Source organism: Schistocerca gregaria, chromosome 3 (assembly GCF_023897955.1).
Source record: "Schistocerca gregaria isolate iqSchGreg1 chromosome 3, iqSchGreg1.2, whole genome shotgun sequence".
In the NCBI taxonomy this organism is placed as follows: Eukaryota; Metazoa; Arthropoda; class Insecta; order Orthoptera; family Acrididae; genus Schistocerca; species Schistocerca gregaria.
The window spans coordinates 25,692,502-26,807,397 of NC_064922.1; the positions used below are offsets into that span (position 1 = coordinate 25,692,502).

Sequence of the window (1,114,896 nt, forward strand, 5' to 3'; positions counted from 1 at the left end):
AACGATCAAAGCGTAGACAGTGTTAGATATTGCTCCCATAGAGAAAAGTCCTCAAGGTGCCTGTTGTATTAAAAGCCGATGCAATTTCTGTTTTTCATCATCACTCTGAAAGACCACAGATTACAGAATGCCTCCAGATGTGCTTTGGAAACTACTACTGGTCTTCCAGGGAACGATCAAAGCGAAGACAGTTTGAGCCATTACTCCCATGGATAAAAGTCTGCATGGAGCCTGTTGTATTCAATCTCGATTCAATTTGTGTGTTTCATCAACACTCTAAATGTCCACAAATTACACAATGCCTCTAAATGTGCTTCGGGTACTACTACTGGTCTTCCAATTATCGATCAAAGCGTAGACAGTTTGAGACATTACTCCCATGGAGAAAAGGAAGCATGGTGCATGTTGTATTTAATCCCGACGCAATTTCTGTGTTTTATCAAAACTCTGATAGTCCACAGATTACAGAATGCCTCCAGATGTGCTTCGAAAAATACTACTGGTCTTCCAAGGAACGATCAAAGCGTAGATAGATTGAGACATTACTCCCATGGAAAAAAGTCCGCATGGTGCCTATTGTAGTCAATTCCGATGCAATTTTTGTGTTTCATCAACACTCTGAAGGTCCACAGATTACAGAATGTATCCAAATGTGCTTCGGAAACTACTACTGGTCTTCCAGGGAACGATCAAAGCGTAGACAGTTTGAGACATTACTCCCAAGGAGAAAACTCCGCATGGTGCCTGGTGTATCCAAACTCGATTCAATATCTGTGTTTCATGAGCACTCTGAATGTCCACAAATTACACAATGCCTCTAGATGTGCTTCGGAAACTACTAGTGGTCTTCCAAGAATCGATCAAAGCGTAGACAGTTTGAGACATTACTCCCATGGAGAAAAGTCGGCATGGTGCCTATTGTAGTCAATGCCAATGCAATTTTTGTGTTTCATCAACACTCTGAAAGTCCACAGATTACAGAATGCCTCCAGATGTACTTTGGAAACTACTACTGGTCTACAAGGAACGATCAAAGCGTAGACAGTGTGAGATATTGCTCCCATGGAGATAAGTCCTCATGGTGCCTGTTGTATTGAAAGCCGATGCAATTTTTGGATTTCATCAACACTCTGAAGGTCCACAGATTACAGAATGCCTCCAGATGTGCTTCGGAAACTACTACTGGTCTTCCAGGGAACGATCAAATCGTAGACAGTGTTAGATATTGCTCCCATAGAGAAAAGTTCAAGGTGCCTGTTGTATTAAAAGCCGATGCAATTTCTGTTTTTTCATCATCACTCTGAAAGACCACAGATTACAGAATGCCTCCAGATGTGCTTTGGAAACTACTACTGGTCTTCCAGGGAACGATCAAAGCGAAGACAGTTTGAGCCATTACTCCCATGGATAAAAGTCTGCATGGAGCCTGTTGTATTCAATCTCGATTCAATTTGTGTGTTTCATCAACACTCTAAATGTCCACAAATTACACAATGCCTCTAAATGTGCTTCGGGTACTACTACTGGTCTTCCAATTATCGATCAAAGCGTAGACAGTTTGAGACATTACTCCCATGGAGAAAAGGAAGCATGGTGCATGTTGTATATAATCCCGACGCAATTTCTGTGTTTTATCAAATCTCTGATAGTCCACAGATTACAGAATGCCTCCAGATGTGCTTCGAAAAATACTACTGGTCTTCCAAGGAACGATCAAAGCGTAGATAGTTTGAGACATTACTCCCATGGAATAAAGTCCGCATGGTGCCTATTGTAGTCAATGCCGATGCAATTTTTGTGTTTCATCAACACTCTGAAGGTCCACAGATTACAGAATGCCTCCAAATGTGCTTCAGAAACTACTACTGGTCTTCCAGGGAACGATCAAAGCGTAGACAGTTTGAGACATTACTCCCAAGGAGAAAACTCCGCATGGTGCCTGGTGTATCCAAACTCGATTCAATATCTGTGTTTCATGAACACTCTGAATGTCCACAAATTACACAATGCCTCTAGATGTCCTTCGGAAACTACTAGTGTTCTTCCAAGAATCGATCAAAGCGTACACAGTTTGAGACATTACTCCCATGGAGAAAAGTCGGCATGGTGCCTATTGTTCTCAATGCCGATGGAATTTTTGTGCTTCATCAACACTCTGAAGGTCCACCGATTACAGAATGCCTCCAGATGAGCTTCGGAAACTACTACTGGTCTTCCCGGGAATGATCGAAGCGTAGACGATGTGAGATATTGATCCCATGGTGAAAAGTCCGCATAGTGCCTATTGTAGTCAATGCCGATGCAATTTTTGTGTTTCATCAACACTCTGAAAGTCCACAGTTTACAGAATGCCTTCAGATGTGCTTCGGAAACTACTACTGGTCTTCCAGGGAACGATCGACGCGTAGACAATGTGAGATATTGCTCCCATGAAGAAAAGTTCTCATGATGCCTGTTGTATTTCTAAGCCGATGCTATTTTTGTGTTTCATCAACACTCTGATGATCCACAAATTACAGAATGCCTCCGGATGTGGTTCAGAAACTACTACTGGTCTTCTAAGGCTCGATCAAAGCGTAGACAGTTTGAGACATTACTCCCATGGAGAAAAGGAAGCATGGTGCATGTTGTATTCAATCCCGACGCCATTTCTGTATTTCATTAACACTCTGAAGGTCCACAAATTACAGAATGCCTCCAGATGTGCTTCGGAAACTACTACTGGACATCCAAGAATCGATCAAAGCGTAGACAGTTTGAGATATTACACCCATGGAGAAAAGTCCGCATGGTGACTATTGTAGTCAATGCCGATGCAATTTTTGTGTTTCATCAGCACTCTGAAGGTCCACAGATTACCAAATGCCTCCAGATGTGCTTCGGAAACTACTACTGGTCTTCCAGGGACGATCTAAGCGTAGACAGTTTGAGATATTGATCCCATGGTGAAAATTCCGCATAGTGCCTATTGTAGTCAATGCTGATGCACTTTTTGTGCTTCATCAACACTCTGAAGGTCCACAGGATACAGAATGCCTCCAGATGTGCTTCAGAAACTACTACTGGTCTTCTAAGAATCGATCAAAGCGTAGACAGTTTGAGACATTACTCCCATGGGGAAGAGTCTGCATGGTGCCTATTGTATTAAATGCAGATGCAATTTTTCTGTTTCATCAACACTCTGAAGGTCCACAGATTACAGAATGCCTCAAGATGAGCTTCGGAAACTACTACTGGTCGTCCAGCGGACGATCAAAGAGTAGACAGTGAGAGACATTATTGACATGGAGAAAAGTCCGCATGGTGACTGTTGTGTTCAATCTCGGTGCAATTTCTGTGTTTCATCATCACTCTGAAGATCCACAAATTACACAATGCCTCCAGATGTGCTTTGGAAAGTACTATAGGTCTCTGAAGTATCGATCACAGCGTAGACAGTTTTAGACATTACCCCCATGGAGAAAAGTCCGTATGGTGATTGTTGTATTCAATGCCGATGCAATTTTTGAGTTTCATCAACACTCTGAAGGTCCACAGATAACAGAATACCTGCAGATGTGCTTCTGAAACTACTACTCGTCTTCCAGGGGACGATCAAAGCGTAGACAGTGTGAGACATTATTCATATTTAGAAAAGTCCGCATGGTGACTGTTGTGTTCAATCTCGCTGCAATTTCTGTGTTTCATCATCACTCTGAAGGTCCACAGATCACAGAATGCCTCCAGATGTGCTTCGGAAACTACTACTGGGCTTCCAGGGGACGATCAAAGCGTCGACAGTGTGAGACATTATTCCCATGGAGAAAAGTCCGCGTGGTGACTGTTGTGTTCAATCTCGCTGCAATTTCTGTGTTTCATCATCACTCTGAAGGTCCACAAATTACACAATGCCTCCAGATGTGCTTCAGAAACTACTACTGGTCTTCTAAGAATCGATCAAAGCGTAGACAGTTTGAGACATTACTCCCATGGAGAAAAGTCCGCATGGTGCCTGTTGAATTAAATCCCGATGCAATTTCTGTGTTTCATCATCACTCTGAAGGTCCACAAATTACACAATGCCTCCAGATGTGCTTCAGGAGCTACTACTGGTCTTCTAAGAATCGATCAAAGCGTAGACAGTTTGAGACATTACACCCATGGAGAAAAGTAAGCATAGTACCTGTTTAATTAAATCATGATGCAATTACTGTTTTTCATCATCACTCAGAAGGTCCACAGATAACAGAATGCCTCAAGATATGCTTCGGAAACTACTACTGGACATCCAGCGAACGATTGATGCCTAGACACTTTGAGACATTACCCCCATGGAGAAAAGTCCGTATGGTGATTGTTGTATTCAATGCCGATGCAATTTCTGTGTTTCATCAAAACTAAAATAGTCCACAGATTACAGAATGCCTCCAGATATGCTTTGGAAATTACTACTGGTCTTCCAGGGAACGATCAAAGCGTAGATAGTTTGAGACATTACTCCCATGAAGGAAAGTCCGCATGGTGCCTATTGTATTCAATGCCGATGATATTTTTGTGTTTCATCAACACTCTGAGGGTCCACAGATTACAGAATGCCTGTAGATGTGCTTCGGAAACTACTACTGGTCTTCCAGGGAACGATCAAAGCGTAGACAGTGTGAGACATTGCTCCCATGGAGAAAAGTCCTCATGGTGCTTGTTGTATTGAAAGTTGATGCAATTTCTGTTTTTCATCAACACTCTGAAGGTCCACAAATTACACAATGCCTCCAGATGTGCTTCAGAGACTACTACTGGTCTTCTAAGAATCGATCAAAGCGTAGACAGTGTGAGACATTGCTCCCATGGAGAAAAGTCCTCATGGTGCTTGTTGTATTGAAAGTTGATGCAATTTCTGTTTTTCATCAACACTCTGAAGGTCCACAAATTACACAATGCCTCCAGATGTGCTTCAGAGACTACTACTGGTCTTCTAAGAATAGATCAAAGCGTAGACAGTTTGAGACATTACACCGATGGAGGAAAGTCCGCATAGTACCTGTTTAATTAAATCATGATGCAATTACTGTGTTTCATCAACACTCAGAAGGTCCACAAATAACAGAATGCCTCAAGATATGCTTCGGAAACTACTACTGGACTTCCAGCAACCGATTGATGCGTAGACACTTTGAGACATTACCCCCATGGAGAAAAGTCCGTATGGTGATTGTTGTATTCAATGCCGATGCAATTTCTGTGTTTCATCAAAACTAAAATAGTCCACAGACTACAGAATGCCTCCAGATGAGCTTTGGAAACTACTACTGGTCTTCCAGGGAACAATCAAAGCGTAGACAGTGTGAGATATTGCTGTAATGGAGAAAAGTCCTCATGGTACCTGTTGTATTGAAATCCGATGCAATTTCTGTTTTTCATCAACACTCTGAAGGAGCACAGATTACAAAATGCCTCCAAATGTGCTTGGGAAACTAATACTGGTCTTCCAGGGCACGATTAAATCGTAGATAGCTTGAGACATTATTCCCGTGGAGAAAAGTCCGCATGGTGACTGTTCTGTCAAATATCGCTGCAATTTCTGTGTTTCATCATCACTCTGAAGGTCCACAAATTACACAATGCCTGCAGATCTGCTTCAGAAACTACTACTGGTCCTCTAAGAATCAACTAAAGCATAGATAGTTTGAGACATTACTTTCATGGAGAAAAGGAAGCATGGTGTCTACTGTATTAAATGCCGATGCAATTTTTGTATTTCATCAACACTCTGAAGGTCGACAGATTACAGAATGCCTCAATATGTGCTTCGGAAACTACTACTGGTCTTCTAGGGGATGATCAAAGCGTAGACAGTTTGAGACATTGCTCCCATGGAGAAAAGTCCTCATGGTGAGTGTTGTATTGAAAGCCGATGCAATTTCTGTTTTTCCTCTACACTCTGAACGTCCAGAGATTACAGAATGCCTCCAGATGAGCTTCGGAAACTACTACTGGTCTTCCAAGAATCGATCATAGCGTAGACAGTTTGAGACATTGCTCCCATGGAGAAAAGTCCTAATGGTGCCTATTGTATTGAAAGCCGACGCAATTTCTGTTTTTCATCAATACTCTGAAGGTCCACAGATTACAGAATGCCTCCTGATGTGCTTTGGAAGCTACTACTGGTCTTAAACGAAACGATCAAAGCGAAGACAGTTTGAGACATTACTCCCATGGGGAAGAGTCCGCATGGTGACTGTTGTGTTCAATCTCGCTGCAATTTCTGTGTTTCATCAACAATCTGATGGTCCACAAGTTAGAAAATGCCTCCAGAAGGCTTCAGAAACTACTACTGGTCTACTAAAAATCGATCAAAGCGTAGACAGTTCGAGACATTACTCCCATGGAAAAAAGGAGCATGGTGCCAATTGTATTCAATGCCGATGCAATGTCTGTGTTTCATCAACACTTTGAAGCTCCACACATTACGGAATGACTCCAGCTGTTCTTTGGGTTCTACTACTGGTCTTCCAGGAATCGACAAAGCGTAGACAGTTTGAGACATTACACCAATGGAGAAAAGTGACCATGGTGCCTATTGTATTCAATGCCGATGCAATTTTTGTGTTTCACCAACACTCTGAAGGTCCAGGGATTACAGAATGCCTCCAGATGTGCTTTGTAAACTACTACTGGTCTTCCAGGGGACGATCAATGCGTAGACAGTGTGAGACATTATTCCCATATAGAAAAGTGCCCATGGTGACTGTTGTGTTCAATCTCGCTGCAATTTCTGTGTTTCATCATCACTCTGAAGATCCACAAATTACACAAAGCCTACAGATGTGGTTCAGAAACTACTACTGGTCTTATAAGAATCGATCAAAGCGTAGACAGTTCGAGACATTACTCCCATGGAGAAAAGGAAGCATGGTGCATGTTGTATTCAATCCAGACGCAACTTCTTTGTTTCATCAAAACTCTGATAGTTCACAGATTACAGAATGCCTCCAGATGTGCTTCGGAAACTACTACTGGTCTTCCAGGGAACGATCAAATCGTAGACAGTGTGAGATATTGATCCCATGGTGAAAAGTCCACATAGTGCCTATTGTCGTCAAAGCCGATGCACTTGTTGTGTTTCATCAACACTCTGAAGGTCCACAGATTACAGAATGCCTCCAGATGTGCTTCAGAAACTACTACTGGTCTTCTAAGAATCGAAAAAGGGTAGACAGTTTGAGACATTACTCCCATGGAGAAAAGGAAGCATGGTGCATGTTGTATTCAATCCAGACGCAACTTCTTTGTTTCATCAAAACTCTGATAGTCCACAGATTACAGAATGCCTCCAGATGTGCTTCGGAAACTACTACTGGTCTACAAGGAACGATTAAAGCGTAGATAGTTTGAGACATTACTCCCATGGAGAAAAGTCCGCATGGTGCCTATTGTAGTCAATGCCGATGCAATTTTTGTGTTTCAACAACACTCTGAAGGTCCACAGATTACAGAATGCCTCCAGATGTGCTTCGGAAACTACTACTGGTCTACAAGGAACGATCAAAGCGTAGACGGTGTGAGACATTGCTCCCATGGAGAAAAGTCCGCATGGTGCCTATTGTAGTCAATGCCGATGCAATTTTTGTGTTTCATCAACACTCTGAAGGTCCACAGATTACAGTATGCCTCCTGATGTGCTTTGGAAGCTACTACTGGTCTTAAACGAAACGATCAAAGCGAAGACAGTTTGAGACATTACTCCCATGGGGAAGAGTCCGCATGGTGACTGTTGTGTTCAATCTCGCTGCAATTTCTGTGTTTCATCAACAATCTGATGGTCCACAAGTTAGAAAATGCCTCCAGAAGGCTTCAGAAACTACTACTGGTCTACTAAAAATCGATCAAAGCGTAGACAGTTCGAGACATTACTCCCATGGAAAAAAGGAGCATGGTGCCAATTGTATTCAATGCCGATGCAATGTCTGTGTTTCATCAACACTTTGAAGCTCCACACATTACGGAATGACTCCAGCTGTTCTTTGGGTTCTACTACTGGTCTTCCAGGAATCGACAAAGCGTAGACAGTTTGAGACATTACACCAATGGAGAAAAGTGACCATGGTGCCTATTGTATTCAATGCCGATGCAATTTTTGTGTTTCACCAACACTCTGAAGGTCCAGGGATTACAGAATGCCTCCAGATGTGCTTTGTAAACTACTACTGGTCTTCCAGGGGACGATCAATGCGTAGACAGTGTGAGACATTATTCCCATATAGAAAAGTGCCCATGGTGACTGTTGTGTTCAATCTCGCTGCAATTTCTGTGTTTCATCATCACTCTGAAGATCCACAAATTACACAAAGCCTATAGATGTGGTTCAGAAACTACTACTGGTCTTATAAGAATCGATCAAAGCGTAGACAGTTCGAGACATTACTCCCATGGAGAAAAGGAAGCATGGTGCATGTTGTATTCAATCCAGACGCAACTTCTTTGTTTCATCAAAACTCTGATAGTTCACAGATTACAGAATGCCTCCAGATGTGCTTCGGAAACTACTACTGGTCTTCCAGGGAACGATCAAATCGTAGACAGTGTGAGATATTGATCCCATGGTGAAAAGTCCACATAGTGCCTATTGTCGTCAAAGCCGATGCACTTGTTGTGTTTCATCAACACTCTGAAGGTCCACAGATTACAGAATGCCTCCAGATGTGCTTCAGAAACTACTACTGGTCTTCTAAGAATCGAAAAAGGGTAGACAGTTTGAGACATTACTCCCATGGAGAAAAGGAAGCATGGTGCATGTTGTATTCAATCCAGACGCAACTTCTTTGTTTCATCAAAACTCTGATAGTCCACAGATTACAGAATGCCTCCAGATGTGCTTCGGAAACTACTACTGGTCTACAAGGAACGATTAAAGCGTAGATAGTTTGAGACATTACTCCCATGGAGAAAAGTCCGCATGGTGCCTATTGTAGTCAATGCCGATGCAATTTTTGTGTTTCATCAACACTCTGAAGGTCCACAGATTACAGAATGCCTCCAGATGTGCTTCGGAAACTACTACTGGTCTACAAGGAACGATCAAAGCGTAGACGGTGTGAGACATTGCTCCCATGGAGAAAAGTCCGCATGGTGCCTATTGTAGTCAATGCCGATGCAATTTTTGTGTTTCATCAACACTCTGAAGGTCCACAGATTACAGTATGCCTCCTGATGTGCTTTGGAAGCTACTACTGGTCTTAAACGAAACGATCAAAGCGAAGACAGTTTGAGACATTACTCCCATGGGGGAGAGTCCGCATGGTGACTGTTGTGTTCAATCTCGCTGCAATTTCTGTGTTTCATCAACAATCTGATGGTCCACAAGTTAGAAATGCCTCCAGAAGGCTTCAGAAACTACTACTGGTCTACTAAAAATCGATCAAAGCGTAGACAGTTCGAGACATTACTCCCATGGAAAAAAGGAGCATGGTGCCAATTGTATTCAATGCCGATGCAATGTCTGTGTTTCATCAACACTTTGAAGCTCCACACATTACGGAATGACTCCAGCTGTTCTTTGGGTTCTACTACTGGTCTTCCAGGAATCGACAAAGCGTAGACAGTTTGAGACATTACACCAATGGAGAAAAGTGACCATGGTGCCTATTGTATTCAATGCCGATGCAATTTTTGTGTTTCACCAACACTCTGAAGGTCCAGGGATTACAGAATGCCTCCAGATGTGCTTTGTAAACTACTACTGGTCTTCCAGGGGACGATCAATGCGTAGACAGTGTGAGACATTATTCCCATATAGAAAAGTGCCCATGGTGACTGTTGTGTTCAATCTCGCTGCAATTTCTGTGTTTCATCATCACTCTGAAGATCCACAAATTACACAAAGCCTATAGATGTGGTTCAGAAACTACTACTGGTCTTATAAGAATCGATCAAAGCGTAGACAGTTCGAGACATTACTCCCATGGAGAAAAGGAAGCATGGTGCATGTTGTATTCAATCCAGACGCAACTTCTTTGTTTCATCAAAACTCTGATAGTTCACAGATTACAGAATGCCTCCAGATGTGCTTCGGAAACTACTACTGGTCTTCCTGGGAACGATCAAATCGTAGACAGTGTGAGATATTGATCCCATGGTGAAAAGTCCACATAGTGCCTATTGTCGTCAAAGCCGATGCACTTGTTGTGTTTCATCAACACTCTGAAGGTCCACAGATTACAGAATGCCTCCAGATGTGCTTCAGAAACTACTACTGGTCTTCTAAGAATCGAAAAAGGGTAGACAGTTTGAGACATTACTCCCATGGAGAAAAGGAAGCATGGTGCATGTTGTATTCAATCCAGACGCAACTTCTTTGTTTCATCAAAACTCTGATAGTCCACAGATTACAGAATGCCTCCAGATGTGCTTCGGAAACTACTACTGGTCTACAAGGAACGATTAAAGCGTAGATAGTTTGAGACATTACTCCCATGGAGAAAAGTCCGCATGGTGCCTATTGTAGTCAATGCCGATGCAATTTTTGTGTTTCATCAACACTCTGAAGGTCCACAGATTACAGAATGCCTCCAGATGTGCTTCGGAAACTACTACTGGTCTACAAGGAACGATCAAAGCGTAGACGGTGTGAGACATTGCTCCCATGGAGAAAAGTCCGCATGGTGCCTATTGTAGTCAATGCCGATGCAATTTTTGTGTTTCATCAACACTCTGAAGGTCCACAGATTACAGTATGCCTCCAGACGTGCCTCGGAAACTACTGCTGGTCTTCCAGGGGACGATTAAATCGTAGACAGTGTGAGACATTATTCCCATGGGGAAAAGTCCGCATGGTGACTGTTTTGTTCAATCTCGCTGTAATTTCTGTGTTTCATCATCACTCACAAGGTCCACAAATTACACAATGCCTCCAGATGTGCTTCAGAAACTACTACTGGTCTTCTAAGAATTGATCAAGGCGTAGACAGTTTGAGACATTACTCCCATGGAGAAAAGGAAGAATGGTGCCTATTGTATTCAATGCCGATGCAATTTTTGTGTTTCATCAACACTCTGAAGTTCCACAGAATACAGAATGCCTCCAGATGTGCTTCCGATACTACTAGTGGTCTTCCAGGGGACAATCAAAGCGTAGACAGTGTGAGACATTACTCCAATGCAGAAAAGTCCGCATGGTGACTGTTGTATTGAAAGCCGATGCAATTGTTGTGTTTCATCAACACTCTGAAGGTCCACAGATTAGAGAATGCCTCCAGAAGTGCTTCGGAAACTACTACTGGTATTCCAGGGGACGATCAAAGCGTAGACAGTGTGAGACATTATTCCCATGGAGATAAGTCCGCATAGTGAATGTTGTGTTCAATCTCGCTGAAATTTCTGTGTTTCATCATCAATCTGATGGTCCACAAATTACACAATACCTACAGACGTGCTTCAGAAACAACTACTGGTCATCTAAGGATCGATCAAAGCGTAGACAGTTTGAGACATTACTCCCATGGAGAAATGGAAGCATGGTGCATGTTGTATTCAATCCCGATGGATTTTCTGTATTTCATCAACACTCTGAAGTTCCACAGATTACAGAATGCCTCCAGATGTACTTCGGAAACTACTACTGGACATCCAAGAATCGATCAAAGCGTAGACAGTTTGAGACATTACACCCATGGAGAAAACTCGGCATGGTGACTATTGTAGTCAATGCCGAAGCAATTTTTGTGTTTCATCAGCACTCTGAAGGTCCACAGATTACAGAATGCCTCCAGATGTGCTTCGGAAACTACTACTGGTCTTCCAGGGAACGATCAAAGCGTAGACAGTGTGAGATACTGATCCCATGGTGAAAAGTCCGCATATTGCTTTTTGTAGTCAATGCGATGCAATTTTTGTGTTTCATCAACACTCTGAAGGTCCACAGATTACAGAATGCCTCCAGATGTACTTCGGAAACTACTACTGGTCTACAAAGAACGATCAAAGCGTAGACAGTGTGAGATATTGCTCCCGTGGAGATAAGTCCTCATGGTGCCTGTTGTATTGAAAGCCGATGCAATTTTTGGATTTCATCAACACTCTGAAGGTCCACAGATTGCAGAATACCTCCAGATGTGCTTCGGAAACTACTACTGGTCTTCCAGGGAACGATCAAAGCGTAGACAGTGTGAGATGTTGCTCCCATAGAGAAAAGTCCTCAAGGTGCCTGTTGTATTAAAAGCCGATGCAATTTCTGTTTTTCATCATCACTCTGAAAGACCACAGATTACAGAATGCCTCCAGATGTGCTTTGGAAACTACTACTGGTCTCCCTGGGAACGATCAAAGCAAAGACAGTTTGAGCCATTACTCCCATGGATAAAAGTCTGCATGGAGCCTGTTGTATACAATCTCGATTCAATTTGTGTATTTCATCAACACTCTAAATGTCCACAAATTACACAATGCCTCTAGATGTGCTTCGGGTACTACTACTGGTCTTCCAATTATCGATCAAAGCGTAGACAGTTTGAGACATTACTCCCATGGAGAAAAGGAAGCATGGTGCATGTTGTATTTAATCCCGACGCGATTTCTGTGTTTTATCAAAACTCAGATAGTCCACAGATTACAGAATGCCTCCAGATGTGCTTCGAAAAATGCTACTGGTCTTCCAAGGAACGATCAAAGCGTAGATAGTTTGAGACATTACTCCCATGGAAAAGAAGTCCGCATGGTGCCTATTGTAGTCAATGCCGATGCAATTTTTGTGTTTCATCAACACTCTGAAGGTCCACAGATTACAGAATGCCTCCAAATGTGCTTCGGAAACTACTACTGGTCTTCCAGGGAACGATCAAAGCGTAGACACTTTGAGACATTACTCCAAAGGAGAAAACTCCGCATGGTGCCTGGTGTATTCAAACTCGATTCAATATCTGTGTTTCATGAACACTCTGAATGTCCACAAATTACACAATGCCTCTAGATGTGCTTCGGAAACTACTACTGGTCTTCCAGGGACGATCAAAGCGTAGACAAGGAGAGACGTTATTGCCATGGAGAAAAGTCCGCATGGTGACTGTTGTGTTCAATCTCGCTGCAATTTTTGTGTTTCATCAGCACTCTGAAGGTCCACAGATTACAGAATGCCTCCAGATGTGCTTCGGAAACTACTACTGGTCTTCCAGGGAACGATAAAAGCGTAGACAGTGTGAGATATTGATCCCATGGTGAAAAGTCCTTATAGTGCCTATTGTAGTCAATGCCGATACACCTTTTGTGTTTCATCAACACTCTGAAGGTCCACAGATTACAGAATGCCTCCAGATGAGCTTCAGAAACTACTACTGGTCTTCTAAGAATCGATCAAAGCGTAGACAGTTTGAGCCCTTACTCCAATGGAGAAATGTCCGCATGGTGCCTGTTGTATTCAATCTCTATTCAATTTGTGTGTTTCATCAACACTCTGATGATCCACAAATTACACAATGCCTCCAGATGTGCTTCAGAAACTACTACTGGTTTTCTAAGAATCGATCAAAGCGTAGACAGTTTGAGCCCTTACTCCCATGGAGAAATGTCCGCATGGTGCCTGTTGTATTCAATGTCTATTCAATTTGTGTGTTTCATCAACAATCTGAATGACCACAAATTACACAATGCCTCTAGATGTGCTTCGGATACTTCTACTGGTCTTCCAAGTATCGATCAAAGCGTAGACAGTTTGAGACATTACTCCCATGGAGGAAAGGATGCATGGTTCCTGTTGTATTTAATACCGATGCAATTTTTGTGTTTCATCAACACTCTGAAGTTCCACACACTACAGAATGCTCCAGATGTGCTTCGAAAACTACTACTGGTCTTTCAGGGGACGATCAAAGCGTCGACATTGTGAGACATTATTCCCATGGAGAAAAGTCCGCGTGGTGACTGTTGTGTTCAATCTCGCTGCAATTTCTGTGTTTCATCATCACTCTGAAGGTCCACAAATTACACAATGCCTCCAGATGTGCTTCAGAAACTACTACTGGTCTTCTAAGAATCGATCAAAGCGTAGACAGTTTGAGACATTACTCCCATGGAAAAAAGGAAGCATGGTGCCTAATGTATTCAATGCCGATGCAATTTTTGTGTTTCATCAACACTCTGAAGGTCCACAGATTACAGAATGTCTCCAGATGTGCTTCGGAAACTACTACTGGTCTTCCAGGGGACGATCAAAGCGTAGACAATGTGACACATTATTCCCATGGAGAAAAGTCCGCGTGGTGACTGTTGTGTTCAATCTCGCTGCAATTTCTGTGTTTCATCATCACTCTGAAGGTCCACAAATTACACAATGCCTCCAGATGTGCTTTAGAAATTACTACTGGTCTTCTAAGAATCGATCAAATCGTAGATAATATGAGACATTTCTCCTATGGAGAAAAGTCCGCATGGTGCAATTTGTTGTCAATGATGATGCAATTTTTGTATTTCATCAACACTCTGAAGGTCCACAGATTACAGAATGCCTCCAGATGTGCTTCGGAAACTACTACTGGTCTTCCAGGGAACGATCAAAGCGTAGACAGTGTGAGATATTGCTCCAATGGAGAAAAGTCCTCATGGTGCCTGTTGTATTGAAAGCCGATGCGATTTCAGTTTTTCGTCAACACTCTGAATGACCACAGTTTACAGAATACCTCCAGATGTGCGTTGGAAACTACTACTGGTCTTCCAGGGAACGATCAAAGCTAAAATTATTTGAGACATTACTTCAATGGAGAGAAGTCCGCATGGTGACTGTTGTGTTCAATCTCGCTGCAATATCTGTGTTTCATCAACACTCTGAAGGTCCACAATTTACACAATGCCTCCAGATGTGCTCAAAAACTACTACTGGTCTTCTAAGAATCGATCAAAGCGTAGACAGTTTGAGCCGTTACTCCCATGGAGAAAAGTCCGTATGGTGCCTGTTGTATTCAATCTCGATTCAATTTGTGTGTTTCATCAACACTCTGAAAGTCCACAAATTACACAATGCCTCTAGATGCGCTTCGGATACTACTACTGGTCTTCCAAGTATCGATCAAAGCGTAGACAGTTTGAGACATTACTCCCATGGAGAAATGGATGCATGGTGCCAATTGTATTCTATGCCGATGCAGTTTTTGTGTTTCATCAACACTCTGAAGGTCCACAGATTACAGAATGCCTCCAGATGTGCTTCGGAAACTACTACTGGTCATCCAGGGGACGTTCAAATCGTAGACAGTGTGATACATTATTCCCATGGAGAAATATCCGCATGGTGAATGTTGTGTTCAATCTCGCTGCAATTTCTGTGTTTCATCATCACTCTGAAGGTCCACAAATTACACAATGCCTTCAGATGTGCTTCAGAAATTACTACTGGTCTTCTATGAATTGATCAAGGCGTAGACAGTTTGAGACATTACTCCCATGGAGAAAAGGAAGAATGGTGCCTATTGTATTCAATGCCGATGCAATTTTTGTGTTTCATCAACACTCTGAAGTTCCGCAGAATACAGAATGCCTCCAGATGTGCTTCGGATACTACTAGTGGTCTTCCAGGGGACAATCAAAGCGTAGACAGTGTGAGACATTATTCCAATGCAGAAAAGTCCGCATGGTGACTGTTGTATTGAAAGCCGATGCAATTGTTGTGTTTCATCAACACTCTGAAGGTCCACAGATTAGAGAATGCCTCCAGATGTGCTTCGGAAACTACTACTGGTATTCCAGGGATACGATCAAAGCGTAGACAGTGTGAGACATTATTCCCATGGAGATAAGTCCGCATAGTGAATGTTGTGTTCAATCTCGCTGAAATTTCTGTGTTTCATCATCAATCTGATGGTCCACAAATTACACAATACCTACAGACGTGCTTCAGAAACAACTACTGGTCATCTAAGGATCGATCAAAGCGTAGACAGTTTGAGACATTACTCCCATGGAGAAATGGAAGCATGGTGCATGTTGTATTCAATCCCGATGGATTTTCTGTATTTCATCAACACTCTGAAGTTCCACAGATTACAGAATGCCTCCAGATGTACTTCGGAAACTACTACTGGACATCCAAGAATCGATCAAAGCGTAGACAGTTTGAGACATTACACCCATGGAGAAAACTCGGCATGGTGACTATTGTAGTCAATGCCGAAGCAATTTTTGTGTTTCATCAGCACTCTGAAGGTCCACAGATTACAGAATGCCTCCAGATGTGCTTCGGAAACTACTACTGGTCTTCCAGGGAACGATCAAAGCGTAGACAGTGTGAGATATTGATCCCATGGTGAAAAGTCCGCATATTGCTTTTTGTAGTCAATGCGATGCAATTTTTGTGTTTCATCAACACTCTGAAGGTCCACAGATTACAGAATGCCTCCAGATGTACTTCGGAAACTACTACTGGTCTACAAAGAACGATCAAAGCGTAGACAGTGTGAGATATTGCTCCCGTGGAGATAAGTCCTCATGGTGCCTGTTGTATTGAAAGCCGATGCAATTTTTGGATTTCATCAACACTCTGAAGGTCCACAGATTGCAGAATACCTCCAGATGTGCTTCGGAAACTACTACTGGTCTTCCAGGGAACGATCAAAGCGTAGACAGTGTGAGATATTGCTCCCATAGAGAAAAGTCCTCAAGGTGCCTGTTGTATTAAAAGCCGATGCAATTTCTGTTTTTCATCATCACTCTGAAAGACCACAGATTACAGAATGCCTCCAGATGTGCTTTGGAAACTACTACTGGTCTCCCTGGGAACGATCAAAGCAAAGACAGTTTGAGCCATTACTCCCATGGATAAAAGTCTGCATGGAGCCTGTTGTATACAATCTCGATTCAATTTGTGTATTTCATCAACACTCTAAATGTCCACAAATTACACAATGCCTCTAGATGTGCTTCGGGTACTACTACTGGTCTTCCAATTATCGATCAAAGCGTAGACAGTTTGAGACATTACTCCCATGGTGAAAAGGAAGCATGGTGCATGTTGTATTTAATCCCGACGCGATTTCTGTGTTTTATCAAAACTCAGATAGTCCACAGATTACAGAATGCCTCCAGATGTGCTTCGAAAAATGCTACTGGTCTTCCAAGGAACGATCAAAGCGTAGATAGTTTGAGACATTACTCCCATGGAAAAGAAGTCCGCATGGTGCCTATTGTAGTCAATGCCGATGCAATTTTTGTGTTTCATCAACACTCTGAAGGTCCACAGATTACAGAATGCCTCCAAATGTGCTTCGGAAACTACTACTGGTCTTCCAGGGAACGATCAAAGCGTAGACACTTTGAGACATTACTCCAAAGGAGAAAACTCCGCATGGTGCCTGGTGTATTCAAACTCGATTCAATATCTGTGTTTCATGAACACTCTGAATGTCCACAAATTACACAATGCCTCTAGCTGTGCTTCGGAAACTACTACTGGTCTTCCAGGGACGATCAAAGCGTAGACAGTGAGAGACGTTATTGCCATGGAGAAAAGTCCGCATGGTGACTGTTGTGTTCAATCTCGCTGCAATTTTTGTGTTTCATCAGCACTCTGAAGGTCCACAGATTACAGAATGCCTCCAGATGTGCTTCGGAAACTACTACTGGTCTTCCAGGGAACGATAAAAGCGTAGACAGTGTGAGATATTGATCCCATGGTGAAAAGTCCTTATAGTGCCTATTGTAGTCAATGCCGATACACCTTTTGTGTTTCATCAACACTCTGAAGGTCCACAGATTACAGAATGCCTCCAGATGAGCTTCAGAAACTACTACTGGTCTTCTAAGAATCGATCAAAGCGTAGACAGTTTGAGCCCTTACTCCAATGGAGAAATGTCCGCATGGTGCCAGTTGTATTCAATCTCTATTCAATTTGTGTGTTTCATCAACAATCTGAATGTCCACAAATTACACAATGCCTCCAGATGTGCTTCAGAAACTACTACTGGTTTTCTAAGAATCGATCAAAGCGTAGACAGTTTGAGCCCTTACTCCCATGGAGAAATGTCCGCATGGTGCCTGTTGTATTCAATGTCTATTCAATTTGTGTGTTTCATCAACAATCTGAATGACCACAAATTACACAATGCCTCTAGATGTGCTTCGGATACTTCTACTGGTCTTCCAAGTATCGATCAAAGCGTAGACAGTTTGAGACATTACTCCCATGGAGGAAAGGATGCATGGTTCCTATTGTATTTAATACCGATGCAATTTTTGTGTTTCATCAACACTCTGAAGGTCCACACACTACAGAATGCTCCAGATGTGCTTCGAAAACTACTACTGGTCTTTCAGGGGACGATCAAAGCGTCGACATTGTGAGACATTATTCCCATGGAGAAAAGTCCGCGTGGTGACTGTTGTGTTCAATCTCGCTGCAATTTCTGTGTTTCATCATCACTCTGAAGGTCCACAAATTACACAATGCCTCCAGATGTGCTTCAGAAACTACTACTGGTCTTCTAAGAATCGATCAAAGCGTAGACAGTTTGAGACATTACTCCCATGGAAAAAAGGAAGCATGGTGCCTAATGTATTCAATGCCGATGCACTTTTTGTGTTTCATCAACACTCTGAAGGTCCACAGATTACAGAATGTCTCCAGATGTGCTTCGGAAACTACTACTGGTCTTCCAGGGGACGATCAAAGCGTAGACAATGTGACACATTATTCCCATGGAGAAAAGTCCGCGTGGTGACTGTTGTGTTCAATCTCGCTGCAATTTCTGTGTTTCATCATCACTCTGAAGGTCCACAAATAACACAATGCCTCCAGATGTGCTTTAGAAATTACTACTGGTCTTCTAAGAATCGATCAAATCGTAGATAATATGAGACATTTCTCCTATGGAGAAAAGTCCGCATGGTGCAATTTGTTGTCAATGATGATGCAATTTTTGTATTTCATCAACACTCTGAAGGTCCACAGATTACAGAATGCCTCCAGATGTGCTTCGGAAACTACTACTGGTCTTCCAGGGAACGATCAAAGCGTAGACAGTTTGAGACATTACTCCCATGGAGAACAGTCCGCTTGGTGCCTATTGTTTTCAATCTCGATTCAATTTGTGTGTTTCATCAACACTCTGAAGGTCCACAAATTACACAATACCTCTAGATGTGCTTTGGAAGCTACTACTGGTCTTCCAAGAATCGATCAAAGCGTAGACATTACTCCCATGGAGAACAGTCAGCATGGTGCATATTGTATTCAATGTCGATGCAATTTTTGTGTTTCATGAACACTCTGAAGGTCAACAGATAACAGATTACCTCCACATGTGCTTCGGAAACTACTACTGGTCTTCCAGGGAACGATTTAAGCGTCGACACTTTGAGATAATACTCCCATGGAGAAAAGTCCGCATGGTCACTGTTGTATTCAATGCCGATGCTATTTCTGTGTTTCATCATCACTCTGAAGGTCCACAAATTACACAATGCCTCCAGATGTGCTTCAGAAACTACTACTGGTCTTCTAAGAATCGATCAAAGCGTAGACAGTTTGAGACATTACTCCCATGGAGAAAAGTCCGCATGGTGCCTGTTGAATTAAATCCCGATGCAATTTCTGTGTTTCATCAACACTCTGATAGTCCACAGATTACAGATTGCCTCCAGATGTGCTTCGGAAACTACTACTAGTCTTCCAGGGAACGATCAAATCGTAGATAGCTTGAGACATAACTCCCGTGGAGGAAAGTCGTAATGTTGCCTGTTGTATTCAATGCCGATGCAATTTCTGTGTTTCATCAACACTCTGAAGGTCCACAGATTACTGAATGCCTCAAGATGTGCTTCAGAAACTACTACTGGTCTTCCAGGGGACGCTCAAAGCGTAGACAGTGTAAGACATTATTCCCATGGAGAAAAGTCCGCATGGTGACTGTTGTGTTCAATCTCGCTGCAATTTCTGAGTTTCATCATCACTCTGAATTTCCACAAATTACGCAATGCCTCCAGATGTGCTAAAGAAACTACTACTGGTCTTCTAAGAAACGATCAAAGCGTAGACAGTTTGAGACATTACTCCCATGGAGTAAAGGAAGCATGTTGCATGTTGTATTCAATCCGACGCAATTTCTGTATTTCATCAACACTCTGAAAGTCCACAGATTACAGAATGCCTCCAGATGTGCTTCGGGAACTACTCCTGGTCTTCCAAGAATCGATCAAAGCGTAGACAGTTTGAGACATTACACCCATGGAGAAAAGTCCGCTTAGTACCTGTTTAATTAAATCATGATGCAATTACTGTTTTTCATCAACACTCAGAAGGTCCACAGATAACAGAATGCCTCAAGATATGCTTCGGAAAGTACTACTGGACTTCCAGCGAACGATTGATGCCTAGACACTTTGAGACATTACCCCCATGGAGAAAAGTCCGTATGGTGATTGCTGTATTCAATGCAGATGCAATTTCTGTGTTTCATCAAAACTAAAATAGTCCACAGACTACAGAATGCCTCCTGATGTGCTTTGGAAACTACTACTGGTCTTCCAGGGAACGATCAAAGCGTAGAAAGTTTGAGACATTACTCTTATGGATAAAAGTCTGCATGGTGCCTATTGTATTCAATGCCGATGCAATTTTTGTGTTTCATCAACACTCTGAAGGTCCACAGATTACAGAATGCCTCCAGATATGCTATGAAACTACTACTGGCCTTCCAGGGGACGATCAAAGCGTAGACAGTGTGAGACAATACTCCCATGGAGAAAAGGAAGCATGGTGCCAATAGTATTCAATGCCTATGCAACTTTTGTGTTTCATCAACACTCTGAAGGTCCACAGATTACAGGATGCCTCCAGATGTGCTTCGGAAACTACTACTGGTCTTCCAGGAATCGATCAAAGCGTAGACAGTTTGAGACATTATTCCCTCGGAGAAAAGTCCGCATGGTGCCGGTTGTATTCAATCCCGTTGCAATTACTATGTTTCTACAATACTCTGTAGATTCACAGACTACAGAATGCCCCAGATGTGCTTCGGATACTACTACTCGTCTTCCAGGAAACGATCAAAGCGTAGACAAATAGAGACATTACTCACATGGAGATAAGTCAGCATGGTGCCCGTTATATTCAATCCCGATGCAATCTCTGTGTTTCATCAACTGTCTGAAGGTCCACAGATCATGGAATGCCTCCAGATGTGCTTCGAAAACTTTTACTGGTCTGCCAGGGAACGATCAAAACGTAGACAATTTGAGACATTACTCCGATTTAGAAAATTTCGCATGGTGTCTGTTGTATTCAATCCCGATGCAATTTCTGTCATTCATCAACACTGTGATAGTCCACAGATTACAGAATGCCTCCAGATGTGCTTCGGAAACTACTACTGGTCTTCCAGGGAACGATCAAAGCGTAGACAGTTTGAGACATTACTCCCATGGAGAACAGTCCGCTTGGTGCCTATTGTTTTCAATCTCGATTCAATTTGTGTGTTTCATCAACACTCTGAAGGTCCACAAATTACACAATACCTCTAGATGTGCTTTGGAAGCTACTACTGGTCTTCCAAGAATCGATCAAAGCGTAGACATTACTCCCATGGAGAACAGTCAGCATGGTGCATATTGTATTCAATGTCGATGCAATTTTTGTGTTTCATGAACACTCTGAAGGTCAACAGATAACAGATTACCTCCACATGTGCTTCGGAAACTACTACTGGTCTTCCAGGGAACGATTTAAGCGTCGACACTTTGAGATAATACTCCCATGGAGAAAAGTCCGCATGGTCACTGTTGTATTCAATGCCGATGCTATTTCTGTTTCATCATCACTCTGAAGGTCCACAAATTACACAATGCCTCCAGATGTGCTTCAGAAACTACTACTGGTCTTCTAAGAATCGATCAAAGCGTAGACAGTTTGAGACATTACTCCCATGGAGAAAAGTCCGCATGGTGCCTGTTGAATTAAATCCCGATGCAATTTCTGTGTTTCATCAACACTCTGATAGTCCACAGATTACAGATTGCCTCCAGATGTGCTTCGGAAACTACTACTAGTCTTCCAGGGAACGATCAAATCGTAGATAGCTTGAGACATAACTCCCGTGGAGGAAAGTCGTAATGTTGCCTGTTGTATTCAATGCCGATGCAATTTCTGTGTTTCATCAACACTCTGAAGGTCCACAGATTACTGAATGCCTCAAGATGTGCTTCAGAAACTACTACTGGTCTTCCAGGGGACGCTCAAAGCGTAGACAGTGTAAGACATTATTCCCATGGAGAAAAGTCCGCATGGTGACTGTTGTGTTCAATCTCGCTGCAATTTCTGAGTTTCATCATCACTCTGAATTTCCACAAATTACGCAATGCCTCCAGATGTGCTAAAGAAACTACTACTGGTCTTCTAAGAAACGATCAAAGCGTAGACAGTTTGAGACATTACTCCCATGGAGTAAAGGAAGCATGTTGCATGTTGTATTCAATCCGACGCAATTTCTGTATTTCATCAACACTCTGAAAGTCCACAGATTACAGAATGCCTCCAGATGTGCTTCGGGAACTACTCCTGGTCTTCCAAGAATCGATCAAAGCGTAGACAGTTTGAGACATTACACCCATGGAGAAAAGTCCGCTTAGTACCTGTTTAATTAAATCATGATGCAATTACTGTTTTTCATCAACACTCAGAAGGTCCACAGATAACAGAATGCCTCAAGATACGCTTCGGAAAGTACTACTGGACTTCCAGCGAACGATTGATGCCTAGACACTTTGAGACATTACCCCCATGGAGAAAAGTCCGTATGGTGATTGCTGTATTCAATGCAGATGCAATTTCTGTGTTTCATCAAAACTAAAATAGTCCACAGACTACAGAATGCCTCCAGATGTGCTTTGGAAACTACTACTGGTCTTCCAGGGAACGATCAAAGCGTAGAAAGTTTGAGACATTACTCTTATGGATAAAAGTCTGCATGGTGCCTATTGTATTCAATGCCGATGCAATTTTTGTGTTTCATCAACACTCTGAAGGTCCACAGATTACAGAATGCCTCCAGATATGCTATGAAACTACTACTGGCCTTCCAGGGGACGATCAAAGCGTAGACAGTGTGAGACAATACTCCCATGGAGAAAAGGAAGCATGGTGCCAATAGTATTCAATGCCTATGCAACTTTTGTGTTTCATCAACACTCTGAAGGTCCACAGATTACAGGATGCCTCCAGATGTGCTTCGGAAACTACTACTGGTCTTCCAGGAATCGATCAAAGCGTAGACAGTTTGAGACATTATTCCCTCGGAGAAAAGTCCGCATGGTGCCGGTTGTATTCAATCCCGTTGCAATTACTATGTTTCTACAATACTCTGTAGATTCACAGACTACAGAATGCCCCAGATGTGCTTCGGATACTACTACTCGTCTTCCAGGAAACGATCAAAGCGTAGACAAATAGAGACATTACTCACATGGAGATAAGTCAGCATGGTGCCCGTTATATTCAATCCCGATGCAATTTCTGTGTTTCATCAACTGTCTGAAGGTCCACAGATCATGGAATGCCTCCAGATGTGCTTCGAAAACTTTTACTGGTCTGCCAGGGAACGATCAAAACGTAGACAATTTGAGACATTACTCCGATTTAGAAAATTTCGCATGGTGTCTGTTGTATTCAATCCCGATGCAATTTCTGTCATTCATCAACACTGTGATAGTCCACAGATTACAGAATGCCTCCAGATGTGCTTCGGAAACTACTACTGGTCTTCCAGGGAACGATCAAAGCGTAGATCGTTTGAGACATTACTCCCATGGAGAAAAGCCCGCATGGTGCCTGTTGTATTGAATCCTGATGCAATTTCTCTGTTTGATCAACACTCTGAAGGACCACTGATTACACAACGCCTCCAGATGTGCTTCGGAAACTGCTACTGGTCTTCCACAGAACGATCAAATCGTAGACAGTTTGAGACATTACTCCCATGGACACAAGCCGGCATGGTGCTTGTTGTATTCAATACCGATGCAATTTCTGTGTTTCATCAACACTATCAAGGTCCACAGATTACAGAATGCCTCCAGATGTGTTTCGGAATCTACTACTGGTCCTCCAGGGAACGATCAAAGCGTAGACATTTTAAGACATTACTCGCATGGAGAAAAGTGCTCATGGTGCATGTTGTATTCAATCCCCATGCAATTTCTGTCTTCCAACAGCACTCTGAAGGTCCACAGATTACAGGAGGCCTCCAGATGTGCTTCGGAAACTACTACTGGTCTTCCAGGAATCGATCAAAGCGTAGACAGTTTGAGACATTATTCCCTCGGAGAAAAGTAGGCATGGTGCCGGTTGTATTCAATTCCGTTGCAATTTCTATGTTTCTACAATACTTTGTAGGTTCACAGATTACAGAATGCCCCAGATGTGCTTCGGATACTACTACTGGTCTTCCAGGAAACGATCAAAGCGTAGACAAATAGAGATATTACTCACATGGAGATAAGTCAGCATGGTGCCTGTTGTATTCAATCCCGATGCAATTTCTGTGTTTCCTCAACTGTCTGAAGGTACACAGATTACTGAAATCCTCCACATGTGCTTCGGAAACTGCTAATGGTCTTCCAGGGCACGATAAAAGCGTAAATAATTTGAGCCATTACTCCCATATAGAAAAGTCCTCATGGTGCTTGTTGCATTAAATCCCTGTGACAATTTCTGTGTTTCATCAACACTCTGATAGTCCACAGATTACAGAATGCCTCTAGATGTGCTTCGGAAACTACTGCTGGTCTTCCACAGATCGATCAAAGCGTAGACAGTTTGAGATATTACTCCGATGGACACAAGTCAGCATGGTAACTGTTGTATTCAATCCCGATGCACTTTCTGTGTTCCAACAGCACTCTGAAGGTCCACAGATTACAGAAGGCCTCCAGATGTGCTTCGGAAACTACTACTGGTCTTTCAAGTATCGATCAAAGCGTAGACAGTTTGAGACAATACTCCCATGGAGAAAAGTCTGCATGGTGCCTATTGCATTCAATGCCGATGCAATTTTTGTTTTTCATCAACACTCTGAAGGTCCACATATTACGGAATGCTTCCAGATGTGCTTTGGGAGCTACCACTGGTCTTCCAGGAATCGATCAAAGCGTACACAGTTTTAAAAACTGCTCCCATGGAGAAAAGTCCACATGGTGCATGTTGTATTCAATCCCGAAGTAATTTCTGTGTTCCATCAACACTCTGATAGTCCACAGAGTACACAATGCCTCCAGATGTGCTTCGGAAACTACTACTGGTCTTCCAGGAATCGATCAAATCGTAGACAGTTTGAGACATTACTCCCATATAGTTAAGTCCGTATGGAGCCTGTTGAATTAAGTCCCTATGCAATTTATGTGTTTCATCAACACTCTGATAGTCCACAGATTACAGAATGCCTCCACATGTGCTTCCGAAACTACTACTGGTCTTCATGGGAACGATACAAGCGTTGACAGTTTGAGTCATTATTCCCATGGAGAAAAGACCGCATGGTGCCTGTTGTATTGAATCCCGATGCAATTTCTCTGTTTGATCAACACTCTGAAGGACCACTGATTACACAACGCCTCCAGATGTGCTTCGGAAACTGCTACTGGTCTTCCACAGAACGATCAAATCGTAGACAGTTTGAGACATTACTCCCATGGACACAAGCCGGCATGGTGCTTGTTGTATTCAATACCGATGCAATTTCTGTGTTTCATCAACACTATCAAGGTCCACAGATTACAGAATGCCTCCAGATGTGTTTCGGAATCTACTACTGGTCCTCCAGGGAACGATCAAAGCGTAGACATTTTAAGACATTACTCGCATGGAGAAAAGTGCTCATGGTGCATGTTGCATTCAATCCCCATGCAATTTCTGTCTTCCAACAGCACTCTGAAGGTCCACAGATTACAGGAGGCCTCCAGATGTGCTTCGGAAACTACTACTGGTCTTCCAGGAATCGATCAAATCGTAGACAGTTTGAGACATTATTCCCTCGGAGAAAAGTAGGCATGGTGCCGGTTGTATTCAATTCCGTTGCAATTTCTATGTTTCTACAATACTTTGTAGGTTCACAGATTACAGAATGCCCCAGATGTGCTTCGGATACTACTACTGGTCTTCCAGGAAACGATCAAAGCGTAGACAAATAGAGATATTACTCACATGGAGATAAGTCAGCATGGTGCCTGTTGTATTCAATCCCGATGCAATTTCTGTGTTTCCTCAACTGTCTGAAGTTACACAGATTACTGAAATCCTCCACATGTGCTTCGGAAACTGCTAATGGTCTTCCAGGGCACGATAAAAGCGTAAATAATTTGAGACATTACTCCCATATAGAAAAGTCCTCATGGTGCTTGTTGCATTAAATCCCTATGACAATTTCTGTGTTTCATCAACACTCTGATAGTCCACAGATTACAGAATGCCTCTAGATGTGCTTCGGAAACTACTGCTGGTCTTCCACAGATCGATCAAAGCGTAGACAGTTTGAGATATTACTCCGATGGACACAAGTCAGCATGGTAACTGTTGTATTCAATCCCGATGCACTTTCTGTGTTCCAACAGCACTCTGAAGGTCCACAGATTACAGAAGGCCTCCAGATGTGCTTCGGAAACTACTACTGGTCTTTCAAGTATCGATCAAAGCGTAGACAGTTTGAGACAATACTCCCATGGACAAAAGTCTGCATGGTGCCTATTGCATTCAATGCCGATGCAATTTTTGTTTTTCATCAACACTCTGAAGGTCCACATATTACGGAATGCTTCCAGATGTGCTTTGGGAGCTACCACTGGTCTTCCAGGAATCGATCAAAGCGTACACAGTTTTAAAAACTGCTCCCATGGAGAAAAGTCCACATGGTGCATGTTGTATTCAATCCCGAAGTAATTTCTGTGTTCCATCAACACTCTGATAGTCCACAGAGTACACAATGCCTCCAGATGTGCTTCGGAAACTACTACTGGTCTTCCAGGAATCGATCAAATCGTAGACAGTTTGAGACATTACTCCCATATAGTTAAGTCCGTATGGAGCCTGTTGAATTAAGTCCCTATGCAATTTATGTGTTTCATCAACACTCTGATAGTCCACAGATTACAGAATGCCTCCACATGTGCTTCCGAAACTACTACTGGTCTTCATGAGAACGATACAAGCGTAGACAGTTTGAGTCATTATTCCCATGGAGAAAAGACCGCATGGTGCCTGTTGTATAGAATCCCGATGCAATTTCTCAGTTTGATCAACACTATGAAGGTCCACAGATTACAGAATGCCTCCAGATGTGCTTTGGAATCTACTACTGGTCCTCCAGGGAACGATCAAAGCGTTGACAGTTTGAGACGTTACTCCCATGGAGAAAACTTCTCATGGTGCATGTTGCATTGAATCCTGATCCAATGACTGTGATTTATCTACACTCTGAAGGTCCCCAGATTTCAGAATGCCTCTAGTTGTGCTTCGGAAACTACTACTTGTCTTCCAAGGATCAATCAAAGCGTAGACCGTTTGAGACATTACTCCCATGGAGAAATACCTGCATAGTGCCTATTGTATTCAATGCCGATGCAATTTTTGTGTTTCATCAACCCTCTGGAGGTCCACGGAATACAGAATGCCTCCAGATGTGCTTCGGTTACTACTACTAGTCTTCCACGGCACGATCAAAGCGTGGACAGTTTGAGACATTACTCCAAGGAGAAAGTCCGCATGGTGATTGCTGTATTCAATGCCGATGCAATTTCTGTATTTCATCAACACTATGAAGGGCCACAGACTACAGAATGCCTCCAGATGTGCTCCGGAAACTACTACTGGCCTTCCAGGGAACGATCAAAGCGTAGACAGTTTGAGACATTACTCCCATGGAGAAAAGTCCTCATTTTGCCTGTTGCATTGATTCCCGATGCAATTACTATGATTCTTCGACACTCTAACAGTCCACAGATTACAGAATGCCTCTAGATGTGCTTCGCAAACTACTACTGGTCTTCCAAGAATCGATCAAAGCGTAGACAGTTTGAGACATTACTCCCTAGGAGAAAAGTCTGCATGGTGCCTATTGTATTCAATGCTGATTGTAGTTTTTGTGTTTCATCAACACTCTGAAGGGCCACAGATTATGGAATGCCTCCAGATGTGCTTTGGGAGCTACTACTGGTCTTCCTGGAATCGATCAAGGCGTAGACAGTTAGAGACATTACTCACATGAAGTTACCATGGTGCCTGTTGTATTCAATCCCGATGCAGTTTCTGTGTTTCATCAACACTCTGATAGCCTCCAGATGGGCTTCGGGAACTATTACTGGTATCCCAGGGAACGATCGAAGCGTAGACAGTTTGAGACATTACTCCCTTGGAGATAAGTCCGCATGGTGCCTGTTGTATTCAATCCCGATGAAATTTCTTTGTTTCATCAGCACTCTGAAGGTCCACACATTACAGAATGCCTCCAGATGTGCTTCGGAAAGTACTACTGGTCTTCCAGGGAACGATCAAAGCGTAAACAGTTTGAGACATTACTCCCATTTAGAAAAGTCCGCATTGTGCCTGTTGTAATCAATCCCGACGCAATTTCTGTGTTTCATCAACACTCTGATGGTTCACAGATTACAGAATGCCTGCAGATGTGCTTCTGAAACTACTACTGGTCTTCCGGGAATCGATCAAATCGTAGACAGTTTGAGGCATTACTCCCATGGTGAAAAGTCCACATGGGGCCTGTTGAATTAAATCCCAATGCAATTTCTGTGTTTCGTCAACACTGTAAATGAACAGAGATTACAGTACGACTCCACATGTGCTTCGGAAACTACTACTGGCCTTCCAGGGAACGATCGAAGCGTAGACAGTTTGAGACATTACTCCTATGGGGAAAAGTCCGCTTGGTGATTGTTGTATTCAATCCCGATGCAATTTCTGTGTTTCATCCACACTCAGATAGGCCACAGATTACAGAATGCCTCCAGATGTGCTTCGGAAACTACTACTGGTCTTATAGGAATCGATCAAAGGGTAGACAGTTTGAGAAATTACTCCCATGGAGTAAACTCCGCACACTGCCTGTTGTATTCAATCCCGATGCAATTTCTGTGTTTCATCAACACTCTGAATTTCCATACATTACTGAACGCTTCCACATGTTCTTCGGAAACTACTACTGGTCTTCCAGGGAACGATCAAAGCGTAAACAGATTGAGACATTACTCCCATGGAGAAAAGTCCGCATGGGGCCTGTTGAATTAAAACCGGATGCAATTTCTGTGTTTCAACAACACTGTGAAATTCCGCAGATTACAGAACGACTCCACATGTGCTTCGGAAACTACTACTGGTCTTCCAGGGTACGATCGAAGCGTAGACAGTTTGAGACATTACTCCTATATAGAAAAGTCTGCTTGGTGATTGTTGTATTAGATCCGGATGCTTTTTCTGTGTTTCATCAACTCTCTGATAGTCCACAGGTTACAGAATGCCTCCAGATGTGCTTCGGAAACTACTATGGGTCCTCCAAGGAACGATCAAAGCGTAGACAGTTTGAGACATTACTCCCTTGGAGAAAAGTCCTAATGGTGCCTGTTATATTCAATCCCAATACAATTTCTCTGTTAGATCAACACTGTGAATGACCAAACATTACACAACGCATCCAGATGCTCTTCGGAAACTACTACTAGTCTTCCAGGGAACGATCAAAGCGTAGACAGTTTGAGACATTACTCCCATGGACACAAGTCCGCATGGTGCCTGTTGTATTCAATCCCGATGCAATTTCTGTGTTTCATCAACACTCTGAAGGTCCACAGATTACAGAATGCCTCCAGATGTGCTTTGGAATCTACTACTGGTCTCCCACGGAACGATCAAAGCGTAGACAGTTTGAGACATTACCGCCAAGGAGAAAAGGCCGCAAGGTGCCTGTTGTATTCAAAGCCGATGCAATTTCGGTGTTTCATCAACACTCTGAAGGTCAACAGATTACAGAATGCCTCCAGATGTGCCTAGGAAACTACTACTGGTCTTTATAAACGGATCGATCAAATCGTAGACAGTTCTAGACATTACTCCTATGGAGAAAAGTATGCATGGTGCCTATTGTATTCAATGCCGATGCAATTCTTGTGTTTCATCTAAACTCTGAATGTCCACAGATTATGGAATTCCTCCAGATGTGCTTTGGGGGTTATTACTGATCTTCCAGGATTCGATCAAAGCGTAGACAATTTGAGACATTACTCCCATGGAAAAAAGTCCGCATGGTGCCGGTTGCATTCAATCCCGATGCAATTTCTGGCTTTCATCAACACTCTGATGGTCCACAGATTACAGGATGACTCCAGATATGCTTCGGGTACTATTACTGGTCTTCCAGATAACGTTCAAAGCCTAGACAGTTTGAGACATTACCCCCAAAGGAGGAAAGTCCGCATGGTGCCTGTTGTATTCAATCCCGGTGCAATTTCTGTGTTTCATCAACACTCTAAAGGTCTACAAATTACTGAATGCCTCACGATGAGCTTCGGAAACTTTTACTGGTCTTCCAGGGAACGATCTAAGCGTAGACTGTTTGAGACATTACTCCCACGGAGAAAAGTCCGCATGGTGCCTGTTGTATTCAATCCCGATGCAATTTCTGTGTTTCATCAACACACTGAAGGTCCACAGATTACTGAATGCCTCAAGATGTGATTCGGAAACTTCTACTGGTCTTCCAGGGAACGATCGAAGCGTAGACAGTTTGAGACATTACTCAAATGGAGAAAAGTCCGCATGGTGCCTGTGGTATACAATCACGATGCAATATCTTTGTTTCATCAACACTCTGAATGTCTACAGATTAAGAATGCCTCCAGATGTGCTTCGGAAACTACTACTGGTCTTCCAATGAACGATCAAAGCGTAGACAGTTTCAGACATTACTACCATTTAGAAAAGTCCGCATTGTGCCTGTTGTAATCAATCCCGACGCAATTTCTGTGTTTCATCAACACTCTGATGGTTCACAGATTACAGAATGCCTGCAGATGTGCTTCTGAAACTACTACTTGTCTTTCAGGAATCGATCAAATCGTAGACAGTTTGAGGCATTACTCCCATGGCGAAAAGTCCGCATGGGGCCTGTTGAATTAAATCCCGTTGCAATTTCTGTGTTTCGTCAACACTGTGAATGAACAGAGATTACAGAACGACTCCACATGTGCTTCGGAAACTACTACTGGCCTTCCAGGGAACGATCGAAGCGTAGACAGTTTGAGACATTCCTCCTACGGAGAAAAGTCCGCTTGGTGATTGTTGTATTCAATCTCGATGCAATTTCTGTGTTTCATCCACATTCGGATAGGCCACAGATTACAGAATGCCTCCAGATGTGCTTCGGAAACTACTACTTGTCCTCCAGGGAACGATCAAAGAGTAGATAGTTTGAGACTTTACTCTCATGGAGAAAAGTTTGCATGGTGCCTGTTGTATTCAATCCCGATGCAATTTCTATGTTTCATCAACACTCTGATAGTCCACAGATTACAGAATGCCTCCAGATGTGCTTCGGAAACTACTACTGGTCTAATAGGAATCGATCAAAGCGTAGACAGTTTGAGACATTACTCCCATGGAGTAAAGTCCGCATGGTGCTTGTTGTATTCAATCCCGATGCAATTTTTGTGTTTCATCAACACTCTGAATGTCCATAGATTACTGAACGCTTCCACATGTTCTTCGGAAACTACTACTGGTCTTCCAGGGAACGATCAAAGCGTAAACAGATTGAGACATTACTCCCATGTAGAAAAGTCCGCATGGGGCCTGTTGAATTAAAACCGGATGCAATTTCTGTGTTTCAACAACACTGTGAAGTTCCGCAGATTACAGAACGACTCGACATGTGCTTCGGAAACTACTACTGGTCTTCCAGGGTACGATCGAAGCGTAGACAGTTTGAGACATTACTGCCTTGGGGAAAAGTCCTAATGGTGCCTGTTATACTCAATCCCAATACAATTTCACTGTTTGATCAACACTCTAAATGACTAAAGACTACACAACGCATCCAGATGCTCTACGGAAACTACTACTGGTCTTCCAGGGAACGATCAAAGCGTAGACAGTTTGAGACATTACTCCCATGGACTCAAGTCCGCATGGTGCCTGTTGTATTCAATCCCGATGCAATTTCTGTGTTTCATCAACAATCTGAAGGTCCACAGATTACAGAATGCCTCCAGATGTGTTTCGGAAACTACTACTGGTCTCCCACGGAACGATCAAAGCGTAGACCGTTTGAGACATTACCGCCAAGGAGAAAAGGCCGCGAGGTGCCTGTTGTATTCAAATCCGATGCCATTTCGATGTTTCATCAACACTCTGAAGGTCAACTGATTACAGAATGCCTCCATATGTGCCTCGGAAGCTACTACTGGTCTTAAACGGAACGATCAAATCGTAGACAGTTCTAGACATTACTCCCATGGAGTAAAGTATGCATGGTGCCTATTGTATTCAATGCCGATGCAATTCTTGTGTTTCACCTAAACTCTGGAGGTCCACAGATTATGGAATGCCTCCAGATGTGCTTTGGGAGCTATTACTGGTCTTCCAGGAATCGATCAAAGCGTAGACAGTTTGAGACATTACTCCCATGGAGAAAAGTCCGCATGGTGCCTGTTGCATTCAATCGTGATGCAATTTCTGGGTTTCATCAACACTCTGATGGTCCACAGATTATAGGATGACTCCAGATATGCTTCGGGTACTATAACTGGTCTTCCAGATAACGTTCAAATCCTAGACAGTTTGAGACATTACCCCCAAGGAGGAAAGTCCGCATGGTGCCTGTTGTATTCAATCCCGGTGCAATTTCTGTGTTTCATCAACACTCTAAAGGTCCACAAATTACTGAATGCCTCACGATGAGCTTCGGAAACTTTTACTGGTCTTCCAGGGAACGATCTAAGCGTAGGCTGTTTGGACATTACTCCCATGGAGAAAAGTCCGCATGGTGCCTGTCGTATTCAATCCCAATGTGGTTTCTGTGTTTCATCAACACTCTGAAGGTCCACAGATTACAGAATGCCTCCATATGTGCTTCGGAATCTACTACTGGTCTTCCACGGAACGATCAAAGCGTAGACAGTTTGAGACATTACTCCCATGGAGAAAAGTACGCATGGTGCCTATTCTATTCAATGCCCATACAATTCTTGTGTTTCATCTAAAGTCTGAAAGTAAACAGATTACGGGATGCCTCCAGATGTGCTTTGCGAGCTATCACTGGTCTTCCAGGAATCGATCAAAGCGTAGACAGTCTGAGACATTACTTCCATGGAGAAAAGTCCGCATGGTGCCTGTTGTACTCAATCCCGATGCAATTTCTGTGTTTCATCAACACTCTGATAGTCCACAGATTCCAGAATGCCTCTAGATGTGTTTCGGAAACTACTACTGGTCTTCCAGGGAACGATCAAAGTGTAGACAGTTTGAGACATTACTCCAATGGAGAAAATTCCACATGGTGCCTGTTGAAATTCAATCCCGATGAAATTTCTATGTTTCATCAACACTCTGAAGTTCCACTAATTACAGAATGCCTCAAGATATTTTTCGGAAACTTCTACTTTTCTTCCAGCTAACGATCAAAGCGTAGACAGTTTGAGACATTACTCCCATGGAGAAAAGTCCGCATGGTGCCTGTTGCATTGAATCCCGATGCAATTTATGGGTTTCATCAACACTCTGAAGGTCCACAGATTACAGAATGACTCCAGATATGCTTCGGGTACTACTACTGGTCTTCCAGATAACGTTCAAAGCGTAGAGAGTTTGAGTCATTACTCCAATGGAGAAAATTTCACATTGTGCCTGTTGTCTTCAATCCCGATGCAATTTCTGTGTTTCATCAACACTCTAAAGGTCCACAGATTACAGAATGCATCCAGATGTGCTTCTGAAACTACTACTGGTCTTCCAGGTAACGATCAAATAGTAGACAGTTTGAGACATTGCTCCCATGGAGAAGAGTCCGCATGGTGCCTGTTGTATTCAATGCCGATACAATTTTTGTGTTTCATCTACACTCTGAAGGTCCACAGATTGCGGAATCCCTCCAGATGTGCTTTGGGAGCTATAACAGGTGTTCCAGGAATCGATCAAAGCGTGGACATTTAGAGACATTACTCCAATGGAGAAAAGTAAGCATGGAGCCTGTTGTATTCAATCCCGACGCAAATTCTATATTTCATCAATACTCGTAAGGTTCACAGATTACAGAATGCCTCCAGATGTGCTTCGGAAACTACTACTGCTCTTCCAGGGAACGATCGAAGCGTAGACAGTTTGAGACATTACTCCCATGGAGAAAAGTCCGCATGGTGATTCTTGTATTCAATCCCGAAGCAATTTCTGTGTTTCATAAACACTCTGATAGTCCATAGATTCCGGAATGCCTCTAGATGTGCTTCGGAAACTACTACTGGTCTTCCAGGAATCGATCAAAACGTAGACAGTTTGAGACTTTTTCCCATGGAGAAAAATCCGCATGGTTCCTGTTGTATTCAATCTCGACGCTATTTATGTGTTTCATCAACACTCTGAAGGTCCACAGATTACAGAATGCATCCAGATGTGCTTCTGAAACTTGTACTGGTCTTCCAGGTAACGATCAAATAGTAGACAGTTTGAGACATTACTCCCATGGAGATAAGTCCGCATTGTTCCTGTTGTATTCAATCTCGAGGCTATTTCTGTGTTTCATCAACACTCTCAAGGTCCACAAATTACACAATGCCTCCAGATGAGCTTCGGAAACTACTACTGGTGTCCAGGGAACGATCAAAGCGTAGATAGTTTGAGACATTACTTCCATGGAGAAAAGTCCGCATGGTGCCTGTTGTATTCAATCCCGATACAATTTCTGTGTTTCATCAACACTCTGATAGTCCACAGATTACAGAATGCATCCAGATGTGCTTCGGAATGTACTACTGGTCTTCCACGGAACGATCAAAGCGTAGACAGTTTGAGACATTACTGCCAAATAGAAAAGGCCGCATTGTGCCTGTTGTATTCAAAGCCTATGCAATTTCGGTATTTCATCAACACTCTGAAGGTCCACAGATTACAGAACGCCTCCACATGTGCTACGGAAACAACTACTTGTCTCCCAGGGTACGATCGAAGCGTAGACACTTTGAGACTTTACGCCCATGGAGATAAGTCCGCATGGTGCCTGTTGTATTCAATCCCCATTCAATTTATCTTTTTCATCAACACTCTGAAGGTAAACAGATTACTCTATTCCTGACGATGTGCTTCGGAAACTTCTACTGAACTTCCATTGACCGATCAAAGCGTAGACAGTTTGAGACATTACTGCCAAGGAGGAAAGACCGCATGGTGCCACTTGTATTCAAAGAAGATGGAATTTCGGTATTTCATCAACACTATGAAGGTCCACAGATTATAGAATGTCTCCAGATGTGCTTAGGGAGCTATTACTGGTCTTATTGGAATCGATCAAATCGTAGACAGTTTGAGACATTACTCCCATGGAGAAAAGTCCGCATGGTGCCTATTGAATTCAATCTCGAGGCTATTTCTGTCTTTCATCAACAACCTGAAGGTCCACAAATTACACAATGCCTGCAGATGTGCTTCGGAAACTACTACTGGCCTTCCAGGGAACTATCGAAGCGTAGACAGTTAGAGACATTACTCCCAAGGAGAAAAGTCCGCGTGGTGCCAGTTGTATTCAATCGCGATGCAATTTCTGTGTTTCATCAACACTCTAAATGTCCACAGATTACTGAATGGCTCAGGACGTGCTTCGGAAATGTCTGCCGGTCTTCCAGGGAACGATCAAAGCGTAGACAGTTTGAGACATTACTCTCATGGAGAAAAGTCCGCAAGGCGACTGTTGTATTCAATCTCGAATCAATTTCTGTGTTTCGTCAACACTCTGAAGGTACACAAATTACAAATTGCCTCCAGATGTGTTTCGGAAGCTACTACTGTTCTTCCATTAATCGATCAAAGCGTAGACAATTTGAGACATTACTACGATGGAGAAACTTCCGCATGGTGTCTTTTGTATTCAATCCCGAGCAATATCAGTGTTTCATCAACACTCTCAAGGTCTACATATTACAGTACGCCTCCACATGTGCTTCGGAAACTACTTCAGGTAATCCAGGGAACGATCAAAGCATAGACAATTTGAGACACTCCCTTGGAGATAAGTCCGCATGGTGCCTGTTGTATTCAAACCCGATGAAATTTCTTTGTTTCATTAGCACTCTGAAGGTCCACACATTACAGAATGCCTCCAGATGAGCTTCGGAAAGTACTACTGGTCTTCCAGGGAACGATTAAAGCGTAAAAAGTTTGAGACATTACTCCCATTTAGAAAAGTCCGCATTGTGCCTGTTGTAATCAATCCCGACGCAATTTCTGTGTTTCATCAACACTCTGATGGTTCACAGGTTACAGAATGCCTGCAGATGTGCTTCTGAAACTATTACTGGTCTTTCAGGAATCGATCAAATCGTAGACAGTTTGAGGCATTAGTCCCATGGTGAAAAGTCCGCATGGGGCCTGCTGAATTAAATCCCGATGCAATTTTTGTGTTTCGTCAACACTGTGAATGAACAGAGATTACAGAACGACTCCACATGTGCTTCGGAAACTACTACTGGCCTTCCAGGGAACGATCGAAGCGTAGACAGTTTGAGACATTCCTCCTATGGAGAAAAGTCCGCTTGGTGATTGTTGTATTCAATCCCGATGCAATTTCTGTGTTTCATCCACACTCGGATAGGCTACAGATTACAGAATGCCTCCAGATGTGCTTCGGAAACTACTACTTGTCCTCCAGGGAACGATCAAAGAGTAGTTAGTTTGAGACATTACTCCCATGGAGAAAAGTTTGCATGGTGCCTGTTGTATTCAATCCCGATGCAATTTCTATGTTTCATCAACACTCTGATAGTCCACAGATTACAGAATGCCTCCAGATGTGCTTCGGAAACTACTACTGGTCTTATAGGAATCGATCAAAGCGTAGACAGTTTGAGACATTACTCCCATGGAGTAAAGTCCGCATGGTGCCTGTTGTATTCAATCCCGATGCAATTTTTGTGTTTCATCAACACTCTGAATGTCCATAGATTACTGAACGCTTCCACATGTTCTTCGGAAACTACTACTGGTCTTCCAGGGAACGATCAAAGCGTAAACAGACTGAGACATTACTCCCATGTAGAAAAGTCCGCATGGGGCCTGTTGAATTAAAACCGGATGCAATTTCTGTGTTTGAACAACACTGTGAAGTTCCGCAGATTACAGAACGACTCGACATGTGCTTCGGAAACTCCTACTGGTCTTCCAGGGTACGATCGAAGCGTAGACAGTTTGAGACATTACTGCCTTGGGGAAAAGTCCTAATGGTGCCTGTTATATTCAATCAAAATACAATTTCTCTGTTTGATCAACACTCTAAATGACCAAAGATTACACAACGCATCCAGATGCTCTTCGGAAACTACTACTGGTCTTCCAGGGAACGATCAAAGCGTAGACAGTTTGAGACATTACTCCCATGGACACAAGTCCGCATGGTGCCTGTTGTATTCAATCCCGATGCAATTTCTGTGTTTCATCAACAATCTGAAGGTCCACAGATTACAGAATGCCTCCAGATATGTTTCGGAAACTACTACTGGTCTCCCACGGAACGATCAAAACGTAGACAGTTTGAGACATTACCGCCAAGGAGAAAAGGCCGCGAGGTGCCTGTTGTATTCAAATCCGATGCAATTTCGGTGTTTCATCAACACTCTGAAGGTCAACAGATTACAGAATGCCTCCAGATGTGCCTCGGAAACTACTACTGGTCTTAAACGGAACGATCAAATCGTAGACAGTTCTAGACATTACTCCCATGGAGAAAAGTACGCATGGTGCCTATTCTATTCAATGCCCATACAATTCTTGTGTTTCATCTAAAGTCTGAAAGTAAACAGATTACGGAATGCCTCCAGATGTGCTTTGCGAGCTATCACTGGTCTTCCAGGAATCGATCAAGGCGTAGACAGTCTGAGACATTACTTCCATTGAGAAAAGTCCGCATGGTGCCTGTTGTATTCAATCCCGATGCAATTTCTGTGTTTCATCAACACTCTGATAGTCCACAGATTCCAGAATGCCTCTAGATGTGTTTCGGAAACTACTACTGGTCTTCCAGGGAACGATCAAAGCGTAGACAGTTTGAGACATTACTCCAATGGAGACAATTCCACATGGTGCCTGTTGAAATTCAATCCCGATGCAATTTCTATGTTTCATCAACACTCTGAAGGTCCACTGATTACAGAATGCCTCAAGATATTTTTCGGAATCTTCTACTTTTCTTCCAGATAACGATCAAAGCGTAGACAGTTTGAGACATTACTCCCATGGAGAAAAGTCCGCATGGTGCCTGTTGCATTGAATCCCGATGCAATTTATGGGTTTCATCAAAACTCTGAAGGTCCACAGATTACAGAATGACTCCAGATATGCTTCGGGTACTACTACTGGTCTTCCAGATAACGTTCAAAGCGTAGAGAGTTTGAGTCATTACTCCAATGGAGAAAATTTCACATGGTGCCTGTTGTCTTCAATCCCGATGCAATTTCTGTGTTTCATCAACACTCTAAAGGTCCACAGATTGCGGAATCCCTCCAGATGTGCTTTGGGTGCTATTACAGGTGTTCCAGGAATCGATCAAAGCGTGGACATTTAGAGACATTACTCCAATGGAGAAAAGTAAGCATGGAGCCTGTTGTATTCAATCCCGACACAAATTCTATATTTCATCAATACTCGTAAGGTTCACAGATTACAGAATGCCTCCAGATGTGCTTCGGAAACTACTACTGGTCTTCCAGGGAACGATCGAAGCGTAGACAGTTTGAGACATTACTCCCATGGAGAAAAGTCCGCATGGTGATTCTTGAATTCAATCCCGAAGCAATTTCTGTGTTTCATAAACACTCTTATAGTCCATAGATTCCGGAATGCCTCTAGATGTGCTTCGGAAACTACTACTGGTCTTCCAGGAAACGATCAAAACGTAGACAGTTTGAGACTTTTTCCCATGGAGAAAAATCCGCATGGTTCCCCTTGTATTCAATCTCGACGCTATTTATGTGTTTCATCAACACTCTGAAGGTCCACAGATTACAGAATGCATCCAGATGTGCTTCTGAAACTACTACTGGTCTTCCAGGTAACGATCAAATAGTAGACAGTTTGAGACATTACTCCCATGGAGATAAGTCCGCATTGTTCCTGTTGTATTCAATCTCGAGGCTATTTCTGTGTTTCATCAACACTCTCAAGGTCCACATATTACACAATGCCTCCAGATGAGCTTCGGAAACTACTACTGGTGTCCAGGGAACGATCAAAGCGTAGATAGTTTGAGACATTACTTCCATGGAGAAAAGTCCGCATGGTGCCTGTTGTATTCAATCCCGATGCAATTTCTGTGTTTCATCAACACTCTGATAGTCCACAGATTACAGAATGCATCCAGATGTGCTTCGGAATGTACTACTGGTCTTCCACGGAACGATCAAAGCGTAGACAGTTTGAGACATTACTGCCAAATAGAAAAGGCCGCATTGTGCCTGTTGTATTCAAAGCCTATGCAATTTCGGTATTTCATCAACACTCTGAAGGTCCACAGATTACAGAATGCCTCCAAATGTGCTTCGAAAACCACTACCGGTCTTCCAGGGAACGTGAGATCGAAGATAGTTTGAGACATTACTCTCTTGGAGAAAATTCCGCTTGGTTCCTGTTGTATTCAATCCCGATGCTATTTCTGTGTTTCATCAACACTCTGAAGGTCCACAGATTACAGAATGCCTACTGATGTGCTTCGAAAAATTCTTCTGGTTTCCATTGAACGATCAAAGTGTAGACAGTTTGAGACATTACTCCCATGGACAATAGTCCGCATGGTGCCTGTTGTATTAAATTTCGAGGCAATTTCTGTGTTTCATCAACACTCGGATGGTCCTCAAATTACAAAATGCCTCCAGATGTGCTTCGGAATCTACTACTGGTCATCCAGGAATCGATCAAAGCGTAGACAATTTGAGACATTACTCCAATGGAGAAAATTCGGCATTGTGTCTGTTGTATTCACTCCCGATGCAATTTCTTTGTTTTATCAACACTCTGAAGGTCCGCAGATTACAGAACGCCTCCACATGTGCTTCGTAAACTACTACTGGTCTTCCAGTGAACGATCAAAGCGTAGACAGTTTGAGACATTACTCCCTTGGAGAAAAGTCCTAATGGTGCCTGTTATATTCAATCCCGATACAATTTCTCTGTTTGATCAACACTCTGAATGTCCAATGATTACACAACGCCTCCAGATGCACTTCGGAAACTACTACTGGTCTTCCAGGGAACGATTAAAGCGTAGACAGTTTGAGACATTACTAGCATGGACAAAAGTCCGCATGGTGCCTGTTGTAATCAATCCCAATGTAGTTTCTGTGCTTCATCAACACTCTGAAGTTCCACAGATTACAGAATGATTCCATATGTGCTTCGGAATCTACTACTGGTCTTCCACGGAACGATCAAAGCGTAGACAGTTTGAGACATTACTCCCAACTAGAAAAGGCCGCATGGTGCCTGTTGTATTCAATGCCGATGCAATTTCGTATTTCATCAACACTCTGATGGTCCACAGATTACAGAATGCCTCCAGATGTGCTTCGGAAACTACTACTAGTCTTCCACGGAACGATCAAATCGTAGGCAGTTCGAAGCATTACTCCCTTGGAGAAAAGTACGCATGGTGCCTATTGTATTCAATGCCGATGCAATTCTTGTGTTTCATCTATACTCTGAAGGTCCACAGATTATGGAATGCCTCCAGAGGTGCTTCGGAAGCTATTACTGGTCTTCCATAAATCGATCAGATCGTAGACAGTTTGAGACATTACTCCCATGGAGAAAAGTTCGCATGGTGCCTGTTGTATTCAATCTCGAGGCTATTTCTGTGTTTCATCAACACTCTGAATTTCCACAAATTACACAATGACTCCAGATGTGCTTTGGAAACTACTACTGGTCTTCCAGGGAACGATCGAAGCGTAGTCACTTTGAGACATTATTCCCATGGAGAAAAGTGCTCATGGTGCCTGTTGCATTCAATGCCGATACAATCTTTGTGTTTCATCTACACTCTGAAGGTCCACAGATTGCAAAATCCCTCCAGATGTGCTTTGGGAGCTATTAGTGGTCTTCCAGGAATCGATCAAAGCGAAGACAGTTTGAGACATTACTGCAATGGAGAATATTCTGCATGGTGCCTGTTGTATACAATCCAGACGCAATTTCTGTATTTCATCAACACTCTGAAGGTTCACAGATTACAGAATACCTCCAGATGTGCTTCGGAAACTACTACTGGCCTTCCAGTGAACGATCGAAACGTAGATAGTTTGAGACATTACTCCCATTTAGAAAAGTCCGCATGGTGCCTGTTGTATTCAATCCCTATGCAATTTCTGTGTTTCATATACACTCTGATAGTCCACAGATTCCAGAATGCCTCCAGATGTGCTTTTGAAACTACTACTGGTCTTCCAGGAATCGATCAACACGTAGACAGTTTGAGACATTTTCCCATGGAGAAAAGTCCGCTTGGCTCCTGTTGTATTCAATCTCGACGCTATTTATGTGTTTCATCAACACTCTGGAGGTCCACAGATTACAGAATGCCTCCATATGATCTTCGGAATCTACTACTGGTCTTCAACGGAACGATCAAAGCGTAGACAGTTTGAGACATTACTGAAAAATAGAAAAGGCAGCATGGTGCCTGTTGTATTCAAAGCCGATGCAATTTCGGAATTTCATCAACACTATGAAGGTCCACAGATTACAGAATGCCTCCAGATGTGCTTCGGAAACTACTACTGGTTTTCCACGAAACGATCAAATCGTAGACAGTTCGAGACTTTACTCCCATTGAGAAAAGTAGGCATGTTGTCTGTTGCTTTGAATCCCGATTAAATTTCTGGGTTTCATCAACACTCTGATAGTCCACAGATTACAGAATGCCACCAGATGTGCATCGGAAACTACTACTGGTCTTCTAGGGAACGATCAAAGCGTAGACAGTTTAAGACATTACTGCCACGTAGAAAAGGCAGCATGGTGCCTGTTGTATTCAATCCCGATTCTATTTCTCTGTTTCATAAAAACTCTGATAGTCCACAGATTCCAGAATGCCTCCAGATGTGCTTCGGAAACTACTACTGGTCTTCCAGGAATCGATCAAAACGTAGACAGTTTGAGACTTTTTCCCATGGAGAAAAATCCGCATGGTTCCTGTTTTATTCAATCTCGACGCTATTTATGTGTTTCATCAACACTCTGAAGGTCCACAGATTACAGAATGCCTCCATATGATCTTCGGAATCTACTACTGGTCTTCAACGGAACGATCAAAGCGTAGACAGTTTGAGACATTACTGAAAAATAGAAAAGGCAGCATGGTGCCTGTTGTATTCAAAGCCGATGCAATTTCGGAATTTCATCAACACTATGAAGGTCCACAGATTACAGTATGCCTCCAGATGTGCTTCGGAAACTACTACTGGTTTTCCACGAAACGATCAAATCGTAGACAGTTCGAGACATTACTCCCATTGAGAAAAGTAGGCATGTTGTCTGTTGCTTTGAATCCCGATTCAATTTCTGGGTTTCATCAACACTCTGATAGTCCACAGATTACAGAATGCCACCAGATGTGCTTCGGAAACTACTACTGGTCTTCCAGGAATCGATCAAAGCGTAGACAGATTGAGACATTACTCCCGTAAAGGAAAGTCCGCATGGTGCCTGTTGCATTCAATCCCTACGCAATTTCTGTGTTTCATCAACACTCTGAAGGTCCACAGATTACAGAATGCCTCCAAATGTGCTTCGAAAACCACTACTGGTCTTCCAGGGAACGATCAAATCATAGATAATTTGAGACATTACTCTCATGGAGAAAATTCCGCTTGGTGCCTGTTGTATTCAATCCCGATGCAATTACTGTGTTTCATCAACACTCTGAAGGTCCACAGATTACAGAATGCCTACTGATGTGCTTCGAAAACTACTACTGGTTTCCATTGAGCGATCAAAGTGTAGACAGTTTGAGACATTACTCCCATGGAGAATAGTCCGCATGGTGATTGTCGTATTAAATTTCGAGGCAATTTCTGTGTTTCATCAACACTCGGATGGTCCACAAATTACAAAATGCCTCCAGATGTGCTTCGAAATCTACTACTGGTCTTCCAGGAATCGATCATAGCGTAGACAATTTGAGACATTACACCCATAGAGATAATTCCGCATGGTTAGTGTTCCATTCAATCCCGATGCAATTTCTTTGTTTCATCAACACTCTGAAGGTCCACAGATTACAGAACGCCTCCACATGTGCTTCGGAAACAACTACTGGTCTCCCAGGGTACGCTCGAAGCGTAGACACTTTGAGACATTACGCCCATGGAGAAAAATCCGCATGGTGCCTGTTGTATTGAATCCCCATTCAATTTCTGTTTTTCATCAACACTCTGAATGTCCACAGATTACTGAATTCCTGACGATGTGCTTCGGAAACTTCTACTGGTCTTCCATTGACCGATCAAAGCGTAGACTGATTGAGACATGACTCCATTGGAGAAAAGTCCGAATGGTGCCAGTTGTATTCAATCCCGCTGCAATTTCTATGTTTCATCAACACTCTGAGGGTCCACACATTACAGAATGCCTCCAGATGTGCTTCGAAATCTACTACTGGTCTTCCAGGGGACGATCAAAACGTAGATATTCGAGACAATACTCCCATGGAGAAAAGTCCGAATGGTACCTGTTGAAATAAACCCATATGCAATTTCTGTGTTTCATCAACACACTGAAGGTCCACAGGTTACAGATCGCCTCCAGATGTGCTTCGGAAACTACTACTGGTCTTCCAGGGAACGATCAAAACGTTGACAGTTTGAGACATTACTGCCAAGGAGGAAAGACCGCATGGTGCCAGTTGTATTCAAAGAAGATGCAATTTCGGTATTTCATCAACACTCTGAAGGTCCACAGATTACAGAATGCCTCCAAATGTGCTTCGGAAACTACTACAGGTCTTCCAGGAAACAATCAAATCGTAGACACATTGAGACTTTACTCCCATGAAGAAAAGTACGCATGGTGCCTATTGCATTCAATGGCGATGCAATTTCTGTGTTTCATCAACACTCTGATAGTCCACAGATTACAGTATGCCTCCAGATGTGCTTCGGAAACTACTACTGGTACTCCAGGGAACGATCAAAGCGTAGATAGTTTGAGACATAGTCCCATGGAGAAAAGTCCGCATGGTGAATGTTTTATTCAATCCCGATGAAATTTCCGTGTTTCAGCAACACTCTGATATTCCACAGAATCCAGAATGTCTACAGATGTGCTTCTGAAACAACTACTGGTCTTCCAGGAATCGATCAAAGCGTAGACAATTGGAGATATTACTCCCATGGAGAAAATTCCTCATTGTGTCTGTTGTATTCAATCCCGATGCAATTTCTTTGCATCAACACTCTGAAGGTCCGCAGATTACGGAATGCCTTCAGATATGCTTTGGGAGCTATTACTGGTATTCCAGGAGTCAATCAAAGCGGTGACAGTTTGAGACATAACCCCCATGGAGAATAGTCCGCATGGTTACTGTTGTATTCAATCCCAAGGCAATTTCTGTGCTTCATCGACACTCTGAAGGTCCACAAATTACAAAGTGCCTCCAGATGTGCTTCGGAATCTACAACTGGTCATCCAGGAATCAAACAAAGCGTAGACAGTCTGAGACATAGTCCCATGGAGAAAAGTCCGCGTGGTCCCTGTTGTATTCAATATCGAGGCAATTTCTGTGTTTCATCAACACTCTGAAGGTCCACAAATTACAAAATGCCTCAAGATGTGCTTCGGAAGCTACTACTGTTCTTTCAGGAATCGATCAAAGCGTAGACAATTTGACACATTACTCCGATGGAGAAAATTCCGCATGGTGTCTGTTGTATTCAATCCCGATGCAATTTCTTTGTTTCTTCAACACTCTGATAGTCCACAGATTACAGAATGCCTCTAGATGTGCTTGGGAAACTACTACTGGTCTTCCGGTGAACGATCAAAGCGTAGACAATTTGAGACAATACTCCAATGATGAAAATTCCGCATGGTCTCTGTTGTATTCAATCCCGATGCAATTTCTTTGTTTCATCAACACTCTGATGGTCCACAGATTACAGAATGCCTCCAGGTGTGCTTTGGGTGCTGTTACCGGTCTTCCAGGTATCCATCAAAGCGTAGACAGTTTGAGACATTACTCCGATGGAGAAAATTCCGCACGGTGTCTGTTGAATTCAATCCCGATGCAATTTCTTTGTTTCATCAACACTCTGAATGTCTACAGATTACAGAGTGTCTCCAGATGTGCTTCGGAAACTACTACTGGTCTTCCAGTGAACGATCAAAGCGTAGACAGTTTGAGACATTACTGCCAAGGAGGAAAGCCCGCATGGTGCCAGTTGTATTCAAAGAAGATGCAATTTCGGTATTTCAACAACACTCTGAAGGTCCACAGATTACGGAATTCCTCCAGATGTGCTTCGGAAACTACTACTGGTACTCCAGGGAACGATCAAAGCGTAGATAGTTTGAGAATTAATCCCATGGAGAAAAGTCCGCATGGTGAATGTTGTATTCAATACCGATGGAATTTCCGTGTTTCAGCAACACTCTAATAGTCCACGGAATCCAGAATGCCTCCAGATGTGCTTCGGAAACAACTACTGGTCTTCCAGGAATCGATCAAAGCGTAGACAATTGGTGACATTACTCCGATGGAGAAAATTCAGCATGGTGTCTGTTGTATTCAATCCCGATGCAATTTCTTTGCATCAACACTCTGAAGGTATACAGAATACGGAATGCCTCAAGATGTGCTTTGGGAGCTATTACTGGTCTTCCAGGAGTCAATCAAAGCGTAGACAGTTTGAGACATTACTCCCAGGGGGAAAAGTCAACATGGTGACTGTTGAATTGAATCCCGATGCAATTTCTGGGTTTCATCAACACTCCGAAGGTCCACAGATTACAGAATGCCTCCACATATGCTTTGGAAACATCTACTGGTCTTCCAGATAACGATCAAAGCGTAGACAATATGAGTCATTACTCCCAGGGAGAAAGGTCCGCATGGTGCCTGTTGTATTCAATCCCGATGCAATTACTGTGTTTCATCAATACTCTAAAGATCCACAGATTACTGTATGCCTCAAGATGTGCTACGGAATCTTCTACTGGTCAACCAGGGAACGATGACATGGTAGACAGTTTGAGACATTACTCCCATGGAGAAAAGTACTCATGGTGCCTGTTGTATTCAAAGCAGATGGAATTTCTGTAATTTATGAACACTCTGAATGACAATTTGAGACAATACTCCGATGGAGAAAATTCCGCATGGTGTCTGTTGTATTCAATCCCGATGCAATTTCTTTGTTTCATCAACACTCTGAAGGTCCACAGATTACAGAATGCCTCCAGATGTGCTTCGGAATCTACTACTGTTCTTTCAGGAATCGATCAAAGCGTAGACAATTTGAGACATTACTCCGAATGAGAAAATTCCGCAGCGTAGACAATTTGAGACAATACTCCTAATAAAAAATTCCGCATGGTGTCTGTTGTATTCAATCCCGATGCAATTTCTTTGTTTCATCAACACTCTGAAGGTCCACAGATTACAGAATGCCTCCAGATGTGCTTTGGGTGCTATTACTGGTCTTCCAGGTATCCATCAAATCCTAGACAGTTTGAGGCATTACTCCGATGGAGAAAATTCCGCACGGTGTCTTTTGAATTCAATCCCGATGCAATTTCTTTGTTTCATCAACACTCTGATTGTCTACAGATTACACAATGCCTCAGATGTGCTTCGGAAACTACTACTGGTCTTCCAGGGAACGATCAAAGCGTAGACAGTTTGAGACATTACTCCCATAGAGAAAAGTCCGCAATGTGCCTGTTGTATTCAAAGCCGATGGAATTTTTGTATTTTATCAACACTCTGAATGTCCACAGTTACAGAATGCCTACAGATGTGCTTTGGAAACTGCTACTGGTCTTCGAGGGAACGATCAAAGCGTAGATAGTTTGAGACATTACTCCCGTGGAGAAAAGTTCGCATGGTGCCTGTTGTATTCAATCATGACGCAATTTCTGTGTTTCATCAACACTCTGATAGTCCACTGATTCCAAAATGCCTCCAGATGTGCTTCGGAAACTACTACTGGTCTTCCAATGAACGATCAATCTCGAGGCTATTTCTGTGATTCATCAACACTCTCAAGCTCCACAAATTACACAATGCCTCCAGATGGGTTCGGAAACTACTACTGGTGTCCAGGGAACGACCAAAGCGTAGATAGTTTGAGACATTACTTCCATGGAGAACAGTCCGCATGGTGCCTGTTGTGTTCAATCCCGATGCAATTTCTGTGTTTCATCAACACTCTGATAGTCCACAGATTACTGAATGGCTCACGACGTGCTTCGGAAACTTCTGCCGGTCTTCCCGGGAACGATCAAAGCGTATACAGTTTGAGACATTACTCCCCTGGAGAAAAGTCTGCATGGTGCCTGTTGCATTGAATCCCGAAGCAAATTCTGGGTTTCATCAACACTCTGAAGGTCTACAGATTACAGAAGGCCTCCAGATATGCTTAGAAAATACTACTGGTCTTCCTGATAACGATCAAAGCGTGGACAGTTTGAGACATTACTGACAAGGAGGAAAGGGCGCATTGTGCCTGTTGTATTCAAAGCCTATGCAGTTTCGGTATTTCATCAACTATGAAGGTCCACAGATTACATAATGCCTTCTGATGTGCTTAGGCAGCTATTACTGGTCTTCCAGGAATCGATCAAAGCGTAGACAGTTAGAGACATTACTCCCATGGAGAAAAAACCGCATGGTGCCTGTTGAATTAAATCTCGAAGCTATTTCTGTGTTTTATCAACAATCTGAAGGTTCACAAATTACACAATGCCTGCAGATGTTCTTCGGAAACTACTACTGGCCTTGCAGGGAACGATCGAAGCGTAGACAGTTTGAGACATTACTCCTAAGGAGAAAAGTCCGCGTGGTGAATGTTGTATTCAATCCCGATGCAATTTCTGTGTTTCATCAACACTGTAATGGTCCACAGATTACTGAATGGCTCACGACGTACTTCGGAAACTTCTGCCGGTCTTCCCGGGAACGATCAAAGCGTATACAGTTTGAGACATTACTCCCCTGGAGAAAAGTCCGCCTGGTGCCTGTTGCATTGAATCCCGAAGCAAATTCTGGGTTTCATCAACACTCTGAAGGTCTACAGATTACAGAAGGCCTCCAGATATGCTTAGAAAATACTACTGGTCTTAATGATAACGATCAAAGCGTGGACAGTTTGAGACATTACTGACAAGGAGGAAAGACCGCATGGTGCCTGTTACAACAAAGCCAATGGAATTTCTGTATTTCATCAGCAGTCACAATGTCCACAGATTACAGAATGCCTCCAGATGTGTTTTGGAAACTGCTACTGATCTTCCAGGAATCGATCAAAGCGTAGACAGATTGAGACATTACTCCCGTAAAGGAAAGTCCGCATGGTGCCTGTTGCATTCAATCCCGATGCAATTTCTTTGTTTCATCAACACTCTGAAGGTCTACAGATTACAGAACGCCTCCACATGTGCTACGGAAACAACTACTGGTCTCCCAGGGTACGATCGAAGCGTAGACACTTTGAGACATTACGCCCATGGAGAAAAATCCGCATGGTGCCTGTTGTATTCGATCCCCATTCAATTTCTGTTTTTCATCAACACTCTGAATGTCCACAGATTACTAAATTCCTGACGATGTGCTTCGGAAACTTCTACTGGTCTTCCATTGACCGATCAAAGCGTAGACAGTTTGAGACATGACTCCAATGGAGAAAAGTCCGAATGGTGCCAGTTGTATTCAATCCCGCTGCAATTTCTATGTTTCATCAACACTCTCAGGGTCCACACATTACAGAATGCCTCCAGATGTGCTTCGAAATCTACTACTGGTCTTCCAGGGGACGTTCAAAACGTAGATAGTCGAGACATTACTCCCATGGAGAAAAGACCGCATGGTACCTGTTGAAATAAATCCCGATGCAATTTCTGTGTTTCATCAACACACTGAAGGTCCACAGGTTACAGATCGCCTCCAGATGTGCTTCGGAAACTACTACTGGTCTTCCAGGGAACGATCAAAGCGTTGACAGTTTGAGACATTACTGCCAAGGAGGAAAGACCGCATGGTGCCAGTTGTATTCAAAGAAGATGCAATTTCGGTATTTCATCAACACTCTGAAGGTCCACAGATTACAGAATGCCTGCAAATGTGCTTCGGAACCTACCACAGGTCTTCCGGGAAACAATCAAATCGTAGACACATTGAGACATTACTCCCAAGAAGAAAAGTACGCATGGTGCCTATTGTACTCAATGGCGATGCAATTTCTGTGTTTCATCAACACTCTGATAGTCCACAGATTACAGAATTCCTCCACATGTGCTTCGGAAACTACTACTGGTACTCCAGGGAACGATCAAAGCGTAGATAGTTTGAGAATTAATCCCATGGGGAAAAGTCCGCATTGGTGAATGTTGTATTCAATCCCGATGAAATTTCCGTGTTTCAACAACACTCTGATATTCCACAGAATCCAGAATGTCTCCAGATGTGCTTCTGAAACAACTACTGGTCTTCCAGGAATCGATCAAAGCGTAGACAATTGGAGATATTACTCCCATGGAGAAAATTAATCATTGTGTCTGTTGTATTCAATCCCGATGCAATTTCTTTGCATCAACACTCTGAAGGTCCACAGATTACGGAATGCCTCCAGATGTGCTTTGGGAGCTATTACTGGTCTTCCAGGAGTCAATCAAAGCGGTGACAGTTTGAGACATATCCCCCATGGAGAATAGTCCGCATGGTTACTGTTGTATTCAATCTCAAGGCAATTTCTGTGCTTCATCGACACTCTGAAGGTCCACAAATTACAAAATGCCTATAGATGTGCTTAGGAATCTACTACTGGTCTTCCAGGAATCGATCAAAGCGTAGACAGTCTGAGACATAGTCCCATGGAGAAAAGTCCGTGTGGTGCTGGTTGTATTCAATCTCGAGGCAATTTCTGTGTTTCATCAACACTCTGAAGGTCCACAAATTACACAATGCCTCCAGATGTGCTTCGGAAGCTACTACTGTTCTTTCAGGAATCGATCAAAGCGTAGACAATTTGACACATTACTCCGATGGAGAAAATTCCGTATGGTGTCTGTTGTATTCAATCCCGATGCAATTTCTTTGTTTCTTCAACACTCTGATAGTCCACAGATTACAGAATGCCTCCAGATGTGCTTGGGAAACTACTACTGGTCTTCCGGTGAACGATCAAAGCGTAGACAATTTGAGTAAATACTCCAATGATGAAAATTCCGCATGGTGTCTGTTGTATTCAATCGCGATGCAATTTCTTTGTTTCATCAACACTCTGAAGGTCCACAGATTACACAATGCCTCCAGATATGCTTCGGAAACATCTACTGGTCTCCAGATAACGATCAAAGCTTGGACAGTTTGAGAGATTACTCGCAAGGAGACAAGTCCGCGTGGTGCTGTTGTATTCAATCCCGATGCAATTTCTGTGTTTCATCAACACTCTAAAGGTCCACAGATTACTGAATGGCTCAGGACGTGGTTCGGAAATATCTGCCGGTCGTCCAGGGAACGATCAAAGCGTAGACAGTTTGAGACATTACTCTCATGGAGACATGTCCGCATGGTGATTGTTGTATTCAATCCCCATGCAATTTCTGTGTTTCATCAACACTCTGAAGGTCCACTGATTACAGAATGCCTCAAGATGTTTTTCGAAAACTTCTACTCGTCTTTCAGGGAACGATCAAAGAATTGACAGTTTGAGAGATTACTGCTAAGGAGGAAAGCCTGCATGGTGCCAGTTGTATTCAAAGAAGATGCTATTTCGGTATTTCAACAACACTCTGAAGGTCCACAGATTACGGAATTCCTCCAGATGTGCTTCGGAAACTACTACTGGTACTCCAGGGAACGATCAAAGCGTAGATAGTTTGAGAATTAATCCCATGGAGAAAAGTCCGCATGGTGAATGGTGTATTCAATACCGATGAAATTTCCGTGTTTCAGCAACACTCTAATAGTCCACAGAATCCCGAATGCCGCCAGATGTGCTTCGGAAACAACTACTGGTCTTCCAGGAATCGATCAAAGCGTAGACAATTGGTGACATTACTCCGATGGAGAAAATTCAGCATGGTGTCTGTTGTATTCAATCCCGATGCAATTTCTTTGCATCAACACTCTGAAGGTCCACAGATTACGGAATGCCTCAAGATGTGCTTTGGGAGCTATTACTGGTCTTCCAGGAGTCAATCAAAGCGTAGACAGTTTGAGACATTACTCCCAGGGGGAAAAGTCAACATGGTGACTGTTGAATTGAATCCCGATGCAATTTCTGGGTTTCATCAACACTCCGAAGGTCCACAGATTACAGAATGCCTCCACATATGCTTCGGAAACATCTACTGGTCTTCCAGATAACGATCAAAGCGTAGACAATATGAGACATTACTCCCAGGGAGAAAGGTCCGCATGGTGCCTGTTGTATTCAATCCCGATGCAATTACTGTGTTTCATCAATACTCTAAAGGTCCACAGAATACTGAATGCTGAAGATGTGCTACGGAATCTTTTACTGGTCTTCCAGGGAACGATGAAATGGTAGACAGTTTGAGATATTACTCCCATGGAGAAAAGTCCTCATGGTGCCTGTTGTATTCAAAGCAGATGGAATTTCTGTAATTTATGAACACTCTGAATGTCCACAGATTACAGAATGCCTCCAGGTATGCTTCGGAAACTTCTACTGGTCTCCAGATAACGATCAAAGCGTAGACAGTTTGAGACATTACTCCCAATGAGACAAGTCCGCATGGTGCCTGTTGTATTCAATCCCCATGCAATTTCAGTGTTTCATTAACACTCTAAAGGTCCACAAATTACCCAATGCCTCAAGATGTGCTTTGGAAACTGCTGCTGGTCTTCCAGTGACCGATCAAAACGCAGACAATTGGAGATATTACTCCCATGGAGAAAATTAATCATTGTGTCTGTTGTATTCAATCCCGATGCAATTTCTTTGCATCAACACTCTGAAGGTCCACAGATTACGGAATGCCTCCAGATGTGCTTTGGGAGCTATTACTGGTCTTCCAGGAGTCAATCAAAGCGGTGACAATTTGAGACATATCCCCCATGGAGAATAGTCCGCATGGTTACTGTTGTATTCAATCTCAAGGCAATTTCTGTGCTTCATCGACACTCTGAAGGTCCACAAATTACAAAATGCCTTCAGATGTGCTTCGGAATCTACTACTGGTCTTCCAGGAATCGATCAAAGCGTAGACAGTCTGAGACATAGTCCCATGGAGAAAAGTCCGCGTGGTGACTGTTGTATTCAATCTCGAGGCAATTTCTGTGTTTCATCAACACTCTGAAGGTCCACAAATTACACAATGCCTCCAGATGTGCTTCGAAAGCTACTACTGTTCTTTCAGGAATCGATCAAAGCGTAGACAATTTGACACGTTACTTCGATGGAGAAAATTCCGCATGGTGTCTGTTGTATTCAATCCCGATGCAGTTTCTTTGTTTCTTCAACACTCTGATTGTCCACAGATTACAGAATGCCTCCAGATATGCTTCGGGCACATCTACTGGTCTCCAGATAACGATCAAAGCGTAGACAGTTTGAGACATTACTCCCAATGAGACAAGTCCGCATGGTGCCTGTTGTATTCAATCCCCATGCAATTTCAGTGTTTCATTAACACTCTAAAGGTCCACAAATTACTCAATGCTTCAAGATGTGCTTTGGAAACTGCTACTGGTCTTCCAGGGACCGATCAAAGCGGTGACATATTGAGACATTACCCCCATGGAGAATAGTCCGCATGGTTACTGTTGTATTAAATTCCGATGCAATTTCTGTGTTTCATTAACACTCTGCAGGTCCACAGATTACAGAACGCCTCGACATGTGCTTCGGAAACTACTACTGGTATTCCAGGAAACGACCAAATCGTAGACAGTTGGAAACATTACTCCCATGGAGAATAGTCCGCATGGTGCCTGTTGTATTCAATCTCAAGGCAATTTCTGTGTTTCATCAACACTCTGAAGGTCCACAAATTACAAAATGTCTCCAGATGTGCTTCGGAATCTACTGCTGGTCTTCCTGGAATCGATCAAAGCGTAGACAATTTGAGACATTACTCCGATGGAGGAAATTCCGCATGGTGTCTGTTGTACTCAATCCCGATGCAATTTCTTTGTTTCTTTAACACTCTGATAGTCCACAGATTACAGAATGCCTCCAGATGTGCTTGGGAAACTACTACTGGTCTTCTGGTGAACGATCAAAGCGTAGACAATTTGTGACAATACTCCGATTGAGAAAATTCCGCATGGTGTCTGTTGTATTCAATCCCGATGCAATTTCTTTGTTTCATCAACACTCTGAAGGTCCCCAGATTACAGAATGCCTCCAGATGTGCTTGGGAAACTACTACTGGTCTTCCGGTGAACGATCAAAGCGTAGACAATTTGAGACAATACTCCGATGGAGAAAATTCCGCATGGTGTGTGTTGTATTCAATCCCGATGCAATTTCTTTGTTTCATCAACACTCTGAAGGTCCACAGATTACGGAATGCCTCCAGATGTGCTTCGGAATATACTACTGTTCTTTCAGGAATCGATCAAAGCGTAGACACTTTGAGACATTACTCCGATGGAGAAAATTCCGCATGGTGTCTGTTGTATTCAATCCCGATGCAATTTCTTTGTTTCATCAACACTCTGAAGGTCCACTGATTACAGATTGCCTCCAGATGTGCTTTGGGTGCTATTACTGGTCTTACAGGTATCCATCAAATCCTAGACAGTTTGAGACATTACTCCGATGGAGAAAATTCCGCACGGTGTCTGTTGTATTCAATCCCGATGCAATTTCTTTGCATCAACACTCTGAAGGTCCACAGATTACGGAATGCCTCAAGATGTGCTTTGGGAGCTATTACTGGTCTTCCAGGAGTCAATCAAAGCGTAGACAGTTTGAGACATTACTCCCAGGGGGAAAAGTCAACATGGCGACTGTTGAATTGAATCCCGATGCAATTTCTGGGTTTCATCAACACTCCGAAGGTCCACAGATTACAGAATGCCTCCACATATGCTTCGGAAACATCTACTAGTCTTCCAGATAACGATCAAAGCGTAGACAATATGAGACATTACTCCCAGGGAGAAAGGTCCGCATGGTGCCTGTTGTATTCAATCCCGATGCAATTACTGTGTTTCATCAATACTCTAAAGGTCCACAGAATACTGAATGCCTCAAGATGTGCTACGGAATCTTCTACTGGTCTTCCAGGGAACGATGAAATGGTAGACAGTTTGAGACATTACTCCCATGGAGAAAAGTCCTCATGGTGCCTGTTGTATTCAAAGCAGATGGAATTTCTGTAATTTATGAACACTCTGAATGTCCACAGATTACAGAGTGCCTCCAGGTATGCTTCGGAAACTTCTACTGGTCTCCAGATAACGATCAAAGCGTAGACAGTTTGAGACATTACTCCCAATGAGACAAGTCCGCATGGTGCCTGTTGTATTCAATCCCCATGCAATTTCACTGTTTCATCAACACTTTAAAGGTCCACAAAATACTCAATGCCTCAAGATGTGCTTTGGAAACTGCTACTGGTCTTCCAGGGACCGATCAAAGCGGTGACAGTTTGAGACATTACCCCCATGGAGAATAGTCCGCATGGTTACTGTTGTATTAAATTCCGATGCAATTTCTGTGTTTCATCAACACTCTGAAGGTCCACAGATTACAGAACGCCTCCACATGTGCTTCGGAAACTACTACTGGTATTCCAGGAAACGACCAAAGCGTAGACAGTTGGAAACATTACTCCCATGGAGAATAGTCCGCATGGTGCCTGTTGTATTCAATCTCAAGGCAATTTCTGTGTTTCATCAACACTCTGAAGGTCCACAAATTACAAAATGCCTCCAGATGTGCTTCGGAATCTACAGCTGGTCCTCCTGGAATCGATCAAAGCGTAGACAATTTGAGACATTACTCCGATGGAGAAAATTCCGCATGGTGTCTGTTGTACTCAATCCCGATGCAATGTCTTTGTTTCTTCAACACTCTGATAGTCCACAGATTACAGAATGCCTCCAGATGTGCTTGGGAAACTACTACTGGTCTTCCGGTGAACGATCAAATCGTAGACAATTTGAGACAATACTCCGATTGAGAAAATTCCGCATGGTGTCTGTTGTATTCAATCCCGATGCAATTTCTTTGTTTCATCAACACTCTGAAGGTCCACAAATTACACAATGCCTCCAGATGTGCTTTGGAAAGTACTACAGGTCTTCCAAGTATCGATCACAGCGTAGACAGTTTGAGACATTACTCCCATGGAGAAAAGTCCGCATGTTGAATGTTGTATTCAATGCCGTTGCAATTACTGTGTTTCATCAACAATCTGAAGGTCCAAAAATCACAGAACGCCTCCACATGTGCTTCGGATTCTACTACTTTTCTCCCAGGGAACCATCAAAGCGTAGACAGTTTGATACATTACTCCCATGGACACAAGTCCAGTAGTTGCCTGTTGTATTCAATCCTGATGCCATTTCTGTGTTTCATCAACAATGTGACGTTCCACAGATTACAGAACGCCTCCACAAGTGCTTCGGTAAGTACTTCTGGTCTTCCAAGGATCGATCGAACCGTAGACACTTTGAGACATTACTCCCTTGGAGAAAAGTCCGCATGGTGCCCGTTGTATTCAATAGCGATGCAATATCTGTGTTATATCAACACTTGGATAGTCAACAGATTACAGAATGCATCCAGATGGGCTTCGGAAACTACTACTGTTCTTCCAGGAATCGATAAAAGCATAGACAGTTTGTGAAATTACACCCAAGGAGAAAAAACCACATGGTGCCTGTTGAATTAATTCCCGATGGAATTTCTGTGTTTCATCAACACTCTGAAGAACCACAGATTACAGAATGCCTCCAGATGTGCTTCGGAAACCAATACTATTCTTCCACGGAACGATTAAAGACTAGACAGTTGAGACATTACTGCCAAGGAGAAACGGCCAAATGGTGCTTGTTGTATTCAAGGCCGATGCAATTTCGGTATTTAAGCAACACTCTGAAGGTCGACAGATTACAGAATGCCTCCAGATGGGCTTCGGAAACTACTACTGGTCTTCCAGGAATCGATCAAAGCGTAGACAGTTTGAGACATTACTCCCATGGAGAAAAGTCCGCATGGTGCCTGTTGTATTCAATGCCGTTGCAATTACTGTGTTTCATCAACAATCTGAAGGTCCAAAAATCACAGAACGCCTCCACATGTGCTTCGGATTCTACTACTTTTCTCCCAGGGAACCATCAAAGCGTAGACAGTTTGATACATTACTCCCATGGACACAAGTCCAGTAGTTGCCTGTTGTATTCAATCCTGATGCAATTTCTGTGTTTCATCAACACTCTGAAGGTTCACAGGTGAAAGAACGCCTAAAGATATGCTTTGGAAACTACTACTGGTCTTCCAGGGAATGATCAAAGCGTAGACAGTTTGAGACATTACTCCGATGGACACAAGTCCAGAAATTGCATGTTATATTCAATCGCGATGCACATTCTGTGTTTCATCAACACTCTGATTGTCCACAGATTACAGAATACCTCCAGATGTTCTTCGGAAACTACTACTGGACTTCCACGCAACGATCAATGCGTAGACAGTTTGAGACATTACTGTGAAGGAGAAAATGCCGCATGGTGCCTACTGTATTCAAAGAAGATGCAATTTCGGTATTTCATCAACACTCCGAAGGACCACAGATTACAGAATGCCTCCAGATGTGCTTCGGAAACTACTACTTGTCTTCCAGGAATCGATCAAATCGTAGACAGTTTGAGACATCACTGCCATGGTAAAGAGTCTGCATGGTGCCTGTTTTATTCAATCCCGATGCAATTTCTGTCTTTCATCAACACTCTGAAGGTCCACAGAATACAGAAAGCCTCCAGATGTGCTTCGGAAACTACTATTGGTCTTCCTGGAACGATCAAATCGTAGACAATTTTAGCCATTACTCCCATGGAGAAACGTCCACATGGTGACTGCTGTATTGAATCCCGATGCAATTTCTGGGTTTCGTCAATACTCTGAAGGTCCACAGGTTACTGAATGCCTCCAGATGTGCTTCAGAAACTACTACTGTTCTTCCAGGGAACGATCAAAGCGTAGACAATTTGAGACATTCCTCCCATGGTGAAAAGTCCGCATGGTGCCTGTTGTATTCCATCACTATGCAATTTCTCTGTTTGATCAACACTCTGAAGGACGACAGATTACACGAGGTCTCCAGATGTGCTTCGGAATTTACTACTGGTCTTCCAGGGAACGATCAAAGCGTGGACAGTTTGAGACATTACTCCCATGCAGAAAAGTCCGCATTGTGCCTGTTGTATTCAATTCCGTTACAATTTCTGTGTTTCATCAACACTCTGAAGCTCCAAAAAGTACATAACGCCTCCACATGTGCTTCGGATTCCTTTACTGTTCTCCCAGTGAACGATCAAAGCGTAGACAGTTTTAGACATTACTCCCATGGACACAAGTCCACAAGTTGCCTGTTGTATTCAATCCTGATGCAGTTTCTGTGTTTCATCAACACTCTGAAGGTTCACAGGGAAAGAACGCCTCCAGATATGCTTCGGAAACTACTACTGGTCATCTAGGGAATGATCAAATATTAGACAGTTTGAGACATTACTCCCTTGGAGAAAAGTCCGCATGGTGCCTGTTATATTCAATCCCGATGAAATTTTTGTGTTTCATCAACACTCTGAAGGTCCACAGATTACAGAATGCCTCCAGATTTGCTTCGGAAACTACTACTGGACTTCCAGGGAACGATCAAATCGTAGACAGTTTGAGACATTACTCCCATGGAGAAAAGTCAGCATGGTGTCAGTTGTATTCAATCTCGGGGCTATTTCTGTGTTTCATCAACACTCTGAAGAACCACAGATTACAGAATGCCTCCAGATGTGCTTCGGAAACTACTACTATTCTTATACGGAACGATTAAAGCGTAGACAGTTGAGACATTACTGCCAAGGAGAAACGGCCACATGGTGCTTGTTGTATTCAAAGCCGATGCAATTTCGGTATTTCAGCAACACTCTGAAGGTCCACAGATTAATGAATGTCTCCAAATGTGCTTCGGAAACTACTACTGGTCTAAAAGGAACGATACAATCATAGACAGTTTGAGACATTACTCCCATGGAGAAAAGTCCTCATGGGGCCTGTTGTATTCAATACCGATGCAATATTTGTGTTTCATCAACACTCTGATGGTCCACACATTGCAGAATGGCTCCAGATAGGCTTTGGAAACTATTACTGGTCTTCCAGGAATCGATCAAAGCGTAGACAGTTTGAGACATTACTCCTTTGGAGAAAAGTCCGCCTGGTGCCTGTTGTATTCTCGAGGCTATTTCTGCGTTTCATCAACACTCTGAAGGTTCACAAATTACACAATGCTTCCAGATGTGCATCGGAAACCACTACCGGGTTTCCAAGAATCGATCAAAGCGTAGACAGTTTGAGACAATAGTCCTATGGAGAAAAGTCCGCGTAGTGCCTGTTGAATTCAATCCCGATGCCATTTCTGTGTTTGATCAAGACTCTGAAGGACCAAAGACTACACAAAGCCTCCAGATGTTCCTCGGAAACTACTACTGGTATTCCAGGGAACGATGAAAGCGTAGACAGTTTGAGACATAACTCCCATGGACACAAGTCCGCATGGTGCCTGTTGCATTCAATCCCGATGCGATTTCTGTGTTTCATCAACACTCTGAAGGTCCACAGGAGACAGAACGCCTCCAGATGTGCTTCGGAAAATACTACTGGTCTTCCAGGGAACGATCAAATCGTAGACAGATTGAGACATTACTCCCTTTGGAGAAAAGTCCGCCTGGTGCCTGTTGTATTCAATCCCGATGCAATTTCTCTGTTTGATCAAGACTCTGAAGGACCAAAGACTACACAATGCCTCCAGATGTTCCTCGGAAACTACTACTGGTATTCCAGGGAACGATGAAAGCGTAGACAGTTTGAGACATTACTCCGATGGACACAAATCCGCATGGTGACTGTTGTATTCAATCCCGATTACATTTCTGTGTTTCATCAACACTCTGAAGGTCCACAAATTACACAATGCCTCCAATTGTGCTTTGGAAAGTACTACAGGTCTTCCAAGTATCGATCACAACGTAGACAGTTTCAGACATTACTCCCATGGATAAAAGTCCGCATGTTGAATGTTGTATTCAATCCTGATGCCATTTCTGTGTTTCATCAACAATGTGAAGTTCCACAGATTACAGAACGCCTCCACAAGTGCTTCGGTAAGTACTTCTGGTCTTCCAAGGATCGATCAAACCGTAGACACTTTGAGACATTACTCCCTTGGAGAAAAGTCCGCATGGTGCCCGTTGTATTCAATACCGATGCAATATCTGTGTTATATCAACACTTGGATAGTCAACAGATTACAGAATGCATCCAGATGGGCTTCGGAAACTACTACTGGTCTTCCAGGAATCGATAAAAGCATAGACAGTTTGAGAAATTACACCCAAGGAGAAAAAACCACATGGTGCCTGTTGAATTAAATCCCGATGGAATTTCTGTGTTTCATCAACACTCTGAAGAACCACAGGTTACAGAATGCCTCCAGATGTGCTTCGGAAACCAATACTATTCTTCCACGGAACGATTAAAGACTAGACAGTTGAGACATTACTGCCAAGGAGAAACGGCCATATGGTGCTTGTTGTATTCAAAGCCGATGCAATTTCGGTATTTCAGCAACAATCTGAAGGTCCACAGATTACAGAATGCCTCCAGATGGGCTTCGGAAACTACTACTGGTCTTCCAGGAATCGATCAAAGCGTAGACAGTTTGAGACATTACTCCCATGGAGAAAAGTCCGCATAGGGCCTGTTGAATTCAATCCCGATGCCATTTCTGTGTTTGATCAAGACTCTGAAGGACCAAAGAATACACAACGCCTCCAGATGGTCTTCGGAAACTACTACTGGTCTTTCAGGGTAGACAGTTTGAGACATTTCTCCCATGGACACAGGTCCGCATGGTGCCTGTTGAATTCAATACCGATGCAATATCTGTGTTATATCAACACTCGGGTAGTCCACAGATTACAGAATACACCTAGATGGGCTTCGGAAACTACAACTGGTTTTCCAGGAATCTATCAAAGCGGAGACAGTTTGAGAAATTACACCCAAGGAGAAAAGTCCGCATGGTGCCTGTTGTATTCAATGCCGTTGCAATTACTGTGTTTCATCAACAATCTGAAGGTCCAAAAATCACAGAACGCCTCCACAGGTGCTTCGGATTCTACTACTTTTCTCCCAGGGAACCATCAAAGCGTAGACAGTTTGGTACATTACTCCCATGGACACAAGTCCAGTAGTTGCCTGTTGTATTCAATCGTGATGCAATTTCTGTGTTTCATCAACACTCTGAAGGTTCACAGGTGAAAGAACGCCTCCAGATATGCTTTGGAAACTACTACTGGTCTTCCAGGGAATGATCAAAGCGTAGACAGTTTGAGACATTACTCCGATGGACACAAGTCCAGAAATTGCATGTTTTATTCAATCCCGATGCCCATTCTGTGTTTCATCAACACTCCGAAGGACCACAGATTACAGAATGCCTCCAGATGTGCTTCGGAAACTACTACTGGTCTTCCAGGAATCGATCAAATCGTAGACAGTTTGAGACATCACTGCCATGGTAAAGAGTCAGCATGGTGCTGTTTTATTCAATCCCGATGCAATTTCTGTGTTTCATCAACACTCTGAAGGTCTACAGAATACAGAATGCCTCCAGATGTGCTTCGGAAACTACTATTGGTCTTCCTGGAACGATCAAATCGTAGACAATTTTAGCCATTACTCCCATGGAGAAACGTCCACATGGTGCCTGCTGTATTGAATCCCGATGCAATTTGTGGGTTTCGTCAACACTCTGAAGGGCCACAGGTTACTGAATGCCTCCAGATGTGCTTCAGAAACTACTACTGTTCTTCCAGGGAACGATCAAAGCGTAGACAATTTGAGACATTCCTCCCATGGTGAAAAGTCCGCATGGTGCCTGTTGTATTCCATCACTATGCAATTTCTCTGTTTGATCAACACTCTGAAGGACGACAGATTACACAAGGTCTCCAGATGTGCTTCGGAATTTACTACTGGTCTTCCAGGGAACGATCAAAGCGTGGACAGTTTGAGACATTACACCCTTGGAGAAAAGTCCGCATGGTGCCTGTTATATTCAATCCCGATGCAATTTTTGTCTTTCATCAGCACTCTGAAGGTCCAAAGATTACAGAATGTCTCCAGATATGCTTCGGAAACTACTACTGGACTTCCAGGGAACGATCAAATCGTAGACAGTTTGAGACGTTACTCCCATGGAGAAAAGTCAGCATGGTGTCAGTTGTATTCAATCTCGGGGCTATTTCTGTGTTTCATCAACTCTCTGAAGATCCACAAATTACACAATGCCTCCAGATGTGCTTAGGAAGCTACTACTGGTGTTCCAAGAATCGATCAAAGCGTTGACAGTAGAGATATTACTCCCACGGATAAAAGTCCGCAAGGTGCCTGTTGTACTCTATCCCGATGCAATTTCTGTGTTTCATCAACACTCTGAAGGTCCACAGATTACAGAATGCCTCCTATGTGCTTCGGAAACTAGTACTGATCTTCCATTAACGATCAAATCGTGGACAGTTTGAGACGTTACTCCCATGGACAAAAGTCCGCATGGTGCCTGTTGTATTCAATACCGATGCGATTTCTGTGTTTCATCAACACTCTGATTACAGAATGCCTCCAGATGTGCTTCGGAAACTACTAGTGGTCTTCCACGGAACGATAAAGCCGTTGACAGTTTGAGACATTATTCCCTCGGTGAAAAGTCCGCATAGTGCCTGTTGTATACAATGCCGATGCAATTTCTGTGTTCCATCAACACTCTGAAGGTCCACAGATTACAGAATGCCTCCAGATGTGCTTCGGAAACTACTACTGGTCTTCCAGGAATCGATCAAATCGTAGACAGTTTGAGACATCACTGCCATGGTAAAGAGTCAGCATGGTGCCTGTTTTATTCAATCCCGATGCAATTTCTGTGTTTCATCAACCCTCTGAAGGTCCACAGAATACGGAATGCCTCCAGATGTGCTTCGGAAACTACTATTGGTCTTCCTGGAACGATCAAATCGTAGACAATTTTAGCCATTACTCCCATGGAGAAACGTCCACATGGTGCCTGCTGTATTGAATCCCGACACAATTTCTGGGTTTAGTCAACACTCTGAAGGTCCACAGGTTACTTAATGCCTCTAGATGTGCTACAGATACTACTACTGTTCTTCCAGGGAACGATCAAAGCGTAGACAATTTGAGACATTCCTCCCATGGTGAAAAGTCCGCATGGTGATTGTTGTATTCCATCACTATGCAATTTCTCTGTTTGATCAACACTCTGATGGACGACAGATTACACAAGGCCTCCAGATGTGCTTCGGAATGTACTACTGGTCTTCCAGGGAACGATCAAAGTGTGGACAGTTTGAGACATTACTCCCATGGAGAAAAGTCCGCATTGTGACTGTTGTATTCAATGCCGTTGCAATTTCTGTGTTTCATCAACACTCTGAAGCTCCAAAAATTACATAACGCCTCCACATGTGCTTCGCATACCTTAACTGTTCTCCCAGTGAACGATCAAAGCGTAGACAGTTTTAGACATTACTCCCATGGACAAAAGTCCACAAGTTGCCTGTTTTATTCAATCTTGTTGCAGTTTCTGTGTTTCATCAACACTCTGAAGGTCCACAGATTACAGAAAGCCTCCTGATGTGCTTCGGAAACTAGTACTGGGCTTCTAGGTAACGATCAAAGCGTAGACAGATTAAAACATTACTCCCAAGGAGGAAACTCCGCATAGTGCCTGTTGCATTGAATCCCGCTGCAATTTCAGTGTTTCAAAAGTTCTCAGAAGGTCCACAGATTACATAATGCCTCCAGATGTGCTTCAGTAACAACTACTGTTCTTCCAGGGAACGATCAAATTGTAGACAGTTTGAGACATTACTCCCATGGAGAAAAGTCCACGTAGTGCCTGTTGTTATCAATGTCGAGGCTATTTCTGTGTTTCATCAATACTCTGAAAGTCCACAGATTACAGAATGACCCCAGATGTGCTTATGGAACTACTACTGGTAATCCAGGAATCGATCAAAGCGTAGATAGTTTAAGACACTACTCCCATGGACAAAAGTCCGCATGGTGCCTGTTGTATACAATACCGATGCGATTTCTGTGTTTCATCAACACACTGATTACAGAATGCCTCCAGATGTGCTTCGGAAACTACTAGTGGTCTTCCACGGAACGATCAAGCCGTAGACAGTTTGAGACATTACTCCCTCGGTGAAAAGTCCGCATAGTGCCTGTTGTATACAATGCCGATGCAATTTCTGTGTTTCATCAACACTCTGAAGGTCCACAGATTACAGAATGCCTCCAGATGTGCTTCGGAAACTATTACTGGTCTTCCAGGGAACGATCAAAGCGTGGACAGTTAGAGACACTACTCGAATGGAGAAAAGTCCGCATGGTGCCTGTTGTATAGAGTCCCGATGCAGTTTCTGTGTTTTATCACCACTCTGAAGGTCCACAGATTACAGAATGATTCCAGATGTGCTTCGGAAACTACTACTGGTAGTGCCGCATGGTGCCTGTTGTATTCAATCCCGATGCAATTTCTGTGTTCACCAACACTCTGAAGGTCCACAAATTACAGAATGAGTCCAGATATGCTTCCAAACTACTTCTGGTCCTGCAGGGAACGATCAAAGAGTACTTAGTTTGAGACTCTACTCCCATGGAGAAAAGACAGCATGGTGCCTGTTGTATTGAATCCCGATGCAATTCCTGTGTTACATCAAAACTCTGAAGGTCCACAGATTACAGAGTGCCTTCAGATGTGCTTCGGAATCTACTACAGGTATTGCCGCATGGTGCCTGTTGTATGCAATCCCGATGCAATGTCTGTGTTTCATCAACACTCTGAAGGTCCACAGATTACAGAATGACTCCAGATGTGCTTCGTAAACTACTACTGGTATTCCAGTAAACGATCACAGCTTAGACACCTTGAAACATTACTCCCAGTGAGAAAAGTCCGCATGGTGAAAGTTGTATTCAATCCCGATGCAGTTTCTGTGTTTCATCAACACTCTGAAGGTTCACAGACCACAGAATGCCTCCAGATGTGCTTCGAAACTTCTTCACATCTTCCAGGGAACGATCAAAGCGTAGACAGCTTGAGACATTACTCTCATGGAGAAAAGACCGCATGGTGCCTGTTGTATTCAATCCCGATGCAATTTCTGTGTTTCATCAGCACTCTGAAGGTCCACAGACCACAGAATCCCTCCAGATGTGCTTCGAAACTTCTTCACATCTTCCAGGGAACGATCAAAGCGTAGACAGTTTAAGACATTACTCTCATGGAGAAAAGACCGCATGGTGCCTGTTGTATTCAATCCCGATGAACTCTCTGTGTTTCATCAACACTCTGAGGGTCCAGAGTGTACAGAATGCCTCCAGATGTGCGTCGGAAACTACTACTGGTCTTCTAGGGAAAGATCACAGCGTAGACAGTTTGAGACATTACTCCCATGGAGAAAAGACCACATGGTGCATGTTGTATTCAATCCCGATTTAATTACTGTGTTTCATCAACACTCTGAAGGTCCGCAGATTACAGAATGCCTCCAGTTGTGCTTCGAAAACTAGTACTGGTCTTCCAGGGAACGATCAAAGGGTATACAGTTTGAGACATTACTCCCATGGAGAAAAGTCCGGATGGTACCTGTTGTATTCAATCCCCATGCAATTTCTGTGTTTCATTAACACTCTGAAGGTCCACAGATTACAGAATGTCTCCAGATGTGCTTCGCAAACTACTACTGGTCTTCCAGGGAACAATCAAAGCGTAGACAATTTGAGACATCACTCCCAGTGAGAAGAGTCGCATGGAGCCTGATGTATTCATTCCCGACGCAATTTCTGTGTTTCATCAACATTCTGAAGGTCCACAGATTACTGAATGCCTCCATAGATGCTTCGGAAACTACTACTGGTCTTCCGGAAAACGATCACAGCGTAGGCAGTTTCAGATATTACTTCCATGGAGAAAAGTCCGCATGGTGCCTGTTGTATTCAATCCCGATACAATACCTTTGTTTCATCAACACTCTGACCGTCCACAGATTGCAGAATGACTCCAGATGTGCTTCGTAATTTACTACCGGTCTTCCAGTAAACGATCACAGCGTTGACACTTTGAGACATTACTCCAAGTGAAAAAAGTGCGCATGGTGCAAGTTGTATTCATTCCCGATGCAACTTCTGTGTTTCATCAACACTCTGAAGGTTCACAGATTACACAATGCCCTCAGATGTGCTTTAGGAACTACAACTGGTCTTCCAGTAAACGATCACAGCGTAGACACCTTGAGACATTACTCCAAGTGATAAAAGTGCGCATGGTGCAAGTTGTATTCAATCCCGATGCAATTTCTGTGTTACATCAACGTTATGAACGTCCACAGATTACAGAATGACTTCAGATGTGCTTCGGAAACTACTACTGGTCTTCCAGGAAACGATCACAGTGTAGGCAGTTTCAGATATTTTTTCCATGGAGAAAAGACCGCATGGTGCATGTTGTTTTCAATACCGATGTAATGTCTGTTTTTCATCAACACTCTGAAGGCCCACAGATTACAGAATGACTCCAGATGTGCTTCGGAATCTACTACTGGTCTTCCAGTAAACGATCACTGCGTAGACACCTTGAGACATTACTCCCAGAGAGAAGAGTCCGGATTTTGCCTGTTGTATTCAATCGCAATGCAATTTCTGTGTTTCATTAACACTCAAAAGGTCCACAGATTAATGAATGCCTCCAGATGTGCTTCGAAACTACTTCTGGTCTTCCAGGGAACGATCAAAGCGTAGACAGTTTCAGACATAACACGCATGGAGAAAAGACCGCATGGTGACTATTTTATTCAATCCCGATGCAATTCCTCTGTTTCATCAACACTCTGAAGGTCCACAGACCACAGAATGCCTCCAGATGTGCTTCGAAACTTTTTCACATCCTCCAGGGAACGATAAAAGCGTAGACAGTTTGAGACATTACTCAAATGGAGAAAAGACCACATGGTGCCTGTTGTATTCAATCCCGATGCAATTACTGTGTTTCATCGACACTCTGAAGGTCCACAGATTACAGAATGCCTCCATATATGCTTCCGAAACTACTACTGGTCTTCTGGGAAACGATCACAGCGTAGGCAGTTTCAGATATAACTTCCATGGAGGAAAGTCCGCATGGTGCCTGTTGTATTCAAACCCAATGCAATATCTATGTTTGATCAGTACTCTGAAGGTCCACAGTTTACAGAACGAATTTACATGTGCTTCGGAAACTGCTACAGGTCTTCCATGCAACGGTCAAAGCGAAGACAGTTTGAGACATTCCTCCCATGGAGAAAATTCAGCATTGAGCCTCTTGCATTCAATCTCGAAGCAATTTCTGTGTTTCATCAACAATCACAAAATCCACAGATTACAGAATGCCTCCAGATGTGCTTCGTAACTACTTCTGGTCTTCCAGGGAACGATCAAAGAGTAGACAGTTTGAGACATTATTCCCAGTGAGAAAAGTTGGGATTTTCCCTGTAGTATTCAATCCCAATGCAATTTCTGTGTTTCATTAACACTCAAAAGGTCCTTAAATTAAAGAATGCCTCCAGATGTGCTTCGAAACTACTTCTGATCTTCCAGGGAACGATCAAAGCGTAGACAGTTTAGGACATTACTCCCGTGGAGAAAAGACCACATGGTTACTGTTGTAATCAATCCCGATGCAATTTCTGTATTTCGTTAACACTCTGAAGGTCCAACGATTACAAAATGCCTCCAGATGTGCTCCGGAAACTACTAGTGGTCTTCCAGGGAACGATCAAAGATTAGACAGTTTGAGACATTATTCCCAATGAGATATGTCCGCATGGTGCCTGTCGTATTCAATCCCGATGGAATTGCTGTGTTTCATCAATACTCTGAAGGTCCACAAATTACAGAATGAGTCCAGATGTGCTTCCAAACTACTTCTCGTCTTCCAGCGAACGATCAAAGACTACACAGTTTGAGACATTACTCCAGTGGAGAAAAGACCACATGGTGCCTGTTGTATTCAATCCCGATGCAATTACTGTGTTTCATTAACACTCTGAAAATCCGCAGATTACAGAATGCCTCCAGATGAGCTTTGGAAACTAGTACTGGTCTTCCAGGGAACGATCAAAACGTAGACAGTTTGAGACATTGCTCCCATGGAGAAAAGTCCTGATGGTAACTGTTGTATTTAATCCCGATGCAATTTCTGTGTTTCATCAACATTCTGAAAGTCCACAGATTACAGAATGCCTCCAGATATGCTTCGGAAACTACTACTGGTCTGCTGGGAAACGATCACAGCGTAGACACCTTGAGACATTACTCCAAGTGAGAAAAGTCCGCATGGTGCAAGTTGTATTCAATCGCGATGCAATTTCTGTGTTTCATCAACACTCTGAAGGTCCACAGATTACAGAATGCCTCCAGATGTGCATCGGAAACTACTACTGGTCTTCCAGAGAACGGTCAAAGCGTAGATTCTTTGAGATATTACTCCCATGGGGAAAAGTGCGCATGGTGACTATTGTATTCAATCACGATGCAATTTCTGTGATTCATCAACATCAAATAGTCCACAGATTACAGACTGCCTCGAGATGTGCATCGGAAACTGCTACTGGTCTTCAAGGGAACGATCAAAGCGTAGACTGTTTGAGACATTACTGTCATGGAGAAAAGTCCGCATGGTGCCTGTTGTATTCAATCCCGATGAACTCTCTGTGTTTCATCAACACTCTGAGGGTCCTGAGTTTACAGAATGCCTCCAGATGTGCGTCGTAAACTACTACAGGTCTTCTAGGGAAAGATTACAGCGTAGACAGTTTGAGACATTACTCCCATGGAGAAAAGACCACATGGTGCCTGTTGTATTCAATCCCGATGCAATTACTGTGTTTCATCAACACTCTGAAGGTCCGCAGATTACAGAATGCCTCCAGATGTGCTTCGAAACTTCTTCACATCTTCCAGGGAACGATCAAAGAGTAGACAGTTTGAGACATTACTCTCATGGAGAAAAGACCTCATGGTGCCTGTTGTATTCAATCCCGATGAACTCTCTGTGTTTCATCAACACTCTGAGGGTCCAGAGTTTACAGAATGCCTCCAGATGTGCGTCGGAAAATACTACTGGTCTTCTAGGGAAAGATCACAGCGTAGACAGTTTGAGACATTACTCCCATGGAGAAAAGACCAGATGGTGCGTGTGGTATTCAATCCCGATGCAATGTCTGTGTTTCATCAACACTCTGAACGTCCACAGATTACAGAATTACTCCAGATGTGCTTCGTAAACTACTACTGGTATTCCAGTAAACGATCACAGCGTAGACACCTTGAAACGTTACTCCCAGTGAGAAAAGTCCGCATGGTGAAAGTTGTTTTCAATCCCGATGCAATTTCTGTGTTTCACCAACACTCTGCATGTCCACAGACCACAGAATGCCTCCAGATGTGCTTCGAAACTTCTTCACATCTTCCAGGGAACGATCAAAGCGTAGACAGCTTGAGACATTACTCTCATGGAGAAAAGACCGATGTTGCCTGTTGTATTCAAACCCGATGCAATTTCTGTGTTTCATCAACACTCTGAAGGTCCACAGTCCACAGAATCTCTCCCGATGTGCTTCGAAACTTCTTCACATCTTCCAGGGAACGATCAAAGCGTAGACAGTTTGAGACATTACTCCCATGGAGAGAAGACTACATGGTGCGTGTTGTATTCAATCCCGATTTAATTACTGTGTTTCATCAACACTCTGAAGGTCCGCAGATTACAGAATGCCTCCAGATGTGCTTCGAAAACTAGTACTGGTCTTCCTGGGAACGATCAAAGCGTAGACAGTTTGAGACATTACTCCCATGGAGAAAAGTCCGGATGGTACCTGTTGTATTCAATCCCGATGCAATTTCTGTGTTTCATTAACACTCTGAAGGTCCACAGATTACAGAATGCCTCCATAGATACTTCGGAAACCACTACTGGTCTTCCGGAAAACGATCACAGCGTAGGCAGTTTCAGATATTACTTCCATGGAGAAAAGTCCGCATGGTGCCTGTTGTATTCAATCCCGATGCAATTTCTGTGTTTCATCAACACTCTGAAGGTCCACAGATTACAGAATGTATCTAGATGTGCTTACAAACTCCTTTGCTCTTAAAGGGAACGATCAAAGCGTACACATTTTAAGACACTACTCCCATGGGAAAAAGACCGCATGGCGCCTGTTGTATTTAATCCCGCTACAATACCTGTGTTTCATCAACACTCTGAACGTCCACAGATTACAGAATGACTCCAGATGTGCTTCGTAATTTACTACTGGTCTTCCAGTAAACGATCACAGGGTTGACACCTTGAGACATTACTCCAAGTGAAAAAAGTGCGCATGGTGCAAGTTGTATTCATTCCCGATGAAACTTCTGTGTTTCATCAACACTCTGTAGGATCACAGATTACACAATGCCCTCAGATGTGCTTTAGGAACTACTACTGGTCTTCCAGTAAACGATCATAGCGTAGACACCTTGAGACATTACTCCAAGTGATAAAAGTGCGCATGGTGCAAGTTGTATTCAATCCAGATGCAATTTCTGTGTTACATCAACGTTATGAACGTCCACAGATTACAGAATGCCTTCAGATGTGCTTCGGAAACTACTACTGGTCTTCCAGGAAACGATCACAGTGTAGGCAGTTTCAGATATTTTTTCCATGGAGTAAAGTCCGCTTGGTGCCTGTTGTATTCAATCACGATGAAATATCTGTGTTTCATCAACAATCTGAAAGTCCACATATTACAGAATGCCTCCAGATGTGCTTCGAAACTTTTTCACATCCTCCAGGGAACGATAAAAGCGTAGACAGTTTGAGACATTACTCAAATGGAGAAAAGACCACATGGTGACTGTTGTATTCAATCTCGATGCAATTACTGTGTTTCATCGACACTCTGAAGGTCCACAATTACAGAAAGCCTCCATATATGCTTCCGAAACTACTACAGGTCTTCCGGGAAACGATCACAGCGTAGGCAGTTTCAGATATTACTTCCATGGAGGAAAGTCCGCATGGTGCCTGTTGTATTCAAACCCAATGCAATTTCTATGTTTGATCAGTACTCTGAAGGTCCACAGATTACAGAACGCCTTTACATGTGCTTCGGAAACTGCTACAGGTCTTCCAGGGAACGGTCAAAGCGAAGACAGTTTGAGACATTCCTCCCATGGAGAAAATTCAGCATTGAGCCTCTTGCATTCAATCTCGAAGCAATTTCTGTGTTTCATTAACAATCAGAAGTTCCACAGACTACAGAATGCCTCCAGATGTGCTTCGTAACTACTTCTGGTCTTCCAGGGAACGATGAAAGAGTAGACAGTTTGAGACATTATTCCCAGTGAGAAAAGTTGGGATTTTCCCTGTAGTATTCAATCCCAATGCAATTTCTGTGTTTCATTAACACTCAGGTCCTTAAATTAAAGAATGCCTCCAGATGTGCTTCGAAACTACTTCTGGTCTTCCAGGGAACGATCAAAGCGTAGACAGTTTAGGACATTACTCCCGTGGAGAAAAGACCACATGGTTAATGTTGTAATCAATCCCAATGCAATTTCTGTATTTCGTTAACACTCTGAAGGTCCAACGATTACAAAATGCCTCCAGATGTGCTCCGGAAACTACTACTGGTCTTCCAGGGCACGATCACAGCGTAGACAGTTTCAGACATTATTCCCAATGAGAGATGTCCGCATGGAGCCTGTTGTATTCAATCCCGATGGAATTGCTGTGTTTCATCAACACTCTGAAGGTCCACAAATTACAGAATGAGTCCAGATGTGCTTCCAAACTACTTCTGGTCTTCCAGGGAACGATCAAAGAGTACACAGTTTGAGACATTACTCCCATGGAGAAAAGACCACAGGGTGCCTGTTGTATTCAATCCCGATGCAATTACTGTGTTTCATTAACACTCTGAAAGTCCGCAGATTACATAATGCCTCCTGATGTGCTTTGGAAACTTGTACTGGTCTTCCAGGGAACGATCAAAGCGTAGACAGTTTGAGACATTGCTCCCATGGAGAAAAGTCCTGATGGTAACTGTTGTATTCAATCCCGATGCAATTTCTGTGTTTCATCAACATTCTGAAGGTCCACAGATTACAGAATGCCTCCAGATATGCTTCGGAAACTACTACTGGTCTTCTGGGAAATGATCACAACGTAGACACCTTGAGACATTACTCCAAGTGAGAAAAGTCCGCATGGTGCAAGTTGTATTCTATCCCCATGCATTTTCTGTGTTTCATCAACACTCTGAAGGTCCACAGATTACAGAATTCCTCCAGATGTGCATCGGAAACTACTACTGGTCTTCCAGAGAACGGTCAAAGCGTAGACTCTTTGAGACATTACTCCCATGGAGGAAAGTGCGCATGGTGACTGTTGTATTCTATCATGATGCAATTTCTGTGATTCATCAACATCAAATAGTCCACAGATTACAGAATGCCTCGAGATGTGCATCGGAAACTACTACTGGTCTTCAAGGGAACGATCAAAGCGTAGACTGTTTGAGACATTACTGTCATGGAGGAAAGTTGCATGGTGAGTGTTGTATTTAATCCCGTTGCAATTTCTGTGTTTCAATAACACTCTGATAGTCCACAGATTACAAAATGCCTCCAGATGTGCATCGGAAGCTACTACTGGTCTTCCAGGGAACGATCAAAGCGTAGACAGTTTGAGACATTATACTCATGGAGAAAAGACCGCATGGTGCCTGTTGTATTCAATCCCGATGAACACTCTGTGTTTCATCAACACTCTGAGGGTCCAGAGTTTACAGAATGCCTCCAGATGTGCGTCACAAACTACTAATGGTCTTCTAGGGAAAGATCACAGCGTAGACAGTTTGAGACATTACTCCCATGGAGAAAAGACCACAAGGTGCCTGTGGTATTCAATCCCGATATAATTACTGTCTTTCATCAACACTCTGAAGGTCAGCAGATTACAGAATGCCTCCAGATGTGCTTCGAAACTTCTTCACATCTTCCAGGGAACGATCAAAGCGTAGACAGTTTGAGACATTACACTCATGGAGAAAAGACCGCATGGTGCCTGTTGTATTCAATCCCGATGAACTCTCTGTGTTTCATCAACACTCTGAAGGTCCACAGATTACAGAATGCCTTCAGATGTGCTTCGGAATCTACTACAGGTATTGCCGCATGGTGCTTGTTGTATGCAATCCCGATGCAATGTCTGTGTTTCATCGACACTCTGAAGGTCCACAGATTACAGAATGACTCCAGATGTGCTTCGTAAACTACTACTGGTATTCCAGTAAACGATCACAGCGTAGACAACTTGAAACATTACTCTCATGGAGAAAAGACCGCATGGTGCCTGTTGTATTCAATCCCGATGCAATTTCTGTGTTTCATCAACACTCTGAAGGTCCACAGACCACAGAATAACTCCAGATGTGCTTCGAAACTTCTTCACATCTTCCAGGGAACGATCAAAGCGTAGACAGTTTGAGACATTACTCTCATGGAGAAAAGACCGCATGGTGCCTGTTGTATTCAATCCCGATGAACTCTCTGTGTTTCATCAACACTCTGAGGGTCCAGAGTTTACAGAATGCCTCCAGATGTGCGTCGGAAACTACTACTGGTCTTCTAGGGAAAGATCACAACGTAGACAGTTTGAGACATTACTACCATGGAGAAAAGACCACATGGTGCCTGTTGTATTCAATCCCGATGCAATTACTGTGTTTCATCAACACTCTGAAGGTCCGCAGATTACAGAATGCCTCCAGATGTGCTTCGAAAACTAGTACTGGTCTTCCAGGGAACGATCAAAGCGTAGACAGTTTGAGACATTACTCCCATGGAGAAAAGTCCGGATGGTACCTGTTGTATTCAATCCCGATGTAATTTCTGTGTTTCATTAACACTCTGAAGGTCCACAGATTACATAATGTCTCCAGATGTGCTTCGCAAACTACTACTGGTCTTCCAGGGAACAATCAAAGCGTAGACAAATTGAGACACCACTCCCAGTGAGAAGAGTCGCATGGAGCCTGATGTATTCATTCCCGACGCAATATCTGTGTTTCATCAACATTCTGAAGGTCCACAGATTACAGAATGCCTCCATAGATGCTTCGGAAACTACTACTGGTCTTCCGGAAAACGATCACAGCGTAGGCAGTTTCAGATATTACTTCCCTGGAGAAAAGTCCGCATGGTGCCTGTTGTATTCAATCCCGATGCAATTTCTGTGTTTCATCAACACTCTGAAGGTCCACAGATTACAGAATGCATCTAGATGTGCTTACAAACTACTTCTGCTCTTAAAAGGAACGATCAAAGCGTACACAGTTTGAGACACTACTCCCATGGAGAAAAGACCGCATGGCGCCTGTTGTATTTAATCCCGATACCATACCTGTGTTTCATCAACACTTTGAATGTCCACAGATTACAGAATGACTCCAGATGTGCTTCGTAATTTACTACTGGTCTTCCAGTAAACGATCACAGCGTTGACACCTTGAGACATTAATCCAAGTGATAAAAGTGCGCATGGTGCAAGTTATATTCAATCCCGATGCAATTTCTGTGTTACATCAACGTTATGATCGTCCACAGAATACAGAATGCCTCCAGATGTGCTTCGGAAACTACTACTGGTCTTCCAGGAAACGATAACAGTGTAGGCAGTTTCAGATATTTTTTCCATGGAGTAAAGTCCGCTTGGTGCTTGTTGTATTCAATCACGATGAAATATCTGTGTTTCATCAACAATCTGAAGGTCCACAGATTACAGAATGCCTCCAGATGTTTTTCAAAACTACTTCTGGTACTCCAGGGAAGGATCAAAGCATACACAGTTTGAGACACTACTTTCATGGAAAAAGACCGCATGGTGCATGATGTTTTCAATACCGATGTAATGTCTGTTTTTCATCAACACTCTGAAGGTCCACAGATTACAGAATGACTCCAGATGTGCTTCGGAAACTACTACTGGTCTTCCAGTAAACGATCACTACGTGGACACCTTGAGACATTACTCCCAGAGAGAAAAGTCAGGATTTTGCCTGTTGTATTCAATCGCAATGCAATTTCTGTGTTTCATTAACACTTAAAAGGTCCACAGATTAATGAATGCCTCCAGATGTGCTTCGAAGCTACTTCTGGTCTTCCAGGGAACGATCAAAGCGTAGACTGTTTGAGACATAACACGCATGGAGAAAAGACCGCATGGTGGCTATTTCATTCAATCCCGATGCAATTCCTGTGTTTCATCAACACTCTGATGGTCCACAGATTACAGAATGCCTCCATATATGCTTTCGAAACTACTACTGGTCTTCCGGGAAACGATCACATCGTAGGCAGTTTCAGATATTACTTCCATGGAGGAAAGTCCGCATGGTGCCTGTTGTATTCAAACCCAATGCAATTTCTATGTTTGATCAGTACTCTGAAGGTCCACAGATTACAGAACGCCTTTACATGTGCTTTGGAAACTGCTACAGGTCTACTAGGAACGGTCAAAGCGAAGACAGTTTGAGACATTCCTCCCATGGAGAAAATTCAGCATTGAGCCTCTTGCATTCAATCTCGAAGCAATTTCTGTGTTTCATCAACAATCAGAAGATCCACAGATTACAGAATGCCTCCAGATGTGCTTCGTAACTACTTCTGGTCTTCCAGGGAACGATCAAAGCGTAGACTGTTTAGCACATTACTCCAGTGGAGAAAGGACCACATGGTTACTGTTGTAATCAATCCCGATGCAATTTCTGTATTTCGTTAACACTCTGAAGGTCCAACGATTACAAAATGCCTCCAGATGTGCTCCGGAAACTACTACTGGTCTTCCAGGGAACGATCAAAGCTTAGACAGTTTGAGACATTATTCCCAATGAGAAATGTCCGCATGGTGCCTGTTGTATTCAATCCCGATGGAATTGCTGTGTTTCATCAACACTCTGAAGGTCCACAAATTACAGAATGAGTCCAGATGTGCTTCCAAACTACTTCTGGTCTTCCAGGGAACGATCAAAGAGTACACAGTTTGAGACATTACTCGAATGGAGGAATGTGCGCATGGTTACTGTTGTATTCAATCCGGATGCAATATCTGTGTTTCATCAACACTTTGAAGGTCCACAGATTACAGAATGCCTCCAGATGTGCATCGGAAACTACTGCTGGTCTTCCAGAGAACGGTCAAAGCGTAGACTCTCTGAGACATTACTCCCATGGAGGAAAGTGGGCATGGTGAGTGTTGTATTGAATCCCGATGCAATTTCTGTGTTTCAATAACACTCTGATAGTCCACAGATCACAAAATGCCTCCAGATGTGCATCGGAAGCTGCTACTGGTCTTCCAGGGAACGATCAAAGCGTAGACTGTTTGAGACATTACTCCCTTGGAGGAAAGTGCGCATGGTGACTGTTGTATTCAGTCCCGATGCAATTTCTGTGTTTCATCAACACCTTGACGGTTCACAGATAACAGAATGCCTCCAGATGTGCATCGGAAACTACTACTGGTCTTCCAGGGAACGATCAAAGCGTAGACTGTTTGAGACATTACTCTCATGGAAAAAAGTCCGCATGGTGCCTGTTGAATTGAATCCCGATGCAATATCTGTGTTTTATTAACACTCTGAAGGTCAACAGATTACAGAATACCTCCAGATATGCATCGGACAGTACTACTGGTCTTCCTGGGAACGATCAAAGCGTAGCCTGTTTGAGACATTACTCCCATGGAGGTAAGTGCGCATGGTGACTGTTGTATTCAATCCCGATGCAATTTCTGTGTTTCATCAACAGTCTGATAGTCCACAGATTACTGAATGCTTCCTGATGTGCATCGGAAACTTCTACTGGTCTTCCTGGGAACGATCAAAGCGTAGAATGTTTGAGACATTACTCCCATGGAGATAAGTGCCCATGGTGACTGTTGTATTCAATACCGATGCAATTTCTGTGTTTCATCAACACTCTCATTGTCCACAGATACAGAATGCCTCCAGATGTACAACGGAAACTACTACTGGTCTTCCAGGGAACGATCAAAGCTTGGACTGATTGAGACATTACTCCCATGGAGGAAAGTGTGCATGGTGACTGTTGTATTCAATCCCGATGCAATTTCTGTGTTCCAGCAACACACTGATAGTCCACAGATTACAGAATGCCTCCAGATGTGCATCTGAAACTACTACTCGTCTTCCAGGGAACGATCAAAGCGTAGCCTGTTTGAGACATTACTCCCATGGAGGTAAGTGCGCATGGTGACTGTTGTATTCAATCTCGAGGCAATTCCTGTGTTACATGAACTCTCTGTTAGTCCACAGATTACAGAATGCTTCCAGATGTGCATCGGAAACTACTACTGGTCTTCCATCGAACTATCAAAGCGTAGCCTGTTTAAGACATTACTCCCATGGAGGAAAGTGCGCATGGTGACTGTTGTATTCAATTTAGAGGCAATTTCTGTGTTTCATCAATACTTTGAAGCTCCACAGATTACAGAATGCCTTCATTTGTGCATCGGAAACTACTACTGGTCTTACAGGGAACGATGAAGTCGTACACTGTTTGAAACATTACCCCCATGGAGGAAAGTGCGCATGGTGACTGTTGTATTCAATCAGGATGCAATTTCTGTGTTTCATCAACAGTTTGAAGGTCCAAAGATTACAGAATGCCTCCAGATGTGCATCGGAAACTACTACCGGTCTTCCAGGGAACGATAGAAGCGTAGACTGTTTGAGACGTTACTCCCATGGAAGAACTAGCGCATGGTGACTGTTTATTCAACGCCGATGCGATATCTGTGTTTCATTTTCAGTATGATAGTCCACAGTTTATAGAATGCCTCCAGATGTGCATCGGAAACTACTTCTCGTCTTCCAGGGAACGATCAAAGCGTAGACTGTTTGAGACCATACTCCCATGGAGGAAAGTGCGCATGGTGACTGTTGTATTCAATTCCGAGGCAATTTCTGTGTTTCATCAACACTTTGAAGGTCCACAGATTACAGAATGCCTCCAGATGTGCATCGGAAACTACTACTGGTCTTCCAGGGAAGGATCAAAGCGTAGACTGTTTGAGACATTACTCCCATGGAGGAAAGTGCGCATGGTGACTGTTGTATTATATCCCGATGTATTTTCTGTGTTTCATCAACACTTTAAAGGTCTACAGATTACAGAATGCCTCCAGATGTGCATCGGAAACTACTACTGGTCTTCCAGGGAACGATCAAAGCGTAGACTGTTAAAGACATTACTCCCATGGAGGAAAGTGCGCATGGTGACTTTTGTGTTCAATAACGATGCAATTTCTGTGTTTCAACAAAACTCTGATTGTCCACAGATTACAGAATGCCTCCAGATGTGCATCGGAAACTACTACTCGTCTTCCAGGGAACGATCAAAGCGTAGACTGTTTGAGACATTACTCCCATGGAGAAAAGTCCACGTAGTGCCTGTTGTTATCAATGTCGAGGCTATTTCTGTGTTTCATCAATACTCTGAAAGTCCACAGATTACAGAATGACCCCAGATGTGCTTTTGGAACTACTACTGGTAATCCAGGAATCGATCAAAGCGTAGATAGTTTGAGACACTACTCCCATGGACAAAAGTCCGCATGGTGCCTGTTGTATACAATACCGATGCAATTTCTGTGTTTCATCAACACTCTGAAGGTCCACAGATTACAGAATGCCTCCAGATGTGCATCGGAAACTACTACTCGTCTTCCAGGGAACGATCAAAGCGTAGACTGTTTGAGACATTACTCCCATGGAGAAAAGTCCACGTAGTGCCTGTTGTTATCAATGTCGAGGCTATTTCTGTGTTTCATCAATACTCTGAAAGTCCACAGATTACAGAATGACCCCAGATGTGCTTTTGGAACTACTACTGGTAATCCAGGAATCGATCAAAGCGTAGATAGTTTGAGACACTACTCCCATGGACAAAAGTCCGCATGGTGCCTGTTGTATACAATACCGATGCGATTTCTGTGTTGCATAAACACTCTGAAGGTCCACAGATTACAGAATTATTCCAGGTGTGCTTCGGAAACTACTACTGGTAGTGCCGCATGGTGCCTGATGTATTCAATCCCGATGCAATTTCTGTGTTCACCAACACTCTGAAGGTCCACAAATTACAGAAGGAGTCCAGATATGCTTCCAAACTACTTCTGGTCCTGCAGGGAACGATCAAAGAGTACTTTGTTTGAGACTCTACTCCCATGGAGAAAAGACAGCATGGTGCCTGTTGTATTGAATCCCGATGTCATTTCTGTGTTTCATCAAAACACTGAAGGTCCACAGATTACAGAATGCCTTCAGATGTGCTTCGGAATCCACTACAGGTATTGTAGCATGGTGCCTGTTGTATGCAATCCCGATGCAATGTCTGTGTTTCATCAACACTCTGAAGGTCCACTGATTACAGAATGACTCCAGATGTGCTTCTTAAACTACTACTGGTATTCCAGTAAACGATCACAGCGTAGACATTTTGAAACATTACTCCCAGTGAGAAAAGTCCTCATGGTGATAGTTGTATTCAATCCCGATGCAATATCTGTGTTTCAACAACACTCTGATTGTCCACAGATTACAGAATGCCTCCAGATGTGCATCGGAAACTACTACTGGTCTTCCAGGGAATGATCAAAGCATAGACTGTTAGAGACATTACTCCCATGGAGGAAAGTGCGCATGGTGACTGTTGAATTCAATACCGATGCAATTTATGTGTTTCAACAACACTCTGATAGTCCACAGATTACAGAATGCCTCCAGATATGCATCGAAAACTCCTACTGGTCTTCCAGGGAACGAAAAATGCGAAGACTGTTTGAGACATTCCTCCCATGGAGGAAAGTGCGCATGGTGAATGTTGTATTCAATCCGGATGCAATATCTGTGTTTCATCAACACTTTGAAGGTCCACAGATTACAGAATGCCTCCAGATGTGCATCAGGAACTACTACTGGTCTTCCATGGAACGATCAAAGCGTAGACTGTTTGAGACATTACTCCCATGGAGGAAAGTGCGCATGGTGACTGTTGTATTCAATCCGGATGCAATATCTGTGTTTCATCAACACTTTCAAAGTCCACAGATTACAGAATGCCTCCAGATGTGTATCGGAAACTACTACTGGTCTTCCAGAGAACGGTCAATGCGTAGACTCTTTGAGACATTACTCAAATGGAGGAAAGTGCGCATGGTGACTATTGTATTCAATCACGATGCAATTTCTGTGATTCATCAACATCAAATAGTCCACAGATTACAGAATGCCTCGAGATGTGCATCGAAAACTACTACTGGTCTTCCGGGGAACGATGAAAGCGTGGACAGTTTGAGACATTACTCCCATGGAGAAAAGTCAGCATTGTGCCTGTTGAATTCAATACCGATGCAATTTATGTGTTTCAACAACACTCTGATAGTCCACAGATTACAGAATGCCTCCAGATATGCATCGGAAACTTCTACCGGTCTTCCAGGGAACGAAATATGCGAAGACTGTTTGAGACATTCCTCCCATGGAGGAAAGTGCGCATGGTGAATGTTGTATTCAATCCGGATGCAATACCTGTGTTTCATCAACACTTTGAAGGTCCACGGATTACAGAATGCCTCCATTTGTGCATCGGAAACTACTACTGGTCTTCCAGGGAACGATGAAGTCGTACACTGATTGAAACATTACCCCCATGGAGGAAAGTGCGCATGGTGACTGTTGTATTCAATCAGGATGCAATTTCTGTGTTTCATCCACAGTTTGAAGGTCCAAAGATTACAGAATGCCTCCAGATGTGCATCGGAAACTACTACTGGTCTTCCTGGGACCAATCAAAGCGTAGACTGTTTGAGACATTACTCCCATGGAGATAAGTGCGCATGGTGACTGTTGTATTCAATACCGATGCAATTTCTGTGTTTCATCAACACTTTGAAGGTCTACAGATTACAGAATGCCTCCAGATGTCCATCGGAAACTACTACTGGTCTTCCAGGGATCGATCGAAGCGTAGACTGTTTGAGACGTTACTCCCATGGAGGAACTAGCGCATGGTGACTGTTTATTCAACCCCTATGTGATATCTGTGTTTCATTAACAGTATGATAGTATACAGTTTATAGAATGCCTCCAGATGTGCATCGGAAACTACTACTGGTCTTCCAGGAATCGATAAAAGCGTAGACAGTTTGAGACATTACTCCAATGGAGAATAGACCGCATGGTGACTGTTGTATTCAATTCCGAGGCAATTTCTGTGTTTCATCAACACTTTGAAGGTCCACAGATTACAGAATGCCTCCAGACGTGCATCGGAAACTACTACTGGTCTTCCAGGGAAGGATCAAAGCGTACACTGTTTGAGACATTACTCCCATGGAGAAAAGTGCGCATGGATACTGTTGTATTATATCCCGATGTATTTTCTGTGTTTCATCAACACTTTAAAGGTCTACAGATTACAGAATGCCTCCAGATATGCATCGGAAACTACTACTGGTCTTCCAGGGAACGATCAAAGCGTAGACTGTTTGAGACATTACTCCCATGGAGGAAAGTGCACATGGTGACTGTTGTATGCAATCCCGATGCAATTTCTGTGTTACATCAACACTCTGATAGTCCACAGATTACAGAATGCTTCCAGATGTGCATCGGAAACTACTACTGGTCCTTCAGGTAACGATCAAAGCGTAGACAGTTTAAGACATTACTCCCAAGGAGAAAACTCCGCATAGTGCCTGTTGCATTGAATCCCGCTGCAATTTCAGTGTTTCAAAAGTTCTCTGAAGGTTTACAGATTACATAATGCCTCCAGATGTGCTTCAGTAACAACTACTGTTCGTCCAGGGAACGATCAAATCGTAGACAGTTTGAGACATTACTCCCATGGAGAAAAGTCCACGTAGTGCCTGTTGTTATCAATGTCGAGGCTATTTCTGTGTTTCATCAATACTCTGAAAGTCCACATATTACAGAATGCCCCCAGATGTGCTTTTGGAACTACTACTGGTAATCCAGGAATCGATCAAAGCGTAGATAGTTTGAGACATTACTCCCATGGAGGAAAGTGCACATGGTGACTGTTGTATTCAATCCCGATGCAATTTCTATGTTACATCAACACTCTGATAGTCCACAGATTGCAGAATGCCTCCAGATGTGCATCCGAAACTACTACTGGTCTTCCAGAGAACGGTCAAAGCGTAGACTCTTTGAGATATTACTCCCATGGAGGAAAGTGCGCATGGTGACTATTGTATTCAATCACGATGCAATTTCTGTGATTCATCAACATCAAATAGTCCACAGATTACAGAATGCCTCGAGATGTGCATCGAAAACTACTACTGGTCTTCCAGGGAACGATCAAAGCGTGGACAGTTTGAGACATTACTCCCATGGAGAAAAGTCCGCATTGTGCCTGTTGTATTCAATGCCGTTGCAATTTCTGTGTTTCATCAACACTCTGAAGCTCCAAAAATTACATAACGCCTCCACATGTGCTTCGGATTCCTTTACTGTTCTCCCAGTGAACGAACAAAGCGTAGACAGTTTTAGACATTACTCCCATGGACACAAGTCCACAAGTTGCCTGTTGTATTCAATCCTGATGCGCATTCTGTGTTTCATCAACACTCTGAAGGTTCACAGGGAAAGAACGCCTAAAGATATGCTTCGGAAACTACTACTGGTCATCTAGGGAATGATCAAATATTAGACAGTTTGAGACATTACTCCCTTGGAGAAAAGTCCGCATGGTTCCTGTTATATTCAATCCCGATGCAATTTTTGTGTTTCATCATCACTCTGAAGGTCCAAAGATTACAGAATGTCTCCAGATATGCTTCGGCAACTACTACTGGACTTCCAGGGAACGATCAAATCGTAGACAATTTGAGACATTACTCCCATGGTCAAAAGTCCGCATGTTGCCTGTTGTATTCAATCCCGATGAAATTTTTGTGTTTCATCAACACTCTGAATGTCCACAGATTACAGAATGCCTCCAGATTTGCTTCCGAAACTACTACTGGACTTCCAGGTACGATGAAATCGTAGACAGTTTGAGACATTACTCCCATGGAGATAAGTCAGCATGGTGTCAGTTGTATTCAATCTCGGGGCTATTTCTGTGTTTCATCAACTCTCTGAAGATCCACAAATTACACAATGCCTCCAGATGTGCTTCGGAAGCTACTACTGGTGTTCCAAGAATCGATCAAAGCGTTGACAGTAGAGACATTACTCCCATGGATAAAAGTCCGCAAGGTGCCTGTTGTATTCTATCCCGATGCAATTTCTGTGTTTCATCAACACTCTGAAGGTCCACAGATTACAGAAAGTCTCCTGATGTGCCTCGGAAACTAGTACTGGTCTTTCAGGTAACGATCAAAGCGTAGACAGTTTAAGACATTACTCCCAAGGTGAAAACTTCGCATAGTGCCTGTTGCATTGAATCCCGCTGCAATTTCAGTGTTTCAAAAGTTCTCTGAAGGTCCACAGATTACAGAATGCCTCCAGATGTGCATCGGAAACTACTACTGGTCTTCCAGGGAACGATCAAAGCGTGGACAGTTAGAGACACTACTCCCATGGAGAAAAGTCCGCATGGTGCCTGTTGTATAGAATCCCGATGCAGTTTCTGTGTTTCATCACCACTCTGAACGTGAACAGATTACAGAATGATTCCAGATGTGCTTCGGAAACTACTACTGGTAGTGCCGCATGGTGCCTGTTGTATTCAATCCCGATGCAATTTCTGTTTTCACCAACACTCTGAAGGTCCACAAATTACAGAATGAGTCCAGATATGCTTCCAAACTACTTCTGGTCCTGCAGGGAACGATCAAAGAGTACTTAGTTTGAGACTCTACTCCCATGGAGAAAAGACAGCATGGTGCCTGTTGTATTGAATCCCGATGCAATTCCTGTGTTTCATCAAAACTCTGAAGGTCCACAGATTACAGAATGACTCCAGATGTGCTTCGTAAACTACTACTGGTATTCCAGTAAACGATCACACCGTAGACACCTTGAAACATTACTCCTAGTGAGAAAAGTCCGCATGGTGAAAGTTGTATTCAATCCCGATGCAATTTCTGTGTTTCATCAACACTCTGAAGGTCCACAGACCACAGAATGCCTCCAGATGTGCTTCGAAACTTCTTCACATCTTCCAGGGAACGATCAAAGCGTAGACAGTTTGAGACATTACTCTCATGGAGAAAAGACCGCATGGTGCCTGTTGTATTCAATCCCGATGAAGTCTCTGTGTTCCATCAACACTCTGAGTGTCCAGAGTTTACAGAATGCCTCCAGATGTGCGTCGGAAACTGCTACTGGTCTTCTAGGGAAAGATCACAGCGTAGACAGTTTGAGACATTACTCCCATGGAGAAAAGACCACATGGTGCCTGTTGTATTCAATCCCGATGCAATTACTGTGTTTCATCAACACTCTGAAGGTCCGCAGATTACAGAATGCCTCCAGATGTGCTTCGAAAACTAGTACTGGTCTTCTAGGGAACGATCAAAGCGTAGACAGTTTGAGACATTACTCTCATGGAGAAAAGACCGCATGGTGCCTGTTGTATTCTATCCCGATGCTAGTTCTGTGTTTCATTAACACTCTGAAGGTCCACAGATTACAGAATGTCTCCAGATGTGCTTCGCAAACTACTACTGGTCTTCCAGGGAACAATCAAAGCGTAGACAATTTGAGACATCACTCCCAGTGAGGAGAGTCGCATGGAGCCTGATGTATTCATTCCCGACGCAATTTCTGTGTTTCATCAACATTCTGAAGGTCCACAGATTACAGAATGCCTCCATAGATGCTTCGGAAACTACTACTGGTCTTCCGGAAAACGATCACAGCGTAGGCAGTTTCAGATATTACTTCCATGGAGAAAAGTCCGCATGGTGCCTGTTGTATTCAATCCCGATGCAATTTCTGTGTTTCATCAACACTCCGAAGGTCCACAGATTAAATAATGCCTCCAGATGTGCTTACAATCTACTTCTGGTCTTAAAGCGGACGATCAAAGTGTACACAGTTTGAGACACTACTCAAATGGACAAAAGACCGCATGGTGCCTGTTATATTTAATCCCGACGCAATCCCTGTGTTTCATCAACATTCTGAAGGTCCACAGATTACAGAATGCCTCCAGATTTGCTTCGGAAACTACTACTGGTCTTCTGGGAAACGATCACAGCGTAGACACCTTGAGACATTACTCCAAGTGAGAAAAGTCCGCATGGTGCAAGTTGTATTCAATCGCGATGCAATTTCTGTGTTTCATCATCACTCTGAAGGTCCACAGATTACAGAATGACTCCAGATGTGCTTCGGAAACTACTACTGGTCTTCCAGTAAACGATCACAGCGTAGACACCTTGAACTTTACTGCCAGTGAGAAAAGTCCGGATGGTGCCTGTTGTATTCAATCACAATGCAATTTCTGTGTTTCATTAACACTGAAAAGGTCCAAAGATTAATAAATGACTCCAGATGTGCTTCGAAACTACTTCGGGTCTTCCAGGGAACGATCAAAGCGTTAACAGTTTGAGACATTACTCCCAGTGAGAAAAGTCCGGTTGGTGCCTGATGTATTCAATCACAATGCAATTTCTGTATTTCATTACCACTCAAAAGGTCCACAGATTAAAGAATGCTTCCAGATGTGCTTCGAAACTACTTCTGGTCTTCCAGGGAACGATCAAAGCGTAGATAGATTAAGACATTACTCCTGTGGAGAAAAGACAACATGGCGACTGATGTAATCAAACCCGATGCCATTTCTGTATTTCGTTAACACTCTGAAGGTCCACAGATTACAAAATGCCTCCAGATTTGCTCCGGAAACTACTACTGGTCTTCCAGGGAACGATCAAAGCGTAGACAGTTTGAGACATTACTCCCAGTGAGAAATGTGTGCATGGTGCCTGTTGTATTTAATCCCGATGCAGTTCCTGTGTTTCATAAAAACTCTGAAGGTCCACAGATTACAGAATGCCTCCAGATATGCTACGGAAACTATTACTGGTATTCCAGGAATCGATCAAAGCGTAGAAAGCCTGAGACATTAATCCCACGGAGAAAACACCGCATGGTGCCTGTTCTATTCAATCCCAATGCAATTTCTGTGTTTCATTAACACTCTGAAGGTCCACTGATTTCAAAATGCCTCCAGCTGTGCTTCGGAGACTATCACTGGTCATTCAGGAAAAGATCAAAGCGTAGACAATTTGAGACATTACACCATGTGAGAAATGTCCGCATGGAGCCTGTTGTATTCATTCGCGATGAAATTTCTGTGTTTCATCAACACTTTGAAGGGCCACAGATTACAAAATGCCTCAAGATGTGCTTCGAAATCTACTACTGGTGTTCCAGTACGCGATAAAAAAGTAAACTCGTTGTGTCATAACTCCCACGAAGAAAAGTCCGCATGGTGCCTGTCGTATTCAAACCCGAAGCAATTTCTATGTTTCATCAATACTCTGAAGGTCCACTGATAAATGAACGCCTCCACATGTGCTTCGGAAACTGCTACTGGTTTTCCAGGTAACGGTCAAAGCGAAGACAGTTTGAGTCATTACTCCCATGGAGAAAATCAGCATTGAGACTGTTGCATTCCATCTCGACGCAATATTTTTGTTTCATCAACACTCTTAAGGTCCACAGAATACAGAATGACTCCAGATGTGCTTCGCAACTACTTCTGGTCTTCCAGTGTACGATCAAAGCGTTGACAGTTTGAGACATTACTCTCATGGAAAAAAGACCGCATGGTGACTGTTGTATTCAATCCGGATGCAATTTCTGTGTTTCATCAAAACTCTCAAGGTCCACAGGTTACAGAATGCCTTCAGATGTGCTTCGGAATCTACTACTGGTTGTGCCGCATGGTGCCTGTTGTATTCAATCCCGATGCAATTTCTGTGTTTCATCAACACTCTGAAGGTCCACAAATTAGAGAATGAGTCCAGTCGTGCTTCCAAACTACTTCTGGTCTTCCAGAGAACGATGAAAGAGTACACAGTTTGAGACACTACTATCATGGAGAAAAGACCGCATGGTGCCTGTTGTATTCAATCCCGAAGCAATGTCTGTGTTTCATCAACACTCTGAAGGTCCACAGATTACAGAATGCCTCGAGATGTGCTTCGGAAACTACTACTGGTCTTCCAGGAATCGATAAAAGCGTAGACAGTTTCAGATATTACTCCAATGGAGAAAAGTCAGCATGGTGCCTCTTGTATTCAATCCCGATGCAATTTCTATGTTGGATCAACACTCGGAAGGACTACAGATTACAGATCGCCTCCACATGTGCTTCGGAAACTACTACTGGTCTTCCAGGGAAAGATCAAAGCGAAGACAGTTTGATACATAACTCCCATGGAGAAAAGTCCGCATGGTGCCTGATGTATTAAATCCCGGTGCAATTTCTGTGTTTCATCAACACTCTTAAGGCCCACAGTTTACAGAATGCCACCAGATGTGCTTCGGAAACTACTACTGGTCTTCCAGAACGCGATCAAAAAGTAGACAGTTTCAGACATTGCTCCAATGGAGAAAAGTCCGCATGGTGCCTGTTGTATAAAATCCCGATGCAATTTTTGTGTTTCGTCAACACTCTGAGGGTCCACAGATTTCAGAATGCCTCCGGATGTGCTTCGAGATTACTTCTGGTCTTCCAGGGAACGATCAAAGCGTATACAGTTTGCGACATTACACCCATGGAGAAAAGACCGCATGGTGCCTGTTGGATTCAATCCCGATGCAATTTCTATGTTTCATCAACACTCTGAAGGTCCACCGATTACAGAATGCCTCCAGATGTCCTTCCGAAACTACTAATGGTCTTCTAGGGAACGATCACGGCGTAGTCAGTTTGAGACATTACTCCTATGGAGAATAGTTCGCATGGAGCCTGTTGTATTCAACCCCCATGCAATTTCTGGGTTTCATCAACACACTGAAGAACCACAGATTACAGAATGAATCCATATGTGCTTCGGAAACTGCTACTGGTCTTCCAGGGAACCATCAAAAGGTTGTCAGTTTGAGACATCACTCCAATGGAGAATAGACCGCATGGTGCCTGTTGTATTCAATCCCGTTGCTATTTCTATGTTTCATCAAAACTCTGAAGGTCTTCAGATAACAGAATGAATCCAGATGCGCTTCGGAAACTGCTGCTGGTCTTCCAGGGATGGATCAAAGCCTAGAGAGATTGAGACATTACTCCCATAAAGAAAAGTTCGCATGGTGCCTGTTGTATTCAATGCCGATGCAATTTCTGTGTTTCATCAACACTCTGAAGGTGCACATACTACAGAATGCCTCTAGATGTGCTTCGGAAACTACTACTGGTCTTCCAGGAATCGATAAAAGCGTAGACAGTTTGAGACATTACTCCAATGGAGAATAGACCGCATGGTGCCTGTTGTATTCAATCCCGATGCATTTTCTGTGTTTCATCAACGCTCTGAAGGTCCAGAGATTACAGAACGCCTCCACATGTGCTTCGGAAAATGCTACTGGTCTTCCAGGGAACGATCAAAGCGAAAACTGTTTGTGAAATTACTCCCATGGAGAAAAGTCCGCATGCTGTATGTTGTATTCAATCCCGATGCAATGTGTGTGTTTCATCAACACTCTGAAGGTCCACAGATTACAGAATGCCACCAGATGTGATTCGAAACTACTTCTGGTCTTCCAGGGAACGATCAAAGCTTATACAGTTTGAGACATTACGCCCATGGAGAAAAGACCGCATGGTGCCTTTTGTATTCAATCCCGATGCATTTTCTGTGTTTCATCAACACTCTGAAGGTCCACAGGTTACAGATCGCCTCCACATGTGCTTCGGAAACTACTACTGGTCTTCCAGGAATCGATCATAGCGTAGACAGTTTGAGACATTACTCCTATGGAGAAAAGTCCGCATGGTGACTGTTGTATTCAATCCCGATGCAATTTCTGTATTTCATCAACACTGTGAAGGTCCACAGATTACAGAATGCCTCCAGTTGTGCTACGAAATGTACTACTTTTCTTCCAGGAAACGATCACAGCTTAGACAATTTGAGATATTACTACCATGGAGAATAGACCACATGGTGTCTGTTGTATTCAACCCCGATCCAATTTCTGCGTTTCATCAACACTCTGAAGGTCCACAGACTACAGAATGAATCCAGATGTGCTTCGGAAACTGCTGCTGGTCTTCCAGGAATCGATCAAAGCGTAGACAGTTTGAGACATTACTCCTATCGAAATAAAACCTCATGGTGCCTGTTGTAAACATACCCGAAGCTATTTCTGTGTTTCATCAACACTCTGAAGGTCCACAATTTACGGAATCCCCTCAGATGTGCTTCGTAAACTACTACTGGTCATCCAGAGAACGATAAAATCGTAGACAGTTTGAGTCATTACTCCCAGTGAGAAAAGTCCGCATGGTGCCTGATGTATTCAATCCCGATGCAATTTCTGTATTTCATCAACACTGTGAAGGTCCACCGATTACAGAATGTCTCCAGTTGTGCTTCGAAATGTACTACATTTCTTCCAGGAAACAATCACAGCTTAGAAAATTTGAGATATTACTACCATGGAGAATAGACTACATGGTGTCTGTTGTATTCAACCCCGAAGCAAATTTCTGCGTTTCATCAACACTCTGAAGGTCCAAAGACTACAGAATGAATCCAGATGTACTTCGGAAACTGCTGCTGGTCTTCCAGGAATCGATCAGAACGTAGACAGTTTGAGACATTACTCCCATAAAGAAAAGTCCGCATGGTGCCTGATGTATTAAATCCCGGTGCAATTTCTGTGTTTCATCAACACTCTTAAGGCCCACAGTTTACAGAATGCCACCAGATGTGCTTCGGAAACTACTACTGGTCTTCCAGAACGCGATCAAAAAGTAGACAGTTTCAGACATTGCTCCAATGGAGAAAAGTCCGCATGGTGCCTGTTGTATAAAATCCCGATGCAATTTTTGTGTTTCGTCAACACTCTGAGGGTCCACAGATTTCAGAATGCCTCCGGATGTGCTTCGAGATTACTTCTGGTCTTCCAGGGAACGATCAAAGCGTATACAGTTTGCGACATTACCCCCATGGAGAAAAGACCGCATGGTGCCTGTTGGATTCAATCCCGATGCAATTTCTATGTTTCATCAACACTCTGAAGGTCCACCGATTACAGAATGCCTCCAGATGTCCTTCCGAAACTACTAATGGTCTTCTAGGGAACGATCACGGCGTAGTCAGTTTGAGACATTACTCCTATGGAGAATAGTTCGCATGGAGCCTGTTGTATTCAACCCCCATGCAATTTCTGGGTTTCATCAACACACTGAAGAACCACAGATTACAGAATGAATCCATATGTGCTTCGGAAACTGCTACTGGTCTTCCAGGGAACCATCAAAAGGTTGTCAGTTTGAGACATCACTCCAATGGAGAATAGACCGCATGGTGCCTGTTGTATTCAATCCCGTTGCTATTTCTATGTTTCATCAAAACTCTGAAGGTCTTCAGATAACAGAATGAATCCAGATGCGCTTCGGAAACTGCTGCTGGTCTTCCAGGGATGGATCAAAGCCTAGAGAGATTGAGACATTACTCCCATAAAGAAAAGTTCGCATGGTGCCTGTTGTATTCAATGCCGATGCAATTTCTGTGTTTCATCAACACTCTGAAGGTGCACATACTACAGAATGCCTCTAGATGTGCTTCGGAAACTACTACTGGTCTTCCAGGAATCGATAAAAGCGTAGACAGTTTGAGACATTACTCCAATGGAGAATAGACCGCATGGTGCCTGTTGTATTCAATCCCGATGCATTTTCTGTGTTTCATCAACACTCTGAAGGTCCACAGATTACAGATCGCCTCCACATGTGCTTCGGAAACTACTACTGGCCTTCCAGGAATCGATCATAGCGTAGACAGTTTGAGACATTACTCCTATGGAGAAAAGTCCGCATGGTGACTGTTGTATTCAATCCCGATGCAATTTCTGTGTTTCATCAACACTCTGAAGGTGCACATACTACAGAATGCCTCTAGATGTGCTTCGGAAATTACTACTGGTCTTCCAGGAATCGATAAAAGCGTAGACAGTTTGAGACATTACTCCAATGGAGAATAGACCGCATGGTGCCTGTTGTATTCAATCCCGATGCCGTTTCTATGTTTCATCAACGCTCTGAAGGTCCAGAGATTACAGAACGCCTCCACATGTGCTTCGGAAAATGCTACTGGTCTTCCAGGGAACGATCAAAGCGAAAACTGTTTGTGAAATTACTCCCATGGAGAAAAGTCCGCATGCTGTATGTTGTATTCAATCCCGATGCAATGTGTGTGTTTCATCAACACTCTGAAGGTCCACAGATTACAGAATGCCACCAGATGTGATTCGAAACTACTTCTGGTCTTCCAGGGAACGATCAAAGCTTATACAGTTTGAGACATTACGCCCATGGAGAAAAGACCGCATGGTGCCTTTTGTATTCAATCCCGATGCATTTTCTGTGTTTCATCAACACTCTGAAGGTCCACAGGTTACAGATCGCCTCCACATGTGCTTCGGAAACTACTACTGGTCTTCCAGGAATCGATCATAGCGTAGACAGTTTGAGACATTACTCCTATGGAGAAAAGTCCGCATGGTGACTGTTGTATTCAATCCCGATGCAATTTCTGTATTTCATCAACACTGTGAAGGTCCACAGATTACAGAATGCCTCCAGTTGTGCTACGAAATGTACTACTTTTCTTCCAGGAAACGATCACAGCTTAGACAATTTGAGATATTACTACCATGGAGAATAGACCACATGGTGTCTGTTGTATTCAACCCCGATCCAATTTCTGCGTTTCATCAACACTCTGAAGGTCCACAGACTACAGAATGAATCCAGATGTGCTTCGGAAACTGCTGCTGGTCTTCCAGGAATCGATCAAAGCGTAGACAGTTTGAGACATTACTCCTATCGAAATAAAACCTCATGGTGCCTGTTGTAAACATACCCGAAGCTATTTCTGTGTTTCATCAACACTCTGAAGGTCCACAATTTACGGAATCCCCTCAGATGTGCTTCGTAAACTACTACTGGTCATCCAGAGAACGATAAAATCGTAGACAGTTTGAGTCATTACTCCCAGTGAGAAAAGTCCGCATGGTGCCTGATGTATTCAATCCCGATGCAATTTCTGTATTTCATCAACACTGTGAAGGTCCACCGATTACAGAATGTCTCCAGTTGTGCTTCGAAATGTACTACATTTCTTCCAGGAAACAATCACAGCTTAGAAAATTTGAGATATTACTACCATGGAGAATAGACTACATGGTGTCTGTTGTATTCAACCCCGAAGCAAATTTCTGCGTTTCATCAACACTCTGAAGGTCCAAAGACTACAGAATGAATCCAGATGTACTTCGGAAACTGCTGCTGGTCTTCCAGGAATCGATCAGAACGTAGACAGTTTGAGACATTACTCCCATAAAGAAAAGTCCGCATGGTGCCTGTTGTATTCAATACCGATGCAATTTCTGTGTTTCATCAATACTCTGAAGGTCCACAGATTATAGAATGCCTAATGATGTGCTTCTGAAACTACTACAAGTGTTCCAGGAATCGATCAAAGAGTAGACAGTTTGAGACATTACTTCTATGGGGAAAAGTCCGCACGGTGCCAGTTGTATTCAATCCCGATGTCATTTATATGTTTGATCAAAACTCTAAAGGTCCAGAGATTACAGAACGCCTCCACATGTGCTTCGGAAAATGCTACTGATCTTCCAGGGAACGATCAAAGCGTAAACAGTTTGAGAAGTTACTCTCATGGAGAAAAGTCTTCATGCTGTATGTTGTATTCAATCCCGATGCAATGTGTGTGTTTCATCAACACTCTGAAGGTACACAGATTACAGACTGCGTCCAAATGTGCTTTGGAAGCTACTACTGGTCATCTAGGGAATGATCACAGCTTGGGCAGTTTGAGACATTACTTCCATGGAGAGTAGACTGCATGGTGCCTGTTCTATTCAATCCCGATGCAGTTTCTCTGTTTCATCAACACTCTGAAAGTGCACCGATTACAGAATGCCTTCATATGTGCTTCGCAAACTACTATTGGTCTTCTAGGGAAAGATCACAACGTAGTCAGTTTGAGACATTACCCCCATGGAGAATAGTTCGCATGGTGCCTGTTGTATTAAACCCCTATTAAATTTCTGTGTTTCATCAACACTCGGAAGGTTCACAGATTACAGAATGAATCCATATATGCTTCGGAAACTGCTACTGGTCATCCAGGTAACGATCAAAGCGTTGACAGTTTGAGACATTACTCCCATGGAGAATAGACCCCATGGTGCCTGTTGTATTCAATCCAAATGCAATTTCTGTGTTTCATCAACACTCTGAAGGTCCACAGAGTACAGAATGCCTAATGAAGTGCTTCTGAAAATACTACAAGTCTTCCAGGAATCGATCAAAGCGTAGACAGCTTGAGACATTACTCCTATCGAGGAAAGTCCGCATGGTGACTGTTGTATTCAATCCCGATGCAATTTCTGTGTTTCATTAACACTCTGAAGGTCCACAGATTACGGAATGCCTCCAGATCTGCTTCGAAAACTACTACTTGTCTTCCAGAAATCGATAAAATCGTAGACAGTTTGAAACATTACTCCAATGGAGAAAAGTCCGTATGGTGCCTGATGTATTCAATCCCGATGCAATTACTGTATTTCATCAACACTCTGAAGGTCCACAGATTACAGAATGTTTCCATTTGTGCTTCGAAATCTACTACTTTTCTTAAAGGAAACGAGCACATCGTAGACTGTTTTAAATATTACTCCCATGGAGAATAGACCGCATGGGGTCTGTTGTATTCAACCCCGATGCAATTTCTATGTAGGATCAACACTCTGAAGTTTACAGATTACAGAACGCCTCTACATGTGCTTCGGAAACTACTACTGGTCTTCCAGGGAACGATCAAATCGAAGACAGTTTGAGACATTACTCCTATGGTGAAAAGTCCGCATGGTGTATGTTGTATTAAATCCCGGTGCCATTTCTGTGTTTCATCAACACTCTGAAGGTCCAACGATTACAGAATGCCTCCACATGTGCTTCGGATACTACAATTGGTCTTCTAGGGAACGATCACAGCGTAGTCAGTTTGAGACATTACTCCCATTGAGAATAGTTCGCATGGTGCCTGTTGTATTAAACCCCTATGCAATTTCTGTGTTTCATTAACACTCTGAAGGTCCACAGATTACAGAATGAATCCATGTGTGCTTCGGAAACTGCTACTGGTCGTCCAGGGAACGATCAAAGCGTTGACAGTTTGAGACATTACTCCCATGGAGAGTAGACCCCATGGTTCCAGTTGTATTCAATCCCGATGCAATTTCTGTGTTTCATCAACACTCTGAAGGTCCACAGATTACAGAATGCCTAATGATGTGCTTCTGAAACTACTATTGGTCTTCCAGGAATCGATCAAAGTTTAATCAGTTTGACACATTACTCCTTTGGAGAAATGTCCGCATGGGGACTTTTGTATTCAATCCCGACGCAATTTCTGTGTTTCATTAACACTCTGAAGGTATACAGATCACGGAATGCCTCCAGATGTGCTTCGAAAACTACTACTGGTCTTCCAGGAATCGATAAAAGCGCAGACAGTTTGAAACATTACTCCAATGGGGAAAAGTCCGCATGGTGCCTGTTGTAATCAAATCCCGATGCCATTTCTATGTTTGATCAACACTCTGAAGATCCAGAGATTACAGAACGCCTCCACATGTGCTTCGGACAATGCTACTGGTCTTCCGGGGAAAGATCAAAGCGAAAACAGTTTGAAAAATTACTCCTATGGAAAAACGTCCGCATGCTGCATGTTGTATTCAATCCCGATGCAATTTCTGTGTTACATCAACACTCTCAAGGTCCGCAGATTACAGAACGAATCCAGATGTGCTTCGGTAACTGCTACTGGTCTTCCACGAATCGATCAAAGCGTAGACAGTTTGAGACATTACTCCCATGGAAAAAATCCTCATGGTGCCTGTTGTAAACATACCCAAAGCAAATTCTGTGTGCGACGGGTCAGGCTCTTATCGCGCAGTTTCCTTTCCCTGAAAGAAAATCCACCTACCTCGTTTCTTAGGTAGTTGCTGCACTCGCCTCTCCTGATAGCAGCTACTGGAAAAATTGCAGAAAAGCAGTGTTGAAGAAACTGCAATTTAATAGCCGCTCACCGGAGGCCGCGATACATGTTTGCTGAAATACAATCTATGAGCAATCTTCCTAAATAAATTGAGTTATTGGAATGGTAGTAATTGTTTACTCAAACGAGAACGCGAAGTTGGTAATTCTATTTAAGCTCTTTATTGTCTTTAAGCCTGATCATCAGCCCGCTAATCTACGTTTGAAGAAAGTTCAGTTCACAATTCTATCCACACTCAAACCCCGCCAGAATTAGCTTTCAAAGTTACGGAATTTACTTAACTGCAACACAGACGATTTTCTAACATACACGTTTGCAGTCGATGTTCAATAATAGTTCGTTTTTTAACGTTAATGCTCGCCATAAGCACTTAGTAAAAGTTTACGAAGTACCGCCACGCTTTTAATTATTAAAGTTACTCGCGTCTTTCGCGGAACGAAAAGTCACAACTCGCTCAAACTCACACTACGCGTTACTGGACTCTTCCAGTCTCAAATCGCACAGTACCGAACCGATGAAGCCGTTTTATGACTTCATTTTACACATTATTCGCGAGGACACATCAAGCATGTCTCTTCTCGATCACAGTTCCTTCGCGACTCCTCATCCACTCGCGACTCACACTCCTAGTCTGCTAACCGTCCTCGCATCTCATTGGCTCACACATCACACAGCCAATCAGAATTAACTCTTTGGGTGCGCCTCGCGCCAAAATCTAGCACGCACCAGTCATGACTTCTGAATCATTTACGTCATGATTTCTTGTTACACAAAATTTACTGTATAATTTTAACAAACCGAAAGGAAAACTAGACTTTACTTTATTTCCAGAAATTATTTAAATACTCGCGAACGTTCTGGCTGCTTGTACAATACCATACACTCTTGGACATCCGACATTCACTAAGATGGGGAACCACTGGCGACTCTGTTCCCACGGTTACATCGTCTGAACACTTGCGAGTTCCAACCTAGATTTTATACACTTGCAAAGAATGGCGAATGTCCCTCTTTCATTCACTCAGGCACACTCATTCACTCTCACCTACTCATATAAAATAACTGTTCACAAAAATTCAAAACATTTATGGTTTTAACAAAGTTATAGGTGAATTTCTAAAAGTAAAATTCTCAAAATAAATACAAAAGCACGGAAGGTGATTTTGTTTCATAGTTGGATGGTCACTGAAGGTGATCTATACATAATGGTATTTATTTAGACTCGAAAATTGTAGAAATTTGCGTTTTCTGTAAGATTTTTCTAATTTCCAAAATATGCAGGTTTCAAAGCTCAAATTTGGATGACTTATTTTTATTCATAACAGAAACTAGTATATTAACTTTTAATTTCCTCAGGTTCCTCAGTTAGAAGTTATTAAAGATGAAAGTTCCACGTTATACACGCGGCTAGTTAGCGCACAGGTCTTACATTCTCACGGTACAGACATGCCATATGGTCGTGACGTCAGACGAACGGACACCGGTAATCTGCCCGCTACAGCACATATGCTAATCTGATGGCTACTTTACAGTCTGTCTACATTTCACAGTAAATATTTGATAGAAAACTGTGCGCTCGCACTAGTTGCGACGCCACACACCTCCTGAGGAAACTAAATTTTTTCATTCATGACAAACTTTTAGTTTTCTAAAAAAATTTCTATTAAAGATTTACTCAAACAGCTATTTAACATTTATAGTTCCTGTACATCAATCATCCACTTATACCTAGGGCTGACGACCTACAAAACATCTTATATCTAAACATGCACTTTTATCATCATTCAAAAAAAATTTTTCAGATTACAAAATTCTATTTACAAATTCCTGAAAGAGAAAACCAACCTAAATACTATCTTGATGTACGTCACACGCACACTAACACTACTATCGCTATGGTGAGCGTCACTTTTTTTTTTTTTTTACCACTTACACTTAAGATTTTGATAGCACTCGTAGTTCGACCGGGTCCTGCTTGGGAGGTCCATTTCAAGTCTCGTGCTACCACCTCTGTTTACTTCGGCGCACCTGAAACATCAGCTGGCCTCAGTTCCCTTTCTAACTGCTACGTCTTAACCTACAGCAGCGATAAATGGCGCTATCTGCTTGACTCTAAAGTCTCATATTTTTGATAAAATTTACTTTACAGTATGTACAATTTTCAAATTTTTTTTTTTTTTTTTTTTTTTAAGTGAAAAGTGAATTGACTTTCCTAATGCAGTACCGAAGTGGCACATTTACTCTTTAATTACTTCTTCATCTCATAATCAAACAAGTTATGGTTACATAAGAAATACTAAGAAAAACAATTCCTACAAATAGTTCACAAATACATAATAAATCTCCGCCAGCACTGGTGACTCTCCAGTTCCTGCACAATACACAACAATATAAAATATACACAAAATTATCAATATTACAATTCTGTCTCCAGGCAATCTCCTGTAGTCCTGTATCATAAATTAAACACTGAAAAATACATATTTACTTATTCATTTATCAACACTACAATCCTTATACTAATCTCTACGACAAACTTGGGGAGCTTTGTGTGTCTCTGGTCAAAAATGGAATCGATGTCATGGGTACTTTCCTCATCTCACATATCTGGAGTTACTTCAATTTCTTGTCAACATCAGGTTTTCTCTAGTCACATTCGGGTTTAATTTACAACTCTCATACTCATACTTCACACACTCAGGTTAGTATTTGTTAAAGCGTTTCCTACTAATCTGCGAAACCTCGTTACCCATACTTTCTAACATACATCCACCTCCTGAGTTACCAACGTCGCCTCAGCTCTGTTTACATTCGTAGCCTCACTTCCTTTTGTTTACAAACATCTCCTCTGTTTACCAACAAACGCCACCTCTGGTTACCCACATTAAGCTTTTTATTTACTCACCTTCGTAGCCTCACTTTTTCCTAATATCGAGCTAGCCAAACACTATGCTCATTCTTTCTCCTTTTCTCACATATTTCTCTTCATTTGACAGTCAGTCCTGCTGCACTGTCCCTTTAACTTAACTTCCTTTACCCCTTTGACAGTCAACCTTGTTGCACTGTACCTTTACTCATTTTACCACTAAATCACCTCCTGAGGCTCTGACTTCATTGAACAGACAGTTTTGCTGTACTGCTCCATTTCCTTTCCTAAACATTAGCTTAATGCTACGTCTTAACATATCGTTCTGTTACTTAACAAACAGCTTCAATGTTCGTCACCATATTTTCTGAGGCTCTTACATTTCTTAGTTATTTTACCTTTCTAAGGGCATTACTCACACCTTAGGCCAAACATTTACTTTACTGAGACTTATTACTTATCTGAGGTATCTTAATCCTTTTTGATTTTCTCTTACACTCATTCCTTACGCTTAACCTATACTGCACTGAGGTTCTTTCCTACTCATTACTTAAACACTTTATCACTTAAAAACTACGATAGAGAAGAAGGAAAGACGATAGAATTTTAGTTCTGAATGAAAGAAGAGGTAGGTTGACAATACGGAAAAGAAAGTGGAAGAAATATTGTCAAACGACTCGAGACCTAGTGCTCGTCACGCACTTAGCTCTGCAAAGAGTGCAAAGCTCTCTGAGGTATCTACTCACTCCTGGCCACGTCTCTCTTTTGAACATATCTTTTCAAATCCACAATGTTCCTAAGCCCTAACACCTTATGTGATTTCACAAACTCCAGTCTATAAGCATTTGGGTGAGGCTTCTCTACGATTCTAAATGGGCCCACGTACTCATCGGTAAACTTCTTTGTTTCTGACGTAAGTTTCTTAGATCTTTCCCTAGTTTTCACTAGCACTAGATCCCCTACCTGAAAACTAGTGGGATCAGCTCTTGCGTCATGCCTTCTCTTCCTTTCGAAGCCTGTCTTTTGGGTGGCAATCACATTCACACTTACAGGGTTTATTTCATGCTTATTATCACCCTCAATTCTAGTGGCAGCTCCTATTAGCCTATCCACTATTGCTAAGTCAAAACATTTTTCCAATGTTTCCCCCTCTTTCTCATTAACCTCCTTTTCTACGACCCTATCCAAGGCGTCGTCATTAACCTCTACCTCCTCCTCTAATCTATCCTCTTCTTCGTAACTATCTACAACATCAATTATCTTATCAAGCACAGTCACAACCCTGCCATTATTACTGTTCTCACCCCTATCCGACAGCTCTTCATTAGTTTTACTGTGCATAATGTCTTTCTGATTATTACCCTTATAACTAGTACTTAGTTCTTCAATAAGTGGCTTCTTATGATTATTCTTACAGTTAATTGGTTCATTAACCTCCACTTGACTTAAAGCTACTATCTCTGTCTGTTTTACGTTATCCTCCCTAAATTTTGTAGCAACAACATTTATGTTAGGTGGTCGTTCAGGCTGCTTTCTTATGAATGGTTTTGCCAGCGGATTTAACTTTAAACGCTGTTGCCTACGATCGCCAGCACACTCGTAGACAATTAATGGTTTTCCGAGCGCGGTGCGTCATCACTATGCCTCCAGCTGACCGCCTCACCTCCTGACATCTGTCGGCCGCTGTCATACTGCTCGCGTTCATTGAACCTGTTAACATATGTTCTTCCTCTACCACGTGAACTGCCACGGTATCCGCCGCCTCTCTGAACACCCATCCTATTAATGTTTACATCCGCGCGATTGTCATTCTGCCTAGCAGGCGGGCGATGCTCCCTCCTCATGTTTTCTTCTTCTTTTTGGACGGATTCAACCCTTTCTAAATACTGTACGAACTTGTCAATGTTATCTCGGGGCGCAGATATGATCTTAGTTTTCCAGTTCCACGGTAGCTTATTTTCTACCCCTAATATGATCTGTTCTGTTTCTAACTTATTACTAAGGTAGGACAGAGTTGTTACCCACCTTTGAACAAATCGTTTGATGCCCTCTCTCTTGGGGTCATACTTCTCTCCCGACCAGAACCGATTAAGAACATCCATCTGCTTTCTCTTTCCCCAGTATTCCTCAAAGAACGCTAATTTAAATTCTGACAATTTCGCGTATTTTTCAGAGGCTAAATTCCCCCATACTCTGGCCTCTCCCATCAAATTTGAAGTGATAAAGCCTATCTTTTGTTTATCGCTCCATACTTTCGGCAAAACGTCTTCAAAATCGTTCCAAAATTCTCTGGGGTGCATGTTCTTACTTGGGTCAAATTTTAAAAACTGTCTGTGGGTAACATACGCAACCTCGGTAGATTCAATTATTCCACTGGAAATTATACTACCACTATGGTTAGAAACACACTGTTCTACTTTGGTTAGTCTGCATTCATGCCCACAAAGTTGCTCATTCACACTTTCACTGAAATGGCTTATGTGAGTCTCTAAATTATTGACCTTATTTACAACTTGCTCTCCACGTTTCTCACACCGAATTTTGGTATCATTTACTTTACATTCTAAGGCGGCATGATTAATTTCATTGGAATTCTCTACCACTTTTATGTGCTCACATACTTTATCTAATTCTGCATCAACATGGGATTTAAATTGCTGTTGATCCTCAATAACCTGTTCGATTCGTGTCGTCAATTCACTTTGCACTTGAACAATATTTTCTGTACATTCTAGTTTAACCTGCTGTATTTCACCATTTACTTTACTACTGAGCACTGCTAAATCTTGCTTCCAACAGTCTCTGAGATCGGATATTTTGGAATCTAAATCAGCGCCCATTTTAGTCATCTCATTACTTAAATCAGATCCTAATTTAGACATTTTTGAATCCATTTGTGACATATTAGTTTCCAATTTTGATATACTGGAATCCATTTTTGACATACTGGAATCCATCTTACTTGACATATTGGAATCCAACACGTTCATCTTAGTTAATAGATTCATCAGCATACTGGCGACATTATCCTTCGCCCCCTCATTTGCTGATACAATGTCCCTATTAACATTAACTACCGGCATGGGTAACTGTAACTCACTGGGCACTGACATATTTGGATCTGACTCCAAACTATAATTAACATAGGATGAATCAGTCAAACTACTACTGAAATTGGGTTGAGACACGTCTAAACTAAAATTCATGGGGTCATTTTCCCCTGTCTCCATCCCACTATCACAACTTAGTTCCGCCTTTTTGTCACTTGGTTGAAACTCAGCCATTTTTCTCAGTTTGACTCCACAAACACACAAAGTTTTCAAAAGCACTGTACTTAACTTTGTGCTTCGGCGTGCTGCGTTGCTGCTAGATGAAACTGCGGGTCCGTTCACCATACACTGCAATGCTGTACCAGTTTCCGGGCCCCCGCTCGAATCAGCGCTGCCAACTGCCACTGCTGTCGTCGCCTCTGCGTAGTCTCCGTAGCTCGTCGTCTGCCAGACGCCGTCGTAGACTGCTATTCCAATCGGCGCGTAGTCACCGAAAAATTCTTCCGTTCCGTACAACACATTACAGTTCACGGACACTTTCACTGTCCTTCCTATTCACGTGGCGATATCAGTTTGTACGCTACACAGTTCCTACACATAGCGAGCACTTCTGTATTGTCCGGTAATTGTCACTACTGCTTTTTTTGAAATTCACTGGAATTTACTATTTTTGATTCCCGGCCGATGCACCACTTGCGACGGGTCAGGCTCTTATCGCGCAGTTTCCTTTCCCTGAAAGAAAATCCACCTACCTCGTTTCTTAGGTAGTTGCTGCACTCGCCTCTCCTGATAGCAGCTACTGGAAAAATTGCAGAAAAGCAGTGTTGAAGAAACTGCAATTTAATAGCCGCTCACCGGAGGCCGCGATACATGTTTGCTGAAATACAATCTATGAGCAATCTTCCTAAATAAATTGAGTTATTGGAATGGTAGTAATTGTTTACTCAAACGAGAACGCGAAGTTGGTAATTCTATTTAAGCTCTTTATTGTCTTTAAGCCTGATCATCAGCCCGCTAATCTACGTTTGAAGAAAGTTCAGTTCACAATTCTATCCACACTCAAACCCCGCCAGAATTAGCTTTCAAAGTTACGGAATTTACTTAACTGCAACACAGACGATTTTCTAACATACACGTTTGCAGTCGATGTTCAATAATAGTTCGTTTTTTAACGTTAATGCTCGCCATAAGCACTTAGTAAAAGTTTACGAAGTACCGCCACGCTTTTAATTATTAAAGTTACTCGCGTCTTTCGCGGAACGAAAAGTCACAACTCGCTCAAACTCACACTACGCGTTACTGGACTCTTCCAGTCTCAAATCGCACAGTACAGAACCGATGAAGCCGTTTTATGACTTCATTTTACACATTATTCGCGAGGACACATCAAGCATGTCTCTTCTCGATCACAGTTCCTTCGCGACTCCTCATCCACTCGCGACTCACACTCCTAGTCTGCTAACCGTCCTCGCATCTCATTGGCTCACACATCACACAGCCAATCAGAATTAACTCTTTGGGTGCGCCTCGCGCCAAAATCTAGCACGCACCAGTCATGACTTCTGAATCATTTACGTCATGATTTCTTGTTACACAAAATTTACTGTATAATTTTAACAAACCGAAAGGAAAACTAGACTTTACTTTATTTCCAGAAATTATTTAAATACTCGCGAACGTTCTGGCTGCTTGTACAATACCATACACTCTTGGACATCCGACATTCACTAAGATGGGGAACCACTGGCGACTCTGTTCCCACGGTTACATCGTCTGAACACTTGCGAGTTCCAACCTAGATTTTATACACTTGCAAAGAATGGCGAATGTCCCTCTTTCATTCACTCAGGCACACTCATTCACTCTCACCTACTCATATAAAATAACTGTTCACAAAAATTCAAAACATTTATGGTTTTAACAAAGTTATAGGTGAATTTCTAAAAGTAAAATTCTCAAAATAAATACAAAAGCACGGAAGGTGATTTTGTTTCATAGTTGGATGGTCACTGAAGGTGATCTATACATAATGGTATTTATTTAGACTCGAAAATTGTAGAAATTTGCGTTTTCTGTAAGATTTTTCTAATTTCCAAAATATGCAGGTTTCAAAGCTCAAATTTGGATGACTTATTTTTATTCATAACAGAAACTAGTATATTAACTTTTAATTTCCTCAGGTTCCTCAGTTAGAAGTTATTAAAGATGAAAGTTCCACGTTATACACGCGGCTAGTTAGCGCACAGGTCTTACATTCTCACGGTACAGACATGCCATATGGTCGTGACGTCAGACGAACGGACACCGGTAATCTGCCCGCTACAGCACATATGCTAATCTGATGGCTACTTTACAGTCTGTCTACATTTCACAGTAAATATTTGATAGAAAACTGTGCGCTCGCACTAGTTGCGACGCCACATGTGTTTCATCAACACTCTGAAGGTCCACAGATAACAGAATACCCTCAGATATGCTTCGTAAAATACTACTGGTCATCCAGAGAACGATAAAAGCGTAGAAAGTTTGAAACATTACTCCCAGTGAGAAAAGTCCGCATGGTGCCTGATGTATTCAATCCCGATGCAATTTCTGTATTTCATCAACACTCTGAAGATCCGCAGATTACTGAATGCCTTCAGTTGCTTTTCGAAATCTACTACTTTTCTTCCAGGAAACGATCACAGCGTAGACACTTTGAGACATTACTACCATGGAGAATAGACCGCATGGTGTCTGTTGTATTCAACCCCGATGCAATTTCTGCGTTTCATCAACACTCTGAAGGTCCACAGATTACAGAATGAATCAAGATGTGCTTCGGAAACTGCTGCTGGTCTTCCGGAAATCGATTAAAGCGTAGACAGTTTGACACATTACTCCAATAAAGAAAATTCCGCATTATTGCTTGTTGTATTCAATCCCGATGCAATATCTGTGTTTCATCAACACTCTGAAGGTCCACAGATTAGAGAATGCCTCCAGATGTGCTTCGGCAACTACTACTGGTCTAGCAGGAAACGATCACAGCATAGACAGTTTGAGATACTACTACCATGGAGAAAAGACCTAATGGTGCCTGTTGTATTCAATCTCGATGCAATTTCTCCGTTTCATCATCACTCTCAATGTCCACAGATTACAGAATGCTTCCAGATGTGCTTCGGAAACTACTACAGGTCTTCCAGGGAACGATCAAAGCGTAGACAGTTTGAGACATTGATCCCAGTGAGAAAAGTCCGCATGGGGTCTGTTGTATTCATTCCCGATGCAATTTCTGTGTTTCATCAACACTCTGAAGGTCCACATATTACAGAATGCCTCCAGATGTGCTTGGGAAACTATTACTCTTCTTTCAGAACGCGATCAAATAGTAGATACTTTGAGACATTACTCGCATGGAGAAAAGACCGCATGGTTCCTGTTGTATTCAATCCCGATTCAATTTCTATGTTTGATCAACACTCTGAAGTTCCACAGATTACAGAATGCCTCCAGATGTGCTTCGAAAATACTTCTGGTATTCCAGGGAACGATCAAAGCGTACACAGTTTGAGACATTACTCTCAGTGAGAAAAGGCCGCATGGTGCCTGTGGTATTCAACCCCTATCAAATTTCTGTGTTTCAACAACACTCTGAGGGTCCACAGATTACAGAATGAATCCAGATGTGGTTCGGAAACTGCTTCTGGTCTTCCAGGGAACGAGCAAAGCGTTGACAGATTGAGACATTACTCCCATAAAGTAAAGTCCGCATGGTGCCTTTTCGATTCAATCCCGATGCAAATTTTTATGTTTGATCAACACTCTGAAGGTCCACAGATTACAGAACGCCTCCACATGTGCTTCGGAAACTACTACTGGTCTTCCAGGAAACGGTCACACCATACACAGTTTGAGACATTACACCCATGGACCAAAGTCCGCATGGTGATTGTTGTATTCAATCCCGATGCAATTTCTGTGTTTGTTCAACAATCTGAAGGACCGCAAGTTACAGAATGCCTAAAGATATGCTTCGGAAACTGCTACTGGTCTTCCAGGAAACGATCACATCGTAGACAGTTTGAGACATTACTCCCATAAAGAAAAGTCCGCATGGTGCCTTTTCGATTCAATCCCGATGCAAATTTCTATGTTTCATCAACACGCTGAAGGTCCACAGATTACAGAACGCCTCCACATGTGCTTCGGAACCTACTACTGGTCTTCCAGGAAACGATCACACCATACACAGTTTGAAACATTATTCCCATGGATAAAAGTGCGCATGGTGCCTGTTGTATTCATTCCCGATGCAATTTCTGTGTTTCATCAACACTCTGAAAGTCCACAGATTACAGAATGCCTCCAGATGTGCATCAGAAACTACTACTGGTCTTCCAGAACGCTATCAAAAAGTAGACAGTTTGAGACATTACTCCCATGATGATAAGTCCGTACGGTGCCTGTTGTATTCAATGCCGATGCAATATCTGGGTTTCATCAACAATCTGAAGGTCCGCATATTACAGAATGCCTAAAGATATGCTTCGGAAACTACTACTGGTCTTCCAGGAATCGATCAAAGGTTACACAGTTTGAGACATTACTCCCATGGAGAAAAGTCCGCAAGGTGCCTGTTGTATTCAAGCGAGATGCAATTTCTGTGTTCCATCTACACTCTGAAGGTCCAAAGATTACAGAATGCCTCCAGATGTGCTTCTGAAACTACTACTGGTCTTCCAGGAATCGATCAAAGCGTAGACAGTTTGAGACATTACTCCCATAATGTAAAGTGCGCATGGTGCCTGTTGCATTCAATCCCGATGCAATTTCTGTGTTTCATCAACACTCTGAAGGTCCTCAGATTACAGAATGCCTCCAGATGTGCTTCGGAAACTACTACTGGTCTTTCAGGGAAGAATCAAAGCGTAGACAGTTTCAGACATTACTCCCAGTGAGAAAAGTCCGCATGGTGCCTGATGTATTCAATCACGATGCAATTTCTGTATTTCATCAACACTCGGAAGGTCCACAGGTAACTGAATGCCTTCAGACGTGCTTCGGAATCTACTACTGGTCTTCCAGGAAACGATCACAGCGTAGACAGTTTGAGATATCACTACCACGGAGAAAATACATAAAGGTGCCTGTTGTATACAATCTCGATGCAATATCTCTGTTTCATCATCACTCTGAAGGTCCACAGATTACAGAATGCCGCCACGTGTGATTCGGAAACTGCTACTGGTCTTCCAGGAAACGATCACAGCGTAGACAGTTTGAGACATTACTCCCATGGACCAAACTCCGCATGGTGATTGTTGTATTCAATCCCGATGCAATTTCTGTTTTTCATCATCACTCTGAAAGACCACAGATTACAAAATGCCTCCAGATGTGCTTCTGAAACTACTACAGGTCTTCCAGGGAACGATCAAAGCGAAGACAGTTTGAGACATTCCTCCCATGGAGGAAAGTAAACATGATGCCTTTTGTATTCAATCCCGATGCAATTTCTGTGTTTCATCAACACTCTGAAGGTCCACAGATTACTGAATGCCTCCAGATGTGCTTCGAAAACTACCACTGGTCCTCCAGGAAACGATCACATCATTCACAGTTGGAGACATTACTTCCGTGGAGAAAAGTCCGCATGGTGCATGTTGTATTCAATCCCGGTGCAATTTCTGGGTTTCATCAACGCTCTGAAGGTCGACAGATTACAGAATGCATTGATATGTGCTTCGCATACTACTACTGGTCTTCTAGGGAGCGATCACAGCGTAGGCAGTTTGAGACAATACTCCCATGGAGAATAGACCGCATGATGCCTATTGTATTCAATCCCGATGCAATTTCTATATTTGATCAACACTCTGAAGGTCCACAGTTTACAGAAAACGCCCACATGTGCTTCGGAAACTGCTACTGGTCTTCCAGGGAACGATCAAAGCGAGGACAGTTTGAGACATTACTCCCATGGAAAAAAGTCCACATGGTGCCTGTTGTATTCAATCCCGACACACTTTCTGTGTTCCATCAACAGTCTGAAGGTCCACAGATTACAGAACGCCTTCAGATGTGCTTCGGAAACTATTACTGGTCTTTCAGAACGCGTTCAAAAAGTAGATAGTTTGAGACATTACTCCCATGGCGATAAGTCCAAATGGTGCCTGTTGTATTCAATCCCGAAGCAATTTCTGTGTTTCATCAACGCTCTGAAAGTCCACAGATTACAGAATGTCCTCAGATGTGCTTCCCAAACTACTACTGGTCTTCCAGGGAATGATCATAGCGTAGACAGTTTTATTCATTACTCGCATAGAGAAAAGTCCACATCGTGACTGTTGTATTCAATCCCGATTCAATATCTGTGTTTCATCAACACTCTGAAGTTCCACAGATTACAGAATGCCTCTAGATGTGCTTCGGAAACTTCTACTCGTCTTTCAGGAAACGATCTAAAGCGTAGACAGTTTGAGACATTAGTCCGAGTGAAAGAGGTTCGCATGGTGCCTGTTGTATTCATTGCCGATGCAATTTCTGCGTTTCATCAACACTCTGAAGGTCCACAGATTACAGAATGAATCCAGATATGCTTCGGAAACTGCTACTGGTCTTCTACGGAACTATCAAATAGTTGACAGTTTCAGACATTACCCCGATGGAGAAAAGTGCGCGCGGTGCCTGTTGTTTTCAATTCCGATGCAATTTCTGTGTTTCATCAACACTCTGAAGGTCCACATATTCCAGAATGCCTCCAGATATGCTTCAAAACTACTTCTGGTCTTCCAGGGAACGATAAATGCGGAGAAAGTTAGAGACATTACTCCCATGGAGAAAAGACCACATGTTGCCTGTTGTATTCAATCCCGATTCAATTTCTATGTTAGATCAAGACTCTGAAGTTCCACAGATTACAGAATGCCTCCAGATGTGCTTCGAAACTATTTCTGGACATCCAGGGAACGATCAAAGCGTAGACAGTTTGAGATATTACTCCCATGGGGAAAATTCCACATGGTGCCTGTTGTATTCAATCCCGACGCAATTTCTATGTTTGATCAACACTCTGAAGGTAAACAGATTACAGAAAAGCCCCACATGTGCTTCGCAATCTGCTACTGGTCTTCCAGGGAACGATCAAAACGAAGACAGTGTGAGACATTACTCCCATGAAGAAAAGTCCCCAAGGTGCCTGTTGTATTCAATACCGATGCAATTGCTATGTTTCATCAACACTCTGAAGCTCTGCAGATTAGAGAATGCGTAAAGATGTGCTTCGGAAAATACTACTGGTCTTCCAGGAAATGATCACATCGTAGACAGTTTGAGACATTACTCCCATAAAGAAAAGTCCGCATGGTGCCTTTTCGATTCAATCCCGATGCTAATTTCTATGTTTCATCAACACGCTGAAGGTCCACAGATTACAGAACGCCTCCACATGTGCTTCGGAACCTACTACTGGTCTTCCAGGAAACGATCACACCATACACAGTTTGAAACATTATTCCCATGGATAAAAGTGCGCATGGTGCCTGTTGTATTCATTCCCGATGCAATTTCTGTGTTTCATCAACACTCTCAAAGTCTACAGATTACAGAATGCCTCCAGATGTGCATCAGAAACTACTACTGGTCTTCCAGAACGCTATCAAAAAGTAGACAGTTTGAGACATTACTCCCATGATGATAAGTCCGTACGGTGCCTGTTGTATTCAATGCCGATGCAATATCTGGGTTTCATCAACAATCTGAAGGTCCGCATATTACAGAATGCCTAAAGATATGCTTCGGAAACTACTACTGGTCTTCCAGGAATCGATCAAAGGTTACACAGTTTGAGACATTACTCCCATGGAGAAAAGTCCGCAAGGTGCCTGTTGTATTCAAGCGAGATGCAATTTCTGTGTTCCATCTACACTCTGAAGGTCCAAAGATTACAGAATGCCTCCAGATGTGCTTCTGAAACTACTACTGGTCTTCCAGGAATCGATCAAAGCGTAGACAGTTTGAGACATTACTCCCATAATGTAAAGTGCGCATGGTGCCTGTTGCATTCAATCCCGATGCAATTTCTGTGTTTCATCAACACTCTGAAGGTCCTCAGATTACAGAATGCCTCCAGATGTGCTTCGGAAACTACTACTGGTCTTTCAGGGAAGAATCAAAGCGTAGACAGTTTCAGACATTACTCCCAGTGAGAAAAGTCCGCATGGTGCCTGATGTATTCAATCACGATGCAATTTCTGTATTTCATCAACACTCGGAAGGTCCACAGGTAACTGAATGCCTTCAGACGTGCTTCGGAATCTACTACTGGTCTTCCAGGAAACGATCACAGCGTAGACAGTTTGAGATATCACTACCACGGAGAAAATACATAAAGGTGCCTGTTGTATACAATCTCGATGCAATATCTCTGTTTCATCATCACTCTGAAGGTCCACAGATTACAGAATGCCGCCACGTGTGATTCGGAAACTGCTACTGGTCTTCCAGGAAACGATCACAGCGTAGACAGTTTGAGACATTACTCCCATGGACCAAAGTCCGCATGGTGATTGTTGTATTCAATCCCGATGCAATTTCTGTTTTTCATCATCACTCTGAAAGACCACAGATTACAAAATGCCTCCAGATGTGCTTCTGAAACTACTACAGGTCTTCCAGGGAACGATCAAAGCGAAGACAGTTTGAGACATTCCTCCCATGGAGGAAAGTAAACATGATGCCTTTTGTATTCAATCCCGATGCAATTTCTGTGTTTCATCAACACTCTGAAGGTCCACAGATTACTGAATGCCTCCAGATGTGCTTCGAAAACTACCACTGGTCCTCCAGGAAACGATCACATCATTCACAGTTGGAGACATTACTTCCGTGGAGAAAAGTCCGCATGGTGCATGTTGTATTCAATCCCGGTGCAATTTCTGGGTTTCATCAACGCTCTGAAGGTCGACAGATTACAGAATGCATTGATATGTGCTTCGCATACTACTACTGGTCTTCTAGGGAGCGATCACAGCGTAGGCAGTTTGAGACAATACTCCCATGGAGAATAGACCGCATGATGCCTATTGTATTCAATCCCGATGCAATTTCTATATTTGATCAACACTCTGAAGGTCCACAGTTTACAGAAAACGCCCACATGTGCTTCGGAAACTGCTACTGGTCTTCCAGGGAACGATCAAAGCGAGGACAGTTTGAGACATTACTCCCATGGAAAAAAGTCCACATGGTGCCTGTTGTATTCAATCCCGACACACTTTCTGTGTTCCATCAACAGTCTGAAGGTCCACAGATTACAGAACGCCTTCAGATGTGCTTCGGAAACTATTACTGGTCTTTCAGAACGCGTTCAAAAAGTAGATAGTTTGAGACACTACTCCCATGGCGATAAGTCCAAATGGTGCCTGTTGTATTCAATCCCGAAGCAATTTCTGTGTTTCATCAACGCTCTGAAAGTCCACAGATTACAGAATGTCCTCAGATGTGCTTCCCAAACTACTACTGGTCTTCCAGGGAATGATCATAGCGTAGACAGTTTTATTCATTACTCGCATAGAGAAAAGTCCACATCGTGACTGTTGTATTCAATCCCGATTCAATATCTGTGTTTCATCAACACTCTGAAGTTCCACAGATTACAGAATGCCTCTAGATGTGCTTCGGAAACTTCTACTCGTCTTTCAGGAAACGATCTAAAGCGTAGACAGTTTGAGACATTAGTCCGAGTGAAAGAGGTTCGCATGGTGCCTGTTGTATTCATTGCCGATGCAATTTCTGCGTTTCATCAACACTCTGAAGGTCCACAGATTACAGAATGAATCCAGATATGCTTCGGAAACTGCTACTGGTCTTCTACGGAACTATCAAATAGTTGACAGTTTCAGACATTACCCCGATGGAGAAAAGTGCGCGCGGTGCCTGTTGTTTTCAATTCCGATGCAATTTCTGTGTTTCATCAACACTCTGAAGGTCCACATATTCCAGAATGCCTCCAGATATGCTTCAAAACTACTTCTGGTCTTCCAGGGAACGATAAATGCGGAGAAAGTTAGAGACATTACTCCCATGGAGAAAAGACCACATGTTGCCTGTTGTATTCAATCCCGATTCAATTTCTATGTTAGATCAAGACTCTGAAGTTCCACAGATTACAGAATGCCTCCAGATGTGCTTCGAAACTATTTCTGGACATCCAGGGAACGATCAAAGCGTAGACAGTTTGAGATATTACTCCCATGGGGAAAATTCCACATGGTGCCTGTTGTATTCAATCCCGATTCAATTTCTATGTTTGATCAACACTCTGAAGGTAAACAGATTACAGAAAACCCCCACATGTGCTTCGCAATCTGCTACTGGTCTTCCAGGGAACGATCAAAACGAAGACAGTGTGAGACATTACTCCCATGAAGAAAAGTCCCCAAGGTGCCTGTTGTATTCAATACCGATGCAATTGCTATGTTTCATCAACACTCTGAAGCTCTGCAGATTAGAGAATGCGTAAAGATGTGCTTCGGAAAATACTACTGGTCTTCCAGGAAATGATCACAGCGTAGACAGTTAGAGGCATTACTCCCATGGAGAAAAGACCGCATGGTGCCTGTTCTATTCAATCCCGATGCAATTTCTATGTTTGATCAAGACTCTGAAGGTCCACAAATTACAGAACGCCTCAACATGTGCATCGGAAACTGCTACTGGTCCTTCAGGGAACGATCAAAGCGAAGACAGTTTGAGACATTACTCCCATGGAGAAAAGTCCGCGTGGTTCCTGTTGCATTCAATCCCGATGCAATTTCTGTGTTTCATCAATACTTTGCAGGGCCATAGATTACATAATGCCTCCAGATGTGCTTCGGAAAATACTATTGGACTTCTAGTTAACGATCACAGCGTAGACAGTTTGAGACATTACTCCCAATGACGAAATTCCGCATGGTGCATGTTGTATTCAATCCCGATGCAATTTCTGTATTTCATCAACACTCCGAAGGTCAACAGATAATAGTATGCCTTCCTATGTGCTTCGGAATCTACTACTGGTCTTCCAGGAAACGATCACAGCATAGACAGTTTGATATACTACTACCATGTAGAAAAGACCTAATGGTGCCTGTTGTATTCAATCTCGATGCAATTTCTCTGTTTCATCATCACTCTCAATGTCCACAGATTACAGAATGCTTCCAGATGTGCTTCGGAAACTACTACTGGTCTTCCAGGGAACGATCTAAGCGTAGACAGTTTGAGACATTGATCCCAGTGAGAAAAGTCCGCATGGTGTCTGTTGTATTCATTCCCGATGCAATTTCTGTGTTTCATCAACACTCTGAAGGTCCACATATTACAGAATGCCTCCAGATGTGCTTCGGAAACTATTACTCTTCTTTCAGAACGCGATCAAATAGTAGATACTTTGAGACATTACTCGCATGGAGAAGAGTCCGCATGGTTCCTGTTGTATTCAATCCCGATTCAATTTCTATGTTTGATCAACACTCTGAAGTTCCACAGATTTCAGAATGCCTCCAGATGTGCTTCGAAAATACTTCTGGTATTCCAAGGAACGATCAAAGCGTACACAGTTTAAGACATTACTCTCAGTGAGAAAAGCCCGCATGGTGCCTGTTGTATTCAACCCCTATCAAATTTCTGTGTTTCATCAGCACTCTTAAGGTCCACAGATTACAGAATGAATCAAGATGAGGTTCGGAAACTGCTTCTGGTCCTCCAGGGAACGAGCAAAGCGTTGACAGATTGAGACATTACTCCCATAAAGTGAAGTCCGCATGGTGCCTGTTTCATTCAATCCCGATGCAATTTCTGTGTTTCGTCAACACTCTGAAAGTCCACAGATTACAGAATGCCTCCAGATGTGCATCAGAAACTACTACTGGTCTTCCAGAACGCTATCAAATAGTAGACAGTTTGAGACATTACTCCCATGGAGAAAAGTCCGCAAGGTGCCTGTTGTATTCAACCCAGATGCAATTTCTGTGTTTCATCTACACTCTGAAGGTCCAAAGATTACAGAATGCCTCCAGATGTGCTTCTGAAATTACTACTGGTCTTCCAGGAATCGATCAAAGCGTAGACAGTTTGAGACATTACTCCCATAAAGTAAAGTCTGCATGGTGCCTGTTGCATTCAATCCCGATGCAATTTCTGTGTTTCATCAACACTCTGAAGGTCTACAGATTACTGAATGCCTCCAGATGTGCTTCGGAACCTACTACTGGTCTTCCAGGAAACGATCACACCATACGCAGTTTGAGACATTATTCCCATGGATAAAAGTGCGCATGGTGCCTGTTGTATTCATTCCCGATGCAATTTCTGTGTTTCATCAACACTCTGAAAGTCCACAGATTACAGAATGCCTCCAGATGTGCTTCGGAAACTACTACAGGTCTTCCAGGGAACGATCAAAGCGTAGACAGTTTGAGACATTGATCCCAGTGAGAAAAGTCCGCATGGGGTCTGTTGTATTCATTCCCGATGCAATTTCTGTGTTTCATCAACACTCTGAAGGTCCACATATTACAGAATGCCTCCAGATGTGCTTGGGAAACTATTACTCTTCTTTCAGAACGCGATCAAATAGTAGATACTTTGAGACATTACTCGCATGGAGAAAAGACCGCATGGTTCCTGTTGTATTCAATCCCGATTCAATTTCTATGTTTGATCAACACTCTGAAGTTCCACAGATTACAGAATGCCTCCAGATGTGCCTCGAAAATACTTCTGGTATTCCAGGGAACGATCAAAGCGTACACAGTTTGAGACATTACTCTCAGTGAGAAAAGGCCGCATGGTGCCTGTTGTATTCAACCCCTATCAAATTTCTGTGTTTCAACAACACTCTGAGGGTCCACAGATTACAGAATGAATCCAGATGTGGTTCGGAAACTGCTTCTGGTCTTCCAGGGAACGAGCAAAGCGTTGACAGATTGAGACATTACTCCCATAAAGTAAAGTCCGCATGGTGCCTTTTCGATTCAATCCCGATGCAAATTTTTATGTTTGATCAACACTCTGAAGGTCCACAGATTACAGAACGCCTCCACATGTGCTTCGGAAACTACTACTGGTCTTCCAGGAAACGGTCACACCATACACAGTTTGAGACATTACACCCATGGACCAAAGTCCGCATGGTGATTGTTGTATTCAATCCCGATGCAATTTCTGTGTTTGTTCAACAATCTGAAGGACCGCAGGTTACAGAATGCCTAAAGATATGCTTCGGAAACTGCTACTGGTCTTCCAGGAAACGATCACATCGTAGACAGTTTGAGACATTACTCCCATAAAGAAAAGTCCGCATGGTGCCTTTTCGATTCAATCCCGATGCAAATTTCTATGTTTCATCAACACGCTGAAGGTCCACAGATTACAGAACGCCTCCACATGTGCTTCGGAACCTACTACTGGTCTTCCAGGAAACGATCACACCATACACAGTTTGAGACATTATTCCCATGGATAAAAGTGCGCATGGTGCCTGTTGTATTCATTCCCGATGCAATTTCTGTGTTTCATCAACACTCTGAAAGTCCACAGATTACAGAATGCCTCCAGATGTGCATCAGAAACTACTACTGGTCTTCCAGAACGCTATCAAAAAGTAGACAGTTTGAGACATTACTCCCATGATGATAAGTCCGTATGGTGCCTGTTGTATTCAATGCCGATGCAATATCTGGGTTTCATCAACAATCTGAAGGTCCGCATATTACAGAATGCCTAAAGATATGCTTCGGAAACTACTACTGGTCTTCCAGGAATCGATCAAAGGTTACACAGTTTGAGACATTACTCCCATGGAGAAAAGTCCGCAAGGTGCCTGTTGTATTCAAGCGAGATGCAATTTCTGTGTTCCATCTACACTCTGAAGGTCCAAAGATTACAGAATGCCTCCAGATGTGCTTCTGAAACTACTACTGGTCTTCCAGGAATCGATCAAAGCGTAGACAGTTTGAGACATTACTCCCATAATGTAAAGTGCGCATGGTGCCTGTTGCATTCAATCCCGATGCAATTTCTGTGTTTCATCAACACTCTGAAGGTCCTCAGATTACAGAATGCCTCCAGATGTGCTTCGGAAACTACTACTGGTCTTTCAGGGAAGAATCAAAGCGTAGACAGTTTCAGACATTACTCCCAGTGAGAAAAGTCCGCATGGTGCCTGATGTATTCAATCACGATGCAATTTCTGTATTTCATCAACACTCGGAAGGTCCACAGGTAACTGAATGCCTTCAGATGTGCTTCGGAATCTACTACTGGTCTTCCAGGAAACGATCACAGCGTAGACAGTTTGAGATATCACTACCATGGAGAAAATACATAAAGGTGCCTGTTGTATACAATCTCGATGCAATATCTCTGTTTCATCATCACTCTGAAGGTCCACAGATTACAGAATGCCGCCACGTGTGATTCGGAATCTGCTACCGGTCTTCCAGGAAACGATCACAGCGTAGACAGTTTGAGACATTACTCCCATGGACCAAAGTCCGCATGGTGATTGTTGTATTCAATCCCGATGCAATTTCTGTTTTTCATCATCACTCTGAAAGACCACAGATTACAAAATGCCTCCAGATTTGCTTCTGAAACTACTACTGGTCTTCCAGGGAACGATCAAAGCGAAGACAGTTTGAGACATTCCTCCCATGGAGGAAAGTAAACATGATGCCTTTTGTATTCAATCCCGATGCAATTTCTGTGTTTCATCAACACTCTGAAGGTCCACAGATTACTGAATGCCTCCAGATGTGCTTCGAAAACTACCACTGGTCCTCCAGGAAACGATCACATCATTCACAGTTGGAGACATTACTTCCGTGGAGAAAAGTCCGCATGATGCCTATTGTATTCAATCCCGATGCAATTTCTATATTTGATCAACACTCTGAAGGTCCACAGTTTACAGAAAACGCCCACATGTGCTTCGGAAACTGCTACTGGTCTTCCAGGGAACGATCAAAGCGAGGACAGTTTGAGACATTACTCCCATGGAAAAAAGTCCACATGGTGCCTGTTGTATTCAATCCCGACACAATTTCTGTGTTCCATCAACAGTCTGAAGGTCCACAGATTACAGAACGCCTTCAGATGTGCTTCGGAAACTATTACTGGTCTTTCAGAACGCGTTCAAAAAGTAGATAGTTTGAGACATTACTCCCATGGCGATAAGTCCAAATGGTGCCTGTTGTATTCAATCCCGAAGCAATTTCTGTGTTTCATCAACGCTCTGAAAGTCCACAGATTACAGAATGTCCTCAGATGTGCTTCCCAAACTACTACTGGTCTTCCAGGGAATGATCATAGCGTAGACAGTTTTATTCATTACTCGCATAGAGAAAAGTCCACATCGTGACTGTTGTATTCAATCCCGATTCAATATCTGTGTTTCATCAACACTCTGAAGTTCCACAGATTACAGAATGCCTCTAGATGTGCTTCGGAAACTTCTACTCGTCTTTCAGGAAACGATCTAAAGCGTAGACAGTTTGAGACATTAGTCCGAGTGAAAGAGGTTCGCATGGTGCCTGTTGTATTCATTGCCGATGCAATTTCTGCGTTTCATCAACACTCTGAAGGTCCACAGATTACAGAATGAATCCAGATATGCTTCGGAAACTGCTACTGGTCTTCTACGGAACTATCAAATAGTTGACAGTTTCAGACATTACCCCGATGGAGAAAAGTGCGCGCGGTGCCTGTTGTTTTCAATTCCGATGCAATTTCTGTGTTTCATCAACACTCTGAAGGTCCACATATTCCAGAATGCCTCCAGATATGCTTCAAAACTACTTCTGGTCTTCCAGGGAACGATAAATGCGGAGAAAGTTAGAGACATTACTCCCATGGAGAAAAGACCACATGTTGCCTGTTGTATTCAAACCCGATTCAATTTCTATGTTAGATCAAGACTCTGAAGTTCCACAGATTACAGAATGCCTCCAGATGTGCTTCGAAACTATTTCTGGACTTCCAGGGAACGATCAAAGCGTAGACAGTTTGAGATATTACTCCCATGGGGAAAATTCCACATGGTGCCTGTTGTATTCAATCCCGACGCAATTTCTATGTTTGATCAACACTCTGAAGGTAAACAGATTACAGAAAACCCCCACATGTGCTTCGCAATCTGCTACTGGTCTTCCAGGGAACGATCAAAACGAAGACAGTGTGAGACATTACTCCCATGAAGAAAAGTCCCCAAGGTGCCTGTTGTATTCAATACCGATGCAATTGCTATGTTTCATCAACACTCTGAAGCTTTGCAGATTAGAGAATGCGTAAAGATGTGCTTCGGAAAATACTACTGGTCTTCCAGGAAATGATCACATCGTAGACAGTTAGAGGCATTACTCCCATGGAGAAAAGACCGCATGGTGCCTGTTCTATTCAATCCCGATGCAATTTCTATGTTTGATCAAGACTCTGAAGGTCCACAAATTACAGAACGCCTCAACATGTGCATCGGAAACTGCTACTGGTCCTTCAGGGAACGATCAAAGCGAAGACAGTTTGAGACATTACTCTCATGGAGAAAAGTCCGCGTGGTTCCTGTTGCATTCAATCCCGATGCAATTTCTGTGTTTCATCAATACTTTGCAGGGCCATAGATTACATAATGCCTCCAGATGTGCTTCAGAAAATACTATTGGACTTCTAGTTAACGATCACAGCGTAGACAGTTTGAGACATTACTCCCAATGACAAAATTCCGCATGGTGCATGTTGTATTCAATCCCGATGCAATTTCTGTATTTCATCAACACTCCGAAGGTCAACAGATAACAGTATGCCTTCCTATGTGCTTCGGAATCTACTACTGGTCTTCCAGGAAACGATCACAGCATAGACAGTTTGATATACTACTACCATGTAGAAAAGACCTAATGGTGCCTGTTGTATTCAATCTCGATGCAATTTCTCTGTTTCATCATCACTCTCAATGTCCACAGATTACAGAATGCTTCCAGATGTGCTTCGGAAACTACTACTGGTCTTCCAGGGAACGATCTAAGCGTAGACAGTTTGAGACATTGATCCCAGTGAGAAAAGTCCGCATGGTGTCTGTTGTATTCATTCCCGATGCAATTTCTGTGTTTCATCAACACTCTGAAGGTCCACATATTACAGAATGCCTCCAGATGTGCTTCGGAAACTATTACTCTTCTTTCAGAACGCGATCTAATAGTAGATACTTTGAGACATTACTCGCATGGAGAAGAGTCCGCATGGTTCCTGTTGTATTCAATCCCGATTCAATTTCTATGTTTGATCAACACTCTGAAGTTCCACAGATTTCAGAATGCCTCCAGATGTGCTTCGAAAATACTTCTGGTATTCCAAGGAACGATCAAAGCGTACACAGTTTAAGACATTACTCTCAGTGAGAAAAGCCCGCATGGTGCCTGTTGTATTCAACCCCTATCAAATTTCTGTGTTTCATCAGCACTCTTAGGGTCCACAGATTACAGAATGAATCAAGATGAGGTTCGGAAACTGCTTCTGGTCCTCCAGGGAACGAGCAAAGCGTTGACAGATTGAGACATTACTCCCATAAAGTGAAGTCCGCATGGTGCCTGTTTCATTCAATCCCGATGCAATTTCTGTGTTTCGTCAACACTCTGAAAGTCCACAGATTACAGAATGCCTCCAGATGTGCATCAGAAACTACTACTGGTCTTCCAGAACGCTATCAAATAGTAGACAGTTTGAGACATTACTCCCATGGAGAAAAGTCCGCAAGGTGCCTGTTGTATTCAACCCAGATGCAATTTCTGTGTTTCATCTACACTCTGAAGGTCCAAAGATTACAGAATGCCTTTAGATGTGCTTCTGAAACTACTACTGGGCTTCCAGGAATCGATCAAAGCGTAGACAGTTAGAGACAATACTCCCATAAAGTAAAGTCCGCATGGTGCCTGTTGCATTCAATCACGATGCAATTTCTGTATTTCATCAACACTCGGAAGGTCCACAGATAACAGAATGCCTTCAGATGTGCTTCCGTATCTACTTCTGGTCGTCCAGGGAACGATCAAAGCGTAGACAGTTTGAGACATTACTCCCATGGAGAAAAGTCCACATGGTACCTGTTGTATTCGATCCCGACGCAATTTCTATGTTTGATCAACACTCTGAAAGTAAACAGAATACAGAAAATCCCCACATGTGCTTCGGAAACTGCTACTGGTCTTCCAGGGAAAGATCACAGCGTAGACAGTTTGAGACATTACTCCCAATGACAAAATTCTGCATGGTGCATGTTGTATACAATCTCGATGCAATATCTCTGTTTCATCATCACTCTGAAGGTCCACAGATTACAGAATGCCTCCACATGTGCTTCGGAAATTGCTACTGGTCTTCCAGGAAAAGATCACAGCGTAGACAGTTTGAGACATTACTCCCATAAAGAAAAGTCCGCATGGTGCCTTTTCGATTCAATCCCGATGCAAACTTCTATGTTTGATCAACACGCTGACGGTCCACAGATTACAGAACGCCTCCACATTGCTTCGGAAACTACTACTGGCCTTCCAGGAAACGATCACAACATACACAGTTTGAGACATTACACCCATTGACCAAAGTCCGCATGGTGATTGTTGTATTCAATCCCGATGCAATTTCTGTGTTTCATCAACACTCTGAAACTCCACAGATTACAGAATGCCTCCAGATGTGCTTCAGAAACTACTACTGGTCTTCCAGAACGCGATCAAAAAGTAGACAGTTTGAGACAGTACTCCCATGAACAAAAGTCCGCATGATGCCTGTTGTATTCAATGCCGATGCAATATCTGTGTTTCATCAACAATCTGAAGGTCCGCAGGTTACAGAATGCCTAAAAATATGCTTCGGAAACTACTACTGGTCTACCAGGAATCGATCAAAGGGTAGACAGTTTGACACATTACTCCCATGGAGAAAAGTCCGCATGGTGCCTGTTGTATTCATCCCAGATGCAATTTCTGTGTTTCATCTACACTCTGAAGGTCTACAGATTAGAGTATGCCTCCAGATAAGCTTCTGAAACTACTACTGGCCTTCCATGAATCGATAAAAGCGTAGACAGTTTGAGACATTACTCCCATGGAGGAAAGTAAACATGGTGACTTTTATATTCAATCCCGATGCAATTTCTGTGTTTCATCAACACTCTGAAGGTCCACAGATTACTGAATGCCTCCAGATGTGCTTCTAAAACTACTACTGGTCCTCCAGGAAACGATCACATCATTCACAGTTCGATACATTACTTCCGTGGAGAAAAGTCCGCATGGTGCATGTTGTATTCAATCCCGGTGCAATTTCTGGGTTTCATCAACGCTCTGAAGGTCGACAGATTACAGAATGCATTGATATGTGCTTCGCCAACTACTACTGGTCTTCTAGGGAGCGATCACAGCGTAGGCAGTTTGAGACAATACTCCCGTGGAGAATAGACCGCATGATGCCTATTGTATTCAATCCCGATGCAATTTCTATATTTGATCAACACTCTGAAGGTCCACAGTTTACAGAAAACGCCCACATGTGCTTCGTAAACTGCTACTGGCCTTTCAGGAAACGATCAAAGCGAGGACAGTTTGAGACATCACTCCCATGGGGAAAAGTCCACTTGGTGCCTGTTGGAATCAATCCCGATACAATTTCTGTGTTTCATCAACAGTCTGAAGGTCCACAGATTACAGAATGCCTCCAGATGTGCTTCGGAATCTCTTCCTGGTCTTTCAGAACGCGTTCAAAAAGTAGATAGTTTGAGACATTACTCCCATGGAGATAAGTCCCAATGGTGCCTGTTGTATTCAATCCCAATGCAATTTCTGTGTTTCATCAACGCTCTGAAAGTCCACAGATTACAGAATGTCCTCAGGTGTGCTTCCCAAACTACTACTGGTCTTCCAGGGAATGATCATAGCGTAGACAGTTTTATTCATTACTCGCATGGAGAAAAGTCCACATGGTGACTGTTGTATTCAATCCCGATGCAATATCAGTGTTTCATCAACACTCTGAAGTTCCACAGATTACAGAATGACTCCAGATGTGCTTCGTAAAGTATTACTGGTTTTCCAGTAAACGATCACAGCGTAGACACTTTGAGACATAAGTCCGCATGGTGCCTGTTGTAAACAATCCCGATGCAATTTCTGTGTTTCACCAACACTCTGAAGGTCCACAGATTAAAGAATGCTCTCAGATGTGCTTCGCAAACTACTACTGGTCTTCCAGATAACGATCATAGGGGAGACAGTTTGAGACATTACTCCCATGCCTTTTGTATTTTATCCTGATGCAATGTCTGTGTTTCATCAACACTCTGAAGGTCATCAGATTAGAGAATGCCTCCAGATGTGCTTCGGAAACTACTACTGGTCTTTCAGATCGCGATCAAAAAGTAGACAGTTTGAGATATTACTCCCATCGAGAAAAGTTCGCATGGTGCCTGTTGTAATCAATCCCGATGCAATTTCTGTGTTTCATCAACACGCTGATGGTCCACACAATACAGAATGACTCCAGATGTGCTTCGGAAACTACTACTGGTCTTTCAGAACGCGATGAATGCGTAGACAATTTGGGACATTACTCCCATGAAGAAAAGGCCCACATGGTGCCATTTGTATTCAATCCCGGTGCAAATTCTGTGTTTGATGAACACTCTGAAGGTCCGCAAATTACAGAACGCCTAAAGATATGGTTCGGAAACTACTACTGGTCTTCCTGGAAATGATCGCAGCGCAGACAGTTTGAGACATTACTCCCATGGAGAAAAGTCCCCATGGTGCCTGTTGTATTCAATCCCGATGCAATTTCTGTATTTCATCAACACTCTGAAGGTACACAGATTACAGAATGACTCCAGATGTGCTTCGGAAACCATTACTGATTTTCCAGTAAACGATCACAGCGTAGACAGCTTGAGACATTACTACCGTGGACAAAAGTCCGCATGGTGAGTGTTGTATTCAATCCCGATGCAATTTCTATGATTGATGAAGACTCTGAAGATCCACAGATTACGGAACGCCTCCACATCTGCTTCGCAAACTGCTACTGGCCTTCCAGGGATCGATTAAAACGTAGACAGTTTGAGACATTCCTCCCTGGGAAAGAAATCCTCATGGTGCCTGTTGTAAACAATCCCGAAGAAATTTCTGTCTTTCATCAACACTCTGATGGGCCACAGATACAGAAAGCCCCCAGATGTGCTTCGCAAACTACTACTGGTCTTCCAGAGAATGATCAAAGCGTAGACACTTTGAGACATATCTCCCTTGTAGAAAAGTCAACATGCTGCATGTTGTATTCAATCCCGATACAATTTCTATGTTTGATCAAGACTCTGACGGTCCACAAATTACAGAACGCCTCCACATGTGCTTCGGAAACTGCTACTGGTCTTCCAGGGAAAGATCAAAGCGAAGACAGTTTGAGACATTACTCCCATGGAGAAAAGTCTTCATGGTGCCTGTCGTATTCAGTCCCGAAGCAATTTCTTTGTATTATCTACACTCAGAAGGTCCACAGATTACAGAATGCTTCCAGACGTGCTTCGAAACTACTTGTGGTCGTCCAGGGAACAATCAAAGCGTAGACAGTTTGAGACATTACTCCCAGGGAAAAAAATCCTCATGGTGCCTGTTGTAAACAATCCCGAAGCAATTTCTGTCTTTCATCAACACTCTGATGGGCCACAGATTACAGAAAGCCCCCAGATGTGCTTCGCAAACTACTACTGGTCTTCCAGAGAATGATCAAAGCGTAGACACTTTGAGACATATCTCCCTTGTAGAAAAGTCCACATGGTGCATGTTGTATTCAATCCCGATACAATTTCTATGTCTGATCAAGACTCTGACGGTCCACAAATTACAGAACGCCTACACATGTGTTTCGGTAACTGCTACTGGTCTTCCAGGGAAAGATCAAAGCGATGACAGTTTGAGACATTACTCCCATGGAGAAAAATCCTCATGGTGCCTATCGTATATAATCCCGAAGCAATTTCTGTGTATTATGTACACTCTGAAGGTCCACAGATTACAGAATGCATCCAGATGTGCTGCGGAAAGTACTACTGGTCTTTCAGCGAACGATCAAAGCGTAACAGTTTGAGACATTACTCCAAGTGAGAAAAGTCCGCATGGTGCCTGTTGTATTCAATCCCGCCGCAATTTCTATGTTTGATCAACACTCTGAAGGTAAACAGATTACAGAAATCTCCCACATGTGCTTCGGAATCTGCTACTGGTCTTCCAGGGAACGATCAAAACGAAGACAGTTTGAGACATTACTCCCATGAAGAAAAGTCCCCAAGGTGCCTGAGTATTCAATCCCGATGCAATTGCTATGTTTCATCAACACTCTGAAGCTCTGCAGATTAGAGAATGCGTAAAGATGTACTTCGGAAACTACTACTGGTCTTCCAGGAAATGATCACAGCGTAGACAGTTAGAGGCATTACTCCCATGGAGAAAAGACCGCATGGTGCCTGTTGTATTCAATCCCGATGCAATTCCTATGTTTGATCAAGACTCTGAAGATCCACAAATTACAGAACGCCTCAACATGTGCTTCGGAAACTGCTACTGGTCTTCCAGGGAACGATCAAAACGAAGACAGTTTGAGTCATTACTCCCATGAAGGAAAGCCCGCAAGGTGCCTGTTGTATTCAATCCCGGTGCAATTGCTATGCTTCATCAACACTCCGAAGGACTGCAGATTAGAGAATGCGTGAAGATGTGCTTCGGAAACTACTACTGGTCTTCCAGGAAATGATCACAGCGTAGACAGTTAGAGACATTACTCCCATGGAGAAAAGACCGCATGGTGTCTGTTGTATTCAATCCCGATGCAATTTCTGTGTTTCATCAACAGTCTGAATGTCCACAGATTACAGAATGCCTGCTGATGTGCTCGGAAACTACTGTTGGTCTTCCAGGAAACGATCACAGCGTAGGCAGTTCGAGATATTACTCCAATGGATAAAAGTCCCTATTGTGCCTGTTGTATTCATTCCCGATACAATTTCTGTGTTTCATCAACACTCTGAAAGTCCACAAATTGCAGAATGCCTCCACATGTGCTTCGGAAACTACTACAGGGAACGATCAAAGTGTAGACAGTTTGAGACATTAGTCCCATCTAGAAAAGTCCGCATGGTGCCTGTTGTATTCAATTCCGAAGCAATTTCTATGTTTCATCAACACTCTGAAAGTCCACAGATTAGAGAATGATTCCAGAAGTGTTTCGAAAAAAACTTCTGGTCTTCCAGTAAACGATCACAGCGTAGACAGCTGGAGACATTACTCCCGTGGAGAAAAGTCCCTATGGTGCCTGTTGTATTCAATCCCGATGCAATTTCTATGTTTGATCCAGACTCTGAGGGTCCACAAATTAAAGAACGCCTCCACATGTGCTTCGGAAACTGCTACTGGTCTTCCAGGGAAAGATCAAAGCGAAGACAGTTTGAGACATTACTCCCATGGAGAAAAATCCTCATGGTGCGTGTCGTATTCAATCCCGAAGCAATTTCTGTGTATTACCTACACTCTGAAGGTCCACAGATTACATAATGCCTCCAGATGTGCTTCGAAACTACTTCTGGTCGTCCAGGGAACGATCAAAGCGTAGACAGTTTGAGAATTTACTCCCAAGGAGAAAAGTATGCATGGTGCCTGTTGTATTCAATCCCGATGCAATTTCTGTGTTTCATCAACACTCAGAAGGTCCACGGATTACAGAATGCGTCCAGATGTGCTTCGAAACTACTTCTGGTCGTACAGGGAACGATCAAAGCGTAGACAGTTTGAGACATTACTCCCATGGAGAAAAGTCCACATGGTGCCTGTTGTATTCAATCCCGACGCAATTTCAATGTTTGATCAAGACTCTGAGGGTCCACAAATTAAAGAACGCCTCCACATGTGCTTCGGAATCTGCTACTGGTCTTCCAGGGAAAGATCAAAGCGAATACAGTTTGAGACATTACTCCCATGGAGAAAAATCCTCATGGTGCGTGTCGTATTCAATCCTGAAGCAATTTTGTGTATTATCTACACTCTGAAGGTCCACAGATTACAGAATGCCTCCATATGTGCTTCGAAACTACTTCTGGTCGTCCAGGGAACGTTCAAAGCGTAGACAGTTTGAGACATTACTCCCAAGGAGAAACGTATGCATGGTGCCTGTTGTATTCAATCCCGATGCAATTTCTGTGTTTCATCAACACTCTGACGGTCCACAGATTCCGGAATGACTCCAGATGTGTTTCGGATACTACTACTGGTCTTCCAGTAAACGATCATAGCGTAGACAGCTTTAGACATTACTCCTGTTGAGAAAAGTCCGCATGGTGCCTGTTGTATTCAATCCCGATGCAATTTCTATGTTTGATCAAGACTCTGAAGGTTCACAAATTACAGAACGCCTCCACATGTGCTTCGGTAACTGCTACTGGTCTTCCAGGGAAAGATCAAAGCGAAGACAGTTTGAGACATTACTCCCTGTAATAAAAGTATGCATGGTGCCTGTTTTATTCAATCCCGATGCAATTTCTGTGTTTCATCAACACTCTGACGGTCCACATATTCCGGAGTGACTCCAGATGTGCTTAGAAACTACTTCTGGTCGTCCAGGGAACGATCAAAGCGTAGACAGTTTGAGACATTACTCCCATGGAGAAAAGTCCACATGGTGCCTGTTGTATTCGATCCCGACGCAATTTCTATGTTTGATCAACACTCTGAAAGTAAACAGAATACAGAAAACCCCCACATGTGCTTCGGAAACTGCTACTGGTCTTCCAGGGAAAGATCACAGCGTAGACAGTTTGAGACATTACTCCCAATGACAAAATTCTGCATGGTGCATGTTGTATTCAATCCCAATGCAATTACTGTGTTTCATCAACACTCTGAAGGTCCACAGATTACAGAATGTCTACTGATGTGCTCTGAAACTACTATAGGACTTCCAGGAAACGATCACAGCGTAGACAGTTTGAGATATTACTCCAATGGAGAAAAGTCCGCATGGTGCCTGTTGTAAACAATCCCGGAGCAATTTCTGTGTTTCATCAACACTCTGAAGGTCCACAGATTACAGAAGGCTCTCAGATGTGCTTCGCAAACTTTTACTGGTCTTCCAGATAACGATCATAGGGATAACAGGTTGAGACATTACTCCCATGGAGAAAAGTCGACATGTTGTGATTTGTATTTAATCATGATGCAATGTCTGTGTTTCATCAACACTCTGAAGGTCATCAGATTAGAGAATGCCTCCAGATGTGCTTCGGAAGCTACTACTGGTCTTTCAGAACGCGATCAAAAAGTAGACAGTTTGAGACAATACTCCCATCGAGAAAAGTTCGCATGGTGCCTGTTGTATTCAATCCCGATGCAATTCCTATGTTTGATCAAGACTCTGAAGGTCCACAGATTACAGAACGCCTCCACATTTGCTTCGAAAACTGCTATAGGTCTTCCAGGGAACGATCAAAGCGAAGACAGTTTGAGACATTACTCCCATGGAGAAAAGTCCGCATGGTGCCAGTTGTATTCAATCCCGATGCAATTTCTGTGTTTCATCAACAGTCTGAATGTCCACAGATTACGGAATGCCTGCTGATGTGCTCGGAAACTACTGTTGGTCTTCCAGGAAACGATCACAGCGTAGGCAGTTCGAGATATTACTCCAATGGATAAAAGTCCGAATTGTGCCTGTTGTATTCATTCCCGATACAATTTCTGTGTTTCGTCAACACTCTGAAGGTCCACAAATTGCAGAATGCCTCCACGTGTGCTTCGGAAACTACTACAGGGAACGATCAAAGCGTAGGCAGTTTGAGACATTAGTCCCATCTAGAAAAGTCTGCATGGTGCCTGTTGTATTCAATTCCGATGCAATTTCTATGTTTCATCAACACTCTGAAAGTCCACAGATTAGAGAATGATTCCAGAAGTGTTTCGGAAACAACTACTGGTCTTCCAGTAAACGATCACAGCGTGGACAGCTTGAGACATTACTCCCGTGGAGAAAAGTCCCCATGGTGCCTGTTGTATTCAATCCCGAAGCAATTACTGTGTTTCATCAACACTCTGAAGGACCGCAAATTACAGACTGCCTCAAGATGTGCTACGGAAACTACTACTGGTCTCCCAGGAAACGATCACAGCGTAGACAGTTTGAGAATCTACTCCATGGAGAAAAGTCCGCATGGTACCTGTCGTATTCAATCCCGATGCAATTTCTGTGTTTCATCAACACTCCGAAGGTCCACGGATTACAGAATGCCTCCAGATGTGCTTCGAAACTACTTCTGGTCGTCCAGGGAACGATCAAAGCGTAGACAGTTAGAGACATTACTCCCATTGAGAAAAGTATGCATGGTGATTGTTGTATTCAACCCCGATGCACTTTCTGTGTTTCATCAACACTCTGACGGTCCACAGATTCCGGAGTGACTCCAGATGTGCTTCGGATTCTACTTCTGGTCTTCCAGTAAACGATCATAGCGTAGACAGCTTTAGACATTACTCCCGTGGAGAAAAGTCCGCATGGTGCCTGTTGTATTCAATCCCGATGCAATTTCTATGTTTGATCAAGACTCTGTGGGTCCACAAATTAAAGAACGCCTCCACATGTGCTTCGGAATCTGCTACTGGTCTTCCAGGGAAAGATCAAAGCGAATACAGTTTGAGACATTACTCCCATGGAGAAAAATCCTCATGGTGCGTGTCGTATTCAATCCCGAAGCAATTTTGTGTATTATCTACACTCTGAAGGTCCACAGATTACAGAATGCCTCCATATGTGCTTCGAAACTACTTCTGGTCGTCCAGGGAACGTTCAAAGCGTAGACAGTTTGAGACATTACTCCCAAGGAGAAAAGTATGCATGGTGCCTGTTGTATTCAATCCCGATGCAATTTCTGTGTTTCATCAACACTCCGAAGGTCCACGGATTACAGAATGCGTCCAGATGTGCTTCGAAACTACTTCTGGTCGTACAGGGAACGATCAAAGCGTAGACAGTTTGAGACATTACTCCCATGGAGAAAAGTCCACATGGTGCCTGTTGTATTCAATCCCGACGCAATTTCTATGTTTGATCAAGACTCTGAGGGTCCAAAAAATAAAGAACGCCTCCACATGTGCTTCGGAATCTGCTACTGGTCTTCCAGGGAAAGATCAAAGCGAATACAGTTTGAGACATTACTCCCATGGAGAAAAATCCTCATGGTGCGTGTCGTATTCAATCCCGAAGCAATTTTGTGTATTATCTACACTCTGAAGGTCCACAGATTACAGAATGCCTCCATATGTGCTTCGAAACTACTTCTGGTCGTCCAGGGAACGTTCAAAGCGTAGACAGTTTGAGACATTACTCCCAAGGAGAAAAGTATGCATGGTGCCTGTTGTATTCAATCCCGATGCAATTTCTGTGTTTCATCAACACTCTGACGGTCCACAGATTCCGGAATGACTCCAGATGTGTTTCGGATACTACTACTGGTCTTCCAGTAAACGATCATAGCGTAGACAGCTTTAGACATTACTCCTGTTGAGAAAAGTCCGCATGGTGCCTGTTGTATTCAATCCCGATGCAATTTCTATGTTTGATCAAGACTCTGAAGGTTCACAAATTACAGAACGCCTCCACATGTGCTTCGGTAACTGCTACTGGTCTTCCAGGGAAAGATCAAAGCGAAGACAGTTTGAGACATTACTCACTCCCATGGAGAAAAATCCTCATGGTGCCTATCGTATTCAATCCCGAAGCAATTTCTGTGTATTATCTACACTCTGAAGGTCCACAGATTACAGAATGCCTCCAGATGTGCTTCGGAAACTATTACTGGTCTTCCAGGAAATGATCACAGCGTTGACAGTTCGAGATATTACTCCAATGGAGAAAAGTCAGAATGGTGCCTGTTGTAAACAATCCCGAAGCAATTTCTGTGTTTCATTAACACTCTGAAGGTCCACATATTACAGAATGCCTCCTGATGTGCTCGGAAACTACTGTTGGTCTTCCAGGAAACGATCACAGCGTAGGCAGTTTGAGATATTACTCCAATGGAGAAATGTCCGCATGGTGCCTGTTGTATTCATTCCCGATACAATTTCTGTGTTTCATCAACACTCTGAAGGTACACAGATTACAGAATGACTCCGGATGTGCTTCGGAAACTATTACTGGTTTTCCAGTAAACGATCACAGCGTAGACAGCTTGAGACATTACTACCGTGGACAAAAGTCCGCATGGTGCCTGTTGTATTCAATCCCGATGCAATTTCTATGTCTGATCAAGACTCTGATGATCCACCGATTACAGAACGCCTCCACATCTGCTTCGGAAACTGCTACTGGTCTTCCAGGGAAAGATCAAAGCGAAGACAGTTTGAGACATTACTCCCTGTAATAAAAGTATGCATGGTGCCTGTTTTATTCAATCCCGATGCAATTTCTGTGTTTCATCAACACTCTGACGGTCCACATATTCCGGAGTGACTCCAGATGTGCTTAGAAACTACTTCTGGTCGTCCAGGGAACGATCAAAGCGTAGACAGTTTGAGACATTACTCCCATGGAGAAAAGTCCACATGGTGCCTGTTGTAATCAATCCCGACGCAATTTCTATGTTTGATCAACACTCTGAAAGTAAACAGATTACAGAAAACCCCCACATGTGCTTCGGAAACTGCTACTGGTCTTCCAGGGAAAGATCACAGCGTAGACACTTTGAGACATTACTCCCAATGACAAAATTCAGCATGGTGCATGTTGTATTCAATCCATATGCAATTTCTGTGTTTCATCAACACTCTGAAGGTCCACAGATTACAGAATGTCTACTGATGTGCTCTGAAACTACTATAGGACTTCCAGGAAACGATCACAGCGTAGACAGTTTGAGATATTACTCCAATGGAGAAAAGTCCGCATGGTGCCTGTTGTAAACAATCCCGGAGCAATTTCTGTGTTTCATCAACACTCTGAAGGTCCACAGATTACAGAAGGCTCTCAGATGTGCTTCGCAAACTTTTACTGGTCTTCCAGATAACGATCATAGGGATAACAGGTTGAGACATTACTCCCATGGAGAAAAGTCGACATGTTGTGATTTGTATTTAATCATGATGCAATGTCTGTGTTTCACCAATACTCTGAAGGTCATCAGATTATAGAATGCGTCCAGATGTGCTTCGGAAGCTACTAGTGGTCTTTCAGAACGCGATCAAAAAGTAGACAGTTTGAGACATTACTCCCATCGAGAAAAGTTCGCATGGTGCCTGTTGTATTCAGTCCCGATGCAATTCCTATGTTTGATCAAGACTCTGAAGGTCCACAGATTACAGAACGCCTCCACATTTGCTTCGGAAACTGCTATTGGTCTTCCAGGGAACGATCAAAGCGAAGACAATTTAAGACATTACTCCCATGGAGAAAAGTCCGCATGGTGCCAGTTGTATTCAATCCCGATGCAATTTCTGTGTTTCATCAACAGTCTGAATCTCCACAGATTACAGAATGCCTGCTGATGTGCTCGGAAACTACTGTTGGTCTTCCAGGAAACGATCACAGCGTAGGCAGTTCGAGATATTACTCCAATGGATAAAAGTCCGAATTGTGCCTGTTGTATTCATTCCCGATACAATTTCTGTGTTTCGTCAACACTCTGAAGGTCCACAAATTGCAGAATGTCTCCACGTGTGCTTCGGAAACTACTACAGGGAACGATCAAGGCGTAGACAGTTTGAGACATTAGTCCCATCTAGAAAAGTCCGCATGGTGCCTGTTGTATTCAATTCCGATGCAATTTCTATGTTTCATCAACACTCTGAAAGTCCACAGACTAGAGAATGATTCCAGAAGTGTTTCGGAAACAACTACTGGTCTTCCAGTAAACGATCACAGCGTAGACAGCTTGAGACATTACTCCCGTGGAGAAAAGTCCCCATGGTGCCTGTTGTATTCTATCAGGATGCAATTTCTGTGTTTCATCAACACTCTGAAGGTCCACAGATTTCAGTATGCCTCCATATGTGCTTCAGAAACTACTACTGGTCTTCCAGGAATCGATCAAAGCGTAGAGAAATTGAGACATTACTCCCATGGAGAAAAGTCCGCATGGAGCCTGTTGTATTCAATCCCGAAGCAATTTCTGTGTTTCATCAACACTCTGAAGGACCGCAAATTACAGACTGCCTCAAGATGTGCTACGGAAACTACTACTGGTCTCCCAGGTAACGATCACAGCGTAGACAGTTTGAGAAACTACTCCATGGAGAAAAGTCCGCATGGTACCTGTCGTATTCAATACCGATGCAATTTCTGTGTTTCATCAACACTCCGAAGGTCCACGGATTACAGAATGCCTCCAGATGTGCTTCGAAACTACTTCTGGTCGTCCAGGGAACGATCAAAGCGTTGACAATTTGAGACATTACTCCCAATGAGAAAAGTATGCATGGTGATTGTTGTCTTCAACCCCGATGCAATTTCTGTGTTTCATCAACACTCTGACGGTCCACAGATATCGGAGTGACTCCAGATGTGCTTCGTATTCTACTTCTGGTCTTCCAGTAAACGATCATAGCGTAGACAGCTTTAGACATTACTCCCATGGAGAAAAGTCCACATGGTGCCTGTTGTATTCAATCCCGATGCAATTTCTATGTTTGATCAACACTCTGAAGGTAAACAGATTACAGAACGCCTCAACATGTGCTTCGGAAACTGCAACTGGTCCTTCAGGGAACGATCAAAGCGAAGACAGTTTGAGACATTAGTCCCATGGAGAAAAGTCCGCGTGGTTCCTTTTGCATTCAATCCCGATGCAATTTCTGTGTTTCGTCAACACTCTGAAGGTCCACAGATTACAGAATGTCAAATGATGTGCTCTGAAACTACTATAGGTCTTCCAGGAAACGATCACAGCGTTGACAGTTCGAGATATTACTCCAATGGAGAAAAGTCAGAATGGTGCCTGTTGTAAACAATCCCGAAGCAATTTCTGTGTTTCATCAACACTCTGAAGGTCCACATATTACAGAATGCCTCCTGATGTGCTCGGAAACTACTGTTGGTCTTCCAGGAAACGATCACAGCGTAGGCAGTTAGAGATATTACTCCAATGGATGAAAGTCCGCATGGTGCCTGTTGTATTCATTCCCGATACAATTTCTGTGTTTCATCAACACTCTGAAGGTACACAGATTACAGAATGACTCCAGATGTGCTTCGGAAACTATTACTGGTTTTCCAGTAAACGATCACAGCGTAGACAGCTTGAGACATTACTACCGCGTACAAAAGTCCGCATGGTGATTGTTGTATTCAATCCCGATGCAATTTCTATGTTTGATCAAGACTCTGATGATCCACCGATTACAGAACGCCTCCACATCTGCTTCGGAAACTGCTACTGGTCTTCCAGGGAAAGATCAAAGCGAAGACAGTTTGAGACATTACTCCCATTGAGAAAAGTCCACATGGTGCCTGTTGTATTCAATCCCGACGCAATTTCTATGTTTGATCAACACTCTGAAAGTAAACAGATTACAGAAAACCCCCACATGTGCTTCGGAAACTGCTACTGGTCTTCCAGGGAAAGATCACAGCGTAGACAGTTTGAGACATTACTCCCAATGACAAAATTCAGCATGGTGCATGTTGTATTCAAACCCAATGCAATTTCTGTGTTTCATCAACACTCTGAAGGTCCACAGATTACAGAATGTCTACTGATGTGCTCTGAAACTACTATAGGTCTTCCAGGAAACGATCACAGCGTAGACAGTTTGAGATATTACTCCAATGGAGAAAAGTCCGCATGGTGCCTGTTGTAAACAATCCCGAAGCAATTTCTGTGTTTCATCAACACTCTGAAGGTCCACAGATTACAGAACGCCTCCACATTTGCTTCGGAAACTGCTATTGGTCTTCCAGGGAACGATCAAAGCGAAGACAGTTTGAGACATTACTCCCATGGAGAAAAGTCCGCATGGTGCCAGTTGTATTCAATCCCGATGCAATTTCTGTGTTTCATCAACAGTCTGAATGTCCACAGATTACAGAATGCCTGCTGATGTGCTCGGAAACTACTGTTGGTCTTCCAGGAAACGATCACAGCGTAGGCAGTTCGAGATATTACTCCAATGGATAAAAGTCCCAATTGTGCCTGTTGTATTCATTCCCGATACAATTTCTGTGTTTCGTCAACACTCTTAAGGTCCACAAATTGCAGAATGCCTCCACGTGTGCTTCGGAATCTACTACAGGGAACGATCAAAGCGTAGACAGTTTGAGACATTAGTCCCATCTAGAAAAGTCCGCATGGTGCCTGTTGTATTCAATCCCGATGCAATTTCTATGTTTGATCAAGACTCTGAAGGTCCTCAAATTACAGAACGCCTCAACATGTGCTTCGCAGACTGCTACTGGTCCTTCAGGGAACGATCAAAGCGAAGGCAGTTTGAGACTTTACTCCCATGGAGAAAAGTCCGCGTGGTTCCTGTTGCATTCAATCCCGATGCAATTTCTGTGTTTCGTCAACACTCTGCAGGGCCATAGATTACATAATGCCTCCAGATGTGCTTCGGGAAATACTATTGGACTTCTAGTTAACGATCACAGCGTAGACAGTTTGAGACATTACTCCCAATGACAAAATTCCGCATGGTGCATGTTGTATTCAATCCCAATGCAATTTCTGTGTTTCATCATCACTCTGAAGGTCCACAGATTACAGAATGTCTACTGATGTGCTCTGAAACTACTATAGGTCTTCCAGGAAACGATCACAGCGTAGATAGTTTGAGATATTACTCCAATGGAGAAAAGTCCGCATGGTGCCTGTTGTAAACAATCCCGAAGCAATTTCTGTGTTTCATCAACACTCTGAAGGTCCACAGATTACAGAATGCTCTCAGATGTGCTTCGCAAACTACTACTGGTCTTCCAGATAACGGCCATAGGGAAGACAGTTTGAGACATTACTCAGATGGAGAAAAGTCGACATGTTGCCTTTTGTATTTTATCCTGAATCAATGTCTGTGTTTCATCAACACTCTGAAGGTCATCAGATTAGAGAATGCCTCCAGATGTGCTTCGGAAGCTACTACTGGTCTTTCAGAACGCAATCAAAATGTAGACAGTTTGAGACATTACTCCCATCGAGAAAAGTCCGCATAGATCCTGTTGTATTCAATCCCGATGCAATTTCTGTGTTTCATCAACACTCTGAAGGTCCGCATATTACAGAACGCCTAAAGATATGGTTCGGAAACTACTACTGGTCTTCCTGGAAACGATCGCAGCGCAGACAGTTTGAGACATTACTCCCATGGAGAAAAGTCCCCATGGTGCCTGTTGTATTCAATCCCGATGCAATTTCTGTATTTCATCAACACTCTGATGGTACACAGATTACAGAATGACTCCAGATGTGCTTCGGAAACTATTACTGGTTTTCCAGTAAACGATCACAGCGTAGACAGCTTGAGACATTACTACCGTGACAAAAGTCCGCATGGTGCCTGTTGTATTCAATCCTGATGCAATTTCTATGTTTGATCAAGACTCTGAAGATCCACAGATTACAGAACGCCTCCACATCTGCTTCGGAAACTGCTACTGGCCTTCAAGGGAACGATCAAAATGTAGACAGTTTGAGACATTACTCCCAGGGAAAAAAATCCTCATGGTGCCTGCTGTAAACAATCCCGAAGCAATTTCTGTCTTGCATCAACACTTTGATGGGTCACAGATGACAGAAAGCCCCCAGATGTGCTTCGCAAACTACTACTGGTCTTCCATAGAATGATGAAAGCGTAGAAAGTTTGAGACATTACTCCCTTTTCAGAAAAGTCCGCATGGTGCCTGTTGTATTCAATCCTGATGCAATTTCTATGTTTGATCAAGACTCTGAGGGTCCACAAATTACAGAACGCCTCCACCTGTCGTATTCAATCCCGATGCAATTTCTGTGTTTCATCAACACTCCGAAGGTCCACGGATTACAGAATCCCTCCAGATGTGCTTCGAAACTACTTCTGGTCGTCAAGGGAACCATCAAAGCGTAGACAGTTTGAGACATTACTCCCAGTGGGAAAAGTATGCATGGTGCCTGTTGTATTCAACCCCGATGCAATTTCTGTGTTTCATCAACACTCTGACGGTCCACTGATTCCGGAGTGACTCCAGATGTGCTTCGGATTCTACTTCTGGTCTTTCAGTAAACGATCATAGCGTAGACAGCTTTAGACATTACTCCTGTGGAGAAAAGTCCGCATGGTGCCTGTTGTATTCAATCCCGATGCAATTTCTATGTTTGATCAATACTCTGAAGGTCCACAAATTACAGAACGCCTCAACATGTGCTTCGGAAACTGCTACTGGTCCTTCAGGGAACGATCAAAGCGAAGACAGTTTGAGACGTTACTCCCATAGAGAAAAGTCCGCGTGGTTCCTGTTGCATTCAAGCCCGATGCAATTTCTGTGTTTCGTCAACACTCTGCAGAGCCATAGATCACATAATGCCTCCAGATGTGCTTCGGAAAATACTATTGGACATCTAGTTAACAATTACAGCGTAGAGAGTTTGAGACATTACTCCCATGGAGAAAAGTCCGCATGGAGCCTGTTGTATTCAATCATGATGCAATTACTGTGTTTCATCAAAACTCTGATAGTCCACAGATTAGAGAATGACTCCAGATGTGCTTCGGAAACAACTACTGGTCTTCCAGTGAACGATCACAGCGTAGAGAGCTTGGGACATTACTCCGGTGGAGAAAAGTCCCCATGGTGCCTGTTGTAAACAATCCCGATGCAAATTCTTTGTTTCATCAACACCCTGAAGGTCCACAGATTACAGAATGCTCTCAGATGTGCTTCGGAAACTACTACTGGTCTTTCACATCGCGATCAAAAAGTAGACAGTTTGAGACATTACTCCCATCGAGAAAAGTTCGCATGGTGCCTGTTGTATTCAATCCCGATGCAATTTCTATGTTTGATCAAGACTCTGAAGGTCCACAGATTACAGAACGCCTCCACATTTGCTTCGGAAACTGCTATTGGTCTTCCAAGGAACGATCAAAGCGAAGACAGTTTGAGACATTACTCCCATGGAGAAAAGTCCGCATGGTGCCAGTTGTATTCAATCCCGATGCAATTTCTGTGTTTCATCAACAGAATGAATGTCCACAGATTACAGAATGCCTCCTGATTTGCTCGGAAACTACTGTTGGTCTTCCAGGAAACGATCACAGCGTAGGCAGTTCGAGATATTACTCCAATGGATAAAAGTCCGCATGGTGCCTGTTGTATTCATTCCCGATACAATTTCTGTGTTTCAACAACACTCTGAAGGTCCACAAATTACAGAATGCCTCCACATGAGCTTCGGAAACTACTACAGGGAACGATCAAAGCGTAGAGAGTTTGAGACATTAGTCCCATTTAGAAAAGTCCGCATGGTGCCTGTTGTATTCAGTTCCGATGCAATTTCTATGTTTCATCAACACGCTGAAAGTCCACAGATTAGAGAATGATTCCAGAAGTGCTTCGGAAACAACTACTGGTCTTCCAGTAAACGATCACAACGTAGACAGCTTGAGACATTACTCCCGTGGAGAAAAGTCCCCATGGTGCCTGTTGTATTCAATCAGGATGCAATTTCTTTGTTTCATCAATACTCTGAAGGTCCACAGATTTCAGTATGCCTCCATATGTGCTTCAGAAACTACTACTGGTCTTCCAGGAATCGATCAAACCGTAGAGAAATTGAGACACTACTCCCATGGAGAAAAATCCGCATGGTGCCTGTTGTATTGAATCCCGATGCAATTTCTGTGTTTCATCAACACTCTGAAGGTCCACAGATTACAGAATGCCTCCAGATGTGCTTCAGAAACTACTACTGGTCTTCCAGGAATCGATCAAATCGCAGAGAGTTTGAGACATTTCTCCTACGGAGAAAAGTCCCCATGGTGCCTGTTGTATTCAATCCCGATGCAATTTCTGTGTTTCATAAACACTCTGAAGGTCCACAGATTACAGAATGCCTCCAGATGTGCTTCAGAAATTACTACTGGTCTTCCAGGAATCGATCACAGGGTAGACAGCTTGAGACATTACTCCAGTGGAGAAAAGTCCCCATGGTGCCTGTTGTATGCAATCCCGATGCAATTTCTGTGTTTCATCAACACTCTGAAGGTCCACATATTACAGAATGCATCCAGATGTGCTTCAGAAACTACTACTGGTCTTCCAGGAATCGATCAAAGCGTAGAGAGTTTGAGACATTACTCCCATGGAGAAAAGTCCGCATGGAGCCTGTTGTATTCAATCCCGATGCAATTTCTGTGTTTCAGCAACACTCTGAAGGTCCACAGATAACAGAATGCCTCCAGATGTGCTTCAGAAACTACTACTGGTCTTCCAGGAATCGATCAAAGGGTAGACAGTTTGAGACATTTCTCCCATGGAGAAAAGTCCGCATGGTGCCTGTTGTATTCAATTGCGATGCAATTTCTATGTTTCATCAACACTCTGAAAGTCCACAGATTAGAGAATGATTCCAGAAGTGCTTCGGGAACAACTACTGATCTTCCAGTAAACGATCACAGCGTAGACAGCTTGAGACATTACTCCCGGGGAGAAAAGTCCGCATGATGCCTGTTGTGTTCAATCCCAATGCAATTTCTGTGTTTCATCAACACTCTGAAGGTCGTCAGATTACAGAATGCCTCCAGATGTGCTTCGGAAACTACTACTGGTCTTTCAGAATGCAATCAATAAGTAGACATTTTGAGACATTACTCCCATGGATAAAAGCTTCATGGTGCCTCGTGTAAACAATCCCGAAGCAATTTCTGTGTTTCATCAACACTCTGAAAGTCCTCAGATCACAGAATGCTCTAAGATGTGCCTTGCAAACCACTACTGGTCTTCCAGGGAACGATCAAAGCGTAGACAGTTTGAGACATTACTCCCATTGAGAAAAGACCGAATGGTGGCTGTTGAATTCAATCCCGATGCAATTTATGTGTTTCATCAACACTCTGAAGGTCCACAGTTCACAGAATGCCTCCAAATGTGCTTCTGAAACTACTATTGGTCTTCTAGTTAACGATCACAGCGTAGACAGTTTGAGACATTACTCCGATGGAGAATAGACCGCATGGTGCCTGTTGTATTCAACCCCGATGCATTTTCTGTGTTTCATCAACACTCCGAATGTCTGCAGATTACAGAATGAATCCAGATGTGCTTCGGAAACTGCTACAGGTCTTCCAGGGAACAATCAAAGCGTAGACAGTTTGAGACATTACTTCCATGGAGAAAATTGCTCATGGTTCCTGTTGTATTCCATTTCGATGCAATTTCTGTGTTTCTTCAACACTCTGAAGGTCCGCAAATTTCACGATGCCTCCAGATGTACTTCGAAACTACTTCTGGTCTTCCAGGAATCGATCAAAGCGTAGAGACTTTGAAACATTACTCCCATGGAGAAAAGTCCGCATGGTGCCTGTTGTATTCAATCCCGTTGCAATTTCTGTGTTTCATCAACACTCTGAAGGTCCACAGATTATAGAATGCCTCCAGATGTGCTTCAGAATCTATTACTGGTCTTCCAGGAATCGATGAAAGCGTAGACAGTTTGAGACATAACTACCATGGGGAAAAGTCCGCATAGTGCCTGTTGTATTCAATCCCGATGCAATTTCTGAGTTTCATCAACACCCTGAAGGTCCACAGATTACAAAATGGCTCCAAATGTGCTTCAAAACTATTACTGGTCTTCCATTAGTCGATGAAAGCGTAGACACTTTGAGACATTACTACCATGGAGAAAGGTCCGCATGGCGCCTGTTGTATTCAATCCCGATGCAATTTCTGTGTTTCATCAACACTCTGAAGGTCCACAGGTTACAGATTGACTCCAGATGTGCTTCAGAAACTACTACATGTCGTCCAGGAATCGATCAAATCGTAGACAGTTTGAGACATTACTCCCGTGGAAAAAAGCCGCATGGTGCCTTTTGGTTTCATCCCGATGCAATTTCTGTGTTTAAGCAACACTGTGAAAAACCACAGATACTGAATGCCTCCAGATGTGCTTTGGAAACTAATACTGGTCTTCCAGGAATCGATCAAAGCGTAGACATTTTCAGATATTACTGCCTTGGAGAAAAGTCCGCTTGGTGCCTGTTGTTTTCAATTGCGATGCAATATCTGTTTTTCATCAACACTCTGCAGATCCACAGATTACAGAATGCCTCCAGATGTGCTTCGGAAACTACTACTGGTCTTCCAGGGAACGATCAAAGCGAAGAAAGTTTGAGGCATTACCCCATGGAGAAAAGTCCGCATGGTGCCTGTTGTATTCAATCCCGATGCAATTTCTGTGTTTCGTCAACACTCTGAAGGACCACAGATTACAGAATGCCTCCAGATGTGCTTCGAAACTACTTCTGGTCTCCCAGGGAACGATCAAAGCGTAGACAGTTTGAGACATTACTCCCATGGAGTAAAAACCGCATGGTGTCTGTTGTATTCAATCCCGATGCAATTACTGTGTTTCATTAACACTCTGAAGGTCCACAGATAACAGAATGCCTCCAGATGTGCTTCGGAAACTACTATTGGTCTTCTAGTTATCAATCACAGCGTAAATAATTTGAGACATTAATCCGATGGAGAATAGACCGCATGGTGCCTGTTAGATTAAACCCCGATGAAATATCTGTGTTTCATCAACACTCTGAAGGTCCGCAGATTACAGAATGATTCCAGATGTGCTTCGGATCAGCTACTGGTCTTCCAGTAAACGATCACAGCGTAGACATCCTCAGACATTACTCCCAGTGAGTAAAGTCCGCATGGTGCCTGTCGTATTCAATCCCGATGCAAATTCTGTGTTTCATCAACACTCTTAAAGTCCACAGATTACGGAATGACTCCAGATATGCTTCGAAAACTACTACTGGTCTTCCAGTAAGCGATGACAGCGTAGGCAGCTTGAGACACTACTCCCATGGAGAAAAGTCCGCATGGTGCCTGTTGTATTGAATCCCGATGCAATTTCTGTGTTTCATCAACACTCTGAAGGTCATCAGAATACAGAATGCCCCCAGATGTGCTTCATAAACTACTACTGGTCTTTCAGAGCGTTATCAAAAAGTAGACAGTTTGAGAAATTACTCCCATGGAGAAAAGTTCGCATGGTGCCTGTTGTATTCAATCCCGATGCAATTTCTGTGTTTCATCAACACTCTGATGGTCAACAGATTACAGAATGCCTGTAGATGTGCTTCACAATCTATTACTGGTTTTCCAGGAAAGGATGAAAGCGTAGACAGTTTGAGACATTCCTACCATGGAGACATTACCGCATGGTGCACGTTGTATTCAATCCCGATGCAATTTCTGTGTTTCATCAATACTCTGAGAATCCACAGATTACAGAATGAATCCAGATGTGCTTTGGAAAGTGATACTGGTCTTCGAGGGAACGATCAAAGCGTAGACAGTTTGAGACATTATTTGCATGGAGAAAAGTCCGCTTGGTGCCTGTTGTATTAAATCCCGATGCAATGTCTGTGTTTCATCAACACTCTGAAGGTCCGCATATTACAAAATGCCTCCTGATGAGCTTCGGAAACTACTACTGGTTTTCCAGGAATCGATCACGGCGTAGACAGTTTGAGACATTACTCGCATGGAGAAAGTTCCGCATGATGCCTGTTTTATTTAATCCCGATGCAATTTCTGTGTTTCATCAACATTCTGAAAGTCCACAGATTACAGAATGACTCCAGATGTGCTTCGGAAACAACTACTGGTCTTCCAGTAACCGATCACAACGTAGACAGCCTCAGACATTACTCCCGTGGAGGAAAGTTCCCATGGTGCCTGTTGTATTAAATCCCAATGCAATTTCTGCATTTCATCAACACTCTGAAGGTCCACAGATTACAGCATGCCTCCAGATGTGCTTCGAAACTACTTCTGGTCTTCCAGGGAACGATCAAAGCGTAGACAGTTTGAGACATTACTCCTAGTGAGAAAAGTCCGCATAGTGCTTGTTGTATTCAATCCCGATGTAATTTGTGTGCTTCATCATCACTCTGAAGGTCCACAGATTACAGAATGCCTCCAGATGTGCTTCAGAAACTATTACTGGACTTCCAGGAATCGATCATAGCGTAGTGAGCTTGAGACATTACTCCCATGGAGAAAAGTCCGCATGATGCCTGTTGTAATCAATCCCGATGCAATTTCTGTGTTTCATCAACACTCTGAAGGTCCACAGATTAGAGAACAGATATGCTTCGGAAACAACTACTGGTCTTCCAGTAAACGATCACAGCGTAGACAGCTTGAGACTTTACTATCGTGGAAAATAGCCACATGGTGACTGTTGTATTCAATCCCGATGCAATTTCTGTGTTTAATCAACACTCTGAAGGTCATCAGAGTACAGAATGTCTCCAGATGTGCTTCAGAAACTACTACTGGTCTTCCAGGAATCGATCAAAGCGTAGAGAGTTTGAGACATTACTCCCATGGAGGAAAGTCCGCATGGTGCTTGTTGTATTCAATCCAAATGCAATATCTGTGTTTCATCAACATTCTGAAGGTCCACAGATTATAGCATGCGTCCAGATGTGCTTCAGAAACTACTACGGGTCTTCCAGGAATCGATCAAAGCGTAGAGAGTTTGAGACATTACTCCCATGGAGAAAAGTCCGCATGGTGCCTGTTGTATTCAATCCCGATGCAATTTCTGTGTTTCCTCAACACTCTGAAGGTCCACAGATTAGAGAATGACTCCAGATATGCTTCAGAAACAACTACTGGTCTTCCAGTAAACGATCACAACGTCGACAGCTTGAGACATTACTACCGTGGAAATAGCCGCATGGTGCCTGATGTATTCAATCCCGATGCAATTTCTTTGTTTAATCAACACTCTGAAGGTCCACAGATTACAGAATGCCTATTGATGTGCTCTGAAACTACTATTGGTCTTCAAGGAAACGATCAAAACGTAGACAGTTTGAGATATTACTCAAATGGAGAAAAGACCTCATGGTGCCTGTTGTATTCATTCCCGATGCAATTTCTGTATTTCATATACACTCTGAAGGTCCACAGATTACAGAATGCTCTCAGATGTGCTTCGCAAACTACTACTGGTCTTCCAAGGAACGATCAAAGCGAAGACAGTTTGAGACATTACTTTCATGGAGAAAAGTCGTCATGGTGCCTTTTGTATTCAATTCCGATGCAATTTCTGTGTTTCATCAACACTCTGAAGGTCCGCAGATTACAGAATGAATCCGGATGTGCTTCGAAAAACTGCTACTGGTCTTCCAGGGAACCATCAAAGCATAGACAGTTTGAGACATTACTCCCAGTGAGAAAAGTCCGCATGGTGCCAGTTGTATTCAATCCCGATGCAATTTCTGTGTTTCATCAACAGTCTGAATGTCCACAGATTACAGAATGCCTTCTGATGTGCTCGGAAACTACTATTGGTCTTCCACGAAACGATTACAGCGTAGACAGTTTGAGATATTACTCCAATGGAGAAAAGTCCGTATGATGCCTGTTGTATTCATTCCCGATGCAATTTGCGTGTTTCATTAACACTCTGAAGGACCACAGGTTACATAATGCCTTCAGATGTTCTTTGGTAACTACTACTGGTCTTTCAGAACGCGATCAAAACGTAGACAGTTTGAGACATTACTCACATGGAGCAAAGTTCGCATGGTGCATATTGTAGTCAATCCCAATGCAATATCTGTGTTTCATCAACACTCTGGTCCACAGATTACAGAATGCCTCCAGATGTGCTTCGCAACTACTTCTGGTCTTCCAGGGAACGATCAAAGTGTTGACAGTTTGACACATTACTCCCAGTGAGAAAAGTCCGCATGGTGCCTGTTGTATTCAATCCCGATGCAATTTCTGTGTTTCATCAACACTCTGAAGGTCCACTGATTACAGAATGCCTCCAGATGTGCTTCAGAAACTACTACTGGTCTTCCAGGAATCGATCAAAGCATAGAGATTTTGAGACATTACACCAATGGAGAAAAGTCCGCATGGTGCCTGTTGTATTCAATCCTGACGCAATTTCTATGTTTGATCAAGACTCTGAAGGTCCATAGATTGCGGAACGCATCCAAGTGTGCTTCGGAAACTTCTATTGGTCTTCCAGGGTACGATCAAAGCGAAGACAGTTTGAGACATTAATAAAGTGGAGAATAGACCGCATGGTAACTGTTGTATTCAACCCCAATGCAATATCTGTGCTTCAGCAACACTGAGAAGGTCCTCAGATTACAGAAAGAGTACAGATGTGCTTCGGAAACTGCTACTGGTATTCCAGAAATCGAAGAAAGCGTAGACAGTTTGAGACATTACTCCCATGGATAAATGACCTCATGGTGCCTGTTGTAAACAAATCGAAGCAATTTCAGTGTTTCATCAACAATCTGAAGGTCCACAGATTACAGATGCTCTCAGATGTGCATCGCAAACTACTACTGGTTTTCCAGGGAATAATCAAAGCGAAAACAGTTTCAGACATTACTCCCATGGAGAAAAGTCGACATGGTGCCTTTTATATTCAATCCCGATGCAATATCTGTGTTTCATTAACACTCTGAAGGTCATCAGATTACAGAATGCGTCCAGATGTGCTTCCGAAACTACTACTGGTCTTTCAGAACGCGATCAAGAAATAGACAGTTAGAGACATTACTCCCATGGAGACATGTCCCCATGCTGCCTGTTGTATTCAATCCCGATGCAATTTCTGTGTTTCATCAACAGTCTGAAGGTCCACAGATTACAGAATGCCTCCTGATGTGCTCGGAACCTACTGTTGGTCTTCGAGGAAACGATCACAGCGTAGACAGTTTGAGATATTACTCCAATGGAGAAAAGTCCGCAAGGGGCCTGTTGTATTCATTTCCGATGCAATTTCTGTGTTTTTTCAACTCTCTGAAAGTCCACAGATTACTGAATGCCTCCTGAAGTGCTTGGAACCTACTGTTGGTCTTCAAGGAAACGATCACAGCGTAGACAGTTTGAGATATTACTCCAATGGAGAAAAGTCCGCAAGGTGCCTGTTGTATTCATTCCCGATGCAATTTCTGTGTTTTTTCAACTCTCTGAAAGTCCACAGATTACTGAATGCCTCCTGAAGTGCTTGGAACCTACTGTTAGTCTTCCAGGAAACGATCACAGCGTAGACAGTTTGAGATATTACTCCAATGGAGAAAAGTCCAAAGGGGCCTGTTGTATTCATTCCCGATGCAATTTCTGTGTTTCATCAACACTCTGAAGGTCCGCAGATTACAGAATGAATCCAGATGTGCTTCAAAAACTGCTACTGGTCTTCCAGGGAACGATCAAAGCGTAGAGAGTTTGAGACATTACTTCCATGGAGAAAATTGCTCATGGTGCATGTTGTATTCAATCCCGATGCAATTTTGGTGTTTCATCAACACTCTGAATGTCCACAGATTACAGAATGACTCCTTATGTGCTCGGAAACTACTGTTGGTCTCCCAGGAAACGATCACAGCGTAGTCAGTTTGAGATATTACTCCAATGGAGAAAAGTCCGCAAGGGGCCTGTTGTATTCATTTCCGATGCAATTTCTGTGTTTTTTCAACTCTCTGAAAGTCCACAGATTACTGAATGCCTCCTGAAGTGCTTGGAACCTACTGTTGGTCTTCAAGGAAACGATCACAGCGTAGACAGTTTGAGATATTACTCCAATGGAGAAAAGTCCGCAAGGTGCCTGTTGTATTCATTCCCGATGCAATTTCTGTGTTTTTTCAACTCTCTGAAAGTCCACAGATTACTGAATGCCTCCTGAAGTGCTTGGAACCTACTGTTAGTCTTCCAGGAAACGATCACAGCGTAGACAGTTTGAGATATTACTCCAATGGAGAAAAGTCCAAAGGGGCCTGTTGTATTCATTCCCGATGCAATTTCTGTGTTTCATCAACACTCTGCAGGTCCACATATTACAGATTGCCCCAGATGTGCTTCAGAAACTACTACTGGTCTTCCAGAAATCGATCAAAGCGTAGACAGTTTGAGACGTTACTCCCATGGAGTAAAGTCCGCATGGTGCCTGTTGTGTTCAATGCTTATGCAATTTCTATGTTTCATCAACACTCAAAAAATCCACAGATTAGAGAATGACTCCAGATGTGCTTCCGAAACAACTACTGGTCTTCCAGTAAACGATCACAGCGTAGACATCTTGAGACATTACTCCCGTGGAGAAAAGTCCCCATGGTGCCTGTTGTATTCAATCCCGATGCGATTTTTGTGTTTCATCAAATTTCTGAAAGTCGACAGATTACAGAATGCCACCAGATGTGCTCGGAAACTACTGTTGGTCTTCCTGGAAACGATCACAGCGTAGACAGATTGAGGTATTACTCCAATGGAGAAAAGTCCGCAAGGTGCCTGTTGTATTCATTCCCGATGCAATTTCTGTGTTTCATCAACACTCTGAAGGTCCACAGATTGCAGAATGCCTCCAGATGTGCTTCGGAATCTACTACAAGGAACGATGTAAGCGTAGACAGTTTGAGCCACTACTCCCATGGCGAAAAGTCCGCATGATGCCTGTTGTATCCAATCCCGATTCAATTTCTGTGTTTCATCAACACTCTGAAGGTCCGCAGATTACAGAATGAATCCAGATGTGCTTCGGAAACTGCTACTGGTCTTCCAGGTAACGATCAAAGCGTTTACAATTTGAGACATTACTCCCAGTGAGAATAGTCCGCATGGTGCCTGTTGTATTCAATTCCGATGCAATTTCTGTGTTTCATCAACAGTCTGAATGTCTACAGATTACAGAATGCCTCCTGATGTGCTCGGAAACTACTGTTGGTCTTCCAGAAAACGATCAAAGCGAAGACAGTTTGAGACATTACTCCCAGCGAGAAAAGACCGCATGGTTCCAGTTGTATTCAATCCCGATGCAATTTCTGTGTTTCATCAACATTCTGAAGGTCCACAGATTACAGAATGACTCCAGATGTGCTTCGGAAACTAGTACTGGTATTTCAGAACGCGATCAAAAGAGTAGGCAGTTAGAGGCCTTACTCCCATGAAGAAAAGTCCGCTTGGTGCCTGTTGTATTCAATTGCGATGCAATGTCTGTGTTTCATCCACACTCTGATGGTCCACCGATTACAGAAAGCCGCCAGATGAGCTTCAGAAAGTACTACTGGTTTTCCAGGAATCGATCAGAGCGTAGACAGTTTGAGACATTAATCATATGGAGAAAAGTCCGCATGATGCCTGTTGTATTCAATCCCGATGCAATTTTTGTGTTTCATCAACATTCTGAAAGTCCACAAATTACAGATGACTCCAGATGTGCTTCGGAAACTACTACAAGGAACGATCAAAGCGTAGAGAGTTTGAGACATTGCTCCCAGTGAGAAAAGTCCGCATGGCGCCTGTTCTTCCATTCCCCATGAAATTTGCATGTTTCATCAGCAGTCTGAAGGACCACAGATTACAGAATGCCTTCAGATGTGCATCGGAAACTACTACTGGTCTTTCAGAACGCGATCAATAAGCAGACAGTTAGAGACATTACTCCCATTAAGAAAAGTCCGCTTGGTGCCTGTTGTATTCAATCCCGATGCAATGTCTGTGTTTCATCAACACTCTGAAGGACAGCAGATTACAGACTGCCTCAATATGAGCTTCGGAAACTATTACTGGTTTTCCAGGAATCGATCACAGTATAGACAGTTTGAGACATTACTCCCGTGCAAAATAGCAGCATGGTGCCTGTTGTATTCAATCCCGATGCAATTTCTGTGTTTAATCAACACTCTGAAAGACCACAGATTACTGAATGCCTCCTGAAGTGCTTGGAACCTACTGTTAGTCTTCCAGGAAACGATCACAGCGTAGACAGTTTGAGATATTACTCCAATGGAGAAAAGTCCAAAGCGGCCTGTTGTATTCTTTCCCGATGCAATTTCTGTGTTTCATCAACACTCTGCAGGTCCACATATTACAGATTGCCCCAGATGTGCTTCAGAAACTACTACTGGTCTTCCAGAAATCGATCAAAGCGTAGACAGTTTGAGACGTTACTCCCATGGAGTAAAGTCCGCATGGTGCCTGTTGTGTTCAATGCTTATGCAATTTCTATGTTTTATCAACACTCAAAAAATCCACAGATTAGAGAATGACTCCAGATGTGCTTCCGAAACAACTACTGGTCTTCCAGTAAACGATCACAGCGTAGACATCTTGAGACATTACTCCCGTGGAGAAAAGTCCCCATGGTGCCTGTTGTATTCAATCCCGATGCGATTTTTGTGTTTCATCAAATTTCTGAAAGTCGACAGATTACAGAATGCCACCAGATGTGCTCGGAAACTACTGTTGGTCTTCCTGGAAACGATCACAGCGTAGACAGATTGAGGTATTACTCCAATGGAGAAAAGTCCGCAAGGTGCCTGTTGTATTCATTCCCGATGCAATTTCTGTGTTTCATCAACACTCTGAAAGTCCACAGATTGCAGAATGCCTCCAGATGTGCTTCGGAATCTACTACAAGGAACGATGTAAGCGTAGACAGTTTGAGCCATTACTCCCATGGCGAAAAGTCCGCATGATGCCTGTTGTATCCAATCCCGATTCAATTTCTCTGTTTCATCAACACTCTGAAGGTCCGCAGATTACAGAATGAATCCAGATGTGCTTCGGAAACTGCTACTGGTCTTCCAGGTAACGATCAAAGCGTTTACAATTTGAGACATTACTCCCAGTGAGAATAGTCCGCATGGTGCCTGTTGTATTCAATTCCGATGCAATTTCTGTGTTTCATCAACAGTCTGAATGTCTACAGATTACAGAATGCCTCCTGATGTGCTCGGAAACTACTGTTGGTCTTCCAGAAAACGATCAAAGCGAAGACAGTTTGAGACATTACTCCCAGCGAGAAAAGACCGCATGGTTCCAGTTGTATTCAATCCCGATGCAATTTCTGTGTTTCATCAACATTCTGAAAGTCCACAGATTACAGAATGACTCCAGATGTGCTTCGGAAACTAGTACTGGTATTTCAGAACGCGATCAAAAGAGTAGGCAGTTAGAGGCCTTACTCCCATGAAGAAAAGTCCGCTTGGTGCCTGTTGTATTCAATTGCGATGCAATGTCTGTGTTTCATCCACACTCTGATGGTCCACCGATTACAGAAAGCCGCCAGATGAGCTTCAGAAAGTACTACTGGTTTTCCAGGAATCGATCAGAGCGTAGACAGTTTGAGACATTAATCATATGGAGAAAAGTCCGCATGATGCCTGTTGTATTCAATCCCGATGCAATTTTTGTGTTTCATCAACATTCTGAAAGTCCACAAATTACAGATGACTCCAGATGTGCTTCGGAAACTACTACAAGGAACGATCAAAGCGTAGAGAGTTTGAGACATTGCTCCCAGTGAGAAAAGTCCGCATGGCGCCTGTTCTTCCATTCCCCATGAAATTTGCATGTTTCATCAGCAGTCTGAAGGACCACAGATTACAGAATGCCTTCAGATGTGCATCGGAAACTACTACTGGTCTTTCAGAACGCGATCAATAAGCAGACAGTTAGAGACATTACTCCCATTAAGAAAAGTCCGCTTGGTGCCTGTTGTATTCAATCCCGATGCAATGTCTGTGTTTCATCAACACTCTGAAGGACAGCAGATTACAGACTGCCTCAATATGAGCTTCGGAAACTATTACTGGTTTTCCAGGAATCGATCACAGTATAGACAGTTTGAGACATTACTCCCGTGCAAAATAGCAGCATGGTGCCTGTTGTATTCAATCCCGATGCAATTTCTGTTTTTAATCAACACTCTGAAAGACCACAGATTACAAAATGATTCCAGATGTTCTTCGGAAACTACTATTTGCCTTCCAGGAATCGATCAAAGCGTAGAGAGTTTGAGACATTACTCCCATGGAAAAAGTCCGCATGGTGCTTGTTGTATTCAATCACGATGCAATTTCTGTGTTTCATCAACACTCTGATGGTCCACAGATAACAGAATGCATCCAGATGTGGTTCAGAAACTACTACTGATCTTCAAGGAATCGATCAAAGCGTAGACAGTTTGAGACATTACTCCAAGTGAGAAATGTCCGCATGGTGCCTGTTGTATTCAATCCCGATGCAATATCTGTGTTTATCCACACTCTGATCGTCCGCCGATTACAGAATCCCGCCAGATGTGCTTCGGAAGCTACTACTGGTTTTCCTGGACTCGATCAGAGCGTAGACAGTTTGAGACATTAATCATATGGAGAAAAGTCCGCATGATGCCTGTTGTATTCTATCCCGATGCCATTTCTGTGTTTCATCAACATTCTGATAGTCCACAGATTTGACTCCAGATGTGCTTCGGAAAAAATTACTGGTCTTCCAGTAAGCGATCACAGCGTAGACAGCTTGAGACATTACTCTAGTGGAGAATAGTCCCCATGGTGCCTGTTGTATTCAATCCCGATGCAATTTCTGTGTTTCATCAACACTCTGAAGGTCCACAGATTGCAGAATGCGTCCAGATGTTTTTCGGAAACTACTACAGGGAACGATCAAAGCATAGACAGTTTGAAACATTGCTAACAGTGAGAAAAGTCCGCATGGTGCCTGTTCTTTCATTCCCCATTCAAATTGCTTGTTTCATCAACAGTCTGAAGGACCACAGATGACAGAATGCCTTCAGATGTGCTTCGGAAACTACTACTGGTCTTTCAGAACGCGATCAAAAAGTAGAAAAATTAGAGACATTACTCCTATGAAGAAAAGTCCGCTTGGTGGCTGTTGTATTCAATCCCGATGCAATGTATTATTTTTATCAACACTATGAAGGTCAGCAGATTAAAGACTGTCTCAAGATGAGCTTCGGAAACTATTACTGGTTTTTCAGGAATCGATCGCAGTATAGACAGTTTGAGACATTACTCACGTGCAAAATAGCAGCATGGTGCCTGTTGTATTCAATCCCGATGCAATTTCTGTGTTTCATCAACACTTTGAAGGTCCACAGGTTACAGAATGCCTCCTGATGTGCTCGGAAACTACTGTTGGTCTTCCAAGAAACGATCACAGCGTAGTCAGTTTCAGATATTACTCCAATGGAGAAAAGTCCGCAAGATGCCTGTTGTATTCATTCCCGATGCAAATTCTGTGTTTCATCAACACTCTGAAGGTACACAGATTGCAGAATGCCTCCAGATAAGCTTCGGTAACTACTACAGGGAACGATCAAAGCGTAGACAGTTTCAGACTTACTCCCAGTGAGAAAAGTGCGCATGGTGCCTGTTGTATTCAATCCCGATGCGATTTCTGTGTTTAATCAACTTTCTGAAGGTCGACACATTACAGAATGAATCCAGATGTGCTCGGAAACTACTGTTGGTCTTCCAGGAAACGATCACAGCGTAGACAGTTTGAGATATTACTCCAATGTAGAAAAGTCCGCATGGTGCTTGTTGTACTCGATCCCGATGCAATTTCTGTGTTTCATCAACACTCTGAAGGTCCACATATTACAGAATGCCCCAGATGTGCCTCAGAAACTACTACTGGTCTACCAGTAAACGATCACAGCGTAGACATCTTGAGACATTACTCCCGTGGAGAAAAGTCCCCATGGTGCCTGTTGTATTCAATCCCGATCCAATTTCTGTGTTTCATCAACATTCTGAAAGTCCACAAATTACAGAATGACTCCAGATGTGCTTCGGAAACAACTACTGGTCTTCCAAAAAGAGATCACAGCGTAGACAGCTTAAGACATTACTCCCGTGGAGAAAAGTCCCCATGGTGCCTGTTGTATTCATTTCAGATGCAATTTCTGTGTTTCATCAACAGTCTGAATGTCCACAGATTACAGAATGCCTCCTGATGTGCTCGGAAACTACTGTTGGTCTTCCAGAAAACGATCAAAGTGAAGGCAGTTTGAGACATTACTCCCAGTGAGAAAAGACCGCATGGTTCCTGTTGTATTCAATCCCGATGCAATTTCTGGGTTTCATCAACACTCTGAAGGTCCACAGATTACAGAATGCCCCCTGATGTGCTCCGAAACTACTGTTGGTCTTCCAGGAAACGATCACGGCGTAGACAGTTTGAGATGTTACTCCAATGGAGAAAAGTCCGCATGATGCCTGTTGTATTCAATCCCGATGCAATTTCTGTGTTTCATCAACACTCTGAAGGTCCACATATTACAGAATGCCCCAGATGTGCTTCAGAAACTACTACTGGTCTTCCAGGAATCGATCAAAGCGTAGACAGTTTGAGACGTTACTCCCATGGAGTAAAGTCCGCATGGTGCCTGTTGTGTTCAATTCCTATGCAATTTCTATGTTTCATCAACACTCAAAAAATCTACAGATTAGAGAATGACTCCAGATGTGCTTCGGAAACTACTACAAGGAACGATCAAAGCGTAGACAGTTTGAGACTTTACTCCCATGGCGAAAAGTCCGCATGATGCCTGTTGTATTCATTCCCGATACAATTTCTGTGTTTCATCAACACTCTGAAAGTCCACAGATTACAGAGTGACTCCAGATGTGCTTCGGAAACAACTACTGGTCTTCCAGGAAGCGATCACAGCGCAGACAGCTTGAGACATTACTCTAGTGGAGAAAAGTCCCCATGGTGCCTGTTGTATTCAATCCCGATGCAATTTCTGTGTTTCATCAACACTCTGAAGGTCCACAGATTGCAGAATGCGTCCAGATGAACTTCGGAAACTACTACACGGAACGATCAAAGCATAGACACTTTGAGACATTGCTCCCAGTGAGAAAAGTCCGCATGGTGCCTGTTCTTTCAATCCCCATGCTATTTGCATGTTTCATCAACAGTCTGAAGGCCCACAGATGACAGAATGCCGTCAGATGTGCTTCGGAAACTACTACTGGTCTTTCAGAACGCGATCAAAAAGTAGACAATTAGAGACATTACTCCCATGAAGAAAAGTCCGCTTGGTGCCTGTTGTATTCAATCCCGATGCAATGTATGTGCTTTATCAACACTCTGAAGGTCAGCAGATTACAGACTGCCTCAAGATGAGCGTCGGAAACTATTACTGGTTTTCCAGGAATCGATCGCAGTATAGACAGTTTGAGACATTACTCCCGTGCAAAATAGCAGCAAGGTGCCTGTTGTATTCAATCCCGATGCAATTTCTGTGTTTCATCAACACTTTGAAGGTCCACAGGGTACAGAATGCCTCCAGATGTGCTCGGAAACTACTGTTGGTCTTGCAAGAAACAATCACAGCGTAGACAGTTTCAGATATAACTCCAATGGAGAAAAGGTCGCAAGGTGCCTGTTGTATTCATTCCCGATGCAATTTCTGCGTTTCATCAACACTCTGAAGGTCCACAGATTGCAGAATGCCTCCAGATGTGCTTCGGTAACTACTACAGGGAACGATCAAAGCGTAGACAGTTTCAGACATTACTCCCAGTGAGAAAAGTCCGCATGGTGCCTGTTGTATTCAATCCCGATGCAATGTCTGTGTTTTATCAAAACTCTGTAGGTCCGCAGATCACAGACTGCCTCAAGATGAGCTTCGGAAACTACAACTGGTTTTCCAGGAATCGATCACAGCGTAGACAGTTTGAGACATTACTCGCATGGAGATAAGTCCACATGATGCCTGTTGTTTTCAATCCCGATGCAATTTCTGTGTTCCATCAACACTCTGAAAGTCCACAGATTACAGAATGACTCCGGATGTGCTTCGGAAACAACTACTGGTCTTCCAGTAAGCGATCACAGCGTAGTTTGATGACACATTACTGTAGTTGAGAAAAGTCCCCATTGTGCCTGTTGTATTCAATCCCGATGCAATATCTGTGTTTCATCAACACTCTGAAGGTCCACAGATTACAGAATGCCTCCAGATGTGCTTCCCAAACTACTACTGGTCTTCCAGGAATCGATCAAAGCGTAGAAAGTTTGAGACATTACTCCCAGTGAGAAAAATCCGCATGGTTCCTGTTGTATTCAATCCCGATGCAATTTGCGTGTTTCATCAACACTCCGAAGGACCACAGATTACCGAATGCCGTAAGATGTGCTTCGGAAACTACTATTGGTCTTTCAGAACGCGATCAAAAATTAGACATTTAGAGACATTACTCCCATAAAGAACAGTCCGCTTGGTGATTGTTGTATTAAATTTCGTTGCAATGTCTGTGTTTCAACAACACTCTGAAGGTCCGCAGAATACAGAATGCCTGCAGATGAGCCTCGGAAACTACTACTGGTTTTCCAGGATCGATCACAGCGTAGACAGTTTGAGACATTACTCGCATGGAGAAAAGTCTCCATGGTGATTGTTGTATTCAATCCCGATGCAATTTCTGTGTTTCATCAACACTCTGAAAGTCCACACATTACAGAATGAATCCAGATGTGCTTCGGAGACCGCTACTGGTTTTCCAGGGAACGATCAAAGCGTATACAATTATAGACATTACTCGCGTGGAGAGAAGTCCGCACGCTGCCTGTTGTATTCAATCCCTATGCAATATCTGTGTTTCATCAAAACTCTGAAGGTCCACAGATTGCAGAGTGCCTCCAGATGTGCTTCACAAACTACTACTGGTCTTCCAGGAATCGATCAAAGCGTAGAAAGTTTGAGACATTACTCCCAGTGACAAAAGTCCGCATGGTGCATGTTGTATTCAATCCCGATGCAATTACTATGTTTCATCAACACTCTGAAGGTCCACAGATTACAGAATGCCTCCTGATGTGGTCTGAAACTGCTATTGGTCTTCCAGGAAACGATCACAGCGTGGTCAGTTTGAGATATTACTCCAACGGAGAAAAGTCCGCATGGTGCCTGTTGTATTCATTGCCGATGCAATTTCTGTGTTTCATCAACACTCTGAAGGACCACAGATTACCGAATGCCGTAAGATGTGCTTCGGAAACTACTACTGGTGTTTCAGAACGCGATCAAAAAGTAGACATTTAGAGACATTATTCCCATGAAGAAAAGTCCGCTTGGTGCCTGTTGTATTCAATCCCGATGCAATTTCTGTGTTTCATCAACACTCTGAAGGTCCACAGATTACAGAATGACTCCAGATATGCTTCGGAAACTACTACTGGTCTTCCAGTAAACGATCACAGCGTAGACAGTTTGAGATATTACGTCCATGGATAAAAGTCCGTATGGTGCCTGTTGTATTCAATCCCGATGCAATTTCTGTGTTTCATCAACACTCTGAAAGTCCACAGATTACAGAATGAGTCCAGATATGGTACGGAAACAACTACTGGTCTTCCAGTAAACGATCACAGCGTAGACAGCTTGAGACATAACTCCGGTGGAGAAATAGCCGCATGGTGCCTGTTGTATTCAATCCCGATGCAATTTCTGTCTTTAATCAACACTCTGAAAGACCACAGATTACAGAATGCCTCCAGATGTGCTTCAGAACCTACTACTGGTCTTCCAGGAATCGATCAAAACGTAGACACTTTGAGACCTTACTCCCATGGAGAAGAGACCGCATGGTTTCTGTTGTATCGAATCCCGATGCAATTCCTGTGTTTCATTAACACTCTGAATGTCCGCAGATTACAGAATGAATCCAGATGTGCTTCGGAAACCGCTACTGGTTTTCCAAGGAAAGATCAAAGCGTAGACAGTTTGAGACATTACTCCCAGTGGCAAAGGTCCGCATGGCGCATGTTGTTTTCAATCCCGATGCAATTTCCGTGTTTCATCAACACTCTGAAGGTCTGCAGATTACAGAATGCGTCAAGATGAGCTTCGGAAACTACTACTGGTTTTCCAGGAATCGATCAAAGCGTATACAGTTATAGACATTACTCGCATGGAGAGAAGTCCGCATGCTGCCTGTTTTGTTCAATGCCGATGCAATTTCTGTGTTTCATCAACACTCTGAAGGTCTGCAGATTACAGAATGAATACAGATGTGCTACGGAAACTACTAGTGGTCTTCCAGGTATCGAAGAAAGCGTAGACAGTTCGAGACATTACTCCTATGGATAAAAGTCCCCGTGGTGCCTTCTGTAAACAATCAAGAAGCAATTTCTGTGTTTCATCAACACTCTGAAGGTCCACAGATTACAGAATGCCTCCAGATGTGCAACGGGAACTACTATTGGTCTTCTAGTTAACGATCACAGCGTAGACAGTTTGAGACATTACTCTGGTGGAGAGTAGACCGCATGGTGCCTGTTGTATTCAACCCCTATGCAATTTATGTGTTTCAACAACACTCCGAATGTCCGCGGATTACAGAATGACTCCAGATGTGCTTCGGAAACAACTACTGGTCTTCCAGGAAGCGATCACAGTGCAGACAGCTTGAGACATTACTCTAGTGGAGAAAAGTCCCCACGGTGCCTGTTGTATTCAATCCCGATGCAATTTCTGTGTTTCATCAACACTCTGAAGGTCCACAGATTGCAGAATGCGTCCAGATGAACTTCAGAAACTACTACACGGAACGATCAAAGCATAGACACTTTGAGACATTGCTCCCAGTGAGAAAAGTCCGCATGGTGCCTGTTGTATTAAATCCCGATGCAACTTCTGTGTTCCATCAACACTGAAATCCCACAGATTACAGAATGACTCCAGATTTGCTTCTGGAACAACTACTGGTCTTCCAGGGAACGATCAAAGCTAATACAGTTTGAGACATTACTCTCATGGAGAAAAGACCGAATGGTGCCTGTTGTATTCATTCCCAATGGAGGTTTGCGTTTCATCAACACTCTGAAGGTCCTCAAATTACAGGATGCCTCCAGATGTGCTACGAAACTACTTCTGGTCGGCCAGGGAACGATCAAAGCGTAGACAGTTTCTGACATTAATCCCAGTGACAAACGTCTAGGTGGTTCATGTTGTATTCAATCCCGATGCAACTTCTGTGTTTCATCAACACCCTGAAGGTTCACAGATTACAGAATGCCTCCAGATTTGCTTCGGAAACTACTGCAGGTCTTCCAGGGAACGAGCAGAGCGTAGACAGTTCGTGACATTACTCCCAGTGACAATAGACCGCATGGTGCATGTTGTTTTCAATCCCGATGCAATTTCTGTGTCTCATCAACACTCCGATGGTCCACAGATTACAGAATGCCTCCAATGTCCTTCGGAAACTACTATTGGACTTCTAGTTAAAGATCACAGCGTAGACAGTTTGAGACATTACTCCGATGGAGAATAGACCGCATTTTGCCTGTTGTATTAAAGCCCGATGCAATATCTGTGTTTCATCAACACTCTCAAGGACCGCAGATTACAGAATGCCTCCAAATGAGCTTCGGAAACTACTACTGGTTTTCCAGGAATCAATCACAGCGTAGACAGTTTGAGACATTACTCGCATGGAGAAAAGTCCGCATTATGCCTGTTGTATTCAATCCCGATGCAACCTCTGTGTTTCATCAACACTCTGAAAGTCCACAGATTACAGAATGACTCCAGATTTGCTTCGGAAACAATTACTATTCTTCCAGGGATCGATCAAAACAAAGACAGTTTGAGACATTACTCTCATGGAGAAAAGACCGAATGGTGCCTGTTGTATTCATTCCCAATGCAGTTTCTGTGTTTCATCAACACTCTGAATGTCCACAGATTGCGGAATGCCTCCAGATGTGCTTCGGAAACTACTACAGTGAACGATCAAAGCATAGACAGATTGAGACATTAGTCCCTGTGAGAAAAGTCCGCATGGTGCATGTTCTACTCATTCCCGATGCAATTTGCGTGTTACATCAACACTCTGACAGTCCACAGATTACAGAATGTCTCCAGATGTGCTTCGGAAACAACTACTACTCTTCCAGTAAGCGATCACAGAGTAGACAGCTTGAGACATTACTCCCGTGGAGAAAAGTCTGCTTGGTGCCTGTTGTATTCAATCCCAATGCAATTTCTGTGTTTCATCAACACTCTGTAAGTCCACAGATTACAGAATGCCTCCAGATGTGCTTCAGAAACTACTACTGGTCTTCCAGGAATCGATCACAGCGTAGACAGCTTGAGACATTACTCCCATGAAGAAAAGTCCGCTTGGTGCCTGTTGTATTCAATCCCGATGCAATTACTGTAATTCATCAATACTCTGAATGTCCAAAGATTACAGAATGCCTCCAGATGTGCTTCAGAAACTACTACTGGTCTTCCAGGATTCGATCAAAGCATAGACAGTTTGAGACATTAAGCCGAAGGAAAAAGTCAGCATGGCGCCTGTTGTATTCAATCCCGATGCAATTTCTGTAATTTATCAACACTCTGAATGTCCTAAGATTACAGAATGCCTCCAGATGTGCTTCGGAAACTACTACTGGTCTTCCAGGAATCGATCAAAGCGGATAGAGTTTGAGACATTACTCCGATGGAGAATTGACAGCATGGTGCCTGTTGTATTCAACCCAGATGCAATATCTGTGTTTCATCAACACTCCGAAGATCCGCAGATTACAGAATAAATCCAGATGTGCTTCGGAAACTGCTACATGTCTTTCAGGGAACGGTCAAAGCGTAGACAGTTTGAGACATTACTTCCATGGAGAAAATTGCGCATGGTGACTTATGTAATAATTCCGATGGAATTTCTGTGTTTCATCAACACTCTGAAGGTCCTCAAATTACAGGATGCCTCCAGATGTGCTACGAAACTACTTCTGGTCTGCCAGGGAACGATAAAAGCGTAGATAGTTTCTGACATTAATCCCAGTGACAAACGTCCACATGGTGCATGTTGTATTCCATCCCGATGCAACTTCTGTGTTTCATCAACACTCTGAAGGTTCACAGATTACAGAATGCCTCCAGATTTGCTTCGGAAACTACTACAGGTCTTCCAGGGAACGAGCAGAGCGTAGACAGTTCGTGACATTACTCCCAGTGACAATAGACCGCATGGTGCATGTTGTTTTCTATCCCGATGCAATTTCTGTGTTTCATCAACACTCCGATGGTCCACAGATTACAGAATGCCTCCAGATGTCCTTCGGAAACTACTATTGGACTTCTAGTTAAAGATCACAGCGTAGACAGTTTGAGTCATTACTCCGATGGAGAATAGACCGCATTTTGCCTGTTGTATTAAAGCCCGATGCAATATCTGTGTTTCATCAACACTCTGAAAGTCCGCAGATTACAGAATGCCTCCAGATGAGCTTCGGAAACTACTACTGGTTTTCCAGGAATCGACAACAGCGTAGACAGTTTGAGACATTACTCGCATGGAGAAAAGTCCGCATTATGCCTGTTGTATTCAATCCGGAAGCAATTTATGTGTTTCATCAACACTCTGAAGGTCAACAGATTACAGAATGATTACAGATGTGCTTCGGAATCTGCTGTTGGTCTTCCAGGGAACGATCAAAGGGAAGACAGTTTGACACTTTACACCCATGGAGAAAAGGCCGCATGCTGCCTGTTGTATTCAATCCCGATGCAACTTCTGTGTTTCATCAACACTCTGAAAGTCCACAGATTACAGAATGACTCCAGATTTGCTTCGGAAACAACTATTGGTCTTCCAGGGAACGATCAAAGCAAAGACAGTTTGAGACAATACTCTCATGGAGAAAAGACCGAATGGTACCTGTTGTGTTCATTCCCAATGCAGTTTCTGTTTTTCATCAACACTCTGAACGACCACAGATTACAGAATGCCTTCAGATATGCTTCGGTAACTACTACTGGTCTTTCAGATCGGGATCAAAGTGTAGACAGTTAGAGACATTACTCCCATGAAGAAAAGTCCGCTTGGTGCCTGTTGTATTCAATCCCGATACATTTTCTGTGTTACATCAACACTCTGAAAGTCCACAGATTACAGGATGTCTCCAGATGTGCTTCGGAAACAACTACTACTCTTCCAGTAAGCGATCACAGAGTAGACAGCTTGAGATATTACTCCCGTGGAGAAAAGTCCGCTTGGTGCCTGTTGTATTCAATCCCAATGCAATTTCTGTGTTTCATCAACACTCTGAAGGTCCACAGATTACAGTATACCTCCAGATGTGCTTCAGAAACTACTACTGGTCTTCCAGGATTCGATCAAAGCATAGACAGTTTGAGACATTAAGCCGAAGGAAAAAGTCAGCATGGCGCCTGTTGTATTCAATCCCGATGCAATTTCTGTAATTTATCAACACTCTGAATGTCCTAAGATTACAGAATGCCTCCAGATGTGCTTCAGAAACTAATACAGGTCTTCCAGGGAACGAGCAGATCGTAGACAGTTCGTGACATTACTCCCAGTGACAATAGACCGCATGGTGCATGTTGTTTTCAATCACGATGCAATTTCTGTGTTTCATCAACACTCTGAGGGTCCACAGATTACAGAATGAGTGCAGATTTGCTTCGGAAACTAATACAGGTCTTCCAGGGAATGAGCAGAGCGTAGACAGTTCGTGACATTACTCCCAGTGACAATAGATCGCATGGTGCATGTTGTTTTCAATCCCGATGCAATTTCTGTGTGTCATCAACACTCCGAAGGTCCACAGATTACAGAATGCCTCCAGATGTCCTTCGGAAACTACTATTCTACTTCTAGTTAACGATCACTGCGTAGACAGTTTGAGACATTACACCCGAGGAGAAATGTCGGCATGGTGCCTGTTGTAATCAACCCCGATGCTGTTTCTGTGTTTCATGAACACTCTGAAAGTCCACACATTACAGAATGAATCCAGATGTGCTTCGGAAACTGCTACTGGTCTTCCAGGGAACGATCAAAGCGCATTCAGTTATAGACATTACTCGCATGGAGAGAAGTCCGCATGCCGCCTGTTGTAATCAATCCCGAGGCAATTTCTGTGTTTCATCAACACTCTGAAAGTCCACAGATTACAGAATCACTCCAGATGTGCTTCGGAAACAACTACTGGTCTTCCAGTAAGCGATCACAGCGTAGACAGCTTGAGACATTACTCTAGTGGAGAAAAGTCCCCATGGTGCCTGTTGTATTAAATCCCGGTGCAATTTCTGTGTATCATTAACACTCAGAAGGTCCGCAGATTACAAAATGAGTCCATATATTCTTCGGAAACTGCTACTGGTCTTCCAGGGAACGATCAAAGCGCATTCAATTATATACATTACTCGCATTGGAGAGAAGTCCGCATGCTGCCTGTTGTAATCAATCCCGAGGCAATTTCTGTGTTTCATCAACACTCTGAAAGTCCACAGATTACAGAATCACTCCAGATGTGCTTCGGAAACAACTACTGGTCTTCCAGTAAGCGATCAAAGCGTAGAAAGTTTGAGACATTTCTTCCATATAGAAAAATGCGCATGGTGCCTGTTGTATTCAATCCCGATCAATATCTGAGTTTCATCATCACTCTGAAGGTCCACAGATTGCAGAATGCCTCCAGATGTGCTTCGGTAACTACTACTGTTCTTTCAGATCGGGATCAAAGTGTAGACAGTTAGAGACTTTACTCCCATGAAGAAAAGTCCGCTTGGTGCCTGTTCTATTCAATCCCGATGCAATTTCTTTGTTTCATCAACACTCTGAACATCCACAGACCACAGAATGGCTCCAGATGTATTTCAGAAACTACTACTGGTCTTCCAGGAATCTATCAAAGCGTAGACAGTTTGAGACATTACTCGCATCGAGAATAGTCTCCATGGTGCCTGTTGTATTCAATCCCGATGCAATTTCTGTGTTTCATCAACACTCTGAATGTCCACAGATTACAGAATGCGTCCAGATGTGCTTCAGAAACTACTACTGGTTTTACTGGAAACGATCAAAGTGTAGAGAGTTTGAGACATTACTCCCAGTGAGAATAGTCCGCATGGTGCCTGTTGTATTCAATCCCGATGCAATTTCTGTGTTTCATCAACACTCTGAAGGTCAACAGATTACAGAATGAATACAGATGTGCTTCGGAATCTGCTATTGGTCTTCCAGGGAACGATCAAAGGGAAGACAGTTTGACACTTTACTCCCATGGAGAAAAGGCCGCATGCTGCCTGTTGTATTCAATCCCGATGCAACTTCTGTGTTTCATCAACACTCTGAAAGTCCACAGATTACAGAATGACTCCAGATTTGCTTCGGAAACAACTATTGGTCTTCCAGGGAACGATCAAAGCAAAGACAGTTTGAGACAATACTCTCATGGAGAAAAGACCGAATGGTACCTGTTGTGTTCATTCCCAATGCAGTTTCTGTTTTTCATCAACACTCTGAACGACCACAGATTACAGAATGCCTTCAGATATGCTTCGGTAACTACTACTGGTCTTTCAGATCGGGATCAAAGTGTAGACAGTTAGAGACATTACTCCCATGAAGAAAAGTCCGCTTGGTGCCTGTTGTATTCAATCCTGGTGCATTTTCTGTGTTACATCAACACTCTGAAAGTCCACAGATTACAGGATGTCTCCAGATGTGCTTCGGAAACAACTACTACTCTTCCAGTAAGCGATCACAGAGTAGACAGCTTGAGACATTACTCCCGTGGAGAAAAATCCCCATGGTGCCTGTTATATTCAATCCCGATGCAATTTCTGTGTTTCATCAACACTCTGTAAGTCCACAGATTACAGAATGCCTCCAGATGTGCTTCAGAAACTACTACTAGTCTGCCAGGAATCGATCACAGCGTAGACAGCTTGAGACATTACTCCTATGAAGAAAAGTCCGCTTGGTGCCTGTTGTATTCAATCCCAATGCAATTTCTGTGTTTCATCAACACTCTGAAGGTCCACAGATTACAGTATACCTCCAGATGTGCTTCAGAAACTACTACTGGTGTTCCAGGATTCGATCAAAGCATAGACAGTTTGAGACATTATGCCGAAGGAAAAAGTCAGCATGGCGCCTGTAGTATTCAATCCCGATGCTATTTCTGTAATTCATCCATTCTCTGAATGTCCTAAGATTACAGGATGCCTCCAGATGTGCTTCAGAAACTAATACAGGTCTTCCAGGGAACGAGCAGAGCGTAGACAGGTCGTGGCATTACTCCCAGTGACAATAGACCACATGGTGCATGTTGTTTTCAATCCCGATGCAATTTCTGTGTTTCATCAACACTCCGAAGGTCCACAGATTACAGAATGCCTCCAGATGTCCTTCGGAAACTACTATTGGACTTTTAGTTAACGATCACTGCGTAGACTGTTTGAGACATTACAATCGAGGAGAAATGTCGGCATGGTGCCTGTTGTATTCAACCCCGATGCTGTTTCTGTGTTTCATAAACACTCTGAAGGTCCACAGATTACAGAACGCTTCCACACGTGCTTCATCAACTAGTACTGTTCTTCCAGGTAACGATCAAAGCGAAGTCACTTTGAGATATTTCTCCCATGGAGAAAAGCGGACATGGTGCCTTTTGTATTCAATCCCGATGCAATTTCTGTGTTTCATCAACACTCTGAATGTCCAAAGATTACAGAATGCCTCACGTTGTGCTTCAGAAGCTACTACTGGTCCTCCAGGGAACGAGCAAAGCGTAGACAGTTTGGGACATTACTCACTGTGAGAAAAGTCCGCATGGTGCAAGTTGTATTCATTCCCGGTGCTATTTCTGTGTTTCATCAACACTCAGAAGGACCACAGATTATAGAATGCCTTCCGATGTGCTTCGGAAACTACTACTGGTCTCTCAGAACGCGATCAAAAGGTAGACAGTTTGAGACATTAGTCCCATGAAGAAAAGTCCTCATGGTGCCTGTTGTATTCAATCCCGATGCAATTTCTGTGTTTCATCAACACTCTCAAGGTCCACAGATTACAGAATGCCTCCTGATGTTCTCTGAAACTACTGTTGGTCTTCTAAGAAACGATTACAGCGTAGACAGTTTGAGATATTACCCGAATGGAGAAAAGTCCGCATGGTGCCTATTATATTCATTCCCGATGCAATTTTTGTGTTTCATCAACACTCTGAATGTCCACAGATTACAGAACGCTTCCACATGTGCTTCATAAAATACTACTGGTCAACCGGTGAACGATCAAAGAGAAGACAGATTGAGAAATTACTCCGAAGGAGAAAAGTCGACATGGTGCCTTTTGTATTAAATCACGATGCAATTTCTGGGTTTCATCAACACTATGAATGTCCACAGATTACAGAATACCTCCAGATATGCTTCAGAAACTACTACTGGTCTTCCGGGAATCGTTCAAAGCGTAGACAGTTTGAGACATTACTCCCATTTAGAAAAGTCCGCATAGTGCCTGTTGTATGCAAAACCGATGCAATTTCTGTGGTTGATCAACACTCTGAGGGTCCACAGATTACAGAACGCTTCCACATGTGCTTCATAAACTACTTCTGGTCCTCAGGGGTCGATCAAACTGTAGAAAGTTTGAGACATTACTAACATGGATAAAAGTCCGCATGGTGTCTGTTGTATTAAATCCCGATGAACTTTCTGTGTTTCATCAACACTATGAATGTCCACAGATTACAGAATACCTCCAGATATGCTTCAGAAACTACTACTGGTCTTCCAGGAATCGATCAAGTCGTAGACAGTTTGAGAAATTACTGCCATGGAGAAAAGTCCACTTGGTGCCTGTTGTATTCAATACCGATGCAATTTTTCTGTTTCATCAACACTCTGAAGGTCCACAGATTACAGAACGCCTCCAGATGTGCTTCGGAAACTACTACTGGTCTTTCAGAACGGGATCAAAAAGTAGGCAGATTAAGACATTACTCCAGTGAAGAGAAGTCCGCATGGTGCCTGTTGAATTCAATCCCGATGCAATTTCTGTGTTTCATCAACACTCTGCAAGTCCACAGATTACAGAATGACTCCAGATGTGCTTCGGAAACTACTACTGGTCTTCCAGGAAACGCTCACAGTGTAAACAGATTGAGACATTACGCCTGTGGCGAAAAGTCCCCATGGTGCCTGTTGTGTTCAATCCCGATGCAAATTCTGTGTTGCATTAACACTCTGAAAGTCCACGGATTACAGATATACTCCAGATGTATTTCGGAAACAATTACTGGTCTTCCAGTAAACGATCACAGAGTAGACATCTTGAGACATTACTCCCTTGGAAAAAAGTCCACATGTTGCCTATTGTATTCAATCCCGATGAAATTTCCGTATTTCATCAACACTCGGAAGGTCCACAGAATACTAAATGCCTCCAGACGTGCTTCGGAAACTACTACTGGTCTTGCAGTAAACGATCATATCATAGACAGTTTGAGACGTAACTCCGTGGAGAAAAGTCCGCATGGTGCTTGTTGTATTCAATCCCGAAGCAATTTCTGTGTTTCATCAACACTCTGAAGGCCCAGAGATTACAGAATGCCTCCAGATGTGCTTCGGAAACTAATACTGGTCTTCCAGGAATCTATCAAAGCGTAGACAGTTTGAGACATTACTCGCATCGAGAATAGTCTCCATGGTGCCTGTTGTATTCAATCCCGATGCAATTTCTGTGTTTCATCAACACTCTGAATGTCCACAGATTACAGAATGCGTCCAGATGTGCTTCAGAAACTACTACTGGTTTTACTGGAAACGATCAAAGTGTAGAGAGTTTGAGACATTACTCCCAGTGAGAATAGTCCGCATGGTGCCTGTTGTATTCAATCCCGATGCAATTTCTGTGTTTCATCAACACTCTGAAGGTCAACAGATTACAGAATGAATACAGATGTGCTTCGGAATCTGCTATTGGTCTTCCAGGGAACGATCAAAGGGAAGACAGTTTGACACTTTACTCCCATGGAGAAAAGGCCGCATGCTGCCTGTTGTATTCAATCCCGATGCAACTTCTGTGTTTCATCAACACTCTGAAAGTCCACAGATTACAGAATGACTCCAGATTTGCTTCGGAAACAACTATTGGTCTTCCAGGGAACGATCAAAGCAAAGACAGTTTGAGACAATACTCTCATGGAGAAAAGACCGAATGGTACCTGTTGTGTTCATTCCCAATGCAGTTTCTGTTTTTCATCAACACTCTGAACGACCACAGATTACAGAATGCCTTCAGATATGCTTCGGTAACTACTACTGGTCTTTCAGATCGGGATCAAAGTGTAGACAGTTAGAGACATTACTCCCATGAAGAAAAGTCCGCTTGGTGCCTGTTGTATTCAATCCCGATACATTTTCTGTGTTACATCAACACTCTGAAAGTCCACAGATTACAGGATGTCTCCAGATGTGCTTCGGAAACAACTACTACTCTTCCAGTAAGCGATCACAGAGTAGACAGCTTGAGATATTACTCCCGTGGAGAAAAGTCCGCTTGGTGCCTGTTGTATTCAATCCCAATGCAATTTCTGTGTTTCATCAACACTCTGAAGGTCCACAGATTACAGTATACCTCCAGATGTGCTTCAGAAACTACTACTGGTCTTCCAGGATTCGATCAAAGCATAGACAGTTTGAGACATTAAGCCGAAGGAAAAAGTCAGCATGGCACCTGTTGTATTCAATCCCGATGCAATTTCTGTAATTTATCAACACTCTGAATGTCCTAAGATTACAGAATGCCTCCAGATGTGCTTGAGAAACTAATACAGGTCTTTCAGGGAACGAGCAGATCGTAGACAGTTCGTGACATTACTCCCAGTGACAATAGACCGCATGGTGCAAGTTGTTTTCAATCACGATGCAATTTCTGTGTTTCATCAACACTCTGAGGGTCCACAGATTACAGAATGCCTGCAGATTTGCTTCGGAAACTAATACAGGTCTTCCAGGGAATGAGCAGAGCGTAGACAGTTCGTGACATTACTCCCAGTGACAATAGATCGCATGGGGCATGTTGTTTTCAATCCCGATGCAATTTCTGTGTGTCATCAACACTCCGAAGGTCCACAGATTACAGAATGCCTCCGGATGTCCTTCGGAATCTACTATTGGACTTCTAGTTAACGATCACTGCGTAGACAGTTTGAGACATTACACCCGAGGAGAAATGTCGGCATGGTGCCTGCTGTAATCAACCCCGATGCTGTTTCTGTGTTTCATCAACACTCTGACAGTCCACAGATTACAGAACGACTCCAGATGTGCTTCGGAAACAACTACTGGTCTTCCAGTAAGCGATCACAGCGTAGTTTGCTTGACACATTACTCTAGTGGATAAAAGTCCCCATAGAGCCTGTTGTATTCAATCCCGATGCAATTTGCGTGTTTCATCAACACTCTGAAGGACCACAGATTACCGAATGCCGTAAGATGTGCTTCGGAAACTACTACTGGTCTTTCAGAACGCGATCAAAAAGTAGACATTTAGAGACATAACTCATTCCTGATGCAATTTGCGTGTTTCATCGACACTCTGAACGACTACAGATTACAGAATGCCTTCAGATATGCTTCGGTAACTACTACTGGTCTTTCAGATTGGGATCAAAGTGTAGACAGTTAGAGACATTACTCCCATGAAGAAAAGTCCGCTTGGTGCCTGTTGTATTCAATCCTGGTGCATTTTCTGTGTTACATCAACACTCTGAAAGTTCACAGATTACAGGATGTCTCCAGATGTGCTTCGGAAACAACTACTACTCTTCCAGTAAGCGATCACAGAGTAGACAGCTTGAGACATTACTCACGTGGAGAAAAATCCCCATGGTGCCTGTTATATTCAATCCCGATGAAATTTCTGTGTTTCATCAACACTCTGTAAGTCCACAGATTACAGAATGCCTCCAGATGTGCTTCAGAAACTACTACTAGTCTGCCAGGAATCGATCACAGCGTAGACAGCTTGAGACATTACTCCTATGAAGAAAAGTCCGCTTGGTGCCTGTTGTATTCAATCCCAATGCAATTTCTGTGTTTCATCAACACTCTGAAGGTCCACAGATTACAGTATACCTCCAGATGTGCTTCAGAAACTACTACTGGTCTTCCAGGATTCGATCAAAGCATAGACAGTTTGAGACATTATGCCGAAGGAAAAAGTCAGCATGGCGCCTGTAGTATTCAATCCCGATGCTATTTCTGTAATTCATCCATTCTCTGAATGTCCTAAGATTACAGGATGCCTCCAGATGTGCTTCAGAAACTAATACAGGTCTTCCAGGGAACGAGCAGAGCGTAGACAGGTCGTGGCATTACTCCCAGTGACAATAGACCACATGGTGCATGTTGTTTTCAATCCCGATGCAATTTCTGTGTTTCATCAACACTCCGAAGGTCCACAGATTACAGAATGCCTCCAGATGTCCTTCGGAAACTACTATTGGACTTTTAGTTAACGATCACTGCGTAGACTGTTTGAGACATTACAATCGAGGAGAAATGTCGGCATGGTGCCTGTTGTATTCAACCCCGATGCTGTTTCTGTGTTTCATAAACACTCTGAAGGTCCACAGATTACAGAACGCTTCCACACGTGCTTCATCAACTAGTACTGTTCTTCCAGGTAACGATCAAAGCGAAGTCACTTTGAGATATTTCTCCCATGGAGAAAAGTGGACATGGCGCCTTTTGTATTCAATCCCGATGCAATTTCTGTGTTTCATCAACACTCTGAATGTCCAAAGATTACAGAATGCCTCACGTTGTGCTTCAGAAGCTACTACTGGTCCTCCAGGGAACGAGCAAAGCGTAGACAGTTTGAGACATTACTCACTGTGAGAAATGTCCGCATGGTGCAAGTTGTATTCATTCCCGGTGCTATTTCTGTGTTTCATCAACACTCAGAAGGACCACAGATTATAGAATGCCTTCCGATGTGCTTCGGAAACTACTACTGGTCTCTCAGAACGCGATCAAAAGGTAGACAGTTTGAGACATTAGTCCCATGAAGAAAAGTCCTCATGGTGCCTGTTGTATTCAATCCCGATGCAATTTCTGTGTTTCATCAACACTCTCAAGGTCCACAGATTACAGAATGCCTCCTGATGTTCTCTGAAACTACTGTTGGTCTTCTAAGAAACGATTACAGCGTAGACAGTTTGAGATATTACCCGAATGGAGAAAAGTCCGCATGGTGCCTATTATATTCATTCCCGATGCAATTTTTGTGTTTCATCAACACTCTGAATGTCCACAGATTACAGAACGCTTCCACATGTGCTTCATAAAATACTACTGGTCAACCGGTGAACGATCAAAGAGAAGACAGATTGAGAAATTACTCCGAAGGAGAAAAGTCGACATGGTGCCTTTTGTATTAAATCACGATGCAATTTCTGGGTTTCATCAACACTATGAATGTCCACAGATTACAGAATACCTCCAGATATGCTTCAGAAACTACTACTGGTCTTCCGGGAATCGTTCAAAGCGTAGACAGTTTGAGACATTACTCCCATTTAGAAAAGTCCGCATAGTGCCTGTTGTATGCAAAACCGATGCAATTTCTGTGGTTGATCAACACTCTGAGGGTCCACAGATTACAGAACGCTTCCACATGTGCTTCATAAACTACTTCTGGTCCTCAGGGGTCGATCAAACTGTAGAAAGTTTGAGACATTACTAACATGGATAAAAGTCCGCATGGTGTCTGTTGTATTAAATCCCGATGAACTTTCTGTGTTTCATCAACACTATGAATGTCCACAGATTACAGAATACCTCCAGATATGCTTCAGAAACTACTTCTGGTCTTCCAGGAATCGATCAAGTCGTAGACAGTTTGAGAAATTACTGCCATGGAGAAAAGTCCACTTGGTGCCTGTTGTATTCAATACCGATGCAATTTTTGTGTTTCATCAACACTCTGAAGGTCCACAGATTACAGAACGCCTCCAGATGTGCTTCGGAAACTACTACTGGTCTTTCAGAACGGGATCAAAAAGTAGGCAGATTAAGACATTACTCCAGTGAAGAGAAGTCCGCATGGTGCCTGTTGAATTCAATCCCGATGCAATTTCTGTGTTTCATCAACACTCTGCAAGTCCACAGATTACAGAATGACTCCAGATGTGCTTCGGAAACTACTACTGGTCTTCCAGGAAACGCTCACAGTGTAAACAGATTGAGACATTACGCCTGTGGCGAAAAGTCCCCATGGTGCCTGTTGTGTTCAATCCCGATGCAAATTCTGTGTTGCATTAACACTCTGAAAGTCCACGGATTACAGGTATACTCCAGATGTATTTCGGAAACAATTACTGGTCTTCCAGTAAACGATCACAGAGTAGACATCTTGAGACATTACTCCCTTGGAAAAAAGTCCACATGTTGCCTATTGTATTCAATCCCGATGAAATTTCCGTATTTCATCAACACTCGGAATGTCCGCAGATTACAGAATGAATCCAGATGTGCTTCGGAAACTACTACTTGTCTTCCGGGAATCGATCCCAGCGTAGACCGTTTGAGACATTACTCCCATGGAGAAAAGTGCGCATGGTGCCTGTTGTAGTCAATCCCGATGCAATTTCTGTGTTTCATCAACACTCGGAAGGTCCACAGAATACTAAATGCCTCCAGACGTGCTTCGGAAACTACTACTGGTCTTGCAGTAAACGATCATATCGTAGACAGTTTGAGACGTAACTCCGTGGAGAAAAGTCCGCATGGTGCTTGTTGTATTCAATCCCGAAGCAATTTCTGTGTTTCATCAACACTCTGAAGGCCCAGAGATTACAGAATGCCTCCAGATGTGCTTCGGAAACTAATACTGGTCTTCCAGGAATCGATCATAGCGTAGACAGTTTGGGACATTACTCCCATGGAGAAAAGTCCACAAGGTGCCTGTTGTATTCAAAACCGATGCAATTTCTATGTTTTATCAACACTCTGATGTTCCACAGATTACAGAATGCCTCCAGATAAGCTTCTGAAACTACTTCTGGTCTTTCAGGGATCGATGAAGTCGTAGACAGTTTGAGATATTACTAACATGGAGGAAAGTCCGCATGGTGCCTTTTGTATTCAATCCCGATGGATTTACTGTGATTCATCAACACTCTGATGGTCCACAGATTACAGAATGCCACCAGATGTGCTACGGAAACTACTATTGGTCTTCCAGGAATCGAACAAAGCGTGAAAAGTTTGAGACTTTACTCCCATGGAGAAAATTGCGCATTGTGCCTATTCAATTCCGATGCAATTTCTGTGTTTCATCAACACTCTGAAGGTCCGCAAATTACACGATACCTACAGATGTACTTCGAAACTACTTCTGGTCTTCCATTGAACGATCAAGGCGTAGACAGTTTGAGACATGACTCCTAGTGAAAAAAGTCCGCATGGTGCCTTTTGTATTCAATCCCGATGCAATTTCTGTGTTTCATCAACACTCTGAAGGCCCATAGATTACAGAACGCCTCCACATTTGCTTCGGAAACTGCTATTGGTCTTCCAGGGAACGATCAAAGCGAAGACTGTTTGAGACAATACTCCTATGGAGAAAGGTCCGCATGGTGCTTGTTGTATTCAATCCCGATGCAATTTCTGTGTTTCATCAACACTCTGAAGCACCACGGATTACAGAATGCCTCCAGATGTGCTTCAGAAACTACTACTGGTCTTCCAGGAATCGATCAAAGCGTAGAAAGTCTGAGACAGTACTCCCATGGAGAAAAGTCCGCATGGTGCCTGTTGTATTCAATCCCGATGCAATTTCTGTGTTTCATCAACACTCTGAAGGACCACAGATTACAGGATGCCTCCAGATGTGCTTCGCAACTTCTTCTGGTATTCCAGGGAACGATCAAAGCGTAGACAGTTTGAGACATTACTCCCATGGGAAAAAGTCCGAATTCTGCCTGTTGTATTCAATCCCGATGCAATTTCTGTGTTTCATCAACACTCTGAAGCACCACAGAATCCAGAAAGCCTCCAGATGTGCTTCAGAAACTACTTCTGGTCTTCCAGGGAACGATGAAAGCGTAGACAGTTTGAGACATTGCTCCCAGTGAGAAAAGTCCTCATGGTGCCTCTTGTATTCAATCCCGAAGACATTTCTGTGTTTCATCAACACTCTGAAGGTCCACAGATTACAGAATGACTCCAGATATGCTTCGGAAACAACTACTTGTCTTCCAGTAAACGATCACAGGGTAGACAGCTTGAGACATTACTCCAGTGGAGAAAAGTCCCCATGGTGCCTGTTATATTCAATCCCGATGCAATTTCTGCGTTTAATCCACACTCTGAAAGTCCACAAATTACAGAATGCCTCCAGATGTGCTTCGGAAACCACTACTGGTCTTCCAGGAATCGATCAAAGCGTAGAGAGTTTCAGACATTACTCCCATGGAGAAAAGTCCGCATGTTGCCTGTTGTATTCAACCCCGATGTAATTTCTATCTTTCATCAACACTCTGAAAGTCCACAGATTAGAGAAGGACTCCAGATATGCTTCGGACACAACTACTGGTCTTCCAGTAAACGATCACAGCGTAGACAGCTTGAGACATTACTCCCGTGGAAAATAGCCGCAAGGTGCCTGTTGTATTCAATCCCTATGCAATTTCTATGTTTGATCAAGACTCTGAAGGTCCATAGATTACAGAACGCCTCCACATGTGCTTCGGAAACTTGTATTTGTCTTCCTGGGAACGATCAAAGCGAAGACAGGTTGAGACATTACTCCCATGTAGAAAAGTCCCCATGGTGCCTGTTGTATTCAATCCCGATGCAATTTCTGTGTTTCATCAACACTCTGAAGGTCCACAGATTACAGAATGACTCCAGAAGTGCTTCGGAAAATACTATTGGTCCTCTAGTTAACGATCACACCGTAGACAATTTGAGACATTAATCCGATGGAGAATAGAACGCATGGTGCCGTTTGTGTTCAACCCCGATGCAATATCTGTGTTTCATCAACACTCTGAAGGTCCGCAAATTACACGATGCCTGCAGATGTACTTCGAAACTACTTCTGCTCTTCCAGGGAACGATCAAGTCGTAGACAGGTTGAGACATGACTCCCAGTGAAAGAAGTACGCATGGTGCCTTTTGTATTCAATCCCGATACAATTTCTGTGTTTCATCAACACTCTGAAGGTCCACAGAATAAAGAATGCCTCCTGATGTGCTCTGAAACTACTATTGGTCTTCCAGGGAACGATCAAAGCGAAGACAGTTTGAGTCATTACTCCCAGTAAGAAAAGTCTGCATGGTGCCTGTTGTATTCAATCAACCTGCAATATCTGTGTTTCATCAACAGTCTGAATGTCCACGGATTACAGAATGCCTCCTTATGTGCTCGGAAACTACTGTTGGTCTTCAAGGAAATGATCACAGCGTAGACAGTTTGAGATATTACTCCAATGGAGAAAAGTCCGCAAGGTGCCTGTTGTATTCATTCCCGATGCCATTTCTGTGTTTCATCAACACTCGGAAGGTCCACAGATTGCAGATTGCCTCCAAATGTACTTCGGAAACTACTACAGGGAACAATCAAGCGTAGACAGTTTGAGACATTACTATCAGTGAGAAAAGTCCGCATGGTACATGTTCTTTCATTACCATGCAATTTGCGTGTTTCATCACCAGTCTGAAGGACCACAAATTACAGAATGCCTTTAGATGTGCTTCGAAAACTACTACTGGTCTTTCAGAATGCGATCAAAAGAGTAGACAGTTAGAGACATTACTCCCATGAAGAAAAGTCCGCTTGGTGCCTGATGTATTCAATCGCGATGCAATGTCTGTGTTTCATACACACTCTGATGGTCCGCCGATTACAGGATGAGGCCAGATGAGCTTCGGAAACTACTACTGGTTTTCCAGGAATCGATCACAGCGTAGACCGTTTGAGACATTAATCATATGTAGAAACGTCCACATGATGCCTGTTGTATTCAATCCCGATGCAATTTCTGTGTTTAATCAACACTCTGAAAGACCACAGATTACAGAATGCCTCCAGATGTGCTTCGGAAACTACTACTGGTCTTACAGGAATCGATCAAAGCGGTTAGAGTTTGAGACACTAGTCCGATGGAGAATTGACAGCATGGTGCCAGTTGTATTCAACGCAGATGCAATATCTGTGTTTCATCAACACTGCGAATGTCCGCAGATTACAGAATGAATCCAGATGTGCTTCGGAAACTGCTACATGTCTTTCAGGGCACGGTCAAAGCGTAGACAGTTTGAGACACTACTTACATGGAGAAAATTGCACATGGTGCCTTATGTAAATACTTCCGATGCAATATCTGTGTTTCATCAACACTTTGAAGGTCCTCAAATTACACGATGCCTCCAGATGTGCTACGAAACTACTTTTGGTCTTCCAGGGAACGATCAAAGCGTAGACAGTTTCTGACATTACTCCCAGTGACAAACGTCCGCATGGTGCATGTTGTATTCAATCCCGAAGCAATTTCTGTTTTTCATCAACACTCTGAAGGTCCACAGATTACAGAATGACTCCTGATGTGCTCTGAAACTACTATTGGTCTTCCAGGAAACGATCACAGCGTGGACAGTTTGGGATATTACCCCAATTTAGAAATGTCCGTATGGTGCCTTTTGTATTCATTCCCGATGCAATTTGTATGTTTAATCAACACTCTGAAGGTCCACAGATTACAAAATGCCTCCAGATTTGCTTCGGAAACTACTACAGGTCTTCCAGGGAACGAGCAGAGCGTAGACAGTTCGTGACATTACTCCCAGTGACAATAGACCGCATGGTGCATGTGTTTTCAATCCCGATGCAATTTCTGTGTTTCATCAACACTCCGAAGGTCCACAGATTACAGAATGCCTCCAGATGAGCTTCGGAAACCACTACTGGTTTTCCAGGAATCGATCACAGCGTAGACAGTTTGAGACATTACTCGCATGGAGAAAAGTCCGCATTATGCATGTTGTATTCAATCCCGATGCAATTTCTGTGTTTCATCAACACTCTGAAGGTCAACAGATTACAGAATGAATACAGATGTGCTTCGGAAACTGCTATTGGTCTTCCAGGGAACGATCAAAGGGAAGACAGTTTGACACTTTACTCCCATGGAGAAAAGTCCGCATGCTGCCTGTTGTATTCAATTCCGATGCAACTTCTGTGTTTCATCAACACTCTGAAAGTCCACAGATTACAGAATGACTCCAGATTTGCTTCGGAAACAACTACTGGTCTTCCAGGGAACGATCAAAGCAAAGACCGTTTGAGACATTACTCTCATGGAGAAAAGACCGAATGGTGCTGTTGTATTCATTCCCAATGCAGTTTCTGTGTTTCATCAACACTCTGAATGTCCACAGATTGCTGAATGCCTCCAGATGTGCTTTGGAAACTACTACAGTGAACGATCAAAGCATAGACAGATTGAGACATTACTCCCTGTGAGAAAAGTCCGCATGGTGCCTGTTCTACTCATTCCCGATGCAATTTGCGTGTTTCATCAACACTCTGAACGACCACAGATTACAGAATGCCTTCAGATATGCTTCGAAAACTACTACTGGTCTTTCAGAACGCGATCAAAATGTAGACAGTTAGAGACATTACTCCCATGAAGAAAAGTCCGCTTGGTGCCTGTTGTATTCAATCCCGATGCATTTTCTGTGTTACATCAACACTGTGAAAGTCCAACTACTAGTATTCAGGAATCGATCAAAGCGGTTGGAGTTTGAGACATTACTCCGATGGAGAATTGACAGCATGGTGCCTGTTGTATTCAACCCAGATGCAATATCTTTGTTTCATCAACACTCCGAAGGTCCGCAGATTACAGAATAAATCCAGATGTGCTTCTGAAACTGCTACATGTGTTTCAGGGAACGGTCAAAGCGTAGACAGTTTGAGACATTACTTCCATGGAGAAAATTGCGCATGGTGCCTTATGTATATAATTCCGAGGCAATTTCTGTGTTTCATCAATACTCTGAAGGTCCTCAAATTACAGGATGCCTCCAGATGTGCTACGAAACTACTTCTGGTCTGCCAGGGAACGATCAAAGCGTAGACAGTTTCTGACATTAATCCCAGTGACAAACGTCCGCATGGTGCATGTTGTCTTCAATCCCGATGCAATTTCTGAGTTTCATCAACACTCTGAAGGTCCACAGATTACAGAATGCCTCCAGATTTGATTCGGAAACTACTACAGGTCTTCCAGGGAACGAGCAGAGCGTAGACAGTTCGTGACATTACTCCCAGTGACAATAGACCGTATGGTACATGTTGTTTTCAATCCCGATGTAATTTCTGTGTTTCATCAACACTCCGAAGGTCCACAGATTACAGAATACCTCCAGATGTGCTTCGGAAACTACTACTGGTCTTCCAGGTAACGAATACTGCGTAGACAGTTTGAGACATTACTCCCGTGGAGAAATAGTCCGCATGGTGCCTTTTGTATTCAATCCCGATGCAATTTCTGTGTTTCATCAACACTCTGAAGGCCCATAGATTACAGAACGCCTCCACATTTGCTTCGGAAACTGCTATTGGTCTTCCAGGGAACGATCAAAGCGAAGACTGTTTGAGACAATACCCCCATGGAGAAAGGTCCGCATGGTGCTTGTTGTATTCAATCCCGATGCAATTTCTGTGTTTCATCAACACTCTGAAGGTCCACAGATTACAGGATGCCCTCAGATGTGTTTCGCAAACTACTACTGGTCTTCCAGGGAACGATCAACGCGAAGACAATTTGAGACATTACTCCCATGAAGAAAAGTCCGCATTGTGCCTGTTGTATTCAATCTCCATGCAATTTCTGTGTTTCATCAACACTCTTAAGATCCACTAATTACACAATACCTCCAGATGTGCTTCGGAAACTATACTGGTCTTCCATGAATCTATCAAAGGGTAGATAGTTTGAGACATTACTCCCATGGAGAAAAGTCAGCATGGTGAATGTTGTATTCAATGCCGATGCAATTTTTGTGTTTCATCAAAACTCTGAAGGTCCACTGATTACGGAATGCCTTCAGATGTGCTTCGAAAACTAGTACTGGTCTTCCAGGAATCGATCAAAGCGTAGACAGTTTGAGACATTTCGCAAATGGTAAAAAGTTTGCATGGTGCCTGTTGTATTCAATCCCGATGCAATTTCTGTGTTTCATCAACACTCTGATAGTCGACAGACTACAGAATGCCTCCAGATGTGCTTCGGAAACTACTACTGGTCTTCCAGGGAACGATCACACCGTAGACAGTTTGAGACATTACTCCCATGGACATAAGCCTGCATGGTGCCTGTTGTATTCAATCCCAATGCAATTTCTGTGTTTCATCAACACTCTGAAGGTCCACAGATTACAGAATGTCTCCAGGTGTGCTTCGGAAACCATTTTTGGTCCTCCAGGGAACGATCAAAGCGTAGACAATTTGAGACATTACACCCATGGTGAAAAATTCCGTATGGTGCCTGTTGTATTCAGTCCCGATGCAATTTCTGTGTTTCACCAACACTCTGAAGATCCACAAATTACACAATGCCACCATATGAGCTTCGGATGCTACTAATGCTCTTCCATTAATCGATCAGACCCTAGACAGTATGAGATATTACTCCCAATGAGAAAACTCCGCATGGTGCCTATTGTATTTAATGAAGATGCAATTCTGTGTTTCATCAAAACTCTGAGGGTCCACAGATTACGAAATGCCTCCAGATGTGCTTCGGAAACTACTACTGGTCTTCCAGGTGACGAGCAAAGCGTAGACGTTTTGAGACATTACTCCCATGGAGAAAAGTTCGCATGGTGCCTGTTGTATTCAATCCCGATGGAATTTCTGTGTTTCATCAACACTGTGAAGGTCCACAGAATATGGAATGCCTCCAGATGTGCTACTGAATCTACCACTGGTATTGAACGGAACGATCAAAGCGTAGGCAGTTTGAGACATTACTCCCATGGAGTAAGGTCCTCATGGTGCCTGTTGTATTCAATCCCGATCCAATTTCTGTGTTTCATCAACACTCTGAAGGTCCACAGATTACAGAATGCCTCCAGATGTGCTTCGGAAACTACTACTGGGCTTCCATAAATCGATCAAAAGCGTAGACGGTTTGAGACCTTACACCCTATCAGAAATGTAAGCATGGTGACTGTTGTATTCAATGCCGATGCAATTTCTGTGTTTCACCAGCACTCTGAAGATCCACAAATTACACAATGCCTCCATATGTGCTTTGGATGCTACTAAAGCTCTTCCATTAATCGATCAAACCCTAGACAGTTTGAGACATTATTTGCATGGGGAAAAGCCCGCATGGTGCCTATTGTATTTAATGAAGATGCAATTTTTGAGGTTCATCAAAACTCTGAAGGTCCACAGATTACGAAATGCCTCCAGATGTGTTTCGGAAACTACTACTTTTCTTCCAGGGAACGATCAAAGCTTAGAGAATTTGAGAGCTTACTCCCTTTGAGAAAAGTGCGCATGGTGCCTGTTGTATTCAATCGCGATGCTATTTCTCTCTTTCGTCAACACTCTGAAGGTCGAGAGACTACAGAATGCCTATACATGTGCTTCGGAAACAATACTGGTCTTCCTGGGAACGATCAACTCTTAGACAGTTTGAGACACTACTCCCTTGGAGAAAAGTCCGCATGGTGCCTGTTGTATTCGATCCCGGTGCAATATTTGTGTTTCATCAACACTCTGAAGGTCCACAGATTACAGAATGCCTCCAGATGTGCTTCGGAAACTACTACTGGTCTTCCAGAAAACTATCAAAGCGTAGACAGTTGGAGACATTACTCCCATGGAGGAAAGTCCGCATGGTGCCTGTTGTATTCAATCCCGATGCAATTTTTGTGTTTCACCAACACTCTGAAGGTCCACAGATTACGAAATGCCTCCAGATGTGCTTCGGAAACTACTACTGGTCCTCCATGTGACGAGCAAAGCGTAGACGTTTTGAGACATTACTCCCATGTAGAAAAGCAGGCATGGTGCCTGTAATATTCAATCTTGCTGCACTTTCTGTGTTTCATCAACACTCAGAAGGTCCAGAGATTACAGAATGCCTCCAGATGTGCTTCGGAAACTGCTACTGGTCTTCCATTAAACGAGAAAATTGTAGACAGATTGAGACACTTCTCTCATGGAGAATAGTCAGCATGGTGACTGTTGTATTCAATCCCGATGCAATTTCTGTGTTCCATCAACACTCTGAAGGTCCACAGATTACAGAATGCCTACAGATGTGCTTCGAAAACTACTACTGGTCTTTCAGAAAACGATTAAATCTCAGACAGTTTGAGACATTACTCCCTTGGAGAACAGCCCGCATGGTGCATGTTGTATTCAATCCCGATGCAATTTCCGTGTTTCATCAACACTCTGAAAGTCCACAGATTACAGATCGGCTCCACATGAGCTCCGAAACTACTACTAGTCTTCCAGGGAACGATCTAATCGTAGACAGTTTGAGACATTACTCCCTTGGAGAAAAGTCCGCATGGTGGCTGTTGTATTCCATCCTGACGCATTTTCTGTGTTTCGTCATCACTCTGAAGGTCCACAGATTACAGAATGCCTCCAGATGGGCTTCGAAAACTACTACTGGTCTTCCAGCGAACGATCAAAGCGTAGTCAGTTTGAGACATTACTCCCATGGAGGAAATCCCGCATAGTGCCTGTTGTATTCAATTCCAATGCAATATCTGTGTTTCATCAACACTCTGAAGGTCCACAGATTACAGAATGCCACCAGATGTGCTTCGGAAACTACTACTGGTCTTCCAGGAGTCGATCAAAGCGTTGACAGTTTGAGGCATTACTCCCATGTAGAAAAGCAGGCATGGTGAATGTAATATTCAATCTTGCTGCACTTTCTGTGTTTCATCAACACTCAGAAGGTCCAGAGATTACAGAACGCCTCCATTTGTGCTTCGGAAACTACACTGGTCTACCAAGGAACGATCAAAGGGTAGCCAGCTTGAGACATTACTCCCATATAGAAAATTCCGCATGGTGCCTTTAGTATTCAATCACGATGCAATTTCTGTGCTTTATCAACACTCTGAAGGTATACATGTTACAGAAATCCTAAAGATTTGCATCGGAAACTGCTATTAGTCTTCCTGGGAACGATCAAAGCGTAGACAGTTTGAGACATTACTCCCATGGCGAAAAGTCCGCATGGTGTCTGTTGTATTGAATCCCGATGCAATTTCTGTGTTTCGTCAACACTCTGAAGTTCCACAGATTACAGAATGCCTAACAATGTGCTTCGGAAACTGGTACTTGTCCTCCATGAATCGATCATAGCGTAGACAGTTTGAGACATTTCTCCCATGGACAAAGTCCACATGGTGACTGATGTATTCAATTCCGATTCAATTTCTGTGTTTCATCAACACTCTGCAGGTCCACAGATTACATAATGCCTCCAGATGTGCTTAAGAAACTACTTCTGGTCTTTCAGCAATCGATCACGTCGTAGACAGTTTGAGATATTACTCCCATGGAGAAAAGTTGGCAGGGTGCCTGTTGTATTCAATCCCATTGCAATTTCTGTGTTTCATCAACACTCTGAAGGTGAACACATTACAGGATGCCTAAAGGTGTCCTTCGGAAACTAGTACTGGTTTTCCAGGAATCGATCAAATCGTAGACAATTAGAGACATCACTCCCATGGAGAAAAGTCAGCATGGTGCATGTTGTATTCAATCCCGATTAATTTTCTCTGTTTTATCAGCACTCTGAAGGACACAGATTACATAACGCATCCAGATGTGCTTCGGAAACTACTTGTGGTCTTCCAGAGAACGTTCAAAACGTAGACAATTTGACACATTACTGCCATTTAGAAAAGTCCGCATGGTGCCTGTTGTATTCAATCCCTATGCAATTTCTGTCTTTCATCAACACTCTGAAGGTCAATAGATTCCAGATATCATCCAGATGTGCTTCGGAAACAACTAATGACCTGCCACGTAAGGATCAAAGCGTAGACAGTTTGAGACATTATTCCCATGGAGAATAGACCGCATTGTGCCTGTTGTATTCAACCCCGATTTAATTTCTGTTTCATCAACACTCTGAAGTTCCACAGATTACAGAAAGCCTCCAGATGTGCTTAAGTAACTACTTCTGGTCTTTCAGGAATCGATCACGTCGTAGACAGTTTGAGACATTACTCCCATGGAGAAAAGTCCGCTGGGTGCCTGTTGTATTCAATCCCATTGCAATTTCTGTGTTTCATCAACACACTAAAGGTGAAGACATTACAGGATGCCTCCAGGTGTCCTTCGGAAACTAGTACTGGTTTTCCAGGAATCGATCAAAGCGTAGACCGTTTGAGACATTACTCCAAAGGAGAAATGTCTGCATGGTGCATGTTGTATTCAATCCCGATGCAATTTCTATGTTTGATCCACACTCTGAAGGTCCAAATATTGCAGAACGCCTACACATGTGCTATGGAAACTGCTACTGGTCTCCCAGGGAACGATCTAAGAGAAGACAGTTTAAAACAAATCTCCCATGGAGAAAAGTGAGCTTTGTGCCTCTTCTGTTCAAACCCCGATGCAATTTTGTTTCATCAACACTTTGAAGATCAACAGAATACAGAACGCCTCCAGATGTGCTACAGAAACTACAACTGTTGTTCCAGGTAAAGATTACAACGTAGACAGTTTGAGCCATTACTCCCATGTAGAAAAGTCCGCATGGAGCCTGTTGTATTCAATCCCGATGCAATTTCTGTGTTTGATCAACACTGTGAAGGTCCACAGAATACAGAACGCTTCCACACGTGCTTCTTAAAATACTACTGGTCATCCAGTAAACGGTCAAAGGGAAGACAGTTTGAGACATTACTCCCATGGAGAAAAGTCGATATGGTGCATTTTGTATTCAATCCCAATGCAATTTCTGTGTTTCCTCAACACTCTGAAGATCCACAGACTACAGACTGCCTACAGATGTGCTTCGTAAACTACTACTGGTCTTCCAGGTAACGATTACAGCGTTGACAGATTGAATTATTACTCCTGTGGAGATAAGACCGCATGGTGCCTGTTGTATTCAATCCCGTTGCAATTTCTGTGTTTCATCAACACTCGATTACAGAATGCCTACAGATGTGCTTCGGAAATTACTACTGGTCTTCCAATTAACAAACACAGCGTAGACAGTTTGAGACATTACTCCCGTTTAGAAAAGTCCGCATGGTGCCTTTTGTATTTAATCCCGATGCAATTTTTGTGTTTCATCAACACTCTGAAGGTCCACAGATTACAGAATGCCTCTAGATATGCTTCGGAAAATACTACTACTCTTCCTGGGCACTATCAAAGCGTAGACAGTTTGAGACATTACTCCCATGGTGTAAAGTCCGCATATTGCCTGTTGTATTCAATCCCGATGAAATGTCTGTGCTTCAACAACACTCTGAAAGTCCACAGATTACAGAATATCTCTAGCTGTGCTTGGGAAAGTACTACTGGTCTTCCAGGAATCGATCAATGCGTAGTCAGTTTGAGATTTTTACTCCCATGGGGAGAAGTCCGCATGGTGCCTGTTGTAATCAATGCTGAACCAATTTCTGTGTTTCATCAACACTCTGAAGGTCCACAGATTACAGAATGCCTCCAGATGTGCTTCGAAAACTACTACTGGTCTTCCAGGGAAAGAACAAAGCGCAGACAGTTTGAGAAATTACTCCTATGGAGAAAAGACTGCATGGTGCATGTTATATTCAATACCAATGCAGAATCTATGTTTGAACAACACTCTGGAGGTCCACAGATTACAGAATGCCTCCAGATGTCCTCCGGAAACTACTACTGGTCTTCCAGGAAACGGTCACAGCGTAAACAGATTAGACATTACTCCAGTGGAGAGAAGTCAGCATGAAGCCTGTTGTATTCAATCCCGATGCATTTTCTGTGTGTCATCAACACTCTGAATGTCCACAGGTTACAGAACGCTTCCACAGGTGCTTCTGAAACTGCTACTGGTCTTCCAGGGAACGATCAAAGCGAAGACAATTTGAGATATTACGCCCATGTGGAAAACTCCGCATGGTGCCTGTTGTATTCAATCCCGATGCAATTTCAGTGTTTAATCAACATTCAGTTACAGAATGCCTCCAGATGTGCTTCGGAAACTACTACTGGTCTTCCAGAAATGTATCAAAGCGTAAACATACTGAGACATTACTCCCATGGAAGAAACTCCGCATGGTGCCTGTTGTATTCAATCCCGATGCAATCTCTGTGTTTCATCAACACTCTGAAGGTACACAGATTACAAATGCCTCCAGATGTGCTTCGAAAACTAATACTTGTCTTCCAGCAACCGATCAAAGCGTAGACAGTTTGAAACATTATTCCCAGTGAGAAAAGAACGCATGGTGCCTGTTGTATTCAATTCCGATATAATTTCTACGTTTCATCAACACTCTGAAAGACCACAGATTACAGAACGGCTCCACCTGTGCTTCGGAAACTTCTACTGGACTTCCAGGGAACGTTCAAAGCGAAGTCAATTTAAAACATTACTATCATGGAGAATAGTCCGCATGGTGAATGTTGTATTCAATCCCGATGCAATTTCTGTGTTTCATCAACACTCTGAAGGTACACAGATTACCGAATGCCTCCAGATGTGCTACGGAAAGTACTCCTGGTCTTCAAGGAATCGATCAAAGCGTAGACAGTTTGAGACATTCCTCCCATGGAGAAAAGTCCGCATGGTGCCTGTTGTATTCAATCCCGATGCAATTTGTGTGATTCATGAACACTCTGATGGTCCACAGATTACAGAATGCCTACAGATGTGCTACGGAAGCTACTACGGGACTTCTTGAAATCGATCAAAGCGTATACATTTCGGAACATTTCTCCCATGGAAAAAAGTCAGCATGGTGCCTGTTGTATGCAGTCCAGATGCAATTTCTGTTTTTGATCAACACTCTGAAGGCCCACAGATATTACTGAACGCCTCCACATGTGCTTCAAAAACTACTACTGGTCTTCCTGGGAACGATCGAAGCGAAGACAGTTTGAGACATTACTCCCTTGGAGAAAAGTCGACATTGTGATTTTGTATTCAGTGCTGATGCAATTTCTGTGTTTCATCAACACTCTGAAGATCAACAAATTACAGAATGCCTTCAGATGTGCTTCGGAAACTTCTACTGGTCATCCAGGTTACGATTACAGCGTAGACAGTTTGAGACATTACTCACGTTGAGAAAAGTCCGCAAGGTGCCTGTTGCATTCAATCCCGATGCAATTTCTATGCTTCATCAACACTCTGAAGGTCCACAGATTACAGAATGCTTCCAGATGTGCTTCGGAAACTGCTACTGGTTTTCCAGCGAACGGTCAAAGCGTAGGCAGATTGACACATTACTCCTATGGAGAAAAGACCACATGATGCCTGTTGTATTTAATCCCGTTGCAATTTCTGTGTTTCATCAACACTCTGATGGTCCACAGATTACAGTATGCCTCCAGATGTGCTTCGGAAACTACTACTGGTCTTCCACAAAACGTTCACAGCGTAGACCGATAGAAACCATAATCCCATGGAGAAAATTCCTCATGTTGCCTGTTGTATTCTATCCCGATACAATTTCTGTGTTTCATCAACACTCTGTTACAGAATGCCCCCAGATGTGCTTCGAAAACTAATACTGGTCTTCCAGTAAACAATCACAGCGTGGACAGTTTGAGACATTACTCCCGTGGAGAAAAGTCCGCATAGTGCCTGTTGTATTCAATCCCGATGCAATTTCTGTGTTTCATCAACACTCTGGATATCCACAGATTACAGAATGCCACCAGATGTCCTACGGAAACTACTACTGGTCTTCCAGGATCCGATCAAACCGTAGACAGTTTGAGACATTCCTCCCATGGATAAAAGTCGGAATGCTGCCCCTTGTATTCAATCCCTATGCAATTTCTGTGTTTCATAAAAACTCTGAGGGTACACAGATTACAGAATGCCTCCAGATTTGCTTCGAAACTACTACTGGTCTTCCAGGGAACGATCAAACCGTTCACAGTTTGAGACATTACTCCCATGGAGAAAAGACCGCATGGTGCCTGTTGTATTCAATCCCGATGCAGTTGCTCTTTTTCTTCACCACACTGAAGGTCCACAGATTACAGAAAGCGTCGAGATGTGCTTCGGAAACTAATACTGGTATTCCAGGAAACGTTCACAGCGTAGACAATTAGAGACATTACTCCCGTGGAGAAAAGTTCACATGGTGCCTGTTGTGTATCAAACCCGATGCAATTTCTGTGTTTCATCAACACTCTGAAGGGCCACATATGACAGGATGCGACTGGATGTGCTGTGGAAACTACTATTGGTCTTTCTGGAATCGATCAAAGCGTAGTCAGTTTGAGACATTACTCGCACGGGGAGAAGTCCACATGGTACCTGTTGTATTCAATCGGTTGCAATTTCTGTGTTTCATCAACACTCTGAAGATCGACAGATTACAGGACGCCTTCACATGTGCTTTGGAAACTGCTATTGGTCTTCCAGGGAACGATCAAAGCAAAGACAATTTTGGACATCACTCCCATGGAGAAAAATCCGCATGGTGCCTGTTGTATTCAATCCCGATGCAGTTTCTGTGTTTCATTAACACTCGGAAGTTCCACAGATTACAGATCGCCTCCAGATTTGCTTCGGAAACTACTACTGGTCTTCCAGGGAACTATCAAAGCGTAGACAGTTTGAGACATTAAACCTATGGGGAAAAGACCGCATGGTGCATGTTGTATTCAAACCCGATGCAATTTCTGTGTTTCATCAACACTCTGAAGGTCCACAGATTACAGAATAACTCCAGATATGCTACGGAAACTACTACTGGTCTTCCAGGAATCGATCAAACCATAGACAGTTTGAGATATTCCTCCCATGGATAAAAGTCCGCATGCTGTCCCTTGTATTCAATCCCTACGCAATTTCTGTGTTTCATCAACACTGTGAGGGTCCACAGATTACAGGATGCCCTCAGATGTGCTTCGCAAACTACTACAGGTCTCCCAGGGAACGATCGAAGCGTAGGCAGTTTGAGACATATCTGCCATGGAGAAAAGTGTGTATGTTGTAATCAATTCCGATGGAGTTTCTATGTTTGATCAACACTCCGTACGTCCACAGATTACAGGACTTCTCCACATGTGCTTTGGAAACTGCTACTGGTCTTCCTGGTAACGTTCAATGCGAAGACAATTTGAGACATTACTCCCATTAAGAAAGGTACACATGGTGCCATTTTGAACTCAATCCCGATGCAATTTCTGTGTTTCATCAACACTCTGAAGGTCCACAGATTACAGAATGCCTCAGATGTGCTTCGGAAACTAGTACTGGTCTTCCACAAAACGTTCACAGCGTAGACAGATAAAGACCATTCTTCCATGGAGAGAAGTCCTCATGGTGCCTGTTGTATTCTATCCCGATGCAACCGCTGTGTTTCATCACTCCTCTGAAGGTCCACAGATTACAGAATGCGTCGAGATGTGCTTCGAAAACTACTACTGGCTTCGATTGAACGATCAAAGCGGAGACCGTTTGAGACATTACTCCCATGGGGAAAAGGCCGCATTGGCCTGTTGTATTCAATTCCGAGCAATTTCTGTGTTTCATCAACACTCTGAAGGTCCACAGATTACAGTATGACTCCAGATGTGCTTCGGAAACTACTACTGGTCTTATAGGGAACGATCAAAGCGAAGACCATTTGAGACATTACTCCCATGGAGAAAAGTCGTCATATTGCCTGTTGTATTCAATCCCGATCCAGTTTCTGTGTTTCATGAATACTCTGAAGGTCCACAGATTACACAATGCCTCCATACGTGCTTCGAAACTACTACTGTTCTTCCATCGAACGATCAAAGCGTAGAAAGTATGAGGCATTACTCCCATGCAAAAAGTCCGCATGGTGCCTGTTGTATTCAATCCCGATGCAGTTTCTGTATTTCATCAACACTCTGAAGCACCACAGATTACATTATGCCTACAGATGTGGTTCGGAAACTACTACTGGTCTTCCAGGAATCGATCAATGCCTAGTCAGTTTGAGACATTACTCCCATGGGAGAAGTCCACATGGTGCCTGTTGTAATCAATCCCTTGAAATTTCTGTGTTTCATCAACACTCTGAAGATCCACAGATTACAGGACGCCTCAAGATGTGATTCGGAAACTGCTACTGGTCTTCCAGGGAACGATCAAAGCGTAGACAATTTGAGACATTACTCCCATGGAGAAAAGTCCGCATTGTGCCTGTTGTATTCAATCCCGATGCTTTTTCTGTGTTTCAGCAACAATCTGAAGTTCCACAGATTACACAACGCCTACAGATGTGCTTTGGAAACTACTACTGGTCTTCCCGAGATCGTCAAAGCATAGACAGTTTGAGACATTACTCCCATGTAGAAAAGTCCGCATGGTGCCTGTTGTATTCAATCCCGATGCAATTTCTGTGTTTCATCAACACTCTGAAAATCCACAGATTACATAATACCTCTAGATGTGCTTCGGAAACTACTACTGGTTTTCCAGGGAACGATCAAAGCGTAGACAGATTGAGACATTACTCCAGTGGAGAAAAGTCCCCAAGGTGCCTTTTGTATTCAATCCCGATAAAATTACTGTGTTTCATCAACACTCTGAAGGTCCACAGGTTACAGACTGCCTAGTCCTGTGCTCGGAAAATACTACTGGTCTACCAGGGAGCGATCAAAGCGTAGACAGATACAGACATTACTCCCATGGAGAAAAGTCCCCATGGTGCCTGTTGCATTCAATCCCTATGCAATTTCTTTGTTTCTTTAACACTCTGAAGGTCTACGGATTACAGAACGCCACCAGATGTGCTTCGGAAACTACTATTGGTCTTTCAGGGAACGATCGAATCGTAGACTGTTTGAGACGTTTCTCCCATGGAGAAAAGTCCGCATGATGCCTGTTGTATTCAATCCCGATGCAATTTCTGAGTTTCATTAACACTCTGAAGGTCCACGGATTACAGAACGCCACAAGATGTCCTTCGGAAACTACTATTGGTCTTCCAGGGAACGAACGAATCGTAGACAGTTTGAGACGTTTCTCAAACGGAGAAAAGTCCGCATGGTGCCTGTTTTATTCAAGCCCGATGCAAGTTCAGTGTTTCATCAACACTCTGAAGGTACACAGATTACAGAATAACTCCAGATGTGCTCCGGAAACTACTACTGGTCTTCCGGGAAACGGTCACAGCGTAAACAGTTTTAGACATTACTCCAGTGGAGAGAAGTCAGCATGAAGCCTGTTGTATTCAATCCCGATGCATTTTCTGTGTTTCATCAACACTCTGAAGGTACACAGATTACAAATGCCTCCAGATGTGCTTCGAAAACTACTACTGGTCGTCCAGCAATCAATCAAAGCGTAGACAGTTTGAAACATTATTCCCAGTGAGAAATGTCCGCATGGTGCCTGTTGTATTCAATTCCGATATAATTTCTACGTTTCATCAACACTCTGAAGGTTCACAGATTACAGAACGCCTCCACCAGTGCTTCGGAAACTTCTTCTGGACTTCCAGGGAACGTTCAAAGCGAAGTCAATTTAAAACATTACTATCATGGAGAATAGTCCGCATGGTGAATGTTGTATTCAATCCCGATGCAATTTCTGTGTTTCATCAACACTCTGAGGGTACACAGATTACCGAATGCCTCCAAATGTGCTACGGAAAGTACTCCTGGTCTTCAAGGAATCGATCAAAACGTAGACAGTTTGAGACATTCCTCCCATGGAGAAAAGTCCGCATGGTGCCTGTTGTATTCAATCCCGATGCAATTTCTGTGATTCATGAACACTCTGATGGTCCACAGATTACAGAATGCCTACAGATGTGCTACGGAAACTACTACGGGACTTCTTGAAATCGATCAAAGCGTATACATTTCGGAACATTTCTCCCATGGAAAAAAGTCAGCATGGTGAATGTTGTATGCAGTCCAGATGCAATTTCTGTGTTTGATCAACACTCTGAAGGCCCACAGATATTACAGAACGCTTCCACATGTGCTTCAAAAACTACTACTGGTCTTCCTGGGAACGATCGAAGCGAAGACAGTTTGAGACATTACTCCCTTGGAGAAAAGTCGACATTGTGATTTTGTATTCAGTGCTGATGCAATTTCTGTGTTTCATCAACACTCTGAAGATCAACAAATTACAGAATGCCTCCAGATGTGCTTCGGAAACTACTACTGGTCATCCAGGTAACGATTACAGCGTAGACAGTTTGAGACATTACTCCCGTTGAGAAAAGTCCGCAAGGTGCCTGTTGCATTCAATCCCGATGCAATTTCTATGCTTCATCAACACTCTGAAGGTCCACAGATTACAGAATGCTTCCAGATGTGCTTCGGAAACTGCTACTGCTCTTCCAGCGAACGGTCAAAGCGTAGAGAGTTTGAGACATTAGTCCCATGGTGAAAAGTCCACATGGTGTCTATTGTATTCAATCCCGATGCAATTCCTGTGTGTCATCAACACTCTGAAGGCCCATAGATTGCAGAACGCCTCTACATGTGCTTCGGAAACTGCTACAGGTCTTCCAGGGAACGATCAAAGCGGAGACAGTTTAAAACTTTACTCCCATGGAGAAAGGTTAGCATGGTGTCTGTTGTATTCAATCCCGTTGCAATTTCTGTGTTTCACCAACACTCTGAAGGTCCACAGATTACAAAATGCCTCCAGATGTAGTTCGGATACTACTACTGGTCTTCCAGGGAACGAACAAAGCGTAGACAGTTTGAGACATTTCTCCCATGGAGAGAAGTCCGCATGCTGCCCGTTGAATTCAATCCTGATGCAATTTCTGTGTTTCATCAACACTCTGAAGGTCCACAGGTTACAGGTTGCCTCCAGATGTGCTTCGGAAACTAATACTCGTCTTCCAGGAATCGATCAAAGCGTAGACAGTTTGAGACATTACTCCCAGTGAGAAAATACAGCATGGTGCCTGTTGAATTCAATTAAGATATAATTTCTATGTTTCATCAACACTCTGAAGGTTCACAGATTACGAACGCCTCCACCTGTGCTTCGGAAACTTCTACTGGACATCCAGGGAACGATCAAAGCGAAGACAGTTTGAGACATTACTCCCATGGCGAAAAGTCCACATGGTGACTGTTGTATTCAATCCCGATGCAATTTCTGTGTTTCATCAACGCTCTGAAAGTCCACAGATTACAGAATGCTTCCAGATGTGCTTTGGATACTACTACTGTTCCTCCAGGGAACGATCAAAGCTTAGGCAGATTGACACATTACTCCTATGGAGAAAAGTCCACATGGTGCCTGTTGCATTTAATCCCGTTGCAAATTCTGTGTTTCATCAACACTCTGAAGGTCCACAGATTACAGTATGCCTCCAGATGTGCTTCGGAAACTACTACTGATCTTCCACAAAACGTTCACAGCGTAGACAGATAGAAACCATAATCCCATGGAGAAAATTCCTCATGGTGCCTGTTGTATTCTATCCCGATACAATTTCTGTGTTTCATCAACACTCTGTTACAGAATGCCCCCAGATGTGCTTCGAAAACTAATACTGGTCTTCCAGTAAACAATCACAGCGTAGACAGTTTGAGACATTACACCCGTGGAGAAAAGTCCGCATGGTGCCTGTTGTATTCAATCCCGATGCAATTGCTGTGTTTCTTCACTACTCTGAAGGTCCACATATTACAGAATGCGTCGAGGTGTGCTTCGGAAACTACTACTGGTCTTCGATTGAACGATCAAAGCGTAGACCGTTTGAGATATTACTGCAGTGGAGAATACACCGCATGGTGCCTGTTGTATTCAATCCCGATGCTGTTTCTGTGTTTCATCAACACAGAAGAAAATTTCTGTGTTTCATCATCAATTTCCAGTTCCACAGATTACAGAATGCCTCCAGATGTGCTTCGGAAAGTACTACTGGTATTCCAGGGGGCGATCAAAGCGTAGACAGTTTGAGACATTACTCGCATGGAGAAAAGACCGCATGGTGCCTGTTGTATTTAATCCCAATGCAGTTGCTGTTTTTCTTCACCACTCTGAAGGTCCACAGATTACACATTTGGAGGCATTCGGTAATCTGTGTACCCTCAGAGTGTTGATGAAACACAGAAATTGCATCGGGATTGAATACAACATTCACCATGCGGACTATTCTCCATGATAGTAATGTTTTAAATTGACTTCGCTTTGAACGTTCCCTGGAAGTCCAGAAGAAGTTTCCGAAGCACTGGTGGAGGCGTTCTGTAATCTGTGAACCTTCAGAGTGTTGATGAAACGTAGAAATTATATCGGAATTGAATACAACAGGCACCATGCGGACATTTCTCACTGGGAATAATGTTTCAAACTGTCTACGCTTTGATCGATTGCTGGACGACCAGTAGTAGTTTTCGAAGCATATCTGGAGGCATTTGTAATCTGTGGACCTTCAGAGTGTTGATGAAACACAGATATTGCATCGGGATTGAATACAACAGGCACCAAGCGGACTTTATTCCATGGGAGTAATGTCTCAAAATGTCTACGCTTTGATCGTTCATTGGAAGACCAGTGGTAGTTTCCGAAGCACATCTGGAGGATTTCTGTTATCTGTGGACCTTCAGAGTGTTGATGAAACGCAGAAACACCATCGGGATTGAATACAACAGGCACCATGCGGTGTATTCTCAATGGGAGTAATGTCTCAAACGGTCTACGCTTTGATCGTTCAATCGAAGGCCAGTAGTAGTTTCCGAAGCACATCTCGACGCATTCTGTAATCTGTGGACCTTCAGAGGGGTGATGAAACACAGCAGTTACATCGGGATAGAATACAACAGGCACCATGAGGACTTTTCTCCATGGCAGTATGGTCTCTATCTGTCTACGCTGTGAACGTTTTGTGGAAGACCAGTAGTAGTTTCCGAAGCACATCTGAGGCATCCTGTAATATGCGGCCCTTCAGAGTGTTGATGAAACACAGAAATTGCATCGGGATTGATACACAACAGGCACCATGTGAACTTTTCTCCACGGGAGTAATGTCTCTAATTGTCTACGCTGTGAACGTTTCCTGGAGGACCAGTACTAGTTTGCGAAGCACATCTCGACGCTTTCTGTAATCTGTGGACCTTCAGTGTGGTGAAGAAAAACAGCAACTGCATCGGGATTGAATACAACAGGCACCATGCGGACTATTCTCCATGATAGTAATGTTTTAAATCTTACGGCATTCGGTAATCTGTGGTCCTTCGGAGTGTTGATGAAACACGCAAATTGCATCGGGATTGAATACAACAGGAACCATGCGGATTTTTCTCACTGGGAATAATGTTTCAAACTGTCTACGCTTTGATCGATTGCTGGACGACCAGTAGTAGTTTTCGAAGCACATCTGGAGGCATTTGTAATCTGTGGACCTTCAGAGTGATGATGAAACACAGATATTGCATCGGGATTGAATACAACCGGCACCATGCGGAGTTTCTTCCATGGGAGTAATGTCTGAAACTGTCTTCGCTTTGAACGTTCCCTGGAAGTCCAGTAGAAGTTTCCGAAGCACAGGTGGAGCCGTTCTGTAATCTGTGGTCTTTCAGAGTGTTGATGAAACGTAGAAATTATATCGGAATTGAATACAACAGGCACCATGCGTTCTTTTCTCACTGGGAATAATGTTTCAAACTGTCTACGCTTTGATCGATTGCTGGAAGACAAGTATTAGTTTTCGAAGCACATCTGGAGGCATTTGTAATCTGTGTACCTTCAGAGTGTTGATGAAACACAGAGATTGCATCGGGATTGAATACAACAGGCACCATGCGGAGTTTCTTCCATGGGAGTAATGTCTCAGTATGTTTACGCTTTGATACATTTCTGGAAGACCAGTAGTAGTTTCCGAAGCACATCTGGAGGCATTCTGTAACTGAATGTTGATTAAACACTGAAATTGCATCGGGATTGAATACAACAGGCACCATGCGGAGTTTTCCACATGGGCGTAATATCTCAAATTGTCTTCGCTTTGATCGTTCCCTGGAAGACCAGTAGCAGTTTCAGAAGCACCTGTGGAAGCGTTCTGTAACCTGTGGACATTCAGAGTGTTGATGACACACAGAAAATGCATCGGGATTGAATACAACAGGCTTCATGCTGACTTCTCTCCACTGGAGTAATGTCTAAAACTGTTTACGCTGTGACCGTTTCCTGGAAGACCAGTAGTAGTTTCCGGAGCACATCTGGAGGCATTCTGTAATCTGTGTACCTTCAGAGTGTTGATGAAACACTGAAATTGCACATTTGCCTCCAAATGTGCTTCGGAAAGTACTACTGGTCTTCCAGGGGGCTATCAAAGCGTAGACAGTTTGAGACATTACTCGCATGGAGAAAAGACCGCATGGTGCCTGTTGTATTTAATCCCAATGCAGTTGCTGTTTTTCTTCACCACTCTGAAGGTCCACAGATTACAGAAAGCGTCGAGATGTGCTTCGGAAACTACTACTGGGGTTCCAGTAAGCAATCACAGCGTAGACAGTTTGAGACATTACTCCCATGGAGAAAATCCCGCATGGTGCCTGTTGTATTCAATCCCGATGCAATTTATGTGTTTCATCAACACCCTGAAGGTCCACAGATTACAGAATGCCTCTAGATGTGCGTTGTAAAGTACTAATGATCTTCCGGGATACGATCAAACTGTAGTCAGTTTGAGACATTACTCCCATGGAGTAAAGTCCGCATGGTGGCTGTTGTATTCAATCCCGATGAAATATTTGTTTTTCACATACACTCTGAAGGTCCACAGATTACAGAACGCCTCCAGATGTCCTTCGGAAACTACTACTGGTCTTCCCGGAATCGTCAAAGAATAGACAGTTTGAGCCATTACTCCCATGGAGAAAACTCCGCATGGTGCCTGTTGTATTCAATCCCGATGCAATTTTTGTGTTTCATCAACTCTCTGAAAATCCACAGATTACATAAGGCCTCTAGATGTGCTACGGAAACTACTACTGGTGTTCCAGGGAACGATCAAAGCGTAGACAGTTTGAGACATTACACCCATGGAGAAAAGTCCGCATGGTGCCTGTTGTATTCAATGCCGATGCAATTTCAGTGTTTCAACAACACTCTGAAAGTCTATAGATTACAAAATGCCTCCAGATGTGCTTCGGAAACTACTACTGCTCTTACAGGGAACGATCAAATTGTAGGCAAATGGAGACATTACTACCACGGAGAAAATTCCGCATGGTGCCTGTTGTATTCAATCCCGATGCAATTTCTTTGTTCCATCAACACTCTGAATGTCCATACATTAAAAAATGAATGCAGATGATCTTCGGAAGCTACTGCTGTTCGACCAGGGAAGGATCAAAGCGTAGGCAGATTGAGACATTACTCCCACGGAGAATATTCAGCATGGTGCTTGTTGTATTCAATCCCGATGCAATTTCTTTCTTTCATCACCACACTGAAGGTCCACAGATTACAGAACGCCTCCAGATGTGCTCTGGAAACTACAACTGGTCTTCCAGGGAACGATCAAAGCGTAACAGTCTGAGACATAGTTCCCATGGAGAAAAGTCTTCATGGAGCCTATTGTATTCAATGCCGATGCAATTTCTGTGTTTCAGCAATAATTTGAAGGTCCACAGATTACACAACGCCTTCAGATGTGCTTTGGAAACTACTACTGGTCTTCCCGGAATCGTCAAAGCGTAGACTGTTTGAGACATTACTCCCATGGGAAAAAGTCCGCAACGTGCCTGTTGTATTCAATCCTGAGGCATTTTCTGTATTTCATCAACACTCTGAAGATCCAAAGATTACAGAATGCCTCCAGATGTTCTCGGAAAATACAACTGGTCTTCCAGGGAACGACCCAAGCGTAGTCAGTTTGAGACATTACTCCCATGGAGAAAAGACCACATGGTGCCTGTTGTATTCAATCCCGATGCAATTTCTGAGTTTCATTAACACTCTGAAGGTCCACAGATTACGGAACGCCAGCAGATGTGCTTCGGAAACTACTATTGGTCTTCCAGGGAACGAACGAATCGTAGACAGTTTGAGACGTTTCTCAAACGGAGAAAAGACCGCATGGTGCCTGTTTTATTCAAGCCCGATGCAATTTCAGTGTTTCATCAACACTGTGAAGGTCCATACATTACAAAATGAATCCAGATGAGCTTCGGAAGCTACTACTGTTCCTCCAGGGAAAGATCAAAGCGTAGGTTGATTGAGACACTACTCCCACGGAGAAAATTCCGCATGGTGCCTGTTGTATTCAATCCCAATGCAATTTTTTTGTTTCATCACCACACTGAAGGTCCACAGATTACAGAACACCTCCAGATGTGCTTCGGAAACTACAACTGCTCTCCCAGGGAACGATCAAAGCGTAACAGTCTGTGACATTGTTCCCATGGAGAAAAGTCTTCATGGAGCCTATTGTATTCAATCCCGATGCGATTTCTGTGTTTCTGCAATAATCTGAAGGTCCACAGATTACACAACGCCTTCAGATGTGCTTTGGTAACTAGTACTGGTCTTCCAGAATCGTCAAAGCGTAGACAGTTTGAGACATTACTCCCATGGAGAAAAGTCCGCATGGTGCCTGTTGTTTTCAATCCCGATGCAATTTCTGTGTTTCACCAATTCACTGAAGGACCACAGATTACAGAACGCCACCGGATGTGCTTCGGAAACTACTATTGGTCCTCCAGGGAACGATCGAATCGTAGACAGTTTGAGGCGTTTCTCAAGTGGAGAAAAGTCCGCATAGTGCCTGTTGTATTCAATCCCGATGTAATTTCTGAGTTTCATTAACACTCTGAAGGTCCACAGGTTACAGAATGAATCCAGCTGTGCTCTCAAAATACTACTCGCTTTCCAGGGAGCAATCAAAGCGTAGACAGATAGAGACAATACTCCCATCTGGAAAAGTCCGCATGGTGCCTGTTGTATTCTATCCCGATGCAATTTCTGTGTTTCATCAACTCACTGAAGGTCCACAGATTACAGAACGCCACCAGATGTGCTTCGGAAACTACAATTGGTCTTCCAGACAACGATCAAATCGTAGACAGTTTGAGTTGTTACTCCCATGTAGAAAAGTCCCCATGCTGCCTGTTTTATTCAATCCCGAAACAATTTCTGTGTTTCATCAACACTCTGAAGGTCCACAGGTTACAGAATGAATCCAGCTGTGCTCTGAAAATACTACTCGCTTTCCAGGGAGCAATCAAAGCGTAGACAGATAGAGACAATACTCCCATGTGGAAAAGTCCGCATGGTGCCTGATGTATTCAATCCCGACGCAATTTCTGTGTTTCATCAACACTCTGAAGGTCCACAGGTTACAGAACGCCTCCAGATGTGCTTCGGAAACTTCTACTGGTCTTCCAGGGAACGATCATAACGTAGACAGTTGGAGTCATTACTCCCATGGTGAAAAGTACGCTTTTTGCCTGTTGTATTCAATCCGGAAGCATTTTCTGTGTTTCATCAACACTCTGAAGGTCCATAGATTACAAAATGTCTCCAGATGAGCTTCAGAAGCTACTACTGTCCCTCCAGGGAACGATCAAAGAGTAGGCAGATTTAGACATTACTCCCATGGAGAAAACTCCGCATGGTGCCTGTTGTATTCAATCCCGATGCAATTTCTTTGTTTCATCACCACTCTGAAGGTCCACAGATAACACCACACCTCCAGATGTGCTTCGGAAACTACAACTGGTCTTCCAGGGAACGGTCAAAGTATAACAGTTTGAGAAATTACTCCCATGGAGAAAAGTCTTCATGGATCCTATTGTATTCAATCCCGATGCAATTTCTGTATTTCATCAACACTCTGAGGGTCCACAGGTTACAGAACGCCTCCAGATGTGCTTTGGAAACTACTACTGGTCTTCCAGGAATCGATCAGAACGTAGACTGTTTGAGACACTTCTCCCATGGAGAAAAGTCCGCATGGTGTCTGTTGTATTCAATCCCGATGCAATTTATGTGTTTCATCAACACCCTAAAGATCCACAGATTACAGAATGCCTCCAGATGTGCTTCGGAAACAACTACTAGTCTTCCGGGAGTCGATCAAAGCGTAGGCAGATTGAGACCTTACTCCCATGGAGAAAAGACCGCACGGTGACTGTTGTATTCAATCCCGATGCAATTTCTGTGTTTCATCAACACTCTGAAGCTGAACAGATTACAGAATGCCTCCAGAAGTGCTTCGGAAACTACTACTGGTCTTTCAGGGAACGATCAAAGCGTAGAGAGTTTGAGACATTACTCTTATGGAGAAAAGTCCGCATGGTGCATGTTGTATTCAATCCCGATGCAATTTCTGTGTTTCAACAACACTCTGAAAGTCCACAGATCACAGAATGCCTCCAGATGTGCTTCTAAAACTACTAATGGTCTTCCAGGAATCGATAAAATTTTAGTCAGTTTAGACATTACTCCCATGTGCAAAAGTCCGCATGGTGCCTGTTGTATTCAATTCCAGAGCAATTTCTGTGTTTCATCAATACTCTGAAAGTCCACAGATTACAGAATGCCTCCAGATGAGCTTCGGAAAATACTACTGTTCTTCCAGGGAACGATCAAAGCGTAGACAATTTGAGACATTACTCCCATGGAGAAAAGTCCGCAAAGTGCCTGTTGTATTCAATTCCGATATAATTTCTATTTTCAACGACACTCTGAATGTCCACAGATTACAGAACGCCTCCACCTGTGATTCCTAAACTTCTACTAGACTTCCAGTTAACGATCAAAGCAAAGACAGTTTGAGACATTACACCCATGGAGAAAAGTCCGCAATGTGATTCTTGTAATCCATCCTGGTGCAATTTCTGTATTACATCAACACTCTGAAGGTCCACAGATTACAGAATGCTTGCAGATGTGCTTTGGAAACTACTACTGGTCTTCCAGGATTCGATCAGAACGTAGACTGTTTGAGACACTTCTCCCATGGAGAAAAGTCCGCATGGTGTCTGTTGTATTCAATCCCGATGCAATTTATGTGTTTCATCAACACCCTAAAGGTCCACAGATTACAGAATGCCTCCAGATGTGCTTCGGAAACTACTACTAGTCTTCCGGGAGTCGATCAAAGCGTAGGCAGATTGAGACATTACTCCCATGGAGAAAAGACCGCACGGTGACTGTTGTATTCAATCCCGATGCAATTTCTGTGTTTCATCAACACTCTGAAGCTGAACAGATTACAGAATGCCTCCAGAAGTGTTTCGGAAACTACTACTGGTCTTCCAGGGAATGATCAAAAGCGTACACAGTTAGAGACATTACTTCTAAGGAGAAAAGTCCGCATGGTGCATGTTGTATTCAATACCGATGCAATCTCTGTGTTTCATCAACACTCTGAAAGTCCACAGATTACAGAATGCCTCCAGATGTGCTTCGAAAACTACTTTCGGTCTTCCAGCAATCGTTCAAAAGGTAGTCAGTTTGAGACATTACTCCCATGGACAAAAGTCAGCATGGTGCCTGTTGTATTTAATGACGATGCTTTTCTGTGTTTCATCAACACACTGAAGCTCCACAGATTACAAAACGCATCCAGATGTGCTTCGGAAACTACTACTTTTCTTTCCAGTAAACGATGAAAGCGTACACAGTTTGAGACATTACTCCCATGGATAAAAGTCTTCATGGAGCCTATTGTATTCAACCCCGATGCAATTTCTGTGTTTCATCAACACTCTGGGGGCTCACAGATTACAGAATGCCTCCAGCTGTGCTCAGAAAATACTACTGCTCTTCCAGGGAGCGATCAAAGCGTAGCCAGATAGAGACATTACTCCCATGGGGAAAAGTCCGCATGGTGCCTGATCTATTCAATCCCGATGCAATTTCTGTGTTTCATCTACTCACTGAAGGTCCACAGATTACAGAACGCCACCAGGTGTGCTTCGGAAACTACACTTGGTCTTCCAGGCAACGATCAAAGCGTAGACAGTTTGAGTTGTTACTCCCATGTAGAAAAGTCCAAATGGTGCCTGTTGTATTCAATCCCGATGCTTTTTCTGTGTTTCAGCAACAATCTGAAGGTCCACAATTTACACAATGCCTCCAGATGTGCTTTGGAAACTGCTACTGGTCTTCCGGAATCGTCAAAGCGTAGACACTTTGAGACATTACTCCCATGGAGAAAATTCCGCATGGTGCGTGTTGTATTCAATCCCGATGGAATTTCAGTGTTTCATCAACACTCTGAAAGTCTATAGATTACAAAATGCCTCCAGATGTGCTTCGGAAACTACTACTGGTCTTACAGGGAACGATCAAATCGTAATCAAATTGAGACATTATTACCATGGAGAAAAGTCCGCATGGTGCCTGTTGTATTGAATCCCGATGCAATTTCTGAGTTTCGTTAACACTCTGAAGGTCCACGGATTACAGAACGAAACCAGATGTGCTTCGGAAACTACTATTGGTCTTCCAGGGAACGATCGAATCGTAGACAGTTTGAGACGTTTCTCGCATGGAGAAATTCCGCATGGTGCCTGTTGTATTCAATCCAGACGCAATTTCCGAGTTTTATTAAAACTCTGAAGGTCCACGGATTACAGAAAGCCACCACATGTGCTTCGGAAACTACAATTTGTCTTCCAGGCACGATCGAATCGTAGACAATTTGAGACGTTTCTCCCATGGAGAAAAGTCCGTATGGTGCCTGTTGTATTCAAGCCCGATGCAATTTCAGTGTTTCATTAACACTCCGAAGGTCCATAGATTACAAAATGCCTCCAGATGAAATTCGGAAGCTACTACTGTTCCTCCAGGGAAAGATCAAAGCGTAGGCAGATTGAGACATTACTCCCACGGAGAAAATTCAGCATGGTGCCTGTTGTATGCAATCCCGATGCTATTTCTTTGTTTCATCACCACTCTGAAGGTCCACAGATTACAGAACGCCTCCAGATGTGCTACGAAAACTTCAACTGGTCTTCCATTGAACGATCCAAGCGTAATAGTTAGAGACATTACTCCCATGGAGAAAAGTCTTCATGGAGCCTATTGTATTCAATCCCGATGCAATTTCTGTATTTCATCAACACTCTTAGGGTCCATAGATTACAGAATGTCTCCAGCTGTGCTCGGAATATACTACTGTTCTTCCAGGGAGCGATCAAAGCGTAGACAGATAGAGACATTACTCCCATGGGGAAAAGTCCGCATGATGCCTGATGTATTCAATCCCGATGCAATTTCTATGTTTCATCAACTCACTGAAGGTCCACAGATTACAGAACGCCACCAGATGTGCTTCGGGAACTACAATTGGTCTTCCAGACAACGATCAAAGCGTAGACAGTTTGAGTTGTAACTCCCATGTAGAAACGTCCAAATGGTGCCTGTTGTATTCAATCCCGATACAATTTCGGTGTGTCATCAACACTCTGAAGGTCCATACATTACAAAATGCCTCCAGATGTGCTTTGGAAACTACTACTGGTCTTACAGCGAACGATGAAATCGTAGGCAAATAAAAGTCCGCATGGTGCCTGTTGTATTCAATCCCGACGCAATTTCCGAGTTTCATTAAAACTCTGAAGGTCCACGGATTAGAGAAAGCCACCAGATGTGCTTCGGAAACTACAATTTGTCTTCCAGGCACGATCGAATCGTAGACACTTTGAGACGTTTCTCCCATGGAGAAAAGTCCGTATGGTGCCTGTTGTATTCAAGCCCGATGCAAATTCAGTGTTTCATTAACACTCCGAAGGTCCATAGATTACAAAATGCCTCCAGATGAAATTCGGAAGCTACTACTGTTCCTCCAGGGAAAGATCAAAGCGTAGGCAGATTGAGACATTACTCCCACGGAGAAAATTCAGCATGGTGCCCGATGTATGCAATCCCGATGCTATTTCTTTGTTTCATCACCACTCTGAAGGTCCACAGATTACAGAACGCCTCCAGATGTGCTTCGAAAACTTCAACTGGTCTTCCAGGGAACGATCCAAGCGTAATAGTTAGAGACATTACTCCCATGGAGAAAAGTCTTCATGGAGCCTATTCTATTCAATCCCGATGCAATTTCTGTATTTCATCAACACTCTGAGGGTCCACAGATTACAGAATGTCTCCAGCTGTGCTCGGAAAATACTACTGGTCTTCCAGGGAGCGATCAAAGCGTAGACAGATAGAGACATTACTCCCATGGGGAAAAGTCCTCATGATGCCTGATGTATTCAATCCCGATGCAATTTCTGTGTTTCATCAACTCACTGAAGGTCCACAGATTACAGAACGCCACCAGATGTGCTTCGGAAACTACTATTGGTCTTCCAGGGAACGATCGAATCGTAGACAGTTTGCGACGTTTCTCCCATGGAGAAAAGTCCGCATGGTGCCTGTTGTATTCAATCCCTATGCAATTTCTGAGATTCATTAACACTCTGAAGGTCCACGGATTACAGAACGCCACCAGGTGTGCTTTGGAAACTACTATTGGTCTTCCATGTAACTATCGAATCGTAGACAGTTTGAGACGTTTCTCAAACGGAGAAAAGTCTGCATGGTGCCTGTTTTATTCAACCCCGATGCAATTTCAGTGTTTCATCAACACTCTGAAGGTCCATACATTACAAAGTGAATCCAGATGAGCTTCGGAAGCTACTACTGTTCCTCCAGGGAAAGATCAAAGCGTAATCAGATTGAGACACTACTCCCACGGAGAAAATTCCGCATGGTGCCTGTTGTATTCAATACCTATGCAATTTCTTTGTTTCATCACCACACTGAAGGTCCACAGATTACAGAACGCCTCCAGATGTGCTTCGGAAACTACAACTGGCCTTCCAGGTAACGATCAAAGCGTAACAATCTGAGACATTACTCCCATGGAGAAAAGTCTTCATGGAGCCTACTGTATTCAATCCCGATGCAATTTCTGTGTTTCAGCAACAATCTGAAGGTCCACAGATTACACAACGCCTTCAGATGTGCTTTAGAGACTACTACTGGTCTTCCCGAATAGTCAAAGCGTAGACAGTTTGAGACATTACTCCCATGGAGAAAAGTCCGCATGGTGCCTGTTGTGTTCAATCTCGATACAATTTCTGTGTTTCATCAACACTCTGAAGGTCCACAGGTTAAAGAATGAATCCAGCTGTGCTCTGAAAATACTACTCGTTTTCCAGATAGCAAACAAAGCGTAGACAGATAGAGACATTACTCCCATGTGGAAAAGTCCGCATGGTGCCTGATGTATTCAGTCCCGACGCAATTTCTGTGTTTTATCACCTCACTGAAGGCCCACAGATTACAGAAAGCCTCCAGATGTGCTTCGGAAACTACTACTGGTCTTCAAGGGAACGATCAAAGCGTAACAGTCTGAGACATTACTCCCATGGATAAAAGTCTTCATGGAGCCTATTGTATTCAACCCCGATGCAATTTCTGTGTTTCATCAACACTCTGGGGGTTCACAGATTACAGAATGCCTCCAGCTGTGCTCAGAAAATACTACTGTTCTTCCAGGGAGCGATCAAAGCGTAGCCAGATAGAGACATTACTCCCATGGGGAAAAGTCCGCATGGTGCCTGTTGTATTCAATCCCGATGCAATTTAAGTGTTTCATCAACACTCTGAAGGTCTATAGATTACAAAATGCCTCCAGATGTGCTTCGGAAATTACTACTGGTCTTACAGGGAACGATAAAATCGTAGGCAAATTGAGACATTATTCCCATGGGGAAAAGTCCGCATGGTGCCTGATGTATTCAATCCCGATGCAATTTCTGTGTTTCATCTACTCACTGAAGTTCCACAGATTACAGAACGCCACCAGGTGTGCTTCGGAAACTACAATTGGTCCTCCAGGCAACGATCAAACCGTAGACAGTTTGAGTTGTTACTCCCATGTAGAAAAGTCCAAATGGTGCCTGTTGTATTCAATCCCGATGCTTTTTCTGTGTTTCAGCAACAATCTGAAGGTCCACATTTTACACAATGCCTCCAGATGTGCTTTGGAAACTGCTACTGGTCTTCCGGAATCGTCAAAGCGTAGACACTTTGAGACATTACTCCCATGGAGAAAATTCCGCATGGTGCGTGTTGTATTCAATCCCGATGCAATTTCTGTGTTTCATCAACACTCTGAAAGTCTATAGATTACAAAATGCCTCCAGATGTGCTTCGGAAACTACTACTGGTCTTACAGGGAACGATCAAATCGTAATCAAATTGAGACATTATTCCCATGGAGAAAGCCCGCATGGTGCCTGTTGTATTCAATCTCGATGCAATTTCTGAGTTTCGTTAACACTCTGAAGGTCCACGGATTACAGAACGAAACCAGATGTGCTTCGGAAACACCTATTGGTCTTCCAGGGAACGATCGAATCGTAGACAGTTTGAGACGTTTCTCGCATGGAGAAATTCCGCATGGTGCCTGTTGTATTCAATCCAGACGCAATTTCCGAGTTTCATTAAAACTCTGAAGGTCCACGGATTACAGAAAGCCACCAGATGTCCTTCGGAAACTACAATTTGTCTTCCAGGCACGATCGAATCGTAGACAGTTTGAGACGTTTCTCCCATGGAGAAAAGTCCGTATGGTGCCTGTTGTATTCAAGCCCGATGCAATTTCAGTGTTTCATTAACACTCCGAAGATCCATAGATTACAAAATGCCTCCAGATGAAATTCGGAAGCTACTACTGTTCCTCCAGGGAAAGATCAAAGCGTAGGCAGATTGAGACATTACTCCCATGGGGAAAAGTCCGCATGGTGCCTGATGTATTCAATCCCGATGCAATTTCGGTGTGTCTTCAACACTCTGAAGGTCAATAGATTACAAAATGCCTCCAGATGTGCTTCGGAAACTACTACTGGTCTTACTGGGAACGATCAAATCGTAGTCAAATTGAGACATTATTCCCATTGAGAAAAGTCTGCATGGTGCCTGTTGTATTCAATCCCGATGCAATTTCTGCGTTTCATTAACACTCTGAAGGTCCACGGATTACAGAACGCCACCAGATGTGCTTCGGGAACTACTATTGGTCTTCCTGGGAACGATCGAAACGTAGATAGTTTGAGCCGTTTCTCGCATGGAGAAAAGGCCGCATGGTGCCTGTTGTATTCAATCCCGATGCAATTTCTGAAGGTCCACGGATAACAGAACGATACCAGATGTGCTTCGGAAACTACTATTGGTCTTCCAGAGAACGATCCAAGCGTAATAGTTTGAGACATTACTCCCATGGAGAGAAGTCTTCATGGAGCCTATTGTATTCAATCCCGATGCAATTTCTGTATTTCATCAACACTCTGAGGGTCCATAGATTACAGAATGTCTCCAGCTGTGCTCGGAAAATACTACTGGTCTTCCAGGGAGCGATCAAAGCGTAGACAGATAGAGACATTACTCCCATGGGGAAAAGTCCGCATGATGCCTGATGTATTCAATCCCGATGCAATTTCTGTGTTTCATCAACTCACTGAAGGTCCACAGATTACAGAACGCCACCAGATGTGCTTCGGGAACTACAATTGGTCTTCCAGACAACGATCAAAGCGTAGACAGTTTGAGTTGTAACTCCCATGTAGAAACGTCCAAATGGTGCCTGTTGTATTCAATCCCGATACAATTTCGGTGTGTCATCAACACTCTGAAGGTCCATACATTACAAAATGCCTCCAGATGTGCTTCGGAAACTACTACTGGTCTTACAGGGAACGATGAAATCGTAGGCAAATAAAAGTCCGCATGGTGCCTGTTGTATTCAATGCGGTGCAATTTCTGAGTTCCGTTAACACTCTGAAGGTCCACGGATTACAGAACGAAACCAGATGTGCTTCGGAAACTACAATTGGTCTTCCAGGGAACGATCGAATCGTAGACACTTTGAGACGTTTCTCCCATGGAGAAAAGTCCGTATGGTGCCTGTTGTATTCAAGCCCGATGCAATTTCAGTGTTTCATTAACACTCCGAAGGTCCATAGATTAGAAAATGCCTCCAGATGAAATTCGGAAGCTACTACTGTTCCTCCAGGGAAAGATCAAAGCGTAGGCAGATTGAGACATTACTCCCACGGAGAAAATACAGCATGGTGCCTGATGTATGCCTTCCCGATGCTATTTCTATGTTTCATCACCACTCTGAAGGTCCACAGATTACAGAACGCCTCCAGATGTGCTTCGAAAACTTCAACTGGTCTTCCAGAGAACGATCCAAGCGTAATAGTTAGAGACATTACTCCCATGGAGAAAAGTCTTCATGGAGCCTATTGTATTCAATCCCGATGCAATTTCTGTATTTCATCAACACTCTGAGGGTCCACAGATTACAGAATGTCTCCAGCTGTGCTCGGAAAATACTACTGGTCTTCCAGAGAGCGATCAAAGAGAAGACAGATAGAGACATTACTCCCATGGGGAAAAGTCCTTATGATGCCTGATGTATTCAATCCCGATGCAATTTCTGTGTTTCATCAACTCACTGAAGGTCCACAGATTACAGAACGCCACCAGATGTGCTTCGGGAACTACAATTGGTCTTCCAGACAACGATCAAAGCGTAGACAGTTAGAGTTGTAACTCCCATGTAGAAACGTCCAAATGGTGCCTGTTGTATTCAATCCCGATACAATTTCGGTGTGTCATCAACACTCTGAAGGTCCATACATTACAAAATGCCTCCAGATGTGCTTCGGAAACTACTACTGGTCTTACAGGGAACGATGAAATCCTAGGCAAATAAATGTCCGCATGGTGCCTTTTGTATTCAATCCCGATGCAATTTCTGAGTTTCGTTAACACTCTGAAGGTCCACGGATTACAGAACGCCACCAGATCTGCTTCGGAAACTACTATTGGTCTTCCAGGGAACGATCGAATCGTAGACAGTTTGCGACGTTTCTCCCACGGAGAAAAGTCCGCATGGTGCCTGTTGTATTCAAGATTCATGCAATTTCAGTGTTTCATCAACACTCTGAAGGTCCATAGATTACAAAATGTCTCCAGATGAGCTTCAGAAGCTACTACTGTTCCTCCAGGGAACGATCAAAGCGTAGACAGATTAAGACATTACTCCCATGGAGAAAACTCCGCATGGTGCCTGTTGTATTCAATCCCGATTAAACTTCGTTGTTTCATCACCACTCTGAAGGTCCACAGATTACACCACGCCTCCAGATGTGCTTCGGAAACTACAACTGGTCATCCAGGGAACGGTCAAAACATAACAGTTTGAGACATTACACCCATGGAGTAAAGTGCGCATGATGCCTGATGGATTCAATCCCGATGCAATTTCTGTGTTTCATCAACACTCTGAATGTCCACAGATTACAGGATGCCCTTAGATGTGCTTCGCAAACTACTACTGGTCTTCCGGTAGTCGATCAAAGCGTAGGCAGATTGAGACATTACTCCCATGGAGAATAGACCGCACGGTGCCTGTTGTATTCAATCCCGATGCAGTATCTGTGTTTCATGAACACTCTGAATGTCCACAGATTACAGAACGCCTCCACCTGTGCTTCGAAAACTTGTACTGGACTTACAGGGAACGGTCAAAGCGTAGACAGTTTGAGACATTACTCCTATAGAGAAAAGTCCGCATTGTGCTTCTTGTAATCAATCATGATGCAATATCTGTATTACATCAACACCCTAAAGGTCCACAGATTACAGAATGCCTCCAGATGTGCTTCGGAAACTACTACTGGTCTTCCGGGAGTCGATCAAAGCGTAGGCAGAATGAGATATTACTCCCATGGAGAAAAGACCGCACGGTGACTGTTGTATTCAATGCCGATGCAGTTTCTGTGTTTCATCAACACTCTGGAGGTCCACAAATTACAGAATGCATCCAGATGTGCTTCGGAAACTACTACTGGTCTTCCAGGGAACGATCAAAGCGAAGACAGTTTGAGACATTACTCCCATAGAGAAAACTCCGTATGGTGTCTGTTGTATTCAATCCGGATGCAATTTCTGTATTTCATCAACACTCTGAAGCTCCACAGATTACAGAATGCCTCCAGATGTGCTTCGGAAACTACTACTGGTCTTCCAGGGAACGATCAAAGCGTAAAGGGTTTGAGACATTACTCCTATGGAGAAAAGTCCGCATGGTGCATGTTGTATTCAATCCCGTTGCAATTTCTGTGTTTCATCAACACTCTGAAGCTCCACAGATTACAGAATGCCTCCAGATGTGCTTCGGAAACTACTACTGGTCTTCCAGGTAACGATCAAACCAAAGACAGTTTGAGACATTACACCCATGGAGAAAAGTCCGCATGATGCCAGATGTATTCAATCCCGATACAATTTCTGTGTTTCATCAACTCACTGAAGGTCCACAGATTACAGAACGCCACCAAACGTGCTTCGGGAACTACAATTGGTCTTATAGACAAAGACCAAAGCGTAGACAGTTTGAGTTGTAACTCCCATGTAGAAACGTCCAAATGGTGCCTGTTGTATACAAACCCGATGCAATTTCTGAGTTTCGTTAACACTCTGAAGGTCCACGGATTACAGAACGCCACCAGATGTGCTTCGGAAACTACTATTGGTCTTCCAGGGAACGATCGAATCGTAGACAGTTTGAGACGTTTCTCAAATGGAGAAAAGTCCGCTTAGTGCCTGTTGTATTCAATCCCGATGCAATTTCTGAGTTTCATTATCACTCTGAAGGTTCACGGATTACAGAACGCCACCACATGTGCTTCGGATACTACTATTAGTCTTCCAGGGAACGATCGAATCGTAGAGAGTTTGAGATGATTCTCCCATTTAGAAAAATCCGCATGGTGCCTGTTCTATTCAATCCCCATGCAATTTCAGTGTTTCATCAACACTCTGAAGGTCCATAGATTATAAAATGCCTCCAGATGTGCTTCGGAAACTACTACTGGTCTTACAGGGAACGATCAAATCGTAGTCAAATTGAGACATTATTCCCATTGAGAAAAGTCTGCATGGTTCCTGTTGTATTCAATCCCGATGCATATTCTGAGTTTCATTAACACTCTGAAGGTCCACGGATTACAGAAAGCCACCAGATGTGCTTCGGAAACTACTCTTGGTCTTCCAGGGAACGATCGAATCGTAGACAGTTTGAGACGATTCTCCCACGGAGAAAAGTCCGCATGGTGCCTGTTGTATTCAAGATTCATTCAATTTCAGTGTTTCATCAACACTCTGAAGGTCCATAGATTACAAAATGTCTCCAGATGAGCTTCAGATGCTACTACTTTCCTCCAGGGAACGATCAAAGCGTAGGCAGATTAAGACATTACTCCCATGGAGAAAACTCCGCATGGTACCTGTTGTATTCAATCCCGATGAAAATTCTTTGTTTCATCACCACTCTGAAGGTCCACAGATTACACCACGCCTCCTGATGTGCTTCGGAAACTACAACTGGTCTTCCAGGTAACGATCAAACCAAAGACAGTTTGAGACATTACACCCATGGAGAAAACTCCGTATGGTGTCTGTTGTATTCAATCCGGATGCAATTTCTGTGTTTCATCAACACTCTGAAGCTCCACAAATTGCAGAATGCCTCCAGATGTGCTTCAGAAACTACTACTGGTCTTCCAGGAAACGATCAAACGAAGACATTTTGAGACAATACTCCAATGGAGAAAACTCCGTTTGATGTCTGTTATATTCAATCCCGATGCAATTTCTGTGTTTCATCAACACTCTGAAGCTCCACAGATTACAGAATGCCTCCAGATGTGCTTCGGAAACTACTACTGGTCTTCCAAGGAACGATCAAACCGTAGACCGTTTGAGACATTACTCCCATGCACGAAACTCCGCATGGTGTCTGTTGTATTCAATCCCGATGCAATTTCTGTGTTTCATCAACACTCTGAAGCTCCACAGATTACGGAATGAATCCAGATGTGCTTCGGAAACTACTACTAGTCTTCCAGGGAACGATCAAACAAAGACAGTTTGAGACATTACACCCATGGAGAAAAAACCGCATGGTGCCTGTTGTATTCAATCCCGATGCAATTTCTGTGTTTCATCAACACTCTTAAGCTCCACAGATTACAGAATGCCTCCAGATGTGCTTCGGAAACTACTACTGGTCTTCCAGGGAACGATCAAGGCGTAGAGAGTTTGAGACATTACCCCTATGGAGAAAAGTCCGCATGGTGCATGTTGTATTCACTCCCGATGCAATTTCTGTGTTTCAACAACACTCTGAAAGTCCACAGATTACAGAATGCCTCCAGATGTGCTTCTAAAACTACTAATGGTCTTCCAGGTATCGATCAAAATTTAGTCAGTTTGTGACATTTCTCTCATGTGGAAAAGTCCGCATGGTGCCTGTTGTATTCAATCTAGATGCAATTTCTGTGTTTCATCAACACTCTGAAGCTCCACAGATTACAGAATGCCTCCAGATGTGCTTCGGAAACTACTACTGGTCTTCCAGGGAACGATCAAAGCAAAGACAGTTTGAGACACTACTCCCATGGACTAAACTCCGCATGGTGTCTGTTGTATTCAATCCCGATGCAATTTCTTGTTTCATCAACACTCTGAAGCTCCACAGATTACAATATGCCTCCAGATGTGCTTCGGAAACTTCTACTGGTCTTCCAGGGAACGATGAAAGCAAAGACATTTTGAGACATTACCCCCATGGACCAAACTCCGCATGGTGTCTGTTGTATTCAATCCCGATGCAATTTCTGTGTTTCATCAACACTCTGAAGCTCCACAGATTACAGAATGCCTCCAGATGTGCTTCGGAAACTACTACTGGTCTTCCAGGGAACGATCAAATCGTTGACAGATTGAGACAATACTCCTATGGAGAAAAGTCTGGATGGACCATGTTGTATTTAATGACGATGCTTTTTCTGTGTTTCATCAACACACTGAAGCTCCACAGATTACAAAACGCATCCAGATGTTCTTCGGAAACTACTACTGGTCTTCCAGGGAACGATCAAATCGTAGACAGTTTGAGACGTTACTCCCATGTAGAAAAGTCCAAATCGTGCCTGTTGTATTTAATCCCGATGCAATTTCAGTGTTTCATCAACACTCTGAAGCTCCACAGATTACAGAATGCCTCCAGATATGCTTCGGAAACTACAACTGGTCTTCCAGGGAACGATCAAAGCGAAGACAGTTTGAGACATTACTCCCATGGAGAAAACTCCGCATGGTGTCTGTTGTATTCAATCCCGATGCCATTTCTGTGTTTCATCAACACTCTGAAGCTCCACAGATTACAGAATACCTCCAGATGTGCTTCGGAAACTACTACTGGTCTTCCAGGGAACGATCAAAGCAAAGACAGTTTGAGACATTACTCCCATGGAGAAAAGTCCGTATGGTGAATGTTGTATTCAATCCCGATGCAATTTCTGTGTTTCATCAACACTCTGAAGCTCCACAGATTACAGAATGCCTCCAGATGTGCTTAGGAAACTACTACTGGTCTTCCAGGGAAAGATCAAAGCAAAGACAGTTTGAGACATTACTCCCATGGACTAATCTCCGCATGGTGCCTGTTGTATTCAATCCCGATGCAATTTCTGTGTTTCATCAACACTCTGAAGGTCCACAGATTATAGAATGCCTCCAGATGAGCTTCGGAAATTACTGCTCGTCTTCAGGGAACGATCAAACGAAGACAGTTTGAGACAAAAAACCAATGGAGAAAAATCCGCTAGGTGTCTGTTGTATTCAGTCCCGATGCAATCTCTGTGTTTCATCAACACTCTGAAGCTCTACAGATTACAGAATGCCCCCAGATGTTCTTCGAAAACTACTACTGGTCTTCCAGGGAACGATCAAATCGTTGACAGATTGAGACATTACTCCAATGGAGAAAAGTCCGCATGGTGCATGTTGTATTCAATACCGAAGCAATTTCTGTGTTTCATCAACACTCTGAAGGTCCACAGTTTACAGAATGCCTCCAGATGAGCTTCGGAAAATACTACTGGTCTTCGAGGGAACGATCAAACAGAGACAGTTTGAGACAATACTCCAATCGAGTAAACTCCGCATGGTGTCTGTTGTATTCAATCCCGATGCAATTTCTGTGTTTCAACAACACTCTGAAAGTCCACAGATTACAGAATGAGTCCAGATGTGCTTCAAAAACTACTAATAATCTTCCAGGAATCGATCAAAATTTAGTCAGTTTGAGACATTACTCCCATGGGGAAAAGTCCGCATGGTGCCTGTCGTATTCAATCCCAGAGCAATTTCTGTGTTTCATCAACACCCTGAAGCTCCACAGATTACAGAATGCCTCCAGATGTGCTTCGGAAACTACTACTGGTCTTCCAGGGAACGATCAAAGCGTACACAATTTGAGACATTACTTCTAAGGAGAAAAGTCCGCATGGTGCATGTTATATTCAATACCGATGCAATCTCTGTGTTTCATCAACACTCTGAAAGTCCACAGCTTACAGAATGCCTCCAGATGTGCTTCGAAAACTACTTTTGGTCTTCCAGGAATCGATCAAAGGGTAGTCAGTTTGAGACATTACTCCCATGGACAAATGTCCGCATGGTGCCTGTTGTATTTAATGACGATGCTTTTTCTGTGTTTCATCAACACACTGAAGCTCCACAGATGACAAAACGCATCCAGATGTGCTTCGGAAACTACTACTGGTCTTCCAGGGAACTATCAAAGCGACGACTGTTTGAGACATTACTCCCATATAGAAAACTCCGCACGGTGTCTCTTGTATTCAAACAGGATGCAATTTCTGTGTTTCATCAACACTCTGAAGCTCCACAGATTACAGAATGCCTCCAGATGTGCTTCGGAAACTACTACTGGTCTTCCAGGGAACGATCAAAGCAAAGACAGTTTGAGACATTACTCCTATGGAGAAAAGTCCGCATGGTGCCTGTTGTATTCAATCCCGATGCAATTTCTGTGTTTCAACAACACTCTGAAAGTCCACAGATTACAGAATACCTCCAGATGTGCTTCGAAAACTACTAATGGTCTTCAAGGAATCGATCAAAATTTAGTCAGTTTGAGACATTACTCCCATGGGGAAAAGTCCGCATGGTGCCTGTTGTATTCAATCTTAGAGCAATTTCTGTGTTTCATCAACACTCTGAAGGTCCACAGATTACAGAATGCCTCCAGATGTGTTTCGAAAACTACTTTTGGTCTTCCAGGAATCGACCAAAAGGTAGTCAGTTTGAGACATTACTCCCATGGACTAAAGTCCGCATGGTGCCTGTTGTATTTAATGACGATGCTTTTTCTGTGTTTCATCAACACACTGAAGCTCCACAGATTACAAAACGCATCCAGATGTGCTTCGGAAACTACTACTGGTCTTCCAGGGAAAGATCAAATCGTAGACATTTTGAGACGTTACTCCCATGTAGAAAAGTCCAAATTGTTACTGTTTTATTTAATCCCGATGCAATTTCAGCGTTTCATCAACACTCTGATGCTCCACAGATTACAGAATGCCTCCAGATGTGCTTCGGAAACTACTACTGGTCTTCCAGGTAACGATCAAAGCAAAGACAGTTTGAGACATTACTCCCATGGACTAATCTCCGCATGGTGCCTGTTGTATTCAATCTTAGAGCAATTTCTGTGTTTCATCAACACTCTGAAGGTCCACAGATTACAGAATGCCTCCAGATGTGTTTCGAAAACTACTTTTGGTCTTCCAGGAATCGACCAAAAGGTAGTCAGTTTGAGACATTACTCCCATGGACTAAAGTCCGCATGGTGCCTGCTGTATTCAATCCCGATGCAATTTCTGTGTTTCATCAACACCCTGAAAGTCCACAGACTTCAGAACGCCTTCAGATGTGCTTCGGAAACCACTACTGGTCTTCCTGGGAACGATTAAACCGTACGCAGATTGAGACATTACTCCCATGGAGAAAAATCCGCATGGAGCCTGTTGTATTCAATCCCGACGCAAATTCTGTGTTCCATCAAACCCTCTGAAGGTCCTCAGATTACAGAACGCCTCCAGATGTGCTTCGAAGACTACTACTGGTCTTCCAGGGAACTATCAAAGCGTAGAGAATTTGAGACATTACTCCCATTGGAGAAAAGTCTGCATCGTGCCTGTTGTAATCCTTCCTGACGCAATTTCTGTGTTTCATCAACACTCCGAAGGGCCACAGATCACAGAACGAATCCTGATGTGCTTCAGAAGCTACTACTGGTCTTCCAGGAATTTATCAATTCGTAGACAGTTTGAGACAACACTTCCATGGAGAAAAGTTCGCATGGTGCTTGTTTTATTCAATCCCGATGCAATTTCTGTGTTTCATGAACACTCTGAAGGTCCACAAATTACAGAATGCCTCCAGATGTGCATAGGAAATTACTACTGGTCTTATACGGAAGGATCAAATCATTGACATTTTGATACAATACTCCAATGGAGAAACGTCCCCATGGTGACTGTAGTATTCAATCCCGATGCAATTTCTGTGTTTCATCAACACTCTGAAGGTCCACAGATTAAAGATTGCCTCCAGATATGCTTCAGAAACTACAACTGGTCTTCCAGGGAACGGTCAAATCGAAGACAGTTTGAGACATTACTCCCATGGAGAAAATTCCGCATGGTGTCTGTTGTATTCAGTCCCGATGCAATTTCTGTGTTTCATCAACACTCTGAAGCTCCACAGATTACAGAATACCTCCAGATGTGCTTCGGAAACTACTACTGGTCTTCCAGGTAACGATCAAAGCAAAGACAGTTTGAGACATTACTCCCATGGACTAATCTCCGCATGGTGCCTGTTGTATTCAATCCCGATGCAATTTCTGTGTTTCATCAACACTCTGAAGGTCCACAGATTACAGAATGCCTCCAGATGAGCTTCGGAAATTACTGCTCGTCTTCAGGGAACGATCAAACGAAGACAGTTTGAGACAAAAAACCAATGGAGAAAGATCCGCATGGTGTCTGTTGTATTCAGTCCCGATGCAATCTCTGTGTTTCATCAACACTCTGAAGCTCTACAGATTACAGAATGCCTCCAGATGTTCTTCGAAAACTACTACTGGTCTTCCAGGGAACGATCAAATCGTTGACTGATTGAGACAATACTCCTATGGAGAAAAGTCCGCATGGTGCATGTTGTATTCAATCCCGAAGCAATTTCTGTGTTTCATCAACACTCTGAAGGTCCACAGTTTACAGAATGCCTCCAGATGAGCTTCGGAAAATACTACTGGTATTCGAGGGAACGATCAAACAGAGACAGTTTGAGACAATACTCCAATCGAGAAAACTCCGCATGGTGTCTGTTGTATTCAATCCCGATGCAATTTCTGTGTTTCATCAACACTCTGAAGGTCCACAGATTACAGAATGCCTACAAGATGTGCTTTGGAAACTACTACTGGTCTTCCAGGGAACGATCAAAGCGAAGACAGTTTGAAACATTACTCCTATGGAGAAAAGTCCGCATGGTGCATGTTGTATTCAATCCCGATGCAATTTCTGTGTTTCAACAACACTCTGAAAGTCCACAGATTACAGAATGAGTCCAGATGTGCTTCGAAAACTACTAATAATCTTCCAGGAATCGATCAAAATTTAGTCAGTTTGAGACATTACTCCCATGGGGAAAAGTCCGCATGGTGCCTGTCGTATTCAATCCCAGAGCAATTTCTGTGTTTCATCAACACTCTGAAGCTCCACAGATTACAGAATGCCTCCAGATGTGCTTCGGAAACTACTACTGGTCTTCCAGGGAACGATCAAAGCGTACACAATTTGAGACATTACTTCTAAGGAGAAAAGTCCGCATGGTGCATGTTATATTCAATATCGATGCAATCTCTGTGTTTCATCAACACTCTGAAAGTACACAGCTTACAGAATGCCTCCAGATGTGCTTCGGAAACTACTACTGGTCTTCGAATGAACGATCACAACGTAGACAGTTTTTAGATATTACTCCCATGGAGAAAGGTCCGCATAGTGCCTGTTGTATTCAATATCGATGAAATTTCTGTGTTTCAACAACACTCTGAAAATCCACAGATTACAGAATACCTCCAGATGTGCTTCGAAAACTACTAATGGTCTTCCAGGAATCGATCAAACTTTAGTCAGTTTGACACTTTACTCCCATGGGGAAAAGTCCGCATGGTGCCTGTTGTATTCAATCTTAGAGCAATTTCTGTGTTTCATCAACACTCTGAAGGTCACAGATTACAGAATGCCTCCAGATGTGCTTCGAAAACTACTTTTGGTCTTCCAGGAAGCGATCAAAAGGTAGTCAGTTTGAGACATTACTCACATGGACTTAAGTCCGCATGGTGAGTGTTGTATTTAATGACGATGCTTTTTCTGTGTTTCATCAACACACTGAAGCTCCACAGATTACAAAACGCATCCAGATGTGCTTCGGAAACTACTACTGGTCTTCCAGGGAAAGATCAAATCGTAGACAGTTTGAGATGTTACTCCCATGTAGAAAAGTCCAAATCGTGATTGTTTTATTTAATCCCGATGCAATTTCAGTGTTTCATCAACACTCTGATGCTCCACAGATTACATAATGCCTCCAGATGAGCTTCGGAAACTACTACTGGTCTTCCAGGGAACGATCTAAGCGAAGACAGTTTGAGACATTACTCCCATGGAGAAAACTCCCCATGGTGCCTGCTGTATTTAATCCCGATGCAATTTCTGTGTTTCATCAACACTCTGAAAGTCCACAGACGACAGAACGCCTTCAGATGTGCTTCGGAAACCACTACTGGTCTTCCTGGGAACGATTAAACCGTACGCAGATTGAGACATTACTGCCATGGAGAAAAATCCGCATGGAGCCTGTTGTATTCAATCCCGATGCAAATTCTGTGTTCCATCAAACTCTCTGAAGGTCCTGAGATTACAGAACGCCTCTAGATGTGCTTCGAAGACTACTACTGGTCTTCCAGGGAACGATCAAAGCGTAGACAGTTTGAGACATTTCTCCCATTGGAAAAAAGTCAGCATGGTGACTATTGTAATCAGTCCCGATGCAAGTTCTGTGATTCACGAACTCACTGAAGGTCCAAAGATTTCAGAACGCCTCCAGATGTGCTTCGGAAACTACTACTAGTCTTCCAGGGAACGATCAAAACGTAGACAGTTTGAGACATTACTCCCATGGAGAAAAAACCGCATTTTACATTTTGTAATCAATCCCGATGCAATTCCTGTATTCATCAACACTCTGAAGGTCCACAGATTACAGAATGAGTAGAGATGTGCTCGAAAATACTATAGCTCCTAAAGGGAACGATCAAATCGTAGACAGTTTGAGACATTACTCCCATGGAGAAAATTCCGCATGGTGCCTGTTGTATTCAATCCCGTTGCAATTTGTCTGTTTCATCAACACCCTGAAGGACCACAGATTACAGAATGCCTCGAGATGTGCTTCGGAAACTACTACTGGTCTTCCAGGAATCGGTCAAAACGTAGACAGTTTGAGACTTTATTCCCATTGAGAAAAGTCCGCATGGTGCCTGTTGTATTCAATCCCGAAGCAAATTCTCTGTTTCATCAACACTCTGAAGGTCCTCAGATTACAGAACGCCTCCAGATGTGCTTCGGAAACTACTACTGGTCTTCCAGGAATCGATCAAAGCGTAGACAGTTTGAGACATTACTCCCATGGAAAAAGTCCGCATGGTGCTTGTTGAATTCAATCACGATGCAATTTCCGTGTTTCATCAACACTCTGAAGGTCCACAGATTAAAGAATGCCTATAGATGTGCTTCGGGAACTACTACTGGTCTTCCAAGGAACGATCAAAGCGTAGATACTTTGAGACATTACTAACATGGAGAAAATTTCGCATGGTGCCTGTTGTATACAATCCCGATGCAATTTCTGTGTTTCGTCAACTCTCTGAAGGTTGACAGATTACATAACGATTATAGACGTGCTTCGGAAACTACTACTGGTCTTCCAGGGTTCGATCAAAGCGCAGACAATTTGTGACATTATTCCCATGGAGAAAAAACAGCATTTTGCATGTTGCAATCAATCCCGATGCAATTCCTGTATTTCATCAACACTCTGAAGTTCCACAGATTACAGAGTGAGTCCAGATGTGCTCGGAAAATACTATAGCTCCTCCAGGGAACGATCAAAGGGTAGACAGTTTGAGACATTACTCCCATGGAGAAAATTCCGCATGGTGACTGTTGTATTCAATCCCGTTGCAATTTGTCTGTTTAATCAACACCCTGAAGGACCACAGATTACAGAACGCCTCCAGATGTGCTTCGGAAATTACTACTGGTCTTCCATTGAACGATCAGAGCGTAGACAGCTTGAGACAATACTCCAATGGAGAAAGGTCCACATGGTGCCTGTTGTATTCAATCCCGATGCAATTTCTGTGTTTCATCAACACTCTGAGGGTTCACAGATTACAGAATGCCTCTAGATGAGCTTCGGTAACAATTACTGGTCTTCCAGGAATCGATCAAATCGTAGACAGTTTGAAACATAATTCCCATGGAGAAAAGTCCGCATGGTGCCTGTTGTATTCAATTCCGATATAATTTCTATTTCCAAAATCACTCTTAAGATCCACAGATTACAGAACGCCTCCACCTGTGTTTCGGAACCTTCTACTAGACTTCCAGGGAACGATCAAAGCGTAGACAGTTTGAGACATTACTCCCACTGACAAAATTCCGCATGGTGCCTGTTGTATTCAATCCCGTTGCAATTTGCTGTTTCATCAACACCCTGAAGGACCACAGCTTACAGAACGCCTCCAGATGTGTTTCGGAAATACTACTGGTCTTCCTGTAAGCGATCAAATGTCAAAAGGTAGACAGTTTGAGACTTTACCCCCATGGAGAAAAGTTCGCATGGTGCCTGTTGTATTCAATCCGATGCAATTTCTGTGTTCCATCAAATCCTCTGAAGGACCACAGATTACAGAACGCCTCCAGATGTGCCCCGGAAACTACTACTGTTCTTCCAGGAATCGGTCAAAGCGTAGACAGTTTGAGACATTACTCCCATTGAGACAATTCCGCATAATGCCTGTTGTATTCAATCCCGTTGCAATTAGCTGTTTCATCAACACCCTGAAGGACCACAGATTACAGAACGCCTCCAGATGTGTTTCGGAAATACTACTGGTCTTCCAGTGAGCGATCAAATGTCAAAAGGTAGACAGTTTGAGACTTTACTCACAAGGAGAAAAGTTCGCATGGTCCCTGTTGTATTCAATCCGATGCAATTTCTGTGTTTCATCAACACTCTGAAAGCCCACAGAATACAGAACGCCTGCAGGTGTGCTTCGGAAACTACTATTGGTCTTCCAGGGAGCGATCAAAAGTCAAAAGGTAGACAGTATTATACTTTACTCCCATGGAGAAAAGTCGCATGGTGTCTGTTGTATTCAATCCCCATGCAATTTCTCTGTTTCATCAACACTCTGAAGGACCACAGATTACAGAAGGCCTCTAGATGAGCTTCGGAAACTACTACTGGTCTTCCAGTAATCGATCAACGCGTAGACAGTTTGAGACATTACTCCCATGTACAAAAGTCCGCATGGTGCCTGTTGTAGTCAATCCCGATGCAAATTCTCTGTTTCATCAACACTCTGAAGGTCCACAGATTAACAAACGCCTACAGATGTGCTTCGGAAACTACTGCTGGTCTTCCAGGAATCGATAAAAACGTAGACAGTTTGAGACATTACTCCCATGGAAAAAAGTCCGCATGGTGCCTGTTGTATTCAATCCCGATGCAATTTCTGTGTTCCATCAAATCCTCTGAAGGTCCACAGATTACAAAACGCCTACAGATGTGCTTCGGAAACTACTACTGGTCTTCCAGGAAGCGATCAAAGCGTAGCCAGAGTGAGGCATTATTCCCAATAAGAAAAGTCCTAATGGTGCCTGTTGTATTCAATCCCCATGCAATTATTATGTTTTAGCAACACTCTGAAGGTCCACAGATTACAGAACGCTTACACATGTGCTTCTGAAACTACTACTGGTCTTCCCGGGAACGATCAAAGCTTAGGCATATTGAGACATTACTACCAATGGGGAAAAGTACGCATAGAACTTGTTGTATTCAATCCCGATGGAATTTCTGTGTTTCATATACACTCTGTAGTTCCACAAATTACAGAACGCCTCCAGATGTGCTTCGGAAACTTCTACTGGTCTTTCGGGAGTCGTCAAAGCGTAGACAGTTTGAGACATTACTCCTTTGGAGAAAGATCCGATAGTTGCCTGTTGTAATCAACCTCGATGAAATTTCTGTGTCTCATCAACACTCTGAAGGTCGACATAATACAGAATGCTTCCAGATGTGCTTCGGAAACTGCTACTAGTCTTCCAAGGAACGATCAAAGCATAAACAGATTGAGACATTACTTCCATGTAGAAAAGTCCGCATGGTGCTTGTCGTATTCAATTCGATGCAATTTCTTTGCATCATCACCCCTCTGAATTTCCACAGATTACAAAATGCCTCTAGACGTGCTTCGGAAACTAATGCTGGTCTTCCCGGAATCGATTAAAGGGTGGACAGTATGAGACAATTCTCCCATGGAGTAAATTCTGCATTGTACCTCTTGTTTTCAGTCCCGATCCAATTTCTGTGTTACATCAACACTCTGAAGGTCCACAGATTACAGAATGCCTCCAGATGTGCTTCGGAAACTACTACTGGTCTTCCAGGGAACGATCACTGCGTAGACTGAGACATTTCTCCCATGGAGAAAAGTACGCATGTGCCTGTTGTATTCAATCCCGGTTGCAATTTCAGTGTTTCATCAACACTCTGTAGGTCCACAGTTTACAGATCGATTCCTGATGAGCTTCGGAAACTACTACTGGTCTTCCAGGAAACGAGCACAGCGTAGGCGGTTTGAGACATTACTCCCAAGGAGAAACGTCCGCATGGTGCCTGTTGTATTCAATACCGATGCAAATTCTGTGTTTCAACCACACTCTGAAGGTCCGCAATCTACAGAATGCCTCCAGATGTGCTTCGGAAACTACTACTGGTCTTCCAGGAATCGATCTAAGCATAGACAGTTCGAGACATTGCTCCCATTTCGAAAATTCCGCATGGTGCCTGTTGCATTTAATCCCGATGCTTTTTCTGTGTTTCATCAACAATCTGAAGGTCCACAGATTACAGAGTGCCTCCAGATGTGCTTCGGAATCTACTACTGGTGTTCCAGGAATCAAACAAAGCGTAGACAGTTTGAGACATTACTCCCACGGAGAAAAATCCGCATGCGGCCTATTGTATTCAATTTCCAATGCAATTTCAGTGTTTCATCAACACACTGAAGGACCACAAATTACAGATCGACTACAAATGTGCTTCGCAAACTACTACTGGTTTTCCAGGGAACGATCCAACCGTAGAAAGTTACATACATTACTCCCAAGGAGAAATGTCCACATGGTGCCTGTTGTATACAATCCCGACGCATTTTCTCTGTTTCATCAACACTCCGAATGTCCACAGATTGCAGAACGCCTCCAGATGTGCTTCGGGAAATACGACTGGTCTCCCAGGAATTTATCAATACGTAGACAGTTTGAGACATTACTTCCATGGAGAAAAGTCCGCATGGTGCCTCTTTTATTCCATCCCGATGGAATTTCCGGCAGAACGCCACCATATGTGCTTCGGAAGCTACTACTGGTCTGGCAGGAAACGATGAAATCGTAGGCAGATTGAGACATTACTCCCAACGGGGAAAAGTACGCATAGAACCTGTTGTATTCTATCCCGATGGAATATCTGTGTTTCATAAACACTCTGAAGGTCCACAAATTACAGAACGGCTCGACATGTGCTACGGAAACTACTAATGGTCTTCCAGGGAACGATCAAAGTATAGACAATTTTAGACAATATTCCAATGGAGAAAAGTACCCATGGAGCCTGTTGTATTCACTTCCGATGAAATTTCTATGTTTCATCAACACTCTAAAGGTCCAACGTTTACAGAATGCCTCCAGATGTGTTCGGAAATTACTACTGGACTACCAGGGAACGATCAAAGCATAGACATTTTGAGACAATACTCCTCTGGAGAAATGTCCGCATGGTGCTTGTTGTAATCAATCACGATGAAATATCTGTGTTTCATCAACTCTCTGAAGGTCCACAGATTACAGAACGGCTCGACATGTGCTACGGAAAGTACAACGAGTCTTCCAGGGAACGATCATATCGTAGACAATTTGAGACAATACTCCCATATAGAAAAGTCCGCATGGTGCCTGTTTTATTCAATCCCGATGCAATTTCTGTGTTTCATCAACACTCTAAAGGTCCACAGATTACAGAATGCAACCAGATGTGTTTCGGAATCTACTACTGGTCTTTCCGGAATCGTCAAAGCGTAGACAGTTTGAGACATTACTCCTTTGGAGAAAGGTCCGCTAGTTGCCTGTTGTAATCAATCTCGATGAAATTTCTGTGTTTCATCAACAGTCTGAAGGTCCACAGATTACAGAATGCCCCCAGATGTGCTTCGGAAACTAATGCTGGTCTTCCAGGAATCGATTAAAGGGTGGACAGTTTGAGACATTACTCCCATGGAGAAAAGTCCGCATGCTGCCTATTGTATTCAATCCCGATGCAATTTCTGTGTTTCATCCACACTTGGAAGGTCCCCAGATTACAGAGTGCCTTTAAATGAGCTTCAGAAACTACTACTGGTCTTCCTGGGAACGATCAAAGCGTTGGCAGTTTGAGACATTTCTCACATGGAGAAAAGTTCGCATGGTGCCTGTTGTAATCTCTCCCTATGCCATATCAGTGTTTCATCAACACTCTGATGGTCCACAGATTACAGAATACCTCCAAATGAGCTTCGGTAACTACTACTAGTCTTCCATTGAACAATCAAAGAGTAACCAGTTTGAGACAGTACTCTCATGTAGAAAAGTCCGCATGGTGCTTGTAGTATTCAATCCCGATGAATTTCTGTGTTTCATCAACAATCTGAAGGTCCACAGATTGCAGAACGCCTCCAGATGTGCTTCGGGAACTACTACTGGTCTCCCAGGAATTTATCAATGCGTAGACAGTTTGAGACATTACTTCCCTGGAGAAAAGTCCGCATGGTGCCTGTTGTATTCAATCCCGATGGAATTTCCGGCAGAAAGCCACCAGATGTGCTTCGGAAGCTACTACTGGTCTTCAAGGAAACGATCAAACCGTAGGCAGATTGAGACATTAATCCCAATGGGGAAAAGTATGCATAGAACCTGTTGTATTCAATCCCGATGGAATTTCTGTGTTTCACAAACACTCTGAAGGTCCACAGATTACAGAACGCCTCGACATGTGCTACGGAAACTACAACGAGTCTTCCAGGCTACGATCATATCGTAGACAATTTGAGACAATACTCCCATGGAGAAAAATACGCTTGCTGCATATTGTATTCAATTTCGGATGCAATTTCAGTGTTTCATCAAAACACTGATGTACCACAAATAACAGATCGACTCCAAATGTGCTTCGCATACTACTACTGGTTTTCCACGGAAAGATCAAAGCATAGACAGTTTCAGACATTACTCCCAAGGAGAAATGTCCACATGGTGCCTGTTGTATACAATCCCGACGCATTTTCTCTGTTTCATCAACACTCCGAATGTCCACAGATTGCAGAACGCCTCCAGATGTGCTTCGGGAAATACTACTGGTCTCCCAGGAATTTATCAATGCGTAGACAGTTTGAGACATTACTTCCCTTTAGAAAAGTCCGCATGGTGCCTGTTGTATTCAATCCCGATGGAATTTCCGGCAGAAAGCCACCAGATGTGCTTCGGAAGCTACTACTGGTCTTCAAGGAAACGATCAAACCGTAGGCAGATTGAGACATTAATCCCAATGGGGAAAAGTATGCATAGAACCTGTTGTATTCAATCCCGATGGAATTTCTGTGTTTCACAAACACTCTGAAGGTCCACAGATTACAGAACGCCTCGACATGTGCTACGGAAACTACAACGAGTCTTCCAGGCTACGATCATATCGTAGACAATTTGAGACAATACTCCCATGGAGAAAAATACGCTTGCTGCATATTGTATTCAATTTCGGATGCAATTTCAGTGTTTCATCAAAACACTGATGTACCACAAATAACAGATCGACTCCAAATGTGCTTCGCATACTACTACTGGTTTTCCACGGAAAGATCAAAGCATAGACAGTTTCAGACATTACTCCCAAGGAGAAATGTCCACATGGTGCCTGTTGTATTCAATCCAGATGCAATTTCTGTGTTTCATCCACACTCTGAAGTTCCCCAGATTACAGAGTGCCTTTAAATATGCTTCAGAAACTAATACTGGTCTTCCAGGAATCAATCAAAGCGTAGACAGTTTCAGACATTACTCCCATGGAGAAAAGTTCACATGGTGCCTGTTGTAATCTCTCCCGATGCCATTTCAGTGTTTCATCAACACTCTGATGGACCACAAATTACAGAATACCTCCAGATGAGCTTCGGTAACTACTTCTAGTCTTCCACTGAACAATCAAAGCGTAAACAGTTTGAGACATTACTCTCATGTAGAAAAGTCCACATGGTGCCTGTCGTATTTAATCCCGATGCAACTTCTGTGTTTCATCAACACTCTGAAGGTCCACAGATTACAGAATGCCTCCAGATGTGCTTCGGGAACTACTACTGGTCTTCCACGGTACGATCAAAGCGTTGACAGTTTGAGACAATACTCCCACGGAGAAAAGTCAGCATGGTGCCTGTTGTATTCAATCCCGCTGCAATCTCTGTGTTTCATCAACAATCTGAAAGTCCACAGATTACAGAATGCCTCCAGATGTGCTTCGGAATTTTCTACTGGTCTTCCAGGAGTCGATCAAAGCGTAGACAGTTTGAGACATTACTCAAATGGAGAAAAGTCCACATGCTGCCTATTGTATTCAACTTCCGATGCAATTTCAGTGTTTCATCAACACACTGAAGGACCACAAATTACAGATCACCGCCAAATGTGCTTCGCAAACTACTACAGGTCTTCCGGAGAACGATCAAAATGTAAACAGTTTCGGACATTACTCCCATGGAGAAAAGTACGCATGGTGCCTGTTGCCATCATTCCCGATGCAATATCTGTGTTTCACCAACATTCTGAAAGTCCACCGATTTCAGAATGCCTCCATATATGCTTCGGAAACTACTACTGGCCTTCCAGGGAACGATCAAAGCGTTGACAGTTTAAGATATTACTCCCATGGAGAAAAGTCCGCATGGTGCCTGTTGTATTCAATGGCGCTGCAATCTCTGTGTTTCATCAACAATCTGAAGGTCCACAGAATACAGAGTGCCTCCAGATGTGCTTCGGTATCTACTACTGGTCTTCCAGGGAACGATCAAAGCGTTGACAGTTTCAGACATTACTCCCATGGAGAAAAGTCCGCATGGTGCTTGTTGTAATCACCCCCGATGCAATTTCATTGTTTCATCAGCACTCTGATGGTCCACAGATTACAGATTGCCTTCAGATGAGCTTCGGTAACTACTACTAGTCTTCCAGGGAACGATCAAAGCGTTAACTGTTTGAGACATTACTCCCATGTAGAAAAGTCCGCATCGTGCCTGTTGTAATCACTCCCGATGCAATTTCAGTGTTTCATCAACACACTGAAGGACCACAAATTACAGATCGCCTCCAAATGTGCTTCGCAAACTACTACTGGTCTTCCAGCGAACGATCAAAACGTAGACAGTTTCAGACATTAGTCCCATGGAGAAAAGTCCGCATGGTGCCTGTTGTAATCACTCCCGATGAAATTTCAGATTTTCATCAACACTCTGATGGTCCACAGATTACAGAATGCCTCCAGATGTGCTTTGTAAACTACTACTGGTCTTTCAGGGTACGATCACAGCGTACTCAGTTTGAGACATATCTCCCATGGAGAAAAGTACGCATGGTGAATGTTGTATGCAATTCCGATGCAATTTCTGTGTTTCAGCAACACTCTGAAGGTCCACAGATTACAGATCGATTCCAGATGAGCTTCGGAAACTACTACTGGTGTTCCACGGAATGATCAGAGCGTTGACAGTTTGAGACATTACTCACATGGAGAGAAGTACGCATGGTGCCTGTTGTCATCACTCCCGATGTAATTTCTGTGTTTCATCAACACTCTGAAAGTCCACAGATTACAGAATACCTCCAAATGTGCTTCGCAAACTACTACTGGTCTTCCAGGGAACGATCAATGCGTAGACAGTTTCAGACATTAGTCCCATAGAAAAAAGTCCGCATGGTGCCTGTTGTAATGACACCCGATAAAATTTTAGATTTTCATCAACACTTTGGTGGTCCACAGATTAGAGAATGCCTCCAGATGTGCATCGTAAACTACTACTGGTCTTCCAGGATACGATCACAGCGTAGACAGTTTGAGACATTTCTCCCATGGAGAAAAGTACGCATGGTGCCTGTTGTATTCAAACCCGATGCAATTTCTGTGTTTCAGCAACACTCTGAAAGTCCACAGATTACAGAGTGCCTCCAGATGTGTATCGGAATCTACTACTGGTCTTCCATTAATCGAACAAAGCGTACACAGTTTGAGACATTACTCCCATGGAGAAAAGTCCGCATGCTGCCTATTGTATTCAATTTCCGATGCAATTTCAGTGTTTCATCAACACACTGAAGGACCACAAATTACAGATCGCCTCCAAATGAGCTCCGCAAACTACTACTGGTTTTCCAGGGAACGATCAAAGTGTCGACAGTTTCAGACATTACTCCATTGGAGAAAGGTACTCAAGTTGCCTGTTGTAATCAATCTCGATGAAATTTCTGTGTTTCATCAACACTCTGAAGGTCCACAGATTACAGAATGCTTTCAGATGTGCTTCGGAAACTGCTACTAGTCTTCCAGGGAACGATCAAATCGTAAACAGATTGAGACATTACTCCCATGTAGAAAAGACAGAAGGGTGCCTGTCGTATTCAATGCTGATGCAATTTCTATGTTTCATAAACCCTCTGAATTTCCACAGATAACAAAATGCCTCTAGACGTTCTTCGGAAACTAAAGTTGGTCTTCCAGGAATCGATTAAAGTGTGGACAGTATGAGACATTACTCACATGGAGAAAAGTCTGAATTGTGCCTGTTGTTTTCAATCCCGATGCAATTTCTGTGTTACATCAACACTCTGAAGGTCCACAGATTACAGATCGCCTCCCAATGTGCTTCGCAAACTACTACTGGTTTTCCAGGGAACGATCAAAGTGTAGACAGTTTCAGACATTACTCCCATGGAGAAAAGTCCGCATGGTGCCTGTTGTATTCAATCCCAATGCAATTTCTGTGTTTTATCAACACTCTGAAAATACACAGATTACAGAATGCCTCCAGATTTGCTTCGGAATCTACAACTGGTCTTCCAGGAATCAATCAAAGCGTAGACAGTTTGAGGCATTACTCCCATGGAAAAAAGTCCGTATGGTTCGTGTTGTATTCAATCCCGCTGCAATCTCTGTGTTTCATCAACAATCTGATTGTCCACGGATTACAGATTGCCTAAAGATGAGCTTCGGTAACTACTACTGGTCTTCCAGGGAACGATCAAAGCGTAGACAGTTTGAGACATTATTCCCATGGATAAAAGTCCGCATGGTGCCTGTTGCATTCAATCCCGATTCAATTTCTGTGTTTCATCAACATTTTGACGTTCCACAGATTAGAGAATGCCTCCAGATGTGCATCGGGAACTACTGCTGTTGTTCCATTGACCGATCAAATCGTATACAGTTTTAGACATTACTCCCATGGAGAAAAATCCGATGGTGCCTATTGTATTCAATTTCCGATGCAATTACAGTGTTTCAGTAAAACACTGAAGGACCACAAATTACAGATCGCCTACAAATGTGCTTCGCAAACTACTACTGGTATTCCAGGGAACGATCAAAGCGTAGACAGTTTCAGACATTAGTGCCATGGAGAAAAGTCCGCATGGTGCCTCTTGTAATCACTCCCGACGCAATTTCAGATTTTCATCAACACTCTGATGGTCCACAGGTTACGGAATTCCTCCAGATGTGCTTCGTAAACTACTGCTGGTCTTCCAGGGAACGACCACAGCGTAGACAGTTTGAGACATTTCTCCCATAGAGAAAAGTATGCATGGGGCCTATTGCATTCAATCTTGATGCCATTTCTCTGTTTCAGCAACACTCTGAAGGTCCACAGATTACAGATCGATTCCAGATGAGCTTCGGAAACTATTACTGGTCTTCCTGGAAACGAGCACAGCGTAGACAGTTTGAGACATTACTCCCAAAGAGAAATGTCCAAATGGTGACTGTTGCATTAAATCCAGATGCAGTGTCTGTGTTTCATCAACAATCTGACGTTCCACAGATTAGAGAATGCCACCAGATGTGCTTCGGAAACTACTGCTGTTCTTCCATTGACCGATCAAATCGTAGACAGTTTTAGACATTACGCCCATGGAGAAAAGTCCGCATGGTCCCTATTGTATTCAATTTCCGACGCAATTTCAGTGTTTCATTAACACACTGAAGGTCCATAAATTACAGATCGCCTCCAAATGTGCTTCGGAAACTACTACTGGTCTTTCCGGAATCGTCAAAGTGTAGACAGTTTGAGACATTACTCCCTTGGAGAAAGGTACTCAAGTGGCCTGTTGTAATCAATCTCGATGAAATTTCTGTGTTTCATCAACACTCTGAAGGTCCACAGATTACAGACTGCTTTCAGATGTGCTTCGGAAACTGCTACAAGTCTTCCAGGGAACGATCAAATCGTAAACCGATTGAGACATTACTCCCATGTAGAAATGACCGCATGGTGCCTGTCGTATTCAATGCCGATGCAATTTCTATGTTTCATCCACCCTCTGAATTTCCACAGATTACAAAATGCCTCTAGATGTGCTTCGGAAACTAAAGTTGGTCTTCCAGGAATCGATTAAAGGGTGGACAGTTTGAGACATTACTCACATGGAGAAAAGTCTGCAATGTGCCTGTTGTTTTCAATCCCGATGCAATTTCTGTGTTACACCAACACTCTGAAGGTCCACAGATTACAGAATGCCTCCAGATGTGCTTCGGAAACTACTACTGGTCTTCCAGGGCACGATCACAGCGTAGACTGTTTGAGACATTACTCCCGTGGAGAAAAGTCCGCATGGTGCCTGTTGTATTCAATCCCGATGCAATTTCTGTGTTTCATCAACACACTGAAGGACCACAAATTACAGATAGCCTCCAAATGTGCTTCGCAAACTACTACTGGTCTTCCAGGGAACGATCAAAGCGTAGACAGTTTCAGACATTACTCACATGGAGAAAAGTCTGCAATGTGCCTGTTGTTTTCAATCCCGATGCAATTTCTGTGTTACATCAACACTCTGAAGGTCCACAGATTACAGAATGCCTCCAGATGTGCTTCGGAAACTACTACTGGTCTTCCAGGGCACGATCACAGCGTAGACTGTTTGAGACATTACTCCCGTGGAGAAAAGTCCGCATGGTGCCTGTTGTATTCAATCCCGATGCAATTTCTGTGTTTCATCAACACACTGAAGGACCACAAATTACAGATAGCCTCCAAATGTGCTTCGCAAACTACTACTGGTCTTCCAGGGAACGATCAAAGCATAGACAGTTTCAGACATTACTCCCATGGAGAAAAGTCCGCATAGTGCCTAATGTCATCACTCCCGATGCAATTTCTGTGTTTCAACAACACTCTGAAAGTCCACAGATTACAGAATGCCTCCAGATGTGCTCCGGAATCTAAGACTGGTCTTCCAGGAATCGATCAAAGCGTAGACAGTTTTGGACATTACTCCCATGTAGAAAAGTCCGCAAGATGATTATTGTATTCAATTTCCGATGCAATTTCAGTGTTTCATCAACACACTGAAGGACCACAAATTATAGATCATCACCAAATGTGCTTCGCAAACTACAACAGGTCTTCCAGGGAACGATCAAAGTGTAGACAGTTTCAGACATTAGTCCCAATGAGAACAGTCCGCGTGGTGCCTGTTGTAATCAATCCTGATGCAATTTCTGTGTTTCATCAACACTCTGACGTTCCACAGACTAGAGAATGCCTCCAGATGTGCTTCGGAAACTCCTGCTGTTCTTCCATTGACCGATCAAATCGTAGACAGACTACAGAGTGCCTCCAGATGTGCTTCGGAATCTACTACTGGTCTTCCAGGAATCGAGCAAAGGATAGACAGTTTGAGACATTACTCGCAAGGAGAAACGTCCGCATGGTGCCAGTTGTATTCAATCCCGATGCAATTCCTGTGTTTCAACCACACTCTGAAGGTCGCAGATTACAGAATGCCTCTAGATGTGCTTCGGAATCTAATGCCTGTCTTCCAGGAATCGCTTAAAGCGTAAACAATTTGAGACATTACTCCCATGTAGAGAAGTCCGCATGGTGCCTGTTGTATTCAATCCTGATGCAATACCTGCGTTTCATCAACACTCTGAAGGTCCACAGATTACAGAATGCCTAATGATGTGCTTCTGAAACTACTACTGGTCTTCCAGGGAAGGATCACAGCGTAGACTGTTTGAGACATTTCTCCCATGGAGAAAAGTACGCATGGTGCCTGTTGTATTCAATCCCGATGCAATTTCTGTGTTTCATTAACACTCTGAAGGTCCACAGATTACAGATCGCCTCCAGATCAGCTTCGGAAACTACTACTGGTCTTCCAGGAACTGAGCACAGCTTAGACAGTTTGAGACATTACTCCCAAAGAGAAAATTCCGCATGGTGCCTGTTGTATTCTTTCCCGATGTAATTTCTATGTTTCATCAACACTTTGAAAGTCCACAGATTGAAGAATGAGTACAGATGTGATTCGGAAACTACTACTATTCCTCCATTGAACGATTAAAGCGTAGACAGTTTGAGACATTATTCCCATATACAAAAGTCTGCATGGTGCCTGTTGTATTCAATCCCGATGCAATTTCTGTGTTTCATTAACACTCAGAAGGACCACAGATTACTCCACGCCTCCAGATCTGCTTCGGAAACTACTACTGGTCTTCCAGGAAACGATCACAACGTAGACAGTTTTTTAGACGTTGCTCCCATGGAGATAAATCCGCATGGTGCCTGTTGTATTCGTTCCCGATGTAATTTCTATGTTTCATCAACACCCTGAAGGTCCACAGAATACAGAACGAGTCCATATCTGCTTCGGAAACTACTACTGGTCCTCCAGGAAAAGATGAAAGCGAAGACAGTTTGAGACATTACTCCCATGGAGAATGTTCCGCATTGTGCCTGTTGTATTTAATCCCGATTCAATTTCTGTGTTTTATCAACACTCTGAAGGTCCACAGATTACAGAATGCCTCCAGATGTGGTTCGGAAACTACTACTGGTCTTCCAGGGAACGATCACAGCGTAGACAGTTTGAGACATTACTCCCATGGAGAAAAGTCCGCATGGTGCCTGTTGTAATCACTCCCGATGCAATTTTAGTGTTTCATCAACAATCTGATGGTCCACAGATTACAGATTGCCTTCAGATGAGCTTCGGTAACGACAACTGGTCTTCTGGGGAACGATCAAAGCGTTGACAGATTGAGACATTACTCCCATGTAGAGAAGTCCGCATGGTGCCTGTTGTATTCAATCCTGATGCAATACCTGCGTTTCATCAACACTCTGAAGGTCCACAGATTACAGAATGCCTAATGATGTGCTTCTGAAACTACTACTGGTCTTCCAGGGAAGGATCACAGAGTAGACTGTTTGAGACATTTCTCCCATGGAGAACGCATGGTGCCTGTTGTATTCAATCCCGATGCAATTTCTGTGTTTCATTATCACTCTGAAGGTCCACAGATTACAGATTGCCTCCAGATCAGCTTCGGAAACTACTACTGGTCTTCCAGGAACTGAGCACAGCTTAGACAGTTTGAGACATTACTCCCAAAGAGAAAATTCCGCATGGTGCCTGTTGTATTCTTTCCCGACGTAATTTCTATGTTTCATCAACACTTTGAAAGTCCACAGATTGAAGAATGAGTACTGATGTGATTCGGAAACTACTACTGTTCCTCCATTGAACGATTAAAGCGTAGACAGTTTGAGACAGTATTCCCATATACAAAAGTCTGCATGGTGCCCTTTGTATTCAATCCCGATGCAATTTCTGTGTTTCATTAACACTCAGAAGGACCACAGGTTACTCAACGCCTCCAGATCTGCTTCGGAAACTACTACTGGTCTTCCAGGAAACGATCACAACGTAGACAGTTTTTTAGACGTTGCTCCCATGGAGATAAATCCGCATGGTGCCTGTTGTATTCGTTCCCGATGTAATTTCTATGTTTCATCAACACCCTGAAGGTCCACAGAATACAGAACGAGTCCATATCTGCTTCGGAAACTACTACTGGTCTTCCAGGAAAAGATGAAAGCGAAGACAGTTTGAGACATTACTCCCATGGAGAATGTTCGGCATTGTGCCAGTTGTATTTAATCCCGATTCAATTTCTGTGTTTTATCAACACTCTGAAGGACCACAGAATACTGAAAGCCTCCAGATGTGCTTCGGAAACTACTACTGGTCTACCAGGGAACGATCAAACCGTAGACAGTTTGAGACTTTACTCCCATGGGGAAAAGTCTGCATGGTGTATGTTGTATTCAATCCCGATGCAATTTCTGTAATTCATCCACACTCTGAAGGTCCACAGATTACAGAATGCCTCCAGATGTGCTTCGGAAACTACTACTGGTATTCCAGGGAACGATCAAAGCGTAAACAATTTGAGACCTTACTCCCTTATAGAAAGGTCGGCATGGTGCCTGTTGTATTCAATCCCGATGCAATTTCTGTGTCTCATCGACACTCTGAGAGTCCACAAATTACAGAATGCCTCCAGATGTGCTCGAAGAATACTACTGGTCTTCAAGGGAACGATTAAATCGTAGACAGTTTGAGACGTTGCTCCCATGTAGAAAAGTTCGCATTGTGCCTGTCGTATTCAATCCCGATGCAATTTCTATGTTTCATAAACACTCTCAAGTTCCACAGATTACAGAACTCCTCCACATGTGCTTCGGAAACAATTACTGGTCTTTCCGGAATCGTCAAAGCGTAGAGAGATTGAAACATTACTCCTTTGGAGAAAAGTCCTTATGGTGCTTGTAGTATTCAATCTCGATGCAATTTCTGTGTTTCATCAACACTCTGAAGGTCCACAGATTAGAGAATGCTTCCAGATGTGCTTCGGAAACTACTAGTGGGCTTCCACGGAACGATCAAATCGAAGACAGTTAGACAAAATACTCCCTAGGAGAAAAGTTCGCATGGTGCCTGTTGTATTCAATCCTGATGCAATAACTGCGTTTCATCAACACTCTGAAAGTCCACAGATTACAGAATGCCTCCAGATGTGCTTCGGAAACTACTACTGTTCTTCCATTGAACGATAAAATCGTAGACAACTTGACACATTACCCCCATGGAGAAAAGTCCACATGGTGCCTATTGTAATAAATTTCCGATGCAATATCAGTGTTTCATCAACACAATGAAGGACCACAAATTACAGATCGCCTCCAAATGTGCTTCGCAAACTACTACTGGTCAACCTGGGAACGATCAAAGCGTTGACAGTTTCAGATATTACCCCCATGGAGAAAAGTCCGCATGGTGCCTGTTTAATCACTCCCGATGCAATTTCAGTGTATCATCAACACTCTGATGGTCCACAGATTACAGAATGCCTAATGATGTGCTTCTGAAACTACTACTGGTCTTCCAGGGAAGGATCACAGCGTAGACTGTTTGAGACATTTCTCCCATGGAGAAAAGTACGCATGGTGCCTGTTGTATTCAATCCCGATGCAATTTCTGTGTTTCATTAACACTATGAAGGTCCACAGATTACAGATCGCCTCCAGATCAGCTTCGAAAACTACTACTGGTCTTCCAGGAAACGAGCACAGCTTAGACAGTTTGAGACATTACTCCCAAAGAGAAAATTCCGCATGTGCCTGTTGTATTCTTTCCCGATGTAATTTCTATGTGTCATCAACACTCTGAATGTCCACAGATTACAGAACGAGTCCATATCTGCTTCGGAAACTACTACTGGTCTTACAGGAAAAGATGAAAGCGAAGACAGTTTGGGACATTACTCCCATGGAGAAAGGTCCGCATGTTGCCAGTTGTATTTAATCCCGATTCAATTTCTGTGTTTTATCAACACTCTGAAGGACCACAGAATACTGAATGCCTCCAGATGTGCTTCGGAAACTACTACTGCTCTACCAGGGAACGATCAAACCGTAGACAGTTTGAGACTTTACTCCCATGGAGAAATGTCTGCATGGTGTATGTTGTATTCAATCCCGATGCAATTTCTGTAATTCATCAACACTCTGAAGGTCCACAGATTACAGAATGCCTCCAGATGTGCTTCGGAAACTACTACTGGTCTTCCAGGAATCGATCAAAGCGTAAACAATTTGAGACCTTACTCCCTTATAGAAAGGTCCACATGGTGCCTGTTGTATTCAATCCCGATGCAATTTCTGTGTCTTATCCACACTCTGAGAGTCCACAAATTACAGAATGCCTCCAGATGTGCTCGAAGAATACTACTGGTCTTCAAGGGAACGATTAAATCGTAGACAGTTTGAGACGTTACTCCCATGGAGAAAAGTCCGCATGGTGCCTATTGTATTCAATTTCCCATGCAATTTCAGTGTTTCATCAACACACTGAAGGACCACAAATTACAGATAGCCTCCAAATGTGCTTCGCAAACTACTACTGGTCTTCCAGGGAACGATCAAAGCGAAGACAGTTTGAGACATTACCAACATGGAGAAATGGTCGCATGGTGCCCGTTGTAATCACTCCCGATGCAATTTTAGTGTTTCATCAACACTCTTATGGTCCACAGACTACAGATTGCTTCCAGATGAACATCGGTAACTACTACTGGTCTTCAAGGGAACGATCAAAGCGTAGACAGTTTGAGATCTTAGTTCCATGGATAAAAGTCCGCATGGTGCCTGTTGTTTTCAATCACGATGCAATTTCTTTGTGTCATCAACTATCTGAATGTACACAGATTACAGAATGCCTCTAGATGTGCTTTGGAAACTACTACTTGTTTTCCAGGCAACGATCAAAGCGTAGACAGATTAAGACATTACTCCCATGGAGAAAAGTCCGCATAGTGCCTGTTGTCATCACTCCCGATGCAATTCCTGTGTTTCAACAACACTCTGAAAGTCCACAGAGTACAGAATGCCTGCAGATGTGATTCGGAATCTAAGACTGGTCTTCCAGGAATCGATCAAAGCGTAGACATTTTAAGACATTACTCCCATGGAGAAAAGTCCGCAAGATGATTATTGTATTCAATTTCCGATGCAATTGCAGTGTTTCATCAACACACTGAAGGACCACAAATTATAGATCACCACCAAATGTGCTTCGCAAACTACAACAGGTCTTCCAGGGAACGATCAAAGTGTAGGTAATTCAGACATTACCCCCATGGAGAAAAGTCCGCATAGTGCCTGTTGTAATCACTCCCGATGCAATTTCAGTGTTTCATCAACACACTGAAGGATTAAAAATTACAGATCGCCTCCAAATGTGCTTCGCAAACTACTACTGGTCTTCCACGGAACGATCAAAGCATAGACAGTTTCAGACAATACTCCCATGGAGAAAAATCCGCATGGTGCCTATTGTATTCAATTTCCGATGCAATTTCAGTGTTTCATTAACACACTGAAGGACCACAAATTACAGATAGCCTCCAAATGTGCTTCGCAAACTACTACTGGTCTTCCAGGGAACGATCAAAGCGTAGACAGTTTCAGACATTACTCCCATGGAGAAAAGTCTGCATGGTGCATGTTGTAATCACTCCCGACGCAATTTCTGTGTCTCATCAATACTCTGAAAGTCCACATATTACAGAATGCCTCCTGATTTCCTTCGGAATCTACTACTGGTCTTCCAGGAATCAATCAAAGCGTAGACAGTTTCAGACATTACTCCCATGGAGAAAAGTCCGCAAGATGATTATTGTATTCAATTTCCGATGCAATTTCAGTGTTTCATCAACACACTAAAGGACCACAAATTATAGATCACCACCAAATGTGCTTCGCAAACTACAACAGGTCTTCCAGGGAACGATCAAAGTGTAGATAGTTTCAGACATTACCCCCATGGAGAAAAGTCCGCATGGTGCCTGTTGTAATCACTCCCGATGCAATTTCAGTGTTTCATCAACACTCTGAAGGTCCACAGATTACAGATTGCCTACAGATGAGCTTCGGTATCTACTACTGGTCTTAAAGGGAATGATCAAAGCGTTGACAGATTGAGACATTACTCCCATGGAGAAAAGTCCGCATGGTGCCTATTGTATTTAATTTCCGATGCAATTTCAGTGTTTCATCAACACACTGAAGGACTAAAAATTACAGATAGCCTCCAAATGTGCTTCGCAATCTACTACTGGTCTTCCAGGGGACGATCAAAGCATAGACAGTTTCAGACAATACTCCCATGGAGAAAAATCCGCATGGTGCCTATTGTATTCAATTTCCGATGCAATTTCAGTGTTTCATCAACACACTGAAGGATTAAAAATTACAGATCGCCTCCAAATGTGCTTCGCAATCTACTACTGGTCTTCCAGGGAACGATCAAAGCCTAGACAGTTTCAGACATTACTCCCATGGAGAAAAATCCGCATGGTGCCTGTTGCATTCAATCCCGATGCAATTTCTGTATTTCATCAACACTCTGACGTTCCACAGATTAGAGAATGCCTCCAGATGTGCTTCGGAAACTACTGCTGTTCTTCCATTGACCGATCAAATCGTAGACAGTTTGAGACATTACTCCCATGGAGAAAAGTCCGCATGGTGCCTATTGTATTCAATTTCCGATGCAATTTCAGTGTTTCATTAACACACTGAAGGACCACAAATTACAGATAGCCTCCAAATGTGCTTCGCAAACTACTACTGGTCTTCCAGGGAACGATCAAAGCGTAGACAGTTTCAGACATTACTCCCATGGAGAGAAGTCCGCATGGTTACTGTTGTATTCAATCCGGCCGTAATCTCTGTGTTTCATCAACAATCTGAATTTCCACAGATTACAGAGTGCCTCCAGATGTGCTTTGGTATCTACTTCTGGTCTTCCAGGAATCGATCAAAGCGTAGACAGTTTGAGACATTACTCCCATGTAGATAAGTCCGCATGCTGCCCATTGTAATCAATTTCCGACGCAATTTCAGTGTTTCATCAACACTCTGATGGTCCACAGATTACAGATTGCCTACAGATGAGCTTCGGTATCTACTACTGGTCTTAAAGGGAATGATCAAAGCGTTGACAGATTGAGACATTACTCCCATGGAGAAAAGTCCGCATGGTGCCTATTGTATTTAATTTCCGATGCAATTTCAGTGTTTCATCAACACACTGAAGGACTAAAAATTACAGATAGCCTCCAAATGTGCTTCGCAAACTACTACTGGTCTTCCAGGGAACGATCAAAGCGTAGGCAGTTCAGACACTTCTCCCATGGAGAGAAGTCCGCATGGTTCCTGTTGTATTCAATCCGAAGGCAATCTCTTTGTTTCATCAACAATCTGAAGGTCCACAGAATACAGATTGAATCCAGATGTGCTTCGGTATCTACTACTGGTCTTCCAGGGAACGATCAAAGCGTTGACAGTTTGAGACATTACTCCCATGGAGAAAAGTCCGCATGGTGACTGTTGTAATCACTCCCGATGCAATTTCAGTGTTTTATCAACACTCTGATTTTCCACAGATTACAGAATGCTTCCAGATGTGAATCGGAAACTACTACTGGTCTTCCAGGGAACGATAAAGCGTAAACAGTTTGAGCCATTACTCCCATGAAGAAAAGTCCGCATGGTGCCTATTGTAATCACTGACGATGCAATTTCAGTGTTTCATCAACACTCTGATGTTCCACAGATTACAGAATGCCTCCAGATGTGCTTCGTAAACTACTACTGGTCTTCCAGGGATCGATCAAAGCGTAGACAGTTTGAGACATTACTCCCATGGAGAAAAGTCCGCATGCTGCATATTGTATTCAATATCCGATGCAATTTCAGTGTTTCATCAACACACTAAAGGACTAAAAATTACAGATCGCCTCCAAATGTGCTTCATAAACTACTACTGGTCTTCCAGGGAACTGTCAAAGCGTAGACAGTTTCAGACATTACTCCCATGGAGAAAAGTCCGCATGGTGCCTCTTGCATTCAATCTCGATGCAATTTCTGTGTTTCATCAACACTCTGACGTTCCTCAGATTAGGGAATGCCTGCAGATGTGCTTCGCAAACTACTGCTGTTCTTCCATTGACCGATCAAATCGTAGACAGTTTGAGACATTACTCCCATGGAGAAATGTCGCATGGCGCCTATTGTATTCAATTTCCGATGTAATTTCAGTGATTCATCAACACATTGAAGGACCACAAATTACAGATCACCGCCAAATGTGCTTCGCAAACTACTACAGGTCTTCCAGGGAACGATTAAATCGTTGACAGTTTCGGACACTACTCCCATGGAGAAAAGTCTGCATGGTGCATGTTGTAATCACTCCCGATGCAATTTCAGATTTTCATCAACACTCTGATGGTCCACAGATTACAGATTGCCTTCAGATGTGCTTCGTAAACTACTACTGGACTTCCAGGAAACGATCACAGCGTAGACAGTTTGAGACATTTCTCCCATGGAGAAAAGTACGCATGGTGCCTGTTGTATTCAATCCCGATGCAATTTCTGTGTTTCAGCAACACTCTAAAGGTCCACAGATTACAGATCGATTCCAGAAGAGCTTCGGAAACTACTACTGGTCTTCCAGGAAACGAGCACAGCGTAGACAATTTGAGACATTACTCCCAAGGAGAAATATCCACATGGTGCCTGTTGTATTCAATACAGATGCAATTTCTATGTTTCATCAACCCTCTGAATTTCCACAGATTACAAAATGCCTCTAGATGTGCTTCAGGAACTAATGCTGGTTTTCCAGGAATCGATCAAAGCGTAGACAGTTTCAGACGTTACTCCCATGGAGAAAAGTCCGCATGGTTCCAGTTGTCATCACTCCCGATGCAATTTCTGTGTTTCATCAACACTCCGAAAGTCCACAGATTACAGAATGCCTCCAGATGTGCTTCGGAATCTGCTACTGGTCTTGCAGGAATCGATCAAAGCGTAGACAGTTTGAGACATTAGTCCCATTTAGAAAAGTACGCATGCTGCCTACTGTATTCAATTTCCGATGGAATTTCAGTGTTTCATCAACACACTGAAGGACCACAAATTACAGATAGCCTCCAAATGTGCTTCGCAAACTACTACTGGTCTTCCAGGGAACGATCAAAGCGTAGACAGTTTCAGACACTACTCCCATGGAAGTAAGTCTGCATGGTGCATGTTGTAATCACTCCCGACGCAATTTCTGTGTCTCATCAATACTCTGAAAGTCCACATATTACAGAATGCCTCCTGATTTCCTTCGGAATCTACTACTGGTCTTCCAGGAATCAATCAAAGCGTAGACAGTTTCAGACATTACTCCCATGGAGAAAAGTCCGCAAGATGATTATTGTATTCAATTTCCGATGCAATTTCAGTGTTTCATCAACACACTAAAGGACCACAAATTATAGATCACCACCAAATGTGCTTCGCAAACTACAACAGGTCTTCCAGGGAACGATCAAAGTTTAGATAGTTTCAGACATTACCCCCATGGAGAAAAGTCCGCATGGTGCCTGTTGTAATCACTCCCGATGCAATTTCAGTGTTTCATCAACACACTGAAGGATTAAAAATTACAGATCGCCTCCAAATGTGCTTCGCAAACTACTACTGGTCTTCCACGGAACGATCAAGGCATAGACAGTTTCAGACAATACTCCCATGGAGAAAAATCCGCATGGTGCCTATTGTATTCAATTTCCGATGCAATTTCAGTGTTTCATTAACACACTGAAGGACCACAAATTACAGATAGCCTCCAAATGTGCTTCGCAAACTACTACTGGTCTTCCAGGGAACGATCAAAGCGTAGACAGTTTCAGACACTACTCCCATGGAGAAAAGTCTGCATGGTGCATGTTGTAATCACTCCCGACGCAATTTCTGTGTCTCATCAATACTCTGAAAGTCCACATATTACAGAATGCCTCCTGATTTCCTTCGGAATCTACTACTGGTCTTCCAGGAATCAATCAAAGCGTAGACAGTTTCAGACATTATTCCCATGGAGAAAAGTCCGCAAGATGATTATTGTATTCAATTTCCGATGCAATTTCAGTGTTTCATCAACACACTAAAGGACCACAAATTATAGATCACCACCAAATGTGCTTCGCAAACTACAACAGGTCTTCCAGGGAACGATCAAAGTGTAGATAGTTTCAGACATTACCCCCATTGAGAAAAGTCCGCATGGTGCCTGTTGTAATCACTCCCGATGCAATTTCAGTGTTTCATCAACACACTGAAGGATTAAAAATTACAGATCGCCTCCAAATGTGCTTCGCAATCTACTACTGGTCTTCCACGGAACGATCAAAGCCTAGACAGTTTCAGACATTACTCCCATGGAGAAAAATCCGCATGGTGCCTGTTGCATTCAATCCCGATGCAATTTCTGTGTTTCATCAACACTCTGACGTTCCACAGATTAGAGAATGCCTCCAGATGTGCTTCGGAAACTACTGCTTTTCTTCCATTGACCGATCAAATCGTAGACAGTTTGAGACATTACTCCCATGGAGAAAAGTCCGCATGGTGCCTATTGTATTCAATTTCCGATGCAATTTCAGTGTTTCATTAACACACTGAAGGACCACAAATTACAGATAGCCTCCAAATGTGCTTCGCAAACTACTACTGGTCTTCCAGGGAACGATCAAAGCGTAGACAGTTTCAGACATTACTCCCATGGAGAGAAGTCCGCATGGTTACTGTTGTATTCAATCCGGCCGTAATCTCTGTGTTTCATCAACAATCTGAATTTCCACAGATTACAGAGTGCCTCCAGATGTGCTTTGGTATCTACTTCTGGTCTTCCAGGAATCGATCAAAGCGTAGAGAGTTTGAGACATTACTCCCATGTAGAAAAGTCCGCATGCTGCCCATTGTAATCAATTTCCGACGCAATTTCAGTGTTTCATCAACACTCTGATGGTCCACAGATTACAGATTGCCTACAGATGAGCTTCGGTATCTACTACTGGTCTTAAAGGGAATGATCAAAGCGTTGACAGATTGAGACATTACTCCCATGGAGAAAAGTCCGCATGGTGCCTATTGTATTTAATTTCCGATGCAATTTCAGTGTTTCATCAACACACTGAAGGACTAAAAATTACAGATAGCCTCCAAATGTGCTTCGCAAACTACTACTGGTCTTCCAGGGAGCGATCAAAGCGTAGGCAGTTCAGACACTTCTCCCATGGAGAGAAGTCCGCATGGTTCCTGTTGTATTCAATCCGGCGGCAATCTCTTTGTTTCATCAACAATCTGAAGGTCCACAGAATACAGATTGAATCCAGATGTGCTTCGGTATCTACTACTGGTCTTCCAGGGAACGATCAAAGCGTAGACAGTTTGAGACATTACTCCCATGGAGAAATGTCGCATGGCGCCTATTGTATTCAATTTCCGATGTAATTTCAGTGATTCATCAACACATTGAAGGACCACAAATTACAGATCATCGCCAAATGTGCTTCGCAAACTACTACAGGTCTTCCAGGGAACGATTAAATCGTTGACAGTTTCGGACACTACTCCCATGGAGAAAAGTCTGCATGGTGCATGTTGTAATCACTCCCGATGCAATTTCAGATTTTCATCAACACTCTGATGGTCCACAGATTACAGATTGCCTTCAGATGTGCTTCGTAAACTACTACTGGACTTCCAGGAAACGATCACAGCGTAGACAGTTTGAGACATTTCTCCCATGGAGAAAAGTACGCATGGTGCCTGTTGTATTCAATCCCGATGCAATTTCTTTGTGTAATCAATCCTCTGAAGGTCCACAGATTACAGAATGCCACTAGATGTGCTTCGGAAACTACTACTTGTTTTCCAGGGAAAGATAAAATCATAGACAGATTGAGACTTTACTCCCATGGAGATAAGTCCGCATGGTGACTATTGTATTCAGTTTCCGATGCACTATCAGTGTTTCATCAACACACTGAAAGACTAAAAATTACAGATCGCCTCCAAGTGTGCTTCGCAAACTACTACTGGTCTTCCAGGGAACGATCAATGCGTAGACAGTTTCAGACATTACTCCCATGGAGAAAAGTCCGCATGTTGCCTGTTGTAATCACTCCCGATGCAATTTCAGATTTTCATCAACACTCTCATGGTCCACAGATTACACAATGCCTCCAGATGTGCTTCGTAAACTACTACTGGTCTTCCAGGGAACGATCACAGCGTAGACAGTTTGAGACATTTCTCCCATGGAGAAAAGTACTTATAGTGCCTGTTGTCTTCAATCCCGATGCAATTTCTGTGTTTCATCAACACTCTGGAGGTCCACAGATTACAGAGTGCCTCCAAATGTCCTTCGGTAACTACTACTACTCTTCAAGAAATCGATCAAAGCGTAGACAGTTTGAGACATTACTAACATGGAGAAAAGTCCGCATGGTTCCTGTTGTCATCACTCCCGATGCAATTTCCGTGTTTCATCAACACTCTGAAGGTCCACAGACTACAGAGTGCCTCCAGATGTGCTTCGGAATCTACTACTGGTCTTCCAGGAATCGAACAAAGGATAGACAGTTTCAGACATTACTCCCAAGGAGAAACGTCCGCATAGTGCCTGTTGTATTCAATCCCGATGCAATTCCTGTGTTTCAACCACACTCTGGAGGTCCACAGATTACAGAACACCTCCACATGTGCTTCGTAAACAATTACTGGCCTTCCAGGGAACGATCGAAGCGAAGATATTTTGAGACATCACTCCCATGGAGAAGAGTCTTTATCATGTCTCCTGCATTTAATCCCGATGCAATATCTGTGTTTCATTAACACACTAAAGGTCCACAGATTACAGAATCCTTCCAGATGTGCTTCGGAAACTACTACTAGGCTTCCAGGGAACGATCAAAGCGTAGACAGTTTGAGACATTAATCCCATGCATAAAAGTCCGCATGGTGCCTGTTGTATTCAATCCCAATGCAATTTCTTTGTTTCATCAAACCTCTGAAGGTCCACAGATTACACGACGCCTCCACATGTGCTTCGTAAACAATTACTGGTCTTCCAGGGAACGATCGAAGCGAAGATATTTTGAGACATCACTCCCATGGAGAAGAGTCTTTATCATGTCTCCTGCATTTAATCCCGATGCAATTTCTGTGTTTCATCAACACTCTGAAGGTCCACAGATTAAAGAATGTTTCCAGATGTGCTTCGGAAACTACTACTGGGCTTCCAGGGAACGATCAAAGCGAAGGCAATTTGAGAAAATACTCCCATGGAGAAAAGTCCGCATGGTGCCTGCTGTATTCAATCCTGATGCAATACCTAAGTTTCATCAACACTCTGAACATCTACAGATTACAGAATGCCTCCAGATGTGGTTCGGAACCTACTACTGGTCTTCCAGGAAACAATAAAAACGTAGACAGTTTGAGATATTACTCCCATGGAGAAAAGTCTGCATTGTGCCTGTTGTATTCGATCCCGATGCAATTTCTGTGTTTCATCAACACTCTGAAGGTTCACAGATTACAGAAAGCCTCCAGATGTGCTTCGGAAACTACTACTGGTCTTCCAGGGAACGATCAAAGCGTAGACAGTTTGAGACATAACTAACATGGAGAAAAGTCCCCATGGTGCCTGTTGTAATCACTCCCGATGAAATTTCAGTGTTTCATCAATAGTCTGATGGTCCACAGATTACAGAATGCCTCCAGATGTGATTCGGACACTACTACTGTTCTTCCATTGAACGATAAAATCGTAGACAGCTTGAGACGTTACCCCCATGGAGTAAAGTCCGCATGGTGCCTATTGTATTCAATTTCCGATGCAATTTCAGTGTTTCATCAACACACTGAAGGACCACAAATTACAGAATGCCTCTAGATGTGCTTCGGAAACTAATGCTGGTCTTCTAGGAGTCGATTAAAGCGTAGACAGTTTGAGACATTACTCCCATGGAGAAAAGTCTTCATGGTGCCTGTTGTAATCAATCCCGATGCAATTTCAGTGTTTCATCAACACTCTGAAGGACCACAGATTACACAACTCCTCCAGATCTGCTTCGGAAAGTAGTACCGGTCTTCCAGCGAACGATCAAAGGATAGACAGATTGAAACATTACTCAGATGGAAAAAAGTCCGCATGGTGCCTGTTGTATTCAATACCGATGTATTTTCTGTCTTTCATCAACACTCTGAATGTCCATAGATTGCAGAATGCCCCCAGATGTGCTTCGGAAACTACTACCGGTCTTCCAGGAAACGATTACAGTGTATACAGTTTGAGACGTTACTCCCATGGAGAAAAGTCTGCATGGTAACTGTTGAATTTAATCCCGATGCAATTTCTGTGTTTCATCAACACTCTGAAGGTCCACAGGTTAAAGAATGCCTCCAGATGTGCTTCGGAAATTAATACTGGTCTTCCAGGAATCGACCAAAGCCTAGACAGTTTGAGACATTTATACCACGGAGAAAGGTCCGCATGGTGCCTGTTGTAATCAATCCCGATTCAATTTCTGTGTTTCATCAACACTCTGAAAGTCCACAGATTCCAGAATGCCTCCAGATGAGCTTCGGTAACTACTACTAGCCTTCCAGGGAACGATCAGAACGTAAACAGTTTGAGACATTACTCCCATGTAGAAAAGTCCGCATTGTGCCTGTCGTATTCAATCCCGATGCAAATTCTATGTTTCATAAACACTCTGAAGTTCCACAGATTACACGACGCCTCCACATGTGCTTCGGAAACAATTACTGGTCTTTCCAGAATCGTCAAAGCGAAGACAGACTGAAACATTACTCCTTTGGAGAAAAGTCCTTAGGGTGCATGTAGTATTCAAACCCGATGCAATTTCTGTGTTTCATCAACACTCTTAAGGTCCACAGATTAGAGAATGCTTCCAGATGTGCTTCGGAAACTACTAATGGGCTTCCAGGGAACGATCAAAGCGTAGACAGTTTGAGAAAATACTCCCTAGGAGAAAAGTTCGCATGGTGCCTGTTGTATACAATCCTGATGCAATACCTGCGTTTCATCAACAATCTGAAAGTCCACAGATTACAGATCGCCTCCAGATAAGCTTCGGAAACTACAACTGGTCTTCTAGGAAACGAGCACAGCGTAGACAGTTTGAGACATTACTCCCAAGGAGAAAATTCCGCATGGTGCCTGTTGTATTCAATCCCGATGAAATTTCTGTGTTTCATCAACAGTCTGAGGGCCCACAGATTGGAGAATGAGTCCAGATGTGCTTCGGAAACTACTACTGTTCCTCCATTGGACGATTAAAGCGCAGACAGTTTGAGACATTACTCCCATTTATTAAAGTCTACATGGTGCCTGTTGTAAACACTCCCGATGCAATTTCAGTGTTTCAACAACACTCTGATGGTCCACAGATTCCAGAATGCCTCCAGATGAGTTTCGGTAACTACTACTAGTCTTCCAGGGAACAATCAAAGCGTAAACAGTTTGAGACATTACTCCCATGTAGAAAAGTCCGCATGGTGCCTGTCGTATTCAATCCCGATGCAATTTCTATGTTTCATGAACACTCTGTAGGTCCACAGATTACAGAACGCCTCCACATGTGCTTCGGAAACAATTACTGGTCTTCCAGGGAACAACCAAAGCGAAGACAATTTGAGACATCACTCCCATGGAGAAGAGTCCTTATGATGTCTCTTGCATTTAATCCCGATGCAATATCTGTGTTTCATTAACACACTGAAGGTCCACAGATTACAGAATCCTTCCAGATGTGCTTCGGAAACTACTACTAGTCTTCCAGGGAACGATCAAAACGTATTACAGTTTGAGACATTATTCCCATACATAAAAGTCCACATGATGCCTGTTGTATTCAATCCCGATGCAATTTCTTTGTTTCATCAACCCTCTGAAGGTCCACAGATTACACGACGCCTCCACATGTGCTTCGGAAACAATTACTGGTCTTTCCGGAATCGTCAAAGCTTAGACAGATTGAAACATTACTCCTTTGGAGAAAAGTCCTTATGGTGCATGTAGTATTCAATCCCGATGCAATATCTATCTTTCATCAACACTCTGAAGGTCCACAGATTAAAGAATGTTTCCAGATGTGCTTCGGAAACTACTACTGGGCTCCCAGGGAACGATCAAAGCGAAGGCAGTTTGAGAAAATACTCCCATGGAGAAAAGTCCGCATGGTGCCTGTTGTAATCACTCCCGATGCAATTTCAGATTTTCATCAACACTCTCATGGTCCACAGATTACACAATGCCTCCAGATGTGCTTCGTAAACTACTACTGGTCTTCCAGGGAACGATCACAGCGTAGACAGTTTGAGACATTTCTCCCATGGAGAAAAGTACTTATAGTGCCTGTTGTCTTCAATCCCGATGCAATTTCTGTGTTTCATCAACACTCTGGAGGTCCACAGATTACAGAGTGCCTCCAAATGTCCTTCGGTAACTACTACTACTCTTCAAGAAATCGATCAAAGCGTAGACAGTTTGAGACATTACTAACATGGAGAAAAGTCCGCATGGTTCCTGTTGTCATCACTCCCGATGCAATTTCCGTGTTTCATCAACACTCTGAAGGTCCACAGACTACAGAGTGCCTCCAGATGTGCTTCGGAATCTACTACTGGTCTTCCAGGAATCGAACAAAGGATAGACAGTTTCAGACATTACTCCCAAGGAGAAACGTCCGCATAGTGCCTGTTGTATTCAATCCCGATGCAATTCCTGTGTTTCAACCACACTCTGGAGGTCCACAGATTACAGAACACCTCCACATGTGCTTCGTAAACAATTACTGGCCTTCCAGGGAACGATCGAAGCGAAGATATTTTGAGACATCACTCCCATGGAGAAGAGTCTTTATCATGTCTCCTGCATTTAATCCCGATGCAATATCTGTGTTTCATTAACACACTAAAGGTCCACAGATTACAGAATCCTTCCAGATGTGCTTCGGAAACTACTACTAGGCTTCCAGGGAACGATCAAAGCGTAGACAGTTTGAGACATTAATCCCATGCATAAAAGTCCGCATGGTGCCTGTTGTATTCAATCCCAATGCAATTTCTTTGTTTCATCAAACCTCTGAAGGTCCACAGATTACACGACGCCTCCACATGTGCTTCGTAAACAATTACTGGTCTTCCAGGGAACGATCGAAGCGAAGATATTTTGAGACATCACTCCCATGGAGAAGAGTCTTTATCATGTCTCCTGCATTTAATCCCGATGCAATTTCTGTGTTTCATCAACACTCTGAAGGTCCACAGATTAAAGAATGTTTCCAGATGTGCTTCGGAAACTACTACTGGGCTTCCAGGGAACGATCAAAGCGAAGGCAATTTGAGAAAATACTCCCATGGAGAAAAGTCCGCATGGTGCCTGCTGTATTCAATCCTGATGCAATACCTAAGTTTCATCAACACTCTGAACATCTACAGATTACAGAATGCCTCCAGATGTGGTTCGGAACCTACTACTGGTCTTCCAGGAAACAATAAAAACGTAGACAGTTTGAGATATTACTCCCATGGAGAAAAGTCTGCATTGTGCCTGTTGTATTCGATCCCGATGCAATTTCTGTGTTTCATCAACACTCTGAAGGTTCACAGATTACAGAAAGCCTCCAGATGTGCTTCGGAAACTACTACTGGTCTTCCAGGGAACGATCAAAGCGTAGACAGTTTGAGACATAACTAACATGGAGAAAAGTCCCCATGGTGCCTGTTGTAATCACTCCCGATGAAATTTCAGTGTTTCATCAATAGTCTGATGGTCCACAGATTACAGAATGCCTCCAGATGTGATTCGGACACTACTACTGTTCTTCCATTGAACGATAAAATCGTAGACAGCTTGAGACGTTACCCCCATGGAGTAAAGTCCGCATGGTGCCTATTGTATTCAATTTCCGATGCAATTTCAGTGTTTCATCAACACACTGAAGGACCACAAATTACAGAATGCCTCTAGATGTGCTTCGGAAACTAATGCTGGTCTTCTAGGAGTCGATTAAGGCGTAGACAGTTTGAGACATTACTCCCATGGAGAAAAGTCTTCATGGTGCCTGTTGTAATCAATCCCGATGCAATTTCAGTGTTTCATCAACACTCTGAAGGACCACAGATTACACAACTCCTCCAGATCTGCTTCGGAAAGTAGTACCGGTCTTCCAGCGAACGATCAAAGGATAGACAGATTGAAACATTACTCAGATGGAAAAAAGTCCGCATGGTGCCTGTTGTATTCAATACCGATGTATTTTCTGTCTTTCATCAACACTCTGAATGTCCATAGATTGCAGAATGCCCCCAGATGTGCTTCGGAAACTACTACCGGTCTTCCAGGAAACGATTACAGTGTATACAGTTTGAGACGTTACTCCCATGGAGAAAAGTCTGCATGGTAACTGTTGAATTTAATCCCGATGCAATTTCTGTGTTTCATCAACACTCTGAAGGTCCACAGGTTAAAGAATGCCTCCAGATGTGCTTCGGAAATTAATACTGGTCTTCCAGGAATCGACCAAAGCCTAGACAGTTTGAGACATTTATACCACGGAGAAAGGTCCGCATGGTGCCTGTTGTAATCAATCCCGATTCAATTTCTGTGTTTCATCAACACTCTGAAAGTCCACAGATTCCAGAATGCCTCCAGATGAGCTTCGGTAACTACTACTAGCCTTCCAGGGAACGATCAGAACGTAAACAGTTTGAGACATTACTCCCAAGTAGAAAAGTCCGCATTGTGCCTGTCGTATTCAATCCCGATGCAAATTCTATGTTTCATAAACACTCTGAAGTTCCACAGATTACACGACGCCTCCACATGTGCTTCGGAAACAATTACTGGTCTTTCCAGAATCGTCAAAGCGAAGACAGACTGAAACATTACTCCTTTGGAGAAAAGTCCTTAGGGTGCATGTAGTATTCAAACCCGATGCAATTTCTGTGTTTCATCAACACTCTTAAGGTCCACAGATTAGAGAATGCTTCCAGATGTGCTTCGGAAACTACTAATGGGCTTCCAGGGAACGATCAAAGCGTAGACAGTTTGAGAAATACTCCCTAGGAGAAAAGTTCGCATGGTGCCTGTTGTATACAATCCTGATGCAATACCTGCGTTTCATCAACAATCTGAAAGTCCACAGATTACAGATCGCCTCCAGATAAGCTTCGGAAACTACAACTGGTCTTCTAGGAAACGAGCACAGCGTAGACAGTTTGAGACATTACTCCCAAGGAGAAAATTCCGCATGGTGCCTGTTGTATTCAATCCCGATGAAATTTCTGTGTTTCATCAACAGTCTGAGGGCCCACAGATTGGAGGATGAGTCCAGATGTGCTTCGGAAACTACTACTGTTCCTCCATTGGACGATTAAAGCGCAGACAGTTTGAGACATTACTCCCATTTATTAAAGTCTACATGGTGCCTGTTGTAAACACTCCCGATGCAATTTCAGTGTTTCAACAACACTCTGATGGTCCACAGATTCCAGAATGCCTCCAGATGAGTTTCGGTAACTACTACTAGTCTTCCAGGGAACAATCAAAGCGTAAACAGTTTGAGACATTACTCCCATGTAGAAAAGTCCGCATGGTGCCTGTCGTATTCAATCCCGATGCAATTTCTATGTTTCATGAACACTCTGTAGGTCCACAGATTACAGAACGCCTCCACATGTGCTTCGGAAACAATTACTGGTCTTCCAGGGAACGACCAAAGCGAAGACAATTTGAGACATCACTCCCATGGAGAAGAGTCCTTATGATGTCTCTTGCATTTAATCCCGATGCAATATCTGTGTTTCATTAACACACTGAAGGTCCACAGATTACAGAATCCTTCCAGATGTGCTTCGGAAACTACTACTAGTCTTCCAGGGAACGATCAAAACGTATTACAGTTTGAGACATTATTCCCATACATAAAAGTCCACATGATGCCTGTTGTATTCAATCCCGATGCAATTTCTTTGTTTCATCAACCCTCTGAAGGTCCACAGATTACACGACGCCTCCACATGTGCTTCGGAAACAATTACTGGTCTTTCCGGAATCGTCAAAGCTTAGACAGATTGAAACATTACTCCTTTGGAGAAAAGTCCTTATGGTGCATGTAGTATTCAATCCCGATGCAATATCTATCTTTCATCAACACTCTGAAGGTCCACAGATTAAAGAATGTTTCCAGATGTGCTTCGGAAACTACTACTGGGCTCCCAGGGAACGATCAAAGCGAAGGCAGTTTGAGAAAATACTCCCATGGAGAAAAGCCCGCATGGTGCCAGTTGTATTCAATCCTGATGCTATACCTGCGTTTCATCAACACTCTGAAGATCCACAGATTACAGAATGCCTCCAGATGTGGTTCGGAAACTACTACTGGTCTTCCAGGGAACGATAAAAGCATAGACAGTTTGAGATATTTCTCCCATGGAGAAAAATCCGCGTGGTGCCTGTTGTATTCCTTCCCGATGTAATTTCTATGTTTCATCAACACTCTGAAGGTCCACAGATTACAGAACGAGTCCATATCTGCTTCGGAAACTACTACTGGTCTTCCAGGAAAAGATCAACGCGAAGTCAGTTTGAGACATTACTCCCATGGAGAAAGGTCCGCATGGTGCCAGTTGTATTTAATCCCGATTCAATATCTGTGTTTTATCAACACTCTGAAGGACCACAGAATACTGAATGCCTCCAGATGTGCTTCGGAAACTACTACTGGCCTTCCTGGAATCGATCAAAGCATAGACAGTTGGAGACATTACTCTCATGGAGAAAAATCCGCAAGATGCCTGTTGTATTCAATCCCGTTGCATTTTCTGTCTTTCATCAACACTCTGAATGTCCACAGATAACAGAATGCCCCCAGATGTGCTTCGGAAACTACTACTGTTCTTCCAGGAAACGATTACAGTGTAGACAGTTTGAGTCGTTACTCGAATTTACAAAAGTCAGCATGGGGCCTGTTGCACTCAATCCCGTTGCAATTTCTGTGTTTTATCAACACTCTGAAAGTCCACTGATTACAGAATGCCTCCAGATGTGCTTCGGAAACTACTACTGGTCTTCCAAGGAACGATCAAAGCGTAAACAATCTGAGACCGTACTCCCTTATTGAAAGGTCCGCATGGTGCCTGTTGTATTCAATCCCGATGCAATTTCTGTGTTTTATCAACACTCTGAAGCACCTCAGATTACTGAATGCCTCCAGATGTGCTTCGGAAACTAGTACTGGTCTTCCAGGAATCGATCAAATCATAGTCAGTTTGAGACGTTAATCCCATGGAGAAAAGTCCGCATGGTGCCTGTTGTATTCCTTCCCGATGTAATTTCTATGTTTCATCAACACTCTGAAGGTCCACAGATTACAGAACGCCTCCATATCTGCTCCGGAAACTACTACTGGTCTTCCAGGAAAAGATCAAAGCGAAGACATTTTGAGACATTTCTCCCATGGAGAAATGTCCGCATGGTGAGAGTTATACTTAATCCCGATTCAATTTCTGTGTTTTATCAACACTCTGAAGGTCCACAGATTACTGAATGCCTCCAGATGTAATTCGGAAACTAATACTGGTCTTCCAGGTCTCGATCAAAACGTAGACAGTTTGAGACACTACTGCCATGGAGAAAGGTCCGCATGGTGCCTGTTGTAATCAATCCCAAAGCAATTTATGTGTCTCATAACACTCCGAAGGTCCAAAGATTACAGACTGCCTCCAGATGTGCTTCGGAAACTACTACTGGTCTTCCAGGGAACGATCAAAGCGTAAACAATTTGAGACCTTACTCCCTTATAGAAAGGTCCGCATGGTGCCTGTAGTATTCAATCCCGATGCAATATCTATCTTTCATCAACACTCTGAGGGTCCACAAATTACAGAATGCCTCAAGATGTGCTCAAAGAATACTACTGGTCTTCCAGGGAACGAACAAATCGTAGGCAGTGTGAGACGTTACTCCCATGGAGAAAGGTCCGCATGGTGCCTGTTGGAATCAGTCCCGATTAAATTTTTGTGTTTTATCAACATTCTGAAGCACCTCAGATTACTGAATGCCTCCTGATGTGCTTCGGAAACTTCTACTGGTCCTGAAGGAATCGATCAAAGCATAGTCAATTTGAGACATTACTCCCATGGAGAAAACACCGCAGGGTGCCTGTTGTAATCAATCCCGAAGCAATTTATGTGTTTCATCAACACTTGGAGGGTCCACAGATTACTGAATGCCTCCAGATGTGCTCGAAGAATACTACTGGTCTTCCACGGAACGATCAAAGCGTAGAAAGTTTGAGACATTACTCCCATAGAGAATTGTCCGCATGGTGTTGGTTGTATTCAATCCCGATTCAATTTCTGTGTTTTATCAACACTCTGAAGGTCAACAGATTACTGAATGCCTCCGGATGTGCTTCGGAAACTAATACTGGTCTTCCAGGAATCGATCAAAGCGTAGACAGTCTGAGAGATTACTCCCATGGAGAAAACACCCCATGGTGCCTGTTGTAATCAATCCCGAAGCAATTTCAGTGTCTCATCAACTCTCTGAATGTCCACAGATTACTGAATGCCTCCGGATGTGCTTCGGATACTAATACTGGTCTTTCAGGAATCGATCAAAGCGTAGACTGTTTGAGACATTACTCCCATGGAGTCAAGTCTTCATGGTGCCTGTTGTAATCAATCCCGATGCAATTTCTGAGTTTCATCAACACTCTGAAAGACCACAGATTACACAACGCCTCCAGTTCAGCTTCGGAAAGTAGTACTGGTCTTCCAGCGAAAGATCAAAGGATAGACATATTGAGACATTACTCAGATGGAAAAAAGTCCGCATGGTGAATGTTGTATTCAATCCCGATGTAATTTCTGTCTTTCATCAACACTCTGAATGTCCACAGATTACAGAATGCCTTCAGATGTGCTTCGGAAACTACTACTGGCCTTCCAGGGAACGATCAAAACGTAGACAATTTAAGACATTACTCCCATGGAAAAAAGTCCGCATGGTGATTGTTGTATTCAATACCGATGTATTTTCTGTCTTTCATCAACACTCTGAATGTCCATAGATTACAGAATACCCCCAGATGTGCTTCGGAAACTACTACCGGTCTTCCAGGAAACGATTACAGTGTATACAGTTTGAGACGTAACTCCCATTAAGAAAAGTCAGCATGGGGCCGGTTGCACTCAATCCCGTTGCGATTTCTGTCTTTCATCAACACTCTGAATGTCCACAGATTACAGAATGCACCCAGATTTGCTTCGGAAACCACTACTGGTCTTCCAGGAAACGATTACAGTGTAGACAGGTTGAGACATTACTCCCATGGAGAAAAGTCTGCATGGTAACTGTTGAATTTAATCCCGATGCAATTTCTGTGTTTCATCAACACTCTGAAGGTCCACAGGTTAAAGAATGTCTCCAGATGTGCTTCGGAAACTAATACTGGTCTTCCAGGAATCGACCAAAGCCTAGACAGTTTGAGACATTTATACCGCGGAGAAAGGTCCGCATGGTGCCTGTTGTAATCAATCCCGATTCAATTTCTGTGTTTTATCAACACTCTGAAGGTCCACAGGTTACTGAATGCCTCCAGATGTCCTTCGGAAACTACTACTGGTCTTCCAGGGAACGATTAAATCGTTGACAGTTTGAGACATTACTCCCATGGTGAAAAGTCCGCATGGTGCCTGTAGTATTCTATCCCGATGCAATTTCTATGTTTCATCAACAATCTGAAGGACTACAGATTACACAGCGCCTCCAGATCTGCTTCGGAAACTACTACTGGTCTTCCAGGGAACGATCAAAGCGAAGACAGTGTGAGACATTACTCCCATGGAGAAAGGTCCGCATGGTGCCTGTTGGAATCAGTCCCGATTAAATTTTTGTGTTTTATCAACACTCTGAAGCACCTCAGATTACTGAATGCCTCCTGATGTGCTTCGGAAACTTCTACTGGTCCTGAAGGAATCGATCAAAGCATAGTCAATTTGAGACATTACTCCCATGGAGAAAACACCGCAGGGTGCCTGTTGTAATCAATCCCGAAGCAATTTATGTGTTTCATCAACACTTGGAGGGTCCACAGATTACTGAATGCCTCCAGATGTGCTCGAAGAATACTACTGGTCTTCCACGGAACGATCAAAGCGTAGAAAGTTTGAGACATTACTCCCATAGAGAATTGTCCGCATGGTGTTGGTTGTATTCAATCCCGATTCAATTTCTGTGTTTTATCAACACTCTGAAGGTCAACAGATTACTGAATGCCTCCGGATGTGCTTCGGAAACTAATACTGGTCTTCCAGGAATCGATCAAAGCGTAGACAGTCTGAGAGATTACTCCCATGGAGAAAACACCCCATGGTGCCTGTTGTAATCAATCCCGAAGCAATTTCAGTGTCTCATCAACTCTCTGAATGTCCACAGATTACTGAATGCCTCCGGATGTGCTTCGGATACTAATACTGGTCTTTCAGGAATCGATCAAAGCGTAGACTGTTTGAGACATTACTCCCATGGAGTCAAGTCTTCATGGTGCCTGTTGTAATCAATCCCGATGCAATTTCTGAGTTTCATCAACACTCTGAAAGACCACAGATTACACAACGCCTCCAGTTCAGCTTCGGAAAGTAGTACTGGTCTTCCAGCGAAAGATCAAAGGATAGACATATTGAGACATTACTCAGATGGAAAAAAGTCCGCATGGTGAATGTTGTATTCAATCCCGATGTAATTTCTGTCTTTCATCAACACTCTGAATGTCCACAGATTACAGAATGCCTTCAGATGTGCTTCGGAAACTACTACTGGCCTTCCAGGGAACGATCAAAACGTAGACAATTTAAGACATTACTCCCATGGAAAAAAGTCCGCATGGTGATTGTTGTATTCAATACCGATGTATTTTCTGTCTTTCATCAACACTCTGAATGTCCATAGATTACAGAATACCCCCAGATGTGCTTCGGAAACTACTACCGGTCTTCCAGGAAACGATTACAGTGTATACAGTTTGAGACGTAACTCCCATTAAGAAAAGTCAGCATGGGGCCGGTTGCACTCAATCCCGTTGCGATTTCTGTCTTTCATCAACACTCTGAATGTCCACAGATTACAGAATGCACCCAGATTTGCTTCGGAAACCACTACTGGTCTTCCAGGAAACGATTACAGTGTAGACAGGTTGAGACATTACTCCCATGGAGAAAAGTCTGCATGGTAACTGTTGAATTTAATCCCGATGCAATTTCTGTGTTTCATCAACACTCTGAAGGTCCACAGGTTAAAGAATGTCTCCAGATGTGCTTCGGAAACTAATACTGGTCTTCCAGGAATCGACCAAAGCCTAGACAGTTTGAGACATTTATACCGCGGAGAAAGGTCCGCATGGTGCCTGTTGTAATCAATCCCGATTCAATTTCTGTGTTTTATCAACACTCTGAAGGTCCACAGGTTACTGAATGCCTCCAGATGTCCTTCGGAAACTACTACTGGTCTTCCAGGGAACGATTAAATCGTTGACAGTTTGAGACATTACTCCCATGGTGAAAAGTCCGCATGGTGCCTGTAGTATTCTATCCCGATGCAATTTCTATGTTTCATCAACAATCTGAAGGACTACAGATTACACAGCGCCTCCAGATCTGCTTCGGAAACTACTACTGGTCTTCCAGGGAACGATCAAAGCGAAGACAGTGTGAGACATTACTCCCATGGAGAAAGGTCCGCATGGTGCCAGTTGTATTTAATCCCGATTCAATTTCTCTGTTCTATCAACACTCTGATGGTTCACAGATTACTGAAAGCCTCCAGATGTGCTTTGGAAACTACTACTGGTCTTCCAGGAAAAGATCAAAGCGTAGTCAGTTTGAGACTTTACTCCCATGGAGAAAAGTCGGCATGGTGTATGTTGTATTCTATCCCGATGCAATTTATGTGTTTCATCAACACTCTGAAGGTCCACAGTTTACAGAATGCCTCGAGATGTGCTTCGGAAACTACTACTGGTCTACCAGGGAACGACCAAAGCGTAGAGAAATTGAGACTTTACTCCCATAGAGAAAATTCCCAATGGTGTATGTTGTAATCAATCCCGATGCAATTTCTGTGTTTCATCAACACTCTGAAGGTCCACAGTTTACCGAATGCCTCCAGATGAGCTTCGAAAACTACTACTGGTTTTCTAGGGAACGATCAAAGCGTAGACATTTTGAGTCATTACTCCCATAAAGAATAGACCGCATGGTGCCCGTTGTATACAATCCCGATGCAATTTCTGTGTTTCATCAACACTCTGAAGGACCTCAGATTACTGAAAGCCTCCAGATGTGCTTCGGAAACTACTACTGGTCTTCCAGGAATCGATCAAATCATAGTCAGTTTGAGACGTTAATCCCATTTAGAAAAGTCCACATGGTGCCTGTTGTATGCCTTCCCGACGTAATTTCTATGTTTCATCAACACTCTGAAGGTCCACAGATTACAGAACGCCTCCATATCTGCTCCGGAAACTACTACTGGTCTTCCAGGAATAGATCAAAGCGAAGACATTTTGAGACATTTCTCCCATGGAGAAAGGTCCGCATGGTGAGAGTTATATTTAATCCCGATTCAATTTCTGTGTTTTATCAACACTCTGAAGGTCCGCAGAATACTGAATGCCTCCAGATGTGCTTCGGAAACTACTACTGGTCTTCCAGGAAAGGATCAAAGCATAAACAGTTGGAGACATTACTCCCATGAAGAAAAGTCCGCATGGTGCCTGTTGTATTCCATCCCGATGCAATATCTGTGTTTCGCCAACACTTGGTGGGTCCACAGATTACTGAATGCCTCCAGATGTCCTCGAAGCATACTACTGGTCTTCCAGGGAACGATCAAGCGTAGAAAGTTTGAGACATTACTCTCATAGAGAATAGTCCGCCTGGTGTTTGTTGTATTCAATCCCGATTCAATTTCTGTGTTCTATCAACACTCTGAAGGTCCACAGATTACTGAATGCCTCCAGATGTGCTTCGGAAACTACTACTGGTCTTCCAGGAAAGGATCAAAGCATAAACAGTTGGAGACATTACTCCCATGAAGAAAAGTCCGCATGGTGCCTGTTGTAATCAGTCCCGATTCAATTTCTGTGTTTCATCAACTCTTTGAAGGACCACAGATTACACAACGTCTCCAGATATGCTATGGAAATTACTACTGGTCTTCCAGGGAACGATCAAAGCGTATACCGTTTCAGACATTACTCCTATGGAGAAAACACCGCATGGTGTCTGTTGTATTCAATTCCGATGCAATATCTGTGTTTCATCAACACTCTGAAGGTCCACAGGTTACTGAATGCCTCCAGATGTCCTTCGGAAACTACTACTGGTCTTCCAGGGAACGATTAAATCGTTGACAGTTTGAGACATTACTCCTATGGTGAAAAATCCGCATGGTGCCTGTAGTATTCTATCCCGATGCAATTTCTATGTTTCATCAACAATCTGAAGGACTACAGATTACACAACGCCTCCAAATCTGCTTCGGAAACTACTACTGGCCTTCCAGGGAACGATCAAAGCGTAATCAGTTTGAGACATTACTCCCAAGGAGACAACTCGGCATGGTGCCTGTTGTTTTCAATCCCGATGCAATTTCTATGTTTCATCAACATTATGAATTTCCACAGATAAGAGAACGAATTAACATCTGCTTCGGAAAGTACTAGTGGTCTTCCAGGAAAAGATCTAAGCGAAGACATTTTAAGACATTACGCCTATGGAGAAAGGTCCGCTTGGAGGCTGTTGCATTCAATCCCGATTCTGTGTTTCATCAACACTCTGAAGGTCCACAGATTACTGAATGCCTCCAGATGTGCTTCGGAAACTACTACTGGACTTCCAGGAATCGGTCAAAGCGTAGACAGTTGGAGACATTACTCCCAAGGAGATAAGTCCGCATGGTGCCTGTTGTATTCAATCCCGATGCATTTTCTGTCTTTCATCAACACTCTGAATGTCCACAGATTACAGAATGCAACCAGCTGTGCTTCGGAAACTGCTACTGGTCTTCCAGGAAACGATTACAATGTAGACAGTTTGAGACATTACCCACATGGAGAAAAGTCCGCATGGGGCCTGTTGTGTTCAATCCCGATGCAATTTCTATGTTTAATCAACACTCTGAAGGTCCACAGATGTCAAACGCCTCGACATGTGCTTCGGAAACTACTACAGTTCTTCCAGGGAACGATCAGAGTGAAGACAGTTTGAGACCTTACTCCCATGGAGAAAAGACCCCATGCGCTTGTTGAATTCAATCCCGATGGATGTTTTGTCTTTCATCAACACTCTGTTGGTCCACAGATTACAGAAAGAATCCAGATGTGCTTCGGAAGCTACTAATGGTCTTCCAGGAACGGTCAATGCATAGACATTTTGAGACATTACTCCCTTGGCGATAAGTCCGCATGGTGCCTGTTTTATTCAATCCTGATGGAACTTCTGTGCTTCATCAACACTCGGAAGGTCCTCAGATTACAGAATGCCTCCAATTGTGCTTCGAAAACTACTACTGATCTTCCAAGGAACGATCAAACTGTAGAAATTTTGAGACATTACTCCCATGGAGAAAAGTCCGCATGGGGGACTGTTGTATTCAGTTCCGATGCAATTTCCGTGTTTCATCAACATTCTAAAGGTCCACAGATAACAGAACGCCACCACATGTGCTTCGGAAACTACTGCCGTCCTCTAGGGAACAATCAAAGCGAAGACAGTTTGAGACATTTCTCCCATGGAGAAAAGTCTCCAGGGTGCATGTTGTAATCAATCCCGATGCAATTTCTATGTTTCATCAACACTCTGAAGGTCCAGAGATTACAGAATGCCTCCAGATGTGCTTCGGAAACTACTACTGGTCTTCCATGGAACGATCAAAGCGTAGACAATTTTAAACCTTACTCCCTTATAGAGAAGTCCGCATGGTGCCTGTTGTATTCAGTCCCGATGCAATTTATGTATTTCATCTACAATCTGAGGGTCTACAGATTACAGAATGGTTCCAGATGTGCTTCGGAAACTACTACTGGTCTTCGATCGAACGATCAAAGCGTAGACAGTTTGAGACATTACTCCCATGGAGAAAAGTCCGCATTGTGCCTGTTGTATTCAATCAAGATGCAATTTCTGTGTTTCATCAACACTCTGCAGGTCCACAGATTACAGAATGCCTCCAGATGAGCGTCGTGTAAAGTCGGAAAAGTCGGCTGCATGGTTGAGTGCCATGTTTGGGGAGGGTTTCGTAGTACGATCAGTGCAATGGAGACGCGGAAACTTGTTGTGGCCCAGTGTTTTGCAGTTGGACGACAAGAGTGGTACACAGTAGCAAAAAGCGAGGCACTGAGTTGGCGTTAACATAGGAGTGTACAATGGGGCTCGAGATGTGCTTGTTACCTCAGGTGCTGTGTGATTGTCGACAAGGAGTGAAATGGACCACCCTTTCAATTTAAGACGTTAAAAACAGACGGAATTTGCATTCGTAATAGCAGAGCATCGAAACTACTTGGAACTCTTGTGTATATGAACGTGTCCGCGCCTTTGTACTCTGGTACCTTCGCCGCTACAAACCAATCAACCATCGTGTCCGTGCACATCAGAGTCGCAAAGAATGGAGAATAGGCAAGCTTGGTCGTGTGTGCAGCCGTAGCTCAGTTGGCAGATCGTTCGCTTAGTGTGTGAAAGGTCTCGTGTTCAAGCCCCGGCGCCTCCATGTTTTGTGGTCAGTGCATGGTAAGTGTTGGTCGCGGCGAACCTAAAGGCACGCAAGAAGTTGCAAAACCAGCGTCACAGACTGATATGATGTGTACTGACATAAGGAGAGCAAGATGTAAGTGTGGGGACGGGCTGTTATCGAGGTGTCATCGAGTGCAGATCTGTCTAAGGTATCAAGGCTTAACGTCATTGAAGTCTAGAGAGTGGACAACACGTTCGTCATACTCAGAGCGATGTCCGAACTCTATTTTCGACGTTATGCGTGCCACTTTCATTGTGGCCAACTACGATTCGATACAGAATGCACGAAACCTGAGAGACACCCTCACTGATACATAGAGAGTAGGATTTGTCTGCGGAATAATGGGAGTGCAAGGGTCTGTGACGTTGATGTGGCTGAATGTAGAACTATTAGTCAATGGGGGTTGGGCGTAGCTCAGATGGTAGAGCGCTCGCTTAGTATGCGAGAGGTACTGGGATCAATACCCAGCGCCTCCAGAATTTTTAACACACCTACATGCGCACCTTCCCATGCAAGTGTAATAATTCACAACAAGAAGAGGTGTCGAGGCAGATACAAGCGAACGATTAGCATCCACAATTGGCAAGCGTTCTTTTATTCGTGCGCAGGAAGCACCCTCCTCCCACACCTACACTTAATTTAGAAACAGTACAAGTGTTCCCATAAGATTCTCAAACCTACGTCGGAAAGATCGGCCTTGCGCCGAATTCACGTAAATCCCACTGCACGTTCTCATTCTTTGCGTGCAGTCGGCTGCTACTGGTGTTGCTAGTTGTGATGCTGATAACAGATGCCGTAGCAATCAATTCATAGAGTGAGTTCTATGTTTTGCGATAGTCTGTCTCTGACAAGCAGGCATAGGTGATATAGGTGCGAACACAGGAAGCTTGCAGCCCATCGCTGCCTGCAGACACCGAGCAGCCACACTAGGAGGGCGGCCTAAGCCGTAGGCGAAATGTGCTCATTCGCTTTGGCGCGACGTCGAACTATCAATAAGGCTGTCACTAGCGTGAGCGTTGCGTGAAGTCGGAAAAGTCGGCTGCATGGGTGACTGCCAAGCTTGGGGACCGTTTCGTAGTATGATCAATGCAATGGAGACGCGGAAACTTGTTGTGGCCCAGTGTTTTGCAGTTGGACGACAAGAGTGGTACACAGTAGCAAAGAGCGAGGCACTGAGTTGGCATGAACAATGGAGTGCACCATGGGGCTCGAGATGTGCCTGTTACCTCAGGTGCTGTGTGATTGTCGACAAGGAGTGAAATGGAGCAGTTTGAGACCGCCCTTTCAATTTAAGACGTTAAAAACAGTCGGAATTTGCATTCGTAATACCAGAGCATCGAAACTACTTGCAACTCTTGTGTATATGAACGTGTCCGCGCCTTTGTACTCTGGTACCTTCGCCGCTACAAACCAACCAACCATCGTGTCCGTGCACATCAGAGTCGCAAAGAATGGAGAATAGTCAGGCTTGGTCATGTGTGCAGCCGTAGCTTAGTTGGCAGTTCCGCTGAGACGCGACAGCGTTCGGACGTGCATTCACTTCCGTGGCGTCGTAGCGCCGCAAGCCGTGTTTACATCGTTTCTTGTGACTGTGATTGTGTTTTTTTTTTCTCGTGTTATTTTGCGTTTTTGTGTACTCTTATTGTTTTTTTTCTCTTACTAGCGGTTTCGGCCGCTTATCGTTACAGTTATGGCTAAATCGGTTCCCCGTAAGAATACATTATGTTTTGAGTTTGACAAGGCATCGCGTCGTGTGCAACCAAGCTCTCTGGAAATTCATGATTGGATTGTAGATGTAATTGGGATAACTTCTGACCAGGTTCACACAGCGTACTATGGTATGGGGGATTACTGTTTCTTTGTCAAGTTTCTCACTCCGTTACAACTGGAGAAGATATTGCAGAGAACTGGAGGAAAGGCGGAATTCCATCATCGCGACCACTCGGTGAGTATAGTGTTAATCACCAATGCCGATGTAGAATATAAACAGGTTCGAGTATTCAATTTGCCACCAGAAGTTGAGCATTACTTATTGAAAGATGTTCTTGCTAAATACGGTGATATTCGGCAAATCAGAATGGAAAAATTGACTAGCCAACACAAATTGCAATGCTACAGTGGGGTTCGTTCTGTTGATATGAGCATTAAAGTTAATATTCCCTCGAATATCGTGGTCTGTGGCTATAAAGCACATGTCGTTTATAGCGGGCAAGTAGAAATTTGTTATATTTGTAACGAGAGCGGGCATCTACGCAGTGACTGTCCTCGGCGTATTTTCGTCCTTAAAAACACCTTACAAAAACGCCAGAGGTTGACACTAGCTGATATTATGACCCAATATCAGAATTTGGAGGAGGCATCTTTGCCACCCGGTACATCAGAGGCCGTTGAACCTGATCTTAGCAACGAGTCCTTCCCGCCATTAGCGCAGAAGAGCGAGAAGCTTCCACTTGCTGTCAGCACAACGTTATCAGTCGGTAACAAACGACGCCGTACCTGTGACGATAGTGGAACTGATGAAGAGTTGTCGGTCAACGACCCGATCTCGGTCACGGACGCAAACCCTCCCTCGCAGGATCCCTTGCAGTACACAGCATAGATGAGGGCTCCGACGCCGCTGCTTCCACGGCGGCGTCGGTAAACAACAGTGCCGGCCAGTGTTTACAGCTGACTGTTGTGACGCCGTCGGCCGGCCCGCCACAACACGACTTGGACGCACAACAAGAGGACGACCGTCCGATGTCGGCTCTACAGACACACGATGAAGAGGTTGGTCTGGAGCCCGTTGTCAACACCGACCTGCCCCTTCATGAACTCAACCAACCTGGGAAGCCGGACGACTGTTTACCAACAGACCGTGTGGATACAAACAAACACACCTTGCCTTCCGCCGCCGCGTCTTCACACGAGTTAGCTCCAGTGGAGGAAGCCGGCACTCCGGCTACCGATTTCAGTCATGATCCGCCCACCCCGCCTTCTGCCATGGAACTCCCGGCTGGTGGACGACGGAAAACTAAACCCAAACCAAATGTCTCCGCGGCCCGAAGGAAGACTCCGATTAGAGGTGCCGCGGAATCAGGACGCGAACCTGGCACTGTCACTTCACAGTCTGACTGCGATGGACTGGGCTGCTAATGCAATGCAGCTTTCTCCCTCCTCCGATGGGCACGACCCAGGCATATAAATTTCTGTCTCTTAATATAAACAAGTTTACGACAGCTTTGAAGACAGGGTTGTTGCGACAGTTTATCTACGGGTCTGCAGCCGTTGTTGTACTTCTACAGGTAGTGTCTATATTAAGCCTCACCGTCCCTGCTTTTCTTGCGATAGCAAATGTAACGAAAGACACGGGCACAGGTGCAGCCATTTAGTGAAAAAGCGGCGGACTTCAGGCTGACTTTTCTTCCCCTCAAATACATTGTGCACATTGGGCGAAGTGTACATCTAGAATTTTGTGTACTCCCTCAACTTTGACACCCCTACATAAAAATTAACCTTCTCTGATGATTCAACCTTATAAAATATTAACTATTAACGTTAACAGGATGACGTCAGATTTGAAAAAGTAGTGTTAAAACAATTTATCTATGAAACAGAGGCCGATGTTGTGTTGTTGCGAGACGTGTTATTCACTGATTTCACCGTACCCGGTTTTCAAATATTTCATAATGTCCTCCCGGACGCTAATACAGGAACCGCAATTTTAACTCGTGAAGGTTTACCGGTAATGTTGTTGGATAAACTGGTTACAGGAAGAGGCCTTAGTTGTAAAATATTTGATGTCACCGTTATAAATGTTTATGCACCGTCCGGTAACACCAACAAAGCGGCGAGAGCTAATTTTTTCAAGGATGACATTATCTACTTGCTGAGGAAAAATTATGCGTCTGTAATAATTGGTGGCGACTTCAATTGTGTAGTTAACAGGAAAGATCAGGTGCCGCATTTTAATTACAGCAAGTAGCTGCATGACTTAATTAAAAACATGAAGTACAAAGATGCATGGGAAGTCAAATTCCCTGCGCTAGTCAAGTTCACGCATTTCACTTCTACATCATGCAGTCGGATCGATAGGCAGTATGTGTCGGAGAATCTAATTCATAACGTGTTGGATGTGGAAGTAATCCCGACATACTGCTCGGATCACTGTGGGTTTTCTATGACTATCAATTTAGCAAGACAACCTACTAAATTTTACCGCAGTTAGTGGATGCTCAACATTGCCCATCTCAAAGATGACGAACTGGAAGACTGGATCAAAGCCACATGGACGGCATGTTTGAAATCAGTGCATAAATATGGATCTAAAATCGAATGGTGGGTCAAGTTTGCCAAACCTAAACTTCGGCAATCCTTAAAATCATACAGTTTTCAAAAAACTAGAGATGGCAAAAAGACAATCGAATTTTATTATACGGTATTGCGGGAACTACATGACAAACATTATGTAGCTGCTACTCACCTAGAGCAAATTCGAAAAATAAAAGCGAAGCTTCTAAGCATCTCACGCCGGCAGTTGGAGGGATTAAAACTTAAATCAAAGGCGAAGTCTCTACTACAAGAAGAAACTACTTCCATGTTTCACCTGATCAAACACCAACTTCATAGGCGACGCAGTTTTATTGAACACCTCAAACTCGAAGACGGGACTGTAATTACCGACCATAATGACATGGTGCGCGCCATACATCAGCATTTCGCTCACCTCTACGCTAAAGACCAGACTGCCGAGACTGCACGTCCTGAAACTTTACACTTATTAACGGAACGGATCACTACTGATGAAAATAACTGTCTGCTTGCTGCCTTTGCAGAGGACGAAATATTACATCTCGTAAAGGCGTCACCTTCCAACAAATCGGCGGGTTCAGATGGATTACCAAAAGAATTTTATCACAAGTTTTGGCATATTATTGGGTCAACATTCACGGATATAATAAACGAAACCATACAAGGAGGAGAATTACCAACTGAACTTAAGGAAGGAAAACTAGTCTTGATTCCGAAAAGTAAAGGACAAAAGAACATCAATCAGTTTCGCCCCTTAATGTTGATGAACTATGATTACAAGACCATTGCACGAGCACTTAAGGAGAGACTCACACCACTTCTCAGAATAGTAATAAAAGGCCATCAAGCCTGCCGGACGATCATGTCAGTCATCTCCGAATACAGAGACCTCATTTCTATCGTGGCAGTCACTGACATCATGTGTGCAATATACTTCGTCGATTTCTGCAAGGCATTTGACCATGTCAGCCACCGATACGTGGACCTCATATTTAAACATCTGGCTTTTGACGATCGAGCAGTTAGAGTAATCCATCAGATGATGACCGGAATAACTGCCAAGGCTTACGTCAACGGACAGCCGACGAAAACTATTCATATAGAGAGGGGAGTTCCACAAGGAAGCCCGTTATCAATGCTTTTGTATGTTCCTGCACTTGAACCTTTGCTACGGCAACTCAGCGACAAATTAAGTGGTGTCACAATCTCCGGAGTCACGTTTACAGCAAAAGCATATGTCGATGACGTGGGCGTCGTCCTTCGAAACGGAGGAGAAATTACAATTCTGGAAGAGACGATACGTCAATATAGTCGCGCCTCTGGTGCAAAAGTGAACACCCATAAGAGTAAAATCTTAAAACTGAGAGGGTTTGACAGGGTACGCAGCCAATGGGCGTCACTCGTTGATTCCCACAAAACACTAGGCATTACTATGAACAGTTGTCCAATGAAGATGGCTGCACTAAATTGGCGGGGCACGGCGACCAAAATAAAGGGTGCGTTAAGAGAACTTCGTTGGCGATCCACGAATTTATTGCAAAATGTTCAATTAATTAACATCTAGGTGTTCTCTAAAGCCTGTTTTGTAGCACAAATATTCCCAGCACCGACGTTACAAGTGAAAAAGGCAATGCGTCTTGCAAATAGGTACTTGTGGAAAGGCAACATATTTAAAGTTAGACTGGACAGTGTGACCAAAGCAAGACTGATGGGCGGGTTAGGGCTAACTAATTTGGTTACAAAGGCAACTGCACTTTACATCAAAATAACCCTGTTTATGATTAATAAGGACAGAAATAACATCACCTCCCGACTATTCACAATTGTCCAGCCAGGTTCCCTGGAACCCCCGGTGAATGTGGGCAAACTAAACAACACACTAACGCATATCAAGAAATTTTATATTGAGGTCGGCTACTTAGAGGCACGCACAATGTACAAGTCAAATATAACTACAAAGGAGAAACTACTTGGAACTCTTGTGTATATGAACGTGTCCGCGCCTTTGTACTCTGGTACCTTCGCCGCTACAAACCAACCAACCATCGTGTCCGTGCACATCAGAGTCGCAAAGAATGGAGAACAGCCAGGCCTGGTCGTGTGAGCAGCCGTAGCTCAGTTGGCAGATCGTTCGCTTAGTGTGTGAAAGGTCTCGGGTTCAAGCCCCGGCGCCTCCATGTTAGACGTCTGCGCGGAAAGCACCAGGCAGCAGGTCGCGCGGAGCTCCGCAGCCGTCGTCGGTTTGTTTACTTCGCCGGACTTAGGCGCTTCGTTCTTCGTGATTTCATCTTTCACGGTTTGTAAGTAACACCATGTCGACATTTTCGAGAGCGAACACCGCTCAGTGTGTATTTGATAGAAGTGCTGTCCGCCCTACCGCGTTTGAAATACACGAATGGTTATTCGAAGACTTAAAAATACCGGAAGAAATTGTAGACACCTTTCAATTGGACTTAGTACAATATTGCTTGTTCTTAAAATTTACCTCTGGGGACATGTGTGAAAAATTTGTTGCTAAATTTGGTGGCACTCGTCGTTTTAAGCATTCCGACGGCAGTATTAGTAATGTGCAAATTGTGGCGTCAGGGTTTGGAATTCGATCTGTCCGTGTTTTTAATGTACCGCCGGAATGCCCTGATCAAATTTTGTCTCGTGCCTTGTCGCGATTTGGTGAACATTACCATGGAGAAATGGTCCAGTGCCTATCGTTACAAAGTTGCTAGTGGTGACCGTAGTGTACGGATGGACCTGAAACATCACATTCCTTCGTAGTTTGTAATCGGTGGGGTTCGTGCACAGGTCTCGTATATCGGGCAACCGCCGACATGTGCCGTCTGTCATTCTACGGAACATTTGAGGGGTGACTGCCCTCGACGACGGCCTGTTCAGTTACCGCGGGAAGATGTTGTGGGTGGAGGCGTAACATTGGTGCCCTTCTGAGCGAGGTTGTAGCCGGAAGACCCTTTCCCGGGCCGACCGACCGACCGGCCGAGCGACCGACGGCCGTTGCTTCCGTCGAAGACACGTCTGTCGCGGGACATCGTAACGCGACTGTCGGGCAGGAGGAAATGGAGGTTGTCCAGGACCCGCCTGCCCCGACCGACCGTGATGATGCCGTTCACTCGGCACCGGTGGAGGTGACAGACGCTTCTTTACCCCCGCCGCCAATTCCGGTGCCCACTTCTGCCGATAGTGTCACGCCTTCAGCGGAAAGTAAGAAGCCACGTCGCCCGCGGGGCAAGGGTAAACAGGTCAAGGATCCGAACCCGGCCGCCCTCGCGCATCCGCCAGCCACGGAGAGTGGCAGTGAAAGTGAGGCAATGTCACAGGGTTCCTCGCGTAGTAGCAGCCCCGCCAGGACAGAGAAAATTCGCGCACACACTGAATGGTTGAAACAATTTCTCAGTGCCGGGAAGGAACAGGACTTTGCCGCTGCGAAACGTAAGTTAGAACAGGGCAGCGAGCAATTACCACAGCGTCCGCGCAAACATTCTGTGCCGTCACAGCCGGCCGTGGCATCGCGCGGCGGCCAGGCGGAGGCCACCCAGACGTCTGGCGACGCACGACCACCCCCGCCACCTGACAGTCGCAGCCCGTGGTGGCAGCAGCAGGAGGACGAGGGGGGACAGTAGGAATGGCCGCAGACCCACACCGTTGTCATGAGATCACCTACATGCAATTGACCTAGAAACGGATGTGTCTTGAACTGTGTCCAGTGTATTGTTGTGCCATATCTTTGTAGATTTGCTACCAACCACTACAGTGTTTTAAGAATATTGAGATTTCCATTTTATGCCAACTGCCATTCATTTAAGTATAAGTCCGGCGTTTTATCACTTCGTTGGTGCTTTTTATATTGTTTTGTCTTGTCCATCTGTTTAAAATGTCAACGCATTCACTCCCACCGAGTGTGTTTTCCGTTTTGACTTTAAACGTTGCCGGAATCTCAGCGGTGCACAAGGTAGCTGCCTTTAAAGATGTTTTATATCATGGAAACTTTAGTATTGCTCTTCTTCAAGAAGTGTCTAGTGATGTTTTTAGCAATATTCCAGGTTACGATGTTATTTACAACCTTAATAGTGACAATAACGGTGGCACAGCAATTTTATATAAGTCGTTTTTCGAACCTACGGACATCAGACTTCTCCCAGATGGTCGTGTACTGGCGTGTGTTATTGAGGGTGTCCAATTTGTCAACGTGTATGTGCCCTCGGGGACTGATCAAAAACGCACAAGAGCTCGTTTCTTTACCACGGACGTCTGTCCCTTTTTAGCTACGGCTCGTCCTCTTATATTCGGCGGTGATTTTAATTGTGTTGTTGCTAATGCGGACCAGTATCCCACCCCCACTAAATGTGCAGAACTGAACACCCTTTTAACTGCAGTGGACTTGCGTGATACGTGGCGTCTCTACCACCCAACCCTGACGCAGTATACGCACTTTTCTACTGGCGGGGCCAGTAGAATAGATAGGATCTATGTTTCACGGGAGCTAACAGATGCTTTATGCGCCGTCGAAGTTCTGCCTGTCGCCATGAGTGATCATTGTGGCTACGTGTGTGCTTTGCGGTTGCAGTGCTGTCGCGCGAAATCACTCGCAGCATACTGGAAATTAAATACCGGGTATCTGGGTGCCGAAGGGCTCCGTGCAGAGCTGTGTGTCGCATGGCAGCGGTGTTTAGCAAAGGTCCATCATTACGGGTCCTGCATCGAGTGGTGGGTGGCGCATGCCAAACCGCTTCTGCGGAAGGCGGCGCAATTATATAGTAGAGAAGCGAGTTACTGGCACAGGCGTACGTTGGCATTCTATCAGCAGTGCCTCCAGGATGCTATTAATTCACCTGTTGCCCCCGACGCGAACATTAGACTCCGTCTGGGCAAAATTAAAGCTAGGATTCTGCGGCTGCACCGGGAAAGGTCGAAGGGTTTAACGATTCGGAGCCGTCCCTTGTGCCACGTTGATGACGAGGAGCCGTCGCTCTATCATCTTGCCCGGGAGAAGAAACAGGCTCGCAAAAAGTATATTGATGCGTTGGAAACTGATGCGGGGATTGTCTTATCGCAGCGGCACGAAATTGTACGCCATATCGCCGACTATTATACTTCGCTTTTTCACGATACTGCCGCGGACGGCGAGGCCATGCGAATTTTATTAGAAGACTTAGCCGACTGCATGTCCGACCCTGACCGTGAAGAGCTGGTTGCAGAGATGTCGAACCAGGAAGTCTTACAGATCTTGAAGGCCAGTACAACGGGCAAGTCGCCTGGCCCCGACGGTCTTCCTACAGAGTTTTATGTTACTTTCTGGGACATTGTAGGGGACAGGTTTACGGTAGTGGTGAACGAAGTGCTTCGCGGCGTTGTCATCCCGAGGGCACATTGTTCTGATCCCCAAAAAACGGGGTACGTGCCGGGTCACCGATCTGCGGCCGATTACGCTGTTGAATGCTGATTACAAGTTGGCCGCCAGATGTGTTGCAGCGAAGTTACAGGCAGTAATGGACAAAGTCATCTGTCCCTTTCAATCATGCGGCGTTAAGAGGCGTACCATTTTCAATGCGGCATCTACCTATCGTGACGTCATCGCATACTCCACCGTCCACCGACTTTCAGCAGCAGTCCTTTCTGTGGACTTTGCCAATGCGTTTGACAGGATGAGCCACGATTATTTGATGCACGTTATGGAAAGGATGGGCTTTGGCTTCCGCTTCATTCGCGTGATACGCCATTTCCTGACAGGGGCCAGTTCGGTGGTGACAATCAATGGATGGCGAACGCCACCTATAGTTCTTAGTAGATCGGTGCGACAGGGCTGTCCCTTATCTATGTACCTTTTTGTAATTGCTTTGGACCCACTGCTGCGTGCGCTGGACCGCACGATAGGCGGCGTGGGCATTCATCGTGCCTCAGTGACGTGTCTCGCTTATGCTGATGACGTAGGTGTTTTTATCGGCGACGACAATGATTTTCATCAAATACGGCCCTTACTGCGGTGGTATGAATGTGCGTCGGGTGCCCTGATTAATCCAAGGAAGACTGTGCTGATTCCCTTAGGAAATTGCAAAGTGGATCCCGGTCAGACATGGTTTCGAGTAGCCCGTACTCATACGATCTTGGGACTTGATGTAACCGCTAATCCTCAGCAGATGCGGGCGCGCACCTGGCGCCGGCTGCTGAATCATGTCAAAGGCCTATGTAAGACTTACGCCAGCCGACGTCTCACACTCCTCCAGAAAGTCGACCTCATTAACAGCGCCGTGTATTCTAAGGCCTGGTACGTGGCACAACTCCTGGACGTTCCGCGACCCCTCGCCCGATCGTTTTCGCAGGCCGCGTACTGGCTCCTGTGGCGCCACGAAATTTTCAAGGTTCGGGCGGCAACGTGTGTCCTCGACACCACCTTCGGGGGACTCGGCCTCGTAGATTTCTCCCGGAAGTGTTCGGCGCTGCTGGTGCACCCTGCAGGTTGACAGCCCGGATGGAAGGGCGGCGGCCATGCTAGTCGCTTACCGGCCGCCCTCCGAGAGCGCACCAGTGTCCGTTGTGGGCATCCCGTATCAACTCGGCTACGTCCGAGCCTACTACCTGCAGCGGAGCTATGTCCTGGAAGCGGCGCTGGACAGGAACCGGAATGTTCGCCGACTGTATGCGGCAATGGTGGGGAGGCCACCCCCTCACAAGCTCGCTCTTCGCTTCCCCGCGACCAACTGGCGGCAGGTCTGGCTTAATGTTCATCATCCTGTGTTGCCCTCCGGCGTTCGGTCCCAGTGGTATAAACTGGTCAACAATACGGTGGCCACAAACCAACGTCTTTCGGAAATCCGTCTGCTGCCATCTGCCAACTGTGGTGCTTGTGGCGTTCCGGACACAAGGGAGCATCGCTTTCAGTGTCGTTTTGTGGCACCAGTCTGGGCCCTGTGGAGGGTCATGGTGGCTCTGATCAACCGGACGACACCCTCACACGTGACTGTCAGTGATGTTCTTGCGCCAGGGTTCCAACCCTTCCCTCGCACCAAGCACAATGCAACGGTGTGGCTCCTAGGCCACACGGTCTACGCAATTCTGGAGTGCCACGTTCAGGATGCGTCTAGGTATTTAGCGTACTTGTGGGATGCACATTCCCATGTACAGCGGCTGAAGCATTACAACGAACTTTTTGCTAATTTTCTGCGTGCTGCGTTACAACATGGTTACAAAAACGTTCAATCATTGATATATGGAAAACTGTGTTGAAGACTGAAGAGGCTATCTATACTTGTTCATTTTTCAATCATTTTTGTTTGCCTTTGACCCGATGGTTTTCATGCGTGTGTGAGGCTATTATGCGTTACAGAAGAAAAATGCTTTTTATACTACTTTCATTTGGATCACAGCAGTTGTGCGTTTCGTTTCTCATATGGAAGGGGCAATATTATTTTACTCTTATTTTATTACATACTTCTTATGGACTTCGTAGTGAGTTTTTAGTTTGTCCTCTCCACGCGCATCTTGTTCACCAAGAATGGTCATTGAATTTCTTGTGTATCTTTTAACGAAGAACTCTATTCAGACATATTGCTCGTAGTCGCCCGTGGCTTCTTTTAGGATGGATATTTTATTTTGACATTTTCATCGTCTGCAGGGGTGCAGTGTCTTTTATTGTGCATTTCAAGGACAACAGAAAATTTGATTTTGTGGAAGACTTAACATTTCTTATTAGATTTTCACGACATGATTCACGAGAGAAGCCGTCCGCGACGGACGTATACCACCACGACAGATATGAGGCGTTGAAGCTCGCCGATGAAAGCATATTTTGGTGAGGGCAAGGAAGGCTATAAGGGGAGATGGGAGCCCCTTAAAAAAAAAAAAATCCTGTCACGGTCGTGTTTCTCCAGTTCTGAATAAGAAACATACCCTTTTTAATGTAGCAATTCTGCAGTACGAAACCGTCTGAAAGTTGCTGTTGACCATTTTGTGCTTGGAGATGGTCTTGAGCTTGAAACACACACAACAAGACCGGTGTTAACTAGCGAAATGGTCTTGAGAGTGCCCTCACCGCGAGATTTGACTGGCACTTGCACATCTAAAACAACGTCGGAAAGTAACTCGCTCGGCTTTTGAGTCACGTCAAGTATGTGTGTTAATTTTGAAGCCGCTAGCTCTGCAGATTGTCATGCAATTCCTTTACCTCTCAGAAATGATTATGAAATAAAAGTGAAGTACGTGACGAGTGTGACGTTAGGAAAACATTAGGCAGCATGGAGAGATTCTGTATTTGACCAACCAACCCAAACGAGTACTGTGTGATCTGCTACCCAGCAGGTATCCAACGAGGCAGCACGGCTAGCTCAGTCAGTAAAGCACGAGACTTAATCACAGGGTCGTGGGTTCGAGCCCTACGCTGGGCGGATCGGAATTTTTTTCCGCTGCAGATGTATATTACCGACTTTCTGATTGACGTGATGTAATGGAAATAGCAACTTTAAAATTTGCCTACGTCTCCATCAGTCGCTAGAAAACTGTACTTGAAGGTGAAGGTGATTTTGTAGACATGTGTGAAAGTCCTGTTCTAAAGTGCAAGTGGTTTTGTTTGGAGAGAACATCGGCTACGTGTCAGATGTGTAGCCAAGCAGTAATGGGTCGCCATAGCTGCCAATATTAGTCGAAAATATGAAGTGTTGTCAGCTGAAGTCTGATGATTCAGACGACCGTACGGACGAAGTACGCAAAAGTTCCGCTAGGCCGCGCCTCTTTAGCTCAGTGGTAGAGCACTGGTGTAGTAAACCAGGGGTCGTGAGTTCCATCCTCACAGGAGGAAGACGAATTTTGGAAATCAGTTGCGCGTCATGGCCGTATAGCAAACAGTATCTGTGATGACGCCAAATTAGCGACAGGCATTTTATTACGAATTACTCTCAGATGTGATTAAGGCGAATGGCGCTGATAAAGCATTTGCCAAAGCGGCACGGCATGAGGTGGGACGAGGCAGTCTGAATTACATTTTATAGATGTATTTCTCACAAATCTCTGAGCCTCTCGCGGTCGTCGCCGCAGCCGCTTCTGCCGAAGTAGCAAATTGCCCTCGTAGCAAATGCGGCGAGGGACACCCTGCCATCGATTCCGAATGCGCAAAGTGTGTGGTCTTGTTTTCCTGTCTATGTTTGATCGGTCTCGTAGGAGATAGAATGTAACGAATGGGTGGGAAAGAGTAAGCGGCAGCGGCTGTGTGGAACGAAAACACAATGCCTCAGGGGGTGTGAGCGTTTCGAGATGAGTCGTATATAAGTTATACTTGGTCGTCAGTTACCGTGTGGCCTAAGGGATAATGCGTCGGACTTCGGATCCGAAGATTGCAGGTTCGAATCCTGTCACGGTCGTGTTTCTCCAGTTCTGAAAAAGAAACATACCGTTTTAATGTAGCATTTCTGCAGTACGAAACCGTCTGAATGTTGCTGTTGACCATTTTGTGCTTGGAGATGGTCTTGAGCTTGAAACACACACAACAAGACCGGTGTTAACTAGCGAAATGGTCGGCAGAGTGCCCTCACCGCGAGGTTTGACTGGCACTTGCACATCTAAAACAACGTCGGAAAGTAACTCGCTCGGCTTTTGAGTCACGTCAAAGTATGTGTGTTAATTTTGACGCCGCTAGCTCTGCAGATTGTCATGCAATTCCTTTACCTCTCAGAAATGATTATGAAATAAAAGTGAAGTACGTGACGAGTGTGACGTTAGGAAAACATTAGGCAGCATGGAGAGACTCTGTATTTGACCAACCAACCCAAACGAGTACTGTGTGATCTGCTACCCAGCAGGTATCCAACGAGGCAGCACGGCTAGCTCAGTCAGTAAAGCACGAGACTTAATCACAGGGTCGTGGGTTCGAGCCCTACGCTGCGCGGATCGGAATTTTTTTCCGCTGCAGATGTAAATTACCGATTTTCTGATTAACGTGATGTAATGGAAATAGCAACTTTAAAATTTGCCTACGTCTCCATCAGTCGCAAGAAAACTGTATTTGAAGGTGAAGGTGATTTTGTAGACATGTGTGAAAGTCCTGTTCTAAAGTGCAAGTGGTTTTGAGTGGAGAAAACATCGGCTACGTGTCAGATGTGTAGCCAAGCAGTAATGGGTCGCCATAGCTGCCAATATTAGTCGAAAATATGAAGTGTTGTCAGCTGAAGTCTGATGATTCAGACGACCGTACGGACGAAGTACGCAAAAGTTCCGCTAGGCCGCGCCTCTTTAGCTCAGTGGTAGAGCACTGGTCTAGTAAACCAGGGGTCGTGAGTTCCATCCTCACAGGAGGAAGACGAATTTTGGAAATAAGTTGCGCGTCATGGCCGTAAAGCAAACAGTATCTGTGATGACGCAAAATAAGTGACAGTCGTTTTATTATGAATTACTCTCAGATGTGATTAAGGCGAATGGCGCTGATAAAGCATTTGCCAAAGCTGCACGGCATAAGGTGGGACGAGGCAGTCTGAATTACATTTTATAGATGTATTTCTCACAAATCTCTGAGCCTCTCGCGGTCGTCGTCGTCGTCGCTGCAGCCGCTTCTGCCGAAGTAGCAAATTGCCCTCGCAGCAAATGCGGCGAGGGACACCCTGCCATCGATTCCGAATGCGCAAAGTGTGTGGTCTTGTTTTCCTGTCTATGTTTGATCGGTCTCGTAGGAGGTTGAATGTAACTAATGGGTGGGAAAGAGTAAGCGGCAGCGGCTGTGTGGAACGAAAACACAATTCCTCAGGGGGAGTGAGCGTTTCGAGATGAGTCGTATATAAGTTATACTTAGTTGGCAGTTACTGTGTGGCCTAAGGGATAATGCGTCGGACTTCGGATCCGAAGATTGCAGGTTCGAATCCTGTCACGGTCGTGTTTCTCCAGTTCTGAAAAAGAAACATACCGTTTTAATGTAGCAGTTCTGCAGTACGAAACCGTCTGAATGTTGCTGCTGACCATTTTGTGCTTGTAGATGGTCTTGAGCTTGAAACACACACAACAAGACCGGTGTTAACTAGCGAAATGGTCTTGAGAGTGCCCTCACCGCGAGATCTGACTGGCACTTGCACATCTAAATCAACGTCGGAAAGTAACTCGCTCGGCTTTTGAGTCACGTCAAGTATGTGTGTTAATTTTGACGCCGCTAGCTCTGCAGATTGTCATGCAATTCCTTTACCTTTCAGAAATGATTATGAAATAAAAGTGAAGTACGTGACGAGTGTGACGTTAGGAAAACATTAGGCAGCATGGAGAGTTTCTGTATTTGACCAACCAACCCAAACGAGTACTGTGTGATCTGCTACCCAGCAGGTATCCAACGAGGCAGCACGGCTAGCTCAGTCAGTAGAGCACGAGACTTAATCACAGGGTCGTGGGTTCGAGCCCTACGCTGGGCGGATCGGAATTTTTTTCCGCTGCAGATGTAAATTACCGATTTTCTGATTAACGTGATGTAATGGAAATAGCAACTTTAAAATTTGCCTACGTCTCCATCAGTCGCAAGAAAACTGTATTTGAAGGTGAAGGTGATTTTGTAGACATGTGTGAAAGTCCTGTTCTAAAGTGCAAGTGGTTTTGAGTGGAGAAAACATCGGCTACGTGTCAGATGTGTAGCCAAGCAGTAATGGGTCGCCATAGCTGCCAATATTAGTCGAAAATATGAAGTGTTGTCAGCTGAAGTCTGATGATTCAGACGACCGTACGGACGAAGTACGCAAAAGTTCCGCTAGGCCGCGCCTCTTTAGCTCAGTGGTAGAGCACTGGTCTAGTAAACCAGGGGTCGTGAGTTCCATCCTCACAGGAGGAAGACGAATTTTGGAAATAAGTTGCGCGTCATGGCCGTAAAGCAAACAGTATCTGTGATGACGCAAAATAAGTGACAGTCGTTTTATTATGAATTACTCTCAGATGTGATTAAGGCGAATGGCGCTGATAAAGCATTTGCCAAAGCTGCACGGCATAAGGTGGGACGAGGCAGTCTGAATTACATTTTATAGATGTATTTCTCACAAATCTCTGAGCCTCTCGCGGTCGTCGTCGTCGTCGCTGCAGCCGCTTCTGCCGAAGTAGCAAATTGCCCTCGCAGCAAATGCGGCGAGGGACACCCTGCCATCGATTCCGAATGCGCAAAGTGTGTGGTCTTGTTTTCCTGTCTATGTTTGATCGGTCTCGTAGGAGGTTGAATGTAACTAATGGGTGGGAAAGAGTAAGCGGCAGCGGCTGTGTGGAACGAAAACACAATTCCTCAGGGGGAGTGAGCGTTTCGAGATGAGTCGTATATAAGTTATACTTAGTTGGCAGTTACTGTGTGGCCTAAGGGATAATGCGTCGGACTTCGGATCCGAAGATTGCAGGTTCGAATCCTGTCACGGTCGTGTTTCTCCAGTTCTGAAAAAGAAACATACCGTTTTAATGTAGCAGTTCTGCAGTACGAAACCGTCTGAATGTTGCTGCTGACCATTTTGTGCTTGTAGATGGTCTTGAGCTTGAAACACACACAACAAGACCGGTGTTAACTAGCGAAATGGTCTTGAGAGTGCCCTCACCGCGAGATCTGACTGGCACTTGCACATCTAAATCAACGTCGGAAAGTAACTCGCTCGGCTTTTGAGTCACGTCAAGTATGTGTGTTAATTTTGACGCCGCTAGCTCTGCAGATTGTCATGCAATTCCTTTACCTCTCAGAAATGATTATGAAATAAAAGTGAAGTACGTGACGAGTGTGACGTTAGGAAAACATTAGGCAGCATGGAGAGTTTCTGTATTTGACCAACCAACCCAAACGAGTACTGTGTGATCTGCTACCCAGCAGGTATCCAACGAGGCAGCACGGCTAGCTCAGTCAGTAGAGCACGAGACTTAATCACAGGGTCGTGGGTTCGAGCCCTACGCTGGGCGGATCGGAATTTTTTTCCGCTGCAGATGTAAATTACCGATTTTCTGATTAACGTGATGTAATGGAAATAGCAACTTTAAAATTTGCCTACGTCTCCATCAGTCGCAAGAAAACTGTATTTGAAGGTGAAGGTGATTTTGTAGACATGTGTGAAAGTCCTGTTCTAAAGTGCAAGTGGTTTTGTTTGGAGAGAACATCGGCTACGTGTCAGATGTGTAGTCAAGCAGTAATGGGTCGCCATAGCTGCCAATATTAGTCGAAAATATGAAGTGTTGTCAGCTGAAGTCTGATGATTCAGACGACCGTACGGACGAAGTACGCAAAAGTTTCGCTAGGCCGCGCCTCTTTAGCTCAGTGGTAGAGCACTGGTGTAGTAAACCAGGGGTCGTGAGTTCCATCCTCACAGGAGGAAGACGAATTTTGGAAATAAGTTGCGCGTCATGGCCGTATGGCAAGCAGTATCTGAGATGACGAACAATTAGCGACAGGCGTTTTATTATGAATTACTCTCAGATGTGATAAAGGCGAATGGCGCAGATAAAGCATTTGCCAAAGCGGTACGGCATAAGGTGGGACTAGGCAGTCTGAATTACATTTTATAGATGTATTTCTCACAAATCTCTGAGCCTCTCGCGGTCGTCGTCGTCGTCGTCGTCGTCGTCGTTGCCGCCGCTTCTGCGGAATTAGCAAATGGCCCTCGTAGCAAATGCGGCGAGGGACACCCTGCCATCGATTCCGAATGCGCAAAGTGTGTGGTCTTGTTTTCCTGTCTATGTTTGGTCGGTCTCGTAAGAGGTTGAATGTAACGAATGGGTGGGAAAGGGTAAGCGGCAGTGGCTGTGTGGAACAAAAACACAATTCCTCAGGGGTGCGAGCGTTACGAGATGAGTCGTATATAAGTTATACTTGGTCGTCAGTTACCGTGTGGCCTAAGGGATAAGGCGTCGGACTTCGGATCCGAAGATTGCAGGTTCGAATCCTGTCACGGTCGTGTTTCTCCAGTTCTGAAAAAGAAACATACCGTTTTAATGTAGCAATTCTGCAGTACGAAACCGTCTGAATGTTGCTGTTGACCATTTTGTGCTTGTAGATGGTCTTGAGCTTGAAACACACACAACAAGACCGGTGTTAACTAGCGAAATGGTCGGCAGAGTGCCCTCACCGCGAGGTTTGACTGGCACTTGCACATTTAAAACAACGTCGGAAAGTAACTCGTTCGGCTTTTGAGTCACGTCAAGTATGTGTGTTAATTTTGACGCCACTAGCTCTGCAGATTGTCATGCAATTCCTTTACCTCTCAGAAATGATTATGAAATAAAAGTGAAGTACGTGACGAGTGTGACGTTAGGAAAACATTAGGAAGCATGGAGAGATTCTGTATGGGACCAACCAACCTAAACGAGTACTATGTGATCTGCTACCCAGCAGGTATCCAACGAGGCAGCACGGCTAGCTCAGTCTGAAGAGAATGAGACTCTTAATCACAGTGTCGTGGGTTCAAGCCCTGCGCTTGGCGGAACAGAATTTTTTTCCGCTGCAGATGTAAATTACCGATTTTCTGATTAACGTGATGTAATGGAAATAGCAAGTTTAAAATTTGCCTACGTCTCCATCAGTCGCAAGAAAACTGTATTTGAAGGTGAAGGTGATTTTGTAGACATGTGTGAAAGTCATGTTCTGAAGTGCAGGTGGTTTTGTTTGGAGAGAACATCGGCTACGTGTCAGATGTGTAGCCAAGCAGTAATGGGTCGCTATAGCGGCAAATATTAGTCGAAAGTATTAAGTGTTGTCAGCTGAAGTCTGATGATTCAGACGACCGTACGGACGAAGTACTCAGAAGTTCCGCTACGCCGCGCCTCTTTAGCTCAGTGGGCGCAGTCAGCCGGCAGCGGCCTTGGCGGTCGGACGAGGGTTGTTTTCGCTCTCGCCTGTGGCGGTCGCGTGCTGTTTGGTGAGTATGCGCATTCCTACGTAGTTTTATTGTGGCGTGATGAATTGCATTCGACTATAATGGATCAACTTATACGGAAAGACACGTTGAATTTGAGTTTTGACCCTCATTATGCACGACCCAAATCCTTTGAGGTTGAGTTATTTATTAGAGACGTCATGAAAATAACTATTGATGATATGATTGGCATTCACCTGTCTATCGTCAGCAGTGCGGTGTACCTCAAATTGTTGAATCCCGAGAAATGCGAGCAGGTCGTTCAATCTTGTGGAGGAATGTTGAAGTTCAACCATTCTGTCGGCAATGTTGGTGATGTCAGAATTTCGCTTGCTGGTCTCGGAGTGAAAACTGTTCGCATATTTGAATTACCCTTTGAAATTTCCGCTGACCAGATTAATGCCAAATTGAGGGAATATGGAACAGTCATCAGCAATACCGCAGAAAAGTGGTAGACCATGCATATTTTCCCAGTGCTAAACGGTGTCCGTCAGGTGAAGATAGATATGTTAAAGCACATTCCGTCCTACATCACTGTGTGTGGCTACAGGGCCATAGTGATTTATGACGGGCAGCCTAGAACTTGTGCGGGATGTGGGTCCACAGAACATATCCGTGCTCAGTGTGTCCAATGACGCGTGGCGCAAATACCGGCCGGTGAGCGTGAGTTGCGCGGCCCGACGTCGACGTTGCCATTATAATACGTCGCCGCCGCTCGGGCTAATGTCACCTCGGAACCTAGTTTAGATGTTTCGCTAGAGGGTTTGCGCGCAGTGCACGAAGGCGCTACACCGATGGAAGCGAACGATGTACCGAATGTTCCTTCTTCACACACCCAGAAGGAGGGCAATACTCACTCGCAGATGGGGCACCCACCGGACACCGAAAGTATTCCGGCGGGCGTACCGTTTCGAGACGACAAGTCCGACGTGGACCGGATGGAGTCGAACTCGAACGAGATGGCTGGCCACCAGCCCCCGCGGTCTCCCAAATCTCAGAAGAAACGCCGGCTAGCACATCAAGGGGCAGAAGCAAAGGCGCCAATATTGCGTGAAAAGGCGAACCACGTCAGACAGAAACTGACTGAAGTAACTGACCCATCGTCGTCGGCAACCAGCAAAACGGCAAAAAAATCTCGGACGGACGAATCGGTCACTGATCTCGGACGATCGCCCTCAGGGGACCCTGCGGTGGCCGATTCATTGGATCCGAACCCTATGCCTGAATGTTCCAAGCTCTCGGATTGCGATATGAACGCAGACAAGTTCGTGTGCGATTGGTCAGATGACGTTGAAGAGGGTGGTCGGGAAGAAGAATTAGTACGGGATCGGCGCGGTATAGAGAATCCGTCATCAGAAGCTCAAGCAGGTGTGTCCCACCAGCAACACACGGCTACCGCCGGCGTCGGTGCAGTGGCTGATGACGCGGACTTCTTTTAGATGATGTTCGCCATGAACATCAATAGTAGGCATATTGTCACCTAGACCTCTGTTCTCATGACGTCCTTGCAAGCTTACCGCATTGCGACATTGAACATCAATAAGATCAGTAGCCCTCTCAACTTAAAAAACCTTCAAGATTTTCTCTATGCCGCTGATATTGATCTCATTATGCTGCAGGAAGTGACCAATATTAACCTTGACCGTATCACAGGTTACAATGCCGTCGTTAATCCTGGAAATGGTACTGAACTAGGGACCGCGATCATGGCTAAGGAAGGGATAGTGATGTCACATATCGAACGCCTGGCGAATAGCAGAGGTATAGCGACTACTATCGATACTACCAGATTTATTAATCTCTACGCCCCTTCCGGTTCTGGGAGACGACGACAAAGAGCAGAGTTTTTTAAAGATGGCATTGTCCCACTTTTCACACCACCTTCAGACCAACTTATATTCGCTTGTGATTTTAACTGTGTACTCAGTCCCAGACACTAAATTTCAATCCGTCCGCCGAGCTTCGCGCCATCATTGAAGAGTTAAATTTAATAGACACATGGGAGCATAGACACGGTGACAGGCCCGGATTCACATTCGTTGCTGGTCACTCAGCTAGCCGCGTCGATAGAATCTACGCATCAGCAAATATGAGTGAACATGTTTTGCAGGCAGAGCTATGGCCGACTGTCTTTACAGATCATGTGGCATATTTATGTACCGTCAATTTAGCCAAACAAGGGACGTACAGGGCAAGGAGACCTGGAAACTAAATGTAGCGCATTTAACAGAACCCGAGTGTCACACAGTCTTCCGCAACACGTGGGCAGAATGCGAACGAAAGTTTCCCGCATACGACTCTGCCATTACGTGGTGGGTAAAATGTGCAAAACCCGCCTTAACAAAAGCGATGAAGAATTATTACAGAGATCGATGTGCCTGGCAGAAGCAAACCCTGGAATTCCACTTTCAGTGTTTAAGGGATTTATATCGAGAAGATGCAACGGTAATAGCAAATCGTATGAATATTAAACGAATAAGGGCTACGATTTTAACCCTCAAACGGAAGCAATTGGAAGGCTGTAAAGTCAGGACACGTCTGCAAAACGCCATACAGGACGAAACGACATCAATGTATCATGTTATTCGCGAACAGAAAAGGGGGCACAGAAAGATATTGACAGAACTGCACACTGCAGATGGTCGACACTTACACCACCAGCGCAACATACGAGACGAGATTTATAAACATTTCACAGCACAGTTAACGGAACACCCGGTGGATATAGCGGCGCAGCAAGCCCTCATGGCACGCCGTTTTGCGACATTGAGCACGGAAGAAGCAGACGGCCTCGCTGCAGTAATAACTGACGATGAAGTAGCGGACGCCATTCGAGGGAGCCCACAGAATAAATCGCCTGGCCCCGACGGATTACCGGCCGAGTTTTATAGAACTTTTCGACACCGTTTAGTTCCAAACATGACCATGGTCTGTAATGATATCCTAAACGCTGGAGATGATATCTTAAGGGAATACTGTGAGGGCATAGTGGTATTGGTCCCTAAAACCCCAGCGGGCAAGACAGTCGACAATCTCCGACCGATTACATTACTTAATATGGATTATAAGATATTCGCGCGGGTCATGATGCAGCGATTCAGTACGGTACTCAGTACTGTCACGGGGGCCTATCAAACGAGCGTTGGGAAAACTAGAAACATCCAGCAGACGTTAAGCGAATATAGAGATATCATAGCTACAGCCGCCGCTTGTGACATCCGATGCGCTCTAGTCTCGCTAGATTTTGAAAAAGCATTCGATAAAGTCAGTCACTCATATCTTCTGTGCGCGATGGCAGCAATGAATTTTCCACGGAAAGTTATTGACACTGTTACACTCCTGCTGAGAAACGGAACATCCAAGATCTGTCTCAACGGACAACTAAGTAAACCTATTTCCATCACTAGGTCGGTCGGACAAGGTTGCCCGATGTCAATGGCTTTGTTTGCAGTTGCTCTTGAACCCTTGCTATTCTCCCTGACGCAAGACCTTCCGGGATTACGTATACATGGCCAGAAGATTGTCTTCCAGGCATTTGCGGATGACGTCAGTTTCGTGGTGACGAAAGTTGAAGACTTAGAACGCGCGTTTCAGCTGATAAACACTTATGAAGCCGCCTCAGGAGCGAAAGTCAACTGTAAAAAGTCTGGCGTTATGGCACTTGGTAGGGGACTAGAACTTGTCAATAGCCGTTCACTAAAAAGGATGGCAACTTTTAAATGTCTCGGCATTGAATACACGCGCAGCATCCGCTGCACGGCTGCTCTTAACTATAGGAGATTGTTGGCACAAATTCGGGCCGGCATACGGCATCATCATTTGCGAAATCTCAACGCCATACAAAGAGTGCTTTTAGTCAATACTTACATCGTTTCAAAAGTCAATTATGTTGCGCAAATCCTCCCAATACCAAAAGTCATAGCACAACGCATGCTTGCGGCGCTCGGCCACTTTGTCAGTAGGGGACAAATTTTCAAAGCCGCATTTGAAACCTTGACGCTCCCCATGGGAAAGGGCGGCCTCAATCTGACTGATGTTTACCACAAAGCAAAAGCATTATATATCAGCAACGTGTATAAACAATGACAACGAACAACACATTTCTTAACGGCCCTTCTTCTCCATGAAATCGCACTAGCCAGCATGACGCCTCCTGTCAACGTAAGTCACATCCCGACTGCATTATGCCACTTTAGTAATTTTTTCCTAGACTACAGCTATGTTCAATGCACCATACCTGAGAATGATCTTGACAGGGTCAGATCTCTTTACAGCTGCCTGACGGACAGTAAATCGCGGAACAGAATAGAAGTAAAGCATAAAGACTGCAGTTGGGCAAAGATCTGGGAAAACATTCACGACGCACACTCACCATCGCAGGTGCGGTCTACGTGGTACATGGCGGTCAATAGGATCATACCGACAAATTCAAAGCTACACATGATTGACTTGTCCGACACTCCGAATTGCGTTCACTGTACTTTACTAGATACCACTGAACATCGCTTTCTATGCGACGATGTGAAGGACATCTGGATTCTCTTTGCGCGGAAGCTCTCAAGTATGCTGCGTACTGCACCTAGGATGATTACTCCAGCTGGACTCCTCACTCCCAATGCCGTTCCATAACCCCCCCCCCCCCCTCAAAACGACGAGCAGTCAATTGGCTTCAAGGTCAGACGGTGTATTATATATTATCGGCGCCAGAAAAAAATAAAGAAGACTATTGGTTATACCTACTAACTCAACACCAGAAACTTCAACGAATAGACAAATATAGAGAAAAGTATGCGTCTTTCCTACTCCGAACATTAACGTAGAGAGATATTCATCCAGGGCGACGTCTGCAGTACGAAACTACTACAGGATGGCCCCTTCAGAATTATAATGGCCGCAATTAGGATCCGGATTGCGGGAATCGAACGGTCACGAATATGCGACGGACCGCCCCGACAGTGGTGACACTTTGGGGGGCGATGCCTGTCCTGTCGACAGCATTACGCGACTGTTCTACAGGAACCCCGTGGAATTTCGGAGATCTAATACTCACATTACAATTATTCTTTTCTTACTTATTTAGGAAGATTCGTTATTATGCACGGAAGACGTGTTTCTTTTATGTTTGAATCTCCCATAAAAGAGGAGGAGAAGATTTGTTCCTTCATGCTGCGGAAGACTCCAGCACCCTCCAGTTTATTTTCACATATGCAGTCTTCCTTGGACGTTGTGATGAGTTACTCACATTCTCGCAAAAGAGTTAATTTGTTTAATCCCCACATGCAATATAGTGTTTTAACCAACTATCCAAATGCATACTGAAGAGCATTAAACTGTCACACGAATATTATTTAATATAAACGGTGACTTTTTTTTATGGCGGAGAAGCCGAGCCGATGAAGGCAATTTTGGCGAGCATGAGGACGGGCTAGAAGGGGTGGATGGAGGCCCGAAAAAAAAAGGTATGATTCCTGCTTTGGGTGCAGGAGGTCCCGGGTTCAAATCCCGGACAGGCCCTAATTTTCACTAAAAAGTGGTAGTGCACTGCCTAAGCAAACCAGGGGTCGTGAGTTCCATCCTCACAGGAGGAAGACGAATTTTGGAAATCAGTTGCGCGTCATGGCCGTATAGCAAACAGTATCTGTGATGACGAACAATTAGCGACAGGCGTTTTATTAAGAATTACTCTCAGATGTGATTAAGGCGAATGGCGCTGATAAAGCATTTGCCAAAGCGGTACGGCATAAGGTGGGACGAGGCAGTCTGAATTACATTTTATAGATGTATTTCTCACAAATCTCTGAGCCTCTCGCGGTCGTCGTCGTCGTCATCGTCGTCGCGGCCGCCGCTTCTGCAGTAGTAGCAAATTGCCATCGTAGCAAATGCGGCGAGGGACACCCTGCCATCGATTCCGAATGCTCAAAGTGTGTGGTCTTGTTTTCCTGTCTATGTTTGGTCGGTCTCGTAAGATGTTGAATGTAACGAATGGGTGGGAAGGAGTAAGGGGCAGCGGCTGTGTGGAACGAAAACACAATTCCTCAGGGGGTGTGAGCGTTCGAGATGAATCGTATATAAGTTATAGTTGGTCGTCAGTGACCGTGTGGCCTAATGGATAAGGCGTCGGGCTTCGGATCTGAAGATTGCAGGTTCGAATCCAGTCACAGTCGTGTTTTTCCAGTTCTGAAAAAGAAACATACCGTTTTAATGTAGCAATTGAGCAGTACGAAACCGTCTGAATGTTGCTGTTGACCATTTTGTGCTTGCAGATGGTGTTGAGCTTGAAACACACACAACAAGACCGGTGTTAACTAGCGAAATGGTCGGCAGAGTGCCCTCACCGCGAGTTTTGACTGGCACTGGCACATCTAAAACAACGTCGGAAAGTAACTCGTTCGGCTTTTGACTCACATCAAGTATGTGTGTTAATTTTGACGCCGCTAGCTCTGCAGATTGTCATGCAATTCCTTTACCTCTCAGAAATGATTATGAAATAAAAGTGAAGTGCGTGACGAGTGTGACGTTAGGAAAACATTAGGCAGCATGGAGAGATTCTGTATGGGACCACCCAACCCAAACGAGTACTGTGTGATCTGCTACCCAGCAGGTATCCAACGATGCAGCACGGCTTGCTCAGTCGATAGAGCATGAGACTCTTAATCACAGGGTCGTGGGTTCGAGCCCTATGCTGGGCGGAACGGAATTTTTTTCCGCTGCAGATGTAAATTACCGATTTTCTGATTAACGTGATGTAATGGAAATAGCAACTTTAAAATTTGCCTACGTCTCCATCAGTCGCAAGAAAACTGTATTTGAAGGTGAAGGTGATTTTGTAGACATGTGTGAAAGTCATGTTCTGAAGTGCAGGTGGTTTTGTTTGTAGAGAACATCGGCTACGTGTCAGATGTGTAGCCAAGCAGTAATGGGTCGCCATAGCTGCAAATATTAGTCGAAAATATGAAGTGTTGTCAGCTGAAGTCTGATGATTCAGACGACCGTACGCACGAAGTACGCAAAAGTGCCGCTAGGCGGCGCTTCTTTAGCTCAGTGGCACAGTTCCGCTTCAGACGCCGTGCAGTGTGGACGTGCCTAGTCTTCCGCTCCGCCGTAGCGTTACGTTTAGTGGGATATCGTTTGTTTACGTGTAGTGTTGTACCTTTAGTGAGTTTTTCTCCGTCGTTGTTTCGTTCCTTGTGTTACTTTCTGTGTGTATTTCAGTGTTTTTTGTGTAGCGGTTTAGACCGCGTAGTTTTTGAAAATGTAGTCTCAGGTTATTCCTCGTCAGGCTACAGTTAGTTTTGCTTTTGACAAGTCCACCCGCCACGTGCAACCTAGTTCCCTTGAGATTCATGTTTGGTTAGTAGATATCTTTGGCATCCATTCCGATCAGGTGCACACTGCTTATTTTGATACAGAACTCTATGTTTTCTTTGTTAAATTTATGGACCCCCTTCAGGTTGATAAAATTATTTCCAAATTTGGTCATCAGGTTCTCTTTCGGCATCGGGATGATTCTGTCAGTACCGTACTGCTTTCAAATGCTTCCATTACGTACACCAGTGTCCGTGTTTACAACCTTCCGCCGGAGGTGGATAATGTGTATCTTAAGGAGGGTTTACTCAAGTATGGTGATGTTAAGAGTATTCGCCTTGAACGCTGGTCCAGCCAATATCGCCTGCAGTGTTACAGTGGTATTCATTCCATCGAAATGCACGTGAAGCAGAATATTCCCTCGCACCTGCAGATCGGTGGATATCGTGTCCATGTAACATATAGTGGTCAGGTTGGCACCTGTTTTTTGTGCAATGAGAGCGGCCACGTGCGTACCAACTGTCCGCGGAGGGTTTTTGTGTTAAAATATTCTCTCGAACAGCGTCGCAAGTTAACGGTCGCTGACCTCGTTGCCGGTGGTTCTGCTCTTGGTGTCGAACAGTCCAGTGGTAGTAGCGCCCCGCCGCAGGCTTTGCACGCCCCTGACACAGAATTTCCTCCTTTGCGTGCCAATTCTGATGTTGTTCCGTCTGTTCCTCAGGTGGATGTGCCGCTTTTGAATAATAAACGGCGTCGCGCACAAGATGGAAATAGTTCGGATGAGGATCTCCCCGAGATGCCCCAATCCGAGAGACCGACATCCTCCGAGCCACAGAGTAGTGTAGATGCTCCCTGTTCCCCTGAAGTAGCTGTTCCGGTAGCGGCTGCTGACGCCCCTCCGGCTTCCGACGCGGCTTCTCTCGAGTCGGCTCGTCGGTCGGGCCTGTTGGCGCCGCCTTCCGAACCGACTTCGTTGTCACAACAAGTTGAGTCGCAACAACTTCCTGCTTCGCTGCCCCACACCTCTGCCAGCGGAGCTGCTCCGCTTCCATCCAACTTTGCAGCTTCAGACCTTCCTGCTCACGTTTCGCCTCCGTGTAGTCCATGTTTGCCAGAAGCTAGTATTGGTGTAGACCAGTCCGTTTCGTCGGATGTTTCCCCCGCGACCCGGGACCCTGACTGTGGACCGGCGCGGGTGTTGTCAGATACAGAACTTGAACCTCCTACGTCACCGGCGGCTGCCGCTTCCTTGCCCGTCAGCCGACGCAAGTTGCGCGTTCAGCCGAACGTCAATGCTGTTCGTAAAAAACCGAAACGTAAGGGATCCGCGGAAGGGGGTAGCAGTCCTCTTCCCTCGGATGCCTCCGTCTCCCCTGCTATGGACTGTGATGTTGATGCGTCGGTGTAGGTGATTTCTTCTCTCGCTTTTCTCTCCATGGTTCAAGCATACACCTTCCTTACCTTAAATGTTAACCGTATTGAGTCCGACGTTTGCATTGCGTCTTTGCGGCAGTTTCTCTACGGCTCCTGTGCGGACGTAGTATTTTTGCAGGAAGTATTGTTTTCTGATCTCTCTCTCCCTGGATTTCAAACTGTTTTTAATGTCGCACCGGAAAATTCGACAGGAACTGCTCTTTTCTTTCGAGAAGGTATTCCTGTTACTGACATTGAATTCCTTGACTCTGGCCGTGGAATTGGTTGTCGTCTTTTTGATCTCTGCCTAGTTGCTTTGTATGCCCCCTCTGGTTCGGGTCCTACTGTGGCTCGATCGCGCTTTTATAAGGAAGCGCTTATTTATCTTTTGCGCAAGAGTCCTCGGAGTCTCCTGCTCGGAGGCGATTTTAATTGTGTTTTACGCCCCGAAGACCAGTCCCCCAATTTTAATTATTGCCGAGATTTACATGACTTGGTTCGTACGATGCACCGGCGTGATGTTTGGGAACACAAATATCCCACCCTGGTGAAATTTACGTTTTTTACCGCGTCCTCATGCAGTAGACTCGACAGATTCTACTTCTCTGATTTTTTATGTGATAACATTCTTTCTGTCGATGTTATTCCTACTAGTTTTTCTGACCATTGTGCTTTTACTGCAACTGTAAATCTTAGTCACCAACCTGCAAGACTTTATCGTTCCCAGTGGATGTTAAATGTTTCCCACCTTGCCGACAGTGCCATTGATGAAGTTGTAAGTGCCGTGTGGGAGCGATGTCTTCACTCTGTCCCGCGTTACCCCTCCTTGCTCGTTTGGTGGACTGCGTTTGCCAAGCCCAAGATTCGTCAGATTTTGATTTTTTACTGTGCCGCAAGGGCGCGTGATTTTAAGAACACGTATGAATTTTACTACTCTGTCCTGCGTGAACTGTATGACGCGGCGGGTCCTTCTCCTCTGCGGATCCATGATGTTCGTCGTATTAAAGCAAAGCTCTTGACCCTCAAACGACGACAGTTGGATGGTCTGCGAGTAAAGTCGAAACCTCACTCTCTTGTTGAAGGTGAACTGACTTCTTTGTACCACCTGCTGCGGCATCAGACTCGACGTCGTCGCACCTTCATCTCTTCTCTTATGGTGGATGATGGACGACAGCTTATTGCACAGGAGGATATGACGCGTGCTCTTCATCAGTATTACGCTAGTCTCCATTCTGCCGATGATTCAGGTGCGTCACTTTCTGATGATGGCCTTGAGGATCTTCCTGCGACGATCACGCCTGACGCGAACGGCGACTTTCTCCGGGAGTTCCAGGTAGATGATGTTTTCGGTTTTATTGCTCGCTCTCCGTCCGGTAAATCGCCGGGTCCAGACGGCCTGCCTAAAGAATTTTATCTCCGTTTTTGGCCTCTTTTGGGTGGAACTTTTACGCAGATTTTAAATGAGATTGTCAGGGGGATGGATGTGCCAGCCGATTTTAAAGTAGGGAAAATTGTTTTAATAACGAAGTCCACTGGTCGTTTATCTGCTGCCAATCTTCGTCCGCTCACATTGCTGAACTTTGATTACAAGACAGCTGCTAGAATGTTCAATAGTCGATTGTCTTCTCTGCTTCGGTCTGTGATTGGGGCACATCAATGTTGTTTTCCTGGTAGATCTATTCTGACCCCTGTAGCCGAATATCAGGATGTTGTCTCGGTTGCGGCGGTTACAAACGTTCATTGTGCCTTTGCTTTCCTCGATTTTTACAAGGCTTTTGATCACGTCAGTCATGTGTTTTTAAATCGTGTTTTAGATACAATAGGTTTTAACGCTTCATCACGTGGTGTTCTTGGTAATTTGTATAGGGGAATAACTGCTCGGGTGTCAGTCAATGGGCAGCTGACGCCGCCCATTGCTATCCGCCGAGGGGTACCTCAGGGTAGTCCGCTCTCTATGTCTCTATTCATATTGTCCCTGGAACGGCTGCTTCGGACTCTTGCTTTCAAGCTTCAGGGTATGACCCTCTCTGGTGGGAAGCTCACGGTTAAGGCGTACGCGGACGATGTCGTTGTTCTCCTCCGTCAACGTGATGATATCACATTGTTGAAAGGGGCAGTTGATGCATACTATTGTGTCTCTGGAGCGCATCTCAATCAGGGTAAATGTAAGTCCCTTGATATTCAAGGTTTAGCGATGCTGGTGTCCCTTGGGCCACTTTTGTCGATCGCCATACGTCATTGGGGATTAGCATTGATCGGTGTCCTATAAAAATGGCGGCTCTTAATTGGAAATCTGTCACCGAGAAGATACAGGGGGCTCTGATGGTCCATGAGCAGCGCTCTGCTACCATTTTGCAAAAAGTCAGAATTTTAGACACGTACGTGTTATGTAAAGCCTATTATGTTGCTCAGCTGTTCCCACTTCCCATTATGGTGGCGAAAAGGTTGCGCCAATTGTCTAGCAGGTTTATATGGAAGGGTCATCTATTCAAGTTGCGTTACGAGATTATGACGAAACCGCGTATCTCCGGAGGCTTGGGCCTCACTGACATTACTCGCAAGGCATCTGCCTTGTACGTCTGCCGTACGAGTCTCATTGTTACGCAAGAAGTGACTTCAATTACATCCAGACTTTTTACTGTTCTGCGTCCGAAGAGCCTTGCTCCACCTGTCGACGTTGGTCGCCTCAATTTTAAGTTGGAACACGTCCGGGAATTTTAAATTGCGGTTAGTTACCTCGGTGACGTCTTCTTGCGACGACCGGTGCCAACGACCAAGAGCTTGATTGCCCGTTGTGAGGGGCTGGCTGGTCCCAATCCAATCGAACTGGCGTCTCCATCAGTGTCCTGGAGGAACGTCTGGAAGAATGTTAGTCTGCCGATCCACTCAATGGCTGTGGCGTCCACATGGTGTAGGGTAGTTAATGGTTTGGTCCCCACCAACGTACGACTGCACCGTATTGGTCTTTCTGACACGGACAACTGCACTCGGTGTGGTCTCCTGGACACACTTGAGCATCGATTCACCTGCAGTGGGCACCTTGCTAATTGGCTTTGGCTCAGGAAACAACTGGCTTTTGTCACTAGGACTGCCGAAACATCTTATACCATTGACATCATCGTACGGCCCGATTCTTCCTTTTATCCGTGAACGAAGCTCAATACCGTTATGTGGTTGCTTGGACACTTCGTACATTTTGTCAATAGTTGTCATGAAGAGGATGAACACCTAACGTTTCGGCAGTACATCCTTACTGCTTACTGGAACCGATTGCGCTTGCCAGGACTCCGTAAAGATTTTGCAAATATGCTTAGCCTGACATTTGAAAGGGAGGGTGTTGGCTAAGGTCGCCTGTGTGAGCCGATTTCTTTTATACTGTAGCTGGTTTTGCCGCCTTTATGTAAAATTATTCTCTACACCTGGACTGAAGTTTACGTGGACCTTTAGGGCGAACAAGAAAAACAAAAGTAAGACCAAGAACCGAGACAGTAGGGGAAAGTAAGACGCCGTTTTACAGGTGCCATTCGGAAACAGGACGGTGGAATCATCGTGGCCAGGCCTTGGGTTTCGACACCTGCCCGCTTTGTTTCCGCAGGCCTGAATCTGATTGCCACCCCTAACATTTAAACAATGGCACACGAAAACGAAACAAAAAAATGGTAAAAAAAGAAACAAAGGGGAGGAGCATCTGTCTTGTACACCACGGGTCTAAAAAAAATATAAAGAATAAGAAATAAATCAACAAAAAAACAAAAAAGACAAGAGAAAAAAAAGGGAAAAAAAGTGGTAGAGCACTGGTCTAATAAACCAGGGGTCGTAAGAAAAAAAAATGGATAAGGCATCGGTCTCCTAAACCGGAGATTGTGGGTTCTAGTCCCATAATAATAAAAAAAAAAGTGGTAGAGCACTGGTGTAGTAAACCAGGGGTCGTAAGTTCCATCCTCAGAGGAGGAAGACGAATTTTGGAAATCAGTTTCGCGTCGTGGCAGTGTAGCAAACAGTATCTGCGATGACGGACAATTAGCGACAGGCGTTTTATTAAGAATTACTCTCAGATGTGATTAAGGCGAATGGCAGATAAAGCATTTGCCAAAGCGGTACGGCATAAGGTGGGACGAGGCAGACTGTATTACATTTTATAGATGTATTTCTCACAAATCTCTGAGCCTCTCGCGATCGTCGTCGTCGTCGTCGTCGTCGTCGTCGTCGTGGCCGCCGCTTCTGCAGTAGTAGCAAATGGCCATCGTAGCAAATGCGGCGAGGGACACCCTGCCATCGATTCCGAATGTGCAAAGTACGTGGTCTTGTTTTCCTGTCTATGTTTGGTCTGTCTCGTAAGAAGTTGAATGTAACGAATGGGTGGGAAACAGTAAGGGACAGCGGCTGTGTGGAACGGAAACACAATCCCTCAGGGGGTGTGAGCGTTTCGAGATAAGTCGTATATAAGTTATACTTGGTCGTCAGTGACCGTGTGGCCTAATGGATAAGGCGTCGGACTTCGGATCCGAAGATTGCGGGTTCGAATCCTGTCTTGGTCGTGTTTTTCCAGTTCTGAAAGAGAAACATACCGTTTTAATGTAGCAATTGTGCAGTACGAAACTGTCTGAATGTTGCTGTTGACCATTTTATGCTTGGAAATGATCTTGAGCTTGAAGCACACACAACAAGACCGGTGTTAACTAGCGAAATGGTCGGCAGAGTGCCCTCACCGCGAGGTTTGACTGGCACTTACACATCTAAAACAACGTCGGAAAGTAACTCGTTCGGCTTTTGAGTCACGTCAAGTATGTGTGCTAATATTGACGCCGCTAGCTCTGCAGATTGTCATGCAATTCCTTTACCTCTCAGAAATGGTTATGAAATAAAAGTGAAGTACGTGACGAGTGTGATGTTAGGAAAACATTAGGCAGCATGGAGAGATTCTGTATGGGACCAACCAACCCAAACGAGTACTGTGTGATCTGCTACCCAGCAGATATCCAACGAGGCAGCACGGCTAGCTCAGTCGGTAGAGCATGAGACTCTTAATCACAGGGTTGTGGGTTCGAGCCCTAAGCTGGGCGGAACGGAATTTTTTTCCGCTGCAGATGTAAGTTACCGATTTTCTGATTAACGTGATGTAATGGAAATAGCAACTTTAAAATTTGCCTACGTCTCCATCAGTCGCAAGAAAACTGTATTTGAAGGTGAAGGTGATTTTGTAGACATGTGTGAAAGTCATGTTATGAAGTACAGGTGGTTTTGTTTGGAGAGAACATCGGCTAAGTGTCAGATGTGTAGCCAAGCAGGAATGGGTCGCCATAGCTGCAAATATTAGTCGAAAATATTGAGTGTTGTCAGCTGAAGTCTGATGATTCAGACGACCGTACGGACGAAGTACGCAAAAGTTCCGCTAGGCGGCGCCTCATTAGCTCAGTGGTAGAGCACTGGTCTAGTAAACCAGGGGTCGTGAGTTCCATCCTCACAGGAGAAATACGAATTTTGGAAATCAGTTGCGCTTCATGGCCGTATAGCAAACACTATCTGTGATGACGAACAATTAGTGACAGGCGTTTTATTATGATTTACTCGTGATTAAGGCGAATGGCGCAGATAAAGCATTTGCCAAAGCGGTACAGCATAATGTGGGACGAGGCAGTCTGAATTACATTTTATAGATGTGTTTCTCACAAATCTCTGAGCCTCTCGCGGTCGTCGTCGTCGTCGCCGCTGCCGCTTCTGCAGAAGTAGCAAATGGCTATCGTAGCAAATGCGGCGAGGGTCATCCTGCCATCGATTCCGAATGTGCAAAGTGTGTGGTCTTGTTTTCCTGTCTATGTTTGGTCGGCCTCGTACGAGGTTGAATGTAACGAATGGGTGGGAAAGAGTAAGGGGCAGCGGCTGTGTGGAACGAAAACACAATTTCTCAGGGGGTGTGAGCGTTTTGAGATGAGTCGTATATAAGTTATACTTCGTCGTCAGTGACCGTGTGGCCTAATGAAAGGGGGGGGGGGGGGGGCGTAGCTCAGATGGTAGAGCGCTCGCTTAGCGTGCGAGAGGTACTGGGATCGATACGCAGCGCCTCCAGAAATAAACACATTCTCGCTTCACGCGTCGGGCGACTAGGTCGTGCTCTTAGTTCCGCCTCTACCATAGCGCAGCGTGTTTTCCTCCTGTCAGTTTAGTGCCGTGTTGGTCTCCGTGCGCGTCGCATTGCTGGTTGTCGGCTGGTGTTTGGTGTTCGTGCGGCCCTTCCTGTCGCGGCGTCGTCTCTCGCCGTGATGTCCACCATGGTTCCCACGAAAGTTCCGCGTACAGGTACAGTCAGTTTTACCTTTGACAAATCCACGCGTCACGTCCAGCCCGGTTCTTTGGAGATACATGACTGGTTACAGTTAAGGTCACTACTGATCAGGTGCATACCGCATATTTCGACAGCGAATTATATGTGTTTTTTGTTAAGTTTCTTGACCCGCTCCAGGTTGATAGGCTACTTTCTCGTCATGGTTCTCAGGTACCCTTTAAGCACCGTGATGGTTCCACTAGTATGGTTTTCTTGGCAAATGCAGAAGTGATATATACGAATGTTCGGATATTTAACCTTCCGCCCGAGGTTGACGACTGTTTTCTGAAGTCCGTTTTGCTTCCTTATGGGGACGTACGCTATATTCGAAAGGAACGCTGGTCTGCTCAGCACCGCTTACAGGTATATAGTGGTATTCGGTCGGTGGAAATGGTGGTCAAAAAACCTATTCCTTCTCACCTACAGGTATGTGGTTATAGGGTCCATATCACGTACAGTGGCCAGGAAGGAACATGTTATTATTGTAATGAAACTGGTCATTTCCGTACTAATTGTCCGCGGCGTGTGGTGGTATTAAGACCTACATACGAACAGCGTAAAAAATTTACTTTAGCTGATCTTCTCCCGCAAGGATCTCGGACTGAATCGCTCACTGTTACTGAGGGACGCAGTGATCCGTTACCCGACAACGGCCGTGATTTTCCCCCGTTGTCCTTGAGTAGGGATGTTGCTGCCCTTAATTCCGATGCGCCCGCGCAGATTTCTCACAACAAGCGTCGGCGAACACAGGATGATGCGGCTGATGAATCTTCCTTATTGGCTCGCCCTTCCGATGGGCCTCCGGTAAAGGACTCTCTTTCTCAGTCGGAATTCGTGGATGAGGACGCCACAGGTGCTATCACGCCTTTGCAGAAGCTCCCTGACACCTTATCTGACGTTGTTCCTGCTGCCGCGGCAGCCTCTTTGGAGGCAGCCTCTTTGGAGGCGCCCGTGACGGAACCTGCTTCTGGTTGCCACGTGTCTTCTCCGGTTCTCTCTGACACTTCTCCTATTGACTCTGTTTCGCATCCCCCTTCTGGAATTTCTGTCGCCCCCTCTGGGTCACAGCCTCCTCCCATCAAACAACTGATTGATTCTCCAGAGCCAGTGGATCCCGTTGTTATTCACCAACTGTCCCACCGTGAACCCATGTCTGCGGACGAGTGGGATGTAGAGGCCTCTCTCCCGCAATCTGACACGGAATGTCTACATGATGCTCCCACGCAGCCGAACGCTGCAGCGTCGGCACCGCGGAGCCGCAGTCGAATCCGTAAACAGCCACAGAGAGCCGCGTCACGGCCGAAGAAAAAGCAGTGGGAAGATGAGGGTTCTGTTTCGTAGTTTTTCTCTCTGTGGTTCAGCGCTTGTTTCTGGTATGATTACTTGTATGTTGCTCCGTCAGCTGACGGCTCTCTACCGATCTTTGTTCTTCTTTCTGGGTTGAAGTTCCATGCAAGCATATACATTTCTTACTCTGAATATTAACAGAATATGTTCTGAGCTTCGGCTCGCCGCTTTGCGACAGTTTATCTGTCAGTCTGGGGCAGATGTTGTTTTTTTACAGGAAGTCCTATTCGACCAGTTTTCCATTCCTGGGTTATCGACGTTTTTTAATGTCGCTTCCGAACTTTCTACGGGCACTGCCTTGTTTTATAGAGAAGGCATTCCGTTGATGAATTTCGAAGTACTCGACAGTGGAAGGGGATCGGGTGCACGTTTTATGATCTCAGTTTACTCCTTCTTTATGCCCCTTCTGGTTCGGGTTGTACTACGGCACGTTCGAGTTTCTATAAAGAAGAAGTCATTTACCTGCTTCGAAAATCCCCGACAAAGATAATTTTAGGTGGGGACTTCAATTGTGTTCTACGGCCGGTAGATCAGTCTCCTAATTTTAATTTCAGTAAAGAACTCGATGACCTTGTGCGCTCCTTGCACCTGCGTGACGTGTGGGTTTCTCGCTATCCTACACTTGTGCGACATACCTACTTTACTCCCACGTCTAGCAGTCGCCTCGATCGCTTTTAAATTTCCGATTCCTTGTGTGGGCAACTTCTGGCTGTTGATGTGATACCAGCCTGTTTTACTGATCATTGCGCTGTAGCCGTTACGTTTAATTACGAGCGACAACCGGTAAAATTGTTTCGTCCTCCTTGGATGCTCAATATCGCGTATTTGCAAGATACCTCCCTTGGTATCGTCCTGGAGGACATTTGGACTCGTTCTCGTACTATGGACCGGTACCCGTCTATCGTGGCATGGTGGACACTGTATGCAAAACCACACATCTGTAGTGCTCTCATGCGTTTTGGGGCTGCGAAGGTGGCAGAAGATCGACGAACGCAAGAATTTTACTATTCTGTCTTACGTCAACTGTACGATAGTGCTACGCATGCTCCCCTCCGGGTTACTGATATACAGCGCATCAAAGCCAAATTGCTGCAGCTCAAACGCATTCAAATGGAGGGCCTGCGGACGAGTTCTCAACCACGTTCCCTTCTACAAGAGGAACTGACGTCACTCTACCATCTAGTCCGTTTACGGTCGCGCCGGAAACGTGGGTGCCTTGCCTCCCTCACAACCGCTGACGGCCGCGTGTTCACCTCTCACCGTGACATTTCTGACTTCATTTACACCTATTTTACTGATCTGTACGATACTCATGTCCCGGCGAAAACCTCTCTTGACGACTTTACCTCCTTGCTGCCTCGCGTCGTTACTCCTCAATTAAACGACGCTTTTCTGCGTCCCTTTCAGAAGGATGACATATATGATGTTGTTGCAGGAGCGCAGTCCCGCAAGTCGCCTGGATTAGATGGTGTTCCTAAGGAGTTGTATGTTCAATTTTGGCCGCTCATTGGTGACACCTTAACGTCAATGGTAAATGAAGTGATGCGGGGAGTCTCACTTCCTGCTCCTTTTCAGGAAGGCAGAATGGTCCTCCTCCCGAAATCCACAGGTCGACCTGCAATTGATTCCCTCCGTCCTATTACTCTCCTTAACTTTGATTATAAACTTGTCGCTCGAGCAATTAATATCCGTCTCTCTAAGCTGCTCGATACCATTATTGCCGCCCACCAAAGCTGTGTGCCTGGACGCACGATACTGACTTCCGTTCTCGAATGTCGCGATGTAATCTCGGTGGCGGCTGCCGCTAATATCCCAGGGGCTTTGCTTTTTCTTGATTTCCAAAAAGCGTTCGATCGCGTCAGCCATGATTTTTTATCGAGAGTGCTCACCGCTGTCGGCTTTAATAATGATGCTCGACAAGTCTTAACTAATCTTTTTACCGGTATCAGTGTCTCGGTGATTGTGAACGGTCACCCTACCCCCCCGGATATCGATCAGACGGGGGTTACCCCAGGGAAGCCCCTTATCCATGTCACTTTTTGTTCTATCCTTAGAGCCCTTACTTCGCCATCTCACCATGCAATTACGTGGCTGGAATATATTGGGGGAAATTTTTGCAGTCCGTGCATACGCCGATGACGTCATGGTTTTAGTACGACATGCCGAGGACATACCGCGGCTTAAGGATACCTTGGATTCATTTTGTGGTCTTGCTGGTGCTCGCATTAATGATCGCAAATGCACGTTCCTGCCGTTGAGAGGCTTTGATCATGTCGTCATTCCTTGGGCGACGGTTGTCGATCGCCATAAGACCTTGGGGATCATAGTGGATCGTAATCCGATCAAAATGGCGGCACTAAATTGGCGTGAGGTTACGAGTCGTGTTCACGGGGCGATCCTTGAACATGACCGCCGTTCCCTTATCCTCCTTCACAAGGCACGGGTTTTAGAGACCTATGTCTTCAGTAAAATGTACTACGTTGCGCAGGTCTTCCCGCTTCCCGCGATGATGGCCCGCAGGCTGAAACAGCTGTCTAGTCGATTTCTGTGGCGCCGCCATGTCTTCCGTGTCCGGAAGCTTGGAGGATTGGGTCTTTCAGATATCGAAGTGAAGACGTTCATCTTATTTGCCCGCCGCAATGTTTTAACCTGTACGCGGGCTCCGCATTCAGTCACCTCTCGTTTACTTTCCCGCCTCCGGCCGGCCAGTCTGACCCCTCCTGTTGATGTTGGACGGATTAATCCTAAATTGCGGCACATTCGTGAAAACTTTGTACTTGTTGGTATTCTGGGTGCTGATATACTTTCTATGACGCATATTACTACCAACGTGCTACAAATCCGTTGGGATACAGCATGTTTCCCTTCTTCTGTTGAACTTGCTTCCCCATAAACTTCATGGAAAACGGTCTGGTCTCATCTTAGTCTTCCCATTTTGCCGATGGAGATTGTTTCAACGTGGTATAAGGTCATTTACCGTCTGATACCTACTGGTGATCGTCTTTTTCGTATTGGCCTTCGTCCAACTGATCAGTGTAAGGAATGTCATGAAACTGACACCTTACTTCACAGGCTAGTTGCTTGCGGACGGGATCATTGGCTCTGGGTCCGCCGCCAATTAGCTTTTCTTGTTAGAGGGCCTGAAACCGCATTCCCAGACGACATCTTCTTACATCCGGACATCTCTTATTTTCCTCAGACGAAAACGAACACGATTGTCTGGCTCTTGGGTTACTATGTCCACTACGTCATTGAAGGCGGTAATGACCCAGATCCCCGCGTTTTTTATCATTATTTGTCAACTGCGCATTGGAAATGGCAGTGGTTACCACAATACCGAACGCTTTTTGCGAATATGCTTTTTCTTGTGTTTAACCGTCAAGGTGTTGGTTAAGTTCCCCTGTGATTCCTGTTTCTTCCCTGAGCTTGAGTCCCCTCCCTTGTTGTATTTTTTCTTATTTTTTTTTTTTTTGGCATGTATATATATATATATACACTCCTGGAAATGGAAAAAAGAACACATTGACACCGGTGTGTCAGACCCACCATACTTGCTCCGGACACTGCGAGAGGGCTGTACAAGCAATGATCACACGCACGGCACAGCGGACACTCCAGGAACCGCGGTGTTGGCCGTCGAATGGCGCTAGCTGCGCAGCACTTGTGCACCGCCGCCGTCAGTGTCAGCCAGTTTGCCGTAACATACGGAGCTCCATCGCAGTCTTTAACACTGGTAGCATGCCGCGACAGCGTGGACGTGAACCGTATGTGCACTTGACGGACTTTGAGCGAGGGAGTATAGTGGCCATGCGGGAGGCCGGGTGGACGTACCGCCGAATTGCTCAACACGTGGGGCGTGAGGTCTCCACAGTACATCGATGTTGTCGCCAGTGGTCGGCGGAAGGTGCACGAGCCCGTCGACCTGGGACCGGACCGCAGCGACGCACGGATGCACGCCAAGACCGTAGGATCCTACGCAGTGCCGTAGGGGACCGCACCGCCACTTCCCAGCAAATTAGGGACAATGTTGTTCCTGGGGTATCGGCGAGGACCATTCGCAACCGTCTCCATGAAGCTGGGCTACGGTCCCGCACACCGTTAGGCCGTCTTCCGCTCACGCCCCAACATCGTACAGCCCGCCTCCAGGGGTGTCGCGACAGGCGTGAATGGAGGAACGAATGGAGACGTGTCGTCTTCAGTGATGAGAGTCGCTTCTGCCTTGGTGCCAATGATGGTGTTTGGCGCCGTGCAGGGGAGCGCCACAATCAGGACTGCATACGACCGAGGCACACAGGGCCAACATCCGGCATCATGGTGTGGGGAGCGATCTCCTACACTGGCCGTACTCCTCTGGTGATCATCGAGGGGACACTGAATAGTGCACGGTACATCCAAACCGTCATCGAACCCATCGTTCTACCATTCCTAGACCGGCAAGGGAACTTGCTGTTCCAACAGGACAATGCACGTCCGCATGTATCCCGAGCCACCCATCGTGCTCTAGGAGGTGTACGTCAACTACCCTGGCCAGCAAGATCTCCGGATCTGTCCCCCATTGAGCATGTTTGGGACTGGATGAAGCGTAGTCTGACGCGGTCTGCACGTCCAGCACGAACGCTGGTCCAACTGAGGCGCCAGGTGGAAATGGCATGGCAAGCCGTTCCACAGGACTACATCCAGCATCTCTACGATCTTCTCGATGGGAGAATAGCAGCTGCATTGCTGCGAAAGGTGGATATACACTGTACTAGTGCCAACATTGTGCATGCTCTGTTGCCTGTGTCTATGTGCCTGTGGTTCTGTCAGTGTGATCATGTGATGTATCTGACCCCAGGAATGTGTCAATAAAGTTTCCCCTTCCTGGGAAAATGAATTCACGGTGTTCTTATTTCAATTTCCAGGAGTGTATATACCCAAAATTCATACGGGTGGGATAACGGGTTGGTCTTCCCCTTCAGAAGTAATGTTTTATTTGTGTTTCAACTAATTTGTTGATTTTCTTTTTGCAGCTAATATTAAATGATGATTTGAATATGGTTGTCTGAATTCTCGTGAAATATACAAAGTCAATCTGATAATAAAAAAAAAATGGATAAGGCGTCGGACTTCGGATCTGAAGATTGCAGGTTCGAATCCTGTCACGGTCGTGTTTTTCCAGATCTGAAAGAGAAACATACCGTTTTAATGTAGCAATTGTGCGGTACGAAATCGTCTGAATGTTGCTTTATGCTTGGAGATGATCTTGAGCTTGAAACACACACACAAAAAGACCGGTGTTAACAAGCGAAATGGTCGGCAGAGTGCCCTCACTGCGAGGTTTGACTGGCACTTGCACATCTAAAACAACGTCGGAAAGTAACTCGTTCGGCTTTTGAGTCACGTCAAGTATGTGTGTTAATTTTGACGCCGCTAGCTCTGCAGATTGTCATGCAATTCCTTTACCTCTCAGAAATGATTATGAAATAAAAGTGAAGTACGTGACGAGTGTGACGTTAGGAAAACATTAGGCAGCATGGAGAGATTCTGTATGGGACCAACCAACCCAAACGAGTACTGTGTGATCTGCTACCCAGCAGGTATCCAACGAGGCAGCACGGCTAGCTCAGTCGGTAGAGCATGAGATTCTTAATCACAGGGTCGAGGGTTCGAGCCCTACGCTGGGCGGAACGGAATTTTTTTCCGCTGCAGATGTAAATTACTGATTTCCTGATTAACGTGGTGTAGTGGAAATAGCAACTTTAAAATTTGCCTACGTCTCCATCAGTCGCAAGAAAACTGTACTTGAAGGTGAAGGTGATTTTGCAGACATGTGTGAAAGTCATGTTCTGAAGTGCAAGTGGTTTTGTTTGGAGAGAACATCGGCTACGTGTCAGATGTGTAGCCAAGCAGTAATGGGTCGCCATAGCTGCAAATATTAGTCGAAAATATCAAGTGTTGTCAGCTGAAGTCTGATGATTCAGACGACCGTACGGACGAAGTACGCAAAAGTGCCGCTAGGCGGCGCCTGTTTAGCTCAGTGGTAGAGCTTTGGTCTAGTAAACCAGGGGTCGTGAGTTCCATCCTCACAGGAGGAAGACGAATCTTGGAAATCAGTTGCGAGTCGTGGCCATATAGAAAGCAGTATCTGTGATGAGGAACAATTAGCGACAGGCGTTTTATTAAGAATTACTCTCAGATATGATTAAGTCGAATGGCGCAGATAAAGCATTTGCCAAAGCAGTACGGCATACCTCTTCGGCGTAACTCGAGAGGGTTGCGCCATTCGATATTCTTGTCGTTAATATCGAAGTGCTAGGAGTTTCAGTGATCGCTGCAGCTGCCGTTGTCCCGAGCCTTTGCCGCCGTTGGTCCCAGCCGCCGCCGCCGGTTCCCACCGCCGCCGCCGCCGCCACCGCCGGTCTCCCGCCGACGCCGGTTGCCGCCATCGTATCCGGTTCCTGCCGCTGCTGCTGTTGCCGACCGCCGCCGACGCCGCCGCCGCCGCCGCCGCCGGCGCCGCATCTGGTTCCTGCCGCCACTGCCGCTGCTCGCCGCCGACGCCGCCGCCGGTTCCCGCCGCCGCCGCCGCCGCCGCCGCCGCCGCCGCCGGTCTCCCGCCGCCGCCGCCGCCGGTTGCCGCCTCCGTATCCGGTTCCTGCCGCTGCTGCTTTTGCCGACCGCCGCCGCCGCCGCCGCCGCCGCCGCCGCCGCCGCCGCCGCCGCCGCCGCCGCTCCCTGCCCGTCTTTCGTTCTGTCGTCTCTGCTTACGTCTTACCCTTCCTCTTCGTCAGTCTCTTGTCCTTGTCCTTCGACTGTCCCCTGTTATTTTCCCTCTTTTCCCCTCTCCCACTTATCCTCTCACCATGACAACCCCCACAACTACCGCCACTACCACTGCAATCGTGTACACGTCCCCCTCACTTGCTGCCACCACCATCACGTGGTGTGCTCAATTACCGCCTCCCCCATATATTCCCCCCCTCCTCACTCTTCCCACCCCCGCTCCTTTTGTTGCTCCCTCCCCTGTTCCTACCCCCCATGCCTCACGTGACCCATTCCCTCCCCTCCCACATGTAACTCATGCCACCCCCGCCAGGGTTGTTGCCCGTCGGGCCACCACCCACGCCACACCATCGTCATCGTCATCACCATCACCATCACCATCGCCCTCGCCATCGCCAGTGCCAACCACTGCCACTGCATCTTCTGTGGCGCTAGCTCCAGCTCCAGCGCCAGCACCAGCACCACCACCAGTGCCTGCACCGCCAGTGGGACCTGCCATCTCCCGCCATCTCCCGGTCGTCCCCATCCCCCACACCTCTTCCCATCCCTCTCCCGCTGTGAAACGTCCCAGCGGCACCCCAGCCTCTTCTGCTCCCAATAAGTCGCAGACTCTCCCCCCTCCAACCCCCCAGGATGCCATGGATACCACCCCACCTGCCCTATCTACTCCCTCCTCTACCTCCCCCTCCTACAGGTACCTCCTTTCTCACCCTGATCCCTCTCTCCTGGAGGCCCGCAATATTACCCTTCTCCTCCGCCAGCACTTCCCCGGAGCCCCGATCTCCCTTCTCACCCCCCGTCGGGACTCCGTCCTGATCACATCCCCCAGCCCCACCCTCCACTCCGACATCCTCTCCCGCATTCCCCTCACCCGGTTTGGTCCCCATGCCTCCCTTGCCCCTGCTCCCTCCCCCTCCTCATCCCGACAACCCCAGCCGCCCCGTCGCCCACCGACCCTCACTGCCGTGATCACTCGGCTTAGCCCGATGATCACGGAGGAGGAGGTGTTGGCGGAGCTGAAGGCCCATCCCTCTCTAGAGGTTCGAGCTGTCCGCCGGATTCACAATCCAGCCGGCTCCACCCGCCTCATGCGGGTGTTCTCTAAGCATGCTCCCTCCATAGACCTCCTCCTCAAGGAGGGTGCCCTCCTTTTCAACCGCCGTTATAAGGTCGACCCCTCCCGCTCCCCTCCACAGTCCATCCGCTGCCAGAGGTGCTTGCGCTATAATGCACATCCTACATCTGAGTGCCGCGAGGCCCCCGTCTGCCCGCACTGCAAAGAAGCACACTTCCTCCGGCAGTGCCCCAACCTTCAGTCCCCCCCCTCCTGTAACACCTGTAACCTCCAACACCCAACCTACTCCCAAAAGTGCAAGGCCCGACCCCCTCCCTCCGCTCCTGAACTCACTGTCCCTGTCCGCCCCTTGGATGCCCCCACCCCTCCCGGCAATTCCCTCCGTCCCCCCCCCACAGCTGAGGACATCATCCGCTTTGTAACCGTTGTCCTTCAGAACATCCACCCCTTTCAGCGCCCCCACACCCTCCAGCAGATATCCCTTGCCGCCCGTTCCGTCTTCCAGCTCAACACTTACGCCACCTACTCCCATAACCAGGCCCATTTTACCTTCTCCCGTCTCGACACCCTCGTCTAAATTCCCACTATGGCGCGACAGCAACGTATCCTGTTTAACAACATCCGTTCCCTTCCTGTCAACAAGAATCTCCTTATGCATACCCTCACCACCCACCGCGTGGATGCCTTCCTCCTAAACGAAACATTTCTCCAGCCCCACCATACTGTCCATACCTCGCCCTACCTCCTTCACCGCTCTGACAACCCCCTCCCGATAGCGCGTGGCGGAGTTGCCATTGGCCACCATCGCCAGATCCCTGTTCGGCTCCAACCCCTCCTTCCCAACCCCACGGAACACCTGATCCTTAGTCTATTCTTCCCCGGCCTCACTGTTACCTGCGCCACCATCTATGTCCGCCCCTCTGCACCTATTCCTTTTGACTTCCTTTCCCACATCGACCGTACCTTCTCCTCCTACGTGATTGCCGCAGATCTCAATATCCATAGTCGCTCCGCCACCCAGTTATGGCGGTGGCATCGGTTCCTCGCCACCATCCAAGGAGATGTCCTTCCTCTTCCCCAACACACCCGCCCTGAATCCAATACCACACCCGATGTCGTCCTAGCCTCCCCCAACCTCCTTGGCCGCATAGCGGTGGACGTCCTCGACCCTATTGGCAGTGACCATCTCCCTGTCCTTCTAACCATTTCAGACGGTCGTCGCCCCCGTCCCGATCCTCGCATTGACCCTCCCCCCAAGTATGTCCATGATTACTCCCGTGCCGACTGGAATGCATACCGGGATACCCTTACTACTCGAGTCGATAGCCACCCCCTCACCTACCACCGCCCACATGACATAACCCATGCCGCATCCTTTCTCCAGCAGACCTTGTCTGAGGCCGTGGAGGCCCACATCCCTACCGTCGCCATCCACCCGCACCGTCCCACTTTACCCCCACAGGCCGTCCTCCTCCTTCGAGAATCCCGTCGTCTCTACCGTGCCTTCCTCCACACGCGTGACCGGGACATACTACAACGCCACCGGCAACTCCAGAGACACATCCGGAACTTGCTCGCGGCTAAGAAACGCCGGGACTGGCGACAGACATGCACCCGTCTTAATGCTACCCTACCTATTAACTCGTCCAAATACTGGTCAGCCTTCCGCCGCCTTACTGGATCAAAACCCCCCCCTTACTATCCTCTCCTTCATAATGACAATCCCATTCCTGACAACCTTAGTAAGGCCAACCATTTTGCCTCCTACCTCACCGATGTCTTTACCATCCCTGACGATCCCCAGTTCGATTATTCCCTCTTCCCCGATGTCCGCGATCGAACTGACACCTCTATCCCTCCACTAGCTCCTGGCTTCCAGTACTTGGACAACATTACACACACTGAACTCAATACCCCTATAACTACTCAAGACATCATCGATATACTCCGCACCAAACGCAACACTGCTCCTGGTCACGACCGTGTTACTTACCGTCACCTCCGTGAAGCTCCCGCCCCCTTCCTCTCCACCCTGGCCAGGCTGTACAATGTGGTCTTGTCCACCGGCTTCTACCCCGACCTGTGGAAAACCTCCCGGATCCTGATGTTCCTCAAACCCGATAAACCACCTTCCGCTGTCTCCTCCTACCGTCCTATAAGCCTTACCTCGGTCTTCAGCAAGGTCCTGGAATCCATTCTAACCCGCCGCATCCACCAGCATCTCCACCGGCACCGCTTCCTTCCCTCCACCCAATGTGGCTTTCGACCATCCTTCTCTGCCGATGACCTTCTCCTTCACCTCACTCACCTCCTCTCCGAACAACTCAACTCCCGTCGCTCCGCCATATTCCTCTCCCTTGACCTTGAACGCGCCTATGACCGAGTGTGGCATTCTGGTCTCCTCTTCAAGCTCCAAACCTTTGCTCTTCCTATTAACTACGTTCGTCTGATCGCCTCCTTCATTTCCCACCGCCCTTCCTATGTCACTATCCACAACACTGATTCCTACACCTTCTACCCCTCTGCCGGTGTGCCCCAAGGTTCCGTCCTTTCCCCTCTTCTTTACCTTCTTTATACGGCGGACATGCCTCCACCTGCACCCCCCCTTCACCTTCTCCAGTACGCCGATGACACCGCCTTCCTTGCCCTTGCCCCCACCCTGCAACGCTCCCAACACCTTCTCCAATCCCATCTTGACCGGTTCACCTCTTGGTGTAACCAGTGGTTGCTCAAGGTCAATCCTTCCAAGACCCAGGCAATCATCGTAGGCAAAACCACCCCTTCCTTCCGTCTCCTTGATTTCTATCTTACCATTTATGGCCGTCCTATTAACCTCACACCCACCCTCAAGTACCTTGGCGTCACCCTTGACCGTCGCCTCTCCTGGACCCCTCATCTCCGGACAATCCAAGCCAAGGCACGCTCCCGACTCCACCTCCTGAAGCTCCTTTCTGGCCGCACATGGGGTCTGGACCCCTCCACCGTCCTCCACACCTATAAATCTCTCATCCGCCCTATCCTCTGTTATGCCCATCCCGCCTGGATCTCTGCCCCGCCTACCTTTTACAAATCCCTTCAAATCCTTGAACGGCATGCACTCCGCCTCGCCTATCGCATCCGCCTCCCTTCCCCCACGCGGCTCCTCTATGACCTCATCCCCTTCCCACACCTCCTTCTCTTCCTCCAACGGATACGGATCCTCTACACCTCCCGCAAGCTTGATCCTCCCCACCCGCTTGTCTCTTCCATCCTCTCCCACCCCAACCCACTGCCGCGCCTGTACTCCTGTATCCCACCTGCTCTCCATCTTCACACTCTCCACACCCTCTCCCAAGGTGGCTTCCGCCGACTCCCCCTCCCGGATGATGCCCTCCTCCCCTCCATCTACCCCTCCTACCAACTTTGAGCCTTGCCTTCCCCTCTCCTCTCATTTTCCTGTGGGCACCCTCTCTCCCTTCTCTCCCTCCCTCTCTCCCTCCTTTCATCCTTACCTCCCCTCCCCCTCTCCCTGGGCTTCCACCCCCCTTTTTTCGTTTTCTCCCCTCCTCCTCCCTGGCATCCTATCTCCCCCTCCCTCCTTCCCTCCCCCTGTTTTTTCCCTTGGCAGGCCCCCAGCTTTTCGGTGTGGACAGTGCCCCTGCAAGCGCCGAAGCCCATCTCCGCAGTGTCCGTGTCTTTCGTCCCGTCTGTGCCTCGAGTGTTTCTTCATTTTCTGCTCCACCGTTCACCTGTGCTAGTGTTCTCTGTTCCGTGCTGTGCTGCCCGTCTTTTTAAAACTGAAACAGTGCTGCGTCGGTGAACGACTTCATTTCTTTTTATTCTCTGTTGTCTTCTGATTTTTGTCCTCCATGTCTGTGTTTTGAGATTATGTCTTCCTGTTTTTCTCTCTTGTATGTTTCTTGTGGCCGAAGAGCGGCATATTAGGCCGCTGCCGGCCTACCTTTGTAGGTATAAAATGACAATAAAGGAAAAAAAAAAAAAAAAAAAGTACGGCATACCTCTTCGGCGTAACTCGAGAGGGTTGCGCCATTCGATATTCTTGTCGTTAATATCGAAGTGCTAGGAGTTTCAGTGATCGCTGCAGCTGCCGTTGTCCCGAGCCTTTGCCGCCGTTGGTCCCAGCCGCCGCCGCCGGTTCCCACCGCCGCCGCCGCCGCCGCCGCCGGTCTCCCGCCGACGCCGGTTGCCGCCATCGTATCCGGTTCCTGCCGCTGCTGCTGTTGCCGACCGCCGCCGACGCCGCCGCCGCCGCCGCCGCCGGCGCCGCATCTGGTTCCTGCCGCCACTGCCGCTGCTCGCCGCCGACGCCGCCGCCGGTTCCCGCCGCCGCCGCCGCCGCCGCCGCCGCCGCCGGTCTCCCGCCGCCGCCGCCGCCGGTTGCCGCCTCCGTATCCGGTTCCTGCCGCTGCTGCTTTTGCCGACCGCCGCCGCCGCCGCCGCCGCCGCCGCCGCCGCCGCCGCCGCCGCCGCTCCCTGCCCGTCTTTCGTTCTGTCGTCTCTGCTTACGTCTTACCCTTCCTCTTCGTCAGTCTCTTGTCCTTGTCCTTCGACTGTCCCCTGTTATTTTCCCTCTTTTCCCCTCTCCCACTTATCCTCTCACCATGACAACCCCCACAACTACCGCCACTACCACTGCAATCGTGTACACGTCCCCCTCACTTGCTGCCACCACCATCACGTGGTGTGCTCAATTACCGCCTCCCCCATATATTCCCCCCCTCCTCACTCTTCCCACCCCCGCTCCTTTTGTTGCTCCCTCCCCTGTTCCTACCCCCCATGCCTCACGTGACCCATTCCCTCCCCTCCCACATGTAACTCATGCCACCCCCGCCAGGGTTGTTGCCCGTCGGGCCACCACCCACGCCACACCATCGTCATCGTCATCACCATCACCATCACCATCGCCCTCGCCATCGCCAGTGCCAACCACTGCCACTGCATCTTCTGTGGCGCTAGCTCCAGCTCCAGCGCCAGCACCAGCACCACCACCAGTGCCTGCACCGCCAGTGGGACCTGCCATCTCCCGCCATCTCCCGGTCGTCCCCATCCCCCACACCTCTTCCCATCCCTCTCCCGCTGTGAAACGTCCCAGCGGCACCCCAGCCTCTTCTGCTCCCAATAAGTCGCAGACTCTCCCCCCTCCAACCCCCCAGGATGCCATGGATACCACCCCACCTGCCCTATCTACTCCCTCCTCTACCTCCCCCTCCTACAGGTACCTCCTTTCTCACCCTGATCCCTCTCTCCTGGAGGCCCGCAATCTTACCCTTCTCCTCCGCCAGCACTTCCCCGGAGCCCCGATCTCCCTTCTCACCCCCCGTCGGGACTCCGTCCTGATCACATCCCCCAGCCCCACCCTCCACTCCGACATCCTCTCCCGCATTCCCCTCACCCGGTTTGGTCCCCATGCCTCCCTTGCCCCTGCTCCCTCCCCCTCCTCATCCCGACAACCCCAGCCGCCCCGTCGCCCACCGACCCTCACTGCCGTGATCACTCGGCTTAGCCCGATGATCACGGAGGAGGAGGTGTTGGCGGAGCTGAAGGCCCATCCCTCTCTAGAGGTTCGAGCTGTCCGCCGGATTCACAATCCAGCCGGCTCCACCCGCCTCATGCGGGTGTTCTCTAAGCATGCTCCCTCCATAGACCTCCTCCTCAAGGAGGGTGCCCTCCTTTTCAACCGCCGTTATAAGGTCGACCCCTCCCGCTCCCCTCCACAGTCCATCCGCTGCCAGAGGTGCTTGCGCTATAATGCACATCCTACATCTGAGTGCCGCGAGGCCCCCGTCTGCCCGCACTGCAAAGAAGCACACTTCCTCCGGCAGTGCCCCAACCTTCAGTCCCCCCCCCTCCTGTAACACCTGTAACCTCCAACACCCAACCTACTCCCAAAAGTGCAAGGCCCGACCCCCTCCCTCCGCTCCTGAACTCACTGTCCCTGTCCGCCCCTTGGATGCCCCCACCCCTCCCGGCAATTCCCTCCGTCCCCCCCCCACAGCTGAGGACATCATCCGCTTTGTAACCGTTGTCCTTCAGAACATCCACCCCTTTCAGCGCCCCCACACCCTCCAGCAGATATCCCTTGCCGCCCGTTCCGTCTTCCAGCTCAACACTTACGCCACCTACTCCCATAACCAGGCCCATTTTACCTTCTCCCGTCTCGACACCCTCGTCTAAATTCTCACTATGGCGCGACAGCAACGTATCCTGTTTAACAACATCCGTTCCCTTCCTGTCAACAAGAATCTCCTTATGCATACCCTCACCACCCACCGCGTGGATGCCTTCCTCCTAAACGAAACATTTCTCCAGCCCCACCATACTGTCCATACCTCGCCCTACCTCCTTCACCGCTCTGACAACCCCCTCCCGATAGCGCGTGGCGGAGTTGCCATTGGCCACCATCGCCAGATCCCTGTTCGGCTCCAACCCCTCCTTCCCAACCCCACGGAACACCTGATCCTTAGTCTATTCTTCCCCGGCCTCACTGTTACCTGCGCCACCATCTATGTCCGCCCCTCTGCACCTATTCCTTTTGACTTCCTTTCCCACATCGACCGTACCTTCTCCTCCTACGTGATTGCCGCAGATCTCAATATCCATAGTCGCTCCGCCACCCAGTTATGGCGGTGGCATCGGTTCCTCGCCACCATCCAAGGAGATGTCCTTCCTCTTCCCCAACACACCCGCCCTGAATCCAATACCACACCCGATGTCGTCCTAGCCTCCCCCAACCTCCTTGGCCGCATAGCGGTGGACGTCCTCGACCCTATTGGCAGTGACCATCTCCCTGTCCTTCTAACCATTTCAGACGGTCGTCGCCCCCGTCCCGATCCTCGCATTGACCCTCCCCCCAAGTATGTCCATGATTACTCCCGTGCCGACTGGAATGCATACCGGGATACCCTTACTACTCGAGTCGATAGCCACCCCCTCACCTACCACCGCCCACATGACATAACCCATGCCGCATCCTTTCTCCAGCAGACCTTGTCTGAGGCCGTGGAGGCCCACATCCCTACCGTCGCCATCCACCCGCACCGTCCCACTTTACCCCCACAGGCCGTCCTCCTCCTTCGAGAATCCCATCGTCTCTACCGTGCCTTCCTCCACACACGTGACCGGGACACACTACAACGCCACCGGCAACTCCAGAGACACATCCGGAACTTGCTCGCGGCTAAGAAACGCCGGGACTGGCGACAGACATGCACCCGTCTTAATGCTACCCTACCTATTAACTCGTCCAAATACTGGTCAGCCTTCCGCCGCCTTACTGGATCAAAACCCCCCCCTTACTATCCTCTCCTTCATAATGACAATCCCTTTCCTGACAACCTTAGTAAAACCAACCATTTTGCCTCCTACCTCACCGATGTCTTTACCATCCCTGACGATCCCCAGTTCGATTATTCCCTCTTCCCCGATGTCCGCGATCGAACTGACACCTCTATCCCTCGACTAGCTCCTGGCTTCCAGTACTTGGACAACATTACACACACTGAACTCAATAACCCTATAACTACTCAAGACATCATCGATATACTCCGCACCAAACGCAACACTGCTCCTGGTCACGACCGTGTTACTTACCGTCACCTCCGTGAAGCTCCCGCCCCCTTCCTCTCCACCCTGGCCAGGCTGTACAATGTGGTCTTGTCCACCGGCTTCTACCCCGACCTGTGGAAAACCTCCCGGATCCTGATGTTCCTCAAACCCGATAAACCACCTTCCGCTGTCTCCTCCTACCGTCCTATAAGCCTTACCTCGGTCTTCAGCAAGGTCCTGGAATCCATTCTAACCCGCCGCATCCACCAGCATCTCCACCGGCACCGCTTCCTTCCCTCCACCCAATGTGGCTTTCGACCATCCTTCTCTGCCGATGACCTTCTCCTTCACCTCACTCACCTCCTCTCCGAACAACTCAACTCCCGTCGCTCCGCCATATTCCTCTCCCTTGACCTTGAACGCGCCTATGACCGTGTGTGGCATTCTGGTCTCCTCTTCAAGCTCCAAACCTTTGCTCTTCCTATTAACTACGTTCGTCTGATCGCCTCCTTCATTTCCCACCGCCCTTCCTATGTCACTATCCACAACACTGATTCCTACACCTTCTAGCCCTCTGCCGGTGTGCCCCAAGGTTCCGTCCTTTCCCCTCTTCTTTACCTTCTTTATACGGCGGACATGCCTCCACCTGCACCCCCCCTTCACCTTCTCCAGTACGCCGATGACACCGCCTTCCTTGCCCTTGCCCCCACCCTGCAAAGCTCCCAACACCTTCTCCAATCCCATCTGGACTGGTTCACCTCTTGGTGTAACCAGTGGTTGCTCAAGGTCAATCCTTCCAAGACCCAGGCAATCATCGTAGGCAAAACCACCCCTTCCTTCCGTCTCCTTGATTTCTATCTTACCATTTATGGCCGTCCTATTAACCTCACACCCACCCTAAAGTACCTTGGCGTCACCCTTGACCGTCGCCTCTCCTGGACCCCTCATCTCCGGACAATCCAAGCCAAGGCACGCTCCCGACTCCACCTCCTAAAGCTCCTTTCTGGCCGCACATGGGGTCTGGACCCCTCCACCGTCCTCCACACCTATAAATCTCTCATCCGCCCTATCCTCTGTTATGCCCATCCCTCCTGGATCTCTGGCCCGCCTACCTTTTACAAATCCCTTCAAATCCTTGAACGGCATGCACTCCGCCTCGCCTATCGCATCCGCCTCCCTTCCCCCACGTGGCTCCTCTATGACCTCATCCCCTTCCCACACCTCCTCCTCTTATTCCAACGGATACGGATCCTCTACACCTCCCGCAAGCTTGATCCTCCCCACCCGCTTGTCTCTTCCATCCTCTCGCACCCCAACCCACTGCCGCGCCTGTACTCCTGTATCCCACCTGCTCTCCATCTTCACACTCTCCACACCCTCTCCCAAGGTGGCTTCCGCCGACTCCCCCTCCCGGATGATGCCCTCCTCCCCCCCATCTACCCCTCCTACCAACTTTGAGCCTTGCCTTCCCCTCTCCTCTCATTTTCCTGTGGGCACCCTCTCTCCCTTCTCTCCCTCCCTCTCTCCCTCCTTCCATCCTTACCTCCCCTCCCCCTCTCCCTGGGCTTCCACCCCCTCTTTTCGTTTTTCCCCTCCTCCTCCCTGGCATCCTATCTCCCCCTCCCTCCTTCCCTCCCCCTGTTTTTTCCCTTGGCGGGCCCCCAGCTTTTCGGTGTGGACAGTTCCCCTGCAAGCGCCGAAGCCCATCTCCGCAGTGTCCGTGTCCTTCGTCCCGTCTGTGCCTCGAGTGTTTCTTCGTTTTCTGCTCCACCGTTCACCTGTGCTAGTGTTCTCTGTTCCGTGCTGTGCTGCCCGATTTTTTTTTTTTTTTTTTTAAACTGAAACAGTGCTGCGTCGGTGAACGACTTCAATTCTTTTTATTCTCTGTTGTCTTCTGATTTTTGTCCTTCATGTCTGTGTTTTGAGATTATGTCTTCCTGTTTTTATCTCTTGTATGTTTCTTGTTGCCGAAGAGCGGCATATTAGGCCGCTGCCGGTCTACCTTTGTAGGTATAAAATTACAATAAAGGAAAAAAAAAAAAAGTACGGCATAAGGTGGGACGAGGCAGTCTGCATTGCATTTTTTTGATGTATTTCTCACAAATCTCAGAGCCTCTCGCGGTCGTCGTCGTCGTCGTCGTCGTCGTCGTCGTCGCTGCCGCCGCCGCCGCTTCTGCAGAAGTAGCAAATGGCCATCGTAGCAAATGCGGCGAGGGACACCCTGCCATCGATTCCGAATGCGCAAAGTGTGTGGTCTTGTTTTCCTGTCTATGTTTGGTCGGTCTCGTAAGAGGTTGAATGTAACGAATGGGTGGGAAAGAGTAAGGGGCAGCGGCTGTGTGGAACGAAAACACAATTCCTCAGGGGGTGTGAGCGTTTCGAGATGAGTCGTATATATGTTATACTTGGTCGTCAGTGACCGTGTGGCCTAATGGATAAGGCGTCGGACTTCGGATCCGAAGATTGCAGGTTCGAATCCTGTCACGGTCGTGTTTTTGTAGTTCTGAAAAAGAAACATACCGTTTTAATGTAGCAATTGAGCAGTACGAAACCGTCTGAATGTTGCTGTTGACCATTTTGTGTTTGGAGATGATCTTGAGCCTGAAACACACATAACAACACCGGTGTTAACTAGCGATATGGTCGGCAGAGTGCCCTCACCGCGAGGTTTGCCTGTCACTTGCACATCTAAAACAACGTCGGAAAGTAACTCGTTCGGCTTTTGAGTCACGTCAAGTATGTGTGTTAATTTTGACGCCGCTAGCTCTGCAGATTGTCATGCAATTCCTTTACCTCTCAGAAATGATTATGAAATAAAAGTGAAGTACGTGACGAGTGTGACGTTAGGAAAACATTAGGCAGCATGGAGTGATTCTGTATGGGACCAACCAACACAAATGAGTACTGTGTGATCTGCTAACCAGCAGGTATCCAACGAGGCAGCACGGCTAGCTCAGTCGGTAAAGCATAAGAGTCTCATTCACATGGTCGTGGGTTCGAGCCCTACGCTGGGCGGAAAGGAATTTTTTTCCGCTGCAGATGTAAATTACCGATTTTCTGATTCACGTGATGTAATGGAAATAGCAACATTAAAATTTGCCTACGTCTCCAACAGTCGCAAGGAAACTGTATTTCAAGGTGAAGGTGATTTTGTGTGTGAAAGTCATGTTCTGAAGTGCAAGTGGTTTTGTTTGGAGAGAGAATCGGCTACGTGTCACATGTGTATCCAAGCAGTAATGGGTCGCCATAGCTGCAAATATTAGTCGAAAATATGAAGTGTTGTCAGCTGATGACTGATGATTCAGACGACCATACGGACGAAGTACGCAAAAGTGCCGCTAGGCGGCGCCTGTTTAGCTCAGTGGTAGAGCATTGGTCTAGTAAACCAGGGTTCGTGAGTTCAATCCTCACAGGAGGAAGACGAATCTTGGAAATCAGTTGCGTATCGTGGCCGTATAGCAAAGAGTATCTGTGATGAGGAACAATTAGCGACAGGCGTATTATTAAGAATTACTCTCAGATGTGACTAAGGCGAATGGCGCAGATAAAGCATTTGCCAAAGCAGTGTGGCATAAGGTGGGACGAGGCAGTCTTAATTATATTTTATAGATGTATTTCTCACAAATCTCAGAGCCTCTCGCGGTCGTCGTCGTCGTCGTCGCCGCCGCCGCTTCTGCAGAAGTAGCAAATGGCCATCGTAGCAAATGCGGCAAGGGACACCCTTGCCATCGATTCCGAATGCGCAAATTGTGTGGTCTTGTTTTCCTGTCTATGTTTGGTCGGTCTCGTAAGAGGTTGAATGTAACGAATGGGTGGGAAAGAGTAAGGGGCAGCGGCTGTGTGGAACGAAAACACAATTCCTCAGGGGCGTGAGCGTTTCGATATGAGTCGTATATAAGTTGTGCTTGGTCGTCAGTGACCGTGTGGCCTAATGGATAAGGCGTCGGACTTCGGATCCGAAGATTGCAGGTTCGAATCCCGTCACGGTCGTGTTTTTCCAGTTCTGAAAAACAAACATACCGTTTTAATGTAGCAATTGAGCAGTACGAAACCGTCTGAATGTTGCTGTTGACCATTCTGTGCTTGGAGATGGTCTTGAGCCTGAAACACACACAACAAGACCGGTGTTAACTAGCGAAATGTTCGGCAGAGTGCCCTCACCGCGAGTTTTGACTGGCACTTGCACATCTAAAACAACGTCGGGAAGTAACTCGTTCGGCGTTTGAGTCACATCAAGTATGTGTGTTAATTTTGACGCCGCTAGCTCTGCAGAATGTCATGCAAATCCTTTACCTTTCAGAAATGATTATGAAATAAAAGTGAAGTACGTGACGAGTGTGACGTTAGGAAAACATTAGGAACCATGGAGAGATTCTGTATGGGACCACCCAACCCAAACGAGTACTGTGTGATCTGCTACGCAGCAGGTATCCAACGAGGCAGCACGGCTAGCTCAGTCGGTAGAGCATGAGACTCTTATTCACAGGGTCGTGGGTTCGAGCCCTATGCTGGAAGGAACGGAATTTTTTTCCGCTGCAGATTTAAATTACCGATTTTCTGATTAACGTGATGTAATGGAAATAGCAACTTTAAAACTTGCCTACGTCTCCATCAGTCGCAAGAAAACTGTATTTGAAGATGAAGGTGATTTTGTGTGTGAAAGTCATGTTCTGAAGTGCAAGTGGTTTTGTTTGGAGAGAGAATCGGCTACGTGTCACATGTGTATCCAAGCAGTAATGGGTCGCCATAGCTGCAAATATTAGTCGAAAATATGAAGTGTTGTAAGCTGATGACTGATGATTCAGACGACCATACGGACGAAGTACGCAAAAGTGCCGCTAGGCGGCGCCTGCTTAGCTCAGTGGTAGAGCATTGGTCTAGTAAACCAGGGTTCGTGAGTTCAATCCTCACAGGAGGAAGACGAATCTTGGAAATCAGTTGGGTATCGTGGCCGTATAGCAAAGAGTATCTGTGATGAGGAACAATTAGCGACAGGCGCATTATTAAGAATTACTCTCAGATGTGACTAAGGCGAATGGCGCAGATAAAGCATTTGCCAAAGCAGTACGGCAATCTTCGGCGTAACTCGAGAGGGTTGCGCCCTTCGATATTATTGTCGTTAATATCGAAGTGCTAGGAGTTTCAGTGATCGCTGCAGCTGCCGTTGTCCCGAGCCTTTGCCGCCGTTGGTCCCAGCCGCCGCTGCCGCCGCTACCGTTACCCACCGCCGCCGCCGGTCTCCCGCCGACGCCGGTTGCCGCCATCGTATCCGGTTCCCGCCGCTGCTGCTGTTGCCGACCGCCGCCGACGCCGCCGCCGCCGGCGCCGCATCTGGTTCCTGCCGCCGCTCTCGCTGCTCGCCGCCGACGCCGCCGCCGGTTCCCGCCGCCGCCGCCGGTTTCCACCGCCGCCGCCGGTTGTCGCCACCGTATCCGGTTCCTGCCGCTGCTGCTGATGCCGACCGCCGCCGCCGCCGCCGCTCCCTGCCCGTCTTTCGTTCTGTCGTCTCTGCTTCCGTCTTACCCTTCCTCTTTGTCAGTCTCTTGTCCTTGTCCTTTGACTGTCCCCTGTTATTTTCCCTCTTTTCCCCTCTCCCACTTATCCTCTCACCATGACAACCCCCACAACTACCGCCACTACCACTGCAATCGTGTACACGTCCCCCTCACTTGCTGCCACCACCATCACGTGGTGTGCTCAATCACCGCCTCCCCCATATATTCCCCCCCTCCTCACTCTTCCCACCCCCGCTCCTTTTGTTGCTCCCTCCCCTGTTCCTACCCACCATGCCTCACGTGACCCATTCCCTCCCCTCCCACATGTAACTCATGCCACCCCCGCCAGGGTTGTTTCCCGTCGGGCCACCACCCACGCCACACCATCATCATCGTCATCACCATCACCATCACCATCGCCCTCGCCATCGCCAGTGCCAACCACTGCCACTGCATCTTCAGTGGCGCCAGCTCCAGCTCCAGCGCCAGCACCAGCACCACCACCAGTGCCTGCACCGCCGGTGGGACCTGCCATCTCCCGCCATCTCCCGGTCGTCCCCATCCCCCACACCTCTTCCCATCCCTCTCCCGCTGTGAAACGTCCCAGCGGCACCCCAGCCTCTTCTGCTCCCAAGAAGTCGCAGACTCTCCCCTCTCCAACCCCCCAGGATGCCATGGATACCACCCCACCTGCCCTATCTACTCCCTCCTCTACCTCCCCCTACTACAGGTACCTCCTTTCTCACCCTGATCCCTCTCTCCTGGAGGCCTGCAATCTTACCCTTCTCCTCCGCCAGCACTTCCCCGGAGCCCCGATCTCCCTTCTCACCCCCCGTCGGGACCTCCTCTCCAAACAACTCAACTCCCGTCGCTCCGCCATATTCCTCTCCCTTGACCTTGAACGCGCCTATGACTGTGTGTGGCATTCTGGTCTCCTCTTCAAGCTCCAAACCTTTGCTCTTCCTATTAACTACGTCCGTCTGATCGCCTCCTTCATTTCCCACCGCCCTTCCTGTGTCACTATCCACAACACTGATTCCTACACCTTCTACCCCTCTGCCGGTGTGCCCCAAGGTTCCGTCCTTTCCACTCTTCTTTACCTTCTTTATACGGCGGACATGCCTCCACCTGCACCCCACCTTCACCTTCTCCAGTACGCCGATGACACCGCCTTCCTTGCCCTTGCCCCCACCCTGCAACGCTCCCAACACCTTCTCCAATCCCATCTTGACCGGTTCACCTCTTGGTGTAACCAGTGGTTGCTCAAGGTCAATCCTTCCAAGACCCAGGCAATCATCGTAGGCAAAACCACCCCTTCCTTCCGTCTCCTTGATTTCTACCTTACCATTTATGGCCGTCCTATTAACCTCACACCCACCCTCAAGTACCTTGGCGTCACCCTTGACCGTCGCCTCTCCTGGACCCCTCATCTCCGGACAATCCAAGCCAAGGCACGCTCCCGACTCCACCTCCTGAAGCTCCTTTCTGGCCGCACATGGGTCTGGACCCCTCCACCGTCCTCCACACCTATAAATCTCTCATCCGCCCTATCCTCTGTTATGCCCATCCCGCCTGGATCTCTGCCCCGCCTACCTTGTACAAATCCCTTCAAATCCTTGAACGGCATGCACTCCGCCTCGCCTATCGCATCCGCCTCCCTTCCCCCACGCGGCTCCTCTATGACCTCAACCCCTTCCCACACCTCACCCTCTTCCTCCAACGGATACGGATCCTCTACACCTCCCGCAAGCTTGATCCTCCCCACCCGCTTGTCTCTTCCATCCTCTCCCACCCCAACCCACTGCCGCGCCTGTACTCCTGTATCCCACCTGCTCTCCATCTTCACACTCTCCACACCCTCTCCCAAGGTGGCTTCCGCCGACTCCCCCTCCCGGATGATGCCCTCCTCCCCCCCATCTACCCCTCCTACCAACTTTGAGCCTTGCCTTCCCCTCTCCTCTCATTTTCCTGTGGGCACCCTCTCTCCCTTCTCTCCCACTCTCTCTCCCTCCTTCCATCCTTACCTCCCCTCCCCCTCTCCCTGGGCTTCCACCCACCTCTTTTCGTTTTCTCCCCTCCTCCTATATGGCATCCTATCTCCCCCTCCCTCCTTCCCTCCCCCTGTTTTTTCCCTTGGCAGGTCCCCAGCTTTTCGGTGTGGACAGTGCCCCTGCAAGCGCCGAAGCCCATCTCCGCAGTGTCCGTGTCTTTCATCCCGTCTGTGCCTCGAGTGTTTCTTCGTTTTCTGCTCCACCGTTCACCTGTGCTAGTGTTCTCTGTTCCATGCTGTGCTGCCCGTTTTTTTAAAACTGAAACAGTGCTGCGTCGGTGAACGACTTCAATTCTTTTTATTCTCTGTTGTCTTCTGCTTTTTGTCCTCCATGTCTGTGTTTTGAGATTATGTCTTCCTGTTTTTATCTCTTGTATGTTTCTTGTGGCCGAAGAGCGGCATATTAGGCCGCTGCCGGCCTACCTTTGTAGGTATAAAATGACAATAAAGGAAAAAAAAAAACAGTATGGCATAAGGTGGGACGAGGCAGTTTGAATCACATTTTATGGATGTATTTCTCACAAATCTCAGAGCCTCTCGCGGTCGTCGTCGTCGTCGTCGTCGCCGCCGCCGCTTCTGCAGAAGTAGCAAATGGCCATCGTAGCAAATGCGGCGAGGGACACCCTGCCATCGATTCCGAATGCGCAAAGTGTGTGGTCTTGTTTTCCTGTCTATGTTTGGTCGGTCTCGTAAGAGGTTGAATGTAACGAATGGGTGGGAAAGAGTAAGAGGCAGCGGCTGTGTGGAACGAAAACACAATTCCTCAGGGGCGTGAGCGTTTCGATATGAGTCGTATATAAGTTGTACCTGGTCGTCAGTGACCGTGTGGCCTAATGGATAAGGCGTCGGACTTCGGATCCGAAGATTGCAGGTTCGAGTCCCGTCACGATCGTGTTTTTCCAGTTCTGAAAAAGAAACATACCGTTTTAATGTAGCAATTGAGCAGTACGAAACCGTCTGAATGTTGCTGATGACCATTCTGTGCTTGGAGATGGTCTTGAGCCTAAAACACACACAACAAAACCGGTGTTAACTAGCTAAATGGTCGGCAGAGTGCCCTCACAGCGAGTTTTGACTGGCACTTGCACATCTGACACAACGTCGGAACGTAACTCGTTCGGCTTTTGAGTCACATCAAGTATGTGTGTTAATTTTGACGCCGCTAGCTCTGCAGATTGTCATGCAATTCCTTTACCTCTCAGGAATGATTATGAAATAAAAGTGAAGTACGTGACGAGTGTGACGTTAGGAAAACATTAGACAGCATGGAGAGATTCTGTATGGGACCACCCAACCCAAACGAGTACAGTATGATCTGCTACCCAGAAGGTATCCAACGAGGCAGCACTGCTAGCTCAGTCGGTAGAGAATGAGACTCTTATTCACAGGGTCGTGGGTTCGAGCCCTCCGCTGGGCGGAACGGAATTTTTTTCCGCTGCAGATGTAAATCACCGATTTTCTGATTAACGTGATGTAATGGAAATAGCAACTTTAAAATTTGCCTACGTTTCCATCAGTCGCAAGAAAACTGTATTTGAAGGTGAAGGTGATTTTGTAGACATGTGTGAAAGTCATGTTCTGAAGTGCAGGTGGTTTTGTTTGGAGAGAACATCGGCTACGTGTCAGATGTGTAGCCAAGCAGTAATGGTTCACCATAGCTGCAAATATTAGTCGAAAATATGAAGTGTTGTCAGCTGAAGTCTGATGATTCAGACGACCGTACGGACGAAGTACGCAAAAGTTCCGGTAGGCCGCGCCTCTTTAGCTCAGTGGTAGAGAAGTGGTCTAGTAAACCAGGTGTCGAGAGTTCCATCCTCACAGGAGGAAGACGAGTTTGGGAAATCAGTTGCGCGTCATGGCCGTATAGTAAACAGTATCTGTGATGACGAACAATTAGCGACAGGCGTTTTATTAAGAATTACTCTCAGATGTGATTAAGGCGAATGGCGCAGATAAAGCGTTTGCCAAAGCGGTACAGCATACCACACAGCATCTTCTGCGTAACTCGAGAGGGTTGCGCCCTTCGATATTATTGTCGTTAATATCGAATTGCTAGGAGTTTCAGTGATCGCAGCAGCTGCCGTTTGTCCCAGCCGCCGCTGCCACCGCCGCCGGTTCCCACCGCCGTCGCCGCCGGTCTCCCGCCGACGCCGGTTGCCGCCATCGTATCCGGTTCCTGCCGCTGCTGCTGTTGCCGACCGCCGCCGCCGCCGCCGCTCCCTGCCCATCTTTCGTTCTGTCGTCTCTGCTTCCGTCTTACCCTTCCTCTTCGTCAGTCTCTTGTCCTTGTCCTTTGACTGTCCCCGGTTATTTTTCCTCTTTTCCCCTCTCCCACTTATCCTCTCACCATGACAACCCCCACAACTACCGCCACTACCACTGCAATCGTGTACACGTCCCCCTCACTTGCTGCCACCACCATCACGTGGTGTGCTCAATCACCGCCTCCCCCATATATTCCCCCCCTCCTCACTCTTCCCACCCCCGCTCCTTTTGTTGCTCCCTCCCCTGTTCCTACCCCCCATGCCTCACGTGACCCATTCCCTCCCCTCCCACATGTAACTCATGCCACCCCCGCCAGGGTTGTTGCCCGTCGGGCCACCACCCACGCCACACCATCATCATCGTCATCACCATCACCATCACCATTGCCCTCGACATCGCCAGTGCCAACCACTGCCACTGCATCTTCTGTGGCGCTAGCTCCAGCTCCAGCGCCAGCACCAGCACCACCATCAGTGCCTGCACAGCCGGTGGGACCTGCCATCTCCCGCCATCTCCCGGTCGTCCCCATCCCCCACACCTCTTCCCATCCCTCTCCCGCTGGGAAACGTCCCAGCGGCACCCCAGCCTCTTCTGCTCCCAAGAAGTCGCAGACTCTCCCCCCTCCAACCACCCAGGATGCCATGGATACCACCCCACCTGCCCTATCTACTCCCTCCTCTACCTCCCCCTCCTACAGGTACCTCCTTTCTCACCCTGATCCCTCTCTCCTGGAGGCCCGCAATCTTACCCTTCTCCTCCGCCAGCACTTCCCCGGAGCCCCGATCTCCCTTCTCACCCCCCGTCGGGACTCCGTCCTGATCACATCCCCCAGCCCCACCCTCCACTCCGACATCCTCTCCCGCATTCCCCTCACCCAGTTTGGTCCCCATGCCTCCCTTGCCCCTGCTCCCCCCCCCCCTCCTCATCCCGACAACCCCAGCCGCCCCGTCGCCCACCGACCCTCACTGCCGTGATCACTCGGCTTAGCCCGATGATCACGGAGGAGGAGGTGTTGGCGGAGCTGAAGGCCCATCCCTATCTAGAGGTTCGAGCTGTCCGCCGGATTCACAATCCAGCCAGCCCCACCCGCCTCATGCGGGTGTTCTCCGAGCATGCTCCCTCCATAGACCTCCTCCTCAAGGAGGGTGCCCTCCTTTTCAACCGCCGTTATAAGGTCGACCCCTCCCGCTCCCCTCCACAGTCCATCCGCTGCCAGAGGTGCTTGCGCTATAATGCACATCCTACATCTGAGTGCCGCGAGGCCCCCGTCTGCCCGCACTGCAAAGAAGCACACTTCCTCCGGCAGTGCCCCAACCTTCAGTCCCCCCCCTCCTGTAACACCTGTAACCTCCAACACCCAACCTACTCCCAAAAGTGCAAGGCCCGACCCCCTCCCTCCGCTCCTGAACTCACTGTCCCTGTCCGCCCCTTGGATGCCCCCACCCCTCCCGGCAATTCCCTCCGCCCCCCCCCCCCCCACAGCTGAGGACATCATCCGCTTTGTAACCGTTGTCCTTCAGAACATCCACACCTTTCAGCGCCCCCACACCCTCCAGCAGATATCCCTTGCCGCCCGTTCCGTCTTCCAGCTCAACACTTACGCCACCTACTCCCATAACCAGGCCCATTTTACCTTCTCCCGTCTCGACACCCTCGTCTAAATTCCCACTATGGCGCGACAGCAACGTATCCTGTTTAACAACATCCGTTCCCTTCCTGTCAACAAGAATCTCCTTATGCATACCCTCACCACCCACCGCGTGGATGCCTTCCTCCTAAACGAAACATTTTCCAGCCCCACCGTACTGTCCATACCTCGCCCTACCTCCTTCACCGCTCTGACAACCCCCTCCCGATAGCGCGTGGCGGAGTTGAAAATTGGCCACCATCGCCAGATCCCTGTTCGGCTCCAACCCCTCCTTCCCAACCCCACGGAACACCTGATCCTTAGTCTATTCTTCCCCGGCCTCACCGTTACCTGCGCCACCATCTATGTCCGCCCCTCTGCCCCTATTCCTTTTGACTTCCTTTCCCACATCGACCGTACCTTCTCCTCCTACGTGATTGCCGCAGATCTCAATATCCATAGTCGCTCCGCCACCCAGTTACGGCGGTGGCATCGGTTCCTCGCCACCATCCAAGGAGATGTCCTTCCTCTTCACCAACACACCCGCCCTGAATCCAATACCACACCCGATGTCGTCCTAGCCTCCCCCAACCTCCTTGGCCGCATAGCGGTGGACGTCCTTGACCCTATTGGCAGTGACCATCTCCCTGTCCTTCTTACCATATCAGACGGTCGTCGCCCCCATCCCGATCCTCGCATTGACCCTCCCCCCAAGTATGTCCATGATTACTCCCGTGCCGACTGGAATGCATACCGGGATACCCTTACTACCCGAGTCGATAGCCACCCCCTCACCTACCACCGCCCACATGACATAACCCATGCCGCATCCTTTCTCCAGCAGACCTTGTCTGAGGCCGTGGAGGCCCACATCTCTACCGTCGCCATCCACCCGCACCGTCCCACTTTACCCCCACAGGCCGTCCTCCTCCTTCGAGAATCCCGTCGTCTCTACCGTGCCTTCCTCCACACGCGTGACCGGGACACACTACAACGCCACCGGCAACTTCAGAGTCACATCCGGAACTTGCTCGCGGCTAAGAAACGCCGGGACTGGCGACAGACATGCACCCGTCTTAATGCTACCCTACCTATTAACTCGTCCAAATACTGGTCAGCCTTCCGCCGCCTTACTGGATCAAACCCCCCCCCCCCTTACTATCCTCTCCTTCATAATGACAATCTCTTTCCTGACAACCTTAGTAAGGCCAACCATTTTGCCTCCTGCCTCACCGATGTCTTTACCATCCCTGACGATCCCCAGTTCGATTATTCCCTCTTCCCCGATGTCCGCGATCGAACTGACACCTCTATCCCTCCACTAGCTCCTGGCTTCCAGTACCTGGACAACATTACACACACTGAACTCAATAACCCTATAACTACTCAAGACACCATCGATATACTCCGCACCAAACGCAACACTGCTCCTGGTCACGACCGTGTTACTTACCGTCACCTCCGTGAAGCTCCCGCCCCCTTCCTCTCCACCCTGGCCAGGCTGTACAATGTGGTCTTGTCCACCGGCTTCTACCCCGACCTGTGGAAAACCTCCCGGATCCTGATGTTCCTCAAACCCGATAAACCACCTTCCGCTGTCTCCTCCTACCGTCCTATAAGCCTTACCTCGGTCTTCAGCAAGGTCCTGGAATCCATTCTAACCCGCCGCATCCACCAGCATCTCCACCGGCACCGCTTCCTTCCCTCCACCCAATGTGGCTTTCGACCATCCTTCTCTGCCGATGACCTTCTCCTTCACCTCACTCACCTCCTCTCCGAACAACTCAACTCCCGTCGCTCCGCCATATTCCTCTCCCTTGACCTTGAACGCGCCTATGACCGTGTGTGGCATTCTGGTCTCCTCTTCAAGCTCCAAACCTTTGCTCTTCCTATTAACTACGTCCGTCTGATCGCCTCCTTCATTTCCCACCGCCCTTCCTATGTCACTATCCACAACACTGATTCCTACACCTTCTAGCCCTCTGCCGGTGTGCCCCAAGGTTCCGTCCTTTCCCCTCTTCTTTACCTTTTTTATACGGCGGACATGCCTCCACCTGCACCCCCCCTTCACCTTCTCCAGTACGCCGATGACACCGCCTTCCTTGCCCTTGCCCCCACCCTGCAACGCTCCCAACACCTTCTCCAATCCCATCTTGACCGGTTTACCTCTTGGTGTAACCAGTGGTTGCTCAAGGTCAATCCTTCCAAGACTCAGGCAATCATCGTAGGCAAAACCACCCCTTCCTTCCGTCTCCTTGATTTCTATCTTACCATTTATGGCCGTCCTATTAACCTCACACCCACCCTCAAGTACCTTGGCATCACCCTTGACCGTCGCCTCTCCTGGACCCCTAATCTCCGGACAATCCAAGCCAAGGCACGCTCCCGACTCCACCTCCTGAAGCTCCTTTCTGGCCGCACATGGGGTCTGGACCCCTCCACCGTCCTCCACACCTATAAATCTCTCATCCGCCCTATCCTCTGTTATGCCCATCCCGCCTGGATCTCTGCCCTGCCTACCTTTTACAAATCCCTTCAAATCCTTGAACGGCATGCACTCCGCCTCGCCTATCGCATCCGCCTCCCTTCCCCCACACGGCTCCTCTATGACCTCATCCCCTTCCCACACCTCCTCCTATTCCTCCAACGGATACGGATCCTCTACACCTCCCGCAAGCTTGATCCTCCCCACCCGCTTGTCTCTTCCATCCTCTCCCACCCCAACCCACTGCCGCGCCTGTACTCCTGTATCCCACCTGCTCTCCATCTTCACACTCTCCACACCCTCTCCCAAGGTGGCTTCCGCTGACTCCCCCTCCCGGATGATGCCCTCCTCCCCTCCATCTACCCCTCCTACCAACTTTGAGCCTTGCCTTCCCCTCTCCTCTCATTTTCCTGTGGGCACCCTCTCTCCCTCCTTCCATCCTTACCTCCCCTCCCCCTCTCCCTGGGCTTCCACCCCCCTCTTTTCGTTTTCTCCCCTCCTCCTCCCTGGCATCCTATCTCACCCTCCCTCCTTCCCTCCCCCTGTTTTTTCCCTTGGCAGGCCCCCAGCTTTTCGGTGTGGACAGTGCCCCTGCAAGCGCCGAAGCCCATCTCCGCAGTGTCCGTGTCTTCCGTCCCGTCTGTGCCTCGAGTGTTTCTTCGTTTCTGCTCCACCGTTCACCTGTGCTAGTGTTCTCTGTTCCGTGCTGTGCTGCCCGTTTTTTTAAAACTGAAACAGTGCTGCGTCGGTGAACGACTTCAATTCTTTTTATTCTCTGTTGTCTTCTGATTTTTGTCCTCCATGTCTGTGTTTTGAGATTATGTCTTCCTGTTTTTATCTCTTGTATGTTTCTTGTGGCCGAAGAGCGGCATATTAGGCAGCTGCCGGCCTACCTTTGTAGGTATAAAATGACAATAAAGGAATAAAAAAAAAGGTACAGCATAAGGTGGAACGAGGCAGTTTGAATCACATTTTATGGATGTATTTCTCACAAATCTCTGAGCCTCTCGCGGTCGTCGTTGTCACCGCTGCCGCTTCTGCAGAAGTAGCAAATGGCCATCTTAGCAAATGCGGCGAGGGACACCCTGCCATCGATTCCGAATGCGCAAAGTGTGTGGTCTTGTTCTCCTGTCTATGTTTGGTGACTGGTGACGAGTATGAGGGGGCACTTGGACAAGGCCTAGCACTAACTGAGCCTGACTCCTTGCCGTCATCAGCCTGGCCCACTTGATATATGTGTAATGAGAATGTAGGTTTTTTTTATATGCTCATTTACATATGGTTAAGGAAATAAATAAAAAAAATTCTATGTTTCTTTAGAATCAATGTGAGTGGTGATGGGTATACGGGGGCACGGGGACAAGGCCTAGCACTGACACCTAGCCGTCATCGGCCTGGCCCATTTGTTATATGTATAAAGAGAAAGGTTTTTTTTTATATGTTCAATTACATATGGTTAAGGAAATAAATATAGAAAAATCAATGTTTCTTTAGAATCAATGTGAGTGGTGACGAGTATGTGGGGGCACTGGGACTAGGCCTAGCACTAAATGAACCTGACTCCTTGCCGCCATCTGCCTGGCCCACTTGATATATGTATAAAGAGAAAGTTGGTTTCTTTATATGTTCATTTACATATGGGTTGGGAAATAAATAAAAAAATTCAATGTTTCTTTAGATTCAATGTGAGTGGTGACGGGTATGTGGGGGCACTAGGACAAGGCCTAGCACTAACTGCCCCTGACTCCTTGCTGCCATCTGCATATCCCACTTGATATATGTATAAAGAGAAAGATTTTTTATATGTTTATTTACATATGGTTTTGGAAATCAATAAAAAAAATTCAATGTTTCTTTAGAATCAATGTGAGCTCTGATGAGTATGAGGGGGCAATGGGACAAGGCCTAGCACTAACTGCCCCTGACACCTTGCCGACATCTGATTGGCCACTTGATATATGTATAAAGAGAAAGTTGGTTTTTCTTATATGTTCGTTTAGATATGGTTACAGAAGTAAGTAAAAAAAAATTCAATTTTTCTTTAGAATCAATGTGAGTGGTGACGGGTATGAGGGGGCACTGGGACAATTCCTAGCACTAACTGCCCCTGACTTCTTTATATGCTCAATTACATATGGTTTAGGAAATAAATAAAAAAATTAAATGTTTCTTTTGAATCAATGTGAGTGGTGACGGGTATGAGGGGGCACTGGGACAAGGCCTAGCACAATCTAACCCTGGCTCCTATCCGACATCTGACTGGCCCACTTGATATATGTATAAAGAGAAAGTTTTTTTTTATATGTCCATTTACATATGGTTTGGGATATAAATAAAAAAAATTCAGTGTTTTTGTAGAATCAATTTGAGTGGTGACGGGTCTGCGGGGGCACTGTGGCAAGGTCTACCAAAATGTGCCCCTGACTCATTGCCGCCATCTTCCTGGCCCACTTGATATATGTATAAAGAGAAAGTTGGTTATTTCATATGTACATTTACATATTGTTTGCTAAATAAATAAAAAAGTTCAGTGTTTCTATAGAATCAATGTGAGTGGTGACGGGTATGAGGGGCAGTCGGACAAGGTCTAGCACTAACTGCCCATGAATCCTTGCCGCCATCTGCCTAGCCCACTTGATATATGTATAAAGAGAAAGTTGTTTTTTTATATGTTCATTTACATATGGTTTGGGAAATCAATTAAAAAAATTCGATGTGTCTTTAGCATCAATGTGAGTGGTGACGGGTATGAGGTGGAACTGGGACAAGGCCTAGCACTAACTGCACCTGACTCCTTGCCACCATCAGACTGGCCCACTTGTTTTTTGTACAGAGAGAAAGTTGGTTTTTTGATATTTTCATTTACATATGGTTTGGGAAATCAATACAAAAAATGCAATGTTTCTTTACAATTAATGTGAGTGGTGACGTTTATGGAGGGGCATTGGGACAAGGCCTAGCACTAACTGAACGTGACTCATTGCTGCCAACCGCCTGGCCCACTTGATATATGTATAAAGAGAAAGTTTTTTTTTTTGATATGTTCATTTACATATGGTTTGGGATATAAATAAAAAAAATTCACTGTTTCTTTAGAACCAATGTGAGTGGTGATGGGCATGGGGGGCCACTGGAACAATTCCTAGCACTGACTCCTTGTCGTAATCTGCCTGGCCCACTGATATATGTATAAAGAGGAAGTTGGTTTTTGATATGTTCAGTTACATATGGTTAGGGAAATAAATACAAAAAATTCAATGTTTCTTTAGAATCAATGTGAGTGGTGAGAGTACGAGTGGGCACTTGAACAAGGCTTAGCCATAACTGACCATGACTCCTTGCAGCCATCTGCCTGGCACATTTGATATATGTAAAAAGAGAAAGTTGTTTTTTTATATGCTCATTTACATATGGTTTGAAAATAAATAGAAAATAATTGAATGTTTCTTTAGAATCAATGTGAGTGGTGACGGGTATGAGGGGGCACTGGGACAAGGCCTAGCTCTAACTGCCCCTGACTCCTTGCCGCACTCTGCCTGTCTCACTTGATATATGTATAAAGAGAGACGTGGTTTTAGGATGTTTTCATATGTATATGGTTTTGGAAATCAATAAAAAAAATTAAAAGTTTCTTTTGAATCTGTGTCAGTGGTGACAGGTGTGAGGGGGCACTGGGACAAGGCCTAGCAGTAACTGCCTCTGACTCTTTACCGAGATCAGCCTGGCCCTCTCGATATATGTATAAAGAGAAAGATTTTTTTATATGTTCATTTACATACTGTTGTGGAAATCAATAAAAAAATTCAATGTTTCTTTAGAATCAATGTGAGCTGTGATGAGTATGAGGGGGCACTGGGACAAGGCCTAGCACTAACTGCCCCTGACTCCTTGCTGACATCTGCCTGGCCACTTGATATATGTATAAAGAGAAAGTTGGTTTTTCTTATATGTTCGTTTAGATATGGTTAAGGAAGTAAGTAAAAAAAAATTCAATGTTTCTTTAGAATCAATGTGAATGGTGACAGGATCGAGGGCCCACTGGGACAAGGCCTAGCACTCACTGCCCCTGACTCCTTGCCGCCATCAGCCTGACCCACTTGATATATGTACAAAGAGAAAGTTGGTTTTTTGATATTTTCATATACATATGGTTTGGAAAATCAATAAAAAAAATGCAATGTTATGTAGAATCAATGTGTGGGGCCAAGCACAAACTGAACCTGACTCCTTGCTGCCATCTGCCTGCCCCGCTTGATATACATATAAAGAGAAAATTGGGTATTTTTATATGTTCATTTACATATGGTTTGGGAAATCAATTAAAAAAATTCTATGTGTCTTTAGAATCAACTAGTGTGATGACGGGTATGAGGTAGAACTGGGACAAGGCCTAGCACTAACCTCCCCTGACTCCTTGCCGCCATCAGCCTGGCCCACTTGATATATGTACAAAGAGAAAGTTGGTTCTTTGATATCTTCATTTACATACGGTTTGGGAAATCAATAAAAAATATGCAATGTTTCTTTAGAATTAATGTGGGTGGTGTCGTGTATGGAGGAGCATTGGGACAAGGCCTAGCACTAACTGCCCCTGACTCCTTGCCGCCATCTGCCTGGTCCATTTGATATGTGTATAAAGAGAATGTAAGTTTTTTTGATATGTTCATTTATACACGGTTTGGAAATAAATAAAAAAAATTCAATGTTTCTTTAGAATCAACGAGTGTGATGACGGGTATGAGGTAGAACTGGGGCAAAGCCTAGCACTAACTTCCCCTGACTCCTTGCCGCCATCAGCCTGGCCCACTTGATATATGTACAAAGAGAATGTTGGTTTTTTGATATTTTCATTTACATACGGTTTGGGAAATCAATAAAAAAAATGCATTGTTATGTAGAATCAATGTGTGGGGCCAAGCACAAACTGCCACTGACTCCTTGCTGCCATCTGCCTGCCCCGCTTGATATACGTATAAAGAGAAAATTGGGTATTTTTATATGTTCATTTACATATGGTTTGGGAAATCAATTAAAAAAATTCAATGTGTCTTTAGAATCAACTAGAGTGATGACGGGTATGAGGTAGAACTGGGACAAGGCCTAGCACTAACTTCCCCTGACTCCTTGCCGCCATCAGCCTGGCCCACTTGATATATGTACAAAGAGAAAGTTGGTTTTTTGATATTTTCATTTACATACGGTTTGGGAAATTAATAAAAAAAATGCAATGTTTCTTTAGAATTAATGTGGGTGGTGTCGGGTATGGAGGATCATTGGGACAAGGCCTAGCTCTAACTGCCCCTGACTACTTGCCACCATCTGCCAGGCCCACTTGATATATGTATAAAGAGAAAGTTGGTTTTTTTGATATTTTCATTTACATATGGTTTAGGAAATAAATAAAAAAAATCAATTTTTTTTTAGAATCAATGTGAGTGGTGACGGGTATGAGGGGGCACTGGGAGACGGCCTAGCACTAACTGCCCCTGACTTCTTGCTACCATCTGCCTGGCCCATTTGATATATGTATAAAGAGAAAGTTGTTTTTTTTAAAATTTTCATTTACATATGGTTTGGGAAATAAATAAAAAATTTCAATGTTTCTTTAGAATCAATGTGAGTTGTGATGGGTATAAGGGGGCACTGGGACAAGGCCTAGCACTGACACCTTGCCGTCATCTGCCTGGCCAACCTGATATATGTATAAAGAGAAATTTGTTTTTTTTTATATGTTCATTTACATATTGTTTGGGAAATCAGTAAAAAAAATTCAATATTTGCTTAGAATCAATGTGAGATGTGATGCGAATGAGGGGGCACTGGGACAAAGCCAGGCACCAACTACCCCTGACCCCATGCCGACATCTGCCTGGCCCACTTGATATATGTATAAAGAGAAAGTGTTTTTTTTTATATGTTCATTTACATATGGTTAGGGAAATAAATAAAAAAAATTCAATGTTTCTTTAGAATCAATGTGAGTGGTGAGGGTATGAGGGGGCATTTGAAGAAGGCTTAGCAATAACTGACCGTGACTCCTTGCAGCCATCTGCCTGGCACATTTGATATATGTACAAAGAGAAAGTTGTTTTTTTATATGCTCTTTTACATATGGTTTGAAAATAAATAAAAAAAATTGAATGTTTCTTTAGAATCAATGTGAGTGGTGACGGGTATGAGGGGGCACTGGGACAAGGCCTAGCACTAACTGATCCTGACTCTTTACCGAGATCAGCCTGGCCCTCTTGATATATGTATAAAGAGAAAGATTTTTTTATATGTTCATTTACATATTGTTGTGGAAATCAATAAAATAATTCAATGTTTCTTTAGAATCAATGTGAGCTGTGATGAGTATGAGGGGCACTGGGACAAGGCCTCGCACTAACTGCCCCAGACTCCTTGCTGCACTCTGCCTGTCCCACTTGATATATGTATAAAGAGAGAGGTGGTTTTAGGATGTTTTCATATGTATATGGTTTTGGAAATCAATAAAAAAAATTAAAAGTTTCTTTTGAATCTGTGTGAGTGGTGACAGGTGTGAGGGGGCACTGGGACAAGGCCTAGCAGTAACTGCCTCTGACTCTTTACCGAGATCAGCCTGGCCCTCTCGATATATGTATAAAGAGAATGATTTTTTTATATGTTCATTTACATACTGTTGTGGAAATCAATAAAAAAATTCAATGTTTCTTCAGAATCAATGAGAGCTGTGATGAGTATGAGGGGGCACTGGGACAAGGCCTAGCACTAACTGCCCCTGACTCCATGCTGACATCTGCCTGGCCACTTGATATATGTATAAAAAGAAAGGTATTTTTAGGATGTTTTCATATATATATGGTTTGGGAAATAAATAAAAAAAATAAAATTTTTCTTTTGAATCAATGTGAGTGGTGACGGGTATGAGGGGGCACTGGGACAAGGCCTAGCAGTAACTGCCTCTGACTCTTTACCGAGATCAGCCTGGCCCTCTCGATATATGTATAAAGAGAATGATTTTTTTATATGTTCATTTACATACTGTTGTGGAAATCAATAAAAAAATTCAATGTTTCTTCAGAATCAATGTGAGCTGTGATGAGTATGAGGGGGCACTGGGACAAGGCCTAGCACTAACTGCCCCTGACTCCTTGCTGACATCTGCCTGGCCACTTGATATATGTATAAAAAGAAAGGTATTTTTAGGATGTTTTCATATATATATGGTTTGGGAAATAAAATAAAAAATAAAATTTTTGTTTTGAATCAATGTGAGTGGTGACGGGTATGAGGGGGCACTGGGACAAGGCCTAGCACTAACTTCTCCTGACTCCTTGCCGCCATCAGCCTGGCCCACTTGATATATGTACAAAGAGAAAGTTGGTTTTTTGATATTTTCATATACATATGGTTTGGAAAATCAATAAAAAAATGCAATGTTATGAAGAGTCAATGTGTGGGGCCAAGCACAAACTGCCCCTGACTCCTTGCTGCCATCTGCCTGCCCCGCTTGATATACGTATAAAGAGAAATTTGGGTATTTTTATATGTTCATTTACATATGGTTTGGGATATCAATTAAAAAAATTCTATGTGTCTTTAGAATCAACTAGTGTGATGACGGGTATGAGGTAGAACTGGGACAAGGCCTAGCACTAAATGCCCCTGACTTCTTGCTACCATCTGCCTGGCCCATTTGATATATGTATAAAGAGAAAGTTGTTTTTTTTTAATGTTCATTTACATATGGTTAGGGAAATAAATAAAATAAATTCAATGTTTCTTTAGAATCAATGTGAGTGGTGAGGGTATGAGGGGGCACTTGAACAAGGCTTAGCAATAACTGACCGTGACTCCTTGCAGCCATCTGCCTGGCACATTTGATATATGTACAAAGAGAAACTTGTTTTTTTATATGCTCATTTACATATGGTTTGAAAAAAAATAAAAAAAAAATTGAATGTTTCTTTAGAATCAATGTGAGTGGTGACGGGTATGAGGGGGCACTGGGACAAGGCCTAGCAGTAACTGCCCCTGACTCTTTACCGAGATCAGCCTGGCCCTCTTGATATATGTATAAAGAGAAAGATTTTTTTATATGTTCATTTACATATTGTTGTGGAAATCAATAAAAAAATTCAATGTTTCTTTAGAATCAATGTGAGCTGTGATGAGTATGAGGGGGCACTGGGACAAGGCCCAGCACTGACTCCTTGTCGTAATCTGCCTGGCCCACTGATATATGTATAAAGAGAAAGTTGGTTTTTGATATGTTCAGTTACATATGGTTAGGGAAATAAATAAAAAAAATTCAATGTTTCTTTAGAGTCAATGTGAGTGGTGATGGGTATGAGGGGGCACTGGGACAAGGCCCAGCACTGACTCCTTGTCGTAATCTGCCTGGCCCACTGATATATGTATAAAGAGAAAGTTGGTTTTTGATATGTTCAGTTACATATGGTTAGGGAAATAAATACAAAAAATTCAATGTTTCTTTAGAATCAATGTGAGTGGTGAGAGTACGAGTGGGCACTTGAACAAGGCTTAGCCATAACTGACCATGACTCCTTGCAGCCATCTGCCTGGCACATTTGATATATGTAAAAAGAGAAAGTTGTTTTTTTATATGCTCATTTACATATGGTTTGAAAATAAATAGAAAATAATTGAATGTTTCTTTAGAATCAATGTGAGTGGTGACGGGTATGAGGGGGCACTGGGACAAGGCCTAGCTCTAACTGCCCCTGACTCCTTGCCGCACTCAGCCTGTCTCACTTGATATATGTATAAAGAGAGACGTGGTTTTAGGATGTTTTCATATGTATATGGTTTTGGAAATCAATAAAAAAAATTAAAAGTTTCTTTTGAATCTGTGTCAGTGGTGACAGGTGTGAGGGGGCACTGGGACAAGGCCTAGCAGTAACTGCCTCTGACTCTTTACCGAGATCAGCCTGGCCCTCTCGATATATGTATAAAGAGAAAGATTTTTTTATATGTTCATTTACATACTGTTGTGGAAATCAATAAAAAAATTCAATGTTTCTTTAGAATCAATGTGAGCTGTGATGAGTATGAGGGGGCACTGGGACAAGGCCTAGCACTAACTGCCCCTGACTCCTTGCTGACATCTGCCTGGCCACTTGATATATGTATAAAGAGAAAGTTGGTTTTTCTTATATGTTCGTTTAGATATGGTTAAGGAAGTAAGTAAAAAAAAATTCAATGTTTCTTTAGAATCAATGTGAATGGTGACAGGATCGAGGGCCCACTGGGACAAGGCCTAGCACTCACTGCCCCTGACTCCTTGCCGCCATCAGCCTGACCCACTTGATATATGTACAAAGAGAAAGTTGGTTTTTTGATATTTTCATATACATATGGTTTGGAAAATCAATTAAAAAAATGCAATGTTATGTAGAATCAATGTGTGGGGCCAAGCACAAACTGAACCTGACTCCTTGCTGCCATCTGCCTGCCCCGCTTGATATACATATAAAGAGAAAATTGGGTATTTTTATATGTTCATTTACATATGGTTTGGGAAATCAATTAAAAAAATTCTATGCGTCTTTAGAATCAACTAGTGTGATGACGGGTATGAGGTAGAACTGGGACAAGGCCTAGCACTAACCTCCCCTGACTCCTTGCCGCCATCAGCCTGGCCCACTTGATATATGTACAAAGAGAAAGTTGGTTCTTTGATATCTTCATTTACATACGGTTTGGGAAATCAATAAAAAATATGCAATGTTTCTTTAGAATTAATGTGGGTGGTGTCGTGTATGGAGGAGCATTGGGACAAGGCCTAGCACTAACTGCCCCTGACTCCTTGCCGCCATCTGCCTGGTCCATTTGATATGTGTATAAAGAGAATGTAAGTTTTTTTGATATGTTCATTTATACATGGTTTGGAAATAAATAAAAAAAATTCAATGTTTCTTTAGAATCAACGAGTGTGATGACGGGTATGAGGTAGAACTGGGGCAAAGCCTAGCACTAACTTCCCCTGACTCCTTGCCGCCATCAGCCTGGCCCACTTGATATATGTACAAAGAGAATGTTGGTTTTTTGATATTTTCATTTACATACGGTTTGGGAAATCAATAAAAAAAATGCATTGTTATGTAGAATCAATGTGTGGGGCCAAGCACAAACTGCCACTGACTCCTTGCTGCCATCTGCCTGCCCCGCTTGATATACGTATAAAGAGAAAATTGGGTATTTTTATATGTTCATTTACATATGGTTTGGGAAATCAATTAAAAAAATTCAATGTGTCTTTAGAATCAACTAGAGTGATGACGGGTATGAGGTAGAACTGGGACAAGGCCTAGCACTAACTTCCCCTGACTCCTTGCCGCCATCAGCCTGGCCCACTTGATATATGTACAAAGAGAAAGTTGGTTTTTTGATATTTTCATTTACATACGGTTTGGGAAATTAATAAAAAAAATGCAATGTTTCTTTAGAATTAATGTGGGTGGTGTCGGGTATGGAGGATCATTGGGACAAGGCCTAGCTCTAACTGCCCCTGACTACTTGCCGCCATCTGCCAGGCCCACTTGATATATGTATAAAGAGAAAGTTGGTTTTTTTGATATTTTCATTTACATATGGTTTAGGAAATAAATAAAAAAAATCAATTTTTTTTTAGAATCAATGTGAGTGGTGACGGGTATGAGGGGGCACTGGGAGACGGCCTAGCACTAACTGCCCCTGACTTCTTGCTACCATCTGCCTGGCCCATTTGATATATGTATAAAGAGAAAGTTGTTTTTTTTTTAATTTTCATTTACATATGGTTTGGGAAATAAATAAAAAATTTCAATGTTTCTTTAGTATCAATGTGAGTTGTGATGGGTATAAGGGGGCACTGGGACAAGGCCTAGCACTGACACCTTGCCGTCATCTGCCTGGCCAACCTGATATATGTATAAAGAGAAATTTGTTTTTTTTTATATGTTCATTTACATATTGTTTGGGAAATCAGTAAAAAAAATTCAATATTTGCTTAGAATCAATGTGAGATGTGATGCGAATGAGGGGGCACTGGGACAAAGCCAGGCACCAACTACCCCTGACCCCATGCCGACATCTGCCTGGCCCACTTGATATATGTATAAAGAGAAAGTGGTTTTTTTTATATGTTCATTTACATATGGTTAGGGAAATAAATAAAAAAAATTCAATGTTTCTTTAGAATCAATGTGAGTGGTGAGGGTATGAGGGGGCATTTGAAGAAGGCTTAGCAATAACTGACCGTGACTCCTTGCAGCCATCTGCCTGGCACATTTGATATATGTACAAAGAGAAAGTTGTTTTTTTATATGCTCTTTTACATATGGTTTGAAAATAAATAAAAAAAATTGAATGTTTCTTTAGAATCAATGTGAGTGGTGACGGGTATGAGGGGGCACTGGGACAAGGCCTAGCACTAACTGATCCTGACTCTTTACCGAGATCAGCCTGGCCCTCTTGATATATGTATAAAGAGAAAGATTTTTTTATATGTTCATTTACATATTGTTGTGGAAATCAATAAAATAATTCAATGTTTCTTTAGAATCAATGTGAGCTGTGATGAGTATGAGGGGCACTGGGACAAGGCCTCGCACTAACTGCCCCAGACTCCTTGCTGCACTCTGCCTGTCTCACTTGATATATGTATAAAGAGAGAGGTGGTTTTAGGATGTTTTCATATGTATATGGTTTTGGAAATCAATAAAAAAAATTAAAAGTTTCTTTTGAATCTGTGTGAGTGGTGACAGGTGTGAGGGGGCACTGGGACAAGGCCTAGCAGTAACTGCCTCTGACTCTTTACCGAGATCAGCCTGGCCCTCTCGATATATGTATAAAGAGAATGATTTTTTTATATGTTCATTTACATACTGTTGTGGAAATCAATAAAAAAATTCAATGTTTCTTCAGAATCAATGTGAGCTGTGATGAGTATGAGGGGGCACTGTTACAAGGCCTAGCACTAACTGCCCCTGACTCCATGCTGACATCTGCCTGGCCACTTGATATATGTATAAAAAGAAAGGTATTTTTAGGATGTTTTCATATATATATGGTTTGGGAAATAAATAAAAAAAATAAAATTTTTCTTTTGAATCAATGTGAGTGGTGACGGGTATGAGGGGGCACTGGGACAAGGCCTAGCAGTAACTGCCTCTGACTCTTTACCGAGATCAGCCTGGCCCTCTCGATATATGTATAAAGAGAATGATTTTTTTATATGTTCATTTACATACTGTTGTGGAAATCAATAAAAAAATTCAATGTTTCTTCAGAATCAATGTGAGCTGTGATGAGTATGAGGGGGCACTGGGACAAGGCCTAGCACTAACTGCCCCTGACTCCTTGCTGACATCTGCCTGGCCACTTGATATATGTATAAAAAGAAAGGTATTTTTAGGATGTTTTCATATATATATGGTTTGGGAAATAAATAAAAAAAATAAAATTTTTCTTTTGAATCAATGTGAGTGGTGACGGGTATGAGGGGGCACTGGGACAAGGCCTAGCAGTAACTGCCTCTGACTCTTTACCGAGATCAGCCTGGCCCTCTCGATATATGTATAAAGAGAATGATTTTTTTATATGTTCATTTACATACTGTTGTGGAAATCAATAAAAAAATTCAATGTTTCTTCAGAATCAATGTGAGCTGTGATGAGTATGAGGGGGCACTGGGACAAGGCCTAGCACTAACTGCCCCTGACTCCTTGCTGACATCTGCCTGGCCACTTGATATATGTATAAAAAGAAAGGTATTTTTAGGATGTTTTCATATATATATGGTTTGGGAAATAAATAAAAAAAATTAAATTTTTGTTTTGAATCAATGTGAGTGGTGACGGATATGAGGGGGCACTGGGACAAGGCCTAGCACTAACTTCTCCTGACTCCTTGCCGCCATCAGCCTGGCCCACTTGATATATGTACAAAGAGAAAGTTGGTTTTTTGATATTTTCATATACATATGGTTTGGAAAATCAATAAAAAAATGCAATGTTATGAAGAGTCAATGTGTGGGGCCAAGCACAAACTGCCCATGACTCCTTGCTGCCATCTGCCTGCCCCGCTTGATATACGTATAAAGACAAAATTGGGTATTTTTATATGTTCATTTACATATGGTTTGGGATATCAATTAAAAAAATTCTATGTGTCTTTAGAATCAACTAGTGTGATGACGGGTATGAGGTAGAACTGGGACAAGGCCTAGCACTAACTGCCCCTGACTTCTTGCTACCATCTGCCTGGCCCATTTGATATATGTATAAAGAGAAAGTTGTTTTTTTTTTAATGTTCATTTACATATGGTTAGGGAAATAAATAAAATAAATTCAATGTTTCTTTAGAATCAATGTGAGTGGTGAGGGTATGAGGGGGCACTTGAACAAGGCTTAGCAATAACTGACCGTGACTCCTTGCAGCCATCTGCCTGGCACATTTGATATATGTACAAAGAGAAACTTGTTTTTTTATATGCTCATTTACATATGGTTTGAAAAAAAATAAAAAAAAAAATTGAATGTTTCTTTAGAATCAATGTGAGTGGTGACGGGTATGAGGGGGCACTGGGACAAGGCCTAGCAGTAACTGCCCCTGACTCTTTACCGAGATCAGCCTGGCCCTCTTGATATATGTATAAAGAGAAAGATTTTTTTATATGTTCATTTACATATTGTTGTGGAAATCAATAAAAAAATTCAATGTTTCTTTAGAATCAATGTGAGCTGTGATGAGTATGAGGGGGCACTGGGACAAGGCCTAGCACTAAATGCCCCTGACTCCTTGCCGCACTCTGCTGTCCCACTTGATATATGTATAAAGAGAAAGTTGTTTTTTTTATATGTTCATTTACATATGGTTAGCGAAATAAATAAAAATTTCAATGTTTCTTTAGAATCAAAGTGAGTGGTGACGGGTATGAGGGGGCACTGGAACAAGGCCCAGCACTGACTCCTTGTCGTAATCTGCCTGGCCCACTGATATATGTATAAAGAGAAAGTTGGTTTTTGATATGTTCAGTTACATATGGTTAGGGAAATAAATAAAAACAATTCAATGTTTCTTTAGAATCAATGTGAGTGGTGACGGGTATGAGGGGGCACTGGGACAAGGCCTAGCACTAACTGCACCTGACTCCTTGCTGCACTCTGCCTGTCCCACTTGATATATGTATAAAGAGAAAGGTGGTTTTAGGATGTTTTCATATATATATGATTTGGGAAATAAATAAAAAAAATAAAATGTTTCTTTTGAATCAATGTGAGTTGTGACGGGTCTGAGGGGGCACTGGGACACGGCCTAGCACTAACTGCCCCTGACTCCTTGCCGACATCTGCCAGGCCCACTTGATATATGTATAAAGAGAAAGTTGTTTTTTTTATATGTTCATTTACATGTGGTTAGGGAAATAAATAAAAATTTCAATGTTTCTTTAGAATCAAAGTGAGTGGTGACGGGTATGAGGGGGCACTGGAACAAGGCCCAGCACTGACTCCTTGTCGTAATCTGCCTGGCCCACTGATATATGTATAAAGAGAAAGTTGGTTTTTGATATGTTCAGTTACATATGGTTAGGGAAATAAATAAAAAAAATTCAATGTTTCTTTAGAATCAATGTGAGTGGTGATGGGTATGAGGGGGCACTGGGACAAGGCCTAGCACTAACTGCACCTGACTCCTTGCCGCACTCTGCCTGTCCCACTTGATATATGTATAAAGAGAAAGGTGGTTTTAGGATGTTTTCATATATATATGGTTTGGGAAATAAATAAAAAAAATAAAATGTTTCTTTTGAATCAATGTGAGTTGTGACGGGTCTGAGGGGGCACTGGGACAAGGCCTAGCACTAACTGCCCCTGACTCCTTGCTGCCATCTGCCTGGCCCACGTGATATATGTATAAAGAGAAACTTGGTATTTTTGATATTTTCATATGCATATGGTTTGGGAAATCAATAAAAAAATGCAATGTTATGTAGAATCAATGTGTGGGGTAAAGGGTATGAGGGGGCACTGGACAAGGCCAAGCACAAACTGCCCCTGACTCCTTGCTGCCATCTGCCTGACCCGCTTGATATATGTATAAAGAGAAAATTGGGTATTTTTATATGTTCATTTGCATATGGTTTTGGAAATCAATTAAAAAAATTCAATGTGTCTTTTGCATCAATGTGAATGGTGACGGGTATGAGGTAGAACTGGTACAAGGAGTAGCACTAACTTCCCCTGACTAATTGCCGCCATCAGCCTGGCCCACTTGATATATGTACAAAGAGAAAGTTGGTTCTTTGATATCTTCATTTACATACGGTTTGGGAAATCAATAAAAAATATGCATTGTTTCTTTAGAATTAATGTGGGTGGTGTCGTGTATGGAGGAGCATTGGGACAAGGCCTAGCACTATCTGCCCCTGACTCCTTGCCGCCATCTGCCTGGTCCATTTGATATGTGTATAAAGAGAATGTAAGTTTTTTTGATATGTTCATTTATACACGGTTTGGAAATAAATAAAAAAAATTCAATGTTTCTTTAGAATCAACGAGTGTGATGACGGGTATGAGGTAGAACTGGGGCAAGGCCTAGCACTAACTTCCCCTGACTCCTTGCCGCCATCAGCCTCTCCCACTTGATATATGTACAAAGAGAATGTTGGTTTTTTGATATTTTCATTTACATACGGGTTGGGAAATCAATAAAAAAATGCATTGTTATGTACAATCAATGTGAGGGGCCAAGCAAAAACTGCCACTGACTCCTTGCTGCCATCTGCCTGCCTCGCTTGATATACGTATAAAGAGAAAATTGGGTATTTTTATATGTTCATTTACATATGGTTTGGGAAATCAATTAAAAAATTCAATGTGTCTTTAGAATCAACTAGTGTGATGACGGGTATGAGGTAGAACTGGGACAAGGCCTAGCACTAACTTCCCCTGACTCCTTGCCGACATCAGCCTGGCCCACTTGATATATGTACAAAGAGAAAGTTGGTTTTTTGATATTTTCATTTACATACGGTTTGGGAAATTAAAAAAAAATGCAATGTTTCTTTAGAATAATGTGGGTGGTGTCGGGTATGGAGGATCATTGGGACAAGGCCTAGCTCTTACTGCCCCTGACTACTTGCCGCCATCTGCCAGGCCCACCTGATATATGTATAAAGAGAAAGTTGGTTTTTTTTGATATTTTCATTTATATATGGTTTAGGAAATAAATAAAAAAAATCAATTTTTTTTTTAGAATCGATGTGAGTGGTGACTGGTATGAGGGGGCACTGGGAGACGGCCTAGCACTAACTGCCCCTGACTTCTTGCTACCATCTGCCTGGCCCATTTGATATATGTATAAAGAGAAATTTGTTTTTTTTGATATGTTCATTTACATATTGTTTGGGAAATCAGTAAAAAAAATTCAATATTTGCTTAGAATCAATGTGAGATTTGATGCGAATGAGGGGGCACTGGGACAAAGCCTAGCACTAACTACCCCTGACTCCATGCCGACATCTGCCTGTCCCACTTGATATATGTATAAAGTTGTTTTTTTTTATATGTTCATTTACATATGGTTAGGGAAATAAATAAAAATTTCAATGTTTCTTCAGAATCAAAGTGAGAGGTGACGGGTATGAGGGGGCACTGGAACAAAGCCCAGCACTGACTCCTTGTCGTAATCTGCCTGGCCCACTGATATATGTATAAAGTTGTTTTTTTTTATATGTTCATTTACATATGGTTAGGGAAATAAATAAAAATTTCAAAGTTTCTTCAGAATCAAAGTGAGTGGTGACGGGTATGAGGGGGCACTGGAACAAGGCCTAGCACTGACTCCTTGTCGTAATCTGCCTGGCCCACTGATATATGTATAAAGAGAAAGTTGGTTTTTGGTATGTTCAGTTACATATGGTTAGGGAAATAAATAAAAAATATTCAATGTTTCTTTAGAATCAATGTGAGTGGTGAGGGTATGAGGGTCACTTGAACAAGGCTTAGCAATAACTGACCGTGACTCCTTGCAGCCATCTGCCTGGCACATTTGATATATGTACGAAGAGAAAGTTGTTTTTTTACATACTCATTTACATATGGTTTGAAAATAAATAAAAAAAATTGAATGTTTCTTTAGAATCAATGTGAGTGGTGACGGGTATGAGGGGGCACTGGGACAAAGCCTAGCACTAACTACCCCTGACTCCTTGCCGACATCTGCCAGGCCCACTTGATATATGTATAAAGAGAAAGTTTTTTTTATATGTTCATTTACATATGGTTTGGGATATAAATAAAAAAAATCAGTATTTCTGTAGAATTAATTTCAGTTGTGACGGGTCTGCGGGGGCACTGTGACAAGGTCTACCAAAATGTGCCCCTGACACATTGCCGCCATCTGCCTGGCCCACTTGATATATGTATAAAGAGAAAGTTGGTATTTTTGATATTTTCATATGCATATGGTTTGGGAAATCAATAAAAAAAATGCAATGTTATGTAGAATCAATGTGTGGGGTAAAGTTTATGAGGGGGCACTGGACAAGGCCAAGTACAAACTGCCCCTGACTCCTTGCTGCCTTCTGCCTGCCCCGCTTGATATACGTATAAAGAGAAAATTGGGTATTTTTATATGTTCATTTGCATATGGTTTGGGAAATCAATTAAAAAAATTCAATGTGTCTTTAGCATCAATGTGAGTGGTGACGGGTATGAGGTAGAACTGGGACAAGGCCTAGCACTAACTTCCCCTGACTCCTTGCCGCCATCAGCCTGGCCCACTTGATATTTGTACAAAGAGAAAGTAGGTTTTTTTGATATTTTCATTTATATATGATTTGGGAAATAAATAAAGAAATCTATTTTTTTTTAGAATCAATGTGAGTGGTGACGTGTATGAGGGGGCACTGGGAGACGGCCTAGCACTAACTGCCCCTGACTCCTTGCCGCCATCTGCCTGGTCCATTTGATATGTGTATAAAGAGAATGTAAGTTTTTTTGACATTTTCATTTATATATGGTTTGGGAAATAAATAAAAAAATCTATTTTTTTTTAGAATCAATGTGAGTGGTGACAGGTATGAGTAGGCAGTGGGACAAGGCCTAGCACTAACTGCCCCTGACTTCTTGCTACCATCTGCCTGGCCCATTTGATATATGTTTAAAGAGAAAGTTGTTTTTTTTTAATGTTCATTTACATATGTTTTGGGAAATAAATAAAAAATTTCAATTTTTCTTTAGAATCAATGTGAGTGGTGACAGGTATGAGTAGGCAGTGGGACAAGGCCTAGCACTAACTGCCCCTGACTCCTTGCCGCCATCTGCCTGGTCCATTTGATATGTGTATAAAGAGAATGTAAGTTTTTTTGACATTTTCATTTATATATGGTTTGGGAAATATATAAAAAAATCTATTTTTTTTTAGAATCAATGTGAGTGGTGACAGGTATGAGTAGGCAGTGGGACAAGGCCTAGCACTAACTGCCCCTGACTTCTTGCCGCCATCTGCCTGGCCCATTTGATATATGTAAATAGAGAAAGTTGGTTGTTTTGATATGTTCATTTACACATGGTTAGGGAAATAAATAAAAAAAATTCAATGTCTCTTTAGAATCAATGTGAGTGGTGACGGGTATGAGGGGGCACTGGGACAAGGCCTAGCACTAACTGCACCTGACTCCTTGCTGCCATCTGCCTGGCCCATTTGATATATGTATAAAGAGAAAAGTGGTTATTTAAAAATGTTCATATACATATGCTTTTGGAAATCAATAAAAAATTCAATGTTTCTTCATAGTCAATGTGAGTGTGACAGGTATGGGGGAGCATCTGGACAAGGCCTAGCACTAAATTCTCCTGACATCTTGCCGCCATCTGCCTCTCCCATTTCATATATGTATTAATAGAATGTTGGTTTTTTTTTATATGTACATTTCACATATGGTTTGGGAAATAAATAAAAAAATTCAATGTTTCATTAGAATCAATGTGAGTGGTGATGGGTATGAGTGGGCACTGGGACAAGGTCTAGCACTGACTCCTTGCCGACATCTGCCTGGCCCATTTGCTATATGTATAAAAAGAAAGTTGGTATTTTTGATATGTTCATATACATATGGTTTGGGAAATGAATAAAGAGAATTCTATGTTTCTATAGAATCAATGTGAGTGGTAACAGGTATGAGGGGGCACTGCGACAAGTCCTAGCACTATCTGCCCCTGACTCCTTGCCACCATCTGATTGGAACACTTGATATATGTATAACGAAAAAATTGTTTTTCTGGATATTTTCATATACAAATGGTTTGGGACATCAATAAAAAAAATTTAATATTTCTTTAGAATCAATGTGAGTGGTGACATCAATGAGAGGGTACTGGAACAAGGCCTAGCACAAACTGCCCCTGCCTCCTTGCCGCAATCTGCCTGGCCCACATGATACATGTATAAAGAGAATGTTGGTATTTTGGATATTTTCATATACATATGGTTTGGGAAATAAATAAAAGAAATTCATTGCTTCTTTGGAATCAATGTGATTGGTGACGGGTATGAGGGGCACTGGGTCAAGCAATTGCACTAACTGCCCCTGACTCCTGGCCGCCATCTGCCTGGCCCACTTGATATATGTATAAAGAGAAAGTTGGTTTTTTTGATATGTTCATTTACATACGGTTTGGGAAATAATTAAAAAAAATTCAATTTTTCTTTAGAATCAATGTGAGTGGTGAGGGTATGAGGGGGCATTTGAAGAAGGCTTAGCAATAACTGACCGTGACTCCTTGCAGCCATCTGCCTGGCACATTTGATATATGTACAAAGAGAAAGTTGTTTTTTTATATGCTCTTTTACATATGGTTTGAAAATAAATAAAAAAAATTGAATGTTTCTTTAGAATCAATGTGAGTGGTGACGGGTATGAGGGGGCACTGGGACAAGGCCTAGCACTAACTGATCCTGACTCTTTACCGAGATCAGCCTGGCCCTCTTGATATATGTATAAAGAGAAAGATTTTTTTATATGTTCATTTACATATTGTTGTGGAAATCAATAAAATAATTCAATGTTTCTTTAGAATCAATGTGAGCTGTGATGAGTATGAGGGGCACTGGGACAAGGCCTCGCACTAACTGCCCCAGACTCCTTGCTGCACTCTGCCTGTCCCACTTGATATATGTATAAAGAGAGAGGTGGTTTTAGGATGTTTTCATATGTATATGGTTTTGGAAATCAATAAAAAAAATTAAAAGTTTCTTTTGAATCTGTGTGAGTGGTGACAGGTGTGAGGGGGCACTGGGACAAGGCCTAGCAGTAACTGCCTCTGACTCTTTACCGAGATCAGCCTGGCCCTCTCGATATATGTATAAAGAGAATGATTTTTTTATATGTTCATTTACATACTGTTGTGGAAATCAATAAAAAAATTCAATGTTTCTTCAGAATCAATGTGAGCTGTGATGAGTATGAGGGGGCACTGGGACAAGGCCTAGCACTAACTGCCCCTGACTCCTTGCTGACATCTGCCTGGCCACTTGATATATGTATAAAAAGAAAGGTATTTTTAGGATGTTTTCATATATATATGGTTTGGGAAATAAATAAAAAAAATAAAATTTTTCTTTTGAATCAATGTGAGTGGTGACGGGTATGTGGGGGCATTGGGACAAGGCCTAGCACTAACTGCCCCTGACTCTTTGCTATCATCTGCCTGGCCCATTTGATATATGTATAAAGAGAAAATTGGTTTCTTTGGTATGATCATTTACATACGGTTTTTGAAATAAATAAGAAAAATTCAATTTTTCTTTAGAATCAATGTGACTGGTGACGGGTATGTGGGGGCACTGGGACAAGGCCTAGCACTAACTGCCCATGACTCATTGCGGCCATCTGCCTGGCCCATTTGATATATGTATAAAGAGAAATTTGGTTTTTTGATACGTTCATCTACATATGGTTTGGGAATTCAATAAAAAAAAATCAATGTTTCTTTAGAATCAATCTAAGTGGTGACGTTTAATAGGGGCACTGGGACAATGCCTAGCACTAACTGCCATTAACTCCTTGCCGCAATCTGCCTGGCCCACTTGATATATGTATAAAGAGAAAGTTGCTTGTTTTGATATGTTAAATGACATATGGTTTGGGAAATAAATAAAAAAAATTCAATGTTTCTTTAGAATCAATGTGATGGTTTACGGGTATGAGTTGGCACTGGGACAAGGCCTAACACTAACTGCCCATGACTCATTGCGGCCATCTGCCTGGCCCATTTGATATATGTATAAAGAGAAATTTGGTTTTTTGATACGTTCATCTACATATGGTTTGGGAATTCAATAAAAAAATTCTATGTTTCTTTAGAATCAATGTGGGTGGTGTTCGGAATGAGGGGGCACTTGGACAAGGCCTAGCACTAACAGCCCCTGAACTCATTGCCACCATCAGCCTGGCCCCTTTGATAAATGTACAAAGACAAAGTTCGTTTTTTTGATATCTTCATGTACATATGGTTTCGGAAATAAATAAAAAAAATCAATTTTTCTTTAGAATCAATGTGAGTGGTGACGGGAACGAGGGGGCACTGGGGCAAGGCCTACCACTAACTGCCCCTGACTCCTAGCCACTATTTGCCTGGCCCACTTGATATATGTATCTAGAGAGAGTTGGTTTCTTTTTTATATTTTCATATACATGTGGTCTCGGAAATCAATAAAAAATTCAATTTTCCTTTACAATCAATGTGAGTGGTGACGGGTATGATGACGGCATTGTGAGCAGGACTTGGACTAACTGATCCAGACTACCTGCCACCATCTGCTTGGCACGCTTGATATGTGAAGAAAGAGAAAATTAGCTTGGTGATATTTTTATACGTACATGGACTGGGAAATCAATAAAAAAAATTAATGTACCTTTACAATCAATGTGAGTGGTGACGGTTATGAGGGCGGCACTGGGACCAGGCCTAGGACTATGTGTCCTGAAACTCCTTGGCGCAATCTGCCTGCCCTGCTTGATATATGTATAAAGAGAATGTTGGTTTGGTGATATGTTCATATTCATATGGCCTGGGAAAGCAATTAACAAAATTCAATGTTCCTTTAAAATATATGTGAGTGGTGACGGGTATGAGGGCGGCACTGGGACATGGCGTAGAACAAACGGCTCCTCAACTCATTGCCGCCATCTGTCTGGCCCCCTTGATATTTGTATAAAGAGAAAGTTGGTTTGGTGATATGTGCATATACGTATGGTCAGGGAAATCAATAAAAAAAGGTTCCTTGTTAATATTCAATCCATGTGAGTGGTGTCGGATTTGAGGGCGGCACTTGCACAAGGCCTAGCACTAATTGCCCCTGATCCATTGCCGCCATCTGCCTGGACCGCTTGATATATGTATAGAGAGAATGTTGGTTTGGTGATATGTTCATATACCCATGGTGTGGGAAATTAATTAAAAAAAAAAAATCGATGTTCCTTAGCAATCAATGTGAGTGGTGATGGGTATGAGGGGAGCACTGAGACCAGACCTAGCCCTAACTGCCACTGAATAATTGCAATTATCTGCCTGGCCTGCTTGATATATGTATAAAGAGAAAGATATTTTGGTGATATGTTCGAATACATATGGTCTGCAAAATTAATGAAAAAATTCAGTGTTCCTTTACAATCAATGTGAGTGGTGATAAGTATGAGAGCGGCACTGGGACAAGAACTAGCACTAACTGCCCCTGACTCCTTGCAATTATCTGCCTGGCCCGCTTGATACATCTATAAAGAAAAGTTGGTTTGGTGATATGTTCATATACATACGGTCTGGGAAATCAATAAAAAAATTCAATGTTCCTTTACAATCAATGTGAGTGGTAATGGGTATAAGGGCAGCACTGTGACAAGGCCTAGCACTAACTGCACCTGACTCCTTGCCGTTATCTGAATGGCCAACTTGATATATGTATAAAGAGGAAGTTGGTTTGGTGAAAAGGTCGTATACACATGGTGTGGGAAATAAAAAAAAAATAAAAAATCTATGTTCCTTTACAATCAATGTGAGTGGTGGTGGGTATGAGGGCCACACTGGGACAAGGCGTAGCTCTAACTGCTTCAGACTCCCTGCCGTTATGTGATTGGCCAGCTTGATATATGTATAAAGAGAAAGCTGGTTTGGTGATATGTTCATATACATATGGTCTGGGAAAGCAATAAAAAGAAATCAATAAAAAGAAATCAATGTTCCTTTACAATAAATAAGAGTGGTGATGGGTATGAGGGCCAAACTGATACAAGACCTAGCACTAACTGCACCTGACTCTTTACCGCCATCTGCCAGGCCTGCTTGGTGTATGTATAAAGAGAATGCTGCTCTGGTGATATGTTCATATACATATAGTCTGTGAAATCAATAAAAAGAAATCAATAAAAAGCAATCAATGTTTCTTTACAATCAATGTGAGTGGTGAGGGGTATGAGGGTGGCACTGGGACAAAGCCTAGCACTAACTACTGCTGACACCTTGCCGCCATCTGCCTGGTCTGTTAGATATATGTATAAAGAGAAAGTAGTTTTTTTGATATGTTCATATACACATTCTGTGGGAAATCAAAAGAAAAAATCAATGTTCCTTTACAATCAAATAGAGTGGTGGCGGGTATCAGAGTGGCACTGGGACAAGGCCTAGCACTTTCTGCCCCTGACTCCTTGCCACCATCTGCCCGGCCCGCTAGATATATGTATAAAGAGAAAGTCTGTTTGGTAATATGTTCATATACATATGGTCTGGGAAACCAATAAAAAAAATTCAATGTTCCTTTACAATCAATGTAAGTGATGACGGGTAGGACGGCAGCACTGGGAAAAGGCCCTGCCCTAACGGCCGCTGACTGCTTGCAGCCATCTGCCTGGATTGTTTGATATATGTATAAAGAGAGAGTTGGTTTGGTGATATGTTCATATACATATTGTCTGGGAAATCAATAAAAAATCATGTAAGTGGTGACAGGTATGAGGGCGGCACTGGGACAAGTCCTAGCACTAATTGCTCCTGACTCCTATCGTTATCTGCCCGCTGGATATATGTATAAAGAGAGAGTTGGTTTGATGATATGTTCATATACATATTGTCTGGGAAATCAGTCATAAAATTCAATGTTCCTTTACACTCATGTGAGTGGTGACGGGTATGAGGGCGGCACTGGGAAAAGGTCTTGCACTAACGGCCGCTGACTCCTTGCCTACATCTGTTTGGCCAGCTTGATATATGTATAAAGAGAAAGTTGGTTTGGTGAAATTTTCATATCCATATGGTCTGGGAAATAAAAAATTCAATGTTCTTGTACAATCAATGTGAATGGTGACGGGTATGAGGGCGACACTGAGACAAGGCGTAGCACTAACTGCCCCTGACACCTTGCCGCAATATGCCTGGCCTGCTTGTTACCTGAAATAGGAAGGGAGGAGCCAAAAACAGGAGTAGTTGAAAGTAGGGTGCAGCAGACTACTAAAATTGGTAACAGCATTAGGTCGGGAAATTCTAGTAATAGGAAAAGAAAAGTCTTGCTGCTAGGTAGCAGTCATGGGAGGGGTGTAGGCCAACTAGTGCAGGAGAAATTAGGAGCAGATTACCAGGTCACGAGTTTGTTTAAGCCAAGTGCTAGGCTTAGCCAGGTGATAGAAAACATAGGACCACTCTGTAGGGACTTTGACAAGAATGATGAGGTGATAGTAATAGGTGGGGCTGGAAATAGCCTGGCTAAGGATAGAAATTATGATATTAAGAGTGACCTGGATAAAATAGGAGCTGCAACAGGATGTAAGAATGTGGGCTTTGTTGAGGTATTGCAGCGTTATGATCAGCCCTCGGTTAACCCTTCTGTGTGGCGAGTTCACAGAGAGTTGAGCGCGAAGCTGCTGGACGGTGCAAAGACACACATTTATACAGTGCCTGTTGGTAGCATTGGGAGATGGGGATACACTCAACATGGCCTGCACCTAAATAGTCTAGGGAAGGATAGATTAGCTGATTTAATTTTAGGTCGTCTATAGGGGGCCACTAGCACTCAAGGCAAAACCCCTGTGACCCGAAAGGGCATAGGGGCACCTTTTTTAGGTTGAACAAGATGTCCAGACAGACAGCTCTTTAAGGTAAAAAAATAAATGGTTCAAATAAAGGTAGAGGAAACAGTTTTGTTAATATATTTCACCAAAATATCAGGGGATTAAGGAACAAAATAGACGAACTAATAATTTGTTTTGGCAATATAAAAAATAGAACAGAAGTTGATGTACTGTGCCTGTCTGAACATCATATAACTACACAAATGGAAAATGTAAATATTAATGGGTATAAACTAGCAACTTATTTTTGTAGAGACCATATGGAGAAAGGAGGAGCTGCCATTTATGTTAAGGGGGAACATAGTTTTAAAAACATAGAGACCACAAAATTCTGTGTAGAACAGCACATTGAAGTATGCGCTTGTGAGCTTAAATTGGACAGTGGTAAATTCATAATTGTGAGTGTGTATAGGTCCCCACTTGGAAATTTTCAAATTTTTCCTAAAAACCTAGATCTCTTGCTGCATTATCTGTCAGAAAAGGGAAGACACATTATCATTTGTGGAGATTTTAACGTAGATTTTCTTAAACACTCAAACAAGAAGAACGACCTTGAACTATTACTTTGCTCTTACAATCTGGCATCAGTCATTGATTTTCCTACTCGTATTGTACAAGACAGTAGCACCCTGATAGATAACATTTTCATAGACCAAGATAAATTAAAACAAGTAAGCACCTATCCTATTAAGAACGGGCTTTCTGATCACGATGCACAGGTACTTTCAATTCATGACTTTGCTCCATACAGTAATGTGAAAAAAACAAACAAAATAATACGCCCAATTAACCATATAACAATTCAACAATTTAAGGAAAGCTTAAAAAGGGTAGACTGGGAGGATGTTTATCGGGAACCTGATGCAAATGTTAAATTTAACTTATTCCATGATAAACTTGTGGGTATATTTGAAAACAGTTTTCCTAAGAAATTAGTGAATCATAATTCAAATAAACTTGATAAAAAACCATGGCTGACTAAAGGGATTAAAATTTCTTGTAGCCGGAAATGGGAACTATACCAAGACACTAGAATAAGTTGAGATGAAGAAAAGCTCAAGCATTATAAGAAATATTGTAATATATTAAGGAAAGTTATAAAAAAATCCAGAAGTATGTGTATCAAGTCTGAGATTAGCACCTCTGATGACAAAGTTAAAACAATATGGAATATAGTTAAAAGGGAAACAGGGCAACCAAGGTCACAGGACAACAGTATTACTGTTAAGCACAATGAAAAGCTTATAAATGAAAAATCACAGGTAGAAAATATTTTTAATAATCATTTTATAAATGTAGTGGAAAATATAGGCACCAGCTGCTCACCAGATAGGGCAGAACTCTATATGAAAGAGGCATTCCTGGTGCAAACAAATGAAATTGAAATCCTACCCACATCACCATCTGAAATTAAGAAAATAATAAATTCACTTAAGAATAAAAACTCACATGGAACTGATGGTATCTCCAATAGAATACTAAAATCTTGTCCACACCTGATAAGTCGAGTTCTTAGCCACATATGTAATAGCTTTTTGAATCAGGGAATATTTCCTGACAGATTGAAATATGCCATAGTTAAACCCTTGTATAAAAAAGGTGACAAGACAGACGTCAACAATTACCATCCTATTTCACTTCTGACATCCTTCTCAAAAGCGTTTGAAAAAGTAATGTACTCAAGAGTAACTTTACACATTAGTGGGAATAACGTTTTGAGGGAATTAGGTGATAGTTGTAGGTAAACAACTAGTATTCTCTCATATGACAATTTATTAGCACTTCACGTCTACACCGATACAAGTCCATGAGGCTAACTAACTCGTTAGCGGAAAACATCCTCCAAAACTCTCCATCTCAAAGATAGCACACTTACACTCTTTACAAATATCGATATTTACGGCGCTCCACGCTACATGCCCCCCCCCCCCCCCCGCGCACTATGGAGTACGTCCCTGTGAATGGGGGGAGGGGGGGTGAGAAGTTAGGAAGGTAACATACAGTTCTTCAGCGTCAGGCGGAAGCGGTCGACTGGTAGGAGAACGGGGGGTGAAACCCGGTATGTCAACGGCAAAATCAGCAAGCGAAGCCGGCGGCCGAAGACGACGTCCTGTCCTGGAGTGGAGGTGTAGCACTCCGTCTGCAGGCAGGCAGAGAATCACCTTGCCAGAAGGCCTAACAAAGGCACGCAAATTGCCACATGCAGCACTTGTGCTTAATTTAAAGCGACGCACCACACGAGTTTCTGCACTCCCTCCCTCAATTTTGTCACACGAGAGTAACACACACGCCTTATCACCATCAACAACAACAGATAATTTATGTATGTCATCAGGATGTACATGTGTTGTGAATTCTTGGGTGGCACCTGTACGAGCCAGGGGGGGGGGGGGGCGGCAGGGAGGTGTGGGGAAGCCATGGCAGGGAGAAGCGTTTGCGGAGAGGGGTGTGGCAGGTGCACTGGACTGCGCAGGCGACAACCTCGGGTGATCAACTGACGGCCAAGGGAGTGTGGCCGAAGGCAACGAGGAGCCCACATGGATTGAACGGCGTGACCAAGAGCTGTCACACGAAGATGGTGACACAATGGTAGAATCCAAGTGGTTGGCAGCTCGACTGCGAGGGCTGGGAGGAGTGAAGCCTCGAAAAGTTTGGCCACTCGAATTAGATGAGAGCGGAGAAGAAGCAGTGCTCGGCAAAGAAGCCCGCTGTGGAGAATCAATACCCGAATGTATGGTATGAGAAGATGAGTGGCCACTTGAAGTAGGACTGGAAGAGATAGGGGCCGAATCAGGGGGGTCCACCTGAGGTTCAATGAAAGCTGGTTTCACTCGGTTGAGTGAGACCGTGGTTACAGAGTCTTTTATGAGGAGGTCCATGTTATTCCCGGAGCGTTTGACAACCTTGTAAGGACCTGTGTAGGGTGACTGAAGTGGGGCTTTGATTGAGTCATCTCTGAGAAACACATACCCACAAAAGTCTAGAATGCGCGGTATGTACACGCGCGGAGGTGTATGACTAGCCGGAAGTGGCGGCTGAAGTTTGCTGCAGTGGAAGCACACTCGCTCGAGAAGTGAAGGGAGTTCGGTGGGCCGAGGAAGTGGGGTCGGAGCGACTAATTCTCTAGGCAAAACCACCGGTTGGCCATACACAAACTCGGCTACGGAACCCTTGAGATCTACCTTGAAAGTCGCACGAAGGCCAAGAAGCACCAAGGGCAGTGCTTCTGTCCATAGTGAGTCATGACAACGCAAGGCAGACTTTAAGGTACGATGCCATCGCTCGACAAGCCCATTGCTTTGGGGGTGGTATGCAGAAGTATGAATTTTGACAATACCACACATTTTACATAAATCGGAGAAAACTGAAGACTCAAATTGCCGTCCCTGGTCAGTAGTGAGGTAACAGGTGAGCCAAATCTAGAGATCCACGAATCTAAGAATGCTCGGCTTATTGTCTCAGAGGTAATGTTTGGAATAGGCACGGCCTCAGCCCACCGAGTCATCCTGTCAATGGCTGTAAACAAGTAACGGAAACCCTCGGACGGGGGCAAAGGTCCTACGAGGTCCACATGAACATGATGAAACCAGCCTGGCGGTTGGGCAAAACAGCCAAGGGATGGGGAAGTGTGCCTGGAAACTTTGTTCTGTTGACACAACAAGCATGTCCGGGCCCAAGACTGACAGTTGCGGCGCATGTCTCTCCAAACAAACCGTTCAGATACCAGACGGGTGGAAGCTTTGACACCGGGGTGTGCTAATGTGTGTAATTTGTCAAAGACCTGGCGCTGAAGGGGCTTAGGAATGAACGGCCGCAACGTACCAGTCGATTCATCACACCACACTAATTCACGTATGCCGGGGAAAGTAGAGCGTACCGGTTTGAGAGAGGAGCTGTGGTCCGAAATCAACTGCATGGTATCAGGGTCCGCCGATTGCAACCGAGGTAGGTCTGTTAAGTCAATTAAGATTGTGACAGCACCTACATGCGAGAGAAAATCAGCAACCACATTGTCCGCTCCTCGGATGTAGCGAATGTCATTTGTAAATTGCAAGATGTAGTCGATGTGACGAAAGCGTCGTAGGGGCGGATCAGACGAAGGATTTTTTATCGCAGGAACCAACGGCTTGTGATCAGTGAGCACATAGAAATCTCGTCCCTCAACATCAGTTCTGAAGTGTTTTATGGCCTCGTACACTGCAAGTAATTCTCTGTCGAATGCTGAGTATTTTTCTGTGCAGTGTTTAACTTTTTTGAGAAAAACTGCAGGGGTGTTGTAACATCATTGTATGTCTGACTCAGTACTGCGCCGACAGCACTGTCACTAGCGTCAGTAGTGATAAACATTGTCGCGTCCGCACGTGGGTGAGCAATAGTGACAGCTGAGGCCAACAGCTGTTTGAGTTCGTTAAATGCCTTGTCCATGTCTGGTGTCCATGGGACCTGGCGGGTGCCGGAAATTTGTGAGCCGGCGAGTGCATCTGTGAGAGGTGCCTGCACCGCAGAAGCAGCTGGCAAATGTTTACGGTAATAATTAACTGTTCCGATGAACCTGCGTAATTCCCTATAGGTCTGGGGGCGTGGCATCTCAAGAACAGGCTTGATCTTGTCCTGCGGTGGTGTCAGACCGTCCGACGACACAACATAACTTAGGAATGTGACGGATGACTGGTGCAATTGAGTCTTTTTATTGTTCAGTTCTATACCAGTAGCTGCTAACGTGTCTGTCACGACTTGAACACGCTCCTTACTCTGTTTCAAAGTATGAGCAAAAACTAATATGTCGTCCATGTATACGAAACAAAAGTCTAAATTGGATAAGGTTTGATTGATGAAACGCTGCCACGTTTGGGGGGCGTTTTTCAACCCAAACGGCATAAATTTGTATTGAAACAACCCGAAGGGAGTGGTTATGGCAGTCTTTTCAATATCCTCCGGAGCCATGGGGATCTGATGAAATGCGTGCTTGCAGTCCAAAACAGAGAAGTACTCTGCACCTGCGAGCGCATGATTGAAGTCCGCAATGTGTGGGACCGGGTATTTATCAATGGTGGTGCGGGCATTTAAACGCCTATTGTCTCCGACCATACGCAAAGTACCGTCTTTCTTTCGATCAAACAAGATAGGACTAGCCCAGCAACCGGAAGAAGGTTCAATTATTCCCTTTTGTAATAAATCATCTAATTTTTCTTTTGCAATTTTCATAAATTCCGGCTTGAGGCGGCGTGGGCGTTGCGATATGGGCAGCCCAGCGGTTAGACGTAACCAGTGAACTGTGCCACTAGTGACTACTGCAATACGTGGCGCGGCAAAACAGTCAGATGTCCGTGAAGCGGAGCAGGCGGTGGCAGGCAAGCAAAGCTGAGGCGCTGAGGCGTGCCAATCGCTCGAAGGCTGCGTAGCGAACGCACGCATGTTAACCTGGGCGACGTTGGTACACAGGTTTTTGGTAGCGGGCCGTGCCGCTACGCGCGCTGTAGGCCCGAGTGGGTGTGGCCTAACAGCAGACGGCTGTATTTCATTGCCACGGGCTTGGGAGGTTAATTGTTCATTCGAAACGCATGGAACATGAGCACACAGGCATACACTGTCATTACAAGGGGGAATGCTGACACAGTTTGCAGAGTTCACAACATTGTCATTAATGTGTGTGGGCACGGGAACACCAGATTGGCACGGACTAACCTTGTCTGTAGCCGACGAGTCGTCCGCTTGTAGTGACGCGAGGCGTTGTTGTGTGGAGGTCAACTCGTGATGTATGTCGCGGGGTTGCAACAGCATTTCCCTACGTTCCATCCGCAAGTTCGGAGACTCGGCACGCTTCGCTAGCCACTCGTTTGTCCAAGATAGGTTTGGGCACTTCTTAGCCCAGCGCACATGTTTGGAGTTAGCCGAACTGTCACTCGGCGGAGCGAAAGGAATATGTTTGTTCAGTGGGGGGTAAAACACAGTATTTTTCACAACATCTAGTGACAACTGATAGTGCCTGAGGAAATCAATTCCGAGAATAGGTTCTTCAACTGTTGACTCTAAAAACGTCCACTTCAGCTTGCACTCGGGCGAAAGTTTCACTGTATACAGTGTAGAACCCGAACACTGTAAGGTAGACAAGTTCACTGCACGAAGTACTGTTTTGTGCGGTTGCACTTTATTGGTCGCTAGGCGGGCCGGTAGCAAAGAGACATCTGCGCCAGTGTCTACCAGAAACCGTACACCCGATTGTAAATCTCGGACATAGACTCGACCACACTTACTGTTGTTGTCCAAAACGGAATGCAACGTTGGATAGTGCACGTTGTTTATGTCGCAGGAGGTGGCACCGCTGCCTACCTGCAGTTGGAGTTTGGGTAAGAGCACGGCGACTGGCATTTGCGTGCTTGCTCCCCGAATCTCGCGTGGAAGAAACAGTAAGATTGAGCGGGCCTGTGCTCCTGTGGGTAGTAACTAGGTGACGGAGTATGCGACCCAGAATCTTCCACCGAGGCCGGTGCGCTGTCGTTGGGCGGAGCTGGAGGTGCAGGTAGGGCGGCTAGTTTAACAAACTTGTTATTAGCAGCACCAGACAAGGGGGTGGTGTTGGACAGCTTCTTAGTGCGGTCACATCCAGAATGCAGTGCGTGGAGCTCACGCTGCCTGGCGGAGTAAGCTCTATCAGCGGAACGTAAACGTTCATTTACTGGCCTATCCTCATACGCAGAGATTGCAGTCTGGACAGGCAGAGGCAGCTTTTCTGTCCAGATTTCTGCGAGTGTGTCATCAGGCATAACTTGCTCGTCGACGAGAAGACGGATGCACCGCCACAGCTGGGACGGAGACCTGTCGCCAAGACGCTCTTCGTAAATTAGCTGTCGCACGTTTTCTCTCCTGGTTTTTGAGACGCTCTCCAGTATCGTCTGTTTCGCCATAGCATACTTCTCTGCTAGGGGCGGTGCTTTGACCAGATCGTAAATTAAATCGACGCGGTCGTGAAGGTGGTTCATGAGGCACACGAAGCGCGCGTCGTCGTCCAAAGCACAGACATTGAATGTTTGCTCAACCAGGTTGAACCAAAATTCCGGGTGAGCGGGTTTGAAGTCTGGTAGTTTCGGCAGATTCGGCACAGCAGTCACTGTGGAGGTGCACCTATTTCTTCGGATGGGAGTAGAGCACGAAGAGGATAGAGTGTCCGAATTATTGGCGTCCTGTAATGCGGGTATCGCAATGTTCACTTGACGCCAGGGGGGCGGCTGAGAAGCGACGGACGCACAGACAGTGTGAGAATCGTAGTCACAATGTGCATTCTCATTGACTAGATAGCTCAGAGAGAAGCCGCTAGTACTTACGTACGCCGGTGAATGTCCCTTATGCACTCTGTATTCATTCGGCCGTGAACGGTGGGGGTGGTTGTAAATGTCCGGGTAATTACTGTCCAGCACAGAATTGTTGACTTGATTATGAGCAACACAAGAATCCCACACATGTCCACAAGGATGCACACTCGATGTGATATTGTCTGTTTGGTGAGCATTGAGCACATGTTGACTAACCGGCGCGGAAGGATACCCACGTGGCGGGAACTGGCTCGGGATTGAATTTACTGCTGGATTTTCCAAAGTGGCAAGATTCCGCTCGACACCACGAACTGTATTGAATTGTGCGTTCGACACAGGAGTAGGAATGTTCCGAACAACACTCTGTGGAGAACACGTGGAAAAGTCTAGGCTAACAAAGCCAGAGTCCGCGACCGTTGGCGGTTGGCAGAAACTGGCTGCACTCGATGAATTCCACTGCATGTTCGGGCTGAAAGATTCCGAGGGATCTCGCGGCATATCCACTACGACGGCAGGGATGCTGGAGAGATGTTGCTGAGATCCGGGTGGCAGTGAGTGCTGAAAGGCCCTCGCGATCGCGAAAAGAAAACCGACGCGGTAGGCGCGTAAATAACACTTCGTGCCGTAACTTGAACACGTATTACACAAAACGGGGTCACCAGTGAGGGAATTAGGTGATAGTTGTAGGTAAACAACTAGTATTCTCTCATACAACAATTTATTAGCACTTCACGTCTACACCGATACAAGTCCATGAGGCTAACTAACTCGTTAGCGGAAAACATCCTCCAAAACTCTCCATCTCAAAGATAGCACACTTACACTCTTTACAAATATCGATATTTACAGCGCTGCACGCCACAGTTTTAACAAAATGTCAGTTCGGTTTTCAGAAAGGTGTTTCAACAGATAGTGCTATACACGCTATCACTGATCAAATTTTAAATGCTCTGGATAGTAGAACATCACCAATTGGGATTTTCTGTGATCTCTCTAAGGCTTTTGATTGTGTGGATCATGAAATCCTCTTAGATAAGCTGAAGTACTATGGAATGAATGGTTCAGTACACAGATGGTTCACTTCATAGTTAACTGGTAGAATGCAGAAGGTTGAAACAGTAAACCCACATAGTACACAAAGGGCATCAGATCATTCAGACTGTGGATGTATCAAGAATGGGGTACCAAAAGGTTCTGTCTTGGGGCCTTTATTGTTTTTAATATATATTAATGACTTGCCTAATTATATTCATTAAGATGCAAACTTGGTTCTCTTTGCAGATGACACAAGTATTGTAATCAAGCCTAAAAAGCAAGGATCAGCTGAGGAAAATGCAAATAATGTTTTTCAAAGAGTTATTAGGTGGTTTTCCACAAATGGACTTTCATTGAACTTTAAAAAAACACTGTACATACAGTTCAGTACAGGGAAAGGCATAACACCGGAAATAAATATAGAGTGTGGGGGAAAATCTTTAGCTAAAGCAAATTGTTCAAAATTTATGGGTGTCTGTATTGATCAGAATTTAAACTGGAAGACACACATTGACAATCTACTGAAATGATTGAGCTCAGCTATCTATGCTGTTAGTGTCATAGCAAATTTTGGAGACAAGCACATCAGTAAGTTAGCTTACCATGCATAGTTTCATTCGTTGCTTTCTTACGGAATCATCTTTTGGGGCAATTCATCACTAAGAAAGAAGGTATTTATTGCACAAAGACGTGTTATCAGAATAATGTCTGGGGATATTCCAAGATCATCTTGTACACAATTATTTAAAGAATTAGGGATATTGCCAGTAGCTTCACATTATATATACAGCCTAATGAAATTTGTTGTTAGTAACCCAGATCACTTCAGAATTAATAGCACAGTCCACAGCTACAATACTAGGAGACAGGGTGACCTTCACTACCGTTCATTGAATTTGACATTGGCACAAAAGGGGGTGAATTATACTGCCACAAACATTTTTGGTCAATTGCCAAACAATATCAAAAGTCTGACAGACAACCAATCGGTATTCAAAAGTAAGTTAAGGGAATTCCTGAATGAAACACCTTCTACTCCATAGATGAATTTTTAGACATAGGCCAAAGAAATACAGTAAGCATTAACAATTGTACCATATATAAGACTAACAATGATTATTTGGGATAAATGAATCTTGTGTACTTTGACACATTCCACATCATTACGAAAGAGTCGTGTTCATGATCCATGGAACAAGTAATATAGCTAACTAACTAACACCTTTTCATCTTTGACCTTATTTACTCTTAGTGCCTTTTTATTATTTGGTAACTTAATGGGAAAGGACATCTTAGCATATACAGAAAGAGTAGATATGAGTTCTTCCACCTTTCTATCTATTGCATGTTCTTGATAAACCTGCAACCAATTACTTTTAGCAGTATAAGACTTAAACATACTTAGATTATAATAATTGACCACACATACTTTCTTTGCTGCCATGTGCACTGAGTCATTGTTACAATTTCGTGTTATATCTGTTCTAAGAAGTAGTGGCCAGTGGTCAGATACCCAGGTCTTAATTACCTCTGACTTGAGTTGCATTAACTCATTTGATACAAATATATTGCCAACACAGGTACCAGTACCTTTATAATGTGGCCTTGTTATTTCTGTGGTTGTAATATAAAGACCAAAAGAATTTAATAAATTATTTACAAATGAGTTATAGATAGTGGGCAACTGAAAATTCAAATTGAAATCTCCATAGATTAGTATCCTACACTTATACTTACAGACTGTCTCACATAAAGACACTAACTTGTTAACAAAATCATCTGTTGACTTGCCTCCCGTCTTAGTTGAGTAATAGTTGTAGTTTTGTAAGTTCAATCTGTTAACCAAACAGCTGCAATTTCACATGACATTTCTAGAGATAATGCTTTAACTTTTGCTATTGGTTCATATTTAATCTCCTTTTTTTAGAAATATAACACACCCGCCATGTTTTTTATTAGTTCTACAATATTTTTCAGCTAGGGTGTAGCCCTCAGGGCAGTATAGACCTATTTCATCATGCTTTAACCAGTGTTCTACGAGACAGTCTACATCTAATTGATAAGTCTCTATGACATATTCCACTACTTCCAACTTATTAGATAAACACTGTACATTCCAGTGAAGGACACTAAAATTATCTGATCTGTGCCTTGGTTAATAAGCGACACAGTGACATTCACATAACGAAAATTAATGCCATGAATTTCAGTTTGAAGAGTGAAAATGACAATATTAAATTAAATGTAGATTTCACCTCTGTAGACTGTCTGACAAATGCAAAATTTCTAGGAATGAATATTGATTATCAGTTGAAGTCATGAGAACACATAAAGATGCTTGCAAACAAAATGTCATCACCATGTTATGCCCTTAGAATCCCATCATCAGTGTATAACATGCTGAGCTTTCCAGTTACATACTATTCATATGTACAGTCCGTTATTAGCTATGGCATTCTGTTTTGAGGAAAAAATACACAAAATATGAACACAATTTTTGAACTTCAGAAAAGAGCCAGAAGAATGATAACCAAAAATAGTAGTTGAGCTCATTGAAAATATCTGTTCCAAACACTGTGCATTCAAACTGCACCATGTGAACACCTTTACCAGTCAGTTGTACATATCAAAAATAACATAGGTTTGTGCAGTAATTACCATTCTGTCCATGAAGATGGAACAACAGCAAGACTCAAGTTGCGTTTACCAAGAAAATATAAATATAAAACTCAAAATAGCATTCAATTAAACTTAAATCAAAATGCAGCCATTGTGAATTGGAACAGAAAAGTGACACTGAGGATATTTGAATTCGTACATGTATCACAAGGCATTTCAGTTTTGTGCATAACACAGAATTAATCTCTGTACATATCAAAAATAACATAGGTTTGTGCAGTAATTACCATTCTGTCCATGAAGATGGAACAACAGCAAGACTCAAGTTGCGTTTACCAAGAAAATATAAATATAAAACGCAAAATAGCATTCAATTAAACTTAAATCAAAATGCAGCCATTGTGAATTGGAACAGAAAAGTGACACTGAGGATATTTGAATTCGTACATGTATCACAAGGCATTTCAGTTTTGTGCATAACACAGAATTAATCTCATACCTAGTGGGCAGTGTGGAAGCTCTTGCTGCCATGGTATGCCACAAGCTTCCCCTCACACTCAGTAGTGTTGGACAGAAATGAATATAGGGATAACTCACAAGGCATTTCAGTACTATGCATGACACAGAATTAATCGCATACCTGGAGTGCTGGTGGAAGCCCTTGCTGCTATGGAATGCCAAAAGCTTTCACCTTGCACTCAGTCACCAGCACTGAAAGTAAACAATTAATCATTAAAGCAGAATGCAGGCATTGTGCATTGGAACAGAAAAGTAAGATTGAGCATATTCAAATTTATAGACGTCTCACGAGGGATTTCAGTGTTGTGCATAACACAAAATTTGTGACACACCTGGTCTGCTGAGTAGAAGCTCTTGCTGCCATGATATGCCAAAAGTTTGCCCCCTCTTACTCAGTGGCAGGCACAGTGAGTAAGCAATTAAACATTAAATCAAAATACAGGCATTGGGCATTGGCACAGAAAAGGAACATTGAGTCTATTTAACTTCATTGATGTCTCACAAAGAATTTCACTATTGCGCATAAGACAGAAATAATCGCACACCTGGTGCGCTGTGTGGAAGCTGTTGCTGCCATTGATTTGAGTTGTTTTGCAACACCTCAAATATCTACTTTTATGTCACTCATACTAACAGCTGCTCTGTTTTCAAATTCTGGAATATTTACTTTGTCTTCTTTTGTGAAGGAATGATAGAAAGCTGTATTTAGTAACTCCGCTTTAGTAGCACTATCATTGGTAACATTTGCACCACTATCACGCAGTGACGGTATTGTCTGTTTTTTTCCACTGGTGTAATTTACATACAACCAGAACCTCTTTGTGTTTGCTACCATATTTTGAGACAATGTATCATTGTGGAAACTATTAAAAGTATCTCACAATGACGTCCACACAAAAGTTCGAGCTTCTATGAAACTTAGCCAGTCTTGGGGATTTTGCATGCTTTATTCATTGCTTCTGCAACAGTGTTCTGACGTGTTTTGTCTACCACTGTGTATCAGTCCCATCTCTTATTAACTTATGTGGTATGAATGTATCTATTGCTGTCGATAGTGTATCATTGAATTTGAGCCCTATCTGGTCTAGCCTGGAAGGAATGGAGACCATTTCTTAGGAAGGCATCAAGTGATTTTATTAAATCAGAATGTGATCATTGTCCATATGAACACAAAAGGAACAATGAGCATATTTGGATTGATACATGTCTCACAAGGTATTACACAATTCTGCATATCACAGAATGAATCTCATACCTGGTGTGCAGTTTGGATGCTCTTACTGGCATTGTATGCCAAAAGCTTCCCCCCTTACACTCAGTGACAGGTCCTTTAAGTAAACAATTAAACATTTAATCAGAGTGCAGGCATTGTGCATTTGATCAGAAAAGTAACGTTGAGCATATTTCAATTTATAGAGGTCTCACAAGGCATTCCAGTATTGTGTGTAGCACAGAATTAATCTCATACCTGGTCTACTGCCATGGTAAGTCACAAACTCTTTCTACAGATCCAATGACAGATGCTGTAAGTAAAGATTAAAACAGCATGCAGGCATACTGCATCAGAACAGAAAAGTAGCTTTGAACATATGTGAATTTAGGGATGGCTCTCAAGACATTTTAGTGTTGTACGTAAGACAGATTTAATCTCATACCCAGTGTGGTGTGTTGGAGCTGTTGCTGCCTTGGTTGACTCAAAGTTTGTTGCACACATGTACTGACACTTGTAGGCTTTTAAATCATGTTCCATACATAAAACAGAAACATGGCACTGTGTATGTGTGAAATGAAAGATAAATTACATGCAGTGTGGTCCACTTCACAGAATTACATACACATACCAGGTGATAAATGTTGCCTATCTCACTTCCGTGTATGCCACTGAGTTTTCACCCAGTAATTCTATCAGTTCTGCTGGAACCTGCAAATACTTAGAAAGCACTCAATTCTCCAAGCATTCACTCAGTATGCTGAGTTGCGATAGGCACAACAAAAAGATTTACACAATTATAGCTTTCGGCCAATGAGGCCTTTGTCAGCAGTAGACAGACATACACATGCAACTTGAACACACACCTACAGTCTCAGAAAACTGAAACCACACTGCGAGCAGCAGCATCATCAGTGGCCACTGGGTGGTGGTAAGGAGGAGGAGGGATATTATGGTGGGAGTGGCGGACAGTGAAGTGTTTCAGTTTAGAAGGAGGGCAGGAGAGAAGGTGAAGAGGGGGAGGGGGTAATTACCGGAAAGGAGAGAAATAAAGAGAGACTGTCAAGCAGCTTTGCTGTTACAAGCAATATGAATGCAGGTATATGTTTTACCTGCTTTGTGTTACCATGTATGTATTTCAGTGTCTTATGCATACTCTCCAGGTGCATGTCTGTGTTGAGCCTGTTTGCATCCTATGGCAATATGCCCAACACTTCACACCTTTTTCATAATACATCTGGAAATAGTGACCAAATTGTGATGTCTCTGAATCACTGTTGAGCTTTTATCAATGATTCCCGAAACACAGCAATATCTCTTACCTGCATTAGTGTCTTAACTAGTTTGTACACCTCATTTCTCTTGTCCAAATTTTTAATTTTTCTCTTAATATAGGTTCTCCGGGCTCTGTCGACATGCCAGGTACAGAAAAGTCTCATTTATTTGTTCCAAGCAATACTATATGATTCTGCCAGAACTGTCATGAATACTTTTGGGGAAATATGTTCAACCTGTAACTTAACACAATTGAAAAATATACTCAAAACATCAGAGTCATTCCTGTTACAAATGATAAAGTACACAGAATTCTTGCCTCATATCACCCAGTACAAGTAATGTTGTAACTTCAAAATCATAGCCATTTAGGCCATGAGTTCCATCAACACAAATACAATCACTTCCATATTTTGCTTATATGTCATTCATTATAATTAACACAAAGTCTTCACTTCTCAGTGCAGGGTGTAGATCATTAATTGTTTATTGAGGCTTATAGAACAATACACATGGATTGTCACTTTGCTGCACTTCTTGCACCCGAGCTTCAACGCTGATCACATCATTTGTACGTCTGACTGACTTTGAAGACAGGTTATATGCAGCTGCAAATTATGCAAATCATGCATTTTCTCCAAATTTGAATTGTGCACTATTTCTTCCATTGTTTGGAGGACTGTAGGAAATGAGATTCATGCAGCAATGTCTTCAGCTATCTTCATCCATTCTTTTTCTCTCAGGTCCAGATCGTGACCAACATGAGTGGACACAAAAGTAACATAGCATTTTCCTTCCTTGTATTACATTTTAATGTCTGCAGGGCACTTTGCACTGGTTTTGTTGCTTCCTGGCAATTTTAGATGTCTGCTCCCATCACGTTTGGAGATAAAATTACCTGGGAAATAGCAAACATGACATCATTTGGTGCCATCATTGTAAAATTTAGTGCCACAGTTTTTAATGAATTTGGAATGTGTAGCACGTTCTGTTTCTTCTTTTCATTTTAAAAATTATTCTTCACTGGAAAATTCAAAGGCTTCTGGTTTTACACATAAGGCATGTGCAGACTAGAAATGATCCATCCAGTACCTTTTGGAATCGGTTTCATAATGCACCAATCATGCTGTATAGTGGTTCCACTCATATCTTACATGCCATCAGTAATGTGTAATGACTGAAACAGAGAAAGAACTTAGTATCAAGGGACCCACAAGGGTCTGTATTGAGCCCATTACTTTCCTCGTTATATGTTAACAATGTGTCGAGTATGGTCTCCCACTGTAAATACGATTTATATGCTGATGATCTGCAGTTATACGTAAATGCAAGCCCAACAAATCTTTGTTCAGCCATCCAGTAAGTAAATGCTGACCTACTTGCCTTATCACAAAGGATGCAGAACACTTCATTCACTACAGAAATGTAAAAAGATATTTACTCTTGAACTTAAAAAGAAACTTGTAGAATCACTAATACTCCTCTCGTTGGTTGCGGTGATCCTATTCTCCGGGGATTTTCATGTGAGAGCTCATGTCAGTTGGATCTGATGAAAAATGCTTCTGTGATTTACAGTATTTCTACCATATCACTTCTATGAACAATTATCATGGCTATGTGCCAATAGACATAGAGATTATCATACACTGTGTTTGCTGCATTGTTCAAATGTGTGCGAATTCCTAAGGGTTCATCAGTCCTTAGACTTACACAGTACTTAAACTAACTACACACACACACCCCTATGCCCGAGGGAGGACTCGAAACTCCAGTGGGAGGGGCCTTGCAAACCACGACACGGCACCTCAAACTGTGTGGCCATTCCAAGCGGCTTTCTACATCATATTCTCAATCATTGCACTCCTGCCTATTTATCTTCAAGTCTTACACTGCTGTCTGAACAGCACAGTGGATATACTCATTCTCTATAAAGTAAAATCCCGGGAGCGGAAAGACTTCCCTTAGGGGAAAAAAAGGACAGGTGTACACTCGCGCACACACACACACACACACATATCCATCCGCACATACACAGACACAAGCCACTTCCCATGTTCCCATGTGGAAGTTTCTTCCTAGCCTTTTCTTAGCCATGTGTTGGATGCATCTTGATCGATGTGTGGCTGTGTCAGGGGATACGGATGCTTGCCATGTAGTGTTTACTTTCTTTGTATCTGTTTATGTTATGTGAGCTAAAGGGTTGTATACGTGGTTTTGAAATTGCAGTGGTGTACCTGATATATTTATGTGAATGATTGCTTTGTGTATTTTGCTACTTTCTGCTCGTCTTGGAAAGAATTTTCTTTAAAAAAACCTACATTATGGACAGGTAGACAATTTAAGTCAATAAATCCCCTTCCTCCTTCCTTTCTGCTTAATGTGAATCCTTCTGTTGCTGAATGTATGTGATACAGAATATATTTGTGGCATTGTGACCGTGTAAGTGTATTGAGTGCGTGTAGGTCTGTGTTACTCCATTTCACTACTCCAAATGAGTAGGTCAATATTGGTATAGCATAAGTATTTATAGCTTTTGTCTTGTTTCTTGCTGTCAATTTTTTTAGTCTTTGTCTATATTTTCCTTTTAGTTCTTCTTTAATATTTGTATTGTCTATTCCTATTTTTTGTCTGTATCCTAGATATTTATAGGCATCAGTTTTTTCCATCGCTTCTATGCAGTCGCTGTGGTTATCCAACACGTAATCTTCTTGTTTAGTGTGTTTTCCCTTGATTATGCTATTTTTCTTTCATTTGTCTGTTCCAAAAGCCATATTTATATCATTGCTGAATACTTCTGTTATCTTTAGTAATTGGTTGATTTGTTGCTGCCAGTAGTTTTAGATCATCCATGTATAGCAAAGGTGTGATTTTGTGTTGGTATGTTTCAGTAATATTATATCCATAACTAGTACTATTTAGCATGTTGGATAGTGGGTTCAGAGCAAGCCAGAATGAGAAAGGACTTAATGAGTCTCCTTGGTATACTTCACACTTAATTTGTATTGGTAGTGATGTGATATTATTTGAATTTGTTTGGATATTAAGTGTGGTTTTCCAGTTTTTCATTACTATGTATAGGAACTGTATCAATTTAGGATCTACTTTGTATATTTTCAATACTTGTAGTAACCAAGAGTGGGGTACACTATCGAAAGCTTTTTGGTAATCAATGTATGCATAGTGTAGTGACCTTTGTTTACTTTTAGCTTGATATGTCACCTCCGCATCTATTATCGGTTGCTCTTTACAACCTCGTGCTCCTTTGCAGCCACCTTTTTGTTTTTCATTTATAATACTGTTCTGTGTTGTCTGTGTCATTAATTTCTGTGTAATAACTAAAGTTAATATTTTGCATATTGTTGGTAGGCATGTTATGGGGCAATATTTTGCTGGGTGTGCTTGATCTTTAGGTCTCAGATAAGTTATTCCTTGTGTAAGTGTATCAGGGAATGTGTATGGGTCTGCAATGTAATTGTTAAATAACTTAGTTAGATGTTAATGTGTTGAGGTGAACTTCTTTAGCCAGAAAATTGCTATTTTATCTTTTCCAAGGGCTTTCCAGTTGTGCATAGAATTAATTGCTCAGGTGACTTCATATTGCAAAATTACCACTTCAGGCATTTGTGGTATCATCTTTTACGTGTCTGTTTCCATTTGTATCGACCTGCATGTCTGTTATGTTGTAGCGGGTTTGACCAAATTTTGCTCCAGGAGTATTCTGCGTCTGTTATGTTTGGTGGATTGTCTATTTTAATTTGTGTGCCTGGTAAAATTTCTTTCGGTTTGCGTTGAATGTTTGGTTTTGTATCCTTCTAATTTCACTCTTGTTGTATCTTCTAAGTCGTTTGGCCAATGCTTGTAATTTCTGCTTCTTTTCATCTAATTGCCCTATTGCTTCTTGTTGTGAGATTTTACCCAACCTTTTTCATTTTTTGTCTGATATTTCATTTCTTATAAATTATATTAAGCTGTCCGATGTCTTTTCTCAGTTTTCCTATTCTGATCTGTAGCCTATGTTGCCATGCTGGTTTTGTGGGTTTCTTCTCTGTGTTTGTTGGTTCTGATGTCTGCCTAGTGTGTATATTTAGTGCTCCTATATAAACCAATAGTTGTAACTCTTCCATAGTTGTATTTTCATTTACTTTGTTGTGTATGATTGTGTTGATAGTTGTTATTGTTGGTTTGACTTGTGGGTTATTTGGTGGTCTATGCAAGAATGGTCTAATGTCTGTATTTGTATTCTATATATGTCGGCTGAAATTTTTCTTCTATATCTACCATGTGTGTCACTTTGTGTTATAGTTGTGCTTGTTCTGGTGGCTGTCTTAAGATTTTGTTCTCCTCTGATTGTTTAATTGATGTGTGTTGTTCTTTGTTTGTTTGCTCTGTGATGTTTGAGTCCATTACTGTATTTTCTTCTTCTTCTTCTTCTACTTCTCCTGATTGAGTATTATTTTGTCCCAGTATTTTTTCGTTTGATGTTATTTTTGATTATTACACGGATCTGATCAGCAAGTCGTTGTTCTGTTAAAAATTTTAATTCTGGGCATCTGGTAATAAATGTTGTGTATACTTGTAAAGGTTCCCATGTTTGTTGCTTGGTAATAACAGAACATGAGGTGTCAGTTAACTTCATCTGACCATCTCATTCTCTGTCTTTGTTTCCCTTCTAGAGTTGTTGCAGGAAGCATATCCTGCAAAACACCTCTATTAGGATTTAAGTAATTTTCCGTGTGGCTAGTAGTGTCATTACCATTGTGGACGGGCATAGGGTTCTTTCATCATCCCCGACCATAACAGCGCTTCATTAGTTCTGTCCTGAACCAACTAATCATACTAAAAGGGAGGGGGGTTAGCCCTATTAGTGGTTTGTCCGTTTCATCATCTTTTATGACTGGCAGAACATACCAGAGGTCTATTCTTTTCCTAGGCCTCCACGGGAGTTAATATTGTTTAATATTGTTGTTGTTGTTGTGGTCTTCAGTCCTGAGACTGGTTTGATGCAGCTCTCCATGCTACTCTATCCTGTGCAAGCTTCTTCATCTCCCAGTACCTACTGCAGCCTACATCCTTCTGAATCTGATTGGTGTATTCATCTCTTGGTCTCCGTCTACGATTTTTACCTTCCACGATGCCCTCCAATACTAAATTGGTGATCCCTCGATGTCACAGAACATGTCCTACCAACCGATCCCTTCTTCTAGTCAAATTGTCCCACAAGCTTCTCTTCTCCCCAATCCTATTCAATACCTCCCCATTAGTAATGTGATCTACCCATCTAACCTTCAGCATTCTTCTGTAGCACCAAATTTAAAAAGCTTCTATTCTCTTCTTGTCCAAACTAGTTATCGTCCATGTTTCACTTCCATACAAACACTTTCAGAAAAGACTTCCTGACACTTAAATCTATACTCGATGTTAACAAATTTCTCATCTTAAGAAACACTTTCCTTGCCAAGGCCAGTCTACTTTTTATATCCTCTCTACTTTGACCATAATCAGTAATTTTGCTCCCCAAACAGCAAAACTCCTTTACTATTTCAAGTTTCTCATTTCCTAATCTAATTCCCTCAACATCACCCGACTACGTTCCATTATCCTCGTTTTATTTTTGTTGATGTTCATCTTATATTCTCCCTTCAAGACACTATCCATTTCGTTCAACTGCTCTTCCAAGTCCTTTGCTGCCTCTGACAGACTTAGAATGTCATCGGTGAACCTCAAAGTTTTTATTTCTTCTCCATGGATTTTAATTCTACTCTGAATTTTTCTTTTGTTTCCTTCACTGCTTGCTCAATACACAGACAGGGAGAGGCTAAAACCCTGTCTCACTCCCTTCCCAACCACTGCTTCCCTTTCATGTCCCTCCACTCTTATAACTAACATCTTCTTTCTGTACAAATTGTAAATAGCCTTTTGATCCCTGTATTTTACCCCTGCCACCTTCAGAATTTGAAAGAGAGTATTCCACTCAACATTGTCAAAAGCTTTCTCTAAGTCTACAAATGCTAGAAACGTAGGTTTGCCTTTCCTTAATCTAGCTTCTAAGATAAGTCGTAGGGCCAGTATTGCCTCACGTGTTCCAATATTTCCACGGAATCCAAACTGATCTTCCCCGAGGTTGGCTTCTACTAGTTTTTCCAATTATCTGTAAAGAATTTGCGTTAGTAGTTGGCAGCTGTGACTTATTAAACTGATAGTTCAGTAATTTTCACATCTGTCAACACCTACTTTTTTTGGGATTGGAATTATTCTTGAAGTCTGAGGGTATTTCGCCTGTCTCATATATTTTGCTCACCAGATGGTAGAGTTTTGTCAGGACTGGCTCTTACAAGGGCGTCAGTAATTCTAAGCGAATGTGGTCTACTCCCGGGGCCTTGTTTTTACTCAGGTCTTTCAATGCTCTGTCAAACTCTTCACGCAGTATCATATCTCCCATTCCATCTTCATCTACATACTCTTCCATTTCCATAACACTGTCCTCAAGTACTTCGCCCCTGTATAAACCTTCTGTATACTCCTTCCAACTTTCTGCTTAGAACTGGCTTTCCATCTGAGCTCTTGATATTCATACAAGTGGTTCTCTTTTCTCCAAAGGTCTCTTTAATTTTCCTCTAGTCAGTATCTATCTTACCCCAGTGATATCAGCCCCTATATTCATACATTTGTCCACTAGCCATCCTGCACTTCCTGTCGATCTCTTTTTTGAGATGTTTGTATTCCTTTTTGCATGCTTCATTTACTGCTTTTTTATATTTTCTCCTCTCATCAATTAAATTCAATATTTCTTCTGTTATCCCAGGATTTCTACTAGCCCTTGTCTTTTTACCTACTTGATCCTCTGCTGCCTTCACTACTTCATCCCTCAAAGCTAACTATTCTTCTTCTACTGTATATCTTTCCTGTGGGAAGTGCAAAAAGCAATAATGTCTCTGTCCACAAAACTTTCAAGTCCTGGAACATTTGTCACTCCTGTACCTCCCCGAACAATGTCTACAGTAAACCATCCATTACCATGACCAAATGAATCATTTATATCTAAACTAAAATTAAGTCTGCAACTGCAGAAAACAGAAGGGCCGTCCAGCAGGGCTTGAGCAGCGACAGACTTGACAGGAATGCAATTCTTCTTGTCTCCAGCTGTTGTAGCAAATTCGATATTCTCGATGGTCTTGTAGACTTACGGCTTATGCAATCTTGGCAGCGCGCCTGTGGCGGACTCAGCGCACAGCGGACCCGAGCGCCTAGTACGGCTGGGATAACGCTCCACCAGCAGGCCGAAATATTCTAAGTCTGAATCAAGGTCACGCGTTGTCGGAATTTTATATAAGCGAGCGAGCGCCGCGCTGCGGCTATGTCGCACTGCTGCTGCTGCACAGGCAACTGCATTGAACGCTGCCAAGATGCCGTATAGAAGATACCACCGCCGTTCGAATCAGACAGTCTACAACACCATCGAATTTGCTACAACAGCTGGAGACAAGAAGAATCGCATTCCGGTCAAGTCTGTCGCTGCTCAAGCCCTGCTGGACGGACCCTCTGTTTTCTGCAGTTGCAGACTTAATTTTAGTTTAGATATAAATGATTCATTTGGTCATGGTAACGGATGGTTTACTGTAGCCATTGTTCAAGGAGGTACAGGAGTACCAAATGTTCCCAGACTTGAAAGTTTTGTGGACAGAGACATTATTGCATTTCGCACTTACCATATTTCCGAACTAGCTAATAAAGATTTTGGTAAATCAGCATATGTCTCACCTTCATCTTTGTCTTTATATACTCGTAACAGGAGGAAAGTATCTGTAAATGAATCTCTATTTATTTGGGTAAAAGGTAAAGGTGTATGTGAATATGTAAAGTTTTTTGGTGATTGTACTTTATATTTTCATAAATAAAGTATCTTAAAAGAGGAAAGGCCCCTGGTCCTGATGGGATACCTGTTTGATTTTACACAGAGTACGCGAAGGAACTTGCCTCCCTTCTTGCAGCTGTGTACCGTAGGTCTCTAGAAGAGCAAAGTGTTCCAAAGGATTGGAAAAGGGCACAGGTCATCCCCGTTTTCAAGAAGGGATGTCGAACAAATGTGCAGAACTGTAGACCTATATCTCTATCGTCGATCAGTTGTAGAATTTTGGAACACATATTATGTTTGAGTATAATGTCTTTTCTGGAGACTAGAAATCTACTCTGTAGGAATCAGCTTGGGTTTTGAAAAAGACAGTCATGTGAAACCCAGCTCGCGCTATTTGTCCACGAGACTCAGAGGGCCTTAGACACGGGTTCACAGGTAGATGCCGTGTTTCTTGACTTCCGCAAGGCGTTTGACAAGGTTCCACACAGTCGTTTAATGAACAAAGTAAGAGCATACAGACTATCAGATCAATTGTGTGATTGGATTGAGGAGTTCCTAGATAACAGAATGCAGCATGTCATTCTCAATGGAGAGAAGTCTTCCGAAGTAAAAGTGAATTCAGGTGTGCCGCAGGGGAGTGTCATAGGACCGTTGCTATTCACAAAATACGTAAATGACCTGGTGGATGACATCAAAAGTTCACTGAGGCTTTTTGCAGATGATGCTGTGGTGTATCGAGAGGTTGCAACAATGGAAAATTGTACTGAAATGCAGGAAGATCTGAAGCGAATTGACGCATGGTGCACGGAATGGCAATTGAATCCCAATGTAGACAAGTGTAATGTGATGCGAATACATAGAAAGATAGATGCCTTATCATTTAGCTACAAAATAGCAGGTCAGCAACTGGAAGCAGTTAATTCCATACATTATCTTGGGGTACGCATTAGGAGCGATTTAAAATGGAATGATCATATAAAGTTGATCGTCGATAAAACAGATGCCAGACTGAGATTCATTGGAAGAATCCTGAGGAAATGCAATCCGACAACAAAGGAAGTAGGTTACAGTACGCTTGTTCGGCCACTGCTTGAATACTGCACAGCAGTGTGGGATCCGCACCAGATAGAGTTGATAGAGGAGATAGAGAGGATCCAGCAGAGGGTGGCGCGCTTCATTACGGGATCATTTAGTAATTGCGAGAGTGTTACGGAGATGATAGATAAACTCCAGTGGAAGACTCTGCAGGAGAGACGCTCAGTAGCCCGGTACGGGCTTTTGTTAAAGTTTCGAGAACATACCTTCACCGAAGAGTGAAGCAGTATATTGCTCCCTCCTACATATATCTCGCTAAGAGACCATGAGGATAGAATCAGAGAGATTAGAGCCCACACAGAAGCATACCGACAATCCTTCTTTCCATGTACAATACGAGACTGGAATAGAAGGGAGAACCGATAGAGGTACTCAGGGTACCCTCCGCCACACACCGTCAGGTGGCTTGCGGAGTATGGATGTAGATGTAGATATTTCTGTTAATTGTTCCCTTATGCTCTCCCTGAAACTCTGTACAACCTCTGGTTCTTATAATTTATCCAGGTCCCATCTCTTAAAATTCCCACCTTTTTGCAGTTTCTTCAGTTCATAACAAATAGATTGTGTTCAGAGTCCTCATCTGCCCCTGGAAATGTCTTACAATTTAAAACCTGGTTCCTAAATCTCTGTCTTACCATTATATAATCTATGTGAAACCTGTCAGTATCTTCAGCCTTCTTCCACATATACAACCTTCTTTTATGATTCTTGAACCAAGTGTAAGCTGTGATTAAGTTTTGCTCTGTGCAAAATTCTATCAGGCGGCTTCCTCCTTCATTTCTTACCTCCCATCCATAGTCACCTACTATGTTTCCTTGTCTCCCTTTTCCTTCTCTCAAATTCCAGTCAGCCGTGACTATTAAATTTTCGTCTCCCTTCACTATCTGAATTATTACTTTTATTTCATCATACATTTCTTCAATTTCTTCATCATCGGCAGAGCTAGTTGGGCTTCATGTCTATCTTGGCCACAATAATGTGTTCACTAGGCTGGTTTAGTAGCACTCCTATTTTTTTCATTCATTATTAAACCTACTCCTCCATTAACCCTATTCGATTTTGTATTTATAACCCTGCATTCACCTGACCAAAAGACTTGTTCCTCCTACCACCAAACTTCACTACTTCCCACTATATCTAACTTTGACCTATCCATTTCTCTTTTTAAGTTTTCTAACATACCTGCCCAATTAATGGATCTGACATTCCACACTCCGGTCTGTAGAATGCCAGTTTTCTTTCTCCTGATAACGATGTCCTCTCGAGTAGTCCCCGCCCAGAGATCTGAATGGGGGACTATTTTACCCAAGAGGACGCCATCATCATTTAATCATACAGTAAAGCTGTATGTCCTTGGGCAAAATTGCGGCTGTAGTTTCCTCTTGCTTTCAGCCGTTCGCAGTACCAGTGTCTTCACTCTGAAAGTTCTCTGATTTTGTTATCTGTATGTCAACTGCTTTGTGTTCATCAGAGGATCACAGACTACCATGTAGCCTAAAAACCATTATGTGCACCCCACAAGTACTTACCTAACTGAGTAGCTGCTTCCTTTGTGTAGTGTACTCTGACCTGTCTAGGAGAGTCCTACAATTATCCACCCAAAAATGCAGGTCCATCCAAGACTGTCAGACTCAACAAAGCCTCCGGCCGAGATTGTCCACTGGGCTCCAGGCCGCAGGACCCCAGTCAACTCTGGAAACTGTGCTGCAAATTGTGAGCTGTGCTTGCACTCCATACGAGTGGCCAGCAGCCTCCACCAGTCATCAGGATGACCTCGAAAGTGATGCCACTCCTCGCAGATGACTGCACCCCGCAAGCTCGATAGAGACAGACGTAGCCGCCACATCTAGGATGAGGCTCCCTGATAGACATACCGAGTGCACATTGGCTATCTTTCTGGCTCTGAACAATATTTCCCCAATTTGTCCAACACTAGCAGTCCCAATAACTAGTAAACCCCTCTCGCTGTGTGCTCGCTCAGATGCCGTCAGAGGAGTGACTCACAGAGTGGGCAAGGCCGCACAGCCAGCCTCCACACGCCTAACCGATCAGTGTAGTTAGTCGTTCAAGAGAAATGATGACTGTGCTACACACTGCTTGAATTTCCATTTAAAGCTACAAAAATGTGAGACTACACCTCTTAAATAGAAGAAAACTCGTGGAATTTAAGAATTAATCTATGAAGAAAACAGAAAAATCTAATGACCTAACTAGCTGTTGTCCTCATCTTTGACAGGTGACATCTGGAACCAGTGTGTAACTCAGCTTTACTTGTTTCTTGTGAAAATGAGATTTAAAAAAAGATTGTGCTCTGGGTTGATCTATATTTATTTTTGTCATTTTGAAATTTATTTACAAGTCAGTCAGTGCCCTATTGGGAATTCACAGAAAAGCTGAATAATAAAGTAATAGTGAGCACTAGCTGAAGTTTAGATATATTAGGAACCTGTGCATACTATCAGTCTTTTAGCCTCCTTCTTTCATAGAGTTTTTGTACATATGATGGGCTACAAGCACACTTAACAGCAGCTTAATAATCATATTTTTCACTCTTCCATAAAAAAAATTTGTAAATAACAATCAGTACATTTCAGCCATGACTTGAATCTAAAAAAAAAAAATCGATGCGAAGAGGCATTGGATGTCTCAACAGTGCTGGTACTGACTGACAACTGTGTCATTCTCAGCAAACCAAATTCACTTGAGGTGCATGGGGTCAGCACACCTCTGTCCCAGCCGTTGTCAGTTTTTGGCAGTGGCAATGCTACTTCTCAGTCGAGTAGCTCCTCAGTTGGCCTTACAAGGGCTGTGTGCACCCTTATTGAACCTTGGCCACATAGCACAGTACAGAGAGCTTCACTCACAATGTTTCATCAAGATGTGCATCGGTTAAAATCACACGTGGTTTCTTACAGGGCTCAGAATTTGGCTTTCAGGCTGGATAACAGACATGTCTAATCCCAGAACCATAGTTTCTTCTTATAGTGCCAATGTATTTGATTAAATTGCTCGCTAACAAATGAATACTTGACTTACCAACATTTACAGGCTTTGTGAAAATTGGCTACATCTTTCAACAGAACTTTGCCCACTTCATCATAGTTTGATGTGAGGAGTAAGGAATATCGTGGTCAAAATTTTGTTTCTGCTTCCCATAACAGTATGCTATTAATCACTCAACTTAAACCATATGCTAGTGCATTTGTATGTCATCCTGATCCCAGGTTCCCACCATATATTTAATTCCCTTGATAATCAGCTAGCAAATCTTCTTACACTCTATTCGTGCATGGTACTCTATGAGGGTATGATGTATGACCAGGTGTCTGCCATCCTGAATGGACTCTTCCAAACTGTGACCAACAACCACCTACATGACTCATGTGATGGAGTGGGGCATTTACACAACATTTTAAAATATTTCACATTGCAAGCTTAAATTTCAATTTCTGTGGCCATAAAATGATGTACACCTAAGTATGAAGCTATAATAATTGTTACAGGACAATTTTTCAACACTGTCATACAACATACACAAATTCTTGTGAGTTCATAGTAGAGGTCCACCTTGAGCTGTGCAATTAATTACGAATGAAGCACGGTATTGATATTAAATGTGTGAGTGATTGTCAGTTTAGAGAGTAATTTAAAACAGATTTGTATGTTAGCTGGGAATAAGGGGATGTTTGGAAGCACATCCAGTGACACATACTGAGCTGAGCACTGTAACAGTCAGGGACCTGGCTGAGCTCATCTGGAAAGCGGCGGTGAGGGGAAACTTTCACTGTGGCAGCCTGGCCCAGTAAGTGTCTTTGTGATCCCTAATGGCACCACCGTGCAGATGGACAACAGTCGAGACATTCTGTAGTGTTCGCTCACACAAATGTTTTACGTCTTGGAGTGAGGAGTAATGTTAGCAAAAGATGCTATTGACAGCCAATTGCTGAAAATCTGGCTTTGGGATACATACCAGAGACTGCTATCTTACAGGTGAACTCCCAGCTAGGCCTTGTAAATTTTTGAGATGCCACCAAACACACAACTCTTACAAAAACTTTGTTTAAGGATTTAAGACCTTTGGACAGTGGTTCATCTTGATGTTTTTCAGAGTGACAGAGAGCCCAACAGAGCCAAAAGGAAGCTGCCTCACTGACAGGGGAGAGAGATACGAATAGCGAGGCACGACTTTTTCCGAGGAGTATAGCAGAAAGGGGAGCAATGGTTACCTGAGTAAAACATAGCCCAGGGAAGGGGAGTTGTGCTCTCTGAGGAGCATTTTTGTCAGTCAGAGCTTGGAAGATCCAGAGCACAGCCAGTAAAATTAAGCACATATAGAAAAATTTGGCAATTCAAGGTTTCCCTCATACTGAGAAATTGGATCAATCTCTCCTCACAGATGAACTTCAATTCACAGCTGCTACAGTGATGTGTAAGGAGACTTGTCAAATGTTTGGCCAACCAACACACAGCCACAGAGGAGGTCTGCTGCCACTATGGTGAGGACAGCTGCTACTGAATGGGATCGAGGGAACTTCAAGTCAGCTTATAAACACAATCTCAGAGAATCATTCTGAACATCTGTATTGCAGAGTCGTGAACACTCTGCTTCTAAAATCCACAAAAAGTATGACAAATTACCTCCAATAACTTATTAGTTTCAGTAGTTCTATTCTGTGCTAATAAACCAACTAATCACAATACATGTTCCACAGTCGTAAAACACTCCTTCCCACCCGAACACACAACCTCTCAAAGCTTCCAGAATGCAGCAAAGTGTACACAGATTTAAAACTGTGTGCTGTACTGAGACTCTATCTCAGTACCTTTGCCTTTTGTGGGAAACTGCTCTACCAACTGAGCTACCTAAGCACGAATCATGACCCATCCTCACAGCTTTACTTCCTCCAGTACCTCATCTCCTACCATCCAAACTTCACAGAAGCTATCCTGCAATGCTGCAGAACTAGCACTCCTGGAAGAAAGGATATAGCAAAGACATGGCTTGTCACAACGTGGGGGATGTTTACAGAATGAAATTTTCACTCTGCAGTGGAGTGTGTGCTGATGTGAAACATACAGCAAGCAACATCTTTGACAGTGTGGTGGTAGTGCATTGATGACTGGGAAGTAAATAGATAAAAATGGACTAAACAGGAAAATCTTTAACACAAAATAGGAACAGCATGACTACATAACAGTTTCTATTAATAAAGAAAACTAATAAAATAAAATTAGTACTTGACAAGGCTACAACGGAGAGTGATACACAAACCAATTAAAAGAAGAAACAATCATCAGCATGTTATACCCATATAATCCTATCACCAGTGTCTAACATGCAGTGTCTTTTAGTTACATATTTTTCATATGTTCTCTTAATTCTTAGCTATGGCCTTCTTTTTTGGGGAACAAATGCACAGAATATGAACGCAATTTTCAAACTCCAGAAAAGAGCCATAAGAACAATAACCAAAAATACTAGTCAAGCTCATTGTAAAGCTCTATTCAAAACACTACGGATTTTAACTGCTCCATGTGAATACATTTGCCAGTCAGTTGTACACCTCAAAAATAACATTGGTAATTAATGCACAAACTGCTCTGTCCATGACCATGCAACAAGAGACAGACTCAGCTTACATTTACCAAGAAAAATAAACATAAAACTCAAAACATCATTTTCTACCATGGAATAAAACTGTACAATAAATTTCCAAAATACACTTATTTAAAAAGGCAGCTAAAAATTACCTGTCATGCAATGCATTTTATACATTGAAGGATTACTTAGATAATACAGGGTAGGGGTTTGATAAAGAATGTTATACACATAAATAATATTAACATTGCAGGAGTAGATTTAATTATTGTCTCTAACTAGAATTCTATAAATACACGTGTATACAAATTAGCTTATTTTAAATTGATGTAAACTTATAAATACTTTGCCATGTCCTTTATCCTTGTAAAAAGCGGTCTACGGATGAATAAAGGTACTACTACTACTAACGTATCTATTGAATACATAAGTAACGTAGGCAATATCAATAAGATAAACAGAAAAATAGATGCAGGAAAATGGGCGCATTTGAGGGAACATACTGTAAATGCAGCCTTTGAGAGTGTGGCAGTACAGCACTTTGACATTAATATTATATTCAAAACTGTGTCTATGTAACAGTTTGCATTAAACAAATGAACCAAGTAAAGTATAAACAATATTTGGCGAGACAACTACAAGAGTTGTTAAACATGGACAGTAATACAAGTACTAGTTAAGAGATAGCCTTAACAATTGAAACTACAGTCTAGTCTCTTGTTAAATTTCCAAAATTGCTGAAACACTTAATTCTTTATTTCTGACCAAGAAACCAAATACCAATTTTTGTAAGTCTAGCTTCAAAATTGCCTTAATAGAAACATTTTTGAAAAACACCCTTCATCCCATATTTCACCCCCTTGATGTTGGTATTTCACAAATGACACCGGCAATATAAGATCCACACCTCCAAATTTCAAGTTTCTGTCCAGTCTATCATTGGACTGGGCAATGAGGAGGCAGTCAGTCAGGGCATTATGGCCAGATATATATATAGATTGTGTTTGGATGTTTCACTATCGTGTATTATTCTAAATGGTTCATGTTCATCATCTTTGAACTTAAATTCATTCTTTAATTAGTTCTCAGATTGTTTTGTTGCTAATGTATTTCCTATGAGTAGCAATTTCAGTTTTAAAAGTTTCCTTCGCCTCATTCCATTTGTCTTTCAAAAGCTGTGCAGCATTAGCTTTATAAAGTAGGTTTAGATGTATATTTGGCTGAGCCTAATCACACTTGGGGGAGTTTTAGTCTAGGATTACTTCCATTTTGGTAATGTTTAACTACCTGAAGGGTTTCTCTGAAAGAGTGGCAATAGTCATAATGTCTCATCAGGGATCAATAGAACTTATTCCATTTGTCATCAGTTGCTTACACCTGTGCACAGAACCTCATTTCTCCTCTGATTGTATTTAAAGGCATTACTATTCAATCTATTTGGAGTTAATTTCAGCAGAACATCCTTTGTAATTTTTCTATGGCTGAATTTATGTACTCTACCACGTGACAAAATTGATGAGAATAATTTAAAGCTAGGCTACCTGACCTATAAAATTCCTGGTGGTTGTAGAATAATCCATTTTAGCGGAGTATTTGTCATTAACTCTAGTACCTGATGCATCAGGAAGCTGGGCTTCATTGCAGTTAACAAAAATACTTACTCTACTGATGATAAATTCGAATGTCACACTGAATTTACCTGGCCATGTCTAACAGGTCTAGATAAAATCAAGTTAATTGTTGCAGGTTTTTACTGGTTGCCAAATTTCATTGTGACAGTTCTACAGTCATTCAAGAAAGTCTTCAGTCAGAAGCACCTAAATACCCAGATTATACAATGTTAGTTTTAAGTGTCTTTAACCTACTGAGTATGGACTGGTACATACAGACAAAGTACTTTTGAACATATTTTCCAAAAACTGCCTTGAGAAGCTAATTCAACAGCCCATATGCTGTGGGAATATTTTAGACCTTGTAGCTACAAACAGGTGTGGCTCTATTGGTTGCATCATTTTAGAGTCAGGGATTAGTGATTATGATGTCATCTTAGTAACTAGGGTTACTAAATGAATCAATTAAGAAAGCTTGGAGAGTGTTTCTGCTAGAAGCAGCAGATACATTGTGTGATCAAAAGTGTCAGGACACCCCCAAAATCATACGTTTTTCATATTAGGTGCATTGTGCTGCCACCCAATGCCAGGTACTCCATATCAGCAACCTCAATACTCATTAGACACCGTGAGAGAGCAGAATGGGTCGCTCTGCGGAACTCACGGACTTCGAATGTGGTCAGGTGATTGAGTGTCACTAGTGTCAGACGTCTTTATGCAAGATTTCCACACTCCTAAACATACCTAGGACCACTGTGATAGTTAAGTGGAAACACGAAGGGACACGTACAGCACAAAAGCGTACAGGTCGACGTCGTCTGTTGACTGACAGAGACCGCTGATAGTTTAAGAGAGTCATTGTGTGTAGTAGGCATACATCTACCCAGACCATCACATAGGTATTCCAAACTGCATCTGGATCCACTGCAGGTACTATGACAGTTAGGTGGGAGGTGAGAAAACTTCAATTTCATGGCTGAGCGGCTACTCATAAGCCACACATCACACCAGTAAATGCCAAACGATGTCTTGCTTGGTGTAAGGAGCATAAATATTGAACGATTGAACAGTGGAAAAAAATTGTGCAGAGTGATGAATTGTGGTACACAGTATGGTGATCGAATGGTGGGGTGTGGATGTGGCGAATGCCCAGTGAACATCATCTGCCAGTGTGTGCAGTGTCAACAGTAAAATATGGAGGTGATGGTGTTATTGTGTAGCCACGTTTTTCATCGAGTGACCTTGCACCTATTGTTTTGTGTGGCACTATCACAGCACAGGCTACATTGATGTTTTAAGCACCTTCTTGCTTGCCACTGTTGATGAGCTATTCAGGGATGGCGATTGCATCTTTCAACATGATCGAGCACCTGTTCATAATGCACTGTCTGTGGCAGAGTGGTTACATGACAACAACATCCCTGTAATCGACTGGCCTGCACAGAGGTCTGACCTGAAACCTGTAAAACACCTTTGGGATGTTTTGGAACGCCGACTTCATTCCAGGTTTCACCAACCGACGTCGGCACCTCTCCTCAGTACAGCACTCTGTGAAGAATGGGCTGCCATTCCCCAAGAAACCTTCCAGCAACTGGTTGAATGCATGCCTGAGAGAGTGGAAGCTGTCATCGAGGCTAAGGGTGGGCCAACACCTTATTGAATTGCAGCATTGCTGGTGGAGGGCACCATGGACTTGCAACTCATCTTCAGCCAGGTGTCTGGATACTTTTGATGACATAGTGTAAATAGTTGTTGGTATCCCCACTTAGATAATGAACTGACATAATTTTGTTCCAGTGAGCTGTGGTGCCATTGAGTTAGTAGACTGGAGCCACTGGCTCAAGAGTAGTATCAACTGTCCCTCGTGCAACCCCATTGTCAATATCTATGAGGAAAAGTGGGTATCTGTTGGTTGTGTCCTTAGAAGGTCTTTGCTTGCCGATATATACACGGGGTTAACTGGCCTGAGAAGGGAGGCACGAAGTTTCGAGATTGGTGGTAGCATTGCGACAAGAGGTGGTCGTGAGGTCTGAGCTGCCAAAGCTGTGAGATATGCAGGGAGGGCCTGCACAGAATGGAGATACCAGAGTACTTCACCGGGGTCAGCATTGACTACAAGCAGCAGGCTGACATTTTGTCGGTTGGTTATTTACATTAATGTCAGATGACCACTTGTGGCCTGGCAGCCTCCTTCTACCTGGCTTTCATTGGCACACTCAGTAAGCACACTGTGGATCCATGGAACTGCCTGCTGATAAAGGGGAGTAACATTCTGTAATCCTCATGGTTATTTGTGTCATTGCCTACCTGCCCTCCTTATTATTTTCCAGTTAAGTGAACTTTCGGGAGAATTTCCTGAGGTACTACATGACAGGTTGGGAGTCACAGACATCATTTGATACCATATTCATGTTATGGATGATGTGCTGGTTTGCCAGTCACCACATCACTTGTCATAAGACCATCCACCTTTCTTAGTACCTAAAGATCAGGGGCAGGATTTATGACCTGTAGTTGATCACAGACTTCTCAATTGAAAGGTGATACTGTATTATGTGCCAGTCCCTGATCTCAACACCTGTTTGACCTGGTTTTAGGGAGCATATTGGTTTACTGTATTAGATCTTAATCAGGCTTATTAACTGGGAAATCTAAGCACCTCATCACCTTCACCCTGGATTGGAATTTATACGAGTTCATCCGAGTTCCATTTGGTTTGTCAACCAGTGCAGCAGTTTTATCCCATTTATTGGATGAAATTTTAGGTGATTTAAAGTTTAATTGTGTCTTCAGTTATTGGGGCAATGCAGTCATATTCAGTGCCTCCTTTGAAGAGCATTTAGAGCACATCGGGAAGGTACTCTCCAGGCTTAGGGATGTAGTCCTGACTGTGAAACCTTGAAAGATAACCTTGGCTAAGCACCAAGTGTCATTTTTGGGTTACTTCGTACCTGGTGATGGAATTAGCATTGATCCAGAATGAATGAAGGCATTGAGGAATTTTCTGCAGCCACGAAATAAGAGAGAGATTGCCTCATTTGTAGTGATGGCTAATTATTTCCGCAAATTTGTCCCAAACTCTGTGCAACCTTCAGCTCCATTAAATTTGCTACCCAGAAATAATGAGAAATTCATGTGAGCTGAAAGTCAGCAGGCAGCCTTTAAAGAATCAAAACTGTGATTTCCAACCCACTGGTTTTAGCCGTACCTGACTTTAAGAAATGATTTGTGGTCCAGACTGATGCTTGCAATACTGGTATGGCAGCAGTTCTTTTACAGAAAGATCAAGATATCAGGCATCTGTTATCTTTTGCTTCCATACTTCTGGAGGGGTCTGAACACAATTACTCGGTATATGAGTGTGAAGCATTAGCTGTGTTATTTCCTCTGGAAAAATTTTGGCTCTATCTCAAACATCATGAATTTGATCTAGAGATGGATAATCAGGTCCTTAGTTGGGACCTAGCAAGACAGGGCGTATTGCAAGATGGGCGGTCCACATTTTGGCTTTCCATTTTAAGGTTCAGGACATTGAGGGCTCTGATAATCATTCTGCTGATGCCCTTAGCGGGATGTTCCAACAGCATGAGCTTGATAAGGAAATGTACTATCCTTACTGAGGTACCCAAACTGTTTAATATTTTGTAAACTGAACAAGAATAATACCCATTTTCGGGGGGGGGGGGGGGGGGACCTCAGGAAGCAAATACTAGATGGACGGGAATCCAGCGACTGTTTTCTGAAGAATGGGATACTGTGTAACTGCAGGGGTAGCTAGAATTTATCTCCCCTGACCCTTAGTTATTCTGGTCTTCCAGTACTTTCATGACTCTCAAGTAGGAGGGCATTTAGGTCTTTATAAAACGTTGGAGACAGTCAAGGAGTAGCTGACCTTGTCAACACCTTATAAAAACATTAGAGGTTTAGTCAAAGAATGCCGAGATTGTAAGAATGGAAGACCACGTAACTCCCTGGCGAGGGGAATTCTGCAGTCGGAATGGGAAGAGCATCCACTGGACAAATTGTTTGTTGATTATGTGGGCCAGCTTCTCTGGACAAAAAAAGGCAATTTGTATATTCTCATAGTAGTGGACACCTTCTCCAGGTTCATTTGGTTGCTATCTAGGTGGGTTGAGAGTGCTCTTATCACCATCTCTGGTGGTACTAATATATGTAGGTGGTTTGGGCCACTGCAGCCATTGGTTATGGATACCGTTCCAGGATATCTGGCAAAATTGTTTACACAATGGGATAAAACATGTTACCACCACATCTTATTATACTCAGGGTTCCTTTGCCAAAAGGATTAACTGCAACTTGAAGTCAGCATTGATTATTTACCACCATAAATCACCCAAGAAGTGGGATACCACCTCACCCTGATTAAACTTAGTGTTTAACTCCGTGTGGCATGAAGAATCCCATGCCAACCCAGCTAACCTAATGCTCGTTATCCCCTGAATTCCTGACTCTCCAACTTATGCGAGATAAATTATCTTTTACCTCCATCTATCAGTCCGAAGGTACTTAGAGAGCAAAGGGACCAAATTTGGGGAAATACTAGGAAAGTTCATTATTGTCAGACCTGTCACTATAACACCATATTCATATTCATATATTCATATTCTTTATTCACCATTGACCACCTGAGGTGGAATAGGCAATTTGCATGGATATAATATAACACTTTCCTTTAATAATATCTTAAAGCTAAATGAACATTGCAAATAGTACCCATAGATGCTAACATACACCATAACATAAGATAAATACATTCAGTGACATCACATAATGAAATACTTAAAAATTAATGTCAATTGATTTTATATTCATAAATTCTGTTATATTGTAAAAAGGATTGATTAGTAACCATTTTAGTAGCTTGCTCCTGAAGCTACTTATGTGAGCCGACCGAGAAGAAAATGGAAGTTTATTAAATATTTTTGTACTATTGATTAGATGGGCATTTCCTGTTCTTGTCAGCCTGTGCCTAGGTATGTCTAATTTTGTTTTGCCTCTGGTATTATGGTGGTGTATGTTTTCTCTCATTTCGAAATCTGCTATATTGTTTTTTGCATACAATGCTGAGGTGTATATATAAAGATTAATAACTGTTAATATTTTCAGCTGAATGAACAGTGGCCGGCAGTGCTTTAATCTACCAGAATTGCTCATTGCCCTTATCACTTTCTTCTGAATTTTTAGAACTTCAGTGATGTGAAGAGAGTGTCCCCATATCAGCAGTCCATATTCTATATGCGACTGAAAGACTCCAAAATAAATAACTCTTAAATATTCTTTCGTCACTAGGCTTCTCAGTTTCCACATTAAATACAAAACTCGAGACAATTTTGTGCAGATATGATTGATGTGTGTTTCCCACGTTAACTTAGAATCTACATGAATTCCTAGAATTTTAACTGCTTTCACCTCTATCTCTTTTGACAATCCAAGTATAATCTGCTGGTTTTTATCAGGATTGCAAAGCAGTGTATTTGATGAGAACCAATTTAGTGCCGCTTCCAGGCCATATCGCATCATATCTTCCAGAACTGACATGTTCTCATGCTGAGCAAGCAAAGTTGTGTCATCAGCATAACAGATAACGGAATTGGGGATACAATGGGGTAAATCATTGACTGCAATTATAAAAAGGTAGGGCCCAAGGACAGAACCTTGTGGAACTCCTGTCTTAACATCTAGCAATTGTGAGTCTTTGTTTCCGACAGAGGCAAACTGCTTCCTATTGTTTAGGTATGATTCAATTACTGCCAATGCAGAGTCTTGTACACCATAGAATTTGAGTTTTGCAAGTAAGATATCACGAGAAATGCAGTCAAATGCCTTACTTAAATCGCATAAAAGAAGTGATGCTTTATTTTTATTCTCAAAGGCTGTTATTACTTCATTCACAATTGAAAGAACAGCATTGGTGGTATTTCTTCCCTTGTGGAAGCCAAATTGACTATTAGAGAGTAAGTTATGTGACTCAAAGTAGTAGTTTAGTTGGTTATAAATAAGAGATTCAAATATTATCGAGAAAATGGGAACTATTGAAAGTGGTCGGTAATTTTTGAGATCTTGTTTGTCCCCTTTTTTATACACTGGGATAACTTTCGATATTTTTAGAGTTGTAGGATAAACTCCAAACTCAAGACACCTATTAAACAGAAAGGCCAATGGTTCACTAATTATATAGACTGTTTTTTTAAATTACGTTATTGGACAACCAAGAGTAATCCATACTCTTGGAGTTTGAGAATTTTGCCACTACCTTTGTGATCTCAGTGGGTGTGATTGTCCTCCATTTAAAGGTATAGTTACCAGCTTCTGTTTGCTTAAGTAGATCACTTGCATTAGGTTTGTTGTTTCAATTTTGTTCCTAATATCAGTTACAGAGTCCATGAAAAAACGATGGACTACATCTGGGTCAAGAGCTACGCTATGTTCATCATTGCTGCAATGCTCTTGTGCAACATTCCATGCAGCTTTGCACTTATTAGTAGCCCCTTCAATGTATCTTTTATATGCTGTTCTTTTTGCCATTCTAAGCTTAGTTCTGTAGGTTCTCTTACATTCAAGATACGCTTTGTACAATTAATCTTTCTGCTCCGTTCCATATTTAAGAGAATTTTTATACACGTGGTACAATGATAACATATTTTCACTCACATTGGTAAGTTCATCTGTGTACCACTTAATGTTTTTCTTTTTAGGTCGACTTTTATGATTGATTTTTATAAGAGGAGAACAAGAATACCACAAATCTAAATATATTTTAATGAAGTTCTCAAAAGCAGCTTCAGTCTTATTTATTCCCACTTGACAGGTATATACACAGTCCCAGTTAATATCTCTGAGTTTCTGAATGAACTGGTATACCAATTCTTCCTTCTGCCCTCTAACCCAAGTCACCTTTTCCTTAGCATTGGCACTAGTGTTGGAGGGGAGTCCTTTAGTTTTGTTCAGGTTGAGTGTGAAGAGTATTGGATCGTGGTCTGCAAATCCCCCACCTACAATACTGACAGTGTACAGATCCCTATCAAAGTTAACAATGATGTTATCTATACATGCTCCATCACGTGTGGCATTTCTATTGCTACAATATAGATTGAACATTCTGAGGAGGTTGAAAAAATACTTTGTGGCTTGCTCACAATCATTTCCCATTTCTATGTTGAAGTCCCCGCAGACAGCAATTTTTGATTTAGATTTTAACAACTTTTCCATTATTAATTCAAATTTCTCAAAGAAAACAGACATGTCACCCCTTGGTGATCTGTAGAGACTTACAATAATTAGGTTATCTAACTAATTAATGGAAAATCTCATATAAAGATGTGAAACAATTACTAACAAAGAGATAGAGGGGCTGGCCAGTACTTACCTCAGCTCAGTACAGCCGATAGAAACACAAAAAACAACCGAAAATTTAAGCTCCTAGCTTTCGGAATAAATGTTCCTTCATCAGGGAGGAGAGAGGGGAAAGAAAGGGAAGAAGGGAAAGTGGACTGTTTCAAAAAGTTAGTTAGGCTTCATAACCTGGGTTGTGAGTAACTAAATCCACTTTCCCTTCTTCCCTTTCTTTCCCCTCTCTCCTCCCTGATGAAGGAACATTTATTCCGAAAGCTAGGAGCTTAAATTTTCGGTTGTTTTTTGTGTTTCTATCGGCTGTACTGAGCTGAGGTAAATAATTAGGTTATGATCCACAAGATTTACAAAGGTGAATTCCCCATCCATTTCAGAACAGTATGGGCTAATATCAATTTTTCTGAATATTGTACCCTCTTTGACAAAAATGCCTGCCCCCCATTTTTTTTTCACTTCCCGACACTTCACATCTGCAGCAACATATCCCTGACGAATAAAGCAATCTACCTCATTACTCCTCAGCCAGTGCTCTGATACACAAATAACATCTACTTTCTTATCAACGCAGAAATGCTCCAATTCCAACAATTTATTCCTAATGCTACATAAATTCACTTGCATCACAGTTAGTGTTTTGTTAATATGAGAAAGTTTTTTAGTCATATTCTGTGTTGTGTCCTGTTCTGTGTCCTGCTGAGGCTCAAAAAATCCTTGAGAAGCTTCTACATTTCGATTACTTTCACTATCATTATTTAGAGAAGGTTGTTTTGATTTGTCACCCCCTACAGACAGTATCAGTTTCCCTTATTTTTGATTATTTTACAGATATCAACGAGCATTTTACTAAAAGTCATTGAACCCAGTCTATTTAAATGAACACTGTCCCTACCCAGACATTTGTCACTCAGGAATTTGTTTGGGTCAACGAAAATCGCACCAAGTTCATCGCACTGTTCCCTAATGCCACTGTTTAAATTGTTTATGTGAGTATTACTCACCGATCTTCTTTGTAAAATTCCACTGATTACCAGTCTTGAGCCTGTATAAACAGTTTTGGCACAGTGAATTACGTTTCGTGTTTCATTTATTATTTCTTCCTGGCTGTTGCTTCGTAATGAATTTGTCCCTGCGTGTGTTATAACAGCTTTGAAATTTGTCTTAGGACCACTATTATTTCTGGAGTTAGAATCATGCTTTTTGATATTCTTAAAATGTTTTGCGAGTTGTTGAGGTTGAATGCCAGGGCGAACATCAATATCACAGTTCGGAACTACCACATTTTTTAGTATGGAATCGCCAATAATGAGAAACTCCTTTTCATCAACCTGTCTTGATGAGACACCGGAATTTTCGAGTTTGTTCTTTTTCTTGTACGTAACTGTTTTCCAAATGTATTTGTTTACAGATTTTCCACTCTGTATGCCCTCTGCGTCTTTTTTCACTGAAATTTGCGCATGAGAATCGTCCTTGTTTTGTATTGTACTTGACAAAGAATTTCCACATACACAAGAAACTGTTTCACTTGTCAACTTTGCGTTTGTGTCTTTCAGAGATTTAATCTCCTTTTTCAGAGATCCAATATCACTTTGTAGTAATTTTATTATTTCATCTTTCAACTTTATCGTAGTTACAAGTTTGGCTGTTTCACACTGCAAACAGTCAGAGCAAGTCCATGCGAGATCGTCACTTATGCATTTTAGGTTCACTCTAGCGCACTTTTCATGATGCCACTAGTTGCACTTTACACATAAGTTTCCTTTCATAACACGTTTCTTACACTGTTTACAAAATGAACTTTTGTTTTTACTCTTTCTGTACGCATGCGATGTGTCATTACACTGTTCACTCGGCGCCATCTTAACAGAAACAGGTGCCCCTTTCAATGGAAGACAGGGGACCTTGTCTACATCAGGAACATTTCTGGATGGACATCCCAGGATAAATGTTTAGAGAAACTTGCCCCACATTTCCTTGGTCCATATTCCATTGTAAAAATTTTAAGCCCAGTCAATCTTTCGGTCAGGGACCCAGAAAAGAGGAAGCTCATCTCAGTCAGATTGAACTTTCCAGCAGAGTGAAGGGTTCTTAGATCTGGGGCAAGGCTTGTTCAGGCTTGAGAGGGGGATGTTCTCTTGTGGCCCCATTGCCAATATCTGTGAGGAAGAGTGGATATCTTTGGGTCGTGTACTTAGAAGGTCCTTGAGAGGGGTCTGCTGGCCTGAGAAGGGAGGCACGAAGTTTGCCGATTGCAGTAGGGTCACAGCAAAAGGTGGCTATGAGGTCCGAGTGGCCGAAACCACGAGCTGCGTGAGGAGGGCCTCTGCAGAGTTAAGACACCAGAGTACTTCGCTGGGGTCAGCATTGACTACAAGCAGCAGGCTGACATCCTGTCAGTGGGTTGTCAACATTTGTTTCGGATGGCTGCTCATGGCCTGGCTGCCCTCTTCTACCTGGCTTTCATTGGCAACACTCAGTAACCACTGTAACTGTTTGCTGATAAAGTGGAGCAACATTCTATAATCCTCGTGTTGATTTGTGTCATTGCCTATGATTTTGTGGTTTGTACCCGACCCTCAGAGTTTTATTCGGTCAGCTCTTTGGTCAATAATAGAGGCTGTAATATTGTACTCAGACACTAGTTGTCATTTGAAAATTTGTCCCATTATTATATTTCCTTTCCTTTCTGGTTTGTACCCAATCATTAATGTTCTAATGACCAGCTCCTGGCCATAAATACAGCCAGAACAATTGTACTAATGCACATGTTGCCATTAAACAAAAGAGGGACCTTGTAGTTAGATTTAGGTGTTAACCAGTTCAGTTCTTTGATTGCATTTACATTTTTAAGTCTTTAGTTATAATCTGAACAACCTGTTGTACTAAGGTGTGTTTGAAAGACCGGGTCATTGTAGGTGTATTTTAGCTGGAACTTGTGGTTCTGGCAAGTGAGTTCTCTTGTAATAAGTATTCACAAGTGATATTTTAAGACGTTAATTCAGAACAGTCTTAATAATTGACAATCAGTTTAACTTTGAAAATATTAACAGCCAACTGTCACCAGGGAATTAGTCAAAATGGACAGGTTGGGATCCAATCGCACCTTGGCTGTTGATTGAAATTAAAAAGTTGGTTGCTTTTAAATAAGCTTTATCAGTGTCATATTGTTTCCTAATCAGTTTAGTCTTTAAGTACAGGTGCACATAATAACCCAGGACCTTTAGACATACAGCCTTCAAATTAAAAATTACGTCATCTGTTTTGAGTAACTTAATCACTCTTGTCATCAATGGTGCTTATATAATTTTCACGTGTTGCAGAAAGGCATGTAGTAGCAGAGGCTTTGTCCAGTGCAGTAGTAAACACTGCCATTTGACCCAATAATGTGTGGGCTGCAGGTATGCTTGTATACTGTTAAATATACAGGTTGTGTGAAAAGTAAGTTACATTTGTGGGTCCTTCCTTCCACATTTTCTTTCATTCTGGTAGGTACCATGTTTCATCCAGTATGATGGATGTAGAGGAATTATAGGAAAAGTTTAAATGCTCTGGAGAAGTACGTACTGATTAAGTGGATGAAGGACAGAAAATATCCACTGTGGTTTACCACTGAAATTTGGAAAATACTGAGAAAGTGAAGGCTGTTGTACTCTCAGTTCAAAAGAGAATGAACAAATTATTACAGGAAAAAGTTAGTAGAGATTCAAGCATCTGTAAAAAGATAAATGTGTGATCCGTACAACGGTCATAGCTAAGCAAAAGATATTGTTGAGAACACAAGAAAATTCTGGTCATCTATAAGACTACTAATCAAGTCTTAGGCTTTTATCCAGTCACTCATTGACCAACATGCATGGAGGTAGAAGACAGCAAAAAGAAAGCTGAAGTTTTAAATTTTGTGTTGAAGAAATCATCCACACAGGACGATCATACAAACAGTGATGAGTTGCAAAGACTTCCATATGGGGGACACAGCAATGGTCATCCCTGGCATAATGAAACAACTAAAAGAGTTATTTGTTTATAAGTCACAGGTCCAGATGGAATCCTAATTAGCTTTTACGAAGAGTAGTTTATGGCATTGCCCTCTTACTTAGCTTGAATTAATTAATCTCTCATCCACTGAAAAGTTCCAGGTGCCTGGAAAAAGGCACAGCTGACTCTTGTATACAAGAAGGACCCAAAAAATTACAGACCAGTATCATTAATGTTGGGTTTCCTGCAAAATTGTAGAACACATTCTGAATTCGAATGCAGTAAATTTCCTAGATACTGTGAAACTTGTGTCCACGAATCAGCATGGTTTTAGCAAGTATTACTAATGTGAAGATCAGCTTGCCTTTCTCTCACATGATATACTGCAAACTATGGAAAAAGTTCAACAGGAATACTTCATATTCTCAGATTTCCAAAAAGCATTGGATATTGTGCCCCACTGCAGACAGTTACTGAAGGCATGAGCATAAAGAATAAGTCTCCAGCTATGAAAGTTGCTCAAAGACTTCTCAAGTAACAGGACCCTGTGTGCTGTCGTTGAGGGCTGATGTCAGTCAGTGACAAGGATATTGTAAGGGGTTTCCCAGCGAGATGTGAAAGGACTGCTTTTTTTTCTGTATGCTCAAATGATGTGGCAGACAGGGTGAGCAGCAATCTTCAGCCGTTTGTTGATGATGCTGTCACACACAGGAAGGTGTCATCATTGAGTGACTCTAGGAGAATACAAGATAACTTAGACAAAAATTTCTATTTGGTGTGATAACTTTCAGCTAGCTTGAAATGTCTAAAAATGTAAATTAATGCGCACGAGTAGGAAAAACAAACCAGAAATGCTTGGAACATTAGTGTCGATTAAATGTCTAGGCATAATGGTACAAAGCGATGTGAAATGAAACAAGCATGTGAGGACTGTAGTAGGGAAGGTGAATGATTGACTTTTAGTAAAGTATGGTTTAGCTTTAAATGAGATGACATACTAGTGACACCCATGGTACTATTTCAGTTTTTGGGTCAGATTAAAGGAAGACACAAAGCAATTCAGATGTGGTCCATTATATTTGTTACTGGTAAGTTCAGTCAACATGCAAGTATTGTGGAGATGCTTAGGGAAACCCAGGAGGTAAGGAAACATTCTTCTCTAGGAACACTATTGAGAAAATTTAGAGAACTAGCATCTGAGGCTTATTGCAGTACAATTCTACTGTCACCAACTTACATTTCATGCAAGGAGAAAGAAGATTAGATGAGAGAAATAAGAATCCTCATGAAAGAATGTAGTCATTTCCCCTTCACTCTGTTTGCAAATGGAACAGGAAAGGAAATAATAAGTAATTGTTCAGGGCATCCTATGCCATGCACCATATAGTAGCTTGTGTAGTATTGATGTAGATGTATTATATTTAAAAGATTTTATGAGTTTAACATCTCAATGAGCTTCAAATTTACTATATTCTTTGGATTTGCATTGTATTAAAGTCACAAAATTTTTAAACAATGTGAAATCCAGGATGAAATGTAACAGTACTATGAAAAGGAAACTTGCTACTCACCATATATCAGAGATGCTGAGTCGCAGATGGCCACAACTAATAGACTCACAAAAGGCCTTTGTCAAAAACAGATGACACACAGATACTTGTGCATGTGCACACAAACACACGGCTGCATCTCATGCAACTGAAACCACAGAGAGAGGGTGTTCCTTTTCAACAAATATTTACTTATTTATTGCCACTGTTTAGAATGATATTGGATGCATCAGTATCATTTACATTTACAGTTAGAGGGTGATTTAGAAACTGAGCACACAGGTTATTTTACAGTAGACTTACTTGTGTAGATACATATAATAATTAATGAAAAGGAAAAACCAAAACTTTATTTCTAATTTAATTTAATAAATACAGGCCCTCAACTTTGCTTTCAGCTGTGGTACTCGAGTGTTGACAAAACATAAGAAAATTTTCATATTTACTGGTCACTGACCCCTTATATGTAACACATTCATCAGGAAATTGCCATAGTAGAGCAATTCTTTTGGACTAGTCCCAAAGTATTCCTTAACTTTGTACTCTTACTTTTGTTATGAAGCCTGGTAGTGCTTTCATATTTCGTACACTGTTTGGAAGCCTGTTGTGTAAAAACATTCAGCTTTAGTACGACCTTTATCAGCCACTTGTAGTCAAGTACCATTGATGTGATAATGGACTATGTGATAACAAACTTTAACTTTTGTGCTACAAATGTGTACTTATCTGTTTAGCATTAGTGCATAGTTTGCTATGACATACATTATAGTTTCACATACATACATAGATGGATGGAACTGTCAAAATTGTAAATTGTCTGAATTTGATTTTACAAGATTCTCTTGGTGATAGCCTTATATACCAGGTACAGGGATTTCTTTTCATTTCATTCACATATGGAGTGCAGAAAGAATGAGTGCTGTAATTATTGTTAAAAGCCTACCACTTCCGTTTCTTAAGCATCTCTGTGGCACTCTCTCTTGGATTAAACAAACCTGTGACCATTTGTGCTGCCCTTGTCTGTATATATTCAATATCCCCTGTTAGTCCTATCTGGTACGGTTCCTACACATTTGAGCAATATTCTAGGATGGGTCACATGAGTGATTTGTAAGCAATCTCCTTTGTAGACTGAGGGCATTTCCCCAGCTTTCAACAATAAATCAAAGTACAGCACCTTCTTTACCCATGACTCAGCCCACATTATCATCTCCCTTTAATATCCTCTCAAAGCGTAACACCCAGGTATTTGTATAAGTTTGCTGATTCCAACAGTGACTCGTTGATATTATATTTACAGGTTACTACATTTTTTTCATTTTGTGAAGTGCACAATTTTACACTAGTGAACATTTAAATCAAGTTGAAGAACACCACTTTCAAATTTTATCAAGAGCTAACTGAATATTTATGAAGATTCATTCAGGCAGTACTTCAATACAGATAACTGCATCAACGGGAAAAAGCCTGAGTTTACTTTTAATATTGTCCACAAGGTCATTAATACACATAATTTACTTGTGCATACACTGATCAGCCAGAACAGCACGATCACCTACCTAATCACTGGTATGGCCACCTCCGACAGGGATAACAGTAGCAATGCAATCAATGAGGTCTTGGTAGGTAGCTGGAGGGAGTTGGCACCACATAAGTTACCAAATTCCAGAGAGGGTGTTCTGATCTCTGATGCCACGTTCAGTCACATCCTGACAAGTTTCAGATCTGGCGAGTTGGGTGACCAGAACATCAACTGGACTTGCCACTGTGTTCCTCGAACCACTCCATCACTCTCTCCTGGCCTTGTCACATGGAGCATTATCTTGCTGAAAAATACCACAGCCGTTGGAAAATGTAATTGTTAAGAAGGGGTGTATAATACTGCTTGCACGAGCTTCACTGGACCTACGGATGCTCACTTGAATGTGCTCAGAGCATAATAGAGCCACCGCCATATGTTCCTTTGGAAGACAAAGGCTTTGCGCCCTCCCATCAGCACGATTAAAAATGTATCACAATTCACCAGACCAAGTAATACTCTGTCACTGTACTAATTTCCAGTGCCAATGGTCACATGCCCATTTCAGTTGTAGTTGCCGATGTTGTGGTTTAACGGTGGCACACGTACGGGTCATGGCTGCAGAGGCCCATCGTTAGAAGTGTTTGATGCACTGTGTATTCAGACATACTTGGATGATTGCTCCATGTCTGGTATCCATATATATTATGCTATCTGTCAGATACAGATATAAGGTGTTCTGCATATTACTTTTGTTGTAATGTCTACTCAAATCAGCAAACTGCTCAGCTATAAATCGCAGGTGACGTAGGATAATTGAATGGAAAATTTGTAATGCTGAAGAAAGTAGGTTAGGTGCTATTCAATGTTGGAGCAAGCCATAGCTTTTCACTAATGTGTACTTAATATTGGACTCATTTTCATTATGTTATTGCATCAGTTGTATTCCGACAGTCATAAACAACTGCAATGTAATGTGTTGCACAAGGCAAATCTATGATAAAATAATGTTTCAAAGATTAGCTATTTGTGAGGATTTGCATTCATGGTATAGCTATTGTTCCTGCAGACATATACTTTCAACTGAAGTCTAGTTAATTCATCATTTTATAACTAATGAGAAAATATATACATATAGATCAAACCTTTAGGATGGCTGAACTATCCATTTTGCTTCAATTATTTTTTTTTTTTACTCATTCATGTGTAACTCATGGTACATCATCCTTTAATTTAATCTATGTTGGAATTTACCTTATCTATGCCCAGTTTTATTTACTGTCTGATGTGATGTTGCTACATCATGTCTAGTGTGGTGATGATCAACGAGACGACTGTCAACTGGTTATTGAGTAGTATACATTCTGGAAGTACCCTGTGGATTCTTCATTTCCCACTATAAACCTGATTCTACAGTGGTATCTGGCCATGGTGGCTCTCAGTCCCTACAAAAGAAATTTAAAAAAAAATTGGGATGATGACTTTCTAGCTACAAGAACATGGTGCCTTTGACAATTATTGCAGGCAAATTCCTCTATCCCTCTATCCATCCTTGTAGCTTCCTGACCTTAAATTTTCATGTCAGTTCAGTTGCTGTAAAGTCTGAGTTTGACTTGTAAAGAAATAATTCCTTTTTGTCCTACAAGTGGCACAGTCATTATGTCTAGGTACATTTCAACAGTTGAAAACTAACATAATTATTCCATGAAAGTAGATGTCTGAAAGGCTAACAATTATTGTTTCTTGTAAATTGCTTAACAACTACCTTTACATGATACAATGTATGCTATAATCATCTGTTTAATCTGGTCTATCTGGACTTAATACAAAGACATGCAATGTAATTCTTTATAATCACCCATTGTCAATGTATTCTAAAACTTAAGAGTTCTTATTGATACGCACTGCTGCTTGAAATATCTTCTATGTCTATTAAACACAATGATACACTGTCAAGTGCAATGTGGTTCTCAGTAACCACTCATTATCAATGCTCTTTTTCTTTCAAAAGAAGTATATTTACTTTCACTAGATCTGCAACTTATGGGAACAAAGTTCGAACTAGCAATGTATTGCCATATATTATACCATGATGTGCTGTCACATGCAGTCTAATGCTCTGTAACTGTTCATTGTCCAAGTGGTAAACTGCTTTCTTGTGCTGTACAGCATACCCCAGCAGTTATTAACAACAATATCTTGACTTAATTAATTCCATCACTCTGCTAACAACTGTTTATTTATATGTAATAGAGCTTGAAAAAATATACATCTTTCACCTTTGCCTTATATATAATTTTGTAACATTATAAACACATGAAATATGTCCGTGAACTTGAAATAGCACTTCATATATGCTTTGTCATTTGGAAGGAGAACATGACACTTAGCCAAGATTTTAGTAACCTAAAGTTTTGTATCTCAGACTCGCCTTCTGTTTAATTTTGAAAATGTGATATTTTTACTTTTGTACTTGACTCTATGGTGTTTAGCAAACATATCAATGCATCACAAAGTACTTCTTATAATATGAACGTTCTACATATCTATGATATACCCAACGAAGCAGTTAGTTGACTTTGTCTATTAATTGATATGGGATATGTTGTAATTTGATGCATTTGGATACCTTATTTCTATATTTTCATGTTTATGTACTAATTTATGTTTGAGCAACAACAGATATCAGATGAACACAGTAATTCTGTACCTCTCTTTATTATTTTCATGTTTATGTTTCAGTATTTCATGTTTATGTAAGATCAAACCCAGATATTAGAGGGGCTGCTTGTAAGTCAGTTGGTAGTATCTAGCATTTTTTACTTGAATTAACCAATACAGCATTTTACATGTCATTTACTCTCTCCTGTAGAAGGCTAGTTGTTCACCCTTTGTTGATTAGTCAGTAGGGAGTGTTGGGGTTAATATTCGAGGACTGGGAAGGTGAAGCTGTGGCAAGTCCGTTCTGCAGGGAATGCCGAACACTCTTCTCTCTCCGGCATGACAGTGAAGTTCTGGAACAGTGGGGGTCCTGTCTTTGGGGGTCTGTCATCTTTTCTTCTTCAACTCCAACACTCTGAATCTTCTATTTAATTTCTTACTTCTCATTAGAGTACCATGATCTCCTTCCCTCTGTCCACATGCATATGCCTCTATTGCTGAGATCCTTCTAGCTTACCATGTCAACACTTGCCATTGTTGACAAAAGCCCATTTTACAGGAGGATCTGGGAAACAAGCTAGTATTTTTGCACTCTTGAAGATACTTGGTCAGGCATGTCATCTCATAAAGCAGTCTGCATACTGCACACTTCAAGATTCTCTACGAAGCAGTCTGCATACTTCAAGACTATTTACATTTATGTAAAGTACAGAGATTATTGCATTTAAGCTTAGGAATTTTTGCTACCTTTGAAACTCTAAGTTACATATTATCTCATACCGTTAAGAAACAACTTGTTCTTTCCTTCTGCTATTGAGTAATAATTTTGTATTATGCTTCATATTACTTTACATATTTAATCAAATAGTGGATTTATTTCATATCATAAGTAAAATTCTTGTTCCTCCATGGGTCGGAAAAGGTTTTGTTCATCTTTCAGTTTCAAAAATCCTTTTGGGTGCGTTGAAACTTAACAGACTCACTTAAAACATGCATTCTCCAGATGAATTTGGAATTACACATGCATATAAAAGCATGTGACTCATCTAGAAAAAAATTATAAATGCTTGATTTCATTTACTTCAAAGTGTAGAAGCTCTGTACATGAAGGGAACCTCCAGTACTTCACAAGAAATTTAAATGCATTATTGCAATTATGTTTTCAAGAAATTATACTCAAATAGTATCACAAATATGACCCAACATAGAATTGTACTTGCTGTTCTGGAGTAAATATACGATTATATATGTATTTTCAGTTTTTTGTGTGTTAATTTTAGTTGTTAGTTAATCAAAAAATGATTCTAAACAATGCCGCAGATTGTTTGGAGTTTATACATAGGGGGTCAGTACTTTGTGTGTATTTGGACAGAAAGTATGTTGCTTGTTGAGCATGTTTCGTTTCATTTCATCTCATTATTGCAAGTATGTTACAACTTATTTAAGATTTTTCAAGATGCTTTTAGTTACTTTGAGATCATAATAAATATTCAGCTGAAACATTATGCTAGGTTATAAAATCATTCAACTTTATGGTTAAATCCTACAGTCGCTGTATTCTGGGACTTCTGCTGTGACAGATCACGAGCAATTGTGAGTACTTTAACTTAAATCAAAATTAATTCATAGTAATGTTTTAGAGATGTGTTAGGAATGGAACCTGTGACAGTGAAGAATGTGTAGGACACTTGTCTGACTCATACCACTTCCTCTTGCAATTCTGCAGAAACTAATGTGTGGATCAACTGCAAACAGCATCAAGAATACTAATTTCCCCATCTTCTGTCCTGATTTGTTTATTTCCATTACAATGTTTAGGTGTTACACTACCATTTTTAGTAACTCGTTGAAGATGATAAATAATTGCCAAGATGGTCCACATCTATTGGGATATCTTGCCTCGTATACTGTACAAGAATTAGTTGCAATCTTATGAAACTCTTTGTACGTCATGAGTATGTCTGCTTTTTATGCATTAGTAAATCCCGTAAACCACTCTTGACCTACCGCTTGGACTGTCACATATTAACTGACTAGCAAGTCTTTATGCACACTGTAGGCAAACATAAGAACATTGTACCTAGCAACTATGCAGGTTTAAGGGCACAGACAAGTGTCAGTGGGGAAAGTGTGTACAATATTATATTGCATAAATGACTCGTACTAGATTCCTGCAACAAACCCCACTGACATTCTGAGGTATACCACTTTTAATTTCTAAATGTCAATAGGCATCGTTCCATTTAAAAAATTGCACGTTTTCACAAACAATACAGTTTTGAAGTATTATTATGATCTGTTTCTTGGCTAGCAATATGAGCTCCAGACTACCAATTCATTTTGTGAAAACCACACCTGTTCCCATTTCTACAAGATTTGCCGTGAGAATTTTAGATGATTCACCCTGTCTTTACTTGCAGAATCTCTTCTACTTCTTTACTGTAATTTCCTTTTTATATCCAGATTAGCATCCTGATATTAGGCTCATTATTCCCACCTATATCCATTCTGTAGGAAGGGAAACATGCAGCTGGCACATCATCAGATTCCAACTTGTGTTTCAGAGGATGATTCAATAGTTTGCTTGTCAAATCCTATTCATAAACCATGCAAAAGCATTACCAAGTAAAAGTGAATCATTATGTTTATAGGCTTTTTAATCATTTTTGTTTGGTGTAATTGTTCTTAGGAAATATATGATGCTTAACTCCTAATTTTTATGATGTCTGCAGTGGTTAGTACAAATTGTGATCAGACTCTTGTTTTTCACTGAAATCTCTCAAAATACTGGTAATTGTAGCATGACTCTGCACTAAAATGTCATTTGCCAGTAAGCACTCAAACTCATGTAAAGAATCTTCGAGGTGCCCGACAACATCGACACAGTAGGTTATGGCTGTGGAATGCTCAGCTGCTTACATCAGGATTGCACCTTGCCATCATTGAGATGCTGTGATAGGTGTTGCTGCTTGATCTTACTATTCCTGCATGCTACCCATTTGTATAATTGATGCTGCTTGTCTTCCATTTATTACAGCCTGTGTGTTTGCTTCATGCAGACACCAGCTCCTCTTCTAACCCTACATTGTTTGTGCGGGTGACACTTGTCCCACATGATTTTCCCATCTACATTTTGTCTCAGGTGGATGGAGTTCAGGCCCTTAACTCTCTACCTGTAAGCTTTAGCCATCATTGGCTTGAACTGTTTGTGAAACATTATTATAGTTTCGAGGACACTTGTCATCTGCACGAGCACAAGTGCTAGAATCCAAAACAATGTGCACATTACTTCACTGGTTTCCTATACTCACTCAACTTTTATGTACATTACTTTAGGTATATCAAAACTAATTACAGTTAATTTGCTTTTTACATAGAACACTTACCTATGAGAAATAATGCTCTCTAAACCTCTAGTTTGTGGAATAAACATGTTAGATAAAAGAAAACTAGGACAGAGTTTAGCAGCAATCTTAATGTTTGACTGGAATAGTTCCATGAGCTGAATGATGATGTTCCTGACAATGAAGAGAACGAGAATTCTGTACATTAAATTGGTCATATTTGAGGAATGGAACAAGAAGTATCAGAAAATCATGAATATCGCAGGAAAAAGTAAATCAAGAGGGTATATTTCTTTTACGAAAAATTGGAACGGTTAAATGGAAGAAAATTAAATATTCTACAAATATTATAACAAGATCTTTTAATTTTATTACACATTTATCAGGATCCAGAAATGAAGCCCATATATAAGGGTGGTCCCATAAGTACCTGGACTGACTGGGAGATGGCAGTTGTTGAATAATACCTCTGAATTAGAAACTGTATGATCTATGAAGCATTTGTTTCAAGTCTGAAGACGCCACATTGTTTAGTATCCTCCAGTAGTGAATGTTGTGTGATCTTGTTAAAGTGGAGAAAATTCGTCATTGTTACCTGATGCAATATATTTTTTTAAACGCTTCAGTGCAACAAATATTAAAGCTTCTACTTTCAGGGAGTCTGCTCCTTTGTTGTCAACAGTAAAATATTGGGTGCCTGAGTTTAAGAAAGGCCGTATGAGCTGCCAAGACGAGCATTGCAGTGGTTGAACATATGAGGTGATGACTCCAGAAATTGTGAAAAAATCCACAAAGCAGTACTGGATGATTGTCTACTGTAAGTGCATGAGCTGTCAGGCATTTCAGAATGTGTTGTACATCACATAACTTGGACATGAGAAAACTGTGTGCAAGGTTCAGGCTGCATTTGAACACACTCGAGGAGAAACAATGTCATAAAGATGTTTCAGTTGAGTGTTTAGAGAAGTTTCAGAATAATAAAGCTGATATTTTGCACCTTTTCATAACCATGGATGAAACATGGGTCCGCCACTTCACTCCTGATACAAAAAAAATCAAAAAAATGGTTACAAATTGGAGAACAGACTCCAAAGAAGGCAACGACCATTTCATCTGGCGGCAAGGCCAAGGCTTCGTTTTTTTTTTTTTTTTTTTTTTTTTTTTTGGGATGCACGTGGGATAGTTTTCGTTGACTATATTGAAAAAGGAGTAAACATCAGTGGTGAGTATTATGCAAACGTACTGCAACATTTGGGCAAAGAAATCAAACAAAAATGGCCACATTTGGCCAAGAAGGAAGTGTTGTTTCTTCAGGACAATGCACCAGCTCACATTACAATGGCCAACATTAATGAATTAAAGATTCACTTGCTACCTCATGCACTCTATTCTGTTCTCAAACTTGAAAAAAAAGACTTGGTGGTCGAAATTTTTTTACAAATGAAGACATGATGTCGGCAGTTAATGGCTATTTTGAGGAGTTAGGCAGTTCCCATTATAAAAAGGGTATTGAACATCTTTTAAAAAGATACCTACAAGATGTGCAACTACAAACCCCACACATTATTCTAACCACTTTCTCTTGAGCAATGAATACTTTTTGTCTAAATGTTGAGTTACCCCAAAATATTATTCTGCGTGACATTATGGAGTGATAACATACTTTGCATACTAACTTCTATATCCTCAAAATTGGCAATTATTCTGAGTGCAAAAGTTGCTGAAACTATTCGCTTTAGAAGATCCAAAATATGATTTTTCCAATTAAGATTCTCAACTATATGTACACCCAAAATCTTAGTGTGCTCTACCATGTCTGCTGATGTGCTATATTTATTGAAGGAACTGTACTTTCTGCAGCAGAAAATCGGATGTACTGAGTTTCTTCAAAGTATAGAGCAAGCCCATTTGCAGAAAACCAATTAATGACTTTTCCAAATACCTTATTTGTATCATTTTCAATTGGACTTTCTTCTACTGGATTAATAATGATTCTTGTGTCACCCACAAACAGTGCCAGTTCAGCTTCCTATTTCAGATAAGAAGGGAGGTTGTTCACACATATCAAGAACAGAAGGGGACTGATGGAATGAATCCTGTTGAACGCCTAATGTAATTTAACACTAGTTTGATGAAGTGGTAAACTTACTTCAATCACTTGACCCATATAAGGAAACTTTTGGTTCCTGTTCTGTAGGTGACTTAAACCACTCATATGCTATTCCATAGAATTGTAATTCCTATAACATAATGCTTTGGACAAGTCACAGAAAATTCCTATTGGTGACGTTTTACTATTTAAAGACTCTATAATGTGGACAGTGAAATTGTATATTGCTGTCTCAGTGGAACGGCGTTTTTGAAATCTGAACTGTGATTTACTAAGTATCCCATTACTGTTGAAATGGCTAACCGTTAGTGAATACCTTACCCTCTCAAGGATTTTTGATAATGCTGTAAGCAAGATCACTAGCCAATGATTATTGACATTTGAGGTGTCCCCCTTTTTGTAGAGAGGCCTGACAATGGCATATTTTAACCTGTCTGTGCTGCATATGCATGTGTAATTTCTTTTATTTTTTGGAGAAGGCTTTGGCCAAAACTCAGTGTAAAACAATCTATTTCATGTGTCTGCCTGCAACTCAATGTTTCATCTTTACAGTGAGTAGCAATCTAGCCTTTTTATAACTGTTAATAAACAAAAGTGGTTAACACTCATTTCTGTCTTCTAGAGGATAGAAACTTTCATTTCTTCCAAAACTTCCAGTTTAGCGAAGCTTTTGTGTAGCCAGCTGTTGTATTGCTTTATGTGCAATAGTTCAGCACTGTTCATGGAACAGACGTGCACTCAGTCACCATCAGCCATAGTCAACAGCTGCAGAATGTCTGATTCACAATTGTTGTTAATCAGTATTTTCAATACAGTAATAATTTTGTCGATATATTTATGCAGCAGAGGAATGGTGAATTTTTGTTAGTCATTAGACAACCTACCCACCAATGTTGTAAACTGAAATGAGTGGCTGCAGTTTGATATTAAACGTATTTCCTTTTTCTCTTGTATTTTCTTAATTCCATTACTTTATTCCATTCTTCACTGAATGATAAAGATCTCTTAACATTAGACTGTCAGTTCGTGTTTCTTCTGGTGGACCAATATATCTTTCAAGTATCAAATGGTATATCCAAATGATTAAGCAACATGATTCTAAAGTAGCATAATAATTTGATGTAGGTGGTAGGAATTTTATTATTTATGCATTTACTCTCATATGATATAATGACATGAGAAGCTGTGATTGACAGGTTCACTTACAGCCCTATGTTTGTTGTAATGTTACACATGTTTTGTCATTTTATTCGACTGGTGCTACCAGGGGTATGAAACTTAAGTAGGGACTTTGGGTAACATCACCTTGGTTTGCTGCCAAGCACACATCATTTTCTTGTTAAGTAATTTAAAGTACTCAATATTGCTTTTTGTTTCATAGTAAACAGAAGGTGGTTTCATTCCATTGTGTTCCTGATTATTACTTCTTGTTTGTATTGCACTCTTTGAATCTGTTTCGTCGATAGGTCATATTCATCATAGACAGCAGTAATCTTTGGACCTCAGGTCACTCATATGAGCCACCATGTTAATCCAGCGTGTTCTTATGTCTTGTACTGTGTGCATGTGTAAGATAATTATCAAAATATACATATGTGTAGATATTAGTGAGAACAGTTTATTCCGTATACCGCTATTTGTACTGTCATGTACAATTACCCAATGCCCAACATAAAATATTTCACTCATATGTGACTGGGTACTATAATCTTGAGTGTTATTGGCTGTAAACATGCCTACCATCAGAATCCCGTAGCATCAGATGACTTCCCTAAAACAGCTATTATCATGCCGCTTGGTTTGTTCTAATACCACTTTATGCCGTTTGGCCTAAGAAATGCAGCAGCGTTTCATTGAGTCCATCCTACCCACAGCTAGAGTTTTGCTCCACATACCTGGACGACATACTAATTTTCAGCAAGTCAGCTGAGGAACATGAAAATTATTATCCAATGGCATTGAGGTCAACAAAGAAAAATTGCAGTTGCGTCAGCCTTCCGTCACTTTCTAGGCTCACACCGTCTGCACTGACATAATACAGCCTCCCAAATCTCGTGTGCAAGCCGACACTTCACTGCCACCCCCGGCTACTTACAAAGAACTCCAATGTTTCCCGGGCACAATAAGTTACTGCCGTTGTCACCTGCCTTGTGCCACTGCCGTGCAGGCCCCACTGACAGACTCGCTCTTGGGTAAACACACTTCAGGACTCAAACCCGTTCACTGGACTGCACCTACACAGGAGGCTTTCAATGTATTAGACTTCTTTAGCTCACCCTGAGCCATCCATCACTACGGACGCCAGTGACATTGCAGTGGCAGTGGTACTACATCAATGCAAGATAGACATGGTTTCCCCTCTTCATTTCTTCTCTAAAAAGCTGTAACCAGGTGAGAAGCAATTCTCCACTTTTGATAGAGAACTCCTTGTGGTCTACAAGGCTGTCAAACACTTCTGCCCTGACGTGGAGGGTCACTCATTCTTCATCCTCGCAGACCACAAACCACTCACAGATGCTTTCTGCAACCCCCCCCCCGAGGACCTACACTGCCTGCGTTTCTGTCCCTTTGATCTAGTCTCCCAATTCATAACCGATGTTCACTATATCAAATATCACCGCTGATCAATACTATTTCACGCATCATTGACTTATCCAACCACTCTACAAGCCTCTGATGAGGAATCTCAAGCTCTCCTCACAGGCCCTCAAACATCCATTGTGTTTACTAAAACTAAATTCCCAATTCCATAGCATTGCGGACAAAGCTGTTGTTTGACTCTTCTACCAGTGGTGTCTGCTAGTAGAATGAGAACTCGAACATCGAGAGTGATGTCTGAAATGTTGTCAACGTGGTGCGGGGGTACATTGCAGAGCAGGGTGACTGACGGAGAGGGTGTCTCCATAGTCGATAAGGTAGCAGCAAAACCTGCACACGAGGTGGAGGGTGATGTGTCTGAGAAACCCGTAGAAGGTGACAGGGAGGTGTCAGGTGAATAAAACAGTGTGGTGGCCTGAGAAGATACACTGTCGGACTCCACAGTGGGAGGGAGACTGGCAGGAGAGTCATTAGGAGGATCAGACTGAGCCAGAATAGGGACATCATGGTCCATGAGTGCTGGTTTGAGGGGGTGTAACAAAACAGTTTGAGGACTGTCTTTGACGTTGATGTCGAAAGTTGTATCGCCCTGCTGCAGGACTTTAAAGGGGCCGAGATAAGGCGGTTGCAGAGGCTGTCAGACCGAATTCTCTCAGCATTACATGGGAGCAAGTGTTGAGAATGGTTGGCAAGTGGCTGAAGACGTGCATGTTTGAAGTGGGTGTGCATGCAACTTATGACATTGGGGGAGTGGGAAGTCTTCAGGTACTTGAGGCTGAATGAATTCCCCTGGTAGGATGGGGTTCTCCACAAAAACGAATTCTGAGATAGTTCCTGTAAGTTGGGCTTGAAAGTTGAACAGAGACTGAGCAGTACTCATGGAAGTGCGTCAGACCAGAGGCAGTTGTGGCACCTGAGTGCTGTGCCTCCATTCCACTAACCTGTTGCTTTGTGGGTGGTAGGCTGTGGCGTGAATTTTCTTTATGCCGCAGATGTCACATAAAATGGTGAACAGGGAATACTCAAACTGCCGACCTCAGTCAGTGGTGATAGTGGTCGGACAACTGAACCTAGCAATCCATGAGGAGATAAAACCCTCAGCAGTGATGTTAGGTAAGGGGACTGCCTCTACTTGGTGGGATGTGTGGTCAATTCTGGATAGAATGTATCTGTGGCCCTCCGCAATGGTGGAAGAGGATCGATATGTACGTGACGAAATCGTCCTGGAGGGATGTTGAACTTGCCCAGTGGTGGGGCGGTATGGCGGCTGACTTTGTTGCATTGGCAGGAGATGCAGCAGTGTGCCCAGGTCTGACAGTACCATTTTATATTTTTCCAAATTAAACACTCAGAGATGAGCCATGTGCTGGAGCAGACACCAGGGTGAGTGAGGTTATGCAGTTCGAAGGCCAGCTGGATCAGTGAGTGGGGAGGGGGGGGGGGGGGGTAACAGGCATACGGTACTGGTAGAAGAGTCACACAATGCAGACACCACTGCCCGTCACCCGACGACCAGTTAAACATCAGTGTTGTGAATAGCCTCACCCTCCCTCGTGAGTAAGACCTGATGACAACTGCCACCTTCATCTCACCGGACAGCTCGATCAGCATCCGGGCTTACCCCACCATCCTCCATTCAACTCACCTGATCTCAGGCTGGCCTCCGCATCATCTACCCTCGCCGGCTCAACGACTTCAAGGTAGACCTGCCTCCCATTGCTTTGCCTCCAAAATCCACCACGGTAGGGGTGGAGGTCCTGGTTGTGCGGCTCCCAGCTGGTACGAATACCAGCAACATCAATGCCCACATGGTCTCCCCTCAAGACTCATATGCAGTACTCCTTACTGCCAGGGGGTGGAGGTGCTGTGTGGCATTGATAGGTCATATCGACAATAGACAACATTAATCTTTGGGACTCAGGTCACTTATCCGAGCCACTATTTTAATTCATTCCATTCGTATACCTTGTACTGTGTGCATGTGTATGATAATTGTCGAAATATATGTATGTTCAAATATTACTGGGGACAGTTTATTCCGTATACCACTACTCGTATCCGGTTTCCATAAATCGTACTGTAAATATGTTACTCCTACTCTGTCTGATTTTTGCTAATACCTGTAATATTGTGGGAGATAAATAATTCCACATTAGGTGGAAGTGGCCACGAGTGTGTGAATATATAATTGCTCTCTATCTCTGAACATGACCTTTCAGCCAAAAGCTTAAATGTTTAGCACTCTTTTCATTATACCTGTCTGCAGCTCACTGACTGCTCCATGTGGTGAATAGCAGTCCATCTTTTTCGTAATATTGTTCTTATTGGGTTTTTGTTTCTTATAGAATTGAAGTAGCTTTTATCACATGATTTTCTGCAAGCTCATATATATTTGTTTCTGCTTACAAATTCATGTGTGAACTGCTAAATTGTAAGTATATTGCTCATATTCTACCTTATTTTTGTTTGTGTTCATTTCCCTACTTTCTTGCATTTAATGGAGAACTCATTGGAGTGGAAGGATGATTCTAATGCATCAATTTTTGCTGAAATGTATTGTTTGTAGTACTTGTCAATAATGTGTGATAAAATATTTGAAGCTGCTGTTGAATTTTTTAGTATTTGTGAGGAAGGGTTCTCCAGTCACTGAGACTGCAAAACATAGTCTGTGGCAAAAAGCAATAGTGTTCAAAGCAGAATTGCATAGTCATTCAATGACAAGATGTAAAAAAGTTAAATACCAATTTTGTCAAAAGCTTCCTAGCATGAAGTTCTCCATTAAATGTGAGAAAGTACAGAGGAATGGTATGAACATAAAGTAGAAAATGTGCAACATATCAAAACACATTTAAATCAAGTAGTTTACACGCAGAATTGTACACAGGAACAACTATATGTGAGCCCACAGAAAAGCAAGTGGTAAAACCAGCTTCTATTTTATATGAAACAAAAACAAATATGGAATCATTTACCCCACAAAATGTTATGGAACAGTGCAGTACATACAAAAAGTTGTAATCAGGAACACAATGTGATGAAACTATCTCTCTTTGTCATGTCATATGCTTGTCGGATTTTGACATGTGCTAACATGCAGTTATTCCCACATGATCAAAACTGCAATATTGGGATTAACAAATCAACAGTTTTACAGTCAAAAGGTGAACATATTGTCATTGACAAACTCTTTGTTTCTTGATTGAGATTTCATGAATATATTACCTTGTACAGTCACAAAAAGATTTCCATGCATGCACTTAAAGTATAAATGAAAAATATTATCATCTAATACTCATATTCTGTTTGATAAATGACTCTGTTTGTGCCCTTCTACATCACATTCCTCATTTATAATGTGACACTCTGGTCACATCCAATCAGAAGGCCATTTCCCTTATTCATAGTGTGTCTATTAACTTTGTCGTTAGAAACCTGGAAACATCTGTTATAAAATTGAAATTGTGTGGCTTCAATAAAGAATAGAAACATAAAACTGTGTTTTATCATGATTTTCAAAGAATTACTTACAAATCATCAAAATACTGCACTTAAGTACTGTGTTATTATTCTTTACTATTTATTATTGTAGCTGGTGATGTCTGATTCTGAACTCGAGTAAAATGCTGGGTGGTTACAACTGAAGTGTGGCTGCTCAGGGAGATCCAGTGTGGGCTGTAATTACTATATGGTGGTGAAACTTGGTAGATACACTAGTGGGATAATGCAGAACCAATTTACATTGGGAAAAAAATTAATTTCAATTTTTGTCACTGTTTTGTGCAGGTTATGGGCCATACTTTTTTGAAGGCAAGACTCGAAATGCAGTGAGAGTCACTGGTGATTGTTATTGCCAGATGATAACAGTTTTTATGGGCGCAATTGCAAGGGCAAGAATTGAATGTGAATGTGAAAGACATCCACCAACAGGATGAGGGCAACCTGCAACAATGCTTGTTGAAACAACTAGGGTGCTAACAGAAAGATTTCCTGCTTGTCTCATCTTTGTAATGGCGATGTGAACTGGCCACTGGTGTCACATGATATGACACCATATGACTGTTTTGTGGAGGCATGTCAGATCTTGCATTTAGTTGAACCATACCGTACCTCAAAGTAGAAATTAGATATGTCATGGATCAAATTCATGTGGAACTTTGCTCTAGAGTCATCAAAAATTTTGTCCAAAGAATGAATGTGTGTGTACAAAGCCATGGATGACATTTGCTAAATATTTTGTTTCGTGTTTAATTGCCGTCTTTGTGTTTTGTATTAACATAGTAATACTAGTAATTTTCAAATAAATTGGGTGCTTTGTTATTTAATTAGAAATTGTGTTTTTTATGTAACACCTGACATGACAGAACCATGGAGTGCTTCCATTAAAAAGCAGTCACCACACAAATTAAGACATTTATCCCAATGGGAGATGAAACTATCACTTCCTTTTCTGTAGAATGCAGTCAGCCACTGACAGATCCACAACAGCACCCAACTCCGTGTCCAGCTGAAAGCAACATCCGTGCACATCTTTCTTCAGACTGCCAAAGATGTGAGAATCACACAGTGAAAGATTGAGGCTTTATGGAGGATGTTGGTTGGGAAACATTGCAAGTCGCTGAAGTGTAGCCTTTCTCCAATTCACAAAGTGGCAGGTGGGAATCGTCGTGCATTAAGGTCATCATGGCCTTAACAGATCTTGTGTGAACAGTTTTGGGTTGCTTTGTTGGGGGAGACATGGAATGTTTCCACTGTTGGCTTTGGCACTTTACCTTAGGCTATTGGAATACTGTGAGCTGGAATCGTCCTGTTATATAATAATGCTTGCCCCCATGCTGCCAATTGGATGAAATGTATGCTCCTCTGATTTTGCTGGGAAATGCTGCAACACCCTCCATACAGCCCAAATCTTTCTCTGTGTGATTTTCATATCTTTGCTTATCTGAAGAAAGAAAGATATGCATGAATGTCAGTTTCAGTTGGAAGAGGAAGCACTAAAGTGATAGCAGTTGTGGAATCATCAGCAGCCATTTGCCTTCCTCAAAACAAGAGTTGATCATCTTGTCACCCAGTGAGATAAATGCCTTAACGTGTGCAGTGATTACTTCTGAACGGAAATTGTGGCAAGTGTTAAGTTGTTATTTGAGTGCCCCTCATAAAATGCAGGATCGTTATAGCACAAAAAGCACTCCTGGAAAAAGGATTTCATTAATATATAATATAAATTTAAGTGTTAGGAAAAAGTTGCTGAAGGTAATTGGGGTAAAGCTGTGTGGAAGTGAAATTGGATGATAAGCAGTGCAGACAGGAATAGAATGGTAAAAATTTGATGGGTAAATTGAATAAACACTTGGAAGCAATTGAATCAATATGGGGAAGAAAGATATTTGTGGTACAACTTCTTGCGAAAAACAACAATAATAATAATAAGTAGGACACATTCCAAGGCAATGAGGATTTCTCAGTTTGGAAACATAAGTAAGTTGCAGTAGTCATATAGGTATGAAGAGAACTTCAGAGAATAGAATAATGTGAATAGATGTATCAAACCTGTGTTCGGCCAGGAAAGAACTGTATTCAGTGGCACCTGGGTATAACAAGTGCGTGCTGAGGGGTTTTAGTGTCAGTTATTAATTTTTTGAAGTCACGGTGCTCGTGAGGGCTGTCTGTGCACCCTCTCCTTTGATTCTGCAGGCTGCAACTGTGCTGAGTTTAGGGTTGAACAGTGTTTGCAACTTTAATTCTACTGTATAACCATGGCACACCAAAGAGTACATACTCCTGCTGAACCGCGTCAAACATTTCGAAATCGAATGTATTGTGGTCCTGCAGGGAGCTGTATGGATGTATTGGTGGACTGCTACACAAGTCGGGCATGTCATTTCTATCAACAGTGGTCTGTGGAATGTGCCCTCACCTGTAGATGAGGTTCAGGACATCCACATAGTACAGATGCGTGTCAAGATTGATGCATTACACGACAGCAGTGGCCGACCAAACATAATCCATGAATGAAATTGAGGTACACATTGTGTCGTCAAGGATCATGGGAAACGGTCTGTGCCTACATCTGCGGGTATGTACCCCAGGACACTGCATGGTGTGTCACATAAGCTACCCCATACCACTCCTAGTCATTCATTTCCTGTTACACTTGCAAGTAGAGTGAAGGAACAACAACTGTCTACAAGACTCCGTAAGAGCTCTAATCTAGCATATGTTATCCTTATGTGAAATGTATGGAGGTAGATGTAGAATCATTCTGTAGATAGCTCTAAATGACAGTTGTCTAAATTTTCTCAATATTTTTCTATAAAACAAACGTTTCCTTTCCTTCAGGGATTCACATTTAAATTCCTGAAGCATCTCTGTAATTTTTGTTTGTTACTTTAACCTACGGGTAACAAATCTAGCAGCACACCTCTAACTTGCTCTGATGTTTCACCTTAAACTGACCTGGTACTGATCGCAAATAGTCCATCAGTACTTCAGAAAGTGTGCAGTTGTGTCCTATATGCAGTCTGCTATACAGATGAAGCACACTTTTTCAAAAATCTGCCAATAAACCAGAGCAGACTGTTTGTCATCCCTACCACAGTTCTCAGATGCCCATTCCATTTCAAATTACCATGTAACATTCCATCCAGGTATTTAAATGATGAGATTGTGTCAAATAGAAGATGTCTACATCTGTGTGTTCCATATTTGAACATTACGGGTTTTGTTTTTCAAGCTCATCTGCATTAACTTACATGTTTCTACATTAGAACTAGCTGCCACTCATGAGACTAGCTAAATGTTGTCTATAACCTTGTACATTCACTCTTCCCATATACCACAGCTGCTGATTGCTGTCCTCCAGATCATCCATGTATACAGAAAATAATGGCCTTATCACACTTCCCTGGGGCACTCGAGATGATACCCTTGTCTCTGATGAACGCTTGTTATCATCTTGCTGCAGGACTGCGATCAAGAGCGGTTCTGGCCAGATTACCACTGACGCACAGTGACTCGGGTGTCATGAAAGGGTCAAATGGAATATCAAGTGGTGCTCTGTTGTTATTGCTGAGAGTAGCTTCTGTCTGTCTGTCTGGGAATGTACTTTTTCTCCAGAGCTTGCAAGGACTATTGCCAAGTTGCAACAAACAGCCCAAGATGCTTTGGGGCAATGTATCACAGGATGCCATTTGGCACCTTTATGATCATCTATGTGTGTGAGAATATACACCTGCATTGCCATCAGAGACTTGTATGCATTGTAGTGATGTGACAGGACACCCTTCACTGTGACACGTGTTTGATTTGACCTGAATTACAATTATGTCACATCGTGTGACAAAAAATGACCATTTCTTTGAGGGTGTTGCAGTTTCGTTTTTCAGCAGAGTACATGGTATGCATTTTATTGTAACCTGTCTAGTTTAGTAAATAAATTACCTTCCTTGACAAGGATCTCAATATTTGCTTATTTTCTGTTTATTGTTGTTACTAAGTATATACTACAGGTCAAAAGTATTCGATCACCTATGAAAAAAAAAAAGCTGTACACTTTATTTTAATTGACAACTACACTCTTCAAACTAAATAGGCTAACAATACAAATATTTTCTCTCTCTGTCATTAAGTTCCCTTCATGCTAATAACAGCTGCACAGACTGTCGGCATTATGGAGATAATACTTTTGCTGAGATTACAGTCCAATACATCCGTAATCCATAGATTTTCAACATTACATTACCTCAGTTCACTGATATCCCTGCCATGTTCATCCCAGCTGGTGAGGTGGTGCATGGTTAGCACACTGACTCACATTTAGGAGGATAATGGTTCAAACCCGTGTCCAGCCATCTTGATTTAGGTTTTCTATGATTTCCCTAAATCGCTTCTGGCAAATGCCATGATGGTTCCTATGAAAGGGCACAGTTGATTTCCCTCACCATCCTTCCCTAATCCGAGCTTGTGCTCTGTCTCTAATAACCTCATTGTGAACAGGACATTAAATGCTAATCTACTTCCTCCCTCCCTTAATTATTTGATGGGACTTATGTGAGGTGGCTGACTTCACCAGACCATATTCTTCTGTTTCGCAAATTTCTCTCCTCTATTGACTTACTATCGGCACAATTTAGAAGTCTGTTTGGGATCATTGTCTTGCTGCAGAACAACCCACAACTAATATGTCTCTTGGCAGATTGAACTGAATTGTTGATCAGTATCTTGTCATATCCTTGCTTCTTTAATGTTCCATTAATTCTCACTAAAAAAACTGATTCTATCACCCACAAAACATCCCCACACAGTGACTGACCCTCCACCACTCTTTGTCATTGGCACTACATACTGACTTCATATGTTCTCCACAAAGTCAATGAGTAAACATTCAGTGAAGGCTTCCAAATTTCAAACTTGTTTCATCCACAAGCACCATCTCACATCATTGTTGCACTCTCCAGTTTTTCCGTTGCTGTACCCATTGCAGTCAGTTCAATTTCTTTCTATCCATCCATTTAAGTGATGGTCACATAAATGTCATTGCTCTGCTGAGACAAAGGTTGGAGCTTTCACATATTGTTTACTTTGTTGTTAATTTGAGGTGCAGGAAGGGTCCTCCCATTTACTCTGTACACAAATGAACTAATCTTTGCTTTACAGTGTTACTCTGGGTCTTCCAGATTGTCAAACACTTGTGCTGGCACCAGTCTGCTTGAACTGGTGCAATGTATACACCACTGTAGGCTTGGTTAAGCCAAATTTTGTTACTATAGCCTTGCTAGAATAGCCTTTGCACTGCAGAGCTATAATTACAGCACTTTTCTCAATTCCGACCTCCTCCTTCCATCTTATTAGGAGGCAATATGGCATGAACTTGATCAAGTTTACAAACTCACTACTAGAGGCACACAGTGTACTATAGACTCACTGCTACAAAGGCAGCAGAAGAAATGAAACCTATTTAAATGTAACTCTCTTAGGTAAAGGCCGTCATTGTTGTGGATACTCACCAGCACCTCTCTGGGTGAACAACGATTTGGAAACATAACAGATGAGCTTAGTTTTAGCATGTTTCTACTTGTTTTACTATCAGAACACTTTTATGATGGAATATTCGCAGACAACAAGTATGATCATTGAAACCAAACTACCACATGATGACCAAAGCTCTTGGACACCAGAAAAGATCAAAATGCATCTGACAGCAAGCCATCAGAGTCATTGGAATTAGTGTTGGCACATCTCAAGGACCAAAGCAGCATGTAAGTGGTTTTATAGTGGTCCCAACATAAACTGCTTCTAAATCTCAGAAATGTAATTGTGTGATTGCAATTCAACCTCTTTAAGAGATCTGATGTGAAAGATTTGAATGTATGCCACTTACTACTAGCACAGACATTCTGCTATTTTAAGTGTTCTCTCTGTCAAGATAACTGTAACTTAATTGGTAGAGATGGGTCTAAACACAGGGATCATATTGAGTTGCTACAGCAAAATATAAACAAAATCAGGGATCTCCTCTTTATAACAGTATCTAGTTTTGTAATAGGTTTCTGCTGCTGAATCATGTTCCATCTGTGTATTATAGTGCCAAAATGTTCCATCTTCAAAATTTGAATTCAGAATATTTTCATGTGCTTCTGGAAAGTGTGAAATGTCACTACTGGTATCCCTAAAAGTGTTGATATTATAATTTCCAGCTCAGAGACAAGGTTATTCAGTACAAATGAAATATGAATGAGTGAGTGAACGTACAATTGCTCATTGGATTACACTGAGTCTGTTTTTGTTATATTTCCAATTCTTAATTTTCTGCATTCAGTTACAGTTATCATTCTACAGCTTGCTGCATCGATGCATGGAAATCACCTGAAGACAGTTAACGTCACAGAGAGCATGGGATTAGTAGTACTAGATTGTAAATTGGCCACTGTAGCACTAATATTTGTTTTCACTGTTTTATTCAAATTTCAGGTTTTATTGTTACTTCACAATTATTTGAAATGTAACTGTTTCATTAACTATCTTTAGAAGTATTCAGTGATGGTTGTGTTCCAACTTATTCCTAGTGATTTCACCAGTCTTCTTAAAAAATAGTTTACTGTAAGCCATCAATATTATTTTTCCTGTTATCTTAGATTGAATGGCTGAAGAGTAGTTTGGCTTTTGTCCAAGGAAAGGGTTTTGTAATGGTTCATCTGCTCTTTCACATCTAGCTGGGATTTCCAGAAGGCAGTTGCCTCAACATCAGTACGAGTGTTTCCCATAGCTTTGTACTTGTGTATGGAAATGCATTTTATTTCACATATGAAATGTAGATCTTGCAGGCCTTTAGATAGGGATTTCATATCTGTCAGCAACGTTTCATAACTCAGTCACTGATTGTAGATCTCATTGTATTCCTCTTTTGTTACAAATGTTGGCCTTTTCTTAGAAATTTTCCTATTCTATCAAAAATGCAGTCAGTGGATAAGTAACTGGGTACTTGTAAAAACAATTATTAGTACTAGGCAACATATTATGAGGGAGCACAGAAGCACAAACTGTTGCTCTGCATGAGAACAACAGTGTGACTTAAATTATATGATTATTTAGGTTCTGCTTATCCTGTTTGTTTTGTTCCATTGTGTGTCTCGTTTATTTTAAATTCCAGACATGTTTGCCTTTGCATGTAAGCTCCTCATATGTGTCTGGGTCACACATATAAAATTTTGTTGAAGATTAAGACTGAAACAAAAAGCAACAAAGTTCAGTAAATAGTCAGCATGAACTAATGCTGTGCAATGAGAACCTCAGACGAGAATAGTTCTCAGGTTGCAATTGTCTTCCTCAACTTCCAGAAAACACTTGGTGGGGGTTTTGGGGCAGGGTGCATGTTAAATGCTTGCTCTGCCCTCATTATTCTTTATTCCACTTTTGATTTTTGGGTCATGACAAATGTTGAACATCTTGATGAGATCAGTCTCATTGACTGGGTGCACATTTGTCAAACATGGATTTCGTGAGCTGGGGACTTGTTAACATGAACAGTCCATTGCTACTCTAAGCTCTGGGCATGCTTTTGCCTACCATCCAATGACACAGTAATGGAACATTGTACGTCATAGTGCATGGAAATTTTTATTGGCTGAACTGTGAAAATTGTAGGAGGAAAATAATTTTGAAGTTGCACAATTTGTCAATAAGGGTTAAGGGGATTGGCTATTCAAGTGAAACAATCATTACTGAGTAACTGCTATGGAATATGCCGTACTGAGGCAAGCAGGGTTCTGTTTGCGTGGGCCCCAATCTCCCTACCTGGGACCATATAGGCTGGTGATTATCTCACTGTATAAATTTCCAGAGGGTTATTGGTTGACCCTACCACCCCATCACCAAGTGAGATCAGCAAACATCATGCAACAGTAAAAATGTGATAGTAACACAGTATCAGGAGAATTATTAAAGAATGTTGCACTACCTACAGAACAAAATGCAGGTTAGCATTGTTTAATTCCAGAGAATTTTCTGTTGCAGAGGGAAGGCATAATTTCCTTAACTTTAGCAAAGGTTGGACACAGATTTGAAGCGTTGCCTCCTGACTTGCATAAATGTGTGTATCTTCTTCTGCTTCTACACAATGAGCACTGATCCAAAAGAACTGCTGAAGAAATGGTCTTGGATGGTTACTGATTCATTCAAGAGATATACTTGAGGTGTAGGGACTTCTGAAATTAAGTTACACATCATCTCATGCTAAGACCATTACGCAACAGGCACGGCACACTGCTGGAAGAGTGGGCATGTTCCCTATTTCCTGCAGAGACAATTCTGCTGCAGTACAGACAACAGTTTCATCACATTGTGGGAGTGAAATGGCACTCCAAACTTGAAGTACAGGGAACAGTATGGTTCTCGTTGGCAAAACATCTAAGTTGCACACAAATTCGCCATGAAATTCGGGCAGTGTATGTCCCAAATGAGGTGCAATGCAATGTAGCATCCAGTCATAGTGAAACAGTGCCAACAATTTGATGAAGACCATTCAGTCTTTCCAGCAAGCTGGATGGATATATGTCAGCAAAGAGATTTTCCATCAAAGAGGAAATTCACACAGCAGTCCTCAAATTGTTCCATGACTGAGGGGCAGATTTACACAGTCAAGAAACTGAACAGTTGCTGGGATGTTACAATTGTTTACAGATCTTGGTGACTGTAGCAAAAAGTAGTATCTGCATCACTTTGAATTGCATTGCAGCATACAGTAAAAGTTAGTCAGTCTGTCATACATCTACATCCATACTCCGCAAGCCACCTGACGGTGTGTGGTGGAGGGTACCCTGAGTACCTCTATTGGTTCACCCTTCTATTCCAGTCTCGTATTGTTCGTGGAAAGAAGGATTGTCAGTATGCTTCTGTGTGAGCTCTAATCTCTCTCATTTTATTTTCATGGTCTCTTCGCAAGATATACGTAGGAGGGAGCAATATACTGCTTGACTCCTCGGTGAAGGTTTGTTCTCGAAACTTCAACAAAAGCCCATACCGAGCTACTGAAAGTCTCTCCTGCAGAGTCTTCCACTGGACTTCATCTATTATCTCCATAATGCTTTCGCGATTACTAAATGATCCTGTAATGAAGTGCGCTGCTCTCCGTTGGATCTTCTCTATCTCTTCTATCAACCCTATCTGGTATATATCCCACACTGCTGAGCAGTATTCAAGCAGTGGGTAGACAAGTGTACTGTAACCTACTTCCTTTGGTTTTGGATTGCATTTCCTTAGGATTCTTCCAATGAATCTAAGTCTGGCATCTACTTTACATGATCATTCCATTTTAAATCACTCCTAATGCGTACTCCCAGATAATTTATGGAATTAACTGCTTCCAGTTGCTGACCTGGTATTTTGTAGCTAAATGATAAGGCATCTATCTTTCTATGTATTCGCAGCACATTACACTTGTCTACATTGAGATTCAATTGCCATTCCCTGCACTATGCGTCAATTCGCTGCGAATCCTCCAGCATTTCAGTATGATTTTCCATTGTTACAACCTCTCGATACACCACAGCACCATCTGCAAAAAGCCACAGTGAACTTCCGATGTCATCCACCAGGTCATTTATGTATATTGTGAATAGCAACGGTCCTATGACACTCCCCTGCGGCACACCTGAAATCAGTCTTACTTCGGACGACTTCTCTCCATTGAGAATGACATGCTGCGTTCTGTTATCTAGGAACTCCTGAATCCAATCACACAATTGGTCTGATAGTCCATATGCTCTTACTTTGTTCATTAAATGACTGTGGGGAACTGTATCGAACGCCTTGCGGAAGTCAAGAAACACGGCATCTACCTGTAAACCTGTGTCTAAGGCCCTCTGAGTCTCATAGTTTCCTGCTGCTTCCACACCTTTCCTTGACAATCATTAGATGCCAGGTTACTCCTGGATGCATCAGTGAACGGAATCCTACCCCACTGATTGAGCACCCATTCTGTGTTTTCCGGTACCCATCTCCACAGACCAGTGCTTTGGGGGAGGGATGTTAGCGTCATCTGTAATGGAGGCCACGTTGATAATGGGGAGACTTGGATTCTGTGTTGACCATAGTTGCCTGATATCCCAGTTTAGGTGGGGTCATCCCAAATATCTGGTTGGGAACCCAACTCCCAGCTCCCAATTGTACTTTGTTGGGATGGATAAAAATCATGGTTACATAAAAATGGACACCTTTCTATATAATGTTGTGCTCTTCACTTAAAATTGTTCATTACTGATTTCAATTGAGGGGCAGTCTTGACTTTAAACTTCTGCTTTTATTAAGAGCGCTAAGTTGCCATACTTGACTCAATAGACATTGTTTTTGAGCAGTGCATCAGAGGTCAATCTTGACTATGCTTTGTAATTCTCTGCTGAAAAAACTGAATAGGTTTGTGCAGTTTCTTTCCCCTGTTGCAGCCTTAGTCATCATGATGCCGATATATGATGATCATATCAAAACATTCAAAAGAGAAGTTGTGACGAAGGAAGCTGGGATAATTTTTACTTCCCCCTTGTTTTGCCATATGCCTCCTTAAAATTCGTTTTTTCACTTTTAACTAATTATTATTAACATATAATAATATAACATGCATTTTCATAAAAGAGAAAGGTTGGCCCTCAGTTTTAAAGAATTTAACACCAGGTTGAATTTTGTTTATGTAATTGATTTTCTAATTTATATTGAGTATTCCAAAGTTAGTATCTTTTAGTATAGGGCAAAATCTCTCATTTTCATCTAACTTGAATTCTATTGTTGACTTGTAAGCAAATATAAATCTTGTAATAATTGCAAACATTTGGAATATGAAATGCTAGTATTCGTAAAGTGTCTATTTGGCTCTAGTTGGACACATGTTAGCAAAGCCAGCCCTTAATTAATTCTAAGGTAATTAACAGATTAGACAAAAGTGTTGCTTGCATAACTATATATATGAATTTCATGATTAAAACAAAAAATTCGGCCTAACTCTTGTAGTAGAAGAAACTGTTAAAAAGATGGATTTTTAGATGTATTCAGTTAACTGATTTTAATTGCAATTTCTGTAAATTTAACTTTGAACAATGTGTAGTTTTGGTACCTATTATTGTGGTGATATATAAGGGTCATGAGACAGTCAGTTCATGGCCAAGTTTCAGACAAGGAGGCTGTGTTGGTTAGAACAACCACGGTGCATCACCTTAACAGTGATGTAAGTGGTACACGAATAAGCCATGTGTTAAAGCAATGACAGTGTCTGTTCCATATGTACCTGATTATTCCGAAAGAACTGTGAATTATTTGGTTATGTTTTTATTGCTGTAGATGTTCAACAGAAAACTATTGTAGCAGTATGTGGATGTTTGCCTGGAAACTAGTAATGAGCCGTATGGGAAATTGTGCACTGCCCATATATAACCGTGTATTATTGGGAGGTTGTGAAAAGTGAAAGTAAAAGACTGTGAAACACAGCTGTGCATCTGTCCGGTACATCATTTACAGTAGACAGTACTGCACGTCCACCTCCTATGTTTCAGCCAGTATGCCAACACCGAGGACAACAGAGAAACAAAGCAGGCAAACCACAACAAAATGGCAGTTTACTTGCAGCACAGTATAAACTATGGTGAAAAATGATTTGACTTTGAAGAAAGTGTCTACACGACTTTAAAACCATTTTCACTGACAATGAAAAAGAGCTAATTTTCAGAATTTGTGTAAGTGATTTCTTGCAGATGGGGATTTGATGTTTGAAGAATGTGTGCAGTTAAAGAATTTTCTCAAGGAAGAAGAGAAGAACTTTTTAACCTGAAATTTGATTAGTGGAAGGAATTTTTTTCATTGTTATGAAAACTATGACAACTTCTTCAAACTTTTCCGTTTTGCTTCAGATGAGTTTTCAGCCTGATTATGAACACTTGGTGAGCTGAGAGGAAGCTTTTCCCAGCAGCAACTTTGGAAGCTGAAATAATAATGAAGATGATTTAGTGATTTACATGTCTCAAGTTTTGTTGCTTTCTTGATGAGAAAGAAGATTCTATGAAGGAGATTGAAAAGTGAGCAAAAATCTCAATAAGATGAAATACAGTGATTTGTTATTTTGAATTGTAGCCTGTGTGGGTTTAGTCTTGGTTTTTTAAAAATATCCCGATTTAGTTCAGATAAAAACTTGGTGACTGGTCTGTACTAATACAGCTGCCTTCTAAATGGGCAGTGCACAGCTCTTTTGCATTTTCTTGTGGGTGCCTATGACCCACAACTCTTATGCTCTAATCAGGTTGTTGACTCCAGGCTACCACTGGACGATGGTTTGTCTCACAGTAGTGGTTCTCTGTTTCAATGATGTCACTGTGGTGTATGACAAATTGACAGGCAACTTACCATGCTGCCAACCTTCCTGCCATAGGCTCACAAATTGGATAAGCCTGAAATGATCCTTCAGAGCATGTTTACGGACAACATAGTTAAAGGTTTTAATGAATCTGTCTCACAGAGACTTCTGTTCAATAGTAGATTATGATATATTTTCTGCCCAAAGAAGTATCTGATTCCATTCATTTTGCAGCTATGTTTTCTCAATAATTGCAAATCTGCTGTTCAAAAATGGAAGCCTTTTGGATTAATATTTTGTTTGAAATTTCTTTCTTTTTCTTTGATGTTTGAGAATATTAATTACATTACACATTTCATTTTTTTCCAACTGTAAAATGGCATGTGTTTCACATTTTGAAATTATTTGGTTATGAAAATGCCTCATAGCACTTCTCTATCAAATAAAAACTGTTATAATTTTTCATAAACACCAGAACAGTTCCTGAAGTTAATATTGTAAAAATGTGCCTTTGATGCTTTGCACCAATGAGTTGAGTTGATCTATCTTTGTTAACTTCCTCAATGGTTTTAGTGAGGTTACTGAATGAGAGCAGTTGTGTTGGACCAAGTCTTTGACTTGATTGCACATGGAACCAAGTGCAGTTTTATCTGTTGGACTAAGCAATGTGAGCTCAGTGTATCTCATGAACTGTAATTTGTTTTTATAATTCTGCAACATTGAAATCAGTGTCCATTTAAAAGTGACTCTTTTTAGCCAGTCACCAAAGCTTTAAAAATGTGGTGTTAATTGTTGATTACATTTGGAGATTTAGCAAAAGCTACAATGTTCTTTCATCTGCAAGTCAAGATATTAACGGAAACTATACGACCTAGAGCCCACAATGAATTGTACTGCTAAATATATTTGGATTGTGAGCTGAGCCACAAAATACTTCAAATCATGTCGATGATTGTTGGTACTGTTTTCTATGTAACAAATATCATTGGAACTCTATCCTACAGTGTCATATCCCAGCGCTACACTTCAGACAGTTCTGACAAAGAAATGTTACAGCTTTAATTACATCATTTCAAAAATTTCTTGTTGTTTGGAGTGAGGAACAGGACTCTTAGAAGGCACAAGATTTAATGTTCAGAGACAAGAAATAAAGGACTTGGAAGATAAGTTGAATGGAATCGAAGGGATGAAAATCATGCATTGTTGACATTCCTACCTGGAATATCCATTGGTTGTTTTAAAAATGGTAAAATTCCACCAACCAACATGTTGCCCCTGCCAGTACTGTAATGTGATGCAGCATGGAGGGGCAGCTGGTCAGCACACCTCTCTCGTGGGACTTTCTGACTGTGGATCCACTACTAATCGGTCAAGCAGCTCCTCACTAGATTCAGTGCATCCTGTACCAGTCACCCCCCACTGAGGAAAAATCGCTGGCAGTACCAGTAATCGAACCCAGGTCCGTCAAATGGTAGTCAGTTGAATGGGACGGCTAAGGAGGTAGACAATGGAGTGGATAGTGTGTTAAAGAGCAGTTCTAAGATGAACATAAGACAAGGATAATGGAATGTAGTCAAGTCGAATCAAGAGATGCGGAGGGAGTTATGAGGGATGATCAACGAGTTTCCATTTGGAAGCTGTACGAGAAGGGGTCAAAAAGCTTCTACCCTAACAAATAAAGAATGAAAGAAATTTCATAATATCAATTTATTTGTCTATATGATACCTGTGTACACTAATACACTTGAAGGCATGCTCAGATAACTTCTGCAAACCATTCAAATAAAAGGTCTTTGATTTCAAGTTCAACAAAGCATCAGTCACTGCATCATCATCCTTTGAGGTATTTTTTTTAGGTTTGGGAAAAGGAAAAAGTGTGACACAGTCAGATCTGGAGAATATGGTAGGTGATGTAAGAATTCAAACCCGCAGTCATGCAGAGTTTCCAATGTTGCCAGGTCTTTGTGCACCGATGCATTGTCCTGACACTAAAGAGTACAGTGAGCCAATTTTCCACCCCTCATTTTCCTTATCTCTCTTCTCAAATTTGCACATGGAATTTTGTGTGTGTGTGTGTGTGTGTGTGTGTGTGTGTAGAGGGTGAAGGATGGTTTCATTGCTGTGACTCTTGTTCTGTTTCAGGATCAAAGAGTTGAACACACGTTTTGTCCATTGTGACATACCTTGCAAGAAAGCCATCTTCATTCACTTCAAATTGGGTGATGATTTCTTCACAACAGTGCACGTATTCCCATATCTGATCTGCACTCGAGTCTTTGTGGACCCACTTAGATGAAACTTTCAGCACTCCCAAAATATCCACAACAGTGTCATGAGCACGCCCGTGGGAGATTCCAAATGTGGTTTCAATGTCCTGCAAAACTGTATCGTGAATTGTAGTCACTGTTTCATCAGTGGCAGGCTTTCCATTCCTTGGTGCTTCTCTAGCACTCATTCTTCTGTGTTTGAAGTCAGATGCCCAGTTTTTCTCTGTTGCACAAGACGGAACACTGTTCGTAAGTGTATTCCGCGTGTTCTCCACAATTTCCTTGGAATTTGTTCCCTCCAAATGAAGGTATTCAACCACTACACAGTTCCTTATTCTCCCAATATTCACCACTTTGCTTAAACTACAGTATACAGTGCATCTTAGTGGCTACACTAATGAGGGTGGAGCTGCAACATTTGACTTGCGTACCCATAAAGGGTCACCATAAAAGTAGGTGGTGGTGTTAATGTGACACATTACAGTAACTATCTGGGGCTAGAAACTTTTCAGTCACCCCTCATATGCGAATCGGGCAAAATTATAATGAGAACTGAGGCAACCACCCTACCAGTGCACCAGGTTGAAGATGCCCACTTGGTAGAACACTGTGTCCAGCTTTGTCAAGAAGTCCGTCACTGCTTGCTGCACATCCTCTTGCAACAGGAGTCATTGATCCTTCAAGACCTTTCTAAGGGACCAAAGGCACGATAAGCACACAGGTAGAGATCAGGATTGCAGGTTGGCTACTCGAGTGTCTCCCACTTTAGCTGGTGCCTGCATTATGGGGATGTGTATTATCCAACTTGATGCACAATGGTGGTTTCAACAGAAGTGCTCTTTCATACACATTCTTCAATGTATGATGGATGTCTACCAGTGTTTGTCTTCCAGCAGCTGAGAAAAGAACAACAGTATGTGATCCTGTTTGGACATATTTGGTAATAACACTGCCGTAGTTCCAATTTTTATATTTACTACATGCACTTCAGAAAGGCACAAATGTCACACATTGCTTCTGTAACCACACTGGAGTCATGCTACTTTGCTCTTACTCTGTGGCAACACCCTTGAATGGGAACTTTTTTATTGTCCATTACACAAGGTTTGTCCGGAAAATACGTATAAAAGTTGAATAATGTCTTTATGTTAGAGGTTGCAGTCACCGCCAGCTCGGACTACTGCTGTATTCAATCCCATCAACGCTCAGTTTGAGTCAGAGCACTCTGTGTGAAGGTGGGAGTGTGCAGCAGCTTGTTGACACTTACCCTTTTTCACCTGCCGTCGGCATGGAGCTCTTTCTGATTGAGGAACAGTGCGTCAACATCAAGTTTCTTGCAAAGGTATGCAAAAATGGCCTTGAGATTTTTAAGGTTTTGAAACAGGTTTACGGATACAATTCTCTAAAGGAACCAACAGCGAACAAGTGGTTAAAAAGGTTCTGGGTTGGCCGAGAAGAAGTGAACGATGACCCTCGCCCAGGATGCCCGTCGACATCGAGTTCTGATGGAAATGTTGAACGAAATCGGGCTTATGTTCTTAAAGACCGTAGATTCACAGTAAGAATGATTGCTGATGAGCTGTCACTCACCAAAACAATCGTTCACGAAATCCTGACACAAAAACCTGAAATGAAGAAATTGTGTGCATAAATCATACAGAAGCTCTTGACGCCAGATCAGAAAGCAAAGAGGGTTGAGTGCTGTGAGGATTGGTTGGAAGCAGAGGAACGAGGGGACTTTCTCAACTCAGTCATCACTGGAGACGAGTCCTGGTTTTACGGATTCGATGTGGAGCTCAAATCTCAAAGCAAGGAATGGAAACTAGCAGGAGAACCAAGAACAAAAAAAGTCGCGAGTCCAATTTGAAGACAATGTTGATCCTTTTCATTGAGTCTAGGGGCATTGATCCTGGCAACAGAAATTTTTACATTGAAGTTCTGACACATCTCAGAGCTCGTGTGGCCCGAGTTCGACCGGAGTTGGCAAAAGGGGGCAGGTCGATCCTTCATCACGAAAATGCGCCCCCACTTGCACGTTGCTCGTTGTGCGCGAGTTTTTGCCCCGAAGGTCGATAAACGTGACAGACCATCCACCTTATTCACCCGATTTAGCCCTGTGTGACTTCTTCATGTTCCCAAAATGCAAAATGGTGCTTCGGTGGCGGCACTTGGGAGATGTGGAAGCCATCAAGGTGGAAACGACACAGCAACTGAACAACATCACAACTGAAGACTTTCAGCAATGTTATCAACAGTGGAAACAGCGTTGGCAGAAGTGTATCACATCTCAGGAAAAGTACTTTGAATAACTTGTAATACCTGAATAATTGTAAAATAAAGTTATTATTCAACTTTTATACATACTTTTCGGACAAACCTCGTGGATTAGGAAATGAGACACTGAAGATAATAGAAGTGTTTTGTTATTTGGGTAACAAAATTATTGATGACGGCTGACACAGAGAGGATATAAAATGCAGGCTGGACTGTCTGATGGACAGAATATCTGAAAAAGAGGAATATGTTAGGAGTGGATATAAATTTAAATGTTAAGGAGTCTTTACTGGAGGTATCTGCCTGAACTGTATCCTTGCTCCAAACGAGATGTGAACAACAAGCAGTTCAACTAGAAAAGGATGGTGTCTTTTGAAATGTGTTTCTAGGAAGAAATTTTGAAGATTACGTGGATAAAACATAAAGGTAAACTCTGTGCATCGGTACTGGCCGACCACCGTGTCATCGTCTGCCAATGACGTCCGGCACACCACTATCCTGCCTGTGTCAGTTTTCTTGACCTCGAGACCTGCTTGCTTCAGTAGCTTCTCATTTGGCATCACAAGGGTGAATGTACACCATTCCAGTCCTCTCACCTAGAAAAAAAATCCATGGCAGTACCTGTGTCCTCCCCATGATAGGCAGCAGCAGTGAACACAAAGTTACGGAGGTGGATAGATGACTATGACTGCTACTAGATACCCTCTGTGATGCACCTAGAGGTGGCTTATGGAATAATTATGCAGTTGCAGATCAAATTACTAAGAAAATGGCACTGAATGAAATTAAGAAGAAAAGAAATTTTCTGCACAACTTGACTAAAAGAAGGAACAGGTTGATAAGACATACCCTGATGCATCAAGGAATAATCAATTTGGTATTGGTGGGATTTCAGTGAGGGGAGGAAAAACTGTTGAGTGGGAAATACAGTAATACAGTAAGCAGGTTCAAATGGATGTAGGCTTGCGTATGATATTCTAGCATTGAGAGCTGCATGAAACCAGTCTTTGGACTGAATACCTCAACAAAAACAGTTGGCTGTATGTAGGAATTTCCTGTAGTCAGGAAAGCAATGAGAAAGGATTTTCTGATAAAGAAAACTGCAAATACTATACATTAATGTGGTGTAAAATGTTTCTTGAGCTGTTTATGAAGCCAGAGAAATCTTATATTAGTTCTTTTGGCATAAAAAACCTGTACAGGATGATTAATCTACCCATACCCATGGGTTTTATGCAACTTGCAATGCCTACAAATGTCATGGGCAAGATTTTCATTTCTCTCACCCACTACATGCAAATTACTAGTCCTACATAAAAAAAATGAACAGGGTCTTTTTTGTGGGAAATTTAATGTAGCCATATTTTTGGTGTGGGGGGTGGGTGGGGGGGGGGGGGTGGGTGGGTGGTTCATTTTTGCTAGAGGCCCAAATGCATTTTTCTTGAATAACACAAAAACTGTGGTCTCCAAAAAAAACTGATTGTAGTTCAAAGTTTAATGTAGTTAATTTTCATACAAAAAGGTCCTGTTCATTGTTTTCGTAGGCCTAACAATGTGCATGTAGGGAGGAGAGAAGATTAAAATCATGGGTGTGGTTCTTGAAGATGTTGCAGGTTCCATAAAACATTATGGCAGGGGCAGCCGAATAACCCTGTGCATGATCCAGATGATTCAACAACATGCTTAGTACACCTCATGGTCAAACATGGCTGCTGATAGAAAATTGGGTAGTTCATATTGGCTTTGTGTATCCCCATTATGTGACTGAAGTAAAGAAGAGGATGTGGGATGTTCACTGTCAACTTTTATACCCACATTGGTAAGGCAAAACACATTAAAATATACAGGGCATGGCAGAAAAGTAAGTACCATTGTGGGAAAAGGATTCATGAAATCATTTCTTCAGACATATGTCATAGCGGTAATCCAACTTTTCTATGCCCTCTTCATAGAAAGATACCACCAGTGAAGACATCCAATACTGATCACGCTTTCTTACATCATCATTGGTGTTGAAGCACCTTCATCCTACTTGATGATGAAGTAAAAGTGGTAGTCAGCAGATGTGAGATCAACACTGATTGGCAGGTGGTCGAACTGTTCCCAACTGAATTGTTTAGTAAGGTTTTCAGTGCCACCAGCACAAATGAAATGTGATGTCATGAAGCAACATAATAATTCAATTGAGAATTTCGCATCTTTTGTTTTGAATAGTGTGATGGAGTTCTCTTGGTGTTTTGCAGTGTCATACCGCTTTCATGATTCCAGCTTGGAGAAGGAACTCAACAAGCAGAATGTCTCATTGGTCATAGAACCCACTGCACCAGATTTTTTGCACTGACAACTTCATTCTGATTTCTTTTTTTTGGGGGGGGGGGGGGAGGGGAGGAGGAATATTGTTGGATTCTGAGTTCCGTCACTCCAGACATTGTTGTTTTTGTTTTGGAGTGTCATGAAAAACCCAAGTTTTATCACCAGTCATGATTCTATTTAAGAATTCATCTTCCTTATTACTGTATTCAGTGCTGAAATGTCAAAACCCTGCCAAGGTACGTGATTTTGTAAGCATTTTTGAAACAGAATTCACAAAAATTTAAGCAATTTATGACTGAGTCATGCAAAACAGTTTTTGAAATACATTCTTATTGTGAACCATGTATTTTCATGAATTTTTCTCACCCATACCATCAGTGACAGCAGAAGGCTGTCCAACACATGCTTCATCATGAGTATTTCTTCAACTGTCTCATCCACTTCCTCACCATAAATGTCTACAAGTTGATGAATTTCAGCTGGCTTAATGTTCTGTGTGTTGAAACAAAACATAACAGAGCGCACTTCACAGTCACTGGGCTTAAAGGCTGTCTTAAAGATTTTGACTGATCACTAACAAATATAAATACCACAAAATTTAGCTGCAGAGTCAACTGTGGAAAGACAATGAACCAGAGAAATGTGTGAACCTACAACACAAGTGCTGCAGTGGCAGCAGAATGATTTGGTACTTACTTTCAGGATGCACCTCATACTTTGAATTTCTATGAAAGTGCCCGTCACCTTTCAATGTAAATTTTTGCTTATGATGGAAACTATGTTGAAACAGTGTGTTTTGTTTATCTTTCTCTAGTCATGACAGGTAATGTGATTCAAGGACAGAGAGGTACTTTCTGACTTACCTGAGTCAAGCTCCAACTCTTCTGCCGTGTACAGCTACTTGCTTTTATCCTGAGGTTGTTACTCTCTGGCCTGCAGCTGCTCCTAAAAAAACGGCATACATTGTGTGTAAAAAAAAAAAAAAAACTACATTTACAAAGAATTTGTGGGGTCAGAGGAGATAGAGATACACTTAATTACATGTCACTGGTGTGAACCATGTTGCTGATATGGATCCGTTAAAGTTTTGATGTTAGTAATGCTCGAGATATGGTGTGACTATTGGTATAGGGGCATTTCAGAAAATATCGCCTGTCTACATTATGGCACAACTGGAATATGCTTGCTCAAAACAACCAAGTGTGAATAATGACAATGCATTCAGCTGACTGGTAACCAGTGCTTCATATACCAACATCGTCTCCCCCTATAAAAAAAAAAAAAGAAATTTAGAGGCAGTCACACAAAATAAAGCTTCTTTTTCTCTCCCAAACACATGAAAAGTGTGTGTATGTAGTTTTTTGTTTTAATACACCCTGAATATGAAAATAGCTGTCACCATTACCTACACTGCTTACATGGTGTTAATTTGCACACAGAGTTCTGGTTGTTCCACTGGAAAGCTTACCAAGACATATACAGCATAAAGCCAATACTCGCTTGTAACTTAAAAATGTACACAGCTCAAAGGTAGTACAACTACAACTCTGCAGAATTATAGTGTCTTTCATGCAGTACACATTTTTAACCTCTGGGATAAGCTACGAAGTAATTACTCCATGCCATACAAAAAAACAAAACAGCCTCACTGTTAATATTTCTCATATATGTAATTGGTAATGGGAACAACGGAACCAACAAAATTAAGAAGACCATTAGCATTTTTTAAAATTCATCTATCTTTTACAGAAAAGAACAGTAAATTTCAACCATTTCGTAGGGACGTTACAACATTAGCAAACACTGTGTTATGATTTGTGACCATGCATTATGTATATTATTTGGCACTTCAGTTCCATGGAACACTATTTAATGTGCAGCTATATAAATGATTATTTTTGTTACTCAACATGCATAATATTACTTAAAGGTTAATTTTATCATCAACTTACAGAAACAGTTAGGTTAAGAAACATCGATGTATGCCGATGGTTACTTCGCAGCCTGCTACATTGTGTTGAAACCATAGGCTAGGTGGAAGACTCACTGGACGAAAAGTTGTTAGAACTACATACATACATGGGTGAAAAGCAGTTCTGCTTGTCTCAAAAAACTTTATTGTGCGCTTCTGTTCCAAATGACACCTTAAATGAAATTTCATATCTACAATAATTTCACCAATAAGGTGGGCTACAAATAGGTTGTAATATTCTGATCTGAGTCACTCTTCAGCAAGTAGAGCTACATAATATGTGCTACTGTTTTTACATGAACATTAACACTAGTCATGTTTGCAATAGAAACAATAATTAGGTCCAATACATTTAAAATTTTATGCCTACAGCAAGCAACACTACAGCCAGAATGTACTGCTTGTTCAAAATGAAAATTCATCAACATACTTGCACTACACACTGAAATTCCTTACATCCATTCTCTCTTGCTGCAATAATGCTTAAACTCATAGACAAAGACAATTGTACATTGTTGTGGGGAACTAGAAGAGCTAATAAATGTAACTAAGTAATATCTGTATTCATTTGAGTTTGTTTCACCAAGATCCAGATTATGTTGTCACTTTTGTCCCCTTGTTCTTTCATTATCTGATTGTAGTTTTCAATTTTGGCCAGTTGATATAAGTCTGTCTTGTAACTCCTTCATGTTCATTGTTATTGGCAATAACTTTATTAGCTCGTATTATCTTTGATGCCAATACAAAACTTGATAAACAAGTCAATGCAATCTGTGCCAGCACTTAATTATTAAAAAAACCTCTTTCAAATTTTGTTTACATTCAGTGCTATTCATTTTGTTCTAAGGCTTGTGTTTAGTATAAATAACCAGTAGTGCAACTGTAGGCCTTATCAGTTTCAACATTAAAACTGTAATGTGTAAGTAATCAGAGCATTTGCCTCAACTTGATCCCATAGATTGCCACTTTACTGATGTGGGATTTCATAAACTAGAAAGAGCATCTCTCTTGAAATATTTACAAATGGAATACTGTTGAAACATGTATGTACATTTCGACACAGTTATGCAATTGAAAATGTTGACAGATGCTCCTAAAATTTCTTTTGCAACTTGAATACTGAAACATGTTCTAGGAACTACTTTAAAATATTAAAATTCTACAAGAGGCTCTACACTGGAAGACACTCTATTTCATTTTTATATTATTGCAGAGGGGCAGGAGCAAGATGAGGTACTTCCAGGGAATGACTGGCAAGTAGAAGTAATTACCAATATTGCAGGTTCTAGTACTGACCATGGTCTTATTATCATCCAGTTGGAAACATTCACACAATGTTAGCCACAACAGAAGCACTTCCACTACAATGGTTGTGACAAGTATGCTCCTAAACCCTGTTGTTCTCATCTACTTTCACGTGGTTTACATTGTTCATTGATAAACAATAGCATCCTAGCAGACACTGTAGAAATAAACTTGGTCCAAACAAGTACAGTATAACCGATGTCAATAAAATGAGAAGTTTATTTTACTTCACACAGTCACACCAGGAATCCTCAATACACATTTATGAAAGAAATTAAGATTACAACTTATAAAACCTTGAGCTGTTATCCAAAGCCACTGAAAGAAAACTTTGTTTGAGTAGTGACAAGTTAGCAAGAACCAATACCTCATTTCTGCTTCAGAAGAATGTATCTAACAAGAAGCAAAATTTCATCCACTCATTTATTACATGGGAAAGTGTGGCTCCATATGTGTTTGCACTGTCCACTGGTCGTTTCCAAAGGGGAAACACAAGTCAGGGAGCAATTTTCCATAAGAGGTGAAATTAATGAGTTAAAGAGGCACAACATATTTTGGGGGGAAAGAAGGGAGGCTGGAGAGATGTGTTACAAGGTTATGGCAGGCCCAATGTATAACGTTTCTATTTTGATGTAGAGTTCACATCAAGATGTCATTTTTCATGAACAACACTGTGTGAACAAAGAAGAGTTCTCATGCATACTAAACATCAATGACCCGCTGCCTACTGGAATAATGAAGGTTTCTTTATGGACCGCATTTTGATCACTTGCGAGAAGCAATCACTAGTTTATTGTGGGCTGTAATGATTTCAAATGTAATATCTCATTTCACCTCATACAATTTGTAACTTTGGCATTCTGCTGTGATTACTGCATTGCTGAACAAATCAAAGAAGTCAACAACAGTGAGCCAAGATATGGGACTTCATTTTATTTATTTATTTATTTTTTTGTATAATACCCACCACTCTGCCTGTGTCATGTTAATAGAAACTGACAGTCTTAGCAACCGCAATGGTTCAATTTTCACTTTCATAAAAAGAAAACCAGACTGTCTGTGGGTTTGGTGTTTAGCAGGAGGCAAAACCTTGTTAGTGGTCTGACTGTGAGACTTGAAAGCATTCCACTCCCCACGCTACATCGCTGCGTTTATATATATATATATATATATATATATATATATATATATATATATATATATATTAAAAACAAAGATTCCAAGACTTACCAAGCGGGAAAGCGCCGGCAGACAGGCACATGATCAAAACACACAAACACACACACAGAATCACGAGCTTTCGCAACTGGCAGTTGCTTCGTCAGGAAAGAGGGAAGGAGAGGGAAAAATGAAAGGATGTTGGTTTTAAGGGAGAGGGTAAGGAGTCATTCCAATCCCGGGAGCGGAAAGACTTCCCTTAGGGGAAAAAAAGGACAGGTGTACACTCGCACACACACACACACACATACCCATCTGCACATACACAGACACAAGCAGGGGTAAGGAGTCATTCCAATCCCGGGAGCAGAAAGACTTCCCTTAGGGGAAAAAAAGGACAGGTGTGTGTACACACACACACACACACACACACACACACACACACACACACACACACACACACACACGCCTGTCTGCCGGCGCTTTCCCGCTTGGTAAGTCTTGGAATCTTTGTTTTTAATATATTTTTCCCATGTGGAAGTTTCTTTCTATTTTATATATATATAAAACATGCCCCCTCTCAATCTCTCTTTGCATCTTACCTACATTGATATCACTATATAAAATCTTGCATGATATATCTAAACCTTCTACTCTTGTTTTAAAAAGTAAAGTTCATGTACATATCAAGAGCTGCAAATATTGGAACTTCACTTTATTCAAAATTGAACATGAATGCCCAAAAATAGAGAAATAAAGTACTTACCCACACAATTTTATTGTCTCTGAGCAAAGTATATTATATCTTTATAACACGCATCAGTTGTACAGTGCATGCTGGATGCTGGCTGAGTTTAGTAATCAATTGTGTCTCATGGGCTTGACTATTGTCTAAAGTAGTGATGGAAGGAATTGACACTGTGAATGTTGCATAGAGGGCTATGTGAGTATCTTTTCTGAGTAGCACATTGCAAATCATCCCAGATATGCTCAATGTTCAAACCTGGGGAGTTTGGTGGCCAGTGGAAGTGTTTAACCTTAGAAGAGTGTTCCAGGAGCCACTCTGTAGCAATTCAGAACATGCCAAGTGTATCATTGTCCTGCTGGAATTGGCCAAGTCCATCGGAATCCCCAATGGACAGGATGCTTATGTATGTGTCAACTTTCAGGGTCATACCTAGCCATGTCACTCCAAATGCACGCCTCCTACACCATTACAGAGCCTCCACCAGCTTCAACAATCCCCTGCTGACATGCAGTGTGTGGTGTCACTGCCAGACAGCACACTTGCTAGGTGGTAGCCTTTAAATCGGCCGCGGTCTGGTAGTATACGTCGGAACCACGTGTCGCCACTATCAGTGATTGCAGACCAAGCGCCGCCACACGGCAGGTCTAGAGAGACTTCCTAGCACTTGCCCGAGTTGTACAGCCAACTTTGCTAGCGATGGTTCACTGACTTCTATGCTCCCATTTGCCGAGACGATAGTTAGCATAGCCTTCAGCTACGTTATTTGCTACGACCAAGCAAGGTGCCAGTATCCGTACTATTGATATTGTGAATCATGTACCATAAAGAGCGAAGTTCTCCATTAATGGATTAAAGTTAAGTATTCCACCAGCTACGTCCATTTTTCTCAATTCTAATTCTCTTGTCATGTTCCAGACATCATTCCAGCCTGCGTGAGCTGAGACGCGTGCATTTCGGCCTCCTTTAGGTATACGGATTGGCTCTCCTGCCAAACACAACACAGTGTCCATTCAAGAGGATGTCTCCATGCATGTACGTGTCCATCTGCACGACACACTTTGAAACGAGACTCGTCCAACCAGGCAACATGTTTCCAGTCCAGAATCGGCGTTGATGGACCCAAGTGAGGCAAAAAGCTTTGTGTCATGCAGTCATCAAGGGTACACAAGTGGACCTTCAGCTACAAAAGTTCATATCAATGATGGTTCATACTCTTACACTTGTTGGTGGCCCAACATTGAAGTATGCAGCAATTTGCAGAAGGGTTGCACTTCTGTCACTTTGAACGATTCTCTTCAGTTGTTGCTCCTGTTTTTGGAGGATATTTTTTCGGCTGTAACGATGTTGGAGATCTAATGTTTTACCAGATTCCTGATATTCACTGTATGCTCATATGGGAAAATAACCACTTCATTATTACCTTGGAGATGCTTTGTCCCATTGCTCGTACACCCACTATAACACCACATTCAAATTTACGTAAATCTTGATAAGCTGCCATTGTAGCAGCACTAAGCAATCTAGCATCTGTGCCAGACACATGTTGTCTTATATAGGCATTGCCGACTGCAGTGCCATATTCTGTATGTTTACATATCCCTGTATTTGAATACGCATGCCTGTGCCAGATTTGTTGGCAATTCAGAGTATGTACATATCCTGTGAGAAGATAATGATATATTACCAATCCACATACTATGATGGAAGAGGTACATGATAGGGAATGTGTTGTGTTGTTTGGCGGTTGATGGTATTCTGGTATCATTTCCCCCCCCAAACCCCCCCCCCCAAAAAAAAAGCCAGTTACCTTGATATGCTCTGGCTGTTACTATGACTGGCTGACTGCCGAGATACAGTCTTTTTCCAGTAATATGGTGCACTGGCACATTGGGCTCAGGCTGTGGCAGATGTTGCGGACCAGGTGTTACGAGGTATGCTGAATTGGCAGGGGTGGTCCTATTCCCTCGTGTTCTAGGCCACCAGGCATTAGAAAGGTGGGCTTGTTTCTATCAGCATATACAAAGGACAGAGTCGACCAAGCAGCTGTCAACCACATCAAAAATTTAATGAACAAAATCATTTCTGCCTTTGCCACAGGTGATGCAGATATAATGTGCTGAATGTGGATAGATCCTGATAACAGACTGGAAATTGTGCCCACCACCACTGGTGCACACATGCTGAAACTGATTAAACTCCATAAAATCTTCGTGACACCATGTCACATAAGCCAAACATGGTGTGAATACCTTAGGTCTAATTAGTTCGGATGCTGTAACTTTTGAGACAATCTGTATATCCTCTGTCCATAGCAGGTTAAAAACCTTATTGTGCTGTCAGAGCCTTTGATATGTTCTCAGAAAGAGGCAAAACCACCACACATTTCAACTCACCTACTGTCCAGTTTGTGTTGTGTTTGCTCCACTGACAACATGTACATTTTTATGCCTCAGTAGTCTTCTGCAAGGGTCCCACTGCATGCATCTTGCCATCACAATATTTGGCTGAAAACTAGTACTCATGGGTCTGCAGCGATTCCTGTTGTGTTTGAGACTGACTGTCAATGGCAACTTACAACGTTCACCTCTATGACTAACAACAAGTGTGGGTCTTAATGTGGCCACTTTTATTATTATGCCACATTATGTGGTTGCAAGTGGTACAGAATTCCTTGCAGACACGTTGGACAGTCTTAACTGACACACCAACAAATTGGGCAGCTTAATTCATTGGCACATCCAAAGACATTAGCTTTAATCTGTGGTTTCAATCCATTGTACTACACTGACTCCTTATAGTCGACTGGCACATACACATTTCTTCAATGATGTGGCTTATGTCAGCAGTGAAGGCTCAGATGACTGGCAGGTATCAGTTCCACTCCATGTACAACACTTCAAAGGGACCTGTGTCCTCTTTTAAGATGGCAAACTTATAAGGCTGTTAACACAATTTTTAAAGTACACTCTAAGGAAAGAAGAAAGTTGCACAACACAGAAATTATCTAAAGGGTTGTAACGACTAGATTTGATGTTCATGTGCACAGAAACAAATGATTGCAATTTCAGAACACTTGGATGAGTTGGTCAACAGGAAGAGCATCACAAACTGAGGGAGTCATTAATGCATTGACAACCTGTAGCCCATATGAAAGCAGTAATTCGGTTTGATATTTGTTGATACAGTTGTTGGATGTGCTCCTGGGGGATATCATGCCAAATTCTGTCTAAATTGTGGACTGGAGCACTGAAATCTCAATATGTTTGCAGGGCCCTGCCCATAGCACTCCATTCTCAATTGGGCGTGGCAGGTCTCGGAAAGCATAAAGACAAGCAGTAGAAGCTCTTTTCATTACCACACTGACATGTGAACAGTTTACAGACTTAGTCTTTCCAAAATGCTTCCACCCTTTCCCTAAACGCCAATGACTGTGCACATTTCGACATCATCTTGTCTCCTACTTACAGTGACAACTGCACTCTTTTCTGTGGCTCCCAACATGCCTTATATACCCTTGACTGCTAGTGGTGCCTTCTGTGAGTGGTCACTGCATGTCGATTTTGGTCACATTAATGTGATGGACTGGACCATGTATCTACACAATAAAGAAAAACCCAGTGTAGCACATCAACTGTATTCTATCACACAATATGCAAGTTTTTTCCACAGAAACTGAAAATTTCTTGATTCATTCCCCTGTTGAAAAAGAGTGATAAGTTTAAAACAGCAAACTACAAACTTGTCTCACTTCTCCCAACTTTCTCTAAGGTTTTAGCGATACTAATGATGTATACAGTCACACATTATCTTAATTGTGGAATCTGATAAACAGTAATCAGCATGGATTTCTAGCTGGGAGAAGCGCCGAAACAGCTGTACTGGAATACACAAAAGATATAAATAGTAAATTGGAAGAGGCATAAGTGTTTTCGGGATAAATCTAGATCAGTCAAAAGCCTTTGACACTGTTGACCACAGCATACTTTTGAAACATTTGAAGCTATAAGTATCAAAGAACTGGAAAAAATGTGGCATGAGTTGTATCTGGAAAAAGAAGATGCAGGTGGTTGAAAGTACAGCACCAAAAGATGTGTATTATTCCCCTTGCTGTTCCCCATTTACATTAATTATACTCAGGTGTCAGAGAGAAAAGCTAGAATCATGTTACTTGCTGATGATACTAGTTTAATTGTTTGTTATATGAAGCAGTCATTGCACAGTACTGTGGACCATCTCCTACAAGATACACAAAAATGGCTCAGTGCAAACAAGCTAACACTGAATGCAAAAAAAAAAAAAAAAAAAACTAATTATGTGCAAAATGGAAGAATAAGTGAACATGACGACCTACATCCCACTATGGAGGGAAACAAGTTGAAACAGTACAGTGTGCAAAATTCCTGGGTATGCACATTGATGAGAAGATAAACTGGAAATGCCGTGTGGTGAGCTTAGCACTAAAACTAAATTCAGCATGTTTTGTACTTAGAATTATTCTAAGAGTTTGTAGTAACGACTGCACCAGATTAGTATATTTTCAGTCAATTGTGGCCTATGGGATAGTATCCTGGGGAAAAAGAAATTGTCGCCTAAATGAGATTTTCAAATTACAAAAATGCGCTATTCAGGTAATGACCCAGAACCCACATCAAACACGTTGTAGGCCCCATTTTAAAGCATTGAAAATTTTAGCAATTCCATCATTATACATTCTGAAATGTCTGTTGGTGATCAAAAGAAAGCAGGACAAAATTAAAACCAATACAGATTACCATACACGGCAATGTAAAGATCTCCACTTACATGCTGGAACACGGACCCTAAGTCAGAAGCATGTATGTAATCAAGGCATCAAACTTTTTAATGCACTACCAAAACATATCAAAGAGCTGGAAAATTGGGATAAATTTAAAACTGTTATAAAGAACCACATGCTTGACAAATGTTATGCTGTAATAAGTGAATAGCTCTGCAAAACTGTATAAGGATTTAATTTCATGTGACAAATGAAATTTCATCAATGAATATGTCTGGCAAACCCATAAGAAGATCAATAACCACATGCTTAACAAATGTCACAACAGTATAAGTGAATAGCTCTGCTCAACTGTACAAAAATATATGATGTGACAAATGGAATCACAACATAAAGGAATAGATCTCTCCACCACATAATTTCTTGTGTTATAAAAACAGTTATTTGTTGTATATTGTATTAAACATAAGATAAATTCATATGAATGTAGCACAAATGTGATCATTGGGATTTTGTGGTCTTTAGTCCTGAGACTGGTTTGATGCAGCTCTCCATGCTGCTCTATCCTGTGCAAGCTTCATCATCTCCCAGTAACTACTGCAACCTACATCCTTCTGAATCTGCTTACTGTATTCATCTATTGGTCTCCCTCTACGTTTTTTACCTTCCATGCTGCCCTCCAATACTAAATTGGTGATCCCTTGATGCCTCAGAACATGTCTTACCAACCGATCCCATCTTCTAGTCAAGTTGTGCCACAAACTCCTCTTCTCCCTGATCCTATTCAATACCTCCTCATTAGTTATGTGATCTACCCATCTAATCTTCAGCATTCTTCTGTAGCACTACATTTCGAAAGCATCTATTCTCTTCTTGTCCAAACTATTTATTGACCATGTTTCACTTCCATACATGGCTACACCCCATACAAATACTTTCAGAAATGTCTTCCTGACACTTAAATCTATACTCGATGTGAACAAATTTCTCTCCTTCAGAAACGCTTTTCTTGCCATTGCCAGACTACACTTTATATCCTCTCTACATTGACCATCATCAGTTATTTTGCTCCCCAAATAGCAAAACTCCTTTAGTACTTTGAGGGTCTAATTCCCTCAGCATCACCCGACTTAATTCGACTACATTCCATTATCCTCGTTTTGCTTTTGTTGATGTTCATCTTATATCCTCCTTTCAAGACACTGTCCATTCCATTCAACTGCTCTTCCAAGTCCTTTGCTGTCTCTGACAGAATTACAATGTCATCGGCGAACCTCAAAGTTTTTTATTTCTTCTCCATGGCTTTTAATACCTAGTCCGAACTTTTGTTTCCTTCACTGCTTGCACAATATACAGATTGAATAACATCAGGGAGATTGTAAAACCCTGTCTCACTCCCTTCCCAACCACTGCTTCCCTTTCATGTCCCTGGACTCTTATAACTGCCATTCGCTTTCTGTACAAATTGTAAATAGCTTTTTGCTCCCTGTATTTCACCCCCCCTCCCCCACCTTCAGAATTTGAAAGAGAGTATTCTAGTCAACATTGTCAAAAGCTTTCTCTAAGTCTACAAATGCTAGAAACGTAGGTTTGCCTTTCCTTAATCTAGTTTCTTAGATAAGTCATACGGTCAGTATTGCCTCATGTGTTCCAATATTTCTACGAAATCCAAACTGATCTTCCCCGAGGTCGGCTTCTACTAGTTTTTCCATTCATCTGTAAAGAATTTGCGTTAGTAGTTGGCAGCTGTGACTTATTAAACTGACAGTTCAGTAATTTTCACATCTGTCAACACCTACTTTCTTTGGGATTGGAATTATTCTTGAAGTCTGAGGGTATTTCGCCTGTCTCATATGTTTTGCTCACCAGATGGTAGAGTTTTGTCAGGGCTGGCTCTTACAAGGGCATCAGTAGTTCTAATGGAATCTTGTCTACTCTGGGGGCCTTGTTTCGACTCAGGTCTTTCAGTACTCTATCAAACTCTTCACGCAGTATCGTATCTCCCATTTCATCTTCATCTACATCCTCTTCCACTTCCATAATATTGTCCTCAAGTACATCGCCCTTGTATAGACCCTCTATATACTCCTTCCACCTTTCAGCTTTCCCTTCTTTGCTTAGAACTGGGTTTCCATCTGAGCTCTTGATATTCATACAAGTGTTTCTCTTTAATTTTCCTGTAGGCAGTATCAATCTTACCCCTGGTGAGACAAGCCTCTACATCCTTACATTTGTCCTCTATCCATCCCTGCTTAGCCATTTTGCATGTCCTGTCGATCTCATTTTTTAGACATTTGTATTCCTTTTTGCCTCCTTCACTTACTGTATTTTTATATTTTCTCCTTTCATCAGTTAGGTTCAATATTTCTTCTGTTACCCAAGGATTTCTAGCAGCCCTCATCTTTTTTCCTACTTTATCCTCTGCTGCCTTCACTACTTCATTCCTCAAAGCTACCCATTCTTCTTCTACTGTATTACTTTCCCCCATTCCTGTCAATTGTTCCCTTATGCTCTCCTTGAAACTCTCTACAACCTCTGGTTGTTTCAGTTTATCCAGGTCCCATCTCCTTAAATTCCCACCTCTTTGAAGTTTCTTCAGTTTTAATCTACAGTTCATAACCAATAGATTGTGGTCAGAGTCAACATCTGTCCCTGGAAATTTCTTACAATTTAAAACCTTGTTCCTAAATCTCTGTCTTACCATTATATAATCTATCTGAAACCTGTCAGTATCTCCAGGCTTCTTTCATGTGTGCAACCTTCTTCTATGCTTATTGAACCAATTGTTAGCTATGATTAAGTTATGCTCTGTGCAAAATTCTACCAGACGGCTTCTTCTTTCATTTCTTTCCCCCGATCCATATTCACCTACCACGTTTCCTTCTCTCCCTTTTCCTACTACCGAATTGCAGTTACCAATGACTATTAAATTTTCGTCTCCTTTCACTATCTGAATAATTTCTTTTATTTCATCATACGTTTCTTCATCATCTCTAGAGCTAGCTGGCATAAAAACTTCTACTACTGTGGTATGCATGGGCTTCGTGTCTATATTGGCCACAATAATGCATTCACTATGCTGTTTGTAGTAGCTTACCCCCACTCCTTTTTTTATTCATTATTAAACCTACTCCTGCGTTACCCCTATTTTATTTTGTATTTATAACCCTGTATTCGCCTGACCAAAAGTCTTGTCCCTCCTCCCACCAAACTTCACTAATTCCCACTATAACCTATCCATTTCCTTTTTTAAATTTTCTAACCTACCTGACTGATTAAGGGATCTGACATTCCACTCTTCGATCCGTAGAACGTTAGTTTTCTTTCTCCTCATAACAACATCCTCCTGATTAGTCCCCACCCGGAGATCCGAATGGGGGACTATTTTACCTCCGGAATATTTTACCCAAGAGGACGCCATCATCATTTAACCATACAGTAAAGTTGCATGCCCTCGGGAAAAATTACGGCTGTAGTTTCCCCTCACTTTCAGCCGTTTGCAGTACAAGCACAGCAGGGCCATTTTGGTTAGTAATACAAGGCCAGATCAGTCAATCATCCAGACTGTTTCCCTTGCAACTACTGAAAAAGCTGCTGCCTCTCTTCAGGATCCGCACATTTGTCTGGCCTCTCAACCGATACCCCTCCGTTGTGGTTGCACCTACGGTATGGCTATCTGTATCGCTGAGGCACGCAGGCCTCCCCACCACCGGCAAGATCCATGGTTCATGGTTTATTGGGATGAGGATAAACAAAAGTTGCAGCTGCGAGTGGATGAGTGTGTTATGCATTGCAAGGCAAAACACAGTCAACTGGGCACGGTATAGCAAGAGCCAACGCTGCAGCACACTACTGGAACAGAAACCTTTCATCATTTGCCACTATGGGAGTGTTTAAAGTACGTGAGCTTAAGTCCTAAACGAACATAGTGTGGATGTGTAAGCCCTCAGTCTCCGTGCACTAAATTCTTCTCGTCTCAGTATTACAACCTTCGCCATGGGCGTAATTGTGGAATGCAGTAAGGGGTTCGCTGTTCGAACACAAGAAACGGCAGCCTGCCCTGAGTTACAAGGGGTGTGCCCGCTTGCAGGCGGAAATTCACGGCGACCATCAGCTGCACTGTTTTGCTGCTTTACCTACAACTCAGACTGTTGTGGTCATGACATTTCTTATACCAACTAAGTGTTGCAACAATGTATTTGTATGATTTCAGCTGTTACAACTGCGACTCTTTGGCATCACGGTAATAGGGTACGGCATTTTTTTCGCTTGTTTAAGTGCACAGTTTTATTTTTCGCTATCGATTTGCTGTAGTACCTTAGAACATATTCTGAGGTCAAACAGAACGACCTCAACGCCATCCAGGATGTATTTCGAGAATACAGACAGTGCAAAACCCAATTCATTTAATAAGCACAGTTTTGCTAGTGAGCGAAATGCGTTTCGGAGATGAGTAAACACCGTTTTCCCCTGTCTGCCTTGATCCGTGGTTTTCAGATTGTCGTTGGAGTCGGGTTGCACGTAATCGATGTTTTCGGAATCCATGCTGCATAGAAGAGGGGGGGGGGGGGGGGGTCATTCAGTCTGAGGTACCTCGTTATGCCTGAGTTCAGAATTATAAATTTTCTGCTTGACCAAGATTTCGTGCCACCGTGAAGACCAGCCTAGACTTCAGTGTGGCTCTAATGCCACTCTTGATTCCTTGTGGATGGCTTGGAAGCTAATGCTGATAATCTCTGAGAACTGTACACAGCCGTATGCGTGCATACAAGGTGCATTGATAAAAAATAAAACATTTATTAACTGTCGGCTGCTACTTAGATAATCAGCACGTGATTACCGACGCAAAAGGTAACACAGAGTTTGACAGTAAGAGTACAAAAAATATCTCGTGACCAAAGACGCTAGCGTAGTTATGGCGATTAGCTTCTTAAAAGTTTACACAAGAACAGATGGAAATTGTGCTCGAATATGTGATAACACAAATAAAGCAATATACTGAGTTTCTGAAGCGAGTTTTACTGCTTTGTAACTGGCAACAGGATCGCGTTTACGTGTATGTTTATCTGGGCATGACAACCAATTACAATAAATCCTCCTCCTCCCCCCCCCCCCCCATAAGCATAAAAAAGCTAATGTCGGGCTTGGTAGTCTAGCGATAATGAGCGTGCAGGAACAGTAGAAGTCGCGAGTTTGAATCTCAGTGCCTCTCTTTTTTGTATTTTTAAGTGTAGTGTGCCATGTTTTTGTCTAAATATACCACTTAAGCTTTTATAACTGGAGCTACCATATGCTCTGAAACTAATAATACTTTGTCTTTTTTTTTTATTCCGTTCCTTAATCGGAAAAAAACAGAACCCTTGTTTTTCGTCTGTCTGTTGCACATCCTTTGCTTCAGGAACTTGGAGATGTATCAAATTGAAATTTTTTTCACATACTGAGGTTGTGTTCCCTTCACGGTGTAAAATGTACAGACCTATAGGGCACTTTCTGTTGACCTACACTAATGAAAATTGGCAAGAAGCAAGGTAAAGGAAAAGTCTGAAAACTGGCAATTTGTAATTATATCACACGGAAATTGTTATCCAACATCGAACTTGAAATTACAACAATCAGTAGTTCTGCGTTCATGTTGACTGGATCGCAATACTAAACGTCAGATATCGCGCAAGGAATGTCAGTATTGCGTTTCGGAATTTAGCCGTCATCAGATATCCATATGCGATTACTGCATGTGCATATGTCGTTCAAAGTAGCACGTGAAGCAAAAATTCGCAGAATAGACGCAATCAGCCTCAATGCTACTAATTACTCTAATAATACTACTTAAACATCTTCAACATTTCGCGGCCCTGTCAGCAACTGTATAAATATTAATTTTAATAATTAACAGTTTCAGTTGCACCGTTTATCTAGAATTTACCTATGTTTCAGTCGGTATAACCCAACCTTCCTCACAATAACAGTATCTACTGTTTGTCCGTAGTGGACATCGTCAAGTATTCATAAATTATCGTCAGACTGTAAAACTTATCTGGCACTGCGTCGGCCCCACGTCGCGGCAGCCACGAGTGCTGTACTGGAACTCCACTATGGACAAACAGTAGACACTGTTATTCTGAAGAATGTTGGGTTATCCCGACTGAAACTTGGGTAAAGTCTATGTAAGCGGTGCAACTGAGGCTGTTCATTATTAAAATGAAAATAATAATACTAGTCGCCTGCTTCCTGCATGACCTTGTCATATTTACACTATTAAAATGAAAACATTCTCTCCAGACAAGTTTTAACATTTTTCTCTGACCAATTTTGAGGTATCAAGTCTAAGTGCAGACCTAAGACGTAAAAAAAAAAAAAGTAATGACTTCTGTATTTCTAAACGTCTGAACAAAAATCGTAAGTACTTAACATCAAAATGTTGTGTAATGAACTGCTTGTAGATGGAGAAAGGAAGCCCAGTGGCAGACATGTTTCATTAAGATCACTGATTTTATTTTCATAAAGCGAAACCCATTTGGTGACAAAAATATGCATTTTCTTGGAGTTGCGAGACACATTCCTGAAAGCAGTGATGGTATGCGTTATGTCTATTATCTACAGGTATTGTGTGATTTTTTTCTTTCAAGAAATACTTGACGTCATAGTGTACAAACTGCCTGCGATTGCCACAATTTTTTTTTCTTATCGTCCATTCTTTCAAATATATAAACTACTTTCGAAGTGCCAGAAGATACTATAATAAATAAAATTTGTATCAAACGCCGCACTGTACAATGTACTTGCTGTGAGACAGTCACGGTTCCCGAAACACATCGCCTGGGGCCGAGGAGGGGCACCACAGTCCTAGGTCCGTGGTACTACGCCACACACACAGGCCAAGTCAGAGGACAGAGCCCGCACATTAGTGGCAAACTATTGGCTTTGGATCGGCAGGCCCGATCCGTTAGAGATGCCTGCAGTTTTGGCCCGACGCGGAAGTCCAATCATGTGGCCAGCTATTCACGTGCACAGAAACCACGTCGATGAAATGAGACCGCGGTGATCACACACGCAACAGGTAACTGGAGCAAATACTCTGAGAGTAGTCAGCAACTCACCGTAAGGATGATCGCTCAGGCACATAGAAAAGACCATCACACTCTATAACTAAATTTTTGGCTGCAGCCTTTGTCAGAAATCGAAAGTTACTGTGACTTTTTTTGTACCGCCAGTACATTTTTCCAGTCGCGGAAGCCGTCAGGCGCTGACGCCACCCTGCAACACACCTCTGCCAGGCGGGCTGCATTGTGCACAGCCCCTGTAAATCATTAACTGCACAGTCCAGCGAGCTAAGAAAGTTGCAGCTCGGTCCGCAGAGGTCCTTCGTGCACACGAGACACTATAGCAGGTGGTGCACACAACCGCGACAGGGTCACTGCTGCTGCGTCCACCGTGACTCGTGCGGCCACTCGAGTGTAAGTGTGCTTCCAGTCGCAGCCGACAATTGGTGCCCACCGCTACAAACACAGAGAGAATCTTCTCCAACACAAAATCCTCATGTACAAGAAATTAAAGATGTCATTAGGTTATTACTTCGGATACTCTCCTATAACTATTTCCAGTTTAACGCTGAAATTCTTTTACGACCGGAAGCGTTTGCTGTACCCATTTGTATAACAAGTACGCTTGCTAAGAATTTTGTTAAACTTCACAAAAGGCAGTACTTTAAGAAATTGTTGTGACCTGAGCAATTTTCCAGTCTTTAGGTACGGATCTTTCTGTGAGCGGTTGTATATAATTTCTAAATATGGAGCTATTGTATTAGCATACTCAGAGGAACCTGACTGGTATCTAATCTGAACCGGAAGCCTTGCCTTTATCAAGTGATTTAAGCTACTTTGCTACACCGAGGATATTTACTTCAATGCTACTCATCTTGGCACTTTCTGTTGACTGCACTTCGGGAATACTTGCTTCGTATTCCTTGATGAAGGAGTTTCGCAAAACCATGTTTCTTAACTCTACTTTAGTGGCACTGTCATCAGTGACTTCACCGTTATTTTCGCGCAGTGAAGGTACTGACTGCATCTTGACACCGGTGTACTTTATGTATGACCAGAATCTCTTCGGGTTTTTCGCCAGATTTCGAAACAGAGTTTTGTTGCAGAAATTATTAAGAGCATCTCGCACTGAAGTAGCTGCTATATTTAGAACTTCGCCAGTCTTGCGGATTTTGGATTCTTTCAGATTTGGCATGCCTTTTCGTTGCTTCTGCAACAGCGATTTGACCCGTTTTGTCCATGGGGGATCAGTATATCACATATTAATTTATGTGGTATATATATATATATATATATATATATATATATATAATCGGAAGGAGTGGAGGCTGTCTCTTTAAAAAGCGTTAAGAGCGTTATTAGCTTTTTTTAAATAGATGTATTTTGAGTTTCTTTTAGATGGTTGTAGGCGTTACAGTATTCAGTGTAGCAGCAACTGCCTTGTGGTCGCCAATCCCTGTATTCGTCATGATACTACATATTCCTCCAGGAATATTTGCTGCTAAGAGGTCAAGTACGCTTTCGTAACCATTTATGCTTCGAGTGGGCTCACGAACTAATTGTTCAAAATAATTTTTTAAGAAAGCTTTCAGTACAATTACAGATGACGTTTTATGCCTGCCGCCGGCTTTAAACGCATAAATTTTCCAGCATATCGAGGGTAGATTGAAATTACCACCGACTATAATTGTGTGAGTGGGCTACCTATTTGAAATGAGACTCACGTTGTCTTTGAACTGTTCAGCAACTATATCCTCTCAGTCGGGGGCCGGTAAAACGATCCAGTTTAATCCGATAGACAAGTATAGCCTCTACCCATACTATTACGCAGGAACTATCTACTTCAGTTTCACTACAAGGAAAACTACTTCTGACAGCAATAAATACTCCAGCACCATCTGTGTTTAATCTATCCCTTCTGAACGTTGTTAGGTCGTTTGAAAAAATTTTGGCTTATTTCCGGCTTTAGCCAGCTTTCCGTACCTATAACTGTTTGAGCTTCAGTGCTTTCTATTAGGGCCTGGAGATCTGGTTCTTTCCCAACACAGCTAAGATAATTTACAACACCGATCGTTTCTTCAACCACCTTACTGTGTGTTCCCTGACTCCTTTTAGACGGGAGCCATTGCTATGGTTTCCTGAGACCCTCTAACCTAAAAATGCACCCCCGCCGCCCCCGCTACCCGTGTTGTGGACTCCTCACCTATTAAGCGGAATCCGGAAACCTACCACCCTGTGGCTCAAGTCAAGGAATCTGAGGCCTACGCAGTCACATAACCGCCTGAGCCTATGATTAATACCTTCCACTCGGCTCTGCACCGAAGTTCCACAGTCGGTTCTGTCGATGGTGGTGCAGATGGTGAGCTCCGCCTTAATCTCGCAAGCGAGACTGGCAGTCTTTACCATATCCGCTAACCAAAACCAGAGAGAATCTCCTCCAATCCAAAGCGACATACGCCATTGGCACCGAGTTGGGCCACCACCTGCAGTTGGGTGCACCCTGTACTCTTCATGGCATCCGGAAGCAATCAAGAGTGACTCCCCCAGCTTGTGCACACTGCCGTCCTTCCCCTCCTTGGCAGCCATGTTACTAAGGGGGCCCAATTACGCGCCTATTATTGGAGTTCCGAACTACCGGCAAACTCACCTTCTGTGAACGCCCAGAATTTGCGTTCCAAGAATCTTCCTCTGGACGCCCTACGATCGGCCCCTCGCAAAGCCTTTGGCTGCCTGCCAGACTTTGGAATGGTCCCTCAGTCGACCACAGGTGAGGGATCAACCTCAGCGCTGTAGACCAACATAAATTTAGGCTAATGGCATCAGTGCTGCTCAGAAATCTGTAGTCTGAGAAGACAATTCCAAATGCAAGGGGAAAAGACACAAGAATGCTGTAAGTAAATATTAGAAACTTATCTATTATAAAGAACGTTCCTAGATGTTGAAAGCTACCAAAATTGTAAATTCCACTTACGATGTTTTAAAAGAATAAACTGATATGGTAAACTAAACGAAGTGTGCTTTTCTTCATGGTTACGTGACGTTACGTATATATCTGTTTTGTATTTTTATTCGTCCATGCCTTTCGTTTAAGCGCTCACTCAAGGTTAACAGGTCTCTGCTGCCAAGTCATTATCACTTCAATCGATGAAGGGTGAAAAACAAAGGAAAGAGTATTCAGTTTCTTTTGCCAGATGGCGCATTTAGGGAGTGGGGATGCATGGCAGAAGCGCATTCTTACGCAACTTTGGTAAAAATAAACGTACGTTTACACCGTAAGCGCGTTGCGTACGTTGATTAGGACTCTATAATCATACAAATATACTGAAAAGGACAACCAAATCAGCATCCACTGAAACGTGGATAATAGCACGAGAAGATTTGTTTTTACTTTTTAGACATTACTGCAGACTCTAGAAAATTCGAAGCTCAAGGGACCGTTACAATCAAGTATGCATAATTCGAAGTTCAAAGGAACTAAGAAAAAGTTCGAATAATTAAGAGAAAAAGTTCGAATAATTAATTCTATTTAACTCCACTTTATTCTAGATGAAATGAGGGAAAATCGAAATAAAATTTCGACTTTTTTTTTGTATTCCCAATTTTTCTTACATGTTATTTGCTTTAGTATTTGAAACGGAAGGCACACACAAATGTTCGAAAATACGTAAATTCAGCTTCATTCATTTTTCAATGCTGAATAAACTCAGGAATGGATGAATTTTATGAAGTAAATTTTTTATAAACGACCTTATGCCTTTGGAGCTGGCGTGTCACTCCTTATTTGTATCTGAGACTTCGGTTCCCAGACTAACCGTTAATGATTGAGCGCTCCGTTAAGCTATAACCTCTGACAAATACCTTTTGTACCCTGCATTGAGTAAGCCAATTCCATAAGCTTTCAGCAAGATGCGCGACTAGCCTCGCCGGTCTGCTTGCTTTCGCCTTTTAATACTTATCAGCAACATTATCTTTCCGCTCGATCATCGTTTGCAGCATGGATGGTGGAATCCCGAAACAATTCGTTACCTGCTACTTCTTATTGCATTTCACAGCGTCGAAACTCGTTTCTGTTTTAGGAAAGTTGAAAACTTCCCGGATGTTATTCTGACGTGAAAACGCCTACTTTCTCCTTTGTCGAAGTTTCTTCTGTGGCAAAGTGGCGTCATATTTGAATCACTAATAACAACGAGACCGACAGTGCGCAAACAAAGGTTAAGTCCACGCCGTCTGTACGTGGTTGTCGTTTATTGCCTGTGTTGTCAGCGTGCCGGTGTAGGCAAATGCGCGTCATTGTTACAAATCAGCTTTGTGTAAAGTTATAAACTGGTGTAGCTGTAAGCTAGGATTCTGATTTGGGTGTCATTGCGATGGACAGCTTAGGGAGCTGCGCTAGGATTCATAGAAAATAAAAATACTAGCGGGATATAAACGAAAATCTATATTGAATTTAAACCTACGACACAAAGGAAGAGTTCGTCTCATAGGAGTTGTAAATATGCTCTAAATTACAGAAAACGCGAGAAAAGCCCTCGCAGAAGCCTAAAAAGCGCTGAGCGAATGCGACAGCTCCCGCAGAGTCGGAAAGAAGGGAAGCAACGGCGCAACCCGATATCGTAGTCAAGGGCTATATCGTACACCGGCCACTGCAAGTGGGACCACTGTGAGTAACCGTGTGACCACTGTATTAAGGATATTAATTATCAATATGTAATTTAATATGAAACACCTGTTACGATTTTATCCCGACGTTTTCACGAAAAATCTACGGTGCGGACCTGAACTGCACACATAGAAATTTATTTGCAACTGATTAATATGCTTTGGTATTTCGTGCATTGTTAAAACAAGTGATGAAACAAATAGAATTATCCGGTGTAGGCTAGGCGTTGAATTGTAATTATAGAATGTTTGTGGGTCGTTCTGCTATGACGCTCGCCTAAATTAGTGAAGAAGTTTCTTCGGTTTCCTAGAGGCATTTGGGATCAGGTTGAAACAAACGATTAACAAGCGTCGACTGCATACAGTCGCAAAGGCTGATTTCAAATGTGTTTGATAACTGTAAAGCTACTTCAGTTGGGTTAGGAGGACAGCTACCAGTCGGAGGTAAACACTTCCCCCTCAGAGCGTTCTAATGTTGCCGGTTACACTACGCCACTCAGCGTCTGATGTAATCACAGCCGATAACAGGAAGTGCTGTACTGTGACACGACCACCAGACCGAGTACAGAGCAGGAAACGGCCGGGGTCCCCGGTGGTCTCGTGGTAAGGGGTCTGGAACGTTCCAGCGCCTGGGCTGGGGCTATTCGCCCCAGCAGGGCCAGGGTTCGATCCCCGGTCGGCGCTGGAATTTTCAGACTTCCGAACACTAACCTCCACCTCTGTCCTGGCATGTGGCGCATGCCGGGCACCCCCGTAGGGTCCGTGCTTCGGATCCCACGTCGAGCTCACTCCCACACTACAAAATATACCTCATTATGCTTTTGCAATCACTTATTTAAAATTTTAATACCCACAATTTCTTCACCAGACTAATTGTCACTAAGTGTATTTTCAAAACGAACACAGGCTCTTCATTTTTTTTTCTTCGAGTTATTCAAGTGTCAAAATGAGATTATGATGTGACACAGGTCACTAATGGGATAAACTCTTTCTTTGTATGAAAGAGGATAATTCTCCTGGTTTTATGTGAGCTGAATGCTAAATTAAACAGATACAATTTAAAATAACGAATTTCTTGACGGCTTTATTGACAGGTCTACATGTTTCATATAATATTTCTGTTGGTATTACATGACAGCCTCTCAGGCTCAGCTTTATATGAAAGTATCTTGCATGTCAGAAAAGAAATTATATTACTACCAGTACAGATTCAGTTGGTCTATTATTGTTGTACTATTGTATCATTGACGTTGCATTGCCAGAGAGAGACTGCTACTATGGCTGTTTTCTTTTGCTATTAAATTCCGTGCCATATCTCCACTCTAAGTGCTAAAAAGCGTGGATAAAACTTTTAGCAATACTATTTTCCTGTTCACCACATCGCTGCTAGGTGTCGCTACTGGTCCCCCACACAGTCAGTTGTCTGTAGCGCAGGGCTTCGCTACCAGAGGGCTCTAGCGTAGCTGGTGACGACTCACTATGCCGGGATTTGCTGCTTCACTCCTGAACGTCTACGCCAGCAGAAATAACCGCTAAATCCTTACACTAAACGAGAAGCGTAATAGCACCAATACCAAATAAGGGGTCAGTGAGAATATTGTCAAACCACCACTATGATAACTCGTAGCTGAAAATACTGATACAAACTATTTACAGAGGAATCGAGCACCTTACAGAAGCTGATCTAGAGGAAAATCCATTTGGAGTTAACAGAACCCATATTTATAACATCTTTAGTTACAGAAAAAACTTTTGACAATGTTGACCAGAATATACAGTTTGAATTTAAGATGCAACCAGGAATAAAATATAGCCATCAAAACGTTACTTAGAACGCCACCAGAAACAAGACAGTAGCTGTACTAGTTGAACGACATAAAAGAAAGTAAATACGTGACAAGTGAGTGAGACAGCGTTCTAGTCCATTCCCTGGTGTTATTCATTCTATATACAGGGTGTTTCACAAGTCATTCTTCACATTACTAGGGGCTGTAGAGGGGAATTAACTGATCAATTCTTACATAGGAATCTGCTTCTGAAAACGTCATCTAGCGACACTACAGACCGTCAAAGTTATAGGCATCGGCGCCTACAAAAATAGAGGGATCCCACGAAGATGTTACAAACTTTCTAAGATGATGCAGATGGATAAATGTATAAATTTGAGATTTTGTCCTTGTACCGGAAAATTATAACAGAAAACTTTTCTGTTACCTCTTACAGTATGTACCATTATCGTTGTTGCTAAGATGTAGGACAGGAAACTTTCAGAGTGGGTGGTACGGAACGGAAGAAGCAAACTATGTGCAGTACACATAGGCTGTAAAATGCATACATCATGAACCATGAGCACTTGTTCATCTTCGCTAGCGTGAAACCCATCTCCAATGTTGAACAAGTGCTTATGGCTCCAGGAGCATGTAGTTTAGAGTTCATGTTTACTGCACATTTTTTCTTGTTGTGGTCTATACTGCCGCCTCTGAAAGTTGCCTACCCTACAGTCCTAGCAACAACAGTACCAGTACTTGTATTCCACTTTCAGAAGTAGGATAACAGTTTTCACTTACAACTTTCGGTACAGGGGCTCTTACCTCAAATCGATACATTTGTCTATTTCCATCATCCTAGAAAATTTGTAACACCATCACGGATCATCCTGTATATACATACATTTACCGGAGCTGGCGCCTCTAACTTTGATGCTGCACGTCGTCGTTGCGTGACGTTTGCAGGCATGAGTTTCTACGTAAAACTGCAAGCTCAAAAAATGTGTGACATGATTTGTAAAACACCTTTATAAAGACAGCAACAAACAAAAAGGATGAGGAATTCTCGAAAGTAATGAAACGTGAAGAAGAAGAAATAGAAGTTGTTCCCTAATTGAACTCTCACTTTGCAATGGAGTGTGCTCTGATTTGAAATTTCCTGGCATTTATTCGCCCTGAAGAGGATCGCTGAAACGATGGTCGAAATGTCGGTAGTTTGGTTTTTCAGTGTTTATCATGGCATGGCCTAGTACCCAAAATGATTTTCTTCAAGTTTGTTGTAGGAACTATATCCCTTCTCTCCGATATTTTCAGAACGATAGAATAATTTTTTCCTAAAACCTCAACTGAATTAGTGCTTCAAATGATATAAATGGTACTTATGCTTTATGGTATGGAGACAGAAATGGTACTTGGCTTTAATGATAACAATATACAGGAAAATTCAGTAATGTTTCTGCAAAGTCCCATAACACCGAAATCCTGAAATATAATCGGATATTTCGAATGTCGTACGACACCAGTTATACAGTTTACTGGACAGATACCAAGTTTTTTGAAATTCTAGCACTTTTAGAAGGAACTAAACGACAATATTTTTAAATTGGACCCACGTACGGAAACGTATACTCTCCGTGCTACAGTCGTTTGAATACATGCTAGCTAGGTGGGTATGCAGCAGGGTAGTCATCGTGGGAGGCGGAGGGGGTGGGGGGGGGGGGGAGGAGCTTTCGTCGGATGTCATTCACCGTCTGTCCTGCCACTCTGACATGGCTCGTCCGTCACTCACGTGTCTCTCAGTATTAGAGCAACATTGCGGAGAGCACTTTTGCCGGATACACCGACATGATCCTTCTATATGGCGAGGCTCGTCGCCTTTATCAAGTTCATTCTCCGCAGCGTCCGGCTTCATAGCATACGCTTTTCGCCACAACTGCGCAACGACTTTGAGAAAATGGTGCGTTCACCGTCAGCAGGGGTGACTGCAGTGCTTCAAAGAGACGCAGCGCACCCGAGTTGTAAAAGTCCGTATTTTAAAGAACAGTGTTTCTGAAAACTTATCAAGTTTCCTTTTAATGAGTGGAATTGTGGCACTATTGTTGTACTGGGTCACACCTAATCACTTACTTGTACAAGTGGTCGCGTTACCAACGTGTTTTCCGATGGCTGTAGCGAGGAAACAGTGCGTTGCAGCAGATGGGCAAGAATACAGAATACGAGTAGTATGTACTCGGTCCCCCTTTACACGATAAGTCTGTACCAGGGATGTCGGAACATCCTGCATGTTTACGGTATATTGTACAGTTGTTGTCCCACGATAATTGAAATCTGCGAAAACATTTCATAATTTCTGAGAGCTCATCAGGCGTGACTACCGTTTCCGCAGTATAAAACCCAGGGGGCGTTTTGCCTACGGCGGCTCTGACGCCCACGAGAACAAATGTAGTTAGAGAGCGCAACACAGCTACTTTGATGGATATTTTCCTCTAATGCTGCCAGATGTGTATATTTTTAGAGGTATCTTGACCCGCACCAGCCTTAAGCGGAAAGCCAAATATCCCAACTTCTGGCCACTGCTAACATTCTGAAATACACTATCCGATCAAAAGTATCCAGACAGCTAGTAGTGGACTTCAATATGCGGTATGACCACTTTTTGTCATTACGAGGGGTTAACCTCTGCTGGGAACGCTTTCAGTGTCGACGATATCTTATGCACCACACATGTTGAGAGTTTCATCTGTGTGTACGTACCAGGCAATAAACTGGCCAGCAAGATCGCCGCCTCTCTCCCCAATTTAGGAGCAATGCGGGCAACCCCTTACAACCACGTCTGGATTTTGTCGATGTAATGAATCAATTGAAATGAACATGGTACGACATCCGTCAGGAGGACATCCACCAACTTTATCAATCAAGGTCAAGCCGAATAGCTGATTGCTTAAGGGCCAGAGATGGACCAACGTGCTATGACTTTCTCCTGAATGAATCACCCAATTTTCCTGGAAGGGTTATCATTAGTTTGCCTCTACACGTACATCACATCTACCGATTTTATTCACACTGGGGTAATTTCTTGGTGGTACGGTTTAGAGTGTAAATATACAGGGTGTATCAAAAAGAATCAACCGATTTTTTAAAAAAAGTAACTATTATGTAATTCGACATATGTGCGTGTATGGCGTACTGCTGGAAAGAGCAAACCCTCGGGTTTCACATGGTTACCGCATGGCAGCAGCACTGTCCGTCCATTTCAGTCTTAGTAAAACTGGTGTCGCGACGACAGAACGCGTTTTGCGTTCTGCATTTTGTGCAGTGTGGGCAGTAATAAGTGTTCGGCGTGACTTTCGTACAAGGTGCTGTGCGGATCCTCCTACAGCACAGAGCATTAAACGATGGCATCAACGATTAAGAGAAACAGAATGTTTGCGGAAAGGCAAATCGCCGGGCCGTCCCCGAGTGCCTCACACAGACGTCGAACGCATCCGCCACAGTTTCACGAGGGGTCCGCAGAAATCCGTTCGCCGTGCAGCTCGACAGCTCAGCACGCCCCCGATGTCCGTCTGGCGTCTATGCGTCGACGTTTATGCATCAGATAATATTAAAGTCAGCTACTGCGAGCTCTTCGTGATGGTGATAACATCGTGTGAAGTTCCGTAATTTCACTCTTGGCTAGGTGGAGGATGGCTATTTTCTCCCACAGTAAGTGTTTAGTGACGAGGCAACATTCCATTTATATGGAGTGGTGAACTGCCATAATGTGACAATATGAAGTACGGGACAACCACATGAAGCTGTACAACATAAAATAGACTCTCCTAAATTTAATGTGTTTTGTGCAGTTTAGAGGGAGAAGGTGTATGATTCATTTTTCTTTGCCGAAAACACGGTTACAGGAAGCATATATCTCGATATGCTTGAAAACTTTCTTTTCCCACAGTTTGATTCGAACGACTTTATTTACCAATGGGATGGGGCACCGCGAGAGTGGCATCTGGAAGTGTGGGAATTTCTAAATCAAACGATTTCTGAACGATGGGTCAGTGACACTGGACTAAATGACTCAGCCTTAGATTACTGGCCTCCAAGGTCACCGTACCCGACTATATGTGATTATATATGTACGGTTTTGTAACAGACTCTTTATGTACCTACGTTACCTCCAGAACCAACAGCAACAAATGAACTGAGACATCGGATAACAGCACCTGTGTTAACTGTTACTCCAGACAAGCTTGCTGCAGTGTTGGTACAATTTGAACACCGCATTGACACATTCCGTGCATCTCAAGGATGCATATTGAACACCAATGAAAAGGATGAAAAAACTTTTTCAGTTTCTGTTCATCAAAATCAAAATTATTTGTATATGTTTCTTAGTTTCCGAAATATAGACGGGCCAGAGTGTATTATTGTTTTTCATACACCCGATATAGATAGCGCACTTTAAAACCTCCCAATAATTAGGCCACTACCAAGACGAGAGTTGGCAAGTATTCACACATGCGTCTTTGCATGTGTTGGATAAAAAATAGTAGCACAGTGCCGTAACATGAAGGATGAGAGTCATTTGGTACGCACGCTTTCTGTTGCTGATAGATGGTGGGTTGAAGTAGTAAAGTAAGCGGCATAGGTCGTGTTTGAGTAAGTTGCTGTGTGTACTACTTCAAAGTTGGAGAGGCCAGCTCAAGTGCCTTAATAGCATGTTTGGGAAACACGAAAAACGTGCTTGGGTCAAGGCTGGAAGGACACGTGGTCGGAGCGCGCAACAATCTTTCCTTCCAGCGCTGCATTCCACCAACTTTCACGACAGTGCACGACGCCAAACGACGAGCCCTGTGCAGGAGCACCGAGTACGTGGCAGCGGGACATACTGGGACATCCACCGTATTCATCCGGCAGAGTCCCTCCAATTATGGCTTGATCGCCCAAATGAACGAAGTATTTCGTGGCACGCCTTACAGCAAATGATAAGACACCATATGGCGGTTCTAGCGAGACATCATCACAGATGGATGCACTGACAGTGTATGACATCTTTCATGTGGGTGTGGAAAATGATCGAGACGCGAGACGGAAATGTAATAAAGTGAATTTTAGTCAGTGAAGTCTGACATGAATTATAACCGAACTGCCACTACTTTTCATCCACCTCCATGTATATTACCATAACCGTTTATTTTTACTCATAAAAATTTTTCAGTAATCTTGTATGAAATGTTTTCACAATTTTGGTTTGTTTTCTAGATGTATAGCAATTCGGTAAGAAAGATGGAAGAGCTTGATTTTTACTTACAATACTGCCCTGGCTGCACATTTTTCTGGGTTCGGAACTGATGCCCTTAGCGTGAATTTACTTTGGCTTGCACCACAGCACATTTACTTGATATAAAATACGACGAAATACAGTTCTATTACCGTCTCGTAACTGTTGGACCTGGTGGTCTACCGGCACAGCGCGTGCCTGCAAATCGAGAATCGCGGGATCGAACCGCAGATGAACCAATATATTTTTCAGTCTGCTTTTAATCCAGCCTTCACCTCTCAATGATATGAGGAGTCGGTAGAAACAACATGTGGTGCGGATTCTACGTTAAACTGCCGATTCCCTTTCCCCGGTTGGACAACTGGTGTACGTTAATGATAAGCAAGTCGCCAAAGTGCCGTCCAATTGAAAGACTTAAACGAGGGCACTGAAATACGCCAAAGTTATTAGTATTATTACACTGTCCAGTCGCATTAATCTGACCATGTGTTAAAATCCCGAATAAACGCACTTTGCAGCATGAGACGTACAGGAATAGAGTGAATGAGGCAATGACAGGGATAAGAAGCCATTCCGACTCCACTACCTGTCCAGCTGCGTTAGAATTTTATCGATTGAGGATCCGTGGCACAAACTACTCGATCGAGGTGACCTCTCAGATTCTCGATTGGGTTTAAAGGCGGAAAATTTGGCGGTGAGGGCAGTACGGTAAATTCATCCTAGAGCTTTCAGAACCACGCACATACACTGCGAGCTATGTTACACGTGCATCTACTGGTGGATATGGTCCCCAGGGATAGGTGCGTACTAGGGTTGATCCATTGTGCCTTTCAGAATAACGAGATCACCCGGGGAGCGCCGCGAAAACATTGCCCACACCATAACGGTCTCTCAGGGTTGCAGGGCGTTGGCTTTCAGACGTTACACGCCGATGGAAATCTGTCCGATGGAGCATAAAATGTGATTAATATGGAGAGGCCACCTGTAGCACTCAGTGGACTTTCAGTTGTGGTACCGGCGTGCAAATGCAAGCTTTCGACGCCCATGAAGAGCAGTCAGCATGGGTGCAGGGACCATGTGCCTACTGCGGAAGCCCGTACGTTGTTGAGGAAACATTAGTGGCAGCCCTTTGTTCGCCTGGGCGGTCAGCTGCACTAAAGTGGCACGTCTGTTCGCCAGAACACACATCTACTCGACTACTTCGATGTTACACGTTCGGTATCCTACTCTATGGAGCTGAGTCATGGACTGTATCAGGCAAAAAACTTGAGGCATTTGGAAAGGGGTCGTATCGAAAAATATTAAGGATACCATCGACAGATATAGTCAAAAATATGGTGGTACGAAGACGCAGAAATTCTCAACAGCATCCAGAGAGCAAAACTCCATTATTTTGGTAGCGCAATTCCGCAACAATAAATAAAACCTGTTGAAATTAATAATTCAAGGAAACATTAATGGCCGGCCAGTGTGGACGAGCGGTCCTAGGCGCTTCAGTCTGGAAACGCGCGACCGCTATGGTCGCAGGTTCGAATCCTGCCCCGGGCATAGGTGTGTGATGTCCTTAGGTTAGTTAGGTTTAAGTAGTTCTAAGTTCGAGGGGACTGATCACCTCAGATGTTAAGTCCCGTTGTGCTCAGAGCCACTCGAACCATTTTTTTCTTTTTTTTAAAATATTAATGGCATGCGTGACCCACGACGCACAGGATTATCCTGGCTTAATAACTCAAGCCAGCAGCTTCGGTTCAGCACTGAATCGATGTTCTGAAAAACCATGGACGGACAACAGGTCATGCTACCGATCGGCAGCAGTATTGGAGGACGAGGCAATACAGACAATGCTTAAAAATTACATAAATGCTCACCATTAAATTTACTACTCCTCCACTCATATAATGGCGCTAGCTGCAAATAAAATTAATCTGCAGTTGCCATACAGTTAAAATGTTTTAAACGTAGTGCTGTTAACAGCACTCATATCACCACTTTTTTGATCAATGTACGTATTTTCTCAGACATCCACCGTACGAGGACGCACTGAAATGTAATGTCGACAGATGTTTTATGTGAAAACTCGCAACGCTTTTTAAATAAAACAAATTTCATTAACATTCTGCATCTGTATTCTTCACGTCTATAAATTTATCTCTCAACACACTCATCCCGGGACCAAAACAATTTCCCCAACTAGATACTATTTTGTTGATACCGTCACAATATATTGTTTGACTATGTTAACAGAGCCACAACCTTACCTCTGCTTGCACCACTTGAAACAATTGAAGTGCTAGAAGTTTTTCTTAGTTTTGCACAAAGACGAAAATGGAGACTCTGTGTAGGATGATCGACGGCAGTGAACCAAGGACGTCGGTTTGCTGCAGATGTCGCAGCGCTCGTGTGTAGTTTGGCACTGCCGTGCTTAAGAAGAGTGTGTCCACATGCGGACGAAGTCTTCGAATCCGTGCTTTTAGTTTTGTGAGCTCTTTCTCACCCACCAACATAGTCACGTCACACACCGCTATGTTACGCGGTACAAAGCAGAGGGCTGCAGATATCCATAGCAAAGATGTACAATGTTACTGACTACATCAAATAAAACAGACCGAGTTATGCTGGTGATATATGGTGACAATTCGTATTGATATTTACAATGGAAAGAGATTGACCAGTGGCCAACAGACAACTAAAACGCAAGTTGCCAGATGGATAATAACTGCAATACCGCCCACGCTGTCACGGTAAGTAGCAGGTTTGGTCTCCCGATACATGCCTGTTTCCCGAAAGTCAAAGAGCAATTTCAAGATTTGCGAGATTACGTCGCAAGTATGACGAATTATGAGAAACACTGCACTGTGTAAGGGAAGCTACTAGAAGCCCTATAACCATGGCACTAGTTCAGGGATTCAGCTGCGCGAAGAGATTTTGAAACTGACTGAAGTTTTTTAGAAAATTGATAGTAAACCTGTTTCCGACAAATGAATCCGGGTGATCAGTTGCGAAGAAGGGGAGAAAATGTGTGAAAATAAATCTCTTCTTATGGAGGGACATTTCAGAGCAACTGTACAGCATTGCATATTGATATCTGAAGCGCGGAAGACTAGCTTTTCTACCAGGGGAAAGTCGAAATAATTGTGAAATATTTTATTCTGGACCGAGTAATGTCATAACTGGGTGGTCATTTAAAACTGCATTGGTTTACTTCGAAATGGCTGCAAATTAAGCTATGCAAACAGTGTTACCCTAGACATCTATTTCCAGTTGTAATTTTCATTTCAAGCAATGTCTCTGGAAGACATACAATAACTGGAATTAGTGGAGAAATACAGGGATGAAGAAGTAGTTCGATTGTCTTGCCGAATGTATGCTGCAGAGCACATCTTCCACCGGACTGCCTTGATGACGCATGGAAGGTAACAGCGTAGCAAATGCCCATTGGGGAAAATATCATGAATTCGTAGACTATATGGTCAGTCCATAGATGGAAAATCCTAGTACACCATCTGAAATGTGGAATTGGTGAAAACAGACAGTCAACAGAAATTGTTTCGAAATAAATTCACTCTTAACTTGGCTTCAGTTTCGTTAGGTAATACCTCGATACTTAACACAACTGTATAAAAGTTATTTGCGTTCAGAAAATTTATTTCGAAGTGATTTTGGTCAGCTATCTACTGTCATCAATTCGATGCAAAGGACCATGAATGCTGTCGAAGTTTGGCATAGCAAACGATACTCAATAAGACAAAGGTATCTGAACCTACAATTTCTGATCAATACGCTAAAGGAGAAGGTAATAAAATCAATACCTGAAATTTAAAAAAAAAATAATCCGGTGGTCAGTGAAAGAGATAAAAGATACATATGTGTTGAAAAAGAGTTTAAAGATATTTTAAGAATACATAATGACTCGGTGGATTTAACACACTTAAGATTTACGTCATTCCTACGAAAAGTTCGTAAAATAAGACAGGAAGTAATGTTCTAGAATGGAAAAGGTAAAAAAAAATAATTTTTAAAACACAGCTATGTACTATGTGCATAGACAGTCTTAAGCCTAGATAAAATGTGGAGCGGCGTTCTTATTACAGAACGACAGGCAGAGCCTCCCCATTGTCGCGGCTTCCTTTGCAGGTCGCAGAACCGGCAGCTAAAATGTATGTGGCCAGAAACACCGCGTTGACTCACGGGTCGCCGAGTCCACGGCCGCAGAAGCCCATGACACCCTTCAAGAGGCAGCGAGTCATTTCGTACAGTAGTTATTTGAGAGTGAATTTATTCCTCGCTCCTCATGAGACGTCATCAAACTGATCTTCCTGCTTCTGGAGTGTCTACAGCGACGTTACATCTTATTTTAGTTCTGCTCTCCGTTCCACACCTTCAAGGACCCACTTCTTTTCTGTGGCATTCGAACACTTGTACTTCTTCGATGTCATTTTCGCGACGGATTTATGTACTGTGCTTATGCGTTATTGAGAAAACACGGAAATTTTTCGAAGTGTATAGGGGTGAAAAGATTATCTTAATAACGGATAAAACCATTCCAGATATCGAGTATTACGTACCGGCCGACACTTCGTTACAAAACGTTTACGGGGCTATCTGTTATGCCAATCGCTTCCGTTTATGAAATGTACTGCACACAGGAGGTTTCTTCGATAAACAGAAGTTCTTACATGGGTCTTGACAACATGATCGAATCACAGAGGTTCAAATAGTCAGGTGCGACTGCGTGTAACTGCTTAGGCAGATTTTTGGTCCCTGCAAATAATTGTGACGCAACTAAGGACATTATAGCGACACGAACGTCAGCCGGGTAAATAAGCCGCACACTAAGTGGACATCCAGCGGACGCAGGTAAACACTTCCTGTTACACCACGCCACTGCTGCCTCGGTGTAAACACGGAGGACAGCAAGAAGTGCTCTACGACCACTAGCTATACTCCAGAGAAGGAAACGGCCGGGGTCCTCGGTGGTCTAGTGGACAGTCGGCCTTTGGCTGTGGAGCGGTGCGGTACGTCCCGGCCGCTCCGTGTTGCTTTTCCGGGTGTGTTGTTGTTTACCGCGCCGGCGCGCTATTGTTACGTATTGCCGTCACGTTCCTGACACACGATGGCTCTTTCGTTTCGGAAAGCCACGATCAAGCTGCAGTTCGACACTACGTACTCTAGACCCAAGGACCACGAAGTAGAGCGTTTTTTACGCGATGTGGTACATGTTGATCCTAACGAGCTGATCGGTATCCACTTATCTATTGTCTCCAGCGTCGTATATCTTAAGTTCACTGACGACGAAGCATGTGACAAACTTCTCAGACGCTCGACGGCAGGTTATCGGTTCTGCCACTCAGACGGAAACGTGGGTGTGGTGACGCTTGAACGTGCTGGATTGGGAATCCAAAATGTGCGCGTGTTTGAGCTCCCTTTTGAAGTTCCAGCAGATTTGGTCACCCTTGCTCTTCGACCCTATGGAACAGTTCTCGGCCACACGGCCGAAAAATGGAAGACCTTCGACACCTACCCTGTCCTTAACGGGGTGCGACAAGTCCGTATTGACCTGCATCGCCATATTCCTTCGTATCTCACGATCGCTGGTTGCAGGGCAATAATTATTTACGACGGTCAGCCAAGAACCTGCTCCGGTTGTGGCCAGACGGGACACATGCGTACCGAATGCCTGCAACGCCGTCTCGTGCAGACACCCTCGACCGACCAGATTCGCCCGTCGACACCGACCTCTCTGCCGATTACGTATGTTGCGGCGGCGAGACGGGAGACGCCAGCTGTATATGACGACCCCACTGTATTGGTGCGAGCTTTGGAGGACCCTGCAGTAGCTTCCACAGAGCCCCAAGCGTCTTTCAGTACTGATGCTACTGATGTCCTTTCGTCGGACCCCGGCGCACCGTCACAACGGCTCGCCGACGGTGCGATGGAAGTTGAAGCACAGGATGCAGCGTCCTCCCCTTGCCCTACGTCGGAAACAGAGGCGCGGCAGCGTAAGCAGAAATCACCCAAGCGTCATAAGAAGCGGCGCAAGACAACCGACGACGTAGAACAGCCCGAGGCGACACCGCTGGATGACGAGGTGCCTCAACCTCTCCACCGCACCGACACAGGCGACCCTACCGTCTCACACGGTTCGACGTCTTCTCCCACTACCGCTGGGTCTGGACCACATGGGGATGCGGGAGATCACCGCAGCTCCGACACCGGGGATGCACCCTTGCCTCCGTCTGCCTCTCGAGATCCAGTGGTGTCAACGACCCTGGGCGACTGGGCGCAGGAGATGGAGTTGCAGGATGCGTTTCAGTACCAAGACGATGCACCGATGCCGATGGCAGCGTCTACGCGGCCGGCGACAGACGCCTAAGGCGGCATGAGCACCTCTCGTCGCTGCCTAGCACTTCGCAAGACCGGCGCTCCACGTCACGACTACTGCCCTCCTGTCATACCATGGTCACCTCCCGAGACTTGATGGACCAGGCATACCACCTCGCCACCATCAACGTCAATGGCATTACATCTGATGTCAAGACCCGTATGCTGAAGGATACATTACGCGCTGCGGATCTGGACGTTGTTTTCCTTCAAGAAGTCCGATCAGGACTCTGTCTCGATGCCTACGGATATGACGCCTACACTATGCCTGCAGATGTGGCGGAGGTACGGCGATTCTACTGCGGGAAGGGATAATGGCCACTGATGTCTCCTATTTACCGTCGGCCCGGGGGGTCGCACTCACGATTGGTACAGTACGTCTGGTGAACTTATATGCTCCTTCAGGCACCGGCAAAAGGAGAGAACGGCGCACCTTTTTTGCCGAAGATATAGCCCCGCTCTTCCAGGGCAATACCGACCACTTGGTAGTAGGCGGCGATTTTAATTGTGTGCTCGCCCATCCGACCAGGAGCCACACTATACCACCTGCCCGGCACTCCAGGCACTTGTACAGGACTTGGCCTTGTTGGACACCTGGATCATCCAACACACCTACTTTACTAGTCACTCCGCGAGCCGTTTGGATCGAGTCTACGTCACCCGCGGCCTACGATCGGCCGTTGTCGACGCTGAGATGTGGCCGGCAGCGTTCACGGATCACCTCGCATATGTGTGTACTCTCACCCTTCCCCGCCAGCGCGTCCGCCGAAGTAGGGGTCCGTGGCGCCTCAAAGTGGCCCTTCTTGATGAGATAAATTGCAGACGCGCAGTCGAGTCCACATGGAGCAATTGCCACCGGCGTTTACCCGCCTACCGTTCTGTACTTCAATGGTGGTTACGGTGTGCAAAACCCGCACTGTGCCGAACATTAGTCAGCTATGGACGCGACCGAGCGCGCTGGTATACTGCGACTACTGATTTTTACTACACTGCGCTCCGCGAACTGGCTGTACAACCGCCGTCGCCAGAGCGACAATCAGCAGTACAACGCGTCAAGGCACAATTGCTTCGTATCAACGCCGTACGTCTTGCGGGTGTGCGGGTGCGAGCGAGGACAACTGATGATGTTCGTGGTGAACGACCTTCCCTCCACCATATCATTCAAGAACGCCGAAGACGCAAGAGGCAGCTCATTACCGAGGTTGAGACGGAGGATGGGCGACGCGTTGACGCACAAATGGATATCGTCCGAACGTTCAACAGTCATATAAACTTCTTTGCATGGCCGTATAGCAAACAGTATCTGTGATGACGAACAATTAGCGAGAGGCGTTTTATTAAGAATTACTCTCAGATGTGATTAAGTCGAATGGCACAGATAAAGCATTTGCCAAAGCGGTACGGCATAAGGTGGGACGAGGCAGTCTGAATTACATTTTATAGATGTATTTCTCACAAATCTAAGAGCCTCTCGCGGTCGTCGTCGTCGTCGTCGTCGCCGCCGCTTCTGCAAAAGTAGCAAATTTCCATCGTAGCAAATGCGGCGAGGGACACCCTGCCTTTGATTCCGAATGGACAAAGTGTGTGGTCTTGTTTGCCAGTCTATATTTGGTCGGTCTCGTAAGAGGTTGAATGTAACGAATGGGTGGGAAAAAGTAAGGAGCAGCGGCTGTGTGGAACGAAAACACAATTCCTAAGAGGGTGTGAGCGTTTCCAGATGAGTCGTATATAAGTTAGACTTGGTCGTCAGTGACCCTGTGGCCTAATGGATAAGGCGTCGGACTTCGGATCCGAAGATTGCAGGTTCGAATCCTGTCACGGTCGTCTTTTTCCAGTTCTGAAAAAGAAACATACCGTTTTAATGTAGCTATTGTGCAGAACGAAACCGTTGTGAATGTTGCTGTTGATCATTTTGTGCTTGGAGATGGTCTTGAGCTTGAAACACACACAACAAGACCGGTGTTAACTAGCGAAATGGGCGGCAGAGTGCCCTCACCGCGAGGTTTGACTGGCACTTGCACATCTAAAACAACGTCGGAAAGTAACTCGTTCGGCTTTTGAGTCACGTCAAGTATGTGTTTTAATTTTTACGCCGCTAGCTCTGCAGATTGTCATGCAATTCCTTTACCTCTCAGAAATGATTATGAAATAAAAGTGAAGTACGTGACGAGTGTGACGTTAGGAAAACATTAGGCAGCATGGAGAGATTCTATATGGGACGAACCAACCCAAACGAGTACTGCGTGATCAGCTACCCAGCAGGTACAAAACGATGCAGCACGGCTAGCTTAGTCGGTAGAGCATTAGACTCTTAATCACCCGGTCGTGGGTTCGAGCCCTACGTTGGGCGGAATGGAATTTTTTTCCGCTGCAGATGTAAATTACCGATTTTCTGATTAACGTGATGTAATGGAAATAGCAACTTTAAAATTTGCCTACGTCTCTATCAGTCGGAAGAAAACTGTATTTGAAGGTGAAGGTGATTTTGTAGACATGTGTGAAAGTCATGTTCTGAAGTGCAGGTGGTTTTGTTTGGAGAGAACATCGGCTACGTGTCAAATGTGTAGCCAAGCAGTAATGGGTCGCCATAGCTGCAAATATTAGTCGAAAATATGAAGTGTTGTCAGCTGAAGTCTGATGATTCTGACGACCGTACGGACGAAGTACGCAAAAGTTCCGCTAGGCCGCACCTCTTTAGATAAGTGGTAGAGCACTGGTCCAGTAACCCAGGAGTCGTGAGTTCCATCCTCACAGGAGGAAGACGAATTTTGGAAATCAGTTGCGCGTCATGGCCGTATAACAAACATTATCTGTGATGACGAACAATTAGCGAGAGGCGTTTTATTAAGAATTACTCTCAGATGTGATTAAGGCGAATGGCGCTGATAAAGCATTTGCCAAAGCGGTACGGCATAAGGTGGGACGAGGCAGTCTGAATTACATTTTATAGATGTATTTCTCACAAATCTAAGAGCCTCTCGCGGTCGTCGTCGTCGTCGTCGTCGTCGTCGTCGCCGCTGCTTCTGCAGAAGTAGCAAATGGCCATCGTAGCAAATGCGGCGAGGGACACCCTGCCAGCGATTCCGAATGCGCAAAGTGTGTGGTCTTGTTTTCTTGTCTATTTTTGGTCGGTCTCGTAAGAGGTTGAATGTAACGAATGGGTGGGAAAGAGTAAGGGGCAGCGGCTGTGTGGAACGAAAACACAATTCCTCAGGGGGTGTGAGCGTTTCGAGATGAGTCGTATATAAGTTAGACTTTGTCGTCAGTGACCGTGTGGCCTAATGGATAAGGCGTCGGACTTCGGATCCGAAGATTGCAGGTTCGAATCCTGTGATGTTCGTGTTTTTCCAGTTCTGAAAAAGAAACATACCGTTTTAATGTAGCAATTGTGCAGTACGAAACCGTCTGAATGTTGCTGTTGACCATTTTGTGCTTGTAGATGGTCTTGAGCATGAAACACACACAACAAGACTGGTGTTAACTAGCGAAATGGTCGGATGAGTGCCCTCACCGCGAGGTTTAACTGGCACTTGCACATCTAAAACAACGTCGGAAAGTAACTCGTTCGGCTTTTGAGTCACGTCAAGTATGTGTGTTAATTTTGACGACGCTAGCTCTGCAGATTGTCGTGCAATTCCTTTACGTCTCAGAAATGATTATGAAATAAAAGTGAAGTACGTGACGAGTGTGACGTTAGGAAAACATTAGGCAGCATGGAGAGATTCTGTATGGGACCAACCAACCCAAACGAGTACTATGTGATCTGCTACCCAGCAGGTATCCAACGAGGCAGCACGTCTAGCTCAGTCGGTAGAGCATGAGACTCTTAATCACAGGGTCGTGGGTTCGCGCCCTACGTTGGGCGGAACGGAATATTTTTCCGCTGCAGATGTAAATTACCGATTTTCTGATTAACGTGATGTAATGGAAATAGCAACTTTAAAATTTGCCTACGTCTCCATCAGTCGCAAGAAAACTGTATTTGAAGGTGAAGGTGATTTTGTAGACATGTGTGAAAGTCATGTTCTGAAGTGCAGGTGGTTTTGTTTGGAGAGAACATCGGCTACGTGTCAGATGTGTAGCCAAGCAGTAATGGGTCGCCATAGCTGCAAATATTAGTCGAAAATATGAAGTGTTGTCAGCTGAAGTCTGATGATTCTGACGACCGTACGGATGAAGTACGCAAAAGTTCCGCTAGGCCGCGCCTCTTTAGATAAGTGGTAGAGCACTGGTCTAGTAACCCAGGAGTCGTGAGTTCCATCCTCACAGGAGGAAGACGAATTTTGGAAATCAGTTGCGCGTCATGGCCGTATAACAAACATTATCTGTGATGACGAACCATTAGCGAGAGGCGTTTTACTAAGAATTACTCTCAGATGTGATTAAGGCGAATGGCGCAGATAAAGCATTTGCCAAAGCGGTACGTCATAAGGTGGGACGAGGCAGTCTGAATTACATTTTATAGATGTATTTCTCACAAATCTCTGAGCCTCCCGCGGTCGTCGTCGTCGTCGTCGTCGTCGTTGTCGTCGCCGCAGCCGCCGCTTCTGCAGAAGTAGCAAATGGCCATCGTAGCAAATGCGGTGATGGACACCCTGCCATCGATTCCGAATGCGCAAAGTGTGTGGTCTTGTTTTCTTGTCTATTTTTGGTCGGTCTCGTAAGAGGTTGAATGTAACGAATGGGTGGGAAAGAGTAAGGGGCAGCGGCTGTGTGGAACGGAAACACAATTCCTCAGGGGGTGTGAGCGTTTCGAGATGAGTCGTATATAAGTTAGACTTGGTCGTCAGTGACCGTGTGGCCTAATGGATAAGGCGTCGGACTTCGGATCCGAAGGTTGCAGGTTCGAATCCTGTCATGGTCGTGTTTTTCCAGTTCTGAAAAAGAAACATACCGTTTTAATGTAGCAATTGTGCAGTACGAAACCGTCTGAATGTTGCTGTTGACCATTTTGTGCTTGTAGATGGTCTTGAGCATGAAACACACACAACAAGACTGGTGTTAACTAGCGAAATGGTCGGCAGAGTGCCCTCACCGCGACGTTTAACTGGCACTTGCACATCTAAAACAACGTCGGAAAGTAACTCGTTCGGCTTTTGAGTCACGTCAAGTATGTGTGTTAATTTTGACGACGCTAGCTCTGCAGATTGTCGTGCAATTCCTTTACGTCTCAGAAATGATTATGAAATAAAAGTGAAGTACGTGACGAGTGTGACGTTAGGAAAACATTAGGCAGCATGGAGAGATTCTGTATGGGACCAACCAACCCAAACGAGTACTATGTGATCTGCTACCCAGCAGGTATCCAACGAGGCAGCACGTGTAGCTCAGTCGGTAGAGCATGAGACTCTTAATCACAGGGTCGTGGGTTCTAGCCCTACGCTGGGCGGAACGGAATTTATCTCCGCTGCAGATGTAAATTACCGATTTTCTGATTAACGTGATGTAATGGAAATAGCAACTTTAAAATTTGCCTACGTCTCCATCAGTCGCAAGAAAACTGTATTTGAAGGTGAAGGTGATTTTGTAGACATGTGTGAAAGTCATGTTCTGAAGTGCAGGTGGTTTTGTTTGGAGAGAACATCGGCTACGTGTCAGATGTGTAGCCAAGCAGTAATGGGTCGCCATAGCTGCAAATATTAGTCGAAAATATGAAGTGTTGTTAGCTGAAGTCTGATGATTCTGACGACCGTACGGATGAAGTACGCAAAAGTTCCGCTAGGCCGCGCCTCTTTAGATAAGTGGTAGAGCACTGGTCTAGTAACCCAGGAGTCGTGAGTTGCATCCTCACAGGAGGAAGACGAATTTTGGAAATCAGTTGCGCGTCATGGCCGTATAACAAACATTATCTGTGATGACGAACAATTAGCGAGAGGCGTTTTACTAAGAATTACTCTCAGATGTGATTAAGGCGAATGGCGCAGATAAAGCATTTGCCAAAGCGGTACGGCATAAGGTGGGACGAGGCAGTCTGAATTACATTTTATAGATGTATTTCTCACAAATCTCTGAGCCTCCCGCGGTCGTCGTCGTTGTCGTCGTCGTCGCCGCTTCTGCAGAAGTAGCAAATGGCCATCGTAGCAAATGGGGTGAGGGACACCCTGCCATCGATTCCGAATGCGCAAAGTGTGTGGTCTTGTTTTCTTGTCTATTTTTGGTCGGTCTCGTAAGAGGTTGAATGTAACGAATGGGTGGGAAAGAGTAAGGGGCAGCGGCTGTGTGGAACGAAAACACAATTCCTCAGGGGGTGTGAGCGTTTCGAGATGAGTCGTATATAAGTTAGACTTGGTCGTCATTGACCGTGTGGCCTAATGGATAAGGCGTCGGACTTCGGATCCGAAGATTGTAGGTTCGAATCCTGTCATGGTCGTGTTTTTCCAGTTCTGAAAAAGAAACATACCGTTTTAATGTAGCAATTGTGCAGTACGAAACCGTCTGAATGTTGCTGTTGACCATTTTGTGCTTGTAGATGGTCTTGAGCTTGAAACACACACAACAAGACCGGTGTTAACTAGCGAAATGGTCGGCAGAGTGCCCTCACGGCGACGTTTAACTGGCACTTGCACATCTAAAACAACGTCGGAAAGTAAATCGTTCGGCTTTTGAGTCACGTCAAGTATGTGTGTTAATTTTGACGACGCTAGCTCTGCAGATTGTCGTGCAATTCCTTTACGTCTCAGAAATGATTATGAAATAAAAGTGAAGTACGTGACGAGTGTGACGTTAGGAAAACATTAGGCAGCATGGAGAGATTGTGTATGTGACCAACCAACCCAAACGAGTACTGTGTGATCTGCTACCCAGCAGGTATCCAACGAGGCAGCACGTGTAGCTCAGTCGGTAGAGCATGAGACTCTTAATGACAGGGTCGTGGGTTCGCGCCCTACGCTGGGCGGAATGGAGTATTTTTCCGCTGCAGATGTAAATTACCGATTTTCTGATTAACGTTATGTAATGGAAATAGCAACTTTAAAATTTGCTACGTCTCCATCAGTCGCAAGAAAACTTTATTTGAAGGTGAAGGTGATTTTGTAGACATGTGTGAAAGTCATGTTCTGAAGTGCAGGTGGTTTTGTTTGGAGAGAACATCGGCTACGTGTCAGATGTGTAGCCAAGCAGTAATGGGTCGCCATAGCTGCAAATATTAGTCGAAAATATGAAGTGTTGTCAGCTGAAGTCTGATGATTCAGACGACCGTACGGACGAAGTACGCAAAAGTTCCGCTAGGCCGCGCCTCTTTAGATAAGTGGTAGAGCACTGGTCTAGTAACCCAGGAGTCGTGAGTTCCATCCTCACAGGAGGAAGACGAATTTTGGAAATCAGTTGCGCGTCATGGCCGTATAACAAACATTATCTGTGATGACGAACAATTAGCGAGAGGCGTTTTACTAAGAATTACTCTCAGATGTGATTAAGGCGAATGGCGCAGATAAAGCATTTGCCAAAGCGGTACGAGATACATTCTTCGGCGGACCTCGGAAGAGTTCCGCCCTTCGATACCTTGCAGAGTACTGCTACGTATCGAAGTGTTAGGGCTTCGCAGAAGTCGCAGTCGCAGTCGCAGTCGCAGTCGCAGTCGCAGTCGCAGTTCCGGAACCGCCAGCAGCAGCAGCAGCAGCAGCAGCAGTTTCCAGTGCCGCCAGTTTTGCAGTAGCAGTCGTCGCCGGACCCAGCCGCAGCTTCCGGACCCAGCCGCCGCCGCCGCCGCCGCCGCCGCAGCTTCCGGCCCCCGCCGCCGCCGCCGCCGCCGCAGCTTCCGGCCCCCGCCGCCGCCGCCGCCGCCGCCGCCGCCAGGACCCAGTGCTTCGTCTTCCTCTCCTGCTTTCGTTGTCGTCGCTATTCTCGTCTTCGTCTTTGCCTTCATCCTTTCGCTCCTCGACGTCTCTCATCTGTCATCTGTAATCTGTTCCTGACTTTGTCCCTTGTCTGTCCCCATTCTTCTTTTCTGTGTTTCCAGTTTTCCTTACTGCCATCATGACCACCCCCACCACCACCGCCACTACCACCGCCATCGTCTATACGACGCCCTACCTCGCTGCCACTACTCTTACTTGGTGTGCTCAGTCGCCCCCGTCCTACTATATCCCGCCCCTCCTCACCCTTCCCACCCCAGCTCCCTTTGTCGCCCCATCCCCTGCTCCTTCTCCCCAAGCCTCCACACACGACCCCTTTCCCCCACTCCCCCACACCACTCATGCGGCCCCTGCCAGGGTTGTGTCTCGTCGGGCTACGACCCATGCCGCACCATCGCCGGCGCCAGCACCACCACCTGCAGCAGCGCCACAACCAGCAGCAGCACCAACAGCAGCACCAACAGCAGCACCAGCACCAGCACCGACACCGGGACCTGCCGCTTCCCGTCATCTCCCCGTCACTCCTGTGCCCCACACCTCCTCCCATCCTGTCCCCGCTGTTAAGCGTCCCAGTGGCACCCCCGCCTCCTCTGCACCCAAGAAGTCCCAGCATCTTCCCCCTCCCCCACCCCTAGATGCCATGGATGTCTCCCCTCCAGCCCCCTCTACTTCCTCTTCTAACTCCCCCTCCTACAAGTATCTCCTCTCCCGTCCTGATCCCTCTCTCCTGGAGGCCCGCAACCTGACCTTGCTCCTCCGCCAATACTTCCCTGCAGCCCCCATCTCCCTTCTTACCCCCCGTAGGGACTCTGTCTTGATCACCTCCCCAAGCCCTACCCTACACTCCGACATCCTCTCCCGAATTCCTCTCACCCGATTTGGACCTAATGCCTCCCTTGCCCCTGCTCCTTCCCCTTCCTCCCCCCGTCAACCCCAACCCCCACGTCGCCCGCCGACCCTCACCGCCGTGATCACTCGGCTTAGCCCGACGATCACGGAGGAAGAGGTGCTGGCGGAGTTGAAGGCCCACCCGTACCTGGAGGTGCGAGCTGTTCGCCGCATTTTCAACTCTGCGGGCCCCACTCGCCTTATGCGAGTTTTCTCCGAACACGCTCCCTCCATCGACCATCTCCTTAAGGAGGGTGCCCTCCTCTTCCACCGCCGGTATAAGGTTGACCCCTCCCGCTCCCCACCACAATCCATTCGCTGCCAGAGGTGTCTGCGTTATAACGCACACCCAACATCAGAGTGCCGCGAGGCCCCAGTCTGCCCGCATTGTAAGCAAGCGCACTTCCTCCGGCAGTGCCCCAACCTTCAGTCTCCTCCCTCCTGCAATACCTGCAACCTCCAACACCCTACCTACTCCCAGAAATGCAAGGCTCGACCTCCTCCATCCGCTCCTGAACTCACTGTTCCTCTCCGCCCTTTGGATGACCCCACCCCTCCTGGCAATTCCCTCCGTCCTCCCCCCACCGCAGAGGACATCATCAGGTTCGTCACAATAGTGCTCCAGAACGTCCATCCCTTTCAGCGTCCCCACACCCTCCACCAGATTTCCCTCGCTGCCCGTTCCGTGTTCCACCTCAACACCTACGCCACCTATTCCCACAACCAGGCCCATTTCACCTTCTCCCGTCTCGACACCCTCGTTTAAATTCCCATTATGGCGCGACAGCACCGTATCCTGTTCAATAACATCCGCTCCCTTCCCACCAACAAGCACCTCCTTATGCATACCCTTACGACCCACCGTGTGGATGCCTTCCTTCTGAACGAAACCTTTCTTCAGCCCCACCACACCGTCCACACCTCGCCCTACCTCCTTCACCGGTCTGACAATCCACTCCAGATAGCGCGTGGCGGAGTTGCCATTGGCCACCACCGCCAGATCCCTGTCCGGCTCCAACCCCTCCTTCCTGACCCCACAGAACACTTGATCCTTAGTCTCTTCTTCCCCGGCCTTACCCTTACCTGTGCCACCATCTATGTCCGCCCCGCTGCACCTATTCCTTTCGACTTCCTTTCCCACATCGACCGTACCTTCTCCTCCTACGTGATCGCCGCCGACCTTAACATCCATAGTCGTTCTGCCGCCCAGTTACGGCGGTGGCATCGGTTCCTTGCCACCCTCCAAGGCGACGTCCTTCCAATTCCCCAACACACCCGCCCTGAATCCAATACCACTCCCGATGTCGTCCTAGCCTCCCCCACCCTGCTTGGCCGCATAGCGGTGGACGTCCTTGATCCCATTGGCAGTGACCATCTCCCTGTCCTCCTCACTGTATCAGACGGTCGTCGCCCCCGTCCCGACCCGCGCCATGACCCTCCCCCAAAATATGTCCATGACTACTCCCGTGCCAACTGGAATGCCTACCGGGACTCCCTTGCTCTCCAGGTCGATAGCCACCCCCTCACCTACCACCAACCTGATGACGTTACCCGTGCTGCCTCCTTTCTCCAGCAGACCTTGTCTGAGGCCGTGGAGGCCCACGTCCCTACCATTGCCATCCATCCGCACCGCCCCACCTTACCCCCACAGGCCGTCCTTCTCCTGCGTGAATCCCGCCGGCTCTACCGTGCCTTCCTTCACACACGTGACCAGGACACACTACGACGCCACCGGCAACTACAGCGACACATCAGGAACTTACTCACGGCAAAGAAACGCCGGGACTGGCGACAGACATGCACCCGTCTTAATGCCACCTTACCTATCAACTCGTCCAAGTACTGGTCAGCCTTCCGCCGCCTTACCGGATCTAAACCCTCTCCCTACTACCCTCTCCTTCATGATGACCACCCCTTCCCTGATGCCCTTAGTAAGGCCAACCATTTCGCCTCCTACCTCTCCGATATCCTTACCATCCCTGACGATCCCCAGTTCGATTATTCCCTCTTTCCTGATGTCCGTGATCGAACTGATACCTCTGTCCCCCCGCTTGCTCCTGGCTTCCAGTACTTGGACAACATCACACACACAGAACTAAATACCCCAATCACCACTCAAGATATCATTGCTACACTTCGCCCTAAACGCAACACTGCTCCCGGTCACGATCGTGTTACTTACCGTCACCTCCGTGAAGCTCCTGCCTCCTTCCTCTCCACATTGGCCAGGCTCTACAATGTGGTCCTGTCCACCGGCTACTACCCCGACCTGTGGAAAACCTCCCGGATCCTGATGTTCCTCAAGCCCGACAAACCGCCTTCCGCTGTCTCCTCCTACCGTCCCATCAGCCTTACCTCGGTCTTCAGCAAGGTCCTGGAATCCATTCTTACCCGCCGCCTACACAAGCACCTTCACCAACACCGCCTCCTCCCCCCTACCCAATGTGGCTTTCGGCCGTCCTTCTCAGCCGATGACCTCCTCCTTCACCTCACTCACCTCCTCTCCGAACAACTCAATTCCCGTCGTTCCGCCATCTTCCTTTCCCTCGACCTCGAACGCGCATATGACCGTGTGTGGCATTCCGGTCTCCTTTTCAAGCTCCAAACCTTTGCTCTTCCTCTCAACTATGTCCGTCTGGTCGCTTCCTTCCTTTCCCACCGTCCTTCCTATGTCACCATCCACAACACTGATTCCTACACCTTCTACCCCTCCGCCGGTGTGCCCCAAGGTTCCGTCCTTTCCCCTCTTCTCTACCTCCTTTACACGGCAGACATGCCTCCACCTGCACCTCCCCTACACCTTCTCCAGTACGCCGATGACACTGCCTTCCTTGCCCTCGCTCCCACCCTGCAACGCTCCCAGCACCTTCTCCAATCCTATCTTGACCGGTTCACCACTTGGTGTAACCAGTGGTTGCTCAAGGTCAATCCTTCCAAGACCCAGGCGATCATTGTAGGCAAAACCACTCGTTCCTTCCGTCTCCTTGATTTCTATCTTACTATTTATGGCCGTCCCATCACCCTCACACCTACTCTCAAGTACCTTGGTGTCACCCTCGACCGTCGCCTCTCCTGGAACCCACATCTCCGGACGATCCAAGCCAAGGCACGCTCCCGCCTCCGCCTCCTTAAGCTCCTTTCTGGCCGTACATGGGGTCTGGACCCTTCCACCATCCTCTACACCTACAAGTCCCTCATCCGTCCTATCCTTTGCTATGCTCATCCCGCCTGGATCTCTGCCCCTCCTACCTTCTACAAGTCCATTCAGATCCTAGAACGCCATGCGCTCCGCCTCGCCTATCGCATCCGTCTCCCTTCCCCCACGCGGATCCTCTATGACCTGATTCCCTTCCCGCACCTCCTCCTTTTCCTCGAACGGTTACGGATCCTCTACACCTCCCGCAAGCTTGATCCTCCACACCCTCTTGTCTCTCCCATCCTCTCCCACCCCAACCCGCTGCCGCGCCTGCATTCCTATATCCCACCTGCTCTCCATCTTTACACCCTCCACACCCTCTCCCTCGGTGGCTTCCGTCAACTCCCCCTCCCTGATGATGCCCTCCTCCCCTCCATCTACCCCTCCTACCAACTTTGAGCCTTACCTTCCCTCTCCTCTCCTTTTCCTGTGGGCACCCTCTCTCCCTTCTCTCCCTCCCTCCCCTCCCCTTTCTCCTTGGGCTTCCACTCCCCCTACCCTCCCCCTTCTCCTCCATCCCTCTCCTCCACTGGCATCTTCCCCTCCCCCTCTCTCTCCTCTTCCCCACACCTTTTCCCCTTGGCAGGCCACGACTCTGCTGTCTTCCGTCAGTTACTTTCATCGTCCTACGCCGAAGACCATCGCATGTGTTTGTGCCTCGACTCTCCTGCAGTGTGTTTGTGTTTCGTCGTTTGTGCTCCGCTGGTTCACGTGTGGCCATCTGCCATCTGCGTTTGTGCACCGTGTTTCTCCGCTTTTATCCATTGTGCTACGCACGTGACCGACTCCGTTTTAACTCTGTTTTGTCTACTGTTTGTACCCCGCCGTCTTGATTGTTTTTATATCTCACTCATCTCTGTTCTGTGTATACTCTGAGGCCGAAGAGCGGCATACTTGGTCCGCTGCCGGCCTACCTGTTTGTCACAGGTATTAAAATCACAATAAAGGAAAAAAAAAAAAAAAAAGGTACGAGATAAGGTGGGACGAGGCAGTCTGAATTACATTTTATAGATGTATTTCTCACAAATCTCTGAGCCTCCCGCGGTCGTCGTCGTCGTCGTCGTCGTCGTCGTCGTCGTCGCCGCTTCTGCAGAAGTAGCAAATGGCCATCGTAGCAAATGCGGTGAGGGACACCCTGCCATCGATTCCGAATGCGCAAAGTGTGTGGTCTTGTTTTCTTGTCTATTTTTGGTCGGTCTCGTAAGAGGTTGAATGTAACGAATGGGTGGGAAAGAGTAAGGGGCAGCGGCTGTGTGGAACGAAAACACAATTCCTCAGGGGGTGTGAGCGTTTCGAGATGAGTCGTATATAAGTTAGACTTGGTCGTCAGTGACCGTGTGGCCTAATGGATAAGGCGTCGGACTTCGGATCCGAAGATTGCAGGTTCGAATCCTGTGATGTTCGTGTTTTTCCAGTTCTGAAAAAGAAACATACCGTTTTAATGTAGCAATTGTGCAGTACGAAACCGTCTGAATGTTGCTGTTGACCATTTTGTGCTTGTAGATGGTCTTGAGCTTGAAACACACACAACAAGACCGGTATTAACTAGCGAAATGGTCGGCAGAGTGCCCTCACCGCGACGTTTAACTGGCACTTGCACATCTAAAACAACGTCGGAAAGTAACTCGTTCGGCTTTTGAGTCACGTCAAGTATGTGTGTTAATTTTGACGACGCTAGCTCTGCAGATTGTCGTGCAATTCCATTACGTCTCAGAAATGATTATGAAATAAAAGTGAAGTACGTGACGAGTGTGACGTTAGGAAAACATTAGGCAGCATGGAGAGATTGTGTATGGGACCAACCAACCCAAACGAGTACTGTGTGATCTGCTACCCAGCAGGTATCCAACGAGGCAGCACGTGTAGCTCAGTCGGTAGAGCATGAGACTCTTAATGACAGGGTCGTGGGTTCGCGCCCTACGCTGGGCGGAATGGAGTATTTTTCCGCTGCAGATGTAAATTACCGATTTTCTGATTAACGTTATGTAATGGAAATAGCAACTTTAAAATTTGCCTACGTCTCCATCAGTCGCAAGAAAACTGTATTTGAAGGTGAAGGTGATTTTGTAGACATGTGTGAAAGTCATGTTCTGAAGTGCAGGTGGTTGTGTTTGGAGAGAACATCGGCTACGTGTGAGATGTGTAGCCAAGCAGTAATGGGTCGCCATAGCTGCAAATATTACTCGAAAATATGAAGTGTTGTCAGCTGAAGTCTGATGATTCAGACGACCGTACGGACGAAGTACGCAAAAGTTCCGCTAGGCCGCGCCTCTTTAGATAAGTGGTAGAGCACTGGTCTAGTAAACCAGGAGTCGTGAGTTCCATCCTCACAGGAGGAAGACGAATATTGGAAAACAGTTGCGCGTCATGGCCGTATAGCAAACAGTATCTGTGATGACGAACAGTTAGCGAGAGGCGTTTTATTAAGAATTACTCTCAGATGTGATTAAGGCGAATGGCGCAGATAAAGCTATTCCCAAAGCGGTAAGGCATAAGTTGGGACGAGGCAGTCTGAATTACATTTTATAGATGTATTTCTCACAAATCTCTAAGCCTTCTGCGGGCGTCGTCGTCGTCGCCGCCGCCGCCGCTTCTGAAGAAGTAGCAAGTGGCCATCGTAGCAAATGCGGTGAGGGACACCCTGCCATCGATTCCAAATGTGCAAAGTGTGTGGTCTTGTTTTCCTGTCTACGTTTGGTCGGTCTCGTAAGAGGTTGAATGTAACGAATGGGTGGGAAAGAGTAAGGGGCAGCGGCTGTGTGGAACGAAAACACAATTCCTCAGGGGGTGTGAGCGTTTCGAGATGAGTCGTATATATAAGATAGACTTGGTCGTCAGTGACCGTGTGGCCTAATGGATAAGGCGTCGGACTTCGGATCCGAAGATTGCAGGTTCGAATCCTGTCATGGTCGTGTTTTTCCAGTTCTGAAAAAGAAACATACCGTTTTAATGTAGCAATTGTGCAGTACGAAACCGTCTGAATGTTGCTGTTGACCATTTTGTGCTTGTAGATGGTCTTGAGCTTGAAACACACACAACAAGACCGGTGTTAACTAGCGAAATGTTCGGCAGAGTGCCCTCACCGCGACGTTTAACTGGCACTTGCACATCTAAAACAACGTCGGAAAGTAACTCGTTCGGCTTTTGAGTCACGTCAAGTATGTGTGTTAATTTTGACGACGCTAGCTCTGCAGATTGTCGTGCAATTCCTTTACGTCTCAGAAATGATTATGAAATAAAAGTGAAGTACGTTAGGAATGTGACGTTAGGAAAACATTAGGCAGCATGGAGAGATTCTGTATGGGACCAACCAACCCAAACGAGTACTGTGTGATCTGCTACCCAGCAGGTATCCAACGAGGCAGCACGGCTAGCTCAGTCGGTAGAGCATGAGACTCTTAATCACAGGGTCGTGGGTTCGCGCCCTACGCTGGGCGGAACGGAATATTTCTCCGCTGCAGATGTAAATTACCGATTTTCTGATTAACATGATGTAATGGAAATAGCAACTTTAAAATTTGCCTACGTCTCCATCAGTCGCAAGAAAACTGTATTTGAAGGTGAAGGTGATCTTGTAGACATGTGTGAAAATCATGTTCTGAAGTGCAGGTGGTTTTGTTTGGAGAGAACATCGGCTACGTGTGAGATGTGTAGCCAAGCAGTAATGGGTCGCCATAGCTGCAAATATTACTCGAAAATATGAAGTGTTGTCAGCTGAAGTCTGATGATTCAGACGACCGTACGGACGAAGTACGCAAAAGTTCCGCTAGGCCGCGCCTCTTTAGATAAGTGGTAGAGCACTGGTCTAGTAACCCAGGAGTCGTGAGTTCCATCCTCACAGGAGGAAGACGAATTTTGGAAATCAGTTGCGCGTCATGGCCGTATAACAAACATTATCTGTGATGACGAACAATTAGCGAGAGGCGTTTTACTAAGAATTACTCTCAGATGTGATTAAGGCGAATGGCGCTGATAAAGCATTTGCCAAAGCGGTACGGCATTACACCGTTCTTCGGCGTAACTCGAGAGGGTTGCGCCCTTCGATATTATTGTCGTTAATTTCGAAGTGCTAGGAGTTTCAGTGATCGCTGCAGCTGCCGTTGGTCCCAGCCGCCGCTGCCGCCGCCGCCGGTTCCCACCACCGCCGCCGCCGCCGCCGCCGCCGCCGCCGCCGGTCTCCCGCCGACGCCGGTTGCCGCCATCGTATCCGGTTCCTGCCGCTGCTGCTGTTGCCAACCGCCGCCGCCGCCGCCGCCGCCGCCGCCGCCGCCGGTCTCCCGCCGACGTCGCCGCCGGTTGCCGCCACCGTATCCGGTTCCTGCCGCTGCTGCTGTTGCCGACCGCCGCTGCCGCCGCCGCCGCCGCCGCTCCCTGCCCGTCTTTCTTTCTGTCGTCTCTGCTTACGTCTTACCCTTCCTCTTCGTCAGTCTCTTGTCCTTGTCCCTTGACTGTCCCCTGTTATTTTTCCTCTTTTCCCCTCTCCCACTTATCCTCTCACCATGACAACCCCCACAACTACCGCCACTACCACTGCAATCGTGTACACGTCCCCCTCACTTGCTGCCACCACCATCACGTGGTGTGCTCATTCACCGCCTCCCCCATATATTCCCCCCCTCCTCACTCTTCCCACCCCCGCTCCTTTTGTTGCTCCCTCCCCTGTTCCTACCCCCCATGCCTCACGTGACCCATTCCCTCCCCTCCCACATGTGACTCATGCCACCCCCGCCAGGGTTGTTGCCCGTCGGGCCACCACCCACGCCACACCATCATCATCGTCATCACCATCACCATCACCATCACCATCGCCCTCGCCATCGCCAGTGCCAACCACTGCCACTGCATCTTCTGTGGCGCCAGCTCCAGCCCCAGCGCCAGCACCAGCACCACCACCAGTGCCTGCACCGCCGGTGGGACCTGCCGTCTCCCGCCATCTCCCGGTCGTCCCCATCCCCCACACCTCTTCCCGTCCCTCTCCCGCTGTGAAACGTCCCAGCGGCACCCCAGCCTCTTCTGCTCCCAAGAAGTCGCAGACTCTCCCCCCTCCAACCCCCCAGGATGCCATGGATACCACCTCACCTTCCCTATCTACTCCCTCCTCTACCTCCCCCTCCTACAGGTACCTCCTTTCTCACCCTGATCCCTCTCTCCTGGAGGCCCGCAATCTTACCCTTCTCCTCCGCCAGCACTTCCCCGGAGCCCCGATCTCCCTTCTCACCCCCCGTCGGGACTCCGTCCTGATCACATCCCCCAGCCCCACCCTCCACTCCGACATCCTCTCCCGCATTCCCCTCACCCGGTTTGGTCCCCATGCCTCCCTTGCCCCTGCTCCCTCCCCCTCCTCATCCCGACAACCCCAGCCGCCCCGTCGCCCACCGACCCTCACTGCCGTGATCACTCGGCTTAGCCCGATGATCACGGAGGAGGAGGTGTTGGCGGAGCTGAAGGCCCATCCCTATCTAGAGGTTCGAGCTGTCCGCCGGATTCACAATCCAGCCGGCCCCACCCGCCTCATGCGGGTGTTCTCCGAGCATGCTCCCTCCATAGACCTCCTCCTCAAGGAGGGTGCCCTCCTTTTCAACCGCCGTTATAAGGTCGACCCCTCCCGCTCCCCTCCACAGTCCATCCGCTGCCAGAGGTGCTTGCGCTATAATGCACATCCTACATCTGAGTGCCGCGAGGCCCCCGTCTGCCCGCACTGCAAAGAAGCGCACTTCCTCCGGCAGTGCCCCAACCTTCAGTCCCCCCCCCTCCTGTAACACCTGTAACCTCCAACACCCAACCTACTCCCAAAAGTGCAAGGCCCGACCCCCTCCCTCCGCTCCTGAACTCACTGTCCCTGTCCGCCCCTTGGATGCCCCCACCCCTCCCGGCAATTCCCTCCGTCCCCCCCCCACAGCTGAGGACATCATCCGCTTTGTAACCGTTGTCCTTCAGAACATCCACCCCTTTCAGCGCCCCCACACCCTCCAGCAGGTATCCCTTGCCGCCCGTTCCGTCTTCCAGCTCAACACTTACGCCACCTACTCCCATAACCAGGCCCATTTTACCTTCTCCCGTCTCGACACCCTCGTCTAAATTCCCACTATGGCGCGACAGCAACGTATCCTGTTTAACAACATCCGTTCCCTTCCTGTCAACAAGAATCTCCTTATGCATACCCTCACCACCCACCGCGTGGATGCCTTCCTCCTAAACGAAACATTCCTCCAGCCCCACCATACTGTCCATACCTCGCCCTACCTCCTTCACCGCTCTGACAACCCCCTCCCGATAGCGCGTGGCGGAGTTGCCATTGGCCACCATCGCCAGATCCCTGTTCGGCTCCAACCCCTCCTTCCCAACCCCACGGAACACCTGATCCTTAGTCTATTCTTCCCCGGCCTCACCGTTACCTGCGCCACCATCTATGTCCGCCCCTCTGCCCCTATTCCTTTTGACTTCCTTTCCCACATCGACCGTACCTTCTCCTCCTATGTGATTGCCGCAGATCTCAATATCCATAGTCGCTCCGCCACCCAGTTACGGCGGTGGCATCGGTTCCTCGCCACCATCCAAGGAGATGTCCTTCCTCTTCCCCAACACACCCGCCCTGAATCCAATACCACACCCGATGTCGTCCTAGCCTCCCCCAATCTCCTTGGCCGCATAGCGGTGGACGTCCTCGACCCTATTGGCAGTGACCATCTCCCTGTCCTTCTTACCATATCAGACGGTCGTCGCCCCCGTCCCGATCCTCGCCTTGACCCTCCCCCCAAGTATGTCCATGATTACTCCCGTGCCGACTGGAATGCATACCGGGATACCCTTACTACCTGGGTCGATAGCCACCCCCTCACCTACCACCGCCCACATGACATAACCCATGCCGCATCCTTTCTCCAGCAGACCTTGTCTGAGGCCGTGGAGGCCCACATCCCTACCGTCGCCATCCACCCGCACCGTCCCACTTTACCCCCACAGGCCGTCCTCCTCCTTCGAGAATCCCGTCGTCTCTACCGTGCCTTCCTCCACACGCGTGACCGGGACATACTACAACGCCACCGGCAACTCCAGAGACACATCCGGAACTTGCTTGCGGCTAAGAAACGCCGGGACTGGCGACAGACATGCACCCGTCTTAATGCTACCCTACCTATTAACTCGTCCAAATACTGGTCAGCCTTCCGCCGCCTTACTGGATCAAAACCCCCCCCTTACTATCCTCTCCTTCATAATGACAATCCCTTTCCTGACAACCTTAGTAAGGCCAACCATTTTGCCTCCTACCTCACCGATGTCTTTACCATCCCTGACGATCCCCAGTTCGATTATTCCCTCTTCCCCGATGTCCGCGATCGAACTGACACCTCTATCCCTCCACTAGCTCCTGGCTTCCAGTACTTGGACAACATTACACACACTGAACTCAATACCCCTATAACTACTCAAGACATCATCGATATACTCCGCACCAAACGCAACACTGCTCCTGGTCATGACCGTGTTACTTACCGTCACCTCCGTGAAGCTCCCGCCCCCTTCCTCTCCACCCTGGCCAGGCTGTACAATGTGGTCTTGTCCACCGGCTTCTACCCCAACCTGTGGAAAACCTCCCGGATCCTGATGTTCCTCAAACCCGATAAACCACCTTCCGCTGTCTCCTCCTACCGTCCTATAAGCCTTACCTCGGTCTTCAGCAAGGTCCTGGAATCCATTCTAACCCGCCGCATCCACCAGCATCTCCACCGGCACCGCTTCCTTCCCTCCACCCAATGTGGCTTTCGACCATCCTTCTCTGCCGATGACCTTCTCCTTCACCTCACTCACCTCCTCTCCGAACAACTCAACTCCCGTCGCTCCGCCATATTCCTCTCCCTTGACCTTGAACGCGCCTATGACCGAGTGTGGCATTCTGGTCTCCTCTTCAAGCTCCAAACCTTTGCTCTTCCTATTAACTACGTCCGTCTGATCGCCTCCTTCATTTCCCACCGCCCTTCCTATGTCACTATCCACAACACCGATTCCTACACCTTCTACCCCTCTGCCGGTGTGCCCCAAGGTTCCGTCCTTTCCCCTCTTCTTTACCTTCTTTATACGGCGGACATGCCTCCACCTGCACCCCCCCTTCACCTTCTCCAGTACGCCGATGACACCGCCTTCCTTGCCCTTGCCCCCACCCTGCAACGCTCCCAACACCTTCTCCAATCCCATCTTGACCGGTTCACCTCTTGGTGTAACCAGTGGTTGCTCAAGGTCAATCCTTCCAAGACCCAGGCAATCATCGTAGGCAAAACCACCCCTTCCTTCCGTCTCCTTGATTTCTATCTTACCATTTATGGCCGTCCTATTAACCTCACACCCACCCTCAAGTACCTTGGCGTCACCCTTGACCGTCGCCTCTCCTGGACCCCTCATCTCCGGACAATCCAAGCCAAGGCACGCTCCCAACTCCACCTCCTGAAGCTCCTTTCTGGCCGCACATGGGGTCGGGACCCCTCCACCGTCCTCCACACCTATAAATCTCTCATCCGCCCTATCCTCTGTTATGCCCATCCCGCCTGGATCTCTGCCCCGCCTACCTTTTACAAATCCCTTCAAATCCTTGAACGGCATGCACTCCGCCTCGCCTATCGCATCCGCCTCCCTTCCCCCACGTGGCTCCTCTATGACCTCATCCCCTTCCCACACCTCCTTCTCTTCCTCCAACGGATACGGATCCTCTACACCTCCCGCAAGCTTGATCCTCCCCACCCGCTTGTCTCTTCCATCCTCTCCCACCCCAACCCACTGCCGCGCCTGTACTCCTGTATCCCACCTGCTCTCCATCTTCACACTCTCCACACCCTCTCCCAAGGTGGCTTCCGCCGACTCCCCCTCCCGGATGATGCCCTCCTCCCCTCCATCTACCCCTCCTACCAACTTTGAGCCTTGCCTTCCCCTCTCCTCTCATTTTCCTGTGGGCACCCTCTCTCCCTTCTCTCCCTCCCTCTCTCCCTCCTTTCATCCTTACCTCCCCTCCCCCTCTCCCTGGGCTTCCACCCCCCCTTTTTTCGTTTTCTCCCCTCCTCCTCCCTGGCATCCTATCTCCCCCTCCCTCCTTCCCTCCCCCTGTTTTTTCCCTTGGCAGGCCCCCAGCTTTTCGGTGTGGACAGTGCCCCTGCAAGCGCCGAAGCCCATCTCCGCAGTGTCCGTGTCTTTCGTCCCGTCTGTGCCTCGAGTGTTTCTTCGTTTTCTGCTCCACCGTTCACCTGTGCTAGTGTTCTCTGTTCCGTGCTGTGCTGCCCGTCTTTTTAAAACTGAAACAGTGCTGCGTCGGTGAACGACTTCATTTCTTTTTATTCTCTGTTGTCTTCTGATTTTTGTCCTCCATGTCTGTGTTTTGAGATTATGTCTTCCTGTTTTTATCTCTTGTATGTTTCTTGTGGCCGAAGAGCGGCATATTAGGCCGCTGCCGGCCTACCTTTGTAGGTATAAAATGACAATAAAGGAAAAAAAAAAAAAAAAAAAAAAAAGGTACGGCATAAGGTGGGACGAGGCAGTCTGAATTACATTTTATACGTGTATTTCTCAGAAATCTCTGAGCCTCCCCCGGTCGTCGTCGCCGCCGCCGCTTCTGCAGAAGTAGCAAATGGCTATCGTAGCAAATGCGGTGAGGGTCACCCTGCCATCGATTCCGAATGCGCAAAGTGTGTGGTCTTGTTTTCTTGTCTATTTTTGGTCGGTCTCGTAAGAGGTTGAATGTAACGAATGGGTGGGAAAGAGTAAGGGGCAGCGGCTGTGTGGAACGAAAACACAATTCCTCAGGGGGTGTGAGCGTTTCGAGATGAGTCGTATATAAGTTAGACTTGGTCGTCAGTGACCGTGTGGCCTAATGGATAAGGCGTCGGACTTCGGATCCGAAGATTGCAGGTTCGAATCCTGTCATGGTCGTGTTTTTCCAGTTCTGAAAAAGAAACATACCGTTTTAATGTAGCAATTGTGCAGTACGAAACCGTCTGAATGTTGCTGTTGACCATTTTGTGCTTGGAGATGGTCTTGAGCATGAAACACACACAACAAGACTGGTGTTAACTAGCGAAATGGTCGGCAGAGTGCCCTCACCGCGAGGTTTAACTGGCACTTGCACATCTAAAACAACGTCGGAAAGTAACTCGTTCGGCTTTTGAGTCACGTCCAGTATGTGTGTTAATTTTGACGCCGCTAGCTCTGCAGATTGTCATGCAATTCCTTTACCTCTCAGAAATGATTATGAAATAAAAGTGAAGTACGTGACGAGTGTGACGTTAGGAAAACATTAGGCAGCATGGAGAGATTCTGTATGGGACCAACCAACCCAAACGAGTACTGTGTGATCTGCTACCCAGGAGGTACCCAACGAGGCAGCACGGCTAACTCAGTTGGTAGAGCATGAGTCTCTTAATCACAGGGTCGTGGGTTCGAGCCCTACGCTGGGCGGAACGGAATTTTTCTCCGCTGCAGATGTAAATTACCGATTTTCTGATTAACGTGATGTAATGGAAATAGCAACTTTAAAATTTGCCTACGTCTCAATCAGTCACAAGAACACTGTATTTGAAGGTGAAGGTGATTTTGTAGACATGTGTGAAAGTCATGTTCTGAAGTGCAGGTGGTTTTGTTTGGAGAGAACATCGGCTACGTGTCAGATGTGTAGCCAAGCAGTAATGGGTCGCCATAGCTGCAAATATTAGTCAAGAATATGAAGTGTTGTCAGCTGAAGTCTGATGATTCAGACGACCGTACGGACGAAGTACGCAAAAGTTCCGCTACGCCGCCCCTCTTTAGCTCAGTGGTAGAGCACTGGTCTAATAAACCAGGAGTCGTGAGTTCCATCCTCACAGGAGGAAAACGAATTTTGGAAATCAGTTGCGCGTCATGGCCGTATAGCAAACAGTATCTGTGATGACGAACAATTAGCGAGAGGCGTTTTATTAAGAATTACTCTCAGATGTGATTAAGGCGAATGGAGCTGATAAAGCATTTGCCAAAGCGGTACGGCATAAGGTGGGACGAGGCAGTGTGAATTACATTTTATAGATGTATTTCTCACAAATCTCTGAGCCTGTCGTCGTCGTCGTCGCTTCTGCAGAAGTAGCAAATGGCCATCGTAGCAAATGCGGCGAGGGACACCCTGCCATCGATTCCGATTGCGCAAAGTGTGTGGTCTTGTTTTCCTGTCTATGTTTGGTCGGTCTCGTAAGAGGTTGAATGTAACGAATGGGTGGGAAAGAGTAAGGGGCAGCGGCTGTGTGGAACGAAAACACAATTCCTCAGGGGGTGTGAGCGTTTCGAGATGAGTCGTATATAAGTTATACTTGGTCGTCAGTGACCGTGTGGCCTAATGGGCAGTCGGCCTTTGGCTGTGGAGCGGTGCGGTACGTCTCGGCCGCTCCGTGTCGCGTTTCCGGGTGTGTTGTTGTTTACCGAGCCGACGCGCTAGTGTTACGTATTGCCGTCACGTTCCTGACACACGATGGCCCTTTCGTATAGGAAAGCCACGATCAAGCAGCAGTTCGACACTACGTACTCTAGACCCAAGACCCACGAAGTAGAGCGTTTTTTACGCGATGTGGTACATGTTGATCCTAACGAGCTGATCGGTATCCACTTATCTATTGTCTCCAGCGTCGTATATCTTAAGTTCACTGACGACGAAGCATGTGACAAACTTCTCAGACGCTCGACGGCAGGTTATCGGTTCTGCCACTCAGACGGAAACGTGGGTGTGGTGACGCTTCAACGTGCTGGATTGGGAATCCAAAACGTGCGCGTGTTTGAGCTCCCTTTTGAAGTTCCAGCGGATTTGGTCACACTTGCTCTTCGACCCTATGGAACAGTTCTCGGCCACACGGCCGAAAAATGGAAGACCTTCGACACCTACCCTGTCCTTAACGGGGTGCGACAAGTCCGTATTGACCTGCATCGCCATATTCCTTCGTATCTCACGATCGCTGGTTGCAGGGCAATAATTATTTACGACGGTCAACCGAGAACCTGCTCCGGTTGTGGCCAGACGGGACACATGCGTACCGAATGCCTGCAACGCCGTCTCGCGCAGACACCCTCGACCGACCAGATTCGCCCGTCGACACCGACCTCTCTGCCGATTACGTACGTTGCGGCGGCGAGACGGGAGACGCCAGCTGTATATGACGACCCCACTGTATTGGTGCGAGCTTTGGAGGACATTGCAGTAGCTTCCACGGAGCCCCAAGCGTCTTTTAGTGCTGATGCTACTGATGTCCTTTCGTCGGACCCCGGCGCACCGTCACAACGGCTCGCCGACGGTGAGATGGAAGTTGAAGCACAGGATGCAGCGTCCTCCCCTTGCCCTACGTCGGAAACAGAGGCGCGGCAGCGTAAGCAGAAATCACCCAAGAGTCATAAGAAGCGGCGCAAGACAACCGACGACGTAGAACAGCCCGAGGCGACACCGCTGGATGACGAGGTGCCTCAACCGCTCCACCGCGCCGACACAGGCGACCCTACCGTCTCACACGGTTCGACGTCTTCTCCCACTACCGCTGGGTCTGGACCACATGGGGATGCGGGAGATCACCGCAGCTCCGACACCGGGGATGCACCCTTGCCTCCGTCTGCCTCTCGAGATCCAGTGGTGTCAACGTCCCTGGGCGACTGGGCGCAGGAGATGGAGTTGCAGGATGCGTTTCAGAACCAAGACGATGCACCGATGCCGATGGCAGCGTCTACGCGGCCGGCGACAGACGCCTAGGACGGCATGAGCACCTCTCGTCGCTGCCTAGCACTTCGCAAGAACGGCGCTCCACGTCACGACTACTGCCCTCCTGTCATACCATGGTCACCTCCCGAGACTTGATGGACCAGGCATACCGCCTCGCCACGATCAACGTCAATGGCATTACATCTGATGTCAAGACCTGTATGCTGAAGGATACGTTACGCGCTGCGGATCTGGACGTTGTTTTCCTTCAAGAAGTCCGATCAGGACTCTGTCTCGATGCCTACGGATATGACGCCTACACTATGCCTGCAGATGTGATCGGCGGAGGTACGGCGATTCTACTGCGGCAAGGGATAATGGCCACTGATGTCTCCTATTTACCGTCGGCCCGGGGGGTCGCACTCACGATTGGTACAGTACGTCTGGTGAACTTATATGCTCCTTCAGGCACCGGCAAAAGGAGAGAACGGCGCACCTTTTTTGCCGAAGATATAGCCCCGCTCTTCCAGGGCAATACCGACCACTTGGTAGTAGGCGGCGATTTTAATTGTGTGCTCCGCCCATCCGACCAGGAGCCACACTATACCACCTGCCCGGCACTCCAGGCACTTGTACAGGACTTGGCCTTGTTGGACACCTGGATCATCCAACACGGCGACCGTCGAGCACACACCTACTTTACTAGTCACACCCGCGAGCCGTTTGGATCGAGTCTACGTCACCCGCGGCCTACGATCGGCCGTTGTCGACGCTGAGATGTGGCTGGCAGCGTTCACGGATCACCTCGCATATGTGTGTACTCTCACCCTTCCCCGCCAGCGCGTCCGCCGAAGTAGGGGTCCGTGGCGCCTCAATGTGGCCCTTCTTGATGAGATAAATTGCAGACGAGCAGTCGAGTCCACATGGAGCAATTGCCACCGGCGTTTACCCGCCTACCGTTCTGTACTTCAATGGTGGTTACGGTGTGCAAAACCCACACTGTGCCGAACATTAGTCAGCTATGGACGCGACCGTTCTCGCTGGTATACTGCGACTACTGATTTTTACTATACTGCGCTACGCGAACTGGCTGTACAACCGCCGTCGCCATAGCGACTATCAGCAGTACAACGCGTCAAGGCACAATTGCTTCGTATCAACGCCGTACGTGTTGCGGGTGTGCGGGTGCGAGCGAGGACGACTGATGATGTTCGTGGTGAACGACCTTCCCTCCACCATATCATTCAAGAACGCCGAAGACGCAAGAGGCAGCTCATTACCGAGGTTGAGACGGAGGACGGGCGACGCGTTGACGCACAAATGGATATCGTCCGAGCGTTCACACAGTCATATAAACTTCTTTACGAGAGGGAGTCCCACATGAATGTAGGGGTCAGGGAAGTCCTATCTGACCTACCAGTCTCTCGGAACCTACAAGATGATGCTACGCTCTTGTCGGCGGTGACTTTGGAAGAACTGCGAGAGACTCTGTTGCGTGGCTCTCCCAACAAAACGCCTGGCCCTGACGGCCTCCCTCTTGAATTTTACAAGCGGTTCTTTGATCTCATGGGCCCAATGTGGGTCAGGATGTACAGTGAACTCCTGGACGCCGATTTTCAGGTACCATCTGACTTTACTGAGGGTCTCTTGATCCCTGTGCCCAAACCCGGCGGAGGCCGTCGCCCTCTTGATTTTCGCCGGTTGACAATGCTAAACACTGACTATAAGCTGTTGACACGCATGCTCCGTGAGAGGCTCAAACCTACGGTAATGTCGGCCATTCACACTGATCAAACCTGCCTCGGGGGCGACACTAATGTGTTTACGACTTTAAGCACCTATAGAGATGTGGTGGCGCTCATGCAAACTTGCCGCCTCCAAGGCGCTATTGTTGCGCTGGACTTCGACCATGCTTTCGACCGCGTTAACCATGGTTTCCTGCGTACTGTTATGGAACACATCGGTGTCCCGCGTCTGACGACGTCTGTTGTGCTTCGATTGATCCATGGGGCTGTCACGAGGATTATGATCAACGGCTGTCGGTCCGCCCCCATCCGTGTTAACAGGTCCGTCCGGCAGGGTTGTCCTCTTTCTGCCATGCTCTTCGCCGTTGCCCTCGAACCAGCTCTTCACGGACTACGGCGACGCTTAGAAGGACTTACCCTCCGTTCCGTAACCTTTCGATGTGGTGCATACGCTGACGATGTGATGTTCTTAGCACGGTCTGGTGATGAAATACACACGGCGTTTTCCTGGCTCCACCAGTATGGGGCGGTGGCAGGCAGTGTGCTAAACCTTCGGAAATCACGCTACATGGAGGTAGGACGAGGAATGCCTGCAGGTCTGGCCGTACCTCTGACAAAGGTCCCGATGCTCAAGTGTTTAGGGATATCACTCCATCGACAAATACAACGCACAGCGGCTTTTACGTATCGTATGGTCTTACGACGACTCCGTTTAGAGGCTCGTCTCAATAAATTCAGATCATTGAACATTTTGCAACGCGCCCAATACGTTAATGTGTACATGGCTTCTCACCTTAACCATTACGCCCATGTACTGCCGATAACGGACACGATGGCTTCCAGGATACAGGCAGTGTTTGGACACGTGGTGAACGATGGTGCTGTTTTCAAGATCCGTTTTGTTACGCTTACTTTACCCTTCGACAAAGGCGGTGTTGGACTCACTCACGTCAAACACAGAGCGCTGGCACTGTATCTCTGTTCCATGAGGCGACTCTGGCTTTCACCAACAGCCAGTCTCCCCGGCCTACTGATTGAAGAAGTGGCCCCACGTACGCTGTACCCACCGGTACCAGTTGGACATTTATCGCCCTCGCTGTCACACATTAGAACGTTTTTCGTAGACCATAGCTATGTGTTGCGGGTTATATCGGAGACACGGAATCCGACAGCGAAGACTTATTATAGTGCTCTCCAGCACTGGACTCCGGATAACGACATTGTACGGCGCCACCCTACGGTCGACTGGCCACGAGTATGGCGAGCCATCCACGCGCCGTTCCTGTCTACTTTCGTGTGGTCGAGGTGGTATGTGGTCGTTAACGAGAAACTTCCAACCCGACAACGGCTGCATGCCATTCACCTAATTGACGACCCTGTGTGCCCCCGTTGCACGACGTTAGACACGGACGAACATAGACTGAAATGTGGCCCCGCGCGTGAGTGCTGGAAACTGATCCGCCAGATCCTGGCTTTCCTGCTCCGCCGCCCCTACGTTTCGATTTTACCCCAAGAACTCTTTCATCCCGACGCTGTCTATTTCCCTATGACCCGGATGAATTCGGTTAATTGGGTACGAGGAATGGCGATACACTACATATACCGCGATGGAGACAAAGACGTCCTCGATTTATGGTACTATATGATCGACGAGTTTCTGGTCTTAACGAACAGACAGGATTACCGGAACATTTTTGCGAACTATTTGGGTTCGTCATTCATGGACCCACCACCCAGCTGGGGTGTGCCGGGTGTGAGAAGACATTAACTTGTAGATGTGATCTTTCCACGATTCCCCTATGGTAACAGAAACAGTCTCTGACAGTGTGCAGCGGCCCCGGGCGCTCCAACGATTGGTGGCTGGTGATGTCCAATGCAATGACGACCGCCCGTTCCTGGCCGCCCGCCTAGCAATGTGACCGCAGCGAGCAAGATGGCCCTTTTTAGTTCACTTTATTGGCAACTTTTTGCGCATGGCTGCCTTGTTTTTTTTTTATGCATTCTCAAAAAAAATGTAGTTAGTAGTTTGTGAAATAAGCATTGTAGGCTGTGATTATATTTTTGTTGAGCTTAATAATTAGTGTGTGTAGAAACACCATTTTCTTTAAGTATTCGTTGACATATTTCTGTACATGTTATTTGCATAAGTGCCTTAGTACAACTTCAGTTTTGTGGCTTTGTCATCGCTTTCCATGAAAGTAACCAAAAAGATGGGAGGTTATTTTATGCACAGACTGATTTTTTCGTTTCTTTTTTGTAATATTTTTATATACATAAAAAAAAGTGGTCGTTCGGTAGCGTTTTCGCTTCCCACGCCTCGGTTCCCGGATTCGATTCCCGGCGGGGTCAGGGATTTTCTCAAATAAAAAAAAGTAAAAAATAAAAATAAAAAAAATAAAAAAAATGGATAAGGCGTCGGACTTCGGATCCGAAGATTGCAGGTTCGAATCCTGTCACGGTCGTGTTTTTCCAGTTCTGAGAAACAAACATACCGTTTTAATGTAGCAATTGTGCAGTACGAAACCGTCTGAATGTTGCTGTTGACCATTTTGTGCTTGGAGATGGTCTTGAGCTTGAAATAAACACACAAGAAGACCGGTGTTAACTAGCGAAATGGTCGGCAGAGTGCCCTCACCGCGAGGTTTGACTGGCACTTGCACATCTAAAACAACGTCAGAAAGTAACTCGTTCGGCTTTTGAGTCACGTCAAGTATGTGTGTTAATTTTGACGCCGCTAGCTCTGCAGATTGTCATGCAATTCCTTTACCTCTCAGAAATGATTATGAAATAAAAGTGAAGTACGTGACGAGTGTGACGTTAGGAAAACATTAGGCAGCATGGAGAGATTCTGTATGGGACCAACCAACCCAAACGAGTACTGTGTGATCTGCTACCCAGCAGGTACCCAACGAGGCAGCACGGCTAGCTCAGTCGGTAGAGCATGAGACTCTTAATCACAGGGTCGTGGGTTCGAGCCCTACGCTGGGCGGAACGGAAATTTTCTCCACTGCAGATGTAAATTACCGATTTTCTGATTAACGTGATGTAATGGAAATAGCAACTTTAAAATTCGCGTACGTCTCAATCAGTCGCAAGAAAACTGTATTTGAAGGTGAAGGTGATTTTGTAGACATGTGTGAAAGTCATGTTCTGAAGTGCAGGTGGTTTTGTTTGGAGAGAACATCGGCTACGTGTCAGATGTGTAGCCAAGCAGTAATGGGTCGCCATAGCTGCAAATATTAGTCAAAAATATGAAGTGTTGTCAGCTGAAGTCTGATGATTCAGACGACCGTACGGACGAAGTACGCAAAAGTTCCGCTAGGCCGCGCCTCTTTAGATAAGTGGTAGAGCACTGGTCTAGTAACCCAGGCGTCGTGCGTTCCATCCTCAGCGGAGGAAGACGAATTTTGGAAATCAGTTGCGCGTCATGGCCGTATAACAAACATTATCTGTGATGACGAACAATTAGCGAGAGGCGTATTATTAAGAATTACTCTCAGATGTGATTAAGGCGAATGGCGCTGATAAAGCATTTGCCAAAGCGGTACGGCATAAGGTGGGACGAGGCAGTCTGAATTACATTTTATAGATGTATTTCTCACAAATCTCTGAGCCTCTCGCGGTCGTCGCCGCCGCCGCCGCTTCTGCAGAAGTAGCAAATGGCCATCGTAGCAAATGCGGCGAGGGACACCCTGCCATCGATACCGTTTGCGCAAAGTGTGTGGTCTTGTTTTCCTGTCTATGTTTGGTCGGTCTCGTAAGAGGTTGAATGTAACGAATGGGTGGGAAAGAGTAAGGGGCAGCGGCTGTGTGGAACGAAAACACAATTCCTCAGGGGGTGTGAGCGTTTCGAGATGAATCGTATATAAGTTAGACTTGGTCGTCAGTGACCGTGTGGCCTAATGGATAAGGCGTCGGACTTCGGATCCGAAGATTGCAGGTTTGAATCCTGTCACGGTCGTGTTTTTCCAGTTCTGAAAAACAAACATACCGTTTTAATGTAGCAATTGTGCAGTACGAAACCGTCTGAATGTTGCTGTTGACCATTTTGTGCTTGGAGGTGGTCTTGAGCTTGAAACACACACAACAAGACCGGTGTTAACTAGCGAAATGGTCGGCAGAGTGCCCTCACCGCGACGTTTAACTGGCACTTGCACATCTAAAACAACGTCGGAAAGTAACTCGTTTGGCTTTTGAGTCACGTCAAGTATGTGTGTTAATTTTGCGTCGCTAGCTCAGCAGATTGTCATGCAATTCCTTTACCTCTCAGAAATGATTATGAAATAAAAGTGAAGTACGTGACGAGTGTGACGTTAGGAAAACATTAGGCAGCATGGAGAGATTCTGTATGGGACCAACCAACCCAAACGAGTACTGTGTGATCTGCTACCCAGCAGGTACCCAACGAGGCAACACGGCTAGCTCAGTCGGTAGAGCATGAGACTCTTAATCACAGGGTCGTGGGTTCGAGCCCTACGCTGGGCGGAACGGAATTTTTCTCCGCTGCAGATGTAAATTACTGATTTTCTGATTAACGTGATGTAAAGGAAATAGCAACTTTAAAATTTGCCTACGTCTCAATCAGTCGCAAGAAAACTGTATTTGAAGGTGAAGGTGATTTTGTAGACATGTGTGAAAGTCATGTTCTGAAGTGCAGGTGGTTTTGTTTGGAGAGAACATCGGCTACGTGTGAGATGTGTAGCCAAGCAGTAATGGGTCGCCATAGCTGCAAATATTACTCGAAAATATGAAGTGTTGTCAGCTGAAGTCTGATGATTCAGACGACCGTACGGACGAAGTACGCAAAAGTTCCGCTAGGCCGCGCCTCTTTAGCTCAGTGGTAGAGCACTGGTCTAGTAAACCAGGAGTCGTGAGTTCCATCCTCACAGGAGGAAGACGAATTTTGGAAATCAGTTGCGCGTCATGTCCGTATAGCAAACAGTATCTGTGATGACGAACAATTAGCGAGAGGCGTTTTATTAAGAATTACTCTCAGATGTGCTTAAGGCAAATGGCGCTGATAAAGCATTTGCCAAAGCGGTACGGCATAAGGTGGGACGAGGCAGTGTGAATTACATTTTATAGATGTATTTCTCACAAATCTCTGAGCCTCTCGCGGTCGTCGTCGTCGTCGTCGTCGTCGTCGTCGTCGTCGTCGTCGTCGCCGCCGCCGCCGCCGCCGCCGCCGCTTCTGCAGAAGTAGCAAATGGCCATCGTAGCAAATGCGGCGAGGGACACCCTGCCATCGATTCCGATTGCGCAAAGTGTGTGGTCTTGTTTTCCTGTCTATGTTTGGTCGGTCTCGTAAGAGGTTGAATGTAACGAATGGGTGGGAAAGAGTAAGGGTCAGCATCGGTGTGGAACGAAAACACAATTCCTCAGGGGGTGTGAGCGTTTCGAGATGAGTCGTATATAAGTTATACTTGGTCGTCAGTGACCGTGTGGCCTAATGGGCAGTCGGCCTTTGGCTGTGGAGCGGTGCGGTACGTCTCGGCCGCTCCGTGTCGCGTTTCCGGGTGTGTTGTTGTTTACCGAGCCGACGCGCTAGTGTTACGTATTGCCGTCACGTTCCTGACACACGATGGCCCTTTCGTATCGGAAAGCCACGATCAAGCTGCAGTTCGACACTACGTACTCTAGACCCAAGACCCACGAAGTAGAGCGTTTTTTACGCGATGTGGTACATGTTGATCCTAACGAGCTGATCGGTATCCACTTATCAATTGTCTCCAGCGTCGTATATCTTAAGTTCACTGACGACGAAGCATGTGACAAACTTCTCAGACGCTCGACGGCAGGTTATCGGTTCTGCCACTCAGACGGAAACGTGGGTGTGGTGACGCTTGAACGTGCTGGATTGGGAATCCAAAATGTGCGCGTGTTTGAGCTCCCTTTTGAAGTTCCAGCGGATTTGGTCACACTTGCTCTTCGACCCTATGGAACAGTTCTCGGCCACATGGCCGAAAAATGGAAGACCTTCGACACCTACCCTGTCCTTAACGGGGTGCGACAAGTCCGTATTGACCTGCATCGCCATATTCCTTCGTATCTCACGATCGCTGGTTGCAGGGCAATAATTATTTACGACGGTCAGCCGAGAACCTGCTCCGGTTGTGGCCAGACGGGACACATGCGTACCGAATGCCTGCAACGCCGACTCGCGCAGACACCCTCGACCGACCAGATTCGCCCGTCGACACCGACCTCTCTGCCGATTACGTACGTTGCGGCGGCGAGACGGGAGACGCCAGCTGTATATGACGACCCCACTGTATTGGTGCGAGCTTTGGAGGACCCTGCAGTAGCTTCCACGGAGCCCCAAGCGTCTTTCAGTGCTGATGCTACTGATGTCCTTTCGTCGGACCACGGCGCACCGTCACAACGGCTCGCCGACGGTGCGATGGAAGTTGAAGCACAGGATGCAGCGTCCTCCCCTTGCCCTACGTCGGAAACAGAGGCGCGGCAGCGTAAGCAGAAATCACCCAAGCGTCATAAGAAGCGGCGCAAGACAACCGACGCTGTAGAACAGCCCGAGGCGACACCGCTGGATGACGAGGTGCCTCAACCGCTCCACCGCACCGACACAGGCGACCCTACCGTCTCACACGGTTCGACGTCTTCTCCCACTACCGCTGGGTCTGGACCACATGGGGATGCGGGAGATCACTGCAGCTCCGACACCGGGGATGCACCCTTGCCTCCGTCTGCCTCTCGAGATCCAGTGGTGTCAACGTCCCTGGGCGACTGGGCGCAGGAGATGGAGTTGCAGGATGCGTTTCAGAACCAAGACGATGCACCGATGCCGATGGCAGCGTCTACGCGGCCGGCGACAGACGCCTAGGACGGCATGAGCACCTCTCGTCGCTGCCTAGCACTTCGCAAGAACGGCGCTCCACGTCACGACTACTGCCCTCCTGTCATACCATGGTCACCTCCCGAGACTTGATGGACCAGGCATACCGCCTCGCCACGATCAACGTCAATGGCATTACATCTGATGTCAAGACCTGTATGCTGAACGATACGTTACGCGCTGCGGATCTGGACGTTGTTTTCCTTCAAGAAGTCCGTTCAGGACTCTGTCTCGATGCCTACGGATATGACGCCTACACTATGCCTGCAGATGTGGGCGGCGGAGGTACGGCGATTCTACTGCGGGAAGGGATAATGGCCACTGATGTCTCCTATTAACCGTCGGCCCGGGGGGTCGCACTCACGATTGGTACAGTACGTCTGGTGAACTTCTATGCTCCTTCAAGCACCGGCAAAAGGAGAGAACGGCGCACCTTTTTTGCCGAAGATATAGCCCCTCTCTTCCAGGGCAATACCGACCACTTGGTAGTAGGCGGCGATTTTAATTGTGTGCTCCGCCCATCCGACCAGGAGCCACACTATACCACCTGCCCGGCACTCCAGGCACTTGTACAGGACTTGGCCTTGTTGGACACCTTGATCATCCAACACGGCGACCGTCGAGCACACACCTCCTTTACTAGTCACTCCGCGAGCCGTTGGATCGAGTCTACGTCACCCGCGGCCTACGATCGGCCGTTGTCGACGCTGAGATGTGGCCGGCAGCGTTCACGGATCACCTCGCATATGTGTGTACTCTCACCCTTCCCCGCCAGCGCGTCCGCCGAAGTAGGGGTCCGTGGCGCCTCAATGTGGCCCTTCTTGATGAGATAAATTGCAGACGCGCAGTCGAGTCCACATGGAGCAATTGCCACCGGCGTTTACCCGCCTACCGTTCTGTACTTCAATGGTGGTTACGGTGTGCAAAACCCGCACTGTGCCGAACATTAGTCAGCTATGGACGCGACCGAGCGCGCTGGTATACTGCGACTACTGATTTTTACTATACTGCGCTACGCGAACTGGCTGTACAACCGCCGTCGCCAGAGCGACAATCAGCAGTACAACGCGTCAAGGCACAATTGCTTCGTATCAACGCCGTACGTGTTGCGGGTGTGCGGGTGCGAGCGAGGACGACTGATGATGTTCGTGGTGAACGACCTTCCCTCCACCATATCATTCAAGAACGCCGAAGACGCAAGAGGCAGCTCATTACCGAGGTTGAGACGGAGGACGGGCGACGCGTTGACGCACAAATGGATATCGTCCGAGCGTTCACACAGTCATATAAACTTCTTTACGAGAGGGAGTCCCACATGAATGTAGGGGTCAGGGAAGTCCTATCTGACCTACCAGTCTCTCGGAACCTACAAGATGATGCTACGCTCTTGTCGGCGGTGACTTTGGAAGAACTGCGAGAGACTCTGTTGCGTGGCTCTCCCAACAAAACGCCTGGCCCTGACGGCCTCCCTCTTGAATTTTACAAGCGGTTCTTTGATCTCATGGGCCCAATGTGGGTCAGGGTGTACAGTGAACTCCTGGACGCCGATTTTCAGGTACCATCTGACTTTACTGAGGGTCTCTTGATCCCTGTGCCCAAACCCGGCGGAGGCCGTCGCCCTCTTGATTTTCGCCTGTTGACAATGCTAAACACTGACTATAAGCTGTTGACACGAATGCTCCGTGAGAGGCTCAAACCTACGGTAATGTCGGCCATTCACACTGATCAAACCTGCCTCGGGGGCGACACTAATGTGTTTACGACTTTAAGCACCTATAGAGACGTGGTGGCGCTCATGCAAACTTGCCGCCTCCAAGGCGCTCTTGTTGCGCTGGACTTCGACCATGCTTTCGACCGCGTTAACCATGGTTTCCTGCGTACTGTTATGGAACACATCGGTGTCCCGCGTCTGTTGTGCTTCGATTGATCCATGGGGCTGTCACGAGGATTATGATCAACGGCTGTCGGTCCGCCCCTGTCCGTGTCTACAGGTCCGTCCGGCAGGGTTGTCCTCTTTCTGCCATGCTCTTCGCCGTTGCCCTCGAACCAGCTCTTCACGGACTACGGCGACGCTTAGAAGGACTTACCCTCCGTTCCGTAACCTTTCGATGTGGTGCATACGCCGACGATGTGATGTTCTTAGCACGGTCTGGTGACGAAATACACATGGCGTTTTCCTGGCTCCACCAGTATGGGGCGGTGGCAGGCAGTGTGCTCAACCTTCGGAAATCACGCTACATGGAGGTAGGACGAGGAATGCCTGCAGGTCTGGCCATACCTCTGACAAAGGTCCCGATGCTCAAGTGTTTAGGGATATCACTCCATCGACAAATACAACGCACGGCGGCTTTTACGTATCGTATGGTCTTACGACGACTCCGTTTAGAGGCTCGTATCAATAAATTCAGATCATTGAACATTTTGCAACGCGCCCAATACGTTAATGTGTACATGGCTTCTCACCTTAACCATTACGCCCATGTACTGCCGATAACGGACACGATGGATTCCAGGATACAGGCAGTGTTTGGACACGTGGTGAACGATGGTGCTGTTTTCAAGATCCGTTTTGTTACGCTTACTTTATCCTTCGACAAAGGCGGTGTTGAACTCACTCACGTCAAGCACAGAGCGCTGACACTGTATCTCCGTTCCATGAGGCGACTCTGGCTTTCACCAACAGCCAGTCTCCCCGGCCTACTGATTGAAGAAGTGGCCCCACGTACGCTGTACCCACCGGTACCAGTTGGACATTTATCGCTCTCGCTGTCACACATTAGAACGTTTTTCGTAGAGCATAGCTATGTGTTGCGGGTTATATCGGAGACACGGAATCCGACAGCGAAGACTTATTATAGTGCTCTCCAGCACTGGACTCCGGATAACGACATTGTACGGCGCCACCCTACAGTCGACTGGCCACGAGTATGGCGAGCCATCCACGCGCCGTTCCTGTCTACTTTCGTGCGGTCGAGGTGGTATGTGGTCGTTAACGAGAAACTTCCAACCCGACAACGGCTGCATGCCATTCACCTAATTGACGACCCTGTGTGCCCCCGTTGCATGACGTTAGACACGGACGAACATAGACTGAAATGTGGCCCCGCGCGTAAGTGCTGGAAACTGATCCGCCAGATCCTGGCTTTCCTGCTCCGCCGCCCCTACGTTTCGATTTTACCCCAAGAACTCTTTCATCCCGACGCTGTCTATTTCCCTATGACCCTGATGAATGCGGTTAATTGGGTACGAGGAATGGCGATACACTACATATACCGCGATGGAGACAAAGACGTCCTCGATTTATGGTACTATATGATCGACGAGTTTCTGGTCTTAACGAACAGACAGGATTACCGGAACATTTTTGCGAACTATTTGGGTTCGTCATTCATGGACCCACCAACCAGCTGGGGTGTGCCGGGTGTGAGAAGACATTAACTTGTAGATGTGATCTTTCCACGATTCCCCTATGGTAACAGAAACAGTCTCTGACAGTGTGCAGCGGCCCTGGGCGCTCCAACGATTGGTTGCTGGTGATGTCCAATGCAATGACGACCGCCCGTTCCTGGCCGCCCGCCTAGCAATGTGACCGCAGCGAGCAAGATGGCCCTTTTTAGTTCACTTTATTGGCAACTTTTTGCGCATGGCTGCCTTGTTTTTTTTATGCATTCTCAAAAAAAAATGTAGTTAGTAGTTTGTGAAATAAGCATTGTAGGCTGTGATTATATTTTTGTTGAGCTTAATAATTAGTGTGTGTAGAAACACTATTTTCTTTAAGTATTAGTTGACATATTTCTGTACATGGTATTTGCATAAGTGCCTTAGTACAACTTCAGTTTTGTGGCTTTGTCATGGCATTTCCATGAAAGTAACCAAAGAGATGGGAGGTTATTTTATGCACAGACTGATTTTTTCTTTTCTTTTTTGTAATATTTTTATAAAAAAAAAACAAAAAAAAGTGGTCGTTCGGTAGCGTTTTCGCTTCCCACGCCTGGGTTCCCGGATTCGATTCCCGGCGGGGTCAGGGATTTTCTCAAATAAAAAAAAGTAAAAAAAAATAAAATAAAAAAAAATGGATAAGGCGTCGGACTTCGGATCCGAAGATTGCAGGTTCGAATCCTGTCACGGTCGTGTTTTTCCAGTTCTGAGAAACAAACATACCGTTTTAATGTAGCAATTGTGCAGTACGAAACCGTCTGAATGTTGCTGTTGACCATTTTGTGCTTGGAGATGGTCTTGAGCTTGAAACACACACAACAAGACCGGTGTTAACTAGCGAAATGGTCGGCAGAGTGCCCTCACCGCGAGGTTTGACTGGCACTTGCACATCTAAAACAACGTCGGAAAGTAACTCGTTCGGCTTTTGAGTCACGTCAAGTATGTGTGTTAATTTTGGCGACGCTAGCTCTGCAGATTGTCATGCAATTCCTTTACCTCTCAGAAATGATTATGAAATAAAAGTGAAGTACGTGACGAGTGTGACGTTAGGAAAACATTAGGCAGCATGGAGAGATTCTGTATGGGACCAACCAACCCAAACGAGTACTGTGTGATCTGCTACCCAGCAGGTACCCAACGAGGCAGCACGGCTAGCTCAGTCAGTAGAGCATGAGACTATTAATCATAGGTTCGTGGGTTCGAGCCCTACGCTGGGCGGAACGGAATTTTTCTCCGCTGCAGATGTAAATTACCGATTTTCTGATTAACGTGATGTAATGGAAATAGCAACTTTAAAATTTGCCTACGTCTCAATCAGTCGCAAGAAAACTGTATTTGAAGGTGAAGGTGATTTTGTAGACATGTGAAAGTCATGTTCTGAAGTGCAGGTGATTTTGTTTGGAGAGAACATCGGCTACGTGTCAGATGTGTATCCAAGCAGTAATGGGTCGCCATAGCTGCTAATATTAGTCAAAAATATGAAGTGTTGTCAGCTGAAGTCTGATGATTCAGACGACCGTGCGGCGAAGTACGCAAAAGTTCCGCTAGGCCGCGCCTCTTTAGCTCAGTGGTAGAGCACTGGTCTAGTAAACCAGGAGTCGTGAGTTCCATCCTTACAGGAGGAAGACGAATTTTGGAAATCAGTTGCGCGTCATGGCCGTATAGCAAACAGTATCTGTGATGGCGAACAATTAGCGAGAGGCGTTTTATTAAGAATTACTCTCAGATGTGATTAAGGCGAATGGCGCTGATAAAGCATTTGCCAAAGCGGTACGGCATAAGGTGGGACGAGGCATTCTGAATTACATTTTATAGATGTATTTCTCATAAATCTCTGAGCCTCTCGCGGTCGTCGTCGTCGTCGTCGCCGCCGCCGCTTCTGCAGAATTAGCAAATGGCCATCGTAGCAAATGCGGCGAGGGACACCCTGTCATCGATTCCGATTGCGCAAAGTGTGTGGTCTTGTTTTCCTGTCTATGTTTGGTCGGTCTCGTAAGAGGTTGAATGTAACGAATGGGTGGGAAAGAGTAAGGGGCAGCGGCTGTGTGGAACGAAAACACAATTCCTCAGGGGGTGTGAGCGTTTCGAGATGAATCGTATATAAGTAATTCTTGGTCGTCAGTGACCGTGTGGCCTAATGGATAAGGCGTCGGACTTCGGATCCGAAGATTGTAGGTTCGAATCCTGTCACGGTCGTGTTTTTCCAGTTCTGAGAAACAAACATACCGTTTTAATGTAGCAATTGTGCAGTACGAAACCGTCTGAATGTTGCTGTTGACCATTTTGTGCTTGTAGATGGTCTTGAGCTTGAAACACACACAACAAGACCGGTGTTAACTAGCGAAATGGTCGGCAGAGAGCCCTCACCGCGAGGTTTGACTGGCACTTGCACATCTAAAACAACGTCGGAAAGTAACTCGTCGGCTTTTGAGTCACGTCAAGTATGTGTGTTAATTTTGACGCCGCTAGCTCTGCAGATTGTCATGCAATTCCTTTACCTCTCAGAAAAGATTATGAAATAAAAGTGAAGTACGTGACAAGTGTGACGTTAGGAAAACATTAGGCAGCATGGAGAGATTCTGTATGGGACCAACCAACCCAAACGAGTACAGTGTGATCTGCTACCCAGCACGTATCCAACGAGGCAGCACGGCTAGCTCAGTCGGTAGAGCATGAGACTCTTAATCACAGGGTCGTGGGTTCGAGCCCTTCGCTGGGCGGAACGGAATTTTTCTCCACTGCAGATGTAAATTACCGAATTTCTGATTAACGTGATGTAATGGAAATAGCAACTTTAAAATTTGCCTACGTCTCAATCAGTCGCAAGAAAACTGTATTTGAAGGTGAAGGTGATTTTGTAGACATGTGTGAAAGTCATGTTCTGAAGTGCAGGTGATTTTGTTTGGAGAGAACATCGGCTACGTGTCAGATGTGTAGCCAAGCAGTAATGGGTCGCCATAGCTGCAAATATTAGTCGAAAATATGAAGTGTTGTCAGCTGAAGTCTGAAGATTCAGACGACCGTACGGACGAAGTACGCAAAAGTTCCGCTAGGCCGCGCCTCTTTAGCTCAGTGGTAGAGCACTGGTCTAGTAAACCAGGACTCGTGAGTTCCATCCTCACAGGAGGAAGACGAATTTTGGAAATCAGTTGCGCGTCATGGCCGTATAGCAAACAGTATCTGTGATGGCGAACAATTAGCGAGAGGCGTTTTATTAAGAGTTACTCTCAGATGTGATTAAGGCGAATGGCGCTGATAAAGCATTTGCCAAAGCGGTACGGCATAAGGTGGGACGAGGCAGTCTGAATTACATTTTATAGATGTATTTCTCACAAATCGCTGAGCCTCTCGCGGTCGTCGTCGTCGTCGTCGTCGTCGTCGTCGTCGTTGCCGTCGCCGCTGCCGCAGAAGTAGCAAAGGGCCATCGTAGCAAATGCGGCGAGGGACACCCTGCCATCGATTCCGATTGCGCAAAGTGTGTGGTCTTGTTTTCCTGTCTATGTTTGGTCGGTCTCGTAAGAGGTTGAATGTAACGAATGGGAGGGAAAGAGTAAGGGGCAGCGGCTGTGTGGAACGAAAACACAATTCCTCAGGGGGTGTGAGCGTTTCGAGATAAGTCGTATATAATTTACACTTGGTTGTCAGTGTCCGTGTGGCCTAATGGATAAGGCGTCGGACTTCGGATCCGAATATTGCGGGTTTGAATCCTGTCACGGTCGTGTTTTTCCAGTTCTGAAAAACAAACATACCGTTTTAATGTAGCAATTGTGCAGTACGAAAGCGTCTGAATGTTGCTGTTGACCATTTTGTGCTTGGAGATGGTCTTGAGCTTGAAACACACACAAGAAGACCGGTGTTAACTAGCGAAATGGTCGGCAGAGTGCCCTCACCGCGCGGTTTGACTGGCACTTGCACATCTAAAACAACGTCGGAAAGTAACTCGTTCGGCTTTTGAGTCACGTCAAGTATGTGTGTTAATTTTGACGCCGCTAGCTCTGCAGATTGTCATGCAATTCCTTTACCTCTCAGAAATGATTATGAAATAAAAGTGAAGTACGTGACGAGTGTGACGTTAGGAAAACATTAGGCAGCATGGAGAGATTCTGTATGGGACCAACCAACCCAAACGAGTACTGTGCGATCTGCTACCCAGGAGGTACCCAACGAGGCAGCACGGCTAGCTCAGTCGGTAGAGCATGAGACTCTTAATCACGGGGTCGTGGGTTCGAGCCCTTCGCTGGGCGGAACGGAATTTTTCTCCACTGCAGATGTAAATTACCGATTTTCTGATTAACGTGATGTAATGGAAATAGCAACTTTAAAATTTGCCTACATCTCAATCAGTCGCAAGAAAACTGTATTTGAAGGTGAAGGTGATTTTGTAGACATGTGTGAAAGTCATGTTCTGAAGTGCAGGTGATTTTGTTTGGAGAGAACATCGGCTACGTGTCAGATGTGTAGCCAAGCAGTAATGGGTCGCCATAGCTGCAAATATTAGTGAAAAATATGAAGTGTTGTCAGCTGAAGTCTGAAGATTCAGACGACCGTACGGACGAGGTACGCAAAAGTTCCGCTAGGCCGCGCCTCTTTAGCTCAGTGGTAGAGCACTGGTCTAGTAAACCAGGAGTCGTGAGTTCCATCCTCACAGGAGGAAGACGAATTTTGGAAATCAGTTGCGCGTCATGGCCGTATAGCAAACAGTATCAGTGATGGCGAACAATTAGCGAGAGGCGTTTTATTAAGAATTACTCTAAGATGTGATTAAGGCAAATGACGCTGATAAAGCATTTACCAAAGCAGTACGGCATAAGGTGGGACGAGGCAGTCAGAATTACGTTTTATAGATGTATTTTTCACAAATCGCTGAGCCTCTCGCTGTCGTCGTCGTCGTCGCTGCCGCCGCTTCTGCAGAAGTAGCAAATGGCCATCGTAGCAAATGCGGCGAGGGACACCCTGCCATCGATTCCGATTGCGCAAAGTGTGTGGTCTTGTTTTCCTGTCTATGTTTGGTCGGTCTCGTAAGAGGTTGAATGTAACGAATGGGTGGGAAAGAGTAAGGGGCAGCGGCTGTGTGGAACGAAAACACAATTCCTCAGGGGGTGTGAGCGTTTCGAGATGAATCGTATATAAGTTATACTTGGTCGTCAGTGACCTTGTGGCCTAATGGATAAGGCGTCGGACTTCGGATCCGAAGATTGCAGGTTCGAATCCTGTCACGGTCGTGTTTTTCCAGTTCTGAGAAACAAACATACCGTTTTAATGTAGCAATTGTGCAGTACGAAACCGTCTGAATGTTGCTGTTGACCAATTAGTGCTTGGAGATGGTCTTGAGCTTGAAACACACACAAGAAGACCGGTGTTAACTAGCGAAGTGGTCGGCAGAGTGCCCTCACCGCGAGGTTTGACTGGCACTTGCACATCTAAAACAACGTCGGAAAGTAACTCGTTCGGCTTTTGAGTCACGTCAAGTATGTGTGTTAATTTTGACGCCGCTAGCTCTGCAGATTGTCATGCAATTCCTTTACCTCCAGAAATGATTATGAAATAAAAGTGAAGTACGTGACGAGTGTCGTTAGGAAAACATTAGGCAGCATGAAGAGATTCTGTATGGGACCAACCAACCCAAACGAGTACTGTGTGATCTGCTACCCAGGAGGTACCCAACGAGGCAGCACGGCTAGCTCAGTCGGTAGAGCATGAGACTCTTAATCACAGGGTCGTGGGTTCGTGCCTTTCGCTGGGCGGAACGGAATTTTTCTCCACTGCAGATGTAAATTACCGATTTTCTGATTAACGTGATGTAATGGAAATAGCAACTTTAAAATTTGCCTACGTCTCAATCAGTCGCAAGAAAACTGTATTTGAAGGTGAAGGTGATTTTGTAGACATGTGTGAAAGTCATGTTCTGAAGTGCAGGTGATTTTGTTTGGAGAGAACATCGGCTACGTGTCAGATGTGTATCCAAGCAGTAATGGGTCGCCATAGCTGCAAATATTAGTGAAAAATATGAAGTGTTGTCAGCTGAAGTCTGAAGATTCAGACGACCGTACGGACGAAGTACGCAAAAGTTCCGCTAGGCCGCGCCTCTTTAGCTCAGTGGTAGAGCACTGGTCTAGTAAACCAGGAGTCGTGAGTTCCATCCTCACAGGAGGAAGACGAATTTTGGAAATCAGTTGCGCGTCATGGCCGTATAGCAAACAGTATCTGTGATGGCGAACAATTAGCGAGAGCCGTTTTATTAAGAATTACTCTCAGATGTGATTAAGGCGAATGGCGCTGATAAAGCATTTGCCAAAGCGGTACGGCATAAGGTGGGACGAGGCATTCTGAATTACATTTTATAGATGTATTTCTCACAAATCTCTGAGCCTCCCGCGGTCGTCGTCGTCGTCGTCGTCGTCGTCGTCGTCGTCGTCGTCGTCGTCGTCGTCGCCGCCGCCGCTTCTGCAGAAATAGCAAATGGCCATCGTAGCAAATGCGGCGAGGAACACCCTGCCATCGATTCCGATTGCGCAAAGTGTGTGGTCGGTCTCGTAAGAGGTTGAATGTAACGAATGGGTGGGAAAGAGTAAGGGGCAGCGGCTGTGTGGAACGAAAACACAATTCCTCAGGGGGTGTGAGCGTTTCGAGATGAATCGTATAAAGTTACACTTGGTCGTCAGTGACCTTGTGGCCTAATGGATAAGGCGTCGGACTTCGGATCCGAAGATTGCAGGTTCGAATCCTGTCACGGTCGTGTTTTTCCAGTTCTGAGAAACAAACATACCGTTTTAATGTAGCAATTGTGCAGTACGAAACAGTCTGAATGTTGCTGTTGACCATTTTGTGCTTGAAGATGGTCTTGAGCTTGAAACACACACAAGAAGACCGGTGTTAACTAGCGAAATGGTCGGCAGAGTGCCCTCACCGCGAGGTTTGACTGGCACTTGCACATCTAAAACAACGTCAGAAAGTAACTCGTTCGGCTTTTGAGTCACGTCAAGTATGTGTGTTAATTTTGACGCCGCTAGCTCTGCAGATTGTCATGCAATTCCTTTACCTCTCAGAAATGATTATGAAATAAAAGTGAAGTACGTGACGAGTGTCGTTAGGAAAACATTAGGCAGCATGGAGAGATTCTGTATGGGACCAACCAACCCAAACGAGTACTGTGTGATCTGCTACCCAGGAGGTACCCAACGAGGCAGCACGGCTAGCTCAGTCGGTAGAGCATGAGACTCTTAATCACAGGGTCGTGGGTTCGAGCTCTTCGCTGGGCGGAACGGAATTTTTCTCCACTGCAGATGTAAATTACCGATTTTCTGATTAACGTGATGTAATGGAAATAGCAACTTTAAAATTTGCCTACGTCTCAATCAGTCGCAAGAAAACTGTATTTGAAGGTGAAGGTGATTTTGTAGACATGTGTAAAAGTCATGTTCTGAAGTGCAGGTGATTTTGTTTGGAGAGAACATCGGCTACGTGTCAGATGTGTATCCAAGCAGTAATGGGTCGCCATAGCTGCAAATATTAGTGAAAAATATGAAGTGTTGTCAGCTGAAGTCTGAAGATTCAGACGACCGTACGGACGAAGTACGCAAAAGTTCCGCTAGGCCGCGCCTCTTTAGCTCAGTGGTAGAGCGCTGGTCTAGTAAACCAGGAGTCGTGAGTTCCATCCTCACAGGAGGAAGACGAATTTTGGAAATCAGTTGCGCGTCATGGCCGTATAGCAAACAGTATCTGTGATGGCGAACAATTAGCGAGAGGCGTTTTATTAAGAATTACTCTCAGATGTGATTAAGGCGAATGGCGCTGATAAAGCATTTGCCAAAGCGGTACGGCATAAGGTGGGACGAGGCATTCTGAATTACATTTTATAGATGTATTTCTCACAAATATCTGAGCCTCCCGCGGTCGTCGTCTTCGTCGTCATCGTCGTCGCCGCCGCCGCTTCTGCAGAAGTAGCAAATGGCCATCGTAGCAAATGCGGCGAGGGACACCCTGCCATCGATTCCGATTGCGCAAAGTGTGTGGTCTTGTTTTCCTGTCTATGTTTGGTCGGTCTCGTAAGAGGTTGAATGTAACGAATGGGTGGGAAAGGGTAAGGGGCAGCGGCTGTGTGGAACGAAAACACAATTCCTCAGGGGGTGTGAGCGTTTCGAGATGAATCGTATATAAGTTATATTTGGTCGTCAGTGACCGTGTGGCCTAGTGGATAAGGCGTCGGACTTCGGATCAGAAGATTGCAGGTTCGAATCCTCTCACGGTCGTGTTTTTCCAGTTCTGAGAAACAAACATACCGTTTTAATGTAGCAATTGTGCAGTACGAAACCGTCTGAATGTTGCTGTTGACCATTTTGTGCTTGGAGATGGTCTTGAGCTTGAAACACACACAAGAAGACCGGTGTTAACTAGCGAAATGGTCGGCAGAGTGCCCTCACCGCGAGGTTTGACTGGCACTTGCACATCTAAAACAACGTCGGAAAGTAACTCGTTCGGCTTTTGAGTCACGTCAAGTATGTGTGTTAATTTTGACGCCGCTAGCTCTGCAGATTGTCATGCAATTCCTTTACCTCTCAGAAATGATTATGAAATAAAAGTGAAGTACGTGACGAGTGTCGTTAGGAAAACATTAGGCAGCATGGAGAGATTCTGTATGGGACCAACCAACCCAAACGAGTACTGTGTGATCTGCTACCCAGGAGGTACCCAACGAGGCAGCACGGCTAGCTCAGTCGGTAGAGCATGAGACTCTTAATCACAGGGTCGTGGGTTCGAGCTCTTCGCTGGGCGGAACGGAATTTTTCTCCACTGCAGATGTAAATTACCGATTTTTTTCTGATTAACGTGATGTAATGGAAATAGCAACTTTAAAATTTGCCTACGTCTCAATCAGTCGCAAGAAAACTGTATTTGAAGGTGAAGGTGATTTTGTAGACATGTGTGAAAGTCATGTTCTGAAGTGCAGGTGATTTTGTTTGGAGAGAACATCGGCTACGTGTCAGATGTGTATCCAAGCAGTAATGGGTCGCCATAGCTGCAAATATTAGTGAAAAATATGAAGTGTTGTCAGCTGAAGTCTGAAGATTCAGACGACCGTACGGACGAAGTACGCAAAAGTTCCGCTAGGCCGCGCCTCTTTAGCTCAGTGGTAGAGCACTGGTCTAGTAAACCAGGAGTCGTGAGTTCCATCCTCACAGGAGGAAGACGAATTTTGGAAATCAGTTGCGCGTCATGGCCGTATAGCAAACAGTATCTGTGATGGCGAACAATTAGCGAGAGGCGTTTTATTAAGAATTACTCTCAGATGTGATTAAGGCGAATGGCGCTGATAAAGCATTTGCCAAAGCGGTACGGCATAAGGTGGGACGAGGCATTCTGAATTACATTTTATAGATGTATTTCTCACAAATCTCTGAGCCTCCCGCGGTCGTCGTCTTCGTCGTCATCGTCGTCGCCGCCGCCGCTTCTGCAGAAGTAGCAAATGGCCATCGTAGCAAATGCGGCGAGGGACACCCTGCCATCGATTCCGATTGCGCAAAGTGTGTGGTCTTGTTTTCCTGTCTATGTTTGGTCGGTCTCGTAAGAGGTTGAATGTAACGAATGGGTGGGAAAGAGTAAGGGGCAGCGGCTGTGTGGAACGAAAACACAATTCCTCAGGGGGTGTGAGCGTTTCGAGATGAATCGTATATAAGTTATACTTGGTCGTCAGTGACCGTGTGGCCTAATGGATATTCTGGCTTTAGCCGTCGCCGCGGTCGGACGTGCTTGTTGTTTACTCCGCGTACGTTAGCGCTATCGCCGGTGTTTGGTGTTTACGTGAAGTTAGCTGTACATTTTCGCTGTTATTTTTTGAGTGGTGTCTCTGATAAGTGTTTTTATAGTGCTTTCGTCCGTTCCACGTCTCGTGCTTCGCCGCAATTTCGGTTGTTGCCGGAATTTCGTCGGAACCGACGACCATGTCTGACACCGTCAGGAAGAATACTTTGGTCTTCTCGTTCGAGAAAGAAACACGGCCGGTCCAACCCACTGCGCTGGAAATCCACGATTGGCTGACTGAGGTAATCGGTATAAATTCTGACTCTGTTCATACCACGCAATTAGATGCTGAAAAATACTGTGTTTTTGTTAAATTTCTGAACTCAGTGACAGTCGATAAGTTGTTTGCAAAATGGGGTAATTCCGTCGAATTTGTTCATCGAGACGGTTCAAAAAGTAATGTCTCTGTACGAAAAGCTGATATCATGTACACCAATGTCAGGATTTTGAATGTTCCAATTGAAATTGATAATCAGTTGATCAAGGACGCTCTATCTAAATATGGCGAAGTTAAATCTATCTATAACGAAAGATGGTCGAAGCTATACAAGATACAGTGTTTTAATGGCATTAGATCCGTTGAAATGGAGGTGAAAGCCAACATTCCGTCCCATATATCCGTTGCAGGCCATAAAGCACATGTTGTGTATTCTGGTCAGGAGCGCACGTGCAATATTTGCAATGAGACAGGTCATTTCCGACAAGATTGTCCGCGCCGTGTTTTTGTTCTTCGGAACAATCTAACACAGCGTCAAAAACTGACCCTCAGCGATGTCTTACCAAATAGCACTTCCCTTCTTTCGGTTAACGACAGTGGTGCATGTACTTCTGCAGTGCCCGCCATAACTACTACGGAGTTCCCTCCCCTGAGCGTCATTACATCACACCCTTCTGTTCCCGGTTGCGATCTCCAGAATAAGAAGCGACCGTTGGAAACGACCGATGACGGCTCGGACGGCGAGTCCGCCCGTAATTCGCCTTCCACCCGCAAGCAGAAGCAGTGTAATGCGGATGTGCTCGAGGAAACTAACAGTACATGTATTGACGTGACGACAGCCGCTGAGGCAACCCGGCCGCTGTCGGCGGCTGAACAGGTACAAACGGTCCACGGAGGGGACGCAGTAACGATTGTCGCGGAGACGGAAGAGGCGCACTCCGAAGCACAAGAGGTGACGGAGCGGAACCCAACTCAAGAACTTACAGACCCACAAACCGCCGACTCAGTCAGTGCTCTGGAGCTAGTGACGGAAGAACAAGGAAATGGCACTCGTAAAAAGGACGCTGTTGAGGCAGCTTCGGTCACAACGGTGGTAAAGATAGACAATCCGAATGACGGCGCGTTGAACCAAGATGTCCGAAGACGCCGACTCAAACCGCAACCTAATCTCAAAGCTTCCCGTAAGCAAAGCAAACAACAACCAGCACAAGAGGAAGCGACGGCCAAGAACGTCTTGTATGAAATCATCACGGAAAGACCTAAGGAGGTACCTTCCAGTGACATTAGTGATGCAAAGCCCCTCGGTAAAACTAAAACCCGAGATGTTCGGAATCCTGCACCAAAATGAGGCTGTAAGATGAAAAATAAAAAAGGATTTTGTTGAACCAGTTTCATTTCTAATTGTACTACTGTCTTAGTCATATTTCAGAGGAACCAGATGAAGTGTTTCCCGAGCTTCAAATACTGACTATTCTTTTAGATGTTTGTTTAAGCAGAGTCGTTTCTCCCTTCTAGGAGCTGCACATCTCTTTTTTTTTTATTAATATTTTGTTATCTTTTTAATCACTTATTTACTTTTTATGCAAACTAAATGTCCCAGGCATATACAATTACGACTATCAATATTAACAGGATTACATCCGTGACTAAAGTTACAGCGCTCAAGGATTATTTATATGAGTCAGGGACGGACATTGCTTTCCTACAGGAAGTAGTGCTGACTAATCTTACAGTGCCTGGATATTTGGCGATTTTAAATGTCTCACTTGACACCAACGTCGGTACAGCAATTTTAGTCAGGGAGGGGATTCCTGTCTCGGATATCGAGAGGTTGGACTCCGGCAGAGCGATAGGTATAAAAGTCTTTGGTTCTACCCTTATCAATCTGTATGCCCCTTCTGGCACATCCAATAGAATGGAAAGAGCACAGTTCTATAAAGAAGAAATCATTTATTTATTACGGAAAAACCCAAAAGATCTTATAATAGGCGGTGATTTTAATTGTGTGATAAATAAGAAAGACCAGGTTCCGAATTTTAACACCTGCAACGAACTGAAGCGTTTCGTCACTGTTTTACAGCTTAAAGATGCATGGGAAATAATGTATCCCACATTTGTGGCATTTACATTCCTAGGTCCTCACTCACGTAGCAGGATCGACAGACTCTACATATCGCAAAGTCTAGTTAGCTCCTTCATTAAAGCAGAGACGATTCCAGTTTACTTTTCTGATCATAGCTCCGTGCTAGCTTCCATCAACCTTACTGCGCAACCCACTCGCCGTTTTAGAAGTTCATGGCACCTTAATACGTCACTGATGCAGGACGACGGATTAGAAGAAAGTTTGGCAGAAGCGTGGGCATTGTGCCTCCGCTCTGTAGATCGACACGTCTCAGTACTAGACTGGTGGTGCAACAGGGCAAAGCCTAAACTGAGAAAAGTTCTCATCCAGTATAGTGTACAACGATCGAAAGACTTGAAAAATTCCATAGAATTTTATTATACCATGCTGCGCAATTTATATGAGCAGGCAAACACTTCCAACGTCCGTCTGGCAGATATCAAGCAAACTAAGGCCAAATTGCTCAGTCTTAAAAGACAGCAGATGGAGGGTCTGAAATTAAAATCCAAGGCTAAGACAGTCGTGGAGGATGAACATGCTTCCTTGTACCATCTACTGAAGCACGAAAGAAACAGGAGACGCACCTTCATTGATGGACTTCAGTCTGAAACTGGCGAGACACTCACGACTCAGAGAGACATCGTCAATGCAGTGCACAAATATTACGAAGACCTATACACTGCCAACCCGGTATGTGAAGAGTCCTTCGATGAGTTCCTTAGTTACATAGCTCCACAGGTCTCGGACGAGGAAAACGAAGACCTTCTCGTTGAGTGTACTAACGAAGATATCCACAGAATCATCTGCAAATCTCCTCTGAGGAAATCGCCGGGACCGGATGGTTTGCCTGTTGAATTTTATACACGATACTGGCCACTGATTGGTGACATGTTTACCCGAATGACGAACGAGGTGCTTCAGGGAAAACATTTACCTGCTGTTTTTAAAGAGAGCACAATAGTACTAATCCCAAAAAATGCTGCAAAAAGAAACCTCAACAACTTTCGTCCTATCTCCCTGTTAAACTCCGATTATAAAATCATCGGCATAATTTTAAACAACAGACTCTCACAGTTGGCCAAAAAGATAGTAAGTCCATACCAGTCCTGTGTGCCTACCAAGAGCATTTTCAAAAGCATAGCTGAATATAGAGATATAATTGCAATCACTGCTGTGACCACCATAAAATGTGCTATCATGTTTATTGACTTCCAGAAAGCATTTGATCGTGTGGATCATAGATTCCTTAGTGCCACACTGAACAAAATAGGTTTTAATGAGCGAGTCGTAAGTGTGATCAGCAATGTTGCAACAGGCATCAGCGCTTGTATATCAGTTAACTGCCAGAGGACAAAGCAGATTCAGATCAGGCGCGGCGTTCCTCAAGGAAGCCCCCTCTCCATGTTCCTATTCGTGCTTTCATTAGAACCTTTCCTCCGCAGTGTTCATGCCACTCTAACTGGCATCACATTATCTGGTCACCGAACAGTCATAAACGCCTATGCCGATGATGTCGGAGTCGTCCTGCGAAATCCCGACGACATTTTGAAATTGGAAACGCTAATTAAAAAGTACTGTAGAGTCTCCGGAGCAGGTGTCAACGCAAACAAAAGCAAACTCCTAAACCTGCGGGGTTTTCAACATACCACCTTAGCCTGGGCCACAACGGTCACCCAATGCAAAGCACTAGGAATAACACTGACACCTTGTCCGTTAAAAATGGCAGCTATCAATTGGAGAAATACGTCGGGACAACTTCTTGGAACAACAAGGGAAAACCTCCACCGTAACATGAACCAAGTTCAGAGGGTGATTTTCATTAACCACTGCATTCTCTCCAGGAGTTACTTTATAGCACAGATCTTCCCACTACCGAAAATGATTGGAAAAAAGATAATGTCTACCATTGCCAGCTATCTTTGGAAAGGGGATATATTCAGAGTCGACGCAAAAACTGCGACCTTAGATCCCAGGAATGGAGGTTTGGGGTTAGTTGACATCAGAAATAAGGCGTCTGCGCTTTTTATAAACAGGACCGCCACTATCCTTAGCGACCACGCTGATAGCATTACAACTAAATTATTTGAAGTTGTCAGGCCTGCCAGTTTACAGGCGCCGGTGAATGTGCAAAAAATAAATAACCGGCTCCAGTACGTTCGTGTATATTTTGTGGAATTAAGCTATCTCGGCGGTGTCATCATCAACTCACGACGGATCACGGCCCGCGATATTCTGTGCCATCGAAAGAAAATGGAGGGGAGAAACAAATTGGAAAGTAAATACCCACACACTGATTGGGACGCCATATGGAAAAATATTAATATGCGTGGTCTACCATCGGACGTCAAGTCCGCGTGGTATAAAACAGTGAATGAGACCGTAAGCACCAATGAAAGGTTACATGCAATCGGCGTTAGCGACACGAACCTATGTCTCAACTGTAAATTGATCGACACGTTAGTGCACAGATTCACGTGCGGTGGCAATCTACAACTCTGTAATTGGATTAGGGAACAACTGGCTTTTCTTACGAGATCTTCGGTGGAAAATTTTCCCCCTGTTACATTCCTCAGGCCTCAGACTTGCTATTTTCCAGCAGCAAAAAACAACTCGGTCCATTGGTTAATGGGACACTATGTGAATTACGTAATTAATCACCTGGGAAATGACAATTCCACTGATTTTTACATGTACTTGAAGTGTGCTTTTTATAACGCCCTGAAATATAAAGACCACAAGAAAAACTACGGCAATATGCTTAAAATTGTATTCGAGCGACTGGGCATTGGTTGACAAGCAACGAGATAAACAAAAATCGTTTATTTAAGCGAAACGACGCTTAAACAAAAACAATTGGGGAGAAGTACAATTTTACAGTTTCATATTACAATCACTTATCCTCTGCTGGCAAAGAAGGCTATTTTGATTATTGTACAGAAGAAGCCGAAGCCGAAAGCCAGTATCGCAGGGTTAAAGATAAATTGTTTTCTTATACATTCATCTTATGACTGAGAAGGAAGTCTCATTTGTTTCCATGGAAGGGAACATACTTTTTTATTATTATTATTAATCTCAAGAAGGAAAGGAGGCTATGGAATTAGTGCCTTAACATAAAATTCCTTCTTCACATTCCATGAAGATTTTTCTTTTACAATAAAAAAAAATAACAAACGAACAAAAATAATAATAATAACAATAAAAAAACTAAACAGAAATTAAAAAAATAATATACAGGTTCAGGGTCCACTACTTCCTACAACTTTATTATATATTACAAAGAAGTATGCTAGGTTGCCGAGAAGCAGTGGATGAGAAAAAAAAAAAAAAAAAAAAAAAAAAAAAAAAAAAAAAAAAAAGGCACTAAAGCTATAACCTTCAATCTCTATTGCTTCGGCATGACATAAATTTTTTGTTTCAAATGAAGCATCTTTTGGTTCAGGATTTCGAAGGCAAAACAGCATATATCTACGTATACAACAAGATGTAAAATTTCTTATTGAAAACTATGATAAAGACACGCCTCAGCAACAGGACTGGGTGGAGACATCGCGGCCAGGCCTCGAGATTTTGACCCCTGCCCGCTTTGCCTCCGACTGCCTCATGCTGCTTATAAAAAAAAAAAAAAAAAAAAAAAAAAAAAAAAAAAAAAAAAAAAACTTGGCAGATCAATCGCTTAGTGTGTGAAAAGTCTCGGGTTCAAGCCCCGGCAAAAAAGAAAAAAAAAGGAGCAGATAAAAAAAAAATGGATCAGGCGTCGGACTTCGGATCTGATGATTACAGGTTCGAATGCTGTCACGCTCGTGTTTTACAAAAAAAAAAAAAAAAAAAAAAAAAAAAAAAAAAAGTGGCCTAATGGATAAGGCATCGGTCTCCTAAACCGGGGATTGTGGGTTCGAGTAAAAATAAAAAAAAAAAAAAAATGGATAAGGCGTCGGACTTCGGATCCTAAGATTGCAGGTTCGAATCCTGTCACGGTCGTGTTTTTCCAGTTCTGAAAAACAAACATACCGTTTTAATGTAGCAATTGTGCAGTACGAAACCGTCTGAATGTTGCTGTTGACCATTTTGTGCTTGAAGATGGTCTTGAGCTTGAAACACACACAAGAAGACCGGTGTTAACTAGCGAAATGGTCGGCAGAGTGCCCTCACCGCGAGGTTTGACTGGCACTTGCACATCTAAAACAACGTCGGAAAGTAACTCGTTCGGCTTTTGAGTCACGTCAAGTATGTGTGTTAATTTTGACGCCGCTAGCTCTGCAGATTGTCATGCAATTCCTTTACCTCTCAGAAATGATTATGAAATAAAAGTGAAGTACGTGACGAGTGTCGTTAGGAAAACATTAGGCAGCATGGAGAGATTCTGTATGGGACCAACCAACCCAAACGAGTACTGTGTGATCTGCTACCCAGGAGGTACCCAACGAGGCAGCACGGCTAGCTCAGTCGGTAGAGCATGAGACTCTTAATCACAGGGTCGTGGGTTCGAGCCCTTCGCTGGGCGGAACGGAATTTTTCTCCACTGCAGATGTAAATTACCGATTTTCTGATTAACGTGATGTAATGGAAATAGCAACTTTAAAATTTGCCTACGTCTCAATCAGTCGCAAGAAAACTGTATTTGAAGGTGAAGGTGATTTTGTAGACATGTGTGAAAGTCATGTTCTGAAGTGCAGGTGATTTTGTTTGGAGAGAACATCGGCTACGTGTCAGATGTGTATCCAAGCAGTAATGGGTCGCCATAGCTGCAAATATTAGTGAAAAATATGAAGTGTTGTCAGCTGAAGTCTGAAGATTCAGACGACTGTACGGACGAAGTACGCAAAAGTTCCGCTAGGCCGCGCCTCTTTAGCTCAGTGGTAGAGCACTGGTCTAGTAAACCAGGAGTCGTGAGTTCCATCCTCACAGGAGGAAGACGAATTTTGGAAATCAGTTGCGCGTCATGGCCGTATAGCAAACAGCATCTGTGATGGCGAACAATTAGCGAGAGGCGTTTTATTAAGAATTACTCTCAGATGTGATTAAGGCGAATGGCGCTGATAAAGCATTTGCCAAAGCGGTACGGCATAAGGTGGGACGAGGCATTCTGAATTACATTTTATAGATGTATTTCTCACAAATCTCTGAGCCTCCCGCAGTCGTCGTCTTCGTCGTCTTCGTCGTCGTCGTCGTCGTCGCCGCCGCCGCCGCTTCTGCAGAATTAGCAAATGGCCATCGTAGCAAATGCGGCGAGCGACACCCTGCCATCGATTCCGATTGCGCAAAGTGTGTGGTCTTGTTTTCCTGTCTATGTTTGGTCGGTCTCGTAAGAGGTTGAATGTAACGAATGGGTGGGAAAGAGTAAGGGGCAGCGGCTGTGTGGAACGAAAACACAATTCCTCAGGGGGTGTGAGCGTTTCGAGATGAATCGTATATAAGTTATACTTGGTCGTCAGTGACCGTGTGGCCTAATGGATAAGGCGTCGGACTTCGGATCCGAAGATTGCAGGTTCGAATCCTGTCACGGTCGTGTTTTTCCAGTTCTGAAAAACAAACATACCGTTTTAATGTAGCAATTGTGCAGTACGAAACCGTCTGAATGTTGCTGTTGACCATTTTGTGCTTGAAGATGGTCTTGAGCTTGAAACACACACAAGAAGACCGGTGTTAACTAGCGAAATGGTCGGCAGAGTGCCCTCACCGCGAGGTTTGACTGGCACTTGCACATCTAAAACAACGTCGGAAAGTAACTCGTTCGGCTTTTGAGTCACGTCAAGTATGTGTGTTAATTTTGACGCCGCTAGCTCTGCAGATTGTCATGCAATTCCTTTACCTCTCAGAAATGATTATGAAATAAAAGTGAAGTACGTGACGAGTGTCGTTAGGAAAACATTAGGCAGCATGGAGAGATTCTGTATGGGACCAACCAACCCAAACGAGTACTGTGTGATCTGCTACCCAGGAGGTACCCAACGAGGCAGCACGGCTAGCTCAGTCGGTAGAGCATGAGACTCTTAATCACAGGGTCGTGGGTTCGAGCCCTTCGCTGGGCGGAACGGGATTTTTCTCCACTGCAGATGTAAATTACCGATTTTCTGATTAACGTGATGTAATGGAAATAGCAACTTTAAAATTTGCCTACGTCTCAATCAGTCGCAAGAAAACTGTATTTGAAGGTGAAGGTGATTTTGTAGACATGAGTGAAAGTCATGTTCTGAAGTGCAGGTGATTTTGTTTGGAGAGAACATCGGCTACGTGTCAGATGTATATCCAAGCAGTAATGGGTCGCCATAGCTGCAAATATTAGTGAAAAATATGAAGTGTTGTCAGCTGAAGTCTGAAGATTCAGACGACCGTACGGACGAAGTACGCAAAAGTTCCGCTAGGCCGCGCCTCTTTAGCTCAGTGGTAGAGCACTGGTCTAGTAAACCAGGAGTCGTGAGTTCCATCCTCACAGGAGGAAGACGAATTTTGGAAATCAGTTGCGCGTCATGGCCGTATAGCAAACAGTATCTGTGATGGCGAACAATTAGCGACAGGCGTTTTATTAAGAATTACTCTCAGATGTGATTAAGGCGAATGGCGCTGATAAAGCATTTGCCAAAGCGGTACGGCATAAGGTGGGACGAGGCATTCTGAATTACTTTTTATAGATGTATTTCTCACAAATCTCTGAGCCTCCCGCAGTCGTCGTCTTTGTCGTCGTCGTCGTCGTCGTCGTCGCCGCCGCCGCTTCTGCAGAATTAGCAAATGGCCATCGTAGCAAATGCGGCGAGGGACACCCTGCCATCGATTCCGATTGCGCAAAGTGTGTGGTCTTGTTTTCCTGTCTATGTTTGGTCGGTCTCGTAAGAGGTTGAATGTAACGAATGGGTGGGAAAGAGTAAGGGGCAGCGGCTGTGTGGAACGAAAACACAATTCCTCAGGGGGTGTGAGCGTTTCGAGATGAATCGTATATAAGTTTTACTTGGTCGTCAGTGACCGTGTGGCCTAATGGATAAGGCGTCGGACTTCGGATCCGAAGATTGCAGGTTCGAATCCTGTCACGGTCGTGTTTTTCCAGTTCTGAGAAACAAACATACCGTTTTAATGTAGCAATTGTGCAGTACGAAACCGTCTGAATGTTGCTGTTGACCATTTTGTGCTTGAAGATGGTCTTGAGCTTGAAACACACACAAGAAGACCGGTGTTAACTAGCGAAATGGTCGGCAGAGTGCCCTCACCGCGAGGTTTGACTGGCACTTGCACATCTAAAACAACGTCGGAAAGTAACTCGTTCGGCTTTTGAGTCACGTCAAGTATGTGTGTTAATTTTGACGCCGCTAGCTCTGCAGATTGTCATGCAATTCCTTTTCCTCTCAGAAATGATTATGAAATAAAAGTGAAGTACGTGACGAGTGTCGTTAGGAAAACATTAGGCAGCATGGAGAGATTCTGTATGGGACCAACCAACCCAAACGAGTACTGTGTGATCTGCTACCCAGGAGGTACCCAACGAGGCAGCACGGCTAGCTCAGTCGGTAGAGCATGAGACTCTTAATCACAGGGTCGTGGGTTCGAGCCCTTCGCTGGGCGGAACGGAATTTTTCTCCACTGCAGATGTAAATTACCGATTTTCTGATTAACGTGATGTAATGGAAATAGCAACTTTAAAATTTGCCTACGTCTCAATCAGTCGCAAGAAAACTGTATTTGAAGGTGAAGGTGATTTTGTAGACATGTGTGAAAGTCATGTTCTGAAGTGCAGGTGATTTTGTTTGGAGAGAACATCGGCTACGTGTCAGATGTGTATCCAAGCAGTAATGGGTCGCCATAGCTGCAAATATTAGTGAAAAATATGAAGTGTTGTCAGCTGAAGTCTGAAGATTCAGACGACCGTACGGACGAAGTACGCAAAAGTTCCTCTAGGCCGCGCCTCTTTAGCTCAGTGGTAGAGCACTGGTCTAGTAAACCAGGAGTCGTGAGTTCCATCCTCACAGGAGGAAGACGAATTTTGGAAATCAGTTGCGCGTCATGGCCGTATAGCAAACAGTATCTGTGATGGCGAACAATTAGCGAGAGGCGTTTTATTAAGAATTACTCTCAGATGTGATTAAGGCGAATGGCGCTGATAAAGCATTTGCCAAAGCGGTACGGCATAAGGTGGGACGAGGCATTCTGAATTACATTTTATAGATGTATTTCTCACAAATCTCTGAGCCTCCCGCGGTCGTCGTCTTCGTCGTCGTCGTCGTCGTCGCCGCCGCCGCTTCTGCAGAATTAGCAAATGGCCATCGTAGCAAATGCGGCGAGGGACACCCTGCCATCGATTCCGATTGCGCAAAGTGTGTGGTCTTGTTTTCCTGTCTATGTTTGGTCGGTCTCGTAAGAGGTTGAATGTAACGAATGGGTGGGAAAGAGTAAGGGGCAGCGGCTGTGTGGAACGAAAACACAATTCCTCAGGGGGTGTGAGCGTTTCGAGATGAATCGTATATAAGTTATACTTGGTCGTCAGTGACCGTGTGGCCTAATGGATAAGGCGTCGGACTTCGGATCCGAAGATTGCAGGTTCGAATCCTGTCACGGTCGTGTTTTTCCAGTTCTGAGAAACAAACATACCGTTTTAATGTAGCAATTGTGCAGTACGAAACCGTCTGAATGTTGCTGTTGACCATTTTGTGCTTGAAGATGGTCTTGAGCTTGAAACACACACAAGAAGACCGGTGTTAACTAGCGAAATGGTCGGCAGAGTGCCCTCACCGCGAGGTTTGACTGGCACTTGCACATCTAAAACAACGTCGGAAAGTAACTCGTTCGGCTTTTGAGTCACGTCAAGTATGTGTGTTAATTTTGACGCCGCTAGCTCTGCAGATTGTCATGCAATTCCTTTTCCTCTCAGAAATGATTATGAAATAAAAGTGAAGTACGTGACGAGTGTCGTTAGGAAAACATTAGGCAGCATGGAGAGATTCTGTATGGGACCAACCAACCCAAACGAGTACTGTGTGATCTGCTACCCAGGAGGTACCCAACGAGGCAGCACGGCTAGCTCAGTCGGTAGAGCATGAGACTCTTAATCACAGGGTCGTGGGTTCGAGCCCTTCGCTGGGCGGAACGGAATTTTTCTCCACTGCAGATGTAAATTACCGATTTTCTGATTAACGTGATGTAATGGAAATAGCAACTTTAAAATTTGCCTACGTCTCAATCAGTCGCAAGAAAACTGTATTTGAAGGTGAAGGTGATTTTGTAGACATGTGTGAAAGTCATGTTCTGAAGTGCAGGTGATTTTGTTTGGAGAGAACATCGGCTACGTGTCAGATGTGTATCCAAGCAGTAATGGGTCGCCATAGCTGCAAATATTAGTGAAAAATATGAAGTGTTGTCAGCTGAAGTCTGAAGATTCAGACGACCGTACGGACGAAGTACGCAAAAGTTCCTCTAGGCCGCGCCTCTTTAGCTCAGTGGTAGAGCACTGGTCTAGTAAACCAGGAGTCGTGAGTTCCATCCTCACAGGAGGAAGACGAATTTTGGAAATCAGTTGCGCGTCATGGCCGTATAGCAAACAGTATCTGTGATGGCGAACAATTAGCGAGAGGCGTTTTATTAAGAATTACTCTCAGATGTGATTAAGGCGAATGGCGCTGATAAAGCATTTGCCAAAGCGGTACGGCATAAGGTGGGACGAGGCATTCTGAATTACATTTTATAGATGTATTTCTCACAAATCTCTGAGCCTCCCGCGGTCGTCGTCTTCGTCGTCGTCGTCGTCGTCGCCGCCGCCGCTTCTGCAGAATTAGCAAATGGCCATCGTAGCAAATGCGGCGAGGGACACCCTGCCATCGATTCCGATTGCGCAAAGTGTGTGGTCTTGTTTTCCTGTCTATGTTTGGTCGGTCTCGTAAGAGGTTGAATGTAACGAATGGGTGGGAAAGAGTAAGGGGCAGCGGCTGTGTGGAACGAAAACACAATTCCTCAGGGGGTGTGAGCGTTTCGAGATGAATCGTATATAAGTTACACTTGGTCGTCAGTGACCGTGTGGCCTAATGGATAAGGCGTCGGACTTCGGATCCGAAGATTGCAGGTTCGAATCCTGTCACGGTCGTGTTTTTCCAGTTCTGAGAAACAAACATACCGTTTTAATGTAGCAATTGTGCAGTACGAAACCGTCTGAATGTTGCTGTTGACCATTTTGTGCTTGAAGATGGTCTTGAGCTTGAAACACACACAAGAAGACCGGTGTTAACTAGCGAAATGGTCGGCAGAGTGCCTTCACCGCGAGGTTTGACTGGCACTTGCACATCTAAAACAACGTCGGAAAGTAACTCGTTCGGCTTTTGAGTCACGTCAAGTATGTGTGTTAATTTTGACGCCGCTAGCTCTGCAGATTGTCATGCAATTCCTTTTCCTCTCAGAAATGATTATGAAATAAAAGTGAAGTACGTGACGAGTGTCGTTAGGAAAACATTAGGCAGCATGGAGAGATTCTGTATGGGACCAACCAACCCAAACGAGTACTGTGTGATCTGCTACCCAGGAGGTACCCAACGAGGCAGCACGGCTAGCTCAGTCGGTAGAGCATGAGACTCTTAATCACAGGGTCGTGGGTTCGAGCCCTTCGCTGGGCGGAACGGAATTTTTCTCCACTGCAGATGTAAATTACCGATTTTCTGATTAACGTGATGTAATGGAAATAGCAACTTTAAAATTTGCCTACGTCTCAATCAGTCGCAAGAAAACTGTATTTGAAGGTGAAGGTGATTTTGTAGACATGTGTGAAAGTCATGTTCTGAAGTGCAGGTGATTTTGTTTGGAGAGAACATCGGCTACGTGTCAGATGTGTATCCAAGCAGTAATGGGTCGCCATAGCTGCAAATATTAGTGAAAAATATGAAGTGTTGTCAGCTGAAGTCTGAAGATTCAGACGACCGTACGGACGAAGTACGCAAAAGTTCCTCTAGGCCGCGCCTCTTTAGCTCAGTGGTAGAGCACTGGTCTAGTAAACCAGGAGTCGTGAGTTCCATCCTCACAGGAGGAAGACGAATTTTGGAAATCAGTTGCGCGTCATGGCCGTATAGCAAACAGTATCTGTGATGGCGAACAATTAGCGAGAGGCGTTTTATTAAGAATTACTCTCAGATGTGATTAAGGCGAATGGCGCTGATAAAGCATTTGCCAAAGCGGTACGGCATAAGGTGGGACGAGGCATTCTGAATTACATTTTATAGATGTATTTCTCACAAATCTCTGAGCCTCCCGCGGTCGTCGTCTTCGTCGTCGTCGTCGTCGCCGCCGCCGCTTCTGCAGAATTAGCAAATGGCCATCGTAGCAAATGCGGCGAGGGACACCCTGCCATCGATTCCGATTGCGCAAAGTGTGTGGTCTTGTTTTCCTGTCTATGTTTGGTCGGTCTCGTAAGAGGTTGAATGTAACGAATGGGTGGGAAAGAGTAAGGGGCAGCGGCTGTGTGGAACGAAAACACAATTCCTCAGGGGGTGTGAGCGTTTCGAGATGAATCGTATATAAGTTATACTTGGTCGTCAGTGACCGTGTGGCCTAATGGATAAAGCGTCGGACTTCGGATCCGAAGATTGCAGGTTCGAATCCTGTCACGGTCGTGTTTTTCCAGTTCTGAGAAACAAACATACCGTTTTAATGTAGCAATTGTGCAGTACGAAACCGTCTGAATGTTGCTGTTGACCATTTTGTGCTTGAAGATGGTCTTGAGCTTGAAACACACACAAGAAGACCGGTGTTAACTAGCGAAATGGTCGGCAGAGTGCCCTCACCGCGAGGTTTGACTGGCACTTGCACATCTAAAACAACGTCCGAAAGTAACTCGTTCGGCTTTTGAGTCACGTCAAGTATGTGTGTTAATTTTGACGCCGCTAGCTCTGCAGATTGTCATGCAATTCCTTTTCCTCTCAGAAATGATTATGAAATAAAAGTGAAGTACGTGACGAGTGTCGTTAGGAAAACATTAGGCAGCATGGAGAGATTCTGTATGGGACCAACCAACCCAAACGAGTACTGTGTGATCTGCTACCCAGGAGGTACCCAACGAGGCAGCACGGCTAGCTCAGTCGGTAGAGCATGAGACTCTTAATCACAGGGTCGTGGGTTCGAGCCCTTCGCTGGGCGGAACGGAATTTTTCTCCACTGCAGATGTAAATTACCGATTTTCTGATTAACGTGATGTAATGGAAATAGCAACTTTAAAATTTGCCTACGTCTCAATCAGTCGCAAGAAAACTGTATTTGAAGGTGAAGGTGATTTTGTAGACATGTGTGAAAGTCATGTTCTGAAGTGCAGGTGATTTTGTTTGGAGAGAACATCGGCTACATGTCAGATGTGTATCCAAGCAGTAATGGGTCGCCATAGCTGCAAATATTAGTGAAAAATATGAAGTGTTGTCAGCTGAAGTCTGAAGATTCAGACGACCGTACGGACGAAGTACGCAAAAGTTCCGCTAGGCCGCGCCTCTTTAGCTCAGTGGTAGAGCACTGGTCTAGTAAACCAGGAGTCGTGAGTTCCATCCTCACAGGAGGAAGACGAATTTTGGAAATCAGTTGCGCGTCATGGCCGTATAGCAAACAGTATCTGTGATGGCGGATAATTAGCGAGAGGCGTTTTATTAAGAATTACTCTCAGATGTGATTAAGGCGAATGGCGCTGATAAAGCATTTGCCAAAGCGGTACGGCATAAGGTGGGACGAGGCATTCTGAATTACATTTTATAGATGTATTTCTCACAAATCTCTGAGCCTCCCGCGGTCGTCGTCTTCGTCGTCGTCGTCGTCGTCGTCGTCGTCGTCGCCGCCGCCGCTTCTGCAGAATTAGCAAATGGCCATCGTAGCAAATGCGGCGAGGGACACCCTGCCATCGATTCCGATTGCGCAAAGTGTGTGGTCTTGTTTTCCTGTCTATGTTTGGTTGGTCTCGTAAGAGGTTGAATGTAACGTATGGGTGGGAAAGAGTAAGGGGCAGCGGCTGTGTGGAACGAAAACACAATTCCTCAGGGGGTGTGAGCGTTTCGAGATGAATCGTATATAAGTTATACTCGGTCGTCAGTGACCGTGTGGCCTAATGGATAAGGCGTCGGACTTCGGATCCGAAGATTGCAGGTTCGAATCCTGTCACGGTCGTGTTTTTCCAGTTCTGAGAAACAAACATACCGTTTTAATGTAGCAATTGTGCAGTACGAAACCGTCTGAATGTTGCTGTTGACCATTTTGTGCTTGAAGATGGTCTTGAGCTTGAAACACACACAAGAAGACCGGTGTTAACTAGCGAAATGGTCGGCAGAGTGCCCTCACCGCGAGGTTTGACTGGCACTTGCACATCTAAAACAACGTCCGAAAGTAACTCGTTCGGCTTTTGAGTCACGTCAAGTATGTGTGTTAATTTTGACGCCGCTAGCTCTGCAGATTGTCATGCAATTCCTTTTCCTCTCAGAAATGATTATGAAATAAAAGTGAAGTACGTGACGAGTGTCGTTAGGAAAACATTAGGCAGCATGGAGAGATTCTGTATGGGACCAACCAACCCAAACGAGTACTGTGTGATCTGCTACCCAGGAGGTACCCAACGAGGCAGCACGGCTAGCTCAGTCGGTAGAGCATGAGACTCTTAATCACAGGGTCGTGGGTTCGAGCCCTTCGCTGGGCGGAACGGAATTTTTCTCCACTGCAGATGTAAATTACCGATTTTCTGATTAACGTGATGTAATGGAAATAGCAACTTTAAAATTTGCCTACGTCTCAATCAGTCGCAAGAAAACTGTATTTGAAGGTGAAGCCGATTTTGTAGACATGTGTGAAAGTCATGTTCTGAAGTGCAGGTGATTTTGTTTGGAGAGAACATCGGCTACGTGTCAGATGTGTATCCAAGCAGTAATGGGTCGCCATAGCTGCAAATATTAGTGAAAAATATGAAGTGTTGTCAGCTGAAGTCTGAAGATTCAGACGACCGTACGGACGAAGTATGCAAAAGTTCCTCTAGGCCGCGCCTCTTTAGCTCAGTGGTAGAGCACTGGTCTAGTAAACCAGGAGTCGTCAGTTCCATCCTCACAGGAGGAAGACGAATTTTGGAAATCAGTTGCGCGTCATGGCCGTATAGCAAACAGTATCTGTGATGGCGAACAATTAGCGAGAGGCGTTTTATTAAGAATTACTCTCAGATGTGATTAAGGCGAATGGCGCTGATAAAGCATTTGCCAAAGCGGTACGGCATAAGGTGGGACGAGGCATTCTGAATTACATTTTATAGATGTATTTCTCACAAATCTCTGAGCCTCCCGCGGTCGTCGTCTTCGTCGTCGTCGTCGTCGTCGCCGCCGCCGCTTCTGCAGAATTAGCAAATGGCCATCGTAGCAAATGCGGCGAGGGACACCCTGCCATCGATTCCGATTGCGCAAAGTGTGTGGTCTTGTTTTCCTGTCTATGTTTGGTTGGTCTCGTAAGAGGTTGAATGTAACGTATGGGTGGGAAAGAGTAAGGGGCAGCGGCTGTGTGGAACGAAAACACAATTCCTCAGGGGGTGTGAGCGTTTCGAGATGAATCGTATATAAGTTATACTCGGTCGTCAGTGACCGTGTGGCCTAATGGATAAGGCGTCGGACTTCGGATCCGAAGATTGCAGGTTCGAATCCTGTCACGGTCGTGTTTTTCCAGTTCTGAGAAACAAACATACCGTTTTAATGTAGCAATTGTGCAGTACGAAACCGTCTGAATGTTGCTGTTGACCATTTTGTGCTTGAAGATGGTCTTGAGCTTGAAACACACACAAGAAGACCGGTGTTAACTAGCGAAATGGTCGGCAGAGTGCCCTCACCGCGAGGTTTGACTGGCACTTGCACATCTAAAACAACGTCCGAAAGTAACTCGTTCGGCTTTTGAGTCACGTCAAGTATGTGTGTTAATTTTGACGCCGCTAGCTCTGCAGATTGTCATGCAATTCCTTTTCCTCTCAGAAATGATTATGAAATAAAAGTGAAGTACGTGACGAGTGTCGTTAGGAAAACATTAGGCAGCATGGAGAGATTCTGTATGGGACCAACCAACCCAAACGAGTACTGTGTGATCTGCTACCCAGGAGGTACCCAACGAGGCAGCACGGCTAGCTCAGTCGGTAGAGCATGAGACTCTTAATCACAGGGTCGTGGGTTCGAGCCCTTCGCTGGGCGGAACGGAATTTTTCTCCACTGCAGATGTAAATTACCGATTTTCTGATTAACGTGATGTAATGGAAATAGCAACTTTAAAATTTGCCTACGTCTCAATCAGTCGCAAGAAAACTGTATTTGAAGGTGAAGGCGATTTTGTAGACATGTGTGAAAGTCATGTTCTGAAGTGCAGGTGATTTTGTTTGGAGAGAACATCGGCTACGTGTCAGATGTGTATCCAAGCAGTAATGGGTCGCCATAGCTGCAAATATTAGTGAAAAATATGAAGTGTTGTCAGCTGAAGTCTGAAGATTCAGACGACCGTACGGACGAAGTATGCAAAAGTTCCTCTAGGCCGCGCCTCTTTAGCTCAGTGGTAGAGCACTGGTCTAGTAAACCAGGAGTCGTCAGTTCCATCCTCACAGGAGGAAGACGAATTTTGGAAATCAGTTGCGCGTCATGGCCGTATAGCAAACAGTATCTGTGATGGCGAACAATTAGCGAGAGGCGTTTTATTAAGAATTACTCTCAGATGTGATTAAGGCGAATGGCGCTGATAAAGCATTTGCCAAAGCGGTACGGCATAAGGTGGGACGAGGCATTCTGAATTACATTTTATAGATGTATTTCTCACAAATCTCTGAGCCTCCCGCGGTCGTCGTCTTCGTCGTCGTCGTCGTCGTCGTCGTCGCCGCCGCCGCCGCTTCTGCAGAATTAGCAAATGGCCATCGTAGCAAATGCGGCGAGGGACACCCTGCCATCGATTCCGATTGCGCAAAGTGTGTGGTCTTGTTTTCCTGTCTATGTTTGGTCGGTCTCGTAAGAGGTTGAATGTAACGAATGGGTGGGAAAGAGTAAGGGGCAGCGGCTGTGTGGAACGAAAACACAATTCCTCAGGGGGTGTGAGCGTTTCGAGATGAATCGTATATAAGTTATACTTGGTCGTCAGTGACCGTGTGGCCTAATGGATAAGGCGTCGGACTTCGGATCCGAAGATTGCAGGTTCGACACTAGATCGCGTGTTGTTTTTCCAGTTCTGAGAAACAAACATACCGTTTTAATGTAGCAATTGTGCAGTACGAAACCGTCTGAATGTTGCTGTTGACCATTTTGTGCTTGAAGATGGTCTTGAGCTTGAAACACACACAAGAAGACCGGTGTTAACTAGCGAAATGGTCGGCAGAGTGCCCTCACCGCGAGGTTTGACTGGCACTTGCACATCTAAAACAACGTCCGAAAGTAACTCGTTCGGCTTTTGAGTCACGTCAAGTATGTGTGTTAATTTTGACGCCGCTAGCTCTGCAGATTGTCATGCAATTCCTTTTCCTCTCAGAAATGATTATGAAATAAAAGTGAAGTACGTGACGAGTGTCGTTAGGAAAACATTAGGCAGCATGGAGAGATTCTGTATGGGACCAACCAACTCAAACGAGTACTGTGTGATCTGCTTCCCCGGGAGGTACCCAACGAGGCAGCACGGCTAGCTCAGTCGGTAGAGCATGAGACTCTTAATCACAGGGTCGTGGGTTCGAGCCCTTCGCTGGGCGGAACGGAATTTTTCTCCACTGCAGATGTAAATTACCGATTTTCTGATTAACGTGATGTAATGGAAATAGCAACTTTAAAATTTGCCTACGTCTCAATCAGTCGCAAGAAAACTGTATTTGAAGGTGAAGGTGATTTTGTAGACATGTGTGAAAGTCATGTTCTGAAGTGCAGGTGATTTTGTTTGGAGAGAACATCGGCTACGTGTCAGATGTGTATCCAAGCAGTAATGGGTCGCCATAGCTGCAAATATTAGTGAAAAATATGAAGTGTTGTCAGCTGAAGTCTGAAGATTCAGACGACCGTACGGACGAAGTACGCAAATGTTCCGCTAGGCCGTGCCTCTTTAGCTCAGTGGTAGAGCACTGGTCTAGTAAACCAGGAGTCGTCAGTTCCATCCTCACAGGAGGAAGACGAATTTTGGAAATCAGTTGCGCGTCATGGCCGTATAGCAAACAGTATCTGTGATGGCGAACAATTAGCGAGAGGCGTTTTATTAAGAATTACTCTCAGATGTGATTAAGGCGAATGGCGCTGATAAAGCATTTGCCAAAGCGGTACGGCATAAGGTGGGACGAGGCATTCTGAATTACATTTTATAGATGTATTTCTCACAAATCTCTGAGCCTCCCGCGGTCGTCGTCTTCGTCGTCGTCGTCGTCGTCGTCGTCGTCGTCGTCGTCGCCGCCGCCGCTTCTGCAGAATTAGCAAATGGCCATCGTAGCAAATGCGGCGAGGGACACCCTGCCATCGATTCCGATTGCGCAAAGTGTGTGGTCTTGTTTTCCTGTCTATGTTTGGTTGGTCTCGTAAGAGGTTGAATGTAACGAATGGGTGGGAAAGAGTAAGGGGCAGCGGCTGTGTGGAACGAAAACACAATTCCTCAGGGGGTGTGAGCGTTTCGAGATGAATCGTATATAAGTTATACTTGGTCGTCAGTGACCGTGTGGCCTAATGGATAAGGCGTCGGACTTCGGATCCGAAGATTGCAGGTTCGAATCCTGTCACGGTCGTGTTTTTCCAGTTCTGAGAAACAAACATACCGTTTTAATGTAGCAATTGTGCAGTACGAAACCGTCTGAATGTTGCTGTTGACCATTTTGTGCTTGAAGATGGTCTTGAGCTTGAAACACACACAAGAAGACCGGTGTTAACTAGCGAAATGGTCGGCAGAGTGCCCTCACCGCGAGGTTTGACTGGCACTTGCACATCTAAAACAACGTCGGAAAGTAACTCGTTCGGCTTTTGAGTCACGTCAAGTATGTGTGTTAATTTTGACGCCGCTAGCTCTGCAGATTGTCATGCAATTCCTTTACCTCTCAGAAATGATTATGAAATAAAAGTGAAGTACGAGACGAGTGTCGTTAGGAAAACATTAGGCAGCATGGAGAGATTCTGTATGGGACCAACCAACCCAAACGAGTACTGTGTGATCTGCTACCCAGGAGGTACCCAACGAGGCAGCACGGCCAGCTCAGTCGGTAGAGCATGAGACTCTTAATCACAGGGTCCTGGGTTCGAGCCCTTCGCTGGGCGGAACGGAATTTTTCTCCACTGCAGATGTAAATTACCGATTTTCTGATTAACGTGATGTAATGGAAATAGCAACTTTAAAATTTGCCTACGTCTCAATCAGTCGCAAGAAAACTGTATATGAAGGACACTAGATCGCGTGTTACATGTGTGAAAGTCATGTTCTGAAGTGCAGGTGATTTTGTTTGGAGAGAACATCGGCTACGTGTCAGATGTGTATCCAAGCAGTAATGGGTCGCCATAGCTGCAAATATTTGTGAAAAATATGAAGTGTTGTCAGCTGAAGTCTGAAGATTCAGACGACCGTACGGACGAAGTACGCAAAAGTTCCGCTAGGCCGCGCCTCTTTAGCTCAGTGGTAGAGCACTGGTCTAGTAAACCAGGAGTCGTGAGTTCCATCCTCACAGGAGGAAGACGAATTTTGGAAATCAGTTGCGCGTCATGGCCGTATAGCAAACAGTATCTGTGATGGCGAACAATTAGCGAGAGGCGTTTTATTAAGAATTACTCTCAGATGTGATTAAGGCGAATGGCGCTGATAAAGCATTTGCCAAAGCGGTACGGCATAAGGTGGGACGAGGCATTCTGAATTACATTTTATAGATGTATTTCTCACAAATCTCTGAGCCTCCCGCGGTCGTCGTCTTCGTCGTCGTCGTCGTCGTCGCCGCCGCCGCTTCTGCAGAATTAGCAAATGGCCATCGTAGCAAATGCGGCGAGGGACACCCTGCCACCGATTCCGATTGCGCAAAGTGTGTGGTCTTGTTTTCCTGTCTATGTTTGGTCGGTCTCGTAAGAGGTTGAATGTAACGAATGGGTGGGAAAGAGTAAGGGGCAGCGGCTGTGTGGAACGAAAACACAATTCCTCAGGGGGTGTGAGCGTTTCGAGATGAATCGTATATAAGTTATACTTGGTCGTCAGTGACCGTGTGGCCTAATGGATAAGGCGTCGGACTTCGGATCCGAAGATTGCAGGTTCGAATCCTGTCACGGTCGTGTTTTTCCAGTTCTGAGAAACAAACATACCGTTTTAATGTAGCAATTGTGCAGTACGAAACCGTCTGAATGTTGCTGTTGACCATTTTGTGCTTGAAGATGGTCTTGAGCTTGAAACACACACAAGAAGACCGGTGTTAACTAGCGAAATGGTCGGCAGAGTGCCCTCACCGCGAGGTTTGACTGGCACTTGCACATCTAAAACAACGTCGGAAAGTAACTCGTTCGGCTTTTTAGTCACGTCAAGTATGTGTGTTAATTTTGACGCCGCTAGCTCTGCAGATTGTCATGCAATTCCTTTACCTCTCAGAAATGATTATGAAATAAAAGTGAAGTACGTGACGAGTGTCGTTAGGAAAACATTAGGCAGCATGGAGAGATTCTGTATGGGACCAACCAACCCAAACGAGTACTGTGTGATTTGCTACCCAGGAGGTACCCAACGAGGCAGCACGGCTAGCTCAGTCGGTAGAGCATGAGACTCTTAATCACAGGGTCGTGGGTTCGAGCCCTTCGCTGGGCGGAACGGAATTTTTCTCCACTGCAGATGTAAATTACCGATTTTCTGATTAACGTGATGTAATGGAAATAGCAACTTTAAAATTTGCCTACGTCTCAATCAGTCGCAAGAAAACTGTATTTGAAGGTGAAGGTGATTTTGTAGACATGTGTGAAAGTCATGTTCTGAAGTGCAGGTGATTTTGTTTGGAGAGAACATCGGCTACGTGTCAGATGTGTATCCAAGCAGTAATGGGTCGCCATAGCTGCAAATATTAGTGAAAAATATGAAGTGTTGTCAGCTGAAGTCTGAAGATTCAGACGACCGTACGGACGAAGTACGCAAAAGTTCCGCTAGGCCGCGCCTCTTTAGCTCAGTGGTAGAGCACTGGTCTAGTAAACCAGGAGTCGTGAGTTCCATCCTCACAGGAGGAAGACGAATTTTGGAAATCAGTTGCGCGTCATGGCCGTATAGCAAACAGTATCTGTGATGGCGGATAATTAGCGAGAGGCGTTTTATTAAGAATTACTCTCAGATGTGATTAAGGCGAATGGCGCTGATAAAGCATTTGCCAAAGCGGTACGGCATAAGGTGGGACGAGGCATTCTGAATTACATTTTATAGATGTATTTCTCACAAATCTCTGAGCCTCCCGCGGTCGTCGTCTTCGTCGTCGTCGTCGTCGTCGCCGCCGCCGCTTCTGCAGAATTAGCAAATGGCCATCGTAGCAAATGCGGCGAGGGACACCCTGCCATCGATTCCGATTGCGCAAAGTGTGTGGTCTTGTTTTCCTGTCTATGTTTGGTCGGTCTCGTAAGAGGTTGAATGTAACGAATGGGTGGGAAAGAGTAAGGGGCAGCGGCTGTGTGGAACGAAAACACAATTCCTCAGGGGGTGTGAGCGTTTCGAGATGAATCGTATATAAGTTATACTTGGTCGTCAGTGACCGTGTGGCCTAATGGATAAGGCGTCGGACTTCGGATCCGAAGATTGCAGGTTCGAATCCTGTCACGGTCGTGTTTTTCCAGTTCTGAGAAACAAACATACCGTTTTAATGTAGCAATTGTGCAGTACGAAACCGTCTGAATGTTGCTGTTGACCATTTTGTGCTTGAAGATGGTCTTGAGCTTGAAACACACACAAGAAGACCGGTGTTAACTAGCGAAATGGTCGGCAGAGTGCCCTCACCGCGAGGTTTGACTGGTTCTTGCACATCTAAAACAACGTCGGAAAGTAACTCGTTCGGCTTTTGAGTCACGTCAAGTATGTGTGTTAATTTTGACGCCGCTAGCTCTGCAGATTGTCATGCAATTCCTTTACCTCTCAGAAATGATTATGAAATAAAAGAGAAGTACGTGACGAGTGTCGTTAGGAAAACATTAGGCAGCATGGAGAGATTCTGTATGGGACCAACCAACCCAAACGAGTACTGTGTGATCTGCTACCCAGGAGGTACCCAACGAGGCAGCACAGCTAGCTCAGTCGGTAGAGCATGAGACTCTTAATCACAGGGTCGTGGGTTCGAGCCCTTCGCTGGGCGGAACGGAATTTTTCTCCACTGCAGATGTAAATTACCGATTTTCTGATTAACGTGATGTAATGGAAATAGCAACTTTAAAATTTGCCTACGTCTCAATCAGTCGCAAGAAAACTGTATTTGAAGGTGAAGGTGATTTTGTAGACATGTGTGAAAGTCATGTTCTGAAGTGCAGGTGATTTTGTTTGGAGAGAACATCGGCTACGTGTCAGATGTGTATCCAAGCAGTAATGGGTCACCATAGCTGCAAATATTAGTGAAAAATATGAAGTGTTGTCAGCTGAAGTCAGAAGATTCAGACGACCGTACGGACGAAGTACGCAAAAGTTCCGCTAGGCCGCGCCTCTTTAGCTCAGTGGTAGAGCACTGGTCTAGTAAACCAGGAGTCGTGAGTTCCATCCTCACAGGAGGAAGACGAATTTTGGAAATCAGTTGCGCGTCATGGCCGTATAGCAAACAGTATCTGTGATGGCGGATAATTAGCGAGAGGCGTTTTATTAAGAATTACTCTCAGATGTGATTAAGGCGAATGGCGCTGATAAAGCATTTGCCAAAGCGGTACGGCATAAGGTGGGACGAGGCATTCTGAATTACATTTTATAGATGTATTTCTCACAAATCTCTGAGCCTCCCGCGGTCGTCGTCTTCGTCGTCGTCGTCGTCGTCGCCGCCGCCGCTTCTGCAGAATTAGCAAATGGCCGTCGTAGCAAATGCGGCGAGGGACACCCTGCCATCGATTCCGATTGCGCAAAGTGTGTGGTCTTGTTTTCCTGTCTATGTTTGGTCGGTCTCGTAAGAGGTTGAATGTAACGAATGGGTGGGAAAGAGTAAGGGGCAGCGGCTGTGTGGAACGAAAACACAATTCCTCAGGGGGTGTGAGCGTTTCGAGATGAATCGTATATAAGTTATACTTGGTCGTCAGTGACCGTGTGGCCTAATGGATAAGGCGTCGGACTTCGGATCCGAAGATTGCAGGTTCGAATCCTGTCACGGTCGTGTTTTTCCAGTTCTGAGAAACAAACATACCGTTTTAATGTAGCAATTGTGCAGTACGAAACCGTCTGAATGTTGCTGTTGACCATTTTGTGCTTGAAGATGGTCTTGAGCTTGAAACACACACAAGAAGACCGGTGTTAACTAGCGAAATGGTCGGCAGAGTGCCCTCACCGCGAGGTTTGACTGGCACTTGCACATCTAAAACAACGTCGGAAAGTAACTCGTTCGGCTTTTCAGTCACGTCAAGTATGTGTGTTAATTTTGACGCCGCTAGCTCTGCAGATTGTCATGCAATTCCTTTACCTCTCAGAAATGATTATGAAATAAAAGTGAAGTACGTGACGAGTGTCGTTAGGAAAACATTAGGCAGCATGGAGAGATTCTGTATGGGACCAACCAACCCAAACGAGTACTGTGTGATCTGCTACCCAGGAGGTACCCAACGAGGCAGCACGGCTAGCTCTGTCGGTAGAGCATGAGACTCTTAATCACAGGGTCGTGGGTTCGAGCCCTTCGCTGGGCGGAAGGGAATTTTTCTCCACTGCAGATGTAAATTACCGATTTTCTGATTAACGTGATGTAATGGAAATAGCAACTTTAAAATTTGCCTACGTCTCAATCAGTCGCAAGAAAACTGTATTTGAAGGTGAAGGTGATTTTGTAGACATGTGTGAAAGTCATGTTCTGAAGTGCAGGTGATTTTGTTTGGAGAGAACATCGGCTACGTGTCAGATGTGTATCCAAGCAGTAATGGGTCGCCATAGCTGCAAATATTAGTGAACAATATGAAGTGTTGTCAGCTGAAGTCTGAAGATTCAGACGACCGTACAGACGAAGTACGCAGAAGTTCCGCTAGGCCGCGCCTCTTTAGCTCAGTGGTAGAGCACTGGTCTAGTAAACCAGGAGTCGTGAGTTCCATCCTCACAGGAGGAAGACGAATTTTGGAAATCAGTAGCGCGTCATGGCCGTATAGCAAACAGTATCTGTGATGGCGAACAATTAGCGAGAGGCGTTTTATTAAGAATTACTCTCAGATGTGATTAAGGCGAATGGCGCTGATAAAGCATTTGCCAAAGCGGTACGGCATAAGGTGGGACGAGGCATTCTGAATTACATTTTATAGATGTATTTCTCACAAATCTCTGAGCCTCCCGCGGTCGTCGTCTTCGTCGTCGTCGTCGTCGTCGCCGCCGCCGCTTCTGCAGAATTAGCAAATGGCCATCGTAGCAAATGCGGCGAGGGACACCCTGCCATCGATTCCGATTGCGCAAAGTGTGTGGTCTTGTTTTCCTGTCTATGTTTGGTCGGTCTCGTAAGAGGTTGAATGTAACGAATGGGTGGGAAAGAGTAAGGGGCAGCGGCTGTGTGGAACGAAAACACAATTCCTCAGGGGGTGTGAGCGTTTCGAGATGAATCGTATATAAGTTATACTTGGTCGTCAGTGACCGTGTGGCCTAATGGATAAGGCGTCGGACTTCGGATCCGAAGATTGCAGGTTCGAATCCTTTCACGGTCGTGTTTTTCCAGTTCTGAGAAACAAACATACCGTTTTAATGTAGCAATTGTGCAGTACGAAACCGTCTGAATGTTGCTGTTGACCATTTTGTGCTTGGAGGTGGTCTTGAGCTTGAAACACACACAAGAAGACCGGTGTTAACTAGCGAAATGGTCGGCAGAGTGCCCTCACCGCGAGGTTTGACTGGCACTTGCACATCTAAAACAACGTCGGAAAGTAACTCGTTCGGCTTTTCAGTCACGTCAAGTATGTGTGTTAATTTTGACGCCGCTAGCTCTGCAGATTGTCATGCAATTCCTTTACCTCTCAGAAATGATTATGAAATAAAAGTGAAGTACGTGACGAGTGTCGTTAGGAAAACATTAGGCAGCATGGAGAGATTCTGTATGGGACCAACCAACCCAAACGAGTACTGTGTGATCTGCTACCCAGGAGGTACCCAACGAGGCAGCACGGCTAGCTCAGTCGGTAGAGCATGAGACTCTTAATCACAGGGTCGTGGGTTCGAGCCCTTCGCTGGGCGGAACGGAATTTTTCTCCACTGCAGATGTAAATTACCGATTTTCTGATTAACGTGATGTAATGGAAATAGCAACTTTAAAATTTGCCTACGTCTCAATCAGTCGCAAGAAAACTGTATTTGAAGGTGAAGGTGATTTTGTAGACATGTGTGAAAGTCATGTTCTGAAGTGCAGGTGATTTTGTTTGGAGAGAACATCGGCTACGTGTCAGATGTGTATCCAAGCAGTAATGGGTCGCCATAGCTGCAAATATTAGTGAAAAATATGAAGTGTTGTCAGCTGAAGTCTGAAGATTCAGACGACCGTACGGACGAAGTACGCAAAAGTTCCGCTAGGCCGCGCCTCTTTAGCTCAGTGGTAGAGCACTGGTCTAGTAAACCAGGAGTCGTGAGTTCCATCCTCACAGGAGGAAGACGAATTTTGGAAATCAGTTGCGCGTCATGGCCGTATAGCAAACAGTATCTGTGATGGCGAACAATTAGCGAGAGGCGTTTTATTAAGAATTACTCTCAGATGTGATTAAGACACACGCGAGACATAAAGCATTTGCCAAAGCGGTACGGCATAAGGTGGGACGAGGCATTCTGAATTACATTTATAGATGTATTTCTCAGAAATCTCTGAGCCTCCCGCGGTCGTCGTCGTCGTCGTCGTCGCCGCCGCCGCTTCTGCAGAATTAGCAAATGGCCATCGTAGCAAATGCGGCGAGGGAACACTAGATCGCGTGTTGATTGCGCAAAGTGTGTGGTCTTGTTTTCCTGTCTATGTTTGGTCGGTCTCGTAAGAGGTTGAATGTAACGAATGGGTGGGAAAGAGTAAGGGGCAGCGGCTGTGTGGAACGAAAACACAATTCCTCAGGGGGTGTGAGCGTTTCGAGATGAATCGTATATAAGTTATACTTGGTCGTCAGTGACCGTGTGGCCTAATGGATAAGGCGTCGGACTTCGGATCCGAAGATTGCAGGTTCGAATCCTGTCACGGTCGTGTTTTTCCAGTTCTGAGAAACAAACATACCGTTTTAATGTAGCAATTGTGCAGTACGAAACCGTCTGAATGTTGCTGTTGACCATTTTGTGCTTGAAGATGGTCTTGAGCTTGAAACACACACAAGAAGACCGGTGTTAACTAGCGAAATGGTCGGCAGAGTGCCCTCACCGCGAGGTTTGACTGGCACTTGCACATCTAAAACAACGTCGGAAAGTAACTCGTTCGGCTTTTTAGTCACGTCAAGTATGTGTGTTAATTTTGACGCCGCTAGCTCTGCAGATTGTCATGCAATTCCTTTACCTCTCAGAAATGGTTATGAAAAAAAAAGTGAAGTACGTGACGAGTGTCGTTAGGAAAACATTAGTCAGCATGGAGAGATTCTGTATGGGACCAACCAACCCAAACGAGTACTGTGTGATCTGCTACCCAGGAGGTACCCAACGAGGCAGCACGGCTAGCTCAGTCGGTAGAGCATGAGAGACTCTTAATCACAGGGTCGTGGGTTCGAGCCCTTCGCTGGGCGGAACGGAATTTTTCTCCACTGCAGATGTAAATTACCGATTTTCTGATTAACGTGATGTAATGGAAATAGCAACTTTAAAATTTGCCTACGTCTCAATCAGTCGCAAGAAAACTGTATTTGAAGGTGAAGGTGATTTTGTAGACATGTGTGAAAGTCATGTTCTGAAGTGCAGGTGATTTTGTTTGGAGAGAACATCGGCTACGTGTCAGATGTGTATCCAAGCAGTAATGGGTCGCCATAGCTGCAAATATTAGTGAAAAATATGAAGTGTTGTCAGCTGAAGTCTGAAGATTCAGACGACCGTACGGACGAAGTACGCAAAAGTTCCGCTAGGCCGCGCCTCTTTAGCTCAGTGGTAGAGCACTGGTCTAGTAAACCAGGAGTCGTGAGTTCCATCCTCACAGGAGGAAGACGAATTTTGGAAATCAGTTGCGCGTCATGGCCGTATAGCAAACAGTATCTGTGATGGCGGATAATTAGCGAGAGGCGTTTTATTAAGAATTACTCTCAGATGTGATTAAGGCGAATGGCGCTGATAAAGCATTTGCCAAAGCGGTACGGCATAAGGTGGGACGAGGCATTCTGAATTACATTTTATAGATGTATTTCTCACAAATCTCTGAGCCTCCCGCGGTCGTCGTCGTCGTCGTCGTCGTCGTCGTCGTCGCCGCCGCCGCTTCTGCAGAATTAGCAAATGGCCATCGTAGCAAATGCGGCGAGGGACACCCTGCCATCGATTCCGATTGCGCAAAGTGTGTGGTCTTGTTTTCCTGTCTATGTTTGGTCGGTCTCGTAAGAGGTTGAATGTAACGAATGGGTGGGAAAGAGTAAGGGGCAGCGGCTGTGTGGAACGAAAACACAATTCCTCAGGGGGTGTGAGCGTTTCGAGATGAATCGTATATAAGTTATACTTGGTCGTCAGTGACCGTGTGGCCTAATGGATAAGGCGTCGGACTTCGGATCCGAAGATTGCAGGTTCAAATCCTGTCACGGTCGTGTTTTTCCAGTTCTGAGAAACAAACATACCGTTTTAATGTAGCAATTGTGCAGTACGAAACCGTCTGAATGTTGCTGTTGACCATTTTGTGCTTGAAGATGGTCTTGAGCTTGAAACACACACAAGAAGACCGGTGTTAACTAGCGAAATGGTCGGCAGAGTGCCCTCACCGCGAGGTTTGACTGGTTCTTGCACATCTAAAACAACGTCGGAAAGTAACTCGTTCGGCTTTTGAGTCACGTCAAGTATGTGTGTTAATTTTGACGCCGCTAGCTCTGCAGATTGTCATGCAATTCCTTTACCTCTCAGAAATGATTATGAAATAAAAGTGAAGTACGTGACGAGTGTCGTTAGGAAAACATTAGGCAGCATGGAGAGATTCTGTATGGGACCAACCAACCCAAACGAGTACTGTGTGATCTGCTACCCAGGAGGTACCCAACGAGGCAGCACGGCTAGCTCAGTCGGTAGAGCATGAGACTCTTAATCACAGGGTCGTGGGTTCGAGCCCTTCGCTGGGCGGAACGGAATTTTTCTCCACTGCAGATGTAAATTACCGATTTTCTGATTAACGTGATGTAATGGAAATAGCAACTTTAAAATTTGCCTACGTCTCAATCAGTCGCAAGAAAACTGTATTTGAAGGTGAAGGTGATTTTGTAGACATGTGTGAAAGTCATGTTCTGAAGTGCAGGTGATTTTGTTTGGAGAGAACATCGGCTACGTGTCAGATGTGTATCCAAGCAGTAATGGGTCGCCATAGCTGCAAATATTAGTGAAAAATATGAAGTGTTGTCAGCTGAAGTCTGAAGATTCAGACGACCGTACGGACGAAGTACGCAAAAGTTCCGCTAGGCCGCGCCTCTTTAGCTCAGTGGTAGAGCACTGGTCTAGTAAACCAGGAGTCGTGAGTTCCATCCTCACAGGAGGAAGACGAATTTTGGAAATCAGTAGCGCGTCATGGCCGTATAGCAAACAGTATCTGTGATGGCGAACAATTAGCGAGAGGCGTTTTATTAAGAATTACTCTCAGATGTGATTAAGGCGAATGGCGCTGATAAAGCATTTGCCAAAGCGGTACGGCATAAGGTGGGACGAGGCATTCTGAATTACATTTATAGATGTATTTCTCAGAAATCTCTGAGCCTCCCCGCGTCGTCGTCGTCGTCGTCGTCGTCGTCGTCGTCGCCGCCGCCGCTTCTGCAGAATTAGCAAATGGCCATCGTAGCAAATGTGGCGAGGGACACCCTGCCATCGATTCCGATTGCGCAAAGTGTGTGGTCTTGTTTTCCTGTCTATGTTTGGTCGGTCTCGTAAGAGGTTGAATGTAACGAATGGGTGGGAAAGAGTAAGGGGCAGCGGCTGTGTGGAACGAAAACACAATTCCTCAGGGGGTGTGAGCGTTTCGAGATGAATCGTATATAAGTTATACTTGGTCGTCAGTGACCGTGTGGCCTAATGGATAAGGCGTCGGACTTCGGATCCGAAGATTGCAGGTTCGAATCCTGTCACGGTCGTGTTTTTCCAGTTCTGAGAAACAAACATACCGTTTTAATGTAGCAATTGTGCAGTACGAAACCGTCTGAATGTTGCTGTTGACCATTTTGTGCTTGAAGATGGTCTTGAGCTTGAAACACACACAAGAAGACCGGTGTTAACTAGCGAAATGGTCGGCAGAGTGCCCTCACCGCGAGGTTTGACTGGCACTTGCACATCTAAAACAACGTCGGAAAGTAACTCGTTCGGCTTTTTAGTCACGTCAAGTATGTGTGTTAATTTTGACGCCGCTAGCTCTGCAGATTGTCATGCAATTCCTTTACCTCTCAGAAATGGTTATGAAAAAAAAGTGAAGTACGTGACGAGTGTCGTTAGGAAAACATTAGGCAGCATGGAGAGATTCTGTATGGGACCAACCAACCCAAACGAGTACTGTGTGATCTGCTACCCAGGAGGTACCCAACGAGGCAGCACGGCTAGCTCAGTCGGTAGAGCATGAGACTCTTAATCACAGGGTCGTGGGTTCGAGCCCTTCGCTGGGCGGAACGGAATTTTTCTCCACTGCAGATGTAAATTACCGATTTTCTGATTAACGTGATGTAATGGAAATAGCAACTTTAAAATTTGCCTACGTCTCAATCAGTCGCAAGAAAACTGTATTTGAAGGTGAAGGTGATTTTGTAGACATGTGTGAAAGTCATGTTCTGAAGTGCAGGTGATTTTGTTTGGAGAGAACATCGGCTACGTGTCAGATGTGTATCCAAGCAGTAATGGGTCGCCATAGCTGCAAATATTTGTGAAAAATATGAAGTGTTGTCAGCTGAAGTCTGAAGATTCAGACGACCGTACGGACGAAGTACGCAAAAGTTCCGCTAGGCCGCGCCTCTTTAGCTCAGTGGTAGAGCACTGGTCTAGTAAACCAGGAGTCGTGAGTTCCATCCTCACAGGAGGAAGACGAATTTTGGAAATCAGTTGCGCGTCATGGCCGTATAGCAAACAGTATCTGTGATGGGGAACAATTAGCGAGAGGCGTTTTATTAAGAATTACTCTCAGATGTGATTAAGGCGAATGGCGCTGATAAAGCATTTGCCAAAGCGGTACGGCATAAGGTGGGACGAGGCATTCTGAATTACATTTTATAGATGTATTTCTCACAAATCTCTGAGCCTCCCGCGGTCGTCGTCGTCGTCGTCGTCGTCGTCGTCGTCGCCGCCGCCGCTTCTGCAGAATTAGCAAATGGCCATCGTAGCAAATGTGTCGAGGGACACCCTGCCATCGATTCCGATTGCGCAAAGTGTGTGGTCTTGTTTTCCTGTCTATGTTTGGTCGGTCTCGTAAGAGGTTGAATGTAACGAATGGGTGGGAAAGAGTAAGGGGCAGCGGCTGTGTGGAACGAAAACACAATTCCTCAGGGGGTGTGAGCGTTTCGAGATAAATCGTATATAAGTTATACTTGGTCGTCAGTGACCGTGTGGCCTAATGGATAAGGCGTCGGACTTCGGATCCGACGATTGCAGGTTCGAATCCTGTCACGGTCGTGTTTTTCCAGTTCTGAGAAACAAACATACCGTTTTAATGTAGCAATTGTGCAGTACGAAACCGTCTGAATGTTGCTGTTGACCATTTTGTGCTTGAAGATGGTCTTGAGCTTGAAACACACACAAGAAGACCGGTGTTAACTAGCGAAATGGTCGGCAGAGTGCCCTCACCGCGAGGTTTGACTGGCACTTGCACATCTAAAACAACGTCGGAAAGTAACTCGTTCGGCTTTTGAGTCACGTCAAGTATGTGTGTTAATTTTGACGCCGCTAGCTCTGCAGATTGTCATGCAATTCCTTTACCTCTCAGAAATGATTATGAAATAAAAGTGAAGTACGTGACGAGTGTCGTTAGGAAAACATTAGGCAGCATGGAGAGATTCTGTATGGGACCAACCAACCCAAACGAGTACTGTGTGATCTGCTACCCAGGAGGTACCCAACGAGGCAGCACGGCCAGCTCAGTCGGTAGAGCATGAGACTCTTAATCACAGGGTCGTGGGTTCGAGCCCTTCGCTGGGCGGAACGGAATTTTTCTCCACTGCAGATGTAAATTACCGATTTTCTGATTAACGTGATGTAATGGAAATAGCAACTTTAAAATTTGCCTACGTCTCAATCAGTCGCAAGAAAACTGTATATGAAGGTGAAGGTGATTTTGTAGACATGTGTGAAAGTCATGTTCTGAAGTGCAGGTGATTTTGTTTGGAGAGAACATCGGCTACGTGTCAGATGTGTATCCAAGCAGTAATGGGTCGCCATAGCTGCAAATATTTGTGAAAAATATGAAGTGTTGTCAGCTGAAGTCTGAAGATTCAGACGACCGTACGGACGAAGTACGCAAAAGTTCCGCTAGGCCGCGCCTCTTTAGCTCAGTGGTAGAGCACTGGTCTAGTAAACCAGGAGTCGTGAGTTCCATCCTCACAGGAGGAAGACGAATTTTGGAAATCAGTTGCGCGTCATGGCCGTATAGCAAACAGTATCTGTGATGGCGAACAATTAGCGAGAGGCGTTTTATTAAGAATTACTCTCAGATGTGATTAAGGCGAATGGCGCTGATAAAGCATTTGCCAAAGCGGTACGGCATAAGGTGGGACGAGGCATTCTGAATTACATTTTATAGATGTATTTGAGAATCTCTGAGCCTCCGCGGTCGTCGTCGTCGTCGTCGTCGTCGTCGCCGCCGCCGCTTCTGCAGAATTAGCAAATGGCCATCGTAGCAAATGCGGCGAGGGACAACCCTGCCATCGATTCCGATTGCGCAAAGTGTGTGGTCTTGTTTTCCTGTCTATGTTTGGTCGGTCTCGTAAGAGGTTGAATGTAACGAATGGGTGGGAAAGAGTAAGGGGCAGCGGCTGTGTGGAACGAAAACACAATTCCTCAGGGGGTGTGAGCGTTTCGAGATGAATCGTATATAAGTTATACTTGGTCGTCAGTGACCGTGTGGCCTAATGGATAAGGCGTCGGACTTCGGATCCGAAGATTGCAGGTTCGAATCCTGTCACGGTCGTGTTTTTCCAGTTCTGAGAAACAAACATACCGTTTTAATGTAGCAATTGTGCAGTACGAAACCGTCTGAATGTTGCTGTTGACCATTTTGTGCTTGAAGATGGTCTTGAGCTTGAAACACACACAAGAAGACCGGTGTTAACTAGCGAAATGGTCGGCAGAGTGCCCTCACCGCGAGGTTTGACTGGCACTTGCACATCTAAAACAACGTCGGAAAGTAACTCGTTCGGCTTTTGAGTCACGTCAAGTATGTGTGTTAATTTTGACGCCGCTAGCTCTGCAGATTGTCATGCAATTCCTTTTCCTCTCAGAAATGATTATGAAATAAAAGTGAAGTACGTGACGAGTGTCGTTAGGAAAACATTAGGCAGCATGGAGAGATTCTGTATGGGACCAACCAACCCAAACGAGTACTGTGTGATCTGCTACCCAGGAGGTACCCAACGAGGCAGCACGGCTAGCTCAGTCGGTAGAGCATGAGACTCTTAATCACAGGGTCGTGGGTTCGAGCCCTTCGCTGGGCGGAACGCAATTTTTCTCCACTGCAGATGTAAATTACCGATTTTCTGATTAACGTGATGTAATGGAAATAGCAACTTTAAAATTTGCCTACGTCTCAATCAGTCGCAAGAAAACTGTATTTGAAGGTGAAGGTGATTTTGTAGACATGTGTGAAAGTCATGTTCTGAAGTGCAGGTGATTTTGTTTGGAGAGAACATCGGCTACGTGTCAGATGTGTATCCAAGCAGTAATGGGTCGCCATAGCTGCAAATATTAGTGAAAAATATGAAGTGTTGTCAGCTGAAGTCTGAAGATTCAGACGACCGTACGGACGAAGTACGCAAAAGTTCCTCTAGGCCGCGCCTCTTTAGCTCAGTGGTAGAGCACTGGTCTAGTAAACCAGGAGTCGTGAGTTCCATCCTCACAGGAGGAAGACGAATTTTGGAAATCAGTTGCGCGTCATGGCCGTATAGCAAACAGTATCTGTGATGGCGAACAATTAGCGAGAGGCGTTTTATTAAGAATTACTCTCAGATGTGATTAAGGCGAATGGCGCTGATAAAGCATTTGCCAAAGCGGTACGGCATAAGGTGGGACGAGGCATTCTGAATTACATTTTATAGATGTATTTCTCAGAAATCTCTGAGCCTCCCGCGGTCGTCGTCTTCGTCGTCGTCGTCGTCGTCGCCGCCGCCGCTTCTGCAGAATTAGCAAATGGCCATCGTAGCAAATGCGGCGAGGGACACCCTGCCATCGATTCCGATTGCGCAAAGTGTGTGGTCTTGTTTTCCTGTCTATGTTTGGTCGGTCTCGTAAGAGGTTGAATGTAACGAATGGGTGGGAAAGAGTAAGGGGCAGCGGCTGTGTGGAACGAAAACACAATTCCTCAGGGGGTGTGAGCGTTTCGAGATGAATCGTATATAAGTTACACTTGGTCGTCAGTGACCGTGTGGCCTAATGGATAAGGCGTCGGACTTCGGATCCGAAGATTGCAGGTTCGAATCCTGTCACGGTCGTGTTTTTCCAGTTCTGAGAAACAAACATACCGTTTTAATGTAGCAATTGTGCAGTACGAAACCGTCTGAATGTTGCTGTTGACCATTTTGTGCTTGAAGATGGTCTTGAGCTTGAAACACACACAAGAAGACCGGTGTTAACTAGCGAAATGGTCGGCAGAGTGCCCTCACCGCGAGGTTTGACTGGCACTTGCACATCTAAAACAACGTCGGAAAGTAACTCGTTCGGCTTTTGAGTCACGTCAAGTATGTGTGTTAATTTTGACGCCGCTAGCTCTGCAGATTGTCATGCAATTCCTTTTCCTCTCAGAAATGATTATGAAATAAAAGTGAAGTACGTGACGAGTGTCGTTAGGAAAACATTAGGCAGCATGGAGAGATTCTGTATGGGACCAACCAACCCAAACGAGTACTGTGTGATCTGCTACCCAGGAGGTACCCAACGAGGCAGCACGGCTAGCTCAGTCGGTAGAGCATGAGACTCTTAATCACAGGGTCGTGGGTTCGAGCCCTTCGCTGGGCGGAACGGAATTTTTCTCCACTGCAGATGTAAATTACCGATTTTCTGATTAACGTGATGTAATGGAAATAGCAACTTTAAAATTTGCCTACGTCTCAATCAGTCGCAAGAAAACTGTATTTGAAGGTGAAGGTGATTTTGTAGACATGTGTGAAAGTCATGTTCTGAAGTGCAGGTGATTTTGTTTGGAGAGAACATCGGCTACGTGTCAGATGTGTATCCAAGCAGTAATGGGTCGCCATAGCTGCAAATATTAGTGAAAAATATGAAGTGTTGTCAGCTGAAGTCTGAAGATTCAGACGACCGTACGGACGAAGTACGCAAAAGTTCCGCTAGGCCGCGCCTCTTTAGCTCAGTGGTAGAGCACTGGTCTAGTAAACCAGGAGTCGTGAGTTCCATCCTCACAGGAGGAAGACGAATTTTGGAAATCAGTTGCGCGTCATGGCCGTATAGCAAACAGTATCTGTGATGGCGAACAATTAGCGAGAGGCGTTTTATTAAGAATTACTCTCAGATGTGATTAAGGCGAATGGCGCTGATAAAGCATTTGCCAAAGCGGTACGGCATAAGGTGGGACGAGGCATTCTGAATTACATTTTATAGATGTATTTCTCACAAATCTCTGAGCCTCCCGCGGTCGTCGTCGTCGTCGTCGTCGTCGCCGCCGCCGCCGCTTCTGCAGAATTAGCAAATGGCCATCGTAGCAAATGCGGCGAGGGACACCCTGCCATCGATTCCGATTGCGCAAAGTGTGTGGTCTTGTTTTCCTGTCTATGTTTGGTCGGTCTCGTAAGAGGTTGAATGTAACGAATGGGTGGGAAAGAGTAAGGGGCAGCGGCTGTGTGGAACGAAAACACAATTCCTCAGGGGGTGTGAGCGTTTCGAGATGAATCGTATATAAGTTATACTTGGTCGTCAGTGACCGTGTGGCCTAATGGATAAGGCGTCGGACTTCGGATCCGAAGATTGCAGGTTCGAATCCTGTCACGGTCGTGTTTTTCCAGTTCTGAGAAACAAACATACCGTTTTAATGTAGCAATTGTGCAGTACGAAACCGTCTGAATGTTGCTGTTGACCATTTTGTGCTTGAAGATGGTCTTGAGCTTGAAACACACACAAGAAGACCGGTGTTAACTAGCGAAATGGTCGGCAGAGTGCCCTCACCGCGAGGTTTGACTGGCACTTGCACATCTAAAACAACGTCGGAAAGTAACTCGTTCGGCTTTTTAGTCACGTCAAGTATGTGTGTTAATTTTGACGCCGCTAGCTCTGCAGATTGTCATGCAATTCCTTTACCTCTCAGAAATGATTATGAAATAAAAGTGAAGTACGTAACGAGTGTCGTTAGGAAAACATTAGGCAGCATGGAGAGATTCTGTATGGGACCAACCAACCCAAACGAGTACTGTGTGATCTGCTACCCAGGAGGTACCCAACGAGGCAGCACGGCTAGCTCAGTCGGTAGAGCATGAGACTCTTAATCACAGGGTCGTGGGTTCGAGCCCTTCGCTGGGCGGAACGGAATTTTTCTCCACTGCAGATGTAAATTACCGATTTTCTGATTAACGTGATGTAATGGAAATAGCAACTTTAAAATTTGCCTACGTCTCAATCAGTCGCAAGAAAACTGTATTTGAAGGTGAAGGTGATTTTGTAGACATGTGTGAAAGTCATGTTCTGAAGTGCAGGTGATTTTGTTTGGAGAGAACATCGGCTACGTGTCAGATGTGTATCCAAGCAGTAATGGGTCGCCATAGCTGCAAATATTAGTGAAAAATATGAAGTGTTGTCAGCTGAAGTCTGAAGATTCAGACGACCGTACGGACGAAGTATGCAAAAGTTCCTCTAGGCCGCGCCTCTTTAGCTCAGTGGTAGAGCACTGGTCTAGTAAACCAGGAGTCGTGAGTTCCATCCTCACAGGAGGAAGACGAATTTTGGAAATCAGTTGCGCGTCATGGCCGTATAGCAAACAGTATCTGTGATGGCGAACAATTAGCGAGAGGCGTTTTATTAAGAATTACTCTCAGATGTGATTAAGGCGAATGGCGCTGATAAAGCATTTGCCAAAGCGGTACGGCATAAGGTGGGACGAGGCATTCTGAATTACATTTTATAGATGTATTTCTCAGAAATCTCTGAGCCTCCCGCGGTCGTCGTCGTCGTCGTCGTCGTCGCCGCCGCCGCTTCTGCAGAATTAGCAAATGGCCATCGTAGCAAATGCGGCGAGGGACACCCTGCCATCGATTCCGATTGCGCAAAGTGTGTGGTCTTGTTTTCCTGTCTATGTTTGGTCGGTCTCGTAAGAGGTTGAATGTAACGAATGGGTGGGAAAGAGTAAGGGGCAGCGGCTGTGTGGAACGAAAACACAATTCCTCAGGGGGTGTGAGCGTTTCGAGATGAATCGTATATAAGTTATACTTGGTCGTCAGTGACCGTGTGGCCTAATGGATAAGGCGTCGGACTTCGGATCCAAAGATTGCAGGTTCGAATCCTGTCACGGTCGTGTTTTTCCAGTTCTGAGAAACAAACATACCGTTTTAATGTAGCAATTGTGCAGTACGAAACCGTCTGAATGTTGCTGTTGACCATTTTGTGCTTGAAGATGGTCTTGAGCTTGAAACACACACAAGAAGACCGGTGTTAACTAGCGAAATGGTCGGCAGAGTGCCCTCACCGCGAGGTTTGACTGGCACTTGCACATCTAAAACAACGTCGGAAAGTAACTCGTTCGGCTTTTTAGTCACGTCAAGTATGTGTGTTAATTTTGACGCCGCTAGCTCTGCAGATTGTCATGCAATTCCTTTACCTCTCAGAAATGATTATGAAATAAAAGTGAAGTACGTGACGAGTGTCGTTAGGAAAACATTAGGCAGCATGGAGAGATTCTGTATGGGACCAACCAACCCAAACGAGTACTGTGTGATCTGCTACCCAGGAGGTACCCAACGAGGCAGCACGGCTAGCTCAGTCGGTAGAGCATGAGACTCTTAATCACAGGGTCGTGGGTTCGAGCCCTTCGCTGGGCGGAACGGAATTTTTCTCCACTGCAGATGTAAATTACCGATTTTCTGATTAACGTGGTGTAATGGAAATAGCAACTTTAAAATTTGCCTACGTCTCAATCAGTCGCAAGAAAACTGTATTTGAAGGTGAAGGTGATTTTGTAGACATGTGTGAAAGTCATGTTCTGAAGTGCAGGTGATTTTGTTTGGAGAGAACATCGGCTACGTGTCAGATGTGTATCCAAGCAGTAATGGGTCGCCATAGCTGCAAATATTAGTGAAAAATATGAAGTGTTGTCAGCTGAAGTCTGAAGATTCAGACGACCGTACGGACGAAGTACGCAAAAGTTCCGCTAGGCCGCGCCTCTTTAGCTCAGTGGTAGAGCACTGGTCTAGTAAACAAGGAGTCGTGAGTTCCATCCTCACAGGAGGAAGACGAATTTTGGAAATCAGTTGCGCGTCATGGCCGTATAGCAAACAGTATCTGTGATGGGGAACAATTAGCGAGAGGCGTTTTATTAAGAATTACTCTCAGATGTGATTAAGGCGAATGGCGCTGATAAAGCATTTGCCAAAGCGGTACGGCATAAGGTGGGACGAGGCATTCTGAATTACATTTTATAGATGTATTTCTCACAAATCTCTGAGCCTCCCGCGGTCGTCGTCGTCGTCGTCGTCGTCGTCGTCGTCGCCGCCGCCGCCGCTTCTGCAGAATTAGCAAATGGCCATCGTAGCAAATGCGGCGAGGGACACCCTGCCATCGATTCCAATTGCGCAAAGTGTGTGGTCTTGTTTTCCTGTCTATGTTTGGTCGGTCTCGTAAGAGGTTGAATGTAACGAATGGGTGGGAAAGAGTAAGGGGCAGCGGCTGTGTGGAACGAAAACACAATTCCTCAGGGGGTGTGAGCGTTTCGAGATGAATCGTATATAAGTTATACTTGGTCGTCAGTGACCGTGTGGCCTAATGGATAAGGCGTCGGACTTCGGATCCGAAGATTGCAGGTTCGAATCCTGTCACGGTCGTGTTTTTCCAGTTCTGAGAAACAAACATACCGTTTTAATGTAGCAATTGTGCAGTACGAAACCGTCTGAATGTTGCTGTTGACCATTTTGTGCTTGAAGATGGTCTTGAGCTTGAAACACACACAAGAAGACCGGTGTTAACTAGCGAAATGGTCGGCAGAGTGCCCTCACCGCGAGGTTTGACTGGCACTTGCACATCTAAAACAACGTCGGAAAGTAACTCGTTCGGCTTTTTAGTCACGTCAAGTATGTGTGTTAATTTTGACGCCGCTAGCTCTGCAGATTGTCATGCAATTCCTTTACCTCTCAGAAATGATTATGAAATAAAAGTGAAGTACGTGACGAGTGTCGTTAGGAAAACATTAGGCAGCATGGAGAGATTCTGTATGGGACCAACCAACCCAAACGAGTACTGTGTGATCTGCTACCCAGGAGGTACCCAACGAGGCAGCACGGCTAGCTCAGTCGGTAGAGCATGAGACTCTTAATCACAGGGTCGTGGGTTCGAGCCCTTCGCTGGGCGGAACGGAATTTTTCTCCACTGCAGATGTAAATTACCGATTTTCTGATTAACGTGATGTAATGGAAATAGCAACTTTAAAATTTGCCTACGTCTCAATCAGTCGCAAGAAAACTGTATTTGAAGGTGAAGGTGATTTTGTAGACATGTGTGAAAGTCATGTTCTGAAGTGCAGGTGATTTTGTTTGGAGAGAACATCGGCTACGTGTCAGATGTGTATCCAAGCAGTAATGGGTCGCCATAGCTGCAAATATTAGTGAAAAATATGAAGTGTTGTCAGCTGAAGTCTGAAGATTCAGACGACCGTACAGACGAAGTACGCAGAAGTTCCGCTAGGCCGCGCCTCTTTAGCTCAGTGGTAGAGCACTGGTCTAGTAAACCAGGAGTCGTGAGTTCCATCCTCACAGGAGGAAGACGAATTTTGGAAATCAGTTGCGCGTCATGGCCGTATAGCAAACAGTATCTGTGATGGGGAACAATTAGCGAGAGGCGTTTTATTAAGAATTACTCTCAGATGTGATTAAGGCGAATGGCGCTGATAAAGCATTTGCCAAAGCGGTACGGCATAAGGTGGGACGAGGCATTCTGAATTACATTTTATAGATGTATTTCTCACAAATCTCTGAGCCTCCCGCGGTCGTCGTCGTCGTCGTCGTCGTCGTCGTCGTCGCCGCCGCCGCCGCCGCTTCTGCAGAATTAGCAAATGGCCATCGTAGCAAATTCGGCGAGGGACACCCTGCCATCGATTCCGATTGCGCAAAGTGTGTGGTCTTGTTTTCCTGTCTACGTTTGGTCGGTCTCGTAAGAGGTTGAATGTAACGAATGGGTGGGAAAGAGTAAGGGGCAGCGGCTGTGTGGAACGAAAACACAATTCCTCAGGGGGTGTGAGCGTTTCGAGATGAATCGTATATAAGTTATACTTGGTCGTCAGTGACCGTGTGGCCTAATGGATAAGGCGTCGGACTTCGGATCCGAAGATTGCAGGTTCGAATCCTGCCACGGTCGTGTTTTTCCAGTTCTGAGAAACAAACATACCGTTTTAATGTAGCAATTGTGCAGTACGAAACCGTCTGACTGTTGCTGTTGACCATTTTGTGCTTGAAGATGGTCTTGAGCTTGAAACACACACAAGAAGACCGGTGTTAACTAGCGAAATGGTCGGCAGAGTGCCCTCACCGCGAGGTTTGACTGGCACTTGCACATCTAAAACAACGTCGGAAAGTAACTCGTTCGGCTTTTGAGTCACGTCAAGTATGTGTGTTAATTTTGACGCCGCTAGCTCTGCAGATTGTCATGCAATTCCTTTACCTCTCAGAAATGATTATGAAATAAAAGTGAAGTACGTGACGAGTGTCGTTAGGAAAACATTAGGCAGCATGGAGAGATTCTGTATGGGACCAACCAACCCAAACGAGTACTGTGTGATCTGCTACCCAGGAGGTACCCAACGAGGCAGCACGGCCAGCTCAGTCGGTAGAGCATGAGACTCTTAATCACAGGGTCGTGGGTTCGAGCCCTTCGCTGGGCGGAACGGAATTTTTCTCCACTGCAGATGTAAATTACCGATTTTCTGATTAACGTGATGTAATGGAAATAGCAACTTTAAAATTTGCCTACGTCTCAATCAGTCGCAAGAAAACTGTATATGAAGGTGAAGGTGATTTTGTAGACATGTGTGAAAGTCATGTTCTGAAGTGCAGGTGATTTTGTTTGGAGAGAACATCGGCTACGTGTCAGATGTGTATCCAAGCAGTAATGGGTCGCCATAGCTGCAAATATTTGTGAAAAATATGAAGTGTTGTCAGCTGAAGTCTGAAGATTCAGACGACCGTACGGACGAAGTACGCAAAAGTTCCGCTAGGCCGCGCCTCTTTAGCTCAGTGGTAGAGCACTGGTCTAGTAAACCAGGAGTCGTGAGTTCCATCCTCACAGGAGGAAGACGAATTTTGGAAATCAGTTGCGCGTCATGGCCGTATAGCAAACAGTATCTGTGATGGCGAACAATTAGCGAGAGGCGTTATATGAAGAATTACTCTCAGATGTGATTAAGGCGAATGGGCTTGATAAAGCATTTGCCAAAGCGGTACGGCATAAGGTGGGACGAGGCATTCTGAATTACATTTTATAGATGTATTTCTCACAAATCCCTGAGCCTCCCGCGGTCGTCGTCTTCGTCGTCGTGGGTCGTCGTCGTCGTCGCCGCCGCCGCTTCTGCAGAATTAGCAAATGGCCATCGTAGCAAATGCGGCGAGGGACACCCTGCCATCGATTCCGATTGCGCAAAGTGTGTGGTCTTGTTTTCCTGTCTACGTTTGGTCGGTCTCGTAAGAGGTTGAATGTAACGAATGGGTGGGAAAGAGTAAGGGGCAGCGGCTGTGTGGAACGAAAACACAATTCCTCAGGGGGTGTGAGCGTTTCGAGATGAATCGTATATAAGTTATACTTGGTCGTCAGTGACCGTGTGGCCTAATGGATAAGGCGTCGGACTTCGGATCCGAAGATTGCAGGTTCGAATCCTGCCACGGTCGTGTTTTTCCAGTTCTGAGAAACAAACATACCGTTTTAATGTAGCAATTGTGCAGTACGAAACCGTCTGACTGTTGCTGTTGACCATTTTGTGCTTGAAGATGGTCTTGAGCTTGAAACACACACAAGAAGACCGGTGTTAACTAGCGAAATGGTCGGCAGAGTGCCCTCACCGCGAGGTTTGACTGGCACTTGCACATCTAAAACAACGTCGGAAAGTAACTCGTTCGGCTTTTGAGTCACGTCAAGTATGTGTGTTAATTTTGACGCCGCTAGCTCTGCAGATTGTCATGCAATTCCTTTACCTCTCAGAAATGATTATGAAATAAAAGTGAAGTACGTGACGAGTGTCGTTAGGAAAACATTAGGCAGCATGGAGAGATTCTGTATGGGACCAACCAACCCAAACGAGTACTGTGTGATCTGCTACCCAGGAGGTACCCAACGAGGCAGCACGGCCAGCTCAGTCGGTAGAGCATGAGACTCTTAATCACAGGGTCGTGGGTTCGAGCCCTTCGCTGGGCGGAACGGAATTTTTCTCCACTGCAGATGTAAATTACCGATTTTCTGATTAACGTGATGTAATGGAAATAGCAACTTTAAAATTTGCCTACGTCTCAATCAGTCGCAAGAAAACTGTATTTGAAGGTGAAGGTGATTTTGTAGACATGTGTGAAAGTCATGTTCTGAAGTGCAGGTGATTTTGTTTGGAGAGAACATCGGCTACGTGTCAGATGTGTATCCAAGCAGTAATGGGTCGCCATAGCTGCAAATATTTGTGAAAAATATGAAGTGTTGTCAGCTGAAGTCTGAAGATTCAGACGACCGTACGGACGAAGTACGCAAAAGTTCCGCTAGGCCGCGCCTCTTTAGCTCAGTGGTAGAGCACTGGTCTAGTAAACCAGGAGTCGTGAGTTCCATCCTCACAGGAGGAAGACGAATTTTGGAAATCAGTTGCGCGTCATGGCCGTATAGCAAACAGTATCTGTGATGGGGAACAATTAGCGAGAGGCGTTTTATTAAGAATTACTCTCAGATGTGATTAAGGCGAATGGCGCTGATGAAGCATTTGCCAAAGCGGTACTGCATAAGGTGGGACGAGGCATTCTGAATTACATTTTATAGATGTATTTCTCACAAATCTCTGAGCCTCCCGCGGTCGTCGTCGTCGTCGTCGTCGTCGCCGCCGCCGCCGCCGCTTCTGCAGAATTAGCAAATGGCCATCGTAGCAAATGCGGCGAGGGACACCCTGCCATCGATTCCGATTGCGCAAAGTGTGTGGTCTTGTTTTCCTGTCTACGTTTGGTCGGTCTCGTAAGAGGTTGAATGTAACGAATGGGTGGGAAAGAGTAAGGGGCAGCGGCTGTGTGGAACGAAAACACAATTCCTCAGGGGGTGTGAGCGTTTCGAGATGAATCGTATATAAGTTATACTTGGTCGTCAGTGACCGTGTGGCCTAATGGATAAGGCGTCGGACTTCGGATCCGAAGATTGCAGGTTCGAATCCTGCCACTGTCGTGTTTTTCCAGTTCTGAGAAACAAACATACCGTTTTAATGTAGCAATTGTGCAGTACGAAACCGTCTGACTGTTGCTGTTGACCATTTTGTGCTTGAAGATGGTCTTGAGCTTGAAACACACACAAGAAGACCGGTGTTAACTAGCGAAATGGTCGGCAGAGTGCCCTCACCGCGAGGTTTGACTGGCACTTGCACATCTAAAACAACGTCGGAAAGTAACTCGTTCGGCTTTTGAGTCACGTCAAGTATGTGTGTTAATTTTGACGCCGCTAGCTCTGCAGATTGTCATGCAATTCCTTTACCTCTCAGAAATGATTATGAAATAAAAGTAAAGTACGTGACGAGTGTCGTTAGGAAAACATTAGGCAGCATGGAGAGATTCTGTATGGGACCAACCAACCCAAACGAGTACTGTGTGATCTGCTACCCAGGAGGTACCCAACGAGGCAGCACGGCCAGCTCAGTCGGTAGAGCATGAGACTCTTAATCACAGGGTCGTGGGTTCGAGCCCTTCGCTGGGCGGAACGGAATTTTTCTCCACTGCAGATGTAAATTACCGATTTTCTGATTAACGTGATGTAATGGAAATAGCAACTTTAAAATTTGCCTACGTCTCAATCAGTCGCAAGAAAACTGTATATGAAGGTGAAGGTGATTTTGTAGACATGTGTGAAAGTCATGTTCTGAAGTGCAGGTGATTTTGTTTGGAGAGAACATCGGCTACGTGTCAGATGTGTATCCAAGCAGTAATGGGTCGCCATAGCTGCAAATATTTGTGAAAAATATGAAGTGTTGTCAGCTGAAGTCTGAAGATTCAGACGACCGTACGGACGAAGTACGCAAAAGTTCCGCTAAGCCGCGCCTCTTTAGCTCAGTGGTAGAGCACTGGTCTAGTAAACCAGGAGTCGTGAGTTCCATCCTCACAGGAGGAAGACGAATTTTGGAAATCAGTTGCGCGTCATGGCCGTATAGCAAACAGTATCTGTGATGGCGAACAATTAGCGAGAGGCGTTATATGAAGAATTACTCTCAGATGTGATTAAGGCGAATGGCGCTGATAAAGCATTTGCCAAAGCGGTACGGCATAAGGTGGGACGAGGCATTCTGAATTACATTTTATAGATGTATTTCTCACAAATCCGTGAGCCTCCCGCGGTCGTCGTCTTCGTCGTCGTGGGTCGTCGTCGTCGTCGCCGCCGCCGCTTCTGCAGAATTAGCAAATGGCCATCGTAGCAAATGCGGCGAGGGACACCCTGCCATCGATTCCGACTGCGCAAAGTGTGTGGTCTTGTTTTCCTGTCTATGTTTGGTCGGTCTCGTAAGAGGTTGAATGTAACGAATGGGTGGGAAAGAGTAAGGGGCAGCGGCTGTGTGGAACGAAAACACAATTCCTCAGGGGGTGTGAGCGTTTCGAGATGAATCGTATATAAGTTATACTTGGTCGTCAGTGACCGTGTGGCCTAATGGATAAGGCGTCGGACTTCGGATCCGAAGATTGCAGGTTCGAATCCTGTCACGGTCGTGTTTTTCCAGTTCTGAGAAACAAACATACCGTTTTAATGTAGCAATTGTGCAGTACGAAACCGTCTGAATGTTGCTGTTGACCATTTTGTGCTTGAAGATGGTCTTGAGCTTGAAACACACACAAGAAGACCGGTGTTAACTAGCGAAATGGTCGGCAGAGTGCCCTCACCGCGAGGTTTGACTGGCACTTGCACATCTAAAACAACGTCGGAAAGTAACTCGTTCGGCTTTTGAGTCACGTCAAGTATGTGTGTTAATTTTGACGCCGCTAGCTCTGCAGATTGTCATGCAATTCCTTTACCTCTCAGAAATGATTATGAAATAAAAGTGAAGTACGTGACGAGTGTCGTTAGGAAAACATTAGGCAGCATGGAGAGATTCTGTATGGGACCAACCAACCCAAACGAGTACTGTGTGATCTGCTACCCAGGAGGTACCCAACGAGGCAGCACGGCCAGCTCAGTCGGTAGAGCATGAGACTCTTAATCACAGGGTCGTGGGTTCGAGCCCTTCGCTGGGCGGAACGGAATTTTTCTCCACTGCAGATGTAAATTACCGATTTTCTGATTAACGTGATGTAATGGAAATAGCAACTTTAAAATTTGCCTACGTCTCAATCAGTCGCAAGAAAACTGTATTTGAAGGTGAAGGTGATTTTGTAGACATGTGTGAAAGTCATGTTCTGAAGTGCAGGTGATTTTGTTTGGAGAGAACATCGGCTACGTGTCAGATGTGTATCCAAGCAGTAATGGGTCGCCATAGCTGCAAATATTAGTGAAAAATATGAAGTGTTGTCAGCTGAAGTCTGAAGATTCAGACGACCGTACGGACGAAGTACGCAAAAGTTCCGCTAGGCCGCGCCTCTTTAGCTCAGTGGTAGAGCACTGGTCTAGTAAACCAGGAGTCGTGAGTTCCATCCTCACAGGAGGAAGACGAATTTTGGAAATCAGTTGCGCGTCATGGCCGTATAGCAAACAGTATCTGTGATGGCGAACAATTAGCGAGAGGCGTTTTATTAAGAATTACTCTCAGATGTGATTAAGGCGAATGGCGCTGATAAAGCATTTGCCAAAGCGGTACGGCATAAGGTGGGACGAGGCATTCTGAATTACATTTTATAGATGTATTTCTCACAAATCTCTGATCCTCCCGCGGTCGTCGTCGTCGTCGTCGTCGTCGTCGTCGTCGTCGTCGTCGCCGCCGCCGCTTCTGCAGAATTAGCAAATGGCCATCGTAGCAAATGCGGCGAGGGACACCCTGCCATCGATTCCGATTGCGCAAAGTGTGTGGTCTTGTTTTCCTGTCTATGTTTGGTCGGTCTCGTAAGAGGTTGAATGTAACGAATGGGTGGGAAAGAGTAAGGGGCAGCGGCTGTGTGGAACGAAAACACAATTCCTCAGGGGGTGTGAGCGTTTCGAGATAAATCGTATATAAGTTATACTTGGTCGTCAGTGACCGTGTGGCCTAATGGATAAGGCGTCGGACTTCGGATCCGAAGATTGCAGGTTCGAATCCTGTCACGGTCGTGTTTTTCCAGTTCTGAGAAACAAACATACCGTTTTAATGTAGCAATTGTGCAGTACGAAACCGTCTGAATGTTGCTGTTGACCATTTTGTGCTTGAAGATGGTCTTGAGCTTGAAACACACACAAGAAGACCGGTGTTAACTAGCGAAATGGTCGGCAGAGTGCCCTCACCGCGAGGTTTGACTGGCACTTGCACATCTAAAACAACGTCGGAAAGTAACTCGTTCGGCTTTTTAGTCACGTCAAGTATGTGTGTTAATTTTGACGCCGCTAGCTCTGCAGATTGTCATGCAATTCCTTTACCTCTCAGAAATGATTATGAAATAAAAGTGAAGTACGTGACGAGTGTCGTTAGGAAAACATTAGGCAGCATGGAGAGATTCTGTATGGGACCAACCAACCCAAACGAGTACTGTGTGATCTGCTACCCAGGAGGTACCCAACGAGGCAGCACGGCCAGCTCAGTTGGTAGAGCATGAGACTCTTAATCACAGGGTCGTGGGTTCGAGCCCTTCGCTGGGCGGAACGGAATTTTTCTCCACTGCAGATGTAAATTACCGATTTTCTGATTAACGTGATGTAATGGAAATAGCAACTTTAAAATTTGCCTACGTCTCAATCAGTCGCAAGAAAACTGTATATGAAGGTGAAGGTGATTTTGTAGACATGTGTGAAAGTCATGTTCTGAAGTGCAGGTGATTTTGTTTGGAGAGAACATCGGCTACGTGTCAGATGTGTATCCAAGCAGTAATGGGTCGCCATAGCTGCAAATATTTGTGAAAAATATGAAGTGTTGTCAGCTGAAGTCTGAAGATTCAGACGACCGTACGGACGAAGTACGCAAAAGTTCCGCTAGGCCGCGCCTCTTTAGCTCAGTGGTAGAGCACTGGTCTAGTAAACCAGGAGTCGTGAGTTCCATCCTCACAGGAGGAAGACGAATTTTGGAAATCAGTTGCGCGTCATGGCCGTATAGCAAACAGTATCTGTGATGGCGAACAATTAGCGAGAGGCGTTATATGAAGAATTACTCTCAGATGTGATTAAGGCGAATGGCGCTGATAAAGCATTTGCCAAAGCGGTACGGCATAAGGTGGGACGAGGCATTCTGAATTACATTTTATAGATGTATTTCTCACAAATCCGTGAGCCTCCCGCGGTCGTCGTCTTCGTCGTCGTGGGTCGTCGTCGTCGTCGCCGCCGCCGCTTCTGCAGAATTAGCAAATGGCCATCGTAGCAAATGCGGCGAGGGACACCCTGCCATCGATTCCGACTGCGCAAAGTGTGTGGTCTTGTTTTCCTGTCTATGTTTGGTCGGTCTCGTAAGAGGTTGAATGTAACGAATGGGTGGGAAAGAGTAAGGGGCAGCGGCTGTGTGGAACGAAAACACAATTCCTCAGGGGGTGTGAGCGTTTCGAGATGAATCGTATATAAGTTATACTTGGTCGTCAGTGACCGTGTGGCCTAATGGATAAGGCGTCGGACTTCGGATCCGAAGATTGCAGGTTCGAATCCTGTCACGGTCGTGTTTTTCCAGTTCTGAGAAACAAACATACCGTTTTAATGTAGCAATTGTGCAGTACGAAACCGTCTGAATGTTGCTGTTGACCATTTTGTGCTTGAAGATGGTCTTGAGCTTGAAACACACACAAGAAGACCGGTGTTAACTAGCGAAATGGTCGGCAGAGTGCCCTCACCGCGAGGTTTGACTGGCACTTGCACATCTAAAACAACGTCGGAAAGTAACTCGTTCGGCTTTTTAGTCACGTCAAGTATGTGTGTTAATTTTGACGCCGCTAGCTCTGCAGATTGTCATGCAATTCCTTTACCTCTCAGAAATGATTATGAAATAAAAGTGAAGTACGTGACGAGTGTCGTTAGGAAAACATTAGGCAGCATGGAGAGATTCTGTATGGGACCAACCAACCCAAACGAGTACTGTGTGATCTGCTACCCAGGAGGTACCCAACGAGGCAGCACGGCCAGCTCAGTTGGTAGAGCATGAGACTCTTAATCACAGGGTCGTGGGTTCGAGCCCTTCGCTGGGCGGAACGGAATTTTTCTCCACTGCAGATGTAAATTACCGATTTTCTGATTAACGTGATGTAATGGAAATAGCAACTTTAAAATTTGCCTACGTCTCAATCAGTCGCAAGAAAACTGTATATGAAGGTGAAGGTGATTTTGTAGACATGTGTGAAAGTCATGTTCTGAAGTGCAGGTGATTTTGTTTGGAGAGAACATCGGCTACGTGTCAGATGTGTATCCAAGCAGTAATGGGTCGCCATAGCTGCAAATATTTGTGAAAAATATGAAGTGTTGTCAGCTGAAGTCTGAAGATTCAGACGACCGTACGGACGAAGTACGCAAAAGTTCCGCTAGGCCGCGCCTCTTTAGCTCAGTGGTAGAGCACTGGTCTAGTAAACCAGGAGTCGTGAGTTCCATCCTCACAGGAGGAAGACGAATTTTGGAAATCAGTTGCGCGTCATGGCCGTATAGCAAACAGTATCTGTGATGGCGAACAATTAGCGAGAGGCGTTATATGAAGAATTACTCTCAGATGTGATTAAGGCGAATGGCGCTGATAAAGCATTTGCCAAAGCGGTACGGCATAAGGTGGGACGAGGCATTCTGAATTACATTTTATAGATGTATTTCTCACAAATCCGTGAGCCTCCCGCGGTCGTCGTCTTCGTCGTCGTGGGTCGTCGTCGTCGTCGCCGCCGCCGCTTCTGCAGAATTAGCAAATGGCCATCGTAGCAAATGCGGCGAGGGACACCCTGCCATCGATTCCGACTGCGCAAAGTGTGTGGTCTTGTTTTCCTGTCTATGTTTGGTCGGTCTCGTAAGAGGTTGAATGTAACGAATGGGTGGGAAAGAGTAAGGGGCAGCGGCTGTGTGGAACGAAAACACAATTCCTCAGGGGGTGTGAGCGTTTCGAGATGAATCGTATATAAGTTATACTTGGTCGTCAGTGACCGTGTGGCCTAATGGATAAGGCGTCGGACTTCGGATCCGAAGATTGCAGGTTCGAATCCTGTCACGGTCGTGTTTTTCCAGTTCTGAGAAACAAACATACCGTTTTAATGTAGCAATTGTGCAGTACGAAACCGTCTGAATGTTGCTGTTGACCATTTTGTGCTTGAAGATGGTCTTGAGCTTGAAACACACACAAGAAGACCGGTGTTAACTAGCGAAATGGTCGGCAGAGTGCCCTCACCGCGAGGTTTGACTGGCACTTGCACATCTAAAACAACGTCGGAAAGTAACTCGTTCGGCTTTTTAGTCACGTCAAGTATGTGTGTTAATTTTGACGCCGCTAGCTCTGCAGATTGTCATGCAATTCCTTTACCTCTCAGAAATGATTATGAAATAAAAGTGAAGTACGTGACGAGTGTCGTTAGGAAAACATTAGGCAGCATGGAGAGATTCTGTATGGGACCAACCAACCCAAACGAGTACTGTGTGATCTGCTACCCAGGAGGTACCCAACGAGGCAGCACGGCCAGCTCAGTCGGTAGAGCATGAGACTCTTAATCACAGGGTCGTGGGTTCGAGCCCTTCGCTGGGCGGAACGGAATTTTTCTCCACTGCAGATGTAAATTACCGATTTTCTGATTAACGTGATGTAATGGAAATAGCAACTTTAAAATTTGCCTACGTCTCAATCAGTCGCAAGAAAACTGTATTTGAAGGTGAAGGTGATTTTGTAGACATGTGTGAAAGTCATGTTCTGAAGTGCAGGTGATTTTGTTTGGAGAGAACATCGGCTACGTGTCAGATGTGTATCCAAGCAGTAATGGGTCGCCATAGCTGCAAATATTTGTGAAAAATATGAAGTGTTGTCAGCTGAAGTCTGAAGATTCAGACGACCGTACGGACGAAGTACGCAAAAGTTCCGCTAGGCCGCGCCTCTTTAGCTCAGTGGTAGAGCACTGGTCTAGTAAACCAGGAGTCGTGAGTTCCATCCTCACAGGAGGAAGACGAATTTTGGATATCAGTTGCGCGTCATGGCCGTATAGCAAACAGTATCTGTGATGGGGAACAATTAGCGAGAGGCGTTTTATTAAGAATTACTCTCAGATGTGATTAAGGCGAATGGCGCTGATAAAGCATTTGCCAAAGCGGTACGGCATAAGGTGGGACGAGGCATTCTGAATTACATTTTATAGATGTATTTCTCACAAATCTCTGAGCCTCCCGCGGTCGTCGTCGTCGTCGTCGTCGTCGTCGTCGTCGCCGCCGCCGCTTCTGCAGAATTAGCAAATGGCCATCGTAGCAAATGCGGCGAGGGACACCCTGCCATCGATTCCGATTGCGCAAAGCGTGTGGTCTTGTTTTCCTGTCTATGTTTGGTCGGTCTCGTAAGAGGTTGAATGTAACGAATGGGTGGGAAAGAGTAAGGGGCAGCGGCTGTGTGGAACGAAAACACAATTCCTCAGGGGGTGTGAGCGTTTCGAGATAAATCGTATATAAGTTATACTTGGTCGTCAGTGACCGTGTGGCCTAATGGATAAGGCGTCGGACTTCGGATCCGAAGATTGCAGGTTCGAATCCTGTCACGGTCGTGTTTTTCCAGTTCTGAGAAACAAACATACCGTTTTAATGTAGCAATTGTGCAGTACGAAACCGTCTGAATGTTGCTGTTGACCATTTTGTGCTTGAAGATGGTCTTGAGCTTGAAACACACACAAGAAGACCGGTGTTAACTAGCGAAATGGTCGGCAGAGTGCCCTCACCGCGAGGTTTGACTGGCACTTGCACATCTAAAACAACGTCGGAAAGTAACTCGTTCGGCTTTTTAGTCACGTCAAGTATGTGTGTTAATTTTGACGCCGCTAGCTCTGCAGATTGTCATGCAATTCCTTTACCTCTCAGAAATGATTATGAAATAAAAGTGAAGTACGTGACGAGTGTTGTTAGGAAAACATTAGGCAGCATGGAGAGATTCTGTATGGGACCAACCAACCCAAACGAGTACTGTGTGATCTGCTACCCAGGAGGTACCCAACGAGGCAGCACGGCCAGCTCAGTTGGTAGAGCATGAGACTCTTAATCACAGGGTCGTGGGTTCGAGCCCTTCGCTGGGCGGAACGGAATTTTTCTCCACTGCAGATGTAAATTACCGATTTTCTGATTAACGTGATGTAATGGAAATAGCAACTTTAAAATTTGCCTACGTCTCAATCAGTCGCAAGAAAACTGTATATGAAGGTGAAGGTGATTTTGTAGACATGTGTGAAAGTCATGTTCTGAAGTGCAGGTGATTTTGTTTGGAGAGAACATCGGCTACGTGTCAGATGTGTATCCAAGCAGTAATGGGTCGCCATAGCTGCAAATATTTGTGAAAAATATGAAGTGTTGTCAGCTGAAGTCTGAAGATTCAGACGACCGTACGGACGAAGTACGCAAAAGTTCCGCTAGGCCGCGCCTCTTTAGCTCAGTGGTAGAGCACTGGTCTAGTAAACCAGGAGTCGTGAGTTCCATCCTCACAGGAGGAAGACGAATTTTGGAAATCAGTTGCGCGTCATGGCCGTATAGCAAACAGTATCTGTGATGGCGAACAATTAGCGAGAGGCGTTTTATTAAGAATTACTCTCAGATGTGATTAAGGCGAATGGCGCTGATAAAGCATTTGCCAAAGCGGTACGGCATAAGGTGGGACGAGGCATTCTGAATTACATTTTATAGATGTATTTCTCACAAATCCCTGAGCCTCCCGCGGTCGTCGTCTTCGTCGTCGTGGGTCGTCGTCGTCGTCGCCGCCGCCGCTTCTGCAGAATTAGCAAATGGCCATCGTAGCAAATGCGGCGAGGGACACCCTGCCATCGATTCCGATTGCGCAAAGTGTGTGGTCTTGTTTTCCTGTCTATGTTTGGTCGGTCTCGTAAGAGGTTGAATGTAACGAATGGGTGGGAAAGAGTAAGGGGCAGCGGCTGTGTGGAACGAAAACACAATTCCTCAGGGGGTGTGAGCGTTTCGAGATGAATCGTATATAAGTTATACTTGGTCGTCAGTGACCGTGTGGCCTAATGGATAAGGCGTCGGACTTCGGATCCGAAGATTGCAGGTTCGAATCCTGTCACGGTCGTGTTTTTCCAGTTCTGAGAAACAAACATACCGTTTTAATGTAGCAATTGTGCAGTACGAAACCGTCTGAATGTTGCTGTTGACCATTTTGTGCTTGAAGATGGTCTTGAGCTTGAAACACACACAAGAAGACCGGTGTTAACTAGCGAAATGGTCGGCAGAGTGCCCTCACCGCGAGGTTTGACTGGCACTTGCACATCTAAAACAACGTCGGAAAGTAACTCGTTCGGCTTTTGAGTCACGTCAAGTATGTGTGTTAATTTTGACGCCGCTAGCTCTGCAGATTGTCATGCAATTCCTTTACCTCTCAGAAATGATTATGAAATAAAAGTGAAGTACGTGACGAGTGTCGTTAGGAAAACATTAGGCAGCATGGAGAGATTCTGTATGGGACCAACCAACCCAAACGAGTACTGTGTGATCTGCTACCCAGGAGGTACCCAACGAGGCAGCACGGCTAGCTCAGTCGGTAGAGCATGAGACTCTTAATCACAGGGTCGTGGGTTCGAGCCCTTCGCTGGGCGGAACGGAATTTTTCTCCACTGCAGATGTAAATTACCGATTTTCTGATTAACGTGATGTAATGGAAATAGCAACTTTAAAATTTGCCTACGTCTCAATCAGTCGCAAGAAAACTGTATTTGAAGGTGAAGGTGATTTTGTAGACATGTGTGAAAGTCATGTTCTGAAGTGCAGGTGATTTTGTTTGGAGAGAACATCGGCTACGTGTCAGATGTGTATCCAAGCAGTAATGGGTCGCCATAGCTGCAAATATTAGTGAAAAATATGAAGTGTTGTCAGCTGAAGTCTGAAGATTCAGACGACCGTACGGACGAAGTACGCAAAAGTTCCGCTAGGCCGCGCCTCTTTAGCTCAGTGGTAGAGCACTGGTCTAGTAAACCAGGAGTCGTGAGTTCCATCCTCACAGGAGGAAGACGAATTTTGGAAATCAGTTGCGCGTCATGGCCGTATAGCAAACAGTATCTGTGATGGGGAACAATTAGCGAGAGGCGTTTTATTAAGAATTACTCTCAGATGTGATTAAGGCGAATGGCGCTGATAAAGCATTTTGCCAAAGCGGTACGGCATAAGGTGGGACGAGGCATTCTGAATTACATTTTATAGATGTATTTCTCACAAATCTCTGAGCCTCCCGCGGTCGTCGTCTTCGTCGTCGTCGTCGTCGTCGTCGTCGTCGTCGCCTCCGCCGCCGTTTTCTGCAGAATTAGCAAATGGCCATCGTAGCAAATGCGGCGAGGGACACCCTGCCATCGATTCCGATTGCGCAAAGTGTGTGGTCTTGTTTTCCTGTCTATGTTTGGTCGGTCTCGTAAGAGGTTGAATGTAACGAATGGGTGGGAAAGAGTAAGGGGCAGCGGCTGTGTGGAACGAAAACACAATTCCTCAGGGGGTGTGAGCGTTTCGAGATAAATCGTATATAAGTTATACTTGGTCGTCAGTGACCGTGTGGCCTAATGGATAAGGCGTCGGACTTCGGATCCGAAGATTGCAGGTTCGAATCCTGTCACGGTCGTGTTTTTCCAGTTCTGAGAAACAAACATACCGTTTTAATGTAGCAATTGTGCAGTACGAAACAGTCTGAATGTTGCTGTTGACCATTTTGTGCTTGAAGATGGTCTTGAGCTTGAAACACACACAAGAAGACCGGTGTTAACTAGCGAAATGGTCGGCAGAGCGCCCTCACCGCGAGGTTTGACTGGCACTTGCACATCTAAAACAACGTCGGTAAGTAACTCGTTCGGCTTTTGAGTCACGTCAAGTATGTGTGTTAATTTTGACGCCGCTAGCTCTGCAGATTGTCATGCAATTCCTTTACCTCTCAGAAATGATTATGAAATAAAAGTGAAGTACGTGACGAGTGTCGTTAGGAAAACATTAGGCAGCATGGAGAGATTCTGTATGGGACCAACCAACCCAAACGAGTACTGTGTGATCTGCTACCCAGGAGGTACCCAACGAGGCAGCACGGCCAGCTCAGTCGGTAGAGCGTGAGACTCTTAATCACAGGGTCGTGGGTACGAGCCCTTCGCTGGGCGGAACGGAATTTTTCTCCACTGCAGATGTAAATTACCGATTTTCTGATTAACGTGATGTAATGGAAATAGCAACTTTAAAATTTGCCTACGTCTCAATCAGTCGCAAGAAAACTGTATATGAAGGTGAAGGTGATTTTGTAGACATGTGTGAAAGTCATGTTCTGAAGTGCAGGTGATTTTGTTTGGAGAGAACATCGGCTACGTGTCAGATGTGTATCCAAGCAGTAATGGGTCGCCATAGCTGCAAATATTTGTGAAAAATATGAAGTGTTGTCAGCTGAAGTCTGAAGATTCAGACGACCGTACGGACGAAGTACGCAAAAGTTCCGCTAGGCCGCGCCTCTTTAGCTCAGTGGTAGAGCACTGGTCTAGTAAACCAGGAGTCGTGAGTTCCATCCTCACAGGAGGAAGACGAATTTTGGAAATCAGTTGCGCGTCATGGCCGTATAGCAAACAGTATCTGTGATGGCGAACAATTAGCGAGAGGCGTTTTATTAAGAATTACTCTCAGATGTGATTAAGGCGAATGGCGCTGATAAAGCATTTGCCAAAGCGGTACGGCATAAGGTGGGACGAGGCATTCTGAATTACATTTTATAGATGTATTTCTCAGAAATCTCTGAGCCTCCCGCGGTCGTCGTCGTCGTCGTCGTTGTCGCCGCCGCCGCTTCTGCAGAATTAGCAAATGGCCATCGTAGCAAATGCGGCGAGGGACACCCTGCCATCGATTCCGATTGCGCAAAGTGTGTGGTCTTGTTTTCCTGTCTATGTTTGGTCGGTCTCGTAAGAGGTTGAATGTAACGAATGGGTGGGAAAGAGTAAGGGGCAGCGGCTGTGTGGAACGAAAACACAATTCCTCAGGGGGTGTGAGCGTTTCGAGATGAATCGTATATAAGTTATACTTGGTCGTCAGTGACCGTGTGGCCTAATGGATAAGGCGTCGGACTTCGGATCCGAAGATTGCAGGTTCGAATCCTGTCACGGTCGTGTTTTTCCAGTTCTGAGAAACAAACATACCGTTTTAATGTAGCAATTGTGCAGTACGAAACCGTCTGAATGTTGCTGTTGACCATTTTGTGCTTGAAGATGGTCTTGAGCTTGAAACACACACAAGAAGACCGGTGTTAACTAGCGAAATGGTCGGCAGAGTGCCCTCACCGCGAGGTTTGACTGGCACTTGCACATCTAAAACAACGTCGGAAAGTAACTCGTTCGGCTTTTTAGTCACGTCAAGTATGTGTGTTAATTTTGACGCCGCTAGCTCTGCAGATTGTCATGCAATTCCTTTACCTCTCAGAAATGATTATGAAATAAAAGTGAAGTACGTGACGAGTGTCGTTAGGAAAACATTAGGCAGCATGGAGAGATTCTGTATGGGACCAACCAACCCAAACGAGTACTGTGTGATCTGCTACCCAGGAGGTACCCAACGAGGCAGCACGGCTAGCTCAGTCGGTAGAGCATGAGACTCTTAATCACAGGGTCGTGGGTTCGAGCCCTTCGCTGGGCGGAACGGAATTTTTCTCCACTGCAGATGTAAATTACCGATTTTCTGATTAACGTGATGTAATGGAAATAGCAACTTTAAAATTTGCCTACGTCTCAATCAGTCGCAAGAAAACTGTATTTGAAGGTGAAGGTGATTTTGTAGACATGTGTGAAAGTCATGTTCTGAAGTGCAGGTGATTTTGTTTGGAGAGAACATCGGCTACGTGTCAGATGTGTATCCAAGCAGTAATGGGTCGCCATAGCTGCAAATATTAGTGAAAAATATGAAGTGTTGTCAGCTGAAGTCTGAAGATTCAGACGACCGTACGGACGAAGTACGCAAAAGTTCCGCTAGGCCGCGCCTCTTTAGCTCAGTGGTAGAGCACTGGTCTAGTAAACCAGGAGTCGTGAGTTCCATCCTCACAGGAGGAAGACGAATTTTGGAAATCAGTTGCGCGTCATGGCCGTATAGCAAACAGTATCTGTGATGGGGAACAATTAGCGAGAGGCGTTTTATTAAGAATTACTCTCAGATGTGATTAAGGCGAATGGCGCTGATAAAGCATTTGCCAAAGCGGTACGGCATAAGGTGGGACGAGGCATTCTGAATTACATTTTATAGATGTATTTCTCACAAATCTCTGAGCCTCCCGCGGTCGTCGTCGTCGTCTTCGTCGTCGTCGTCGTCGTCGTCGTCGTCGCCGCCGCCGCTTCTGCAGAATTAGCAAATGGCCATCGTAGCAAATGCGGCGAGGGACACCCTGCCATCGATTCCGATTGCGCAAAGTGTGTGGTCTTGTTTTCCTGTCTATGTTTGGTCGGTCTCGTAAGAGGTTGAATGTAACGAATGGGTGGGAAAGAGTAAGGGGCAGCGGCTGTGTGGAACGAAAACACAATTCCTCAGGGGGTGTGAGCGTTTCGAGATAAACCGTATATAAGTTATACTTGGTCGTCAGTGACCGTGTGGCCTAATGGATAAGGCGTCGGACTTCGGATCCGAAGATTGCAGGTTCGAATCCTGTCACGGTCGTGTTTTTCCAGTTCTGAGAAACAAACATACCGTTTTAATGTAGCAATTGTGCAGTACGAAACCGTCTGAATGTTGCTGTTGACCATTTTGTGCTTGAAGATGGTCTTGAGCTTGAAACACACACAAGAAGACCGGTGTTAACTAGCGAAATGGTCGGCAGAGTGCCCTCACCGCGAGGTTTGACTGGCACTTGCACATCTAAAACAACGTCGGAAAGTAACTCGTTCGGCTTTTGAGTCACGTCAAGTATGTGTGTTAATTTTGACGCCGCTAGCTCTGCAGATTGTCATGCAATTCCTTTACCTCTCAGAAATGATTATGAAATAAAAGTGAAGTACGTGACGAGTGTCGTTAGGAAAACATTAGGCAGCATGGAGAGATTCTGTATGGGACCAACCAACCCAAACGAGTACTGTGTGATCTGCTACCCAGGAGGTACCCAACGAGGCAGCACGGCCAGCTCAGTCGGTAGAGTATGAGACTCTTAATCACAGGGTCGTGGGTTCGAGCCCTTCGCTGGGCGGAACGGAATTTTTCTCCACTGCAGATGTAAATTACCGATTTTCTGATTAACGTGATGTAATGGAAATAGCAACTTTAAAATTTGCCTACGTCTCAATCAGTCGCAAGAAAACTGTATATGAAGGTGAAGGTGATTTTGTAGACATGTGTGAAAGTCATGTTCTGAAGTGCAGGTGATTTTGTTTGGAGAGAACATCGGCTACGTGTCAGATGTGTATCCAAGCAGTAATGGGTCGCCATAGCTGCAAATATTTGTGAAAAATATGAAGTGTTGTCAGCTGAAGTCTGAAGATTCAGACGACCGTACGGACGAAGTACGCAAAAGTTCCGCTAGGCCGCGCCTCTTTAGCTCAGTGGTAGAGCACTGGTCTAGTAAACCAGGAGTCGTGAGTTCCATCCTCACAGGAGGAAGACGAATTTTGGAAATCAGTTGCGCGTCATGGCCGTATAGCAAACAGTATCTGTGATGGCGAACAATTAGCGAGAGGCGTTTTATTAAGAATTACTCTCAGATGTGATTAAGGCGAATGGCGCTGATAAAGCATTTGCCAAAGCGGTACGGCATAAGGTGGGACGAGGCATTCTGAATTACATTTTATAGATGTATTTCTCACAAATCCCTGAGCCTCCCGCGGTCGTCGTCTTCGTCGTCGTGGGTCGTCGTCGTCGTCGCCGCCGCCGCTTCTGCAGAATTAGCAAATGGCCATCGTAGCAAATGCGGCGAGGGACACCCTGCCATCGATTCCGATTGCGCAAAGTGTGTGGTCTTGTTTTCCTGTCTATGTTTGGTCGGTCTCGTAAGAGGTTGAATGTAACGAATGGGTGGGAAAGAGTAAGGGGCAGCGGATGTGTGGAACGAAAACACAATTCCTCAGGGGGTGTGAGCGTTTCGAGATGAATCGTATATAAGTTATACTTGGTCGTCAGTGACCGTGTGGCCTAATGGATAAGGCGTCGGACTTCGGATCCGAAGATTGCAGGTTCGAATCCTGTCACGGTCGTGTTTTTCCAGTTCTGAGAAACAAACATACCGGTTTAATGTAGCAATTGTGCAGTACGAAACCGTCTGAATGTTGCTGTTGACCATTTTGTGCTTGAAGATGGTCTTGAGCTTGAAACACACACAAGAAGACCGGTGTTAACTAGCGAAATGGTCGGCAGAGTGCCCTCACCGCGAGGTTTGACTGGCACTTGCACATCTAAAACAACGTCGGAAAGTAACTCGTTCGGCTTTTTAGTCACGTCAAGTATGTGTGTTAATTTTGACGCCGCTAGCTCTGCAGATTGTCATGCAATTCCTTTACCTCTCAGAAATGATTATGAAATAAAAGTGAAGTACGTGACGAGTGTCGTTAGGAAAACATTAGGCAGCATGGAGAGATTCTGTATGGGACCAACCAACCCAAACGAGTACTGTGTGATCTGCTACCCAGGAGGTACCCAACGAGGCAGCACGGCTAGCTCAGTCGGTAGAGCATGAGACTCTTAATCACAGGGTCGTGGGTTCGAGCCCTTCGCTGGGCGGAACGGAATTTTTCTCCACTGCAGATGTAAATTACCGATTTTCTGATTAACGTGATGTAATGGAAATAGCAACTTTAAAATTTGCCTACGTCTCAATCAGTCGCAAGAAAACTGTATTTGAAGGTGAAGGTGATTTTGTAGACATGTGTGAAAGTCATGTTCTGAAGTGCAGGTGATTTTGTTTGGAGAGAACATCGGCTACGTGTCAGATGTGTATCCAAGCAGTAATGGGTCGCCATAGCTGCAAATATTAGTGAAAAATATGAAGTGTTGTCAGCTGAAGTCTGAAGATTCAGACGACCGTACGGACGAAGTACGCAAAAGTTCCGCTAGGCCGCGCCTCTTTAGCTCAGTGGTAGAGCACTGGTCTAGTAAACCAGGATTCGTGAGTTCCATCCTCACAGGAGGAAGACGAATTTTGGAAATCAGTTGCGCGTCATGGCCGTATAGCAAACAGTATCTGTGATGGGGAACAATTAGCGAGAGGCGTTTTATTAAGAATTACTCTCAGATGTGATTAAGGCGAATGGCGCTGATAAAGCATTTTGCCAAAGCGGTACGGCATAAGGTGGGACGAGGCATTCTGAATTACATTTTATAGATGTATTTCTCACAAATCTCTGAGCCTCCCGCGGTCGTCGTCTTCGTCGTCGTCGTCGTCGTCGTCGTCGTCGTCGCCGCCGCCGCCGTTTTCTGCAGAATTAGCAAATGGCCATCGTAGCAAATGCGGCGAGGGACACCCTGCCATCGATTCCGATTGCGCAAAGTGTGTGGTCTTGTTTTCCTGTCTATGTTTGGTCGGTCTCGTAAGAGGTTGAATGTAACGAATGGGTGGGAAAGAGTAAGGGGCAGCGGCTGTGTGGAACGAAAACACAATTCCTCAGGGGGTGTGAGCGTTTCGAGATAAATCGTATATAAGTTATACTTGGTCGTCAGTGACCGTGTGGCCTAATGTATAAGGCGTCGGACTTCGGATCCGAAGATTGCAGGTTCGAATCCTGTCACGGTCGTGTTTTTCCAGTTCTGAGAAACAAACATACCGTTTTAATGTAGCAATTGTGCAGTACGAAACCGTCTGAATGTTGCTGTTGACCATTTTGTGCTTGAAGATGGTCTTGAGCTTGAAACACACACAAGAAGACCGGTGTTAACTAGCGAAATGGTCGGCAGAGTGCCCTCACCGCGAGGTTTGACTGGCACTTGCACATCTAAAACAACGTCGGAAAGTAACTCGTTCGGCTTTTGAGTCACGTCAAGTATGTGTGTTAATTTTGACGCCGCTAGCTCTGCAGATTGTCATGCAATTCCTTTACCTCTCAGAAATGATTATGAAATAAAAGTGAAGTACGTGACGAGTGTCGTTAGGAAAACATTAGGCAGCATGGAGAGATTCTGTATGGGACCAACCAACCCAAACGAGTACTGTGTGATCTGCTACCCAGGAGGTACCCAACGAGGCAGCACGGCCAGCTCAGTCGGTAGAGCATGAGACTCTTAATCACAGGGTCGTGGGTTCGAGCCCTTCGCTGGGCGGAACGGAATTTTTCTCCACTGCAGATGTAAATTACCGATTTTCTGATTAACGTGATGTAATGGAAATAGCAACTTTAAAATTTGCCTACGTCTCAATCAGTCGCAAGAAAACTGTATATGAAGGTGAAGGTGATTTTGTAGACATGTGTGAAAGTCATGTTCTGAAGTGCAGGTGATTTTGTTTGGAGAGAACATCGGCTACGTGTCAGATGTGTATCCAAGCAGTAATGGGTCGCCATAGCTGCAAATATTTGTGAAAAATATGAAGTGTTGTCAGCTGAAGTCTGAAGATTCAGACGACCGTACGGACGAAGTACGCAAAAGTTCCGCTAGGCCGCGCCTCTTTAGCTCAGTGGTAGAGCACTGGTCTAGTAAACCAGGAGTCGTGAGTTCCATCCTCACAGGAGGAAGACGAATTTTGGAAATCAGTTGCGCGTCATGGCCGTATAGCAAACAGTATCTGTGATGGCGAACAATTAGCGAGAGGCGTTTTATTAAGAATTACTCTCAGATGTGATTAAGGCGAATGGCGCTGATAAAGCATTTGCCAAAGCGGTACGGCATAAGGTGGGACGAGGCATTCTGAATTACATTTTATAGATGTATTTCTCACAAATCCCTGAGCCTCCCGCGGTCGTCGTCTTCGTCGTCGTGGGTCGTCGTCGTCGTCGCCGCCGCCGCTTCTGCAGAATTAGCAAATGGCCATCGTAGCAAATGCGGCGAGGGACACCCTGCCATCGATTCCGATTGCGCAAAGTGTGTGGTCTTGTTTTCCTGTCTATGTTTGGTCGGTCTCGTAAGAGGTTGAATGTAACGAATGGGTGGGAAAGAGTAAGGGGCAGCGGCTGTGTGGAACGAAAACACAATTCCTCAGGGGGTGTGAGCGTTTCGAGATGAATCGTATATAAGTTATACTTGGTCGTCAGTGACCGTGTGGCCTAATGGAGCCAGCGCGCTGCGGCAGGAAGTGTTTACGTCAGGCGGTGAGTCGCGTGCTTACAGCGTCTGCTTATTAGTATTCGTTCCGTTCTGTAGGATCTGATATGGGATTATGAATCCGACTAACAGGAAAGATACCTTGAAGTTTACCTTTGATAGGAACTTTTCGAAACCAAATTCGTTTGAAGTTGAAGCATGGTTAGAGGAAACAGCTAAGATTACTTTTGATGACATTGTAGGGATAAATTTCTCTATCGTGACTAGTGTTGTTTATGTGAAATTAACGTCCTCTGAACTGTGTGATAGAATTGTGGAGTCCAGTGGAGGTGTACTGAAGTTTAAACATAGCGATGGTACCGTCAGTGACGTCAGCATTACGCATGCTGGACTGGGCATCCGAACGGCACGTATTTTCGAACTCCCGTTTGAAATATCAGCCGCGCAAATAAATTCTGCCTTAACACCTTACGGGAGGGTCATTAACAATTTTGCGGAGCGTTGGTCCAAAGCCCACAAATTTCCGGTGCTTAACGGCGTCAGGCAGGTTAAGATCGATCTACAGAAGCACATACCTTCATATATTTACGTAGGTGGACATCGCGGAATTGTCATATATGATGGGCAGCCAAAAACGTGTGCCGGCTGTGGTGCGCCCGGCCACGTGCGCTCTGACTGTATACAAAGACGCGTGACGCAGATACCTGTCGGTGAAGCCGCTAGCCCCCCTGTGACGACGGCACTGCCACTGACATACGCTGTCGCGGCTTCTGGTCTTCCACCCGCGACCCCGCCTGTAGATACCCCTCGTTTGAATGATGTTTTGGCCGATAACGTCGAAGAACCGAGTGCTGACGCGGCACCGCCGCTACCACACTCAGAGATGGAGGTAACGACGGATGACTCCCCAGTGGTTGATGCCACTGGTACTGAGGATGAAGTAGACGCTGTGTTCCCGGCGGATCAACCCCAGAGTCAACAGTCCACTTCGGATGTTGATGATACTGCGAACCCTAACAGGAAGCCTTCCAAAAAGAAGCGGAGACTTGCACATCAAGGAGCTAATCAGCTCGCCCCACAGCTCCGCGACAAAGCGAAACGAATAAGCAGCCAAATGAGTCAGAACACTTCTGAACCCTCTGAAGTTGGTCTCCCTGCGTCTGGTCGAATGGACATTGATCCTGTAGTGTCTCCCCCTGTGAATCCACGACGGGTGGAAGATAGTGATACCTCGAGTAGAGTCGTTTTGCCGGATACCCACGCTCAAGGAAACGCAGGATCGCTATTGTCAGAGGCCACTCTCACTGGGAATTGGGCACAGGAAATGGAAGTATTGGATGCGAGCAATGATGCGGCTGTCATGCGGACCATTGAGACGGAATCTTCGGCACCCCCCACAGAGCGGCATACACCAACCGTACCGGGAACTACAGGAACTCCGACTGACGCGCTTGGCCTCAATTTCGTTAGCCATCCTTCTAAGACTGTTTAATTAATAGTATGTGCCTTCTCCCATGAACGAGCCCCAAGCCTATAAAATTGCCACGTTAAACATCAATAAGATACAGTCGTACTGGCGGCTCCGTAATTTACAAGATTTTGTATACGCAGCGGATATCGATATTCTGTTACTTCAAGAAGTCGCTGCGATTGAACTTGACCGAATAACTGGTTATACTACTCTCTCCAATTCCGGGAGCGGTGCGAATTTAGGGACAGCGATTCTGTTAAAAGAAGGGATTGTAGCGACCGACGCAGAAAAACTGCCTGATCATAGAGGGATCGCTGTCACTTTCCATCGGACACGCATAATCAATGTTTACGCCCCGTCCGGCAGTAGCAATAGGCGTGCTAGGGCTGAGTTCTTCACAAGCGCCATAGTCCCACTTTTTAGGGGAACCTACGATCGTATAATTTTTGCGGGTGACTTCAATTGTGTCTTAAGTCCAAAAGACCAGACGCCTAATTTTAACACATCTGGAGAACTAGAACGTATCGTCCAAGAAATGAACCTCATTGACACATGGGAGCATACGCACGGAGCGGCACCTGGGTTCACTCATGTCACGAACCACTCTGCAAGCCGGCTAGACAGAATCTATGTATCGGCGTGTATGAAGACTCAAGTCCTCCAATCCGAAGTTTGGCCCACAATTTTTTCCGATCATGCCGCATATATTTGTACTGTTCACATGGTCAAGCAAGGCACATTTCGCGGCAGAGGTTTCTGGAAACTTAACAATGCTCTCCTTAACGATGTTGACTGTCACCGTGTCTTTAACGCAACATGGGAGGCATGTGAACGACGGGTTGCACAGTATGCCTCCGTTACTGAATGGTGGATAACACATGCCAAACCAACTTTATCAAAAATGTTTAAACGCTACGCTCGGGACAAATCCTGGTGGCAACGGCAAACGTCTGAGTTTTATTTTACTTGTCTCAGGGAGCTTTACCAGTCCGATGTGACTGTACCTGAAATTTTATGCAGATTAAAAAAATTAAGGCAAAATTATTAAAACTTCAGCGGCAGCAGGCAGAAGGCTTTCAAATAAGGTCCAGGCCCCAGAATGTGATAGACGACGAAATGACATCCATGTTTCACGTCATTCGTGAAAATAAGAGGGGGCGGCGGAGATTAATAACTCGTCTTCAGTTGAGTGAAGGCGTTGCGCTCACGCGGCAACAAGACATACGTAACGCACTTCACAATCACCTGGCAGATCTCCTGGCAACGACACATACCGACGATGGAACTCACGATGAATTACTCAATAACTTGCAAAGGTCTTTGGGTGCTGCTGAAGTCGAAACTCTCATGCGAGAAATTGATGAAGACGAATTGGATTCTGCGCTATCACGAAGTCCGAAAAATAAATCGCCCGGACCCGACGGTCTCACTGCCGAATTTTATCTTACTTTCTGCGACAAATTAAAGCCCAAGTTGTTGAGTATGTTTAATGAAATTTTACGGCCTGATTTTAATGTTCCTCAGGCTCTCGTGGAAGGCATCGTGGTTTTAATCCCTAAACGCCCAATGTGCAGTTCTGTTGACGATTTTCGGCCGCTTACTTTACTGAACAGTGACTACAAAATTTTAGCACGTATTATTTCTAATAGATTGAAAATGTTGATGAATACTGTCATTGGTCAGTACCAGACCAGCGTAGGTGTCGGTAGGACGATCTTCCAAAATTTGTCTCAATACAGGGACGTTATAGCCATTGCAGATGCGTGCAAGATACGGTGTGCGCTAGTTTCCCTTGACTTTTCAAAGGCATTCGACAGAGTAAACCATCAGTTTCTCATCCGGACGATGCATGCCATGGGATTTCCACTACGTTTTATCAATCTTATACATGAGCTCCTTCGTAAAGGAGTAACTCGACTCATGGTGAATGGCCAGCTGAGCGCATCAATTAATATTACTAATTCAGTGCGACAGGGATGCCCTATGTCAATGGCCTTGTTTGCCATTGCCATTGAGCCTTTGCTTGTCACCTTGACACAGCGTCTACAAGGATTAACCATCCACGGCATTAAGATTGTTTGTACTGCATATGCGGATGACGTCGGATTTTTGGTCATGGACGAAGGTGAAGTCGAGGAAGCCCTTCAGATCGTCAAAAACTACGAACTTGTTGCGGGTGCGAAGTTGAATGCCAGGAAATCTGGCATCATGAACATAGGACGCGGCATCTCGCTGCACCATCACGGTCAGTTGCAACTAATTTCTAAAATGAAATGCCTTGGTATTGAGTACAGGAGCAACATACAGCACACAATTGCGGTGAACTATAGGAATCTCCTGGCAAGTATGCGTGCTTGCATGCAGACCCACTACCTAAGAAGCCTTGATGAACTGCAGAAAGTCACCTTCGCTAATGTCTACCTCACCTCAAAGATTAACTACGTTGCACAAGTACTGCCCATGCCACAGGAGACAGCGAAGCGTATGATGTCCGCTCTAGGCCATTTTGTCACACGTGGACACATTTTTAAAGTCAAGTACGATACGCTCACTCTCTCCACGACCGATGGAGGCTTAAATTTAACAGATGTTCGTTCCAAGTCACGAGCTTTGTACGTATGCACCACCTACAAACGGTGGAGGTCGTTACCGAACAGTCTAACGGCTCACTTGTTAACCGAAATAGCGACGGCCTGCCTGCAGCCTCCCGTCTCTGTTCAACATATTCCGCCTGCGCTGACTCACTTTAAGAGCTTTTTCATTGAGTTCAGTTACGTACGGTCAACTCTCCCAGAAAATGAGCTTTCCGTGGTGAAGTTAGTTTATAATAAACTACTGGCAACCAAGAACAGGAACAACATCGAACACAAATACCCCAATCATCGCTGGCCAGTGATATGGAAAAACATACATAGCCGTGATTTACCAACGTCAGTGAAAGCCTCTTGGTACAGGGTCGTGAACCGTAAAATAAGTACCAATTCACGACTTCATGCTCTACATTTGGCTGACTCACCTTTGTGCCTAACGTGCAATTTGCCTGATACTGATGAACATCGTTTTCTGTGCACCACTGTCCAAGCAGTTTGGCCATGCATTCGCCGGAAACTGGCTACGATTATGAGGACTTCCCAGCTTTGTATTAAACCTGAAGATTTCCTGTATCCGGATTCAGTGCCGTACCCGAACACCAAACGGAACTCTGTCAATTGGTTGAAGGGTCATTATGTTCATTATTTACAGACGCAAGAACCCAAGAGTGAGGCGGCGTTCTGTCTTTACCTGGCATTACAGTTTCACATACTTTCACAGACGAGACATTACAGGAAACGATATGCGAATTTTTTAGAAGTCGTTCTTCGATGAAAGAAGTATTTTTTTCTTTCCTTCATTCTACATTGCTTTGTTTTTCTTTCTTTTCTTCTTCAAATGTCACAGTGACGTATACTGAACAGTGTTACGACAAGAACTATTTTATTTTCTTCTGTTTTTCTAGCGGACCAGAGTTCCTTTTCATTTTCTATAAAAAAATTATCTTTGGTTTGGAAATCGGAATAGTTCAGAAGAATAAGTAATTCAGAAATCATGGCAGATGAAGCCGACGCCGATGAAGGCGATTTATGGCAAGCGCAAGGCGGGGCTGAAGGGGAGGAAGGAGGCCCTAAACTTAAATAAAAATAAAAAAAAAAAAAAAAAAATGGATAAGGCGTCGGACTTCGGATCCGAAGATTGCAGGTTCGAATCCTGTCACGGTCGTGTTTTTCCAGTTCTGAGAAACAAACATACCGTTTTAATGTAGCAATTGTGCAGTACGAAACCGTCTGAATGTTGCTGTTGACCATTTTGTGCTTGAAGATGGTCTTGAGCTTGAAACACACACAAGAAGACCGGTGTTAACTAGCGAAATGGTCGGCAGAGTGCCCTCACCGCGAGGTTTGACTGGCACTTGCACATCTAAAACAACGTCGGAAAGTAACTCGTTCGGCTTTTTAGTCACGTCAAGTATGTGTGTTAATTTTGACGCCGCTAGCTCTGCAGATTGTCATGCAATTCCTTTACCTCTCAGAAATGATTATGAAATAAAAGTGAAGTACGTGACGAGTGTCGTTAGGAAAACATTAGGCAGCATGGAGAGATTCTGTATGGGACCAACCAACCCAAACGAGTACTGTGTGATCTGCTACCCAGGAGGTACCCAACGAGGCAGCACGGCCAGCTCAGTCGGTAGAGCATGAGACTCTTAATCACAGGGTCGTGGGTTCGAGCCCTTCGCTGGGCGGAACGGAATTTTTCTCCACTGCAGATGTAAATTACCGATTTTCTGATTAACGTGATGTAATGGAAATAGCAACTTTAAAATTTGCCTACGTCTCAATCAGTCGCAAGAAAACTGTATATGAAGGTGAAGGTGATTTTGTAGACATGTGTGAAAGTCATGTTCTGAAGTGCAGGTGGTTTTGTTTGGAGAGAACATCGGCTACGTGTCAGATGTGTATCCAAGCAGTAATGGGTCGCCATAGCTGCAAATATTAGTGAAAAATATGAAGTGTTGTCAGCTGAAGTCTGAAGATTCAGACGACCGTACGGACGAAGTACGCAAAAGTTCCGCTAGGCCGCGCCCCTTTAGCTCAGTGGTAGAGCACTGGTCTAGTAAACCAGGAGTCGTGAGTTCCATCCTCACAGGAGGAAGACGAATTTTGGAAATCAGTTGCGCGTCATGGCCGTATAGCAAACAGTATCTGTGATGGCGAACAATTTGCGAGAGGCGTTTTATTAAGAATTACTCTCAGATGTGATTAAGGCGAATGGCGCTGATAAAGCATTTGCCAAAGCGGTACGGCATAAGGTGGGACGAGGCATTCTGAATTACATTTTATAGATGTATTTCTCACAAATCTCTGAGCCTCCCGCGGTCGTCGTCTTCGTCGTCGTCGTCGTCGTCGTCGTCGCCGCCGCCGCTTCTGCAGAATTAGCAAATGGCCATCGTAGCAAATGCGGCGAGGGACACCCTGCCATCGATTCCGATTGCGCAAAGTGTGTGGTCTTGTTTTCCTGTCTATGTTTGGTCGGTCTCGTAAGAGGTTGAATGTAACGAATGGGTGGGAAAGAGTAAGGGGCAGCGGCTGTGTGGAACGAAAACACAATTCCTCAGGGGGTGTGAGCGTTTCGAGATAAATCGTATATAAGTTATACTTGGTCGTCAGTGACCGTGTGGCCTAATGGATAAGGCGTCGGACTTCGGATCCGAAGATTGCAGGTTCGAATCCTGTCACGGTCGTGTTTTTCCAGTTCTGAGAAACAAACATACCGTTTTAATGTAGCAATTGTGCAGTACGAAACCGTCTGAATGTTGCTGTTGACCATTTTGTGCTTGAAGATGGTCTTGAGCTTGAAACACACACAAGAAGACCGGTGTTAACTAGCGAAATGGTCGGCAGAGTGCCCTCACCGCGAGGTTTGACTGGCACTTGCACATCTAAAACAACGTCGGATAGTAACTCGTTTGGCTTTTGAGTCACGTCAAGTATGTGTGTTAATTTTGACGCCGCTAGCTCTGCAGATTGTCATGCAATTCCTTTACCTCTCAGAAATGATTATGAAATAAAAGTGAAGTACGTGACGAGTGTCGTTAGGAAAACATTAGGCAGCATGGAGAGATTCTGTATGGGACCAACCAACCCAAACGAGTACTGTGTGATCTGCTACCCAGGAGGTACCCAACGAGGCAGCACGGCCAGCTCAGTCGGTAGAGCATGAGACTCTTAATCACAGGGTCGTGGGTTCGAGCCCTTCGCTGGGCGGAACGGAATTTTTCTCCACTGCAGATGTAAATTACCGATTTTCTGATTAACGTGATGTAATGGAAATAGCAACTTTAAAATTTGCCTACGTCTCAATCAGTCGCAAGAAAACTGTATATGAAGGTGAAGGTGATTTTGTAGACATGTGTGAAAGTCATGTTCTGAAGTGCAGGTGGTTTTGTTTGGAGAGAACATCGGCTACGTGTCAGATGTGTATCCAAGCAGTAATGGGTCGCCATAGCTGCAAATATTAGTGAAAAATATGAAGTGTTGTCAGCTGAAGTCTGAAGATTCAGACGACCGTACGGACGAAGTACGCAAAAGTTCCGCTAGGCCGCGCCCCTTTAGCTCAGTGGTAGAGCACTGGTCTAGTAAACCAGGAGTCGTGAGTTCCATCCTCACAGGAGGAAGACGAATTTTGGAAATCAGTTGCGCGTCATGGCCGTATAGCAAACAGTATCTGTGATGGCGAACAATTAGCGAGAGGCGTTTTATTAAGAATTACTCTCAGATGTGATTAAGGCGAATGGCGCTGATAAAGCATTTGCCAAAGCGGTACGGCATAAGGTGGGACGAGGCATTCTGAATTACATTTTATAGATGTATTTCTCACAAATCTCTGAGCCTCCCGCGGTCGTCGTCTTCGTCGTCGTCGTCGCCGCCGCCGCTTCTGCAGAATTAGCAAATGGCCATCGTAGCAAATGCGGCGAGGGACACCCTGCCATCGATTCCGATTGCGCAAAGTGTGTGGTCTTGTTTTCCTGTCTATGTTTGGTCGGTCTCGTAAGAGGTTGAATGTAACGAATGGGTGGGAAAGAGTAAGGGGCAGCGGCTGTGTGGAACGAAAACACAATTCCTCAGGGGGTGTGAGCGTTTCGAGATGAATCGTATATAAGTTACACTTGGTCGTCAGTGACCGTGTGGCCTAATGGATAAGGCGTCGGACTTCGGATCCGAAGATTGCAGGTTCGAATCCTGTCACGGTCGTGTTTTTCCAGTTCTGAGAAACAAACATACCGTTTTAATGTAGCAATTGTGCAGTACGAAACCGTCTGAATGTTGCTGTTGACCATTTTGTGCTTGAAGATGGACTTGAGCTTGAAACACACACAAGAAGACCGGTGTTAACTAGCGAAATGGTCGGCAGAGTGCCCTCACCGCGAGGTTTGACTGGCACTTGCACATCTAAAACAACGTCGGAAAGTAACTCGTTCGGCTTTTGAGTCACGTCAAGTATGTGTGTTAATTTTGACGCCGCTAGCTCTGCAGATTGTCATGCAATTCCTTTACCTCTCAGAAATGATTATGAAATAAAAGTGAAGTACGTGACGAGTGTCGTTAGGAAAACATTAGGCAGCATGGAGAGATTCTGTATGGGACCAACCAACCCAAACGAGTACTGTGTGATCTGCTACCCAGGATGTACCCAACGAGGCAGCACGGCTAGCTCAGTCGGTAGAGCATGAGACTCTTAATCACAGGGTCGTGGGTTCGAGCCCTTCGCTGGGCGGAACGGAATTTTTCTCCACTGCAGATGTAAATTACCGATTTTCTGATTAACGTGATGTAATGGAAATAGCAACTTTAAAATTTGCCTACGTCTCAATCAGTCGCAAGAAAACTGTATTTGAAGGTGAAGGTGATTTTGTAGACATGTGTGAAAGTCATGTTCTGAAGTGCAGGTGATTTTGTTTGGAGAGAACATCGGCTACGTGTCAGATGTGTATCCATGCAGTAATGGGTCGCCATAGCTGCAAATATTAGTGAAAAATATGAAGTGTTGTCAGCTGAAGTCTGAAGATTCAGACGACCGTACGGACGAAGTACGCAAAAGTTCCGCTAGGCCGCGCCTCTTTAGCTCAGTGGTAGAGCACTGGTCTAGTAAACCAGGAGTCGTGAGTTCCATCCTCACAGGAGGAAGACGAATTTTGGAAATCAGTTGCGCGTCATGGCCGTATAGCAAACAGTATCTGTGATGGCGAACAATTTGCGAGAGGCGTTTTATTAAGAATTACTCTCAGATGTGATTAAGGCGAATGGCGCTGATAAAGCATTTGCCAAAGCGGTACGGCATAAGGTGGGACGAGGCATTCTGAATTACATTTTACAGATGTATTTCTCACAAATCTCTGAGCCTCCCGCGGTCGTCGTCTTCGTCGTCGTCGTCATCGTCGTCGTCGCCGCCGCTTCTGCAGAATTAGCAAATGGCCATCGTAGCAAATGCGGCGAGGGACACCCTGCCATCGATTCCGATTGCGCAAAGTGTGTGGCCTTGTTTTCCTGTCTATGTTTGGTCGGTCTCGTAAGAGGTTGAATGTAACGAATGGGTGGGAAAGAGTAAGGGGCAGCGGCTGTGTGGAACGAAAACACAATTCCTCAGGGGGTGTGAGCGTTTCGAGATGAATCGTATATAAGTTATACTTGGTCGTCAGTGACCGTGTGGCCTAATGGATAAGGCGTCGGACTTCGGATCCGAAGACTGCATTTTCGAATCCTGTCACGGTCGTGTTTTTCCAGTTCTGAGAAACAAACATACCGTTTTAATGTAGCAATTGTGCAGTATGAAACCGTCTGAATGTTGCTGTTGACCATTTTGTGCTTGAAGATGGTCTTGAGCTTGAAACACACACATGAAGACCGGTGTTAACTAGCGAAATGGTCGGCAGAGTGCCCTCACCGCGAGGTTTGACTGGCACTTGCACATCTAAAACAACGTCGGAAAGTAACTCGTTCGGCTTTTGAGTCACGTCAAGTATGTGTGTTAATTTTGACGCCGCTAGCTCTGCAGATTGTCATGCAATTCTTTTACCTCTCAGAAATGATTATGAAATAAAAGTGAAGTACGTGACGAGTGTCGTTAGGAAAACATTAGGCAGCATGGAGAGATTCTGTATGGGACCAACGAACCCAAACGAGTACTGTGTGATCTGCTACCCAGGAGGTACCCAACGAGGCAGCATGGCTAGCTCAGTCGGTAGAGCATGAGACTCTTAATCACAGGGTCGTGGGTTCGAGCCCTTCGCTGGGCGGAACGGAATTTTTCTCCACTGCAGATGTAAATTACCGATTTTCTGATTAACGTGATGTAATGGAAATAGCAACTTTAAAATTTGCCTACGTCTCAATCAGTCGCAAGAAAACTGTATTTGAAGGTGAAGGTGATTTTGTAGACATGTGTGAAAGTCATGTTCTGAAGTGCAGGTGATTTTGTTTGGAGAGAACATCGGCTACGTGTCAGATGTGTATCCAAGCAGTAATGGGTCGCCATAGCTGCAAATATTAGTGAAAAATATGAAGTGTTGTCAGCTGAAGTCTGAAGATTCAGACGACCGTACGGACGAAGTACGCAAAAGTTCCGCTAGGCCGCGCCTGTTTAGCTCAGTGGTAGAGCACTGGTCTAGTAAACCAGGAGTCGTGAGTTCCATCCTCACAGGAGGAAGACGAATTTTGGAAATCAGTTGCGCGTCATGGCCGTATAGCAAACAGTATCTGTGATTGCGAACAATTAGCGAGAGGCGTTTTATTAAGAATTACTCTCAGATGTGATTAAGGCGAATGGCGCTGATAAAGCATTTGCCAAAGCGGTACGGCATAAGGTGGGACGAGGCATCCTGAATTACATTTTATAGATGTATTTCTCACAAATCTCTGAGCCTCTCGCGGTCGTCGTCGTCGTCGTCGCCGCCGCCGCTTCTGCAGAATTAGCAAACGGCCATCGTAGCAAATGCGGCGAGGGACATCCTGCCATCCATTCCGATTGCGCAAAGTGTGTGGTCTTGTTTTCCTGTCTATGTTTGGTCGGTCTCGTAAGAGGTTGAATGTAACGAATGGGTGGGAAAGAGTAAGGGGCAGCGGCTGTGTGGAACGAAAACACAATTCCTCAGGGGGTGTGAGCGTTTCGAGATGAATCGTATATAAGTTATACTTGGTCGTCAGTGACCGTGTGGCCTAATGGATAAGGCGTCGGACTTCGGATCCGAAGATTGCAGGTTCGAATCCAGTCACGGTCGTGTTTTTCCAGTTCTGAGAAACAAACATACCGTTTTAATGTAGCAATTGTGCAGTACGAAACCGTCTGAATATTGCTGTTGACCATTTTGTGCTTGGAGGTGGTCTTGAGCTAGAAACACACACAAGAAGACCGGTGTTAACTAGCGAAATGGTCGGCAGAGTGCCCTCACCGCGAGGTTTGACTGGCACTTGCACATCTAAAACAACGTCGGAAAGTAACTCGTTCGGCTTTTGAGTCACGTCAAGTATGTGTGTTAATTTTGACGCCGCTAGCTCTGCAGATTGTCATGCAATTCCTTTACCTCTCAGAAATGATTATGAAATAAAAGTGAAGTACGTGACGAGTGTCATTAGGAAAACATTAGGCAGCATGGAGAGATTCTGTATGGGACCAACCAACCCAAACGAGTACTGTGTGATCTGCTACCCAGGAGATACCCAACGAGGCAGCACGGCTAGCTCAGTCGGTAGAGCATGAGACTCTTAATCACAGGGTCGTGGGTTCGAGCCCTTCGCTGGGCGGAACGGAATTTTTCTCCACTGCAGATGTAAATTACCGATTTTCTGATTAACGTGATGTAATGGAAATAGCAACTTTAAAATTTGCCTACGTCTCAATCAGTCGCAAGAAAACTGTATTTGAAGGTGAAGGTGATTTTGTAGACATGTGTGAAAGTCATGTTCTGAAGTGCAGGTGATTTTGTTTGGAGAGAACATCGGCTACGTGTCAGATGTGTATCCAAGCAGTAATGGGTCGCCATAGCTGCAAATATTAGTGAAAAATATGAAGTGTTGTCAGCTGAAGTCTGAAGATTCAGACGACCGTACGGACGAAGTACGCAAAAGTTCCGCTAGGCCGCGCCTCTTTAGCTCAGTGGTAGAGCACTGGTCTAGTAAACCAGGAGTCGTGAGTTCCATCCTCACAGGAGGAAGACGAATTTTGGAAATCAGTTGCGCGTCATGGCCGTATAGCAAACAGTATCTGTGATGGCGAACAATTAGCGAGAGGCGTTTTATTAAGAATTACTCTCAGATGTGATTAAGGCGAATGGCGCTGATAAAGCATTTGCCAAAGCGGCACGGCATAAGGTGGGACGAGGCATTCTGAATTACATTTTATAGATGTATTTCTCACAAATCTCTGAGCCTCCCGCGGTCGTCGTCTTCGTCGTCGTCGTCGTCGTCGTCGTCGCCGCCGCCGCTTCTGCAGAATTAGCAAATGGCCATCGTAGCAAATGCGGCGAGGGACACCCTGCCATCGATTCCGATTGCGCAAAGTGTGTGGTCTTGTTTTCCTGTCTATGTTTGGTCGGTCTCGTAAGAGGTTGAATGTAACGAATGGGTGAGAAAGAGTAAGGGGCAGCGGCTGTGTGGAACGAAAACACAATTCCTCAGGGGGTGTGAGCGTTTCGAGATGAATCGTATATAAGATATACTTGGTCGTCAGTGACCGTGTGGCCTAATGGATAAGGCGTCGGACTTCGGATCCGAAGATTGCAGGTTCGAATCCTGTCACGGTCGTGTTTTTCCAGTTCTGAGAAACAAACATACCGTTTTAATGTAGCAATTGTGCAGTACGAAACCGTCTGAATGTTGCTGTTGACCATTTTGTGCTTGAAGATGGTCTTGAGCTTGAAACACACACAAGAAGACCGGTGTTAACTAGCGAAATGGTCGGCAGAGTGCCCTCACCGCGAGGTTTGACTGGCACTTGCACATCTAAAACAATGTCGGAAAGTAACTCGTTCGGCTTTTGAGTCACGTCAAGTATGTGTGTTAATTTTGACGCCGCTAGCTCTGCAGATTGTCATGCAATTCCTTTACTCTCAGAAATGATTATGAAATAAAAGTGAAGTACGTGACAAGTGTCGTTAGGAAAACATTAGGCAGCATGGAGAGATTCTGTATGGGACCAACCAACCCAAACGAGTACTGTGTGATCTGCTACCCAGGAGGTACCCAACGAGGCAGCACGGCTAGCTCAGTCGGTAGAGCATGAGACTCTTAATCACAGGGCCGTGGGTTCGAGCCCTTCGCTGGGCGGAACGGAATTTTTCTCCACTGCAGATGTAAATTACCGATTTTCTGATTAACGTGATGTAATGGAAATAGCAACTTTAAAATTTGCCTACGTCTCAATCAGTCGCAAGAAAACTGTATTTGAAGGTGAAGGTGATTTTGTAGACATGTGAAAGTCATGTTCTGAAGTGCAGGTGGTTTTGTTTAGAGAACATCGGCTACGTGTCAGATGTGTAGCCAAGCAGTAATGGGTCGCCATAGCTGCTAATATTAGTCAAAAATATGAAGTGTTGTCAGCTGAAGTCTGATGATTCAGACGACCGTGCGGCGAAGTACGCAAAAGTTCCGCTAGGCCGCGCCTCTTTAGCTCAGTGGTAGAGCACTGGTCTAGTAAACCAGGAGTCGTGAGTTCCATCCTTACAGGAGGAAGACGAATTTTGGAAATCAGTTGCGCGTCATGGCCGTATAGCAAACAGTATCTGTGATGGCGAACAATTAGCGAGAGGCGTTTTATTAAGAATTACTCTCAGATGTGATTAAGGCGAATGGCGCTGATAAAGCATTTGCCAAAGCGGTACGGCATAAGGTGGGACGAGGCATTCTGAATTACATTTTATAGATGTATTTCTCACAAATCTCTGAGCCTCCCGCGGTCGTCGTCTTCGTCGTCGTCGACGTTGTCGTCGTCGTCGTCGTCGTCGTCGTCGTCGCCGCCGCCGCTTCTGCAGAATTAGCAAATGGCCATCGTAGCAAATGCGGCGAGGGACACCCTGCCATCTATTCCGATTGCGCAAAGTGTGTGGTCTTGTTTTCCTGTCTATGTTTGGTCGGTCTCGTAAGAGGTTGAATGTAACGAATGGGTGAGAAAGAGTAAGGGGCAGCGGCTGTGTGGAACGAAAACACAATTCCTCTGGGGGTGTGAGCGTTTCGAGATGAATCGTATATAAGATATACTTGGTCGTCAGTGACCGTGTGGCCTAATGGATAAGGCGTCGGACTTCGGATCCGAAGATTGCAGGTTCGAATCCTGTCACGGTCGTGTTTTTCCAGTTCTGAGAAACAAACATACCGTTTTAATGTAGCAATTGTGCAGTACGAAACCGTCTGAATGTTGCTGTTGACCATTTTGTGCTTGAAGATGGTCTTGAGCTTGAAACACACACAAGAAGACCGGTGTTAACTAGCGAAATGGTCGGCAGAGTGCCCTCACCGCGAGGTTTGACTGGCACTTGCACATCTAAAACAATGTCGGAAAGTAACTCGTTCGGCTTTTGAGTCACGTCAAGTATGTGTGTTAATTTTGACGCCGCTAGCTCTGCAGATTGTCATGCAATTCCTTTACCTCTCAGAAATGATTATGAAATAAAAGTGAAGTACGTGACGAGTGTCGTTAGGAAAACATTAGGCAGCATGGAGAGATTCTGTATGGGACCAACCAACCCAAACGAGTACTGTGTGATCTGCTACCCAGGAGGTACCCAACGAGGCAGCACGGCTAGCTCAGTCGGTAGAGCATGAGACTCTTAATCACAGGGCCGTGGGTTCGAGCCCTTCGCTGGGCGGAACGGAATTTTTCTCCACTGCAGATGTAAATTACCGATTTTCTGATTAACGTGATGTAATGGAAATAGCAACTTTAAAATTTGCCTACGTCTCAATCAGTCGCAAGAAAACTGTATTTGAAGGGGAAGGTGATTTTGTAGACATGTGTGAAAGTCATGTTCTGAAGTGCAGGTGATTTTGTTTGGAGAGAACATCGGCTACGTGTCAGATGTGTATCCAAGCAGTAATGGGTCGCCATAGCTGCAAATATTAGTGAAAAATATGAAGTGTTGTCAGCTGAAGTCTGAAGATTCAGACGACCGTACGGACGAAGTACGCAAAAGTTCCGCTAGGCCGCGCCTCTTTAGCTCAGTGGTAGAGCACTGGTCTAGTAAACCAGGAGTCGTGAGTTCCATCCTCACAGGAGGAAGACGAATTTTGGAAATCAGTTGCGCGTCATGGCCGTATAGCAAACAGTATCTGTGATGGCGAACAATTAGCGAGAGGCGTTTTATTAAGAATTACTCTCAGATGTGATTAAGGCGAATGGCGCTGATAAAGCATTTGCCAAAGCGGTACGGCATAAGGTGGGACGAGGCATTCTGAATTACATTTTATAGATGTATTTCTCACAAATCTCTGAGCCTCCCGCGGTCGTCGTCTTCGTCGTCGTCGTCGCCGCCGCCGCTTCTGCAGAATTAGCAAATGGCCATCGTAGCAAATGCGGCGAGGGACACCCTGCCATCGATTCCGATTGCGCAAAGTGTGTGGCCTTGTTTTCCTGTCTATGTTTGGTCGGTCTCGTAAGAGGTTGAATGTAACGAATGGGTGGGAAAGAGTAAGGGGCAGCGGCTGTGTGGAACGAAAACACAATTCCTCAGGGGGTGTGAGCGTTTCGAGATGAATCGTATATAAGTTATACTTGGTCGTCAGTGACCGTGTGGCCTAATGGATAAGGCGTCGGACTTCGGATCCAAAGACTGCATTTTCGAATCCTGTCACGGTCGTGTTTTTCCAGTTCTGAGAAACAAACATACCGTTTTAATGTAGCAATTGTGCAGTATGAAACCGTCTGAATGTTGCTGTTGACCATTTTGTGCTTGAAGATGGTCTTGAGCTTGAAACACACACATGAAGACCGGTGTTAACTAGCGAAATGGTCGGCAGAGTGCCCTCACCGCGAGGTTTGACTGGCACTTGCACATCTAAAACAACGTCGGAAAGTAACTCGTTCGGCTTTTGAGTCACGTCAAGTATGTGTGTTAATTTTGACGCCGCTAGCTCTGCAGATTGTCATGCAATTCCTTTACCTCTCAGAAATGATTATGAAATAAAAGTGAAGTACGTGACGAGTGTCATTAGGAAAACATTAGGCAGCATGGAGAGATTCTGTATGGGACCAACCAACCCAAACGAGTACTGTGTGATCTGCTACCCAGGAGATACCCAACGAGGCAGCACGGCTAGCTCAGTCGGTAGAGCATGAGACTCTTAATCACAGGGTCGTGGGTTCGAGCCCTTCGCTGGGCGGAACGGAATTTTTCTCCACTGCAGATGTAAATTACCGATTTTCTGATTAACGTGATGTAATGGAAATAGCAACTTTAAAATTTGCCTACGTCTCAATCAGTCGCAAGAAAACTGTATTTGAAGGTGAAGGTGATTTTGTAGACATGTGTGAAAGTCATGTTCTGAAGTGCAGGTGATTTTGTTTGGAGAGAACATCGGCTACGTGTCAGATGTGTATCCAAGCAGTAATGGGTCGCCATAGCTGCAAATATTAGTGAAAAATATGAAGTGTTGTCAGCTGAAGTCTGAAGATTCAGACGACCGTACGGACGAAGTACGCAAAAGTTCCGCTAGGCCGCGCCTCTTTAGCTCAGTGGTAGAGCACTGGTCTAGTAAACCAGGAGTCGTGAGTTCCATCCTCACAGGAGGAAGACGAATTTTGGAAATCAGTTGCGCGTCATGGCCGTATAGCAAACAGTATCTGTGATGGCGAACAATTAGCGAGAGGCGTTTTATTAAGAATTACTCTCAGATGTGATTAAGGCGAATGGCGCTGATAAAGCATTTGCCAAAGCGGCACGGCATAAGGTGGGACGAGGCATTCTGAATTACATTTTATAGATGTATTTCTCACAAATCTCTGAGCCTCCCGCGGTCGTCGTCTTCGTCGTCGTCGTCGTCGTCGTCGTCGCCGCCGCCGCTTCTGCAGAATTAGCAAATGGCCATCGTAGCAAATGCGGCGAGGGACACCCTGCCATCGATTCCGATTGCGCAAAGTGTGTGGTCTTGTTTTCCTGTCTATGTTTGGTCGGTCTCGTAAGAGGTTGAATGTAACGAATGGGTGAGAAAGAGTAAGGGGCAGCGGCTGTGTGGAACGAAAACACAATTCCTCAGGGGGTGTGAGCGTTTCGAGATGAATCGTATATAAGATATACTTGGTCGTCAGTGACCGTGTGGCCTAATGGATAAGGCGTCGGACTTCGGATCCGAAGATTGCAGGTTCGAATCCTGTCACGGTCGTGTTTTTCCAGTTCTGAGAAACAAACATACCGTTTTAATGTAGCAATTGTGCAGTACGAAACCGTCTGAATGTTGCTGTTGACCATTTTGTGCTTGAAGATGGTCTTGAGCTTGAAACACACACAAGAAGACCGGTGTTAACTAGCGAAATGGTCGGCAGAGTGCCCTCACCGCGAGGTTTGACTGGCACTTGCACATCTAAAACAATGTCGGAAAGTAACTCGTTCGGCTTTTGAGTCACGTCAAGTATGTGTGTTAATTTTGACGCCGCTAGCTCTGCAGATTGTCATGCAATTCCTTTACTCTCAGAAATGATTATGAAATAAAAGTGAAGTACGTGACAAGTGTCGTTAGGAAAACATTAGGCAGCATGGAGAGATTCTGTATGGGACCAACCAACCCAAACGAGTACTGTGTGATCTGCTACCCAGGAGGTACCCAACGAGGCAGCACGGCTAGCTCAGTCGGTAGAGCATGAGACTCTTAATCACAGGGCCGTGGGTTCGAGCCCTTCGCTGGGCGGAACGGAATTTTTCTCCACTGCAGATGTAAATTACCGATTTTCTGATTAACGTGATGTAATGGAAATAGCAACTTTAAAATTTGCCTACGTCTCAATCAGTCGCAAGAAAACTGTATTTGAAGGTGAAGGTGATTTTGTAGACATGTGAAAGTCATGTTCTGAAGTGCAGGTGGTTTTGTTTAGAGAACATCGGCTACGTGTCAGATGTGTAGCCAAGCAGTAATGGGTCGCCATAGCTGCTAATATTAGTCAAAAATATGAAGTGTTGTCAGCTGAAGTCTGATGATTCAGACGACCGTGCGGCGAAGTACGCAAAAGTTCCGCTAGGCCGCGCCTCTTTAGCTCAGTGGTAGAGCACTGGTCTAGTAAACCAGGAGTCGTGAGTTCCATCCTTACAGGAGGAAGACGAATTTTGGAAATCAGTTGCGCGTCATGGCCGTATAGCAAACAGTATCTGTGATGGCGAACAATTAGCGAGAGGCGTTTTATTAAGAATTACTCTCAGATGTGATTAAGGCGAATGGCGCTGATAAAGCATTTGCCAAAGCGGTACGGCATAAGGTGGGACGAGGCATTCTGAATTACATTTTATAGATGTATTTCTCACAAATCTCTGAGCCTCCCGCGGTCGTCGTCTTCGTCGTCGTCGACGTTGTCGTCGTCGTCGTCGTCGTCGTCGTCGTCGCCGCCGCCGCTTCTGCAGAATTAGCAAATGGCCATCGTAGCAAATGCGGCGAGGGACACCCTGCCATCTATTCCGATTGCGCAAAGTGTGTGGTCTTGTTTTCCTGTCTATGTTTGGTCGGTCTCGTAAGAGGTTGAATGTAACGAATGGGTGAGAAAGAGTAAGGGGCAGCGGCTGTGTGGAACGAAAACACAATTCCTCTGGGGGTGTGAGCGTTTCGAGATGAATCGTATATAAGATATACTTGGTCGTCAGTGACCGTGTGGCCTAATGGATAAGGCGTCGGACTTCGGATCCGAAGATTGCAGGTTCGAATCCTGTCACGGTCGTGTTTTTCCAGTTCTGAGAAACAAACATACCGTTTTAATGTAGCAATTGTGCAGTACGAAACCGTCTGAATGTTGCTGTTGACCATTTTGTGCTTGAAGATGGTCTTGAGCTTGAAACACACACAAGAAGACCGGTGTTAACTAGCGAAATGGTCGGCAGAGTGCCCTCACCGCGAGGTTTGACTGGCACTTGCACATCTAAAACAATGTCGGAAAGTAACTCGTTCGGCTTTTGAGTCACGTCAAGTATGTGTGTTAATTTTGACGCCGCTAGCTCTGCAGATTGTCATGCAATTCCTTTACCTCTCAGAAATGATTATGAAATAAAAGTGAAGTACGTGACGAGTGTCGTTAGGAAAACATTAGGCAGCATGGAGAGATTCTGTATGGGACCAACCAACCCAAACGAGTACTGTGTGATCTGCTACCCAGGAGGTACCCAACGAGGCAGCACGGCTAGCTCAGTCGGTAGAGCATGAGACTCTTAATCACAGGGCCGTGGGTTCGAGCCCTTCGCTGGGCGGAACGGAATTTTTCTCCACTGCAGATGTAAATTACCGATTTTCTGATTAACGTGATGTAATGGAAATAGCAACTTTAAAATTTGCCTACGTCTCAATCAGTCGCAAGAAAACTGTATTTGAAGGGGAAGGTGATTTTGTAGACATGTGTGAAAGTCATGTTCTGAAGTGCAGGTGATTTTGTTTGGAGAGAACATCGGCTACGTGTCAGATGTGTATCCAAGCAGTAATGGGTCGCCATAGCTGCAAATATTAGTGAAAAATATGAAGTGTTGTCAGCTGAAGTCTGAAGATTCAGACGACCGTACGGACGAAGTACGCAAAAGTTCCGCTAGGCCGCGCCTCTTTAGCTCAGTGGTAGAGCACTGGTCTAGTAAACCAGGAGTCGTGAGTTCCATCCTCACAGGAGGAAGACGAATTTTGGAAATCAGTTGCGCGTCATGGCCGTATAGCAAACAGTATCTGTGATGGCGAACAATTAGCGAGAGGCGTTTTATTAAGAATTACTCTCAGATGTGATTAAGGCGAATGGCGCTGATAAAGCATTTGCCAAAGCGGTACGGCATAAGGTGGGACGAGGCATTCTGAATTACATTTTATAGATGTATTTCTCACAAATCTCTGAGCCTCCCGCGGTCGTCGTCTTCGTCGTCGTCGTCGCCGCCGCCGCTTCTGCAGAATTAGCAAATGGCCATCGTAGCAAATGCGGCGAGGGACACCCTGCCATCGATTCCGATTGCGCAAAGTGTGTGGCCTTGTTTTCCTGTCTATGTTTGGTCGGTCTCGTAAGAGGTTGAATGTAACGAATGGGTGGGAAAGAGTAAGGGGCAGCGGCTGTGTGGAACGAAAACACAATTCCTCAGGGGGTGTGAGCGTTTCGAGATGAATCGTATATAAGTTATACTTGGTCGTCAGTGACCGTGTGGCCTAATGGATAAGGCGTCGGACTTCGGATCCAAAGACTGCATTTTCGAATCCTGTCACGGTCGTGTTTTTCCAGTTCTGAGAAACAAACATACCGTTTTAATGTAGCAATTGTGCAGTATGAAACCGTCTGAATGTTGCTGTTGACCATTTTGTGCTTGAAGATGGTCTTGAGCTTGAAACACACACATGAAGACCGGTGTTAACTAGCGAAATGGTCGGCAGAGTGCCCTCACCGCGAGGTTTGACTGGCACTTGCACATCTAAAACAACGTCGGAAAGTAACTCGTTCGGCTTTTGAGTCACGTCAAGTATGTGTGTTAATTTTGACGCCGCTAGCTCTGCAGATTGTCATGCAATTCTTTTACCTCTCAGAAATGATTATGAAATAAAAGTGAAGTACGTGACGAGTGTCGTTAGGAAAACATTAGGCAGCATGGAGAGATTCTGTATGGGACCAACCAACCCAAACGAGTACTGTGTGATCTGCTACCCAGGAGGTACCCAACGAGGCAGCATGGCTAGCTCAGTCGGTAGAGCATGAGACTCTTAATCACAGGGTCGTGGGTTCGAGCCCTTCGCTGGGCGGAACGGAATTTTTCTCCACTGCAGATGTAAATTACCGATTTTCTGATTAACGTGATGTAATGGAAATAGCAACTTTAAAATTTGCCTACGTCTCAATCAGTCGCAAGGAAACTGTATTTGAAGGTGAAGGTGATTTTGTAGACATGTGTGAAAGTCATGTTCTGAAGTGCAGGTGATTTTGTTTGGAGAGAACATCGGCTACGTGTCAGATGTGTATCCAAGCAGTAATGGGTCGCCATAGCTGCAAATATTAGTGAAAAATATGAAGTGTTGTCAGCTGAAGTCTGAAGATTCAGACGACCGTACGGACGAAGTACGCAAAAGTTCCGCTAGGCCGCGCCTATTTAGCTCAGTGGTAGAGCACTGGTCTAGTAAACCAGGAGTCGTGAGTTCCATCCTCACAGGAGGAAGACGAATTTTGGAAATCAGTTGCGCGTCATGGCCGTATAGCAAACAGTATCTGTGATTGCGAACAATTAGCGAGAGGCGTTTTATTAAGAATTACTCTCAGATGTGATTAAGGCGAATGGCGCTGATAAAGCATTTGCCAAAGCGGTACGGCATAAGGTGGGACGAGGCATTCTGAATTACATTTTATAGATGTATTTCTCACAAATCTCTGAGCCTCTCGCGGTCGTCGTCGTCGTCGCCGCTGCCGCTTCTGCAGAATTAGCAAACGGCCATCGTAGCAAATGCGGCGAGGGACATCCTGCCATCGATTCCGATTGCGCAAAGTGTGTGGTCTTGTTTTCCTGTCTATGTTTGGTCGGTCTCGTAAGAGGTTGAATGTAACGAATGGGTGGGAAAGAGTAAGGGGCAGCGGCTGTGTGGAACGAAAACACAATTCCTCAGGGGGTGTGAGCGTTTCGAGATGAATCGTATATAAGTTATACTTGGTCGTCAGTGACCGTGTGGCCTAATGGATAAGGCGTCGGACTTCGGATCCGAAGATTGCAGGTTCGAATCCAGTCACGGTCGTGTTTTTCCAGTTCTGAGAAACAAACATACCGTTTTAATGTAGCAATTGTGCAGTACGAAACCGTCTGAATATTGCTGTTGACCATTTTGTGCTTGGAGGTGGTCTTGAGCTAGAAACACACACAAGAAGACCGGTGTTAACTAGCGAAATGGTCGGCAGAGTGCCCTCACCGCGAGGTTTGACTGGCACTTGCACATCTAAAACAACGTCGGAAAGTAACTCGTTCGGCTTTTGAGTCACGTCAAGTATGTGTGTTAATTTTGACGCCGCTAGCTCTGCAGATTGTCATGCAATTCCTTTACCTCTCAGAAATGATTATGAAATAAAAGTGAAGTACGTGACGAGTGTCGTTAGGAAAACATTAGGCAGCATGGAGAGATTCTGTATGGGACCAACCAACCCAAACGAGTACTGTGTGATCTGCTACCCAGGAGGTACCCAACGAGGCAGCACGGCTAGCTCAGTCGGTAGAGCATGAGACTCTTAATCACAGGGTCGTGGGTTCGAGCCCTTCGCTGGGCGGAACGGAATTTTTCTCCACTGCAGATGTAAATTACCGATTTTCTGATTAATGTGATGTAATGGAAATAGCAACTTTAAAATTTGCCTACGTCTCAATCAGTCGCAAGAAAACTGTATTTGAAGGTGAAGGTGATTTTGTAGACATGTGTGAAAGTCATGTTCTGAAGTGCAGGTGATTTTGTTTGGAGAGAACATCGGCTACGTGACAGATGCGTAGCCAAGCAGTAATGGGTCGCCATAGCTGCAAATATTAGTGAAAAATATGAAGTGTTGTCAGCTGAAGTCTGAAGATTCAGACGACCGTACGGACGAAGTACGCAAAAGTTCCGCTAGGCCGCGCCTCTTTAGCTCAGTGGTAGAGCACTGGTTTAGTAAACCAGGAGTCGTGAGTTCCATCCTCACAGGAGGAAGACGAATTTTGGAAATCAGTTGCGCGTCATGGCCGTATAGCAAACAGTATCTGTGATGGCGAACAATTAGCGAGAGGCGTTTTATTAAGAATTACTCTCAGATGTGATTAAGGCGAATGGCGCTGATAAAGCATTTGCCAAAGCGGTACGGCATAAGGTGGGACGAGGCATTCTGAATTACATTTTATAGATGTATTTCTCACAAATCTCTGAGCCTCCCGCGGTCGTCGTCTTCGTCGTCGTCGTCGTCGTCGCCGCCGCCGCTTCTGCAGAATTAGCAAATGGCCATCGTAGCAAATGCGGCGAGGGACACCCTGCCATCGATTCCGATTGCGCAAAGTGTGTGGTCTTGTTTTCCTGTCTATGTTTGGTCGGTCTCGTAAGAGGTTGAATGTAACGAATGGGTGGGAAAGAGTAAGGGGCAGCGGCTGTGTGGAACGAAAACACAATTCCTCAGGGGGTGTGAGCGTTTCGAGATGAATCGTATATAAGTTATACTTGGTCGTCAGTGACCGTGTGGCCTAATGGATAAGGCGTCGGACTTCGGATCCGAAGATTGCAGGTTCGAATCCTGTCACGGTCGTGTTTTTCCAGTTCTGAGATACAAACATACCGTTTTAATGTAGCAATTGTGCAGTACGAAACCGTCTGAATGTTGCTGTTGACCATTTTGTGCTTGAAGATGGTCTTGAGCTTGAAACACACTCAAGAAGACCGGTGTTAACTAGCGAAATGGTCGGCAGAGTGCCCTCACCGCGAGGTTTGACTGGCACTTGCACATCTAAAACAACGTCGGAAAGTAACTCGTTCGGCTTTTGAGTCACGTCAAGTATGTGTGTTAATTTTGACGCCGCTAGCTCTGCAGATTGTCATGCAATTCCTTTACCTCTCAGAAATGATTATGAAATAAAAGTGAAGTACGTGACGAGTGTCGTTAGGAAAACATTAGGCAGCATGGAGAAATTCTGTATGGGACCAACCAACCCAAACGAGTACTGTGTGATCTGCTACCCAGGAGGTACCCAACGAGGCAGCATGGCTAGCTCAGACGGTAGAGCATGAGACTCTTAATCACAGGGTCGTGGGTTCGAGCCCTTCGCTGGGCGGAACGGAATTTTTCTCCACTGCAGATGTAAATTACCGATTTTCTGATTAACGTGATGTAATGGAAATAGCAACTTTAAAATTTGCCTACGTCTCAATCAGTCGCAAGAAAACTGTATTTGGAGGTGAAGGTGATTTTGTAGACATGTGAAAGTCATGTTCTGAAGTGCAGGTGGTTTTGTTTGGAGAGAACATCGGCTACGTGTCAGATGTGTAGCCAAGCAGTAATGGGTCGCCATAGCTGCTAATATTAGTCAAAAATATGAAGTGTTGTCAGCTGAAGTCTGAAGATTCAGACGACCGTGCGGCGAAGTACGCAAAAGTTCCGCTAGGCCGCGCCTCTTTAGCTCAGTGGTAGATCACTGGTCTAGTAAACCAGGAGTCGTGAGTTCCATCCTTACAGGAGGAAGACGAATTTTGGAAATCAGTTGCGCGTCATGGCCGTATAGCAAACAGTATCTGTGATGGGGAACAATTAGCGAGAGGCGTTTTATTAAGAATTACTCTCAGATGTGATTAAGGCGAATGGCGCTGATAAAGCATTTGCCAAAGCGGTACGGCATAAGGTGGGACGAGGCATTCTGAATTACATTTTATAGATGTATTTCTCACAAATCTCTGAGCCTCCCGCGGTCGTCGTCTTCGTCGTCGTCGTCGTCGTCGCCGCCGCCGCTTCTGCAGAATTAGCAAATGGCCATCGTAGCAAATGCGGCGAGGGACACCCTGCCATCGATTCCGATTGCGCAAAGTGTGTGGTCTTGTTTTCCTGTCTATGTTTGGTCGGTCTCGTAAGAGGTTGAATGTAACGAATGGGTGGGAAAGAGTAAGGGGCAGCGGCTGTGTGGAACGAAAACACAATTCCTCAGGGGGTGTGAGCGTTTCGAGATGAATCGTATATAAGTTATACTTGGTCGTCAGTGACCGTGTGGCCTAATGGATAAGGCGTCGGACTTCGGATCCGAAGATTGCAGGTTCGAATCCTGTCACGGTCGTGTTTTTCCAGTTCTGAGAAACAAACATACCGTTTTAATGTAGCAATTGTGCAGTACGAAACCGTCTGAATGTTGCTGTTGACCATTTTGTGCTTGGAGGTGGTCTTGAGCTTGAAACACACACAAGAAGACCGGTGTTAACTAGCGAAATGGTCGGCAGAGTGCCCTCACCGCGAGGTTTGACTGGCACTTGCACATCTAAAACAACGTCGGAAAGTAACTCGTTCGGCTTTTGAGTCACGTCAAGTATGTGTGTTAATTTTGACGCCGCTAGCTCTGCAGATTGTCATGCAATTCCTTTACCTCTCAGAAATGATTATGAAATAAAAGTGAAGTACGTGACGAGTGTCGTTAGGAAAACATTAGGCAGCATGGAGAGATTCTGTATGGGACCAACCAACCCAAACGAGTACTGTGTGATCTGCTACCCAGGAGGTACCCAACGAGGCAGCACGGCTAGTTCAGTCGGTAGAGCATGAGACTCTTAATCACAGGGTCGTGGGTTCGAGCCCTTCGCTGGGCGGAACGGAATTTTTCTCCACTGCAGATGTAAATTACCGATTTTCTGATTAACGTGATGTAATGGAAATAGCAACTTTAAAATTTGCCTACGTCTCAATCAGTCGCAAGAAAACTGTATTTGAAGGTGAAGGTGATTTTGTAGACATGTGAAAGTCATGTTCTGAAGTGCAGGTGGTTTTGTTTGGAGAGAACATCGGCTACGTGTCAGATGTGTAGCCAAGCAGTAATGGGTCGCCATAGCTGCTAATATTAGTCAAAAATATGAAGTGTTGTCAGCTGAAGTCTGAAGATTCAGACGACCGTACGGACGAAGTACGCAAAAGTTCCGCTAGGCCGCGCCTCTTTAATTCAGTGGTAGAGCACTGGTCTAGTAAACCAGGAGTCGTGAGTTCCATCCTCACAGGAGGAAGACGAATTTTGGAAATCAGTTGCGCGTCATGGCCGTATAGCGAACAGTATCTGTGATGGCGAACAATTAGCGAGAGGCGTTTTATTAAGAATTACTCTCAGATGTGATTAAGGCGAATGGCGCTGATAAAGCATTTGCCAAAGCGGTACGGCATAAGGTGGGACGGGGCAGTGTGAATTACATTTTATAGATGTATTTCTCACAAATCTCTGAGCCTCTCGCGGTCGTCGTCGTCGTCGCCGCCGCCGCTTCTGCAGAATTAGCAAACGGCCATCGATTCCGATTGCGCAAAGTGTGTGGTCTTGTTTTCCTGTCTATGTTTGGTCGGTCTCGTAAGAGGTTGAATGTAACGAATGGGTGGGAAAGAGTAAGGGGCAGCGGCTGTGTGGAACGAAAACACAATTCCTCAGGGGGTGTGAGCGTTTCGAGATGAATCTTATATAAGTTATACTTGGTCGTCAGTGACCGTGTGGCCTAATGGATAAGGCGTCGGACTTCGGATTCGAAGATTGCAGGTTCGAATCCTGTCACGGTCGTGTTTTTCCAGTTCTGAGAAACAAACATACCGTTTTAATGTAGCAATTGTGCAGTACGAAACCGTCTGAATGTTGCTGTTGACCATTTTGTGCTTGGAGATGGTCTTGAGCTTGAAACACACACAAGAAGACCGGTGTTAACTAGCGAAATGGTCGGCAGAGTGCCCTCACCGCGAGGTTTGACTGGCACTTGCACATCTAAAACAACGTCGGAAAGTAACTCGTTCGGCTTTTGAGTCACGTCAAGTATGTGTGTTAATTTTGACGCCGCTAGCTCTGCAGATTGTCATGCAATTCCTTTACCTCTCAGAAATGATTATGAAATAAAAGTGAAGTACGTGACGAGTGTCGTTAGGAAAACATTAGGCAGCATGGAGAGATTCTGTATGGGACCAACCAACCCAAACGAGTACTGTGTGATCTGCTACCCAGGAGGTACCCAACGAGGCAGCACGGCTAGCTCAGTCGGTAGAGCATGAGACTCTTAATCACAGGGTCGTGGGTTCGAGCCCTTCGCTGGGCGGAACGGAATTTTTCTAAACTGCAGATGTAAATTACCGATTTTCTGATTAACGTGATGTAATGGAAATAGCAACTTTAAAATTTGCCTACGTCTCAATCAGTCGCAAGAAAACTGTATTTGAAGGTGAAGGTGATTTTGTAGACATGTGAAAGTCATGTTCTGAAGTGCAGGTGGTTTTGTTTAGAGAACATCGGCTACGTGTCAGATGTGTAGCCAAGCAGTAATGGGTCGCCATAGCTGCTAATATTAGTCAAAAATATGAAGTGTTGTCAGCTGAAGTCTGATGATTCAGACGACCGTGCGGCGAAGTACGCAAAAGTTCCGCTAGGCCGCGCCTCTTTAGCTCAGTGGTAGAGCACTGGTCTAGTAAACCAGGAGTCGTGAGTTCCATCCTCACAGGAGGAAGACGAATTTTGGAAATCAGTTGCGCGTCATGGCCGTATAGCAAACAGTATCTGTGATGGCGAACAATTAGCGAGAGGCGTTTTATTAAGAATTACTCTCAGATGTGATTAAGGCGAATGGCGCTGATAAAGCATTTGCCAAAGCGGAACGGCATAAGGTGGGACGAGGCATTCTGAATTACTTTTTATAGATGTATTTCTCACAAATCTCTGAGCCTCTCGCGGTCGTCGTCGTCGTCGTCGTCGTCGCCGCCGCCGCCGCTTCTGCAGAATTAGCAAACGTCCATCGATTCCGATTGCGCAAAGTGTGTGGTCTTGTTTTCCTGTCTATGTTTGGTCGGTCTCGTAAGAGGTTGAATGTAACGAATGGGTGGGAAAGAGTAAGGGGCAGCGGCTGTGTGGAACGAAAACACAATTCCTCAGGGGGTGTGAGCGTTTCGAGATGAATCGTATATAAGTTATACTTGGTCGTCAGTGACCGTGTGGCCTAATGGATAAGGCGTCGGACTTCGGATCCGAAGATTGCAGGTTCGAATCCTGTCACGGTCGTGTTTTTCCAGTTCTGAGAAACAAACATACCGTTTTAATGTAGCAATTGTGCAGTACGAAACCGTCTGAATGTTGCTGTTGACCATTTTGTGCTTGGAGATGGTCTTGAGCTTGAAACACACACAAGAAGACCGGTTTTAACTAGCGAAATGGTCGGCAGAGTGCCCTCACCGCGAGGTTTGACTGGCACTTGCACATCTAAAACAACGTCGGAAAGTAACTCGTTCGGCTTTTGAGTCACGTCAAGTATGTGTGTTAATTTTGACGCCGCTAGCTCTGCAGATTGTCATGCAATTCCTTTACCTCTCAGAAATGATTATGAAATAAAAGTGAAGTACGTGACGAGTGTCGTTAGGAAAACTTTAGGCAGCATGGAGAGATTCTGTATGGGACCAACCAACCCAAACGAGTACTGTGTGATCTGCTACCCAGGAGGTACCCAACGAGGCAGCACGGCTAGCTCAGTCGGTAGAGCATGAGACTCTTAATCACAGGGTCGTGGGTTCGAGCCCTTTGCTGGGCGGAACGGAATTTTTCTCCACTGCAGATGTAAATTACCGATTTTCTGATTAACGTGATGTAATGGAAATAGCAACTTTAAAATTTGCCTACGTCTCAATCAGTCGCAAGAAAACTGTATTTGAAGGTGAAGGTGATTTTGTAGACATGTGTGAAAGTCATGTTCTGAAGTGCAGGTGATTTTGTTTGGAGAGAACATCGGCTACGTGTCAGATGTGTATCCAAGCAGTAATGGGTCGCCATAGCTGCAAATATTAGTGAAAAATATGAAGTGTTGTCAGCTGAAGTCTGAAGATTCAGACGACCGTACGGACGAAGTACGCAAAAGTTCCGCTAGGCCGCGCCTCTTTAGCTCAGTGGTAGAGCACTGGTCTAGTAAACCAGGAGTCGTGAGTTCCATCCTCACAGGAGGAAGACGAATTTTGGAAATCAGTTGCGCGTCATGGCCGTATAGCAAACAGTATCTGTGATGGCGAACAATTAACGAGAGGCGTTTTATTAAGAATTACTCTCAGATGTGATTAAGGCGAATGGCGCTGATAAAGCATTTGCCAAAGCGGTACGGCATAAGGTGGGACGAGGCATTCTGAATTACATTTTATAGATGTATTTCTCACAAATCTCTGAGCCTCCCGCGGTCGTCGTCTTCGTCGTCGTCGTCGTCGTCGTCGTCGTCGTCGCCGCCGCCGCTTCTGCAGAATTAGCAAATGGCCATCGTAGCAAATGCGGCGAGGGACACCCTGCCATCGATTCCGATTGCGCAAAGTGTGTGGTCTTGTTTTCCTGTCTATGTTTGGTCGGTCTCGTAAGAGGTTGAATGTAACGAATGGGTGGGAAAGAGTAAGGGGCAGCGGCTGTGTGGAACGAAAACACAATTCCTCAGGGGGTGTGAGCGTTTCGAGATGAATCGTATATAAGTTATACTTGGTCGTCAGTAACTGTGTGGCCTAATGGATAAGGCGTCGGACTTCGGATCCGAAGATTGCAGGTTCGAATCCTGTCACGGTCGTGTTTTTCCAGTTCTGAGAAACAAACATACCGTTTTAATGTAGCAATTGTGCAGTACGAAACCGTCTGAATGTTGCTGTTGACCATTTTGTGCTTGAAGATGGTCTTGAGCTTGAAACACACACAAGAAGACCGGTGTTAACTAGCGAAATGGTCGGCAGAGTGCCCTCACCGCGAGGTTTGACTGGCACTTGCACATCTAAAACAACGTCGGAAAGTAACTCGTTCGGCTTTTGAGTCACGTCAAGTATGTGTGTTAATTTTGACGCCGCTAGCTCTGCAGATTGTCATGCAATTCCTTTACCTCTCAGAAATGATTATGAAATAAAAGTGAAGTACGTGACGAGTGTCGTTAGGAAAACATTAGGCAGCATGGAGAGATTCTGTATGGGACCAACCAACCCAAACGAGTACTGTGTGATCTGCTACCCAGGAGGTACCCAACGAGGCAGCACGGCTAGCTCAGTCGGGTCATTCTGGCTCTAGCTGCCGACGCGTACGGACGTGTCACCGTTGCTGCGTGTAGTCAGTGTTTCGCCAGTGTTTACCTTTGCGTTTCGGTGTTTTTGAGTTTTGTGATTTTCTTCGTGTGTAACTCGTGTTTTTTCTGCCTCCTTTGTTCTGTTTTTGTGTTTTCTACCGACGATTATTTGTTGTTTGTGGAGTTTTCGGTAATTACCGGAATCTCCCCTTTATTACTGCATACCATGGCTACAACTGTGAGGAAGAATACGCTGGTTTTTGCCTTCGCTAAGGAAACACGACGTGTTCAGCCGACTGCTCTGGAAATTCATGATTGGCTTGATCAGGTACTTGGCATAAATTCTGATATGGTGCATACCACTCAGCTAGATACTGACAACTACTGTGTTTTCGTAAAGTTTTTGGATCCCGTTTCGGTCGATAAAATTATTGGAAAATTCGATTATCATGTCGAATTTTTGCATAGAGACGGCTCTACAAGTAAAGTGGCTATCAGGAGAGCTGATGCTCTTTATAGATCTGTGCGGGTGTTAAATTTACCTATCGAGATAGATAATGAGAAAATCAAGGTTGCCCTGTCTCAATATGGTGAGGTAAAGGATATATTTAACGAACGTTGGTCGAAGCAATTTAAAATTCAGAGCTTCAATGGTATTCGTTCGGTAGAGATGGAAGTAAAGACGAATATCCCGTCTCATATAACTGTTGACGGGCATAAAGCACACGTGATTTATACTGGTCAAACCCCTACGTGCCATATATGCAATGAATCGGGTCATTTAAGGCAGGACTGTCCCCGTCGTGTCTTTGTACTAAAAACAAATTTAGTCCAACGCCGCAAGATGACCTTGAGCGAAGTTTTGGCAACCGATAACACGGCCAAACAGGGTGAGGGTTCGGATCCTGTACTTAGTACTGGAACTACTGCTGTTGAAGGCAGTGATTTTCCACCCCTGGTAACACGCTTCAATTGTGATTCCTCTGCCCGTGAGTTAGACGTACTAACCAAGAAACGACCACTTGAACATACAGATGATCATTCTGATGATGACACCTCCCGACAATCTCCTGCTGTACGTAAACAGAAAGCTGGCGATGAAAATCTGCATGTGCCCCAAGACGAAATGCAAGTAGATTTAATTGCAGTTTCTGATACATCTCGCTCACTGCCAGAAAATGCAACGGCAGCTGCCGACAGCGAGAAAGTAGAAGTCCCCCAAGCAGTGACAACTTGCCCAGCTGTAAACAGCGATAATCAGCTGTTTACCGACGGGAAGTTCGCGGAAGCGGTAGAACAACAACACCGCGACACCGCAACAGCACAGCAACCGGCACCAGAGTGTAAACAAGTGAAAGTGTTTACTCCTGAACCGGAAAATAAGCAAACACCGTCGCAAGCGTCACATCAACCGAAGGTAGCATGTAAACAGCAGGCAGTGTTTACAAACCAGGTCTCTCTAGACACTGCTGCTGAAGCGGCCGCGTCGAGTGTTGCCACAACAAAATCAGGTCAGGGTTTTCAGGGCGTCCACCGCCGTACGCTAAAACCACAACCGAATCTTACTGTTTCTCGCACCCAAGCCAAACAAAAAGCGGATAAGTCGGACGTAAAATCACAGAAAAATATACGATATGAAATTGTCAGAGAAGGTGCTCCAGATGAGCCTCCTGACACACTCAATGTAGAACAGCCCCTCAGTACTAAGGCGCGGGATGACAATGGCAGACAAACTAACGTTTAGCGACCGTGTTACTAGGACTGCTACCAAGTTCTGAATGACTGTAGTTCTAAACCGGATTTCAGCATACCAAAAGTAGAACAGTTTTTTTTTTTTTTTTTTTTTTTTTTTTTTTTTTTTTTTTTTTTTTTTTTTGACCAACTTTGTCCGTGGCCAATAGCAAGTTAGGGATGCAAGCATACTCTATCACAACGATCAATATAAATAAAATTCGAACCTCATTAAAGCTAGCTGCTCTCAAGGAATTTTTGTATGACTCTGGAACCGATATCGCTTTGCTACAGGAGGTTGTAACGACGGAATTTGTAATACCAGGATACACCGCAATTGTTAACGTATCTTGTGACACACATACAGGAACAGCGGTTCTGCTCAGGGAAGGGATTCCCGTATCTCAAGTGGAGCGGTTGGAATCTGGAAGGGCAATTAGTATTAACGTTTTAGGTACCACATTGATTAACTTATACGCGCCCTCAGGAAATAGTAATAGACAGGACAGGGCAGCATTTTATAAAGAGGAACTTATATATTTATTACGTCGAAACCCAAACAGTTTTATAATGGGCGGTGATTTTAACTGCGTGTTAAATCGTAAAGATCAACAACCACATTTTAACGGTTCTTTAGAACTTAAACGCCTAGTAATCGACCTAAAACTAAAGGACGCATGGGAACTAAAATATCCAACGAAGGTTGAATATACGTATATAACACAGACTTCGCGCAGTAGAATAGACAGAATCTATGTTTCCCAAAACTTGGAAAGATGTCTACTAAATTCAGAAATCGTACCTGTATATTTTAGTGACCACTGCAGTATGAAGGCGTGCATTAATTTAGCTCCACAGCCGATTCAGATTTTTAGGAACCAGTGGCAGCTAAATGTCTCTCTCTTAAAAGAGCAAGATTTGGCAGACGCGGTATCGGATGCCTGGACCTTATGTCTGCGATCGATCGAGAGGCACCCCACAGTATTAGACTGGTGGCTTAAGGTTGCAAAGCCGAGACTGAGAAAAGTGTGTATCAGATACAGCAGAGAAAGAGCGTGGGAGTTAAAAAACTGTATGGAATTTTATTACAGTTTGTTGCGAGACCTCTATGAACAGGCAAACGTGTCAACCATTAGATTACAAGACATCAGACACACCAAAGCGAAATTACTCGCCATTAAACGACAACAGATGGAAGGTTTAAAACTGAAGTCAAAGGCGAAGTCGGTGGTAGATGATGAAACAACATCCTTATATCATCTGCTTCGGCATGCAAAGAATAGGCGACGCACTGTTATTAGTGAACTTAAAACCCCCAATGGGACGACACTGACGTCTCAGAAGGAGATTCTAAATGCAGTATACCAGTACTACTATGCATTATATTCCTCCAGCCCACCTCACGAGGGGTCTCTGCAAGAGTTTCTCAGTGTTTTATCCCCACAGTTGACAAGTTCTGAAAACGACGAAATCCTTTCTGAAGTCAGTAACGAAGAGGTTCGTGAGACAATAACCAAGTCCCCGATGAATAAATCTGCTGGACCCGACGGACTCCCTGTAGAATTTTACAGAAAGTTCTGGTTTTTAATTGGTGACACGTTTACATGCATTGTCAATGAGATTTTTAACGAGCAGACGATACCTGCAGATTTTAAAGATAGCAAAATTGTACTTCTACCGAAAAACAAAGGGACGAAAAGTTTAAACAATTACCGCCCTATTTCACTTTTAAACTCTGACTACAAAATAGTATGCAGGATTTTAAAAAAGAGACTTTCCCCTCTGACCGACAAATTAATTAGTCAACATCAGTCATGTGCAGCAAATAGAAGTATTTTTAATACGATTTCTGAATATAGAGACATCATCGCCTTAGCATCGGTTTCTAATATCAAATGTGCTTTACTTTTTATAGATTTTACTAAGGCTTTCGACTCGGTGAATCACCGCTTCCTATTTGAGGTACTGACAAAAATGGGACTCGTCCACAAAACAGTTAATGTTATAAAAAACGTTGCTACTGGTCTGAACGCTAAATTAGCTGTCAACTGTCAGCTGACGCGGCAAATTCAAATAAACCGTGGCATCCCACAGGGAAGTCCATTATCTATGTTTTTGTTTGTTGTGTCGTTAGAGCCCTTTTTAAGAAGTGTTCATGAAAGCTTAAAGGGCATAACTATAACTGGCAGGAAAACTGTAGTGAGAGCCTATGCTGACGATGTTGGTATCGTCATAAGAGGGCAAGATGATGTAATTCGACTAGGGGCCATTCTTCAAAACTACTGCCGCGCATCGGGTGTGACAACGAACGAAAATAAAAGTACAATCCTGGGAATGCGGGGTCTTGAACGGATACAAATCGATTGGGCGAAGTCAGTCACCACACATAAAACCCTGGGGACAATCCTGACGGCATGTCCAATGAGGATGACAGCCCTCAATTGGAAAGAGGTTTTAACAAAGATTCAAGGGGGACTTATTGAGAACTCACAACGACTTATGAACCAGGTTCAGAGGGTCAGGTTCATTAACTTATGCATTCTCTCAAAGGCATTCTATATGGCACAAGTTTTTCCCTTGCCGAAGTTGATAGCTCAGAAAATAATGTCGAGGGTTGCAAATTTCTTATGGAAGGGGGAAATCTTCAGGGTTAACCTAAGAACTGCGACTTTACATCCTAGAAATGGAGGCCTCGGACTGGTGGACATACGCAATAAAGCTTCTGCGCTTTTCATAAAAAGGTCTTTAAACATATTTCACGCCAACCCAGGCAGTATTACTACACAATTGTTTAAATGTGTCCAACCAGAAAGCCTTCAACCACCGGCAGACGTACAAAAAATTAACCCCCGACTGCGATACATTAGGATCTTATACACAGAATTGAGCTATGTTAACGAGAAACTCAGAACTTCACTGCACATTACAGCCAGAGATATCATGAGACAAAGACAACAATATGAAGGACAAAATAAAATTGCCACGAAATATATGAGTCACAACTGGGATGCAATTTGGGAGAATATTAGTTTTAACGGGCTCAATTCAGATGTGGTAACGGCATGGTACAAAGCCGTCAATAATATTGTCAGCACCAACGAGCGGCTTTATAAAATTGGGAAAGCTGAAACCCCCTTATGTCAGAAATGTAACCTAGTTGACACTGTGATTCATAGATTTACGTGTGCTGGAAATCTCAACAATTGGCATTGGCTCAGGAAAAGTCTTGCACTACTGCAACGAACGTCACCCAATTCCATTACTCCTATGGTGCTTTTCAGACCTGAAACTAAATATTACCCGAAAACCAAAAATAATGCAATACACTGGTTAATGGGACAGTTTGTCCATTACATTATCAATAAAATAGGTGGTGACGACGAAACGGAATTCAAGCTTTTTATGCAAATGGAGTACAGCAACATTCAGCAATATGCAGACCACAGGAAAATATATGGAAACATGTTGATCATTTTATTCGAACGAATAGGTGTTGGTTAAAGCGCACAGTCTAACACTAAATGTACTATTTTAGGGGTAATGAAGAAGTGAAGTATGAATCTACGTTCAAGATGAAGGAAATGCCTCTTCTTTTATCCATTCATGTTACGTCTGCAACCCAATAAGTGTCTCATAAATGCTTGATGTATATTGCAATATAATCACATGTTTAGTACTCGAATGTCTGTTGACTGAAAACTCGAATGACGGCTTTGCAATGAGATCTCCCCCCCAGACGTCGTACAACCAGTGCTCCTTACCACAATAAAGAGAGCAGGCGAAAAATATACACGACTATACCAGCTTTTCTATAACAATTAAAATGCACTGAAGGAGCCATTCGGTGGGAGTGATGGTGGGGGCATCGTGGCCAGGCCTCGAGTTCTTTGACCCCTGCCCTCGTTGTCCCCGTCATGCGCCTACTGATATGCATCCTTATAAAAAACAATAAAAAGCGGTCCAAGGCGCCAGACTAAAGGAAAAGTGGCTAGGATACCTGGCTTTAAAAAAATGAGAAACAAAAGTGGTTCAAAAAATAAATTAGCTCAGTGGTAGAGCACTGCTCTAATAAACCAGGGGAAAAAAAAAATAAAAAAAAAATGTGGCGCAACGGATAAGGCGTCTGACTACGGATCAGAAGATTCCAGGTTCGAATCCTGGCAGGGTCGGCATTTTGTTAGTTGGAGGTTCGTAGCTAGGCAATGCATTCGAATGTCTCCACCTTCGTGGAGTGCAATGTTAATCCTGAGCATCTCGCAGCTGCATCTCGAGACGATCGTGGTAAATATCGCTTCGTGCAAGCGTCAGCGTAAAAAAAAAAAAAAAAAAAAAAAAAAAAAAAAAGTGGTAGAGCGCTGGTCTGATAAACCAGGGTTCGTAAGTTCCATCCTCACAGAAGAAAGATGAATTTTGGAAATCAGCTCCGCGTCGAAAAAAAAAAAAAAAATGTTGGTAGAGCGGTGGACTGTAGTGGAGGATTCACAGTTATCCGTAGGTCGCTGGTTCAAATCCGGCCCAGAGGACTGTTTTTCTAATCTCATCAGCAAAGAGGCTCCAGAGAATGCCCACTGAGTCAGAACCTCCCTATGTTTTAAACCTATTTTAAAGGAAATTCATTTGCTCAGCTTGTAATAGCTAGTTGATAATCATGGGATTTTTAACCTTCGTGGGAAAAAGAGAAAAAAAAGAAAAAAAAAAAAAAGCTAGCTCAGTCGGTAGAGCGTCAGACTCTTAAACCCAGGGTCGTGGGTTCGAGCCAGACGCTGGGCGGAACGGAATTTTGTTCCGCTGCAGGTGTAAATCACCGAAAAAGAAAAAAAAAAAGAAAAAAAAAAAGAAAAAAACGAAAAAAAAAAAGAAAAAAAAAAGTCGGTAGAGCATGAGACTCTTAATCACAGGGTCGTGGGTTCGAGCCCTTCGCTGGGCGGAACGGAATTTTTCTCCACTGCAGATGTAAATTACCGATTTTCTGATTAACGTGATGTAATGGAAATAGCAACTTTAAAATTTGCCTACGTCTCAATCAGTCGCAAGAAAACTGTATTTGAAGGTGAAGGTGATTTTGTAGACATGTGTGAAAGTCATGTTTGAAGTGCAGGTGATTTTGTTTGGAGAGAACATCGGCTACGTGTCAGATGTGTATCCAAGCAGTAATGGGTCGCCATAGCTGCAAATATTAGTGAAAAATATGAAGTGTTGTCAGCTGAAGTCTGAAGATTCAGACGACCGTACGGACGAAGTACGCAAAAGTTCCGCTAGGCCGCGCCTCTTTAGCTCAGTGGTAGAGCACTGGTCTAGTAAACCAGGAGTCGTGAGTTCCATCCTTACAGGAGGAAGACGAATTTTGGAAATCAGTTGCGCGTCATGGCCGTATAGCAAACAGTATCTGTGATGGCGAACAATTAGCGAGAGGCGTTTTATTAAGAATTACTCTCAGATGTGATTAAGGCGAATGGCGCTGATAAAGCATTTGCCAAAGCGGTACGGCATAAGGTGGGACGAGGCATTCTGAATTACATGTTATAGATGTATTTCTCACAAATCTCTGAGCCTCCCGCGGTCGTCGTCTTCGTCGTCGTCGTCGTCGTCGTCGTCGTCGTCGTCGTCGTCGCCGCCGCCGCCGCTTCTGCAGAATTAGCAAATGGCCATCGTAGCAAATGCGGCGAGGGACACCCTGCCATCGATTCCGATTGCGCAAAGTGTGTGGTCTTGTTTTCCTGTCTATGTTTGGTCGGTCTCGTAAGAGGTTGAATGTAACGAATGGGTGGGAAAGAGTAAGGGGCAGCGGCTGTGTGGAACGAAAACACAATTCCTCAGGGGGTGTGAGCGTTTCGAGATGAATCGTATATAAGTTATACTTGGTCGTCAGTGACCGTGTGGCCTAATGGATAAGGCGTCGGACTTCGGATTCGAAGATTGCAGGTTCGAATCCTGTCACGGTCGTGTTTTTCCAGTTCTGGGAAACAAACATACCGTTTTAATGTAGCAATTGTGCAGTACGAAACCGTCTGAATGTTGCTGTTGACCATTTTGTGCTTGGAGATGGTCTTGAGCTTGAAACACACACAAGAAGACCGGTGTTAACTAGCGAAATGGTCGGCAGAGTGCCCTCACCGCGAGGTTTGACTGGCACTTGCACATCTAAAACAACGTCGGAAAGTAACTCGTTCGGCTTTTGAGTCACGTCAAGTATGTGTGTTAATTTTGACGCCGCTAGCTCTGCAGATTGTCATGCAATTCCTTTACCTCTCAGAAATGATTATGAAATAAAAGTGAAGTACGTGACGAGTGTCGTTAGGAAAACATTAGGCAGCATGGAGAGATTCTGTATGGGACCAACCAACCCAAACGAGTACTGTGTGATCTGCTACCCAGGAGGTACCCAACGAGGCAGCACGGCTAGCTCAGTCGGTAGAGCATGAGACTCTTAATCACAGGGTCGTGGGTTCGAGCCCTTCGCTGGGCGGAACGGAATTTTTCTCCACTGCAGATGTAAATTACCGATTTTCTGATTAACGTGATGTAATGGAAATAGCAACTTTAAAATTTGCCTACGTCTCAATCAGTCGCAAGAAAACTGTATTTGAAGGTGAAGGTGATTTTGTAGACATGTGAAAGTCATGTTCTGAAGTGCAGGTGGTTTTGTTTGGAGAGAACATCGGCTACGTGTCAGATGTGTAGCCAAGCAGTAATGGGTCGCCATAGCTGCTAATATTAGTCAAAAATATGAAGTGTTGTCACCTGAAGTCTGAAGATTCAGACGACCGTGCGGCGAAGTACGCTAAAGTTCCGCTAGGCCGCGCCTCTTTAGCTCAGTGGTAGAGCACTGGTCTAGTAAACCAGGAGTCGTGAGTTCCATCCTCACAGGAGGAAGACGAATTTTGGAAATCAGTTGCGCGTCATGGCCGTATAGCAAACAGTATCTGTGATGGCGAACAATTAGCGAGAGGCGTTTTATTAAGAATTACTCTCAGATGTGATTAAGGCGAATGGCGCTGATAAAGCATTTGCCAAAGCGGTACGGCATAAGGTGGGACGAGGCATTCTGAATTACATTTTATAGATGTATTTCTCACAAATCTCTGAGCCTCTCGCGGTCGTCGTTGTCGTCGTCGTCGTCGTCGCCGCCGCCGCCGCCGCTTCTGCAGAATTAGCAAACGGCCATCGATTCCGATTGCGCAAAGTGTGTGGTCTTGTTTTCCTGTCTATGTTTGGTCGGTCTCGTAAGAGGTTGAATGTAACGAATGGGTGGGAAAGAGTAAGGGGCAGCGGCTGTGTGGAACGAAAACACAATTCCTCAGGGGGTGTGAGCGTTTCGAGATGAATCGTATATAAGTTATACTTGGTCGTCAGGGACCGTGTGGCCTAATGGATAAGGCGTCGGACTTCGGATCCGAAGATTGCAGGTTCGAATCCTGTCACGGTCGTGTTTTTCCAGTTCTGAGAAACAAACATACCGTTTTAATGTAGCAATTGTGCAGTACGAAACCGTCTGAATGTTGCTGTTGACCATTTTGTGCTTGGAGATGGTCTTGAGCTTGAAACACACACAAGAATACCGGTTTTAACTAGCGAAATGGTCGGCAGAGTGCCCTCACCGCGAGGTTTGACTGGCACTTGCACATCTAAAACAACGTCGGAAAGTAACCCGTTCGGCTTTTGAGTCACGTCAAGTATGTGTGTTAATTTTGACGCCGCTAGCTCTGCAGATTGTCATGCAATTCCTTTACCTCTCAGAAATGATTATGAAATAAAAGTGAAGTACGTGACGAGTGTCGTTAGGAAAACATTAGGCAGCATGGAGAGATTCTGTATGGGACCAACCAACCCAAACGAGTACTGTGTGATCTGCTACCCAGGAGGTACCCAACGAGGCAGCACGGCTAGCTCAGTCGGTAGAGCATGAGACTCTTAATCACAGGGTCGTGGGTTCGAGCCCTTTGCTGGGCGGAACGGAATTTTTCTCCACTGCAGATGTAAATTACCGATTTTCTGATTAACGTGATGTAATGGAAATAGCAACTTTAAAATTTGCCTACGTCTCAATCAGTCGCAAGAAAACTGTATTTGTAGGTGAAGGTGATTTTGTAGACATGTGTGAAAGTCATGTTCTGAAGTGCAGGTGATTTTGTTTGGAGAGAACATCGGCTACGTGTCAGATGTGTATCCAAGCAGTAATGGGTCGCCATAGCTGCAAATATTAGTGAAAAATATGAAGTGTTGTCAGCTGAAGTCTGAAGATTCAGACGACCGTACGGACGAAGTACGCAAAAGTTCCGCTAGGCCGCGCCTCTTTAGCTCAGTGGTAGAGCACTGGTCTAGTAAACCAGGAGTCGTGAGTTCCATCCTCACAGGAGGAAGACGAATTTTGGAAATCAGTTGCGCGTCATGGCCGTATAGCAAACAGTATCTGTGATGGCGAACAATTAGCGAGAGGCGTTTTATTAAGAATTACTCTCAGATGTGATTAAGGCGAATGGCGCTGATAAAGCATTTGCCAAAGCGGTACGGCATAAGGTGGGACCAGGCATTCTGAATTACATTTTATAGATGTATTTCTCACAAATCTCTGAGCCTCTCGCGGTCGTCGTCGTCGTCGTCGTCGTCGTCGCCGCCGCCGCCGCTTCTGCAGAATTAGCAAACGGCCATCGATTCCGATTGCGCAAAGTGTGTGGTCTTGTTTTCCTGTCTATGTTTGGTCGGTCTCGTAAGAGGTTGAATGTAACGAATGGGTGGGAAAGAGTAAGGGGCAGCGGCTGTGTGGAACGAAAACACAATTCCTCAGGGGGTGTGAGCGTTTCGAGATGAATCGTATACAAGTTATACTTGGTCGTCAGTGACCGTGTCGCCTAATGGATAAGGCGTCGGACTTCGGATCCGAAGATTGCAGGTTCGAATCCTGTCACGGTCGTGCTTTTCCAGTTCTGGGAAACAAACATACCGTTTTAATGTAGCAATTGTGCAGTACGAAACCGTCTGAATGTTGCTGTTGACCATTTTGTGCTTGGAGATGATCTTGAGCTTGAAACACACACAAGAAGACCGGTTTTAACTAGCGAAATGGTCGGCAGAGTGCCCTCACCGCGAGGTTTGACTGGCACTTGCACATCTAAAACAACGTCGGAAAGTAACTCGTTCGGCTTTCGAGTCACGTCAAGTATGTGTGTTAATTTTGACGCCGCTAGCTCTGCAGATTGTCATGCAATTCCTTTACCTCTCAGAAATGATTATGAAATAAAAGTGAAGTACGTGACGAGTGTCGTTAGGAAAACATTAGGCAGCATGGAGAGATTCTGTATGGGACCAACCAACCCAAACGAGTAATGTGTGATCTGCTACCCAGGAGGTACCCAACGAGGCAGCACGGCTAGCTCAGTCGGTAGAGCATGAGACTCTTAATCACAGGGTCGTGGGTTCGAGCCCTTCGCTGGGCGGAACGGAATTTTTCTCCACTGCAGATGTAAATTACCGATTTTCTGATTAACGTGATGTAATGGAAATAGCAACTTTAAAATTTGCCTACGTCTCAATCAGTCGCAAGAAAACTGTATTTGAAGGTGAAGGTGATTTTGTAGACATGTGAAAGTCATGTTCTGAAGTGCAGGTGGTTTTGTTTAGAGAACATCGGCTACGTGTCAGATGTGTAGCCAAGCAGTAATGGGTCGCCATAGCTGCTAATATTAGTCAAAAATATGAAGTGTTGTCAGCTGAAGTCTGATGATTCAGACGACCGTGCGGCGAAGTACGCAAAAGTCCCGCTAGGCCGCGCCTCTTTAGCTCAGTGGTAGAGCACTGGTCTAGTAAACCAGGAGTCGTGAGTTCCATCCTTACAGGAGGAAGACGAATTTTGGAAATCAGTTGCGCGTCATGGCCGTATAGCAAACAGTATCTGTGATGGCGAACAATTAGCGAGAGGCGTTTTATTAAGAATTACTCTCAGATGTGATTAAGGCGAATGGCGCTGATAAAGCATTTGCCAAAGCGGTACGGCATAAGGTGGGACGAGGCATTCTGAATTACATTTTATAGATGTATTTCTCACAAATCTCTGAGCCTCCCGCGGTCGTCGTCTTCGTCGTCGTCGTCGTCGTCGTCGTCGCCGCTTCTGCAGAATTAGCAAATGGCCATCGTAGCAAATGCGGCGAGGGACACCCTGCCATCGATTCCGATTGCGCAAAGTGTGTGGTCTTGTTTTCCTGTCTATGTTTGGTCGGTCTCGTAAGAGGTTGAATGTAACGAATGGGTGGGAAAGAGTAAGGGGCAGCGGCTGTGTGGAACGAAAACACAATTCCTCAGGGGGTGTGAGCGTTTCGAGATGAATCGTATATAAGTTATACTTGGTCGTCAGTGACCGTGTGGCCTAATGGATAAGGCGTCGGACTTCGGATCCGAAGATTGCAGGTTCGAATCCTGTCACTGTCGTGTTTTTCCAGTTCTGAGAAACAAACATACCGTTTTAATGTAGCAATTGTGCAGTACGAAACCGTCTGAATGTTGCTGTTGACCATTATGTGCTTGGAGATGATCTTGAGCTTGAAACACACACAAGAAGACCGGTGTTAACTAGCGAAATGGTCGGCAGAGTGCCTTCACCGCGAGGTTTGACTGGCACTTGCACATCTAAAACAACGTCGGAAAGTAACTCGTCCGGCTTTTGAGTCACGTCAAGTATGTGTGTTAATTTTGACGCCGCTAGCTCTGCAGATTGTCATGCAATTCCTTTACCTCTCAGAAATGATTATGAAATAAAAGTGAAGTACGTGACGAGTGTCGTTAGGAAAACATTAGGCAGCATGGAGAGATTCTGTATGGGACCAACCAACCCAAACGAGTACTGTGTGATCTGCTACCCAGGAGGTACCCAACGAGGCAGCACGGCTAGCTCAGTCGGTAGAGCATGAGACTCTTAATCACAGGGTCGTGGGTTCGAGCCCTTCGCTGGGCGGAACGGAATTTTTCTCCACTGCAGATGTAAATTACCGATTTTCTGATTAACGTGATGTAATGGAAATAGCAACTTTAAAATTTGCCTACGTCTCAATCAGTCGCAAGAAAACTGTATTTGAAGGTGAAGGTGATTTTGTAGACATGTGAAAGTCATGTTCTGAAGTGCAGGTGGTTTTGTTTGGAGAGAAGATCGGCTACGTGTCAGATGTGTAGCCAAGCAGTAATGGGTCGCCATAGCTGCTAATATTAGTCAAAAATATGAAGTGTTGTCAGCTGAAGTCTGAAGATTCAGACGACCGTACGGACGAAGTACGCAAAAGTTCCGCTAGGCCGCGCCTCTTTAGCTCAGTGGTAGAGCACTGGTCTAGTAAACCAGGAGTCGTGAGTTCCATCCTTACAGGAGGAAGACGAATTTTGGAAATCAGTTGCGCGTCATGGCCGTATAGCAAACAGTATCTGTGATGGCGAACAATTAGCGAGAGGCGTTTTATTAAGAATTACTCTCAGATGTGATTAAGGCGAATGGCGCTGATAAAGCATTTGCCAAAGCGGTACGGCATAAGGTGGGACGAGGCATTCTGAATTACATTTTATAGATGTATTTCTCACAAATCTCTGAGCCTCCCGCGGTCGTCGTCTTCGTCGTCGTCGTCGTCGTCGTCGTCGCCGTCGCCGCTTCTGCAGAATTAGCAAATGGCCATCGTAGCAAATGCGGCGAGGGACACCCTGCCATCGATTCCGATTGCGCGAAGTGTGTGGTCTTGTTTTCCTATCTATGTTTGGTCGGTCTCGTAAGAGGTTGAATGTAACGAATGGGTGGGAAAGAGTAAGGGGCAGCGGCTGTGTGGAACGAAAACACAATTCCTCAGGGGGTGTGAGCGTTTCGAGATGAATCGTATATAAGTTATACTTGGTCGTCAGTGACTGTGTGTCCTAATGGATAAGGCGTCGGACTTCGGATCCGAAGATTGCAGGTTCGAATCCTGTCACGGTCGTGTTTTTCCAGTTCTGAGAAACAAACATACCGTTTTAATGTAGCAATTGTGCAGTACGAAACCGTCTGAATGTTGCTGTTGACCATTTTGTGCTTGAAGATGGTCTTGAGCTTGAAACACACACAAGAAGACCGGTGTTAACTAGCGAAAAGGTCGGCAGAGTGCCCTCACCGCGAGGTTTGACTGGCACTTGCACATCTAAAACAACGTCGGAAAGTAACTCGTTCGGCTTTTGAGTCACGTCAAGTATGTGTGTTAATTTTGACGCCGCTAGCTCTGCAGATTGTCATGCAATTCCTTTACCTCTCAGAAATGATTATGAAATAAAAGTGAAGTACGTGACGAGTGTCGTTAGGAAAACATTAGGCAGCATGGAGAGATTCTGTATGGGACCAACCAACCCAAACGAGTACTGTGTGATCTGCTACCCAGGAGGTACCCAACGAGGCAGCACGGTTAGCTCAGTCGGTAGAGCATGAGACTCTTAATCACAGGGTCGTGGGTTCGAGCCCTTCGCTGGGCGGAACGGAATTTTTCTCCACTGCAGATGTAAATTACCGATTTTCTGATTACGTGATGTAATGGAAATAGCAACTTTAAAATTTGCCTACGTCTCAATCAGTCGCAAGAAAACTGTATTTGAAGGTGAAGGTGATTTTGTAGACATGTGTGAAAGTCATGTTCTGAAGTGCAGGTGATTTTGTTTGGAGAGAACATCGGCTACGTGTCAGATGTGTAGCCAAGCAGTAATGGGTCGCCATAGCTGCTAATATTAGTCAAAAATATGAAGTGTTGTCAGCTGAAGTCTGAAGATTCAGACGACCGTACGGACGAAGTACGCAAAAGTTCCGCTAGGCCGCGCCTCTTTAGCTCAGTGGTAGAGCACTGGTCTAGTAAACCAGGAGTCGTGAGTTCCATCCTCACAGGAGGAAGACGAATTTTGGAAATCAGTTGCGCGTCATGGCCGTATAGCAAACAGTATCTGTGATGGCGAACAATTAGCGAGAGGCGTTTTATTAAGAATTACTCTCAGATGTGATTAAGGCGAATGGCGCTGATAAAGCATTTGCCAAAGCGGTACGGCATAAGGTGGGACGAGGCATTCTGAATTACATTTTATAGTTGTATTTCTCACAAATCTCTGAGCCTCCCGCGGTCGTCGTCTTCGTCGTCGTCGTCGTCGTCGTCGTCGCCGCCGCCGCTTCTGCAGAATTAGCAAACGGCCATCGTAGCAAATGCGGCGAGGGACACCCTGCCATCGATTCCGATTGCGCAAAGTGTGTGGTCTTGTTTTCCTGTCTATGTTTGGTCGGTCTCGTAAGAGGTTGAATGTAACGAATGGGTGGGAAAGAGTAAGGGGCAGCGGCTGTGTGGAACGAAAACACAATTCCTCAGGGGGTGTGAGCGTTTCGAGATGAATCGTATATAAGTTATACTTGGTCGTCAGTGACCGTGTGGCCTAATGGACACATTCTGGCTTTAGCCGTCGCCGCGGTCGGACGTGCTTGTTGTTTACTCCGCGTACGTTAGCGCTATCGCCGGTGTTTGGTGTTTACGTGAAGTTAGCTGTACATTTTCGCTGTTATTTTTTGAGTGGTGTCTCTGATAAGTGTTTTTATAGTGCTTTCGTCCGTTCCACGTTTCGTGCTTCGCCGCAATTTCGGTTGTTGCCGGAATTTCGTCGGAACCGACGACCATGTCTGACACCGTCAGGAAGAATACTTTAGTCTTCTCGTTCGAGAAAGGAACACGGCCGGTCCAACCCACTGCGCTGGAAATCCACGATTGGCTGACTGAGGTAATCGGTATTAATTCTGACTCTGTTCATACCACGCAATTAGATGCTGAAAAATACTGTGTTTTTGTTAAATTTCTGAACTCAGTGACAGTCGATAAGTTGCTTGCCAAATGGGGTAATTCCGTCGAATTTGTTCATCGAGACGGTTCGAAAAGTAATGTCTCTGTACGAAAAGCTGATATCATGTACACCAATGTCAGGATTTTGAATGTTCCAATTGAAATTGATAATCAGTTGATCAAGGACGCTCTATCTAAATATGGCGAAGTTAAATCTATCTATAACGAAAGATGGTCGAAGCTATACAAGATACAGTGTTTTAATGGCATTAGATCCGTTGAAATGGAGGTGAAAGCCAACATTCCGTCCCATATATCCGTTGCAGGCCATAAAGCACATGTTGTGTATTCTGGTCAGGAGCGCACGTGCAATATTTGCAATGAGACAGGTCATTTCCGACAAGATTGTCCGCGCCGTGTTTTTGTTCTTCGGAACAATCTAACACAGCGTCAAAAACTGACCCTCAGCGATGTCTTACCAAATAGCACTTCCCTTCTTTCGGTTAACGACAGTGGTGCATGTACTTCTGCAGTGCCCGCCATAACTACTACGGAGTTCCCTCCCCTGAGCGTCATTACATCACACCCTTCTGTTCCCGGTTGCGATCTCCAGAATAAGAAGCGACCGTTGGAAACGACCGATGACGGCTCGGACGGCGAGTCCGCCCGTAATTCGCCTTCCACCCGCAAGCAGAAGCAGTGTAATGCGGATGTGCTCGAGGAAACAAACAGTACATGTATTGACGTGACGACAGCCGCTGAGGCAACCCGGCCGCTGTCGGCGGCTGAACAGGTACAAACGGTCCACGGAGGGGACGCAGTAACGATTGTCGCGGAGACGGAAGAGGCGCACTCCGAAGCACAAGAGGTGACGGAGCGGAACCCAACTCAAGAACTTACAGACCCACAAACCGCCGACTCAGTCAGTGCTCTGGAGCTAGTGACGGAAGAACAAGGAAATGGCACTCGTAAAAAGGACGCTGTTGAGGCAGCTTCGGTCACAACGGTGGTAAAGATAGACAATCCGAATGACGGCGCGTTGAACCAAGATGTCCGAAGACGCCGACTCAAACCGCTACCTACTCTCAAAGCTTCCCGTAACCAAAGCAAACAACAACCAGCGCAAGAGGAAGCGACGGCCAAGAACGTCTTGTATGAAATCATCACGGAAAGACCTAAGGAGGTACCTTCAAGTGACATTAGTGATGCAAAGCCCCTCGGTAAAACTAAAACCCGAGATGTTCGGAATCCTGCACCAAAATGAGGCTGTAAGATGAAAAAAAAAGGGATTTTGTTGAACCAGTTTCATTTCTAATTGTACTACTGTCTTAGTCATATTTCAGAGGAACCAGATGAAGTGTTTACCGAGCTTCAAATACTGCTATTCTTTTAGATGATTGTTTAAGCGGAGTCGTTTCTCTCTTCTAGAAGCTGCACATCTCTTTTCTTTTTTTTTTTTTACTATTTTGTTATCTTTTTAATCACTTATTTACTTTTTATGCAAACTAAATGTCCCAGGCATATACAATTACGACTATCAATATTAACAGGATTACATCCGTGACTAAAGTTACAGCGCTCAAGGATTATTTATATGAGTCAGGGACGGACATTGCTTTCCTACAGGAAGTAGTGCTGACTAATCTTACAGTGCCTGGATATTTGGCGATTTTAAATGTCTCACTTGACACCAACGTCGGTACAGCAATTTTAGTCAGGGAGGGGATTCCTGTCTCGGATATCGAGAGGTTGGACTCCGGCAGAGCGATAGGTATAAAAGTCTTTGGTTCTACCCTTATCAATCTGTATGCCCCTTCTGGCACATCCAATAGAATGGAAAGAGCACAGTTCTATAAAGAAGAAATCATTTATTTATTACGGAAAAACCCAAAAGACCTTATAATAGGCGGTGATTTTAATTGTGTGATAAATAAGAAAGACCAGGTTCCGAATTTTAATAACTGCAGTGAACTGAAGCGTTTCGTCACTGTTTTACAGCTTAAAGATGCTTGGGAAATAATGTATCCCACTTTTGTGGCATTTACATTCCTAGGTCCTCACTCACGTAGCAGGATCGACAGACTCTACATATCGCAAAGTCTAGTTAGCTCCTTCATTAAAGCAGAGACGATTCCAGTTTACTTTTCTGATCATAGCTCCGTGCTAGCTTCCATCAACCTTACTGCGCAACCCACTCGCCGTTTTAGAAGTTCATGGCACCTTAATACGTCACTGATGCAGGACGACGGATTAGAAGAAAGTTTGACAGAAGCGTGGGCATTGTGCCTCCGCTCTGCAGATAGACACGTCTCAGTACTAGACTGGTGGTGCAACAGGGCAAAGCCTAAACTGAGAAAAGTTCTCATCCAGTATAGTGTACAACGATCGAAAGACTTGAAAAATTCCATCGAATTTTATTATACCATGCTGCGAAATTTATATGAGCAGGCAAACACTTCCAATGTCCGTCTGGCAGATATCAAGCAAACTAAGGCCAAATTGCTCAGTCTTAAAAGACAGCAGATGGAGGGTCTGAAATTAAAATCCAAGGCTAAGACAGTCGTGGAGGATGAACATGCTTCCTTGTACCATCTACTGAAGCACGAAAGAAACAGGAGACGCACCTTCATTGATGGACTTCAGTCTGAAACTGGCGAGACACTCACGACTCAGAGAGACATCGTCAATGCAGTGCACAAATATTACGAAGACCTATACACTGCCAACCCGGTATGTGAAGAGTCCTTCGATGAGTTCCTTAGTTACATAGCTCCACAGGTCTCGGACGAGGAAAACGAAGACCTTCTCGTTGAGTGTACTAACGAAGATATCCACAGAATCATCTGCAAATCTCCTCTGAGGAAATCGCCGGGACCGGATGGTTTGCCTGTTGAATTTTATAAACGATACTGGCCACTGATTGGTGACATGTTTACCCGAATGACGAACGAGGTGCTTCAGGGAAAGCATTTACCTGCTGTTTTTAAAGAGAGCACAATAGTACTAATCCCAAAAAATGCTGCAAAAAGAAACCTCAACAACTTTCGTCCTATCTCCCTGTTAAACTCCGATTATAAAATCATCGGCAGAATTTTAAACAACAGACTCTCACAGTTGGCCAAAAAGATAGTAAGTCCATACCAGTCCTGTGTGCCTACCAAGAGCATTTTCAAAAGCATAGCTGAATATAGAGATATAATTGCAATCACTGCTGTGACCACCATAAAATGTGCTATCATGTTTATTGACTTCCAGAAAGCATTTGATCGTGTGGATCATAGATTCCTTAGTGCCACACTGAACAAAATAGGTTTTAATGAGCGAGTCGTAAGTGTGATCAGAAATGTTGCAACAGGCATCAGCGCTTGTATATCAGTTAACTGCCAGAGGAGAAAGCAGATTCAGATCAGGCGCGGCGTTCCTCAAGGAAGCCCCCTTTCCATGTTCCTATTCGTGCTTTCATTAGAACCTTTCCTCCGCAGTGTTCATGCCACTCTAACTGGCATCACATTATCTGGTCACCGAACAGTCATAAACGCCTATGCCGATGATGTCGGAGTCGTCCTGCGAAATCCCGACGACATTTTGAAATTGGAAACGCTAATTAAAAAGTACTGTAGAGTCTCCGGAGCAGGTGTCAACGCAAACAAAAGCAAACTCCTAAACCTGCGGGGTTTTCAACATTCCACCTTAGCCTGGGCCACAATGGTCACCCAATGCAAAGCACTAGGAATAACACTGACACCTTGTCCGTTAAAAATGGCAGCTATCAATTGGAGAAATACGTCGGGACAACTTCTTGGAACAACAAGAGAAAACCTCCACCGTAACTTGAACCAAGTTCAGAGGGTGATTTTCATTAACCACTGCATTCTCTCCAGGAGTTACTTTATAGCACAGATCTTCCCACTACCGAAAATGATTGGAAAAAAGATAATGTCTACCATTGCCAGCTATCTTTGGAGAGGGGATATATTCAGAGTCGACGCAAAAACTGCGACCTTAGATCCCAGGAATGGAGGTTTGGGGTTAGTTGACATCAGAAATAAGGCGTCTGCGCTTTTTATAAAAAGGACCGCCACTATCCTTAGCGACCACGCTGATAGCATTACAACTAAATTATTTGAAATTGTCAGGCCTGCCAGTTTACAGGCGCCGGTGAATGTGCAAAAAATAAATAACCGGCTCCAGTACGTTCGTGTATATTTTGTGGAATTCAGCTATCTCGGCGGTGTCATCATCAACTCACGACGGATCACGGCCCGCGATATTCTGTCCCATCGAAAGAAAATGGAGGGGAGAAACAAATTGGAAAGTAAATACCCACACACTGATTGGGACGCCATATGGAAAAATATTAATATGCGTGGTCTACCATCGGACGTCAAGTCAGCGTGGTATAAAACAGTGAATGAGACCGTAAGCACCAATGAAAGGTTACATGCAATCGGCGTTAGCGACACTAACCTATGTCTCAAATGTAAATTGATCGACACGTTAGTGCACAGATTCACGTGCGGTGGCAATCTACAACTCTGTAATTGGATTAGGGAACAACTGGCTTTTCTTACGAGATCTTCGGTGGAAAATTTTCCCCCTGTTACATTCCTCAGGCCTCAGACTTGCTATTTTCCAGCAGCAAAAAACAACTCGGTCCATTGGTTAATGGGACACTATGTGAATTACGTAATTAATCACCTGGGAAATGACAATTCCACTGATTTTTACATGTACTTGAAGTGTGCTTTTTATAACGCCCTGAAATATAAAGACCACAAGAAAAACTACGGCAATATGCTTAAAATTGTATTCGAGCGACTGGGCATTGGTTGACAAGCCAACGAGATAAACAAAAATCGTTTATTTAAGCGAAACGACGCTTAAACAAAAACAATTGGGGAGAAGTACACTTTTACAGTTTCATATTACAATCACTTATCTTCTGCTGGCAAAGAAGGCTATTTTGTTTATTGCACAGAAGAAGCCGAAGCCGAAAGCCAGTATCGCAGGGTTAAAGATAAATTGTTTTCTTATACATTCATTTTATGACTGAGAAGGAAGTCTCATTTGTTTCCATGGAAGGGAACATACTTTTTTATTATTATTATTAATCTCAAGAAGGAAAGGAGGCTATGGAATTAGTGCCTTAACATAAAATTCCTTCTTCACATTCCATGAAGATTTTTCTTTTACAATAAAAAAATAACAAACAAACAAAAATAATAATAATAACAATAAAAAAAAACTAAACAGAAATTAAAAAAAAATAATATACAGGTTCAGGGTCCACTACTTCCCACAACTTTATTATATATTACAAAGAAGTATGCTAGGTTGCCGAGAAGCAGTGGGAAAAAAAAAAAAAAAAAAAAAAAAGCACTAAAGCTATAACCTTCAATCTCTATTGCCTCGGCATGACATAAATTTTTTGTTTCAAATGAAGCATCTTTTGGTTCAGGATTTCGAAGGCAAAACAGCATATATCTACGTATACACAAGTTGTAAAATTTCTTATTGAAAACTATGATAAAGACACGCCTCAGCAACAGGACTGGGTGGAGACATCGCGGCCAGGCCTCGAGATTTTGACCCCTGCCCGCTTTGCCTCCGCCTGCCTCATGCTGACAAGTTCCTTACAAAAAAAAAAAAAAAAAAAAAAAAAATGTGGCCTAATGGATAAGGCGTCGGACTTCGGATCTGATGATTACAGGTTCGAATGTTGTCACGCTCGTTTTTTTTGCAGTTCTGAAAAAGATACAAAAAAAAAAATGTGGCCTAATGCATCAGGCGTTAAAATATTTAAAAAAAAAAAAATGGATAAGGCGTCGGACTTCGGATCTGAAGATTACAGGTTCGAATGCTGTCACGCTCGTGTTTAAAAAAAAAAAAAAAAAAAATGGATAAGGCGTCGGACTTCGGATCCGAAGATTGCAGGTTCGAATCCTGTCACGGTCGTGTTTTTCCAGTTCTGAGAAACAAACATACCGTTTTAATGTAGCAATTGTGCAGTACGAAACCGTCTGAATGTTGCTGTTGACCATTTTGTGCTTGGAGATGGTCTTGAGCTTGAAACACACACAAGAAGACCGGTGTTAACTAGCGAAATGGTCGGCAGAGTGCCCTCACCGCGAGGTTTGACTGGCACTTGCACATCTAAAACAACGTCGGAAAGTAACTCGTTCGGCTTTTGAGTCACGTCAAGTATGTGTGTTAATTTTGACGCCGCTAGCTCTGCAGATTGTCATGCAATTCCTTTACCTCTCAGAAATGATTATGAAATAAAAGTGAAGTACGTGACGAGTGTCGTTAGGAAAACATTAGGCAGCATGGAGAGATTCTGTATGGGACCAACCAACTCAAACGAGTACTGTGTGATCTGCTACCCAGGAGGTACCCAACGAGGCAGCACGGCTAGCTCAGTCGGTAGAGCATGAGACTCTTAATCACAGGGTCGTGGGTTCGAGCCCTTCGCTGGGCGGAACGGAATTTTTCTCCACTGCACATGTAAATTACCGATTTTCTGATTAACGTGATGTAATGGAAATAGCAACTTTAAAATTTGCCTACGTCTCAATCAGTCGCAAGAAAACTGTATTTGAAGGTGAAGGTGATTTTGTAGACATGTGTGAAAGTCATGTTCTGAAGTGCAGGTGGTTTTGTTTGGAGAGAACATCGGCTACGTGTCAGATGTGTATCCAAGCAGTAATGGGTCGCCATAGCTGCTAATATTAGTCAAAAATATGAAGTGTTGTCAGCTGAAGTCTGAAGATTCAGACGACCGTGCGGCGAAGTACGCAAAAGTTCCGCTAGGCCGCGCCTCTTTAGCTCAGTGGTAGAGCACTGGTCTAGTAAACCAGGAGTCGTGAGTTCCATCCTCACAGGAGGAAGACGAATTTTGGAAATCAGTTGCGCGTCATGGCCGTATAGCAAACAGTATCTGTGATGGCGAACAATTAGCGAGAGGCGTTTTATTAAGAATTACTCTCAGATGTGATTAAGGCGAATGGCGCTGATAAAGCATTTGCCAAAGCGGTACGGCATAAGGTGGGACGAGGCATTCTGAATTACATTTTATAGATGTATTTCTCACAAATCTCTGAGCCTCTCGCGGTCGTCGTCGTCGTCGTCGTCGTCGTCGCCGCCGCCGCCGCCGCCGCCGCCGCTTCTGCAGAATTAGCAAACGGCCATCGTAGCAAATGCGGCGAGGGACACCCTGCCATCGATTCCGATTGCGCAAAGTGTGTGGTCTTGTTTTCCTGTCTATGTTTGGTCGGTCTCGTAAGAGGTTGAATGTAACGAATGGGTGGGAAAGAGTAAGGGGCAGCGGCTGTGTGGAACGAAAACACAATTCCTCAGGGGGTGTGAGCGTTTCGAGATGAATCGTATATAAGTTATACTTGGTCGTCAGTGACCGTGTGGCCTAATGGATAAGGCGTCGGACTTCGGATCCGAAGATTGCAGGTTCGAATCCTGTCACGGTCGTGTTTTTCCAGTTCTGAGAAACAAACATACCGTTTTAATGTAGCAATTGTGCAGTACGAAACCGTCTGAATGTTGCTGTTGACCATTTTGTGCTTGGAGATGGTCTTGAGCTTGAAACACACACAAGAAGACCGGTGTTAACTAGCGAAATGGTCGGCAGAGTGCCCTCACCGCGAGGTTTGACTGGCACTTGCACATCTAAAACAACGTCGGAAAGTAACTCGTTCGGCTTTTGAGTCACGTCAAGTACGTGTGTTAATTTTGACGCCGCTAGCTCTGCAGATTGTCATGCAATTCCTTTACCTCTCAGAAATGATTATGAAATAAAAGTGAAGTACGTGACGAGTGTCGTTAGGAAAACATTAGGCAGCATGGAGAGATTCTGTATGGGACCAAACAACCCAAACGAGTACTGTATGATCTGCTAACCAGGAGGTACCCAACGAGGTAGCACGACTAGCTCAGTCGGTAGAGCGTGAGACTCTTAATCACAGGGTCGTGGGTTCGAGCCCTTCGCTGGGCGGAACGGAATTTTTCTCCACTGCACATGTAAATTACCGATTTTCTGATTAACGTGATGTAATGGAAATAGCAACTTTAAAATTTGCCTACGTCTCAATCAGTCGCAAGAAAACTGTATTTGAAGGTGAAGGTGATTTTGTAGACATGTGTGAAAGTCATGTTCTGAAGTGCAGGTGATTTTGTTTGGAGAGAACATCGGCTACGTGTGAGATGTGTATCCAAACAGTAATGGGTCGCCATAGCTGCAAATATTAGTGAAAAATATGAAGTGTTGTCAGCTGAAGTCTGAAGATTCAGACGACCGTACAGACGAAGTACGCAAAAGTTCCGCTAGGCCGCGCCTCTTTAGCTCAGTGGTAGAGCACTGGTCTAGTAAACCAGGAGTCGTGAGTTCCATCCTCACAGGAGGAAGACGAATTTTGGAAATCAGTTGCGCGTCATGGCCGTATAGCAAACAGTATCTGTGATGGCGAACAATTAGCGAGAGGCGTTTTATTAAGAATTACTCTCAGATGTGATTAAGGCGAATGGCGCTGATAAAGCATTTGCCAAAGCGGTACGGCATAAGGTGGGACGAGGCATTCTGAATTACATTTTATAGATGTATTTCTCACAAATCTCTGAGCCTCCCGCGGTCGTCGTCTTCGTCGTCGTCGTCGTCGTCGCCGCCGCCGCTTCTGCAGAATTAGCAAACGGCCATCGTAGCAAATGCGGCGAGGGACACCCTGCCATCGATTCCGATTGCGCAAAGTGTGTGGTCTTGTTTTCCTGTCTATGTTTGGTCGGTCTCGTAAGAGGTTGAATGTAACGAATGGGTGGGAAAGAGTAAGGGGCAGCGGCTGTGTGGAACGAAAACACAATTCCTCAGGGGGTGTGAGCGTTTCGAGATGAATCGTATATAAGTTATACTTAGTCGTCAGTGACCGTGTGGCCTAATGGATAAGGCGTCGGACTTCGGATCCGAAGATTGCAGGTTCGAATCCTTTCACGGTCGTGTTTTTCCAGTTCTGAGAAACAAACATACCGTTTTAATGTAGCAATTGTGCAGTACGAAACCGTCTGAATGTTGCTGTTGACCATTTTGTGCTTGGAGATGGTCTTGAGCTTGAAACACACACAAGAAGACCGGTGTTAACTAGCGAAATGGTCGGCAGAGTGCCCTCACCACGAGGTTTGACTGGCACTTGCACATCTAAAACAACGTCGGAAAGTAACTCGTTCGGCTTTTGAGTCACGTCAAGTATGTGTGTTAATTTTGACGCCGCTAGCTCTGCAGATTGTCATGCAATTCCTTTACCTCTCAGAAATGATTATGAAATAAAAGTGAAGTACGTGACGAGTGTCGTTAGGAAAACATTAGGCAGCATGGAGAGATTCTGTATGGGACCAACCAACCCAAACGAGTACTGTGTGATCTGCTACCCAGGAGGTACCCAACGAGGCAGCACGGCCAGCTCAGTCGGTAGAGCATGAGACTCTTAATCACAGGGTCGTGGGTTCGAGCCCTTCGCTGGGCGGAACGGAATTTTTCTCCACTGCAGATGTAAATTACCGATTTTCTGATTAACGTGATGTAATGGAAATAGCAACTTTAAAATTTGCCTACGTCTCAATCAGTCGCAAGAAAACTGTATTTGAAGGTGAAGGTGATTTTGTAGACATGTGTGAAAGTCATGTTCTGAAGTGCAGGTGATTTTGTTTGGAGAGAACATCGGCTACGTGTCAGATGTGTATCCAAGCAGTAATGGGTCGCCATAGCTGCAAATATTAGTGAAAAATATGAAGTGTTGTCAGCTGAAGTCTGAAGATTCAGACGACCGTACGGACGAAGTACGCAAAAGTTCCGCTAGGCCGCGCCTCTTTAGCTCAGTGGTAGAGCACTGGTCTAGTAAACCAGGAGTCGTGAGTTCCATCCTCACAGTAGGAAGACGAATTTTGGAAATCAGTTGCGCGTCATGGCCGTATAGCAAACAGTATCTGTGATGGCGAACAATTAGCGAGAGGCGTTTTATTAAGAATTACTCTCAGATGTGATTAAGGCGAATGGCGCTGATAAAGCATTTGCCAAAGCGGTACGGCATAAGGTGGGACGAGGCATTCTGAATTACATTCTATAGATGTATTTCTCACAAATCTCTGAGCCTCCCGCGGTCGTCGTCTTCGTCGACGCCGCCGCTTCTGCAGAATTAGCAAACGGCCATCGTAGCAAATGCGGCGAGGGACACCCTGCCATCGATTCCGATTGCGCAAAGTGTGTGGTCTTGTTTTCCTGTCTATGTTTGGTCGGTCTCGTAAGAGGTTGAATGTAACGAATGGGTGGGAAAGAGTAAGGGGCAGCGGCTGTGTGGAACGAAAACACAATTCCTCAGGGGGTGTGAGCGTTTCGAGATGAATCGTATATAAGTTATACTTGGTCGTCAGTGACCGTGTGGCCTAATGGATAAGGCGTCGGACTTCGGATCCGAAGATTGCAGGTTCGAATCCTGTCACGGTCGTGTTTTTCCAGTTCTGAGAAACAAACATACCGTTTTAATGTAGCAATTGTGCAGTACGAAACCGTCTGAATGTTGCTGTTGACCATTTTGTGCTTGGAGATGGTCTTGAGCTTGAAACACACACAAGAAGACCGGTGTTAACTAGCGAAATGGTCGGCAGAGTGCCCTCACCGCGAGGTTTGACTGGCACTTGCACATCTAAAACAACGTCGGAAAGTAACTCGTTCGGCTTTTGAGTCACGTCAAGTATGTGTGTTAATTTTGACGCCGCTAGCTCTGCAGATTGTCATGCAATTCCTTTACCTCTCAGAAATGATTATGAAATAAAAGTGAAGTACGTGACGAGTGTCGTTAGGAAAACATTAGGCAGCATGGAGAGATTCTGTATGGGACCAACCAACCCAAACGAGTACTGTGTGATCTGAAAACCAGGAGGTACCCAACGAGGCAGCACGGCTAGCTCAGTCGGTAGAGCATGAGACTCTTAATCACAGGGTCGTGGGTTCGAGCCCTTCGCTGGGCGGAACGGAATTTTTCTCCACTGCAGATGTAAATTACCGATTTTCTGATTAACGTGATGTAATGGAAATAGCAACTTTAAAATTTGCCTACGTCTCAATCAGTCGCAAGAAAACTGTATTTGAAGGTGAAGGTGATTTTGTAGACATGTGTGAAAGTCATGTTCTGAAGTGCAGGTGATTTTGTTTGGAGAGAACATCGGCTACGTGTCAGATGTGTATCCAAGCAGTAATGGGTCGCCATAGCTGCAAATATTAGTGAAAAATATGAAGTGTTGTCAGCTGAAGTCTGAAGATTCAGACGACCGTACGGACGAAGTACGCAAAAGTTCCGCTAGGCCGCGCCTCTTTAGCTCAGTGGTAGAGCACTGGTCTAGTAAACCAGGAGTCGTGAGTTCCATCCTCACAGGAGGGAGACGAATTTTGGAAATCAGTTGCGCGTCATGGCCGTATAGCAAACAGTATCTGTGATGGCGAACAATTAGCGAGAGGCGTTTTATTAAGAATTACTCTCAGATGTGATTAAGGCGAATGGCGCTGATAAAGCATTTGCCAAAGCGTTACGGCATAAGGTGGGACGAGGCATTCTGAATTACATTTTATAGATGTATTTCTCACAAATCTCTGAGCCTCCCGCGGTCGTCGTCTTCGTCGTCGTCGTGGTCGTCGTCGCCGCCGCCGCTTCTGCAGAATTAGCAAACGGCCATCGTAGCAAATGCGGCGAGGGACACCCTGCCATCGATTCCGATTGCGCAAAGTGTGTGGTCTTGTTTTCCTGTCTATGTTTGGTCGGTCTCGTAAGAGGTTGAATGTAACGAATGGGTGGGAAAGAGTAAGGGGCAGCGGCTGTGTGGAACGAAAACACAATTCCTCAGGGGGTGTGAGCGTTTCGAGATGAATCGTATATAAGTTATACTTGGTCGTCAGTGACCGTGTGGCCTAATGGATAAGGCATCGGACTTCGGATCCGATGATTGCAGGTTCGAATCCTGTCACGGTCGTGTTTTTCCAGTTCTGAGAAACAAACATACCGTTTTAATGTAGCAATTGTGCAGTACGAAACCGTCTGAATGTTGCTGTTGACCATTTTGTGCTTGGAGATGGTCTTGAGCTTGAAACACACACAAGAAGACCGGTGTTAACTAGCGAAATGGTCGGCAGAGTGCCCTCACCGCGAGGTTTGACTGGCACTTGCACATCTAAAACAACGTCGGAAAGTAACTCGTTCGGCTTTTGAGTCACGTCAAGTATGTGTGTTAATTTTGACGCCGCTAGCTCTGCAGATTGTCATGCAATTCCTTTACCTCTCAGAAATGATTATGAAATAAAAGTGAAGTACGTGACGAGTGTCGTTAGGAAAACATTAGGCAGCATGGAGAGATTCTGTATGGGACCAACCAACCCAAACGAGTACTGTGTGATCTGCTACCCAGGAGGTACCCAACGAGGCAGCACGGCTAGCTCAGTCGGTAGAGCATGAGACTCTTAATCACAGGGTCGTGGGTTCGAGCCCTTCGCTGGGCGGAACGGAATTTTTCTCCACTGCAGATGTAAATTACCGATTTTCTGATTAACGTGATGTAATGGAAATAGCAACTTTAAAATTTGCCTACGTCTCAATCAGTCGCAAGAAAACTGTATTTGAAGGTGAAGGTGATTTTGTAGACATGTGAAAGTCATGTTCTGAAGTGCAGGTGGTTTTGTTTGGAGAGAAAATCGGCTACGTGTCAGATGTGTAGCCAAGCAGTAATGGGTCGCCATAGCTGCTAATATTAGTCAAAAATATGAAGTGTTGTCACCTGAAGTCTGAAGATTCAGACGACCGTGCGGCGAAGTACGCTAAAGTTCCGCTAGGCCGCGCCTCTTTAGCTCAGTGGTAGAGCACTGGTGTAGTAAACCAGGAGTCGTGAGTTCCATCCTCACAGGAGGAAGACGAATTTTGGAAATCAGTTGCGCGTCATGGCCGTATAGCAAACAGTATCTGTGATGGCGAACAATTAGCGAGATGCGTTTTATTAAGAATTACTCTCAGATGTGATTAAGGCGAATGGCGCTGATAAAGCATTTGCCAAAGCGGTACGGCATAAGGTGGGACGAGGCATTCTGAATTACATTTTATAGATGTATTTCTCACAAATCTCTGAGCCTCTCGCGGTCGTCGTCGTCGTCGTCGTCGTCGCCGCCGCCGCTTCTGCAGAATTAGCAAACGGCCATCGTAGCAAATGCGGCGAGGGACACCCTGCCATCGATTCCGATTGCGCAAAGTGTGTGGTCTTGTTTTCCTGTCTATGTTTGGTCGGTCTCGTAAGAGGTTGAATGTAACGAATGGGTGGGAAAGAGTAAGGGGCAGCGGCTGTGTGGAACGAAAACACAATTCCTCAGGGGGTGTGAGCGTTTCGAGATGAATCGTATATAAGTTATACTTGGTCGTCAGTGACCGTGTGGCCTAATGGATAAGGCGTCGGACTTCGGATCCGAAGATTGCAGGTTCGAATCCTGTCACGGTCGTGTTTTTCCAGTTCTGAGAAACAAACATACCGTTTTAATGTAGCAATTGTGCAGTACGAAACCGTCTGAATGTTGCTGTTGACCATTTTGTGCTTGGAGATGGTCTTGAGCTTGAAACACACACAAGAAGACCGGTGTTAACTAGCGAAATGGTCGGCAGAGTGCCCTCACCGCGAGGTTTGACTGGCACTTGCACATCTAAAACAACGTCGGAAAGTAACTCGTTCGGCTTTTGAGTCACGTCAAGTATGTGTGTTAATTTTGACGCCGCTAGCTCTGCAGATTGTCATGCAATTCCTTTACCTCTCAGAAATGATTATGAAATAAAAGTGAAGTACGTGACGAGTGTCGTTAGGAAAACATTAGGCAGCATGGAGAGATTCTGTATGGGACCAACCAACCCAAACGAGTACTGTGTGATCTGCTACCCAGGAGGTACCCAACGAGGCAGCACGGCTAGCTCAGTCGGTAGAGCATGAGACTCTTAATCACAGGGTCGTGGGTTCGAGCCCTTCGCTGGGCGGAACGGAATTTTTCTCCACTGCAGATGTAAATTACCGATTTTCTGATTAACGTGATGTAATGGAAATAGCAACTTTAAAATTTGCCTACGTCTCAATCAGTCGCAAGAAAACTGTATTTGAAGGTGAAGGTGATTTTGTAGACATGTGAAAGTCATGTTCTGAAGTGCAGGTGGTTTTGTTTGGAGAGAACATCGGCTACGTGTCAGATGTGTAGCCAAGCAGTAATGGGTCGCCATAGCTGCTAATATTAGTCAAAAATATGAAGTGTTGTCACCTGAAGTCTGAAGATTCAGACGACCGTGCGGCGAAGTACGCTAAAGTTCCGCTAGGCCGCGCCTCTTTAGCTCAGTGGTAGAGCACTGGTCTAGTAAACCAGGAGTCGTGAGTTCCATCCTCACAGGAGGAAGACGAATTTTGGAAATCAGTTGCGCGTCATGGCCGTATAGCAAACAGTATCTGTGATGGCGAACAATTAGCGAGATGCGTTTTATTAAGAATTACTCTCAGATGTGATTAAGGCGAATGGCGCTGATAAAGCATTTGCCAAAGCGGTACGGCATAAGGTGGGACGAGGCAGTCTGAATTACATTTTATAGATGTATTTCTCACAAATCTCTGAGCCTCTCGCGGTCGTCGTCGTCGTCGTCGTCGCCGCCGCCGCTTCTGCAGAATTAGCAAACGGCCATCGTAGCAAATGCGGCGAGGGACACCCTGCCATCGATTCCGATTGCGCAAAGTGTGTGGTCTTGTTTTCCTGTCTATGTTTGGTCGGTCTCGTAAGAGGTTGAATGTAACGAATGGGTGGGAAAGAGTAAGGGGCAGCGGCTGTGTGGAACGAAAACACAATTCCTCAGGGGGTGTGAGCGTTTCGAGATGAATCGTATATAAGTTATACTTGGTCGTCAGTGACCGTGTGGCCTAATGGATAAGGCATCGGACTTCGGATCCGAAGATTGCAGGTTCGAATCCTGTCACGGTCGTGTTTTTCCAGTTCTGAGAAACAAACATACCGTTTTAATGTAGCAATTGTGCAGTACGAAACCGTCTGAATGTTGCTGTTGACCATTTTGTGCTTGGAGATGGTCTTGAGCTTGAAACACACACAAGAAGACCGGTGTTAACTAGCGAAATGGTCGGCAGAGTGCCCTCACCGCGAGGTTTGACTGGCACTTGCACATCTAAAACAACGTCGGAAAGTAACTCGTTCGGCTTTTGAGTCACGTCAAGTATGTGTGTTAATTTTGACGCCGCTAGCTCTGCAGATTGTCATGCAATTCCTTTACCTCTCAGAAATGATTATGAAATAAAAGTGAAGTACGTGACGAGTGTCGTTAGGAAAACATTAGGCAGCATGGAGAGATTCTGTATGGGACCAACCAACCCAAACGAGTACTGTGTGATCTGCTACCCAGGAGGTACCCAACGAGGCAGCACGGCTAGCTCAGTCGGTAGAGCATGAGACTCTTAATCACAGGGTCGTGGGTTCGAGCCCTTCGCTGGGCGGAACGGAATTTTTCTCCTCTGCAGATGTAAATTACCGATTTTCTGATTAACGTGATGTAATGGAAATAGCAACTTTAAAATTTGCCTACGTCTCAATCAGTCGCAAGAAAACTGTATTTGAAGGTGAAGGTGATTTTGTAGACATGTGAAAGTCATGTTCTGAAGTGCAGGTGGTTTTGTTTGGAGAGAACATCGGCTACGTGTCAGATGTGTAGCCAAGCAGTAATGGGTCGCCATAGCTGCTAATATTAGTCAAAAATATGAAGTGTTGTCACCTGAAGTCTGAAGATTCAGACGACCGTGCGGCGAAGTACGCTAAAGTTCCGCTAGGCCGCGCCTCTTTAGCTCAGTGGTAGAGCACTGGTCTAGTAAACCAGGAGTCGTGAGTTCCATCCTCACAGGAGGAAGACGAATTTTGGAAATCAGTTGCGCGTCATGGCCGTATAGCAAACAGTATCTGTGATGGCGAACAATTAGCGAGAGGCGTTTTATTAAGAATTACTCTCAGATGTGATTAAGGCGAATGGCGCTGATAAAGCATTTGCCAAAGCGGTACGGCATAAGGTGGGACGAGGCATTCTGAATTACATTTTATAGATGTATTTCTCACAAATCTCTGAGCCTCTCGCGGTCGTCGTCGTCGTCGTCGTCGCCGCCGCCGCTTCTGCAGAATTAGCAAACGGCCATCGTAGCAAATGCGGCGAGGGACACCCTGCCATCGATTCCGATTGCGCAAAGTGTGTGGTCTTGTTTTCCTGTCTATGTTTGGTCGGTCTCGTAAGAGGTTGAATGTAACGAATGGGTGGGAAAGAGTAAGGGGCAGCGGCTGTGTGGAACGAAAACACAATTCCTCAGGGGGTGTGAGCGTTTCGAGATGAATCGTATATAAGTTATACTTGGTCGTCAGTGACCGTGTGGCCTAATGGATAAGGCATCGGACTTCGGATCCGAAGATTGCAGGTTCGAATCCTGTCACGGTCGTGTTTTTCCAGTTCTGAGAAACAAACATACCCTTTTAATGTAGCAATTGTGCAGTACGAAACCGTCTGAATGTTGCTGTTGACCATTTTGTGCTTGGAGATGGTCTTGAGCTTGAAACACACACAAGAAGACCGGTGTTAACAAGCGAAATGGTCGGCAGAGTGCCCTCACCGCGAGGTTTGACTGGCACTTGCACATCTAAAACAACGTCGGAAAGTAACTCGTTCGGCTTTTGAGTCACGTCAAGTATGTGTGTTAATTTTGACGCCGCTAGCTCTGCAGATTGTCATGCAATTCCTTTACCTCTCAGAAATGATTATGAAATAAAAGTGAAGTACGTGACGAGTGTCGTTAGGAAAACATTAGGCAGCATGGAGAGATTCTGTATGGGACCAACCAACCCAAACGAGTACTGTGTGATCTGCTACCCAGGAGGTACCCAACGAGGCAGCACGGCTAGCTCAGTCGGTAGAGCATGAGACTCTTAATCACAGGGTCGTGGGTTCGAGCCCTTCGCTGGGCGGAACGGAATTTTTCTCCACTGCAGATGTAAATTACCGATTTTCTGATTAACGTGATGTAATGGAAATAGCAACTTTAAAATTTGCCTACGTCTCAATCAGTCGCAAGGAACCTGTATTTGAAGGTGAAGGTGATTTTGTAGACATGTGTGAAAGTCATGTTCTGAAGTGCAGGTGATTTTGTTTGGAGAGAACATCGGCTACGTGTCAGATGTGTATCCAAGCAGTAATGGGTCGCCATAGCTGCAAATATTAGTGAAAAATATGAAGTGTTGTCAGCTGAAGTCTGAAGATTCAGACGACCGTACGGACGAAGTACGCAAAAGTTCCGCTAGGCCGCGCCTCTTTAGCTCAGTGGTAGAGCACTGGTCTAGTAAACCAGGAGTCGTGAGTTCCATCCTCACAGGAGGAAGACGAATTTTGGAAATCAGTTGCGCGTCATGGCCGTATAGCAAACAGTATCTGTGATGGCGAACAATTAGCGAGAGGCGTTTTATTAAGAATTACTCTCAGATGTGTAATGGCGCTGATAAAGCATTTTTTTTTTTTTTAAAAAAACTTTATTTATTTCAACTACAATAATAGTTATACTTAATAACCCACTCCCTTAGTTGATTAGTGGGCCTGTATTTTATACAATGATTGTTACATGTATGCACCTCTTAATTCTAAATTGTAAATGAGCTACAGGTGTTACACCATGATGGGCACCACTAATATTATTGTCTATACCTACAATTAAATACTACTTCTTCTTTCTAAGTTCTAACATCTGCAGCGTCACATATATGCCAGCAGAGAGTATAAACCTACTGATAATTGCCTTGCTCTTCGAGCTAAACCCGAAGAGCATGCCCCTGGCACTGGGCAGGCCAAGATGTTATTACGCTGCAGTTTCCTAAATGTAAATATCCTAGTCTAATTCCTACAAACTAGGCTTATCCTAAGTCAAATCCGGTGCTTTACATTTTTGTAAAGGTGACCCCTACTCCCCCTATTCCTGCACGCGGCGGATCCCAACTATGATGGAAAGTCGGCCAGTCCACGCCCAGGCGGTATGGGAACAGGGATCCAGACGAAATCGGTGTATATTTCTGAGTTTATGTTAATTCATGTCCCTCAGATATTCCATCAACACCTTACGTGATACCTCGTTTGCCAGAGTGTTAAGCAGTTGAAAGGTATCTTCGCGTCTCAGAAGTTGGTATGTGTCTTGGTTTGGTAGTCTATCTCGGAGTGTGGCTGCAACATCATTGAAGAGAGGACACTCGTAGATCACATGTTCAGGAGTACCTTCCGGGACGCCACAGTCACACGCGGGCGTTGCCTTCTTCCCAAACCGACATAGGTATGTCGGGTAGGGTCCATGTCCAGTGAGAAAGTGGAACAATCCCCTTGTTGGCTCAAAATACTTCATTTGCAAGCGTTCCCTCACGTCCGGAATGAACTGAAAAGTTCTACGTCCGGTTTCCTCCGTTTCCCAAGTCCCCTGCCATAATTCTTCTCCCCTTTTCATAATTTCCCTCTTATTTGCCACCCTCACCCCCATAATCTCTTCAATTTTACCTAGATTCCCCTTTTTTGCCCAATACCAGGCTGCTTGCTCCCTTATCTTTATATCTAGTGGGCAGAGCCCCATTATGACTAACAGGGCCCCCCCTGGAGACGTTCTATAAGCCCCCACAGATCGTAATATCATACTTCTTGCACCCTTCTCACTGCCATGGCAGGCACAACCCTCGTGAGTCTATGCGCCCAGACTCCCGAGCCGTAACCCACCACTGAGGTTAAGATACTATTATGATATAGTTTAATGAGGTGTGGAGGGAGGTGAAATCTTTTATGTCCTATGGAAATGAGGTTATTTAGAATTTGTAGGGCCTTTTGGGTTACGGTTTCAATGTGCCTCCCGAAGTTCCATTTCTCATCAATGATGACTCCTAAGTATCGTGTGTCACGTCTTCGTAATACTGGTGAACCGTCGATCCTGACTGTCGGGTTCCTGGTTAGTTGTCCTTTCAGCAGTAAGTAAGTTGACTTACTTGGTGAGACTGTCATTTTGGTGGTGTGGCACCACTGTTGAAGTTTGTCTATGGCCCTTTCTATCTTAGGTTCAATGTCTTCTCGGCTCCGGCCACCGACCAACAGGAGGAGGTCATCTGCGTAGGCTATCACCTCTAGCACATCCTCGCATTGTTGTAGATTGTCCAATAAAGGCTCCATATGGATGTCCCAAAAAAGCGGTCCAAGGACCGATCCCTGGGGACATCCTTTCGTGATCACTTTACTAACTCTCTCGCTAGAGGATGATAGCCAGACCTCTCGTTCCTCGCAATAGCTCCTCAGGCAACCATATAGCGGCCCTGGACACTCTTTCTCCCGCAAGCAGGAGAAGAGCGAAGGCCACCACAGGTTGTCAAAGGCGCCACTGATGTCCACCATGATGCCCACCACGTATTTATGCGGGGTTGAGCCGCAGACCTCGGCTGCTAGGGCGATTGCATCAGATGCCGATCGCCCCGGCCTGAAACCGAATTGCCTGCTGCTCATCCCGCACAAAACTCTGTGTGCCGCCAGTCTGTCAGCCAGCAACTTCTCAAATAATTTACCAAGCAAGTCCAACAGGCAGATTGGCCTGTATGACTTCACTTCCGCTGGATCTTTATCTTGTCCTTTCTTTATAATGACAACATTTGCCTTTTTCCATCTCCTAGGGAACTGTTGTTGCCTTAGGCATTCATTGTATAAATGCGTTAATGGCGCAACCAGCTGGGGGGCCAGGAATTGCACCACCTCCGCCACAATGCCATCTGGCCCAGGAGCTTTCCCTCTTTTGAGAGATTTTATGTGGGCCGCCACCTCCTCTTCCGAGAAGGGGTAGACCGCTGCATCGTTGTTATATTGCACTTGATCCTCCTCTCGCAGTTGCCGCTGTGCTTCAGTTTCCCCGTCCGCATAGCCATCAGGCAACAGGGACTGGAGGAGGACCCCAGCAGTTTCCTGCCAGGACTCCGTCATCCCGCCCCCGTGCCTAACAGTTGATAGCTCCATAGGAGAGCGGATCTTTTCCCTCACTAACTTGTAGGGAAGTCCCCATGGATCCAGCACAAGTTGACTGAGCACATAGCGTTCCCAGCTCCGTGTCCTGACCTCGCGTAGCTCCTTTTGGAACTGTTGCTTGGCCTCCCTATACCGCAACTGCCATCTTTGTTTCTCTTGCCAGACGACACTGCGCTGGTAGTACCTCCTTAGCCTTCTGACAGACTGACGCAATTCCTCTAGTTCAGGCGTCCATGGTGACGGAGAGGCCGCCATGGCCCTCCTCCTGGTTGGTACAGCAGCCCTCACCGCTCTAGTTATGGCGGTCACTATGTCGTCAGTTCTGTCGTTTACGTCTATATCTTGTTGTGCGTCCCCTCCCGGTATTGGAGGAATGTCGCACTCCCTCGCTAGCCGCTCCCAATCTGCTCTATTAAAGTTATATTGCAATTCCCACCCCATGGCCCAGCGGCACTCTCTATCCCCTATGGTGAAAGTTATTAAATTATGGTCGCTTGTGGTTGCATTCCCTATTACCTTCCAATTTTGGAGTATGTTTGTAACATTCGGTGTTGTTAGAGTTATGTCAATATTTGTCCCTTGTCTTCCTCCCGCCGTGTAGGTAGGAGGATTGCCCGGCCTATTAGCCACCACAAGTTGGGTTGCCATAATAAATTCTTCTACCTTCTCCCCATTTGCATCTCGTGTCCCACTGTACCACAGGGGGGATTTGGCATTTATGTCAGCTGTAATTATCAACTTTCTCCCCCGCAACGCCGTGGTCACTCTCGTTAGGTGAGCTAAGTGTGTTTCAATATTATCACTGTACTGAAAGTACATGTTTATTATGAAGACGATTCCGGTTGGGGATTGCAACTCCACGACGTTGCAGTGGGTAGTTGTGAATTGAGAGAGCGTGGTGACTCTCAGGAGCTTATTTGTTATTATTATCGCCGCTTTCGGGACTTCTCCTTTACTAATTACCTGCCACGTTGCGGCAGCAAAAGCGACCTTTCCAGCTTGGGAGTACGGCTCCTGTAGACAGAGCACATCCAATCTCCTCTCCTCCACCTCCCTTCGGAGTTCCTGCATTACGAGTCGGCTGTTATGTGTATTTAGTTGTCCTATGTTAAGCTTTGTCATCAAGGGAAGTATGTATGTATGCGGTCATTTGGCCAGGTTTTAGACCAGTCAAATGCAATTCTTCCATTGGCTAGAACTGCCTGCTCGTAAATGTCGTCTAAGTTGAATTTCTCCCCTCTCCTTTCGAAGACTTTTCGTAGCAGGTCCCGCAGGGCTCCGAAGTCGGTGGGGAGATTCACTGATTTTAGTTGGATTCTGTCAACAGCCTCCATCACCGAGAAGGTTACAATTCTTCCTTCTTCATGTCCTACACGAACCACATGTCTCAGGGCTGTGGTCAGGGTAGCCGGCTGTTCAAGTCTTGCTAGCTGCATAGTATATTCTAAATTAGGGTAGACCCTCACAGGATCCACAGGTGTCAATCTGACCACTGGAGTACTCTGTTCAGTGGAATTTATGCTGGAGCTAGTTACTTCATTTTCTTGAATCGGTTTCTCATGCTTGTTCTGTTGCTTTTCAGAGACTGTTATGGCCGCAGGATGCCCTTGCCGTTTCTGATGTTTTATCGGCTCTGCTCCCCGGCTTTCAGAGGAGGGAGCTGCTGCTATAGGGAGATCTGTTTGTATTGCTATGTTCACCCATTGGGGCTCAGTTTGAATGGCTATATCTGTTGTTTCAGGTTTTCCGGCGCCCGTAAGCGACCTCAGAAATAACTTGAATTTACTTGCCCTCATAGCGTCCCTCCTCCTCTTGCTCGGGGATTTGCGCTTCGGCATCCTGTTCGGTATGCCGAGTTTAGCCATAATCAGTTCTGGAGATTAATCTTTGTTCCAACATTCTGTATGTTGGGCAATTCCGACCTACAGCTCCGCAAGACTTCTTCCCTCTGCTTTTGCATGGTATGCAGATTTGTGTACCTTTACAGTCCTTACGATTATGGCCACTTTCTCCGCACTTGGTGCACGCCGGCTCCCTGGTGCACAGCCTGAGAATGTGGTCCAGGTCACCACAGTTGTGGCAACGAGGTACCACGACATAGTCTCTGGTGTTGATGGCATGGAAGCCAACATAGATCCTGCCCATTGTTGTGATGTTCTTCCACATCTGTGCTGTCACTTCAGCGACATGATGTACAACATCACGACCTCGTGGACCCGTTTTAAATCTAAGTTTAAAACAATTATTAAATTCTTCAGCGCTTAGATGCTCAAAATTTTGTGCCCTGATTGTCTCTGACAGCTCTTCATTCGTCATAATAGATGGCACGTCATAAAGTATGACGAGAGGATTTCTTTTTCTTGGTGGCTCACATTTCACCACTGAGTTCAGCTTTTGGTTCTTCAGCAGCTTTTCTTTATCCTCTTCCGAGGCAACTTCTACGATGACTGAGTTCCTACTCGGTTTGATTCTCTTTATCTTTATTTTATCCTTCACAGGGTCCACGGTTTTCGTGAATAACTCCTGTATTTTCTTTATGCTTGTGTCTTCTCCAGGAAGTGTTCTCAAAAAGACTGCCGTATCTGGCCTCTTAGTTACCTTATTTATTGTCTCTCTGGTGGTGTTGGGCTTGGTGGGAGCTTGCGCTGCCACTGCCGCCCAAGTTTTCACTGGCTGCTTTCTTAGTCTATTGTTTTCTTTTACTAATTCTTCTAGCCTACCTTCTAGTTTTGCATGGACAATGGCCCAAGCTGCCAATTCATTTTTAATGGCTGACATTCCGGCTTGGCTGATCTTGCCATTTTTTACAGATTGCTCCATGAGCGTAGTTATTCTGGCAAGTCTTTGCATAACTGACTCATTCTCGACCTGTCCCAGCTCGTCCTGAGGAGAGGGATCAGGCGCAGTAGACGCACGTTGAGGCGCACTCGAATCACTCGTATCTGTCGTCGCCATGATTTACGAGTGATATAAAAAAGGTGGGAGCCCGTCTCTTACCCCGGACCGGCTCCTCTGGCATGGGGGGGGGACTTCTTGCAGCTCGCCCACCGACCTCGCCCCAAGGTCAAGGGCCCTCTCGAACTGCCGGGTTCAGCGCGCCGTTGCCAGCGCACTGGTCCCCATCGATGGCTCCGTCATCGGCGATTTCACGCGACGCTCCTCGGCAACTACACCCCGCACACCGGAGAGGCGGATGCACCTCTCGCCCTTCGCCGCCTACTAGCCCAAGTTTCCACCCTTCGGCCAAGGACCCACTCCTACTCAGGTGGCGGGCCGGTCCCCCAGACGTTCGGCGGTCTGGACCCAGTTAACCTGGCCCAGGCAGTGTCACCACCTTCTGGGTTTGGCAGAACACGCCCCGGTTACCCAGGGGCGCGGCGAAGCGCCCTTGCCGACTCGCGCCGCGATCCCACGCCGACGAACGAAGTCGCCGGCATGCAGGGCTCCTGCTGGTCTGGGCCCTGCGAACAGAAAGAGACAGCTGTTCGTCCCTCGACACAGCTCCCCCTGTGCCACGCACCCTTCGCTTTCGCATCGGGTTGGGTCGCAGCTCTTCCTTTTGTCGCAAGGCACACCCGGGCAGGCCCGAGAAATGCCGAGCTTAACGTCCGGCACCACTTGAAGGCGGAAAGAGCCACTTGAGAAGGAGAGGCTATATATGACGCATCACTTCCCCTGTGGGCACGTCCGACTGGAAGCGATACGCCCCAGTGCGAACCCCTGTGCCTTACGGTGCGCCGGCGCGGACTGGCCCACGCCAAAAGGCGCACCGCGAGACAACAGGTCCCACGCCAGCCAAAGCGGTACGGCATAAGGTGGGACGAGGCATTCTGAATTACATTTTATAGATCTATTTCTCACAAATCTCTGAGCCTCTCGCGGTCGTCGTCGTCGTCGCCGCCGCCGCTTCTGCAGAATTAGCAAATGGCCATCGTAGCAAATGCGGCGAGGGACACCCTGCCATCGATTCCGATTGCGCAAAGTGTGTGGTCTTGTTTTCCTGTCTATGTTTGGTCGGTCTCGTAAGAGGTTGAATGTAACGAATGGGTGGGAAAGAGTAAGGGGCAGCGGCTGTGTGGAACGAAAACACAATTCCTCAGGGGGTGTGAGCGTTTCGAGATGAATCGTATATAAGTTATACTTGGTCGTCAGTGACCGTGTGGCCTAATGGATAAGGCGTCGGACTTCGGATCCGAAGATTGCAGGTTCGAATCCTGTCACGGTCGTGTTTTTCCAGTTCTGAGAAACAAACATACCGTTTTAATGTAGCAATTGTGCAGTACGAAACCGTCTGAATGTTGCTGTTGACCATTTTGTGCTTGGAGATGGTCTTGAGCTTGAAACACACACAAGAAGACCGGTGTTAACTAGCGAAATGGTCGGCAGAGTGCCCTCACCGCGAGGTTTGACTGGCACTTGCACATCTAAAACAACGTCGTAAAGTAACTCGTTCGGCTTTTGAGTCACGTCAAGTATGTGTGTTAATTTTGACGCCGCTAGCTCTGCAGATTGTCATGCAATTCCTTTACCTCTCAGAAATGATTATGAAATAAAAGTGAAGTACGTGACGAGTGTCGTTAGGAAAACATTAGGCAGCATGGAGAGATTTTGTATGGGACCAACCAACCCAAACGAGTACTGTGTGATCTGCTACCCAGGAGGTACCCAACGAGGCAGCACGGCTAGCTCAGTCGGTAGAGCATGAAACTCTTATCACAGGGTCGTGGGTTCGAGCCCTTCGCTGGGCGGAACGGAATTTGTCTCCACTGCAGATGTAAATTACCGATTTTCTGATTAACGTGATGTAATGGAAATAGCAACTTTAAAATTTGCCTACGTCTCAATCAGTCGCAAGAAAACTGTATTTGAAGGTGAAGGTGATTTTGTAGACATGTGAAAGTCATGTTCTGAAGTGCAGGTGGTTTTGTTTGGAGAGAACATCGGCTACGTGTCAGATGTGTATCCAAGCAGTAATGGGTCGCCATAGCTGCTAATATTAGTCAAAAATATGAAGTGTTGTCAGCTGAAGTCTGAAGATTCAGACGACCGTGCGGCGAAGTACGCAAAAGTTCCGCAAGGCCGCGCCTCTTTAGCTCAGTGGTAGAGCACTGGTCTAGTAAACCAGGAGTCGTGAGTTCCATCCTTACAGGAGGAAGACGAATTCAGTTGCGCGTCATGGCCGTATAGCAAACAGTATCTGTGATGGCGAACAATTAGCGAGAGGCGTTTTATTAAGAATTACTCTCAGATGTGATTAAGGCGAATGGCGCTGATAAAGCATTTGCCAAAGCGGTACGGCATAAGGTGGGACGAGGCATTCTGAATTACATTTTATAGATTTATTTCTCACAAATCTCTGAGCCTCTCGCGGTCGTCGTCGTCGTCGTCGTCGTCGCCGCCGCCGCTTCTGCAGAATTAGCAAATGGCCATCGTAGCAAATGCGGCGAGGGACACCCTGCCATCGATTCCGATTGCGCAAAGTGTGTGGTCTTGTTTTCCTGTCTATGTTTGGTCGGTCTCGTAAGAGGTTGAATGTAACGAATGGGTGGGAAAGAGTAAGGGGCAGCGGCTGTGTGGAACGAAAACACAATTCCTCAGGGGGTGTGAGCGTTTCGAGATGAATCGTATATAAGTTATACTCGGTCGTCAGTGACCGTGTGGCCTAATGGATAAGGCGTCGGACTTAGGATCCGAAGATTGCAGGTTCGAATCCTGTCACGGTCGTGTTTTTCCAGTTCTGAGAAACAAACATACCGTTTTAATGTAGCAATAGTGCAGTACGAAACCGTCTGAATGTTGCTGTTGACCATTTTGTGCTCGGAGATGGTCTTGAGCTTGAAACACACACAAGAAGACCGGTTTTAACTAGCGAAATGGTCGGCAGAGTGCCCTCACCGCGAGGTTTGACTGGCACTTGCACATCTAAAACAACGTCGGAAAGTAACTCGTTCGGCTTTTGAGTCACGTCAAGTATGTGTGTTAATTTTGACGCCGCTAGCTCTGCAGATTGTCATGCAATTCCTTTACCTCTCAGAAATGATTATGAAATAAAAGTGAAGTACGTGACGAGTGTCGTTAGGAAAACATTAGGCAGCATGGAGAGATTCTGTATGGGACCAACCAACCCAAACGAGTACTGTGTGATCTGCTACCCAGGAGGTACCCAACGAGGCAGCACGGCTAGCTCAGTCGGTAGAGCATGAGACTCTTAATCACAGGGCCGTGGGTTCGAGCCCTTCGCTGGGCGGAACGGAATTTTTCTCCACTGCAGATGTAAATTACCGATTTTCTGATTAACGTGATGTAATGGAAATAGCAACTTTAAAATTTGCCTACGTCTCAATCAGTCGCAAGAAAACTGTATTTGAAGGTGAAGGTGATTTTGTAGACATGTGAAAGTCATGTTCTGAAGTGCAGGTGGTTTGGTTTGGAGAGAAAATCGGCTACGTGTCAGATGTGTATCCAAGCAGTAATGGGTCGCCATAGCTGCTAATATTAGTCAAAAATATGAAGTGTTGTCAGCTGAAGTCTGAAGATTCAGACGACCGTGCGGCGAAGTACGCAAAAGTTCCGCTAGGCCGCGCCTCTTTAGCTCAGTGGTAGAGCACTGGTCTAGTAAACCAGGAGTCGTGAGTTCCATCCTTACAGGAGGAAGACGAATTTTGGAAATCAGTTGCGCGTCATGGCCGTATAGCAAACAGTATCTGTGATGGCGAACAATTAGCGAGAGGCGTTTTATTAAGAATTACTCTCAGATGTGATTAAGGCGAATGGCGCTGATAAAGCATTTGCCAAAGCGGTACGGCATAAGGTGGGACGAGGCATTCTGAATTACATTTCATAGATGTATTTCTCACAAATCTCTGAGCCTCCCGCGGTCGTCGTCGTCGTCGTCGTCGTCGTCGTCGTCGCCGCCGCCGCTTCTGCAGAATTAGATAATGGCCATCGTAGCAAATGCGGCGAGGGACACCCTGCCATCGATTCCGATTGCGCAAAGTGTGTGGTCTTGTTTTCCTGTCTATGTTTGGTCGGTCTCGTAAGAGGTTGAATGTAACGAATGGGTGGGAAAGAGTAAGGGGCAGCGGCTGTGTGGAACGAAAACACAATTCCTCAGGGGGTGTGAGCGTTTCGAGATGAATCGTATATAAGTTATACTTGGTCGTCAGTGACCGTGTGGCCTAATGGATAAGGCGTCGGACTTCGGATCCGAAGATTGCAGGTTCGAATCCTGTCACGGTCGTGTTTTTCCAGTTCTGAGAAACAAACATACCGTTTTAATGTAGCAATTGTGCAGTACGAAACCGTCTGAATGTTGCTGTTGTCCATTTTGTGCTCGGAGATGGTCTTGAGCTTGAAACACACACAAGAAGACCGGTTTTAACTAGCGAAATGGTCGGCAGAGTGCCCTCACCGCGAGGTTTGACTGGCACTTGCACATCTAAAACAACGTCGGAAAGTAACTCGTTCGGCTTTTGAGTCACGTCAAGTATGTGTGTTAATTTTGACGCCGCTAGCTCTGCAGATTGTCATGCAATTCCTTTACCTCTCAGAAATGATTATGAAATAAAAGTGAAGTACGTGACGAGTGTCGTTAGGAAAACATTAGGCAGCATGGAGAGATTCTGTATGGGACCAACCAACCCAAACGAGTACTGTGTGATCTGCTACCCAGGAGGTACCCAACGAGGCAGCACGGCCCAGCTCAGTCGGTAGAGCATGAGACTCTTAATCACAGGGCCGTGGGTTCGAGCCCTTCGCTGGGCGGAACGGAATTTTTCTCCACTGCAGATGTAAATTACCGATTTTCTGATTAACGTGATGTAATGGAAATAGCAACTTTAAAATTTGCCTACGTCTCAATCATCGCAAGAAAACTGTATTTGAAGGTGAAGGTGATTTTGTAGACATGTGAAAGTCATGTTCTGAAGTGCAGGTGGTTTTGTTTGGAGAGAACATCGGCTACGTGTCAGATGTGTATCCAAGCAGTAATGGGTCGCCATAGCTGCTAATATTAGTCAAAAATATGAAGTGTTGTCAGCTGAAGTCTGAAGATTCAGACGACCGTGCGGCGAAGTACGCAAAAGTTCCGCTAGGCCGCGCCTCTTTAGCTCAGTGGTAGAGCACTGGTCTAGTAAACCAGGAGTCGTGAGTTCCATCCTTACAGGAGGAAGACGAATTTTGGAAATCAGTTGCGCGTCATGGCCGTATAGCAAACAGTATCTGTGATGGCGAACAATTAGCGAGAGGCGTTTTATTAAGAATTACTCTCAGATGTGATTAAGGCGAATGGCGCTGATAAAGCATTTGCCAAAGCGGTACGGCATAAGGTGGGACGAGGCATTCTGAATTACATTTTATAGATGTATTTCTCACAAATCTCTGAGCCTCTCGCGGTCGTCGTCGTCGTCGTCGTCGTCGTCGTCGTCGCCGCCGCCGCTTCTGCAGAATTAGCAAATGGCCATCGTAGCAAATGCGGCGAGGGACACCCTGCCATCGATTCCGATTGCGCAAAGTGTGTGGTCTTGTTTTCCTGTCTATGTTTGGTCGGTCTCGTAAGAGGTTGAATGTAACGAATGGGTGGGAAAGAGTAAGGGGCAGCGGCTGTGTGGAACGAAAACACAATTCCTCAGGGGGTGTGAGCGTTTCGAGATGAATCGTATATAAGTTATACTCGGTCGTCAGTGACCGTGTGGCCTAATGGATAAGGCGTCGGACTTAGGATCCGAAGATTGCAGGTTCGAATCCTGTCACGGTCGTGTTTTTCCAGTTCTGAGAAACAAACATACCGTTTTAATGTAGCAATAGTGCAGTACGAAACCGTCTGAATGTTGCTGTTGACCATTTTGTGCTCGGAGATGGTCTTGAGCTTGAAACACACACAAGAAGACCGGTTTTAACTAGCGAAATGGTCAGCAGAGTGCCCTCACCGCGAGGTTTGACTGGCACTTGCACATCTAAAACAACGTCGTAAAGTAACTCGTTCGGCTTTTGAGTCACGTCAAGTATGTGTGTTAATTTTGACGCCGCTAGCTCTGCAGATTGTCATGCAATTCCTTTACCTCTCTGAAATGATTATGAAATAAAAGTGAAGTACGTGACGAGTGTGACGTTAGGAAAACATTAGGCAGCATGGAGAGATTCTGTATGGGACCAACCAACCCAAACGAGTACTGTGTGATCTGCTACCCAGCAGGTACCCAACGAGGCAGCACGGCTAGCTCAGTCGGTAGAGCATGAGACTCTTAATCACAGGGCCGTGGGTTCGAGCCCTTCGCTGGGCGGAACGGAATTTTTCTCCACTGCAGATGTAAATTACCGATTTTCTGATTAACGTGATGTAATGGAAATAGCAACTTTAAAATTTGCCTACGTCTCAATCAGTCGCAAGAAAACTGTATTTGAAGGTGAAGGTGATTTTGTAGACATGTGAAAGTCATGTTCTGAAGTGCAGGTGGTTTTGTTTGGAGAGAACATCGGCTACGTGTCAGATGTGTATCCAAGCAGTAATGGGTCGCCATAGCTGCTAATATTAGTCAAAAATATGAAGTGTTGTCAGCTGAAGTCTGAAGATTCAGACGACCGTGCGGCGAAGTACGCAAAAGTTCCGCTAGGCCGCGCCTCTTTAGCTCAGTGGTAGAGCACTGGTCTAGTAATCCAGGAGTCGTGAGTTCCATCCTTACAGGAGGAAGACGAATTTTGGAAATCAGTTGCGCGTCATGGCCGTATAGCAAACAGTATCTGTGATGGCGAACAATTAGCGAGAGGCGTTTTATTAAGAATTACTCTCAGATGTGATTAAGGCGAATGGCGCTGATAAAGCATTTGCCAAAGCGGTACGGCATAAGGTGGGACGAGGCATTCTGAATTACATTTCATAGATGTATTTCTCACAAATCTCTGAGCCTCCCGCGGTCGTCGTCGTCGTCGTCGTCGTCGCCGCCGCCGCTTCTGCAGAATTAGATAATGGCCATCGTAGCAAATGCGGCGAGGGACACCCTGCCATCGATTCCGATTGCGCAAAGTGTGTGGTCTTGTTTTCCTGTCTATGTTTGGTCGGTCTCGTAACAGGTTGAATGTAACGAATGGGTGGGAAAGAGTAAGGGGCAGCGGCTGTGTGGAACGAAAACACAATTCCTCAGGGGGTGTGAGCGTTTCGAGATGAATCGTATATAAGTTATACTTGGTCGTCAGTGACCGTGTGGCCTAATGGATAAGGCGTCGGACTTCGGTTCCGAAGATTGCAGGTTCGAATCCTGTCACGGTCGTGTTTTTCCAGTTCTGAGAAACAAACATACCGTTTTAATGTAGCAATTGTGCAGTACGAAACCGTCTGAATGTTGCTGTTGTCCATTTTGTGCTCGGAGATGGTCTTGAGCTTGAAACACACACAAGAAGACCGGTTTTAACTAGCGAAATGGTCGGCAGAGTGCCCTCACCGCGAGGTTTGACTGGCACTTGCACATCTAAAACAACGTCGGAAAGTAACTCGTTCGGCTTTTGAGTCACGTCAAGTATGTGTGTTAATTTTGACGCCGCTAGCTCTGCAGATTGTCATGCAATTCCTTTACCTCTCAGAAATGATTATGAAATAAAAGTGAAGTACGTGACGAGTGTCGTTAGGAAAACATTAGGCAGCATGGAGAGATTCTGTATGGGACCAACCAACCCAAACGAGTACTGTGTGATCTGCTACCCAGGAGGTACCCAACGAGGCAGCACGGCCCAGCTCAGTCGGTAGAGCATGAGACTCTTAATCACAGGGCCGTGGGTTCGAGCCCTACCCTGGGCGAAAAGGAATTTTTCTCCGCTGCAGATGTAAATTACCGATTTTCTGATTAACGTGATGTAATGGAAATAGCAACTTTAAAATTTGCCTACGTCTCAATCAGTCGCAAGAAAACTGTATTTGAAGGTGAAGGTGATTTTGTAGACATGTGAAAGTCATGTTCTGAAGTGCAGGTGGTTTTGTTTGGAGAGAACATCGGCTACGTGTCAGATGTGTATCCAAGCAGTAATGGGTCGCCATAGCTGCAAATATTAGTGAAAAATATGAAGTGTTGTCAGCTGAAGTCTGAAGATTCAGACGACCGTACGGACGAAGTACGCAAAAGTTCCGCTAGGCCGCGCCTCTTTAGCTCAGTGGTAGAGCACTGGTCTAGTAAACCAGGAGTCGTGAGTTCCATCCTCACAGGAGGAAGACGAATTTTGGAAATCAGTTGCGCGTCATGGCCGTATAGCAAACAGTATCTGTGATGGCGAACAATTAGCGAGAGGCGTTTTATTAAGAATTACTCTCAGATGTGATTAAGGCGAATGGCGCTGATAAAGCATTTGCCAAAGCGGTACGGCATAAGGTGGGACGAGGCATTCTGAATTACATTTTATAGATGTATTTCTCATAAATCTCTGAGCCTCTCGCGGTCGTCGTCGTCGTCGTCGTCGTCGTCGACGTCGCCGCCGCCGCTTCTGCAGAATTAGCAAATGGCCATCGTAGCAAATGCGGCGAGGGACACCCTGCCATCGATTCCGATTGCGCAAAGTGTGTGGTCTTGTTTTCCTGTCTATGTTTGGTCGGTCTCGTAAGAGGTTGAATGTAACGAATGGGTGGGAAAGAGTAAGGGGCAGCGGCTGTGTGGAACGAAAACACAATTCCTCAGGGGGTGTGAGCGTTTCGAGATGAATCGTATATAAGTTAAACTTGGTCGTCAGTGACCGTGTGGCCTAATGGATAAGGCGTCGGACTTCGGATCCGAAGATTGCAGGTTCGAATCCTGTCACGGTCGTGTTTTTTCAGTTCTGAGAAACAAACATACCGTTTTAATGTAGCAATTGTGCAGTACGAAACCGTCTGAATGTTGCTGTTGACCATTTTGTGCTTGGAGATGGTCTTGAGCTTGAAACACACACAAGAAGACCGGTGTTAACTAGCGAAATGGTCGGCAGAGTGCCCTCACCGCGAGGTTTGACTGGCACTTGCACATCTAAAACAACGTCGGAAAGTAACTCGTTCGGCTTTTGAGTCACGTCAAGTATGTGTGTTAATTTTGACGCCGCTAGCTCTGCAGATTGTCATGCAATTCCTTTACCTCTCTGAAATGATTATGAAATAAAAGTGAAGTACGTGACGAGTGTGACGTTAGGAAAACATTAGGCAGCATGGAGAGATTCTGTATGGGACCAACCAACCCAAACGAGTACTGAGTGATCTGCTACCCAGCAGGTACCCAACGAGGCAGCACGGCTAGCTCAGTCGGTAGAGCATGAGACTCTTAATCATAGGGTCGTGGGTTCGAGCCCTACCCTGGGCGAAAAGGAATTTTTCTCCGCTGCAGATGTAAATTACCGATTTTCTGATTAACGTGATGTAATGGAAATAGCAACTTTAAAATTTGCCTACGTCTCAATCAGTCGCAAGAAAACTGTATTTGAAGGTGAAGGTGATTTTGTAGACATGTGAAAGTCATGTTCTGAAGTGCAGGTGGTTTTGTTTGGAGAGAACATCGGCTACGTGTCAGATGTGTATCCAAGCAGTAATGGGTCGCCATAGCTGCAAATATTAGTGAAAAATATGAAGTGTTGTCAGCTGAAGTCTGAAGATTCAGACGACCGTACGGACGAAGTACGCAAAAGTTCCGCTAGGCCGCGCCTCTTTAGCTCAGTGGTAGAGCACTGGTCTAGTAAACCAGGAGTCGTGAGTTCCATCCTCACAGGAGGAAGACGAATTTTGGAAATCAGTTGCGCGTCATGGCCGTATAGCAAACAGTATCTGTGATGGCGAACAATTAGCGAGAGGCGTTTTATTAAGAATTACTCTCAGATGTGATTAAGGCGAATGGCGCTGATAAAGCATTTGCCAAAGCGGTACGGCATAAGGTGGGACGAGGCATTCTGAATTACATTTTATAGATGTATTTCTCATAAATCTCTGAGCCTCTCGCGGTCGTCGTCGTCGTCGTCGTCGTCGTCGACGTCGCCGCCGCCGCTTCTGCAGAATTAGCAAATGGCCATCGTAGCAAATGCGGCGAGGGACACCCTGCCATCGATTCCGATTGCGCAAAGTGTGTGGTCTTGTTTTCCTGTCTATGTTTGGTCGGTCTCGTAAGAGGTTGAATGTAACGAATGGGTGGGAAAGAGTAAGGGGCAGCGGCTGTGTGGAACGAAAACACAATTCCTCAGGGGGTGTGAGCGTTTCGAGATGAATCGTATATAAGTTAAACTTGGTCGTCAGTGACCGTGTGGCCTAATGGATAAGGCGTCGGACTTCGGATCCGAAGATTGCAGGTTCGAATCCTGTCACGGTCGTGTTTTTTCAGTTCTGAGAAACAAACATACCGTTTTAATGTAGCAATTGTGCAGTACGAAACCGTCTGAATGTTGCTGTTGACCATTTTGTGCTTGGAGATGGTCTTGAGCTTGAAACACACACAAGAAGACCGGTGTTAACTAGCGAAATGGTCGGCAGAGTGCCCTCACCGCGAGGTTTGACTGGCACTTGCACATCTAAAACAACGTCGGAAAGTAACTCGTTCGGCTTTTGAGTCACGTCAAGTATGTGTGTTAATTTTGACGCCGCTAGCTCTGCAGATTGTCATGCAATTCCTTTACCTCTCTGAAATGATTATGAAATAAAAGTGAAGTACGTGACGAGTGTGACGTTAGGAAAACATTAGGCAGCATGGAGAGATTCTGTATGGGACCAACCAACCCAAACGAGTACTGAGTGATCTGCTACCCAGCAGGTACCCAACGAGGCAGCACGGCTAGCTCAGTCGGTAGAGCATGAGACTCTTAATCATAGGGTCGTGGGTTCGAGCCCTACCCTGGGCGAAAAGGAATTTTTCTCCGCTGCAGATGTAAATTACCGATTTTCTGATTAACGTGATGTAATGGAAATAGCAACTTTAAAATTTGCCTACGTCTCAATCAGTCGCAAGAAAACTGTATTTGAAGGTGAAGGTGATTTTGTAGACATGTGAAAGTCATGTTCTGAAGTGCAGGTGGTTTTGTTTGGAGAGAACATCGGCTACGTGTCAGATGTGTATCCAAGCAGTAATGGGTCGACATACCTGCTAATATTAGTCAAAAATATGAAGTGTTGTCAGCTGAAGTCTGAAGATTCAGACGACCGTACGGACGAAGTACGCAAAAGTTCCGCTAGGCCGCGCCTCTTTAGCTCAGTGGTAGAGCACTGGTCTAGTAAACCAGGAGTCGTGAGTTCCATCCTCACAGGAGGAAGACGAATTTTGGAAATCAGTTACGCGTCATGGCCGTATAGCAAACAGTATCTGTGATGGCGAACAATTAGCGAGAGGCGTTTTATTAAGAATTACTCTCAGATGTGATTAAGGCGAATGGCGCTGATAAAGCATTTGCCAAAGCGGTACGGCATAAGGTGGGACGAGGCATTCTGAATTACATTTTATAGATGTATTTCTCATAAATCTCTGAGCCTCTCGCGGTCGTCGTCGTCGTCGTCGTCGACGTCGCCGCCGCCGCTTCTGCAGAATTAGCAAATGGCCATCGTAGCAAATGCGGCGAGGGACACCCTGCCATCGATTCCGATTGCGCAAAGTGTGTGGTCTTGTTTTCCTGTCTATGTTTGGTCGGTCTCGTAAGAGGTTGAATGTAACGAATGGGTGGGAAAGAGTAAGGGGCAGCGGCTGTGTGGAACAAAAACACAATTCCTCAGGGGGTGTGAGCGTTTCGAGATGAATCGTATATAAGTTATACTTGGTCGTCAGTGACCGTGTGGCCTAATGGATAAGGCGTCGGACTTCGGATCCGAAGATTGCAGGTTCGAATCCAGACACGGTCGTGTTTTTCCAGTTCTGAGAAACAAACATACCGTTTTAATGTAGCAATTGTGCAGTACGAAACCGTCTGAATGTTGCTGTTGACCATTTTGTGCTTGGAGATGGTCTTGAGCTTGAAACACACACAAGAAGACCGGTGTTAACTAGCGAAATGGTCGGCAGAGTGCTCTCACCGCGAGGTTTGACTGGCACTTGCACATCTAAAACAACGTCGGAAAGTAACTCGTTCGGCTTTTGAGTCACGTCAAGTATGTGTGTTAATTTTGACGCCGCTAGCTCTGCAGATTGTCATGCAATTCCTTTACCTCTCTGAAATGATTATGAAATAAAAGTGAAGTACGTGACGAGTGTGACGTTAGGAAAACATTAGGCAGCATGGAGAGATTCTGTATGGGACCAACCAACCCAAACGAGTACTGTGTGATCTGCTACCCAGCAGGTACCCAACGAGGCAGCACGGCTAGCTCAGTCGGTAGAGCATGAGACTTTTAATAATAGGGTCGTGGGTTCGAGCCCTACCCTGGGCGGAACGGAATTTTTCTCCGCTGCAGATGTAAATTACCGATTTTCTGATTAACGTGATGTAATGGAAATAGCAACTTTAAAATTTGCCTACGTCTCAATCAGTCGCAAGAAAACTGAAGGTGAAGGTGATATTGTAGACATGTGAAAGTCATGTTCTGAAGTGCAGGTGGTTTTGTTTGGAGAGAACATCGGCTACGTGTCAGATGTGTATCCAAGCAGTAATGGGTCGCCATAGCTGCAAATATTAGTGAAAAATATAAAGTGTTGTCAGCTGAAGTCTGAAGATTCAGACGACCGTACGGACGAAGTACGCAAAAGTTCCGCTAGGCCGCGCCCCTTTAGCTCAGTGGTAGAGCACTGGTCTAGTAAACCAGGAGTCGTGAGTTCCATCCTCACAGGAGGAAGACGAATTTTGGAAATCAGTTGCGCGTCATGGCCGTATAGCAAACAGTATCTGTGATGGCGAACAATTAGCGAGAGGCGTTTTATTAAGAATTACTCTCAGATGTGATTAAGGCGAATGGCGCTGATAAAGCATTTGCCAAAGCGGTACGGCATAAGGTGGGACGAGGCATTCTGAATTACATTTTATAGATGTATTTCTCACAAATCTCTGAGCCTCCCGCGGTCGTCGTCTTCGTCGTCGTCGTCGTCGTCATCGCCGCCGCCGCTTCTGCAGAATTAGCAAATGGCCATCTTAGCAAATGCGGCGAGGGACACCCTGCCATCGATTCCGATTGCGCAAAGTGTGTGGTCTTGTTTTCCTGTCTATGTTTGGTCGGTCTCGTAAGAGGTTGAATGTAACGAATGGGTGGGAAAGAGTAAGGGGCAGTGGCTGTGTGGAACGAAAACACAATTCCTCAGGGGGTGTGAGCGTTTCGAGATGAATCGTATATAAGTTATACTTGGTCGTCAGTGACCCTGTGGCCTAATGGATAAGGCGTCGGACTTCGGATCCGAAGATTGCAGGTTCGAGTCCTGTCACGGTCGTGTTTTTCCAGTTCTGAGAAACAAACATACCGTTTTAATGTAGCAATTGTGCAGTACGAAACCGTCTGAATGTTGCTGTTAACCATTTTGTGCTTGAAGATGGTCTTGAGCTTGAAACACACACAAGGAGACCGGTGTTAACTAGCGAAATGATCGGCAGAGTGCCCTCACCGCGAGGTTTGACTGGCACTTGCACATCTAAAACAAGGTCGGAAAGTAACTCGTTCGGCTTTTGAGTCACGTCAAGTATGTGTGTTAATTTTGACGCCGCTAGCTCTGCAGATTGTCATGCAATTCCTTTACCTCTCGGAAATGATTATGAAATAAAAGTGAAGTACGTGACGAGTGTCGTTAGGAAAACATTAGGCAGCATGGAGAGATTCTGTATGGGACCAACCAACCCAAACGAGTACTGTGTGATCTGCTACCCAGGAGGTACCCAACGAGGCAGCACGGCTAGCTTAGTCGGTAGAGCACGAGACTCTTAATCACAGGGTCGTGGGTCCGAGCCCTTCGCTGGGCGGAACGGAATTTTTCTCCACTGCAGATGTAAATTACCGATTTTCTGATTAACGTGATGTAATGGAAATAGCAACTTTAAAATTTGCCTACGTCTCAATCAGTCGCAAGAAAACTGTATTTGAAGGTGAAGGTGATTTTGTAGACATGTGTGAAAGTCATGTTCTGAAGTGCAGGTGATTTTGTTTGGAGAGAACATCGGCTACGTGTCAGATGTGTATCCAAGCAGTAATGGGTCGCCATAGCTGCAAATATTGGTGAAAAATATGAAGTGTTGTCAGCTGAAGTCTGAAGATTCAGACGACCGTACGGACGAAGTACGCAAAAGTTCCGCTAGGCCGCGCCTCTTTAGCTCAGTGGTAGAGCACTGGTCTAGTAAACCAGGAGTCGTGAGTTCCATCCTCACAGGAGGAAGACGAATTTTGGAAATCAGTTACGCGTCATGGCCGTATAGCAAACAGTATCTGTGATGGCGAACAATTAGCGAGAGGCGTTTTATTAAGAATTACTCTCAGATGTGATTAAGGCGAATGGCGCTGATAAAGCATTTGCCAAAGCGGTACGGCATAAGGTGGGACGAGGCATTCTGAATTACATTTTATAGATGTATTTCTCATAAATCTCTGAGCCTCTCGCGGTCGTCGTCGTCGTCGTCGTCGACGTCGCCGCCGCCGCTTCTGCAGAATTAGCAAATGGCCATCGTAGCAAATGCGGCGAGGGACACCCTGCCATCGATTCCGATTGCGCAAAGTGTGTGGTCTTGTTTTCCTGTCTATGTTTGGTCGGTCTCGTAAGAGGTTGAATGTAACGAATGGGTGGGAAAGAGTAAGGGGCAGCGGCTGTGTGGAACAAAAACACAATTCCTCAGGGGGTGTGAGCGTTTCGAGATGAATCGTATATAAGTTATACTTGGTCGTCAGTGACCGTGTGGCCTAATGGATAAGGCGTCGGACTTCGGATCCGAAGATTGCAGGTTCGAATCCAGACACGGTCGTGTTTTTCCAGTTCTGAGAAACAAACATACCGTTTTAATGTAGCAATTGTGCAGTACGAAACCGTCTGAATGTTGCTGTTGACCATTTTGTGCTTGGAGATGGTCTTGAGCTTGAAACACACACAAGAAGACCGGTGTTAACTAGCGAAATGGTCGGCAGAGTGCTCTCACCGCGAGGTTTGACTGGCACTTGCACATCTAAAACAACGTCGGAAAGTAACTCGTTCGGCTTTTGAGTCACGTCAAGTATGTGTGTTAATTTTGACGCCGCTAGCTCTGCAGATTGTCATGCAATTCCTTTACCTCTCTGAAATGATTATGAAATAAAAGTGAAGTACGTGACGAGTGTGACGTTAGGAAAACATTAGGCAGCATGGAGAGATTCTGTATGGGACCAACCAACCCAAACGAGTACTGTGTGATCTGCTACCCAGCAGGTACCCAACGAGGCAGCACGGCTAGCTCAGTCGGTAGAGCATGAGACTTTTAATAATAGGGTCGTGGGTTCGAGCCCTACCCTGGGCGGAACGGAATTTTTCTCCGCTGCAGATGTAAATTACCGATTTTCTGATTAACGTGATGTAATGGAAATAGCAACTTTAAAATTTGCCTACGTCTCAATCAGTCGCAAGAAAACTGAAGGTGAAGGTGATATTGTAGACATGTGAAAGTCATGTTCTGAAGTGCAGGTGGTTTTGTTTGGAGAGAACATCGGCTACGTGTCAGATGTGTATCCAAGCAGTAATGGGTCGCCATAGCTGCAAATATTAGTGAAAAATATGAAGTGTTGTCAGCTGAAGTCTGAAGATTCAGACGACCGTACGGACGAAGTACGCAAAAGTTCCGCTAGGCCGCGCCCCTTTAGCTCAGTGGTAGAGCACTGGTCTAGTAAACCAGGAGTCGTGAGTTCCATCCTCACAGGAGGAAGACGAATTTTGGAAATCAGTTGCGCGTCATGGCCGTATAGCAAACAGTATCTGTGATGGCGAACAATTAGCGAGAGGCGTTTTATTAAGAATTACTCTCAGATGTGATTAAGGCGAATGGCGCTGATAAAGCATTTGCCAAAGCGGTACGGCATAAGGTGGGACGAGGCATTCTGAATTACATTTTATAGATGTATTTCTCACAAATCTCTGAGCCTCCCGCGGTCGTCGTCTTCGTCGTCGTCGTCGTCGTCATCGCCGCCGCCGCTTCTGCAGAATTAGCAAATGGCCATCTTAGCAAATGCGGCGAGGGACACCCTGCCATCGATTCCGATTGCGCAAAGTGTGTGGTCTTGTTTTCCTGTCTATGTTTGGTCGGTCTCGTAAGAGGTTGAATGTAACGAATGGGTGGGAAAGAGTAAGGGGCAGTGGCTGTGTGGAACGAAAACACAATTCCTCAGGGGGTGTGAGCGTTTCGAGATGAATCGTATATAAGTTATACTTGGTCGTCAGTGACCCTGTGGCCTAATGGATAAGGCGTCGGACTTCGGATCCGAAGATTGCAGGTTCGAGTCCTGTCACGGTCGTGTTTTTCCAGTTCTGAGAAACAAACATACCGTTTTAATGTAGCAATTGTGCAGTACGAAACCGTCTGAATGTTGCTGTTAACCATTTTGTGCTTGAAGATGGTCTTGAGCTTGAAACACACACAAGGAGACCGGTGTTAACTAGCGAAATGATCGGCAGAGTGCCCTCACCGCGAGGTTTGACTGGCACTTGCACATCTAAAACAAGGTCGGAAAGTAACTCGTTCGGCTTTTGAGTCACGTCAAGTATGTGTGTTAATTTTGACGCCGCTAGCTCTGCAGATTGTCATGCAATTCCTTTACCTCTCGGAAATGATTATGAAATAAAAGTGAAGTACGTGACGAGTGTCGTTAGGAAAACATTAGGCAGCATGGAGAGATTCTGTATGGGACCAACCAACCCAAACGAGTACTGTGTGATCTGCTACCCAGGAGGTACCCAACGAGGCAGCACGGCTAGCTTAGTCGGTAGAGCACGAGACTCTTAATCACAGGGTCGTGGGTCCGAGCCCTTCGCTGGGCGGAACGGAATTTTTCTCCACTGCAGATGTAAATTACCGATTTTCTGATTAACGTGATGTAATGGAAATAGCAACTTTAAAATTTGCCTACGTCTCAATCAGTCGCAAGAAAACTGTATTTGAAGGTGAAGGTGATTTTGTAGACATGTGTGAAAGTCATGTTCTGAAGTGCAGGTGATTTTGTTTGGAGAGAACATCGGCTACGTGTCAGATGTGTATCCAAGCAGTAATGGGTCGCCATAGCTGCAAATATTGGTGAAAAATATGAAGTGTTGTCAGCTGAAGTCTGAAGATTCAGACGACCGTACGGACGAAGTACGCAAAAGTTCCGCTAGGCCGCGCCTCTTTAGCTCAGTGGTAGAGCACTGGTCTAGTAAACCAGGAGTCGTGAGTTCCATCCTCACAGGAGGAAGACGAATTTTGGAAATCAGTTACGCGTCATGGCCGTATAGCAAACAGTATCTGTGATGGCGAACAATTAGCGAGAGGCGTTTTATTAAGAATTACTCTCAGATGTGATTAAGGCGAATGGCGCTGATAAAGCATTTGCCAAAGCGGTACGGCATAAGGTGGGACGAGGCATTCTGAATTACATTTTATAGATGTATTTCTCATAAATCTCTGAGCCTCTCGCGGTCGTCGTCGTCGTCGTCGTCGACGTCGCCGCCGCCGCTTCTGCAGAATTAGCAAATGGCCATCGTAGCAAATGCGGCGAGGGACACCCTGCCATCGATTCCGATTGCGCAAAGTGTGTGGTCTTGTTTTCCTGTCTATGTTTGGTCGGTCTCGTAAGAGGTTGAATGTAACGAATGGGTGGGAAAGAGTAAGGGGCAGCGGCTGTGTGGAACAAAAACACAATTCCTCAGGGGGTGTGAGCGTTTCGAGATGAATCGTATATAAGTTATACTTGGTCGTCAGTGACCGTGTGGCCTAATGGATAAGGCGTCGGACTTCGGATCCGAAGATTGCAGGTTCGAATCCAGACACGGTCGTGTTTTTCCAGTTCTGAGAAACAAACATACCGTTTTAATGTAGCAATTGTGCAGTACGAAACCGTCTGAATGTTGCTGTTGACCATTTTGTGCTTGGAGATGGTCTTGAGCTTGAAACACACACAAGAAGACCGGTGTTAACTAGCGAAATGGTCGGCAGAGTGCTCTCACCGCGAGGTTTGACTGGCACTTGCACATCTAAAACAACGTCGGAAAGTAACTCGTTCGGCTTTTGAGTCACGTCAAGTATGTGTGTTAATTTTGACGCCGCTAGCTCTGCAGATTGTCATGCAATTCCTTTACCTCTCTGAAATGATTATGAAATAAAAGTGAAGTACGTGACGAGTGTGACGTTAGGAAAACATTAGGCAGCATGGAGAGATTCTGTATGGGACCAACCAACCCAAACGAGTACTGTGTGATCTGCTACCCAGCAGGTACCCAACGAGGCAGCACGGCTAGCTCAGTCGGTAGAGCATGAGACTTTTAATAATAGGGTCGTGGGTTCGAGCCCTACCCTGGGCGGAACGGAATTTTTCTCCGCTGCAGATGTAAATTACCGATTTTCTGATTAACGTGATGTAATGGAAATAGCAACTTTAAAATTTGCCTACGTCTCAATCAGTCGCAAGAAAACTGAAGGTGAAGGTGATATTGTAGACATGTGAAAGTCATGTTCTGAAGTGCAGGTGGTTTTGTTTGGAGAGAACATCGGCTACGTGTCAGATGTGTATCCAAGCAGTAATGGGTCGCCATAGCTGCAAATATTAGTGAAAAATATGAAGTGTTGTCAGCTGAAGTCTGAAGATTCAGACGACCGTACGGACGAAGTACGCAAAAGTTCCGCTAGGCCGCGCCCCTTTAGCTCAGTGGTAGAGCACTGGTCTAGTAAACCAGGAGTCGTGAGTTCCATCCTCACAGGAGGAAGACGAATTTTGGAAATCAGTTGCGCGTCATGGCCGTATAGCAAACAGTATCTGTGATGGCGAACAATTAGCGAGAGGCGTTTTATTAAGAATTACTCTCAGATGTGATTAAGGCGAATGGCGCTGATAAAGCATTTGCCAAAGCGGTACGGCATAAGGTGGGACGAGGCATTCTGAATTACATTTTATAGATGTATTTCTCACAAATCTCTGAGCCTCCCGCGGTCGTCGTCTTCGTCGTCGTCGTCGTCGTCATCGCCGCCGCCGCTTCTGCAGAATTAGCAAATGGCCATCTTAGCAAATGCGGCGAGGGACACCCTGCCATCGATTCCGATTGCGCAAAGTGTGTGGTCTTGTTTTCCTGTCTATGTTTGGTCGGTCTCGTAAGAGGTTGAATGTAACGAATGGGTGGGAAAGAGTAAGGGGCAGTGGCTGTGTGGAACGAAAACACAATTCCTCAGGGGGTGTGAGCGTTTCGAGATGAATCGTATATAAGTTATACTTGGTCGTCAGTGACCCTGTGGCCTAATGGATAAGGCGTCGGACTTCGGATCCGAAGATTGCAGGTTCGAGTCCTGTCACGGTCGTGTTTTTCCAGTTCTGAGAAACAAACATACCGTTTTAATGTAGCAATTGTGCAGTACGAAACCGTCTGAATGTTGCTGTTAACCATTTTGTGCTTGAAGATGGTCTTGAGCTTGAAACACACACAAGAAGACCGGTGTTAACTAGCGAAATGATCGGCAGAGTGCCCTCACCGCGAGGTTTGACTGGCACTTGCACATCTAAAACAAGGTCGGAAAGTAACTCGTTCGGCTTTTGAGTCACGTCAAGTATGTGTGTTAATTTTGACGCCGCTAGCTCTGCAGATTGTCATGCAATTCCTTTACCTCTCGGAAATGATTATGAAATAAAAGTGAAGTACGTGACGAGTGTCGTTAGGAAAACATTAGGCAGCATGGAGAGATTCTGTATGGGACCAACCAACCCAAACGAGTACTGTGTGATCTGCTACCCAGGAGGTACCCAACGAGGCAGCACGGCTAGCTTAGTCGGTAGAGCACGAGACTCTTAATCACAGGGTCGTGGGTCCGAGCCCTTCGCTGGGCGGAACGGAATTTTTCTCCACTGCAGATGTAAATTACCGATTTTCTGATTAACGTGATGTAATGGAAATAGCAACTTTAAAATTTGCCTACGTCTCAATCAGTCGCAAGAAAACTGTATTTGAAGGTGAAGGTGATTTTGTAGACATGTGTGAAAGTCATGTTCTGAAGTGCAGGTGATTTTGTTTGGAGAGAACATCGGCTACGTGTCAGATGTGTATCCAAGCAGTAATGGGTCGCCATAGCTGCAAATATTGGTGAAAAATATGAAGTGTTGTCAGCTGAAGTCTGAAGATTCAGACGACCGTACGGACGAAGTACGCAAAAGTTCCGCTAGGCCGCGCCTCTTTAGCTCAGTGGTAGAGCACTGGTCTAGTAAACCAGGAGTCGTGAGTTCCATCCTCACAGGAGGAAGACGAATTTTGGAAATCAGTTGCGCGTCATGGCCGTATAGCAAACAGTATCTGTGATGGCGAACAATTAGCGAGAGGCGTTTTATTAAGAATTACTCTCAGATGTGATTAAGGCGAATGGCGCTGATAAAGCATTTGCCAAAGCGGTACGGCATAAGGTGGGACGAGGCATTCTGAATTACATTTTATAGATGTATTTCTCACAAATCTCTGAGCCTCCCGCGGTCGTCTTCGTCGTCGTCGTCGTCGTCGCCGCCGCCGCTTCTGCAGAATTAGCAAATGGCCATCGTAGCAAATGCGGCGAGGGACACCCTGCCATCGATTCCGATTGCGCAAAGTGTGTGGTCTTGTTTTCCTGTCTATGTTTGGTCGGTCTCGTAAGAGGTTGAATGTAACGAATGGGTGGGAAAGAGTAAGGGGCAGCGGCTGTGTGGAACGAAAACACAATTCCTCAGGGGGTGTGAGCGTTTCGAGATGAATCGTATATAAGTTACACTTGGTCGTCAGTGACCGTGTGGCCTAATGGATAAGGCGTCGGACTTCGGATCCGAAGATTGCAGGTTCGAATCCTGTCACGGTCGTGTTTTTCCAGTTCTGAGAAACAAACATACCGTTTTAATGTAGCAATTGTGCAGTACGAAACCGTCTGAATGTTGCTGTTGACCATTTTGTGCTTGGAGATGGTCTTGAGCTTGAAACACACACAAGAAGACCGGTGTTAACTAGCGAAATGGTCGGCAGAGTGCCCTCACCGCGAGGTTTGACTGGCACTTGCACATCTAAAACAACGTCGGAAAGTAACTCGTTCGGCTTTTGAGTCACGTCAAGTATGTGTGTTAATTTTGACGCCGCTAGCTCTGCAGATTGTCATGCAATTCCTTTACCTCTCAGAAATGATTATGAAATAAAAGTGAAGTACGTGACGAGTGTCGTTAGGAAAACATTAGGCAGCATGGAGAGCTTCTGTATGGGACCAACCAACCCAAACGAGTACTGTGTGATCTGCTACCCAGGAGGTACCCAACGAGGCAGCACGGCTAGCTCAGTCGGTAGAGCATGAGACTCTTAATCACAGGGTCGTGGGTTCGAGCCCTTCGCTGGGCGGAACGGAATTTTTCTCCACTGCAGATGTAAATTACCGATTTTCTGATTAACGTGATGTAATGGAAATAGCAACTTTAAAATTTGCCTACGTCTCAATCAGTCGCAAGAAAACTGTATTTGAAGGTGAAGGTGATTTTGTAGACACGTGAAAGTCATGTTCTGAAGTGCAGGTGGTTTTGTTTGGAGAGAACATCGGCTACGTGTCAGATGTGTAGCCAAGCAGTAATGGGTCGCCATAGCTGCTAATATTAGTCAAAAATATGAAGTGTTGTCAGCTGAAGTCTGATGATTCAGACGACCGTGCGGCGAAGTACGCAAAAGTTCCGCTAGGCCGCGCCTCTTTAGCTCAGTGGTAGAGCACTGGTCTAGTAAACCAGGAGTCGTGAGTTCCATCCTCACAGGAGGAAGACGAATTTTGGAAATCAGTTGCGCGTCATGGCCGTATAGCAAACAGTATCTGTGATGGCGAACAATTAGCGAGAGGCGTTTTATTAAGAATTACTCTCAGATGTGATTAAGGCGAATGGCGCTGATAAAGCATTTGCCAAAGCGGTACGGCATAAGGTGGGACGAGGCATTCTGAATTACATTTTATAGATGTATTTCTCACAAATCTCTGAGCCTCTCGCGGTCGTCGTCGTCGTCGTCGTCGTCGTCGTCGTCGTCGCCGCCGCTTCTGCAGAATTAGCAAATGGCCATCGTAGCAAATGCGGCGAGGGACACCCTGCCATCGATTCCGATTGCGCAAAGTGTGTGGTCTTGTTTTCCTGTCTATGTTTGGTCGGTCTCGTAAGAGGTTGAATATAACGAATGGGTGGGAAAGAGTAAGGGGCAGCGGCTGTGTGGAACGAAAACACAATTCCTCAGGGGGTGTGAGCGTTTCGAGATGAATCGTATATAAGTTATACTTGGTCGTCAGTGACCGTGTGGCCTAATGGATAAGGCGTCGGACTTCGGATCCGAAGGTTGCAGGTTCGAATCCTGTCACGGTCGTGTTTTTCCAGTTCTGAGAAACAAACATACCGTTTTAATGTAGCAATTGTGCAGTACGAAACCGTCTGAATGTTGCTGTTGACCATTTTGTGCTTGGAGATGGTCTTGAGCTTGAAACACACACAAGAAGACCGGTGTTAACTAGCGAAATGGTCGGCAGAGTGCCCTCACCGCGAGGTTTGACTGGCACTTGCACATCTAAAACAACGTCGGAAAGTAACTCGTTCGACTTTTGAGTCACGTCAAGTATGTGTGTTAATTTTGACGCCGCTAGCTCTGCAGATTGTCATGCAATTCCTTTACCTCTCAGAAATGATTATGAAATAAAAGTGAAGTACGTGACGAGTGTGACGTTAGGAAAACATTAGGCAGCATGGAGAGATTCTGTATGGGACCAACCAACCCAAACGAGTACTGTGTGATCTGCTACCCAGCAGGTACCCAACGAGGCAGCACGGCTAGCTCAGTCGGTATAGCATGAGACTCTCAATCATAGGGTTGTGGGTTCGAGCCCTACCCTGGGCGGAACGGAATTTTTCTCCGCTGCAGATGTAAATTACCGATTTTCTGATTAACGTGATGTAATGGAAATAGCAACTTTAAAATTTCCCTACGTCTCAATCAGTCGCAAGAAAACTGAAGGTGAAGGTGATTTTGTAGACATGTGAAAGTCATGTTCTGAAGTGCAGGTGGTTTTGTTTGGAGAGAACATCGGCTACGTGTCAGATGTGTATCCAAGCAGTAATGGGTCGCCATAGCTGCTAATATTAGTCAAAAATATGAAGTGTTGTCAGCTGAAGTCTGATGATTCAGACGACCGTACGGACGAAGTACGCAAAAGTTCCGCTAGGCCGCGCCCCTTTAGCTCAGTGGTAGAGCACTGGTCTAGTAAACCAGGAGTCGTGAGTTCCATCCTCACAGGAGGAAGACGAATTTTGGAAATCAGTTGCGCGTCATGGCCGTATAGCAAACAGTATCTGTGATGGCGAACAATTAGCGAGAGGCGTTTTATTAAGAATTACTCTCAGATGTGATTAAGGCGAATGGCGCTGATAAAGCATTTGCCAAAGCGGTACGGCATAAGGTGGGACGAGGCATTCTGAATTACATTTTATAGATGTATTTCTCATAAATCTCTGAGCCTCTCGCGGTCGTCGTCGTCGTCGTCGTCGTCGACGTCGCCGCCGCCGCTTCTGCAGAATTAGCAAATGGCCATCGTAGCAAATGCGGCGAGGGACACCCTGCCATCGATTCCGATTGCGCAAAGTGTGTGGTCTTGTTTTCCTGTCTATGTTTGGTCGGTCTCGTAAGAGGTTGAATGTAACGAATGGGTGGGAAAGAGTAAGGGGCAGCGGCTGTGTGGAACGAAAACACAATTCCTCAGGGGGTGTGAGCGTTTCGAGATGAATCGTATATAAGTTATACTTGGTCGTCAGTGACCGTGTGGCCTAATGGATAAGGCGTCGGACTTCGGATCCGAAGATTGCAGGTTCGAATCCTGTCACGGTCGTGTTTTTCCAGTTCTGAGAAACAAACATACCGTTTTAATGTAGCAATTGTGCAGTACGAAACCGTCTGAATGTTGCTGTTGACCATTTTGTGCTTGGAGATGGTCTTGAGCTTGAAACACACACAAGAAGACCGGTGTCAACTAGCGAAATGGTCGGCAGAGTGCCCTCACCGCGAGGTTTGACTGGCACTTGCACATCTAAAACAACGTCGGAAAGTAACTCGTTCGGCTTTTCAGTCACGTCAAGTATGTGTGTTAATTTTGACGCCGCTAGCTCTGCAGATTGTCATGCAATTCCTTTACCTCTCAGAAATGATTATGAAATAAAAGTGAAGTACGTGACGAGTGTGACGTTAGGAAAACATTAGGCAGCATGGAGAGATTCTGTATGGGACCAACCAACCCAAACGAGTACTGTGTGATCTGCTACCCAGCAGGTACCCAACGAGGCAGCACGGCTAGCTCAGTCGGTATAGCATGAGACTCTTAATCATAGGATCGTGGGTTCGAGCCCTACCCTGGGAGGAACGGAATTTTTCTCCGCTGCAGATGTAAATTACCGATTTTCTGATTAACGTGATGTAATGGAAATAGCAACTTTAAAATTTGCCTACGTCTCAATCAGTCGCAAGAAAACTGAAGGTGAAGGTGATTTTGTAGACATGTGAAAGTCATGTTCTGAAGTGCAGGTGGTTTTGTTTGGAGAGAACATCGGCTACGTGTCAGATGTGTATCCAAGCAGTAATGGGTCGCCATAGCTGCAAATATTAGTGAAAAATATGAAGTGTTGTCAGCTGAAGTCTGAAGATTCAGACGACCGTACGGACGAAGTACGCAAAAGTTCCGCTAGGCCGCGCCCCATTAGCTCAGTGGTAGAGCACTGGTCTAGTAAACCAGGAGTCGTGAGTTCCATCCTCACAGGAGGAAGACGAATTTTGGAAATCAGTTGCGCGTCATGGCCGTATAGCAAACAGTATCTGTGATGGCGAACAATTAGCGAGAGGCGTTTTATTAAGAATTACTCTCAGATGTGATTAAGGCGAATGGCGCTGATAAAGCATTTGCCAAAGCGGTACGGCATAAGGTGGGACGAGGCATTCTGAATTACATTTTATAGATGTATTTCTCATAAATCTCTGAGCCTCTCGCGGTCGTCGTCGTCGTCGACGTCGCCGCCGCCGCTTCTGCAGAATTAGCAAATGGCCATCGTAGCAAATGCGGCGAGGGACACCCTGCCATCGATTCCGATTGCGCAAAGTGTGTGGTCTTGTTTTCCTGTCTATGTTTGGTCGGTCTCGTAAGAGGTTGAATGTAACGAATGGGTGGGAAAGAGTAAGGGGCAGCGGCTGTGTGGAACGAAAACACAATTCCTCAGGGGGTGTGAGCGTTTCGAGATGAATCGTATATAAGTTATACTTGGTCGTCAGTGATCGTGTGGCCTAATGGATAAGGCGTCGGACTTCGGATCCGAAGATTGCAGGTTCGAATCCTGTCACGGTCGTGTTTTTCCAGTTCTGAGAAACAAACATACCGTTTTAATGTAGCAATTGTGCAGTACGAAACCGTCTGAATGTTGCTGTTGACCATTTTGTGCTTGGAGATGGTCTTGAGCTTGAAACACACACAAGAAGACCGGTGTTAACTAGCGAAATGGTCGGCAGAGTGCCCTCACCGCGAGGTTTGACTGGCACTTGCACATCTAAAACAACGTCGGAAAGTAACTCGTTCGGCTTTTGAGTCACGTCAAGTATGTGTGTTAATTTTGACGCCGCTAGCTCTGCAGATTGTCATGCTATTCCTTTACCTCTCAGAAATGATTATGAAATAAAAGTGAAGTACGTGACGAGTGTCGTTAGGAAAACATTAGGCAGCATGGAGAGATTCTGTATGGGACCAACCAACCCAAACGAGTACTGTGTGATCTGCTACCCAGGAGGTACCCAACGAGGCAGCACGGCTAGCTCAGTCGGTAGAGCATGAGACTCTTAATCACAGGGTCGTGGGTTCGAGCCCTTCGCTGGGCGGAACGGAATTTTTCTCCACTGCAGATGTAGATTACCGATTTTCTGATTAACGTGATGTAATGGAAATAGCAACTTTAAAATTTGCCTACGTCTCAATCAGTCGCAAGAAAACTGTAATTGATGGTGAAGGTGATTTTGTAGACATGTGAAAGTCATGTTCTGAAGTGGAGGTGGTTTTGTTTGGAGAGAACATCGGCTACGTGTCAGATGTGTAGCCAAGCAGTAATGGGTCGCCATAGCTGCTAATATTAGTCAAAAATATGAAGTGTTGTCAGCTGAAGTCTGATGATTCAGACGACCGTGCGGCGAAGTACGCAAAAGTTCCGCAATGCCGCGCCTCTTTAGCTCAGTGGTAGAGCACTGGTCTAATAAACCAGGAGTCGTGAGTTCCATCCTTACAGGAGGAAGACGAATTTTGGAAATCAGTTGCGCGTCATGGCCGTATAGCAAACAGTATCTGTGATGGCGAACAACTAGCGAGAGGCGTTTTATTAAGAATTACTCTCAGATGTGATTAAGGCGAATGGCGCTGATAAAGCATTTGCCAAAGCGGTACGGCATAAGGTGGGGCAAGGCATTCTGAATTACATTTTATAGATGTATTTCTCACAAATCTCTGAGCCTCTCGCGGTCGTCGTCGTCGTCGTCGACGTCGCCGCCGCCGCTTCTGCAGAATTAGCAAATGGCCATCGTAGCAAATGCGGCGAGGGACACCCTGCCATCGATTCCGATTGCGCAAAGTGTGTGGTCTTGTTTTCCTGTCTATGTTTGGTCGGTCTCGTAAGAGGTTGAATGTAACGAATGGGTGGGAAAGAGTAAGGGGCAGCGGCTGTGTGGAACGAAAACACAATTCCTCAGGGGGTGTGAGCGTTTCCAGATGAATCGTATATAAGTTATACTTTGTCGTCAGTGACCGTGTGGCCTAATGGATAAGGCGTCGGACTTCGGATCCGAAGATTGCAGGTTCGAATCCTGTCACGGTCGTGTTTTTCCAGTTCTGAGAAACAAACATACCGTTTTAATGAAGCAATTGTGCAGTACGAAACCGTCTGAATGTTGCTGTTGACCATTTTGTGCTTGGAGATGGTCTTGAGCTTGAAACACACACAAGAAGACCGGTGTTAACTAGCGAAATGGTCGGCAGAGTGCCCTCACCGCGAGGTTTGACTGGCACTTGCACATCTAAAACAACGTTGGAAAGTAACTCGTTCGGCTTTTGAGTCACGTCAAGTATGTGTGTTAATTTTGACGCCGCTAGCTCTGCAGATTGTCATGCAATTCCTTTACCTCTCAGAAATGATTATGAAATAAAAGTGAAGTACGTGACGAGTGTCGTTAGGAAAACATTAGGCAGCATGGAGAGATTCTGTATGGGACCAACCAACCCAAACGAGTACTGTGTGATCTGCTACCCAGGAGGTACCCAACGAGGCAGCACGGCTAGCTCAGTCGGTAGAGCATGAGACTCTTAATCACAGGGTCGTCGGTTCGAGCCCTTCGCTGGGCGGAACGGAGTTTTTCTCCACTGCAGATGTAAATTACCGATTTTCTGATTAACGTGATGTAATGGAAATAGCAACTTTAAAATTTGCCTACGTCTCAATCAGTAGCAAGAAAACTGTATTTGAAGGTGAAGTTGATTTTGTAGACATGTGTGAAAGTCATGTTCTGAAGTGCAGGTGATTTTGTTTGGAGAGAACATCGGCTACGTGTCAGATGTGTATCCAAGCAGTAATGGGTCGCCATAGCTGCAAATCTTAGTGAAAAATATGAAGTGTTGTCAGCTGAAGTATGAAGATTCAGACGACCGTACGGACGAAGTACGCAAAAGTTCCGCTAGGCCGCGCCTCTTTAGCTCAGTGGTAGAGCACTGGTCTAGTAAACCAGGAGTCGTGAGTTCCATCCTCACAGGAGGAAGACGAATTTTGGAAATCAGTTGCGCGTCATGGCCGTATAGCAAACAGTATCTGTGATGGCGAACAATTAGCGAGAGGCGTTTTATTAAGAATTACTCTCAGATGTGATTAAGGCGAATGGCGCTGATAAAGCATTTGCCAAAGCGGCACGGCATAAGGTGGGACGAGGCATTCTGAATTACATTTTATAGATGTATTTCTCACAAATCTCTGAGCCTCCCGCGGTCGTCGTCTTCGTCGTCGTCGTCGTCGTCGTCGCCGCCGCCGGTTCTGCAGAATTAGCAAATGGCCATCGTAGCAAATGCGGCGAGGGACACCCTGCCATCGATTCCGATTGCGCAAAGTGTGTGGTCTTGTTTTCCTGTCTATGTTTGGTCGGTCTCGTAAGAGGTTGAATGTAACGAATGGGTGGGAAAGAGTAAGGGGCAGCGGCTGTGTGGAACGAAAACACTATTCCTCAGGGGGTGTGAGCGTTTCGAGATGAATCGTATATAAGTTATACTTGGTCGTCAGTGACCGTGTGGCCTAATGGATAAGGCGTCGGACTTCGGATCCGAAGATTGCAGGTTCGAATCCTGTCACGGTCGTGTTTTTCCAGTTCTGAGAAACAAACATACCGTTTTAATGTAGCAATTGTGCAGTACGAAACCGTCTGAATGTTGCTGTTGACCATTTAGTGCTTGGAGATGGTCTTGAGCTTGAAACACACACAAGAAGACCGTTGTTAACTAGCGAAATGGTCGGCAGAGTGCCCTCACCGCGAGGTTTGACTGGCACTTGCACATCTAAAACAACGTTGGAAAGTAACTCGTTCGGCTTTTGAGTCACGTTAAGTATGTGTGTTAATTTTGACGCCGCTAGCTCTGCAGATTGTCATGCAATTCCTTTACCTCTCAGAAATGATTATGAAATAAAAGTGAAGTACGTGACGAGTGTCGTTAGGAAAACATTAGGCAGCATGGAGAGATTCTGTATGGGACCAACCAACCCAAACGAGTACTGTGTGATCTGCTACCCAGGAGGTACCCAACGAGGCAGCACGGCTAGCTCAGTCTTTAGAGCATGAGACTCTTAATCACAGGGTCGTGGGTTCGAGCCCTTCGCTGGGCGGAACGGAATTTTTCTCCACTGCAGATGTAAATTACCGATTTTCTGATTAACGTGATGTAATGGAAATAGCAACTTTAAAATTTGCCTACGTCTCAATCAGTCGCAAGAAAACTGTAATTGAAGGTGAAGGTGATTTTGTAGACATGTGAAAGTCATGTTCTGAAGTGGAGGTGGTTTTGTTTGGAGAGAACATCGGCTACGTGTCAGATGTGTATCCAAGCAGTAATGGGTCGCCATAGCTGCAAATATTAGTGAAAAATATGAAGTGTTGTCAGCTGAAGTCTGAAGAATCAGACGACCGTACGGACGAAGTACGCAAAAGTTCCGCTAGGCCGCGCCCCTTTAGCTCAGTGGTAGAGCACTGGTCTAGTAAACCAGGAGTCGTGAGTTCCATCCTCACAGGAGGAAGACGAATTTTGGAAATCAGTTGCGCGTCATGGCCGTATAGCAAACAGTATCTGTGATGGCGAACAATTAGCGAGAGGCGTTTTATTAAGAATTACTCTCAGATGTGATTAAGGCGAATGGCGCTGATAAAGCATTTGCCAAAGCGGTACGGCATAAGGTGGGACGAGGCATTCTGAATTACATTTTATAGATGTATTTCTCATAAATCTCTGAGTCTCTCGCGGTCGTCGTCGTCGTCGTCGACGTCGCCGCCGCCGCTTCTGCAGAATTAGCAAATGGCCATCGTAGCAAATGCGGCGAGGGACACCCTGCCATCGATTCCGATTGCGCAAAGTGTGTGGTCTTGTTTTCCTGTCTATGTTTGGTCGGTCTCGTAAGAGGTTGAATGTAACGAATGGGTGGGAAAGAGTAAGGGGCAGCGGCTGTGTGGAACGAAAACACAATTCCTCAGGGGGTGTGAGCGTTTCGAGATGAATCGTATATAAGTTATACTTGGTCGTCAGTGACCGTGTGGCCTAATGGATAAGGCGTCGGACTTCGGATCCGAAGATTGCAGGTTCGAATCCTGTCACGGTCGTGTTTTTCCAGTTCTGAGAAACAAACATACCGTTTTAATGTAGCAATTGTGCAGTACGAAACCGTCTGAATGTTGCTGTTGACCATTTTGTGCTTGAAGATGGTCTTGAGCTTGAAACACACACAAGAAGACCGGTGTTAACTAGCGAAATGGTCGGCAGAGTGCCCTCACCGCGAAGTTTGACTGGCACTTGCACATCTAAAACAACGTCGGAAAGTAACTCGTTCGGCTTTTGAGTCACGTCAAGTATGTGTGTTAATTTTGACGCCGCTAGCTCTGCAGATTGTCATGCAATTCCTTTACCTCTCAGAAATGATTATGAAATAAAAGTGAAGTACGTGACGAGTGTCGTTAGGAAAATATTAGGCAGCATGGAGAGATTCTGTATGGGACCAACCAACCCAAACGAGTACTGTGTGATCTGCTACCCAGCAGGTACCCAACGAGGCAGCACGGCTAGCTCAGTCGGTAGAGCATGAGACTCTTAATCACAGGGTCGTGGGTTCGAGCCCTTCGCTGGGCGGAACGGAATTTTTCTCCACTGCAGATGTAAATTACCGATTTTCTGATTAACGTGATGTAATGGAAATAGCAACTTTAAAATTTGCCTACGACTCAATCAGTCGCAAGAAAACTGTATTTGAAGGTGAAGGTGATTTTGTAGACATGTGTGAAAGTCATGTTCTGAAGTGCAGGTGATTTTGTTTGGAGAGAACATCGGCTACGTGTCAGATGTGTATCCAAGCAGTAATGGGTCGCCATAGCTGCAAATATTAGTGAGAAATATGAAGTGTTGTCAGCTGAAGTCTGAAGATTCAGACGACCGTACGGACGAAGTACGCAAAAGTTCCGCTAGGCCGCGCCTCTTTAGCTCAGTGGTAGAGCACTGGTCTAGTAAACCAGGAGTCGTGAGTTCCATCCTCACAGGAGGAAGACGAATTTTGGAAATCAGTTGCGCGTCATGGCCGTATAGCAAACAGTATCTGTGATGGCGAACAATTAGCGAGAGGCGTTTTATTAAGAATTACTCTCAGATGTGATTAAGGCGAATGGCGCTGATAAAGCATTTGCCAAAGCGGTACGGCATAAGGTGGGACGAGGCATTCTGAATTACATTTTATAGATGTATTTCTCACAAATCTCTGAGCCTCCCGCGGTCGACGTCTTCGTCGTCGTCGTCGTCGCCGCCGCCGCCGCTTCTGCAGAATTAGCAAATGGCCATCGTAGCAAATGCGGCGAGGGACACCCTGCCATCGATTCCGATTGCGCAAAGTGTGTGGTCTTGTTTTCCTGTCTATGTTTGGTCGGTCTCGTAAGAGGTTGAATGTAACGAATGGGTGGGAAAGAGTAAGGGGCAGCGGCTGTGTGGAACGAAAACACTATTCCTCAGGGGGTGTGAGCGTTTCGAGATGAATCGTATATAAGTTACACTTGGTCGTCAGTGACCGTGTGGCCTAATGGATAAGGCATCGGACTTCGGATCCGAAGATTGCAGGTTCGAATCCTGTCACGGTCGTGTTTTTCCAGTTCTGAGAAACAAACATACCGTTTTAGTGTAGCAATTGTGCAGTACGAAACCGTCTGAATGTTGCTGTTGACCATTTTGTGCTTGGAGATGGTCTTGAGCTTGAAACACACACAAGAAGACCGGTGTTAACTAGCGAAATGGTCGGCAGAGTGCCCTCACCGCGAGGTTTGACTGGCACTTGCACATCTAAAACAACGTCGGAAAGTAACTCGTTCGGCTTTTGAGTCACGTCAAGTATGTGTGTTAATTTTGACGCCGCTAGCTCTGCAGATTGTCATGCAATTCCTTTACCTCTCAGAAATGATTATGAAATAAAAGTGAAGTACGTGACGAGTGTCGTTAGGAAAACATTAGGCAGCATGGAGAGATTCTGTATGGGACCAACCAACCCAAACGAGTACTGTGTGATCTGCTACCCAGGAGGTACCCAACGAGGCAGCACGGCTAGCTCAGTCGGTAGAGCATGAGCCTCTTAATCACAGAGTCGTGGGTTCGAGCCCTTCGCTGGGCGGAACGGAATTTTTCTCCACTGCAGATGTAAATTACCGATTTTCTGATTAACGTGATGTAATGGAAATAGCAACTTTAAAATTTGCCTACGTCTCAATCAGTCGCAAGAAAACTGTATTTGAAGGTGAAGTTGATTTTGTAGACATGTGTGAAAGTCATGTTCTGAAGTGCAGGTGATTTTGTTTGGAGAGAACATCGGCTACGTGTCAGATGTGTATCCAAGCAGTAATGGGTCGCCATAGCTGCAAATATTAGTGAAAAATATGAAATGTTGTCAGCTGAAGTCTGAAGATTCAGACGATCGTACGGACGAAGTACGCAAAAGTTCCGCTAGGCCGCGCCTCTTTAGCTCAGTGGTAGAGCACTGGTCTAGTAAACCAGGAGTCGTGAGTTCCATCCTCACAGGAGGAAGACGAATTTTGGAAATCAGTTGCGCGTCATGGCCGTATAGCAAACAGTATCTGTGATGGCGAACAATTAGCGAGAGGCGTTTTATTAAGAATTACTCTCAGATGTGATTAAGGCGAATGGCGCTGATAAAGCATTTGCCAAAGCGGTACGGCATAAGGTGGGACGAGGCATTCTGAATTACATTTTATAGATGTATTTCTCACAAATCTCTGAGCCTCTCGCGGTCGTCGTTGTCGTCGCCGCCGCCGCTTCTGCAGAATTAGCAAAACGGCCATCGTAGCAAATGCGGCGAGGGACACCCTGCCATCGATTCCGATTGCGCAAAGTGTGTGGTCTTGTTTTCCTGTCTATGTTTGGTCGGTCTCGTAAGAGGTTGAATGTAACGAATGGGTGGGAAAGAGTAAGGGGCAGCGGCTGTGTGGAACGAAAACACTATTCCTCAGGGGGTGTGAGCGTTTCGAGATGAATCGTATATAAGTTATACTTGGTCGTCAGTGACCGTGTGGCCTAATGGATAAGGCGTCGGACTTCGGATCCGAAGATTGCAGGTTCGAATCCTGTCACGGTCGTGTTTTTCCAGTTCTGAGAAACAAACATACCGTTTTAATGTAGCAATTGTGCAGTACGAAACCGTCTGAATGTTGCTGTTGACCATTTTGTGCTTGAAGATGGTCTTGAGCTTGAAACACACACAAGAAGACCGGTGTTAACTAGCGAAATGGTCGGCAGAGTGCCCTCACCGCGAAGTTTGACTGGCACTTGCACATCTAAAACAACGTCGGAAAGTAACTCGTTCGGCTTTTGAGTCACGTCAAGTATGTGTGTTAATTTTGACGCCGCTAGCTCTGCAGATTGTCATGCAATTCCTTTACCTCTCAGAAATGATTATGAAATAAAAGTGAAGTACGTGACGAGTGTCGTTAGGAAAACATTAGGCAGCATGGAGAGATTCTGTATGGGACCAACCAACCCAAACGAGTACTGTGTGATCTGCTACCCAGGAGGTACCCAACGAGGCAGCACGGCTAGCTCAGTCGGTAGAGCATGAGACTCTTAATCACAGGGTCGTGGGTTCGAGCCCTTCGCTGGGCGGAACGGAATTTTTCTCCACTGCAGATGTAAATTACCGATTTTCTGATTAACGTGATGTAATGGAAATAGCAACTTTAAAATTTGCCTACGTCTCAATCAGTCGCAAGAAAACTGTATTTGAAGGTGAAGGTGATTTTGTAGACATGTGTGAAAGTCATGTTCTGAAGTGCAGGTGATTTTGTTTGGAGAGAACATCGGCTACGTGTCAGATGTGTATCCAAGCAGTAATGGGTCGCCATAGCTGCAAATATTAGTGAAAAATATGAAGTGTTGTCAGCTGAAGTCTGAAGATTCAGACGACCGTACGGACGAAGTACGCAAAAGTTCCGCTATGCCGCGCCTCTTTAGCTCAGTGGTAGAGCACTGGTGTAGTAAACCAGGAGTCGTGAGTTCCATCCTCACAGGAGGAAGACGAATTTTGGAAATCAGTTGCGCGTCATGGCCGTATAGCAAACAGTATCTGTGATGGCGAACAATTAGCGAGAGGCGTTTTATTAAGAATTACTCTCAGATGTGATTAAGGCGAATGGCGCTGATAAAGCATTTGCCAAAGCGGTACGGCATAAGGTGGGACGAGGCATTCTGAATTACATTTTATAGATGTATTTCTCACAAATCTCTGAGCCTCTCGCGGTCGTCGTCGTCGTCGTCGTCGTCGTCGTCGCCGCCGCCGCTTCTGCAGAATTAGCAAAACGGCCATCGTAGCAAATGCGGCGAGGGACACCCTGCCATCGATTCCGATTGCGCAAAGTGTGTGGTCTTGTTTTCCTGTCTATGTTTGGTCGGTCTCGTAAGAGGTTGAATGTAACGAATGGGTGGGAAAGAGTAAGGGGCAGCGGCTGTGTGGAACGAAAACACAATTCCTCAGGGGGTGTGAGCGTTTCGAGATGAATCGTATATAAGTTACACTTGGTCGTCAGTGACCGTGTGGCCTAATGGATAAGGCGTCGGACTTCGGATCCGAAGATTGCAGGTTCGAATCCTGTCACGGTCGTGTTTTTCCAGTTCTGAGAAACAAACATACCGTTTTAATGTAGCAATTGTGCAGTACGAAACCGTCTGAATGTTGCTGTTGACCATTTTGTGCTTGAAGATGGTCTTGAGCTTGAAACACACACAAGAAGACCGGTGTTAACTAGCGAAATGGTCGGCAGAGTGCCCTCACCGCGAGGTTTGACTGGCACTTGCACATCTAAAACAACGTCGGAAAGTAACTCGTTCGGCTTTTGAGTCACGTCAAGTATGTGTGTTAATTTTGACGCCGCTAGCTCTGCAGATTGTCATGCAATTCCTTTACCTCTCAGAAATGATTATGAAATAAAAGTGAAGTACGTGACGAGTGTCGTTAGGAAAACATTAGGCAGCATGGAGGGATTCTGTATGGGACCAACCAACCCAAACGAGTACTGTGTGATCTGCTACCCAGGAGGTACCCAACGAGGCAGCACGGCTAGCTCAGTCGGTAGAGCATGAGACTCTTAATCACAGGGTCGTGGGTTCGAGCCCTTCGCTGGGCGGAACGGAATTTTTCTCCACTGCAGATGTAAATTACCGATTTTCTGATTAACGTGATGTAATGGAAATAGCAACTTTAAAATTTGCCTACGTCTCAATCAGTCGCAAGAAAACTGTATTTGAAGGTGAAGGTGATTTTGTAGACATGTGTGAAAGTCATGTTCTGAAGTGCAGGTGATTTTGTTTGGAGAGAACATCGGCTACGTGTCAGATGTGTATCCAAGCAGTAATGGGTCGCCATAGCTGCAAATATTAGTGAAAAATATGAAGTGTTGTCAGCTGAAGTCTGAAGATTCAGACGACCGTACGGACGAAGTACGCAAAAGTTCCGCTATGCCGCGCCTCTTTAGCTCAGTGGTAGAGCACTGGTCTAGTAAACCAGGAGTCGTGAGTTCCATCCTCACAGGAGGAAGACGAATTTTGGAAATCAGTTGCGCGTCATGGCCGTATAGCAAACAGTATCTGTGATGGCGAACAATTAGCGAGAGGCGTTTTATTAAGAATTACTCTCAGATGTGATTAAGGCGAATGGCGCTGATAAAGCATTTGCCAAAGCGGTACGGCATAAGGTGGGACGAGGCATTCTGAATTACATTTTATAGATGTATTTCTCACAAATCTCTGAGCCTCTCGCGGTCGTCGTCGTCGTCGCCGCCGCCGCTTCTGCAGAATTAGCAAAACGGCCATCGTAGCAAATGCGGCGAGGGACACCCTGCCATCGATTCCGATTGCGCAAAGTGTGTGGTCTTGTTTTCCTGTCTATGTTTGGTCGGTCTCGTAAGAGGTTGAATGTAACGAATGGGTGGGAAAGAGTAAGGGGCAGCGGCTGTGTGGAACGAAAACACAATTCCTCAGGGGGTGTGAGCGTTTCGAGATGAATCGTATATAAGTTACACTTGGTCGTCAGTGACCGTGTGGCCTAATGGATAAGGCGTCGGACTTCGGATCCGAAGATTGCAGGTTCGAATCCTGTCACGGTCGTGTTTTTCCAGTTCTGAGAAACAAACATACCGTTTTAATGTAGCAATTGTGCAGTACGAAACCGTCTGAATGTTGCTGTTGACCATTTTGTGCTTGAAGATGGTCTTGAGCTTGAAACACACACAAGAAGACCGGTGTTAACTAGCGAAATGGTCGGCAGAGTGCCCTCACCGCGAGGTTTGACTGGCACTTGCACATCTAAAACAACGTCGGAAAGTAACTCGTTCGGCTTTTGAGTCACGTCAAGTATGTGTGTTAATTTTGACGCCGCTAGCTCTGCAGATTGTCATGCAATTCCTTTACCTCTCAGAAATGATTATGAAATAAAAGTGAAGTACGTGACGAGTGTCGTTAGGAAAACATTAGGCAGCATGGAGAGATTCTGTATGGGACCAACCAACCCAAACGAGTACTGTGTGATCTGCTACCCAGGAGGTACCCAACGAGGCAGCACGGCTAGCTCAGTCGGTAGAGCATGAGACTCTTAATCACAGGGTCGTGGGTTCGAGCCCTTCGCTGGGCGGAACGGAATTTTTCTCCACTGCAGATGTAAATTACCGATTTTCTGATTAACGTGATGTAATGGAAATAGCAACTTTAAAATTTGCCTACGTCTCAATCAGTCGCAAGAAAACTGTATTTGAAGGTGAAGGTGATTTTGTAGACATGTGTGAAAGTCATGTTCTGAAGTGCAGGTGATTTTGTTTGGAGAGAACATCGGCTACGTGTCAGATGTGTATCCAAGCAGTAATGGGTCGCCATAGCTGCAAATATTAGTGAAAAATATGAAGTGTTGTCAGCTGAAGTCTGAAGATTCAGACGACCGTACGGACGAAGTACGCAAAAGTTCCGCTATGCCGCGCCTCTTTAGTTCAGTGGTAGAGCACTGGTCTAGTAAACCAGGAGTCGTGAGTTCCATCCTCACAGGAGGAAGACGAATTTTGGAAATCAGTTGCGCGTCATGGCCGTATAGCAAACAGTATCTGTGATGGCGAACAATTAGCGAGAGGCGTTTTATTAAGAATTACTCTCAGATGTGATTAAGGCGAATGGCGCTGATAAAGCATTTGCCAAAGCGGTACGGCATAAGGTGGGACGAGGCATTCTGAATTACATTTTATAGATGTATTTCTCACAAATCTCTGAGCCTCTCGCGGTCGTCGTCGTCGTCGCCGCCGCCGCTTCTGCAGAATTAGCAAAACGGCCATCGTAGCAAATGCGGCGAGGGACACCCTGCCATCGATTCCGATTGCGCAAAGTGTGTGGTCTTGTTTTCCTGTCTATGTTTGGTCGGTCTCGTAAGAGGTTGAATGTAACGAATGGGTGGGAAAGAGTAAGGGGCAGCGGCTGTGTGGAACGAAAACACAATTCCTCAGGGGGTGTGAGCGTTTCGAGATGAATCGTATATAAGTTACACTTGGTCGTCAGTGACCGTGTGGCCTAATGGATAAGGCGTCGGACTTCGGATCCGAAGATTGCAGGTTCGACTCCTGTCACGGTCGTGTTTTTCCAGTTCTGAGAAACAAACATACCGTTTTAATGTAGCAATTGTGCAGTACGAAACCGTCTGAATGATGCTGTTGACCATTTTATGCTTGAAGATGGTCTTGAGCTTGAAACACACACAAGAAGACCGGTGTTAACTAGCGAAATGGTCGGCAGAGTGCCCTCACCGCGAGGTTTGACTGGCACTTGCACATCTAAAACAACGTCGGAAAGTAACTCGTTCGGCTTTTGAGTCACGTCAAGTATGTGTGTTAATTTTGACGCCGCTAGCTCTGCAGATTGTCATGCAATTCCTTTACCTCTCAGAAATGATTATGAAATAAAAGTGAAGTACGTGACGAGTGTCGTTAGGAAAACATTAGGCAGCATGGAGAGATTCTGTATGGGACCAACCAACCCAAACGAGTACTGTGTGATCTGCTACCCAGGAGGTACCCAACGAGGCAGCACGGCTAGCTCAGTCGGTAGAGCATGAGACTCTTAATCACAGGATCGTGGGTTCGAGCCCTTCGCTGGGCGGAACGGAATTTTTCTCCACTGCAGATGTAAATTACCGATTTTCTGATTAACGTGATGTAATGGAAATAGCAACTTTAAAATTTGCCTACGTCTCAATCAGTCGCAAGAAAACTGTATTTGAAGGTGAAGGTGATTTTGTAGACATGTGTGAAAGTCATGTTCTGAAGTGCAGGTGATTTTGTTTGGAGAGAACATCGGCTACGTGTCAGATGTGTATCCAAGCAGTAATGGGTCGCCATAGCTGCAAATATTAGTGAAAAATATGAAGTGTTGTCAGCTGAAGTCTGAAGATTCAGACGACTGTACGGACGAAGTACGCAAAAGTTCCGCTAGGCCGCGCCTCTTTAGCTCAGTGGTAGAGCACTGGTCTAGTAAACCAGGAGTCGTGAGTTCCATCCTCACAGGAGGAAGACGAATTTTGGAAATCAGTTGCGCGTCATGGCCGTATAGCAAACAGTATCTGTGATGGCGAACAATTAGCGAGAGGCGTTTTATTAAGAATTACTCTCAGATGTGATTAAGGCGAATGGCGCTGATAAAGCATTTGCCAAAGCGGTACGGCATAAGGTGGGACGAGGCATTCTGAATTACATTTTATAGATGTATTTCTCACAAATCTCTGAGCCTCCCGCGGTCGACGTCTTCGTCGTGGTCGTCGCCGCCGCCGCTTCTGCAGAATTAGCAAATGGCCATCGTAGCAAATGCGGCGAGGGACACCCTGCCATCGATTCCGATTGCGCAAAGTGTGTGGTCTTGTTTTCCTGTCTATGTTTGGTCGGTCTCGTAAGAGGTTGAATGTAACGAATGGGTGGGAAAGAGTAAGGGGCAGCGGCTGTGTGGAACGAAAACACAATTCCTCAGGGGGTGTGAGCGTTTCGAGATGAATCGTATATAAGTTACACTTGGTCGTCAGTGACCGTGTGGCCTAATGGATAAGGCGTCGGACTTCGGATCCGAAGATTGCAGGTTCGAATCCTGTCACGGTCGTGTTTTTCCAGTTCTGAGAAACAAACATACCGTTTTAATGTAGCAATTGTGCAGTACGAAACCGTCTGAATGTTGCTGTTGACCATTTTGTGCTTGGAGATGGTCTTGAGCTTGAAACACACACAAGAAGACCGGTGTTAACTAGCGAAATGGTCGGCAGAGTGCCCTCACCGCGAGGTTTGACTGGCACTTGCACATCTAAAACAACGTCGGAAAGTAACTCGTTCGGCTTTTGAGTCACGTCAAGTATGTGTGTTAATTTTGACGCCGCTAGCTCTGCAGATTGTCATGCAATTCCTTTACCTCTCAGAAATGATTATGAAATAAAAGTGAAGTACGTGACAGGTGTCGTTAGGAAAACATTAGGCAGCATGGAGAGATTCTGTATGGGACCAACCAACCCAAACGAGTACTGTGTGATCTGCTACCCAGGAGGTACCCAACGAGGCAGCACGGCTAGCTCAGTCGGTAGAGCATGAGACTCTTAATCACAGGGTCATGGGTTCGAGCCCTTCGCTGGGCGGAACGGAATTTTTCTCCACTGCAGATGTAAATTACCGATTTTCTGATTAACGTGATGCAATGGAAATAGCAACTTTAAAATTTGCCTACGTCTCAATCAGTCGCAAGAAAACTGAAGGTGAAGGTGATTTTGTAGACATGTGAAAGTCATGTTCTGAAGTGCAGGTGGTTTTGTTTGGAGAGAACATCGGCTACGTGTCAGATGTGTAGCCAAGCAGTAATGGGTCGCCATAGCTGCTAATATTAGTCAAAAATATGAAGTGTTGTCAGCTGAAGTCTGATGATTCAGACGACCGTGCGGCGAAGTACGCAAAAGTTCCGCTAGGCCGCGCCTCTTTAGCTCAGTGGTAGAGCACTGGTGTAGTAAACCAGGAGTCGTGAGTTCCATCCTCACAGGAGGAAGACGAATTTTGGAAATCAGTTGCGCGTCATGGCCGTATAGCAAACAGTATCTGTGATGGCGAACAATTAGCGAGAGGCGTTTTATTAAGAATTACTCTCAGATGTGATTAAGGCGAATGGCGCTGATAAAGCATTTGCCAAAGCGGTACGGCATAAGGTGGGACGAGGCATTCTGAATTACATTTTATAGATGTATTTCTCACAAATCTCTGAGCCTCTCGCGGTCGTCGTCGTCGTCGCCGCCGCCGCTTCTGCAGAATTAGCAAAACGGCCATCGTAGCAAATGCGGCGAGGGACACCCTGCCATCGATTCCGATTGCGCAAAGTGTGTGGTCTTGTTTTCCTGTCTATGTTTGGTCGGTCTCGTAAGAGGTTGAATGTAACGAATGGGTGGGAAAGAGTAAGGGGCAGCGGCTGTGTGGAACGAAAACACAATTCCTCAGGGGGTGTGAGCGTTTCGAGATGAATCGTATATAAGTTACACTTGGTCGTCAGTGACCGTGTGGCCTAATGGATAAGGCGTCGGACTTCGGATCCGAAGATTGCAGGTTCGAATCCTGTCACGGTCGTGTTTTTCCAGTTCTGAGAAACAAACATACCGTTTTAATGTAGCAATTGTGCAGTACGAAACCGTCTGAATGTTGCTGTTGACCATTTTGTGCTTGAAGATGGTCTTGAGCTTGAAACACACACAAGAAGACCGGTGTTAACTAGCGAAATGGTCGGCAGAGTGCCCTCACCGCGAGGTTTGACTGGCACTTGCACATCTAAAACAACGTCGGAAAGTAACTCGTTCGGCTTTTGAGTCACGTCAAGTATGTGTGTTAATTTTGACGCCGCTAGCTCTGCAGATTGTCATGCAATTCCTTTACCTCTCAGAAATGATTATGAAATAAAAGTGAAGTACGTGACGAGTGTCGTTAGGAAAACATTAGGCAGCATGGAGAGATTCTGTATGGGACCAACCAACCCAAACGAGTACTGTGTGATCTGCTACCCAGGAGGTACCCAACGAGGCAGCACGGCTAGCTCAGTCGGTAGAGCATGAGACTCTTAATCACAGGGTCGTGCGTTCGAGCCCTTCGCTGGGCGGAACGGAATTTTTCTCCACTGCAGATGTAAATTACCGATTTTCTGATTAACGTGATGTAATGGAAATAGCAACTTTAAAATTTGCCTACGTCTCAATCAGTCGCAAGAAAACTGTATTTGAAGGTGAAGGTGATTTTGTAGACATGTGTGAAAGTCATGTTCTGAAGTGCAGGTGATTTTGTTTGGAGAGAACATCGGCTACGTGTCAGATGTGTATCCAAGCAGTAATGGGTCGCCATAGCTGCAAATATTAGTGAAAAATATGAAGTGTTGTCAGCTGAAGTCTGAAGATTCAGACGACCGTACGGACGAAGTACGCAAAAGTTCCGCTAGGCCGCGCCTCTTAAGCTCAGTGGTAGAGCACTGGTCTAGTAAACCAGGAGTCGTGAGTTCCATCCTCACAGGAGGAAGACGAATTTTGGAAATCAGTTGCGCGTCATGGCCGTATAGCAAACAGTATCTGTGATGGCGAACAATTAGCGAGAGGCGTTTTATTAAGAATTACTCTCAGATGTGATTAAGGCGAATGGCGCTGATAAAGCATTTGCCAAAGCGGTACGGCATAAGGTGGGACGAGGCATTCTGAATTACATTTTATAGATGTATTTCTCACAAATCTCTGAGCCTCTCGCGGTCGTCGTCGTCGTCGCCGCCGCCGCTTCTGCAGAATTAGCAAAACGGCCATCGTAGCAAATGCGGCGAGGGACACCCTGCCATCGATTCCGATTGCGCAAAGTGTGTGGTCTTGTTTTCCTGTCTATGTTTGGTCGGTCTCGTAAGAGGTTGAATGTAACGAATGGGTGGGAAAGAGTAAGGGGCAGCGGCTGTGTGGAACGAAAACACAATTCCTCAGGGGGTGTGAGCGTTTCGAGATGAATCGTATATAAGTTACACTTGGTCGTCAGTGACCGTGTGGCCTAATGGATAAGGCGTCGGACTTCGGATCCGAAGATTGCAGGTTCGAATCCTGTCACGGTCGTGTTTTTCCAGTTCTGAGAAACAAACATACCGTTTTAATGTAGCAATTGTGCAGTACGAAACCGTCTGAATGTTGCTGTTGACCATTTTGTGCTTGAAGATGGTCTTGAGCTTGAAACACACACAAGAAGACCGGTGTTAACTAGCGAAATGGTCGGCAGAGTGCCCTCACCGCGAGGTTTGACTGGCACTTGCACATCTAAAACAACGTCGGAAAGTAACTCGTTCGGCTTTTGAGTCACGTCAAGTATGTGTGTTAATTTTGACGCCGCTAGCTCTGCAGATTGTCATGCAATTCCTTTACCTCTCAGAAATGATTATGAAATAAAAGTGAAGTACGTGACGAGTGTCGTTAGGAAAACATTAGGCAGCATGGAGAGATTCTGTATGGGACCAACCAACCCAAACGAGTACTGTGTGATCTGCTACCCAGGAGGTACCCAACGAGGCAGCACGGCTAGCTCAGTCGGTAGAGCATGAGACTCTTAATCACAGGGTCGTGGGTTCGAGCCCTTCGCTGGGCGGAACGGAATTTTTCTCCACTGCAGATGTAAATTACCGATTTTCTGATTAACGTGATGTAATGGAAATAGCAACTTTAAAATTTGCCTACGTCTCAATCAGTCGCAAGAAAACTGTATTTGAAGGTGAAGGTGATTTTGTAGACATGTGTGAAAGTCATGTTCTGAAGTGCAGGTGATTTTGTTTGGAGAGAACATCGGCTACGTGTCAGATGTGTATCCAAGCAGTAATGGGTCGCCATAGCTGCAAATATTAGTGAAAAATATGAAGTGTTGTCAGCTGAAGTCTGAAGATTCAGACGACCGTACGGACGAAGTACGCAAAAGTTCCGCTATGCCGCGCCTCTTTAGCTCAGTGGTAGAGCACTGGTCTAGTAAACCAGGAGTCGTGAGTTCCATCCTCACAGGAGGAAGACGAATTTTGGAAATCAGTTGCGCGTCATGGCCGTATAGCAAACAGTATCTGTGATGGCGAACAATTAGCGAGAGGCGTTTTATTAAGAATTACTCTCAGATGTGATTAAGGCGAATGGCGCTGATAAAGCATTTGCCAAAGCGGTACGGCATAAGGTGGGACGAGGCATTCTGAATTACATTTTATAGATGTATTTCTCACAAATCTCTGAGCCTCTCGCGGTCGTCGTCGTCGTCGCCGCCGCCGCTTCTGCAGAATTAGCAAAACGGCCATCGTAGCAAATGCGGCGAGGGACACCCTGCCATCGATTCCGATTGCGCAAAGTGTGTGGTCTTGTTTTCCTGTCTATGTTTGGTCGGTCTCGTAAGAGGTTGAATGTAACGAATGGGTGGGAAAGAGTAAGGGGCAGCGGCTGTGTGGAACGAAAACACAATTCCTCAGGGGGTGTGAGCGTTTCGAGATGAATCGTATATAAGTTACACTTGGTCGTCAGTGACCGTGTGGCCTAATGGATAAGGCGTCGGACTTCGGATCCGAAGATTGCAGGTTCGAATCCTGTCACGGTCGTGTTTTTCCAGTTCTGAGAAACAAACATACCGTTTTAATCTAGCAATTGTGCAGTACGAAACCGTCTGAATGTTGCTGTTGACCATTTTGTGCTTGAAGATGGTCTTGAGCTTGAAACACACACAAGAAGACCGGTGTTAACTAGCGAAATGGTCGGCAGAGTGCCCTCACCGCGAGGTTTGACTGGCACTTGCACATCTAAAACAACGTCGGAAAGTAACTCGTTCGGCTTTTGAGTCACGTCAAGTATGTGTGTTAATTTTGACGCCGCTAGCTCTGCAGATTGTCATGCAATTCCTTTACCTCTCAGAAATGATTATGAAATAAAAGTGAAGTACGTGACGAGTGTCGTTAGGAAAACATTAGGCAGCATGGAGAGATTCTGTATGGGACCAACCAACCCAAACGAGTACTGTGTGATCTGCTACCCAGGAGGTACCCAACGAGGCAGCACGGCTAGCTCAGTCGGTAGAGCATGAGACTCTTAATCACAGGGTCGTGGGTTCGAGCCCTTCGCTGGGCGGAACGGAATTTTTCTCCACTGCAGATGTAAATTACCGATTTTCTGATTAACGTGATGTAATGGAAATAGCAACTTTAAAATTTGCCTACGTCTCAATCAGTCGCAAGAAAACTGTATTTGAAGGTGAAGGTGATTTTGTAGACATGTGTGAAAGTCATGTTCTGAAGTGCAGGTGATTTTGTTTGGAGAGAACATCGGCTACGTGTCAGATGTGTATCCAAGCAGTAATGGGTCGCCATAGCTGCAAATATTAGTGAAAAATATGAAGTGTTGTCAGCTGAAGTCTGAAGATTCAGACGACCGTACGGACGAAGTACGCAAAAGTTCCGCTAGGCCGCGCCTCTTTAGCTCAGTGGTAGAGCACTGGTCTAGTAAACCAGGAGTCGTGAGTTCCATCCTCACAGGAGGAAGACGAATTTTGGAAATCAGTTGCGCGTCATGGCCGTATAGCAAACAGTATCTGTGATGGCGAACAATTAGCGAGAGGCGTTTTATTAAGAATTACTCTCAGATGTGATTAAGGCGAATGGCGCTGATAAAGCATTTGCCAAAGCGGTACGGCATAAGGTGGGACGAGGCATTCTGAATTACATTTTATAGATGTATTTCTCACAAATCTCTGAGCCTCCCGCGGTCGATGTCTTCGTCGTCGTCGTCGTCGTCGTCGCCGCCGCCGCTTCTGCAGAATTAGCAAATGGCCATCGTAGCAAATGCGGCGAGGGACACCCTGCCATCGATTCCGATTGCGCAAAGTGTGTGGTCTTGTTTTCCTGTCTATGTTTGGTCGGTCTCGTAAGAGGTTGAATGTAACGAATGGGTGGGAAAGAGTAAGGGGCAGCGGCTGTGTGGAACGAAAACACAATTCCTCAGGGGGTGTGAGCGTTTCGAGATGAATCGTATATAAGTTATACTTGCTCGTCAGTGACCGTGTGGCCTAATGGATAAGGCGTCGGACTTCGGATCCGAAGATTGCAGGTTCGAATCCTGTCACGGTCGTGTTTTTCCAGTTCTGAGAAACAAACATACCGTTTTAATGTAGCAATTGTGCAGTACGAAACCGTCTGAATGTTGCTGTTGACCATTTTGTGCTTGGAGATGGTCTTGAGCTTGAAACACACACAAGAAGACCGGTGTTAACTAGCGAAATGGTCGGCAGAGTGCCCTCACCGCGAGGTTTGACTGGCACTTGCACATCTAAAACAACGTCGGAAAGTAACTCGTTCGGCTTTTGAGTCACGTCAAGTATGTGTGTTAATTTTGACGCCGCTAGCTCTGCAGATTGTCATGCAATTCCTTTACCTCTCAGAAATGATTATGAAATAAAAGTGAAGTACGTGACAGGTGTCGTTAGGAAAACATTAGGCAGCATGGAGAGATTCTGTATGGGACCAACCAACCCAAACGAGTACTGTGTGATCTGCTACCCAGGAGGTACCCAACGAAGCAGCACGGCTAGCTCAGTCGGTAGAGCATGAGACTCTTAATCACAGGGTCATGGGTTCGAGCCCTTCGCTGGGCGGAACGGAATTTTTCTCCACTGCAGATGTAAATTACCGATTTTCTGATTAACGTGATGTAATGGAAATAGCAACTTTAAAATTTGCCTACGTCTCAATCAGTCGCAAGAAAACTGTATTTGAAGGTGAAGGTGATTTTGTAGACATGTGAAAGTCATGTTCTGAAGTGCAGGTGGTTTTGTTTGGAGAGAACATCGGCTACGTGTCAGATGTGTAGCCAAGCAGTAATGGGTCGCCATAGCTGCTAATATTAGTCAAAAATATGAAGTGTTGTCAGCTGAAGTCTGATGATTCAGACGACCGTGCGGCGAAGTACGCAAAAGTTCCGCTAGGCCGCGCCTCTTTAGCTCAGTGGTAGAGCACTGGTGTAGTAAACCAGGAGTCGTGAGTTCCATCCTCACAGGAGGAAGACGAATTTTGGAAATCAGTTGCGCGTCATGGCCGTATAGCGAACAGTATCTGTGATGGCGAACAATTAGCGAGAGGCGTTTTATTAAGAATTACTCTCAGATGTGATTAAGGCGAATGGCGCTGATAAAGCATTTGCCAAAGCGGTACGGCATAAGGTGGGACGAGGCATTCTGAATTACATTTTATAGATGTATTTCTCACAAATCTCTGAGCCTCTCGCGGTCGTCGTCGTCGTCGCCGCCGCCGCTTCTGCAGAATTAGCAAATGGCCATCGTAGCAAATGCGGCGAGGGACACCCTGCCATCGATTCCGATTGCGCAAAGTGTGTGGTCTTGTTTTCCTGTCTATGTTTGGTCGGTCTCGTAAGAGGTTGAATGTAACGAATGGGTGGGAAAGAGTAAGGGGCAGCGGCTGTGTGGAACGAAAACACAATTCCTCAGGGGGTGTGAGTGTTTCGAGATGAATCGTATATAAGTTACACTTGGTCGTCAGTGACCGTGTGGCCTAATGGATAAGGCGTCGGACTTCGGATCCGAAGATTGCAGGTTCGAATCCTGTCACGGTCGTGTTTTTCCAGTTCTGAGAAACAAACATACCGTTTTAATGTAGCAATTGTGCAGTACGAAACCGTCTGAATGTTGCTGTTGACCATTTTGTGCTTGGAGATGGTCTTGAGCTTGAAACACACACAAGAAGACCGGTGTTAACTAGCGAAATGGTCGGCAGAGTGCCCTCACCGCGAGGTTTGACTGGCACTTGCACATCTAAAACAACGTCGGAAAGTAACTCGTTCGGCTTTTGAGTCACGTCAAGTATGTGTGTTAATTTTGACGCCGCTAGCTCTGCAGATTGTCATGCAATTCCTTTACCTCTCAGAAATGATTATGAAATAAAAGTGAAGTACGTGACAGGTGTCGTTAGGAAAACATTAGGCAGCATGGAGAGATTCTGTATGGGACCAACCAACCCAAACGAGTACTGTGTGATCTGCTACCCAGGAGGTACCCAACGAGGCAGCACGGCTAGCTCAGTCGGTAGAGCATGAGACTCTTAATCACAGGGTCATGGGTTCGAGCCCTTCGCTGGGCGGAACGGAATTTTTCTCCACTGCAGATGTAAATTACCGATTTTCTGATTAACGTGATGCAATGGAAATAGCAACTTTAAAATTTGCCTACGTCTCAATCAGTCGCAAGAAAACTGAAGGTGAAGGTGATTTTGTAGACATGTGAAAGTCATGTTCTGAAGTGCAGGTGGTTTTGTTTGGAGAGAACATCGGCTACGTGTCAGATGTGTAGCCAAGCAGTAATGGGTCGCCATAGCTGCTAATATTAGTCAAAAATATGAAGTGTTGTCAGCTGAAGTCTGATGATTCAGACGACCGTGCGGCGAAGTACGCAAAAGTTCCGCTAGGCCGCGCCTCTTTAGCTCAGTGGTAGAGCACTGGTGTAGTAAACCAGGAGTCGTGAGTTCCATCCTCACAGGAGGAAGACGAATTTTGGAAATCAGTTGCGCGTCATGGCCGTATAGCAAACAGTATCTGTGATGGCGAACAATTAGCGAGAGGCGTTTTATTAAGAATTACTCTCAGATGTGATTAAGGCGAATGGCGCTGATAAAGCATTTGCCAAAGCGGTACGGCATAAGGTGGGACGAGGCATTCTGAATTACATTTTATAGATGTATTTCTCACAAATCTCTGAGCCTCTCGCGGTCGTCGTCGTCGTCGCCGCCGCCGCTTCTGCAGAATTAGCAAAACGGCCATCGTAGCAAATGCGGCGAGGGACACCCTGCCATCGATTCCGATTGCGCAAAGTGTGTGGTCTTGTTTTCCTGTCTATGTTTGGTCGGTCTCGTAAGAGGTTGAATGTAACGAATGGGTGGGAAAGAGTAAGGGGCAGCGGCTGTGTGGAACGAAAACACAATTCCTCAGGGGGTGTGAGCGTTTCGAGATGAATCGTATATAAGTTACACTTGGTCGTCAGTGACCGTGTGGCCTAATGGATAAGGCGTCGGACTTCGGATCCGAAGATTGCAGGTTCGAATCCTGTCACGGTCGTGTTTTTCCAGTTCTGAGAAACAAACATACCGTTTTAATGTAGCAATTGTGCAGTACGAAACCGTCTGAATGTTGCTGTTGACCATTTTGTGCTTGAAGATGGTCTTGAGCTTGAAACACACACAAGAAGACCGGTGTTAACTAGCGAAATGGTCGGCAGAGTGCCCTCACCGCGAGGTTTGACTGGCACTTGCACATCTAAAACAACGTCGGAAAGTAACTCGTTCGGCTTTTGAGTCACGTCAAGTATGTGTGTTAATTTTGACGCCGCTAGCTCTGCAGATTGTCATGCAATTCCTTTACCTCTCAGAAATGATTATGAAATAAAAGTGAAGTACGTGACGAGTGTCGTTAGGAAAACATTAGGCAGCATGGAGAGATTCTGTATGGGACCAACCAACCCAAACGAGTACTGTGTGATCTGCTACCCAGGAGGTACCCAACGAGGCAGCACGGCTAGCTCAGTCGGTAGAGCATGAGACTCTTAATCACAGGGTCATGGGTTCGAGCCCTTCGCTGGGCGGAACGGAATTTTTCTCCACTGCAGATGTAAATTACCGATTTTCTGATTAACGTGATGTAATGGAAATAGCAACTTTAAAATTTGCCTACGTCTCAATCAGTCGCAAGAAAACTGTATTTGAAGGTGAAGGTGATTTTGTAGACATGTGTGAAAGTCATGTTCTGAAGTGCAGGTGATTTTGTTTGGAGAGAACATCGGCTACGTGTCAGATGTGTATCCAAGCAGTAATGGGTCGCCATAGCTGCAAATATTAGTGAAAAATATGAAGTGTTGTCAGCTGAAGTCTGAAGATTCAGACGACCGTACGGACGAAGTACGCAAAAGTTCCGCTAGGCCGCGCCTCTTAAGCTCAGTGGTAGAGCACTGGTCTAGTAAACCAGGAGTCGTGAGTTCCATCCTCACAGGAGGAAGACGAATTTTGGAAATCAGTTGCGCGTCATGGCCGTATAACAAACAGTATCTGTGATGGCGAACAATTAGCGAGAGGCGTTTTATTAAGAATTACTCTCAGATGTGATTAAGGCGAATGGCGCTGATAAAGCATTTGCCAAAGCGGTACGGCATAAGGTGGGACGAGGCATTCTGAATTACATTTTATAGATGTATTTCTCACAAATCTCTGAGCCTCTCGCGGTCGTCGTCGTCGTCGCCGCCGCCGCTTCTGCAGAATTAGCAAAACGGCCATCGTAGCAAATGCGGCGAGGGACACCCTGCCATCGATTCCGATTGCGCAAAGTGTGTGGTCTTGTTTTCCTGTCTATGTTTGGTCGGTCTCGTAAGAGGTTGAATGTAACGAATGGGTGGGAAAGAGTAAGGGGCAGCGGCTGTGTGGAACGAAAACACAATTCCTCAGGGGGTGTGAGCGTTTCGAGATGAATCGTATATAAGTTACACTTGGTCGTCAGTGACCGTGTGGCCTAATGGATAAGGCGTCGGACTTCGGATCCGAAGATTGCAGGTTCGAATCCTGTCATGGTCGTGTTTTTCCAGTTCTGAGAAACAAACATACCGTTTTAATGTAGCAATTGTGCAGTACGAAACCGTCTGAATGTTGCTGTTGACCATTTTGTGCTTGAAGATGGTCTTGAGCTTGAAACACACACAAGAAGACCGGTGTTAACTAGCGAAATGGTCGGCAGAGTGCCCTCACCGCGAGGTTTGACTGGCACTTGCACATCTAAAACAACGTCGGAAAGTAACTCGTTCGGCTTTTGAGTCACGTCAAGTATGTGTGTTAATTTTGACGCCGCTAGCTCTGCAGATTGTCATGCAATTCCTTTACCTCTCAGAAATGATTATGAAATAAAAGTGAAGTACGTGACGAGTGTCGTTAGGAAAACATTAGGCAGCATGGAGAGATTCTGTATGGGACCAACCAACCCAAACGAGTACTGTGTGATCTGCTACCCAGGAGGTACCCAACGAGGCAGCACGGCTAGCTCAGTCGGTAGAGCATGAGACTCTTAATCACAGGGTCGTGGGTTCGAGCCCTTCGCTGGGCGGAACGGAATTTTTCTCCACTGCAGATGTAAATTACCGATTTTCTGATTAACGTGATGTAATGGAAATAGCAACTTTAAAATTTGCCTACGTCTCAATCAGTCGCAAGAAAACTGTATTTGAAGGTGAAGGTGATTTTGTAGACATGTGTGAAAGTCATGTTCTGAAGTGCAGGTGATTTTGTTTGGAGAGAACATCGGCTACGTGTCAGATGTGTATCCAAGCAGTAATGGGTCGCCATAGCTGCAAATATTAGTGAAAAATATGAAGTGTTGTCAGCTGAAGTCTGAAGATTCAGACGACCGTACGGACGAAGTACGCAAAAGTTCCGCTATGCCGCGCCTCTTTAGCTCAGTGGTAGAGCACTGGTCTAGTAAACCAGGAGTCGTGAGTTCCATCCTCACAGGAGGAAGACGAATTTTGGAAATCAGTTGCGCGTCATGGCCGTATAGCAAACAGTATCTGTGATGGCGAACAATTAGCGAGAGGCGTTTTATTAAGAATTACTCTCAGATGTGATTAAGGCGAATGGCGCTGATAAAGCATTTGCCAAAGCGGTACGGCATAAGGTGGGACGAGGCATTCTGAATTACATTTTATAGATGTATTTCTCACAAATCTCTGAGCCTCTCGCGGTCGTCGTCGTCGTCGCCGCCGCCGCTTCTGCAGAATTAGCAAAACGGCCATCGTAGCAAATGCGGCGAGGGACACCCTGCCATCGATTCCGATTGCGCAAAGTGTGTGGTCTTGTTTTCCTGTCTATGTTTGGTCGGTCTCGTAAGAGGTTGAATGTAACGAATGGGTGGGAAAGAGTAAGGGGCAGCGGCTGTGTGGAACGAAAACACAATTCCTCAGGGGGTGTGAGCGTTTCGAGATGAATCGTATATAAGTTACACTTGGTCGTCAGTGACCGTGTGGCCTAATGGATAAGGCGTCGGACTTCGGATCCGAAGATTGCAGGTTCGAATCCTGTCACGGTCGTGTTTTTCCAGTTCTGAGAAACAAACATACCGTTTTAATGTAGCAATTGTGCAGTACGAAACCGTCTGAATGTTGCTGTTGACCATTTTGTGCTTGAAGATGGTCTTGAGCTTGAAACACACACAAGAAGACCGGTGTTAACTAGCGAAATGGTCGGCAGAGTGCCCTCACCGCGAGGTTTGACTGGCACTTGCACATCTAAAACAACGTCGGAAAGTAACTCGTTCGGCTTTTGAGTCACGTCAAGTATGTGTGTTAATTTTGACGCCGCTAGCTCTGCAGATTGTCATGCAATTCCTTTACCTCTCAGAAATGATTATGAAATAAAAGTGAAGTACGTGACGAGTGTCGTTAGGAAAACATTAGGCAGCATGGAGAGATTCTGTATGGGACCAACCAACCCAAACGAGTACTGTGTGATCTGCTACCCAGCAGGTACCCAACGAGGCAGCACGGCTAGCTCAGTCGGTAGAGCATGAGACTCTTAATCACAGGGTCGTGGGTTCGAGCCCTTCGCTGGGCGGAACGGAATTTTTCTCCACTGCAGATGTAAATTACCGATTTTCTGATTAACGTGATGTAATGGAAATAGCAACTTTAAAATTTGCCTACGTCTCAATCAGTCGCAAGAAAACTGTATTTGAAGGTGAAGGTGATTTTGTAGACATGTGTGAAAGTCATGTTCTGAAGTGCAGGTGATTTTGTTTGGAGAGAACATCGGCTACGTGTCAGATGTGTATCCAAGCAGTAATGGGTCGCCATAGCTGCAAATATTAGTGAAAAATATGAAGTGTTGTCAGCTGAAGTCTGAAGATTCAGACGACCGTACGGACGAAGTACGCAAAAGTTCCGCTAGGCCGCGCCTCTTTAGCTCAGTGGTAGAGCACTGGTCTAGTAAACCAGGAGTCGTGAGTTCCATCCTCACAGGAGGAAGACGAATTTTGGAAATCAGTTGCGCGTCATGGCCGTATAGCAAACAGTATCTGTGATGGCGAACAATTAGCGAGAGGCGTTTTATTAAGAATTACTCTCAGATGTGATTAAGGCGAATGGCGCTGATAAAGCATTTGCCAAAGCGGTACGGCATAAGGTGGGACGAGGCATTCTGAATTACATTTTATAGATGTATTTCTCACAAATCTCTGAGCCTCCCGCGGTCGATGTCTTCGTCGTCGTCGTCGTCGTCGCCGCCGCCGCTTCTGCAGAATTAGCAAATGGCCATCGTAGCAAATGCGGCGAGGGACACCCTGCCATCGATTCCGATTGCGCAAAGTGTGTGGTCTTGTTTTCCTGTCTATGTTTGGTCGGTCTCGTAAGAGGTTGAATGTAACGAATGGGTGGGAAAGAGTAAGGGGCAGCGGCTGTGTGGAACGAAAACACAATTCCTCAGGGGGTGTGAGCGTTTCGAGATGAATCGTATATAAGTTATACTTGCTCGTCAGTGACCGTGTGGCCTAATGGATAAGGCGTCGGACTTCGGATCCGAAGATTGCAGGTTCGAATCCTGTCACGGTCGTGTTTTTCCAGTTCTGAGAAACAAACATACCGTTTTAATGTAGCAATTGTGCAGTACGAAACCGTCTGAATGTTGCTGTTGACCATTTTGTGCTTGGAGATGGTCTTGAGCTTGAAACACACACAAGAAGACCGGTGTTAACTAGCGAAATGGTCGGCAGAGTGCCCTCACCGCGAGGTTTGACTGGCACTTGCACATCTAAAACAACGTCGGAAAGTAACTCGTTCGGCTTTTGAGTCACGTCAAGTATGTGTGTTAATTTTGACGCCGCTAGCTCTGCAGATTGTCATGCAATTCCTTTACCTCTCAGAAATGATTATGAAATAAAAGTGAAGTACGTGACAGGTGTCGTTAGGAAAACATTAGGCAGCATGGAGAGATTCTGTATGGGACCAACCAACCCAAACGAGTACTGTGTGATCTGCTACCCAGGAGGTACCCAACGAAGCAGCACGGCTAGCTCAGTCGGTAGAGCATGAGACTCTTAATCACAGGGTCATGGGTTCGAGCCCTTCGCTGGGCGGAACGGAATTTTTCTCCACTGCAGATGTAAATTACCGATTTTCTGATTAACGTGATGTAATGGAAATAGCAACTTTAAAATTTGCCTACGTCTCAATCAGTCGCAAGAAAACTGTATTTGAAGGTGAAGGTGATTTTGTAGACATGTGAAAGTCATGTTCTGAAGTGCAGGTGGTTTTGTTTGGAGAGAACATCGGCTACGTGTCAGATGTGTAGCCAAGCAGTAATGGGTCGCCATAGCTGCTAATATTAGTCAAAAATATGAAGTGTTGTCAGCTGAAGTCTGATGATTCAGACGACCGTGCGGCGAAGTACGCAAAAGTTCCGCTAGGCCGCGCCTCTTTAGCTCAGTGGTAGAGCACTGGTGTAGTAAACCAGGAGTCGTGAGTTCCATCCTCACAGGAGGAAGACGAATTTTGGAAATCAGTTGCGCGTCATGGCCGTATAGCGAACAGTATCTGTGATGGCGAACAATTAGCGAGAGGCGTTTTATTAAGAATTACTCTCAGATGTGATTAAGGCGAATGGCGCTGATAAAGCATTTGCCAAAGCGGTACGGCATAAGGTGGGACGAGGCATTCTGAATTACATTTTATAGATGTATTTCTCACAAATCTCTGAGCCTCTCGCGGTCGTCGTCGTCGTCGTCGTCGTCGCCGCCGCCGCTTCTGCAGAATTAGCAAAACGGCCATCGTAGCAAATGCGGCGAGGGACACCCTGCCATCGATTCCGATTGCGCAAAGTGTGTGGTCTTGTTTTCCTGTCTATGTTTGGTCGGTCTCGTAAGAGGTTGAATGTAACGAATGGGTGGGAAAGAGTAAGGGGCAGCGGCTGTGTGGAACGAAAACACAATTCCTCAGGGGGTGTGAGCGTTTCGAGATGAATCGTATATAAGTTATACTTGCTCGTCAGTGACCGTGTGGCCTAATGGATAAGGCGTCGGACTTCGGATCCGAAGATTGCAGGTTCGAATCCTGTCACGGTCGTGTTTTTCCAGTTCTGAGAAACAAACATACCGTTTTAATGTAGCAATTGTGCAGTACGAAACCGTCTGAATGTTGCTGTTGACCATTTTGTGCTTGGAGATGGTCTTGAGCTTGAAACACACACAAGAAGACCGGTGTTAACTAGCGAAATGGTCGGCAGAGTGCCCTCACCGCGAGGTTTGACTGGCACTTGCACATCTAAAACAACGTCGGAAAGTAACTCGTTCGGCTTTTGAGTCACGTCAAGTATGTGTGTTAATTTTGACGCCGCTAGCTCTGCAGATTGTCATGCAATTCCTTTACCTCTCAGAAATGATTATGAAATAAAAGTGAAGTACGTGACAGGTGTCGTTAGGAAAACATTAGGCAGCATGGAGAGATTCTGTATGGGACCAACCAACCCAAACGAGTACTGTGTGATCTGCTACCCAGGAGGTACCCAACGAAGCAGCACGGCTAGCTCAGTCGGTAGAGCATGAGACTCTTAATCACAGGGTCATGGGTTCGAGCCCTTCGCTGGGCGGAACGGAATTTTTCTCCACTGCAGATGTAAATTACCGATTTTCTGATTAACGTGATGTAATGGAAATAGCAACTTTAAAATTTGCCTACGTCTCAATCAGTCGCAAGAAAACTGTATTTGAAGGTGAAGGTGATTTTGTAGACATGTGTGAAAGTCATGTTCTGAAGTGCAGGTGATTTTGTTTGGAGAGAACATCGGCTACGTGTCAGATGTGTATCCAAGCAGTAATGGGTCGCCATAGCTGCAAATATTAGTGAAAAATATGAAGTGTTGTCAGCTGAAGTCTGAAGATTCAGACGACCGTACGGACGAAGTACGCAAAAGTTCCGCTATGCCGCGCCTCTTTAGCTCAGTGGTAGAGCACTGGTCTAGTAAACCAGGAGTCGTGAGTTCCATCCTCACAGGAGGAAGACGAATTTTGGAAATCAGTTGCGCGTCATGGCCGTATAGCAAACAGTATCTGTGATGGCGAACAATTAGCGAGAGGCGTTTTATTAAGAATTACTCTCAGATGTGATTAAGGCGAATGGCGCTGATAAAGCATTTGCCAAAGCGGTACGGCATAAGGTGGGACGAGGCATTCTGAATTACATTTTATAGATGTATTTCTCACAAATCTCTGAGCCTCTCGCGGTCGTCGTCGTCGTCGCCGCCGCCGCTTCTGCAGAATTAGCAAAACGGCCATCGTAGCAAATGCGGCGAGGGACACCCTGCCATCGATTCCGATTGCGCAAAGTGTGTGGTCTTGTTTTCCTGTCTATGTTTGGTCGGTCTCGTAAGAGGTTGAATGTAACGAATGGGTGGGAAAGAGTAAGGGGCAGCGGCTGTGTGGAACGAAAACACAATTCCTCAGGGGGTGTGAGCGTTTCGAGATGAATCGTATATAAGTTACACTTGGTCGTCAGTGACCGTGTGGCCTAATGGATAAGGCGTCGGACTTCGGATCCGAAGATTGCAGGTTCGAATCCTGTCACGGTCGTGTTTTTCCAGTTCTGAGAAACAAACATACCGTTTTAATGTAGCAATTGTGCAGTACGAAACCGTCTGAATGTTGCTGTTGACCATTTTGTGCTTGAAGATGGTCTTGAGCTTGAAACACACACAAGAAGACCGGTGTTAACTAGCGAAATGGTCGGCAGAGTGCCCTCACCGCGAGGTTTGACTGGCACTTGCACATCTAAAACAACGTCGGAAAGTAACTCGTTCGGCTTTTGAGTCACGTCAAGTATGTGTGTTAATTTTGACGCCGCTAGCTCTGCAGATTGTCATGCAATTCCTTTACCTCTCAGAAATGATTATGAAATAAAAGTGAAGTACGTGACGAGTGTCGTTAGGAAAACATTAGGCAGCATGGAGAGATTCTGTATGGGACCAACCAACCCAAACGAGTACTGTGTGATCTGCTACCCAGCAGGTACCCAACGAGGCAGCACGGCTAGCTCAGTCGGTAGAGCATGAGACTCTTAATCACAGGGTCGTGGGTTCGAGCCCTTCGCTGGGCGGAACGGAATTTTTCTCCACTGCAGATGTAAATTACCGATTTTCTGATTAACGTGATGTAATGGAAATAGCAACTTTAAAATTTGCCTACGTCTCAATCAGTCGCAAGAAAACTGTATTTGAAGGTGAAGGTGATTTTGTAGACATGTGTGAAAGTCATGTTCTGAAGTGCAGGTGATTTTGTTTGGAGAGAACATCGGCTACGTGTCAGATGTGTATCCAAGCAGTAATGGGTCGCCATAGCTGCAAATATTAGTGAAAAATATGAAGTGTTGTCAGCTGAAGTCTGAAGATTCAGACGACCGTACGGACGAAGTACGCAAAAGTTCCGCTAGGCCGCGCCTCTTTAGCTCAGTGGTAGAGCACTGGTCTAGTAAACCAGGAGTCGTGAGTTCCATCCTCACAGGAGGAAGACGAATTTTGGAAATCAGTTGCGCGTCATGGCCGTATAGCAAACAGTATCTGTGATGGCGAACAATTAGCGAGAGGCGTTTTATTAAGAATTACTCTCAGATGTGATTAAGGCGAATGGCGCTGATAAAGCATTTGCCAAAGCGGTACGGCATAAGGTGGGACGAGGCATTCTGAATTACATTTTATAGATGTATTTCTCACAAATCTCTGAGCCTCCCGCGGTCGATGTCTTCGTCGTCGTCGTCGTCGTCGCCGCCGCCGCTTCTGCAGAATTAGCAAATGGCCATCGTAGCAAATGCGGCGAGGGACACCCTGCCATCGATTCCGATTGCGCAAAGTGTGTGGTCTTGTTTTCCTGTCTATGTTTGGTCGGTCTCGTAAGAGGTTGAATGTAACGAATGGGTGGGAAAGAGTAAGGGGCAGCGGCTGTGTGGAACGAAAACACAATTCCTCAGGGGGTGTGAGCGTTTCGAGATGAATCGTATATAAGTTATACTTGCTCGTCAGTGACCGTGTGGCCTAATGGATAAGGCGTCGGACTTCGGATCCGAAGATTGCAGGTTCGAATCCTGTCACGGTCGTGTTTTTCCAGTTCTGAGAAACAAACATACCGTTTTAATGTAGCAATTGTGCAGTACGAAACCGTCTGAATGTTGCTGTTGACCATTTTGTGCTTGGAGATGGTCTTGAGCTTGAAACACACACAAGAAGACCGGTGTTAACTAGCGAAATGGTCGGCAGAGTGCCCTCACCGCGAGGTTTGACTGGCACTTGCACATCTAAAACAACGTCGGAAAGTAACTCGTTCGGCTTTTGAGTCACGTCAAGTATGTGTGTTAATTTTGACGCCGCTAGCTCTGCAGATTGTCATGCAATTCCTTTACCTCTCAGAAATGATTATGAAATAAAAGTGAAGTACGTGACAGGTGTCGTTAGGAAAACATTAGGCAGCATGGAGAGATTCTGTATGGGACCAACCAACCCAAACGAGTACTGTGTGATCTGCTACCCAGGAGGTACCCAACGAAGCAGCACGGCTAGCTCAGTCGGTAGAGCATGAGACTCTTAATCACAGGGTCATGGGTTCGAGCCCTTCGCTGGGCGGAACGGAATTTTTCTCCACTGCAGATGTAAATTACCGATTTTCTGATTAACGTGATGTAATGGAAATAGCAACTTTAAAATTTGCCTACGTCTCAATCAGTCGCAAGAAAACTGTATTTGAAGGTGAAGGTGATTTTGTAGACATGTGAAAGTCATGTTCTGAAGTGCAGGTGGTTTTGTTTGGAGAGAACATCGGCTACGTGTCAGATGTGTAGCCAAGCAGTAATGGGTCGCCATAGCTGCTAATATTAGTCAAAAATATGAAGTGTTGTCAGCTGAAGTCTGATGATTCAGACGACCGTGCGGCGAAGTACGCAAAAGTTCCGCTAGGCCGCGCCTCTTTAGCTCAGTGGTAGAGCACTGGTGTAGTAAACCAGGAGTCGTGAGTTCCATCCTCACAGGAGGAAGACGAATTTTGGAAATCAGTTGCGCGTCATGGCCGTATAGCGAACAGTATCTGTGATGGCGAACAATTAGCGAGAGGCGTTTTATTAAGAATTACTCTCAGATGTGATTAAGGCGAATGGCGCTGATAAAGCATTTGCCAAAGCGGTACGGCATAAGGTGGGACGAGGCATTCTGAATTACATTTTATAGATGTATTTCTCACAAATCTCTGAGCCTCTCGCGGTCGTCGTCGTCGTCGCCGCCGCCGCTTCTGCAGAATTAGCAAAACGGCCATCGTAGCAAATGCGGCGAGGGACACCCTGCCATCGATTCCGATTGCGCAAAGTGTGTGGTCTTGTTTTCCTGTCTATGTTTGGTCGGTCTCGTAAGAGGTTGAATGTAACGAATGGGTGGGAAAGAGTAAGGGGCAGCGGCTGTGTGGAACGAAAACACAATTCCTCAGGGGGTGTGAGCGTTTCGAGATGAATCGTATATAAGTTATACTTGCTCGTCAGTGACCGTGTGGCCTAATGGATAAGGCGTCGGACTTCGGATCCGAAGATTGCAGGTTCGAATCCTGTCACGGTCGTGTTTTTCCAGTTCTGAGAAACAAACATACCGTTTTAATGTAGCAATTGTGCAGTACGAAACCGTCTGAATGTTGCTGTTGACCATTTTGTGCTTGGAGATGGTCTTGAGCTTGAAACACACACAAGAAGACCGGTGTTAACTAGCGAAATGGTCGGCAGAGTGCCCTCACCGCGAGGTTTGACTGGCACTTGCACATCTAAAACAACGTCGGAAAGTAACTCGTTCGGCTTTTGAGTCACGTCAAGTATGTGTGTTAATTTTGACGCCGCTAGCTCTGCAGATTGTCATGCAATTCCTTTACCTCTCAGAAATGATTATGAAATAAAAGTGAAGTACGTGACAGGTGTCGTTAGGAAAACATTAGGCAGCATGGAGAGATTCTGTATGGGACCAACCAACCCAAACGAGTACTGTGTGATCTGCTACCCAGGAGGTACCCAACGAAGCAGCACGGCTAGCTCAGTCGGTAGAGCATGAGACTCTTAATCACAGGGTCATGGGTTCGAGCCCTTCGCTGGGCGGAACGGAATTTTTCTCCACTGCAGATGTAAATTACCGATTTTCTGATTAACGTGATGTAATGGAAATAGCAACTTTAAAATTTGCCTACGTCTCAATCAGTCGCAAGAAAACTGTATTTGAAGGTGAAGGTGATTTTGTAGACATGTGAAAGTCATGTTCTGAAGTGCAGGTGGTTTTGTTTGGAGAGAACATCGGCTACGTGTCAGATGTGTAGCCAAGCAGTAATGGGTCGCCATAGCTGCTAATATTAGTCAAAAATATGAAGTGTTGTCAGCTGAAGTCTGATGATTCAGACGACCGTGCGGCGAAGTACGCAAAAGTTCCGCTAGGCCGCGCCTCTTTAGCTCAGTGGTAGAGCACTGGTGTAGTAAACCAGGAGTCGTGAGTTCCATCCTCACAGGAGGAAGACGAATTTTGGAAATCAGTTGCGCGTCATGGCCGTATAGCGAACAGTATCTGTGATGGCGAACAATTAGCGAGAGGCGTTTTATTAAGAATTACTCTCAGATGTGATTAAGGCGAATGGCGCTGATAAAGCATTTGCCAAAGCGGTACGGCATAAGGTGGGACGAGGCATTCTGAATTACATTTTATAGATGTATTTCTCACAAATCTCTGAGCCTCTCGCGGTCGTCGTCGTCGTCGTCGCCGCCGCCGCTTCTGCAGAATTAGCAAATGGCCATCGTAGCAAATGCGGCGAGGGACACCCTGCCATCGATTCCGATTGCGCAAAGTGTGTGGTCTTGTTTTCCTGTCTATGTTTGGTCGGTCTCGTAAGAGGTTGAATGTAACGAATGGGTGGGAAAGAGTAAGGGGCAGCGGCTGTGTGGAACGAAAACACAATTCCTCAGGGGGTGTGAGCGTTTCGAGATGAATCGTATATAAGTTACACTTGGTCGTCAGTGACCGTGTGGCCTAATGGATAAGGCGTCGGACTTCGGATCCGAAGATTGCAGGTTCGAATCCTGTCACGGTCGTGTTTTTCCAGTTCTGAGAAACAAACATACCGTTTCAATGTAGCAATTGTGCAGTACGAAACCGTCTGAATGTTGCTGTTGACCATTTTGTGCTTGAAGATGGTCTTGAGCTTGAAACACACACAAGAAGACCGGTGTTAACTAGCGAAATGGTCGGCAGAGTGCCCTCACCGCGAGGTTTGACTGGCACTTGCACATCTAAAACAACGTCGGAAAGTAACTCGTTCGGCTTTTGAGTCACGTCAAGTATGTGTGTTAATTTTGACGCCGCTAGCTCTGCAGATTGTCATGCAATTCCTTTACCTCTCAGAAATGATTATGAAATAAAAGTGAAGTACGTGACGGGTGTCGTTAGGAAAACATTAGGCAGCATGGAGAGATTCTGTATGGGACCAACCAACCCAAACGAGTACTGTGTGATCTGCTACCCAGGAGGTACCCAACGAGGCAGCACGGCTAGCTCAGTCGGTAGAGCATGAGACTCTTAATCACAGGGTCGTGGGTTCGAGCCCTTCGCTGGGCGGAACGGAATTTTTCTCCACTGCAGATGTAAATTACCGATTTTCTGATTAACGTGATGTAATGGAAATAGCAACTTTAAAATTTGCCTACGTCTCAATCAGTCGCAAGAAAACTGTATTTGAAGGTGAAGGTGATTTTGTAGACATGTGTGAAAGTCATGTTCTGAAGTGCAGGTGATTTTGTTTGGAGAGAACATCGGCTACGTGTCAGATGTGTATCCAAGCAGTAATGTTTCGCCATAGCTGCAAATATTAGTGAAAAATATGAAGTGTTGTCAGCTGAAGTCTGAAGATTCAGACGACCGTACGGACGAAGTACGCAAAAGTTCCGCTATGCCGCGCCTCTTTAGCTCAGTGGTAGAGCACTGGTCTAGTAAACCAGGAGTCGTGAGTTCCATCCTCACAGGAGGAAGACGAATTTTGGAAATCAGTTGCGCGTCATGGCCGTATAGCAAACAGTATCTGTGATAGCGAACAATTAGCGAGAGGCGTTTTATTAAGAATTACTCTCAGATGTGATTAAGGCGAATGGCGCTGATAAAGCATTTGCCAAAGCGGTACGGCATAAGGTGGGACGAGGCATTCTGAATTACATTTTATAGATGTATTTCTCACAAATCTCTGAGCCTCTCGCGGTCGTCGTCGTCGTCGCCGCCGCCGCTTCTGCAGAATTAGCAAAACGGCCATCGTAGCAAATGCGGCGAGGGACACCCTGCCATCGATTCCGATTGCGCAAAGTGTGTGGTCTTGTTTTCCTGTCTATGTTTGGTCGGTCTCGTAAGAGGTTGAATGTAACGAATGGGTGGGAAAGAGTAAGGGGCAGCGGCTGTGTGGAACGAAAACACAATTCCTCAGGGGGTGTGAGCGTTTCGAGATGAATCGTATATAAGTTACACTTGGTCGTCAGTGACCGTGTGGCCTAATGGATAAGGCGTCGGACTTCGGATCCGAAGATTGCAGGTTCGAATCCTGTCACGGTCGTGTTTTTCCAGTTCTGAGAAACAAACATACCGTTTTAATGTAGCAATTGTGCAGTACGAAACCGTCTGAATGTTGCTGTTGACCATTTTGTGCTTGAAGATGGTCTTGAGCTTGAAACACACACAAGAAGACCGGTGTTAACTAGCGAAATGGTCGGCAGAGTGCCCTCACCGCGAGGTTTGACTGGCACTTGCACATCTAAAACAACGTCGGAAAGTAACTCGTTCGGCTTTTGAGTCACGTCAAGTATGTGTGTTAATTTTGACGCCGCTAGCTCTGCAGATTGTCATGCAATTCCTTTACCTCTCAGAAATGATTATGAAATAAAAGTGAAGTACGTGACGAGTGTCGTTAGGAAAACATTAGGCAGCATGGAGAGATTCTGTATGGGACCAACCAACCCAAACGAGTACTGTGTGATCTGCTACCCAGGAGGTACCCAACGAGGCAGCACGGCTAGCTCAGTCGGTAGAGCATGAGACTCTTAATCACAGGGTCGTGGGTTCGAGCCCTTCGCTGGGCGGAACGGAATTTTTCTCCACTGCAGATGTAAATTACCGATTTTCTGATTAACGTGATGTAATGGAAATAGCAACTTTAAAATTTGCCTACGTCTCAATCAGTCGCAAGAAAACTGTATTTGAAGGTGAAGGTGATTTTGTAGACATGTGTGAAAGTCATGTTCTGAAGTGCAGGTGATTTTGTTTGGAGAGAACATCGGCTACGTGTCAGATGTGTAGCCAAGCAGTAATGGGTCGCCATAGCTGCAAATATTAGTGAAAAATATGAAGTGTTGTCAGCTGAAGTCTGAAGATTCAGACGACCGTACGGACGAAGTACGCAAAAGTTCCGCTAGGCCGCGCCTCTTTAGCTCAGTGGTAGAGCACTGGTCTAGTAAACCAGGAGTCGTGAGTTCCATCCTCACAGGAGGAAGACGAATTTTGGAAATCAGTTGCGCGTCATGGCCGTATAGCAAACAGTATCTGTGATGGCGAACAATTAGCGAGAGGCGTTTTATTAAGAATTACTCTCAGATGTGATTAAGGCGAATGGCGCTGATAAAGCATTTGCCAAAGCGGTACGGCATAAGGTGGGACGAGGCATTCTGAATTACATTTTATAGATGTATTTCTCACAAATCTCTGAGCCACCCGCGGTCGATGTCTTCGTCGTCGTCGTCGTCGTCGCCGCCGCCGCTTCTGCAGAATTAGCAAATGGCCATCGTAGCAAATGCGGCGAGGGACACCCTGCCATCGATTCCGATTGCGCAAAATGTGTGGTCTTGTTTTCCTGTCTATGTTTGGTCGGTCTCGTAAGAGGTTGAATGTAACGAATGGGTGGGAAAGAGTAAGGGGCAGCGGCTGTGTGGAACGAAAACACAATTCCTCAGGGGGTGTGAGCGTTTCGAGATGAATCGTATATAAGTTATACTTGCTCGTCAGTGACCGTGTGGCCTAATGGATAAGGCGTCGGACTTCGGATCCGAAGATTGCAGGTTCGAATCCTGTCACGGTCGTGTTTTTCCAGTTCTGAGAAACAAACATACCGTTTTAATGTAGCAATTGTGCAGTACGAAACCGTCTGAATGTTGCTGTTGACCATTTTGTGCTTGGAGATGGTCTTGAGCTTGAAACACACACAAGAAGACCGGTGTTAACTAGCGAAATGGTCGGCAGAGTGCCCTCACCGCGAGGTTTGACTGGCACTTGCACATCTAAAACAACGTCGGAAAGTAACTCGTTCGGCTTTTGAGTCACGTCAAGTATGTGTGTTAATTTTGACGCCGCTAGCTCTGCAGATTGTCATGCAATTCCTTTACCTCTCAGAAATGATTATGAAATAAAAGTGAAGTACGTGACAGGTGTCGTTAGGAAAACATTAGGCAGCATGGAGAGATTCTGTATGGGACCAACCAACCCAAACGAGTACTGTGTGATCTGCTACCCAGGAGGTACCCAACGAAGCAGCACGGCTAGCTCAGTCTGTAGAGCATGAGACTCTTAATCACAGGGTCATGCGTTCGAGCCCTTCGCTGGGCGGAACGGAATTTTTCTCCACTGCAGATGTAAATTACCGATTTTCTGATTAACGTGATGTAATGGAAATAGCAACTTTAAAATTTGCCTACGTCTCAATCAGTCGCAAGAAAACTGTATTTGAAGGTGAAGGTGATTTTGTAGACATGTGAAAGTCATGTTCTGAAGTGCAGGTGGTTTTGTTTGGAGAGAACATCGGCTACGTGTCAGATGTGTAGCCAAGCAGTAATGGGTCGCCATAGCTGCTAATATTAGTCAAAAATATGAATTGTTGTCAGCTGAAGTCTGATGATTCAGACGACCGTGCGGCGAAGTACGCAAAAGTTCCGCTAGGCCGCGCCTCTTTAGCTCAGTGGTAGAGCACTGGTGTAGTAAACCAGGAGTCGTGAGTTCCATCCTCACAGGAGGAAGACGAATTTTGGAAATCAGTTGCGCGTCATGGCCGTATAGCGAACAGTATCTGTGATGGCGAACAATTAGCGAGAGGCGTTTTATTAAGAATTACTCTCAGATGTGATTAAGGCGAATGGCGCTGATAAAGCATTTGCCAAAGCGGTACGGCATAAGGTGGGACGAGGCATTCTGAATTACATTTTATAGATGTATTTCTCACAAATCTCTGAGCCTCTCGCGGTCGTCGTCGTCGTCGTCGTCGCCGCCGCCGCTTCTGCAGAATTAGCAAAACGGCCATCGTAGCAAATGCGGCGAGGGACACCCTGCCATCGATTCCGATTGCGCAAAGTGTGTGGTCTTGTTTTCCTGTCTATGTTTGGTCGGTCTCGTAAGAGGTTGAATGTAACGAATGGGTGGGAAAGAGTAAGGGGCAGCGGCTGTGTGGAACGAAAACACAATTCCTCAGGGGGTGTGAGCGTTTCGAGATGAATCGTATATAAGTTACACTTGGTCGTCAGTGACCGTGTGGCCTAATGGATAAGGCGTCGGACTTCGGATCCGAAGATTGCAGGTTCGAATCCTGTCACGGTCGTGTTTTTCCAGTTCTGAGAAACAAACATACCGTTTCAATGTAGCAATTGTGCAGTACGAAACCGTCTGAATGTTGCTGTTGACCATTTTGTGCTTGAAGATGGTCTTGAGCTTGAAACACACACAAGAAGACCGGTGTTAACTAGCGAAATGGTCGGCAGAGTGCCCTCACCGCGAGGTTTGACTGGCACTTGCACATCTAAAACAACGTCGGAAAGTAACTCGTTCGGCTTTTGAGTCACGTCAAGTATGTGTGTTAATTTTGACGCCGCTAGCTCTGCAGATTGTCATGCAATTCCTTTACCTCTCAGAAATGATTATGAAATAAAAGTGAAGTACGTGACGGGTGTCGTTAGGAAAACATTAGGCAGCATGGAGAGATTCTGTATGGGACCAACCAACCCAAACGAGTACTGTGTGATCTGCTACCCAGGAGGTACCCAACGAGGCAGCACGGCTAGCTCAGTCGGTAGAGCATGAGACTCTTAATCACAGGGTCGTGGGTTCGAGCCCTTCGCTGGGCGGAACGGAATTTTTCTCCACTGCAGATGTAAATTACCGATTTTCTGATTAACGTGATGTAATGGAAATAGCAACTTTAAAATTTGCCTACGTCTCAATCAGTCGCAAGAAAACTGTATTTGAAGGTGAAGGTGATTTTGTAGACATGTGTGAAAGTCATGTTCTGAAGTGCAGGTGATTTTGTTTGGAGAGAACATCGGCTACGTGTCAGATGTGTATCCAAGCAGTAATGTTTCGCCATAGCTGCAAATATTAGTGAAAAATATGAAGTGTTGTCAGCTGAAGTCTGAAGATTCAGACGACCGTACGGACGAAGTACGCAAAAGTTCCGCTATGCCGCGCCTCTTTAGCTCAGTGGTAGAGCACTGGTCTAGTAAACCAGGAGTCGTGAGTTCCATCCTCACAGGAGGAAGACGAATTTTGGAAATCAGTTGCGCGTCATGGCCGTATAGCAAACAGTATCTGTGATGGCGAACAATTAGCGAGAGGCGTTTTATTAAGAATTACTCTCAGATGTGATTAAGGCGAATGGCGCTGATAAAGCATTTGCCAAAGCGGTACGGCATAAGGTGGGACGAGGCATTCTGAATTACATTTTATAGATGTATTTCTCACAAATCTCTGAGCCTCCCGCGGTCGTCGTCTTCGTCGTCGTCGTCTTCGTCGTCGTCGTCGTCGTCGCCGCCGCCGCTTCTGCTGAATTAGCAAATGGCCATCGTAGCAAATGCGGCGAGGGACACCCTGCCATCGATTCCGATTGCGCAAAGTGTGTGGTCTTGTTTTCCTGTCTATGTTTGGTCGGTCTCGTAAGAGGTAGAATGTAACGAATGGGTGGGAAAGAGTAAGGGGCAGCGGCTGTGTGGAACGAAAGCACAATTCCTCAGGGGGTGTGAGCGTTTCGAGATGAATCGTATATAAGTTATACTTGGTCGTCAGTGACCGTGTGGCCTAATGGATAAGGCGTCGGACTTCGGATCCGAAGATTGCAGGTTCGAATCCTGTCACGGTCGTGTTTTTCCAGTTCTGAGAAACAAACATACCGTTTTAATGTAGCAATTGTGCAGTACGAAACCGTCAGAATGTTGCTGTTGACCATTTTGTGCTTGAAGATGGTCTTGAGCTTGAAACACACACAAGAAGACCGGTGTTAACTAGCGAAATGGTCGGCAGAGTGCCCTCACCGCGAGGTTTGACTGGCACTTGCACATCTAAAACAACGTCGGAAAGTAACTCGTTCGGCTTTTGAGTCACGTCAAGTATGTGTGTTAATTTTGACGCCGCTAGCTCTGCAGATTGTCATGCAATTCCTTTACCTCTCAGAAATGATTATGAAATAAAAGTGAAGTACGTGACGAGTGTCGTTAGGAAAACATTAGGCAGCATGGAGAGATTCTGTATGGGACCAACCAACCCAAACGAGTACTGTGTGATCTGCTACCCAGGAGGTACCCAACGAGGCAGCACGGCTAGCTCAGTCGGTAGAGCATGAGACTCTTAATCACAGGGTCGTGGGTTCGAGCCCTTCGCTGGGCGGAACGGAATTTTTCTCCACTGCAGATGTAAATTACCGATTTTCTGATTAACGTGATGTAATGGAAATAGCAACTTTAAAATTTGCCTACGTCTCAATCAGTCGCAAGAAAACTGTATTTGAAGGTGAAGGTGATTTTGTAGACATGTGTGAAAGTCATGTTCTGAAGTGCAGGTGATTTTGTTTGGAGAGAACATCGGCTACGTGTCAGATGTGTATCCAAGCAGTAATGGGTCGCCATAGCTGCAAATATTAGTGAAAAATATGAAGTGTTGTCAGCTGAAGTCTGAAGATTCAGACGACCGTACGGACGAAGTACGCAAAAGTTCCGCTATGCCGCGCCTCTTTAGCTCAGTGGTAGAGCACTGGTCTAGTAAACCAGGAGTCGTGAGTTCCATCCTCACAGGAGGAAGACGAATTTTGGAAATCAGTTGCGCGTCATGGCCGTATAGCAAACAGTATCTGTGATGGCGAACAATTAGCGAGAGGCGTTTTATTAAGAATTACTCTCAGATGTGATTAAGGCGAATGGCGCTGATAAAGCATTTGCCAAAGCGGTACGGCATAAGGTGGGACGAGGCATTCTGAATTACATTTTATAGATGTATTTCTCACAAATCTCTGAGCCTCCCGCGGTCGTCGTCTTCGTCGTCGTCGTCTTCGTCGTCGTCGTCGTCGTCGCCGCCGCTGCTTCTGCTGAATTAGCAAATGGCCATCGTAGCAATTGCGGCGAGGGACACCCTGCCATCGATTCCGATTGCGCAAAGTGTGTGGTCTTGTTTTCCTGTCTATGTTTGGTCGGTCTCGTAAGAGGTTGAATGTAACGAATGGGTGGGAAAGAGTAAGGGGCAGCGGCTGTGTGGAACGAAAACACAATTCCTCAGGGGGTGTGAGCGTTTCGAGATGAATCGTATATAAGTTATACTTGGTCGTCAGTGACCGTGTGGCCTAATGGATAAGGCGTCGGACTTCGGATCCGAAGATTGCAGGTTCGAATCCTGTCACGGTCGTGTTTTTCCAGTTCTGAGAAACAAACATACCGTTTTAATGTAGCAATTGTGCAGTACGAAACCGTCAGAATGTTGCTGTTGACCATTTTGTGCTTGAAGATGGTCTTGAGCTTGAAACACACACAAGAAGACCGGTGTTAACTAGCGAAATGGTCGGCAGAGTGCCCTCACTGCGAGGTTTGACTGGCACTTGCACATCTAAAACAACGTCGGAAAGTAACTCGTTCGGCTTTTGAGTCACGTCAAGTATGTGTGTTAATTTTGACGCCGCTAGCTCTGCAGATTGTCATGCAATTCCTTTACCTCTCAGAAATGATTATGAAATAAAAGTGAAGTACGTGACGAGTGTCGTTAGGAAAACATTAGGCAGCATGGAGAGATTCTGTATGGGACCAACCAACCCAAACGAGTACTGTGTGATCTGCTACCCAGGAGGTACCCAACGAGGCAGCATGGCTAGCTCAGTCGGTAGAGCATGAGACTCTTAATCACAGGGTCGTGGGTTCGAGCCCTTCGCTGGGCGGAATGGAATTTTTCTCCACTGCAGATGTAAATTACCGATTTTCTGATTAACGTGATGTAATGGAAATAGCAACTTTAAAATTTGCCTACGTCTCAATCAGTCGCAAGAAAACTGTATTTGAAGGTGAAGGTGATTTTGTAGACATGTGTGAAAGTCATGTTCTGAAGTGCAGGTGATTTTGTTTGGAGAGAACATCGGCTACGTGTCAGATGTGTATCCAAGCAGTAATGGGTCGCCATAGCTGCAAATATTAGTGAAAAATATGAAGTGTTGTCAGCTGAAGTCTGAAGATTCAGACGACCGTACGGACGAAGTACGCAAAAGTTCCGCTAGGCCGCGCCTCTTTAGCTCAGTGGTAGAGCACTGGTCTAGTAAACCAGGAGTCGTGAGTTCCATCCTCACAGGAGGAAGACGAATTTTGGAAATCAGTTGCGCGTCATGGCCGTATAGCAAACAGTATCTGTGATGGCGAACAATTAGCGAGAGGCGTTTTATTAAGAATTACTCTCAGATGTGATTAAGGCGAATGGCGCTGATAAAGCATTTGCCAAAGCGGTAGGGCATAAGGTGGGACGAGGCATTCTGAATTACATTTTATAGATGTATTTCTCACAAATTTCTGAGCCTCCCGCGGTCGACGTCTTCGTCGTCGTCGTCGTCGCCGCCGCCGCTTCTGCAGAATTAGCAAAACGGCCATCGTAGCAAATGCGGCGAGGGACACCCTGCCATCGATTCCGATTGCGCAAAGTGTGTGGTCTTGTTTTCCTGTCTATGTTTGGTCGGTCTCGTAAGAGGTTGAATGTAACGAATGGGTGGGAAAGAGTAAGGGGCAGCGGCTGTGTGGAACGAAAACACAATTCCTCAGGGGGTGTGAGCGTTTCGAGATGAATCGTATATAAGTTATACTTGGTCGTCAGTGACCGTGTGGCCTAATGGATAAGGCGTCGGACTTCGGATCCGAAGATTGCAGGTTCGAATCCTATCACGGTCGTGTTTTTCCAGTTCTGAGAAACAAACATACCGTTTTAATGTAGCAATTGTGCAGTACGAAAACGTCTGAATGTTGCTGTTGACCATTTTGTGCTTGAAGATGGTCTTGAGCTTGAAACACACACAAGAAGACCGGTGTTAACTAGCGAAATGGTCGGCAGAGTGCCCTCACCGCGAGGTTTGACTGGCACTTGCACATCTAAAACAACGTCGGAAAGTAACTCGTTCGGCTTTTGAGTCACGTCAAGTATGTGTGTTAATTTTGACGCCGCTAGCTCTGCAGATTGTCATGCAATTCCTTTACCTCTCAGAAATGATTATGAAATAAAAGTGAAGTACGTGACGAGTGTCGTTAGGAAAACATTAGGCAGCATGGAGAGATTCTGTATGGGACCAACCAACCCAAACGAGTACTGTGTGATCTGCTACCCAGGAGGTACCCAACGAGGCAGCACGGCTAGCTCAGTCGGTAGAGCATGAGACTCTTAATCACAGGGTCATGGGTTCGAGCCCTTCGCTGGGCGGAACGGAATTTTTCTCCACTGCAGATGTAAATTACCGATTTTCTGATTAACGTGATGTAATGGAAATAGCAACTTTAAAATTTGCCTACGTCTCAATCAGTCGCAAGAAAACTGTATTTGAAGGTGAAGGTGATTTTGTAGACATGTGAAAGTCATGTTCTGAAGTGCAGGTGGTTTTGTTTGGAGAGAACATCGGCTACGTGTCAGATGTGTAGCCAAGCAGTAATGGGTCGCCATAGCTGCTAATATTAGTCAAAAATATGAAGTGTTGTCAGCTGAAGTCTGATGATTCAGACGACCGTGCGGCGAAGTACGCAAAAGTTCCGCTAGGCCGCGCCTCTTTAGCTCAGTCGTAGAGCACTGGTGTAGTAAACCAGGAGTCGTGAGTTCCATCCTCACAGGAGGAAGACGAATTTTGGAAATCAGTTGCGCGTCATGGCCGTATAGCAAACAGTATCTGTGATGGCGAACAATTAGCGAGAGGCGTTTTATTAAGAATTACTCTCAGATGTGATTAAGGCGAATGGCGCTGATAAAGCATTTGCCAAAGCGGTACGGCATAAGGTGGGACGAGGCATTCTGAATTACATTTTATAGATGTATTTCTCACAAATCTCTGAGCCTCCCGCGGTCGTCGTCTTCGTCGTCGTCGTCTTCGTCGTCGTCGTCGTCGTCGCCGCCGCCGCTTCTGCTGAATTAGCAAATGGCCATCGTAGCAATTGCGGCGAGGGACACCCTGCCATCGATTCCGATTGCGCAAAGTGTGTGGTCTTGTTTTCCTGTCTATGTTTGGTCGGTCTCGTAAGAGGTTGAATGTAACGAATGGGTGGGAAAGAGTAAGGGGCAGCGGCTGTGTGGAACGAAAGCACAATTCCTCAGGGGGTGTGAGCGTTTCGAGATGAATCGTATATAAGTTATACTTGGTCGTCAGTGACCGTGTGGCCTAATGGATAAGGCGTCGGACTTCGGATCCGAAGATTGCTGGTTCGAATCCTGTCACGGTCGTGTTTTTCCAGTTCTGAGAAACAAACATACCGTTTTAATGTAGCAATTGTGCAGTACGAAACCGTCAGAATGTTGCTGTTGACCATTTTGTGCTTGAAGATGGTCTTGAGCTTGTAACACACACAAGAAGACCGGTGTTAACTAGCGAAATGGTCGGCAGAGTGCCCTCACCGCGAGGTTTGACTGGCACTTGCACATCTAAAACAACGTCGGAAAGTAACTCGTTCGGCTTTTGAGTCACGTCAAGTATGTGTGTTAATTTTGACGCCGCTAGCTCTGCAGATTGTCATGCAATTCCTTTACCTCTCAGAAATGATTATGAAATAAAAGTGAAGTACGTGACGAGTGTCGTTAGGAAAACATTAGGCAGCATGGAGAGATTCTGTATGGGACCAACCAACCCAAACGAGTACTGTGTGATCTGCTACCCAGGAGGTACCCAACGAGGCAGCATGGCTAGCTCAGTCGGTAGAGCATGAGACTCTTAATCACAGGGTCGTGGGTTCGAGCCCTTCGCTGGACGGAATGGAATTTTTCTCCACTGCAGATGTAAATTACCGATTTTCTGATTAACGTGATGTAATGGAAATAGCAACTTTAAAATTTGCCTACGTCTCAATCAGTCGCAAGAAAACTGTATTTGAAGGTGAAGGTGATTTTGTAGACATGTGTGAAAGTCATGTTCTGAAGTGCAGGTGATTTTGTTTGGAGAGAACATCGGCTACGTGTCAGATGTGTATCCAAGCAGTAATGGGTCGCCATAGCTGCAAATATTAGTGAAAAATATGAAGTGTTGTCAGCTGAAGTCTGAAGATTCAGACGACCGTACGGACGAAGTACGCAAAAGTTCCGCTAGGCCGCGCCTCTTTAGCTCAGTGGTAGAGCACTGGTCTAGTAAACCAGGAGTCGTGAGTTCCATCCTCACAGGAGGAAGACGAATTTTGGAAATCAGTTGCGCGTCATGGCCGTATAGCAAACAGTATCTGTGATGGCGAACAATTAGCGAGAGGCGTTTTATTAAGAATTACTCTCAGATGTGATTAAGGCGAATGGCGCTGATAAAGCATTTGCCAAAGCGGTAGGGCATAAGGTGGGACGAGGCATTCTGAATTACATTTTATAGATGTATTTCTCACAAATTTCTGAGCCTCCCGCGGTCGACGTCTTCGTCGTCGTCGTCGTCGCCGCCGCCGCTTCTGCAGAATTAGCAAAACGGCCATCGTAGCAAATGCGGCGAGGGACACCCTGCCATCGATTCCGATTGCGCAAAGTGTGTGGTCTTGTTTTCCTGTCTATGTTTGGTCGGTCTCGTAAGAGGTTGAATGTAACGAATGGGTGGGAAAGAGTAAGGGGCAGCGGCTGTGTGGAACGAAAACACAATTCCTCAGGGGGTGTGAGCGTTTCGAGATGAATCGTATATAAGTTATACTTGGTCGTCAGTGACCGTGTGGCCTAATGGATAAGGCGTCGGACTTCGGATCCGAAGATTGCAGGTTCGAATCCTGTCACGGTCGTGTTTTTCCAGTTCTGAGAAACAAACATACCGTTTTAATGTAGCAATTGTGCAGTACGAAACCGTCTGAATGTTGCTGTTGACCATTTTGTGCTTGAAGATGGTCTTGAGCTTGAAACACACACAAGAAGACCGGTGTTAACTAGCGAAATGGTCGGCAGAGTGCCCTCACCGCGAGGTTTGACTGGCACTTGCACATCTAAAACAACGTCGGAAAGTAACTCGTTCGGCTTTTGAGTCACGTCAAGTATGTGTGTTAATTTTGACGCCGCTAGCTCTGCAGATTGTCATGCAATTCCTTTACCTCTCAGAAATGATTATGAAATAAAAGTGAAGTACGTGACGAGTGTCGTTAGGAAAACATTAGGCAGCATGGAGAGATTCTGTATGGGACCAACCAACCCAAACGAGTACTGTGTGATCTGCTACCCAGGAGGTACCCAACGAGGCAGCACGGCTAGCTCAGTCGGTAGAGCATGAGACTCTTAATCACAGGGTCATGGGTTCGAGCCCTTCGCTGGGCGGAACGGAATTTTTCTCCACTGCAGATGTAAATTACCGATTTTCTGATTAACGTGATGTAATGGAAATAGCAACTTTAAAATTTGCCTACGTCTCAATCAGTCGCAAGAAAACTGTATTTGAAGGTGAAGGTGATTTTGTAGACATGTGAAAGTCATGTTCTGAAGTGCAGGTGGTTTTGTTTGGAGAGAACATCGGGTACGTGTCAGATGTGTAGCCAAGCAGTAATGGGTCGCCATAGCTGCTAATATTAGTCAAAAATATGAAGTGTTGTCAGCTGAAGTCTGATGATTCAGACGACCGTGCGGCGAAGTACGCAAAAGTTCCGCTAGGCCGCGCCTCTTTAGCTCAGTGGTAGAGCACTGGTGTAGTAAACCAGGAGTCGTGAGTTCCATCCTCACAGGAGGAAGACGAATTTTGGAAATCAGTTGCGCGTCATGGCCGTATAGCAAACAGTATCTGTGATGGCGAACAATTAGCGAGAGGCGTTTTATTAAGAATTACTCTCAGATGTGATTAAGGCGAATGGCGCTGATAAAGCATTTGCCAAAGCGGTACGGCATAAGGTGGGACGAGGCATTCTGAATTACATTTTATAGATGTATTTCTCACAAATCTCTGAGCCTCCCGCGGTCGTCGTCTTCGTCGTCGTCGTCTTCGTCGTCGTCGTCGTCGTCGCCGCCGCCGCTTCTGCTGAATTAGCAAATGGCCATCGTAGCAATTGCGGCGAGGGACACCCTGCCATCGATTCCGATTGCGCAAAGTGTGTGGTCTTGTTTTCCTGTCTATGTTTGGTCGGTCTCGTAAGAGGTTGAATGTAACGAATGGGTGGGAAAGAGTAAGGGGCAGCGGCTGTGTGGAACGAAAGCACAATTCCTCAGGGGGTGTGAGCGTTTCGAGATGAATCGTATATAAGTTATACTTGGTCGTCAGTGACCGTGTGGCCTAATGGATAAGGCGTCGGACTTCGGATCCGAAGATTGCAGGTTCGAATCCTGTCACGGTCGTGTTTTTCCAGTTCTGAGAAACAAACATACCGTTTTAATGTAGCAATTGTGCAGTACGAAACCGTCAGAATGTTGCTGTTGACCATTTTGTGCTTGAAGATGGTCTTGAGCTTGTAACACACACAAGAAGACCGGTGTTAACTAGCGAAATGGTCGGCAGAGTGCCCTCACCGCGAGGTTTGACTGGCACTTGCACATCTAAAACAACGTCGGAAAGTAACTCGTTCGGCTTTTGAGTCACGTCAAGTATGTGTGTTAATTTTGACGCCGCTAGCTCTGCAGATTGTCATGCAATTCCTTTACCTCTCAGAAATGATTATGAAATAAAAGTGAAGTACGTGACGAGTGTCGTTAGGAAAACATTAGGCAGCATGGAGAGATTCTGTATGGGACCAACCAACCCAAACGAGTACTGTGTGATCTGCTACCCAGGAGGTACCCAACGAGGCAGCATGGCTAGCTCAGTCGGTAGAGCATGAGACTCTTAATCACAGGGTCGTGGGTTCGAGCCCTTCGCTGGACGGAATGGAATTTTTCTCCACTGCAGATGTAAATTACCGATTTTCTGATTAACGTGATGTAATGGAAATAGCAACTTTAAAATTTGCCTACGTCTCAATCAGTCGCAAGAAAACTGTATTTGAAGGTGAAGGTGATTTTGTAGACATGTGTGAAAGTCATGTTCTGAAGTGCAGGTGATTTTGTTTGGAGAGAACATCGGCTACGTGTCAGATGTGTATCCAAGCAGTAATGGGTCGCCATAGCTGCAAATATTAGTGAAAAATATGAAGTGTTGTCAGCTGAAGTCTGAAGATTCAGACGACCGTACGGACGAAGTACGCAAAAGTTCCGCTATGCCGCGCCTCTTTAGCTCAGTGGTAGAGCACTGGTCTAGTAAACCAGGAGTCGTGAGTTCCATCCTCACAGGAGGAAGACGAATTTTGGAAATCAGTTGCGCGTCATGGCCGTATAGCAAACAGTATCTGTGATGGCGAACAATTAGCGAGAGGCGTTTTATTAAGAATTACTCTCAGATGTGATTAAGGCGAATGGCGCTGATAAAGCATTTGCCAAAGCGGTACGGCATAAGGTGGGACGAGGCATTCTGAATTACATTTTATAGATGTATTTCTCACAAATCTCTGAGCCTCCCGCGGTCGTCGTCTTCGTCGTCGTCGTCTTCGTCGTCGTCGTCGTCGTCGCCGCCGCTGCTTCTGCTGAATTAGCAAATGGCCATCGTAGCAATTGCGGCGAGGGACACCCTGCCATCGATTCCGATTGCGCAAAGTGTGTGGTCTTGTTTTCCTGTCTATGTTTGGTCGGTCTCGTAAGAGGTTGAATGTAACGAATGGGTGGGAAAGAGTAAGGGGCAGCGGCTGTGTGGAACGAAAACACAATTCCTCAGGGGGTGTGAGCGTTTCGAGATGAATCGTATATAAGTTATACTTGGTCGTCAGTGACCGTGTGGCCTAATGGATAAGGCGTCGGACTTCGGATCCGAAGATTGCAGGTTCGAATCCTGTCACGGTCGTGTTTTTCCAGTTCTGAGAAACAAACATACCGTTTTAATGTAGCAATTGTGCAGTACGAAACCGTCAGAATGTTGCTGTTGACCATTTTGTGCTTGAAGATGGTCTTGAGCTTGAAACACACACAAGAAGACCGGTGTTAACTAGCGAAATGGTCGGCAGAGTGCCCTCACTGCGAGGTTTGACTGGCACTTGCACATCTAAAACAACGTCGGAAAGTAACTCGTTCGGCTTTTGAGTCACGTCAAGTATGTGTGTTAATTTTGACGCCGCTAGCTCTGCAGATTGTCATGCAATTCCTTTACCTCTCAGAAATGATTATGAAATAAAAGTGAAGTACGTGACGAGTGTCGTTAGGAAAACATTAGGCAGCATGGAGAGATTCTGTATGGGACCAACCAACCCAAACGAGTACTGTGTGATCTGCTACCCAGGAGGTACCCAACGAGGCAGCATGGCTAGCTCAGTCGGTAGAGCATGAGACTCTTAATCACAGGGTCGTGGGTTCGAGCCCTTCGCTGGGCGGAATGGAATTTTTCTCCACTGCAGATGTAAATTACCGATTTTCTGATTAACGTGATGTAATGGAAATAGCAACTTTAAAATTTGCCTACGTCTCAATCAGTCGCAAGAAAACTGTATTTGAAGGTGAAGGTGATTTTGTAGACATGTGTGAAAGTCATGTTCTGAAGTGCAGGTGATTTTGTTTGGAGAGAACATCGGCTACGTGTCAGATGTGTATCCAAGCAGTAATGGGTCGCCATAGCTGCAAATATTAGTGAAAAATATGAAGTGTTGTCAGCTGAAGTCTGAAGATTCAGACGACCGTACGGACGAAGTACGCAAAAGTTCCGCTAGGCCGCGCCTCTTTAGCTCAGTGGTAGAGCACTGGTCTAGTAAACCAGGAGTCGTGAGTTCCATCCTCACAGGAGGAAGACGAATTTTGGAAATCAGTTGCGCGTCATGGCCGTATAGCAAACAGTATCTGTGATGGCGAACAATTAGCGAGAGGCGTTTTATTAAGAATTACTCTCAGATGTGATTAAGGCGAATGGCGCTGATAAAGCATTTGCCAAAGCGGTAGGGCATAAGGTGGGACGAGGCATTCTGAATTACATTTTATAGATGTATTTCTCACAAATTTCTGAGCCTCCCGCGGTCGACGTCTTCGTCGTCGTCGTCGTCGCCGCCGCCGCTTCTGCAGAATTAGCAAAACGGCCATCGTAGCAAATGCGGCGAGGGACACCCTGCCATCGATTCCGATTGCGCAAAGTGTGTGGTCTTGTTTTCCTGTCTATGTTTGGTCGGTCTCGTAAGAGGTTGAATGTAACGAATGGGTGGGAAAGAGTAAGGGGCAGCGGCTGTGTGGAACGAAAACACAATTCCTCAGGGGGTGTGAGCGTTTCGAGATGAATCGTATATAAGTTATACTTGGTCGTCAGTGACCGTGTGGCCTAATGGATAAGGCGTCGGACTTCGGATCCGAAGATTGCAGGTTCGAATCCTGTCACGGTCGTGTTTTTCCAGTTCTGAGAAACAAACATACCGTTTTAATGTAGCAATTGTGCAGTACGAAAACGTCTGAATGTTGCTGTTGACCATTTTGTGCTTGAAGATGGTCTTGAGCTTGAAACACACACAAGAAGACCGGTGTTAACTAGCGAAATGGTCGGCAGAGTGCCCTCACCGCGAGGTTTGACTGGCACTTGCACATCTAAAACAACGTCGGAAAGTAACTCGTTCGGCTTTTGAGTCACGTCAAGTATGTGTGTTAATTTTGACGCCGCTAGCTCTGCAGATTGTCATGCAATTCCTTTACCTCTCAGAAATGATTATGAAATAAAAGTGAAGTACGTGACGAGTGTCGTTAGGAAAACATTAGGCAGCATGGAGAGATTCTGTATGGGACCAACCAACCCAAACGAGTACTGTGTGATCTGCTACCCAGGAGGTACCCAACGAGGCAGCACGGCTAGCTCAGTCGGTAGAGCATGAGACTCTTAATCACAGGGTCATGGGTTCGAGCCCTTCGCTGGGCGGAACGGAATTTTTCTCCACTGCAGATGTAAATTACCGATTTTCTGATTAACGTGATGTAATGGAAATAGCAACTTTAAAATTTGCCTACGTCTCAATCAGTCGCAAGAAAACTGTATTTGAAGGTGAAGGTGATTTTGTAGACATGTGAAAGTCATGTTCTGAAGTGCAGGTGGTTTTGTTTGGAGAGAACATCGGCTACGTGTCAGATGTGTAGCCAAGCAGTAATGGGTCGCCATAGCTGCTAATATTAGTCAAAAATATGAAGTGTTGTCAGCTGAAGTCTGATGATTCAGACGACCGTGCGGCGAAGTACGCAAAAGTTCCGCTAGGCCGCGCCTCTTTAGCTCAGTGGTAGAGCACTGGTGTAGTAAACCAGGAGTCGTGAGTTCCATCCTCACAGGAGGAAGACGAATTTTGGAAATCAGTTGCGCGTCATGGCCGTATAGCAAACAGTATCTGTGATGGCGAACAATTAGCGAGAGGCGTTTTATTAAGAATTACTCTCAGATGTGATTAAGGCGAATGGCGCTGATAAAGCATTTGCCAAAGCGGTACGGCATAAGGTGGGACGAGGCATTCTGAATTACATTTTATAGATGTATTTCTCACAAATCTCTGAGCCTCTCGCGGTCGTCGTCGTCGTCGCCGCCGCCGCTTCTGCAGAATTAGCAAAACGGCCATCGTAGCAAATGCGGCGAGGGACACCCTGCCATCGATTCCGATTGCGCAAAGTGTGTGGTCTTGTTTTCCTGTCTATGTTTGGTCGGTCTCGTAAGAGGTTGAATGTAACGAATGGGTGGGAAAGAGTAAGGGGCAGCGGCTGTGTGGAACGAAAACACAATTCCTCAGGGGGTGTGAGCGTTTCGAGATGAATCGTATATAAGTTATACTTGGTCGTCAGTGACCGTGTGGCCTAATGGATAAGGCGTCGGACTTCGGATCCGAAGATTGCAGGTTCGAATCCTGTCACGGTCGTGTTTTTCCAGTTCTGAGAAACAAACATACCGTTTTAATGTAGCAATTGTGCAGTACGAAACCGTCTGAATGTTGCTGTTGACCATTTTGTGCTTGAAGATGGTCTTGAGCTTGAAACACACACAAGAAGACCGGTGTTAACTAGCGAAATGGTCGGCAGAGTGCCCTCACCGCGAGGTTTGACTGGCACTTGCACATCTAAAACAACGTCGGAAAGTAACTCGTTCGGCTTTTGAGTCACGTCAAGTATGTGTGTTAATTTTGACGCCGCTAGCTCTGCAGATTGTCATGCAATTCCTTTACCTCTCAGAAATGATTATGAAATAAAAGTGAAGTACGTGACAGGTGTCGTTAGGAAAACATTAGGCAGCATGGAGAGATTCTGTATGGGACCAACCAACCCAAACGAGTACTGTGTGATCTGCTACCCAGGAGGTATCCAACGAGGCAGCACGGCTAGCTCAGTCGGTAGAGCATGAGACTCTTAATCACAGGGTCATGGGTTCGAGCCCTTCGCTGGGCGGAACGGAATTTTTCTCCACTGCAGATGTAAATTACCGATTTTCTGATTAACGTGATGTAATGGAAATAGCAACTTTAAAATTTGCCTACGTCTCAATCAGTCGCAAGAAAACTGTATTTGAAGGTGAAGGTGATTTTGTAGACATGTGAAAGTCATGTTCTGAAGTGCAGGTGGTTTTGTTTGGAGAGAACATCGGCTACGTGTCAGATGTGTAGCCAAGCAGTAATGGGTCGCCATAGCTGCTAATATTAGTCAAAAATATGAAGTGTTGTCAGCTGAAGTCTGATGATTCAGACGACCGTGCGGCGAAGTACGCAAAAGTTCCGCTAGGCCGCGCCTCTTTAGCTCAGTGGTAGAGCACTGGTGTAGTAAACCAGGAGTCGTGAGTTCCATCCTCACAGGAGGAAGACGAATTTTGGAAATCAGTTGCGCGTCATGGCCGTATAGCAAACAGTATCTGTGATGGCGAACAATTAGCGAGAGGCGTTTTATTAAGAATTACTCTCAGATGTGATTAAGGCGAATGGCGCTGATAAAGCATTTGCCAAAGCGGTACGGCATAAGGTGGGACGAGGCATTCTGAATTACATTTTATAGATGTATTTCTCACAAATCTCTGAGCCTCTCGCGGTCGTCGTCGTCGTCGCCGCCGCCGCTTCTGCAGAATTAGCAAAACGGCCATCGTAGCAAATGCGGCGAGGGACACCCTGCCATCGATTCCGATTGCGCAAAGTGTGTGGTCTTGTTTTCCTGTCTATGTTTGGTCGGTCTCGTAAGAGGTTGAATGTAACGAATGGGTGGGAAAGAGTAAGGGGCAGCGGCTGTGTGGAACGAAAACACAATTCCTCAGGGGGTGTGAGCGTTTCGAGATGAATCGTATATAAGTTATACTTGGTCGTCAGTGACCGTGTGGCCTAATGGATAAGGCGTCGGACTTCGGATCCGAAGATTGCAGGTTCGAATCCTGTCACGGTCGTGTTTTTCCAGTTCTGAGAAACAAACATACCGTTTTAATGTAGCAATTGTGCAGTACGAAACCGTCTGAATGTTGCTGTTGACCATTTTGTGCTTGAAGATGGTCTTGAGCTTGAAACACACACAAGAAGACCGGTGTTAACTAGCGAAATGGTCGGCAGAGTGCCCTCACCGCGAGGTTTGACTGGCACTTGCACATCTAAAACAACGTCGGAAAGTAACTCGTTCGGCTTTTGAGTCACGTCAAGTATGTGTGTTAATTTTGACGCCGCTAGCTCTGCAGATTGTCATGCAATTCCTTTACCTCTCAGAAATGATTGTGAAATAAAAGTGAAGTACGTGACAGGTGTCGTTAGGAAAACATTAGGCAGCATGGAGAGATTCTGTATGGGACCAACCAACCCAAACGAGTACTGTGTGATCTGCTACCCAGGAGGTACCCAACGAGGCAGCACGGCTAGCTCAGTCGGTAGAGCATGAGACTCTTAATCACAGGGTCGTGGGTTCGAGCCCTTCGCTGGGCGGAATGGAATTTTTCTCCACTGCAGATGTAAATTACCGATTTTCTGATTAACGTGATGTAATGGAAATAGCAACTTTAAAATTTGCCTACGTCTCAATCAGTCGCAAGAAAACTGTATTTGAAGGTGAAGGTGATTTTGTAGACATGTGAAAGTCATGTTCTGAAGTGCAGGTGGTTTTGTTTGGAGAGAACATCGGCTACGTGTCAGATGTGTATCCAAGCAGTAATGGGTCGCCATAGCTGCAAATATTAGTGAAAAATATGAAGTGTTGTCAGCTGAAGTCTGAAGATTCAGACGACCGTACGGACGAAGTACGCAAAAGTTCCGCTAGGCCGCGCCTCTTTAGCTCAGTGGTAGAGCACTGGTCTAGTAAACCAGGAGTCGTGAGTTCCATCCTCACAGGAGGAAGACGAATTTTGGAAATCAGTTGCGCGTCATGGCCGTATAGCAAACAGTATCTGTGATGGCGAACAATTAGCGAGAGGCGTTTTATTAAGAATTACTCTCAGATGTGATTAAGGCGAATGGCGCTGATAAAGCATTTGCCAAAGCGGTAGGGCATAAGGTGGGACGAGGCATTCTGAATTACATTTTATAGATGTATTTCTCACAAATTTCTGAGCCTCCCGCGGTCGACGTCTTCGTCGTCGTCGTCGTCGTCGCCGCCGCCGCTTCTGCAGAATTAGCAAAACGGCCATCGTAGCAAATGCGGCGAGGGACACCCTGCCATCGATTCCGATTGCGCAAAGTGTGTGGTCTTGTTTTCCTGTCTATGTTTGGTCGGTCTCGTAAGAGGTTGAATGTAACGAATGGGTGGGAAAGAGTAAGGGGCAGCGGCTGTGTGGAACGAAAACACAATTCCTCAGGGGGTGTGAGCGTTTCGAGATGAATCGTATATAAGTTATACTTGGTCGTCAGTGACTGTGTGGCCTAATGGATAAGGCGTCGGACTTCGGATCCGAAGATTGCAGGTTCGAATCCTGTCACGGTCGTGTTTTTCCAGTTCTGAGAAACAAACATACCGTTTTAATGTAGCAATTGTGCAGTACGAAACCGTCTGAATGTTGCTGTTGACCATTTTGTGCTTGGAGATGGTCTTGAGCTTGAAACACACACAAGAAGACCGGTGTTAACGAGCGAAATGGTCGGCAGAGTGCCCTCACCGCGAGGTTTGACTGGCACTTGCACATCTAAAACAACGTCGGAAAGTAACTCGTTCGGCTTTTGAGTCACGTCAAGTATGTGTGTTAATTTTGACGCCGCTAGCTCTGCAGATTGTCATGCAATTCCTTTACCTCTCAGAAATGATTATGAAATAAAAGTGAAGTACGTGACAGGTGTCGTTAGGAAAACATTAGGCAGCATGGAGAGATTCTGTATGGGACCAACCAACCCAAACGAGTACTGTGTGATCTGCTACCCAGGAGGTACCCAACGAGGCAGCACGGCTAGCTCAGTCGGTAGAGCATGAGACTCTTAATCACAGGGTCATGGGTTCGAGCCCTTCGCTGGGCGGAACGGAATTTTTCTCCACTGCAGATGTAAATTACCGATTTTCTGATTAACGTGATGTAATGGAAATAGCAACTTTAAAATTTGCCTACGTCTCAATCAGTCGCAAGAAAACTGTATTTGAAGGTGAAGGTGATTTTGTAGACATGTGAAAGTCATGTTCTGAAGTGCAGGTGGTTTTGTTTGGAGAGAACATCGGCTACGTGTCAGATGTGTAGCCAAGCAGTAATGGGTCGCCATAGCTGCTAATATTAGTCAAAAATATGAAGTGTTGTCAGCTGAAGTCTGATGATTCAGACGACCGTGCGGCGAAGTACGCAAAAGTTCCGCTAGGCCGCGCCTCTTTAGCTCAGTGGTAGAGCACTGGTGTAGTAAACCAGGAGTCGTGAGTTCCATCCTCACAGGAGGAAGACGAATTTTGGAAATCAGTTGCGCGTCATGGCCGTATAGCAAACAGTATCTGTGATGGCGAACAATTAGCGAGAGGCGTTTTATTAAGAATTACTCTCAGATGTGATTAAGGCGAATGGCGCTGATAAAGCATTTGCCAAAGCGGTACGGCATAAGGTGGGACGAGGCATTCTGAATTACATTTTATAGATGTATTTCTCACAAATCTCTGAGCCTCTCGCGGTCGTCGTCGTCGTCGTCGTCGCCGCCGCCGCTTCTGCAGAATTAGCAAAACGGCCATCGTAGCAAATGCGGCGAGGGACACCCTGCCATCGATTCCGATTGCGCAAAGTGTGTGGTCTTGTTTTCCTGTCTATGTTTGGTCGGTCTCGTAAGAGGCTGAATGTAACGAATGGGTGGGAAAGAGTAAGGGGCAGCGGCTGTGTGGAACGAAAACACAATTCCTCAGGGGGTGTGAGCGTTTCGAGATGAATCGTATATAAGTTATACTTGGTCGTCAGTGACCGTGTGGCCTAATGGATAAGGCGTCGAACTTCGGATCCGAAGATTGCAGGTTCGAATCCTGTCACGGTCGTGTTTTTCCAGTTCTGAGAAACAAACATACCGTTTTAATGTAGCAATTGTGCAGTACGAAACCGTCAGAATGTTGCTGTTGACCATTTTGTGCTTGAAGATGGTCTTGAGCTTGAAACACACACAAGAAGACCGGTGTTAACTAGCGAAATGGTCGGCAGAGTGCCCTCACCTCGAGGTTTGACTGGCACTTGCACATCTAAAACAACGTCGGAAAGTAACTCGTTCGGCTTTTGAGTCACGTCAAGTATGTGTGTTAATTTTGACGCCGCTAGCTCTGCAGATTGTCATGCAATTCCTTTACCTCTCAGAAATGATTATGAAATAAAAGTGAAGTACGTGACGAGTGTCGTTAGGAAAACATTAGGCAGCATGGAGAGATTCTGTATGGGACCAACCAACCCAAACGAGTACTGTGTGATCTGCTAACCAGGAGGTACCCAACGAGGCAGCACGGCTAGTGGCATTCTGGCTTTAGCCGTCGCCGCGGTCGGACGTGCTTGTTGTTTACTCCGCGTACGTTAGCGCTATCGCCGGTGTTTGGTGTCTACGTGAAGTTAGCTGTACATTTTCGCTGTTATTTTTTGAGTGGTGTCTCTGATAAGTGTTTTTATAGTGCTTTCGTCCGTTCCACGTCTCGTGCTTCGCCGCAATTTCGGTTGTTGCCGGAATTTCGTCGGAACCGACGACCATGTCTGACACCGTCAGGAAGAATACTTTAGTCTTCTCGTTCGAGAAAGAAACACGGCCGGTCCAACCCACTGCGCTGGAAATCCACGATTGGCTGACTGAGGTAATCGGTATAAATTCTGACTCTGTCCATACCACGCAATTAGATGCTGAAAAATACTGTGTTTTTGTTAAATTTCTGAACTCAGTGACAGTCGATAAGTTGCTTGCAAAATGGGGTAATTCCGTCGAATTTGTTCATCGAGACGGTTCAAAAAGTAATGTATCTGTACGAAAAGCTGATATCATGTACACCAATGTCAGGATTTTGAATGTTCCAATTGAAATTGATAATCAGTTGATCAAGGACGCTCTATCTAAATATGGCGAAGTTAAATCTATCTATAACGAAAGATGGTCGAAGCTATACAAGATACAGTGTTTTAATGGCATTAGATCCGTTGAAATGGAGGTGAAAGCCAACATTCCGTCCCATATATCCGTTGCAGGCCATAAAGCACATGTTGTGTATTCTGGTCAGGAGCGCACGTGCAATATTTGCAATGAGACAGGTCATTTCCGACAAGATTGTCCGCGCCGTGTTTTTGTTCTTCGGAACAATCTAACACAGCGTCAAAAACTGACCCTCAGCGATGTCTTACCAAATAGCACTTCCCTTCTTTCGGTTAACGACTGTGGTGCATGTACTTCTGTAGCGCCCGCCATAACTACTACGGAGTTCCCTCCCCTGAGCGTCATTACATCACACCCTTCTGTTCCCGGTTGCGATCTCCAGAATAAGAAGCGACCGTTGGAAACGACCGATGACGGCTCGGACGGCGAGTCCGCCCGTAATTCGCCTTCCACCCGCAAGCAGAAGCAGTGTAATGCGGATGTGCTCGAGGAAACAAACAGTACATGTATTGACGTGACGACAGCCGCTGAGGCAACCCGGCCGCTGTCGGCGGCTGAACAGGTACAAACGGTCCACGGAGGGGACGCAGTAACGATTGTCGCGGAGACGGAAGAGGCGCACTCCGAAGCACAAGAGGTGACGGAGCGGAACCCAACTCAAGAACTTACAGACCCACAAACCGCCGACTCAGTCAGTGCTCTGGAGCTAGTGACGGAAGAACAAGGAAATGGCACTCGTAAAAAGGACGCTGTTGAGGCAGCTTCGGTCACAACGGTGGTAAAGATAGACAATCCGAATGACGGCGCGTTGAACCAAGATGTCCGAAGACGCCGACCCAAACCGCAACCTAATCTCAAAGCTTCCCGTAACCAAAGCAAACAACAACCAGCACAAGAGGAAGCGACGGCCAAGAACGTCTTGTATGAAATCATCACGGAAAGACCTAAGGAGGTACCTTCAAGTGACATTAGTGATGCAAAGCCCCTCGGTAAAACTAAAACCCGAGATGTTCGGAATCCTGCACCAAAATGAGGCTGTAAGATGAAAAAAAAAAAAGGATTTTGTTGAACCAGTTTCATTTCTAATTGTACTACTGTCTTAGTCATATTTCAGAGGAACCAGATGAAGTGTTTACCGAGCTTCAAATACTGACTATTCTTTTAGATGTTTGTTTAAGCAGAGTCGTTTCTCCCTTCTAGGAGCTGCACATCTCTTTTTTTTTTATTAATATTTTGTTATCTTTTTAATCACTTATTTACTTTCTATGCAAACTAAATGTCCCAGGCATATACAATTACGACTATCAATATTAACAGGATTACATCCGTGACTAAAGTTACAGCGCTCAAGGATTATTTATATGAGTCAGGGACGGACATTGCTTTCCTACAGGAAGTAGTGCTGACTAATCTTACAGTGCCTGGATATTTGGCGATTTTAAATGTCTCACTTGACACCAACGTCGGTACAGCAATTTTAGTCAGGGAGGGGATTCCTGTCTCGGATATCGAGAGGTTGGACTCCGGCAGAGCGATAGGTATAAAAGTCTTTGGTTCTACCCTTATCAATCTGTACGCCCCTTCTGGCACATCCAATAGAATGGAAAGAGCACAGTTCTATAAAGAAGAAATCATTTATTTATTACGGAAAAACCCAAAAGATCTTATAATAGGCGGTGATTTTAATTGTGTGATAAATAAGAAAGACCAGGTTCCGAATTTTAATACCTGCAATGAACTGAAGCGTTTCGTCACTGTTTTACAGCTTAAAGATGCTTGGGAAATAATGTATCCCACATTTGTGGCATTTACATTCCTAGGTCCTCACTCACGTAGCAGGATCGACAGACTCTACATATCGCAAAGTCTAGTTAGCTCCTTCATTAAAGCAGAGACGATTCCAGTTTACTTTTCTGATCATAGCTCCGTGCTAGCTTCCATCAACCTTACTGCGCAACCCACTCGCCGTTTTAGAAGTTCATGGCACCTTAATACGTCACTGATGCAGGACAACGGATTAGAAGAAAGTTTGACAGAAGCGTGGGCATTGTGCCTCCGCTCTGCAGATAGACACGTCTCAGTACTAGACTCGTGGTGCAACAGGGCAAAGCCTAAACTGAGAAAAGTTCTCATCCAGTATAGTGTACAACGATCGAAAGACTTGAAAAATTCCATAGAATTTTATTATACCATGCTGCGAAATTTATATGAGCAGGCAAACACTTCCAACGTCCGTCTGGCAGATATCAAGCAAACTAAGGCCAAATTGCTCAGTCTTAAAAGACAGCAGATGGAGGGTCTGAAATTAAAATCCAAGGCTAAGACAGTCGTGGAGGATGAACATGCTTCCTTGTACCATCTACTGAAGCACGAAAGAAACAGGAGACGCACCTTCATTGACGGACTTCAGTCTGAAACTGGCGAGACACTCACGACTCAGAGAGACATCGTCAATGCAGTGCACAAATATTACGAAGACCTATACACTGCCAACCCGGTATGTGAAGAGTCCTTCGATGAGTTCCTTAGTTACATAGCTCCACAGGTCTCGGACGAGGAAAACGAAGACCTTCTCGTTGAGTGTACTAACGAAGATATCCACAGAATCATCTGCAAATCTCCTCTGAGGAAATCGCCGGGACCGGATGGTTTGCCTGTTGAATTTTATAAACGATACTGGCCACTGATTGGTGACATGTTTACCCGAATGACGAACGAGGTGCTTCAGGGAAAGCATTTACCTGCTGTTTTTAAAGAGAGCACAATAGTACTAATCCCAAAAAATGCTGCAAAAAGAAACCTCAACAACTTTCGTCCTATCTCCCTGTTAAACTCCGATTATAAAATCATCGGCAGAATTTTAAACAACAGACTCTCACAGTTGGCCAAAAAGATAGTAAGTCCATACCAGTCCTGTGTGCCTACCAAGAGCATTTTCAAAAGCATAGCTGAATATAGAGATATAATTGCAATCACTGCTGTGACCACCATAAAATGTGCTATCATGTTTATTGACTTCCAGAAAGCATTTGATCGTGTGGATCATAGATTCCTTAGTGCCACACTGAACAAAATAGGTTTTAATGAGCGAGTCGTAAGTGTGATCAGAAATGTTGCAACAGGCATCAGCGCTTGTATATCAGTTAACTGCCAGAGGACAAAGCAGATTCAGATCAGGCGCGGCGTTCCTCAAGGAAGCCCCCTTTCCATGTTCCTATTCGTGCTTTCATTAGAACCTTTCCTCCGCAGTGTTCATGCCACTCTAACTGGCATCACATTATCTGGTCACCGAACAGTCATAAACGCCTATGCCGATGATGTCGGAGTCGTCCTGCGAAATCCCGACGACATTTTGAAATTGGAAACGCTAATTAAAAAGTACTGTAGAGTCTCCGGAGCAGGTGTCAACGCAAACAAAAGCAAACTCCTACACCTGCGGGGTTTTCAACATACCACCTTAGCCTGGGCCACAATGGTCACCCAATGCAAAGCACTAGGAATAACACTGACACCTTGTCCGTTAAAAATGGCAGCTATCAATTGGAGAAATACGTCGGGACAACTTCTTGGAACAACAAGGGAAAACCTCCACCGTAACATGAACCAAGTTCAGAGGGTGATTTTCATTAACCACTGCATTCTCTCCAGGAGTTACTTTATAGCACAGATCTTCCCACTACCGAAAATGATTGGAAAAAAGATAATGTCTACCATTGCCAGCTATCTTTGGAGAGGGGATATATTCAGAGTCGACGCAAAAACTGCGACCTTAGATCCCAGGAATGGAGGTTTGGGGTTAGTTGACATCAGACATAAGGCGTCTGCGCTTTTTATAAAAAGGACCGCCACTATCCTTAGCGACCACGCTGATAGCATTACAACTAAATTATTTGAAGTTGTCAGGCCTGCCAGTTTACAGGCGCCGGTGAATGTGCAAAAAATAAATAACCGGCTCCAGTACGTTCGTGTATATTTTGTGGAATTCAGCTATCTCGGCGGTGTCATCATCAACTCACGACGGATCACGGCCCGCGATATTCTGTGCCATCGAAAGAAAATGGAGGGGAGAAACAAATTGGAAAGTAAATACCCACACACTGATTGGGACGCCATATGGAAAAATATTAATATGCGTGGTCTACCATCGGACGTCAAGTCAGCGTGGTATAAAACAGTGAATGAGACCGTAAGCACCAATGAAAGGTTACATGCAATCGGCGTTAGCGACACGAACCTATGTCTCAAATGTAAATTGATCGACACGTTAGTGCACCGATTCACATGCGGTGGCAATCTACAACTCTGTAATTGGATTAGGGAACAACTGGCTTTTCTTACGAGATCTTCGGTGGAAAATTTTCCCCCTGTTACATTCCTCAGGCCTCAGACTTGCTATTTTCCAGCAGCAAAAAACAACTCGGTCCATTGGTTAATGGGACACTATGTGAATTACGTAATTAATCACCTGGGAAATGACAATTCCACTGATTTTTACATGTACTTGAAGTGTGCTTTTTATAACGCCCTGAAATATAAAGACCACAAGAAAAACTACGGCAATATGCTTAAAATTGTATTCGAGCGACTGGGCATTGGTTGACAAGCCAACGAGATAAACAAAAATCGTTTATTTAAGCGAAACGACGCTTAAACAAAAACAATTGGGGAGAAGTACAATTTTACAGTTTCATATTACAATCACTTATCCTCTGCTGGCAAAGAAGGCTATTTTGTTTATTGCACAGAAGAAGCCGAAGCCGAAAGCCAGTATCGCAGGGTTAAAGATAAATTGTTTTCTTATACATTCATTTTATGACTGAGAAGGAAGTCTCATTTGTTTCCATGGAAGGGAACATACTTTTTTATTATTATTATTAATTTCAAGAAGGAAAGGAGGCTATGGAATTAGTGCCTTAACATAAAATTCCTTCTTCACATTCCATGAAGATTTTTCTTTTACATTAAAAAAAATAACAAACAAACAAAAATAATAATAATAACAATAAAAAAACTAAACAGAAATTAAAAAAATAATATACAGGTTCAGGGTCCACTACTTCCTACAACTTTATTATATATTACAAAGAAGTATGCTAGGTTGCCGAGAAGCAGTGGATGAAAAAAAAAAAAAAAAAAAAAAAAAAAAAAAAAAAGCACTAAAGCTATAACCTTCAATCTCTATTGCCTCGGCATGACATAAATTTTTTGTTTCAAGTGAAGCATCTTTTGGTTCAGGATTTCGAAGGCAAAACAGCATATATCTACTTATACACAAGATGTAAAATTTCTTATTGACAACTATGATAAAGACACGCCTCAGCAACAGGACTGGGTGGAGACATCGCGGCCAGGCCTCGAGATTTTGACCCCTAAAAAAAAAAAAAAAAAAAAAAAAGTGGTTAAGGCGTCTGACTCGAAATCAGATTCCCTCTGGGAGCGAAAAAAAAAAAAAAAAAAAAAAAGCTCAGTCGGTAGAGCATGAGACTCTTAATCACAGGGTCGTGGGTTCGAGCCCTTCGCTGGGCGGAACGGAATTTTTCTCCACTGCAGATGTAAATTACCGATTTTCTGATTAACGTGATGTAATGGAAATAGCAACTTTAAAATTTGCCTACGTCTCAATCAGTCGCAAGAAAACTGTATTTGAAGGTGAAGTTGATTTTGTAGACATGTGTGAAAGTCATGTTCTGAAGTGCAGGTGATTTTGTTTGGAGAGAACATCGGCTACGTGTCAGATGAGTATCCAAGCAGTAATGGGTCGCCATAGCTGCAAATATTAGTGTAAAATATGAAGTGTTGTCAGCTGAAGTCTGAAGATTCAGACGACCGTACGGACGAAGTACGCAAAAGTTCCGCTAGGCCGCGCCTCTTTAGCTCAGTGGTAGAGCACTGGTCTAGTAAACCAGGAGTCGTGAGTTCCATCCTCACAGGAGGAAGACGAATTTTGGAAATCAGTTGCGCGTCATGGCCGTATAGCAAACAGTATCTGTGATGGCGAACAATTAGCGAGAGGCGTTTTATTAAGAATTACTCTCAGATGTGATTAAGGCGAATGGCGCTGATAAAGCATTTGCCAAAGCGGTACGGCATAAGGTGGGACGAGGCATTCTGAATTATATTTTATAGATGTATTTCTCACAAATCTCTGAGCCTCCCGCAGTCGTCGTCGTCGTCGCCGCCGCCGCCGCTTCTGCAGAATTAGCAAATGGCCATCGTAGCAAATGCGGCGAGGGACACCCTGCCATCGATTCCGATTGCGCAAAGTGTGTGGTCTTGTTTTCCTGTCTATGTTTGGTCGGTATCGTAAGAGGTTGAATGTAACGAATGGGTGGGAAAGAGTAAGGGGCAGCGGCTGTGTGGAACGAAAACACAATTCCTCAGGGGGTGTGAGCGTTTCGAGATGAATCGTATATAAGTTATACTTGGTCGTCAGTGACCGTGTGGCCTAATGGATAAGGCGTCGGACTTCGGATCCGAAGATTGCAGGTTCGAATCCTGTCACGGTCGTGTTTTTCCAGTTCTGAGAAACAAACATACCGTTTTAATGTAGCAATTGTGCAGTACGAAACCGTCAGAATGTTGCTGTTGACCATTTTGTGCTTGAAGATGGTCTTGAGCTTGAAACACACACAAGAAGACCGGTGTTAACTAGCGAAATGGTCGGCAGAGTGCCCTCACCTCGAGGTTTGACTGGCACTTGCACATCTAAAACAACGTCGGAAAGTAACTCGTTCGGCTTTTGAGTCACGTCAAGTATGTGTGTTAATTTTGACGCCGCTAGCTCTGCAGATTGTCATGCAATTCCTTTACCTCTCAGAAATGATTATGAAATAAAAGTGAAGTACGTGACGAGTGTCGTTAGGAAAACATTAGGCAGCATGGAGAGATTCTGTATGGGACCAACCAACCCAAACGAGTACTGTGTGATCTGCTAACCAGGAGGTACCCAACGAGGCAGCACGGCTAGCTCAGGCGGTAGAGCATGAGACTCATAATCACAGGGTCGTGGGTTCGAGCCCTTCGCTGGGCGGAACGGAATTTTTCTCCACTGCAGATGTAAATTACCGATTTTCTGATTAACGTGATGTAATGGAAATAGCAACTTTAAAATTTGCCTACGTCTCAATCAGTCGCAAGAAAACTGTATTTGAAGGTGAAGTTGATTTTGTAGACATGTGTGAAAGTCATGTTCTGAAGTGCAGGTGATTTTGTTTGGAGAGAACATCGGCTACGTGTCAGATGAGTATCCAAGCAGTAATGGGTCGCCATAGCTGCAAATATTAGTGAAAAATATGAAGTGTTGTCAGCTGAAGTCTGAAGATTCAGACGACCGTACGGACGAAGTACGCAAAAGTTCCGCTAGGCCGCGCCTCTTTAGCTCAGTGGTAGAGCACTGGTCTAGTAAACCAGCAGTCGTGAGTTCCATCCTCACAGGAGGAAGACGAATTTTGGAAATCGGTTGCGCGTCATGGCCGTATAGCAAACAGTATCTATGATGGCGAACAATTAGCGAGAGGCGTTTTATTAAGAATTACTCTCAGATGTGATTAAGGCGAATGGCGCTGATAAAGCATTTGCCAAAGCGGTACGGCATAAGGTGGGACGAGGCATTCTGAATTACATTTTATAGATGTATTTCTCACAAATCTCTGAGCCTCCCGCGGTCGTCGTCTTCGTCGTCGTCGTCGTCGCCGCCGCCGCCGCTTCTGCAGAATTAGCAAATGGCCATCGTAGCAAATGCGGCGAGGGACACCCTGCCATCGATTCCGATTGCGCAAAGTGTGTGGTCTTGTTTTCCTGTCTATGTTTGGTCGGTCTCGTAAGAGGTTGAATGTAACGAAAGGGTGGGAAAGAGTAAGGGGCAGCGGCTGTGTGGAACGAAAACACAATTCCTCAGGGGGTGTGAGCGTTTCGAGATGAATCGTATATAAGTTATACTTGGTCGTCAGTGACCGTGTGGCCTAATGGATAAGGCGTCGGACTTCGGATCCGAAGATTGCAGGTTCGAATCCTGTCACGGTCGTGTTTTTCCAGTTCTGAGAAACAAACATACCGTTTTAATGTAGCAATTGTGCAGTACGAAACCGTCTGAATGTTGCTGTTGACCATTTTGTGCTTGAAGATGGTCTTGAGCTTGAAACACACACAAGAAGACCGGTGTTAACTAGCGAAATGGTCGGCAGAGTGCCCTCACCGCGAGGTTTGACTGGCACTTGCACATCTAAAACAACGTCGGAAAGTAACTCGTTCGGCTTTTGAGTCACGTCAAGTATGTGTGTTAATTTTGACGCCGCTAGCTCTGCAGATTGTCATGCAATTCCTTTACCTCTCAGAAATGATTATGAAATAAAAGTGAAGTACGTGACGAGTGTCGTTAGGAAAACATTAGGCAGCATGGAGAGATTCTGTATGGGACCAACCAACCCAAACGAGTACTGTGTGATCTGCTACCCAGGAGGTATCCATCGAGGCAGCACGGCTAGCTCAGTCGGTAGAGCATGAGACTCTTAATCACAGGGTCGTGGGTTCGAGCCCTTCGCTGGGCGGAACGGAATTTTTCTCCACTGCAGATGTAAATTACCGATTTTCTGATTAACGTGATGTAATGGAAATAGCAACTTTAAAATTTGCCTACGTCTCAATCAGTCGCAAGAAAACTGTATTTGAAGGTGAAGGTGATTTTGTAGACATGTGAAAGTCATGTTCTGAAGTGCAGGTGGTTTTGTTTGGAGAGAACATCGGCTACGTGTCAGATGTGTAGCCAAGCAGTAATGGGTCGCCATAGCTGCTAATATTAGTCAAAAATATGAATTGTTGTCAGCTGAAGTCTGATGATTCAGACGACCGTGCGGCGAAGTACGCAAAAGTTCCGCTAGGCCGCGCCTCTTTAGCTCAGTGGTAGAGCACTGGTGTAGTAAACCAGGAGTCGTGAGTTCCATCCTCACAGGAGGAAGACGAATTTTGGAAATCAGTTGCGCGTCATGGCCGTATAGCAAACAGTATCTGTGATGGCGAACAATTAGCGAGAGGCGTTTTATTAAGAATTACTCTCAGATGTGATTAAGGCGAATGGCGCTGATAAAGCATTTGCCAAAGCGGTACGGCATAAGGTGGGACGAGGCATTCTGAATTACATTTTATAGATGTATTTCTCACAAATCTCTGAGCCTCTCGCGGTCGTCGTCGCCGCCGCCGCTTCTGCAGAATTAGCAAATGGCCATCGTAGCAAATGCGGCGAGGGACACCCTGCCATCGATTCCGATGCGCAAAGTGTGTGGTCTTGTTTTCCTGTCTATGTTTGGTCGGTCTCGTAAGAGGTTGAATGTAACGAATGGGTGGGAAAGAGTAAGGGGCAGCGGCTGTGTGGAACGAAAACACAATTCCTCAGGGGGGTGTGAGAGTTTCGAGATGAATCGTATATAAGTTATACTTGGTCGTCAGTGACCGTGTGGCCTAATGGATAAGGCGTCGGACTTCGGATCCGAAGATTGCAGGTTCGAATCCTGTCACGGTCGTGTTTTTCCAGTTCTGAGAAACAAACATACCGTTTTAATGTAGCAATTGTGCAGTACGAAACCGTCTGAATGTTGCTGTTGACCATTTTGTGCTTGAAGATGGTCTTGAGCTTGAAACACACACAAGAAGACCGGTGTTAACTAGCGAAATGATCGGCAGAGTGCCCTCACCGCGAGGTTTGACTGGCACTTGCACATCTAAAACAACGTCGGAAAGTAACTCGTTCGGCTTTTGAGTCACGTCAAGTATGTGTGTTAATTTTGACGCCGCTAGCTCTGCAGATTGTCATGCAATTCCTTTACCTCTCAGAAATGATTATGAAATAAAAGTGAAGTACGTGACGAGTGTCGTTAGGAAAACATTAGGCAGCATGGAGAGATTCTGTATGGGACCAACCAACCCAAACGAGTACTGTGTGATCTGCTACCCAGGAGGTATCCAACGAGGCAGCACGGCTAGCTCAGTCGGTAGAGCATGAGACTCTTAATCACAGGGTCGTGGGTTCGAGCCCTTCGCTGGGCGGAACGGAATTTTTCTCCACTGCAGATGTAAATTACCGATTTTCTGATTAACGTGATGTAATGGAAATAGCAACTTTAAAATTTGCCTACGTCTCAATCAGTCGCAAGAAAACTGTATTTGAAGGTGAAGGTGATTTTGTAGACATGTGAAAGTCATGTTCTGAAGTGCAGGTGGTTTTGTTTGGAGAGAACATCGGCTACGTGTCAGATGTGTAGCCAAGCAGTAATGGGTCGCCGTAGCTGCTAATATTAGTCAAAAATATGAAGTGTTGTCAGCTGAAGTCTGATGATTCAGACGACCGTGCGGCGAAGTACGCAAAAGTTCCGCTAGGCCGCGCCTCTTTAGCTCAGTGGTAGAGCACTGGTGTAGTAAACCAGGAGTCGTGAGTTCCATCCTCACAGGAGGAAGACGAATTTTGGAAATCAGTTGCGCGTCATGGCCGTATAGCAAACAGTATCTGTGATGGCGAACAATTAGCGAGAGGCGTTTTATTAAGAATTACTCTCAGATGTGATTAAGGCGAATGGCGCTGATAAAGCATTTGCCAAAGCGGTACGGCATAAGGTGGGACGAGGCATTCTGAATTACATTTTATAGATGTATTTCTCACAAATCTCTGAGCCTCTCGCGGTCGTCGTCGTCGTCGCCGCCGCCGCTTCTGCAGAATTAGCAAATGGCCATCGTAGCAAATGCGGCGAGGGACACCCTGCCATCGATTCCGATTGCGCAAAGTGTGTGGTCTTGTTTTCCTGTCTATGTTTGGTCGGTCTCGTAAGAGGTTGAATGTAACGAATGGGTGGGAAAGAGTAAGGGGCAGCGGCTGTGTGGAACGAAAACACAATTGATCTGGGGGTGTGAGCGTTTCGAGATGAATCGTATATAAGTTATACTTGGTCGTCAGGGACCGTGTGGCCTAATGGATAAGGCGTCGGACTTCGGATCCGAAGATTGCAGGTTCGAATCCTGTCACGGTCGTGTTTTTCCAGTTCTGAGAAACAAACATACCGTTTTAATGTAGCAATTGTGCAGTACGAAACCGTCTGAATGTTGCTGTTGACCATTTTGTGCTTGGAGATGGTCTTGAGCTTGAAACACACACAAGAAGACCGGTGTTAACTAGCGAAATGGTCGGCAGAGTGCCCTCACCGCGAGGTTTGACTGGCACTTGCACATCTAAAACAACGTCGGAAAGTAACTCGTTCGGCTTTTGAGTCACGTCAAGTATGTGTGTTAATTTTGACGCCGCTAGCTCTGCAGATTGTCATGCAATTCCTTTACCTCTCAGAAATGATTATGAAATAAAAGTGAAGTACGTGACGAGTGTCGTTAGGAAAACATTAGGCAGCATGGAGAGATTCTGTATGGGACCAACCAACCCAAACGAGTACTGTGTGATCTGCTACCCAGCAGGTACCCAACGAGGCAGCACGGCTAGCTCAGTCGGTAGAGCATGAGACTCTTAATCACAGGGTCGTGGGTTCGAGCCCTTCGCTGGGCGGAACGGAATTTTTCTCCACTGCAGATGTAAATTACCGATTTTCTGATTAACGTGATGTAATGGAAATAGCAACTTTAAAATTTGCCTACGTCTCAATCAGTCGCAAGAAAACTGTATTTGAAGGTGAAGTTGATTTTGTAGACATGTGTGAAAGTCATGTTCTGAAGTGCAGGTTATTTTGTTTGGAGAGAACATCGGCTACGTGTCAGATGTGTATCCAAGCAGTAATGGGTCGCCATAGCTGCAAATATTAGTGAAAAATATGAAGTGTTGTCAGCTGAAGTCTGATGATTCAGACGACCGTACGGACGAAGTACGCAAAAGTTCCTCTAGGCCGCGCCTCTTTAGCTCAGTGGTAGAGCACTGGTCTAGTAAACCAGGAGTCGTGAGTTCCATCCTCACAGGAGGAAGACGAATTTTGGAAATCAGTTGCGCGTCATGGCCGTATAGCAAACAGTATCTGTGATGGCGAACAATTAGCGAGAGGCTTTTTATTAAGAATTACTCTCAGATGTGATTAAGGCGAATGGCGCTGATAAAGCATTTGCCAAAGCGGTACGGCATAAGGTGGGACGAGGCATTCTGAATTACATTTCATAGATGTATTTCTCACAAATCTCTGAGCCTCCCGCGGTCGACGTCTTCGTCGTCGTCGTCGTCGCCGCCGCCGCTTCTGCAGAATTAGCAAATGGCCATCGTAGCAAATGCGGCGAGGGACACCCTGCCATCGATTCCGATTGCGCAAAGTGTGTGGTCTTGTTTTCCTGTCTATGTTTGGTCGGTCTCGTAAGAGGTTGAATGTAACGAATGGGTGGGAAAGAGTAAGGGGCAGCGGCTGTGTGGAACGAAAACACAATTCCTCAGGGGGTGTGAGCGTTTCGAGATGAATCGTATATAAGTTATACTTGGTCGTCAGTGACCGTGTGGCCTAATGGATAAGGCGTCGGACTTCGGATCCGAAGATTGCAGGTTCGAATCCTGTCACGGTCGTGTTTTTCCAGTTCTGAGAAACAAACATACCGTTTTAATGTAGCAATTGTGCAGTACGAAACCGTCTGAATGTTGCTGTTGACCATTTTGTGCTTGGAGATGGTCTTGAGCTTGAAACACACACAAGAAGACCGGTTTTAACTAGCGAAATGGTCGGCAGAGTGCCCTCACCGCGAGGTTTGACTGGCACTTGCACATCTAAAACAACGACGGAAAGTAACTCGTTCGGCTTTTCAGTCACGTCAAGTATGTGTGTTAATTTTGACGCCGCTAGCTCTGCAGATTGTCATGCAATTCCTTTACCTCTCAGAAATGATTATGAAATAAAAGTGAAGTACGCGACGAGTGTCGTTAGGAAAACATTAGGCAGCATGGAGAGATTCTGTATGGGACCAACCAACCCAAACGAGTACTGTGTGATCTGCTACCCAGGAGGTACCCAACGAGGCAGCACGGCTAGCTCAGTCGGTAGAGCATGAGACTCTTAATCACAGGGTCGTGGGTTCGAGCCCTTCGCTGGGCGGAACGGAATTTTTCTCCACTGCAGATGTAAATTACCGATTTTCTGATTAACGTGATGTAATGGAAATAGCAACTTTAAAATTTGCCTACGTCTCAATCAGTCGCAAGAAAACTGTATTTGAAGGTGAAGTTGATTTTGTAGACATGTGTGAAAGTCATGTTCTGAAGTGCAGGTGATTTTGTTTGGAGAGAACATCGGCTACGTGTCAGATGTGTATCCAAGCAGTAATGGGTCGCCATAGCTGCAAATATTAGTGAAAAATATGAAGTGTTGTCAGCTGAAGTCTGAAGATTCAGACGACCGTACGGACGAAGTACGCAAAAGTTCCGCTAGGCCGCGCCTCTTTAGCTCAGTTGTAGAACACTGGTCTAGTAAACCAGGAGTCGTGAGTTCCATCCTCACAGGAGGAAGACGAATTTTGGAAATCAGTTGCGCGTCATGGCCGTATAGCAAACAGTATCTGTGATGGCGAACAATTAGCGAGAGCCGTTTTATTAAGAATTACTCTCAGATGTGATTAAGGCGAATGGCGCTGATAAAGCATTTTCCAAAGCGGTACGGCATAAGGTGGGACGAGGCATTCTGAATTACATTTTATAGATGTATTTCTCACAAATCTCTGAGCCTCTCGCGGTCGTCGTCGTCGTCGTCGTCGCCGCCGCCGCTTCTGCAGAATTAGCAAATGGCCATCGTAGCAAATGCGGCGAGGGACACCCTGCCATCGATTCCGATGCGCAAAGTGTGTGGTCTTGTTTTCCTGTCTATGTTTGGTCGGTCTCGTAAGAGGTTGAATGTAACGAATGGGTGGGAAAGAGTAAGGGGCAGCGGCTGTGTGGAACGAAAACACAATTGATCTGGGGGTGTGAGCGTTTCGAGATGAATCGTATATAAGTTATACTTGGTCGTCAGGGACCGTGTGGCCTAATGGATAAGGCGTCGGACTTCGGATCCGAAGATTGCAGGTTCGAATCCTGTCACGGTCGTGTTTTTCCAGTTCTGAGAAACAAACATACCGTTTTAATGTAGCAATTGTGCAGTACGAAACCGTCTGAATGTTGCTGTTGACCATTTTGTGCTTGGAGATGGTCTTGAGCTTGAAACACACACAAGAAGACCGGTGTTAACTAGCGAAATGGTCGGCAGAGTGCCCTCACCGCGAGGTTTGACTGGCACTTGCACATCTAAAACAACGTCGGAAAGTAACTCGTTCGGCTTTTGAGTCACGTCAAGTATGTGTGTTAATTTTGACGCCGCTAGCTCTGCAGATTGTCATGCAATTCCTTTACCTCTCAGAAATGATTATGAAATAAAAGTGAAGTACGTGACGAGTGTCGTTAGGAAAACATTAGGCAGCATGGAGAGATTCTGTATGGGACCAACCAACCCAAACGAGTACTGTGTGATCTGCTACCCAGCAGGTACCCAACGAGGCAGCACGGCTAGCTCAGTCGGTAGAGCATGAGACTCTTAATCACAGGGTCGTGGGTTCGAGCCCTTCGCTGGGCGGAACGGAATTTTTCTCCACTGCAGATGTAAATTACCGATTTTCTGATTAACGTGATGTAATGGAAATAGCAACTTTAAAATTTGCCTACGTCTCAATCAGTCGCAAGAAAACTGTATTTGAAGGTGAAGTTGATTTTGTAGACATGTGTGAAAGTCATGTTCTGAAGTGCAGGTTATTTTGTTTGGAGAGAACATCGGCTACGTGTCAGATGTGTATCCAAGCAGTAATGGGTCGCCATAGCTGCAAATATTAGTGAAAAATATGAAGTGTTGTCAGCTGAAGTCTGATGATTCAGACGACCGTACGGACGAAGTACGCAAAAGTTCCTCTAGGCCGCGCCTCTTTAGCTCAGTGGTAGAGCACTGGTCTAGTAAACCAGGAGTCGTGAGTTCCATCCTCACAGGAGGAAGACGAATTTTGGAAATCAGTTGCGCGTCATGGCCGTATAGCAAACAGTATCTGTGATGGCGAACAATTAGCGAGAGGCTTTTTATTAAGAATTACTCTCAGATGTGATTAAGGCGAATGGCGCTGATAAAGCATTTGCCAAAGCGGTACGGCATAAGGTGGGACGAGGCATTCTGAATTACATTTCATAGATGTATTTCTCACAAATCTCTGAGCCTCCCGCGGTCGACGTCTTCGTCGTCGTCGTCGTCGCCGCCGCCGCTTCTGCAGAATTAGCAAATGGCCATCGTAGCAAATGCGGCGAGGGACACCCTGCCATCGATTCCGATTGCGCAAAGTGTGTGGTCTTGTTTTCCTGTCTATGTTTGGTCGGTCTCGTAAGAGGTTGAATGTAACGAATGGGTGGGAAAGAGTAAGGGGCAGCGGCTGTGTGGAACGAAAACACAATTCCTCAGGGGGTGTGAGCGTTTCGAGATGAATCGTATATAAGTTATACTTGGTCGTCAGTGACCGTGTGGCCTAATGGATAAGGCGTCGGACTTCGGATCCGAAGATTGCAGGTTCGAATCCTGTCACGGTCGTGTTTTTCCAGTTCTGAGAAACAAACATACCGTTTTAATGTAGCAATTGTGCAGTACGAAACCGTCTGAATGTTGCTGTTGACCATTTTGTGCTTGGAGATGGTCTTGAGCTTGAAACACACACAAGAAGACCGGTTTTAACTAGCGAAATGGTCGGCAGAGTGCCCTCACCGCGAGGTTTGACTGGCACTTGCACATCTAAAACAACGACGGAAAGTAACTCGTTCGGCTTTTCAGTCACGTCAAGTATGTGTGTTAATTTTGACGCCGCTAGCTCTGCAGATTGTCATGCAATTCCTTTACCTCTCAGAAATGATTATGAAATAAAAGTGAAGTACGCGACGAGTGTCGTTAGGAAAACATTAGGCAGCATGGAGAGATTCTGTATGGGACCAACCAACCCAAACGAGTACTGTGTGATCTGCTACCCAGGAGGTACCCAACGAGGCAGCACGGCTAGCTCAGTCGGTAGAGCATGAGACTCTTAATCACAGGGTCGTGGGTTCGAGCCCTTCGCTGGGCGGAACGGAATTTTTCTCCACTGCAGATGTAAATTACCGATTTTCTGATTAACGTGATGTAATGGAAATAGCAACTTTAAAATTTGCCTACGTCTCAATCAGTCGCAAGAAAACTGTATTTGAAGGTGAAGTTGATTTTGTAGACATGTGTGAAAGTCATGTTCTGAAGTGCAGGTGATTTTGTTTGGAGAGAACATCGGCTACGTGTCAGATGTGTATCCAAGCAGTAATGGGTCGCCATAGCTGCAAATATTAGTGAAAAATATGAAGTGTTGTCAGCTGAAGTCTGAAGATTCAGACGACCGTACGGACGAAGTACGCAAAAGTTCCGCTAGGCCGCGCCTCTTTAGCTCAGTTGTAGAACACTGGTCTAGTAAACCAGGAGTCGTGAGTTCCATCCTCACAGGAGGAAGACGAATTTTGGAAATCAGTTGCGCGTCATGGCCGTATAGCAAACAGTATCTGTGATGGCGAACAATTAGCGAGAGCCGTTTTATTAAGAATTACTCTCAGATGTGATTAAGGCGAATGGCGCTGATAAAGCATTTTCCAAAGCGGTACGGCATAAGGTGGGACGAGGCATTCTGAATTACATTTTATAGATGTATTTCTCACAAATCTCTGAGCCTCTCGCGGTCGTCGTCGTCGTCGTCGCCGCCGCCGCTTCTGCAGAATTAGCAAATGGCCATCGTAGCAAATGCGGCGAGGGACACCCTGCCATCGATTCCGATGCGCAAAGTGTGTGGTCTTGTTTTCCTGTCTATGTTTGGTCGGTCTCGTAAGAGGTTGAATGTAACGAATGGGTGGGAAAGAGTAAGGGGCAGCGGCTGTGTGGAACGAAAACACAATTCCTCAGGGGGGTGTGAGAGTTTCGAGATGAATCGTATATAAGTTATACTTGGTCGTCAGTGACCGTGTGGCCTAATGGATAAGGCGTCGGACTTCGGATCCGAAGATTGCAGGTTCGAATCCTGTCACGGTCGTGTTTTTCCAGTTCTGAGAAACAAACATACCGTTTTAATGTAGCAATTGTGCAGTACGAAACCGTCTGAATGTTGCTGTTGACCATTTTGTGCTTGAAGATGGTCTTGAGCTTGAAACACACACAAGAAGACCGGTGTTAACTAGCGAAATGATCGGCAGAGTGCCCTCACCGCGAGGTTTGACTGGCACTTGCACATCTAAAACAACGTCGGAAAGTAACTCGTTCGGCTTTTGAGTCACGTCAAGTATGTGTGTTAATTTTGACGCCGCTAGCTCTGCAGATTGTCATGCAATTCCTTTACCTCTCAGAAATGATTATGAAATAAAAGTGAAGTACGTGACGAGTGTCGTTAGGAAAACATTAGGCAGCATGGAGAGATTCTGTATGGGACCAACCAACCCAAACGAGTACTGTGTGATCTGCTACCCAGGAGGTATCCAACGAGGCAGCACGGCTAGCTCAGTCGGTAGAGCATGAGACTCTTAATCACAGGGTCGTGGGTTCGAGCCCTTCGCTGGGCGGAACGGAATTTTTCTCCACTGCAGATGTAAATTACCGATTTTCTGATTAACGTGATGTAATGGAAATAGCAACTTTAAAATTTGCCTACGTCTCAATCAGTCGCAAGAAAACTGTATTTGAAGGTGAAGGTGATTTTGTAGACATGTGAAAGTCATGTTCTGAAGTGCAGGTGGTTTTGTTTGGAGAGAACATCGGCTACGTGTCAGATGTGTAGCCAAGCAGTAATGGGTCGCCATAGCTGCTAATATTAGTCAAAAATATGAAGTGTTGTCAGCTGAAGTCTGATGATTCAGACGACCGTGCGGCGAAGTACGCAAAAGTTCCGCTAGGCCGCGCCTCTTTAGCTCAGTGGTAGAGCACTGGTGTAGTAAACCAGGAGTCGTGAGTTCCATCCTCACAGGAGGAAGACGAATTTTGGAAATCAGTTGCGCGTCATGGCCGTATAGCAAACAGTATCTGTGATGGCGAACAATTAGCGAGAGGCGTTTTATTAAGAATTACTCTCAGATGTGATTAAGGCGAATGGCGCTGATAAAGCATTTGCCAAAGCGGTACGGCATAAGGTGGGACGAGGCATTCTGAATTACATTTTATAGATGTATTTCTCACAAATCTCTGAGCCTCTCGCGGTCGTCGTCGTCGTCGCCGCCGCCGCTTCTGCAGAATTAGCAAATGGCCATCGTAGCAAATGCGGCGAGGGACACCCTGCCATCGATTCCGATTGCGCAAAGTGTGTGGTCTTGTTTTCCTGTCTATGTTTGGTCGGTCTCGTAAGAGGTTGAATGTAACGAATGGGTGGGAAAGAGTAAGGGGCAGCGGCTGTGTGGAACGAAAACACAATTGATCTGGGGGTGTGAGCGTTTCGAGATGAATCGTATATAAGTTATACTTGGTCGTCAGGGACCGTGTGGCCTAATGGATAAGGCGTCGGACTTCGGATCCGAAGATTGCAGGTTCGAATCCTGTCACGGTCGTGTTTTTCCAGTTCTGAGAAACAAACATACCGTTTTAATGTAGCAATTGTGCAGTACGAAACCGTCTGAATGTTGCTGTTGACCATTTTGTGCTTGGAGATGGTCTTGAGCTTGAAACACACACAAGAAGACCGGTGTTAACTAGCGAAATGGTCGGCAGAGTGCCCTCACCGCGAGGTTTGACTGGCACTTGCACATCTAAAACAACGTCGGAAAGTAACTCGTTCGGCTTTTGAGTCACGTCAAGTATGTGTGTTAATTTTGACGCCGCTAGCTCTGCAGATTGTCATGCAATTCCTTTACCTCTCAGAAATGATTATGAAATAAAAGTGAAGTACGTGACGAGTGTCGTTAGGAAAACATTAGGCAGCATGGAGAGATTCTGTATGGGACCAACCAACCCAAACGAGTACTGTGTGATCTGCTACCCAGCAGGTACCCAACGAGGCAGCACGGCTAGCTCAGTCGGTAGAGCATGAGACTCTTAATCACAGGGTCGTGGGTTCGAGCCCTTCGCTGGGCGGAACGGAATTTTTCTCCACTGCAGATGTAAATTACCGATTTTCTGATTAACGTGATGTAATGGAAATAGCAACTTTAAAATTTGCCTACGTCTCAATCAGTCGCAAGAAAACTGTATTTGAAGGTGAAGTTGATTTTGTAGACATGTGTGAAAGTCATGTTCTGAAGTGCAGGTTATTTTGTTTGGAGAGAACATCGGCTACGTGTCAGATGTGTAGCCAAGCAGTAATGGGTCGCCATAGCTGCAAATATTAGTGAAAAATATGAAGTGTTGTCAGCTGAAGTCTGATGATTCAGACGACCGTACGGACGAAGTACGCAAAAGTTCCTCTAGGCCGCGCCTCTTTAGCTCAGTGGTAGAGCACTGGTCTAGTAAACCAGGAGTCGTGAGTTCCATCCTCACAGGAGGAAGACGAATTTTGGAAATCAGTTGCGCGTCATGGCCGTATAGCAAACAGTATCTGTGATGGCGAACAATTAGCGAGAGGCTTTTTATTAAGAATTACTCTCAGATGTGATTAAGGCGAATGGCGCTGATAAAGCATTTGCCAAAGCGGTACGGCATAAGGTGGGACGAGGCATTCTGAATTACATTTCATAGATGTATTTCTCACAAATCTCTGAGCCTCCCGCGGTCGACGTCTTCGTCGTCGTCGTCGTCGCCGCCGCCGCTTCTGCAGAATTAGCAAATGGCCATCGTAGCAAATGCGGCGAGGGACACCCTGCCATCGATTCCGATTGCGCAAAGTGTGTGGTCTTGTTTTCCTGTCTATGTTTGGTCGGTCTCGTAAGAGGTTGAATGTAACGAATGGGTGGGAAAGAGTAAGGGGCAGCGGCTGTGTGGAACGAAAACACAATTCCTCAGGGGGTGTGAGCGTTTCGAGATGAATCGTATATAAGTTATACTTGGTCGTCAGTGACCGTGTGGCCTAATGGATAAGGCGTCGGACTTCGGATCCGAAGATTGCAGGTTCGAATTCTGTCACGGTCGTGTTTTTCCAGTTCTGAGAAACAAACATACCGTTTTAATGTAGCAATTGTGCAGTACGAAACCGTCTGAATGTTGCTGTTGACCATTTTGTGCTTGGAGATGGTCTTGAGCTTGAAACACACACAAGAAGACCGGTTTTAACTAGCGAAATGGTCGGCAGAGTGCCCTCACCGCGAGGTTTGACTGGCACTTGCACATCTAAAACAACGACGGAAAGTAACTCGTTCGGCTTTTGAGTCACGTCAAGTATGTGTGTTAATTTTGACGCCGCTAGCTCTGCAGATTGTCATGCAATTCCTTTACCTCTCAGAAATGATTATGAAATAAAAGTGAAGTACGTGACGAGTGTCGTTAGGAAAACATTAGGCAGCATGGAGAGATTCTGTATGGGACCAACCAACCCAAACGAGTACTGTGTGATCTGCTACCCAGCAGGTACCCAACGAGGCAGCACGGCTAGCTCAGTCGGTAGAGCATGAGACTCTTAATCACAGGGTCGTGGGTTCGAGCCCTTCGCTGGGCGGAACGGAATTTTTCTCCACTGCAGATGTAAATTACCGATTTTCTGATTAACGTGATGTAATGGAAATAGCAACTTTAAAATTTGCCTACGTCTCAATCAGTCGCAAGAAAACTGTATTTGAAGGTGAAGTTGATTTTGTAGACATGTGTGAAAGTCATGTTCTGAAGTGCAGGTTATTTTGTTTGGAGAGAACATCGGCTACGTGTCAGATGTGTATCCAAGCAGTAATGGGTCGCCATAGCTGCAAATATTAGTGAAAAATATGAAGTGTTGTCAGCTGAAGTCTGATGATTCAGACGACCGTACGGACGAAGTACGCAAAAGTTCCTCTAGGCCGCGCCTCTTTAGCTCAGTGGTAGAGCACTGGTCTAGTAAACCAGGAGTCGTGAGTTCCATCCTCACAGGAGGAAGACGAATTTTGGAAATCAGTTGCGCGTCATGGCCGTATAGCAAACAGTATCTGTGATGGCGAACAATTAGCGAGAGGCTTTTTATTAAGAATTACTCTCAGATGTGATTAAGGCGAATGGCGCTGATAAAGCATTTGCCAAAGCGGTACGGCATAAGGTGGGACGAGGCATTCTGAATTACATTTCATAGATGTATTTCTCACAAATCTCTGAGCCTCCCGCGCTCGACGTCTTCGTCGTCGTCGTCGTCGCCGCCGCCGCTTCTGCAGAATTAGCAAATGGCCATCGTAGCAAATGCGGCGGGGGACACCCTGCCATCGATTCCGATTGCGCAAAGTGTGTGGTCTTGTTTTCCTGTCTATGTTTGGTCGGTCTCGTAAGAGGTTGAATGTAACGAATGGGTGGGAAAGAGTAAGGGGCAGCGGCTGTGTGGAACGAAAACACAATTCCTCAGGGGGTGTGAGCGTTTCGAGATGAATCGTATATAAGTTATACTTGGTCGTCAGTGACCGTGTGGCCTAATGGATAAGGCGTCGGACTTCGGATCCGAAGATTGCAGGTTCGAATCCTGTCACGGTCGTGTTTTTCCAGTTCTGAGAAACAAACATACCGTTTTAATGTAGCAATTGTGCAGTACGAAACCGTCTGAATGTTGCTGTTGACCATTTTGTGCTTGGAGATGGTCTTGAGCTTGAAACACACACAAGAAGACCGGTTTTAACTAGCGAAATGGTCGGCAGAGTGCCCTCACCGCGAGGTTTGACTGGCACTTGCACATCTAAAACAACGACGGAAAGTAACTCGTTCGGCTTTTCAGTCACGTCAAGTATGTGTGTTAATTTTGACGCCGCTAGCTCTGCAGATTGTCATGCAATTCCTTTACCTCTCAGAAATGATTATGAAATAAAAGTGAAGTACGCGACGAGTGTCGTTAGGAAAACATTAGGCAGCATGGAGAGATTCTGTATGGGACCAACCAACCCAAACGAGTACTGTGTGATCTGCTACCCAGGAGGTACCCAACGAGGCAGCACGGCTAGCTCAGTCGGTAGAGCATGAGACTCTTAATCACAGGGTCGTGGGTTCGAGCCCTTCGCTGGGCGGAACGGAATTTTTCTCCACTGCAGATGTAAATTACCGATTTTCTGATTAACGTGATGTAATGGAAATAGCAACTTTAAAATTTGCCTACGTCTCAATCAGTCGCAAGAAAACTGTATTTGAAGGTGAAGTTGATTTTGTAGACATGTGTGAAAGTCATGTTCTGAAGTGCAGGTGATTTTGTTTGGAGAGAACATCGGCTACGTGTCAGATGTGTATCCAAGCAGTAATGGGTCGCCATAGCTGCAAATATTAGTGAAAAATATGAAGTGTTGTCAGCTGAAGTCTGAAGATTCAGACGACCGTACGGACGAAGTACGCAAAAGTTCCGCTAGGCCGCGCCTCTTTAGCTCAGTTGTAGAACACTGGTCTAGTAAACCAGGAGTCGTGAGTTCCATCCTCACAGGAGGAAGACGAATTTTGGAAATCAGTTGCGCGTCATGGCCGTATAGCAAACAGTATCTGTGATGGCGAACAATTAGCGAGAGCCGTTTTATTAAGAATTACTCTCAGATGTGATTAAGGCGAATGGCGCTGATAAAGCATTTTCCAAAGCGGTACGGCATAAGGTGGGACGAGGCATTCTGAATTACATTTTATAGATGTATTTCTCACAAATCTCTGAGCCTCTCGCGGTCGTCGTCGTCGTCGCCGCCGCCGCTTCTGCAGAATTAGCAAATGGCCATCGTAGCAAATGCGGCGAGGGACACCCTGCCATCGATTCCGATGCGCAAAGTGTGTGGTCTTGTTTTCCTGTCTATGTTTGGTCGGTCTCGTAAGAGGTTGAATGTAACGAATGGGTGGGAAAGAGTAAGGGGCAGCGGCTGTGTGGAACGAAAACACAATTCCTCAGGGGGGTGTGAGAGTTTCGAGATGAATCGTATATAAGTTATACTTGGTCGTCAGTGACCGTGTGGCCTAATGGATAAGGCGTCGGACTTCGGATCCGAAGATTGCAGGTTCGAATCCTGTCACGGTCGTGTTTTTCCAGTTCTGAGAAACAAACATACCGTTTTAATGTAGCAATTGTGCAGTATGAAACCGTCTGAATGTTGCTGTTGACCATTTTGTGCTTGAAGATGGTCTTGAGCTTGAAACACACACAAGAAGACCGGTGTTAACTAGCGAAATGATCGGCAGAGTGCCCTCACCGCGAGGTTTGACTGGCACTTGCACATCTAAAACAACGTCGGAAAGTAACTCGTTCGGCTTTTGAGTCACGTCAAGTATGTGTGTTAATTTTGACGCCGCTAGCTCTGCAGATTGTCATGCAATTCCTTTACCTCTCAGAAATGATTATGAAATAAAAGTGAAGTACGTGACGAGTGTCGTTAGGAAAACATTAGGCAGCATGGAGAGATTCTGTATGGGACCAACCAACCCAAACGAGTACTGTGTGATCTGCTACCCAGGAGGTATCCAACGAGGCAGCACGGCTAGCTCAGTCGGTAGAGCATGAGACTCTTAATCACAGGGTCGTGGGTTCGAGCCCTTCGCTGGGCGGAACGGAATTTTTCTCCACTGCAGATGTAAATTACCGATTTTCTGATTAACGTGATGTAATGGAAATAGCAACTTTAAAATTTGCCTACGTCTCAATCAGTCGCAAGAAAACTGTATTTGAAGGTGAAGGTGATTTTGTAGACATGTGAAAGTCATGTTCTGAAGTGCAGGTGGTTTTGTTTGGAGAGAACATCGGCTACGTGTCAGATGTGTAGCCAAGCAGTAATGGGTCGCCATAGCTGCAAATATTAGTGAAAAATATGAAGTGTTGTCAGCTGAAGTCTGATGATTCAGACGACCGTGCGGCGAAGTACGCAAAAGTTCCGCTAGGCCGCGCCTCTTTAGCTCAGTGGTAGAGCACTGGTGTAGTAAACCAGGAGTCGTGAGTTCCATCCTCACAGGAGGAAGACGAATTTTGGAAATCAGTTGCGCGTCATGGCCGTATAGCAAACAGTATCTGTGATGGCGAACAATTAGCGAGAGGCGTTTTATTAAGAATTACTCTCAGATGTGATTAAGGCGAATGGCGCTGATAAAGCATTTGCCAAAGCGGTACGGCATAAGGTGGGACGAGGCATTCTGAATTACATTTTATAGATGTATTTCTCACAAATCTCTGAGCCTCTCGCGGTCGTCGTCGTCGTCGCCGCCGCCGCTTCTGCAGAATTAGCAAATGGCCATCGTAGCAAATGCGGCGAGGGACACCCTGCCATCGATTCCGATTGCGCAAAGTGTGTGGTCTTGTTTTCCTGTCTATGTTTGGTCGGTCTCGTAAGAGGTTGAATGTAACGAATGGGTGGGAAAGAGTAAGGGGCAGCGGCTGTGTGGAACGAAAACACAATTGATCTGGGGGTGTGAGCGTTTCGAGATGAATCGTATATAAGTTATACTTGGTCGTCAGGGACCGTGTGGCCTAATGGATAAGGCGTCGGACTTCGGATCCGAAGATTGCAGGTTCGAATCCTGTCACGGTCGTGTTTTTCCAGTTCTGAGAAACAAACATACCGTTTTAATGTAGCAATTGTGCAGTACGAAACCGTCTGAATGTTGCTGTTGACCATTTTGTGCTTGGAGATGGTCTTGAGCTTGAAACACACACAAGAAGACCGGTGTTAACTAGCGAAATGGTCGGCAGAGTGCCCTCACCGCGAGGTTTGACTGGCACTTGCACATCTAAAACAACGTCGGAAAGTAACTCGTTCGGCTTTTGAGTCACGTCAAGTATGTGTGTTAATTTTGACGCCGCTAGCTCTGCAGATTGTCATGCAATTCCTTTACCTCTCAGAAATGATTATGAAATAAAAGTGAAGTACGTGACGAGTGTCGTTAGGAAAACATTAGGCAGCATGGAGAGATTCTGTATGGGACCAACCAACCCAAACGAGTACTGTGTGATCTGCTACCCAGCAGGTACCCAACGAGGCAGCACGGCTAGCTCAGTCGGTAGAGCATGAGACTCTTAATCACAGGGTCGTGGGTTCGAGCCCTTCGCTGGGCGGAACGGAATTTTTCTCCACTGCAGATGTAAATTACCGATTTTCTGATTAACGTGATGTAATGGAAATAGCAACTTTAAAATTTGCCTACGTCTCAATCAGTCGCAAGAAAACTGTATTTGAAGGTGAAGTTGATTTTGTAGACATGTGTGAAAGTCATGTTCTGAAGTGCAGGTTATTTTGTTTGGAGAGAACATCGGCTACGTGTCAGATGTGTAGCCAAGCAGTAATGGGTCGCCATAGCTGCAAATATTAGTGAAAAATATGAAGTGTTGTCAGCTGAAGTCTGATGATTCAGACGACCGTACGGACGAAGTACGCAAAAGTTCCTCTAGGCCGCGCCTCTTTAGCTCAGTGGTAGAGCACTGGTCTAGTAAACCAGGAGTCGTGAGTTCCATCCTCACAGGAGGAAGACGAATTTTGGAAATCAGTTGCGCGTCATGGCCGTATAGCAAACAGTATCTGTGATGGCGAACAATTAGCGAGAGGCTTTTTATTAAGAATTACTCTCAGATGTGATTAAGGCGAATGGCGCTGATAAAGCATTTGCCAAAGCGGTACGGCATAAGGTGGGACGAGGCATTCTGAATTACATTTCATAGATGTATTTCTCACAAATCTCTGAGCCTCCCGCGGTCGACGTCTTCGTCGTCGTCGTCGTCGCCGCCGCCGCTTCTGCAGAATTAGCAAATGGCCATCGTAGCAAATGCGGCGAGGGACACCCTGCCATCGATTCCGATTGCGCAAAGTGTGTGGTCTTGTTTTCCTGTCTATGTTTGGTCGGTCTCGTAAGAGGTTGAATGTAACGAATGGGTGGGAAAGAGTAAGGGGCAGCGGCTGTGTGGAACGAAAACACAATTCCTCAGGGGGTGTGAGCGTTTCGAGATGAATCGTATATAAGTTATACTTGGTCGTCAGTGACCGTGTGGCCTAATGGATAAGGCGTCGGACTTCGGATCCGAAGATTGCAGGTTCGAATTCTGTCACGGTCGTGTTTTTCCAGTTCTGAGAAACAAACATACCGTTTTAATGTAGCAATTGTGCAGTACGAAACCGTCTGAATGTTGCTGTTGACCATTTTGTGCTTGGAGATGGTCTTGAGCTTGAAACACACACAAGAAGACCGGTTTTAACTAGCGAAATGGTCGGCAGAGTGCCCTCACCGCGAGGTTTGACTGGCACTTGCACATCTAAAACAACGACGGAAAGTAACTCGTTCGGCTTTTCAGTCACGTCAAGTATGTGTGTTAATTTTGACGCCGCTAGCTCTGCAGATTGTCATGCAATTCCTTTACCTCTCAGAAATGATTATGAAATAAAAGTGAAGTACGCGACGAGTGTCGTTAGGAAAACATTAGGCAGCATGGAGAGATTCTGTATGGGACCAACCAACCCAAACGAGTACTGTGTGATCTGCTACCCAGGAGGTACCCAACGAGGCAGCACGGCTAGCTCAGTCGGTAGAGCATGAGACTCTTAATCACAGGGTCGTGGGTTCGAGCCCTTCGCTGGGCGGAACGGAATTTTTCTCCACTGCAGATGTAAATTACCGATTTTCTGATTAACGTGATGTAATGGAAATAGCAACTTTAAAATTTGCCTACGTCTCAATCAGTCGCAAGAAAACTGTATTTGAAGGTGAAGTTGATTTTGTAGACATGTGTGAAAGTCATGTTCTGAAGTGCAGGTGATTTTGTTTGGAGAGAACATCGGCTACGTGTCAGATGTGTATCCAAGCAGTAATGGGTCGCCATAGCTGCAAATATTAGTGAAAAATATGAAGTGTTGTCAGCTGAAGTCTGAAGATTCAGACGACCGTACGGACGAAGTACGCAAAAGTTCCGCTAGGCCGCGCCTCTTTAGCTCAGTTGTAGAGCACTGGTCTAGTAAACCAGGAGTCGTGAGTTCCATCCTCACAGGAGGAAGACGAATTTTGGAAATCAGTTGCGCGTCATGGCCGTATAGCAAACAGTATCTGTGATGGCGAACAATTAGCGAGAGGCGTTTTATTAAGAATTACTCTCAGATGTGATTAAGGCGAATGGCGCTGATAAAGCATTTGCCAAAGCGGTACGGCATAAGGTGGGACGAGGCATTCTGAATTACATTTTATAGATGTATTTCTCACAAATCTCTGAGCCTCCCGCGGTCGTCGTCTTCGTCTTCGTCGTCGTCGTCGTCAATTAGCAAATGGCCATCGTAGCAAATGCGGCGAGGGACACCCTGCCATCGATTCCGATTGCGCAAAGTGTGTGGTCTTGTTTTCCTGTCTATGTTTGGTCGGTCTCGTAAGAGGTTGAATGTAACGAATGGGTGGGAAAGAGTAAGGGGCAGCGGCTGTGTGGAACGAAAACACAATTCCTCAGGGGGTGTGAGCGTTTCGAGATGAATCGTATATAAGTTATACTTGGTCGTCAGTGACCGTGTGGCCTAATGGATAAGGCGTCGGACTTCGGATCCGAAGATTGCAGGTTCGAATCCTGTCACGGTCGTGTTTTTCCAGTTCTGAGAAACAAACATACCGTTTTAATGTAGCAATTGTGCAGTACGAAACCGTCTGAATGTTGCTGTTGACCATTTTGTGCTTGGAGATGGTCTTGAGCTTGAAACACACACGAGAAGACCGGTTTTAACTAGCGAAATGGTCGGCAGAGTGCCCTCACCGCGAGGTTTGACTGGCACTTGCACATCTAAAACAACGTCGGAAAGTAACTCGTTCGGCTTTTGAGTCACGTCAAGTATGTGTGTTAATTTTGACGCCGCTAGCTCTGCAGATTGTCATGCAATTCCTTTACCTCTCAGAAATGATTATGAAATAAAAGTGAAGTACGTGACGAGTGTCGTTAGGAAAACATTAGGCAGCATGGAGAGATTCTGTATGGGACCAACCAACCCAAACGAGTACTGTGTGATCTGCTACCCAGCAGGTACCCAACGAGGCAGCACGGCTAGCTCAGTCGGTAGAGCATGAGACAGGGTCGTGGGTTCGAGCCCTTCGCTGGGCGGAATGGAATTTTTCTCCACTGCAGATGTAAATTACCGATTTTCTGATTAACGTGATGTAATGGAAATAGCAACTTTAAAATTTGCCTACGTCTCAATCAGTCGCAAGAAAACTGTATTTGAAGGTGAAGTTGATTTTGTAGACATGTGTGAAAGTCATGTTCTGAAGTGCAGGTGATTTTGTTTGGAGAGAACATCGGCTACGTGTCAGATGTGTATCCAAGCAGTAATGGGTCGCCATAGCTGCAAATATTAGTGAAAAATATGAAGTGTTGTCAGCTGAAGTCTGAAGATTCAGACGACCGTACGGACGAAGTACGCAAAAGTTCCGCTAGGCCGCGCCTCTTTAGCTCAGTGGTAGAGCACTGGTCTAGTAAACCAGGACTCGTGAGTTCCATCCTCACAGGAGGAAGACGAATTTTGGAAATCAGTTGCGCGTCATGGCCGTATAGCAAACAGTATCTGTGATGGCGAACAATTAGCGAGAGGCGTTTTATTAAGAAATACTCTCAGATGTGATTAAGGCGAATGGCGCTGATAAAACATTTTTTTTTTTTTTTTTTTTAAAAAAAAAAAAAACCTTTATTCATCATTAATAATAATAATTATACAATATTAACCCACTTCCTTAATAGCATTAGTGGGTCGTAATATTAATACATTTATTATTGTTTCATGCAGCATGCTACAAATAATGATGTGCTACAGGTTACTACAACAATGGGCATTATACTATATATCCCTACTACTTAAGAAACTATTACTATCACTAATTTCTAATTTCTACACCTGCAGCGTCACATATGTGCCAGTAGAATATATAAACCTACTTTGCAAGCCTTGCTCTTCGGGCTAACCCCAAAGAGCTTGCCCCCGGCACTGGGCTGGCCAAGATGTTAACTCGCTGCAGTTCCATAACCTAACATAATATCCTATTCTAAGTCCTACGGAGCTAACTTATCCTAAGTCAAATCTGGTGCATCTCTAAGTCGGTGTGATTAACCCCTCCTCCCCCTAATCCTGCGCGCGGCGGATCCCAACTGTGATGTGAAGTCGGCCAGTCCGCGCGCTGGCGGTATGGGAAAAGGGATCTAGACAATATCGGTGTTCATTTTCAAATTCTTAGTTAATCTCCCTCAGATATTCATTTAACACTTTCCGTGATACCTCGTTGGCCAGAGTATTAATCATCTGAAAAGTGTCTTCACGTCTGAGGAGTTGATACGTGTCATGGTTCGGTAGTCCGTCTCGAAGTGTAGTCGCTACATCATTGAAGAGAGGGCACTCGTAAATCACATGATCCGGAGTGCCTTCCGGCGCGCCACAGTCACACGCTGGCGTAGCCCTCTTCCCAAACCGACATAAGTATGTCGGGTAGGGTCCATGACCAGTGAGAAAATGGATCAGTCCCCGTGTTGGCTGAAAGTACTTCATTTCTAAGCGCTCCCTCACGTTCAGCAAGAACTGAAAGGTTCTGCGACCGGTTTCTTCTGTCTCCCAGGACCCCTGCCAAAGTTCTTCCCCCCTTCTTCTAATCCCCCTTTTGTCCTCTACCCTCACACCCATGATTTCTTCTATTTTCCCCTGGTTCCCTTTTTTTGCCCAATACCAGGCTGCTTGCTCCCTAATCTTGATGTCAAGTGGGCAGAGCCCCATTATCACTAATAGGGCCCCTCCTGGAGATGTTCTATAAGCGCCCACAGATCTTAGAACCATGCTTCTCTGAACCCTTCTCACTGCCATGGCGGGCACAACCCTCGTGAGTCTGTGCGCCCAGACCCCGGAGCCGTAACCCACTACTGAAGTTAGGATACTATTGTGATAGAGTTTAATGAGATGTGGAGGTAGGTGAAATCTTTTATGTCCTATGGAAATGAGGTTGTTTAATATTTGCAGAGCTTTTTGGGTTACAGTTTCAATGTGTTTTCCGAAGTTCCATTTCTCATCAATGATGACTCCTAGGTAACATTTGCCAAAGCGGTACGGCGTAAGGTGGGACGAGGCATTCTGAATTACATTTTATAGATGTATTTCTCACAAATCTCTGAGCCTCCCGCGGTCGACGTCTTCGTCGTCGTCGTCGTCGTCGCCGCCGCCGCTTCTGCAGAATTAGCAAATGGCCATCGTAGCAAATGCGGCGAGGGACACCCTGCCATCGATTCCGATTGCGCAAAGTGTGTGGTCTTGTTTTCCTGTCTATGTTTGGTCGGTCTCGTAAGAGGTTGAATGTAACGAATGGGTGGGAAAGAGTAAGGGGCAGCGGCTGTGTGGAACGAAAACACAATTGCTCAGGGGGTGAGAGCGTTTCGACATGAATCGTATATAAGTTATACTTGGTCGTCAGTGACCGTGTGGCCTAATGGATAAGGCGTCGGACTTCGGATCCGAAGATTCCAGGTTCGAATCCTGTCACGGTCGTGTTTTTCCAGTTCTGAGAAACAAACATACCGTTTTAATGTAGCAATTGTGCAGTACGAAACCGTCTGAATGTTGCTGTTGACCATTTTGTGCTTGGAGATGGTCTTGAGCTTGAAACACACACAAGAAGACCGGTTTTAACTAGCGAAATGGTCGGCAGAGTGCCCTCACCGCGAGGTTTGACTGGCACTTGCACATCTAAAACAACGTCGGAAAGTAACTCGTTCGGCTTTTCAGTCACGTCAAGTATGTGTGTTAATTTTGACGCCGCTAGCTCTGCAGATTGTCATGCAATTCCTTTACCTCTCAGAAATGATTATGAAATAAAAGTGAAGTACGTGACGAGTGTCGTTAGGAAAACATTAGGCAGCATGGAGAGATTCTGTATGGGACCAACCAACCCAAACGAGTACTGTGTGATCTGCTACCCAGGAGGTACCCAACGAGGCAGCACGGCTAGCTCAGTCGGTAGAGCATGAGACAGGGTCGTGGGTTCGAGCCCTTCGCTGGGCGGAATGGAATTTTTCTCCACTGCAGATGTAAATTACCGATTTTCTGATTAACGTGATGTAATGGAAATAGCAACTTTAAAATTTGCCTACGTCTCAATCAGTCGCAAGAAAACTGTATTTGAAGGTGAAGTTGATTTTGTAGACATGTGTGAAAGTCATGTTCTGAAGTGCAGGTGATTTTGTTTGGAGAGAACATCGGCTACGTGTCAGATGTGTATCCAAGCAGTAATGGGTCGCCATAGCTGCAAATATTAGTGAAAAATATGAAGTGTTGTCAGCTGAAGTCTGAAGATTCAGACGACCGTACGGACGAAGTACGCAAAAGTTCCGCTAGGCCGCGCCTCTTTAGCTCAGTGGTAGAGCACTGGTCTAGTAAACCAGGACTCGTGAGTTCCATCCTCACAGGAGGAAGACGAATTTTGGAAATCAGTTGCGCGTCATGGCCGTATAGCAAACAGTATCTGTGATGGCGAACAATTAGCGAGAGGCGTTTTATTAAGAAATACTCTCAGATGTGATTAAGGCGAATGGCGCTGATAAAGCATTTGCCAAAGCGGTACGGCGTAAGGTGGGACGAGGCATTCTGAATTACATTTTATAGATGTATTTCTCAAAAATCTCTGAGCCTCCCGCGGTCGTCGTCTTCGTCTTCGTCGTCGTCGTCGTCAATTAGCAAATGGCCATCGTAGCAAATGCGGCGAGGGACACCCTGCCATCGATTCCGATTGCGCAAAGTGTGTGGTCTTGTTTTCCTGTCTATGTTTGGTCGGTCTCGTAAGAGGTTGAATGTAACGAATGGGTGGGAAAGAGTAAGGGGCAGCGGCTGTGTGGAACGAAAACACAATTCCTCAGGGGGTGTGAGCGTTTCGAGATGAATCGTATATAAGTTATACTTGGTCGTCAGTGACCGTGTGGCCTAATGGATAAGGCGTCGGACTTCGGATCCGAAGATTGCAGGTTCGAATCCTGTCACGGTCGTGTTTTTCCAGTTCTGAGAAACAAACATACCGTTTTAATGTAGCAATTGTGCAGTACGAAACCGTCTGAATGTTGCTGTTGACCATTTTGTGCTTGGAGATGGTCTTGAGCTTGAAACACACACGAGAAGACCGGTTTTAACTAGCGAAATGGTCGGCAGAGTGCCCTCACCGCGAGGTTTGACTGGCACTTGCACATCTAAAACAACGTCGGAAAGTAACTCGTTCGGCTTTTGAGTCACGTCAAGTATGTGTGTTAATTTTGACGCCGCTAGCTCTGCAGATTGTCATGCAATTCCTTTACCTCTCAGAAATGATTATGAAATAAAAGTGAAGTACGTGACGAGTGTCGTTAGGAAAACATTAGGCAGCATGGAGAGATTCTGTATGGGACCAACCAACCCAAACGAGTACTGTGTGATCTGCTACCCAGGAGGTACCCAACGAGGCAGCACGGCTAGCTCAGTCGGTAGAGCATGAGACTCTTAATCGTAGGGTCGTGGGTTCGAGCCCTACCCTGGGCGGAACGGAATTTTTCTCCGCTGCAGATGTAAATTACCGATTTTCTGATTAACGTGATGTAATGGAAATAGCAACTTTAAAATTTGCCTACGTCTCAATCAGTCGCAAGAAAACTGTATTTGAAGGTTAAGGTGATTTTGTAGACATGTGAAAGTCATGTTCTGAAGTGCAGGTGGTTTTGTTTGGAGAGAACATCGGCTACGTGTCAGATGTGTAGCCAAGCAGTAATGGGTCGCCATAGCTGCTAATATTAGTCAAAAATATGAAGTGTTGTCAGCTGAAGTCTGATGATTCAGACGACCGTGCGGCGAAGTACGCAAAAGTTCCGCTAGGCCGCGCCTCTTTAGCTCAGTGGTAGAGCACTGGTCTAGTAAACCAGGAGTCGTGAGTTCCATCCTCACAGGAGGAAGACGAATTTTGGAAATCAGTTGCGCGTCATGGCCGTATAGCAAACAGTATCTGTGATGGCGAACAATTAGCGAGAGGCGTTTTATTAAGAATTACTCTCAGATGTGATTAAGGCGAATGGCGCTGATAAATCATTTGCCAAAGCGGTACGGCATAAGGTGGGACGAGGCATTCTGAATTACATTTTATGTATTTCTCACAAATCTCTGAGCCTCTCGCGGTCGTCGTCGTCGTCGTCGTCGTCGTCGTCGTCGTCGTCGTCGCCGCCGCCGCCGCTTCTGCAGAAGTAGCAAATGGCCATCGTAGCAAATGCGGCGAGGGACACCCTGCCATCGATTCCGATTGCGCAAAGTGTGTGGTCTTGTTTTCCTGTCTATGTTTGGTCGGTCTCGTAAGAGGTTGAATGTAACGAATGGGTGGGAAAGAGTAAGGGGCAGCGGCTGTGTGGAACGAAAACACAATTCCTCTGGGGGTGTGAGCGTTTCGAGATGAATCGTATATAAGTTATACTTGGTCGTCAGTGACCGTGTGGCCTAATGGATAAGGCGTCGGACTTCGGATCCGAAGATTGCAGGTTCGAATCCTGTCACGGTCGTGTTTTTCCAGTTCTGAGAAACAAACATACCGTTTTAATGTAGCAATTGTGCAGTACGAAACCGTCTGAATGTTGCTGTTGACCATTTTGTGCTTGGAGATGGTCTTGAGCTTGAAACACACACAAGAAGACCGGTGTTAACTAGCGAAATGGTCGGCAGAGTGCCCTCACCGCGAGGTTTGACTGGCACTTGCACATCTAAAACAACGTCGGAAAGTAACTCGTTCGGCTTTTGAGTCACGTCAAGTATGTGTGTTAATTTTAACGCCGCTAGCTCTGCAGATTGTCATGCAATTCCTTTACCTCTCAGAAATGATTATGAAATAAAAGTGAAGTACGTGACAGGTGTCGTTAGGAAAACATTAGGCAGCATGGAGAGATTCTGTATGGGACCAACCAACCCAAACGAGTACTGTGTGATCTGCTACCCAGGAGGTACCCAACGAGGCAGCACGGCTAGCTCAGTCGGTAGAGCATGAGACTCTTAATCACAGGGTCATGGGTTCGAGCCCTTCGCTGGGCGGAACGGAATTTTTCTCCACTGCAGATGTAAATTACCGATTTTCTGATTAACGTGATGTAATGGAAATAGCAACTTTAAAATTTGCCTACGTCTCAATCAGTCGCAAGAAAACTGTATTTGAAGGTGAAGGTGATTTTGTAGACATGTGTGAAAGTCATGTTCTGAAGTGCAGGTGATTTTGTTTGGAGAGAACATCGGCTACGTGTCAGATGTGTATCCAAGCAGTAATGGGTCGCCATAGCTGCAAATATTAGTGAAAAATATGAAGTGTTGTCAGCTGAAGTCTGATGATTCAGACGACCGTACGGACGAAGTACGCAAAAGTTCCGCTAGGCCGCGCCTCTTTAGCTCAGTGGTAGAGCACTGGTCTAGTAAACCAGGAGTCGTGAGTTCCATCCTCACAGGAGGAAGACGAATTTTGGAAATCAGTTGCGCGTCATGGCCGTATAGCAAACAGTATCTGTGATGGCGAACAATTAGCGAGAGGCGTTTTATTAAGAATTACTCTCAGATGTGATTAAGGCGAATGGCGCTGATAAAGCATTTGCCAAAGCGGTACGGCATAAGGTGGGACGAGGCATTCTGAATTACATTTTATTGATGTATTTCTCACAAATCTCTGAGCCTCCCGCGGTCGACGTCTTCGTCGTCGTCGTCGTCGTCGTCGTCGCCGCCGCCGCTTCTGCAGAATTAGCAAATGGCCATCGTAGCAAATGCGGCGAGGGACACCCTGCCATCGATTCCGATTGCGCAAAGTGTGTGGTCTTGTTTTCCTGTCTATGTTTGGTCGGTCTCGTAAGAGGTTGAATGTAACGAATGGGTGGGAAAGAGTAAGGGGCAGCGGCTGTGTGGAACGAAAACACAATTCCTCAGGGGGTGTGAGCGTTTCGAGATGAATCGTATATAAGTTATACTTGGTCGTCAGTGACCGTGTGGCCTAATGGATAAGGCGTCGGACTTCGGATCCGAAGATTGCAGGTTCGAATCCTGTCACGGTCGTGTTTTTCCAGTTCTGAGAAACAAACATACCGTTTTAATGTAGCAATTGTGCAGTACGAAACCGTCTGAATGTTGCTGTTGACCATTTTGTGCTTGGAGATGGTCTTGAGCTTGAAACACACACAAGAAGACCGGTTTTAACTAGCGAAATGGTCGGCAGAGTGCCCTCACCGCGAGGTTTGACTGGCACTTGCACATCTAAAACAACGTCGGAAAGTAACTCGTTCGGCTTTTGAGTCACGTCAAGTATGTGTGTTAATTTTGACGCCGCTAGCTCTGCAGATTGTCATGCAATTCCTTTACCTCTCAGAAATGATTATGAAGTAAAAGTGAAGTACGTGACGAGTGTCGTTAGGAAAACATTAGGCAGCATGGAGAGATTCTGTATGGGACCAACCAACCCAAACGAGTACTGTGTGATCTGCTACCCAGGAGGTACCCAACGAGGCAGCACGGCTAGCTCAGTCGGTAGAGCATGAGACTCTTAATCACAGGGTCGTGGGTTCGAGCCCTTCGCTGGGCGGAACGGAATTTTTCTCCACTGCAGATGTAAATTACCGATTTTCTGATTAACGTGATGTAATGGAAATAGCAACTTTAAAATTTGCCTACGTCTCAATCAGTCGCAAGAAAACTGTATTTGAAGGTGAAGTTGATTTTGTAGACATGTGTGAAAGTCATGTTCTGAAGTGCAGGTGATTTTGTTTGGAGAGAACATCGGCTACGTGTCAGATGTGTATCCAAGCAGCAATGGGTCGCCATAGCTGCAAATATTAGTGAAAAATATGAAGTGTTGTCAGCTGAAGTCTGAAGATTCAGACGACCGTACGGACGAAGTACGCAAAAGTTCCGCTAGGCCGCGCCTCTTTAGCTCAGTGGTAGAGCACTGGTCTAGTAAACCAGGAGTCGTGAGTTCCATCCTCACAGGAGGAAGACGAATTTTGGAAATCAGTTGCGCGTCATGGCCGTATAGCAAACAGTATCTGTGATGGCGAACAATTAGCGAGAGGCGTTTTATTAAGAATTACTCTCAGATGTGATTAAGGCGAATGGCGCTGATAAAGCATTTGCCAAAGCGGTACGGCATAAGGTGGGACGAGGCATTCTGAATTACATTTTATAGATGTATTTCTCACAAATCTCTGAGCCTCCCGCGGTCTTCGTCTTCGTCGTCGTCGTCGTCAATTAGCAAATGGCCATCGTAGCAAATGCGGCGAGGGACACCCTGCCATCGATTCCGATTGCGCAAAGTGTGTGGTCTTGTTTTCCTGTCTATGTTTGGTCGGTCTCGTAAGAGGTTGAATGTAACGAATGGGTGGGAAAGAGTAAGGGGCAGCGGCTGTGTGGAACGAAAACACAATTCCTCAGGGGGTGTGAGCGTTTCGAGATGAATCGTATATAAGTTATACTTGGTCGTCAGTGACCGTGTGGCCTAATGGATAAGGCGTCGGACTTCGGATCCGAAGATTGCAGGTTCGAATCCTGTCACGGTCGTGTTTTTCCAGTTCTGAGAAACAAACATACCGTTTTAATGTAGCAATTGTGCAGTACGAAACCGTCTGAATGTTGCTGTTGACCATTTTGTGCTTGAAGATGGTCTTGAGCTTGAAACACACACAAGAAGACCGGTGTTAACTAGCGAAATGGTCGGCAGAGTGCCCTCACCGCGAGGTTTGACTGGCACTTGCACATCTAAAACAACGTCGGAAAGTAACTCGTTCGGCTTTTGAGTCACGTCAAGTATGTGTGTTAATTTTGACGCCGCTAGCTCTGCAGATTGTCATGCAATTCCTTTACCTCTCAGAAATGATTATGAAATAAAAGTGAAGTACGTGACGAGTGTCGTTAGGAAAACATTACGCAGCATGGAGAGATTCTGTATGGGACCAACCAACCCAAACGAGTACTGTGTGATCTGCTACCCAGGAGGTATCCAACGAGGCAGCACGGCTAGCTCAGTCGGTAGAGCATGAGACTCTTAATCACAGGGTCGTGGGTTCGAGCCCTTCGCTGGGCGGAACGGAATTCTTTTCCACTGCAGATGTAAATTACCGATTTTCTGATTAACGTGATGTAATGGAAATAGCAACTTTAAAATTTGCCTACGTCTCAATCAGTCGCAAGAAAACTGTATTTGAAGGTGATTTTGTAGACATGTGTGAAAGTCATGTTCTGAAGTGCAGGTGATTTTGTTTGGAGAGAACATCGGCTACGTGTCAGATGTGTATCCAAGCAATAATTGGTCGCCATAGCTGCAAATATTAGTGAAAAATATGAAGTGTTGTCAGCTGAAGTCTGATGATTCAGACGACCGTACGGACGAAGTACGCAAAAGTTCCGCTAGGCCGCGCCTCTTTAGCTCAGTGGTAGAGCACTGGTCTAGTAAACCAGGAGTCGTGAGTTCCATCCTCACAGGAGGAAGACGAATTTTGGAAATCAGTTGCGCGTCATGGCCGTATAGCAAACAGTATCTGTGATGGCGAACAATTAGCGAGCGGCGTTTTATTAAGAATTACTCTCAGATGTGATTAAGGCGAATGGCGCTGATAAAGCATTTGCCAAAGCGGTACGGCATAAGGTGGGACGAGGCATTCTGAATTACATTTTATAGATGTATTTCTCACAAATCTCTGAGCCTCCCGAGGTCGACGTCTTCGTCGTCGTCGTCGCCGCCGCCGCCGCTTCTGCAGAATTAGCAAATGGCCATCGTAGCAAATGCGGCGAGGGACACCCTGCCATCGATTCCGATTGCGCAAAGTGTGTGGTCTTGTTTTCCTGTCTATGTTTGGTCGGTCTCGTAAGAGGTTGAATGTAACGAATGGGTGGGAAAGAGTAAGGGGCAGCGGCTGTGTGGAACGAAAACACAATTCCTCAGGGGGTGTGAGCGTTTCGAGATGAATCGTATATAAGTTATACTTGGTCGTCAGTGACCGTGTGGCCTAATGGATAAGGCGTCGGACTTCGGATCCGAAGATTGCAGGTTCGAATCCTGTCACGGTCGTTTTTTTCCAGTTCTGAGAAACAAACATACCGTTTTAATGTAGCAATTGTGCAGTACGAAACCGTCTGAATGTTGCTGTTGACCATTTTGTGCTTGGAGATGGTCTTGAGCTTGAAACACACACAAGAAGACCGGTTTTAAGTAGCGAAATGGTCGGCAGAGTGCCCTCACCGCGAGGTTTGACTGGCACTTGCACATCTAAAACAACGTCGGAAAGTAACTCGTTCGGCTTTTGAGTCACGTCAAGTATGTGTGTTAATTTTGACGCCGCTAGCTCTGCAGATTGTCATGCAATTCCTTTACCTCTCAGAAATGATTATGAAATAAAAGTGAAGTACGTGACGAGTGTCGTTAGGAAAACATTAGGCAGCATGGAGAGATTCTGTATGGGACCAACCAACCCAAACGAGTACTGTGTGATCTGCTACCCAGGAGGTACCCAACGAGGCAGCACGGCTAGCTCAGTCGGTAGAGCATGAGACAGGGTCGTGGGTTCGAGCCCTTCGCTGGGCGGAACGGAATTTTTCTCCACTGCAGATGTAAATTACCGATTTTCTGATTAACGTGTTGTAATGGAAATAGCAACTTTAAAATTTGCCTACGTCTCAATCAGTCGCAAGAAAACTGTATTTGAAGGTGAAGTTGATTTTGTAGACATGTGTGAAAGTCATGTTCTGAAGTGCAGGTGATTTTGTTTGGAGAGAACATCGGCTACGTGTCAGATGTGTATCCAAGCAGTAATGGGTCGCCATAGCTGCAAATATTAGTGAAAAATATGAAGTGTTGTCAGCTGAAGTCTGAAGATTCAGACGACCGTACGGACGAAGTACGCAAAAGTTCCACTAGGCCGCGCCTCTTTAGCTCAGTGGTAGAGCACTGGTCTAGTAAACCAGGAGTCGTGAGTTCCATCCTCACAGGAGGAAGACGAATTTTGGAAATCAGTTGCGCGTCATGGCCGTATAGCAAACAGTATCTGTGATGGCGAACAATTAGCGAGAGGCGTTTTATTAAGAATTACTCTCAGATGTGATTAAGGCGAATGGCGCTGATAAAGCATTTGCCAAAGCGGTACGGCATAAGGTGGGACGAGGCATTCTGAATTACATTTTATAGATGTATTTCTCACAAATCTCTGAGCCTCCCGCGGTCGTCGTCTTCGTCTTCGTCGTCGTCGTCGTCAATTAGCAAATGGCCATCGTAGCAAATGCGGCGAGGGACACCCTGCCATCGATTCCGATTGCGCAAAGTGTGTGGTCTTGTTTTCCTGTCTATGTTTGGTCGGTCTCGTAAGAGGTTGAATGTAACGAATGGGTGGGAAAGAGTAAGGGGCAGCGGCTGTGTGGAACGAAAACACAATTCCTCAGGGGGTGTGAGCGTTTCGAGATGAATCGTATATAAGTTATACTTGGTCGTCAGTGACCGTGTGGCCTAATGGATAAGGCGTCGGACTTCGGATCCGAAGATTGCAGGTTCGAATCCTGTCACGGTCGTGTTTTTCCAGTTCTGAGAAACAAACATACCGTTTTAATGTAGCAATTGTGCAGTACGAAACCGTCTGAATGTTGCTGTTGACCATTTTGTGCTTGAAGATGGTCTTGAGCTTGAAACACACACAAGAAGACCGGTGTTAACTAGCGAAATGGTCGGCAGAGTGCCCTCACCGCGAGGTTTGACTGGCACTTGCACATCTAAAACAACGTCGGAAAGTAACTCGTTCGGCTTTTGAGTCACGTCAAGTATGTGTGTTAATTTTGACGCCGCTAGCTCTGCAGATTGTCATGCAATTCCTTTACCTCTCAGAAATGATTATGAAATAAAAGTGAAGTACGTGACGAGTGTCGTTAGGAAAACATTACGCAGCATGGAGAGATTCTGTATGGGACCAACCAACCCAAACGAGTACTGTGTGATCTGCTACCCAGGAGGTATCCAACGAGGCAGCACGGCTAGCTCAGTCGGTAGAGCATGAGACTCTTAATCACAGGGTCGTGGGTTCGAGCCCTTCGCTGGGCGGAACGGAATTCTTTTCCACTGCAGATGTAAATTACCGATTTTCTGATTAACGTGATGTAATGGAAATAGCAACTTTAAAATTTGCCTACGTCTCAATCAGTCGCAAGAAAACTGTATTTGAAGGTGATTTTGTAGACATGTGTGAAAGTCATGTTCTGAAGTGCAGGTGATTTTGTTTGGAGAGAACATCGGCTACGTGTCAGATGTGTATCCAAGCAATAATGGGTCGCCATAGCTGCAAATATTAGTGAAAAATATGAAGTGTTGTCAGCTGAAGTCTGATGATTCAGACGACCGTACGGACGAAGTACGCAAAAGTTCCGCTAGGCCGCGCCTCTTTAGCTCAGTGGTAGAGCACTGGTCTAGTAAACCAGGAGTCGTGAGTTCCATCCTCACAGGAGGAAGACGAATTTTGGAAATCAGTTGCGCGTCATGGCCGTATAGCAAACAGTATCTGTGATGGCGAACAATTAGCGAGCGGCGTTTTATTAAGAATTACTCTCAGATGTGATTAAGGCGAATGGCGCTGATAAAGCATTTGCCAAAGCGGTACGGCATAAGGTGGGACGAGGCATTCTGAATTACATTTTATAGATGTATTTCTCACAAATCTCTGAGCCTCCCGAGGTCGACGTCTTCGTCGTCGTCGTCGCCGCCGCCGCCGCTTCTGCAGAAGTAGCAAATGGCCATCGTAGCAAATGCGGCGAGGGACACCCTGCCATCGATTCCGATTGCGCAAAGTGTGTGGTCTTGTTTTCCTGTCTATGTTTGGTCGGTCTCGTAAGAGGTTGAATGTAACGAATGGGTGGGAAAGAGTAAGGGGCAGCGGCTGTGTGGAACGAAAACACAATTCCTCAGGGGGTGTGAGCGTTTCGAGATGAATCGTATATAAGTTATACTTGGTCGTCAGTGACCGTGTGGCCTAATGGATAAGGCGTCGGACTTCGGATCCGAAGATTGCAGGTTCGAATCCTGTCACGGTCGTTTTTTTCCAGTTCTGAGAAACAAACATACCGTTTTAATGTAGCAATTGTGCAGTACGAAACCGTCTGAATGTTGCTGTTGACCATTTTGTGCTTGGAGATGGTCTTGAGCTTGAAACACACACAAGAAGACCGGTTTTAAGTAGCGAAATGGTCGGCAGAGTGCCCTCACCGCGAGGTTTGACTGGCACTTGCACATCTAAAACAACGTCGGAAAGTAACTCGTTCGGCTTTTGAGTCACGTCAAGTATGTGTGTTAATTTTGACGCCGCTAGCTCTGCAGATTGTCATGCAATTCCTTTACCTCTCAGAAATGATTATGAAATAAAAGTGAAGTACGTGACGAGTGTCGTTAGGAAAACATTAGGCAGCATGGAGAGATTCTGTATGGGACCAACCAACCCAAACGAGTACTGTGTGATCTGCTACCCAGGAGGTACCCAACGAGGCAGCACGGCTAGCTCAGTCGGTAGAGCATGAGACAGGGTCGTGGGTTCGAGCCCTTCGCTGGGCGGAATGGAATTTTTCTCCACTGCAGATGTAAATTACCGATTTTCTGATTAACGTGATGTAATGGAAATAGCAACTTTAAAATTTGCCTACGTCTCAATCAGTCGCAAGAAAACTGTATTTGAAGGTGAAGTTGATTTTGTAGACATGTGTGAAAGTCATGTTCTGAAGTGCAGGTGATTTTGTTTGGAGAGAACATCGGCTACGTGTCAGATGTGTATCCAAGCAGTAATGGGTCGCCATAGCTGCAAATATTAGTGAAAAATATGAAGTGTTGTCAGCTGAAGTCTGAAGATTCAGACGACCGTACGGACGAAGTACGCAAAAGTTCCGCTAGGCCGCGCCTCTTTAGCTCAGTGGTAGAGCACTGGTCTAGTAAACCAGGACTCGTGAGTTCCATCCTTACAGGAGGAAGACGAATTTTGGAAATCAGTTGCGCGTCATGGCCGTATAGCAAACAGTATCTGTGATGGCGAACAATTAGCGAGAGGCGTTTTATTAAGAAATACTCTCAGATGTGATTAAGGCGAATGGCGCTGATAAAGCATTTGCCAAAGCGGTACGGCGTAAGGTGGGACGAGGCATTCTGAATTACATTTTATAGATGTATTTCTCACAAATCTCTGAGCCTCCCGCGGTCGACGTCTTCGTCGTCGTCGTCGTCGTCGTCGCCGCCGCCGCTTCTGCAGAATTAGCAAATGGCCATCGTAGCAAATGCGGCGAGGGACACCCTGCCATCGATTCCGATTGCGCAAAGTGTGTGGTCTTGTTTTCCTGTCTATGTTTGGTCGGTATCGTAAGAGGTTGAATGTAACGAATGGGTGGGAAAGAGTAAGGGGCAGCGGCTGTGTGGAACGAAAACACAATTCCTCAGGGGGTGTGAGCGTTTCGAGATGAATCGTATATAAGTTATACTTGGTCGTCAGTGACCGTGTGGCCTAATGGATAAGGCGTCGGACTTCGGATCCGAAGATTGCAGGTTCGAATCCTGTCACGGTCGTGTTTTTCCAGTTCTGAGAAACAAACATACCGTTTTAATGTAGCAATTGTGCAGTACGAAACCGTCTGAATGTTGCTGTTGACCATTTTGTGCTTGGAGATGGTCTTGAGCTTGAAACACACACAAGAAGACCGGTGTTAACTAGCGAAATGGTCGGCAGAGTGCCCTCACCGCGCGGTTTGACTGGCACTTGCACATCTAAAACAACGTCAGAAAGTAACTCGTTCGGCTTTTGAGTCACGTCAAGTATGTGTGTTAATTTTCACGCCGCTAGCTCTGCAGATTGTCATGCAATTCCTTTACCTCTCAGAAATGATTATGAAATAAAAGTGAAGTACGTGACGAGTGTCGTTAGGAAAACATTAGGCAGCATGGAGAGATTCTGTATGGGACCAACCAACCCAAACGAGTACTGTGTGATCTGCTACCCAGGAGGTACCCAACGAGGCAGCACGGCTAGCTCAGTCGGTAGAGCATGAGACTCTTAATCACAGAGTCATGGGTTCGAGCCCTTCGCTGGGCGGAACGGAATTTTTCTCCACTGCAGATGTAAATTACCGATTTTCTGATTAACGTGATGTAATGGAAATAGCAACTTTAAAATTTGCCTACGTCTCAATCAGTCGCAAGAAAACTGTATTTGAAGGTGAAGGTGATTTTGTAGACATGTGAAAGTCATGTTCTGAAGTGCAGGTGATTTTGTTTGGAGAGAACATCGGCTACGTGTCAGATGTGTAGCCAAGCAGTAATGGGTCGCCATAGCTGCTAATATTAGTCAAAAATATGAAGTGTTGTCAGCTGAAGTCTGATGATTCAGACGACCGTGCGGCGAAGTACGCAAAAGTTCCGCTAGGCCGCGCCTCTTTAGCTCAGTGGTAGAGCACTGGTCTAGTAAACCAGGAGTCGTGAGTTCCATCCTCACAGGAGGAAGACGAATATTGGAAATCAGTTGCGCGTCATGGCCGTATAGCAAACAGTATCTGTGATGGCGAACAATTAGCGAGAGGCGTTTTATTAAGAATTACTCTCAGATGTGATTAAGGCGAATGGCGCTGATAAATCATTTGCCAAAGCGGTACGGCATAAGGTGGGACGAGGCATTCTGAATTACATTTTATAGATGTATTTCTCACAAATCTCTGAGCCTCTCGCGGTCGTCGTCGTCGTCGTCGTCGTCGTCGTCGTCGTCGTCGTCGTCGTCGCCGCCGCCGCTTCTGCAGAAGTAGCAAATGGCCATCGTAGCAAATGCGGCGAGGGACACCCTGCCATCGATTCCGATTGCGCAAAGTGTGTGGTCTTGTTTTCCTGTCTATGTTTGGTCGGTCTCGTAAGAGGTTGAATGTAACGAATGGGTGGGAAAGAGTAAGGGGCAGCGGCTGTGTGGAACGAAAACACAATTCCTCAGGGGGTGTGAGCGTTTCGAGATGAATCGTATATAAGTTGTACTTGGTCGTCAGTGACCGTGTGGCCTAATGGATAAGGCGTCGGACTTCGGATCCGAAGATTGCAGGTTCGAATCCTGTCACGGTCGTGTTTTTCCAGTTCTGAAAAACAAACATACCGCACAGTCTGCCGCCGGCAGTGCTGCGAGGCGGTCACGCGCCAGAGCGTTGCGGGCGAGGCGCGCACGGTGTGTTTGTGTTTACTTCGGCCGCTGTAAGTGCCGTTTTCCCTTCTAGACCACCATGGCGCACAACTATCGGAAGAAGACATTACGTTTCAACTTTTGTTCCGACTTTGCCCGACCCAAGGCCCTGGAGGTAGAACGATTTATTCGCGATGAAGTTAAGATACCACCAACGGATCTAATTGGTATCCACTTGTCGATAGTTGCAGTACCGTCTACGTCAAAATGATCAACGATGCGGCGTGCGACAAGGTGCTTCAAGAGGCAAAACGTGGACTGCGCTTCTGCCATTCCGACGGCAACGTCGGACCCGTTACCGTCGATCACGCAGGTCTCGGCACACGGACGATAAGGATCTTCGAACTGCCGTTCGAACTACCTGCAGACGTCGTCATCGAGGCGCTCCGTCCCTATGGCAACGTTCTGGAACATGGTGCCGAACGATGGGTACAATTTCAGACCTATCCCGTTTTAAACGGTGTTAGACAGGTGCGCATCGAGTTGCAGAAACACGTGCCTTCTTATCTACGTATCGGAGGCTGCCGTGCCATTATAATGTACGACGGCCAACCTCGAACCTGTTCCGGTTGCGGGAAAGAAGGTCACCTACGGTCTGAATGCATTCAACGACGTGTCGCGCAGCTCCCGTTGTCGGAAGCGTCCGTCACACCTACTATGACCGCCCTACCGGTCACTTACGCAGCGGCTCTTCCCACGTCTACAGTTTCGTCCAGTCCGTCGCCCGTTCCTTCCGATCGGCACGTCCCACCGTCCCAGTCACCTATGGACGGTGCGGACGTCCCACCTGACAACCTTGCCGCCGAACAGGCTCCCGCACCGGACGCTGAGGAGAACAGTACTTCTTCACAACACCTGTTTGACAATTTCATTGTACCCACCGACGCATTCGAACCAGGTCGACGATCTTCCTTGCCGTCGTCCGACACTGAGGAACACGTGCGTAAACAACGCTCGCCACGTAGGCGCAAACGCCGTCGCCGTTCACCCACGGGCTCTCAAAGCGTCGCCACCCGCGACGACGAAGACGACATCCAACCAACCGACATTTCCATGCAGAGGTCGGCGGACAACTTTCACGATGATCAAGACATTTCGCAGGACGGGACCTCTATGGAGGTCGCCACGCACAATGTAACGATCGGTGCGCCGGTTGAGACGCCTGTCTCCCCGCCGAAAACTCCAGATCTCTCTCACCACGACGCAATTCCCATGGACATTGGACGGACCCATGGCATAGGAGCATGGGCCGACGAGATTGAGGAAGATACGCCCCCTCCTCCGGATGAGTTGCCTCCGCCGGACAAGGCTGCCTGTTAACATCAAAAGCGAGGCCCTGCACCTGATGGGACGGGACTTCCTGTCGGAGCCCTCCTCTTACTTGCCTTGGTGATGGTAGATGCGCGTCCACCACCACTGAAACAAACGTATCGGTTTGCCACGCTGAACATCAACATGATCGGCACTGTACCCAAGCTGCAACTCCTATGTCACATGCTTCGGGCCTCTGACGTCGACGTCGCCCTTCTTCAGGAAGTACGCGTTGCCACACTACCACCAGTCTACGGCTACGACTCATACACGTCCACATGTGACCAATCAGGGCGTGGAGTGGCTTTCTACATACGCGAAGGAATCCCACTCAAGGACACGACAATCCTTCCCTGTGGAAGAGGCATGGCTGTTACCATCTTCGACACGCGCGTCATCAATATCTACGCTCCGTCTGGCTCCACGAACCGTCGGCAGCGGTCCACTTTCTTCGGACATGACGTGGCCCCCCTGTTTTCTGGACGCTATGATCGCCTTATCATGGGAGGCGATATCAACTGTGTCCTCCACCCGCAGGACCAAATGCCTGGTTATTCGCCATGCCCGGCGCTTCTCACCTTAATCGAAGAATTTCACCTAGTGGACGTTTGGGAGAAAATTCATGGCAATACCCCCGGTTTCACCCATTATACAGCACATTCTGCGAGCAGACTGGACCGGTTATATGTCTCTGCCCACCTTGGCAATGACGTCGCCCAAGCTGAACGGTGGCCCCTTGCATTCTCGGACCACTGCGCCGTCATTTGCTCCCTGGCTCTGCCACCTCAGTCAGTGTGGCGCAGCAGAGGTTACTGGAAGCTTAATACCTCCCTCCTTAATGATCCACACTGCCGACAATGTATTGCCACTACGTGGGCGTCTTGCGAAAGACGCCTTCCGCAGTACACATCCACGTTCCATTGGTGGCTCAAATGTGCCAAACCTGCGATCAGAAAGGCCTTCATACAATGTGGCAAGGAAGCAGCAGCATGGCATCGAGACACCACAAATTTTTACTGCGCCGTCCTCCGTGAGCTCGATGCACTCCCTCCATCACCTGACACCCATAGGGAACGACAACGTACCAAAGCTCGTCTCCTCTCTCTTCAACGTGCACGACTGCATGGTGTCGTGGTGCGATCCCGACGACAAGACCTCCTCCACGACGAAACCCCATCCACAATCCATGCCGCATCCGACCACAGTCGTCGACGTCGACTCTTCGTCTCCCACATCACGACCTCCGATGGTGTTCACCACACAACACAGGCGGCGGTGGTGTCTGCCTTTGCTGAACATTATCGCCAATTTTATGATGATGAACAGATGGCGACGCCCATTCCTGATGATCTCCGTCCTTCCCCTGACCGGACACTCACCGTAGCGGAGTCAACGTCCATGATGTCTGCAATCACCGCAGAAGAGGTAGTAGATGCGATCAACAGAGGGGCCAAGAACAAATCACCAGGACCAGATGGTCTCCCAGTGGAGTTTTACCGGGCGTTCACCACGTTGATGCTTCCTCGCTGGACGGAAATGATTCAGGAACTCTTTACTCCATCCTTCCCAATTCCACCTGAATTCGTCACTGGCATTCTGCTACCTGTGCCTAAACCGAAGGGAGGGTCTCATGTCTCTGCATATCGCCCCCTTACACTCCTGAATGCAGACTATAAAATCTATGCACGCCTCTTAGCAGCGCGCATGCGCACCGTCTTACCTACGGTCCTTTCACCTGAGCAGACTGCACGTGGTTGTGGGGCCACCTTACAAACAGCCCTAGGAGAATGCCGTGACCTCATTGCACTGGCGTCGGTTTGTCGCCTTCGTGCAGCACTGGTATCCGTCGATTTCACGAGTGCCTTTGATCGCGTTCGACACCCATTCCTCCTCATGGTGGCGACACGTATGGGGTTCCCATTACTTTTTGTCGATGCCATTCGCCGGTTACTACTTCCCGCCGTCTCGATGGTACAAGTCAATGGGAGGCTTGTAGGACCGATTCCTATACGCCGCTCTGTACGTCAAGGATGCCCTATGTCTACTTTACTATATGCCATTGCACTTGAGCCCCTCATCACTGGACTAACCTCTAGACTGCAGGGCCTCACTTTGCGTGACTACACTTTTCACTGTAGGGCTTATGCGGACGATCTCCTCTTTCTCACCTGCTCCTCCACGGAACTCAATGACGCCATCCAATGGATCCACCAGTATGGACATCTTTCTGGTAGCATTCTTAATGTCCGTAAATCGACTATGATGCACATTGGGCGCGGCCTCCCGGCTATGGTGCCGAACCCACTCCCAGTCAGTACCACCCTTCGTTACTTGGGTATCGAATTTACGAGCTCCACACACCGCACAGTGGCCCTGGCATACCGGCGGCTTTTGCAGTCGATTCGGCACCATGTCCGCGGTCAAGTGCACCGTAACTTAAACCTACTCCAACGTGTGTCCTATGTCAACATGTATGTAGCCCCCAAACTGGTACACGTCGTCCAGATCCTCCCAATGCCGTTACTCCTTGGCCGCCGCATCCAATCAGCCTTTGGATATTTCGTGTCAGCAGGGGCACTTTTCAAAGTCCGCTACAGCACTTTAACATTGCCTCCTGCAAAAGGTGGCCTCGGACTCGTCAACGTGCGGGCACGATCTTCTGCACTCTTTGTCCACACTCTGTTGCGGCACTGGCAGGGGACGGTTCCGTCCTTAACACGTAGTCTCTTAGATATCCTCCGACCAGCTTCTCTCGATCCACCGATCAATGTGGCACCTATTTCTCCATTATTGTACCACGTCGCCAATTGTTTCATAGAACTCAGCTACGTTCGGGCCGATCTTCCAGTCGCCCGTCCTCCCCGTACAAAAGATTATTATCGTTTCTTTATGCTGTCCAACCCTTGCGACCCCATGGTGCTACGGCATCCTGACATTAACTGGCGCACAGTTTGGGGGTGTGTGCATGCACCCTTTTTACCGTCGTCTGTGTCTGCACTCTGGTATGTTTTAGTTTATGGAAAGTTCCCGACTAACAGTCGACTTTATCGCATAGGACTGGCCACCTCCCCACTCTGCCCTGACTGTCAGCTCGAAGACACCGATGAGCACCGTCTTACGTGCCCCCTGAAACAAAACGTATGGCTCCTCATCCAACGAATCGTGGGCTTTTACCTCCGTGCCCCGCCAACGACGGTAACCCCGGATTTCCTGTTGTTGCCCCAGACATTTTACTACCCTCTTGCTAAGCACCATACTCTCATCTGGTTTCGAGGACTGGCTTTAGAATACCTCTTTCAAAATGGTCCGCATACAGTCCTTGACTTCTGGTACAAAGTTGTGACCTCGCATAGCACCCTCACCCAAAAACCATCTTACCGACAAACTTTTGCCGGTTATCTCCGCAGCGTCTTCCTTGACCCCCCTCAAAGCTGAGGTGTACCATGCATACCTGTCACATGATGCAACACCCTTATCCACGTTCCCATGCATCGACCAAATACCAAATAAATAAATAAATAAATAAATAAATAATAAAAAATAATTAAAAAAAAGACAGAATATGTTATACTTTGTTGTATTTAATGTTTTTTCTTTTTAATGTATTTATTTTTTTTTGCTTAACTAACAGTTATTTGTATATGTTTAAATGGAACAGTACCTTGAAGAACTCTTGCATAGTGAATATATATGTACTTTTAGTTTCTTCAATACAAATTATTACAAAAAAGAAACAAAAAAATATGTTATATTTTGTTGTATTTAATATCATTCTAATAATTAAAAAAAAAAGTTGGTAGAGCACTTAAAAAAAAAAAAGTCGGTAGAGCATGAGACTCTTAATCATAGGGTCGTGGGTTCGAGCCCTACCCTGGGCGGAACGGAATTTTTCTCCGCTGCAGATGTAAATTACCGATTTTCTGATTAACGTGATGTAATGGAAATAGCAACTTTAAAATTTGCCTACGTCTCAATCAGTCGCAACAAAACTGAAGGTGAAGGTGATTTTGTAGACATGTGAAAGTCATGTTCTGAAGTGCAGGTGGTTTTGTTTGGAGAGAACATCGGCTACGTGTCAGATGTGTATCCAAGCAGTAATGGGTCGCCATAGCTGCAAATATTAGTGAAAAATATGAAGTGTTGTCAGCTGAAGTCTGAAGATTCAGACGACCGTACGGACGAAGTACGCAAAAGTTCCGCTAGGCCGCGCCCCTTTAGCTCAGTGGTAGAGCACTGGTCTAGTAAACCAGGAGTCGTGAGTTCCATCCTCACAGGAGGAAGACGAATTTTGGAAATCAGTTGCGCGTCATGGCCGTATAGCAAACAGTATCTGTGATGGCGAACAATTAGCGAGAGGCGTTTTATTAAGAATTACTCTCAGATGTGATTAAGGCGAATGGCGCTGATAAAGCATTTGCCAAAGCGGTACGGCATAAGGTAGGACGAGGCATTCTGAATTACATTTTATAGATGTATTTCTCACAAATCTCTGAGCCTCCCGCGGTCGTCGTCTTCGTCGTCGTCCTCGTCGTCGCCGCCGCCGCTTCTGCAGAATTAGCAAATGGCCATCGTAGCAAATGCGGCGAGGGACACCCTGCCATCGATTCCGATTGCGCAAAGTGTGTGGTCTTGTTTTCCTGTCTATGTTTGGTCGGTCTCGTAAGAGGTTGAATGTAACGAATGGGTGGGAAAGAGTAAGGGGCAGCGGCTGTGTGGAACGAAAACACAATTCCTCAGGGGGTGTGAGCGTTTCGAGATGAATCGTATATAAGTTATACTTCGTCGTCAGTGACCGTGTGGCCTAATGGATAAGGCGTCGGACTTCGGATCCGAAGATTGCAGGTTCGAATCCTGTCACGGTCGTGTTTTTCCAGTTCTGAGAAACAAACATACCGTTTTAATGTAACAATTGTGCAGTACGAAACCGTCTGAATGTTGCTGTTGACCATTTTGTGCTTGAAGATGGTCTTGAGCTTGAAACACACACAAGAAGACCGGTGTTAACTAGCGAAATGGTCGGCAGAGTGCCCTCACCGCGAAGTTTGACTGGCACTTGCACATCTAAAACAACGTCGGAAAGTAACTCGTTCGGCTTTTGAGTCACGTCAAGTATGTGTGTTAATTTTGACGCCGCTAGCTCTGCAGATTGTCATGCAATTCCTTTACCTCTCAGAAATGATTATGAAATAAAAGTGAAGTACGTGACGAGTGTCGTTAGGAAAATATTAGGCAGCATGGAGAGATTCTGTATGGGACCAACCAACCCAAACGAGTACTGTGTGATCTGCTACCCAGCAGGTACCCAACGAGGCAGCACGGCTAGCTCAGTCGGTAGACCATGAGACTCTTAATCACAGGGTCGTGGGTTCGAGCCCTTCGCTGGGCGGAACGGAATTTTTCTCCACTGCAGATGTAAATTACCGATTTTTTGATTAACGTGATGTAATGGAAATAGCAACTTTAAAATTTGCCTACGACTCAATCAGTCGCAAGAAAACTGTATTTGAAGGTGAAGGTGATTTTGTAGACATGTGTGAAAGTCATGTTCTGAAGTGCAGGTGATTTTGTTTGGAGAGAACATCGGCTACGTGTCAGATGTGTATCCAAGCAGTAATGGGTCGCCATAGCTGCAAATATTAGTGAAAAATATGAAGTGTTGTCAGCTGAAGTCTGAAGATTCAGACGACCGTACGGACGAAGTACGCAAAAGTTCCGCTAGGCCGCGCCTCTTTAGCTCAGTGGTAGAGCACTGGTCTAGTAAACCAGGAGTCGTGATTTCCATCCTCACAGGAGGAAGACGAATTTTGGAAATCAGTTGCGCGTCATGGCCGTATAGCAAACAGTATCTGCGATGGCGAACAATTAGCGAGAGGCGTTTTATTAGGAATTACTCTCAGATGTGATTAAGGCGAATGGCGCTGATAAAGCATTTGCCAAAGCGGTACGGCATAAGGTGGGACGAGGCATTCTGGATTACATTTTATAGATGTATTTCTCACAAATCTCTGAGCCTCCCGCGGTCGTCGTTTTCGTCGTCGTCGTCGTCGCCGCCGCCGCTTCTGCAGAATTAGCAAATGGCCATCGTAGCAAATGCGGCGAGGGACACCCTGCCATCGATTCCGATTGCGCAAAGTGTGTGGTCTTGTTTTCCTGTCTATGTTTGGTCGGTCTCGTAAGAGGTTGAATGTAACGAATGGGTGGGAAAGAGTAAGGGGCAGCGGCTGTGTGGAACGAAAACACAATTCCTCAGGGGGTGTGAGCGTTTCGAGATGAATCGTATATAAGTTATACTTGGTCGTCAGTGACCGTGTGGCCTAATGGATAAGGCGTCGGACTTCGGACCCGAAGATTGCAGGTTCGAATCCTGTCACGGTCGTGTTTTTCCAGTTCTGAGAAACAAACATACCGTTTTAATGTAGCAATTGTGCAGTACGAAACCGTCTGAATGTTGCTGTTGACCATTTTGTGCTTGAAGATGGTCTTGAGCTTGAAACACACACAAGAAGACCGGTGTTAACTAGCGAAATGGTCGGCAGAGTGCCCTCACCGCGAAGTTTGACTGGCACTTGCACATCTAAAACAACGTCGGAAAGTAACTCGTTCGGCTTTTGAGTCACGTCAAGTATGTGTGTTAATTTTGACGCCGCTAGCTCTGCAGATTGTCATGCAATTCCTTTACCTCTCAGAAATGATTATGAAATAAAAGTGAAGTACGTGACGGGTGTCGTTAGGAAAATATTAGGCAGCATGGAGAGATTCTGTATGGGACCAACCAACCCAAACGAGTACTGTGTGATCTGCTACCCAGCAGGTACCCAACGAGGCAGCACGGCTAGCTCAGTCGGTAGAGCATGAGACTCTTAATCATAGGGTTGTGGGTTCGAGCCCTACCCTGGGCGGAACGGAATTTTTCTCCGCTGCAGATGTAAATTACCGATTTTCTGATTAACGTGATGTAATGGAAATAGCAACTTTAAAATTTGCCTACGACTCAATCAGTCGCAAGAAAACTGTATTTGAAGGTGAAGGTGATTTTGTAGACATGTGAAAGTCATGTTCTGAAGTGCAGGTGGTTTTGTTTGGAGAGAACATCGGCTACGTGTCAGATGTGTATCCAAGCAGTAATGGGTCGCCATAGCTGCAAATATTAGTGAAAAATATGAAGTGTTGTCAGCTGAAGTCTGAAGATTCAGACGACCGTACGGACGAAGTAAGCAAAAGTTCCGCTAGGCCGCGCCTCTTTAGCTCAGTGGTAGAGCACTGGTCTAGTAAACCAGGAGTCGTGAATTCCATCCTCACAGGAAGAAGACGAATTTTGGAAATCAGTTGCGCGTCATGGCCGTATAGCAAACAGTATCTGTGATGGCGAACAATTAGCGTGAGGAGTTTTACTAAGAATTACTCTCAAATGTGATTAAGGCGAATGGCGCTGATAAAGCATTTGCCAAAGCGGTACGGCATAAGGTGGGACAAGGCAGTGTGAATTACATTTTATAGATATATTTCTCACAAATCGCTGAGCCTCTCGCGGTCGTCGTCGTCGTCGTCGTCGTCGTCGTCGCCGCCGCCGCTTCTGCAGAATTAGCAAATAGCCATCGTAGCAAATGCGGCGAGGGACACCCTGCCATCGATTTCGATTGCGCAAAGTGTGTGGTCTTGTTTTCCTGTCTATGTTTGGTCGGTCTCGTAAGAGGTTGAATGTAACGAATGGGTGGGAAAGAGTAAGGGGCAGCGGCTGTGTGGAACGAAAACACAATTCCTCAGGGGGTGTGAGAGTTTCGAGATGAATCGTATATAAGTTATACTTGGTCGTCAGTGACCGTGTGGCCTAATGGATAAGGCGTCGGACTTCGGATCCGAAGATTGCAGGTTCGAATCCTATCGCGGTCGTGTTTTTCCAGTTCTGAGAAACAAACATACCGTTTTAATGTAGCAATTGTGCAGTACGAAACCGTCTGAATGTTGCTGTTGACCATTTTGTGCTTGGAGATGGTCTTGAGCTTGAAACACACACAAGAAGACCGGTTTTAACTAGCGAAATGGTCGGCAGAGTGCCCTCACCGCGAGGTTTGACTGGCACTTGCACATCTAAAACAACGTCGGAAAGTAACTCGTTCGGCTTTTGAGTCACGTCAAGTATGTGTGTTAATTTTGACGCCGCTAGCTCTGCAGATTGTCATGCAATTCCTTTACCTCTCAGAAATGATTATGAAATAAAAGTGAAGTACGTGACGAGTGTCGTTAGGAAAACATTAGGCAGCATGGAGAGATTCTGTATGGGACCAACCAACCCAAACGAGTACTGTGTGATCTGCTACCCAGGAGGTACCCAACGAGGCAGCACGGCTAGCTCAGTCGGTAGAGCATGAGACTCTTAATCATAGGGTCGTGGGTTCGAGCCCTACCCTGGGCGGAACGGAATTTTTCTCCGCTGCAGATGTAAATTACCGATTTTCTGATTAACGTGATGTAATGGAAAGAGCAACTTTAAAATTTGCCTACGTCTCAATCAGTCACAAGAAAACTGAAGGTGAAGGTGATTTTGTAGACATGTGAAAGTCTTGTTCTGAAGTGCAGGTGGTTTTGTTTGGAGAGAACATCGGCTATGTGTCAGATGTGTAGCCAAGCAGTAATGGGTCGCCATAGCTGCTAATATTAGTCAAAAATATGAAGTGTTGTCAGCTGAAGTCTGATGATTCAGACGACCGTGCGGCGAAGTACGCAAAAGTTCCGCTAGGCCGCGCCTCTTTAGCTCAGTGGTAGAGCACTGGTCTAGTAAACCTGGAGTCGTGAGTTTCATCCTTACAGGAGGAAGACGAATTTTGGAAATCAGTTGCGCGTCATGGCCGTATAGCAAACAGTATCTGTGATGGCGAACAATTAGCGAGAGGCGTTTTATTAAGAATTACTCTCAGATGTGATTAAGGCGAATGGCGCTGATAAAGCATTTGCCAAAGCGGTACGGCATAAGGTGGGACGAGGCATTCTGAATTACATTTTATAGATGTATTTCTCACAAATCTCTGAGCCTCTCGCGGTCGTCGTCGTCGTCGTCGTCGTCGTCGTCGTCGTCGTCGTCGTCGTCGCCGCCGCCGCCGCTTCTGCAGAATTAGCAAATGGCCATCGTAGCAAATGCGGCGAGGGACACCCTGCCATCGATTCCGATTGCGCAAAGTGTGTGGTCTTGTTTTCCTGTCTATGTTTGGTCGGTCTCGTAAGAGGTTGAATGTAACGAATGGGTGGGAAAGAGTAAGGGGCAGCGGCTGTGTGGAACGAAAACACAATTCCTCAGGGGGTGTGAGCGTTTCGAGATGAATCGTATATAAGTTATACTTGGTCGTCAGTGACCGTGTGGCCTAATGGATAAGGCGTCGGACATCGGATCCGAAGATTGCAGGTTCGAATCCTGTCACGGTCGTGTTTCTCCAGTTCTGAGAAACAAACATACCGTTTTAATGTAGCAATTGTGCAGTACGAAACCATCTGAATGTTGCTGTTGACCATTTTGTGCTTGGAGATGGTCTTGAGCTTGAAACACACACAAGAAGACCGGTGTTAACTAGCGAAATGGTCGGCAGAGTGCCCTCACCGCGAGGTTTGACTGGCACTTGCACATCTAAAACAACGTCGGAAAGTAACTCGTTCGGCTTTTGAGTCACGTCAAGTATGTGTGTTAATTTTGACGCCGCTAGCTCTGCAGATTGTCATGCAATTCCTTTACCTCTCAGAAATGATTATGAAATAAAAGTGAAGTACGTGACGAGTGTGACGTTAGGAAAACATTAGGCAGCATGGAGAGATTCTGTATGGGACCAACCAACCCAAACGAGTACTGTGTGATCTGCTACCCAGCAGGTACCCAACGAGGCAGCACGGCTAGCTCAGTCGGTAGAGCATGAGACTCTTAATCATAGGGTTGTGGGTTCGAGCCCTACCCTGGGCGGAACGGAATTTTTCTCCGCTGCAGATGTAAATTACCGATTTTCTGATTAACGTGATGTAATGGAAAGAGCAACTTTAAAATTTGCCTACGACTCAATCAGTCGCAAGAAAACTGTATTTGAAGGTGAAGGTGATTTTGTAGACATGTGAAAGTCATGTTCTGAAGTGCAGGTGGTTTTGTTTGGAGAGAACATCGGCTACGTGTCAGATGTGTATCCAAGCAGTAATGGGTCGCCATAGCTGCAAATATTAGTGAAAAATATGAAGTGTTGTCAGCTGAAGTCTGAAGATTCAGACGACCGTACGGACAAAGTAAGCAAAAGTTCCGCTAGGCCGCGCCTCTTTAGCCCAGTGGTAGAGCACTGGTCTAGTAAACCAGGAGTCGTGAATTCCATCCTCACAGGAAGAAGACGAATTTTGGAAATCAGTTGCGCGTCATGGCCGTATAGCAAACAGTATCTGTGATGGCGAACAATTAGCGTGAGGAGTTTTACTAAGAATTACTCTCAAATGTGATTAAGGCGAATGGCGCTGATAAAGCATTTGCCAAAGCGGTACGGCATAAGGTGGGACAAGGCAGTGTGAATTACATTTTATAGATATATTTCTCACAAATCGCTGAGCCTCTCGCGGTCGTCGTCGTCGTCGTCGTCGTCGTCGTCGTCGTCGTCGTCGTCGTCGCCGCCGCCGCCGCTTCTGCAGAATTAGCAAATAGCCATCGTAGCAAATGCGGCGAGGGACACCCTGCCATCGATTTCGATTGCGCAAAGTGTGTGGTCTTGTTTTCCTGTCTATGTTTGGTCGGTCTCGTAAGAGGTTGAATGTAACGAATGGGTGGGAAAGAGTAAGGGGCAGCGGCTGTGTGGAACGAAAACACAATTCCTCAGGGGGTGTGAGAGTTTCGAGATGAATCGTATATAAGTTATACTTGGTCGTCAGTGACCGTGTGGCCTAATGGATAAGGCGTCGGACTTCGGATCCGAAGATTGCAGGTTCGAATCCTGTCACGGTCGTGTTTTTCCAGTTCTGAGAAACAAACATACCGTTTTAATGTAGCAATTGTGCAGTACGAAACCGTCTGAATGTTGCTGTTGACCATTTTGTGCTTGGAGATGGTCTTGAGCTTGAAACACACACAAGAAGACCGGTGTTAACTAGCGAAATGGTCGGCAGAGTGCCCTCACCGCGAGGTTTGACTGGCACTTGCACATCTAAAACAACGTCGGAAAGTAACTCGTTCGGCTTTTGAGTCACGTCAAGTATGTGTGTTAATTTTGACGCCGCTAGCTCTGCAGATTGTCATGCAATTCCTTTACCTCTCAGAAATGATTATGAAATAAAAGTGAAGTACGTGACGAGTGTCGTTAGGAAAACATTAGGCAGCATGGAGAGATTCTGTATGGGACCAACCAACCCAAACGAGTACTGTGTGATCTGCTACCCAGGAGGTACCCAACGAGGCAGCACGGCTAGCTCAGTCGGTAGAGCATGAGACTCTTAATCATAGGGTCGTGGGTTCGAGCCCTACCCTGGGCGGAACGGAATTTTTCTCCGCTGCAGATGTAAATTACCGATTTTCTGATTAACGTGATGTAATGGAAATAGCAACTTTAAAATTTGCCTACGACTCAATCAGTCGCAAGAAAACTGTATTTGAAGGTGAAGGTGATTTTGTAGACATGTGAAAGTCATGTTCTGAAGTGCAGGTGGTTTTGTTTGGAGAGAACATCGGCTACGTGTCAGATGTGTATCCAAGCAGTAATGGGTCGCCATAGAGGCAAATATTAGTGAAAAATATGAAGTGTTGTCAGCTGAAGTCTGAAGATTCAGACGACCGTACGGACGAAGTAAGCAAAAGTTCCGCTAGGCCGCGCCTCTTTAGCTCAGTGGTAGAGCACTGGTCTAGTAAACCAGGAGTCGTGAATTCCATCCTCACAGGAAGAAGACGAATTTTGGAAATCAGTTGCGCGTCATGGCCGTATAGCAAACAGTATCTGTGATGGCGAACAATTAGCGTGAGGAGTTTTACTAAGAATTACTCTCAAATGTGATTAAGGCGAATGGCGCTGATAAAGCATTTGCCAAAGCGGTACGGCATAAGGTGGGACAAGGCAGTGTGAATTACATTTTATAGATATATTTCTCACAAATCGCTGAGCCTCTCGCGGTCGTCGTCGTCGTCGTCGTCGTCGTCGTCGCCGCCGCCGCTTCTGCAGAATTAGCAAATAGCCATCGTAGCAAATGCGGCGAGGGACACCCTGCCATCGATTTCGATTGCGCAAAGTGTGTGGTCTTGTTTTCCTGTCTATGTTTGGTCGGTCTCGTAAGAGGTTGAATGTAACGAATGGGTGGGAAAGAGTAAGGGGCAGCGGCTGTGTGGAACGAAAACACAATTCCTCAGGGGGGTGTGAGAGTTTCGAGATGAATCGTATATAAGTTATACTTGGTCGTCAGTGACCGTGTGGCCTAATGGATAAGGCGTCGGACTTCGGATCCGAAGATTGCAGGTTCGAATCCTGTCGCGGTCGTGTTTTTCCAGTTCTGAGAAACAAACATACCGTTTTAATGTAGCAATTGTGCAGTACGAAACCGTCTGAATGTTGCTGTTGACCATTTTGTGCTTGGAGATGGTCTTGAGCTTGAAACACACACAAGAAGACCGGTTTTAACTAGCGAAATGGTCGGCAGAGTGCCCTCACCGCGAGGTTTGACTGGCACTTGCACATCTAAAACAACGTCGGAAAGTAACTCGTTCGGCTTTTGAGTCACGTCAAGTATGTGTGTTAATTTTGACGCCGCTAGCTCTGCAGATTGTCATGCAATTCCTTTACCTCTCAGAAATGATTATGAAATAAAAGTGAAGTACGTGACGAGTGTCGTTAGGAAAACATTAGGCAGCATGGAGAGATTCTGTATGGGACCAACCAACCCAAACGAGTACTGTGTGATCTGCTACCCAGGAGGTACCCAACGAGGCAGCACGGCTAGCTCAGTCGGTAGAGCATGAGACTCTTAATCATAGGGTCGTGGGTTCGAGCCCTACCCTGGGCGGAACGGAATTTTTCTCCGCTGCAGATGTAAATTACCGATTTTCTGATTAACGTGATGTAATGGAAAGAGCAACTTTAAAATTTGCCTACGTCTCAATCAGTCACAAGAAAACTGAAGGTGAAGGTGATTTTGTAGACATGTGAAAGTCTTGTTCTGAAGTGCAGGTGGTTTTGTTTGGAGAGAACATCGGCTATGTGTCAGATGTGTAGCCAAGCAGTAATGGGTCGCCATAGCTGCTAATATTAGTCAAAAATATGAAGTGTTGTCAGCTGAAGTCTGATGATTCAGACGACCGTGCGGCGAAGTACGCAAAAGTTCCGCTAGGCCGCGCCTCTTTAGCTCAGTGGTAGAGCACTGGTCTAGTAAACCTGGAGTCGTGAGTTTCATCCTTACAGGAGGAAGACGAATTTTGGAAATCAGTTGCGCGTCATGGCCGTATAGCAAACAGTATCTGTGATGGCGAACAATTAGCGAGAGGCGTTTTATTAAGAATTACTCTCAGATGTGATTAAGGCGAATGGCGCTGATAAAGCATTTGCCAAAGCGGTACGGCATAAGGTGGGACGAGGCATTCTGAATTACATTTTATAGATGTATTTCTCACAAATCTCTGAGCCTCTCGCGGTCGTCGTCGTCGTCGTCGTCGCCGCCGCCGCCGCTTCTGCAGAATTAGCAAATGGCCATCGTAGCAAATGCGGCGAGGGACACCCTGCCATCGATTCCGATTGCGCAAAGTGTGTGGTCTTGTTTTCCTGTCTATGTTTGGTCGGTCTCGTAAGAGGTTGAATGTAACGAATGGGTGGGAAAGAGTAAGGGGCAGCGGCTGTGTGGAACGAAAACACAATTCCTCAGGGGGTGTGAGCGTTTCGAGATGAATCGTATATAAGTTATACTTGGTCGTCAGTGACCGTGTGGCCTAATGGATAAGGCGTCGGACATCGGATCCGAAGATTGCAGGTTCGAATCCTGTCACGGTCGTGTTTCTCCAGTTCTGAGAAACAAACATACCGTTTTAATGTAGCAATTGTGCAGTACGAAACCATCTGAATGTTGCTGTTGACCATTTTGTGCTTGGAGATGGTCTTGAGCTTGAAACACACACAAGAAGACCGGTGTTAACTAGCGAAATGGTCGGCAGAGTGCCCTCACCGCGAGGTTTGACTGGCACTTGCACATCTAAAACAACGTCGGAAAGTAACTCGTTCGGCTTTTGAGTCACGTCAAGTATGTGTGTTAATTTTGACGCCGCTAGCTCTGCAGATTGTCATGCAATTCCTTTACCTCTCAGAAATGATTATGAAATAAAAGTGAAGTACGTGACGAGTGTGACGTTAGGAAAACATTAGGCAGCATGGAGAGATTCTGTATGGGACCAACCAACCCAAACGAGTACTGTGTGATCTGCTACCCAGGAGGTACCCAACGAGGCAGCACGGCTAGCTCAGTCGGTAGAGCATGAGACTCTTAATCATAGGGTCGTGGGTTCGAGCCCTACCCTGGGCGGAACGGAATTTTTCTCCGCTGCAGATGTAAATTACCGATTTTCTGATTAACGTGATGTAATGGAAAGAGCAACTTTAAAATTTGCCTACGTCTCAATCAGTCACAAGAAAACTGAAGGTGAAGGTGATTTTGTAGACATGTGAAAGTCTTGTTCTGAAGTGCAGGTGGTTTTGTTTGGAGAGAACATCGGCTATGTGTCAGATGTGTAGCCAAGCAGTAATGGGTCGCCATAGCTGCTAATATTAGTCAAAAATATGAAGTGTTGTCAGCTGAAGTCTGATGATTCAGACGACCGTGCGGCGAAGTACGCAAAAGTTCCGCTAGGCCGCGCCTCTTTAGCTCAGTGGTAGAGCACTGGTCTAGTAAACCTGGAGTCGTGAGTTTCATCCTTACAGGAGGAAGACGAATTTTGGAAATCAGTTGCGCGTCATGGCCGTATAGCAAACAGTATCTGTGATGGCGAACAATTAGCGAGAGGCGTTTTATTAAGAATTACTCTCAGATGTGATTAAGGCGAATGGCGCTGATAAAGCATTTGCCAAAGCGGTACGGCATAAGGTGGGACGAGGCATTCTGAATTACATTTTATAGATGTATTTCTCACAAATCTCTGAGCCTCTCGCGGTCGTCGTCGTCGTCGTCGTCGCCGCCGCCGCCGCTTCTGCAGAATTAGCAAATGGCCATCGTAGCAAATGCGGCGAGGGACACCCTGCCATCGATTCCGATTGCGCAAAGTGTGTGGTCTTGTTTTCCTGTCTATGTTTGGTCGGTCTCGTAAGAGGTTGAATGTAACGAATGGGTGGGAAAGAGTAAGGGGCAGCGGCTGTGTGGAACGAAAACACAATTCCTCAGGGGGTGTGAGCGTTTCGAGATGAATCGTATATAAGTTATACTTGGTCGTCAGTGACCGTGTGGCCTAATGGATAAGGCGTCGGACATCGGATCCGAAGATTGCAGGTTCGAATCCTGTCACGGTCGTGTTTCTCCAGTTCTGAGAAACAAACATACCGTTTTAATGTAGCAATTGTGCAGTACGAAACCATCTGAATGTTGCTGTTGACCATTTTGTGCTTGGAGATGGTCTTGAGCTTGAAACACACACAAGAAGACCGGTGTTAACTAGCGAAATGGTCGGCAGAGTGCCCTCACCGCGAGGTTTGACTGGCACTTGCACATCTAAAACAACGTCGGAAAGTAACTCGTTCGGCTTTTGAGTCACGTCAAGTATGTGTGTTAATTTTGACGCCGCTAGCTCTGCAGATTGTCATGCAATTCCTTTACCTCTCAGAAATGATTATGAAATAAAAGTGAAGTACGTGACGAGTGTGACGTTAGGAAAACATTAGGCAGCATGGAGAGATTCTGTATGGGACCAACCAACCCAAACGAGTACTGTGTGATCTGCTACCCAGCAGGTACCCAACGAGGCAGCACGGCTAGCTCAGTCGGTAGAGCATGAGACTCTTAATCATAGGGTTGTGGGTTCGAGCCCTACCCTGGGCGGAACGGAATTTTTCTCCGCTGCAGATGTAAATTACCGATTTTCTGATTAACGTGATGTAATGGAAAGAGCAACTTTAAAATTTGCCTACGACTCAATCAGTCGCAAGAAAACTGTATTTGAAGGTGAAGGTGATTTTGTAGACATGTGAAAGTCATGTTCTGAAGTGCAGGTGGTTTTGTTTGGAGAGAACATCGGCTACGTGTCAGATGTGTATCCAAGCAGTAATGGGTCGCCATAGCTGCAAATATTAGTGAAAAATATGAAGTGTTGTCAGCTGAAGTCTGAAGATTCAGACGACCGTACGGACAAAGTAAGCAAAAGTTCCGCTAGGCCGCGCCTCTTTAGCTCAGTGGTAGAGCACTGGTCTAGTAAACCAGGAGTCGTGAATTCCATCCTCACAGGAAGAAGACGAATTTTGGAAATCAGTTGCGCGTCATGGCCGTATAGCAAACAGTATCTGTGATGGCGAACAATTAGCGTGAGGAGTTTTACTAAGAATTACTCTCAAATGTGATTAAGGCGAATGGCGCTGATAAAGCATTTGCCAAAGCGGTACGGCATAAGGTGGGACAAGGCAGTGTGAATTACATTTTATAGATATATTTCTCACAAATCGCTGAGCCTCTCGCGGTCGTCGTCGTCGTCGTCGTCGTCGTCGTCGTCGTCGTCGTCGTCGCCGCCGCCGCTTCTGCAGAATTAGCAAATAGCCATCGTAGCAAATGCGGCGAGGGACACCCTGCCATCGATTTCGATTGCGCAAAGTGTGTGGTCTTGTTTTCCTGTCTATGTTTGGTCGGTCTCGTAAGAGGTTGAATGTAACGAATGGGTGGGAAAGAGTAAGGGGCAGCGGCTGTGTGGAACGAAAACACAATTCCTCAGGGGGTGTGAGAGTTTCGAGATGAATCGTATATAAGTTATACTTGGTCGTCAGTGACCGTGTGGCCTAATGGATAAGGCGTCGGTCTTCGGATCCGAAGATTGCAGGTTCGAATCCTGTCGCGGTCGTGTTTTTCCAGTTCTGAGAAACAAACATACCGTTTTAATGTAGCAATTGTGCAGTACGAAACCGTCTGAATGTTGCTGTTGACCATTTTGTGCTTGGAGATGGTCTTGAGCTTGAAACACACACAAGAAGACCGGTGTTAACTAGCGAAATGGTCGGCAGAGTGCCCTCACCGCGAGGTTTGACTGGCACTTGCACATCTAAAACAACGTCGGAAAGTAACTCGTTCGGCTTTTGAGTCACGTCAAGTATGTGTGTTAATTTTGACGCCGCTAGCTCTGCAGATTGTCATGCAATTCCTTTACCTCTCAGAAATGATTATGAAATAAAAGTGAAGTACGTGACGAGTGTCGTTAGGAAAACATTAGGCAGCATGGAGAGATTCTGTATGGGACCAACCAACCCAAACGAGTACTGTGTGATCTGCTACCCAGGAGGTACCCAACGAGGCAGCACGGCTAGCTCAGTCGGTAGAGCATGAGACTCTTAGTCATAGGGTCGTGGGTTCGAGCCCTACCCTGGGCGGAACGGAATTTTTCTCCGCTGCAGATGTAAATTACCGATTTTCTGATTAACGTGATGTAATGGAAATAGCAACTTTAAAATTTGCCTACGTCTCAATCAGTCGCAAGAAAACTGTATTTGAAGGTGAAGGTGATTTTGTAGACGTGTGAAAGTCATGTTCTGAAGTGCAGGTGGTTTTGTTTGGAGAGAACATCGGCTACGTGTCAGATGTGTAGCCAAGCAGTAATGGGTCGCCATAGCTGCTAATATTAGTCAAAAATACGAAGTGTTGTCAGCTGAAGTCTGATGATTCAGACGACCGTGCGGCGAAGTAAGCAAAAGTTCCGCTAGGCCGCGCCCCTTTAGCTCAGTGGTAGAGCACTGGTCTAGTAAACCAGGAGTCGTGAGTTCCATCCTCACAGGAAGAAGACGAATTTTGGAAATCAGTTGCGCGTCATGGCCGTATAGCAAACAGTATCTGTGATGGCGAACAATTAGCGTGAGGAGTTTTACTAAGAATTACTCTCAAATGTGATTAAGGCGAATGGCGCTGATAAAGCATTTGCCAAAGCGGTACGGCATAAGGTGGGACGAGGCAGTGTGAATTACATTTTATAGATATATTTCTCACAAATCGCTGAGCCTCTCGCGGTCGTCGTCGTCCTCGTCGTCGTCGTCGTCGCCGCCGCCGCTTCTGCAGAATTAGCAAATAGCCATCGTAGCAAATGCGGCGAGGGACACCCTGCCATCGATTCCGATTGCGCAAAGTGTGTGGTCTTGTTTTCCTGTCTATGTTTGGTCGGTCTCGTAAGAGGTTGAATGTAACGAATGGGTGGGAAAGAGTAAGGGGCAGCGGCTGTGTGGAACGAAAACACAATTCCTCAGGGGGTGTGAGAGTTTCGAGATGAATCGTATATAAGTTATACTTGGTCGTCAGTGACCGTGTGGCCTAATGGATAAGGCGTCGGACTTCGGATCCGAAGATTGCAGGTTCGAATCCTGTCACGGTCGTGTTTTTCCAGTTCTGAGAAACAAACATACCGTTTTAATGTAGCAATTGTGCAGTACGAAACCGTCTGAATGTTGCTGTTGACCATTTTGTGCTTGGAGATGGTCTTGAGCTTGAAACACACACAAGAAGACCGGTGTTAACTAGCGAAATGGTCGGCAGAGTGCCCTCACCGCGAGGTTTGACTGGCACTTGCACATCTAAAACAACGTCGGAAAGTAACTCGTTCGGCTTTTGAGTCACGTCAAGTATGTGTGTTAATTTTGACGCCGCTAGCTCTGCAGATTGTCATGCAATTCCTTTACCTCTCAGAAATGATTATGAAATAAAAGTGAAGTACGTGACGAGTGTGACGTTAGGAAAACATTAGGCAGCATGGAGAGATTCTGTATGGGACCAACCAACCCAAACGAGTACTGTGTGATCTGCTACCCAGCAGGTACCCAACGAGGCAGCACGGCTAGCTCAGTCGGTAGAGCATGAGACTCTTAATCGTAGGGTCGTGGGTTCGAGCCCTACCCTGGGCGGAACGGAATTTTTCTCCGCTGCAGATGTAAATTACCGATTTTCTGATTAACGTGATGTAATGGAAATAGCAACTTTAAAATTTGCCTACGTCTCAATCAGTCGCAAGAAAACTGTATTTGAAGGTGAAGGTGATTTTGTAGACGTGTGAAAGTCATGTTCTGAAGTGCAGGTGGTTTTGTTTGGAGAGAACATCGGCTACGTGTCAGATGTGTATCCAAGCAGTAATGGGTCGCCATAGCTGCAAATATTAGTGAAAAATATGAAGTGTTGTCAGCTGAAGTCTGAAGATTCAGACGACCGTACGGACGAAGTAAGCAAAAGTTCCGCTATGCCGCGCCTCTTTAGCTCAGTGGTAGAGCACTGGTCTAGTAAACCAGGAGTCGTGAGTTGCATCCTCACAGGAAGAAGACGAATTTTGGAAATCAGTTGCGCGTCATGGCCGTATAGCAAACAGTATCTGTGATGGCGAACAATTAGCGTGAGGAGTTTTACTAAGAATTACTCTCAGATGTGATTAAGGCGAATGGCGCTGATAAAGCATTTGCCAAAGCGGTACGGCATAAGGTGGGACGAGGCATTCTGAATTACATTTTATAGATGTATTTCTCACAAATCTCTGAGCCCCCCGCGGTCGTCGTCGTCGTCGTCGTCGTCGTCGTCGCCGCCGCCGCTTCTGCAGAATTAGCAAATGGCCATCTTAGCAAATGCGGCGAGGGACACCCTGCCATCGATTCCGATTGCGCAAAGTGTGTGGTCTTGTTTTCCTGTCTATGTTTGGTCGGTCTCGTAAGAGGTTGAATGTAACGAATGGGTGGGAAAGAGTAAGGGGCAGCGGCTGTGTGGAACGAAAACACAATTCCTCAGGGGGTGTGAGCGTTTCGAGATGAATCGTATATAAGTTATACTTGGTCGTCAGTGACCGTGTGGCCTAATGGATAAGGCGTCGGACTTCGGATCCGAAGATTGCAGGTTCGAATCTTGTCACGGTCGTGTTTTTCCAGTTCTGAGAAACAAACATACCGTTTTAATGTAGCAATTGTGCAGTACGGAACCGTCTGAATGTTGCTGTTGACCATTTTGTGCTTGGAGATGGTCTTGAGCTTGAAACACACACAAGAAGACCGGTTTTAACTAGCGAAATGGTCGGCAGAGTGCCCTCACCGCGAGGTTTGACTGGCACTTGCACATCTAAAACAACGTCGGAAAGTAACTCGTTCGGGTTTGAGTCACGTCAAGTATGTGTGTTAATTTTGACGCCGCTAGCTCTGCAGATTGTCATGCAATTCCTTTACCTCTCAGAAATGATTATGAAATAAAAGTGAAGTACGTGACGAGTGTGACGTTAGGAAAACATTAGGCAGCATGGAGAGATTCTGTATGGGACCAACCAACCCAAACGAGTACTGTGTGATCTGCTACCCAGCACGTACCCAACGAGGCAGCACGGCTAGCTCAGTCGGTAGAGCATGAGACTCTTAATCATAGGGTCGTGGGTTCGAGCCCTACCCTGGGCGGAACGGAATTTTTCTCCGCTGCAGATGTAAATTACCGATTTTCTGATTAACGTGATGTAATGGAAAGAGCAACTTTAAAATTTGCCTACGACTCAATCAGTCGCAAGAAAACTGTATTTGAAGGTGAAGGTGATTTTGTAGACATGTGAAAGTCATTTTCTGAAGTGCAGGTGGTTTTGTTTGGAGAGAACATCGGCTACGTGTCAGATGTGTATCCAAGCAGTAATGGGTCGCCATAGCTGCAAATATTAGTGAAAAATATGAAGTGTTGTCAGCTGAAGTCTGAAGATTCAGACGACCGTACGGACAAAGTAAGCAAAAGTTCCGCTAGGCCGCGCCTCTTTAGCTCAGTGGTAGAGCACTGGTCTAGTAAACCAGGAGTCGTGAATTCCATCCTCACAGGAAGAAGACGAATTTTGGAAATCAGTTGCGCGTCATGGCCGTATAGCAAACAGTATCTGTGATGGCGAACAATTAGCGTGAGGAGTTTTACTAAGAATTACTCTCAAATGTGATTAAGGCGAATGGCGCTGATAAAGCATTTGCCAAAGCGGTACGGCATAAGGTGGGACGAGGCATTCTGAATTACATTTTATAGATATATTTCTCACAAATCGCTGAGCCTCTCGCGGTCGTCGTCGTCGTCGTCGTCGTCGTCGTCGTCGTCGCCGCCGCCGCTTCTGCAGAATTAGCAAATAGCCATCTTAGCAAATGCGGCGAGGGACACCCTGCCATCGATTCCGATTGCGCAAAGTGTGTGGTCTTGTTTTCCTGTCTATGTTTGGTCGGTCTCGTAAGAGGTTGAATGTAACGAATGGGTGGGAAAGAGTAAGGGGCAGCGGCTGTGTGGAACGAAAACACAATTCCTCAGGGGGTGTGAGCGTTTCGAGATGAATCGTATATAAGTTATACTTGGTCGTCAGTGACCGTGTGGCCTAATGGATAAGGCGTCGGACTTCGGATCCGAAGATTGCAGGTTCGAATCCTGTCACGGTCGTGTTTTTCCAGTTCTGAGAAACAAACATACCGTTTTAATGTAGCAATTGTGCAGTACGGAACCGTCTGAATGTTGCTGTTGACCATTTTGTGCTTGGAGATGGTCTTGAGCTTGAAACACACACAAGAAGACCGGTTTTAACTAGCGAAATGGTCGGCAGAGTGCCCTCACCGCGAGGTTTGACTGGCACTTGCACATCTAAAACAACGTCGGAAAGTAACTCGTTCGGCTTTTGAGTCACGTCAAGTATGTGTGTTAATTTTGACGCCGCTAGCTCTGCAGATTGTCATGCAATTCCTTTACCTCTCAGAAATGATTATGAAATAAAAGTGAAGTACGTGACGAGTGTGACGTTAGGAAAACATTAGGCAGCATGGAGAGATTCTGTATGGGACCAACCAACCCAAACGAGTACTGTGTGATCTGCTACCCAGCAGGTACCCAACGAGGCAGCACGGCTAGCTCAGTCGGTAGAGCATGAGACTCTTAATCGTAGGGTCGTGGGTTCGAGCCCTACCCTGGGCGGAACGGAATTTTTCTCCGCTGCAGATGTAAATTACCGATTTTCTGATTAACGTGATGTAATGGAAATAGCAACTTTAAAATTTGCCTACGTCTCAATCAGTCGCAAGAAAACTGTATTTGAAGGTGAAGGTGATTTTGTAGACGTGTGAAAGTCATGTTCTGAAGTGCAGGTGGTTTTGTTTGGAGAGAACATCGGCTACGTGTCAGATGTGTATCCAAGCAGTAATGGGTCGCCATAGCTGCAAATATTAGTGAAAAATATGAAGTGTTGTCAGCTGAAGTCTGAAGATTCAGACGACCGTACGGACGAAGTAAGCAAAAGTTCCGCTAGGCCGCGCCTCTTTAGCTCAGTGGTAGAGCACTGGTCTAGTAAACCAGGAGTCGTGAGTTGCATCCTCACAGGAAGAAGACGAATTTTGGAAATCAGTTGCGCGTCATGGCCGTATAGCAAACAGTATCTGTGATGGCGAACAATTAGCGTGAGGAGTTTTACTAAGAATTACTCTCAGATGTGATTAAGGCGAATGGCGCTGATAAAGCATTTGCCAAAGCGGTACGGCATAAGGTGGGACGAGGCATTCTGAATTACATTTTATAGATGTATTTCTCACAAATCTCTGAGCCCCCCGCGGTCGTCGTCGTCGTCGTCGTCGTCGTCGTCGCCGCCGCCGCTTCTGCAGAATTAGCAAATGGCCATCTTAGCAAATGCGGCGAGGGACACCCTGCCATCGATTCCGATTGCGCAAAGTGTGTGGTCTTGTTTTCCTGTCTATGTTTGGTCGGTCTCGTAAGAGGTTGAATGTAACGAATGGGTGGGAAAGAGTAAGGGGCAGCGGCTGTGTGGAACGAAAACACAATTCCTCAGGGGGTGTGAGCGTTTCGAGATGAATCGTATATAAGTTATACTTGGTCGTCAGTGACCGTGTGGCCTAATGGATAAGGCGTCGGACTTCGGATCCGAAGATTGCAGGTTCGAATCCTGTCACGGTCGTGTTTTTCCAGTTCTGAGAAACAAACATACCGTTTTAATGTAGCAATTGTGCAGTACGGAACCGTCTGAATGTTGCTGTTGACCATTTTGTGCTTGGAGATGGTCTTGAGCTTGAAACACACACAAGAAGACCGGTTTTAACTAGCGAAATGGTCGGCAGAGTGCCCTCACCGCGAGGTTTGACTGGCACTTGCACATCTAAAACAACGTCGGAAAGTAACTCGTTCGGGTTTGAGTCACGTCAAGTATGTGTGTTAATTTTGACGCCGCTAGCTCTGCAGATTGTCATGCAATTCCTTTACCTCTCAGAAATGATTATGAAATAAAAGTGAAGTACGTGACGAGTGTCGTTAGGAAAACATTAGGCAGCATGGAGAGATTCTGTATGGGACCAACCAACCCAAACGAGTACTGTGTGATCTGCTACCCAGGAGGTACCCAACGAGGCAGCACGGCTAGCTCAGTCGGTAGAGCATGAGACTCTTAATCATAGGGTCGTGGGTTCGAGCCCTACCCTGGGCGGAACGGAATTATTCTCCGCTGCAGATGTAAATTACCGATTTTCTGATTAACGTGATGTAATGGAAAGAGCAACTTTAAAATTTGCCTACGTCTCAATCAGTCACAAGAAAACTGAAGGTGAAGGTGATTTTGTAGACATGTGAAAGTCTTGTTCTGAAGTGCAGGTGGTTTTGTTTGGAGAGAACATCGGCTATGTGTCAGATGTGTAGCCAAGCAGTAATGGGTCGCCATAGCTGCTAATATTAGTCAAAAATATGAAGTGTTGTCAGCTGAAGTCTGATGATTCAGACGACCGTGCGGCGAAGTACGCAAAAGTTCCGCTAGGCCGCGCCTCTTTAGCTCAGTGGTAGAGCACTGGTCTAGTAAACCTGGAGTCGTGAGTTTCATCCTTACAGGAGGAAGACGAATTTTGGAAATCAGTTGCGCGTCATGGCCGTATAGCAAACAGTATCTGTGATGGCGAACAATTAGCGAGAGGCGTTTTATTAAGAATTACTCTCAGATGTGATTAAGGCGAATGGCGCTGATAAAGCATTTGCCAAAGCGGTACGGCATAAGGTGGGACGAGGCATTCTGAATTACATTTTATAGATGTATTTCTCACAAATCTCTGAGCCTCTCGCGGTCGTCGTCGTCGTCGTCGTCGCCGCCGCCGCCGCTTCTGCAGAATTAGCAAATGGCCATCGTAGCAAATGCGGCGAGGGACACCCTGCCATCGATTCCGATTGCGCAAAGTGTGTGGTCTTGTTTTCCTGTCTATGTTTGGTCGGTCTCGTAAGAGGTTGAATGTAACGAATGGGTGGGAAAGAGTAAGGGGCAGCGGCTGTGTGGAACGAAAACACAATTCCTCAGGGGGTGTGAGCGTTTCGAGATGAATCGTATATAAGTTATACTTGGTCGTCAGTGACCGTGTGGCCTAATGGATAAGGCGTCGGACATCGGATCCGAAGATTGCAGGTTCGAATCCTGTCACGGTCGTGTTTCTCCAGTTCTGAGAAACAAACATACCGTTTTAATGTAGCAATTGTGCAGTACGAAACCATCTGAATGTTGCTGTTGACCATTTTGTGCTTGGAGATGGTCTTGAGCTTGAAACACACACAAGAAGACCGGTGTTAACTAGCGAAATGGTCGGCAGAGTGCCCTCACCGCGAGGTTTGACTGGCACTTGCACATCTAAAACAACGTCGGAAAGTAACTCGTTCGGCTTTTGAGTCACGTCAAGTATGTGTGTTAATTTTGACGCCGCTAGCTCTGCAGATTGTCATGCAATTCCTTTACCTCTCAGAAATGATTATGAAATAAAAGTGAAGTACGTGACGAGTGTGACGTTAGGAAAACATTAGGCAGCATGGAGAGATTCTGTATGGGACCAACCAACCCAAACGAGTACTGTGTGATCTGCTACCCAGGAGGTACCCAACGAGGCAGCACGGCTAGCTCAGTCGGTAGAGCATGAGACTCTTAATCATAGGGTTGTGGGTTCGAGCCCTACCCTGGGCGGAACGGAATTTTTCTCCGCTGCAGATGTAAATTACCGATTTTCTGATTAACGTGATGTAATGGAAAGAGCAACTTTAAAATTTGCCTACGTCTCAATCAGTCACAAGAAAACTGAAGGTGAAGGTGATTTTGTAGACATGTGAAAGTCTTGTTCTGAAGTGCAGGTGGTTTTGTTTGGAGAGAACATCGGCTATGTGTCAGATGTGTAGCCAAGCAGTAATGGGTCGCCATAGCTGCTAATATTAGTCAAAAATATGAAGTGTTGTCAGCTGAAGTCTGATGATTCAGACGACCGTGCGGCGAAGTACGCAAAAGTTCCGCTAGGCCGCGCCTCTTTAGCTCAGTGGTAGAGCACTGGTCTAGTAAACCTGGAGTCGTGAGTTTCATCCTTACAGGAGGAAGACGAATTTTGGAAATCAGTTGCGCGTCATGGCCGTATAGCAAACAGTATCTGTGATGGCGAACAATTAGCGAGAGGCGTTTTATTAAGAATTACTCTCAGATGTGATTAAGGCGAATGGCGCTGATAAAGCATTTGCCAAAGCGGTACGGCATAAGGTGGGACGAGGCATTCTGAATTACATTTTATAGATGTATTTCTCACAAATCTCTGAGCCTCTCGCGGTCGTCGTCGTCGTCGTCGTCGCCGCCGCCGCCGCTTCTGCAGAATTAGCAAATGGCCATCGTAGCAAATGCGGCGAGGGACACCCTGCCATCGATTCCGATTGCGCAAAGTGTGTGGTCTTGTTTTCCTGTCTATGTTTGGTCGGTCTCGTAAGAGGTTGAATGTAACGAATGGGTGGGAAAGAGTAAGGGGCAGCGGCTGTGTGGAACGAAAACACAATTCCTCAGGGGGTGTGAGCGTTTCGAGATGAATCGTATATAAGTTATACTTGGTCGTCAGTGACCGTGTGGCCTAATGGATAAGGCGTCGGACATCGGATCCGAAGATTGCAGGTTCGAATCCTGTCACGGTCGTGTTTCTCCAGTTCTGAGAAACAAACATACCGTTTTAATGTAGCAATTGTGCAGTACGAAACCATCTGAATGTTGCTGTTGACCATTTTGTGCTTGGAGATGGTCTTGAGCTTGAAACACACACAAGAAGACCGGTGTTAACTAGCGAAATGGTCGGCAGAGTGCCCTCACCGCGAGGTTTGACTGGCACTTGCACATCTAAAACAACGTCGGAAAGTAACTCGTTCGGCTTTTGAGTCACGTCAAGTATGTGTGTTAATTTTGACGCCGCTAGCTCTGCAGATTGTCATGCAATTCCTTTACCTCTCAGAAATGATTATGAAATAAAAGTGAAGTACGTGACGAGTGTGACGTTAGGAAAACATTAGGCAGCATGGAGAGATTCTGTATGGGACCAACCAACCCAAACGAGTACTGTGTGATCTGCTACCCAGCAGGTACCCAACGAGGCAGCACGGCTAGCTCAGTCGGTAGAGCATGAGACTCTTAATCATAGGGTTGTGGGTTCGAGCCCTACCCTGGGCGGAACGGAATTTTTCTCCGCTGCAGATGTAAATTACCGATTTTCTGATTAACGTGATGTAATGGAAAGAGCAACTTTAAAATTTGCCTACGACTCAATCAGTCGCAAGAAAACTGTATTTGAAGGTGAAGGTGATTTTGTAGACATGTGAAAGTCATGTTCTGAAGTGCAGGTGGTTTTGTTTGGAGAGAACATCGGCTACGTGTCAGATGTGTATCCAAGCAGTAATGGGTCGCCATAGCTGCAAATATTAGTGAAAAATATGAAGTGTTGTCAGCTGAAGTCTGAAGATTCAGACGACCGTACGGACAAAGTAAGCAAAAGTTCCGCTAGGCCGCGCCTCTTTAGCTCAGTGGTAGAGCACTGGTCTAGTAAACCAGGAGTCGTGAATTCCATCCTCACAGGAAGAAGACGAATTTTGGAAATCAGTTGCGCGTCATGGCCGTATAGCAAACAGTATCTGTGATGGCGAACAATTAGCGTGAGGAGTTTTACTAAGAATTACTCTCAAATGTGATTAAGGCGAATGGCGCTGATAAAGCATTTGCCAAAGCGGTACGGCATAAGGTGGGACAAGGCAGTGTGAATTACATTTTATAGATATATTTCTCACAAATCGCTGAGCCTCTCGCGGTCGTCGTCGTCGTCGTCGTCGTCGTCGTCGTCGTCGTCGTCGTCGCCGCCGCCGCTTCTGCAGAATTAGCAAATAGCCATCGTAGCAAATGCGGCGAGGGACACCCTGCCATCGATTTCGATTGCGCAAAGTGTGTGGTCTTGTTTTCCTGTCTATGTTTGGTCGGTCTCGTAAGAGGTTGAATGTAACGAATGGGTGGGAAAGAGTAAGGGGCAGCGGCTGTGTGGAACGAAAACACAATTCCTCAGGGGGTGTGAGAGTTTCGAGATGAATCGTATATAAGTTATACTTGGTCGTCAGTGACCGTGTGGCCTAATGGATAAGGCGTCGGTCTTCGGATCCGAAGATTGCAGGTTCGAATCCTGTCGCGGTCGTGTTTTTCCAGTTCTGAGAAACAAACATACCGTTTTAATGTAGCAATTGTGCAGTACGAAACCGTCTGAATGTTGCTGTTGACCATTTTGTGCTTGGAGATGGTCTTGAGCTTGAAACACACACAAGAAGACCGGTGTTAACTAGCGAAATGGTCGGCAGAGTGCCCTCACCGCGAGGTTTGACTGGCACTTGCACATCTAAAACAACGTCGGAAAGTAACTCGTTCGGCTTTTGAGTCACGTCAAGTATGTGTGTTAATTTTGACGCCGCTAGCTCTGCAGATTGTCATGCAATTCCTTTACCTCTCAGAAATGATTATGAAATAAAAGTGAAGTACGTGACGAGTGTCGTTAGGAAAACATTAGGCAGCATGGAGAGATTCTGTATGGGACCAACCAACCCAAACGAGTACTGTGTGATCTGCTACCCAGGAGGTACCCAACGAGGCAGCACGGCTAGCTCAGTCGGTAGAGCATGAGACTCTTAGTCATAGGGTCGTGGGTTCGAGCCCTACCCTGGGCGGAACGGAATTTTTCTCCGCTGCAGATGTAAATTACCGATTTTCTGATTAACGTGATGTAATGGAAATAGCAACTTTAAAATTTGCCTACGTCTCAATCAGTCGCAAGAAAACTGTATTTGAAGGTGAAGGTGATTTTGTAGACGTGTGAAAGTCATGTTCTGAAGTGCAGGTGGTTTTGTTTGGAGAGAACATCGGCTACGTGTCAGATGTGTAGCCAAGCAGTAATGGGTCGCCATAGCTGCTAATATTAGTCAAAAATACGAAGTGTTGTCAGCTGAAGTCTGATGATTCAGACGACCGTGCGGCGAAGTAAGCAAAAGTTCCGCTAGGCCGCGCCCCTTTAGCTCAGTGGTAGAGCACTGGTCTAGTAAACCAGGAGTCGTGAGTTCCATCCTCACAGGAAGAAGACGAATTTTGGAAATCAGTTGCGCGTCATGGCCGTATAGCAAACAGTATCTGTGATGGCGAACAATTAGCGTGAGGAGTTTTACTAAGAATTACTCTCAAATGTGATTAAGGCGAATGGCGCTGATAAAGCATTTGCCAAAGCGGTACGGCATAAGGTGGGACGAGGCAGTGTGAATTACATTTTATAGATATATTTCTCACAAATCGCTGAGCCTCTCGCGGTCGTCGTCGTCCTCGTCGTCGTCGTCGTCGCCGCCGCCGCTTCTGCAGAATTAGCAAATAGCCATCGTAGCAAATGCGGCGAGGGACACCCTGCCATCGATTCCGATTGCGCAAAGTGTGTGGTCTTGTTTTCCTGTCTATGTTTGGTCGGTCTCGTAAGAGGTTGAATGTAACGAATGGGTGGGAAAGAGTAAGGGGCAGCGGCTGTGTGGAACGAAAACACAATTCCTCAGGGGGTGTGAGAGTTTCGAGATGAATCGTATATAAGTTATACTTGGTCGTCAGTGACCGTGTGGCCTAATGGATAAGGCGTCGGACTTCGGATCCGAAGATTGCAGGTTCGAATCCTGTCACGGTCGTGTTTTTCCAGTTCTGAGAAACAAACATACCGTTTTAATGTAGCAATTGTGCAGTACGAAACCGTCTGAATGTTGCTGTTGACCATTTTGTGCTTGGAGATGGTCTTGAGCTTGAAACACACACAAGAAGACCGGTGTTAACTAGCGAAATGGTCGGCAGAGTGCCCTCACCGCGAGGTTTGACTGGCACTTGCACATCTAAAACAACGTCGGAAAGTAACTCGTTCGGCTTTTGAGTCACGTCAAGTATGTGTGTTAATTTTGACGCCGCTAGCTCTGCAGATTGTCATGCAATTCCTTTACCTCTCAGAAATGATTATGAAATAAAAGTGAAGTACGTGACGAGTGTGACGTTAGGAAAACATTAGGCAGCATGGAGAGATTCTGTATGGGACCAACCAACCCAAACGAGTACTGTGTGATCTGCTACCCAGCAGGTACCCAACGAGGCAGCACGGCTAGCTCAGTCGGTAGAGCATGAGACTCTTAATCGTAGGGTCGTGGGTTCGAGCCCTACCCTGGGCGGAACGGAATTTTTCTCCGCTGCAGATGTAAATTACCGATTTTCTGATTAACGTGATGTAATGGAAATAGCAACTTTAAAATTTGCCTACGTCTCAATCAGTCGCAAGAAAACTGTATTTGAAGGTGAAGGTGATTTTGTAGACGTGTGAAAGTCATGTTCTGAAGTGCAGGTGGTTTTGTTTGGAGAGAACATCGGCTACGTGTCAGATGTGTATCCAAGCAGTAATGGGTCGCCATAGCTGCAAATATTAGTGAAAAATATGAAGTGTTGTCAGCTGAAGTCTGAAGATTCAGACGACCGTACGGACGAAGTAAGCAAAAGTTCCGCTATGCCGCGCCTCTTTAGCTCAGTGGTAGAGCACTGGTCTAGTAAACCAGGAGTCGTGAGTTGCATCCTCACAGGAAGAAGACGAATTTTGGAAATCAGTTGCGCGTCATGGCCGTATAGCAAACAGTATCTGTGATGGCGAACAATTAGCGTGAGGAGTTTTACTAAGAATTACTCTCAGATGTGATTAAGGCGAATGGCGCTGATAAAGCATTTGCCAAAGCGGTACGGCATAAGGTGGGACGAGGCATTCTGAATTACATTTTATAGATGTATTTCTCACAAATCTCTGAGCCCCCCGCGGTCGTCGTCGTCGTCGTCGTCGTCGTCGTCGCCGCCGCCGCTTCTGCAGAATTAGCAAATGGCCATCTTAGCAAATGCGGCGAGGGACACCCTGCCATCGATTCCGATTGCGCAAAGTGTGTGGTCTTGTTTTCCTGTCTATGTTTGGTCGGTCTCGTAAGAGGTTGAATGTAACGAATGGGTGGGAAAGAGTAAGGGGCAGCGGCTGTGTGGAACGAAAACACAATTCCTCAGGGGGTGTGAGCGTTTCGAGATGAATCGTATATAAGTTATACTTGGTCGTCAGTGACCGTGTGGCCTAATGGATAAGGCGTCGGACTTCGGATCCGAAGATTGCAGGTTCGAATCTTGTCACGGTCGTGTTTTTCCAGTTCTGAGAAACAAACATACCGTTTTAATGTAGCAATTGTGCAGTACGGAACCGTCTGAATGTTGCTGTTGACCATTTTGTGCTTGGAGATGGTCTTGAGCTTGAAACACACACAAGAAGACCGGTTTTAACTAGCGAAATGGTCGGCAGAGTGCCCTCACCGCGAGGTTTGACTGGCACTTGCACATCTAAAACAACGTCGGAAAGTAACTCGTTCGGGTTTGAGTCACGTCAAGTATGTGTGTTAATTTTGACGCCGCTAGCTCTGCAGATTGTCATGCAATTCCTTTACCTCTCAGAAATGATTATGAAATAAAAGTGAAGTACGTGACGAGTGTGACGTTAGGAAAACATTAGGCAGCATGGAGAGATTCTGTATGGGACCAACCAACCCAAACGAGTACTGTGTGATCTGCTACCCAGCACGTACCCAACGAGGCAGCACGGCTAGCTCAGTCGGTAGAGCATGAGACTCTTAATCATAGGGTCGTGGGTTCGAGCCCTACCCTGGGCGGAACGGAATTTTTCTCCGCTGCAGATGTAAATTACCGATTTTCTGATTAACGTGATGTAATGGAAAGAGCAACTTTAAAATTTGCCTACGACTCAATCAGTCGCAAGAAAACTGTATTTGAAGGTGAAGGTGATTTTGTAGACATGTGAAAGTCATTTTCTGAAGTGCAGGTGGTTTTGTTTGGAGAGAACATCGGCTACGTGTCAGATGTGTATCCAAGCAGTAATGGGTCGCCATAGCTGCAAATATTAGTGAAAAATATGAAGTGTTGTCAGCTGAAGTCTGAAGATTCAGACGACCGTACGGACAAAGTAAGCAAAAGTTCCGCTAGGCCGCGCCTCTTTAGCTCAGTGGTAGAGCACTGGTCTAGTAAACCAGGAGTCGTGAATTCCATCCTCACAGGAAGAAGACGAATTTTGGAAATCAGTTGCGCGTCATGGCCGTATAGCAAACAGTATCTGTGATGGCGAACAATTAGCGTGAGGAGTTTTACTAAGAATTACTCTCAAATGTGATTAAGGCGAATGGCGCTGATAAAGCATTTGCCAAAGCGGTACGGCATAAGGTGGGACGAGGCATTCTGAATTACATTTTATAGATATATTTCTCACAAATCGCTGAGCCTCTCGCGGTCGTCGTCGTCGTCGTCGTCGTCGTCGTCGTCGTCGCCGCCGCCGCTTCTGCAGAATTAGCAAATAGCCATCTTAGCAAATGCGGCGAGGGACACCCTGCCATCGATTCCGATTGCGCAAAGTGTGTGGTCTTGTTTTCCTGTCTATGTTTGGTCGGTCTCGTAAGAGGTTGAATGTAACGAATGGGTGGGAAAGAGTAAGGGGCAGCGGCTGTGTGGAACGAAAACACAATTCCTCAGGGGGTGTGAGCGTTTCGAGATGAATCGTATATAAGTTATACTTGGTCGTCAGTGACCGTGTGGCCTAATGGATAAGGCGTCGGACTTCGGATCCGAAGATTGCAGGTTCGAATCCTGTCACGGTCGTGTTTTTCCAGTTCTGAGAAACAAACATACCGTTTTAATGTAGCAATTGTGCAGTACGGAACCGTCTGAATGTTGCTGTTGACCATTTTGTGCTTGGAGATGGTCTTGAGCTTGAAACACACACAAGAAGACCGGTTTTAACTAGCGAAATGGTCGGCAGAGTGCCCTCACCGCGAGGTTTGACTGGCACTTGCACATCTAAAACAACGTCGGAAAGTAACTCGTTCGGCTTTTGAGTCACGTCAAGTATGTGTGTTAATTTTGACGCCGCTAGCTCTGCAGATTGTCATGCAATTCCTTTACCTCTCAGAAATGATTATGAAATAAAAGTGAAGTACGTGACGAGTGTGACGTTAGGAAAACATTAGGCAGCATGGAGAGATTCTGTATGGGACCAACCAACCCAAACGAGTACTGTGTGATCTGCTACCCAGCAGGTACCCAACGAGGCAGCACGGCTAGCTCAGTCGGTAGAGCATGAGACTCTTAATCGTAGGGTCGTGGGTTCGAGCCCTACCCTGGGCGGAACGGAATTTTTCTCCGCTGCAGATGTAAATTACCGATTTTCTGATTAACGTGATGTAATGGAAATAGCAACTTTAAAATTTGCCTACGTCTCAATCAGTCGCAAGAAAACTGTATTTGAAGGTGAAGGTGATTTTGTAGACGTGTGAAAGTCATGTTCTGAAGTGCAGGTGGTTTTGTTTGGAGAGAACATCGGCTACGTGTCAGATGTGTATCCAAGCAGTAATGGGTCGCCATAGCTGCAAATATTAGTGAAAAATATGAAGTGTTGTCAGCTGAAGTCTGAAGATTCAGACGACCGTACGGACGAAGTAAGCAAAAGTTCCGCTAGGCCGCGCCTCTTTAGCTCAGTGGTAGAGCACTGGTCTAGTAAACCAGGAGTCGTGAGTTGCATCCTCACAGGAAGAAGACGAATTTTGGAAATCAGTTGCGCGTCATGGCCGTATAGCAAACAGTATCTGTGATGGCGAACAATTAGCGTGAGGAGTTTTACTAAGAATTACTCTCAGATGTGATTAAGGCGAATGGCGCTGATAAAGCATTTGCCAAAGCGGTACGGCATAAGGTGGGACGAGGCATTCTGAATTACATTTTATAGATGTATTTCTCACAAATCTCTGAGCCCCCCGCGGTCGTCGTCGTCGTCGTCGTCGTCGTCGTCGCCGCCGCCGCTTCTGCAGAATTAGCAAATGGCCATCTTAGCAAATGCGGCGAGGGACACCCTGCCATCGATTCCGATTGCGCAAAGTGTGTGGTCTTGTTTTCCTGTCTATGTTTGGTCGGTCTCGTAAGAGGTTGAATGTAACGAATGGGTGGGAAAGAGTAAGGGGCAGCGGCTGTGTGGAACGAAAACACAATTCCTCAGGGGGTGTGAGCGTTTCGAGATGAATCGTATATAAGTTATACTTGGTCGTCAGTGACCGTGTGGCCTAATGGATAAGGCGTCGGACTTCGGATCCGAAGATTGCAGGTTCGAATCCTGTCACGGTCGTGTTTTTCCAGTTCTGAGAAACAAACATACCGTTTTAATGTAGCAATTGTGCAGTACGGAACCGTCTGAATGTTGCTGTTGACCATTTTGTGCTTGGAGATGGTCTTGAGCTTGAAACACACACAAGAAGACCGGTTTTAACTAGCGAAATGGTCGGCAGAGTGCCCTCACCGCGAGGTTTGACTGGCACTTGCACATCTAAAACAACGTCGGAAAGTAACTCGTTCGGGTTTGAGTCACGTCAAGTATGTGTGTTAATTTTGACGCCGCTAGCTCTGCAGATTGTCATGCAATTCCTTTACCTCTCAGAAATGATTATGAAATAAAAGTGAAGTACGTGACGAGTGTCGTTAGGAAAACATTAGGCAGCATGGAGAGATTCTGTATGGGACCAACCAACCCAAACGAGTACTGTGTGATCTGCTACCCAGGAGGTACCCAACGAGGCAGCACGGCTAGCTCAGTCGGTAGAGCATGAGACTCTTAATCATAGGGTCGTGGGTTCGAGCCCTACCCTGGGCGGAACGGAATTATTCTCCGCTGCAGATGTAAATTACCGATTTTCTGATTAACGTGATGTAATGGAAAGAGCAACTTTAAAATTTGCCTACGTCTCAATCAGTCACAAGAAAACTGAAGGTGAAGGTGATTTTGTAGACATGTGAAAGTCTTGTTCTGAAGTGCAGGTGGTTTTGTTTGGAGAGAACATCGGCTATGTGTCAGATGTGTAGCCAAGCAGTAATGGGTCGCCATAGCTGCTAATATTAGTCAAAAATATGAAGTGTTGTCAGCTGAAGTCTGATGATTCAGACGACCGTGCGGCGAAGTACGCAAAAGTTCCGCTAGGCCGCGCCTCTTTAGCTCAGTGGTAGAGCACTGGTCTAGTAAACCTGGAGTCGTGAGTTTCATCCTTACAGGAGGAAGACGAATTTTGGAAATCAGTTGCGCGTCATGGCCGTATAGCAAACAGTATCTGTGATGGCGAACAATTAGCGAGAGGCGTTTTATTAAGAATTACTCTCAGATGTGATTAAGGCGAATGGCGCTGATAAAGCATTTGCCAAAGCGGTACGGCATACATTCTTCGGCGGACCTCGGAAGAGTTCCGCCCTTCGATACCTTGCAGAGTACTGCTACGTATCGAAGTGTTAGGGCTTCGCAGAAGTCGCAGTCGCAGTCGCAGTCGCAGTCGCAGTCGCAGTTCCGGAACCGCCAGCAGCAGCAGCAGCAGCAGCAGCAGTTTCCAGTGCCGCCAGTTTTGCAGTAGCAGTCGTCGCCGGACCCAGCCGCAGCTTCCGGACCCAGCCGCCGCCGCCGCCGCCGCCGCCGCAGCTTCCGGCCCCCGCCGCCGCCGCCGCCGCCGCCGCCGCCGCAGCTTCCGGCCCCCGCCGCCGCCGCCGCCGCCGCCGCCGCCAGGACCCAGTGCTTCGTCTTCCTCTCCTGCTTTCGTTGTCGTCGTTATTCTCGTCTTCGTCTTTGCCTTCATCCTTTCGCTCCTCGACGTCTCTCATCTGTCATCTGTAATCTGTTCCTGACTTTGTCCCTTGTCTGTCCCCATTCTTCTTTTCTGTGTTTCCAGTTTTCCTTACTGCCATCATGACCACCCCCACCACCACCGCCACTACCACCGCCATCGTCTATACGACGCCCTCCCTCGCTGCCACTACTCTTACTTGGTGTGCTCAGTCGCCCCCGTCCTCCTATATCCCGCCCCTCCTCACCCTTCCCACCCCAGCTCCCTTTGTCGCCCCATCCCCTGCTCCTTCTCCCCAAGCCTCCACACACGACCCCTTTCCCCCACTCCCCCACACCACTCATGCGGCCCCTGCCAGGGTTGTGTCTCGTCGGGCTACGACCCATGCCGCACCATCGGCGGCGCCAGCACCACCACCTGCAGCAGCGCCACAACCAGCAGCAGCACCAACAGCAGCACCAACAGCAGCACCAGCACCAGCACCGACACCGGGACCTGCCGCTTCCCGTCATCTCCCCGTCACTCCTGTGCCCCACACCTCCTCCCATCCTGTCCCCGCTGTTAAGCGTCCCAGTGGCACCCCCGCCTCCTCTGCACCCAAGAAGTCCCAGCATCTTCCCCCTCCCCCACCCCTAGATGCCATGGATGTCTCCCCTCCAGCCCCCTCTACTTCCTCTTCTAACTCCCCCTCCTACAAGTATCTCCTCTCCCGTCCTGATCCCTCTCTCCTGGAGGCCCGCAACCTGACCTTGCTCCTCCGCCAATACTTCCCTGCAGCCCCCATCTCCCTTCTTACCCCCCGTAGGGACTCTGTCTTGATCACCTCCCCAAGCCCTACCCTACACTCCGACATCCTCTCCCGAATTCCTCTCACCCGATTTGGACCTAATGCCTCCCTTGCCCCTGCTCCTTCCCCTTCCTCCCCCCGTCAACCCCAACCCCCACGTCGCCCGCCGACCCTCACCGCCGTGATCACTCGGCTTAGCCCGACGATCACGGAGGAAGAGGTGCTGGCGGAGTTGAAGGCCCACCCGTACCTGGAGGTGCGAGCTGTTCGCCGCATTTTCAACTCTGCGGGCCCCACTCGCCTTATGCGAGTTTTCTCCGAACACGCTCCCTCCATCGACCATCTCCTTAAGGAGGGTGCCCTCCTCTTCCACCGCCGGTATAAGGTTGACCCCTCCCGCTCCCCACCGCAATCCATTCGCTGCCAGAGGTGTCTGCGTTATAACGCACACCCAACATCAGAGTGCCGCGAGGCCCCAGTCTGCCCGCATTGTAAGCAAGCGCACTTCCTCCGGCAGTGCCCCAACCTTCAGTCTCCTCCCTCCTGCAATACCTGCAACCTCCAACACCCTACCTACTCCCAGAAATGCAAGGCTCGACCTCCTCCATCCGCTCCTGAACTCACTGTTCCTCTCCGCCCTTTGGATGACCCCACCCCTCCTGGCAATTCCCTCCGTCCTCCCCCCACCGCAGAGGACATCATCAGGTTCGTCACAATAGTGCTCCAGAACGTCCATCCCTTTCAGCGTCCCCACACCCTCCACCAGATTTCCCTCGCTGCCCGTTCCGTGTTCCACCTCAACACCTACGCCACCTATTCCCACAACCAGGCCCATTTCACCTTCTCCCGTCTCGACACCCTCGTTTAAATTCCCATTATGGCACGACAGCACCGTATCCTGTTCAATAACATCCGCTCCCTTCCCACCAACAAGCACCTCCTTATGCATACCCTTACGACCCACCGTGTGGATGCCTTCCTTCTGAACGAAACCTTTCTTCAGCCCCACCACACCGTCCACACCTCGCCCTACCTCCTTCACCGGTCTGACAATCCACTCCAGATAGCGCGTGGCGGAGTTGCCATTGGCCACCACCGCCAGATCCCTGTCCGGCTCCAACCCCTCCTTCCTGACCCCACAGAACACTTGATCCTTAGTCTCTTCTTCCCCGGCCTTACCCTTACCTGTGCCACCATCTATGTCCGCCCCGCTGCACCTATTCCTTTCGACTTCCTTTCCCACATCGACCGTACCTTCTCCTCCTACGTGATCGCCGCCGACCTTAACATCCATAGTCGTTCTGCCGCCCAGTTACGGCGGTGGCATCGGTTCCTTGCCACCCTCCAAGGCGACGTCCTTCCAATTCCCCAACACACCCGCCCTGAATCCAATACCACTCCCGATGTCGTCCTAGCCTCCCCCACCCTGCTTGGCCGCATAGCGGTGGACGTCCTTGATCCCATTGGCAGTGACCATCTCCCTGTCCTCCTCACTGTATCAGACGGTCGTCGCCCCCGTCCCGACCCGCGCCATGACCCTCCCCCGAAATATGTCCATGACTACTCCCGTGCCAACTGGAATGCCTACCGGGACTCCCTTGCTCTCCAGGTCGATAGCCACCCCCTCACCTACCACCAACCTGATGACGTTACCCGTGCTGCCTCCTTTCTCCAGCAGACCTTGTCTGAGGCCGTGGAGGCCCACGTCCCTACCATTGCCATCCATCCGCACCGCCCCACCTTACCCCAACAGGCCGTCCTTCTCCTGCGTGAATCCCGCCGGCTCTACCGTGCCTTCCTTCACACACGTGACCAGGACACACTACGACGCCACCGGCAACTACAGCGACACATCAGGAACTTACTCACGGCAAAGAAACGCCGGGACTGGCGACAGACATGCACCCGTCTTAATGCCACCTTACCTATCAACTCGTCCAAGTACTGGTCAGCCTTCCGCCGCCTTACCGGATCTAAACCCTCTCCCTACTACCCTCTCCTTCATGATGACCACCCCTTCCCTGATGCCCTTAGTAAGGCCAACCATTTCGCCTCCTACCTCTCCGATATCCTTACCATCCCTGACGATCCCCAGTTCGATTATTCCCTCTTTCCTGATGTCCGTGATCGAACTGATACCTCTGTCCCCCCGCTTGCTCCTGGCTTCCAGTACTTGGACAACATCACACACACAGAACTAAATACCCCAATCACCACTCAAGATATCATTGCTACACTTCGCCCTAAACGCAACACTGCTCCCGGTCACGATCGTGTTACTTACCGTCACCTCCGTGAAGCTCCTGCCTCCTTCCTCTCCACATTGGCCAGGCTCTACAATGTGGTCCTGTCCACCGGCAACTACCCCGACCTGTGGAAAACCTCCCGGATCCTGATGTTCCTCAAGCCCGACAAACCGCCTTCCGCTGTCTCCTCCTACCGTCCCATTAGCCTTACCTCGGTCTTCAGCAAGGTCCTGGAATCCATTCTTACCCGCCGCCTACACAAGCACCTTCACCAACACCGCCTCCTCCCCCCTACCCAATGTGGCTTTCGGCCGTCCTTCTCAGCCGATGACCTCCTCCTTCACCTCACTCACCTCCTCTCCGAACAACTCAATTCCCGTCGTTCCGCCATCTTCCTTTCCCTCGACCTCGAACGCGCATATGACCGTGTGTGGCATTCCGGTCTCCTTTTCAAGCTCCAAACCTTTGCTCTTCCTCTCAACTATGTCCGTCTGGTCGCTTCCTTCCTTTCCCACCGTCCTTCCTATGTCACCATCCACAACACTGATTCCTACACCTTCTACCCCTCCGCCGGTGTGCCCCAAGGTTCCGTCCTTTCCCCTCTTCTCTACCTCCTTTACACGGCAGACATGCCTCCACCTGCACCTCCCCTACACCTTCTCCAGTACGCCGATGACACTGCCTTCCTTGCCCTCGCTCCCACCCTGCAACGCTCCCAGCACCTTCTCCAATCCTATCTTGACCGGTTCACCACTTGGTGTAACCAGTGGTTGCTCAAGGTCAATCCTTCCAAGACCCAGGCGATCATTGTAGGCAAAACCACTCGTTCCTTCCGTCTCCTTGATTTCTATCTTACTATTTATGGCCGTCCCATCACCCTCACACCTACTCTCAAGTACCTTGGTGTCACCCTCGACCGTCGCCTCTCCTGGAACCCACATCTCCGGACGATCCAAGCCAAGGCACGCTCCCGCCTCCGCCTCCTTAAGCTCCTTTCTGGCCGTACATGGGGTCTGGACCCTTCCACCATCCTCTACACCTACAAGTCCCTCATCCGTCCTATCCTTTGCTATGCTCATCCCGCCTGGATCTCTGCCCCTCCTACCTTCTACAAGTCCATTCAGATCCTAGAACGCCATGCGCTCCGCCTCGCCTATCGCATCCGTCTCCCTTCCCCCACGCGGATCCTCTATGACCTGATTCCCTTCCCGCACCTCCTCCTTTTCCTCGAACGGTTACGGATCCTCTACACCTCCCGCAAGCTTGATCCTCCACACCCTCTTGTCTCTCCCATCCTCTCCCACCCCAACCCGCTGCCGCGCCTGCATTCCTATATCCCACCTGCTCTCCATCTTTACACCCTCCACACCCTCTCCCTCGGTGGCTTCCGTCAACTCCCCCTCCCTGATGATGCCCTCCTCCCCTCCATCTACCCCTCCTACCAACTTTGAGCCTTACCTTCCCTCTCCTCTCCTTTTCCTGTGGGCACCCTCTCTCCCTTCTCTCCCTCCCTCCCCTCCCCTTTCTCCTTGGGCTTCCACTCCCCCTACCCTCCCCCTTCTCCTCCATCCCTCTCCTCCACTGGCATCTTCCCCTCCCCCTCTCTCTCCTCTTCCCCACACCTTTTCCCCTTGGCAGGCCACGACTCTGCTGTCTTCCATCAGTTACTTTCATCGTCCTACGCCGAAGACCATCGCATGTGTTTGTGCCTCGACTCTCCTGCAGTGTGTTTGTGTTTCGTCGTTTGTGCTCCGCTGGTTCACGTGTGGCCATCTGCCATCTGCGTTTGTGCACCGTGTTTCTCCGCTTTTATCCATTGTGCTACGCACGTGACCGACTCCGTTTTAACTCTGTTTTGTCTACTGTTTGTACCCCGCCGTCTTGATTGTTTTTATATCTCACTCATCTCTGTTCTGTGTATACTCTGAGGCCGAAGAGCGGCATACTTGGTCCGCTGCCGGCCTACCTGTTTGTCACAGGTATTAAAATCACAATAAAGGAAAAAAAAAAAAAAAAGGTACGGCATAAGGTGGGACGAGGCATTCTGAATTACATTTTATAGATGTATTTCTCACAAATCTCTGAGCCTCTCGCGGTCGTCGTCGTCGTCGTCGTCGTCGTCGTCGTCGCCGCCGCCGCCGCTTCTGCAGAATTAGCAAATGGCCATCGTAGCAAATGCGGCGAGGGACACCCTGCCATCGATTCCGATTGCGCAAAGTGTGTGGTCTTGTTTTCCTGTCTATGTTTGGTCGGTCTCGTAAGAGGTTGAATGTAACGAATGGGTGGGAAAGAGTAAGGGGCAGCGGCTGTGTGGAACGAAAACACAATTCCTCAGGGGGTGTGAGCGTTTCGAGATGAATCGTATATAAGTTATACTTGGTCGTCAGTGACCGTGTGGCCTAATGGATAAGGCGTCGGACATCGGATCCGAAGATTGCAGGTTCGAATCCTGTCACGGTCGTGTTTCTCCAGTTCTGAGAAACAAACATACCGTTTTAATGTAGCAATTGTGCAGTACGAAACCATCTGAATGTTGCTGTTGACCATTTTGTGCTTGGAGATGGTCTTGAGCTTGAAACACACACAAGAAGACCGGTGTTAACTAGCGAAATGGTCGGCAGAGTGCCCTCACCGCGAGGTTTGACTGGCACTTGCACATCTAAAACAACGTCGGAAAGTAACTCGTTCGGCTTTTGAGTCACGTCAAGTATGTGTGTTAATTTTGACGCCGCTAGCTCTGCAGATTGTCATGCAATTCCTTTACCTCTCAGAAATGATTATGAAATAAAAGTGAAGTACGTGACGAGTGTGACGTTAGGAAAACATTAGGCAGCATGGAGAGATTCTGTATGCGACCAACCAACCCAAACGAGTACTGTGTGATCTGCTACCCAGCAGGTACCCAACGAGGCAGCACGGCTAGCTCAGTCGGTAGAGCATGAGACTCTTAATCATAGGGTTGTGGGTTCGAGCCCTACCCTGGGCGGAACGGAATTTTTCTCCGCTGCAGATGTAAATTACCGATTTTCTGATTAACGTGATGTAATGGAAATAGCAACTTTAAAATTTGCCTACGACTCAATCAGTCGCAAGAAAACTGTATTTGAAGGTGAAGGTGATTTTGTAGACATGTGAAAGTCATGTTCTGAAGTGCAGGTGGTTTTGTTTGGAGAGAACATCGGCTACGTGTCAGATGTGTATCCAAGCAGTAATGGGTCGCCATAGCTGCAAATATTAGTGAAAAATATGAAGTGTTGTCAGCTGAAGTCTGAAGATTCAGACGACCGTACGGACAAAGTAAGCAAAAGTTCCGCTAGGCCGCGCCTCTTTAGCTCAGTGGTAGAGCACTGGTCTAGTAAACCAGGAGTCGTGAATTCCATCCTCACAGGAAGAAGACGAATTTTGGAAATCAGTTGCGCGTCATGGCCGTATAGCAAACAGTATCTGTGATGGCGAACAATTAGCGTGAGGAGTTTTACTAAGAATTACTCTCAAATGTGATTAAGGCGAATGGCGCTGATAAAGCATTTGCCAAAGCGGTACGGCATAAGGTGGGACAAGGCAGTGTGAATTACATTTTATAGATATATTTCTCACAAATCGCTGAGCCTCTCGCGGTCGTCGTCGTCGTCGTCGTCGTCGTCGTCGTCGTCGTCGTCGTCGTCGCCGCCGCCGCTTCTGCAGAATTAGCAAATAGCCATCGTAGCAAATGCGGCGAGGGACACCCTGCCATCGATTTCGATTGCGCAAAGTGTGTGGTCTTGTTTTCCTGTCTATGTTTGGTCGGTCTCGTAAGAGGTTGAATGTAACGAATGGGTGGGAAAGAGTAAGGGGCAGCGGCTGTGTGGAACGAAAACACAATTCCTCAGGGGGTGTGAGAGTTTCGAGATGAATCGTATATAAGTTATACTTGGTCGTCAGTGACCGTGTGGCCTAATGGATAAGGCGTCGGACTTCGGATCCGAAGATTGCAGGTTCGAATCCTGTCGCGGTCGTGTTTTTCCAGTTCTGAGAAACAAACATACCGTTTTAATGTAGCAATTGTGCAGTACGAAACCGTCTGAATGTTGCTGTTGACCATTTTGTGCTTGGAGATGGTCTTGAGCTTGAAACACACACAAGAAGACCGGTTTTAACTAGCGAAATGGTCGGCAGAGTGCCCTCACCGCGAGGTTTGACTGGCACTTGCACATCTAAAACAACGTCGGAAAGTAACTCGTTCGGCTTTTGAGTCACGTCAAGTATGTGTGTTAATTTTGACGCCGCTAGCTCTGCAGATTGTCATGCAATTCCTTTACCTCTCAGAAATGATTATGAAATAAAAGTGAAGTACGTGACGAGTGTCGTTAGGAAAACATTAGGCAGCATGGAGAGATTCTGTATGGGACCAACCAACCCAAACGAGTACTGTGTGATCTGCTACCCAGGAGGTACCCAACGAGGCAGCACGGCTAGCTCAGTCGGTAGAGCATGAGACTCTTAATCATAGGGTCGTGGGTTCGAGCCCTACCCTGGGCGGAACGGAATTTTTCTCCGCTGCAGATGTAAATTACCGATTTTCTGATTAACGTGATGTAATGGAAAGAGCAACTTTAAAATTTGCCTACGTCTCAATCAGTCACAAGAAAACTGAAGGTGAAGGTGATTTTGTAGACATGTGAAAGTCTTGTTCTGAAGTGCAGGTGGTTTTGTTTGGAGAGAACATCGGCTATGTGTCAGATGTGTAGCCAAGCAGTAATGGGTCGCCATAGCTGCTAATATTAGTCAAAAATATGAAGTGTTGTCAGCTGAAGTCTGATGATTCAGACGACCGTGCGGCGAAGTACGCAAAAGTTCCGCTAGGCCGCGCCTCTTTAGCTCAGTGGTAGAGCACTGGTCTAGTAAACCTGGAGTCGTGAGTTTCATCCTTACAGGAGGAAGACGAATTTTGGAAATCAGTTGCGCGTCATGGCCGTATAGCAAACAGTATCTGTGATGGCGAACAATTAGCGAGAGGCGTTTTATTAAGAATTACTCTCAGATGTGATTAAGGCGAATGGCGCTGATAAAGCATTTGCCAAAGCGGTACGGCATATTCTTCGGCGGACCTCGGAAGAGTTCCGCCCTTCGATACCTTGCAGAGTACTGCTACGTATCGAAGTGTTAGGGCTTCGCAGAAGTCGCAGTCGCAGTCGCAGTCGCAGTCGCAGTCGCAGTCGCAGTTCCGGAACCGCCAGCAGCAGCAGCAGCAGCAGCAGCAGCAGCAGTTTCCAGTGCCGCCAGTTTTGCAGTAGCAGTCGTCGCCGGACCCAGCCGCAGCTTCCGGACCCAGCCGCCGCCGCCGCCGCCGCCGCCGCAGCTTCCGGCCCCCGCCGCCGCCGCCGCCGCCGCCGCCGCCGCAGCTTCCGGCCCCCGCCGCCGCCGCCGCCGCCGCCGCCGCCAGGACCCAGTGCTTCGTCTTCCTCTCCTGCTTTCGTTGTCGTCGCTATTCTCGTCTTCGTCTTTGCCTTCATCCTTTCGCTCCTCGACGTCTCTCATCTGTCATCTGTAATCTGTTCCTGACTTTGTCCCTTGTCTGTCCCCATTCTTCTTTTCTGTGTTTCCAGTTTTCCTTACTGCCATCATGACCACCCCCACCACCACCGCCACTACCACCGCCATCGTCTATACGACGCCCTCCCTCGCTGCCACTACTCTTACTTGGTGTGCTCAGTCGCCCCCGTCCTACTATATCCCGCCCCTCCTCACCCTTCCCACCCCAGCTCCCTTTGTCGCCCCATCCCCTGCTCCTTCTCCCCAAGCCTCCACACACGACCCCTTTCCCCCACTCCCCCACACCACTCATGCGGCCCCTGCCAGGGTTGTGTCTCGTCGGGCTACGACCCATGCCGCACCATCGCCGGCGCCAGCACCACCACCTGCAGCAGCGCCACAACCAGCAGCAGCACCAACAGCAGCACCAACAGCAGCACCAGCACCAGCACCGACACCGGGACCTGCCGCTTCCCGTCATCTCCCCGTCACTCCTGTGCCCCACACCTCCTCCCATCCTGTCCCCGCTGTTAAGCGTCCCAGTGGCACCCCCGCCTCCTCTGCACCCAAGAAGTCCCAGCATCTTCCCCCTCCCCCACCCCTAGATGCCATGGATGTCTCCCCTCCAGCCCCCTCTACTTCCTCTTCTAACTCCCCCTCCTACAAGTATCTCCTCTCCCGTCCTGATCCCTCTCTCCTGGAGGCCCGCAACCTGACCTTGCTCCTCCGCCAATACTTCCCTGCAGCCCCCATCTCCCTTCTTACCCCCCGTAGGGACTCTGTCTTGATCACCTCCCCAAGCCCTACCCTACACTCCGACATCCTCTCCCGAATTCCTCTCACCCGATTTGGACCTAATGCCTCCCTTGCCCCTGCTCCTTCCCCTTCCTCCCCCCGTCAACCCCAACCCCCACGTCGCCCGCCGACCCTCACCGCCGTGATCACTCGGCTTAGCCCGACGATCACGGAGGAAGAGGTGCTGGCGGAGTTGAAGGCCCACCCGTACCTGGAGGTGCGAGCTGTTCGCCGCATTTTCAACTCTGCGGGCCCCACTCGCCTTATGCGAGTTTTCTCCGAACACGCTCCCTCCATCGACCATCTCCTTAAGGAGGGTGCCCTCCTCTTCCACCGCCGGTATAAGGTTGACCCCTCCCGCTCCCCACCGCAATCCATTCGCTGCCAGAGGTGTCTGCGTTATAACGCACACCCAACATCAGAGTGCCGCGAGGCCCCAGTCTGCCCGCATTGTAAGCAAGCGCACTTCCTCCGGCAGTGCCCCAACCTTCAGTCTCCTCCCTCCTGCAATACCTGCAACCTCCAACACCCTACCTACTCCCAGAAATGCAAGGCTCGACCTCCTCCATCCGCTCCTGAACTCACTGTTCCTCTCCGCCCTTTGGATGACCCCACCCCTCCTGGCAATTCCCTCCGTCCTCCCCCCACCGCAGAGGACATCATCAGGTTCGTCACAATAGTGCTCCAGAACGTCCATCCCTTTCAGCGTCCCCACACCCTCCACCAGATTTCCCTCGCTGCCCGTTCCGTGTTCCACCTCAACACCTACGCCACCTATTCCCACAACCAGGCCCATTTCACCTTCTCCCGTCTCGACACCCTCGTTTAAATTCCCATTATGGCACGACAGCACCGTATCCTGTTCAATAACATCCGCTCCCTTCCCACCAACAAGCACCTCCTTATGCATACCCTTACGACCCACCGTGTGGATGCCTTCCTTCTGAACGAAACCTTTCTTCAGCCCCACCACACCGTCCACACCTCGCCCTACCTCCTTCACCGGTCTGACAATCCACTCCAGATAGCGCGTGGCGGAGTTGCCATTGGCCACCACCGCCAGATCCCTGTCCGGCTCCAACCCCTCCTTCCTGACCCCACAGAACACTTGATCCTTAGTCTCTTCTTCCCCGGCCTTACCCTTACCTGTGCCACCATCTATGTCCGCCCCGCTGCACCTATTCCTTTCGACTTCCTTTCCCACATCGACCGTACCTTCTCCTCCTACGTGATCGCCGCCGACCTTAACATCCATAGTCGTTCTGCCGCCCAGTTACGGCGGTGGCATCGGTTCCTTGCCACCCTCCAAGGCGACGTCCTTCCAATTCCCCAACACACCCGCCCTGAATCCAATACCACTCCCGATGTCGTCCTAGCCTCCCCCACCCTGCTTGGCCGCATAGCGGTGGACGTCCTTGATCCCATTGGCAGTGACCATCTCCCTGTCCTCCTCACTGTATCAGACGGTCGTCGCCCCCGTCCCGACCCGCGCCATGACCCTCCCCCGAAATATGTCCATGACTACTCCCGTGCCAACTGGAATGCCTACCGGGACTCCCTTGCTCTCCAGGTCGATAGCCACCCCCTCACCTACCACCAACCTGATGACGTTACCCGTGCTGCCTCCTTTCTCCAGCAGACCTTGTCTGAGGCCGTGGAGGCCCACGTCCCTACCATTGCCATCCATCCGCACCGCCCCACCTTACCCCCACAGGCCGTCCTTCTCCTGCGTGAATCCCGCCGGCTCTACCGTGCCTTCCTTCACACACGTGACCAGGACACACTACGACGCCACCGGCAACTACAGCGACACATCAGGAACTTACTCACGGCAAAGAAACGCCGGGACTGGCGACAGACATGCACCCGTCTTAATGCCACCTTACCTATCAACTCGTCCAAGTACTGGTCAGCCTTCCGCCGCCTTACCGGATCTAAACCCTCTCCCTACTACCCTCTCCTTCATGATGACCACCCCTTCCCTGATGCCCTTAGTAAGGCCAACCATTTCGCCTCCTACCTCTCCGATATCCTTACCATCCCTGACGATCCCCAGTTCGATTATTCCCTCTTTCCTGATGTCCGTGATCGAACTGATACCTCTGTCCCCCCGCTTGCTCCTGGCTTCCAGTACTTGGACAACATCACACACACAGAACTAAATACCCCAATCACCACTCAAGATATCATTGCTACACTTCGCCCTAAACGCAACACTGCTCCCGGTCACGATCGTGTTACTTACCGTCACCTCCGTGAAGCTCCTGCCTCCTTCCTCTCCACATTGGCCAGGCTCTACAATGTGGTCCTGTCCACCGGCTACTACCCCGACCTGTGGAAAACCTCCCGGATCCTGATGTTCCTCAAGCCCGACAAACCGCCTTCCGCTGTCTCCTCCTACCGTCCCATCAGCCTTACCTCGGTCTTCAGCAAGGTCCTGGAATCCATTCTTACCCGCCGCCTACACAAGCACCTTCACCAACACCGCCTCCTCCCCCCTACCCAATGTGGCTTTCGGCCGTCCTTCTCAGCCGATGACCTCCTCCTTCACCTCACTCACCTCCTCTCCGAACAACTCAATTCCCGTCGTTCCGCCATCTTCCTTTCCCTCGACCTCGAACGCGCATATGACCGTGTGTGGCATTCCGGTCTCCTTTTCAAGCTCCAAACCTTTGCTCTTCCTCTCAACTATGTCCGTCTGGTCGCTTCCTTCCTTTCCCACCGTCCTTCCTATGTCACCATCCACAACACTGATTCCTACACCTTCTACCCCTCCGCCGGTGTGCCCCAAGGTTCCGTCCTTTCCCCTCTTCTCTACCTCCTTTACACGGCAGACATGCCTCCACCTGCACCTCCCCTACACCTTCTCCAGTACGCCGATGACACTGCCTTCCTTGCCCTCGCTCCCACCCTGCAACGCTCCCAGCACCTTCTCCAATCCTATCTTGACCGGTTCACCACTTGGTGTAACCAGTGGTTGCTCAAGGTCAATCCTTCCAAGACCCAGGCGATCATTGTAGGCAAAACCACTCGTTCCTTCCGTCTCCTTGATTTCTATCTTACTATTTATGGCCGTCCCATCACCCTCACACCTACTCTCAAGTACCTTGGTGTCACCCTCGACCGTCGCCTCTCCTGGAACCCACATCTCCGGACGATCCAAGCCAAGGCACGCTCCCGCCTCCGCCTCCTTAAGCTCCTTTCTGGCCGTACATGGGGTCTGGACCCTTCCACCATCCTCTACACCTACAAGTCCCTCATCCGTCCTATCCTTTGCTATGCTCATCCCGCCTGGATCTCTGCCCCTCCTACCTTCTACAAGTCCATTCAGATCCTAGAACGCCATGCGCTCCGCCTCGCCTATCGCATCCGTCTCCCTTCCCCCACGCGGATCCTCTATGACCTGATTCCCTTCCCGCACCTCCTCCTTTTCCTCGAACGGTTACGGATCCTCTACACCTCCCGCAAGCTTGATCCTCCACACCCTCTTGTCTCTCCCATCCTCTCCCACCCCAACCCGCTGCCGCGCCTGCATTCCTATATCCCACCTGCTCTCCATCTTTACACCCTCCACACCCTCTCCCTCGGTGGCTTCCGTCAACTCCCCCTCCCTGATGATGCCCTCCTCCCCTCCATCTACCCCTCCTACCAACTTTGAGCCTTACCTTCCCTCTCCTCTCCTTTTCCTGTGGGCACCCTCTCTCCCTTCTCTCCCTCCCTCCCCTCCCCTTTCTCCTTGGGCTTCCACTCCCCCTACCCTCCCCCTTCTCCTCCATCCCTCTCCTCCACTGGCATCTTCCCCTCCCCCTCTCTCTCCTCTTCCCCACACCTTTTCCCCTTGGCAGGCCACGACTCTGCTGTCTTCCATCAGTTACTTTCATCGTCCTACGCCGAAGACCATCGCATGTGTTTGTGCCTCGACTCTCCTGCAGTGTGTTTGTGTTTCGTCGTTTGTGCTCCGCTGGTTCACGTGTGGCCATCTGCCATCTGCGTTTGTGCACCGTGTTTCTCCGCTTTTATCCATTGTGCTACGCACGTGACCGACTCCGTTTTAACTCTGTTTTGTCTACTGTTTGTACCCCGCCGTCTTGATTGTTTTTATATCTCACTCATCTCTGTTCTGTGTATACTCTGAGGCCGAAGAGCGGCATACTTGGTCCGCTGCCGGCCTACCTGTTTGTCACAGGTATTAAAATCACAATAAAGGAAAAAAAAAAAAAAAAAAAGGTACGGCATAAGGTGGGACGAGGCATTCTGAATTACATTTTATAGATGTATTTCTCACAAATCTCTGAGCCTCTCGCGGTCGTCGTCGTCGTCGTCGTCGTCGCCGCCGCCGCCGCTTCTGCAGAATTAGCAAATGGCCATCGTAGCAAATGCGGCGAGGGACACCCTGCCATCGATTCCGATTGCGCAAAGTGTGTGGTCTTGTTTTCCTGTCTATGTTTGGTCGGTCTCGTAAGAGGTTGAATGTAACGAATGGGTGGGAAAGAGTAAGGGGCAGCGGCTGTGTGGAACGAAAACACAATTCCTCAGGGGGTGTGAGCGTTTCGAGATGAATCGTATATAAGTTATACTTGGTCGTCAGTGACCGTGTGGCCTAATGGATAAGGCGTCGGACATCGGATCCGAAGATTGCAGGTTCGAATCCTGTCACGGTCGTGTTTCTCCAGTTCTGAGAAACAAACATACCGTTTTAATGTAGCAATTGTGCAGTACGAAACCATCTGAATGTTGCTGTTGACCATTTTGTGCTTGGAGATGGTCTTGAGCTTGAAACACACACAAGAAGACCGGTGTTAACTAGCGAAATGGTCGGCAGAGTGCCCTCACCGCGAGGTTTGACTGGCACTTGCACATCTAAAACAACGTCGGAAAGTAACTCGTTCGGCTTTTGAGTCACGTCAAGTATGTGTGTTAATTTTGACGCCGCTAGCTCTGCAGATTGTCATGCAATTCCTTTACCTCTCAGAAATGATTATGAAATAAAAGTGAAGTACGTGACGAGTGTGACGTTAGGAAAACATTAGGCAGCATGGAGAGATTCTGTATGGGACCAACCAACCCAAACGAGTACTGTGTGATCTGCTACCCAGCAGGTACCCAACGAGGCAGCACGGCTAGCTCAGTCGGTAGAGCATGAGACTCTTAATCATAGGGTTGTGGGTTCGAGCCCTACCCTGGGCGGAACGGAATTTTTCTCCGCTGCAGATGTAAATTACCGATTTTCTGATTAACGTGATGTAATGGAAATAGCAACTTTAAAATTTGCCTACGACTCAATCAGTCGCAAGAAAACTGTATTTGAAGGTGAAGGTGATTTTGTAGACATGTGAAAGTCATGTTCTGAAGTGCAGGTGGTTTTGTTTGGAGAGAACATCGGCTACGTGTCAGATGTGTATCCAAGCAGTAATGGGTCGCCATAGCTGCAAATATTAGTGAAAAATATGAAGTGTTGTCAGCTGAAGTCTGAAGATTCAGACGACCGTACGGACGAAGTAAGCAAAAGTTCCGCTAGGCCGCGCCTCTTTAGCTCAGTGGTAGAGCACTGGTCTAGTAAACCAGGAGTCGTGAATTCCATCCTCACAGGAAGAAGACGAATTTTGGAAATCAGTTGCGCGTCATGGCCGTATAGCAAACAGTATCTGTGATGGCGAACAATTAGCGTGAGGAGTTTTACTAAGAATTACTCTCAAATGTGATTAAGGCGAATGGCGCTGATAAAGCATTTGCCAAAGCGGTACGGCATAAGGTGGGACAAGGCAGTGTGAATTACATTTTATAGATATATTTCTCACAAATCGCTGAGCCTCTCGCGGTCGTCGTCGTCGTCGTCGTCGTCGTCGCCGCCGCCGCTTCTGCAGAATTAGCAAATAGCCATCGTAGCAAATGCGGCGAGGGACACCCTGCCATCGATTTCGATTGCGCAAAGTGTGTGGTCTTGTTTTCCTGTCTATGTTTGGTCGGTCTCGTAAGAGGTTGAATGTAACGAATGGGTGGGAAAGAGTAAGGGGCAGCGGCTGTGTGGAACGAAAACACAATTCCTCAGGGGGTGTGAGAGTTTCGAGATGAATCGTATATAAGTTATACTTGGTCGTCAGTGACCGTGTGGCCTAATGGATAAGGCGTCGGACTTCGGATCCGAAGATTGCAGGTTCGAATCCTGTCACGGTCGTGTTTTTCCAGTTCTGAGAAACAAACATACCGTTTTAATGTAGCAATTGTGCAGTACGAAACCGTCTGAATGTTGCTGTTGACCATTTTGTGCTTGGAGATGGTCTTGAGCTTGAAACACACACAAGAAGACCGGTTTTAACTAGCGAAATGGTCGGCAGAGTGCCCTCACCGCGAGGTTTGACTGGCACTTGCACATCTAAAACAACGTCGGAAAGTAACTCGTTCGGCTTTTGAGTCACGTCAAGTATGTGTGTTAATTTTGACGCCGCTAGCTCTGCAGATTGTCATGCAATTCCTTTACCTCTCAGAAATGATTATGAAATAAAAGTGAAGTACGTGACGAGTGTCGTTAGGAAAACATTAGGCAGCATGGAGAGATTCTGTATGGGACCAACCAACCCAAACGAGTACTGTGTGATCTGCTACCCAGGAGGTACCCAACGAGGCAGCACGGCTAGCTCAGTCGGTAGAGCATGAGACTCTTAATCATAGGGTCGTGGGTTCGAGCCCTACCCTGGGCGGAACGGAATTTTTCTCCGCTGCAGATGTAAATTACCGATTTTCTGATTAACGTGATGTAATGGAAATAGCAACTTTAAAATTTGCCTACGTCTCAATCAGTCGCAAGAAAACTTTATTTGAAGGTGAAGGTGATTTTGTAGACGTGTGAAAGTCATGTTCTGAAGTGCAGGTGGTTTTGTTTGGAGAGAACATCGGCTACGTGTCAGATGTGTAGCCAAGCAGTAATGGGTCGCCATAGCTGCTAATATTAGTCAAAAATACGAAGTGTTGTCAGCTGAAGTCTGATGATTCAGACGACCGTGCGGCGAAGTAAGCAAAAGTTCCGCTAGGCCGCGCCCCTTTAGCTCAGTGGTAGAGCACTGGTCTAGTAAACCAGGAGTCGTGAGTTCCATCCTCACAGGAAGAAGACGAATTTTGGAAATCAGTTGCGCGTCATGGCCGTATAGCAAACAGTATCTGTGATGGCGAACAATTAGCGTGAGGAGTTTTACTAAGAATTACTCTCAAATGTGATTAAGGCGAATGGCGCTGATAAAGCATTTGCCAAAGCGGTACGGCATAAGGTGGGACGAGGCAGTGTGAATTACATTTTATAGATATATTTCTCACAAATCGCTGAGCCTCTCGCGGTCGTCGTCGTCCTCGTCGTCGTCGTCGTCGTCGTCGCCGCCGCCGCTTCTGCAGAATTAGCAAATAGCCATCGTAGCAAATGCGGCGAGGGACACCCTGCCATCGATTCCGATTGCGCAAAGTGTGTGGTCTTGTTTTCCTGTCTATGTTTGGTCGGTCTCGTAAGAGGTTGAATGTAACGAATGGGTGGGAAAGAGTAAGGGGCAGCGGCTGTGTGGAACGAAAACACAATTCCTCAGGGGGTGTGAGAGTTTCGAGATGAATCGTATATAAGTTATACTTGGTCGTCAGTGACCGTGTGGCCTAATGGATAAGGCGTCGGACTTCGGATCCGAAGATTGCAGGTTCGAATCCTGTCACGGTCGTGTTTTTCCAGTTCTGAGAAACAAACATACCGTTTTAATGTAGCAATTGTGCAGTACGAAACCGTCTGAAAGTTGCTGTTGACCATTTTGTGCTTGGAGATGGTCTTGAGCTTGAAACACACACAAGAAGACCGGTGTTAACTAGCGAAATGGTCGGCAGAGTGCCCTCACCGCGAGGTTTGACTGGCACTTGCACATCTAAAACAACGTCGGAAAGTAACTCGTTCGGCTTTTGAGTCACGTCAAGTATGTGTGTTAATTTTGACGCCGCTAGCTCTGCAGATTGTCATGCAATTCCTTTACCTCTCAGAAATGATTATGAAATAAAAGTGAAGTACGTGACGAGTGTGACGTTAGGAAAACATTAGGCAGCATGGAGAGATTCTGTATGGGACCAACCAACCCAAACGAGTACTGTGTGATCTGCTACCCAGCAGGTACCCAACGAGGCAGCACGGCTAGCTCAGTCGGTAGAGCATGAGACTCTTAATCGTAGGGTCGTGGGTTCGAGCCCTACCCTGGGCGGAACGGAATTTTTCTCCGCTGCAGATGTAAATTACCGATTTTCTGATTAACGTGATGTAATGGAAATAGCAACTTTAAAATTTGCCTACGTCTCAATCAGTCGCAAGAAAACTGTATTTGAAGGTGAAGGTGATTTTGTAGACGTGTGAAAGTCATGTTCTGAAGTGCAGGTGGTTTTGTTTGGAGAGAACATCGGCTACGTGTCAGATGTGTATCCAAGCAGTAATGGGTCGCCATAGCTGCAAATATTAGTGAAAAATATGAAGTGTTGTCAGCTGAAGTCTGAAGATTCAGACGACCGTACGGACGAAGTAAGCAAATGTTCCGCTAGGCCGCGCCTCTTTAGCTCAGTGGTAGAGCACTGGTCTAGTAAACCAGGAGTCGTGAGTTCCATCCTCACAGGAAGAAGACGAATTTTGGAAATCAGTTGCGCGTCATGGCCGTATAGCAAACAGTATCTGTGATGGCGAACAATTAGCGTGAGGAGTTTTACTAAGAATTACTCTCAGATGTGATTAAGGCGAATGGCGCTGATAAAGCATTTGCCAAAGCGGTACGGCATAAGGTGGGACGAGGCATTCTGAATTACATTTTATAGATATATTTCTCACAAATCGCTGAGCCTCTCGCGGTCGTCGTCGTCGTCGTCGTCGTCGTCGTCGTCGTCGCCGCCGCCGCTTCTGCAGAATTAGCAAATAGCCATCTTAGCAAATGCGGCGAGGGACACCCTGCCATCGATTCCGATTGCGCAAAGTGTGTGGTCTTGTTTTCCTGTCTATGTTTGGTCGGTCTCGTAAGAGGTTGAATGTAACGAATGGGTGGGAAAGAGTAAGGGGCAGCGGCTGTGTGGAACGAAAACACAATTCCTCAGGGGGTGTGAGCGTTTCGAGATGAATCGTATATAAGTTATACTTGGTCGTCAGTGACCGTGTGGCCTAATGGATAAGGCGTCGGACTTCGGATCCGAAGATTGCAGGTTCGAATCCTGTCACGGTCGTGTTTTTCCAGTTCTGAGAAACAAACATACCGTTTTAATGTAGCAATTGTGCAGTACGGAACCGTCTGAATGTTGCTGTTGACCATTTTGTGCTTGGAGATGGTCTTGAGCTTGAAACACACACAAGAAGACCGGTTTTAACTAGCGAAATGGTCGGCAGAGTGCCCTCACCGCGAGGTTTGACTGGCACTTGCACATCTAAAACAACGTCGGAAAGTAACTCGTTCGGCTTTTGAGTCACGTCAAGTATGTGTGTTAATTTTGACGCCGCTAGCTCTGCAGATTGTCATGCAATTCCTTTACCTCTCAGAAATGATTATGAAATAAAAGTGAAGTACGTGACGAGTGTGACGTTAGGAAAACATTAGGCAGCATGGAGAGATTCTGTATGGGACCAACCAACCCAAACGAGTACTGTGTGATCTGCTACCCAGCACGTACCCAACGAGGCAGCACGGCTAGCTCAGTCGGTAGAGCATGAGACTCTTAATCGTAGGGTCGTGGGTTCGAGCTCTACCCTGGGCGGAACGGAATTTTTCTCCGCTGCAGATGTAAATTACCGATTTTCTGATTAACGTGATGTAATGGAAATAGCAACTTTAAAATTTCCCTACGTCTCAATCAGTCGCAAGAAAACTGTATTTGAAGGTGAAGGTGATTTTGTAGACATGTGAAAGTCATGTTCTGAAGTGCAGGTGGTTTTGTTTGGAGAGAACATCGGCTACGTGTCAGATGTGTAGCCAAGCAGTAATGGGTCGCCATAGCTGCTAATATTAGTCAAAAATATGAAGTGTTGTCAGCTGAAGTCTGATGATTCAGACGACCGTGTGGCGAAGTACGCAAAAGTTCCGCTAGGCCGCGCCTCTTTAGCTCAGTGGTAGAGCACTGGTCTAGTAAACCAGGAGTCGTGAGTTCCATCCTTACAGGAGGAAGACGAATTTTGGAAATCAGTTGCGCGTCATGGCCGTATAGCAAACAGTATCTGTGATGGCGAACAATTAGCGAGAGGCGTTTTATTAAGAATTACTCTCAGATGTGATTAAGGCGAATGGCGCTGATAAAGCATTTGCCAAAGCGGTACGGCATAAGGTGGGACGAGGCATTCTGAATTACATTTTATAGATGTATTTCTCACAAATCTCTGAGCCTCTCGCGGTCGTCGTCGTCGTCGTCGTCGCCGCCGCCGCTTCTGCAGAATTAGCAAATGGCCATCGTAGCAAATGCGGCGAGAGACACCCTGCCATCGTTTCCGATTGCGCAAAGTGTGTGGTCTTGTTTTCCTGTCTATGTTTGGTCGGTCTCGTAAGAGGTTGAATGTAACGAATGGGTGGGAAAGAGTAAGGGGCAGCGGCTGTGTGGAACGAAAACACAATTCCTCAGGGGGTGTGAGCGTTTCGAGATGAATCGTATATAAGTTATACTTGGTCGTCAGTGACCGTGTGGCCTAATGGATAAGGCGTCGGACTTCGGATCCGAAGATTGCAGGTTCGAATCCTGTCACGGTCCTGTTTTTTGAGTTCTGAGAAACAAACGTACCGTTTTAATGTAGCAATTGTGCAGTACAAAACCGTCTGAATGTTGCTGTTGACCATTTTGTGCTTGGAGATGGTCTTGAGCTTGAAACACACACAAGAAGACCGGTGTTAACTAGCGAAATGGTCGGCAGAGTGCCTTCACCGCGAGGTTTGACTGGCACTTGCACATCTAAAACAACGTCGGAAAGTAACTCGTTCGGCTTTTGAGTCACGTCAAGTATGTGTGTTAATTTTGACGCCGCTAGCTCTGCAGATTGTCATGCAAATTCCTTTACCTCTCAGAAATGATTATGAAATAAAAGTGAAGTACGTGACGAGTGTGACGTTAGGAAAACATTAGGCAGCATGGAGAGATTCTGTATGGGACCAACCAACCCAAACGAGTACTGTGTGATCTGCTACCCAGCACGTACCCAACGAGGCAGCACGGCTAGCTCAGTCGGTAGAGCATGAGACTCTTAATCATAGGGTCGTGGGTTCGAGCCCTACCCTGGGCGGAACGGAATTTTTCTCCGCTGCAGATGTAAATTACCGATTTTCTGATTAACGTGATGTAATGGAAATAGCAACTTTAAAATTTCCCTACGTCTCAATCAGTCGCAAGAAAACTGTATTTGAAGGTGAAGGTGATTTTGTAGACATGTGAAAGTCATGTTCTGAAGTGCAGGTGGTTTTGTTTGGAGAGAACATCGGCTACGTGTCAGATGTGTAGCCAAGCAGTAATGGGTCGCCATAGCTGCTAATATTAGTCAAAAATATGAAGTGTTGTCAGCTGAAGTCTGATGATTCAGACGACCGTGTGGCGAAGTACGCAAAAGTTCCGCTAGGCCGCGCCTCTTTAGCTCAGTGGTAGAGCACTGGTCTAGTAAACCAGGAGTCGTGAGTTCCATCCTTACAGGAGGAAGACGAATTTTGGAAATCAGTTGCGCGTCATGGCCGTATAGCAAACAGTATCTGTGATGGCGAACAATTAGCGAGAGGCGTTTTATTAAGAATTACTCTCAGATGTGATTAAGGCGAATGGCGCTGATAAAGCATTTGCCAAAGCGGTACGGCATAAGGTGGGACGAGGCATTCTGAATTACATTTTATAGATGTATTTCTCACAAATCTCTGAGCCTCTCGCGGTCGTCGTCGTCGTCGTCGTCGTCGCCGCCGCCGCTTCTGCAGAATTAGCAAATGGCCATCGTAGCAAATGCGGCGAGGGACACCCTGCCATCGATTCCGATTGCGCAAAGTGTGTGGTCTTGTTTTCCTGTCTATGTTTGGTCGGTCTCGTAAGAGGTTGAATGTAACGAATGGGTGGGAAAGAGTAAGGGGCAGCGGCTGTGTGGAACGAAAACACAATTCCTCAGGGGGTGTGAGCGTTTCGAGATGAATCGTATATAAGTTATACTTGGTCGTCAGTGACCGTGTGGCCTAATGCATTCTGGCTTTAGCCGTCGCCGCGGTCGGACGTGCTTGTTGTTTACTCCGCGTACGTTAGCGCTATCGCCGGTGTTTGGTGTTTACGTGAAGTTAGCTGTACATTTTCGCTGTTATTTTTTGAGTGGTGTCTCTGATAAGTGTTTTTATAGTGCTTTCGTCCGTTCCACGTTTCGTGCTTCGCCGCAATTTCGGTTGTTGCCGGAATTTCGTCGGAACCGACGACCATGTCTGACACCGTCAGGAAGAATACTTTAGTCTTCTCGTTCGAGAAAGGAACACGGCCGGTCCAACCCACTGCGCTGGAAATCCACGATTGGCTGACTGAGGTAATCGGTATAAATTCTGACTCTGTTCATACCACGCAATTAGATGCTGAAAAATACTGTGTTTTTGTTAAATTTCTGAACTCAGTGACAGTCGATAAGTTGCTTGCAAAATGGGGTAATTCCGTTGAATTTGTTCATCGAGACGGTTCAAAAAGTAATGTCTCTGTACGAAAAGCTGATATCATGTACACCAATGTCAGGATTTTGAATGTTCCAATTGAAATTGATAATCAGTTGATCAAGGACGCTCTATCTAAATATGGCGAAGTTAAATCTATCTATAACGAAAGATGGTCGAAGCTATACAAGATACAGTGTTTTAATGGCATTAGATCCGTTGAAATGGAGGTGAAAGCCAACATTCCGTCCCATATATCCGTTGCAGGCCATAAAGCACATGTTGTGTATTCTGGTCAGGAGCGCACGTGCAATATTTGCAATGAGACAGGTCATTTCCGACAAGATTGTCCGCGCCGTGTTTTTGTTCTTCGGAACAATCTAACACAGCGTCAAAAACTGACCCTCAGCGATGTCTTACCAAATAGCACTTCCCTTCTTTCGGTTAACGACAGTGGTGCATGTACTTCTGCAGTGCCCGCCATAACTACTACGGAGTTCCCTCCCCTGAGCGTCATTACATCACACCCTTCTGTTCCCGGTTGCGATCTCCAGAATAAGAAGCGACCGTTGGAAACGACCGATGACGGCTCGGACGGCGAGTCCGCCCGTAATTCGCCTTCCACCCGCAAGCAGAAGCAGTGTAATGCGGATGTGCTCGAGGAAACAAACAGTACATGTATTGACGTGACGACAGCCGCTGAGGCAACCCGGCCGCTGTCGGCGGCTGAACAGGTACAAACGGTCCACGGAGGGGACGCAGTAACGATTGTCGCGGAGGCGGAAGAGGCGCACTCCGAAGCACAAGAGGTGACGGAGCGGAACCCAACTCAAGAACTTACAGACCCACAAACCGCCGACTCAGTCAGTGCTCTGGAGCTAGTGACGGAAGAACAAGGAAATGGCACTCGTAAAAAGGACGCTGTTGAGGCAGCTTCGGTCACAACGGTGGTAAAGATAGACAATCCGAATGACGGCGCGTTGAACCAAGATGTCCGAAGACGCCGACTCAAACCGCTACCTACTCTCAAAGCTTCCCGTAACCAAGGCAAACAACAACCAGCACAAGAGGAAGCGACGGCCAAGAACGTCTTGTATGAAATCATCACGGAAAGACCTAAGGAGGCACCTTCAAGTGACATTAGTGATGCAAAGCCCCTCGGTAAAACTAAAACCCGAGATGTTCGGAATCCTGCACCAAAATGAGGCTGTAAGATGAAAAAAAAAAAGGGGATTTTGTTGAACCAGTTTCATTTCTAATTGTACTACTGTCTTAGTCATATTTCAGAGGAACCAGATGAAGTGTTTACCGAGCTTCAAATACTGACTATTCTTTTAGATGTTTGTTTAAGCGGAGTCGTTTCTCTCTTCTAGAAGCTGCACATCTCTTTTCTTTTTTTTTATTAACATTTTGTTATCTTTTTAATCACTTATTTACTTTTTATGCAAACTAAATGTCCCAGGCATATACAATTACGACTATCAATATTAACAGGATTACATCCGTGACTAAAGTTACAGCGCTCAAGGATTATTTATATGAGTCAGGGACGGACATTGCTTTCCTACAGGAAGTAGTGCTGACTAATCTTACAGTGCCTGGATATTTGGCGATTTTAAATGTCTCACTTGACACCAACGTCGGTACAGCAATTTTAGTCAGGGAGGGGATTCCTGTCTCGGATATCGAGAGGTTGGACTCCGGCAGAGCGATAGGTATAAAAGTCTTTGGTTCTACCCTTATCAATCTGTATGCCCCTTCTGGCACATCCAATAGAATGGAAAGAGCACAGTTCTATAAAGAAGAAATCATTTATTTATTACGGAAAAACCCAAAAGATCTTATAATAGGCGGTGATTATAATTGTGTGATAAATAAGAAAGACCAGGTTCCGAATTTTAATAACTGCAGTGAACTGAAGCGTTTCGTCACTGTTTTACAGCTTAAAGATGCTTGGGAAATAATGTATCCCACTTTTGTGGCATTTACATTCCTAGGTCCTCACTCACGTAGCAGGATCGACAGACTCTACATATCGCAAAGTCTAGTTAGCTCCTTCATTAAAGCAGAGACGATTCCAGTTTACTTTTCTGATCATAGCTCCGTGCTAGCTTCCATCAACCTTACTGCGCAACCCACTCGCCGTTTTAGAAGTTCATGGCACCTTAATACGTCACTGATGCAGGACGACGGATTAGAAGAAAGTTTGACAGAAGCGTGGGCATTGTGCCTCCGCTCTGCAGATAGACACGTCTCAGTACTAGACTGGTGGTGCAACAGGGCAAAGCCTAAACTGAGAAAAGTTCTCATCCAGTATAGTGTACAACGATCGAAAGACTTGAAAAATTCCATCGAATTTTATTATACCATGCTGCGAAATTTATATGAGCAGGCAAACACTTCCAACGTCCGTCTGGCAGATATCAAGCAAACTAAGGCCAAATTGCTCAGTCTTAAAAGACAGCAGATGGAGGGTCTGAAATTAAAATCCAAGGCTAAGACATTCGTGGAGGATGAACATGCTTCCTTGTACCATCTACTGAAGCACGAAAGAAACAGGAGACGCACCTTCATTGATGGACTTCAGTCTGAAACTGGCGAGACACTCACGACTCAGAGAGACATCGTCAATGCAGTGCACAAATATTACGAAGACCTATACACTGCCAACCCGGTATGTGAAGAGTCCTTCGATGAGTTCCTTAGTTACATAGCTCCACAGGTCTCGGACGAGGAAAACGAAGACCTTCTCGTTGAGTGTACTAACGAAGATATCCACAGAATCATCTGCAAATCTCCTCTGAGGAAATCGCCGGGACCGGATGGTTTGCCTGTTGAATTTTATAAACGATACTGGCCACTGATTGGTGACATGTTTACCCGAATGACGAACGAGGTGCTTCAGGGAAAGCATTTACCTGCTGTTTTTAAAGAGAGCACAATAGTACTAATCCCAAAAAATGCTGCAAAAAGAAACCTCAACAACTTTCGTCCTATCTCCCTGTTAAACTCTGATTATAAAATCATCGGCAGAATTTTAAACAACAGACTCTCTCAGTTGGCCAAAAAGATAGTAAGTCCATACCAGTCCTGTGTGCCTACCAAGAGCATTTTCAAAAGCATAGCTGAATATAGAGATATAATTGCCATCACTGCTGTGACCACCATAAAATGTGCTATCATGTTTATTGACTTCCAGAAAGCATTTGATCGTGTGGATCATAGATTCCTTAGTGCCACACTGAACAAAATAGGTTTTAATGAGCGAGTCGTAAGTGTGATCAGCAATGTTGCAACAGGCATCAGCGCTTGTATATCAGTTAACTGCCAGAGGACAAAGCAGATTCAGATCAGGCGCGGCGTTCCTCAAGGAAGCCCCCTCTCCATGTTCCTATTCGTGCTTTCATTAGAACCTTTCCTCCGCAGTGTTCATGCCACTCTAACTGGCATCACATTATCTGGTCACCGAACAGTCATAAACGCCTATGCCGATGATGTCGGAGTCGTCCTGCGAAATCCCGACGACATTTTGAAATTGGAAACGCTAATTAAAAAGTACTGTAGAGTCTCCGGAGCAGGTGTCAACGCAAACAAAAGCAAACTCCTAAACCTGCGGGGTTTTCAACATACCACCTTAGCCTGGGCCACAATGGTCACCCAATGCAAAGCACTAGGAATAACACTGACACCTTGTCCGTTAAAAATGGCAGCTATCAATTGGAGAAATACGTCGGGACAACTTCTTGGAACAACAAGAGAAAACCTCCACCGTAACTTGAACCAAGTTCAGAGGGTGATTTTCATTAACCACTGCATTCTCTCCAGGAGTTACTTTATAGCACAGATCTTCCCACTACCGAAAATGATTGGAAAAAAGATAATGTCTACCATTGCCAGCTATCTTTGGAGAGGGGATATATTCAGAGTCGACGCAAAAACTGCGACCTTAGATCCCAGGAATGGAGGTTTGGGGTTAGTTGACATCAGAAATAAGGCGTCTGCGCTTTTTATAAAAAGGACCGCCACTATCCTTAGCGACCACGCTGATAGCATTACAACTAAATTATTTGAAATTGTCAGGCCTGCCAGTTTACAGGCGCCGGTGAATGTGCAAAAAATAAATAACCGGCTCCAGTACGTTCGTGTATATTTTGTGGAATTCAGCTATCTCGGCGGTGTCATCATCAACTCACGACGGATCACGGCCCGCGATATTCTGTCCCATCGAAAGAAAATGGAGGGGAGAAACAAATTGGAAAGTAAATACCCACACACTGATTGGGACGCCATATGGAAAAATATTAATATGCGTGGTCTACCATCGGACGTCAAGTCAGCGTGGTATAAAACAGTGAATGAGACCGTAAGCACCAATGAAAGGTTACATGCAATCGGCGTTAGCGACACGAACCTATGTCTCAAATGTAAATTGATCGACACGTTAGTGCACAGATTCACGTGCGGTGGCAATCTACAAATCTGTAATTGGATTAGGGAACAACTGGCTTTTCTTACGAGATCTTCGGTGGAAAATTTTCCCCCTGTTACATTCCTCAGGCCTCAGACTTGCTATTTTCCAGCAGCAAAAAACAACTCGGTCCATTGGTTAATGGGACACTATGTGAATTACGTAATTAATCACCTGGGAAATGACAATTCCACTGATTTTTACATGTACTTGAAGTGTGCTTTTTATAACGCCCTGAAATATAAAGACCACAAGAAAAACTACGGCAATATGCTTAAAATTGTATTCGAGCGACTGGGCATTGGTTGACAAGCCAACGAGATAAACAAAAATCGTTTATTTAAGCGAAACGACGCTTAAACAAAAACAATTGGGGAGAAGTACACTTTTACAGTTTCATATTACAATCACTTATCTTCTGCTGGCAAAGAAGGCTATTTTGTTTATTGCACAGAAGAAGCCGAAGCCGAAAGCCAGTATCGCAGGGTTAAAGATAAATTGTTTTCTTATACATTCATTTTATGACTGAGAAGGAAGTCTCATTTGTTTCCATGGAAGGGAACATACTTTTTTATTATTATTATTAATCTCAAGAAGGAAAGGAGGCTATGGAATTAGTGCCTTAACATAAAATTCCTTCTTCACATTCCATGAAGATTTTTCTTTTACAATAAAAAAAATAACAAACAAACAAAAATAATAATAATAACAATAAAAAAAACTAAACAGAAATTAAAAAAAAGTAATATACAGGTTCAGGGTCCACTACTTCCTCCAACTTTATTATATATTACAAAGAAGTATGCTAGGTTGCCGAGAAGCAGTGGATGAGGAAAAAAAAAAAAAAAAAAAAAAAAAGCACTAAAGCTATAACCTTCAATCTCTATTGCCTCGGCATGACATAAATTTTTTGTTTCAAATGAAGCATCTTTTGAAAAAAAAAAAAAGTGGTTAAAAAAAAAAAATGGATAAGGCGTCGGACTTCGGATCCGAAGATGGCAGGTTCGAATCCTGTCACGGTCCTGTTTTTCCAGTTCTGAGAAACAAACATACCGTTTTAATGTAGCAATTGTGCAGTACAAAACCGTCTGAATGTTGCTGTTGACCATTTTGTGCTTGGAGATGGTCTTGAGCTTGAAACACACACAAGAAGACTGGTGTTAACTAGCGAAATGGTCGGCAGAGTGCCCTCACCGCGAGGTTTGACTGGCACTTGCACATCTAAAACAACGTCGGAAAGTAACTCGTTCGGCTTTTGAGTCACGTCAAGTATGTGTGTTAATTTTGACGCCGCTAGCTCTGCAGATTGTCATGCAAATTCCTTTACCTCTCAGAAATGATTATGAAATAAAAGTGAAGTACGTGACGAGTGTGACGTTAGGAAAACATTAGGCAGCATGGAGAGATTCTGTATGGGACCAACCAACCCAAACGAGTACTGTGTGATCTGCTACCCAGCACGTACCCAACGAGGCAGCACGGCTAGCTCAGTCGGTAGAGCATGAGACTCTTAATCATAGGGTCGTGGGTTCGAGCCCTACCCTGGGCGGAACGGAATTTTTCTCCGCTGCAGATGTAAATTACCGATTTTCTGATTAACGTGATGTAATGGAAATAGCAACTTTAAAATTTGCCTACGTCTCAATCAGTCGCAAGAAAACTGTATTTGAAGGTGAAGGTGATTTTTTAGACATGTGAAAGTCATGTTCTGAAGTGCAGGTGGTTTTGTTTGGAGAGAACATCGGCTACGTGTCAGATGTGTAGCCAAGCAGTAATGGGTCGCCATAGCTGCTAATATTAGTCAAAAATATGAAGTGTTGTCAGCTGAAGTCTGATAATTCAGACGACCGTGCGGCGAAGTACGCAAAAGTTCCGCTAGGCCGCGCCTCTATAGCTCAGTGGTAGAGCACTGGTCTAGTAAACCAGGAGTCGTGAGTTCCATCCTTACAGGAGGAAGACGAATTTTGGAAATCAGTTGCGCGTCATGGCCGTATAGCAAACAGTATCTGTGATGGCGAACAATTAGCGAGAGGCGTTTTATTAAGAATTACTCTCAGATGTGATTAAGGCGAATGGCGCTGATAAAGCATTTGCCAAAGCGGTACGGCATAAGGTGGGACGAGGCATTCTGAATTACATTTTATAGATGTATTTCTCACAAATGTCTGAACCTCTCGCGGTCGTCGTCATCGTCGTCGTCGCCGCCGCCGCCGCTTCTGCAGAATTAGCAAATGGCCATCGTAGCAAATGCGGCGAGGGACACCCTGCCATCGATTACGATTGCGCAAAGTGTGTGGTCTTGTTTTCCTGTCTATGTTTGGTCGGTCTCGTAAGAGGTTGAATGTAACGAATGGGTGGGAAAGAGTAAGGGGCAGCGGCTGTGTGGAACGAAAACACAATTCCTCAGGGGGTGTGAGCGTTTCGAGATGAATCGTATATAAGTTATACTTGGTCGTCAGTGACCGTGTGGCCTAATGGATAAGGCGTCGGACTTCGGATCCGAAGATTGCAGGTTCGAATCCTGTCACGGTCGTGTTTTTCCAGTTCTGAGAAACAAACATACCGTTTTAATGTAGCAATTGTGCAGTACAAAACCGTCTGAATGTTGCTGTTGACCATTTTGTGCTTGGAGATGGTCTTGAGCTTGAAACACACACAAGAAGACTGGTGTTAACTAGCGAAATGGTCGGCAGAATGCCCTCACCGCGAGGTTTGACTGGCACTTGCACATCTAAAACAACGTCGGAAAGTAACTCGTTCGGCTTTTGAGTCACGTCAAGTATGTGTGTTAATTTTGACGCCGCTAGCTCTGCAGATTGTCATGCAAATTCCTTTACCTCTCAGAAATGATTATGAAATAAAAGTGAAGTACGTGACGAGTGTGACGTTAGGAAAACATTAGGCAGCATGGAGAGATTCTGTATGGGACCAACCAACCCAAACGAGTACTGTGTGATCTGCTACCCAGCACGTACCCAACGAGGCAGCACGGCTAGCTCAGTCGGTAGAGCATGAGACTCTTAATCATAGGGTCGTGGGTTCGAGCCCTACCCTGGGCGGAACGGAATTTTTCTCCGCTGCAGATGTAAATTACCGATTTTCTGATTAACGTGATGTAATGGAAATAGCAACTTTAAAATTTCCCTACGTCTCAATCAGTCGCAAGAAAACTTTATTTGAAGGTGAAGGTGATTTTTTAGACATGTGAAAGTCATGTTCTGAAGTGCAGGTGGTTTTGTTTGGAGAGAACATCGGCTACGTGTCAGATGTGTAGCCAAGCAGTAATGGGTCGCCATAGCTGCTAATATTAGTCAAAAATATGAAGTGTTGTCAGCTGAAGTCTGATAATTCAGACGACCGTGCGGCGAAGTACGCAAAAGTTCCGCTAGGCCGCGCCTCTATAGCTCAGTGGTAGAGCACTGGTCTAGTAAACCAGGAGTCGTAAGTTCCATCCTTACAGGAGGAAGACGAATTTTGGAAATCAGTTGCGCGTCATGGCCGTATAGCAAACAGTATCTGTGATGGCGAACAATTAGCGAGAGGCGTTTTATTAAGAATTACTCTCAGATGTGATTAAGGCGAATGGCGCTGATAAAGCATTTGCCAAAGCGGTACGGCATAAGGTGGGACGAGGCATTCTGAATTACATTTTATAGATGTATTTCTCACAAATGTCTGAGCCTCTCGCGGTCGTCGTCATCGTCGTCGTCGTCGTCGTCGTCGCCGCCGCCGCCGCTTCTGCAGAATTAGCAAATGGCCATCGTAGCAAATGCGGCGAGGGACACCCTGCCATCGATTCCGATTGCGCAAAGTGTGTGGTCTTGTTTTCCTGTCTATGTTTGGTCGGTCTCGTAAGAGGTTGAATGTAACGAATGGGTGGGAAAGAGTAAGGGGCAGCGGCTGTGTGGAACGAAAACACAATTCCTCAGGGGGTGTGAGCGTTTCGAGATGAATCGTATATAAGTTATACTTGGTCGTCAGTGACCGTGTGGCCTAATGGATAAGGCGTCGGACTTCGGATCCGAAGATTGCAGGTTCGAATCCTGTCACGGTCCTGTTTTTCCAGTTCTGAGAAACAAACATACCGTTTTAATGTAGCAATTGTGCAGTACAAAACCGTCTGAATGTTGCTGTTGACCATTTTGTGCTTGGAGATGGTCTTGAGCTTGAAACACACACAAGAAGACCGGTGTTAACTAGCGAAATGGTCGGCAGAGTGCCCTCACCGCGAGGTTTGACTGGCACTTGCACATCTAAAACAACGTCGGAAAGTAACTCGTTCGGCTTTTGAGTCACGTCAAGTATGTGTGTTAATTTTGACGCCCCTAGCTCTGCAGATTGTCATGCAAATTCCTTTACCTCTCAGAAATGATTATGAAATAAAAGTGAAGTACGTGACGAGTGTGACGTTAGGAAAACATTAGGCAGCATGGAGAGATTCTGTATGGGACCAACCAACCCAAACGAGTACTGTGTGATCTGCTACCCAGCAGGTACCCAACGAGGCAGCACGGCTAGCTCAGTCGGTAGAGCATGAGACTCTTAATCATAGGGTCGTGGGTTCGAGCCCTTCGCTGGGCGGAACGGAATTTTTCTCCGCTGCAGATGTAAATTACCGATTTTCTGATTAACGTGATGTAATGGAAATAGCAACTTTAAAATTTCCCTACGTCTCAATCAGTCGCAAGAAAACTGTATTTGAAGGTGAACGTGATTTTGTAGACATGTGAAAGTCATGTTCTGAAGTGCAGGTGGTTTTGTTTGGAGAGAACATCGGCTACGTGTCAGATGTGTATCCAAGCAGTAATGGGTCGCCATAGCTGCTAATATTAGTCAAAAATATGAAGTGTTGTCAGCTGAAGTCTGATAATTCAGACGACCGTGCGGCGAAGTACGCAAAAGTTCCGCTAGGCCGCGCCTCTATAGCTCAGTGGTAGAGCACTGGTCTAGTAAACCAGGAGTCGTGAGTTCCATCCTTACAGGCGGAAGACGAATTTTGGAAATCAGTTGCGCGTCATGGCCGTATAGCAAACAGTATCTGTGATGGCGAACAATTAGCGAGAGGCGTTTTATTAAGAATTACTCTCAGATGTGATTAAGGCGAATGGCGCTGATAAAGCATTTGCCAAAGCGGTACGGCATAAGGTGGGACGAGGCATTCTGAATTACATTTTATAGATGTATTTCTCACAAATGTCTGAGCCTCTCGCGGTCGTCGTCATCGTCGTCGTCGCCGCCGCTTCTGCAGAATTAGCAAATGGCCATCGTAGCAAATGCGGCGAGGGACACCCTGCCATCGATTCCGATTGCGCAAAGTGTGTGGTCTTGTTTTCCTGTCTATGTTTGGTCGGTCTCGTAAGAGGTTGAATGTAACGAATGGGTGGGAAAGAGTAAGGGGCAGCGGCTGTGTGGAACGAAAACACAATTCCTCAGGGGGTGTGAGCGTTTCGAGATGAATCGTATATAAGTTATACTTGGTCGTCAGTGACCGTGTGGCCTAATGGATAAGGCGTCGGACTTCGGATCCGAAGATTGCAGGTTCGAATCCTGTCACGGTCGTGTTTTTCCAGTTCTGAGAAACAAACATACCGTTTTAATGTAGCAATTGTGCAGTACAAAACCATCTGAATGTTGCTGTTGACCATTTTGTGCTTGGAGATGGTCTTGAGCTTGAAACACACACAAGAAGACCGGTGTTAACTAGCGAAATGGTCGGCAGAGTGCCCTCACCGCGAGGTTTGACTGGCACTTGCACATCTAAAACAACGTCGGAAAGTAACTCGTTCGGCTTTTGAGTCACGTCAAGTATGTGTGTTAATTTTGACGCCGCTAGCTCTGCAGATTGTCATGCAAATTCCTTTACCTCTCAGAAATGATTATGAAATAAAAGTGAAGTACGTGACGAGTGTGACGTTAGGAAAACATTAGGCAGCATGGAGAGATTCTGTATGGGACCAACCAACCCAAACGAGTACTGTGTGATCTGCTACCCAGCAAGTACCCAACGAGGCAGCACGGCTAGCTCAGTCGGTAGAGCATGAGACTCTTAATCATAGGGTCGTGGGTTCGAGCCCCACCCTGGGCGGAACGGAATTTTTCTCCGCTGCAGATGTAAATTACCGATTTTCTGATTAACGTGATGTAATGGAAATAGCAACTTTAAAATTTGCCTACGTCTCAATCAGTCGCAAGAAAACTGTATTTGAAGGTGAAGGTGATTTTGTAGACATGTGAAAGTCATGTTCTGAAGTGCAGGTGGTTTTGTTTGGAGAGAACATCGGCTACGTGTCAGATGTGTAGCCAAGCAGTAATGGGTCGCCATAGCTGCTAATATTAGTCAAAAATATGAAGTGTTGTCAGCTGAAGTCTGATGATTCAGACGACCGTGCGGCGAAGTACGCAAAAGTTCCGCTAGGCCGCGCCTCTTTAGCTCAGTGGTAGAGCACTGGTCTAGTAAACCAGGAGTCGTGAGTTCCATCCTTACAGGAGGAAGACGAATTTTGGAAATCAGTTGCGCGTCATGGCCGTATAGCAAACAGTATCTGTGATGGCGAACAATTAGCGAGAGGCGTTTTATTAAGAATTACTCTCAGATGTGATTAAGGCGAATGGCGCTGATAAAGCATTTGCCAAAGCGGTACGGCATAAGGTGGGACGAGGCAGTGTGAATTACATTTTATAGATGTATTTCTCACAAATGTCTGAGCCTCTCGCGGTCGTCGTCATCGTCGTCGTCGCCGCCGCCGCCGCTTCTGCAGAATTAGCAAATGGCCATCGTAGCAAATGCGGCGAGGGACACCCTGCCATCGATTCCGATTGCGCAAAGTGTGTGGTCTTGTTTTCCTGTCTATGTTTGGTCGGTCTCGTAAGAGGTTGAATGTAACGAATGGGTGGGAAAGAGTAAGGGGCAGCGGCTGTGTGGAACGAAAACACAATTCCTCAGGGGGTGTGAGCGTTTCGAGATGAATCGTATATAAGTTATACTTGGTCGTCAGTGACCGTGTGGCCTAATCGATAAGGCGTCGGACTTCGGATCCGAAGATTGCAGGTTCGAATCCTGTCACGGTCGTGTTTTTCCAGTTCTGAGAAACAAACATACCGTTTTAATGTAGCAATTGTGCAGTACAAAACCGTCTGAATGTTGCTGTTGACCATTTTGTGCTTGGAGATGGTCTTGAGCTTGAAACACACACAAGAAGACCGGTGTTAACTAGCGAAATGGTCGGCAGAGTGCCCTCACCGCGAGGTTTGACTGGCACTTGCACATCTAAAACAACGTCGGAAAGTAACCCGTTCGGCTTTTGAGTCACGTCAAGTATGTGTGTTAATTTTGACGCCGCTAGCTCTGCAGATTGTCATGCAATTCCTTTACCTCTCAGAAATGATTATGAAATAAAAGTGAAGTACGTGACGAGTGTGACGTTAGGAAAACATTAGGCAGCATGGAGAGATTCTGTATGGGACCAACCAACCCAAACGAGTACTGTGTGATCTGCTACCCAGCAGGTACCCAACGAGGCAGCACGGCTAGCTCAGTCGGTAGAGCATGAGACTCTTAATCATAGGGTCGTGGGTTCGAGCCCTACCCTGGGCGGAACGGAATTTTTCTCCGCTGCAGATGTAAATTACCGATTTTCTGATTAACGTGATGTAATGGAAATAGCAACTTTAAAATTTGCCTACGTCTCAATCAGTCTCAAGAAAACTGTATTTGAAGGTGAAGGTGATTTTGTAGACATGTGAAAGTCATGTTCTGAAGTGCAGGTGGTTTTGTTTGGAGAGAACATCGGCTACGTGTCAGATGTGTAGCCAAGCAGTAATGGGTCGCCATAGCTGCTAATATTAGTGAAAAATATGAAGTGTTGTCAGCTGAAGTCTGATGATTCAGACGACCGTGCGGCGAAGTACGCAAAAGTTCCGCTAGGCCGCGCCTCTTTAGCTCAGTGGTAGAGCACTGGTCTAGTAAACCAGGAGTCGTGAGTTCCATCCTTACAGGAGGAAGACGAATTTTGGAAATCAGTTGCGCGTCATGGCCGTATAGCAAACAGTATCTGTGATGGCGAACAATTAGCGAGAGGCGTTTTATTAAGAATTACTCTCAGATGTGATTAAGGCGAATGGCGCTGATAAAGCATTTGCCAAAGCGGTACGGCATAAGGTGGGACGAGGCATTCTGAATTACATTTTATAGATGTATTTCTCACAAATGTCTGAGCCTCTCGCGGTCGTCGTCATCGTCGTCGTCGCCGCCGCCGCCGCTTCTGCAGAATTAGCAAATGGCCATCGTAGCAAATGCGGCGAGGGACACCCTGCCATCGATTCCGATTGCGCAAAGTGTGTGGTCTTGTTTTCCTGTCTATGTTTGGTCGGTCTCGTAAGAGGTTGAATGTAACGAATGGGTGGGAAAGAGTAAGGGGCAGCGGCTGTGTGGAACGAAAACACAATTCCTCAGGGGGTGTGAGCGTTTCGAGATGAATCGTATATAAGTTATACTTTGTCGTCAGTGACCGTGTGGCCTAATGGATAAGGCGTCGGACTTCGGATCCGAAGATTGCAGGTTCGAATCCTGTCACGGTCGTGTTTTTCCAGTTCTGAGAAACAAACATACCGTTTTAATGTAGCAATTGTGCAGTACGAAACCGTCTGAATGTTGCTGTTGACCATTTTGTGCTTGGAGATGGTCTTGAGCTTGAAACACACACAAGAAGACCGGTGTTAACTAGCGAAATGGTCGGCAGAGTGCCCTCACCGCGAGGTTTGACTGGCACTTGCACATCTAAAACAACGTCGGAAAGTAACTCGTTCGGCTTTTGAGTCACGTCAAGTATGTGTGTTAATTTTGACGCCGCTAGCTCTGCAGATTGACATGCAATTCCTTTACCTCTCAGAAATGATTATGAAATAAAAGTGAAGTACGTGACGAGTGTGACGTTAGGAAAACATTAGGCAGCATGGAGAGATTCTGTATGGGACCAACCAACCCAAACGAGTACTGTGTGATCTGCTACCCAGGAGGTACCCAACGAGGCAGCACGGCTAGCTCAGTGGGTAGAGCATGAGACTCTTAATCATAGGGTCGTGGGTTCGAGCCCTACCCTGGGCGGAACGGAATTTTTCTCCGCTGCAGATGTAAATTACCGATTTTCTGATTAACGTGATGTAATGGAAATAGCAACTTTAAAATTTGCCTACGTCTCAATCAGTCGCAAGAAAACTGTATTTGAAGGTGAAGGTGATTTTTTAGACATGTGAAAGTCATGTTCTGAAGTGCAGGTGGTTTTGTTTGGAGAGAACATCGGCTACGTGTCAGATGTGTAGCCAAGCAGTAACGGGTCGCCATAGCTGCTAATATTAGTCAAAAATATGAAGTGTTGTCAGCTGAAGTCTGATAATTCAGACGACGGTGCGGCGAAGTACGCAAAAGTTCCGCTAGGCCGCGCCTCTTTAGCTCAGTGGTAGAGCACTGGTCTAGTAAACCAGGAGTCGTGAGTTCCATCCTTACAGGAGGAAGACGAATTTTGGAAATCAGTTGCGCGTCATGGCCGTATAGCAAACAGTATCTGTGATGGCGAACAATTAGCGAGAGGCGTTTTATTAAGAATTACTCTCAGATGTGATTAAGGCGAATGGCGCTGATAAAGCATTTGCCAAAGCGGTACGGCATAAGGTGGGACGAGGCATTCTGAATTACATTTTATAGATGTATTTCTCACAAATGTCTGAGCCTCTCGCGGTCGTCGTCATCGTCGTCGTCGCCGCCGCCGCCGCTTCTGCAGAATTAGCAAATGGCCATCGTAGCAAATGCGGCGAGGGACACCCTGCCATCGATTCCGATTGCGCAAAGTGTGTGGTCTTGTTTTCCTGTCTATGTTTGGTCGGTCTCGTAAGAGGTTGAATGTAACGAATGGGTGGGAAAGAGTAAGGGGCAGCGGCTGTGTGGAACGAAAACACAATTCCTCAGGGGGTGTGAGCGTTTCGAGATGAATCGTATATAAGTTATACTTGGTCGTCAGTGACCGTGTGGCCTAATGGATAAGGCGACGGACTTCGGATCCGAAGATTCCAGGTTCGAATCCTGTCACGGTCCTGTTTTTCCAGTTCTGAGAAACAAACATACCGTTTTAATGTAGCAATTGTGCAGTACAAAACCATCTGAATGTTGCTGTTGACCATTTTGTGCTTGGAGATGGTCTTGAGCTTGAAACACACACAAGAAGACCGGTGTTAACTAGCGAAATGGTCGGCAGAGTGCCCTCACCGCGAGGTTTGACTGGCACTTGCACATCTAAAACAACGTCGGAAAGTAACTCGTTCGGCTTTTGAGTCACGTCAAGTATGTGTGTTAATTTTGACGCCGCTAGCTCTGCAGATTGTCATGCAATTCCTTTACCTCTCAGAAATGATTATGAAATAAAAGTGAAGTACGTGACGAGTGTGACGTTAGGAAAACATTAGGCAGCATGGAGAGATTCTGTATGGGACCAACCAACCCAAACGAGTACTGTGTGATCTGCTACCCAGCACGTACCCAACGAGGCAGCACGGCTAGCTCAGTCGGTAGAGCATGAGACTCTTAATCATAGGGTCGTGGGTTCGAGCCCTACCCTGGGCGGAACGGAATTTTTCTCCGCTGCAGATGTAAATTACCGATTTTCTGATTAACGTGATGTAATGGAAATAGCAACTTTAAAATTTGCCTACGTCTCAATCAGTCGCAAGAAAACTGTATTTGAAGGTGAAGGTGATTTTGTAGACATGTGAAAGTCATGTTCTGAAGTGCAGGTGGTTTTGTTTGGAGAGAACATCGGCTACGTGTCAGATGTGTAGCCAAGCAGTAATGGGTCGCCATAGCTGCTAATATTAGTCAAAAATATGAAGTGTTGTCAGCTGAAGTCTGATGATTCAGACGACCGTGCGGCGAAGTACGCAAAAGTTCCGCTAGGCCGCGCCTCTTTAGCTCAGTGGTAGAGCACTGGTCTAGTAAACCAGGAGTCGTGAGTTCCATCCTTACAGGAGGAAGACGAATTTTGGAAATCAGTTGCGCGTCATGGCCGTATAGCAAACAGTATCTGTGATGGCGAACAATTAGCGAGAGGTGTTTTATTAAGAATTACTCTCAGATGTGATTAAGGCGAATGGCGCTGATAAAGCATTTGCCAAAGCGGTACGGCATAAGGTGGGACGAGGCATTCTGAATTACATTTTATAGATGTATTTCTCACAAATCTCTGAGCCTCTCGCGGTCGTCGTCGTCGTCGTCGTCGTCGTCGTCGTCGTCGCCGCTTCTGCAGAATTAGCAAATGGCCATCGTAGCAAATGCGGCGAGGGACACCCTGCCATCGATTCCGATTGCGCAAAGTGTGTGGTCTTGTTTTCCTGTCTATGTTTGGTCGGTCTCGTAAGAGGTTGAATGTAACGAATGGGTGGGAAAGAGTAAGGGGCTGCGGCTGTGTGGAACGAAAACACAATTCCTCAGGGGGTGTTTGCGTTTCGAGATGAATCGTATATAAGTTACACTTGGTCGTCAGTGACCGTGTGGCCTAATGGATAAGGCGTCGGACTTCGGATCCGAAGATTGCAGGTTCGAATCGTGTCACGGTCCTGTTTTTCCAGTTCTGAGAAACAAACATACCGTTTTAATGTAGCAATTGTGCAGTACAAAACCATCTGAATGTTGCTGTTGACCATTTTGTGCTTGGAGATGGTCTTGAGCTTGAAACACACACAAGAAGACCGGTGTTAACTAGCAAAATGGTCGGCAGAGTGCCCTCACCGCGAGGTTTGACTGGCACTTGCACATCTAAAATAACGTCGGAAAGTAACTCGTACGTCAAGTATGTGTGTTAATTTTGACGCCGCTAGCTCTGCAGATTGTCATGCAAATTCCTTTACCTCTCAGAAATGATTATGAAATAAAAGTGAAGTACGTGACGAGTGTGACGTTAGGAAAACATTAGGCAGCATGGAGAGATTCTGTATGGGACCAACCAACCCAAACGAGTACTGTGTGATCTGCTACCCAGCAGGTACCCAACGAGGCAGCACGGCTAGCTCAGTCGGTAGAGCATGAGACTCTTAATCATAGGGTCGTGGGTTCGAGCCCTACCCTGGGCGGATCGGAATTTTTCTCCGCTGCAGATGTAAATTACCGATTTTCTGATTAACGTGATGTAATGGAAATAGCAACTTTAAAATTTGCCTACGTCTCAATCAGTCGCAAGAAAACTGTATTTGAAGGTGAAGGTGATTTTGTAGACATGTGAAAGTCATGTTCTGAAGTGCAGGTGGTTTTGTTTGGAGAGAACATCGGCTACGTGTCAGATGTGTAGCCAAGCAGTAATGGGTCGCCATAGCTGCTAATATTAGTCAAAAATATGAAGTGTTGTCAGCTGAAGTCTGATGATTCAGACGACCGTGCGGCGAAGTACGCAAAAGTTCCGCTAGGCCGCGCCTCTTTAGCTCAGTGGTAGAGCACTGGTCTAGTAAACCAGGAGTCGTGAGTTCCATCCTTACAGGAGGAAGACGAATTTTGGAAATCAGTTGCGCGTCATGGCCGTATAGCAAACAGTATCTGTGATGGCGAACAATTAGCGAGAGGCGTTTTATTAAGAATTACTCTCAGATGTGATTAAGGCGAATGGCGCTGATAAAGCATTTGCCAAAGCGGTACGGCATAAGGTGGGACGAGGCATTCTGAATTACATTTCATAGATGTATTTCTCACAAATCGCTGAGCCTCTCGCGGTCGTCGTCGTCGTCGTCGTCGTCGTCGTCGCCGCCGCTTCTGCAGAAGTAGCAAATGGCCATCGTAGCAAATGCGGCGAGGGACACCCTGCCATCGATTCCGATTGCGCAAAGTGTGTGGTCTTGTTTTCCTGTCTATGTTTGGTTGGTCTCGTAAGAGGTTGAATGTAACGAATGGGTGGGAAAGAGTAAGGGGCAGCGGCTGTGTGGAACGAAAACACAATTCCTCAGGGGGTGTGAGCGTTTCGAGATGAATCGTATATAAGTTATACTTGGTCGTCAGTGTCCGTGTGGCTTAATGGATAAGGCGTCGGACTTCGGATCCGAAGATTGCAGGTTCGAATCCTGTCACGGTCCTGTTTTTCCAGTTCTGAGAAACAAACATACCGTTTTAATGTAGCAATTGTGCAGTACAAAACCATCTGAATGTTGCTGTTGACCATTTTGTGCTTGGAGATGGTCTTGAGCTTGAAACACACACAAGAAGACCGGTGTTAACTAGCGAAATGGTCGGCAGAGTGCCCTCACCGCGAGGTTTGACTGGCACTTGCACATCTAAAATAACGTCGGAAAGTAACTCGTTCGGCTTTTGAGTCACGTCAAGTATGTGTGTTAATTTTGACGCCGCTAGCTCTGCAGATTGTCATGCAAATTCCTTTACCTCTCAGAAATGATTATGAAATAAAAGTGAAGTACGTGACGAGTGTGACGTTAGGAAAACATTAGGCAGCATGGAGAGATTCTGTATGGGACCAACCAACCCAAACGAGTACTGTGTGATCTGCTACCCAGCACGTACCCAACGAGGCAGCGCGTCTAGCTCAGTCGGTAGAGCATGAGACTCTTAATCATAGGGTCGTGGGTTCGAGCCCTACCCTGGGCGGAACGGAATTTTTCTCCGCTGCAGATGTAAATTACCGATTTTCTGATTAACGTGATGTAATGGAAATAGCAACTTTAAAATTTCCCTACGTCTCAATCAGTCGCAAGAAAACTGTATTTGAAGGTGAAGGTGATTTTGTAGACATGTGAAAGTCATGTTCTGAAGTGCAGGTGGTTTTGTTTGGAGAGAACATCGGCTACGTGTCAGATGTGTAGCCAAGCAGTAATGGGTCGCCATAGCTGCTAATATTAGTCAAAAATATGAAGTGTTGTCAGCTGAAGTCTGATGATTCAGACGACCGTGCGGCGAAGTACGCAAAAGTTCCGCTAGGCCGCGCCTCTTTAGCTCAGTGGTAGAGCACTGGTCTAGTAAACCAGGAGTCGTGAGTTCCATCCTTACAGGAGGAAGACGAATTTTGGAAATCAGTTGCGCGTCATGGCCGTATAGCAAACAGTATCTGTGATGGCGAACAATTAGCGAGAGGCGTTTTATTAAGAATTACTCTCAGATATGATTAAGGCGAATGGCGCTGATAAAGCATTTGCCAAAGCGGTACGGCATAAGGTGGGACGAGGCATTCTGAATTACATTTTATAGATGTATTTCTCACAAATCTCTGAGCCTCTCGCGGTCGTCGTCGTCGTCGTCGTCGTCGTCGTCGTCGTCGCCGCCGCCGCCGCCGCTTCTGCAGAATTAGCAAATGGCCATCGTAGCAAATGCGGCGAGGGACACCCTGCCATCGATTCCGATTGCGCAAAGTGTGTGGTCTTGTTTTCCTGTCTATGTTTGGTCGGTCTCGTAAGAGGTTGAATGTAACGAATGGGTGGGAAAGAGTAAGGGGCAGCGGCTGTGTGGAACGAAAACACAATTCCTCAGGGGGTGTGAGCGTTTCTAGATGAATCGTATATAAGTAATACTTGGTCGTCAGTGACGGTGTGGCCTAATGGATAAGGCGTCGGACTTCGGATCCGAAGATTGCAGGTTCGAATCCTGTCACGGTCGTGTTTTTCCAGTTCTGAGAAACAAACATACCGTTTTAATGTAGCAATTGTGCAGTACGAAATTGTCTGAATGTTGCTGTTGACCATTTTGTGCTTGGAGATGGTCTTGAGCTTGAAACACACACAAGAAGACCGGTGTTAACTAGCGAAATGGTCGGCAGAGTGCCCTCACCGCGAGGTTTGACTGGCACTTGCACATCTAAAACAACGTCGGAAAGTAACTCGTTCGGCTTTTGAGTCACGTCAAGTATGTGTGTTAATTTTGACGCCGCTAGCTCTGCAGATTGTCATGCATTTCCTTTACCTCTCAGAAATGATTATGAAATAAAAGTGAAGTACGTGACGAGTGTGACGTTAGGAAAACATTAGGCAGCATGGAGAGATTCTGTATGGGACCAACCAACCCAAACGAGTACTGTGTGATCTGCTACCCAGCAGGTACCCAACAAGGCGGCGCGGCTAGCTCAGTCGGTAGAGCATGAGACTCTTAATCATGGGGTCGTGGGTTCGAGCCCTACCCTGGGCGGAACGGAATTTTTCTCCTTTGCAGATGTAAATTACCGATTTTCTGATTAACGTGATGTAATGGAAATAGCAACTTTAAAATTTGCCTACGTCTCCATCAGTCGCAAGAAAACTGTATTTGAAGGTGAAGGTGATTAGGTAGCCATGTGTGAAAGTCATGTTCTGAAGTGCAGGTGATTTTGTTTGGAGAGAACATCGGCTACGTGTCAGGTGTGTATCCAAGCAGTAATGGGTCGCCATAGCTGCAAATATTAGTGAAAAATATGAAGTGTTGTCAGCTGAAGTCTGAAGATTCAGACGACCGTACGGACGAAGTACGCCAAAGTTCCGCTAGGCCGCGCCTCTTTAGCTCAGTGGTAGAGCACTGGTCTAGTAAACCAGGAGTCGTGAGTTCCATCCTCACAGGAGGAAGACGAATTTTGGAAATCAGTTGCGCGTCATGGCCGTATAGCAAACAGTATCTGTGATGGCGAACAATTAGCGTGAGGAGTTTTATTAAGAATTACTCTCAGATGTGATTAAGGCGAATGGCGCTGATAAAGCATTTGCCAAAGCGGTACGGCATAAGGTGGGACGAGGCAGTGTGAATTACATTTTATAGATGTATTTCTCACAAATCTCTGAGCCTCTCGCGGTCGTCGTCGTCGTCGTCGTCGCCGCCGCCGCCGCTTCTGCAGAATTAGCAAATGGCCATCGTAGTAAATGCGGCGAGGGACACCCTGCCATCGATTCCGATTGCGCAAAGTGTGTGGTCTTGTTTTCCTGTCTATGTTTGGTCGGTCTCGTAAGAGGTTGAATGTAACGAATGGGTGGGAAAGAGTAAGGGGCAGCGGCTGTGTGGAACGAAAACACAATTCCTCAGGGGGTGTGAGCGTTTCGAGATGAATCGTATATAAGTAATACTTGGTCGTCAGTGACGGTGTGGCCTAATGGATAAGGCGTCGGACTTCGGATCCGAAGATTGCAGGTTCGAATCCTGTCACGGTCGTGTTTTTCCAGTTCTGAGAAACAAACTTACCGTTTTAATGTAGCAATTGTGCAGTACGAAACCGTCTGTGTGGTTGCTGTTGACCATTTTGTGCTTGGAGATGGTCTTGAGCTTGAAACACACACAAGAAGACCGGTGTTAACTAGCGAAATGGTCGGCAGAGTGCCCTCACCGCGAGGTTTGACTGGCACTTGCACATCTAAAACAACGTCGGAAAGTAACTCGTTCGGCTTTTGAGTCACGTCAAGTATGTGTGTTAGTTTTGACGCCGCTAGCTCTGCAGATTGTCATGCATTTCCTTTACCTCTCAGAAATGATTATGAAATAAAAGTGAAGTACGTGACGAGTGTGACGTTAGGAAAACATTAGGCAGCATGGAGAGATTCTGTATGGGACCAACCAACCAAAACGAGTACTAACTGATCTGCTACCCAGCAGGTACCCAACGAGGCGGCACGGCTAGCTCAGTCGGTAGAGCATGAGACTCTTAATCATGGGGTCGTGGGTTCGAGCCCTACCCTGGGCGGAACGGAATTATTCTCCTTTGCAGATGTAAATTACCGATTTTCTGATTAACGTGATGTAATGGAAATAGCAACTTTAAAATTTGCCTACGTCTCCATCAGTCGCAAGAAAACTGTATTTGAAGGTGAAGGTGATTTTGTAGCCATGTGTGAAAGTAATGTTCTGAAGTGCAGGTGATTTTGTTTGGAGAGAACATCGGCTACGTGTCAGATGTGTATCCAAGCAGTAATGGGTCGCCATAGCTGCAAATATTAGTGAAAAATATGAAGTGTTGTCAGCTGAAGTCTGAAGATTCAGACGACCGTACGGACGAAGTACGCCAAAGTTCCGCTAGGCCGCGCCTCTTTAGCTCAGTGGTAGAGCACTGGTCTAGTAAACCAGGAGTCGTGAGTTCCATCCTCACAGGAGGAAGACGAATTTTGGAAATCAGTTGCGCGTCATGGACGTATAGCAAACAGTATCTGTGATGGCGAACAATTAGCGTGAGGAGTTTTATTAAGAATTACTCTCAGATGTGATTAAGGCGAATGGCGCTGATAAAGCATTTGCCAAAGCGGTACGGCATAAGGTGGGACGAGGCATTCTGAATTACATTTTATAGATGTATTTCTCACAAATCGCTGAGCCTCTCGCGGTCGTCGTCGCCGTCGCTGCCGCCGCTTCTGCAGAAGTAGCAAATGGCCATCGTAGCAAATGCGGCGAGGGACACCCTGCCATCGATTCCGATTGCGCAATGTGTGTGGTCTTGTTTTCCTGTCTATGTTTGGTCGGTCTCGTAAGAGGTTGAATGTAACGAATGGGTGGGAAAGAGTAAGAGGCAGCGGCTGTGTGGAACGAAAACACAATTCCTCAGGGGGGTGTGAGCGTTTCGAGATGAATCGTATATAAGTAATACTTGGTCGTCAGTGACCGTGTGGCCTAATGGATAAGGCGTCGGACTTCGGATCCGAAGATTGCAGGTTCGAATCCTGTCACGGTCGTGTTTTTCCAGTTCTGAGAAACAAACTTACCGTTTTAATGTAGCAATTGTGCAGTACGAAACCGTCTGAATGTTGCTGTTGACCATTTTGTGCTTGGAGATGGTCTTGAGCTTGAAACACACACAAGAAGACCGGTGTTAACTAGCGAAATGGTCGGCAGAGTGCCCTCACCGCGAGGTTTGACTGGCACTTGCACATCTAAAACAACGTCGGAAAGTAACTCGTTCGGCTTTTGAGTCACGTCAAGTATGTGTGTTAATTTTGACGCCGCTAGCTCTGCAGATTGTCATGCAATTCCTTTACCTCTCAGAAATGATTATGAAATAAAAGTGAAGTACGTGACGAGTGTGACGTTAGGAAAACATTAGGCAGCATGGAGAGATTCTGTATGGGACCAACCAACCCAAACGAGTACTGTGTGATCTGCTACCCAGCAGGTACCCAACGAGGCAGCACGGCTAGCTCAGTCGGTAGAGCATGAGACTCTTAATCACAGGGTCGTGGGTTCGACCCCTTCGCTGGGCGGAACGGAATTTTTTTCCACTGCAGATGTAAATTACCGATTTTCTGATTAACGTGATGTAATGGAAATAGCAACTTTAAAATTTGCCTACGTCTCAATCAGTCGCAAGAAAACTGTATTTGAAGGTGAAGGTGATTTTGTAGACATGTGAAAGTCATGTTCTGAAGTGCAGGTGGTTTTGTTTGGAGAGAACATCGGCTACGTGTCAGATGTGTAGCCAAGCAGTAATGGGTCGCCATAGCTGCTAATATTAGTCAAAAATATGAAGTGTTGTCAGCTGAAGTCTGAAGATTCAGACGACCGTGCGGCGAAGTACGCAAAAGTTCCGCTAGGCCGCGCCTCCTTAGCTCAGTGGTAGAGCACTGGTCTAGTAAACCAGGAGTCGTGAGTTCCATCCTTACAGGAGGAAGACGAATTTTGGAAATCAGTTGCGCGTCATGGCCGTATAGCAAACAGTATCTGTGATGGCGAACAATTAGCGGGAGGCGTTTTATTAAGAATTACTCTCAGATGTGATTAAGGCGAATGGCGCTGATAAAGCATTTGCCAAAGCGGTACGGCATAAGGTGGGACGAGGCAGTGTGAATTACATTTTATAGATGTATTTCTCACAAATCGCTGAGCCTCTCGCGGTCGTCGTCGCCGTCGCCGCCGCCGCTTCTGCAGAAGTAGCAAATGGCCATCGTAGCAAATGCGGCGAGGGACACCCTGCCATCGATTCCGATTGCGCAAAGTGTGTGGTCTTGTTTTCCTGTCTATGTTTGGTCGGTCTCGTAAGAGGTTGAATGTAACGAATGGGTGGGAAAGAGTAAGAGGCAGCGGCTGTGTGGAACGAAAACACAATTCCTCAGGGGGTGTGAGTGTTTCGAGATGAATCGTATATAAGTAATACTTGGTCGTCAGTGACCGTGTGGCCTAATGGATAAGGCGTCGGACTTCGGATCCGAAGATTGCAGGTTCGAATCCTGTCACGGTCGTGTTTTTCCAGTTCTGAGAAACAAACTTACCGTTTTAATGTAGCAATTGTGCAGTACGAAACCGTCTGAATGTTGCTGTTGACCATTTTGGAAATAGCAACTTTAAAATTTGCCTACGTCTCCATCAGTCGCAAGAAAACTGTATTTGAAGGTGAAGGTGATTTTGTAGCCATGTGTGAAAGTCATGTTCTGAAGTGCAGGTGATTTTGTTTGGAGAGAACATCGGCTACGTGTCAGATGTGTATCCAAGCAGTAATGGGTCGCCATAGCTGCAAATATTAGTGAAAAATATGAAGTGTTGTCAGCTGAAGTCTGAAGATTCAGACGACCGTACGGACGAAGTACGCCAAAGTTCCGCTAGGCCGCGCCTCTTTAGCTCAGTGGTAGAGCACTGGTCTAGTAAACCAGGAGTCGTGAGTTCCATCCTCACAGGAGGAAGACGAATTTTGGAAATCAGTTGCGCGTCACGGCCGTATAGCAAACAGTATCTGTGATGGCGAACAATTAGCGTGAGGAGTTTTATTAAGAATTACTCTCAGATGTGATTAAGGCGAATGGCGCTGATAAAGCATTTGCCAAAGCGGTACGGCATAAGGTGGGACGAGGCAGTGTGAATTACATTTTATAGATGTATTTCTCACAAATCGCTGAGCCTCTCGCGGTCGTCGTCGTCGTCGTCGTCGTCGTCGTCGTCGTCGTCGCCGTCGCCGCCGCCGCTTCTGCAGAAGTAGCAAATGGCCATCGTAGCAAATGCGGCGAGGGACACCCTGCCATCGATTCCGATTGCGCAAAGTGTGTGGTCTTGTTTTCCTGTCTATGTTTGGTCGGTCTCGTAAGAGGTTGAATGTAACGAATGGGTGGGAAAGAGTAAGGGGCAGCGGCTGTGTGGAACGAAAACACAATTCCTCAGGGGGTGTGAGCGTTTCGAGATGAATCGTATATAAGTAATACTTGGTCGTCAGTGACCGTGTGGCCTAATGGATAAGGCGTCGGACTTCGGATCCGAAGATTGCAGGTTCGAATCCTGTCACGGTCGTGTTTTTCCAGTTCTGAGAAGCAAACATACCGTTTTAATGTAGCAATTGTGCAGTACGAAACCGTCTGAATGTTGCTGTTGACCATTTTGTGCTTGGAGATGGTCTTGAGCTTGAAACACACACAAGAAGACCGGTGTTAACTAGCGAAATGGTCGGCAGAGTGCCCTCACCGCGAGGTTTGACTGGCACTTGCACATCTAAAACAACGTCGGAAAGTAACTCGTTCGGCTTTTGAGTCACGTCAAGTATGTGTGTTAATTTTGACGCCGCTAGCTCTGCAGATTGTCATGCAATTCCTTTACCTCTCAGAAATGATTATGAAATAAAAGTGAAGTACGTGACGAGTGTGACGTTAGGAAAACATTAGGCAGCATGGAGAGATTCTGTATGGGACCAACCAAAACAAACGAGTACTGTGTGATCTGCTACCCAGCAGGTACCCAACGAGGCAGCACGGCTAGCTCAGTCGGTAGAGCACGAGACTCTTAATCACAGGGTCGTGGGTTCGACCCCTTCGCTGGGCGGAACGGAATTTTTTTCCACTGCAGATGTAAATTACCGATTTTCTGATTAACGTGATGTAATGGAAATAGCAACTTTAAAATTTGCCTACGTCTCAATCAGTCGCAAGAAAACTGTATCTGAAGGTGAAGGTGATTTTGTAGACATGTGTGAAAGTCATGTTCTGAAGTGCAGGTGATTTTGTTTGGAGAGAACATCGGCTACGTGTCAGATGTGTATCCAAGCAGTAATGGGACGCCATAGCTGCTAATATTAGTCAAAAATATGAAGTGTTGTCAGCTGAAGTCTGAAGATTCAGACGACCGTACGGACGAAGTACGCAAAAGTTCCGCTAGGCCGCGCCTCTTTAGCTCAGTGGTAGAGCACTGGTCTAGTAAACCAGGAGTCGTGAGTTCCATCCTCACAGGAGGAAGACGAATTTTGGAAATCAGTTGCGCGTCATGGCCGTATAGCAAACAGTATCTGTGATGGCGAACAATTAGCGTGAGGAGTTTTATTAAGAATTACTCTCAGATGTGATTAAGGCGAATGGCGCTGATAAAGCATTTGCCAAAGCGGTACGGCATAAGGTGGGACGAGGCATTCTGAATTACATTTTATTGATGTATTTCTCACAAATCTCTGAGCCTCTCGCGGTCGTCGTCGTCGTCGTCGTCGTCGTCGTCGCCGCCGCCGCTTCTGCAGAATTAGCAAATGGCCATCGTAGCAAATGCGGCGAGGGACACCCTGCCATCGATTCCGATTGCGCAAAGTGTGTGGTCTTGTTTTCCTGTCTATGTTTGGTCGGTCTCGTAAGAGGTTGAATGTAAAGAATGGGTGGGAAAGAGTAAGGGACAGCGGCTGTGTGGAACGAAAACACAATTCCTCAGGTGGTGTGAGCGTTTCGAGATGAATCGTATATAAGTTATACTTGGTCGTCAGTGACCGTGTGGCCTAATGGATAAGGCGTCGGACTTCGGATCCGAAGATTGCAGGTTCGAATCCTGTCACGGGCGTGTTTTTCCAGTTCTGAGAAACAAACATACCGTTTTAATGTAGCAATTGTGCAGTACGAAACCGTCTGAATGTTGCTGTTGACCATTTTGTGCTTGGAGATGGTCTTGAGCTTGAAACACACACAAGAAGACCGGTGTTAACTAGCGAAATGGTCGGCAGAGTGCCCTCACGGCGAGGTTTGACTGGCACTTGCACATCTAAAACAACGTCGGAAAGTAACTCGTTCGGCTTTTGAGTCACGTCAAGTATGTGTGTTAATTTTGACGCCGCTAGCTCTGCAGATTGTCATGCAATTCCTTTACCTCTCAGAAATGATTATGAAATAAAAGTGAAGTACGTGACGAGTGTGACGTTAGGAAAACATTAGGCAGCATGGAGAGATTCTGTATGGGACCAACCAACCCAAACGAGTACTGTGTGATCTGCTACCCAGCAGGTACCCAACGAGGCAGCACGGCTAGCTCAGTCGGTAGAGCATGAGACTCTTAATCATAGGGTCGTGGGTTCGAGCCCTACCCTGGGCGGAACGGAATTTTTCTCCGCTGCAGATGTAAATTACCGATTTTCTGATTAACGTGATGTAATGGAAATAGCAACTTTAAAATTTGCCTACGTCTCAATCAGTCGCAAGAAAACTGTATTTGAAGGTGAAGGTGATTTTGTAGACATGTGAAAGTCATGTTCTGAAGTGCAGGTGGTTTTGTTTGGAGAGAACATCGGCTACGTGTCAGATGTGTAGCCAAGCAGTAATGGGTCGAAATAGCTGCTAATATTAGTCAAAAATATGAAGTGTTGTCAGCTGAAGTCTGAAGATTCAGACGACCGTGCGGCGAAGTACGCAAAAGTTCCGCTAGGCCGCGCCTCTTTAGCTCAGTGGTAGAGCACTGGTCTAGTAAACCAGGAGTCGTGAGTTCCATCCTCACAGGAGGAAGACGAATTTTGGAAATCAGTTGCGCGTCATGGCCGTATAGCAAACAGTATCTGTGATGGCGAACAATTAGCGAGAGGCGTTTTATTAAGAATTACTCTCAGATGTGATTAAGGCGAATGGCGCTGATAAAGCATTTGCCAAAGCGGTACGGCATAAGGTGGGACGAGGCATTCTGAATTACATTTTATAGATGTATTTCTCACAAATCTCTGAGCCTCTCGCGGTCGTCGTCGTCGTCGTCGTCGTCGTCGCCGCCGCCGCCGCTTCTGCAGAATTAGCAAATGGCCATCGTAGCAAATGCGGCGAGGGACACCCTGCCATCGATTCCGATTGCGCAAAGTGTGTGGTCTTGTTTTCCTGTCTATGTTTGGTCGGTCTCGTAAGAGGTTGAATGTAACGAATGGGTGGGAAAGAGTAAGGGGCAGCGGCTGTGTGGAACGAAAACACAATTCCTCAGGGGGTGTGAGCGTTTCGAGATGAATCGTATATAAGTAATACTTGGTCGTCAGTGACCGTGTGCCCTAATGGAAAAGGCGTCGGACTTCGGATCCGAAGATTGCAGGTTCGAATCCTGTCACGGGCGTGTTTTTCCAGTTCTGAGAAACAAACATACCGTTTTAATGTAGCAATTGTGCAGTACGAAACCGTCTGAATGTTGCTGTTGACCATTTTGTGCTTGGAGATGGTCTTGAGCTTGAAACACACACAAGAAGACCGGTGTTAACTAGCGAAATGGTCGGCAGAGTGCCCTCACCGCGAGGTTTGACTGGCACTTGCACATCTAAAACAACGTCGGAAAGTAACTCGTTCGGCTTTTGAGTCACGTCAAGTATGTGTGTTAATTTTGACGCCGCTAGCTCTGCAGATTGTCATGCAATTCCTTTACCTCTCAGAAATGATTATGAAATAAAAGTGAAGTACGTGACGAGTGTGACGTTAGGAAAACATTAGGCAGCATGGAGAGATTCTGTATGGGACCAACCAACCCAAACGAGTACTGTGTGATCTGCTACCCAGCAGGTACCCAACGAGGCAGCACGGCTAGCTCAGTCGGTAGAGCATGAGACTCTTAATCACAGGGTCGTGGGTTCGAGCCCTTCGCTGGGCGGAACGGAATTTTTTTCCACTGCAGATGTATATTACCGATTTTCTGATTAACGTGATGTAATGGAAATAGCAACTTTAAAATTTGCCTACGTCTCAATCAGTCGCAAGAAAACTGTATCTGAAGGTGAAGGTGATTTTGTAGACATGTGTGAAAGTCATGTTCTGAAGTGCAGGTGATTTTGTTTGGAGAGAACATCGGCTACGTGTCAGATGTGTATCCAAGCAGTAATGGGTCGCCATAGCTGCTAATATTAGTCAAAAATATGAAGTGTTGTCAGCTGAAGTCTGAAGATTCAGACGACCGTACGGACGAAGTACGCAAAAGTTCCGCTAGGCCGCGCCTCTTTAGCTCAGTGGTAGAGCACTGGTCTAGTAAACCAGGAGTCGTGAGTTCCATCCTCACAGGAGGAAGACGAATTTTGGAAATCAGTTGCGCGTCATGGCCATATAGCAAACAGTATCTGTGATGGCGAACAATTAGCGTGAGGCGTTTTATTAAGAATTACTCTCAGATGTGATTAAGGCGAATGGCGCTGATAAAGCATTTGCCAAAGCGGTACGGCCAGCATTCTTCGGCGGACCTCGGAAGAGTTCCGCCCTTCGATACCTTGCAGAGTACTGCTACGTATCGAAGTGCTAGGGCTTCGCAGAAGTCGCAGTCGCAGTCGCAGTCGCAGTCGCAGTCGCAGTCGCAGTTCCGGAACCGCCAGCAGCAGCAGCAGCAGCAGCAGCAGTTTCCAGTGCCGCCAGTTTTGCAGTAGCAGTCGTCGCCGGACCCAGCCGCAGCTTCCGGACCCAGCCGCCGCCGCCGCCGCCGCCGCCGCAGCTTCCGGCCCCCGCCGCCGCCGCCGCCGCCGCCGCCGCCGCAGCTTCCGGCCCCCGCCGCCGCCGCCGCCGCCGCCGCCGCCGCCGCCGCCAGGACCCAGTGCTTCGTCTTCCTCTCCTGCTTTCGTTGTCGTCGCTATTCTCGTCTTCGTCTTTGCCTTCATCCTTTCGCTCCTCGACGTCTCTCATCTGTCATCTGTAATCTGTTCCTGACTTTGTCCCTTGTCTGTCCCCATTCTTCTTTTCTGTGTTTCCAGTTTTCCTTACTGCCATCATGACCACCCCCACCACCACCGCCACTACCACCGCCATCGTCTATACGACGCCCTCCCTCGCTGCCACTACTCTTACTTGGTGTGCTCAGTCGCCCCCGTCCTACTATATCCCGCCCCTCCTCACCCTTCCCACCCCAGCTCCCTTTGTCGCCCCATCCCCTGCTCCTTCTCCCCAAGCCTCCACACACGACCCCTTTCCCCCACTCCCCCACACCACTCATGCGGCCCCTGCCAGGGTTGTGTCTCGTCGGGCTACGACCCATGCCGCACCATCGCCGGCGCCAGCACCACCACCTGCAGCAGCGCCACAACCAGCAGCAGCACCAACAGCAGCACCAACAGCAGCACCAGCACCAGCACCGACACCGGGACCTGCCGCTTCCCGTCATCTCCCCGTCACTCCTGTGCCCCACGCCTCCTCCCATCCTGTCCCCGCTGTTAAGCGTCCCAGTGGCACCCCCGCCTCCTCTGCACCCAAGAAGTCCCAGCATCTTCCCCCTCCCCCACCCCTAGATGCCATGGATGTCTCCCCTCCAGCCCCCTCTACTTCCTCTTCTAACTCCCCCTCCTACAAGTATCTCCTCTCCCGTCCTGATCCCTCTCTCCTGGAGGCCCGCAACCTGACCTTGCTCCTCCGCCAATACTTCCCTGCAGCCCCCATCTCCCTTCTTACCCCCCGTAGGGACTCTGTCTTGATCACCTCCCCAAGCCCTACCCTACACTCCGACATCCTCTCCCGAATTCCTCTCACCCGATTTGGACCTAATGCCTCCCTTGCCCCTGCTCCTTCCCCTTCCTCCCCCCGTCAACCCCAACCCCCACGTCGCCCGCCGACCCTCACCGCCGTGATCACTCGGCTTAGCCCGACGATCACGGAGGAAGAGGTGCTGGCGGAGTTGAAGGCCCACCCGTACCTGGAGGTGCGAGCTGTTCGCCGCATTTTCAACTCTGCGGGCCCCACTCGCCTTATGCGAGTTTTCTCCGAACACGCTCCCTCCATCGACCATCTCCTTAAGGAGGGTGCCCTCCTCTTCCACCGCCGGTATAAGGTTGACCCCTCCCGCTCCCCACCACAATCCATTCGCTGCCAGAGGTGTCTGCGTTATAACGCACACCCAACATCAGAGTGCCGCGAGGCCCCAGTCTGCCCGCATTGTAAGCAAGCGCACTTCCTCCGGCAGTGCCCCAACCTTCAGTCTCCTCCCTCCTGCAATACCTGCAACCTCCAACACCCTACCTACTCCCAGAAATGCAAGGCTCGACCTCCTCCATCCGCTCCTGAACTCACTGTTCCTCTCCGCCCTTTGGATGACCCCACCCCTCCTGGCAATTCCCTCCGTCCTCCCCCCACCGCGGAGGACATCATCAGGTTCGTCACAATAGTGCTCCAGAACGTCCATCCCTTTCAGCGTCCCCACACCCTCCACCAGATTTCCCTCGCTGCCCGTTCCGTGTTCCACCTCAACACCTACGCCACCTATTCCCACAACCAGGCCCATTTCACCTTCTCCCGTCTCGACACCCTCGTTTAAATTCCCATTATGGCACGACAGCACCGTATCCTGTTCAATAACATCCGCTCCCTTCCCACCAACAAGCACCTCCTTATGCATACCCTTACGACCCACCGTGTGGATGCCTTCCTTCTGAACGAAACCTTTCTTCAGCCCCACCACACCGTCCACACCTCGCCCTACCTCCCTCACCGGTCTGACAATCCACTCCAGATAGCGCGTGGCGGAGTTGCCATTGGCCACCACCGCCAGATCCCTGTCCGGCTCCAACCCCTCCTTCCTGACCCCACAGAACACTTGATCCTTAGTCTCTTCTTCCCCGGCCTTACCCTTACCTGTGCCACCATCTATGTCCGCCCCGCTGCACCTATTCCTTTCGACTTCCTTTCCTACATCGACCGTACCTTCTCCTCCTACGTGATCGCCGCCGACCTTAACATCCATAGTCGTTCTGCCGCCCAGTTACGGCGGTGGCATCGGTTCCTTGCCACCCTCCAAGGCGACGTCCTTCCAATTCCCCAACACACCCGCCCTGAATCCAATACCACTCCCGATGTCGTCCTAGCCTCCCCCACCCTGCTTGGCCGCATAGCGGTGGACGTCCTTGATCCCATTGGCAGTGACCATCTCCCTGTCCTCCTCACTGTATCAGACGGTCGTCGCCCCCGTCCCGACCCGCGCCATGACCCTCCCCCGAAATATGTCCATGACTACTCCCGTGCCAACTGGAATGCCTACCGGGACTCCCTTGCTCTCCAGGTCGATAGCCACCCCCTCACCTACCACCAACCTGATGACGTTACCCGTGCTGCCTCCTTTCTCCAGCAGACCTTGTCTGAGGCCGTGGAGGCCCACGTCCCTACCATTGCCATCCATCCGCACCGCCCCACCTTACCCCCACAGGCCGTCCTTCTCCTGCGTGAATCCCGCCGGCTCTACCGTGCCTTCCTTCACACACGTGACCAGGACACACTACGACGCCACCGGCAACTACAGCGACACATCAGGAACTTACTCACGGCAAAGAAACGCCGGGACTGGCGACAGACATGCACCCGTCTTAATGCCACCTTACCTATCAACTCGTCCAAGTACTGGTCAGCCTTCCGCCGCCTTACCGGATCTAAACCCTCTCCCTACTACCCTCTCCTTCATGATGACCACCCCTTCCCTGATGCCCTTAGTAAGGCCAACCATTTCGCCTCCTACCTCTCCGATATCCTTACCATCCCTGACGATCCCCAGTTCGATTATTCCCTCTTTCCTGATGTCCGTGATCGAACTGATACCTCTGTCCCCCCGCTTGCTCCTGGCTTCCAGTACTTGGACAACATCACACACACAGAACTAAATACCCCAATCACCACTCAAGATATCATTGCTACACTTCGCCCTAAACGCAACACTGCTCCCGGTCACGATCGTGTTACTTACCGTCACCTCCGTGAAGCTCCTGCCTCCTTCCTCTCCACATTGGCCAGGCTCTACAATGTGGTCCTGTCCACCGGCTACTACCCCGACCTGTGGAAAACCTCCCGGATCCTGATGTTCCTCAAGCCCGACAAACCGCCTTCCGCTGTCTCCTCCTACCGTCCCATCAGCCTTACCTCGGTCTTCAGCAAGGTCCTGGAATCCATTCTTACCCGCCGCCTACACAAGCACCTTCACCAACACCGCCTCCTCCCCCCTACCCAATGTGGCTTTCGGCCGTCCTTCTCAGCCGATGACCTCCTCCTTCACCTCACTCACCTCCTCTCCGAACAACTCAATTCCCGTCGTTCCGCCATCTTCCTTTCCCTCGACCTCGAACGCGCATATGACCGTGTGTGGCATTCCGGTCTCCTTTTCAAGCTCCAAACCTTTGCTCTTCCTCTCAACTATGTCCGTCTGGTCGCTTCCTTCCTTTCCCACCGTCCTTCCTATGTCACCATCCACAACACTGATTCCTACACCTTCTACCCCTCCGCCGGTGTGCCCCAAGGTTCCGTCCTTTCCCCTCTTCTCTACCTCCTTTACACGGCAGACATGCCTCCACCTGCACCTCCCCTACACCTTCTCCAGTACGCCGATGACACTGCCTTCCTTGCCCTCGCTCCCACCCTGCAACGCTCCCAGCACCTTCTCCAATCCTATCTTGACCGGTTCACCACTTGGTGTAACCAGTGGTTGCTCAAGGTCAATCCTTCCAAGACCCAGGCGATCATTGTAGGCAAAACCACTCGTTCCTTCCGTCTCCTTGATTTCTATCTTACTATTTATGGCCGTCCCATCACCCTCACACCTACTCTCAAGTACCTTGGTGTCACCCTCGACCGTCGCCTCTCCTGGAACCCACATCTCCGGACGATCCAAGCCAAGGCACGCTCCCGCCTCCGCCTCCTTAAGCTCCTTTCTGGCCGTACATGGGGTCTGGACCCTTCCACCATCCTATACACCTACAAGTCCCTCATCCGTCCTATCCTTTGCTATGCTCATCCCGCCTGGATCTCTGCCCCTCCTACCTTCTACAAGTCCATTCAGATCCTAGAACGCCATGCGCTCCGCCTCGCCTATCGCATCCGTCTCCCTTCCCCCACGCGGATCCTCTATGACCTGATTCCCTTCCCGCACCTCCTCCTTTTCCTCGAACGGTTACGGATCCTCTACACCTCCCGCAAGCTTGATCCTCCACACCCTCTTGTCTCTCCCATCCTCTCCCACCCCAACCCGCTGCCTCGCCTGCATTCCTATATCCCACCTGCTCTCCATCTTTACACCCTCCACACCCTCTCCCTCGGTGGCTTCCGTCAACTCCCCCTCCCTGATGATGCCCTCCTCCCCTCCATCTACCCCTCCTACCAACTTTGAGCCTTACCTTCCCTCTCCTCTCCTTTTCCTGTGGGCACCCTCTCTCCCTTCTCTCCCTCCCTCCCCTCCCCTTTCTCCTTGGGCTTCCACCCCCCCTACCCTCCCCCTTCTCCTCCATCCCTCTCCTCCACTGGCATCTTCCCCTCCCCCTCTCTCTCCTCTTCCCCACACCTTTTCCCCTTGGCAGGCCACGACTCTGCTGTCTTCCATCAGTTACTTTCATCGTCCTACGCCGAAGACCATCGCATGTGTTTGTGCCTCGACTCTCCTGCAGTGTGTTTGTGTTTCGTCGTTTGTGCTCCGCTGGTTCACGTGTGGCCATCTGCCATCTGCGTTTGTGCACCGTGTTTCTCCGCTTTTATCCATTGTGCTACGCACGTGACCGACTCCGTTTTAACTCTGTTTTGTCTACTGTTTGTACCCCGCCGTCTTGATTGTTTTTATATCTCACTCATCTCTGTTCTGTGTATACTCTGAGGCCGAAGAGCGGCATACTTGGTCCGCTGCCGGCCTACCTGTTTGTCACAGGTATTAAAATCACAATAAAGGAAAAAAAAAAAAAAAAAAAGCGGTACGGCATAAGGTGGGACGAGGCAGTGTGAATTACATTTTATAGATGTATTTCTCACAAATCGCTGAGCCTCTCGCGGTCGTCGTCGTCGTCGTCGTCGCCGTCGCCGCCGCCGCTTCTGCAGAAGTAGCAAATGGCCATCGTAGCAAATGCGGCGAGGGACACCCTGCCATCGATTCCGATTGCGCAAAGTGTGTGGTCTTGTTTTCCTGTCTATGTTTGGTCGGTCTCGTAAGAGGTTGAATGTAACGAATGGGTGGGAAAGAGTAAGAGGCAGCGGCTGTGTGGAACGAAAACACAATTCCTCAGGGGGTGTGAGCGTTTCGAGATGAATCGTATATAAGTAATACTTGGTCGTCAGTGACCGTGTGGCCTAATGGATAAGGCGTCGGACTTCGGATCCGAAGATTGCAGGTTCGAATCCTGTCACGGTCGTGTTTTTCCAGTTCTGAGAAACAAACTTACCGTTTTTATGTAGCAATTGTGCAGTACGAAACCGTCTGAATGTTGCTGTTGACCATTTTGTGCTTGGAGATGGTCTTGAGCTTGAAACACACACAAGATGACCGGTGTTAACTAGCGAAATGGTCGGCAGAGTGCCCTCACCGCGAGGTTTGACTGGCACTTGCACATCTAAAACAACGTCGGAAAGTAACTCGTTCGACTTTTGAGTCACGTCAAGTATGTGTGTTAATCTTAACGCCGCTAGCTCTGCAGATTGTCATGCAATTCCTTTACCTCTCAGAAATGATTATGAAATAAAAGTGAAGTACGTGACGAGTGTGACGTTAGGAAAACATTAGGCAGCATGGAGAGATTCTGTATGGGACCAACCAACCCAAACGAGTACTAAGTGATCTGCTACCCAGCAGGTACCCAACGAGGCAGCACGGCTAGCTCAGTCGGTAGAGCATGAGACTCTTAATCATAGGGTCGTGGGTTCGAGCCCTACCCTGGGCGGAACGGAATTTTTCTCCGCTGCAGATGTAAATTACCGATTTTCTGATTAACGTGATGTAATGGAAATAGCAACTTTAAAATTTGCCTACGTCTCAATCAGTTGCAAGAAAACTGTATTTGAAGGTGAAGGTGATTTTGTAGACATGTGAAAGTCATGTTCTGAAGTGCAGGTGGTTTTGTTTGGAGAGAACATCGGCTACGTGTCAGATGTGTAGCCAAGCAGTAATGGGTCGCCATAGCTGCTAATATTAGTCAAAAATATGAAGTGTTGTCAGCTGAAGTCTGATGATTCAGACGACCGTGCGGCGAAGTACGCAAAAGTTCCGCTAGGCCGCGCCTCTTTAGCTCAGTGGTAGAGCACTGGTCTAGTAAACCAAGAGTCGTGAGTACCATCCTCACAGGAGGAAGACGAATGTTGGAAATCAGTTGCGCGTCATGGCCGTATAGCAAACAGTATCTGTGATGGCGAACAATTAGCGTGAGGAGTTTTATTAAGAATTACTCTCAGATGTGATTAAGGCGAATGGCGCTGATAAAGCATTTGCCAAAGCGGTACGGCATAAGGTGGGACGGGGCAGTGTGAATTACATTTTATAGATCGCTGAGCCTCTCGCGGTCGTCGTCGTCGTCGTCGTCGTCGTCGTCGTCGCCGCCGCCGCTTCTGCAGAAGTAGCAAATGGCCATCGTAGCAAATGTGGCGAGGGACACCCTGCCATCGATTCCGATTGCGCAAAGTGTGTGGTCTTGTTTTCCTGTCTATGTTTGGTCGGTCTCGTAAGAGGTTGAATGTAACGAATGGGTGGGAAAGAGTAAGGGGCAGCGGCTGTGTGGAACGAAAACACAATTCCTCAGGGGGTGTGAGCGTTTCGAGATAAGTCGTATATAAGTTACACTTGGTTGTCAGTGACCGTGTGGCCTAATGGATAAGGCGTCGGACTTCGGATCCGAAGATTGCAGGTTTGAATCCTAACACGGCCGTGTTTTTCCAGTTCTGAGAAACAAACATACCGTTTTAATGTAGCAATTGTGCTGTACGAAACCGTCTGAATGTTGCTGTTGACCATTTTGTGCTTGGAGATGGTCTTGAGCTTGAAACACACACAAGAAGACCGGTGTTAACTAGCGAAATGGTCGGCAGAGTGCCCTCACCGCGAGGTTTGACTGGCACTTGCACATCTAAAACAACGTCGGAAAGTAACTCGTTCAGCTTTTGAGTCACGTCAAGTATGTGTGTTAATTTTGACGCCGCTAGCTCTGCAGATTGTCATGCAATTCCTTTACCTCTCAGAAATGATTATGAAATAAAAGTGAAGTACGTGACGAGTGTGACGTTAGGAAAACATTAGGCAGCATGGAGAGATTCTGTATGGGACCAACCAACCCAAACGAGTACTGTGTGATCTGCTACCCAGCAGGTACCCAACGAGGCAGCACGGCTAGCTCAGTCGAACAGTCTGCCTGCAGCGGCGGTGGCGAGCGGTTCGTCGTGCTGTGCTTCGCTCTGCGGCTGGCTTTGTTTACATCCGCTGTGTAAGTCTGTGCGTTTTCGCCGGCGCTTCGCAGTAGTTAGATATTCTGTCAACGTTCGAAAATGCAGTAATGGCTCAACTTAGTAGAAAGGACACTCTGAAATTTACCTTTGATCGACGTTTTGCTCGACCTAAATCTTTCGAAATTGAGGATTGGTTAGAGGAAGTTGTTCAAGTTCCGTTTGAAGATACTGTTGGTTTTCACTTGTCAATTGTGAGTAGTGTGATGTACTTGAAGCTGAAAAACCCTGAGTTATGCGAACGAGTTGTCAATAATACCGGTGGTAAGCTTAAGTTTAAACACAGTGATGGAAATATTGGCGAAGTTACTGTCGATCATGTGGGACTTGGTATTCGAACAATTCGAATTTTTGAGCTACCCTTTGAAGTTCCCACAGATGCGATCAATCTTGTTATTGCACCCTTTGGGAAGGTCCTCAGTAATTTTGCAGAAAAATGGTCCGGTGCTCACAAATATCCGGTTTTGAACGGTGTCAGGCAGTTGAAGGTGGACTTATTACGACATATTCCGTCTTACATTAACGTTTGCGGTTATCGAGGTATCGTAATTTATGATGGTCAACCACGAACGTGTGCAGCTTGCAATTCTCCAGGTCATATTCGTTCTGAATGTATTCAAAGACGTGTTGTGCAGCTGCCGACAGGTGAAGCGGTGAAGTCCGCGGAGATGACTATTTTGTCCACCACTTACGCTTCGGTGGCTCGCGGCCAACCGACCGACCAACTGCCCATGGATACCGAAGTAGACATTCGCCCCCAACCAACCCTTCCTCCAACGGCCGAGCAACTTGTTGACATTTCTGAGCGACAAGAGCAACACCTGAGTGTGAGTGACGTGGTTGATTCCGTAGCGCAGCCCCCGACTCTGTCAACAGAACAAAATTCCACCTCCTCAGAGACGCAGGTCAGGACTGTGACTGCTGAATGTCGTTCCCCACAACCCCACCATGAAATCTCGGATTCCGATGAGCGTTGTCCACCTGCTAAATCCCCGCGGAAGAACAAGAAACGCAGAATCGCCCGCCAGGGTGCGGAAGAGGCGGCGGCGTCGTTGCGGGGAAAGGTGCAGCAAATCATGGACAAAGTCAGTGCAAAATCACCAGAATCCTCCCGACAACAGGCGCTAACTTCTGCACACCTGCGGGATGAAGATCGTGCAATCACGCTAACTGAGCCCTCTCGCGATGCTACCGGCCAGGTGTCTCCCATGTGCAGTGACGATGTTGATCATTGTTTAAAAGAACAACGACAACATCATCCTCTTGCGTCCAAGAACCCCAGCACTATAGACTGGGCGGCGGAACCAGAGGTCGAACACATGGACGCTGATGCAACTGATATTCCAGTCACTTCCCGATTTCCCGAACAGCCTTCTACGGCAATAGAACCGGCACATGATGATAAGTTACTGGACCCACGGCAGGCAAACAAAGAAGAGGACTCTGACTTCTTTTAAAACGGCGCCGATTCCTTCTTACTCTCGTAAGAGCGTGAATGACTGATCAGCAGGCGTATAAAATTGGTACATTAAATATAAATAAAATCCGCAGTTCCCTCAAACTCGACAACATCGTAGACCTCTTATACGCCGCCGACATTGATATCCTCTTGCTTCAGGAGGTCGCCGACATTGCCTTGGACCACATTCCCGGTTATAATGTGACGGCCAATCCGGGACACGGTTCTGATTTAGGCACCGCTATTCTCACGAAAGAAGGAATTATCGTCCAGAATGTAGAACGACTCATAAGTTGTAGGGGAATTGGCGTGACTATCAATAATGTTAGACTCCTAAATCTGTATGCACCATCCGGCTCAACTAATAGGCGACGCCGAGCGGACTTTTTCAAGGAAGAAATACTTCCGCTTTTTGCAACACAATGTGACCACCTAATATTGGCGGGAGATTTTAACTGTGTACTTAACGCCAAAGATCAGACGCCGCATTTCAATAAATCGATTGAATTAGAACAGATCGTCAAGGATTTACGTTTAGTCGATACGTGGGAGCACAAGTTTGGTACAACACCTGGTTTTACTCACGTCACGAATCATTCAGCGAGTAGATTGGACCGCATTTACGTATCGGACACTCTCAGACAGCGAATTTTACAAACTGAGGTCTGGCCAACCAGTTTCTCCGACCATGCGGCTTATATTTGCACGCTGAATTTGGGGAAACAGGAAACCTACCGAGGCAAAGGACTATGGAAACTAAATGTTGCACATTTAGACGATCCTGAATGCAGAGAAGCCTTCACTCGAGCGTGGAATGAAAGTGAAGCCAAATTCAGTACGTACGGCTCGGCATTGCAATGGTGGCTCGAATGCGCTAAACCGAAAATTCGTAAATCCATGATACAATATTCCCGGAATAAAAACTGGTGGTTTAAGAGAACGATGGAGTTTTATTATCAATGTCTTCGAGACTTATATACTCTTGATGCCACTGTGATTGACAACTACCCCCGCATTAAAAGACTGCAAGCAAAAATATTACTTTTGAAACGAAAACAGATGGAAGGTTACAAAATTAGAGGTCGGGTTTCGACTATGGCAAAAGGCGAACAGCCATCCATTTATCACCTGATACGTGAAACTAAACGAGCACGGACAAAGATCTTAACTGAACTACAATCCGAAGACGGCACGATTCTAACTCGGCAACACGATATCAGAGACGCCGTTCAAACTTATTACACTGACTTGATGTCCAATAAACCTACCGACGACGAAGCCCTTGCAGAGTTCCGGAGCAGCTTAACGCACAGGCTTAGCCCTGCGGATGTAGCCGAACTCGTCACCGATGTAACGGAAGATGAACTGGAAGATGTGGTGTTCCACAGTCCAAAAAACAAATCTCCCGGATGTGACGGTCTCCCGGTGGAACTTTATCAAGTCTTCTGGCCACAACTGAAGACAAAGCTGACGGTGCTCTGCAACGAACTTCTCCAACCGGACATGCCCATTCCTCCGCCATTCAGTGAAGGACTTGTGGTCTTACTCCCGAAACGGACGAGCAATAACACCGTCGCAACTTTGCGACCCATTACGTTGCTCAACAGCGACTACAAAATTTTTGCTCGCATTCTCGCAACGAGAATGAAAACTGTGATGCATACCGTCATTGGATCACATCAAACGAGTGTTGGAAAGGACAGAGCTATATATCAGACATTATCAGACTATCGAGATGTGATTTCTGTTGCGGACGCTTGCAAAATCCGATGTGCTATCGTAACTTTAGATTTCGCACAGGCTTTCGACAGAGTGAACCATCCTTACCTTTTTCAGATAATGCAGACTCTGGGTTTTCCTCCGCAGTTCATCAGCATCATACAGAAATTGTTACGGAATAGTACATCCAAACTTGTCGTTAACGGTCAGCCAAGTCGCGCCGTCCCGATAAACAGTTCTGTTAGGCAGGGCTGCCCTATGTCGATGGCGCTGTTTGCCATTGCGATCGAACCGCTGCTAGTCACCTTGACGGAACGTTTACAAGGACTCCACATACACGGGCAGAAGATAGTGTGCCGAGCTTACGCTGATGATGTTACCTTCCTAGCTATGAATGTCAATGAGGTCGAGAGGGGTCTCCTGATCATCTCACAATATGAAAAGGCATCTGGTGCGAAACTGCATTGGACGAAATCAGGGATCATGAACGTTGGGCAAGGCATAGGCGCGATCGGTCATGGCCAGCTTAAAGAGATCACTAGGATGACGTGTCTCGGTGTCGATTTTCGGAACACCATCCGCCACACCATTGCCGCCAATTATAAGCAATTGCTCAACAAAATTCGTGCTTGTGCGAAGTTACATAGCGTCAGGAAATTGGACGAGCTTCAAAAGGTTGAATTGGCCAATATTTATATCACTGCCAAAATCAATTATGTGGCTCAAGTTTTGCCCATCCCCACCGATATAGCCAAATGCATGCTGTCCGCGCTTGGACACTTTGTATGTCGTGGCCAGATCTTTAAAGTTCGATATGACACCTTGACACTCCCAACGCGAGATGGCGGACTCAGTCTCATCGATGTACACAAGAAAGCGAAAGCTCTTTATTTCTGCAAAACTTACAAGCTATGGAAACAGTCACCGACCAGTCTGACCGCTCTTGTCCTGAATGAAATCGCACCGACTGATCTTCAACCGCCAATTGATGTGCACCATATACCGACTGCGCTCTACCACTTCAAGAGTTTTCTCTTAGAGTATAGTTATGTCCATACAACAGTCTCTGAAAAGAATTTGACGACAGTTAAGGCAATCTACAACTCCTTTGTGGCAACTAAATCACGGAATGTTATCGAACAAAAATTTCCAAACTACAACTGGGACGCGACGTGGCAAAACATCCACAGCCCCTACTTACCTTCGCAAGTAAAGGCGACGTGGTACGCTGCCGTCAATAGAAAAATCCCGACGCAGTCCAGGCTTCATGCAATTCATTTGCAGGACTCGCCAATGTGTGTCACGTGTAATCTCATAGACAGCGAAGAACACCGTTTCGTCTGTGGTACCACGAAAGATATATGGGGTTACGCCCGACAGAAACTGTCGAGCATCAAGAGGACCTCACCATCTGCGATAACGCCAGCTGACTTTCTCAACCCTGATGCAATCCCATTTCCCAGGACAAAGCGGAATGCTGTCAACTGGATAATAGGTCACACAGTGCACTATATTTTTAGTACTGGCGATAAGAACAAAGACGATTTCGTTCTATACCTGACCCTGCAGCACAGCATGATCGCACGCGAACGTAACTACAAGGCGACCTTTGCCAACTTTTTAAGCAAGACCATTGTGTGATATGCGATTCGACACTCGACCCGTCAGCCTTGCCATGACGGGGAACGTAATATTTAAAGAACGCCCGAAACTATACCACGAGACATGAATGCATGTTTAACCTTCTTTCGAAGTAAGGCGAAACCGACTATTCGCTACATCATTGAGGAGCAGCAGAGGACAATAACAGACGAAAGATGTGAAGACAACACTAGAGAAAAAAAACAAACACTTTTCGTTTTCTTATATTTTGCACCAACAAAGGAGAAGATTCCTTTTTAATCACTTATTTCTTATTTATTTATTTATTAATCCTAACCAGAAAAGGTACTTTAGTTCGAACACTGCTTAACATAGTTGATAGTGTCATCATTTTTTTTTTTTTTTTTTTTGCCGTTAACGCCTCACTCACCTAGAAGAAACGGATTGAGTTCTGGTGGAAGAATGGATCCCTTCTGGTAGATCCTCATAAAAAAAAAAAAAAAAAAAAAGAGGAAAAAAAAAAGTGGTTCAAACAAAATTATAAATAAAAAATAAAAAATTAAAAAAATTTTCACATATACAAATGGGTGACTGGTATGGGGGCGACATCGAGGCCAGGCCTCAGGATTCTTGACCCCTGCCCTCTTTGCCGCCGCCTGCCTGCCACTACTTCATTAAAAAAAAAAAAAAAAAAAAAAAAAAAAATATAATAAAAAAAAAAAAGAAAAATAAAAAAAAAAACAAAAAAAAAAAAAAAAAAAAAAAAGCTAGCTCAGTCGGTAGAGCATGATATTCTTAATCCCAGGGTCGTGGGTTCGAGCATCATGCTGGGCGGAACGGAATTTTGTAAAAAAAAAAAAAAAAAAAAAAAAAAAAAAAAAAAAAAAAAAGTGGCTAGGATACCTGGCTTTCACCCAGGAGGCCCGGGTTCGATTCCCGGTACCGGAACGGAATTTTTTCCACACTACTCGTGACAAGTTTGAGCTGTCCGAGCTGCCGTTTCCCGTCCTGCTCGCAATATAGCTACTGTTTCGTGACAGTCAGCAGAATATAGACGAGGGAAGCAGACACACGACGGCCATAGAAAAAAAAAAAAAAAAAAAAAAAAAAAAAAAAGTCGGTAGAGCATGAGACTCTTAATCACAGGGTCGTGGGTCCGAGCCCTTCGCTGGGCGGAACGGAATTTTTTTCCACTGCAGATGTAAATTACCGATTTTCTGATTAACGTGATGTAATGGAAATAGCAACTTTAAAATTTGCCTACGTCTCAATCAGTCGCAAGAAAACTGTATCTGAAGGTGAAGGTGATTTTGTAGACATGTGTGAAAGTCATGTTCTGAAGTGCAGGTGATTTTGTTTGGAGAGAACATCGGCTACGTGTCAGATGTGTATCCAAGCAGTAATGGGTCGCCATAGCTGCTAATATTAGTCAAAAATATGAAGTGTTGTCAGCTGAAGTCTGAAGATTCAGACGACCGTACGGACGAAGTACGCAAAAGTTCCGCTAGGCCGCGCCTCTTTAGCTCAGTGGTAGAGCACTGGTCTAGTAAACCAGGAGTCGTGAGTTCCATCCTCACAGGAGGAAGATGAATTTTGGAAATCAGTTGCGCGTCATGGCCGTATAGCAAACAGTATCTGTGATGGCGAACAATTAGCGTGAGGAGTTTTATTAAGAATTACTCTCAGATGTGATTAAGGCGAATGGCGCTGATAAAGCATTTGCCAAAGCGGTACGGCATAAGGTGGGACGAGGCAGTGTGAATTACATTTTATAGATGTATTTCTCACAAATCGCTGAGCCTCTCGCGGTCGTCGTCGTCGTCGTCGTCGTCGTCGTCGTCGTCGTCGTCGCCGCCGCCGCTTCTGCAGAAGTAGCAAATGGCCATCGTAGCAAATGCGGCGAGGGACACCCTGCCATCGATTCCGATTGCGCAAAGTGTGTGGTCTTGTTTTCCTGTCCATGTTTGGTCGGTCTCGTAAGAGGTTGAATGTAACGAATGGGTGGGAAAGAGTAAGAGGCAGCGGCTGTGTGGAACGAAAACACAATTCCTCAGGGGGTGTGAGCGTTTCGAGATAAATCGTATATAAGTAATACTTGGTCGTCAGTGACCGTGTGGCCTAATGGATAAGGCGTCGGACTTCGGATCCGAAGATTGCAGGTTCGAATCCTGTCACGGTCGTGTTTTTCCAGTTCTGAGAAACAAACTTACCGTTTTAATGTAGCAATTGTGCAGTACGAAACCGTCTGTGTGGTTGCTGTTGACCATTTTGTGCTTGGAGATGGTCTTGAGCTTGAAACACACACAAGAAGACCGGTGTTAACTAGCGAAATGGTCGGCAGAGTGCCCTCACCGCGAGGTTTGACTGGCACTTGCACATCTAAAACAACGTCGGAAAGTAACTCGTTCGGCTTTTGAGTCACGTCAAGTATGTGTGTTAATTTTGACGCCGCTAGCTCTGCAGATTGTAATGCAATTCCTTTACCTCTCAGAAATGATTATGAAATAAAAGTGAAGTACGTGACGAGTGTGACGTTAGGAAATCATTAGGCAGCATGGAGAGATTCTGTATGGGACCAACCAACCCAAACGAGTACTGTGTGATCTGCTACCCAGCAGGTACCTAACGAGGCAGCACGGCTAGCTCAGTCGGTAGAGCATGAGACTCCTTATCATAGGGTCGTGGGTTCGAGCCCTACCCTGGGCGGAACGGAATTTTTCTCCGCTGCAGATGTAAATTACCGATTTTCCGATTAACGTGATGTAATGGAAATATCAACTTTAAAATTTGCCTACGTCTCCATCAGTCGCAAGAAAACTGTATTTGAAGGTGAAGGTTATTTTGTAGACATGTGTAAAAGTCATGTTCTGAAGTGCAGGTGATTTTGTTTGGAGAGAACATCGGCTACGTGTCAGATGTGTATCCAAGCAGTAATGGGTCGCCATAGCTGCAAATATTAGTGAAAAATATGAAGTGTTGTCAGCTGAAGTCTGAAGATTCAGACGACCGTACGGACGAAGTACGCAAAAGTTCCGCTAGGCCGCGCCTCTTTAGCTCAGTGGTAGAGCACTGGTCTAGTAAACCAGGAGTCGTGAGTTCCATCCTCACAGGAGGAAGACGAATTTTGGAAATCAGTTGCGCGTCATGGCCGTATAGCAAACAGTATCTGTGATGGCGAACAATTAGCGTGAGGAGTTTTATAAAGAATTACCCTCAGATGTGATTAAGGCGAATGGCGCTGATAAAGCATTTGCCAAAGCGGTACGGCATAAGGTGGGACGAGGCAGTGTGAATTACATTTTATAGATGTATTTCTCACAAATCGCTGAGCCTCTCGCGGTCGTCGTCGTCGTCGTCGTCGTCGTCGTCGCCGTCGCCGCCGCCGCTTCTGCAGAAGTAGCAAATGGCCATCGTAGCAAATGCGGCGAGGGACACCCTGCCATCGATTGCGATTGCGCAAAGTGTGTGGTCTTTTTTTCCTGTCTATGTTTGGTCGGTCTCGTAAGAGGTTGAATGTAACGAATGGGTGGGAAAGAGTAAGGGGCAGCGGCTGTGTGGAACGAAAACACAATTCCTCAGGGGGTGTGAGCGTTTCGAGATGAATCGTATATAAGTAATACTTGGTCGTCAGTGACGGTGTGGCCTAATGGATAAGGCGTCGGACTTCGGATCCGAAGATTGCAGGTTCGAATCCTGTCACGGTCGTGTTTTTCCAGTTCTGAGAAAAAAACATACCGTTTCAATGTAGCAATTGTGCAGTACGAAACCGTCTGAATGTTGCTGTTGACCATTTTGTGCTTGGAGATGGTCTTGAGCTTGAAACACACACAAGAAGACCGGTGTTAACTAGCGAAATGGTCGGCAGAGTGCCCTCACCGCGAGGTTTGACTGGCACTTGCACATCTAAAACAACGTCGGAAAGTAACTCGTTCGGCTTTTGAGTCACGTCAAGTATGTGTGTTAATTTTGACGCCGCTAGCTCTGCAGATTGTCATGCAATTCCTTTACCTCTCTGAAATGATTATGAAATAAAAGTGAAGTACGTGACGAGTGTGACGTTAGGAAAACATTAGGCAGCATGGAGAGATTCTGTATGGGACCAACCAACCCAAACGAGTACTGTGTGATCTGCTACCCAGCAGGTACCCAACGAGGCAGCACGGCTAGCTCAGTCGGTAGAGCATGAGACTCTTAATCATAGGGTCGTGGGTTCGAGCCCTACCCTGGGCGGAACGGAATTTTTCTCCGCTGCAAATGTAAATTACCGATTTTCTGATTAACGTGATGTAATGGAAATAGCAACTTTAAAATTTGCCTACGTCTCAATCAGTCGCAAGAAAACTGTATTTGAAGGTGAAGGTGATTTTGTAGACATGTGTAAAAGTCATGTTCTGAAGTGCAGGTGATTTTGTTTGGAGAGAACATCGGCTACTTGTCAGATGTGTATCCAAGCAGTAATGGGTCGCCATAGCTGCAAATATTAGTGAAAAATATGAAGTGTTGTCAGCTGAAGTCTGAAGATTCAGACGACCGTACGGACGAAGTACGCAAAAGTTCCGCTAGGCCGCGCCTCTTTAGCTCAGTGGTAGAGCAGTGGTCTAGTAAACCAGGAGTCGTGAGTTCCATCCTCACAGGAGGAAGACGAATTTTGGAAATCAGTTGCGCGTCATGGCCGTATAGCAAACAGTATCTGTCATGGCGAACAATTAGCGTGAGGAGTTTTATTAAGAATTACTCTCAGATGTGATTAAGGCGAATGGCGCTGAAAAAGCATTTGCCAAAGCGGTACGGCATAAGGTGGGACGGGGCAGTGTGAATTACATTTTATAGATGTATTTCTCACAAATCGCTGAGCCTCTCGCGGTCGTCGTCGTCGTCGTCGTCGTCGTCGTCGCCGCCGCCGCTTCTGCAGAAGTAGCAAATGGCCATCGTAGCAAATGCGGCGAGGGACACCCTGCCATCGATTCCGATTGCGCAAAGTGTGTGGTCTTGTTTTCCTGTCTATGTTTGGTCGGTCTCGTAAGAGGTTGAATGTAACGAATGGGTGGGAAAGAGTAAGGGGCAGCGGCTGTGTGGAACGAAAACACAATTCCTCAGGGGGTGTGAGCGTTTCGAGATAAGTCGTATATAAGTTACACTTGGTTGTCAGTGACCGTGTGGCATAATGGATAAGGCGTCGGACTTCGGATCCGAAGATTGCAGGTTTGAATCCTGTCACGGCCGTGTTTTTCCAGTTCTGAAAAACAAACATACCGTTTTAATGTAGCAATTGTGCAGTGCGAAACCGTCTGAATGTTGCTGTTGACCATTTTGTGCTTGGAGATGGTCTTGAGCTTGAAACACACACAAGAAGACCGGTGTCAACTAGCGAAATGGTCGGCAGAGTGCCCTCACCGCGAGGTTTGACTGGCACTTGCACATCTAAAACAACGTCGGAAAGTAACTCGTTCGGCTTTTGAGTCACGTCAAGTATGTGTGTTAATTTTGACGCCGCTAGCTCTGCAGATTGTCATGCAATTCCTTTACCTCTCAGAAATGATTATGAAATAAAAGTGAAGTACGTGACGAGTGTGACGTTAGGAAAACATTAGGCAGCATGGAGAGATTCTGTATGGGACCAACCAACCCAAACGAGTACTGTGTGATCTGCTACCCAGCACGTACCCAACGAGGCAGCACGGCTAGCTCAGTCGGTAGAGCATGAGACTCTTAATCATAGGGTCGTGGGTTCGAGCCCTACCCTGGGCGGAACGGAATTTTTCTCCGCTGCAGATGTAAATTACCGATTTTCTGATTAACGTGATGTAATGGAAATAGCAACTTTAAAATTTGCCTACGTCTCCATCAGTCGCAAGAAAATTGTATTTGAAGGTGAAGGTGATTTTGTAGACATGTGTGAAAGACATGTTCTGAAGTGCAGGTGATTTTGTTTGGAGAGAACATCGGCTACGTGTCAGATGTGTATCCAAGCAGTAATGGGTCGCCATAGCTGCAAATATTAGTGAAAAATATGAAGTGTTGTCAGCTGAAGTCTGAAGATTCAGACGACCGTACGGACGAAGTACGCAAAAGTTCCGCTAGACCGCGCCTCTTTAGCTCAGTGGTAGAGCACTGGTCTAGTAAACCAGGAGTCGTGAGTTCCATCCTCACAGGAGGAAGACGAATTTTGGAAATCAGTTGCGCGTCATGGCCGTATAGCAAACAGTATCTGTGATGGCGAACAATTAGCGTGAGGAGTTTTATTAAGAATTACTCTCAGATGTGATTAAGGCGAATGGCGCTGAAAAAGCATTTGCCAAAGCGGTACGGCATAAGGTGGGACGGGGCAGTGTGAATTACATTTTATAGATGTATTTCTCACAAATCGCTGAGCCTCTCGCGGTCGTCGTCGTCGTCGTCGTCGTCGTCGTCGTCGCCGCCGCTTCTGCAGAAGTAGCAAATGGCCATCGTAGCAAATGCGGCAAGGGACACCCTGCCATCGATTCCGATTGCGCAAAGTGTGTGGTCTTGTTTTCCTGTCTATGTTTGGTCGGTCTCGTAAGAGGTTGAATGTAACGAATGGGTGGGAAAGAGTAAGGGGCAGCGGCTGTGTGGAACGAAAACACAATTCCTCAGGGGGTGTGAGCGTTTCGAGATGAATCGTATATAAGTAATACTTGGTCGTCAGTGACGGTGTGGCCTAATGGATAAGGCGTCGGACTTCGGATCCGAAGATTGCAGGTTCGAATCCTGTCACGGTCGTGTTTTTCCAGTTCTGAGAAACAAACATACCGTTTTAATGTAGCAATTGTGCAGTACGAAACCGTCTGAATGTTGCTGTTGACCATTTTGTGCTTGGAGATGGTCTTGAGCTTGAAACACACACAAGAAGACCGGTGTTAACTAGCGAAATGGTCGGCAGAGTGCCCTCACCGCGAGGTTTGACTGGCACTTGCACATCTAAAACAACGTCGGAAAGTAACTCGTTCGGCTTTTGAGTCACGTCAAGTATGTGTGTTAATTTTAACGCCGCTAGCTCTGCAGATTGTCATGCAATTCCTTTACCTCTCAGAAATGATTATGAAATAAAAGTGAAGTACGTGACGAGTGTGACGTTAGGAAAACATTAGGCAGCATGGAGAGATTCTGTATGGGACCAACCAACCCAAACGAGTACTGTGTGATCTGCTACCCAGCAGGTACCCAACGAGGCAGCACGGCTAGCTCAGTCGGTAGAGCATGAGACTCTTAATCATAGGGTCGTGGGTTCGAGCCCTACCCTGGGCGGAACGGAATTTTTCTCCGCTGCAGATGTAAATTACCGATTTTCTGATTAACGTGATGTAATGGAAATAGCAACTTTAAAATTTGCCTACGTCTCCATCAGTCGCAAGAAAACTGTATTTGAAGGTGAAGGTGATTTTGTAGACATGTGTAAAAGTCATGTTCTGAAGTGCAGGTGATTTTGTTTGGAGAGAACATCGGCTACTTGTCAGATGTGTATCCAAGCAGTAATGGGTCGCCATAGCTGCAAATATTAGTGAAAAATATGAAGTGTTGTCAGCTGAAGTCTGAAGATTCAGACGACCGCACGGACGAAGTACGCAAAAGTTCCGCTAGGCCGCGCCTCTTTAGCTCAGTGGTAGAGCAGTGGTCTAGTAAACCAGGAGTCGTGAGTTCCATCCTCACAGGAGGAAGACGAATTTTGGAAATCAGTTGCGCGTCATGGCCGTATAGCAAACAGTATCTGTGATGGCGAACAATTAGCGTGAGGAGTTTTATAAAGAATTACCCTCAGATGTGATTAAGGCGAATGGCGCTGATAAAGCATTTGCCAAAGCGGTACGGCATAAGGTGGGACGAGGCAGTGTGAATTACATTTTATAGATGTATTTCTCACAAATCGCTGAGCCTCTAGCGGTCGTCGTCGTCGTCGTCGTCGTCGTCGCCGCCGCCGCTTCTGCAGAAATAGCAAATGGCCATCGTAGCAAATGCGGCGAGGGACACCCTGCCATCGATTCCGATTGCGCAAAGTGTGTGTTCTTGTTTTCCTGTCTATGTTTGGTCGGTCTCGTAAGAGGTTGAATGTAAAGAATGGGTGGGAAAGAGTAAGGGGCAGCGGCTGTGTGGAACGAAAACACAATTCCTCAGGGGGTGTGAGCGTTTCGAGATGAATCGTATATAAGTTATACTTGGTCGTCAGTGACCGTGTGGCCTAATGGATAAGGCGTCGGACTTCGGATCCGAAGATTGCAGGTTCGAATCCTGTAACGGTCGTGTTTTTCCAGTTCTGAGAAACAAATATACCGTTTTAATGTAGCTATTGTGCAGTACGAAACCGTCTGAATGTTGCTTTTGACCATTTTGTGCTTGGAGATGGTCTTGAGCTTGAAACACACACAAGAAGACCGGTGTTAACTAGCGAAATGGTCGGCAGAGTGCCCTCACCGCGAGGTTTGACTGGCACTTGCACATCTAAAACAACGTCGGAAAGTAACTCGTTCGACTTTTGAGTCACGTCAAGTATGTGTGTTAATTTTGACGCCGCTAGCTCTGCAGATTGTCATGCAATTCCTTCACCTCTCACAAATGATTATGAAATAAAAGTGAAGTACGTGACGAGTGTGACGTTAGGAAAACATTAGGCAGCATGGAGAGATTCTGTATGGGACCAACCAACCCAAACGAGTACTGTGTGATCTGCTACCCAGCACGTACCCAACGAGGCAGCACGGCTAGCTCAGTCGGTAGAGCATGAGACTCTTAATCATAGGGTCGTGGGTTCGAGCCCTACCCTGGGCGGAACGGAATTTTTCTCCGCTGCAGATGTAAATTACCGATTTTCTGATTAACGTGATGTAATTGAAATAGTAACTTTAAAATTTGCCTACGTCTCCATCAGTCGCAAGAAAACTGTATTTGAAGGTGAAGGTGATTTTGTAGACATGTGAAAGTCATGTTCTGAAGTGCAGGTGATTGTGTTTGGAGAGAACATTGGCTACGTGTCAGATGTGTATCCAAGCAGTAATGGGTCGCCATAGCTGCAAATATTAGTGAAAAATATGAAGTGTTGTCAGCTGAAGTCTGAAGATTCAGACGACCGTACGGACGAAGTACGCAAAAGTTCCGCTAGGCCGCGCCTCTTTAGCTCAGTGGTAGAGCACTGGTCTAGTAAACCAGGAGTCGTGAGTTCCATCCTTACAGGAGGAAGACGAATTTTGGAAATCAGTTGCGCGTCATGGCCGTATAGCAAACAGTATCTGTGATGGCGAACAATTAGCGAGAGGCGTTTTATTAAGAGTTACTCTCAGATGTGATTAAGGCGAATGGCGCTGATAAAGCATTTGCCAAAGCGGTACGGCATAAGGTGGGACTGGGCAGTGTGAATTACATTTTATAGATGTATTTCTCACAAATCGCTGAGCCTCTCGCGGTCGTCGTCGTCGTCGTCGTCGTCGTCGCCGCCGCCGCTTCTGCAGAAGTAGCAAATGGCCATCGTAGCAAATGCGGCGAGGGACACCCTGCCATCGATTCCGATTGCGCAAAGTGTATGGTCTTGTTTTCCTGTCTATGTTTGGTCGGTCTCGTAAGAGGTTGAATGTAACGAATGGGTGGGAAAGAGTAAGGGGCAGCGGCTGTGTGGAATGAAAACACAATTCCTCAGGGGGTGTGAGCGTTTCGAGATGAATCGTATATAAGTTATACTTGGTCGTCAGTGACCGTGTGGCCTAATGGATAAGGCGTCGGACTTCGGATCCGAAGATTGCAGGTTCGAATCCTGTCACGGTCGTGTTTTTCCAGTTCTGAGAAACAAACATACCGTTTTAATATAGCAATTGTGCAGTACGAAACCGTCTGAATGTTGCTGTTGACCATTTTGTGCTTGGAGATGGTCTTGAGCTTGAAACACACACAAGAAGACCGGTGTTAACTAGCGAAATGGTCGGCAGAGTGCCCTCACCGCGAGGTTTGACTGGCACTTACACATCTAAAACAACGTCGGAAAGTAACTCGTTCGGCTTTTGAGTCACGTCAAGTATGTGTGTTAATTTTGACGCCGCTAGCTCTGCAGATTGTCATGCAATTCCTTTACCTCTCAGAAATGATTATGAAATAAAAGTGAAGTACGTGACGAGTGTGACGTTAGGAAAACATTAGGCAGCATGGAGAGATTCTGTATGGGACCAACCAACCCAAACGAGTACTGTGTGATCTGCTACCCAGCAGGTACCCAACGAGGCAGCACGGCTAGCTCAGTCATTCTGGCTCTAGCTGCCGACGCGTACGGACGTGTCACCGTTGCTGCGTGTAGTCAGTGTTTCGCCAGTGTTTACCTTTGCGTTTCGGTGTTTCTGAGTTTTGTGATTTTCTTCGTGTGTAACTCGTGTTTTTTCTGCCTCCTTTGTTCTGTTTTTGTGTTTTCTACCGACGATTATTTGTTGTTTGTGGAGTTTTCGGTAATTACCGGAATCTCCCCTTCATTACTGCATACCATGGCTACAACTGTGAGGAAGAATACGCTGGTTTTTGCCTTCGCTAAGGAAACACGACGTGTTCAGCCGACTGCTCTGGAAATTCATGATTGGCTTGATCAGGTACTTGGCATAAATTCTGATATGGTGCATACCACTCAGCTAGATACTGACAACTATTGTGTTTTCGTAAAGTTTTTGGATCCCGTTTCGGTCGATAAAATTATTGGAAAATTCGGGTATCATGTCGAATTTTTGCATAGAGACGGTTCTACAAGTAAAGTGGCTATCAGGAGAGCTGATGCTCTTTATAGATCTGTGCGGGTGTTAAATTTACCTATCGAGATAGATAATGAGAAAATCAAGGTTGCCCTGTCTCAATATGGTGAGGTAAAGGATATAGTTAACGAACGTTGGTCGAAGCAATTTAAAATTCAGAGTTTCAATGGTATTCGTTCGGTAGAAATGGAAGTAAAGACGAATATCCCGTCTCATATAACTGTTGACGGGCATAAAGCACACGTGATTTATACTGGTCAAACCCCTACGTGCCATATATGCAATGAATCGGGTCATTTAAGGCAGGACTGTCCCCATCGTGTCTTTGTACTAAAAACAAATTTAGTCCAACGCCGTAAGATGACCTTGAGCGAAGTTTTGGCAACCGATAACACGGCCAAACAGGGTGAGGGTTCGGATCCTGTACTTAGTACTGGAACTATTGCTGTTGAAGGCAGTGATTTTCCACCCCTGGTAACACGCTTCAATTGTGATTCCTCTGCTCGTGAGTTAGACGTACTAACCAAGAAACGACCACTTGAACATACAGATGATCATTCTGATGATGACACCTCCCGACAATCTCCTGCTGTACGTAAACAGAAAGCTGGCGATGAAAATCTGCATGTGCCCCAAGACGAAATGCAAGTAGATTTAATTGCAGTTTCTGATACATCTCGCTCACTGCCAGAAAATGCAACGGCAGCTGCCGACAGCGAGAAAGTAGAAGTCCCCCAAGCAGTGACAACTTGCCCAGCTGTAAACAGCGATAATCAGCTGTTTACCGACGGGAAGTTCGCGGAAGCGGTAGAACAACAACACCGCGACACCGCAACAGCACAGCAACCGGCACCAGAGTGTAAACAAGTGAAAGTGTTTACTCCTGAACCGGAAAATAAGCAAACACCGTCGCAAGCGTCACATCAACCGAAGGTAGCATGTAAACAGCAGGCAGTGTTTACAAACCAGGTCTCTCTAGACACTGCTGCTGAAGCGGCCGCGTCGAGTGTTGCCACAACAAAATCAGGTCAGGGTTTTCAGGGCGTCCACCGCCGTACGCTAAAACCACAACCGAATCTTACTGTTTCTCGCACCCAAGCCAAACAAAAAGCGGGCAAGTCGGACGTAAAATCACAGAAAAATATACGATATGAAATTGTCAGAGAAGGTGCTCCAGATGAGCCTCCTGACACACCCAATGTAGAACAGCCCCTCAGTACTAAGGCGCGGGATGACAATGGCAGACAAACTAACGTTTAGCGACCGTGTTACTAGGACTGCTACCAAGTTCTGAATGACTGTAGTTCTAAACCGGATTTCAGCATACCAAAAGTAGAACAGTTTTTTTTTTTTTTTTTTTTTTTTTTTTTTTTTTTTTTTTTTTTTGACCAACTTTGTCCGTGGCCAATAGCGAGTTAGGGATGCAAGCATACTCTATCACAACGATCAATATAAATAAAATTCGAACCTCATTAAAGCTAGCTGCTCTCAAGGAATTTTTGTATGACTCTGGAGCCGATATCGCTTTGCTACAGGAGGTTGTAACGACGGAATTTGTAATACCAGGATACACCGCAATTGTTAACGTATCTTGTGACACACATACAGGAACAGCGGTTCTGCTCAGGGAAGGGATTCCCGTATCTCAAGTGGAGCGGTTGGAATCTGGAAGGGCAATTAGTATTAACGTTTTAGGTACCACATTGATTAACTTATACGCGCCCTCAGGAAATAGTAATAGACAGGACAGGGCAGCATTTTATAAAGAGGAACTTATATATTTATTACGTCGAAACCCAAACAGTTTTATAATGGGCGGTGATTTTAACTGCGTGTTAAATCGTAAAGATCAACAACCACATTTTAACGGTTCTTTAGAACTTAAACGCCTAGTAATCGACCTAAAACTAAAGGACGCATGGGAACTAAAATATCCAACGAAGGTTGAATATACGTATATAACACAGACTTCGCGCAGTAGAATAGACAGAATCTATGTTTCCCAAAACTTGGATAGATGTCTACTAAATTCAGAAATCGTACCTGTATATTTTAGTGACCACTGCAGTATGAAGGCGTGCATTAATTTAGCTCCACAGCCGATTCAGATTTTTAGGAACCAGTGGCAGCTAAATGTCTCTCTCTTAAAAGAGCAAGATTTGGCAGACGCGGTATCGGATGCGTGGACCTTATGTCTGCGATCGATCGAGAGGCACCCCACAGTATTAGACTGGTGGCTTAAGGTTGCAAAGCCGAGACTGAGAAAAGTGTGTATCAGATACAGCAGAGAAAGAGCGTGGGAGTTAAAAAACAGTATGGAATTTTATTACAGTTTGTTGCGAGACCTCTATGAACAGGCAAACGTGTCAACCATTAGATTACAAGACATCAGACACACCAAAGCGAAATTACTCTCCATTAAACGACAACAGATGGAAGGTTTAAAACTGAAGTCAAAGGCGAAGTCGGTGGTAGATGATGAAACAACATCCTTATATCATCTGCTTCGGCATGCAAAGAATAGGCGACGCACTGTTATTAGTGAACTTAAAACCCCCAATGGGACAACACTGACGTCTCAGAAGGAGATTCTAAATGCAGTATACCAGTATTACTATGCATTATATTCCTCCAGCCCACCTCACGAGGGGTCTCTGCAAGAGTTTCTCAGTGTTTTATCCCCACAGTTGGCAAGTTCTGAAAACGACGAAATCATTTCTGAAGTCAGTAACGAAGAGTTTCGTGAGACAATAACCAAGTCCCCGATGAATAAATCTGCTGGACCCGACGGACTCCCTGTAGAATTTTACAGAAAGTTCTGGTTTTTAATTGGTGACACGTTTACATGCATTGTCAATGAGATTTTTAACGAGCAGACGATACCTGCAGATTTTAAAGACAGCAAAATTGTACTTCTACCGAAAAACAAAGGGACGAAAAGTTTAAACAATTACCGCCCTATTTCACTTTTAAACTCTGACTACAAAATAGTATGCAGGATTTTAAAAAAGAGACTTTCCCCTCTGACCGACAAATTAATTAGTCAACATCAGTCATGTGCAGCAAATAGAAGTATTTTTAATACGATTTCTGAATATAGAGACATCATCGCCTTAGCATCGGTTTCTAATATCAAATGTGCTTTACTTTTTATAGATTTTACTAAGGCTTTCGACTCGGTGAATCACCGCTTCCTATTTGAGGTACTGACAAAAATGGGACTCGTCCACAAAACAGTTAATGTTATAAAAAACGTTGCTACTGGTCTGAACGCTAAATTAGCTGTCAACAGTCAGCTGACGCGGCAAATTCAAATAAACCGTGGCATCCCACAGGGAAGTCCATTATCTATGTTTTTGTTTGTTGTGTCGTTAGAGCCCTTTTTAAGAAGTGTTCATGAAAGGTTAAAGGGCATAACTATAACTGGCAGGAAAACTGTAGTGAGAGCCTATGCTGACGATGTTGGTGTCGTCATAAGAGGGCAAGATGATGTAATTCGACTAGGGGCCATTCTTCAAAACTACTGCCACGCATCGGGTGCGACAACAAACGAAAATAAAAGTACAATCCTGGGAATGCGGGGTCTTGAACGGATACAAATCGATTGGGCGAAGTCAGTTACCACACATAAAACCCTGGGGACAATCCTGACGGCATGTCCAATGAGGATGACAGCCCTCAATTGGAAAGAGGTTTTAACAAAGATTCAAGGGGGACTTATTGAGAACTCACAACGACTTATGAACCAGGTTCAGAGGGTCAGGTTCATTAACTTATGCATTCTCTCAAAGGCATTCTATATGGCACAAGTTTTTCCCTTGCCGAAGTTGATAGCTCAGAAAATAATGTCGAGGGTTGCAAATTTCTTATGGAAGGGGGAAATCTTCAGGGTTAACCTAAGAACTGCGACTTTACATCCTAGAAATGGAGGCCTCGGGCTGGTGGACATACGCAATAAAGCTTCTGCGCTTTTCATAAAAAGATCTTTAAACATATTTCACGCCAACCCCGTCAGTATTACTACACAATTGTTTAAATGTGTCCAACCAGAAAGCCTTCAACCACCGGCAGACGTACAAAAAATTAACCCCCGACTGCGATACGTTAGGATCTTATACACAGAATTGAGCTATGTTAACGAGAAACTCAGAACTTCACTGCACATTACAGCCAGAGATATCATGAGACAAAGACAACAATATGAAGGACAAAATAAAATTGCCACGAAATATATGAGTCACAACTGGGATGCAATTTGGGAGAATATTAGTTTTAAGGGGCTCAATTCAGATGTGGTAACGGCATGGTACAAAGCCGTCAATAATATTGTCAGCACCAACGAGCGGCTTTATAAAATTGGGAAAGCTGAAACCCCCTTATGTCAGAAATGTAACCTAGTTGACACTGTGATTCATAGATTTACGTGTGCTGGAAATCTCAACAATTGGCATTGGCTCAGGAAAAGTCTTGCACTACTGCAACGAACGTCACCCAATTCCATTACTCCTATGGTGCTTTTCAGACCTGAAACTAAATATTACCCGAAAACCAAAAATAATGCAATACACTGGTTAATGGGACAGTTTGTCCATTACATTATCAATAAAATAGGTGGTGACGACGAAACGGAATTCAAGCTTTTTATGCAAATGGAGTACAGCAACATTCAGCAATATGCAGACCACAGGAAAATGTATGGAAACATGTTGATCATTTTATTCGAACGAATAGGTGTTGGTTAAAGCGCACAGTCTAACACTAAATGTACTATTTTAGGGGTAATGAAGAAGTGAAGTATGAATCTACGTTCAAGATGAAGGAAATGCCTCTTCTTTTATCCATTCATGTTACGTCTGCCCCCCAATAAGTGTCTCATAAATGCTCGCTGTATATTGCAGTATAATCACATGTTTCTTACTCGAATGTCTGTTGACTGAAAACTCGAATGACGGCTTTGCAATGGGATCTCACCCCCAGATGTCGTACAATCAGTGCTCCTTACCACAATAAAGAGAGCAGGCGAAAAATATACACGACTATACCCGCTTTTCTATAACAATTAAAATGCACTGAAGGAGCAATTCGGTGGGAGTGATTGTGGGGGCATCGTGGCCAGGCCTCGAGTTCTTTGACCCCTGCCCTCTTTGTCCCCGTCATGCGCCTCCTGATATGCATCCTTATAAAAAACAATAAAAAGCGGTCCAAGGCACCAGACTAAAGGAAAAGTGGCTAGGATACCTGGCTTTAAAAAAATGAGAAACAAAAGTGGTTAAAAAAAAAAAAAAAGCTAGCTCAGTCGCTAGAGCATGAGACTTTTAATCTCAGGGGCGTGGGTTCGAGCCCCACGCTGGGCGGAACGGAAAAAAAAAAAAAAAAAAAAAAAATTTAGCTCAGTGGTAGAACACTGCTCTAATAAACCAGGCGTCGTAAGTTCCATCCTCACCGGAGTAAACTGAATTTTGGAAATCAGTTACGCGTTGTGGCCGTATAGCAAACAGTAAAAAAAAAAAAAAAAAAAAAAAAAAAAAAAAAAGTGGTTAAGGCGTCTGACTAGAAATCAGATTCCCTCTGGGAGCGTAGGTTCGAGTCCTACCGACTGCGTTTCGTTTTTGTGTCAAGACGCGAAGAGCGTCTCCAACGGAACCGTGAAATGGGCAAACACGTGGGAAACATTGAAAAAAAAAAAAAAGTCGGTAGAGCATGAGACTCTTAATCATGGGGTCGTGGGTTCGAGCCCTACCCTGGGCGGAACGGAATTTTTCTCCGCTGCAGATGTAAATTACCGATTTTCTGATTAACGTGATGTAATGGAAATAGCAACTTTAAAATTTGCCTACGTCTCCATCAGTCGCAAGAAAACTGTATTTGAAGCTGAAGGTGATTTTGTAGACATGTGTGAAAGTCATGTTCTGAAGTGCAGGTGATTTTGTTTGGAGAGAACATCGGCTACGTGTCAGATGTGTATCCCAGCAGCAATGGGTCGCCATAGCTGCAAATATTAGTGAAAAATATGAAGTGTTGTCAGCTGAAGTCTGAAGATTCAGACGACCGTACGGACGAAGTACGCAAAAGTTCCGCTAGGCCGCGCCACTTTAGCTCAGTGGTAGAGCACTGGTCTAGTAAACCAGGAGTCGTGAGTTCCATCCTCACAGGAGGAAGATGAATTTTGGAAATCAGTTGCGCGTCATGGCCGTATAGCAAACAGTATCTGTGATGGCGAACAATTAGCGTGAGGAGTTTTATTAAGAATTACTCTCAGATGTGATTAAGGCGAATGGCGCTGATAAAGCATTTGCCAAAGCAGTATGGCATAAGGTGGGATGGGGCAGTGTGAATTACATTTTATAGATGTATTTCTCACAAATCGCTGAGCCTCTCGCGGTCGTCGTCGTCGTCGTCGTCGTCGCCGCCGCCGCCGTTGTCGTCGTCGCCGCCGCCGCTTCTGCAGAAATAGCAAATGGCCATCGATTCCGATTGCGCAAAGTGTGTGGTCTTGTTTTCCTGTCTATGTTTGGTCGGTCTCGTAAGAGGTTGAATGTAACGAATGGGTGGGAAAGAGTAAGGGGCAGCGGCTGTGTGGAACGAAAACACAATTCCTCAGGGGGTGTGAGCGTTTCGAGATGAATCGTATATAAGTTATACTTGGTCGTCAGTGACCGTGTGGCCTAATGGATAAGGCGTCGGACTTCGGATCCGAAGATTGCAGGTTCGAATCCTGTCACGGTCGTGTTTTTCCAGTTCTGAGAAACAAACATACCGTTTTAATGTAGCAATTGTGCAGTACGAAACCGTCTGAATGTTGCTGTTGACCATTTTGTGCTTGGAGATGGTCTTGAGCTTGAAACACACACAAGAAGACCGGTGTTAACTAGCGAAATGGTCGGCAGAGTGCCCTCACCGCGAGGTTTGACTGGCACTTGCACATCTAAAACAACGTCGGAAAGTAACTCGTTCGGCTTTTGAGTCACGTCAAGTATGTGTGTTAATTTTGAAGCCGCAAGCTCTGCAGATTGTCATGCAATTCCTTTACCTCTCAGAAATGATTATGAAATAAAAGTGAAGTACGTGACGAGTGTGACGTTAGGAAAACATTAGGCAGCATGGAGAGATTCTGTATGGGACCAACCAACCCAAACGAGTACTGTGTGATCTGCTACCCAGCACGTACCCAACGAGGCAGCACGGCTAGCTCAGTCGGTAGAGCATGAGACTCTTAATCATAGGGTCGTGGGTTCGAGCCCTACCCTGGGCGGAACGGAATTTTTCTCCGCTGCAGATGTAAATTACCGATTTTCTGATTAACGTGATGTAATGGAAATAGCAACTTTAAAATTTGCCTACGTCTCCATCAGTCGCAAGAAAACTGTATTTGAAGGTGAAGGTGATTTTGTAGACATGTGTGAAAGTCATGTTCTGAAGTGCAGGTGATTTTGTTTGGAGAGAACATCGGCTACGTGTCAGATGTGTATCCAAGCAGTAATGGGTCGCCATAGCTGCAAATATTAGTGAAAAATATGAAGTGTTGTCAGCTGAAGTCTGAAGATTCAGACGACCGTACGGACGAAGTACGCAAAAGTTCCGCTGGACGCGCCTCTTTAGCTCAGTGGTAGAGCACTGGTCTAGTAAACCAGGAGTTGTGAGTTCCATCCTCACAGGAGGAAGATGAATTTTGGTAATCAGTTGCGCGTCATGGCCGTATAGCAAACAGTATCTGTGATGGCGAACAATTAGCGTGAGGAGTTTTATTAAGAATTACTCTCAGATGTGATTAAGGCGAATGGCGCTGATAAAGCATTTGCCAAAGCGGTACGGCATAAGGTGGGACGGGGCAGTGTGAATTACATTTTATAGATGTATTTCTCACAAATCGCTGAGCCTCTCGCGGTCGTCGTCGTCGTCGTCGTCGTCGTCGTCGTCGCCGCCGCCGCTTCTGCAGAAGTAGCAAATGGCCATCGTAGCAAATGCGGCGAGGGACACCCTGCCATCGATTCCGATTGCGCAAAGTGTGTGGTCTTGTTTTCCTGTCTATGTTTGGTCGGTCTCGTAAGAGGTTGAATGTAACGAATGGGTGGGAAAGAGTAAGGGGCAGCGGCTGTGTGGAACGAAAACACAATCCCTCAGGGGGTGTGAGCGTTTCGAGATAAGTCGTATATAAGTTACACTTGGTTGTCAGTGACCGTGTGGCCTAATGGATAAGGCGTCGAACTTCGGATCCGAAGATTGCAGGTTCGAATCCTGTCACGGTCGTGTTTTTCCAGTTCTGAGAAAGAAACATACCGTTTTAATGTAGCAATTGTGCAGTACGAAACCGTCTGAATGTTGCTGTTGACCATTTTGTGCTTGGAGATGGTCTTGAGCTTGAAACACACACAAGAAGACCGGTGTTAACTAGCGAAATGGTCGGCAGAGTGCCCTCACCGCGAGGTTTGACTGGCACTTGCACATCTAAAACAACGTCGGAAAGTAACTCGTTCGGCTTTTGAGTCACGTCAAGTATGTGTGTTAATTTTGACGCCGCTAGCTCTGCAGATTGTCATGCAATTCCTTTACCTCTCAGAAATGATTATGAAATAAAAGTGAAGTACGTGACGAGTGTGACGTTAGGAAAACATTAGGCAGCATGGAGAGATTCTGTATGGGACCAACCAACCCAAACGAGTACTGTGTGATCTGCTACCCAGCACGTACCAAACGAAACAGCACGGCTAGCTCAGTCGGTAGAGCATGAGACTCTTAATCATAGGATCGTTGGTTCGAGCCCTACCCTGGGCGGAACGGAATTTTTCTCCGCTGCAGATGTAAATTACCGATTTTCTGATTAACGTGATGTAATGGAAATAGCAACTTTAAAATTTGCCTACGTCTCCATCAGTCGCAAGAAAACTGTATTTGAAGGTGAAGGTGATTTTGTAGACATGTGTGAAAGTCATGTTCTGAAGTGCAGGTGATTTTGTTTGGAGAGAACATCGGCTACGTGTCAGATGTGTATCCAAGCAGTAATGGGTCGCCATAGCTGCAAATATTAGTGAAAAATATGAAGTGTTGTCAGCTGAAGTCTGAAGATTCAGACGACCGTACGGACGAAGTACGCAAAAGTTCCGCTAGGCCGCGCCTCTTTAGCTCAGTGGTAGAGCACTGGTCTAGTAAACCAGGAGTCGTGAGTTCCATCCTCACAGGAGGAAGATGAATTTTGGAAATCAGTTGCGCGTCATGGCCGTATAGCAAACAGTATCTGTGATGGCGAACAATTAGCGTGAGGAGTTTTATTAAGAATTACTTTCAGATGTGATTAAGGCGAATGGCGCTGATAAAGCATTTGCCAAAGCGGTACGGCATAAGGTGGGACGAGGCATTCTGAATTACATTTTATAGATGTATTTCTCACAAATGTCTGAGCCTCTCGCGGTCGTCGTCGTCGTCGTCGTCGTCGCCGCCGCCGCTTCTGCAGAAGTAGCAAATGGCCATCGATTCCGATTGCGCAAAGTGTGTGGTCTTGTTTTCCTGTCTATGTTTGGTCGGTCTCGTAAGAGGTTGAATGTAACGAATGGGTGGGAAAGAGTAAGGGGCAGCGGCTGTGTGGAACGAAAACACAATTCCTCAGGGGGTGTGAGCGTTTCGAGATGAATCGTATATAAGTTACACTTGGTCGTCAGTGACCGTGTGGCCTAATGGATAAGGCGTCGGACTTCGGATCCGAAGATTGCAGGTTCGAATCCTGTCACGGTCGTGTTTTTCCAGTTCTGAGAAACAAACTTACCGTTTTAATGTAGCAATTGTGCAGTACGAAACCGTCTGAATGTTGCTGTTGACCATTTTGTGCTTGGAGATGGTCTTGAGCTTGAAACACACACAAGAAGACCGGTGTTAACTAGCGAAATGATCGGCAGAGTGCCCTCACCGCGAGGTTTGACTGGCACTTGCACATCTAAAACAACGTCGGAAAGTAACTCGTTCGGCTTTTGAGTCACGTCAAGTATGTGTGTTAATTTTGACGCCACTAGCTCTGCAGATTGTCATGCAATTCCTTTACCTCTCAGAAATGATTATGAAATAAAAGTGAAGTACGTGACGAGTGTGACGTTAGGAAAACATTAGGCAGCATGGAGAGATTCTGTATGGGACCAACCAACCCAAACGAGTACTGTGTGATCTGCTACCCAGCACGTACCCAACGAGGCAGCACGGCTAGCTCAGTCGGTAGAGCATGAGACTCTTAATCATAGGGTCGTGGGTTCGAGCCCTACCCTGGGCGGAACGGAATTTTTCTCCGCTGCAGATGTAAATTACCGATTTTCTGATTAACGTGATGTAATGGAAATAGCAACTTTAAAATTTGCCTACGTCTCCATCAGTCGCAAGAAAACTGTATTTGAAGGTGAAGGTGATTTTGTAGACATGTGTGAAAGTCATGTTCTGAAGTGCAGGTGATTTTGTTTGGAGAGAACATCGGCTACGTGTCAGATGTGTATCCAAGCAGTAATGGGTCGCCATAGCTGCAAATATTAGTGAAAAATATGAAGTGTTGTCAGCTGAAGTCTGAAGATTCAGACGACCGTACGGACGAAGTACGCAAAAGTTCCGCTAGGACGCGCCTCTTTAGCTCAGTGGTAGAGCACTGGTCTAGTAAACCAGGAGTTGTGAGTTCCATCCTCACAGGAGGAAGATGAATTTTGGAAATCAGTTGCGCGTCATGGCCGTATAGCAAACAGTATCTGTGATGGCGAACAATTAGCGTGAGGAGTTTTATTAAGAATTACTCTCAGATGTGATTAAGGCGAATGGCGCTGATAAAGCATTTGCCAAAGCGGTACGGCATAAGGTGGGACGGGGCAGTGTGAATTACATTTTATAGATGTATTTCTCACAAATCGCTGAGCCTCTCGCGGTCGTCGTCGTCGTCGTCGTCGTCGTCGTCGTCGTCGTCGTCGTCGTCGCCGCCGCCGCTTCTGCAGAATTAGCAAATGGCCATCGTAGCAAATGCGGCGAGGGACACCCTGCCATCGATTCCGATTGCGCAAAGTGTGTGGTCTTGTTTTCCTGTCTATGTTTGGTCGGTTTCGTAAGAGGTTGAATGTAACGAATGGGTGGGAAAGAGTAAGGGGCAGCGGCTGTGTGGAACGAAAACACAATTCCTCAGGGGGTGTGAGCGTTTCGAGATGAATCGTATATAAGTTATACGTGGTCGTCAGTGACCGTGTGGCCTAATGGATAAGGCGTCGGACTTCGGATCCGAAGATTGCAGGTTCGAATCGTGTCACGGTCGTGTTTTTTCAGTTCTGAGAAACAAACATACCGTTTTGATGTAGCATTTGTGCAGTACGAAACCGTCTGAATGTTGCTGTTGACCATTTTGTGCTTGGAGATGGTCTTGAGCTTGAAACACACACAAGAAGACCGGTGTTAACTAGCGAAATGGTCGGCAGAGTGCCCTCACCGCGAGGTTTGACTGGCACTTGCACATCTAAAACAACGTCGGAAAGTAACTCGTTCGGCTTTTGAGTCACGTCAAGTATGTGTGTTAATTTTGACGCCGCTAGCTCTGCAGATTGTCATGCAATTCCTTTACCTCTCAGAAATGATTATGAAATAAAAGTGAAGTACGTGACGAGTGTGACGTTAGGAAAACATTAGGCAGCATGGAGAGATTCTGTATGGGACCAACCAACCCAAACGAGTACTGTGTGATCTGCTACCCAGCACGAACCAAACGAAACAGCACGGCTAGCTCAGTCGGTAGAGCATGAGACTCTTAATCATAGGATCGTGGGTTCGAGCCCTACCCTGGGCGGAACGGAATTTTTCTCCGCTGCAAATGTAAATTACCGATTTTCTGATTAACGTGATGTAATGGAAATAGCAACTTTAAAATTTGCCTACGTCTCCATCAGTCGCAAGAAAACTGTATTTGAAGGTGAAGGTGATTTTGTAGACATGTGTGAAAGTCATTTTCTGAAGTGCAGGTGATTTTGTTTGGAGAGAACATCGGCTACGTGTCAGATGTGTATCCAAGCAGTAATGGGTCGCCATAGCTGCAAATATTAGTGAAAAATATGAAGTGTTGTCAGCTGAAGTCTGAAGATTCAGACGACCGTACGGACGAAGTACGCAAAATTTCCACTAGGCCGCGCCTCTTTAGCTCAGTGGTAGAGCACTGGTCTAGTAAACCAGGAGTCGTGAGTTCCATCCTCACAGGAGGAAGATGAATTTTGGAAATCAGTTGCGCGTCATGGCCGTATAGCAAACAGTATCTGTGATGGCGAACAATTAGCGTGAGGAGTTTTATTAAGAATTACTTTCAGATGTGATTAAGGCGAATGGCGCTGATAAAGCATTTGCCAAAGCGGTACGGCATAAGGTGGGACGAGGCATTCTGAATTACATTTTATAGATGTATTTCTCACAAATGTCTGAGCCTCTCGCGGTCGTCGTCGTCGTCGTCGTCGTCGTCGCCGCCGCCGCTTCTGCAGAATTAGCAAATGGCCATCGTAGCAAATGCGGCGAGGGACACCCTGCCATCGATTCCGATTGCGCAAAGTGTGTGGTCTTGTTTTCCTGTCTATGTTTGGTCGGTCTCGTAAGAGGTTGAATGTAACGAATGGGTGGGAAAGAGTAAGGGGCAGCGGCTGTGTGGAACGAAAACACAATTCCTCAGGGGGTGTGAGCGTTTCGAGATGAATCGTATATAAGTTACACTTGGTCGTCAGTGACCGTGTGGCCTAATGGATAAGGCGTCGGACTTCGGATCCGAAGATTGCAGGTTCGAATCCTGTCACGGCCGTGTTTTTCCAGTTTTGAGAAACAAACTTACCGTTTTAATGTAGCAATTGTGCAGTACGAAACCGTCTGAATGTTGCTGTTGACCATTTTGTGCTTGGAGATGGTCTTGAGCTTGAAACACACACAAGAAGACCGGTGTTAACTAGCGAAATGGTCGGCAGAGTGCCCTCACCGCGAGGTTTGACTGGCACTTGCACATCTAAAACAACGTCGGAAAGTAACTCGTTCGGCTTTTGAGTCACGTCAAGTATGTGTGTTAATTTTGACGCCACTAGCTCTGCAGATTGTCATGCAATTCCTTTACCTCTCAGAAATGATTATGAAATAAAAGTGAAGTACGTGACGAGTGTGACGTTAGGAAAACATTAGGCAGCATGGAGAGATTCTGTATGGGACCAACCAACCCAAACGAGTACTGTGTGATCTGCTACCCAGCACGTACCCAACGAGGCAGCACGGCTAGCTCAGTCGGTAGAGCATGAGACTCTTAATCATAGGGTCGTGGGTTCGAGCCCTACCCTGGGCGGAACGGAATTTTTCTCCGCTGCAGATGTAAATTACCGATTTTCTGATTAACGTGATGTAATGGAAATAGCAACTTTAAAATTTGCCTACGTCTCCATCAGTCGCAAGAAAACTGTATTTGAAGGTGAAGGTGATTTTGTAGACATGTGTGAAAGTCATGTTCTGAAGTGCAGGTGATTTTGTTTGGAGAGAACATCGGCTACGTGTCAGATGTGTATCCAAGCAGTAATGGGTCGCCATAGCTGCAAATATTAGTGAAAAATATGAAGTGTTGTCAGCTGAAGTCTGAACATTCAGACGACCGTACGGACGAAGTACGCAAATGTTCCGCTAGGATGCGCCTCTTTAGCTCAGTGGTAGAGCACTGGTCTAGTAAACCAGGAGTTGTGAGTTCCATCCTCACAGGAGGAAGATGAATTTTGGAAATCAGTTGCGCGTCATGGCCGTATAGCAAACAGTATCTGTGATGGCGAACAATTAGCGTGAGGAGTTTTATTAAGAATTACTCTCAGATGTGATTAAGGCGAATGGCGCTGATAAAGCATTTGCCAAAGCGGTACGGCATAAGGTGGGACGGGGCAGTGTGAATTACATTTTATAGATGTATTTCTCACAAATCGCTGAGCCTCTCGCGGTCGTCGTCGTCGTCGTCGTCGTCGTCGTCGTCGCCGCCGCCGCTTCTGCAGAATTAGCAAATGGCCATCGTAGCAAATGCGGCGAGGGACACCCTGCCATCGATTCCGATTGCGCAAAGTGTGTGGTCTTGTTTTCCTGTCTATGTTTGGTCGGTTTCGTAAGAGGTTGAATGTAACGAATGGGTGGGAAAGAGTAAGGGGCAGCGGCTGTGTGGAACGAAAACACAATTCCTCAGGGGGTGTGAGCGTTTCGAGATGAATCGTATATAAGTTATACGTGGTCGTCAGTGACCGTGTGGCCTAATGGATAAGGCGTCGGACTTCGGATCCGAAGATTGCAGGTTCGAATCGTGTCACGGTCGTGTTTTTTCAGTTCTGAGAAACAAACATACCGTTTTGATGTAGCATTTGTGCAGTACGAAACCGTCTGAATGTTGCTGTTGACCATTTTGTGCTTGGAGATGGTCTTGAGCTTGAAACACACACAAGAAGACCGGTGTTAACTAGCGAAATGGTCGGCAGAGTGCCCTCACCGCGAGGTTTGACTGGCACTTGCACATCTAAAACAACGTCGGAAAGTAACTCGTTCGGCTTTTGAGTCACGTCAAGTATGTGTGTTAATTTTGACGCCGCTAGCTCTGCAGATTGTCATGCAATTCCTTTACCTCTCAGAAATGATTATGAAATAAAAGTGAAGTACGTGACGAGTGTGACGTTAGGAAAACATTAGGCAGCATGGAGAGATTCTGTATGGGACCAACCAACCCAAACGAGTACTGTGTGATCTGCTACCCAGGAGGTACCCAACGAGGCAGCACGGCTAGCTCAGTCGGTAGAGCATGAGACTCTTAATCATAGGGTCGTGGGTTCGAGCCCTACCCTGGGCGGAACGGAATTTTTCTCCGCTGCAAATGTAAATTACCGATTTTCTGATTAACGTGATGTAATGGAAATAGCAACTTTAAAATTTGCCTACGTCTCCATCAGTCGCAAGAAAACTGTATTTGAAGGTGAAGGTGATTTTGTAGACATGTGTGAAAGTCATTTTCTGAAGTGCAGGTGATTTTGTTTGGAGAGAACATCGGCTACGTGTCAGATGTGTATCCAAGCAGTAATGGGTCGCCATAGCTGCAAATATTAGTGAAAAATATGAAGTGTTGTCAGCTGAAGTCTGAAGATTCAGACGACCGTACGGACGAAGTACGCAAAATTTCCACTAGGCCGCGCCTCTTTAGCTCAGTGGTAGAGCACTGGTCTAGTAAACCAGGAGTCGTGAGTTCCATCCTCACAGGAGGAAGATGAATTTTGGAAATCAGTTGCGCGTCATGGCCGTATAGCAAACAGTATCTGTGATGGCGAACAATTAGCGTGAGGAGTTTTATTAAGAATTACTTTCAGATGTGATTAAGGCGAATGGCGCTGATAAAGCATTTGCCAAAGCGGTACGGCATAAGGTGGGACGAGGCATTCTGAATTACATTTTATAGATGTATTTCTCACAAATGTCTGAGCCTCTCGCGGTCGTCGTCGTCGTCGTCGTCGTCGTCGCCGCCGCCGCTTCTGCAGAATTAGCAAATGGCCATCGTAGCAAATGCGGCGAGGGACACCCTGCCATCGATTCCGATTGCGCAAAGTGTGTGGTCTTGTTTTCCTGTCTATGTTTGGTCGGTCTCGTAAGAGGTTGAATGTAACGAATGGGTGGGAAAGAGTAAGGGGCAGCGGCTGTGTGGAACGAAAACACAATTCCTCAGGGGGTGTGAGCGTTTCGAGATGAATCGTATATAAGTTACACTTGGTCGTCAGTGACCGTGTGGCCTAATGGATAAGGCGTCGGACTTCGGATCCGAAGATTGCAGGTTCGAATCCTGTCACGGCCGTGTTTTTCCAGTTTTGAGAAACAAACTTACCGTTTTAATGTAGCAATTGTGCAGTACGAAACCGTCTGAATGTTGCTGTTGACCATTTTGTGCTTGGAGATGGTCTTGAGCTTGAAACACACACAAGAAGACCGGTGTTAACTAGCGAAATGGTCGGCAGAGTGCCCTCACCGCGAGGTTTGACTGGCACTTGCACATCTAAAACAACGTCGGAAAGTAACTCGTTCGGCTTTTGAGTCACGTCAAGTATGTGTGTTAATTTTGACGCCACTAGCTCTGCAGATTGTCATGCAATTCCTTTACCTCTCAGAAATGATTATGAAATAAAAGTGAAGTACGTGACGAGTGTGACGTTAGGAAAACATTAGGCAGCATGGAGAGATTCTGTATGGGACCAACCAACCCAAACGAGTACTGTGTGATCTGCTACCCAGCACGTACCCAACGAGGCAGCACGGCTAGCTCAGTCGGTAGAGCATGAGACTCTTAATCATAGGGTCGTGGGTTCGAGCCCTACCCTGGGCGGAACGGAATTTTTCTCCGCTGCAGATGTAAATTACCGATTTTCTGATTAACGTGATGTAATGGAAATAGCAACTTTAAAATTTGCCTACGTCTCCATCAGTCGCAAGAAAACTGTATTTGAAGGTGAAGGTGATTTTGTAGACATGTGTGAAAGTCATGTTCTGAAGTGCAGGTGATTTTGTTTGGAGAGAACATCGGCTACGTGTCAGATGTGTATCCAAGCAGTAATGGGTCGCCATAGCTGCAAATATTAGTGAAAAATATGAAGTGTTGTCAGCTGAAGTCTGAACATTCAGACGACCGTACGGACGAAGTACGCAAAAGTTCCGCTAGGATGCGCCTCTTTAGCTCAGTGGTAGAGCACTGGTCTAGTAAACCAGGAGTTGTGAGTTCCATCCTCACAGGAGGAAGATGAATTTTGGAAATCAGTTGCGCGTCATGGCCGTATAGCAAACTGTATCTGTGATGGCGAACAATTAGCGTGAGGAGTTTTATTAAGAATTACTCTCAGATGTGATTAAGGCGAATGGCGCTGATAAAGCATTTGCCAAAGCGGTACGGCATAAGGTGGGACGGGGCAGTGTGAATTACATTTTATAGATGTATTTCTCACAAATCGCTGAGCCTCTCGCGGTCGCGGTCGTCGTCGTCGTCGTCGTCGTCGTCGTCGTCGTCGTCGCCGCCGCCGCTTCTGCAGAATTAGCAAATGGCCATCGTAGCAAATGCGGCGAGGGACACCCTGCCATCGATTCCGATTGCGCAAAGTGTGTGGTCTTGTTTTCCTGTCTATGTTTGGTCGGTCTCGTAAGAGGTTGAATGTAACGAATGGGTGGGAAAGAGTAAGGGGCAGCGGCTGTGTGGAACGAAAACACAATTCCTCAGGGGGTGTGAGCGTTTCGAGATGAATCGTATATAAGTTATACTTGGTCGTCAGTGACCGTGTGGCCTAATGGATAAGGCGTCGGACTTCGGATCCGAAGATTGCAGGTTCGAATCCTGTCACGGTCGTGTTTTTCCAGTTCTGAGAAACAAACATACCGTTTTAATGTAGCAATTGTGCAGTACGAAACCGTCTGAATGTTGCTGTTGACCATTTTGTGCTTGGAGATGGTCTTGAGCTTGAAACACACACAAGAAGACCGGTGTTAACTAGCGAAATGGTCGGCAGAGTGCCCTCACCGCGATGTTTGACTGGCACTTGCACATCTAAAACAACGTCGGAAAGTAACTCGTTCGGCTTTTGAGTCACGTCAAGTATGTGTGTTAATTTTGACGCCGCTAGCTCTGCAGATTGTCATGCAATTCCTTTACCTCTCAGAAATGATTATGAAATAAAAGAGAAGTACGTGACGAGTGTGACGTTAGGAAAACATTAGGCAGTATGGAGAGATTCTGTATGGGACCAACCAACCCAAACGAGTACTGTGTGATCTGCTACCCAGGAGGTACCCAACGAGGCAGCACGGCTAGCTCAGTCGGTAGAGCATAAGACTCTTAATCATGGGGTCGTGGGTTCGAGCCCTACCCTGGGCGGAACGGAATTTTTCTCCGCTGCAGATGTAAATTACCGATTTTCTGATTAACGTGATGTAATGGAAATAGCAACTTTAAAATTTGCCTACGTCTCCATCAGTCGCGAGAAAACTGTATTTGAAGGTGAAGGTGATTTTGTAGACATGTGTGAAAGTCATGTTCTGAAGTGCAGGTGATTTTGTTTGGAGAGAACATCGGCTACGTGTCAGATGTGTATCCAAGCAGTAATAGGTCGCCATAGCTGCAAATGTTAGTGAAAAATATGAAGTGTTGTCAGCTGAAGTCTGAAGATTCAGACGACCGTACGGACGAAGTACGCAAAAGTTCCGCTAGGCCACGCCTCTTTAGCTCAGTGGTAGAGCACTGGTTTAGTAAACCAGGAGTCGTGAGTTCCATCCTCACAGGAGGAAGACGAATTTTGGAAATCAGTTGCGCGTCATGGGCGTATAGCAAACAGTATCTGTGATGGCGAACAATTGGCGTGAGGAGTTTTATTAAGAATTACTCTCAGATGTGATTAAGGCGAATGGCGCTGATAAAGCATCTGCCAAAGCGGTACGGCATAAGGTGGGACGGGGCAGTGTGAATTACATTTTATAGATGTATTTCTCACAAATCGCTGAGCCTCTCGCGGTCGTCGTCGTCGTCGTCGCCGCCGCCGCTTCTGCAGAAGTAGCAAATGGCCATCGTAGCAAATGCGGCGAGGGACACCCTGCCATCGATTCCGATTGCGCAAAGTGTGTGGTCTTGTTTTCCTGTCTATGTTTGGTCGGTTTCGTAAGAGGTTGAATGTAACGAATGGGTGGGAAAGAGTAAGGGGCAGCGGCTGTGTGGAACGAAAACACAATTCCTCAGGGGGTGTGAGCGTTTCGAGATGAATCGTATATAAGTTATACTTGGTCGTCAGTGACCGTGTGGCCTAATGGATAAGGCGTCGGACTTCGGATCCGAAGATTGCAGGTTCGAATCCTGTCACGGTCGTGTTTTTCCAGTTCTGAGAAAGAAACATACCGTTTTAATGTAGCAATTGTGCAGTACGAAACCGTCTGAATGTTGCTGTTGACCATTTTGTGCTTGGAGATGGTCTTGAGCTTGAAACACACACAAGAAGACCGGTGTTAACTAGCGAAATGGTCGGCAGAGTGCCCTCACCGCGAGGTTTGACTGGCACTTGCACATCTAAAACAACGTCGGAAAGTAACTCGTTCGGCTTTTGAGTCACGTCAAGTATGTGTGTTAATTTTGACGCCGCTAGCTCTGCAGATTGTCATGCAATTCCTTTACCTCTCAGAAATGATTATGAAATAAAAGTAAAGTACGTGACGAGTGTGACGTTAGGAAAACATTAGGCAGCATGGAGAGATTCTGTACGGGACCAACCAACCCAAACGAGTACTGTGTGATCTGCTACCCAGCAGGTACCCAACGAGGCAGCACGGCTAGCTCAGTCGGTAGAGCATGAGACTCTTAATCATAGGGTCGTAGGTTCGAGCCCTACCCTGGGCGGAACGGAATTTTTCTCCGCTGCAGATGTAAATTACCGATTTTCTGATTAACGTGATGTAATGAAAATAGCAACTTTAAAATTTGCCTACGTCTCCATCAGTCGCAAGAAAACTGTATTTGAAGGTGAAGGTGATTTTGTAGACATGTGTGAAAGTCATGTTCTGAAGTGCAGGTGATTTTGTTTGGAGAGAACATCGGCTACGTGTCAGATGTGTATCCAAGCAGTAATGGGTCGCCATAGCTGCAAATATTAGTGAAAAATATGAAGTGTTGTCAGCTGAAGTCTGAAGATTCAGACGACCGTACGGACGAAGTACGCAAAAGTTCCGCTAGGCCGCGCCTCTTTAGCTCAGTGGTAGAGCACTGGTCTAGTAAACCAGGAGTCGTGAGTTCCATCCTCACAGGAGGAAGATAAATTTTGGAAATCAGTTGCGCGTCATGGCCGTATAGCAAACAGTATCTGTGATGGCGAACAATTAGCGTGAGGAGTTTTATTAAGAATTACTCTCAGATGTGATTAAGGCGAATGGCGCTGATAAAGCATTTGCCAAAGCGGTACGGCATAAGGTGGGACGGGGCAGTGTGAATTACATTTTATAGATGTATTTCTCACAAATCGCTGAGCCTCTCGCGGTCGTCGTCGTCGTCGTCGTCGTCGTCGCCGCCGCTTCTGCAGAAGTAGCAAATGGCCATCGTAGCAAATGCGGCGAGGGACACCCTGCCATCGATTCCGATTGCGCAAAGTGTGTGGTCTTGTTTTCCTGTCTATGTTTGGTCGGTCTCGTAAGAGGTTGAATGTAACGAATGGGTGGGAAAGAGTAAGGGGCAGCGGCTGTGTGGAACGAAAACACAATTCCTCAGGGGGTGTGAGCGTTTCGAGATGAATCGTATATAAGTTATACTTGGTCGTCAGTGACCGTGTGGCCTAATGGATAAGGCGTCGAACTTCGGATCCGAAGATTGCAGGTTCGAATCCTGTCACGGTCGTGTTTTTCCAGTTCTGAGAAACAAACATACCGTTTTAATGTAGCAATTGTGCAGTACGGAACCGTCTGAATGTTGCTGTTGACCATTTTGTGCTTGGAGATGGTCTTGAGCTTGAAACACACACAAGAAGACCGGTGTTAACTAGCGAAATGGTCGGCAGAGTGCCCTCACCGTGAGGTTTGACTGGCACTTGCACATCTAAAACAACGTCGGAAAGTAACTCATTCGGCTTTTGAGTCACGTCAAGTATGTGTGTTAATTTTGACGCCGCTAGCTCTGCAGATTGTCATGCAATTCCTTTACCTCTCAGAAATGATTATGAAATAAAAGTGAAGTACGTGACGAGTGTGACGTTAGGAAAACATTAGGCAGCATGGAGAGATTCTGTATGGGACCAACCAACCCAAACGAGTACTGTGTGATCTGCTACCCAGGAGGTACCCAACGAGGCAGCACGGCTAGCTCAGTCGGTAGAGCATGAGACTCTTAATCATAGGGTCGTGGGTTCGATCCCTACCCTGGGCGGAACGGAATTTTTCTCCGCTGCAGATGTAAATTACCGATTTTCTGATTAACGTGATGTAATGGAAATAGCAACTTTAAAATTTGCCTACGTCTCCATCAGTCGCAAGAAAACTGTATTTGAAGGTGAAGGTGATTTTGTAGACATGTGTGAAAGTCATGTTCTGAAGTGCAGGTGATTTTGTTTGGAGAGAACATCGGCTACGTGTCAGATGTGTATCCAAGCAGTAATAGGTCGCCATAGCTGCAAATGTTAGTGAAAAATATGAAGTGTTGTCAGCTGAAGTCTGAAGATTCAGACGACCGTACGGACGAAGTACGCAAAAGTTCCGCTAGGCCACGCCTCTTTAGCTCAGTGGTAGAGCACTGGTTTAGTAAACCAGGAGTCGTGAGTTCCATCCTCACAGGAGGAAGACGAATTTTGGAAATCAGTTGCGCGTCATGGGCGTATAGCAAACAGTATCTGTGATGGCGAACAATTAGCGTGAGGAGTTTTATTAAGAATTACTCTCAGATGTGATTAAGGCGAATGGCGCTGATAAAGCATCTGCCAAAGCGGTACGGCATAAGGTGGGACGGGGCAGTGTGAATTACATTTTATAGATGTATTTCTCACAAATCGCTGAGCCTCTCGCGGTCGTCGTCGTCGTCGTCGTCGTCGCCGCCGCCGCTTCTGCAGAAGTAGCAAATGGCCATCGTAGCAAATGCGGCGAGGGACACCCTGCCATCGATTCCGATTGCGCAAAGTGTGTGGTCTTGTTTTCCTGTCTATGTTTGGTCGGTCTCGTAAGAGGTTGAATGTAACGAATGGGTGGGAAAGAGTAAGGGGCAGCGGCTGTGTGGAACGAAAACACAATTCCTCAGGGGGTGTGAGCGTTTCGAGATGAATCGTATATAAGTTATACTTGGTCGTCAGTGACCGTGTGGCCTAATGGATAAGGCGTCGGACTTCGGATCCGAAGATTGCAGGTTCGAATCCTGTCACGGTCGTGTTTTTCCAGTTCTGAGAAAGAAACATACCGTTTTAATGTAGCAATTGTGCAGTACGAAACCGTCTGAATGTTGCTGTTGACCATTTTGTGCTTGGAGATGGTCTTGAGCTTGAAACACACACAAGAAGACCGGTGTTAACTAGCGAAATGGTCGGCAGAGTGCCCTCACCGCGAGGTTTGACTGGCACTTGCACATCTAAAACAACGTCGGAAAGTAACTCGTTCGGCTTTTGAGTCACGTCAAGTATGTGTGTTAATTTTGACGCCGCTAGCTCTGCAGATTGTCATGCAATTCCTTTACCTCTCAGAAATGATTATGAAATAAAAGTAAAGTACGTGACGAGTGTGACGTTAGGAAAACATTAGGCAGCATGGAGAGATTCTGTACGGGACCAACCAACCCAAACGAGTACTGTGTGATCTGCTACCCAGCAGGTACCCAACGAGGCAGCACGGCTAGCTCAGTCGGTAGAGCATGAGACTCTTAATCATAGGGTCGTAGGTTCGAGCCCTATCCTGGGCGGAACGGAATTTTTCTCCGCTGCAGATGTAAATTACCGATTTTCTGATTAACGTGATGTAATGAAAATAGCAACTTTAAAATTTGCCTACGTCTCCATCAGTCGCAAGAAAACTGTATTTGAAGGTGAAGGTGATTTTGTAGACATGTGTGAAAGTCATGTTCTGAAGTGCAGGTGATTTTGTTTGGAGAGAACATCGGCTACGTGTCAGATGTGTATCCAAGCAGTAATGGGTCGCCATAGCTGCAAATATTAGTGAAAAATATGAAGTGTTGTCAGCTGAAGTCTGAAGATTCAGACGACCGTACGGACGAAGTACGCAAAAGTTCCGCTAGGCCGCGCCTCTTTAGCTCAGTGGTAGAGCACTGGTCTAGTAAACCAGGAGTCGTGAGTTCCATCCTCACAGGAGGAAGATGAATTTTGGAAATCAGTTGCGCGTCATGGCCGTATAGCAAACAGTATCTGTGATGGCGAACAATTAGCGTGAGGAGTTTTATTAAGAATTACTCTCAGATGTGATTAAGGCGAATGGCGCTGATAAAGCATTTGCCAAAGCGGTACGGCATAAGGTGGGACGGGGCAGTGTGAATTACATTTTATAGATGTATTTCTCACAAATCGCTGAGCCTCTCGCGGTCGTCGTCGTCGTCGTCGTCGTCGTCGTCGCCGCCGCTTCTGCAGAAGTAGCAAATGGCCATCGTAGCAAATGCGGCGAGGGACACCCTGCAATCGATTCCGATTGCGCAAAGTGTGTGGTCTTGTTTTCCTGTCTATGTTTGGTCGGTCTCGTAAGAGGTTGAATGTAACGAATGGGTGGGAAAGAGTAAGGGGCAGCGGCTGTGTGGAACGAAAACACAATTCCTCAGGGGGTGTGAGCGTTTCGAGATGAATCGTATATAAGTTATACTTGGTCGTCAGTGACCGTGTGGCCTAATGGATAAGGCGTCGAACTTCGGATCCGAAGATTGCAGGTTCGAATCCTGTCACGGTCGTGTTTTTCCAGTTCTGAGAAACAAACATACCGTTTTAATGTAGCAATTGTGCAGTACGGAACCGTCTGAATGTTGCTGTTGACCATTTTGTGCTTGGAGATGGTCTTGAGCTTGAAACACACACAAGAAGACCGGTGTTAACTAGCGAAATGGTCGGCAGAGTGCCCTCACCGTGAGGTTTGACTGGCACTTGCACATCTAAAACAACGTCGGAAAGTAACTCATTCGGCTTTTGAGTCACGTCAAGTATGTGTGTTAATTTTGACGCCGCTAGCTCTGCAGATTGTCATGCAATTCCTTTACCTCTCAGAAATGATTATGAAATAAAAGTGAAGTACGTGACGAGTGTGACGTTAGGAAAACATTAGGCAGCATGGAGAGATTCTGTATGGGACCAACCAACCCAAACGAGTACTGTGTGATCTGCTACCCAGGAGGTACCCAACGAGGCAGCACGGCTAGCTCAGTCGGTAGAGCATGAGACTCTTAATCATAGGGTCGTGGGTTCGAGCCCTACCCTGGGCGGAACGGAATTTTTCTCCGCTGCAGATGTAAATTACCGATTTTCTGATTAACGTGATGTAATGGAAATAGCAACTTTAAAATTTGCCTACGTCTCCATCAGTCGCAAGAAAACTGTATTTGAAGGTGAAGGTGATTTTGTAGACATGTGTGAAAGTCATGTTCTGAAGTGCAGGTGATTTTGTTTGGAGAGAACATCGGCTACGTGTCAGATGTGTATCCAAGCAGTAATGGGTCGCCATAGCTGCAAATATTAGTGAAAAATATGAAGTGTTGTCAGCTGAAGTCTGAAGATTCAGACGACCGTACGGACGAAGAACACAAAAGTTCCGCTAGGCCGCGCCTCTTTAGCTCAGTGGTAGAGCACTGGTCTAGTAAACCAGGAGTCGTGAGTTCCATCCTCACAGGAGGAAGATGAATTTTGGAAATCAGTTGCGCGTCATGGCCGTATAGCAAACAGTATCTGTGATGGCGAACAATTAGCGTGAGGAGTTTTATTAAGAATTACTCTCAGATGTGATTAAGGCGAATGGCGCTGATAAAGCATTTGCCAAAGCGGTACGGCATAAGGTGGGACGGGGCAGTGTGAATTACATTTTATAGATGTATTTCTCACAAATCGCTGAGCCTTTCGCGGTCGTCGTCGTCGTCGTCGTCGTCGTCGTCGTCGCCGCCGCCGCTTCTGCAGAAGTAGCAAATGGCCATCGTAGCAAATGCGGCGAGGGACACCCTGCCATCGATTCCGATTGCGCAAAGTGTGTGGTCTTGTTTTCCTGTCTATGTTTGGTCGGTCTCGTAAGAGGTTGAATGTAACGAATGGGTGGGAAAGAGTAAGGGGCAGCGGCTGTGTGGAACGAAAACACAATTCCTCAGGGGCTGTGAGCGTTTCGAGATGAATCGTATATAAGTTATACTTGGTCGTCAGTGACCGTGTGGCCTAATGGATAAGGCGTCGGACTTCGGATCCGAAGATTGCAGGTTCGAATCCTGTCACGGTCGTGTTTTTCCAGTTCTGAGAAACAAACATACCGTTTTAATGTAGCAATTGTGCAGTACGAAACCGTCTGAATGTTGCTGTTGACCATTTTGTGCTTGGAGATGGTCTTGAGCTTGAAACACACACAAGAAGACCGGTGTTAACTAGCGAAATGGTCGGCAGAGTGCCCTCACCGCGAGGTTTGACTGGCACTTGCACATCTAAAACAACGTCGGAAAGTAACTCGTTCGGCTTTTGAGTCACGTCAAGTGTGTGTGTTAATTTTGACGCCGCTAGCTCTGCAGATTGTCATGCAATTCCTTTACCTCTCAGAAATGATTATGAAATAAAAGTAAAGTACGTGACGAGTGTGACGTTAGGAAAACATTAGGCAGCATGGAGAGATTCTGTACGGGACCAACCAACCCAAACGAGTACTGTGTGATCTGCTACCCAGCAGGTACCCAAAGGAGGCAGCACGGCTAGCTCAGTCGGTAGAAGATGAGACTCTTAATCATAGGGTCGTGGGTTCGAGCCCTACCCTGGGCGGAACGGAATTTTTCTCCGCTGCAGATGTAAATTACCGATTTTCTGATTAACGTCATGTAATGAAAATAGCAACTTTAAAATTTGCCTACGTCTCCATCAGTCGCAAGAAAACTGTATTTGAAGGAGAAGGTGATTTTGTAGACATGTGTGAAAGTCATGTTCTGAAGTGCAGGTGATTTTGTTTGGAGAGAACATCGGCTACGTGTCAGATGTGTATCCAAGCAGTAATGGGTCGCCATAGCTGCAAATATTAGTGAAAAATATGAAGTGTTGTCAGCTGAAGTCTGATGATTCAGACGACCGTGCGGCGAAGTACGCAAAAGTTCCGCTAGGCCGCGCCTCTTTAGCTCAGTGGTAGAGCACTGGTCTAGTAAACCAGGAGTCGTGAGTTCCATCCTCACAGGAGGAAGATGAATTTTGGAAATCAGTTGCGCGTCATGGCCGTATAGCAAACTGTATCTGTGATGGCGAACAATTAGCGTGAGGAGTTTTATTAAGAATTACTCTCAGATGTGATTAAGGCGAATGGCGCTGATAAAGCATTTGCCAAAGCGGTACGGCATAAGGTGGGACGGGGCAGTGTGAATTACATTTTATAGATGTATTTCTCACAAATCGCTGAGCCTCTCGCGGTCGTCGTCGTCGTCGTCGTCGTCGTCGCCGCCGCCGCTTCTGCAGAAGTAGCAAATGGCCATCGTAGCAAATGCGGCGAGGGACACCCTGCCATCGATTCCGATTGCGCAAAGTGTGTGGTCTTGTTTTCCTGTCTATGTTTGGTCGGTCTCGTAAGAGGTTGAATGTAACGAATGGGTGGGAAAGAGTAAGGGGCAGCGGCTGTGTGGAACGAAAACACAATTCCTCAGGGGGTGTGAGCGTTTCGAGATGAATCGTATATAAGTTATACTTGGTCGTCAGTGACCGTGTGGCCTAATGGATAAGGCGTCGAACTTCGGATCCGAAGATTGCAGGTTCGAATCCTGTCACGGTCGTGTTTTTCCAGTTCTGAGAAACAAACATACCGTTTTAATGTAGCAATTGTGCAGTACGAAACCGTCTGAATGTTGCTGTTGACCATTTTGTGCTTGGAGATGGTCTTGAGCTTGAAACACACACAAGAAGACCGGTGTTAACTAGCGAAATGGTCGGCAGAGTGCCCTCAACGTGAGGTTTGACTGGCACTTGCACATCTAAAACAACGTCGGAAAGTAACTCATTCGGCTTTTGAGTCACGTCAAGTATGTGTGTTAATTTTGACGCCGCTAGCTCTGCAGATTGTCATGCAATTCCTTTACCTCTCAGAAATGATTATGAAATAAAAGTGAAGTACGTGACGAGTGTGACGTTAGGAAAACATTAGGCAGCATGGAGAGATTCTGTATGGGACCAACCAACCCAAACGAGTACTGTGTGATCTGCTACCCAGCACGTACCCAACGAGGCAGCACGGCTAGCTCAGTTGGTAGAGCATGAGACTCTTAATCATAGGGTCGTGGGTTCGAGCCCTACCCTGGGCGGAACGGAATTTTTCTCCGCTGCAGATGTAAATTACCGATTTTCTGATTAACGTGATGTAATGGAAATAGCAACTTTAAAATTTGCCTACGTCTCCATCAGTCGCAAGAAAACTGTATTTGAAGGTGAAGGTGATTTTGTAGACATGTGTGAAAGTCATGTTCTGAAGTGCAGGTGATTTTGTTTGGAGAGAACATCGGCTACGTGTCAGATGTGTATCCAAGCAGTAATGGGTCGCCATAGCTGCAAATATTAGTGAAAAATATGAAGTGTTGTCAGCTGAAGTCTGAAGATTCAGACGACCGTACGGACGAAGTACACAAAAGTTCCGCTAGGCCGCGCCTCTTTAGCTCAGTGGTAGAGCACTGGTCTAGTAAACCAGGAGTCGTGAGTTCCATCCTCACAGGAAGAAGACGAATTTTGGAAATCAGTTGCGCGTCATGGCCGTATAGCAAACAGTATCTGTGATGGCGAACAATTAGCGTGAGGAGTTTTATTAAGAATTACTCTCAGATGTGATTAAGGCGAATGGCGCTGATAAAGCATTTGCCAAAGCGGTACGGCATAAGGTGGGACGGGGCAGTGTGAATTACATTTTATAGATGTATTTCTCACAAATCGCTGAGCCTTTCGCGGTCGTCGTCGTCGTCGTCGTCGTCGTCGTCGTCGTCGTCGCCGCCGCCGCTTCTGCAGAAGTAGCAAATGGCCATCGTAGCAAATGCGGCGAGGGACACCCTGCCATCGATTCCGATTGCGCAAAGTGTGTGGTCTTGTTTTCCTGTCTATGTTTGGTCGGTCTCGTAAGAGGTTGAATGTAACGAATGGGTGGGAAAGAGTAAGGGGCAGCGGCTGTGTGGAACGAAAACACAATTCCTCAGGGGGTGTGAGCGTTTCGAGATAAGTCGTATATAAGTTACACTTGGTTGTCAGTGACCGTGTGGCCTAATGGATAAGGCGTCGGACTTCGGATCCGAAGATTGCAGGTTTGAATCCTGTCACGGCCGTGTTTTTCCAGTTCTGAAAAACAAACATACCGTTTTAATGTAGCAATTGTGCAGTACGAAACCGTCTGAATGTTGCTGTTGACCATTTTGTGCTTGGAGATGGTCTTGAGCTTGAAACACACACAAGAAGACCGGTGTTAACTAGCGAAATGGTCGGCCGAGTGCCCTCACCGCGAGGTTTGACTGGCACTTGCACATCTAAAACAACGTCGGAAAGTAACTCGTTCGGCTTTTGAGTCACGTCAAGTATGTGTGTTAATTTTGACGCCGCTAGCTCTGCAGATTGTCATGCAATTCCTTTACCTCTCAGAAATGATTATGAAATAAAAGTGAAGTACGTGACGAGTGTGACGTTAGGAAAACATTAGGCAGCATGGAGAGATTCTGTATGGGACCAACCAACCCAAACGAGTACAGTGTGATCTGCTACCCAGCAAGTACCCAACGAGGCAGCACGGCTAGCTCAGTCGGTAGAGCATAATACTCTTAATCATGGGGTCGTGGGTTCGAGCCCTACCCTGGGCGGAACGGAATTTTTCTCCGCTGCAGATGTAAATTACCCATTTTCTGATTAACGTGATGTAATGGAAATAGCAACTTTAAAATTTGCCTACGTCTCCATCAGTCGCAAGAAAACTGTATTTGAAGGTGAAGGTGATTTTGTAGACATGTGTGAAAGTCATGTTCTGAAGTGCAGGTGATTTTGTTTGGAGAGAACATCGGCTACGTGTCAGATGTGTAGCCAAGCAGTAATGGGTCGCCATAGCTGCAAATATTAGTGAAAAATATGAAGTGTTGTCAGCTGAAGTCTGAAGATTCAGACGACCGTACGGACGAAGTACGCAAAAGTTCCGCTAGGCCGCGCCTCTTTAGCTCAGTGGTAGAGCACTGGTCTAGTAAACCAGGAGTCGTGAGTTCCATCCTCACAGGAGGAAGACGAATTTTGGAAATCAGTTGCGCGTCATGGCCGTATAGCAAACAGTATCTGTGATGGCGAACAATTAGCGAGAGGAGTTTTATTAAGAATTACTCTCAGATGTGATTAAGGCGAATGGCGCTGATAAAGCATTTGCCAAAGCGGTACGGCATAAGGTGGGACGGGGCAGTGTGATTTACATTTTATAGATGTATTTCTCACAAATCGCTGAGCCTTTCGCGGTCGTCGTCGTCGTCGTCGTCGTCGTCGTCGCCGCCGCCGCCGCTTCTGCAGAAGTAGCAAATGGCTATCGTAGCAAATGCGGCGAGGGACACCCTGCCATCGATTCCGATTGCGCAAAGTGTGTGGTCTTGTTTTCCTGTCTATGTTTGGTCGGTCTCGTAAGAGGTTGAATGTAACGAATGGGTGGGAAAGAGTAAGGGGCAGCGGCTGTGTGGAACGAAAACACAATCCCTCAGGGGGTGTGAGCGTGTCGAGATAAGTCGTATAAAAGTTACACTTGGTTGTCAGTGACCGTGTGGCCTAATGGATAAGGCGTCGAACTTCGGATCCGAAGATTGCAGGTTCGAATCCTGTCACGGTCGTGTTTTTCCAGTTCTGAGAAACAAACATACCGTTTTAATGTAGCAATTGTGCAGTACGAAACCGTCTGAATGTTGCTGTTGACCATTTTGTGCTTGGAGATGGTCTTGAGCTTGAAACACACATAAGAAGACCGGTGTTAACTAGCGAAATGGTCGGCAGAGTGCCCTCACCGCGAGGTTTGACTGGCACTTGCACATCTAAAACAACGTCGGAAAGTAACTCGTTCGGCTTTTGAGTCACGTCAAGTATGTGTGTTAATTTTGACGCCGCTAGCTCTGCAGATTGTCATGCATTTCCTTTACCTCTCAGAAATGATTATGAAATAAAAGTGAAGTACGTGACGAGTGTGACGTTAGGAAAACATTAGGCACCATGGAGAGATTCTGTATGGGACCAACCAACCCAAACGAGTACTGTGTGATCTGCTACCCAGCAGGTACCCAACGAGGCGGCACGGCTAGCTCAGTCGGTAGAGCATGAGACTCTTAATCATGGGGTCGTGGGTTCGAGCGCTACCCTGGGCGGAACGGAATTTTTCTCCTTTGCAGATGTAAATTACCGATTTTCTGATTAACGTGATGTAATGGAAATAGCAACTTTAAAATTTGCCTACGTCTCCATCAGTCGCAAGAAAACTGTATTTGAAGGTGAAGGTGATTTTGTAGACATGTGTGAAAGTCATGTTCCGAAGTGCAGGTGATTTTGTTTGGAGAGAACATCGGCTACGTGTCAGATGTGTAGCCAAGCAGTAATGGGTCGCCATAGCTGCAAATATTAGTGAAAAATATGAAGTGTTGTCAGCTGAAGTCTGAAGATTCAGACGACCGTACGGCGAAGTACGCAAAAGTTCCGCTAGGCCGCGCCTCTTTAGCTCAGTGGTAGAGTAATGGTCTAGTAAACCAGGAGTCGTGAGTTCCATCCTTACAGGAGGAAGACGAATTTTGGAAATCAGTTGCGCGTCATGGCCGTATAGCAAACAGTATCTGTGATGGCGAACAATTAGCGAGAGGCGTTTTATTAAGAATTACTCTCAGATGTGATTAAGGCGAATGGCGCTGATAAAGCATTTGCCAAAGCGGTACGGCATAAGGTGGGACGAGGCATTCTGAATTACATTTTATAGATGTATTTCTCACAAATCGCTGAGCCTTTCGCGGTCGTCGTCGTCGTCGTCGTTGCCGCCGCCGCTTCTGCAGAATTAGCAAATGGCCATCGTAGCAAATGCGGCGAGGGACACCCTGCCATCGATTCCGATTGCGCAAAGTGTGTGGTCTTGTTTTCCTGTCTATGTTTGGTCGGTCTCGTAAGAGGTTGAATGTAACGAATGGGTGGGAAAGAGTAAGGGGCAGCGGCTGTGTGGAACGAAAACACAATCCCTCAGGGGGTGTGAGCGTTTCGAGATAAGTCGTATATAAGTTACACTTGGTTGTCAGTGACCGTGTGGCCTAATGGATAAGGCGTCGAACTTCGGATCCGAAGATTGCAGGTTCGAATCCTGTCACGGTCGTGTTTTTCCAGTTCTGAGAAACAAACATACCGTTTTAATGTAGCAATTGTGCAGTACGAAACCGTCTGAATGTTGCTGTTGACCATTTTGTGCTTGGAGATGGTCTTGAGCTTGAAACACACACAAGAAGACCGGTGTTAACTAGCGAAATGGTAGGCAGAGTGCCCTCACCGCGAGGTTTGACTGGCACTTGCACATCTAAAACATCGTCGGAAAGTAACTCGTTCGGCTTTTGAGTCACGTCAAGTATGTGTGTTAATTTTGACGCCGCTAGCTCTGCAGATTGTCATGCAATTCCTTTACCTCTCAGAAATGATTATGAAATAAAAGTGAAGTACGTGACGAGTGTGACGTTAGGAAAACATTAGGCAGCATGGAGAGATTCTGTATGGGACCAACCAACCCAAACGAGTACTGTGTGATCTGCTACCCAGCAAGTACCCAACGAGGCGGCACGGCTAGCTCAGTCGGTAGAGCATGAGACTCTTAATCATGGGGTCGTGGGTTCGAGCCCTACCCTGGGCGGAACGGAATTTTTCTCCGCTGCAGATGTAAATTACCGATTTTCTGATTAACGTGATGTAATGGAAATAGCAACTTTAAAATTTGCCTACGTCTCCATCAGTCGCAAGAAAACTGTATTTGAAGGTGAAGGTGATTTTGTAGACATGTGTGAAAGTCATGTTCCGAAGTGCAGGTGATTTTGTTTGGAGAGAACATCGGCTACGTGTCAGATGTGTAGCCAAGCAGTAATGGGTCGCCATAGCTGCAAATATTAGTGAAAAATATGAAGTGTTGTCAGCTGAAGTCTGAAGATTCAGACGACCGTACGGCGAAGTACGCAAAAGTTCCGCTAGGCCGCGCCTCTTTAGCTCAGTGGTAGAGTACTGGTCTAGTAAACCAGGAGTCGTGAGTTCCATCCTTACAGGAGGAAGACGAATTTTGGAAATCAGTTGCGCGTCATGGCCGTATAGCAAACAGTATCTGTGATGGCGAACAATTAGCGAGAGGCGTTTTATTAAGAATTACTCTCAGATGTGATTAAGGCGAATGGCGCTGATAAAGCATTTGCCAAAGCGGTACGGCATAAGGTGGGACGAGGCATTCTGAATTACATTTTATAGATGTATTTCTCACAAATCGCTGAGCCTTTCGCGGTCGTCGTCGTCGTCGTCGTTGCCGCCGCCGCTTCTGCAGAATTAGCAAATGGCCATCGTAGCAAATGCGGCGAGGGACACCCTGCCATCGATTCCGATTGCGCAAAGTGTGTGGTCTTGTTTTCCTGTCTATGTTTGGTCGGTCTCGTAAGAGGTTGAATGTAACGAATGGGTGGGAAAGAGTAAGGGGCAGCGGCTGTGTGGAACGAAAACACAATCCCTCAGGGGGTGTGAGCGTTTCGAGATAAGTCGTATATAAGTTACACTTGGTTGTCAGTGACCGTGTGGCCTAATGGATAAGGCGTCGAACTTCGGATCCGAAGATTGCAGGTTCGAATCCTGTCACGGTCGTGTTCTTCCAGTTCTGAGAAACAAACATACCGTTTTAATGTAGCAATTGTGCAGTACGAAACCGTCTGAATGTTGCTGTTGACCATTTTGTGCTTGGAGATGGTCTTGAGCTTGAAACACACACAAGAAGACCGGTGTTAACTAGCGAAATGGTAGGCAGAGTGCCCTCACCGCGAGGTTTGACTGGCACTTGCACATCTAAAACATCGTCGGAAAGTAACTCGTTCGGCTTTTGAGTCACGTCAAGTATGTGTGTTAATTTTGACGCCGCTAGCTCTGCAGATTGTCATGCAATTCCTTTACCTCTCAGAAATGATTATGAAATAAAAGTGAAGTACGTGACGAGTGTGACGTTAGGAAAACATTAGGCAGCATGGAGACATTCTGTATGGGACCAACCAACCCAAACGAGTACTGTGTGATCTGCTACCCAGCACGTACCCAACGAGGCAGCACGGCTAGCTCAGTCGGTAGAGCATAAGACTCTTAATCATGGGGTCGTGGGTTCGAGCCCTACCCTGGGCGGAACGGAATTTTCCTCTGCTGCAGATGTAAATTACCGATTTTCTGATTAACGTGATGTAATGGAAATAGCAACTTTAAAATTTGCCTACGTCTCCATCAGTCGCAAGAAAACTGTATTTGAAGGTGAAGGTGATTTTGTAGACATGTGTGAAAGTCATGTTCTGAAGTGCAGGTGATTTTGTTTGGAGAGAACATCGGCTACGTGTCAGATGTGTATCCAAGCAGTAATGGGTCGCCATAGCTGCAAATATTAGTGAAAAATATGAAGTGTTGTCAGCTGAAGTCTGAAGATTCAGACGACCGTACGGACGAAGTACGCAAAAGTTCCGCTAGGCCGCGCCTCTTTAGCTAAGTGGTAGAGCACTGGTCTAGTAAACCAGGAGTCGTGAGTTCCATCCTCACAGGAGGAAGACGAATTTTGGAAATCAGTTGCGCGTCATGGCCGTATAGCAAACAGTATCTGTGATGGCGAACAATTAGCGTGAGGAGTTTTATTAAGAATTACTCTCAGATGTGATTAAGGCGAATGGCGCTGATAAAGCATTTGCCAAAGCGGTACGGCATAAGGTGGGACGGGGCAGTGTGAATTACATTTTATAGATGTATTTCTCACAAATCGCTGAGCCTTTCGCGGTCGTCGTCGTCGTCGTCGTCGTCGTCGTCGTCGTCGTCGTCGCCGCCGCCGCTTCTGCAGAAGTAGCAAATGGCCATCGTAGCAAATGCGGCGAGGGACACCCTGCCATCGATTCCGATTGCGCAAAGTGTGTGGTCTTGTTTTCCTGTCTATGTTTGGTCGGTCTCGTAAGAGGTTGAATGTAACGAATGGGTGGGAAAGAGTAAGGGGCAGCGGCTGTGTGGAACGAAAACACAATCCCTCAGGGGGTGTGAGCGTTTCGAGATAAGTCGTATATAAGTTACACTTGGTTGTCAGTGACCGTGTGGCCTAATGGATAAGGCGTCGAACTTCGGATCCGAAGATTGCAGGTTCGAATCCTGTCACGGTCGTGTTTTTCCAGTTCTGAGAAAGAAACATACCGTTTTAATGTAGCAATTGTGCAGTACGAAACCGTCTGAATGTTGCTGTTGACCATTTTGTGCTTGGAGATGGTCTTGAGCTTGAAACACACACAAGAAGACCGGTGTTAACTAGCGAAATGGTCGGCAGAGTGCCCTCACCGCGAGGTTTGACTGGCACTTGCACATCTAAAACATCGTCGGAAAGTAACTCGTTCGGCTTTTGAGTCACGTCAAGTATGTGTGTTAATTTTGACGCCGCTAGCTCTGCAGATTGTCATGCAATTCCTTTACCTCTCAGAAATGATTATGAAATAAAAGTGAAGTACGTGACAGGTGTCGTTAGGAAAACATTAGGCAGCATGGAGAGATTCTGTATGGGACCAACCAACCCAAACGAGTACTGTGTGATCTGCTACCCAGCACGTACCCAACGAGGCAGCAGGGCTAGCTCAGTCGGTAGAGCATAAGACTCTTAATCATGGGGTCGTGGGTTCGAGCCCTACCCTGGGCGGAACGGAATTTTTCTCCGCTGCAGATGTAAATTACCGATTTTCTGATTAACGTGATGTAATGGAAATAGCAACTTTAAAATTTGCCTACGTCTCCATCAGTCGCAAGAAAACTGTATTTGAAGGTGAAGGTGATTTTGTAGACATGTGTGAAAGTCATGTTCCGAAGTGCAGGTGATTTTGTTTGGAGAGAACATCGGCTACGTGTCAGATGTGTAGCCAAGCAGTAATGGGTCGCCATAGCTGCAAATATTAGTGAAAAATATGAAGTGTTGTCAGCTGAAGTCTGAAGATTCAGACGACCGTACGGCGAAGTACGCAAAAGTTCCGCTAGGCCGCGCCTCTTTAGCTCAGTGGTAGAGTACTGGTCTAGTAAACCAGGAGTCGTGAGTTCCATCCTTACAGGAGGAAGACGAATTTTGGAAATCAGTTGCGCGTCATGGCCGTATAGCAAACAGTATCTGTGATGGCGAACAATTAGCGAGAGGCGTTTTATTAAGAATTACTCTCAGATGTGATTAAGGCGAATGGCGCTGATAAAGCATTTGCCAAAGCGGTACGGCATAAGGTGGGACGAGGCATTCTGAATTACATTTTATAGATGTATTTCTCACAAATGTCTGAGCCTCTCGCGGTCGTCGTCGTCGTCGTCGTCGTCGTCGTCGTCGCCGCCGCCGCTTCTGCAGAATTAGCAAATGGCCATCGTAGCAAATGCGGCGAGGGACACCGTGCCATCGATTCCGATTGCGCAAAGTGTGTGGTCTTGTTTTCCTGTCTATGTTTGGTCGGTCTCGTAAGAGGTTGAATGTAACGAATGGGTGGGAAAGAGTAAGGGGCAGCGGCTGTGTGGAACGAAAACACAATCCCTCAGGGGGTGTGAGCGTTTCGAGATAAGTCGTATATAAGTTATACTTGGTCGTCAGTGACCGTGTGGCCTAATGGATAAGGCGTCGGACTTCGGATCCGAAGATTGCAGGTTCGAATCCTGTCACGGTCTTGTTTTTCCAGTTCTGAGAAACAAACATACCGTTTTAATGTAGCAATTGTGCAGTACGAAACCGTCTGAATGTTGCTGTTGACCATTTTGTGCTTGGAGATGGTCTTGAGCTTGAAACACACACAAGAAGGCCGGTGTTAACTAGCGAAATGGTCGGCAGAGTGCCCTCACCGTGAGGTTTGACTGGCACTTGCACATCTAAAACAACGTCGGAAAGTAACTCATTCGGCTTTTGAGTCACGTCAAGTATGTGTGTTAATTTTGACGCCGCTAGCTCTGCAGATTGTCATGCAATTCCTTTACCTCTCAGAAATGATTATGAAATAAAAGTGAAGTACGTGACGAGTGTGACGTTAGGAAAACATTAGGCAGCATGGAGAGATTCTGTATGGGACCAACCAACCCAAACGAGTACTGTGTGATCTGCTACCCAGCAGGTACCCAACGAGGCAGCAGGGCTAGCTCAGTCGGTAGAGCATAAGTCTCTTAATCATGGGGTCGTGGGTTCGAGCCCTACCCTGGGCGGAACGGAATTTTTCTCCGCTGCAGATGTAAATTACCGATTTTCTGATTAACGTGATGTAATGGAAATAGCAACTTTAAAATTTGCCTACGTCTCCATCAGTCGCAAGAAAACTGTATTTGAAGGTGAAGGTGATTTTGTAGACATGTGTGAAAGTCATGTTCTGAAGTGCAGGTGATTTTGTTTGGAGAGAACATCGGCTACGTGTCAGATGTGTAGCCAAGCAGTAATGGGTCGCCATAGCTGCTAATATTAGTCAAAAATATGAAGTGTTGTCAGCTGAAGTCTGATGATTCAGACGACCGTGCGGCGAAGTACGCAAAAGTTCCGCTAGGCCGCGCCTCTTTAGCTCAGTGGTAGAGTACTGGTCTAGTAAACCAGGAGTCGTGAGTTCCATCCTTACAGGAGGAAGACGAATTTTGGAAATCAGTTGCGCGTCATGGCCGTATAGCAAACAGTATCTGTGATGGCGAACAATTAGCGAGAGGCGTTTTATTAAGAATTACTCTCAGATGTGATTAAGGCGAATGGCGCTGATAAAGCATTTGCCAAAGCGGTACGGCATAAGGTGGGACGAGGCATTCTGATTTACATTTTATAGATGTATTTCTCACAAATGTCTGAGCCTCTCGCGGTCGTCGTCGTCGTCGTCGTCGTCGTCGTCGTCGCCGCCGCCGCTTCTGCAGAATTAGCAAATGGCCATCGTAGCAAATGCGGCGAGGGACACCGTGCCATCGATTCCGATTGCGCAAAGTGTGTGGTCTTGTTTTCCTGTCTATGTTTGGTCGGTCTCGTAAGAGGTTGAATGTAACGAATGGGTGGGAAAGAGTAAGGGGCAGCGGCTGTGTGGAACGAAAACACAATTCCTCAGGGGGTGTGAGCGTTTCGAGATGAATCGTATATAAGTTATACTTGGTCGTCAGTGACCGTGTGGCCTAATGGATAAGGCGTCGGACTTCGGATCCGAAGATTGCAGGTTCGAATCCTGTCACGGTCTTGTTTTTCCAGTTCTGAGAAACAAACATACCGTTTTAATGTAGCAATTGTGCAGTACGAAACCGTCTGAATGTTGCTGTTGACCATTTTGTGCTTGGAGATGGTCTTGAGCTTGAAACACACACAAGAAGGCCGGTGTTAACTAGCGAAATGGTCGGCAGAGTGCCCTCACCGTGAGGTTTGACTGGCACTTGCACATCTAAAACAACGTCGGAAAGTAACTCATTCGGCTTTTGAGTCACGTCAAGTATGTGTGTTAATTTTGACGCCGCTAGCTCTGCAGATTGTCATGCAATTCCTTTACCTCTCAGAAATGATTATGAAATAAAAGTGAAGTACGTGACGAGTGTGACGTTAGGAAAACATTAGGCAGCATGGAGAGATTCTGTATGGGACCAACCAACCCAAACGAGTACTGTGTGATCTGCTACCCAGCAGGTACCCAACGAGGCAGCACGGCTAGCTCAGTCGGTAGAGCATAAGACTCTTAATCATGGGGTCGTGGGTTCGAGCCCTACCCTGGGCGGAACGGAATTTTTCTCCGCTGCAGATGTAAATTACCGATTTTCTGATTAACGTGATGTAATGGAAATAGCAACTTTAAAATTTGCCTACGTCTCCATCAGTCGCAAGAAAACTGTATTTGAAGGTGAAGGTGATTTTGTAGACATGTGTGAAAGTCATGTTCTGAAGTGCAGGTGATTTTGTTTGGAGAGAACATCGGCTACGTGTCAGATGTGTAGCCAAGCAGTAATGGGTCGCCATAGCTGCAAATATTAGTGAAAAATATGAAGTGTTGTCAGCTGAAGTCTGAAGATTCAGACGACCGTACGGACGAAGTACGCAAAAGTTACGCTAGGCCGCGCCTCTTTAGCTCAGTGGTAGAGCACTGGTCTAGTAAACCAGGAGTCGTGAGTTCCATCCTCACAGGAGGAAGACGAATTTTGGAAATCAGTTGCGCGTCATGGCCGTATAGCAAACAGTATCTGTGATGGCGAACAATTAGCGTGAGGAGTTTTATTAAGAATTACTCTCAGATGTGATTAAGGCGAATGGCGCTGATAAAGCATTTGCCAAAGCGGTACGGCATAAGGTGGGACGGGGCAGTGTGAATTACATTTTATAGATGTATTTCTCACAAATCGCTGAGCCTTTCGCGGTCGTCGTCGTCGTCGTCGCCGCCGCCGCCGCCGCTTCTGCAGAAGTAGCAAATGGCCATCGTAGCAAATGCGGCGAGGGACACCCTGCCATCGATTCCGATTGCGCAAAGTGTGTGGTCTTGTTTTCCTGTCTATGTTTGGTCGGTCTCGTAAGAGGTTGAATGTAACGAATGGGTGGGAAAGAGTAAGGGGCAGCGGCTGTGTGGAACGAAAACACAATCCCTCAGGGGGTGTGAGCGTTTCGAGATAAGTCGTATATAAGTTACACTTGGTCGTCAGTGACCGTGTGGCCTAATGGATAAGGCGTCGGACTTCGGATCCGAAGATTGCAGGTTCGAATCCTGTCACGGTCGTATTTTTCCAGTTCTGAGAAACAAACATACCGTTTTAATGTAGCAATTGTGCAGTACGAAACCGTCTGAATGTTGCTGTTGACCATTTTGTGCTTGGAGATGGTCTTGAGCTTGAAACACACACAAGAAGACCGGCGTTAACTAGCGAAATGGTCGGCAGAGTGCCCTCACCGTGAGGTTTGACTGGCACTTGCACATCTAAAACAACGTCGGAAAGTAACTCGTTCGGCTTTTGAGTCACGTCAAGTATGTGTGTTAATTTTGACGCCGCTAGCTCTGCAGATTGTCATGCAATTCCTTTACCTCTCAGAAATGATTATGAAATAAAAGTGAAGTACGTGACGAGTGTGACGTTAGGAAAACATTAGGCAGCATGGAGAGATTCTGTATGGGACCAACCAACCCAAACGAGTACTGTGTGATCTGCTACCCAGCAGGTACCCAACGAGGCAGCAGGGCTAGCTCAGTCGGTAGAGCATAAGTCTCTTAATCATGGGGTCGTGGGTTCGAGCCCTACCCTGGGCGGAACGGAATTTTTCTCCGCTGCAGATGTAAATTACCGATTTTCTGATTAACGTGATGTAATGGAAATAGCAACTTTAAAATTTGCCTACGTCTCCATCAGTCGCAAGAAAACTGTATTTGAAGGTGAAGGTGATTTTGTAGACATGTGTGAAAGTCATGTTCTGAAGTGCAGGTGATTTTGTTTGGAGAGAACATCGGCTACGTGTCAGATGTGTAGCCAAGCAGTAATGGGTCGCCATAGCTGCTAATATTAGTCAAAAATATGAAGTGTTGTCAGCTGAAGTCTGATGATTCAGACGACCGTGCGGCGAAGTACGCAAAAGTTCCGCTAGGCCGCGCCTCTTTAGCTCAGTGGTAGAGTACTGGTCTAGTAAACCAGGAGTCGTGAGTTCCATCCTTACAGGAGGAAGACGAATTTTGGAAATCAGTTGCGCGTCATGGCCGTATAGCAAACAGTATCTGTGATGGCGAACAATTAGCGAGAGGCGTTTTATTAAGAATTACTCTCAGATGTGATTAAGGCGAATGGCGCTGATAAAGCATTTGCCAAAGCGGTACGGCATAAGGTGGGACGGGGCAGTGTGAATTACATTTTATAGATGTATTTCTCACAAATCGCTGAGCCTTTCGCGGTCGTCGTCGTCGTCGTCGCCGCCGCCGCTTCTGCAGAAGTAGCAAATGGCCATCGTAGCAAATGCGGCGAGGGACACCCTGCCATCGATTCCGATTGCGCAAAGTGTGTGGTCTTGTTTTCCTGTCTATGTTTGGTCGGTCTCGTAAGAGGTTGAATGTAACGAATGGGTGGGAAAGAGTAAGGGGCAGCGGCTGTGTGGAACGAAAACACAATTCCTCAGGGGGTGTGAGCGTTTCGAGATGAATCGTATATAAGTTATACTTGGTCGTCAGTGACCGTGTGGCCTAATGGATAAGGCGTCGGACTTCGGATCCGAAGATTGCAGGTTCGAATCCTGTCACGGTCGTATTTTTCCAGTTCTGAGAAACAAACATACCGTTTTAATGTAGCAATTGTGCAGTACGAAACCGTCTGAATGTTGCTGTTGACCATTTTGTGCTTGGAGATGGTCTTGAGCTTGAAACACACACAAGAAGACCGGTGTTAACTAGCGAAATGGTCGGCAGAGTGCCCTCACCGCGAGGTTTGACTGGCACTTGCACATCTAAAACATCGTCGGAAAGTAACTCGTTCGGCTTTTGAGTCACGTCAAGTATGTGTGTTAATTTTGACGCCGCTAGCTCTGCAGATTGTCATGCAATTCCTTTACCTCTCAGAAATGATTATGAAATAAAAGTGAAGTACGTGACAGGTGTCGTTAGGAAAACATTAGGCAGCATGGAGAGATTCTGTATGGGACCAACCAACCCAAACGAGTACTGTGTGATCTGCTACCCAGCACGTACCCAACGAGGCAGCAGGGCTAGCTCAGTCGGTAGAGCATAAGACTCTTAATCATGGGGTCGTGGGTTCGAGCCCTACCCTGGGCGGAACGGAATTTTTCTCCGCTGCAGATGTAAATTACCGATTTTCTGATTAACGTGATGTAATGGAAATAGCAACTTTAAAATTTGCCTACGTCTCCATCAGTCGCAAGAAAACTGTATTTGAAGGTGAAGGTGATTTTGTAGACATGTGTGAAAGTCATGTTCCGAAGTGCAGGTGATTTTGTTTGGAGAGAACATCGGCTACGTGTCAGATGTGTAGCCAAGCAGTAATGGGTCGCCATAGCTGCAAATATTAGTGAAAAATATGAAGTGTTGTCAGCTGAAGTCTGAAGATTCAGACGACCGTACGGCGAAGTACGCAAAAGTTCCGCTAGGCCGCGCCTCTTTAGCTCAGTGGTAGAGTACTGGTCTAGTAAACCAGGAGTCGTGAGTTCCATCCTTACAGGAGGAAGACGAATTTTGGAAATCAGTTGCGCGTCATGGCCGTATAGCAAACAGTATCTGTGATGGCGAACAATTAGCGAGAGGCATTTTATTAAGAATTACTCTCAGATGTGATTAAGGCGAATGGCGCTGATAAAGCATTTGCCAAAGCGGTACGGCATAAGGTGGGACGAGGCATTCTGAATTACATTTTATAGATGTATTTCTCACAAATGTCTGAGCCTCTCGCGGTCGTCGTCGTCGTCGTCGTCGTCGTCGCCGCCGCCGCTTCTGCAGAATTAGCAAATGGCCATCGTAGCAAATGCGGCGAGGGACACCGTGCCATCGATTCCGATTGCGCAAAGTGTGTGGTCTTGTTTTCCTGTCTATGTTTGGTCGGTCTCGTAAGAGGTTGAATGTAACGAATGGGTGGGAAAGAGTAAGGGGCAGCGGCTGTGTGGAACGAAAACACAATTCCTCAGGGGGTGTGAGCGTTTCGAGATGAATCGTATATAAGTTATACTTGGTCGTCAGTGACCGTGTGGCCTAATGGATAAGGCGTCGGACTTCGGATCCGAAGATTGCAGGTTCGAATCCTGTCACGGTCTTGTTTTTCCAGTTCTGAGAAACAAACATACCGTTTTAATGTAGCAATTGTGCAGTACGAAACCGTCTGAATGTTGCTGTTGACCATTTTGTGCTTGGAGATGGTCTTGAGCTTGAAACACACACAAGAAGACCGGTGTTAACTAGCGAAATGGTCGGCAGAGTGCCCTCACCGTGAGGTTTGACTGGCACTTGCACATCTAAAACAACGTCGGAAAGTAACTCATTCGGCTTTTGAGTCACGTCAAGTATGTGTGTTAATTTTGACGCCGCTAGCTCTGCAGATTGTCATGCAATTCCTTTACCTCTCAGAAATGATTATGAAATAAAAGTGAAGTACGTGACAGGTGTCGTTAGGAAAACATTAGGCAGCATGGAGAGATTCTGTATGGGACCAACCAACCCAAACGAGTACTGTGTGATCTGCTACCCAGCACGTACCCAACGAGGCAGCAGGGCTAGCTCAGTCGGTAGAGCATAAGACTCTTAATCATGGGGTCGTGGGTTCGAGCCCTACCCTGGGCGGAACGGAATTTTTCTCCGCTGCAGATGTAAATTACCGATTTTCTGATTAACGTGATGTAATGGAAATAGCAACTTTAAAATTTGCCTACGTCTCCATCAGTCGCAAGAAAACTGTATTTGAAGGTGAAGGTGATTTTGTAGACATGTGTGAAAGTCATGTTCCGAAGTGCAGGTGATTTTGTTTGGAGAGAACATCGGCTACGTGTCAGATGTGTAGCCAAGCAGTAATGGGTCGCCATAGCTGCAAATATTAGTGAAAAATATGAAGTGTTGTCAGCTGAAGTCTGAAGATTCAGACGACCGTACGGCGAAGTACGCAAAAGTTCCGCTAGGCCGCGCCTCTTTAGCTCAGTGGTAGAGTACTGGTCTAGTAAACCAGGAGTCGTGAGTTCCATCCTTACAGGAGGAAGACGAATTTTGGAAATCAGTTGCGCGTCATGGCCGTATAGCAAACAGTATCTGTGATGGCGAACAATTAGCGAGAGGCGTTTTATTAAGAATTACTCTCAGATGTGATTAAGGCGAATGGCGCTGATAAAGCATTTGCCAAAGCGGTACGGCATAAGGTGGGACGAGGCATTCTGAATTACATTTTATAGATGTATTTCTCACAAATGTCTGAGCCTCTCGCGGTCGTCGTCGTCGTCGTCGTCGTCGTCGTCGCCGCCGCCGCTTCTGCAGAATTAGCAAATGGCCATCGTAGCAAATGCGGCGAGGGACACCCTGCCATCGATTCCGATTGCGCAAAGTGTGTGGTCTTGTTTTCCTGTCTATGTTTGGTCGGTCTCGTAAGAGGTTGAATGTAACGAATGGGTGGGAAAGAGTAAGGGGCAGCGGCTGTGTGGAACGAAAACACAATTCCTCAGGGGGTGTGAGCGTTTCGAGATGAATCGTATATAAGTTATACTTGGTCGTCAGTGACCGTGTGGCCTAATGGATAAGGCGTCGGACTTCGGATCCGAAGATTGCAGGTTCGAATCCTGTCACGGTCGTGTTTTTCCAGTTCTGAGAAACAAACATACCGTTTTAATGTAGCAATTGTGCAGTACGAAACCGTCTGAATGTTGCTGTTGACCATTTTGTGCTTGGAGATGGTCTTGAGCTTGAAACACACACAAGAAGACCGGTGTTAACTAGCGAAATGGTCGGCAGAGTGCCCTCACCGTGAGGTTTGACTGGCACTTGCACATCTAAAACAACGTCGGAAAGTAACTCGTTCGGCTTTTGAGTCACGTCAAGTATGTGTGTTAATTTTGACGCCGCTAGCTCTGCAGATTGTCATGCAATTCCTTTACCTCTCAGAAATGATTATGAAATAAAAGTGAAGTACGTGACGAGTGTGACGTTAGGAAAACATTAGGCAGCATGGAGAGATTCTGTATGGGACCAACCAACCCAAACGAGTACTGTGTGATCTGCTACCCAGCAGGTACCCAACGAGGCAGCAGGGCTAGCTCAGTCGGTAGAGCATAAGTCTCTTAATCATGGGGTCGTGGGTTCGAGCCCTACCCTGGGCGGAACGGAATTTTTCTCCGCTGCAGATGTAAATTACCGATTTTCTGATTAACGTGATGTAATGGAAATAGCAACTTTAAAATTTGCCTACGTCTCCATCAGTCGCAAGAAAACTGTATTTGAAGGTGAAGGTGATTTTGTAGACATGTGTGAAAGTCATGTTCTGAAGTGCAGGTGATTTTGTTTGGAGAGAACATCGGCTACGTGTCAGATGTGTAGCCAAGCAGTAATGGGTCGCCATAGCTGCTAATATTAGTCAAAAATATGAAGTGTTGTCAGCTGAAGTCTGATGATTCAGACGACCGTGCGGCGAAGTACGCAAAAGTTCCGCTAGGCCGCGCCTCTTTAGCTCAGTGGTAGAGTACTGGTCTAGTAAACCAGGAGTCGTGAGTTCCATCCTTACAGGAGGAAGACGAATTTTGGAAATCAGTTGCGCGTCATGGCCGTATAGCAAACAGTATCTGTGATGGCGAACAATTAGCGAGAGGCGTTTTATTAAGAATTACTCTCAGATGTGATTAAGGCGAATGGCGCTGATAAAGCATTTGCCAAAGCGGTACGGCATAAGGTGGGACGGGGCAGTGTGAATTACATTTTATAGATGTATTTCTCACAAATCGCTGAGCCTTTCGCGGTCGTCGTCGTCGTCGTCGTCGCCGCCGCCGCCGCCGCTTCTGCAGAAGTAGCAAATGGCCATCGTAGCAAATGCGGCGAGGGACACCCTGCCATCGATTCCGATTGCGCAAAGTGTGTGGTCTTGTTTTCCTGTCTATGTTTGGTCGGTCTCGTAAGAGGTTGAATGTAACGAATGGGTGGGAAAGAGTAAGGGGCAGCGGCTGTGTGGAACGAAAACACAATTCCTCAGGGGGTGTGAGCGTTTCGAGATGAATCGTATATAAGTTATACTTGGTCGTCAGTGACCGTGTGGCCTAATGGATAAGGCGTCGGACTTCGGATCCGAAGATTGCAGGTTCGAATCCTGTCACGGTCGTATTTTTCCAGTTCTGAGAAACAAACATACCGTTTTAATGTAGCAATTGTGCAGTACGAAACCGTCTGAATGTTGCTGTTGACCATTTTGTGCTTGGAGATGGTCTTGAGCTTGAAACACACACAAGAAGACCGGTGTTAACTAGCGAAATGGTCGGCAGAGTGCCCTCACCGTGAGGTTTGACTGGCACTTGCACATCTAAAACAACGTCGGAAAGTAACTCGTTCGGCTTTTGAGTCACGTCAAGTATGTGTGTTAATTTTGACGCCGCTAGCTCTGCAGATTGTCATGCAATTCCTTTACCTCTCAGAAATGATTATGAAATAAAAGTGAAGTACGTGACGAGTGTGACGTTAGGAAAACATTAGGCAGCATGGAGAGATTCTGTATGGGACCAACCAACCCAAACGAGTACTGTGTGATCTGCTACCCAGCAGGTACCCAACGAGGCAGCAGGGCTAGCTCAGTCGGTAGAGCATAAGTCTCTTAATCATGGGGTCGTGGGTTCGAGCCCTACCCTGGGCGGAACGGAATTTTTCTCCGCTGCAGATGTAAATTACCGATTTTCTGATTAACGTGATGTAATGGAAATAGCAACTTTAAAATTTGCCTACGTCTCCATCAGTCGCAAGAAAACTGTATTTGAAGGTGAAGGTGATTTTGTAGACATGTGTGAAAGTCATGTTCTGAAGTGCAGGTGATTTTGTTTGGAGAGAACATCGGCTACGTGTCAGATGTGTAGCCAAGCAGTAATGGGTCGCCATAGCTGCTAATATTAGTCAAAAATATGAAGTGTTGTCAGCTGAAGTCTGATGATTCAGACGACCGTGCGGCGAAGTACGCAAAAGTTCCGCTAGGCCGCGCCTCTTTAGCTCAGTGGTAGAGTACTGGTCTAGTAAACCAGGAGTCGTGAGTTCCATCCTTACAGGAGGAAGACGAATTTTGGAAATCAGTTGCGCGTCATGGCCGTATAGCAAACAGTATCTGTGATGGCGAACAATTAGCGAGAGGCGTTTTATTAAGAATTACTCTCAGATGTGATTAAGGCGAATGGCGCTGATAAAGCATTTTTTTTTTTTTTAAAAAAAAAACAACTTTATTAATAATACAACATTAATTTAATTATACAACATCTTAATATATAACTAAGTATGATACAAAAAGTCAAATACAAGAAACTATTCCCATACTATTAACCCACCACCTCAAATAATTAGTGGGTCCTTATTACAAACTACTAATTGGCAGTGTATTACTTGTGTGGCACTAACTACGGGCATGATTAATAAGTTACTTGTTAGACTACCTTACATGACTATTCTAGTGTGATCTGCAGTGTTACAGTATGTGCCAGAAGTTATGCATACAAACCTACTGTTATTTAGCCTGCCCACCGAGCTAACCCCAGTGGGCGTGCCCCTGGCACTGGGCTGGCTACGACTTTAACTTCACTGCAGTCCCTACCTTGTTAGTATGTTAGTATTTCTAGTTCTTACTTAAACTACTTTCTACTCAAAAAATAGTTGTGCGATAATTCCAATTCCGGGTAGTGCACCTGCCATCCTTGTCCGAAGACGCGGCGGATTCCAGCCATGAAATGGCTGGCCAGATCCGCGCCTGGCGGTAGTGCAGGTGCAACTCGGTCAAGTTCGGTTTGGTACTTGATTAGTTCCTTGCCCTAATAAAGTCCCTCATGACTTTCATCGAGATCTCATTTGCCAGACTGTTGAGGACTCTGAAAGTGTCGGCACGCCGCAGCAAGGTATATGTATCTTGGCTAGGAAGTTGCGCTCTAAGTTCACTTGCCACTCCATCATACAACGTGCAGTTGTAGATGACGTGTTCGGGAGTTCCTTCCGGAGCACCACAGTCACACGCTGGTGTCGCCTGTTTACCAAATCGGCAAAGGTATGCCGGATATGGCCCATGTCCTGTCAGGAAGTGCAGCAGACCCCTACTTGGCTGAAAGTATCCCATTTTTAATCTTTCTGCAACATCTGGAAGTAGCTCAAAAACTCGTCTCCCAGTTCCTTCCCCTTCCCACTGACTCTGCCATAGTTCCTCCCCCCTTCTCTTGATTGCGTATTTGTCCCCTACTTGCACACCCATGATTTCCCTAGTCTTTTCAACTTTCCCCTTTGTTACCCAATACCACGCTGCCTGCTCCCTAATTTTTATATCAAGGGGACATAATCCCATAATAACTAGTAACGCCCCCCCAGGAGTAGTTCTGTATGCCCCAGCAGATCTTAGTAGCATACTTCGCTGCACCCTCCTCACGGCCATGGCAGGCGCCACCCTCGTGAGCCTGTGTGCCCAGACCCCGCTGGCATACCCTACTAAGGAAGTCAGAATACTATTATGATATAATTTTATTAGGTGGGGGGGTAAGTGAAATCTTTTATGTCCTATGTTTATTAAGTTATTAAGGATTTCTATCGCGCGCTGTGCAATCATTTCTATGTGCGTCGCGTAATTCCATTTTTCGTCTATTATTACTCCAAGATACCTAGCTTCGCGTCGCCGGAGAACTGGGGCTCCCGCAATCCTGATAGTTGGATTTCTTATCAGACTGCCTTTTAGTAAAAGATATGTTGATTTGTGTGGTGCAATTCTCATTTTTGCCTCTCGGCACCATTCCTGGAGAATTTGCATTGACCTTTCCACTTTTGGCTCTAAGTCTTCTCGGCTACGGCCACCTACCAGCAGGAGGAGGTCGTCAGCGTAGGCTATCACGTCTAGCACATCTCTACATTGTTGTAACCTGACTAACAGGGGCTCTATGTTTACGTCCCAAAAGAGTGGCCCCAGGACCGATCCCTGGGGGCACCCCTTCGTACAGGTCTTACTTACTCTCTCGCTAGGCGATGATAGCCAGACCTCCCTGTCCATGCAATAGCTCCTCAGACAGCCATACAGGGGCCCTGGACACTCCATCTCACGCAAACGTGAGAAGAGCGAGGGCCACCAGAGGTTGTCAAAGGCGCCACTGATGTCCACCATGATGCCTACGACATACTTGTGCGTGGATGAGCCACAGACCTCAGCCGCCAGGGCGATTGCGTCAGACGCTGATCGCCCCGGCCTAAAGCCGAACTGCCTGTCACTCATTCCACGCAGCATCCTATGTGCGGTCAGTCTGTCCGCCAGCAGCCTCTCCAGCAGCTTCCCCATGGTGTCTAACAGGCATATAGGTCTATAGGATTTGGGATCCATAGGGTCCTTGTCCTTTCCTTTTTGTATGATTACTACATTTGCAGTCTTCCATACTCTCGGAAATTTCCCAGCTGTGAGACACTCATTGAAGAGCCGCGTTAGAGGAGCCACCAGCTGTGGGGCGAGGAACTGTACCACCTCTGCTACAATGCCGTCCGGTCCTGGCGCCTTCCCCTTCTTTAATGATTTGATATGTGCTGCGACTTCTGCTTCAGAGAAAGGGTACACTCTAGTATTATTGGTATATTCTAGAGAATCCTCCCTGCGGATTTGCCTTTGAGAGTCATCATCATCATGTTCATCATCGTCCGGTAGCAGAGTGCGCAGGAGAACTTCAGCAGTTTCCTTCCACGACTCTGTCACTCGGTCTCCATCTCGGATGGTCGAGAGAACCGCGGGGGATTTAACCTTTTCCCTTACGAGTTTGTAGGGTATTCCCCAGGGATCGGTATCGAGCTGATTTAGCACATACTTCTCCCAACTCCTTGTTCTTACTTCCTTTAATTCCCTTTGAAAATTTTCTTTCTCATCTCTGTAGCGCTGCAGCCAGTATTGCTTCTCTTGCCAGACGGCACTTCGCTGGTAGTACCTCCTCGCCCGTCTAACAGACCGACGCATACCTTCCAGTTCGGCAGTCCATGGTGATGGTGAGGCCGCCACGGCCCTCCTCCTGGTTGGCACGGCGACCTTTACCGCCCTAACGATGGAGCCTACCAGTTCTTCGGCGTACCTGTCGACATCCAGGCCACCCTCAGGCAACGGAGGAACGTCACACTCCTGAGCCAGGCATTCCCAATTTGTCTTGTGAAAGTTATATTGAATCTCCCACCCCAGGTCCCAGCGGCACTCTACATCTCCTACGCAAAAAGTAATCAAGTTGTGATCGCTTGTGGTAGCGTGCTCTATCACATTCCAGCTGTGGATGAGGTTTATAGCATTCGGTGATGCTAACGTCACATCGATGTTGGTGCCTTGTCCCCCTCCTCCTGCATAGGTGGGGGGGTTCCCTGCTTTATTTACTACCACCAGCTGTGACGCCATTATTGCTTCCTCTGCCCTTTCACCATTTTCGTCCCTGGTGCCGCTGTGCCATAGGGGGGATTTCGCGTTCATGTCTGCTGTGACTATTACCTTACGCCCACGTAACGCCATCATTACCCTAGAGAGATGTTCTATGAAATGTTCGAAATTTCCCCCGTACTGAAAGTACATATTAACAATATATAATATCCCGGCGGGTGACTGCAACTCGATGACGTTACAGTGGCAATCAGAGAGTTGCGCTATTTTTGTGGCTCTGAGGGCCTTATTTGTTATTACTATTAACGCCCTTGGTTCCTCTCCTGTAAAGATGGTTTGCCATATTTTCGACATGAATGATATTTGCCCGGCCCAGTAGTATGGCTCCTGTAGACAGAGTACATCTAGTCTCCTCTCCTCCACTACTTTTCGGAGTTCCTGCATGACCAACCGACTATTATGAGTGTTTAGCTGCCCTACCGTGATTGAATTTAGGGTTGTCATTAAGGAAAATAAGTGTGAAAGTAACATTCAGGCCATGATTTGTTAAAGTCGAATGCTACTCTACCATTAGCTAGGACAGCCTGTGCATAAATTTCGTCCAGCTTGAATTCTTCACCTCTTCTCTCAAATACTTTCTTCACCAGGTCACGCAGGGCTCCGAAATCAGTGGGAAGATTCACTGACTTCAGCTGTATTCTATCTACAGCCTCCATCGCCGTGAAGGTGACCATTCTGCCATGTTCATGACCTACGCATACGACGTGCCTCAAAGCTGTAGTGAGGATCGCTGGTTGCTCCAGACGCGATAGCTGCATCGCGAACTCCAAGTTGGGATAGATCCGTCTTGGGTCCGCTCCTACAGCCGGTTTATCGTCTTGCAGCTGTGCCATACTTGTGCTCGTAGTGGTGCTTGTGACTGTGCTGTCTTGCAGGGTAAAAGTTGGAAGACTCCCTGGGACAGGAGCAGAGCTGTTCCTTCTGGGTAAAGATTGAGGCTGTGAGCCTGGGTTAACTGCTTTTCCGTCATGCTCCTCATTTTCTTCTTCAGGTTCTGTTTGAATACAAAGATCAACCATTTTTACTTCCTGTGTCCCTTTTAATTCAAGCTTTGAGACGAAAGTTTCAGCTTCAGGGTTTAATTTTGAGTGAGGAGCTGGAGATGTTGAGGGTGGAGACTCACTAGCAGCCCAGAAGTCGTCTACAATTACCTCAATTTCTTTTATTTCGTGCATTATTTCTCTTATCTCTTCGAATCTCGGATCAGAGTCAGTTTGTGTACTGAAGTCAATCATCGTTGCTTTTCGTTCTTGCATTTGTTTTAGAGACTTCAAAAATTTATTAAACCTTTCTGCCCTTCCAGCGTCCCTTTTTCTTTTGCTGGGAGACTTCCTTTTGATGTTCGTCCTTCTTATGTTACCAGCATCAGCCATAGTCAATTCGGGATATGAGTCTCTGCTCTAGCAGTTTGTAGGTCGGGCAGTTTCTTCCTGCCATACCACAGGTTTTCTTTCCTCTCCGTGTGCAGGGAATGCACACCACGGACTTCTTACATTCCTTCCTCATATGTTCCTCCTCTCCGCATCTGGAGCAAGCAGGTTTCCTACTACAGTATTTGTGTATGTGATCAATATCCCCACAGTTCTGACACCGGGGGACAACAAGGTAGTCCTTGACATTAACAGAGTGAAAACCTATGTATACCCTGCCCATAGCTGTCAATTTCCTCCATAGGGATCCTGTGACTTCTGCTACGTGGTGGACTGTATCTTTATCCTTAGGCCCAGTTTTAAACCTAAGTTTAAAGTCTTTTAGGAAAGTTTCCATGTTGCCTTCTGAGTCAAAGTTTTGCTCATAGATCGTCTTACACAGGTCCTCGTCCGTTATGGACTTTGGCACATCATAAAGAATGACCAAGGGGTTCTTCTTACGGGGGGGTTCACATCTGACTGCCTTACATAGCTGTTGATTCGCCAAAAGCTTGTTCTTGTCCTCCTCAGTGGCAACGTCTACAATCACTACATTCTTAGTAGCCCTAATCCTGTTAATTTTAATTTTGTCCTTAACTGGGTTGACTGAAGTCGCAAAGACTTCTTGGACCTTCTTTATGTTCTGGCCAGGCATTGGTCTCAAAAAGACCGCTGTTTCCGGCCGCTTGGACACTTTGACGATAGTTTCTCTAGTTGTGGGAGCCTTGGGTGCAGCTTGCGCCGCGACCCCGGCCCATGTCCTAGCTGGCTGTTTCCGGAGCCTTTCATTCTCTCTTTCGAGCTCCTCTAGTCGTCCTTCGAGTTTGGCGTTGGCTATTGCCCATGCCGCCAACTCGTTTTTCAATGCCTGTACCGCGGTTTGACTAATTTTACCGTTCTTTACGTTGTGGTCCAGGAACTGGCTTAATCTGAGATGCCTTTCCATGCTGCATTCTACCATTGCCTGACCCAGGCCTTCCTGTGGCGAGGGATCAGCTAGCGTCGAAAGCCTCGCAGGCGCACTCAAATCGCTTGTCTCGTTTGTAGCCATCATCATTATTTGACAAGCGAAAAAAAAAAGGGGTTGGGAACCCGTCTCTTTCCCCGGACCGGTTCCTCTGGCATGGGGGGGGACTAAGACTGCAGCTCGCTCACCAACCTCGCCCCTAGGTCAAGAGCATTCCTGAGCTGTCAGGTTCAGCGCACCGTTTCCAACGCACTGGTCCTCTTCAGCGGCCTCCTCATCGACGATTTCACCCAGCGATCACCGGCAAGTGCACCCCGCACTCCGGAGAAGCGGATGCACTTCTCGCCCTTCGCCGCCTACTCGCCCGAGCTTCCACCTTTCGGCCAAGGACCCGCTCCTACTCAGGTGGCGGGCCGGTCACCCAGTCTTTCGGCGGTCTGGACCCAGCTAACCTGGCCCAGACGATGTCACCACCATCTGGGTTTGGCGGACCACGCCTCGGTTACCCAGAGGCGCGGCGAAGCACCCTTGCCGAATCGCGCCGAGGTCCCACGCCGACAAAAGAGGTCGCCAGCATGCGGGGCACCTGATGGTCTGTGCCCTGCGTAAAAATAGGGGAGGGGAGGGGAGCAGAAGCTACCCAGTGGTGGGGAGTCGCCAAAGCGCCATCACCCACCCCCGAGCAGCCCCACTCGACCCTCCCCTCCCCAGGGACAGATGTTGTGTCCCTCTTGCGCAGCTTCCCCTGCGCCATGCACCCTTTGCTTTCGCCTTGGGTTGGGAGACATTTAACGTCGTCCAGGACGTGAGGAACGTCGGCAGCCGGACTGCAGGGCCCCAGGAAAGCCGTGAGGCTCACCCTCATACCCTCGCCCGACCACCGGGCTCAACTCAAGGGAGACAGGTGGAGTGTCTCCCGTAACGCAGCTACCCCTGCGCCATGCACCCTTTGCTTTCGCCTGGGTTGGGGGCGTTTTACGTCCTACCATGACGGGAGTTTAACGTCCTTCCTTGACACACGACAACCCTCACGAATCCACAGCCCAGAGATAGACATGACTGGGTCTTATATTGTGGAGTTCGACATCATCGAGACGGTGCGGCACTCAAGCCCGAGTTACGTTCCCCATGGGGGTCTCCACACGTACCGGGGGATCATGACCGACCACGTCTCACCCACCGCTTTTGCTAGTTCACGGTGGGCCAGTGCAGACCGTGAGGATTGCACCCAGTTAAGGGCTAGCCTTTTAACGTCATGCATGGACGGCCCTTCCCGTGTTAGCTTCACTCCTTTCGACGGAGCTACTGAGCGCCAGGGCCACGTCAAGGCCACGGGATAGGACATTGCGGTCCCCGCCCCACTCAGGTTCCTCTGAGCCAAGAGCACTTCAGACGTGTCTGAGGATTTCCAGGAATCAGAGGGTCTCCTGGCGGTTTTAACCCAGTTTCGGAAGGCAACACACCTCCCCCAGGTGACGCCACGCAGACCGCTTTCCCAGCGTTTGCCAAAGCGGTACGGCATAAGGTGGGACGAGGCAGTCTGAATTACATTTTATAGATGTATTTCTCACAAATCTCTGAGCCTCTCGCGGTCGTCGTCGTCGGCGTCGCCGCAGCCGCTTCTGCAGAATTAGCAAATGGCCATCGTAGCAAATGCGGCGAGGGACACCCTGCCATCGATTCCGATTGCGCAAAGTGTGTGGTCTTGTTTTCCTGTCTATGTTTGGTCGGTCTCGTAAGAGGTTGAATGTAACGAATGGGTGGGAAAGAGTAAGGGGCAGCGGCTGTGTGGAACGAAAACACAATTCCTCAGGGGGTGTGAGCGTTTCGAGATGAATCGTATATAAGTTATACTTGGTCGTCAGTGACCGTGTGGCCTAATGGATAAGGCGTCGGACTTCGGATCCGAAGATTGCAGGTTCGAATCCTGTCACGGTCGTATTTTTCCAGTTCTGAGAAACAAACATACCGTTTTAATGTAGCAATTGTGCAGTACGAAACCGTCTGAATGTTGCTGTTGACCATTTTGTGCTTGGAGATGGTCTTGAGCTTGAAACACACACAAGAAGACCGGTGTTAACTAGCGAAATGGTCGGCAGAGTGCCCTCACCGTGAGGTTTGACTGGCACTTGCACATCTAAAACAACGTCGGAAAGTAACTCATTCGGCTTTTGAGTCACGTCAAGTATGTGTGTTAATTTTGACGCCGCTAGCTCTGCAGATTGTCATGCAATTCCTTTACCTCTCAGAAATGATTATGAAATAAAAGTGAAGTACGTGACAGGTGTCGTTAGGAAAACATTAGGCAGCATGGAGAGATTCTGTATGGGACCAACCAACCCAAACGAGTACTGTGTGATCTGCTACCCAGCACGTACCCAACGAGGCAGCAGGGCTAGCTCAGTCGGTAGAGCATAAGACTCTTAATCATGGGGTCGTGGGTTCGAGCCCTACCCTGGGCGGAACGGAATTTTTCTCCGCTGCAGATGTAAATTACCGATTTTCTGATTAACGTGATGTAATGGAAATAGCAACTTTAAAATTTGCCTACGTCTCCATCAGTCGCAAGAAAACTGTATTTGAAGGTGAAGGTGATTTTGTAGACATGTGTGAAAGTCATGTTCCGAAGTGCAGGTGATTTTGTTTGGAGAGAACATCGGCTACGTGTCAGATGTGTAGCCAAGCAGTAATGGGTCGCCATAGCTGCAAATATTAGTGAAAAATATGAAGTGTTGTCAGCTGAAGTCTGAAGATTCAGACGACCGTACGGCGAAGTACGCAAAAGTTCCGCTAGGCCGCGCCTCTTTAGCTCAGTGGTAGAGTACTGGTCTAGTAAACCAGGAGTCGTGAGTTCCATCCTTACAGGAGGAAGACGAATTTTGGAAATCAGTTGCGCGTCATGGCCGTATAGCAAACAGTATCTGTGATGGCGAACAATTAGCGAGAGGCGTTTTATTAAGAATTACTCTCAGATGTGATTAAGGCGAATGGCGCTGATAAAGCATTTGCCAAAGCGGTACGGCATAAGGTGGGACGAGGCATTCTGAATTACATTTTATAGATGTATTTCTCACAAATGTCTGAGCCTCTCGCGGTCGTCGTCGTCGTCGTCGTCGTCGTCGTCGCCGCCGCCGCTTCTGCAGAATTAGCAAATGGCCATCGTAGCAAATGCGGCGAGGGACACCCTGCCATCGATTCCGATTGCGCAAAGTGTGTGGTCTTGTTTTCCTGTCTATGTTTGGTCGGTCTCGTAAGAGGTTGAATGTAACGAATGGGTGGGAAAGAGTAAGGGGCAGCGGCTGTGTGGAACGAAAACACAATTCCTCAGGGGGTGTGAGCGTTTCGAGATGAATCGTATATAAGTTATACTTGGTCGTCAGTGACCGTGTGGCCTAATGGATAAGGCGTCGGACTTCGGATCCGAAGATTGCAGGTTCGAATCCTGTCACGGTCGTGTTTTTCCAGTTCTGAGAAACAAACATACCGTTTTAATGTAGCAATTGTGCAGTACGAAACCGTCTGAATGTTGCTGTTGACCATTTTGTGCTTGGAGATGGTCTTGAGCTTGAAACACACACAAGAAGACCGGTGTTAACTAGCGAAATGGTCGGCAGAGTGCCCTCACCGTGAGGTTTGACTGGCACTTGCACATCTAAAACAACGTCGGAAAGTAACTCGTTCGGCTTTTGAGTCACGTCAAGTATGTGTGTTAATTTTGACGCCGCTAGCTCTGCAGATTGTCATGCAATTCCTTTACCTCTCAGAAATGATTATGAAATAAAAGTGAAGTACGTGACGAGTGTGACGTTAGGAAAACATTAGGCAGCATGGAGAGATTCTGTATGGGACCAACCAACCCAAACGAGTACTGTGTGATCTGCTACCCAGCAGGTACCCAACGAGGCAGCAGGGCTAGCTCAGTCGGTAGAGCATAAGTCTCTTAATCATGGGGTCGTGGGTTCGAGCCCTACCCTGGGCGGAACGGAATTTTTCTCCGCTGCAGATGTAAATTACCGATTTTCTGATTAACGTGATGTAATGGAAATAGCAACTTTAAAATTTGCCTACGTCTCCATCAGTCGCAAGAAAACTGTATTTGAAGGTGAAGGTGATTTTGTAGACATGTGTGAAAGTCATGTTCTGAAGTGCAGGTGATTTTGTTTGGAGAGAACATCGGCTACGTGTCAGATGTGTAGCCAAGCAGTAATGGGTCGCCATAGCTGCTAATATTAGTCAAAAATATGAAGTGTTGTCAGCTGAAGTCTGATGATTCAGACGACCGTGCGGCGAAGTACGCAAAAGTTCCGCTAGGCCGCGCCTCTTTAGCTCAGTGGTAGAGTACTGGTCTAGTAAACCAGGAGTCGTGAGTTCCATCCTTACAGGAGGAAGACGAATTTTGGAAATCAGTTGCGCGTCATGGCCGTATAGCAAACAGTATCTGTGATGGCGAACAATTAGCGAGAGGCGTTTTATTAAGAATTACTCTCAGATGTGATTAAGGCGAATGGCGCTGATAAAGCATTTGCCAAAGCGGTACGGCATAAGGTGGGACGGGGCAGTGTGAATTACATTTTATAGATGTATTTCTCACAAATCGCTGAGCCTTTCGCGGTCGTCGTCGTCGTCGTCGCCGCCGCCGCCGCCGCTTCTGCAGAAGTAGCAAATGGCCATCGTAGCAAATGCGGCGAGGGACACCCTGCCATCGATTCCGATTGCGCAAAGTGTGTGGTCTTGTTTTCCTGTCTATGTTTGGTCGGTCTCGTAAGAGGTTGAATGTAACGAATGGGTGGTAAAGAGTAAGGGGCAGCGGCTGTGTGGAACGAAAACACAATTCCTCAGGGGGTGTGAGCGTTTCGAGATGAATCGTATATAAGTTATACTTGGTCGTCAGTGACCGTGTGGCCTAATGGATAAGGCGTCGGACTTCGGATCCGAAGATTGCAGGTTCGAATCCTGTCACGGTCGTATTTTTCCAGTTCTGAGAAACAAACATACCGTTTTAATGTAGCAATTGTGCAGTACGAAACCGTCTGAATGTTGCTGTTGACCATTTTGTGCTTGGAGATGGTCTTGAGCTTGAAACACACACAAGAAGACCGGTGTTAACTAGCGAAATGGTCGGCAGAGTGCCCTCACCGTGAGGTTTGACTGGCACTTGCACATCTAAAACAACGTCGGAAAGTAACTCGTTCGGCTTTTGAGTCACGTCAAGTATGTGTGTTAATTTTGACGCCGCTAGCTCTGCAGATTGTCATGCAATTCCTTTACCTCTCAGAAATGATTATGAAATAAAAGTGAAGTACGTGACGAGTGTGACGTTAGGAAAACATTAGGCAGCATGGAGAGATTCTGTATGGGACCAACCAACCCAAACGAGTACTGTGTGATCTGCTACCCAGCAGGTACCCAACGAGGCAGCACGGCTAGCTCAGTCGGTAGAGCATAAGTCTCTTAATCATGGGGTCGTGGGTTCGAGCCCTACCCTGGGCGGAACGGAATTTTTCTCCGCTGCAGATGTAAATTACCGATTTTCTGATTAACGTGATGTAATGGAAATAGCAACTTTAAAATTTGCCTACGTCTCCATCAGTCGCAAGAAAACTGTATTTGAAGGTGAAGGTGATTTTGTAGACATGTGTGAAAGTCATGTTCTGAAGTGCAGGTGATTTTGTTTGGAGAGAACATCGGCTACGTGTCAGATGTGTAGCCAAGCAGTAATGGGTCGCCATAGCTGCTAATATTAGTCAAAAATATGAAGTGTTGTCAGCTGAAGTCTGATGATTCAGACGACCGTGCGGCGAAGTACGCAAAAGTTCCGCTAGGCCGCGCCTCTTTAGCTCAGTGGTAGAGTACTGGTCTAGTAAACCAGGAGTCGTGAGTTCCATCCTTACAGGAGGAAGACGAATTTTGGAAATCAGTTGCGCGTCATGGCCGTATAGCAAACAGTATCTGTGATGGCGAACAATTAGCGAGAGGCGTTTTATTAAGAATTACTCTCAGATGTGATTAAGGCGAATGGCGCTGATAAAGCATTTGCCAAAGCGGTACGGCATAAGGTGGGACGAGGCAGTCTGAATTACATTTTATAGATGTATTTCTCACAAATCTCTGAGCCTCTCGCGGTCGTCGTCGTCGGCGTCGCCGCAGCCGCTTCTGCAGAATTAGCAAATGGCCATCGTAGCAAATGCGGCGAGGGACACCCTGCCATCGATTCCGATTGCGCAAAGTGTGTGGTCTTGTTTTCCTGTCTATGTTTGGTCGGTCTCGTAAGAGGTTGAATGTAACGAATGGGTGGGAAAGAGTAAGGGGCAGCGGCTGTGTGGAACGAAAACACAATTCCTCAGGGGGTGTGAGCGTTTCGAGATGAATCGTATATAAGTTATACTTGGTCGTCAGTGACCGTGTGGCCTAATGGATAAGGCGTCGGACTTCGGATCCGAAGATTGCAGGTTCGAATCCTGTCACGGTCGTATTTTTCCAGTTCTGAGAAACAAACATACCGTTTTAATGTAGCAATTGTGCAGTACGAAACCGTCTGAATGTTGCTGTTGACCATTTTGTGCTTGGAGATGGTCTTGAGCTTGAAACACACACAAGAAGACCGGTGTTAACTAGCGAAATGGTCGGCAGAGTGCCCTCACCGCGAGGTTTGACTGGCACTTGCACATCTAAAACAACGTCGGAAAGTAACTCGTTCGGCTTTTGAGTCACGTCAAGTATGTGTGTTAATTTTGACGCCGCTAGCTCTGCAGATTGTCATGCAATTCCTTTACCACTCAGAAATGATTATGAAATAAAAGTGAAGTACGTGACGAGTGTGACGTTAGGAAAACATTAGGCAGCATGGAGAGATTCTGTATGGGACCAACCAACCCAAACGAGTACTGTGTGATCTGCTACCCAGCAGGTACCCAACGAGGCAGCACGGCTAGCTCAGTCGGTAGAGCATAAGTCTCTTAATCATGGGGTCGTGGGTTCGAGCCCTACCCTGGGCGGAACGGAATTTTTCTCCGCTGCAGATGTAAATTACCGATTTTCTGATTAACGTGATGTAATGGAAATAGCAACTTTAAAATTTGCCTACGTCTCCATTAGTCGCAAGAAAACTGTATTTGAAGGTGAAGGTGATTTTGTAGACATGTGTGAAAGTCATGTTCTGAAGTGCAGGTGATTTTGTTTGGAGAGAACATCGGCTACGTGTCAGATGTGTAGCCAAGCAGTAATGGGTCGCCATAGCTGCTAATATTAGTCAAAAATATGAAGTGTTGTCAGCTGAAGTCTGATGATTCAGACGACCGTGCGGCGAAGTACGCAAAAGTTCCGCTAGGCCGCGCCTCTTTAGCTCAGTGGTAGAGTACTGGTCTAGTAAACCAGGAGTCGTGAGTTCCATCCTTACAGGAGGAAGACGAATTTTGGAAATCAGTTGCGCGTCATGGCCGTATAGCAAACAGTATCTGTGATGGCGAACAATTAGCGAGAGGCGTTTTATTAAGAATTACTCTCAGATGTGATTAAGGTGAATGGCGCTGATAAAGCATTTGCCAAAGCGGTACGGCATAAGGTGGGACGGGGCAGTGTGAATTACATTTTATAGATGTATTTCTCACAAATCGCTGAGCCTTTCGCGGTCGTCGTCGTCGTCGTCGCCGCCGCCGCTTCTGCAGAAGTAGCAAATGGCCATCGTAGCAAATGCGGCGAGGGACACCCTGCCATCGATTCCGATTGCGCAAAGTGTGTGGTCTTGTTTTCCTGTCTATGTTTGGTCGGTCTCGTAAGAGGTTGAATGTAACGAATGGGTGGGAAAGAGTAAGGGGCAGCGGCTGTGTGGAACGAAAACACAATTCCTCAGGGGGTGTGAGCGTTTCGAGATGAGTCGTATATAAGTTATACTTGGTCGTCAGTGACCGTGTGGCCTAATGGATAAGGCGTCGGACTTCGGATCCGAAGATTGCAGGTTCGAATCCTGTCACGGTCGTATTTTTCCAGTTCTGAGAAACAAACATACTGTTTTAATGTAGCAATTGTGCAGTACGAAACCGTCTGAATGTTGCTGTTGACCATTTTGTGCTTGGAGATGGTCTTGAGCTTGAAACACACACAAGAAGACCGGTGTTAACTAGCGAAATGGTCGGCAGAGTGCCCTCACCGTGAGGTTTGACTGGCACTTGCACATCTAAAACAACGTCGGAAAGTAACTCGTTCGGCTTTTGAGTCACGTCAAGTATGTGTGTTAATTTTGACGCCGCTAGCTCTGCAGATTGTCATGCAATTCCTTTACCTCTCAGAAATGATTATGAAATAAAAGTGAAGTACGTGACGAGTGTGACGTTAGGAAAACATTAGGCAGCATGGAGAGATTCTGTATGGGACCAACCAACCCAAACGAGTACTGTGTGATCTGCTACCCTGCAGGTACTCAACGAGGCAGCAGGGCTAGCTCAGTCGGTAGAGCATAAGTCTCTTAATCATGGGGTCGTGGGTTCGAGCCCTACCCTGGGCGGAACGGAATTTTTCTCCGCTGCAGATGTAAATTGCCGATTTTCTGATTAACGTGATGTAATGGAAATAGCAACTTTAAAATTTGCCTACGTCTCCATCAGTCGCAAGAAAACTGTATTTGAAGGTGAAGGTGATTTTGTAGACATGTGTGAAAGTCATGTTCTGAAGTGCAGGTGAATTTGTTTGGAGAGAACATCGGCTACGTGTCAGATGTGTAGCCAAGCAGTAATGGGTCGCCATAGCTGCTAATATTAGTCAAAAATATGAAGTGTTGTCAGCTGAAGTCTGTTGATTCAGACGACCGTGCGGCGAAGTACGCAAAAGTTCCGCTAGGCCGCGCCTCTTTAGCTCAGTGGTAGAGTACTGGTCTAGTAAACCAGGAGTCGTGAGTTCCATCCTTACAGGAGGAAGACGAATTTTGGAAATCAGTTGCGCGTCATGGCCGTATAGCAAACAGTATCTGTGATGGCGAACAATTAGCGAGAGGCGTTTTATTAAGAATTACTCTCAGATGTGATTAAGGCGAATGGCGCTGATAAAGCATTTGCCAAAGCGGTACGGCATAAGGTGGGACGAGGCAGTCTGAATTACATTTTATAGATGTATTTCTCACAAATCTCTGAGCCTCTCGCGGTCGTCGTCGTCGGCGTCGCCGCAGCCGCTTCTGCAGAATTAGCAAATGGCCATCGTAGCAAATGCGGCGAGGGACACCCTGCCATCGATTCCGATTGCGCAAAGTGTGTGGTCTTGTTTTCCTGTCTATGTTTGGTCGGTCTCGTAAGAGGTTGAATGTAACGAATGGGTGGGAAAGAGTAAGGGGCAGCGGCTGTGTGGAACGAAAACACAATTCCTCAGGGGGTGTGAGCGTTTCGAGATGAATCGTATATAAGTTATACTTGGTCGTCAGTGACCGTGTGGCCTAATGGATAAGGCGTCGGACTTCGGATCCGAAGATTGCAGGTTCGAATCCTGTCACGGTCGTATTTTTCCAGTTCTGAGAAACAAACATACCGTTTTAATGTAGCAATTGTGCAGTACGAAACCGTCTGAATGTTGCTGTTGACCATTTTGTGCTTGGAGATGGTCTTGAGCTTGAAACACACACAAGAAGACCGGTGTTAACTAGCGAAATGGTCGGCAGAGTGCCCTCACCGTGAGGTTTGACTGGCACTTGCACATCTAAAACAACGTCGGAAAGTAACTCGTTCGGCTTTTGAGTCACGTCAAGTATGTGTGTTAATTTTGACGCCGCTAGCTCTGCAGATTGTCATGCAATTCCTTTACCACTCAGAAATGATTATGAAATAAAAGTGAAGTACGTGACGAGTGTGACGTTAGGAAAACATTAGGCAGCATGGAGAGATTCTGTATGGGACCAACCAACCCAAACGAGTACTGTGTGATCTGCTACCCAGCAGGTACCCAACGAGGCAGCAGGGCTAGCTCAGTCGGTAGAGCATAAGTCTCTTAATCATGGGGTCGTGGGTTCGAGCCCTACCCTGGGCGGAACGGAATTTTTCTCCGCTGCAGATGTAAATTACCGATTTTCTGATTAACGTGATGTAATGGAAATAGCAACTTTAAAATTTGCCTACGTCTCCATCAGTCGCAAGAAAACTGTATTTGAAGGTGAAGGTGATTTTGTAGACATGTGTGAAAGTCATGTTCTGAAGTGCAGGTGATTTTGTTTGGAGAGAACATCGGCTACGTGTCAGATGTGTAGCCAAGCAGTAATGGGTCGCCATAGCTGCTAATATTAGTCAAAAATATGAAGTGTTGTCAGCTGAAGTCTGATGATTCAGACGACCGTGCGGCGAAGTACGCAAAAGTTCCGCTAGGCCGCGCCTCTTTAGCTCAGTGGTAGAGTACTGGTCTAGTAAACCAGGAGTCGTGAGTTCCATCCTTACAGGAGGAAGACGAATTTTGGAAATCAGTTGCGCGTCATGGCCGTATAGCAAACAGTATCTGTGATGGCGAACAATTAGCGAGAGGCGTTTTATTAAGAATTACTCTCAGATGTGATTAAGGCGAATGGCGCTGATAAAGCATTTGCCAAAGCGGTACGGCATAAGGTGGGACGGGGCAGTGTGAATCACATTTTATAGATGTATTTCTCACAAATCGCTGAGCCTTTCGCGGTCGTCGTCGTCGTCGTCGCCGCCGCCGCTTCTGCAGAAGTAGCAAATGGCCATCGTAGCAAATGCGGCGAGGGACACCCTGCCATCGATTCCGATTGCGCAAAGTGTGTGGTCTTGTTTTCCTGTCTATGTTTGGTCGGTCTCGTAAGAGGTTGAATGTAACGAATGGGTGGGAAAGAGTAAGGGGCAGCGGCTGTGTGGAACGAAAACACAATTCCTCAGGGGGTGTGAGCGTTTCGAGATGAGTCGTATATAAGTTATACTTGGTCGTCAGTGACCGTGTGGCCTAATGGATAAGGCGTCGGACTTCGGATCCGAAGATTGCAGGTTCGAATCCTGTCACGGTCGTATTTTTCCAGTTCTGAGAAACAAACATACTGTTTTAATGTAGCAATTGTGCAGTACGAAACCGTCTGAATGTTGCTGTTGACCATTTTGTGCTTGGAGATGGTCTTGAGCTTGAAACACACACAAGAAGACCGGTGTTAACTAGCGAAATGGTCGGCAGAGTGCCCTCACCGTGAGGTTTGACTGGCACTTGCACATCTAAAACAACGTCGGAAAGTAACTCGTTCGGCTTTTGAGTCACGTCAAGTATGTGTGTTAATTTTGACGCCGCTAGCTCTGCAGATTGTCATGCAATTCCTTTACCTCTCAGAAATGATTATGAAATAAAAGTGAAGTACGTGACGAGTGTGACGTTAGGAAAACATTAGGCAGCATGGAGAGATTCTGTATGGGACCAACCAACCCAAACGAGTACTGTGTGATCTGCTACCCTGCAGGTACTCAACGAGGCAGCAGGGCTAGCTCAGTCGGTAGAGCATAAGTCTCTTAATCATGGGGTCGTGGGTTCGAGCCCTACCCTGGGCGGAACGGAATTTTTCTCCGCTGCAGATGTAAATTGCCGATTTTCTGATTAACGTGATGTAATGGAAATAGCAACTTTAAAATTTGCCTACGTCTCCATCAGTCGCAAGAAAACTGTATTTGAAGGTGAAGGTGATTTTGTAGACATGTGTGAAAGTCATGTTCTGAAGTGCAGGTGAATTTGTTTGGAGAGAACATCGGCTACGTGTCAGATGTGTAGCCAAGCAGTAATGGGTCGCCATAGCTGCTAATATTAGTCAAAAATATGAAGTGTTGTCAGCTGAAGTCTGTTGATTCAGACGACCGTGCGGCGAAGTACGCAAAAGTTCCGCTAGGCCGCGCCTCTTTAGCTCAGTGGTAGAGTACTGGTCTAGTAAACCAGGAGTCGTGAGTTCCATCCTTACAGGAGGAAGACGAATTTTGGAAATCAGTTGCGCGTCATGGCCGTATAGCAAACAGTATCTGTGATGGCGAACAATTAGCGAGAGGCGTTTTATTAAGAATTACTCTCAGATGTGATTAAGGCGAATGGCGCTGATAAAGCATTTGCCAAAGCGGTACGGCATAAGGTGGGACGAGGCAGTCTGAATTACATTTTATAGATGTATTTCTCACAAATCTCTGAGCCTCTCGCGGTCGTCGTCGTCGGCGTCGCCGCAGCCGCTTCTGCAGAATTAGCAAATGGCCATCGTAGCAAATGCGGCGAGGGACACCCTGCCATCGATTCCGATTGCGCAAAGTGTGTGGTCTTGTTTTCCTGTCTATGTTTGGTCGGTCTCGTAAGAGGTTGAATGTAACGAATGGGTGGGAAAGAGTAAGGGGCAGCGGCTGTGTGGAACGAAAACACAATTCCTCAGGGGGTGTGAGCGTTTCGAGATGAATCGTATATAAGTTATACTTGGTCGTCAGTGACCGTGTGGCCTAATGGATAAGGCGTCGGACTTCGGATCCGAAGATTGCAGGTTCGAATCCTGTCACGGTCGTATTTTTCCAGTTCTGAGAAACAAACATACCGTTTTAATGTAGCAATTGTGCAGTACGAAACCGTCTGAATGTTGCTGTTGACCATTTTGTGCTTGGAGATGGTCTTGAGCTTGAAACACACACAAGAAGACCGGTGTTAACTAGCGAAATGGTCGGCAGAGTGCCCTCACCGTGAGGTTTGACTGGCACTTGCACATCTAAAACAACGTCGGAAAGTAACTCGTTCGGCTTTTGAGTCACGTCAAGTATGTGTGTTAATTTTGACGCCGCTAGCTCTGCAGATTGTCATGCAATTCCTTTACCACTCAGAAATGATTATGAAATAAAAGTGAAGTACGTGACGAGTGTGACGTTAGGAAAACATTAGGCAGCATGGAGAGATTCTGTATGGGACCAACCAACCCAAACGAGTACTGTGTGATCTGCTACCCAGCAGGTACCCAACGAGGCAGCAGGGCTAGCTCAGTCGGTAGAGCATAAGTCTCTTAATCATGGGGTCGTGGGTTCGAGCCCTACCCTGGGCGGAACGGAATTTTTCTCCGCTGCAGATGTAAATTACCGATTTTCTGATTAACGTGATGTAATGGAAATAGCAACTTTAAAATTTGCCTACGTCTCCATCAGTCGCAAGAAAACTGTATTTGAAAGTGAAGGTGATTTTGTAGACATGTGTGAAAGTCATGTTCTGAAGTGCAGGTGATTTTGTTTGGAGAGAACATCGGCTACGTGTCAGATGTGTAGCCAAGCAGTAATGGGTCGCCATAGCTGCTAATATTAGTCAAAAATATGAAGTGTTGTCAGCTGAAGTCTGATGATTCAGACGACCGTGCGGCGAAGTACGCAAAAGTTCCGCTAGGCCGCGCCTCTTTAGCTCAGTGGTAGAGTACTGGTCTAGTAAACCAGGAGTCGTGAGTTCCATCCTTACAGGAGGAAGACGAATTTTGGAAATCAGTTGCGCGTCATGGCCGTATAGCAAACAGTATCTGTGATGGCGAACAATTAGCGAGAGGCGTTTTATTAAGAATTACTCTCAGATGTGATTAAGGCGAATGGCGCTGATAAAGCATTTGCCAAAGCGGTACGGCATAAGGTGGGACGGGGCAGTGTGAATTACATTTTATAGATGTATTTCTCACAAATCGCTGAGCCTTTCGCGGTCGTCGTCGTCGTCGTCGTCGTCGCCGCCGCCGCTTCTGCAGAAGTAGCAAATGGCCATCGTAGCAAATGCGGCGAGGGACACCCTGCCATCGATTCCGATTGCGCAAAGTGTGTGGTCTTGTTTTCCTGTCTATGTTTGGTCGGTCTCGTAAGAGGTTGAATGTAACGAATGGGTGGGAAAGAGTAAGGGGCAGCGGCTGTGTGGAACGAAAACACAATTCCTCAGGGGGTGTGAGCGTTTCGAGATGAATCGTATATAAGTTATACTTGGTCGTCAGTGACCGTGTGGCCTAATGGATAAGGCGTCGGACTTCGGATCCGAAGATTGCAGGTTCGAATCCTGTCACGGTCGTATTTTTCCAGTTCTGAGAAACAAACATACTGTTTTAATGTAGCAATTGTGCAGTACGAAACCGTCTGAATGTTGCTGTTGACCATTTTGTGCTTGGAGATGGTCTTGAGCTTGAAACACACACAAGAAGACCGGTGTTAACTAGCGAAATGGTCGGCAGAGTGCCCTCACCGTGAGGTTTGACTGGCACTTGCACATCTAAAACAACGTCGGAAAGTAACTCGTTCGGCTTTTGAGTCACGTCAAGTATGTGTGTTAATTTTGACGCCGCTAGCTCTGCAGATTGTCATGCAATTCCTTTACCTCTCAGAAATGATTATGAAATAAAAGTGAAGTACGTGACGAGTGTGACGTTAGGAAAACATTAGGCAGCATGGAGAGATTCTGTATGGGACCAACCAACCCAAACGAGTACTGTGTGATCTGCTACCCAGCAGGTACCCAACGAGGCAGCACGGCTAGCTCAGTCGGTAGAGCATAAGTCTCTTAATCATGGGGTCGTGGGTTCGAGCCCTACCCTGGGCGGAACGGAATTTTTCTCCGCTGCAGATGTAAATTACCGATTTTCTGATTAACGTGATGTAATGGAAATAGCAACTTTAAAATTTGCCTACGTCTCCATCAGTCGCAAGAAAACTGTATTTGAAGGTGAAGGTGATTTTGTAGACATGTGTGAAAGTCATGTTCTGAAGTGCAGGTGAATTTGTTTGGAGAGAACATCGGCTACGTGTCAGATGTGTAGCCAAGCAGTAATGGGTCGCCATAGCTGCTAATATTAGTCAAAAATATGAAGTGTTGTCAGCTGAAGTCTGTTGATTCAGACGACCGTGCGGCGAAGTACGCAAAAGTTCCGCTAGGCCGCGCCTCTTTAGCTCAGTGGTAGAGTACTGGTCTAGTAAACCAGGAGTCGTGAGTTCCATCCTTACAGGAGGAAGACGAATTTTGGAAATCAGTTGCGCGTCATGGCCGTATAGCAAACAGTATCTGTGATGGCGAACAATTAGCGAGAGGCGTTTTATTAAGAATTACTCTCAGATGTGATTAAGGCGAATGGCGCTGATAAAGCATTTGCCAAAGCGGTACGGCATAAGGTGGGACGAGGCAGTCTGAATTACATTTTATAGATGTATTTCTCACAAATCTCTGAGCCTCTCGCGGTCGTCGTCGTCGGCGTCGCCGCAGCCGCTTCTGCAGAATTAGCAAATGGCCATCGTAGCAAATGCGGCGAGGGACACCCTGCCATCGATTCCGATTGCGCAAAGTGTGTGGTCTTGTTTTCCTGTCTATGTTTGGTCGGTCTCGTAAGAGGTTGAATGTAACGAATGGGTGGGAAAGAGTAAGGGGCAGCGGCTGTGTGGAACGAAAACACAATTCCTCAGGGGGTGTGAGCGTTTCGAGATGAATCGTATATAAGTTATACTTGGTCGTCAGTGACCGTGTGGCCTAATGGATAAGGCGTCGGACTTCGGATCCGAAGATTGCAGGTTCGAATCCTGTCACGGTCGTATTTTTCCAGTTCTGAGAAACAAACATACTGTTTTAATGTAGCAATTGTGCAGTACGAAACCGTCTGAATGTTGCTGTTGACCATTTTGTGCTTGGAGATGGTCTTGAGCTTGAAACACACACAAGAAGACCGGTGTTAACTAGCGAAATGGTCGGCAGAGTGCCCTCACCGTGAGGTTTGACTGGCACTTGCACATCTAAAACAACGTCGGAAAGTAACTCGTTCGGCTTTTGAGTCACGTCAAGTATGTGTGTTAATTTTGACGCCGCTAGCTCTGCAGATTGTCATGCAATTCCTTTACCTCTCAGAAATGATTATGAAATAAAAGTGAAGTACGTGACGAGTGTGACGTTAGGAAAACATTAGGCAGCATGGAGAGATTCTGTATGGGACCAACCAACCCAAACGAGTACTGTGTGATCTGCTACCCAGCAGGTACCCAACGAGGCAGCACGGCTAGCTCAGTCGGTAGAGCATAAGTCTCTTAATCATGGGGTCGTGGGTTCGAGCCCTACCCTGGGCGGAACGGAATTTTTCTCCGCTGCAGATGTAAATTACCGATTTTCTGATTAACGTGATGTAATGGAAATAGCAACTTTAAAATTTGCCTACGTCTCCATCAGTCGCAAGAAAACTGTATTTGAAGGTGAAGGTGATTTTGTAGACATGTGTGAAAGTCATGTTCTGAAGTGCAGGTGAATTTGTTTGGAGAGAACATCGGCTACGTGTCAGATGTGTAGCCAAGCAGTAATGGGTCGCCATAGCTGCTAATATTAGTCAAAAATATGAAGTGTTGTCAGCTGAAGTCTGTTGATTCAGACGACCGTGCGGCGAAGTACGCAAAAGTTCCGCTAGGCCGCGCCTCTTTAGCTCAGTGGTAGAGTACTGGTCTAGTAAACCAGGAGTCGTGAGTTCCATCCTTACAGGAGGAAGACGAATTTTGGAAATCAGTTGCGCGTCATGGCCGTATAGCAAACAGTATCTGTGATGGCGAACAATTAGCGAGAGGCGTTTTATTAAGAATTACTCTCAGATGTGATTAAGGCGAATGGCGCTGATAAAGCATTTGCCAAAGCGGTACGGCATAAGGTGGGACGAGGCAGTCTGAATTACATTTTATAGATGTATTTCTCACAAATCTCTGAGCCTCTCGCGGTCGTCGTCGTCGGCGTCGCCGCAGCCGCTTCTGCAGAATTAGCAAATGGCCATCGTAGCAAATGCGGCGAGGGACACCCTGCCATCGATTCCGATTGCGCAAAGTGTGTGGTCTTGTTTTCCTGTCTATGTTTGGTCGGTCTCGTAAGAGGTTGAATGTAACGAATGGGTGGGAAAGAGTAAGGGGCAGCGGCTGTGTGGAACGAAAACACAATTCCTCAGGGGGTGTGAGCGTTTCGAGATGAATCGTATATAAGTTATACTTGGTCGTCAGTGACCGTGTGGCCTAATGGATAAGGCGTCGGACTTCGGATCCGAAGATTGCAGGTTCGAATCCTGTCACGGTCGTATTTTTCCAGTTCTGAGAAACAAACATACCGTTTTAATGTAGCAATTGTGCAGTACGAAACCGTCTGAATGTTGCTGTTGACCATTTTGTGCTTGGAGATGGTCTTGAGCTTGAAACACACACAAGAAGACCGGTGTTAACTAGCGAAATGGTCGGCAGAGTGCCCTCACCGTGAGGTTTGACTGGCACTTGCACATCTAAAACAACGTCGGAAAGTAACTCGTTCGGCTTTTGAGTCACGTCAAGTATGTGTGTTAATTTTGACGCCGCTAGCTCTGCAGATTGTCATGCAATTCCTTTACCACTCAGAAATGATTATGAAATAAAAGTGAAGTACGTGACGAGTGTGACGTTAGGAAAACATTAGGCAGCATGGAGAGATTCTGTATGGGACCAACCAACCCAAACGAGTACTGTGTGATCTGCTACCCAGCAGGTACCCAACGAGGCAGCAGGGCTAGCTCAGTCGGTAGAGCATAAGTCTCTTAATCATGGGGTCGTGGGTTCGAGCCCTACCCTGGGCGGAACGGAATTTTTCTCCGCTGCAGATGTAAATTACCGATTTTCTGATTAACGTGATGTAATGGAAATAGCAACTTTAAAATTTGCCTACGTCTCCATCAGTCGCAAGAAAACTGTATTTGAAGGTGAAGGTGATTTTGTAGACATGTGTGAAAGTCATGTTCTGAAGTGCAGGTGATTTTGTTTGGAGAGAACATCGGATACGTGTCAGATGTGTAGCCAAGCAGTAATGGGTCGCCATAGCTGCTAATATTAGTCAAAAATATGAAGTGTTGCCAGCTGAAGTCTGATGATTCAGACGACCGTGCGGCGAAGTACGCAAAAGTTCCGCTAGGCCGCGCCTCTTTAGCTCAGTGGTAGAGTACTGGTCTAGTAAACCAGGAGTCGTGAGTTCCATCCTTACAGGAGGAAGACGAATTTTGGAAATCAGTTGCGCGTCATGGCCGTATAGCAAACAGTATCTGTGATGGCGAACAATTAGCGAGAGGCGTTTTATTAAGAATTACTCTCAGATGTGATTAAGGCGAATGGCGCTGATAAAGCATTTGCCAAAGCGGTACGGCATAAGGTGGGACGAGGCAGTCTGAATTACATTTTATAGATGTATTTCTCACAAATCTCTGAGCCTCTCGCGGTCGTCGTCGTCGGCGTCGCCGCAGCCGCTTCTGCAGAATTAGCAAATGGCCATCGTAGCAAATGCGGCGAGGGACACCCTGCCATCGATTCCGATTGCGCAAAGTGTGTGGTCTTGTTTTCCTGTCTATGTTTGTTCGGTCTCGTAAGAGGTTGAATGTAACGAATGGGTGGGAAAGAGTAAGGGGCAGCGGCTGTGTGGAACGAAAACACAATTCCTCAGGGGGTGTGAGCGTTTCGAGATGAATCGTATATAAGTTATACTTGGTCGTCAGTGACCGTGTGGCCTAATGGATAAGGCGTCGGACTTCGGATCCGAAGATTGCAGGTTCGAATCCTGTCACGGTCGTATTTTTCCAGTTCTGAGAAACAAACATACCGTTTTAATGTAGCAATTGTGCAGTACGAAACCGTCTGAATGTTGCTGTTGACCATTTTGTGCTTGGAGATGGTCTTGAGCTTGAAACACACACAAGAAGACCGGTGTTAACTAGCGAAATGGTCGGCAGAGTGCCCTCACCGTGAGGTTTGACTGGCACTTGCACATCTAAAACAACGTCGGAAAGTAACTCGTTCGGCTTTTGAGTCACGTCAAGTATGTGTGTTAATTTTGACGCCGCTAGCTCTGCAGATTGTCATGCAATTCCTTTACCACTCAGAAATGATTATGAAATAAAAGTGAAGTACGTGACGAGTGTGACGTTAGGAAAACATTAGGCAGCATGGAGAGATTCTGTATGGGACCAACCAACCCAAACGAGTACTGTGTGATCTGCTACCCAGCAGGTACCCAACGAGGCAGCACGGCTAGCTCAGTCGGTAGAGCATAAGTCTCTTAATCATGGGGTCGTGGGTTCGAGCCCTACCCTGGGCGGAACGGAATTTTTCTCCGCTGCAGATGTAAATTACCGATTTTCTGATTAACGTGATGTAATGGAAATAGCAACTTTAAAATTTGCCTACGTCTCCATCAGTCGCAAGAAAACTGTATTTGAAGGTGAAGGTGATTTTGTAGACATGTGTGAAAGTCATGTTCTGAAGTGCAGGTGATTTTGTTTGGAGAGAACATCGGCTACGTGTCAGATGTGTAGCCAAGCAGTACTGGGTCGCCATAGCTGCTAATATTAGTCAAAAATATGAAGTGTTGTCAGCTGAAGTCTGATGATTCAGACGACCGTGCGGCGAAGTACGCAAAAGTTCCGCTAGGCCGCGCCTCTTTAGCTCAGTGGTAGAGTACTGGTCTAGTAAACCAGGAGTCGTGAGTTCCATCCTTACAGGAGGAAGACGAATTTTGGAAATCAGTTGCGCGTCATGGCCGTATAGCAAACAGTATCTGTGATGGCGAACAATTAGCGAGAGGCGTTTTATTAAGAATTACTCTCAGATGTGATTAAGGCGAATGGCGCTGATAAAGCATTTGCCAAAGCGGTACGGCATAAGGTGGGACGAGGCAGTCTGAATTACATTTTATAGATGTATTTCTCACAAATCTCTGAGCCTCTCGCGGTCGTCGTCGTCGGCGTCGCCGCAGCCGCTTCTGCAGAATTAGCAAATGGCCATCGTAGCAAATGCGGCGAGGGACACCCTGCCATCGATTCCGATTGCGCAAAGTGTGTGGTCTTGTTTTCCTGTCTATGTTTGGTCGGTCTCGTAAGAGGTTGAATGTAACGAATGGGTGGGAAAGAGTAAGGGGCAGCGGCTGTGTGGAACGAAAACACAATTCCTCAGGGGGTGTGAGCGTTTCGAGATGAATCGTATATAAGTTATACTTGGTCGTCAGTGACCGTGTGGCCTAATGGATAAGGCGTCGGACTTCGGATCCGAAGAATGCAGGTTCGAATCCTGTCACGGTCGTGTTTTTCCAGTTCTGAGAAACAAACATACCGTTTTAATGTAGCAATTGTGCAGTACGAAACCGTCTGAATGTTGCTGTTGACCATTTTGTGCTTGGAGATGGTCTTGAGCTTGAAACACACACAAGAAGACCGGTGCTAACTAGCGAAATGGTCGGCAGAGTGCCCTCACCGCGAGGTTTGACTGGCAATTGCACATCTAAAACAACGTCGGAAAGTAACTCGTTCGGCTTTTGAGTCCCGTCAAGTATGTGTGTTAATTTTGACGCCGCTAGCTCTGCAGATTGTCATGCAATTCCTTTACCTCTCAGAAATGATTATGAAATAAAAGTGAAGTACGTGACGAGTGTGACGTTAGGAAAACATTAGGCAGCATGGAGAGATTCTGTATGGGACCAACCAACCCAAACGAGTACTGTGTGATCTGCTACCCAGCAGGTACCCAACGAGGCAGCACGGCTAGCTCAGTCGGTAGAGCATGAGACTCTTAATCATAGGGTCGTGGGATCGAGCCCAACCCTGGGCGGAACGGAATTTTTCTCCGCTGCAGATGTAAATTACCGATTTTCTGATTAACGTGATGTAATGGAAATAGCAACTTTAAAATTTGCCTACGTCTCCATCAGTCGCGAGAAAACTGTATTTGAAGGTGAAGGTGATTTTGTAGACATGTGTGAAAGTCATGTTCTGAAGTGCAGGTGATTTTGTTTGGAGAGAACATCGGCTACGTGTCAGATGTGTAGCCAAGCAGTACTGGGTCGCCATAGCTGCAAATATTAGTGAAAAATATGAAGTGTTGTCAGCTGAAGTCTGAAGATTCAGACGACCGTACGGACGAAGTACGCAAAAGTTCCGCTAGGCCGCGCCTCTTTAGCTCAGTGGTAGAGCACTGGTCTAGTAAACCAGGAGTCGTGAGTTCCATCCTCACAGGAAGAAGACGAATTTTGGAAATCAGTTGCGCGTCATGGCCGTATAGCAAACAGTATCTGTGATGGCGAACAATTAGCGTGAGGAGTTTTATTAAGAATTACTCTCAGATGTGATTAAGGCGAATGGCGCTGATAAAGCATTTGCCAAAGCGGTACGGCATAAGGTGGGACGAGGCAGTCTGAATTACATTTTATAGATGTATTTCTCACAAATCTCTGAGCCTCTCGCGGTCGTCGTCGTCGGCGTCGCCGCAGCCGCTTCTGCAGAATTAGCAAATGGCCATCGTAGCAAATGCGGCGAGGGACACCCTGCCATCGATTCCGATTGCGCAAAGTGTGTGGTCTTGTTTTCCTGTCTATGTTTGTTCGGTCTCGTAAGAGGTTGAATGTAACGAATCGGTGGGAAAGAGTAAGGGGCAGCGGCTGTGTGGAACGAAAACACAATTCCTCAGGGGGTGTGAGCGTTTCGAGATGAATCGTATATAAGTTATACTTGGTCGTCAGTGACCGTGTGGCCTAATGGATAAGGCGTCGGACTTCGGATCCGAAGATTGCAGGTTCGAATCCTGTCACGGTCGTATTTTTCCAGTTCTGAGAAACAAACATACCGTTTTAATGTAGCAATTGTGCAGTACGAAACCGTCTGAATGTTGCTGTTGACCATTTTGTGCTTGGAGATGGTCTTGAGCTTGAAACACACACAAGAAGACCGGTGTTAACTAGCGAAATGGTCGGCAGAGTGCCCTCACCGTGAGGTTTGACTGGCACTTGCACATCTAAAACAACGTCGGAAAGTAACTCGTTCGGCTTTTGAGTCACGTCAAGTATGTGTGTTAATTTTGACGCCGCTAGCTCTGCAGATTGTCATGCAATTCCTTTACCACTCAGAAATGATTATGAAATAAAAGTGAAGTACGTGACGAGTGTGACGTTAGGAAAACATTAGGCAGCATGGAGAGATTCTGTATGGGACCAACCAACCCAAACGAGTACTGTGTGATCTGCTACCCAGCAGGTACCCAACGAGGCAGCACGGCTAGCTCAGTCGGTAGAGCATAAGTCTCTTAATCATGGGGTCGTGGGTTCGAGCCCTACCCTGGGCGGAACGGAATTTTTCTCCGCTGCAGATGTAAATTACCGATTTTCTGATTAACGTGATGTAATGGAAATAGCAACTTTAAAATTTGCCTACGTCTCCATCAGTCGCAAGAAAACTGTATTTGAAGGTGAAGGTGATTTTGTAGACATGTGTGAAAGTCATGTTCTGAAGTGCAGGTGATTTTGTTTGGAGAGAACATCGGCTACGTGTCAGATGTGTAGCCAAGCAGTACTGGGTCGCCATAGCTGCTAATATTAGTCAAAAATATGAAGTGTTGTCAGCTGAAGTCTGATGATTCAGACGACCGTGCGGCGAAGTACGCAAAAGTTCCGCTAGGCCGCGCCTCTTTAGCTCAGTGGTAGAGTACTGGTCTAGTAAACCAGGAGTCGTGAGTTCCATCCTTACAGGAGGAAGACGAATTTTGGAAATCAGTTGCGCGTCATGGCCGTATAGCAAACAGTATCTGTGATGGCGAACAATTAGCGAGAGGCGTTTTATTAAGAATTACTCTCAGATGTGATTAAGGCGAATGGCGCTGATAAAGCATTTGCCAAAGCGGTACGGCAAACATTCTTCGGCGGACCTCGGAAGAGTTCCGCCCTTCGATACCTTGCAGAGTACTGCTACGTATCGAAGTGTTAGGGCTTCGCAGAAGTCGCAGTCGCAGTCGCAGTTCCGGAACCGCCAGCAGCAGCAGCAGCAGTTTCCAGTGCCGCCAGTTTTGCAGTAGCAGTCGTCGCCGGACCCAGCCGCAGCTTCCGGACCCAGCCGCCGCCGCCGCCGCCGCCGCCGCAGCTTCCGGCCCCCGCCGCCGCCGCCGCCGCCGCCGCCGCCGCAGCTTCCGGCCCCCGCCGCCGCCGCCGCCGCCGCCGCCGCCAGGACCCAGTGCTTCGTCTTCCTCTCCTGCTTTCGTTGTCGTCGCTATTCTCGTCTTCGTCTTTGCCTTCCTCCTTTCGCTCCTCGACGTCTCTCATCTGTCATCTGTAATCTGTTCCTGACTTTGTCCCTTGTCTGTCCCCATTCTTCTTTTCTGTGTTTCCAGTTTTCCTTACTGCCATCATGACCACCCCCACCACCACCGCCACTACCACCGCCATCGTCTATACGACGCCCTCCCTCGCTGCCACTACTCTTACTTGGTGTGCTCAGTCGCCCCCGTCCTACTATATCCCGCCCCTCCTCACCCTTCCCACCCCAGCTCCCTTTGTCGCCCCATCCCCTGCTCCTTCTCCCCAAGCCTCCACACACGACCCCTTTCCCCCACTCCCCCACACCACTCATGCGGCCCCTGCCAGGGTTGTGTCTCGTCGGGCTACGACCCATGCCGCAACATCGCCGGCGCCAGCACCACCACCTGCAGCAGCGACACAACCAGCAGCAGCACCAACAGCAGCACCAACAGCAGCACCAGCACCAGCACCGACACCGGGACCTGCCGCTTCCCGTCATCTCCCCGTCACTCCTGTGCCCCACGCCTCCTCCCATCCTGTCCCCGCTGTTAAGCGTCCCAGTGGCACCCCCGCCTCCTCTGCACCCAAGAAGTCCCAGCATCTTCCCCCTCCCCCACCCCTAGATGCCATGGATGTCTCCCCTCCAGCCCCCTCTACTTCCTCTTCTAACTCCCCCTCCTACAAGTATCTCCTCTCCCGTCCTGATCCCTCTCTCCTGGAGGCCCGCAACCTGACCTTGCTCCTCCGCCAATACTTCCCTGCAGCCCCCATCTCCCTTCTTACCCCCCGTAGGGACTCTGTCTTGATCACCTCCCCAAGCCCTACCCTACACTCCGACATCCTCTCCCGAATTCCTCTCACCCGATTTGGACCTAATGCCTCCCTTGCCCCTGCTCCTTCCCCTTCCTCCCCCCGTCAACCCCAACCCCCACGTCGCCCGCCGACCCTCACCGCCGTGATCACTCGGCTTAGCCCGACGATCACGGAGGAAGAGGTGCTGGCGGAGTTGAAGGCCCACCCGTACCTGGAGGTGCGAGCTGTTCGCCGCATTTTCAACTCTGCGGGCCCCACTCGCCTTATGCGAGTTTTCTCCGAACACGCTCCCTCCATCGACCATCTCCTTAAGGAGGGTGCCCTCCTCTTCCACCGCCGGTATAAGGTTGACCCCTCCCGCTCCCCACCACAATCCATTCGCTGCCAGAGGTGTCTGCGTTATAACGCACACCCAACATCAGAGTGCCGCGAGGCCCCAGTCTGCCCGCATTGTAAGCAAGCGCACTTCCTCCGGCAGTGCCCCAACCTTCAGTCTCCTCCCTCCTGCAATACCTGCAACCTCCAACACCCTACCTACTCCCAGAAATGCAAGGCTCGACCTCCTCCATCCGCTCCTGAACTCACTGTTCCTCTCCGCCCTTTGGATGACCCCACCCCTCCTGGCAATTCCCTCCGTCCTCCCCCCACCGCAGAGGACATCATCAGGTTCGTCACAATAGTGCTCCAGAACGTCCATCCCTTTCAGCGTCCCCACACCCTCCACCAGATTTCCCTCGCTGCCCGTTCCGTGTTCCACCTCAACACCTACGCCACCTATTCCCACAACCAGGCCCATTTCACCTTCTCCCGTCTCGACACCCTCGTTTAAATTCCCATTATGGCACGACAGCACCGTATCCTGTTCAATAACATCCGCTCCCTTCCCACCAACAAGCACCTCCTTATGCATACCCTTACGACCCACCGTGTGGATGCCTTCCTTCTGAACGAAACCTTTCTTCAGCCCCACCACACCGTCCACACCTCGCCCTACCTCCTTCACCGGTCTGACAATCCACTCCAGATAGCGCGTGGCGGAGTTGCCATTGGCCACCACCGCCAGATCCCTGTCCGGCTCCAACCCCTCCTTCCTGACCCCACAGAACACTTGATCCTTAGTCTCTTCTTCCCCGGCCTTACCCTTACCTGTGCCACCATCTATGTCCGCCCCGCTGCACCTATTCCTTTCGACTTCCTTTCCCACATCGACCGTACCTTCTCCTCCTACGTGATCGCCGCCGACCTTAACATCCATAGTCGTTCTGCCGCCCAGTTACGGCGGTGGCATCGGTTCCTTGCCACCCTCCAAGGCGACGTCCTTCCAATTCCCCAACACACCCGCCCTGAATCCAATACCACTCCCGATGTCGTCCTAGCCTCCCCCACCCTGCTTGGCCGCATAGCGGTGGACGTCCTTGATCCCATTGGCAGTGACCATCTCCCTGTCCTCCTCACTGTATCAGACGGTCGTCGCCCCCGTCCCGACCCGCGCCATGACCCTCCCCCGAAATATGTCCATGACTACTCCCGTGCCAACTGGAATGCCTACCGGGACTCCCTTGCTCTCCAGGTCGATAGCCACCCCCTCACCTACCACCAACCTGATGACGTTACCCGTGCTGCCTCCTTTCTCCAGCAGACCTTGTCTGAGGCCGTGGAGGCCCACGTCCCTACCATTGCCATCCATCCGCACCGCCCCACCTTACCCCCACAGGCCGTCCTTCTCCTGCGTGAATCCCGCCGGCTCTACCGTGCCTTCCTTCACACACGTGACCAGGACACACTACGACGCCACCGGCAACTACAGCGACACATCAGGAACTTACTCACGGCAAAGAAACGCCGGGACTGGCGACAGACATGCACCCGTCTTAATGCCACCTTACCTATCAACTCGTCCAAGTACTGGTCAGCCTTCCGCCGCCTTACCGGATCTAAACCCTCTCCCTACTACCCTCTCCTTCATGATGACCACCCCTTCCCTGATGCCCTTAGTAAGGCCAACCATTTCGCCTCCTACCTCTCCGATATCCTTACCATCCCTGACGATCCCCAGTTCGATTATTCCCTCTTTCCTGATGTCCGTGATCGAACTGATACCTCTGTCCCCCCGCTTGCTCCTGGCTTCCAGTACTTGGACAACATCACACACACAGAACTAAATACCCCAATCACCACTCAAGATATCATTGCTACACTTCGCCCTAAACGCAACACTGCTCCCGGTCACGATCGTGTTACTTACCGTCACCTCCGTGAAGCTCCTGCCTCCTTCCTCTCCACATTGGCCAGGCTCTACAATGTGGTCCTGTCCACCGGCTACTACCCCGACCTGTGGAAAACCTCCCGGATCCTGATGTTCCTCAAGCCCGACAAACCGCCTTCCGCTGTCTCCTCCTACCGTCCCATCAGCCTTACCTCGGTCTTCAGCAAGGTCCTGGAATCCATTCTTACCCGCCGCCTACACAAGCACCTTCACCAACACCGCCTCCTCCCCCCTACCCAATGTGGCTTTCGGCCGTCCTTCTCAGCCGATGACCTCCTCCTTCACCTCACTCACCTCCTCTCCGAACAACTCAATTCCCGTCGTTCCGCCATCTTCCTTTCCCTCGACCTCGAACGCGCATATGCCCGTGTGTGGCATTCCGGTCTCCTTTTCAAGCTCCAAACCTTTGCTCTTCCTCTCAACTATGTCCGTCTGGTCGCTTCCTTCCTTTCCCACCGTCCTTCCTATGTCACCATCCACAACACTGATTCCTACACCTTCTACCCCTCCGCCGGTGTGCCCCAAGGTTCCGTCCTTTCCCCTCTTCTCTACCTCCTTTACACGGCAGACATGCCTCCACCTGCACCTCCCCTACACCTTCTCCAGTACGCCGATGACACTGCCTTCCTTGCCCTCGCTCCCACCCTGCAACGCTCCCAGCACCTTCTCCAATCCTATCTTGACCGGTTCACCACTTGGTGTAACCAGTGGTTGCTCAAGGTCAATCCTTCCAAGACCCAGGCGATCATTGTAGGCAAAACCACTCGTTCCTTCCGTCTCCTTGATTTCTATCTTACTATTTATGGCCGTCCCATCACCCTCACACCTACTCTCAAGTACCTTGGTGTCACCCTCGACCGTCGCCTCTCCTGGAACCCACATCTCCGGACGATCCAAGCCAAGGCACGCTCCCGCCTCCGCCTCCTTAAGCTCCTTTCTGGCCGTACATGGGGTCTGGACCCTTCCACCATCCTCTACACCTACAAGTCCCTCATCCGTCCTATCCTTTGCTATGCTCATCCCGCCTGGATCTCTGCCCCTCCTACCTTCTACAAGTCCATTCAGATCCTAGAACGCCATGCGCTCCGCCTCGCCTATCGCATCCGTCTCCCTTCCCCCACGCGGATCCTCTATGACCTGATTCCCTTCCCGCACCTCCTCCTTTTCCTCGAACGGTTACGGATCCTCTACACCTCCCGCAAGCTTGATCCTCCACACCCTCTTGTCTCTCCCATCCTCTCCCACCCCAACCCGCTGCCGCGCCTGCATTCCTATATCCCACCTGCTCTCCATCTTTACACCCTCCACACCCTCTCCCTCGGTGGCTTCCGTCAACTCCCCCTCCCTGATGATGCCCTCCTCCCCTCCATCTACCCCTCCTACCAACTTTGAGCCTTACCTTCCCTCTCCTCTCCTTTTCCTGTGGGCACCCTCTCTCCCTTCTCTCTCTCCCTCCCCTCCCCTTTCTCCTTGGGCTTCCACTCCCCCTACCCTCCCCCTTCTCCTCCATCCCTCTCCTCCACTGGCATCTTCCCCTCCCCCTCTCTCTCCTCTTCCCCACACCTTTTCCCCTTGGCAGGCCACGACTCTGCTGTCTTCCATCAGTTACTTTCATCGTCCTACGCCGAAGACCATCGCATGTGTTTGTGCCTCGACTCTCCTGCAGTGTGTTTGTGTTTCGTCGTTTGTGCTCCGCTGGTTCACGTGTGGCCATCTGCCATCTGCGTTTGTGCACCGTGTTTCTCCGCTTTTATCCATTGTGCTACGCACGTGACCGACTCCGTTTTAACTCTGTTTTGTCTACTGTTTGTACCCCGCCGTCTTGATTGTTTTTATATCTCACTCATCTCTGTTCTGTGTATACTCTGAGGCCGAAGAGCGGCATACTTGGTCCGCTGCCGGCCTACCTGTTTGTCACAGGTATTAAAATCACAATAAAGGAAAAAAAAAAAAAAAAAAAAAAAAAAAAAAAAAAAAAAAAGCGGTACGGCATAAGGTGGGACGAGGCAGTCTGAATTACATTTTATAGATGTATTTCTCACAAATCTCTGAGCCTCTCGCGGTCGTCGTCGTCGGCGTCGCCGCAGCCGCTTCTGCAGAATTAGCAAATGGCCATCGTAGCAAATGCGGCGAGGGACACCCTGCCATCGATTCCGATTGCGCAAAGTGTGTGGTCTTGTTTTCCTGTCTATGTTTGGTCGGTCTCGTAAGAGGTTGAATGTAACGAATGGGTGGGAAAGAGTAAGGGGCAGCGGCTGTGTGGAACGAAAACACAATTCCTCAGGGGGTGTGAGCGTTTCGAGATGAATCGTATATAAGTTATACTTGGTCGTCAGTGACCGTGTGGCCTAATGGATAAGGCGTCGGACTTCGGATCCGAAGAATGCAGGTTCGAATCCTGTCACGGTCGTGTTTTTCCAGTTCTGAGAAACAAACATACCGTTTTAATGTAGCAATTGTGCAGTACGAAACCGTCTGAATGTTGCTGTTGACCATTTTGTGCTTGGAGATGGTCTTGAGCTTGAAACACACACAAGAAGACCGGTGCTAACTAGCGAAATGGTCGGCAGAGTGCCCTCACCGCGAGGTTTGACTGGCAATTGCACATCTAAAACAACGTCGGAAAGTAACTCGTTCGGCTTTTGAGTCCCGTCAAGTATGTGTGTTAATTTTGACGCCGCTAGCTCTGCAGATTGTCATGCAATTCCTTTAACTCTCAGAAATGATTATGAAATAAAAGTGAAGTACGTGACGAGTGTGACGTTAGGAAAACATTAGGCAGCATGGAGAGATTCTGTATGGGACCAACCAACCCAAACGAGTACTGTGTGATCTGCTACCCAGCAGGTACCCAACGAGGCAGCACGGCTAGCTCAGTCGGTAGAGCATGAGACTCTTAATCATAGGGTCGTGGGATCGAGCCCAACCCTGGGCGGAACGGAATTTTTCTCCGCTGCAGATGTAAATTACCGATTTTCTGATTAACGTGATGTAATGGAAATAGCAACTTTAAAATTTGCCTACGTCTCCATCAGTCGCGAGAAAACTGTATTTGAAGGTGAAGGTGATTTTGTAGACATGTGTGAAAGTCATGTTCTGAAGTGCAGGTGATTTTGTTTGGAGAGAACATCGGCTACGTGTCAGATGTGTAGCCAAGCAGTACTGGGTCGCCATAGCTGCAAATATTAGTGAAAAATATGAAGTGTTGTCAGCTGAAGTCTGAAGATTCAGACGACCGTACGGACGAAGTACGCAAAAGTTCCGCTAGGCCGCGCCTCTTTAGCTCAGTGGTAGAGCACTGGTCTAGTAAACCAGGAGTCGTGAGTTCCATCCTCACAGGAAGAAGACGAATTTTGGAAATCAGTTGCGCGTCATGGCCGTATAGCAAACAGTATCTGTGATGGCGAACAATTAGCGTGAGGAGTTTTATTAAGAATTACTCTCAGATGTGATTAAGGCGAATGGCGCTGATAAAGCATTTGCCAAAGCGGTACGGCATAAGGTGGGACGAGGCAGTCTGAATTACATTTTATAGATGTATTTCACACACGCGAGACAGATTCTCGCGGTCGTCGTCGTCGTCGTCGTCGGCGTCGCCGCAGCCGCTTCTGCAGAAGTAGCAAATGGCCATCGTAGCAAATGCGGCGAGGGACACCCTGCCATCGATTCCGATTGCGCAAAGTGTGTGGTCTTGTTTTCCTGTCTATGTTTGGTCGGTCTCGTAAGAGGTTGAATGTAACGAATGGGTGGGAAAGAGTAAGGGGCAGCGGCTGTGTGGAACGAAAACACAATTCCTCAGGGGGTGTGAGCGTTTCGAGATAAGTCGTATATAAGTTACACTTGGTTGTCAGTGACCGTGTGGCCTAATGGATAAGGCGTCGGACTTCGGATCCGAAGATTGCAGGTTTGAATCCTGTCACGGCTGTGTTTTTCCAGTTCTGAAAAACAAACATACCGTTTTAATGTAGCAATTGTGCAGTACGAAACCGTCTGAATGTTGCTGTTGACCATTTTGTGCTTGGAGATGGTCTTGAGCTTGAAACACACACAAGAAGACCGGTGTTAACTAGCGAAATGGTCGGCAGAGTGCCCTCACCGTGAGGTTTGACTGGCACTTGCACATCTAAAACAACGTCGGAAAGTAACTCGTTCGGCTTTTGAGTCACGTCAAGTATGTGTGTTAATTTTGACGCCGCTAGCTCTGCAGATTGTCATGCAATTCCTTTACCTCTCAGAAATGAATATGAAATAAAAGTGAAGTACGTGACGAGTGTGACGTTAGGAAAACATTAGGCAGCATGGAGAGATTCTGTATGGGACCAACCAACCCAAACGAGTACTGTGTGATCTGCTGCCCAGCAGGTACCTAACGAGGCAGCACGGCTAGCTCAGTCGGTAGAGCATGAGACTCTTAATCATAGGCTCGTGGGTTCGAGCCCTACCCTGGGCGGAACGGAATTTTTCTCCGCTGCAGATGTAAATTACCAATTTTCTGATTAACGTGATGTAATGGAAATAGCAACTTTAAAATTTGCCTACGTCTCAATCAGTCGCAAGAAAACTGTATTTGAAGGTGAAGGTGATTTTGTAGACATGTGAAAGTCATGTTCTGAAGTGCAGGTGGTTTTGTTTGGAGAGAACATCGGCTACGTGTCAGATGTGTATCCAAGCAGTAATGGGTCGCCATAGCTGCAAATATTAGTCAAAAATATGAAGTGTTGTCAGCTGAAGTCTGATGATTCAGACGACCGTGCGGCGAAGTACGCAAAAGTTCCGCTAGGCCGCGCCTCTTTAGCTCAGTGGTAGAGTACTGGTCTAGTAAACCAGGAGTCGTGAGTTCCATCCTTACAGGAGGAAGACGAATTTTGGAAATCAGTTGCGCGTCATGGCCGTATAGCAAACAGTATCTGTGATGGCGAACAATTAGCGAGAGGCGTTTTATTAAGAATTACTCTCAGATGTGATTAAGGCGAATGGCGCTGATAAAGCATTTGCCAAAGCGGTACGGCATAAGGTGGGACGAGGCAGTCTGAATTACATTTTATAGATGTATTTCTCACAAATCTCTGAGCCTCTCGCGGTCGTCGTCGTCGGCGTCGCCGCAGCCGCTTCTGCAGAATTAGCAAATGGCCATCGTAGCAAATGCGGCGAGGGACACCCTGCCATCGATTCCGATTGCGCAAAGTGTGTGGTCTTGTTTTCCTGTCTATGTTTGGTCGGTCTCGTAAGAGGTTGAATGTAACGAATGGGTGGGAAAGAGTAAGGGGCAGCGGCTGTGTGGAACGAAAACACAATTCCTCAGGGGGTGTGAGCGTTTCGAGATGAATCGTATATAAGTTATACTTGGTCGTCAGTGACCGTGTGGCCTAATGGATAAGGCGTCGGACTTCGGATCCGAAGAATGCAGGTTCGAATCCTGTCACGGTCGTGTTTTTCCAGTTCTGAGAAACAAACATACCGTTTTAATGTAGCAATTGTGCAGTACGAAACCGTCTGAATGTTGCTGTTGACCATTTTGTGCTTGGAGATGGTCTTGAGCTTGAAACACACACAAGAAGACCGGTGCTAACTAGCGAAATGGTCGGCAGAGTGCCCTCACCGCGAGGTTTGACTGGCACTTGCACATCTAAAACAACGTCGGAAAGTAACTCGTTCGGCTTTTGAGTCCCGTCAAGTATGTGTGTTAATTTTGACGCCGCTAGATCTGCAGATTGTCATGCAATTCCTTTACCTCTCAGAAATGATTATGAAATAAAAGTGAAGTACGTGACGAGTGTGACGTTAGGAAAACATTAGGCAGCATGGAGAGATTCTGTATGGGACCAACCAACCCAAACGAGTACTGTGTGATCTGCTACCCAGCAGGTACCCAACGAGGCAGCACGGCTAGCTCAGTCGGTAGAGCATGAGACTCTTAATCATAGGGTCGTGGGATCGAGCCCTACCCTGGGCGGAACGGAATTTTTCTCCGCTGCAGATGTAAATTACCGATTTTCTGATTAACGTGATGTAATGGAAATAGCAACTTTAAAATTTGCCTACATCTCCATCAGTCGCGAGAAAACTGTATTTGAAGGTGAAGGTAATTTTGTAGACATGTGTGAAAGTCATGTTCTGAAGTGCAGGTGATTTTGTTTGGAGAGAACATCGGCTACGTGTCAGATGTGTAGCCAAGCAGTACTGGGTCGCCATAGCTGCAAATATTAGTGAAAAATATGAAGTGTTGTCAGCTGAAGTCTGAAGATTCAGACGACCGTACGGACGAAGTACGCAAAAGTTCCGCTAGGCCGCGCCTCTTTAGCTCAGTGGTAGAGCACTGGTCTAGTAAACCAGGAGTCGTGAGTTCCATCCTCACAGGAAGAAGACGAATTTTGGAAATCAGTTGCGCGTCATGGCCGTATAGCAAACAGTATCTGTGATGGCGAACAATTAGCGTGAGGAGTTTTATTAAGAATTACTCTCAGATGTGATTAAGGCGAATGGCGCTGATAAAGCATTTGCCAAAGCGGTACGGCATAAGGTGGGACGAGGCAGTCTGAACTACATTTTATAGATGTATTTCTCACAAATCTCTAAGCCTCTCGCGGTCGTCGTCGTCGTCGTCGCCGCCGCCGCTTCTGCAGAATTAGCAAATGGCCATCGTAGCAAATGCGGCGAGGGACACCCTGCCATCGATTCCGATTGCGCAAAGTGTGTGGTCTTGTTTTCCTGTCTATGTTTGGTCGGTCTCGTAAGAGGTTGAATGTAACGAATGGGTGGGAAAGAGTAAGGGGCAGCGGCTGTGTGGAACGAAAACACAATTCCTCAGGGGGTGTGAGCGTTTCGAGATAAGTCGTATATAAGTTACACTTGGTTGTCAGTGACCGTGTGGCCTAATGGATAAGGCGTCGGACTTCGGATCCGAAGATTGCAGGTTTGAATCCTGTCACGGCTGTGTTTTTCCAGGTCTGAAAAACAAACATACCGTTTTAATGTAGCAATTGTGCAGTACGAAACCGTCTGAATGTTGCTGTTGACCATTTTGTGCTTGGAGATGGTCTTGAGCTTGAAACACACACAAGAAGACCGGTGTTAACTAGCGAAATGGTCGGCAGAGTGCCCTCACCGCGAGGTTTGACTGGCTCTTGCACATCTAAAACAACGTCGGAAAGTAACTCGTTCGGCTTTTGAGTCACGTCAAGTATGTGTGTTAATTTTGACGCCGCTAGCTCTGCAGATTGTCATGCAATTCCTTTACCTCTCAGAAATGAATATGAAATAAAAGTGAAGTACGTGACGAGTGTGACGTTAGGAAAACATTAGGCAGCATGGAGAGATTCTGTATGGGACCAACCAACCCAAACGAGTACTGTGTGATCTGCTACCCAGGAGGTACCCAACGAGGCAGCACGGCTAGCTCAGTCGGTAGAGCATGAGAGTCTTAATCACAGGGTCATGGGTTCGAGCCCTTCGCTGGGCGGAACGGAATTTTTCTCCACTGCAGATGTAAATTACCGATTTTCTGATTAACGTGATGTAATGGAAATAGCAACTTTAAAATTTGCCTACGTCTCAATCAGTCGCAAGAAAACTGTATTTGAAGGTGAAGGTGATTTTGTAGACATGTGTGAAAGTCATGTTCTGAAGTGCAGGTGATTTTGTTTGGAGAGAACATCGGCTACGTGTCAGATGTGTAGCCAAGCAGTAATGGGTCGCAATAGCTGCAAATATTAGTGAAAAATATGAAGTGTTGTCAGCTGAAGTCTGAAGATTCAGACGACCGTACGGACGAAGTACGCAAAAGTTCCGCTAGGCCGCGCCTCTTTAGCTCAGTGGTAGAGCACTGGTCTAGTAAACCAGGAGTCGTGAGTCCCATCCTCACAGGAGGAAGACGAATTTTGGAAATCAGTTGCGCGTCATGGCCGTATAGCAAACAATATCTGTGATGGCGAACAATTAGCGTGAGGAGTTTTATTAAGAATTACTCTCAGATGTGATTAAGGCGAATGGCGCTGATAAAGCATTTGCCAAAGCGGTACGGCATAAGGTGGGACGAGGCAGTCTGAATTACATTTTATAGATGTATTTCTCACAAATCTCTGAGCCTCTCGCGGTCGTCGTCGTCGGCGTCGCCGCCGCCGCTTCTGCAGAATTAGCAAATGGCCATCGTAGCAAATGCGGCGAGGGACACCCTGCCATCGATTCCGATTGCGCAAAGTGTGTGGTCTTGTTTTCCTGTCTATGTTTGGTCGGTCTCGTAAGAGGTTGAATGTAACGAATGGGTGGGAAAGAGTAAGGGGCAGCGGCTGTGTGGAACGAAAACACAATTCCTCAGGGGGTGTGAGCGTTTCGAGATAAGTCGTATATAAGTTACACTTGGTTGTCAGTGACCGTGTGGCCTAATGGATAAGGCGTCGGACTTCGGATCCGAAGATTGCAGGTTTGAATCCTGTCACGGCTGTGTTTTTCCAGGTCTGAAAAACAAACATACCGTTTTAATGTAGCAATTGTGCAGTACGAAACCGTCTGAATGTTGCTGTTGACCATTTTGTGCTTGGAGATGGTCTTGAGCTTGAAACACACACAAGAAGACCGGTGTTAACTAGCGAAATGGTCGGCAGAGTGCCCTCACCGCGAGGTTTGACTGGCTCTTGCACATCTAAAACAACGTCGGAAAGTAACTCGTTCGGCTTTTGAGTCACGTCAAGTATGTGTGTTAATTTTGACGCCGCTAGCTCTGCAGATTGTCATGCAATTCCTTTACCTCTCAGAAATGAATATGAAATAAAAGTGAAGTACGTGACGAGTGTGACGTTAGGAAAACATTAGGCAGCATGGAGAGATTCTGTATGGGACCAACCAACCCAAACGAGTACTGTGTGATCTGCTACCCAGGAGGTACCCAACGAGGCAGCACGGCTAGCTCAGTCGGTAGAGCATGAGAGTCTTAATCACAGGGTCATGGGTTCGAGCCCTTCGCTGGGCGGAACGGAATTTTTCTCCACTGCAGATGTAAATTACCGATTTTCTGATTAACGTGATGTAATGGAAATAGCAACTTTAAAATTTGCCTACGTCTCAATCAGTCGCAAGAAAACTGTATTTGAAGGTGAAGGTGATTTTGTAGACATGTGTGAAAGTCATGTTCTGAAGTGCAGGTGATTTTGTTTGGAGAGAACATCGGCTACGTGTCAGATGTGTAGCCAAGCAGTAATGGGTCGCAATAGCTGCAAATATTAGTGAAAAATATGAAGTGTTGTCAGCTGAAGTCTGAAGATTCAGACGACCGTACGGACGAAGTACGCAAAAGTTCCGCTAGGCCGCGCCTCTTTAGCTCAGTGGTAGAGCACTGGTCTAGTAAACCAGGAGTCGTGAGTCCCATCCTCACAGGAGGAAGACGAATTTTGGAAATCAGTTGCGCGTCATGGCCGTATAGCAAACAATATCTGTGATGGCGAACAATTAGCGTGAGGAGTTTTATTAAGAATTACTCTCAGATGTGATTAAGGCGAATGGCGCTGATAAAGCATTTGCCAAAGCGGTACGGCATAAGGTGGGACGAGGCAGTCTGAATTACATTTTATAGATGTATTTCTCACAAATCTCTGAGCCTCTCGCGGTCGTCGTCGTCGGCGTCGCCGCCGCCGCTTCTGCAGAAGTAGCAAATGGCCATCGTAGCAAATGCGGCGAGGGACACCCTGCCATCGATTCCGATTGCGCAAAGTGTGTGGTCTTGTTTTCCTGTCTATGTTTGGTCGGTCTCGTAAGAGGTTGAATGTAACGAATGGGTGGGAAAGAGTAAGGGGCAGCGGCTGTGTGGAACGAAAACACAATTCCTCAGGGGGTGTGAGCGTTTCGAGATGAATCGTATATAAGTTATACTTGGTCGTCAGTGACCGTGTGTCCTAATGGATAAGGCGTCGGACTTCGGATCCGAAGATTGCAGGTTCCAATCCTGTCACGGTCGTGTTTTTCCAGTTCTGAGAAACAAACATACCGTTTTAATGTAGCAATTGTGCAGTACGAAACCGTCTGAATGTTGCTGTTGACCATTTTGTGCTTGGAGATGGTCTTGAGCTTGAAACACACACAAGAAGACCGGTGTTAACTAGCGAAATGGTCGGCAGAGTGCCCTCACCGCGAGGTTTGACTGGCACTTGCACATCTAAAACAACGTCGGAAAGTAACTCGTTCGGCTTTTGAGTCACGTCAAGTATGTGTGTTAATTTTGACGCCGCTAGCTCTGCAGATTGTCATGCAATTCCTTTACCTCTCAGAAATGATTATGTAATAAAAGTGAAGTACGTGACGAGTGTGACGTTAGGAAAACATTAGGCAGCATGTGGAGATTCTGTATGGGACCAACCAACCCAAACGAGTACTGTGTGATCTGCTACCCAGGAGGTACCCAACGAGGCAGCACGGCTAGCTCAGTCGGTAGAGCAAGAGACTCTTAATCACAGGGTCGTGGGTTCGAGCCCTACGCTGGGCGGAACGGAATTTTTCTCCACTGCAGATGTAAATTACCGATTTTCTGATTAACGTGATGTAATGGAAATAGCAACTTTAAAATTTGCCTACGTCTCAATCAGTCGCAAGAAAACTGTATTTGAAGGTGAAGGTGATTTTGTAGACATGTGAAAGTCATGTTCTGAAGTGAAGGTGGTTTTGTTTGAAGAGAACATCGGCTACGTGTCAGATGTGTAGCCAAGCAGTAATGGGTCGCCATAGCTGCTAATATTAGTCAAAAATATGAAGTGTTGTCAGCTGAAGTCTGATGATTCAGACGACTGTGCGGCGAAGTACGCAAAATTTCCGCTAGGCCGCGCCTCTTTAGCTCAGTGGTAGAGCACTGGTCTAGTAAACCAGGAGTCGTGAGTTCCATCCTCACAGGAGGAAGACGAATTTAGGAAATCAGTTGCGCGTCATGGCCGTATAGCAAACAGTATCTGTGATGGCGAACAATTAGCGAGAGGCGTTTTATTAAGAATTACTCTCAGATGTGATTAAGGCGAATGGCGCTGATAAAGCATTTGCCAAAGCGGTACGTCATAAGGTGGGACGAGGCAGTCAGAATTACATTTTATAGATGTATTTCTCACAAATCTCTGAGCCTCTCGCGGTCGTCGTCGTCGTCGTCGTCGGCGGCGTCGCCGCCGCCGCTTCTGCAGAAGTAGCAAATGGCCATCGTTGCAAATGCGGCGAGGGACACCCTGCCATCGATTCTGATTGCGCAAAGTGTGTGGTCTTGTTTTCCTGTCTATGTTTGGTCGGTCTCATAAGAGGTTGAATGTAACGAATGGGTGGGAAAGAGTAAGGGGCAGCGGCTGTGTGGAACGAAAACACAATTCCTCAGGGGGTGTGAGCGTTTTGAGATGAATCGTATATAAGTTATACTTGGTCGTCAGTGACCGTGTGGCCTAATGGATAAGGCGTCGGACTTCGGATCCGAAGATTGCACGTTCCAATCCTGTCACGGTCGTGTTTTTCCAGTTCTGAAAAACAAACATACCGTTTTAATGTAGCAATTGTGCAGTACGAAACCGTCTGAATGTTGCTGTTGACCATTTTGTGCTTGGAGATGGTCTTGAGCTTGAAACACACACAAGAAGACCGGTGTTAACTAGCGAAATGGTCGGCAGAGTGCCCTCACCGCGAGGTTTGACTGGCACTTACACATCTAAAACAACGTCGGAAAGTAACTCGTTCGGCTTTTGAGTCACGTCAAGTATGTGTGTTAATTTTGACGCCGCTAGCTCTGCAGATTGTCATGCAATTCCTTTACCTCTCAGAAATGATTATGAAATAAAAGTGAAGTACGTGACGAGTGTGACGTTAGGAAAACATTAGGCAGCATGGAGAGATTCTATATGGGACCAACCAACCCAAACGAGTACTGAGTGATCTGCTACCCAGGAGGTACCCAACGAGGCAGCACGGCTAGCTCCGTCGGTAGAGCATGAGACTCTTAATCACAGGGTCGTGGGTTCGAGCCCTTCGCTGGGCGGAACGGAATTTTTCTCCAATGCAGATGTAAATTACCGATTATCTGATTAACGTGATGTAATGGAAATAGCAACTTTAAAATTTGCCTACGTCTCCATCAGTCGCAAGAAAACTGTATTTGAAGGTGAAGGTGACTTTGTAGACATGTGTGAAAGTCATGTTCTGAAGTGCAGGTGATTTTGTTTGGAGAGAACATCGGCTACGTGTCAGATGTGTAGCCAAGCAGTAATGGGTCGCCATAGCTGCAAATATTAGTGAAAAATATGAAGTGTTGTCAGCTGAAGTCTGAAGATTCAGACGACCGTACGGACGAAGTACGCAAAAGTTCCGCTAGGCCGCGCCTCTTTAGCTCAGTGGTAGAGCACTGGTCTAGTAAACCAGGAGTCGTGAGTTCCATCCTCACAGGAGGAAGACGAATTTTGGAAATCAGTTGCGCGTCATGGCCGTATAGCAAACAGTATCTGTGATGGCGAACAATTAGCGAGAGGCGTTTTATTAAGAATTACTCTCAGATGTGATTAAGGCGAATGGCGCTGATAAAGCATTTGCCAAAGCGGTACGGCATAAAGTGGGACGAGGCAGTCTGAATTACATTTTATAGATGTATTTCTCACAAATCTCTGAGCCTCTCGCGGTCGTCGTCGTCGGCGTCGCCGCAGCCGCTTCTGCAGAATTAGCAAATGGCCATCGTAGCAAATGCGGCGAGGGACACCCTGCCATCGATTCCGATTGCGCAAAGTGTGTGGTCTTGTTTTCCTGTCTATGTTTGGTCGGTCTCGTAAGAGGTTGAATGTAACGAATGGGTGGGAAAGAGTAAGGGGCAGCGGCTGTGTGGAACGAAAACACAATTCCTCAGGGGGTGTGAGCGTTTCGAGATGAATCGTATATAAGTTATACTTGGTCGTCAGTGACCGTGTGGCCTAATGGATAAGGCGTCGGACTTCGGATCCGAAGATTGCAGGTTCGAATCCTGTCACGGTCGTATTTTTCCAGTTCTGAGAAACAAACATACCGTTTTAATGTAGCAATTGTGCAGTACGAAACCGTCTGAATGTTGCTGTTGACCATTTTGTGCTTGGAGATGGTCTTGAGCTTGAAACACACACAAGAAGACCGGTGTTAACTAGCGAAATGGTCGGCAGAGTGCCCTCACCGCGAGGTTTGACTGGCACTTACACATCTAAAACAACGTCGGAAAGTAACTCGTTCGGCTTTTGAGTCACGTCAAGTATGTGTGTTAATTTTGGCGCCGCTAGCTCTGCAGATTGTCATGCAATTCCTTTACCTCTCAGAAATGATTATGAAATAAAAGTGAAGTACGTGACGAGTGTGACGTTAGGAAAACATTAGGCAGCATGGAGAGATTCTGTATGGGACCAACCAACCCAAACGAGTACTGAGTGATCTGCTACCCAGGAGGTACCCAACGAGGCAGCACGGCTAGCTCCGTCGGTAGAGCATGAGACTCTTAATCACAGGGTCGTGGGTTCGAGCCCTTCGCTGGGCGGAACGGAATTTTTCTCCAATGCAGATGTAAATTACCGATTATCTGATTAACGTGATGTAATGGAAATAGCAACTTTAAAATTTGCCTACGTCTCCATCAGTCGCAAGAAAACTGTATTTGAAGGTGAAGGTGACTTTGTAGACATGTGTGAAAGTCATGTTCTGAAGTGCAGGTGATTTTGTTTGGAGAGAACATCGGCTACGTGTCAGATGTGTATCCAAGCAGTAATGGGTCGCCATAGCTGCTAATATTAGTCAAAGATATGAAGTGTTGTCAGCTGAAGTCTGATGATTCAGACGACCGTGCGGCGAAGTACGCAAAAGTTCCGCTAGGCCGCGCCTCTTTAGCTCAGTGGTAGAGCACTGGTCTAGTAAACCAGGAGTCGTGAGTTCCATCCTCATAGGAGGAAGACGAATTTAGGAAATCAGTTGCGCGTCATGGCCGTATAGCAAACAGTATCTGTGATGGCGAACAATTAGCGAGAGGCGTTTTATTAAGAATTACTCTCAGATGTGATTAAGGCGAATGGCGCTGATAAAGCATTTGCCAAAGCGGTACGGCATAAGGTGGGACGAGGCAGTCTGAATTACATTTTATAGATGTATTTCTCACAAATCTCTGAGCCTCTCGCGGTCGTCGTCGTCGTCGGCGTCGTCGGCGTCGCCGCCGCCGCTTCTGCAGAAGTAGCAAATGGCCATCGTTGCAAATGCGGCGAGGGACACCCTGCCATCGATTCTGATTGCGCAAAGTGTGTGGTCTTGTTTTCCTGTCTATGTTTGGTCGGTCTCATAAGAGGTTGAATGTAACGAATGGGTGGGAAAGAGTAAGGGGCAGCGGCTGTGTGGAACGAAAACACAATTCCTCAGGGGGTGTGAGCGTTTTGAGATGAATCGTATATAAGTTATACTTGGTCGTCAGTGACCGTGTGGCCTAATGGATAAGGCGTCGGACTTCGGATCCGAAGGTTGCACGTTCCAATCCTGTCACGGTCGTGTTTTTCCAGTTCTGAAAAACAAACATACCGTTTTAATGTAGCAATTGTGCAGTACGAAACCGTCTGAATGTTGCTGTTGACCATTTTGTGCTTGGAGATGGTCTTGAGCTTGAAACACACACAAGAAGACCGGTGTTAACTAGCGAAATGGTCGGCAGAGTGCCCTCACCGCGAGGTTTGACTGGCACTTACACATCTAAAACAACGTCGGAAAGTAACTCGTTCGGCTTTTGAGTCACGTCAAGTATGTGTGTTAATTTTGACGCCGCTAGCTCTGCAGATTGTCATGCAATTCCTTTACCTCTCAGAAATGATTATGTAATAAAAGTGAAGTACGTGACGAGTGTGACGTTAGGAAAACATTAGGCAGCATGGAGAGATTCTGTATGGGACCAACCAACCCAAACGAGTACTGTGTGATCTGCTACCCAGGAGGTACCCAACGAGGCAGCACGGCTAGCTCAGTCGGTAGAGCAAGAGACTCTTAATCACAGGGTCGTGGGTTCGAGCCCTTCGCTGGGCGGAACGGAATTTTTCTCCACTGCAGATGTAAATTACCGATTTTCTGATTAACGTGATGTAATGGAAATAGCAACTTTAAAATTTGCCTACGTCTCAATCAGTCGCAAGGAAACTGTATTTGAAGGTGAAGGTGATTTTGTAGACATGTGAAAGTCATGTTCTGAAGTGAAGGTGGTTTTGTTTGAAGAGAACATCGGCTACGTGTCAGATGTGTAGCCAAGCAGTAATGGGTCGCCATAGCTGCTAATATTAGTCAAAAATATGAAGTGTTGTCAGCTGAAGTCTGATGATTCAGACGACCGTGCGGCGAAGTACGCAAAAGTTCCGCTAGGCCGCGCCTCTTTAGCTCAGTGGTAGAGCACTGGTCTAGTAAACCAGGAGTCGTGAGTTCCATCCTCACAGGAGGAAGACGAATTTAGGAAATCAGTTGCGCGTATCTGTGATGGCGAACAATTAGCGAGAGGCGTTTTATTAAGAATTACTCTCAGATGTGATTAAGGCGAATGGCGCTGATAAAGCATTTGCCAAAGCGGTACGTCATAAGGTGGGACGAGGCAGTCTGAATTACATTTTATAGATGTATTTCTCACAAATCTCTGAGCCTCTCGCGGTCGTCGTCGTCGTCGTCCGCGTCGCCGCCGCCGCTTCTGCAGAAGTAGCAAATGGCCATCGTTGCAAATGCGGCGAGGGACACCCTGCCATCGATTCTGATTGCGCAAAGTGTGTGGTCTTGTTTTCCTGTCTATGTTTGGTCGGTCTCATAAGAGGTTGAATGTAACGAATGGGTGGGAAAGAGTAAGGGGCAGCGGCTGTGTGGAACGAAAACACAATTCCTCAGGGGGTGTGAGCGTTTTGAGATGAATCGTATATAAGTTATACTTGGTCGTCAGTGACCGTGTGGCCTAATGGATAAGGCGTCGGACTTCGGATCCGAAGATTGCACGTTCCAATCCTGTCACGGTCGTGTTTTTCCAGTTCTGAAAAACAAACATACCGTTTTAATGTAGCAATTGTGCAGTACGAAACCGTCTGAATGTTGCTGTTGACCATTTTGTGCTTGGAGATGGTCTTGAGCTTGAAACACACACAAGAAGACCGGTGTTAACTAGCGAAATGGTCGGCAGAGTGCCCTCACCGCGAGGTTTGACTGGCACTTACACATCTAAAACAACGTCGGAAAGTAACTCGTTCGGCTTTTGAGTCACGTCAAGTATGTGTGTTAATTTTGACGCCGCTAGCTCTGCAGATTGTCATGCAATTCCTTTACCTCTCAGAAATGATTATGAAATAAAAGTGAAGTACGTGACGAGTGTGACGTTAGGAAAACATTAGGCAGCATGGAGAGATTCTGTATGGGACCAACCAACCCAAACGAGTACTGAGTGATCTGCTACCCAGGAGGTACCCAACGAGGCAGCACGGCTAGCTCCGTCGGTAGAGCATGAGACTATTAATCACAGGGTCGTGGGTTCGAGCCCTTCGCTGGGCGGAACGGAATTTTTCTCCAATGCAGATGTAAATTACCGATTATCTGATTAACGTGATGTAATGGAAATAGCAACTTTAAAATTTGCCTACGTCTCCATCAGTCGCAAGAAAACTGTATTTGAAGGTGAAGGTGACTTTGTAGACATGTGTGAAAGTCATGTTCTGAAGTGCAGGTGATTTTGTTTGGAGAGAACATCGGCTACGTGTCAGATGTGTAGCCAAGCAGTAATGGGTCGCCATAGCTGCAAATATTAGTGAAAAATATGAAGTGTTGTCAGCTGAAGTCTGAAGATTCAGACGACCGTACGGACGAAGTACGCAAAAGTTCCGCTAGGCCGCGCCTCTTTAGCTCAGTGGTAGAGCACTGGTCTAGTAAACCAGGAGTCGTGAGTCCCATCCTCACAGGAGGAAGACGAATTTTGGAAATCAGTTGCGCGTCATGGCCGTATAGCAAACAGTATCTGTGATGGCGAACAATTAGCGAGAGGCGTTTTATTAAGAATTACTCTCAGATGTGATTAAGGCGAATGGCGCTGATAAAGCATTTGCCAAAGCGGTACGTCATAAGGTGGGACGAGGCAGTCTGAATTACATTTTATAGATGTATTTCTCACAAATCTCTAAGCCTCTCGCGGTCGTCGTCGTCGTCGTCGTCGTCGTCGCTTCTGCAGAAGTAGCAAATGGCCATCGTAGCAAATGCGGCGAGGGACACCCTGCCATCGATTCCGATTGCGCAAAGTGTGTGGTCTTGTTTTCCTTTCTATGTTTGGTCGGTCTCGTAAGAGGTTGAATGTAACGAATGGGTGGGAAAGAGGGGCAGCGGCTGTGTGGAACGAAAACGCAATTCCTCAGGGGGTGTGAGCGTTTCGAAATGAGTCGTATATCGTTATACTTGGTCCTCAGTGACCGTGTGGGCTAATGGATAAGGTGTCGGACTTCGGATCCGAAGATTGCATGTTCGAATCCTGTCACGGTCGTGTTTTTCCAGTTCTGAAAAACAAACATACCGTTTTTATGTAGCAATTGTGCAGTACGAAACCTTCTGAATGATGCTGTTGACCATTTTGTGCTTGGAGATGGTCTTGAGCTTGAATCACACACAACAAGACCGGTTTTAACTAGCGAAATGGTCGGCAGAGTGCCCTCAGCGCGAGGTTTGACTGGCACTTGCACATCTAAAACAATGTCGGAAAGTAACTCGTTCGGCTTTTGAGTCACGTCAAGTATGTGTGTTAATTTTGACGTCGCTAGCTCTGCAGATTGTCATGCAATTCCTTTACCTCTCAGAAATGATTTGAAATAAAAGTGAAGTACGTGACGAGTGTGACGTTAGGAAAACATTAGGCAGCATGGAGAGATTCTGTATGGGACCAACCAAACCAAACGAGTACTGTGTGACCTGCTACGCAGCAGGTACCCAACGAGGCAGCACGGCTAGCTCAGTCGGTATAGCATGAGACCCTTAATCACAGGGTCGTGGGTTCGAGCCCTTCGCTGGGCGGAACGGAATTTTTCTCCGCTGCAGATCTAAATTACCGATTTTCTGATTAACGTGATGTAATGGAAATAGCAACTTTAAAATATGCCTACGTCTCAATCAGTCGCAAGAAAACTGTATTTGAAGTTGAAGGTGATTTTGTAGACATATGTGAAAGTCATGTTCTGAAGTGCAGGTGGTTTTGTTTGGAGAGAACGTCGGCTACGTGTCAGATGTGTAGCCAAGCAGTAATGGGTCGCCATAGCTGCAAATATTAGTCGAAAATATGAAGTGTTGTCAGCTGAAGTCTGATGATTCAGACGACCGTACGGACGAAGTACGCAAAAGTTCCGCTAGGCCGCGCCTCTTTAGCTCAGTGGTAGAGCACTGGTCTAGTAAACCAGGAGTCGTGAGTTCCATCCTCACAGGAGGAAGACGAATCTTGGAAATCAGTTGCGCGTCGTGGCCGTATAGAAAGCAGTATCTGTGATGAGGAACAATTAGCGACAGGCGTATTATTAAGAATTACTCTCAGATGTGATTAAGGCGAATGGCGCAGATAAAGCATTTGCCAAAGCAGTATGGCATCATCTCCGGCGTAACTCGAGAGGGTTGCGCCCTTCGATATTATTGTCGTTAATATCGAAGTGCTAGGAGTTTCAGTGATCGCTGCAGCTGCCGTTGTCCCGAGTCTTTGCCGCCGTTGGTCCCAGCCGCCGCTGCCGCCGCTACCGTTACCCACCGCCGCCGCCGGTCTCCCGCCGACGCCGGTTGCCGCCATCGTATCCGGTTCCTGCCGCTGCTGCTGTTGCCGACCGCCGCCGCCGCCCCCGCCGCCGCCGCCGCCGCTCCTTGCCCGTCTTTCGTTCTGTCGTCTCTGCTTACGTCTTACCCTTCCTCTTCGTCAGTCTCTTGTCCTTGTCCTTTGACTGTCCCCTGTTATTTTTCCTCTTTTCCCCTCTCCCACTTATCCTCTCACCATGACAACCCCCACAACTACCGCCACTACCACTGCAATCGTGTACACGTCCCCCTCACTTGCTGCCACCACCATTACGTGGTGTGCTCAATCACCGCCTCCCCCATATATTCCCCCCCTCCTCACTCTTCCCACCCCCGCTCCTTTTGTTGCTCCCTCCCCTGTTCCTATCCACCATGCCTCACGTGACCCATTCCCTCCCCTCCCACATGTAACTCATGCCACCCCCGCCAGGGTTGTTTCCCGTCGGGCCACCACCCACGCCACACCATCATCATCGTAATCACCCTCACCATCACCATCGCCCTCGCCATCGCCAGTGCCAACCACTGCCACTGCATCTTCTGTGGCGCCAGTTCCAGCTCCAGCGCCAGCTCCAGCGCCAGCACCAGCACCACCACCAGTGCCTGCACCGCCGGTGGGACCTGCCTTCTCCCGCCATCTCCCGGTCGTCCCCATCCCCCACACCTCTTCCCATCCCTCTCCCGCTGTGAAACGTCCCAGCGGCACCCCAGCCTCTTCTGCTCCCAAGAAGTCGCAGACTCTCCCCCCTCTAACCCCCCAGGATGCCATGGATACCACCCCACCTGCCCTATCTACTCCCTCCTCTACCTCCCCCTCCTACAGGTACCTCCTTTCTCACCCTGATCCCTCTCTCCTGGAGGCCCGCAATCTTACCCTTCTCCTCCGCCAGCACTTCCCCGGAGCCCCGATCTCCCTTCTCACCCCCCGTCGGGACTCCGTCCTGATCACATCCCCCAGCCCCACCCTCCACTCCGACATCCTCTCCCGCATTCCCCTCACCTGGTTTGGTCCCCATGCCTCCCTTGCCCCTGCTCCCCCCCCCCTCCTCATCCCGACAACCCCAGCCGCCCCGTCGCCCACCGACCCTCACTGCCGTGATCACTCGGCTTAGCCTGATCACGGAGGAGGAGGTGTTGGCGGAGCTGAAGGCCCATCCCTATCTAGAGGTTCGAGCTGTCCGCCGGATTCACAATCCAGCCGGCCCCACCCGCCTCATGCGGGTGTTCTCCGAGCATGCTCCCTCCATAGACCTCCTCCTCAAGGAGGGTGCCCTCCTTTTCACCCGCCGTTATAAGGTCGACCCCTCCCGCTCCCCTCCACAGTCCATCCGCTGCCAGAGGTGCTTGCGCTATAATGCACATCCTACATCTGAGTGCCGCGAGGCCCCCGTCTGCCCGCACTGCAAAGAAGCACACTTCCTCCGGCAGTGCCCAAACCTTCAGCCCCCCCTCCTGTAACACCTGTAACCTCCAACACCCAACCTACTCCCAAAAGTGCAAGGCCCGACCCCCTCCCTCCGCTCCTGAACTCACTGTCCCTGTCCGCCCCTTGGATGCCCCCACCCCTCCCGGCAATTCCCTCCGTCCCCCCCCCCACAGCTGAGGACATCATCCGCTTTGTAACCGTTGTCCTTCAGAACATCCACCCCTTTCAGCGCCCCCACACCCTCCAGCAGATATCCCTTGCCGCCCGTTCCGTCTTCCAGCTCAACACTTACGACACCTACTCCCATAACCAGGCCCATTTTACCTTCTCCCGTCTCGACACCCTCGTCTAAATTCCCACTATGGCGCGACAGCAACGTATCCTGTTTAACAACATCCGTTCCCTTCCTGTCAACAAGAATCTCCTTATGCATACCCTCACCACCCACCGCGTGGATGCCTTCCTCCTAAACGAAACATTTCTCCAGCCCCACCGTACTGTCCATACCTCGCCCTACCTCCTTCACCGCTCTGACAACCCCCTCCCGATAGTGCGTGGCGGAGTTGCCATTGGCCACCATCGCCAAATCCCTGTTCGGCTCCAACCCCTCCTTCCCAACCCCACGGAACACCTGATCCTTAGTCTATTCTTCCCCGGCCTCACCGTTACCTGCGCCACCATCTATGTCCGCCCCTCTGCCCCTATTCCTTTTGACTTCCTTTCCCACATCGACCGTACCTTCTCCTCCTACGTGATTGCCGCAGATCTCAATATCTATAGTCGCTCCGCCACCCAGTTACGGCGGTGGCATCGGTTCCTCGCCACCATCCAAGGAGATGTCCTTCCTCTTCCCCAACACACCCACCCTGAATCCAATACCACACCCGATGTCGTCCTAGCCTCCCCCAACCTCCTTGGCCGCATAGCGGTGGACGTCCTCGACCCTATTGGCAGTGACCATCTCCCTGTCCTTCTTACCATATCAGACGGTCGTCGCCCCCGTCCCGATCCTCGCCTTGACCCTCCCCCCAAGTATGTCCATGATTACTCCCGTGCCGACTGGAATGCATACCGGGATACCCTTACTACCCGAGTCGATAGCCACCTCCTCACCTACCACCGCCCACATGACATAACCCATGCCGCATCCTTTCTCCAGCAGACCTTGTCAGAGGCCGTGGAGGCCCACATCCCTACCGTCGCCATCCACCCGCACCGTCCCACTTTACCCCCACAGGCCGTCCTCCTCCTTCGAGAATCCCGTCGTCTCTACCGTGCCTTCCTCCTCTCGCGTGACCGGGACACACTACAACGCAACCGGCAACTCCAGAGACACATCCGGAACTTGCTCGCGGCTAAGAAACGCCGGGACTGGCGACAGACATGCACCCGTCTTAATGCTACCCTACCTATTAACTCGTCCAAATACTGGTCAGCCTTCCGCCGCCTTACTGGATCAACCCCCCCCCCCCCTTACTATCCTCTCCTTCATAATGACAATCCCTTTCCTGACAACCTTAGTAAGGCCCACCATTTTGCCTCCTACCTCACCGATGTCTTTACCATCCCTGGCGATCCCCAGTTCGATTATTCCCTCTTCCCCGATGTCCGCGATCGAACTGACACCTCTATCCCTCGACTAGCTCCTGGCTTCCAGTACTTGGACAACATTACACACACTGAACTCAATAACCCTATAACTACTCAAGACATCATCGATATACTCCGCACCAAACGCAACACTGCTCCTGGTCATGACCGTGTTACTTACCGTCACCTCCGTGAAGCTCCCGCCCCCTTCCTCTCCACCCTGGCCAGGCTGTACAATGTGGTCTTGTCCATCGGCTTCTACCCCGACCTGTGGAAAACCTCCCGGATCCTGATGTTCCTCAAACCCGATAAACCACCTTCCGCTGTCTCCTCCTACCGTCCTATAAGCCTTACCTCGGTCTTCAGCAAGGTCCTGGAATCCATTCTAACCCGCCGCATCCACCAGCATCTCCACCGCCACCGCTTCCTTCCCTCCACCCAATGTGGCTTTCGACCATCCTTCTCTGCCGATGACCTTCTCCTTCACCTCACTCACCTCCTCTCCGAACAACTCAACTCCCGTCGCTCTGCCATATTCCTCTCCCTTGACCTTGAACGCGCCTATGACCGTCTGTGGCATTCTGGTCTCCTCTTCAAGCTCCAAACCTTTGCTCTTCCTATTAACTACGTCCGTCTGATCGCCTCCTTCATTTCCCACCACCCTTCCTATGTCACTATCCACAACACTGATTCCTACACCTTCTACCCCTCTGCCGGTGTGCCCCAAGGTTCCGTCCTTTCCCCTCTTCTTTACCTTCTTTATACGGCGGACATGCCTCCACCTGCACCCCCCCTTCACCTTCTCCAGTACGCCGATGACACCGCCTTCCTTGCCCTTGCCCCCACCCTGCAACGCTCCCAACACCTTCTCCAATCCCATCTTGACCGGTTCACCTCTTGGTGTAACCAGTGGTTGCTCAAGGTCAATCCTTCCAAGACCCAGGCAATCATCGTAGGCAAAACCACCCCTTCCTTCCGTCTCCTTGATTTCTATCTTACCATTTATGGCCGTCCTATTAACCTCACACCCACCCTCAAGTACCTTGGCGTCACCCTTGACCGTCGCCTCTCCTGGACCCCTCATCTCCGGACAATCCAAGCCAAGGCACGCTCCCGACTCCACCTCCTGAAGCTCCTTTCTGGCCGCACATGGGGTCTGGACCCCTCCACCGTCCTCCACACCTATAAATCTCTCATCCGCCCCATCCTCTGTTATGCCCATCCCGCCTGGATCTCTGCCCCGCCTACCTTTTACAAATCCCTTCAAATCCTTGAACGGCATGCACTCCGCCTCGCCTATCGCATCCGCCTCCCTTCCCCCACGCGGCTCCTCTATGACCTCATCCCCTTCCCACACCTCCTCCTCTTTCTCCAACGGATACGGATCCTCTACACCTCCCGCAAGCTTGATCCTCCCCACCCGCTTGTCTCTTCCATCCTCTCCCACCCCAACCCACTGCCGCGCCTGTACTCCTGTATCCCACCTGCTCTCTATCTTCACACTCTACACACCCTCTCCCAAGGTGGCTTCCGCCGACTCCCCCTCCCGGATGATGCCCTCCTCCCCTCCATCTACCCCTCCTACCAACTTTGAGCCTTGCCTTCCCCTTTCCTCTCCTTTTCCTGTGGGCACCCTCTCTCCCTTCTCTCCCTCCCTCTCTCCCTCCTTCCATCCTTACCTCCCCTCCCCCTCTCCCTGGGCTTCCACCCCCCTCTTTTCGTTTTCTCCCCTCCTCCTCCCTGGCATCCTATCTCCCCCTCCCTCCTTCCCTCCCCCTGTTTTTTCCCTTGGCGGGCCCCCAGCTTTTCGGTGTGGACAGTGCCCCTGCAAGCGCCGAAGCCCATCTCCACAGTGTCCGTGTCTTTCGTCCCGTCTGTGCCTCGAGTGTTTCTTCGTTTTCTGCTCCACCGTTCACCTGTGCTAGTGTTCTCTGTTCCGTGCTGTGCTGCCCGTTTTTTTTAAAACTGAAACAGTGCTGCGTCGGTGAACGACTTCAATTCTTTTTATTCTCTGTTGTCTTCTGATTTTTATCCTCCATGTCTGTGTTTTGAGATTATGTCTTCCTGTTTTTATCTCTTGTATGTTTCTTGTGGCCGAAGAGCGGCATATTAGGCCGCTACCGGCCTACCTTTGTAGGTATAAAATGACAATAAAGGAAAAAAAAAAACAGTATGGCATAAGGTGGGACGAGGCAGTCTGAATTACATTTTATAGATGTATTTCTTATAAATCTCAGAGCCTCTCGCGGTCGTCGTTGTCTTCGCCGCCGCCGCTTCTGCAGAAGTAGCAAATGGCCATTGTAGCAAATGCGGCGAGGGACACCCTGCCATCGATTCCGAATGCGCAAAGTGTGTGGTCTTGTTTTCCTGTCTATGTTTGGTAGGTCTCGTAAGAGGTTGAATGTAACGAATGGGTGGGAAAGAGTAAGGGGCAGCGGCTGTGTGGAACGAAAACACAATTCCTCAGGGGGTGTGAGCGTTTCGAGATGAGTCGTATATAAGTTCTACTTGGTCGTCAGTGACCGTCGGACTTCGTATCCGAAGATTGCTGGTTCGAATCCTGTCACGGTCATGTTTTTCCAGTTCTGAAAAAGAAACATACCGTTTTAATGTAGCAATTCTGCAGTTCGAAACCGTCTGAATGTTGCTATTGACCATTTTGTGCTTGGAGATGGTCTTGAGCTTGAAACGCACACAACTAGACCGGTGTTAACTAGCGAAATGTTCGGCAGAGTGCCCTCACCGCGAGGTTTGAGTGGCACTTGCACATCTAAAACAACGTCGGAAAGTAACTCGTTCGGCTTTTGAGTCACGTCAAGTATGTGTGTTAATTTTGACGCCGCTAGCTCTGCAGATTGTCTTGCAATTCCTTTACCTCTCAGAAATGATTATGAAATAAAAGTGAAATACGTGACGAGTGTGACGTTAGGAAAACATTAGGCAGCATGGAGAGATTCTGTATGGGACCAACCAACCCAAACGAGTACTGTGTGATCTGCTACCCAGCATGTACCCAACGAGGCAGCATGGCTAGCTCAGTCGGTAGAGCATGAGACTCTTAATCACAGGGTCGTGGGTTCGAGCCCTACGCTGGGCGGCACGGAATTTTTCTCCGCGGCAGATGTAAATTACCGATTTTCTGATTCAAGTGATGTAATGGAAATAGCAACTTTAAAATTTGCCTACGTCTCAATCAGTCGCAAGGAAACTGTATTTGAAGGTCAAGGTGATTTTGTAGACATGTGTGAAAGTCATGTTCTGAAGTGCAGGTGGTTATGTTTGGAGAGAACATCGGCTACGTGTCAGACGTGTAGCCAAGCAGTAATGAATGGGTCGCCATAACTGCAAATATTAGTTCAGTTCCGCTTCAGACGCCGTGCAGTGTGGACGTGCCTAGTCTTTCGCTCCGCCGTAGCGTTTCGTGTAGTGGGATATCGTTTGTTTACGTGTAGTGTTGTACCTTCTGTAAGTTTTTCTCCGTCGATGTTTCGTTCCTTGTGTTACTTTCTGTGTGTATTTCAGTGTTTTTGTTTAGCGGTTTAGACCACGTAGTTTTTGAAAATGTCGTCTCAGGTTATTCCTCGTCAGGCTACAGTTAGTTTTGCTTTCGACAAGTCCAACCGCCATGTGCAACCTAGTTCCCTTGAGATTCATGATTGGTTAGTAGATACCTTTGGCATTAATTCGGATCAGGTGCACACTGCTTATTTTGATACAGAACTCTATGTTTTCTTTGTTAAATTTATGGACCCCCTTCAGGTTGATAAAATTATTTCCAAATTTAGTCATCAGGTTCTCTTTCGGCATCGAGATGATTCTGTCAGTACCGTACTGCTTTCAAATGGTTTCATTACGTACACCAGTGTTCGTATTTACAGCCTTCCGCCGGAGGTGGATAATGTGTATCTTAAGGAGGGTTTACTCAAGTATGGTGATGTTAAGAGTATTCGCCTTGAACGCTGGTCCAGCCAACATCGTCTGCAGTGTTACAGTGGTATTCGTTCCGTCGAAATGCACGTGAAGCAGAATATTCCCTCGCACCTGCAGATCGGTGGATATCGCGTCCATGTAACATATAGTGGTCAGGTTGGCACCTGTTTCTTGTGTAATGAGAGTGGCCACGTGCGTACCGACTGTCCGCGGAGGGTTTTTGTGTTAAAAAATTCTCTCGAACAGCGTCGCAAGTTAACGGTCGCTGACCTCGTTGCCGGTGGTTCTGCTCTTGGTGTCGAACAGTCCAGTGGTAGTAGCGCCCAGCCGCAGGTTTTGCACGCCCCTGACACAGAATTTCCTCCTTTGCGTGCTAAATCTGATGTTGTTCCGTCTGTTCCTCAGGTGGGTGTGCCGCTTTTGAATAATAAACGGCGTCGTGCACAAGATGGAAATAGTACGGATGAGGATCTCCCCGAGATGCCCCAATCCGAGAGACCGACATCCTCCGAGCCACAGAGTAGTGTAGATGCTCCCTGTTCCCCTGAAGTAGCTGTTCCGGTAGCGGCTGCTGACGCCCCTCCAGCTTCCGACGCGGCTTCTCTCGCGCCGCCTTCCGAACCGACTTCGTTGTCACAACAAGTTGAGCCGCAACAACTTCCTGCTTCGCTGCCTCATACCTCTGCCAGCGGAGCTGCTCCGCTTCCTTCCAGCTTAGCAGCTTCGGAGCTTCCTGCTCACGTTTCGCCTCCGTGTAATCCATGTTTGCCGGAAGCTAGTATTGGTGTAGACCAGTCCGTTTCGTCGGATGTTTCCCCCACGACCCCGGACCCTGACTGTGGACCGGCGCGGGTGGTGTCGGATACAGAACTTGACCCTCCTACGTCACCGGCGGCTCCCGCTTCCTTGCCCGTCAGCCGACGCAAGTTGCGCGTTCAGCCGATCGTCAATGCTGTTCGTAAAAAACCGAAACGTAAGGGATCCGCGGAAGGGGGTAGCAGTCCCCCTCCCTCGGATGCCTCCGTCTCCCCTGCTATGGACTGTGATGTTGATGCGTCGGTGTAGGTGATTTCTTCCCTCGCTTTTCTCTCCATGGTTCAAGCATACACCTTTCTTACCTTAAATGTTAACCGTATTGAGTCCGACGTTCGCATTGCCTCTTTGCGGCAGTTTCTCTACGACTCTTGTGCGGACGTAGTATTTTTGCAGGAAGTATTGTTTTCTGATCTCTCTCTACCTGGATTTCAAACTGTTTTTAATGTCGCACCGGAAAATTCAACAGGAACTGCTCTTTTCTTTCGAGAAGGTATTCCTGTTACTGACATTGAATTCCTTGACTCTGGCCGTGGGATTGGTTGTCGTCTTTTTGATCTCCACCTAGTTGTTTTGTATGCCCCCTCTGGTTCGGGTCGCACTGTGGCTCGATCGCGCTTTTATAAGGAAGAGCTTATTTATCTTTTGCGCAAGAGTCCTCGGAGTCTTCTGCTCGGAGGCGATTTTAATTGTGTTTTACGCCCTGAAGACCAGTCCCCCAATTTTAATTATTGCCGAGATTTACATGACTTGGTTCGTACGATGCACCTGCGTGATGTTTGGGAACACAAATATCCAACCCTGGTGAAATTTACGTATTTTACCGCGTCCTCATGCAGTAGACAGATTCTACTTCTCTGATTTTTTATGTGATAACATTCTTTCTGTCGATGTTATTCCTACTAGTGTTTCTGACCATTGTGCTTTTACTGCAACTGTAAATCTTAGTCACCAACCAGCAAAACTTTATCGTTCCCAGTGGATGTTAAATGTTTCCCACCTTGCCGACAGTGCCATTGATGAAGTTGTAAGTGCCGTGTGGGAGCGATGTCTTCGCTCTGTCCCGCGTTACCCCTCCTTGCTCGTTTGGTGGACTGCGTGTGCCAAGCCCAAGATTCGTCAGTCTTTGATTTTTTACTGTGCCGCAAGGGCGCGTGATTTTAAGAACACGTATGAATTTTACTACTCTGTCCTGCGTGAACTGTATGACGCGGCGGGTCCTTCTCCTCTGCGGATCCATGATGTTCGTCGTATTAAAGCAAAGCTCCTGACCCTCAATCGACGACAGTTGGATGGTCTGCGAGTAAAGTCGAAACCTCACTCTCTTGTTGAAGGTGAACCGACTTCTTTGTACCACCTGCTGCGGCATCAGACTCGACGTCGTCGCACCTTCATCTCTTCTCTTATGGTGGATGATGGACGACAGCTTATTGCACAGGAGGATATGACGCGTGCTCTTCATCAGTATTACGCTAGTCTCTATTCTGCCGATGATTGTGGTGCGTCACTTTCTGATGATGTCCTTGAGGATCTTCCTGCGACGATCACGCCTGACGCGAACGGCGACTTTCTCCGGGAGTTCCAGGTAGATGATGTTTTCGGTTTTATCGCTCGCTCTCCGTCCGGTAAATCGCCGGGTCCTGACGGCCTGCCTAAAGAATTTTATCTCCGTTTTTGGCCTCTTTTGGGTGGCACTTTTACGCAGATTTTAAATGAGATTGTCAGGGGGATGGATGTGCCAGCCGATTTTAAAGTAGGGAAAATTGTTTTAATTCCGAAGTCCACTGGTCGTTTATCTACTGCCAATCTTCGTCCGCTCACATTGCTGAACTTTGATTACAAGACAGCTGCTAGAGCGCTCAATAGTCGATTGTCTTCTCTGCTTCGGAGTGTGATTGGTGCACATCAATGTTGTTTCCCTGGTAGATCTATTCTGACCCCAGTAGCCGAATATCGGGATGTTGTCTCGGTTGCGGCGGTTACAAACGTTCATTGTGCCTTTGCTTTCCTCGATTTTTACAAGGCTTTTGATCACGTCAGTCATGTGTTTTTAAATCGTGTTTTAGATACAATAGGTTTTAACACTTCATCACGTGGTGTTCTTGGTAATTTGTATAGGGGAATAACTGCTCGGGTGTCAGTCAATGGGCAGCTGACGCCGCCCATTGCTATCCGCCGAGGGGTACCTCAGGGTAGTCCGCTCTCTATGTCTCTATTCATATTGTCCCTGGAACCGCTGCTTCGGACTCTTGCTTCCAAGCTTCAGGGTATGACCCTCTCTGGTGGGAAGTTCACTGTTAAGGCGTACGCGGACGATGTCGTCGTTCTCCTCCGTCAACGTGATGATATCACATTGTTGAAAGGGGTAGTTGATGCATACTGTTGTGTCTCTGGAGCGCGTCTCAATCAGGGTAAATGTAAATTCCTTGATATTCGAGGGTTTCGCGATGCTGATGTCCCTTGGGCCACTTTTGTCGATCGCCATACGTCATTGGGGATTAGCATTGATCGGTGTCCTATAAAAATGGCGGCTCTTAATCGGAAATCTGTCACCGAGAAGATACAGGGGGCTCTGATGGTCCATGAGCAGCGCTCTGCTACCATTTTGCAAAAAGTCAGAATTTTAGACAAGTACGTGTTATGTAAAGCCTATTATGTTGCTCAGCAGTTACCACTTCCCATTATGGTGGCGAAAAGGTTGCGCCAATTGTCTAGCAGGTTTATATGGAAGGGTCATCTATTCAAGTTGCGTTACGAGGTTATGACGAAACCGCGTATCTCCGGAGGCTTGGGCCTCACTGACATTACTCGCAAGGCACCTGCCTTGTACGTCCGCCGTACGACTCTCATTGTTACGCAAGAAGTGACTTCAATTACATCCAGACTTTTTACTGTTCTGCGTCCGAAGAGCCTTGCTCCACCTGTCGACGTCGGTCGCCTCAATTTTAAGTTGAAACACGTCCGGGAATTTTATATTGCGGTTAGTTACCTCGGTGACGTCTTCTTGCGATGACCGGTGCCAACGACCAAGAGCTTGATTGCCCGTTGTGAGGGGCTGGCTGGTCCCAATCCAATCGAACTGGCGTCTCCATCAGTGTCCTGGAGGAACATCTGGAAGAATGTTAGTCTGCCGATCAACTCAATGGCTGTGGCGTCCACGTGGTGTAGGGTAGTTAATGGTTTGGTCCCCACCAACGTACGACTGCACCGTATAGGTCTTTATGACACGGACAACTGCACTCGGTGTGGTCTCCTGGACACACTTGAGCATCGATTCCCCTGCAGTGGGCACCTTGCTAATTGGCTTTGGCTCAGGAAACAACTGGCTTTTGTCACTAGGACTGCCGAAACCGCTTATAACATTGACATCATCGTACGGCCCGATTCTTCCTTTCATCCGCGAACAAAGCTCAACACCGTTATGTGGTTGCTTGGACAATTCGTACATTTTGTCAATAGTTGTCATGAAGAGGATGAACACCTAACGTTTCGGCAGTACATCCTTACTGCTTACTGGAACCGATTGCGCTTGCCAGGACTCCGTAAAGATTTTGCAAATATGCTTAGCCTGACATTTGAAAGGGAGGGTGTTGGCTAAGGTCGCCTGTGTGAGCCGATTTCTTTTATACTGCAGCTGGTTTTGCCGCCTTTATGTAAAATTATTCTCTACACCTGGACTGAAGTTTACGTGGACCTTTAGGGCGAACGAGAAAAACAAAAGTAAGACCAAGAACCGAGACAGTAGGGGAAAGTACGACGCCGTTGTACAGGTGCCATTCGGAAACAGGACGGTGGAATCACCGTGGCCAGGCCTCGGGTTTCGACCCTGCCCGATTTGTTTCCACAGCCTGAATCTGACTGTCACCCCTAAATTTGAAACAATGGCACACGAAAATGAAAGTAAAAAAAAAAAGTGGTAAAGCACTGGTCTAGTATACCAGGGGTCGTGAGTTCCATCCTCATAGGAGGAAGACGAATTTTGAAAATCAGTTGCGCGTCGTGGCCGTACAGCAAACAGTATCTGTGATGACAAACAATTAGCGACAGGCGTTTTATTAAGATTTACTCTCAGATGTGATTAAAGCGAATGGCGCAGATAAAGCATTTGCCAAAGCGGTACGGCATAAGGTGGGATGAGGCAGTCTGAATTACATTTTATAGATGTATTTCTCACAAATCTCTGAGCCTCTCGCGGTCGTCGTCGTCGTCGTCGTCGTCGCCGCCGCCGCTTCTGCAGAAGTAGCAAATTTCCATCGTAGCAAATGCGGCGAGGGACACCCTGCCTTTGATTCCGAATGGACAAGGTATGTGGTCTTGTTTGCCAGTCTATATTTGGTCGTTCTCGTAAGAGATTGAATGTAACGAATGGGTGGGAAAGAGTAAGGGGCAGTGGCTGTGTGGAACGAAAACACAATTCCTCACGGGGTGTGAGCGTTTCCAGATGAGTCGTATATAAGTTATACTTGGTCGTCAGTGACCGTGTGGCCTAATGGATAAGGCGTCGGACTTCGGATCCGAAGATTGCAGGTTCGAATCCTGTCACGGTCGTGTTTTTCCAGTTCTGAAAATGAAACATACCGTTATAATGTAGCAATTGAGCAGTACGAAACCGTCAGAATGTTGCTGTTGACCATTTTGTGCTTGGAGATGGTCTTGAGTTTGAAACACACACAACAAGACAGGTGTTAACTAGCGAAATGGTCGGCAGAGTGCCCTCACCGCGAGTTTTGACTGGCACTTGCACATCAAAAAACAACGTCGGAAAGTAACTCGTTCGGCTTTTGAGTCACATCAAGTATGTGTGTTAATTTTGACGCCGCTAGCTCTGCAGATTGTCATGCAATTCCTTTACCTCTCAGAAATGATTATGAAATAAAAGTGAAGTACGTGACGAGTGTGACGTTAGGAAAACATTAGGCAGCATGGAGAGATTCTGTATGGGACCAACCAACCCAAACGAGTACTGTGTGATCTGCTACCCAGGAGGTACCCAACGAGGCAGCACGTCTAGCTCAGTCGGTAGAGAATGAGACTCTTAATCACAGTGTCGTGGGTTCGAGACCTACACTGGGCGGAACGGAATATTTTTCCGCTGCAGATGTAAATTACCGTTTTTCTGATTAACGTGATGTAATGGAAATAGCAACTTTAAAATTTGCCTACGTCTCCATCAGTCGCAAGAAAACTGTATTTGAAGGTGAAGGTGATTTTGTAGACATGTGTGAAAGTTATGTTCTGAAGTGCAAGTGGTTTTGATTGGAGAGAACGTCGGCTACGTGTCAGATTTGTAGCCAAGCAGTAATGGGTCGCCATAGCCGCAAATATTAGTTGAAAATATGAAGTGTTGTCAGCTGAAGTCTGATGATTCAGACGACCGTACGGACGAAGTACGCAAAAGAACCGCTAGGCCGCGCCTCTTTAGCTCAGTGGTAGAGCATTGGTCTAGTAAACCAGGGGTCGTGAGTTCCATCCTCACAGGAGGAAGACGAATTTTGGAAATCAGTTGCGCTTCGTGGCCGTATAGCAAACAGTATCTGTGATGACGAACAATTAACGACAGGCGTTTTATTAAGAATTACTCTAAGATGTGATTAAGGCGAATGGCGCTGATAAAGCATTTGCCAAAGCGGTACGGCATAAGGTGGGACGAGGCAGTCTGAATTACATTTTATAGATGTATTTCTCACAAATCTCAGAGCCTCTCGCGGTCGTCGTCGTCGTCGTCGTCGTCGTCGTCGCCGCCTCCGCTTCTGCAGAAGTAGCAAATTTCCATCGTAGCAAATGCGGCGAGGGACACCCTGCCTTCGATTCCGAATGGACTAAGTGTGTGGTCTTGTTTGCCAGTCTATATTTGGTCGGTCTCGTAAGAGGTTGAATGTAACGAATGGGTGGGAAAGAGTAAGGGGCAGCGGCTGTGTGGAAGGAAAACACAATTCCTCAGGGGGTGTGAGCGTTTCCAGATGAGTCGTATATAAGTTATACTTGGTCGTCAGTGACCGTGTGGCTTAATGGATAAGGCGTCGGACTTCGGATCCGAAGATTGCAGGTTCGAATCCTGTCACGGTCGTGTTTTTCCAATTCTGAAAAAGAAACATACCGTTTTGATGTAGCAATTGAGCAGTACGAAACCGTCTGAATGTTGCTGTTGACCATTTTGTGCTTGGAGATGGTCTTGAGTTTGAAAGACACACAACAAGACCGGTGTTAACTAGCGAAATGGTCGGCAGAGTGCCCTCATCGCGAGTTTTGACTGGCACTTGCACATCTAAAACAACGTCAGAAAGTAACTCGTTCGGCTTTTGAGTCACATCAAGTATGTGTGTTAATCTTGACGCCGCTAGCTCTGCAGATTGTCATGCAATTCCTTTACCTCTCAGAAATGATTATGAAATAAAAGTGAAGTACGTGACGAGTGTGACGTTAGGAAAACATTAGGCAGGATGGAGAGATTCTGTATGGGACCAACCAACCCAAACGAGTACTGTGTGATCTGCTACCCAGCAATTATCCAACGAGGCAGCATGGCTAGTTCAGTCGGTGGAGCATGAGACTCCTAATCACAGGGTCGTGGGTTCGAGCCCTACTCTGGGCGGAACGGAATTTTTTTCCGCTGCAGATGTAAATTACCGTTTTTCTGATTAACGTGATGTAATGGAAATAGCAACTTTAAAATTTGCCTACGTCACCATCAGTCGCAAGAAAACTGTATTTGAAGGTGAAGGTGATTTTGTAGACATGTGAAAGTCATGTTCTGAAGTGAAGGTGGTTTTGTTTGAAGAGAACATCGGCTACGTGTCAGATGTGTAGCCAAGCAGTAATGGGTCGCCATAGCTGCAAATATTAGTTGAAAATATGAAGTGTTGTCAGCTGAAGTCTGATGATTCAGACGACCGTACGGACGAAGTATGCCAAAGTGCCGCTAGGCCGCGCATCTTTAGCTCAGTGGATTGGTCCGGGACGGGATTCCTGTTCGCGACCTGGCTTATCTACCTTCGGCACGAGGACTGGCGATAACTGTTAATGGAATTCGTATTCTCAATGTTTATGCCCCTTCCGGCACCGACAACAGACGGACGCGTGCGAGATATTATTCGGAAGAGATTGTGCCTTTATTTACCGGCAGATTCGATCATTTCATTATAGGTGGTGACTTCAATTGTGTTTTAGCCCAAGAAGACCAGGCTCCACATTACAATACCTCTCGTGAATTGCATGTGCTATGCCGGGATCTGGAGTTAAGCGACACCTGGGACATGATTCATAGGAACTGTGAGGGATATACTTTTTATACCAGTCACTCAGCGAGCAGACTCGATCGAATATATGTTTCGTTTGGCCTACAGGATAAGGTGATCGACGCGGAACGATGGCCTGCGGCATTTACTGATCATCTGGCTTACATTTGTACCATAGCACTCCCTAGGCAAAGTGTGTGGAGAAGCCGCGGGACATGGTAGCTCAATTCGTCACTTTTGGCAGACACCGAATGTCGTCAGAGAGTCGAGGAGGTATGGGCCACATGTCAACGCCGTCTACCAACATATACCTCCGTGCTTCAATGGTGGCTCGAGTGTACTAAGCCGGCAATAAGAAGAGCGCTCATACAGTATGGTCGGGATAAGACGAGATGGCAAAGAGACACTCTTGATTATTATTACACCATGCTTCGTGAGCTGTCCTTCCAGGCGCCGTCTCCAGAACATCAAGCGGAAGTTCATCGTGTCAAGGCACAAATCCTATCGATCACGCGACGACGACTGGGTGGCATCCCAATACGGGCACGATGTCTCGACACCATCACTGGGGAACGTACCTCGATGCACCATGTGTCGCGGGAACATAAACGTTACCGTCGGGCATTGGTAACAGTGCTCCACGGTTTAGATGGCCGTCAACTGACAACACAACAGGACATTGCAAATGAATTTTTAGAGCATTTCCGCCACCTCTATGCCGGTACACCGACGGACCGTCTCGTGGGGGAAGAGATACTGCAACATCTGCAAACGACACTGACAGAGACGGATAAGGCAGCGCTTATGGAGCCACTCACAGAAGACGATATAAAGGTGGCACCCAAAAAAGGAGCGGCCCATAAATCACCAGGGCCAGATGGGATTACGCTAGAGTTTTATCGAGAATTCGAGGACATGATGATGCCACAGTTGGTGTCGATGTACAATGAGGCGATGCGTCCGGACATGCGCCTACCGTCGGATTTTGTAACGGGCTTTCTTCTTCCCATCCCGAAGATGGCGGGGAGTTTAATGTTAATCAATATCGGCCTCTCACTATGCTAAACACCGATTATAAAATCTTTGCAAGACTACTAGCGTCTCGTCTCAAGCTGGCGATATCCAGGACAATATCCCCTGATCAGGCTTGCCTAGGGGTGCGAAGCAACATCTCCTCGGCGTTAAGTGAATACCGTGACGTTATCGCCCTTGCGGAAACGTGTAAAATGCGAGCAGCGATGATATCTGTGGACTTCGATCGTGCGTTCGATAGGATAAACCATGACTTCTTGGCGTCAGTCATGAGCCGAATGGCGATTCCACTTGTTTTCATCTCCATCGTTATGAGGCTACTACGAGGGGCTGCATCGAAGGTGATTGTAAACGGCCGGGAAGCGGGCTCGATTCCCATTAACAGCTCAGTCCGACAAGGGTGCCCACTCTCCATGATGCTGTTTGCGGTAGCACTTGAGCCGCTGATGTGTGTTATGAGGCGCTCACTTACTGGGATAGTGCTTAATGAGAACTCTTTCGTTTGCCGCGCATATGCGGACGACATGATCCTCCTTGTCAGATCAGGACATGAAGTGCGTCACGCTGTTGAACATCTAGACTCTTACGGGACGGCGGCAGGCAGTGTCGTTAACATGACGAAATCCAAAATTATGCACATTGGACGGCGTCTGGAAGACGTATCGAGACCGTTTCAGACGGTGGAATCGCTGAGATGTCTGTGGATTACATTTACCCGTTCACTACGGCGGTCGGCGGCGGCGAGTTCTCGGCGGCTTCTGCAGAATGTACGTCTGACGATACGCAACAACTCACTGACAGCCTTTGACATGATCCAACGTGTGGCATACACCAACGTTCACATAGCGTCACGACTGCCCCATCTAGCGCAGATCCTACCAATACCGAAGGGTATTGCAGATCGCCTCATGGCTGCCTTTGGTTACTATGTTAGTACTGGGATGTTATTTAAGATCAAATATGATACGTTAACGCTACAATTCCGGAACGGTGGCCTCAACCACACAAACGTGAGAAACAAAGCTCTGGCGCTTTACATGCGAGCGATGATACGAAATTGGCAACAAAGAAGGCATACCATAACGTCAGCTCTGATAGAAGTACTTGTTCCGACTTCGTACGAACCCCCTATTGCGTTGGGCAATATTTCGCCTTCTCTTGCACACATTGAATCGTTCCTTGTTGATTACAGTTATGTTCGTGTGAAAGTACCTTCGACGAGAATACCCACGACTCGGGAGATCTATAGATGCTTGATGGATCACCATGGCCGCAATATAATGGAATTCAAATACCCGTCGAGAACGTGGAACCATATTTGGTGTGCAGTGCATACTATATTACTGTCAACAGCAGCGAGTTCGATGTGGTATATTCTTATAAACCGTAAACTTGTGACCAGGAGTCGATTACATATAATTCATATGGTCGATTCTCCTCTTTGCACCAACTGTGGACTGTTAGCAACGGAAGAACATAGTTTAATGTGTGGCGCAGCGAGGAACGCCTGGATGCTGACGCGTCGAATACTGGATTTCCTTCAGAGCACTAACTACACAGAAATCACATAGGATGTACTTTTTCTACCGGACAAGACCATTTTTCCCAAACAAAAGACATATGCGGTCAATTGGATCGCTGGACATGCGACGAAAAATTTGTTTTCGTACGATATTAAGTCCGTGATGGATTATTGGATGTATTTACAAGAACAACACGAGCTCATACGGAGTCATACGAAATACAGGACTTACTTTTCCAATTCTTTAGGAAGTGTTTTTCACAATCATCCCGATAGCTGGGGGGTCCGCCCGTGACTAGGATTGTCATTTACTTTACTGCCGTTACAAAAAAATTAATAAATAAATAAATAAATAGAAAATAAAAAATAAACAAAAGTGGTAGAGCACTGGTGTAGTAAACCAGGGGTCGTGAGTTCCATCCTCACAGGAGTAAGACGAATTTTGGAAATCAGTTGCGCGTCGTGGCCGTATAGCAAACAGTATCTGTGATAACGAACAATTAGCGACAGGCGTTTTATTAAGAATTACTCTCACATGTGATTAAGTCGAATGGCGCAGATAAAGCATTTGCCAAAGCGGTACGGCATAAGGTGGGACGAGGCAGTCTGAATTACATTTTATAGAGGAATTTCTCACAAATCTCAGAGCCTCTCGTCGTCGTCGTCGTCGTCGCCGCCGCCGTTTCTGCAGAAGTAGCAAATGGCCATCGTAGCAAATGCGGCGAGGGACACCCTGCCTTCCATTCCGAATGCACAAAGTGTGTGGTCTTGTTTGCCAGTCTATATTTGGTCGGTCTCGTAAGAGGTTGAATGTAACGAATAGGTGGGATAGAGCAAGGGGCAGCGGCTGTGTGGAACGAAAACACAATTCCTCAGGGGGTGTGAGCGTTTCGAGATGAGTCGTATATAAGTTATACTTGGTCGTCAGTGACCGTGTGGCGTAATAGATAAGGCGTTGGACTTCGAATCCGAAGACTGCAGGTTCGAATCCTGTCACGGTCGTGTTTTTCCAGTTCTGAAAAAGAAACGTACCGTTTTAATGTAGCAATTGAGCAGTACGAAACCGTCTGAATGTTGCTGTTGACCATTTTCTCCTTGGAGATGGTCTTCAGCTTGAAACACACACAACAAGACCGGTGTTAACTAGCGAAATGTTCGGCAGAGTGCTGTCACCGCGAGTTTTGACTGGCACTTGCACATCTAAAACAACGTCGAAAGTAACTCGTTCAGCTTTTGAGTCACATCAAGTATGTGTGTTAATCTTGACGCCGCTAGCTCTGCAGATTGTCATGCAATTCCTTTACCTCTCAGAAATGATTATGGAATAAAAGTGAAGTACGTGACGAGTGTGACGTTAGGAAAACATTAGGCAGCATGGAGAGATTCTGTATGGGACCACCCAACCTAAACGAGTACTGTGTGATCTGTACCCAGCAAATATTCAACGAAGCAGCAACGCTAGCTCAGTCGGTAGAGCATGAGACTCTTTAATCACAGGTTCGTGCTTTCGAGCCCTACTCTGGGCGGAACGGAATTTTTTTCCGTTGCAGATGTAAATTAAAGTTTTGCTGATTAACGTGATGTAATGGAAATAGCAACTTTAAAATTTGCCTACGTCTCCATCAGTCGCAAAAAAACTGTATTTGAAGGTGAAGGAACTCTTGTGTATATGAACGTGTCCGCGCCTTTGTACTCTGGTACCTTCGCCGCTACAAACCAACCAACCATCGTGTCCGTGCACATCAGAGTCGTAAAGAATGGAGAATAGCCAGGCTTGGTCGTGTGTGCAGCCGTAGCTCAGTTGGCAGATCATTTGCTTAGCCTGTGAAAGGTCTCGGCATCAAGACCCTGTGACTCCATGTTTTGTGGTCAGTGCATGGTAAGTGTTGGTCGCGGCGAACCTAAAGGCACGCAAGAATTTGCAAAACCAGCGTCACAGACTGATATGATGTATACTGACATAAGGAGAGCAAGATGTAAGTGTGGGAACCGGCTGTTATGGAGGTGTCATCGAGTGCAGATCTGTCTAAGGTATCACGGCTTATCGTCATTGAAGTCTAGAGAGTGGACAACATGTTCGTCTTACTCAGAGCGGTGTCCGAACTCTATTTTCGACGTTTTGCGTGCCACTTACATTGTGGCCAACTACGATTCGATACAGAATGCAGGAAACCTGACAGACACACTCACTGATACATAGAGAGTTGTCTTTGTCTGCGGAATAATGGGAGTCCAAGGGTCTGTGACGTTGATATGGCTGTATGTAGCACTATTGGTCAACGGGGGGGTGGGCGTAGCTCAGATGGTAGAGCGCTCGCTTAGCGTGCGAGATGTACTGGAATCGATACCCACCGCTCCAGAATTTTCAACACACCTACATGCAAGTGGAATAATTCACAACCAGCAGAGGTGTCTAGGCAGATACAAGCGAACGTTTAGCATTCACAATTGGCAAGCGTGCTTTTATTCGTGCGCAGGAAGCACCCTCCTCCCACACCTACACTTAATTTAGAAACAGTATAAGTGTTCCCATAAGATTCTCAAGCCTACGTCGGAAAGATCTGCCTTTCGCCGAGTTCACGTAAATCCCACTGCACGTTCCCATTCTTTGCGTGCAGTCGGCTGCTACTGGTCTTGCTGGGTGTGACTGCTGATAACAGATGCCGTAGCAATCAATTCATGGAGTGAGTTGTATGTTTTGGGATAGTCTGTCTCTAACAAGCAAACACAGGTGATATAGGTGCGAACACAGGAAGCTTGCGGCCCCTCGCTACCTGCAGACACAGAGCAGCCACACTAGGAGAGCGGCCTAAACCGTAGGCGAAATGTGCTCATTCGCTTAGGCACGACGTCGAACTGTAAATAAGGCTGTCACCAGCGTGAGCGTCGTGTAAAGTCGTAAAAGTCGGCTGCATGTGTGATTGCCAAGTTTGGGGAGCGTTTCGTAGTATGATCAGTGCAAAGGAGACGCGGAAACTCGTTGTGGCCCAGTGTTTTGCAGTTGGACGACAAGAGTGTTAGACAGTAGCAAAAAGCGAGGCACTGAGTTGGCATGAACAATGGAGTGCACAATGGGGCTCGGGGATTGCTTGTTACCTCAGGTGCTGTGTGATTGTCGACAAGGAGTGAAATGTACCTATTTGTGACCGCCCTTTCAATTTCAGACGTTAAAAACAGACGGAATTTGAATTCGTAATACCAGAGCATCGAAACTACTAGGAAGTCTTGTGTATATGAACGTGTCCGCGCCTTTGTACTCTGGTACCCTCGCCGCTACAAACCAATCGTGTCCGTGCACATCAGAGTCGCAAAGAATGGAGAATAGCCAGGCTTGGTCTTGTGCGCAGCCGTAGCTCAGTAGGCAGATCGTCCGCTTAGCGAGTGAAAGGTCCTGGGTTCAAGCCCCGGCGCCTCCATGTCTTGTGGTCAGTGCATGGTAAGTGTTGGTCGCGGCGAAGATAAAGGCACGCAAGAAGTAGCAAAACCAGCGTCAAAGACTGATATGAAGTATACTGACATAAGGAGAACAAGATGTAAGTGTGGGGACCGGCTGTTATCGAGGTGTCATCGAGTGCAGATCTGTCTAAGGTATCACGGCTTAACGTCATTAAAGTCTAGAGAGTGGACAACACGTTCGTCTTACTCAGAGCGGTGTCCGAACTCTATTTTCGACATTATGCGTGCCACTTTCATTGTGGCCAACTACGATTCGATACAGAATGCACGAAACCCGAAAGACACCCTCACTGATACATAGAGAGTAGTGTTTGTCTGCGGAATAATGGGAGTGCAAGGGTCTGTGACGTTGATATGGCTGTGTGTAGCATTATTAGTCAACGGTGGGGTGGGCTTAGCCCAGATGGTACAGCGCTCGCTTAGTGTGCGAAAGGTACTGGGATCGATACCTAGCTCATCCAGAATTTTTAACACTCCTACATGCGCACCTTGCCATGCAAATGGAATAATTCACAACCAGCAAAAGTGTCTAGGCAGATACAAGCGAACGATTAGCATCCACAATTGGCAAGCGTGCTTTTATTCGTGCGCAGGAAGCACCCTCCTCCCACACCACCACTTAATTTAGAAACAGTACAAGTGTTCCCATAAGATTCTCAAGCCTACGTCGGAAAGATCTGCCTTTCGCCGAGTTCACGTAAATCCCACTGCACGTTCCCATTCTTTGCGTGCAGTCGGCTGCTACTGGTCTTGCTGGGTGTGACTGCTGATAACAGATGCCGTAGCAATCAATTCATGGAGGGAGTTGTATGTTTTGGGATAGTCTGTCTCTGACAAGCAAGCACGGGTGATATAGGTGCGAACACAGGAAGCTCGCAGCCCCTCGCTGCCTGCAGACACAGAGCAGCCACACTAGGAGAGCGGCCTAAGCCGTAGGCGAAATGTGCTCATTCGCTTTGGCGCGACGTCGAACTATAAATAATGCTGTCACTAGTGTGAGCGTTGCGTGAGCGTCGTGTAAAGTCGGAAAAGTCGGCTGCATGGGTGACTGCCAAGTTTGGGGTGCGTTTCGTAGTATGATCAGTTCATTGGAGACGCGGAAACTGGTTGTGGCCCAGTGTTTTGCAGTTGGACGACAAGAGTGGTACACAGTAGCAAAGAGCGAGGAACTGAGTTGGCATGAACAATGGAGTGCACAATGGGGCTCGAGATGTGCTTGTTACGTCAGGTGCTGTGTGATTGTCGACAAGGAGTGAAATGGACCAACTTGTGACCGCCCTTTCAATTTAAGACTTTAAAAACAGACGGAATTTGCATTCGTAATACCAGAGCATCGAAACAACTTGGAACCCCTGTGTACATGAAGGTGTCGCCGCCTTTGTACTCTGGTACCTCCGCCGCTACAAACCAACCAACCATCGTGTCCGTGCACATCAGAGTCGCAAAGAATGGAGAATAGCCAGGCTTGCCGTAGCTCTCATTCTGGCTGTAGCTGCCGACGCGTACGAACGTGTCACCGTTGCTGCGTGTAGTCAGTGTTTCGCCAGAGTTTACCTTTCCGTTTCGGTGTTTTTGAGTTTTGTGATTTTTTTCGTGTGTAACTCGTGTTTTTTTCTGCCTCCTGTGTTCTGTTTTTGTGTTTTCTACCGACGAGTATTTGTCGTTTGTGGAGTTTTCGGCAATTACCGGAATCTCCCCTTGATAACTGCATACCATGGCTACAACTGTGAGGAAGAATACGCTGGTTTTTGCCTTCGCTAAGGAAACACGACGTGTTTCTGCCGGCTGCTCTGGAAATTCATGATTGGCTTGATCAGGTACTTGGCATAAATTCTGATATAGTGCATACCACTCAGCTAGATACTGACAACTACTGTGTTTTCGTAAAGTTTTTGGATTCCGTTTCGGTCGATAAAATTAGTGGAAAATTCGGGTATCATGTCGAATTTTTGCATAGAGACGGCACTACAAGTAAAGTGGCTATCAGGAGAGCTGATGCTCTTTATAGATATGTGCGGGTGTTAAATTTACCTGTCGAGATAGATAATGAGAAAATCAAGGTTGCCCTGTCTCAATTAACTTGAGCTAAAGGATATAGTTAACGAACGTTGGTCGAAGCAATTTAAAATTCAGAGCTTCAGTGGTATTCGTTCGGTAGAGATGGAAGTAAAGACGAATATCCCGTCTCATATAACTGTTGACGGGCATAAAGCACACGTGATCTATACTGGTCAAACCCCTACGTGCCATATATGCAATGAATCGGGTCATTTAAGGCAGGACTGTCTGCGTCGTGTCTTTGTACTAAAAACAAATTTAGTCCAACGCCGCAAGATGACCTTGAGCGAAGTTTTGGCAACCGATAACACAGCCAATCAGGGTGAGGGTTTGGATCCTGTACCTAGTACTGGAACTATTGCTGTTGATGGCAGTGATTTTCCACCCCTGGTAACACGCTTCAATTGTGATTCCTCTGCCCGTGAGTTAGACGTACTAACCAAGAAACGACCACTTGAACATACAGATGATCATTCTGATGATGACACCTCCCGACAATCCCCTGCTGTACGTAAACAGAAAGCTGGAGATGAAAATCTGCATGTGCCCCAAGACGGAATGCAAGTAGATTTAATTGCAGTTTCTGATACATCTCGCTCACTGCCAGAAAATGCAACGGCAGCTGCCGACAGCGAGAAAGTAGAAGTCCCCCAAGCAGTGACAACTTGCCCAGCTGTAAACAGCGATAATCAGCTGTTTACCGACGGGAAGTTCGCGGAAGCGGTAGAACAACAACACCGCGACACCGCAACAGCACAGCAACCGGCACCAGAGTGTAAACAAGTGAAAGTGTTTACTCCTGAACCGGAAAATAAGCAAACACCGTCGCAAGCGTCACAACAACCGAAGGTAGCATGTAAACAGCAGGTCTCTCTAGACACTGCTGCTGAAGCGGCCGCGTCGAGTGTTGCCACAACAAAATCAGGTCAGGGTTTTCAGGGCGTCCACCGCCGTACGCTAAAACCACAACCGAATCTTACTGTTTCTCGCACCCACGCCAAACAAAAAGCGGACAAGTCGGACGTAAAATCACAGAAAAATATACGATATGACATTGTCAGAGAAGGTGCTCCAGATGAACCTCCTGACACACTCAATGTCGAACAGCCCCTCAGTACTAAGGTGCGGGATGACAATGGCAGACAAACTAACGTTTAGCGACCGTGTTACTAGGACTGCTACCAAGTTCTGAATGACTGTAGTTCTAAACCAGATTTCAGCATACCAAAAGTACAACAGTTTTTTTTTTTTTTGACCAACTTTGTCTGTGGCCAATAGCAAGTTAGAGATGCAAGCATACTCTATCACAACGATCAATATAAATAAAATTCGAACCTCATTAAAGCTAGCTGCTCTCAAGGAATTTTTGTATGACTCTGGAACCGATATCGCTTTGCTACAGGAGGTTGTAACGACGGAATTTGTAATACCAGGATACACCGCAATTGTTAACGTATCTTGTGACACACATACAGGAACAGCGGTTCTGCTCAGGGAAGGGATTCCCGTATCTCAAGTGGAGCGGTTGGAATCTGGAAGGGCAATTAGTATTAACGTTTTAGGTACCACATTGATTAACTTATACGCGCCCTCAGGAAATAGTAATAGACAGGACAGAGCAGCATTTTATAAAGAGGAACTTATATATTTATTACGTCGAAACCCAAACAGTTTTATAATGGGCGGTGATTTTAAATCGTAAAGATCAACAACCACATTTTAACGGTTCTTTGGAACTTAAACGCCTAGTAACCGACCTAAAACTTAAGGACGCATGGGAACTAAAATATCCAACGAAGGTTGAATATACGTATATAACACAGACTTCGCGCAGTAGAATTGACAGAATCTATGTTTCCCAAACCTTGGAAAGATGTCTACTAAATTCAGAAATCGTACCTGTATATTTTAGTGACCACTGCAGTATGAAGGCGTGCATTAATTTAGCTCCACAGCCGATTCAGATTTTTAGGAACCAGTGGCATCTAAATGTCTCTTAAAAGAGCAAGATTTGGCAGACGCGGTATCGGATGAGTGGACCTTATGTCTGCGATCGATCGAGAGGCACCCCCAGTATTAGACTGGTGGATTAAGGTTGCAAAGCCGAGACTGAGAAAAGTGTGTATCAGATACAGCAGAGAAAGAGCGTGGGAGTTAAAAAACAGTATGGAATTTTATTACAGTTTGTTGCGAGACCTCTATGAACAGGCAAACGTGTCAACCATTAGATTACAAGACATCAGACACACCAAAGCGAAATTACTCGCAATTAAAAGACAACAGATGGAAGGTTTAAAACTGAAGTCAAAGGCGAAGTCGGTCGTAGATGATGAAACAACATCCTTATATCATCTGCTTCGGCATGCAAAGAATAGGCGACGCACTGTTATTAGTGAACTTAAAACCCCCAATGGGACGACACTGACGTCTCAGAAGGAGATTCTAAATGCAGTATACCAGTACTACTATGCATTATATTCCTCCAGCCCACCTCACGAGGGGTCTCTGCAAGAGTTTCTCAGTGTTTTATCCCCACAATTGACAAGTTCTGAAAACGACGAAATCCTTTCTGAAGTCAGTAACGAAGAGGTTCGTGAGACAATAACCAAGTCCCCGGTGAATAAATCTGCTGGACCCGACGGACTCCCTGTAGAATTTTACAGAAAGTTGTGGTTTTTAATTGGTGACACGTTTACATGCATTGTCAATGAGATTTTTAACGAGCAGACGATACCTGCAGATTTTAAAGACAGCAAAATTGTACTTCTACCGAAAAACAAAGGGACGAAAAGTTTAAACAATTACCGCCCTATTTCACTTTTAAACTCTGACTACAAAATAGTATGCAGGATTTTAAAAAAGAGACTTTTCCCTCTGACCGACAAATTAATTAGTCAACATCAGTCATGTGCAGCAAATAGAAGTATTTTTAATACGATTTCTGAATATAGAGACATCATCGCCTTAGCATCGGTTTCCAATATCAAATGTGCTTTACTTTTTATAGATTTTACTAAGGCTTTCGACTCGGTGAATCACCGCTTCCTATTTGAGGTACTGACAAAAATGGGACTCGTCCACAAAACAGTTAATGTTATAAAAAACGTTGCTACTGGTCTGAACGCTAAATTAGCTGTCAACTGTCAGCTGACTCGGCAAATTCAAATAAACCGCGGCATCCCACAGGGAACTCCATTATCTATGTTTTTGTTTTTTGTGTCCTTAGAGCCCTTTTTAAGAAGTGTTCATGAAAGGTTAAAGGGCATAACTGTAACTGGCAGGAAAACTGTAGTGAGAGCCTATGCTGACGATGTTGGTGTCGTCATAAGAGGGCAAGATGATGTAATTCGACTAGGGGCCATTCTTCAAAACTACTGCCACGCATCGGGTGCGACAACAAACGAAAATAAAAGTACAATCCTGGGAATGCGGGGTCTTGAACGGATACAAATCGATTGGGCGAAGTCAGTTACCACACATAAAACCCTGGGGACAATCCTGACGGCATGTCCAATGAGGATGACAGCCCTCAATTGGAAAGAGGTTTTAACAAAGATTCAAGGGGGACTTATTGAGAACTCACAACGACTTATGAACCAGGTTCAGAGGGTCAGGTTCATTAACTTATGCATTCTCTCAAAGGCATTCTATATGGCACAAGTTTGTCCCTTGCCGAAGTTGATAGCTCAGAAAATAATGTCGAGGGTTGCAAATTTCTTATGGAAGGGGGAAATCTTCAGGGTTAACCTAAGAACTGCGACTTTACATCCTAGAAATGGAGGCGTCGGACTGGTGGACATACGCAATAAAGCTTCTGCGCTTTTCATAGAAAGATCTTTAAACATATTTCACGCCAACCCCGGCAGTATTACTACACAATTGTTTAAATGTGTCCAACCAGAACGCCTTCAACCACCGGCAGACGTACAAAAAATTAACCCCCGACTGCGATACGTTAGGATCTTGTACACAGAATTGAGCTATGTTAACGGGAAACTCAGAACTTCACTGCACATTACAGCCAGAGATATCATGAGACAAAGACAACAATATGAAGGACAAAATAAAATTGCCACGAAATATATCAGTCACACCTGGGATGCAATTTGGGAGAATATTAATTTTAACGGGCTCAGTTCAGATGTGGTAACGGCATGGTACAAAGCCGTCAATAATATTGTCAGCACCAACGAGCGGCTTTATAAAATTGGGAAAGCTGAAACCCCCTTATGTCAGAAATGTAAACTAGTTGACACTGTGATTCACAGATTTACGTGTGCTGGAAATCTCAACAATTGGCATTGGCTCAGGAAAAGTCTTGCACTACTGCAACGAACGTCACCCAATTCCATTACTCCTATGGTGCTTTTCAGACCTGAAACTAAATATTACCCGAAAACCAAAAATAATGCAATACACTGGTTAATGGGACAGTTTGTCCATTACATTATCAATAAAATAGGTGGTGACGACGAAACGGAATTCAAGCTTTTTATGCAAATGGAGTAGAGCAACATTCAGCAATATGCAGACCACAGGAAATTGTATGGAAACATGTTGATCATTTTATTCGAATGAATAGGTGTTGGTTAAAGCGCACAGTCTAACACTAAATTTACTATTTAATGGTAATGAAGAAGTGAAGTATGAATCTACGTTCAAGATGAAGGAAATGCCTCTTCTTTTATCCATTCATGTTACGTCTGCCCCCCAATAAGTGTCTCATAAATGCTCGCTGTATATTGCAGTATAATCACATGTTTCTTACTCGAATATCTGTTGACTGAAAACTCGAATGACGGCTTTGCAATGGGATCTCACCCCCAGGTGTCGTACAACCAGTGCTCCTTACCACAATAAAGAGATCAGGCGAAATATATACACGACTATACCCGCTTTTCCATAACAATTAAAATGCACTGAATGAGCCATTCGGTGGGAGTGATGGTGGGGGCATCGTGGCCAGGCCTCGAGTTCTTTGACCCCTGCCCTCGTTGTCCCCGCCATGCGCCTCCTGATATGCTTCCTTATAAAAAACAATAAAAAGCGGTCCAAGGCGCCAGACTAAAGGAAAAGTGGCTAAATAAGTAAAAAAAACAAAAAAAATAAAAAAAAGGTGGCCGAGGGGTTAAGGCGATGGACTACTAATCCAATGTGCTCTGCACGCGTGGGTTCGAAAAAAAAAAAAAAAAGCTAGTTCAGTCGGAAGAGCGTGAGACTCTTAATCCCAGGGTCGTGGGTTCGAGCCCTATGCTGGGCGGAACGGAATTTTGTTCCGCTGCAGATGTAAATTACCGTTTTTCTGATTAACGTGATGTAATGGAAATAGCAACTTTAAACTGTGCCTACGTCTCTGTCAGTCGCAAGGAAACTGTATTTGAAGGTGAAGGTGATTTTGTAGACATGTGTGAAAGACATGTTCTGAAATGCAAGTGTTGTTGTTTGGAGAGCACATCGGTTACGTGTCAGATGTGTAGCGAAGAAGTAATGGGTCGCCATAGCTGCAAATATTAGCCGGTAATATCAGTGTTGTTTAAAAAAAAAAAAAAGTTGGCAGACGTTCGCTTAGCGTGTGAAAGGTCTCGGGTTCAAGCCCCGGCGCCTATATGTTTTGTGGTCAGTGCATGGTAAGTTTTGGTCGCGGCGAACCTAAAGGCACGCAAGAAGTTGCAAAACCAGCGTCACAGACTGATATTATGTATACTGACGTAAGGAGAGCAAAATGTAAGTGTGGGGACCGGCTGTTATCGAGGTGTCATCGAGTGCAGATTTGTCTAAGGTATCACGGCTTAACGTCATTGAAGTCTACAGAGTGGACAACACGCTCGTCTTACTCAGATAGGTGTTCGAACTCTATTTTCGACGTTATGCGTGCCACTTTCATTGTGGCCAACTACGATTCGATACAGAATGCACGAAACCTGGAAGACACCCTCACTGATACATAGAGAGAAGTGTTTGTCTCCGGAATAATGGGAGTGCAAGGGTCTGTGACGTTGATATGGCTGCATGTAGCACTATTGGTCAACGGGGTGGTGGGCGTAGCTCAGATGGTAGAGCGCTCGCTTAGCGTGCGAGAGTTACTGGGATCGATACCCAGCGCCTTCAGAATTTTTAACACACCTACATGATGAAGTAGCTCATATGGTAGAGTGCTTGCTTAGCGTGCGAGAGGTACTGAGATCGATACCCAGCGCCCCCAGAATTTTTAACACACCTACATGCACACCTTTCCATGCAAGTGGAATAATTCACAACCAGCAGAGGTCTCTAGGCAGATACAAGCGAACGATTAGCATCCACAATTGGCAAGCGTGCTTTTATTCGTGCGCAGGAAGCACCCTCCTCCCACACCTACACTTCATTTAGAAACAGTACAAGTGTTCCCATAAGATTCTGAAGCGTACGTCGGAAAGATCTGCCTTTCGCCGAGTTCACGTAAATCCCACTGCACGTTCCCATTCTTTGCGTGCAGTCGGCTGCTACTGGTGTTGCTGGTTGTGACTGCTGATAACAGATGCCGTAGCAATCAATTCATGGAGTGAGTTGTATGTTTTGGGATAGTCTGTCTCTGACAAGCAAGCACAGGTGATATAGGTGCGAACACAGGAAGCTTGCAGTCCCTCGCTGCCAGCAGACACAGAGCGGCCACACTAGGAGAGCGGCCTAAGCCGTAGGCGAAATGTGCTCATTCGCTTTGGCGCGACCTCGAACTATAAATAAGGCTGTCACTAGCGTGAGCGTCGTGTAAAGTCGGAAAAGTCGGCTTCATGGGTGATTGCCAAGTTTGGGGAGCGTTTCGTAGTATGATCAGTGCAATGGAGAAGCGGAAACTTGTTGTGGCCCAGTGTTTTGCAGTTGGACGACAAGAGTGGTACACAGTAGCAAAGAGCGAGGCACTGAGTTGGCATGAACAATGGAGTGCACAATGGGGCTCGAGATGTGCTTGTTACCTCTGGTGCTGTGTGATTGTCGACAAGAAGTGAAATGGACCAACTTGTGACCTCCCTTTAAATTGAAAACTTTAAATACAGACTGTATTTGCATTCGTAATACCAGAGCATCGAAAGTACTTGGAACTCTTGTGTATATGAACGTGTCCGCGCCTTTGTACTCTGGTCCTCCAACGCTACAAACCAACCAACCATCGTTTCCGTGCACATCAGAGTCGCAAAGAATGGAGAATAGCCAGGCTTGATCGTGTGTGCAGCCGTAGCTCAGTTGGCAGATGTTCGCTTAGCGTGTGAAAGGTCTCGGGTTCAAGCCCCGGCGCCTCCATGTCTTGTGGTCAGTGCATGTTAAGTTTTGGTCGCGGCGAACATGAAGGCACGCAAGAAGTTGCAAAACCAACGTCACAGACTGATATGATGTATACTGACATAAAGAGAGCAAGATGTAAGTGTGGGGACAGGCTGTTATCGAGGTGTCATCGAATGTAGATCTGTATAAGGTATCACGGCTTAAGGTCATTGAAGTCTAGAGAGTGGACAACACGTTCGTCTTACTCAAATAGGTGTCCGAACTCTATTTTCGACGTTATGCGTGCCACTTTCATTGTGGCCAACTACGATTCGATACAGAATGCACGAAACCTGAAAGACACCCTCACTGATACATAGAGAGTAGTGTTTGTCTGCGGAATAATGAGAGTACAAGGGTCTGTGACGTTGATATAGCGGTATGTAGCACTATTAGTCAACCGGGGATGGGAGGGGGTGGCGTAGCTCACTTGGTAGAGCGCTCCCTTAGCGTGCGAGAGGTACTGGGATGGATACCCAGCGCCTCCAGAAATTTTAACACACCTACATGCGCACCTTGGCATGTAAGTTTAATAATTCACAACCAGCAAAGGTGTCTAGGCAGATACAAGCGAACGATTAGCATCCACAATTGGCAAGCGTTCTTTTAATTCGTGCGCAGGAAGCAACCTCCTCCCACACCTACACTTAATTTAGAAACAGTACAAGTGTTCCCATAAGATTCTGAAGCGTACGTCGGAAATATCTGCCTTTCACCGAGTTCACGTAAATCCCACTGCACGTTCCCATTCTTTGCGTGCAGTCGGCTGCTACTGGTGTTGCTGGTTGTGACTGCTGATAACAGATGCCGTAGCAATCACTTCATGGAGTGAGTTGTATGTTTTGCAATAGTCTGTCTCTGACAAGCAAGCACAAGTGATATAGGTGCGAACACAGGAAGCTTGCAGCCCCTCGCTGCCTGCAGACACAGAGCAGCCACACTAGGAGAGCGGCCTAAGCCGTAGGCTAAATGTGCTCACTCGCTTTGGCGCGACGTCGAACTATAAATAAGGCTGTCACTAGCGTGAGCGTCGTGTAAAGTCGAAAAAGTCGGCTGCATGGGTGTTTGCCAAGTTTGGGGAGCGTTTCGTAGTATGATCAGTGCAATGGAGACGCGGAAACTTGTTGTGGCCCAGTGTTTTGCAGTTGGACGACAAGAGTGGTACACAGTAGCAAAGAGCGAGGCACTGAGTTGGCATGAACAATGGAGTGCACAATGGGGCTCGAGATGTGCTTGTGACCTCTGGTGCTGTGTGATTGTCGACAAGGAGTGAAGTGGACCAATTTGTGACCGCCCTTTCCATTTAATACCTTAAAAACAGACGGAATTTGCATTCGTAATACCAGAGTATCGAAACTACTTGGAACTCTTTTGTATATGAACGTGTCCGCGCCTTTGTACTCTGGTACCTTCGCCGCTACAAACCAACCAACCATCGTGTCCGTGCACATCAGAGTCGCAAAGAATGGAGAATAGCCAGGCTTAGTCGTGTGTGCAGCCGTAGATCAGTTGGCAGATCGTTCGCTTAGCGTGTGAAAGGTCTTGGGTTCAAGCCCCGGCTCCTACATGTTTTGTGGTCAGAGCATAGTAAGTGTTTGTCGCGGCGAACATAAAGGCTCGCAAGGAGTTGCAAATCCAGCGTCACAGACTGATATGATGTATACTGTCATAAGGAGAGCAAGATGTAAGTGTGGGGACCGGCTGTTATCGTGGTGTCATCGAGTGCAGATCTGCTTAGGTATCACGGCTTAACGTCATTGAAGTCTAGAGAGTGGACAATACGTTCGTCTTACTCAGAGCGGTGTCCGAACTCTATTTTCGACGTTATGCGTGCCACTTTCATTGTGGCCAACTACGATTCGATACAGAATGCACGAAACCTGAAAGACACCCTCACTGATACATAGAGAGTAGTGCTTGTCTGCAGAATAATGGGAGTACAAGGGTCTGTGACGTTGATATAGCTGTATGTAGGACTATTAGACAAACGGAGATGGGAGGGAGAGGCGTAGCTCATTTGGTAGAGCGCTCGCTTAGGGTGCGAGAGGTACTGGGATCGATACCCAGCGCCTCCAGAATTTTTAACACTCCTACATGCGCACCTTGCCATGCAAGTGGAATAATTCCCAACCAGCAGAGGTGTCTAGGCAGATACAAGCGAACGATTAGCATCCACAATTGGCAAGCGTTCTTTTATTCGTGCGCAGGAAGCACCCACCTCGCACACCTACACTTAACTTAGAAACAGTACAAATGTTCCCATAAGATTCTCAAGCCTACGTCGGAAAGATCTGCCTTGCGCCGAGTTCACGTAAATCCCACTGCACGTTCCCATTCTTTGCGTGCAGTCGGCTGCTACTGGTGTTGCTGGTTGTGACTGCAGATAACAGATGCCGTAGCAATCACTTCATGGAGTGAGTTGAATGTTTTGCGATAGTCTGTCTCTGACAAGCAAGCACAGGTGATATAGGTGCGAACACAGGAAGCTTGCAGCCCCTCGCTGCCTGCAGACACAGAGCAGCCACACTAGGAGAGCGGCCTAAGCCGTAGGCGAAATGTGCTCATTCGCTTTGGCGCGACGTCGAACTATAAGTAAGGCTGTCACTAGCGTGAGCGTCGTGTAAAGTCGGAAAAGTCGGCTGCATGGGTGATTGCCAAGTTTGGGGAGCGTTTCGCAGTATGATCAGTGCAATGGAGACGCGGAAACTGGTTGTGTCCCAGTGTTTTGCAGTTGGACGACAAGAGTTTTACACAGTAGCAAAGAGCGAGGCACTGAGTTGGCATGAACAATGGAGAGCACAATGGGGCTCGAGATGTGCTTGTTACCTCAGGTGCTGTGTGATTGTCGACAAGGAGTGAAATGGACCAATTTGTGACCGCCCTTTCCATTTAAGACGTGAAAAACAGACGGAATTTGCATTCGTAATACCAGAGTATCGAAACTACTTGGAACTCTTGTGTATATGAACGTGTCCGCGCCTTTGTACTCTGGTACCTTCGCCGCTACAAACCAACCAACCATCGTGTCCGTGCACATCAGAGTCCCAAAGAATGGAGAATAGCCATGCTTGGTCGTGTGTGCAGCCGTCGCTCAGTTGGCAGATCGTTTGCTTAGCGTGTGAAAGGTCTCGGGTTCAAGCTCCGGCTCCTCCATGTTTTGTGGTCAGTGCATGGTAAGTGTTGGTCGCGGCGAACATAAAGGGACGCAAGAAGTTGCAAAACCAGCGTCACAGACTGATATGATGTATACTGTTATAAGGAGAGCAAGATGTAAGTGTGGTGACCGGCTGTTATCGTGGTGTCATCGAGTGCAGATCTGTCTTAGGTATCACGGCTTAACGTCGTTGAAGCCTAGAGAGTGGACAACACGTTCGTCTTACTCAGTGCGGTGTCCGAATTCTATTTTCGAGGTTATGCGTGCCACTCTTAATGTGGCCAACTACGATTCGATACAGAATGCACGAAACCTGAAAGACACCCTCACTGATACATAGAGAGTAGTGTTTGTCTGCGGAATAATGGGAGTGTAAGGGTCTGTGACGTTGATGTGGCTGTATGTAGCACTATTAGTCAACGGGGGGGGTGGGCGTAGCTCAGATGGTAGAGCGCTCGCTTAGTGTGCGAGAGGTACTGGGATCGATACCCAGCGCCTCCAGAATTTTTAACACTCCTACATGCGCACCTTGCCATGCAAGTGGAATAATTCCCAACCAGCAGAGGTGTCTAGGCAGATACAAGCGAACGATTAGCATCCACAATTGGCAAGCGTCCTTTTATTCGTGCGCAGGAAGCACCCACCTCGCACACCTACACTTAACTTAGAAACAGTACAAATGTTCCCATAAGATTCTCAAGCCTACGTCGGAAAGATCTGCCTTGCGCCGAGTTCACGTAAATCCCACTGCACGTTCCCATTCTTTGCGTGCAGTCGGCTGCTACTGGTGTTGCTGGTTGTGGCTGCTGATAACAGATGCCGTAGCAATCACTTCATGGAGTGAGTTGAATGTTTTGCGATAGTCTGTCTCTGACAAGCAAGCACAGGTGATATAGGTGCGAACACAGGAAGCTTGCAGCCCCTCGCTGCCTGCAGACACAGAGCAGCCACACTAGGAGAGCGGCCTAAGCCGTAGGCGAAATGTGCTCATTCGCTTTGGCGCGACGACGAACTATAAGTAAGGCTGTCACTAGCGTGAGCGTCGTGTAAAGTCGGAAAAGTCGGCTGCATGGGTGATTGCCAAGTTTGGGGAGCGTTTCGCAGTATGATCAGTGCAATGGAGACGCGGAAACTGGTTGTGTCCCAGTGTTTTGCAGTTGGACGACAAGAGTTTTACACAGTAGCAAAGAGCGAGGCACTGAGTTGGCATGAACAATGGAGAGCACAATGGGGCTCGAGATGTGCTTGTTACCTCAGGTGCTGTGTGATTGTCGACAAGGAGTGAAATGGACCAATTTGTGACCGCCCTTTCCATTTAAGACGTGAAAAACAGACGGAATTTGCATTCGTAATACCAGAGTATCGAAACTACTTGGAACTCTTTTGTATATGAACGTGTCCGCGCCTTTGTACTCTGGTACCTTCGCCGCTACAAACCAACCAACCAACGTGTCCGTGCACATCAGAGTCCCAAAGAATGGAGAATAGCCAGGCTTGGTCTTGTGTGCAGCCGTAGCTCAGTTGGCAGATCGTTCGCTTAGCGTGTGAAAGGTCTCGGGTTCAAGCTCTGGCTCCTCCATGTTTTGTGGTCAGTGCATGGTAAGTGTTGGTCGCGGCGAACATAAAGGGACGCAAGAAGTTGCAAAACCAGCGTCACAGACTGATATGATGTATACTGTTATAAGGAGAGCAAGATGTAAGTGTGGTGACCGGCTGTTATCGTGGTGTCATCGAGTGCAGATCTGTCTTAGGTATCACGGCTTAACGTCATTGAAGCCTAGAGAGTGGACAACACGTTCGTCTTACTCAGAGCGGTGTCCGAATTCTATTTTCGACGTTATGCGTGCCACTCTTAATGTGGCCAACTACGATTCGATACAGAATGCACGAAACCTGAAAGACACCCTCACTGATACATAGAGAGTAGTGTTTGTCTGCGGAATAATGGGAGTGTAAGGGTCTGTGACGTTGATGTGGCTGTATGTAGCACTATTAGTCAACGGGGGGGTGGGCGTAGCTCAGATGGTAGAGCGCTCGCTTAGGGTGCGAGAGGTACTGGGATCGATACCCAGCGCCTCCAGAATTTTTAACACTCCTACATGCGCACCTTGCCATGCAAGTGGAATAATTCCCAACCAGCAGAGGTGTCTAGGCAGATACAAGCGAACGATTAGCATCCACAATTGGCAAGCGTTCTTTTATTCGTGCGCAGGAAGCACCCACCTCGCACACCTACACTTAACTTAGAAACAGTACAAATGTTCCCATAAGATTCTCAAGCCTACGTCGGAAAGATCTGCCTTGCGCCGAGTTCACGTAAATCCCACTGCACGTTCCCATTCTTTGCGTGCAGTCGGCTGCTACTGGCGTTGCTGGTTGTGACTGCTGATAACAGATGCCGTAGCAATCACTTCATGGAGTGAGTTGAATGTTTTGCGATAGTCTGTCTCTGACAAGCAAGCACAGGTGATATAGGTGCGAACACAGGAAGCTTGCAGCCCCTCGCTGCCTGCAGACACAGAGCAGCCACACTAGGAGAGCGGCCTAAGCCGTAGGCGAAATGTGCTCATTCGCTTTGGCGCGACGTCGAACTATAAGTAAGGCTGTCACTAGCGTGAGCGTCGTGTAAAGTCGGAAAAGTCGGCTGCATGGGTGATTGCCAAGTTTGGGGAGCGTTTCGCAGTATGATCAGTGCAATGGAGACGCGGAAACTGGTTGTGTCCCAGTGTTTTGCAGTTGGACGACAAGAGTTTTACACAGTAGCAAAGAGCGAGGCACTGAGTTGGCATGAACAATGGAGAGCACAATGGGGCTCGAGATGTGCTTGTTACCTCAGGTGCTGTGTGATTGTCGACAAGGAGTGAAATGGACCAATTTGTGACCGCCCTTTCCATTTAAGACGTGAAAAACAGACGGAATTTGCATTCGTAATACCAGAGTATCGAAACTACTTGGAACTCTTTTGTATATGAACGTGTCCGCGCCTTTGTACTCTGGTACCTTCGCCGCTACAAACCAACCAACCAACGTGTCCGTGCACATCAGAGTCCCAAAGAATGGAGAATAGCCAGGCTTGGTCTTGTGTGCAGCCGTAGCTCAGTTGGCAGATCGTTCGCTTAGCGTGTGAAAGGTCTCGGGTTCAAGCTCTGGCTCCTCCATGTTTTGTGGTCAGTGCATGGTAAGTGTTGGTCGCGGCGAACATAAAGGGACGCAAGAAGTTGCAAAACCAGCGTCACAGACTGATATGATGTATACTGTTATAAGGAGAGCAAGATGTAAGTGTGGTGACCGGCTGTTATCGTGGTGTCATCGAGTGCAGATCTGTCTTAGGTATCACGGCTTAACGTCATTGAAGCCTAGAGAGTGGACAACACGTTCGTCTTACTCAGAGCGGTGTCCGAATTCTATTTTCGACGTTATGCGTGCCACTCTTAATGTGGCCAACTACGATTCGATACAGAATGCACGAAACCTGAAAGACACCCTCACTGATACATAGAGAGTAGTGTTTGTCTGCGGAATAATGGGAGTGTAAGGGTCTGTGACGTTGATGTGGCTGTATGTAGCACTATTAGTCAACGGGGGGGTGGGCGTAGCTCAGATGGTAGAGCGCTCGCTTAGGGTGCGAGAGGTACTGGGATCGATACCCAGCGCCTCCAGAATTTTTAACACTCCTACATGCGCACCTTGCCATGCAAGTGGAATAATTCCCAACCAGCAGAGGTGTCTAGGCAGATACAAGCGAACGATTAGCATCCACAATTGGCAAGCGTTCTTTTATTCGTGCGCAGGAAGCACCCACCTCGCACACCTACACTTAACTTAGAAACAGTACAAATGTTCCCATAAGATTCTCAAGCCTACGTCGGAAAGATCTGCCTTGCGCCGAGTTCACGTAAATCCCACTGCACGTTCCCATTCTTTGCGTGCAGTCGGCTGCTACTGGCGTTGCTGGTTGTGACTGCTGATAACAGATGCCGTAGCAATCACTTCATGGAGTGAGTTGAATGTTTTGCGATAGTCTGTCTCTGACAAGCAAGCACAGGTGATATAGGTGCGAACACAGGAAGCTTGCAGCCCCTCGCTGCCTGCAGACACAGAGCAGCCACACTAGGAGAGCGGCCTAAGCCGTAGGCGAAATGTGCTCATTCGCTTTGGCGCGACGTCGAACTATAAGTAAGGCTGTCACTAGCGTGAGCGTCGTGTAAAGTCGGAAAAGTCGGCTGCATGGGTGATTGCCAAGTTTGGGGAGCGTTTCGCAGTATGATCAGTGCAATGGAGACGCGGAAACTGGTTGTGTCCCAGTGTTTTGCAGTTGGACGACAAGAGTTTTACACAGTAGCAAAGAGCGAGGCACTGAGTTGGCATGAACAATGGAGAGCACAATGGGGCTCGAGATGTGCTTGTTACCTCAGGTGCTGTGTGATTGTCGACAAGGAGTGAAATGGACCAATTTGTGACCGCCCTTTCCATTTAAGACGTGAAAAACAGACGGAATTTGCATTCGTAATACCTGAGTATCGAAACTACTTGGAACTCTTGTGTATATGAACGTGTCCGCGCCTTTGTACTCTGGTACCTTCGCCGCTACAAACCAACCAACCATCGTGTCCGTGCACATCAGAGTCCCAAAGAATGGAGAATAGCCAGGCTTGGTCGTGTGTGCAGCCGTAGCTCAGTTGGCAGATCGTTCGCTTAGCGTGTGAAAGGTCTCGGGTTCAAGCTCCGGCTCCTCCATGTTTTGTGGTCAGTGCATGGTAAGTGTTGGTCGCGGCGAACATAAAGGGACGCAAGAAGTTGCAAAACCAGCGTCACAGACTGATATGATGTATACTGTTATAAGGAGAGCAAGATGTAAGTGTGGTGACCGGCTGTTATCGTGGTGTCATCGAGTGCAGATCTGTCTTAGGTATCACGGCTTAACGTCGTTGAAGCCTAGAGAGTGGACAACACGTTCGTCTTACTCAGTGCGGTGTCCGAATTCTATTTTCGAGGTTATGCGTGCCACTCTTAATGTGGCCAACTACGATTCGATACAGAATGCACGAAACCTGAAAGACACCCTCACTGATACATAGAGAGTAGTGTTTGTCTGCGGAATAATGGGAGTGTAAGGGTCTGTGACGTTGATGTGGCTGTATGTAGCACTATTAGTCAACGGCGGGGGGGGTGGGCGTAGCTCAGATGGTAGAGCGCTCGCTTAGTGTGCGAGAGGTACTGGGATCGATACCCAGCGCCTCCAGAATTTTTAACACTCCTACATGCGCACCTTGCCATGCAAGTGGAATAATTCCCAACCAGCAGAGGTGTCTAGGCAGATACAAGCGAACGATTAGCATCCACAATTGGCAAGCGTCCTTTTATTCGTGCGCAGGAAGCACCCACCTCGCACACCTACACTTAACTTAGAAACAGTACAAATGTTCCCATAAGATTCTCAAGCCTACGTCGGAAAGATCTGCCTTGCGCCGAGTTCACGTAAATCCCACTGCACGTTCCCATTCTTTGCGTGCAGTCGGCTGCTACTGGTGTTGCTGGTTGTGGCTGCTGATAACAGATGCCGTAGCAATCACTTCATGGAGTGAGTTGAATGTTTTGCGATAGTCTGTCTCTGACAAGCAAGCACAGGTGATATAGGTGCGAACACAGGAAGCTTGCAGCCCCTCGCTGCCTGCAGACACAGAGCAGCCACACTAGGAGAGCGGCCTAAGCCGTAGGCGAAATGTGCTCATTCGCTTTGGCGCGACGACGAACTATAAGTAAGGCTGTCACTAGCGTGAGCGTCGTGTAAAGTCGGAAAAGTCGGCTGCATGGGTGATTGCCAAGTTTGGGGAGCGTTTCGCAGTATGATCAGTGCAATGGAGACGCGGAAACTGGTTGTGTCACAGTGTTTTGCAGTTGGACGACAAGAGTTTTACACAGTAGCAAAGAGCGAGGCACTGAGTTGGCATGAACAATGGAGAGCACAATGGGGCTCGAGATGTGCTTGTTACCTCAGGTGCTGTGTGATTGTCGACAAGGAGTGAAATGGACCAATTTGTGACCGCCCTTTCCATTTAAGACGTTAAAAACAGACGGAATTTTCATTCGTAACACCAGAGTATCGAAACTACTTGGAACTCTTGTGTATATGAACGTGTCCGCGCCTTTGTACTCTGGTACCTTCGCCGCTACAAACCAACCAACCAACGTGTCCGTGCACATCAGAGTCCCAAAGAATGGAGAATAGCCAGGCTTGGTCGTGTGTGCAGCCGTAGCTCAGTTGGCAGATCGTTCGCTTAGCGTGTGAAAGGTCTCGGGTTCAAGCTCCGGCTCCTCCATGTTTTGTGGTCAGTGCATGGTAAGTGTTGGTCGCGGCGAACATAAAGGGACGCAAGAAGTTGCAAAACCAGCGTCACAGACTGATATGATGTATACTGTTATAAGGAGAGCAAGATGTAAGTGTGGTGACCGGCTGTTATCGTGGTGTCATCGAGTGCAGATCTGTCTTAGGTATCACGGCTTAACGTCATTGAAGCCTAGAGAGTGGACAACACGTTCGTCTTACTCAGAGCGGTGTCCGAATTCTACTTTCGACGTTATGCGTGCCACTCTTAATGTGGCCAACTACGATTCGATACAGAATGCACGAAACCTGAAAGACACCCTCACTGATACATAGAGAGTAGTGTTTGTCTGCGGAATAATGGGAGTGTAAGGGTCTGTGACGTTGATGTGGCTGTATGTAGCACTGTTAGTCAACGGGGGGGTCGGCGTAGCTCAGATGGTAGAGCGCTCGCTTAGTGTGCGAGAGGTACTGGGATCGATACCCAGCGCCTCCAGAATTTTTAACACTCCTACATGCGCACCTTGCCATGCAAGTGGAATAATTCCCAACCAGCAGAGGTGTCTAGGCAGATACAAGCGAACGATTAGCATCCACAATTGGCAAGCGTTCTTTTATTCGTGCGCAGGAAGCACCCACCTCGCACACCTACACTTAACTTAGAAACAGTACAAATGTTCCCATAAGATTCTCAAGCCTACGTCGGAAAGATCTGCCTTGCGCCGAGTTCACGTAAATCCCACTGCACGTTCCCATTCTTTGCGTGCAGTCGGCTGCTACTGGTGTTGCTGGTTGTGACTGCAGATAACAGATGCCGTAGCAATCACTTCATGGAGTGAGTTGAATGTTTTGCGATAGTCTGTCTCTGACAAGCAAGCACAGGTGATATAGGTGCGAACACAGGAAGCTTGCAGCCCCTCGCTGCCTGCAGACACAGAGCAGCCACACTAGGAGAGCGGCCTAAGCCGTAGGCGAAATGTGCTCATTCGCTTTGGCGCGACGTCGAACTATAAGTAAGGCTGTCACTAGCGTGAGCGTCGTGTAAAGTCGGAAAAGTCGGCTGCATGGGTGATTGCCAAGTTTGGGGAGCGTTTCGCAGTATGATCAGTGCAATGGAGACGCGGAAACTGGTTGTGTCCCAGTGTTTTGCAGTTGGACGACAAGAGTTTTACACAGTAGCAAAGAGCGAGGCACTGAGTTGGCATGAACAATGGAGAGCACAATGGGGCTCGAGATGTGCTTGTTACCTCAGGTGCTGTGTGATTGTCGACAAGGAGTGAAATGGACCAATTTGTGACCGCCCTTTCCATTTAAGACGTGAAAAACAGACGGAATTTGCATTCGTAATACCAGAGTATCGAAACTACTTGGAACTCTTTTGTATATGAACGTGTCCGCGCCTTTGTACTCTGGTACCTTCGCCGCTACAAACCAACCAACCAACGTGTCCGTGCACATCAGAGTCCCAAAGAATGGAGAATAGCCAGGCTTGGTCGTGTGTGCAGCCGTAGCTCAGTTGGCAGATCGTTCGCTTAGCGTGTGAAAGGTCTCGGGTTCGAGCTCTGGCTCCTCCATGTTTTGTGGTCAGTGCATGGTAAGTGTTGGTCGCGGCGAACATAAAGGGACGCAAGAAGTTGCAAAACCAGCGTCACAGACTGATATGATGTATACTGTTATAAGGAGAGCAAGATGTAAGTGTGGTGACCGGCTGTTATCGTGGTGTCATCGAGTGCAGATCTGTCTTAGGTATCACGGCTTAACGTCATTGAAGCCTAGAGAGTGGACAACACGTTCGTCTTACTCAGAGCGGTGTCCGAACTCTATTTTCGACGTTATGCGTGCCACTCTTAATGTGGCCAACTACGATTCGATACAGAATGCACGAAACCTGAAAGACACCCTCACTGATACATAGAGAGTAGTGTTTGTCTGCGGAATAATGGGAGTGTAAGGGTCTGTGACGTTGATGTGGCTGTATGTAGCACTATTAGTCAACGGGGGGATGGGCGTAGCTCAGATGGTAGAGCGCTCGCTTAGTGTGCGAGAGGTACTGGGATCGATACCCAGCGCCTCCAGAATTTTTAACACTCCTACATGCGCACCTTGCCGTGCAAGTGGAATAATTCCCAACCAGCAGAGGTGTCTAGGCAGATACAAGCGAACGATTAGCATCCACAATTGGCAAGCGTTCTTTTATTCGTGCGCAGGAAGCACCCACCTCGCACACCTACACTTAACTTAGAAACAGTACAAATGTTCCCATAAGATTCTCAAGCCTACGTCGGAAAGATCTGCCTTGCGCCGAGTTCACGTAAATCCCACTGCACGTTCCCATTCTTTGCGTGCAGTCGGCTGCTACTGGTGTTGCTGGTTGTGACTGCTGATAACAGATGCCGTAGCAATCACTTCATGGAGTGAGTTGAATGTTTTGCGATAGTCTGTCTCTGACAAGCAAGCACAGGTGATATAGGTGCGAACACAGGACGCTTGCAGCCCCTCGCTGCCTGCAGACACAGAGCAGCCACACTAGGAGAGCGGCCTAAGCCGTAGGCGAAATGTGCTCATTCGCTTTGGCGCGACGTCGAACTATAAGTAAGGCTGTCACTAGCGTGAGCGTCGTGTAAAGTCGGAAAATTCGGCTGCATGGGTGATTGCCAAGTTTGGGGAGCGTTTCGCAGTATGATCAGTGCAATGGAGACGCGGAAACTGGTTGTGTCCCAGTGTTTTGCAGTTGGACGACAAGAGTTTTACACAGTAGCAAAGAGCGAGGCACTGAGTTGGCATGAACAATGGAGAGCACAATGGGGCTCGAGATGTGCTTGATACCTCAGGTGCTGTGTGATTGTCGACAAGGAGTGAAATGGACCAATTTGTGACCGCCCTTTCCATTTAAGACGTGAAAAACAGACGGAATTTGCATTCGTAATACCAGAGTATCGAAACTACTTGGAACTCTTTTGTATATGAACGTGTCCGCGCCTTTGTACTCTGGTACCTTCGCCGCTACAAACCAACCAACCAACGTGTCCGTGCACATCAGAGTCCCAAAGAATGGAGAATAGCCAGGCTTGGTCGTGTGTGCAGCCGTAGCTCAGTTGGCAGATCGTTCGCTTAGCGTGTGAAAGGTCTCGGGTTCAAGCCCTGGCTCCTCCATGTTTTGTGGTCAGTGCATGGTAAGTGTTGGTCGCGGCGAACATAAAGGGACGCAAGAAGTTGCAAAACCAGCGTCACAGACTGATATGATGTATACTGTTATAAGGAGAGCAAGATGTAAGTGTGGTGACCGGCTGTTATCGTGGTGTCATCGAGTGCAGATCTGTCTTAGGTATCACGGCTTAACGTCATTGAAGCCTAGAGAGTGGACAACACGTTCGTCTTACTCAGAGCGGTGTCCGAATTCTATTTTCGACGTTATGCGTGCCACTCTTAATGTGGCCAACTACGATTCGATACAGAATGCACGAAACCTGAAAGACACCCTCACTGATACATAGAGAGTAGTGTTTGTCTGCGGAATAATGGGAGTGTAAGGGTCTGTGACGTTGATGTGGCTGTATGTAGCACTATTAGTCAACGGGGGGGGTGGGCGTAGCTCAGATGGTAGAGCGCTCGCTTAGTGTGCGAGAGGTACTGGGATCGATACCCAGCGCCTCCAGAATTTTTAACACTCCTACATGCGCACCTTGCCATGCAAGTGGAATAATTCCCAACCAGCAGAGGTGTCTAGGCAGATACAAGCGAACGATTAGCATCCACAATTGGCAAGCGTTCTTTTATTCGTGCGCAGGAAGCACCCACCTCGCACACCTACACTTAACTTAGAAACAGTACAAATGTTCCCATAAGATTCTCAAGCCTACGTCGGAAAGATCTGCCTTGCGCCGAGTTCACGTAAATCCCACTGCACGTTCCCATTCTTTGCGTGCAGTCGGCTGCTACTGGTGTTGCTGGTTGTGACTGCTGATAACAGATGCCGTAGCAATCACTTCATGGAGTGAGTTGAATGTTTTGCGATAGTCTGTCTCTGACAAGCAAGCACAGGTGATATAGGTGCGAACACAGGAAGCTTGCAGCCCATCGCTGCCTGCAGACACAGAGCAGCCACACTAGGAGAGCGGCCTAAGCCGTAGGCGAAATGTGCTCATTCGCTTTGGCGCGACGTCGAACTATAAGTAAGGCTGTCACTAGCGTGAGCGTCGTGTAAAGTCGGAAAAGTCGGCTGCATGGGTGATTGCCAAGTTTGGGGAGCGTTTCGCAGTATGATCAGTGCAATGGAGACGCGGAAACTGGTTGTGTCCCAGTGTTTTGCAGTTGGACGACAAGAGTTTTACACAGTAGCAAAGAGCGAGGCACTGAGTTGGCATGAACAATGGAGAGCACAATGGGGCTCGAGATGTGCTTGTTACCTCAGGTGCTGTGTGATTGTCGACAAGGAGTGAAATGGACCAATTTGTGACCGCCCTTTCCATTTAAGACGTTAAAAACAGACGGAATTTTCATTCGTAACACCAGAGTATCGAAACTACTTGGAACTCTTGTGTATATGAACGTGTCCGCGCCTTTGTACTCTGGTACCTTCGCCGCTACAAACCAACCAACCAACGTGTCCGTGCACATCAGAGTCCCAAAGAATGGAGAATAGCCAGGCTTGGTCGTGTGTGCAGCCGTAGCTCAGTTGGCAGATCGTTCGCTTAGCGTGTGAAAGGTCTCGGGTTCAAGCTCCGGCTCCTCCATGTTTTGTGGTCAGTGCATGGTAAGTGTTGGTCGCGGCGAACATAAAGGGACGCAAGAAGTTGCAAAACCAGCGTCACAGACTGATATGATGTATACTGTTATAAGGAGAGCAAGATGTAAGTGTGGTGACCGGCTGTTATCGTGGTGTCATCGAGTGCAGATCTGTCTTAGGTATCACGGCTTAACGTCATTGAAGCCTAGAGAGTGGACAACACGTTCGTCTTACTCAGAGCGGTGTCCGAATTCTATTTTCGACGTTATGCGTGCCACTCTTAATGTGGCCAACTACGATTCGATACAGAATGCACGAAACCTGAAAGACACCCTCACTGATACATAGAGAGTAGTGTTTGTCTGCGGAATAATGGGAGTGTAAGGGTCTGTGACGTTGATGTGGCTGTATGTAGCACTGTTAGTCAACAGGGGGGTCGGCGTAGCTCAGATGGTAGAGCGATCGCTTAGTGTGCGAGAGGTACTGGGATCGATACCCAGCGCCTCCAGAATTTTTAACACTCCTACATGCGCACCTTGCCATGCAAGTGGAATAATTCCCAACCAGCAGAGGTGTCTAGGCAGATACAAGCGAACGATTAGCATCCACAATTGGCAAGCGTTCTTTTATTCGTGCGCAGGAAGCACCCACCTCGCACACCTACACTTAACTTAGAAACAGTACAAATGTTCCCATAAGATTCTCAAGCCTACGTCGGAAAGATCTGCCTTGCGCCGAGTTCACGTAAATCCCACTGCACGTTCCCATTCTTTGCGTGCAGTCGGCTGCTACTGGTGTTGCTTGTTGTGACTGCTGATAACAGATGCCGTAGCAATCACTTCATGGAGTGAGTTGAATGTTTTGCGATAGTCTGTCTCTGACAAGCAAGCACAGGTGATATAGGTGCGAACACAGGACGCTTGCAGCCCCTCGCTGCCTGCAGACACAGAGCAGCCACACTAGGAGAGCGGCCTAAGCCGTAGGCGAAATGTGCTCATTCGCTTTGGCGCGACGTCGAACTATAAGTAAGGCTGTCACTAGCGTGAGCGTCGTGTAAAGTCGGAAAATTCGGCTGCATGGGTGATTGCCAAGTTTGGGGAGCGTTTCGCAGTATGATCAGTGCAATGGAGACGCGGAAACTGGTTGTGTCCCAGTGTTTTGCAGTTGGACGACAAGAGTTTTACACAGTAGCAAAGAGCGAGGCACTGAGTTGGCATGAACAATGGAGAGCACAATGGGGCTCGAGATGTGCTTGTTACCTCAGGTGCTGTGTGATTGTCGACAAGGAGTGAAATGGACCAATTTGTGACCGCCCTTTCCATTTAAGACGTGAAAAACAGACGGAATTTGCATTCGTAATACCAGAGTATCGAAACTACTTGGAACTCTTGTGTATATGAACGTGTCCGCGCCTTTGTACTCTGGTACCTTCGCCGCTACAAACCAACCAACCAACGTGTCCGTGCACATCAGAGTCCCAAAGAATGGAGAATAGCCAGGCTTGGTCGTGTGTGCAGCCGTAGCTCAGTTGGCAGATCGTTCGCTTAGCGTGTGAAAGGTCTCGGGATCAAGCTCTGGCTCCTCCGTGTTTTGTGGTCAGTGCATGGTAAGTGTTGGTCGCGGCGAACATAAAGGGACGCAAGAAGTTGCAAAACCAGCGTCACAGACTGATATGATGTATACTGTTATAAGGAGAGCAACATGTAAGTGTGGTGACCGGCTGTTATCGTGGTGTCATCGAGTGCAGATCTGTCTTAGGTATCACGGCTTAACGTCATTGAAGCCTAGAGAGTGGACAACACGTTCGTCTTACTCAGAGCGGTGTCCGAACTCTATTTTCGACGTTATGCGTGCCACAATAATGTGGCCAACTACGATTCGATACAGAATGCACGAAACCTGAAAGACACCCTCACTGATACATAGAGAGTAGTGTTTGTCTGCGGAATAATGGGAGTGTAAGGGTCTGTGACGTTGATGTGGCTGTATGTAGCACTATTAGTCAACGGGGGGGTGGGCGTGGCTCAGATGGTAGAGCGCTCGCTTAGTGTGCGAGAGGTACTGGGATCGATACCCAGCGCCTCCAGAATTTTTAACACTCCTACATGCGCACCTTGCCATGCAAGTGGAATAATTCCCAACCAGCAGAGGTGTCTAGGCAGATACAAGCGAACGATTAGCATCCACAATTGGCAAGCGTTCTTTTATTCGTGCGCAGGAAGCACCCACCTCGCACACCTACACTTAACTTAGAAACAGTACAAATGTTCCCATAAGATTCTCAAGCCTACGTCGGAAAGATCTGCCTTGCGCCGAGTTCACGTAAATCCCACTGCACGTTCCCATTCTTTGCGTGCAGTCGGCTGCTACTGGTGTTGCTGGTTGTGACTGCTGATAACAGATGCCGTAGCAATCACTTCATGGAGTGAGTTGAATGTTTTGCGATAGTCTGTCTCTGACAAGCAAGCACAGGTGATATAGGTGCGAACACAGGAAGCTTGCAGCCCCTCGCTGCCTGCAGACACAGAGCAGCCACACTAGGAGAGCGGCCTAAGCCGTAGGCGAAATGTGCTCATTCGCTTTGGCGCGACGTCGAACTATAAGTAAGGCTGTCACTAGCGTGAGCGTCGTGTAAAGTCGGAAAAGTCGGCTGCATGGGTGATTGCCAAGTTTGGGGAGCGTTTCGCAGTATGATCAGTGCAATGGAGACGCGGAAACTGGTTGTGTCCCAGTGTTTTGCAGTCGGACGACAAGAGTTTTACACAGTAGCAAAGAGCGAGGCACTGAGTTGGCATGAACAATGGAGAGCACAATGGGGCTCGAGATGTGCTTGTTACCTCAGGTGCTGTGTGATTGTCGACAAGGAGTGAAATGGACCAATTTGTGACCGCCCTTTCCATTTAAGACGTTAAAAACAGACGGAATTTCATTCGTAATACCAGAGTATCGAAACTACTTGGAACTCTTGTGTATATGAACGTGTCCGCTCCTTTGTACTCTGGTACCTTCGCCGCTACAAACCAACCAACCAACGTGTCCGTGCACATCAGAGTCCCAAAGAATGGAGAATAGCCAGGCTTGGTCGTGTGTGCAGCCGTAGCTCAGTTGGCAGATCGTTCGCTTAGCGTGTGAAAGGTCTCGGGTTCAAGCTCCGGCTCCTCCATGTTTTGTGGTCAGTGCATGGTAAGTGTTGGTCGCGGCGAACATAAAGGGACGCAAGAAGTTGCAAAACCAGCGTCACAGACTGATATGATGTATACTGTTATAAGGAGAGCAAGATGTAAGTGTGGTGACCGGCTGTTATCGTGGTGTCATCGAGTGCAGATCTGTCTTAGGTATCACGGCTTAACGTCATTGAAACCTAGAGAGTGGACAACACGTTCGTCTTACTCAGAGCGGTGTCCGAATTCTACTTTCGACGTTATGCGTGCCACTCTTAATGTGGCCAACTACGATTCGATACAGAATGCACGAAACCTGAAAGACACCCTCACTGATACATAGAGAGTAGTGTTTGTCTGCGGAATAATGGGAGTGTAAGGGTCTGTGACGTTGATGTGGCTGTATGTAGCACTATTAGTCAACGGGGGGGTGGGCGTAGCTCAGATGGTAGAGCGCTCGCTTAGTGTGCAAGAGGTACTGGGATCGATACCCAGCTCCTCCAGAATTTTTAACACTCCTACATGCGCACCTTGCCATGCAAGTGGAATAATTCCCAACCAGCAGAGGTGTCTAGGCAGATACAAGCGAACGATTAGCATCCACAATTGGCAAGCGTTCTTTTATTCGTGCGCAGGAAGCACCCACCTCGCACACCTACACTTAACTTAGAAACAGTACAAATGTTCCCATAAGATTCTCAAGCCTACGTCGGAAAGATCTGCCTTGCGCCGAGTTCACGTAAATCCCACTGCACGTTCCCATTCTTTGCGTGCAGTCGGCTGCTACTGGTGTTGCTGGTTGTGACTGCTGATAACAGATGCCGTAGCAATCACTTCATGGAGTGAGTTGAATGTTTTGCGATAGTCTGTCTCTGACAAGCAAGCACAGGTGATATAGGTGCGAACACAGGAAGCTTGCAGCCCATCGCTGCCTGCAGACACAGAGCAGCCACACTAGGAGAGCGGCCTAAGCCGTAGGCGAAATGTGCTCATTCGCTTTGGCGCGACGTCGAACTATAAGTAAGGCTGTCACTAGCGTGAGCGTCGTGTAAAGTCGGAAAAGTCGGCTGCATGGGTGATTGCCAAGTTTGGGGAGCGTTTCGCAGTATGATCAGTGCAATGGAGACGCGGAAACTGGTTGTGTCCCAGTGTTTTGCAGTTGGACGACAAGAGTTTTACACAGTAGCAAAGAGCGAGGCACTGAGTTGGCATGAACAATGGAGAGCACAATGGGGCTCGAGATGTGCTTGTTACCTCAGGTGCTGTGTGATTGTCGACAAGGAGTGAAATGGACCAATTTGTGACCGCCCTTTCCATTTAAGACGTTAAAAACAGACGGAATTTCATTCGTAATACCAGAGTATCGAAACTACTTGGAACTCTTGTGTATATGAACGTGTCCGCTCCTTTGTACTCTGGTACCTTCGCCGCTACAAACCAACCAACCAACGTGTCCGTGCACATCAGAGTCCCAAAGAATGGAGAATAGCCAGGCTTGGTCGTGTGTGCAGCCGTAGCTCAGTTGGCAGATCGTTCGCTTAGCGTGTGAAAGGTCTCGGGTTCAAGCTCCGGCTCCTCCATGTTTTGTGGTCAGTGCATGGTAAGTGTTGGTCGCGGCGAACATAAAGGGACGCAAGAAGTTGCAAAACCAGCGTCACAGACTGATATGATGTATACTGTTATAAGGAGAGCAAGATGTAAGTGTGGTGACCGGCTGTTATCGTGGTGTCATCGAGTGCAGATCTGTCTTAGGTATCACGGCTTAACGTCATTGAAGCCTAGAGAGTGGACAACACGTTCGTCTTACTCAGAGCGGTGTCTGAATTCTATTTTCGACGTTATGCGTGAGACTCTTAATGTGGCCAACTACGATTCGATACAGAATGCACGAAACCTGAAAGACACCCTCACTGATACATAGAGAGTAGTGTTTGTCTGTGGAATAATGGGAGTGTAAGGGTCTGTGACGTTGATGTGGCTGTATGTAGCACTGTTAGTCAACGGGGGGGTCGGCGTAGCTCAGATGGTAGAGCGCTCGCTTAGTGTGCGAGAGGTACTGGGATCGATACCCAGCGCCTCCAGAATTTTTAACACTCCTACATGCGCACCTTGCCATGCAAGTGGAATAATTCCCAACCAGCAGAGGTGTCTAGGCAGATACAAGCGAACGATTAGCATCCACAATTGGCAAGCGTTCTTTTATTCGTGCGCAGGAAGCACCCACCTCGCACACCTACACTTAACTTAGAAACAGTACAAATGTTCCCATAAGATTCTCAAGCCTACGTCGGAAAGATCTGCCTTGCGCCGAGTTCACGTAAATCCCACTGCACGTTCCCATTCTTTGCGTGCAGTCGGCTGCTCCTGGTGTTGCTGGTTGTGACTGCTGATAACAGATGCCGTAGCAATCACTTCATGGAGTGAGTTGAATGTTTTGCGATAGTCTGTCTCTGACAAGCAAGCACAGGTGATATAGGTGCGAACACAGGAAGCTTGCAGCCCCTCGCTGCCTGCAGACACAGAGCAGCCACACTAGGAGAGCGGCCTAAGCCGTAGGCGAAATGTGCTCATTCGCTTTGGCGCGACGTCGAACTATAAGTAAGGCTGTCATAGCGTGAGCGTCGTGTAAAGTCGGAAAAGTCGGCTGCATGGGTGATTGCCAAGTTTGGGGAGCGTTTCGCAGTATGATCAGTGCAATGGAGACGCGGAAACTGGTTGTGTCCCAGTGTTTTGCAGTTGGACGACAAGAGTTTTACACAGTAGCAAAGAGCGAGGCACTGAGTTGGCATGAACAATGGAGAGCACAATGGGGCTCGAGATGTGCTTGTTACCTCAGGTGCTGTGTGATTGTCGACAAGGAGTGAAATGGACCAATTTGTGACCGCCCTTTCCATTTAAGACGTGAAAAACTGACGGAATTTGCATTCGTAATACCAGAGTATCGAAACTACTTGGAACTCTTGTGTATATGAACGTGTCCGCGCCTTTGTACTCTGGTACCTTCGCCGCTACAAACCAACCAACCAACGTGTCCGTGCACATCAGAGTCCCAAAGAATGGAGAATAGCCAGGATTGATCGTGTGTGCAGCCGTAGCTCAGTTGGCAGATCGTTCGCTTAGCGTGTGAAAGGTCTCGGGTTCAAGCTCCGGCTCCTCCATGTTTTGTGGTCAGTGCATGGTAAGTGTTGGTCGCGGCGAACATAAAGGGACGCAAGAAGTTGCAAAACCAGCGTCACAGACTGATATGATGTATACTGTTATAAGGAGAGCAAGATGTAAGTGTGGTGACCGGCTGTTATCGTGGTGTCATCGAGTGCAGATCTGTCTTAGGTATCACGGCTTAACGTCATTGAAGCCTAGAGAGTGGACAACACGTTCGTCTTACTCAGAGCGGTGTCCGAATTCTACTTTCGACGTTATGCGTGCCACTCTTAATGTGGCCAACTACGATTCGATACAGAATGCACGAAACCTGAAAGACACCCTCACTGATACATAGAGAGTAGTGTTTGTCTGCGGAATAATGGGAGTGTAAGGGTCTGTGACGTTGATGTGGCTGTATGTAGCTCTATTAGTCAACGGGGGGGTGGGTGTAGCTCAGATGGTAGAGGGCTCGATACCCAGCGCCTCCAGAATTTTTAACACTCCTACATGCGCACCTTGCCATGCAAGTGGAATAATTCCCAACCAGCAGAGGTGTCTAGGCAGATACAAGCGAACGATTAGCATCCACAATTGGCAAGCGTTCTTTTATTTGTGCGCAGGAAGCACCCACCTCGCACACCTACACTTAACTTAGTAACAGTACAAATGTTCCCATAAGATTCTCAAGCCTACGTCGGAAAGATCTGCCTTGCGCCGAGTTCACGTAAATCCCACTGCACGTTCCCATTCTTTGCGTGCAGTCGGCTGCTACTGGTGTTGCTGGTTGTGACTGCTGATAACAGATGCCGTAGCAATCACTTCATGGAGTGAGTTGAATGTTTTGCGATAGTCTGTCTCTGACAAGCAAGCACAGGTGATATAGGTGCGAACACAGGAAGCTTGCAGCCCCTCGCTGCCTGCAGACACAGAGCAGCCACACTAGGAGAGCGGCCTAAGCCGTAGGCGAAATGTGCTCATTCGCTTTGGCGCGACGTCGAACTATAAGTAAGGCTGTCACTAGCGGAAAAGTCGGCTGCATGGGTGATTGCCAAGTTTGGGGAGCGTTTCGCAGTATGATCAGTGCAATGGAGACGCGGAAACTGGTTGTGTCCCAGTGTTTTGCAGTTGGACGACAAGAGTTTTACACAGTAGCAAAGAGCGAGGCACTGAGTTGGCATGAACAATGGAGAGCACAATGGGGCTCGAGATGTGCTTGTTTCCTCAGGTGCTGTGTGATTGTCGACAAGGAGTGAAATGGACCAATTTGTGACCGCCCTTTCCATTTAAGACGTGAAAAACTGACGGAATTTGCATTCGTAATACCAGAGTATCGAAACTACTTGGAACTCTTGTGTATATGAACGTGTCCGCGCCTTTGTACTCTGGTACCTTCGCCGCTACAAACCAACCAACCAACGTGTCCGTGCACATCAGAGTCCCAAAGAATGGAGAATAGCCAGGATTGATCGTGTGTGCAGCCGTAGCTCAGTTGGCAGATCGTTCGCTTAGCGTGTGAAAGGTCTCGGGTTCAAGCTCCGGCTCCTCCATGTTTTGTGGTCAGTGCATGGTAAGTGTTGGTCGCGGCGAACATAAAGGGACGCAAGAAGTTGCAAAACCAGCGTCACAGACTGATATGATGTATACTGTTATAAGGAGAGCAAGATGTAAGTGTGGTGACCGGCTGTTATCGTGGTGTCATCGAGTGCAGATCTGTCTTAGGTATCACGGCTTAACGTCATTGAAGCCTAGAGAGTGGACAACACGTTCGTCTTACTCAGAGCGGTGTCCGAATTCTACTTTCGACGTTATGCGTGCCACTCTTAATGTGGCCAACTACGATTCGATACAGAATGCACGAAACCTGAAAGACACCCTCACTGATACATAGAGAGTAGTGTTTGTCTGCGGAATAATGGGAGTGTAAGGGTCTGTGACGTTGATGTGGCTGTATGTAGCTCTATTAGTCAACGGGGGGGTGGGTGTAGCTCAGATGGTAGAGGGCTCGATACCCAGCGCCTCCAGAATTTTTAACACTCCTACATGCGCACCTTGCCATGCAAGTGGAATAATTCCCAACCAGCAGAGGTGTCTAGGCAGATACAAGCGAACGATTAGCATCCACAATTGGCAAGCGTTCTTTTATTTGTGCGCAGGAAGCACCCACCTCGCACACCTACACTTAACTTAGAAACAGTACAAATGTTCCCATAAGATTCTCAAGCCTACGTCGGAAAGATCTGCCTTGCGCCGAGTTCACGTAAATCCCACTGCACGTTCCCATTCTTTGCGTGCAGTCGGCTGCTACTGGTGTTGCTGGTTGTGACTGCTGATAACAGATGCCGTAGCAATCACTTCATGGAGTGAGTTGAATGTTTTGCGATAGTCTGTCTCTGACAAGCAAGCACAGGTGATATAGGTGCGAACACAGGAAGCTTGCAGCCCCTCGCTGCCTGCAGACACAGAGCAGCCACACTAGGAGAGCGGCCTAAGCCGTAGGCGAAATGTGCTCATTCGCTTTGGCGCGACGTCGAACTATAAGTAAGGCTGTCACTAGCGGAAAAGTCGGCTGCATGGGTGATTGCCAAGTTTGGGGAGCGTTTCGCAGTATGATCAGTGCAATGGAGACGCGGAAACTGGTTGTGTCCCAGTGTTTTGCAGTTGGACGACAAGAGTTTTACACAGTAGCAAAGAGCGAGGCACTGAGTTGGCATGAACAATGGAGAGCACAATGGGGCTCGAGATGTGCTTGTTTCCTCAGGTGCTGTGTGATTGTCGACAAGGAGTGAAATGGACCAATTTGTGACCGCCCTTTCCATTTAAGACGTGAAAAACTGACGGAATTTGCATTCGTAATACCAGAGTATCGAAACTACTTGGAACTCTTGTGTATATGAACGTGTCCGCGCCTTTGTACTCTGGTACCTTCGCCGCTACAAACCAACCAACCAACGTGTCCGTGCACATCAGAGTCCCAATAGAATAGAATAGCCAGGCTTGGTCGTGTGTGCAGCCGTAGCTCAGTTGGCAGATCGTTCGCTTAGCGTGTGAAAGGTCTCGGGTTCAAGCTCCGGCTCCTCCATGTTTTGTGGTCAGTGCATGGTAAGTGTTGGTCGCGGCGAACATAAAGGGACGCAAGAAGTTGCAAAACCAGCGTCACAGACTGATATGATGTATACTGTTATAAGGAGAGCAAGATGTAAGTGTGGTGACCGGCTGTTATCGTGGTGTCATCGAGTGCAGATCTGTCTTAGGTATCACGGCTTAACGTCATTGAAGCCTAGAGAGTGGACAACACGTTCGTCTTACTCAGAGCGGTGTCCGAATTCTACTTTCGACGTTATGCGTGCCACTCTTAATGTGGCCAACTACGATTCGATACAGAATGCACGAAACCTGAAAGACACCCTCACTGATACATAGAGAGTAGTGTTTGTCTGCGGAATAATGGGAGTGTAAGGGTCTGTGACGTTGATGTGGCTGTATGTAGCTCTATTAGTCAACGGGGGGGTGGGCGTAGCTCAGATGGTAGAGGGCTCGCTTAGTGTGCGAGAGGTACTGGGATCGATACCCAGCGCCTCCAGAATTTTTAACACTCCTACATGCGCACCTTGCCATGCAAGTGGAATAATTCCCAACCAGCAGAGGTGTCTAGGCAGATACAAGCGAACGATTAGCAACCACAATTGGCAAGCGTTCTTTTATTTGTGCGCAGGAAGCACCCACCTCGCACACCTACACTTAACTTAGAAACAGTACAAATGTTCCCATAAGATTCTCAAGCCTACGTCGGAAAGATCTGCCTTGCGCCGAGTTCACGTAAATCCCACTGCACGTTCCCATTCTTTGCGTGCAGTCGGCTGTTCCTGGTGTTGCTGGTTGTGACTGCTGATAACAGATGCCGTAGCAATCACTTCATGGAGTGAGTTGAATGTTTTGCGATAGTCTGTCTCTGACAAGCAAGCACAGGTGATATAGGTGCGAACACAGGAAGCTTGCAGCCCCTCGCTGCCTGCAGACACAGAGCAGCCACACTAGGAGAGTGGCCTAAGCCGTAGGCGAAATGTGCTCATTCGCTTTGGCGCGACGTCGAACTATAAGTAAGGCTGTCACTAGCGTGAGCGTCGTGTAAAGTCGGAAAAGTCGGCTGCATGGGTGATTGCCAAGTTTGGGGAGCGTTTCGCAGTATGATCAGTGCAATGGAGACGCGGAAACTGGTTGTGTCCCAGTGTTTTGCAGTTGGACGACAAGAGTTTTACACAGTAGCAAAGAGTGAGGCACTGAGTTGGCATGAACAATGGAGAGCACAATGGGGCTCGAGATGTGCTTGTTACCTCAGGTGCTGTGTGATTGTCGACAAGGAGTGAAATGGACCAATTTGTGACTGCCCTTTCCATTTAAGACGTGAAAAACAGACGGAATTTGCATTCGTAATACCAGAGTATCGAAACAACTTGGAACTCATGTGTATATGAACGTGTCCGCGCCTTTGTACTCTGGTACCTTCGCCGCTACAAACCAACCAACCAACGTGTCCGTGCACATCAGAGTCCCAAAGAATGGAGAATAGCCAGGCTTGGTCGTGTGTGCAGCCGTAGCTCAGTTGGCAGATCGTTCGCTTAGCGTGTGAAAGGTCTCGGGTTCAAGCTCCGGCTCCTCCATGTTTTGTGGTCAGTGCATGGTAAGTGTTGGTCGCGGCGAACATAAAGGGACGCAAGAAGTTGCAAAACCAGCGTCACAGACTGATATGATGTATACTGTTATAAGGAGAGCAAGATGTAAGTGTGGTGACCGGCTGTTATCGTGGTGTCATCGAGTGCAGATCTGTCTTAGGTATCACGGCTTAACGTCATTGAAGCCTAGAGAGTGGACAACACGTTCGTCTTACTCAGAGCGGTGTCCGAATTCTACTTTCGACGTTATGCGTGCCACTCTTAAAGTGGCCAACTACGATTCGATACAGAATGCACGAAACCTGAAAGACACCCTCACTGATACATAGAGAGTAGTGTTTGTCTGCGGAATAATGGGAGTGTAAGGGTCTGTGACGTTGATGTGGCTGTATGTAGCTCTATTAGTCAACGGGGGGGTGGGCGTAGCTCAGATGGTAGAGGGCTCGCTTAGTGTGCGAGAGGTACTGGGATCGATACCCAGCGCCTCCAGAATTTTTAACACTCCTACATGCGCACCTTGCCATGCAAGTGGAATAATTCCCAACCAGCAGAGGTGTCTAGGCAGATACAAGCGAACGATTAGCAACCACAATTGGCAAGCGTTCTTTTATTTGTGCGCAGGAAGCACCCACCTCGCACACCTACACTTAACTTAGAAACAGTACAAATGTTCCCATAAGATTCTCAAGCCTACGTCGGAAAGATCTGCCTTGCGCCGAGTTCACGTAAATCCCACTGCACGTTCCCATTCTTTGCGTGCAGTCGGCTGTTCCTGGTGTTGCTGGTTGTGACTGCTGATAACAGATGCCGTAGCAATCACTTCATGGAGTGAGTTGAATGTTTTGCGATAGTCTGTCTCTGACAAGCAAGCACAGGTGATATAGGTGCGAACACAGGAAGCTTGCAGCCCCTCGCTGCCTGCAGACACAGAGCAGCCACACTAGGAGAGTGGCCTAAGCCGTAGGCGAAATGTGCTCATTCGCTTTGGCGCGACGTCGAACTATAAGTAAGGCTGTCACTAGCGTGAGCGTCGTGTAAAGTCGGAAAAGTCGGCTGCATGGGTGATTGCCAAGTTTGGGGAGCGTTTCGCAGTATGATCAGTGCAATGGAGACGCGGAAACTGGTTGTGTCCCAGTGTTTTGCAGTTGGACGACAAGAGTTTTACACAGTAGCAAAGAGTGAGGCACTGAGTTGGCATGAACAATGGAGAGCACAATGGGGCTCGAGATGTGCTTGTTACCTCAGGTGCTGTGTGATTGTCGACAAGGAGTGAAATGGACCAATTTGTGACTGCCCTTTCCATTTAAGACGTGAAAAACAGACGGAATTTGCATTCGTAATACCAGAGTATCGAAACAACTTGGAACTCATGTGTATATGAACGTGTCCGCGCCTTTGTACTCTGGTACCTTCGCCGCTACAAACCAACCAACCAACGTGTCCGTGCACATCAGAGTCCCAAAGAATGGAGAATAGCCAGGCTTGGTCGTGTGTGCAGCCGTAGCTCAGTTGGCAGATCGTTCGCTTAGCGTGTGAAAGGTCTCGGGTTCAAGCTCCGGCTCCTCCATGTTTTGTGGTCAGTGCATGGTAAGTGTTGGTCGCGGCGAACATAAAGGGACGCAAGAAGTTGCAAAACCAGCGTCACAGACTGATATGATGTATACTGTTATAAGGAGAGCAAGATGTAAGTGTGGTGACCGGCTGTTATCGTGGTGTCATCGAGTGCAGATCTGTCTTAGGTATCACGGCTTAACGTCATTGAAGCCTAGAGAGTGGACAACACGTTCGTCTTACTCAGAGCGGTGTCCGAATTCTACTTTCGACGTTATGCGTGCCACTCTTAATGTGGCCAACTACGATTCGATACAGAATGCACGAAACCTGAAAGACACCCTCACTGATACATAGAGAGTAGTGTTTGTCTGCGGAATAATGGGAGTGTAAGGGTCTGTGACGTTGATGTGGCTGTATGTAGCTCTATTAGTCAAGGGGGGGGGTGGGCGTAGCTCAGATGGTAGAGCGCTCGCTTAGTCTGCGAGAGGTACTGGGATCGATACCCAGCGCCTCCAGAATTTTTAACACTCCTACATGCGCACCTTGCCATGCAAGTGGAATAATTCCCAACCAGCAGAGGTGTCTAGGCAGATACAAGCGAACGATTAGCATCCACAATTGGCAAGCGTTCTTTTATTTGTGCGCAGGAAGCACCCACCTCGCACACCTACACTTAACTTAGAAACAGTACAAATGTTCCCATAAGATTCTCAAGCCTACGTCGGAAAGATCTGCCTTGCGCCGAGTTCACGTAAATCCCACTGCACGTTCCCATTCTTTGCGTGCAAACGGCTGCTACTGGTGTTGCTGGTTGTGACTGCTGATAACAGATGCCGTAGCAATCACTTCATAGAGTGAGTTGAATGTTTTGCGATAGTCTGTCTCTGACAAGCAAGCACAGGTGATATAGGTGCGAACACAGGAAGCTTGCAGCCCCTCGCTGCCTGCAGACACAGAGCAGCCACACTAGGAGAGCGGCCTAAGCCGTAGGCGAAATGTGCTCATTCGCTTTGGCGCGACGTCGAACTATAAGTAAGGCTGTCACTAGCGTGAGCGTCGTGTAAAGTCGGAAAAGTCGGCTGCATGGGTGATTGCCAAGTTTGGGGAGCGTTTCGCAGTATGATCAGTGCAACGGAGACGCGGAAACTGGTTGTGTCCCAGTGTTTTGCAGTTGGACGACAAGAGTTTTACACAGTAGCAAAGAGCGAGGCACTGAGTTGGCATGAACAATGGAGAGCACAATGGGGCTCGAGATGTGCTTGTTACCTCAGGTGCAGTGTGATTGTCGACAAGGAGTGAAATGGACCAATTTGTGACCGCCCTTTCCATTTAAGACGTGAAAAACTTACGGAATTTGCATTCGTAATACCAAAGTATCGAAACTACTTGGAACTCTTGTGTATATGAACGTGTCCGCGCCTTTGTACTCTGGTACCTTCGCCGCTACAAACCAACCAACCAACGTGTCTGTGCACATCAGAGTCCCAAAGAATGGAGAATAGCCAGGCTTGGTCGTGTGTGCAGCCGTAGCTCAGTTGGCAGATCGTTCGCTTAGCGTGTGAAAGGTCTCGGGTTCAAGCTCCGGCTCCTCCATGTTTTGTGGTCAGTGCATGGTAAGTGTTGGTCGCGGCGAACATAAAGGGACGCAAGAAGTTGCAAAACCAGCGTCACAGACTGATATGATGTATACTGTTATAAGGAGAGCAAGATGTAAGTGTGGTGACCGGCTGTTATCGTGGTGTCATCGAGTGCAGATCTGTCTTAGGTATCACGGCTTAACGTCATTGAAGCCTAGAGAGTGGACAACACGTTCGTCTTACTCAGAGCGGTGTCCGAATTCTACTTTCGACGTTATGCGTGCCACTCTTAATGTGGCCAACTACGATTCGATACAGAATGCACGAAACCTGAAAGACACCCTCACTGATACATAGAGAGTAGTGTTTGTCTGCGGAATAATGGGAGTGTAAGGGTCTGTGACGTTGATGAGGGTGTATGTAGCACTATTAGTCAACGGGGGGGTGGGCGTAGCTCAGATGGTAGAGCGCTCGCTTAGTGTGCGAAAGGTACTGGGATCGATACCCAGCGCCTCCAGAATTTTTAACACTCCTACATGCGCACCTTGCCATGCAAGAGGAATAATTCCCAACCAGCAGAGGTGTCTAGGCAGATACAAGCGAACGATTAGCATCCACAATTGGCAAGCGTTCTTTTATTCGTGCGCAGGAAGCACCCACCTCGCACACCTACACTTAACTTAGAAACAGTACAAATGTTCCCATAAGATTCTCAAGCCTACGTCGGAAAGATCTGCCTTGCGCCGAGTTCACGTAAATCCCACTGCACGTTCCCATTCTTTGCGTGCAGTCGGCTGCTACTGGTGTTGCTGGTTGTGACTGCAGATAACAGATGCCGTAGCAATCACTTCATGGAGTGAGTTGAATGTTTTGCGATAGTCTGTCTCTGACAAGCAAGCACAGGTGATATAGGTGCGAACACAGGAAGCTTGCAGCCCCTCGCTGCCTGCAGACACAGAGCAGCCACACTAGGAGAGCGGCCTAAGCCGTAGGCGAAATGTGCTCATTCGCTTTGGCGCGACGTCGAACTATAAGTAAGGCTGTCACTAGCGTGAGCGTCGTGTAAAGTCGGAAAAGTCGGCTGCATGGGTGATTGCCAAGTTTGGGGAGCGTTTCGCAGTATGATCAGTGCAATGGAGACGCGGAAACTGGTTGTGTCCCAGTGTTTTGCAGTTGGACGACAAGAGTTTTACACAGTAGCAAAGAGCGAGGCACTGAGTTGGCATGAACAATGGAGAGCACAATGGGGCTCGAGATGTGCTTGTTACCTCATGTGCAGTGTGATTGTCGACAAGGAGTGAAATGGACCAATTTGTGACCGCCCTTTCCATTTAAGACGTGAAAAACTTACGGAATTTGCATTCGTAATACCAAAGTATCGAAACTACTTGGAACTCTTGTGTATATGAACGTGTCCGCGCCTTTGTACTCTGGTACCTTCGCCGCTACAAACCAACCAACCAACGTGTCCGTGCACATCAGAGTCCCAAAGAATGGAGAATAGCCAGGCTTGGTCGTGTGTGCAGCCGTAGCTCAGTTGGCAGATCGTTCGCTTAGCGTGTGAAAGGTCTCGGGTTCAAGCTCCGGCTCCTCCATGTTTTGTGGTCAGTGCATGGTAAGTGTTGGTCGCGGCGAACATAAAGGGACGCAAGAAGTTGCAAAACCAGCGTCACAGACTGATATGATGTATACTGTTATAAGGAGAGCAAGATGTAAGTGTGGTGACCGGCTGTTATCGTGGTGTCATCGAGTGCAGATCTGTCTTAGGTATCACGGCTTAACGTCATTGAAGCCTAGAGAGTGGACAACACGTTCGTCTTACTCAGAGCGGTGTCCGAATTCTACTTTCGACGTTATGCGTGCCACTCTTAATGTGGCCAACTACGATTCGATACAGAATGCACGAAACCTGAAAGACACCCTCACTGATACATAGAGAGTAGTGTTTGTCTGCGGAATAATGGGAGTGTAAGGGTCTGTGACGTTGATGAGCGTGTATGTAGCACTATTAGTCAACGGGGGGGTGGGCGTAGCTCAGATGGTAGAGCGCTCGCTTAGTGTGCGAAAGGTACTGGGATCGATACCCAGCGCCTCCAGAATTTTTAACACTCCTACATGCGCACCTTGCCATGCAAGAGGAATAATTCCCAACCAGCAGAGGTGTCTAGGCAGATACAAGCGAACGATTAGCATCCACAATTGGCAAGCGTTCTTTTATTCGTGCGCAGGAAGCACCCACCTCGCACACCTACACTTAACTTAGAAACAGTACAAATGTTCCCATAAGATTCTCAAGCTTACGTCGGAAAGATCTGGCTTGCGCCGAGTTCACGTAAATCCCACTGCACGTTCCCATTCTTTGCGTGCAGTCGGCTGCTACTGGTGTTGCTGGTTGTGACTGCTGATAACAGATGCCGTAGCAATCACTTCATGGAGTGAGTTGAATGTTTTGCGATAGTCTGTCTCTGACAAGCAAGCACAGGTGATATAGGTGCGAACACAGGAAGCTTGCAGCCCCTCGCTGCCTGCAGACACAGAGCAGCCACACTAGGAGAGCGGCCTAAGCCGTAGGCGAAATGTGCTCATTCGCTTTGGCGCGACGTCGAACTATAAGTAAGGCTGTCACTAGCGTGAGCGTCGTGTAAAGTCGGAAAAGTCGGCTGCATGGGTGATTGCCAAGTTTGGGGAGCGTTTCGCAGTATGATCAGTGCAATGGAGATGCGGAAACTGGTTGTGTCCCAGTGTTTTGCAGTTGGACGACAAGAGTTTTACACAGTAGCAAAGAGCGAGGCACTGAGTTGGCATGAACAATGGAGAGCACAATGGGGCTCGAGATGTGCTTGTTACCTCATGTGCAGTGTGATTGTCGACAAGGAGTGAAATGGACCAATTTGTGACCGCCCTTTCCATTTAAGACGTGAAAAACTTACGGAATTTGCATTCGTAATACCAAAGTATCGAAACTACTTGGAACTCTTGTGTATATGAACGTGTCCGCGCCTTTGTACTCTGGTACCTTCGCCGCTACAAACCAACCAACCAACGTGTCCGTGCACATCAGAGTCCCAAAGAATGGAGAATAGCCAGGCTTGGTCGTGTGTGCAGCCGTAGCTCAGTTGGCAGATCGTTCGCTTAGCGTGTGAAAGGTCTCGGGTTCAAGCTCCGGCTCCTCCATGTTTTGTGGTCAGTGCATGGTAAGTGTTGGTCGCGGCGAACATAAAGGGACGCAAGAAGTTGCAAAACCAGCGTCACAGACTGATATGATGTATACTGTTATAAGGAGAGCAAGATGTAAGTGTGGTGACCGGCTGTTATCGTGGTGTCATCGAGTGCAGATCTGTCTTAGGTATCACGGCTTAACGTCATTGAAGCCTAGAGAGTGGACAACACGTTCGTCTTACTCAGAGCGGTGTCCGAATTCTACTTTCGACGTTATGCGTGCCACTCTTAATGTGGCCAACTACGATTCGATACAGAATGCACGAAACCTGAAAGACACCCTCACTGATACATAGAGAGTAGTGTTTGTCTGCGGAATAATGGGAGTGTAAGGGTCTGTGACGTTGATGAGCGTGTATGTAGCACTATTAGTCAACGGGGGGGTGGGCGTAGCTCAGATGGTAGAGCGCTCGCTTAGTGTGCGAAAGGTACTGGGATCGATACCCAGCGCCTCCAGAATTTTTAACACTCCTACATGCGCACCTTGCCATGCAAGAGGAATAATTCCCAACCAGCAGAGGTGTCTAGGCAGATACAAGCGAACGATTAGCAACCACAATTGGCAAGCGTTCTTTTATTTGTGCGCAGGAAGCACCCACCTCGCACACCTACACTTAACTTAGAAACAGTACAAATGTTCCCATAAGATTCTCAAGCCTACGTCGGAAAGATCTGCCTTGCGCCGAGTTCACGTAAATCCCACTGCACGTTCCCATTCTTTGCGTGCAGTCGGCTGTTCCTGGTGTTGCTGGTTGTGACTGCTGATAACAGATGCCGTAGCAATCACTTCATGGAGTGAGTTGAATGTTTTGCGATAGTCTGTCTCTGACAAGCAAGCACAGGTGATATAGGTGCGAACACAGGAAGCTTGCAGCCCCTCGCTGCCTGCAGACACAGAGCAGCCACACTAGGAGAGCGGCCTAAGCCGTAGGCGAAATGTGCTCATTCGCTTTGGCGCGACGTCGAACTATAAGTAAGGCTGTCACTAGCGTGAGCGTTGCGTGAGCGTCGTGTAAAGTCGGAAAAGTCGGCTGCATGGGTGATTGCCAAGTTTGGGGAGCGTTTCGCAGTATGATCAGTGCAATGGAGACGCGGAAACTGGTTGTGTCCCAGTGTGTTGCAGTTGGACGACAAGAGTTTTACACAGTAGCAAAGAGCGATGCACTGAGTTGGCATGAACAATGGAGAGCACAATGGGGCTCGAGATGTGCTTGTTACCTCAGGTGCTGTGTGATTGTCGACAAGGAGTGAAATGGACCAATTTGTGACCGCCCTTTCCATTTAAGACGTGAAAAACAGACGGAATTTGCATTCGTAATACCAGAGTATCGAAACTACTTGGAACTCTTGTGTATATGAACGTGTCCGCGCCTTTGTACTCTGGTACCTTCGCCGCTACAAACCAACCAACCAACGTGTCCGTGCACATCAGAGTCCCAAAGAATGGAGAATAGCCAGGCTTGGTCGTGTGTGCAGCCGTAGCTCAGTTGGCAGATCGTTCGCTTAGCGTGTGGAAGGTCTCGGGTTCAAGCTCCGGCTCCTCCATGTTTTGTGGTCAGTGCATGGTAAGTGTTGGTCGCGGCGAACATAAAGGGACGCAAGAAGTTGCAAAACCAGCGTCACAGACTGATATGATGTATACTGTTATAAGGAGAGCAAGATGTAAGTGTGGTGACCGGCTGTTATCGTGGTGTCATCGAGTGCAGATCTGTCTTAGGTATCACGGCTTAACGTCATTGAAGCCTAGAGAGTGGACAACACGTTCGTCTTACTCAGAGCGGTGTCCGAATTCTACTTTCGACGTTATGCGTGCCACTCTTAATGTGGCCAACTACGATTCGATACAGAATGCACGAAACCTGAAAGACACCCTCACTGATACATAGAGAGTAGTGTTTGTCTGCGGAATAATGGGAGTGTAAGGGTCTGTGACGTTGATGTGGCTGTATGTAGCACTATTAGTCAACGGGGGGGTGGTCGTAGCTCAGAGGGTAGAGCGCTCGCTTAATGTGCGAGAGGTACTGGGATCGATACCCAGCGCCTCCAGAATTTTTAACACTCCTACATGCGCACCTTGCCATGCAAGAGGAATAATTCCCAACCAGCAGAGGTGTCTAGGCAGATACAAGCGAACGATTAGCATCCACAATTGGCAAGCGTCCTTTTATTCGTGCGCAGGAAGCACCCACCTCGCACACCTACACTTAACTTAGAAACAGTACAAATGTTCCCATAAGATTCTCAAGCCTACGTCGGAAAGATCTGCCTTGCGCCGAGTTCACGTAAATCCCACTCCACGTTCCCATTCTTTGCGTGCAGTCGGCTGCTACTGGTGTTGCTGGTTGTGACTGCTGATAACAGATGCCGTAGCAATCACTTCATGGAGTGAGTTGAATGTTTTGCGATAGTCTGTCTCTGACAAGCAAGCACAGGTGATATAGGAGCGAACACAGGAAGCTTGCAGCCCCTCGCTGCCTGCAGACACAGAGCAGCCACACTAGGAGAGCGGCCTAAGCCGTAGGCGAAATGTGCTCATTCGCTTTGGCGCGACGTCGAACTATAAGTAAGGCTGTCACTAGCGTGAGCGTCGTGTAAAGTCGGAAAAGTCGGCTGCATGGGTGATTGCCAAGTTTGGGGAGCGTTTCGCAGTATGATCAGTGCAATGGAGACGCGGAAACTGGTTGTGTCCCAGTGTTTTGCAGTTGGACGACAAGAGTTTTACACAGTAGCAAAGAGCGAGGCACTGAGTTGGCATGAACAATGGAGAGCACAATGGGGCTCGAGATGTGCTTGTTACCTCATGTGCAGTGTGATTGTCGACAAGGAGTGAAATGGACCAATTTGTGACCGCCCTTTCCATTTAAGACGTGAAAAACTTACGGAATTTGCATTCGTAATACCAAAGTATCGAAACTACTTGGAACTCTTGTGTATATGAACGTGTCCGCGCCTTTGTACTCTGGTACCTTCGCCGCTACAAACCAACCAACCAACGTGTCTGTGCACATCAGAGTCCCAAAGAATGGAGAATAGCCAGGCTTGTTCGTGTGTGCAGCCGTAGCTCAGTTGGCAGATCGTTCGCTTAGCGTGTGAAAGGTCTCGGGTTCAAGCTCCGGCTCCTCCATGTTTTGTGGTCAGTGCATGGTAAGTGTTGGTCGCGGCGAACATAAAGGGACGCAAGAAGTTGCAAAACCAGCGTCACAGACTGATATGATGTATACTGTTATAAGGAGAGCAAGATGTAAGTGTGGTGACCGGCTGTTATCGTGGTGTCATCGAGTGCAGATCTGTCTTAGGTATCACGGCTTAACGTCATTGAAGCCTAGAGAGTGGACAACACGTTCGTCTTACTCAGAGCGGTGTCCGAATTCTACTTTCGACGTTATGCGTGCCACTCTTAATGTGGCCAACTACGATTCGATACAGAATGCACGAAACCTGAAAGACACCCTCACTGATACATAGAGAGTAGGGTTTGTCTGCGGAATAATGGGAGTGTAAGGGTCTGTGACGTTGATGAGCGTGTATGTAGCACTATTAGTCACCGGGGGGGTGGGCGTAGCTCAGATGGTAGAGCGCTCGCTTAGTGTGCGAAAGGTACTGGGATCGATACCCAGCGCCTCCAGAATTTTTAACACTCCTACATGCGCACCTTGCCATGCAAGAGGAATAATTCCCAACCAGCAGAGGTGTCTAGGCAGATACAAGCGAACGATTAGCATCCACAATTGGCAAGCGTTCTTTTATTCGTGCGCAGGAAGCACCCACCTCGCACACCTACACTTAACTTAGAAACAGTACAAATGTTCCCATAAGATTCTCAAGCCTACGTCGGAAAGATCTGGCTTGCGCCGAGTTCGCGTAAATCCCACTGCACGTTCCCATTCTTTGCGTGCAGTCGGCTGCTACTGGTGTTGCTGGTTGTGACTGCTGATAACAGATGCCGTAGCAATCACTTCATGGAGTGAGTTGAATGTTTTGCGATAGTCTGTCTCTGACAAGCAAGCACAGGTGATATAGGTGCGAACACAGGAAGCTTGCAGCCCCTCGCTGCCTGCAGACACAGAGCAGCCACACTAGGAGAGCGGCCTAAGCCGTAGGCGAAATGTGCTCATTCGCTTTGGCGCGACGTCGAACTATAAGTAAGGCTGTCACTAGCGTGAGCGTTGCGTGAGCGTCGTGTAAAGTCGGAAAAGTCGGCTGCATGGGTGATTGCCAAGTTTGGGGAGCGTTTCGCAGTATGATCAGTGCAATGGAGACGCGGAAACTGGTTGTGTCCCAGTGTGTTGCAGTTGGACGACAAGAGTTTTACACAGTAGCAAAGAGCGAGGCACTGAGTTGGCATGAACAATGGAGAGCACAATGGGGCTCGAGATGTGCTTGTTACCTCAGGTGCTGTGTGATTGTCGACAAGGAGTGAAATGGACCAATTTGTGACCGCCCTTTCCATTTAAGACGTGAAAAACAGACGGAATTTGCATTCGTAATACCAGAGTATCGAAACTACTTGGAACTCTTGTGTATATGAACGTGTCCGCGCCTTTGTACTCTGGTACCTTCGCCGCTACAAACCAACCAACCAACGTGTCCGTGCACATCAGAGTCCCAAAGAATGGAGAATAGCCAGGCTTGGTCGTGTGTGCAGCCGTAGCTCAGTTGGCAGATCGTTCGCTTAGCGTGTGGAAGGTCTCGGGTTCAAGCTCCGGCTCCTCCATGTTTTGTGGTCAGTGCATGGTAAGTGTTGGTCGCGGCGAACATAAAGGGACGCAAGAAGTTGCAAAACCAGCGTCACAGACTGATATGATGTATACTGTTATAAGGAGAGCAAGATGTAAGTGTGGTGACCGGCTGTTATCGTGGTGTCATCGAGTGCAGATCTGTCTTAGGTATCACGGCTTAACGTCATTGAAGCCTAGAGAGTGGACAACACGTTCGTCTTACTCAGAGCGGTGTCCGAATTCTACTTTCGACGTTATGCGTGCCACTCTTAATGTGGCCAACTACGATTCGATACAGAATGCACGAAACCTGAAAGACACCCTCACTGATACATAGAGAGTAGTGTTTGTCTGCGGAATAATGGGAGTGTAAGGGTCTGTGACGTTGATGAGGGTGTATGTAGCACTATTAGTCAACGGGGGGGTGGGCGTAGCTCAGATGGTACATGCGCACCTTGCCATGCAAGAGGAATAATTCCCAACCAGCAGAGGTGTCTAGGCAGATACAAGCGAACGATTAGCATCCACAATTGGCAAGCGTTCTTTTATTCGTGCGCAGGAAGCACCCACCTCGCACACCTACACTTAACTTAGAAACAGTACAAATGTTCCCATAAGATTCTCAAGCCTACGTCGGAAAGATCTGCCTTGCGCCGAGTTCACGTAAATCCCACTGCACGTTCCCATTCTTTGCGTGCAGTCGGCTGCTACTGGTGTTGCTGGTTGTGACTGCTGATAACAGATGCCGTAGCAATCACTTCATGGAGTGAGTTGAATGTTTTGCGATAGTCTGTCTCTGACAAGCAAGCACAGGTGATATAGGTGCGAACACAGGAAGCTTGCAGCCCCTCGCTGCCTGCAGACACAGAGCAGCCACACTAGGAGAGCGGCCTAAGCCGTAGGCGAAATGTGCTCATTCGCTTTGGCGCGACGTCGAACTATAAGTAAGGCTGTCACTAGCGTGAGCGTCGTGTAAAGTCGGAAAAGTCGGCTGCATGGGTGATTGCCAAGTTTGGGGAGCGTTTCGCAGTATGATCAGTGCAATGGAGACGCGGAAACTGGTTGTGTCCCAGTGTTTTGCAGTTGGACGACAAGAGTTTTACACAGTAGCAAAGAGCGAGGCACTGAGTTGGCATGAACAATGGAGAGCACAATGGGGCTCGAGATGTGCTTGTTACCTCATGTGCAGTGTGATTGTCGACAAGGAGTGAAATGGACCAATTTGTGACCGCCCTTTCCATTTAAGACGTGAAAAACTTACGGAATTTGCATTCGTAATACCAAAGTATCGAAACTACTTGGAACTCTTGTGTATATGAACGTGTCCGCGCCTTTGTACTCTGGTACCTTCGCCGCTACAAACCAACCAACCAACGTGTCTGTGCACATCAGAGTCCCAAAGAATGGAGAATAGCCAGGCTTGGTCGTGTGTGCAGCCGTAGCTCAGTTGGCAGATCGTTCGCTTAGCGTGTGAAAGGTCTCGGGTTCAAGCTCCGGCTCCTCCATGTTTTGTGGTCAGTGCATGGTAAGTGTTGGTCGCGGCGAACATAAAGGGACGCAAGAAGTTGCAAAACCAGCGTCACAGACTGATATGATGTATACTGTTATAAGGAGAGCAAGATGTAAGTGTGGTGACCGGCTGTTATCGTGGTGTCATCGAGTGCAGATCTGTCTTAGGTATCACGGCTTAACGTCATTGAAGCCTAGAGAGTGGACAACACGTTCGTCTTACTCAGAGCGGTGTCCGAATTCTACTTTCGACGTTATGCGTGCCACTCTTAATGTGGCCAACTACGATTCGATACAGAATGCACGAAACCTGAAAGACACCCTCACTGATACATAGAGAGTAGTGTTTGTCTGCGGAATAATGGGAGTGTAAGGGTCTGTGACGTTGATGAGCGTGTATGTAGCACTATTAGTCAACGGGGGGGTGGGCGTAGCTCAGATGGTAGAGCGCTCGCTTAGTGTGCGAAAGGTACTGGGATCGATACCCAGCGCCTCCAGAATTTTTAACACTCCTACATGCGCACCTTGCCATGCAAGAGGAATAATTCCCAACCAGCAGAGGTGTCTAGGCAGATACAAGCGAACGATTAGCATCCACAATTGGCAAGCGTTCTTTTATTCGTGCGCAGGAAGCACCCACCTCGCACACCTACACTTAACTTAGAAACAGTACAAATGTTCCCATAAGATTCTCAAGCCTACGTCGGAAAGATCTGGCTTGCGCCGAGTTCACGTAAATCCCACTGCACGTTCCCATTCTTTGCGTGCAGTCGGCTGCTACTGGTGTTGCTGGTTGTGACTGCTGATAACAGATGCCGTAGCAATCACTTCATGGAGTGAGTTGAATGTTTTGCGATAGTCTGTCTCTGACAAGCAAGCACAGGTGATATAGGTGCGAACACAGGAAGCTTGCAGCCCCTCGCTGCCTGCAGACACAGAGCAGCCACACTAGGGGAGCGGCCTAAGCCGTAGGCGAAATGTGCTCATTCGCTTTGGCGCGACGTCGAACTATAAGTAAGGCTGTCACTAGCGTGAGCGTCGTGTAAAGTCGGAAAAGTCGGCTGCATGGGTGATTGCCAAGTTTGGGGAGCGTTTCGCAGTATGATCAGTGCAATGGAGACGCGGAAACTGGTTGTGTCCCAGTGTGTTGCAGTTGGACGACAAGAGTTTTACACAGTAGCAAAGAGCGAGGCACTGAGTTGGCATGAACAATGGAGAGCACAATGGGGCTCGAGATGTGCTTGTTACCTCAGGTGCTGTGTGATTGTCGACAAGGAGTGAAATGGACCAATTTGTGACCGCCCTTTCCATTTAAGACGTGAAAAACAGACGGAATTTGCATTCGTAATACCAGAGTATCGAAACTACTTGGAACTCTTGTGTATATGAACGTGTCCGCGCCTTTGTACTCTGGTACCTTCGCCGCTACAAACCAACCAACCAACGTGTCCGTGCACATCAGAGTCCCAAAGAATGGAGAATAGCCAGGCTTGGTCGTGTGTGCAGCCGTAGCTCAGTTGGCAGATCGTTCGCTTAGCGTGTGAAAGGTCTCGGGTTCAAGCTCCGGCTCCTCCATGTTTTGTGGTCAGTGCATGGTAAGTGTTGGTCGCGGCGAACATAAAGGGACGCAAGAAGTTGCAAAACCAGCGTCACAGACTGATATGATGTATACTGTTATAAGGAGAGCAAGATGTAAGTGTGGTGACCGGCTGTTATCGTGGTGTCATCGAGTGCAGATCTGTCTTAGGTATCACGGCTTAACGTCATTGAAGCCTAGAGAGTGGACAACACGTTCGTCTTACTCAGAGCGGTGTCCGAATTCTACTTTCGACGTTATGCGTGCCACTCTTAATGTGGCCAACTACGATTCGATACAGAATGCACGAAACCTGAAAGACACCCTCACTGATACATAGAGAGTAGTGTTTGTCTGCGGAATAATGGGAGTGTAAGGGTCTGTGACGTTGATGTGGCTGTATGTAGCTCTATTAGTCAACGGGGGGGGTGGGCGTAGCTCAGATGGTAGAGCGCTCGCTTAGTGTGCGAGAGGTACTGGGATCGATACCCAGCGCCTCCAGAATTTTTAACACTCCTACATGCGCACCTTGCCATGCAAGTGGAATAATTCCCAACCAGCAGAGGTGTCTAGGCAGATACAAGCGAACGATTAGCATCCACAATTGGCAAGCGTTCTTTTATTTGTGCGCAGGAAGCACCCACCTCGCACACCTACACTTAACTTAGAAACAGTACAAATGTTCCCATAAGATTCTCAAGCCTACGTCGGAAAGATCTGCCTTGCGCCGAGTTCACGTAAATCCCACTGCACGTTCCCATTCTTTGCGTGCAGTCGGCTGCTCCTGGTGTTGCTGGTTGTGACTGCTGATAACAGATGCCGTAGCAATCACTTCATGGAGTGAGTTGAATGTTTTGCGATAGTCTGTCTCTGACAAGCAAGCACAGGTGATATAGGTGCGAACACAGGAAGCTTGCAGCCCCTCGCTGCCTGCAGACACAGAGCAGCCACACTAGGAGAGCGGCCTAAGCCGTAGGCGAAATGTGCTCATTCGCTTTGGCGCGACGTCGAACTATAAGTAAGGCTGTCACTAGCGTGAGCGTCGTGTAAAGTCGGAAAAGTCGGCTGCATGGGTGATTGCCAAGTTTGGGGAGCGTTTCGCAGTATGATCAGTGCAATGGAGATGCGGAAACTGGTTGTGTCCCAGTGTTTTGCAGTTGGACGACAAGAGTTTTACACAGTAGCAAAGAGCGAGGCACTGAGTTGGCATGAACAATGGAGAGCACAATGGGGCTCGAGATGTGCTTGTTACCTCAGGTGCTGTGTGATTGTCGACAAGGAGTGAAATGGACCAATTTGTGACCGCCCTTTCCATTTAAGACGTGAAAAACAGACGGAATTTGCATTCGTAATACCAGAGTATCGAAACTACTTGGAACTCTTGTGTATATGAACGTGTCCGCGCCTTTGTACTCTGGTACCTTCGCTGCTACAAACCAACCAACCAACGTGTCCGTGCACATCAGAGTCCCAAAGAATGGAGAATAGCCAGGCTTGGTCGTGTGTGCAGCCGTAGCTCAGTTGGCAGATCGTTCGCTTAGCGTGTGAAAGGTCTCGGGTTCAAGCTCCGGCTTCTCCATGTTTTGTGGTCAGTGCATGGTAAGTGTTGGTCGCGGCGAACATAAAGGGACGCAAGAAGTTGCAAAACCAGCGTCACAGACTGATATGATGTATACTGTTATAAGGAGAGCAAGATGTAAGTGTGGTGACCGGCTGTTATCGTGGTGTCATCGAGTGCAGATCTGTCTTAGGTATCACGGCTTAATGTCATTGAAGCCTAGAGAGTGGACAACACGTTCGTCTTACTCAGAGCGGTGTCCGAATTCTACTTTCGACGTTATGCGTGCCACTCTTAATGTGGCCAACTACGATTCGATACAGAATGCACGAAACCTGAAAGACACCCTCACTGATACATAGAGAGTAGTGTTTGTCTGCGGAATAATGGGAGTGTAAGGGTCTGTGACGTTGATGTGGCTGTATGTAGCACTATTAGTCAACGGGGGGGTGGGCGTAGCTCAGATGGTAGAGCGCTCGCTTAGTGTGCGAGAGGTACTGAGATCGATACCCAGCGCCTCCAGAATTTTTAACACTCCTACATGCGCACCTTGCCATGCAAGAGGAATAATTCCCAACCAGCAGAGGTGTCTAGGCAGATACAAGCGAACGATTAGCATCCACAATTGGCAAGCGTTCTTTTATTCGTGCGCAGGAAGCACCCACCTCGCACACCTACACTTAACTTAGAAACAGTATAAATGTTCCCATAAGATTCTCAAGCCTACGTCGGAAAGATCTGCCTTGCGCCGAGTTCACGTAAATCCCACTGCACGTTCCCATTCTTTGCGTGCAGTCGGCTGCTACTGGCGTTGCTGGTTGTGACTGCTGATAACAGATGCCGTAGCAATCACTTCATGGAGTGAGTTGAATGTTTTGCGATAGTCTGTCTCTGACAAGCAAGCACAGGTGATATAGGTGCGAACACAGGAAGCTTGCAGCCCCTCGCTGCCTGCAGACACAGAGCAGCCACACTAGGAGAGCGGCCTAAGCCGTAGGCGAAATGTGCTCATTCGCTTTGGCGCGACGTCGAACTATAAGTAAGGCTGTCACTAGCGTGAGCGTCGTGTAAAGTCGGAAAAGTCGGCTGCATGGGTGATTGCCAAGTTTGGGGAGCGTTTCGCAGTATGATCAGTGCAATGGAGATGCGGAAACTGGTTGTGTCCCAGTGTTTTGCAGTTGGACGACAAGAGTTTTACACAGTAGCAAAGAGCGAGGCACTGAGTTGGCATGAACAATGGAGAGCACAATGGGGCTCGAGATGTGCTTGTTACCTCAGGTGCTGTGTGATTGTCGACAAGGAGTGAAATGGACCAATTTGTGACCGCCCTTTCCATTTAAGACGTGAAAAACAGACGGAATTTGCATTCGTAATACCAGAGTATCGAAACTACTTGGAACTCTTGTGTATATGAACGTGTCCGCGCCTTTGTACTCTGGTACCTTCGCTGCTACAAACCAACCAACCAACGTGTCCGTGCACATCAGAGTCCCAAAGAATGGAGAATAGCCAGGCTTGGTCGTGTGTGCAGCCGTAGCTCAGTTGGCAGATCGTTCGCTTAGCGTGTGAAAGGTCTCGGGTTCAAGCTCCGGCTTCTCCATGTTTTGTGGTCAGTGCATGGTAAGTGTTGGTCGCGGCGAACATAAAGGGACGCAAGAAGTTGCAAAACCAGCGTCACAGACTGATATGATGTATACTGTTATAAGGAGAGCAAGATGTAAGTGTGGTGACCGGCTGTTATCGTGGTGTCATCGAGTGCAGATCTGTCTTAGGTATCACGGCTTAATGTCATTGAAGCCTAGAGAGTGGACAACACGTTCGTCTTACTCAGAGCGGTGTCCGAATTCTACTTTCGACGTTATGCGTGCCACTCTTAATGTGGCCAACTACGATTCGATACAGAATGCACGAAACCTGAAAGACACCCTCACTGATACATAGAGAGTAGTGTTTGTCTGCGGAATAATGGGAGTGTAAGGGTCTGTGACGTTGATGTGGCTGTATGTAGCACTATTAGTCAACGGGGGGGTGGGCGTAGCTCAGATGGTAGAGCGCTCGCTTAGTGTGCGAGAGGTACTGAGATCGATACCCAGCGCCTCCAGAATTTTTAACACTCCTACATGCGCACCTTGCCATGCAAGAGGAATAATTCCCAACCAGCAGAGGTGTCTAGGCAGATACAAGCGAACGATTAGCATCCACAATTGGCAAGCGTTCTTTTATTCGTGCGCAGGAAGCACCCACCTCGCACACCTACACTTAACTTAGAAACAGTATAAATGTTCCCATAAGATTCTCAAGCCTACGTCGGAAAGATCTGCCTTGCGCCGAGTTCACGTAAATCCCACTGCACGTTCCCATTCTTTGCGTGCAGTCGGCTGCTACTGGCGTTGCTGGTTGTGACTGCTGATAACAGATGCCGTAGCAATCACTTCATGGAGTGAGTTGAATGTTTTGCGATAGTCTGTCTCTGACAAGCAAGCACAGGTGATATAGGTGCGAACACAGGAAGCTTGCAGCCCCTCGCTGCCTGCAGACACAGAGCAGCCACACTAGGAGAGCGGCCTAAGCCGTAGGCGAAATGTGCTCATTCGCTTTGGCGCGACGTCGAACTATAAGTAAGGCTGTCACTAGCGTGAGCGTCGTGTAAAGTCGGAAAAGTCGGCTGCATGGGTGATTGCCAAGTTTGGGGAGCGTTTCGCAGTATGATCAGTGCAATGGAGACGCGGAAACTGGTTGTGTCCCAGTGTTTTGCAGTTGGACGACAAGAGTTTTACACAGTAGCAAAGAGCGAGGCACTGAGCTGGCATGAACAATGGAGAGCACAATGGGTCTCGAGATGTGCTTGTTAGCTCAGGTGCTGTGTGATTGTCGACAAGGAGTGAAATGGACCAATTTGTGACCGCCCTTTCCATTTAAGACGTGAAAAACAGACGGAATTTGCATTCGTAATACCAGAGTATCGAAACTACTTGGAACTCTTGTGTATATGAACGTGTCCGCGCCTTTGTACTCTGGTACCTTCGCCGCTACAAACCAACCAACCAACGTGTCCGTGCACATCAGAGTCCCAAAGAATGGAGAATAGCCAGGCTTGGTCGTGTGTGCAGCCGTAGCTCAGTTGGCAGATCGTTCGCTTAGCGTGTGAAAGGTCTCGGGTTCAAGCTCCGGCTCCTCCATGTTTTGTGGTCAGTGCATGGTAAGTGTTGGTCGCGGCGAACATAAAGGGACGCAAGAAGTTGCAAAACCAGCGTCACAGACTGATATGATGTATACTGTTATAAGGAGAGCAAGATGTAAGTGTGGTGACCGGCTGTTATCGTGGTGTCATCGAGTGCAGATCTGTCTTAGGTATCACGGCTTAACGTCATTGAAGCCTAGAGAGTGGACAACACGTTCGTCTTACTCAGAGCGGTGTCCGAATTCTACTTTCGACGTTATGCGTGCCACTCTTAATGTGGCCAACTACGATTCGATACAGAATGCACGAAACCTGAAAGACACCCTCACTGATACATAGAGAGTAGTGTTTGTCTGCGGAATAATGGGAGTGTAAGGGTCTGTGACGTTGATGTGGCTGTATGTAGCACTATTAGTCAACGGGGGGGGGGGGGTGGGCGTAGCTCAGATGGTAGAGCGCTCGCTTAGTGTGCGAGAGGTACTGGGATCGATACCCAGCGCCTCCAGAATTTTTAACACTCCTACATACGCACCTTGCCATGCAAGAGGAATAATTCCCAACCAGCAGAGGTGTCTAGGCAGATACAAGCGAACGATTAGCATCCACAATTGGCAAGCGTTCTTTTATTCGTGCGCAGGAAGCACCCACCTCGCACACCTACACTTAACTTAGAAACAGTACAAATGTTCCCATAAGATTCTCAAGCCTACGTCGGAAAGATCTGCCTTGCGCCGAGTTCACGTAAATCCCACTGCACGTTCCCATTCTTTGCGTGCAGTCGGCTGCTACTGGTGTTGCTGGTTGTGACTGCTGATAACAGATGCCGTAGCAATCACTTCATGGAGTGAGTTGAATGTTTTGCGATAGTCTGTCTCTGACAAGCAAGCACAGGTGATATAGGTGCGAACACAGGAAGCTTGCAGCCCCTCGCTGCCTGCAGACACAGAGCAGCCACACTAGGAGAGCGGCCTAAGCCGTAGGCGAAATGTGCTCATTCGCTTTGGCGCGACGTCGAACTATAAGTAAGGCTGTCACTAGCGTGAGCGTCGTGTAAAGTCGGAAAAGTCGGCTGCATGGGTGATTGCCAAGTTTGGGGAGCGTTTCGCAGTATGATCAGTGCAATGGAGATGCGGAAACTGGTTGTGTCCCAGTGTTTTGCAGTTGGACGACAAGAGTTTTACACAGTAGCAAAGAGCGAGGCACTGAGTTGGCATGAACAATGGAGAGCACAATGGGGCTCGAGATGTGCTTGTTAGCTCAGGTGCTGTGTGATTGTCGACAAGGAGTGAAATGGACCAATTTGTGACCGCCCTTTCCATTTAAGACGTGAAAAACAGACGGAATTTGCATTCGTAATACCAGAGTATCGAAACTACTTGGAACTCTTGTGTATATGAACGTGTCCGCGCCTTTGTACTCTGGTACCTTCGCTGCTACAAACCAACCAACCAACGTGTCCGTGTACATCAGAGTCCCAAAGAATGGAGAATAGCCAGGCTTGGTCGTGTGTGCAGCCGTAGCTCAGTTGGCAGATCGTTCGCTTAGCGTGTGGAAGGTCTCGGGTTCAAGCTCCGGCTTCTCCATGTTTTGTGGTCAGTGCATGGTAAGTGTTGGTCGCGGCGAACATAAAGGGACGCAAGAAGTTGCAAAACCAGCGTCACAGACTGATATGATGTATACTGTTATAAGGAGAGCAAGATGTAAGTGTGGTGACCGGCTGTTATCGTGGTGTCATCGAGTGCAGATCTGTCTTAGGTATCACGGCTTAACGTCATTGAAGCCTAGAGAGTGGACAACACGTTCGTCTTACTCAGAGCGGTGTCCGAATTCTACTTTCGACGTTATGCGTGCCACTCTTAATGTGGCCAACTACGATTCGATACAGAATGCACGAAACCTGAAAGACACCCTCACTGATACATAGAGAGTAGTGTTTGTCTGCGGAATAATGGGAGTGTAAGGGTCTGTGACGTTGATGTGGCTGTATGTAGCACTATTAGTCAACGGGGGGGTGGGCGTAGCTCAGATGGTAGAGCGCTCGCTTAGTGTGCGAGAGGTACTGAGATCGATACCCAGCGCCTCCAGAATTTTTAACACTCCTACATGCGCACCTTGCCATGCAAGAGGAATAATTCCCAACCAGCAGAGGTGTCTAGGCAGATACAAGCGAACGATTAGCATCCACAATTGGCAAGCGTTCTTTTATTCGTGCGCAGGAAGCACCCACCTCGCACACCTACACTTAACTTAGAAACAGTACAAATGTTCCCATAAGATTCTCAAGCCTACGTCGGAAAGATCTGCCTTGCGCCGAGTTCACGTAAATCAAACTGCACGTTCCCATTCTTTGCGTGCAGTCGGCTGCTACTGGCGTTGCTGGTTGTGACTGCTGATAACAGATGCCGTAGCAATCACTTCATGGAGTGAGTTGAATGTTTTGCGATAGTCTGTCTCTGACAAGCAAGCACAGGTGATATAGGTGCGAACACAGGAAGCTTGCAGCCCCTCGCTGCCTGCAGACACAGAGCAGCCACACTAGGAGAGCGGCCTAAGCCGTAGGCGAAATGTGCTCATTCGCTTTGGCGCGACGTCGAACTATAAGTAAGGCTGTCACTAGCGTGAGCGTCGTGTAAAGTCGGAAAAGTCGGCTGCATGGGTGATTGCCAAGTTTGGGGAGCGTTTCGCAGTATGATCAGTGCAATGGAGATGCGGAAACTGGTTGTGTCCCAGTGTTTTGCAGTTGGACGACAAGAGTTTTACACAGTAGCAAAGAGCGAGGCACTGAGCTGGCATGAACAATGGAGAGCACAATGGGGCTCGAGATGTGCTTGTTAGCTCAGGTGCTGTGTGATTGTCGACAAGGAGTGAAATGGACCAATTTGTGACCGCCCTTTCCATTTAAGACGTGAAAAACAGACGGAATTTGCATTCGTAATACCAGAGTATCGAAACTACTTGGAACTCTTGTGTATATGAACGTGTCCGCGCCTTTGTACTCTGGTACCTTCGCCGCTACAAACCAACCAACCAACGTGTCCGTGCACATCAGAGTCCCAAAGAATGGAGAATAGCCAGGCTTGGTCGTGTGTGCAGCCGTAGCTCAGTTGGCAGATCGTTCGCTTAGCGTGTGAAAGGTCTCGGGTTCAAGCTCCGGCTCCTCCATGTTTTGTGGTCAGTGCATGGTAAGTGTTGGTCGCGGCGAACATAAAGGGACGCAAGAAGTTGCAAAACCAGCGTCACAGACTGATATGATGTATACTGTTATAAGGAGAGCAAGATGTAAGTGTGGTGACCGGCTGTTATCGTGGTGTCATCGAGTGCAGATCTGTCTTAGGTATCACGGCTTAACGTCATTGAAGCCTAGAGAGTGGACAACACGTTCGTCTTACTCAGAGCGGTGTCCGAATTCTACTTTCGACGTTATGCGTGCCACTCTTAATGTGGCCAACTACGATTCGATACAGAATGCACGAAACCTGAAAGACACCCTCACTGATACATAGAGAGTAGTGTTTGTCTGCGGAATAATGGGAGTGTAAGGGTCTGTGACGTTGATGTGGCTGTATGTAGCACTATTAGTCAACGGGGGGTGGGCGTAGCTCAGATGGTAGAGCGCTCGCTTAATGTGCGAGAGGTACTGGGATCGATACCCAGCGCCTTCAGAATTTTTAACACTCCTACATGCGCACCTTGCCATGCAAGAGGAATAATTCCCAACCCACAGAGGTGTCTAGGCAGATACAAGCGAACGATTAGCATCCACAATTGGCAAACGTTCTTTTATTCGTGCGCAGGAAGCACCCACCTCGCACACCTACACTTAACTTAGAAACAGTACAAATGTTCCCATAAGATTCTCAAGCCTACGTCGGAAAGATCTGCCTTGCGCCGAGTTCACGTAAATCCCACTGCACGTTCCCATTCTTTGCGTGCAGTCGGCTGCTACTGGCGTTGCTGGTTGTGACTGCTGATAACAGATGCCGTAGCAATCACTTCATGGAGTGAGTTGAATGTTTTGCGATAGTCTGTCTCTGACAAGCAAGCACAGGTGATATAGGTGCGAGCACAGGAAGCTTGCAGCCCCTCGCTGCCTGCAGACACAGAGCAGCCACACTAGGAGAGCGGCCTAAGCCGTAGGCGAAATGTGCTCATTCGCTTTGGCGCGACGTCGAACTATAAGTAAGGCTGTCACTAGCGTGAGCGTCGTGTAAAGTCGGAAAAGTCGGCTGCATGGGTGATTGCCAAGTTTGGGGAGCGTTTCGCAGTATGATCAGTGCAATGGAGACGCGGAAACTGGTTGTGTCCCAGTGTTTTGCAGTTGGACGACAAGAGTTTTACACAGTAGCAAAGAGCGAGGCACTGAGTTGGCATGAACAATGGAGAGCACAATGGGGCTCGAGATGTGCTTGTTACCTCAGGTGCTGTGTGATTGTCGACAAGGAGTGAAATGGACCAATTTGTGACCGCCCTTTCCATTTAAGACGTGAAAAACAGACGGAATTTGCATTCGTAATACCAGAGTATCGAAACTACTTGGAACTCTTGTGTATATGAACGTGTCCGCGCCTTTGTACTCTGGTACCTTCGCCGCTACAAACCAACCAACCAACGTGTCCGTGCACATCAGAGTCCCAAAGAATGGAGAATAGCCAGGCTTGGTCGTGTGTGCAGCCGTAGCTCAGTTGGCAGATCGTTCGCTTAGCGTGTGAAAGGTCTCGGGTTCAAGCTCCGGCTTCTCCATGTTTTGTGGTCAGTGCATGGTAAGTGTTGGTCGCGGCGAACATAAAGGGACGCAAGAAGTTGCAAAACCAGCGTCACAGACTGATATGATGTATACTGTTATAAGGAGAGCAAGATGTAAGTGTGGTGACCGGCTGTTATCGTGGTGTCATCGAGTGCAGATCTGTCTTAGGTATCACGGCTTAACGTCATTGAAGCCTAGAGAGTGGACAACACGTTCGTCTTACTCAGAGCGGTGTCCGAATTCTACTTTCGACGTTATGCGTGCCACTCTTAATGTGGCCAACTACGATTCGATACAGAATGTACGAAACCTGAAAGACACCCTCACTGATACATAGAGAGTAGTGTTTGTCTGCGGAATAATGGGAGTGTAAGGGTCTGTGACGTTGATGTGGCTGTATGTAGCACGATTAGTCAACGGGGAGGTGGGCGTAGCTCAGATGGTAGAGCGCTCGCTTAGTGTGCGAGAGGTACTGAGATCGATACCCAGCGCCTCCAGAATTTTTAACACTCCTACATGCGCACCTTGCCATGCAAGAGGAATAATTCCCAACCAGCAGAGGTGTCTAGGCAGATACAAGCGAACGATTAGCATCCACAATTGGCAAGCGTTCTTTTATTCGTGCGCAGGAAGCACCCACCTCGCACACCTACACTTAACTTAGAAACAGTACAAATGTTCCCATAAGATTCTCAAGCCTACGTCGGAAAGATCTGCCTTGCGCCGAGTTCACGTAAATCCCACTGCACGTTCCCATTCTTTGCGTGCAGTCGGCTGCTACTGGCGTTGCTGGTTGTGACTGCTGATAACAGATGCCGTAGCAATCACTTCATGGAGTGAGTTGAATGTTTTGCGATAGTCTGTCTCTGACAAGCAAGCACAGGTGATATAGGTGCGAACACAGGAAGCTTGCAGCCCATCGCTGCCTGCAGACACAGAGCAGCCACACTAGGAGAGCGGCCTAAGCCGTAGGCGAAATGTGCTCATTCGCTTTGGCGCGACGTCGAACTATAAGTAAGGCTGTCACTAGCGTGAGCGTCGTGTAAAGTCGGAAAAGTCGGCTGCATGGGTGATTGCCAAGTTTGGGGAGCGTTTCGCAGTATGATCAGTGCAATGGAGACGCGGAAACTGGTTGTGTCCCAGTGTTTTGCAGTTGGACGACAAGAGTTTTACACAGTAGCAAAGAGCGAGGCACTGAGTTGGCATGAACAATGGAGAGCACAATGGGGCTCGAGATGTGCTTGTTACCTCAGGTGCTGTGTGATTGTCGACAAGGAGTGAAATGGACCAATTTGTGACCGCCCTTTCCATTTAAGACGTGAAAAACAGACGGAATTTGCATTCGTAATACCAGAGTATCGAAACTACTTGGAACTCTTGTGTATATGAACGTGTCCGCGCCTTTGTACTCTGGTACCTTCGCCGCTACAAACCAACCAACCAACGTGTCCGTGCACATCAGAGTCCCAAAGAATGGAGAATAGCCAGGCTTGGTCGTGTGTGCAGCTGTAGCTCAGTTGGCAGATCGTTCGCTTAGCGTGTGAAAGGTCTCGGGTTCAAGCTCCGGCTTCTCCATGTTTTGTGGTCAGTGCATGGTAAGTGTTGGTCGCGGCGAACATAAAGGGACGCAAGAAGTTGCAAAACCAGCGTCACAGACTGATATGATGTATACTGTTATAAGGAGAGCAAGATGTAAGTGTGGTGACCGGCTGTTATCGTGGTGTCATCGAGTGCAGATCTGTCTTAGGTATCACGGCTTAACGTCATTGAAGCCTAGAGAGTGGACAACACGTTCGTCTTACTCAGAGCGGTGTCCGAATTCTACTTTCGACGTTATGCGTGCCACTGTTAATGTGGCCAACTACGATTCGATACAGAATGCACGAAACCTGAAAGACACCCTCACTGATACATAGAGAGTAGTGTTTGTCTGCGGAATAATGGGAGTGTAAGGGTCTGTGACGTTGATGTGGCTGTATGTAGCACGATTAGTCAACGGGGAGGTGGGCGTAGCTCAGATGGTAGAGCGCTCGCTTAGTGTGCGAGAGGTACTGAGATCGATACCCAGCGCCTCCAGAATTTTTAACACTCCTACATGCGCACCTTGCCATGCAAGAGGAATAATTCCCAACCAGCAGAGGTGTCTAGGCAGATACAAGCGAACGATTAGCATCCACAATTGGCAAGCGTTCTTTTATTCGTGCGCAGGAAGCACCCACCTCGCACACCTACACTTAACTTAGAAACAGTACAAATGTTCCCATAAGATTCTCAAGCCTACGTCAGAAAGATCTGCCTTGCGCCGAGTTCACGTAAATCCCACTGCACGTTCCCATTCTTTGCGTGCAGTCGGCTGCTACTGGCGTTGCTGGTTGTGACTGCTGATAACAGATGCCGTAGCAATCACTTCATGGAGTGAGTTGAATGTTTTGCGATAGTCTGTCTCTGACAAGCAAGCACAGGTGATATAGGTGCGAACACAGGAAGCTTGCAGCCCCTCGCTGCCTGCAGACACAGAGCAGCCACACTAGGAGAGCGGCCTAAGCCGTAGGCGAAATGTGCTCATTCGCTTTGGCGCGACGTCGAACTATAAGTAAGGCTGTCACTAGCGTGAGCGTCGTGTAAAGTCGGAAAAGTCGGCTGCATGGGTGATTGCCAAGTTTGGGGAGCGTTTCGCAGTATGATCAGTGCAATGGAGACGCGGAAACTGGTTGTGTCCCAGTGTTTTGCAGTTGGACGACAAGAGTTTTACACAGTAGCAAAGAGCGAGGCACTGAGTTGGCATGAACAATGGAGAGCACAATGGGGCTCGAGATGTGCTTGTTACCTCAGGTGCTGTGTGATTGTCGACAAGGAGTGAAATGGACCAATTTGTGACCGCCCTTTCCATTTAAGACGTGAAAAACAGACGGAATTTGCATTCGTAATACCAGAGTATCGAAACTACTTGGAACTCTTGTGTATATGAACGTGTCCGCGCCTTTGTACTCTGGTACCTTCGCCGCTACAAACCAACCAACCAACGTGTCCGTGCACATCAGAGTCCCAAAGAATGGAGAATAGCCAGGCTTGGTCGTGTGTGCAGCCGTAGCTCAGTTGGCAGATCGTTCGCTTAGCGTGTGAAAGGTCTCGGGTTCAAGCTCCGGCTTCTCCATGTTTTGTGGTCAGTGCATGGTAAGTGTTGGTCGCGGCGAACATAAAGGGACGCAAGAAGTTGCAAAACCAGCGTCACAGACTGATATGATGTATACTGTTATAAGGAGAGCAAGATGTAAGTGTGGTGACCGGCTGTTATCGTGGTGTCATCGAGTGCAGATCTGTCTTAGGTATCACGGCTTAACGTCATTGAAGCCTAGAGAGTGGACAACACGTTCGTCTTACTCAGAGCGGTGTCCGAATTCTACTTTCGACGTTATGCGTGCCACTCTTAATGTGGCCAACTACGATTCGATACAGAATGCACGAAACCTGAAAGACACCCTCACTGATACATAGAGAGTAGTGTTTGTCTGCGGAATAATGGGAGTGTAAGGGTCTGTGACGTTGATGTGGCTGTATGTAGCACGATTAGTCAACGGGGAGGTGGGCGTAGCTCAGATGGTAGAGCGCTCGCTTAGTGTGCGAGAGGTACTGAGATCGATACCCAGCGCCTCCAGAATTTTTAACACTCCTACATGCGCACCTTGCCATGCAAGAGGAATAATTCCCAACCAGCAGAGGTGTCTAGGCAGATACAAGCGAACGATTAGCATCCACAATTGGCAAGCGTTCTTTTATTCGTGCGCAGGAAGCACCCACCTCGCACACCTACACTTAACTTAGAAACAGTACAAATGTTCCCATAAGATTCTCAAGCCTACGTCGGAAAGATCTGCCTTGCGCCGAGTTCACGTAAATCCCACTGCACGTTCCCATTCTTTGCGTGCAGTCGGCTGCTACTGGCGTTGCTGGTTGTGACTGCTGATAACAGATGCCGTAGCAATCACTTCATGGAGTGAGTTGAATGTTTTGCGATAGTCTGTCTCTGACAAGCAAGCACAGGTGATATAGGTGCGAACACAGGAAGCTTGCAGCCCATCGCTGCCTGCAGACACAGAGCAGCCACACTAGGAGAGCGGCCTAAGCCGTAGGCGAAATGTGCTCATTCGCTTTGGCGCGACGTCGAACTATAAGTAAGGCTGTCACTAGCGTGAGCGTCGTGTAAAGTCGGAAAAGTCGGCTGCATGGGTGATTGCCAAGTTTGCGGAGCGTTTCGCAGTATGATCAGTGCAATGGAGATGCGGAAACTGGTTGTGTCCCAGTGTTTTGCAGTTGGACGACAAGAGTTTTACACAGTAGCAAAGAGCGAGGCACTGAGTTGGCATGAACAATGGAGAGCACAATGGGGCTCGAGATGTGCTTGTTAGCTCAGGTGCTGTGTGATTGTCGACAAGGAGTGAAATGGACCAATTTGTGACCGCCCTTTCCATTTAAGACGTGAAAAACAGACGGAATTTGCATTCGTAATACCAGAGTATCGAAACTACTTGGAACTCTTGTGTATATGAACGTGTCCGCGCCTTTGTACTCTGGTACCTTCGCCGCTACAAACCAACCAACCAACGTGTCCGTGCACATCAGAGTCCCAAAGAATGGAGAATAGCCAGGCTTGGTCGTGTGTGCAGCCGTAGCTCAGTTGGCAGATCGTTCGCTTAGCGTGTGAAAGGTCTCGGGTTCAAGCTCCGGCTCCTCCATGTTTTGTGGTCAGTGCATGGTAAGTGTTGGTCGCGGAGAACATAAAGGGACGCAAGAAGTTGCAAAACCAGCGTCACAGACTGATATGATGTATACTGTTATAAGGAGAGCAAGATGTAAGTGTGGTGACCGGCTGTTATCGTGGTGTCATCGAGTGCAGATCTGTCTTAGGTATCACGGCTTAACGTCATTGAAGCCTAGAGAGTGGACAACACGTTCGTCTTACTCAGAGCGGTGTCCGAATTCTACTTTCGACGTTATGCGTGCCACTCTTAATGTGGCCAACTACGATTCGATACAGAATGCACGAAACCTGAAAGACACCCTCACTGATACATAGAGAGTAGTGTTTGTCTGCGGAATAATGGGAGTGTAAGGGTCTGTGACGTTGATGTGGCTGTATGTAGCACTATTAGTCAACGGGGGGGTGGGCGTAGCTCAGATGGTAGAGCGCTCGCTTAGTGTGCGAGAGGTACTGAGATCGATACCCAGCGCCTCCAGAATTTTTAACACTCCTACATGCGCACCTTGCCATGCAAGAGGAATAATTCCCAACCAGCAGAGGTGTCTAGGCAGATACAAGCGAACGATTAGCATCCACAATTGGCAAGCGTTCTTTTATTCGTGCGCAGGAAGCACCCACCTCGCACACCTACACTTAACTTAGAAACAGTACAAATGTTCCCATAAGATTCTCAAGCCTACGTCGGAAAGATCTGCCTTGCGCCGAGTTCACGTAAATCCCACTGCACGTTCCCATTCTTTGCGTGCAGTCGGCTGCTACTGGCGTTGCTGGTTGTGACTGCTGATAACAGATGCCGTAGCAATCACTTCATGGAGTGAGTTGAATGTTTTGCGATAGTCTGTCTCTGACAAGCAAGCACAGGTGATATAGGTGCGAACACAGGAAGCTTGCAGCCCATCGCTGCCTGCAGACACAGAGCAGCCACACTAGGAGAGCGGCCTAAGCCGTAGGCGAAATGTGCTCATTCGCTTTGGCGCGACGTCGAACTATAAGTAAGGCTGTCACTAGCGTGAGCGTCGTGTAAAGTCGGAAAAGTCGGCTGCATGGGTGATTGCCAAGTTTGCGGAGCGTTTCGCAGTATGATCAGTGCAATGGAGATGCGGAAACTGGTTGTGTCCCAGTGTTTTGGAGTTGGACGACAAGAGTTTTACACAGTAGCAAAGAGCGAGGCACTGAGTTGGCATGAACAATGGAGAGCACAATGGGGCTCGAGATGTGCTTGTTAGCTCAGGTGCTGTGTGATTGTCGACAAGGAGTGAAATGGACCAATTTGTGACCGCCCTTTCCATTTAAGACGTGAAAAACAGACGGAATTTGCATTCGTAATACCAGAGTATCGAAACTACTTGGAACTCTTGTGTATATGAACGTGTCCGCGCCTTTGTACTCTGGTACCTTCGCCGCTACAAACCAACCAACCAACGTGTCCGTGCACATCAGAGTCCCAAAGAATGGAGAATAGCCAGGCTTGGTCGTGTGTGCAGCCGTAGCTCAGTTGGCAGATCGTTCGCTTAGCGTGTGAAAGGTCTCGGGTTCAAGCTCCGGCTCCTCCATGTTTTGTGGTCAGTGCATGGTAAGTGTTGGTCGCGGCGAACATAAAGGGACGCAAGAAGTTGCAAAACCAGCGTCACAGACTGATATGATGTATACTGTTATAAGGAGAGCAAGATGTAAGTGTGGTGACCGGCTGTTATCGTGGTGTCATCGAGTGCAGATCTGTCTTAGGTATCACGGCTTAACGTCATTGAAGCCTAGAGAGTGGACAACACGTTCGTCTTACTCAGAGCGGTGTCCGAATTCTACTTTCGACGTTATGCGTGCCACTCTTAATGTGGCCAACTACGATTCGATACAGAATGCACGAAACCTGAAAGACACCCTCACTGATACATAGAGAGTAGTGTTTGTCTGCGGAATAATGGGAGTGTAAGGGTCTGTGACGTTGATGTGGCTGTATGTAGCTCTATTAGTCAACGTGGGGGTGGGTGTAGCTCAGATGGTAGAGGGCTCGCTTAGTGTGCGAGAGGTACTGGGATCGATACCCAGCGCCTCCAGAATTTTTAACACTCCTACATGCGCACCTTGCCATGCAAGTGGAATAATTCCCAACCAGCAGAGGTGTCTAGGCAGATACAAGCGAACGATTAGCATCCACAATTGGCAAGCGTTCTTTTATTCGTGCACATGAAGCACCCACCTCGCACACCTACACTTAACTTAGAAACAGTACAAATGTTCCCATAAGATTCTCAAGCCTACGTCGGAAAGATCTGCCTTGCGCCGAGTTCACGTAAATCCCACTGCACGTTCTCATTCTTTGCGTGCAGTCGGCTGCTACTGGCGTTGCTGGTTGTGACTGCTGATAACAGATGCCGTAGCAATCACTTCATGGAGTGAGTTGAATGTTTTGCGATAGTCTGTCTCTGACAAGCAAGCACAGGTGATATAGGTGCGAACACAGGAAGCTTGCAGCCCCTCGCTGCCTGCAGACACAGAGCAGCCACACTAGGAGAGCGGCCTAAGCCGTAGGCGAAATGTGCTCATTCGCTTTGGCGCGACGTCGAACTATAAGTAAGGCTGTCACTAGCGTGAGCGTCGTGTAAAGTCGGAAAAGTCGGCTGCATGGGTGATTGCCAAGTTTGGGGAGCGTTTCGTAGTATGATCAGTGCAATGGAGACGCGGAAACTGGTTGTGTCCCAGTGTTTTGCAGTTGGACGACAAGAGTTTTACACAGTAGCAAAGAGCGAGGCACTGAGTTGGCATGAACAATGGAGAGCACAATGGGGCTCGAGATGTGCTTGTTACCTCAGGTGCTGTGTGATTGTCGACAAGGAGTGAAATGGACCAATTTGTGACCGCCCTTTCCATTTAAGACGTGAAAAACAGACGGAATTTGCATTCGTAATACCAGAGTATCGAAACTACTTGGAACTCTTGTGTATATGAACGTGTCCGCGCCTTTGTACTCTGGTACCTTCGCCGCTACAAACCAACCAACCAACGTGTCCGTGCACATCAGAGTCCCAAAGAATGGAGAATAGCCAGGCTTGGTCGTGTGTGCAGCCGTAGCTCAGTTGGCAGATCGTTCGCTTAGCGTGTGAAAGGTCTCGGGTTCAAGCTCCGGCTTCTCCATGTTTTGTGGTCAGTGCATGGTAAGTGTTGGTCGCGGCGAACATAAAGGGACGCAAGAAGTTGCAAAACCAGCGTCACAGACTGATATGATGTATACTGTTATAAGGAGAGCAAGATGTAAGTGTGGTGACCGGCTGTTATCGTGGTGTCATCGAGTGCAGATCTGTCTTAGGTATCACGGCTTAACGTCATTGAAGCCTAGAGAGTGGACAACACGTTCGTCTTACTCAGAGCGGTGTCCGAATTCTACTTTCGACGTTATGCGTGCCACTCTTAATGTGGCCAACTACGATTCGATACAGAATGCACGAAACCTGAAAGACACCCTCACTGATACATAGAGAGTAGTGTTTGTCTGCGGAATAATGGGAGTGTAAGGGTCTGTGACGTTGATGTGGCTGTATGTAGCACTATTAGTCAACGGGGGGGGTGGGCGTAGCTCAGATGGTAGAGCGCTCGCTTAGTGTGCGAGAGGTACTGAGATCGATACCCAGCGCCTCCAGAATTTTTAACACTCCTACATGCGCACCTTGCCATGCAAGAGGAATAATTCCCAACCAGCAGAGGTGTCTAGGCAGATACAAGCGAACGATTAGCATTCACAATTGGCAAGCGTTCTTTTATTCGTGCGCAGGAAGCACCCACCTCGCACACCTACACTTAACTTAGAAACAGTACAAATGTTCCCATAAGATTCTCAAGCCTACGTCGGAAAGATCTGCCTTGCGCCGAGTTCACGTAAATCCCACTGCACGTTCCCATTCTTTGTGTGCAGTCGGCTGCTACTGGCGTTGCTGGTTGTGACTGCTGATAACAGATGCCGTAGCAATCACTTCATGGAGTGAGTTGAATGTTTTGCGATAGTCTGTCTCTGACAAGCAAGCACAGGTGATATAGGTGCGAACACAGGAAGCTTGCAGCCCATCGCTGCCTGCAGACACAGAGCAGCCACACTAGGAGAGCGGCCTAAGCCGTAGGCGAAATGTGCTCATTCGCTTTGGCGCGACGTCGAACTATAAGTAAGGCTGTCACTAGCGTGAGCGTCGTGTAAAGTCGGAAAAGTCGGCTGCATGGGTGATTGCCAAGTTTGCGGAGCGTTTCGCAGTATGATCAGTGCAATGGAGATGCGGAAACTGGTTGTGTCCCAGTGTTTTGCAGTTGGACGACAAGAGTTTTACACAGTAGCAAAGAGCGAGGCACTGAGTTGGCATGAACAATGGAGAGCACAATGGGGCTCGAGATGTGCTTGTTAGCTCAGGTGCTGTGTGATTGTCGACAAGGAGTGAAATGGACCAATTTGTGACCGCCCTTTCCATTTAAGACGTGAAAAACAGACGGAATTTGCATTCGTAATACCAGAGTATCGAAACTACTTGGAACTCTTGTGTATATGAACGTGTCCGCGCCTTTGTACTCTGGTACCTTCGCCGCTACAAACCAACCAACCAACGTGTCCGTGCACATCAGAGTCCCAAAGAATGGAGAATAGCCAGGCTTGGTCGTGTGTGCAGCCGTAGCTCAGTTGGCAGATCGTTCGCTTAGCGTGTGAAAGGTCTCGGGTTCAAGCTCCGGCTCCTCCATGTTTTGTGGTCAGTGCATGGTAAGTGTTGGTCGCGGCGAACATAAAGGGACGCAAGAAGTTGCAAAACCAGCGTCACAGACTGATATGATGTATACTGTTATAAGGAGAGCAAGATGTAAGTGTGGTGACCGGCTGTTATCGTGGTGTCATCGAGTGCAGATCTGTCTTAGGTATCACGGCTTAACGTCATTGAAGCCTAGAGAGTGGACAACACGTTCGTCTTACTCAGAGCGGTGTCCGAATTCTACTTTCGACGTTATGCGTGCCACTCTTAATGTGGCCAACTACGATTCGATACAGAATGCACGAAACCTGAAAGACACCCTCACTGATACATAGAGAGTAGTGTTTGTCTGCGGAATAATGGGAGTGTAAGGGTCTGTGACGTTGATGTGGCTGTATGTAGCACTATTAGTCAACGGGGGGTGGGCGTAGCTCAGGTGGTAGAGCGCTCGCTTAGTGTGCGAGAGGTACTGGGATCGATACCCAGCGCCTCCAGAATTTTTAACACTCCTACATGCGCACCTTGCCATGCAAGAGGAATAATTCCCAACCAGCAGAGGTGTCTAGGCAGATACAAGCGAACGATTAGCATCCACAATTGGCAAGCGTTCTTTTATTCGTGCGCAGGAAGCACCCACCTCGCACACCTACACTTAACTTAGAAACAGTACAAATGTTCCCATAAGATTCTCAAGCCTACGTCGGAAAGATCTGCCTTGCGCCGAGTTCACGTAAATCCCACTGCACGTTCCCATTCTTTGCGTGCAGTCGGCTGCTACTGGCGTTGCTGGTTGTGACTGCTGATAACAGATGCCGTAGCAATCACTTCATGGAGTGAGTTGAATGTTTTGCGATAGTCTGTCTCTGACAAGCAAGCACAGGTGATATAGGTGCGAACACAGGAAGATTGCAGCCCCTCGCTGCCTGCAGACACAGAGCAGCCACACTAGGAGAGCGGCCTAAGCCGTAGGCGAAATGTGCTCATTCGCTTTGGCGCGACGTCGAACTATAAGTAAGGCTGTCACTAGCGTGAGCGTCGTGTAAAGTCGGAAAAGTCGGCTGCATGGGTGATTGCCAAGTTTGGGGAGCGTTTCGCAGTATGATCAGTGCAATGGAGACGCGGAAACTGGTTGTGTCCCAGTGTTTTGCAGTTGAACGACAAGAGTTTTACACAGTAGCAAAGAGCGAGGCACTGAGTTGGCATGAACAATGGAGAGCACAATGGGGCTCGAGATGTGCTTGTTACCTCAGGTGCTGTGTGATTGTCGACAAGGAGTGAAATGGACCAATTTGTGACCGCCCTTTCCATTTAAGACGTGAAAAACAGACGGAATTTGCATTCGTAATACCAGAGTATCGAAACTACTTGGAACTCTTGTGTATATGAACGTGTCCGCGCCTTTGTACTCTGGTACCTTCGCCGCTACAAACCAACCAACCAACGTGTCCGTGCACATCAGAGTCCCAAAGAATGGAGAATAGCCAGGCTTGGTCGTGTGTGCAGCCGTAGCTCAGTTGGCAGATCGTTCGCTTAGCGTGTGAAAGGTCTCGGGTTCAAGCTCCGGCTCCTCCATGTTTTGTGGTCAGTGCATGGTAAGTGTTGGTCGCGGCGAACATAAAGGGACGCAAGAAGTTGCAAAACCAGCGTCACAGACTGATATGATGTATACTGTTATAAGGAGAGCAAGATGTAAGTGTGGTGACCGGCTGTTATCGTGGTGTCATCGAGTGCAGATCTGTCTTAGGTATCACGGCTTAACGTCATTGAAGCCTAGAGAGTGGACAACACGTTCGTCTTACTCAGAGCGGTGTCCGAATTCTACTTTCGACGTTATGCGTGCCACTCTTAATGTGGCCAACTACGATTCGATACAGAATGCACGAAACCTGAAAGACACCCTCACTGATACATAGAGAGTAGTGTTTGTCTGCGGAATAATGGGAGTGTAAGGGTCTGTGACGTTGATGTGGCTGTATGTAGCACTATTAGTCAACGGGCGGGTGGGCGTAGCTCAGATGGTAGAGCGCTCGCTTTATTGTGCGAGAGGTACTGAGATCGATACCCAGCGCCTCCAGAACTTTTAACACTCCTACATGCGCACCTTGCCATGCAAGAGGAATAATTCCCAACCAGCAGAGGTGTCTAGGCAGATACAAGCGAACGATTAGCATCCACAATTGGCAAGCGTTCTTTTATTCGTGCGCAGGAAGCACCCACCTCGCACACCTACACTTAACTTAGAAACAGTACAAATGTTCCCATAAGATTCTCAAGCCTACGTCGGAAAGATCTGCCTTGCGCCGAGTTCACGTAAATCCCACTGCACGTTCCCATTCTTTGCGTGCAGTCGGCTGCTACTGGCGTTGCTGGTTGTGACTGCTGATAACAGATGCCGTAGCAATCACTTCATGGAGTGAGTTGAATGTTTTGCGATAGTCTGTCTCTGACAAGCAAGCACAGGTGATATAGGTGCGAACACAGGAAGCTTGCAGCCCATCGCTGCCTGCAGACACAGAGCAGCCACACTAGGAGAGCGGCCTAAGCCGTAGGCGAAATGTGCTCATTCGCTTTGGCGCGACGTCGAACTATAAGTAAGGCTGTCACTAGCGTGAGCGTCGTGTAAAGTCGGAAAAGTCGGCTGCATGGGTGATTGCCAAGTTTGCGGAGCGTTTCGCAGTATGATCAGTGCAATGGAGATGCGGAAACTGGTTGTGTCCCAGTGTTTTGCAGTTGGACGACAAGAGTTTTACACAGTAGCAAAGAGCGAGGCACTGAGTTGGCATGAACAATGGAGAGCACAATGGGGCTCGAGATGTGCTTGTTAGCTCAGGTGCTGTGTGATTGTCGACAAGGAGTGAAATGGACCAATTTGTGACCGCCCTTTCCATTTAAGACGTGAAAAACAGACGGAATTTGCATTCGTAATACCAGAGTATCGAAACTACTTGGAACTCTTGTGTATATGAACGTGTCCGCGCCTTTGTACTCTGGTACCTTCGCCGCTACAAACCAACCAACCAACGTGTCCGTGCACATCAGAGTCCCAAAGAATGGAGAATAGCCAGGCTTGGTCGTGTGTGCAGCCGTAGCTCAGTTGGCAGATCGTTCGCTTAGCGTGTGAAAGGTCTCGGGTTCAAGCTCCGGCTCCTCCATGTTTTGTGGTCAGTGCATGGTAAGTGTTGGTCGCGGCGAACATAAAGGGACGCAAGAAGTTGCAAAACCAGCGTCACAGACTGATATGATGTATACTGTTATAAGGAGAGCAAGATGTAAGTGTGGTGACCGGCTGTTATCGTGGTGTCATCGAGTGCAGATCTGTCTTAGGTATCACGGCTTAACGTCATTGAAGCCTAGAGAGTGGACAACACGTTCGTCTTACTCAGAGCGGTGTCCGAATTCTACTTTCGACGTTATGCGTGCCACTCTTAATGTGGCCAACTACGATTCGATACAGAATGCACGAAACCTGAAAGACACCCTCACTGATACATAGAGAGTAGTGTTTGTCTGCGGAATAATGGGAGTGTAAGGGTCTGTGACGTTGATGTGGCTGTATGTAGCACTATTAGTCAACGGGGGGTGGGCGTAGCTCAGATGGTAGAGCGCTCGCTTAGTGTGCGAGAGGTACTGGGATCGATACCCAGCGCCTCCAGAATTTTTAACACTCCTACATGCGCACCTTGCCATGCAAGAGGAATAATTCCCAACCAGCAGAGGTGTCTAGGCAGATACAAGCGAACGATTAGCATCCACAATTGGCAAGCGTTCTTTTATTCGTGCGCAGGAAGCACCCACCTCGCACACCTACACTTAACTTAGAAACAGTACAAATGTTCCCATAAGATTCTCAAGCCTACGTCGGAAAGATCAGCCTTGCGCCGAGTTCACGTAAATCCCACTGCACGTTCCCATTCTTTGCGTGCAGTCGGCTGCTACTGGCGTTGCTGGTTGTGACTGCTGATAACAGATGCCGTAGCAATCACTTCATGGAGTGAGTTGAATGTTTTGCGATAGTCTGTCTCTGACAAGCAAGCACAGGTGATATAGGTGCGAACACAGGAAGCTTGCAGCCCCTCGCTGCCTGCAGACACAGAGCAGCCACACTAGGAGAGCGGCCTAAGCCGTAGGCGAAATGTGCTCATTCGCTTTGGCGCGACGTCGAACTATAAGTAAGGCTGTCACTAGCGTGAGCGTCGTGTAAAGTCGGAAAAGTCGGCTGCATGGGTGATTGCCAAGTTTGGGGAGCGTTTCGCAGTATGATCAGTGCAATGGAGACGCGGAAACTGGTTGTGTCCCAGTGTTTTGCAGTTGGACGACAAGAGTTTTACACAGTAGCAAAAAGCGAGGCACTGAGTTGGCATGAACAATGGAGAGCACAATGGGGCTCGAGATGTGCTTGTTACCTCAGGTGCTGTGTGATTGTCGACAAGGAGTGAAATGGACCAATTTGTGACCGCCCTTTCCATTTAAGACGTGAAAAACAGACGGAATTTGCATTCGTAATATCAGAGTATCCAAACTACTTGGAACTCTTGTGTATATGAACGTGTCCGCGCCTTTGTACTCTGGTACCTTCGCCGCTACAAACCAACCAACCAACGTGTCCGTGCACATCAGAGTCCCAAAGAATGGAGAATAGCCAGGCTTGGTCGTGTGTGCAGCCGTAGCTCAGTTGGCAGATCGTTCGCTTAGCGTGTGAAAGGTCTCGGGTTCAAGCTCCGGCTCCTCCATGTTTTGTGGTCAGTGCATGGTAAGTGTTGGTCGCGGCGAACATAAAGGGACGCAAGAAGTTGCAAAACCAGCGTCACAGACTGATATGATGTATACTGTTATAAGGAGAGCAAGATGTAAGTGTGGTGACCGGCTGTTATCGTGGTGTCATCGAGTGCAGATCTGTCTTAGGTATCACGGCTTAACGTCATTGAAGCCTAGAGAGTGGACAACACGTTCGTCTTACTCAGAGCGGTGTCCGAATTCTACTTTCGACGTTATGCGTGCCACTCTTAATGTGGCCAACTACGATTCGATACAGAATGCACGAAACCTGAAAGACACCCTCACTGATACATAGAGAGTAGTGTTTGTCTGCGGAATAATGGGAGTGTAAGGGTCTGTGACGTTGATGTGGCTGTATGTAGCACTATTAGTCAACGGGGGGGTGGGCGTAGCTCAGATGGTAGAGCGCTCGCTTAGTGTGCGAGAGGTACTGGGATCGATACCCAGCGCCTCCAGAATTTTTAACACTCCTACATGCGCACCTTGCCATGCAAGAGGAATAATTCCCAACCAGCAGAGGTGTCTAGGCAGATACAAGCGAACGATTAGCATCCACAATTGGCAAGCGTTCTTTTATTCGTGCGCAGGAAGCACCCACCTCGCACATCTACACTTAACTTAGAAACAGTACAAATGTTCCCATAAGATTCTCAAGCCTACGTCGGAAAGATCTGCCTTGCGCCGAGTTCACGTAAATCCCACTGCACGTTCCCATTCTTTGCGTGCAGTCGGCTGCTACTGGCGTTGCTGGTTGTGACTGCTGATAACAGATGCCGTAGCAATCACTTCATGGAGTGAGTTGAATGTTTTGCGATAGTCTGTCTCTGACAAGCAAGCACAGGTGATATAGGTGCGAACACAGGAAGCTTGCAGCCCCTCGCTGCCTGTAGACACAGAGCAGCCACACTAGGAGAGCGGCCTAAGCCGTAGGCGACATGTGCTCATTCGCTTTGGCGCGACGTCGAACTATAAGTAAGGCTGTCACTAGCGTGAGCGTCGTGTAATGTCGGAAAAGTCGGCTGCATGGGTGATTGCCAAGTTTGGGGAGCGTTTCGCAGTATGATCAGTGCAATGGAGACGCGGAAACTGGTTGTGTCCCAGTGTTATGCAGTTGGACGACAAGAGTTTTACACAGTAGCAAAGAGCGAGGCACTGAGTTGGCATGAACAATGGAGAGCACAATGGGGCTCGAGATGTGCTTGTTACCTCAGGTGCTGTGTGATTGTCGACAAGGAGTGAAATGGACCAATTTGTGACCGCCCTTTCCATTTAAGACGTGAAAAACAGACGGAATTTGCATTCGTAATACCAGAGTATCGAAACTACTTGGAACTCTTGTGTATATGAACGTGTCCGCGCCTTTGTACTCTGGTACCTTCGCCGCTACAAACCAACCAACCAACGTGTCCGTGCACATCAGAGTCCCAAAGAATGGAGAATAGCCAGGCTTGGTCGTGTGTGCAGCCGTAGCTCAGTTGGCAGATCGTTCGCTTAGCGTGTGAAAGGTCTCGGGTTCAAGCTCCGGCTCCTCCATGTTTTGTGGTCAGTGCATGGTAAGTGTTGGTCGAGGCGAACATAAAGGGACGCAAGAAGTTGCAAAACCAGCGTCACAGACTGATATGATGTATACTGTTATAAGGAGAGCAAGATGTAAGTGTGGTGACCGGCTGTTATCGTGGTGTCATCGAGTGCAGATCTGTCTTAGGTATCACGGCTTAACGTCATTGAAGCCTAGAGAGTGGACAACACGTTCGTCTTACTCAGAGCGGTGTCCGAATTCTACTTTCGACGTTATGCGTGCCACTCTTAATGTGGCCAACTACGATTCGATACAGAATGCACGAAACCTGAAAGACACCTTCACTGATACATAGAGAGTAGTGTTTGTCTGCGGAATAATGGGAGTGTAAGGGTCTGTGACGTTGATGTGGCTGTATGTAGCACTATTAGTCAACGGGGGGGTGGGCGTAGCTCAGATGGTAGAGCGCTCGCTTAGTGTGCGAGAGGTACTGGGATCGATACCCAGCGCCTCCAGAATTTTTAACACTCCTACATGCGCACCTTGCCATGCAAGAGGAATAATTCCCAACCAGCAGAGGTGTCTAGGCAGATACAAGCGAACGATTAGCATCCACAATTGGCAAGCGTTCTTTTATTCGTGCGCAGGAAGCACCCACCTCGCACACCTACACTTAACTTAGAAACAGTACAAATGTTCCCATAAGATTCTCAAGCCTACGTCGGAAAGATCAGCCTTGCGCCGAGTTCACGTAAATCCCACTGCACGTTCCCATTCTTTGCGTGCAGTCGGCTGCTACTGGCGTTGCTGGTTGTGACTGCTGATAACAGATGCCGTAGCAATCACTTCATGGAGTGAGTTGAATGTTTTGCGATAGTCTGTCTCTGACAAGCAAGCACAGGTGATATAGGTGCGAACACAGGAAGCTTGCAGCCCCTCGCTGCCTGCAGACACAGAGCAGCCACACTAGGAGAGCGGCCTAAGCCGTAGGCGAAATGTGCTCATTCGCTTTGGCGCGACGTCGAACTATAAGTAAGGCTGTCACTAGCGTGAGCGTCGTGTAAAGTCGGAAAAGTCGGCTGCATGGGTGATTGCCAAGTTTGGGGAGCGTTTCGCAGTATGATCAGCGCAATGGAGACGCGGAAACTGGTTGTGTCCCAGTGTTTTGCAGTTGGACGACAAGAGTTTTACACAGTAGCAAAGAGCGAGGCACTGAGTTGACATGAACAATGGAGAGCACAATGGGGCTCGAGATGTGCTTGTTACCTCAGGTGCTGTGTGATTGTCGACAAGGAGTGAAATGGACCAATTTGTGACCGCCCTTTCAATTGAAGACGTGAAAAACAGACGGAATTTGCATTCGTAATACCAGAGTATCGAAACTACTTGGAACTCTTGTGTATATGAACGTGTCCGCGCCTTTGTACTCTGGTACCTTCGCCGCTACAAACCAACCAACCAACGTGTCCGTGCACATCAGAGTCCCAAAGAATGGAGAATAGCCAGGCTTGGTCGTGTGTGCAGCCGTAGCTCAGTTGGCAGATCGTTCGCTTAGCGTGTGAAAGGTCTCGGGTTCAAGCTCCGGCTCCTCCATGTTTTGTGGTCAGTGCATGGTAAGTGTTGGTCGCGGCGAACATAAAGGGACGCAAGAAGTTGCAAAACCAGCGTCACAGACTGATATGATGTATACTGTTATAAGGAGAGCAAGATGTAAGTGTGGTGACCGGCTGTTATCGTGGTGTCATCGAGTGCAGATCTGTCTTAGGTATCACGGCTTAACGTCATTGAAGCCTAGAGAGTGGACAACACGTTCGTCTTACTCAGAGCGGTGTCCGAATTCTACTTTCGACGTTATGCGTGCCACTCTTAATGTGGCCAACTACGATTCGATACAGAATGCACGAAACCTGAAAGACACCCTCACTGATACATAGAGAGCAGTGTTTGTCTGCGGAATAATGGGAGTGTAAGGGTCTGTGACGTTGATGTGGCTGTATGTAGCACTATTAGTCAACGTGTGGGTGGGCGTAGCTCAGATGGTAGAGCGCTCGCTCAGTGTGGGAGAGGTACTGGGATCGATACCCAGCGCCTCCAGAACTTTTAACACTCCTACATGCGCACCTTGCCATGCAAGAGGAATAATTCCCAACCAGCAGAGGTGTCTAGGCAGATACAAGCGAACGATTAGCATCCACAATTGGCAAGCGTTCTTTTATTCGTGCGCAGGAAGCACCCACCTCGCACACCTACACTTAACTTAGAAACAGTACAAATGTTCCCATAAGATTCTCAAGCCTACGTCGGAAAGATCTGCCTTGCGCCGAGTTCACGTAAATCCCACTGCACGTTCCCAATCTTTGCGTGCAGTCGGCTGCTACTGGCGTTGCTGGTTGTGACTGCTGATAACAGATGCCGTAGCAATCACTTCATGGAGTGAGTTGAATGTTTTGCGATAGTCTGTCTCTGACAAGCAAGCACAGGTGATATAGGTGCGAACACAGGAAGCTTGCAGCCCCTCGCTGCCTGCAGACACAGAGCAGCCACACTAGGAGAGCGGCCTAAGCCGTAGGCGAAATGTGCTCATTCGCTTTGGCGCGACGTCGAACTATAAGTAAGGCTGTCACTAGCGTGAGCGTTGCGTGAAGTCGGAAAAGTCGGCTGCATGGGTGATTGCCAAGTTTGGGGAGCGTTTTGCAGTATGATCAGTGCAATGGAGACGCGGAAACTGGTTGTGTCCCAGTGTTTTGCAGTTGGACGACAAGAGTTTTACACAGTAGCAAAGAGCGAGGCACTGAGTTGGCATGAACAATGGAGAGCACAATGGGGCTCGAGATGTGCTTGTTACCTCAGGTGCTGTGTGATTGTCGACAAGGAGTGAAATGGACCAATTTGTGACCGCCCTTTCCATTTAAGACGTGAAAAACAGACGGAATTTCATTCGTAATACCAGAGTATCGAAACTACTTGGAACTCTTGTGTATATGAACGTGTCCGCGCCTTTGTACTCTGGTACCTTCGCCGCTACAAACCAACCAACCAACGTGTCCGTGCACATCAGAGTCCCAAAGAATGGAGAATAGCCAGGCTTGGTCGTGTGTGCAGCCGTAGCTCAGTTGGCAGATCGTTCGCTTAGTGTGTGAAAGGTCTCGGGTTCGAGCTCCGGCTCCTCCATGTTTTGTGGTCAGTGCATGGTAAGTGTTGGTCGCGGCGAACATAAAGGGACGCAAGAAGTTGCAAATCCAGCGTCACAGACTGATATGATGTATACTGTTATAAGGAGAGCAAGATGTAAGTGTGGTGACCGGCTGTTATCGTGGTGTCATCGAGTGCAGATCTGTCTTAGGTATCACGGCTTAACGTCATTGAAGCCTAGAGAGTGGACAACACGTTCGTCTTACTCAGAGCGGTGTCCGAATTCTACTTTCGACGTTATGCGTGCCACTCTTAATGTGGCCAACTACGATTCGATACAGAATGCACGAAACCTGAAAGACACCCTCACTGATACATAGAGAGCAGTGTTTGTCTGCGGAATAATGGGAGTGTAAGGGTCTGTGACGTTGATGTGGCTGTATGTAGCACTATTAGTCAACGTGTGGGTGGGCGTAGCTCAGATGGTAGAGCGCTCGCTCAGTGTGGGAGAGGTACTGGGATCGATACCCAGCGCCTCCAGAACTTTTAACACTCCTACATGCGCACCTTGCCATGCAAGAGGAATAATTCCCAACCAGCAGAGGTGTCTAGGCAGATACAAGCGAACGATTAGCATCCACAATTGGCAAGCGTTCTTTTATTCGTGCGCAGGAAGCACCCACCTCGCACACCTACACTTAACTTAGAAACAGTACAAATGTTCCCATAAGATTCTCAAGCCTACGTCGGAAAGATCTGCCTTGCGCCGAGTTCACGTAAATCCCACTGCACGTTCCCAATCTTTGCGTGCAGTCGGCTGCTACTGGCGTTGCTGGTTGTGACTGCTGATAACAGATGCCGTAGCAATCACTTCATGGAGTGAGTTGAATGTTTTGCGATAGTCTGTCTCTGACAAGCAAGCACAGGTGATATAGGTGCGAACACAGGAAGCTTGCAGCCCCTCGCTGCCTGCAGACACAGAGCAGCCACACTAGGAGAGCGGCCTAAGGCGTAGGCGAAATGTGCTTATTCGCTTTGGCGCGACGTCGAACTATAAGTAAGGCTGTCACTAGCGTGAGCGTCGTGTAAAATCGGAAAAGTCGGCTGCATGGGTGATTGCCAAGTTTGGGGAGCGTTTCGCAGTATGATCAGTGCAATGGAGACGCGGAAACTGGTTGTGTCCCAGTGTTTTGCAGTTGGACGACAAGAGTTTTACACAGTAGCAAAGAGCGAGGCACTGAGTTGGCATGAACAATGGAGAGCACAATGGGGCTCGAGATGTGCTTGTTACCTCAGGTGCTGTGTGATTGTCGACAAGGAGTGAAATGGACCAATTTGTGACCGCCCTTTCCATTTAAGACGTGAAAAACAGACGGAATTTGCATTCGTAATACCAGAGTATCGAAACTACTTGGAACTCTTGTGTATATGAACGTGTCCGCGCCTTTGTACTCTGGTACCTTCGCCGCTACAAACCAACCAACCAACGTGTCCGTGCACATCAGAGTCCCAAAGAATGGAGAATAGCCAGGCTTGGTCGTGTGTGCAGCCGTAGCTCAGTTGGCAGATCGTTCGCTTAGCGTGTGAAAGGTCTCGGGTTCAAGCTCCGGCTCCTCCATGTTTTGTGGTCAGTGCATGGTAAGTGTTGGTCGCGGCGAACATAAAGGGACGCAAGAAGTTGCAAAACCAGCGTCACAGACTGATATGATGTATACTGTTATAAGGAGAGCAAGATGTAAGTGTGGTGACCGGCTGTTATCGTGGTGTCATCGAGTGCAGATCTGTCTTAGGTATCATGGGTTAACGTCATTGAAGCCTAGAGAGTGGACAACACGTTCGTCTTACTCAGAGCGGTGTCCGAATTCTACTTTCGACGTTATGCGTGCCACTCTTAATGTGGCCAACTACGATTCGATACAGAATGCACGAAACCTGAAAGACACCCTCACTGATACATAGAGAGTAGTGTTTGTCTGCGGAATAATGGGAGTGTAAGGGTCTGTGACGTTGATGTGGCTGTATGTAGCACTATTAGTCAACGGGGGGGTGGGCGTAGCTCAGATGGTAGAGCGCTCGCTTAGTGTGCGAGAGGTACTGGGATCGATACCCAGCGCCTCCAGAATTTTTAACACACCTACATGCGCACCTTGCCATGCAAGAGGAATAATTCCCAACCAGCAGAGGTGTCTAGGCAGATACAAGCGAACGATTAGCATCCACAATTGGCAAGCGTTCTTTTATTCGTGCGCAGGAAGCACCCACCTCGCACACCTACACTTAACTTAGAAACAGTACAAATGTTCCCATAAGATTCTCAAGCCTACGTCGGAAAGATCTGCCTTGCGCCGAGTTCACGTAAATCCCACTGCACGTTCCCATTCTTTGCGTGCAGTCGGCTGCTACTGGCGTTGCTGGTTGTGACTGCTGATAACAGATGCCGTAGCAATCACTTCATGGAGTGAGTTGAATGTTTTGCGATAGTCTGTCTCTGACAAGCAAGCACAGGTGATATAGGTGCGAACACAGGAAGCTTGCAGCCCCTCGCTGCCTGCAGACACAGAGCAGCCACACTAGGAGAGCGGCCTAAGCCGTAGGCGAAATGTGCTCATTCGCTTTGGCGCGACGTCGAACTATAAGTAAGGCTGTCACTAGCGTGAGCGTTGCGTGAGCGTCGTGTAAAATCGGAAAAGTCGGCTGCATGGGTGATTGCCAAGTTTGGGGAGCGTTTCGCAGTATGATCAGTGCAATGGAGACGCGGAAACTGGTTGTGTCCCAGTGTTTTGCAGTTGGACGACAAGAGTTTTACACAGTAGCAAAGAGCGAGGCACTGAGTTGGCATGAACAATGGAGAGCACAATGGGGCTCGAGATGTGCTTGTTACCTCAGGTGCTGTGTGATTGTCGACAAGGAGTGAAATGGACAAATTTGTGACCGCCCTTTCCATTTAAGACGTGAAAAACAGACGGAATTTGCATTCGTAATACCAGAGTATCGAAACTACTTGGAACTCTTGTGTATATGAACGTGTCCGCGCCTTTGTACTCTGGTACCTTCGCCGCTACAAACCAACCAACCAACGTGTCCGTGCACATCAGAGTCCCAAAGAATGGAGAATAGCCAGGCTTGGTCGTGTGTGCAGCCGTAGCTCAGTTGGCAGATCGTTCGCTTAGCGTGTGAAAGGTCTCGGGTTCAAGCTCCGGCTCCTCCATGTTTTGTGGTCAGTGCATGGTAAGTGTTGGTCGCGGCGAACATAAAGGGACGCAAGAAGTTGCAAAACCAGCGTCACAGACTGATATGATGTATACTGTTATAAGGAGAGCAAGATGTAAGTGTGGTGACCGGCTGTTATCGTGGTGTCATCGAGTGCAGATCTGTCTTAGGTATCATGGCTTAACGTCATTGAAGCCTAGAGAGTGGACAACACGTTCGTCTTACTCAGAGCGGTGTCCAAATGCTACTTTCGACGTTATGCGTGCCACTCTTAATGTGGCCAACTACGATTCGATACAGAATGCACGAAACCTGAAAGACACCCTCACTGATACATAGAGAGTAGTGTTTGTCTGCGGAATAATGGGAGTGTAAGGGTCTGTGACGTTGATGTGGCTGTATGTAGCACTATTAGTCAACGGGGGGGTGGGCGTAGCTCAGATGGTAGAGCGCTCGCTTAGTGTGCGAGAGGTACTGGGATCGATACCCAGCGCCTCCACAATTTTTAACACTCCTACATGCGCACCTTGCCATGCAAGAGGAATAATTCCCAATCAGCAGAGGTGTCTAGGCAGATACAAGCGAACGATTAGCATCCACAATTGGCAAGCGTTCTTTTATTCGTGCGCAGGAAGCACCCACCTCGCACACCTACACTTAACTTAGATACAGTACAAATGTTCCCATAAGATTCTCAAGCCTACGTCGGAAAGATCTGCCTTGCGCCGAGTTCACGTAAATCCCACTGCACGTTCCCATTCTTTGCGTGCAGTCGGCTGCTACTGGCGTTGCTGGTTGTGACTGCTGATAACAGATGCCGTAGCAATCACTTCATGGAGTGAGTTGAATGTTTTGCGATAGTCTGTCTCTGACAAGCAAGCACAGGTGATATAGGTGCGAACACAGGAAGCTTGCAGCCCCTCGCTGCCTGCAGACACAGAGCAGCCACACTAGGAGAGCGGCCTAAGCCGTAGGCGAAATGTGCTCATTCGCTTTGGCGCGACGTCGAACTATAAGTAAGGCTGTCACTAGCGTGAGCGTTGCGTGAGCGTCGTGTAAAATCGGAAAAGTCGGCTGCATGGGTGATTGCCAAGTTTGGGGAGCGTTTCGCAGTATGATCAGTGCAATGGAGACGCGGAAACTGGTTGTGTCCCAGTGTTTTGCAGTTGGACGACAAGAGTTTTACACAGTAGCAAAGAGCGAGGCACTGAGTTGGCATGAACAATGGAGAGCACAATGGGGCTCGAGATGTGCTTGTTACCTCAGGTGCTGTGTGATTGTCGACAAGGAGTGAAATGGACAAATTTGTGACCGCCCTTTCCATTTAAGACGTGAAAAACAGACGGAATTTGCATTCGTAATACCAGAGTATCGAAACTACTTGGAACTCTTGTGTATATGAACGTGTCCGCGCCTTTGTACTCTGGTACCTTCGCCGCTACAAACCAACCAACCAACGTGTCCGTGCACATCAGAGTCCCAAAGAATGGAGAATAGCCAGGCTTGGTCGTGTGTGCAGCCGTAGCTCAGTTGGCAGATCGATCGCTTAGCTTGTGAAAGGTCTCGGGTTCAAGCTCCGGCTCCTCCATGTTTTGTGGTCAGTGCATGGTAAGTGTTGGTCGCGGCGAACATAAAGGGACGCAAGAAGTTGCAAAACCAGCGTCACAGACTGATATGATGTATACTGTTATAAGGAGAGCAAGATGTAAGTGTGGTGACCGGCTGTTATCGTGGTGTCATCGAGTGCAGATCTGTCTTAGGTATCATGGCTTAACGTCATTGAAGCCTAGAGAGTGGACAACACGTTCGTCTTACTCAGAGCGGTGTCAGAATTCTACTTTCGACGTTATGCGTGCCACTCTTAATGTGGCCAACTACGATTCGATACAGAATGCACGAAACCTGAAAGACACCCTCACTGATACATAGAGAGTAGTGTTTGTCTGCGGAATAATGGGAGTGTAAGGGTCTGTGACGTTGATGTGGCTGTATGTAGCACTATTAGTCAACGGAGGGGTGGGCGTAGCTCAGATGGTAGAGCGCTCGCTTAGTGTGCGAGAGGTACTGGGATCGATACCCAGCGCCTCCAGAATTTTTAACACTCCTACATGCGCACCTTGCCATGCAAGAGGAATAATTCCCAACCAGCAGAGGTGTCTAGGCAGATACAAGCGAACGATTAGCATCCACAATTGGCAAGCGTTCTTTTATTCGTGCGCAGGAAGCACCCACCTCGCACACCTAAACTTAACTTAGAAACAGTACAAATGTTCCCATAAGATTCTCAAGCCTACGTCGGAAAGATCTGCCTTGCGCCGAGTTCACGTAAATCCCACTGCACGTTCCCATTCTTTGCGTGCAGTCGGCTGCTACTGGCGTTGCTGGTTGTGACTGCTGATAACAGATGCCGTAGCAATCACTTCATGGAGTGAGTTGAATGTTTTGCGATAGTCTGTCTCTGACAAGCAAGCACAGGTGATATAGGTGCGAACACAGGAAGCTTGCAGCCCCTCGCTGCCTGCAGACACAGAGCAGCCACACTAGGAGAGCGGCCTAAGCCGTAGGCGAAATGTGCTCATTCGCTTTGGCGCGACGTCGAACTATAAGTAAGGCTGTCACTAGCGTGAGCGTTGCGTGAGCGTCGTGTAAAATCGGAAAAGTCGGCTGCATGGGTGATTGCCAAGTTTGGGGAGCGTTTCGCAGTATGATCAGTGCAATGGAGACGCGGAAACTGGTTGTGTCCCAGTGTTTTGCAGTTGGACGACAAGAGTTTTACACAGTAGCAAAGAGCGAGGCACTGAGTTGGCATGAACAATGGAGAGCACAATGGGGCTCGAGATGTGCTTGTTACCTCAGGTGCTGTGTGATTGTCGACAAGGAGTGAAATGGACAAATTTGTGACCGCCCTTTCCATTTAAGACGTGAAAAACAGACGGAATTTGCATTCGTAATACCAGAGTATCGAAACTACTTGGAACTCTTGTGTATATGAACGTGTCCGCGCCTTTGTACTCTGGTACCTTCGCCGCTACAAACCAACCAACCAACGTGTCCGTGCACATCAGAGTCCCAAAGAATGGAGAATAGCCAGGCTTGGTCGTGTGTGCAGCCGTAGCTCAGTTGGCAGATCGTTCGCTTAGCGTGTGAAAGGTCTCGGGTTCAAGCTCCGGCTCCTCCATGTTTTGTGGTCAGTGCATGGTAAGTGTTGGTCGCGGCGAACATAAAGGGACGCAAGAAGTTGCAAAACCAGCGTCACAGACTGATATGATGTATACTGTTATAAGGAGAGCAAGATGTAAGTGTGGTGACCGGCTGTTATCGTGGTGTCATCGAGTGCAGATCTGTCTTAGGTATCATGGCTTAACGTCATTGAAGCCTAGAGAGTGGACAACACGTTCGTCTTACTCAGAGCGGTGTCCAAATGCTACTTTCGACGTTATGCGTGCCACTCTTAATGTGGCCAACTACGATTCGATACAGAATGCACGAAACCTGAAAGACACCCTCACTGATACATAGAGAGTAGTGTTTGTCTGCGGAATAATGGGAGTGTAAGGGTCTGTGACGTTGATGTGGCTGTATGTAGCACTATTAGTCAACGGGGGGGTGGGCGTAGCTCAGATGGTAGAGCGCTCGCTTAGTGTGCGAGAGGTACTGGGATCGATACCCAGCGCCTCCAGAATTTTTAACACTCCTACATGCGCACCTTGCCATGCAAGAGGAATAATTCCCAACCAGCAGAGGTGTCTAGGCAGATACAAGCGAACGATTAGCATCCACAATTGGCAAGCGTTCTTTTATTCGTGCGCAGGAAGCACCCACCTCGCACACCTACACTTAACTTAGATACAGTACAAATGTTCCCATAAGATTCTCAAGCCTACGTCGGAAAGATCTGCCTTGCGCCGAGTTCACGTAAATCCCACTGCACGTTCCCATTCTTTGCGTGCAGTCGGCTGCTACTGGCGTTGCTGGTTGTGACTGCTGATAACAGATGCCGTAGCAATCACTTCATGGAGTGAGTTGAATGTTTTGCGATAGTCTGTCTCTGACAAGCAAGCACAGGTGATATAGGTGCGAACACAGGAAGCTTGCAGCCCCTCGCTGCCTGCAGACACAGAGCAGCCACACTAGGAGAGCGGCCTAAGCCGTAGGCGAAATGTGCTCATTCGCTTTGGCGCGACGTCGAACTATAAGTAAGGCTGTCACTAGCGTGAGCGTTGCGTGAGCGTCGTGTAAAATCGGAAAAGTCGGCTGCATGGGTGATTGCCAAGTTTGGGGAGCGTTTCGCAGTATGATCAGTGCAATGGAGACGCGGAAACTGGTTGTGTCCCAGTGTTTTGCAGTTGGACGACAAGAGTTTTACACAGTAGCAAAGAGCGAGGCACTGAGTTGGCATGAACAATGGAGAGCACAATGGGGCTCGAGATGTGCTTGTTACCTCAGGTGCTGTGTGATTGTCGACAAGGAGTGAAATGGACAAATTTGTGACCGCCCTTTCCATTTAAGACGTGAAAAACAGACGGAATTTGCATTCGTAATACCAGAGTATCGAAACTACTTGGAACTCTTGTGTATATGAACGTGTCCGCGCCTTTGTACTCTGGTACCTTCGCCGCTACAAACCAACCAACCAACGTGTCCGTGCACATCAGAGTCCCAAAGAATGGAGAATAGCCAGGCTTGGTCGTGTGTGCAGCCGTAGCTCAGTTGGCAGATCGTTCGCTTAGCGTGTGAAAGGTCTCGGGTTCAAGCTCCGGCTCCTCCATGTTTTGTGGTCAGTGCATGGTAAGTGTTGGCCGCGGCGAACATAACGGGACCCAAGAAGTTGCAAAACCAGCGTCACAGACTGATATGATGTATACTGTTATAAGGAGAGCAAGATGTAAGTGTGGTGACCGGCTGTTATCGTGGTGTCATCGAGTGCAGATCTGTCTTAGGTATCATGGCTTAACGTCATTGAAGCCTAGAGAGTGGACAACACGTTCGTCTTACTCAGAGCGGTGTCAGAATTCTACTTTCGACGTTATGCGTGCCACTCTTAATGTGGCCAACTACGATTCGATACAGAATGCACGAAACCTGAAAGACACCCTCACTGATACATAGAGAGTAGTGTTTGTCTGCGGAATAATGGGAGTGTAAGGGTCTGTGACGTTGATGTGGCTGTATGTAGCACTATTAGTCAACGGGGGGGTGGGCGTAGCTCAGATGGTAGAGCGCTCGCTTAGTGTGCGAGAGGTACTGGGATCGATACCCAGCGCCTCCAGAATTTTTAACACTCCTACATGCGCACCTTGCCATGCAAGAGGAATAATTCCCAACCAGCAGAGGTGTCTAGGCAGATACAAGCGAACGATTAGCATCCACAGTTGGCAAGCGTTCTTTTATTCGTGCGCAGGAAGCACCCACCTCGCACACCTAAACTTAACTTAGAAACAGTACAAATGTTCCCATAAGATTCTCAAGCCTACGTCGGAAAGATCTGCCTTGCGCCGAGTTCACGTAAATCCCACTGCACGTTCCCATTCTTTGCGTGCAGTCGGCTGCTACTGGCGTTGCTGGTTGTGACTGCTGATAACAGATGCCGTAGCAATCACTTCATGGAGTGAGTTGAATGTTTTGCGATAGTCTGTCTCTGACAAGCAAGCACAGGTGATATAGGTGCGAACACAGGAAGCTTGCAGCCCCTCGCTGCCTGCAGACACAGAGCAGCCACACTAGGAGAGCGGCCTAAGCCGTAGGCGAAATGTGCTCATTCGCTTTGGCGCGACGTCGAACTATAAGTAAGGCTGTCACTAGCGTGAGCGTTGCGTGAGCGTCGTGTAAAGTCGGAAAAGTCGTCTGCATGGGTGATTGCCAAGTTTGGGGAGCGTTTCGCAGTATGATCAGTGCAATGGAGACGCGGAAACTGGTTCTGTCCCAGTGTTTTGCAGTTGGACGACAAGAGTTTTACACAGTAGCAAAGAGCGAGGCACTGAGTTGGCATGAACAATGGAGAGCACAATGGGGCTCGAGATGTGCTTGTTACCTCAGGTGCTGTGTGATTGTCGACAAGGAGTGAAATGGACCAATTTGTGACCGCCCTTTCCATTTAAGACGTGAAAAACAGACGGAATTTGCATTCGTAATACCAGAGTATCGAAACTACTTGGAACTCTTGTGTATATGAACGTGTCCGCGCCTCTGTACTCTGGTACCTTCGCCGCTACAAACCAACCAACCAATGTGTCCGTGCACATCAGAGTCCCAAAGAATGGAGAATAGCCAGGCTTGGTCGTGTGTGCAGCCGTAGCTCAGTTGGCAGATCGTTCGCTTAGCGTGTGAAAGGTCTCGGGTTCAAGCTCCGGCTCCTCCATGTTTTGTGGTCAGTGCATGGTAAGTGTTGGCCGCGGCGAACATAACGGGACCCAAGAAGTTGCAAAACCAGCGTCACAGACTGATATGATGTATACTGTTATAAGGAGAGCAAGATGTAAGTGTGGTGACCGGCTGTTATCGTGGTGTCATCGAGTGCAGATCTGTCTTAGGTATCATGGCTTAACGTCATTGAAGCCTAGAGAGTGGACAACACGTTCGTCTTACTCAGAGCGGTGTCCGAATTCTACTTTCGACGTTATGCGTGCCACTCTTAATGTGGCCAACTACGATTCGATACAGAATGCACGAAACCTGAAAGACACCCTCACTGATACATAGAGAGTAGTGTTTGTCTGCGGAATAATGGGAGTGTAAGGGTCTGTGACGTTGATGTGGCTGTATGTAGCACTATTAGTCAACGGGGGGGTGGGCGTAGCTCAGATGGTAGAGCGCTCGCTTAGTGTGCGAGAGGTACTGGGATCGATACCCAGCGCCTCCAGAATTTTTAACACTCCTACATGCGCACCTTGCCATGCAAGAGGAATAATTCCCAACCAGCAGAGGTGTCTAGGCAGATACAAGCGAACGATTAGCATCCACAATTGGCAAGCGTTCTTTTATTCGTGCGCAGGAAGCACCCACCTCGCACACCTAAGCTTAACTTAGAAACAGTACAAATGTTCCCATAAGATTCTCAAGCCTACGTCGGAAAGATCTGCCTTGCGCCGAGTTCACGTAAATCCCACTGCACGTTCCCATTCTTTGCGTGCAGTCGGCTGCTACTGGCGTTGCTGGTTGTGACTGCTGATAACAGATGCCGTAGCAATCACTTCATGGAGTGAGTTGAATGTTTTGCGATAGTCTGTCTCTGACAAGCAAGCACAGGTGATATAGGTGCGAACACAGGAAGCTTGCAGCCCCTCGCTGCCTGCAGACACAGAGCAGCCACACTAGGAGAGCGGCCTAAGCCGTAGGCGAAATGTGCTCATTCGCTTTGGCGCGACGTCGAACTATAAGTAAGGCTGTCACTAGCGTGAGCGTTGCGTGAGCGTCGTGTAAAATCGGAAAAGTCGGCTGCATGGGTGATTGCCAAGTTTGGGGAGCGTTTCGCAGTATGATCAGTGCAATGGAGACGCGGAAACTGGTTGTGTCCCAGTGTTTTGCAGTTGGACGACAAGAGTTTTACACAGTAGCAAAGAGCGAGGCACTGAGTTGGCATGAACAATGGAGAGCACAATGGGGCTCGAGATGTGCTTGTTACCTCAGGTGCTGTGTGATTGTCGACAAGGAGTGAAATGGACAAATTTGTGACCGCCCTTTCCATTTAAGACGTGAAAAACAGACGGAATTTGCATTCGTAATACCAGAGTATCGAAACTACTTGGAACTCTTGTGTATATGAACGTGTCCGCGCCTCTGTACTCTGGTACCTTCGCCGCTACAAACCAACCAACCAACGTGTCCGTGCACATCAGAGTCCCAAAGAATGGAGAATAGCCAGGCTTGGTCGTGTGTGCAGCCGTAGCTCAGTTGGCAGATCGTTCGCTTAGCGTGTGAAAGGTCTCGGGTTCAAGCTCCGGCTCCTCCATGTTTTGTGGTCAGTGCATGGTAAGTGTTGGTCGCGGCGAACATAAAGGGACGCAAGAAGTTGCAAAACCAGCGTCACAGACTGATATGATGTATACTGTTATAAGGAGAGCAAGATGTAAGTGTGGTGACCGGCTGTTATCGTGGTGTCATCGAGTGCAGATCTGTCTTAGGTATCATGGCTTAACGTCATTGAAGCCTAGAGAGTGGACAACACGTTCGTCTTACTCAGAGCGGTGTCCGAATTCTACTTTCGACGTTATGCGTGCCACTCTTAATGTGGCCAACTACGATTCGATACAGAATGCACGAAACCTGAAAGACACCCTCACTGATACATAGAGAGTAGTGTTTGTCTGCGGAATAATGGGAGTGTAAGGGTCTGTGACGTTGATGTGGCTGTATGTAGCACTATTAGTCAACGGGGGGGTGGGCGTAGCTCAGATGGTAGAGCGCTCGCTTAGTGTGCGAGAGGTACTGGGATCGATACCCAGCGCCTCCAGAATTTTTAACACTCCTACATGCGCACCTTGCCATGCAAGAGGAATAATTCCCAACCAGCAGAGGTGTCTAGGCAGATACAAGCGAACGATTAGCATCCACAATTGGCAAGCGTTCTTTTATTCGTGCGCAGGAAGCACCCACCTCGCACACCTACACTTAACTTAGAAACAGTACAAATGTTCCCATAAGATTCTCAAGCCTACGTCGGAAAGATCTGCCTTGCGCCGAGTTCACGTAAATCCCACTGCACGTTCCCATTCTTTGCGTGCAGTCGGCTGCTACTGGCGTTGCTGGTTGTGACTGCTGATAACAGATGCCGTAGCAATCACTTCATGGAGTGAGTTGAATGTTTTGCGATAGTCTGTCTCTTACAAGCAAGCACAGGTGATATAGGTGCGAACACAGGAAGCTTGCAGCCCCTCGCTGCCTGCAGACACAGAGCAGCCACACTAGGAGAGCGGCCTAAGCCGTAGGCGAAATGTGCTCATTCGCTTTGGCGCGACGTCGAACTATAAGTAAGGCTGTCACTAGCGTGAGCGTTGCGTGAGCGTAGTGTAAAGTCGGAAAAGTCGGCTGCATGGGTGATTGCCAAGTTTGGGGAGCGTTTCGCAGTATGATCAGTGCAATGGAGACGCGGAAACTGGTTGTGTCCCAGTGTTTTGCAGTTGGACGACAAGAGTTTTACACAGTAGCAAAGAGCGAGGCACTGAGTTGGCATGAACAATGGAGAGCACAATGGGGCTCGAGATGTGCTTGTTACCTCAGGTGCTGTGTGATTGTCGACAAGGAGTGAAATGGACAAATTTGTGACCGCCCTTTCCATTTAAGACGTGAAAAACAGACGGAATTTGCATTCGTAATACCAGAGTATCGAAACTACTTGGAACTCTTGTGTATATGAACGTGTCCGCGCCTCTGTACTCTGGTACCTTCGCCGCTACAAACCAACCAACCAACGTGTCCGTGCACATCAGAGTCCCAAAGAATGGAGAATAGCCAGGCTTGGTCGTGTGTGCAGCCGTAGCTCAGTTGGCAGATCGTTCGCTTAGCGTGTGAAAGGTCTCGGGTTCAAGCTCCGGCTCCTCCATGTTTTGTGGTCAGTGCATGGTAAGTGTTGGTCGCGGCGAACATAAAGGGACGCAAGAAGTTGCAAAACCAGCGTCACAGACTGATATGATGTATACTGTTATAAGGAGAGCAAGATGTAAGTGTGGTGACCGGCTGTTATCGTGGTGTCATCGAGTGCAGATCTGTCTTAGGTATCATGGCTTAACGTCATTGAAGCCTAGAGAGTGGACAACACGTTCGTCTTACTCAGAGCGGTGTCCGAATTCTACTTTCGACGTTATGCGTGCCACTCTTAATGTGGCCAACTACGATTCGATACAGAATGCACGAAACCTGAAAGACACCCTCACTGATACATAGAGAGTAGTGTTTGTCTGCGGAATAATGGGAGTGTAAGGGTCTGTGACGTTGATGTGGCTGTATGTAGCACTATTAGTCAACGGGGGGGTGGGCGTAGCTCAGATGGTAGAGCGCTCGCTTAGTGTGCGAGAGGTACTGGGATCGATACCCAGCGCCTCCAGAATTTTTAACACTCCTACATGCGCACCTTGCCATGCAAGAGGAATAATTCCCAACCAGCAGAGGTGTCTAGGCAGATACAAGCGAACGATTAGCATCCACAATTGGCAAGCGTTCTTTTATTCGTGCGCAGGAAGCACCCACCTCGCACACCTACACTTAACTTAGAAACAGTACAAATGTTCCCATAAGATTCTCAAGCCTACGTCGGAAAGATCTGCCTTGCGCCGAGTTCACGTAAATCCCACTGCACGTTCCCATTCTTTGCGTGCAGTCGGCTGCTACTGGCGTTGCTGGTTGTGACTGCTGATAACAGATGCCGTAGCAATCACTTCATGGAGTGAGTTGAATGTTTTGCGATAGTCTGTCTCTGACAAGCAAGCACAGGTGATATAGGTGCGAACACAGGAAGCTTGCAGCCCCTCGCTGCCTGCAGACACAGAGCAGCCACACTAGGAGAGCGGCCTAAGCCGTAGGCGAAATGTGCTCATTCGCTTTGGCGCGACGTCGAACTATAAGTAAGGCTGTCACTAGCGTGAGCGTCGTGTAAAGTCGGAAAAGTCGGCTGCATGGGTGATTGCCAAGTTTGGGGAGCGTTTCGCAGTATGATCAGTGCAATGGAGACGCGGAAACTGGTTGTGTCCCAGTGTTTTGCAGTTGGACGACAAGAGTTTTACACAGTAGCAAAGAGCGAGGCACTGAGTTGGCATGAACAATGGAGAGCACAATGGGGCTCGAGATGTGCTTGTTACCTCAGGTGCTGTGTGATTGTCGACAAGGAGTGAAATGGACAAATTTGTGACCGCCCTTTCCATTTAAGACGTGAAAAACAGACGGAATTTGCATTCGTAATACCAGAGTATCGAAACTACTTGGAACTCTTGTGTATATGAACGTGTCCGCGCCTTTGTACTCTGGTACCTTCGCCGCTACAAACCAACCAACCAACGTGTCCGTGCACATCAGAGTCCCAAAGAATGGAGAATAGCCAGGCTTGGTCGTGTGTGCAGCCGTAGCTCAGTTGGCAGATCGTTCGCTTAGCGTGTGAAAGGTCTCGGGTTCAAGCTCCGGCTCCTCCATGTTTTGTGGTCAGTGCATGGTAAGTGTTGGTCGCGGCGAACATAAAGGGACGCAAGAAGTTGCAAAACCAGCGTCACAGACTGATATGATGTATACTGTTATAAGGAGAGCAAGATGTAAGTGTGGTGACCGGCTGTTATCGTGGTGTCATCGAGTGCAGATCTGTCTTAGGTATCATGGCTTAACGTCATTGAAGCCTAGGGAGTGGACAACACGTTCGTCTTACTCAGAGCGGTGTCCGAATTCTACTTTCGACGTTATGCGTGCCACTCTTAATGTGGCCAACTACGATTCGATACAGAATGCACGAAACCTGAAAGACACCCTCACTGATACATAGAGAGTAGTGTTTGTCTGCGGAATAATGGGAGTGTAAGGGTCTGTGACGTTGATGTGGCTGTATGTAGCACTATTAGTCAACGGGGTGGTGGGCGTAGCTCAGATGGTAGAGCGCTCGCTTAGTGTGCGAGAGGTACTGGGATCGATACCCAGCGCCTCCAGAATTTTTAACACTCCTACATGCGCACCTTGCCATGCAAGAGGAATAATTCCCAACCAGCAGAGGTGTCTAGGCAGATACAAGCGAACGATTAGCATCCACAATTGGCAAGCGTTCTTTTATTCGTGCGCAGGAAGCACCCACCTCGCACACCTACACTTAACTTAGAAACAGTACAAATGTTCCCATAAGATTCTCAAGCCTACGTCGGAAAGATCTGCCTTGCGCCGAGTTCACGTAAATCCCACTGCACGTTCCCATTCTTTGCGTGCAGTCGGCTGCTACTGGCGTTGCTGGTTGTGACTGCTGATAACAGATGCCGTAGCAATCACTTCATGGAGTGAGTTGAATGTTTTGCGATAGTCTGTCTCTGACAAGCAAGCACAGGTGATATAGGTGCGAACACAGGAAGCTTGCAGCCCCTCGCTGCCTGCAGACACAGAGCAGCCACACTAGGAGAGCGGCCTAAGCCGTAGGCGAAATGTGCTCATTCGCTTTGGCGCGACGTCGAACTATAAGTAAGGCTGTCACTAGCGTGAGCGTCGTGTAAAGTCGGAAAAGTCGGCTGCATGGGTGATTGCCAAGTTTGGGGAGCGTTTCGCAGTATGATCAGTGCAATGGAGACGCGGAAACTGGTTGTGTCCCAGTGTTTTGCAGTTGGACGACAAGAGTTTTACACAGTAGCAAAGAGCGAGGCACTGAGTTGGCATGAACAATGGAGAGCACAATGGGGCTCGAGATGTGCTTGTTACCTCAGGTGCTGTGTGATTGTCGACAAGGAGTGAAATGGACAAATTTGTGACCGCCCTTTCCATTTAAGACGTGAAAAACAGACGGAATTTGCATTCGTAATACCAGAGTATCGAAACTACTTGGAACTCTTGTGTATATGAACGTGTCCGCGCCTTTGTACTCTGGTACCTTCGCCGCTACAAACCAACCAACCAACGTGTCCGTGCACATCAGAGTCCCAAAGAATGGAGAATAGCCAGGCTTGGTCGTGTGTGCAGCCGTAGCTCAGTTGGCAGATCGTTCGCTTAGCGTGTGAAAGGTCTCGGGTTCAAGCTCCGGCTCCTCCATGTTTTGTGGTCAGTGCATGGTAAGTGTTGGTCGCGGCGAACATAAAGGGACGCAAGAAGTTGCAAAACCAGCGTCACAGACTGATATGATGTATACTGTTATAAGGAGAGCAAGATGTAAGTGTGGTGACCGGCTGTTATCGTGGTGTCATCGAGTGCAGATCTGTCTTAGGTATCATGGCTTAACGTCATTGAAGCCTAGGGAGTGGACAACACGTTCGTCTTACTCAGAGCGGTGTCCGAATTCTACTTTCGACGTTATGCGTGCCACTCTTAATGTGGCCAACTACGATTCGATACAGAATGCACGAAACCTGAAAGACACCCTCACTGATACATAGAGAGTAGTGTTTGTCTGCGGAATAATGGGAGTGTAAGGGTCTGTGACGTTGATGTGGCTGTATGTAGCACTATTAGTCAACGGGGTGGTGGGCGTAGCTCAGATGGTAGAGCGCTCGCTTAGTGTGCGAGAGGTACTGGGATCGATACCCAGCGCCTCCAGAATTTTTAACACTCCTACATGCGCACCTTGCCATGCAAGAGGAATAATTCCCAACCAGCAGAGGTGTCTAGGCAGATACAAGCGAACGATTAGCATCCACAATTGGCAAGCGTTCTTTTATTCGTGCGCAGGAAGCACCCACCTCGCACACCTACACTTAACTTAGAAACAGTACAAATGTTCCCATAAGATTCTCAAGCCTACGTCGGAAAGATCTGCCTTGCGCCGAGTTCACGTAAATCCCACTGCACGTTCCCATTCTTTGCGTGCAGTCGGCTGCTACTGGCGTTGCTGGTTGTGACTGCTGATAACAGATGCCGTAGCAATCACTTCATGGAGTGAGTTGAATGTTTTGCGATAGTCTGTCTCTGACAAGCAAGCACAGGTGATATAGGTGCGAACACAGGAAGCTTGCAGCCCCTCGCTGCCTGCAGACACAGAGCAGCCACACTAGGAGAGCGGCCTAAGCCGTAGGCGAAATGTGCTCATTCGCTTTGGCGCGACGTCGAACTATAAGTAAGGCTGTCACTAGCGTGAGCGTTGCGTGAGCGTCGTGTAAAGTCGGAAAAGTCGGCTGCATGGGAGATTGCCAAGTTTGGGGAGCGTTTCGCAGTATGATCAGTGCAATGGAGACGCGGAAACTGGTTGTGTCCCAGTGTTTTGCAGTTGGACGACAAGAGTTTTACACAGTAGCAAAGAGCGAGGCACTGAGTTGGCATGAACAATGGAGAGCACAATGGGGCTCGAGATGTGCTTGTTACCTCAGGTGCTGTGTGATTGTCGACAAGGAGTGAAATGGACAAATTTGTGACCGCCCTTTCCATTTAAGACGTGAAAAACAGACGGAATTTGCATTCGTAATACCAGAGTATCGAAACTACTTGGAACTCTTGTGTATATGAACGTGTCCGCGCCTTTGTACTCTGGTACCTTCGCCGCTACAAACCAACCAACCAACGTGTCCGTGCACATCAGAGTCCCAAAGAATGGAGAATAGCCAGGCTTGGTCGTGTGTGCAGCCGTAGCTCAGTTGGCAGATCGTTCGCTTAGCGTGTGAAAGGTCTCGGGTTCAAGCTCCGGCTCCTCCATGTTTTGTGGTCAGTGCATGGTAAGTGTTGGTCGCGGCGAACATAAAGGGACGCAAGAAGTTGCAAAACCAGCGTCACAGACTGATATGATGTATACTGTTATAAGGAGAGCAAGATGTAAGTGTGGTGACCGGCTGTTATCGTGGTGTCATCGAGTGCAGATCTGTCTTAGGTATCATGGCTTAACGTCATTGAAGCCTAGAGAGTGGACAACACGTTCGTCTTACTCAGAGCGGTGTCCGAATTCTACTTTCGACGTTATGCGTGCCACTCTTAATGTGGCCAACTACGATTCGATACAGAATGCACGAAACCTGAAAGACACCCTCACTGATACATAGAGAGTAGTGTTTGTCTGCGGAATAATGGGAGTGTAAGGGTCTGTGACGTTGATGTGGCTGTATGTAGCACTATTAGTCAACGGGGTGGTGGGCGTAGCTCAGATGGTAGAGCGCTCGCTTAGTGTGCGAGAGGTACTGGGATCGATACCCAGCGCCTCCAGAATTTTTAACACTCCTACATGCGCACCTTGCCATGCAAGAGGAATAATTCCCAACCAGCAGAGGTGTCTAGGCAGATACAAGCGAACGATTAGCATCCACAATTGGCAAGCGTTCTTTTATTCGTGCGCAGGAAGCACCCACCTCGCACACCTACACTTAACTTAGAAACAGTACAAATGTTCCCATAAGATTCTCAAGCCTACGTCGGAAAGATCTGCCTTGCGCCGAGTTCACGTAAATCCCACTGCACGTTCCCATTCTTTGCGTGCAGTCGGCTGCTACTGGCGTTGCTGTTTGTGACTGCTGATAACAGATGCCGTAGCAATCACTTCATGGAGTGAGTTGAATGTTTTGCGATAGTCTGTCTCTGACAAGCAAGCACAGGTGATATAGGTGCGAACACAGGAAGCTTGCAGCCCCTCGCTGCCTGCAGACACAGAGCAGCCACACTAGGAGAGCGGCCTAAGCCGTAGGCGAAATGTGCTCATTCGCTTTGGCGCGACGTCGAACTATAAGTAAGGCTGTCACTAGCGTGAGCGTCGTGTAAAGTCGGAAAAGTCGGCTGCATGGGTGATTGCCAAGTTTGGGGAGCGTTTCGCAGTATGATCAGTGCAATGGAGACGCGGAAACTGGTTGTGTCCCAGTGTTTTGCAGTTGGACGACAAGAGTTTTACACAGTAGCAAAGAGCGAGGCACTGAGTTGGCATGAACAATGGAGAGCACAATGGGGCTCGAGATGTGCTTGTTACCTCAGGTGCTGTGTGATTGTCGACAAGGAGTGAAATGGACAAATTTGTGACCGCCCTTTCCATTTAAGACGTGAAAAACAGACGGAATTTGCATTCGTAATACCAGAGTATCGAAACTACTTGGAACTCTTGTGTATATGAACGTGTCCGCGCCTTTGTACTCTGGTACCTTCGCCGCTACAAACCAACCAACCAACGTGTCCGTGCACATCAGAGTCCCAAAGAATGGAGAATAGCCAGGCTTGGTCGTGTGTGCAGCCGTAGCTCAGTTGGCAGATCGTTCGCTTAGCGTGTGAAAGGTCTCGGGTTCAAGCTCCGGCTCCTCCATGTTTTGTGGTCAGTGCATGGTAAGTGTTGGTCGCGGCGAACATAAAGGGACGCAAGAAGTTGCAAAACCAGCGTCACAGACTGATATGATGTATACTGTTATAAGGAGAGCAAGATGTAAGTGTGGTGACCGGCTGTTATCGTGGTGTCATCGAGTGCAGATCTGTCTTAGGTATCATGGCTTAACGTCATTGAAGCCTAGAGAGTGGACAACACGTTCGTCTTACTCAGAGCGGTGTCCGAATTCTACTTTCGACGTTATGCGTGCCACTCTTAATGTGGCCAACTACGATTCGATACAGAATGCACGAAACCTGAAAGACACCCTCACTGATACATAGAGAGTAGTGTTTGTCTGCGGAATAATGGGAGTGTAAGGGTCTGTGACGTTGATGTGGCTGTATGTAGCACTATTAGTCAACGGGGGGGTGGGCGTAGCTCAGATGGTAGAGCGCTCGCTTAGTGTGCGAGAGGTACTGGGATCGATACCCAGCGCCTCCAGAATTTTTAACACTCCTACATGCGCACCTTGCCATGCAAGAGGAATAATTCCCAACCAGCAGAGGTGTCTAGGCAGATACAAGCGAACGATTAGCATCCACAATTGGCAAGCGTTCTTTTATTCGTGCGCAGGAAGCACCCACCTCGCACACCTACACTTAACTTAGAAACAGTACAAATGTTCCCATAAGATTCTCAAGCCTACGTCGGAAAGATCTGCCTTGCGCCGAGTTCACGTAAATCCCACTGCACGTTCCCATTCTTTGCGTGCAGTCGGCTGCTACTGGCGTTGCTGGTTGTGACTGCTGATAACAGATGCCGTAGCAATCACTTCATGGAGTGAGTTGAATGTTTTGCGATAGTCTGTCTCTGACAAGCAAGCACAGGTGATATAGGTGCGAACACAGGAAGCTTGCAGCCCCTCGCTGCCTGCAGACACAGAGCAGCCACACTAGGAGAGCGGCCTAAGCCGTAGGCGAAATGTGCTCATTCGCTTTGGCGCGACGTCGAACTATAAGTAAGGCTGTCACTAGCGTGAGCGTCGTGTAAAGTCGGAAAAGTCGGCTGCATGGGTGATTGCCAAGTTTGGGGAGCGTTTCGCAGTATGATCAGTGCAATGGAGACGCGGAAACTGGTTGTGTCCCAGTGTTTTGCAGTTGGACGACAAGAGTTTTACACAGTAGCAAAGAGCGAGGCACTGAGTTGGCATGAACAATGGAGAGCACAATGGGGCTCGAGATGTGCTTGTTACCTCAGGTGCTGTGTGATTGTCGACAAGGAGTGAAATGGACCAATTTGTGACCGCCCTTTCCATTTAAGACGTGAAAAACAGACGGAATTTGCATTCGTAATACCAGAGTATCGAAACTACTTGGAACTCTTGTGTATATGAACGTGTCCGCGCCTTTGTACTCTGGTACCTTCGCCGCTACAAACCAACCAACCAACGTGTCCGTGCACATCAGAGTCCCAAAGAATGGAGAATAGCCAGGATTGGTCGTGTGTGCAGCCGTAGCTCAGTTGGCAGATCGTTCGCTTAGCGTGTGAAAGGTCTCGGGTTCAAGCTCCGGCTCCTCCATGTTTTGTGGTCAGTGCATGGTAAGTGTTGGTCGCGGCGAACATAAAGGGACGCAAGAAGTTGCAAAACCAGCGTCACAGACTGATATGATGTATACTGTTATAAGGAGAGCAAGATGTAAGTGTGGTGACCGGCTGTTATCGTGGTGTCATCGAGTGCAGATCTGTCTTAGGTATCATGGCTTAACGTCATTGAAGCCTAGAGAGTGGACCACACGTTCGTCTTACTCAGAGCGGTGTCCGAATTCTACTTTCGACGTTATGCGTGCCACTCTTAATGTGGCCAACTACGATTCGATACAGAATGCACGAAACCTGAAAGACACCCTCACTGATACATAGAGAGTAGTGTTTGTCTGCGGAATAATGGGAGTGTAAGGGTCTGTGACGTTGATGTGGCTGTATGTAGCACTATTACTCAACAGGGGGTGGGCGTAGCTCAGATGGTAGGGCGATCGCTTAGTGTGCGAGAGGTACTGGGATCGATACCCAGCGCCTCCAGAATTTTTAACACTCCTACATGCGCACCTTGCCATGCAAGAGGAATAATTCCCAACCAGCAGAGGTGTCTAGGCAGATACAAGCGAACGATTAGCATCCACAATTGGCAAGCGTTCTTTTATTCGTGCGCAGGAAGCACCCACCTCGCACACCTACACTTAACTTAGAAACAGTACAAATGTTCCCATAAGATTCTCAAGCCTACGTCGGAAAGATCTGCCTTGCGCCGAGTTCACGTAAATCCCACTGCACGTTCCCATTCTTTGCGTGCAGTCGGCTGCTACTGGCGTTGCTGGTTGTGACTGCTGATAACAGATGCCGTAGCAATCACTTCATGGAGTGAGTTGAATGTTTTGCGATAGTCTGTCTCTGACAACCAAGCACAGGTGATATAGGTGCGAACACAGGAAGCTTGCAGCCCCTCGCTGCCTGCAGACACAGAGCAGCCACACTAGGAGAGCGGCCTAAGCCGTAGGCGAAATGTGCTCATTCGCTTTGGCGCGACGTCGAACTATAAGTAAGGCTGTCACTAGCGTGAGCGTCGTGTAAAGTCGGAAAAGTCGGCTGCATGGGTGATTGCCAAGTTTGGGGAGCGTTTCGCAGTATGATCAGTGCAATGGAGACACGGAAACTGGTTGTGTCCCAGTGTTTTGCAGTTGGACGACAAGAGTTTTACACAGTAGCAAAGAGCGAGGCACTGAGTTGGCATGAACAATGGAGAGCACAATGGGGCTCGAGATGTGCTTGTTACCTCAGGTGCTGTGTGATTGTCGACAAGGAGTGAAATGGACCAATTTGTGACCGCCCTTTCCATTTAAGACGTGAAAAACAGACGGAATTTGCATTCGTAATACCAGAGTATCGAAACTACTTGGAACTCTTGTGTATATGAACGTGTCCGCGCCTTTGTACTCTGGTACCTTCGCCGCTACAAACCAACCAACCAACGTGTCCGTGCACATAAGAGTCCCAAAGAATGGAGAATAGCCAGGCTTGGTCGTGTGTGCAGCCGTAGCTCAGTTGGCAGATCGTTCGCTTAGCGTGTGAAAGGTCTCGGGTTCAAGCTCCGGCTCCTCCATGTTTTGTGGTCAGTGCATGGTAAGTGTTGGTCGCGGCGAACATAAAGGGACGCAAGAAGTTGCAAAACCAGCGTCACAGACTGATATGATGTATACTGTTATAAGGAGAGCAAGATGTAAGTGTGGTGACCGGCTGTTATCGTGGTGTCATCGAGTGCAGATCTGTCTTAGGTATCATGGCTTAACGTCATTGAAGCCTAGAGAGTGGACAACACGTCCGTCTTACTCAGAGCGGTGTCCGAATTCTACTTTCGACGTTATGCGTGCCACTCCTAATGTGGCCAACTACGATTCGATACAGAATGCACGAAACCTGAAAGACACCCTCACTGATACATAGAGAGTAGTGTTTGTCTGCGGAATAATGGGAGTGTAAGGGTCTGTGACGTTGATGTGGCTGTATGTAGCACTATTAGTCACCGGGGGGTGGGCGTAGCTCAGATGGTAGAGCGCTCGCTTAGTGTGCGAGAGGTACTGGGATCGATACCCAGCGCCTCCAGAATTTTTAACACTCCTACATGCGCACCTTGCCATGCAAGAGGAATAATTCCCAACCAGCAGAGGTGTCTAGGCAGATACAAGCGAACGATTAGGATCCACAATTGGCAAGCATTCTTTTATTCGTGCGCAGGAATCACCCACCTCGCACACCTACACTTAACTTAGAAACAGTACAAATGTTCCCATAAGATTCTCAAGCCTACGTCGGAAAGATCTGCCTTTCGCCGAGTTCACGTAAATCCCACTGCACGTTCCCATTCTTTGCGTGCAGTCGGCTGCTACTGGCGTTGCTGGTTGTGACTGCTGATAACAGATGCCGTAGCAATCACTTCATGGAGTGAGTTGAATGTTTTGCGATAGTCTGTCTCTGACAAGGAAGCACAGGTGATATAGGTGCGAACACAGGAAGCTTGCAGCCCCTCGCTGCCTGTAGACACAGAGCAGCGACACTAGGAGAGCGGCCTAAGCCGTAGGCGAAATGTGCTCATTCGCTTTGGCGCGACGTCGAACTATAAGTAAGGCTGTCACTAGCGTGAGCGTTGCGTGAGCGTCGTGTAAAGTCGGAAAAGTCGGCTGCATGGGTGATTGCCAAGTTTGGGGAGCGTTTCGCAGTATGATCAGTGCAATGGAGACGCGGAAACTGGTTGTGTCCCAGTGTTTTGCAGTTGGACGACAAGAGTTTTACACAGTAGCAAAGAGCGAGGCACTGAGTTGGCATGAACAATGGAGAGCACAATGGGGCTCGAGATGTGCTTGTTACCTCAGGTGCTGTGTGATTGTCGACAAGGAGTGAAATGGACCAATTTGTGACCGCCCTTTACATTTAAGACGTGAAAAACAGACGGAATTTGCATTCGTAATACCAGAGTATCGAAACTACTTGGAACTCTTGTGTATATGAACGTGTCCGCGCCTTTGTACTCTGGTACCTTCGCCGCTACAAACCAACCAACCAACGTGTCCGTGCACATCAGAGTCCCAAAGAATGGAGAATAGCCAGGCTTGGTCGTGTGTGCAGCCGTAGCTCAGTTGGCAGATCGTTCGCTTAGCGTGTGAAAGGTCTCGGGTTCAAGCTCCGGCTCCTCCATGTTTTGTGGTCAGTGCATGGTAAGTGTTGGTCGCGGCGAACATAAAGGGACGCAAGAAGTTGCAAAACCAGCGTCACAGACTGATATGATGTATACTGTTATAAGGAGAGCAAGATGTAAGTGTGGTGACCGGCTGTTATCGTGGTGTCATCGAGTGCAGATCTGTCTTAGGTATCACGGCTTAACGTCATTGAAGCCTAGAGAGTGGACAACACGTTCGTCTTACTCAGAGCGGTGTCAGAATTCTACTTTCGACGTTATGCGTGCCACTCTTAATGTGGCCAACTACGATTCGATACAGAATGCACGAAACCTGAAAGACACCCTCACTGATACATAGAGAGTAGTGTTTGTCTGCGGAATAATGGGAGTGTAAGGGTCTGTGACGTTGATGTGGCTGTATGTAGCACTATTAGTCAACGGGGGGTGGGCGTAGCTCAGATGGTAGAGCGCTCGCTTAATGTGCGAGAGGTACTGGGATCGATACCCAGCGCCTTCAGAATTTTTAACACTCCTACATGCGCACCTTGCCATGCAAGAGGAATAATTCCCAACCCACAGAGGTGTCTAGGCAGATACAAGCGAACGATTAGCATCCACAATTGGCAAACGTTCTTTTATTCGTGCGCAGGAAGCACCCACCTCGCACACCTACACTTAACTTAGAAACAGTACAAATGTTCCCATAAGATTCTCAAGCCTACGTCGGAAAGATCTGCCTTGCGCCGAGTTCACGTAAATCCCACTGCACGTTCCCATTCTTTGCGTGCAGTCGGCTGCTACTGGCGTTGCTGGTTGTGACTGCTGATAACAGATGCCGTAGCAATCACTTCATGGAGTGAGTTGAATGTTTTGCGATAGTCTGTCTCTGACAAGCAAGCACAGGTGATATAGGTGCGAACACAGGAAGCTTGCAGCCCCTCGCTGCCTGCAGACACAGAGCAGCCACACTAGGAGAGCGGCCTAAGCCGTAGGCGAAATGTGCTCATTCGCTTTGGCGCGACGTCGAACTATAAGTAAGGCTGTCACTAGCGTGAGCGTCGTGTAAAGTCGGAAAAGTCGGCTGCATGGGTGATTGCCAAGTTTGGGGAGCGTTTCGCAGTATGATCAGTGCAATGGAGACGCGGAAACTGGTTGTGTCCCAGTGTTTTGCAGTTGGACGACAAGAGTTTTACACAGTAGCAAAGAGCGAGGCACTGAGTTGGCATGAACAATGGAGAGCACAATGGGGCTCGAGATGTGCTTGTTACCTCATGTGCTGTGTGATTGTCGACAAGGAGTGAAATGGACCAATTTGTGACCGCCCTTTACATTTAAGACGTGAAAAACAGACGGAATTTGCATTCGTAATACCAGAGTATCGAAACTACTTGGAACTCTTGTGTATATGAACGTGTCCGCGCCTTTGTACTCTGGTACCTTCGCCGCTACAAACCAACCAACCAACGTGTCCGTGCACATCAGAGTCCCAAAGAATGGAGAATAGCCAGGCTTGGTCGTGTGTGCAGCCGTAGCTCAGTTGGCAGATCGTTCGCTTAGCGTGTGAAAGGTCTCGGGTTCAAGCTCCGGCTCCTCCATGTTTTGTGGTCAGTGCATGGTAAGTGTTGGTCGCGGAGAACATAAAGGGACGCAAGAAGTTGCAAAACCAGCGTCACAGACTGATATGATGTATACTGTTATAAGGAGAGCAAGATGTAAGTGTGGTGACCGGCTGTTATCGTGGTGTCATCGAGTGCAGATCTGTCTTAGGTATCATGGCTTAACGTCATTGAAGCCTAGAGAGTGGACAACACGTTCGTCTTACTCAGAGCGGTGTCCGAATTCTACTTTCGACGTTATGCGTGCCACTCTTAATGTGGCCAACTACGATTCGATACAGAATGCACGAAACCTGAAAGACACCCTCACTGATACATAGAGAGTAGTGTTTGTCTGCGGAATAATGGGAGTGTAAGGGTCTGTGACGTTGATGTGGCTGTATGTAGCACTATTAGTCAACGGGGGGGTGGGCGTAGCTCAGATGGTAGAGCGCTCGCTTAGTGTGCGAGAGGTACTGGGATCGATACCCAGCGCCTCCAGAATTTTTAACACTCCTACATGCGCACCTTGCCATGCAAGAGGAATAATTCCCAACCAGCAGAGGTGTCTAGGCAGATACAAGCGATCGATTAGCATCCACAATTGGCAAGCGTTCTTTTATTCGTGCGCAGGAAGCACCCACCTCGCACACCTACACTTAACTTAGAAACAGTACAAATGTTCCCATAAGATTCTCAAGCCTACGTCGGAAAGATCTGCCTTGCGCCGAGTTCACGTAAATCCCACTGCACGTTCCCATTCTTTGCGTGCAGTCGGCTGCTACTGGCGTTGCTGGTTGTGACTGCTGATAACAGATGCCGTAGCAATCACTTCATGGAGTGAGTTGAATGTTTTGCGATAGTCTGTCTCTGACAAGCAAGCACAGGTGTTATAGGTGCGAACACAGGAAGCTTGCAGCCCCTCGCTGCCTGCAGACACAGAGCAGCCACACTAGGAGAGCGGCCTAAGCCGTAGGCGAAATGTGCTCATTCGCTTTGGCGCGACGTCGAACTATAAGTAAGGCTGTCACTAGCGTGAGCGTTGCGTGAGCGTCGTGTAAAATCGGAAAAGTCGGCTGCATGGGTGATTGCCAAGTTTGGGGAGCGTTTCGCAGTATGATCAGTGAAATGGAGACGTGGAAACTGGTTGTGTCCCAGTGTTTTGCAGTTGGACGACAAGAGTTTTACACAGTAGCAAAGAGCGAGGCACTGAGTTGGCATGAACAATGGAGAGCACAATGGGGCTCGAGATGTGCTTGTTACCTCAGGTGCTGTGTGATTGTCGACAAGGAGTGAAATGGACAAATTTGTGACCGCCCTTTCCATTTAAGACGTGAAAAACAGACGGAATTTGCATTCGTAATACCAGAGTATCGAAACTACTTGGAACTCTTGTGTATATGAACGTGTCCGCGCCTTTGTACTCTGGTACCTTCGCCGCTACAAACCAACCAACCAACGTGTCCGTGCACATCAGAGTCCCAAAGAATGGAGAATAGCCAGGCTTGGTCGTGTGTGCAGCCGTAGCTCAGTTGGCAGATCGTTCGCTTAGCGTGTGAAAGGTCTCGGGTTCAAGCTCCGGCTCCTCCATGTTTTGTGGACAGTGCATGGTAAGTGTTGGTCGCGGCGAACATAAAGGGACGCAAGAAGTTGCAAAACCAGCGTCACAGACTGATATGATGTATACTGTTATAAGGAGAGCAAGATGTAAGTGTGGTGACCGGCTGTTATCGTGGTGTCATCGAGTGCAGATCTGTCTTAGGTATCACGGCTTAAAGTCATTGAAGCCTAGAGAGTGGACAACACGTTCGTCTTACTCAGAGCGGTGTCCGAATTCTACTTTCGACGTTATGCGTGCCACTCTTAATGTGGCCAACTACGATTCGATACAGAATGCACGAAACCTGAAAGACACCCTCACTGATACATAGAGAGTAGTGTTTGTCTGCGGAATAATGGGAGTGTAAGGGTCTGTGACGTTGATGTGGCTGTATGTAGCACTATTAGTCGACGGGGGGTGGGCGTAGCTCAGATGGTAGAGCGCTCGCTTAGTGTGCGAGAGGTACTGGGATCGATACCCAGCGCCTCCAGAATTTTTAACACTCCTACATGCGCACCTTGCCATGCAAGAGGAATAATTCCCAACCAGCAGAGGTGTCTAGGCAGATACAAGCGAACGATTAGCATCCACAATTGGCAAGCGTTCTTTTATTCGTGCGCAGGAAGCACCCACCTCGCACACCTACACTTAACTTAGAAACAGTACAAATGTTCCCATAAGATTCTCAAGCCTACGTCGGAAAGATCTGCCTTGCGCCGAGTTCACGTAAATCCCACTGCACGTTCCCATTCTTTGCGTGCAGTCGGCTGCTACTGGCGTTGCTGGTTGTGACTGCTGATAACAGATGCCGTAGCAATCACTTCATGGAGTGAGTTGAATGTTTTGCGATAGTCTGTCTCTGACAAGCAAGCACAGGTGATATAGGTGCGAACACAGGAAGCTTGCAGCCCCTCGCTGCCTGCAGACACAGAGCAGCCACACTAGGAGAGCGGCCTAAGCCGTAGGCGAAATGTGCTCATTCGCTTTGGCGCGACGTCGAACTATAAGTAAGGCTGTCACTAGCGTGAGCGTTGCGTGAGCGTCGTGTAAAATCGGAAAAGTCGGCTGCATGGGTGATTGCCAAGTTTGGGGAGCGTTTCGCAGTATGATCAGTGCAATGGAGACGCGGAAACTGGTTGTGTCCCAGTGTTTTGCAGTTGGACGACAAGAGTTTTACACAGTAGCAAAGAGCGAGGCACTGAGTTGGCATGAACAATGGAGAGCACAATGGGGCTCGAGATGTGCTTGTTACCTCAGGTGCTGTGTGATTGTCGACAAGGAGTGAAATGGACAAATTTGTGACCGCCCTTTCCATTTAAGACGTGAAAAACAGACGGAATTTGCATTCGTAATACCAGAGTATCGAAACTACTTGGAACTCTTGTGTATATGAACGTGTCCGCGCCTTTGTACTCTGGTACCTTCGCCGCTACAAACCAACCAACCAACGTGTCCGTGCACATCAGAGTCCCAAAGAATGGAGAATAGCCAGGCTTGGTCGTGTGTGCAGCCGTAGCTCAGTTGGCAGATCGTTCGCTTAGCGTGTGAAAGGTCTCGGGTTCAAGCTCCGGCTCCTCCATGTTTTGTGGTCAGTGCATGGTAAGTGTTGGTCGCGGCGAACATAAAGGGACGCAAGAAGTTGCAAAACCAGCGTCACAGACTGATATGATGTATACTGTTATAAGGAGAGCAAGATGTAAGTGTGGTGACCGGCTGTTATCGTGGTGTCATCGAGTGCAGATCTGTCTTAGGTATCCTGGCTTAACGTCATTGAAGCCTAGAGAGTGGACAACACGTTCGTCTTACTCAGAGCGGTGTCCGAATTCTACTTTCGACGTTATGCGTGCCACTCTTAATGTGGCCAACTACGATTCGATACAGAATGCACGAAACCTGAAAGACACCCTCACTGATACATAGAGAGTAGTGTTTGTCTGCGGAATAATGGGAGTGTAAGGGTCTGTGACGTTGATGTGGCTGTATGTAGCACTATTAGTCAACGGGGGGGTGGGCGTAGCTCAGATGGTAGAGCGCTCGCTTAGTGTGCGAGAGGTACTGGGATCGATACCCAGCGCCTCCAGAATTTTTAACACTCCTACATGCGCAAATTGCCATGCAAGAGGAATAATTCCCAACCAGCAGAGGTGTCTAGGCAGATACAAGCGAACGATTAGCATCCACAATTGGCAAGCGTTCTTTTATTCGTGCGCAGGAAGCACCCACCTCGCACACCTACACTTAACTTAGAAACAGTACAAATGTTCCCATAAGATTCTCAAGCCTACGTCGGAAAGATCTGCCTTGCGCCGAGTTCACGTAAATCCCACTGCACGTTCCCATTCTTTGCGTGCAGTCGGCTGCTACTGGCGTTGCTGGTTGTGACTGCTGATAACAGATGCCGTAGCAATCACTTCATGGAGTGAGTTGAATGTTTTGCGATAGTCTGTCTCTGACAAGAAAGCACAGGTGATATAGGTGCGAACACAGGAAGCTTGCAGCCCCTCGCTGCCTGCAGACACAGAGCAGCCACACTAGGAGAGCGGCCTAAGCCGTAGGCGAAATGTGCTCATTCGCTTTGGCGCGACGTCGAACTATAAGTAAGGCTGTCACTAGCGTGAGCGTTGCGTGAGCGTCGTGTAAAGTCGGAAAAGTCGGCTGCATGGGTGATTGCCAAGTTTGGGGAGCGTTTCGCAGTATGATCAGTGCAATGGAGACGCGGAAACTGGTTGTGTCCCAGTGTTTTGCAGTTGGACGACAAGAGTTTTACACAGTAGCAAAGAGCGAGGCACTGAGTTGGCATGAACAATGGAGAGCACAATGGGGCTCGAGATGTGCTTGTTACCTCAGGTGCTGTGTGATTGTCGACAAGGAGTGAAATGGACAAATTTGTGACCGCCCTTTCCATTTAAGACGTGAAAAACAGACGGAATTTGCATTCGTAATACCAGAGTATCGAAACTACTTGGAACTCTTGTGTATATGAACGTGTCCGCGCCTTTGTACTCTGGTACCTTCGCCGCTACAAACCAACCAACCAACGTGTCCGTGCACATCAGAGTCCCAAAGAATGGAGAATAGCCAGGCTTGGTCGTGTGTGCAGCCGTAGCTCAGTTGGCAGATCGTTCGCTTAGCGTGTGAAAGGTCTCGGGTTCAAGCTCCGGCTCCTCCATGTTTTGTGGTCAGTGCATGGTAAGTGTTGGTCGCGGCGAACATAAAGGGACGCAAGAAGTTGCAAAACCAGCGTCACAGACTGATATGATGTATACTGTTATAAGGAGAGCAAGATGTAAGTGTGGTGACCGGCTGTTATCGTGGTGTCATCGAGTGCAGATCTGTCTTAGGTATCATGGCTTAACGTCATTGAAGCCTAGAGAGTGGACAACACGTTCGTCTTACTCAGAGCGGTGTCCGAATTCTACTTTCGACGTTATGCGTGCCACTCTTAATGTGGCCAACTACGATTCGATACAGAATGCACGAAACCTGAAAGACACCCTCACTGATACATAGAGAGTAGTGTTTGTCTGCGGAATAATGGGAGTGTAAGGGTCTGTGACGTTGATGTGGCTGTATGTAGCACTATTAGTCAAAGGGGGGGGGGTGGGCGTAGCTCAGATGGTAGAGCGCTCGCTTAGTGTGCGAGAGGTACTGGGATCGATACCCAGCGCCTCCAGAATTTTTAACACTCCTACATGCGCACCTTGCCATGCAAGAGGAATAATTCCCAACCAGCAGAGGTGTCTAGGCAGATACAAGCGAACGATTAGCATCCACAATTGGCAAGCGTTCTTTTATTCGTGCGCAGGAAGCACCCACCTCGCACACCTACACTTAACTTAGAAACAGTACAAATGTTCCCATAAGATTCTCAAGCCTACGTCGGAAAGATCTGCCTTGCGCCGAGTTCACGTAAATCCCACTGCACGTTCCCATTCTTTGCGTGCAGTCGGCTGCTACTGGCGTTGCTGGTTGTGACTGCTGATAACAGATGCCGTAGCAATCACTTCATGGAGTGAGTTGAATGTTTTGCGATAGTCTGTCTCTGACAAGCAAGCACAGGTGATATAGGTGCGAACACAGGAAGCTTGCAGCCCCTCGCTGCCTGCAGACACAGAGCAGCCACACTAGGAGAGCGGCCTAAGCCGTAGGCGAAATGTGCTCATTCGCTTTGGCGCGACGTCGAACTATAAGTAAGGCTGTCACTAGCGTGAGCGTCGTGTAAAGTCGGAAAAGTCGGCTGCATGGGTGATTGCCAAGTTTGGGGAGCGTTTCGCAGTATGATCAGTGCAATGGAGACGCGGAAACTGGTTGTGTCCCAGTGTTTTGCAGTTGGACGACAAGAGTTTTACACAGTAGCAAAGAGCGAGGCACTGAGTTGGCATGAACAATGGAGAGCACAATGGGGCTCGAGATGTGCTTGTTACCTCAGGTGCTGTGTGATTGTCGACAAGGAGTGAAATGGACAAATTTGTGACCGCCCTTTCCATTTAAGACGTGAAAAACAGACGGAATTTGCATTCGTAATACCAGAGTATCGAAACTACTTGGAACTCTTGTGTATATGAACGTGTCCGCGCCTTTGTACTCTGGTACCTTCGCCGCTACAAACCAACCAACCAACGTGTCCGTGCACATCAGAGTCCCAAAGAATGGAGAATAGCCAGGCTTGGTCGTGTGTGCAGCCGTAGCTCAGTTGGCAGATCGTTCGCTTAGCGTGTGAAAGGTCTCGGGTTCAAGCTCCGGCTCCTCCATGTTTTGTGGTCAGTGCATGGTAAGTGTTGGTCGCGGCGAACATAAAGGGACGCAAGAAGTTGCAAAACCAGCGTCACAGACTGATATGATGTATACTGTTATAAGGAGAGCAAGATGTAAGTGTGGTGACCGGCTGTTATCGTGGTGTCATCGAGTGCAGATCTGTCTTAGGTATCATGGCTTAACGTCATTGAAGCCTAGAGAGTGGACAACACGTTCGTCTTACTCAGAGCGGTGTCCGAATTCTACTTTCGACGTTATGCGTGCCACTCTTAATGTGGCCAACTACGATTCGATACAGAATGCACGAAACCTGAAAGACACCCTCACTGATACATAGAGAGTAGTGTTTGTCTGCGGAATAATGGGAGTGTAAGGGTCTGTGACGTTGATGTGGCTGTATGTAGCACTATTAGTCACCGGGGGGGGTGGGCGTAGCTCAGATGGTAGAGCGCTCGCTTAGTGTGCGAGAGGTACTGGGATCGATACCCAGCGCCTCCAGAATTTTTAACACTCCTACATGCGCACCTTGCCATGCAAGAGGAATAATTCCCAACCAGCAGAGGTGTCTAGGCAGATACAAGCGAACGATTAGCATCCACAATTGGCAAGCGTTCTTTTATTCGTGCGCAGGAAGCACCCACCTCGCACACCTACACTTAACTTAGAAACAGTACAAATGTTCCCATAAGATTCTCAAGCCTACGTCGGAAAGATCTGCCTTGCGCCGAGTTCACGTAAATCCCACTGCACGTTCCCATTCTTTGCGTGCAGTCGGCTGCTACTGGCGTTGCTGGTTGTGACTGCTGATAACAGATGCCGTAGCAATCACTTCATGGAGTGAGTTGAATGTTTTGCGATAGTCTGTCTCTGACAAGCAAGCACAGGTGATATAGGTGCGAACACAGGAAGCTTGCAGCCCCTCGCTGCCTGCAGACACAGAGCAGCCACACTAGGAGAGCGGCCTAAGCCGTAGGCGAAATGTGCTCATTCGCTTTGGCGCGACGTCGAACTATAAGTAAGGCTGTCACTAGCGTGAGCGTTGCGTGAGCGTCGTGTAAAATCGGAAAAGTCGGCTGCATGGGTGATTGCCAAGTTTGGGGAGCGTTTCGCAGTATGATCAGTGCAATGGAGACGCGGAAACTGGTTGTGTCCCAGTGTTTTGCAGTTGGACGACAAGAGTTTTACACAGTAGCAAAGAGCGAGGCACTGAGTTGGCATGAACAATGGAGAGCACAATGGGGCTCGAGATGTGCTTGTTACCTCAGGTGCTGTGTGATTGTCGACAAGGAGTGAAATGGACAAATTTGTGACCGCCCTTTCCATTTAAGACGTGAAAAACAGACGGAATTTGCATTCGTAATACCAGAGTATCGAAACTACTTGGAACTCCTGTGTATATGAACGTGTCCGCGCCTTTGTACTCTGGTACCTTCGCCGCTACAAACCAACCAACCAACGTGTCCGTGCACATCAGAGTCCCAAAGAATGGAGAATAGCCAGGCTTGGTCGTGTGTGCAGCCGTAGCTCAGTTGGCAGATCGTTCGCTTAGCGTGTGAAAGGTCTCGGGTTCAAGCTCCGGCTCCTCCATGTTTTGTGGTCAGTGCATGGTAAGTGTTGGTCGCGGCGAACATAAAGGGACGCAAGAAGTTGCAAAACCAGCGTCACAGACTGATATGATGTATACTGTTATAAGGAGAGCAAGATGTAAGTGTGGTGACCGGCTGTTATCGTGGTGTCATCGAGTGCAGATCTGTCTTAGGTATCATGGCTTAACGTCATTGAAGCCTAGAGAGTGGACAACACGTTCGTCTTACTCAGAGCGGTGTCCGAATTCTACTTTCGACGTTATGCGTGCCACTCTTAATGTGGCCAACTACGATTCGATACAGAATGCACGAAACCTGAAAGACACCCTCACTGATACATAGAGAGTAGTGTTTGTCTGCGGAATAATGGGAGTGTAAGGGTCTGTGACGTTGATGTGGCTGTATGTAGCACTATTAGTCAAAGGGGGGGGTGGGCGTAGCTCAGATGGTAGAGCGCTCGCTTAGTGTGCGAGAGGTACTGGGATCGATACCCAGCGCCTCCAGAATTTTTAACACTCCTACATGCGCACCTTGCCATGCAAGAGGAATAATTCCCAACCAGCAGAGGTGTCTAGGCAGATACAAGCGAACGATTAGCATCCACAATTGGCAAGCGTTCTTTTATTCGTGCGCAGGAAGCACCCACCTCGCACACCTACACTTAACTTAGAAACAGTACAAATGTTCCCATAAGATTCTCAAGCCTACGTCGGAAAGATCTGCCTTGCGCCGAGTTCACGTAAATCCCACTGCACGTTCCCATTCTTTGCGTGCAGTCGGCTGCTACTGGCGTTGCTGGTTGTGACTGCTGATAACAGATGCCGTAGCAATCACTTCATGGAGTGAGTTGAATGTTTTGCGATAGTCTGTCTCTGACAAGCAAGCACAGGTGATATAGGTGCGAACACAGGAAGCTTGCAGCCCCTCGCTGCCTGCAGACACAGAGCAGCCACACTAGGAGAGCGGCCTAAGCCGTAGGCGAAATGTGCTCATTCGCTTTGGCGCGACGTCGAACTATAAGTAAGGCTGTCACTAGCGTGAGCGTCGTGTAAAGTCGGAAAAGTCGGCTGCATGGGTGATTGCCAAGTTTGGGGAGCGTTTCGCAGTATGATCAGTGCAATGGAGACGCGGAAACTGGTTGTGTCCCAGTGTTTTGCAGTTGGACGACAAGAGTTTTACACAGTAGCAAAGAGCGAGGCACTGAGTTGGCATGAACAATGGAGAGCACAATGGGGCTCGAGATGTGCTTGTTACCTCAGGTGCTGTGTGATTGTCGACAAGGAGTGAAATGGACAAATTTGTGACCGCCCTTTCCATTTAAGACGTGAAAAACAGACGGAATTTGCATTCGTAATACCAGAGTATCGAAACTACTTGGAACTCTTGTGTATATGAACGTGTCCGCGCCTTTGTACTCTGGTACCTTCGCCGCTACAAACCAACCAACCAACGTGTCCGTGCACATCAGAGTCCCAAAGAATGGAGAATAGCCAGGCTTGGTCGTGTGTGCAGCCGTAGCTCAGTTGGCAGATCGTTCGCTTAGCGTGTGAAAGGTCTCGGGTTCAAGCTCCGGCTCCTCCATGTTTTGTGGTCAGTGCATGGTAAGTGTTGGTCGCGGCGAACATAAAGGGACGCAAGAAGTTGCAAAACCAGCGTCACAGACTGATATGATGTATACTGTTATAAGGAGAGCAAGATGTAAGTGTGGTGACCGGCTGTTATCGTGGTGTCATCGAGTGCAGATCTGTCTTAGGTATCATGGCTTAACGTCATTGAAGCCTAGAGAGTGGACAACACGTTCGTCTTACTCAGAGCGGTGTCCGAATTCTACTTTCGACGTTATGCGTGCCACTCTTAATGTGGCCAACTACGATTCGATACAGAATGCACGAAACCTGAAAGACACCCTCACTGATACATAGAGAGTAGTGTTTGTCTGCGGAATAATGGGAGTGTAAGGGTCTGTGACGTTGATGTGGCTGTATGTAGCACTATTAGTCAACGGGGGGGGTGGGCGTAGCTCAGATGGTAGAGCGCTCGCTTAGTGTGCGAGAGGTACTGGGATCGATACCCAGCGCCTCCAGAATTTTTAACACTCCTACATGCGCACCTTGCCATGCAAGAGGAATAATTCCCAACCAGCAGAGGTGTCTAGGCAGATACAAGCGAACGATTAGCATCCACAATTGGCAAGCGTTCTTTTATTCGTGCGCAGGAAGCACCCACCTCGCACACCTACACTTAACTTAGAAACAGTACAAATGTTCCCATAAGATTCTCAAGCCTACGTCGGAAAGATCTGCCTTGCGCCGAGTTCACGTAAATCCCACTGCACGTTCCCATTCTTTGCGTGCAGTCGGCTGCTACTGGCGTTGCTGGTTGTGACTGCTGATAACAGATGCCGTAGCAATCACTTCATGGAGTGAGTTGAATGTTTTGCGATAGTCTGTCTCTGACAAGCAAGCACAGGTGATATAGGTGCGAACACAGGAAGCTTGCAGCCCCTCGCTGCCTGCAGACACAGAGCAGCCACACTAGGAGAGCGGCCTAAGCCGTAGGCGAAATGTGCTCATTCGCTTTGGCGCGACGTCGAACTATAAGTAAGGCTGTCACTAGCGTGAGCGTTGCGTGAGCGTCGTGTAAAATCGGAAAAGTCGGCTGCATGGGTGATTGCCAAGTTTGGGGAGCGTTTCGCAGTATGATCAGTGCAATGGAGACGCGGAAACTGGTTGTGTCCCAGTGTTTTGCAGTTGGACGACAAGAGTTTTACACAGTAGCAAAGAGCGAGGCACTGAGTTGGCATGAACAATGGAGAGCACAATGGGGCTCGAGATGTGCTTGTTACCTCAGGTGCTGTGTGATTGTCGACAAGGAGTGAAATGGACAAATTTGTGACCGCCCTTTCCATTTAAGACGTGAAAAACAGACGGAATTTGCATTCGTAATACCAGAGTATCGAAACTACTTGGAACTCCTGTGTATATGAACGTGTCCGCGCCTTTGTACTCTGGTACCTTCGCCGCTACAAACCAACCAACCAACGTGTCCGTGCACATCAGAGTCCCAAAGAATGGAGAATAGCCAGGCTTGGTCGTGTGTGCAGCCGTAGCTCAGTTGGCAGATCGTTCGCTTAGCGTGTGAAAGGTCTCGGGTTCAAGCTCCGGCTCCTCCATGTTTTGTGGTCAGTGCATGGTAAGTGTTGGTCGCGGCGAACATAAAGGGACGCAAGAAGTTGCAAAACCAGCGTCACAGACTGATATGATGTATACTGTTATAAGGAGAGCAAGATGTAAGTGTGGTGACCGGTTGTTATCGTGGTGTCATCGAGTGCAGATCTGTCTTAGGTATCATGGCTTAACGTCATTGAAGCCTAGAGAGTGGACAACACGTTCGTCTCACTCAGAGCGGTGTCCGAATTCTACTTTCGACGTTATGCGTGCCACTCTTAATGTGGCCAACTACGATTCGATACAGAATGCACGAAACCTGAAAGACACCCTCACTGATACATAGAGAGTAGTGTTTGTCTGCGGAATAATGGGAGTGTAAGGGTCTGTGACGTTGATGTGGCTGTATGTAGCACTATTAGTCAACGGGGGGGTGGGCGTAGCTCAGATGGTAGAGCGCTCGCTTAGTGTGCGAGAGGTACTGGGATCGATACCCAGCGCCTCCAGAATTTTTAACACTCCTACATGCGCACCTTGCCATGCAAGAGGAATAATTCCCAACCAGCAGAGGTGTCTAGGCAGATACAAGCGAACGATTAGCATCCACAATTGGCAAGCGTTCTTTTATTCGTGCGCAGGAAGCACCCACCTCGCACACCTACACTTAACTTAGAAACAGTACAAATGTTCCCATAAGATTCTCAAGCCTACGTCGGAAAGATCTGCCTTGCGCCGAGTTCACGTAAATCCCACTGCACGTTCCCATTCTTTGCGTGCAGTCGGCTGCTACTGGCGTTGCTGGTTGTGACTGCTGATAACAGATGCCGTAGCAATCACTTCATGGAGTGAGTTGAATGTTTTGCGATAGTCTGTCTCTGACAAGCAAGCACAGGTGATATAGGTGCGAACACAGGAAGCTTGCAGCCCCTCGCTGCCTGCAGACACAGAGCAGCCACACTAGGAGAGCGGCCTAAGCCGTAGGCGAAATGTGCTCATTCGCTTTGGCGCGACGTCGAACTATAAGTAAGGCTGTCACTAGCGTGAGCGTTGCGTGAGCGTCGTGTAAAGTCGGAAAAGTCGGCTGCATGGGTGATTGCCAAGTTTGGGGAGCGTTTCGCAGTATGATCAGTGCAATGGAGACGCGGAAACTGGTTGTGTCCCAGTGTTTTGCAGTTGGACGACAAGAGTTTTACACAGTAGCAAAGAGCGAGGCACTGAGTTGGCATGAACAATGGAGAGCACAATGGGGCTCGAGATGTGCTTGTTACCTCAGGTGCTGTGTGATTGTCGACAAGGAGTGAAATGGACAAATTTGTGACCGCCCTTTCCATTTAAGACGTGAAAAACAGACGGAATTTGCATTCGTAATACCAGAGTATCGAAACTACTTGGAACTCTTGTGTATATGAACGTGTCCGCGCCTTTGTACTCTGGTACCTTCGCCGCTACAAACCAACCAACCAACGTGTCCGTGCACATCAGAGTCCCAAAGAATGGAGAATAGCCAGGCTTGGGCGTGTGTGCAGCCGTAGCTCAGTTGGCAGATCGTTCGCTTAGCGTGTGAAAGGTCTCGGGTTCAAGCTCCGGCTCCTCCATGTTTTGTGGTCAGTGCATGGTAAGTGTTGGTCGCGGCGAACATAAAGGGACGCAAGAAGTTGCAAAACCAGCGTCACAGACTGATATGATGTATACTGTTATAAGGAGAGCAAGATGTAAGTGTGGTGACCGGCTGTTATCGTGGTGTCATCGAGTGCAGATCTGTCTTAGGTATCATGGCTTAACGTCATTGAAGCCTAGAGAGTGGACAACACGTTCGTCTTACTCAGAGCGGTGTCCGAATTCTACTTTCGACGTTATGCGTGCCACTCTTAATGTGGCCAACTACGATTCGATACAGAATGCACGAAACCTGAAAGACACCCTCACTGATACATAGAGAGTAGTGTTTGTCTGCGGAATAATGGGAGTGTAAGGGTCTGTGACGTTGATGTGGCTGTATGTAGCACTATTAGTCAACGGGGGGGGTGGGCGTAGCTCAGATGGTAGAGCGCGCGCTTAGTGTGCGAGAGGTACTGGGATCGATACCCAGCGCCTCCAGAATTTTTAACACTCCTACATGCGCACCTTGCCATGCAAGAGGAATAATTCCCAACCAGCAGAGGTGTCTAGGCAGATACAAGCGAACGATTAGCATCCACAATTGGCAAGCGTTCTTTTATTCGTGCGCAGGAAGCACCCACCTCGCACACCTACACTTAACTTAGAAACAGTACAAATGTTCCCATAAGATTCTCAAGCCTACGTCGGAAAGATCTGCCTTGCGCCGAGTTCACGTAAATCCCACTGCACGTTCCCATTCTTTGCGTGCAGTCGGCTGCTACTGGCGTTGCTGGTTGTGACTGCTGATAACAGATGCCGTAGCAATCACTTCATGGAGTGAGTTGAATGTTTTGCGATAGTCTGTCTCTGACAAGCAAGCACAGGTGATATAGGTGCGAACACAGGAAGCTTGCAGCCCCTCGCTGCCTGCAGACACAGAGCAGCCACACTAGGAGAGCGGCCTAAGCCGTAGGCGAAATGTGCTCATTCGCTTTGGCGCGACGTCGAACTATAAGTAAGGCTGTCACTAGCGTGAGCGTTGCGTGAGCGTCGTGTAAAATCGGAAAAGTCGGCTGCATGGGTGATTGCCAAGTTTGGGGAGCGTTTCGCAGTATGATCAGTGCAATGGAGACGCGGAAACTGGTGGTGTCCCAGTGTTTTGCAGTTGGACGACAAGAGTTTTACACAGTAGCAAAGAGCGAGGCACTGAGTTGGCATGAACAATGGAGAGCACAATGGGGCTCGAGATGTGCTTGTTACCTCAGGTGCTGTGTGATTGTCGACAAGGAGTGAAATGGACAAATTTGTGACCGCCCTTTCCATTTAAGACGTGAAAAACAGACGGAATTTGCATTCGTAATACCAGAGTATCGAAACTACTTGGAACTCTTGTGTATATGAACGTGTCCGCGCCTTTGTACTCTGGTACCTTCGCCGCTACAAACCAACCAACCAACGTGTCCGTGCACATCAGAGTCCCAAAGAATGGAGAATAGCCAGGCTTGGTCGTGTGTGCAGCCGTAGCTCAGTTGGCAGATCGTTCGCTTAGCGTGTGAAAGGTCTCGGGTTCAAGCTCCGGCTCCTCCATGTTTTGTGGTCAGTGCATGGTAAGTGTTGGTCGCGGCGAACATAAAGGGACGCAAGAAGTTGCAAAACCAGCGTCACAGACTGATATGATGTATACTGTTATAAGGAGAGCAAGATGTAAGTGTGGTGACCGGCTGTTATCGTGGTGTCATCGAGTGCAGATCTGTCTTAGGTATCATGGCTTAACGTCATTGAAGCCTAGAGAGTGGACAACACGTTCGTCTTACTCAGAGCGGTGTCCGAATTCTACTTTCGACGTTATGCGTGCCACTCTTAATGTGGCCAACTACGATTCGATACAGAATGCACGAAACCTGAAAGACACCCTCACTGATACATAGAGAGTAGTGTTTGTCTGCGGAATAATGGGAGTGTAAGGGTCTGTGACGTTGATGTGGCTGTATGTAGCACTATTAGTCAACGGGGGGGTGGGCGTAGCTCAGATGGTAGAGCCCTCGCTTAGTGTGCGAGAGGTACTGGGATCGATACCCAGCGCCTCCAGAATTTTTAACACTCCTACATGCGCACCTTGCCATGCAAGAGGAATAATTCCCAACCAGCAGAGGTGTCTAGGCAGATACAAGCGAACGATTAGCATCCACAATTGGCAAGCGTTCTTTTATTCGTGCGCAGGAAGCACCCACCTCGCACACCTACACTTAACTTAGAAACAGTACAAATGTTCCCATAAGATTCTCAAGCCTACGTCGGAAAGATCTGCCTTGCGCCGAGTTCACGTAAATCCCACTGCACGTTCCCATTCTTTGCGTGCAGTCGGCTGCTACTGGCGTTGCTGGTTGTGACTGCTGATAACAGATGCCGTAGCAATCACTTCATGGAGTGAGTTGAATGTTTTGCGATAGTCTGTCTCTGACAAGCAAGCACAGGTGATATAGGTGCGAACACAGGAAGCTTGCAGCCCCTCGCTGCCTGCAGACACAGAGCAGCCACACTAGGAGAGCGGCCTAAGCCGTAGGCGAAATGTGCTCATTCGCTTTGGCGCGACGTCGAACTATAAGTAAGGCTGTCACTAGCGTGAGCGTCGTGTAAAGTCGGAAAAGTCGGCTGCATGGGTGATTGCCAAGTTTGGGGAGCGTTTCGCAGTATGATCAGTGCAATGGAGACGCGGAAACTGGTTGTGTCCCAGTGTTTTGCAGTTGGACGACAAGAGTTTTACACAGTAGCAAAGAGCGAGGCACTGAGTTGGCATGAACAATGGAGAGCACAATGGGGCTCGAGATGTGCTTGTTACCTCAGGTGCTGTGTGATTGTCGACAAGGAGTGAAATGGACAAATTTGTGACCGCCCTTTCCATTTAAGACGTGAAAAACAGACGGAATTTGCATTCGTAATACCAGAGTATCGAAACTACTTGGAACTCTTGTGTATATGAACGTGTCCGCGCCTTTGTACTCTGGTACTTTCGCCGCTACAAACCAACCAACCAACGTGTCCGTGCACATCAGAGTCCCAAAGAATGGAGAATAGCCAGGCTTGGGCGTGTGTGCAGCCGTAGCTCAGTTGGCAGATCGTTCGCTTAGCGTGTGAAAGGTCTCGGGTTCAAGCTCCGGCTCCTCCATGTTTTGTGGTCAGTGCATGGTAAGTGTTGGTCGCGGCGAACATAAAGGGACGCAAGAAGTTGCAAAACCAGCGTCACAGACTGATATGATGTATACTGTTATAAGGAGAGCAAGATGTAAGTGTGGTGACCGGCTGTTATCGTGGTGTCATCGAGTGCAGATCTGTCTTAGGTATCATGGCTTAACGTCATTGAAGCCTAGAGAGTGGACAACACGTTCGTCTCACTCAGAGCGGTGTCCGAATTCTACTTTCGACGTTATGCGTGCCACTCTTAATGTGGCCAACTACGATTCGATACAGAATGCACGAAACCTGAAAGACACCCTCACTGATACATAGAGAGTAGTGTTTGTCTGCGGAATAATGGGAGTGTAAGGGTCTGTGACGTTGATGTGGCTGTATGTAGCACTATTAGTCAACGGGGGGGTGGGCGTAGCTCAGATGGTAGAGCGCTCGCTTAGTGTGCGAGAGGTACTGGGATCGATACCCAGCGCCTCCAGAATTTTTAACACTCCTACATGCGCACCTTGCCATGCAAGAGGAATAATTCCCAACCAGCAGAGGTGTCTAGGCAGATACAAGCGAACGATTAGCATCCACAATTGGCAAGCGTTCTTTTATTCGTGCGCAGGAAGCACCCACCTCGCACACCTACACTTAACTTAGAAACAGTACAAATGTTCCCATAAGATTCTCAAGCCTACGTCGGAAAGATCTGCCTTGCGCCGAGTTCACGTAAATCCCACTGCACGTTCCCATTCTTTGCGTGCAGTCGGCTGCTACTGGCGTTGCTGGTTGTGACTGCTGATAACAGATGCCGTAGCAATCACTTCATGGAGTGAGTTGAATGTTTTGCGATAGTCTGTCTCTGACAAGCAAGCACAGGTGATATAGGTGCGAACACAGGAAGCTTGCAGCCCCTCGCTGCCTGCAGACACAGAGCAGCCACACTAGGAGAGCGGCCTAAGCCGTAGGCGAAATGTGCTCATTCGCTTTGGCGCGACGTCGAACTATAAGTAAGGCTGTCACTAGCGTGAGCGTTGCGTTAGCGTCGTGTAAAGTCGGAAAAGTCGGCTGCATGGGTGATTGCCAAGTTTGGGGAGCGTTTCGCAGTATGATCAGTGCAATGGAGACGCGGAAACTGGTTGTGTCCCAGTGTTTTGCAGTTGGACGACAAGAGTTTTACACAGTAGCAAAGAGCGAGGCACTGAGTTGGCATGAACAATGGAGAGCACAATGGGGCTCGAGATGTGCTTGTTACCTCAGGTGCTGTGTGATTGTCGACAAGGAGTGAAATGGACAAATTTGTGACCGCCCTTTCCATTTAAGACGTGAAAAACAGACGGAATTTGCATTCGTAATACCAGAGTATCGAAACTACTTGGAACTCTTGTGTATATGAACGTGTCCGCGCCTTTGTACTCTGGTACCTTCGCCGCTACAAACCAACCAACCAACGTGTCCGTGCACATCAGAGTCCCAAAGAATGGAGAATAGCCAGGATTGGTCGTGTGTGCAGCCGTAGCTCAGTTGGCAGATCGTTCGCTTAGCGTGTGAAAGGTCTCGGGTTCAAGCTCCGGCTCCTCCATGTTTTGTGGTCAGTGCATGGTAAGTGTTGGTCGCGGCGAACATAAAGGGACGCAAGAAGTTGCAAAACCAGCGTCACAGACTGATATGATGTATACTGTTATAAGGAGAGCAAGATGTAAGTGTGGTGACCGGCTGTTATCGTGGTGTCATCGAGTGCAGATCTGTCTTAGGTATCATGGCTTAACGTCATTGAAGCCTAGAGAGTGGACAACACGTTCGTCTTACTCAGAGCGGTGTCCGAATTCTACTTTCGACGTTATGCGTGCCACTCTTAATGTGGCCAACTACGATTCGATACAGAATGCACGAAACCTGAAAGACACCCTCACTGATACATAGAGAGTAGTGTTTGTCTGCGGAATAATGGGAGTGTAAGGGTCTGTGACGTTGATGTGGCTGTATGT

General features: G+C 46.0%; 1 protein-coding gene and 514 non-coding genes across 515 annotated transcripts; all 515 read left to right on the forward strand.

Annotated features, from left to right (window-relative positions):
* Positions 1-271,292: 271,292 nt before the first annotated feature.
* Positions 271,293-271,364, forward strand: Trnat-agu (transfer RNA threonine (anticodon AGU)). The gene has a single exon. It is a non-coding gene; the product is annotated as a tRNA-Thr (tRNA).
* Positions 271,365-272,785: 1,421 nt separating this feature from the next.
* Positions 272,786-272,857, forward strand: Trnat-agu (transfer RNA threonine (anticodon AGU)). The gene has a single exon. It is a non-coding gene; the product is annotated as a tRNA-Thr (tRNA).
* A 1,429-nt stretch (positions 272,858-274,286) lies between these two features.
* On the forward strand, positions 274,287-274,358 carry Trnat-agu (transfer RNA threonine (anticodon AGU)). The gene has a single exon. It is a non-coding gene; the product is annotated as a tRNA-Thr (tRNA).
* A 1,429-nt stretch (positions 274,359-275,787) lies between these two features.
* Positions 275,788-275,859, forward strand: Trnat-agu (transfer RNA threonine (anticodon AGU)). Its single transcript has one exon. It is a non-coding gene; the product is annotated as a tRNA-Thr (tRNA).
* A 506-nt stretch (positions 275,860-276,365) lies between these two features.
* Trnar-ucg (transfer RNA arginine (anticodon UCG)) lies at positions 276,366-276,438 on the forward strand. Its single transcript has one exon. It is a non-coding gene; the product is annotated as a tRNA-Arg (tRNA).
* A 14,140-nt stretch (positions 276,439-290,578) lies between these two features.
* On the forward strand, positions 290,579-290,651 carry Trnar-ucg (transfer RNA arginine (anticodon UCG)). Its single transcript has one exon. It is a non-coding gene; the product is annotated as a tRNA-Arg (tRNA).
* Positions 290,652-311,581: 20,930 nt separating this feature from the next.
* Positions 311,582-311,654, forward strand: Trnar-ucg (transfer RNA arginine (anticodon UCG)). The gene has a single exon. It is a non-coding gene; the product is annotated as a tRNA-Arg (tRNA).
* Positions 311,655-312,511: 857 nt separating this feature from the next.
* Trnat-agu (transfer RNA threonine (anticodon AGU)) lies at positions 312,512-312,583 on the forward strand. Its single transcript has one exon. It is a non-coding gene; the product is annotated as a tRNA-Thr (tRNA).
* Positions 312,584-313,081: 498 nt separating this feature from the next.
* Positions 313,082-313,154, forward strand: Trnar-ucg (transfer RNA arginine (anticodon UCG)). The gene has a single exon. It is a non-coding gene; the product is annotated as a tRNA-Arg (tRNA).
* Positions 313,155-314,011: 857 nt separating this feature from the next.
* On the forward strand, positions 314,012-314,083 carry Trnat-agu (transfer RNA threonine (anticodon AGU)). Its single transcript has one exon. It is a non-coding gene; the product is annotated as a tRNA-Thr (tRNA).
* A 3,445-nt stretch (positions 314,084-317,528) lies between these two features.
* Positions 317,529-317,601, forward strand: Trnar-ucg (transfer RNA arginine (anticodon UCG)). The gene has a single exon. It is a non-coding gene; the product is annotated as a tRNA-Arg (tRNA).
* A 145,321-nt stretch (positions 317,602-462,922) lies between these two features.
* Trnar-ucg (transfer RNA arginine (anticodon UCG)) lies at positions 462,923-462,995 on the forward strand. The gene has a single exon. It is a non-coding gene; the product is annotated as a tRNA-Arg (tRNA).
* A 1,443-nt stretch (positions 462,996-464,438) lies between these two features.
* Positions 464,439-464,511, forward strand: Trnar-ucg (transfer RNA arginine (anticodon UCG)). The gene has a single exon. It is a non-coding gene; the product is annotated as a tRNA-Arg (tRNA).
* A 1,451-nt stretch (positions 464,512-465,962) lies between these two features.
* Trnar-ucg (transfer RNA arginine (anticodon UCG)) lies at positions 465,963-466,035 on the forward strand. Its single transcript has one exon. It is a non-coding gene; the product is annotated as a tRNA-Arg (tRNA).
* A 1,433-nt stretch (positions 466,036-467,468) lies between these two features.
* Positions 467,469-467,541, forward strand: Trnar-ucg (transfer RNA arginine (anticodon UCG)). The gene has a single exon. It is a non-coding gene; the product is annotated as a tRNA-Arg (tRNA).
* Positions 467,542-474,439: 6,898 nt separating this feature from the next.
* On the forward strand, positions 474,440-474,512 carry Trnar-ucg (transfer RNA arginine (anticodon UCG)). Its single transcript has one exon. It is a non-coding gene; the product is annotated as a tRNA-Arg (tRNA).
* A 1,435-nt stretch (positions 474,513-475,947) lies between these two features.
* Trnar-ucg (transfer RNA arginine (anticodon UCG)) lies at positions 475,948-476,020 on the forward strand. The gene has a single exon. It is a non-coding gene; the product is annotated as a tRNA-Arg (tRNA).
* A 452-nt stretch (positions 476,021-476,472) lies between these two features.
* Positions 476,473-476,545, forward strand: Trnak-cuu (transfer RNA lysine (anticodon CUU)). Its single transcript has one exon. It is a non-coding gene; the product is annotated as a tRNA-Lys (tRNA).
* A 6,402-nt stretch (positions 476,546-482,947) lies between these two features.
* On the forward strand, positions 482,948-483,020 carry Trnar-ucg (transfer RNA arginine (anticodon UCG)). The gene has a single exon. It is a non-coding gene; the product is annotated as a tRNA-Arg (tRNA).
* An 863-nt stretch (positions 483,021-483,883) lies between these two features.
* Positions 483,884-483,955, forward strand: Trnai-aau (transfer RNA isoleucine (anticodon AAU)). The gene has a single exon. It is a non-coding gene; the product is annotated as a tRNA-Ile (tRNA).
* A 6,496-nt stretch (positions 483,956-490,451) lies between these two features.
* Trnak-cuu (transfer RNA lysine (anticodon CUU)) lies at positions 490,452-490,524 on the forward strand. Its single transcript has one exon. It is a non-coding gene; the product is annotated as a tRNA-Lys (tRNA).
* Positions 490,525-491,423: 899 nt separating this feature from the next.
* On the forward strand, positions 491,424-491,496 carry Trnar-ucg (transfer RNA arginine (anticodon UCG)). The gene has a single exon. It is a non-coding gene; the product is annotated as a tRNA-Arg (tRNA).
* A 451-nt stretch (positions 491,497-491,947) lies between these two features.
* Positions 491,948-492,020, forward strand: Trnak-cuu (transfer RNA lysine (anticodon CUU)). The gene has a single exon. It is a non-coding gene; the product is annotated as a tRNA-Lys (tRNA).
* A 338-nt stretch (positions 492,021-492,358) lies between these two features.
* On the forward strand, positions 492,359-492,430 carry Trnat-agu (transfer RNA threonine (anticodon AGU)). The gene has a single exon. It is a non-coding gene; the product is annotated as a tRNA-Thr (tRNA).
* Positions 492,431-499,949: 7,519 nt separating this feature from the next.
* On the forward strand, positions 499,950-500,022 carry Trnar-ucg (transfer RNA arginine (anticodon UCG)). The gene has a single exon. It is a non-coding gene; the product is annotated as a tRNA-Arg (tRNA).
* A 451-nt stretch (positions 500,023-500,473) lies between these two features.
* On the forward strand, positions 500,474-500,546 carry Trnak-cuu (transfer RNA lysine (anticodon CUU)). Its single transcript has one exon. It is a non-coding gene; the product is annotated as a tRNA-Lys (tRNA).
* Positions 500,547-501,997: 1,451 nt separating this feature from the next.
* Positions 501,998-502,070, forward strand: Trnak-cuu (transfer RNA lysine (anticodon CUU)). Its single transcript has one exon. It is a non-coding gene; the product is annotated as a tRNA-Lys (tRNA).
* A 338-nt stretch (positions 502,071-502,408) lies between these two features.
* On the forward strand, positions 502,409-502,480 carry Trnat-agu (transfer RNA threonine (anticodon AGU)). Its single transcript has one exon. It is a non-coding gene; the product is annotated as a tRNA-Thr (tRNA).
* Positions 502,481-502,975: 495 nt separating this feature from the next.
* Trnar-ucg (transfer RNA arginine (anticodon UCG)) lies at positions 502,976-503,048 on the forward strand. The gene has a single exon. It is a non-coding gene; the product is annotated as a tRNA-Arg (tRNA).
* Positions 503,049-503,908: 860 nt separating this feature from the next.
* Trnat-agu (transfer RNA threonine (anticodon AGU)) lies at positions 503,909-503,980 on the forward strand. The gene has a single exon. It is a non-coding gene; the product is annotated as a tRNA-Thr (tRNA).
* A 509-nt stretch (positions 503,981-504,489) lies between these two features.
* On the forward strand, positions 504,490-504,562 carry Trnar-ucg (transfer RNA arginine (anticodon UCG)). Its single transcript has one exon. It is a non-coding gene; the product is annotated as a tRNA-Arg (tRNA).
* Positions 504,563-505,423: 861 nt separating this feature from the next.
* On the forward strand, positions 505,424-505,495 carry Trnat-agu (transfer RNA threonine (anticodon AGU)). The gene has a single exon. It is a non-coding gene; the product is annotated as a tRNA-Thr (tRNA).
* Positions 505,496-506,002: 507 nt separating this feature from the next.
* On the forward strand, positions 506,003-506,075 carry Trnar-ucg (transfer RNA arginine (anticodon UCG)). Its single transcript has one exon. It is a non-coding gene; the product is annotated as a tRNA-Arg (tRNA).
* An 864-nt stretch (positions 506,076-506,939) lies between these two features.
* Positions 506,940-507,011, forward strand: Trnat-agu (transfer RNA threonine (anticodon AGU)). The gene has a single exon. It is a non-coding gene; the product is annotated as a tRNA-Thr (tRNA).
* Positions 507,012-514,391: 7,380 nt separating this feature from the next.
* Trnak-cuu (transfer RNA lysine (anticodon CUU)) lies at positions 514,392-514,464 on the forward strand. The gene has a single exon. It is a non-coding gene; the product is annotated as a tRNA-Lys (tRNA).
* Positions 514,465-514,802: 338 nt separating this feature from the next.
* Trnat-agu (transfer RNA threonine (anticodon AGU)) lies at positions 514,803-514,874 on the forward strand. Its single transcript has one exon. It is a non-coding gene; the product is annotated as a tRNA-Thr (tRNA).
* Positions 514,875-515,396: 522 nt separating this feature from the next.
* On the forward strand, positions 515,397-515,469 carry Trnar-ucg (transfer RNA arginine (anticodon UCG)). Its single transcript has one exon. It is a non-coding gene; the product is annotated as a tRNA-Arg (tRNA).
* Positions 515,470-515,919: 450 nt separating this feature from the next.
* On the forward strand, positions 515,920-515,992 carry Trnak-cuu (transfer RNA lysine (anticodon CUU)). Its single transcript has one exon. It is a non-coding gene; the product is annotated as a tRNA-Lys (tRNA).
* A 338-nt stretch (positions 515,993-516,330) lies between these two features.
* Positions 516,331-516,402, forward strand: Trnat-agu (transfer RNA threonine (anticodon AGU)). Its single transcript has one exon. It is a non-coding gene; the product is annotated as a tRNA-Thr (tRNA).
* Positions 516,403-516,918: 516 nt separating this feature from the next.
* Positions 516,919-516,991, forward strand: Trnar-ucg (transfer RNA arginine (anticodon UCG)). The gene has a single exon. It is a non-coding gene; the product is annotated as a tRNA-Arg (tRNA).
* A 450-nt stretch (positions 516,992-517,441) lies between these two features.
* On the forward strand, positions 517,442-517,514 carry Trnak-cuu (transfer RNA lysine (anticodon CUU)). Its single transcript has one exon. It is a non-coding gene; the product is annotated as a tRNA-Lys (tRNA).
* Positions 517,515-517,852: 338 nt separating this feature from the next.
* Positions 517,853-517,924, forward strand: Trnat-agu (transfer RNA threonine (anticodon AGU)). The gene has a single exon. It is a non-coding gene; the product is annotated as a tRNA-Thr (tRNA).
* Positions 517,925-518,434: 510 nt separating this feature from the next.
* Trnar-ucg (transfer RNA arginine (anticodon UCG)) lies at positions 518,435-518,507 on the forward strand. The gene has a single exon. It is a non-coding gene; the product is annotated as a tRNA-Arg (tRNA).
* A 450-nt stretch (positions 518,508-518,957) lies between these two features.
* On the forward strand, positions 518,958-519,030 carry Trnak-cuu (transfer RNA lysine (anticodon CUU)). The gene has a single exon. It is a non-coding gene; the product is annotated as a tRNA-Lys (tRNA).
* A 338-nt stretch (positions 519,031-519,368) lies between these two features.
* Positions 519,369-519,440, forward strand: Trnat-agu (transfer RNA threonine (anticodon AGU)). Its single transcript has one exon. It is a non-coding gene; the product is annotated as a tRNA-Thr (tRNA).
* Positions 519,441-519,950: 510 nt separating this feature from the next.
* Positions 519,951-520,023, forward strand: Trnar-ucg (transfer RNA arginine (anticodon UCG)). Its single transcript has one exon. It is a non-coding gene; the product is annotated as a tRNA-Arg (tRNA).
* Positions 520,024-520,473: 450 nt separating this feature from the next.
* On the forward strand, positions 520,474-520,546 carry Trnak-cuu (transfer RNA lysine (anticodon CUU)). Its single transcript has one exon. It is a non-coding gene; the product is annotated as a tRNA-Lys (tRNA).
* Positions 520,547-520,884: 338 nt separating this feature from the next.
* Positions 520,885-520,956, forward strand: Trnat-agu (transfer RNA threonine (anticodon AGU)). The gene has a single exon. It is a non-coding gene; the product is annotated as a tRNA-Thr (tRNA).
* Positions 520,957-521,463: 507 nt separating this feature from the next.
* Trnar-ucg (transfer RNA arginine (anticodon UCG)) lies at positions 521,464-521,536 on the forward strand. Its single transcript has one exon. It is a non-coding gene; the product is annotated as a tRNA-Arg (tRNA).
* Positions 521,537-521,986: 450 nt separating this feature from the next.
* On the forward strand, positions 521,987-522,059 carry Trnak-cuu (transfer RNA lysine (anticodon CUU)). The gene has a single exon. It is a non-coding gene; the product is annotated as a tRNA-Lys (tRNA).
* A 338-nt stretch (positions 522,060-522,397) lies between these two features.
* Positions 522,398-522,469, forward strand: Trnat-agu (transfer RNA threonine (anticodon AGU)). Its single transcript has one exon. It is a non-coding gene; the product is annotated as a tRNA-Thr (tRNA).
* Positions 522,470-522,991: 522 nt separating this feature from the next.
* Trnar-ucg (transfer RNA arginine (anticodon UCG)) lies at positions 522,992-523,064 on the forward strand. The gene has a single exon. It is a non-coding gene; the product is annotated as a tRNA-Arg (tRNA).
* A 450-nt stretch (positions 523,065-523,514) lies between these two features.
* Positions 523,515-523,587, forward strand: Trnak-cuu (transfer RNA lysine (anticodon CUU)). Its single transcript has one exon. It is a non-coding gene; the product is annotated as a tRNA-Lys (tRNA).
* Positions 523,588-524,507: 920 nt separating this feature from the next.
* On the forward strand, positions 524,508-524,580 carry Trnar-ucg (transfer RNA arginine (anticodon UCG)). Its single transcript has one exon. It is a non-coding gene; the product is annotated as a tRNA-Arg (tRNA).
* Positions 524,581-525,030: 450 nt separating this feature from the next.
* On the forward strand, positions 525,031-525,103 carry Trnak-cuu (transfer RNA lysine (anticodon CUU)). The gene has a single exon. It is a non-coding gene; the product is annotated as a tRNA-Lys (tRNA).
* Positions 525,104-526,556: 1,453 nt separating this feature from the next.
* Trnak-cuu (transfer RNA lysine (anticodon CUU)) lies at positions 526,557-526,629 on the forward strand. Its single transcript has one exon. It is a non-coding gene; the product is annotated as a tRNA-Lys (tRNA).
* A 938-nt stretch (positions 526,630-527,567) lies between these two features.
* Trnar-ucg (transfer RNA arginine (anticodon UCG)) lies at positions 527,568-527,640 on the forward strand. The gene has a single exon. It is a non-coding gene; the product is annotated as a tRNA-Arg (tRNA).
* An 861-nt stretch (positions 527,641-528,501) lies between these two features.
* Trnat-agu (transfer RNA threonine (anticodon AGU)) lies at positions 528,502-528,573 on the forward strand. The gene has a single exon. It is a non-coding gene; the product is annotated as a tRNA-Thr (tRNA).
* A 510-nt stretch (positions 528,574-529,083) lies between these two features.
* Positions 529,084-529,156, forward strand: Trnar-ucg (transfer RNA arginine (anticodon UCG)). Its single transcript has one exon. It is a non-coding gene; the product is annotated as a tRNA-Arg (tRNA).
* A 450-nt stretch (positions 529,157-529,606) lies between these two features.
* Trnak-cuu (transfer RNA lysine (anticodon CUU)) lies at positions 529,607-529,679 on the forward strand. Its single transcript has one exon. It is a non-coding gene; the product is annotated as a tRNA-Lys (tRNA).
* Positions 529,680-530,017: 338 nt separating this feature from the next.
* On the forward strand, positions 530,018-530,089 carry Trnat-agu (transfer RNA threonine (anticodon AGU)). The gene has a single exon. It is a non-coding gene; the product is annotated as a tRNA-Thr (tRNA).
* Positions 530,090-530,599: 510 nt separating this feature from the next.
* On the forward strand, positions 530,600-530,672 carry Trnar-ucg (transfer RNA arginine (anticodon UCG)). The gene has a single exon. It is a non-coding gene; the product is annotated as a tRNA-Arg (tRNA).
* Positions 530,673-531,122: 450 nt separating this feature from the next.
* Positions 531,123-531,195, forward strand: Trnak-cuu (transfer RNA lysine (anticodon CUU)). The gene has a single exon. It is a non-coding gene; the product is annotated as a tRNA-Lys (tRNA).
* A 338-nt stretch (positions 531,196-531,533) lies between these two features.
* Trnat-agu (transfer RNA threonine (anticodon AGU)) lies at positions 531,534-531,605 on the forward strand. Its single transcript has one exon. It is a non-coding gene; the product is annotated as a tRNA-Thr (tRNA).
* A 510-nt stretch (positions 531,606-532,115) lies between these two features.
* Trnar-ucg (transfer RNA arginine (anticodon UCG)) lies at positions 532,116-532,188 on the forward strand. The gene has a single exon. It is a non-coding gene; the product is annotated as a tRNA-Arg (tRNA).
* Positions 532,189-533,049: 861 nt separating this feature from the next.
* Positions 533,050-533,121, forward strand: Trnat-agu (transfer RNA threonine (anticodon AGU)). The gene has a single exon. It is a non-coding gene; the product is annotated as a tRNA-Thr (tRNA).
* Positions 533,122-533,631: 510 nt separating this feature from the next.
* Positions 533,632-533,704, forward strand: Trnar-ucg (transfer RNA arginine (anticodon UCG)). Its single transcript has one exon. It is a non-coding gene; the product is annotated as a tRNA-Arg (tRNA).
* A 450-nt stretch (positions 533,705-534,154) lies between these two features.
* Positions 534,155-534,227, forward strand: Trnak-cuu (transfer RNA lysine (anticodon CUU)). The gene has a single exon. It is a non-coding gene; the product is annotated as a tRNA-Lys (tRNA).
* Positions 534,228-534,565: 338 nt separating this feature from the next.
* Trnat-agu (transfer RNA threonine (anticodon AGU)) lies at positions 534,566-534,637 on the forward strand. Its single transcript has one exon. It is a non-coding gene; the product is annotated as a tRNA-Thr (tRNA).
* A 499-nt stretch (positions 534,638-535,136) lies between these two features.
* On the forward strand, positions 535,137-535,209 carry Trnar-ucg (transfer RNA arginine (anticodon UCG)). The gene has a single exon. It is a non-coding gene; the product is annotated as a tRNA-Arg (tRNA).
* An 864-nt stretch (positions 535,210-536,073) lies between these two features.
* On the forward strand, positions 536,074-536,145 carry Trnat-agu (transfer RNA threonine (anticodon AGU)). The gene has a single exon. It is a non-coding gene; the product is annotated as a tRNA-Thr (tRNA).
* A 513-nt stretch (positions 536,146-536,658) lies between these two features.
* Trnar-ucg (transfer RNA arginine (anticodon UCG)) lies at positions 536,659-536,731 on the forward strand. The gene has a single exon. It is a non-coding gene; the product is annotated as a tRNA-Arg (tRNA).
* A 450-nt stretch (positions 536,732-537,181) lies between these two features.
* Trnak-cuu (transfer RNA lysine (anticodon CUU)) lies at positions 537,182-537,254 on the forward strand. Its single transcript has one exon. It is a non-coding gene; the product is annotated as a tRNA-Lys (tRNA).
* A 338-nt stretch (positions 537,255-537,592) lies between these two features.
* Positions 537,593-537,664, forward strand: Trnat-agu (transfer RNA threonine (anticodon AGU)). Its single transcript has one exon. It is a non-coding gene; the product is annotated as a tRNA-Thr (tRNA).
* A 512-nt stretch (positions 537,665-538,176) lies between these two features.
* Positions 538,177-538,249, forward strand: Trnar-ucg (transfer RNA arginine (anticodon UCG)). Its single transcript has one exon. It is a non-coding gene; the product is annotated as a tRNA-Arg (tRNA).
* A 450-nt stretch (positions 538,250-538,699) lies between these two features.
* Trnak-cuu (transfer RNA lysine (anticodon CUU)) lies at positions 538,700-538,772 on the forward strand. Its single transcript has one exon. It is a non-coding gene; the product is annotated as a tRNA-Lys (tRNA).
* A 338-nt stretch (positions 538,773-539,110) lies between these two features.
* Trnat-agu (transfer RNA threonine (anticodon AGU)) lies at positions 539,111-539,182 on the forward strand. The gene has a single exon. It is a non-coding gene; the product is annotated as a tRNA-Thr (tRNA).
* A 513-nt stretch (positions 539,183-539,695) lies between these two features.
* Positions 539,696-539,768, forward strand: Trnar-ucg (transfer RNA arginine (anticodon UCG)). The gene has a single exon. It is a non-coding gene; the product is annotated as a tRNA-Arg (tRNA).
* Positions 539,769-540,629: 861 nt separating this feature from the next.
* Trnat-agu (transfer RNA threonine (anticodon AGU)) lies at positions 540,630-540,701 on the forward strand. Its single transcript has one exon. It is a non-coding gene; the product is annotated as a tRNA-Thr (tRNA).
* Positions 540,702-541,205: 504 nt separating this feature from the next.
* Positions 541,206-541,278, forward strand: Trnar-ucg (transfer RNA arginine (anticodon UCG)). The gene has a single exon. It is a non-coding gene; the product is annotated as a tRNA-Arg (tRNA).
* A 450-nt stretch (positions 541,279-541,728) lies between these two features.
* Positions 541,729-541,801, forward strand: Trnak-cuu (transfer RNA lysine (anticodon CUU)). The gene has a single exon. It is a non-coding gene; the product is annotated as a tRNA-Lys (tRNA).
* A 338-nt stretch (positions 541,802-542,139) lies between these two features.
* Positions 542,140-542,211, forward strand: Trnat-agu (transfer RNA threonine (anticodon AGU)). Its single transcript has one exon. It is a non-coding gene; the product is annotated as a tRNA-Thr (tRNA).
* A 510-nt stretch (positions 542,212-542,721) lies between these two features.
* Trnar-ucg (transfer RNA arginine (anticodon UCG)) lies at positions 542,722-542,794 on the forward strand. Its single transcript has one exon. It is a non-coding gene; the product is annotated as a tRNA-Arg (tRNA).
* Positions 542,795-543,244: 450 nt separating this feature from the next.
* On the forward strand, positions 543,245-543,317 carry Trnak-cuu (transfer RNA lysine (anticodon CUU)). The gene has a single exon. It is a non-coding gene; the product is annotated as a tRNA-Lys (tRNA).
* Positions 543,318-543,655: 338 nt separating this feature from the next.
* On the forward strand, positions 543,656-543,727 carry Trnat-agu (transfer RNA threonine (anticodon AGU)). Its single transcript has one exon. It is a non-coding gene; the product is annotated as a tRNA-Thr (tRNA).
* A 507-nt stretch (positions 543,728-544,234) lies between these two features.
* On the forward strand, positions 544,235-544,307 carry Trnar-ucg (transfer RNA arginine (anticodon UCG)). Its single transcript has one exon. It is a non-coding gene; the product is annotated as a tRNA-Arg (tRNA).
* Positions 544,308-544,757: 450 nt separating this feature from the next.
* On the forward strand, positions 544,758-544,830 carry Trnak-cuu (transfer RNA lysine (anticodon CUU)). The gene has a single exon. It is a non-coding gene; the product is annotated as a tRNA-Lys (tRNA).
* A 338-nt stretch (positions 544,831-545,168) lies between these two features.
* Trnat-agu (transfer RNA threonine (anticodon AGU)) lies at positions 545,169-545,240 on the forward strand. Its single transcript has one exon. It is a non-coding gene; the product is annotated as a tRNA-Thr (tRNA).
* A 504-nt stretch (positions 545,241-545,744) lies between these two features.
* Trnar-ucg (transfer RNA arginine (anticodon UCG)) lies at positions 545,745-545,817 on the forward strand. The gene has a single exon. It is a non-coding gene; the product is annotated as a tRNA-Arg (tRNA).
* A 450-nt stretch (positions 545,818-546,267) lies between these two features.
* Trnak-cuu (transfer RNA lysine (anticodon CUU)) lies at positions 546,268-546,340 on the forward strand. The gene has a single exon. It is a non-coding gene; the product is annotated as a tRNA-Lys (tRNA).
* Positions 546,341-547,266: 926 nt separating this feature from the next.
* On the forward strand, positions 547,267-547,339 carry Trnar-ucg (transfer RNA arginine (anticodon UCG)). The gene has a single exon. It is a non-coding gene; the product is annotated as a tRNA-Arg (tRNA).
* A 450-nt stretch (positions 547,340-547,789) lies between these two features.
* Trnak-cuu (transfer RNA lysine (anticodon CUU)) lies at positions 547,790-547,862 on the forward strand. Its single transcript has one exon. It is a non-coding gene; the product is annotated as a tRNA-Lys (tRNA).
* Positions 547,863-548,200: 338 nt separating this feature from the next.
* Trnat-agu (transfer RNA threonine (anticodon AGU)) lies at positions 548,201-548,272 on the forward strand. Its single transcript has one exon. It is a non-coding gene; the product is annotated as a tRNA-Thr (tRNA).
* Positions 548,273-548,791: 519 nt separating this feature from the next.
* Trnar-ucg (transfer RNA arginine (anticodon UCG)) lies at positions 548,792-548,864 on the forward strand. The gene has a single exon. It is a non-coding gene; the product is annotated as a tRNA-Arg (tRNA).
* An 861-nt stretch (positions 548,865-549,725) lies between these two features.
* Positions 549,726-549,797, forward strand: Trnat-agu (transfer RNA threonine (anticodon AGU)). The gene has a single exon. It is a non-coding gene; the product is annotated as a tRNA-Thr (tRNA).
* A 517-nt stretch (positions 549,798-550,314) lies between these two features.
* Trnar-ucg (transfer RNA arginine (anticodon UCG)) lies at positions 550,315-550,387 on the forward strand. The gene has a single exon. It is a non-coding gene; the product is annotated as a tRNA-Arg (tRNA).
* An 861-nt stretch (positions 550,388-551,248) lies between these two features.
* Trnat-agu (transfer RNA threonine (anticodon AGU)) lies at positions 551,249-551,320 on the forward strand. The gene has a single exon. It is a non-coding gene; the product is annotated as a tRNA-Thr (tRNA).
* A 510-nt stretch (positions 551,321-551,830) lies between these two features.
* Trnar-ucg (transfer RNA arginine (anticodon UCG)) lies at positions 551,831-551,903 on the forward strand. The gene has a single exon. It is a non-coding gene; the product is annotated as a tRNA-Arg (tRNA).
* An 861-nt stretch (positions 551,904-552,764) lies between these two features.
* On the forward strand, positions 552,765-552,836 carry Trnat-agu (transfer RNA threonine (anticodon AGU)). The gene has a single exon. It is a non-coding gene; the product is annotated as a tRNA-Thr (tRNA).
* Positions 552,837-553,353: 517 nt separating this feature from the next.
* Trnar-ucg (transfer RNA arginine (anticodon UCG)) lies at positions 553,354-553,426 on the forward strand. Its single transcript has one exon. It is a non-coding gene; the product is annotated as a tRNA-Arg (tRNA).
* An 861-nt stretch (positions 553,427-554,287) lies between these two features.
* Positions 554,288-554,359, forward strand: Trnat-agu (transfer RNA threonine (anticodon AGU)). The gene has a single exon. It is a non-coding gene; the product is annotated as a tRNA-Thr (tRNA).
* Positions 554,360-554,881: 522 nt separating this feature from the next.
* On the forward strand, positions 554,882-554,954 carry Trnar-ucg (transfer RNA arginine (anticodon UCG)). Its single transcript has one exon. It is a non-coding gene; the product is annotated as a tRNA-Arg (tRNA).
* Positions 554,955-555,815: 861 nt separating this feature from the next.
* Trnat-agu (transfer RNA threonine (anticodon AGU)) lies at positions 555,816-555,887 on the forward strand. Its single transcript has one exon. It is a non-coding gene; the product is annotated as a tRNA-Thr (tRNA).
* A 517-nt stretch (positions 555,888-556,404) lies between these two features.
* Positions 556,405-556,477, forward strand: Trnar-ucg (transfer RNA arginine (anticodon UCG)). The gene has a single exon. It is a non-coding gene; the product is annotated as a tRNA-Arg (tRNA).
* An 861-nt stretch (positions 556,478-557,338) lies between these two features.
* Trnat-agu (transfer RNA threonine (anticodon AGU)) lies at positions 557,339-557,410 on the forward strand. The gene has a single exon. It is a non-coding gene; the product is annotated as a tRNA-Thr (tRNA).
* A 517-nt stretch (positions 557,411-557,927) lies between these two features.
* On the forward strand, positions 557,928-558,000 carry Trnar-ucg (transfer RNA arginine (anticodon UCG)). The gene has a single exon. It is a non-coding gene; the product is annotated as a tRNA-Arg (tRNA).
* Positions 558,001-558,861: 861 nt separating this feature from the next.
* Trnat-agu (transfer RNA threonine (anticodon AGU)) lies at positions 558,862-558,933 on the forward strand. Its single transcript has one exon. It is a non-coding gene; the product is annotated as a tRNA-Thr (tRNA).
* Positions 558,934-559,446: 513 nt separating this feature from the next.
* Positions 559,447-559,519, forward strand: Trnar-ucg (transfer RNA arginine (anticodon UCG)). The gene has a single exon. It is a non-coding gene; the product is annotated as a tRNA-Arg (tRNA).
* Positions 559,520-560,380: 861 nt separating this feature from the next.
* Positions 560,381-560,452, forward strand: Trnat-agu (transfer RNA threonine (anticodon AGU)). Its single transcript has one exon. It is a non-coding gene; the product is annotated as a tRNA-Thr (tRNA).
* A 517-nt stretch (positions 560,453-560,969) lies between these two features.
* Trnar-ucg (transfer RNA arginine (anticodon UCG)) lies at positions 560,970-561,042 on the forward strand. The gene has a single exon. It is a non-coding gene; the product is annotated as a tRNA-Arg (tRNA).
* A 450-nt stretch (positions 561,043-561,492) lies between these two features.
* Trnak-cuu (transfer RNA lysine (anticodon CUU)) lies at positions 561,493-561,565 on the forward strand. Its single transcript has one exon. It is a non-coding gene; the product is annotated as a tRNA-Lys (tRNA).
* Positions 561,566-561,903: 338 nt separating this feature from the next.
* Trnat-agu (transfer RNA threonine (anticodon AGU)) lies at positions 561,904-561,975 on the forward strand. Its single transcript has one exon. It is a non-coding gene; the product is annotated as a tRNA-Thr (tRNA).
* Positions 561,976-562,502: 527 nt separating this feature from the next.
* Trnar-ucg (transfer RNA arginine (anticodon UCG)) lies at positions 562,503-562,575 on the forward strand. The gene has a single exon. It is a non-coding gene; the product is annotated as a tRNA-Arg (tRNA).
* An 861-nt stretch (positions 562,576-563,436) lies between these two features.
* On the forward strand, positions 563,437-563,508 carry Trnat-agu (transfer RNA threonine (anticodon AGU)). Its single transcript has one exon. It is a non-coding gene; the product is annotated as a tRNA-Thr (tRNA).
* Positions 563,509-564,012: 504 nt separating this feature from the next.
* Positions 564,013-564,085, forward strand: Trnar-ucg (transfer RNA arginine (anticodon UCG)). Its single transcript has one exon. It is a non-coding gene; the product is annotated as a tRNA-Arg (tRNA).
* Positions 564,086-564,535: 450 nt separating this feature from the next.
* Positions 564,536-564,608, forward strand: Trnak-cuu (transfer RNA lysine (anticodon CUU)). The gene has a single exon. It is a non-coding gene; the product is annotated as a tRNA-Lys (tRNA).
* Positions 564,609-564,946: 338 nt separating this feature from the next.
* Trnat-agu (transfer RNA threonine (anticodon AGU)) lies at positions 564,947-565,018 on the forward strand. The gene has a single exon. It is a non-coding gene; the product is annotated as a tRNA-Thr (tRNA).
* Positions 565,019-565,543: 525 nt separating this feature from the next.
* On the forward strand, positions 565,544-565,616 carry Trnar-ucg (transfer RNA arginine (anticodon UCG)). Its single transcript has one exon. It is a non-coding gene; the product is annotated as a tRNA-Arg (tRNA).
* An 861-nt stretch (positions 565,617-566,477) lies between these two features.
* Positions 566,478-566,549, forward strand: Trnat-agu (transfer RNA threonine (anticodon AGU)). Its single transcript has one exon. It is a non-coding gene; the product is annotated as a tRNA-Thr (tRNA).
* Positions 566,550-567,066: 517 nt separating this feature from the next.
* Trnar-ucg (transfer RNA arginine (anticodon UCG)) lies at positions 567,067-567,139 on the forward strand. Its single transcript has one exon. It is a non-coding gene; the product is annotated as a tRNA-Arg (tRNA).
* Positions 567,140-567,589: 450 nt separating this feature from the next.
* On the forward strand, positions 567,590-567,662 carry Trnak-cuu (transfer RNA lysine (anticodon CUU)). Its single transcript has one exon. It is a non-coding gene; the product is annotated as a tRNA-Lys (tRNA).
* Positions 567,663-568,599: 937 nt separating this feature from the next.
* Positions 568,600-568,672, forward strand: Trnar-ucg (transfer RNA arginine (anticodon UCG)). Its single transcript has one exon. It is a non-coding gene; the product is annotated as a tRNA-Arg (tRNA).
* An 861-nt stretch (positions 568,673-569,533) lies between these two features.
* Positions 569,534-569,605, forward strand: Trnat-agu (transfer RNA threonine (anticodon AGU)). The gene has a single exon. It is a non-coding gene; the product is annotated as a tRNA-Thr (tRNA).
* Positions 569,606-576,807: 7,202 nt separating this feature from the next.
* Trnar-ucg (transfer RNA arginine (anticodon UCG)) lies at positions 576,808-576,880 on the forward strand. The gene has a single exon. It is a non-coding gene; the product is annotated as a tRNA-Arg (tRNA).
* Positions 576,881-578,317: 1,437 nt separating this feature from the next.
* Trnar-ucg (transfer RNA arginine (anticodon UCG)) lies at positions 578,318-578,390 on the forward strand. Its single transcript has one exon. It is a non-coding gene; the product is annotated as a tRNA-Arg (tRNA).
* Positions 578,391-578,840: 450 nt separating this feature from the next.
* Positions 578,841-578,913, forward strand: Trnak-cuu (transfer RNA lysine (anticodon CUU)). Its single transcript has one exon. It is a non-coding gene; the product is annotated as a tRNA-Lys (tRNA).
* Positions 578,914-579,251: 338 nt separating this feature from the next.
* Trnat-agu (transfer RNA threonine (anticodon AGU)) lies at positions 579,252-579,323 on the forward strand. The gene has a single exon. It is a non-coding gene; the product is annotated as a tRNA-Thr (tRNA).
* A 1,036-nt stretch (positions 579,324-580,359) lies between these two features.
* Positions 580,360-580,432, forward strand: Trnak-cuu (transfer RNA lysine (anticodon CUU)). The gene has a single exon. It is a non-coding gene; the product is annotated as a tRNA-Lys (tRNA).
* A 908-nt stretch (positions 580,433-581,340) lies between these two features.
* Trnar-ucg (transfer RNA arginine (anticodon UCG)) lies at positions 581,341-581,413 on the forward strand. The gene has a single exon. It is a non-coding gene; the product is annotated as a tRNA-Arg (tRNA).
* A 450-nt stretch (positions 581,414-581,863) lies between these two features.
* Positions 581,864-581,936, forward strand: Trnak-cuu (transfer RNA lysine (anticodon CUU)). The gene has a single exon. It is a non-coding gene; the product is annotated as a tRNA-Lys (tRNA).
* Positions 581,937-582,274: 338 nt separating this feature from the next.
* On the forward strand, positions 582,275-582,346 carry Trnat-agu (transfer RNA threonine (anticodon AGU)). The gene has a single exon. It is a non-coding gene; the product is annotated as a tRNA-Thr (tRNA).
* A 516-nt stretch (positions 582,347-582,862) lies between these two features.
* Trnar-ucg (transfer RNA arginine (anticodon UCG)) lies at positions 582,863-582,935 on the forward strand. Its single transcript has one exon. It is a non-coding gene; the product is annotated as a tRNA-Arg (tRNA).
* Positions 582,936-583,384: 449 nt separating this feature from the next.
* On the forward strand, positions 583,385-583,457 carry Trnak-cuu (transfer RNA lysine (anticodon CUU)). The gene has a single exon. It is a non-coding gene; the product is annotated as a tRNA-Lys (tRNA).
* A 942-nt stretch (positions 583,458-584,399) lies between these two features.
* Positions 584,400-584,472, forward strand: Trnar-ucg (transfer RNA arginine (anticodon UCG)). Its single transcript has one exon. It is a non-coding gene; the product is annotated as a tRNA-Arg (tRNA).
* A 450-nt stretch (positions 584,473-584,922) lies between these two features.
* Trnak-cuu (transfer RNA lysine (anticodon CUU)) lies at positions 584,923-584,995 on the forward strand. Its single transcript has one exon. It is a non-coding gene; the product is annotated as a tRNA-Lys (tRNA).
* Positions 584,996-585,333: 338 nt separating this feature from the next.
* Positions 585,334-585,405, forward strand: Trnat-agu (transfer RNA threonine (anticodon AGU)). Its single transcript has one exon. It is a non-coding gene; the product is annotated as a tRNA-Thr (tRNA).
* Positions 585,406-586,432: 1,027 nt separating this feature from the next.
* Trnak-cuu (transfer RNA lysine (anticodon CUU)) lies at positions 586,433-586,505 on the forward strand. Its single transcript has one exon. It is a non-coding gene; the product is annotated as a tRNA-Lys (tRNA).
* A 338-nt stretch (positions 586,506-586,843) lies between these two features.
* On the forward strand, positions 586,844-586,915 carry Trnat-agu (transfer RNA threonine (anticodon AGU)). The gene has a single exon. It is a non-coding gene; the product is annotated as a tRNA-Thr (tRNA).
* A 516-nt stretch (positions 586,916-587,431) lies between these two features.
* Positions 587,432-587,504, forward strand: Trnar-ucg (transfer RNA arginine (anticodon UCG)). Its single transcript has one exon. It is a non-coding gene; the product is annotated as a tRNA-Arg (tRNA).
* A 449-nt stretch (positions 587,505-587,953) lies between these two features.
* Positions 587,954-588,026, forward strand: Trnak-cuu (transfer RNA lysine (anticodon CUU)). The gene has a single exon. It is a non-coding gene; the product is annotated as a tRNA-Lys (tRNA).
* A 942-nt stretch (positions 588,027-588,968) lies between these two features.
* Positions 588,969-589,041, forward strand: Trnar-ucg (transfer RNA arginine (anticodon UCG)). The gene has a single exon. It is a non-coding gene; the product is annotated as a tRNA-Arg (tRNA).
* Positions 589,042-589,491: 450 nt separating this feature from the next.
* On the forward strand, positions 589,492-589,564 carry Trnak-cuu (transfer RNA lysine (anticodon CUU)). The gene has a single exon. It is a non-coding gene; the product is annotated as a tRNA-Lys (tRNA).
* A 338-nt stretch (positions 589,565-589,902) lies between these two features.
* On the forward strand, positions 589,903-589,974 carry Trnat-agu (transfer RNA threonine (anticodon AGU)). Its single transcript has one exon. It is a non-coding gene; the product is annotated as a tRNA-Thr (tRNA).
* Positions 589,975-591,001: 1,027 nt separating this feature from the next.
* Positions 591,002-591,074, forward strand: Trnak-cuu (transfer RNA lysine (anticodon CUU)). Its single transcript has one exon. It is a non-coding gene; the product is annotated as a tRNA-Lys (tRNA).
* Positions 591,075-591,979: 905 nt separating this feature from the next.
* Trnar-ucg (transfer RNA arginine (anticodon UCG)) lies at positions 591,980-592,052 on the forward strand. The gene has a single exon. It is a non-coding gene; the product is annotated as a tRNA-Arg (tRNA).
* A 450-nt stretch (positions 592,053-592,502) lies between these two features.
* On the forward strand, positions 592,503-592,575 carry Trnak-cuu (transfer RNA lysine (anticodon CUU)). Its single transcript has one exon. It is a non-coding gene; the product is annotated as a tRNA-Lys (tRNA).
* Positions 592,576-592,913: 338 nt separating this feature from the next.
* Positions 592,914-592,985, forward strand: Trnat-agu (transfer RNA threonine (anticodon AGU)). Its single transcript has one exon. It is a non-coding gene; the product is annotated as a tRNA-Thr (tRNA).
* A 510-nt stretch (positions 592,986-593,495) lies between these two features.
* Trnar-ucg (transfer RNA arginine (anticodon UCG)) lies at positions 593,496-593,568 on the forward strand. Its single transcript has one exon. It is a non-coding gene; the product is annotated as a tRNA-Arg (tRNA).
* Positions 593,569-595,008: 1,440 nt separating this feature from the next.
* On the forward strand, positions 595,009-595,081 carry Trnar-ucg (transfer RNA arginine (anticodon UCG)). Its single transcript has one exon. It is a non-coding gene; the product is annotated as a tRNA-Arg (tRNA).
* A 1,394-nt stretch (positions 595,082-596,475) lies between these two features.
* On the forward strand, positions 596,476-596,548 carry Trnar-ucg (transfer RNA arginine (anticodon UCG)). Its single transcript has one exon. It is a non-coding gene; the product is annotated as a tRNA-Arg (tRNA).
* Positions 596,549-596,998: 450 nt separating this feature from the next.
* On the forward strand, positions 596,999-597,071 carry Trnak-cuu (transfer RNA lysine (anticodon CUU)). The gene has a single exon. It is a non-coding gene; the product is annotated as a tRNA-Lys (tRNA).
* Positions 597,072-597,404: 333 nt separating this feature from the next.
* Trnat-agu (transfer RNA threonine (anticodon AGU)) lies at positions 597,405-597,476 on the forward strand. Its single transcript has one exon. It is a non-coding gene; the product is annotated as a tRNA-Thr (tRNA).
* Positions 597,477-597,951: 475 nt separating this feature from the next.
* Trnar-ucg (transfer RNA arginine (anticodon UCG)) lies at positions 597,952-598,024 on the forward strand. Its single transcript has one exon. It is a non-coding gene; the product is annotated as a tRNA-Arg (tRNA).
* A 450-nt stretch (positions 598,025-598,474) lies between these two features.
* Trnak-cuu (transfer RNA lysine (anticodon CUU)) lies at positions 598,475-598,547 on the forward strand. The gene has a single exon. It is a non-coding gene; the product is annotated as a tRNA-Lys (tRNA).
* A 338-nt stretch (positions 598,548-598,885) lies between these two features.
* Positions 598,886-598,957, forward strand: Trnat-agu (transfer RNA threonine (anticodon AGU)). The gene has a single exon. It is a non-coding gene; the product is annotated as a tRNA-Thr (tRNA).
* A 522-nt stretch (positions 598,958-599,479) lies between these two features.
* On the forward strand, positions 599,480-599,552 carry Trnar-ucg (transfer RNA arginine (anticodon UCG)). Its single transcript has one exon. It is a non-coding gene; the product is annotated as a tRNA-Arg (tRNA).
* Positions 599,553-600,876: 1,324 nt separating this feature from the next.
* On the forward strand, positions 600,877-723,579 carry LOC126354119 (uncharacterized). The gene is made up of 3 exons (XM_050003515.1): positions 600,877-601,543; positions 616,096-616,782; positions 722,849-723,579. The coding sequence occupies exons 1-3, from the start codon at positions 600,877-600,879 to the stop codon at positions 723,577-723,579; spliced, it is 2,085 nt and encodes a 694-aa protein (XP_049859472.1).
* On the forward strand, positions 607,634-607,706 carry Trnar-ucg (transfer RNA arginine (anticodon UCG)). The gene has a single exon. It is a non-coding gene; the product is annotated as a tRNA-Arg (tRNA).
* Positions 608,157-608,229, forward strand: Trnak-cuu (transfer RNA lysine (anticodon CUU)). Its single transcript has one exon. It is a non-coding gene; the product is annotated as a tRNA-Lys (tRNA).
* Trnat-agu (transfer RNA threonine (anticodon AGU)) lies at positions 608,565-608,636 on the forward strand. Its single transcript has one exon. It is a non-coding gene; the product is annotated as a tRNA-Thr (tRNA).
* On the forward strand, positions 609,118-609,190 carry Trnar-ucg (transfer RNA arginine (anticodon UCG)). Its single transcript has one exon. It is a non-coding gene; the product is annotated as a tRNA-Arg (tRNA).
* On the forward strand, positions 609,641-609,713 carry Trnak-cuu (transfer RNA lysine (anticodon CUU)). The gene has a single exon. It is a non-coding gene; the product is annotated as a tRNA-Lys (tRNA).
* Positions 610,052-610,123, forward strand: Trnat-agu (transfer RNA threonine (anticodon AGU)). Its single transcript has one exon. It is a non-coding gene; the product is annotated as a tRNA-Thr (tRNA).
* Trnar-ucg (transfer RNA arginine (anticodon UCG)) lies at positions 610,602-610,674 on the forward strand. The gene has a single exon. It is a non-coding gene; the product is annotated as a tRNA-Arg (tRNA).
* On the forward strand, positions 611,125-611,197 carry Trnak-cuu (transfer RNA lysine (anticodon CUU)). Its single transcript has one exon. It is a non-coding gene; the product is annotated as a tRNA-Lys (tRNA).
* Trnar-ucg (transfer RNA arginine (anticodon UCG)) lies at positions 612,113-612,185 on the forward strand. Its single transcript has one exon. It is a non-coding gene; the product is annotated as a tRNA-Arg (tRNA).
* Positions 612,636-612,708, forward strand: Trnak-cuu (transfer RNA lysine (anticodon CUU)). Its single transcript has one exon. It is a non-coding gene; the product is annotated as a tRNA-Lys (tRNA).
* Positions 613,633-613,705, forward strand: Trnar-ucg (transfer RNA arginine (anticodon UCG)). The gene has a single exon. It is a non-coding gene; the product is annotated as a tRNA-Arg (tRNA).
* On the forward strand, positions 614,566-614,637 carry Trnat-agu (transfer RNA threonine (anticodon AGU)). Its single transcript has one exon. It is a non-coding gene; the product is annotated as a tRNA-Thr (tRNA).
* Trnak-cuu (transfer RNA lysine (anticodon CUU)) lies at positions 621,968-622,040 on the forward strand. The gene has a single exon. It is a non-coding gene; the product is annotated as a tRNA-Lys (tRNA).
* Trnat-agu (transfer RNA threonine (anticodon AGU)) lies at positions 622,378-622,449 on the forward strand. Its single transcript has one exon. It is a non-coding gene; the product is annotated as a tRNA-Thr (tRNA).
* On the forward strand, positions 622,972-623,044 carry Trnar-ucg (transfer RNA arginine (anticodon UCG)). Its single transcript has one exon. It is a non-coding gene; the product is annotated as a tRNA-Arg (tRNA).
* Positions 623,906-623,977, forward strand: Trnat-agu (transfer RNA threonine (anticodon AGU)). Its single transcript has one exon. It is a non-coding gene; the product is annotated as a tRNA-Thr (tRNA).
* On the forward strand, positions 624,488-624,560 carry Trnar-ucg (transfer RNA arginine (anticodon UCG)). Its single transcript has one exon. It is a non-coding gene; the product is annotated as a tRNA-Arg (tRNA).
* On the forward strand, positions 625,989-626,061 carry Trnar-ucg (transfer RNA arginine (anticodon UCG)). Its single transcript has one exon. It is a non-coding gene; the product is annotated as a tRNA-Arg (tRNA).
* Positions 626,512-626,584, forward strand: Trnak-cuu (transfer RNA lysine (anticodon CUU)). Its single transcript has one exon. It is a non-coding gene; the product is annotated as a tRNA-Lys (tRNA).
* Positions 626,923-626,994, forward strand: Trnat-agu (transfer RNA threonine (anticodon AGU)). The gene has a single exon. It is a non-coding gene; the product is annotated as a tRNA-Thr (tRNA).
* Positions 627,508-627,580, forward strand: Trnar-ucg (transfer RNA arginine (anticodon UCG)). Its single transcript has one exon. It is a non-coding gene; the product is annotated as a tRNA-Arg (tRNA).
* Trnak-cuu (transfer RNA lysine (anticodon CUU)) lies at positions 628,031-628,103 on the forward strand. Its single transcript has one exon. It is a non-coding gene; the product is annotated as a tRNA-Lys (tRNA).
* Positions 629,015-629,087, forward strand: Trnar-ucg (transfer RNA arginine (anticodon UCG)). Its single transcript has one exon. It is a non-coding gene; the product is annotated as a tRNA-Arg (tRNA).
* On the forward strand, positions 629,538-629,610 carry Trnak-cuu (transfer RNA lysine (anticodon CUU)). The gene has a single exon. It is a non-coding gene; the product is annotated as a tRNA-Lys (tRNA).
* Positions 629,946-630,017, forward strand: Trnat-agu (transfer RNA threonine (anticodon AGU)). Its single transcript has one exon. It is a non-coding gene; the product is annotated as a tRNA-Thr (tRNA).
* Positions 630,519-630,591, forward strand: Trnar-ucg (transfer RNA arginine (anticodon UCG)). The gene has a single exon. It is a non-coding gene; the product is annotated as a tRNA-Arg (tRNA).
* Trnak-cuu (transfer RNA lysine (anticodon CUU)) lies at positions 631,042-631,114 on the forward strand. Its single transcript has one exon. It is a non-coding gene; the product is annotated as a tRNA-Lys (tRNA).
* Trnat-agu (transfer RNA threonine (anticodon AGU)) lies at positions 631,450-631,521 on the forward strand. Its single transcript has one exon. It is a non-coding gene; the product is annotated as a tRNA-Thr (tRNA).
* Positions 632,023-632,095, forward strand: Trnar-ucg (transfer RNA arginine (anticodon UCG)). Its single transcript has one exon. It is a non-coding gene; the product is annotated as a tRNA-Arg (tRNA).
* Positions 632,546-632,618, forward strand: Trnak-cuu (transfer RNA lysine (anticodon CUU)). Its single transcript has one exon. It is a non-coding gene; the product is annotated as a tRNA-Lys (tRNA).
* Trnat-agu (transfer RNA threonine (anticodon AGU)) lies at positions 632,957-633,028 on the forward strand. The gene has a single exon. It is a non-coding gene; the product is annotated as a tRNA-Thr (tRNA).
* On the forward strand, positions 639,830-639,902 carry Trnar-ucg (transfer RNA arginine (anticodon UCG)). The gene has a single exon. It is a non-coding gene; the product is annotated as a tRNA-Arg (tRNA).
* Trnal-uag (transfer RNA leucine (anticodon UAG)) lies at positions 641,328-641,400 on the forward strand. Its single transcript has one exon. It is a non-coding gene; the product is annotated as a tRNA-Leu (tRNA).
* On the forward strand, positions 641,851-641,923 carry Trnak-cuu (transfer RNA lysine (anticodon CUU)). Its single transcript has one exon. It is a non-coding gene; the product is annotated as a tRNA-Lys (tRNA).
* Trnar-ucg (transfer RNA arginine (anticodon UCG)) lies at positions 642,844-642,916 on the forward strand. The gene has a single exon. It is a non-coding gene; the product is annotated as a tRNA-Arg (tRNA).
* On the forward strand, positions 644,360-644,432 carry Trnal-uag (transfer RNA leucine (anticodon UAG)). The gene has a single exon. It is a non-coding gene; the product is annotated as a tRNA-Leu (tRNA).
* Trnak-cuu (transfer RNA lysine (anticodon CUU)) lies at positions 644,885-644,957 on the forward strand. Its single transcript has one exon. It is a non-coding gene; the product is annotated as a tRNA-Lys (tRNA).
* On the forward strand, positions 645,869-645,941 carry Trnar-ucg (transfer RNA arginine (anticodon UCG)). The gene has a single exon. It is a non-coding gene; the product is annotated as a tRNA-Arg (tRNA).
* Positions 646,802-646,873, forward strand: Trnat-agu (transfer RNA threonine (anticodon AGU)). The gene has a single exon. It is a non-coding gene; the product is annotated as a tRNA-Thr (tRNA).
* Positions 647,387-647,459, forward strand: Trnar-ucg (transfer RNA arginine (anticodon UCG)). The gene has a single exon. It is a non-coding gene; the product is annotated as a tRNA-Arg (tRNA).
* On the forward strand, positions 648,321-648,392 carry Trnat-agu (transfer RNA threonine (anticodon AGU)). Its single transcript has one exon. It is a non-coding gene; the product is annotated as a tRNA-Thr (tRNA).
* Positions 648,906-648,978, forward strand: Trnar-ucg (transfer RNA arginine (anticodon UCG)). Its single transcript has one exon. It is a non-coding gene; the product is annotated as a tRNA-Arg (tRNA).
* On the forward strand, positions 649,840-649,911 carry Trnat-agu (transfer RNA threonine (anticodon AGU)). Its single transcript has one exon. It is a non-coding gene; the product is annotated as a tRNA-Thr (tRNA).
* On the forward strand, positions 650,419-650,491 carry Trnar-ucg (transfer RNA arginine (anticodon UCG)). The gene has a single exon. It is a non-coding gene; the product is annotated as a tRNA-Arg (tRNA).
* Trnar-ucg (transfer RNA arginine (anticodon UCG)) lies at positions 651,932-652,004 on the forward strand. Its single transcript has one exon. It is a non-coding gene; the product is annotated as a tRNA-Arg (tRNA).
* Positions 652,866-652,937, forward strand: Trnat-agu (transfer RNA threonine (anticodon AGU)). Its single transcript has one exon. It is a non-coding gene; the product is annotated as a tRNA-Thr (tRNA).
* Trnar-ucg (transfer RNA arginine (anticodon UCG)) lies at positions 653,445-653,517 on the forward strand. Its single transcript has one exon. It is a non-coding gene; the product is annotated as a tRNA-Arg (tRNA).
* Trnar-ucg (transfer RNA arginine (anticodon UCG)) lies at positions 654,958-655,030 on the forward strand. The gene has a single exon. It is a non-coding gene; the product is annotated as a tRNA-Arg (tRNA).
* Positions 655,892-655,963, forward strand: Trnat-agu (transfer RNA threonine (anticodon AGU)). The gene has a single exon. It is a non-coding gene; the product is annotated as a tRNA-Thr (tRNA).
* Positions 656,471-656,543, forward strand: Trnar-ucg (transfer RNA arginine (anticodon UCG)). Its single transcript has one exon. It is a non-coding gene; the product is annotated as a tRNA-Arg (tRNA).
* On the forward strand, positions 657,984-658,056 carry Trnar-ucg (transfer RNA arginine (anticodon UCG)). Its single transcript has one exon. It is a non-coding gene; the product is annotated as a tRNA-Arg (tRNA).
* On the forward strand, positions 658,918-658,989 carry Trnat-agu (transfer RNA threonine (anticodon AGU)). The gene has a single exon. It is a non-coding gene; the product is annotated as a tRNA-Thr (tRNA).
* Trnar-ucg (transfer RNA arginine (anticodon UCG)) lies at positions 659,497-659,569 on the forward strand. The gene has a single exon. It is a non-coding gene; the product is annotated as a tRNA-Arg (tRNA).
* Trnak-cuu (transfer RNA lysine (anticodon CUU)) lies at positions 660,020-660,092 on the forward strand. The gene has a single exon. It is a non-coding gene; the product is annotated as a tRNA-Lys (tRNA).
* Positions 660,428-660,499, forward strand: Trnat-agu (transfer RNA threonine (anticodon AGU)). The gene has a single exon. It is a non-coding gene; the product is annotated as a tRNA-Thr (tRNA).
* Trnar-ucg (transfer RNA arginine (anticodon UCG)) lies at positions 661,013-661,085 on the forward strand. The gene has a single exon. It is a non-coding gene; the product is annotated as a tRNA-Arg (tRNA).
* Trnar-ucg (transfer RNA arginine (anticodon UCG)) lies at positions 662,523-662,595 on the forward strand. The gene has a single exon. It is a non-coding gene; the product is annotated as a tRNA-Arg (tRNA).
* On the forward strand, positions 664,024-664,096 carry Trnar-ucg (transfer RNA arginine (anticodon UCG)). The gene has a single exon. It is a non-coding gene; the product is annotated as a tRNA-Arg (tRNA).
* On the forward strand, positions 664,547-664,619 carry Trnak-cuu (transfer RNA lysine (anticodon CUU)). Its single transcript has one exon. It is a non-coding gene; the product is annotated as a tRNA-Lys (tRNA).
* On the forward strand, positions 665,531-665,603 carry Trnar-ucg (transfer RNA arginine (anticodon UCG)). The gene has a single exon. It is a non-coding gene; the product is annotated as a tRNA-Arg (tRNA).
* Trnat-agu (transfer RNA threonine (anticodon AGU)) lies at positions 666,465-666,536 on the forward strand. Its single transcript has one exon. It is a non-coding gene; the product is annotated as a tRNA-Thr (tRNA).
* On the forward strand, positions 667,050-667,122 carry Trnar-ucg (transfer RNA arginine (anticodon UCG)). Its single transcript has one exon. It is a non-coding gene; the product is annotated as a tRNA-Arg (tRNA).
* Trnar-ucg (transfer RNA arginine (anticodon UCG)) lies at positions 668,558-668,630 on the forward strand. The gene has a single exon. It is a non-coding gene; the product is annotated as a tRNA-Arg (tRNA).
* Positions 669,081-669,153, forward strand: Trnak-cuu (transfer RNA lysine (anticodon CUU)). Its single transcript has one exon. It is a non-coding gene; the product is annotated as a tRNA-Lys (tRNA).
* Trnat-agu (transfer RNA threonine (anticodon AGU)) lies at positions 669,492-669,563 on the forward strand. The gene has a single exon. It is a non-coding gene; the product is annotated as a tRNA-Thr (tRNA).
* Trnar-ucg (transfer RNA arginine (anticodon UCG)) lies at positions 670,074-670,146 on the forward strand. Its single transcript has one exon. It is a non-coding gene; the product is annotated as a tRNA-Arg (tRNA).
* Positions 671,008-671,079, forward strand: Trnat-agu (transfer RNA threonine (anticodon AGU)). The gene has a single exon. It is a non-coding gene; the product is annotated as a tRNA-Thr (tRNA).
* Positions 671,576-671,648, forward strand: Trnar-ucg (transfer RNA arginine (anticodon UCG)). The gene has a single exon. It is a non-coding gene; the product is annotated as a tRNA-Arg (tRNA).
* Positions 672,099-672,171, forward strand: Trnak-cuu (transfer RNA lysine (anticodon CUU)). Its single transcript has one exon. It is a non-coding gene; the product is annotated as a tRNA-Lys (tRNA).
* On the forward strand, positions 673,093-673,165 carry Trnar-ucg (transfer RNA arginine (anticodon UCG)). The gene has a single exon. It is a non-coding gene; the product is annotated as a tRNA-Arg (tRNA).
* On the forward strand, positions 673,616-673,688 carry Trnak-cuu (transfer RNA lysine (anticodon CUU)). The gene has a single exon. It is a non-coding gene; the product is annotated as a tRNA-Lys (tRNA).
* Trnat-agu (transfer RNA threonine (anticodon AGU)) lies at positions 674,027-674,098 on the forward strand. The gene has a single exon. It is a non-coding gene; the product is annotated as a tRNA-Thr (tRNA).
* On the forward strand, positions 674,595-674,667 carry Trnar-ucg (transfer RNA arginine (anticodon UCG)). Its single transcript has one exon. It is a non-coding gene; the product is annotated as a tRNA-Arg (tRNA).
* Positions 675,118-675,190, forward strand: Trnak-cuu (transfer RNA lysine (anticodon CUU)). Its single transcript has one exon. It is a non-coding gene; the product is annotated as a tRNA-Lys (tRNA).
* On the forward strand, positions 676,097-676,169 carry Trnar-ucg (transfer RNA arginine (anticodon UCG)). The gene has a single exon. It is a non-coding gene; the product is annotated as a tRNA-Arg (tRNA).
* Trnak-cuu (transfer RNA lysine (anticodon CUU)) lies at positions 676,620-676,692 on the forward strand. The gene has a single exon. It is a non-coding gene; the product is annotated as a tRNA-Lys (tRNA).
* Positions 677,031-677,102, forward strand: Trnat-agu (transfer RNA threonine (anticodon AGU)). The gene has a single exon. It is a non-coding gene; the product is annotated as a tRNA-Thr (tRNA).
* On the forward strand, positions 677,607-677,679 carry Trnar-ucg (transfer RNA arginine (anticodon UCG)). Its single transcript has one exon. It is a non-coding gene; the product is annotated as a tRNA-Arg (tRNA).
* Trnar-ucg (transfer RNA arginine (anticodon UCG)) lies at positions 679,100-679,172 on the forward strand. Its single transcript has one exon. It is a non-coding gene; the product is annotated as a tRNA-Arg (tRNA).
* Positions 680,602-680,674, forward strand: Trnar-ucg (transfer RNA arginine (anticodon UCG)). The gene has a single exon. It is a non-coding gene; the product is annotated as a tRNA-Arg (tRNA).
* On the forward strand, positions 681,125-681,197 carry Trnak-cuu (transfer RNA lysine (anticodon CUU)). Its single transcript has one exon. It is a non-coding gene; the product is annotated as a tRNA-Lys (tRNA).
* On the forward strand, positions 681,536-681,607 carry Trnat-agu (transfer RNA threonine (anticodon AGU)). The gene has a single exon. It is a non-coding gene; the product is annotated as a tRNA-Thr (tRNA).
* Trnar-ucg (transfer RNA arginine (anticodon UCG)) lies at positions 682,104-682,176 on the forward strand. Its single transcript has one exon. It is a non-coding gene; the product is annotated as a tRNA-Arg (tRNA).
* Trnak-cuu (transfer RNA lysine (anticodon CUU)) lies at positions 682,627-682,699 on the forward strand. The gene has a single exon. It is a non-coding gene; the product is annotated as a tRNA-Lys (tRNA).
* On the forward strand, positions 683,038-683,109 carry Trnat-agu (transfer RNA threonine (anticodon AGU)). The gene has a single exon. It is a non-coding gene; the product is annotated as a tRNA-Thr (tRNA).
* Positions 683,623-683,695, forward strand: Trnar-ucg (transfer RNA arginine (anticodon UCG)). Its single transcript has one exon. It is a non-coding gene; the product is annotated as a tRNA-Arg (tRNA).
* Trnar-ucg (transfer RNA arginine (anticodon UCG)) lies at positions 685,121-685,193 on the forward strand. The gene has a single exon. It is a non-coding gene; the product is annotated as a tRNA-Arg (tRNA).
* Trnar-ucg (transfer RNA arginine (anticodon UCG)) lies at positions 686,614-686,686 on the forward strand. Its single transcript has one exon. It is a non-coding gene; the product is annotated as a tRNA-Arg (tRNA).
* On the forward strand, positions 688,116-688,188 carry Trnar-ucg (transfer RNA arginine (anticodon UCG)). Its single transcript has one exon. It is a non-coding gene; the product is annotated as a tRNA-Arg (tRNA).
* Positions 688,639-688,711, forward strand: Trnak-cuu (transfer RNA lysine (anticodon CUU)). The gene has a single exon. It is a non-coding gene; the product is annotated as a tRNA-Lys (tRNA).
* Trnat-agu (transfer RNA threonine (anticodon AGU)) lies at positions 689,050-689,121 on the forward strand. The gene has a single exon. It is a non-coding gene; the product is annotated as a tRNA-Thr (tRNA).
* Trnar-ucg (transfer RNA arginine (anticodon UCG)) lies at positions 689,618-689,690 on the forward strand. The gene has a single exon. It is a non-coding gene; the product is annotated as a tRNA-Arg (tRNA).
* On the forward strand, positions 690,141-690,213 carry Trnak-cuu (transfer RNA lysine (anticodon CUU)). The gene has a single exon. It is a non-coding gene; the product is annotated as a tRNA-Lys (tRNA).
* Positions 690,552-690,623, forward strand: Trnat-agu (transfer RNA threonine (anticodon AGU)). Its single transcript has one exon. It is a non-coding gene; the product is annotated as a tRNA-Thr (tRNA).
* On the forward strand, positions 691,134-691,206 carry Trnar-ucg (transfer RNA arginine (anticodon UCG)). Its single transcript has one exon. It is a non-coding gene; the product is annotated as a tRNA-Arg (tRNA).
* Trnar-ucg (transfer RNA arginine (anticodon UCG)) lies at positions 692,642-692,714 on the forward strand. Its single transcript has one exon. It is a non-coding gene; the product is annotated as a tRNA-Arg (tRNA).
* On the forward strand, positions 693,576-693,647 carry Trnat-agu (transfer RNA threonine (anticodon AGU)). The gene has a single exon. It is a non-coding gene; the product is annotated as a tRNA-Thr (tRNA).
* Positions 694,144-694,216, forward strand: Trnar-ucg (transfer RNA arginine (anticodon UCG)). Its single transcript has one exon. It is a non-coding gene; the product is annotated as a tRNA-Arg (tRNA).
* Positions 694,667-694,739, forward strand: Trnak-cuu (transfer RNA lysine (anticodon CUU)). Its single transcript has one exon. It is a non-coding gene; the product is annotated as a tRNA-Lys (tRNA).
* Trnat-agu (transfer RNA threonine (anticodon AGU)) lies at positions 695,078-695,149 on the forward strand. The gene has a single exon. It is a non-coding gene; the product is annotated as a tRNA-Thr (tRNA).
* Positions 695,660-695,732, forward strand: Trnar-ucg (transfer RNA arginine (anticodon UCG)). The gene has a single exon. It is a non-coding gene; the product is annotated as a tRNA-Arg (tRNA).
* On the forward strand, positions 697,159-697,231 carry Trnar-ucg (transfer RNA arginine (anticodon UCG)). The gene has a single exon. It is a non-coding gene; the product is annotated as a tRNA-Arg (tRNA).
* Positions 698,660-698,732, forward strand: Trnar-ucg (transfer RNA arginine (anticodon UCG)). The gene has a single exon. It is a non-coding gene; the product is annotated as a tRNA-Arg (tRNA).
* Positions 699,183-699,255, forward strand: Trnak-cuu (transfer RNA lysine (anticodon CUU)). Its single transcript has one exon. It is a non-coding gene; the product is annotated as a tRNA-Lys (tRNA).
* Trnat-agu (transfer RNA threonine (anticodon AGU)) lies at positions 699,594-699,665 on the forward strand. Its single transcript has one exon. It is a non-coding gene; the product is annotated as a tRNA-Thr (tRNA).
* Positions 700,162-700,234, forward strand: Trnar-ucg (transfer RNA arginine (anticodon UCG)). Its single transcript has one exon. It is a non-coding gene; the product is annotated as a tRNA-Arg (tRNA).
* Positions 700,685-700,757, forward strand: Trnak-cuu (transfer RNA lysine (anticodon CUU)). Its single transcript has one exon. It is a non-coding gene; the product is annotated as a tRNA-Lys (tRNA).
* On the forward strand, positions 701,096-701,167 carry Trnat-agu (transfer RNA threonine (anticodon AGU)). The gene has a single exon. It is a non-coding gene; the product is annotated as a tRNA-Thr (tRNA).
* On the forward strand, positions 701,678-701,750 carry Trnar-ucg (transfer RNA arginine (anticodon UCG)). Its single transcript has one exon. It is a non-coding gene; the product is annotated as a tRNA-Arg (tRNA).
* On the forward strand, positions 703,183-703,255 carry Trnar-ucg (transfer RNA arginine (anticodon UCG)). Its single transcript has one exon. It is a non-coding gene; the product is annotated as a tRNA-Arg (tRNA).
* Positions 703,706-703,778, forward strand: Trnak-cuu (transfer RNA lysine (anticodon CUU)). The gene has a single exon. It is a non-coding gene; the product is annotated as a tRNA-Lys (tRNA).
* Trnat-agu (transfer RNA threonine (anticodon AGU)) lies at positions 704,117-704,188 on the forward strand. The gene has a single exon. It is a non-coding gene; the product is annotated as a tRNA-Thr (tRNA).
* Positions 704,714-704,786, forward strand: Trnar-ucg (transfer RNA arginine (anticodon UCG)). Its single transcript has one exon. It is a non-coding gene; the product is annotated as a tRNA-Arg (tRNA).
* Trnak-cuu (transfer RNA lysine (anticodon CUU)) lies at positions 705,237-705,309 on the forward strand. The gene has a single exon. It is a non-coding gene; the product is annotated as a tRNA-Lys (tRNA).
* Trnat-agu (transfer RNA threonine (anticodon AGU)) lies at positions 705,648-705,719 on the forward strand. Its single transcript has one exon. It is a non-coding gene; the product is annotated as a tRNA-Thr (tRNA).
* On the forward strand, positions 706,245-706,317 carry Trnar-ucg (transfer RNA arginine (anticodon UCG)). Its single transcript has one exon. It is a non-coding gene; the product is annotated as a tRNA-Arg (tRNA).
* On the forward strand, positions 706,768-706,840 carry Trnak-cuu (transfer RNA lysine (anticodon CUU)). Its single transcript has one exon. It is a non-coding gene; the product is annotated as a tRNA-Lys (tRNA).
* Trnat-agu (transfer RNA threonine (anticodon AGU)) lies at positions 707,179-707,250 on the forward strand. The gene has a single exon. It is a non-coding gene; the product is annotated as a tRNA-Thr (tRNA).
* Trnar-ucg (transfer RNA arginine (anticodon UCG)) lies at positions 707,759-707,831 on the forward strand. The gene has a single exon. It is a non-coding gene; the product is annotated as a tRNA-Arg (tRNA).
* Trnar-ucg (transfer RNA arginine (anticodon UCG)) lies at positions 709,287-709,359 on the forward strand. Its single transcript has one exon. It is a non-coding gene; the product is annotated as a tRNA-Arg (tRNA).
* On the forward strand, positions 710,221-710,292 carry Trnat-agu (transfer RNA threonine (anticodon AGU)). The gene has a single exon. It is a non-coding gene; the product is annotated as a tRNA-Thr (tRNA).
* Trnar-ucg (transfer RNA arginine (anticodon UCG)) lies at positions 710,801-710,873 on the forward strand. The gene has a single exon. It is a non-coding gene; the product is annotated as a tRNA-Arg (tRNA).
* On the forward strand, positions 712,329-712,401 carry Trnar-ucg (transfer RNA arginine (anticodon UCG)). The gene has a single exon. It is a non-coding gene; the product is annotated as a tRNA-Arg (tRNA).
* On the forward strand, positions 713,263-713,334 carry Trnat-agu (transfer RNA threonine (anticodon AGU)). Its single transcript has one exon. It is a non-coding gene; the product is annotated as a tRNA-Thr (tRNA).
* Trnar-ucg (transfer RNA arginine (anticodon UCG)) lies at positions 713,860-713,932 on the forward strand. Its single transcript has one exon. It is a non-coding gene; the product is annotated as a tRNA-Arg (tRNA).
* Positions 714,383-714,455, forward strand: Trnak-cuu (transfer RNA lysine (anticodon CUU)). The gene has a single exon. It is a non-coding gene; the product is annotated as a tRNA-Lys (tRNA).
* Trnat-agu (transfer RNA threonine (anticodon AGU)) lies at positions 714,794-714,865 on the forward strand. The gene has a single exon. It is a non-coding gene; the product is annotated as a tRNA-Thr (tRNA).
* Positions 715,374-715,446, forward strand: Trnar-ucg (transfer RNA arginine (anticodon UCG)). The gene has a single exon. It is a non-coding gene; the product is annotated as a tRNA-Arg (tRNA).
* Trnar-ucg (transfer RNA arginine (anticodon UCG)) lies at positions 716,873-716,945 on the forward strand. Its single transcript has one exon. It is a non-coding gene; the product is annotated as a tRNA-Arg (tRNA).
* Positions 718,372-718,444, forward strand: Trnar-ucg (transfer RNA arginine (anticodon UCG)). The gene has a single exon. It is a non-coding gene; the product is annotated as a tRNA-Arg (tRNA).
* Trnak-cuu (transfer RNA lysine (anticodon CUU)) lies at positions 718,895-718,967 on the forward strand. Its single transcript has one exon. It is a non-coding gene; the product is annotated as a tRNA-Lys (tRNA).
* Positions 719,304-719,375, forward strand: Trnat-agu (transfer RNA threonine (anticodon AGU)). Its single transcript has one exon. It is a non-coding gene; the product is annotated as a tRNA-Thr (tRNA).
* Positions 719,887-719,959, forward strand: Trnar-ucg (transfer RNA arginine (anticodon UCG)). The gene has a single exon. It is a non-coding gene; the product is annotated as a tRNA-Arg (tRNA).
* Positions 721,392-721,464, forward strand: Trnar-ucg (transfer RNA arginine (anticodon UCG)). The gene has a single exon. It is a non-coding gene; the product is annotated as a tRNA-Arg (tRNA).
* A 4,831-nt stretch (positions 723,580-728,410) lies between the features above and the next one.
* On the forward strand, positions 728,411-728,482 carry Trnat-agu (transfer RNA threonine (anticodon AGU)). The gene has a single exon. It is a non-coding gene; the product is annotated as a tRNA-Thr (tRNA).
* Positions 728,483-728,980: 498 nt separating this feature from the next.
* Trnar-ucg (transfer RNA arginine (anticodon UCG)) lies at positions 728,981-729,053 on the forward strand. Its single transcript has one exon. It is a non-coding gene; the product is annotated as a tRNA-Arg (tRNA).
* A 450-nt stretch (positions 729,054-729,503) lies between these two features.
* Positions 729,504-729,576, forward strand: Trnam-cau (transfer RNA methionine (anticodon CAU)). Its single transcript has one exon. It is a non-coding gene; the product is annotated as a tRNA-Met (tRNA).
* Positions 729,577-729,914: 338 nt separating this feature from the next.
* Trnat-agu (transfer RNA threonine (anticodon AGU)) lies at positions 729,915-729,986 on the forward strand. The gene has a single exon. It is a non-coding gene; the product is annotated as a tRNA-Thr (tRNA).
* A 510-nt stretch (positions 729,987-730,496) lies between these two features.
* On the forward strand, positions 730,497-730,569 carry Trnar-ucg (transfer RNA arginine (anticodon UCG)). The gene has a single exon. It is a non-coding gene; the product is annotated as a tRNA-Arg (tRNA).
* Positions 730,570-731,019: 450 nt separating this feature from the next.
* Trnak-cuu (transfer RNA lysine (anticodon CUU)) lies at positions 731,020-731,092 on the forward strand. The gene has a single exon. It is a non-coding gene; the product is annotated as a tRNA-Lys (tRNA).
* Positions 731,093-731,988: 896 nt separating this feature from the next.
* On the forward strand, positions 731,989-732,061 carry Trnar-ucg (transfer RNA arginine (anticodon UCG)). The gene has a single exon. It is a non-coding gene; the product is annotated as a tRNA-Arg (tRNA).
* Positions 732,062-732,511: 450 nt separating this feature from the next.
* On the forward strand, positions 732,512-732,584 carry Trnak-cuu (transfer RNA lysine (anticodon CUU)). Its single transcript has one exon. It is a non-coding gene; the product is annotated as a tRNA-Lys (tRNA).
* Positions 732,585-733,486: 902 nt separating this feature from the next.
* Trnar-ucg (transfer RNA arginine (anticodon UCG)) lies at positions 733,487-733,559 on the forward strand. The gene has a single exon. It is a non-coding gene; the product is annotated as a tRNA-Arg (tRNA).
* Positions 733,560-734,009: 450 nt separating this feature from the next.
* Positions 734,010-734,082, forward strand: Trnak-cuu (transfer RNA lysine (anticodon CUU)). Its single transcript has one exon. It is a non-coding gene; the product is annotated as a tRNA-Lys (tRNA).
* A 338-nt stretch (positions 734,083-734,420) lies between these two features.
* Positions 734,421-734,492, forward strand: Trnat-agu (transfer RNA threonine (anticodon AGU)). Its single transcript has one exon. It is a non-coding gene; the product is annotated as a tRNA-Thr (tRNA).
* Positions 734,493-734,999: 507 nt separating this feature from the next.
* Trnar-ucg (transfer RNA arginine (anticodon UCG)) lies at positions 735,000-735,072 on the forward strand. The gene has a single exon. It is a non-coding gene; the product is annotated as a tRNA-Arg (tRNA).
* Positions 735,073-735,522: 450 nt separating this feature from the next.
* Trnak-cuu (transfer RNA lysine (anticodon CUU)) lies at positions 735,523-735,595 on the forward strand. Its single transcript has one exon. It is a non-coding gene; the product is annotated as a tRNA-Lys (tRNA).
* Positions 735,596-736,505: 910 nt separating this feature from the next.
* Trnar-ucg (transfer RNA arginine (anticodon UCG)) lies at positions 736,506-736,578 on the forward strand. Its single transcript has one exon. It is a non-coding gene; the product is annotated as a tRNA-Arg (tRNA).
* Positions 736,579-737,028: 450 nt separating this feature from the next.
* Trnak-cuu (transfer RNA lysine (anticodon CUU)) lies at positions 737,029-737,101 on the forward strand. Its single transcript has one exon. It is a non-coding gene; the product is annotated as a tRNA-Lys (tRNA).
* A 338-nt stretch (positions 737,102-737,439) lies between these two features.
* Trnat-agu (transfer RNA threonine (anticodon AGU)) lies at positions 737,440-737,511 on the forward strand. The gene has a single exon. It is a non-coding gene; the product is annotated as a tRNA-Thr (tRNA).
* Positions 737,512-738,018: 507 nt separating this feature from the next.
* Positions 738,019-738,091, forward strand: Trnar-ucg (transfer RNA arginine (anticodon UCG)). Its single transcript has one exon. It is a non-coding gene; the product is annotated as a tRNA-Arg (tRNA).
* Positions 738,092-738,541: 450 nt separating this feature from the next.
* On the forward strand, positions 738,542-738,614 carry Trnak-cuu (transfer RNA lysine (anticodon CUU)). The gene has a single exon. It is a non-coding gene; the product is annotated as a tRNA-Lys (tRNA).
* A 908-nt stretch (positions 738,615-739,522) lies between these two features.
* Trnar-ucg (transfer RNA arginine (anticodon UCG)) lies at positions 739,523-739,595 on the forward strand. The gene has a single exon. It is a non-coding gene; the product is annotated as a tRNA-Arg (tRNA).
* Positions 739,596-740,045: 450 nt separating this feature from the next.
* Positions 740,046-740,118, forward strand: Trnak-cuu (transfer RNA lysine (anticodon CUU)). The gene has a single exon. It is a non-coding gene; the product is annotated as a tRNA-Lys (tRNA).
* A 902-nt stretch (positions 740,119-741,020) lies between these two features.
* Positions 741,021-741,093, forward strand: Trnar-ucg (transfer RNA arginine (anticodon UCG)). The gene has a single exon. It is a non-coding gene; the product is annotated as a tRNA-Arg (tRNA).
* A 450-nt stretch (positions 741,094-741,543) lies between these two features.
* Positions 741,544-741,616, forward strand: Trnak-cuu (transfer RNA lysine (anticodon CUU)). The gene has a single exon. It is a non-coding gene; the product is annotated as a tRNA-Lys (tRNA).
* A 338-nt stretch (positions 741,617-741,954) lies between these two features.
* Positions 741,955-742,026, forward strand: Trnat-agu (transfer RNA threonine (anticodon AGU)). The gene has a single exon. It is a non-coding gene; the product is annotated as a tRNA-Thr (tRNA).
* A 507-nt stretch (positions 742,027-742,533) lies between these two features.
* Positions 742,534-742,606, forward strand: Trnar-ucg (transfer RNA arginine (anticodon UCG)). Its single transcript has one exon. It is a non-coding gene; the product is annotated as a tRNA-Arg (tRNA).
* A 450-nt stretch (positions 742,607-743,056) lies between these two features.
* Positions 743,057-743,129, forward strand: Trnak-cuu (transfer RNA lysine (anticodon CUU)). The gene has a single exon. It is a non-coding gene; the product is annotated as a tRNA-Lys (tRNA).
* A 338-nt stretch (positions 743,130-743,467) lies between these two features.
* On the forward strand, positions 743,468-743,539 carry Trnat-agu (transfer RNA threonine (anticodon AGU)). Its single transcript has one exon. It is a non-coding gene; the product is annotated as a tRNA-Thr (tRNA).
* A 507-nt stretch (positions 743,540-744,046) lies between these two features.
* On the forward strand, positions 744,047-744,119 carry Trnar-ucg (transfer RNA arginine (anticodon UCG)). The gene has a single exon. It is a non-coding gene; the product is annotated as a tRNA-Arg (tRNA).
* A 450-nt stretch (positions 744,120-744,569) lies between these two features.
* On the forward strand, positions 744,570-744,642 carry Trnak-cuu (transfer RNA lysine (anticodon CUU)). Its single transcript has one exon. It is a non-coding gene; the product is annotated as a tRNA-Lys (tRNA).
* A 905-nt stretch (positions 744,643-745,547) lies between these two features.
* Positions 745,548-745,620, forward strand: Trnar-ucg (transfer RNA arginine (anticodon UCG)). Its single transcript has one exon. It is a non-coding gene; the product is annotated as a tRNA-Arg (tRNA).
* Positions 745,621-746,070: 450 nt separating this feature from the next.
* Positions 746,071-746,143, forward strand: Trnak-cuu (transfer RNA lysine (anticodon CUU)). The gene has a single exon. It is a non-coding gene; the product is annotated as a tRNA-Lys (tRNA).
* Positions 746,144-747,045: 902 nt separating this feature from the next.
* On the forward strand, positions 747,046-747,118 carry Trnar-ucg (transfer RNA arginine (anticodon UCG)). Its single transcript has one exon. It is a non-coding gene; the product is annotated as a tRNA-Arg (tRNA).
* A 450-nt stretch (positions 747,119-747,568) lies between these two features.
* Trnak-cuu (transfer RNA lysine (anticodon CUU)) lies at positions 747,569-747,641 on the forward strand. Its single transcript has one exon. It is a non-coding gene; the product is annotated as a tRNA-Lys (tRNA).
* Positions 747,642-747,979: 338 nt separating this feature from the next.
* Trnat-agu (transfer RNA threonine (anticodon AGU)) lies at positions 747,980-748,051 on the forward strand. The gene has a single exon. It is a non-coding gene; the product is annotated as a tRNA-Thr (tRNA).
* A 507-nt stretch (positions 748,052-748,558) lies between these two features.
* On the forward strand, positions 748,559-748,631 carry Trnar-ucg (transfer RNA arginine (anticodon UCG)). Its single transcript has one exon. It is a non-coding gene; the product is annotated as a tRNA-Arg (tRNA).
* A 450-nt stretch (positions 748,632-749,081) lies between these two features.
* Trnak-cuu (transfer RNA lysine (anticodon CUU)) lies at positions 749,082-749,154 on the forward strand. Its single transcript has one exon. It is a non-coding gene; the product is annotated as a tRNA-Lys (tRNA).
* A 904-nt stretch (positions 749,155-750,058) lies between these two features.
* Trnar-ucg (transfer RNA arginine (anticodon UCG)) lies at positions 750,059-750,131 on the forward strand. Its single transcript has one exon. It is a non-coding gene; the product is annotated as a tRNA-Arg (tRNA).
* A 2,856-nt stretch (positions 750,132-752,987) lies between these two features.
* Positions 752,988-753,060, forward strand: Trnar-ucg (transfer RNA arginine (anticodon UCG)). Its single transcript has one exon. It is a non-coding gene; the product is annotated as a tRNA-Arg (tRNA).
* Positions 753,061-754,477: 1,417 nt separating this feature from the next.
* Positions 754,478-754,550, forward strand: Trnar-ucg (transfer RNA arginine (anticodon UCG)). Its single transcript has one exon. It is a non-coding gene; the product is annotated as a tRNA-Arg (tRNA).
* An 858-nt stretch (positions 754,551-755,408) lies between these two features.
* Positions 755,409-755,480, forward strand: Trnat-agu (transfer RNA threonine (anticodon AGU)). Its single transcript has one exon. It is a non-coding gene; the product is annotated as a tRNA-Thr (tRNA).
* A 521-nt stretch (positions 755,481-756,001) lies between these two features.
* On the forward strand, positions 756,002-756,074 carry Trnar-ucg (transfer RNA arginine (anticodon UCG)). Its single transcript has one exon. It is a non-coding gene; the product is annotated as a tRNA-Arg (tRNA).
* Positions 756,075-756,935: 861 nt separating this feature from the next.
* On the forward strand, positions 756,936-757,007 carry Trnat-agu (transfer RNA threonine (anticodon AGU)). The gene has a single exon. It is a non-coding gene; the product is annotated as a tRNA-Thr (tRNA).
* Positions 757,008-757,523: 516 nt separating this feature from the next.
* Positions 757,524-757,596, forward strand: Trnar-ucg (transfer RNA arginine (anticodon UCG)). Its single transcript has one exon. It is a non-coding gene; the product is annotated as a tRNA-Arg (tRNA).
* Positions 757,597-758,046: 450 nt separating this feature from the next.
* Trnak-cuu (transfer RNA lysine (anticodon CUU)) lies at positions 758,047-758,119 on the forward strand. Its single transcript has one exon. It is a non-coding gene; the product is annotated as a tRNA-Lys (tRNA).
* A 338-nt stretch (positions 758,120-758,457) lies between these two features.
* Trnat-agu (transfer RNA threonine (anticodon AGU)) lies at positions 758,458-758,529 on the forward strand. The gene has a single exon. It is a non-coding gene; the product is annotated as a tRNA-Thr (tRNA).
* Positions 758,530-759,017: 488 nt separating this feature from the next.
* On the forward strand, positions 759,018-759,090 carry Trnar-ucg (transfer RNA arginine (anticodon UCG)). The gene has a single exon. It is a non-coding gene; the product is annotated as a tRNA-Arg (tRNA).
* A 450-nt stretch (positions 759,091-759,540) lies between these two features.
* On the forward strand, positions 759,541-759,613 carry Trnak-cuu (transfer RNA lysine (anticodon CUU)). Its single transcript has one exon. It is a non-coding gene; the product is annotated as a tRNA-Lys (tRNA).
* A 332-nt stretch (positions 759,614-759,945) lies between these two features.
* Trnat-agu (transfer RNA threonine (anticodon AGU)) lies at positions 759,946-760,017 on the forward strand. Its single transcript has one exon. It is a non-coding gene; the product is annotated as a tRNA-Thr (tRNA).
* A 507-nt stretch (positions 760,018-760,524) lies between these two features.
* Positions 760,525-760,597, forward strand: Trnar-ucg (transfer RNA arginine (anticodon UCG)). Its single transcript has one exon. It is a non-coding gene; the product is annotated as a tRNA-Arg (tRNA).
* Positions 760,598-761,448: 851 nt separating this feature from the next.
* Trnat-agu (transfer RNA threonine (anticodon AGU)) lies at positions 761,449-761,520 on the forward strand. The gene has a single exon. It is a non-coding gene; the product is annotated as a tRNA-Thr (tRNA).
* Positions 761,521-762,014: 494 nt separating this feature from the next.
* Positions 762,015-762,087, forward strand: Trnar-ucg (transfer RNA arginine (anticodon UCG)). The gene has a single exon. It is a non-coding gene; the product is annotated as a tRNA-Arg (tRNA).
* A 450-nt stretch (positions 762,088-762,537) lies between these two features.
* Trnak-cuu (transfer RNA lysine (anticodon CUU)) lies at positions 762,538-762,610 on the forward strand. Its single transcript has one exon. It is a non-coding gene; the product is annotated as a tRNA-Lys (tRNA).
* A 332-nt stretch (positions 762,611-762,942) lies between these two features.
* Positions 762,943-763,014, forward strand: Trnat-agu (transfer RNA threonine (anticodon AGU)). The gene has a single exon. It is a non-coding gene; the product is annotated as a tRNA-Thr (tRNA).
* Positions 763,015-763,521: 507 nt separating this feature from the next.
* Positions 763,522-763,594, forward strand: Trnar-ucg (transfer RNA arginine (anticodon UCG)). The gene has a single exon. It is a non-coding gene; the product is annotated as a tRNA-Arg (tRNA).
* A 1,436-nt stretch (positions 763,595-765,030) lies between these two features.
* Trnar-ucg (transfer RNA arginine (anticodon UCG)) lies at positions 765,031-765,103 on the forward strand. Its single transcript has one exon. It is a non-coding gene; the product is annotated as a tRNA-Arg (tRNA).
* An 858-nt stretch (positions 765,104-765,961) lies between these two features.
* Trnat-agu (transfer RNA threonine (anticodon AGU)) lies at positions 765,962-766,033 on the forward strand. The gene has a single exon. It is a non-coding gene; the product is annotated as a tRNA-Thr (tRNA).
* A 528-nt stretch (positions 766,034-766,561) lies between these two features.
* Positions 766,562-766,634, forward strand: Trnar-ucg (transfer RNA arginine (anticodon UCG)). The gene has a single exon. It is a non-coding gene; the product is annotated as a tRNA-Arg (tRNA).
* Positions 766,635-772,849: 6,215 nt separating this feature from the next.
* Trnar-ucg (transfer RNA arginine (anticodon UCG)) lies at positions 772,850-772,922 on the forward strand. The gene has a single exon. It is a non-coding gene; the product is annotated as a tRNA-Arg (tRNA).
* A 1,440-nt stretch (positions 772,923-774,362) lies between these two features.
* On the forward strand, positions 774,363-774,435 carry Trnar-ucg (transfer RNA arginine (anticodon UCG)). Its single transcript has one exon. It is a non-coding gene; the product is annotated as a tRNA-Arg (tRNA).
* A 1,441-nt stretch (positions 774,436-775,876) lies between these two features.
* On the forward strand, positions 775,877-775,949 carry Trnar-ucg (transfer RNA arginine (anticodon UCG)). The gene has a single exon. It is a non-coding gene; the product is annotated as a tRNA-Arg (tRNA).
* A 1,455-nt stretch (positions 775,950-777,404) lies between these two features.
* Positions 777,405-777,477, forward strand: Trnar-ucg (transfer RNA arginine (anticodon UCG)). The gene has a single exon. It is a non-coding gene; the product is annotated as a tRNA-Arg (tRNA).
* Positions 777,478-778,941: 1,464 nt separating this feature from the next.
* On the forward strand, positions 778,942-779,014 carry Trnar-ucg (transfer RNA arginine (anticodon UCG)). Its single transcript has one exon. It is a non-coding gene; the product is annotated as a tRNA-Arg (tRNA).
* Positions 779,015-780,456: 1,442 nt separating this feature from the next.
* Trnar-ucg (transfer RNA arginine (anticodon UCG)) lies at positions 780,457-780,529 on the forward strand. The gene has a single exon. It is a non-coding gene; the product is annotated as a tRNA-Arg (tRNA).
* A 1,428-nt stretch (positions 780,530-781,957) lies between these two features.
* On the forward strand, positions 781,958-782,030 carry Trnar-ucg (transfer RNA arginine (anticodon UCG)). The gene has a single exon. It is a non-coding gene; the product is annotated as a tRNA-Arg (tRNA).
* A 1,430-nt stretch (positions 782,031-783,460) lies between these two features.
* Positions 783,461-783,533, forward strand: Trnar-ucg (transfer RNA arginine (anticodon UCG)). The gene has a single exon. It is a non-coding gene; the product is annotated as a tRNA-Arg (tRNA).
* A 1,458-nt stretch (positions 783,534-784,991) lies between these two features.
* Trnar-ucg (transfer RNA arginine (anticodon UCG)) lies at positions 784,992-785,064 on the forward strand. The gene has a single exon. It is a non-coding gene; the product is annotated as a tRNA-Arg (tRNA).
* A 1,440-nt stretch (positions 785,065-786,504) lies between these two features.
* Trnar-ucg (transfer RNA arginine (anticodon UCG)) lies at positions 786,505-786,577 on the forward strand. Its single transcript has one exon. It is a non-coding gene; the product is annotated as a tRNA-Arg (tRNA).
* Positions 786,578-788,020: 1,443 nt separating this feature from the next.
* On the forward strand, positions 788,021-788,093 carry Trnar-ucg (transfer RNA arginine (anticodon UCG)). Its single transcript has one exon. It is a non-coding gene; the product is annotated as a tRNA-Arg (tRNA).
* A 1,448-nt stretch (positions 788,094-789,541) lies between these two features.
* On the forward strand, positions 789,542-789,614 carry Trnar-ucg (transfer RNA arginine (anticodon UCG)). The gene has a single exon. It is a non-coding gene; the product is annotated as a tRNA-Arg (tRNA).
* A 1,443-nt stretch (positions 789,615-791,057) lies between these two features.
* Trnar-ucg (transfer RNA arginine (anticodon UCG)) lies at positions 791,058-791,130 on the forward strand. The gene has a single exon. It is a non-coding gene; the product is annotated as a tRNA-Arg (tRNA).
* A 1,427-nt stretch (positions 791,131-792,557) lies between these two features.
* On the forward strand, positions 792,558-792,630 carry Trnar-ucg (transfer RNA arginine (anticodon UCG)). Its single transcript has one exon. It is a non-coding gene; the product is annotated as a tRNA-Arg (tRNA).
* Positions 792,631-794,060: 1,430 nt separating this feature from the next.
* On the forward strand, positions 794,061-794,133 carry Trnar-ucg (transfer RNA arginine (anticodon UCG)). The gene has a single exon. It is a non-coding gene; the product is annotated as a tRNA-Arg (tRNA).
* A 1,458-nt stretch (positions 794,134-795,591) lies between these two features.
* Trnar-ucg (transfer RNA arginine (anticodon UCG)) lies at positions 795,592-795,664 on the forward strand. The gene has a single exon. It is a non-coding gene; the product is annotated as a tRNA-Arg (tRNA).
* A 1,440-nt stretch (positions 795,665-797,104) lies between these two features.
* Trnar-ucg (transfer RNA arginine (anticodon UCG)) lies at positions 797,105-797,177 on the forward strand. Its single transcript has one exon. It is a non-coding gene; the product is annotated as a tRNA-Arg (tRNA).
* Positions 797,178-798,620: 1,443 nt separating this feature from the next.
* On the forward strand, positions 798,621-798,693 carry Trnar-ucg (transfer RNA arginine (anticodon UCG)). Its single transcript has one exon. It is a non-coding gene; the product is annotated as a tRNA-Arg (tRNA).
* A 1,448-nt stretch (positions 798,694-800,141) lies between these two features.
* Positions 800,142-800,214, forward strand: Trnar-ucg (transfer RNA arginine (anticodon UCG)). The gene has a single exon. It is a non-coding gene; the product is annotated as a tRNA-Arg (tRNA).
* A 1,443-nt stretch (positions 800,215-801,657) lies between these two features.
* On the forward strand, positions 801,658-801,730 carry Trnar-ucg (transfer RNA arginine (anticodon UCG)). Its single transcript has one exon. It is a non-coding gene; the product is annotated as a tRNA-Arg (tRNA).
* Positions 801,731-808,625: 6,895 nt separating this feature from the next.
* Trnar-ucg (transfer RNA arginine (anticodon UCG)) lies at positions 808,626-808,698 on the forward strand. The gene has a single exon. It is a non-coding gene; the product is annotated as a tRNA-Arg (tRNA).
* A 1,461-nt stretch (positions 808,699-810,159) lies between these two features.
* On the forward strand, positions 810,160-810,232 carry Trnar-ucg (transfer RNA arginine (anticodon UCG)). The gene has a single exon. It is a non-coding gene; the product is annotated as a tRNA-Arg (tRNA).
* Positions 810,233-817,132: 6,900 nt separating this feature from the next.
* Positions 817,133-817,205, forward strand: Trnar-ucg (transfer RNA arginine (anticodon UCG)). The gene has a single exon. It is a non-coding gene; the product is annotated as a tRNA-Arg (tRNA).
* Positions 817,206-818,645: 1,440 nt separating this feature from the next.
* Trnar-ucg (transfer RNA arginine (anticodon UCG)) lies at positions 818,646-818,718 on the forward strand. The gene has a single exon. It is a non-coding gene; the product is annotated as a tRNA-Arg (tRNA).
* A 1,446-nt stretch (positions 818,719-820,164) lies between these two features.
* Positions 820,165-820,237, forward strand: Trnar-ucg (transfer RNA arginine (anticodon UCG)). Its single transcript has one exon. It is a non-coding gene; the product is annotated as a tRNA-Arg (tRNA).
* Positions 820,238-821,686: 1,449 nt separating this feature from the next.
* On the forward strand, positions 821,687-821,759 carry Trnar-ucg (transfer RNA arginine (anticodon UCG)). Its single transcript has one exon. It is a non-coding gene; the product is annotated as a tRNA-Arg (tRNA).
* A 1,433-nt stretch (positions 821,760-823,192) lies between these two features.
* Positions 823,193-823,265, forward strand: Trnar-ucg (transfer RNA arginine (anticodon UCG)). The gene has a single exon. It is a non-coding gene; the product is annotated as a tRNA-Arg (tRNA).
* Positions 823,266-832,094: 8,829 nt separating this feature from the next.
* Trnar-ucg (transfer RNA arginine (anticodon UCG)) lies at positions 832,095-832,167 on the forward strand. Its single transcript has one exon. It is a non-coding gene; the product is annotated as a tRNA-Arg (tRNA).
* A 1,449-nt stretch (positions 832,168-833,616) lies between these two features.
* Trnar-ucg (transfer RNA arginine (anticodon UCG)) lies at positions 833,617-833,689 on the forward strand. The gene has a single exon. It is a non-coding gene; the product is annotated as a tRNA-Arg (tRNA).
* Positions 833,690-835,120: 1,431 nt separating this feature from the next.
* On the forward strand, positions 835,121-835,193 carry Trnar-ucg (transfer RNA arginine (anticodon UCG)). Its single transcript has one exon. It is a non-coding gene; the product is annotated as a tRNA-Arg (tRNA).
* Positions 835,194-835,646: 453 nt separating this feature from the next.
* Positions 835,647-835,719, forward strand: Trnak-cuu (transfer RNA lysine (anticodon CUU)). The gene has a single exon. It is a non-coding gene; the product is annotated as a tRNA-Lys (tRNA).
* Positions 835,720-836,630: 911 nt separating this feature from the next.
* On the forward strand, positions 836,631-836,703 carry Trnar-ucg (transfer RNA arginine (anticodon UCG)). The gene has a single exon. It is a non-coding gene; the product is annotated as a tRNA-Arg (tRNA).
* A 1,436-nt stretch (positions 836,704-838,139) lies between these two features.
* Positions 838,140-838,212, forward strand: Trnar-ucg (transfer RNA arginine (anticodon UCG)). The gene has a single exon. It is a non-coding gene; the product is annotated as a tRNA-Arg (tRNA).
* Positions 838,213-841,163: 2,951 nt separating this feature from the next.
* Trnar-ucg (transfer RNA arginine (anticodon UCG)) lies at positions 841,164-841,236 on the forward strand. The gene has a single exon. It is a non-coding gene; the product is annotated as a tRNA-Arg (tRNA).
* Positions 841,237-842,662: 1,426 nt separating this feature from the next.
* On the forward strand, positions 842,663-842,735 carry Trnar-ucg (transfer RNA arginine (anticodon UCG)). The gene has a single exon. It is a non-coding gene; the product is annotated as a tRNA-Arg (tRNA).
* A 1,455-nt stretch (positions 842,736-844,190) lies between these two features.
* On the forward strand, positions 844,191-844,263 carry Trnar-ucg (transfer RNA arginine (anticodon UCG)). The gene has a single exon. It is a non-coding gene; the product is annotated as a tRNA-Arg (tRNA).
* Positions 844,264-845,126: 863 nt separating this feature from the next.
* On the forward strand, positions 845,127-845,198 carry Trnat-agu (transfer RNA threonine (anticodon AGU)). The gene has a single exon. It is a non-coding gene; the product is annotated as a tRNA-Thr (tRNA).
* A 504-nt stretch (positions 845,199-845,702) lies between these two features.
* On the forward strand, positions 845,703-845,775 carry Trnar-ucg (transfer RNA arginine (anticodon UCG)). The gene has a single exon. It is a non-coding gene; the product is annotated as a tRNA-Arg (tRNA).
* Positions 845,776-846,639: 864 nt separating this feature from the next.
* Trnat-agu (transfer RNA threonine (anticodon AGU)) lies at positions 846,640-846,711 on the forward strand. The gene has a single exon. It is a non-coding gene; the product is annotated as a tRNA-Thr (tRNA).
* A 496-nt stretch (positions 846,712-847,207) lies between these two features.
* Positions 847,208-847,280, forward strand: Trnar-ucg (transfer RNA arginine (anticodon UCG)). The gene has a single exon. It is a non-coding gene; the product is annotated as a tRNA-Arg (tRNA).
* A 452-nt stretch (positions 847,281-847,732) lies between these two features.
* On the forward strand, positions 847,733-847,805 carry Trnak-cuu (transfer RNA lysine (anticodon CUU)). The gene has a single exon. It is a non-coding gene; the product is annotated as a tRNA-Lys (tRNA).
* A 902-nt stretch (positions 847,806-848,707) lies between these two features.
* Positions 848,708-848,780, forward strand: Trnar-ucg (transfer RNA arginine (anticodon UCG)). Its single transcript has one exon. It is a non-coding gene; the product is annotated as a tRNA-Arg (tRNA).
* Positions 848,781-849,146: 366 nt separating this feature from the next.
* On the forward strand, positions 849,147-849,218 carry Trnat-agu (transfer RNA threonine (anticodon AGU)). The gene has a single exon. It is a non-coding gene; the product is annotated as a tRNA-Thr (tRNA).
* A 525-nt stretch (positions 849,219-849,743) lies between these two features.
* Trnar-ucg (transfer RNA arginine (anticodon UCG)) lies at positions 849,744-849,816 on the forward strand. Its single transcript has one exon. It is a non-coding gene; the product is annotated as a tRNA-Arg (tRNA).
* Positions 849,817-850,679: 863 nt separating this feature from the next.
* Positions 850,680-850,751, forward strand: Trnat-agu (transfer RNA threonine (anticodon AGU)). The gene has a single exon. It is a non-coding gene; the product is annotated as a tRNA-Thr (tRNA).
* Positions 850,752-851,261: 510 nt separating this feature from the next.
* Trnar-ucg (transfer RNA arginine (anticodon UCG)) lies at positions 851,262-851,334 on the forward strand. The gene has a single exon. It is a non-coding gene; the product is annotated as a tRNA-Arg (tRNA).
* Positions 851,335-852,194: 860 nt separating this feature from the next.
* On the forward strand, positions 852,195-852,266 carry Trnat-agu (transfer RNA threonine (anticodon AGU)). The gene has a single exon. It is a non-coding gene; the product is annotated as a tRNA-Thr (tRNA).
* Positions 852,267-852,776: 510 nt separating this feature from the next.
* Trnar-ucg (transfer RNA arginine (anticodon UCG)) lies at positions 852,777-852,849 on the forward strand. The gene has a single exon. It is a non-coding gene; the product is annotated as a tRNA-Arg (tRNA).
* Positions 852,850-853,301: 452 nt separating this feature from the next.
* Trnak-cuu (transfer RNA lysine (anticodon CUU)) lies at positions 853,302-853,374 on the forward strand. Its single transcript has one exon. It is a non-coding gene; the product is annotated as a tRNA-Lys (tRNA).
* Positions 853,375-853,712: 338 nt separating this feature from the next.
* Trnat-agu (transfer RNA threonine (anticodon AGU)) lies at positions 853,713-853,784 on the forward strand. The gene has a single exon. It is a non-coding gene; the product is annotated as a tRNA-Thr (tRNA).
* Positions 853,785-859,767: 5,983 nt separating this feature from the next.
* Positions 859,768-859,840, forward strand: Trnar-ucg (transfer RNA arginine (anticodon UCG)). The gene has a single exon. It is a non-coding gene; the product is annotated as a tRNA-Arg (tRNA).
* Positions 859,841-868,207: 8,367 nt separating this feature from the next.
* Positions 868,208-868,279, forward strand: Trnat-agu (transfer RNA threonine (anticodon AGU)). Its single transcript has one exon. It is a non-coding gene; the product is annotated as a tRNA-Thr (tRNA).
* Positions 868,280-868,801: 522 nt separating this feature from the next.
* Positions 868,802-868,874, forward strand: Trnar-ucg (transfer RNA arginine (anticodon UCG)). Its single transcript has one exon. It is a non-coding gene; the product is annotated as a tRNA-Arg (tRNA).
* Positions 868,875-869,738: 864 nt separating this feature from the next.
* Positions 869,739-869,810, forward strand: Trnat-agu (transfer RNA threonine (anticodon AGU)). The gene has a single exon. It is a non-coding gene; the product is annotated as a tRNA-Thr (tRNA).
* Positions 869,811-870,326: 516 nt separating this feature from the next.
* Trnar-ucg (transfer RNA arginine (anticodon UCG)) lies at positions 870,327-870,399 on the forward strand. Its single transcript has one exon. It is a non-coding gene; the product is annotated as a tRNA-Arg (tRNA).
* A 2,381-nt stretch (positions 870,400-872,780) lies between these two features.
* On the forward strand, positions 872,781-872,852 carry Trnat-agu (transfer RNA threonine (anticodon AGU)). The gene has a single exon. It is a non-coding gene; the product is annotated as a tRNA-Thr (tRNA).
* A 510-nt stretch (positions 872,853-873,362) lies between these two features.
* On the forward strand, positions 873,363-873,435 carry Trnar-ucg (transfer RNA arginine (anticodon UCG)). The gene has a single exon. It is a non-coding gene; the product is annotated as a tRNA-Arg (tRNA).
* Positions 873,436-874,877: 1,442 nt separating this feature from the next.
* On the forward strand, positions 874,878-874,950 carry Trnar-ucg (transfer RNA arginine (anticodon UCG)). The gene has a single exon. It is a non-coding gene; the product is annotated as a tRNA-Arg (tRNA).
* A 1,440-nt stretch (positions 874,951-876,390) lies between these two features.
* On the forward strand, positions 876,391-876,463 carry Trnar-ucg (transfer RNA arginine (anticodon UCG)). Its single transcript has one exon. It is a non-coding gene; the product is annotated as a tRNA-Arg (tRNA).
* A 7,615-nt stretch (positions 876,464-884,078) lies between these two features.
* Trnar-ucg (transfer RNA arginine (anticodon UCG)) lies at positions 884,079-884,151 on the forward strand. The gene has a single exon. It is a non-coding gene; the product is annotated as a tRNA-Arg (tRNA).
* Positions 884,152-885,013: 862 nt separating this feature from the next.
* Positions 885,014-885,085, forward strand: Trnat-agu (transfer RNA threonine (anticodon AGU)). Its single transcript has one exon. It is a non-coding gene; the product is annotated as a tRNA-Thr (tRNA).
* A 513-nt stretch (positions 885,086-885,598) lies between these two features.
* Positions 885,599-885,671, forward strand: Trnar-ucg (transfer RNA arginine (anticodon UCG)). The gene has a single exon. It is a non-coding gene; the product is annotated as a tRNA-Arg (tRNA).
* An 863-nt stretch (positions 885,672-886,534) lies between these two features.
* On the forward strand, positions 886,535-886,606 carry Trnat-agu (transfer RNA threonine (anticodon AGU)). The gene has a single exon. It is a non-coding gene; the product is annotated as a tRNA-Thr (tRNA).
* A 472-nt stretch (positions 886,607-887,078) lies between these two features.
* Trnar-ucg (transfer RNA arginine (anticodon UCG)) lies at positions 887,079-887,151 on the forward strand. Its single transcript has one exon. It is a non-coding gene; the product is annotated as a tRNA-Arg (tRNA).
* Positions 887,152-888,014: 863 nt separating this feature from the next.
* Positions 888,015-888,086, forward strand: Trnat-agu (transfer RNA threonine (anticodon AGU)). The gene has a single exon. It is a non-coding gene; the product is annotated as a tRNA-Thr (tRNA).
* A 528-nt stretch (positions 888,087-888,614) lies between these two features.
* On the forward strand, positions 888,615-888,687 carry Trnar-ucg (transfer RNA arginine (anticodon UCG)). Its single transcript has one exon. It is a non-coding gene; the product is annotated as a tRNA-Arg (tRNA).
* Positions 888,688-889,550: 863 nt separating this feature from the next.
* On the forward strand, positions 889,551-889,622 carry Trnat-agu (transfer RNA threonine (anticodon AGU)). Its single transcript has one exon. It is a non-coding gene; the product is annotated as a tRNA-Thr (tRNA).
* A 507-nt stretch (positions 889,623-890,129) lies between these two features.
* On the forward strand, positions 890,130-890,202 carry Trnar-ucg (transfer RNA arginine (anticodon UCG)). Its single transcript has one exon. It is a non-coding gene; the product is annotated as a tRNA-Arg (tRNA).
* Positions 890,203-891,065: 863 nt separating this feature from the next.
* Positions 891,066-891,137, forward strand: Trnat-agu (transfer RNA threonine (anticodon AGU)). The gene has a single exon. It is a non-coding gene; the product is annotated as a tRNA-Thr (tRNA).
* A 513-nt stretch (positions 891,138-891,650) lies between these two features.
* Positions 891,651-891,723, forward strand: Trnar-ucg (transfer RNA arginine (anticodon UCG)). The gene has a single exon. It is a non-coding gene; the product is annotated as a tRNA-Arg (tRNA).
* An 863-nt stretch (positions 891,724-892,586) lies between these two features.
* Positions 892,587-892,658, forward strand: Trnat-agu (transfer RNA threonine (anticodon AGU)). The gene has a single exon. It is a non-coding gene; the product is annotated as a tRNA-Thr (tRNA).
* Positions 892,659-893,165: 507 nt separating this feature from the next.
* Trnar-ucg (transfer RNA arginine (anticodon UCG)) lies at positions 893,166-893,238 on the forward strand. Its single transcript has one exon. It is a non-coding gene; the product is annotated as a tRNA-Arg (tRNA).
* Positions 893,239-894,101: 863 nt separating this feature from the next.
* On the forward strand, positions 894,102-894,173 carry Trnat-agu (transfer RNA threonine (anticodon AGU)). The gene has a single exon. It is a non-coding gene; the product is annotated as a tRNA-Thr (tRNA).
* A 525-nt stretch (positions 894,174-894,698) lies between these two features.
* Trnar-ucg (transfer RNA arginine (anticodon UCG)) lies at positions 894,699-894,771 on the forward strand. The gene has a single exon. It is a non-coding gene; the product is annotated as a tRNA-Arg (tRNA).
* Positions 894,772-895,223: 452 nt separating this feature from the next.
* On the forward strand, positions 895,224-895,296 carry Trnak-cuu (transfer RNA lysine (anticodon CUU)). Its single transcript has one exon. It is a non-coding gene; the product is annotated as a tRNA-Lys (tRNA).
* A 338-nt stretch (positions 895,297-895,634) lies between these two features.
* Positions 895,635-895,706, forward strand: Trnat-agu (transfer RNA threonine (anticodon AGU)). Its single transcript has one exon. It is a non-coding gene; the product is annotated as a tRNA-Thr (tRNA).
* A 498-nt stretch (positions 895,707-896,204) lies between these two features.
* Trnar-ucg (transfer RNA arginine (anticodon UCG)) lies at positions 896,205-896,277 on the forward strand. The gene has a single exon. It is a non-coding gene; the product is annotated as a tRNA-Arg (tRNA).
* Positions 896,278-896,729: 452 nt separating this feature from the next.
* Positions 896,730-896,802, forward strand: Trnak-cuu (transfer RNA lysine (anticodon CUU)). Its single transcript has one exon. It is a non-coding gene; the product is annotated as a tRNA-Lys (tRNA).
* Positions 896,803-897,140: 338 nt separating this feature from the next.
* Positions 897,141-897,212, forward strand: Trnat-agu (transfer RNA threonine (anticodon AGU)). Its single transcript has one exon. It is a non-coding gene; the product is annotated as a tRNA-Thr (tRNA).
* Positions 897,213-897,716: 504 nt separating this feature from the next.
* On the forward strand, positions 897,717-897,789 carry Trnar-ucg (transfer RNA arginine (anticodon UCG)). Its single transcript has one exon. It is a non-coding gene; the product is annotated as a tRNA-Arg (tRNA).
* Positions 897,790-898,652: 863 nt separating this feature from the next.
* Positions 898,653-898,724, forward strand: Trnat-agu (transfer RNA threonine (anticodon AGU)). Its single transcript has one exon. It is a non-coding gene; the product is annotated as a tRNA-Thr (tRNA).
* Positions 898,725-899,228: 504 nt separating this feature from the next.
* On the forward strand, positions 899,229-899,301 carry Trnar-ucg (transfer RNA arginine (anticodon UCG)). The gene has a single exon. It is a non-coding gene; the product is annotated as a tRNA-Arg (tRNA).
* Positions 899,302-900,164: 863 nt separating this feature from the next.
* Positions 900,165-900,236, forward strand: Trnat-agu (transfer RNA threonine (anticodon AGU)). The gene has a single exon. It is a non-coding gene; the product is annotated as a tRNA-Thr (tRNA).
* A 507-nt stretch (positions 900,237-900,743) lies between these two features.
* On the forward strand, positions 900,744-900,816 carry Trnar-ucg (transfer RNA arginine (anticodon UCG)). The gene has a single exon. It is a non-coding gene; the product is annotated as a tRNA-Arg (tRNA).
* Positions 900,817-901,679: 863 nt separating this feature from the next.
* Positions 901,680-901,751, forward strand: Trnat-agu (transfer RNA threonine (anticodon AGU)). Its single transcript has one exon. It is a non-coding gene; the product is annotated as a tRNA-Thr (tRNA).
* Positions 901,752-902,264: 513 nt separating this feature from the next.
* On the forward strand, positions 902,265-902,337 carry Trnar-ucg (transfer RNA arginine (anticodon UCG)). Its single transcript has one exon. It is a non-coding gene; the product is annotated as a tRNA-Arg (tRNA).
* Positions 902,338-903,200: 863 nt separating this feature from the next.
* On the forward strand, positions 903,201-903,272 carry Trnat-agu (transfer RNA threonine (anticodon AGU)). Its single transcript has one exon. It is a non-coding gene; the product is annotated as a tRNA-Thr (tRNA).
* Positions 903,273-903,779: 507 nt separating this feature from the next.
* Positions 903,780-903,852, forward strand: Trnar-ucg (transfer RNA arginine (anticodon UCG)). The gene has a single exon. It is a non-coding gene; the product is annotated as a tRNA-Arg (tRNA).
* A 1,454-nt stretch (positions 903,853-905,306) lies between these two features.
* On the forward strand, positions 905,307-905,379 carry Trnar-ucg (transfer RNA arginine (anticodon UCG)). Its single transcript has one exon. It is a non-coding gene; the product is annotated as a tRNA-Arg (tRNA).
* An 863-nt stretch (positions 905,380-906,242) lies between these two features.
* On the forward strand, positions 906,243-906,314 carry Trnat-agu (transfer RNA threonine (anticodon AGU)). Its single transcript has one exon. It is a non-coding gene; the product is annotated as a tRNA-Thr (tRNA).
* Positions 906,315-906,827: 513 nt separating this feature from the next.
* Positions 906,828-906,900, forward strand: Trnar-ucg (transfer RNA arginine (anticodon UCG)). Its single transcript has one exon. It is a non-coding gene; the product is annotated as a tRNA-Arg (tRNA).
* A 1,435-nt stretch (positions 906,901-908,335) lies between these two features.
* Positions 908,336-908,408, forward strand: Trnar-ucg (transfer RNA arginine (anticodon UCG)). The gene has a single exon. It is a non-coding gene; the product is annotated as a tRNA-Arg (tRNA).
* Positions 908,409-909,843: 1,435 nt separating this feature from the next.
* On the forward strand, positions 909,844-909,916 carry Trnar-ucg (transfer RNA arginine (anticodon UCG)). Its single transcript has one exon. It is a non-coding gene; the product is annotated as a tRNA-Arg (tRNA).
* Positions 909,917-910,368: 452 nt separating this feature from the next.
* Positions 910,369-910,441, forward strand: Trnak-cuu (transfer RNA lysine (anticodon CUU)). The gene has a single exon. It is a non-coding gene; the product is annotated as a tRNA-Lys (tRNA).
* Positions 910,442-911,373: 932 nt separating this feature from the next.
* Positions 911,374-911,446, forward strand: Trnar-ucg (transfer RNA arginine (anticodon UCG)). The gene has a single exon. It is a non-coding gene; the product is annotated as a tRNA-Arg (tRNA).
* Positions 911,447-912,891: 1,445 nt separating this feature from the next.
* Positions 912,892-912,964, forward strand: Trnar-ucg (transfer RNA arginine (anticodon UCG)). Its single transcript has one exon. It is a non-coding gene; the product is annotated as a tRNA-Arg (tRNA).
* Positions 912,965-914,411: 1,447 nt separating this feature from the next.
* Trnar-ucg (transfer RNA arginine (anticodon UCG)) lies at positions 914,412-914,484 on the forward strand. The gene has a single exon. It is a non-coding gene; the product is annotated as a tRNA-Arg (tRNA).
* Positions 914,485-914,936: 452 nt separating this feature from the next.
* Trnak-cuu (transfer RNA lysine (anticodon CUU)) lies at positions 914,937-915,009 on the forward strand. Its single transcript has one exon. It is a non-coding gene; the product is annotated as a tRNA-Lys (tRNA).
* A 338-nt stretch (positions 915,010-915,347) lies between these two features.
* Trnat-agu (transfer RNA threonine (anticodon AGU)) lies at positions 915,348-915,419 on the forward strand. Its single transcript has one exon. It is a non-coding gene; the product is annotated as a tRNA-Thr (tRNA).
* A 504-nt stretch (positions 915,420-915,923) lies between these two features.
* Positions 915,924-915,996, forward strand: Trnar-ucg (transfer RNA arginine (anticodon UCG)). The gene has a single exon. It is a non-coding gene; the product is annotated as a tRNA-Arg (tRNA).
* Positions 915,997-917,428: 1,432 nt separating this feature from the next.
* On the forward strand, positions 917,429-917,501 carry Trnar-ucg (transfer RNA arginine (anticodon UCG)). The gene has a single exon. It is a non-coding gene; the product is annotated as a tRNA-Arg (tRNA).
* A 1,439-nt stretch (positions 917,502-918,940) lies between these two features.
* Trnar-ucg (transfer RNA arginine (anticodon UCG)) lies at positions 918,941-919,013 on the forward strand. Its single transcript has one exon. It is a non-coding gene; the product is annotated as a tRNA-Arg (tRNA).
* A 1,442-nt stretch (positions 919,014-920,455) lies between these two features.
* Positions 920,456-920,528, forward strand: Trnar-ucg (transfer RNA arginine (anticodon UCG)). The gene has a single exon. It is a non-coding gene; the product is annotated as a tRNA-Arg (tRNA).
* A 1,441-nt stretch (positions 920,529-921,969) lies between these two features.
* On the forward strand, positions 921,970-922,042 carry Trnar-ucg (transfer RNA arginine (anticodon UCG)). The gene has a single exon. It is a non-coding gene; the product is annotated as a tRNA-Arg (tRNA).
* Positions 922,043-930,580: 8,538 nt separating this feature from the next.
* Trnar-ucg (transfer RNA arginine (anticodon UCG)) lies at positions 930,581-930,653 on the forward strand. The gene has a single exon. It is a non-coding gene; the product is annotated as a tRNA-Arg (tRNA).
* A 1,442-nt stretch (positions 930,654-932,095) lies between these two features.
* Trnar-ucg (transfer RNA arginine (anticodon UCG)) lies at positions 932,096-932,168 on the forward strand. Its single transcript has one exon. It is a non-coding gene; the product is annotated as a tRNA-Arg (tRNA).
* Positions 932,169-933,606: 1,438 nt separating this feature from the next.
* Positions 933,607-933,679, forward strand: Trnar-ucg (transfer RNA arginine (anticodon UCG)). The gene has a single exon. It is a non-coding gene; the product is annotated as a tRNA-Arg (tRNA).
* A 1,432-nt stretch (positions 933,680-935,111) lies between these two features.
* Positions 935,112-935,184, forward strand: Trnar-ucg (transfer RNA arginine (anticodon UCG)). The gene has a single exon. It is a non-coding gene; the product is annotated as a tRNA-Arg (tRNA).
* A 1,432-nt stretch (positions 935,185-936,616) lies between these two features.
* Trnar-ucg (transfer RNA arginine (anticodon UCG)) lies at positions 936,617-936,689 on the forward strand. The gene has a single exon. It is a non-coding gene; the product is annotated as a tRNA-Arg (tRNA).
* A 1,432-nt stretch (positions 936,690-938,121) lies between these two features.
* Positions 938,122-938,194, forward strand: Trnar-ucg (transfer RNA arginine (anticodon UCG)). Its single transcript has one exon. It is a non-coding gene; the product is annotated as a tRNA-Arg (tRNA).
* Positions 938,195-939,626: 1,432 nt separating this feature from the next.
* On the forward strand, positions 939,627-939,699 carry Trnar-ucg (transfer RNA arginine (anticodon UCG)). The gene has a single exon. It is a non-coding gene; the product is annotated as a tRNA-Arg (tRNA).
* Positions 939,700-941,131: 1,432 nt separating this feature from the next.
* Trnar-ucg (transfer RNA arginine (anticodon UCG)) lies at positions 941,132-941,204 on the forward strand. Its single transcript has one exon. It is a non-coding gene; the product is annotated as a tRNA-Arg (tRNA).
* A 1,438-nt stretch (positions 941,205-942,642) lies between these two features.
* On the forward strand, positions 942,643-942,715 carry Trnar-ucg (transfer RNA arginine (anticodon UCG)). The gene has a single exon. It is a non-coding gene; the product is annotated as a tRNA-Arg (tRNA).
* Positions 942,716-944,147: 1,432 nt separating this feature from the next.
* On the forward strand, positions 944,148-944,220 carry Trnar-ucg (transfer RNA arginine (anticodon UCG)). Its single transcript has one exon. It is a non-coding gene; the product is annotated as a tRNA-Arg (tRNA).
* Positions 944,221-945,652: 1,432 nt separating this feature from the next.
* On the forward strand, positions 945,653-945,725 carry Trnar-ucg (transfer RNA arginine (anticodon UCG)). The gene has a single exon. It is a non-coding gene; the product is annotated as a tRNA-Arg (tRNA).
* A 1,432-nt stretch (positions 945,726-947,157) lies between these two features.
* Positions 947,158-947,230, forward strand: Trnar-ucg (transfer RNA arginine (anticodon UCG)). The gene has a single exon. It is a non-coding gene; the product is annotated as a tRNA-Arg (tRNA).
* A 1,432-nt stretch (positions 947,231-948,662) lies between these two features.
* Positions 948,663-948,735, forward strand: Trnar-ucg (transfer RNA arginine (anticodon UCG)). Its single transcript has one exon. It is a non-coding gene; the product is annotated as a tRNA-Arg (tRNA).
* Positions 948,736-950,168: 1,433 nt separating this feature from the next.
* Trnar-ucg (transfer RNA arginine (anticodon UCG)) lies at positions 950,169-950,241 on the forward strand. Its single transcript has one exon. It is a non-coding gene; the product is annotated as a tRNA-Arg (tRNA).
* A 6,887-nt stretch (positions 950,242-957,128) lies between these two features.
* Trnar-ucg (transfer RNA arginine (anticodon UCG)) lies at positions 957,129-957,201 on the forward strand. The gene has a single exon. It is a non-coding gene; the product is annotated as a tRNA-Arg (tRNA).
* Positions 957,202-960,146: 2,945 nt separating this feature from the next.
* Trnar-ucg (transfer RNA arginine (anticodon UCG)) lies at positions 960,147-960,219 on the forward strand. The gene has a single exon. It is a non-coding gene; the product is annotated as a tRNA-Arg (tRNA).
* Positions 960,220-965,189: 4,970 nt separating this feature from the next.
* Trnak-cuu (transfer RNA lysine (anticodon CUU)) lies at positions 965,190-965,262 on the forward strand. Its single transcript has one exon. It is a non-coding gene; the product is annotated as a tRNA-Lys (tRNA).
* Positions 965,263-965,597: 335 nt separating this feature from the next.
* Trnat-agu (transfer RNA threonine (anticodon AGU)) lies at positions 965,598-965,669 on the forward strand. Its single transcript has one exon. It is a non-coding gene; the product is annotated as a tRNA-Thr (tRNA).
* A 1,446-nt stretch (positions 965,670-967,115) lies between these two features.
* Trnat-agu (transfer RNA threonine (anticodon AGU)) lies at positions 967,116-967,187 on the forward strand. The gene has a single exon. It is a non-coding gene; the product is annotated as a tRNA-Thr (tRNA).
* Positions 967,188-967,685: 498 nt separating this feature from the next.
* Trnar-ucg (transfer RNA arginine (anticodon UCG)) lies at positions 967,686-967,758 on the forward strand. The gene has a single exon. It is a non-coding gene; the product is annotated as a tRNA-Arg (tRNA).
* Positions 967,759-969,202: 1,444 nt separating this feature from the next.
* Trnar-ucg (transfer RNA arginine (anticodon UCG)) lies at positions 969,203-969,275 on the forward strand. The gene has a single exon. It is a non-coding gene; the product is annotated as a tRNA-Arg (tRNA).
* Positions 969,276-970,135: 860 nt separating this feature from the next.
* Positions 970,136-970,207, forward strand: Trnat-agu (transfer RNA threonine (anticodon AGU)). Its single transcript has one exon. It is a non-coding gene; the product is annotated as a tRNA-Thr (tRNA).
* A 2,919-nt stretch (positions 970,208-973,126) lies between these two features.
* On the forward strand, positions 973,127-973,198 carry Trnat-agu (transfer RNA threonine (anticodon AGU)). The gene has a single exon. It is a non-coding gene; the product is annotated as a tRNA-Thr (tRNA).
* Positions 973,199-979,587: 6,389 nt separating this feature from the next.
* Positions 979,588-979,660, forward strand: Trnak-cuu (transfer RNA lysine (anticodon CUU)). The gene has a single exon. It is a non-coding gene; the product is annotated as a tRNA-Lys (tRNA).
* Positions 979,661-985,781: 6,121 nt separating this feature from the next.
* On the forward strand, positions 985,782-985,854 carry Trnar-ucg (transfer RNA arginine (anticodon UCG)). Its single transcript has one exon. It is a non-coding gene; the product is annotated as a tRNA-Arg (tRNA).
* Positions 985,855-986,718: 864 nt separating this feature from the next.
* Trnat-agu (transfer RNA threonine (anticodon AGU)) lies at positions 986,719-986,790 on the forward strand. The gene has a single exon. It is a non-coding gene; the product is annotated as a tRNA-Thr (tRNA).
* Positions 986,791-987,300: 510 nt separating this feature from the next.
* Positions 987,301-987,373, forward strand: Trnar-ucg (transfer RNA arginine (anticodon UCG)). Its single transcript has one exon. It is a non-coding gene; the product is annotated as a tRNA-Arg (tRNA).
* An 18,537-nt stretch (positions 987,374-1,005,910) lies between these two features.
* Trnap-agg (transfer RNA proline (anticodon AGG)) lies at positions 1,005,911-1,005,983 on the forward strand. Its single transcript has one exon. It is a non-coding gene; the product is annotated as a tRNA-Pro (tRNA).
* A 1,506-nt stretch (positions 1,005,984-1,007,489) lies between these two features.
* Positions 1,007,490-1,007,563, forward strand: Trnat-agu (transfer RNA threonine (anticodon AGU)). Its single transcript has one exon. It is a non-coding gene; the product is annotated as a tRNA-Thr (tRNA).
* Positions 1,007,564-1,009,068: 1,505 nt separating this feature from the next.
* Trnap-agg (transfer RNA proline (anticodon AGG)) lies at positions 1,009,069-1,009,142 on the forward strand. Its single transcript has one exon. It is a non-coding gene; the product is annotated as a tRNA-Pro (tRNA).
* A 1,505-nt stretch (positions 1,009,143-1,010,647) lies between these two features.
* Positions 1,010,648-1,010,721, forward strand: Trnap-agg (transfer RNA proline (anticodon AGG)). The gene has a single exon. It is a non-coding gene; the product is annotated as a tRNA-Pro (tRNA).
* A 1,509-nt stretch (positions 1,010,722-1,012,230) lies between these two features.
* Positions 1,012,231-1,012,304, forward strand: Trnat-agu (transfer RNA threonine (anticodon AGU)). Its single transcript has one exon. It is a non-coding gene; the product is annotated as a tRNA-Thr (tRNA).
* A 4,664-nt stretch (positions 1,012,305-1,016,968) lies between these two features.
* On the forward strand, positions 1,016,969-1,017,042 carry Trnat-agu (transfer RNA threonine (anticodon AGU)). Its single transcript has one exon. It is a non-coding gene; the product is annotated as a tRNA-Thr (tRNA).
* A 3,083-nt stretch (positions 1,017,043-1,020,125) lies between these two features.
* Positions 1,020,126-1,020,199, forward strand: Trnat-agu (transfer RNA threonine (anticodon AGU)). Its single transcript has one exon. It is a non-coding gene; the product is annotated as a tRNA-Thr (tRNA).
* Positions 1,020,200-1,043,668: 23,469 nt separating this feature from the next.
* On the forward strand, positions 1,043,669-1,043,742 carry Trnat-agu (transfer RNA threonine (anticodon AGU)). The gene has a single exon. It is a non-coding gene; the product is annotated as a tRNA-Thr (tRNA).
* A 4,669-nt stretch (positions 1,043,743-1,048,411) lies between these two features.
* Trnat-agu (transfer RNA threonine (anticodon AGU)) lies at positions 1,048,412-1,048,485 on the forward strand. The gene has a single exon. It is a non-coding gene; the product is annotated as a tRNA-Thr (tRNA).
* Positions 1,048,486-1,051,568: 3,083 nt separating this feature from the next.
* On the forward strand, positions 1,051,569-1,051,642 carry Trnai-aau (transfer RNA isoleucine (anticodon AAU)). Its single transcript has one exon. It is a non-coding gene; the product is annotated as a tRNA-Ile (tRNA).
* A 10,979-nt stretch (positions 1,051,643-1,062,621) lies between these two features.
* On the forward strand, positions 1,062,622-1,062,695 carry Trnat-agu (transfer RNA threonine (anticodon AGU)). Its single transcript has one exon. It is a non-coding gene; the product is annotated as a tRNA-Thr (tRNA).
* Positions 1,062,696-1,065,779: 3,084 nt separating this feature from the next.
* Positions 1,065,780-1,065,853, forward strand: Trnat-agu (transfer RNA threonine (anticodon AGU)). Its single transcript has one exon. It is a non-coding gene; the product is annotated as a tRNA-Thr (tRNA).
* A 1,505-nt stretch (positions 1,065,854-1,067,358) lies between these two features.
* Positions 1,067,359-1,067,432, forward strand: Trnat-agu (transfer RNA threonine (anticodon AGU)). Its single transcript has one exon. It is a non-coding gene; the product is annotated as a tRNA-Thr (tRNA).
* Positions 1,067,433-1,068,937: 1,505 nt separating this feature from the next.
* Trnat-agu (transfer RNA threonine (anticodon AGU)) lies at positions 1,068,938-1,069,011 on the forward strand. Its single transcript has one exon. It is a non-coding gene; the product is annotated as a tRNA-Thr (tRNA).
* Positions 1,069,012-1,073,673: 4,662 nt separating this feature from the next.
* On the forward strand, positions 1,073,674-1,073,747 carry Trnat-agu (transfer RNA threonine (anticodon AGU)). The gene has a single exon. It is a non-coding gene; the product is annotated as a tRNA-Thr (tRNA).
* A 1,516-nt stretch (positions 1,073,748-1,075,263) lies between these two features.
* On the forward strand, positions 1,075,264-1,075,337 carry Trnat-agu (transfer RNA threonine (anticodon AGU)). The gene has a single exon. It is a non-coding gene; the product is annotated as a tRNA-Thr (tRNA).
* Positions 1,075,338-1,076,853: 1,516 nt separating this feature from the next.
* Positions 1,076,854-1,076,927, forward strand: Trnat-agu (transfer RNA threonine (anticodon AGU)). Its single transcript has one exon. It is a non-coding gene; the product is annotated as a tRNA-Thr (tRNA).
* Positions 1,076,928-1,078,443: 1,516 nt separating this feature from the next.
* On the forward strand, positions 1,078,444-1,078,517 carry Trnat-agu (transfer RNA threonine (anticodon AGU)). The gene has a single exon. It is a non-coding gene; the product is annotated as a tRNA-Thr (tRNA).
* Positions 1,078,518-1,080,033: 1,516 nt separating this feature from the next.
* Trnat-agu (transfer RNA threonine (anticodon AGU)) lies at positions 1,080,034-1,080,107 on the forward strand. The gene has a single exon. It is a non-coding gene; the product is annotated as a tRNA-Thr (tRNA).
* A 1,516-nt stretch (positions 1,080,108-1,081,623) lies between these two features.
* On the forward strand, positions 1,081,624-1,081,697 carry Trnat-agu (transfer RNA threonine (anticodon AGU)). The gene has a single exon. It is a non-coding gene; the product is annotated as a tRNA-Thr (tRNA).
* A 1,516-nt stretch (positions 1,081,698-1,083,213) lies between these two features.
* Positions 1,083,214-1,083,287, forward strand: Trnat-agu (transfer RNA threonine (anticodon AGU)). Its single transcript has one exon. It is a non-coding gene; the product is annotated as a tRNA-Thr (tRNA).
* Positions 1,083,288-1,084,803: 1,516 nt separating this feature from the next.
* On the forward strand, positions 1,084,804-1,084,877 carry Trnat-agu (transfer RNA threonine (anticodon AGU)). Its single transcript has one exon. It is a non-coding gene; the product is annotated as a tRNA-Thr (tRNA).
* A 1,505-nt stretch (positions 1,084,878-1,086,382) lies between these two features.
* Positions 1,086,383-1,086,456, forward strand: Trnat-agu (transfer RNA threonine (anticodon AGU)). Its single transcript has one exon. It is a non-coding gene; the product is annotated as a tRNA-Thr (tRNA).
* A 1,505-nt stretch (positions 1,086,457-1,087,961) lies between these two features.
* On the forward strand, positions 1,087,962-1,088,035 carry Trnat-agu (transfer RNA threonine (anticodon AGU)). The gene has a single exon. It is a non-coding gene; the product is annotated as a tRNA-Thr (tRNA).
* A 1,516-nt stretch (positions 1,088,036-1,089,551) lies between these two features.
* Positions 1,089,552-1,089,625, forward strand: Trnat-agu (transfer RNA threonine (anticodon AGU)). Its single transcript has one exon. It is a non-coding gene; the product is annotated as a tRNA-Thr (tRNA).
* A 1,505-nt stretch (positions 1,089,626-1,091,130) lies between these two features.
* Positions 1,091,131-1,091,204, forward strand: Trnat-agu (transfer RNA threonine (anticodon AGU)). Its single transcript has one exon. It is a non-coding gene; the product is annotated as a tRNA-Thr (tRNA).
* Positions 1,091,205-1,094,286: 3,082 nt separating this feature from the next.
* Positions 1,094,287-1,094,360, forward strand: Trnat-agu (transfer RNA threonine (anticodon AGU)). The gene has a single exon. It is a non-coding gene; the product is annotated as a tRNA-Thr (tRNA).
* Positions 1,094,361-1,095,875: 1,515 nt separating this feature from the next.
* Trnai-aau (transfer RNA isoleucine (anticodon AAU)) lies at positions 1,095,876-1,095,949 on the forward strand. Its single transcript has one exon. It is a non-coding gene; the product is annotated as a tRNA-Ile (tRNA).
* A 1,505-nt stretch (positions 1,095,950-1,097,454) lies between these two features.
* Trnat-agu (transfer RNA threonine (anticodon AGU)) lies at positions 1,097,455-1,097,528 on the forward strand. Its single transcript has one exon. It is a non-coding gene; the product is annotated as a tRNA-Thr (tRNA).
* A 1,515-nt stretch (positions 1,097,529-1,099,043) lies between these two features.
* Trnat-agu (transfer RNA threonine (anticodon AGU)) lies at positions 1,099,044-1,099,117 on the forward strand. Its single transcript has one exon. It is a non-coding gene; the product is annotated as a tRNA-Thr (tRNA).
* A 1,516-nt stretch (positions 1,099,118-1,100,633) lies between these two features.
* On the forward strand, positions 1,100,634-1,100,707 carry Trnat-agu (transfer RNA threonine (anticodon AGU)). The gene has a single exon. It is a non-coding gene; the product is annotated as a tRNA-Thr (tRNA).
* A 1,519-nt stretch (positions 1,100,708-1,102,226) lies between these two features.
* On the forward strand, positions 1,102,227-1,102,300 carry Trnat-agu (transfer RNA threonine (anticodon AGU)). The gene has a single exon. It is a non-coding gene; the product is annotated as a tRNA-Thr (tRNA).
* A 1,506-nt stretch (positions 1,102,301-1,103,806) lies between these two features.
* Trnat-agu (transfer RNA threonine (anticodon AGU)) lies at positions 1,103,807-1,103,880 on the forward strand. Its single transcript has one exon. It is a non-coding gene; the product is annotated as a tRNA-Thr (tRNA).
* Positions 1,103,881-1,105,397: 1,517 nt separating this feature from the next.
* Positions 1,105,398-1,105,471, forward strand: Trnat-agu (transfer RNA threonine (anticodon AGU)). Its single transcript has one exon. It is a non-coding gene; the product is annotated as a tRNA-Thr (tRNA).
* A 1,506-nt stretch (positions 1,105,472-1,106,977) lies between these two features.
* Trnat-agu (transfer RNA threonine (anticodon AGU)) lies at positions 1,106,978-1,107,051 on the forward strand. The gene has a single exon. It is a non-coding gene; the product is annotated as a tRNA-Thr (tRNA).
* Positions 1,107,052-1,108,567: 1,516 nt separating this feature from the next.
* Trnat-agu (transfer RNA threonine (anticodon AGU)) lies at positions 1,108,568-1,108,641 on the forward strand. The gene has a single exon. It is a non-coding gene; the product is annotated as a tRNA-Thr (tRNA).
* A 4,686-nt stretch (positions 1,108,642-1,113,327) lies between these two features.
* On the forward strand, positions 1,113,328-1,113,401 carry Trnat-agu (transfer RNA threonine (anticodon AGU)). Its single transcript has one exon. It is a non-coding gene; the product is annotated as a tRNA-Thr (tRNA).
* Positions 1,113,402-1,114,896: the final 1,495 nt, after the last annotated feature.

What these genes read in the sequence shown, in the direction of transcription:
- LOC126354119 (XM_050003515.1), top strand. Translation starts at nt 600,877, where the DNA reads ATGACCTTGAGCGAAGTTTTGGCAACCGATAACACGGCCAAACAGGGT. An exon ending in TGTTGCCACAACAAAATCAG is followed by an intron (nt 601,544 to 616,095) that starts GTCAGGGTTTTC and finishes GTACTTCTGCAG; the next exon opens with TGCCCGCCATAACTACTACG. An exon ending in TAGTGATGCAAAGCCCCTCG is followed by an intron (nt 616,783 to 722,848) that starts GTAAAACTAAAA and finishes GTACTTCTGTAG; the next exon opens with CGCCCGCCATAACTACTACG.